At 38.4% G+C, this 1,046,954-nt stretch overlaps 11 protein-coding genes, 2 long non-coding RNA genes and 4 pseudogenes across 43 annotated transcripts; 8 read left to right on the top strand and 9 right to left on the bottom strand.

The window, feature by feature from the left end:
- Positions 1 to 148,081: 148,081 nt before the first annotated feature.
- Positions 148,082 to 161,891, top strand: LOC141419914 (uncharacterized). 6 transcript variants are annotated; one of them, XR_012444645.1, is made up of 9 exons: positions 148,082 to 154,943; positions 155,459 to 155,627; positions 156,980 to 157,239; positions 157,397 to 157,530; positions 157,652 to 157,952; positions 159,285 to 159,420; positions 159,762 to 159,864; positions 160,808 to 160,941; positions 161,460 to 161,598. XR_012444645.1 is itself a non-coding variant. In XM_074064315.1 (9 exons), exons 1-9 carry the CDS (start codon positions 148,082 to 148,084, stop codon positions 161,730 to 161,732), a joined length of 8,304 nt encoding a protein of 2,767 aa, XP_073920416.1. In that variant the 3' UTR covers positions 161,733 to 161,891. The 6 variants fall into 6 exon arrangements, 4 of the variants coding, with proteins under 4 accessions (XP_073920416.1, XP_073920415.1, XP_073920417.1 ...); XM_074064315.1 differs by having other exon boundaries at positions 155,459 to 155,518; positions 157,084 to 157,239; positions 159,762 to 160,009; positions 161,460 to 161,891; XM_074064314.1 differs by having other exon boundaries at positions 159,762 to 160,009; positions 161,460 to 161,891.
- A 65,296-nt stretch (positions 161,892 to 227,187) lies between these two features.
- On the bottom strand, positions 227,188 to 249,926 carry LOC141419412 (SWI/SNF-related matrix-associated actin-dependent regulator of chromatin subfamily A-like protein 1; annotated as a pseudogene).
- A 9,080-nt stretch (positions 249,927 to 259,006) lies between these two features.
- Positions 259,007 to 279,375, bottom strand: LOC141419411 (MAP7 domain-containing protein 3-like). The gene is given in 18 exon segments (XM_074062201.1): positions 259,007 to 259,918; positions 260,604 to 260,694; positions 262,159 to 262,201; positions 262,232 to 262,333; positions 263,442 to 263,544; positions 265,613 to 265,657; positions 266,349 to 266,409; positions 266,494 to 266,696; positions 267,776 to 267,893; positions 270,458 to 270,679; positions 270,869 to 270,993; positions 271,791 to 272,545; positions 273,979 to 274,068; positions 276,088 to 276,199; positions 277,135 to 277,295; positions 278,112 to 278,195; positions 278,287 to 278,385; positions 278,603 to 279,375. Coding segments are annotated over 17 exon segments (2,412 nt in total). The 5' UTR covers positions 278,291 to 278,385; positions 278,603 to 279,375; the 3' UTR covers positions 259,007 to 259,825.
- Positions 279,376 to 299,900: 20,525 nt separating this feature from the next.
- LOC141419636 (uncharacterized) lies at positions 299,901 to 304,188 on the bottom strand. The gene is made up of 4 exons (XR_012444262.1): positions 304,084 to 304,188; positions 302,799 to 302,973; positions 301,244 to 301,334; positions 299,901 to 300,559 (listed from the first exon to the last, which is right to left on the bottom strand). It is a non-coding gene; the product is annotated as an uncharacterized lncRNA (long non-coding RNA).
- Positions 304,189 to 314,133: 9,945 nt separating this feature from the next.
- On the top strand, positions 314,134 to 317,187 carry LOC109675937 (uncharacterized). Its single transcript, XR_002211484.2, has 3 exons — positions 314,134 to 314,668; positions 316,276 to 316,422; positions 316,876 to 317,187. It is a non-coding gene; the product is annotated as an uncharacterized lncRNA (long non-coding RNA).
- Positions 317,188 to 321,519: 4,332 nt separating this feature from the next.
- Positions 321,520 to 344,358, top strand: LOC141419766 (uncharacterized). The gene is given in 15 exon segments (XM_074063369.1): positions 321,520 to 321,586; positions 325,621 to 325,719; positions 325,811 to 325,894; positions 326,711 to 326,871; positions 327,807 to 327,918; positions 329,938 to 330,027; positions 331,986 to 332,215; positions 333,479 to 333,554; positions 334,788 to 334,896; positions 336,121 to 336,238; positions 338,357 to 338,401; positions 340,470 to 340,572; positions 341,681 to 341,855; positions 343,322 to 343,412; positions 344,098 to 344,358. Coding segments are annotated over 13 exon segments (1,404 nt in total). The 3' UTR covers positions 341,791 to 341,855; positions 343,322 to 343,412; positions 344,098 to 344,358.
- Positions 321,581 to 851,153, top strand: LOC109675936 (uncharacterized). 11 transcript variants are annotated; one of them, XM_074063358.1, is made up of 21 exons: positions 321,581 to 322,004; positions 322,815 to 322,921; positions 821,488 to 821,642; positions 823,244 to 823,390; positions 823,844 to 823,947; positions 825,916 to 826,134; positions 827,879 to 828,452; positions 832,487 to 832,585; positions 832,677 to 832,760; positions 833,577 to 833,737; positions 834,672 to 834,783; positions 836,802 to 836,891; positions 838,325 to 839,079; positions 840,343 to 840,418; positions 841,652 to 841,760; positions 842,969 to 843,086; positions 845,205 to 845,249; positions 847,318 to 847,420; positions 848,529 to 848,703; positions 850,168 to 850,258; positions 850,944 to 851,153. In XM_074063358.1, exons 7-19 carry the CDS (start codon positions 828,167 to 828,169, stop codon positions 848,636 to 848,638), a joined length of 2,148 nt encoding a protein of 715 aa, XP_073919459.1. In that variant the 5' UTR covers positions 321,581 to 322,004; positions 322,815 to 322,921; positions 821,488 to 821,642; positions 823,244 to 823,390; positions 823,844 to 823,947; positions 825,916 to 826,134; positions 827,879 to 828,166; the 3' UTR covers positions 848,639 to 848,703; positions 850,168 to 850,258; positions 850,944 to 851,153. The 11 variants fall into 11 exon arrangements, with proteins under 11 accessions (XP_073919459.1, XP_073919458.1, XP_073919457.1 ...); XM_074063357.1 differs by having other exon boundaries at positions 321,581 to 322,921; positions 827,879 to 828,006; positions 828,139 to 828,452; XM_074063356.1 differs by having other exon boundaries at positions 321,581 to 322,921; positions 823,844 to 823,923.
- Positions 350,357 to 373,210, top strand: LOC141419410 (SWI/SNF-related matrix-associated actin-dependent regulator of chromatin subfamily A-like protein 1; annotated as a pseudogene).
- LOC141419869 (uncharacterized) lies at positions 430,054 to 439,578 on the bottom strand. Of its 3 annotated transcripts, none has more exons than XM_074063917.1 (9): positions 437,001 to 439,578; positions 436,318 to 436,486; positions 434,706 to 434,965; positions 434,415 to 434,548; positions 433,993 to 434,293; positions 432,525 to 432,660; positions 431,936 to 432,183; positions 431,004 to 431,137; positions 430,054 to 430,485 (listed from the first exon to the last, which is right to left on the bottom strand). In XM_074063917.1, the coding sequence occupies exons 1-9, from the start codon at positions 439,576 to 439,578 to the stop codon at positions 430,213 to 430,215; spliced, it is 4,233 nt and encodes a 1,410-aa protein (XP_073920018.1). In that variant the 3' UTR covers positions 430,054 to 430,212. The 3 variants fall into 3 exon arrangements, 2 of the variants coding, with proteins under 2 accessions (XP_073920018.1, XP_073920019.1); XM_074063918.1 differs by having other exon boundaries at positions 434,706 to 434,861; positions 436,427 to 436,486; XR_012444586.1 differs by having other exon boundaries at positions 430,347 to 430,485; positions 432,081 to 432,183.
- Positions 440,051 to 473,023, bottom strand: LOC141419870 (uncharacterized). 4 transcript variants are annotated; one of them, XM_074063922.1, is made up of 4 exons: positions 472,809 to 473,023; positions 470,944 to 471,091; positions 469,413 to 469,497; positions 440,051 to 446,192 (listed from the first exon to the last, which is right to left on the bottom strand). In XM_074063922.1, the coding sequence occupies exon 4, from the start codon at positions 443,606 to 443,608 to the stop codon at positions 440,051 to 440,053; it is 3,558 nt and encodes a 1,185-aa protein (XP_073920023.1). In that variant the 5' UTR covers positions 443,609 to 446,192; positions 469,413 to 469,497; positions 470,944 to 471,091; positions 472,809 to 473,023. The 4 variants fall into 4 exon arrangements, 2 of the variants coding, with proteins under 2 accessions (XP_073920023.1, XP_073920022.1); XM_074063921.1 differs by lacking the exon at positions 472,809 to 473,023 and having other exon boundaries at positions 470,944 to 471,142; XR_012444587.1 differs by lacking the exons at positions 440,051 to 446,192; positions 472,809 to 473,023 and adding an exon at positions 451,169 to 452,047 and having other exon boundaries at positions 470,944 to 471,142.
- On the bottom strand, positions 647,190 to 666,753 carry LOC141410464 (uncharacterized; the record flags this gene model as incomplete). The annotated part of the gene is made up of 15 exons (XM_074062199.1): positions 647,190 to 647,544; positions 648,230 to 648,320; positions 649,785 to 649,959; positions 651,068 to 651,170; positions 653,669 to 653,713; positions 655,832 to 655,949; positions 657,158 to 657,266; positions 658,500 to 658,575; positions 659,839 to 660,593; positions 662,027 to 662,116; positions 664,135 to 664,246; positions 665,181 to 665,341; positions 666,158 to 666,241; positions 666,333 to 666,431; positions 666,678 to 666,753. Coding segments are annotated over 13 exons (1,938 nt in total), but the record flags the coding sequence as incomplete, so codon positions are not given.
- Positions 714,356 to 723,885, top strand: LOC109700936 (uncharacterized). 3 transcript variants are annotated; one of them, XR_012444647.1, is made up of 9 exons: positions 714,356 to 716,937; positions 717,453 to 717,621; positions 718,974 to 719,233; positions 719,391 to 719,524; positions 719,646 to 719,946; positions 721,279 to 721,414; positions 721,756 to 721,858; positions 722,802 to 722,935; positions 723,454 to 723,592. XR_012444647.1 is itself a non-coding variant. In XM_074064320.1 (9 exons), exons 1-9 carry the CDS (start codon positions 714,360 to 714,362, stop codon positions 723,724 to 723,726), a joined length of 4,020 nt encoding a protein of 1,339 aa, XP_073920421.1. In that variant the 5' UTR covers positions 714,356 to 714,359; the 3' UTR covers positions 723,727 to 723,885. The 3 variants fall into 3 exon arrangements, 2 of the variants coding, with proteins under 2 accessions (XP_073920421.1, XP_073920419.1); XM_074064320.1 differs by having other exon boundaries at positions 717,453 to 717,512; positions 719,078 to 719,233; positions 721,756 to 722,003; positions 723,454 to 723,885; XM_074064318.1 differs by having other exon boundaries at positions 721,756 to 722,003; positions 723,454 to 723,885.
- LOC141419525 (uncharacterized) lies at positions 767,645 to 785,712 on the bottom strand. Of its 4 annotated transcripts, XM_074062307.1 has the most exons (14): positions 785,632 to 785,712; positions 785,316 to 785,414; positions 785,141 to 785,224; positions 784,164 to 784,324; positions 783,119 to 783,230; positions 781,010 to 781,099; positions 778,822 to 779,576; positions 777,483 to 777,558; positions 776,141 to 776,249; positions 774,819 to 774,936; positions 772,656 to 772,700; positions 770,479 to 770,581; positions 769,196 to 769,370; positions 767,645 to 767,731 (listed from the first exon to the last, which is right to left on the bottom strand). In XM_074062307.1, exons 2-13 carry the CDS (start codon positions 785,317 to 785,319, stop codon positions 769,261 to 769,263), a joined length of 1,767 nt encoding a protein of 588 aa, XP_073918408.1. In that variant the 5' UTR covers positions 785,320 to 785,414; positions 785,632 to 785,712; the 3' UTR covers positions 767,645 to 767,731; positions 769,196 to 769,260. The 4 variants fall into 4 exon arrangements, with proteins under 4 accessions (XP_073918408.1, XP_073918407.1, XP_073918410.1 ...); XM_074062306.1 differs by lacking the exon at positions 785,632 to 785,712 and having other exon boundaries at positions 785,316 to 785,607; XM_074062309.1 differs by lacking the exons at positions 767,645 to 767,731; positions 769,196 to 769,370; positions 785,632 to 785,712 and adding an exon at positions 773,378 to 773,502 and having other exon boundaries at positions 770,504 to 770,581; positions 785,316 to 785,606.
- A 9,535-nt stretch (positions 851,154 to 860,688) lies between the features above and the next one.
- LOC141419409 (SWI/SNF-related matrix-associated actin-dependent regulator of chromatin subfamily A-like protein 1) lies at positions 860,689 to 883,697 on the top strand (annotated as a pseudogene).
- Positions 883,698 to 949,111: 65,414 nt separating this feature from the next.
- On the bottom strand, positions 949,112 to 961,941 carry LOC141419919 (polyserase-2-like). Of its 6 annotated transcripts, none has more exons than XM_074064363.1 (9): positions 956,061 to 961,941; positions 955,367 to 955,545; positions 953,765 to 954,024; positions 953,474 to 953,607; positions 953,052 to 953,352; positions 951,583 to 951,718; positions 950,994 to 951,241; positions 950,062 to 950,195; positions 949,112 to 949,543 (listed from the first exon to the last, which is right to left on the bottom strand). In XM_074064363.1, exons 2-9 carry the CDS (start codon positions 955,417 to 955,419, stop codon positions 949,271 to 949,273), a joined length of 1,539 nt encoding a protein of 512 aa, XP_073920464.1. In that variant the 5' UTR covers positions 955,420 to 955,545; positions 956,061 to 961,941; the 3' UTR covers positions 949,112 to 949,270. The 6 variants fall into 6 exon arrangements, 5 of the variants coding, with proteins under 5 accessions (XP_073920464.1, XP_073920459.1, XP_073920460.1 ...); XM_074064358.1 differs by having other exon boundaries at positions 955,377 to 955,545; XM_074064359.1 differs by having other exon boundaries at positions 953,765 to 953,920; positions 955,486 to 955,545.
- A 3,708-nt stretch (positions 961,942 to 965,649) lies between these two features.
- LOC141419408 (uncharacterized) lies at positions 965,650 to 967,763 on the bottom strand (annotated as a pseudogene).
- A 34,501-nt stretch (positions 967,764 to 1,002,264) lies between these two features.
- LOC141419765 (uncharacterized) lies at positions 1,002,265 to 1,025,350 on the top strand. Its single transcript, XM_074063368.1, has 15 exons — positions 1,002,265 to 1,002,547; positions 1,006,578 to 1,006,676; positions 1,006,768 to 1,006,851; positions 1,007,668 to 1,007,828; positions 1,008,763 to 1,008,874; positions 1,010,893 to 1,010,982; positions 1,012,416 to 1,013,170; positions 1,014,434 to 1,014,509; positions 1,015,743 to 1,015,851; positions 1,017,064 to 1,017,181; positions 1,019,300 to 1,019,344; positions 1,021,413 to 1,021,515; positions 1,022,624 to 1,022,798; positions 1,024,263 to 1,024,353; positions 1,025,039 to 1,025,350. Exons 1-13 carry the CDS (start codon positions 1,002,481 to 1,002,483, stop codon positions 1,022,731 to 1,022,733), a joined length of 1,929 nt encoding a protein of 642 aa, XP_073919469.1. The 5' UTR covers positions 1,002,265 to 1,002,480; the 3' UTR covers positions 1,022,734 to 1,022,798; positions 1,024,263 to 1,024,353; positions 1,025,039 to 1,025,350.
- The last annotated feature ends 21,604 nt before the right edge of the window (positions 1,025,351 to 1,046,954 follow it).

Raw genomic sequence — 1,046,954 nt, 5'->3', positions numbered from 1 at the left:
TATCTATGTTTCCCATACTTCTTTTTATACCCTATACATTCTGACCATGATAAGCAATATATTACCAAGTATGTCTTCTTTGATATCTTAAGCTTTCCTTGCAATATTCTTTCTTCAGGAGAATAATCCATCAGTGAAACCACATACCCAAAATAGATTTTTATATATTTATATAATTTATGGAAAATTGTGTTTAAGTTGACAGTTAAAATTCTTAATATTTTTCTGAGTATTTTATCCTCATACTTGCCACATTCTTACAAGATAGACATTAATTTGGGTAAGGCTCTGTAAGTATATATCATCTCTTCTCTTTCATTTTGAACAGGTAAAATTTGTGACTTGTTTTAGTTAATATTCCTTGAAGGAAATTACCTTTATTAATGATTTTTGAAAAGGTAATAACTATATTATAAATGATAGAATGGTATGTTATCATGAATTGACAATTGCATGAGCCAGTCAGAGGATATCATAGGAAAAACAGTCATGGAATTAATATATTGTAGGATTGAGGATGTATTTTGATGGTTAAAAGAAAAATATTTACATACCACTACTTTCTAAATAATATTAGTGTCAACCACTTATTTGAATTATCTAAATATATTATCTACCAACAAAGTTTTTGTGACTCATATGGCACCTTTATTTTATTACACACGTTTTGGGCAAAAGGAACATAATGTACAAAACTGAAATTTGCCCACAGTTTCCAGTAATGTATTGACAGGAGAGCTGTAATTTTTTTTAAAAAGTGTCTTTTCATAACATTCATTACTAAAGAAAACCAACTTTTATGAAGACATATGGTAATAATTTTCTGAGATGTGTTTTGAGCAAGATTTTTGTTATTTATTTCTCATTTATTCATATGTGCATACCTTGTTTGGGTCATTTCTCCCCAATATCTTCTGCCCCTTCCCTCTCCCCCCCATGCCCCCACACTTCCAGGCAGAAACTCTTCTGCCCTTATCTCTAATTTTGTTGAAGAGAAAACATAAGCAATGATAAGAAAGACAAAGAGTTTTTGCTAGTTGAGATAAGGATAGCTATACAGAGAGATTCCTAGCATTGCTTCCATGTACAAATGTGTTACATTCTAAGTTGGTTCATCTCTAACTGTCCTTTTTTCTAGTTCCTGATCCCCTTCTCATATTGACTTCTGTCGCTTTAAAATTTCTGTAGTAGTTCCTCTGCAGTGAGGACATCAAATCCTATCATGTTTTGTGTTTCTTACCTGTCCTCATACCTCCTGTGTGTGCTCTCCCCTTATCATGTGACCCAAGTCCAACCGCATTGCTGCATTTGCACTAGATCTAAAGCCTGCATATGAGGGAGAACATATGATTTTTGGTTTCTGAGCCTGGCTAACCTCACTGTTTTGAGCAAGATTTAATCATAGATTATCTCTTCATTAGAAGCATTAATGACTATGAAACATTATAATGAATATTGTCATTAACACAATAGAGAAACAGGCTTCCATCAAAAATACTGGTAGCTTCACAAAAGTGGGGAGAACACTGGTGTTTGAACTCAGGGACTTGTACTTGCTAGACATGCACTATAAAACTCAAGTGACAAACACAGCCATTTTTGAAGTTATTTTTCAAAGAGGACTTCAGTTTTTGACATGATGTCTCTTGGATCATGATCCTCCTGATCCCACTTCCCGAGTAGCACTGCTTATAGGCATAAGATATCACACCCAACTCTAAGGTCCAAAATTTATTAAGTATGTAAAGATGGTTAAATTCCCTAACTACTGAAATTTATGCAATCAGCAAGAAGAAGATAATGATCATTTCCATCAAAGTATTTTGTTGTTAAATAATGTCCAGCACACCGTCAGGGCAATACTTAAAATATAGCTCAGGCCTCAAAAGAGTATAGATATTATAATTACCTTAACATAGGCATAACTTGAAATTAATATGTAATCCTGTTTTAGAGCAACATGACAAAACTATAAAAATATGTTTAAAAAGAATTGAGAGACAGGGCTGTCTGCTGTCTCCACTCCAATTCAATACAGTTTTGTGGAATTTCTAGCTAGATCAATAAGACAAGAGCAAGAAATAAAAGGAATTAAAATAGGGAAGGAAGAAGTCAAACTATCCCTATAAGTCCCAGATAGCTTTTCTCAGTGGCCACTAACATCTCAGGCTTCATTAGTTCTCTGCCGCACAAGCACACATTTCCTTAATTATTTTAACTACCTATCATAACCGTTAATTTAGTTTTTCTTAATATGTGGTAACCAGACTTGTGTGCAATAGCATAGGGGCGTATCTCCTATGCTCTTAAACAAGGATAAAACAGATTTTTCAGTGTTCTTCTCCAGGCCCTTCCCAGAGATGCCCAGGATTGTGAGGCATTTTAGATGCAGCCATACATGGAATTAAGGAGTTCAATTAAAGAGTTAAGAACTCTCATGTGCATTATCCTGTAGTTTTTCTTACATTTCCCTAAAATGTGCTCTACTAATCTTACACATCACTTTTATTGAACTTTATCATTTTTCTGCCTGTTTACAAGAGATGTGTGTTAGCACTTTGGTATAGTTTATATTTGTTTGCTTGACATTTTTCTACCTAGAATGGTCACATGTCCAAATACTGGTTCTCCTTCCATCTTCACTGTGCATCAGAATGGAACTTTTGGAGGGCTGCGGATATAGCTCAGTTGGGGAAGTGCACACTTAGCATACTCCAGCCAAGGCCCAGTTCAATCCTCAGCACCACAAAAAGAAGAAACAGAGAAAAGAAAAGGCATAGCCTTGCTAATGGTTTTAAAGCAATGAGAAAACTGAAGCTAAACCTATCTTTCTCAGATCACATAGGTAGCAAGTAGTGGCACCACATCTTAGTTGTACAATAAAAAGCAACTTGAGTTGAGATAGTAAAGCATTAAGAAAGAAACTAATAGGAAAACAAAGAAATATGCAATCGGGAAACCACAAAAATAGGTGAGTTCATGGAATTTTGTCTAAAATAACAACAAAGTCACAAGGCTGACAGATACTTCCAGAAGACCTCTCAGCATGTCTTTGGAATTGATAATAAAAACTGGGGACAATTTTCTACCACTTCCAGCTATCTACAATGAGTGACCACTTGGAAAGAATATATATAGCTGTCCATTACAGTAGACATGCAACTTGGAAAGAATATTCAGCTGGCCATTACAGTAGACCTTCCACTTGTAGAAGCTGTTCAAGATTTTCTAACCTTACAGGTTCTCCAGCTCTAAACTCTATGAGAATCTGGCTGTCAATCTCAGTAGCTTTCCCTGAATGTGTACAAAGTATTTTTTACATAATTTATTCTAGGCTGAGAAATCATGTGTGAATTTAGAAAAACAAGAAGGGAAAGGTGACAAGTCAATAGCAAACTTTCTTATGCTCATCTGGTTGAAATACTCAAAGTGTATTTTAAAACAATTCTGGCTAGGCACTGGTGGTTCACGCCTGCAATCCTAGCCACTCAGGAGGCAGATATCAGGAGGATCATGGTTCGAAATCAGCCCGGGGAAATAGTTTGTGAGACCCTATCTTGAAAAAAATCTATCACAAAAAACGGCTGGTGGAGTGGCTCAAGGTATAGGCCCTGAGTTCAAGCCTCAGTACTGAAAAAAAAGTTCTGTATAAAAATAGGAAAAAACGTGTTTGTTGAAAGAAGCCTATTTCTTTGGAATTCCTTTTCTTTTCTTTTTTTTTTTTTTTTTTGGCAGCACTGGAGTTCGAACTCAGGGCCTCAGGGCCTCACCCTTGCTAGGCAGGTGTTCTATCACTTCAGTCACTCCACCAGCACATTTCTTTGGTATGCTACAACCAGTGCACAGGAAACATAACTAAACATATCCATACATTTATATCACGAATATATCTAATGTATATATTAATGCATATGCATATAAATGGACACTGTTTTAACTCATCAGCCAGGATCTCCACAGGAGATGAAACTGACCTAGTAAAGGTTGTCTTCTTGACCCCTTCAGGAAAATGCTGAGACCATGAGGGCAGTTTTAATCAAGATGGAGTTCTGTTCCAGTCTAACATGGGATATTTTCAATTCTGAATGTAGAAGGAGAGGCAAGAATGTAAAGGAGGGTTTTGAGTTAAGCCTTTTTTTGTTTTGCATGGCTTTTATGTTTTTATTTTGAAATGCTGTAAATTCAAGAGTACAGGTTAATTTCAATCACTGAAATAAACTAAGATCAGAAGGTCTTAGGTATTAACAAAGAATACAACAATTTATTGCAAACTCTATCTCTCTAGATGAATAAGCTACAAGCAGGAGTACTGATTTTCCCCTATGGAACCGTTTGTTTGCTTCTGACACCTTCTTTGGAGAACTGATTCCTATTTTTAGTAACATATGGCCACCCAATCTCAGTGAATCTAAACTACCTTGCCAATTACACATGCAAAAGTCCCTAAGGATTTCAACAGAAGTCAATAGAAATCATGTATTCTAGTGCATAGGTGGGAGAGAGAGTCTTCAAAGCAGGCTACAATCTTCCTTACTTGGGCAAGAAATACTTCCTTGCCCAGGTGTCCAGCGCAATCTCCTAAAGGAAGGGCTGCAAACTTTGATACGATTAACGAGATTTTTTGGTGGGGGCTGGGGGGTACTCTGGCGATGAGACGTGTGGAAGAGAAAGCACTCTGAAGTGCTGATTCTCCTTTAGTTCAACCTAGGGCCTGCAAGATGACCCAAGGAAGGTGACATCTTGGGGGAAGTCAAGTGCTACAGCATGCTAATCAGGAGATCAGCACAGAGCCAAGTTTCATGTCACCTTTCAAAGCATCCCCATCCCCTGCTCCATCCTCCCTGAACCTTGACAAGGAGGGTGCAGCGTCCCGTCCCAGGTTGGGGCAAACCTCAAACTTTCCAATCCTGGAAGCTCCGCCCTGGCGCGCGGTATCCCGGGCAGCAGAACGTCCGTTGCCCTTTAACAGCTGGCGTGACTCGGGGCCACACGCGGGGCCCCGAGTTCCAGCCCCGCCCGCGGGGGTTCGCCCGTTGGCATCGGCAGTTTGGCCGTTGGCACGGACAGTTTGGCCACCGGCATCGGCGGTTTGGCCGTTGGAAGCGCTGGCCGGCCGTTTCCCCTCCCGCCCCCTCCCAACCTCCCCACTGTCCCATCCCAGGACAATCCCGCGGGATGAGGGAGGACCAAGGCGACTCCAGAGAAAAGTTTTCTGACGCCGGCCATGCTGCTCCAGCTGGCCCGGGGGCAGTGGGAACCCCGCCTCCCTCGAAGGCCCAAGTCCCCTCGGGAGCCGCAGGCCCACTTACCCATTCGTTCCTGTGTACCCCGCAAGGATGAGCTGCCGTTGGCGCTGGCGACAGCGCGGTCCGCCATCTTCACAGCCAGGCTGGGAACCACCACCGGTGGCTCTGGGGCCGCACCGCGCTGGGGCCGCAGCAGCCGGGACCCGGGAGGTCCGGGCAGGAACCCCGGGGGACGGGACGGGGCGGGGCGGGGCCCAAAGAGCCACCGCTCCGCCTTGGGACCCTCAGTCGAGGCAGAGCGACTCTTAGCAGGCCCAGTCGCTGCCCCGGCTGGCCAGCGACTGACTGAAGAAACTCTTACCTGCCACGCTCTAGCCCTGTTGCGCGTTCCGGGCGCCAGCCAATCAGCAGCCTGCTTGCCCATGCTCCGGTTTCCCCTTTCTCACCTCTCCCTAGCAACACAGTCACATTCCAGCCTTCGCCATCCATTCCTCAGTTCAGGGGCACTTATCTATTTATCTATCTATTTAGTTATTTATTTATCCTGCTAAGTCTGTAGTAAGTCTGCTGGGGACTCTAAGCACCTCACAGCAACCTATCTCCCTTCCATTCTCTCTCTGGGCCTCTCCCCCACAGCTTCGGCTTTTCTTTATGTAGTGTTTCAAAGACAGCAGACTTCTTCTTCTGAGATTAAGAGTATATCCACCATCATCTGTATTGAAAACACAATATTCTTAGTTAAGTAGTATCAATATTTTAATAGCCAATGTTTAGTTAATACTTATAAATTGCTGTTAAAATATTTTGGTACTAAGAATAAGGTATTTGTCAAAACTGACAGATTTAAAAGTATGTTTTATCATAAAATTCAAATACTTATGTTTGTGTAATTCAAAAGTAAGTTTGTAAAACTCAGAAAAGTACTCAAAAATACTCATTTTGTATTGGTGTGAAAGAGGTGTGGGGAGAACTGGAGAGTAAAGTAGGAGTTAAACCTTGTAATTTAATTATAGTTAAAGTCCAGGTAAGGTGAAAACAGTTAAGTATTGGGAGAAACAGAATTAAGCATTCTTTATGTAAGTGTCGTGTCAAACAATCTTTTTTTAAAACATCCTACTGACAAAACCCCAAATACACAAGCCTACACCCAAATATCATCCAAAACTCAAGGAGATTTCCATTAGAAGTCTGAACTGTCAGTATAATGTGAAAACAGACTTACACTTTTTACAATTTATACAATAATACTAATTGACTTAAGTTCTGTTAACTTTTAAGAGCATTTAAGAAATATATGCTAAATAATGAAAAATAATTTTTATAACTAGAAACATATTTATATTCCAATTTCCTAGGAAGATTATATTCTCATATATGGCAGAATATTAATTGGCAACTTTCATTGTCTTCAACTCTGTAATTCTACTTTAGAAAATTACATCCACTGAATTATAAATTTGATTATGAAAACAGCTAAATATTTGACACAAATTCCCTTAAAAATTAGATATAATGTTTAACAGTGGTTACAAGTAAAAGTTTCAAATAATTTTCAACAGTTTCTTCTAAAAAATAAAACTGTATTCCTTTTCCTATCCAGTACAGAATGGCATCTCTGAAAATAGTACATTAACACCAGTTTTTACTGACTCACCCTTCTCATTCTTACAACAAAGATGCGTATTAATGAAATAGTGACTTTTTAAATTGTCTTCCAGAATCAGAGACACTCTTGAGAAGTTCTAGATAATCTCAGGAAGCAAATTTTCAAGCCTCAAGCTCATATACAAATTGTAACCAAAATGACATAGGAATAGGTTTGCACACACATTTCCAAAAACAAGTATTTCATGAGCCACCCTACAATATTATTTATTTCTTTACCTTTGAGCATTGTTAATGACTTTTATTTATTTTTGCTGTGCTTTTTAATTTCTGTTAATATTTTACGATGAAACTCATTTGAAGTTCTGGGCTCAAAGTGAAAAACTGAAAAGTATGAGCAATAGAAATGAGTTCCAGCATGGCACCGGTGGCTCAGACCTGTAATCCTATTTATTCAGGAGGCAGAGATCAGAAGGATCGTGGATCGAAGCCAGTCCGGACAAATAGTTCTAAGAGACCCTATCTAGAAAAAACCCTTCACAAAAATAGAGCTGGTGAAGTGGCTCAAGATGAAGGCCCTGAGTGAAAAGCCAGTACCAAAAAAAATAAATAAATAATAATAATGAATTCCACACAAAACTTGTTGAATGAGTAAAGGCAAGTAATATTACTAGCAACAACAGTATTTAGTTTACACTATTTTGTTGCAAGGTGATTAGGATTTTAAAAATATTTAAGAGAAACCAATCATTCTTGTAATTCCAGCACTTAAAAATAATTTTTATTATCAATAAAATTAACCTTTTCTTATAGGGAAGTAAACAGAAATAATTCTAACTATGTGAACTTACTGGTTTTTGATCCTATGTTTGCATCCTTGAATCTTAAGATATTACCCAAGCACCCTTCACGTGAAGAACGACCTCTTGGTGTACCACTTCCTCCTCTTCCACACCTCAGACTTCTTTGGGGGACTTTAGTTCTTGAAAGAGGTGGCAGTTTGTGCCTACCATGACTTTCAAAAGATGGTTTCTTCTTGGCTTGCTCTACTTTGTTTTTCCATCCAAACACTAAAAAGATCAAGTACATCATCAATACCATCGAATTTAACTTAAATTCTTCAATATATTCCTATTTTTATTGCAACAACACTCAAGTTTTAGGTTTTTCCAAAAGTAAACACTTTCCTCTTAAATGAATACGTGCTTCACAATCCACTGTGCACCAAAATGTGCATTACTACCATTTCTTGAAATGTCTCTCACATTTAAAAGTAAAATTAAAACCTCACTGTGATATATTTTATAATACATAAATCTTAATCTTTATATACCTGCTACATACATAAAATTTTAGACAGTTACACAAAATTATTCCTCATGCTATTCATTCTGTTTCACTATTTGTATGTTAAAATTTAAGAGAGGAGAAGTCCCCCAGTATGATTTCCTATTCACTACCTACTCTAGTTCTAATAATTTTATTTCTTTAAGTAGGATCTTTACTTGGTCTCATTTAGAATTTTCTGCCTGACTCATTTCACCTTTTGTTTTACATATGTGTAATTATCAAAGTACTTCTTTAATACAGTATTTCCTGTTTTTATTTCTGAGAAATATGTCAATGTCTTAAATCATCTCATGATAAATTTCTATTGATTTCTTTTTCTGGAGGTCAAAGTGATTTTTAAAACCTAATTCAGGTAACTGTCCCACTCTGTTGGCTTATTACTTTTGAAACATACCAAATCCTCACTAAGACCGCAGGTAAATATTTATATTCTCCCAATATCTACTGCCATATAGGCCAGCCGTGGAGCTTCATTTGCTATTTCTGGCCTAAATGTTTTCTGAAGATTTGGAGTGGCTATGTCGGTTCAGTATTCAGGAGTCAGTTAAAATTTCTTGATCTTTCTATATAATAAAAGTGTTCAGTGATTAAGCACTGATTAAATCATCAGTTCAACTGAAGACTTTAGAGGGAAATTGGATTACTAATAATTATTCTTCATGTGTTTATACCTAATGGAAACTGTGAGCCAAATCTCACTGTTAAGTTTCTTTAAAACTTTAACATGAAAGTAAAACACGAAGAAAATACTGTGCTCATGTATCAAGAGTTTAACATTATATTTCAGAAATAAAGGCAATTAGCATCCATGGATCACAATAAAGAAAGTTTAAACTTGCTGAAGGTAATTCAACAATGAACAAATATATGATAGAGTGAGCATAAAATGCATTATATCTTTTGGAATTTGAATCAAAACTATTATTCCTGTAAAAGTAGGAATTAACTGTTCCTTCTTGTATGTCTTTCTACTTCCATGAACTGAAATAGCACTTTTTGGGTTTTTTTGCAAACACTATCCTATTTCTTCTACTATTCTTGTGGGGTTTTCTTCTAAAGTTTAGCAGTTTTTTGGAGGCTAACAACCTAGTCACATTTACACTGGAATACTAACAAAATTAAGTATAATGTACGTTAATTAATATGGTGTTTCAATCTCCTTCCAACAATTTTTGAGTGATTATGTAACAAAAAAGAACCATGGGTAAATAATTGTAGTTATATGGCATTTTGCCAACTTAAAATTTGTAGAAAAATGGCCAGGCATGGTGTCTCAAACCTGAATCCCTGCTTCTTGGTATACAGAGATTGGGAGGATCTCAGTTTAAGTCCATTCTGGGTAAAAATCCACAAGACCACATCTCAACCAATGGCTGGGTGCAGTGGTAGTGGGTGCCTGTCATCCCAGCTACAAGTGCAAGTACTAACAGGAGGATCATGGTCCATGCTGGTCTGGACATAAAGTGAAATACTAATCTCAAAAATAACCAACCAAAAAGGGCTCACAAAGGGGCTCAAGATGCAGAGCTCTACTTAAAAAGTACAAGGCCCTTAGTTCAATCCCCATTATTGCCAAAAGAAAAAGCAACACTGGAGAAAAATGGGAAAGATCTATAAATACTGTTACTTGCTGAACAGATCTAGATTATTATTAAAAGATTCCTACCTTTCCATTCCTACCTTAGCATCTGCAGGGCTTTCAAAAGTAATAAAAGCAAAGCCTCTAGACTTCTTCGTTTCTCAATGCTTCATCAATAGAACTGTAATACATGTAAACTTTTAAATTATGTAAACATAAAGGTTAAACTTCCATTCAACAAAATTGTCAGTCCTTAAACAATCTGTCACAAAGCTCTCATACAACAAACACAGCATTATCATCAACCATTTAAAAATCATCTTAAATGTAATCTAAAATTTTGTTTCATATTATATTAGTATTCTCAATATTATATGTAAAAGACTTCACAGTTAGCCTTTCTCACCACATTTCACACCAACACCCACAGCATATTAATTGTTTTTATCTTCAGTAGTAAGAGATGCTTAGGGCAACACTTTACCCATCCCATGCATCAGTGCTTTTGTAAAAATAAGGAAATGTTAAACCCAGAAAATGACAGTCCTAGTCATGTAAAGTTTCAATAAAAAGACATTTTTATAGTTTATATTTACTTTGAACGATACATAGATTGATTCTTAACTTCAATTACCTTCTAGTATGTGTCCAAATTTTCCAAACACTGCTTCAATAGACTTTGCATTGGTCTCTGCATTGAGGCCTCCTATGAAGAGTTTTCCAGGCTGAACAACTTGCATCATTTTGCTGTTAAGTGGGCCAAATGGTTCCAATTTTTACACTACATTTAAAATTCAAGAAAAGTACTGTAAATAGACTGATAATGTTTTTTACTTCTAAAAACTGAAACCTTTTAATACATAAGGCAAAAAGTAGCAATGACATATTAGGCCAAAGTTCTGGTTTCTATATGTATCAGATTAAAAAAAAACTCGGTTGTAAAATGAAATGGGCCCTGTGCCTGTGGCTCATACCTGTAATTCTGTCTACTCAGGAGGGAGAGATAAGGAGGATTGTCATTTGAAGCCAGCCAAAGCAAATAGTTCATGAGATCCTATCTGGAAAATATCCATCACAAAAAAGGGCTGGTGGAGTGACTAACAGTAAAGGCCCTGAGTTCAAGCCCCAGTACCACAAAAAAAAAAAGAAATGGAAAATACTATTGTAATCCTTTTGAGTTGAATATTCAGGTTGTAACTTTTAAAAATTTACATTGAAAAATGATACATCTTTATGGTTCACAATATTATAGTGGAATGAGTAAAGCTAAATAACATATCCATTCCTCACATAATTATATTTTCAAAGTGAAAACATTTCATATGTATTGTTTTAGCAATATAAAATAAGCAATACGAATTACTTATGGTCATCTGAGTTTTCAAAGCGGTCGGTTTTCACCTAAAAATATGTTAAAAGTTATTTTAAAAATTCATTTTTTGAACCCAATTATTTTTACAAAATGTACAAATTCATTTACAAAATGCTACGTATTTTCCAGTTTTTCCCCTTATCATGATTACATATGTAATACTCTCAGCTTAAAATTGTGTTTGCCAAACGTTTACATACTTAAAATGCTAACTGCTAAAAGCAATGAAAATTGTAGCCTTTATGAGGCAAAAGTAAACTTCGGCCACAATGTTTAAAGTAACTGACAGAAATTATAACAAATACCTAAAGTTTTGTTATTTCAGACAAGCAGGTAAGGATTTTGCTCTTGGAGTAACAGGACAAGTTTTTAATTGTAGTGACAGAATATCCTGCCTTTGTTTTTCTATTGTGACTCTATGTTGTCCCGGAAAAGAAAAAAAAAGCGTAAGTGAAACAAAATGGCTCCCGGCAATACGTCCAACAATCAATCCAGGACTAGACTGCTTGTCCAAATATAACAAAGGAAAAAAAATAAAGGTGAACCACCACAGGAGGGGTAAGGAGTTAAAATAGTAATAAGACTGATTTTCACTCCAACAAAAAGGTTTTCAACCTTTTTTCCCTTCCCAGACTCCACAAACTTTAAACCCATTCCCGTACTCAAGAACAAAATCCGGGTTCTTTGCCGGCTTTACTTTCTAAGGGTCCCTACATAAAGGGTATTTTTAGCATAAGGAACCCTAGCTCCTTCCCATACACACGGCTTTACACATCCCCATTACATACATTACATATACAATATTTAATTAAATATACACATTTGTATATATATATATATATATATATATATACACACATACACAATGTACAATTTACTCGTACATTTAAAATTTTCCAATTAAATCCTGAGAGAAAAATCAAAATTCGGGTATTTCTCATTAAACGAAATGATTTAGCTTTGCGTTGTCTCTTCTGTCACTCAAACTCACTTTCGTACTTAAATTTGGAACTTCCTTACCCTCTCCTGGCTTTCTGCTCTTGTGTTAGCATTGCCCAGCGATGTGAGCTATCCTAACGGTCCACGGCAACTGCGCAGGCAAGTAATATAAGGGGCTGGGGGACCCGGATGTGATGGTTGAAGCGCCGCAGAGGAAGTAGGGAATATGGAAGGTCCTAAAGTGAAGGGGTGACCCGAAAATTAATTTAGAGGTGCAGCCGTGTATACAGATACTGATCGTACAATGCAAAAGGTAAGGTAGATGAACAGAACGGATTCTCCAATTTCTTTGCTTTACTTCATTACAATTGTGTTTTAATCAAGTTTAAGTGATAATCCACAATTTGTCTCCCCCTTCCAAATGTTAACGATATGGTATGCCCACATGTCTCCAAACGGCACTATTTTTAATTTGCAAGGGAAAAAATAAGCAATAAATAAACTTGTAAGAGGTATACAAATAAAACAATAAATAAAAATTAGGAAAGACATTTAAAAAAGGAAGTTACAGATCCAAAGCTTCTGTATCTTGAAAATTTAATTCTCAATTTTTTATTCAATAGATTGATCTAGTATCTGATCCAAACTTTCAAAATTGATAAGAACAGAGTTATAGAAGACAAATTCTCCTGAGTTTTTGTATAAAAAATTGTACCGTTAAGTAAATAAAACTCTATTCGGTAAAAAGTACATTTTCATTCATGATAAATATTTTTGTATTATCTATCACATTACTTTTTCTTATTTGAAAAGTGTTCCTTTATGATACAAACCATCATTTTCAGTGCCTAATATCATATTCTAACAAATTACTCTCCACTCCTTTTTTTGTTTTTTGGCAATACAGAGGTTGAACTCAAAGCTGTGAACTTCCAAGACAAGGGGCTCTCTCACTTGAATCACATCTCCAACCATTTTTGGCTTCTAGTTATTTTCCAGGCAGGGTCTTGCTTTTTGCTAGAGGCAAAACACCTGTGATCATCCTACCTGTGTCTCCCACATGTCAAGGATCACCCGGGCACAACACCCTGCCTGGCTCCTTGGTGAGATTGGGGTCTTACTAAGTTTTTGACAGGGCTGGCCTTAAACCGCTATCCTCCCTATCTATGTTTCCCATACTTCTTTTTATACCCTATACATTCTGACCATGATAAGCAATATATTACCAAGTATGTCTTCTTTGATATCTTAAGCTTTCCTTGCAATATTCTTTCTTCAGGAGAATAATCCATCAGTGAAACCACATACCCAAAATAGATTTTTATATATTTATATAATTTATGGAAAATTGTGTTTAAGTTGACAGTTAAAATTCTTAATATTTTTCTGAGTATTTTATCCTCATACTTGCCACATTCTTACAAGATAGACATTAATTTGGGTAAGGCTCTGTAAGTATATATCATCTCTTCTCTTTCATTTTGAACAGGTAAAATTTGTGACTTGTTTTAGTTAATATTCCTTGAAGGAAATTACCTTTATTAATGATTTTTGAAAAGGTAATAACTATATTATAAATGATAGAATGGTATGTTATCATGAATTGACAATTGCATGAGCCAGTCAGAGGATATCATAGGAAAAACAGTCATGGAATTAATATATTGTAGGATTGAGGATGTATTTTGATGGTTAAAAGAAAAATATTTACATACCACTACTTTCTAAATAATATTAGTGTCAACCACTTATTTGAATTATCTAAATATATTATCTACCAACAAAGTTTTTGTGACTCATATGGCACCTTTATTTTATTACACACGTTTTGGGCAAAAGGAACATAATGTACAAAACTGAAATTTGCCCACAGTTTCCAGTAATGTATTGACAGGAGAGCTGTAATTTTTTTTAAAAAGTGTCTTTTCATAACATTCATTACTAAAGAAAACCAACTTTTATGAAGACATATGGTAATAATTTTCTGAGATGTGTTTTGAGCAAGATTTTTGTTATTTATTTCTCATTTATTCATATGTGCATACCTTGTTTGGGTCATTTCTCCCCAATATCTTCTGCCCCTTCCCTCTCCCCCCCATGCCCCCACACTTCCAGGCAGAAACTCTTCTGCCCTTATCTCTAATTTTGTTGAAGAGAAAACATAAGCAATGATAAGAAAGACAAAGAGTTTTTGCTAGTTGAGATAAGGATAGCTATACAGAGAGATTCCTAGCATTGCTTCCATGTACAAATGTGTTACATTCTAAGTTGGTTCATCTCTAACTGTCCTTTTTTCTAGTTCCTGATCCCCTTCTCATATTGACTTCTGTCGCTTTAAAATTTCTGTAGTAGTTCCTCTGCAGTGAGGACATCAAATCCTATCATGTTTTGTGTTTCTTACCTGTCCTCATACCTCCTGTGTGTGCTCTCCCCTTATCATGTGACCCAAGTCCAACCGCATTGCTGCATTTGCACTAGATCTAAAGCCTGCATATGAGGGAGAACATATGATTTTTGGTTTCTGAGCCTGGCTAACCTCACTGTTTTGAGCAAGATTTAATCATAGATTATCTCTTCATTAGAAGCATTAATGACTATGAAACATTATAATGAATATTGTCATTAACACAATAGAGAAACAGGCTTCCATCAAAAATACTGGTAGCTTCACAAAAGTGGGGAGAACACTGGTGTTTGAACTCAGGGACTTGTACTTGCTAGACATGCACTATAAAACTCAAGTGACAAACACAGCCATTTTTGAAGTTATTTTTCAAAGAGGACTTCAGTTTTTGACATGATGTCTCTTGGATCATGATCCTCCTGATCCCACTTCCCGAGTAGCACTGCTTATAGGCATAAGATATCACACCCAACTCTAAGGTCCAAAATTTATTAAGTATGTAAAGATGGTTAAATTCCCTAACTACTGAAATTTATGCAATCAGCAAGAAGAAGATAATGATCATTTCCATCAAAGTATTTTGTTGTTAAATAATGTCCAGCACACCGTCAGGGCAATACTTAAAATATAGCTCAGGCCTCAAAAGAGTATAGATATTATAATTACCTTAACATAGGCATAACTTGAAATTAATATGTAATCCTGTTTTAGAGCAACATGACAAAACTATAAAAATATGTTTAAAAAGAATTGAGAGACAGGGCTGTCTGCTGTCTCCACTCCAATTCAATACAGTTTTGTGGAATTTCTAGCTAGATCAATAAGACAAGAGCAAGAAATAAAAGGAATTAAAATAGGGAAGGAAGAAGTCAAACTATCCCTATAAGTCCCAGATAGCTTTTCTCAGTGGCCACTAACATCTCAGGCTTCATTAGTTCTCTGCCGCACAAGCACACATTTCCTTAATTATTTTAACTACCTATCATAACCGTTAATTTAGTTTTTCTTAATATGTGGTAACCAGACTTGTGTGCAATAGCATAGGGGCGTATCTCCTATGCTCTTAAACAAGGATAAAACAGATTTTTCAGTGTTCTTCTCCAGGCCCTTCCCAGAGATGCCCAGGATTGTGAGGCATTTTAGATGCAGCCATACATGGAATTAAGGAGTTCAATTAAAGAGTTAAGAACTCTCATGTGCATTATCCTGTAGTTTTTCTTACATTTCCCTAAAATGTGCTCTACTAATCTTACACATCACTTTTATTGAACTTTATCATTTTTCTGCCTGTTTACAAGAGATGTGTGTTAGCACTTTGGTATAGTTTATATTTGTTTGCTTGACATTTTTCTACCTAGAATGGTCACATGTCCAAATACTGGTTCTCCTTCCATCTTCACTGTGCATCAGAATGGAACTTTTGGAGGGCTGCGGATATAGCTCAGTTGGGGAAGTGCACACTTAGCATACTCCAGCCAAGGCCCAGTTCAATCCTCAGCACCACAAAAAGAAGAAACAGAGAAAAGAAAAGGCATAGCCTTGCTAATGGTTTTAAAGCAATGAGAAAACTGAAGCTAAACCTATCTTTCTCAGATCACATAGGTAGCAAGTAGTGGCACCACATCTTAGTTGTACAATAAAAAGCAACTTGAGTTGAGATAGTAAAGCATTAAGAAAGAAACTAATAGGAAAACAAAGAAATATGCAATCGGGAAACCACAAAAATAGGTGAGTTCATGGAATTTTGTCTAAAATAACAACAAAGTCACAAGGCTGACAGATACTTCCAGAAGACCTCTCAGCATGTCTTTGGAATTGATAATAAAAACTGGGGACAATTTTCTACCACTTCCAGCTATCTACAATGAGTGACCACTTGGAAAGAATATATATAGCTGTCCATTACAGTAGACATGCAACTTGGAAAGAATATTCAGCTGGCCATTACAGTAGACCTTCCACTTGTAGAAGCTGTTCAAGATTTTCTAACCTTACAGGTTCTCCAGCTCTAAACTCTATGAGAATCTGGCTGTCAATCTCAGTAGCTTTCCCTGAATGTGTACAAAGTATTTTTTACATAATTTATTCTAGGCTGAGAAATCATGTGTGAATTTAGAAAAACAAGAAGGGAAAGGTGACAAGTCAATAGCAAACTTTCTTATGCTCATCTGGTTGAAATACTCAAAGTGTATTTTAAAACAATTCTGGCTAGGCACTGGTGGTTCACGCCTGCAATCCTAGCCACTCAGGAGGCAGATATCAGGAGGATCATGGTTCGAAATCAGCCCGGGGAAATAGTTTGTGAGACCCTATCTTGAAAAAAATCTATCACAAAAAACGGCTGGTGGAGTGGCTCAAGGTATAGGCCCTGAGTTCAAGCCTCAGTACTGAAAAAAAAGTTCTGTATAAAAATAGGAAAAAACGTGTTTGTTGAAAGAAGCCTATTTCTTTGGAATTCCTTTTCTTTTCTTTTTTTTTTTTTTTTTTGGCAGCACTGGAGTTCGAACTCAGGGCCTCAGGGCCTCACCCTTGCTAGGCAGGTGTTCTATCACTTCAGTCACTCCACCAGCACATTTCTTTGGTATGCTACAACCAGTGCACAGGAAACATAACTAAACATATCCATACATTTATATCACGAATATATCTAATGTATATATTAATGCATATGCATATAAATGGACACTGTTTTAACTCATCAGCCAGGATCTCCACAGGAGATGAAACTGACCTAGTAAAGGTTGTCTTCTTGACCCCTTCAGGAAAATGCTGAGACCATGAGGGCAGTTTTAATCAAGATGGAGTTCTGTTCCAGTCTAACATGGGATATTTTCAATTCTGAATGTAGAAGGAGAGGCAAGAATGTAAAGGAGGGTTTTGAGTTAAGCCTTTTTTTGTTTTGCATGGCTTTTATGTTTTTATTTTGAAATGCTGTAAATTCAAGAGTACAGGTTAATTTCAATCACTGAAATAAACTAAGATCAGAAGGTCTTAGGTATTAACAAAGAATACAACAATTTATTGCAAACTCTATCTCTCTAGATGAATAAGCTACAAGCAGGAGTACTGATTTTCCCCTATGGAACCGTTTGTTTGCTTCTGACACCTTCTTTGGAGAACTGATTCCTATTTTTAGTAACATATGGCCACCCAATCTCAGTGAATCTAAACTACCTTGCCAATTACACATGCAAAAGTCCCTAAGGATTTCAACAGAAGTCAATAGAAATCATGTATTCTAGTGCATAGGTGGGAGAGAGAGTCTTCAAAGCAGGCTACAATCTTCCTTACTTGGGCAAGAAATACTTCCTTGCCCAGGTGTCCAGCGCAATCTCCTAAAGGAAGGGCTGCAAACTTTGATACGATTAACGAGATTTTTTGGTGGGGGCTGGGGGGTACTCTGGCGATGAGACGTGTGGAAGAGAAAGCACTCTGAAGTGCTGATTCTCCTTTAGTTCAACCTAGGGCCTGCAAGATGACCCAAGGAAGGTGACATCTTGGGGGAAGTCAAGTGCTACAGCATGCTAATCAGGAGATCAGCACAGAGCCAAGTTTCATGTCACCTTTCAAAGCATCCCCATCCCCTGCTCCATCCTCCCTGAACCTTGACAAGGAGGGTGCAGCGTCCCGTCCCAGGTTGGGGCAAACCTCAAACTTTCCAATCCTGGAAGCTCCGCCCTGGCGCGCGGTATCCCGGGCAGCAGAACGTCCGTTGCCCTTTAACAGCTGGCGTGACTCGGGGCCACACGCGGGGCCCCGAGTTCCAGCCCCGCCCGCGGGGGTTCGCCCGTTGGCATCGGCAGTTTGGCCGTTGGCACGGACAGTTTGGCCACCGGCATCGGCGGTTTGGCCGTTGGAAGCGCTGGCCGGCCGTTTCCCCTCCCGCCCCCTCCCAACCTCCCCACTGTCCCATCCCAGGACAATCCCGCGGGATGAGGGAGGACCAAGGCGACTCCAGAGAAAAGTTTTCTGACGCCGGCCATGCTGCTCCAGCTGGCCCGGGGGCAGTGGGAACCCCGCCTCCCTCGAAGGCCCAAGTCCCCTCGGGAGCCGCAGGCCCACTTACCCATTCGTTCCTGTGTACCCCGCAAGGATGAGCTGCCGTTGGCGCTGGCGACAGCGCGGTCCGCCATCTTCACAGCCAGGCTGGGAACCACCACCGGTGGCTCTGGGGCCGCACCGCGCTGGGGCCGCAGCAGCCGGGACCCGGGAGGTCCGGGCAGGAACCCCGGGGGACGGGACGGGGCGGGGCGGGGCCCAAAGAGCCACCGCTCCGCCTTGGGACCCTCAGTCGAGGCAGAGCGACTCTTAGCAGGCCCAGTCGCTGCCCCGGCTGGCCAGCGACTGACTGAAGAAACTCTTACCTGCCACGCTCTAGCCCTGTTGCGCGTTCCGGGCGCCAGCCAATCAGCAGCCTGCTTGCCCATGCTCCGGTTTCCCCTTTCTCACCTCTCCCTAGCAACACAGTCACATTCCAGCCTTCGCCATCCATTCCTCAGTTCAGGGGCACTTATCTATTTATCTATCTATTTAGTTATTTATTTATCCTGCTAAGTCTGTAGTAAGTCTGCTGGGGACTCTAAGCACCTCACAGCAACCTATCTCCCTTCCATTCTCTCTCTGGGCCTCTCCCCCACAGCTTCGGCTTTTCTTTATGTAGTGTTTCAAAGACAGCAGACTTCTTCTTCTGAGATTAAGAGTATATCCACCATCATCTGTATTGAAAACACAATATTCTTAGTTAAGTAGTATCAATATTTTAATAGCCAATGTTTAGTTAATACTTATAAATTGCTGTTAAAATATTTTGGTACTAAGAATAAGGTATTTGTCAAAACTGACAGATTTAAAAGTATGTTTTATCATAAAATTCAAATACTTATGTTTGTGTAATTCAAAAGTAAGTTTGTAAAACTCAGAAAAGTACTCAAAAATACTCATTTTGTATTGGTGTGAAAGAGGTGTGGGGAGAACTGGAGAGTAAAGTAGGAGTTAAACCTTGTAATTTAATTATAGTTAAAGTCCAGGTAAGGTGAAAACAGTTAAGTATTGGGAGAAACAGAATTAAGCATTCTTTATGTAAGTGTCGTGTCAAACAATCTTTTTTTAAAACATCCTACTGACAAAACCCCAAATACACAAGCCTACACCCAAATATCATCCAAAACTCAAGGAGATTTCCATTAGAAGTCTGAACTGTCAGTATAATGTGAAAACAGACTTACACTTTTTACAATTTATACAATAATACTAATTGACTTAAGTTCTGTTAACTTTTAAGAGCATTTAAGAAATATATGCTAAATAATGAAAAATAATTTTTATAACTAGAAACATATTTATATTCCAATTTCCTAGGAAGATTATATTCTCATATATGGCAGAATATTAATTGGCAACTTTCATTGTCTTCAACTCTGTAATTCTACTTTAGAAAATTACATCCACTGAATTATAAATTTGATTATGAAAACAGCTAAATATTTGACACAAATTCCCTTAAAAATTAGATATAATGTTTAACAGTGGTTACAAGTAAAAGTTTCAAATAATTTTCAACAGTTTCTTCTAAAAAATAAAACTGTATTCCTTTTCCTATCCAGTACAGAATGGCATCTCTGAAAATAGTACATTAACACCAGTTTTTACTGACTCACCCTTCTCATTCTTACAACAAAGATGCGTATTAATGAAATAGTGACTTTTTAAATTGTCTTCCAGAATCAGAGACACTCTTGAGAAGTTCTAGATAATCTCAGGAAGCAAATTTTCAAGCCTCAAGCTCATATACAAATTGTAACCAAAATGACATAGGAATAGGTTTGCACACACATTTCCAAAAACAAGTATTTCATGACCCACCCTACAATATTATTTATTTCTTTACCTTTGAGCATTGTTAATGACTTTTATTTATTTTTGCTGTGCTTTTTAATTTCTGTTAATATTTTACGATGAAACTCATTTGAAGTTCTGGGCTCAAAGTGAAAAACTGAAAAGTATGAGCAATAGAAATGAGTTCCAGCTTGGCACCGGTGGCTCAGACCTGTAATCCTATTTATTCAGGAGGCAGAGATCAGAAGGATCGTGGATCGAAGCCAGTCCGGACAAATAGTTCTAAGAGACCCTATCTAGAAAAAACCCTTCACAAAAATAGAGCTGGTGAAGTGGCTCAAGATGAAGGCCCTGAGTGAAAAGCCAGTACCAAAAAAAAAAAATAAATAATAATAATGAATTCCACACAAAACTTGTTGAATGAGTAAAGGCAAGTAATATTACTAGCAACAACAGTATTTAGTTTACACTATTTTGTTGCAAGGTGATTAGGATTTTAAAAATATTTAAGAGAAACCAATCATTCTTGTAATTCCAGCACTTAAAAATAATTTTTATTATCAATAAAATTAACCTTTTCTTATAGGGAAGTAAACAGAAATAATTCTAACTATGTGAACTTACTGGTTTTTGATCCTATGTTTGCATCCTTGAATCTTAAGATATTACCCAAGCACCCTTCACGTGAAGAACGACCTCTTGGTGTACCACTTCCTCCTCTTCCACACCTCAGACTTCTTTGGGGGACTTTAGTTCTTGAAAGAGGTGGCAGTTTGTGCCTACCATGACTTTCAAAAGATGGTTTCTTCTTGGCTTGCTCTACTTTGTTTTTCCATCCAAACACTAAAAAGATCAAGTACATCATCAATACCATCGAATTTAACTTAAATTCTTCAATATATTCCTATTTTTATTGCAACAACACTCAAGTTTTAGGTTTTTCCAAAAGTAAACACTTTCCTCTTAAATGAATACGTGCTTCACAATCCACTGTGCACCAAAATGTGCATTACTACCATTTCTTGAAATGTCTCTCACATTTAAAAGTAAAATTAAAACCTCACTGTGATATATTTTATAATACATAAATCTTAATCTTTATATACCTGCTACATACATAAAATTTTAGACAGTTACACAAAATTATTCCTCATGCTATTCATTCTGTTTCACTATTTGTATGTTAAAATTTAAGAGAGGAGAAGTCCCCCAGTATGATTTCCTATTCACTACCTACTCTAGTTCTAATAATTTTATTTCTTTAAGTAGGATCTTTACTTGGTCTCATTTAGAATTTTCTGCCTGACTCATTTCACCTTTTGTTTTACATATGTGTAATTATCAAAGTACTTCTTTAATACAGTATTTCCTGTTTTTATTTCTGAGAAATATGTCAATGTCCTAAATCATCTCATGATAAATTTCTATTGATTTCTTTTTCTGGAGGTCAAAGTGATTTTTAAAACCTAATTCAGGTAACTGTCCCACTCTGTTGGCTTATTACTTTTGAAACATACCAAATCCTCACTAAGACCGCAGGTAAATATTTATATTCTCCCAATATCTACTGCCATATAGGCCAGCCGTGGAGCTTCATTTGCTATTTCTGGCCTAAATGTTTTCTGAAGATTTGGAGTGGCTATGTCGGTTCAGTATTCAGGAGTCAGTTAAAATTTCTTGATCTTTCTATATAATAAAAGTGTTCAGTGATTAAGCACTGATTAAATCATCAGTTCAACTGAAGACTTTAGAGGGAAATTGGATTACTAATAATTATTCTTCATGTGTTTATACCTAATGGAAACTGTGAGCCAAATCTCACTGTTAAGTTTCTTTAAAACTTTAACATGAAAGTAAAACACGAAGAAAATACTGTGCTCATGTATCAAGAGTTTAACATTATATTTCAGAAATAAAGGCAATTAGCATCCATGGATCACAATAAAGAAAGTTTAAACTTGCTGAAGGTAATTCAACAATGAACAAATATATGATAGAGTGAGCATAAAATGCATTATATCTTTTGGAATTTGAATCAAAACTATTATTCCTGTAAAAGTAGGAATTAACTGTTCCTTCTTGTATGTCTTTCTACTTCCATGAACTGAAATAGCACTTTTTGGGTTTTTTTGCAAACACTATCCTATTTCTTCTACTATTCTTGTGGGGTTTTCTTCTAAAGTTTAGCAGTTTTTTGGAGGCTAACAACCTAGTCACATTTACACTGGAATACTAACAAAATTAAGTATAATGTACGTTAATTAATATGGTGTTTCAATCTCCTTCCAACAATTTTTGAGTGATTATGTAACAAAAAAGAACCATGGGTAAATAATTGTAGTTATATGGCATTTTGCCAACTTAAAATTTGTAGAAAAATGGCCAGGCATGGTGTCTCAAACCTGAATCCCTGCTTCTTGGTATACAGAGATTGGGAGGATCTCAGTTTAAGTCCATTCTGGGTAAAAATCCACAAGACCACATCTCAACCAATGGCTGGGTGCAGTGGTAGTGGGTGCCTGTCATCCCAGCTACAAGTGCAAGTACTAACAGGAGGATCATGGTCCATGCTGGTCTGGACATAAAGTGAAATACTAATCTCAAAAATAACCAACCAAAAAGGGCTCACAAAGGGGCTCAAGATGCAGAGCTCTACTTAAAAAGTACAAGGCCCTTAGTTCAATCCCCATTATTGCCAAAAGAAAAAGCAACACTGGAGAAAAATGGGAAAGATCTATAAATACTGTTACTTGCTGAACAGATCTAGATTATTATTAAAAGATTCCTACCTTTCCATTCCTACCTTAGCATCTGCAGGGCTTTCAAAAGTAATAAAAGCAAAGCCTCTAGACTTCTTCGTTTCTCAATGCTTCATCAATAGAACTGTAATACATGTAAACTTTTAAATTATGTAAACATAAAGGTTAAACTTCCATTCAACAAAATTGTCAGTCCTTAAACAATCTGTCACAAAGCTCTCATACAACAAACACAGCATTATCATCAACCATTTAAAAATCATCTTAAATGTAATCTAAAATTTTGTTTCATATTATATTAGTATTCTCAATATTATATGTAAAAGACTTCACAGTTAGCCTTTCTCACCACATTTCACACCAACACCCACAGCATATTAATTGTTTTTATCTTCAGTAGTAAGAGATGCTTAGGGCAACACTTTACCCATCCCATGCATCAGTGCTTTTGTAAAAATAAGGAAATGTTAAACCCAGAAAATGACAGTCCTAGTCATGTAAAGTTTCAATAAAAAGACATTTTTATAGTTTATATTTACTTTGAACGATACATAGATTGATTCTTAACTTCAATTACCTTCTAGTATGTGTCCAAATTTTCCAAACACTGCTTCAATAGACTTTGCATTGGTCTCTGCATTGAGGCCTCCTATGAAGAGTTTTCCAGGCTGAACAACTTGCATCATTTTGCTGTTAAGTGGGCCAAATGGTTCCAATTTTTACACTACATTTAAAATTCAAGAAAAGTACTGTAAATAGACTGATAATGTTTTTTACTTCTAAAAACTGAAACCTTTTAATACATAAGGCAAAAAGTAGCAATGACATATTAGGCCAAAGTTCTGGTTTCTATATGTATCAGATTAAAAAAAAACTCGGTTGTAAAATGAAATGGGCCCTGTGCCTGTGGCTCATACCTGTAATTCTGTCTACTCAGGAGGGAGAGATAAGGAGGATTGTCATTTGAAGCCAGCCCAAGCAAATAGTTCATGAGATCCTATCTGGAAAATATCCATCACAAAAAAGGGCTGGTGGAGTGACTAACAGTAAAGGCCCTGAGTTCAAGCCCCAGTACCACAAAAAAAAAAAGAAATGGAAAATACTATTGTAATCCTTTTGAGTTGAATATTCAGGTTGTAACTTTTAAAAATTTACATTGAAAAATGATACATCTTTATGGTTCACAATATTATAGTGGAATGAGTAAAGCTAAATAACATATCCATTCCTCACATAATTATATTTTCAAAGTGAAAACATTTCATATGTATTGTTTTAGCAATATAAAATAAGCAATACGAATTACTTATGGTCATCTGAGTTTTCAAAGCGGTCGGTTTTCACCTAAAAATATGTTAAAAGTTATTTTAAAAATTCATTTTTTGAACCCAATTATTTTTACAAAATGTACAAATTCATTTACAAAATGCTACGTATTTTCCAGTTTTTCCCCTTATCATGATTACATATGTAATACTCTCAGCTTAAAATTGTGTTTGCCAAACGTTTACATACTTAAAATGCTAACTGCTAAAAGCAATGAAAATTGTAGCCTTTATGAGGCAAAAGTAAACTTCGGCCACAATGTTTAAAGTAACTGACAGAAATTATAACAAATACCTCAAGTTTTGTTATTTCAGACAAGCAGGTAAGGATTTTGCTCTTGGAGTAACAGGACAAGTTTTTAATTGTAGTGACAGAATATCCTGCCTTTGTTTTTCTATTGTGACTCTATGTTGTCCCGGAAAAGAAAAAAAAAGCGTAAGTGAAACAAAATGGCTCCCGGCAATACGTCCAACAATCAATCCAGGACTAGACTGCTTGTCCAAATATAACAAAGGAAAAAAAATAAAGGTGAACCACCACAGGAGGGGTAAGGAGTTAAAATAGTAATAAGACTGATTTTCACTCCAACAAAAAGGTTTTCAACCTTTTTTCCCTTCCCAGACTCCACAAACTTTAAACCCATCCCCGTACTCAAGAACAAAATCCGGGTTCTTTGCCGGCTTTACTTTCTAAGGGTCCCTACATAAAGGGTATTTTTAGCATAAGGAACCCTAGCTCCTTCCCATACACACGGCTTTACACATCCCCATTACATACATTACATATACAATATTTAATTAAATATACACATTTGTATATATATATATATATATATATACACACATACACAATGTACAATTTACTCGTACATTTAAAATTTTCCAATTAAATCCTGAGAGAAAAATCAAAATTCGGGTATTTCTCATTAAACGAAATGATTTAGCTTTGCGTTGTCTCTTCTGTCACTCAAACTCACTTTCGTACTTAAATTTGGAACTTCCTTACCCTCTCCTGGCTTTCTGCTCTTGTGTTAGCATTGCCCAGCGATGTGAGCTATCCTAATGGTCCACGGCAACTGCGCAGGCAAGTAATATAAGGGGCTGGGGGACCCGGATGTGATGGTTGAAGAGCCGCAGAGGAAGTAGGGAATATGGAAGGTCCTAAAGTGAAGGGGTGACCCGAAAATTAATTTAGAGGTGCAGACGTGTATACAGATACTGATCGTACAATGCAAAAGGTAAGGTAGATGAACAGAACGGATTCTCCAATTTCTTTGCTTTACTTCATTACAATTGTGTTTTAATCAAGTTTAAGTGATAATCCACAATTTGTCTCCCCCTTCCAAATGTTAACGATATGGTATGCCCACATGTCTCCAAACGGCACTATTTTTAATTTGCAAGGGAAAAAATAAGCAATAAATAAACTTGTAAGAGGTATACAAATAAAACAATAAATAAAAATTAGGAAAGACATTTAAAAAAGGAAGTTACAGATCCAAAGCTTCTGTATCTTGAAAATTTAATTCTCAATTTTTTATTCAATAGATTGATCTAGTATCTGATCCAAACTTTCAAAATTGATAAGAACAGAGTTATAGAAGACAAATTCTCCTGAGTTTTTGTATAAAAAATTGTACCGTTAAGTAAATAAAACTCTATTCGGTAAAAAGTACATTTTCATTCATGATAAATATTTTTGTATTATCTATCACATTACTTTTTCTTATTTGAAAAGTGTTCCTTTATGATACAAACCATCATTTTCAGTGCCTAATATCATATTCTAACAAATTACTCTCCACTCCTTTTTTTGTTTTTTGGCAATACAGAGGTTGAACTCAAAGCTGTGAACTTCCAAGACAAGGGGCTCTCTCACTTGAATCACATCTCCAACCATTTTTGGCTTCTAGTTATTTTCCAGGCAGGGTCTTGCTTTTTGCTAGAGGCAAAACACCTGTGATCATCCTACCTGTGTCTCCCACATGTCAAGGATCACCCGGGCACAACACCCTGCCTGGCTCCTTGGTGAGATTGGGGTCTTACTAAGTTTTTGACAGGGCTGGCCTTAAACCGCTATCCTCCCTATCTATGTTTCCCATACTTCTTTTTATACCCTATACATTCTGACCATGATAAGCAATATATTACCAAGTATGTCTTCTTTGATATCTTAAGCTTTCCTTGCAATATTCTTTCTTCAGGAGAATAATCCATCAGTGAAACCACATACCCAAAATAGATTTTTATATATTTATATAATTTATGGAAAATTGTGTTTAAATTGACAGTTAAAATTCTTAATATTTTTCTGAGTATTTTATCCTCATACTTGCCACATTCTTACAAGATAGACATTAATTTGGGTAAGGCTCTGTAAGTACATATCATCTCTTCTCTTTCATTTTGAACAGGTAAAATTTGTGACTTGTTTTAGTTAATATTCCTTGAAGGAAATTACCTTTATTAATGATTTTTGAAAAGGTAATAACTATATTATAAATGATAGAATGGTATGTTATCATGAATTGACAATTGCATGAGCCAGTCAGAGGATATCATAGGAAAAACAGTCATGGAATTAATATATTGTAGGATTGAGGATGTATTTTGATGGTTAAAAGAAAAATATTTACATACCACTACTTTCTAAATAATATTAGTGTCAACCACTTATTTGAATTATCTAAATATATTATCTACCAACAAAGTTTTTGTGACTCATATGGCACCTTTATTTTATTACACACGTTTTGGGCAAAAGGAACATAATGTACAAAACTGAAATTTGCCCACAGTTTCCAGTAATGTATTGACAGGAGAGCTGTAATTTTTTTTAAAAAGTGTCTTTTCATAACATTCATTACTAAAGAAAACCAACTTTTATGAAGACATACGGTAATAATTTTCTGAGATGTGTTTTGAGCAAGATTTTTGTTATTTATTTCTCATTTATTCATATGTGCATACCTTGTTTGGGTCATTTCTCCCCAATATCTTCTGCCCCTTCCCTCTCCCCCCCATGCCCCCACACTTCCAGGCAGAAACTCTTCTGCCCTTATCTCTAATTTTGTTGAAGAGAAAACATAAGCAATGATAAGAAAGACAAAGAGTTTTTGCTAGTTGAGATAAGGATAGCTATACAGAGAGATTCCTAGCATTGCTTCCATGTACAAATGTGTTACATTCTAAGTTGGTTCATCTCTAACTGTCCTTTTTTCTAGTTCCTGATCCCCTTCTCATATTGACTTCTGTCGCTTTAAAATTTCTGTAGTAGTTCCTCTGCAGTGAGGACATCAAATCCTATCATGTTTTGTGTTTCTTACCTGTCCTCATACCTCCTGTGTGTGCTCTCCCCTTATCATGTGACCCAAGTCCAACCGCATTGCTGCATTTGCACTAGATCTAAAGCCTGCATATGAGGGAGAACATATGATTTTTGGTTTCTGAGCCTGGCTAACCTCACTGTTTTGAGCAAGATTTAATCATAGATTATCTCTTCATTAGAAGCATTAATGACTATGAAACATTATAATGAATATTGTCATTAACACAATAGAGAAACAGGCTTCCATCAAAAATACTGGTAGCTTCACAAAAGTGGGGAGAACACTGGTGTTTGAACTCAGGGACTTGTACTTGCTAGACATGCACTATAAAACTCAAGTGACAAACACAGCCATTTTTGAAGTTATTTTTCAAAGAGGACTTCAGTTTTTGACATGATGTCTCTTGGATCATGATCCTCCTGATCCCACTTCCTGAGTAGCACTGCTTATAGGCATAAGATATCACACCCAACTCTAAGGTCCAAAATTTATTAAGTATGTAAAGATGGTTAAATTCCCTAACTACTGAAATTTATGCAATCAGCAAGAAGAAGATAATGATCATTTCTATCAAAGTATTTTGTTGTTAAATAATGTCCAGCACACCGTCAGGGCAATACTTAAAATATAGCTCAGGCCTCAAAAGAGTATAGATATTATAATTACCTTAACATAGGCATAACTTGAAATTAATATGTAATCCTGTTTTAGAGCAACATGACAAAACTATAAAAATATGTTTAAAAAGAATTGAGAGACAGGGCTGTCTGCTGTCTCCACTCCAATTCAATACAGTTTTGTGGAATTTCTAGCTAGATCAATAAGACAAGAGCAAGAAATAAAAGGAATTAAAATAGGGAAGGAAGAAGTCAAACTATCCCTATAAGTCCCAGATAGCTTTTCTCAGTGGCCACTAACATCTCAGGCTTCATTAGTTCTCTGCCGCACAAGCACACATTTCCTTAATTATTTTAACTACCTATCATAACCGTTAATTTAGTTTTTCTTAATATGTGGTAACCAGACTTGTGTGCAATAGCATAGGGGCGTATCTCCTATGCTCTTAAACAAGGATAAAACAGATTTTTCAGTGTTCTTCTCCAGGCCCTTCCCAGAGATGCCCAGGATTGTGAGGCATTTTAGATGCAGCCATACATGGAATTAAGGAGTTCAATTAAAGAGTTAAGAACTCTCATGTGCATTATCCTGTAGTTTTTCTTACATTTCCCTAAAATGTGCTCTACTAATCTTACACATCACTTTTATTGAACTTTATCATTTTTCTGCCTGTTTACAAGAGATGTGTGTTAGCACTTTGGTATAGTTTATATTTGTTTGCTTGACATTTTTCTACCTAGAATGGTCACATGTCCAAATACTGGTTCTCCTTCCATCTTCACTGTGCATCAGAATGGAACTTTTGGAGGGCTGCGGATATAGCTCAGTTGGGGAAGTGCACACTTAGCATACTCCAGCCAAGGCCCAGTTCAATCCTCAGCACCACAAAAAGAAGAAACAGAGAAAAGAAAAGGCATAGCCTTGCTAATGGTTTTAAAGCAATGAGAAAACTGAAGCTAAACCTATCTTTCTCAGATCACATAGGTAGCAAGTAGTGGCACCACATCTTAGTTGTACAATAAAAAGCAACTTGAGTTGAGATAGTAAAGCATTAAGAAAGAAACTAATAGGAAAACAAAGAAATATGCAATCGGGAAACCACAAAAATAGGTGAGTTCATGGAATTTTGTCTAAAATAACAACAAAGTCACAAGGCTGACAGATACTTCCAGAAGACCTCTCAGCATGTCTTTGGAATTGATAATAAAAACTGGGGACAATTTTCTACCACTTCCAGCTATCTACAATGAGTGACCACTTGGAAAGAATATATATAGCTGTCCATTACAGTAGACATGCAACTTGGAAAGAATATTCAGCTGGCCATTACAGTAGACCTTCCACTTGTAGAAGCTGTTCAAGATTTTCTAACCTTACAGGTTCTCCAGCTCTAAACTCTATGAGAATCTGGCTGTCAATCTCAGTAGCTTTCCCTGAATGTGTACAAAGTATTTTTTACATAATTTATTCTAGGCTGAGAAATCATGTGTGAATTTAGAAAAACAAGAAGGGAAAGGTGACAAGTCAATAGCAAACTTTCTTATGCTCATCTGGTTGAAATACTCAAAGTGTATTTTAAAACAATTCTGGCTAGGCACTGGTGGTTCACGCCTGCAATCCTAGCCACTCAGGAGGCAGATATCAGGAGGATCATGGTTCGAAATCAGCCCGGGGAAATAGTTTGTGAGACCCTATCTTGAAAAAAATCTATCACAAAAAACGGCTGGTGGAGTGGCTCAAGGTATAGGCCCTGAGTTCAAGCCTCAGTACTGAAAAAAAAGTTCTGTATAAAAATAGGAAAAAACGTGTTTGTTGAAAGAAGCCTATTTCTTTGGAATTCCTTTTCTTTTCTTTTTTTTTTTTTTTTTGGCAGCACTGGAGTTCGAACTCAGGGCCTCAGGGCCTCACCCTTGCTAGGCAGGTGTTCTATCACTTCAGTCACTCCACCAGCACATTTCTTTGGTATGCTACAACCAGTGCACAGGAAACATAACTAAACATATCCATACATTTATATCACGAATATATCTAATGTATATATTAATGCATATGCATATAAATGGACACTGTTTTAACTCATCAGCCAGGATCTCCACAGGAGATGAAACTGACCTAGTAAAGGTTGTCTTCTTGACCCCTTCAGGAAAATGCTGAGACCATGAGGGCAGTTTTAATCAAGATGGAGTTCTGTTCCAGTCTAACATGGGATATTTTCAATTCTGAATGTAGAAGGAGAGGCAAGAATGTAAAGGAGGGTTTTGAGTTAAGCCTTTTTTTGTTTTGCATGGCTTTTATGTTTTTATTTTGAAATGCTGTAAATTCAAGAGTACAGGTTAATTTCAATCACTGAAATAAACTAAGATCAGAAGGTCTTAGGTATTAACAAAGAATACAACAATTTATTGCAAACTCTATCTCTCTAGATGAATAAGCTACAAGCAGGAGTACTGATTTTCCCCTATGGAACCGTTTGTTTGCTTCTGACACCTTCTTTGGAGAACTGATTCCTATTTTTAGTAACATATGGCCACCCAATCTCAGTGAATCTAAACTACCTTGCCAATTACACATGCAAAAGTCCCTAAGGATTTCAACAGAAGTCAATAGAAATCATGTATTCTAGTGCATAGGTGGGAGAGAGAGTCTTCAAAGCAGGCTACAATCTTCCTTACTTGGGCAAGAAATACTTCCTTGCCCAGGTGTCCAGCGCAATCTCCTAAAGGAAGGGCTGCAAACTTTGATACGATTAACGAGATTTTTTGGTGGGGGCTGGGGGGTACTCTGGCGATGAGACGTGTGGAAGAGAAAGCACTCTGAAGTGCTGATTCTCCTTTAGTTCAACCTAGGGCCTGCAAGATGACCCAAGGAAGGTGACATCTTGGGGGAAGTCAAGTGCTACAGCATGCTAATCAGGAGATCAGCACAGAGCCAAGTTTCATGTCACCTTTCAAAGCATCCCCATCCCCTGCTCCATCCTCCCTGAACCTTGACAAGGAGGGTGCAGCGTCCCGTCCCAGGTTGGGGCAAACCTCAAACTTTCCAATCCTGGAAGCTCCGCCCTGGCGCGCGGTATCCCGGGCAGCAGAACGTCCGTTGCCCTTTAACAGCTGGCGTGACTCGGGGCCACACGCGGGGCCCCGAGTTCCAGCCCCGCCCGCGGGGGTTCGCCCGTTGGCATCGGCAGTTTGGCCGTTGGCACGGACAGTTTGGCCACCGGCATCGGCGGTTTGGCCGTTGGAAGCGCTGGCCGGCCGTTTCCCCTCCCGCCCCCTCCCAACCTCCCCACTGTCCCATCCCAGGACAATCCCGCGGGATGAGGGAGGACCAAGGCGACTCCAGAGAAAAGTTTTCTGACGCCGGCCATGCTGCTCCAGCTGGCCCGGGGGCAGTGGGAACCCCGCCTCCCTCGAAGGCCCAAGTCCCCTCGGGAGCCGCAGGCCCACTTACCCATTCGTTCCTGTGTACCCCGCAAGGATGAGCTGCCGTTGGCGCTGGCGACAGCGCGGTCCGCCATCTTCACAGCCAGGCTGGGAACCACCACCGGTGGCTCTGGGGCCGCACCGCGCTGGGGCCGCAGCAGCCGGGACCCGGGAGGTCCGGGCAGGAACCCCGGGGGACGGGACGGGGCGGGGCGGGGCCCAAAGAGCCACCGCTCCGCCTTGGGACCCTCAGTCGAGGCAGAGCGACTCTTAGCAGGCCCAGTCGCTGCCCCGGCTGGCCAGCGACTGACTGAAGAAACTCTTACCTGCCACGCTCTAGCCCTGTTGCGCGTTCCGGGCGCCAGCCAATCAGCAGCCTGCTTGCCCATGCTCCGGTTTCCCCTTTCTCACCTCTCCCTAGCAACACAGTCACATTCCAGCCTTCGCCATCCATTCCTCAGTTCAGGGGCACTTATCTATTTATCTATCTATTTAGTTATTTATTTATCCTGCTAAGTCTGTAGTAAGTCTGCTGGGGACTCTAAGCACCTCACAGCAACCTATCTCCCTTCCATTCTCTCTCTGGGCCTCTCCCCCACAGCTTCGGCTTTTCTTTATGTAGTGTTTCAAAGACAGCAGACTTCTTCTTCTGAGATTAAGAGTATATCCACCATCATCTGTATTGAAAACACAATATTCTTAGTTAAGTAGTATCAATATTTTAATAGCCAATGTTTAGTTAATACTTATAAATTGCTGTTAAAATATTTTGGTACTAAGAATAAGGTATTTGTCAAAACTGACAGATTTAAAAGTATGTTTTATCATAAAATTCAAATACTTATGTTTGTGTAATTCAAAAGTAAGTTTGTAAAACTCAGAAAAGTACTCAAAAATACTCATTTTGTATTGGTGTGAAAGAGGTGTGGGGAGAACTGGAGAGTAAAGTAGGAGTTAAACCTTGTAATTTAATTATAGTTAAAGTCCAGGTAAGGTGAAAACAGTTAAGTATTGGGAGAAACAGAATTAAGCATTCTTTATGTAAGTGTCGTGTCAAACAATCTTTTTTTAAAACATCCTACTGACAAAACCCCAAATACACAAGCCTACACCCAAATATCATCCAAAACTCAAGGAGATTTCCATTAGAAGTCTGAACTGTCAGTATAATGTGAAAACAGACTTACACTTTTTACAATTTATACAATAATACTAATTGACTTAAGTTCTGTTAACTTTTAAGAGCATTTAAGAAATATATGCTAAATAATGAAAAATAATTTTTATAACTAGAAACATATTTATATTCCAATTTCCTAGGAAGATTATATTCTCATATATGGCAGAATATTAATTGGCAACTTTCATTGTCTTCAACTCTGTAATTCTACTTTAGAAAATTACATCCACTGAATTATAAATTTGATTATGAAAACAGCTAAATATTTGACACAAATTCCCTTAAAAATTAGATATAATGTTTAACAGTGGTTACAAGTAAAAGTTTCAAATAATTTTCAACAGTTTCTTCTAAAAAATAAAACTGTATTCCTTTTCCTATCCAGTACAGAATGGCATCTCTGAAAATAGTACATTAACACCAGTTTTTACTGACTCACCCTTCTCATTCTTACAACAAAGATGCGTATTAATGAAATAGTGACTTTTTAAATTGTCTTCCAGAATCAGAGACACTCTTGAGAAGTTCTAGATAATCTCAGGAAGCAAATTTTCAAGCCTCAAGCTCATATACAAATTGTAACCAAAATGACATAGGAATAGGTTTGCACACACATTTCCAAAAACAAGTATTTCATGAGCCACCCTACAATATTATTTATTTCTTTACCTTTGAGCATTGTTAATGACTTTTATTTATTTTTGCTGTGCTTTTTAATTTCTGTTAATATTTTACGATGAAACTCATTTGAAGTTCTGGGCTCAAAGTGAAAAACTGAAAAGTATGAGCAATAGAAATGAGTTCCAGCATGGCACCGGTGGCTCAGACCTGTAATCCTATTTATTCAGGAGGCAGAGATCAGAAGGATCGTGGATCGAAGCCAGTCCGGACAAATAGTTCTAAGAGACCCTATCTAGAAAAAACCCTTCACAAAAATAGAGCTGGTGAAGTGGCTCAAGATGAAGGCCCTGAGTGAAAAGCCAGTACCAAAAAAAATAAATAAATAATAATAATGAATTCCACACAAAACTTGTTGAATGAGTAAAGGCAAGTAATATTACTAGCAACAACAGTATTTAGTTTACACTATTTTGTTGCAAGGTGATTAGGATTTTAAAAATATTTAAGAGAAACCAATCATTCTTGTAATTCCAGCACTTAAAAATAATTTTTATTATCAATAAAATTAACCTTTTCTTATAGGGAAGTAAACAGAAATAATTCTAACTATGTGAACTTACTGGTTTTTGATCCTATGTTTGCATCCTTGAATCTTAAGATATTACCCAAGCACCCTTCACGTGAAGAACGACCTCTTGGTGTACCACTTCCTCCTCTTCCACACCTCAGACTTCTTTGGGGGACTTTAGTTCTTGAAAGAGGTGGCAGTTTGTGCCTACCATGACTTTCAAAAGATGGTTTCTTCTTGGCTTGCTCTACTTTGTTTTTCCATCCAAACACTAAAAAGATCAAGTACATCATCAATACCATCGAATTTAACTTAAATTCTTCAATATATTCCTATTTTTATTGCAACAACACTCAAGTTTTAGGTTTTTCCAAAAGTAAACACTTTCCTCTTAAATGAATACGTGCTTCACAATCCACTGTGCACCAAAATGTGCATTACTACCATTTCTTGAAATGTCTCTCACATTTAAAAGTAAAATTAAAACCTCACTGTGATATATTTTATAATACATAAATCTTAATCTTTATATACCTGCTACATACATAAAATTTTAGACAGTTACACAAAATTATTCCTCATGCTATTCATTCTGTTTCACTATTTGTATGTTAAAATTTAAGAGAGGAGAAGTCCCCCAGTATGATTTCCTATTCACTACCTACTCTAGTTCTAATAATTTTATTTCTTTAAGTAGGATCTTTACTTGGTCTCATTTAGAATTTTCTGCCTGACTCATTTCACCTTTTGTTTTACATATGTGTAATTATCAAAGTACTTCTTTAATACAGTATTTCCTGTTTTTATTTCTGAGAAATATGTCAATGTCCTAAATCATCTCATGATAAATTTCTATTGATTTCTTTTTCTGGAGGTCAAAGTGATTTTTAAAACCTAATTCAGGTAACTGTCCCACTCTGTTGGCTTATTACTTTTGAAACATACCAAATCCTCACTAAGACCGCAGGTAAATATTTATATTCTCCCAATATCTACTGCCATATAGGCCAGCCGTGGAGCTTCATTTGCTATTTCTGGCCTAAATGTTTTCTGAAGATTTGGAGTGGCTATGTCGGTTCAGTATTCAGGAGTCAGTTAAAATTTCTTGATCTTTCTATATAATAAAAGTGTTCAGTGATTAAGCACTGATTAAATCATCAGTTCAACTGAAGACTTTAGAGGGAAATTGGATTACTAATAATTATTCTTCATGTGTTTATACCTAATGGAAACTGTGAGCCAAATCTCACTGTTAAGTTTCTTTAAAACTTTAACATGAAAGTAAAACACGAAGAAAATACTGTGCTCATGTATCAAGAGTTTAACATTATATTTCAGAAATAAAGGCAATTAGCATCCATGGATCACAATAAAGAAAGTTTAAACTTGCTGAAGGTAATTCAACAATGAACAAATATATGATAGAGTGAGCATAAAATGCATTATATCTTTTGGAATTTGAATCAAAACTATTATTCCTGTAAAAGTAGGAATTAACTGTTCCTTCTTGTATGTCTTTCTACTTCCATGAACTGAAATAGCACTTTTTGGGTTTTTTTGCAAACACTATCCTATTTCTTCTACTATTCTTGTGGGGTTTTCTTCTAAAGTTTAGCAGTTTTTTGGAGGCTAACAACCTAGTCACATTTACACTGGAATACTAACAAAATTAAGTATAATGTACGTTAATTAATATGGTGTTTCAATCTCCTTCCAACAATTTTTGAGTGATTATGTAACAAAAAAGAACCATGGGTAAATAATTGTAGTTATATGGCATTTTGCCAACTTAAAATTTGTAGAAAAATGGCCAGGCATGGTGTCTCAAACCTGAATCCCTGCTTCTTGGTATACAGAGATTGGGAGGATCTCAGTTTAAGTCCATTCTGGGTAAAAATCCACAAGACCACATCTCAACCAATGGCTGGGTGCAGTGGTAGTGGGTGCCTGTCATCCCAGCTACAAGTGCAAGTACTAACAGGAGGATCATGGTCCATGCTGGTCTGGACATAAAGTGAAATACTAATCTCAAAAATAACCAACCAAAAAGGGCTCACAAAGGGGCTCAAGATGCAGAGCTCTACTTAAAAAGTACAAGGCCCTTAGTTCAATCCCCATTATTGCCAAAAGAAAAAGCAACACTGGAGAAAAATGGGAAAGATCTATAAATACTGTTACTTGCTGAACAGATCTAGATTATTATTAAAAGATTCCTACCTTTCCATTCCTACCTTAGCATCTGCAGGGCTTTCAAAAGTAATAAAAGCAAAGCCTCTAGACTTCTTCGTTTCTCAATGCTTCATCAATAGAACTGTAATACATGTAAACTTTTAAATTATGTAAACATAAAGGTTAAACTTCCATTCAACAAAATTGTCAGTCCTTAAACAATCTGTCACAAAGCTCTCATACAACAAACACAGCATTATCATCAACCATTTAAAAATCATCTTAAATGTAATCTAAAATTTTGTTTCATATTATATTAGTATTCTCAATATTATATGTAAAAGACTTCACAGTTAGCCTTTCTCACCACATTTCACACCAACACCCACAGCATATTAATTGTTTTTATCTTCAGTAGTAAGAGATGCTTAGGGCAACACTTTACCCATCCCATGCATCAGTGCTTTTGTAAAAATAAGGAAATGTTAAACCCAGAAAATGACAGTCCTAGTCATGTAAAGTTTCAATAAAAAGACATTTTTATAGTTTATATTTACTTTGAACGATACATAGATTGATTCTTAACTTCAATTACCTTCTAGTATGTGTCCAAATTTTCCAAACACTGCTTCAATAGACTTTGCATTGGTCTCTGCATTGAGGCCTCCTATGAAGAGTTTTCCAGGCTGAACAACTTGCATCATTTTGCTGTTAAGTGGGCCAAATGGTTCCAATTTTTACACTACATTTAAAATTCAAGAAAAGTACTGTAAATAGACTGATAATGTTTTTTACTTCTAAAAACTGAAACCTTTTAATACATAAGGCAAAAAGTAGCAATGACATATTAGGCCAAAGTTCTGGTTTCTATATGTATCAGATTAAAAAAAAACTCGGTTGTAAAATGAAATGGGCCCTGTGCCTGTGGCTCATACCTGTAATTCTGTCTACTCAGGAGGGAGAGATAAGGAGGATTGTCATTTGAAGCCAGCCCAAGCAAATAGTTCATGAGATCCTATCTGGAAAATATCCATCACAAAAAAGGGCTGGTGGAGTGACTAACAGTAAAGGCCCTGAGTTCAAGCCCCAGTACCACAAAAAAAAAAAGAAATGGAAAATACTATTGTAATCCTTTTGAGTTGAATATTCAGGTTGTAACTTTTAAAAATTTACATTGAAAAATGATACATCTTTATGGTTCACAATATTATAGTGGAATGAGTAAAGCTAAATAACATATCCATTCCTCACATAATTATATTTTCAAAGTGAAAACATTTCATATGTATTGTTTTAGCAATATAAAATAAGCAATACGAATTACTTATGGTCATCTGAGTTTTCAAAGCGGTCGGTTTTCACCTAAAAATATGTTAAAAGTTATTTTAAAAATTCATTTTTTGAACCCAATTATTTTTACAAAATGTACAAATTCATTTACAAAATGCTACGTATTTTCCAGTTTTTCCCCTTATCATGATTACATATGTAATACTCTCAGCTTAAAATTGTGTTTGCCAAACGTTTACATACTTAAAATGCTAACTGCTAAAAGCAATGAAAATTGTAGCCTTTATGAGGCAAAAGTAAACTTCGGCCACAATGTTTAAAGTAACTGACAGAAATTATAACAAATACCTAAAGTTTTGTTATTTCAGACAAGCAGGTAAGGATTTTGCTCTTGGAGTAACAGGACAAGTTTTTAATTGTAGTGACAGAATATCCTGCCTTTGTTTTTCTATTGTGACTCTATGTTGTCCCGGAAAAGAAAAAAAAAGCGTAAGTGAAACAAAATGGCTCCCGGCAATACGTCCAACAATCAATCCAGGACTAGACTGCTTGTCCAAATATAACAAAGGAAAAAAAATAAAGGTGAACCACCACAGGAGGGGTAAGGAGTTAAAATAGTAATAAGACTGATTTTCACTCCAACAAAAAGGTTTTCAACCTTTTTTCCCTTCCCAGACTCCACAAACTTTAAACCCATCCCCGTACTCAAGAACAAAATCCGGGTTCTTTGCCGGCTTTACTTTCTAAGGGTCCCTACATAAAGGTTATTTTTAGCATAAGGAACCCTAGCTCCTTCCCATACACACGGCTTTACACATCCCCATTACATACATTACATATACAATATTTAATTAAATATACACATTTGTATATATATATATATATATATATATATACACACATACACAATGTACAATTTACTCGTACATTTAAAATTTTCCAATTAAATCCTGAGAGAAAAATCAAAATTCGGGTATTTCTCATTAAACGAAATGATTTAGCTTTGCGTTGTCTCTTCTGTCACTCAAACTCACTTTCGTACTTAAATTTGGAACTTCCTTACCCTCTCCTGGCTTTCTGCTCTTGTGTTAGCATTGCCCAGCGATGTGAGCTATCCTAATGGTCCACGGCAACTGCGCAGGCAAGTAATATAAGGGGCTGGGGGACCCGGATGTGATGGTTGAAGCGCCGCAGAGGAAGTAGGGAATATGGAAGGTCCTAAAGTGAAGGGGTGACCCGAAAATTAATTTAGAGGTGCAGCCGTGTATACAGATACTGATCGTACAATGCAAAAGGTAAGGTAGATGAACAGAACGGATTCTCCAATTTCTTTGCTTTACTTCATTACAATTGTGTTTTAATCAAGTTTAAGTGATAATCCACAATTTGTCTCCCCCTTCCAAATGTTAACGATATGGTATGCCCACATGTCTCCAAACGGCACTATTTTTAATTTGCAAGGGAAAAAATAAGCAATAAATAAACTTGTAAGAGGTATACAAATAAAACAATAAATAAAAATTAGGAAAGACATTTAAAAAAGGAAGTTACAGATCCAAAGCTTCTGTATCTTGAAAATTTAATTCTCAATTTTTTATTCAATAGATTGATCTAGTATCTGATCCAAACTTTCAAAATTGATAAGAACAGAGTTATAGAAGACAAATTCTCCTGAGTTTTTGTATAAAAAATTGTACCGTTAAGTAAATAAAACTCTATTCGGTAAAAAGTACATTTTCATTCATGATAAATATTTTTGTATTATCTATCACATTACTTTTTCTTATTTGAAAAGTGTTCCTTTATGATACAAACCATCATTTTCAGTGCCTAATATCATATTCTAACAAATTACTCTCCACTCCTTTTTTTGTTTTTTGGCAATACAGAGGTTGAACTCAAAGCTGTGAACTTCCAAGACAAGGGGCTCTCTCACTTGAATCACATCTCCAACCATTTTTGGCTTCTAGTTATTTTCCAGGCAGGGTCTTGCTTTTTGCTAGAGGCAAAACACCTGTGATCATCCTACCTGTGTCTCCCACATGTCAAGGATCACCCGGGCACAACACCCTGCCTGGCTCCTTGGTGAGATTGGGGTCTTACTAAGTTTTTGACAGGGCTGGCCTTAAACCGCTATCCTCCCTATCTATGTTTCCCATACTTCTTTTTATACCCTATACATTCTGACCATGATAAGCAATATATTACCAAGTATGTCTTCTTTGATATCTTAAGCTTTCCTTGCAATATTCTTTCTTCAGGAGAATAATCCATCAGTGAAACCACATACCCAAAATAGATTTTTATATATTTATATAATTTATGGAAAATTGTGTTTAAATTGACAGTTAAAATTCTTAATATTTTTCTGAGTATTTTATCCTCATACTTGCCACATTCTTACAAGATAGACATTAATTTGGGTAAGGCTCTGTAAGTATATATCATCTCTTCTCTTTCATTTTGAACAGGTAAAATTTGTGACTTGTTTTAGTTAATATTCCTTGAAGGAAATTACCTTTATTAATGATTTTTGAAAAGGTAATAACTATATTATAAATGATAGAATGGTATGTTATCATGAATTGACAATTGCATGAGCCAGTCAGAGGATATCATAGGAAAAACAGTCATGGAATTAATATATTGTAGGATTGAGGATGTATTTTGATGGTTAAAAGAAAAATATTTACATACCACTACTTTCTAAATAATATTAGTGTCAACCACTTATTTGAATTATCTAAATATATTATCTACCAACAAAGTTTTTGTGACTCATATGGCACCTTTATTTTATTACACACGTTTTGGGCAAAAGGAACATAATGTACAAAACTGAAATTTGCCCACAGTTTCCAGTAATGTATTGACAGGAGAGCTGTAATTTTTTTTAAAAAGTGTCTTTTCATAACATTCATTACTAAAGAAAACCAACTTTTATGAAGACATATGGTAATAATTTTCTGAGATGTGTTTTGAGCAAGATTTTTGTTATTTATTTCTCATTTATTCATATGTGCATACCTTGTTTGGGTCATTTCTCCCCAATATCTTCTGCCCCTTCCCTCTCCCCCCCATGCCCCCACACTTCCAGGCAGAAACTCTTCTGCCCTTATCTCTAATTTTGTTGAAGAGAAAACATAAGCAATGATAAGAAAGACAAAGAGTTTTTGCTAGTTGAGATAAGGATAGCTATACAGAGAGATTCCTAGCATTGCTTCCATGTACAAATGTGTTACATTCTAAGTTGGTTCATCTCTAACTGTCCTTTTTTCTAGTTCCTGATCCCCTTCTCATATTGACTTCTGTCGCTTTAAAATTTCTGTAGTAGTTCCTCTGCAGTGAGGACATCAAATCCTATCATGTTTTGTGTTTCTTACCTGTCCTCATACCTCCTGTGTGTGCTCTCCCCTTATCATGTGACCCAAGTCCAACCGCATTGCTGCATTTGCACTAGATCTAAAGCCTGCATATGAGGGAGAACATATGATTTTTGGTTTCTGAGCCTGGCTAACCTCACTGTTTTGAGCAAGATTTAATCATAGATTATCTCTTCATTAGAAGCATTAATGACTATGAAACATTATAATGAATATTGTCATTAACACAATAGAGAAACAGGCTTCCATCAAAAATACTGGTAGCTTCACAAAAGTGGGGAGAACACTGGTGTTTGAACTCAGGGACTTGTACTTGCTAGACATGCACTATAAAACTCAAGTGACAAACACAGCCATTTTTGAAGTTATTTTTCAAAGAGGACTTCAGTTTTTGACATGATGTCTCTTGGATCATGATCCTCCTGATCCCACTTCCTGAGTAGCACTGCTTATAGGCATAAGATATCACACCCAACTCTAAGGTCCAAAATTTATTAAGTATGTAAAGATGGTTAAATTCCCTAACTACTGAAATTTATGCAATCAGCAAGAAGAAGATAATGATCATTTCTATCAAAGTATTTTGTTGTTAAATAATGTCCAGCACACCGTCAGGGCAATACTTAAAATATAGCTCAGGCCTCAAAAGAGTATAGATATTATAATTACCTTAACATAGGCATAACTTGAAATTAATATGTAATCCTGTTTTAGAGCAACATGACAAAACTATAAAAATATGTTTAAAAAGAATTGAGAGACAGGGCTGTCTGCTGTCTCCACTCCAATTCAATACAGTTTTGTGGAATTTCTAGCTAGATCAATAAGACAAGAGCAAGAAATAAAAGGAATTAAAATAGGGAAGGAAGAAGTCAAACTATCCCTATAAGTCCCAGATAGCTTTTCTCAGTGGCCACTAACATCTCAGGCTTCATTAGTTCTCTGCCGCACAAGCACACATTTCCTTAATTATTTTAACTACCTATCATAACCGTTAATTTAGTTTTTCTTAATATGTGGTAACCAGACTTGTGTGCAATAGCATAGGGGCGTATCTCCTATGCTCTTAAACAAGGATAAAACAGATTTTTCAGTGTTCTTCTCCAGGCCCTTCCCAGAGATGCCCAGGATTGTGAGGCATTTTAGATGCAGCCATACATGGAATTAAGGAGTTCAATTAAAGAGTTAAGAACTCTCATGTGCATTATCCTGTAGTTTTTCTTACATTTCCCTAAAATGTGCTCTACTAATCTTACACATCACTTTTATTGAACTTTATCATTTTTCTGCCTGTTTACAAGAGATGTGTGTTAGCACTTTGGTATAGTTTATATTTGTTTGCTTGACATTTTTCTACCTAGAATGGTCACATGTCCAAATACTGGTTCTCCTTCCATCTTCACTGTGCATCAGAATGGAACTTTTGGAGGGCTGCGGATATAGCTCAGTTGGGGAAGTGCACACTTAGCATACTCCAGCCAAGGCCCAGTTCAATCCTCAGCACCACAAAAAGAAGAAACAGAGAAAAGAAAAGGCATAGCCTTGCTAATGGTTTTAAAGCAATGAGAAAACTGAAGCTAAACCTATCTTTCTCAGATCACATAGGTAGCAAGTAGTGGCACCACATCTTAGTTGTACAATAAAAAGCAACTTGAGTTGAGATAGTAAAGCATTAAGAAAGAAACTAATAGGAAAACAAAGAAATATGCAATCGGGAAACCACAAAAATAGGTGAGTTCATGGAATTTTGTCTAAAATAACAACAAAGTCACAAGGCTGACAGATACTTCCAGAAGACCTCTCAGCATGTCTTTGGAATTGATAATAAAAACTGGGGACAATTTTCTACCACTTCCAGCTATCTACAATGAGTGACCACTTGGAAAGAATATATATAGCTGTCCATTACAGTAGACATGCAACTTGGAAAGAATATTCAGCTGGCCATTACAGTAGACCTTCCACTTGTAGAAGCTGTTCAAGATTTTCTAACCTTACAGGTTCTCCAGCTCTAAACTCTATGAGAATCTGGCTGTCAATCTCAGTAGCTTTCCCTGAATGTGTACAAAGTATTTTTTACATAATTTATTCTAGGCTGAGAAATCATGTGTGAATTTAGAAAAACAAGAAGGGAAAGGTGACAAGTCAATAGCAAACTTTCTTATGCTCATCTGGTTGAAATACTCAAAGTGTATTTTAAAACAATTCTGGCTAGGCACTGGTGGTTCACGCCTGCAATCCTAGCCACTCAGGAGGCAGATATCAGGAGGATCATGGTTCGAAATCAGCCCGGGGAAATAGTTTGTGAGACCCTATCTTGAAAAAAATCTATCACAAAAAACGGCTGGTGGAGTGGCTCAAGGTATAGGCCCTGAGTTCAAGCCTCAGTACTGAAAAAAAAGTTCTGTATAAAAATAGGAAAAAACGTGTTTGTTGAAAGAAGCCTATTTCTTTGGAATTCCTTTTCTTTTCTTTTTTTTTTTTTTTTTTGGCAGCACTGGAGTTCGAACTCAGGGCCTCAGGGCCTCACCCTTGCTAGGCAGGTGTTCTATCACTTCAGTCACTCCACCAGCACATTTCTTTGGTATGCTACAACCAGTGCACAGGAAACATAACTAAACATATCCATACATTTATATCACGAATATATCTAATGTATATATTAATGCATATGCATATAAATGGACACTGTTTTAACTCATCAGCCAGGATCTCCACAGGAGATGAAACTGACCTAGTAAAGGTTGTCTTCTTGACCCCTTCAGGAAAATGCTGAGACCATGAGGGCAGTTTTAATCAAGATGGAGTTCTGTTCCAGTCTAACATGGGATATTTTCAATTCTGAATGTAGAAGGAGAGGCAAGAATGTAAAGGAGGGTTTTGAGTTAAGCCTTTTTTTGTTTTGCATGGCTTTTATGTTTTTATTTTGAAATGCTGTAAATTCAAGAGTACAGGTTAATTTCAATCACTGAAATAAACTAAGATCAGAAGGTCTTAGGTATTAACAAAGAATACAACAATTTATTGCAAACTCTATCTCTCTAGATGAATAAGCTACAAGCAGGAGTACTGATTTTCCCCTATGGAACCGTTTGTTTGCTTCTGACACCTTCTTTGGAGAACTGATTCCTATTTTTAGTAACATATGGCCACCCAATCTCAGTGAATCTAAACTACCTTGCCAATTACACATGCAAAAGTCCCTAAGGATTTCAACAGAAGTCAATAGAAATCATGTATTCTAGTGCATAGGTGGGAGAGAGAGTCTTCAAAGCAGGCTACAATCTTCCTTACTTGGGCAAGAAATACTTCCTTGCCCAGGTGTCCAGCGCAATCTCCTAAAGGAAGGGCTGCAAACTTTGATACGATTAACGAGATTTTTTGGTGGGGGCTGGGGGGTACTCTGGCGATGAGACGTGTGGAAGAGAAAGCACTCTGAAGTGCTGATTCTCCTTTAGTTCAACCTAGGGCCTGCAAGATGACCCAAGGAAGGTGACATCTTGGGGGAAGTCAAGTGCTACAGCATGCTAATCAGGAGATCAGCACAGAGCCAAGTTTCATGTCACCTTTCAAAGCATCCCCATCCCCTGCTCCATCCTCCCTGAACCTTGACAAGGAGGGTGCAGCGTCCCGTCCCAGGTTGGGGCAAACCTCAAACTTTCCAATCCTGGAAGCTCCGCCCTGGCGCGCGGTATCCCGGGCAGCAGAACGTCCGTTGCCCTTTAACAGCTGGCGTGACTCGGGGCCACACGCGGGGCCCCGAGTTCCAGCCCCGCCCGCGGGGGTTCGCCCGTTGGCATCGGCAGTTTGGCCGTTGGCACGGACAGTTTGGCCACCGGCATCGGCGGTTTGGCCGTTGGAAGCGCTGGCCGGCCGTTTCCCCTCCCGCCCCCTCCCAACCTCCCCACTGTCCCATCCCAGGACAATCCCGCGGGATGAGGGAGGACCAAGGCGACTCCAGAGAAAAGTTTTCTGACGCCGGCCATGCTGCTCCAGCTGGCCCGGGGGCAGTGGGAACCCCGCCTCCCTCGAAGGCCCAAGTCCCCTCGGGAGCCGCAGGCCCACTTACCCATTCGTTCCTGTGTACCCCGCAAGGATGAGCTGCCGTTGGCGCTGGCGACAGCGCGGTCCGCCATCTTCACAGCCAGGCTGGGAACCACCACCGGTGGCTCTGGGGCCGCACCGCGCTGGGGCCGCAGCAGCCGGGACCCGGGAGGTCCGGGCAGGAACCCCGGGGGACGGGACGGGGCGGGGCGGGGCCCAAAGAGCCACCGCTCCGCCTTGGGACCCTCAGTCGAGGCAGAGCGACTCTTAGCAGGCCCAGTCGCTGCCCCGGCTGGCCAGCGACTGACTGAAGAAACTCTTACCTGCCACGCTCTAGCCCTGTTGCGCGTTCCGGGCGCCAGCCAATCAGCAGCCTGCTTGCCCATGCTCCGGTTTCCCCTTTCTCACCTCTCCCTAGCAACACAGTCACATTCCAGCCTTCGCCATCCATTCCTCAGTTCAGGGGCACTTATCTATTTATCTATCTATTTAGTTATTTATTTATCCTGCTAAGTCTGTAGTAAGTCTGCTGGGGACTCTAAGCACCTCACAGCAACCTATCTCCCTTCCATTCTCTCTCTGGGCCTCTCCCCCACAGCTTCGGCTTTTCTTTATGTAGTGTTTCAAAGACAGCAGACTTCTTCTTCTGAGATTAAGAGTATATCCACCATCATCTGTATTGAAAACACAATATTCTTAGTTAAGTAGTATCAATATTTTAATAGCCAATGTTTAGTTAATACTTATAAATTGCTGTTAAAATATTTTGGTACTAAGAATAAGGTATTTGTCAAAACTGACAGATTTAAAAGTATGTTTTATCATAAAATTCAAATACTTATGTTTGTGTAATTCAAAAGTAAGTTTGTAAAACTCAGAAAAGTACTCAAAAATACTCATTTTGTATTGGTGTGAAAGAGGTGTGGGGAGAACTGGAGAGTAAAGTAGGAGTTAAACCTTGTAATTTAATTATAGTTAAAGTCCAGGTAAGGTGAAAACAGTTAAGTATTGGGAGAAACAGAATTAAGCATTCTTTATGTAAGTGTCGTGTCAAACAATCTTTTTTTAAAACATCCTACTGACAAAACCCCAAATACACAAGCCTACACCCAAATATCATCCAAAACTCAAGGAGATTTCCATTAGAAGTCTGAACTGTCAGTATAATGTGAAAACAGACTTACACTTTTTACAATTTATACAATAATACTAATTGACTTAAGTTCTGTTAACTTTTAAGAGCATTTAAGAAATATATGCTAAATAATGAAAAATAATTTTTATAACTAGAAACATATTTATATTCCAATTTCCTAGGAAGATTATATTCTCATATATGGCAGAATATTAATTGGCAACTTTCATTGTCTTCAACTCTGTAATTCTACTTTAGAAAATTACATCCACTGAATTATAAATTTGATTATGAAAACAGCTAAATATTTGACACAAATTCCCTTAAAAATTAGATATAATGTTTAACAGTGGTTACAAGTAAAAGTTTCAAATAATTTTCAACAGTTTCTTCTAAAAAATAAAACTGTATTCCTTTTCCTATCCAGTACAGAATGGCATCTCTGAAAATAGTACATTAACACCAGTTTTTACTGACTCACCCTTCTCATTCTTACAACAAAGATGCGTATTAATGAAATAGTGACTTTTTAAATTGTCTTCCAGAATCAGAGACACTCTTGAGAAGTTCTAGATAATCTCAGGAAGCAAATTTTCAAGCCTCAAGCTCATATACAAATTGTAACCAAAATGACATAGGAATAGGTTTGCACACACATTTCCAAAAACAAGTATTTCATGAGCCACCCTACAATATTATTTATTTCTTTACCTTTGAGCATTGTTAATGACTTTTATTTATTTTTGCTGTGCTTTTTAATTTCTGTTAATATTTTACGATGAAACTCATTTGAAGTTCTGGGCTCAAAGTGAAAAACTGAAAAGTATGAGCAATAGAAATGAGTTCCAGCATGGCACCGGTGGCTCAGACCTGTAATCCTATTTATTCAGGAGGCAGAGATCAGAAGGATCGTGGATCGAAGCCAGTCCGGACAAATAGTTCTAAGAGACCCTATCTAGAAAAAACCCTTCACAAAAATAGAGCTGGTGAAGTGGCTCAAGATGAAGGCCCTGAGTGAAAAGCCAGTACCAAAAAAAATAAATAAATAATAATAATGAATTCCACACAAAACTTGTTGAATGAGTAAAGGCAAGTAATATTACTAGCAACAACAGTATTTAGTTTACACTATTTTGTTGCAAGGTGATTAGGATTTTAAAAATATTTAAGAGAAACCAATCATTCTTGTAATTCCAGCACTTAAAAATAATTTTTATTATCAATAAAATTAACCTTTTCTTATAGGGAAGTAAACAGAAATAATTCTAACTATGTGAACTTACTGGTTTTTGATCCTATGTTTGCATCCTTGAATCTTAAGATATTACCCAAGCACCCTTCACGTGAAGAACGACCTCTTGGTGTACCACTTCCTCCTCTTCCACACCTCAGACTTCTTTGGGGGACTTTAGTTCTTGAAAGAGGTGGCAGTTTGTGCCTACCATGACTTTCAAAAGATGGTTTCTTCTTGGCTTGCTCTACTTTGTTTTTCCATCCAAACACTAAAAAGATCAAGTACATCATCAATACCATCGAATTTAACTTAAATTCTTCAATATATTCCTATTTTTATTGCAACAACACTCAAGTTTTAGGTTTTTCCAAAAGTAAACACTTTCCTCTTAAATGAATACGTGCTTCACAATCCACTGTGCACCAAAATGTGCATTACTACCATTTCTTGAAATGTCTCTCACATTTAAAAGTAAAATTAAAACCTCACTGTGATATATTTTATAATACATAAATCTTAATCTTTATATACCTGCTACATACATAAAATTTTAGACAGTTACACAAAATTATTCCTCATGCTATTCATTCTGTTTCACTATTTGTATGTTAAAATTTAAGAGAGGAGAAGTCCCCCAGTATGATTTCCTATTCACTACCTACTCTAGTTCTAATAATTTTATTTCTTTAAGTAGGATCTTTACTTGGTCTCATTTAGAATTTTCTGCCTGACTCATTTCACCTTTTGTTTTACATATGTGTAATTATCAAAGTACTTCTTTAATACAGTATTTCCTGTTTTTATTTCTGAGAAATATGTCAATGTCCTAAATCATCTCATGATAAATTTCTATTGATTTCTTTTTCTGGAGGTCAAAGTGATTTTTAAAACCTAATTCAGGTAACTGTCCCACTCTGTTGGCTTATTACTTTTGAAACATACCAAATCCTCACTAAGACCGCAGGTAAATATTTATATTCTCCCAATATCTACTGCCATATAGGCCAGCCGTGGAGCTTCATTTGCTATTTCTGGCCTAAATGTTTTCTGAAGATTTGGAGTGGCTATGTCGGTTCAGTATTCAGGAGTCAGTTAAAATTTCTTGATCTTTCTATATAATAAAAGTGTTCAGTGATTAAGCACTGATTAAATCATCAGTTCAACTGAAGACTTTAGAGGGAAATTGGATTACTAATAATTATTCTTCATGTGTTTATACCTAATGGAAACTGTGAGCCAAATCTCACTGTTAAGTTTCTTTAAAACTTTAACATGAAAGTAAAACACGAAGAAAATACTGTGCTCATGTATCAAGAGTTTAACATTATATTTCAGAAATAAAGGCAATTAGCATCCATGGATCACAATAAAGAAAGTTTAAACTTGCTGAAGGTAATTCAACAATGAACAAATATATGATAGAGTGAGCATAAAATGCATTATATCTTTTGGAATTTGAATCAAAACTATTATTCCTGTAAAAGTAGGAATTAACTGTTCCTTCTTGTATGTCTTTCTACTTCCATGAACTGAAATAGCACTTTTTGGGTTTTTTTGCAAACACTATCCTATTTCTTCTACTATTCTTGTGGGGTTTTCTTCTAAAGTTTAGCAGTTTTTTGGAGGCTAACAACCTAGTCACATTTACACTGGAATACTAACAAAATTAAGTATAATGTACGTTAATTAATATGGTGTTTCAATCTCCTTCCAACAATTTTTGAGTGATTATGTAACAAAAAAGAACCATGGGTAAATAATTGTAGTTATATGGCATTTTGCCAACTTAAAATTTGTAGAAAAATGGCCAGGCATGGTGTCTCAAACCTGAATCCCTGCTTCTTGGTATACAGAGATTGGGAGGATCTCAGTTTAAGTCCATTCTGGGTAAAAATCCACAAGACCACATCTCAACCAATGGCTGGGTGCAGTGGTAGTGGGTGCCTGTCATCCCAGCTACAAGTGCAAGTACTAACAGGAGGATCATGGTCCATGCTGGTCTGGACATAAAGTGAAATACTAATCTCAAAAATAACCAACCAAAAAGGGCTCACAAAGGGGCTCAAGATGCAGAGCTCTACTTAAAAAGTACAAGGCCCTTAGTTCAATCCCCATTATTGCCAAAAGAAAAAGCAACACTGGAGAAAAATGGGAAAGATCTATAAATACTGTTACTTGCTGAACAGATCTAGATTATTATTAAAAGATTCCTACCTTTCCATTCCTACCTTAGCATCTGCAGGGCTTTCAAAAGTAATAAAAGCAAAGCCTCTAGACTTCTTCGTTTCTCAATGCTTCATCAATAGAACTGTAATACATGTAAACTTTTAAATTATGTAAACATAAAGGTTAAACTTCCATTCAACAAAATTGTCAGTCCTTAAACAATCTGTCACAAAGCTCTCATACAACAAACACAGCATTATCATCAACCATTTAAAAATCATCTTAAATGTAATCTAAAATTTTGTTTCATATTATATTAGTATTCTCAATATTATATGTAAAAGACTTCACAGTTAGCCTTTCTCACCACATTTCACACCAACACCCACAGCATATTAATTGTTTTTATCTTCAGTAGTAAGAGATGCTTAGGGCAACACTTTACCCATCCCATGCATCAGTGCTTTTGTAAAAATAAGGAAATGTTAAACCCAGAAAATGACAGTCCTAGTCATGTAAAGTTTCAATAAAAAGACATTTTTATAGTTTATATTTACTTTGAACGATACATAGATTGATTCTTAACTTCAATTACCTTCTAGTATGTGTCCAAATTTTCCAAACACTGCTTCAATAGACTTTGCATTGGTCTCTGCATTGAGGCCTCCTATGAAGAGTTTTCCAGGCTGAACAACTTGCATCATTTTGCTGTTAAGTGGGCCAAATGGTTCCAATTTTTACACTACATTTAAAATTCAAGAAAAGTACTGTAAATAGACTGATAATGTTTTTTACTTCTAAAAACTGAAACCTTTTAATACATAAGGCAAAAAGTAGCAATGACATATTAGGCCAAAGTTCTGGTTTCTATATGTATCAGATTAAAAAAAAACTCGGTTGTAAAATGAAATGGGCCCTGTGCCTGTGGCTCATACCTGTAATTCTGTCTACTCAGGAGGGAGAGATAAGGAGGATTGTCATTTGAAGCCAGCCCAAGCAAATAGTTCATGAGATCCTATCTGGAAAATATCCATCACAAAAAAGGGCTGGTGGAGTGACTAACAGTAAAGGCCCTGAGTTCAAGCCCCAGTACCACAAAAAAAAAAAGAAATGGAAAATACTATTGTAATCCTTTTGAGTTGAATATTCAGGTTGTAACTTTTAAAAATTTACATTGAAAAATGATACATCTTTATGGTTCACAATATTATAGTGGAATGAGTAAAGCTAAATAACATATCCATTCCTCACATAATTATATTTTCAAAGTGAAAACATTTCATATGTATTGTTTTAGCAATATAAAATAAGCAATACGAATTACTTATGGTCATCTGAGTTTTCAAAGCGGTCGGTTTTCACCTAAAAATATGTTAAAAGTTATTTTAAAAATTCATTTTTTGAACCCAATTATTTTTACAAAATGTACAAATTCATTTACAAAATGCTACGTATTTTCCAGTTTTTCCCCTTATCATGATTACATATGTAATACTCTCAGCTTAAAATTGTGTTTGCCAAACGTTTACATACTTAAAATGCTAACTGCTAAAAGCAATGAAAATTGTAGCCTTTATGAGGCAAAAGTAAACTTCGGCCACAATGTTTAAAGTAACTGACAGAAATTATAACAAATACCTAAAGTTTTGTTATTTCAGACAAGCAGGTAAGGATTTTGCTCTTGGAGTAACAGGACAAGTTTTTAATTGTAGTGACAGAATATCCTGCCTTTGTTTTTCTATTGTGACTCTATGTTGTCCCGGAAAAGAAAAAAAAAGCGTAAGTGAAACAAAATGGCTCCCGGCAATACGTCCAACAATCAATCCAGGACTAGACTGCTTGTCCAAATATAACAAAGGAAAAAAAATAAAGGTGAACCACCACAGGAGGGGTAAGGAGTTAAAATAGTAATAAGACTGATTTTCACTCCAACAAAAAGGTTTTCAACCTTTTTTCCCTTCCCAGACTCCACAAACTTTAAACCCATCCCCGTACTCAAGAACAAAATCCGGGTTCTTTGCCGGCTTTACTTTCTAAGGGTCCCTACATAAAGGGTATTTTTAGCATAAGGAACCCTAGCTCCTTCCCATACACACGGCTTTACACATCCCCATTACATACATTACATATACAATATTTAATTAAATATACACATTTGTATATATATATATATATATATATACACACATACACAATGTACAATTTACTCGTACATTTAAAATTTTCCAATTAAATCCTGAGAGAAAAATCAAAATTCGGGTATTTCTCATTAAACGAAATGATTTAGCTTTGCGTTGTCTCTTCTGTCACTCAAACTCACTTTCGTACTTAAATTTGGAACTTCCTTACCCTCTCCTGGCTTTCTGCTCTTGTGTTAGCATTGCCCAGCGATGTGAGCTATCCTAATGGTCCACGGCAACTGCGCAGGCAAGTAATATAAGGGGCTGGGGGACCCGGATGTGATGGTTGAAGAGCCGCAGAGGAAGTAGGGAATATGGAAGGTCCTAAAGTGAAGGGGTGACCCGAAAATTAATTTAGAGGTGCAGACGTGTATACAGATACTGATCGTACAATGCAAAAGGTAAGGTAGATGAACAGAACGGATTCTCCAATTTCTTTGCTTTACTTCATTACAATTGTGTTTTAATCAAGTTTAAGTGATAATCCACAATTTGTCTCCCCCTTCCAAATGTTAACGATATGGTATGCCCACATGTCTCCAAACGGCACTATTTTTAATTTGCAAGGGAAAAAATAAGCAATAAATAAACTTGTAAGAGGTATACAAATAAAACAATAAATAAAAATTAGGAAAGACATTTAAAAAAGGAAGTTACAGATCCAAAGCTTCTGTATCTTGAAAATTTAATTCTCAATTTTTTATTCAATAGATTGATCTAGTATCTGATCCAAACTTTCAAAATTGATAAGAACAGAGTTATAGAAGACAAATTCTCCTGAGTTTTTGTATAAAAAATTGTACCGTTAAGTAAATAAAACTCTATTCGGTAAAAAGTACATTTTCATTCATGATAAATATTTTTGTATTATCTATCACATTACTTTTTCTTATTTGAAAAGTGTTCCTTTATGATACAAACCATCATTTTCAGTGCCTAATATCATATTCTAACAAATTACTCTCCACTCCTTTTTTTGTTTTTTGGCAATACAGAGGTTGAACTCAAAGCTGTGAACTTCCAAGACAAGGGGCTCTCTCACTTGAATCACATCTCCAACCATTTTTGGCTTCTAGTTATTTTCCAGGCAGGGTCTTGCTTTTTGCTAGAGGCAAAACACCTGTGATCATCCTACCTGTGTCTCCCACATGTCAAGGATCACCCGGGCACAACACCCTGCCTGGCTCCTTGGTGAGATTGGGGTCTTACTAAGTTTTTGACAGGGCTGGCCTTAAACCGCTATCCTCCCTATCTATGTTTCCCATACTTCTTTTTATACCCTATACATTCTGACCATGATAAGCAATATATTACCAAGTATGTCTTCTTTGATATCTTAAGCTTTCCTTGCAATATTCTTTCTTCAGGAGAATAATCCATCAGTGAAACCACATACCCAAAATAGATTTTTATATATTTATATAATTTATGGAAAATTGTGTTTAAATTGACAGTTAAAATTCTTAATATTTTTCTGAGTATTTTATCCTCATACTTGCCACATTCTTACAAGATAGACATTAATTTGGGTAAGGCTCTGTAAGTATATATCATCTCTTCTCTTTCATTTTGAACAGGTAAAATTTGTGACTTGTTTTAGTTAATATTCCTTGAAGGAAATTACCTTTATTAATGATTTTTGAAAAGGTAATAACTATATTATAAATGATAGAATGGTATGTTATCATGAATTGACAATTGCATGAGCCAGTCAGAGGATATCATAGGAAAAACAGTCATGGAATTAATATATTGTAGGATTGAGGATGTATTTTGATGGTTAAAAGAAAAATATTTACATACCACTACTTTCTAAATAATATTAGTGTCAACCACTTATTTGAATTATCTAAATATATTATCTACCAACAAAGTTTTTGTGACTCATATGGCACCTTTATTTTATTACACACGTTTTGGGCAAAAGGAACATAATGTACAAAACTGAAATTTGCCCACAGTTTCCAGTAATGTATTGACAGGAGAGCTGTAATTTTTTTTAAAAAGTGTCTTTTCATAACATTCATTACTAAAGAAAACCAACTTTTATGAAGACATACGGTAATAATTTTCTGAGATGTGTTTTGAGCAAGATTTTTGTTATTTATTTCTCATTTATTCATATGTGCATACCTTGTTTGGGTCATTTCTCCCCAATATCTTCTGCCCCTTCCCTCTCCCCCCCATGCCCCCACACTTCCAGGCAGAAACTCTTCTGCCCTTATCTCTAATTTTGTTGAAGAGAAAACATAAGCAATGATAAGAAAGACAAAGAGTTTTTGCTAGTTGAGATAAGGATAGCTATACAGAGAGATTCCTAGCATTGCTTCCATGTACAAATGTGTTACATTCTAAGTTGGTTCATCTCTAACTGTCCTTTTTTCTAGTTCCTGATCCCCTTCTCATATTGACTTCTGTCGCTTTAAAATTTCTGTAGTAGTTCCTCTGCAGTGAGGACATCAAATCCTATCATGTTTTGTGTTTCTTACCTGTCCTCATACCTCCTGTGTGTGCTCTCCCCTTATCATGTGACCCAAGTCCAACCGCATTGCTGCATTTGCACTAGATCTAAAGCCTGCATATGAGGGAGAACATATGATTTTTGGTTTCTGAGCCTGGCTAACCTCACTGTTTTGAGCAAGATTTAATCATAGATTATCTCTTCATTAGAAGCATTAATGACTATGAAACATTATAATGAATATTGTCATTAACACAATAGAGAAACAGGCTTCCATCAAAAATACTGGTAGCTTCACAAAAGTGGGGAGAACACTGGTGTTTGAACTCAGGGACTTGTACTTGCTAGACATGCACTATAAAACTCAAGTGACAAACACAGCCATTTTTGAAGTTATTTTTCAAAGAGGACTTCAGTTTTTGACATGATGTCTCTTGGATCATGATCCTCCTGATCCCACTTCCTGAGTAGCACTGCTTATAGGCATAAGATATCACACCCAACTCTAAGGTCCAAAATTTATTAAGTATGTAAAGATGGTTAAATTCCCTAACTACTGAAATTTATGCAATCAGCAAGAAGAAGATAATGATCATTTCTATCAAAGTATTTTGTTGTTAAATAATGTCCAGCACACCGTCAGGGCAATACTTAAAATATAGCTCAGGCCTCAAAAGAGTATAGATATTATAATTACCTTAACATAGGCATAACTTGAAATTAATATGTAATCCTGTTTTAGAGCAACATGACAAAACTATAAAAATATGTTTAAAAAGAATTGAGAGACAGGGCTGTCTGCTGTCTCCACTCCAATTCAATACAGTTTTGTGGAATTTCTAGCTAGATCAATAAGACAAGAGCAAGAAATAAAAGGAATTAAAATAGGGAAGGAAGAAGTCAAACTATCCCTATAAGTCCCAGATAGCTTTTCTCAGTGGCCACTAACATCTCAGGCTTCATTAGTTCTCTGCCGCACAAGCACACATTTCCTTAATTATTTTAACTACCTATCATAACCGTTAATTTAGTTTTTCTTAATATGTGGTAACCAGACTTGTGTGCAATAGCATAGGGGCGTATCTCCTATGCTCTTAAACAAGGATAAAACAGATTTTTCAGTGTTCTTCTCCAGGCCCTTCCCAGAGATGCCCAGGATTGTGAGGCATTTTAGATGCAGCCATACATGGAATTAAGGAGTTCAATTAAAGAGTTAAGAACTCTCATGTGCATTATCCTGTAGTTTTTCTTACATTTCCCTAAAATGTGCTCTACTAATCTTACACATCACTTTTATTGAACTTTATCATTTTTCTGCCTGTTTACAAGAGATGTGTGTTAGCACTTTGGTATAGTTTATATTTGTTTGCTTGACATTTTTCTACCTAGAATGGTCACATGTCCAAATACTGGTTCTCCTTCCATCTTCACTGTGCATCAGAATGGAACTTTTGGAGGGCTGCGGATATAGCTCAGTTGGGGAAGTGCACACTTAGCATACTCCAGCCAAGGCCCAGTTCAATCCTCAGCACCACAAAAAGAAGAAACAGAGAAAAGAAAAGGCATAGCCTTGCTAATGGTTTTAAAGCAATGAGAAAACTGAAGCTAAACCTATCTTTCTCAGATCACATAGGTAGCAAGTAGTGGCACCACATCTTAGTTGTACAATAAAAAGCAACTTGAGTTGAGATAGTAAAGCATTAAGAAAGAAACTAATAGGAAAACAAAGAAATATGCAATCGGGAAACCACAAAAATAGGTGAGTTCATGGAATTTTGTCTAAAATAACAACAAAGTCACAAGGCTGACAGATACTTCCAGAAGACCTCTCAGCATGTCTTTGGAATTGATAATAAAAACTGGGGACAATTTTCTACCACTTCCAGCTATCTACAATGAGTGACCACTTGGAAAGAATATATATAGCTGTCCATTACAGTAGACATGCAACTTGGAAAGAATATTCAGCTGGCCATTACAGTAGACCTTCCACTTGTAGAAGCTGTTCAAGATTTTCTAACCTTACAGGTTCTCCAGCTCTAAACTCTATGAGAATCTGGCTGTCAATCTCAGTAGCTTTCCCTGAATGTGTACAAAGTATTTTTTACATAATTTATTCTAGGCTGAGAAATCATGTGTGAATTTAGAAAAACAAGAAGGGAAAGGTGACAAGTCAATAGCAAACTTTCTTATGCTCATCTGGTTGAAATACTCAAAGTGTATTTTAAAACAATTCTGGCTAGGCACTGGTGGTTCACGCCTGCAATCCTAGCCACTCAGGAGGCAGATATCAGGAGGATCATGGTTCGAAATCAGCCCGGGGAAATAGTTTGTGAGACCCTATCTTGAAAAAAATCTATCACAAAAAACGGCTGGTGGAGTGGCTCAAGGTATAGGCCCTGAGTTCAAGCCTCAGTACTGAAAAAAAAGTTCTGTATAAAAATAGGAAAAAACGTGTTTGTTGAAAGAAGCCTATTTCTTTGGAATTCCTTTTCTTTTCTTTTTTTTTTTTTTTTTGGCAGCACTGGAGTTCGAACTCAGGGCCTCAGGGCCTCACCCTTGCTAGGCAGGTGTTCTATCACTTCAGTCACTCCACCAGCACATTTCTTTGGTATGCTACAACCAGTGCACAGGAAACATAACTAAACATATCCATACATTTATATCACGAATATATCTAATGTATATATTAATGCATATGCATATAAATGGACACTGTTTTAACTCATCAGCCAGGATCTCCACAGGAGATGAAACTGACCTAGTAAAGGTTGTCTTCTTGACCCCTTCAGGAAAATGCTGAGACCATGAGGGCAGTTTTAATCAAGATGGAGTTCTGTTCCAGTCTAACATGGGATATTTTCAATTCTGAATGTAGAAGGAGAGGCAAGAATGTAAAGGAGGGTTTTGAGTTAAGCCTTTTTTTGTTTTGCATGGCTTTTATGTTTTTATTTTGAAATGCTGTAAATTCAAGAGTACAGGTTAATTTCAATCACTGAAATAAACTAAGATCAGAAGGTCTTAGGTATTAACAAAGAATACAACAATTTATTGCAAACTCTATCTCTCTAGATGAATAAGCTACAAGCAGGAGTACTGATTTTCCCCTATGGAACCGTTTGTTTGCTTCTGACACCTTCTTTGGAGAACTGATTCCTATTTTTAGTAACATATGGCCACCCAATCTCAGTGAATCTAAACTACCTTGCCAATTACACATGCAAAAGTCCCTAAGGATTTCAACAGAAGTCAATAGAAATCATGTATTCTAGTGCATAGGTGGGAGAGAGAGTCTTCAAAGCAGGCTACAATCTTCCTTACTTGGGCAAGAAATACTTCCTTGCCCAGGTGTCCAGCGCAATCTCCTAAAGGAAGGGCTGCAAACTTTGATACGATTAACGAGATTTTTTGGTGGGGGCTGGGGGGTACTCTGGCGGTGAGACGTGTGGAAGAGAAAGCACTCTGAAGTGCTGATTCTCCTTTAGTTCAACCTAGGGCCTGCAAGATGACCCAAGGAAGGTGACATCTTGGGGGAAGTCAAGTGCTACAGCATGCTAATCAGGAGATCAGCACAGAGCCAAGTTTCATGTCACCTTTCAAAGCATCCCCATCCCCTGCTCCATCCTCCCTGAACCTTGACAAGGAGGGTGCAGCGTCCCGTCCCAGGTTGGGGCAAACCTCAAACTTTCCAATCCTGGAAGCTCCGCCCTGGCGCGCGGTATCCCGGGCAGCAGAACGTCCGTTGCCCTTTAACAGCTGGCGTGACTCGGGGCCACACGCGGGGCCCCGAGTTCCAGCCCCGCCCGCGGGGGTTCGCCCGTTGGCATCGGCAGTTTGGCCGTTGGCACGGACAGTTTGGCCACCGGCATCGGCGGTTTGGCCGTTGGAAGCGCTGGCCGGCCGTTTCCCCTCCCGCCCCCTCCCAACCTCCCCACTGTCCCATCCCAGGACAATCCCGCGGGATGAGGGAGGACCAAGGCGACTCCAGAGAAAAGTTTTCTGACGCCGGCCATGCTGCTCCAGCTGGCCCGGGGGCAGTGGGAACCCCGCCTCCCTCGAAGGCCCAAGTCCCCTCGGGAGCCGCAGGCCCACTTACCCATTCGTTCCTGTGTACCCCGCAAGGATGAGCTGCCGTTGGCGCTGGCGACAGCGCGGTCCGCCATCTTCACAGCCAGGCTGGGAACCACCACCGGTGGCTCTGGGGCCGCACCGCGCTGGGGCCGCAGCAGCCGGGACCCGGGAGGTCCGGGCAGGAACCCCGGGGGACGGGACGGGGCGGGGCGGGGCCCAAAGAGCCACCGCTCCGCCTTGGGACCCTCAGTCGAGGCAGAGCGACTCTTAGCAGGCCCAGTCGCTGCCCCGGCTGGCCAGCGACTGACTGAAGAAACTCTTACCTGCCACGCTCTAGCCCTGTTGCGCGTTCCGGGCGCCAGCCAATCAGCAGCCTGCTTGCCCATGCTCCGGTTTCCCCTTTCTCACCTCTCCCTAGCAACACAGTCACATTCCAGCCTTCGCCATCCATTCCTCAGTTCAGGGGCACTTATCTATTTATCTATCTATTTAGTTATTCATTTATCCTGCTAAGTCTGTAGTAAGTCTGCTGGGGACTCTAAGCACCTCACAGCAACCTATCTCCCTTCCATTCTCTCTCTGGGCCTCTCCCCCACAGCTTCGGCTTTTCTTTATGTAGTGTTTCAAAGACAGCAGACTTCTTCTTCTGAGATTAAGAGTATATCCACCATCATCTGTATTGAAAACACAATATTCTTAGTTAAGTAGTATCAATATTTTAATAGCCAATGTTTAGTTAATACTTATAAATTGCTGTTAAAATATTTTGGTACTAAGAATAAGGTATTTGTCAAAACTGACAGATTTAAAAGTATGTTTTATCATAAAATTCAAATACTTATGTTTGTGTAATTCAAAAGTAAGTTTGTAAAACTCAGAAAAGTACTCAAAAATACTCATTTTGTATTGGTGTGAAAGAGGTGTGGGGAGAACTGGAGAGTAAAGTAGGAGTTAAACCTTGTAATTTAATTATAGTTAAAGTCCAGGTAAGGTGAAAACAGTTAAGTATTGGGAGAAACAGAATTAAGCATTCTTTATGTAAGTGTCGTGTCAAACAATCTTTTTTTAAAACATCCTACTGACAAAACCCCAAATACACAAGCCTACACCCAAATATCATCCAAAACTCAAGGAGATTTCCATTAGAAGTCTGAACTGTCAGTATAATGTGAAAACAGACTTACACTTTTTACAATTTATACAATAATACTAATTGACTTAAGTTCTGTTAACTTTTAAGAGCATTTAAGAAATATATGCTAAATAATGAAAAATAATTTTTATAACTAGAAACATATTTATATTCCAATTTCCTAGGAAGATTATATTCTCATATATGGCAGAATATTAATTGGCAACTTTCATTGTCTTCAACTCTGTAATTCTACTTTAGAAAATTACATCCACTGAATTATAAATTTGATTATGAAAACAGCTAAATATTTGACACAAATTCCCTTAAAAATTAGATATAATGTTTAACAGTGGTTACAAGTAAAAGTTTCAAATAATTTTCAACAGTTTCTTCTAAAAAATAAAACTGTATTCCTTTTCCTATCCAGTACAGAATGGCATCTCTGAAAATAGTACATTAACACCAGTTTTTACTGACTCACCCTTCTCATTCTTACAACAAAGATGCGTATTAATGAAATAGTGACTTTTTAAATTGTCTTCCAGAATCAGAGACACTCTTGAGAAGTTCTAGATAATCTCAGGAAGCAAATTTTCAAGCCTCAAGCTCATATACAAATTGTAACCAAAATGACATAGGAATAGGTTTGCACACACATTTCCAAAAACAAGTATTTCATGAGCCACCCTACAATATTATTTATTTCTTTACCTTTGAGCATTGTTAATGACTTTTATTTATTTTTGCTGTGCTTTTTAATTTCTGTTAATATTTTACGATGAAACTCATTTGAAGTTCTGGGCTCAAAGTGAAAAACTGAAAAGTATGAGCAATAGAAATGAGTTCCAGCATGGCACCGGTGGCTCAGACCTGTAATCCTATTTATTCAGGAGGCAGAGATCAGAAGGATCGTGGATCGAAGCCAGTCCGGACAAATAGTTCTAAGAGACCCTATCTAGAAAAAACCCTTCACAAAAATAGAGCTGGTGAAGTGGCTCAAGATGAAGGCCCTGAGTGAAAAGCCAGTACCAAAAAAAATAAATAAATAATAATAATGAATTCCACACAAAACTTGTTGAATGAGTAAAGGCAAGTAATATTACTAGCAACAACAGTATTTAGTTTACACTATTTTGTTGCAAGGTGATTAGGATTTTAAAAATATTTAAGAGAAACCAATCATTCTTGTAATTCCAGCACTTAAAAATAATTTTTATTATCAATAAAATTAACCTTTTCTTATAGGGAAGTAAACAGAAATAATTCTAACTATGTGAACTTACTGGTTTTTGATCCTATGTTTGCATCCTTGAATCTTAAGATATTACCCAAGCACCCTTCACGTGAAGAACGACCTCTTGGTGTACCACTTCCTCCTCTTCCACACCTCAGACTTCTTTGGGGGACTTTAGTTCTTGAAAGAGGTGGCAGTTTGTGCCTACCATGACTTTCAAAAGATGGTTTCTTCTTGGCTTGCTCTACTTTGTTTTTCCATCCAAACACTAAAAAGATCAAGTACATCATCAATACCATCGAATTTAACTTAAATTCTTCAATATATTCCTATTTTTATTGCAACAACACTCAAGTTTTAGGTTTTTCCAAAAGTAAACACTTTCCTCTTAAATGAATACGTGCTTCACAATCCACTGTGCACCAAAATGTGCATTACTACCATTTCTTGAAATGTCTCTCACATTTAAAAGTAAAATTAAAACCTCACTGTGATATATTTTATAATACATAAATCTTAATCTTTATATACCTGCTACATACATAAAATTTTAGACAGTTACACAAAATTATTCCTCATGCTATTCATTCTGTTTCACTATTTGTATGTTAAAATTTAAGAGAGGAGAAGTCCCCCAGTATGATTTCCTATTCACTACCTACTCTAGTTCTAATAATTTTATTTCTTTAAGTAGGATCTTTACTTGGTCTCATTTAGAATTTTCTGCCTGACTCATTTCACCTTTTGTTTTACATATGTGTAATTATCAAAGTACTTCTTTAATACAGTATTTCCTGTTTTTATTTCTGAGAAATATGTCAATGTCCTAAATCATCTCATGATAAATTTCTATTGATTTCTTTTTCTGGAGGTCAAAGTGATTTTTAAAACCTAATTCAGGTAACTGTCCCACTCTGTTGGCTTATTACTTTTGAAACATACCAAATCCTCACTAAGACCGCAGGTAAATATTTATATTCTCCCAATATCTACTGCCATATAGGCCAGCCGTGGAGCTTCATTTGCTATTTCTGGCCTAAATGTTTTCTGAAGATTTGGAGTGGCTATGTCGGTTCAGTATTCAGGAGTCAGTTAAAATTTCTTGATCTTTCTATATAATAAAAGTGTTCAGTGATTAAGCACTGATTAAATCATCAGTTCAACTGAAGACTTTAGAGGGAAATTGGATTACTAATAATTATTCTTCATGTGTTTATACCTAATGGAAACTGTGAGCCAAATCTCACTGTTAAGTTTCTTTAAAACTTTAACATGAAAGTAAAACACGAAGAAAATACTGTGCTCATGTATCAAGAGTTTAACATTATATTTCAGAAATAAAGGCAATTAGCATCCATGGATCACAATAAAGAAAGTTTAAACTTGCTGAAGGTAATTCAACAATGAACAAATATATGATAGAGTGAGCATAAAATGCATTATATCTTTTGGAATTTGAATCAAAACTATTATTCCTGTAAAAGTAGGAATTAACTGTTCCTTCTTGTATGTCTTTCTACTTCCATGAACTGAAATAGCACTTTTTGGGTTTTTTTGCAAACACTATCCTATTTCTTCTACTATTCTTGTGGGGTTTTCTTCTAAAGTTTAGCAGTTTTTTGGAGGCTAACAACCTAGTCACATTTACACTGGAATACTAACAAAATTAAGTATAATGTACGTTAATTAATATGGTGTTTCAATCTCCTTCCAACAATTTTTGAGTGATTATGTAACAAAAAAGAACCATGGGTAAATAATTGTAGTTATATGGCATTTTGCCAACTTAAAATTTGTAGAAAAATGGCCAGGCATGGTGTCTCAAACCTGAATCCCTGCTTCTTGGTATACAGAGATTGGGAGGATCTCAGTTTAAGTCCATTCTGGGTAAAAATCCACAAGACCACATCTCAACCAATGGCTGGGTGCAGTGGTAGTGGGTGCCTGTCATCCCAGCTACAAGTGCAAGTACTAACAGGAGGATCATGGTCCATGCTGGTCTGGACATAAAGTGAAATACTAATCTCAAAAATAACCAACCAAAAAGGGCTCACAAAGGGGCTCAAGATGCAGAGCTCTACTTAAAAAGTACAAGGCCCTTAGTTCAATCCCCATTATTGCCAAAAGAAAAAGCAACACTGGAGAAAAATGGGAAAGATCTATAAATACTGTTACTTGCTGAACAGATCTAGATTATTATTAAAAGATTCCTACCTTTCCATTCCTACCTTAGCATCTGCAGGGCTTTCAAAAGTAATAAAAGCAAAGCCTCTAGACTTCTTCGTTTCTCAATGCTTCATCAATAGAACTGTAATACATGTAAACTTTTAAATTATGTAAACATAAAGGTTAAACTTCCATTCAACAAAATTGTCAGTCCTTAAACAATCTGTCACAAAGCTCTCATACAACAAACACAGCATTATCATCAACCATTTAAAAATCATCTTAAATGTAATCTAAAATTTTGTTTCATATTATATTAGTATTCTCAATATTATATGTAAAAGACTTCACAGTTAGCCTTTCTCACCACATTTCACACCAACACCCACAGCATATTAATTGTTTTTATCTTCAGTAGTAAGAGATGCTTAGGGCAACACTTTACCCATCCCATGCATCAGTGCTTTTGTAAAAATAAGGAAATGTTAAACCCAGAAAATGACAGTCCTAGTCATGTAAAGTTTCAATAAAAAGACATTTTTATAGTTTATATTTACTTTGAACGATACATAGATTGATTCTTAACTTCAATTACCTTCTAGTATGTGTCCAAATTTTCCAAACACTGCTTCAATAGACTTTGCATTGGTCTCTGCATTGAGGCCTCCTATGAAGAGTTTTCCAGGCTGAACAACTTGCATCATTTTGCTGTTAAGTGGGCCAAATGGTTCCAATTTTTACACTACATTTAAAATTCAAGAAAAGTACTGTAAATAGACTGATAATGTTTTTTACTTCTAAAAACTGAAACCTTTTAATACATAAGGCAAAAAGTAGCAATGACATATTAGGCCAAAGTTCTGGTTTCTATATGTATCAGATTAAAAAAAAACTCGGTTGTAAAATGAAATGGGCCCTGTGCCTGTGGCTCATACCTGTAATTCTGTCTACTCAGGAGGGAGAGATAAGGAGGATTGTCATTTGAAGCCAGCCCAAGCAAATAGTTCATGAGATCCTATCTGGAAAATATCCATCACAAAAAAGGGCTGGTGGAGTGACTAACAGTAAAGGCCCTGAGTTCAAGCCCCAGTACCACAAAAAAAAAAAGAAATGGAAAATACTATTGTAATCCTTTTGAGTTGAATATTCAGGTTGTAACTTTTAAAAATTTACATTGAAAAATGATACATCTTTATGGTTCACAATATTATAGTGGAATGAGTAAAGCTAAATAACATATCCATTCCTCACATAATTATATTTTCAAAGTGAAAACATTTCATATGTATTGTTTTAGCAATATAAAATAAGCAATACGAATTACTTATGGTCATCTGAGTTTTCAAAGCGGTCGGTTTTCACCTAAAAATATGTTAAAAGTTATTTTAAAAATTCATTTTTTGAACCCAATTATTTTTACAAAATGTACAAATTCATTTACAAAATGCTACGTATTTTCCAGTTTTTCCCCTTATCATGATTACATATGTAATACTCTCAGCTTAAAATTGTGTTTGCCAAACGTTTACATACTTAAAATGCTAACTGCTAAAAGCAATGAAAATTGTAGCCTTTATGAGGCAAAAGTAAACTTCGGCCACAATGTTTAAAGTAACTGACAGAAATTATAACAAATACCTAAAGTTTTGTTATTTCAGACAAGCAGGTAAGGATTTTGCTCTTGGAGTAACAGGACAAGTTTTTAATTGTAGTGACAGAATATCCTGCCTTTGTTTTTCTATTGTGACTCTATGTTGTCCCGGAAAAGAAAAAAAAAGCGTAAGTGAAACAAAATGGCTCCCGGCAATACGTCCAACAATCAATCCAGGACTAGACTGCTTGTCCAAATATAACAAAGGAAAAAAAATAAAGGTGAACCACCACAGGAGGGGTAAGGAGTTAAAATAGTAATAAGACTGATTTTCACTCCAACAAAAAGGTTTTCAACCTTTTTTCCCTTCCCAGACTCCACAAACTTTAAACCCATCCCCGTACTCAAGAACAAAATCCGGGTTCTTTGCCGGCTTTACTTTCTAAGGGTCCCTACATAAAGGGTATTTTTAGCATAAGGAACCCTAGCTCCTTCCCATACACACGGCTTTACACATCCCCATTACATACATTACATATACAATATTTAATTAAATATACACATTTGTATATATATATATATATATATATACACACATACACAATGTACAATTTACTCGTACATTTAAAATTTTCCAATTAAATCCTGAGAGAAAAATCAAAATTCGGGTATTTCTCATTAAACGAAATGATTTAGCTTTGCGTTGTCTCTTCTGTCACTCAAACTCACTTTCGTACTTAAATTTGGAACTTCCTTACCCTCTCCTGGCTTTCTGCTCTTGTGTTAGCATTGCCCAGCGATGTGAGCTATCCTAATGGTCCACGGCAACTGCGCAGGCAAGTAATATAAGGGGCTGGGGGACCCGGATGTGATGGTTGAAGAGCCGCAGAGGAAGTAGGGAATATGGAAGGTCCTAAAGTGAAGGGGTGACCCGAAAATTAATTTAGAGGTGCAGACGTGTATACAGATACTGATCGTACAATGCAAAAGGTAAGGTAGATGAACAGAACGGATTCTCCAATTTCTTTGCTTTACTTCATTACAATTGTGTTTTAATCAAGTTTAAGTGATAATCCACAATTTGTCTCCCCCTTCCAAATGTTAACGATATGGTATGCCCACATGTCTCCAAACGGCACTATTTTTAATTTGCAAGGGAAAAAATAAGCAATAAATAAACTTGTAAGAGGTATACAAATAAAACAATAAATAAAAATTAGGAAAGACATTTAAAAAAGGAAGTTACAGATCCAAAGCTTCTGTATCTTGAAAATTTAATTCTCAATTTTTTATTCAATAGATTGATCTAGTATCTGATCCAAACTTTCAAAATTGATAAGAACAGAGTTATAGAAGACAAATTCTCCTGAGTTTTTGTATAAAAAATTGTACCGTTAAGTAAATAAAACTCTATTCGGTAAAAAGTACATTTTCATTCATGATAAATATTTTTGTATTATCTATCACATTACTTTTTCTTATTTGAAAAGTGTTCCTTTATGATACAAACCATCATTTTCAGTGCCTAATATCATATTCTAACAAATTACTCTCCACTCCTTTTTTTGTTTTTTGGCAATACAGAGGTTGAACTCAAAGCTGTGAACTTCCAAGACAAGGGGCTCTCTCACTTGAATCACATCTCCAACCATTTTTGGCTTCTAGTTATTTTCCAGGCAGGGTCTTGCTTTTTGCTAGAGGCAAAACACCTGTGATCATCCTACCTGTGTCTCCCACATGTCAAGGATCACCCGGGCACAACACCCTGCCTGGCTCCTTGGTGAGATTGGGGTCTTACTAAGTTTTTGACAGGGCTGGCCTTAAACCGCTATCCTCCCTATCTATGTTTCCCATACTTCTTTTTATACCCTATACATTCTGACCATGATAAGCAATATATTACCAAGTATGTCTTCTTTGATATCTTAAGCTTTCCTTGCAATATTCTTTCTTCAGGAGAATAATCCATCAGTGAAACCACATACCCAAAATAGATTTTTATATATTTATATAATTTATGGAAAATTGTGTTTAAATTGACAGTTAAAATTCTTAATATTTTTCTGAGTATTTTATCCTCATACTTGCCACATTCTTACAAGATAGACATTAATTTGGGTAAGGCTCTGTAAGTATATATCATCTCTTCTCTTTCATTTTGAACAGGTAAAATTTGTGACTTGTTTTAGTTAATATTCCTTGAAGGAAATTACCTTTATTAATGATTTTTGAAAAGGTAATAACTATATTATAAATGATAGAATGGTATGTTATCATGAATTGACAATTGCATGAGCCAGTCAGAGGATATCATAGGAAAAACAGTCATGGAATTAATATATTGTAGGATTGAGGATGTATTTTGATGGTTAAAAGAAAAATATTTACATACCACTACTTTCTAAATAATATTAGTGTCAACCACTTATTTGAATTATCTAAATATATTATCTACCAACAAAGTTTTTGTGACTCATATGGCACCTTTATTTTATTACACACGTTTTGGGCAAAAGGAACATAATGTACAAAACTGAAATTTGCCCACAGTTTCCAGTAATGTATTGACAGGAGAGCTGTAATTTTTTTTAAAAAGTGTCTTTTCATAACATTCATTACTAAAGAAAACCAACTTTTATGAAGACATATGGTAATAATTTTCTGAGATGTGTTTTGAGCAAGATTTTTGTTATTTATTTCTCATTTATTCATATGTGCATACCTTGTTTGGGTCATTTCTCCCCAATATCTTCTGCCCCTTCCCTCTCCCCCCCATGCCCCCACACTTCCAGGCAGAAACTCTTCTGCCCTTATCTCTAATTTTGTTGAAGAGAAAACATAAGCAATGATAAGAAAGACAAAGAGTTTTTGCTAGTTGAGATAAGGATAGCTATACAGAGAGATTCCTAGCATTGCTTCCATGTACAAATGTGTTACATTCTAAGTTGGTTCATCTCTAACTGTCCTTTTTTCTAGTTCCTGATCCCCTTCTCATATTGACTTCTGTCGCTTTAAAATTTCTGTAGTAGTTCCTCTGCAGTGAGGACATCAAATCCTATCATGTTTTGTGTTTCTTACCTGTCCTCATACCTCCTGTGTGTGCTCTCCCCTTATCATGTGACCCAAGTCCAACCGCATTGCTGCATTTGCACTAGATCTAAAGCCTGCATATGAGGGAGAACATATGATTTTTGGTTTCTGAGCCTGGCTAACCTCACTGTTTTGAGCAAGATTTAATCATAGATTATCTCTTCATTAGAAGCATTAATGACTATGAAACATTATAATGAATATTGTCATTAACACAATAGAGAAACAGGCTTCCATCAAAAATACTGGTAGCTTCACAAAAGTGGGGAGAACACTGGTGTTTGAACTCAGGGACTTGTACTTGCTAGACATGCACTATAAAACTCAAGTGACAAACACAGCCATTTTTGAAGTTATTTTTCAAAGAGGACTTCAGTTTTTGACATGATGTCTCTTGGATCATGATCCTCCTGATCCCACTTCCTGAGTAGCACTGCTTATAGGCATAAGATATCACACCCAACTCTAAGGTCCAAAATTTATTAAGTATGTAAAGATGGTTAAATTCCCTAACTACTGAAATTTATGCAATCAGCAAGAAGAAGATAATGATCATTTCCATCAAAGTATTTTGTTGTTAAATAATGTCCAGCACACCGTCAGGGCAATACTTAAAATATAGCTCAGGCCTCAAAAGAGTATAGATATTATAATTACCTTAACATAGGCATAACTTGAAATTAATATGTAATCCTGTTTTAGAGCAACATGACAAAACTATAAAAATATGTTTAAAAAGAATTGAGAGACAGGGCTGTCTGCTGTCTCCACTCCAATTCAATACAGTTTTGTGGAATTTCTAGCTAGATCAATAAGACAAGAGCAAGAAATAAAAGGAATTAAAATAGGGAAGGAAGAAGTCAAACTATCCCTATAAGTCCCAGATAGCTTTTCTCAGTGGCCACTAACATCTCAGGCTTCATTAGTTCTCTGCCGCACAAGCACACATTTCCTTAATTATTTTAACTACCTATCATAACCGTTAATTTAGTTTTTCTTAATATGTGGTAACCAGACTTGTGTGCAATAGCATAGGGGCGTATCTCCTATGCTCTTAAACAAGGATAAAACAGATTTTTCAGTGTTCTTCTCCAGGCCCTTCCCAGAGATGCCCAGGATTGTGAGGCATTTTAGATGCAGCCATACATGGAATTAAGGAGTTCAATTAAAGAGTTAAGAACTCTCATGTGCATTATCCTGTAGTTTTTCTTACATTTCCCTAAAATGTGCTCTACTAATCTTACACATCACTTTTATTGAACTTTATCATTTTTCTGCCTGTTTACAAGAGATGTGTGTTAGCACTTTGGTATAGTTTATATTTGTTTGCTTGACATTTTTCTACCTAGAATGGTCACATGTCCAAATACTGGTTCTCCTTCCATCTTCACTGTGCATCAGAATGGAACTTTTGGAGGGCTGCGGATATAGCTCAGTTGGGGAAGTGCACACTTAGCATACTCCAGCCAAGGCCCAGTTCAATCCTCAGCACCACAAAAAGAAGAAACAGAGAAAAGAAAAGGCATAGCCTTGCTAATGGTTTTAAAGCAATGAGAAAACTGAAGCTAAACCTATCTTTCTCAGATCACATAGGTAGCAAGTAGTGGCACCACATCTTAGTTGTACAATAAAAAGCAACTTGAGTTGAGATAGTAAAGCATTAAGAAAGAAACTAATAGGAAAACAAAGAAATATGCAATCGGGAAACCACAAAAATAGGTGAGTTCATGGAATTTTGTCTAAAATAACAACAAAGTCACAAGGCTGACAGATACTTCCAGAAGACCTCTCAGCATGTCTTTGGAATTGATAATAAAAACTGGGGACAATTTTCTACCACTTCCAGCTATCTACAATGAGTGACCACTTGGAAAGAATATATATAGCTGTCCATTACAGTAGACATGCAACTTGGAAAGAATATTCAGCTGGCCATTACAGTAGACCTTCCACTTGTAGAAGCTGTTCAAGATTTTCTAACCTTACAGGTTCTCCAGCTCTAAACTCTATGAGAATCTGGCTGTCAATCTCAGTAGCTTTCCCTGAATGTGTACAAAGTATTTTTTACATAATTTATTCTAGGCTGAGAAATCATGTGTGAATTTAGAAAAACAAGAAGGGAAAGGTGACAAGTCAATAGCAAACTTTCTTATGCTCATCTGGTTGAAATACTCAAAGTGTATTTTAAAACAATTCTGGCTAGGCACTGGTGGTTCACGCCTGCAATCCTAGCCACTCAGGAGGCAGATATCAGGAGGATCATGGTTCGAAATCAGCCCGGGGAAATAGTTTGTGAGACCCTATCTTGAAAAAAATCTATCACAAAAAACGGCTGGTGGAGTGGCTCAAGGTATAGGCCCTGAGTTCAAGCCTCAGTACTGAAAAAAAAGTTCTGTATAAAAATAGGAAAAAACGTGTTTGTTGAAAGAAGCCTATTTCTTTGGAATTCCTTTTCTTTTCTTTTTTTTTTTTTTTTTGGCAGCACTGGAGTTCGAACTCAGGGCCTCAGGGCCTCACCCTTGCTAGGCAGGTGTTCTATCACTTCAGTCACTCCACCAGCACATTTCTTTGGTATGCTACAACCAGTGCACAGGAAACATAACTAAACATATCCATACATTTATATCACGAATATATCTAATGTATATATTAATGCATATGCATATAAATGGACACTGTTTTAACTCATCAGCCAGGATCTCCACAGGAGATGAAACTGACCTAGTAAAGGTTGTCTTCTTGACCCCTTCAGGAAAATGCTGAGACCATGAGGGCAGTTTTAATCAAGATGGAGTTCTGTTCCAGTCTAACATGGGATATTTTCAATTCTGAATGTAGAAGGAGAGGCAAGAATGTAAAGGAGGGTTTTGAGTTAAGCCTTTTTTTGTTTTGCATGGCTTTTATGTTTTTATTTTGAAATGCTGTAAATTCAAGAGTACAGGTTAATTTCAATCACTGAAATAAACTAAGATCAGAAGGTCTTAGGTATTAACAAAGAATACAACAATTTATTGCAAACTCTATCTCTCTAGATGAATAAGCTACAAGCAGGAGTACTGATTTTCCCCTATGGAACCGTTTGTTTGCTTCTGACACCTTCTTTGGAGAACTGATTCCTATTTTTAGTAACATATGGCCACCCAATCTCAGTGAATCTAAACTACCTTGCCAATTACACATGCAAAAGTCCCTAAGGATTTCAACAGAAGTCAATAGAAATCATGTATTCTAGTGCATAGGTGGGAGAGAGAGTCTTCAAAGCAGGCTACAATCTTCCTTACTTGGGCAAGAAATACTTCCTTGCCCAGGTGTCCAGCGCAATCTCCTAAAGGAAGGGCTGCAAACTTTGATACGATTAACGAGATTTTTTGGTGGGGGCTGGGGGGTACTCTGGCGATGAGACGTGTGGAAGAGAAAGCACTCTGAAGTGCTGATTCTCCTTTAGTTCAACCTAGGGCCTGCAAGATGACCCAAGGAAGGTGACATCTTGGGGGAAGTCAAGTGCTACAGCATGCTAATCAGGAGATCAGCACAGAGCCAAGTTTCATGTCACCTTTCAAAGCATCCCCATCCCCTGCTCCATCCTCCCTGAACCTTGACAAGGAGGGTGCAGCGTCCCGTCCCAGGTTGGGGCAAACCTCAAACTTTCCAATCCTGGAAGCTCCGCCCTGGCGCGCGGTATCCCGGGCAGCAGAACGTCCGTTGCCCTTTAACAGCTGGCGTGACTCGGGGCCACACGCGGGGCCCCGAGTTCCAGCCCCGCCCGCGGGGGTTCGCCCGTTGGCATCGGCAGTTTGGCCGTTGGTTTCTTCTTGGCTTGCTCTACTTTGTTTTTCCATCCAAACACTAAAAAGATCAAGTACATCATCAATACCATCGAATTTAACTTAAATTCTTCAATATATTCCTATTTTTATTGCAACAACACTCAAGTTTTAGGTTTTTCCAAAAGTAAACACTTTCCTCTTAAATGAATACGTGCTTCACAATCCACTGTGCACCAAAATGTGCATTACTACCATTTCTTGAAATGTCTCTCACATTTAAAAGTAAAATTAAAACCTCACTGTGATATATTTTATAATACATAAATCTTAATCTTTATATACCTGCTACATACATAAAATTTTAGACAGTTACACAAAATTATTCCTCATGCTATTCATTCTGTTTCACTATTTGTATGTTAAAATTTAAGAGAGGAGAAGTCCCCCAGTATGATTTCCTATTCACTACCTACTCTAGTTCTAATAATTTTATTTCTTTAAGTAGGATCTTTACTTGGTCTCATTTAGAATTTTCTGCCTGACTCATTTCACCTTTTGTTTTACATATGTGTAATTATCAAAGTACTTCTTTAATACAGTATTTCCTGTTTTTATTTCTGAGAAATATGTCAATGTCCTAAATCATCTCATGATAAATTTCTATTGATTTCTTTTTCTGGAGGTCAAAGTGATTTTTAAAACCTAATTCAGGTAACTGTCCCACTCTGTTGGCTTATTACTTTTGAAACATACCAAATCCTCACTAAGACCGCAGGTAAATATTTATATTCTCCCAATATCTACTGCCATATAGGCCAGCCGTGGAGCTTCATTTGCTATTTCTGGCCTAAATGTTTTCTGAAGATTTGGAGTGGCTATGTCGGTTCAGTATTCAGGAGTCAGTTAAAATTTCTTGATCTTTCTATATAATAAAAGTGTTCAGTGATTAAGCACTGATTAAATCATCAGTTCAACTGAAGACTTTAGAGGGAAATTGGATTACTAATAATTATTCTTCATGTGTTTATACCTAATGGAAACTGTGAGCCAAATCTCACTGTTAAGTTTCTTTAAAACTTTAACATGAAAGTAAAACACGAAGAAAATACTGTGCTCATGTATCAAGAGTTTAACATTATATTTCAGAAATAAAGGCAATTAGCATCCATGGATCACAATAAAGAAAGTTTAAACTTGCTGAAGGTAATTCAACAATGAACAAATATATGATAGAGTGAGCATAAAATGCATTATATCTTTTGGAATTTGAATCAAAACTATTATTCCTGTAAAAGTAGGAATTAACTGTTCCTTCTTGTATGTCTTTCTACTTCCATGAACTGAAATAGCACTTTTTGGGTTTTTTTGCAAACACTATCCTATTTCTTCTACTATTCTTGTGGGGTTTTCTTCTAAAGTTTAGCAGTTTTTTGGAGGCTAACAACCTAGTCACATTTACACTGGAATACTAACAAAATTAAGTATAATGTACGTTAATTAATATGGTGTTTCAATCTCCTTCCAACAATTTTTGAGTGATTATGTAACAAAAAAGAACCATGGGTAAATAATTGTAGTTATATGGCATTTTGCCAACTTAAAATTTGTAGAAAAATGGCCAGGCATGGTGTCTCAAACCTGAATCCCTGCTTCTTGGTATACAGAGATTGGGAGGATCTCAGTTTAAGTCCATTCTGGGTAAAAATCCACAAGACCACATCTCAACCAATGGCTGGGTGCAGTGGTAGTGGGTGCCTGTCATCCCAGCTACAAGTGCAAGTACTAACAGGAGGATCATGGTCCATGCTGGTCTGGACATAAAGTGAAATACTAATCTCAAAAATAACCAACCAAAAAGGGCTCACAAAGGGGCTCAAGATGCAGAGCTCTACTTAAAAAGTACAAGGCCCTTAGTTCAATCCCCATTATTGCCAAAAGAAAAAGCAACACTGGAGAAAAATGGGAAAGATCTATAAATACTGTTACTTGCTGAACAGATCTAGATTATTATTAAAAGATTCCTACCTTTCCATTCCTACCTTAGCATCTGCAGGGCTTTCAAAAGTAATAAAAGCAAAGCCTCTAGACTTCTTCGTTTCTCAATGCTTCATCAATAGAACTGTAATACATGTAAACTTTTAAATTATGTAAACATAAAGGTTAAACTTCCATTCAACAAAATTGTCAGTCCTTAAACAATCTGTCACAAAGCTCTCATACAACAAACACAGCATTATCATCAACCATTTAAAAATCATCTTAAATGTAATCTAAAATTTTGTTTCATATTATATTAGTATTCTCAATATTATATGTAAAAGACTTCACAGTTAGCCTTTCTCACCACATTTCACACCAACACCCACAGCATATTAATTGTTTTTATCTTCAGTAGTAAGAGATGCTTAGGGCAACACTTTACCCATCCCATGCATCAGTGCTTTTGTAAAAATAAGGAAATGTTAAACCCAGAAAATGACAGTCCTAGTCATGTAAAGTTTCAATAAAAAGACATTTTTATAGTTTATATTTACTTTGAACGATACATAGATTGATTCTTAACTTCAATTACCTTCTAGTATGTGTCCAAATTTTCCAAACACTGCTTCAATAGACTTTGCATTGGTCTCTGCATTGAGGCCTCCTATGAAGAGTTTTCCAGGCTGAACAACTTGCATCATTTTGCTGTTAAGTGGGCCAAATGGTTCCAATTTTTACACTACATTTAAAATTCAAGAAAAGTACTGTAAATAGACTGATAATGTTTTTTACTTCTAAAAACTGAAACCTTTTAATACATAAGGCAAAAAGTAGCAATGACATATTAGGCCAAAGTTCTGGTTTCTATATGTATCAGATTAAAAAAAAACTCGGTTGTAAAATGAAATGGGCCCTGTGCCTGTGGCTCATACCTGTAATTCTGTCTACTCAGGAGGGAGAGATAAGGAGGATTGTCATTTGAAGCCAGCCCAAGCAAATAGTTCATGAGATCCTATCTGGAAAATATCCATCACAAAAAAGGGCTGGTGGAGTGACTAACAGTAAAGGCCCTGAGTTCAAGCCCCAGTACCACAAAAAAAAAAAGAAATGGAAAATACTATTGTAATCCTTTTGAGTTGAATATTCAGGTTGTAACTTTTAAAAATTTACATTGAAAAATGATACATCTTTATGGTTCACAATATTATAGTGGAATGAGTAAAGCTAAATAACATATCCATTCCTCACATAATTATATTTTCAAAGTGAAAACATTTCATATGTATTGTTTTAGCAATATAAAATAAGCAATACGAATTACTTATGGTCATCTGAGTTTTCAAAGCGGTCGGTTTTCACCTAAAAATATGTTAAAAGTTATTTTAAAAATTCATTTTTTGAACCCAATTATTTTTACAAAATGTACAAATTCATTTACAAAATGCTACGTATTTTCCAGTTTTTCCCCTTATCATGATTACATATGTAATACTCTCAGCTTAAAATTGTGTTTGCCAAACGTTTACATACTTAAAATGCTAACTGCTAAAAGCAATGAAAATTGTAGCCTTTATGAGGCAAAAGTAAACTTCGGCCACAATGTTTAAAGTAACTGACAGAAATTATAACAAATACCTAAAGTTTTGTTATTTCAGACAAGCAGGTAAGGATTTTGCTCTTGGAGTAACAGGACAAGTTTTTAATTGTAGTGACAGAATATCCTGCCTTTGTTTTTCTATTGTGACTCTATGTTGTCCCGGAAAAGAAAAAAAAAGCGTAAGTGAAACAAAATGGCTCCCGGCAATACGTCCAACAATCAATCCAGGACTAGACTGCTTGTCCAAATATAACAAAGGAAAAAAAATAAAGGTGAACCACCACAGGAGGGGTAAGGAGTTAAAATAGTAATAAGACTGATTTTCACTCCAACAAAAAGGTTTTCAACCTTTTTTCCCTTCCCAGACTCCACAAACTTTAAACCCATCCCCGTACTCAAGAACAAAATCCGGGTTCTTTGCCGGCTTTACTTTCTAAGGGTCCCTACATAAAGGGTATTTTTAGCATAAGGAACCCTAGCTCCTTCCCATACACACGGCTTTACACATCCCCATTACATACATTACATATACAATATTTAATTAAATATACACATTTGTATATATATATATATATATATATACACACATACACAATGTACAATTTACTCGTACATTTAAAATTTTCCAATTAAATCCTGAGAGAAAAATCAAAATTCGGGTATTTCTCATTAAACGAAATGATTTAGCTTTGCGTTGTCTCTTCTGTCACTCAAACTCACTTTCGTACTTAAATTTGGAACTTCCTTACCCTCTCCTGGCTTTCTGCTCTTGTGTTAGCATTGCCCAGCGATGTGAGCTATCCTAATGGTCCACGGCAACTGCGCAGGCAAGTAATATAAGGGGCTGGGGGACCCGGATGTGATGGTTGAAGAGCCGCAGAGGAAGTAGGGAATATGGAAGGTCCTAAAGTGAAGGGGTGACCCGAAAATTAATTTAGAGGTGCAGACGTGTATACAGATACTGATCGTACAATGCAAAAGGTAAGGTAGATGAACAGAACGGATTCTCCAATTTCTTTGCTTTACTTCATTACAATTGTGTTTTAATCAAGTTTAAGTGATAATCCACAATTTGTCTCCCCCTTCCAAATGTTAACGATATGGTATGCCCACATGTCTCCAAACGGCACTATTTTTAATTTGCAAGGGAAAAAATAAGCAATAAATAAACTTGTAAGAGGTATACAAATAAAACAATAAATAAAAATTAGGAAAGACATTTAAAAAAGGAAGTTACAGATCCAAAGCTTCTGTATCTTGAAAATTTAATTCTCAATTTTTTATTCAATAGATTGATCTAGTATCTGATCCAAACTTTCAAAATTGATAAGAACAGAGTTATAGAAGACAAATTCTCCTGAGTTTTTGTATAAAAAATTGTACCGTTAAGTAAATAAAACTCTATTCGGTAAAAAGTACATTTTCATTCATGATAAATATTTTTGTATTATCTATCACATTACTTTTTCTTATTTGAAAAGTGTTCCTTTATGATACAAACCATCATTTTCAGTGCCTAATATCATATTCTAACAAATTACTCTCCACTCCTTTTTTTGTTTTTTGGCAATACAGAGGTTGAACTCAAAGCTGTGAACTTCCAAGACAAGGGGCTCTCTCACTTGAATCACATCTCCAACCATTTTTGGCTTCTAGTTATTTTCCAGGCAGGGTCTTGCTTTTTGCTAGAGGCAAAACACCTGTGATCATCCTACCTGTGTCTCCCACATGTCAAGGATCACCCGGGCACAACACCCTGCCTGGCTCCTTGGTGAGATTGGGGTCTTACTAAGTTTTTGACAGGGCTGGCCTTAAACCGCTATCCTCCCTATCTATGTTTCCCATACTTCTTTTTATACCCTATACATTCTGACCATGATAAGCAATATATTACCAAGTATGTCTTCTTTGATATCTTAAGCTTTCCTTGCAATATTCTTTCTTCAGGAGAATAATCCATCAGTGAAACCACATACCCAAAATAGATTTTTATATATTTATATAATTTATGGAAAATTGTGTTTAAATTGACAGTTAAAATTCTTAATATTTTTCTGAGTATTTTATCCTCATACTTGCCACATTCTTACAAGATAGACATTAATTTGGGTAAGGCTCTGTAAGTATATATCATCTCTTCTCTTTCATTTTGAACAGGTAAAATTTGTGACTTGTTTTAGTTAATATTCCTTGAAGGAAATTACCTTTATTAATGATTTTTGAAAAGGTAATAACTATATTATAAATGATAGAATGGTATGTTATCATGAATTGACAATTGCATGAGCCAGTCAGAGGATATCATAGGAAAAACAGTCATGGAATTAATATATTGTAGGATTGAGGATGTATTTTGATGGTTAAAAGAAAAATATTTACATACCACTACTTTCTAAATAATATTAGTGTCAACCACTTATTTGAATTATCTAAATATATTATCTACCAACAAAGTTTTTGTGACTCATATGGCACCTTTATTTTATTACACACGTTTTGGGCAAAAGGAACATAATGTACAAAACTGAAATTTGCCCACAGTTTCCAGTAATGTATTGACAGGAGAGCTGTAATTTTTTTTAAAAAGTGTCTTTTCATAACATTCATTACTAAAGAAAACCAACTTTTATGAAGACATATGGTAATAATTTTCTGAGATGTGTTTTGAGCAAGATTTTTGTTATTTATTTCTCATTTATTCATATGTGCATACCTTGTTTGGGTCATTTCTCCCCAATATCTTCTGCCCCTTCCCTCTCCCCCCCATGCCCCCACACTTCCAGGCAGAAACTCTTCTGCCCTTATCTCTAATTTTGTTGAAGAGAAAACATAAGCAATGATAAGAAAGACAAAGAGTTTTTGCTAGTTGAGATAAGGATAGCTATACAGAGAGATTCCTAGCATTGCTTCCATGTACAAATGTGTTACATTCTAAGTTGGTTCATCTCTAACTGTCCTTTTTTCTAGTTCCTGATCCCCTTCTCATATTGACTTCTGTCGCTTTAAAATTTCTGTAGTAGTTCCTCTGCAGTGAGGACATCAAATCCTATCATGTTTTGTGTTTCTTACCTGTCCTCATACCTCCTGTGTGTGCTCTCCCCTTATCATGTGACCCAAGTCCAACCGCATTGCTGCATTTGCACTAGATCTAAAGCCTGCATATGAGGGAGAACATATGATTTTTGGTTTCTGAGCCTGGCTAACCTCACTGTTTTGAGCAAGATTTAATCATAGATTATCTCTTCATTAGAAGCATTAATGACTATGAAACATTATAATGAATATTGTCATTAACACAATAGAGAAACAGGCTTCCATCAAAAATACTGGTAGCTTCACAAAAGTGGGGAGAACACTGGTGTTTGAACTCAGGGACTTGTACTTGCTAGACATGCACTATAAAACTCAAGTGACAAACACAGCCATTTTTGAAGTTATTTTTCAAAGAGGACTTCAGTTTTTGACATGATGTCTCTTGGATCATGATCCTCCTGATCCCACTTCCTGAGTAGCACTGCTTATAGGCATAAGATATCACACCCAACTCTAAGGTCCAAAATTTATTAAGTATGTAAAGATGGTTAAATTCCCTAAGTACTGAAATTTATGCAATCAGCAAGAAGAAGATAATGATCATTTCTATCAAAGTATTTTGTTGTTAAATAATGTCCAGCACACCGTCAGGGCAATACTTAAAATATAGCTCAGGCCTCGAAAGAGTATAGATATTATAATTACCTTAACATAGGCATAACTTGAAATTAATATGTAATCCTGTTTTAGAGCAACATGACAAAACTATAAAAATATGTTTAAAAAGAATTGAGAGACAGGGCTGTCTGCTGTCTCCACTCCAATTCAATACAGTTTTGTGGAATTTCTAGCTAGATCAATAAGACAAGAGCAAGAAATAAAAGGAATTAAAATAGGGAAGGAAGAAGTCAAACTATCCCTATAAGTCCCAGATAGCTTTTCTCAGTGGCCACTAACATCTCAGGCTTCATTAGTTCTCTGCCGCACAAGCACACATTTCCTTAATTATTTTAACTACCTATCATAACCGTTAATTTAGTTTTTCTTAATATGTGGTAACCAGACTTGTGTGCAATAGCATAGGGGCGTATCTCCTATGCTCTTAAACAAGGATAAAACAGATTTTTCAGTGTTCTTCTCCAGGCCCTTCCCAGAGATGCCCAGGATTGTGAGGCATTTTAGATGCAGCCATACATGGAATTAAGGAGTTCAATTAAAGAGTTAAGAACTCTCATGTGCATTATCCTGTAGTTTTTCTTACATTTCCCTAAAATGTGCTCTACTAATCTTACACATCACTTTTATTGAACTTTATCATTTTTCTGCCTGTTTACAAGAGATGTGTGTTAGCACTTTGGTATAGTTTATATTTGTTTGCTTGACATTTTTCTACCTAGAATGGTCACATGTCCAAATACTGGTTCTCCTTCCATCTTCACTGTGCATCAGAATGGAACTTTTGGAGGGCTGCGGATATAGCTCAGTTGGGGAAGTGCACACTTAGCATACTCCAGCCAAGGCCCAGTTCAATCCTCAGCACCACAAAAAGAAGAAACAGAGAAAAGAAAAGGCATAGCCTTGCTAATGGTTTTAAAGCAATGAGAAAACTGAAGCTAAACCTATCTTTCTCAGATCACATAGGTAGCAAGTAGTGGCACCACATCTTAGTTGTACAATAAAAAGCAACTTGAGTTGAGATAGTAAAGCATTAAGAAAGAAACTAATAGGAAAACAAAGAAATATGCAATCGGGAAACCACAAAAATAGGTGAGTTCATGGAATTTTGTCTAAAATAACAACAAAGTCACAAGGCTGACAGATACTTCCAGAAGACCTCTCAGCATGTCTTTGGAATTGATAATAAAAACTGGGGACAATTTTCTACCACTTCCAGCTATCTACAATGAGTGACCACTTGGAAAGAATATATATAGCTGTCCATTACAGTAGACATGCAACTTGGAAAGAATATTCAGCTGGCCATTACAGTAGACCTTCCACTTGTAGAAGCTGTTCAAGATTTTCTAACCTTACAGGTTCTCCAGCTCTAAACTCTATGAGAATCTGGCTGTCAATCTCAGTAGCTTTCCCTGAATGTGTACAAAGTATTTTTTACATAATTTATTCTAGGCTGAGAAATCATGTGTGAATTTAGAAAAACAAGAAGGGAAAGGTGACAAGTCAATAGCAAACTTTCTTATGCTCATCTGGTTGAAATACTCAAAGTGTATTTTAAAACAATTCTGGCTAGGCACTGGTGGTTCACGCCTGCAATCCTAGCCACTCAGGAGGCAGATATCAGGAGGATCATGGTTCGAAATCAGCCCGGGGAAATAGTTTGTGAGACCCTATCTTGAAAAAAATCTATCACAAAAAACGGCTGGTGGAGTGGCTCAAGGTATAGGCCCTGAGTTCAAGCCTCAGTACTGAAAAAAAAGTTCTGTATAAAAATAGGAAAAAACGTGTTTGTTGAAAGAAGCCTATTTCTTTGGAATTCCTTTTCTTTTCTTTTTTTTTTTTTTTTTTTGGCAGCACTGGAGTTCGAACTCAGGGCCTCAGGGCCTCACCCTTGCTAGGCAGGTGTTCTATCACTTCAGTCACTCCACCAGCACATTTCTTTGGTATGCTACAACCAGTGCACAGGAAACATAACTAAACATATCCATACATTTATATCACGAATATATCTAATGTATATATTAATGCATATGCATATAAATGGACACTGTTTTAACTCATCAGCCAGGATCTCCACAGGAGATGAAACTGACCTAGTAAAGGTTGTCTTCTTGACCCCTTCAGGAAAATGCTGAGACCATGAGGGCAGTTTTAATCAAGATGGAGTTCTGTTCCAGTCTAACATGGGATATTTTCAATTCTGAATGTAGAAGGAGAGGCAAGAATGTAAAGGAGGGTTTTGAGTTAAGCCTTTTTTTGTTTTGCATGGCTTTTATGTTTTTATTTTGAAATGCTGTAAATTCAAGAGTACAGGTTAATTTCAATCACTGAAATAAACTAAGATCAGAAGGTCTTAGGTATTAACAAAGAATACAACAATTTATTGCAAACTCTATCTCTCTAGATGAATAAGCTACAAGCAGGAGTACTGATTTTCCCCTATGGAACCGTTTGTTTGCTTCTGACACCTTCTTTGGAGAACTGATTCCTATTTTTAGTAACATATGGCCACCCAATCTCAGTGAATCTAAACTACCTTGCCAATTACACATGCAAAAGTCCCTAAGGATTTCAACAGAAGTCAATAGAAATCATGTATTCTAGTGCATAGGTGGGAGAGAGAGTCTTCAAAGCAGGCTACAATCTTCCTTACTTGGGCAAGAAATACTTCCTTGCCCAGGTGTCCAGCGCAATCTCCTAAAGGAAGGGCTGCAAACTTTGATACGATTAACGAGATTTTTTGGTGGGGGCTGGGGGGTACTCTGGCGATGAGACGTGTGGAAGAGAAAGCACTCTGAAGTGCTGATTCTCCTTTAGTTCAACCTAGGGCCTGCAAGATGACCCAAGGAAGGTGACATCTTGGGGGAAGTCAAGTGCTACAGCATGCTAATCAGGAGATCAGCACAGAGCCAAGTTTCATGTCACCTTTCAAAGCATCCCCATCCCCTGCTCCATCCTCCCTGAACCTTGACAAGGAGGGTGCAGCGTCCCGTCCCAGGTTGGGGCAAACCTCAAACTTTCCAATCCTGGAAGCTCCGCCCTGGCGCGCGGTATCCCGGGCAGCAGAACGTCCGTTGCCCTTTAACAGCTGGCGTGACTCGGGGCCACACGCGGGGCCCCGAGTTCCAGCCCCGCCCGCGGGGGTTCGCCCGTTGGCATCGGCAGTTTGGCCGTTGGCACGGACAGTTTGGCCACCGGCATCGGCGGTTTGGCCGTTGGAAGCGCTGGCCGGCCGTTTCCCCTCCCGCCCCCTCCCAACCTCCCCACTGTCCCATCCCAGGACAATCCCGCGGGATGAGGGAGGACCAAGGCGACTCCAGAGAAAAGTTTTCTGACGCCGGCCATGCTGCTCCAGCTGGCCCGGGGGCAGTGGGAACCCCGCCTCCCTCGAAGGCCCAAGTCCCCTCGGGAGCCGCAGGCCCACTTACCCATTCGTTCCTGTGTACCCCGCAAGGATGAGCTGCCGTTGGCGCTGGCGACAGCGCGGTCCGCCATCTTCACAGCCAGGCTGGGAACCACCACCGGTGGCTCTGGGGCCGCACCGCGCTGGGGCCGCAGCAGCCGGGACCCGGGAGGTCCGGGCAGGAACCCCGGGGGACGGGACGGGGCGGGGCGGGGCCCAAAGAGCCACCGCTCCGCCTTGGGACCCTCAGTCGAGGCAGAGCGACTCTTAGCAGGCCCAGTCGCTGCCCCGGCTGGCCAGCGACTGACTGAAGAAACTCTTACCTGCCACGCTCTAGCCCTGTTGCGCGTTCCGGGCGCCAGCCAATCAGCAGCCTGCTTGCCCATGCTCCGGTTTCCCCTTTCTCACCTCTCCCTAGCAACACAGTCACATTCCAGCCTTCGCCATCCATTCCTCAGTTCAGGGGCACTTATCTATTTATCTATCTATTTAGTTATTTATTTATCCTGCTAAGTCTGTAGTAAGTCTGCTGGGGACTCTAAGCACCTCACAGCAACCTATCTCCCTTCCATTCTCTCTCTGGGCCTCTCCCCCACAGCTTCGGCTTTTCTTTATGTAGTGTTTCAAAGACAGCAGACTTCTTCTTCTGAGATTAAGAGTATATCCACCATCATCTGTATTGAAAACACAATATTCTTAGTTAAGTAGTATCAATATTTTAATAGCCAATGTTTAGTTAATACTTATAAATTGCTGTTAAAATATTTTGGTACTAAGAATAAGGTATTTGTCAAAACTGACAGATTTAAAAGTATGTTTTATCATAAAATTCAAATACTTATGTTTGTGTAATTCAAAAGTAAGTTTGTAAAACTCAGAAAAGTACTCAAAAATACTCAGTTTGTATTGGTGTGAAAGAGGTGTGGGGAGAACTGGAGAGTAAAGTAGGAGTTAAACCTTGTAATTTAATTATAGTTAAAGTCCAGGTAAGGTGAAAACAGTTAAGTATTGGGAGAAACAGAATTAAGCATTCTTTATGTAAGTGTCGTGTCAAACAATCTTTTTTTAAAACATCCTACTGACAAAACCCCAAATACACAAGCCTACACCCAAATATCATCCAAAACTCAAGGAGATTTCCATTAGAAGTCTGAACTGTCAGTATAATGTGAAAACAGACTTACACTTTTTACAATTTATACAATAATACTAATTGACTTAAGTTCTGTTAACTTTTAAGAGCATTTAAGAAATATATGCTAAATAATGAAAAATAATTTTTATAACTAGAAACATATTTATATTCCAATTTCCTAGGAAGATTATATTCTCATATATGGCAGAATATTAATTGGCAACTTTCATTGTCTTCAACTCTGTAATTCTACTTTAGAAAATTACATCCACTGAATTATAAATTTGATTATGAAAACAGCTAAATATTTGACACAAATTCCCTTAAAAATTAGATATAATGTTTAACAGTGGTTACAAGTAAAAGTTTCAAATAATTTTCAACAGTTTCTTCTAAAAAATAAAACTGTATTCCTTTTCCTATCCAGTACAGAATGGCATCTCTGAAAATAGTACATTAACACCAGTTTTTACTGACTCACCCTTCTCATTCTTACAACAAAGATGCGTATTAATGAAATAGTGACTTTTTAAATTGTCTTCCAGAATCAGAGACACTCTTGAGAAGTTCTAGATAATCTCAGGAAGCAAATTTTCAAGCCTCAAGCTCATATACAAATTGTAACCAAAATGACATAGGAATAGGTTTGCACACACATTTCCAAAAACAAGTATTTCATGAGCCACCCTACAATATTATTTATTTCTTTACCTTTGAGCATTGTTAATGACTTTTATTTATTTTTGCTGTGCTTTTTAATTTCTGTTAATATTTTACGATGAAACTCATTTGAAGTTCTGGGCTCAAAGTGAAAAACTGAAAAGTATGAGCAATAGAAATGAGTTCCAGCATGGCACCGGTGGCTCAGACCTGTAATCCTATTTATTCAGGAGGCAGAGATCAGAAGGATCGTGGATCGAAGCCAGTCCGGACAAATAGTTCTAAGAGACCCTATCTAGAAAAAACCCTTCACAAAAATAGAGCTGGTGAAGTGGCTCAAGATGAAGGCCCTGAGTGAAAAGCCAGTACCAAAAAAAATAAATAAATAATAATAATGAATTCCACACAAAACTTGTTGAATGAGTAAAGGCAAGTAATATTACTAGCAACAACAGTATTTAGTTTACACTATTTTGTTGCAAGGTGATTAGGATTTTAAAAATATTTAAGAGAAACCAATCATTCTTGTAATTCCAGCACTTAAAAATAATTTTTATTATCAATAAAATTAACCTTTTCTTATAGGGAAGTAAACAGAAATAAATCTAACTATGTGAACTTACTGGTTTTTGATCCTATGTTTGCATCCTTGAATCTTAAGATATTACCCAAGCACCCTTCACGTGAAGAACGACCTCTTGGTGTACCACTTCCTCCTCTTCCACACCTCAGACTTCTTTGGGGGACTTTAGTTCTTGAAAGAGGTGGCAGTTTGTGCCTACCATGACTTTCAAAAGATGGTTTCTTCTTGGCTTGCTCTACTTTGTTTTCCCATCCAAACACTAAAAAGATCAAGTACATCATCAATACCATCGAATTTAACTTAAATTCTTCAATATATTCCTATTTTTATTGCAACAACACTCAAGTTTTAGGTTTTTCCAAAAGTAAACACTTTCCTCTTAAATGAATACGTGCTTCACAATCCACTGTGCACCAAAATGTGCATTACTACCATTTCTTGAAATGTCTCTCACATTTAAAAGTAAAATTAAAACCTCACTGTGATATATTTTATAATACATAAATCTTAATCTTTATATACCTGCTACATACATAAAATTTTAGACAGTTACACAAAATTATTCCTCATGCTATTCATTCTGTTTCACTATTTGTATGTTAAAATTTAAGAGAGGAGAAGTCCCCCAGTATGATTTCCTATTCACTACCTACTCTAGTTCTAATAATTTTACTTCTTTAAGTAGGATCTTTACTTGGTCTCATTTAGAATTTTCTGCCTGACTCATTTCACCTTTTGTTTTACATATGTGTAATTATCAAAGTACTTCTTTAATACAGTATTTCCTGTTTTTATTTCTGAGAAATATGTCAATGTCCTAAATCATCTCATGATAAATTTCTATTGATTTCTTTTTCTGGAGGTCAAAGTGATTTTTAAAACCTAATTCAGGTAACTGTTCCACTCTGTTGGCTTATTCCTTTTGAAACATACCAAATCCTCACTAAGACCGCAGGTAAATATTTATATTCTCCCAATATCTACTGCCATATAGGCCAGCCGTGGAGCTTCATTTGCTATTTCTGGCCTAAATGTTTTCTGAAGATTTGGAGTGGCTATGTCGGTTCAGTATTCAGGAGTCAGTTAAAATTTCTTGATCTTTCTATATAATAAAAGTGTTCAGTGATTAAGCACTGATTAAATCATCAGTTCAACTGAAGACTTTAGAGGGAAATTGGATTACTAATAATTATTCTTCATGTGTTTATACCTAATGGAAACTGTGAGCCAAATCTCACTGTTAAGTTTCTTTAAAACTTTAACATGAAAGTAAAACACGAAGAAAATACTGTGCTCATGTATCAAGAGTTTAACATTATATTTCAGAAATAAAGGCAATTAGCATCCATGGATCACAATAAAGAAAGTTTAAACTTGCTGAAGGTAATTCAACAATGAACAAATATATGATAGAGTGAGCATAAAATGCATTATATCTTTTGGAATTTGAATCAAAACTATTATTCCTGTAAAAGTAGGAATTAACTGTTCCTTCTTGTATGTCTTTCTACTTCCATGAACTGAAATAGCACTTTTTGGGTTTTTTTGCAAACACTATCCTATTTCTTCTACTATTCTTGTGGGGTTTTCTTCTAAAGTTTAGCAGTTTTTTGGAGGCTAACAACCTAGTCACATTTACACTGGAATACTAACAAAATTAAGTATAATGTACGTTAATTAATATGGTGTTTCAATCTCCTTCCAACAATTTTTGAGTGATTATGTAACAAAAAAGAACCATGGGTAAATAATTGTAGTTATATGGCATTTTGCCAACTTAAAATTTGTAGAAAAATGGCCAGGCATGGTGTCTCAAACCTGAATCCCTGCTTCTTGGTATACAGAGATTGGGAGGATCTCAGTTTAAGTCCATTCTGGGTAAAAATCCACAAGACCACATCTCAACCAATGGCTGGGTGCAGTGGTAGTGGGTGCCTGTCATCCCAGCTACAAGTGCAAGTACTAACAGGAGGATCATGGTCCATGCTGGTCTGGACATAAAGTGAAATACTAATCTCAAAAATAACCAACCAAAAAGGGCTCACAAAGGGGCTCAAGATGCAGAGCTCTACTTAAAAAGTACAAGGCCCTTAGTTCAATCCCCATTATTGCCAAAAGAAAAAGCAACACTGGAGAAAAATGGGAAAGATCTATAAATACTGTTACTTGCTGAACAGATCTAGATTATTATTAAAAGATTCCTACCTTTCCATTCCTACCTTAGCATCTGCAGGGCTTTCAAAAGTAATAAAAGCAAAGCCTCTAGCCTTCTTCGTTTCTCAATGCTTCATCAATAGAACTGTAATACATGTAAACTTTTAAATTATGTAAACATAAAGGTTAAACTTCCATTCAACAAAATTGTCAGTCCTTAAACAATCTGTCACAAAGCTCTCATACAACAAACACAGCATTATCATCAACCATTTAAAAATCATCTTAAATGTAATCTAAAATTTTGTTTCATATTATATTAGTATTCTCAATATTATATGTAAAAGACTTCACAGTTAGCCTTTCTCACCACATTTCACACCAACACCCACAGCATATTAATTGTTTTTATCTTCAGTAGTAAGAGATGCTTAGGGCAACACTTTACCCATCCCATGCATCAGTGCTTTTGTAAAAATAAGGAAATGTTAAACCCAGAAAATGACAGTCCTAGTCATGTAAAGTTTCAATAAAAAGACATTTTTATAGTTTATATTTACTTTGAACGATACATAGATTGATTCTTAACTTCAATTACCTTCTAGTATGTGTCCAAATTTTCCAAACACTGCTTCAATAGACTTTGCATTGGTCTCTGCATTGAGGCCTCCTATGAAGAGTTTTCCAGGCTGAACAACTTGCATCATTTTGCTGTTAAGTGGGCCAAATGGTTCCAATTTTTACACTACATTTAAAATTCAAGAAAAGTACTGTAAATAGACTGATAATGTTTTTTACTTCTAAAACTGAAACCTTTTAATACATAAGGCAAAAAGTAGCAATGACATATTAGGCCAAAGTTCTGGTTTCTATATGTATCAGATTAAAAAAAAACTCGGTTGTAAAATGAAATGGGCCCTGTGCCTGTGGCTCATACCTGTAATTCTGTCTACTCAGGAGGGAGAGATAAGGAGGATTGTCATTTGAAGCCAGCCCAAGCAAATAGTTCATGAGATCCTATCTGGAAAATATCCATCACAAAAAAGGGCTGGTGGAGTGACTAACAGTAAAGGCCCTGAGTTCAAGCCCCAGTACCACAAAAAAAAAAAAGAAATGGAAAATACTATTGTAATCCTTTTGAGTTGAATATTCAGGTTGTAACTTTTAAAAATTTACATTGAAAAATGATACATCTGTATGGTTCACAATATTATAGTGGAATGAGTAAAGCTAAATAACATACCCATTCCTCACATAATTATATTTTCAAAGTGAAAACATTTCATATGTATTGTTTTAGCAATATAAAATAAGCAATACGAATTACTTATGGTCATCTGAGTTTTCAAAGCGGTCGGTTTTCACCTAAAAATATGTTAAAAGTTATTTTAAAAATTCATTTTTTGAACCCAATTATTTTTACAAAATGTACAAATTCATTTACAAAATGCTACGTATTTTCCAGTTTTTCCCCTTATCATGATTACATATGTAATACTCTCAGCTTAAAATTGTGTTTGCCAAACGTTTACATACTTAAAATGCTAACTGCTAAAAGCAATGAAAATTGTAGCCTTTATGAGGCAAAAGTAAACTTCGGCCACAATGTTTAAAGTAACTGATAGAAATTATAACAAATACCTAAAGTTTTGTTATTTCAGACAAGCAGGTAAGGATTTTGCTCTTGGAGTAACAGGACAAGTTTTTAATTGTAGTGACAGAATATCCTGCCTTTGTTTTTCTATTGTGACTCTATGTTGTCCCGGAAAAGAAAAAAAAAGCGTAAGTGAAACAAAATGGCTCCCGGCAATACGTCCAACAATCAATCCAGGACTAGACTGCTTGTCCAAATATAACAAAGGAAAAAAAATAAAGGTGAACCACCACAGGAGGGGTAAGGAGTTAAAATAGTAATAAGACTGATTTTCACTCCAACAAAAAGGTTTTCAACCTTTTTTCCCTTCCCAGACTCCACAAACTTTAAACCCATCCCCGTACTCAAGAACAAAATCCGGATTCTTTGCCGGCTTTACTTTCTAAGGGTCCCTACATAAAGGGTATTTTTAGCATAACGAACCCTAGCTCCTTCCCATACACACGGCTTTACACATCCCCATTACATACATTACATATACAATATTTAATTAAATATACACATTTGTATATATATATATATATATATATATATACACACATACACAATGTACAATTTACTCGTACATTTAAAATTTTCCAATTAAATCCTGAGAGAAAAATCAAAATTCGGGTATTTCTCATTAAACGAAATGATTTAGCTTTGCGTTGTCTCTTCTGTCACTCAAACTCACTTTCGTACTTAAATTTGGAACTTCCTTACCCTCTCCTGGCTTTCTGCTCTTGTGTTAGCATTGCCCAGCGATGTGAGCTATCCTAAAGGTCCACGGCAACTGTGCAGGCAAGTAATATAAGGGGCTGGGGGACCCGGATGTGATGGTTGAAGAGCCGCAGAGGAAGTAGGGAATATGGAAGGTCCTAAAGTGAAGGGGTGACCCGAAAATTAATTTAGAGGTGCAGACGTGTATACAGATACTGATCGTACAATGCAAAAGGTAAGGTAGATGAACAGAACGGATTCTCCAATTTCTTTGCTTTACTTCATTACAATTGTGTTTTAATCAAGTTTAAGTGATAATCCACAATTTGTCTCCCCCTTCCAAATGTTAACGATATGGTATGCCCACATGTCTCCAAACGGCACTATTTTTAATTTGCAAGGGAAAAAATAAGCAATAAATAAACTTGTAAGAGGTATACAAATAAAACAATAAATAAAAATTAGGAAAGACATTTAAAAAAGGAAGTTACAGATCCAAAGCTTCTGTATCTTGAAAATTTAATTCTCAATTTTTTATTCAATAGATTGATCTAGTATCTGATCCAAACTTTCAAAATTGATAAGAACAGAGTTATAGAAGACAAATTCTCCTGAGTTTTTGTATAAAAAATTGTACCGTTAAGTAAATAAAACTCTATTCGGTAAAAAGTACATTTTCATTCATGATAAATATTTTTGTATTATCTATCACATTACTTTTTCTTATTTGAAAAGTGTTCCTTTATGATACAAACCATCATTTTCAGTGCCTAATATCATATTCTAACAAATTACTCTCCACTCCTTTTTTTGTTTTTTGGCAATACAGAGGTTGAACTCAAAGCTGTGAACTTCCAAGACAAGGGGCTCTCTCACTTGAATCACATCTCCAACCATTTTTGGCTTCTAGTTATTTTCCAGGCAGGGTCTTGCTTTTTGCTAGAGGCAAAACACCTGTGATCATCCTACCTGTGTCTCCCACATGTCAAGGATCACCCGGGCACAACACCCTGCCTGGCTCCTTGGTGAGATTGGGGTCTTACTAAGTTTTTGACAGGGCTGGCCTTAAACCGCTATCCTCCCTATCTATGTTTCCCATACTTCTTTTTATACCCTATACATTCTGACCATGATAAGCAATATATTACCAAGTATGTCTTCTTTGATATCTTAAGCTTTCCTTGCAATATTCTTTCTTCAGGAGAATAATCCATCAGTGAAACCACATACCCAAAATAGATTTTTATATATTTATATAATTTATGGAAAATTGTGTTTAAATTGACAGTTAAAATTCTTAATATTTTTCTGAGTATTTTATCCTCATACTTGCCACATTCTTACAAGATAGACATTAATTTGGGTAAGGCTCTGTAAGTATATATCATCTCTTCTCTTTCATTTTGAACAGGTAAAATTTGTGACTTGTTTTAGTTAATATTCCTTGAAGGAAATTACCTTTATTAATGATTTTTGAAAAGGTAATAACTATATTATAAATGATAGAATGGTATGTTACCATGAATTGACAATTGCATGAGCCAGTCAGAGGATATCATAGGAAAAACAGTCATGGAATTAATATATTGTAGGATTGAGGATGTATTTTGATGGTTAAAAGAAAAATATTTACATACCACTACTTTCTAAATAATATTAGTGTCAACCACTTATTTGAATTATCTAAATATATTATCTACCAACAAAGTTTTTGTGACTCATATGGCACCTTTATTTTATTACACACGTTTTGGGCAAAAGGAACATAATGTACAAAACTGAAATTTGCCCACAGTTTCCAGTAATGTATTGACAGGAGAGCTGTAATTTTTTTTAAAAAGTGTCTTTTCATAACATTCATTACTAAAGAAAACCAACTTTTATGAAGACATATGGTAATAATTTTCTGAGATGTGTTTTGAGCAAGATTTTTGTTATTTATTTCTCATTTATTCATATGTGCATACCTTGTTTGGGTCATTTCTCCCCAATATCTTCTGCCCCTTCCCTCTCCCCCCCATGCCCCCACACTTCCAGGCAGAAACTCTTCTGCCCTTATCTCTAATTTTGTTGAAGAGAAAACATAAGCAATGATAAGAAAGACAAAGAGTTTTTGCTAGTTGAGATAAGGATAGCTATACAGAGAGATTCCTAGCATTGCTTCCATGTACAAATGTGTTACATTCTAAGTTGGTTCATCTCTAACTGTCCTTTTTTCTAGTTCCTGATCCCCTTCTCATATTGACTTCTGTCGCTTTAAAATTTCTGTAGTAGTTCCTCTGCAGTGAGGACATCAAATCCTATCATGTTTTGTGTTTCTTACCTGTCCTCATACCTCCTGTGTGTGCTCTCCCCTTATCATGTGACCCAAGTCCAACCGCATTGCTGCATTTGCACTAGATCTAAAGCCTGCATATGAGGGAGAACATATGATTTTTGGTTTCTGAGCCTGGCTAACCTCACTGTTTTGAGCAAGATTTAATCATAGATTATCTCTTCATTAGAAGCATTAATGACTATGAAACATTATAATGAATATTGTCATTAACACAATAGAGAAACAGGCTTCCATCAAAAATACTGGTAGCTTCACAAAAGTGGGGAGAACACTGGTGTTTGAACTCAGGGACTTGTACTTGCTAGACATGCACTATAAAACTCAAGTGACAAACACAGCCATTTTTGAAGTTATTTTTCAAAGAGGACTTCAGTTTTTGACATGATGTCTCTTGGATCATGATCCTCCTGATCCCACTTCCTGAGTAGCACTGCTTATAGGCATAAGATATCACACCCAACTCTAAGGTCCAAAATTTATTAAGTATGTAAAGATGGTTAAATTCCCTAAGTACTGAAATTTATGCAATCAGCAAGAAGAAGATAATGATCATTTCTATCAAAGTATTTTGTTGTTAAATAATGTCCAGCACACCGTCAGGGCAATACTTAAAATATAGCTCAGGCCTCGAAAGAGTATAGATATTATAATTACCTTAACATAGGCATAACTTGAAATTAATATGTAATCCTGTTTTAGAGCAACATGACAAAACTATAAAAATATGTTTAAAAAGAATTGAGAGACAGGGCTGTCTGCTGTCTCCACTCCAATTCAATACAGTTTTGTGGAATTTCTAGCTAGATCAATAAGACAAGAGCAAGAAATAAAAGGAATTAAAATAGGGAAGGAAGAAGTCAAACTATCCCTATAAGTCCCAGATAGCTTTTCTCAGTGGCCACTAACATCTCAGGCTTCATTAGTTCTCTGCCGCACAAGCACACATTTCCTTAATTATTTTAACTACCTATCATAACCGTTAATTTAGTTTTTCTTAATATGTGGTAACCAGACTTGTGTGCAATAGCATAGGGGCGTATCTCCTATGCTCTTAAACAAGGATAAAACAGATTTTTCAGTGTTCTTCTCCAGGCCCTTCCCAGAGATGCCCAGGATTGTGAGGCATTTTAGATGCAGCCATACATGGAATTAAGGAGTTCAATTAAAGAGTTAAGAACTCTCATGTGCATTATCCTGTAGTTTTTCTTACATTTCCCTAAAATGTGCTCTACTAATCTTACACATCACTTTTATTGAACTTTATCATTTTTCTGCCTGTTTACAAGAGATGTGTGTTAGCACTTTGGTATAGTTTATATTTGTTTGCTTGACATTTTTCTACCTAGAATGGTCACATGTCCAAATACTGGTTCTCCTTCCATCTTCACTGTGCATCAGAATGGAACTTTTGGAGGGCTGCGGATATAGCTCAGTTGGGGAAGTGCACACTTAGCATACTCCAGCCAAGGCCCAGTTCAATCCTCAGCACCACAAAAAGAAGAAACAGAGAAAAGAAAAGGCATAGCCTTGCTAATGGTTTTAAAGCAATGAGAAAACTGAAGCTAAACCTATCTTTCTCAGATCACATAGGTAGCAAGTAGTGGCACCACATCTTAGTTGTACAATAAAAAGCAACTTGAGTTGAGATAGTAAAGCATTAAGAAAGAAACTAATAGGAAAACAAAGAAATATGCAATCGGGAAACCACAAAAATAGGTGAGTTCATGGAATTTTGTCTAAAATAACAACAAAGTCACAAGGCTGACAGATACTTCCAGAAGACCTCTCAGCATGTCTTTGGAATTGATAATAAAAACTGGGGACAATTTTCTACCACTTCCAGCTATCTACAATGAGTGACCACTTGGAAAGAATATATATAGCTGTCCATTACAGTAGACATGCAACTTGGAAAGAATATTCAGCTGGCCATTACAGTAGACCTTCCACTTGTAGAAGCTGTTCAAGATTTTCTAACCTTACAGGTTCTCCAGCTCTAAACTCTATGAGAATCTGGCTGTCAATCTCAGTAGCTTTCCCTGAATGTGTACAAAGTATTTTTTACATAATTTATTCTAGGCTGAGAAATCATGTGTGAATTTAGAAAAACAAGAAGGGAAAGGTGACAAGTCAATAGCAAACTTTCTTATGCTCATCTGGTTGAAATACTCAAAGTGTATTTTAAAACAATTCTGGCTAGGCACTGGTGGTTCACGCCTGCAATCCTAGCCACTCAGGAGGCAGATATCAGGAGGATCATGGTTCGAAATCAGCCCGGGGAAATAGTTTGTGAGACCCTATCTTGAAAAAAATCTATCACAAAAAACGGCTGGTGGAGTGGCTCAAGGTATAGGCCCTGAGTTCAAGCCTCAGTACTGAAAAAAAAGTTCTGTATAAAAATAGGAAAAAACGTGTTTGTTGAAAGAAGCCTATTTCTTTGGAATTCCTTTTCTTTTCTTTTTTTTTTTTTTTTGGCAGCACTGGAGTTCGAACTCAGGGCCTCAGGGCCTCACCCTTGCTAGGCAGGTGTTCTATCACTTCAGTCACTCCACCAGCACATTTCTTTGGTATGCTACAACCAGTGCACAGGAAACATAACTAAACATATCCATACATTTATATCACGAATATATCTAATGTATATATTAATGCATATGCATATAAATGGACACTGTTTTAACTCATCAGCCAGGATCTCCACAGGAGATGAAACTGACCTAGTAAAGGTTGTCTTCTTGACCCCTTCAGGAAAATGCTGAGACCATGAGGGCAGTTTTAATCAAGATGGAGTTCTGTTCCAGTCTAACATGGGATATTTTCAATTCTGAATGTAGAAGGAGAGGCAAGAATGTAAAGGAGGGTTTTGAGTTAAGCCTTTTTTTGTTTTGCATGGCTTTTATGTTTTTATTTTGAAATGCTGTAAATTCAAGAGTACAGGTTAATTTCAATCACTGAAATAAACTAAGATCAGAAGGTCTTAGGTATTAACAAAGAATACAACAATTTATTGCAAACTCTATCTCTCTAGATGAATAAGCTACAAGCAGGAGTACTGATTTTCCCCTATGGAACCGTTTGTTTGCTTCTGACACCTTCTTTGGAGAACTGATTCCTATTTTTAGTAACATATGGCCACCCAATCTCAGTGAATCTAAACTACCTTGCCAATTACACATGCAAAAGTCCCTAAGGATTTCAACAGAAGTCAATAGAAATCATGTATTCTAGTGCATAGGTGGGAGAGAGAGTCTTCAAAGCAGGCTACAATCTTCCTTACTTGGGCAAGAAATACTTCCTTGCCCAGGTGTCCAGCGCAATCTCCTAAAGGAAGGGCTGCAAACTTTGATACGATTAACGAGATTTTTTGGTGGGGGCTGGGGGGTACTCTGGCGATGAGACGTGTGGAAGAGAAAGCACTCTGAAGTGCTGATTCTCCTTTAGTTCAACCTAGGGCCTGCAAGATGACCCAAGGAAGGTGACATCTTGGGGGAAGTCAAGTGCTACAGCATGCTAATCAGGAGATCAGCACAGAGCCAAGTTTCATGTCACCTTTCAAAGCATCCCCATCCCCTGCTCCATCCTCCCTGAACCTTGACAAGGAGGGTGCAGCGTCCCGTCCCAGGTTGGGGCAAACCTCAAACTTTCCAATCCTGGAAGCTCCGCCCTGGCGCGCGGTATCCCGGGCAGCAGAACGTCCGTTGCCCTTTAACAGCTGGCGTGACTCGGGGCCACACGCGGGGCCCCGAGTTCCAGCCCCGCCCGCGGGGGTTCGCCCGTTGGCATCGGCAGTTTGGCCGTTGGCACGGACAGTTTGGCCACCGGCATCGGCGGTTTGGCCGTTGGAAGCGCTGGCCGGCCGTTTCCCCTCCCGCCCCCTCCCAACCTCCCCACTGTCCCATCCCAGGACAATCCCGCGGGATGAGGGAGGACCAAGGCGACTCCAGAGAAAAGTTTTCTGACGCCGGCCATGCTGCTCCAGCTGGCCCGGGGGCAGTGGGAACCCCGCCTCCCTCGAAGGCCCAAGTCCCCTCGGGAGCCGCAGGCCCACTTACCCATTCGTTCCTGTGTACCCCGCAAGGATGAGCTGCCGTTGGCGCTGGCGACAGCGCGGTCCGCCATCTTCACAGCCAGGCTGGGAACCACCACCGGTGGCTCTGGGGCCGCACCGCGCTGGGGCCGCAGCAGCCGGGACCCGGGAGGTCCGGGCAGGAACCCCGGGGGACGGGACGGGGCGGGGCGGGGCCCAAAGAGCCACCGCTCCGCCTTGGGACCCTCAGTCGAGGCAGAGCGACTCTTAGCAGGCCCAGTCGCTGCCCCGGCTGGCCAGCGACTGACTGAAGAAACTCTTACCTGCCACGCTCTAGCCCTGTTGCGCGTTCCGGGCGCCAGCCAATCAGCAGCCTGCTTGCCCATGCTCCGGTTTCCCCTTTCTCACCTCTCCCTAGCAACACAGTCACATTCCAGCCTTCGCCATCCATTCCTCAGTTCAGGGGCACTTATCTATTTATCTATCTATTTAGTTATTTATTTATCCTGCTAAGTCTGTAGTAAGTCTGCTGGGGACTCTAAGCACCTCACAGCAACCTATCTCCCTTCCATTCTCTCTCTGGGCCTCTCCCCCACAGCTTCGGCTTTTCTTTATGTAGTGTTTCAAAGACAGCAGACTTCTTCTTCTGAGATTAAGAGTATATCCACCATCATCTGTATTGAAAACACAATATTCTTAGTTAAGTAGTATCAATATTTTAATAGCCAATGTTTAGTTAATACTTATAAATTGCTGTTAAAATATTTTGGTACTAAGAATAAGGTATTTGTCAAAACTGACAGATTTAAAAGTATGTTTTATCATAAAATTCAAATACTTATGTTTGTGTAATTCAAAAGTAAGTTTGTAAAACTCAGAAAAGTACTCAAAAATACTCATTTTGTATTGGTGTGAAAGAGGTGTGGGGAGAACTGGAGAGTAAAGTAGGAGTTAAACCTTGTAATTTAATTATAGTTAAAGTCCAGGTAAGGTGAAAACAGTTAAGTATTGGGAGAAACAGAATTAAGCATTCTTTATGTAAGTGTCGTGTCAAACAATCTTTTTTTAAAACATCCTACTGACAAAACCCCAAATACACAAGCCTACACCCAAATATCATCCAAAACTCAAGGAGATTTCCATTAGAAGTCTGAACTGTCAGTATAATGTGAAAACAGACTTACACTTTTTACAATTTATACAATAATACTAATTGACTTAAGTTCTGTTAACTTTTAAGAGCATTTAAGAAATATATGCTAAATAATGAAAAATAATTTTTATAACTAGAAACATATTTATATTCCAATTTCCTAGGAAGATTATATTCTCATATATGGCAGAATATTAATTGGCAACTTTCATTGTCTTCAACTCTGTAATTCTACTTTAGAAAATTACATCCACTGAATTATAAATTTGATTATGAAAACAGCTAAATATTTGACACAAATTCCCTTAAAAATTAGATCTAATGTTTAACAGTGGTTACAAGTAAAAGTTTCAAATAATTTTCAACAGTTTCTTCTAAAAAATAAAACTGTATTCCTTTTCCTATCCAGTACAGAATGGCATCTCTGAAAATAGTACATTAACACCAGTTTTTACTGACTCACCCTTCTCATTCTTACAACAAAGATGCGTATTAATGAAATAGTGACTTTTTAAATTGTCTTCCAGAATCAGAGACACTCTTGAGAAGTTCTAGATAATCTCAGGAAGCAAATTTTCAAGCCTCAAGCTCATATACAAATTGTAACCAAAATGACATAGGAATAGGTTTGCACACACATTTCCAAAAACAAGTATTTCATGAGCCACCCTACAATATTATTTATTTCTTTACCTTTGAGCATTGTTAATGACTTTTATTTATTTTTGCTGTGCTTTTTAATTTCTGTTAATATTTTACGATGAAACTCATTTGAAGTTCTGGGCTCAAAGTGAAAAACTGAAAAGTATGAGCAATAGAAATGAGTTCCAGCTTGGCACCGGTGGCTCAGACCTGTAATCCTATTTATTCAGGAGGCAGAGATCAGAAGGATCGTGGATCGAAGCCAGTCCGGACAAATAGTTCTAAGAGACCCTATCTAGAAAAAACCCTTCACAAAAATAGAGCTGGTGAAGTGGCTCAAGATGAAGGCCCTGAGTGAAAAGCCAGTACCAAAAAAAAAAAATAAATAATAATAATGAATTCCACACAAAACTTGTTGAATGAGTAAAGGCAAGTAATATTACTAGCAACAACAGTATTTAGTTTACACTATTTTGTTGCAAGGTGATTAGGATTTTAAAAATATTTAAGAGAAACCAATCATTCTTGTAATTCCAGCACTTAAAAATAATTTTTATTATCAATAAAATTAACCTTTTCTTATAGGGAAGTAAACAGAAATAAATCTAACTATGTGAACTTACTGGTTTTTGATCCTATGTTTGCATCCTTGAATCTTAAGATATTACCCAAGCACCCTTCACGTGAAGAACGACCTCTTGGTGTACCACTTCCTCCTCTTCCACACCTCAGACTTCTTTGGGGGACTTTAGTTCTTGAAAGAGGTGGCAGTTTGTGCCTACCATGACTTTCAAAAGATGGTTTCTTCTTGGCTTGCTCTACTTTGTTTTTCCATCCAAACACTAAAAAGATCAAGTACATCATCAATACCATCGAATTTAACTTAAATTCTTCAATATATTCCTATTTTTATTGCAACAACACTCAAGTTTTAGGTTTTTCCAAAAGTAAACACTTTCCTCTTAAATGAATACGTGCTTCACAATCCACTGTGCACCAAAATGTGCATTACTACCATTTCTTGAAATGTCTCTCACATTTAAAAGTAAAATTAAAACCTCACTGTGATATATTTTATAATACATAAATCTTAATCTTTATATACCTGCTACATACATAAAATTTTAGACAGTTACACAAAATTATTCCTCATGCTATTCATTCTGTTTCACTATTTGTATGTTAAAATTTAAGAGAGGAGAAGTCCCCCAGTATGATTTCCTATTCACTACCTACTCTAGTTCTAATAATTTTATTTCTTTAAGTAGGATCTTTACTTGGTCTCATTTAGAATTTTCTGCCTGACTCATTTCACCTTTTGTTTTACATATGTGTAATTATCAAAGTACTTCTTTAATACAGTATTTCCTGTTTTTATTTCTGAGAAATATGTCAATGTCCTAAATCATCTCATGATAAATTTCTATTGATTTCTTTTTCTGGAGGTCAAAGTGATTTTTAAAACCTAATTCAGGTAACTGTTCCACTCTGTTGGCTTATTACTTTTGAAACATACCAAATCCTCACTAAGACCGCAGGTAAATATTTATATTCTCCCAATATCTACTGCCATATAGGCCAGCCGTGGAGCTTCATTTGCTATTTCTGGCCTAAATGTTTTCTGAAGATTTGGAGTGGCTATGTCGGTTCAGTATTCAGGAGTCAGTTAAAATTTCTTGATCTTTCTATATAATAAAAGTGTTCAGTGATTAAGCACTGATTAAATCATCAGTTCAACTGAAGACTTTAGAGGGAAATTGGATTACTAATAATTATTCTTCATGTGTTTATACCTAATGGAAACTGTGAGCCAAATCTCACTGTTAAGTTTCTTTAAAACTTTAACATGAAAGTAAAACACGAAGAAAATACTGTGTTCATGTATCAAGAGTTTAACATTATATTTCAGAAATAAAGGCAATTAGCATCCATGGATCACAATAAAGAAAGTTTAAACTTGCTGAAGGTAATTCAACAATGAACAAATATATGATAGAGTGAGCATAAAATGCATTATATCTTTTGGAATTTGAATCAAAACTATTATTCCTGTAAAAGTAGGAATTAACTGTTCCTTCTTGTATGTCTTTCTACTTCCATGAACTGAAATAGCACTTTTTGGGTTTTTTTGCAAACACTATCCTATTTCTTCTACTATTCTTGTGGGGTTTTCTTCTAAAGTTTAGCAGTTTTTTGGAGGCTAACAACCTAGTCACATTTACACTGGAATACTAACAAAATTAAGTATAATGTACGTTAATTAATATGGTGTTTCAATCTCCTTCCAACAATTTTTGAGTGATTATGTAACAAAAAAGAACCATGGGTAAATAATTGTAGTTATATGGCATTTTGCCAACTTAAAATTTGTAGAAAAATGGCCAGGCATGGTGTCTCAAACCTGAATCCCTGCTTCTTGGTATACAGAGATTGGGAGGATCTCAGTTTAAGTCCATTCTGGGTAAAAATCCACAAGACCACATCTCAACCAATGGCTGGGTGCAGTGGTAGTGGGTGCCTGTCATCCCAGCTACAAGTGCAAGTACTAACAGGAGGATCATGGTCCATGCTGGTCTGGACATAAAGTGAAATACTAATCTCAAAAATAACCAACCAAAAAGGGCTCACAAAGGGGCTCAAGATGCAGAGCTCTACTTAAAAAGTACAAGGCCCTTAGTTCAATCCCCATTATTGCCAAAAGAAAAAGCAACACTGGAGAAAAATGGGAAAGATCTATAAATACTGTTACTTGCTGAACAGATCTAGATTATTATTAAAAGATTCCTACCTTTCCATTCCTACCTTAGCATCTGCAGGGCTTTCAAAAGTAATAAAAGCAAAGCCTCTAGACTTCTTCGTTTCTCAATGCTTCATCAATAGAACTGTAATACATGTAAACTTTTAAATTATGTAAACATAAAGGTTAAACTTCCATTCAACAAAATTGTCAGTCCTTAAACAATCTGTCACAAAGCTCTCATACAACAAACACAGCATTATCATCAACCATTTAAAAATCATCTTAAATGTAATCTAAAATTTTGTTTCATATTATATTAGTATTCTCAATATTATATGTAAAAGACTTCACAGTTAGCCTTTCTCACCACATTTCACACCAACACCCACAGCATATTAATTGTTTTTATCTTCAGTAGTAAGAGATGCTTAGGGCAACACTTTACCCATCCCATGCATCAGTGCTTTTGTAAAAATAAGGAAATGTTAAACCCAGAAAATGACAGTCCTAGTCATGTAAAGTTTCAATAAAAAGACATTTTTATAGTTTATATTTACTTTGAACGATACATAGATTGATTCTTAACTTCAATTACCTTCTAGTATGTGTCCAAATTTTCCAAACACTGCTTCAATAGACTTTGCATTGGTCTCTGCATTGAGGCCTCCTATGAAGAGTTTTCCAGGCCGAACAACTTGCATCATTTTGCTGTTAAGTGGGCCAAATGGTTCCAATTTTTACACTACATTTAAAATTCAAGAAAAGTACTGTAAATAGACTGATAATGTTTTTTACTTCTAAAAACTGAAACCTTTTAATACATAAGGCAAAAAGTAGCAATGACATATTAGGCCAAAGTTCTGTTTTCTATATGTATCAGATTAAAAAAAAACTCGGTTGTAAAATGAAATGGGCCCTGTGCCTGTGGCTCATACCTGTAATTCTGTCTACTCAGGAGGGAGAGATAAGGAGGATTGTCATTTGAAGCCAGCCCAAGCAAATAGTTCATGAGATCCTATCTGGAAAATATCCATCACAAAAAAGGGCTGGTGGAGTGACTAACAGTAAAGGCCCTGAGTTCAAGCCCCAGTACCACAAAAAAAAAAAAGAAATGGAAAATACTATTGTAATCCTTTTGAGTTGAATATTCAGGTTGTAACTTTTAAAAATTTACATTGAAAAATGATACATCTTTATGGTTCACAATATTATAGTGGAATGAGTAAAGCTAAATAACATATCCATTCCTCACATAATTATATTTTCAAAGTGAAAACATTTCATATGTATTGTTTTAGCAATATAAAATAAGCAATACGAATTACTTATGGTCATCTGAGTTTTCAAAGCGGTCGGTTTTCACCTAAAAATATGTTAAAAGTTATTTTAAAAATTCATTTTTTGAACCCAATTATTTTTACAAAATGTACAAATTCATTTACAAAATGCTACGTATTTTCCAGTTTTTCCCCTTATCATGATTACATATGTAATACTCTCAGCTTAAAATTGTGTTTGCCAAACGTTTACATACTTAAAATGCTAACTGCTAAAAGCAATGAAAATTGTAGCCTTTATGAGGCAAAAGTAAACTTCGGCCACAATGTTTAAAGTAACTGACAGAAATTATAACAAATACCTAAAGTTTTGTTATTTCAGACAAGCAGGTAAGGATTTTGCTCTTGGAGTAACAGGACAAGTTTTTAATTGTAGTGACAGAATATCCTGCCTTTGTTTTTCTATTGTGACTCTATGTTGTCCCGGAAAAGAAAAAAAAAGCGTAAGTGAAACAAAATGGCTCCCGGCAATACGTCCAACAATCAATCCAGGACTAGACTGCTTGTCCAAATATAACAAAGGAAAAAAAATAAAGGTGAACCACCACAGGAGGGGTAAGGAGTTAAAATAGTAATAAGACTGATTTTCACTCCAACAAAAAGGTTTTCAACCTTTTTTCCCTTCCCAGACTCCACAAACTTTAAACCCATCCCCGTACTCAAGAACAAAATCCGGGTTCTTTGCCGGCTTTACTTTCTAAGGGTCCCTACATAAAGGGTATTTTTAGCATAACGAACCCTAGCTCCTTCCCATACACACGGCTTTACACATCCCCATTACATACATTACATATACAATATTTAATTAAATATACACATTTGTATATATATATATATATATACACACACATACACAATGTACAATTTACTCGTACATTTAAAATTTTCCAATTAAATCCTGAGAGAAAAATCAAAATTCGGGTATTTCTCATTAAACGAAATGATTTAGCTTTGCGTTGTCTCTTCTGTCACTCAAACTCACTTTCATACTTAAATTTGGAACTTCCTTACCCTCTCCTGGCTTTCTGCTCTTGTGTTAGCATTGCCCAGCGATGTGAGCTATCCTAATGGTCCACGGCAACTGCGCAGGCAAGTAATATAAGGGGCTGGGGGACCCGGATGTGATGGTTGAAGAGCCGCAGAGGAAGTAGGGAATATGGAAGGTCCTAAAGTGAAGGGGTGACCCGAAAATTAATTTAGAGGTGCAGACGTGTATACAGATACTGATCGTACAATGCAAAAGGTAAGGTAGATGAACAGAACGGATTCTCCAATTTCTTTGCTTTACTTCATTACAATTGTGTTTTAATCAAGTTTAAGTGATAATCCACAATATGTCTCCCCCTTCCAAATGTTAACGATATGGTATGCCCACATGTCTCCAAACGGCACTATTTTTAATTTGCAAGGGAAAAAATAAGCAATAAATAAACTTGTAAGAGGTATACAAATAAAACAATAAATAAAAATTAGGAAAGACATTTAAAAAAGGAAGTTACAGATCCAAAGCTTCTGTATCTTGAAAATTTAATTCTCAATTTTTTATTCAATAGATTGATCTAGTATCTGATCCAAACTTTCAAAATTGATAAGAACAGAGTTATAGAAGACAAATTCTCCTGAGTTTTTGTATAAAAAATTGTACCGTTAAGTAAATAAAACTCTATTCGGTAAAAAGTACATTTTCATTCATGATAAATATTTTTGTATTATCTATCACATTACTTTTTCTTATTTGAAAAGTGTTCCTTTATGATACAAACCATCATTTTCAGTGCCTAATATCATATTCTAACAAATTACTCTCCACTCCTTTTTTTGTTTTTTGGCAATACAGAGGTTGAACTCAAAGCTGTGAACTTCCAAGACAAGGGGCTCTCTCACTTGAATCACATCTCCAACCATTTTTGGCTTCTAGTTATTTTCCAGGCAGGGTCTTGCTTTTTGCTAGAGGCAAAACACCTGTGATCATCCTACCTGTGTCTCCCACATGTCAAGGATCACCCTGGCACAACACCCTGCCTGGCTCCTTGGTGAGATTGGGGTCTTACTAAGTTTTTGACAGGGCTGGCCTTAAACCGCTATCCTCCCTATCTATGTTTCCCATACTTCTTTTTATACCCTATACATTCTGACCATGATAAGCAATATATTACCAAGTATGTCTTCTTTGATATCTTAAGCTTTCCTTGCAATATTCTTTCTTCAGGAGAATAATCCATCAGTGAAACCACATACCCAAAATAGATTTTTATATATTTATATAATTTATGGAAAATTGTGTTTAAATTGACAGTTAAAATTCTTAATATTTTTCTGAGTATTTTATCCTCATACTTGCCACATTCTTACAAGATAGACATTAATTTGGGTAAGGCTCTGTAAGTATATATCATCTCTTCTCTTTCATTTTGAACAGGTAAAATTTGTGACTTGTTTTAGTTAATATTCCTTGAAGGAAATTACCTTTATTAATGATTTTTGAAAAGGTAATAACTATATTATAAATGATAGAATGGTATGTTATCATGAATTGACAATTGCATGAGCCAGTCAGAGGATATCATAGGAAAAACAGTCATGGAATTAATATATTGTAGGATTGAGGATGTATTTTGATGGTTAAAAGAAAAATATTTACATACCACTACTTTCTAAATAATATTAGTGTCAACCACTTATTTGAATTATCTAAATATATTATCTACCAACAAAGTTTTTGTGACTCATATGGCACCTTTATTTTATTACACACATTTTGGGCAAAAGGAACATAATGTACAAAACTGAAATTTGCCCACAGTTTCCAGTAATGTATTGACAGGAGAGCTGTAATTTTTTTTAAAAAGTGTCTTTTCATAACATTCATTACTAAAGAAAACCAACTTTTATGAAGACATATGGTAATAATTTTCTGAGATGTGTTTTGAGCAAGATTTTTGTTATTTATTTCTCATTTATTCATATGTGCATACCTTGTTTGGGTCATTTCTCCCCAATATCTTCTGCCCCTTCCCTCTCCCCCCCATGCCCCCACACTTCCAGGCAGAAACTCTTCTGCCCTTATCTCTAATTTTGTTGAAGAGAAAACATAAGCAATGATAAGAAAGACAAAGAGTTTTTGCTAGTTGAGATAAGGATAGCTATACAGAGAGATTCCTAGCATTGCTTCCGTGTACAAATGTGTTACATTCTAAGTTGGTTCATCTCTAACTGTCCTTTTTTCTAGTTCCTGATCCCCTTCTCATATTGACTTCTGTCGCTTTAAAATTTCTGTAGTAGTTCCTCTGCAGTGAGGACATCAAATCCTATCATGTTTTGTGTTTCTTACCTGTCCTCATACCTCCTGTGTGTGCTCTCCCCTTATCATGTGACCCAAGTCCAACCGCATTGCTGCATTTGCACTAGATCTAAAGCCTGCATATGAGGGAGAACATATGATTTTTGGTTTCTGAGCCTGGCTAACCTCACTGTTTTGAGCAAGATTTAATCATAGATTATCTCTTCATTAGAAGCATTAATGTCTATGAAACATTATAATGAATATTGTCATTAACACAATAGAGAAACAGGCTTCCATCAAAAATACTGGTAGCTTCACAAAAGTGGGGAGAACACTGGTGTTTGAACTCAGGGACTTGTACTTGCTAGACATGCACTATAAAACTCAAGTGACAAACACAGCCATTTTTGAAGTTATTTTTCAAAGAGGACTTCAGTTTTTGACATGATGTCTCTTGGATCATGATCCTCCTGATCCCACTTCCTGAGTAGCACTGCTTATAGGCATAAGATATCACACGCAACTCTAAGGTCCAAAATTTATTAAGTATGTAAAGATGGTTAAATTCCCTAAGTACTGAAATTTATGCAATCAGCAAGAAGAAGATAATGATCATTTCTATCAAAGTATTTTGTTGTTAAATAATGTCCAGCACACCGTCAGGGCAATACTTAAAATATAGCTCAGGCCTCAAAAGAGTATAGATATTATAATTACCTTAACATAGGCATAACTTGAAATTAATATGTAATCCTGTTTTAGAGCAACATGACAAAACTATAAAAATATGTTTAAAAAGAATTGAGAGACAGGGCTGTCTGCTGTCTCCACTCCAATTCAATACAGTTTTGTGGAATTTCTAGCTAGATCAATAAGACAAGAGCAAGAAATAAAAGGAATTAAAATAGGGAAGGAAGAAGTCAAACTATCCCTATAAGTCCCAGATAGCTTTTCTCAGTGGCCACTAACATCTCAGGCTTCATTAGTTCTCTGCCGCACAAGCACACATTTCCTTAATTATTTTAACTACCTATCATAACCGTTAATTTAGTTTTTCTTAATATGTGGTAACCAGACTTGTGTGCAATAGCATAGGGGCGTATCTCCTATGCTCTTAAACAAGGATAAAACAGATTTTTCAGTGTTCTTCTCCAGGCCCTTCCCAGAGATGCCCAGGATTGTGAGGCATTTTAGATGCAGCCATACATGGAATTAAGGAGTTCAATTAAAGAGTTAAGAACTCTCATGTGCATTATCCTGTAGTTTTTCTTACATTTCCCTAAAATGTGCTCTACTAATCTTACACATCACTTTTATTGAACTTTATCATTTTTCTGCCTGTTTACAAGAGATGTGTGTTAGCACTTTGGTATAGTTTATATTTGTTTGCTTGACATTTTTCTACCTAGAATGGTCACATGTCCAAATACTGGTTCTCCTTCCATCTTCACTGTGCATCAGAATGGAACTTTTGGAGGGCTGCGGATATAGCTCAGTTGGGGAAGTGCACACTTAGCATACTCCAGCCAAGGCCCAGTTCAATCCTCAGCACCACAAAAAGAAGAAACAGAGAAAAGAAAAGGCATAGCCTTGCTAATGGTTTTAAAGCAATGAGAAAACTGAAGCTAAACCTATCTTTCTCAGATCACATAGGTAGCAAGTAGTGGCACCACATCTTAGTTGTACAATAAAAAGCAACTTGAGTTGAGATAGTAAAGCATTAAGAAAGAAACTAATAGGAAAACAAAGAAATATGCAATCGGGAAACCACAAAAATAGGTGAGTTCATGGAATTTTGTCTAAAATAACAACAAAGTCACAAGGCTGACAGATACTTCCAGAAGACCTCTCAGCATGTCTTTGGAATTGATAATAAAAACTGGGGACAATTTTCTACCACTTCCAGCTATCTACAATGAGTGACCACTTGGAAAGAATATATATAGCTGTCCATTACAGTAGACATGCAACTTGGAAAGAATATTCAGCTGGCCATTACAGTAGACCTTCCACTTGTAGAAGCTGTTCAAGATTTTCTAACCTTACAGGTTCTCCAGCTCTAAACTCTATGAGAATCTGGCTGTCAATCTCAGTAGCTTTCCCTGAATGTGTACAAAGTATTTTTTACATAATTTATTCTAGGCTGAGAAATCATGTGTGAATTTAGAAAAACAAGAAGGGAAAGGTGACAAGTCAATAGCAAACTTTCTTATGCTCATCTGGTTGAAATACTCAAAGTGTATTTTAAAACAATTCTGGCTAGGCACTGGTGGTTCACGCCTGCAATCCTAGCCACTCAGGAGGCAGATATCAGGAGGATCATGGTTCGAAATCAGCCCGGGGAAATAGTTTGTGAGACCCTATCTTGAAAAAAATCTATCACAAAAAACGGCTGGTGGAGTGGCTCAAGGTATAGGCCCTGAGTTCAAGCCTCAGTACTGAAAAAAAAGTTCTGTATAAAAATAGGAAAAAACGTGTTTGTTGAAAGAAGCCTATTTCTTTGGAATTCCTTTTCTTTTCTTTTTTTTTTTTTTTTTGGCAGCACTGGAGTTCGAACTCAGGGCCTCAGGGCCTCACCCTTGCTAGGCAGGTGTTCTATCACTTCAGTCACTCCACCAGCACATTTCTTTGGTATGCTACAACCAGTGCACAGGAAACATAACTAAACATATCCATACATTTATATCACGAATATATCTAATGTATATATTAATGCATATGCATATAAATGGACACTGTTTTAACTCATCAGCCAGGATCTCCACAGGAGATGAAACTGACCTAGTAAAGGTTGTCTTCTTGACCCCTTCAGGAAAATGCTGAGACCATGAGGGCAGTTTTAATCAAGATGGAGTTCTGTTCCAGTCTAACATGGGATATTTTCAATTCTGAATGTAGAAGGAGAGGCAAGAATGTAAAGGAGGGTTTTGAGTTAAGCCTTTTTTTGTTTTGCATGGCTTTTATGTTTTTATTTTGAAATGCTGTAAATTCAAGAGTACAGGTTAATTTCAATCACTGAAATAAACTAAGATCAGAAGGTCTTAGGTATTAACAAAGAATACAACAATTTATTGCAAACTCTATCTCTCTAGATGAATAAGCTACAAGCAGGAGTACTGATTTTCCCCTATGGAACCGTTTGTTTGCTTCTGACACCTTCTTTGGAGAACTGATTCCTATTTTTAGTAACATATGGCCACCCAATCTCAGTGAATCTAAACTACCTTGCCAATTACACATGCAAAAGTCCCTAAGGATTTCAACAGAAGTCAATAGAAATCATGTATTCTAGTGCATAGGTGGGAGAGAGAGTCTTCAAAGCAGGCTACAATCTTCCTTACTTGGGCAAGAAATACTTCCTTGCCCAGGTGTCCAGCGCAATCTCCTAAAGGAAGGGCTGCAAACTTTGATACGATTAACGAGATTTTTTGGTGGGGGCTGGGGGGTACTCTGGCGATGAGACGTGTGGAAGAGAAAGCACTCTGAAGTGCTGATTCTCCTTTAGTTCAACCTAGGGCCTGCAAGATGACCCAAGGAAGGTGACATCTTGGGGGAAGTCAAGTGCTACAGCATGCTAATCAGGAGATCAGCACAGAGCCAAGTTTCATGTCACCTTTCAAAGCATCCCCATCCCCTGCTCCATCCTCCCTGAACCTTGACAAGGAGGGTGCAGCGTCCCGTCCCAGGTTGGGGCAAACCTCAAACTTTCCAATCCTGGAAGCTCCGCCCTGGCGCGCGGTATCCCGGGCAGCAGAACGTCCGTTGCCCTTTAACAGCTGGCGTGACTCGGGGCCACACGCGGGGCCCCGAGTTCCAGCCCCGCCCGCGGGGGTTCGCCCGTTGGCATCGGCAGTTTGGCCGTTGGCACGGACAGTTTGGCCACCGGCATCGGCGGTTTGGCCGTTGGAAGCGCTGGCCGGCCGTTTCCCCTCCCGCCCCCTCCCAACCTCCCCACTGTCCCATCCCAGGACAATCCCGCGGGATGAGGGAGGACCAAGGCGACTCCAGAGAAAAGTTTTCTGACGCCGGCCATGCTGCTCCAGCTGGCCCGGGGGCAGTGGGAACCCCGCCTCCCTCGAAGGCCCAAGTCCCCTCGGGAGCCGCAGGCCCACTTACCCATTCGTTCCTGTGTACCCCGCAAGGATGAGCTGCCGTTGGCGCTGGCGACAGCGCGGTCCGCCATCTTCACAGCCAGGCTGGGAACCACCACCGGTGGCTCTGGGGCCGCACCGCGCTGGGGCCGCAGCAGCCGGGACCCGGGAGGTCCGGGCAGGAACCCCGGGGGACGGGACGGGGCGGGGCGGGGCCCAAAGAGCCACCGCTCCGCCTTGGGACCCTCAGTCGAGGCAGAGCGACTCTTAGCAGGCCCAGTCGCTGCCCCGGCTGGCCAGCGACTGACTGAAGAAACTCTTACCTGCCACGCTCTAGCCCTGTTGCGCGTTCCGGGCGCCAGCCAATCAGCAGCCTGCTTGCCCATGCTCCGGTTTCCCCTTTCTCACCTCTCCCTAGCAACACAGTCACATTCCAGCCTTCGCCATCCATTCCTCAGTTCAGGGGCACTTATCTATTTATCTATCTATTTAGTTATTTATTTATCCTGCTAAGTCTGTAGTAAGTCTGCTGGGGACTCTAAGCACCTCACAGCAACCTATCTCCCTTCCATTCTCTCTCTGGGCCTCTCCCCCACAGCTTCGGCTTTTCTTTATGTAGTGTTTCAAAGACAGCAGACTTCTTCTTCTGAGATTAAGAGTATATCCACCATCATCTGTATTGAAAACACAATATTCTTAGTTAAGTAGTATCAATATTTTAATAGCCAATGTTTAGTTAATACTTATAAATTGCTGTTAAAATATTTTGGTACTAAGAATAAGGTATTTGTCAAAACTGACAGATTTAAAAGTATGTTTTATCATAAAATTCAAATACTTATGTTTGTGTAATTCAAAAGTAAGTTTGTAAAACTCAGAAAAGTACTCAAAAATACTCATTTTGTATTGGTGTGAAAGAGGTGTGGGGAGAACTGGAGAGTAAAGTAGGAGTTAAACCTTGTAATTTAATTATAGTTAAAGTCCAGGTAAGGTGAAAACAGTTAAGTATTGGGAGAAACAGAATTAAGCATTCTTTATGTAAGTGTCGTGTCAAACAATCTTTTTTTAAAACATCCTACTGACAAAACCCCAAATACACAAGCCTACACCCAAATATCATCCAAAACTCAAGGAGATTTCCATTAGAAGTCTGAACTGTCAGTATAATGTGAAAACAGACTTACACTTTTTACAATTTATACAATAATACTAATTGACTTAAGTTCTGTTAACTTTTAAGAGCATTTAAGAAATATATGCTAAATAATGAAAAATAATTTTTATAACTAGAAACATATTTATATTCCAATTTCCTAGGAAGATTATATTCTCATATATGGCAGAATATTAATTGGCAACTTTCATTGTCTTCAACTCTGTAATTCTACTTTAGAAAATTACATCCACTGAATTATAAATTTGATTATGAAAACAGCTAAATATTTGACACAAATTCCCTTAAAAATTAGATCTAATGTTTAACAGTGGTTACAAGTAAAAGTTTCAAATAATTTTCAACAGTTTCTTCTAAAAAATAAAACTGTATTCCTTTTCCTATCCAGTACAGAATGGCATCTCTGAAAATAGTACATTAACACCAGTTTTTACTGACTCACCCTTCTCATTCTTACAACAAAGATGCGTATTAATGAAATAGTGACTTTTTAAATTGTCTTCCAGAATCAGAGACACTCTTGAGAAGTTCTAGATAATCTCAGGAAGCAAATTTTCAAGCCTCAAGCTCATATACAAATTGTAACCAAAATGACATAGGAATAGGTTTGCACACACATTTCCAAAAACAAGTATTTCATGAGCCACCCTACAATATTATTTATTTCTTTACCTTTGAGCATTGTTAATGACTTTTATTTATTTTTGCTGTGCTTTTTAATTTCTGTTAATATTTTACGATGAAACTCATTTGAAGTTCTGGGCTCAAAGTGAAAAACTGAAAAGTATGAGCAATAGAAATGAGTTCCAGCTTGGCACCGGTGGCTCAGACCTGTAATCCTATTTATTCAGGAGGCAGAGATCAGAAGGATCGTGGATCGAAGCCAGTCCGGACAAATAGTTCTAAGAGACCCTATCTAGAAAAAACCCTTCACAAAAATAGAGCTGGTGAAGTGGCTCAAGATGAAGGCCCTGAGTGAAAAGCCAGTACCAAAAAAAAAAAATAAATAATAATAATGAATTCCACACAAAACTTGTTGAATGAGTAAAGGCAAGTAATATTACTAGCAACAACAGTATTTAGTTTACACTATTTTGTTGCAAGGTGATTAGGATTTTAAAAATATTTAAGAGAAACCAATCATTCTTGTAATTCCAGCACTTAAAAATAATTTTTATTATCAATAAAATTAACCTTTTCTTATAGGGAAGTAAACAGAAATAAATCTAACTATGTGAACTTACTGGTTTTTGATCCTATGTTTGCATCCTTGAATCTTAAGATATTACCCAAGCACCCTTCACGTGAAGAACGACCTCTTGGTGTACCACTTCCTCCTCTTCCACACCTCAGACTTCTTTGGGGGACTTTAGTTCTTGAAAGAGGTGGCAGTTTGTGCCTACCATGACTTTCAAAAGATGGTTTCTTCTTGGCTTGCTCTACTTTGTTTTTCCATCCAAACACTAAAAAGATCAAGTACATCATCAATACCATCGAATTTAACTTAAATTCTTCAATATATTCCTATTTTTATTGCAACAACACTCAAGTTTTAGGTTTTTCCAAAAGTAAACACTTTCCTCTTAAATGAATACGTGCTTCACAATCCACTGTGCACCAAAATGTGCATTACTACCATTTCTTGAAATGTCTCTCACATTTAAAAGTAAAATTAAAACCTCACTGTGATATATTTTATAATACATAAATCTTAATCTTTATATACCTGCTACATACATAAAATTTTAGACAGTTACACAAAATTATTCCTCATGCTATTCATTCTGTTTCACTATTTGTATGTTAAAATTTAAGAGAGGAGAAGTCCCCCAGTATGATTTCCTATTCACTACCTACTCTAGTTCTAATAATTTTATTTCTTTAAGTAGGATCTTTACTTGGTCTCATTTAGAATTTTCTGCCTGACTCATTTCACCTTTTGTTTTACATATGTGTAATTATCAAAGTACTTCTTTAATACAGTATTTCCTGTTTTTATTTCTGAGAAATATGTCAATGTCCTAAATCATCTCATGATAAATTTCTATTGATTTCTTTTTCTGGAGGTCAAAGTGATTTTTAAAACCTAATTCAGGTAACTGTTCCACTCTGTTGGCTTATTACTTTTGAAACATACCAAATCCTCACTAAGACCGCAGGTAAATATTTATATTCTCCCAATATCTACTGCCATATAGGCCAGCCGTGGAGCTTCATTTGCTATTTCTGGCCTAAATGTTTTCTGAAGATTTGGAGTGGCTATGTCGGTTCAGTATTCAGGAGTCAGTTAAAATTTCTTGATCTTTCTATATAATAAAAGTGTTCAGTGATTAAGCACTGATTAAATCATCAGTTCAACTGAAGACTTTAGAGGGAAATTGGATTACTAATAATTATTCTTCATGTGTTTATACCTAATGGAAACTGTGAGCCAAATCTCACTGTTAAGTTTCTTTAAAACTTTAACATGAAAGTAAAACACGAAGAAAATACTGTGTTCATGTATCAAGAGTTTAACATTATATTTCAGAAATAAAGGCAATTAGCATCCATGGATCACAATAAAGAAAGTTTAAACTTGCTGAAGGTAATTCAACAATGAACAAATATATGATAGAGTGAGCATAAAATGCATTATATCTTTTGGAATTTGAATCAAAACTATTATTCCTGTAAAAGTAGGAATTAACTGTTCCTTCTTGTATGTCTTTCTACTTCCATGAACTGAAATAGCACTTTTTGGGTTTTTTTGCAAACACTATCCTATTTCTTCTACTATTCTTGTGGGGTTTTCTTCTAAAGTTTAGCAGTTTTTTGGAGGCTAACAACCTAGTCACATTTACACTGGAATACTAACAAAATTAAGTATAATGTACGTTAATTAATATGGTGTTTCAATCTCCTTCCAACAATTTTTGAGTGATTATGTAACAAAAAAGAACCATGGGTAAATAATTGTAGTTATATGGCATTTTGCCAACTTAAAATTTGTAGAAAAATGGCCAGGCATGGTGTCTCAAACCTGAATCCCTGCTTCTTGGTATACAGAGATTGGGAGGATCTCAGTTTAAGTCCATTCTGGGTAAAAATCCACAAGACCACATCTCAACCAATGGCTGGGTGCAGTGGTAGTGGGTGCCTGTCATCCCAGCTACAAGTGCAAGTACTAACAGGAGGATCATGGTCCATGCTGGTCTGGACATAAAGTGAAATACTAATCTCAAAAATAACCAACCAAAAAGGGCTCACAAAGGGGCTCAAGATGCAGAGCTCTACTTAAAAAGTACAAGGCCCTTAGTTCAATCCCCATTATTGCCAAAAGAAAAAGCAACACTGGAGAAAAATGGGAAAGATCTATAAATACTGTTACTTGCTGAACAGATCTAGATTATTATTAAAAGATTCCTACCTTTCCATTCCTACCTTAGCATCTGCAGGGCTTTCAAAAGTAATAAAAGCAAAGCCTCTAGACTTCTTCGTTTCTCAATGCTTCATCAATAGAACTGTAATACATGTAAACTTTTAAATTATGTAAACATAAAGGTTAAACTTCCATTCAACAAAATTGTCAGTCCTTAAACAATCTGTCACAAAGCTCTCATACAACAAACACAGCATTATCATCAACCATTTAAAAATCATCTTAAATGTAATCTAAAATTTTGTTTCATATTATATTAGTATTCTCAATATTATATGTAAAAGACTTCACAGTTAGCCTTTCTCACCACATTTCACACCAACACCCACAGCATATTAATTGTTTTTATCTTCAGTAGTAAGAGATGCTTAGGGCAACACTTTACCCATCCCATGCATCAGTGCTTTTGTAAAAATAAGGAAATGTTAAACCCAGAAAATGACAGTCCTAGTCATGTAAAGTTTCAATAAAAAGACATTTTTATAGTTTATATTTACTTTGAACGATACATAGATTGATTCTTAACTTCAATTACCTTCTAGTATGTGTCCAAATTTTCCAAACACTGCTTCAATAGACTTTGCATTGGTCTCTGCATTGAGGCCTCCTATGAAGAGTTTTCCAGGCTGAACAACTTGCATCATTTTGCTGTTAAGTGGGCCAAATGGTTCCAATTTTTACACTACATTTAAAATTCAAGAAAAGTACTGTAAATAGACTGATAATGTTTTTTACTTCTAAAACTGAAACCTTTTAATACATAAGGCAAAAAGTAGCAATGACATATTAGGCCAAAGTTCTGGTTTCTATATGTATCAGATTAAAAAAAAACTCGGTTGTAAAATGAAATGGGCCCTGTGCCTGTGGCTCATACCTGTAATTCTGTCTACTCAGGAGGGAGAGATAAGGAGGATTGTCATTTGAAGCCAGCCCAAGCAAATAGTTCATGAGATCCTATCTGGAAAATATCCATCACAAAAAAGGGCTGGTGGAGTGACTAACAGTAAAGGCCCTGAGTTCAAGCCCCAGTACCACAAAAAAAAAAAAGAAATGGAAAATACTATTGTAATCCTTTTGAGTTGAATATTCAGGTTGTAACTTTTAAAAATTTACATTGAAAAATGATACATCTTTATGGTTCACAATATTATAGTGGAATGAGTAAAGCTAAATAACATATCCATTCCTCACATAATTATATTTTCAAAGTGAAAACATTTCATATGTATTGTTTTAGCAATATAAAATAAGCAATACGAATTACTTATGGTCATCTGAGTTTTCAAAGCGGTCGGTTTTCACCTAAAAATATGTTAAAAGTTATTTTAAAAATTCATTTTTTGAACCCAATTATTTTTACAAAATGTACAAATTCATTTACAAAATGCTACGTATTTTCCAGTTTTTCCCCTTATCATGATTACATATGTAATACTCTCAGCTTAAAATTGTGTTTGCCAAACGTTTACATACTTAAAATGCTAACTGCTAAAAGCAATGAAAATTGTAGCCTTTATGAGGCAAAAGTAAACTTCGGCCACAATGTTTAAAGTAACTGACAGAAATTATAACAAATACCTCAAGTTTTGTTATTTCAGACAAGCAGGTAAGGATTTTGCTCTTGGAGTAACAGGACAAGTTTTTAATTGTAGTGACAGAATATCCTGCCTTTGTTTTTCTATTGTGACTCTATGTTGTCCCGGAAAAGAAAAAAAAAGCGTAAGTGAAACAAAATGGCTCCCGGCAATACGTCCAACAATCAATCCAGGACTAGACTGCTTGTCCAAATATAACAAAGGAAAAAAAATAAAGGTGAACCACCACAGGAGGGGTAAGGAGTTAAAATAGTAATAAGACTGATTTTCACTCCAACAAAAAGGTTTTCAACCTTTTTTCCCTTCCCAGACTCCACAAACTTTAAACCCATCCCCGTACTCAAGAACAAAATCCGGGTTCTTTGCCGGCTTTACTTTCTAAGGGTCCCTACATAAAGGGTATTTTTAGCATAACGAACCCTAGCTCCTTCCCATACACACGGCTTTACACATCCCCATTACATACATTACATATACAATATTTAATTAAATATACACATTTGTATATATATATATATATATATATATATATATATATATATATATATACACACATACACAATGTACAATTTACTCGTACATTTAAAATTTTCCAATTAAATCCTGAGAGAAAAATCAAAATTCGGGTATTTCTCATTAAACGAAATGATTTAGCTTTGCGTTGTCTCTTCTGTCACTCAAACTCACTTTCATACTTAAATTTGGAACTTCCTTACCCTCTCCTGGCTTTCTGCTCTTGTGTTAGCATTGCCCAGCGATGTGAGCTATCCTAATGGTCCACGGCAACTGCGCAGGCAAGTAATATAAGGGGCTGGGGGACCCGGATGTGATGGTTGAAGAGCCGCAGAGGAAGTAGGGAATATGGAAGGTCCTAAAGTGAAGGGGTGACCCGAAAATTAATTTAGAGGTGCAGACGTGTATACAGATACTGATCGTACAATGCAAAAGGTAAGGTAGATGAACAGAACGGATTCTCCAATTTCTTTGCTTTACTTCATTACAATTGTGTTTTAATCAAGTTTAAGTGATAATCCACAATATGTCTCCCCCTTCCAAATGTTAACGATATGGTATGCCCACATGTCTCCAAACGGCACTATTTTTAATTTGCAAGGGAAAAAATAAGCAATAAATAAACTTGTAAGAGGTATACAAATAAAACAATAAATAAAAATTAGGAAAGACATTTAAAAAAGGAAGTTACAGATCCAAAGCTTCTGTATCTTGAAAATTTAATTCTCAATTTTTTATTCAATAGATTGATCTAGTATCTGATCCAAACTTTCAAAATTGATAAGAACAGAGTTATAGAAGACAAATTCTCCTGAGTTTTTGTATAAAAAATTGTACCGTTAAGTAAATAAAACTCTATTCGGTAAAAAGTACATTTTCATTCATGATAAATATTTTTGTATTATCTATCACATTACTTTTTCTTATTTGAAAAGTGTTCCTTTATGATACAAACCATCATTTTCAGTGCCTAATATCATATTCTAACAAATTACTCTCCACTCCTTTTTTTGTTTTTTGGCAATACAGAGGTTGAACTCAAAGCTGTGAACTTCCAAGACAAGGGGCTCTCTCACTTGAATCACATCTCCAACCATTTTTGGCTTCTAGTTATTTTCCAGGCAGGGTCTTGCTTTTTGCTAGAGGCAAAACACCTGTGATCATCCTACCTGTGTCTCCCACATGTCAAGGATCACCCGGGCACAACACCCTGCCTGGCTCCTTGGTGAGATTGGGGTCTTACTAAGTTTTTGACAGGGCTGGCCTTAAACCGCTATCCTCCCTATCTATGTTTCCCATACTTCTTTTTATACCCTATACATTCTGACCATGATAAGCAATATATTACCAAGTATGTCTTCTTTGATATCTTAAGCTTTCCTTGCAATATTCTTTCTTCAGGAGAATAATCCATCAGTGAAACCACATACCCAAAATAGATTTTTATATATTTATATAATTTATGGAAAATTGTGTTTAAATTGACAGTTAAAATTCTTAATATTTTTCTGAGTATTTTATCCTCATACTTGCCACATTCTTACAAGATAGACATTAATTTGGGTAAGGCTCTGTAAGTATATATCATCTCTTCTCTTTCATTTTGAACAGGTAAAATTTGTGACTTGTTTTAGTTAATATTCCTTGAAGGAAATTACCTTTATTAATGATTTTTGAAAAGGTAATAACTATATTATAAATGATAGAATGGTATGTTATCATGAATTGACAATTGCATGAGCCAGTCAGAGGATATCATAGGAAAAACAGTCATGGAATTAATATATTGTAGGATTGAGGATGTATTTTGATGGTTAAAAGAAAAATATTTACATACCACTACTTTCTAAATAATATTAGTGTCAACCACTTATTTGAATTATCTGAATATATTATCTACCAACAAAGTTTTTGTGACTCATATGGCACCTTTATTTTATTACACACATTTTGGGCAAAAGGAACATAATGTACAAAACTGAAATTTGCCCACAGTTTCCAGTAATGTATTGACAGGAGAGCTGTAATTTTTTTTAAAAAGTGTCTTTTCATAACATTCATTACTAAAGAAAACCAACTTTTATGAAGACATATGGTAATAATTTTCTGAGATGTGTTTTGAGCAAGATTTTTGTTATTTATTTCTCATTTATTCATATGTGCATACCTTGTTTGGGTCATTTCTCCCCAATATCTTCTGCCCCTTCCCTCTCCCCCCCATGCCCCCACACTTCCAGGCAGAAACTCTTCTGCCCTTATCTCTAATTTTGTTGAAGAGAAAACATAAGCAATGATAAGAAAGACAAAGAGTTTTTGCTAGTTGAGATAAGGATAGCTATACAGAGAGATTCCTAGCATTGCTTCCGTGTACAAATGTGTTACATTCTAAGTTGGTTCATCTCTAACTGTCCTTTTTTCTAGTTCCTGATCCCCTTCTCATATTGACTTCTGTCGCTTTAAAATTTCTGTAGTAGTTCCTCTGCAGTGAGGACATCAAATCCTATCATGTTTTGTGTTTCTTACCTGTCCTCATACCTCCTGTGTGTGCTCTCCCCTTATCATGTGACCCAAGTCCAACCGCATTGCTGCATTTGCACTAGATCTAAAGCCTGCATATGAGGGAGAACATATGATTTTTGGTTTCTGAGCCTGGCTAACCTCACTGTTTTGAGCAAGATTTAATCATAGATTATCTCTTCATTAGAAGCATTAATGACTATGAAACATTATAATGAATATTGTCATTAACACAATAGAGAAACAGGCTTCCATCAAAAATACTGGTAGCTTCACAAAAGTGGGGAGAACACTGGTGTTTGAACTCAGGGACTTGTACTTGCTAGACATGCACTATAAAACTCAAGTGACAAACACAGCCATTTTTGAAGTTATTTTTCAAAGAGGACTTCAGTTTTTGACATGATGTCTCTTGGATCATGATCCTCCTGATCCCACTTCCTGAGTAGCACTGCTTATAGGCATAAGATATCACACCCAACTCTAAGGTCCAAAATTTATTAAGTATGTAAAGATGGTTAAATTCCCTAACTACTGAAATTTATGCAATCAGCAAGAAGAAGATAATGATCATTTCTATCAAAGTATTTTGTTGTTAAATAATGTCCAGCACACCGTCAGGGCAATACTTAAAATATAGCTCAGGCCTCAAAAGAGTATAGATATTATAATTACCTTAACATAGGCATAACTTGAAATTAATATGTAATCCTGTTTTAGAGCAACATGACAAAACTATAAAAATATGTTTAAAAAGAATTGAGAGACAGGGCTGTCTGCTGTCTCCACTCCAATTCAATACAGTTTTGTGGAATTTCTAGCTAGATCAATAAGACAAGAGCAAGAAATAAAAGGAATTAAAATAGGGAAGGAAGAAGTCAAACTATCCCTATTTGTAGACAATATACCTAAAAGACCCCAAAAACATGATCAAAAAACTACTAGAAATCATAAACTCTTTCAGCAAAGTAGCAGGATACAAAATTAACATACAGAAATCAGTAGCTTTTCTAAACAACAATGTACAGACTGAAAAAGGAATCAGGGAAACAATACCATTTATTACAGCCTCAAAAACATAAATCTAATAAAAGCAACCAAAGACCTTTTCAATGAAAACTATAAATCACTGAAGAGAGAAACTGAAGAAGACATCAGAAGATGGAAAGAACTTCCATGTTCTTGGATTGGTAGAATCAACATTGTGAAAAATGGCCATTGTACCAAAAGCAATCTACATTTTCACTGCAATCCTACAAATGACATTCTGCACAGAAATAGAATAAATAATCACGAAATACATATGGATACACAAAAGACTTCAAATAAACAAAACACTTCCGAGCAAAAACTCCAATGCTGGAGGCATCACAATACCAGACTTCAAAGTATACTACAGAACCATAACAATAAAAACAGCATGGTATTGGCACAAAATCAGACAGAAAGATCAATGGATCAGAATAGAAGACCCAGACAGAAGCCTACATACCCAGAACCTACTGATCTTCAACAAACAAACCCAAAACACACAATGGAGAAAAGACAGCCTTTTTAGCAAATGCTGCAAGGAAAACTGGATATCCACATGTAAAAGAGTGAAACTAAATCCCTATCCTCCACCCTGTACCAAAATCAACTCAACCTGGATCAAAAACCTCAATAAATGACCTAAAAATTTGAAACAACTCCAAGAAACAATAGGAAATACACTGGAATAGATAGGTATAGGGAAAGACTTCCTAAACAGAACTCAAAAGGCTCAGCATCCAAGAGAAAACAGTCATCAGACTCAAGAGACAGCCCCAGAATAGGACAAAATCTTTGTCAGCTGTTCATCTGATAACAGACTAATATCCAGAATCTACAGGGAACTAAAAAACTCCGAATGAAAGAACCAACACCAAATGAAGAAATGGACATGTGAATTAAACAGTAAATTCTCAAAGGAGAGGTACAAATGGCCAGTAAATATATGAAGTGTTCAATTTCCCTGGTTATAAAAGAAATGCAAATCAAAACAACACTTTGATTTAATCTCACCAAAGTTGGAATGGCTATAATCACGGGTAGTAACAACAACAAATGCTGTCAAGGATGTGATAAAATAGGATCCATTATACACTGCTGCTGGGAATGCAAATTAGTATATTAGTCCATTAGGGAAAGCAGTCTGGAGATTCCTCAAACAACTAGAGATACCAGTGCTACTGTTCCTGGACATCTACCCAAAAGAACATAAGACAGGATAGAGTAGAGACACCTGTACACCGATGTTCATCACAGCACTATTCATAATTGCTAAGTGCTGGAAATAACCCAGGTACCCTACAACTGATGAATGGATCATGAAATTGAGGTTTATATACACAATGGAGCATTACTCAGCCAAAAGGAATAATGGCATGGTGTTTGAAGGTAAATGGATGCAACTGGAGGACATCATGGTAAGTGAAGTTAGCCAGGATCAGAAATGCAAAAGTTGCTTGTTTTCTGTAACACGTGGAAGATAGATCCAAAGATTAAACCTATATACAAAAACAAGCTTCTCATGTACAAACTCAGAAGTAGAACATCTTTGTAACAGTGTAACTTCTCTATGAAACTGGGAAAGAGGGAAAGGAAAAGAGAATGACAGAACATCAGTAATGTTGCATATCATAAGATATGAAAGTAGAGGACAGAGAATGTGTATTGAAATCTGTTGAAAATCTGGGGAAGGAAGTAAAGTGTAAGGGAGAGCAATGGAAAGGATTAAAGAGCCCAGAGTAAAGCACACCCACAGTGGATAGATATTGGAACATCAACTAAATATTAATTACAAAAAACAGTACTGTAAAATAAACACAGTGTATTCACAGGGGGAAGGTATTAGTGTGGGGGGGGTGAATGAAGGATATTAAGTATATATCCTTATATATTCTATATATATATATAGGAACATGTATAAGTATATGGTGGATAGACTACATATAAGTATATGAAATAGAACTAAAAAACCTCTTGCAGAAAAGGTTAGATTAAAAAGAATTAACCTAGAAGGTAACACACACACACAGGAAATCAATGTGAGTCAATGCCCTGTACAGCTATCCTTATCTCAACCAGCAAAAACCCTTGTTCCTTCCTATTATGGCTTATACTCTCCCTACAACAAAATTAGAAATAAGGGCAAAATAGTTTCTGCTGGGTATTGAGGGGGTGGGGGGAAGTGGGAGGGGGTGGAGTGGGTAGTAAGGGAGGGGGTGGGGGCAGGGGGGAGAAATGACCCAAGCCTTGTATGCACATATGAATAATAAAAGAAAAAAAAAATAACAAAAACCTCTTGCAATTGCTTTAAATGGGGTGGAAAGAAGGCTAGGGGCTGAAGGAAATATAAATAATGTACAATATATGTCTGATTGGAATTCTCACTTCAAATCCCCCCATATAAAGAATATAGTCTAATAAAAATTTTATTAAAAAGAACTGCATTACTTTGACTATTTTGCATTAAGTAAAACACCCAATAATATATTATTGTATGCTAACTTTACCAATATGCCTAAAAAAGGGAGAGAAAGAAATGAAGCACACACAAATACAATTGGAGTAAATAAAATTAACAGTGAAAAAAAAATTATAAGAACCTTCCATACACTATTATAGTAGATTTGCAAAAAAAGTGACATAAGTAATTTTTTAATAATCTAACTTATGAAGAATGATCTAAGAAACTCCAGATACAGTGAATCCTAAATTTTGAAATTATGCCAATTAAAACTCTTTCTGTATTATTTTTACTTTCTTATTTTAATTTAGATGGCAAAAGTTAAATGTTTCAATTGTTTTAGGAACCTAATCCAAAAGGACAGTACATAAAAATATGTACATATTAAAGAAAATATAGGTTGGACTTAGTGGCTCAAGTCTGTAATTCCAGCTCTTTGGGAGGATAATGGTATGAGGTCAGTCCCAGTAAAAACTTTTTGAGATCCCATCTGAGCCAGTCAGTATACTTAGGCAGCGTTGTATGTGCTTATCATCCCAGTTACTCAGGAAGGCAAAAATAGGATGATTTCAGTCCAGGCTGGCCCACTCATAAATTAAGGGCCTATTTAAAAGAATAACAAATACAAAATTGGCTGTTAGAGTGGTAGAGTACCTGCCTACTAAACACAATATTTACTAAGAAGGCATAAATCAAATAAGAATTAATGCAGTTAGCTATTACCAGGAAATACAGTTAATAGAGGAAAAGAATATTTGGGTACATTAAAAAAGCAAAATTGAGGACATGGATTCAATATAGGACAAAAAAATTGAGAGAAAAACAAAGAGATAAAAAGGAAAATACTTTCAAAGACACTTTTAGAAATCCAATAACTATTTTGATAGTGAAATCTTGTCTTAATTTTGTTTGAAACAATTTACTATAATGTTTGCCATTAACAATAGAAATTTGAATATTTGACATTGAATGTTTTAAAATATTATTCACAAGGGTATCAGTGTTTTTGTTTATTTTGTTTAGCTTTGCTTTGTTCTTATTTCTTTATTTTGGTAGTGTGTTGGCCCATGATATTATCCATAGCTTATGTATTGTCTTGTCTCGAGCGTCAACAAGCACTGATATACTTCAGTGTTGTGTGAACTGGATGATCCCAGAGCGAACAATACACTACAAAAGTGTCCTTAGTTTGCCTCCAACTCACCTATATACTTGCCCCCTCTCCACTAAATAAAATAAAACAACCAGATAAATCATTTTTGTTTAATTTTAAAATACCCATAGATCTAATTTTGAGTTCACTGAGATATTCATGCTGCCTTCTCTGTATGACCAATGTTTATATCCTCACTGGAGAAAACAGGATCCACAAAACTGAGTCACAGTTCTTAATTTGGTGATCTTAATAATGGTGTGTTATAACATGGCAAGAAATTAACTTTGAGTATGATAAAAAGTCCCATCTTGACATTCTGTTTGAGAATTTTCCTTAAGAGTTTTCCTGATTCTTTTGGGAAATGTAATTTAATCTGTGATTCTATATATTGAGTCTGACTCTTTCAACTCTTCAAGTTTGAACAAAATATTTCCAAGCTGTTTTGTGAGGGGCTCTTTTATTTATTTGAATATTAATGTAAGTTCACAAACATTCTCACTACCCTAGTTAATTTCATACTCTGCCATTATGGATTTCATCCATCCAGGTTAATATCTTAAAATGGCAAAATCAAATAAAAGCTTAATCCCCTTGTTGTGTTTGCCCTTGATCTAATGTCCGCATATGAGGGAGAACATACGATTTTTGATCTTTTGGGCCAGGCTAACCTCATTCAGAATGATGTTCTCCAATTCCATCCATTTACCGGCAAATGATAACATTTCGTTCTTCCTCATGGCTGCATAAAATTCCATTGTGTATAGATACCACCTTTTCTTGATTCATTCGTCAGTCGTGGGGCATCTTGGCTGTTTCCATAACTTACAAGATAAAAGTGAGTGCACTTTTAGGTGCACTCACCTAAAAAATTAGCTAGCATTTGTTGCCCTTAATGCAGAGAAACTAAAGCAGATACCTTAAAAGCAACTGAGGCCAATAGGAGAAGGGGACCAGGAACTAGAGAAAACGTTAGATCAGAAAGAATTAACCTAGAAGGTAACACACACACACAGGAAATTAATGTGTGTCAACTCCCTGTATAGCGATTCTTATCTCAACTAGCAAAAGCCCTTGTTCCTTCCTATTATTGCTTATACTCTCTCTTCAACAAAATTAGAGATAAGGGCAAAATAGTTTCTGCCTGGTATCAAGGGAGTGGGTGTGGAGAGGGAGGGGGTGGAGTGGGTGGTGAGGGAGGGGGTGGGGGTAGGGGGAGAAATGATCCAAGCCTTGTATGCACATATGAATAATAAAAAAATAAAAATTAAAAAAAAGAAGTGTGCTATTATAAGTTGAAAAAAAAATAAATAAAAGCTTAATTTGTAATTTAAATGGAATATCTGAGTTTCCTGGTAAATTCCCAAAACGGACCATATTAATAAGTGCCAGAGATCCAACATCTTCTCTAAATAATGTCCTGCTTGTTTCTTTGGTAAAAAGAAGAAAAAAAATCTTTCACAGGCTAATCTTCATCAGGCCATTAAGAATCTCAATCTATTTTTTTTAGCCTATTCAATCTCTCATGATCTCTTGGTCACATTAACTTTTACTTCCTTATCCACTTTGGCCTCAATACCCATTTTCCTCTCTTCTCTTTCCTTAGTCTTATGTTCCTCTAAACTCATTCCTGACTCAGTCCACATGATATCTTAACCATTTTGTATTTACCTTCTCCTTCTAAAACCTGTTCCTACTTTGCCAGCCTCGTAGTTTCCTGTACTTACACAAGGATTTGGTCTTATTTCCCTATGACTTAGAAAAGTTGATAGGCTTCAACTGACTAACTGCCCTTCAAAGAACCACAATGGCCTGAATCTCACTTTATAATAAATTCCTTAATCCAAGCAAAAACCAGAGAAATTTTTTATGCGATTTCTATGTAATTCATACGACTCTCTAACTTTTTTTTTCTGGTGGGACAGGGTTTTCAATTCAGTGCTCCCCACACTTGCAAGCAGGCACTCTACTGCTTGAGCCACACCTCCAGTCCATTTTGCTCTGGTTATTTCAGAGATGGAGTCTTGTAAACTATTGGCCTGGGCTGGCCTCCAATGGTGATTCTTCCAATTTCAGCCTCCCAATTAACTAGGATTACAGTTGTGAGCCACCTGTGCCTAGTAATCAGTTTCACTTTCCTTCTTTAATTTGAAAGGTATTTTTTTTGGACAGTTCTTTAGTTTGAACTCAGGGCCTCATACTTGCTAGGCAGGCAACTACCACCTAAGCTACTCCACAAGCTTCATATCATTAAGGAAATTTTCTTCAGGACTTTCAGACCTTTTTCAATTAGACGAACTTCTTTTGGTACTTTTGTAATTCTTTGTTACTGAAAAAGCCAAATGGATCATAGTCAAGAAAAACTTATAGTTAAATCAAAATATGCATGAGGGCTATCATAGAACTAAGGAAATGAAGACAAATTCTTAGTGTCTATTTTTATGGCCTTTCCAATTAAAATTGACTATCATTCAAGATTACAGATAACAAAAAGATGAATTAGTCGTTAATCATAAGCATGGTAAAAATGCCTGGAGGGATTCCTATGGCCACATAAGTTTCTGTCATTTCTCTTGATCTTCTATAATGACTCCTGAAATATTCAAACTTTATTTTTTAAAAAAATTTTTTGTGGTACTGGGATTTGAACTCAGGGCTTACACCTTGAGTCACTCCACCACCCAATTTTTTGTGAAGAGTTTTTTCAAGATAGGATCTCACAGAACTATTTGCCCAGGCTGGCTTCAAACCATGATCCTTCTGATCTCTGCCTCCCGAATAGCTAAGATTACAGGTGCAAGCCACAGGCTGCCATATCTTCTTTGTTATGTCATTGTTTTTTCAAAAGAAAATTTATGGCAGTATGCAACACGGAAGATTTTTAGAACCCTGTATAATATAATATTATGTATGAGGCAAAGTCAGATTATATCTCTGAACTTTATCTTTAACCACAGCCAAGATATTAACATCTTTTCAGAAATGGGAATCATTTTAGGATAAAACATGAATTTTGGAGATGAGGATTCATGACAACCACTGGGGCACCAATTAAAAATGTAAATTAGGTGTCAGATATTTTAGATGCCTGTTATTAATAAAATCATAAACAAATTTAGACAATAGTTGTGACAAAACCCAGAAGGAAAAAGAAACCCACTAATTAACCCATGCCTGAAAACATAGCTAATCAGGAGGAAGAGATCAGATGGATTGGGGTTCTAGGCTAACCTAGGCAAAAGCTTTGCAAGACTACATCTCAATCAATGGGTGGCCATGTACAGTGGGGCACCTGTCATCTCAGCTATGCAGGGAACCGAAAATAGTATGGTCCAGGCCAACCTGAGTGTAAAGTGAGAAACTATCAAAATAATAAACACAAAAAGGGTTGGTAAAATGACTCAAGTGGTAGAGCTTCTAGCTCACTAGCAAAGGTGAGGCTCTGAATTCAAACCTCATTATTTCCTAAAAAGCAAAAAAGAAAAGAAAAGACAAAGAAATCCACAGTCTGGTAAATATGCTAAGATAAGGGACATAAATCTACTTTATTCATTCTTTTTTCCAGTTAGTCTTTTTGATAACCTAGAAATTTTTAGTATATAGAAGATAAAAATAGATTTAGATCTTTTCACATATAGGACAAGGAATATAGGGTAAGAAAAGAATGACGGAGAGTGAATAATAATGAAATACATCACACAACGAAACCTATTGAAACCTGTTGAACAATACAGGGTAGGAGGCAAAGGGTAAGGAAGAGCAATGGAGGGGATTAGACTAATTTAAGCACAATATATTTACAGGTAAGATACTAAGGCAAAATCCCCATTGAACAATGAAAAGGCACTTAAATAATGAAGGACAAAAATGTAAAACGGGTCATATTTAGGGGAGGGTAGAAGTGGAAGGGGAGAATAATGGAGAAGATAAAAGAGGGTGAACATGGGTGATGTATTTTCTATACAAGTATGACTATGGACCATTGAAACTTGTTGAAGTCATCTTAAGAAGGGGCTAGTGTAGGAGAAAGAATTATGGAGGTTATAAAGAAAACAGATGTATAGTATATGTATATATGGAAATTTCACAACAAAATCTCCTGTGTAACTATCAGAAACCAATACAAATGTTTTAAAAAGTAAGAGACATTAGGAAAAGAAATTAAGTATAAATAAAATACTTGTGTTTTTCCTTAGATAAAAAAGAATAAAAAACACTTGCAGTAAGAAATCTGTCTAAACACTATACTATCTTGTAAAACTGTGACACGTTCCTCACTATATATTTGACATATCCCTGATTTGCTAAATGTGCTTCAGTCCTGTGAATTTCCACAATTTTAAAAACAATGAAGTCTAGTTCATCTCAGGTTTCTCACACTGCCTGTTCCCATGCTCGAACTGTTATTTCTGCCTCTCATGATATAACTACATCTATCTAAGTGCTTAATTCTTGCTGTAAGTATTAGAGGTCTTTGGGACTACCTGAAACTATGATCTGCTTCCTTTTCATTTACTTCTTCAAAGTTTGTGATCATATGTTGTTGACTTGTCTTTCTTCAAATTATAAACTCCCTTAGGCAAGAACCACATATATTTGATGTGTTTATGCACAGTCCGCCCCTGCTGCTACAATGTTTATGATTTACCGAGTGCTCAATAGGTATCTCTTGAAGGAGTAAAAGCTGAAAAAAGATTTTCCCTCATATAAAATAATTGACTAATTCATAATATAATTCCTTATTTTGCCTTGGCTTTAATGAACTCTGGTATTCAATATAGCCGTAAGTCCTAATTAATTAATTTTCACTAACCTGTTCAGGCTACTTCAATTTAGTTGTCTGTCCTAAACATATGCCTTGGCTGGGAAAGTGAGTTTTAGTTCCCTTAACTTATTAACCTAAAAACTAATCTTGTTCTTTTTTATGTCATTCTTATCACTAATGTTAATGCTAAACTCCAGTGGACTTTAGGAGGGCACTAAACACTGGATTCATATCTTTTAATTGAAAAGATGTAAAATAAAAAAGAAAATAGGTCAACAATACTCTGCATGGAAATGTACCCCAAGTAGACACTTAAAATCCCCAGCAGCAGACAGCATCCTATACTAGGCAATTTTCTCAAAAACCTAGAAACAGGCAGATGACATTGAGATGTAGTCTATCAAAGATGTCTCCCTTAGAGGTTTCTTATCTTCCTATCCTTGTCATTTTTTCTAATCTTTTTAGCTATATCTCATCTTTGATTATCTGTATAGATTCTGCCATGTTATTCTCCATAATAATATATTTAGATTAATTAATCCTTATCATGAATAAGTTGTTCATAAATTAACAATTCTTCCACCTCTTTATTGAGTCTCAAATCTATGATACTTCTTCATACAATTCAGGTAACATTGTCATAATCCTTTGCTGGTTTTTTTATCACCTTTTCTGTGAATATCTCACTTCACCTCAAATTTTTATGCTTGTCTCAAGATAAGGGTATCATTTGTTTTTATATTCAGTAGGCCTTTAGATTTTCTTTCTAGATTTCACAAAAGGACCTCTATTAACTTTATACCTTATCAGAAACAGCAATCTTTTTTTCCATTGTAACATAACTAAAAACTATTTTATGAGTCTAATTTTTCTCAGATACTTCATTGTCAATACAAATATTTACAGTGTTATTATAGGGGGGATGGTCCATACACTTTGCAGTAACATATACATAAAATATAGCCAAATAATTATTATTTCACCTTTACTTGTTAAGGTCTGTCCTGTACCCAAAAACATGAGAATTGTCTCTTCCTCACTTCCATGGACATCTAAAATGGAACGACTTATATAAGTTTGGGAATTTAAATTCATGGGAAAATTATCTTTTTATCAGTCTAGATACTCCTAATAGGCATATTTTTAAGATAATTATGTCTATTAATATTTGCCTATTAATAGGAATAGATCATATTATCAAGTTAATAATTATTTTAGTGTCTGTGAGATACTTTGCCAGATTTCCTTACTTTGACAACTAATCACAATCTTTGATTTGAGTTTTTCAAGTAATAATTCCAACACTTATTAAATGCATTATAGCTATAGCTTTGGAAACAAAATTCTATGCCCTGCAGAAGGTTGCAATGTTTATATATCTCCAAGTTCTAAGGAAGCCTTAGAATAAGATGCTAAGATGTTGGGAGTATAATATATGTTATAAATTCCTAAAAATATAAAATAAAATAAATATATAAAATAAAAAATGGGCAACAATTGTCCTTGGTGATGCAAGGACATCAGGAAGTTCATTAGAACTTCTTTATTTTAATGCTCTCATCTGGGAAATAGCTGTGACTGTGGGCATTTTATTAAAAGCATCAACACCATCGCCAGGTAATCATCATTCCAGAACTCCACTGATTTGTCCTTCATAATTATTTGGTATTGTATGTGATTCTGATTTCTGCAGAAGACACTTTAGGATTGTAGCAATTGCTTTGTGTGATTCCTGAGACCTCTTTGATGTCTATGTCATAACCAAAACATTTAGCTTACTAACTGGGAAAATCATCACATCTGCTGCGTTATATTAATTCTGCCATAAAAGGATGCCTCGGGCATTCTCTCCTAGAATTTTCTTAGCTGGCTTCCTTGAAGCTCAAGTGTTGATTTTGGCTACTTCTCCAAACTTTAATAATTATTCTCTCTTTTATGTTTTAGGCATAGTTTACATCAAGTTCTTCCTGTAAAATTTCCTCCAATAGTTGTCAATTCAATAACAAAGTAATTGTCTTCAGGAACATAAAAGAATATGAAGTCTGTTCTTCACACAACATTTCCCTGACATGCACTCAGATTCTTATGTTGAATATGGCTAACTTGGACTATGTCTTGAGCTCTATAAATGTGTTTAAGTATCCAGGAAATAGGGCTGTTCTCAGCTGAGATGGGTTTCTAAATCCCTTTGTGAGTCTAGTGTCTCCTGAGGTTAGTTAATATTGACTGAGAAGAATAAAAGTCCCCGAAAGTGCATTTGTATTCCTTTGAATTGGGTATGACATATAGTGAAGCAATTATTGGATCTTTTGAGCTGGCTGATGGATATAATGTCCCCTGGTATTCCTGAAATGAGGCTGGATTTAGAGTCTCTATACCACAGTAGTAGATCTGAATATCTTGAGGTAGATTCCAAAATCACCTAATTTCTCTCCTCAGTGGAGGCTGCAACTCCTGAGTTTAATTTGACATCTCCTGTAATTTCCCTAGTTTAGGTCACTGAAGTGAGTTGTTGTGTGCAAGTGTTGTCTTCTAAGATGATTTGCACACTGCCTGTCTGTTTAATGTCTACAGCCCTGTGATAAGTGTCTGAGGTCTCCTATTAGAATCTTGATCCCCGAAGTGGGTCTGCAACCTCATGATGTGGGTTTGGGATCACAATTCTGTTGTCTAGGATAAATTGTTTTCTAAGGGGAATATGCATTATTTGAGCAAATATAGTGTTACTATAGTCAGTCTTGTTTCCATGGTGTTGTTTTAGTAGGGTCAGTGGGAGCTAGCATAGTCTGTGAGTCAGCTATGTATGAAGTCATCTAATGGGAATGTGAGCCCCAGAAGTAGTCTTGATTCCCCAACATGTTCTAAAGACTTGTAAATGAAGACAACAGAATGGGGGTGTTTCCTGGAAATTTTTTAGTAGTTCCTGGGTCCTTGAGGTAGATACAGGGTTTGAGAAGGTTGGGCCTTGTGGTGAGAAGGTGAGGATGGCAATAGCTTATGGGGCTATTTCTCTACCTGAGTGTTTTCTATGGACTCTTGCGCTGAGTTTTGGCTTGCTCCCTGATCTAGAGATCCCATAATAGTTTGAATTTGGATCTTCTGAGTTAAAAAACTATCTTCTCTGGTAGGTTTGGACCTACTTAGGGCTACTGAGGGAGGTCACTGTCCCTAAAAGCATTTAGTGGACATAATACTTAGATAAGGTGATTAACTCAGGTCAGGCAAACGCAGACCCACCACAATCAAACTAGACTCATCTTAATTATATTAAGACAGGAAACAAACAACCTTGTTCAAATTACACCATATGCATATATGGAATTGTCACAGTAAAATCTGAAATCTCCTTTATTATTAATGTATGTTAATTCAAAATAAAAATAAATTAACTTATACTATTCCAAGGGACCACTGGCCAAACTCAGTGACTCTAAGACACATTCGCAAACTGTCGTTTGTGAATTTTTGATCTGGTTATATTTGAATTGAGACTGGATGGTGTAAAATATATGTCTGTAGCTACCTAAGTTGTTTCTTCTATTTCCTATGAGAACAGTGGATAGTTCTGGCTATCAGGAGGACTGTATATGGATGCCTGAAACGAGACTGTACACTGTGAGGTGGGAAATTCCTAGTAGGTCTTGTTCCATTTTCTTTAACCTGTGTCTATCTGTTCTTTAATATGAGTCTACATTGGTTTGTGACAATTATTGGATGTCAAGCCCCTTGACTTAAATCTGGAGACTCCTGACATATTGTCAGGAATCTCTGAGCTGATCCCCTGAAGGTCTGAATACGATCTGAGTTCCCTGTATGTACCCCTTACTATATTTTCTAGGATGACTGGCCCTAGGTTTCAAAGGATAGGGTACACTAGAATGTTCCCCAACTGAGACTCTAATGTGGATCTGTGGATTGCTGGAATAGTTTCTGCTATCCCAATAGTATGTGGATTATGATTACCAGAGGTTGATTGGCATTTTCAATTCTTAAGTTTTGTCTTCGATCTTTTGGCTATGATACTCCTTCATATAGTTCTGTGATCTAACTAAGGTAGCCAGGAGCTTCCTATGGGGCCAGGATCTTCTGAGCTAATTGCATGTGAATCTGAGGTACCTTAGATGAATGGTGTCTGGGTTTCACTGGAGTGAGTAAATAGCTCTGACTTGTCAGCTTTCTATCCCTCTGACAAAGAAACATTTATTGTGTCTTGAAGTTTCATTACATAGAAGGTTTTCTCCATTATTTTGTGTCTTGTGGTAAGATAGAACATCATTGTAGGGAAAGTATGTTGGGGGCAAAGCTGCCCAGTGCATGACAACCAGGAGCAAAAAAGTAAGAGTTAAGTCCAGGGTCCAAATACTCCCTTCAAGAACACACTGCCATGATACAACTTCCTTGCTTTAGGCTCATCCTTCTAATATTTCTATTACTTCATAATGCCACAGACCCTTGAGCATAAAGGTCTTTGGGGGACATTTAGATATCCACATCATAACAAGTCCTCGATTTTATATTATATTATGGAAGTGAAGTATTCTCTTAATATAGGCATGAATTACATAAATTTGAGTGCTCACTGAACTGATTCTGGATTTCCTGAGGTTGTTAAGTGATGTTCAGTAACTTGTCTATGCATTTTTAGTAGTATATGAAACTGCATTATATCTAGCTATGCTCCAGCTGAGTCTGTGTCTCCTGAGATAGGTTGATGGTCCAGGAGTGAAGTTAAACCATCCTGATATTGGAATATGGGTACATCAGGGTCTTCTTTTGCTAACTATAGATCAAATGTATACTTTTCTTTAGCCCCAAGTCTTACATGTAGGAAAGTTTGAGGAGCCTTTTCATACCTGAGATGTTCTTGGTCCCCTATGGAAAGTTTACAGTGTATCTTAGTACACTGTGTGTCGATAGGCTCTTCTATACAGAGTACAGTCACTTGTGTAAGGCTGTGGTCTATTGGCACATTGTCTTTGGAGGCCTGAATAGAATTTGTCCTTTGAGGTGGGTTTGAGTTTCTCTGTTGTATGTCTGGAATCTGCTAAACTGAGTCTAGGTACCCAGAAGTATATCTGGGTTCTTCTAAGCTGAGTCTTGTATCCCATGATATTAGGACTTGAGATTGGTTTGGGCTTTAGTGAAGAGAGTTGAGAAACTGAGTCATCTGATATCTGAGTCATCTTATAATATTACCCTGAGTAGGAGAGTAGAGACTAGAAGACTTGAAGTAGGGAGAGGCCTTCTCATTCAAATCTGTAGTCTTATGAGTTGATTACAGGGTCCTGTCTCCTTTTCTCTCTCTCTCTCTCTCTTTCTGACGTGTGTGTGTATGTCTCCTTTTCTCTCTCTGCAATACTGGAATTTGAACCAAAGATTCATACTTGCCATTCACACTTGTGAGGCTGCACTTTGCTGCTTGAGCCATGTTTCCAGCACTTTTTGCTAGTCTTGCTTTTTGCCTGGGCCAACCTGGGTTGTGATCCTCCTATTTTATGCTTCCCTTTATAGAGTGACAGGCACACATGATATTATTCCCAATATTTTTTCCTTTGAGATGGGGTCTCATGAAATTATTTTTGCTTAGGCTAATCTGGGAACATGATCCTCCTAATCTCAACTTCTTACATAATTTGGGATGACAGGTACACATACTGCCCAGCTATTGGGTGAGATGGGCCTTACTACTTTGTGCTGGAAATGGCCTCAAACCAAGGCTCTCCCCATCTCACCCTCCTAACTGGTTAGGATTACAGATGTGGGTCATTGGCATCTGACTGGTTTTATCTCTCTTGAGTGTAGTTTGATTTACTATCTTGATTCTCTGATCTTTTATTGTAAGTCCTTGGTCTACTAAGTTTGGTCTTAGACTCCTTGTGGTAGGTCTAGAGTGCTTTGGTCCATCTAGTCAAGGTATGCACAGGATAATTTTGGATTTACTGAAATGGTTCTATGATTAAGCTAAATCCTAATCCCTAAAATGAGGATGCTGTGGTTTGTTTGGCTGATTGGTTATTTGTTTTAGGGTATGTGGTATCTTCTGAATCATTCATTGTTTTCTGAGATTGGTCTCCCAAGATGAGTTAGGGTCATTTGAAGTTGTTGTGGAACTCTCTGAGGTTTGGGGACAGTATCTTATGTGAATCTGAGTTATTCCAGGTAGGTCTGTACATCCTTAAATTGGATGTAGGACCCCTGAAGTATGTTGAGATTTCTCTGAGGTATGTCCATAAATCCACTTGGGTAGGTCTAGGGAGTTCTGGTAGGAGACTAAGTCCTGTGAGTTGCAATTCCAGCTACCTGCAATTATTGTTAAGCTAACTAATTATGTCACAATTGAAACATATCTTGTCTAATGTGAGCCAGATTCACTGAAGTAGATCTGTGATGTCTTATGCCGAGTATGAGGACACTATAGAGAGTATGTATGACATCCACTGAGCTGTGAAGGGTTCATTAAAGTAGTTAGTGGTTACCTGAGCTGAGTTTGGGTCCACGAATGTGTGTTCCCTGAGTAGCAATCTGAGCTTCCAAGCTGACTATTAATCTTCTGAACTGAGTTTGTCATTTACATTATTTCTGGGATTCCCTTAGGTTATGGTTTCCTTGTGGTATTTTTCATGCTGTTTGAGGATGACTGAGCCATGTGTGTATGAATTCTCTGTTAGCTTGGTGTTTTTGCGAACACCAAACCTAGTCAATGAAAGAATCCCACACCTAGTCAAAGTGGCTCTAACTCCCAAGAAAACTGTGGCTGGAGTTTTGCCAGGTAAACTTGAACTGAATCTGGGTACACTGATGTAAATGTCACCTCCAATGACATGAGTTGAGGCTTTCTTGTATCTTTTTTTCAGGTACGGTATATACTGAATTGAATATGCGGCTAGCTAGTAAGGGTTTTTTTAGATTTAGGACCATAGGAATGGTGTCTAAAAGGAAATGAAGATTTCTAAAAGGAAATCCTAGCTTCTCAGAAAATAGAGATTGGGAGGATCACAGTTTGAAGTCAGCCTGGGCAAAAAAAAAGTTCATGAGACCCCATCTCAAATTATGGTTGGGCATGGTGGTATGCAACTGTCATCTAAGCTAGGTGGAAAAGCACAATTAGGAGTTTTATGGTCAAGGCCAATTTGGGCTTAAAGTGAGACCATATCTCAAAAATAGCAAATGGAAGCTTCCATAAGCATTGAAGTTCCAAGAAACATCATTTTAGAGTAATTTCTGTAAATTTACCTTTGTCCTAATAAACCCTCAACCTTTCCACCACCTTCCTGCATGTACTACCTGCCATTCAGACTGCACCTGTGTATTCCCATCTTAAAATATAGATATGTATTTGCTAGTTTTGTTTTGAAACTTTTATGGTAGGATATTTTAATAAATTTTGCTGGTTCACTAATACTTTCCTCTAAGTCCTTTTGTTTTCTGCCATTTTATGTGAGAGCATGAAGATTAATTATTTTGTGGAGGAAGAGATGATCATTGAGTGTCTATATTCAGCTAATCTAAGGGATGTTGAAACTTTACTCGCTCTCTATATTTTGACTTTAACATTACATGGTATAAGAAATGGACTCCAAAGCAGTCTCACTTGGAGAGGTTAATAGACCTTAATTACGGCATTGTGTGTACACATCTAGACCAATCAAGTAATCCCCATCCTTATTCATTTCCTCCCCAACACAACTCTCTCCTCTGGGGTTATGTTTTCTAGCTCCACAGGTATTTTTCTTTGTCCAAATTTTCTTCATTTGTTTAGTATCTGTTGTTGAGGGGCCTTTCCCCTCCTATTTATGAGGCCTCTTACTTAACATAATCTCTTCTCCCTATGTAAGAGGGATCTTCCCTCCTGTTTATAAAGATTCCCATCCTTGTTGCTAAGATGTACTTCATTCTTGATTTTGTCTCTTAGGTTGCTATAGTTATTTTGTTGAGATTGGGAGGATCACAGTTTGAAGTTAGCCTGGGTAAAAAAATGTTCATGAGACCCCATCTCAAATTATGGTTGGGCATGGTGGTATGCAACTGTCATCCAAGCTAGGTGGAAAAGCACAATTAGGAGTTTTATGGTCAAGGCCAATTTGGGCTTAAAGTGAGACCATATCTCAAAAATAGCAAATGGAAGCTTCCATAAGCATTGAAGTTCCAATAAACATTATTTTAGAGTAATTTCTGTAAATTTACCTTTGTCCTAATAACTTCATCTTTGGTATTTGCTTTTGAATGAAATTACCTAGATGAATTCATTTTTAGTACTATCCCTCAATAATGTCAGGATTTGCCTAAACAGTTCTTCTTTCCCTTTCTCTCCTCAGACTCTAGGTAATGACACATTCATCTATTTTAGAAAGCATTTAAAATCCTCAGGTTAATTAATTAATTTATTTATTGAGACAGAGTCTCATTATGTAATCCAGGAAGTTGCTAAGTAACTCAAGTTGGTCTCAAAACGCATGATGTCCCTGCCATTTCCTCACAAATGATGGGATTGCAGATATTCACCACCACACTCAAGCCCATTTATCTCATATATATATGTTTAGATAGTAATATATTTTAATGTATATTCAATATTTTTATTATCATATATGTATATTAGATGTACATGTGTATATGTATTATACAGGTATGCATATTCAAGTACACAAATATGTATGTATAATAACATATATGTAGAAAAATACATGTACATATAGGCTTTTAAATGCATTCAAGTCAAAACAAATTTGCCTCACTGAAAATACTGTCTCAAAAGGATGACAAAACCTTTTTTTCTCTGTTCAGAGACTCTCTTCTTTTTCTACAACTATGAAACTCTAAGCTTAACTAGATTATTTTCCCCAAATTTCTCAACTGCTAAACTGATTCTTTTCCATAATAGCTATTTTTATCTACACTGAGCTTTAATGTAAAATACAGAGAAATGACAGCAGGAAAATTTCCTGTTTTATATATAAGTAAAGCCACTTATAGTTTGTACTATTTGTATAAGCAAAATATAAAATTACAGTGTGCTACCAATCCTCCGTGCTAGAGGATGGATACTGATCTTATTTTCAAGGACAAACAGTTGAGAAGAAGAGAATCTTGTTCAGACTTTGTTACAATTTAGTCAATTGTCTAAATTGACTAAATCGTACAATTTAGTCTTTGATTAAATACTGTTTGTGTAATCCATCATATTGGTAATTGATTCTGCTTCTTTGGTATTTCCATTTACTTCTGAGTGTGCCTGTGTGAAACCCGTGTTATAACTTCCTGTTGTATACATTAAGTTAGGATTGTATATGTTATACTGTGTTTACTTCTTTCACCAAGTTCTGAGCCTGAAAGGCTGCATACCCAGTCACGTTTGGGCATAAAGATAGGTTACTAAGAGACCTGACAAAATACAGCAGAAAATATTTAAAATATGTGCCATTAGCAGCTTGCCCAGATTTCTACCTGTTAACATTAACATGAAAGAGCTTTTTTTAAATGAAAATTATGAATCCATTTTCCCTATGTATTTGTTTCACATCCATAGAAATATATGTATCATGAATATATATTTTCTACAATTGAGTTTTAAGAATTCTATATTTATTGATTTTGAGGAAAATGGGCACTAGTAAGATGAGTAGACCTGAATTTGCTAAATGTATGTGATAATTAATCTACATTCCTCTTTATTTGAATGAACCATGAATACATTTTGTTAAATAAATTCTGTTAAAATTTGGGTAAAGTAGAAATAAAAATGTCTTCCCAATTGTTAAAATACAATTGATGTGCTGGCCAGACAGAGTGGAATTTGTCTTTACTAATGTTTTAGGTGTCAGGATTTGACATAAAAGTCATTAAATCTTGGTATATGGGGCAAAAGTTTATGCATTAGCTTTCCATATAATTTTAACTTTTCAACTTACATATAATTAAGTAAAAGATATTCAAAAAAGGTGAAAATGAAGAACATTTTATTTAATAAAATCAGATACAGAAAATGAATACTACACTGTCTCCCTCGTATATGGGATTTACACACACATACATGAAGTGCAGTGTGCTATCATTGATCATTAAAAAGAAGTTCCAATCATTGTCCACAACAGACATGAAGACAGAGGGCATCTGCCTAAATGAAACAAAAATACTTCATTATCTCATTTACCTGCATAATTTAATAAATAAAAAAGTTGAATAGATATAGAACAAAACAGTGAGTACTTGGAAGATGTAGATGGAAGAGGATGTCAGGAGATATATGTCAAAGGGTACAAACTGAAGACTATAGGACAAGTCTAAAGATCTAAAGTATAATTTGAGGGTTATAGTGAAATACTGCATTTAGCATGGATATTTTAAAGAGAATGAATTGCATGTTGTCTTATCATAGATCAAGGTAACTATGCAAAATCATGGATATCTGAATTCGATTCACTGTAATAGCCATTTATACGTACATCATACATACATACATAGGAACATGTCTGTAATCCCAGATATGTGGATGGTAGAGGCAAAAAGATGGCAAATTCCAGGCCACTCTGGACAAAGTTAATGAGGCCCTATCTTACAAACAAAATACAAAAGAAAAACAAAATTAAGTCTGGAAAAATGCTTGTCTCATATACAGGAGGCCTTGGGTTCAATACCCAGTGCTACAAAACAACAAAGATAACAAGAATGAAGCACATTAATTTGTTCAGTGTGTCAGTGTATATACATATAAGTATATGCTTATTTAAAAACTTTGTCTTCATTTATATACATGCAATACACTTTATATGAAGGTAGCATCGTGAAACCTGTCAAATATAGTTTGTAAAATGTGGGAGGAGAGAGGGAAGGAAAAATGATGATTTTGAAATATATGAACTTATGTCTGCCATTTTTTCATTTTCTTCTAAATGTTTTGAGTATTCTTTATGCATTTCTTCCTGTCTTACTCATCTTTATGGTATGATGGATGGTTATTGCATTAGTAAATTTTGTTTTTTCATTTCTTCCTTGTGAATCTGTTCTTGTGGTGGGATTTGAACTTTCACATGCTATCATGATTATAGTTAAATTTCTCCACTTCGGGATGTAGGGCTACTTAAGCATCTTTTGGAAGACTGGTGATGTTATCATGATTACCTCCAAGGTTTGCTGATTTTGTAAGTTCTTTATTTCTCCTTTCATTCTGAATGGCAGGCTTGCCTCATATAAAATTTTTGGTTAATAATCATTTTCTTTTAGAACTTAGAGTTTGTCATTCCATTGTCTCTTGGTTTACAAGTTTTATAGATCTGCTTATCACATTAAATGTAATTTGGTATTTCCTCTTGCATTTTCTTCAACTTATCTTTGTCTTGCACACAATGATGTAACACAACTCCCTCACTTAAGTGTGTATATGTGTATATCTATCTACCTATCTATCTATCTATCTCTCTATGTGTGTGTGTAGCTGTGTGTGATATTTCAAAAGAGACTGTCTTCAAGTTTAATTATTCTTCTTACTTCATCTAGTCTGTTGTGGGGGCTTTCATCTATAATACTTAATTTTTATTAATTTGCTTTCTATGCTGGTGATTGATAACAGGATCTTACACATACTTATCAAATTCTCTCTCAATTGAACCCCAGGCCCTAAACTCATGTTTGTTTGACTCATGGAGTTTTTCCATTTCAAGATTTCTAAGCTCTCCCTAAATCAATGAACCAATAAAGAAATGGGCAACTGAACTAAACAGAACTTTCTCAAAAGAAGAAATTCAAATGGCCAAACAGCACATGAAACAATGCTCACCATCTCTAGCCATAAAGGAAATACAAATCAAAATGACACTAAGAGTCTATCTCACCCCTGTTACAATAGCTATCATCAAAAGCTTAGAGGACTATCAAAGCCCCCCAGGCCTCCTCAGTCCTCCACAAAGTCATTATCGATCCCTCTGATATCCTTCCCCACCCCACCCCTCATCACTATTGCCAGACTGAAGAGAAGCACAGAAGGAAAGGTGGGAGGTAGCTCCACATCAGCAAAGGCTTTATCCGAAGAGAGCCTGTGGAGTGCATCTCTAGCAAGAGAGCTAGAGCCCACTGCCACATACAGGCTTCGGACAGATGTAGCGGGCCAGTGGAAAAGAACCAGGGAGGTCACTAAGGAATACCATTGCTGGGCAAACAGGAAGGTAAGCTGTGATAAGGCCACTGTCTGCTCAACTGACCTGGGCACCCACCTGGAGGTAAAGGTTAACAACTATCCCTTTGTCAGTCTTTGGGGTCAGATGGGGAGTTTCCAGTAAGCCATCAGAAAAGCGGGAAGAGGTCTGGTCCTAACCTGTCTGTCCTCTCTGTTAACACTACACTACTACCTGGGGCTTCTGAGGGAAATGATTGAAGCCAAGAGAGCTGTGGAGGCCTCCAGACCTCCTTAGTCCTCTACAATGTCATTATCAATCACTGCCTTCTGATATTTTGGCTAAAGTCAGTCCATTTTATTTAAGAGTTTGGAGCAATAACTTTTCCAAAGTTCATCTTTATTACAGTAGGAACATGGATTCTTCTCAAAGGCCTCTTTCCTTTCCAAGTAGGGCCACTCCTTCAAGGTTTCCAACCCTGGGAATTTGGATGAAGATGGTGGCTTGATCATCAAAAACACCACCAACAACAGGTGTTGGCGAGGATATGGGGAAAAGGGACCTGCATAAACTGCTGGTGGGAATGCAAGCTAGTGCAACCACTCTGGAAAATGGAGGCTTCTTAAAAATCTAAACATAGATCTGCATATGATCCAGCAATCCCACTTCTGGGGATACACCCAAAGGAATGAGACACAGATTACTCCAGAGGCACCTGCACAGCCATGTTTATTGCAGCACTATTCACAATAACCAAGTTATGGAAACAGCCAAGATGCCCCACTACTGACTAATGGATTAAGAAAATGTGGAATTTATACACAATGGAATTTTAGTCAGTCATGAAGAAGAATGAAATCTTATCATTCTTAAGTAAATGGATGGAACTGGAGATCATCTTCAGTGAGGTTAGCCAGGCTCAGAAGACCAAAAATCATATGTTCTCTCTCATATGTAGACTTAGATCTAGGGCAAATACAGCAATGTATTTGGACTTGGGTCACATGAGAAGGGGAGAGCACATATGGGAGGAATGGGGAAAGGTAGGAAACCCAAACCATGAAAATGTTTGATGTCCCCACTGCAGAGGAGATAATACAGAAGACTTAAAGGGACAGAGGTCAATATAAGAAGGGGATCAGGAACTAGGAGATAGGTCAGGTAGAGATGAATCAACTTGGGTTGTAACAGACTTGTGTGGAAGCAATGCTAGGAATCTCTGTATAGCTATCCTTATCTCAACTAGCAAAAATGCTTTGTCTTTCTTATTATTGCTTATGTCTTATCTTCAACAAAATTTGAGAAAAGGGCAGAACAAGTTCTGTCTGGAAGTGAGGGGGGTTAAGGGGGGGAGAGAGTGGGGGCGGAGGATGGGGGGCAGAAATAGCCCAAATGTGAATAAATGGATAAATAAAAAAAGATTTCTATTCAATTATTTTTCTACATCTCTTATTTGCTGAATATTTATTCATATCATATATTTTTTCTAATTTCATTGTTTTTGTGTTTCTTGAATTTCCTTACAATCATTTAAAAAATACTTTATCTGGCATTTTTCAGTATCTTTTTCTTTGAAGTATGTTGATAAACAAATTTTGTGGAATAAATAGAATTATAGCATTTACCTCTGTTCACCATGCAGGAGTAATATCATTCTACCTCACTTTTTTCATATTTTTGTGACTCTATATTCATATTTTTGCCTTTCTTGTTGATCATTTTTCTGTTGCTTTTATGTTATTTTCAATACACATGAATTTCTTTTGAAGAAAATATGTGGTATCATTTCGATAGGCTACATTTGTTTTGGATGTTATAATAAAGCCTTAGTGTATCTTTTCCAGCTGTATGAAGGAATTATTCTAGTGGTCCAGGCAGCTATCATATACAAGAAACAGTAAAAGTGACTGCCCAGTCACTGTTAATCACTCTGACAGTGAACGTGGTGATACAAGCACATCAAGCACAGCAGTAGTAGTGTGCCCTAGAGGCGAACAGTGACTGTCATTGGCAGCAGAGGTCATGATGCAGGGAATACACACTCAGGTCCAATAGTTTCTGGTGACATCTAAATAGCCCAGACTATTGCAGCAGCTACTCAAGCCAGTTATGAATTTGGTAAAGGAGGGCACACACTCTTGATTTATTAGATTAGCAGTTTAGCTGGCCCTGGAGTTTGATAGCTTATACTGGTGGTTTAGGTTGATTGGGGTGGCAGCTCAGCCAAACAGTTTCTTTCAGATACACTGTGGTGGAATCAATACCAGAGAGCAGTATGAGGCAAGATTGTCATTGTTCTCCAGGGAAGTAAATCCCCTTGGAGTTGTCCACTTTATAGCAGCCTTAATTCTAGAATTTGAGGGAAAGATAATGCAAGTTCCTCTTTTTTTGTGTGGATTGCACAATTCCCCTAAGTGGTTTTACAAGGTTGCCTGTCTGTAGCTAGTTTCTGGTGTCCACAATGATAAAGCCTTCTGTAACTTTCCCATTTACCCGTGGTGGGTAATCTTTTGTGGCTCAAGAACAGAAATCAGTGTTCTTTATTTTACTCTCTGTGACTTTGATCCTGGTCTCTATTTCTTATATGGCTCCTATCTCTTTCTCTCAATGATTTCCAGTTCTACCCATCTTAAAATATAGATATGTATTTGCTAGTTTTGTTTTGTTTTATTTTTTGTAGAGGAAGAGATGATCATTGAGTGTCTATATTCAGCTAATATAAGGGATGTTGAAACTTTTATGGTAGGATATTTTAGTAAATTTTGCTGGTTCACTAATACTTTCCTCTAAGTCCTTTTGTTTTTTGCCATTTTATGTGAGAGCATGAAGATTAATAAAGAAGTTAATTTGAAATCATTCCTAGGCTGCTTTCTGAGGAAAATGCAAAGTAGAATGATGAAATAAAATTGATCTCTGATATCATGACATTTCCTCCCTGTTATCTCATGACACACATCATATGAAATGTAAATTTACGTTTATAAAATTGATTTTAGTTATTCTAGGCTGTTTAGAATAAGTTAACTTTAGTAATACAATTTTCTTCCAAACTGAAACTCTACTAGGACAAAGGATACTCTATATGAGAGTATACTCTATATGAGTTTATATAAATGCCAACTGCACAGTAGATTTTTCTTATGCCAGATTTCCATTGGTAGGAAGCGAATTTCAACATAGAGATTGTTTCCTCTATATTTGTATGTAAGTTTTTAATTGAGAGATGGTGGTGGATATGTGTGAGTAGGTGAGTAAACATGTAAATATGGTTTTATATTGATCTATAGGTGATTTTAAACATTATCAACATTCCATTAACTTATTTTTAATCAGGTCACATAAATCTATAATTAGCTTTAATTAGTAGTTATTATATGATAAATAAAAAGTGTCCCAAAGGAAGGCCAAGTATACCATAACTTTTTACGGTATGTGAAACTGGCAATATTGAAATAAAGAATAAAAATTCACCTCAATTTTAATTTTAAAAAACACCTTTTCCTTTAACACCATTTATTTCTTATGTGTATATTCCATTTGATCATAATAAAAGGAATACATATGTCTCATAAATAGCTTTTATGATGTCAGACATTCTATAGCCTGAAATTTCAATCTCAACCTTTGTAGCTATCTCCTAGAAACTTACCTTGCATTCACACTTTCTTGAACCATGATGAGAGCTCCACTTTGCTTCTATAAGTTTTGGAGATTGGTTTTTTACTGCTGTGGTGGTAAGTTATATGTAATTGGGAATTTTTTCGTGACTTTACTGAGACTTTGTCTTAGTACTTGGTTTTTGTTTTCCATCAAACTTTAAAGTATGTTCCTTTTTTTCCCCTTGTCTTTGTCATTTAGCTAATTTCCTATTTTTATTTCATGATCCTATTTTATCTTATCCTACATTTTGTTCCCCCTTATTTTTACCTCTTCTCATTCTTCCTCCTATTTCCCTCTTCATCAAACAAAAAAAATAGGTTGACATTTCTCATTAATCATTCAACAAGATTTTTTTTATGTTACGTTTACCTCTTCCCCATCTGACCCTTTATAGTACCTAATTCTCAAAAGCAGTGGTTAAACTCATTGACCCCAACGATTGCCCCATTGTCAGCATCCAGCAACATCCCATGGCTAGTGTCCATGGATGAAACTTGCCAAGGCATTATTCTGAGTCGGTGGTGGATCCTGTCCACAGCTAGCTGTCTGACTAAATTGTGAGTATAGCTAAAACCATAAGAAAAAGAACCATACTATATACACATTTTAGAACTGCTTTATTATTATCTACATTCACATTGAACTTTAATGCAGTAAAGGGTTTTTTGTCTCGTGTAAAATTACTGTAGGAATGTTTGATGGTTTAAAATTTAAACACTATTCAAGGTAAAAGTACAGTAATACAAAGTAGAAAGTCATTGGATTACACTGTTAAATAAGTAAAGACATTACACTGGCAAACAGTTATGTTTAATTGAGACCTTATTGATTTTATTTACTTTAATATTACTGTATTATTCTTCACCTTTCTATTCCAGTAGGAAGCACTTGCTCTCTGATATTTCAGGAGTCATTGACCAAGAGGGTATTTTACTTGGCCATAAAATCTGCCTGCATCCCAGTTTTAATCCATAAGATGGAAAAGATCCAGTCAAAGGAGACATAGGAGTGGTCCTCCTGCAGTACCCTATTAGGAGGAAAGAAATTCCACTTTCTCACACTTATAGTATCTTCTGGAAAAGCTGTTATAACTGCCTGTACAGACACTGCAGAGTATACCAATATCAGAGTAAGCCACAAAAATCATATTCTGCTGTATCATGTCGTTCATAAAATTGATACTTTTAAAAAAGCAAATTAGTGGAGAAATAAAACAAAGTTCATGAAAATCTTATAAACAATTGGGTCCATATTACTCCACTTTGCAAGAGCAAACACAGATAATGTCAGTGCTTAAAATTAATGTCTACTCACTATAAAGAAAACAGAAAAACAAGTATATGAGAAATACAAGTTGAAATAAATACATGTGAAATAACAAGGAATGAAATGTCAAAGTACTTCACAAAATCTATGTAATGATTTAAAGATATACTCTATGAATCTTAGGAAGGTATGCTATAAAATGAGTACAAGAGAGAATAACCCATATCTCACATCCTTCCATCTCTGCTCCTTCAGAACACAATAACTTTGGGACCAGTATCAAGAAGTTATCAGTTAAGCTTCTGGACCTCTCATTCTGCCACCATCAACATATCCACATGGCTAAACATAATAACTTATGTATCTGGAGTCACCCCCAAGAAGATTGCTGGGTACTTACTATAAGGGCAAAGTTACCATTGGGGTTGTTTATAGAAATACATGTAAAATTCTGTAAGGATTGATAGAGACATTTATACTAAGATAACAAAGCAGGAATATTTTCATTGAGAAAACACTGAGAAGTAGGGAACTTACAAAAATACCTTTAGAAACAATGAGAAAAACAAATTGGTGGTTAGAGTCTGGGATTGGGTTTTTAGAATTCATATAGAATTCAATTACAGAAATATAACTTGAGTATGAAAACAAGTGATCAGATATAAGAGGTAGTTATGGATTCAGAGAATATAGAATAGCATAAAAATTAGTACTGAAAATATATGTTCACCACTAGTTTTATTTTTAACTAGTGCCTGATCTAGGAACTCAAATGGGACATTTCTGTGATATATTTAGTTTATAAGACAAAATTTATAAATATAAAAGTGAACACAAGGAAACAACACAAAATAAATAGGGAGTGAAAAATAAAACTGCCATTAGAAATTGTTATATGTGAAGATGCAGAAGCTATGAAAATTCATGATGAAGGAAATTATTTCAATATTCATTCCTAAAAAACAAATGTAGACTTGATTTTTTTAAACAAAAACATACAACTAGAGGGAAAACTTACATCAACTTAATAATATTGAGAACATAGCTGATTTTTCTAGTATTTGGAAATTTTCCTTAACTTCCCTTTAGCATTTCATTTTCCTCTTTTAACAAGGGTTATAATCATTTTGTATCTAGATTGTATCTTAGAGCTCTTGACACATGTACTATATAACATTTTATTGTTGTCATTATGTCATATGTAATATATTTGTGATAGAAAAAATATGTATGTAATATTTTAATCCACTTATAAAACAACATGTAGAAAAACTTATAAATGTTATTTATAGACATACATAAAAGTATATATATATATATTCCATAGTTTATACTACAATGATCTGTTGTGTATATATGGATTATCTGTGTTTCCTCATTCAGGTACAGCAAGGCAGTCCTGTTCTCTGTCTCTTTGGCAGTCACTGGGAACTGGTAGGCCTGGTCAGTGAATCCTCAATGGCATGTCATGATCCTATTCTTATCATCAAGACAGCCCCATATGTATCATGGAGGAGACAGTTTGCCAAAGCACCCCAGAAGCCACTGGATCCTATGTTTTCCCCACTCTGCAGTATTTTCCCTGGGATAGTACATGATCTGCAAGACAGGCTTAGCTCTAACACAGGCTCTGCTGTTTTGGCCTCCCATGGATATTCTGTACAGTCATGGAGGAGAAGATTAGGCACTTCCCCAGTGTACAGACAGCGACGGAATCCTCCTCCAGTGCTTTCTGTTTTTAATAATGGAGACTCTTTTCCTGGCAGTGAGCAGTTATACTTTCAAAATGATCAGCTCTCCTCAGCTCACAAATTTGCAATGGCACAATCCTGGACTTCTCCAATTGCCAAAACGTGGGATCTTCCTGAAATAAATAGTCCTTGGAATACCCCAATAGTTGATACTTCTGCATCTTTGATTAATTCTGGACATCAGAGTCCCCAAAATGTTGATATGCCTGTATCTCAAGACCTGTATAGAGATACAATGAAATATCAACATGAAGTATGACTGATTCAGTAACATCTTGGACTAAACCATTTGCTGGCATAACTGGGCTTCCTACTCTATCATTAATTAATGCTGGTGGATCCTGGATTATGTTTTCAAGTGACAGAGATGGATCCCAAGTTTCTTCTGATATTAGTAAAGTTCACTCTCAAATTAAAGTTAGTGTGTTTCCTAAACATGGCCAATTCATAGGTAGATCCTGGCTAGAAATTACCCCTGATTATAGATCTTGGACACATCCACACTCTGTGCCAGATAAAACAGAAACAATGATGTGGAATCAATCTAGTAAAGAGCACATTATAACTAAAACATATCATGTAGTTGAAACAGTAAACACTGGTGCTAATTTAGGAAACTATCAAATGCATTCATGGGTTCCTTTACTAGTTAACAAGATTGAATTATGGACACAGACCTCACTCAATGAAGTTGGAAACCCATATACTACAGTAATCCATACTTTGGAACCATGGTTTCAGCCAGTGTTGGATATACTGGGATCCCAAGAAACTGTAGAAAAAACAGATATACACTGGATTTTCCCTGAATCTAAATCAAATCTGATATCCTATATATTCAATATGCCTTTATCTTTGGCTTTATCTAAAGGTGATTCTACTAGACATTGGACCCAATATGAAGACAGTAAGATGAGACCATCAAGCCAAATGGATTGTATTGATACACTGAGTGGGCATGTGGCTACTATCTTCAAATACCAAATGAAAACTAAAGATACAGTATGGTCCTTGAGCCATTCAATTGCTAATGTGATTGAGTCCTTCATTCAGTCTAAAGGTGCTATGAGCAGACCTTGGACTCAGCCTGAATCAGACATTGTCCAAACCTGGACCTATTCAGAAACCCAGTTTGGAAAACCCTTAACTCAGCTGAAAGCTGATAAACTCAAACCTTGGATAGAGACTAAACCTGAAAAAGTAAGACCCTCGATTCAGCATAGATTTCAAATAGGCAGCCCTAGAACCCAGGATGAGAAAAGTAAAAACAAACATTGGTTGAAGCCCAAAGCAGGAACCATTAGGTCCTGGTCCCAAAATGAAATTGAAACAGTCATACTATGGAGCCAACCTGAATTTAGTACAGCTAGATACTTGTTCTGGTCTAAGTCTGATCACACAGGACTGAGGACAAAAACAGACTTTAAAACTCCCAGACATTTTATCCATCCTGAAGTTTATATAGTCAGAACAGGGATTCAGTCTGAAGGTAGAAGTATCCAAGCATGGAAAAAGTCTGAAGCATTTACATTCAGGCCATGGATGCAGTCTAAGGTTAATACAGTTACACCATGGACAACACCAGAAGTTAATAATGTCAGAGCTTGGTTTCAGACACCAACTAATATAATTAGGACCTGGAATCAACTTGAGTCTCAAACAAACCATTCTTGGTCTGAGACTACAGCTGGTAGAATCTTAAATTGGTACTGCACACAAATGGATATGTTTAAAAAGAGGAAGAAAAATGAATTTCAAAAAGTGTACTCTTGGACCCAACGTACTATACCTAGAATTTGGACTCAAACTCAGGATGGCACTGTCAGACTTTGGTTGCATACTCATATGGTAACAGTCTCTCAAACATCTAACAATTGGATACAGTCTGAAATTGAAATAGTCAGTCCCTGGACCCAATTTATGGCTGATAAGTTAAAAGGCTGGATACAACATAGCAGCTATACAACCAATACCTTAAAGAAGCTTGATGTTGATGTATCTGAATCTAGGGTACAAAATGAAGACAGTACAGTAAAACAATGGACACAGCCTGAGCCTCCAGAAATAAATTCCTGGACACACTCTGAAACTAACACAGTCATATCATGGACTCAGGCTGAAACTCCAATAATAAGTAATTGGACAATTACAACATAGATAAAGTTTCATTTTCAAGAACTAAAGGCATGGACACAATATAAAACTGGTATATCCGTAATGTCAACCCAGTTTGTATCTCCAATACTACATCCCTGGACATTATCTGAAATTGATACTTTCACACCTTGGACCTCAGCTGAGTCTCCAATATTAATTCCATTTTTAGAGCTTATAGTTGATACTGTGACAACATGGACCCAGAATAAATCAGCAATATATGCTTGGACCAAAAATGTAGTTGATACTGTCACATTGTGGGCCCAAGCTGAACTTTCAGAAATTAGTCCCTCAACAAAAACTGTAAGTAATATGGCCATGCTGTGGTTGAAGACAAAATATCCAGCAGTAAATACATGGGCTGTCTCTGAATTTGATTCAGTGTCATTGTGGACCCAGGTTGCTTCTCTATCAATACATCCCTTGGTATGGTTTGAAACTGGAACAGTCCCCCTGTGGAATGAAACTAAGTCTGCATTAAATCCCAGGAAACAGTTTGAAACTGATACAGTCACGCAATGGACTTATACTAAATCACCAGCAACTTCACGGGCACATCTGTTATCTGAAACAAAAATAATTTTTACCAAGGCTGAATCTCAATCATCAAACCTCTGGATACAAGGTGAATCTGATGTAGTCAAAACATGGATTCAGGATAAAACTCAAGGAATAAATCCTTGGACTGCACCATGGATTCAGCAAGAAGTTCAAGAAATACATCTCTGGTCAGAGACTGTATCTGATATAGATGCTATGTGGACTAATAAAACATTTGAATTTCCAAAAGGAAATCCCAGGTCACAATCTACAACTGTCACAATATGGACATTAGATGAATTTCCAGTAGTAAATCAATGGGTTCACACACTAGAAGATGTAGAAAAACTGTGGTCCAAAGATGAATTTCCAGTACTAAGTCCTTTAACAAAGACAATGAGCAATAGCTTTACACTATGGTCTCAGGGAGAGTCTCCAACAATAAATCTATGGAGTGTATCTATGTCAGATACAATTAAACTATGGACTGATATTGTAATTCAAACAGTAGAGTTTTGGACAAAGGCTGTAGCTCCTACAGTCACAGTATGGCTCCAGAGTGATTCTCCATCAGGACCTCTATCTGATACAGTCACACTGCCATGGGCTCAGGCTGAATATCCACCAACAAACTTGTGGACACAAACTAGAGCTGATAGAGTCACAACACAATGGCTGCAGGCTGAATATTCTCCATGTAGTCTATGGAGTAAGCATGGAACTGAAATAATAACAGCATCATGGCTTCAGACTGAGTCTTCACCAGAACATTTATGTATACTCCCACAGCGGCCCCAGGCTTTTAAATCTTTAGCAGGAAATCCATTGCCAGAGCCTTTGTCTGACAAAGTCATACCTTTCAGGTCCCACACTGAATCTTCCTCAGTAAATCTATGGCCACGGATGGTATCTGATATAATCACACCACTATGGTTTCGGAGTGAACCTGTATCTAGAAATCTGTGGTCAGAATCTGTAACTGATACAATCACACCATCAAAGCTTCTTCTAGAATCTCCACCAGTAAGTGTAAGGACAGTGCCTTTATCAAATAGAATAAAACCACCTTGGTTCCAGGCTGAATTAAAAGGAGTACATCTATGGACAATACTTGTATCTGATACAGTAACAGTACTGTGGACTCAGGCTGAATATCCAGGAAGAATTTCCTGGACAGAACTTATTGCTGATATATTCACAACATGGACTCAGTCTGAATTTCTAACAGTAAACTCCGGGATTCAATCTGTCTCTTCTGCATTCACACCGTGGCACCAGGCTGAGTCTCCAACAGTAAGACATTGGACACAACTAACATCTGATTCAGTTTTAGTGTGGAACCAATCTGCTGCATCTACACTAAATCACTGGACACAGTCTAAAACTGATACATTTACAGAGTGGACAAATAGTCAATTCACAAACGTCAAGCATCCAACAGAAGCTGTATCTAATATATTGAATCAAGCTGAAATTGCAAAAACAAATTCCTGGACAAAACTTGAAACTGATACTGTGTTACAGGTGGCTCAGGCTAATTCTGAAATCATCAATCCATGGATACAAGCAATAGATAATACAGTAACACCATTGGTTCAGGGTGTTTCTTTAGCAAAAAGTCCTTGGACACAGTTTGAATCTGATATAATCACAACGTGGACTCAGACCCTAATACCAGCTGTAAATCCATTGACGATGACTGTAACTGGTAGAGATACCCTGTGGAGCCTAGCTGAAATTATGTCAGTAAATTCTCAGGTACAATCTGCAACAGAAATATTCACACAATTGATTCAAAACCAAACTATTGCAGCAAATGTCTTGACACACTCTATATTTAATCAAGTCATTCTTTTTAACAAGGCGGTTAGCCCAACAACAAATCACTGGACAAAGCCTGAAGCTAATACAATAGCAATGTGGACACTGGCTAAGTCTCAGAAACAAAAGGCCTGGACAGAAGTTAACTATGAAATAGTCTCATCATGGAATCCAGGTGAATTCTCAGAAGTAAAGATTTGGACACTGCCAGAGGCTGGTATATTCAAGCATCAAGCTGCATCTAAAATTCCTATGATAGAGGATACAGCTAAAATTGTCAAACAGTGGACACAAGCTGAATTTCCAGCAGTAAATACTTGGGCAGAGTCAGTAGTTGATATAATTACAACATGGACACAGACAGAATCTTTAGCAACAAATCTTTACACATTTCTACTTGATAAAGTCACACTAAAGACACAGACTAAATCTCCATTAATAAATACTTTGAACCAAGAAGAAACTATAACTGTCAAATCCAAGATACAGACTGAATCTCCAAAAGTAAATATCCAATCAGAATTTAAGACTCCATTTATATCTCCTTGGGTTGAGTCTGAACCTGGGGAAGGCACACCATGCATTCATGTGGAAGAACAATGGACAGATCCTGTAACTGAAACAGTCAAATTGTGCATACAAGTTATTTCTACAACATTTAATTCCTTCTTAAGAATGGGAAATATAGCAACTGCATGGTTTAAGGCTGAATCTCCACAAATAAACCCATGGAAGAGTGCTAAAGCATCAGAAGTCATACACAGGATACAGTCTGAATCTTCACCGGTAGAATCCTTGAAAGAAGCTCAAATAGCTAAAGTCAGACCCTGGACCCAGGTTGAATATTCAACATTATCTCCCTGCATAGACAACAGAGATTTGAAAGTAATATCCTGGATAAAGACTGAATATCACCCAATAAATACCTGGTCAGAAGTTACATCTTCAAACACCATACCCTGGACCCAGGTTGAATTTCCACAAGTAGATCCCTTTCCAGTGCCCAAGGATTCAAAATTCATACCTTGGACCCAGGCTGAATCTCTACCAGAATATTCCTGGATAAGGGCAACAATTTCAAAAGAATCCTGGATCCAGAGGGAAGCCCCACAAGGAAACCCCTGGACAAAGGCCACATCTTCAGTAGCCATACACTGGACTCAGGATGAATCTGAATCAGTAGATCCATGGATACAACCTATACAGGTTACATATTCAACAGTAAATACCCGGGCACAGCCCTCATTTAATACTATCATATTACGGACCCATTCTGAATATCCAGCAGTAACCTGGATAAAGTCTATATCTGAAACACTTGCACCATTGATACAGGATGAATTTCAAATATTAGATCCTTGGGTACAATCTGTATCTGAAAAAGTGATGTCCTGGACTCAGGCTACACCTACATCAGAAGAGCTTTGGAAAGAAGTTGTATTTCCTACAATTGCCCCATGGAAACAGAGTGTGTCTCCATCAGTAATTACCTCCACACAATCTGTATTTGAGGTAATCACCTCATGGACCATGGCTAAATTTCCAGCAGTAATTACCTGGATGCAGGCAGGTCCTGATGCACTCATGTCATGGACCCAGAATGAATCTCTAGAAATCAAGACATGGGTAGAGGACACAATTTCCACAATTGAACAGAGAACCAAAGCTGAATATTCATCTTTAAATCTAGAGACACAGATTATAACTTTCAAAATCACAATGGGGATATTAAATGAATCTACATCAACGAAATCAGGGTCAAAGGCTATAGCTTCCAAAATCACAACAGACATCCAGGCTGAGATTTTAGCAGTCAAAACCTGGGCAGAACCTGCAGCTTCAATAGCCACAACTTTTAAGCAGACTGCCTCTTCCACTGTAAACTTTTATGTACAGATTGGAACTGACAAAGGCACAATTTCAACAATTCTTGAAACTGAAGCCAAGAAATCTTGGCTATTGCCAGAAGTTAACACATTCAGAATGTCAGTGCAACATCAGACAGATAATACCAAACCCTTGGTTCAATCTGAAAATCAAGCATCTCTTCTGTGGACACATTCTGAACTTGAAAACAGTAGTCCATGGACCTTACCTGAATTTGGAACAATCTTATCCTGGATAGTACCTGTGCATGTAGCAGCCATATCTTTGCCACAGCCTGACTCTTATATTAGCAAAGCTTCATTTAAAATTCAGGCAGAAAAACCATGGATTCAAACAACCTTTCAAACACTCACTACTTTCACATCATTTAGTGACAAAGTACAGCTCCAGGCCACACATAAAATCGCTACAGTCATGCCATGGATCCAGTTCAAAATAGGCACATTAGACTACTGGACCCAGTCAGAATATACAGTAAAATTGTGGACTATTTTTGAAACTGGTACAATAAGACCATGGATCCAAAGTGAAACAAACACAGTCAACCCCTGGACCCAACCTAAAACTAGTACAATCAGAGCATTGACACAGGCTGAATCTCAACAAGTTAGGTGCTTGTCTTTGCCAGTACCTGAAACAGTGACACTATTGTCACAAGCTGAAATGGAAGCAGCAAAACACTTGACCATGTCTGATATGAATACTGTTGCACCATGGACCCTAACTCAAAATGATACAATAAAGCAAATGACTCAAATTGAATCTAAAAAAGTTCTTTCTTGGTTTCAGCCAGAAAGGACAATAGCCCATCCCTGGATCCACCTTGAAACTAATATAGTCAGACCTGGATACAATTCTGAAGGCAATGCTGTCCAAACAAGAATCACTACTGAAACCAATACAGTCAGATTCTGGACCTCTTCTGAAATAAAACTTTGGACCCAGTCTGAATCTCAAGCAGTAAGTATGTGGCCTGAAGATAGCAGAGCCACACTTTGGTCTCTAACTCAGAATGATACCATTACATCTTGGTTCCAATTAGAATCTCAAAGGATACTTTCTTGGGCCCAGTTTGAAGGTGGTATAACCAACCCTTGGACTCAGCAGGAAACTGCTACAACTAAACTATGGACCCAATTTGGAACTTTAAAAATTCTTTCCTGGACCCCACCTGATACAATAATATACTGGTTCCATACTCAGATAGATTCAATCACACCCATGAGCCAGCCTCAAACTCAAAAATTCCAAAGTTGGATGCAGACTATAACTCAAGTACGAAAAATTTCACCTGTGACTGAAGTTGGTACAGTAATACCTTGGTTACAGTTTCAAAGTAACACAGTTAGATCCTGGATTCAACTTTATTCCCAAACAGTGAGTCTTGGGACCCATACTGAAGTTGGTATAATTGGGCACTGGACTCAGAAAAGAATTGCTACAGATAACCTTGGGACCAACTCTGAAACTCAAGCAACCAGACCCTGGGACAAGCAGGAAGCTAACACAGTCAGAACTAGGTTCTACCTTCAAGTAAAAACTGTCAGACTGCAGACTTATTCAGAATTCGGTACGTTCAGTACTTTCATCCGATCTGAAATTGGCACAATTCATCATGATTCTTTTATGATCCAGTCAAAAACCCAAGAAGTCAGACCCTGGACCCAGTCTGAAATTGTTATGACTAGATACTGGGTTTTGTCTCAAGTAGTTAAACCACAGACAATGCTAAAAGGAGGAACATTTACACCCTGGATCCAGTCTGAAACTCAACCAGCCACACCATGGACCAAGCCTCAAGTTAATATAACATTCTTTTCTATTCCTGTATCTGATAAATTCAGAACCTGGATCCAACCTAAAACAAAGCTACTGCATTACAAAGCTGACAAAATTGTGTCACTGATTTCTCCTGAGACTGGAACAATTGGAAAAACTCTGCTAATTGATCATTTGGATAACAAGTCTAAGCTTGTAACATTTTTACCTGTTGAGACTATTTCTACCGCACATCAGTATTTTATAACTTTGTCAACAGAGATAAGTACCATAGAAAGAAAAATTAAAAGCAGTTATCTCCAGCCAAGCCAGCTCACAAGCATTTTCCTTCTTACCCTGTCGAGCAAGTGGTTTCCTAGTATAATTGGTCACAAGAACTTTGGCAGCATATTAGAAATTATTGACACAAAAGGAAGCCTTGATGTCCTTTCTGTCTCTCTTAGTTATCTTTCCCCAGGCTTTTCCTTCCTTGTTTCTTGTTCTCTTACATATCCATGTACATTGTTCCCTTCCTGTTTAGTCTTTTCTTCTTGTCCTTATCTTTCACACTGTGTTTTCCCATCTTGCTTCAACTTTTCTTCTCTGGCCTTCTCTCCTGTGCTTTTGCCCTCAACCTCTTCTGATAGTCAGCTCCAGGAACTGTCTTTCTCAAAGTTTATTGAAGATACTATTTTTTCTCACACTTTCTCATCCCTGCATGCTCCTCCAGCAATAAGTTTAACAAAAGAGTTTCCCCTGATGCCTGGATCTCTATCTGGACCCAACTATAAGCATCAGTCTGGACAACAGCCTCTCAATGTTTCCCTGGCTGAGTGTCGCCTAGGTATGATTTGGAAAGACAATCTCCAGGCTCTCTGGCTCTTCAAGACAGCTGTTGTTTCTCACGAGACCACAGGCAAGTTAAATATAGTCATCTGTTTGACTTACTACCTTAGATAAAGAGTCTTTTTGAAGCCGGCAACCAAAATTTCTGAGTAGATCACAAAAGGTTTTCATAGATTTTTGTAGGATTAAATTGAAGATATTTTTCTGAACCAATAGTTAAGAGATCTCTAAATATTGAGAGATTAATACCTTATTTTTCCAGTAAGGGCTTATGACTTAAGTTTTATAAGTACCACTCCTTTCAGAGCATAATATTTCAAAAATATCTGATTGCTTAAATAGATTCTATTATTCTCCTTGAGGAATGAACAGAACAAGTCAAATTATCTTTATCAGGAGAAGTATACAGATACCCTCTGTTACTATACCTAAGTTTATTGTGAATTAGGAAAATAATCCCAAGCACTTCCTCAAAGTTCAGGACATCAAATTTTCAAACTCGTTCCTAAAATAGAAAGTCAGGAAATTCAATGAAGAGGATAATAATACTAACTTTACTCTGTTATACATGTGGATTCATTCTAGAGTGTGGATTACGCCCTGGCCTTGTCTCCCGTTGTCCCAATTGCTGGGAGGCAGAAACAGGTGAATTTCCCTGGATGGTTTCTATGCATCTCTCTTTCTCCCATTTTTGTGCTGGCTCTATTTTGAATGAACAGTGGATTCTTACCTCAGCAAGATGTGCCAATTTCATGTAAGTCTGGGTAAGCCATCTCAAGGTTAATGTATCATAATAAAGTGATGAAAAATTTATGATTTTTTAATGGATACATTTCTTTGAACAAACTAGATGTTCTTTATTTATATAATCAAATTTGATGAGTCTCCTTTTCTATAGAAATGATTGAATTGTTTTCTTAACAACCATTTCCTATTTTATTCTTTTTTCCTCATATACCACTAAAATTTATGTTAATATGTTTCTTGGGGTTAATTTTAGTACCCAAATAAAAAACATTGTGAATTGTAAAATTATGTCTTGCTTTTATATAATTTCACCTATATAGAAGATGGAAAGCATGCTATACCTTTAAAGCATGCTATAACCTTAAATTATAACCTATACTTACACATATTACTTTTTGATTTTATAAAGAGGCAAAAGCAACATGGATTCAGTAGAAATCATACTTTATATTTTGAACTTTGAATATTTAGTACGTATTATGATATTCTGTTATGATACTAGTCAGTAGTAGTGAGTGGTAGCTCCCAGTAGGCCATGCAATCACATAGTCATTATGACAAGCATCTGTGTTACCCACTGTGTTGCTAAGCTATGCATGTTAACAACCACTGCTGTTAATTAAGTTTGGTGTATGACAGTACTTTCAACTTACAATGTTTTCAACTTAAGATTGGTTTATCAGAATGTAACCTCATAACCAGTGGATAGGCATCTTATTAGAGTTTCTGTTTAGCTTTTTATAACTCCAGATATGCTGTCCTAAAAATTCAATTTGTCGATCTATATTTTGATACTATTTAGCTCAAAAGATTTCTGGCAAACATTTTATTTCCTTATTTTAACATACTGAAGTAGAACCATTAATATAGATAAGAGAAACAGGGCTCATGTAGAAAAAGTGGTCGAACTCTCACATGTTATGTGAGATATTTCAGTTCCTAATTTTCAAAATTCTTATGAGTAAGTATTAAGCACTATAAATATTAGGGAGTACAATAGTGTAGGTTAATACTTTTTAATAAGGATACTGACAAAGTAATTTACTTCTCATTTCTTTTTTTGATGGTATTGGGATTTGAACTCAAGGCCTCATTCTTGCTAGGCAGGTACTCTACCACTTGAGCTACACTCCACCAATACTTTACTTTTCATTTCTGAAGACGTTCATGCCTACTGAGCCTAGGGATGACCTAATATCATTAATAATGTCCTAGTGTTAAATACATGTGCTGACTGAATAGGGAATAGGAATAGTATTTTGGTGCTTACATGGACCCTATCTGATTCATATGATCTAAGGGTTTTTTTCCACATTGAAATTTAGAAATAATAATATTTCTAATGAATTTTCCTTCCAGAAAAAGCTCAGAAGCTCTGGCCTTGGTCCAAGTGGGTCTTATTGATCTACAGGATCCTACCCAAGCTCAGACTGTTGGTATTCATCGTGCTCTGCCCTACTTAGGACCCAAAGGACCTCTTGGACCTGGGCTAATCTTTCTGAAGCAGCCACTACATTTTCAACCCCTGGTTCTTCCTACTTGTCTGGAGGAAAGTTTGGAGCAAGAGAAGAATATACAACTGTATGACTGCTGGTTACCCAGCTGGTCCCTCATGAGAGGTGAATAATGAAAAAGGCACTGGATTAGAATGGAATGATATGTTTGGAAAAATAGTAATATCCTTTCTTGAGTAACTGAGCATTTATTATATTTCTCTAATCTAGTCTAAAGCAAATCAACAAAATTCACAAACATTTCTTCTCTGTTTTCCATCAGGAAGTCCTGGAATTTTGCAAAAAAGGCACCTAAACATCCTGCAAGCCAGCACTTGTGCCCAGTTTTGGCCCAAGCTGAATGAATTTACTTTCTGTGTGGAGGCCAAGAAAGCTATGGGGGAGGCTGGCTGTAAGGTGACAATTAAAGGGAATGTGAAAGTCAGAAATAAAAAGGATTATCCTCCAACACCAAGATACCTCCTACCATCCTTCAGATAATCAATTGATACTCTGTTCTGTTCCCTCTTTCTTACAGGGTGACTTGGGGGCACCTTTGGTGTGCCATATACAACAAAAGGATACATGGGTACAGGTGGGAATCTTGAGTCACTTTGATGAACATTGCACAAAGCCCTATGTCTTCAGCCAAGTGAGCCCTTTCATTTTCTGGATTCAGGGAGTTACATGGCTCAGCCATGCACCATGGTCCCAACAAGGACTCATAACTACCTCTGCTTCCATCTCCCTTTCAGTCTCTCCTGCTAGGAATGCTTCAGTTTTAACCTCTACAACTGCTTCTATTCGACCCCACTTCATTTCTCTGCCACAACCTCAGAGTAAGGCCCAATAAAATTATAGTAAGAGAAGTATAAGAAGGAAATTAACAAGGGATTGGAAATACAAAAGAGTGAAAGGAGAAGAGAAAACTCTTTTCTTGAGAAATGCATATTTTTTAAATTTATGAAATCTTTGGAGTGATTTATTTATCGGTCTAAAAAGAAACGTCATAATTAACAATATTGTTTAACTTTCATAATGTTATAGAATATAGATGCCAGTGGTTATTAATATAATTGTCTTGATTGATTACTCTGACATGTAGAATATTGCAATAACTTATCAACTTCTCGGGAGCAAAAAAGAGTAGGGCTAACAATGATACTCAAAAACTTATTCTTCTAACAGAGAGTACTCTACTACTATATAGCACCTTGTGTATATGTTACAATAATTTTTTATTAAAGACGTTTTGTTTTGTTGTCAGTGATAAATAGTGATTTGTAGGCTCTTGTGTGCATTTATTTTACATTAGGGTTATTATCTTTCTTCTTCCCTTGACTATTCTGAAACCTATCACAATATCATCAATGACTATTTCTCATTGTTTACTTGATCTTACTGCCTTTGAAAAATATTTCAGTCCCAGAATCTGTGTTTTAATCTACTTAATAAGTATTTACTAGCTATCTCAAGTTGCCATATTATAGTGAATAATGATTTTTAAGAATAAGTGAGGCCATATCATCTCTTTGGTGATATACTTCAAATCCTTTCTCACACAGATGAAGAAATCTACAATGAGGATCTTATTTATGATTTTACCTTCATCTTTATCACTTTATTCTTTTTATAGTCAGATTGTTTTCATAAATTTTCTTTTTATCTAGGATTCATTAATAGTACAAGAGGATTTCAAGTGAAAATTCCATATATGCATACATTATATTTTGGTCAAGTTCTCTGTACCCCCTTCTACTGCATATGAGTGAAAATGTGATACTTGGCTTTTTGAGCAGGGCTTATTTCACTAAATGTGATGAGCCCTAGTTCTACCCATTCCCACAAATAGCATAATTTCATTCTTTCCTATGGAGCAGCAATCTTTCATTGTATATATATTCCCACTTATTGACTAGAGACAATTTAAAATTGCTCTATAAATAAACAATGGGTATAGAAAGATAAGAGGAACTTTTTTTCAGGGAAATATCATAGCTGCAAAAGATACAGAAGCTCATGTTTCTAAGTCAGATTTTAAAATGTCAATGTGTTTTAAAGGGATTGAAACATTTAAAATTAGAAAGCTATAACATTCTATGAAATTTATTCTTACTGGCTTTTTTTTGCTTCTTTTTTTTTTCATTTGTTGGTTGTTTGTTTTTGCTCAGTTTTGGCAGATCGTATTTCTCTGCGATATACTATGCCTTGGCAGGCTATGATCATCAGTTGTGGCAGTCAAATCTGCAGTGGCTCCATAATTAGCAGCTCTTGGGTTCTCACTGCTGCCCATTGTGTCAGGAACATGTAAGTTTATGTCCTGCTTCTTCAAATACTATATAATCCATTACCACCAAGTCAGTTTGTTTAAGCCTTCTTTGGGCAAATTTTGCTTTCTTTGTCCCAAAATCACCTCTTAGGTCCATTACTTATTTGTTTCAGGCAAACATTGAGTTGATTTAACATGTACCTCTATTAGTATTTTCTTCCGAAATCCTATTTCCCAAGTACTAACTTCTTGGTATCTTGATTTCTGTGGAGGTGAAATGCAAGGCTCATGTACCATATCTTAAAAAGACAAATGTGGTTTTTAAGAGTACAGGTTCTGTAGTGAATCCATTTTAAGTAATCTCTATGTATCCACATAGGAATCCAGAAGACACTATAGCGATACTGGGCCTTAGGCATCCTGGGGCACCTCTGAGAGTTGTTAAAGTAACTACTATCCTACTTCATGAGAGATTCCGGTTGGTGAGTGGAGCAGCAAGAAATGATCTAGCTTTGGTACTCCTTCAAGAGGGCCAAAATTCCATTCAGATGTTAGCACCATTGGGGCACTTGAAGAATCTAAATAGCTCAGAATGTTGGCTTTCTGGGCCAAGAATTCTTAAACCAGGTTAGTGATTGTTTTGCTCATTAGGAGAGTAGCTTTAAAAAAATAAAGATTATACTTTTAACTTAAAGTTTAAGAAGTCTCACAACAATTGTGCATATACCTAATTTTAGGACCTTAATTCAGATTAGAAACCTATTTGTACATGTATTTTTATTTCATTCAATGATTGTTTTGATGATGACTCAATAGGATTTTAAGGATATCGTAAGAGGAAGTTTATATGAACATTCAAATGTTGTAAATAAAACAGGGATGATTAGGTTCCAAACTCTTCTAACTTTGGAAAAAAGTTCTGTTTTGTTTTGGCATGTTTAGGAAATTGAATATTCACTTGAATTGGAATTTGGAGGGCTTTTTATTTGGGGGCGTTTGCTATATTAGGTTGAACTCAGGGCATTCACTGTGAGCCACTCTACCAGCCCTATTTTTATAAAGGGTTTTTTGAGATAGGGTCTTGTGAACTATTTACCTGGGCTGGGTTTGAACCACAATCCTGATCTCTGCCTCCTGGGTAGCTAGGATTACAGACGTGAGCTATCAACACCCAGCTGATTTATAAATCAAAATATACAACTTAATTTTCAGGAAATGAAATTTAAAAGTAATTATATTTGCTAAAATGACTCAAAAGAAATGTAAAATGAATGGAATGACTTGAGGGTAAGAAGCTAATGGTAGTGATAAGAAAATCAACAGAACTTCTTAGCATAATAACTTAGAGGTACACGTTTAAATCATCTTCTTGGCTGCTTCACTGTAACCTATATATTTAACTATTTGTATATTCTATTTTCCTAGGAGAGACAGATGAGAACCCAGAAATATTACAGATGCAGGTTATGGGAGCTTCAAGCTGTGCCTACCTCTACCCAGACATAGGCAGTTCTATTGTTTGCTTCATTACTCAGGCCAAAGGCTATGACACAAATATGGTGAGCAGATGAGGTTTATTTTCTTTCCCTTTTTTTTCAGAATCATGAAACTATAGCTTGTCCTTCTATAAAAATTTATCTTTGAATGATGAATATAAGAAAGTGAATCCTTACTCAGTAAGAGTGAACACATGTTAAATAAATTGTAGAACTTCTAAATATGCTAATAATCTATATTATATCTGACACATGCTCTTTATAATATATTCACATAAAACAACTGTTGGACATTTTTGTTATACTACCCACAAGTTAGACATTTTATATATTTTTTCTTATAATTACATTACCCTTTATCTTAAGGTTCAGTAAGTCCAACATTTTCTATTTTCTCAATTGTACAAGAGAACTGTATAGTTTAAATATCAAATATCTTATTTGTCATAATTATTTAGAACACATTTGGGATAAGAACAATATACTTAATCATCTATATTACATCTATAAGTTATAAAATCTAAGATTAAATAATAAAATAGGTTAATTAATTAAATCTGTCTCTACATTTGACTTTACAGGAGCCAGTGAGTCCAGGCAGTGCTGTTATGTGCAGACCAATATCTGGCAATGGCAAATGGAGACAGATAGGCTTCACCAGTCTCAAATCTCTAGCTACCATAGTGAGCCCACACTTCTCCTGGATTTTATCCACTTTAGCAAAAGCAGGCCATCCCTTAAACCAGGACCGTATGCCTTGGATAGAAAAACCTAAGTCCTCTGGTTTCCTTAAATATCCATCCACACTGCTACTTTCCTCAGTAATTATTATTGAAGCACAGATGTTTTTGTAGCCTAGTGACTAGAACAGGTAGTATACATCTGTTCATACTATGATAGTCAAGATACCTGAAGAATAAAGAGAAAATATTGATTTATGCCCTATAAGCTATTCCTACATATTTCTTTTAGTCTTTCCCTGCATAATAAATGACTTATGCTTACTGCCTGAATTAATGACTGTTCTTTGATTAACTATATTCATTTCAAATAAATCAAAGTTGTTATTTAACAAGAAAATGACTCCAGGTATGGGTTACCAGAAAATAAAGTTTTTACAAAGATAGGGAAATCAAACCTCAAAAAGACATTTGTAAATCTCCTAATCTACAAATTTATAATTTACAACTATTAACATACCTCATCTATTTTAAACCATCTGCATTTTCTTTTAAGACACAAAACAGTGCTTATCCCTTTAGCAATTTATAAGGACTTGATTTGGAAAACATATAATGTTCTATCCCAACAAAATAGCACCTTTAATGAATAAACATAGTTAGTTTGCATGCTGTCAATAAATAATGCACACATGAATGAATACTATGAATAGTTTTAGTTACCTGCACTCAACCATGATCATTCATAGGAAAAAACACTACATTTACATACTGTGCTATTGTGAGCAGCATGAAAAAATTTCCTGGAAACATGCTTCAACCTACCTAGGAGGCAAATTATCCTTTAATTCAGGATATATATGTGTATATGCTACTTGACCATTAGTCTCTATAGGAATTATCTCACTAACCACATCAAATCTAGTAGTATCACAATATAAATCATTCCTGTTTAATTTAATAATCACCTCAAAGAACAGACTTTAATTATACTGTATGATACTACATTTAATTATTTTATATTTTATTTAGTTATTTACAGTGCCTGATGTATTCATTACATTTTATACATATTCATGTATATAAAATAATAGAATAATATAAGCTTCACCATTAAGTACAGTTGTACATCAATGAATAGTATCAAAGTAAGTCTCCATTTTGTAAAGAAAGGAAGGTATGGTGAATAAAGATAAAGAAATGATAAAACATATTATATAACAATAAGGAAAATATGAAAATACTGAAAAATTAAACTTGTGTTTGGGAGGGAACTGATTAAAGACAGTTCCACATAAAAAAGAAGTGATGATTACAATGGGACAGAAGAGAACTTATCCAAATTAAACTGACAGATAAAAAATATATGGTAGAAATATAGGATTAAGAACACTAAATCCCACAAAGACAAACATATTAAATATAATAAAAACTAATTAGCAACTATGTCTATTCCTACAGGAATTTATGCATTTCAGTTCTCATGTAAGCCTAATAATTTAGTGAAACAAAGAAAAGAACACATTAATAAACTGTGAATTTAAAGTGGCATAATTATGATGCTAGATTTAAAATGTGCTATAGTCTTAAACTGAGGGTCTCATCAATAATGAAGAGGAAGGGTGGGAGGAAAAAAATCCACCAAATGTTCAGTCAAAAAGACTTCTGAAAGTATAGTACATTCTCACTAATGATGCCAAATATAGGGCATCATGTTTGTGTAACTGACACAACACTGTGAGTTTTCAAATTTTCTGCCCAGTACATGAGAAACACTGACAATACTGATCTATGCAGAAACTACTTAATTCTCAAAGAGAATCTAAATTAGTGTGGCAAGATCCAGTGTACCAAGTTGCCCCTGGATGATACTCTACTCATAATACTGATCCTAAGCAAAGATATGTGTGACAAAAGCAAAGCTTGAAGGACCTGGTCTCAAAGATCCAGCACTCCAGAAAAAGGGCTTATTAGTGGCAGGTGTCCAGGATTTAACCCCTCTTTGTTCATATAAAGTACAGCTGGGAGTGGAAGCATGAGATTCAGGCTGTTAGACCAGAAGTTTAGAGCCAAGTTGCTTTGAATCAAAGGTGGAGCTCATTTCTATCCTATACAAACATAGAACATCACAATTGTCATTACATATTACTCAGATTCTGCTTTGGAGTAGGGAACTGAGTGGCAGCACCACACATATGACCTTCTGTAAGAAATAATTATGTAGGAGTCTTGAGGTTGAAAATAGAGAGCAAATATTGTGTTCCTGCAGAGAAAATCCCAGTGACGTTGGCCAAATAGTGACTTTCTCGTGACATGTCACAATGCAACCTAAAATTAAAATTAATGACCTGATGTTTGTAGTAACATGGATAGTTTTTATCACATAGGTTGTCGTTGGGCTCTAGGTTTCAGCTTTCTGCAGTGGAACTAAGCTGTGCAAAAGGTCAGATACCTGCCTAAAAACTTTCATGTGGAGAGCCTTAATAGTCCCTTTATTAAATATCAAGTGACCTAATGTCTCATGGGAGTTTTTGTCCTGCATGAGGTCATTGGGTCACCTAGTGGTTCCAGGGATTGGAGTTTGCTACACTGTTCGTTTCTGCACTGCCAACTCTGGCAATGTGTAGTATTTGCCCAGGAATCTGAGCTTCAGACCCTGGGGGTACTGCCTGATGGTTGCACAAGGCTAATGACTAGACCTTCTGTTCCTTTCTAACAGGGTCCTAACAGCACCCACACTTTCACATTGAAACAGTACCTTTCAGATAGAACCAGTCTTATATGAATGGGGGGGCCTGGAGGGCATCTAGGGTCACACATTGCTAATGTGCTTGTAACCCAGCAGGGTACAGTCATATGTATACATTGGTTCAGCATGAATCAGCCTAGGTGTATTAGGAGGCTACACAACCACACAATAGGGTATGTGACACTAACAGTGCATATTGTAACCCATTGCCAACAAAAAACAAGAAGAAAGATAGGGCTAGCTCTCAATGGCATTGCATGGCGTTATCCTGTGAAATTCCCTGCAGGATGTTTCTTTTCAACTCTTTTAGTAGACAGTCAATAATTTTGCTACACTTCCTTTCCAAGCTTTCCCTTTTGTCTGAGGTCACTATCCCAGGTCGCAAAACAAGCACCAATCAAGAAGTTGTCCCATATTTATACCTAACATAACTATGACAATGCCATAAAACCACCCATATTTTTTTCTGATTGTGCATGATGTCCAATAGAGTGCCTGCACACTCATATTATAAAGCCTCTGACCCCTCTTAACATGAGAATCCTTGTGCACTGGTGGCACAGTGTGACAGTAAGAGAAAAAAAAAAGAAAATTATCATCCAAAATGTAGGATGGCATGGGAAATGGGCTATCTGTGATCAAAGAGAAGTCTGCACCTCTGGGCCATCTTCCCTTTCAGTGGAGACTATGCTTGTGCATTTAGTAAACTGGGCTGGGCTTGGAGTTCCTGCAGCTGCTTGATTGCCCCTTCCTTGCTGTGCCATGTGGTATTCCACACAGGGATAACTGACGACATACTCTTCCTGCTACTGCCCTGCTCCACTGCCGTTAAGACCTCCACCACCTCCATGACCTACAACACCACCAGCCACTTCCTCCCATAACACCGCCCACTCCATCTCTACCAAGGCTTCAAATTGCATCAGAAGCTCTTCAGGAAACAACCTGTCTCATCTTGGACTACAGACATTAACTTCATTGCCTAAGGCTCCCGCCCTGGGGCTCTGTTCTGTAGCTTGAGAAAGCCCACTCCAGATGAAAGGCCACTTGGTGGGCAGATCTTATCCTGAGCTCCTTTGGAGTCCCACAGTGCTCATACTCCCTTCTTGGCATCATGCTAGGGTGCTAATCCTCAGCATGCACAACTAGTACATAGGTAACAGCCTGAATTAGCAGTTCTCCAAGTCTATCACTCAATGGAGACTGCTTATGGGACATACCTTGTGAAATTTAACAAGTCTCTGTCTTGACTGCCTATATTCACCCATTTGTGAATCATCTTGTGCATGAAAGAATTGACTCTTGCTTTAGTTTAATGAATGGATGTGGCAGTGTGTGATGGTGTTACTCCTCATAAGTCTCTAACAAATTTCTACTTGTGTCTAACACACAACATACTGCATATTTGAAATTTGTGTCCTGATAAGAAGTTGCCACCAGGGATTGCTGTGATACTGACTGAGGTTCTGACTAGCAGCATTTCATAAGCATCATCTGGTGTTGACAAATATACATTGCTGACCTTCGAGATTTTGGGGTATAACTTAACCACCACTCCTCCATCCACTGTCGTGGTGAACCAGGAAGATCCTGATGTTGAATCCTTGTTGATACTTCAACATGAATAGCAGAATAGTTGCCTGGTGAGCATTGGAAGAGAGATTAAAATCAATAGACCAGGCAGTAGAAGAAATGGAGACTGGAGGAGAAGGGAACAGGAGAATGAAGAGAGCAAAAAGAAAACAATTGCGAGGCAAGAACAGGAAGGTAAACCCAGTGTAGTTGGGGAAAATTAATGTTGGTAATTTGTGACCATCCAGAAGGATGCAGCTGGTTGTGATAGAAAGTGTGAAAACCAGTTTCAGTGTTGTCTTTATGAAACAGGAAGAGAAATAAATGCACTGTGCTTACCAGAGCTTTCAAATTACATTGCATGAGAATTTTGGCATTCACAACCAAAAGACCTGTCTTTTAGTCACTTTTGGGTTCGTTGCCCAGTATGTTTTTCTTGTGCTTCCACTTGCTGTCTCTTTGCATTACTGCAAGTGTAATTAAGGGCTCAAAGGAAATAGGTTAAATGTGCACAGAAAGACCCTGATGTAAAGAAAGCACTTAGAGGATAAGTTTTGTGTTAGTTTTGGAATTCCATTTACTTTTGTCTACTGGAGAATTCCACAGGGAACATACAAAAACCTGATCTTGTTGTCTGGAAAGTGTGCTTTCTCATAGTGGGAGCTGCATTCTTCTACATTTCTCAGTCTAATTCAATGGAATCCACACACCAACAGAATTACCCTTCATAGAGAAAAGGTGAGATCAAGAAGAATTAACCTAGAAGGTAAGACACACGCACAGGAAATCAATGCGAGTCAACTCCCTGTATAGCTATCCTTATCTCAACCAGCAAAAACCCTTGTTCCTTCCTATTATTGCTTACACTCTCTCTTCAACAAAATTAGAGATAAGGGCAAAATAGTTTCTGCCGGGTATGGAAGGGATGGAGGGGAGAGGGAGAGGGTGGGAGGGGTAAGGGAGGGGATGGGGGCAGGGGGGAGAAATGACCCAAGTGTTGTATGCAGATATGAATAATAAAAAAAAAGAATTACCCTTCAACAATTCCATTGGCACAACCCTTATTTGTTGGATACACACACACCCACACACATACACACACAGAAAACATTCCTGTTAAATCACCTGCTGTGACCACAACCTCCATTCACAGTAAATCCTGAAGTCTCCCTAAGGATGTAACAATCTTCTAGGTGTACTACTCGCCACACAAAAACTGCAAATGAAAGTGTTTGTGAAAATTCATCTATGCTTTGTCTTGACCCAGTGATGGGAGATCAGTTTTGTTAAAAAAATATGTTTCTGCACACACTGATGTTTTTTCTTTCCCTTTTTATTTGTGTGCCTAAGGCCTTCACTTCCAGGAAGTGCTGATCAAATAAAATGGACCAAAAACATTGCGATCGCCTAGATTTTAGGTTTTAGAAAAAAAAAGAACTTAGTGTGCTACTCCCAATAAATTGGACCGTGACAACGTTTTCCTATTTCCAGTTAAGGGGAGTCAGAGTCATGGGCTAACTCTGAAAAGCACATAGAGGCATGGAGTTGGTAAAGCTGTAGCAAAAAAGACCTATCAATTCCTGAACATGTGGAAATTGGTATTCTAAGAAGACAGACCATATATCTCATGCACTTCATTTACCTGCCTGTCTACTTGCCTCATGTCTGAGAGGATCAGCAGTGATCAGTATTCATGTCAAAGGTTGCAGGACAGCTGCTTATCACTAGTGAATTGACTGGAGAGGCTAAATATGCAGCACAGGAACTACCAGTTAGGTGATTTGTGTCTGTTTTCATAGATTTTGTGTGCAAAATATGTGGTTAGAAGGAATTCCTCATGGTGACAAAGTAAACATGGAAAGGGAAGGAGTTTAACACTGGTGTAAAAACATCTTAGTCCAAAGCAAGAAGAAATGTCCAGCCCATACTGTGCAAAGCCCAGCCTCAGCTGTGGTGGAGCACTTGCTGCTCACCCATATTATTCTTTATTGACTCTGAGGATGATATCATCTTCCCTAGGATAGTAGTTCAGGGGATTAAGCCACAAGTCTTTGGTGATGTTCTTGAAGGGATGGTTGTTAGGTAAAGGAGTTGGCTCATACTCATTATCTTGGGACTTCCCAAAGTCTCACAAAATCACATCTAGAAGCCCAACCTCAGCAATTGTATTGGAGCCTGAAATAAAGGTGGTGACAGTGTCAGAGTTCATGCACTGTTAGTTCAAATACAACCCCCAATAGGTAGGCATGCATCCAGGGAGAACCCTTTTCCTAGTAATGCTGAGATTATACTCCTCAGAAATCACAGGGTCCAAGAAGTAGGATTTGTCACAGAAGAAATCCCTTGCCTGATGGAATGCTTCTCCCAGGATCACATCTGCTTTGGCAAGGCAATTGAGGGTTGCCAGGTTTAAGTTTAGTCATGGTATCCCTAATCAGTATTCACATTCTACAGTCTAATGCAAATTGACATCAGTGACAGGGAATCCACTCAACATTACTGGCTTGTGGTACTTCTGTCTTCATGCCATTTCACAAGGGGAAAAACAGGTTAGTGCAGAATCCACGTGACCCCAAATCACTGAAAGCTACCCACATATTTTTCAAAGCAAAAAGACAGTGTGTCTAGTAGAGCAGTGGCTTAAAAGAACAACACACATCCTGTTGTAATGTGGAGGGAAGCATGGGTTCCCCACAGACTACCCATGGGGCAACCCTCACTTGATAAAGATTAGCCAAGTTCTTTTGCTTATGTCCTCCCAATACACTCCATGCCTGAACCTCAGGTTGATTCATGATATCAAGTCCAATGAGCTAAAGGCTTATCACCCTTATAACTGGCTTCTTCTCGGTAGTATCCCTTGTAGTCCTTGGACAGAGCAGATACTGCAGACACCTCTTTCCTTCTGAGAATAGATGTCAACCATATGGTAGTCTCCTCTTCTTGGAGAGAATCCTGATCTGTGACCCCTACACTGTTACAAAAATCAGCTTGTGCTTCCCTTTCCCAGGCTTGGAACTCTGCACATAAGGACTGCCATGCAGTAAATAAAACAACCACAAATTGTGGTCTTTATCCTGTTGGTCCTCTTCATTTCTCACAGAAAGTAATAATGATGTGGATGCATTTATCAAGGACTCAGGCCATGAGAGGTGGATGGTATAGTCTCTGTACATTTGACAAGAGTGTGACCTTCCTGCCATCTTGTCTATGCTTGAGAGCTTTGATGCCTGTGTTGTGCAGCTATTTCAGAAGAACTGATGGAGAGTATCCAAAATTGTTGCAATTTTCTTTATTGAGAGAGCTGGTTTGTCATGTATGGGAATCAACAGAGCAAGGTAAAATATAGACCTACTCACAGTTACAGTGCCACACAACTAAAAACTTCATTTAGCTTGATTTCTGATTAGAGAACAGTGCTACTACTCTCCCGCCCAATCTGGGCAAGGAGGACATCCTAAAATGTGTTCTCAATAAACATCCTCATGAGCAAATTTCAAATATGCCCCAGGCTAAGGAAAGAATTCCTAGAGTAGAGTGCATTTTGTTGGCACTGGCAGGATTCAGTTGTTCTCTCACAATGTAATTGGGACACTCTCAGAGAATGTGAAGACTCAGGGTACTATCTTTGTGGCAGTGTGTAAGTAGATATACTGAGGGCCTTAGGGAAATCATATCTACAGTGAGGTAGGTCTTGCTATAGATCCTAAAGCATCTTCAAAATGGAGTTCAAAATCAATTAGCATTCATGCCAGCCCATATCACAGTGTGGTCCTTTACAGTGTATGAGTTCCAAATAACTCCCAGTTCAAATCCCACTGCACTTCCTTTGGCTACTGATTTTGTATCTACACACAGTGCATGATTTGGGGTCATACACAGGATGTACAGTGGGGCCTTAATGATCATGCTGACAGGTTTGCATGCCCAGCTTGTTTTTCACCTCTGTTGCCTTCCATTGTTTCTCAAGATGCCTTCTCCCTATGGTTGTAGGCAGGGTATTGAGCCACAAATAGTTGATGATGATCTGGTAGGGAGTGGAACAGTGTAAAGGGTATGGGGCCCATCCCAGTGAGATTGGGAAACCCCAAGTCTCACAACACTACATCCAGAAACTCAACCTCAGCAATCCTCTTGGAGCCTGGGCCCTTGTGGGCTGTTAGCCATTCCAAAAAGGTCAGGTATGTGGCATGCAGTCACCAGCTGGAACTTCACCAGATTATGCTTGAATTCCCAACCCACCAGATTATGCTGGAAGCCCCTTTTCACATCCTGAAGTGTCAGAGTCCATGCACTGTGAGTTCAGAAATAATACTCTAATATCTAGGAACCATTCCCGTAGAAATGTCTTACCATTGACACTTAGATCTTACTCTTTAATGTTCATGAGATTCTGGAAGTAGGTGTTCACAAGGAAGAAAAGCATCATGTTCCTCCACCAGTGAGACTGGGAAGGAATGTAGGAAAGTCTTCTCCAGGTTGACTCAATGGAGAGCTTGGGTGCTGATACAGCATACTTTGTATTCCCAGTTATCAAAGTTAAAACACAGACCGCCAAGATCCTCATAAAATTGAGCAGGTCCTCATTTTGGTCACAGATGGTGCCTGACATCTCTGGGCAGTTCACCAGCTATAATTTGGTCAAAAGTCATGCTGAGATATGGATGGAATTCTGTAAGCAACTGAGTCAATATGTTGGGCAAGGAGCTATGGGGCCCAGGAGCTGACAGGCATTTAAAAGAAATTTGTATGCTACAAAGGATCTTCTGTGGTCCTTTCTTATGGAATCCTATGAGTACCTTCACTATCACATAGAAATAGACCCTGTTATGTGGAACCAATCCAAATTCCCACATGGTGTGGCCTTGAAATCATCTAGGGTCATCCATTGTTAATGTAACTACAATCTGGTAGGGCACATTTACATGCTTACATTGGTCCAGGCTGAATCCATCCCAGGCATCCTAGGTTGCTACACACCCAGGAAAGAGAGTGTGTGAACCTGACAGTGCAAGTTCTTGCCCATTGCCAACAATAAGGGAGAGAAAGATGAGATAAGCTCTCAGGAGTGTTTCGTGTCAGACTAATGGCTATGCTTCTGAGAAATTCCCTGTAGTTCTCCTTTCAAGTAATTATGCTAGGCTTCCTTACAAGCTTTGTTTTGTTCCTGCGTCTCTATCCCAAATCATAAGACAAGAACTCATCCCAAAATTCTCACATACTTTCTCCTCATAGTTATGCCAATGCCATCAAACCACCTGTTGTTTGCTCTGATTGTGCATCATGAGTAGTGGAGCCTTCGAATCCCAGCACTGCACTGACCCTCACCAACACTTACACCAGCAACCTTATGCTTGGGTTTGTAACTGAAAAAAACTTTATGCTGAGTTTGTAACTGAAAAAAAAGAGCTCTCTTCTAAAATGCAGGGATGTCTTGGATAATGGGTGGTCTGTGACCAAGGTGACAGCTATACCTCAGGGCCATCTTCCTCTTCAGCAGAGCATATGTCCTGTTGGCTTTTGTATTCTGTGTGCTGATCTATGCTTGGAGGTCTTGCAACTTCTCCATGGCAGAATGGGATTGGGGGAGCCCCTTTCTTTGTTCCTAGGATCACTGAAAATATGCTCCTCCTACTGCTGCCGCAGCCAGCTGTATTTTGGTTAGGCTCTCCACCATCTCCACATCCTCCCTTAGTGCCACCCTCTCTATCCCTATCAAGCCTTTCAGTGCATTGGACCCACATGAGGAAATGCAGGTCCTGTCTCATTACAGCCTCCAGACCCTGAATGCATAGCTCAGTCCTCCCCAGCTCTGGGGTGTTGCTCAGCAGCCTGAGTATGGCCACTCTAGCATGACCACCAATGTAGAATTCATTGCTTGTTTCCTCTGGAACCCCACAGAGAGAGTCCACATTTCCTTTACTCACCATGCAGGGATACTGACCCTGAGAACAGCTGTGACCAGGGCAACAGGCTAATAGAGCAGTAACCCTCTGGAACTCCTGGGAGACTGCAGTGGAGGTGGGTCTTCAGGGATTAACCCCTCTCAAATGCACTTAAACCACCAGTTGGGTGATGGCAAGTCCTGCAGGCTGTCACACTTGTGGTTGGCAGATGAATGCCTTCTTAGAAAGGTGGGAAGTTTCTTTAGGTACCAGTCAGCCTCTGTTTTGGAACAGGATGCTGAATGACAGTACCATGTCCAGGAAATGACACTGGTGGGTCTGCACTGAGTAAGAAACTGCAAACAGTGGGTCTCTGAACAGTAAAATTCCATGTGTCTGGTCAAATACATGTTTTCTGTGTCATGTCACAGTGCAGCTAATGGCAGCCTAAACAGTGTAGAACAAGTTTGAAATGACATGGTGAGTTTTCACAGGACTGCCAAAGAGAGGGGTTGGTGCTGGTTTCAGCTTCCTACAGTGGAATTCATCTGGACAAGAGGGCAGATAGCTGTCAAGACACTTTCAGGCTGAGAACCCTAATGGTCTTAGGGACTGTTCCCTTCTTTTGCAAAACCAAGACCCTCATGCCCAGTGGTCTTAGTTGTTGCTAAGTGATGATGGAGATTCTTGACTGCCTGTGTTCACTTCACTATGAAGCACCTTGTGGATGAGAAAAAAGGACTCTTGCTTTTGGTAGAATAAATGGATGTGGCAGTGCCTCCTGGGACCCCTTCTCATGGGTCTTGACCTAAAAGAAGTGTTCTTGTTCATGTCTGAAACAACAGCATACTGCATGTTTGTAGCTTGTGTTTCCATGAGAACATGTCACCTGGGATTGATACAGATACTGACTGAGGTTCCAGGATGGTACCTCATATCCACATTTATGAGCATGGCCTGGTGCCACGACTCCTGCATGGACTACACGTATGGATCAGACACTCTGTCATGGCCAACCAGGAAGATTCTGATGGTGAGTCCAGGTTGATAAACAACGTGAATTGCAGGAACCTTGTCTGGAAGGCATGACAGACAGATGCAGATATAGATTAAAAGTATCATGCGTTAGGAGAAATGAAGAATGGAGGAAAAGGAAATGGGAGAAGCATGGGGAGACAGCCCACATAAAAACTCAAGGTGGCCTGGATTCTTGATTGGAAAACACTTCTACTACTCTGACTTCCACCATGGGCAGAAAGGACATAACACCCAATGATATCCTCAAACACCCTCATCGAAAAACTCAAAATTTCCCAACCTAAAAGAAGTATTCTTGGAGCTGTGTGCATGCTGTTGGCAGGGTTCAAATGTCCTCAGAGAAAGAACATTATACACCCAACTACTTGAAGTCAGGGAGTAGATAGAGCCTTTGTGGCAATATGTGTAGTGACATAGTGACAGAAGGCTCTGACTCCAGCACTTGCTGCTCACCCATATTATTCTTTATTGACTCTGAGGATGATATCATCTTCCCTAGGATAGTAGTTCAGGGGATTCAGCCACAAGTCTTTGGTGATGTTCTTGAAGGGATGGTTGTTAGGTAAAGGAGTTGGCTCATACTCGTTATCTTGGGACTTCCCAAAGTCTCACAAGATCACATCTAGAAGCCCAACCTCAGCAATTGTATTGGAGCCTGAAATAAAGGTGGTGACAGTGTCAGAGTTCATGCACTGTTAGTTCAAATACAACCCCCAATAGGTAGGCATGCATCCAGGGAGAACCCTTTTCCTAGTAATGCTGAGATTATACTCCTCAGAAATCACAGGGTCCAAGAAGTAGGATTTGTCACAGAAGAAAAACATCACCCTTTATAAGTGGTTGGCCTGGGGCAGTTGTTCTACCTGTGAGACTGGAAAGGATGCAGGGCAGTCTTCTCCAGGTCTACTCTGTGGAGAGCTTGTATCCTGGTAGGACTCATTTCCTCTTCCCAATTCTCCATGATCAACTCCTCACCTCCAAATTTCACATAATGTTGAGCAGCAAGTCTTCAACTTGGTTGATGACTATGGCTGACATCTCAGATTTTTCAACAGCTGCGTTTGGTCAAGGAGCCTACTGAGTGAAGGAAGGAATTCTAGAAGAAACTGAGTCAATCTGCTGAGAAAGGAGTTTGTGGGTCAGATGTGCTCCAGAACAGGTCAACAATGAAACTTTTCATCAGACACCAGATCATTGAATCACCTCAGAGCTACAGGACCTTAAGGACCAATGTTGCTATTATGTTTAACAGTAAGGGAAGCCATGTTAGGTCCAGACTCCCTCCCACTACAGGTGGTTTACTGGAAACACCACAATGCACACAAAGGACTAACAAAGGGATTGTTGTTAAACATTGTCTTTGGGTGGCTAGGACAGTTGGGTGGACTAATGATCTAACCATAGCTTATCTTCTTTAGTTGCACAGGAACTGCATTCTTTAATGACCCACAAGAAAATTTCTCCATACAGCATCCTTCCTCTTACTTTTCTACCTGATTTTCCTGTATCTAATGTAACCCTGTACACAGCAGTGCATTCTAGTTAATGCTGGAAACCTACCTCAGCAGGCTGAATAAAGCCTGTGCTGATGTTGAGCCATCTCCTGATGCTCCTTCTGTGCCTCTCTTTCATCTAACATTTGGTGACAAAACCTGGGACTGATGTGTGGGTCACTTGTCAGAACTTGCAGTGGGAAGCAGTTGGCAGCAGTAGCTTGTCCCATACAAATTCCAAGACCTTGAGCAGAGACTAGTGTCATCCTCCCCTGTCCTCTGATGCTTCTCCCTCTCTTTTCATCACTTGATCTCTCCTATCTTTTTCTCTGTCTCCTTTTTTTGATGGAATGTCAGGGACCACACCCCATCCCTGGACCCCCATCCAATACCAGGCAGCCTTCAATTTGGTGAGTTTTCCCTTTTCCAGGTTTCTCTCACACTGACTATCAGAGTCCAGGACTCCATCTCAGAAATCCCAATGCTGGACAAGAGACTCCTTCCTTACTTGGTGTACTTACCTGTTATTTTTGAAAGCCACTCAAAAAATTCAGGGGAACTCCCTCATAGGCATAGGTTGGGAGGATATTCTGGCCCTCTGATATGTCTGTCCTACTAAGTAGGACCACTGAGGACATTACTCACTGCTTTTTCCACAAAAATGGGCCAGAACTCTGTTTGTGATGGACAGTCTGCTGGGATGTCTCCTCAAAAGCCTCCAAACCATGGGTCTCACAGAAATAATTAGGCACAAAGGGCTGATTTTGTACTGCAACACAATGGGACCTGCTATAAATTAGACAATTGTAACTATTGACAAGAACAGAACACTTTCAATTTCCAAATTCAGTGCAATCTCAAAAACTACCTCCAACATTATGGGACATGGTCTAAGGTTCCCTTCCATACAGGCCTTTGTTTAACTACATTCTAGACCCTTCACCTGTCTTTCTTGTGTTTCTTATTATATTCTCTTCCTAAAGAAAAATCCTTCTCTGCTTTCTCCATCTTCCATTAAAAAACCCTCCTCCTCATATTCTGACTTCAATCCAGTTCTATATTAACCTTTCCCTTTCCGTCGTGTCAAAAGGTATGAAAAGAGTTGAACTCTAAAACACTTCTCTCTAAAGATCCCTTAGCCATGATGAAGGCCTCTTTCACCACTCCTACTAAGTAGCTTGTTCTTGTCTCCTCCCTGGACTGGCCATTCCAGTCAGGACAACAGAGACAGAGAAGGTTGGGGAGAAAAAAAAAGTCCTATTTGAATTACATTCTCAGTGTTCTCAGCCTCCCCATTGACTCACAGCATCCCAAGTTTAAAAACATAAATTCAGTTAAAAATCTAAATCTCAGCATATGGCTGAGGATTGGAGCTGCTTTTCTGTCCTGATCTACTAAACTTCTTGTACCTAACTCTAAACTTCTAAATCTGACTAAGCACTCTACTAAAAATTTTTCCTGTAAGTTTTGTCTTTTAAGTCTTGCACTTGAGATGGGCTGTTTTCTCACTGCAGACCTGTCAAGATTGGGAGATGGAACAGATCCTATCCAGGTCACTGCAGGTGGTGACCCTGGAGTGGCAAGCCTGCTGTCTTGGCCAAGGTACCACATAGTTATGGTTATGGAACCATAACCTTTAGTGATACCTATACACAGGCTACAGAACCAAGGAAAATATTTTAATTTTCTGTCTAAGCTTTTGTTTATCTCCTACAAGTGACCCATGTATTTAAAAATTGGGAAGACAGTCTTACAGATTATGGCCTTAGCTAAAAAGCAAAAGGACAGTATTCCTGGCTCCTACTATGGATTCAGTAAGGCTTTGGGATTTTGTTGATATTTAAAGACCCATTCTCTGAAATTAACTTTTTTTTGGGGGGGTGGCAAAAAAGATTTTATTTCTGTTCATAGGCCTGGAGTTACACTGTGGGGACACACCAAGGCCAAAATTCAGCTGCATCTTGAAACCCTGCCTGGTGGGGGTGCTGTGACCTCGGACCAGTGACCTATCCTCTCTGGGCTTCATTTCCTCTCTCTTTTTTTTTTTTTTTTTATTCCTATGTGCATACAATGTTTAGGTGTGGTGGTTACACAAGAGACCAAAAGTAGTAGGCTCGTGGTCCAAGAATGGTGTCAGGGAACAATACAACATCCTAACTGAAAACCGCCTAATGTCAAAAAGGGCAGAGAACATCTCTCAGGTGGAAGAGCGCCTGCCTAGCAAACTGGAGAAGACCCTGGTTTTTTTTGGCAGTCTCAGTACTGCCAAAAATAAATAACCTTGAATATAAATTAGTAACTCTGAATATAAATGCTCTTTATTCTCTGATTAAAATACAGAGTTTTCCTGAATTCTTCATGGCCCGTGTATCCTGGGTGCTGCACAGCCACTGCAGATGGCCTTCCCAAGGGTATGTGTCTTTTTGCCTGAATTTACTTAATTCAGTGTCTGAACAGCCCTTGATGGCTATTTCTGGAACCACTCTGACACAAAGATCTCATAGCTCCTAGACATACATTCATGGATGCTGCCTTTAACTAGGGCCTACATATCTAGAGCACATGCCTTGAAGCTGTGACTCCAGACTTGACCAACTTTCTTTTTTTGGCATTAGGTAATAGGACTAGAACATTTGCAAGAGTATCTATGCAGACTGCTGTTTGTCTTGGTCAATCCAAAGAACACATGCCCTTCTAATGTATGCACTGAATGAAGGGTGCTTTATATTATACTTCCTTTTGTGTTTGACCTTGCCTGCCAGTCTGCATCCACAATTGCCTATTACATACAGGGCAAGAAGATCCACACACAGATTTTGTCCATGTTTTTCTAACTTTGTTTTCAGCCCATCACTATTCTCAAACACCTGGTTTTAGGAGACCACCCTGAGCCAACTAATATTCTTCCTCCTCCAGGATCCTCAAATCCCCCTGCCTGATTTGTTGCCATCATAAGTACATTTATGTAAGGATACACTTTTGCTCAGAAGCCAGTGATGCCCTGGAACATTGCCCTTCAGGATTGACTGTGGGCCAGCTGCCTCTGTGACCATGCATTGAACCTGCTGCGATGGGCCTTCACCCAACTGAGTTCCTGCTGTCATCCTCTGCTTCTTGCTCCAATTATGTGTGTCCTCAGCCACTGTCAATATGTTCAACAATAGTACCTCTTCCTATTGCACGTTATCGCCTATTCTCTCTCTATCGAAGCCTCATGAAGCTATGGAAACACCCCAGTAAACACTGGGCCCATGTTATATCATCTGCAGAGACTCAGTCTGTACCACCCAGTCTTTAGGCCTTTGGTGTCTCCTCCCTCAATAAGGTACCTTTCCAGGACTATGAGGTCCCAGAGTTAGTGGATTGTCCAGCCACCCTGTTTGCTTGTTACTGTCCATGAGGGCATGATCCAAAGCAGGAATGGCTGTGACATGACCAGAAGATGGAAACTGTAGTCTTTCAGACTTGCTATAGCAGACCAACACCCCCATGTGTGGTCAGGTATGATGTGATTTTCCTGAAGTCTCTTGGTGATGGGCAATGGTATACAGGAATTTGTGTCCTTGACTAAGGACACAAATTTGCTTCAGTCATACCTACCAGCCTCCCCTTGCAGTCACAATCAGTGAGTGTGAGATGGACATTTCCAGCTTTTGATAGAGGGGTACAGAACTTGTGTTTCAGCAAGCAGAGTAGTTGAGTTCTCTAGGGATTCTTCTGATACTCTGCCTAGTGCCTTGCATTGGGAGGATAGATGAATGGTTGTGTTTTTCTACTGGGGTGAAATCAATCATGAAACAGAATTTTATTGCTCATGTAGGAGCACATTTACTCTCTACAGGTATAACCCTAATGTAACCATGTAACACTATTCCTGAGGAATGAATTCTAGACTGCATGCCCCAAAGCCTCACTTCTTCATTTATCCCTTTAAATTTCCTTTTTGTTTTTAGGCCACTTACAAGGCCATAAATTCAATTGCAGTATTTTACTTATAATGTAAATGGTCAAAATAAGGATGTTAGGAATGAACATACACTGAGGAAGTTTGAATTTAATATAAGACCAGTGATTTGAGTGCTGATTCCCCCTTAAGAATGGTGATACTTATAAAAAACAACAGAGTGCATATGTACCTTCATTTTTTTGAAATCACAATCAGAAGTAGGACTTCAAATTTCCATGTTGGAGTTGAAATGTCACCTTGTGGTACTATTCTATGATGACCGTATTCAGAGTGTATATATTCTTGTGCATGTGTTGCCATTGTAGTGAGTAGTGAGTGTGCCCCTTCAGCTTCCTTTTAAATTCTCTTTCTGTCTGTGCCTTTGTTATATGTGCCTCCATGTTCTGTAGGACATGATATGTATTCATAACACTAGCACCATGTGCTTGTATAACCATTCATGCTTTTTGGCACTTGTCTGTGATTTTCCTCTTGCATGTTCATTCCAAGAGCATAAAACTCAATTTATACAGTACATGATGTAAACTGACATATCAGCATCACATATTTTTGTGGGAGTATGTACTCTTCAGTCTAAGTGGGTTCCTTTCTGTTTCTCTCTCTCTGTCTCTCTGTCTCTGTGTGTGTGTGTGTGTGTGTGTGTGTGTGCATGTGTTTGTCACTGTTACATAGTGATTCCCAGTACCTGAATAGTATAGATATTAATGACATCATCATCCTTTGTTATAGTGATCTTGACTTTGCATCAGCCTGTCTAAGATTGTGTTTTGTTTTTCTTGTCTGTAACTGCACAGCTCTTAGGCTTTGGGTGGATATTAACAGAAGTTCCAGTGGTTGATAACTCAGAACTAACATAGACCAAGTGTGACTTCAAGTGGCTTTCATTCTTGGGACTATCATTTGTGTTTCTGTTATGACGATCAACTGAGTACATGTGCCAGTTTTCCTCAAAGAGATGTACAGATTCATTGCATTGGATAAAATTTAAAAGACTTTCTGTACCTTGTTCTAACCCCACAGTATAATTTATTTGAAAGACAATGGAATGATAGTGACTAGAACACATCTATTCTTTTAAAAATAAAATTTATTAGCTACAATTTTACCACTCAATATATACATGTAATGAGATTAAGGAGTTTAAGCAATTTCAAATGGTGAACAAAGGTAGAGAAATAGTACTACCCACTGTAAAAGAAATATTGTGCATCTAAAGTGAGTAATAGAATGTAGGTGACAGAGTCACTGTCACATAGAATAGAATATAAAGGAGATAGGTAAGTGCAAAGGATAGAATCTTTGGCATCACCAGTAACTTCTACCAGACATTTGAAGACATATGTATATCATTTCTCTAAAATTTTCTAATATGGAACTCTTATATAAGGTTAGAATCATTTTTATTCCACTGTAAGAAAAGAAATAAAATGACCAACATTTATAATAAATATTGATGAAAATCATTACCTAACATCTAGCTAAACCAATACATGGCATCCAAAAAGTGTACTTAAAATTATCAAAGTGTCCTTATTTCTGAATTTGAAAAAGGCCTCAATAGACATAAATTAATGCAATATATCATCTGAACAGCAAGAGAAGGGGAACATATGGTTACATTATTTGATGCCAAAAAATTTAACCCCATTTTAGAATAAAAGTATTTATCACAATAGGAATGGAAAGGAACTACCTCATTGGACAATCACAAACTATAAAAAAACAACTAAACTCCACAGCTAACATTATGCTCAATATATGATACTGAAAGATTTTTCTGCAAGTTAAGAAAGAAATTCTGGATATTACCCTCCACAGACAAGAGGCTTAACATTGGTGAAATGTCTGTGCTACTTAAGAGGATTCTTTAAACAGGATGCAATATTATTCAAAATCTCACTAATCTATTTTAAGAAATTATAAACAAATTATAAAATCCATTTTGAATTCCACTAACACCATAAAACCAATCAATCATAAATATAACAAACTAGAGACCTCACAGTGTGTAATGTGAAAACACAACATGGCACTGTAATAAAGGAAGCAGCTCATCACTAGCATAAATATGAATGTATACCAGTGGGATAGAGTAGGCCAACTGTAACTACACCCCAATGTATGCTTAGGTAATTTACAAATCACAGTGTGTACCCCACTCAATGGAATATGACAGAACTTTGTACATATTAATGAAAGACTGGATATTCACAATTAAAAGAATAAGAATATACCACAATCTTCCACTGACAATAAAAATTAACCTAAAATTGATCAAAGATTTAACCACACATGGTGAAATAATAATTTTCATAAAGGAATGCTGGAGGAAAGCTACATGACATTGGATTTTTCTATATGTCCTTCAAAATGAAATAGAAAATCAAATTCAAGTTACTCTCTGCATCAATGCTAGTCTCAAAGTGGACATAGGACACTCAAACTCCTTCAAGGACTCTGAACAGGTACCTGCAGCTTTTAGACTCGTGTAAAATACAGCATCTTCTGGGCCTCAGTAGGCAATGGACAATATCTGCTACTCAACGCTAGCCTCAGGCAGTGCCCTTATTAACAGACAAATGTTCACGCATGCAGATCTAGAATTTCCCTGGCCCAAAGGCAGAAAACTGGGCATCCATAAAACTGACTTATGTTGCATCATTTACAAGGACTTTGGTCCCCCTTTGGGACTTCATATCTAAGTTATTTTGGTGTAAATCAGCTTAACATTAGCCCACATGGCCCCTACCATCATAACCCCAAACCATGAGGTGATAATTGTGGGGGGAAAATACTATATTTTAAGAGTAGGACATGAAGAACTAAAAGCACAAGGCTTTGCACTAACCTTAGTGACTGCCTGGTGAATGCTAAAACTGGGCAGATCCTATTGACCCCTATCCTGCCTGGTATAGAGCTTAAAGTATACCACTGGTGGCAGAGGAAGACATGCAACTCTATTCTATCAGACTTCATTTTCAACCAGAATCATCTATGGATGTTTCAGTAGTCTTAGGCTACAAGGACACTTCAAAACTAGGCAGCATTGGCATTCATCTCCTCCATTGTAGTACCTAATTTGACAGATTATGGACTCAGGGTATGTCAATGCAAGATTGCTGGCTGCAGACATGATATAATATCCTAGGCTTATCTGTGTCTGGTAATTCATGCCAGAATCAAGAAAAATCCTGCAGTAGTGATTGTATGTAGTGAATCTGAGCCTAACGTGGCCTTAAGGAGAGGACTAGGGAGAACTAGTACCTTTTCTAGGTCCTCTAACTTTCTTTCTGAGATGTACATCATCTCTGAATTTGAGGCAAACATGCAATTAGGGTGCTCTCCAGTAGACAGGTGTAGTAGTTCATTTCTGCTATTTCTTGCTGCTCCAGAAGAGAGACAGGAAGGATCAGAGTTGAAGGCCAGCAAAAAAATCTCTGAGACCCTATTTCAACAAATAACACCCGGGCTATGCAGGAAAACTAAAGAGGTAAATCATGTACAGGTCTTCCAGGACACAAACATCAGCCCCTATATCAGAATACCAAAACCAAAGGAGGACAAAATTATGCAACATGCAGCAGGGCAACATAAGTAAAAGATGAAAACATTTTTTAAAAATCAAATCAAACACAAATTCTTGAGATTACAGATAGAGGCAGCAGAATTAAAAACGTGATAGGTAGCATCCATAGTAGGATAGACCAAGGAAAACAATCAATTAATGAATTCAATGACGGACTATTTAAAAATACACTCGTCGATGTGTGAACAGGAAAAAAATGTGGTAAACAGGAATGAATAAAGCAGATGGGCATTTTGGGTCATAAGTAAAAGAGGAAATATTTGAGTCCTTAGCATTTAACAGGGACATTAGGACTCTAAATTTGGGGAAATATGAATCAAAGTAATTCAGAAATAAAAATAGAAGAATGCAAATATCCATGTACAGGAAGATTCAAATGTCTGCAGTCTAATAGTAGTCAACCAAGAATGCACTTAAGAACAACAACAATAACTTACTGGGAAGCACTTGGAGGTGAAAGAAAGAAAATACCCTCAAGGCTGTGGGAGAATATAAGCAGATATCACATAAAAGGTCCAAATCCACCCTTTCTCTGCAGAAATCTTATAGTCCAAGACTGGCATGATATTTCCACAGCATTGAAGAAAACAGAATGTCAATGGAGAATACAGCTCCCTGCAAATCTATGTGTTAGAAATTAAGAATAGAGAAAAACACCCTCAGACACACAAAATCTCAAAGAATATATTTCTCCCAGACTTCTCCTACAAGACATGCTAATGGCATTTTATTCCAATCAAAAAAAGTGGTCTTTATGACAAATCATTACAAACGTGTAATAAAACTCACTAGTAACCGTAATTAAGCGCACAAATTCAGTGTATTTTATATTGTAAATATGGTTCATAAACTATTCCTATTTCTCATAGAAGCTTGAAAAGAAGTCAATTAAATCAGCAATAGCTGCATTGATGTAAATAGATCATTGATATTTACAGTTGTCAAATAGAATAGGAAGAAAGTCGAAATGAACGGTGGGATGGAGTAAAAGCTTAGAGCTTTCTGATTAGCATATATTACTTTTTATTTTATTGTGTTTACACACATGTTAACTTTGTTATTATTGTAAAACACACTGACGTATTGAAAAGAAGTTTTGAAAGCCTCATGGTAACCACAAAGCAAACACAAAACAATATATAAGTTATTAATACACACTACTAAAATAGTGTGTTTCTTCTTCTACTATATCATACAGTGAGGGAATGAAAAGAACCACCTTAAAATGAAAAACCAACTTAAATATAGTTGTGGTAGTTATCCTTGGCCCCTTACACATACACACTCAGGAGTAAGCAGCTTTACTTTACCATTAGCTCCCACCAATAAACGATGAAAATAGAAACCTGACCTGAGTTTAATTATTATAAATCAATTTTTATCTGAATTAAAAAAGAGAACCCCCAAATTTGCCCTGACTCTGGGTGCCTGGAAATTCAGGGTGTGTTCCAAACATGAAGCTAGAAGCCCAGACCTTAAATCCATGGCAGCAGTGCAGTACTATTTAATTAATACTTCTCATTACAATGAAAATTCTATGCACAGTGCTGAGATTGGTAATTTAAATAACAGATCATAAGCTGAATGGTAAAACAGAAGGTGGAGCATTTAAGTTTTGGGTTTTTTTTCAGAAAAGCCATTCTTTTTACAAAAAGCAATCTTTGTTCAGGATTGTATGGCATGTTGCTTTTTTTTGAGATATGCCTCTGATCTCCTTCTAGTTAACTCACAATCTACAGGAAGTGTGTAAATCAAGAATGAAGAGGAAATTTGCCTTCAAATAAGATTGTGATTTATTTCTTAAGAGCTTTGCTCGTTCCACAGACTGCACATATTTTTTAACCATTTCTCTGCTTGGCCTAATAAGTCTTTCATTCTAAGCATCCAATGCATAGTTTATGCTTTTTTTGGCATCCAGGAAAGAATATTCGTTTTTTAATTTTAGCATGTCAGCTCTGCAGGGCATTTGGATTCTCAGCAATATGAGAATCTGAAGTTACCCTTATCATGAAAGTACCAGGAGGAGGGGGAGTGGGCCCACGAAGTAACATACAAATTTCTTTTGGGACAGCAACATGGTGATGGTGTGTTATTAATGCTCACAGAAAACACAGTTCCAAGGAAGAAGCATGAAACGATGTTCAGTATACTTGGAAACGGTCAGACTAGGAGAAGAGCAGATAAATTATTTGTATTATGAGAGCAATATGTTACCCAGAGAAAGGGGGCTGTATCTTTACACTAATAGCTTATGTTTCTTACATTGTAAGAACATTTGTAAATACCACACTGTACCCCTACCTAGCACAATAATAAAGGAAAAAATATGAAACAAGGTAGAACAATGTTGCTCTCACAGAATAGTAGCTGTCTTGCCTGTTTGACCTTCCCTGGGGACTTTGACATGGGCTTCACAGTAGAGAAACTGAGGCAGCCCATGGGAGGCAGGCCAGGTGCACTGGGCTCTGCAGACAGAATCAGGGAACTTTGCATCATATCCTCCACCTGTCTTAGAGGGTATCCCACTATATATTCTGCTTATTGGTTTTTCTAAAAATATCCCTAATAGAAACTGATAAAGGTAAATATCAAGGAAACAAGATAAAAAATTTTTATCACTATTCGTCCTAAGTGTTTAACTGCTAAATCAGACAAATGAATAATATGTAATCCGAGAGGTTTAAATGGCCAGTTTGTAAATTCAACACATACTCTGATCTCTTGAAAAGAGTTGGTTTTGTGTGTGGAATTGTGTAATGTAAATCAGGAAATGCAAGGTCATGATCAGGTTGGGATGTACTGCCTGAGGTAGTTACTGAACTGCTGCCATGACAATATCCTAAGAAGGTGAATTGGCATATATGTCCACTTCAGCAATGAAGTGCATAAACACAAAGAGCTGATTGCCTGCATGGAATCCATAGCATTTACATAAGGAATGAGTGAAGGAAGTGTCAGCAATCCCAAATCGTCCCTATTTCTAATGCTTAATTATACATGTACACATCACTAAATATGTAATTAAACATAAGCATACCTTTATATAAATATGAATGTCATCTAGTCAAGACATTTATACATACATATATGTATATGTCATACATGTGTGTATACATGTACATATGCATATATATGTGTGTTATATGTACATATGTATGTGTCATCTGGTCAAAACAAATAGATGTAGTTCAGACTTCCTGTTACAACTGTCTAACTGGTAGACCTCTTAGAACCGACCAGAAGTAGAAGATGTGAAAGGTCCTATTGACCACTTTTTAAAATTACAATATGGGGGAGTCAGTGTGACAATTCCAAATAGAATGATATTGAACATTGGTTAAATGACCTCCACCGTCTCTCTCCTTAAAAGCAATTGCAAGAGGTTTCACTGTTTTATTTCATAAAAGTACATGAAGTCCATGTCTTCATATGAAGTTTAATGTCTTTTGTTCAGTATAACAAATATGTTCTACATATGAGTTTGAAAGTGTATTTTTTTATGTTTTGGATCTATCTTCCACATATGAGATAATACATACGGCCTGTATCTTTCTGAACCAAGGTTACCTCACTTAACATGATATCCTCCAATTCTATACATTTAACTTCAAGCCACATTGTGTCATTTTCCTTATGACTGAGTAAAACTTCATTAGATAGATAGATAGATACAGAGATGGTAGATAGATGAAAGATAGATGATAGATAGGTAGATAGATAGATAGATATGGATATGGATGTAGATGTAGATGTGGATGTAGGTATAGATATAGATGTAGATATCACATTTTCTTGATCCGTTCAGCAATTGTACAGCATCTTCATTATTTCCATTGCTTGTCTATTATGAACAGTGCTGTGATAAACATCTGTGGCCAAATATCTCTACTGTGGGAAGGTATCTTGGCTTATGCTTTTTAGGATACCATTGATATATGGCAGTTCTGTTTTTCACTTTTTGAGGAGTCTCCATACCTGCTTTCCATAATGGTTATGCTAATTTGCATTCCCAAAGAGTGCATGAGGGTTACTATTTTACCACATCCTCACCAGCATTTGTTGTTGTTTTTGCTCTTGGAGATGGCCATTCTAACTGAATGAGATGAAATCTTAGTGTGGTTTTGATTTCCTTTTCTTTTATAGCCAGGGAAGACTATCACTTCATCATGTATTTATCGGCCATTTGTACCTCTTCCTTTGAAAATTCCCTGTTTAATTCATGTGCCTGTTTCTTCTCTGGGGTGTTGCTTCCCTGGAGATTGGACATTCTTCCCTTATTGGCCCATATTAGTTCTGGATATTATTCCCTTATTGGTCCATAGCTAGCAAAGATATTTCCCATTCTGGGGACAGTCTGTTGAATCGCTTGACTCTTTCTTATGCTGTACAGAAGCTCTTAAGTTTAATGCAATCCCATGTGCTTATTCTTTCTCTTTGATGCTGGGCCATTTGAGTTCTATTTAGCAAGTTGTTTCCTGTGTACATATATTCCAGTGTATTTCCAACTACTTCCTGTAGTTGTTTCAAAGTTTCAGGTCTTACATTAAGGACTTTGATCCACTTTGAGTTGATATTGGTACATGTGGATATCCAGTTTTCCTAGTAACATTTGTTGAAGAGGATGTCTTTCCTTCATTGTGCACTTTGGGCTCCTTTGTCAAAAATCAGTTGGCTGTAGATACGTGGGCTTATACCTCAGTCTTCTGTTCTAATCCATTAGTCTGTTTTGGAATCATTGCCACGCTGTTATTATTGGAATGGCTCTGCAGTATAGTTTAAAGTCCAGCATTGTGAGCAAAATGCACATTTTGCTCAGAATTGCTTTGTCTTTATGAGGTCTTCTGTGTTTCCATATGAATTTTAGGATTGATTTTTCTATATCTGTGAAGAACACCACTGGAATTTTGATAGGGGTTGCGTCCAGCTGGTAGATGGCTTTTGGTAGGATAGCCACTTTTACAATGCTGATGCTACTGATCCACAAGCATGGGATACCTTTCCATTTTCTGATGACTTATTTGATTGTTCTCTACAGTGATTCATATTTTTCATACAAAGGGTTTTTGGTTTCCTTCATTAAATTTACTCTTAAGCATTTTATTTTTAGGCTACTATAAATGGGACTGTTTCCCTGATTTCTTTCTTGGTTTGTTCATTGTTGGAATAAAGGAAGGCTACTAGTGTCTGAACATTAATTTTTTTATCCTGCTCCTTTGCCAAGAGAGTTTACAATTTCTAAGTGTTTTTTGGTGAGGTCTTTAGGTTTAGGATCATGTCATCTGCACATACAGACAGTTTGACTTCTTCCTTCCCTATTTGTATTCCTTTTATTTCTTCCTCTTATCTTATTGCTCTGGCAAGGAATTCAAAAACCATATTGCATAAGAGTGGGAAAAGTGGACACCCCTGTTTGGTTCCTGACTTCACTGGGAATGGTCTCATTTGTTTTCCATTTATTTTAATGTTGAGTATAGGTTTATCATATATGGCCTTTATTATGTTACAAAAAATTCCTTCTAGTCCTAGTTTCTTCGGTGCTTTTATCATGAAAGGGTGCCAAATTTTGCCAAGGCTGTTTCTGCATCTATTGAGGTGATCATGTGATTTTTGTCCTTGTTTCTGTTTATATGCTGTCTTATATTTACAGACACTGTGTTTGTGGAGCCATTCTTGCAGCCCTGGAATGAAACCATCTTAGTCCTGGTGTATGATCTTTTTGAGGTGTCGTTGAATTTGGTTTGCCAGTATTTTGTTGGGAATTTTTGCCTCTCTGTTCTTTAAACATATTAGTCTATAATTCTATAATTCTCTTCTTTTGCCACATCTTTGTTGAATTTTGTAATAAGTATAGGAGTTTGATATTGTTCCTTCCCTCTCTATTTCCTGGAAGTTTAAGGAGTATTATTGGCATTAGTTCTTTTTAAATGAGTTGGTAGAATTAAGCTGAGAATCCGTCAGGTCCTGAGCTCTTCTTTGTAGGGACACTCCTTATTACTATTTCAATGTCATTGCTTATTGTACATCTGTTTAGGTGGTTAGTATCTTCTTGGTTAAATTATGGTTGTTATATGACATTTGGAAACTTACCCATTTCTTCTACCTTTCCAGTTTACTTGAATATAAGTTTTCAAGGCATTCTTTGCATTTCAATAGAATTTGTACTTATAGCTCTTTTTTTCGTCTTTGATTTTATCAATTTGGTTCTTTTCCCTCCTCCATCTTGTCATGTTGGCTAAGTGTGTGTCAGTCTTGTTGTTTGGTTTGTTGAATATTTGTATCATTTTTTAGTCTCAATTTCATTGATCCTGGCTCTGATCTTTAATATAAATCTCTCTGTCTGCTAGGCTTGGTTTTTTAAGGTCCATCATTGGGTTTTTTTAATTTGAAAGGCTTTTTTTTCTTTAATGTAGGCACTTATATCTACAAACTTTCCCCCTTACCATAGACTTTGCTATGTATCATAGATTCTGGTAAGTTGTATTTTCATTTTCTTTAGATTCTAGGAAATTTTTGGTTTCTTCCATTATTTCTTCAGTGACTGACAGGTCTTTCAGCAGTGTGTTCTTCAGTCTCCATGTGTTTGAATATTTTCTTTTGTGGTTAAGTTCTAGTTTTATTCCATTGTGATCTGGTGTGATACCAGGGATTATTTCAATTTTGTTAAATTTTCTGAGACTTGCTGTGTGTCCTAAAATATTATCTATTTTGGAGAACGTTCCATGAGCTGCTGAAAAGAAAGTGTATTACATAGCGGTTGGGTGAAATACTCTATAGGTATTCATTATGTCCAATTGGTCTAACCATGTATATTAGTTTCTTTCCTGAGTTTTTCGCTTAGACAGTGTGACAGTGTGGTATTCAGGTCTCCCTCTAAGACTGTGTAGGGGTCTATCTGTAGTGTTAAGTTTATTAGTGTTTTATGATTATAGTTAGGTGTCTCCATGTTTGGTGCATATATGTTAAGAATTGATATCTCCTCTGGATGAATTGTTCCTTTAATTAATATGAAGTGACCTTCATTGTCTCTTCAGACTGATTTTAGTCTGAAGTCTGCATTGTCAGATATAATTATAGCTACTCTTTTCTGTTTACAGGGTTCATTTGTTTGGAAAACCTTTTTTCCATCCTTTGACTCTAGGCCGGTGCTAGCTTTTCTCAGTGAAATGTGTCTCTTGTAAGCAAAATATGGTTTGGTTCTTGTTTTTAATGCAATTTGTTATTCTATATTTTTTGATTAAGGCATTGAGGCTATAAACATTCAGTGTTAGTATTGAGAGGTGTGTAGTGTTTCCAGTCTTTGTAATCCCCTGATGTGTACTTTTCCCCTTCTCCTTGTTTTCTGGTCTGCTTGGTCAAAAGTGTTTATTTTTTCTTGCTACTTTCTGTCTGACTTTAATTTCTCCTGTGTGTAAGAGTCCTTTAAGTACTCTCTGTAGTGTTGGTTTGGTAGTCATGAATTCCTTTAATTTTTGTTTGTGGTATAAGGTATTCATTTCTCCTTCAACAAGGAAGGATAGTTTTATTGGATGGACTAGTTGAGGTTAACAGTTGTTTTCTTCAGAGCCTGAAACATGTCTTTCCATGATCTTCTTGCATATAGAGTTTGTGTTGAGAAATCAGCTGTTATTCTCAAGGTTTGCCTTTCTATGTGACCTGTCATTTTGTTTTGTGGAAGATTGTATAGGGCATGGTGGTTGTTGAGGTCTGGTGTGGGTTTGTTATATTTTTTGTCTCTAGATGGGGTGAAGGAGTGGCTTACTATTAATGCCTTCACCTTATTATTCTGAAGGTTCTAGATTCTGCTGCCTGTTCCACATAGGGCAAGGAGGCTCAGCTACTAAACTACAGCCTTGAAATTACAGTAATCAATAAGGAAGACCAATTACTGCTATTCTTCCAGTATCTTTGGCTTCTTATTGGAGCAAAGATGAATTTTCCTTGTTCTTGAATGCTACAAGTTGTAAGGATTGTGATGGAGGGAGACAGAGGGAAAGATCTAGTGGGTAATATGAGATTTAAAGTTTATGTAGCAGAAGGGATGGTGGCTGAGCTAATGTAAATGTTAATTAGGAGTCAGACTGGAATAGGTGGAAAAGATCAGGCAGGTAATAAAATAGGAGAGATTGAGGGAAGAAAAATGAAGAAATTCAAACAGACAGACAAGCGAATATAAACTCCACAGAACTAAACAAAAAAGAGAGAATCTGGGAATTGGTTTATCCATTGGAAGTATTAGTAGAGAAGGAGGATTATGGGTGTATGGACAGAGGGAAAGGATAATAAGAGCTAGAAAATTGTTCTGGTGCTTGACAGGTAGAAAGTGTGAATTGGGGAGGGTGGTGTAAAGGAGAGGAGAAAACATGGTTTAGGATTGCAAACTTAAAGGGGCTCTGGTATGATAACAGCAACGAGAGGGGAGGGAGGAAAGGAAGGCTAAAGAGAAATTTGTGTGAGAATGCAAAACCGCTGTTGGACTTACAGAGAAAAGAAAAGTTGTGAGTGGACAAGTAAAAGATCTATATCCCCGTTTTAGCAGCAGCAGGCATAAATTTTAAATAAAAATTGAGAATTTTGTTCTGCTATTACTCTTCCCCCACTAGTCTGTTTCTGAGTCTTTCAGTCCACTAGATGGCAGGCTAAATTGCCTGCCTCTGGAATGATGCCTGATACTGGGGAGAACGGGTCTTCATAGATCTAAACAGGATCTCTGGAGTTTGTACTGACAACTTGCCGGCCTCACCCCATCCACACTTGATGGGGAACATTTTCCCCTCTCTCAAAGTCTCTCAACTTAGTCTGTGTTCATCCACAAGCACAGGGTTTAAGCCAGATGTGGTCCCTGGTCTACTTTACATATACTAAGGTTATATACCTTTAACTTGTAAGGGATGGGGATCCTATTCCCTTGAGAGACAGAAAGCCAGCCGAGAAGGTAATTGCCAAAGCAGAGTTTATTTAACTGGCTAGCCAGGATCGAGCTCCAGTATGGACACGCAGGTCCAGTCTTCTTAGGGGAAAGCTTATATAGTCCATTTCCAGCCGTTACAATGAAAAACCCACACATTTCTTAACCCATGATTTTGTAACATCCCCCCTCATTTCAGCCTATTGAGCAACAGAACAGTAACAAACATACTTCGTTTATCTGCATTGGGCAGGCAGGCAGAACACGTCCTGCACATAGCTCACATCCTGCACGTTTCCCCTGCAATCGTGTCTGAGTCATGTCCTGCTGCTTTGTTCATCTTATCTATACCAAAGATGGGAGGGGGTTATAGTTTTGTCTGTCATAACAGAGTTTAGTCCCTCTCATTCCCCCCTTTTCTTGGACCTAAAATGAGGAATCATCCTCGAGTGGATGAAGAGCTCGATACTGTTGGCGGAGGACCAAAAGTTGGATGGTGTTAAGTCGACCTTTGACAAAAGCCATAAGTCGGTTTAGAATCCAGGGCCCTGCGGTGGCCAGTAATAGAAGGACTATTATTGGTCCTGCTAGTGCAGAGAGAAGGGTAACAAACCAAGGGGACTGGTTAAACCAAGATTCGAACCACCCTTCTTTTGCTTCCCTCTCCTTCTTCCGTTGCTCTAGACCTTCCCGAAGTTTAGACATAGAGTCACGAACGACCCCGGTGTGGTCGGCATAAAAGCAACATTCCTCTCCTAGAGTTGCACAGAGGCCTCCATTCTTAAGGAACAGTAGGTCGAGCCCTCTCCGATTCTGGAGGACCACTTCAGACAAGGAAGTTAGAGACTTTTCAAGGTGACTAATGGATTTTTCAATGCGGTCTAGGTCTTCATCGATGGCTGCCCTAAGGGAGGTGAGGCCTGATTGTTGAGTGACCAGGGAGGCTATGCCGGTGCCTGCCCCGGCCAGACCTATCCCGAATAGGGTGGCGATGGTTAATGTGGTAATGGGCTCTCTTTTCGTCCGAGGGCGATCAGACCAATAAAGAATGAGATGTTCGGCTGGGTGGTATAGGATCCTGGGTACCACTATTACCATCAAACAATACTCCCGGGAAGCATTAAAAACTGATCCAGCCAAATGGGGAATCAGCCCAGTTAGTGAGCATGTCCACCAGGCACCTCCGTCCGGAGTTATCCAATGGGAGGTATTCCAGCTTGGGTGCTCATTTATAGTGGCACACAGCCTTTTATCCCTCCTTGGGACCTTTCCTACACAAGTTCCTCGGCCACTGACCTGAGCCATGGTTAGGCCGGCGGGTCGGGCCTCCCAATTTGTTGTAGGAACAGTGGCGTTAACTGTAAAGGAGGAGTTAACCCCTATGGCCTCGTAAAAAGGGGGCGATGGACTGTAGCAGAGCCAGCAAGCTTCAGTTAGATTAGGGGCTGTCCTATTCAAGGTCTTAAATGTAGCAAGCAATAAGGTTTCTAAGGGGTTAGGAGGTGGTGTGAAGGGAATGGTGGTGGTGGGCCCTGGAAGCGTCATCTTGGAACTTTGGGAGTTGCTGGGAGCAAAACTTTGGAATGTCTGGGGGTTTTGGGTTGTGCGCGGAACTAACTTGGTTTCCGACAACTCTGGTTTTGACTTAGGATTAGGTTTTAACACAGGATTAGGTCCTATAGGGTTAGAGATAGGCTCAAGGCGCAACAATATCTGGAATAGGACCCATCTCCATGGCCGTTTGTAGGGCAGGAGACCCCATGTCAGTCCGCTTACCCATCTTCGCTCCTTCTTTCCCTTCTCTGTAAAGGAGATCTTTACTAAATTCGACCCTTGCTCTACCTGCCACCGGTTGTAGGGCTTAACAAATTGCATAGTAATCAAGTCTGGGGTCACTGCCCATTTCCATTCACCATCATTGGTCACTACACATTTCCAATAGGCGCAATAAAAGCTTTCTATACCCCCACAGTCCCGGCACCATGCGCCGGACTCATATCCCGGGCAGGCGAAAAACCCGTTGGAACGGAGGGCCTGGCGGTCAAGGAGCGAGGATGTATCTCCCAATGCCCTTTTTCTCATATAATGCCCTTGCTGGTTTTGAGGGAGGTTGTAGAAAGTGCCCAATACCATTTCTAGATCTACATACAGTTCAGGCCACCAAGTCCATTGAGCGGCTGCCGGGTGCAAGGTTAGGTTCCATTCTTCGTGGGTGTCTCCGCTCCTCAAAACCCAGGTCTGTTTGTATGGTCGATGAGAGTTGTTTCCGGTCACACCCTGGAGGATTACCAGTAGAGTACCTACGATGGCTGTGGGGAATAGGGGACATCGCCTTCACTTCCAGGAGGGTCCCGCACCAGCCGGAGCTTGAGTGGGTTTGTTGGATGCTTTCGTGCAGACTAATTTTCCTGTTTTTCCTCCGGAGGGTGTGCCCGTCTTACATGGGAATGGTGTACCCATGCTGCAATCCCATCAACCTTGAGGGCGGTAGGGGTAGTAAACAGTACAACATAAGGTCCTTTCCATCTAGGTTCTAGGGTTTTGGACTGATGTCTTTTAACCCATACCATATCCCCCGGGACTATGCCATGTTCCGTGTTCGGGGTCCTCTCTGCAGTATGGTACGCTTGAATTAGGGGCCATATTTGTTGTTGTACTTTAGCTAAAGCCTGTAACGTAATCCGATAATTTGGGGCCAGATCATCTAGTCTCGGGCTTAAGGTCCTTTGAATAATGGGGGGTGGAGCCCCATACAGAATCTCAAAGGGAGTTAGCCCATGGACATACGGGGAGTTCCGGACTCGGAAGATGGCCAAGGGAAGGAGCGTCACCCAATCACCGCCAGTCTCCAGGGCCAATTTGGCTAAAGTCTCCTTTAGTGTCCTATTCATCCTTTCTACTTGCCCTGAGCTCTGGGGGTTGTATTCACAATGTAACTTCCAATTTGCCCCCATAGCCTGGGCTAGTCCCTTCAGGACTTTACTAACGAAAGCCGGGCCATTATCTGACCCAATTGCCTCGGGCACTCCGTATCTGGGTATGATTTCCTCTAGCAAAGCCTTTGCTACTACCTGACTTGTCTCCTTCTTTGTAGGAAAAACCTCCACCCAGCCCGAAAAGGTGTCTATGAATACCAGCAAATATTTATACCCAAACTTTCCTGGTTTTACCTCAGCAAATTCCACTTCCCAACTTCTTCCTGGAGTCCTCCCTCGTTCCCGAGTACCTGTATGGTGCCCCTCCCTTCATCCTGGTTTCATGACTGTGCAGCTGGCACAATCTTCCACAATCTAGCAGACTGCTACGGTCTGGTTCGGAAATCGGAGCTGCGTGGATGTCAGCAGGTCTAACAATTTTCTCCGCCCCAAATGGGTGGACTTATGCAAGTTAATCAACAGGAACCGTCCGAGTTTTTCGGGCAGAATTAACTTGCCTTCCAGGTCGCTTCTCCATCCGTTTTCCCCTTCTCTAATGGGGGAGTGGACCCTCATCCAGGTGAAATCCTCCGTGGAGTATTCTGGTCGGTGGGGTAGTGAAGGGAGCTCTGGGACAGGCACGTCTACAGCCACGACCATGGAAGGACTCACCATTGCTGCTCTCTTTGCTTCCTGATCTGCTCTGTTGTTGCCGACTGCTTCCGGTGTCTTGGCAGACTGGTGGCCTGGGACATACATCACTGCCACTGCCTTTGGTTTTTCCACTGCCATTAATAGACGCTGGACCTCGGCCAGGTTCTTCAGATTCTTCCTTTCTGCTGTGCGGAACCCCCTTTCGTGATAGATGGCCCCGTAGACATGGATGGTACCGAAAGCATAGCGACTATCGGTGTAGATATTGACTCGTTTCCCTTTTGCCCTCTCCAGGGCCTCTGCCAAGGCAATTAATTCCGCTTTTTGGGCTGAGGTTCCGGGTGGGAGGGCGCTGCTCCACACCGTATTTCCTTCTTGGTCGACTACAGCTGCCCCTGCTCTTCGGACTCCATCTTGGACAAAGCTGCTTCCATCCGTGTACCAGTTTAATTCACAGCTAGACAGGGGGGTATCCTTTAAGTCAGCCCGTGCCTGCGTAACTTCAGAGAGGAATTCTTTGCAGTCATGAACAGGTGTCTGTAGTTCCGGATTAGGCAACAGGGTGGCAGGGTTCAGGGTTATGGGATCTGTGAATGTGATTCGAGGGGAATCCAACAAGAGCCCCTGGTAGTGGGTGAGCCTGGCATTTGTCATCCATTTCCCAGGGGGTTGTTTAAGGATTCCCTCCACCGGGTGAGGGGCCGTTACCCAAAGGGCCTGTCCAAAAGTTAATTTATCGGCTTCTCTCACTAGCATGGCGATGGCCGCTATGATACGAAGGCAAGGGGGCCATCCCGCTGCTACTGCATCTAATTTTCTGGAAAGGTATGCCACAGGTCTCTTCCAGGGGCCCAGTTGTTGGGTCAGGACTCCTTTGGCTACCCCTTTTCTTTCATCTACAAATAGAGTGAATGGTCTTGTGGGATCTGGCAAGGCTAAGGCAGGGGCCTGTAAAAGAGCATTCTTTAGCTGGTCAAAGGCCTGTTGTTCTCTTTCCCCCCATCTCCAATTCGGAGCCTCTTTGGTGGCCTCATATAAGGGTCTGGCTATCTCTGCAAATCCCGGAATCCAGAGTCTGCAGTATCCTGTGGAGCCTAGGAATTCTCTTACTCCCCTAGTGGATGTGGGGGATGGGATAGCCAAAATAGTCTGTTTCATGGCATCAGTAAGCCACCTTGCCCCATCTGCGATCCGATAACCCAGATATGTCACTGACCTTTTACAGATGTGGGTTTTCTTGGCACTCGCCCGATATCCCAGCTCACCTAATTCCGTTAGCAGGTGTTCGGTAGCCTTGTTGCATTCCTCTCGGGTTTCTGCCGCTAACAGTAAATCATCAACATACTGCAATAGAGTGACTCGTGGGTGGCTTTGGCGAAAGTGTTCCAGGTCCTGGCTCAGGGCCTCGTTAAACAGGGTGGGAGAATTTTTAAATCCTTGCGGCAGTCTGGTCCAAGTAAATTGTCCAGATTGGCCCCCATCCTCGTGCCACTCGAAAGCAAATAGCGGCTGGCTAATTTCTGACAATGGAATGCTGAAGAAAGCATCTTTCAGATCAAGGGTTGTATACCACACCTGTGAGGGGGGTAGGTGGCTGAGCAAGGTATAAGGATTCGGAACGGTGGGATGAATGTCCTCCGTCCGTTCGTTGACCTTGCGCAGGTCTTGCACAGGCCTATAATCCTTGCCTCCCAGCTTTTGGACGGGGAGCAGAGGTGTATTCCAGGCAGACCGACAAGGCCGCAGTATTCCTTCCTTTAATAGCCTGTGGATATGAGGGGCTATGCCTCTTCGAGCCTCCTCGGGCATAGGATACTGTTTTACCCAAATGGGAAGAGCGGGAGCCTTCAATTGTATAACTATGGGAGGGAGGTGTTTGGCGAGCCCAATTCCTGCAGTCTCTGCCCAGGCCATGGGAAATCTTTTTACCCATTGGGCCCATTGGGCCATGTCCCCCCCTGACTCCGGCTGACTCTCAAACAGGCGATGTTCGTCAACCAATGATAGGGTCAGGACATGTATTGGGCTCCCCTCTCGATCAGTTACAATTATTCCGTCTGATTCAAAATGGATATGGGCCCCAATTTTGGTGAGTAGGTCCCGACCGAGCAGGGGGGCGGGGCTCTCAGGAACAACCAGGAAGGAGTGTGTGACCTGGTGTTTTCCTAAGTTTACCCTTCTTTTGGTAGTCCATGTACATAACTGTGTACCGGTGGCCCCCTGAACGACACTTGTTCGTTCCTTGTTCAAAGGTCCATGTGCCTTGTTTAAGACCGAATACTGGGCGCCGGTATCCACCATGAATCCCATCCGCTTCCCCTCCACATGTATTGTTACCCAAGACTCGGGGAGGGGGTCCGAGCCCCGTCTCCTTCAGTCCTCTTCTCCGGCTAGGAGGACTCTAGCCTGCTCTACTACTTGCTCCCTTTCCCTTCTGTCCCCCGGTCTCCTTTCAAACCCTCTTCTTCTCTTTAACTTAGGACATTCTCTTTTCCAATGCCCAGTTTCCTTACAGTAAAAACAGTGTTCCTTATCCGGGGTCCTGGCGTGGCCCCCTCCCCGGGGTGGGTCTCGGACACCCGCTAAGAAAATACGGGCCAGTTCTCTTTGTTGCTTTCGGTTTTCCTTAGCCTGGAACTCCCTGTCCTCCTTTCTCGATTTCTCCTGGGCTTCCCTGTCTTCCTTTCTCCTCCTTTCCTCCCTTTCTTCCGGAGTTTCCCTAGCGGTAAAGACCTTCTCTGCTATTTGTAGCATCTCTCTAATGGTCATTTCCCCTAAGTTCTCCTGTTTATTGAGTTTTCTCCTAATATCTGGAGCTGCCTGATTAATAAATGAGAGCACCACAGCAGACTGGTGGAGCTCCACCTCAGGGTCAATAGGGGTGTACTGACGGTATGCCTCATAGAGGCGCTCTAAGAAACTGGCCGGGCTTTCGTTTTCCCCTTGAACGACTGCTTTCACTTTTGCAAAATTGGTGGGCCTTCTAGCGGCCGCTCGGAGACCGGCCATAAGAGTCTGGCGGTAGATCCGAAGACGCTCCCTACCTTCTGCGGTCCCGAAATCCCAATCAGGGCGGTGTAGGGGAAAAGCCTCGTCTATGGCCAGTTGGAGAGTTGTGGGTCTCCCATTATCCCCCAAGATGTTCTTCCTTGCTTCGTTGAGGATGCACTCTTGTTCCTCCATCGTAAAAAGAGTATTGAGCAGCTGATGACAGTCATCCCAAGTGGGACGGTGTGTATGCATGATGGACTCCAAGAGATCTATGAGACACTTGGGATCTTCCAAAAAGGGCGGGTTCTGCGTCCTCCAGTTATATAGATCACTGGAGGAGAATGGCCAGTACTGAAACTGTTGCCCCCCTCCCGGTCCCCCTTGGCCTACCATCTGGACTGGAAGTGTAGTTACAGTTTCCTCCCCCTGGGTTGATGAGGAGGGCCCATCTTCTCCCTCCCTTTCCCAAACCCCTCAGGGGTGAAGTCTTCAACCTATTCCTCCTCCTGCTGCCAGTCCTGTTGAAGAGGATGAGGAAATTTCCTCCTCCGGGGCACTGGCTTGGACAGGGGGAGTCACGTATGGAGGCGGCCAATCTTCTTCTGCCCCTGCGAGGGATGGGTAAAGGGGGGAACTCTCTGGTAAAACCGGAGATGGTAAGGGAGGTGTCCTAATCTGGGGACCGGGAAGAGGAGGTTTTTCCTCCTCCTTTATGACCAAGGCGGGCGTGACTGGGGTTTTAGCCCCGGGAGCCGAACTGGAGGGATGAGCCAGAAAAGCTGTTAACCATGGGGGGGGGGGTTCCTCGCCAGATCCTCCCAAACCATAATATAAGGGACTTGATCTGGATGGCCTCGTTTGCCAGGCCGGAAAATAACTGCCTTAACCTTAGTGATCAAGTCTAGAGAGAGGGAACCTTGAGTGGGCCATCCGACTCCGAAGGTGGGCCATTCTGCAGAACAAAAGGTGTTGAACTTACCTTTCTTGATGACTAGACCCACATTTAAGGCTCTTTCTTTAACTTCTGAAAAGTGAGAAAGGATCAAAGACTTTGGGGTTGTTTGTCCCTGTCCCATTGTGGAAGGAGACTCAAACACCAAGAGAGATAGAACAAAAAGGGTAAAGGCAACAATAATTCCACATACACACAACACTCTCCAGCACTCGCTCGGACCGGTCCTTCTTTCACACTGGTGCGCACCCCATTCAACCTCCTCACCATCCAGCTTGGATATCAGGCCGAAGGGCGTCCACTTGACGGGTGGTTGGTCGACTAGCTCAATTAGTTCTTCACCTGGCGCCAGGATTCCTAAAATGCTCGAGCCCAAACGAGAGGAGAACCTCTCCCAGCAGGACCCTGCGGTCCTCCTAATGAAATTCTCAGAATAGAACTCCCTGGGGATTGGCCGAATCCCCGCCGCGGCCCAAATGGAACACTCAAGTTCCTCCAAATGAGGGTCTTGGACCCCCTCCCAACGCCTAGGACTTGGGATCACCCCTGCTTTCTCGCGGCTAAGTTCTGTCTCTTGAGAGAAAATGAGATCTCGGTGGAACCTCCAAATGTAAGGGATGGGAATCCTATTCCCTTGAGAGACAGAAAGCCAGCCGAGAAGGTAATTGCCAAAGCAGAGTTTATTTAACTGGCTAGCCAGGATCGAGCTCCAGTATGAACACGCAGGTCCAGTCAGGAAAGCTCGACCCCCAGTCTTCTTAGGGGAAAGCTTATATAGTCCATTTCCAGCCGTTACAATGAAAAACACGCACATTTCTTAACCAATGATTTTGTAACATCCCCCCTCATTTCAGTCTATTGAGCAACAGAACAGTAACAAGCATACTTCGTTTATCTGCATTGGGCAGGCAGGCAGAACACGTCCTGCACATAGCTCACATCCTGCACGTTTCCCCTGCAATCGTGTCTGAGTCATGTCCTGCTGCTTTGTTCATCTTATCTATACCAAAGATGGGAGGGGGTTATAGTTTTGTCTGTCATAACAGAGTTTAGTCCCTCTCAAACTCTGTAAATGTTTTCATACCCTTTAGAGTGTTAAGTATATAGCTCTGCATATCTTTAGTCACAGACACATGTAAAGCTCTAGTTCTATTAGTCACACATAAAGAATAGTTTTCTTAAACCACAGTTATGAAGGGATCATTTTTGTTTTTCTTATAACAGGATGCGCAAAAGAATTTTCATTCAGTTTAAACTCAGTTTTCTCAAAAAAATACAACACAAGCAGTATAGATGAGGGTTAAGCATGGTGTGAAGAAAACTGATAGCTGAGAGTTATGGATTGGATGTTGATAAGAAGTCACATCCTAGACTGCTGATGTTAACAGAATGGCTAGGGACACACAGTAGCACAGTAGGGTCTTGCTGACCTCCATGCAGACCCCACAGCCCAAAAGAATAACAGGCTCAATCATTGGGAGTTAATGACAAGCAACTCAATCTTTTAGGACTACCCATCTCCTTTTCTACAGACTCCAACCAAAGCTTGATGTCCGAGTAATCCCAGTACAACTCCCATGTTCAAGTATGCCCACCCTCCTAATGGACGTATGTACCCTTCCTTTGCCTCTGTTTGTTTTAATGTAATTAAATTCACTTTATCCCAGACAGTTACCTACATAAAACAAAACCCTTTTTAAAATGTTGACTTTAGATTTTGGCTTTAAAAAATTCTTTAGGCAAATTTTCAATTACAGCCAATTTAATCATGCCCACTAACTAAAAACTTCTTAATTTACATCTTCAAATAAGCTTAACAAAATTCGGAATTTAAGTAACGTTGCTTGTAATAAAATTGTTTTAAATACTCAGTAACCTTACACATTTAAAGAAGACTCAGGAAGAAAAGCAATCTTAAAACGTGTTTATATAAAACAGAAATCTACAAAAACACATTTGCTAATACAGCCAATTACAAAAAAGAGTTGAATGTAAATTACCCTTACAACAGAACGAAACAGATTAAGGTTACTGTCCATAAAATCTGTTTCTTTAGTCTGAAGGTAGAATATAAAATTTTAATGTCTGCATTTAAGGTAGACCTTCATTTAGTTAGAACATTAGTTAGTATTTTGAAGAGACAACAGTTTGGTATATTAACTTTATAATAATTTGGCAGAGAGGATTACATACGCAAAGATATGTTTGAACTTAGGTATGCCAAAAATGTCAATTTGAGTGAGCATAGACGAGCTCAAAAACATGTAAAAATTTTAGTGGCCACAAGTATGTTGCTCAGTTGTTTTTAGGTTTCCTAGACTAACAGGCATACACAAAATGCGCACAATGACACATAAAAATAATGAGATTACTTCAGAGTTCAGTTTTAAGGAAATCATCCTTTTGCCATTATTGTTAGCAGTAGGTTAGTCGACTGTGTTGTTCCAGAGGCATTATAGACTTAGTGCTTTTTCTTAGCAGTTTCTAACACAAACATGGATGTTCGTGTCCAATTGTTGAGACGCTAATTCATTTAACCAACACAGATAAAAGACAAATTGAATAAGAGTGCTCTTGAACCTTTTCACCAAAGGTTAAGTATGATTTTCCCGAAGGGATAGCAAGATGGTGCTGACCACATGTCTGTCATCCTAACCTAATTGTAAAGATGGCTTCCATGGGGTCAGGTCACTTGAAGAAGGCTCCATCACAGTGGGAGAGCCTCTTGCCACCCATCTGGCCCTATTCAGGCAAAGGGTGAAGTCTCCAGAGAAAAGAAAATGAGGAGAGAGATAAATTCCTGACAGATCAAATGAGAGTCAGACTTCTAAATCTGGCAATCTGTTATAAATTGTCGACATAGGCTTGGACATATGCCAGAGCTGGCTCTTTTTTCATTCCCCAGTTGATGTGGGGACCAGACATGTTTCTTTTGGGTAGATTATCCCAATATGACAGAGGGGACCAGGGGAGGAGGGAGCTCCCTCTGGAGGTGTGAACTTTCAGAGATCCTTGGAGCATCCTGTTTAGGTCAATGGAAGTAATGGAGTTCAAATCGCCTCTTCCAATTTCATTCAACTGGGTCAGACATCTCTGCCTGTAGCTCAGACATAAGCACCTTTCTTTCTGTCTGAGTTCCTCCAGAGGACCATGTCTTACCCCTGCCGGAGGGGCTCTGGAGTGAAGCACTAACCCAACTATTATCCTGGTGAAGAAAAACATCTGAGAAATATGCCAAATGACACAAGCAAACTAAGGTAGAGTTAGACCTCTATCAACTTTCCTCAAGGAAGGAGGCTTAGAAATTACTTTTAGGATCTAATCTCGTCATCTTGAATGGAATCCAACATTTATCTCCAAAGCATCCAACGCAAGGTCATTTTGTAAGATTGGGAGAGAGGGGCAGGGGGAAATGTCCTGGCAGGGGGGAAAGCAAGGCTACGACTGCCTTTGAGAGAGCCTGTAGCCTTTGCATCATCTTGCAAATTAAAACTTTTGCTGTTAATTAGTCTCTCAATTCCACTGAGAAACAGGGGCTCCCAGGAGCTTGGCATGCATAATCCAGCTTCCTGGTGGGCTGCCTGTGTGCACATGCATCTGCAGATTGCATCCCTGCAACATGACCTCAGGCCTCAGAGGGGGCTGGTACTCCAGTGCAGTGCAAGACACCATTCCCACACAGACCATGCGATGTGGGAATCATTATGCACTCTTCAGGGTTGGGGATGCTACCTCCTGATGGTAGCCATAAAAGAGGAAAACAGATAGTAGAGATGGGATTTTGCAATGTGGAGTTTTATCTTAATTATCTTGTGGCTCGCTAGGTTTGCCAAATGTTGAAGAGAGTATCAATTCCTGATGAGCACATGGAAGAATTCAGCAGGACACATGAATGTATTAAGGGAGAGTACAGTGTTCATTGTAGGTGAGAATTGCTACATGGTTCCTGACAGTTAGGGCAGAGAATAGAGAATGACAGGGTAAGAGAGGCAAAGAGAGAGAGAGGTGGGGGAGGAGAGAAAAAAAAAACGTGGTTGGCTCTTTGTTTCAAGGCTTTTTAAAATTGTCAATAACCTCCAGGTTGTGAAAGATCTGGGCAATCTTTGATCACCAATAACCTGCGATTGGGGGAAAAACTTGGGTGATTCTGGTGGGTTGGGATAGGGTGATTGACAATTATTCGTGCACAGTCACTTAAGCTAGGTCCTAAGTATTTTAATTACATGCATGGGATGTGATCAATATTCATGTTTTAAGCAAAGGATTTGCAGTTGAAAATAGCTCTGGCACCAGGAAAGTTTACATTGTACTAGAGTCCCAATTATTTAATTTTCTTTCCCTATTTAGCTGGCTTCAAACCCATGGATATTAAGGGCCTACTGAACATGCAAAGGATGAAGAGACTAGTAATTGTGATGACTCAGGGCTTTCTAGAACTGGGAACATTTCCAGGGATCTGGTGAAAAGCACAGATAATGTAAGTGGAGCCCTAGGCCAGAAGCCCAACTCTGGGAGCTCCTACATGTAGTTCTGCTCACCCACCCCAACACACCCATTAAAGAAATGAATGCTGGTAAAGAGCAAAAAGACTTAATATGTGACTTATTGTGGGAAGAACAACAACAAACATGTCAGTCATGTTTGGGGTACAGACATGAGCTTTAGAGGAAGAACTGGGGCACTGGGAGTAAGTTATGCATAATTAAACAGTCCAGCTAAAGTGTGATTTGATTGAATATTTTCTCAGTTCTGGTTCTACCAGGGGTTCCTGAGAAACTGTTATCACTATCATTACTTGAAGGGACCAATTTGCTTCCCCTGCAGTGATTACACCAGCTCTAGGGTTCAGCTTCATAACTGTAGTTAATTATCATCATTTGGGAGGAGTTCTGTCCTGTGAGCCTCTGATATTCCTTTATTAGTTAGTTTTAGTCCTTTATCATACAGATATTATCAGTAAGTCCTGTCTTCCCTGGTGATTGCAGAAGAGAGAGACTCAGAGTCAGGGAGACCGATCTAAAAGGTAGGCAGCAATGCCAAGTCTTTAATCCTACTAAGTACCTATTACAGTGAGGACCTTCATCTGGACATGATTGTTTTCTCTGTCATCCACCTGGATATGAGTCTCAAATGAGCTCATTTAGGCTTGCTACTTTTATCTCTTCATGTTCTCAGAGGCAATATCCTGCTATGATTTCTTTCCATCTCACTCTCTTGTCTATTCTACCACTTGCGCAGGGTCAGGAGCCCCATTTCTTCTCTCATTATCCCATGCATGGAGCTGCTGCCATTTTTCAATGCTTAGAAGACAAACACATCAGAGGATCTGCCATCTCCTGTGATACGTGACACAGACTCTGTGAGGGTACCATTTTCTTCTAATATGACGGGAGTTTGTTTGCCTTACTTTTTGTACTCCATCAACATATACAGATGAGAAGTGTTTAGACCTGCCAAAACGTTTATGTTAATTCTCTCTCTCTCTCTTTCTCTCTCCCTCTCTCTCACACTCACACACATACACACCCACTCACACACACTAACACACATATACTCACACACACAAACATAAGACCTTGTTCTTAACACATAATTGTGAGAGGATAATTTCCTATTATTTTCAGTCATGTAGTTTATGATAATATTTTTAAGCAGCAACAGTAAACCAGACTTTCTTTCGATTTAAATTTTCTATGTAACCAAGTTTACATCAGACAAATGCAGGCAACATTAAGTGGTATCTATGTAAACAGTGAAAAAAACTTCTGGAAAACATGATTGGAGGGCCATGTTCTGTCAACTCTCTATCCACCACTTGATAAAGCAAATTTCCATTCTCACTGCAGTGTTAATACATTACAATTCTTTAATAGACATTGTAAGCTGTCTTTAATAGCAGCTTTCTTTGAAAGTTAACTAGAAGTCTGCCTTGAGAAGGAGCCATTTCTTCAAACTAGACATACATATCCTTTCTGCTTTAAACTACATCTGACAACTTAGGTTGTAACAAATCTTTCCTTCTTAAGCTAACTGGGCTATATTTTATTATTCAGAATTATAAACCCTAATATACAGAACAGAATGGTAACACACTCTCTCCCTCTCTCTCTCCCTCTCCCTCCCCAACCCCCTCTCTCAACTGGTTGAAATTTGTAACTCCTCTCTTCTACTAGGTTCAGACCTGGACATTTGCTGACTGCTGTTTATATCTATTCTTGTGCTGGAGTACTGTGGTTCTGCTAAATCAGGATCCTGTCCTTTCCTTTCCTAGCTTGTAGGGAGGGATATGCTGAGGTTCCCCCCACAGTGTTTGACTTGCTCAAGCTAGGGCTGCCATGACTTTCTTTGTAGAAGGAGAGTTTTATCAGAGTAAATCCAAAAAGCAAGGAATTAGAAGAAAGTGAGAAGGAGAAAGAGCTAATACATTTTGTACCTGGATGTCAGTGTGGAAAGCATTATGGAACTGCTCCTCTGGAAAATTGCTAAAATAAACAAAACAAAACAGAACTAAGACATGAAAAATGTCTACCATTTACAGCCACTGGAAATGTCCACAAGATTATAGAGCAAGAAACAATAAGTCACCCATAAGGGAAAATAGAATAGTGTAAAAACACATAGAAATGCACATTGGTATTGTTTTTTTAACTGTTGCAGAGGGCAAAGGTATAAAATTATTTGCATAAAATAGAATGTACTCTATTCTTCCTGCAATGTAATAGAATGTTAGATTTGCAAACATAAGCACAAATTAGGTAGAAGAAGCACAGCTGTAATGGGTTAAAACATGAATCCAAAATGAAATTAGATGAGGAGAATGATGAGTACTATTTATTACCAACTTTACTGATTTTGTTAGTAAAGCTAACAAAATTTCTAAATAAATATTTACAAATATTTATTTAGGCTCTTTCCTCTTTGGCTCACAAAGAGGAAAGCAATGGTATGAGATGTATCGTAAGGCTTGTCATGTAAAGCAAAAAGAAACCAACAGAAGCACATACACACATATCTATCACATTTTCTTAATCCATTCATCAGTTGTAGGGCATCTGGCTTGTTTACACAGTTTGATATTGTGAACAGTGCTACAATAAACATCAGAGTGGAAATATCTCTATTGTATCCTGATTCACATTTCTTCAGGTATATGCCCAGAAGTGGTATCACTGGATCACACAGAAAGTCTATTTTTCGTTAGTTAAGGAGTCTCCATACTGCTTTCCATAATGATTGCGCTAATTTTCATTCCCACCATTAACAACTTTTTATTCTTTCTTGACTTAAAATGCATTCACCCTAGAATAGCAAATATACATTTTAATTGCATATGCTTATTATCTAGGTCAGGCTCCATGAAAAGGCAGTAAACAAAGTAGAATCCATGTAGCAGCATAAATATAATGCATTATGTACCAAGCACCATTGAATAAATATAGGAAATAATAACTTGAAGATTTGGGAAAATTAGGTGAGCCTTAACAACTAAGTTCAAAATTATAAAATCATCATAAAAGAATGCACTGAGAAGATTTGAAATGAAAATAAAGTATATCAGCATTTTAGAAGGTTAATAAAGCTGAACTTACTAGGAAATTGACAACTATAGACATTCATATTAAGAAAGAAGAATGTCCTTAACCCAATAACTTACGTGCCTGTGTTAACACACTGTGTTAAGAATCTAAAATATGCAGAAGCATGGAAACAATAAAGATTACAGGTGACATGAAATAAAGATGAAAAATTATACTAATGATAGTAATAGGAGAGTCAGATTATATTGTAGAATTTTTATAATAAAAAAAAAACAACTACACAAAGAAAATGTCACCTCCTGACCACTACTGGTAAATTCTCTGAAACATTTGAGAAAAATTAGTATCATTTCTTCCCAAACTTTCCAGACAGCAAAAATTATGGATTTCTTCCCATCTCATTCTGTGGAGCAGATACTAAATATGATGCTAGAACTACAAAGATTTCAGAAGAAAATAAAACTTCAGACCCTTATACTTAAAAAAAAGAAACAGTTGTATAATGCTTCGAAAACCAAGGAAAAAGAACCCAGCACCTATACAAACACATAGACATCACCAGGCTTGATTTGCCCAAAGAATACACAGTGATTTTGTAGTCAAATATCTTTTCATGCACAATACCATATAAATACAAAACTTTAAACATCTACCCAAACATCTCAATCAATGTTGAAAACATACAACATCCTTTCAGGAATGAAAATACTTAGCCCAATAGGGATGTCAACTGATAAAGGATACATGAAAAACAAAATGAAATTAGTATCATCCCTTAAAAAATTAAATCAATATTTATATTTCCTAAAATTAGAAAAGTGACAAATATGTTCACCTGGCTACATTTATTATTTACCATTGTAATGGAGTGGCTAGCCAAGCCAATTGGGAATAGAAATAACTAAAGGGCATATAGATTACAAGAGAACTGCCATTATTTACAATCAAGTAGAGGAGATATTTTGTATTCAGAAAAAAATTTTAAATGCACTAGAAAGTATTAGAACTAATAAATTACTTTGGCAAGATAACAGATACAAGATAAATATACAAAATCAATTTTCTTCTATATGCACTAGTCCAAAAATGAAATTAAGGTAATAATTCTAATGATAGAATGAAAAAAATCCTGGAATAGCTTTTAAATATCTGAAAACTTGAACAGTGAAAACTTGAATAAACGAATTCTTCAGGGAATGTCTATGTCATCCTTGTGCCTCCTCTTATTCACTCAGGACTTAACCTTCTGGAGGGATGAAACGGATTGCGTACTTATCTTTTGTATTACAGTTTTGCTCAAGAGGAGTTTTCATATTCAAATGTGTTTCTCACCATTCTTGTGGATGGAAGACTAAGACACAAATAGTTTAAATGATAATCCCTATAGTAGAATAGGTATGCCAAGCACTGATTCCCCTCACACAATTTTGTCAATTAGCCTATATTTAAAATGTGCACAGATATCATACCAAAGGTGATTGTGAGAGACCTGTGATTCAGGGTTGTAAGGAAATGATGCCAGGTATTTCAAAGTTCTGACAAGAACCAGGCTCACATTCCTGACTCTGCAGAATAGAGCCACTATGGATTAAGTGTAGGATCAAAGAAGGTACAAGAATGTGAAGGATGTAGTGCTAGCATTAGGAAAAGAGACAATCTTTGCCAAGATTCTAGATGCCCAACCCCCAAACCCCATACATAAAATCTCACTCCCATTTTTCCTCACCTCATTACAATAGTCATGCCCACCTCAGTCGTGTTACTCAACCTGGACATTTCCTTGCGTAAAGAGAAACTTCAGTTATCTGTGGAGCTCAGTGAAACTCCATGCCTATTAAAGAGCTGCCTATTGATAAACAGAAGCCAGGGAAAGAAAGGGAAAGTCCATGACCATGTCTGCCACGCAAATATATAATTAAATACTTAATCAATAGAGGATGCAAACTCAAGGGTATCTGGGAAAATAACTGAGCAACTGGAAGTTTAATATTGCAGAAGGCTAATGGATTACACCATTTCATCTCTGTGATGTTTTACTCCATTATTTGGGTTAGACCCCCTTTTTACTATTATTTTATTGGGACATTGTTCAGATTAGTTTTTTAGAGGTATAGCTTGAAATAGCTGTAAAGCGTAGCAGGGCATTGTTTTTACATTGCATTACATCTGTAATTGTAGATGTACTTTCCATTACAGTAAAACTTATATTAAAACTAAAAAAAGATGCTTATTAGTGTTAATAAGTGGCCCACTTATTTCTTATCTATTATTCCAAGGTTCAAGGTTTTTAAAGCAAGATTTAAAGAACAAGAATTCCACATCACTCACATGACCATTCTTTATGCCTCAGGATCTTGTCTTTTACCTGCAGGTGGGAAAACAAGTAGAGCATCCTGTGTTATTTCCTAATGGAGTTTCACAGTATTATGGGAAATGTAGCTGTCCGTCCAATGACATCATGGACCCAGAACCAAGAGAACAGCTGTTCCCTCTGCACATGTGCAGCTCTGCTCACTTCATCATCTCCAGCCCAGAAATTCCTGAGCTTTGTACTACGGATATGGTGGGAGCAGAAATGTTTACACATATCAAGGAGACAAAGAAACTGACCTGCAGTCTATGGACCTCTGTCATCAGATTGAGGAGCACTTCTGTGGGATCCTTTCATTCTCCACAAGTGGAGAAATGAAAACTGCTGTTAGGAATGACCTTTTTATCAGAAATCAGTGTAGCTAGAAGTTTGAGTGTGTGCTTCCATGTGCACAAAATTTGGTTCTAGAATCTCCAGAAATGGTGTAGCTGAATGCAAAAGGGCAACTGGTATATCTGAGGTCTGTGGAGAGCTTGAGTTCAGTAGGTGAATAATGTGTGTTCCGTTTCCAACTCTGCCACTGAAGGATCTTTGACTAATGCACACTACATTCAGTTTGCCCATATAAACTCAGAGCCACTTTTAGCTTCCACAAACGTTTTAAGATTCATTCATCTGGCATACATGCATCATGATAATGAAAATTTGTGTGCATGGTTGTGAAGGTATGTTGATGTGTTTAGTTTGTCACTCATTTGTTTCTTCCCTACTCAACAATATGTCAAATGTTTAATAATGTGGAACTAATGTGTCAGTGTGTGATACATAAGGAATCAATAAAAATGTGGGTTTTATAAAACAACCATTTCAGTAGTAGTACTTTTTTATTAGTGTTTTACACTCAAAAATATGGAAAATATCAATGATGTTTGTTGTCTGGGTCACAACTGAGGTTTCTGCCATCTTGTGCCTTGCAGGCTGCTTGTTGAGTATAACTTTATTCACATCTAGTGGTTCTGCTATGTTCGGATAAGGAAATATATTCAACTCATTATCCCCAGGCTTTGTCACAAGATGTCAGTATTCCAAGAGAGCAAATTCTAGTGGGCAAAGTTATTTTAAACCATGTTATCACATTTTTGCCCTGTTGGTTAGCACAAGTCAGATAGGAAAGATCAAGGACATCGTGGTATGAAATTATGCAACACTATGAATACTGGGAGACACGTTTGTGGGAAGCACTGGTGAAAACTGTACTACCATAAATATATATATTATGTACAATTTATCTGAAAAATCATAGGCCAAAATATTACATTGTAAAATAAGTACCTTCAATGAAACAGGTACAGGAGATCGAAAGGTAAGGAGTAAGGACTCCTATGCTGTACATTAGCATCCCTACCATAATAGGTAATACTGCAAAGTATTTTCTATAATTTAAAATTTATTTACTACACAATATTTCTCCCTTTGCTATTCTGTGGTTTCATTAAACCACCACCCTTAAGATGTTGAATTATTTCTGCATGGTAACATTCTTAATAAATCTACAGCAAAAAGTAGTTTAATTCTCCTAAATATAACTTTATGCTGCTCTTTACCAATTAGTGCAATGTGGATTATTTTTTTAAGCAGTTTTATGTGTAAGAGTCATTGTGTTCACCTAAAAAATTAGCTACCATTTGTAGCCCTCAATGCAGAGAAGATAAAAGCAGATACCTTAAAAGCAACTGAGGCCAATAGGAAAAGGGGACCAGGAATTAGAGAAAAGGTGAGATCAAAAAGAATTAATTTATTTATTAATTAATTAAAGAAGGTAACACACACACACACACAGGAAATTAATGTGAGTCAACTCCCTGTATAGCTATCCTTATCTCAACCAGCAAAAACCCTTGTTCTTTCCTATTATTGCTTATACTCTCTCTACAACAAAATTAGAAATAAGGGCAAAATAGTTTCTGCTGGGTATTGAGGGGGTGGGGGGGTAGGGAGGGGGTGGAGTGGGTGGTAAGGGAGGGGGTGGGGGCAGGGGGAGAAATGACCCAAGCCTTGTATGCACATATGAATAAAATAAAACAATAAAAATAAAAAGACCAATAACTTAAAATAGAAAAAAAAGTCATTGTGTGGTCGTTTCTAAGAAATTATGTGTCTCCAAAAGTAAAGAAAATGGGTACATCTCTATTCAACGGCTTATGTAATTTTCTGCATATTTCATCACATTTATGAGTTAATTAGTTAAAATGGGAAAGTAAAAATAAAGTATGAGTCATAGACATATACAAGCTAGATAAAGTTTGTATGTGATAAGAGCAAATTATGAGAACTTAAAAGCCATTTAAATTGGTGACTGATATTTCTGATACAGTGGAAATGGATCTGTTTGTTACCTTGCTTGACTTGACACTCAGAAGAAAACATGATAAATATTCATATTTATCACAAAGCCTAAAACAGTCTTTGTTGTTCATATAGTTGTAGTACAAAGTGTTTCATTACCAATTAAGAAATAAATATCCTGCAGTGGTATTAGGTACTATTGCTAAAACACAAATTGATGTAAAAGGTTTTTTTTCCCCTATACTTAGTAAAACCATGTGGTATAAGTTATGTCCATACTTGATGCGTGAATGGAACTTGGTTTAGGCCCTCAACCAGTTCCTCACATATTATCTAATTATGTATCTTATAATACAGGCTGCCCAAAGTCACATTTTCTGAGTAGTATTTCAGCTGCCTATTTTCATGTTAACCTATTAGTTCAATTTGTCTATAGTTCAACAGGAATTTAAATTATAGGCAACTTAAAAGGCTATTCTGTAGTATTTACCTTATTTGAAATTATTCTCCATGATAATCTCCTGCAAATTCTTCTGTTTGATTTTATGAAATGATCTTGTTGATCGCGTCCTTTCTTTTTTCCTGAATTACTCTTTCTCTCTTTAACATAGCTTATCCAAATGTTTTATCCTGTTCTTCACTTATCCAAGTGTGCATTCTCACAGTGTGATTTAGACTTTGCATCTTAATGGAGTTACTTCTCTCTTGCTTGTATCTCTTCCCAAGAATGTAGTCCTTTAAACCGTAGGTTAATCTCCTTTGTAGGTCTCCAAAAATGTACCTGAAGATTTTCATTTCATCCAAAATGAAAATCACATCTTTCAGTTTTCTCTTCTAGCAAACAGCCTTGATCTAAACATCAAAAGGTGATTTTTAACTGGGCTTTGCTGCCTACCTCTCAGATCTAATATCATCTCGTGTCTAAGCCTTGTTACCATCTTTCTTCATCTCTCAGTGTTTATTCTAATGCAAACATGTAGTGCTTCGGAGAAAACAAGCACAGTCATACTTTTTTTTTCCTTTGGAGATGACACCCCAGCGTGAGGAGTTTATTGTTATCGGTGAAGAGGTTTGTGAAGTAGCCAGCATGTGTAATGATAGATTTAGGACTCAGTGAAGTACAACATTTAGGAGACAGAGGGACATATTTGAAAGAGTGTTTAAACCATTCAGTACAAAATTTAAACCAGAGCATGTATTTTCATGATATGCACATTTTCTTAGTCATATACATCTAATATCAGCGATAGCAACTACAGTGTTTTCTAATATAAAATTATGTGTTACCACAAAATGATCTCACATATTTTGATACTCCCAGATTGTATTTAATTTTGTTATTTCAGCTAGTCACTTAAAATTACAGAAAAAATACTTTTGTGCAATTATCATACATTTTATGAGGTGGAACTCTTTAATTACATATGTAAAGAGTTTGAATTTTATTTTTGAACCTTGTAAATACTATGTTGTAGGTATTGGGTAGTTATATTCCTAGGAAGAGCAGATTTAGTTCTAACAAAGGAAATTCCTGACTCTTTCTTGGCATTGCCACTAGTTGATTTTCCAATTCTTTCAGCATTTTTTGGTTCCTTTTTATATTAATTCCTCCAAACTCTGATTATAAGTAAGGTTTAATAGTCAAGATACAACCTTTTTGGGTTTATATGGAAATTTGGGGACACATGTTTTTGGCTTTCTCTGTTTGTGGGACTATCCTCTTGTCTTACAATGTCTCATCAGACCAGAACTTTTCCCTCTAATATCCTGAATCAGTGAGGCAGTAGCTTTTACTTCTGAGAGGTACATGCAAACTGGAGAATGTATCCTGACGCGGTGAAAAATCTTGCAAAGCATTTGGTCCTTAAAGTATTCCCTCAAAACTGCCTCTGACTTTCTTCACTATTTTCCAGTTCCTCAGAAAGTACCTGCAATGAATTTTCTTTCTATTTCATTGTTTTGCCCTTCAATGGTATATCTGGTCAAACACTGTCATTACTATATGATCCATGTTACCTTTCAGTCATTCAAATTATGTTATGTCACTTCCAATTATTAGCCCTATCATCATCTGACCTAAATTGCATCTACCATGGACTATTGCATCAGATATGTAAATATGTTTATTTTCCTACACGAGTCAATTCTTCTTACTCTAACAACAGTTCTCAGAAATGGAAATTATAGACTGCAAGGATAACTGTCCTTCCCCTCTTCAAATATTGCCAATGAGTTTCTTTGCCAGATTATTCTTTGTCACAGTTCATGACCATTTCATGGGTCATAGTATTTACACTGTACCTTCTAGCAGTGTTATACCACTTTATGCATAATGTAAGACCTTTGTTTTAGTACACTTCCATTTATATCTTTCCAGATCCAGATTCATGCTTTATATACATTTGGACTGCACATATTATAAGCCCCACATGCATTGTTCTTATCTTACTTCCATGTGCAAGTACTTTTACAGAGTTTGAAAGTAAGAAAAAAATGTATGTATAACTACATGTTCACTATTTCCAATGAAATTTATTCAACCAGATATCTAATATTTCTTGTGGATTTGGCCAATTAATCATGGTATACCTTGGTATAGTTATCTTCACTTTGATTTTTGAAACAAAATGTCCAGTTGTCTCTAAAATCATGATAATTTTGATATTGCACATGGGACTTGGAGCTGCTATTGCTATAGGCACTGGTGGCTCACACCTGTACTCCTATCGACTCAGGATGCTGACATCAGGAGGCCAGCCCAGGCAAAATATTTGTGGGACCTCAACTCAATGGAAAACAGCTAGGCATCTTGTGGGCACCAATTAACCCAGTTCCTGTGGAAGCACAAATAGGAAGAATATGTTCTAGTTCAGTCAGGGCAAAAAAGTGAAACCGTATCTCCAAAACAACCAGTACAGAAAGAGCTGAGGATTTAAGCAGCTTAGCACAGGACTATCAAGTGAAAAGCTCTGAGTTTGTATACCAGTATCATCAAAAGGAAAAAAAAAAGCAAAATAAAACAAGCACAGTACAATTAGAAATGTATTTACCTGAGTGTCACAGGACACTAAAGAAAAGATACAGCTGTTTCTTTTGGCTCACACTGTGTGCCCAAAGTTAGAGTTTTAATGAAGTGTTTGACTCACAATGAGATGTGGTCTCATAAGGAATTGCATCAGAAGCACCTATATGTAGTCTCTGCTTTGGAAGGATTTCTAACAACTTATACTTGGAAGGTGCACATAAGATAGTGGCCACATAAACACTGGAGATACTCCATGAGTATCAAGGCTTTTTGAGAGACAGAGAGTGGGTATCTATAGCATTAGTGATTCTCTAGGAAGGAATCCCAGCACAACTTTACTGATCTAGCAGATTTAGCACTGTTTTTGTTTCCAATCCATAGGCCAGTTTCTAACCAAATGAATTCTGAAGACAGCACTGGGAAGAACTTGATTCAAAATTCATGAACGTTAACAGTCCATAGAACTCCTAGATTTAAGTTTACTAGGTTACCTGTAGCCACTTCATTTTTGTCAGGAATTTCCCTTGCATCTTTCTTTCAAGTTCTGTGTACTTAGGTTGATATTCTCATTTTGCATATACAAATTGGTACATATCTTAGGAGCACATGTAAGGTGTTACTTGACTTTGAGCTTGGCTTGTCTTACCCCACATGGTTATCTCCAGTTCAACCTCTTTGCCTGGAAATGACATAATTTCATTCTTCTTTACAGCATAATAATAGTCCATGATGGACATATGCCACATTTTCTTTACCCATTCATTGGTATTGATCACCTAGGCTGACCCACAGATTGGCTATTGTAAATAGTACTACTGTAAACATGGCTATGCCAGTGTCTCTGTTGTGTATTGTTTTATACACTTCTGAATATATGCCCAAGACTGGTATGGTGGGGTCATAAGACAGTTCTGTCTTTGGTTTCTTGTGAAACGTTCGTACTGATAGGGGTTGCACTAATTTACATTCCTACCAACAGTGTATGAGAATTCCTTTTCCCCTTGCATCCTTGTCAGAATATGTTATTGTTTGTTTTCTTGATGGTTGTTAAATGGAGGTGAAATTTTGGTGTAGTTTTTTTTTTCTTTCTCAGTACTGGAGATTGAACTCAGGGCCTACACCTTGAGCTGTTATACCAGCACTTTTTCGTGAAGTGTTCTTTTGAGAAAAAGACTCATGGAACTGTTTGTTCTGGGCCTAATTGAACCGCAATCCCCCTGATCTCTGCCTGCTGAGAAGCTAGGGCTACAGGCGCAAACCACCTGCACACGGTTTTGGGATAGTTTTGATTTGCATTTCTTTTATAGCTTAGTATGTTGAACATTTCCATTTGTGTTTGTTAGCTATTAGTATTTCTTCTTCTGAGAAGTGACCTTTCAATTCATTTGTCCATTTATTAATTGGATTAGTTGTTCTTTTGCACTTCAATTTTTTTCAGCTCTTCATATAATCTGGATATTAATCCTGTATATGCTGATAAACTGGCAAAGATTTTCTCTAGTGCTATGGGATATCTCTTGATTCTGATAACTGTTTTCTTTAATATGCAGGATCTTTTTAATTTGATGCAATTCCATTTGTCAATTCTTGTTCTTATTTCTTGAGCAATTGGAGTCCTTTTCAGAAAAATAATTGCTTATGTCTACATCTTCCAGTATTTCCCTGTTTTCCTGTAGTAGTTTCAGAGCTTACATTAAGATCTTTGATACATTTTGAATTTTTTATAGGTTGAGATCACATGGTCTAGTTTCAGTCTCCTACATGTAGACTAGACAAGCAGTTTTCCCATTGAAGAGGCTGACTTTTCTCCACTTTTTGGCTCCTTTGTTAAAAATCAGATGACTGCTGCTATGTGGGCTCTTTTCTGGGTCTTTTCTTCTAGTCCATTGGCCTTCATGACTATATTTGTGCCAGTACCATGCTGGTTTTATTACTATGGGTCTGTAGTATAATTTCAAGTACAGAATTTTGATACCTTCAGCATTGATCTTTTTTGCTCAGATATGTGTCTCCATTCGTTTGGAAGACCTCAGGGCTTCCAAATTTTAGGATTTATTTTTCTATTACTGTGAAAAATGACCTTGGAATTTTGATGGGAATTGCATTGAATCTATAGATTGCTTTTGGTAGTATAGCCTTTGGCACAACATTCAGTTCAGCCAATGTATGAACACAGGACTTCTATTTTCCCATCTTCTGGTGTCTTCTTCGATACCTTCCTTGAGTGTTTTGTAACTTTCATCGTAGAGGTCTTTCATCTGTTTAGTAAGTTTATTCCTAGGTATTTTTATTTTGAGGCTATTGTTTTCATATTTCTTTCTTGGCCTCTTCATTGTTGGTATATAGAAAATGAACTGATTTTTGTATGTAGTTTTATACCCTGCTACATTGCCAAAAGTGTTTATCAAATCTAAAAGTTTCTTGGTGAGATCTTTAGGGTCTTTTGAGTATAGGATCATAACCTCTGCAAATTGTGATACTTTGGCTTTTTCCTTCCTTACCTGAGTCCCTTTTATTCCTTTCTTTTGGTCTATTGCTCTGCCTAGGAATTAGAATACCTTATTGAGTAAGAGTGGAGAGCATGGAAACCCTTGTCTAGTTCCTGACTTAAGAAGAAATGGTTTCAATTTTTCCCCATTTACTGTGATATTGCATAAGGTTTGTCATATGTATCATTTATTCCTAGTTCCATCAGAGTTTTTAATCAAGAAAGGATGCTGGATTTTGTCCAAAGCTTTTGCTGCATTTATTGCGATGATCATGTGATTTTTGTCCTTGATTCCATTTGCATACTGGATTGCATTTATTGATCTGTGTATGTTGAACCATCCTTGCATACCAGGAATGAAACCAATTTGATCACATTGTATGATCTTTTTAATGTGTTGCTGAATTTGCTTTACAAGTATATTGCTAGGAATTTTTGATTCTATGTTCATCAAAAAATGTATTCTATAATTTTTTCTTCTGTGTGTCCTTGTCTGCTTTTAGAATGAGTGTAACAGTTGGCGAAGGATGAGTTTGGTTATATTCCTTCCCTTTCCACTTTATGCAACAGATTGGAGAGTACTGGTGTTAGTTCTTCTTTAAAGGTCTAGTAGAGTTCAGCCATCCAGTCTTCTTCATTGGATGAATCTTTATGATTGCTTTAGCCTCATACATGTTATATATCTGCATAAATGATTGATATCCTTTTGTTTCAATCTTGGCAGGTCACCAACATAATAGTAAAAACACTGAAAAAGTTAAAAATGAAGGAAAGATAAAAGAAGAAGACAAAGAATTAGAAAAGCTTCTTTTAGGTCCTCTAATACTAAAATCCTCCAGGTCTGGGGGGATAGCTTGTTATGTACCAGGAGTAGTTTAGTTTTTCTCTGTTCCCACAGTATTTCTTGTTATTGTATGTGGGCTTAGTGGTTTGGCCAAGGGGGTATTATTACTTACCTGAGCAGCATTAATTTAAGAAGCTTCACTTCTTTGAGTACCAGGAGCTTTGCTGGCCCTGGTGAGCTTCGTGGCCTGTGGGCAGAGCAGCTTCCTGAGCGTTCCACAGGAGCCCATTTTATACACCCAGGGATAACAAAAATCCAAGCCCAGGGATGTTCCATAGTGCATCGGAGTTGCTGAAATAAATAAGGCACTGAGCTCCATGCTGTGGGGTGCTGGGACACTCAACAAACTGTCTGCAGGTCTCAGTGTTTTCAGATCATTCTAAACAATGAACAATGCTGAGGGTGGGAGAAAGCTTCAGAAAATCAAGTGGTGCACCAAACTTGGTATCAGAACTCTCAGCAGCAAACTACTTGTGGAGAGGAGCAGCTCTGGAGACCAAAGATCCTGAAAACCAGAAGCTCAGAGCTCTCAAACTCTGCAGAGCATAGTGTCTGCTACAGAGATTTGTATTGCCATGCCTTTCATAATTTGAGTTTTCAGCTGCTTAAATGTCTCAATGGGTCAGCATTGGAATCCCCCCTCTATGAATGTACCTTACAATGAAGGGTCTGTCAGGGTGTTACTAAGCTCTCTGACTTTTATTGTCTCTTGGTCCAGGTCCCCAGAACAACTCAGTCTCCAACAATAGGCATTTTCTCAAGATGTTATAGCACCCCAAGTCACAAAGAGTTGCAAAGCTATTAATTTATTATGAATTAATTATGAATTTATTCTCCAATGCAGTAACTCAGGAGGAGTTACTATCAGACCAAATCTACCCACTGTGTTTACAGGTTTTCAGGACCACAGGTTTTCCTATGGCTAGGGCTGACAGTCTCTTTTTGCCAGGGATCTCTGTACTCTCCATGTTTACCTTGTGGTTGTGACTTCAGGTTACCCTACTCTCAGAGAGCTAGCCTTGAAGTTGGATACTGTTTCCTAATTTTCTCTGAATCACCTCTCTTTTTCTTTGCTCTTTTTAGTTTTCTTTCACCTCTTTCTTTATTCTTGATGCTCATTCTTCCTTTTTCCTCTAGAATATAGTCTATCTTATGTTGCCCTGACTCTGTTCATTTATAGCATCACATGGAGGATTCTTCAAGTCTTCCATGTTACTTTCAAAATGTTATCACCTATTAAATGGAGTTTACTATTCAGCTTAATGTTGATGTGTTTATCACTAGTACAATTGAGAAAGCTTCTTTTCAAAAGTAAGTCTTATGCATATTTTACATTAAAATCTTAATCTTAAATTTGCTTTGAAGTGAGGATGAATAAAACAAGATTGTCCCTTATTGAGTTACATAGACATCACTCGTTTTTATCTGAAAAGACAACAATACATAGACTTTAGTAACTCACCAAATTTTAGTGTTTTTTATGCATGCTTAGACAACAGTCATAATAGAAACATTATTTTGGGGCCATCATGCTTTTAAAATTTTATAAAATTTGATTCACTAAAATGTACCACATATTATAACAATAGTAACTCCTTTAACCAGTTATAAATCAAACTTCATTCAAAAGACCTTAAAAGAAACATATGTATATAAAATTCAACTTTGGTAAAATGTTAATTTCCTAAGCAATCACAAACCTAACCATAGAAGACAAAAAAAAACTATCTGTCTTGATATGGAAAAATCTTTCATTTTTTTATAAGCACATTTAAAGGTGATTTTCCACATGTGTACATAATATACTTTACAGTCTCTTTTATGCTTTGGTATTCTCCCCTCCTTTTAAACAATTTTAATAAGTTTTTTCAACTTTTTTTGTGCATGCATATAATGTATCCACTCCATCACTCTCTCCATTATTCTTTAATAAATCTTACTGAGGTCAATAAGATTAATAGGAAATTATAAATATGATATTTATAACAAACATTATAAGAAGATCTTATTGCTCAAGACAGAAAGCCTTATAACTAGCATATTTGACAATGGTCAACTTATTTATAAATACATCTTCTCTCATCAGATTTGTCTGTGATAGATGACTTGTAAAGATTTAGAGGCATTCTAAATCATTAGGATCATTAGTTACAACAAAAAAATTATAATTAAATGGTTAAAAATTATGCTACTCCTAAAGTTATAGACTACTTATATTCAATCAGTACTTTGAAAAAAATCTGTTATTTCCTTTGCCTATTTTAGGCTTGGTGCAGGGAAAAGAAAGAGCAAATAAAATTAGTGATGTTTGGAATTCTGATAATATGTCATAGATGTGACTTATTTGCAAACTTATTAGAATTCATGTTATATCTGCATTTAGAATGCACTTATGCATATTTTCAAATATTTCATGACCACCTAAATTGACTGTACTTGTCAATACTCACATAGGTACTTCAGACTAATTATAAATGCCATTTATAGGCCCACTGAATGTCTTCCTAAAAGTGGTTGCTACCTGAAATAGATGGTGACCGTTTCATAATAGAGACAGAAGATACAGCTGAATATTATGGCATGCTAGAGGCCTCCTATCCTTCTGCATTGGATAGCCTGGAGGAAGAGCAAGGAACATAGATATAAGATTGGTAAACAGTCAAAGCTGGAATACAATAGTAAAACCAAAATGAACAGGTTTTACTTCCCTCCACATGAATGTTCACTATTTTTCCTGGCCAGGTAGGAAAAGAAACTCTGTGATGAGAATGTGTATGTGAGCTATGAATTTCTGTCTCTTACCTTATCTCTCTCTTCTTTCCCTCCCTCCTCTCTCACTCCTTCCCTGTCTGCCCCTTTTATCTCCCCCACCCCTCATCTAAACTGAATATGCTTGAGTTGCTATGCATCCTTATTTGGTATATCTGTGTCCATTATACACCAGGTGTAAGTGGATTAAATTCATCTCCTAGGGTCCAAGGTTGTGACTAGGGTGCAGAACCAGACAGTGTGAGCTCTGTGACTACAAATCTTGCTGGGACACTGGAGCCACACTTGGCAGAAATAAAGCACCAAAGAGAATCAAAACTTCAACACTCCAAACCCCTAGCCTGTAGAAAACTCCACACCACATTACACTGAGAAAACAGATGGCTGCTGGACCGCCAGACGCCACCTCCAAACCTGCCTGGGAGACATTCAGTAGACCAAACAGGTAAGCGCCAAGTATCACATGGTATTCCCCCAGCCACCCCTGGGATAAACTAGCATACCACTGGCTGTGCTGACCCCCATGCAAAAAAAAAAAAGAACAATAAACAAGGAACTGAAAACTAGCACACAGTGGAGGGGGCAGGGTTGCTGAAAGCACACCAGAGAAGGGGACAGGGGCAAGGAGCTGATAGCTGTGTGAAATATTAATGAATAAAGCATGGAAAGGCAGAAGGACAGAAACTGGGTGGGTGATAAGCCACTGCCTGAAGTAGGGCAGGTAGTGGACCACAAAGGTCATCTCCTGAGCCAGTGAGCAACACCCAAAGTCAAACAGCTCCACAAAATTAAAGACAAACAGCAAACCATCACAAGACACGGACAGCAGGGAGCCAGCTGACAGTTCACTGACCTTGCCACAGAGAAAGAGGGCAAGGCAAAGAAACAAGCCCCCTATAAACCAACAAAGCAAAAATCCAATTCCAAAGCAGGACAGCTGGTGGGCTATAGAGCTGATCTCCTGAACCTGAGGACAACACACAAACTTAAACTGCCACACCCCACTGAGGGAGGAGCTGACCAAGCAGCTGCTGCTGAAAGACAGAAGAAAAAACACACTACTCATAAGCCAAAGACCTGGCAAGATTACAACAAGCTTTTGCTTACATACCAACACCAGGACTGGATGCTGGAGGAGTAACACCAGAACTCAAACTAAGACTGACATTCTATTGTTCTTGAATCTGGAGTTTATTTTGTTGGTTTGTTTCCTTCTTGTCTGTTTGTTCATCTCTCCCCATTGATTTCTTTGATGTTATTAGTTTTATTATTGTGGGTTTTCTAGTTTAACTTTTACTCCTATTATCTTTTTTTTCTTTTCTCTTTCTATACTATCAACTTAACCATCATCATCCTCTCATCCCTACGCTCACCCTCTTTACTTTCCATCCTTCTCTTGTGCTAAAACCCATTGCTCCCCACTCACCCACTCTCTTCCCCTAGCCCTCACCTTCCCCTTACTTTCTCCCCTAACATATCACCTGACTACCCCTCCCTCCTTCACCCACTGAACAACCTACTATACCAACTATACACAACTCAAACCCCTGCAATACCTAACGCAAATACCTTCTTCTACAACAACAGAAATATACCCAAACACACACAAGGACCACAAAAACAGCAGCCCCCACACTGCTTTCCCCACACACCCATGCCACTTCCCATCCCCACCTTTAGTGCCACCCAATCCAACCCCCAAATTTCTATAGTTAGCATTACAAACATTAACCCTGCCAAATCCCACTGCTTATAGATATTACCGCCAGGGGATCTTCTGTATGAGGGTGTTAAACCTGTGAACTAGTTAATACTAAATTACACCCAGAGCAGGGTCAGAAATAGCATACCAACTTAGCTAAAAACCCAAGACAGAAAGAAAACAAAAATTAAATCAAGGGAAAGAAAACAGATGACCGAAACCAAAAATTTGCCTATCAAGAACATAGTTGCACAGTACCAAGTAGAGCAATGGGAAGAAGAAAAAGGAATGGAAACTATTCTCCCCCCAAAAAATAATTTAATACAGGATTCAGAGGGAAATGAAGAAAATGGATACCCAGTTCTGAAATCCAACAAAACAAAGACAAATGACACCAAGGAACCCAACTATGTCCACAAGAACAACCTCAAAGAAGAAATCCTGCAAGTAATCACTGAGAATTTCATGGAGATGTTACTAGACATGGTCAACCAAAACATAAAAGATGCACTCAAGAAATTCCAAGACACCAAAAATAAAGCCACAGAAACAAATAAATGAACTCATAGGAGCCCTAAATAAACACCAAAGTAAAATAGAGAACACTATAAATAGAGAGATAAATGCATTAAAGATGAAAATAGACAATATTAAAGAGGAAGTGACCCATGATATGGAAAAACCTCAGAAAAAAAGAATGAAACAGATGTACAAAACAGAGTGGAAGGCCATGCCAGCAGACTAGAACAAGCAGAAGACAAAATCTCAGAACTTGAAGATAAATGGAAATTAGAGGAAAAACTGAAGAGCTATTAGTCAAACAACTCAAGACCTGTGAAAGGAATATGCAAGAACTCTCCAACTCCATCAAAACACCAAACCTGAGAATCATGGACATTGAGAAGGAGAAGAGGTGCAAGCAAAAGGAATTCATAATATATTCAACAAAATAATAGAAAATTTCTCAAACCTGGAGAAAGCTATGCTCATTCAGGTACAGAAAGCCTCCAGGAAACCAGACAGACTTGACCAAATAGAACCTCCCTATGACACACTATCATTAAAATAACAAGCACAGAGAATAGAGGAAGAATACTGAAGGCTTTAAGAGAGAAAAAACAAATAACATACAAAGGTAAACCCACCAGAATCACAACAGATTTCTCATTGGAAATCTTGAAAGGAAGAAGGGCATGGAGTGAGGTATTCTGGGCACTGGATGAAAAAAACTTCAATTCTAGGGTACTCTACCCAGAAAAATATAACTAAAAATAGATGGAGCAATAAAAGCCTTCCATGATAAGCAGCAACTAAAACAAGATATGACCACAGAGCCACCACTGCAAAAGATTCTCCAAGGAATTCTGTACACAGAAAATGAAAGCAAACAAAACCATGAGAAGACAGGCAATACCAAATCACAGGAGAAGAAAAGGCAAGGAATCAAAGTAACATTGATTCAGCTGCACACAATCAAACCCTTAAACAACAAGACAACTAAATGACAGAAATCACCACATACCTATCAATATTAACACTGAATGTTAACAGACTTAACTCCCCCATCAAAAGACACCTTTTGGCAAACTGGATTAAGAAGGAAGATCCAACAATCTGTTGTTTACAGGAGATCCATCTCACTGATAGGAACAAGCACTGGCTTAGGGTAAAATGCTGGAAGAAGATTTACCAAGCCAATGGCCCCCCCAAAAACAGACAAGAGTTGCTACTCTTGTCTTATCTCAGACAAAGTAGACTTCAAACTTACATTGACCAAGTGAGATAAAGGACACTCCATACTAACAAAAGAGAAATACACCAAAAGGAAACAACAATTATCAACCTATCTGTCAGTGCACCCAATTTCACCAAATGTGTTCTGAAGGACCTAAAAACACCTATAGCTTCCAACACAGTGGTAGTGGGAGACTTCAATACTTCCCTATCACCCAGAGATATGTCATCCAAACAGAAAATCAATAAAGAATTTCTAGAACTAAATCACTCCATAGATCAAATTGACCTAGCTGGTGTCTACAGAATATTTCATCCAACTTCTGCACAATATACATTCTTCTCAGCAGCCCATGGAACCTTCTCCAAAATTGATCATGTTGTAGGGCACAAAGCAAGCCTCAGCAAATATAACAAAATAGAAAATATACCATGCATTCTATCTGATCACAATGCAGTAAAACTAGAACTCAACAACAGAAACAAAAGCAGAAAATATGCAAACAATTGGAAGCTGAACACCACATTGCTCAATGATCAGTGGGTCCGTGATGAAATAAAAGAGGAAATGAAAAGCTTCCTGGAAGCTAATGAAAATAAAAACATGACCTGTCAGAACCTATGGGACACAGCAAAGGCAGTCTTAAGAGGAAAGTTTATACCCATGAGTGCATGTATTAACAGGATAGAAAGATCTCAAATCAAGGACCTAGTGCTACATCTCAAACTCCTAGAAAAACAAGAACAAGCAAATCCCAAAACAAGCAGAAAGAGAGAAATAATAAAAATAATAGCTGAAATTAATGAAATAAAAACAAACAAAAAACATACAAAGAATCAATGAAACAAAAAGCTGTTCCTTTGAAAAAATAAATAAGATGACAGACCCCTGGCAAAACTGACTGAAATGAGGAGACAAAAAACCCAAATCGGTAGAATCAGAAATGCAAAAGGGCAGAAACAACAAACACCATGGAAACCCAAGCAATCATGAGGACAGTAATTCGAGAACCTATATTCCAATAAATTTGAAAATCTTGAAGAAATGGACAAATTTCCAGATACTTATGACCATCCAAAATTGAACCGAGGATATTAGCGACTGAAATAGATCTATAAAATGAAATGAAATTGAAGCAGCAATCAAGAGTCTCCCAAAAAAGAAAAGTCCAGGACCTGATGGATTCTCTGCTGAATTCTATCAGACCTTTAAAGAAGGACTGATACCAACCCTCCTTAAAGTGTACCATGAAATAGAAAGGCAAGGAACACTGACTAAGTCATTCTCTGAAGCCAGTATTACACTTATTCCAAAGCCAGGCAAAGACACCTCCAAAAAGAGAACTACAGGCCAATCTCCTTCATGAACATCGATGCAAAAATCCTCAAAAATGGAATGGCAAACTGAATTTGACAGCACATCAAAAAGATCATTCACCATAACCAAGTTGGCTTCATCCCAGGGATGCAGAGGTGGTTCAATATATGAAAATCAATAAACGTAATAAACCACATGAACAGAAGCAAAGACAAAAACCACTTGATCATCTCAATACATGCAGAAAAAGCCTTTGATAAGATCCAACACCACTTCATGATAAAAGCTCTAAGAAAATTAGGAATAGAAAGAATGTACTTCAACATTGTAAAGGCTGTATATGACAAACCTACAGCCAGCATTATACTTAATGGTGAAAACTGAAACCATTTCCCCTAAAATCAGGAATGAGACAAGGGTGCCCACTATCCCCAATCCTATTCAACATAGTACCTGAATTCCTAGCCAGAGAAATTAGGCAAGACGAAAGAATAATAGGCATACAAATAGGTAAAGAAACTGTCAGAATATCCCTATTTGCAGATGAAATGATCCTGTATCTTAAAGACCCAAAAAATTCTACCCAAAAAATTCCTCGACACCATAAACAGCCTCAGCAAGGTGGCAGGATACAAAATCAACTTGCAAAAATCATTTGCTTTTCTATACACCAACAATGAACAAATTGAGAAAAAACATATGGAAACAATTCCATTTACAACAGCTTCAAAAAAAAATCAAATACCTAGGAGTAAACTTAACAAAGGATGTGAATAACCTCTACAAGGAAAACTAAAAACCCCTAAAGAAAGAGATCGAGGAAGACTTCAGAAGATGGAGAGATCTCCCATGCTCATGGATCGGTAGAATCAGCATAGTAAAAATGTTAATACTCCCAAAAGCAATCTATATGTCCAATGCAATTCCCATCAAAATCCCAATGACATTCATCACAGAGATTGAAAAATCTACTCTAAAGTTCATTTGGAAACACAAGAGACCGTGAATAGCCAAGGCAATACTCAGCAAAAAGAGCATCATTGGAGGTATCACAATACCCAACTTCAAACCATATTACAGAGACATAATGATAAAAACAGCATGGTACTGGCACAAAAACAGACATGAAGACCAGTGGAGCAGAATAGAGGACCCAGATATGAATCCACACAGCTATGCCCACCTTATTTTTGACAAGGGTGCCAAAACCACACGATGGAGATAAGACAGTGTCTTCAACAAATGTTGCTGGGAAAAGTGGTTATCTGCCTGCAGAAAACTGAAACTAGATCCATGTTTATCAAACCCTGTACTAGTATCAACTAAATATGGATTAAGGACCTAAATATGAGACCTGAAGCTCTGAAGTTAGTACAGGAAGGAGCAGGAAACACTCTGGAACTAATAGGTATAGGCAAGGACTTCCTCAATACAACCCCAGCAACTCAGCAACTATCAGAAAGGATGGACAAATGGGACTACATGAAATTTACAAGCTTCTGCACAACAAAAGAAATAGTCTCTAAACTGAAGAGACCACCCACAGAGTGGGAGAAATATTTGCCAGCTACACATCAGACAAAGGACTGATAACCAGAACATACAGGGAGCTCAAAAAACTAAACTCCCCCCAAATCAATGAACTAATAAAGAAATGGGCAACTGAATTAAACAGAACTTTCTCAAAGGAAGAAATTCAAATGGCCAAAAAACACATGAAAAAATGCTCACCATCTCTGGCCATAAAGGAAATGCAAATCAAAACCACACTAAGATTCCACCTCACCCCTGTTAGAATAGCCATCATCAAAAACACCAACAACAACAGGGTTGGTGAGGATGTGGGGAAAGAGGAACCCTCTTACACTGCTGGTGGGAATGCAAGCTGGTGCAACCACTCTGGAAAACAATAAGAAGGCTTCTTAAAAATCTAAACATAGATCTGCCATATGATCCAGCAATCCCACTCCTGGGGATACACCCAAAGGAATGACACTCAGGTTCCTCCAGAGGCACCTGCACACCCATGTTTATTGCAGCGCTATTCGCAATAGCCAAGTTATGGAAACAGCCAAGATGCCCCACTAGTGACGAATGGATCAAGAAAATGTGGTATTTATACACAATAGTGTACTACTCAGCCATGAAGAAGAATGAAATCTTATCATTCACAAGTAAATGGATGGAACTGGAGAACATCATTCTGAGTGAGGTTGGCCAGGCTCAGAAGACCAAAAATTGTATGCTCTCCCTCATATGTGGACTTTAGATCTAGGGCAAATGCAGCAGTGCTGTTGGACTTGGGTGACAGGCTAAGGGGAGAGCACATACAGGAGGAATAGGGAAAGATAGGAAACCCAAAACATGGAAGTGTTTGATGTTCCCACAGTAGAGCAGTAAGGCAGTAACCTTAAAACAACAGAGGTCAATAAGAGAAGGTGACTGAGAAGTAGTGAAGACGTCTGTAGAGATGAATCAATTTGGGTTGTAACACACTTGTGCATGGAAGCAATCTCTCTGGATAGTAACCCTTATCTCAACTAGCAGGAACGCTATGTCTTTCTTGTTATTTCTTATGTCTACTTGTCAACAAAATTGGAGAGAAGGGCAGAACAAGTTCTGCCTGGAAGCCAGAGCAGTGGGGGGATGGGGAGGGAGTGTGGGGGAGAAACGGCCCTAACAATATATGCACATGTGAATAAATGAATAAAAATAAAATTCATCCCCTACATTATCCTTTCTTATCCCTTCTCACTTTGTCAGCAATCTCAACAATTGACTTTCAGTTTATTTCCATACGTGAATGTAAAGTAAGTCAATCACTGTCTCCTTTTACGCTCCCTTCTTCTACTGCCACAGAGTTTGTATAATCCTGTGCTCTTGGTCATTGTCCTGGATCAGCACCCCTGGGTTCCAAAAGAGTTTACTGAACACCACCAGGTGAGCTGGGAGCAAGTGGGGTAGCAGTGAGGGTCAGCAGTGTCAATGAGTGTCCCTGGGGCGGCTGGAACTGCACAGTGCCTCTCTATCTATTTACAGGTTGCAACCATCAATGCAGATGTACTGAACATGCTTTCTGTCAAGTTGCTTGGTGATTGCATCCAGATCCAGTGTGATGGTGTACTAACACTAGAAGTGTGTCTCTTCCACTGTCCAAAGGTCCAGAATATTTTCTACGACATATGGGATTTTGGCTTCAGCAGCTCTGTGGAAGACAAGAAAGAGGGCTTCTTTCTGCTGCTATTTAGTTTTGTCCTTGGTAATTTCCTTCTCTGCTGCATCCAGGAAAGCCCTGGGCCTGGTATTGATCCATCTTGGGGCAACCGTCACCATCTTGCACTGTTTGGTGGGCAGCTAGGAAAGAACACCATATTTCAGGTGTACCAGCATGATGGCTTCCTCCAGCAGGAGCTTCATCTCTCTCAGGTTGGAGGAGCCTAAGTAATCCCAGGGTAGCCTTTTGGTGTCACAGTAGCAAAATCCAAAGTCATGAAACTGAAGTAAGAATGTTGTCTTGACTGCAATGATGATCTATGTGTAAAACTCAGAGGCCAGAACAAGGCTGGTGTGCCAATATCATACTGTTGGCAAACTCTAGGATGGGCACAACTGATCAACAGTAAGGGATCTTGTTGGTTTTGAGGAAGTGAGGTTTGTCAATGCTGACAACATTGAAAGAGGCATTTAGCTGTTTTTCCCACTTGCTAAGAAGGTCAAAATTGATTACATTGACTAAGTCAGCTCACAGGTGGCCCTTCCCAGTCACCACTATGGTGATATCCTCTGGGCTCAGAGATAGCAGGCACAGAAGGAAGGCCTCTTCCCAGGCGAAGCACATGGAGGACAGCACCCACCACCAGGAGCAGATACTCCTTTGGATAAAAGGCCACTATACTCATGGCATGGGTCATCTTCCTCAGGCCCTTGTTATCAGTAGGTAACAGGCAGCTTCTTTTCACTATGGCAAAATTAATTCCAGCTCACCGGAAGGGCTTTGGGGATTGAACACAAGCTTGGCATCTACTCCAGAAAGGTCAGCTTCAAGGACATCTTCCGTGAGATGGAGAGACATCTTCCCCAGCTGAGAAGCAGATGCCAGGGTAACAGTCTTGGGCAGAGGATCCAGCTTAACTTGAAGAAGGTCATGCCCACTTGCAATTAGATTATTGAGAGAAGTTCCACATCACAGATCATGGAATTAATCTGTTCAATCATCATATGTTTGCCTTGAAGCCAGCCTGGGGAAAAAACTATGCATCTCCCCCTTGACAAAGGCTGGGGATAGACCTGAGGGCAGGCTGATCTGGTCCCTCCCCCACTGCTGCCATTGATCCCTTACAAGGGCCGCAGGGTGACGGGGGAGGAGGTGCTTGACTGCTTTCATCAGGACATGGCAATAGTCTGTCATGTGTAAGTCCCATGTCTTCATGGCAGGTTCATAATTTCTGCTGGTCAGAATCTGAAACACTGCAAGGAGCTCCTCAGCAGAGCCTATATTCACCCCAAAACAATCTACATTCTGTATGCATATTCCCTTTTGACAGTTTACTGTTTTTGTGGAGTGAGGCCGAAGTTTCTTTTGGAGTCTTCCTTCTGTTCTGGGCATCACACCCTCTGAGTCATAGTGAATGCCAGAAATGCTCACTCCCAGTTAGAGGGTTTGGCTGTCTTGGCCTCTATTTCCGAATCTCTGGGAGGCTGTCTAGAGGAATAAGCTGTTGTCTCCTGGGAACTCTCTGCTTTGGTCAAATATTCGTGATTTGTGTTATTAACAGGTGTTGATTTGATCATATGTAAAGCCTGAGGATGACCTTGACATTGTATACATCCTAATAGCTATTGGTTAGAGATATTTGGATGACTTTTTTGCCAAAGGTGGAGAATTCTAAAGAGTCATTTGTCTTGATCGGTTGTGGCTTGAGCAGGCTATGGACATCTTTTCTTGCCTCTTCTGTATTCCCTGTGCCTGCTCTAGTGTGCTGAGCTGAAAATGGTGGGAATGATGAGGTCCTTGGTCACCATGAAATGAATTATTGAGCTTCTGTTGTTTAAAAATGAGTCCATGGCCCACTGGTTTAGAAGGCTCCCTCAGGAGATTTTGGGCATTGCTGCCCAAATATGAAGGCTTGGCAGCAATGAGGTGCTTGTGCTTGTGCTCTGAGGTTGTTCTGATAATAACTCAGAGCTATTATTTATGGGCCAGAGCCTGCTGTCTATTCTCTTCGGCAAGTAGCAAGAAATTATAACAGAGAAATGCCTATGCAGAAATGTAAACCATTAATTGGAAAACTGACAAAAGTATGGCTTGACACTTGCTCAAACAGTGCCTCTTTTCAATCTGGAAAAGATTAGAGAGGAGGCGCCTCCAGAACTTTCCTCATCCAGTTTATACTTCCAGCTGGATGCTTGGGGGACCTGGAATTCAAGTGCTGCCAGTTTACATGCCATATTGCAGTAGCCTGGCTGAACTACACTTCCCAGCGAGCAAAGCAGCCATAGTTACTTTTTTTTTTAAAGCTTGCTTTCTGATGGAATATTAGAACATTTACTCAGGTCCTTTCACGTCACCCATAGGTATAGCCCAAAGAGACAATACCCCGTATGCTTAGAATTTTTAAAAAATATCCTCCATCCTGATTCTCTTTTCATAAGGGAAACAGGCAGTCTGCTCCTCTTCAGGATCGGCCTTACTGGAATAACACACCTAATCCCTTGATTACATTAAGAAGCCTGATCCCCATCCTTTCTTATGAAATATATAAGGCAGGGGAGTGGGCTTTATCCCCCTTTAACAAGAAAGTAATTGCGTTCAATTTTATATGTCAGGAGACACACACACATCACATTTTTAAAGTTGTCTCCTAAAAGCTTACACATTTATCTAACTCTCTCCACTGTAGTCAAGAAAACCATTATGAGTTGCGACAAAGGCAAAACTTGTACTGTCAATAAAAGCTCATCTACCCTGTCTCTCTCTAACTGCTTTTGTTTCCTATCTATGAAAAGGGAAGAGAATCTTGTATATGTTTCTAGCAAGCTTCCTAAAGAGAATTCATCTTGTGTAATATGGGGATGTTCCCTTATTAGGATATTTAGTACAGTATTAGAACAGTGATGTCTTGGATATTCCAGTACTATCTGTCCTAAATAGTTGGATGGGCCAGCATTGTCCACCCAAAGAGAAACTGCAACTAAAATTGAGAAATCAAGATTCTTAGCTACCATGTTCTTCATGTTTCTTTTCTTACAGGTAGAGATTGTAATGTGATTATTTAGGAAATACTGTAAACATTACAGGAAACACTGTCCTTGTGACACATTTTTTAAGAAACTGGAGATCTCTGTTTTCATTTGCATAAAAATGACAAGTACTAACTCTATCCTGGTGCCCCATAGGGAGAATTTTAGTTAACTAGCATACCTGTGGCCACTACATTTTTATATATTTTTGAGCTCATCATAGGCATGCTTCAGTTGACATTCCTGGCATTCCTAATTTAAAACATCTCTGCGTGTGTGTGTGTGTGTGCATGAAAATCTGCAAGATAGTTTATTGACTGAAGTTATAAAAATAATATAGAGGAGCTATTGCTTCTGTCTTTTCTATTTTTTTCTACCTTTTCTTCTGCTGCCTTTCATAAGAAAACCAGTTATTTAACGTTCTTACTTCACCCAGGCCTAATTAAATATATAGGCATTCTAGAGTTAATGCTTAAGCTAGAGATAAAGGAGAAAAAAAGTCATTTTAAATATTATTGCTGGGAGTCTTTGTTGCCATTTCCCACTTGGGGAACAGGAAATATTCCTCTCTTTTTCTACCCACTCCACCCTGCCTATGCTTTATCCTGTCATACAAAAATATATCCTTTCTAAATGTTCAAGAGAAGATTTAAAAAGTCATTGCTTTGTAAAATTGCCTGCTTAGAGGCTTGCAAAAAATATCAAAGTTTAGCCATGTAGACAGGAGATATTTTTCAGTTTCATTCCATCAAAAATACAACTTGTATTCAACTTCTTTCATAATGTATTAGGCTCTGTTAACAAATGTATTCTTGAAAATTGTTGCAAAATTGAAAAAGAGTTTAAGATGGTTTTTTTTCCTGTGTGTTTATTAAAACATTAGACTACAAAGACTTGGGGGTTTTTTTAATAGGGAAAAGAAATGCTTTTGTCTAAATTTAAAATTTTATAAAATTTGTTTCAAAATTCAAAAAATAGAATAAGCAAGTAGCAGAAAGAAATTATGTAAGAGAACAAACAGTGGATTAAAAGTACCTACCATGTTTCAGTGTTTCTGCATACTTGAAATAAAACCTTAGGTTCACGAACACAAGAAAATGTGGGCAATTTAGAAAGGCAGAACTTGATAGTAAAAAACAGACATATAGACAGAAACCAGGGCAATCAAGAATCTTCATACTTTTGATCTACACAACAAAGGGTAAACATCACTCAAGTGGAACCCAGAGTCACTCCAGAGCCTGAGTCTCCAACCGTACCCAGTTCTAGCTATGAAAGTGGGAAAATTCCACAGTGTGGGATCTAACATATTCAATCCCTAGACCCACTGTGTATTTGTGTAGTGAGAAGTAATTGTGCACTGACTGGCAATTTGCCGAGTGTGAACTAGTAAGCTAAAGGGAAGACATCAAGCCTCACTGCAGAGGACAGGGAATAACCAGAGTCTGAGTCCCAACCCAGGGTAAAGTGCTAGCATGGGGCAGCCCCCATGGAGTGAGAGCTGGCTAGCTCTACAGATCCTGAATCCACCACACAGGGCAGAGCACATGGGAGAGTGAGAGCAACAGAAGCCTGCAAAGATGACAAAGTTCACTACCGGTGAACAGGTGCTACCCAGTGCACCTTGTCACCAACACAGAACATGAAGTAGGCCCAAGGAGGACCATAGGATTGGGCATACTTTGTGAACCACACCTGTCCAACAGCTGTTCATGCAGGCCACCCCTCCCCTCTCCCCCTTCAGTTGCTAATACTGTGCCTAGAGGCAGGCACAATGCAGTAGAAGGACTGAATTGGGTCATAGCAGCCCAATGCTCAGGTCACGCCTCCTCTAGCAACTGCCCCCGACCCAGACCCAGTCATAGCAGAACACTGATTACTGTACCCAGGTCAACACAGAGAAGAATCACAGACACCCCAGGCCTGGAGGACAATCAGGAGTGAACACTTCAGAAGAACTTCAGACCAATAACTGAGGGCCAGAGATTACAGAACACCTGCTGCACTGACATAAAACAACTAGTCTACAATATTCTCTACAAGAAAGAACTAGCCATTTTATTTTTAATTTTTAACCATTTTGACTTATTGTGCTTTCTCTTTATTTTAATTTTTTCCATCCTGTTACAGTCCTTGCTTCTGTTGTCTTTCTCTGAGATAATTGTATGGTATCCTTGCATATTATTAGTTCATGTCACTCATCCCAAATGCTTCACCTCTTACTGCAAATCTTCCTTTTTCCTTTTACATTCCCTCAACCCACATTTATTTTACTATTTAATAATGAATTCCTCTAACATCAATATTTTTAAAATCCTAGCATACCTTATAAAAAGCTTAGTATCTTTAATATATATCTTTCTTGGAAGAGTAAATGATGTTTCAAATTGTTCCTTAACTCATTTAAATATTTGATTTATATTTTAAATGCTGATTTTGTTATTGCTGTCCAATAACACCAGACTGCTAGGAGAAACTGCATAATGATCATGATACCAACCAGTCCTACCAGAAAATCAAGACAGTTTTTACTAAAATACTGCAGGTAATTAAGACCTCCAGCCAATGACTTGATCTCAAATATGCAAATCCCAACACAGTAATGCAAGAAATTGGCAAGGAACACAATATGAATTCTGCAAAAGTCAACAATTCCATAATTAAGGACTTGAATGATAGTGAAGAGAATGAAACATCAAATATGAATTCAAAAGAATGGTAGTAAGAATGATCAATAAATTAGAGAGGACATGGATAAACACCAGAATGGATTGAAAGAGACTAGAAATAAATAGCTGAATAAAATAAAGAATACAATGAAGTACATGAACAGAGAATTCAACAAAATTATAAAAATCCTGAACAAGATAAGTAGGTGAGTTAAATTAATCAGATAATGATAAAGAAAAATATGAAGAAAGTATGAATGGAATATGCAAGACTTCTGGGATACCATAAAGAAGCCAAACATATAAATCATGGGCATAGAAGAAGAGGTGAAGGTAAAGGCATAAAAACACATTTCATAAAATGTAGCAGGAATTTTTTAATTCTTGAGAAAGAGATAGTCATCCAAGTACTACAGGCGTTTAGGATACCAAACCAAAAAATAAAACAATTCTCCCAGTGTCCTAATATAGTTAAACTATTAAGCATACCAAGAAGGGAAAAACAATAAAGCTGTGAGAGTGAAGCACCAAGTGCCCTACAAAGTAAAACCTGTGAGTGTTACTGCAGATCTATCAACAGAAACTGTGAAATCCAGCACAGTACAGAATGATGTATTCAAAACCACGAAAGAAAATAACTGCAACCTAGATTGCTATATCCAGCAAGATAATAATTCTTAGTTAGGAAAAATAAAATGCTTCTACAAAAAAAGTAACTCACGAACATTGAGTCAGCGCTGGGAAAAATAGTTAAAGGAGCCTGTTCACTTAACCCTAACATAAAGTCAAACATGAAAATATAAGAATGAACAAATCTCACTGAATGAGTACAGGAGCAAGTGAGGATTTGGGTAGAATGAAACACCATAAAAACAACACAATGACAGGAATTATTACAAACCTTTCAATAATAACTCTGAATGTCAACGATCTCCATTATTCAACAGAAGACGCAGACCGTCAAAGTCAATAAAAACAAAACCCAGCTATTTCTTGCCTACATAAGATGGAGCTTACTGGCAAATACAAACACAGGCTTAAAATGAAAGCTTAGAAAAATGTACTCCAAGACTGGGAGTCCACAAGCAAGCAGCAGTCGCTGTATTCATGTAACAACTAGACTTTAAAACTAATCAGAGGAGACAAGTAGTATCACTTCATTGTGATAAAAGGAACAATGAATCAAGAAAATGTAATGTTCATAAGCATATATGCTCTATATGTTAACACACCCATTTTTATAAACAAACCCTACTGGACACAAAATCACAGATAGACTCCAACTCAATAATAATGGATGACTTTAATGTCCAACACTCACCAACAGTTACATCATTCAGAGAAAAACATCAACAATGATGAAGATGGTGGCTTATTGACATTCACCTGGAAACTTTCTTCATGGACACACCTTACTGAAAAGGTACTCTCATGCCAAACTCCCTGTAGCACTGCTAAGGAAGTCAGCCCTAATGGCACCATAGATTTGATCACTACAGAATCCCACAAGCTCGACAGCAGCTGCTGGTAGGTGTGGATGCGTGGACATGGTGTGGATTGGCCAAAGAAAGCAAAGGCAATGGGGAGAGAGATGGGTGAAGGAATCTGCAGGCAAATAGAGAAATCTGACCCACTCAGGTGGACCCTGTGGCATGAGACACATAAGACTAAATCAGTTCCATCAGAGAAACGGCCAAAAGGCAAGAGACAGAGTCCTGAGGACCACTGCAAACTTCCTGGAACTGGGCAGAGAGTCAGCAATCCCAGAACACAGCACAGTATCTCTGACCAAGAAACCTGAGAGTTCTGGTCTAGAAAATAGACCAGGTTAGGCCCTGGGAGATGGAGGATGATGCACCTTAAGTAGGGAGTGTTTGGGGACTGGGGTGGGGGGGTTAAGAGCCTGGACCCCAGAAATCATCCTGGGAGCTTTTAAACAAAAGATTAAGTCTACTTTTTTTTACTGGGGAACCAGCTGAAGGCTTTGAGAGGCACACTCCTGCTGAAGTAGGCCTGTAAACTAGGCAGTCCATACTGGATCAACCAGTTCTCACATTTAAAAAGAAGACAAAGCAGCTCCACAGAAAGTACTATTTCTTATCTTCATCTTGATATTTTTTATTTGCATTTTTATTCTCTTTCTTTTTGGCATTTATTTTTAGCAATTCACCATCTTTTTTCTCCTCAACTTAGTCTTTGAAACCAGTACTACGATGCCAAAACTTGATGGAAGACACAACAAAATGGAAAATTATAGAATACTTTCTCTGATGTACATAGATATGAAAATCCTCAATAAAATAATTGCAAACTAAATTTGAAAATACATCTCCACTTCATGTTAAACGGAGAAACCAGAAGGGCCCCCGGGCCGCCAGTCGCCCGTGCCCAGATGGCTTGGGAGGACGCAGACAAGGTGAGCTTAGCAGTACCATGGTAGTCCCACAGACAACCCCGGGCTAGAGCAGCATAGCCCCCTGGACAGACCAACCTCCACCCAGGGAAAAAAGAGAAACTGAGTAATAAGCAATAAGAACAATAAAGACACGGGAAAGAGGGTGGGGCACACTGAGCGCCAAAGATTGGGGGAAGGGAATTCTTCCTGGAACTGTAAATAACAAGCCAGGTGGGCCGGAGAGGCTCTGGCGGTAGCGGGTTCACGTGCCCAGCAACCAGGAGTGGGAAAGCTTGTGAGAGTGGTGGAGGGAGGAAAACTCCACAGGATAGGGGGGAAGACCCACTTCCCACATGAGCTGTAAACAAACATGGTGGCTGGCAGGAGCAGCAGCACCACCCAGTAATCAGGAGCAGGAAAGCTTGTGAAAGTGGCGGTGGGAGGAAAACTTCACAGGAGAGGGGTGATGACCCACTTCCCACATGAACTGTAAATAAATACGCAGGCCTGAGAAAGCAAGTGCAGTGTCACCTTTCCCAGTGTGCTTGGAAAGGAGAAAGCTTGTAGCAGAGGCTCACACACAGGAGAAATCTGAGCAAACAAAGCCTGCAGGGCCAGGTGAGTGCTAAGCTCACTCCTGAGATCTGCATAAAAAAATGCCTCCAGCAACAGCAGGCTGAGAGCAGCGGGCAGGGGCAGGCAAGCCACAGCTGCAGATACCATTCTCAGAACTGTCTCCAGACTCTTTTTTTTTTCTCTCTCTGCCTACCCTTGATGAGAAAACAACCAAACTATACCTGCATGCTGAAAAACTTACTGAAACTATATTGCATTTGAACTTGGGACACTTTGTGGGGGTTTTTTTGTGTGCAGTTTTGTTCTACTTTATGCGTCCCCTTTGATGAGAGAACTACAGAACAACATCTGAGGCACCATCTCCAGGATTGGAGACTGAGACAGACACCAAAATTATTAAGACTGAAACTTCATTGCATTTGAACTTGGAGGTTTGTTTTTTTTTAATTTCTATTTTTCATTTTGTTTTTCTTTATTTATATATATATTTCCTTCATTTACTTATTTTTTATTTTTATTCTTATTTTTATTCTTTTTATTTTTTATTTTCAATCCTCTCTCTGTTTCTCTAATGCCTGTTTAGCTTACTGTGGATTAGTACACTAACACTCCATTTATACCTTTGATACTTTTTTGTTTGATTCCTTGTTTTGTTTTTTCCTACTTGTCTGTTTATTATTTTTCCCTTTTCTTTAACTTCTTGCTTTCCATCTCCTCTCACCCTTCCATTCTAAATATCACCATCGTTATTATTACAAGCTAGAAAATACTTAATTGCACACAGTACAGGGACAGTAACAACACCAAGGACAATGATGGGAAGACAGAAAAAACAGGGAAACCAGTTTCCCCACAGCAAAACATTAGTACAGGAATCAGAGGGGAATGAAGAAAACAGATACTCAGATCCAGACTCCAACAAAATGAAGATAAACTATGCCAAAAAACGCAATGAAGCCCACAAGAATAATTTAAAAGAAGACATACTACAGGTACTCAATGAGCATCGTATAGAGATGATACTGGATAGGGTCAACCAAAATGTACAGGAGACACTCAAGAAATGCCAAGACAACAAAAATACAGAATTTCAAAAAGCACAAGAAGAAATAAAAGAAACCATAGAAGCACTGTATAAACACCAAAGTGAAACAGAGAACACGATTAATAAACAGATAAATGAACTCAGGACAAAAATAGGCAACATTAAAGAGAAAAACCACCCAGGATATGGAAAACCTCAGAAAAAAAGAATGAAACAGAATTGCAAGACAAAACGGAAGGTCAGTCTAGCAGAATAGAACAAACAGAAGACAGAATCTCAGAACTCGAGATGAAATGGTAATTAAAGGAAAAACCAAAGAACTATTAATTAAACAACTCAAGACCTGTGAAAAGAAAATGCAAGAACTCACCGACTCCATCAAAAGACCAAACCTGAGAATCATGGGCATCGAAGAAGGAGAAGAGGTGCAAGCTAAGGGAATGTGTAATATATTCAACAAAATAATAACAGAAAATTTCCCAAATCTAGAGAAAGATATTCCCATACAGATGCAAGAGGCCTCCAGGACACCAAACAGACCAGATCAAAATAGAACTACCCCACGTCATATCATCATTAAAACAACAAGTTCAGAAACTAAGGAAAGAATATTGAAGGCTGTAAGAGAGAAAAAACAAATAACATACAAAGGTAAACCCATCAAAATCACAGCAGACTTCTCAACAGAAACATTAAAAGCAAGAAGAGCGTGGGGTGAGATCTTCCGGGCACTGAATGAAAATAACTTCAACCCCAGGATACTCTACCCAGCAAAACTATCATTCAAAATAGATGGAGCAATAAAAGTCTTCCATGATAAGCAGACACTAAAACAATATGTGACCACAAAGCCACCACTACAAAAGATTCTTCAAGGGATTCTGCACGCAGAAAGTGAAGCCCAACTTAACCATGAAAAGACAGGCAGCACCAAACCACAGGAAAAGAAAAAGCAAGACAGTAGAGAGTAACCTCGACTTAGGTACACACAATCAAACCTTCAAACAACTAAGACAACTAAATGACAGGAATCACCACATACCTATCAGTACTAACACTTAATGTTAATGGACTTAATTCACTCATCAAAAGGCACCGCTTGACAAAATGGATTAAAAAGGAAGATCCAACAATTTGTTGCTTACAGCAGACCCATCTCACCAACAGAAATAAGCATAGGCTTAGGATGAAAGGCTGGAAGAAGATTTACCAAGCCAATGGCCCCCGAAAACAGGCAGGAGTAGCAATACTTATCTCTGACAAAGTAGACTTCAAACCTACATTGATCAAATGAGATAAAGAAGGACATTCCATACTAATAAAAGGGGAAATAGACCAAAAGGAAATAATAATTATCAACCTATATGCACCCAATGTCAACACACCCAATTTCATCAAACATACCCTGAAAAACCTAAAAGCATATATTAACGCCAACACAGTGGTTGTGGGAGACTTTAACACCCTATTATCATTAATAGATAGGTCATCCAAACAAAAAAATCAATAAAGAAATCCAAGATCTAAAATATACAATAGATCAAAGGGACCTACCTGATGTCTACAGAACATTTCATCCAACCTCTACACAATATACATTCTTCTCAGCAGCCCATGGAACCTTCTCCAAAATAGATCATATCCTAGGGCACAAAGCAAGCCTCAGCAAATATAAGAAAATAGAAATTATAGCATGCACACATCTGATCACAATGCAGTAAAACTAGAACTCAACAACAAAAATAAAGACAAAAAACACGCAAACAGCTGGAAACTGAATCACTCATTACTTAATGAACAATGGATCATTGATGAAATAAAACAGGAAATTAAAAAGTTTCTGGAAGTCAATGAAAATGAAAACACAGCCTACCGGAACCTATGGGACAAAGCTGAGGCAGTCCTGAGAGGAAAGTTTATAGCCATCAGCGCATATATTAAAAAGACTGAAAGATCCCAAATGAATGACCTAATGATACATTTCAAATTCCTAGTAAAACAAGAACAAGCAAATCCCAAAACAAATAGAAGGAGAGAAATAATAAAAATAAGAGCTGAAATCAATGAAATAGAAACCAAAAGAACCATACAAAGAATTAATGAAATAAAAACTTGGTTCTTTGAAAAAATAAATAACATCGATAGACCACTGGCAAACCTGACTAAAATGAGGAGAGGAAAAACCCAAATTAGTAGATTCAGGAATGCAAAAGGGGAGATAACAACAAACACCATGGAAGTCCAGGAAATCATCAGAGACTACTTCGAGAACCTATATTCAAATAAATTTGAAAATCTTAAAGAAATGGACAGATTTCTAGATAATATCATAATCCAAAACGGAACCAAGAGGAAATTAATCACCTGAATAGATCTATAACACAAAATGTAATTGAAGCAGCATCAAGAGTCTTCCCAGAAAGAAAAGTCCAGGACCTGATGGATTCTCTGCTGAATTCTATCAGACCTTAAAAGAAGAACTGATACCAACCCTCCTTAAACTGTTCCATGAAATAGAAAGGGAAGGAAACTGCCTAATACATTTTATGAAACCAGTATTACACTTATCTCAAAATCAGGCAAAGACACCTCCAAAAAAGAGAACTATAGACCAATCTCCTTAATGAACATTGATGCAAAAATCCTCAATAAAATAATGGCAAACCAAATTCAACAACACATCAAAAAGATCATTCACCACGACCAAGTAGGCTTCATCCCAGGAATGCAGGGGTGGTTCAACATATGCAAATCAATAAATGTAATAAGCCACATTAACAGAAGCAAAGACAAAAACCACTTGATCATCTCAATAGATACAGAAAAAGCCTTTGATAAGACCCAACACCATTTCATGATAAAAGCTCTAAGAAAACTATGAATAGAAGGAAAGTTCCTCAATATTATAAAAGCTATATATGACAAACCTACAGCCAGCATTATACTTAACAGAGAAAAACTGAAACCATTCCCTCTAAATCAGGAACCAGACAAGGATGCCCACTATCTCCACTCCTATTCAACATAGTACTGGAATTCCTAGCCAGAGCAATGAGGCAAGAAGAAGGAATAAAAGGAATACAAATAGGTAAAGAAACTGTCAAAATATCCCTACCTGCAGATGACAAGATCCTATACCTTAAAGACCCAAAAAACTCTACTCAGAAGCTCCTAGACACCATCAATAGCTATAGCAAGGTAGCAGGATATAAAATCAACATAGAAAAATCGTTAGCATTTCTATACACTAACAATGAGCAAACTGAAAAAGAATGCATGAAAACAATTCCACTTACAATAGCCTCAAAAAAAATCAAATACCTAGGTGTAAACCTAACAAAAGATGGGAAAGACCTCTAGAAGGGAAACTATACACTTCTGAAGAAAGAGATTGGGAAGGACTACAGAAAGTGGAGAGATCTCCCATGCTCATGGATTGGTAGAATCAACATAATAAAAATGTCTATACTCCCAAAAGTAATCTACATTTTTAATGCAATTCCCATCAAAATTCCAATGACATTCATTAAAGAAATTGAAAAATCTACCATGAAATTTATATGGAAACACAAGAGGCCATGAATAGCCAAGGCCATACTCAGTCAAGAGAACAATGCTGGAGGTATCATGATACCTGACTTCAAACTATATTACAAAGCAATAACAATAAAAACAGCATGGTACTGGCACAAAAACAGACATGAAGAGTAGTGTAACACAACAGAGGACCCAGATATGAAGCCACACAACTATAACCAACTTGTCTTTGACAAAGGCACTAAAAATATACGATGGAGAAATAGCAGCCTCTTCAACAAAAACTGTTGGCAAAACTGGTTAGCAGTCTGCAAAAAACTGAAACTACACCCATGTTTATCACCCTATACCAGTATTAACTCAAAATGGATCTTAATATCAGACCACAAACTCTAAAGTTGACACAGGAAAGAGTAGGAAATACTCTGGAGTTAGTAGGTATAGGTAAGAACTTTCTCAAGGAAACCCCAGCAGCACAGCAACTAAGAGATAGCATAGATAAATGGGACCTCATAAAACTAAAAAGCTTCTGTTCATCAAAAGAAATGGTCTCTGAACTGATGAGACCACCCTCAGAGTGGGAGAAAATATTTGCCAGCTACACATCAGACAAAGGACTGATAACCAGAATATATAGGGAACTTAAAAAACTAAATTCTCCCAAAACTAATGAACCAATAAAGAAATGGGCAAGTGAACTAAACAGAACTTTCTCAAAAGAAGAAATTCAAATGGCCAAAAAACACATGAAAAAATGCTCACCATCTCTAGTAATAAAGGAAATGCAAATTAAAACCACACTAAGAATAGTTAGTTAGAATAGCCCCTGTTAGAATAGCCATCATCAGCAACACCACCAACAACAGGTGTTGGCGAGGATGCGGGGAAAAAGGAACCCTCTTACACTGTTGGTTGGAATGTAAACTAGTACAATCACTCTGGAAAAAAATTTGGAGGCTACTTAAAAAGCTAGACATTGATCTATCATTTGATCCAGCAATCCCACTCTTGGGGATATACCCAAAAGACTGTGACACAGGTTACTCCAGAGGCACCTGCACGCCCATGTTTAGTGCAGCACTATTCACAATAACCAAGCTATGGAAACAGCCAAGATGCCCCCTACTGATGAATGGATTAAGAAAATGTGGTATCTATACAGAATGGAATATTATGCAGCCATGAAGAAGAACAAAATGTTATCATTCGCTGGTAAATGGATGGAATTGGAGAACATAGTGTACATTTGAGATTCTCTTTTGGTCGTGGTCTGGAATTGAACTTGCGATGTCTTTGAGGGATGCCTGGACATGGCACATGTGTCCAGAAACAAAGCTCTCCCTGTGCCTTTCACAGAAGCCCCTTGGCAGACACAACGTCATTTTCAGTGGATTGACCTGGCACTTCTTCCTTTCTAATGAAATGTTTATAAGGATTGGTGGCTGAGCCTGGGGTGCTGGCTGATGTGGAAAGCCATTGCCCTTGGGGTGAGGGGGAGTCATAGCAGGCCATGGTAGGATTGCATGTGTATCAGAGAGTAGCAGAATTCTGTTAGAGATGTCTTTAGTATTGGCTCTCTGTCTGTCCCTGGGGTCTGCCTTGTACGGACCACCTCGTCGGGCTCCTTAGAGGATGGGTGCCAACTGAGCGCTTCCCACGGAAACCCAGCAGGGAGGGGAGGACAGCAGAGTATTCTGCATTGGGATGGGAGCAGTGCCAGTGCTTTCTACACTAACACTCACGGTTTTACCAAACCCTGCGGAGCTCAGTAAAGATGACGCCCTTCTGCTCTAAGGGTTTTTCTACAACAAAAAAATTAAGAGCAAAGATGCTACTCGATTGAGCGCTAGTGGCCCATGTCATTTTCTATCTTTATTTGTAGTTGTTGACTTTTGGAATTTGTCACTTTCCCTACTAGGAGATAAAGCTGAGGGTCTCCATTTGTGAAATAAGTTTGCACATTGTTCTACATATTTACGTCTGGGCTCTTTTGGTAAAGGCCCTCCTAACTTGGCTTAAGAAATAATCCTGGAGGCAAATGTTGATTAAGTCTTAGCCATAAAATGGAGCTTGAAGGTTGGTAATGAAAATTGCCTCCCATGTACTATAAATATTTCAGAGCCATGCACACAGACCACATGGCTTTCCTGGCAAGTCAATCAGAGCCACACAGACTTAAAAATATTTACTTAGTGATATTCTTCAATTGTTGCTTTAATGCAGAAAATCCCTTTCTTGGTCTGTCATTGTAATTTAATTATGCATTGTAATTTAATTATGCAGGTTGAGGGAGCTTTCTCAACTGCTTATATTACAGTCTGCAATTCACATAACGCATTTCTTGACTATCCCCCAAAGAAGCATTGCTCTAGGTTTACATTAAAAATATTCAGAAGATACCTGTAATCCCAGCTACCCCATCTCAAAAATACCCAACACAAAAAAAGGACTGGGGGAATGGTTCAAGTGGTAGAGCACCTGCCTAGAAAGCGTGAGGCCCTGAGTTCAAACCCCAGTGCTGCCAAAAAATATTTCATGTATTCAAAAGAATTAAAATGTATTCAAAAGGATTAATCAATAGAATTGGCTGTCAGCATAAACTAAAGCATTCACACGATCAGAACATGGGTGGATTAGACCAAAATATTTGCAAAATATAAATTCTGACAGGAAAATGATTTGTGAGGGTCTGGAAAAAAATCACGTTTTAATGACAAAGGCAAGAAAAATTATCTTAAAGTTATTTCATATGCTTTTCCCTTATTGGTTTTTTTCTTTTTAAGCAATATTTTACAGCATATCATCTTACTGGTTCCACCTGCTTTGACTGGATCCAGATGTTGTTGTAGATTGAGAGAAGCACAGTAGAAAGCAGCTGGATTTTATGTCAACCTGACAAGTCAGAACTAGTGCTAGGGCCATTAATTCAGATGCTGTGTTAATTAAATCACACAGATGTGAAATGGCTCTTTGAATTACACTATGTTGAATGTGCTGAAATAAGACAGACTGCTTCCTTTTCTCAGCCCTGCTTCCGAAATTCCGAATCTACTCTTTTTTTTAATGGTACTGGGATTTGAACTCAGGGCCTCAAACTTGCCAGGCAGGTGCTCTACCCCTTGAGCCGCTCTGCCAGCTCCTTTCTGTGTGGGGTATTTTCGACACAGGGTCTTGAACTACTTGCCTGGGCTGGGTTTGAACCTCGATCCTCCTGATCTCGTCCTCCTGAGTAGCTAGGATTACAGGCGTGAGCCACCAGGTCCCGGCTTGAAATTCTGCATTTAGAAAGCACTCTGCAGAAGGCATTCATGTGCTCGCTATGGGAATTACATAGAGTTTTCTCTGGCCTTTGTTCCTCAAAGCAAAATTTTGTGATCTAGAAATTACTGCCAGTACTTTGGGTCAGCCATATGAAAAGAGCTGACAGTGTGCTGTCTGTTATCCGGACAGTAGGTGATATGTAATTTTAATAGTAATTAGTGACGACTTTTGACTTTATATGCAAACTGCTCAAGTCTGAAATGGTACCGAGCAGGTAGCCATAAGCCAAAGAGCTGTGTTCTAAGAAAACTCACAAAAAATGATGGCTGTCTGGATGTGGCCCACAGGCTGATTTTGCAAACCTCTGATGCAGGAGATGAGAAAAATGAAAAAGCTGACATCAGTTTGTCTTATAAGGGTGAGAATTGGAAGGACATTTGACTGTGTCCCGGTCTCAACGTCTCTCTTTGAATTTCCATCACGTGTCTTAAAAAAACAGGTCTCTACGTCTGAGGAACCACGGATGAGAGAAAGGAAGCCGAAGCAGTGTTTTCTTGCAGAACAGCTAGTTATCCTGTGGCCGCATTTTCGTCTTTAATATAAAGCTGTCTCTACAACGCAGTAGTGTCTTTGGAAGGATGCCTGTCTTTTGAAAATGTTGTTTCTTACAAGATGACAGCTTTTGAGATAAGATACACCTATATGGGGAAACAAAGAAACAGAAAATGATCATTTCCCCAATATTAAGCCTAACATTAACTTATGACGGTTTCTTTTTGGTGGTCCTGGGATTTGAACTCAGGACTTCACACTTGCTAGGCATGCACTCTGCCACTTGAACCATACCTCTAATCCTTTTTGTTTTGGTTATGTTTGATATAAGGTCTTGTCATTTCCTTCCTTCCTTCCTTCCTTTCTTCCTCCTTCTTTCCTTCCTTCCTTCTTTCCTTCCTTCCTTCCTTCCTTCTTTCCTTCCTTCCTTCCTCCCTCCCTTCTTATCTTCCTTCCTTCTTTCCTTCTTTCCTTCCTTTCTTCCTTCCTTCCTCCCTCCCTTTCTTCCTTCCTTCCTTCTTTCTTTCCTTCTTTCCTTCCTTTCTTCCTTCCTCCCTCCCTTCTTTCTTTCCTTCCTTCCTTTCTTCCTTCCTTCCTCCCTCCCTCCCTCCTTCCTTCCTTCCTTCTTTCCTTCCATCCTTCCTTCCTTCTTTCCTTCCTTCCTTCCTTCCATCCTTTCTTCTTTCCTTCCATCCTTCCTTCCTTCCTTTCTCCCTTCTTTCCTTCCATCCTTCCTTTCTTCCTTTCTTCCTCCTTCTTTCCTTCCTTCCTTCCTTCCATCCTTCCTTCTTTCCTTCCTTCCTTCCATCCTTCCTTCTTTCCTTCCATCCTTCCTTCCTTCCTTCTTTCCTTCCTTCCTTCCTTCCTTCCTCCCTCCCTCCCTCCTTCCTTCCTTCCTTCCTTCCTCCATTCCTCCCTTCCTCCCTCCCTCCCTCCTTCTCTCTCTCTTTCTTTGGCCCAATCCAGCACACACCACCCACCCAGGTTTTTCTGTTCCAATGGGGTCTTGTGACTTTTTCTGGCTTGGAGTTGCAATCCTCCCAATGTCAGCCTCTCGCAAAGCTGGAATGGCAGGAGCTCGTCAGCACACCCAGCTGCTTGCTGAGATGGCGTTTCACGGACTTTTTCTGTGTGCTGGCTTTGAACCACAGTTCCCTTGATCTTCACCTCCTGCATAGCTGGGATTACAGGCGTGAGCCCTGGTGCCTGGCAGGGAAATCGTGAAAACACAGGTCAGTGAGGATGGAGATTTCCCACTTGCACCATCCCAGGTATGCTGCTTTTGGGGGAAATGTATTACTGATCGCCTTACAGCGCGTGCCACAGGGAGACGCACCAACCCTTTGCATCACTTTTACCTTTCAACTATTCCTAAAAGCACAGCTCAGGTTCTCTTAGTGTGTAAGGGCGTGTGTGCAGATGTGTGTGTGCATATCTGTGTGTAATTGTTTGACTTGTTTTTCAGTTTGGCACCCGCTTTTACAACTCTCCCATGCAAATTGTGCATAGCCTGAAGATTTGAAAGTGCAGAGAGACCCAGGAAAACCTAGGACACTCTCGGTAGGGTGAACATTGTCTAGGGAAAGCCACAGGTGCACAAAAGAAAGCCCGTGGTTTTTATTCACAATAAGGAGACTCTGAATTGCATGTCAGAATTTCCAGAGGACTAGAATGGGGCTGGGACCCTGTAGGCCTTTCCCATTGGTTGTGCTGCTGTCTCTGTCCCCCTTCCACCAACCCAACCCCATCTCCTCAGGAACAAAGACTTCCCTTTGCACGGTGGGGAGGGGGTTCCGAGAATCAAACCCTTGGCCTTGCACGCGATAAGCAAGCACTCAACAACCGAGCTACACCCCAGCCCATGGACGCTTCTCCAAGAACTCATTGCACACCGACTCCCCTCGTGTCTTGCCTCTTGCTTACTGCACGTCGTGTTACGGCAGAATCAATTCAAGTAAAATCAACCCACATGTGAAGGAAAACTTTTAAGTAGCCAATGAAACACAATGATTACAGCTGGTGGTGACAGCTAAGCTTAGCAACCACGAGATGCCTCGGCCTAATCCCCCAGGGCTGGTTGAGGCCCTTAGGCTTCAAATGTAATTGATCCCATCACGGTTCTACAAATAACCCGCTGCCAGTGTTTGCAAAAGTGCTCGGAAAGGAGTTACTGGGAGGTGCTGGAGCTTTTCGGAGGTGGGGTCTTTGGGGAGGAAGTTAGGTCATTGGGGGCGTGCCATCGAGGTGACAGTGGGACCTCTGCCCACCCTGCTACTCTCTTTGCCCCATGACTGCCATGAGGTAAGGAGGTTCCTCCACCCCGTACTCCCTCTTCTAAATCATCTAATGGGTCATCCCGTTGTCAGAAATGTCAGGATTTCCTTCTGGGCCCTAAATTGCCTTCCATTGTGCGTATACAGCACTGTTGCTCTACGCATTTCCCCGTCCACAGACAACTCACTTGTTCCCATGTCTCACCCATTGTGAATATGGGAACACAAATATCTTCACGAGGGGGTGATTTCCCTTCCTTGAAGGGTATATGCAGAAGAGAGGTTGCTCGGTCACACGGAAGGTCCACGTTTACTTTCCTTCCGAACTTTCACTGTTTTCCACAATGCTGATCCCGATTGGTGTGCCCAAGAACACTTGCACAAGACAAAACGCTGCTGAAATTACAGAGAATGGCTACTTCTTTTCACAGAAAAATTATGGATGCAACACATATCATTTAAAGCAAGAAGGAAAAATTGCAGCTATGTAAGACTTTGTTTTTGGAGAGGGTTGAGGCTCAGAGGAAGACTGGAAACAAGGTACAAAGAGTCACCATATACCCTGTACCCCTAAAATTATTAGCATCCCCTACTACAGTACATCTGTCATTGAGGAACTGACAAACAGCAGATATTTCAAATGGTCATTTTAATTTGGTTTTTTCATAGTAAAGTTAGAGGTTTGTAGTGGGGTCTTATTAGAAATCCTTTATGCCTGAGAAAATGAAACAGTGTCTTCATTAATGACACCCCACTTTACTCTGATGGAAACCTAGTATCAAAAGGGGAATATTTTGCTTTATCTTATGCACCTTTTTTAACATAAGGAAGAAGTCAAAGATTTTGGAGGACGCACTTGCTCTCTGTTACTCCTTGAGGCTGTTTCCCTCTGCTGAAAACCAAAAACAGGTGGTGATGACACTTGTCCCTCCTCAGCACGTTGGAGGAAAATGCCCCGTTCCCTGTGCTGTCGTTCCATTTCACGTGCAGTGTTGTTATATGTCATCGTTTGGATCTGAAATGTCCCCACAAGGTTCATGTGTGGAAGGCTTGGTCCCCAGTGCAGCAGTGCTCAGAGGTGGGGCCTTTGGGAGGTGACGACATCTGGAGGGCTGTGACTCACCAGTGGGTCGATTGACCCATTGATCGACTCATAGCTTAATGGGGTATTGGCCACCATGAGGTGGTCGGTTTTTCTCTGCCACATGCTCCTGCCATGAGGCTCTGTCTTATCATAGCTTACAGGAGGTGGCCGGTGACTTTCTCAGTGAAGGAAATGCGTGGGGCAGAGAGCTAAGAGACCCTGACTGGGATCCAGGAGGACTCTGGGGCCATTTGTTGCTGGGGTTTGTGTGTGTATCAATGAGAGTGAGTGAGACACAGGGTCAGAGGGCACTCCCGTGAGGACATGGGGTGAGAGGTTAGCAGCATGGGGCAGGATTTCCGAGGACACCCTGTAGTGGACACAGCTTCCTCCTAACAGCAGTGCCATCCCCACTGCTCACAGGGAAAGGCTGAGGCGCCATCCGGCCATGTCCACTTCCTTCAGCCCGTCATCATCCTCAGGTCTCCGACCAGGCGCTAAGTGTGTGTCTTCTAAGCCACTGTTCAGACATGAGGCTCTTTCCTGATGCCCTCTTGACTATCGTTACTCAGGTCATTCTCCCTGGAACCAGAGTGCCACAGTTTCTCCTACTGAATGCTGGAGGAGGTGACAGAAAGGGACTGTGGGCTTGGGGAGCAGGCCAGTCTGAGCGGGTGCCCTGAGGTGAGACTGAGGGAGGGAGCAGCAGGGATCCTGTCCCCAGACCAGCAGGTTTCTAGGGCAGGAGCTCGGCCCCATAGGATGCATCCGAATCTCTTGAATTATCGTTTTCATCTGTGTTGGAAATGGTTCACCATCCTGACTGGCTGCCAAAGGTAACTCCTGACAAGGTGCCCTCGTCTCCAAATGCAGCCTTCTTGCTTGCTGGAGGGCAAGGAGGCCATGCAGGGCCCTCCCTGGCTCACTGATCTCATCAAGCGGGAGGAGGAGCAGAGGAATTTGATGTTGGAATACAATAATTGAGTGCACACGGGGTGTGCATTTAATGGTGGGAGGGTGGGAATGAGGTAGAAATGGGTTTTTGGTGTAAATGCAGATACAAATCAATAATTCACCATCCCCGTCTGATGGAATTACCATTTGTTAAATATTCCCAACACCCATGGGACCCACCCGTGATGGGCTATAAATAAATTCTGCGACGCGCTCATGCAAATAGAAACTTCTTCGTTCCTCTAATCAAAGCACACTCAGATCTGTTATAACACTAAATAAAACATTAACCACCGTCCTCCCTTCCTTTGATGTTCCCGGTGTTCTGCTCCTTTCTGCAAGGACAAGCTCGAAGCAGCCAACCACACGAGAATCACAGAATTGCATCACCACGGTGAGCAGGCTTGACTTGGTTTAGCCGATTGGATGGCAAGGGAGACGGTGCCCATGTGTCAGGGGCCCTGGCCTTTCTAATCACAAATGCCCCCCGGCATCTGTGTAGCATCGGGGTGCATCCTGACGATGTCACATGGCAGAAGTGCTACCCTTGCCATCCAGAGCCACCCGAATTACAGATAACAGATGCATCGCTGCTGTTGTGCACAAGTGAGAGCGGGTTTTAGACAGCAGTTCCCATCTCTAGGTGCAGGACACACAGGTGTGAGCAGGGGAGAGCAGGGAGGGAGGAACCCAGGTTAGGAAGGAGTGTGTCCCTGCAGGAGGAGGACATGGGCCTCCAAGCACTTCCCTTGGATCCTGCATGTTGACTCACTTAGTTCTTCCTGGGAAGAGATGTAAAATTGTGTGCAGACAGCAATAGGAGGACAAGTGTCCCGGTTCCTTTTGCTCTCTGATGGGTTCTAAGATCACACAAGCAGTTCCTGGGCAAAATCCAACCCGCTCGCTCCTGCCGGCCGGGCTCTGAAGAGGCCTCCATTGCCACCAGGTTCTCCTCCATCTGGACGCTTCCTCCTTCCCCACACGCGTGGCTTCTTCCCATCCCTCGGATTCCAGCATCACACTGCAGCCATGGACCACATCCTCTTCAACACCACAGCCCCAGCCCAATTTAACCCACGGCCAAACTGTCGCCTTTCACAACCTGCCACGCTTTCCCTCTTCCCAACTCTTTCTTCCTTAAAGAACTGTAAATTCTTCTGCTGGGAATCAGAGTCACGGAAATCATTCAAATGAACATCTGTGATTGGACCGATGCCCAAAAAAGCGCTATTTGATCGAACCATTTGGTCCTTGAGGCCGTTAGTTTCTTCCGCTTCAAAATGGAATCGTTCTAGAAAGATGCCCAAGTTTCAGTACACTGTAATGCATAGAGAAGTTTTTAGTGGTGCCAAACAATAGGGAAAATCCAAATCTACGAATATATCATTTATATGGTGCTGTTACCAGAAGAGCAGTACTGATAAATACCTTGGCTTTTGTGTCTGGCAGGAAAAGAATTCAAGCAAGATGCAAAAGCAAGATGTAGTAAAATTCATTAGGAAGGAAATTTAGTACAACAGGATAACAGTGGGGAGAAATGGGGAAAAAAGAGAAAGAGAGAGAGAGAGAGAGAGAGAGAGAGAGGCATGCTCTGCCCCCATGCAGGAAATGGGAGTAGAGATCTGTAATGGCGGCCCCATCCTTGGCCTTATGCTGGGGAACTGGGGGAATGAAGGTGGTCGGAATCACGGGTCTGGGTGGCTGACATGGCTGTAACACAGCAAGGGCTCATCCCGACCCACCCAAAACGCAGGGACAGTAGGACTTCCCTCTGCCAGGCTTGGTATTTTCCACCCATTCAAGGGCCTAGGAGCTTGTTAACATCTCAAAGACCAAAGGAGAAGCAGGCAGCTCCTTTGGGTCCCCCTGTCCCTGTCACTTAGCTTCTAGAAGGAGAGGGGAGGGGACCTGACTTTTCAGTTTTTACTTCCTCGTTCCAGTGTCAGAGCCTGGCCCTTTAAATATTTATTAAAATGATATAATTTCTTGCTCTTCTCATCTGTCCGTCCTGCCTCAGTGATGTTACAGACACGCGAATGTAAACGCATTGACATTTTGATCTTAAAACGGTGTGGGAACGAATGAAGAAAAGAGGCCACTTATCCAAAGTGAGGCAGCTGGTGAGAGGTAGCAGTTAAAAAGCAGATGAGGCTGACCCTGGCCGGGCTCCCCCACCCCACAAAACCTCCCTCCCAGGGACAGAGGACAGAGGCCAGCCGTGGTCCAGAACAGCCTTTCCAGAGGATCCTCATAAATGCCCCATCCTCCGTGGCGTATTTTCCTTCTAAGCCAGGCCCACAAAAACAAGTGTAACGTGCTTTTTTCTCATTTGTGGGAGGTGGACGAAGCCACACAAAGCAAAAGGCAAGGTCGTGAAAGTGGAAGAGGGACAACTGGGGCAGTAGAGGGATCCATGAAACACTTCCTACCCACAGGCAGACCTGAGACGATGGAGCCCCTGACCTCGTACAACTCTAACACGTGCCCATAGGTCCCAAGACAGCAAATGGGGTACACACACTACATGGTGCATGCCAGTGGCTGCAGTTTGATTTCCTTGAGGCAGAAAACTGTTCCTACCATGGAATCATATTTTATTATAACCTTTACAGCACATTCGTTTTCTGCCATTGGCTCAATTGTGCTTATAAATGAACACAGATGTAATTTACGTGTGCGTGTCACCCTATGGATTTGCCCCATAACACAGTGCTTGTGGAAAACCCAGCCAGAAAATTTCACTTCTCAAGTTGGCAAAACTGGTTACCTTTCGGTTTGCTTGCAAAAGGTAGTGGTATAGATTCGGTTCCAACTGGATTGTGAGAACTCGTGGCAATGACGCTGGGATCCTTTTACCTCTGAAGTGATGGCTTGTACGTGGCTGGGACACAGAAGAGTTGGGGTGCGTTGTTACATCGTTCATTTGAGGACTCTCTGATTTTTTAAATGAAACTATCACTTCCCTCTTAGCCCTGGCCTTGCTGTGTGTGCAAGGCTCTGATAAGTCGTGATTCTGTTTTCATTTGCTTCTAGCAGTTTTTTCACTTCCTCCCTTATTTCTTCAATGACCCACCGATCATTCAAGTGTCAGTTGACCAGTCTCCATGGTTTTATATATTCCGCCCCCATCTTGTTACTAATTTTTGTTTTGGAGAAAGTTCCATGGGCTGAGAAGAATGAATGTTCAGCAGCTGTTTGGGTGGAATATTCTGTAGATGTCTGTGAAGTCCATTTGATATCACATCTCATTGAATTCTGAACTTTCCTCGCTGATTTTGTCTCACCCACATCTCTTTGGCAAGACAGAAGGAACAAAATCACCCATTGTTACTGTTTGGGAGTCTGTATTTTCGTATTTTGTAGGAAATGGGGTGCACTGAGGTTCAGTGCCATGTATGTTTTTTAGACTTACTTCCTCCTGCACAATAGTTCCCTTTATCAGCGTGAAGTGATCTTTTTGCCCTTCTGACTAATTTTGGTGTGAAATCTGCTCTGTCAGATGACAGTTTATCTGCTTCTGCTTTCCTTCAGGCCCCGTTTACTTGGAATTTGATTCTAAGCCAGCGAGGTGTGTTTCTGTAAGCAAATCATCAACGGGGCTTATTTTTTAACCCAATTCACCAGTCTGTGTATTTTGCTGACACCATTAACTTCCAGCTCTCTTATTGAATGATACGTAGTCAATAGTGCAATTTCACTAGTTCTGTTGTATTTTATTCTTCTTGACAACCCATTTGCTTATCTGCTTGTCTCGGCAGATTGGTGCTCTTCTATGTATTTTTGGCTGCGTTTATCTTCCTCTTCGGTGTGTGGGATTCCTGTAAGCGTCTTCTGCAGTGCTGGCTTAGTGATCATGAATTGTATTTCTTTCTGTTTATCATAGAAGTTTTTTACTTGTCCTTCAGTTATGAAGGATAGCTCTGCTGGACAGAGAAATCCAGGTGGGCATCAACTTTCTTTCAGGACTTTAAATACATCATTCCGTGCCTCCTTGTTTTCAAACCTTCTGTTGAAAATCTATTGTTATTCTGATGGGCTTGCCTTTTAGGTGACTCGGTTTCTCTCTCTTGCGCCTTTAGTCTTCCCCTGTGCTGGATGCCTAGAATTTTAACTACAATATGACATGGTCTCTGTGCTTTTCTTGTCCTTCTGGAGACCGTCACTTTCTCATGATACAAGAAGTTTTCTGCAATTATTTTATTGAATGCATTTTATACGCCTTTGGCTTTCACCTCTTCTTCCAGGCCCATGATTCAGAGGTTTGATCTTTCAATGGCGTTCATGAGGCCATTAATATTAAGAAGTATTAGTTAATTAATACTTCTTTATATGCTTTCCTATCCTCATTTGCAACATCTAACCTGCACCTTGTATTCAAGCACTCATAATCTGATTTCAATTTGATCCAGTCTACTGGAGAGGCTTTCAACTGCGATTTTTATTTGACTTTGAGCTTTCCATTTTAAAAATTTCACTTTGACTGTTTTCAGAAGTTTTATATACTCATTCTTCTTTCATTTCCTGCATTGTCTTTTTCATTTAATGCACTTGTTTATTTGGGCTTTCTTGTACTTTATTCAGACATTTATTTGTGTACTTTTTAATTTCATTGTTTAAAAAATTTTATTTTTTTAATTCTCTGTGTACCACCATTTCACTGTCGTGTGTGTTTGCTCCCGTGGAATTACTGACTTTTGAAGGGGCCGCGTTGTCTTGTCGTTTCATATTTCCTGTGTTTCTGCATTGGATTGTCCACATCTGAGGCCAAGTCATTGGTTGGAAGTTTCAATCACCTCCAGTCTTTCAGTTGCAAAGCCCTCGAGGTTCAGGTTCTCAGTGTAGCAGCCAGGTGGAGGTGTTTTTCCCTCACTACCAGACTGTGTATGGTTCGGGACCTGCGTCCACCCACTGGCTGAGGCACTGGGCCTGACCCCAGCTCTGCTCAGATGAGGTAAATTTGCAGGAGTCTCTTGCAGGAGTGTTACTTGTCTGCTTTGGGGCTGCTTCCACTCTGGAGCTTTCTGTTCTTTGCATTTTGGGAGCTGCTGCTGACTTTTGGAAATTTCACCACTCTGAGCAGGGCAGGTCCCCACTTGCTCTGTAAGCTCCCTACCAACCCACCCCAAATTTGCGTAGCCAGCGGCAGCAAGCATGCAAGCCTCGGGCTGACCGCTGATACGGAGCCCTGAGTTCTGCACGGCTGGCAGAGAACTCAGGGAGCTGGCATATCTGCCTGGTGGTCTGGATGCTTACAGACCTCACCCCGCAAGTCCATTTCCCTGTGGGGCCCAGGAGGCCGCGGAAGTCTCTTGTGATCCAGAGGGACTGTTAAATACACCAGGGTGGAGTTCCTGGAGGTGGGCCGCCATGCTGCTTTCACACCCTGCCTGCAGGACAGACATCTTTTATGGTTAACGTGGGGCTCAAGAGTTAGAGAAATGAGAACTGCCTGCTTTTGACCAACAATGGGGACACAGTCACTCTCTACCTGGGAAGGGAAGAAGTGTACTCTTGTCCTCATGGAGTCCGCTGTGTTCACCAGTAAACCATGCGTGTAAATGAGAGGACGGTCAGGAATCAGAAACCCCTTAATATTGTCCTCACTGGCCAATGGAACCCAAGTCACCTTCATTTCTACTGCTTTGTCACCTAATCAGTGTTTGAATCTGCTTTCTTTGCAGAGTCCAGTTAAAAATGCCAGAACATTACACATTTCAGATTTTTTGGTTTTGTTTTTGTCAACCTGTGAAAATCTCCAAGGGCTTTGGGGTAATCTGATTTACTTTCAAGTTTGGTTCTGGGTTATCCTTTGGGAATTCAAGAGGCCTCGCTCTGCCTTGCGACTTCCAGGAGCTCTGCTTGACAAATTGGCGTCATCTTTTTTGTTTGCTTCCATTTTAAGATATTTTTCCTCAGCATAAATTGATGTTTCCATTTCCTCTCTGTCCCCCCTTGGTGTCTTTGCTATGTCTTAGGGACGTACAGAGTAAGCACAAGAACTTCTTATTTACGTCACTTTGGAGGAAGGTAGTTGTTTGAAAGCTGTGTGTCAAGAGGGGATGTGACAAAGTTTAGGAAATAATTCTGAACTCCATTTCCAGGAGAAGATGAAACAGACTGTGGAGTATGTCAGAATTTGGGACCCACCTGCCTCCCTCTACCTCCTGAGTTCTGGGATTACAGGTGTGCACACCAGGCTAGGTATTCATTTTCCTTTTAATGAGGAAATGGGGGGTCAGTTGCTGGTGACTCATGCCTGTAATCCTGGTACATGGGAGGCTCAGATTGGGAGGATTGTGGCTGAAGGCCAGCAGTGCAAGAGACCACATCTCCAAAATAACCAGAACAAAATGGACTGGAGGTGTGGCTCCAACAAAAGAGTAGCTGATCTGCAAGCACACAGCCTTGAATTCAAACCTTAGTCCCAAGAAAAAAAGAAAAATGAGGAAAGAGAAGATTTGCATTTAGACAAGCTAGCTCAGCCCCACGGTCACAGCCCCACTCCATTTCTAAGCCACCACCAAGGCTGAGTCTTAGCGTGGAGAGAGGAGACACTTTTCTTGCTGAGAACGATGGTTTTACTAAATTAGTGTGGAGAGATGGGGGGACTCACTTCTCTATTCTTTCTTCTTTCCTCTTCCCCTAGAAATGTGTACACATGATCACAAATACAATACTAAGTATGTCTATTTATATGCAATACCAGGCTTGTAGGAGATATATATATCTGTGTGTATATATATATATGTAAGATATTATATATAAATAAGATATTGCATATGTTAGTATATATCAGATCTATGCATATATAATATATCCTGGTATCCTGGTATTGTGCTTGACATTTTATGCATATATATATTTCATGTATCTGCAATGCTCACTCACTCATTTCATAGTCTAATCCCATTGTTGTGTTTGCCCTTGAACTAATGTCCACATATGAGGGAGAACATACGATTTTTGGTCTTTTGGGCCAGGCTATCCTCACTCAGAATGATGTTCTCCAATTCCATCCATTTACCAGCAAATGATAACATTTCATCCTTCTTCATGGCTGCATAAAATTCCATTGTGTATAGACACCACATTTTCTTGATCCGTTCGTCAGTAGTGGGGCATCTTGGCTGGTTCCATAACTTGGCTATTGTGAATAGCGCTGCCATAAACATGGGTGTGCAGGTGCCTCTGGAGTAACCTGTGTCACAGTCTTTTGGGTATATCCCCAACAGTCTGTCACTCCTTTTTAATTGTCCCAGAAACCCCTACTCCTCTGCAAGGGCGAGACCTTCTATTTAAATTGGGGGTACAGCTATTTTACCCCCAGGAGAGTACTTTTGCTTGCCCCTAATAGAGGAACAGGTAGACCCCACAGTGTGGATGGATGGACACACTGTGGGACGGGCACGAACAGCTGCCCCAGCCCTAATTCATCTCAAGGACCCCTCCTGGTTTCCCCATCAAAAACAATATCCTTTAAAGCCAGAAGTTAAGGAGGGGTAATTCCCATAACCAAAGACTTAAAGAGACAGGGACTGCTAATAGAATGCTTCCAGCCCATATAATACTCCGATTCTCGGTGTCAGGAAGGGACCTAACAAATGGAGGCTAGTCCAGGATCTCCGCCTGATCAACGAAGCAGTAGTGCCTCTCCACCCTGTAGTTCCAAATCCCTATAAGCTTTTAACCCAAATATCTCCAGGTACTGCTCACTACTCTGTCCTCAATTTAAAAGATGCCTTCTTTTGCATTCCCTTACACCCTAAAAGCCAACCTATCTTTGCTTTTGAGGACCCCACAAGAAAGTCTGGACAGGTCACATGGACTGTCCTCCCCAAGGGATTCGGAGACAGCCCCCACATCTTTGGGTTAACTCTAACCCATGACTTGGCAGAATGGCAATATCCACAAGCTACTCTGCTACAATATGTAGATGACCTCCTGCTCTGTGCACCAAATGAGCCTGTCATTTCAGGAGCCACTGAGTCCTTACTAAACTTCTTAGCAGATAGAGGTTATAAAATCTCTAAAGAAAAAGCCCAATTGTGTCAGTCTAGGGTTACATATTTAGATCCTGTCCTGGAGAAAGAAATGAGGTCTCTAGGAGAAGACAGAATCCGTCCAATCCTGACGTTTCCTCTACCTAAAACTCTAAAGCAATTGAGGGCCTTTTTTGGGAGGGGTCACAGGATACTGTAGAATTTGGATCCTGGGCTATGCAGACCTAGCCAGGCCCTTATATCAAATCCTTAAGGAAGCACAGAAGGAAACCCAGCTCTTTATTGAGTGGGATGAGAAGTCAGAAAATGCATTCCACAGGTTAAAAAAGGCTCTTATAACAGCTCCTGTCCTGGGTCTCCCAGTACAAGAGAACTTTCAATTATATGTCTATGAAAAGGGAGGACTGGCCTTAGGAGTGGTGACCTAACTCTGGGGCATCACTCCCCAGTCAGTAGGTTACTTAAGCAAAGAGTAAGATCAGGTAGCCAAGGGAAGGCCAGGATGCCTCAGAGCAATGGCCACAGTAAGCCTTCTAGTGCTTGTAGCTCAGACACTTGTCCTAAACTTCCCCCTAACGGGTTTTCCCTCACGGGTTTCTGGGTCCCCCTGCATTTTCCAATATGCAGTCTATCTCTTCTTTTTTCTACAAATAAAATTTTTCTGACCTCTGCTGTTGGAGTCCACCTGTGTTTTCATCCCCAGAGCAGGTTCAAAAACCCTGAGCATCTGAAATTCCTGCACGTGTCATCCGTGCATCATCACCTTGGAGTTGTGAAAAGAACACCCACGTCCACAGTTCCAACAGATGGATCAACAGCATCTGGTGCCAGACTTGGCAAGGAAGAGCTACTAGCTCAGAGGAAGTACTGCTTGAGCCCGGTAGATCAAGATCACTCTGCTTTGCATTCAAATAGCTGCCAGAAGACCAAAGTTTGAAAACTCACACCTGCTTGTCCTAAAAGTGGAATTCTGCCTGATGGACAACTAGATGAAGAGGGAAATCGCTGGATCTGATCAGTATTTATTGAACTTGCTGGTTGCCTGTGTTCACTGCCTGGTTAACAATTGGTGCCACCTTTACACCACCACCAGTGCAGGTTTTACTATTACAATGAAAGCAAAACATGCAGTTTATTTCATAGAGCACACATTTACAGGGAGCTATCACAGGGCATTTCAACACATGGCATTTGTGCAGAATAATACCAGAAATCCATTTTACAAGGAAATGTTGCAGTGATACTCCCCATATAGCCATCTTAAATAAACAGAAATGTCTTTTTTTTTTAAATGGAGAACAGGAAGGTAAAACAGGTCCCGTCTGGGGGTTGGTAACAGTGGCGGGGGGGGAGGATATAAGGAAAGGAGTATGAGGTGTATATGGTGGATATAACATGTACTCATGTGTGAAAATGGAAAAATGAGACCTGTTGAAACTCTTATAGGAATGGGAGGAGAAGAGATAAAGGAGAATGACGGAGGAGTGAATTCAACTTTGATATATTGTAGAAACGTTTGTAAATGTCACAGTGTACCCCCAGTAGAATAATCAAATGATAAATAATCATACTCAGCATCATCATCATCATAAAATGGAAGAGAGAAAAAACTCATTTTAGGGTGATTGTCTCTGACTTCTTTAGGAAACGGCTAATATATAAAAATAATTTAAAACCTGACACATCCCACCCTACTCGATAACAAGGATACAGATTCTGACTAGCAAAGGATCAGGAGTCACAAAGAATAATTCTCTCCTTTTACTAATCCAAGAGCAGTGAGCAAAAAGAACACTGGCCTGCTTTAAACTATTTGTGGTTCAACACTGAAAGCTCACTGGCATTAGGACAAGGAATGTGCATTCAAGGGTTTTTTGTCTTGTTCTTAAAACACTATTTCTTTGTTTGTCACCTATAGAACAGTGTGACCAATCACAGGGCTCACTGGGTGAGGCCCATGACTTAGGCAAGTAGAGTCCTTTACACCTCTCAGTCACACATTCAAGTTTCATGGCGGGCCGTATCCTTTGCATGTGTGTACATAGGTAGGTATGTGTGTGTACACATGTACATGTGTGTGCAGATATACGTGTGTACATACGTACATGTGTGTACAGCTGTGTGCACTGCTCCTGTCCTCAACTGCAGCCAGTGCCTACAGAAAGACAACCACGTTTAGGTTATATGCTCCAAGCCTGAGTGTATACTGAAGGACAGGTTTGGGGAGTACAAGCAGAAAAAGGTAAACATTTGACATTCAGGGCAATTAAATGTATCCCACAACAACAGCCAAGTACTGTTTTATGTACACAAAAAAGGCATCTATGGTTCAGGTAAACAACAATATGTACTTCAAAAGGAAACACTGATGAGTGTAAAAGATGCCGACTGTTCTAAGGTTACGGTTTCTAGGACCCCCAGCATTTGAAGTATCAATGCTATACACTGACCATGGCAAGATTAAAAATACACTTATCATGGTAAAACTTTACTGTATTATACAGCCTTCAGTGTTTGTATATTGCAAACAATCTGACATAGCTGTTCTCAGCAAGCTGAATTGTTCACACAACTCCAAATGCCAAAGTTGATGTCATTGCTAAACAGAATAAACATTATTTGTAGGATTTCCAATATATACTGAGAGAGGATAATTCCTGCAAAAGGATTCTTTAGGAAACAGGATTGTCACCACTTAACGAAAGCACCCTCGATTCACTCACTCTGATTCACTCACTCCTACACACACAAGAGAGACAATGGTGATTTTTTTCAAGGAAAACAGAAACCTCTTTATTCAAACAAGATGATATGAACAACTTTTGAAGTAGTTGTCAAGGTGACCTTTGGATGTCTTCTTTGTTTCTTTTGTTTTTTGACAGCCATGTTCTTTCTAGGTTCAAGTATGAGGCAGAAAATTCTGAGTCTTTGGCGTGGGGGTTTTATCCAGCAGAAGATGATCAATCTCCCTGGTCCCACGAGGCTTGTATGTCTAATCGGGGGTATAAGAAAAGAAAGATTAATAGAGATGCTGGTGGTCTCTGGCAACTTGGTTCTGGCCTCCCATTGGGGTGGGTCCTAGACCTCTGGCAGCCCTCCAGACTTGGTGACGCCTGGTGCTCTCATAAATGCCCCTGACTTCCTCAACTCCAAAAGGACCCCACGATGCTTCACTTAAGTGAAAAGAGAGCTTCTTAAGGAGAGAAAAACAATGGTCTTATGGTTTTGGAAACACAGAATAAAGGACAAATTCCAAAGATCTCCGTAACCTTCTGCCCATAAGGAACATCTACGTGTTTGTCAGGCCACCAGAGGACAAGGAGCTCAGAGGAATCTGGATTTTGAAAAGGACTTATTTTTTATATCTGGCAGGAAATGTGGGACATAAAAATTAGACTCGAGTCAACTATTCTCCCTAAACTAACTTAATGGAAGAGCCCTCTACATCAGTTTTGTAGACTCACCACGGTCTTCTTCCTCTTCTCCAAAGACTGTATACTGTGATGATGGAATGAGGCCATACCCAAACGGGCTGGAAAATGTTTGTGCCTTATCTTATGGTCTAAAGGTGCCTGAGTACTTTAGCAAGATGCCATGGAATCGTTCACATTGTGTTTGTATGTATCAGGGGTGGACTTTGTGGCAGGTGTTTCAGTGTTGTGACTAATGTCAATTACCTGGCCACACATCCACTCCTGATTTGTGTTGACGCTCATGGTGGATCTGAGAGCAGCTTTTCCAGTTTGGGGTATTCTTTTTGTATGTGATCTGGAAAGAGATAATGTGGTTAGAGTTCTTATTACTCCAAAATGAATAGCCATTCGCCATCTTGAGAGACTATCTACTATTTGAGACTGAACTATTGTGGCAAGCAGAAAACAAGGAACAATTGAAATTCAGGGAGCCTCCAGAGAATCTTTCCCAAGATTTGGGAAAATTACTGCCATTATTTTATTGAATATGTTTTCTAAGTCATTAGCCTGTACCTCAATTTTAATGCAAAAATCTTTCATAAAATACTTTCAAACTGAATTCAACAGCAGATTGAAAATATCATACATTATGTGTAAACTGACTTCGCTGCACGACTGAAGGATAGTTCAACATATACAAATCGATAAATGCAATGCAGCATACTAACAGAAGCAAGGACAAGAATCATGCAATCACCTACACAGATATAGAAAAAGCCTCTAATAAAATCAAGCATCCTCTCATGATAAAAATACCTGAAGAAACTAGTAATAGAAGGGTCATACCCAAGCACAATGTGGGATACAGATGACAGGCCTAGAGCCAATATTACACAAAATGCAGAACAACAGAGCATTTCCTGAAAAACCAGGAGCAATTGAGGCTGGCCACAAGCACCACTCTTCCTTCAATGTAGTGTTTGAGTTCTTCACCAGAGTGATAAGGAAAGGGAAAGAAAGAAAGGGAATACAAATAGTGATGCATGGATGACACATGCAGGAATTTCAGGTGCTCAGGGTTCTTGAGCCCGCTCTGAGGAAGAAAGCACAGGTGGACTCCAACAGCAGAGGTCAGGAAGATTTTATTTGTAGAGAAGAGAAGAGAAAGACTGCATATTGGAGAATGCAGGGGAACCCGGAAACCAGTGATCCCATGGGTCAGGTTGGGGATTGGGTTTTATAGCCTTTTTTGGCATTGCCTGGGTCCAGAGATGTCTCTCAGGTGCAGACAGAGATTTCCTGGGAAGGAGAGATTTTCTCCTTCATCACTTATCACCTTATGGGACCTCCTGCAGTCCGTCCTTTAGTCCTTCAATAGGAAAGGAAGAAGTCAAACTATCCTTGTTTGCTGATGATCCTATACTTAAAAGATCCTAAGCCCTCTAGACTCTGAGATCTGATCTGGAATTTCACCAAGGAAGCAAGATGTAAAAATCGTAGCTTTTCTATACACCAACAATGCACTTGTTTGAAAAAGAAGTCAGGAAAACAATCCCATTCACCATAGCCTCAAAAAGAAAAAAATGAGTAGGCATAAGCTTAACCAGAGACTTGTCGAAGACTGCTACAATGAAAACTCTAAAGCAGTGAAGAAATCGTAGAAGGATGTTGGAGGCCATCAGTGTGTTTCTGTTAAATTGAGTGCCTCACAGTGTTTGCTACGTGTGAAGTAAGGGCTCAAGAAATAATACTGCTTAGAATTCTCAGAATGTCAGTTATAACTCTCCTATGTGGATAAATGAGGAGCTGAGTGACTCACCTTGAGGATCCTGTGCTCTTTTGTCTGCTGTCTTTCATATCAGTGTTAAAATAGGCTTTTTTATTCTAGTCGCCCTCACTGGTTGCAGCTTGTAAAACCGCCAGCTTTTGAGGTCTTCTCATGGCATTTTTACAAGGCATCTTGGGTTTGGAAGATGAATTTCTATGTTGGATGCCTGTGGAAGAAAACAAAACAAAATTGAAACTGGAGTTTCAACAATAAATACAAGAAAAAACAAAAGCTGTAATCTGGAGGTGATGTGGGGTGTGGTGGGGGAGGTACAGGTACCTGTTGAGGCAGGAAGTACTAGGCCGGCAGGACTCTGGGGATCCAGGCCCATATACTTGAGCTGTGGCCCCATGCTGCCCTGTACACACCCTTACCTGGGCCTCAATACACAAAGTGACCATCTTTAAGAAACTGTCCTCTCTCTTTTGCTGGGAAAGACTGATGGCCAGAGGGCAGGGCTGCTTCTTACTTCTTGCTCCTGCCCGACTGCTGCCTAGCCAGTCATGACTCTGAGCTTGGTCTCCCCTCAAACGCTCCTTACTACCTTCACCTCTCCTCATAGGCCCAGACTCAGGGGCTCCTGCCACTGTGTTCCCACTGTATTTTGACTGACCTTCTTTTAACTTTTTAATCTTGTGACACTATGACTGTTGGCCCACATGTCTGTCTCCCCACTGGCTATGGGTCCTTGATGATGAAGGCTGTGGCTTTTCATCCCCCAGCATTTGTACAACACCTGACTTACCTGTTCAACATCTGCTGATGGGATGAAGATGGATGAACTGTGTTTTCTCAAAGGCAATTGCCTCTACTATAAAGTGCTTCCTACTCACACGGAGTCAACAATACGTTTTAGAGGGCACTCATGCCATGACCCAACTGCAATTTCCTTAATGAGACTACACCTGTAGTCAATCATGGATGCTTTCTGAGACTCTGAGCTATGAAAAGCCAGCAATCCCTACATTCAACTGAGAAAAAGCTGCCACCAACAGTCTGTTAGCATGATGAATAAAATAACAGCAGCTGCTGCTGATATTTGAGAGTTTCCTACATGTCAGACACTATTCTTATCCATCAGTCAGATTTAGCTCACTGAAATCTCATGACAACATTAGCTTCCCCTTCTGCAGATGGTAAAGTAAAGCTAAGCACAGAGAGGTTAAGTGACCTGCCCCAAGCCACAAAGCTCAGAAGTGGAGGAGCTTTGAATATGAGCCTAGGCAGTCCAGTTCCTAAATGATGGCTAACAGAACCATTGGTGGCAAGCACACCTGATGCAGACAGTTCATCAAGGGGGTCTTCATCACCCTCTATTTCATCCTCATCGTCAGCCTCATCCTCTTCAGATGTGTCCTTGTCAGATGTTTCTGAAGCCTGTGTTTAAAAATGAAAATCGTGATTATATCTAATATTTAATCATCCTGCCTTAGAATTCAAGGAGGTCAAAGTTGAAGACTGGACTGATGGTAGCTGGGCGTGGTGGCACCTGCCTGTGATCTCAGCACTTGGGATGCTGAGGCAGGGTGACCTCAAGTTGAAGGCCAGCCTTGGCTACTTAGTGAGTTCCAGGCCAGCTTGAGCTACACAAAGAGATCCTGTCTCACAAAACAAAAGCAAAGATTGGTTTGATGGCTAACTTTTGGCATTTCAAATAAAAGGTAAAAAAATCAAATATTTGTAACTGGCTCCAAGAACCTACATACAGGGGACAGGGGCAGGTCACCCTACTTCTGTCTTTCAGCTAAGACATTCAAGAATGAAAAATTTCCCTGACCAAGGGCCTTCAGCTTTGGACCGCCAATTTGTCTTCTGCCTGCTTGGAATCCTAATTAAAGCCAGGGTGGGACCAGTCAGTGAAGAGCTAAAAAGTTCTTTGGCTGTTGCTTGAGGCCAAACTTTTTGAGCCAATGTCTTAAGTGAACTGTTTAATATTGGTGGTACTGGGGTTTGAACACAGGGCTTCACACTTGCTAGGCAGGTACTTTATGGCTTGAGCCACTCCACCAGCCCTTTCTCGTGTTGGATAATTTTGTGATAGGGTCTGTTGAACTATTTGCTGGAGCTGTCTTTGAACTATGATCCTCCTGATCTCTGCCTCCTGAGAAGCTAGGTTTATAGGAGCCATCTCTGCTTCGCAAGTTGAATGAACTTTTTTTAAGCATACATGTGATATTTACATATGTGCTTACAACACATCTCAGATTTACCTCCTCCATCATTCTCCCTCTTCCCCCTTCTCTCCTTTCTTAGAACAATTTCAACAGGTTTCATTATTTTATTTTCATATATGAATACAAAATACATTCATCGTATGCTTTTTCTTTTGGTGGGACTGAGGCTTGAACTCAGGGCTTTGTGCTTGCAAGTCAGGTGCCCTACCACTTGAGTCACGCCTCCAGTCGCAAATGAACTTTGACATGGTGACTCCCAGCACTTTTCAGAAATCACATTCTGATTCTACATTCTCATGCTCCTTTAGAAATAGTAGGAATGATGAGAACTTGGCAATTGTAAACAGGCAGAATATCAGGTTTTTTTTCTTTTTGGTGGTCCTGGGGGGTTTGAACTCAGGGCTTTGTGCTTGCTAGGCAGGTGCTCTACCCACTTGAGCCACACCCCTGGCCCCAGAAAATCAGTTCTGTAATATAAAATAGAAAGAGTACAGAATCCAGAGAAAACACTTCTTGAATGCATGTGCTCCATCAAAAGACATGGTGTTGGGCAAAACAATTAATTATGAAACAGACCCCCAAAGCATTTGCCATAAACGAACAAGGGTACATTGGGGCTCATTAAAATGAAGAACTCCTGGATCATCACAAGATATTAAGAGAGTGAGGCTAACTATAATATGGGAGAAGATCCCTGTACCACAGATATACAAAGGACTCATAACTAGAGTGGGTAAAACACACACACACACACACACACACACCTCTAAAAGGCAGGTGACAAAATAGGCAAATGGACAAGTGACTTGAAAAGACATGTCACCAAAGTAGATCTCTAAATGGCCAGTAAGCATGAGAAAGGCCCTTGACTTTGCTAGTCATCAGAAAATGTTAATAAATGCAAAAGCATTAGCACCAGGAGCTTCTAAGCGGCATAAGATGATAATAAAACAAGCCACAAGTTGAGTGAAGATATGTCCAACACACGACCAAAACAGAGCATTATCAAGAACATGCAAAGAACTATAAGAAAGTTAGAAAAAGAAAAACCAACTCAAATGTTTTGGGCAAAAAGACCTAAGCAAGCATTTCACTGGAGAGAAACACGAAAGTGAGCTAGAGACAGGAAAACACGCTCAAACCTTTTAACGACCAGGGAAATGCGAATGCACTTTATTTTATTATCACCAGATTGGCAAAAGTGAAAAAGTTAGCAACAATGTGAAGCAAGAAGAATTCTTGCACACTGGTGGTCGGAGTGTGGAGATTACCTTCCCATCTGTCTCTCTCGTCCGCTTCATGATTTTCTTAAGTGTCTATTTAAAGGGAAATAAAAATTCAAACATGAAAAGAGGTTAAAACTCAGTAGCACTCGAGCAGTTGATTATCTCCATTTTGCAAAGGTGGACAATGTTTGAAATGGCTCCAAAACCACAGATTTAAACAATGAAAGACCTGGGGCAACAGCTGGGTTTCTCCTTCCAGTCCAGGTTTCAACTATAAGATGCTGTGAATGGCAGCAGCTGTGCTTGCTATGACACCACAAACACCCAAAATGACAACTTCTCACTCCTATTTTCATACACATGAAAATTTATTACTTAGACTAAGCACATATTTTTGCAAACCAAGCAGAGATTTCAATAGGATCTTAGTCTTAGACCATTCCGGAAGCTGACATTAAGGAAACTATGGTGCCTCAACGGTGCTACCCAGTGAAGATTTTGACACTAAAAAGAGAAGACGGGGCAGCGGAGGGAAAAGGAGGCAGGTGAAGAAGGTGGTGGTTCCCTGGCCATCTCAGCAACAGGAAGGCATGAGGCACCTCACTTGGGCCAGGTCTCCCAGATTAGTCACATCAATTACACAAAATGTGGCCCTACCTTACACATCCCCTGCGCCCCCTCCACCAGAGGCCTTCACTTCTTTCGAACATAGAAGTTGCAAATTCCAGTCTACTTTAGAAGAAACTCTAACTTTCAACAACCCCTACCAGACTGGAGGTACTCTGTTCAAAGAAGCACTGTTCCCAAAGGTTTGACATGTTGAGGCACTGCTGTAATAACCACTAAGAGTCCATGAGGAGAGGAATGGTCAATTCTGTGTAGAAGTCAGCTCCTTGATAAGAGAATATAGTAGAACAGTCAGGGGCTAATAACACACATCTGCTTTGTGTTTTTCAAAAACATGTTCTGTTATCTTGTGCTCAACATTGTTCAACACAATGACCCCAAGACAGTGAGTGAGTAGCTTTTTTCTTTCTAATCTTTCTTGCAAATTTTGTAACATGATTCTTTCATGTCCCTTCTTGTGTTTCTCCACAGCTTCCTGATTTTTTATTTTGGTATCCCCTTTCTAGGAAATTTATGTAAAAATATTTTTAAAACATTTTTATTAGTGTAAGTTAATTATGCAAAAGGACCCCATTGTGATACTTAGAACGTGTGTGTAATGTATTGTGGTCAAAATCACCTCATGTATATTACAGTCTTAGTCACCTTCCCTCCTCCCTTCTCCTTTTTAATAGTTTTTAGTGGGTTTCATTTAATCTCAGTATATCTGAGTGACATCAGAGAACATTAGTTTAAAAAGTTAAATAGTGATAATATTTTGATTGAGGATTCCTATATATACAATATATGTATCATAGTCGAGGATTATCAGTTTTTAAAGCATTAGTTAAAATGTAAAGACTGAGGTTAAGTTTTAACTGGAAGCTTCCAGTTGTCATGGTTATCATTATGCATATTAGACCACCTTTCTTTAAATGTAAATGATTATAGAACTATCCCTTTACAAGGCAACAGGATCCAAAATTCTTCCATTTCTCAAAAGCTCAGAGGAGTTGTAAAGGTTACTTCCTGAAGTGTGTACAACCACTTATCAAACTTTCCTGTAAGCAGTTTGATGAATGATACGTGAAAACTGAGAAAATAAATTGAGCTACGGGAATAATTCAAAATGAGTATAGTCTGAACTCAGCTTGGGGATTTATTTATCCAGAGGTTTGGATTTAGAAGGGTGAGCCATTCCTGGTGGTCAATTTGATAAGGCATTTGTAATATCTCACTTTCTCTCCTGTTGGGGGAGGCAAAGTATAATTGAACGCCCTGTGTGGCATCACAGAATGCACAATGGGGAAAACTGACCTGGGACATTTAGTCTGTGTAAGCAATTAGGATTTTAAACTATAGGACTACTAATCTATAATCTGCTGCTTTCTGCTTTTGTGTGTTGCCCCTGAGAAACACTTCAGAACTTTGCCAAGGGTGGCTGAAATTGACCTGCAGTGGTATTGGGTAACAGTGAGACTGTAAGGTAAAGATGCAGCCATGAATGCTACATGTGCTCAAAGACACCAATTGCTGCTTTGGGTTTCAATTGAACTTTATTTGCTGGTTCTTATCCACTGTTAGTATGTCAAACCAGCAAACCTGGGGAAATCCGTGATCATCTTCTGGCTGGAATTCTTTATTCATTTTTAAACCTTGTTCTTGAAATCCATCTTCATCTTGTACTTCTGCTGGTTCTTCATCTGCCATGTCTTCTTTCCTAGTAACACCAAGAGCATATAGAGAAATTAGTATTTACTTTAGTCACACACACACACACACGCACACGCACACACACACACACACACACACACACACACACACAGCATGCAGCAGTATGTGAATGTTTATAGCGAAATTGCTTGTGTGTACTAACATAACTTATACCGATTCACTACATTGTCTGTGTTGTTACTATATAGGACTAATTCATCCTTTTTAAGTAGGGGAAACTATGCATGGGAATGTAAAGAGATTTCTATCAAGTACTGGACTACTTTGCACCGTCAAAAACACATACATGGACACACATGCAAGAGAGAAATAATCAGTCCTTATCTGTTTTACAGTCAGATTCCCTCAGCATCTCACACCCAATCTCACCCGGGGAAGACATGGGTAACTTAGATGTGGGTCTAACGGTGCTCGAGGAAATGAGTGATAGTTTTCCAGTTGTAATTTCTTGCTATTCTAAACATCCTCTTTTCTCCAAGCCCACATAAAGTGTATGGGAAGTAAAGGGTTGTATTTTAAAGAACACTTAATACTTGAAAATAAAGTCAGTACTACAGGTGTTTCTTGCAGGCAGTCAACAGAGAATGACATTATAGCGCCCAAGACAAAATAGGCCTCAAGACAGAAGAGCCTTTCTTTCAAGTTTAAATGCACATAGCTGGCTGTACATGACATTTGCTGACCATACAATGTCATTCCAGCAGTGACTCACTGGCCTGATGAGATTCAGGTGTCATGAAGGTCACTGGAATGCACCCAAGGTAAAACATGAGTAAGTATAATTTTCAGGGTTACAAATCCTGAACTTATACTTTTTAAAAAAAGTAAAGTAAGGGGCTGACCCCAGTTAATGCGAACAGAAATGTGTGGTCACTCAGGTGCTATTGCTGAGAGACAGACCCCTGGACGTCATTTCAATCTCTCTATGCCTTCTCCTAGAACATGTACATTATTGGCACATGTACAAAAACTAAAAGAACACGTATGGAGGACTCAGGGTCCTCTTTGGTCGGCCACTTACAAAGGCTTTAAATGCTGCCTATACTTTCCTTACTTGTCTAGAAGGCAATGAGAGATTCTGATCCTCACTGAAAAAAAACCAAGTTGCTCTTGGAGAATTTGCAACCTGAGAGAAAATTTTCAAAATTTGGGCTACAATAAAATAAAGTGTTACAGCATAAAAAGGATGATTTTGTGCTGACCTAGATTCCATTTTGTCACGCGGTTTGTCTTCTTTCTTGTCTTCTTCTTCATGAGTGACATGGTGATTTTTGGTCAAAACTTTGGGGGCTTCTTCCAGCCTTGAGGTTCCTAATGAGCATTTATTATAAGATCATGTTTAAATAAACACATGTGTTTATTTAAGCACCAACTGATAATAAATAAACATGTGAAACAGTTTAAATAAACATGTGATAGTTATTTTAGGGAACTTACGGTCTCTCAGTCCAACAAGGAAGTACAACACAGCTGAAAACATTAAAAAACCAAATGATGCATAGGCCAAAATTTATAAATCACACGCCAACCCCCGATGACAGAATTAACATTTTGTTTCTTTGAAACAAGATCTCGTTCCAAAATGCAACAAGGATGGCCATTTTGAGATAGCTGAATCAAATGATTATATCAGAAAAATGATTAAGATATACTGAATATAGGGGAAGCCAAGGGTATACCAAGTCCAAATGAAGAATAAAAGCCCTACTCAACTAAACAAAACATAACTGGCATACATGTGAAGACTTGTGCATGCTTTTTAGTACTGTTTAGCGGAACTCTGACAACAGCATATACATTTGGTTATCATAAAGTGGTCAGATGTAGGTAACAAAAGAAACCAACACTATCAGGAAAATAAGGTGAAGACATGGAGGCACATTATAATATTTTAGTCTAGGTAACTGATTTCTTTGTTTTAATTAAATAATGTGTGACAATGAAAATTTTAAGACACATCAAGAATGAATAGTTTGTAATAAAATCATTTGTGACAAAGAATTCAAGGTGGAATTCCTTAAAAAAGTAAAATTCCCCAGGAGGTTTGAATTTAAGTAGTGTCTATAGGTGTAAGGATACATGTGATAGGCAAACTAGGAAAAAAAAAAAGCAATGTGACACTTTCGGGAACTTACATCCAGCACACACCAAGGCACACCACATGTTATGGCCTATATATGGAAACTGACTTACATCTTCAAACCTGTTCATCCATGATAAGCTAGCTGTGCTCTCTGCAAGAACCATGCAATACTGGAAATGGAAAGGCCCATGGGGATTACCTAGACAAACCCTCTCATCCAACCTGTGCTTTTTCTAGCAGTTCCCAAAACGGATTTTCCAAAAGCAAAGGGGTAGGTGAGTAAGCAGTTCAGACAAGGGCAAGCAAGTAGAAAAGAAACAGTCCAGTGGACCAGTGAGTTGTTCAATTCTCTTTATCTGAAATAAAGATCATTCCCTAAAGTCCTCTCAGTTGGGAAATGAAATGAAGCTGACCATTCCCGAAGTACCTTAAGATCTTCTGTGTTGCTAAAATAAGCTTACCTTCACAGATCGTGTTTTTGGACATCACCCTCAGATTTACTCGTAGACGCTGTTCTTCTCTTCTTTCTGATGGAACCTAATGCATTTGGCACAAATACAGTACATTGGACAGGTGTTATTTTGTACGACAGAGAAGTATGTGCTGGTATTGATGGTAAAACTGGAATAGGTGATGACGAATGGTTCCTTTGACTCTGTTTGCTGAGAAAAAGTACCAAATGTGTGCTAATTTATTTTAAATATATGATTTCATAAAATATGTTTTGATACTATGAGGTAATGACATTATTGTAATGTGGGCATTTTTATAATAGACAAAATAAATACGCATAGTATTTATTTCCCTTATGAGACACTGATATGAAATGTGTCTTGGGAAAGCACCTACCAGGAATTAGTTGCAAATGGGCTACTTACGTAGTATATACTGGAGAGGGTGAACGCCACCCACGGGCAGATGATGGCCATCTATAACAAGGTATGTGTGATGATGGACGCTTTTTGATTACAGGGTTTGAAATCTGTGTTTTCGGTTCTGGTTTCTGAGCAGATTGGTGCAATAAGGTAAGACATTACTAGCAATTATTTTGCTGTAGCTAGCTTTCTTTTGGGGAGAAAAATATTCTGCATAAAAGACAATTATAGCCAGGTGCCAGTGGCTCACGCCTGTAATCCTAGCTACTCAAAAGGCAGAGATCACGAGGATCATGGTTTGAAGCCAGCCTGGGCAAATAGTTTGGAGACCCTACTCAAAAGACCCTTCACAAAAATAGGGCTGGTGGAGTGGCTCAAGGTGAAGGCCCTCAGTTCAAGCCCCAGTACCATACATAAAAAAATTTTACTTCCTTAAACCCCCAATTTCCCTTTAGTGCATGAAAAACAAGTACAAAGATACTTTCTTCTAGACTAAGAAGTTATATCACACAATTCCAGTACAGAACAGAAACAATTAATTTAAAGGAAATCTTTTACTTCAAAACCTAATTCAACTTCTGAATCTTAATTAAGGGTTAGAACATTTCTCAAAAACTTTTTCCTCAAGAATTTAGAAACAGTTCACATAAGCTGTTATGTTTTCTATCTTCTACTAAAAGTTTACTAATATTACCTAATATTTCATCTCTGGGGTGAAATGCTGGTACAACAAACTTCAGAGAAGTTTTAATTAGCTGAAGTAATTTATTAATTGGAGTGCAGAATGCCACAAACAATAAGTTACTTATGTTATAAAATCTGACCTGGCTAAAATGCATATATGTTACTAGGAAATGTGTCACTACAAGGCACCTGACAAACCTCTGGAGACTTGTTTTGGCCTATGATACACATTCATGCTCACCTTGCATGGCATGTCTACACTTGTCTGTGATGCCACATCTACAATCACTTTAGGAGGTGTTATGCTATCCTTAGATGGTCCTTTCATACTTGCGTCTGATGATCTTCCAGCTTTTCCCTCAAGATGAGCTTCCAAGTTCTCTTCTACATTAACTTCGGGTAGGACTTCCACACTGGTCTCATCCGCATTTGTCTCAGTGGACGCTTCCATGCTAGCTGGGTCTATGCCAACTTCAGGAAATATAGCCATGCTGGTCTCAGGGGAGGTGTCCAAACTCACCACTGGTGATGCCTCCACACTCACCAATGGGGATGATTCCACGCTCAAAGGCAATGAGTCTAAGCTTAACACAGGGGATTCCATGCTAGCCATGGGAGTAGTAGCTATGCTCACCATGGGGTGTACAGCAGGTTGCACATCTGTATTCCCCTGAGGAGGCATTTCCACATTCTCCTTGGGGGTCACTTCTATGTTCATTTTGGGGGCTGCCTCCACGTTCACCTGGGGGGGCACCTCCACGATCACTTCAGGTGGCACTTCTGACTGCTTAGATGGTATTGCCATGCTAGCTTTGGGGGATATGCTCATATTTGCTTCAAGAGGGGTGTCTGCTTTCTCCAGGGGAGTCATATCTAACTTTGTGTGAAGATTCATTTTGACTCCTAACATAGAAAGCACGGTGGAAGTCTTCAACTCATCACTGCTGTGGCTACGAATTGGCACTTGTATATAACGAAGGACATGATTGCTGATGACTGTAATTGAATGAGAACAGAGGAAAATTCCATAAAGTCAGAAATTTCACAAGATAAAAACAATATACCATGACAGTATAAGACAGGAACAGAGAAAAGAGACTATTAGCAAATCACAGGAATTACATACAACACAGGAAGTATTCAGTGAAAATGCATCACAGACACAGTACAGAACCAGAAGCAACACCAAAAACAGAGTTGCTGCCAGGCACCAGTGGCTCACACCTGTCACCTTAGCTACTTGGGAGGCTGAGATCAGGAAGACCACAGTTTCAGGCCATTTGAGACTCCATCTCAATGAAAAAAATGCTGAGTGTGGTGCCATGTGTGTGTCATCCCAGATATGGCAGAAAGTGTAAAAGCAGAGAACAGAAGGATTGTGGTTCAAGCCAGCCTGGGCAAAAAATAAGACCCTGTCTCAAGAATAACCAGAGGAAAAAGGTCTGGAGGTGAGGCTCAAGCAATAGAGTGTGCCTAGCAAAAGTGATGATCAGAGTTCAACCTCAATACTGCCAAAAATGGAAAAAAATGAATTTTGTTGTAAATATTTTGCTCCAGTAAGTCTATCATGTTTACGAAGAGCCCTCTGACAATGGCATTTGTTCTAATAGGAATTAACCTGAATCGATTAAGCAGAGTGTCTTCTGGTAAGTGAATGGCTCAGTATGAAACAAAAGCAAGGAAACACATGTAAATGGGTAGTACTAGGGAAAAGGTGTTGAAAAGAAATTACTTTAAACAAACACTTTAGTGTGCTAAAGTCAGCCATGACTGTATTTGAGGGACTGTCTATGGGATGAGGGGGATGGGGGAAGAGGGAAAGAGAAAGGTAGGGGGAACAATACTGAAGTACATTCTCTTTAGTTATGAAGGTGGCACAAGTCAACTTACTGAAAGCTGTTGAAAAACAGAGGGGATTGGAGATGTGGGGGAATAAAAATTCAAGCAGTGAAAACAAGAAAAAGATCATAGAGGCAAAAGAGTGAAGCTTTCTCCAAAGTGTGGCCACATAACACTTTTAAGCCACCACTTAAGATATGTACTTAGATAATATATTCATGTGTGAAATACCACAATGAAAAGCCTTTAAACAATGAATACACACTTAAAAAACGAAGGACAGGAATGTAAAACAGGTCCTATGCAGAGGTAGGTATTAATGGGGGAGGGGCGAGCGAACATAGGGGTGAAGGACGGTGAATATGGTCGAAGTACTTTGTATATGTGTATGAACATAAGAATGAAGCCTGTTGAAATTGTCTTAAGAAGGGAGTGGCAGGATTTGGGAGAATAATGGAGGAAGGAGGTAGATCTAACCAAGATATATGGTAAGCATATACGGTATATAGTGTCACAATAAAACCTCCCTGTACAACTAATTATATGCTAATAAACATGCTTAAAAATGAATTGTACTGAGAAATAATCACCTGGCTTGTTCACATACTGGTTGTCACCATGAGAGCGCTCTCTTCTGTCCTTTCTATTCAGAGATGAGCTTCTTTTAAGTTCTCTTTTTCCTAAAGATTAAATCAAAGGAGTATTACTTTTCTTTTCAAAAATGACTTAAATATATTATTTCGGGAGTCAGCTACTCATTTTATCAAACATTTTTAATCTTCTCTACCCCTGCTTGTAAGAATTTATTTAACTTCAAGAGATTACAGAGATCTTGTGTACCCCCAAACTTAAAATTACTTTACTCCATTTTCTGAAAAGGAAAAAAGTTAGAAAATGGTAAAAATTCAGAGGGAAAATGTCTGATATTATCTGACAACACCAGAGTTCCCATGTTAGGACTACACAACAAGCCATTGTGTCTAATACTAAAAGTAATTTATAATTAGTCATAACTATTTTTAAACAAACATGAGCATTAGCATTTGATACTGATGTCACAACTTATGCAATCCAACCACTCATAAGGGAAACAGCCTGCTTCATGTAGACACTTTTCCATTTTACTTGGCATATTCTAGCTTTGATGCTGAGGAATATCTGTTTAAAAGAGAATTTCTCTTCCGGGGACTTGTAAATTAAAATACATTGTGATGACTTGGAATTGCTCCTTCAGTGCAATTTAAGTAATTGCTACCTTCAAAGTCATCACCTGTCCCTTCTGCTTACATGTCTCATTAATATGGCAAGTAGACACATTAATGAAACCACACTACTGTTGACTCAGTATATTAAATCTTTGTTAGTTCCTAAAGGTAATGAGATAGTAAAACATAGTCAACTCTTGTGGAACAATTGAGATATATTAAAATGAAAGCACATATATATGATATTGTAATTAATATTACCTGATTTTTCTAAAGGATTTAGTTGGTGAATAATAAATTAATTTTTGCTGTATGACAACTAAGGTGCTAGGAAAAATCTCCTTAACATTAACTCTGAATGAATCCAATGCTTTGGGAAAGCATAGTGAGGATGGAGTGGTAAAAGGATCAGCTGCTCTCAGACAAGTACAAGAGAAAATGTGTTGCACTCAGACTGGCAACAAAATAAAAAACCCTTCAAGCTCATTGTTAAAACTGTAGGAGTCTTAAGAGAACAAACAGCAATGTAAATTTGAACAAAACAAAAGTTCTTTTTGCCCCAGAAATCCTTTTCAAGATATGACAACTATAAAATACTTTTAGACTCTCTTTTACTTGGATAACCACAGCTACAATTAATTACACTTTAAATGGTATCACCCAGTATCATTTATTGCAGTAGAGTTTTATAGCTGTCAGCATTGCTCAAAACATGCCAACGTATCTAATAATGTAAAACATACATTTTAAAATTCAACCTGTTACTACGCTTTTTCAATTCACAAGGCACAAAAGTGGTATTTGCTTTGTATTTACTTACTGATTTTTGAAGACAGAGTTTTACTCTGTTGCCTAACTAGCCCCAAACTCCTGGGGGCTCAAGTGATCATTCCTTTCAAACTACACAAATTTAACTTGTGTTCTATGAAAATGTGTAGAATTATGTTCAGGTACAGGGAAATTTCTATTGCGACAATAGTAAAGAAGGTAGACAGTTTATTTTTTTTTTCAGAAAAATATACAGGAGAGCCAGGTGTGTTGGTGCACACTTGTAATCCCAGCTACTTGGGAGGTGGAGGCAAGAAGATCAAGAGTTTAAGACCAGCCTATACAAAGTATTAGTGAGACCTTATCCTAAAAACAAAACAATAAAGGGGACAAGGGCTGTGGCTCAAGTGGTAAAGTACTTGTCTAGCAAGTGCAAGGTCCTTGGTTCAATCTCTAGTACCTCAAAAAATATGCATTGGATAAGCTGTGTAACTATTTGGCATCTTTATGGTGATTATAAATTTAAGATTTAGGGTATCCTGAGTTAAAATCTATTATAAAATCTTACCTTTTTCTTCTGCATTGGCATATGACATAGCTAAATATAAATTTACTGTGTATTGCATTTTTGTTTAGTGTATACAGATGAAAACCTTCCTGAAAATGCAAGCCAATGTTTAAATATGAACACTAATGAACTTAAAATTTAGCAATCATATTATTTACCATTTTTATTTTCAGTGTTCTCAGTAGAACCGTCCCATGAACATCTCTTTGATCGCTGATCAAAACGAGTACTCCATTGCATAGTACGCGAAACAGCAGCTCTATATTTCTCCTTTGAAAAATAAATGCCAATACTTTTAATATATTCATTATATTGGTTACCATAAGTTTTCCAGTTCAGACAACATGCCCCTCGCCAAACTTCTTTATCAAGTACAAGTTTTTGTGTGTCAGTCAGTCACTCCCAGATCTATTTAGGGACACTTAAGATTAACTGGACTAGACAGAGAGAATGGCATCACAGAGAGCATGCCAGATTCAGAAGAAATCAAGCATATTCAGAGTAAAGGAGTGGAATGACCTACAAGAGAAAAACGTAGTGTCAAAAAGAGAAAATCATACAGAATAGCCAGATGCCAAGAATAAATAACACAAGAAACTGAAGGGATACAGAAGAGAAAAAAAAGGACATAATGAAGCCACTGCCTCATAATAGCATGCCCAAGATACCAAAGAAAAGAAAAAAAGAGGGAGAAAAAGGCAGCAATAGTGCCACAAAACAAGAGAGTGAATGCTAACTATGTCAGGAAAGGGACTGGCAGGAACAGAAGGGACAGGGGAAGGGAGGGAGAGCTAGACAGGACAGCAAGTGCTCTGACAATTAGAGGTGGAAGAAAATCAGATGGGACAAGTCAGGGAAGGGAGGCAGTGGGATCTGCCCTTAGCCTCTAGGCAATGGGACAGCAATGTATGCTTTTTGGTGGCAGAGAGAACAGCTCAGAGCAAACCCTAGACCAAAGGCATCCTGTGAGCTACATCCTGAAGGTAGACAGGGCTCTGTTTTTGGAAGGCAGTTAGGTGGGTCTATGTTCCTGGACCTTACCAGGACAGGGCGAGTGCCTCTAATGCTGAGGGGAAGGAAACAAAGACAGGAAGTATCAAGATTGTCTCCTTTCCAAAGGGCCAGGAAAGGCGGACAAGGGCTAAGAAAAAAGTATTTCAGATACAGGCAATGCAGTGAGACAGACAGGCTGCAGAAGTACGCACTGTTTCAGCTTCTAAATTCTGTTTTCTCTTTTCTGAAGATAGTCTCCTTCGCTCATCCTTTTCTTTTTGCTCTTTTATCTTCCGTTGTTTTTCTTCCAGTTGCTTTTCAAACTGAAGTTTTGCTTTCCGTTCCTTCTCAAGGAGTTGCATCTCTTTATTGGCTGAAATATTCCAAATACATTTTCAAGGTGTAGAACCAAGAAAATATTTAAGTTTTACACATTATACACGTAGAAGGAACAGGTTATTTTATCTCATTCTCTTTCTTAAAACAATACAGTCTATGCTAGTAACTAAAGATTAATTATGTAAGTAAACACAGGTGGCCACCACAGAACCATTTTTCACTAGGTATTCATTTAACTCTGAAGAACTATAGTGTCCAAGCCAGATGACCTTCATTCTGGCCAAACTAAAATTCCAAATTAACAAGAAATGTTTTCTTTCATGTAAAATTTTGCTGACTTCAGATCAAGTCAAACTCCACCAGATTAATATGCTATATTTTAAAATACAGGCTTAAAAAACACATGGCCAGAATATATGTTTTGCTTCCTTCTATTAGGAAACTACTTTCACAATCCTCATCTATAGGGACAGTATTAAGCACGCAGATTTTATATTAATGAAGGTAGTAGTATACCCAATCATGGAAGTACATGTTTTCCTATATTCAAATTTTTCCTGAAGAAAACCTGGAGATTATCTACGCAGTTGTAAAATACTCTTCCAATACAGTACTCTTTGTCTTTCTCCTCAATCAAAACAAAGATTATTTATATTCCATTTGAAAAAGTTTGAGCACTAGGAAAAGCAAGGGAAACCAATTCAGAAATGTTTACATAAAGTTCATTCATTTTGATTTAAAGGAAAACATCTAATATATACCTTCTAAAATATACGCAAACACTGTATACACGTGAGTAAATGTAAAACAATAAACTAAAAAAAATGGACAAAACACAAACAAAATATACCTTCCTCTTGTCATTTTCTTTCTTGTCTACGTTCTTTTGCTAATCTTTGCTTCATGTCGTTTTTAAGAACAGAGCTATCGGTTACTACAAAGAGAATATAGTTAGATGTTAATACGATATCGAATTTTAAAGATACAACAATTTGACATCAATCGAAGCATTACAGAAATTATACCCATTGGTTTAAAAGCTGGTCTTGCATTATGAGATTGAGTAGCTAAGGAGCTAATGCGACTTTGACGTTTTTCTTCTGCGTCAGTTTGAGACACAGCAACTGGAATACAGGAAGATAAGGAAAGGCATTAGATGTTAAGAATACAAACTGCTAACCCAAGGGGTAGGCAAACCACAGCCAAATGTGTCCTGATAATAAAGGATTGGATCACTTCTATAAGGTAACATCATGACTACTTAATCTGAGTCAACAAAAAAGACATACTGAGTACCTGTGATGCTCAGCAATGCTTTCGTGAGGAACTAAAAGTGCTTACTGTGGAAGTGCCAAGGTATTTGTGCTCACAAAGACAAGTAGAGTTGTTAATAGCAGTGGCAGCACAAACTTGTGGATGAGTAGATACTTTCACCAAGCTGGCAAGGAATTAGAAAGAAGTTAAGTTTCACCCTAATTTGGGAATTTAGAAGATAAGAAATTAAGAATTTATGGATCCAAATTTGGAAACAAAGCATTAACAGCGAGGTCCTCAGAGACTGGGTCCAATTTTAAGTACTACATTTATAAATCACCTAAATCGGGGGCATAGGAAGCCCAAATTTGGTTCATGATTCCCATCATAACTACTTCTCAGGTTATTTCTATTTAATAAAACCGTTAAATAATCTGGTAAAATTGTACATTTTGAGAGACACTGTCTTTATGGTCAGCTAAATTGTGTCAAATACACACTCCTGTCCTTCATACTTCTAAGCAGGAGAACTAAATGCGCACACGAAACTGCCAGTAGTTGAAGTAGTAAGAAAGCTGACAAGAGTCTAATCTTCAAATTTAGCTGGGTCATAACTTATCTGAGCTGTTAGACCCCTGAGAACAAAAAATATCATTTCTCTCTTTTGAAATGGTGATCTCCATGGCAACAATTGTAATGTCACTTTCAAGCTTACACTGTAAAATAAGTCCCAGATAGCTTTTCTCAGTGGCCACTAACATCTCAGGCTTCATTAGTTCTCTGCCGCACAAGCACACATTTCCTTAATTATTTTAACTACCTATCATAACCGTTAATTTAGTTTTTCTTAATATGTGGTAACCAGACTTGTGTGCAATAGCATAGGGGCGTATCTCCTATGCTCTTAAACAAGGATAAAACAGATTTTTCAGTGTTCTTCTCCAGGCCCTTCCCAGAGATGCCCAGGATTGTGAGGCATTTTAGATGCAGCCATACATGGAATTAAGGAGTTCAATTAAAGAGTTAAGAACTCTCATGTGCATTATCCTGTAGTTTTTCTTACATTTCCCTAAAATGTGCTCTACTAATCTTACACATCACTTTTATTGAACTTTATCATTTTTCTGCCTGTTTACAAGAGATGTGTGTTGGCACTTTGGTATAGTTTATATTTGTTTGCTTGACATTTTTCTACCTAGAATGGTCACATGTCCAAATACTGGTTCTCCTTCCATCTTCACTGTGCATCAGAATGGAACTTTTGGAGGGCTGCGGATATAGCTCAGTTGGGGAAGTGCACACTTAGCATACTCCAGCCAAGGCCCAGTTCAATCCTCAGCACCACAAAAAGAAGAAACAGAGAAAAGAAAAGGCATAGCCTTGCTAATGGTTTTAAAGCAATGAGAAAACTGAAGCTAAACCTATCTTTCTCAGATCACATAGGTAGCAAGTAGTGGCACCACATCTTAGTTGTACAATAAAAAGCAACTTGAGTTGAGATAGTAAAGCATTAAGAAAGAAACTAATAGGAAAACAAAGAAATATGCAATCGGGAAACCACAAAAATAGGTGAGTTCATGGAATTTTGTCTAAAATAACAACAAAGTCACAAGGCTGACAGATACTTCCAGAAGACCTCTCAGCATGTCTTTGGAATTGATAATAAAAACTGGGGACAATTTTCTACCACTTCCAGCTATCTACAATGAGTGACCACTTGGAAAGAATATATATAGCTGTCCATTACAGTAGACATGCAACTTGGAAAGAATATTCAGCTGGCCATTACAGTAGACCTTCCACTTGTAGAAGCTGTTCAAGATTTTCTAACCTTACAGGTTCTCCAGCTCTAAACTCTATGAGAATCTGGCTGTCAATCTCAGTAGCTTTCCCTGAATGTGTACAAAGTATTTTTTACATAATTTATTCTAGGCTGAGAAATCATGTGTGAATTTAGAAAAACAAGAAGGGAAAGGTGACAAGTCAATAGCAAACTTTCTTATGCTCATCTGGTTGAAATACTCAAAGTGTATTTTAAAACAATTCTGGCTAGGCACTGGTGGTTCACGCCTGCAATCCTAGCCACTCAGGAGGCAGATATCAGGAGGATCATGGTTCGAAATCAGCCCGGGGAAATAGTTTGTGAGACCCTATCTTGAAAAAAATCTATCACAAAAAACGGCTGGTGGAGTGGCTCAAGGTATAGGCCCTGAGTTCAAGCCTCAGTACTGAAAAAAAAGTTCTGTATAAAAATATGAAAAAACGTGTTTGTTGAAAGAAGCCTATTTCTTTGGAATTCCTTTTCTTTTCTTTTTTTTTTTTTTTGGCAGCACTGGAGTTCGAACTCAGGGCCTCAGGGCCTCACCCTTGCTAGGCAGGTGTTCTATCACTTCAGTCACTCCACCAGCACATTTCTTTGGTATGCTACAACCAGTGCACAGGAAACATAACTAAACATATCCATACATTTATATCACGAATATATCTAATGTATATATTAATGCATATGCATATAAATGGACACTGTTTTAACTCATCAGCCAGGATCTCCACAGGAGATGAAACTGACCTAGTAAAGGTTGTCTTCTTGACCCCTTCAGGAAAATGCTGAGACCATGAGGGCAGTTTTAATCAAGATGGAGTTCTGTTCCAGTCTAACATGGGATATTTTCAATTCTGAATGTAGAAGGAGAGGCAAGAATGTAAAGGAGGGTTTTGAGTTAAGCCTTTTTTTGTTTTGCATGGCTTTTATGTTTTTATTTTGAAATGCTGTAAATTCAAGAGTACAGGTTAATTTCAATCACTGAAATAAACTAAGATCAGAAGGTCTTAGGTATTAACAAAGAATACAACAATTTATTGCAAACTCTATCTCTCTAGATGAATAAGCTACAAGCAGGAGTACTGATTTTCCCCTATGGAACCGTTTGTTTGCTTCTGACACCTTCTTTGGAGAACTGATTCCTATTTTTAGTAACATATGGCCACCCAATCTCAGTGAATCTAAACTACCTTGTCAATTACACATGCAAAAGTCCCTAAGGATTTCAACAGAAGTCAATAGAAATCATGTATTCTAGTGCATAGGTGGGAGAGAGAGTCTTCAAAGCAGGCTACAATCTTCCTTACTTGGGCAAGAAATACTTCCTTGCCCAGGTGTCCAGCGCAATCTCCTAAAGGAAGGGCTGCAAACTTTGATACGATTAACGAGATTTTTTGGTGGGGGCTGGGGGGTACTCTGGCGATGAGACGTGTGGAAGAGAAAGCACTCTGAAGTGCTGATTCTCCTTTAGTTCAACCTAGGGCCTGCAAGATGACCCAAGGAAGGTGACATCTTGGGGGAAGTCAAGTGCTACAGCATGCTAATCAGGAGATCAGCACAGAGCCAAGTTTCATGTCACCTTTCAAAGCATCCCCATCCCCTGCTCCATCCTCCCTGAACCTTGACAAGGAGGGTGCAGCGTCCCGTCCCAGGTTGGGGCAAACCTCAAACTTTCCAATCCTGGAAGCTCCGCCCTGGCGCGCGGTATCCCGGGCAGCAGAACGTCCGTTGCCCTTTAACAGCTGGCGTGACTCGGGGCCACACGCGGGGCCCCGAGTTCCAGCCCCGCCCGCGGGGGTTCGCCCGTTGGCATCGGCAGTTTGGCCGTTGGCACGGACAGTTTGGCCACCGGCATCGGCGGTTTGGCCGTTGGAAGCGCTGGCCGGCCGTTTCCCCTCCCGCCCCCTCCCAACCTCCCCACTGTCCCATCCCAGGACAATCCCGCGGGATGAGGGAGGACCAAGGCGACTCCAGAGAAAAGTTTTCTGACGCCGGCCATGCTGCTCCAGCTGGCCCGGGGGCAGTGGGAACCCCGCCTCCCTCGAAGGCCCAAGTCCCCTCGGGAGCCGCAGGCCCACTTACCCATTCGTTCCTGTGTACCCCGCAAGGATGAGCTGCCGTTGGCGCTGGCGACAGCGCGGTCCGCCATCTTCACAGCCAGGCTGGGAACCACCACCGGTGGCTCTGGGGCCGCACCGCGCAGGCGCCGCCGCGGCCTCCGCTGGGGCCGCAGCAGCCGGGACCCGGGAGGTCCGGGCAGGAACCCCGGGGGACGGGGCGGGGCGGGGCCCAAAGAGCCACCGCTCCGCCTTGGGACCCTCAGTCGAGGCAGAGCGACTCTTAGCAGGCCCAGTCGCTGCCCCGGCTGGCCAGCGACTGACTGAAGAAACTCTTACCTGCCACGCTCTAGCCCTGTTGCGCGTTCCGGGCGCCAGCCAATCAGCAGCCTGCTTGCCCATGCTCCGGTTTCCCCTTTCTCACCTCTCCCTAGCAACACAGTCACATTCCAGCCTTCGCCATCCATTCCTCAGTTCAGGGGCACTTATCTATTTATCTATCTATTTAGTTATTTATTTATCCTGCTAAGTCTGTAGTAAGTCTGCTGGGGACTCTAAGCACCTCACAGCAACCTATCTCCCTTCCATTCTCTCTCTGGGCCTCTCCCCCACAGCTTCGGCTTTTCTTTATGTAGTGTTTCAAAGACAGCAGACTTACTACAGAAGAACTTCTTCTGAGATTAAGAGTATATCCACCATCATCTGTATTGAAAACACAATATTCTTAGTTAAGTAGTATCAATATTTTAATAGCCAATGTTTAGTTAATACTTATAAATTGCTGTTAAAATATTTTGGTACTAAGAATAAGGTATTTGTCAAAACTGACAGATTTAAAAGTATGTTTTATCATAAAATTCAAATACTTATGTTTGTGTAATTCAAAAGTAAGTTTGTAAAACTCAGAAAAGTACTCAAAAATACTCATTTTGTATTGGTGTGAAAGAGGTGTGGGGAGAACTGGAGAGTAAAGCAGGAGTTAAACCTTGTAATTTAATTATAGTTAAAGTCCAGGTAAGGTGAAAACAGTTAAGTATTGGGAGAAACAGAATTAAGCATTCTTTATGTAAGTGTCGTGTCAAACAATCTTTTTTTAAAACATCCTACTGACAAAACCCCAAATACACAAGCCTACACCCAAATATCATCCAAAACTCAAGGAGATTTCCATTAGAAGTCTGAACTGTCAGTATAATGTGAAAACAGACTTACACTTTTTACAATTTATACAATAATACTAATTGACTTAAGTTCTGTTAACTTTTAAGAGCATTTAAGAAATATATGCTAAATAATGAAAAATAATTTTTATAACTAGAAACATATTTATATTCCAATTTCCTAGGAAGATTATATTCTCATATATGGCAGAATATTAATTGGCAACTTTCATTGTCTTCAACTCTGTAATTCTACTTTAGAAAATTACATCCACTGAATTATAAATTTGATTATGAAAACAGCTAAATATTTGACACAAATTCCCTTAAAAATTAGATATAATGTTTAACAGTGGTTACAAGTAAAAGTTTCAAATAATTTTCAACAGTTTCTTCTAAAAAATAAAACTGTATTCCTTTTCCTATCCAGTACAGAATGGCATCTCTGAAAATAGTACATTAACACCAGTTTTTACTGACTCACCCTTCTCATTCTTACAACAATGATGCGTATTAATGAAATAGTGACTTTTTAAATTGTCTTCCAGAATCAGAGACACTCTTGAGAAGTTCTAGATAATCTCAGGAAGCAAATTTTCAAGCCTCAAGCTCATATACAAATTGTAACCAAAATGACATAGGAATAGGTTTGCACACACATTTCCAAAAACAAGTATTTCATGAGCCACCCTACAATATTATTTATTTCTTTACCTTTGAGCATTGTTAATGACTTTTATTTATTTTTGCTGTGCTTTTTAATTTCTGTTAATATTTTACGATGAAACTCATTTGAAGTTCTGGGCTCAAAGTGAAAAACTGAAAAGTATGAGCAATAGAAATGAGTTCCAGCTTGGCACCGGTGGCTCAGACCTGTAATCCTATTTATTCAGGAGGCAGAGATCAGAAGGATCGTGGATCGAAGCCAGTCCGGACAAATAGTTCTAAGAGACCCTATCTAGAAAAAACCCTTCACAAAAATAGAGCTGGTGAAGTGGCTCAAGATGAAGGCCCTGAGTGAAAAGCCAGTACCAAAAAAAATAAATAAATAATAATAATGAATTCCACACAAAACTTGTTGAATGAGTAAAGGCAAGTAATATTACTAGCAACAACAGTATTTAGTTTACACTATTTTGTTGCAAGGTGATTAGGATTTTAAAAATATTTAAGAGAAACCAATCATTCTTGTAATTCCAGCACTTAAAAATAATTTTTATTATCAATAAAATTAACCTTTTCTTATAGGGAAGTAAACAGAAATAATTCTAACTATGTGAACTTACTGGTTTTTGATCCTATGTTTGCATCCTTGAATCTTAAGATATTACCCAAGCACCCTTCACGTGAAGAACGACCTCTTGGTGTACCACTTCCTCCTCTTCCACACCTCAGACTTCTTTGGGGGACTTTAGTTCTTGAAAGAGGTGGCAGTTTGTGCCTACCATGACTTTCAAAAGATGGTTTCTTCTTGGCTTGCTCTACTTTGTTTTTCCATCCAAACACTAAAAAGATCAAGTACATCATCAATACCATCGAATTTAACTTAAATTCTTCAATATATTCCTATTTTTATTGCAACAACACTCAAGTTTTAGGTTTTTCCAAAAGTAAACACTTTCCTCTTAAATGAATACGTGCTTCACAATCCACTGTGCACCAAAATGTGCATTACTACCATTTCTTGAAATGTCTCTCACATTTAAAAGTAAAATTAAAACCTCACTGTGATATATTTTATAATACATAAATCTTAATCTTTATATACCTGCTACATACATAAAATTTTAGACAGTTACACAAAATTATTCCTCATGCTATTCATTCTGTTTCACTATTTGTATGTTAAAATTTAAGAGAGGAGAAGTCCCCCAGTATGATTTCCTATTCACTACCTACTCTAGTTCTAATAATTTTATTTCTTTAAGTAGGATCTTTACTTGGTCTCATTTAGAATTTTCTGCCTGACTCATTTCACCTTTTGTTTTACATATGTGTAATTATCAAAGTACTTCTTTAATACAGTATTTCCTGTTTTTATTTCTGAGAAATATGTCAATGTCCTAAATCATCTCATGATAAATTTCTATTGATTTCTTTTTCTGGAGGTCAAAGTGATTTTTAAAACCTAATTCAGGTAACTGTTCCACTCTGTTGGCTTATTACTTTTGAAACATACCAAATCCTCACTAAGACCGCAGGTAAATATTTATATTCTCCCAATATCTACTGCCATATAGGCCAGCCGTGGAGCTTCATTTGCTATTTCTGGCCTAAATGTTTTCTGAAGATTTGGAGTGGCTATGTCGGTTCAGTATTCAGGAGTCAGTTAAAATTTCTTGATCTTTCTATATAATAAAAGTGTTCAGTGATTAAGCACTGATTAAATCATCAGTTCAACTGAAGACTTTAGAGGGAAATTGGATTACTAATAATTATTCTTCATGTGTTTATACCTAATGGAAACTGTGAGCCAAATCTCACTGTTAAGTTTCTTTAAAACTTTAACATGAAAGTAAAACACGAAGAAAATACTGTGTTCATGTATCAAGAGTTTAACATTATATTTCAGAAATAAAGGCAATTAGCATCCATGGATCACAATAAAGAAAGTTTAAACTTGCTGAAGGTAATTCAACAATGAACAAATATATGATAGAGTGAGCATAAAATGCATTATATCTTTTGGAATTTGAATCAAAACTATTATTCCTGTAAAAGTAGGAATTAACTGTTCCTTCTTGTATGTCTTTCTAGGCTTTTTTATTCCACAGAAATACTTCCATGAACTGAAATAGCACTTTTTGGGTTTTTTTGCAAACACTATCCTATTTCTTCTACTATTCTTGTGGGGTTTTCTTCTAAAGTTTAGCAGTTTTTTGGAGGCTAACAACCTAGTCACATTTACACTGGAATACTAACAAAATTAAGTATAATGTACGTTAATTAATATGGTGTTTCAATCTCCTTCCAACAATTTTTGAGTGATTATGTAACAAAAAAGAACCATGGGTAAATAATTGTAGTTATATGGCATTTTGCCAACTTAAAATTTGTAGAAAAATGGCCAGGCATGGTGTCTCAAACCTGAATCCCTGCTTCTTGGTATACAGAGATTGGGAGGATCTCAGTTTAAGTCCATTCTGGGTAAAAATCCACAAGACCACATCTCAACCAATGGCTGGGTGCAGTGGTAGTGGGTGCCTGCCATCCCAGCTACAAGTGCAAGTACTAACAGGAGGATCATGGTCCATGCTGGTCTGGACATAAAGTGAAATACTAATCTCAAAAATAACCAACCAAAAAGGGCTCACAAAGGGGCTCAAGATGCAGAGCTCTACTTAAAAAGTACAAGGCCCTTAGTTCAATCCCCATTATTGCCAAAAGAAAAAGCAACACTGGAGAAAAATGGGAAAGATCTATAAATACTGTTACTTGCTGAACAGATCTAGATTATTATTAAAAGATTCCTACCTTTCCATTCCTACCTTAGCATCTGCAGGGCTTTCAAAAGTAATAAAAGCAAAGCCTCTAGACTTCTTCGTTTCTCAATGCTTCATCAATAGAACTGTAATACATGTAAACTTTTAAATTATGTAAACATAAAGGTTAAACTTCCATTCAACAAAATTGTCAGTCCTTAAACAATCTGTCACAAAGCTCTCATACAACAAACACAGCATTATCATCAACCATTTAAAAATCATCTTAAATGTAATCTAAAATTTTGTTTCATATTATATTAGTATTCTCAATATTATATGTAAAAGACTTCACAGTTAGCCTTTCTCACCACATTTCACACCAACACCCACAGCATATTAATTGTTTTTATCTTCAGTAGTAAGAGATGCTTAGGGCAACACTTTACCCATCCCATGCATCAGTGCTTTTGTAAAAATAAGGAAATGTTAAACCCAGAAAATGACAGTCCTAGTCATGTAAAGTTTCAATAAAAAGACATTTTTATAGTTTATATTTACTTTGAACGATACATAGATTGATTCTTAACTTCAATTACCTTCTAGTATGTGTCCAAATTTTCCAAACACTGCTTCAATAGACTTTGCATTGGTCTCTGCATTGAGGCCTCCTATGAAGAGTTTTCCAGGCTGAACAACTTGCATCATTTTGCTGTTAAGTGGGCCAAATGGTTCCAATTTTTACACTACATTTAAAATTCAAGAAAAGTACTGTAAATAGACTGATAATGTTTTTTACTTCTAAAAACTGAAACCTTTTAATACATAAGGCAAAAAGTAGCAATGACATATTAGGCCAAAGTTCTGGTTTCTATATGTATCAGATTAAAAAAAAACTCGGTTGTAAAATGAAATGGGCCCTGTGCCTGTGGCTCATACCTGTAATTCTGTCTACTCAGGAGGGAGAGATAAGGAGGATTGTCATTTGAAGCCAGCCCAAGCAAATAGTTCATGAGATCCTATCTGGAAAATATCCATCACAAAAAAGGGCTGGTGGAGTGACTAACAGTAAAGGCCCTGAGTTCAAGCCCCAGTACCACAAAAAAAAAAAGAAATGGAAAATACTATTGTAATCCTTTTGAGTTGAATATTCAGGTTGTAACTTTTAAAAATTTACATTGAAAAATGATACATCTTTATGGTTCACAATATTATAGTGGAATGAGTAAAGCTAAATAACATATCCATTCCTCACATAATTATATTTTCAAAGTGAAAACATTTCATATGTATTGTTTTAGCAATATAAAATAAGCAATACGAATTACTTATGGTCATCTGAGTTTTCAAAGCGGTCGGTTTTCACCTAAAAATATGTTAAAAGTTATTTTAAAAATTCATTTTTTGAACCCAATTATTTTTACAAAATGTACAAATTCATTTACAAAATGCTACATATTTTCCAGTTTTTCCCCTTATCATGATTACATATGTAATACTCTCAGCTTAAAATTGTGTTTGCCAAACGTTTACATACTTAAAATGCTAACTGCTAAAAGCAATGAAAATTGTAGCCTTTATGAGGCAAAAGTAAACTTCGGCCACAATGTTTAAAGTAACTGACAGAAATTATAACAAATACCTAAAGTTTTGTTATTTCAGACAAGCAGGTAAGGATTTTGCTCTTGGAGTAACAGGACAAGTTTTTAATTGTAGTGACAGAATATCCTGCCTTTGTTTTTCTATTGTGACTCTATGTTGTCCCGGAAAAGAAAAAAAAAGCGTAAGTGAAACAAAATGGCTCCCGGCAATACGTCCAACAATCAATCCAGGACTAGACTGCTTGTCCAAATATAACAAAGGAAAAAAAATAAAGGTGAACCACCACAGGAGGGGTAAGGAGTTAAAATAGTAATAAGACTGATTTTCACTCCAACAAAAAGGTTTTCAACCTTTTTTCCCTTCCCAGACTCCACAAACTTTAAACCCATCCCCGTACTCAAGAACAAAATCCGGGTTCTTTGCCGGCTTTACTTTCTAAGGGTCCCTACATAAAGGGTATTTTTAGCATAACGAACCCTAGCTCCTTCCCATACACACGGCTTTACACATCCCCATTACATACATTACATATACAATATTTAATTAAATATACACATTTGTATATATATATATATATATATACACATACACAATGTACAATTTACTCGTACATTTAAAATTTTCCAATTAAATCCTGAGAGAAAAATCAAAATTCGGGTATTTCTCATTAAACGAAATGATTTAGCTTTGCTTTGTCTCTTCTGTCACTCAAACTCACTTTCGTACTTAAATTTGGAACTTCCTTACCCTCTCCTGGCTTTCTGCTCTTGTGTTAGCATTGCCCAGCGATGTGAGCTATCCTAATGGTCCACGGCAACTGCGCAGGCAAGTAATATAAGGGGCTGGGGGACCCGGATGTGATGGTTGAAGCGCCGCAGAGGAAGTAGGGAATATGGAAGGTCCTAAAGTGAAGGGGTGACCCGAAAATTAATTTAGAGGTGCAGACGTGTATACAGATACTGATCGTACAATGCAAAAGGTAAGGTAGATGAACAGAACGGATTCTCCAATTTCTTTGCTTTACTTCATTACAATTGTGTTTTAATCAAGTTTAAGTGATAATCCACAATTTGTCTCCCCCTTCCAAATGTTAACGATATGGTATGCCCACATGTCTCCAAACGGCACTATTTTTAATTTGCAAGGGAAAAAATAAGCAATAAATAAACTTGTAAGAGGTATACAAATAAAACAATAAATAAAAATTAGGAAAGACATTTAAAAAAGGAAGTTACAGATCCAAAGCTTCTGTATCTTGAAAATTTAATTCTCAATTTTTTATTCAATAGATTGATGTAGTATCTGATCCAAACTTTCAAAATTGATAAGAACAGAGTTATAGAAGACAAATTCTCCTGAGTTTTTGTATAAAAAATTGTACCGTTAAGTAAATAAAACTCTATTCGGTAAAAAGTACATTTTCATTCATGATAAATATTTTTGTATTATCTATCACATTACTTTTTCTTATTTGAAAAGTGTTCCTTTATGATACAAACCATCATTTTCAGTGCCTAATATCATATTCTAACAAATTACTCTCCACTCCTTTTTTTGTTTTTTGGCAATACAGAGGTTGAACTCAAAGCTGTGAACTTCCAAGACAAGGGGCTCTCTCACTTGAATCACATCTCCAACCATTTTTGGCTTTTAGTTATTTTCCAGGCAGGGTCTTGCTTTTTGCTAGAGGCAAAACACCTGTGATCATCCTACCTGTGTCTCCCACATGTCAAGGATCACCCGGGCACAACACCCTGCCTGGCTCCTTGGTGAGATTGGGGTCTTACTAAGTTTTTGACAGGGCTGGCCTTAAACCGCTATCCTCCCTATCTATGTTTCCCATACTTCTTTTTATACCCTATACATTCTGACCATGATAAGCAATATATTACCAAGTATGTCTTCTTTGATATCTTAAGCTTTCCTTGCAATATTCTTTCTTCAGGAGAATAATCCATCAGTGAAACCACATACCCAAAATAGATTTTTATATATTTATATAATTTATGGAAAATTGTGTTTAAATTGACAGTTAAAATTCTTAATATTTTTCTGAGTATTTTATCCTCATACTTGCCACATTCTTACAAGATAGACATTAATTTGGGTAAGGCTCTGTAAGTATATATCATCTCTTCTCTTTCATTTTGAACAGGTAAAATTTGTGACTTGTTTTAGTTAATATTCCTTGAAGGAAATTACCTTTATTAATGATTTTTGAAAAGGTAATAACTATATTATAAATGATAGAATGGTATGTTATCATGAATTGACAATTGCATGAGCCAGTCAGAGGATATCATAGGAAAAACAGTCATGGAATTAATATATTGTAGGATTGAGGATGTATTTTGATGGTTAAAAGAAAAATATTTACATACCACTACTTTCTAAATAATATTAGTGTCAACCACTTATTTGAATTATCTAAATATATTATCTACCAACAAAGTTTTTGTGACTCATATGGCACCTTTATTTTATTACACACATTTTGGGCAAAAGGAACATAATGTACAAAACTGAAATTTGCCCACAGTTTCCAGTAATGTATTGACAGGAGAGCTGTAATTTTTTTTAAAAAGTGTCTTTTCATAACATTCATTACTAAAGAAAACCAACTTTTATGAAGACATATGGTAATAATTTTCTGAGATGTGTTTTGAGCAAGATTTTTGTTATTTATTTCTCATTTATTCATATGTGCATACCTTGTTTGGGTCATTTCTCCCCAATATCTTCTGCCCCTTCCCTCTCCCCCCCATGCCCCCACACTTCCAGGCAGAAACTCTTCTGCCCTTATCTCTAATTTTGTTGAAGAGAAAACATAAGCAATGATAAGAAAGACAAAGAGTTTTTGCTAGTTGAGATAAGGATAGCTATACAGAGAGATTCCTAGCATTGCTTCCATGTACAAATGTGTTACATTCTAAGTTGGTTCATCTCTAACTGTCCTTTTTTCTAGTTCCTGATCCCCTTCTCATATTGACTTCTGTCGCTTTAAAATTTCTGTAGTAGTTCCTCTGCAGTGAGGACATCAAATACTATCATGTTTTGTGTTTCTTACCTGTCCTCATACCTCCTGTGTGTGCTCTCCCCTTATCATGTGACCCAAGTCCAACCGCATTGCTGCATTTGCACTAGATCTAAAGCCTGCATATGAGGGAGAACATATGATTTTTGGTTTCTGAGCCTGGCTAACCTCACTGTTTTGAGCAAGATTTAATCATAGATTATCTCTTCATTAGAAGCATTAATGACTATGAAACATTATAATGAATATTGTCATTAACACAATAGAGAAACAGGCTTCCATCAAAAATACTGGTAGCTTCACAAAAGTGGGGAGAACACTGGTGTTTGAACTCAGGGACTTGTACTTGCTAGACATGCACTATAAAACTCAAGTGACAAACACAGCCATTTTTGAAGTTATTTTTCAAAGAGGACTTCAGTTTTTGACATGATGTCTCTTGGATCATGATCCTCCTGATCCCACTTCCTGAGTAGCACTGCTTATAGGCATAAGATATCACACCCAACTCTAAGGTCCAAAATTTATTAAGTATGTAAAGATGGTTAAATTCCCTAACTACTGAAATTTATGCAATCAGCAAGAAGAAGATAATGATCATTTCTATCAAAGTATTTTGTTGTTAAATAATGTCCAGCACACCGTCAGGGCAATACTTAAAATATAGCTCAGGCCTCAAAAGAGTATAGATATTATAATTACCTTAACATAGGCATAACTTGAAATTAATATGTAATCCTGTTTTAGAGCAACATGACAAAACTATAAAAATATGTTTAAAAAGAATTGAGAGACAGGGCTGTCTGCTGTCTCCACTCCAATTCAATACAGTTTTGTGAAATTTCTAGCTAGAATAATAAGACAAGAGCAAGAAATAAAAGGAATTAAAATAGGGAAGGAAGAAGTCAAACTATCCCTATTTGTAGACAATATACCTAAAAGACCCCAAAAACATGATCAAAAAACTACTAGAAATCATAAACTCTTTCAGCAAAGTAGCAGGATACAAAATTAACATACAGAAATCAGTAGCTTTTCTAAACAACAATGTACAGACTGAAAAAGGAATCAGGGAAACAATACCATTTATTACAGCCTCAAAAACATAAATCTAATAAAAGCAACCAAAGACCTTTTCAATGAAAACTATAAATCACTGAAGAAGACATCACAAGATGGAAAGAACTTCCATGTTCTTGGATTGGTAGAATCAACATTGTGAAAAATGGCCATTGTACCAAAAGCAATCTACATTTTCACTGCAATCCTACAAATGACATTCTGCACAGAAATAGAATAAATAATCATGAAATACATATGGATACACAAAAGACCTCAAATAAACAAAACACTTCCGAGCAAAAAATCCAATGCTGGAGGCATCACAATACCAGACTTCAAAGTATACTACAGAATCATAACAATAAAAACAGCATGGTATTGGCACAAAATCAGACAGAAAGATCAATGGATCAGAATAGAAGACACAGACAGAAGCCTACATACCCAGAACCTACTGATCTTCAACAAACAAACCCAAAACACACAATGGAGAAAAGACAGCCTTTTTAGCAAATGCTGCAAGGAAAACTGGATATCCACATGTAAAAGAGTGAAACTAAATCCCTATCCTCCACCCTGTACCAAAATCAACTCAACCTGGATCAAAAACCTTAATAAATGACCTAAAAATTTGAAACAACTCCAAGAAACAATAGGAAATACACTGGAATAGATAGGTATAGGGAAAGACTTCCTAAACAGAACTCAAAAGGCTCAGCATCCAAGAGAAAACAGTCATCAGACTCAAGAGACAGCCCCAGAATAGGACAAAATCTTTGTCAGCTGTTCATCTGATAACAGACTAATATCCAGAATCTACAGGGAACTAAAAAACTCCGAATGAAAGAACCAACACCAAATGAAGAAATGGACATGTGAATTAAACAGTAAATTCTCAAAGGAGAGGTACAAATGGCCAGTAAATATATGAAGTGTTCAATTTCCCTGGTTATAAAAGAAATGCAAATCAAAACAACACTTTGATTTCATCTCACCAAAGTTGGAATGGCTATAATCACGGGTAGTAACAACAACAAATGCTGTCAAGGATGTGATAAAATAGGATCCATTATACACTGCTGCTGGGAATGCAAATTAGTATATTAGTCCATTAGGGAAAGCAGTCTGGAGATTCCTCAAACAGCTAGAGATACCAGTGCTACTGTTCCTGGACATCTACCCAAAAGAACATAAGACAGGATATAGTAGAGACACCTGTACACCGATGTTCATCACAGCACTATTCATAATTGCTAAGTGCTGGAAATAACCCAGGTACCCTACAACTGATGAATGGATCATGAAATTGAGGTTTATATACACAATGGAGCATTACTCAGCCAAAAGGAATAATGGCATGGTGTTTGAAGGTAAATGGATGCAACTGGAGGACATCATGGTAAGTGAAGTTAGCCAGGATCAGAAATACAAAAGTTGCTTGTTTTCTGTAACACGTGGAAGATAGATTCAAAGATTAAACCTATATACAAAAACAAGCTTCTCATGTACAAACTCAGAAGTAGAACATCTTTGTAACAGTGTAACTTCTCTATGAAACTCTGGGAAAGACGGAAAGGAAAAGAGAATGACAGAACATCAGTAATGTTGCATATCATAAGATATGAAAGTAGAGGACAGAGAATGTGTATTGAAATCTGTTGAAAATCTGGGGAAGGAAGTAAAGTGTAAGGGAGAGCAATGGAAAGGATTAAAGAGCCCAGAGTAAAGCACACCCACAGTGGATAGATATTGGAACATCAACTAAATATTAATTACAAAAAACAGTACTGTAAAATAAACACAGTGTATTCAGAGGGGGAAGGTATTAGTGTGGGGGGGTGAATGAAGGATATTAAGTATATATCCTTATATATTCTATATATATATATATAGGAACATGTATAAGTATATGGTGGATAGACTACATATAAGTATATGAAATAGAACTACAAAACCTCTTGCAGAAAAGGTTAGATTAAAAAGAATTAACCTAGAAGGTAACACACACACACAGGAAATCAATGTGAGTCAATGCCCTGTATAGCTATCCTTATCTCAACCAGCAAAAACCCTTGTTCCTTCCTATTATGGCTTATACTCTCCCTACAACAAAATTAGAAATAAGGGCAAAATAGTTTCTGCTGGGTATTGAGGGGGTGGGGGGAAATGGGAGGGGGTGTAGTGGGTAGTAAGGGAGGGGGTGGGGGCAGGGGGGAGAAATGACCCAAGCCTTGTATGCACATATGAATAATAAAAGAAAAAAATAAAATAAAATAATAACAAAAACCTCTTGCAATTGCTTTAAATGGGGTGGAAAGAAGGGTAGGGGCTGAAGGAAATATAAATAATGTACAATATAAGTCTGATTGGAATTGTCACTTCAAATCCCCCCATATAAAGAATATAGTCTAATAAAAATTTTATTAAAAAGAACTGCATTACTTTGACTATTTTGCATTAAGTGAAACACCCAATAATATATTATTGTATGCTAACTTTACCAATATGCCTAAAAAAGGGAGAGAAAGAAATGAAGCACACACAAATACAATTGGAGTAAATAAAATTAACAGTGAAAAAAAATTATAAGAACCTTCCATACACTATTATAGTAGATTTGCAAAAAAAGTGACATAAGTAATTTTTCAATAATCTAACTTATGAAGAATGATCTAAGAAACTCCAGATACAGTGAATCCTAAATTTTGAAATTATGCCAATTAAAACTCTTTCTGTATTATTTTTACTTTCTTATTTTAATTTAGATGGCAAAAGTTAAATGTTTCAATTGTTTTAGGAACCTAATCCAAAAGGACAGTACATAAAAATATGTACATATTAAAGAAAATATAGGTTGGGCTTAGTGGCTCAAGTCTGTAATTCCAGCTCTTTGGGAGGATAATGGTTTGAGGTCAGTCCCAGTAAAAACTTTTTGAGATCCCATCTGAGCCAGTCAGTATACTTAGGCAGGGTTGTATGTGCTTATCATCCCAGTTACTCAGGAAGGCAAAAATAGGATGATTTCAGTCCAGGCTGGCCCATTCATAAATTAAGGGCCTATTTAAAAGAATAACAAATACAAAATTGGCTGTTAGAGTGGTAGAGTACCTGCCTACTAAACACAATATTTACTAAGAAGGCATAAATCAAATAAGAATTAATGCAGTTAGCTATTACCAGGAAATACAGTTAATAGAGGAACAGAATATTTGGGTACATTAAAAAAGCAAAACTGAGGACATGGATTCAATATAGGACAAACAAATTGAGAGAAAAACAAAGAGATAAAAAGGAAAATACTTTCAAAGACACTTTTAGAAATCCAATAACTATTTTGATAGTGAAATCTTGTCTTAATTTTGTTTGAAACAATTTACTATAATGTTTGCCATTAACAATAGAAATTTGAATATTTGACATTGAGTGTTTTAAAATATTGTTCACAAGGGTATCAGTGTTTTTGTTTATTTTGTTTAGCTTTGCTTTGTTCTTATTTCTTTATTTTGGTAGTGTGTTGGCCCATGATATTATCCATAGCTTATGTATTGTCTTGTCTCGAGCGTCAACAAGCACTGATATACTTCAGTGTTGTGTGAACTGGATGATCCCAGAGCGAACAATACACTACAAAAGTGTCCTTAGTATGCCTCCAACTCACCTATATACTTGCCCCCTCTCCACTAAATAAAATAAAACAAACAGATAAATCACTGATATTCTGCCTGTTTACAATTGCCAAGTTCTCATCATATATATTTCATGTATCTGCAATGCTCACTCACTCATTTCATAGTCTAATCCCATTGTTGTGTTTGCCATTGAACTAATGTCCACATATGAGGGAGAACATACGATTTTTGGTCTTTTGGGCCAGGCTATCCTCACTCAGAATGATGTTCTCCAATTCCATCCATTTACCAGCGAATGATAACATTTCATTTTTCTTCATGGCTGCATAAAATTCCATTGTGTATACATACCACATTTTCTTGATCCGTTCGTCAGTCGTGGGGCATCTTGGCTGGTTCCATAACTTGGCTATTGTGAATAGCGCTGCCATAAACATGGGCGTGCAGGTGCCTCTGGAGTAACCTGTGTCACAGTCTTTTGGGTATATCCCCAACAGTCTGTCACTCTTTTTAATTGTCCCAGAAACCCCTACTCCTCTGCAAGGGCGAGACCTTCTATCTAAATTGGGGGTACAGCTATTTTACCCCCAGGAGAGTACTTTTGCTTGCCCCTAATAGAGGAACAGGTAGACCCCACAGTGTGGATGGATGGACACACTGTGGGACGGGCACGAACAGCTGCCCCAGCCCTAATTCATCTCAAGGACCCCTCCTGGTTTCCCCATCAAAAACAATATCCTTTAAAGCCAGAAGTTAAGGAGTGGTAATTCCCATAACCAAAGACTTAAAGAGACAGGGACTGCTAATAGAACGCTTCCAGCCCATATAATACTCCGATTCTCGGTGTCAGGAAGGGACCTAACAAATGGAGGCTAGTCCAGGATCTCCGCCTGATCAACGAAGCAGTAGTGCCTCTCCACCCTGTAGTTCCAAATCCCTATAAGCTTTTAACCCAAATATCTCCAGGTACTGCTCACTACTCTGTCCTCAATTTAAAAGATGCCTTCTTTTGCATTCCCTTACACCCTAAAAGCCAACCTATCTTTGCCTTTGAGGACCCCACAAGAAAGTCTGGACAGGTCACATGGACTGTCCTCCCCAAGGGATTCGGAGACAGCCCCCACCTCTTTGGGTTAACTCTAACCCATGACTTGGCAGAATGGCAATATCCACAAGCTACTCTGCTACAATATGTAGATGACCTCCTGCTCTGTGCACCAAATGAGCCTGTCATTTCAGGAGCCACTGAGTCCTTACTAAACTTCTTAGCAGATAGAGGTTATAAAATCTCTAAAGAAAAAGCCCAATTGTGTCAGTCTAGGGTTACATATTTAGATCCTGTCCTGGAGAAAGAAATGAGGTCTCTAGGAGAAGACAGAATCCGTCCAATCCTGACGTTTCCTCTACCTAAAACTCTAAAGCAATTGAGGGCCTTTTTTGGGAGGGGTCACAGGATACGGTAGAATTTGGATCCTGGGCTATGCAGACCTAGCCAGGCCCTTATATCAAATCCTTAAGGAAGCACAGAAGGAAACCCAGCTCTTTATTGAGTGGGATGAGAAGTCAGAAAATGCATTCCACAGGTTAAAAAAGGCTCTTATAACAGCTCCTGTCCTGGGTCTCCCAGTACAAGAGAACTTTCAATTATATGTCTATGAAAAGGGAGGACTGGCCTTAGGAGTGGTGACCTAACTCTGGGGCATCACTCCCCAGTCAGTAGGTTACTTAAGCAAAGAGTAAGATCAGGTAGCCAAGAGAAGGCCAGGATGCCTCAGAGCAATGGCCACAGTAAGCCTTCTAGTGCTTGTAGCTCAGAAACTTATGCTAAACTTCCCCCTAACGGGTTTTCCCTCACGGGTTTCTGGGTCCCCCTGCATTTTCCAATATGCAGTCTATCTCTTCTTTTTTCTACAAATAAAATCTTTCTGACCTCTGCTGTTGGAGTCCACCTGTGTTTTCATCCCCAGAGCAGGCTCAAGAACCCTGAGCATCTGAAATTCCTGCACGTGTCATCCGTGCATCATCACCTTGGAGTTGTGAAAAGAACACCCACGTCCACAGTTCCAACAGATGCATCAACAGCATCTGGTGCCAGACTTGGCAAGGAAGAGCTACTAGCTCAGAGGAAGTACTGCTTGAGCCCGGTAGATCAAGATCACTCTGCTTTGCATTCAAATAGCTGCCAGAAGACCAAAGTTTGAAAACTCACACCTGCTTGTCCTAAAAGTGGAATTCTGCCTGATGGACAACTAGATGAAGAGGGAAATCACTGGATCTGATCAGTATTTATTGAACTTGCTGGTTGCCTGTGTTCACTGCCTGGTTAACAATTGGTGCCACCCTTACACCACCACCAGTGCATGTTTTACTATTACAATGAAAGCAAAACATGCAGTTTATTTCATAGAGCACACATTTACAGGGAGCTATCACAGGGCATTTCAACACATGGCATTTGTGCAGAATAATACCAGAAATCCATTTTACAAGGAAATGTTGCAGTGAAACTCCCCATATAGCCATCTTAAATAAACAGAAATGTCTTTTTTTTTTAAATGGAGAACAGGAAGGTAAAACAGGTCTCGTCTGGGGGATGGTAACAGTGGCGGGGGGGGAGGATATAAGGAAAGGAGTATGAGGTGTATATGGTGGATATAACATGTACTCATGTGTGAAAATGGAAAAATGAGACCTGTTGAAACTCTTATAGGAATGGGAGGAGAGGAGATAAAGGAGAATGACGGAGGAGTGAATTCAACTTTGATATATTGTAGAAACGTTTGTAAATGTCACAGTGTACCCCCAGTAGAATAATCAAATGATAAATAATCATACTCACCATCATCATCATCATAAAATGGAAGAGAGAAAAAACTCATTTTAGGGTGATTGTCTCTGACTTCTTTAGGAAATGGCTAATATATAAAAATAATTTAAAACCTGACACATCCCACCCTACTTGATAACAAGGATACAGATTCTGACTAGCAAAGAATCAGGAGTCACAAAGAATAATTCTCTCCTTTTACTAATCCAAGAGCAGTGAGCAAAAAGAACACTGGCCTGCTTTAAACTATTTGTGGTTCAGCACTGAAAGCTCACTGGCATTAGGACAAGGAATGTGCATTCAAGGGTTTTTTGTCTTGTTCTTAAAACACTATTTCTTTGTTTGTCACCTATAGAACAGTGTGACCAATCACAGGGCTCACTGGGTGAGGCCCATGACTTAGGCAAGTAGAGTCCTTTACACCTCTCAGTCACACATTCAAGTTTCATGGCGTGCCGTATCCTTTGCATGTGTGTACATAGATAGGTATGTGTGTGTACACATGTACATGTGTGTGCAGATATACGTGTGTACATACGTACATGTGTGTACAGCTGTGTGCACTGCTCCTGTCCTCAACTGCAGCCAGTGCCTACAGAAAGACAACCACGTTTAGGTTATATGCTCCAAGCCTGAGTGTATACTGAAGGACAGGTTTGGGGAGTACAAGCAGAAAAAGATAAACATTTGACATTCAGAGCAATTAAATGTATCCTACAACAACAGCCAAGTACTGTTTTATGTACACAAAAAAGGCATCTATGGTTCAGGTAAACAACAATATGTACTTCAAAAGGAAACACTGATGAGTGTAAAAGATGCCGACTGTTCTAAGGTTACGGTTTCTAGGACCCCCAGCATTTGAAGTATCAATGCTATACACTGACCATGGCAAGATTAAAAATACACTTATCATGGTAAAACTTTACTGTATTATACAGCCTTCAGTGTTTGTATATTGCAAACAATCTGACATAGCTGTTCTCAGCAAGCTGAATTGTTCACACAACTCCAAATGCCAAAGTTGATGTCATTGCTAAACAGAATAAACATTATTTGTAGGATTTCCAATATATACTGAGAGAGGATAATTCCTGCAAAAGGATTCTTTAGGAAACAGGATTGTCACCACTTAACGAAAGCACCCTCGATTCACTCACTCTGATTCACTCACTCCTACACACACAAGAGAGACAATGGTGATTTTTTTCAAGGAAAACAGAAACCTCTTTATTCAAACAAGATGATATGAACAACTTTTGAAGTAGTTGTCAAGGTGACCTTTGGATGTCTTCTTTGTTTCTTTTGTTTTTTGACAGCCATGTTCTTTCTAGGTTCAAGTATGAGGCAGAAAATTCTGAGTCTTTGGCGTGGGGGTTTTATCCAGCAGAAGATGATCAATCTCCCTGGTCCCACGAGGCTTGTATGTCTAATCGGGGTATAAGAAAAGAAAGATTAATAGAGATGCTGGTGGTCTCTGGCAACTTGGTTCTGGCCTCCCATTGGGGTGGGTCCTAGACCTCTGGCAGCCCTCCAGACTTGGTGACGCCTGGTGCTCTCATAAATGCCCCTGACTTCCTCAACTCCAAAAGGACCCCACGATGCTTCACTTAAGTGAAAAGAGAGCTTCTTAAGGAGAGAAAAACAATGGTCTTATGGTTTTGGAAACACAGAATAAAGGACAAATTCCAAAGATCTCCGTAACCTTCTGCCCATAAGGAACATCTACGTGTTTGTCAGGCCACCAGAGGACAAGGAGCTCAGAGGAATCTGGATTTTGAAAAGGACTTATTTTTTATATCTGGCAGGAAATGTGGGACATAAAAATTAGACTCGAGTTAACTATTCTCCCTAAACTAACTTAATGGAAGAGCCCTCTACATCAGTTTTGTAGACTCACCACGGTCTTCTTCCTCTTCTCCAAAGACTGTATACTGTGATGATGGAATGAGGCCATACCCAAACGGGCTGGAAAATGTTTGTGCCTTATCTTATGGTCTAAAGGTGCCTGAGTACTTTAGCAAGATGCCATGGAATCGTTCACATTGTGTTTGTATGTATCAGGGGTGGACTTTGTGGCAGGTGTTTCAGTGTTGTGACTAATGTCAATTACCTGGCCACACATCCACTCCTGATTTGTGTTGACGCTCATGGTGGATCGGACAGCAGCTTTTCCAGTTTGGGGTATTCTTTTTGTATGTGATCTGGAAAGAGATAATGTGGTTAGAATTCTAATTACTCCAAAATGAATAGCCATTCGCCATCTTGAGAGACTATCTACTATTTGAGACTGAACTATTGTGGCAAGCAGAAAACAAGGAACAATTGAAATTCAGGGAGCCTCCAGAGAATCTTTCCCAAGATTTGGGAAAATTACTGCCATTATTTTATTGAATATGTTTTCGATGTCATTAGCCTGTGCCTCATTTTCAATGCAAAAATCTTTCATAAAATACTTTCAAACTGAATTCAACAGCAGATTGAAAATATCATACATTATGTGTAAACTGACTTCGTTGCACGACTGAAGGATAGTTCAACATATACAAATCGATAAATGCAATACAGCATACTAACAGAAGCAAGGACAAGAATCATGCAATCACCTACACAGATATAGAAAAAGCCTCTAATAAAATCAAGCATCCTCTCATGATAAAAATACCTGAAGAAACTAGTAATAGAAGGGTCATACCCAAGCACAATGTGGGATACAGATGACAGGCCTAGAGCCAATATTACACAAAATGCAGAACAACAGAGCATTTCCTGAAAAACCAGGAGCAATTGAGGCTGGCCACAAGCACCACTCTTCCTTCAATGTAGTGTTTGAGTTCTTCACCAGAGTGATAAGGAAAGGGAAAGAAAGAAAGGGAATACAAATAGTGATGCATGGATGACACATGCAGGAATTTCAGGTGCTCAGGGTTCTTGAGCCCGCTCTGAGGATGAAAGCACAGGTGGACTCCAACAGCAGAGGTCAGGAAGATTTTATTTGTAGAGAAGAGAAGAGAAAGACTGCATATTGGAGAATGCAGGGGGACCCGGAAACCAGTGATCCCATGGGTCAGGTTGGGGATTGGGTTTTATGGCCTTTTTTTGCATTGCCTGGGTTCAGAGATGTCTCTCAGGTGCAGACAGAGATTTCCTGGGAAGGAGAGATTTTCTCCTTCATCACTTATCACCTTATGGGACCTCCTGCAGTCCGTCCTTTAGTCCTTCAATAGGAAAGGAAGAAGTCAAACTATCCTTGTTTGCTGATGATCCTATACTTAAAAGATCCTAAACCCTCTAGACTCTGAGATCTGATCTGGAATTTCACCAAGGAAGCAAGATGTAAAAATCGTAGCTTTTCTATACACCAACAATGCACTTGTTTGAAAAAGAAGTCAGGAAAACAATCCCATTCACCATAGCCTCAAAAAGAAAAAAATGCGTAGGCATAAGCTTAACCAGAGATTTGTCGAAGACTGCTACAATGAAAACTCTAAAGCAGTGAAGAAATCGTAGAAGGATGTTGGAGGCCATCAGTGTGTTTCTGTTAAATTGAGTGCCTCACAGTGTTTGCTACGTGTGAAGTAAGGGCTCAAGAAATAATACTGCTTAGAATTCTCAGAATGTCAGTTATAACTCTCCTATGTGGATAAATGAGGAGCTGAGTGACTCACCTTGAGGATCTTGTGCTCTTTTGTCTGCTGTCTTTCATATCAGTGTTAAAATAGGCTTTTTTATTCTAGTCGCCCTCACTGGTTGCAGCTTGTAAAACCGCCAGCTTTTGAGGTCTTCTCATGGCATTTTTACAAGGCATCTTGGGTTTGGAAGATGAATTTCTATGTTGGATGCCTGTGGAAGAAAACAAAACAAAATTGAAACTGGAGTTTCAACAATAAATACAAGAAAAAACAAAAGCTGTAATCTGGAGGTGATGTGGGGTGTGGTGGGGGAGGTACAGGTACCTGTTGAGGCAGGAAGTACTAGGCCGGCAGGACTCTGGGGATCCAGGCCCATATACTTGAGCTGTGGCCCCATGCTGCCCTGTACACACCCTTACCTGGGCCTCAATACACAAAGTGACCATCTTTAAGAAACTGTCCTCTCTCTTTTGCTGGGAAAGACTGATGGCCAGAGGGCAGGGCTGCTTCTTACTTCTTGCTCCTGCCCGACTGCTGCCTAGCCAGTCCTGACTCTGAGCTTGGTGTCCCCTCAAACGCTCCTTACTACCTTCACCTCTCCTCATAGGCCCAGACTCAGGGGCTCCTGCCACTGTGTTCCCACTGTATTTTGACTGACCTTCTTTTAACTTTTTAATCTTGTGACACTATGACTGTTGGCCCACATGTCTGGAAACAGACATGTCTCCATGGGTCCTTAAAGATGAAAGCTGTGGCTTTTTATCCCCCAGCATTTGTAGAACACCTGACTTACCTGTTCAACATCTGCTGATGGGATGAAGATGGATGAACTGTGTTTTCTCAAAGGCAATTACTCTACGATAAAGTGCTTCCTACTCACACAGAATCAACAATACATTTTAGAGGGCACTCATGCCATGACCGAACTGCAATTTCCTTAATGAGACTACACCTGTAGTCAATCATGGATGCTTTCTGAGACTCTGAGCTATGAAAAGCCAGCAATCCCTACATTCAACTGAGAAAAAGCTGCCACCAACAGTCTGTTAGCATGATGTATAAAATAACAGCAGCTGCTGCTGATATTTGAGAGTTTCCTACATGTCAGACACTATTCTTATCCATCAGTCAGATTTAGCTCACTGAAATCTCATGACAACATTAGCTTCCCCTTCTGCAGATGGTAAAGTAAAGCTAAGCACAGAGAGGTTAAGTGACCTGCCCCAAGCCACAAAGCTCAGAAGTGGAGGAGCTTTGAATATGAGCCTAGGCAGTCCAGTTCCTAAATGATGGCTAACAGAACCATTGGTGGCAAGCACACCTGATGCAGACAGTTCATCCAGGGGGTCTTCATCACCCTCTATTTCATCCTCATCGTCAGCCTCATCCTCTTCAGATGTGTCCTTGTCAGATGTTTCTGAAGCCTGTGTTTAAAAATAAAAATCGTGATTGTATCTAATATTTAATCATCCTGCCTTAGAATTCAAGGAAGTCAAAGTTGAAGACTGGACTGATGGTAGCTGGGCATGGTGGCACCTGCCTGTGATCTCAGCACTTGGGATGCTGAGGCAGGGTGACCTCAAGTTGAAGGCCAGCCTTGGCTACTTAGTGAGTTCCAGGCCAGCTTGAGCTACACAAAGAGATCCTGTCTCACAAAACAAAAGCAAAGATTGGTTTGATGGCTAACTTTTGGCATTTCAAATGAAAGGTAAAAAAATCAAATATTTGTAACTGGCTCCAAGAACCTACATACAGGGGACAGGGGCAGGTCACCCTACTTCTGTCTTTCAGCTAAGACATTCAAGAATGAAAAATTTCCCTGACCAAGGGCCTTCAGCTTTGGACCACCAATTTGTCTTCTGCTTGATTGGTATCCTAATAAAAGCCAGGGTGGGACCAGTCAGTGAAGAGCTAAAAAGTTCTTTGGCTGTTGCTTGAGGCCAAACTTTTTGAGCCAATGTCTTAAGTGAACTTTTTAATATTGTTGGTACTGGGGTTTGAACGCAGGGCTTCACACTTGCTAGGCAGGTACTTTATGGCTTGAGCCACTCCACCAGCCCTTTCTCGTGTTGGATAATTTTGTGATAGGGTCTGTTGAACTATTTGCTGGCGCTGTCTTTGAACTATGATCCTCCTGATCTCTGCCTCCTGAGAAGCTAGGATTATACGAGTGAGCCATCTCTGCTTCGCAAGTTGAATTAACGTTTTTTAAGCATACATTGCGATATTTACATATGTGCTTACAACACATCTCAGATTTACCTCCTCCATCATTCTCCCTCTTCCCCCTTCTCTCCTTTCTTAGAACAATTTCAACAGGTTTCATTCTTTTATTTTCATATATGAATACAAAATACATTCATCGTATGCTTTTTTTTTTTTTGGTGGGACTGAGGCTTGAACTCAGGGCTTTGTGCTTGCAAATCAGGTGCCCTACCACTTGAGTCATGCCTCCAGTCGCGAATGAACTTTGACATGGTGACTCCCAGCACTTTTCAGAAATCACATTCTGATTCTACATTCTCATGCTCCTTTAGAAATAATAGGAATGATGAGAACTTGGCAATTGTAAACAGGCAGAATATCAGTTTTTATTTCTTTTTGGTGGTCCTGGGGGCGTTGAACTCAGGGCTTTGTGCTTGCTAGGCAGGTGCTCTACCCACTTGAGCCACACCCCTGGCCCCAGAAAATCAGTTCTGTAATATAAAATAGAAAGAGTACAGAATCCCGAGAAAACACTTCTTGAATGCATGTACTCCATCAAAAGACATGGTGTTGGGCAAAACAATTAATTATGGAACAGACCCCCCAAAGCATTTGCCATAAAGGAACAAGGGTACATTGGAGCTCATTAAAATGAAGAACTCCTGGATCATCACAAGATATTAAGAGAGTGAGGCTAACTATAATATGGGAGAAGATCCCTGTACCACAGATATACAAAGGACTCATAACTAGAGTGGGTAAAACACACACACACACACACACACACACACACACACACATACACACCTCTAAAAGGCAGGTGACAAAATAGGCAAATGGACAAGTGACTTGAAAAGTCATGTCACCAAAGTAGATCTCTAAATGGCCAGTAAGCATATGAGAAAGGGCCTTGACTTTGATAGTCATCAGAAAATGTTAATAAATGCAAAAGCATTAGCACCAGGAGCTTCTAAGCGGCATAAGATGATAATAAAACAAGCCACAAGTTGGGTGAAGATATGTCCAACACACGACCAAAACAGAGCATTATCAAGAACATGCAAAGAACTATAAGAAAGTTAGAAAAAGAAAAACCAACTCAAAGGTTTTGGGCAAAAAGACCTAAGCAAGCATTTCACTGGAGAGAAACACGAAACTGAGCTAGAGACAGGAAAACACGCTCAAACCTTTTAACGACCAGGGAAATGCGAATGCACTTTATTTTATTATCACCAGATTGGCAAAAATGAAAAAGTTAGCAAGAATGTGAAGCAAGAAGAATTCTTGCACACTGGTGGTCGGAGTGTGGAGATTACCTTCCCATCTGTCTCTCTCGTGTGCTTCATGATTTTCTTAAGTGTCTATTTAAAGGGAAATAAAAATTCGAACATGAAAAGAGGTTAAAACTCAGTGGCACTCGAGCAGTTGATTATCTCCATTTTGCAAAGGTGGACAATGTTTGAAATTGCTCCAAAACCACAGATTTAAACAACGAAAGACCTGGGGCACCAGCTGGGTTTCTCCTTGCAGTCCAGGTTTCAACTATAAGATGCTGTGAATGGCAGCAGCTGTGCTTGTTATGACACCACAAACACCCAAAATGACAACTTCTCACTCCTATTTTCACACACGTAAAAATTTATAACTTAGACTAAGCACATATTTTTGCAAACCAAGTAGAGATTTCCCCTTACTACACTAACTTTGACAGATGAGGACACAAAGGAGAGGTTAAATAATTTATCTAGAGTCATACAGCAAGTGACCTGGTCCCCTTCTCCTATTGGCCTGAGTTGCTTTTAAGGTATCTGCTTTAGTTTCTCTGCATTAAGGGCAACAAATGCTAGCTAATTTTTTAGGTGAGTGCACCTAAAAGTGCACTCACTTTTATCTTGTAAGTTATGGAAACAGCCAAGATGCCCCACGACTGACGAATGAATCAAGAAAAGGTGGTATCTATACACAATGGAATTTTATGCAGCCATGAGGAAGAACGAAATGTTATCATTTGCCGGTAAATGGATGGAATTGGAGAACATCATTCTGAATGAGGTTAGCCTGGCCCAAAAGATCAAAAATCGTATGTTCTCCCTCATATGCGGACATTAGATCAAGGGCAAACACAACAAGGGGATTAAGCTTTTATTTGATTTTGCCATTTTAAGATATTAACCTGGATGGATGAAATCCATAATGGCAGAGTATGAAATTAACTAGGGTAGTGAGAATGTTTGTGAACTTACATTAATATTCAAATAAATAAAAGAGCCCCTCACAAAACAGCTTGGAAATATTTTGTTCAAACTTGAAGAGTTGAAAGAGTCAGACTCAATATATAGAATCACAGATTAAATTACATTTCCCAAAAGAATCAGGAAAACTCTTAAGGAAAATTCTCAAACAGAATGTCAAGATGGGACTTTTTATCATAATCAAAGTTAATTTCTTGCCATGTTATAACACACCATTATTAAGATCACCAAATTAAGAACTGTGACTCAGTTTTGTGGATCCTGTTTTCTCCAGTGAGGATATAAACATTGGTCATACAGAGAAGGCAGCATGAATATCTCAGTGAACTCAAAATTAGATCTATGGGTATTTTAAAATTAAACAAAAATGATTTATCTGTTTGTTTTATTTTATTTAGTGGAGAGGGGGCAAGTATATAGGTGAGTTGGAGGCAAACTAAGGACACTTTTGTAGTGTATTGTTCGCTCTGGGATCATCCAGTTCACACAACACTGAAGTATATCAGTGCTTGTTGACACTCGAGACAAGACAATACATAAGCTATGGATAATATCATGGGCCAACACACTACCAAAATAAAGAAATAAGAACAAAGCAAAGCTAAACAAAATAAACAAAAAACTGATACTCTTGTGAACAATATTTTAAAACATTCAATGTCAAATATTCAAATTTCTATTGTTAATGGCAAACATTATAGTAAATTGTTTCAAACAAAATTAAGACAAGATTTCACTATCAAAATAGTTATTGGATTTCTAAAAGTGTCTTTGAAAGTATTTTCCTTTTTATCTCTTTGTTTTTCTCTCAATTTGTTTGTCCTATATTGAATCCATGTCCTCAGTTTTGCTTTTTTAATGTACCCAAATATTCTGTTCCTCTATTAACTGTATTTCCTGGTAATAGCTAACTGCATTAATTCTTATTTGATTTATGCCTTCTTAGTAAATATTGTGTTTAGTAGGCAGGTACTCTGCCACTCTAACAGCCAATTTTGTATTTGTTATTCTTTTAAATAGGCCCTTAATTTATGAATGGGCCAGCCTGGACTGAAATCATCCTATTTTTGCCTTCCTGAGTAACTGGGATGATAAGCACATACAACCCTGCCTAAGTATACTGACTGGCTCAGATGGGATCTCAAAAAGTTTTTACTGGGACTGACCTCAAACCGTTATCCTCCCAAAGAGCTGGAATTACAGACTTGAGCCACTAAGCCCAACCTATATTTTCTTTAATATGTACATATTTTTATGTACTGTCCTTTTGGATTAGGTTCCTAAAACAATTGAAACATTTAACTTTTGCCATCTAAATTAAAATAAGAAAGTAAAAATAATACAGAAAGAGTTTTAATTGGCATAATTTCAAAATTTAGGATTCACTGTATCTGGAGTTTCTTAGATCATTCTTCATAAGTTAGATTATTGAAAAATTACTTATGTCACTTTTTTTGCAAATCTACTATAATAGTGTATGGAAGGTTCTTATAATTTTTTTTTCACTGTTAATTTTATTTACTCCAATTGTATTTGTGTGTGCTTCATTTCTTTCTCTCCCTTTTTTAGGCATATTGGTAAAGTTAGCATACAATAATATATTATTGGGTGTTTTACTTAATGCAAAATAGTCAAAGTAATGCAGTTCTTTTTAATAAAATTTTTATTAGACTATATTCTTTATATGGGGGGATTTGAAGTGACAATTCCAATCAGACTTATATTGTACATTATTTATATTTCCTTCAGCCCCTACCCTTCTTTCCACCCCATTTAAAGCAATTGCAAGAGGTTTTTGTTATTATTTTATTTTATTTTTTTCTTTTATTATTCATATGTGCATACAAGGCCTGGGTCATTTCTCCCCCCTGCCCCCACCCCCTCCCTTACTACCCACTCCACCCCCGCCCACTTCCCCCCACCCCCTCAATACCCAGCAGAAACTATTTTGCCCTTATTTCTAATTTTGTTGTAGGGAGAGTATAAGCCATAATAGGAAGGAACAAGGGTTTTTGCTGGTTGAGATAAGGATAGCTATACAGGGCATTGACTCACATTGATTTCCTGTGTGTGTGTGTTACCTTCTAGGTTAATTCTTTTTAATCTAACCTTTTCTGCAAGAGGTTTTGTAGTTCTATTTCATATACTTATATGTAGTCTATCCACCATATACTTATATATGTTCCTATATATATATATATATATATATATATATATATATAGGATATATAAGGATATATACTTGATATCCTTCATTCACCCCCCCACACTAATACCTTCCCCCTCTGAATACACTGTGTTTATTTTACAGTACTGTTTTTTGTAATTAATATTTAGTTGATGTTCCAATATCTATCCACTGTGGGTGTGCTTTACTCTGGGCTCTTTAATCCTTTCCATTGCTCTCCCTTACACTTTACTTCCTTCCCCAGATTTTCAACAGATTTCAATACACATTCTCTGTCCTCTACTTTCATATCTTATGATATGCAACATTACTGATGTTCTGTCATTCTCTTTTCCTTTCCGTCTTTCCCAGAGTTTCATAGAGAAGTTACACTGTTACAAAGATGTTCTACTTCTGAGTTTGTACATGAGAAGCTTGTTTTTGTATATAGGTTTAATCTTTGGATCTATCTTCCACGTGTTACAGAAAACAAGCAACTTTTGTATTTCTGATCCTGGCTAACTTCACTTACCATGATGTCCTCCAGTTGCATCCATTTACCTTCAAACACCATGCCATTATTCCTTTTGGCTGAGTAATGCTCCATTGTGTATATAAACCTCAATTTCATGATCCATTCATCAGTTGTAGGGTACCTGGGTTATTTCCAGCACTTAGCAATTATGAATAGTGCTGTGATGAACATCGGTGTACAGGTGTCTCTACTATATCCTGTCTTATGTTCTTTTGGGTAGATGTCCAGGAACAGTAGCACTGGTATCTCTAGCTGTTTGAGGAATCTCCAGACTGCTTTCCCTAATGGACTAATATACTAATTTGCATTCCCAGCAGCAGTGTATAATGGATCCTATTTTATCACATCCTTGACAGCATTTGTTGTTGTTACTACCCGTGATTATAGCCATTCCAACTTTGGTGAGATGAAATCAAAGTGTTGTTTTGATTTGCATTTCTTTTATAACCAGGGAAATTGAACACTTCATATATTTACTGGCCATTTGTACCTCTCCTTTGAGAATTTGCTGTTTAATTCACATGTCCATTTCTTCATTTGGTGTTGGTTCTTTCATTCGGAGTTTTTTAGTTCCCTGTAGATTCTGGATATTAGTCTGTTATCAGATAAACAGCTGACAAAGATTTTGTCCTATTCTGGGGCTGTCTCTTGAGTCTGATGACTGTTTTCTCTTGGATGCTGAGCCTTTTGAGTTCTGTTTAGGAAGTCTTTCCCTATACCTATCTATTCCAGTGTATTTCCTATTGTTTCTTGGAGTTGTTTCAAATTTTTAGGTCATTTTATTAAGGTTTTTGATCCAGGTTGAGTTGACTTTGGTACAGGGTGGAGGATAGGGATTTAGTTTCACTCTTTTACATGTGGATATCCAGTTTTCCTTGCAGCATTTGCTAAAAAGGCTGTCTTTTCTCCATTGTGTGTTTTGGGTTTGTTTGTTGAAGATCAGTAGGTTCTGAAGTATGTAGGCTTCTGTCTGGGTCTTCTATTCTAATCCATTGATCTTTCTGTCTGATTTTGTGCCAATACCATGCTGTTTTTATTGTTATGGTTCTGTAGTATACTTTGAAGTCTGGTATTGTGATGCCTCCAGCATTGGATTTTTTGCTCGGAAGTGTTTTGTTTATTTGAGGTCTTTTGTGTATCCATATGTATTTCATGATTATTTATTCTATTTCTGTGCAGAATGTCATTTGTAGGATTGCAGTGAAAATGTAGATTGCTTTTGGTACAATGGCCATTTTTCACAATGTTGATTCTACCAATCCAAGAACATGGAAGTTCTTTCCATCTTCTGATGTCTTCTTCAGTGATTTATAGCTTTCATTGAAAAGGTCTTTGGTTGCTTTTATTAGATTTATGTTTTTGAGGCTGTAATAAATGGTATTGTTTCCCTGATTCCTTTTTCAGTCTGTACATTGTTGTTTAGAAAAGCTACTGATTTCTGTATGTTAATTTTGTATCCTGCTACTTTGCTGAAAGAGTTTATGATTTCTAGTAGTTTTTTGATCATGTTTTTGGGGTCTTTTAGGTATATTGTCTACAAATAGGGATAGTTTGACTTCTTCCTTCCCTATTTTAATTCCTTTTATTTCTTGCTCTTGTCTTATTGATCTAGCTAGAAATTCCACAAAACTGTATTGAATTGGAGTGGAGACAGCAGACAGCCCTGTCTCTCAATTCTTTTTAAACATATTTTTATAGTTTTGTCATGTTGCTCTAAAACAGGATTACATATTAATTTCAAGTTATGCCTATGTTAAGGTAATTATAATATCTATACTCTTTTGAGGCCTGAGCTATATTTTAAGTATTGCCCTGACGGTGTGCTGGACATTATTTAACAACAAAATACTTTGACAGAAATGATCATTATCTTCTTCTTGCTGATTGCATAAATTTCAGTAGTTAGGGAATTTAACCATCTTTACATACTTAATAAATTTTGGACCTTAGAGTTGGGTGTGATATCTTATGCCTATAAGCAGTGCTACTCAGGAAGTGGGATCAGGAGGATCATGATCCAAGAGACATCATGTCAAAAACTGAAGTCCTCTTTGAAAAATAACTTCAAAAATGGCTGTGTTTGTCACTTGAGTTTTATAGTGCATGTCTAGCAAGTACAAGTCCCTGAGTTCAAACACCAGTGTTCTCCCCACTTTTGTGAAGCTACCAGTATTTTTGATGGAAGCCTGTTTCTCTATTGTGTTAATGACAATATTCATTATAATGTTTCATAGTCATTAATGCTTCTAATGAAGAGATAATCTATGATTAAATCTTGCTCAAAACAGTGAGGTTAGCCAGGCTCAGAAACCAAAAATCCTATGTTCTCCCTCATATGCAGGCTTTAGATCTAGTGCAAATGCAGCAATGCGGTTGGACTTGGGTCACATGATAAGGGGAGAGCACACACAGGAGGTATGAGGACAGGTAAGAAACACAAAACATGATAGTATTTGATGTCCTCACTGCAGAGGAACTACTACAGAAATTTTAAAGCGACAGAAGTCAATATGAGAAGGGGATCAGGAACTAGAAAAAAGGACAGTTAGAGATGAACCAACTTAGAATGTAACACATTTGTACATGGAAGCAATGCTAGGAATCTCTCTGTATAGCTATCCTTATCTCAACTAGCAAAAACTCTTTGTCTTTCTTATCATTGCTTATGTTTTCTCTTCAACAAAATTAGAGATAAGGGCAGAAGAGTTTCTGCCTGGAAGTGTGGGGGCATGGGGGGGAGAGGGAAGGGGCAGAAGATATTGGGGAGAAATGACCCAAACAAGGTATGCACATATGAATAAATGAGAAATAAATAACAAAAATCTTGCTCAAAACACATCTCAGAAAATTATTACCATATGTCTTCATAAAAGTTGGTTTTCTTTAGTAATGAATATTATGAAAAGACACTTTTAAAAAAAAATTACAGCTCTGCTGTCAATACATAACTGGAAACTGTGGGCAAATTTCAGTTTTGTACATTATGTTCCTTTTGCCCAAAATGTGTGTAATAAAATAAAGGTGCCATATGAGTCACAAAAACTTTGTTGGTAGATAATATATTTAGATAATTCAAATAAGTGGTTGACACTAATATTATTTAGAAAGTAGTGGTATGTAAATATTTTTCTTTTAACCATCAAAATACATCCTCAATCCTACAATATATTAATTCCATGACTGTTTTTCCTATGATATCCTCTGACTGGCTCATGCAATTGTCAATTCATGATAACATACCATTCTATCATTTATAATATAGTTATTACCTTTTCAAAAATCATTAATAAAGGTAATTTCCTTCAAGGAATATTAACTAAAACAAGTCACAAATTTTACCTGTTCAAAATGAAAGAGAAGAGATGATATATACTTACAGAGCCTTACCCAAATTAATGTCTATCTTGTAAGAATGTGGCAAGTATGAGGATAAAATACTCAGAAAAATATTAAGAATTTTAACTGTCAATTTAAACACAATTTTCCATAAATTATATAAATATATAAAAATCTATTTTGGGTATGTGGTTTCACTGATGGATTATTCTCCTGAAGAAAGAATATTGCAAGGAAAGCTTAAGATATCAAAGAAGACATACTTGGTAATATATTGCTTATCATGGTCAGAATGTATAGGGTATAAAAAGAAGTATGGGAAACATAGATAGGGAGGATAGCGGTTTAAGGCCAGCCCTGTCAAAAACTTAGTAAGACCCCAATCTCACCAAGGAGCCAGGCAGGGTGTTGTGCCCGGGTGATCCTTGACATGTGGGAGACACAGGTAGGATGATCACAGGTGTTTTGCCTCTAGCAAAAAGCAAGACCCTGCCTGGAAAATAACTAAAAGCCAAAAATGGTTGGAGATGTGATTCAAGTGAGAGAGCCCCTTGTCTTGGAAGTTCACAGCTTTGAGTTCAACCTCTGTATTGCCAAAAAACAATAAAAGGAGTGGAGAGTAATTTGTTAGAATATGATATTAGGCACTGAAAATGATGGTTTGTATCATAAAGGAACACTTTTCAAATAAGAAAAAGTAATGTGATAGATAATACAAAAATATTTATCATGAATGAAAATGTACTTTTTACCGAATAGAGTTTTATTTACTTAACGGTACAATTTTTTATACAAAAACTCAGGAGAATTTGTCTTCTATAACTCTGTTCTTATCAATTTTGAAAGTTTGGATCAGAGACTACATCAATCTATTGAATAAAAAATTGAGAATTAAATTTTCAAGATACAGAAGCTTTGGATCTGTAACTTCCTTTTTTAAATGTCTTTCCTAATTTTTATTTATTGTTTTATTTGTATACCTCTTACAAGTTTATTTATTGCTTATTTTTTCCCTTGCAAATTAAAAATAGTGCCGTTTGGAGACATGTGGGCATACCATATCGTTAACATTTGGAAGGGGGAGACAAATTGTGGATTATCACTTAAACTTGATTAAAACACAATTGTAATGAAGTAAAGCAAAGAAATTGGAGAATCCGTTCTGTTCATCTACCTTACCTTTTGCATTGTACGATCAGTATCTGTATACACGTCTGCACCTCTAAATTAATTTTCGGGTCACCCCTTCACTTTAGGACCTTCCATATTCCCTACTTCCTCTGCGGCGCTTCAACCATCACATCCGGGTCCCCCAGCCCCTTATATTACTTGCCTGCGCAGTTGCCGTGGACCATTAGGATAGCTCACATCGCTGGGCAATGCTAACACAAGAGCAGAAAGCCAGGAGAGGGTAAGGAAGTTCCAAATTTAAGTACGAAAGTGAGTTTGAGTGACAGAAGAGACAACGCAAAGCTAAATCATTTCGTTTAATGAGAAATACCCGAATTTTGATTTTTCTCTCAGGATTTAATTGGAAAATTTTAAATGTACGAGTAAATTGTACATTGTGTATGTGTATGTATATATATATATATATATACAAATGTGTATATTTAATTAAATATTGTATATGTAATGTATGTAATGGGGATGTGTAAAGCCGTGTGTATGGGAAGGAGCTAGGGTTCGTTATGCTAAAAATACCCTTTATGTAGGGACCCTTAGAAAGTAAAGCCGGCAAAGAACCCGGATTTTGTTCTTGAGTACGGGGATGGGTTTAAAGTTTGTGGAGTCTGGGAAGGGAAAAAAGGTTGAAAACCTTTTTGTTGGAGTGAAAATCAGTCTTATTACTATTTATCTCCTTACCCCTCCTGTGGTGGTTCACCTTTATTTTTTTTCCTTTGTTATATTTGGACAAGCAGTCTAGTCCTGGATTGATTGTTGGACGTATTGCCGGGAGCCATTTTGTTTCACTTACGCTTTTTTTTTCTTTTCCGGGACAACATAGAGTCACAATAGAAAAACAAAGGCAGGATATTCTGTCACTACAATTAAAAACTTGTCCTGTTACTCCAAGAGCAAAATCCTTACCTGCTTGTCTGAAATAACAAAACTTTAGGTATTTGTTATAATTTCTGTCAGTTACTTTAAACATTGTGGCCGAAGTTTACTTTTGCCTCATAAAGGCTACAATTTTCATTGCTTTTAGCAGTTAGCATTTTAAGTATGTAAACGTTTGGCAAACACAATTTTAAGCTGAGAGTATTACATATGTAATCATGATAAGGGGAAAAACTGGAAAATATGTAGCATTTTGTAAATGAATTTGTACATTTTGTAAAAATAATTGGGTTCAAAAAATGAATTTTTAAAATAACTTTTAACATATTTTTAGGTGAATACCGACCGCTTTGAAAACTCAGATGACCATAAGTAATTCGTATTGCTTATTTTATATTGCTAAAACAATACATATGAAATGTTTTCACTTTGAAAATATAATTATGTGAGGAATGGATATGTTATTTAGCTTTACTCATTCCACTATAATATTGTGAACCATAAAGATGTATCATTTTTCAATGTAAATTTTTAAAAGTTACAACCTGAATATTCAACTCAAAAGGATTACAATAGTATTTTCCATTTCTTTTTTTTTTTTTTTGTGGTACTGGGGCTTGAACTCAGGGCCTTTACTGTTAGTCACTCCACCAGCCCTTTTTTGTGATGGATATTTTCCAGATAGGATCTCATGAACTATTTGCTTGGGCTGGCTTCAAATGACAATCCTCCTTATCTCTCCCTCCTGAGTAGACAGAATTACAGGTATGAGCCACAGGCACAGGGCCCATTTCATTTTACAACCGAGTTTTTTTTTAATCTGATACATATAGAAACCAGAACTTTGGCCTAATATGTCATTGCTACTTTTTGCCTTATGTATTAAAAGGTTTCAGTTTTAGAAGTAAAAAACATTATCAGTCTATTTACAGTACTTTTCTTGAATTTTAAATGTAGTGTAAAAATTGGAACCATTTGGCCCACTTAACAGCAAAATGATGCAAGTTGTTCAGCCTGGAAAACTCTTCATAGGAGGCCTCAATGCAGAGACCAATGCAAAGTCTATTGAAGCAGTGTTTGGAAAATTTGGACACATACTAGAAGGTAATTGAAGTTAAGAATCAATCTATGTATCGTTCAAAGTAAATATAAACTATAAAAATGTCTTTTTATTGAAACTTTACATGACTAGGACTGTCATTTTCTGGGTTTAACATTTCCTTATTTTTACAAAAGCACTGATGCATGGGATGGGTAAAGTGTTGCCCTAAGCATCTCTTACTACTGAAGATAAAAACAATTAATATGCTGTGGGTGTTGGTGTGAAATGTGGTGAGAAAGGCTAACTGTGAAGTCTTTTACATATAATATTGAGAATACTAATATAATATGAAACAAAATTTTAGATTACATTTAAGATGATTTTTAAATGGTTGATGATAATGCTGTGTTTGTTGTATGAGAGCTTTGTGACAGATTGTTTAAGGACTGACAATTTTGTTGAATGGAAGTTTAACCTTTATGTTTACATAATTTAAAAGTTTACATGTATTACAGTTCTATTGATGAAGCATTGAGAAACGAAGAAGTCTAGAGGCTTTGCTTTTATTACTTTTGAAAGCCCTGCAGATGCTAAGGTAGGAATGGAAAGGTAGGAATCTTTTAATAATAATCTAGATCTGTTCAGCAAGTAACAGTATTTATAGATCTTTCCCATTTTTCTCCAGTGTTGCTTTTTCTTTTGGCAATAATGGGGATTGAACTAAGGGCCTTGTACTTTTTAAGTAGAGCTCTGCATCTTGAGCCCCTTTGTGAGCCCTTTTTGGTTGGTTATTTTTGAGATTAGTATTTCACTTTATGTCCAGACCAGCATGGACCATGATCCTCCTGTTAGTACTTGCACTTGTAGCTGGGATGACAGGCACCCACTACCACTGCACCCAGCCATTGGTTGAGATGTGGTCTTGTGGATTTTTACCCAGAATGGACTTAAACTGAGATCCTCCCAATCTCTGTATACCAAGAAGCAGGGATTCAGGTTTGAGACACCATGCCTGGCCATTTTTCTACAAATTTTAAGTTGGCAAAATGCCATATAACTACAATTATTTACCCATGGTTCTTTTTTGTTACATAATCACTCAAAAATTGTTGGAAGGAGATTGAAACACCATATTAATTAACGTACATTATACTTAATTTTGTTAGTATTCCAGTGTAAATGTGACTAGGTTGTTAGCCTCCAAAAAACTGCTAAACTTTAGAAGAAAACCCCACAAGAATAGTAGAAGAAATAGGATAGTGTTTGCAAAAAAACCCAAAAAGTGCTATTTCAGTTCATGGAAGTATTTCTGTGGAATAAAAAAGCCTAGAAAGACATACAAGAAGGAACAGTTAATTCCTACTTTTACAGGAATAATAGTTTTGATTCAAATTCCAAAAGATATAATGCATTTTATGCTCACTCTATCATATATTTGTTCATTGTTGAATTACCTTCAGCAAGTTTAAACTTTCTTTATTGTGATCCATGGATGCTAATTGCCTTTATTTCTGAAATATAATGTTAAACTCTTGATACATGAACACAGTATTTTCTTCGTGTTTTACTTTCATGTTAAAGTTTTAAAGAAACTTAACAGTGAGATTTGGCTCACAGTTTCCATTAGGTATAAACACATGAAGAATAATTATTAGTAATCCAATTTCCCTCTAAAGTCTTCGGTTGAACTGATGATTTAATCAGTGCTTAATCACTGAACACTTTTATTATATAGAAAGATCAAGAAATTTTAACTGACTCCTGAATACTGAACCGACATAGCCACTCCAAATCTTCAGAAAACATTTAGGCCAAAAATAGCAAATGAAGCTCCACGGCTGGCCTATATGGCAGTAGATATTGGGAGAATATAAATATTTACCTGCGGTCTTAGTGAGGATTTGGTATGTTTCAAAAGGAATAAGCCAACAGAGTGGAACAGTTACCTGAATTAGGTTTTAAAAATCACTTTGACCTCCAGAAAAAGAAATCAATAGAAATTTATCATGAGATGATTTAGGACATTGACATATTTCTCAGAAATAAAAACAGGAAATACTGTATTAAAGAAGTACTTTGATAATTACACATATGTAAAACAAAAGGTGAAATGAGTCAGGCAGAAAATTCTAAATGAGACCAAGTAAAGATCCTACTTAAAGAAGTAAAATTATTAGAACTAGAGTAGGTAGTGAATAGGAAATCATACTGGGGGACTTCTCCTCTCTTAAATTTTAACATACAAATAGTGAAACAGAATGAATAGCATGAGGAATAATTTTGTGTAACTGTCTAAAATTTTATGTATGTAGCAGGTATATAAAGATTAAGATTTATGTATTATAAAATATATCACAGTGAGGTTTTAATTTTACTTTTAAATGTGAGAGACATTTCAAGAAATGGTAGTAATGCACATTTTGGTGCACAGTGGATTGTGAAGCACGTATTCATTTAAGAGGAAAGTGTTTACTTTTGGAAAAACCTAAAACTTGAGTGTTGTTGCAATAAAAATAGGAATATATTGAAGAATTTAAGTTAAATTCGATGGTATTGATGATGTACTTGATCTTTTTAGTGTTTGGATGGAAAAACAAAGTAGAGCAAGCCAAGAAGAAACCATCTTTTTGAAAGTCATGGTAGGCACAAACTGCCACCTCTTTCAAGAACTAAAGTCCCCCAAAGAAGTCTGAGGTGTGGAAGAGGAGGAAGTGGTACACCAAGAGGTCGTTCTTCACGTGAAGGGTGCTTGGGTAATATCTTAAGATTCAAGGATGCAAACATAGGATCAAAAACCAGTAAGTTCACATAGTTAGAATTATTTCTGTTTACTTCCCTATAAGAAAAGGTTAATTTTATTGATAATAAAAATTATTTTTAAGTGCTGGAATTACAAGAATGATTGGTTTCTCTTAAATATTTTTAAAATCCTAATCACCTTGCAACAAAATAGTGTAAACTAAATACTGTTGTTGCTAGTAATATTACTTGCCTTTACTCATTCAACAAGTTTTGTGTGGAATTCATTATTATTATTTATTTATTTTTTTTGGTACTGGCTTTTCACTCAGGGCCTTCATCTTGAGCCACTTCACCAGCTCTATTTTTGTGAAGGGTTTTTTCTAGATAGGGTCTATTCTAGATAGGAACTATTTGTCCGGACTGGCTTCGATCCACGATCCTTCTGATCTCTGCCTCCTGAATAAATAGGATTACAGGTCTGAGCCACCGGTGCCAAGCTGGAACTCATTTCTATTGCTCATACTTTTCAGTTTTTCACTTTGAGCCCAGAACTTCAAATGAGTTTCATCGTAAAATATTAACAGAAATTAAAAAGCACAGCAAAAATAAATAAAAGTCATTAACAATGCTCAAAGGTAAAGAAATAAATAATATTGTAGGGTGGCTCATGAAATACTTGTTTTTGGAAATGTGTGTGCAAACCTATTCCTATGTCATTTTGGTTACAATTTGTATATGAGCTTGAGGCTTGAAAATTTGCTTCCTGAGATTATCTAGAACTTCTCAAGAGTGTCTCTGATTCTGGAAGACAATTTAAAAAGTCACTATTTCATTAATACGCATCATTGTTGTAAGAATGAGAAGGGTGAGTCAGTAAAAACTGGTGTTAATGTACTATTTTCAGAGATGCCATTCTGTACTGGATAGGAAAAGGAATACAGTTTTATTTTTTAGAAGAAACTGTTGAAAATTATTTGAAACTTTTACTTGTAACCACTGTTAAACATTATATCTAATTTTTAAGGGAATTTGTGTCAAATATTTAGCTGTTTTCATAATCAAATTTATAATTCAGTGGATGTAATTTTCTAAAGTAGAATTACAGAGTTGAAGACAATGAAAGTTGCCAATTAATATTCTGCCATATATGAGAATATAATCTTCCTAGGAAATTGGAATATAAATATGTTTCTAGTTATAAAAATTATTTTTCATTATTTAGCATATATTTCTTAAATGCTCTTAAAAGTTAACAGAACTTAAGTCAATTAGTATTATTGTATAAATTGTAAAAAGTGTAAGTCTGTTTTCACATTATACTGACAGTTCAGACTTCTAATGGAAATCTCCTTGAGTTTTGGATGATATTTGGGTGTAGGCTTGTGTATTTGGGGTTTTGTCAGTAGGATGTTTTAAAAAAAGATTGTTTGACACGACACTTACATAAAGAATGCTTAATTCTGTTTCTCCCAATACTTAACTGTTTTCACCTTACCTGGACTTTAACTATAATTAAATTACAAGGTTTAACTCCTGCTTTACTCTCCAGTTCTCCCCACACCTCTTTCACACCAATACAAAATGAGTATTTTTGAGTACTTTTCTGAGTTTTACAAACTTACTTTTGAATTACACAAACATAAGTATTTGAATTTTATGATAAAACATACTTTTAAATCTGTCAGTTTTGACAAATACCTTATTCTTAGTACCAAAATATTTTAACAGCAATTTATAAGTATTAACTAAACATTGGCTATTAAAATATTGATACTACTTAACTAAGAATATTGTGTTTTCAATACAGATGATGGTGGATATACTCTTAATCTCAGAAGAAGTTCTTCTGTAGTAAGTCTGCTGTCTTTGAAACACTACATAAAGAAAAGCCGAAGCTGTGGGGGAGAGGCCCAGAGAGAGAATGGAAGGGAGATAGGTTGCTGTGAGGTGCTTAGAGTCCCCAGCAGACTTACTACAGACTTAGCAGGATAAATAAATAACTAAATAGATAGATAAATAGATAAGTGCCCCTGAACTGAGGAATGGATGGCGAAGGCTGGAATGTGACTGTGTTGCTAGGGAGAGGTGAGAAAGGGGAAACCGGAGCATGGGCAAGCAGGCTGCTGATTGGCTGGCGCCCGGAACGCGCAACAGGGCTAGAGCGTGGCAGGTAAGAGTTTCTTCAGTCAGTCGCTGGCCAGCCGGGGCAGCGACTGGGCCTGCTAAGAGTCGCTCTGCCTCGACTGAGGGTCCCAAGGCGGAGCGGTGGCTCTTTGGGCCCCGCCCCGCCCCGTCCCCCGGGGTTCCTGCCCGGACCTCCCGGGTCCCGGCTGCTGCGGCCCCAGCGGAGGCCGCGGCGGCGCCTGCGCGGTGCGGCCCCAGAGCCACCGGTGGTGGTTCCCAGCCTGGCTGTGAAGATGGCGGACCGCGCTGTCGCCAGCGCCAACGGCAGCTCATCCTTGCGGGGTACACAGGAACGAATGGGTAAGTGGGCCTGCGGCTCCCGAGGGGACTTGGGCCTTCGAGGGAGGCGGGGTTCCCACTGCCCCCGGGCCAGCTGGAGCAGCATGGCCGGCGTCAGAAAACTTTTCTCTGGAGTCGCCTTGGTCCTCCCTCATCCCGCGGGATTGTCCTGGGATGGGACAGTGGGGAGGTTGGGAGGGGGCGGGAGGGGAAACGGCCGGCCAGCGCTTCCAACGGCCAAACCGCCGATGCCGGTGGCCAAACTGTCCGTGCCAACGGCCAAACTGCCGATGCCAACGGGCGAACCCCCGCGGGCGGGGCTGGAACTCGGGGCCCCGCGTGTGGCCCCGAGTCACGCCAGCTGTTAAAGGGCAACGGACGTTCTGCTGCCCGGGATACCGCGCGCCACGGCGGAGCTTCCAGGATTGGAAAGTTTGAGGTTTGCCCCAACCTGGGACGGGACGCTGCACCCTCCTTGTCAAGGTTCAGGGAGGATGGAGCAGGGGATGGGGATGCTTTGAAAGGTGACATGAAACTTGGCTCTGTGCTGATCTCCTGATTAGCATGCTGTAGCACTTGACTTCCCCCAAGATGTCACCTTCCTTGGGTCATCTTGCAGGCCCTAGGTTGAACTAAAGGAGAATCAGCACTTCAGAGTGCTTTCTCTTCCACACGTCTCATCGCCAGAGTACCCCCCAGCCCCCACCAAAAAATCTCGTTAATCGTATCAAAGTTTGCAGCCCTTCCTTTAGGAGATTGCGCTGGACACCTGGGCAAGGAAGTATTTCTTGCCCAAGTAAGGAAGATTGTAGCCTGCTTTGAAGACTCTCTCTCCCACCTATGCACTAGAATACATGATTTCTATTGACTTCTGTTGAAATCCTTAGGGACTTTTGCATGTGTAATTGACAAGGTAGTTTAGATTCACTGAGATTGGGTGGCCATATGTTACTAAAAATAGGAATCAGTTCTCCAAAGAAGGTGTCAGAAGCAAACAAACGGTTCCATAGGGGAAAATCAGTACTCCTGCTTGTAGCTTATTCATCTAGAGAGATAGAGTTTGCAATAAATTGTTGTATTCTTTGTTAATACCTAAGACCTTCTGATCTTAGTTTATTTCAGTGATTGAAATTAACCTGTACTCTTGAATTTACAGCATTTCAAAATAAAAACATAAAAGCCATGCAAAACAAAAAAAGGCTTAACTCAAAACCCTCCTTTACATTCTTGCCTCTCCTTCTACATTCAGAATTGAAAATATCCCATGTTAGACTGGAACAGAACTCCATCTTGATTAAAACTGCCCTCATGGTCTCAGCATTTTCCTGAAGGGGTCAAGAAGACAACCTTTACTAGGTCAGTTTCATCTCCTGTGGAGATCCTGGCTGATGAGTTAAAACAGTGTCCATTTATATGCATATGCATTAATATATACATTAGATATATTCGTGATATAAATGTATGGATATGTTTAGTTATGTTTCCTGTGCACTGGTTGTAGCATACCAAAGAAATGTGCTGGTGGAGTGACTGAAGTGATAGAACACCTGCCTAGCAAGGGTGAGGCCCTGAGGCCCTGAGTTCGAACTCCAGTGCTGCCAAAAAAAAAAAAAAAGAAAAGAAAAGGAATTCCAAAGAAATAGGCTTCTTTCAACAAACACGTTTTTTCATATTTTTATACAGAACTTTTTTTTCAGTACTGAGGCTTGAACTCAGGGCCTATACCTTGAGCCACTCCACCAGCCGTTTTTTGTGATAGATTTTTTTCAAGATAGGGTCTCACAAACTATTTCCCCGGGCTGATTTCGAACCATGATCCTCCTGATATCTGCCTCCTGAGTGGCTAGGATTGCAGGCGTGAACCACCAGTGCCTAGCCAGAATTGTTTTAAAATACACTTTGAGTATTTCAACCAGATGAGCATAAGAAAGTTTGCTATTGACTTGTCACCTTTCCCTTCTTGTTTTTCTAAATTCACACATGATTTCTCAGCCTAGAATAAATTATGTAAAAAATACTTTGTACACATTCAGGGAAAGCTACTGAGATTGACAGCCAGATTCTCATAGAGTTTAGAGCTGGAGAACCTGTAAGGTTAGAAAATCTTGAACAGCTTCTACAAGTGGAAGGTCTACTGTAATGGCCAGCTGAATATTCTTTCCAAGTTGCATGTCTACTGTAATGGACAGCTATATATATTCTTTCCAAGTGGTCACTCATTGTAGATAGCTGGAAGTGGTAGAAAATTGTCCCCAGTTTTTATTATCAATTCCAAAGACATGCTGAGAGGTCTTCTGGAAGTATCTGTCAGCCTTGTGACTTTGTTGTTATTTTAGACAAAATTCCATGAACTCACCTATTTTTGTGGTTTCCCGATTGCATATTTCTTTGTTTTCCTATTAGTTTCTTTCTTAATGCTTTACTATCTCAACTCAAGTTGCTTTTTATTGTACAACTAAGATGTGGTGCCACTACTTGCTACCTATGTGATCTGAGAAAGATAGGTTTAGCTTCAGTTTTCTCATTGCTTTAAAACCATTAGCAAGGCTATGCCTTTTCTTTTCTCTGTTTCTTCTTTTTGTGGTGCTGAGGATTGAACTGGGCCTTGGCTGGAGTATGCTAAGTGTGCACTTCCCCAACTGAGCTATATCCGCAGCCCTCCAAAAGTTCCATTCTGATGCACAGTGAAGATGGAAGGAGAACCAGTATTTGGACATGTGACCATTCTAGGTAGAAAAATGTCAAGCAAACAAATATAAACTATACCAAAGTGCCAACACACATCTCTTGTAAACAGGCAGAAAAATGATAAAGTTCAATAAAAGTGATGTGTAAGATTAGTAGAGCACATTTTAGGGAAATGTAAGAAAAACTACAGGATAATGCACATGAGAGTTCTTAACTCTTTAATTGAACTCCTTAATTCCATGTATGGCTGCATCTAAAATGCCTCACAATCCTGGGCATCTCTGGGAAGGGCCTGGAGAAGAACACTGAAAAATCTGTTTTATCCTTGTTTAAGAGCATAGGAGATACGCCCCTATGCTATTGCACACAAGTCTGGTTACCACATATTAAGAAAAACTAAATTAACGGTTATGATAGGTAGTTAAAATAATTAAGGAAATGTGTGCTTGTGCGGCAGAGAACTAATGAAGCCTGAGATGTTAGTGGCCACTGAGAAAAGCTATCTGGGACTTATTTTACAGTGTAAGCTTGAAAGTGACATTACAATTGTTGCCATGGAGATCACCATTTCAAAAGAGAGAAATGATATTTTTTGTTCTCAGGGGTCTAACAGCTCAGATAAGTTATGACCCAGCTAAATTTGAAGATTAGACTCTTGTCAGCTTTCTTACTACTTCAACTACTGGCAGTTTCGTGTGCGCATTTAGTTCTCCTGCTTAGAAGTATGAAGGACAGGAGTGTGTATTTGACACAATTTAGCTGACCATAAAGACAGTGTCTCTCAAAATGTACAATTTTACCAGATTATTTAACGGTTTTATTAAATAGAAATAACCTGAGAAGTAGTTATGATGGGAATCATGAACCAAATTTGGGCTTCCTATGCCCCCGATTTAGGTGATTTATAAATGTAGTACTTAAAATTGGACCCAGTCTCTGAGGACCTCGCTGTTAATGCTTTGTTTCCAAATTTGGATCCATAAATTCTTAATTTCTTATCTTCTAAATTCCCAAATTAGGGTGAAACTTAACTTCTTTCTAATTCCTTGCCAGCTTGGTGAAAGTATCTACTCATCCACAAGTTTGTGCTGCCACTGCTATTAACAACTCTACTTGTCTTTGTGAGCACAAATACCTTGGCACTTCCACAGTAAGCACTTTTAGTTCCTCATGAAAGCATTGCTGAGCATCACAGGTACTCAGTATGTCTTTTTTGTTGACTCAGATTAAGTAGTCATGATGTTACCTTATAGAAGTGATCCAATCCTTTATTATCAGGACACATTTGGCTGTGGTTTGCCTACCCCTTGGGTTAGCAGTTTGTATTCTTAACATCTAATGCCTTTCCTTATCTTCCTGTATTCCAGTTGCTGTGTCTCAAACTGACGCAGAAGAAAAACGTCAAAGTCGCATTAGCTCCTTAGCTACTCAATCTCATAATGCAAGACCAGCTTTTAAACCAATGGGTATAATTTCTGTAATGCTTCGATTGATGTCAAATTGTTGTATCTTTAAAATTCGATATCGTATTAACATCTAACTATATTCTCTTTGTAGTAACCGATAGCTCTGTTCTTAAAAACGACATGAAGCAAAGATTAGCAAAAGAACGTAGACAAGAAAGAAAATGACAAGAGGAAGGTATATTTTGTTTGTGTTTTGTCCATTTTTTTTAGTTTATTGTTTTACATTTACTCACGTGTATACAGTGTTTGGGTATATTTTAGAAGGTATATATTAGATGTTTTCCTTTAAATCAAAATGAATGAACTTTATGTAAACATTTCTGAATTGGTTTCCCTTGCTTTTCCTAGTGCTCAAACTTTTTCAAATGGAATATAAATAATCTTTGTTTTGATTGAGGAGAAAGACAAAGAGTACTGTATTGGAAGAGTATTTTACAACTGCGTAGATAATCTCCAGGTTTTCTTCAGGAAAAATTTGAATATAGGAAAACATGTACTTCCATGATTGGGTATACTACTACCTTCATTAATATAAAATCTGCGTGCTTAATACTGTCCCTATAGATGAGGATTGTGAAAGTAGTTTCCTAATAGAAGGAAGCAAAACATATATTCTGGCCATGTGTTTTTTAAGCCTGTATTTTAAAATATAGCATATTAATCTGGTGGAGTTTGACTTGATCTGAAGTCAGCAAAATTTTACATGAAAGAAAACATTTCTTGTTAATTTGGAATTTTAGTTTGGCCAGAATGAAGGTCATCTGGCTTGGACACTATAGTTCTTCAGAGTTAAATGAATACCTAGTGAAAAATGGTTCTGTGGTGGCCACCTGTGTTTACTTACATAATTAATCTTTAGTTACTAGCATAGACTGTATTGTTTTAAGAAAGAGAATGAGATAAAATAACCTGTTCCTTCTACGTGTATAATGTGTAAAACTTAAATATTTTCTTGGTTCTACACCTTGAAAATGTATTTGGAATATTTCAGCCAATAAAGAGATGCAACTCCTTGAGAAGGAACGGAAAGCAAAACTTCAGTTTGAAAAGCAACTGGAAGAAAAACAACGGAAGATAAAAGAGCAAAAAGAAAAGGATGAGCGAAGGAGACTATCTTCAGAAAAGAGAAAACAGAATTTAGAAGCTGAAACAGTGCGTACTTCTGCAGCCTGTCTGTCTCACTGCATTGCCTGTATCTGAAATACTTTTTTCTTAGCCCTTGTCCGCCTTTCCTGGCCCTTTGGAAAGGAGACAATCTTGATACTTCCTGTCTTTGTTTCCTTCCCCTCAGCATTAGAGGCACTCGCCCTGTCCTGGTAAGGTCCAGGAACATAGACCCACCTAACTGCCTTCCAAAAACAGAGCCCTGTCTACCTTCAGGATGTAGCTCACAGGATGCCTTTGGTCTAGGGTTTGCTCTGAGCTGTTCTCTCTGCCACCAAAAAGCATACATTGCTGTCCCATTGCCTAGAGGCTAAGGGCAGATCCCACTGCCTCCCTTCCCTGACTTGTCCCATCTGATTTTCTTCCACCTCTAATTGTCAGAGCACTTGCTGTCCTGTCTAGCTCTCCCTCCCTTCCCCTGTCCCTTCTGTTCCTGCCAGTCCCTTTCCTGACATAGTTAGCATTCACTCTCTTGTTTTGTGGCACTATTGCTGCCTTTTTCTCCCTCTTTTTTTCTTTTCTTTGGTATCTTGGGCATGCTATTATGAGGCAGTGGCTTCATTATGTCCTTTTTTTTCTCTTCTGTATCCCTTCAGTTTCTTGTGTTATTTATTCTTGGCATCTGGCTATTCTGTATGATTTTCTCTTTTTGACACTACGTTTTTCTCTTGTAGGTCATTCCACTCCTTTACTCTGAATATGCTTGATTTCTTCTGAATCTGGCATGCTCTCTGTGATGCCATTCTCTCTGTCTAGTCCAGTTAATCTTAAGTGTCCCTAAATAGATCTGGGAGTGACTGACTGACACACAAAAACTTGTACTTGATAAAGAAGTTTGGCGAGGGGCATGTTGTCTGAACTGGAAAACTTATGGTAACCAATATAATGAATATATTAAAAGTATTGGCATTTATTTTTCAAAGGAGAAATATAGAGCTGCTGTTTCGCGTACTATGCAATGGAGTACTCGTTTTGATCAGCGATCAAAGAGATGTTCATGGGACGGTTCTACTGAGAACACTGAAAATAAAAATGGTAAATAATATGATTGCTAAATTTTAAGTTCATTAGTGTTCATATTTAAACATTGGCTTGCATTTTCAGGAAGGTTTTCATCTGTATACACTAAACAAAAATGCAATACACAGTAAATTTATATTTAGCTATGTCATATGCCAATGCAGAAGAAAAAGGTAAGATTTTATAATAGATTTTAACTCAGGATACCCTAAATCTTAAATTTATAATCACCATAAAGATGCCAAATAGTTACACAGCTTATCCAATGCATATTTTTTGAGGTACTAGAGATTGAACCAAGGACCTTGCACTTGCTAGACAAGTACTTTACCACTTGAGCCACAGCCCTTGTCCCCTTTATTGTTTTGTTTTTAGGATAAGGTCTCACTAATACTTTGTATAGGCTGGTCTTAAACTCTTGATCTTCTTGCCTCCACCTCCCAAGTAGCTGGGATTACAAGTGTGCACCAACACACCTGGCTCTCCTGTATATTTTTCTGAAAAAAAAAATAAACTGTCTACCTTCTTTACTATTGTCGCAATAGAAATTTCCCTGTACCTGAACATAATTCTACACATTTTCATAGAACACAAGTTAAATTTGTGTAGTTTGAAAGGAATGATCACTTGAGCCCCCAGGAGTTTGGGGCTAGTTAGGCAACAGAGTAAAACTCTGTCTTCAAAAATCAGTAAGTAAATACAAAGCAAATACCACTTTTGTGCCTTGTGAATTGAAAAAGCGTAGTAACAGGTTGAATTTTAAAATGTATGTTTTACATTATTAGATACGTTGGCATGTTTTGAGCAATGCTGACAGCTATAAAACTCTACTGCAATAAATGATACTGGGTGATACCATTTAAAGTGTAATTAATTGTAGCTGTGGTTATCCAAGTAAAAGAGAGTCTAAAAGTATTTTATAGTTGTCATATCTTGAAAAGGATTTCTGGGGCAAAAAGAACTTTTGTTTTGTTCAAATTTACATTGCTGTTTGTTCTCTTAAGACTCCTACAGTTTTAACAATGAGCTTGAAGGGTTTTTTATTTTGTTGCCAGTCTGAGTGCAACACATTTTCTCTTGTACTTGTCTGAGAGCAGCTGATCCTTTTACCACTCCATCCTCACTATGCTTTCCCAAAGCATTGGATTCATTCAGAGTTAATGTTAAGGAGATTTTTCCTAGCACCTTAGTTGTCATACAGCAAAAATTAATTTATTATTCACCAACTAAATCCTTTAGAAAAATCAGGTAATATTAATTACAATATCATATATATGTGCTTTCATTTTAATATATCTCAATTGTTCCACAAGAGTTGACTATGTTTTACTATCTCATTACCTTCAGGAACTAACAAAGATTTAATATACTGAGTCAACAGTAGTGTGGTTTCATTAATGTGTCTACTTGCCATATTAATGAGACATGTAAGCAGAAGGGACAGGTGATGACTTTGAAGGTAGCAATTACTTAAATTGCACTGAAGGAGCAATTCCAAGTCATCACAATGTATTTTAATTTACAAGTCCCCGGAAGAGAAATTCTCTTTTAAACAGATATTCCTCAGCATCAAAGCTAGAATATGCCAAGTAAAATGGAAAAGTGTCTACATGAAGCAGGCTGTTTCCCTTATGAGTGGTTGGATTGCATAAGTTGTGACATCAGTATCAAATGCTAATGCTCATGTTTGTTTAAAAATAGTTATGACTAATTATAAATTACTTTTAGTATTAGACACAATGGCTTGTTGTGTAGTCCTAACATGGGAACTCTGGTGTTGTCAGATAATATCAGACATTTTCCCTCTGAATTTTTACCATTTTCTAACTTTTTTCCTTTTCAGAAAATGGAGTAAAGTAATTTTAAGTTTGGGGGTACACAAGATCTCTGTAATCTCTTGAAGTTAAATAAATTCTTACAAGCAGGGGTAGAGAAGATTAAAAATGTTTGATAAAATGAGTAGCTGACTCCCGAAATAATATATTTAAGTCATTTTTGAAAAGAAAAGTAATACTCCTTTGATTTAATCTTTAGGAAAAAGAGAACTTAAAAGAAGCTCATCTCTGAATAGAAAGGACAGAAGAGAGCGCTCTCATGGTGACAACCAGTATGTGAACAAGCCAGGTGATTATTTCTCAGTACAATTCATTTTTAAGCATGTTTATTAGCATATAATTAGTTGTACAGGGAGGTTTTATTGTGACACTATATACCGTATATGCTTACCATATATCTTGGTTAGATCTACCTCCTTCCTCCATTATTCTCCCAAATCCTGCCACTCCCTTCTTAAGACAATTTCAACAGGCTTCATTCTTATGTTCATACACATATACAAAGTACTTCGACCATATTCACCGTCCTTCACCCCTATGTTCGCTCGCCCCTCCCCCATTAATACCTACCTCTGCATAGGACCTGTTTTACATTCCTGTCCTTCGTTTTTTAAGTGTGTATTCATTGTTTAAAGGCTTTTCGTTGTGGTATTTCACACATGAATATATTATCTAAGTACATATCTTAAGTGGTGGCTTAAAAGTGTTATGTGGCCACACTTTGGAGAAAGCTTCACTCTTTTGCCTCTATGATCTTTTTCTTGTTTTCACTGCTTGAATTTTTATTCCCCCACATCTCCAATCCCCTCTGTTTTTCAACAGCTTTCAGTAAGTTGACTTGTGCCACCTTCATAACTAAAGAGAATGTACTTCAGTATTGTTCCCCCTACCTTTCTCTTTCCCTCTTCCCCCATCCCCCTCATCCCATAGACAGTCCCTCAAATACAGTCATGGCTGACTTTAGCACACTAAAGTGTTTGTTTAAAGTAATTTCTTTTCAACACCTTTTCCCTAGTACTACCCATTTACATGTGTTTCCTTGCTTTTGTTTCATACTGAGCCATTCACTTACCAGAAGACACTCTGCTTAATCGATTCAGGTTAATTCCTATTAGAACAAATGCCATTGTCAGAGGGCTCTTCGTAAACATGATAGACTTACTGGAGCAAAATATTTACAACAAAATTCATTTTTTTCCATTTTTGGCAGTATTGAGGTTGAACTCTGATCATCACTTTTGCTAGGCACACTCTATTGCTTGAGCCTCACCTCCAGACCTTTTTCCTCTGGTTATTCTTGAGACAGGGTCTTATTTTTTGCCCAGGCTGGCTTGAACCACAATCCTTCTGTTCTCTGCTTTTACACTTTCTGCCATATCTGGGATGACACACACATGGCACCACACTCAGCATTTTTTTCATTGAGATGGAGTCTCAAATGGCCTGAAACTGTGGTCTTCCTGATCTCAGCCTCCCAAGTAGCTAAGGTGACAGGTGTGAGCCACTGGTGCCTGGCAGCAACTCTGTTTTTGGTGTTGCTTCTGGTTCTGTACTGTGTCTGTGATGCATTTTCACTGAATACTTCCTGTGTTGTATGTAATTCCTGTGATTTGCTAATAGTCTCTTTTCTCTGTTCCTGTCTTATACTGTCATGGTATATTGTTTTTATCTTGTGAAATTTCTGACTTTATGGAATTTTCCTCTGTTCTCATTCAATTACAGTCATCAGCAATCATGTCCTTCGTTATATACAAGTGCCAATTCGTAGCCACAGCAGTGATGAGTTGAAGACTTCCACCGTGCTTTCTATGTTAGGAGTCAAAATGAATCTTCACACAAAGTTAGATATGACTCCCCTGGAGAAAGCAGACACCCCTCTTGAAGCAAATATGAGCATATCCCCCAAAGCTAGCATGGCAATACCATCTAAGCAGTCAGAAGTGCCACCTGAAGTGATCGTGGAGGTGCCCCCCCAGGTGAACGTGGAGGCAGCCCCCAAAATGAACATAGAAGTGACCCCCAAGGAGAATGTGGAAATGCCTCCTCAGGGGAATACAGATGTGCAACCTGCTGTACACCCCATGGTGAGCATAGCTACTACTCCCATGGCTAGCATGGAATCCCCTGTGTTAAGCTTAGACTCATTGCCTTTGAGCGTGGAATCATCCCCATTGGTGAGTGTGGAGGCATCACCAGTGGTGAGTTTGGACACCTCCCCTGAGACCAGCATGGCTATATTTCCTGAAGTTGGCATAGACCCAGCTAGCATGGAAGCGTCCACTGAGACAAATGCGGATGAGACCAGTGTGGAAGTCCTACCCGAAGTTAATGTAGAAGAGAACTTGGAAGCTCATCTTGAGGGAAAAGCTGGAAGATCATCAGACGCAAGTATGAAAGGACCATCTAAGGATAGCATAACACCTCCTAAAGTGATTGTAGATGTGGCATCACAGACAAGTGTAGACATGCCATGCAAGGTGAGCATGAATGTGTATCATAGGCCAAAACAAGTCTCCAGAGGTTTGTCAGGTGCCTTGTAGTGACACATTTCCTAGTAACATATATGCATTTTAGCCAGGTCAGATTTTATAACATAAGTAACTTATTGTTTGTGGCATTCTGCACTCCAATTAATAAATTACTTCAGCTAATTAAAACTTCTCTGAAGTTTGTTGTACCAGCATTTCACCCCAGAGATGAAATATTAGGTAATATTAGTAAACTTTTAGTAGAAGATAGAAAACATAACAGCTTATGTGAACTGTTTCTAAATTCTTGAGGAAAAAGTTTTTGAGAAATGTTCTAACCCTTAATTAAGATTCAGAAGTTGAATTAGGTTTTGAAGTAAAAGATTTCCTTTAAATTAATTGTTTCTGTTCTGTACTGGAATTGTGTGATATAACTTCTTAGTCTAGAAGAAAGTATCTTTGTACTTGTTTTTCATGCACTAAAGGGAAATTGGGGGTTTAAGGAAGTAAAATTTTTTTATGTATGGTACTGGGGCTTGAACTGAGGGCCTTCACCTTGAGCCACTCCACCAGCCCTATTTTTGTGAAGGGTCTTTTGAGTAGGGTCTCCAAACTATTTGCCCAGGCTGGCTTCAAACCATGATCCTCGTGATCTCTGCCTTTTGAGTAGCTAGGATTACAGGCGTGAGCCACTGGCACCTGGCTATAATTGTCTTTTATGCAGAATATTTTTCTCCCCAAAAGAAAGCTAGCTACAGCAAAATAATTGCTAGTAATGTCTTACCTTATTGCACCAATCTGCTCAGAAACCAGAACCGAAAACACAGATTTCAAACCCTGTAATCAAAAAGCGTCCATCATCACACATACCTTGTTATAGATGGCCATCATCTGCCCGTGGGTGGCGTTCACCCTCTCCAGTATATACTACGTAAGTAGCCCATTTGCAACTAATTCCTGGTAGGTGCTTTCCCAAGACACATTTCATATCAGTGTCTCATAAGGGAAATAAATACTATGCGTATTTATTTTGTCTATTATAAAAATGCCCACATTACAATAATGTCATTACCTCATAGTATCAAAACATATTTTATGAAATCATATATTTAAAATAAATTAGCACACATTTGGTACTTTTTCTCAGCAAACAGAGTCAAAGGAACCATTCGTCATCACCTATTCCAGTTTTACCATCAATACCAGCACATACTTCTCTGTCGTACAAAATAACACCTGTCCAATGTACTGTATTTGTGCCAAATGCATTAGGTTCCATCAGAAAGAAGAGAAGAACAGCGTCTACGAGTAAATCTGAGGGTGATGTCCAAAAACACGATCTGTGAAGGTAAGCTTATTTTAGCAACACAGAAGATCTTAAGGTACTTCGGGAATGGTCAGCTTCATTTCATTTCCCAACTGAGAGGACTTTAGGGAATGATCTTTATTTCAGATAAAGAGAATTGAACAACTCACTGGTCCACTGGACTGTTTCTTTTCTACTTGCTTGCCCTTGTCTGAACTGCTTACTCACCTACCCCTTTGCTTTTGGAAAATCCGTTTTGGGAACTGCTAGAAAAAGCACAGGTTGGATGAGAGGGTTTGTCTAGGTAATCCCCATGGGCCTTTCCATTTCCAGTATTGCATGGTTCTTGCAGAGAGCACAGCTAGCTTATCATGGATGAACAGGTTTGAAGATGTAAGTCAGTTTCCATATATAGGCCATAACATGTGGTGTGCCTTGGTGTGTGCTGGATGTAAGTTCCCGAAAGTGTCACATTGCTTTTTTTTTTTCCTAGTTTGCCTATCACATGTATCCTTACACCTATAGACACTACTTAAATTCAAACCTCCTGGGGAATTTTACTTTTTTAAGGAATTCCACCTTGAATTCTTTGTCACAAATGATTTTATTACAAACTATTCATTCTTGATGTGTCTTAAAATTTTCATTGTCACACATTATTTAATTAAAACAAAGAAATCAGTTACCTAGACTAAAATATTATAATGTGCCTCCATGTCTTCACCTTATTTTCCTGATAGTGTTGGTTTCTTTTGTTACCTACATCTGACCACTTTATGATAACCAAATGTATATGCTGTTGTCAGAGTTCCGCTAAACAGTACTAAAAAGCATGCACAAGTCTTCACATGTATGCCAGTTATGTTTTGTTTAGTTGAGTAGGGCTTTTATTCTTCATTTGGACTTGGTATACCCTTGGCTTCCCCTATATTCAGTATATCTTAATCATTTTTCTGATATAATCATTTGATTCAGCTATCTCAAAATGGCCATCCTTGTTGCATTTTGGAACGAGATCTTGTTTCAAAGAAACAAAATGTTAATTCTGTCATCGGGGGTTGGCGTGTGATTTATAAATTTTGGCCTATGCATCATTTGGTTTTTTAATGTTTTCAGCTGTGTTGTACTTCCTTGTTGGACTGAGAGACCGTAAGTTCCCTAAAATAACTATCACATGTTTATTTAAACTGTTTCACATGTTTATTTATTATCAGTTGGTGCTTAAATAAACACATGTGTTTATTTAAACATGATCTTATAATAAATGCTCATTAGGAACCTCAAGGCTGGAAGAAGCCCCCAAAGTTTTGACCAAAAATCACCATGTCACTCATGAAGAAGAAGACAAGAAAGAAGACAAACCGCGTGACAAAATGGAATCTAGGTCAGCACAAAATCATCCTTTTTATGCTGTAACACTTTATTTTATTGTAGCCCAAATTTTGAAAATTTTCTCTCAGGTTGCAAATTCTCCAAGAGCAACTTGGTTTTTTTTCAGTGAGGATCAGAATCTCTCATTGCCTTCTAGACAAGTAAGGAAAGTATAGGCAGCATTTAAAGCCTTTGTAAGTGGCCGACCAAAGAGGACCCTGAGTCCTCCATACGTGTTCTTTTAGTTTTTGTACATGTGCCAATAATGTACATGTTCTAGGAGAAGGCATAGAGAGATTGAAATGACGTCCAGGGGTCTGTCTCTCAGCAATAGCACCTGAGTGACCACACATTTCTGTTCGCATTAACTGGGGTCAGCCCCTTACTTTACTTTTTTTAAAAAGTATAAGTTCAGGATTTGTAACCCTGAAAATTATACTTACTCATGTTTTACCTTGGGTGCATTCCAGTGACCTTCATGACACCTGAATCTCATCAGGCCAGTGAGTCACTGCTGGAATGACATTGTATGGTCAGCAAATGTCATGTACAGCCAGCTATGTGCATTTAAACTTGAAAGAAAGGCTCTTCTGTCTTGAGGCCTATTTTGTCTTGGGCGCTATAATGTCATTCTCTGTTGACTGCCTGCAAGAAACACCTGTAGTACTGACTTTATTTTCAAGTATTAAGTGTTCTTTAAAATACAACCCTTTACTTCCCATACACTTTATGTGGGCTTGGAGAAAAGAGGATGTTTAGAATAGCAAGAAATTACAACTGGAAAACTATCACTCATTTCCTCGAGCACCGTTAGACCCACATCTAAGTTACCTATGTCTTCCCCGGGTGAGATTGGGTGTGAGATGCTGAGGGAATCTGACTGTAAAACAGATAAGGACTGATTATTTCTCTCTTGCATGTGTGTCCATGTATGTGTTTTTGACGGTGCAAAGTAGTCCAGTACTTGATAGAAATCTCTTTACATTCCCATGCATAGTTTCCCCTACTTAAAAAGGATGAATTAGTCCTATATAGTAACAACACAGACAATGTAGTGAATCGGTATAAGTTATGTTAGTACACACAAGCAATTTCGCTATAAACATTCACATACTGCTGCATGCTGTGTGTGTGTGTGTGTGTGTGTGTGTGTGTGTGTGTGTGTGTGCGTGTGCGTGTGTGTGTGTGTGTGACTAAAGTAAATACTAATTTCTCTATATGCTCTTGGTGTTACTAGGAAAGAAGACATGGCAGATGAAGAACCAGCAGAAGTACAAGATGAAGATGGATTTCAAGAACAAGGTTTAAAAATGAATAAAGAATTCCAGCCAGAAGATGATCACGGATTTCCCCAGGTTTGCTGGTTTGACATACTAACAGTGGATAAGAACCAGCAAATAAAGTTCAATTGAAACCCAAAGCAGCAATTGGTGTCTTTGAGCACATGTAGCATTCATGGCTGCATCTTTACCTTACAGTCTCACTGTTACCCAATACCACTGCAGGTCAATTTCAGCCACCCTTGGCAAAGTTCTGAAGTGTTTCTCAGGGGCAACACACAAAAGCAGAAAGCAGCAGATTATAGATTAGTAGTCCTATAGTTTAAAATCCTAATTGCTTACACAGACTAAATGTCCCAGGTCAGTTTTCCCCATTGTGCATTCTGTGATGCCACACAGGGCGTTCAATTATACTTTGCCTCCCCCAACAGGAGAGAAAGTGAGATATTACAAATGCCTTATCAAATTGACCACCAGGAATGGCTCACCCTTCTAAATCCAAACCTCTGGATAAATAAATCCCCAAGCTGAGTTCAGACTATACTCATTTTGAATTATTCCCGTAGCTCAATTTATTTTCTCAGTTTTCACGTATCATTCATCAAACTGCTTACAGGAAAGTTTGATAAGTGGTTGTACACACTTTAGGAAGTAACCTTTACAACTCCTCTGAGCTTTTGAGAAATGGAAGAATTTTGGATCCTGTTGCCTTGTAAAGGGATAGTTCTATAATCATTTACATTTAAAGAAAGGTGGTCTAATATGCATAATGATAACCATGACAACTGGAAGCTTCCAGTTAAAACTTAACCTCAGTCTTTACATTTTAACTAATGCTTTAAAAACTGATAATCCTCGACTATGATACATATATTGTATATATAGGAATCCTCAATCAAAATATTATCACTATTTAACTTTTTAAACTAATGTTCTCTGATGTCACTCAGATATACTGAGATTAAATGAAACCCACTAAAAACTATTAAAAAGGAGAAGGGAGGAGGGAAGGTGACTAAGACTGTAATATACATGAGGTGATTTTGACCACAATACATTACACACACGTTCTAAGTATCACAATGGGGTCCTTTTGCATAATTAACTTACACTAATAAAAATGTTTTAAAAATATTTTTACATAAATTTCCTAGAAAGGGGATACCAAAATAAAAAATCAGGAAGCTGTGGAGAAACACAAGAAGGGACATGAAAGAATCATGTTACAAAATTTGCAAGAAAGATTAGAAAGAAAAAAGCTACTCACTCACTGTCTTGGGGTCATTGTGTTGAACAATGTTGAGCACAAGATAACAGAACATGTTTTTGAAAAACACAAAGCAGATGTGTGTTATTAGCCCCTGACTGTTCTACTATATTCTCTTATCAAGGAGCTGACTTCTACACAGAATTGACCATTCCTCTCCTCATGGACTCTTAGTGGTTATTACAGCAGTGCCTCAACATGTCAAACCTTTGGGAACAGTGCTTCTTTGAACAGAGTACCTCCAGTCTGGTAGGGGTTGTTGAAAGTTAGAGTTTCTTCTAAAGTAGACTGGAATTTGCAACTTCTATGTTCGAAAGAAGTGAAGGCCTCTGGTGGAGGGGGCGCAGGGGATGTGTAAGGTAGGGCCACATTTTGTGTAATTGATGTGACTAATCTGGGAGACCTGGCCCAAGTGAGGTGCCTCATGCCTTCCTGTTGCTGAGATGGCCAGGGAACCACCACCTTCTTCACCTGCCTCCTTTTCCCTCCACTGCCCCGTCTTCTCTTTTTAGTGTCAAAATCTTCACTGGGTAGCACCGTTGAGGCACCATAGTTTCCTTAATGTCAGCTTCCGGAATGGTCTAAGACTAAGATCCTATTGAAATCTCTGCTTGGTTTGCAAAAATATGTGCTTAGTCTAAGTAATAAATTTTCATGTGTATGAAAATAGGAGTGAGAAGTTGTCATTTTGGGTGTTTGTGGTGTCATAGCAAGCACAGCTGCTGCCATTCACAGCATCTTATAGTTGAAACCTGGACTGGAAGGAGAAACCCAGCTGTTGCCCCAGGTCTTTCATTGTTTAAATCTGTGGTTTTGGAGCCATTTCAAACATTGTCCACCTTTGCAAAATGGAGATAATCAACTGCTCGAGTGCTACTGAGTTTTAACCTCTTTTCATGTTTGAATTTTTATTTCCCTTTAAATAGACACTTAAGAAAATCATGAAGCGGACGAGAGAGACAGATGGGAAGGTAATCTCCACACTCCGACCACCAGTGTGCAAGAATTCTTCTTGCTTCACATTGTTGCTAACTTTTTCACTTTTGCCAATCTGGTGATAATAAAATAAAGTGCATTCGCATTTCCCTGGTCGTTAAAAGGTTTGAGCGTGTTTTCCTGTCTCTAGCTCACTTTCGTGTTTCTCTCCAGTGAAATGCTTGCTTAGGTCTTTTTGCCCAAAACCTTTGAGTTGGTTTTTCTTTTTCTAACTTTCTTATAGTTCTTTGCATGTTCTTGATAATGCTCTGTTTTGGTCGTGTGTTGGACATATCTTCACTCAACTTGTGGCTTGTTTTATTATCATCTTATGCCGCTTAGAAGCTCCTGGTGCTAATGCTTTTGCATTTATTAACATTTTCTGATGACTAGCAAAGTCAAGGGCCTTTCTCATATGCTTACTGGCCATTTAGAGATCTACTTTGGTGACATGTCTTTTCAAGTCACTTGTCCATTTGCCTATTTTGTCACCTGCCTTTTAGAGGTGTGTGTGTGTGTGTGTGTGTGTTTTACCCACTCTAGTTATGAGTCCTTTGTATATCTGTGGTACAGGGATCTTCTCCCATATTATAGTTAGCCTCACTCTCTTAATATCTTGTGATGATCCAGGAGTTCTTCATTTTAATGAGCCCCAATGTACCCTTGTTCGTTTATGGCAAATGCTTTGGGGGTCTGTTTCATAATTAATTGTTTTGCCCAACACCATGTCTTTTGATGGAGCACATGCATTCAAGAAGTGTTTTCTCTGGATTCTGTACTCTTTCTATTTTATATTACAGAACTGATTTTCTGGGGCCAGGGGTGTGGCTCAAGTGGGTAGAGCACCTGCCTAGCAAGCACAAAGCCCTGAGTTCAAACCCCCCAGGACCACCAAAAAGAAAAAAAACCTGATATTCTGCCTGTTTACAATTGCCAAGTTCTCATCATTCCTACTATTTCTAAAGGAGCATGAGAATGTAGAATCAGAATGTGATTTCTGAAAAGTGCTGGGAGTCACCATGTCAAAGTTCATTTGCGACTGGAGGCGTGACTCAAGTGGTAGGGCACCTGACTTGCAAGCACAAAGCCCTGAGTTCAAGCCTCAGTCCCACCAAAAGAAAAAGCATACGATGAATGTATTTTGTATTCATATATGAAAATAAAAGAATGAAACCTGTTGAAATTGTTCTAAGAAAGGAGAGAAGGGGGAAGAGGGAGAATGATGGAGGAGGTAAATCTGAGATGTGTTGTAAGCACATATGTAAATATCACATGTATGCTTAAAAAAAGTTCATTCAACTTGCGAAGCAGAGATGGCTCCTATAAACCTAGCTTCTCAGGAGGCAGAGATCAGGAGGATCATAGTTCAAAGACAGCTCCAGCAAATAGTTCAACAGACCCTATCACAAAATTATCCAACACGAGAAAGGGCTGGTGGAGTGGCTCAAGCCATAAAGTACCTGCCTAGCAAGTGTGAAGCCCTGTGTTCAAACCCCAGTACCACCAATATTAAACAGTTCACTTAAGACATTGGCTCAAAAAGTTTGGCCTCAAGCAACAGCCAAAGAACTTTTTAGCTCTTCACTGACTGGTCCCACCCTGGCTTTTATTAGGATTCCAAGCAGGCAGAAGACAAATTGGCGGTCCAAAGCTGAAGGCCCTTGGTCAGGGAAATTTTTCATTCTTGAATGTCTTAGCTGAAAGACAGAAGTAGGGTGACCTGCCCCTGTCCCCTGTATGTAGGTTCTTGGAGCCAGTTACAAATATTTGATTTTTTTACCTTTTATTTGAAATGCCAAAAGTTAGCCATCAAACCAATCTTTGCTTTTGTTTTGTGAGACAGGATCTCTTTGTGTAGCTCAAGCTGGCCTGGAACTCACTAAGTAGCCAAGGCTGGCCTTCAACTTGAGGTCACCCTGCCTCAGCATCCCAAGTGCTGAGATCACAGGCAGGTGCCACCACGCCCAGCTACCATCAGTCCAGTCTTCAACTTTGACCTCCTTGAATTCTAAGGCAGGATGATTAAATATTAGATATAATCACGATTTTCATTTTTAAACACAGGCTTCAGAAACATCTGACAAGGACACATCTGAAGAGGATGAGGCTGACGATGAGGATGAAATAGAGGGTGATGAAGACCCCCTGGATGAACTGTCTGCATCAGGTGTGCTTGCCACCAATGGTTCTGTTAGCCATCATTTAGGAACTGGACTGCCTAGGCTCATATTCAAAGCTCCTCCACTTCTGAGCTTTGTGGCTTGGGGCAGGTCACTTAACCTCTCTGTGCTTAGCTTTACTTTACCATCTGCAGAAGGGGAAGCTAATGTTGTCATGAGATTTCAGTGAGCTAAATCTGACTGATGGATAAGAATAGTGTCTGACATGTAGGAAACTCTCAAATATCAGCAGCAGCTGCTGTTATTTTATTCATCATGCTAACAGACTGTTGGTGGCAGCTTTTTCTCAGTTGAATGTAGGGATTGCTGGCTTTTCATAGCTCAGAGTCTCAGAAAGCATCCATGATTGACTACAGGTGTAGTCTCATTAAGGAAATTGCAGTTGGGTCATGGCATGAGTGCCCTCTAAAACGTATTGTTGACTCCGTGTGAGTAGGAAGCACTTTATAGTAGAGGCAATTGCCTTTGAGAAAACACAGTTCATCCATCTTCATCCCATCAGCAGATGTTGAACAGGTAAGTCAGGTGTTGTACAAATGCTGGGGGATGAAAAGCCACAGCCTTCATCATCAAGGACCCATAGCCAGTGGGGAGACAGACATGTGGGCCAACAGTCATAGTGTCACAAGATTAAAAAGTTAAAAGAAGGTCAGTCAAAATACAGTGGGAACACAGTGGCAGGAGCCCCTGAGTCTGGGCCTATGAGGAGAGGTGAAGGTAGTAAGGAGCGTTTGAGGGGACACCAAGCTCAGAGTCAGGACTGGCTAGGCAGCAGTCGGGCAGGAGCAAGAAGTAAGAAGCAGCCCTGCCCTCTGGCCATCAGTCTTTCCCAGCAAAAGAGAGAGGACAGTTTCTTAAAGATGGTCACTTTGTGTATTGAGGCCCAGGTAAGGGTGTGTACAGGGCAGCATGGGGCCACAGCTCAAGTATATGGGCCTGGATCCCCAGAGTCCTGCCGGCCTAGTACTTCCTGCCTCAACAGGTACCTGTACCTCCCCCACCACACCCCACATCACCTCCAGATTACAGCTTTTGTTTTTTCTTGTATTTATTGTTGAAACTCCAGTTTCAATTTTGTTTTGTTTTCTTCCACAGGCATCCAACATAGAAATTCATCTTCCAAACCCAAGATGCCTTGTAAAAATGCCATGAGAAGACCTCAAAAGCTGGCGGTTTTACAAGCTGCAACCAGTGAGGGCGACTAGAATAAAAAAGCCTATTTTAACACTGATATGAAAGACAGCAGACAAAAGAGCACAGGATCCTCAAGGTGAGTCACTCAGCTCCTCATTTATCCACATAGGAGAGTTATAACTGACATTCTGAGAATTCTAAGCAGTATTATTTCTTGAGCCCTTACTTCACACGTAGCAAACACTATGTGAGGCACTCAATTTAACAGAAACACACTGATGGCCTCCAACATCCTTCTACGATTTCTTCACTGCTTTAGAGTTTTCATTGTAGCAGTCTTCGACAAGTCTCTGGTTAAGCTTATGCCTACGCATTTTTTTCTTTTTGAGGCTATGGTGAATGGGATTGTTTTCCTGACTTCTTTTTCAAACAAGTGCATTGTTGGTGTATAGAAAAGCTACGATTTTTACATCTTGCTTCCTTGGTGAAATTCCAGATCAGATCTCAGAGTCTAGAGGGTTTAGGATCTTTTAAGTATAGGATCATCAGCAAACAAGGATAGTTTGACTTCTTCCTTTCCTATTGAAGGACTAAAGGACGGACTGCAGGAGGTCCCATAAGGTGATAAGTGATGAAGGAGAAAATCTCTCCTTCCCAGGAAATCTCTGTCTGCACCTGAGAGACATCTCTGAACCCAGGCAATGAAAAAAAAGGCCATAAAACCCAATCCCCAACCTGACCCATGGGATCACTGGTTTCCGGGTCCCCCTGCATTCTCCAATATGCAGTCTTTCTCTTCTCTTCTCTACAAATAAAATCTTCCTGACCTCTGCTGTTGGAGTCCACCTGTGCTTTCATCCTCAGAGCGGGCTCAAGAACCCTGAGCACCTGAAATTCCTGCATGTGTCATCCATGCATCACTATTTGTATTCCCTTTCTTTCTTTCCCTTTCCTTATCACTCTGGTGAAGAACTCAAACACTACATTGAAGGAAGAGTGGTGCTTGTGGCCAGCCTCAATTGCTCCTGGTTTTTCAGGAAATGCTCTGTTGTTCTGCATTTTGTGTAATATTGGCTCTAGGCCTGTCATCTGTATCCCACATTGTGCTTGGGTATGACCCTTCTATTACTAGTTTCTTCAGGTATTTTTATCATGAGAGGATGCTGGATTTTATTAGAGGCTTTTTCTGTATCTGTGCAGGTGATTGCATGATTCTTGTCCTTGCTTCTGTTAGTATGCTGTATTGCATTTATCGATTTGTATATGTTGAACTATCCTTCAGTCGTGCAACGAAGTCAGTTTACACATAATGTATGATATTTTCAATCTGCTGTTGAATTCAGTTTGAAAGTATTTTATGAAAGATTTTTGCATTAAAATTGAGGTACAGGCTAATGACTTAGAAAACATATTCAATAAAATAATGGCAGTAATTTTCCCAAATCTTGGGAAAGATTCTCTGGAGGCTCCCTGAATTTCAATTGTTCCTTGTTTTCTGCTTGCCACAATAGTTCAGTCTCAAATAGTAGATAGTCTCTCAAGATGGCGAATGGCTATTCATTTTGGAGTAATAAGAACTCTAACCACATTATCTCTTTCCAGATCACATACAAAAAGAATACCCCAAACTGGAAAAGCTGCTCTCAGATCCACCATGAGCGTCAACACAAATCAGGAGTGGATGTGTGGCCAGGTAATTGACATTAGTCACAACACTGAAACACCTGCCACAAAGTCCACCCCTGATACATACAAACACAATGTGAACGATTCCATGGCATCTTGCTAAAGTACTCAGGCACCTTTAGACCATAAGATAAGGCACAAACATTTTCCAGCCCGTTTGGGTATGGCCTCATTCCATCATCACAGTATACAGTCTTTGGAGAAGAGGAAGAAGACCGTGGTGAGTCTACAAAACTGATGTAGAGGGCTCTTCCATTAAGTTAGTTTAGGGAGAATAGTTAACTCGAGTCTAATTTTTATGTCCCACATTTCCTGCCAGATATAAAAAATAAGTCCTTTTCAAAATCCAGATTCCTCTGAGCTCCTTGTCCTCTGGTGGCCTGACAAACACGTAGATGTTCCTTATGGGCAGAAGGTTACGGAGATCTTTGGAATTTGTCCTTTATTCTGTGTTTCCAAAACCATAAGACCATTGTTTTTCTCTCCTTAAGAAGCTCTCTTTTCACTTAAGTGAAGCATCGTGGGGTCCTTTTGGAGTTGAGGAAGTCAGGGGCATTTATGAGAGCACCAGGCGTCACCAAGTCTGGAGGGCTGCCAGAGGTCTAGGACCCACCCCAATGGGAGGCCAGAACCAAGTTGCCAGAGACCACCAGCATCTCTATTAATCTTTCTTTTCTTATACCCCCGATTAGACATACAAGCCTCGTGGGACCAGGGAGATTGATCATCTTCTGCTGGATAAAACCCCCACGACAAAGACTCAGAATTTTCTGCCTCATACTTGAACCTAGAAAGAACATGGCTGTCAAAAAACAAAAGAAACAAAGAAGACATCCAAAGGTCACCTTGACAACTACTTCAAAAGTTGTTCATATCATCTTGTTTGAATAAAGAGGTTTCTGTTTTCCTTGAAAAAAATCACCATTGTCTCTCTTGTGTGTGTAGGAGTGAGTGAATCAGAGTGAGTGAATCGAGGATGCTTTCGTTAAGTGGTGACAATCCTGTTTCCTAAAGAATCCTTTTGCAGGAATTATCCTCTCTCAGTATATATTGGAAATCCTACAAATAATGTTTATTCTGTTTAGCAATGACATCAACTTTGGCATTTGGAGTTGTGTGAACAATTCAGCTTGCTGAGAACAGCTATGTCAGATTGTTTGCAATATACAAACACTGAAGGCTGTATAATACAGTAAAGTTTTACCATGATAAGTGTATTTTTAATCTTGCCATGGTCAGTGTATAGCATTGATACTTCAAATGCTGGGGGTCCTAGAATCTGTAACCTTAGAACAGTCGGCATCTTTTACACTCATCAGTGTTTCCTTTTGAAGTACATATTGTTGTTTACCTGAACCATAGATGCCTTTTTTGTGTACATAAAACAGTACTTGGCTGTTGTTGCGGGATACATTTAATTGCTCTGAATGTCAAATGTTTACCTTTTTCTGCTTGTACTCCCCAAACCTGTCCTTCAGTATACACTCAGGCTTGGAGCATATAACCTAAACGTGGTTGTCTTTCTGTAGGCACTGGCTGCAGTTGAGGACAGGAGCAGTGCACACAGCTGTACACACATGTACGTATGTACACACGTATATCTGCACACACATGTACATGTGTACACACACATACCTACCTATGTACACACATGCAAAGGATACGGCACGCCATGAAACTTGAATGTGTGACTGAGAGGTGTAAAGGACTCTACTTGCCTAAGTCATGGGCCTCACCCAGTGAGCCCTGTGATTGGTCACACTGTTCTATAGGTGACAAACAAAGAAATAGTGTTTTAAGAACAAGACAAAAAACCCTTGAATGCACATTCCTTGTCCTAATGCCAGTGAGCTCTCAGTGTTGAACCACAAATAGTTTAAAGCAGGCCAGTGTTCTTTTTGCTCACTGCTCTTGGATTAGTAAAAGGAGAGAATTATTCTTTGTGACTCCTGATCCTTTGCTAGTCAGAATCTGTATCCTTGTTATCGAGTAGGGTGGGATGTGTCAGGTTTTAAATTATTTTTATATATTAGCCGTTTCCTAAAGAAGTCAGAGACAATCACCCTAAAATGAGTTTTTTCTCTCTTCCATTTTATGATGATGATGATGCTGAGTATGATTATTTATCATTTGATTATTCTACTGGGGGTACACTGTGACATTTACAAACGTTTCTACAATATATCAAAGTTGAATTCACTCCTCCGTCATTCTCCTTTATCTCCTCTCCTCCCATTCCTATAAGAGTTTCAACAGGTCTCATTTTTCCATTTTCACACATGAGTACATGTTATATCCACCATATACACCTCATACTCCTTTCCTTATATCCTCCCCCCCCGCCACTGTTACCAACCCCCAGACGGGACCTGTTTTACCTTCCTGTTCTCCATTTAAAAAAAAAAGACATTTCTGTTTATTTAAGATGGCTATATGGGGAGTTTCACTGCAACATTTCCTTGTAAAATGGATTTCTGGTATTATTCTGCACAAATGCCATGTGTTGAAATGCCCTGTGATAGCTCCCTGTAAATGTGTGCTCTATGAAATAAACTGCATGTTTTGCTTTCATTGTAATAGTAAAACCTGCACTGGTGGTGGTGTAAAGGTGGCACCAATTGTTAACCAGGCAGTGAACACAGGCAACCAGCAAGTTCAATAAATACTGATCAGATCCAGCGATTTCACTCTTCATCTAGTTGTCCATCAGGCAGAATTCCACTTTTAGGACAAGCAGGTGTGAGTTTTCAAACTTTGGTCTTCTGGCAGCTATTTGAATGCAAAGCAGAGTGATCTTGATCTACCGGGCTCAAGCAGTACTTCCTCTGAGCTAGTAGCTCTTCCTTGCCAAGTCTGGCACCAGATGCTGTTGATGCATCTGTTGGAACTGTGGACGTGGGTGTTCTTTTCACAACTCCAAGGTGATGATGCACCTTGATGACACGTGCAGGAATTTCAGATGCTCAGGGTTCTTGAGCCTGCTCTGGGGATGAAAACACAGGTGGACTCCAACAGCAGAGGTCGGAAAGATTTTATTTGTAGAAAAAAGAAGAGATAGACTGCATATTGGAAAATGCAGGGGGACCCAGAAACCCGTGAGGGAAAACCCGTTAGGGGGAAGTTTAGGATAAGTTTCTGAGCTACAAGCACTAGAAGGCTTACTGCGGCCATTGCTCTGAGGCATCCTGGCCTTCCCTTGGCTACCTGATCTTACTCTTTGCTTAAGTAACCTACTGACTGGGGAGTGATGCCCCAGAGTTAGGTCACCACTCCTAAGGCCAGTCCTCCCTTTTCATAGACATATAATTGAAAGTTCTCTTGTACTGGGAGACCCAGGACAGGAGCTGTTATAAGAGCCTTTTTTAACCTGTGGAATGCATTTTCTGACTTCTCATCCCACTCAATAAACAAGTGCATTAAATGAAAAAGACAATGCAGGAAATGAAAGAAGAATGAGTATATAAAACTTCTGAAAACAGTCAAAGTGAAATTTTTAAAATGGAAAGCTCAAAGTCAAATAAAAATCGCAGTTGAAAGCCTCTCCAGTAGACTGGATCAAATTGAAATCAGATTATGAGTGCTTGAATACAAGGTGCAGGTTAGATGTTGCAAATGAGGATAGGAAAGCATATAAAGAAGTATTAATTAACTAATACTTCTTAATATTAATGGCCTCATGAACGCCATTGAAAGATCAAACCTCTGAATCATGGGCCTGGAAGAAGAGGTGAAAGCCAAAGGCGTATAAAATGCATTCAATAAAATAATTGCAGAAAACTTCTTGTATCATGAGAAAGTGACGGTCTCCAGAAGGACAAGAAAAGCACAGAGACCATGTCATATTGTAGTTAAAATTCTAGGCATCCAGCACAGGGGAAGACTAAAGGCGCAAGAGAGAGAAACTGAGTCACCTAAAAGGCAAGCCCATCAGAATAACAATAGATTTTCAACAGAAGGTTTGAAAACAAGGAGGCACGGAATGATGTATTTAAAGTCCTGAAAGAAAGTTGATGCCCACCTGGATTTCTCTGTCCAGCAGAGCTATCCTTCATAACTGAAGGACAAGTAAAAAACTTCTATGATAAACAGAAAGAAATACAATTCATGATCACTAAGCCAGCACTGCAGAAGACGCTTACAGGAATCCCACACACCGAAGAGGAAGATAAACGCAGCCAAAAATACATAGAAGAGCACCAATCTGCCGAGACAAGCAGATAAGCAAATGGGTTGTCAAGAAGAATAAAATACAACAGAACTAGTGAAATTTTACTATTGACTACATATCATTCAATAAGGGAGCTGGAAGTTAATGGTGTCAGCAAAATACACAGACTGGTGAATTGGGTTAAAAAATAAGCCCCGTTGATGATTTGCTTACAGAAACACACCTCGCTGGCTTAGAATCAAATTCCAAGTAAACGGGGCCTGAAGGAAAGCAGAAGCAGATAAACTGTCATCTGACAGAGCAGATTTCACACCAAAATTAGTCAGAAGGGCAAAAAGATCACTTCACGCTGATAAAGGGAACTATTGTGCAGGAGGAAGTAAGTCTAAAAAACATACATGGCACTGAACCTCAGTGCACCCCATTTCCTACAAAATACGAAAATACAGACTCCCAAACAGTAACAATGGGTGATTTTGTTCCTTCTGTCTTGCCAAAGAGATGTGGGTGAGACAAAATCAGCGAGGAAAGTTCAGAATTCAATGAGATGTGATATCAAATGGACTTCACAGACATCTACAGAATATTCCACCCAAACAGCTGCTGAACATTCATTCTTCTCAGCCCATGGAACTTTCTCCAAAACAAAAATTAGTAACAAGATGGGGGCGGAATATATAAAACCATGGAGACTGGTCAACTGACACTTGAATGATCGGTGGGTCATTGAAGAAATAAGGGAGGAAGTGAAAAAACTGCTAGAAGCAAATGAAAACAGAATCACGACTTATCAGAGCCTTGCACACACAGCAAGGCCAGGGCTAAGAGGGAAGTGATAGTTTCATTTAAAAAATCAGAGAGTCCTCAAATGAACGATGTAACAACGCACCCCAACTCTTCTGTGTCCCAGCCACGTACAAGCCATCACTTCAGAGGTAAAAGGATCCCAGCGTCATTGCCACGAGTTCTCACAATCCAGTTGGAACCGAATCTATACCACTACCTTTTGCAAGCAAACCGAAAGGTAACCAGTTTTGCCAACTTGAGAAGTGAAATTTTCTGGCTGGGTTTTCCACAAGCACTGTGTTATGGGGCAAATCCATAGGGTGACACGCACACGTAAATTACATCTGTGTTCATTTATAAGCACAATTGAGCCAATGGCAGAAAACGAATGTGCTGTAAAGGTTATAATAAAATATGATTCCATGGTAGGAACAGTTTTCTGCCTCAAGGAAATCAAACTGCAGCCACTGGCATGCACCATGTAGTGTGTGTACCCCATTTGCTGTCTTGGGACCTATGGGCACGTGTTAGAGTTGTACGAGGTCAGGGGCTCCATCGTCTCAGGTCTGCCTGTGGGTAGGAAGTGTTTCATGGATCCCTCTACTGCCCCAGTTGTCCCTCTTCCACTTTCACGACCTTGCCTTTTGCTTTGTGTGGCTTCGTCCACCTCCCACAAATGAGAAAAAAGCACGTTACACTTGTTTTTGTGGGCCTGGCTTAGAAGGAAAATACGCCACGGAGGATGGGGCATTTATGAGGATCCTCTGGAAAGGCTGTTCTGGACCACGGCTGGCCTCTGTCCTCTGTCCCTGGGAGGGAGGTTTTGTGGGGTGGGGGAGCCCGGCCAGGGTCAGCCTCATCTGCTTTTTAACTGCTACCTCTCACCAGCTGCCTCACTTTGGATAAGTGGCCTCTTTTCTTCATTCGTTCCCACACCGTTTTAAGATCAAAATGTCAATGCGTTTACATTCGCGTGTCTGTAACATCACTGAGGCAGGACGGACAGATGAGAAGAGCAAGAAATTATATCATTTTAATAAATATTTAAAGGGCCAGGCTCTGACACTGGAACGAGGAAGTAAAAACTGAAAAGTCAGGTCCCCTCCCCTCTCCTTCTAGAAGCTAAGTGACAGGGACAGGGGGACCCAAAGGAGCGGCCTGCTTCTCCTTTGGTCTTTGAGATGTTAACAAGCTCCTAGGCCCTTGAATGGGTGGAAAATACCAAGCCTGGCAGAGGGAAGTCCTACTGTCCCTGCGTTTTGGGTGGGTCGGGATGAGCCCTTGCTGTGTTACAGCCATGTCAGCCACCCAGACCCGTGATTCCGACCACCTTCATTCCCCCAGTTCCCCAGCATAAGGCCAAGGATGGGGCCACCATTACAGATCTCTACTCCCATTTCCTGCATGGGGGCAGAGCATGCCTCTCTCTCTCTCTCTCTCTCTTTCTCTTTTTTCCCCATTTCTCCCCACTGTTATCCTGTTGTACTAAATTTCCTTCCTAATGAATTTTACTACATCTTGCTTTTGCATCTTGCTTGAATTCTTTTCCTGCCTGACACAAAAGCTAAGGTATTTATCAGTACTGCTCTTCTGGTAACAGCACCATATAAATGATATATTCGTAGATTTGGATTTTCCCTATTGTTTGGCACCACTAAAAACTTCTCTATGCATTACAGTGTACTGAAACTTGGGCATCTTTCCAGAACGATTCCATTTTGAAGCGGAAGAAACTAACGGCCTCAAGGACCAAATGGTTCGATCAAATAGCGCTTTTTCGGGCATCGGTCCAATCACAGATGTTCATTTGAATGATTTCCGTGACTCTGATTCCCAGCAGAAGAATTTACAGTTCTTTAAGGAAGAAAGAGTTGGGAAGAGGGAAAGCGTGGCAGGTTGTGAAAGGTGACAGTTTGGCCGTGGGTTAAATTGGGCTGGGGCTGTGGTGTTGAAGAGGATGTGGTCCATGGCTGCAGTGTGATGCTGGAATCCGAGGGATGGGAAGAAGCCACGCGTGTGGGGAAGGAGGAAGCGTCCAGATGGAGGAGAACCTGGCGGCAATGGAGGCCTCTTCAGAGCCCGGCCGGCAGGAGCGAGCGGGTTGGATTTTGCACAGGAACTGCTTGTGTGATCTTAGAACCCATCAGAGAGCAAAAGGAACCGGGACACTTGTCCTCCTATTGCTGTCTGCACACAATTTTACATCTCTTCCCAGGAAGAACTAAGTGAGTCAACATGCAGGATCCAAGGGAAGTGCTTGGAGGTCCATGTCCTCCTCCTGCAGGGACACACTCCTTCCTAACCTGGGTTCCTCCCTCCCTGCTCTCCCCTGCTCACACCTGTGTGTCCTGCACCTAGAGATGGGAACTGCTGTCTAAAACCCGCTCTCACTTGTGCACGACAGCAGTGATGCATCTGTTATCTGTAATTCGGGTGGCTCTGGATGGCAAGGGTAGCACTTCTGCCATGTGACATCGTCAGGATGCACCCCGATGCTACACAGATGCCGGGGGGCATTGGTGATTAGAAAGGCCAGGGCCCCTGACACATGGGCACCGTCTCCCTTGCCATCCAATCGGCTAAACCAAGTCAAGCCTGCTCACCGTGGTGATGCAATTCTGTGATTCTCATGTGGTTGGCTGCTTCGAGCTTGTCCTTGCAGAAAGGAGCAGAACACCGGGAACATCAAAGGAAGGGAGGACGGTGGTTAATGTTTTATTTAGTGTTATAACAGATCTGAGTGTGCTTTGATTAGAGGAACGAAGAAGTTTCTATTTGCATGAGCGCGTCGCAGAATTTATTTATAGCCCATCACGGGTGGGTCCCATGGGTGTTGGGAATATTTAACAAATGGTAATTCCATCAGACGGGGATGGTGAATTATTGATTTGTATCTGCATTTACACCAAAAACCCATTTCTACCTCATTCCCACCCTCCCACCATTAAATGCACACCCCGTGTGCACTCAATTATTGTATTCCAACATCAAATTCCTCTGCTCCTCCTCCCGCTTGATGAGATCAGTGAGCCAGGGAGGGCCCTGCATGGCCTCCTTGCCCTCCAGCAAGCAAGAAGGCTGCATTTGGAGACGAGGGCACCTTGTCAGGAGTTACCTTTGGCAGCCAGTCAGGATGGTGAACCATTTCCAACACAGATGAAAACGATAATTCAAGAGATTCGGATGCATCCTATGGGGCCGAGCTCCTGCCCTAGAAACCTGCTGGTCTGGGGACAGGATCCCTGCTGCTCCCTCCCTCAGTCTCACCTCAGGGCACCCACTCAGACTGGCCTGCTCCCCAAGCCCACAGTCCCTTTCTGTCACCTCCTCCAGCATTCAGTAGGAGAAACTGTGGCACTCTGGTTCCAGGGAGAATGACCTGAGTAACGATAGTCAAGAGGGCATCAGGAAAGAGCCTCATGTCTGAACAGTGGCTTAGAAGACACACACTTAGCGCCTGGTCGGAGACCTGAGGATGATGACGGGCTGAAGGAAGTGGACATGGCCTGATGGCGCCTCAGCCTTTCCCTGTGAGCAGTGGGGATGGCACTGCTGTTAGGAGGAAGCTGTGTCCACTACAGGGTGTCCTCGGAAATCCTGCCCCATGCTGCTAACCTCTCACCCCATGTCCTCACGGGAGTGCCCTCTGACCCTGTGTCTCACTCACTCTCATTGATACACACACAAACCCCAGCAACAAATGGCCCCAGAGTCCTCCTGGATCCCAGTCAGGGTCTCTTAGCTCTCTGCCCCACGCATTTCCTTCACTGAGAAAGTCACCGGCCACCTCCTGTAAGCTATGATAAGACAGAGCCTCATGGCAGGAGCATGTGGCAGAGAAAAACCGACCACCTCATGGTGGCCAATACCCCATTAAGCTATGAGTCGATCAATGGGTCAATTGACCCACTGGTGAGTCACAGCCCTCCAGATGTCGTCACCTTCCAAAGGCCCCACCTCTGAGCACTGCTGCACTGGGGACCAAGCCTTCCACACATGAACCTTGTGGGGACATTTCAGATCCAAACGATGACATATAACAACACTGCACGTGAAATGGAATGACAGCATGGGGAACGGGGCATTTTCCTCCAACGTGCTGAGGAGGGACAAGTGTCATCACCACCTGTTTTTGGTTTTCAGCAGAGGGAAACAGCCTCAAGGAGTAACAGAGAGCAAGTGCGTCCTCCAAAATCTTTGACTTCTTCCTTATGTTAAAAAAGGTGCATAAGATAAAGCAAAATATTCCCCTTTTGATACTAGGTTTCTATCAGAGTAAAGGGGTGTCATTAATGAAGACACTGTTTCATTTTCTCAGGCATAAAGGATTTCTAATAAGACCCCACTACAAACCTCTAACTTTACTATGAAAAAACCAAATTAAAATGACCATTTGAAATATCTGCTGTTTGTCAGTTCCTCAATGACAGATGTACTGTAGTAGGGGATGCTAATAATTTTAGGGGTACAGGGTATATGGTGACTCTTTGTACTTTGTTTCCAGTCTTCCTCTGAGCCTCAACCCTCTCCAAAAACAAAGTCTTACATAGCTGCAATTTTTCCTTCTTGCTTTAAATGATATGTGTTGCATCCATAATTTTTCTGTGAAAAGAAGTAGCCATTCTCTGTAATTTCAGCAGCGTTTTGTCTTGTGCAAGTGTTCTTGGGCACACCAATCGGGATCAGCATTGTGGAAAACAGTGAAAGTTCGGAAGGAAAGTAAACGTGGACCTTCCGTGTGACCGAGCAACCTCTCTTCTGCATATACCCTTCAAGGAAGGGAAATCACCCCCTCGTGAAGATATTTGTGTTCCCATATTCACAATGGGTGAGACATGGGAACAAGTGAGTTGTCTGTGGACGGGGAAATGCGTAGAGCAACAGTGCTGTATACGCACAATGGAAGGCAATTTAGGGCCCAGAAGGAAATCCTGACATTTCTGACAACGGGATGACCCATTAGATGATTTAGAAGAGGGAGTACGGGGTGGAGGAACCTCCTTACCTCATGGCAGTCATGGGGCAAAGAGAGTAGCAGGGTGGGCAGAGGTCCCACTGTCACCTCAATGGCACGCCCCCAATGACCTAACTTCCTCCCGAAAGGCCCCACCTCCGAAAAGCTCCAGCACCTCCCAGTAACTCCTTTCCGAGCACCTTTGCAAACACTGGCAGCGGGTTATTTGTAGAACCGTGATGCGATCGATTACATTTGAAGCCTAAGGGCCTCAACCAGCCCTGGGGGATTAGGCCGAGGCATCTCGTGGTTGCTAAGCTTAGCTGTCACCACCAGCTGTAATCATTGTGTTTCATTGGCTACTTAAAAGTTTTCCTTCACATGTGGGTTGATTTTACTTGAATTGATTCTGCCGTAACACGACGTGCAGTAAGCAAGAGGCAAGACACGAGGGGAGTCGGTGTGCAATGAGTTCTTGGAGAAGCGTCCATGGGCTGGGGTGTAGCTCGGTTGTTGAGTGCTTGCTTATCGCGTGCAAGGCCAAGGGTTTGATTCTCGGAACTCCCTCCCCACCGTGCAAAGGGAAGTCTTTGTTCCTGAGGAGATGGGGTTGGGTTGGTGGAAGGGGGACAGAGACAGCAGCACAACCAATGGGAAAGGCCTACAGGGTCCCAGCCCCATTCTAGTCCTCTGGAAATTCTGACATGCAATTCAGAGTCTCCTTATTGTGAATAAAAAACCATGGGCTTTCTTTTGTGCACCTGTGGCTTTCCCTAGACAATGTTCACCCTACCGAGAGTGTCCTAGCTTTTCCTGGGTCTCTCTGCACTTTCAAATCTTCAGGCTATGCACAATTTGAATGGGAGAGTTGTAAAAGCGGGTGCCAAACTGAAAAACAAGTCAAACAATTACACACAGATATGCACACACACATCTGCACACACGCCCTTACACACTAAGAGAACCTGAGCTGTGCTTTTAGGAATAGTTGAAAGGTAAAAGTGATGCAAAGGGTTGGTGTGTCTCCCTGTGGCACGTGGTGTAAGGCGATCAGTAATACATTTCCCCCGAAAGCAGCATACCTGGGATGGTGCAAGTGGGAAATCTCCATCCTCACTGACCTGTGTTTTCACGATTTCCCTGCCAGGCACCAGGGCTCACGCCTGTAATCCCAGCTATGCAGGAGGTGAAGATCAAGGGAACCGTGGTTCAAAGCCAGCACACAGAAAAAGTCCGTGAAACGCCATCTCAGCAAGCAGCTGGGTGTGCTGACGAGCTCCTGCCATTCCAGCTTTGCGAGAGGCTGACATTGGGAGGATTGCAACTCCAAGCCAGAAAAAGTCACAAGACCCCATTGGAACAGAAAAACCTGGGTGGGTGGTGTGTGCTGGATTGGGCCAAAGAAAGAGAGAGAGAAGGAGGGAGGGAGGGAGGAAGGGAGGAAGGGAGGAAGGAAGGAAGGAAGGAAGGAGGGAGGGAGGGAGGAAGGAAGGAAGGAAGGAAGGAAGGAAGGAAGGAAGGAAAGAAGGAAGGAAGGAAGGATGGAAGGAAAGAAGGAAAGATGGAAGGAAGGAAGGAAAGAAGGAAGGATGGAAGCAAGGAAGGAAGGAAGGAAAGAAGGAGGAAGAAAGGAAGGAAGGAAGGATGGAAGGAAAGAAGGGAGAAAGGAAGGAAGGAAGGATGGAAGGAAAGAAGAAAGGATGGAAGGAAGGAAGGAAGGAAAGAAGAAAGGAAGGATGGAAGGAAAATAGGAAGGAAGGAAGGAGGGAGGGAGGAAGGAAGGAAGAAAGGAAGGAAGGAAAGAAAGAAGGGAGGGAGGAAGGAAGAAAGGAAGGAAAGAAGGAAAGAAAGAAGGAAGGAAGGAAGAAAGGGTGGGAGGAAGGAAGGAAGAAAGGAAGGAAAGAAGGAAAGAAGGAAGGAAGATAAGAAGGGAGGTAGGAAGGAAGAAAGGAAGGAAAGAAGGAAAGAAAGAAGGAAGGAAGGAAGAAAGGGAGGAAAGAAGGAAAGAAGGAAGGAAGATAAGAAGGGAGGGAGGAAGGAAGGAAGACAGGAAGGAAAGAAGGAAGGAAGGAAGGAAGGAAAGAAGGAAGGAAGGAAAGAAGGAGGAAGAAAGGAAGGAAGGAAGGAAGGAAATGACAAGACCTTATATCAAACATAACCAAAACAAAAAGCATTAGAGGTATGGTTCAAGTGGCAGAGTGCATGCCTAGCAAGTGTGAAGTCCTGAGTTCAAATCCCAGGACCACCAAAAAGAAACCGTCACAAGTTAATGTTAGGCTTAATATTGGGGAAATGATCATTTTCTGTTTCTTTTTTTCCCCATATAGGTGTATCTTATCTCAAAAGCTGTCATCTTGTAAGAAACAACATTTTCAAAAGACAGGCATCCTTCCAAAGACACTACTGCGTTGTAGAGACAGCTTTATATTAAAGACGAAAATGCGGCCACTGGATAACTAGCTGTTCTGCAAGAAAACACTGCTTCGGCTTCCTTTCTCTCATCCGTGGTTCCTCAGACGTAGAGACCTGTTTTTTTAAGACACGTGATGGAAATTCAAAGAGAGACGTTGAGACCGGGACACAGTCAAATGTCCTTCCAATTCTCACCCTTATAAGACAAACTGATGTCAGCTTTTTCATTTTTCTCATCTCCTGCATCAGAGGTTTGCAAAATCAGCCTGTGGGCCACATCCAGACAGCCATCATTTTTTGTGAGTTTTCTTAGAACACAGCTCTTTGGCTTATGGCTACCTGCTCGGTACCATTTCAGACTTGAGCAGTTTGCATATAAAGTCAAAAGTCGTCACTAATTACTATTAAAATTACATATCACCTACTGTCCGGATAACAGACAGCACACTGTCAGCTCTTTTCATATGGCTGACCCAAAGTACTGGCAGTAATTTCTAGATCACAAAATTTTGCTTTGAGGAACAAAGGCCAGAGAAAACTCTATGTAATTCCCATAGCGAGCACATGAATGCCTTCTGCAGAGTGCTTTCTAAATGCAGAATTTCAAGCCGGGACCTGGTGGCTCACGCCTGTAATCCTAGCTACTCAGGAGGACGAGATCAGGAGGATCGAGGTTCAAACCCAGCCCAGGCAAGTAGTTCAAGACCCTGTCTCGAAAATACCCCACACAGAAAGGAGCTGGCAGAGCGGCTCAAGGGGTAGAGCACCTGCCTGGCAAGTTTGAGGCCCTGAGTTCAAATCCCAGTACCATTAAAAAAAAGAGTAGATTCGGAATTTCGGAAGCAGGGCTGAGAAAAGGAAGCAGTCTGTCTTATTTCAGCACATTCAACATAGTGTAATTCAAAGAGCCATTTCACATCTGTGTGATTTAATTAACACAGCATCTGAATTAATGGCCCTAGCACTAGTTCTGACTTGTCAGGTTGACATAAAATCCAGCTGCTTTCTACTGTGCTTCTCTCAATCTACAACAACATCTGGATCCAGTCAAAGCAGGTGGAACCAGTAAGATGATATGCTGTAAAATATTGCTTAAAAAGAAAAAAACCAATAAGGGAAAAGCATATGAAATAACTTTAAGATAATTTTTCTTGCCTTTGTCATTAAAACGTGATTTTTTTCCAGACCCTCACAAATCATTTTCCTGTCAGAATTTATATTTTGCAAATATTTTTGGTCTAATCCACCCATGTTCTGATCGTGTGAATGCTTTAGTTTATGCTGACAGCCAATTCTATTGATTAATCCTTTTGAATACATTTTAATTCTTTTGAATACATGAAATATTTTTTGGCAGCACTGGGGTTTGAACTCAGGGCCTCACGCTTTCTAGGCAGGTGCTCTACCACTTGAACCATTCCCCCAGTCCTTTTTTTGTGTTGGGTATTTTTGAGATGGGGTAGCTGGGATTACAGGTATCTTCTGAATATTTTTAATGTAAACCTAGAGCAATGCTTCTTTGGGGGATAGTCAAGAAATGCGTTATGTGAATTGCAGACTGTAATATAAGCAGTTGAGAAAGCTCCCTCAACCTGCATAATTAAATTACAATGCATAATTAAATTACAATGACAGACCAAGAAAGGGATTTTCTGCATTAAAGCAACAATTGAAGAATATCACTAAGTAAATATTTCTAAGTCTGTGTGGCTCTGATTGACTTACCAGGAAAGCCATGTGGTCTGTGTGCATGGCTCTGAAATATTTATAGTACATGGGAGGCAATTTTCATTACCAACCTTCAAGCTCCATTTTATGGCTAAGACTTAATCAACATTTGCCTCCAGGATTATTTCTTAAGCCAAGTTAGGAGGGCCTTTACCAAAAGAGCCCAGATGTAAATATGTAGAACAATGTGCAAACTTATTTCACAAATGGAGACCCTCAGCTTTATCTCCTAGTAGGGAAAGTGACAAATTCCAAAAGTCAACAACTACAAATAAAGATAGAAAATGACATGGGCCAGTAGCACTCAATCGAGTAGCATCTTTGCTCTTAATTTTTTTGTTGTAGAAAAACCCTTAGAGCAGAAGGGCGTCATCTTTACTGAGCTCCGCAGGGTTTGGTAAAACCGTGAGTGTTAGTGTAGAAAGCACTGGCGCTGCTCCCATCCCAATGCAGAATACTCTGCTGTCCTCCCCTCCCTGCTGGGTTTCCGTGGGAAGCGCTCAGTTGGCACCCGTCCTCTAAGGAGCCCGACGAGGTGGTCCGTACAAGGCAGACCCCAGGGACAGACAGAGAGCCAATACTAAAGACATCTCTAACAGAATTCTGCTACTCTCTGATACACATGCAATCCTACCATGGCCTGCTATGACTCCCCCTCACCCCAAGGGCAATGGCTTTCCACATCAGCCAGCACCCCAGGCTCAGCCACCAATCCTTATAAACATTTCATTAGAAAGGAAGAAGTGCCAGGTCAATCCACTGAAAATGACGTTGTGTCTGCCAAGGGGCTTCTGTGAAAGGCACAGGGAGAGCTTTGTTTCTGGACACATGTGCCATGTCCAGGCATCCCTCAAAGACATCGCAAGTTCAATTCCAGACCACGACCAAAAGAGAATCTCAAATGTACACTATGTTCTCCAATTCCATCCATTTACCAGCGAATGATAACATTTTGTTCTTCTTCATGGCTGCATAATATTCCATTCTGTATAGATACCACATTTTCTTAATCCATTCATCAGTAGGGGGCATCTTGGCTGTTTCCATAGCTTGGTTATTGTGAATAGTGCTGCACTAAACATGGGCGTGCAGGTGCCTCTGGAGTAACCTGTGTCACAGTTTTTTGGGTATATCCCCAAGAGTGGGATTGCTGGATCAAATGATAGATCAATGTCTAGCTTTTTAAGTAGCCTCCAAATTTTTTTCCAGAGTGATTGTACTAGTTTACATTCCAACCAACAGTGTAAGAGGGTTCCTTTTTCCCGCATCCTCGCCAACACCTGTTGTTGGTGGTGTTGCTGATGATGGCTATTCTAACAGGGGCTATTCTAACTAACTATTCTTAGTGTGGTTTTAATTTGCATTTCCTTTATTACTAGAGATGGTGAGCATTTTTTCATGTGTTTTTTGGCCATTTGAATTTCTTCTTTTGAGAAAGTTCTGTTTAGTTCACTTGCCCATTTCTTTATTGGTTCATGAGTTTTGGGAGAATTTAGTTTTTTAAGTTCCCTATATATTCTGGTTATCAGTCCTTTGTCTGATGTGTAGCTGGCAAATATTTTCTCCCACTCTGAGGGTGGTCTCATCAGTTCAGAGACCATTTCTTTTGATGAACAGAAGCTTTTTAGTTTTATGAGGTCCCATTTATCTATGCTATCTCTTAGTTGCTGTGCTGCTGGGGTTTCCTTGAGAAAGTTCTTACCTATACCTACTAACTCCAGAGTATTTCCTACTCTTTCCTGTGTCAACTTTAGAGTTTGTGGTCTGATATTAAGATCCATTTTGAGTTAATACTGGTATAGGGTGATAAACATGGGTGTAGTTTCAGTTTTTTGCAGACTGCTAACCAGTTTTGCCAACAGTTTTTGTTGAAGAGGCTGCTATTTCTCCATCGTATATTTTTAGTGCCTTTGTCAAAGACAAGTTGGTTATAGTTGTGTGGCTTCATATCTGGGTCCTCTGTTGTGTTACACTACTCTTCATGTCTGTTTTTGTGCCAGTACCATGTTGTTTTTATTGTTATTGCTTTGTAATATAATTTGAAGTCAGGTATCATGATACCTCCAGCATTGTTCTCTTGACTGAGTATTGCCTTGGCTATTCATGGCCTCTTGTGTTTCCATATAAATTTCACGGTAGATTTTTCAATTTCTTTAATGAATGTCATTGGAATTTTGATGGGAATTGCATTAAAAATGTAGATTACTTTTGGGAGTATAGACATTTTTATTATGTTGATTCTACCAATCCATGAGCATGGGAGATCTCTCCACTTTCTGTAGTCCTTCCCAATCTCTTTCTTCAGAAGTGTATAGTTTCCCTTCTAGAGGTCTTTCACATCTTTTGTTAGGTTTACACCTAGGTATTTGATTTTATTTGAGGCTATTGTAAGTGGAATTGTTTTCATACATTCTTTTTCAGTTTGCTCATTGTTAGTGTATAGAAATGCTAACGATTTTTCTATGTTGATTTTATATCCTGCTACCTTGCTATAGCTATTGATGGTGTCTAGGAGCTTCTGAGTAGAGTTTTTTGGGTCTTTAAGGTATAGGATCTTGTCATCTGCAGGTAGGGATATTTTGACAGTTTCTTTACCTATTTGTATTCCTTTTATTCCTTCTTCTTGCCTCATTGCTCTGGCTAGGAATTCCAGTACTATGTTGAATAGGAGTGGAGATAGTGGGCATCCTTGTCTGGTTCCTGATTTAGAGGGAATGGTTTCAGTTTTTCTCTGTTAAGTATAATGCTGGCTGTAGGTTTGTCATATATAGCTTTTATAATATTGAGGAACTTTCCTTCTATCCGTAGTTTTCTTAGAGCTTTTATCATGAAATGGTGTTGGGTCTTATCAAAGGCTTTTTCTGTATCTATTGAGATGATCAAGTGGTTTTTGTCTTTGCTTCTGTTAATGTGGCTTATTACATTTATTGATTTGCATATGTTGAACCACCCCTGCATTCCTGGGATAAAGCCTACTTGGTCGTGGTGAATGATCTTTTTGATGTGTTGTTGAATTTGGTTTGCCATTATTTTATTGAGGATTTTTGCATCAATGTTCATTAAGGAGATTGGTCTATAGTTCTCTTTTTTGGAGGTGTCTTTGCCTGATTTTGAGATAAGTGTAATACTGGTTTCATAAAATGTATTAGGCAGTTTCCTTCCCTTTCTATTTCATGGAACAGTTTAAGGAGGGTTGGTATCAGTTCTTCTTTTTAAGGTCTGATAGAATTCAGCAGAGAATCCATCAGGTCCTGGACTTTTCTTTCTGGGAAGACTCTTGATGCTGCTTCAATTACATTTTGTGTTATAGATCTATTCAGGTGATTAATTTCCTCTTGGTTCCGTTTTGGATTATGATATTATCTAGAAATCTGTCCATTTCTTTAAGATTTTCAAATTTATTTGAATATAGGTTCTCGAAGTAGTCTCTGATGATTTCCTGGACTTCCATGGTGTTTGTTGTTATCTCCCCTTTTGCATTCCTGAATCTACTAATTTGGGTTTTTCCTCTCCTCATTTTAGTCAGGTTTGCCAGTGGTCTATCGATGTTATTTATTTTTTCAAAGAACCAAGTTTTTGTTTCATTAATTCTTTGTATGGTTCTTTTGGTTTCTATTTCATTGATTTCAGCTCTTATTTTTATTATTTCTCTCCTTCTATTTGTTTTGGGATTTGCTTGTTCTTGTTTTACTAGGAATTTGAAATGTATCATTAGGTCATTCATTTGGGATCTTTCAGTCTTTTTAATATATGCGCTGATGGCTATAAACTTTCCTCTCAGGACTGCCTCAGCTTTGTCCCATAGGTTCCGGTAGGCTGTGTTTTCATTTTCATTGACTTCCAGAAACTTTTTAATTTCCTGTTTTATTTCATCAATGATCCATTGTTCATTAAGTAATGAGTGATTCAGTTTCCAGCTGTTTGCGTGTTTTTTGTCTTTATTTTTGTTGTTGAGTTCTAGTTTTACTGCATTGTGATCAGATGTGTGCATGCTATAATTTCTATTTTCTTATATTTGCTGAGGCTTGCTTTGTGCCCTAGGATATGATCTATTTTGGAGAAGGTTCCATGGGCTGCTGAGAAGAATGTATATTGTGTAGAGGTTGGATGAAATGTTCTGTAGACATCAGGTAGGTCCCTTTGATCTATTGTATATTTTAGATCTTGGATTTCTTTATTGATTTTTTTGTTTGGATGACCTATCTATTAATGATAATAGGGTGTTAAAGTCTCCCACAACCACTGTGTTGGCGTTAATATATGCTTTTAGGTTTTTCAGGGTATGTTTGATGAAATTGGGTGTGTTGACATTGGGTGCATATAGGTTGATAATTATTATTTCCTTTTGGTCTATTTCCCCTTTTATTAGTATGGAATGTCCTTTATCTCATTTGATCAATGTAGGTTTGAAGTCTACTTTGTCAGAGATAAGTATTGCTACTCCTGCCTGTTTTCGGGGGCCATTGGCTTGGTAAATCTTCTTCCAGCCTTTCATCCTAAGCCTATGCTTATTTCTGTTGGTGAGATGGGTCTGCTGTAAGCAACAAATTGTTGGATCTTCCTTTTTAATCCATTTTGTCAAGCGGTGCCTTTTGATGAGTGAATTAAGTCCATTAACATTAAGTGTTAGTACTGATAGGTATGTGGTGATTCCTGTCATTTAGTTGTCTTAGTTGTTTGAAGGTTTGATTGTGTGTACCTAAGTCGAGGTTACTCTCTACTGTCTTGCTTTTTCTTTTCCTGTGGTTTGGTGCTGCCTGTCTTTTCATGGTTAAGTTGGGCTTCACTTTCTGCGTGCAGAATCCCTTGAAGAATCTTTTGTAGTGGTGGCTTTGTGGTCACATATTGTTTCAGTGTCTGCTTATCATGGAAGACTTTTATTGCTCCATCTATTTTGAATGATAGTTTTGCTGGGTAGAGTATCCTGGGGTTGAAGTTATTTTCATTCAGTGCCTGGAAGATCTCACCCCACGCTCTTCTTGCTTTTAATGTTTCTGTTGAGAAGTCTGCTGTGATTTTGATGGGTTTACCTTTGTATGTTATTTGTTTTTTCTCTCTTACAGCCTTCAATATTCTTTCCTTAGTTTCTGAACTTGTTGTTTTAATGATGATATGACGTGGGGTAGTTCTATTTTGATCTGGTCTGTTTGGTGTCCTGGAGGCCTCTTGCATCTGTATGGGAATATCTTTCTCTAGATTTGGGAAATTTTCTGTTATTATTTTGTTGAATATATTACACATTCCCTTAGCTTGCACCTCTTCTCCTTCTTCGATGCCCATGATTCTCAGGTTTGGTCTTTTGATGGAGTCGGTGAGTTCTTGCATTTTCTTTTCACAGGTCTTGAGTTGTTTAATTAATAGTTCTTTGGTTTTTCCTTTAATTACCATTTCATCTCGAGTTCTGAGATTCTGTCTTCTGTTTGTTCTATTCTGCTAGACTGACCTTCCGTTTTGTCTTGCAATTCTGTTTCATTCTTTTTTTCTGAGGTTTTCCATATCCTGGGTGGTTTTTCTCTTTAATGTTGCCTATTTTTGTCCTGAGTTCATTTATCTGTTTATTAATCGTGTTCTCTGTTTCACTTTGGTGTTTATACAGTGCTTCTATGGTTTCTTTTATTTCTTCTTGTGCTTTTTGAAATTCTGTATTTTTGTTGTCTTGGCATTTCTTGAGTGTCTCCTGTACATTTTGGTTGACCCTATCCAGTATCATCTCTATACGATGCTCATTGAGTACCTGTAATATGTCTTCTTTTAAATTATTCTTGTGGGCTTCATTGCGTTTTTTGGCAGTTTATCTTCATTTTGTTGGAGTCTGGATCTGAGTATCTGTTTTCTTCATTCCCCTCTGATTCCTGTACTAATGTTTTGCTGTGGGGAAACTGGTTTCCCTGTTTTTTCTGTCTTCCCATCATTGTCCTTGGTGTTGTTACTGTCCCTGTACTGTGTGCAATTAAGTATTTTCTAGCTTGTAATAATAACGATGGTGATATTTAGAATGGAAGGGTGAGAGGAGATGGAAAGCAAGAAGTTAAAGAAAAGGGAAAAACAATAAACAGACAAGTAGGAAAAAACAAAACAAGGAATCAAACAAAAAAGTATCAAAGGTATAAATGGAGTGTTAGTGTACTAATCCACAGTAAGCTAAACAGGCATTAGAGAAACAGAGAGAGGATTGAAAATAAAAAATAAAAAGAATAAAAATAAGAATAAAAATAAAAAATAAGTAAATGAAGGAAATATATATATAAATAAAGAAAAACAAAATGAAAAATAGAAATTAAAAAAAAACAAACCTCCAAGTTCAAATGCAATGAAGTTTCAGTCTTAATAATTTTGGTGTCTGTCTCAGTCTCCAATCCTGGAGATGGTGCCTCAGATGTTGTTCTGTAGTTCTCTCATCAAAGGGGACGCATAAAGTAGAACAAAACTGCACACAAAAAACCCCCCACAAAGTGTCCCAAGTTCAAATGCAATATAGTTTCAGTAAGTTTTTCAGCATGCAGGTATAGTTTGGTTGTTTTCTCATCAAGGGTAGGCAGAGAGAGAAAAAAAAAAGAGTCTGGAGACAGTTCTGAGAATGGTATCTGCAGCTGTGGCTTGCCTGCCCCTGCCCGCTGCTCTCAGCCTGCTGTTGCTGGAGGCATTTTTTTATGCAGATCTCAGGAGTGAGCTTAGCACTCACCTGGCCCTGCAGGCTTTGTTTGCTCAGATTTCTCCTGTGTGTGAGCCTCTGCTACAAGCTTTCTCCTTTCCAAGCACACTGGGAAAGGTGACACTGCACTTGCTTTCTCAGGCCTGCGTATTTATTTACAGTTCATGTGGGAAGTGGGTCATCACCCCTCTCCTGTGAAGTTTTCCTCCCACCGCCACTTTCACAAGCTTTCCTGCTCCTGATTACTGGGTGGTGCTGCTGCTCCTGCCAGCCACCATGTTTGTTTACAGCTCATGTGGGAAGTGGGTTTTCCCCCCTATCCTGTGGAGTTTTCCTCCCTCCACCACTCTCACAAGCTTTCCCACTCCTGGTTGCTGGGCACGTGAACCCGCTACCGCCAGAGCCTCTCCGGCCCACCTGGCTTGTTATTTACAGTTCCAGGAAGAATTCCCTTCCCCCAATCTTTGGCGCTCAGTGTGCCCCACCCTCTTTCCCGTGTCTTTATTGTTCTTATTGCTTATTACTCAGTTTCTCTTTTTTCCCTGGGTGGAGGTTGGTCTGTCCAGGGGGCTATGCTGCTCTAGCCCGGGGTTGTCTGTGGGACTACCATGGTACTGCTAAGCTCACCTTGTCTGCGTCCTCCCAAGCCATCTGGGCACGGGCGACTGGCGGCCCGGGGGCCCTTCTGGTTTCTCCGTTTAACATGAAGTGGAGATGTATTTTCAAATTTAGTTTGCAATTATTTTATTGAGGATTTTCATATCTATGTACATCAGAGAAAGTATTCTATAATTTTCCATTTTGTTGTGTCTTCCATCAAGTTTTGGCATCGTAGTACTGGTTTCAAAGACTAAGTTGAGGAGAAAAAAGATGGTGAATTGCTAAAAATAAATGCCAAAAAGAAAGAGAATAAAAATGCAAATAAAAAATATCAAGATGAAGATAAGAAATAGTACTTTCTGTGGAGCTGCTTTGTCTTCTTTTTAAATGTGAGAACTGGTTGATCCAGTATGGACTGCCTAGTTTACAGGCCTACTTCAGCAGGAGTGTGCCTCTCAAAGCCTTCAGCTGGTTCCCCAGTAAAAAAAAGTAGACTTAATCTTTTGTTTAAAAGCTCCCAGGATGATTTCTGGGGTCCAGGCTCTTAACCCCCCCACCCCAGTCCCCAAACACTCCCTACTTAAGGTGCATCATCCTCCATCTCCCAGGGCCTAACCTGGTCTATTTTCTAGACCAGAACTCTCAGGTTTCTTGGTCAGAGATACTGTGCTGTGTTCTGGGATTGCTGACTCTCTGCCCAGTTCCAGGAAGTTTGCAGTGGTCCTCAGGACTCTGTCTCTTGCCTTTTGGCCGTTTCTCTGATGGAACTGATTTAGTCTTATGTGTCTCATGCCACAGGGTCCACCTGAGTGGGTCAGATTTCTCTATTTGCCTGCAGATTCCTTCACCCATCTCTCTCCCCATTGCCTTTGCTTTCTTTGGCCAATCCACACCATGTCCACGCATCCACACCTACCAGCAGCTGCTGTCGAGCTTGTGGGATTCTGTAGTGATCAAATCTATGGTGCCATTAGGGCTGACTTCCTTAGCAGTGCTACAGGGAGTTTGGCATGAGAGTACCTTTTCAGTAAGGTGTGTCCATGAAGAAAGTTTCCAGGTGAATGTCAATAAGCCACCATCTTCATCATTGTTGATGTTTTTCTCTGAATGATGTAACTGTTGGTGAGTGTTGGACATTAAAGTCATCCATTATTATTGAGTTGGAGTCTATCTGTGATTTTGTGTCCAGTAGGGTTTGTTTATAAAAATGGGTGTGTTAACATATAGAGCATATATGCTTATGAACATTACATTTTCTTGATTCATTGTTCCTTTTATCACAATGAAGTGATACTACTTGTCTCCTCTGATTAGTTTTAAAGTCTAGTTGTTACATGAATACAGCGACTGCTGCTTGCTTGTGGACTCCCAGTCTTGGAGTACATTTTTCTAAGCTTTCATTTTAAGCCTGTGTTTGTATTTGCCAGTAAGCTCCATCTTATGTAGGCAAGAAATAGCTGGGTTTTGTTTTTATTGACTTTGACGGTCTGCGTCTTCTGTTGAATAATGGAGATCGTTGACATTCAGAGTTATTATTGAAAGGTTTGTAATAATTCCTGTCATTGTGTTGTTTTTATGGTGTTTCATTCTACCCAAATCCTCACTTGCTCCTGTACTCATTCAGTGAGATTTGTTCATTCTTATATTTTCATGTTTGACTTTATGTTAGGGTTAAGTGAACAGGCTCCTTTAACTATTTTTCCCAGCGCTGACTCAATGTTCGTGAGTTACTTTTTTTGTAGAAGCATTTTATTTTTCCTAACTAAGAATTATTATCTTGCTGGATATAGCAATCTAGGTTGCAGTTATTTTCTTTCGTGGTTTTGAATACATCATTCTGTACTGTGCTGGATTTCACAGTTTCTGTTGATAGATCTGCAGTAACACTCACAGGTTTTACTTTGTAGGGCACTTGGTGCTTCACTCTCACAGCTTTATTGTTTTTCCCTTCTTGGTATGCTTAATAGTTTAACTATATTAGGACACTGGGAGAATTGTTTTATTTTTTGGTTTGGTATCCTAAACGCCTGTAGTACTTGGATGACTATCTCTTTCTCAAGAATTAAAAAATTCCTGCTACATTTTATGAAATGTGTTTTTATGCCTTTACCTTCACCTCTTCTTCTATGCCCATGATTTATATGTTTGGCTTCTTTATGGTATCCCAGAAGTCTTGCATATTCCATTCATACTTTCTTCATATTTTTCTTTATCATTATCTGATTAATTTAACTCACCTACTTATCTTGTTCAGGATTTTTATAATTTTGTTGAATTCTCTGTTCATGTACTTCATTGTATTCTTTATTTTATTCAGCTATTTATTTCTAGTCTCTTTCAATCCATTCTGGTGTTTATCCATGTCCTCTCTAATTTATTGATCATTCTTACTACCATTCTTTTGAATTCATATTTGATGTTTCATTCTCTTCACTATCATTCAAGTCCTTAATTATGGAATTGTTGACTTTTGCAGAATTCATATTGTGTTCCTTACCAATTTCTTGCATTACTGTGTTGGGATTTGCATATTTGAGATCAAGTCATTGGCTGGAGGTCTTAATTACCTGCAGTATTTTAGTAAAAACTGTCTTGATTTTCTGGTAGGACTGGTTGGTATCATGATCATTATGCAGTTTCTCCTAGCAGTCTGGTGTTATTGGACAGCAATAACAAAATCAGCATTTAAAATATAAATCAAATATTTAAATGAGTTAAGGAACAATTTGAAACATCATTTACTCTTCCAAGAAAGATATATATTAAAGATACTAAGCTTTTTATAAGGTATGCTAGGATTTTAAAAATATTGATGTTAGAGGAATTCATTATTAAATAGTAAAATAAATGTGGGTTGAGGGAATGTAAAAGGAAAAAGGAAGATTTGCAGTAAGAGGTGAAGCATTTGGGATGAGTGACATGAACTAATAATATGCAAGGATACCATACAATTATCTCAGAGAAAGACAACAGAAGCAAGGACTGTAACAGGATGGAAAAAATTAAAATAAAGAGAAAGCACAATAAGTCAAAATGGTTAAAAATTAAAAATAAAATGGCTAGTTCTTTCTTGTAGAGAATATTGTAGACTAGTTGTTTTATGTCAGTGCAGCAGGTGTTCTGTAATCTCTGGCCCTCAGTTATTGGTCTGAAGTTCTTCTGAAGTGTTCACTCCTGATTGTCCTCCAGGCCTGGGGTGTCTGTGATTCTTCTCTGTGTTGACCTGGGTACAGTAATCAGTGTTCTGCTATGACTGGGTCTGGGTCGGGGGCAGTTGCTAGAGGAGGCGTGACCTGAGCATTGGGCTGCTATGACCCAATTCAGTCCTTCTACTGCATTGTGCCTGCCTCTAGGCACAGTATTAGCAACTGAAGGGGGAGAGGGGAGGGGTGGCCTGCATGAACAGCTGTTGGACAGGTGTGGTTCACAAAGTATGCCCAATCCTATGGTCCTCCTTGGGCCTACTTCATGTTCTGTGTTGGTGACAAGGTGCACTGGGTAGCACCTGTTCACCGGTAGTGAACTTTGTCATCTTTGCAGGCTTCTGTTGCTCTCACTCTCCCATGTGCTCTGCCCTGTGTGGTGGATTCAGGATCTGTAGAGCTAGCCAGCTCTCACTCCATGGGGGCTGCCCCATGCTAGCACTTTACCCTGGGTTGGGACTCAGACTCTGGTTATTCCCTGTCCTCTGCAGTGAGGCTTGATGTCTTCCCTTTAGCTTACTAGTTCACACTCGGCAAATTGCCAGTCAGTGCACAATTACTTCTCACTACACAAATACACAGTGGGTCTAGGGATTGAATATGTTAGATCCCACACTGTGGAATTTTCCCACTTTCATAGCTAGAACTGGGTACGGTTGGAGACTCAGGCTCTGGAGTGACTCTGGGTTCCACTTGAGTGATGTTTACCCTTTGTTGTGTAGATCAAAAGTATGAAGATTCTTGATTGCCCTGGTTTCTGTCTATATGTCTGTTTTTTACTATCAAGTTCTGCCTTTCTAAATTGCCCACATTTTCTTGTGTTCGTGAACCTAAGGTTTTATTTCAAGTATGCAGAAACACTGAAACATGGTAGGTACTTTTAATCCACTGTTTGTTCTCTTACATAATTTCTTTCTGCTACTTGCTTATTCTATTTTTTGAATTTTGAAACAAATTTTATAAAATTTTAAACTTAGACAAAAGCATTTCTTTTCCCTATTAAAAAAACCCCCAAGTCTTTGTAGTCTAATGTTTTAATAAACACACAGGAAAAAAAACCATCTTAAACTCTTTTTCAATTTTGCAACAATTTTCAAGAATACATTTGTTAACAGAGCCTAATACATTATGAAAGAAGTTGAATACAAGTTGTATTTTTGATGGAATGAAACTGAAAAATATCTCCTGTCTACATGGCTAAACTTTGATATTTTTTGCAAGCCTCTAAGCAGGCAATTTTACAAAGCAATGACTTTTTAAATCTTCTCTTGAACATTTAGAAAGGATATATTTTTGTATGACAGGATAAAGCATAGGCAGGGTGGAGTGGGTAGAAAAAGAGAGGAATATTTCCTGTTCCCCAAGTGGGAAATGGCAACAAAGACTCCCAGCAATAATATTTAAAATGACTTTTTTTCTCCTTTATCTCTAGCTTAAGCATTAACTCTAGAATGCCTATATATTTAATTAGGCCTGGGTGAAGTAAGAACGTTAAATAACTGGTTTTCTTATGAAAGGCAGCAGAAGAAAAGGTAGAAAAAAATAGAAAAGACAGAAGCAATAGCTCCTCTATATTATTTTTATAACTTCAGTCAATAAACTATCTTGCAGATTTTCATGCACACACACACACACACGCAGAGATGTTTTAAATTAGGAATGCCAGGAATGTCAACTGAAGCATGCCTATGATGAGCTCAAAAATATATAAAAATGTAGTGGCCACAGGTATGCTAGTTAACTAAAATTCTCCCTATGGGGCACCAGGATAGAGTTAGTACTTGTCATTTTTATGCAAATGAAAACAGAGATCTCCAGTTTCTTAAAAAATGTGTCACAAGGACAGTGTTTCCTGTAATGTTTACAGTATTTCCTAAATAATCACATTACAATCTCTACCTGTAAGAAAAGAAACATGAAGAACATGGTAGCTAAGAATCTTGATTTCTCAATTTTAGTTGCAGTTTCTCTTTGGGTGGACAATGCTGGCCCATCTAACTATTTAGGACAGATAGTACTGGAATATCCAAGACATCACTGTTCTAATACTGTACTAAATATCCTAATAAGGGAACATCCCCATATTACACAAGATGAATTCTCTTTAGGAAGCTTGCTAGAAACATATACAAGATTCTCTTCCCTTTTCATAGATAGGAAACAAAAGCAGTTAGAGAGAGACAGGGTAGATGAGCTTTTATTGACAGTACAAGTTTTGCCTTTGTCACAACTCATAATGGTTTTCTTGACTACAGTGGAGAGAGTTAGATAAATGTGTAAGCTTTTAGGAGACAACTTTAAAAATGTGATGTGTGTGTGTCTCCTGACATATAAAATTGAACGCAATTACTTTCTTGTTAAAGGGGGATAAAGCCCACTCCCCTGCCTTATATATTTCATAAGAAAGGATGGGGATCAGGCTTCTTAATGTAATCAAGGGATTAGGTGTGTTATTCCAGTAAGGCCGATCCTGAAGAGGAGCAGACTGCCTGTTTCCCTTATGAAAAGAGAATCAGGATGGAGGATATTTTTTAAAAATTCTAAGCATACGGGGTATTGTCTCTTTTGGCTATACCTATGGGTGACATGAAAGGACCTGGGTAAATGTTCTAATATTCCATCAGAAAGCAAGCTTTAAAAAAAAAGTAACTATGGCTGCTTTGCTCGCTGGGAAGTGTAGTTCAGCCAGGCTACTGCAATATGGCATGTAAACTGGCAGCACTTGAATTCCAGGTCCCCCAAGCATCCAGCTGGAAGTATAAACTGGATGAGGAAAGTTCTGGAGGCGCCTCCTCTCTAATCTTTTCCAGATTGAAAAGAGGCACTGTTTGAGCAAGTGTCAAGCCATACTTTTGTCAGTTTTCCAATTAATGGTTTACATTTCTGCATAGGCATTTCTCTGTTATAATTTCTTGCTACTTGCTGAAGAGAATAGACAGCAGGCTCTGGCCCATAAATAATAGCTCTGAGTTATTATCAGAACAACCTCAGAGCACAAGCACAAGCACCTCATTGCTGCCAAGCCTTCATATTTGGGCAGCAATGCCCAAAATCTCCTGAGGGAGCCTTCTAAACCAGTGGGCCATGGACTCATTTTTAAACAACAGAAGCTCAATAATTCATTTCATGGTGACCAAGGACCTCATCATTCCCACCATTTTCAGCTCAGCACACTAGAGCAGGCACAGGGAATACAGAAGAGGCAAGAAAAGATGTCCATAGCCTGCTCAAGCCACAACCGATCAAGACAAATGACTCTTTAGAATTCTCCACCTTTGGCAAAAAAGTCATCCAAATATCTCTAACCAATAGCTATTAGGATGTATACAATGTCAAGGTCATCCTCAGGCTTTACATATGATCAAATCAACACCTGTTAATAACACAAATCACGAATATTTGACCAAAGCAGAGAGTTCCCAGGAGACAACAGCTTATTCCTCTAGACAGCCTCCCAGAGATTCGGAAATAGAGGCCAAGACAGCCAAACCCTCTAACTGGGAGTGAGCATTTCTGGCATTCACTATGACTCAGAGGGTGTGATGCCCAGAACAGAAGGAAGACTCCAAAAGAAACTTCGGCCTCACTCCACAAAAACAGTAAACTGTCAAAAGGGAATATGCATACAGAATGTAGATTGTTTTGGGGTGAATATAGGCTCTGCTGAGGAGCTCCTTGCAGTGTTTCAGATTCTGACCAGCAGAAATTATGAACCTGCCATGAAGACATGGGACTTACACATGACAGACTACTGCCATGTCCTGATGAAAGCAGTCAAGCACCTCCTCCCCCGTCACCCTGCGGCCCTTGTAAGGGATCAATGGCAGCAGTGGGGGAGGGACCAGATCAGCCTGCCCTCAGGTCTATCCCCAGCCTTTGTCAAGGGGGAGATGCATAGTTTTTTCCCCCAGGCTGGCTTCAAGGCAAACATATGATGATTGAACAGATTAATTCCATGATCTGTGATGTGGAACTTCTCTCAATAATCTAATTGCAAGTGGGCATGACCTTCTTCAAGTTAAGCTGGATCCTCTGCCCAAGACTGTTACCCTGGCATCTGCTTCTCAGCTGGGGAAGATGTCTCTCCATCTCACGGAAGATGTCCTTGAAGCTGACCTTTCTGGAGTAGATGCCAAGCTTGTGTTCAATCCCCAAAGCCCTTCTGGTGAGCTGGAATTAATTTTGCCATAGTGAAAAGAAGCTGCCTGTTACCTACTGATAACAAGGGCCTGAGGAAGATGACCCATGCCATGAGTATAGTGGCCTTTTATCCAAAGGAGTATCTGCTCCTGGTGGTGGGTGCTGTCCTCCATGTGCTTCGCCTGGGAAGAGGCCTTCCTTCTGTGCCTGCTATCTCTGAGCCCAGAGGATATCACCATAGTGGTGACTGGGAAGGGCCACCTGTGAGCTGACTTAGTCAATGTAATCAATTTTGACCTTCTTAGCAAGTGGGAAAAACAGCTAAATGCCTCTTTCAATGTTGTCAGCATTGACAAACCTCACTTCCTCAAAACCAACAAGATCCCTTACTGTTGATCAGTTGTGCCCATCCTAGAGTTTGCCAACAGTATGATATTGGCACACCAGCCTTGTTCTGGCCTCTGAGTTTTACACATAGATCATCATTGCAGTCAAGACAACATTCTTACTTCAGTTTCATGACTTTGGATTTTGCTACTGTGACACCAAAAGGCTACCCTGGGATTACTTAGGCTCCTCCAACCTGAGAGAGATGAAGCTCCTGCTGGAGGAAGCCATCATGCTGGTACACCTGAAATATGGTGTTCTTTCCTAGCTGCCCACCAAACAGTGCAAGATGGTGACGGTTGCCCCAAGATGGATCAATACCAGGCCCAGGGCTTTCCTGGATGCAGCAGAGAAGGAAATTACCAAGGACAAAACTAAATAGCAGCAGAAAGAAGCCCTCTTTCTTGTCTTCCACAGAGCTGCTGAAGCCAAAATCCCATATGTCGTAGAAAATATTCTGGACCTTTGGACAGTGGAAGAGACACACTTCTAGTGTTAGTACACCATCACACTGGATCTGGATGCAATCACCAAGCAACTTGACAGAAAGCATGTTCAGTACATCTGCATTGATGGTTGCAACCTGTAAATAGATAGAGAGGCCCTGTGCAGTTCCAGCCGCCCCAGGGACACTCATTGACACTGCTGACCCTCACTGCTACCCCACTTGCTCCCAGCTCACCTGGTGGTGTTCAGTAAACTCTTTTGGAACCCAGGGGTGCTGATCCAGGACAATGACCAAGAGCACAGGATTATACAAACTCTGTGGCAGTAGAAGAAGGGAGCGTAAAAGGAGACAGTGATTGACTTACTTTACATTCACGTATGGAAATAAACTGAAAGTCAATTGTTGAGATTGCTGACAAAGTGAGAAGGGATAAGAAAGGATAATGTAGGGGATGAATTTTATTTTTATTCATTTATTCACATGTGCATATATTGTTAGGGCCGTTTCTCCCCCACACTCCCTCCCCATCCCCCCACTGCTCTGGCTTCCAGGCAGAACTTGTTCTGCCCTTCTCTCCAATTTTGTTGACAAGTAGACATAAGAAATAATAAGAAAGACATAGCGTTTCTGCTAGTTGAGATAAGGGTTACTATCCAGAGAGATTGCTTCCATGCACAAGTGTGTTACAACCCAAATTGATTCATCTCTACAGACGTCTTCACTACTTCTCAGTCACCTTCTCTTATTGACCTCTGTTGTTTTAAGGTTACTGCCTTACTGCTCTACTGTGGGAACATCAAACACTTCCATGTTTTGGGTTTCCTATCTTTCCCTGTTCCTCCTGTATGTGCTCTCCCCTTAGCCTGTCACCCAAGTCCAGCAACACTGCTGCATTTGCCCTAGATCTAAAGTCCACATATGAGGGAGAGCATACAATTTTTGGTCTTCTGAGCCTGGCCAACCTCACTCAGAATGATGTTCTCCAGTTCCATCCATTTACTTGTGAATGATAAGATTTCATTCTTCTTCATGGCTGAGTAGTACACTATTGTGTATAAATACCACATTTTCTTGATCCATTCGTCACTAGTGGGGCATCTTGGCTGTTTCCATAACTTGGCTATTGCGAATAGCGCTGCAATAAACATGGGTGTGCAGGTGCCTCTGGAGGAACCTGAGTGTCATTCCTTTGGGTGTATCCCCAGGAGTGGGATTGCTGGATCATATGGCAGATCTATGTTTAGATTTTTAAGAAGCCTTCTTATTGTTTTCCAGAGTGGTTGCACCAGCTTGCATTCCCACCAGCAGTGTAAGAGGGTTCCTCTTTCCCCACATCCTCACCAACCCTGTTGTTGTTGGTGTTTTTGATGATGGCTATTCTAACAGGGGTGAGGTGGAATCTTAGTGTGGTTTTGATTTGCATTTCCTTTATGGCCAGAGATGGTGAGCATTTTTTCATGTGTTTTTTTGCCATTTGAATTTCTTCCTTTGAGAAAGTTCTGTTTAATTCAGTTGCCCATTTCTTTATTAGTTCATTGATTTGGGGGGAGTTTAGTTTTTTGAGCTCCCTGTATGTTCTGGTTATCAGTCCTTTGTCTGATGTGTAGCTGGCAAATATTTCTCCCACTCTGTGGGTGGTCTCTTCAGTTTAGAGACTATTTCTTTTGTTGTGCAGAAGCTTGTAAATTTCATGTAGTCCCATTTGTCCATCCTTTCTGATAGTTGCTGAGTTGCTGGGGTTGTATTGAGGAAGTCCTTGCCTATACCTATTAGTTCCAGAGTGTTTCCTGCTCCTTCCTGTACTAACTTCAGAGCTTCAGGTCTCATATTTAGGTCCTTAATCCATATTTAGTTGATACTAGTACAGGGTTTGATAAACATGGATCTAGTTTCAGTTTTCTGCAGGCAGATAACCACTTTTCCCAGCAACATTTGTTGAAGACACTGTCTTATCTCCATCGTGTGGTTTTGGCACCCTTGTCAAAAATAAGGTGGGCATAGCTGTGTGGATTCATATCTGGGTCCTCTATTCTGCTCCACTGGTCTTCATGTCTGTTTTTGTGCCAGTACCATGCTGTTTTTATCATTATGTCTCTGTAATATGGTTTGAAGTCGGGTATTGTGATACCTCCAATGATGCTCTTTTTGCTGAGTATTGCCTTGGCTATTCACGGTCTCTTGTGTTTCCAAATGAACTTTAGAGTAGATTTTTCAATCTCTGTGATGAATGTCATTGGGATTTTGATGGGAATTGCATTGGACATATAGATTGCTTTTGGGAGTATTAACATTTTTACTATGCTGATTCTACCGATCCATGAGCATGGGAGATCTCTCCATCTTCTGAAGTCTTCCTCGATCTCTTTCTTTAGGGGTTTTTAGTTTTCCTTGTAGAGGTTATTCACATCCTTTGTTAAGTTTACTCCTAGGTATTTGATTTTTTTTTGAAGCTGTTGTAAATGGAATTGTTTCCATATGTTTTTTCTCAATTTGTTCATTGTTGGTGTATAGAAAAGCAAATGATTTTTGCAAGTTGATTTTGTATCCTGCCACCTTGCTGAGGCTGTTTATGGTGTCGAGGAATTTTTTGGGTAGAATTTTTTGGGTCTTTAAGATACAGGATCATTTCATCTGCAAATAGGGATATTCTGACAGTTTCTTTACCTATTTGTATGCCTATTATTCTTTCGTCTTGCCTAATTTCTCTGGCTAGGAATTCAGGTACTATGTTGAATAGGATTGGGGATAGTGGGCACCCTTGTCTCATTCCTGATTTTAGGGGAAATGGTTTCAGTTTTCACCATTAAGTATAATGCTGGCTGTAGGTTTGTCATATACAGCCTTTACAATGTTGAAGTACATTCTTTCTATTCCTAATTTTCTTAGAGCTTTTATCATGAAGTGGTGTTGGATCTTATCAAAGGCTTTTTCTGCATGTATTGAGATGATCAAGTGGTTTTTGTCTTTGCTTCTGTTCATGTGGTTTATTACGTTTATTGATTTTCATATATTGAACCACCTCTGCATCCCTGGGATGAAGCCAACTTGGTTATGGTGAATGATCTTTTTGATGTGCTGTCAAATTCAGTTTGCCATTCCATTTTTGAGGATTTTTGCATCGATGTTCATGAAGGAGATTGGCCTGTAGTTCTCTTTTTGGAGGTGTCTTTGCCTGGCTTTGGAATAAGTGTAATACTGGCTTCAGAGAATGACTTAGTCAGTGTTCCTTGCCTTTCTATTTCATGGTACACTTTAAGGAGGGTTGGTATCAGTCCTTCTTTAAAGGTCTGATAGAATTCAGCAGAGAATCCATCAGGTCCTGGACTTTTCTTTTTTGGGAGACTCTTGATTGCTGCTTCAATTTCATTTCATTTTATAGATCTATTTCAGTCGCTAATATCCTCGGTTCAATTTTGGATGGTCATAAGTATCTGGAAATTTGTCCATTTCTTCAAGATTTTCAAATTTATTGGAATATAGGTTCTCGAATTACTGTCCTCATGATTGCTTGGGTTTCCATGGTGTTTGTTGTTTCTGCCCTTTTGCATTTCTGATTCTACCGATTTGGGTTTTTTGTCTCCTCATTTCAGTCAGTTTTGCCAGGGGTCTGTCATCTTATTTATTTTTTCAAAGGAACAGCTTTTTGTTTCATTGATTCTTTGTATGTTTTTTGTTTGTTTTTATTTCATTAATTTCAGCTATTATTTTTATTATTTCTCTCTTTCTGCTTGTTTTGGGATTTGCTTGTTCTTGTTTTTCTAGGAGTTTGAGATGTAGCACTAGGTCCTTGATTTGAGATCTTTCTGTCCTATTAATACATGCACTCATGGGTATAAACTTTCCTCTTAAGACTGCCTTTGCTGTGTCCCATAGGTTCTGACAGGTCATGTTTTTATTTTCATTAGCTTCCAGGAAGCTTTTCATTTCCTCTTTTATTTCATCACGGACCCACTGATCATTGAGCAATGTGGTGTTCAGCTTCCAATTGTTTGCATATTTTCTGCTTTTGTTTCTGTTGTTGAGTTCTAGTTTTACTGCATTGTGATCAGATAGAATGCATGGTATATTTTCTATTTTGTTATATTTGCTGAGGCTTGCTTTGTGCCCTACAACATGATCAATTTTGGAGAAGGTTCCATGGGCTGCTGAGAAGAATGTATATTGTGCAGAAGTTGGATGAAATATTCTGTAGACACCAGCTAGGTCAATTTGATCTATGGAGTGATTTAGTTCTAGAAATTCTTTATTGATTTTCTGTTTGGATGACATATCTCTGGGTGATAGGGAAGTATTGAAGTCTCCCACTACCACTGTGTTGGAATCTATAGGTGTTTTTAGGTCCTTCAGAACACATTTGGTGAAATTGGGTGCACTGACAGATAGGTTGATAATTGTTGTTTCCTTTTGGTGTATTTCTCTTTTGTTAGTATGGAGTGTCCTTCTTTATCTCACTTGGTCAATGTAAGTTTGAAGTCTACTTTGTCTGAGATAAGACAAGAGTAGCAACTCTTGTCTGTTTTTGGGGGGGCCATTGGCTTGGTAAATCTTCTTCCAGCATTTTACCCTAAGCCAGTGCTTGTTCCTATCAGTGAGATGGATCTCCTGTAAACAACAGATTGTTGGATCTTCCTTCTTAATCCAGTTTGCCAAAAGGTGTCTTTTGATGGGGGAGTTAAGTCTGTTAACATTCAGTGTTAATATTGATAGGTATGTGGTGATTTCTGTCATTTAGTTGTCTTGTTGTTTAAGGGTTTGATTGTGTGCAGCTGAATCAATGTTACTTTGATTCCTTGCCTTTTCTTCTCCTGTGATTTGGTATTGCCTGTCTTCTCATGGTTTTGTTTGCTTTCATTTTCTGTGTACAGAATTCCTTGGAGAATCTTTTGCAGTGGTGGCTCTGTGGTCATATCTTGTTTTAGTTGCTGCTTATCATGGAAGGCTTTTATTGCTCCATCTATTTTTAGTTATATTTTTCTGGGTAGAGTACCCTAGAATTGAAGTTTTTTTCATCCAGTGCCCAGAATACCTCACTCCATGCCCTTCTTCCTTTCAAGATTTCCAATGAGAAATCTGTTGTGACTCTGGTGGGTTTACCTTTGTATGTTATTTGTTTTTTCTCTCTTACAGCCTTCAGTATTCTTCCTCTATTCTCTGTGCTTGTTATTTTAATGATAGTGTGTCATAGGGAGGTTCTATTTGGTCAAGTCTGTCTGGTTTCCTGGAGGCTTTCTGTACCTGAATGAGCATAGCTTTCTCCAGGTTTGAGAAATTTTCTATTATTTTGTTGAATATATTATGAATTCCTTTTGCTTGCACCTCTTCTCCTTCTCAATGTCCATGATTCTCAGGTTTGGTGTTTTGATGGAGTTGGAGAGTTCTTGCATATTCCTTTCACAGGTCTTGAGTTGTTTGACTAATAGCTCTTCAGTTTTTCCTCTAATTTCCATTTATCTTCAAGTTCTGAGATTTTGTCTTCTGCTTGTTCTAGTCTGCTGGCATGGCCTTCCACTCTGTTTTGTACATCTGTTTCATTCTTTTTTTCTGAGGTTTTTCCATATCATGGGTCACTTCCTCTTTAATATTGTCTATTTTCATCTTTAATGCATTTATCTCTCTATTTATAGTGTTCTCTATTTTACTTTGGTGTTTATTTAGGGCTCCTATGAGTTCATTTATTTGTTTCTGTGGCTTTATTTTTGGTGTCTTGGAATTTCTTGAGTGCATCTTTTATGTTTTGGTTGACCATGTCTAGTAACATCTCCATGAAATTCTCAGTGATTACTTGCAGGATTTCTTCTTTGAGGTTGTTCTTGTGGACATAGTTGGGTTCCTTGGTGTCATTTGTCTTTGTTTTGTTGGATTTCAGAACTGGGTATCCATTTTCTTCATTTCCCTCTGAATCCTGTATTAAATTATTTTTTGGGGGGAGAATAGTTTCCATTCCTTTTTCTTCTTCCCATTGCTCTACTTGGTACTGTGCAACTATGTTCTTGATAGGCAAGTTTTTGGTTTTGGTCATCTGTTTTCTTTCCCTTGATTTAATTTTTGTTTTCTTTCTGTCTTGGGTTTTTAGCTAAGTTGGTATGCTATTTCTGACCCTGCTCTGGGTGTAATTTAGTATTAACTAGTTCACAGGTTTAACACCCTCATACAGAAGATCCCCTGGCGGTAATATCTATAAGCAGTGGGATTTGGCAGGGTTAATGTTTGTAATGCTAACTATAGAAATTTGGGGGTTGGATTGGGTGGCACTAAAGGTGGGGATGGGAAGTGGCATGGGTGTGTGGGGAAAGCAGTGTGGGGGCTGCTGTTTTTGTGGTCCTTGTGTGTGTTTGGGTATATTTCTGTTGTTGTAGAAGAAGGTATTTGCGTTAGGTATTGCAGGGGTTTGAGTTGTGTATAGTTGGTATAGTAGGTTGTTCAGTGGGTGAAGGAGGGAGGGGTAGTCAGGTGATATGTTAGGCAGAAAGTAAGGGGAAGGTGAGGGCTAGGGGAAGAGAGTGGGTGGGTGGGGAGCAATGGGTTTTAGCACAAGAGAAGGATGGAAAGTAAAGAGGGTGAGCGTAGGGATGAGAGGATGATGATGGTTAAGTTGATAGTATAGAAAGAGAAAAGAAAAAAAAGATAATAGGAGTAAAAGTTAAACTAGAAAACCCACAATAATAAAACTAATAACATCAAAGAAATCAATGGGGAGAGATGAACAAACAGACAAGAAGGAAACAAACCAACAAAATAAACTCCAGATTCAAGAACAATAGAATGTCAGTCTTAGTTTGAGTTCTGGTGTTACTCCTCCAGCATCCAGTCCTGGTGTTGGTATGTAAGCAAAAGCTTGTTGTAATCTTGCCAGGTCTTTGGCTTATGAGTAGTGTGTTTTTTCTTCTGTCTTTCAGCAGCAGCTGCTTGGTCAGCTCCTCCCTCAGTGGGGTGTGGCAGTTTAAGTTTGTGTGTTGTCCTCAGGTTCAGGAGATCAGCTCTATAGCCCACCAGCTGTCCTGCTTTGGAATTGGATTTTTGCTTTGTTGGTTTATAGGGGGCTTATTTCTTTGCCTTGCCCTCTTTCTCTGTGGCAAGGTCAGTGAACCGTCAGCTGGCTCCCTGCTGTCCGTGTCTTGTGATGGTTTGCTGTTTGTCTTTAATTTTGTGGAGCTGTTTGACTTTGGGTGTTGCTCACTGGCTCAGGAGATGACCTTTGTGGTCCACTACCTGCCCTACTTCAGGCAGTGGCTTATCACCCACCCGGTTTCTGTCCTTCTGCCTTTCCATGCTTTATTCATTAATATTTCACACAGCTATCAGCTCCTTGCCCCTGTCCCCTTCTCTGGTGTGCTTTCAGCAACCCTGCCCCCTCCACTGTGTGCTAGTTTTCAGTTCCTTGTTTATTGTTCTTTTTTTTTTTTTTTGCATGGGGGTCAGCACAGCCAGTGGTATGCTAGTTTATCCCAGGGGTGGCTGGGGGAATACCATGTGATACTTGGCGCTTACCTGTTTGGTCTACTGAATGTCTCCCAGGCAGGTTTGGAGGTGGCGTCTGGCGGTCCAGCAGCCATCTGTTTTCTCAGTGTAATGTGGTGTGGAGTTTTCTACAGGCTAGGGGTTTGGAGTGTTGAAGTTTTGATTCTCTTTGGTGCTTTATTTCTGCCAAGTGTGGCTCCAGTGTCCCAGCAAGATTTGTAGTCACAGAGCTCACACTGTCTGGTTCTGCACCCTAGTCACAACCTTGGACCCTAGGAGATGAATTTAATCCACTTACACCTGGTGTATAATGGACACAGATATACCAAATAAGGATGCATAGCAACTCAAGCATATTCAGTTTAGATGAGGGGTGGGGGAGATAAAAGGGGCAGACAGGGAAGGAGTGAGAGAGGAGGGAGGGAAAGAAGAGAGAGATAAGGTAAGAGACAGAAATTCATAGCTCACATACACATTCTCATCACAGAGTTTCTTTTCCTACCTGGCCAGGAAAAATAGTGAACATTCATGTGGAGGGAAGTAAAACCTGTTCATTTTGGTTTTACTATTGTATTCCAGCTTTGACTGTTTACCAATCTTATATCTATGTTCCTTGCTCTTCCTCCAGGCTATCCAATGCAGAAGGATAGGAGGCCTCTAGCATGCCATAATATTCAGCTGTATCTTCTGTCTCTATTATGAAACGGTCACCATCTATTTCAGGTAGCAACCACTTTTAGGAAGACATTCAGTGGGCCTATAAATGGCATTTATAATTAGTCTGAAGTACCTATGTGAGTATTGACAAGTACAGTCAATTTAGGTGGTCATGAAATATTTGAAAATATGCATAAGTGCATTCTAAATGCAGATATAACATGAATTCTAATAAGTTTGCAAATAAGTCACATCTATGACATATTATCAGAATTCCAAACATCACTAATTTTATTTGCTCTTTCTTTTCCCTGCACCAAGCCTAAAATAGGCAAAGGAAATAACAGATTTTTTTCAAAGTACTGATTGAATATAAGTAGTCTATAACTTTAGGAGTAGCATAATTTTTAACCATTTAATTATAATTTTTTTGTTGTAACTAATGATCCTAATGATTTAGAATGCCTCTAAATCTTTACAAGTCATCTATCACAGACAAATCTGATGAGAGAAGATGTATTTATAAATAAGTTGACCATTGTCAAATATGCTAGTTATAAGGCTTTCTGTCTTGAGCAATAAGATCTTCTTATAATGTTTGTTATAAATATCATATTTATAATTTCCTATTAATCTTATTGACCTCAGTAAGATTTATTAAAGAATAATGGAGAGAGTGATGGAGTGGATACATTATATGCATGTACAAAAAAAGTTGAAAAAACTTATTAAAATTGTTTAAAAGGAGGGGAGAATACCAAAGCATAAAAGAGACTGTAAAGTATATTATGTACACATGTGGAAAATCACCTTTAAATGTGCTTATAAAAAAATGAAAGATTTTTCCATATCAAGACAGATAGTTTTTTTTTGTCTTCTATGGTTAGGTTTGTGATTGCTTAGGAAATTAACATTTTACCAAAGTTGAATTTTATATACATATGTTTCTTTTAAGGTCTTTTGAATGAAGTTTGATTTATAACTGGTTAAAGGAGTTACTATTGTTATAATATGTGGTACATTTTAGTGAATCAAATTTTATAAAATTTTAAAAGCATGATGGCCCCAAAATAATGTTTCTATTATGACTGTTGTCTAAGCATGCATAAAAAACACTAAAATTTGGTGAGTTACTAAAGTCTATGTATTGTTGTCTTTTCAGATAAAAACGAGTGATGTCTATGTAACTCAATAAGGGACAATCTTGTATTATTCATCCTCACTTCAAAGCAAATTTAAGATTAAGATTTTAATGTAAAATATGCATAAGACTTACTTTTGAAAAGAAGCTTTCTCAATTGTACTAGTGATAAACACATCAACATTAAGCTGAATAGTAAACTCCATTTAATAGGTGATAACATTTTGAAAGTAACATGGAAGACTTGAAGAATCCTCCATGTGATGCTATAAATGAACAGAGTCAGGGCAACATAAGATAGACTATATTCCAGAGGAAAAAGGAAGAATGAGCATCAAGAATAAAGAAAGAGGTGAAAGAAAACTAAAAAGAGCAAAGAAAAAGAGAGGTGATTCAGAGAAAATTAGGAAACAGTATCCAACTTCAAGGCTAGCTCTCTGAGAGTAGGGTAACCTGAAGTCACAACCACAAGGTAAACATGGAGAGTACAGAGATCCCTGGCAAAAAGAGACTGTCAGCCCTAGCCATAGGAAAACCTGTGGTCCTGAAAACCTGTAAACACAGTGGGTAGATTTGGTCTGATAGTAACTCCTCCTGAGTTACTGCATTGGAGAATAAATTCATAATTAATTCATAATAAATTAATAGCTTTGCAACTCTTTGTGACTTGGGGTGCTATAACATCTTGAGAAAATGCCTATTGTTGGAGACTGAGTTGTTCTGGGGACCTGGACCAAGAGACAATAAAAGTCAGAGAGCTTAGTAACACCCTGACAGACCCTTCATTGTAAGGTACATTCATAGAGGGGGGATTCCAATGCTGACCCATTGAGACATTTAAGCAGCTGAAAACTCAAATTATGAAAGGCATGGCAATACAAATCTCTGTAGCAGACACTATGCTCTGCAGAGTTTGAGAGCTCTGAGCTTCTGGTTTTCAGGATCTTTGGTCTCCAGAGCTGCTCCTCTCCACAAGTAGTTTGCTGCTGAGAGTTCTGATACCAAGTTTGGTGCACCACTTGATTTTCTGAAGCTTTCTCCCACCCTCAGCATTGTTCATTGTTTAGAATGATCTGAAAACACTGAGACCTGCAGACAGTTTGTTGAGTGTCCCAGCACCCCACAGCATGGAGCTCAGTGCCTTATTTATTTCAGCAACTCCGATGCACTATGGAACACCCCTGGGCTTGGATTTTTGTTATCCCTGGGTGTATAAAATGGGCTCCTGTGGAACGCTCAGGAAGCTGCTCTGCCCACAGGCCACGAAGCTCACCAGGGCCAGCAAAGCTCCTGGTACTCAAAGAAGTGAAGCTTCTTAAATTAATGCTGCTCAGGTAAGTAATAATACCCCCTTGGCCAAACCACTAAGCCCACATACAATAACAAGAAATACTGTGGGAACAGAGAAAAACTAAACTACTCCTGGTACATAACAAGCTATCCCCCCAGACCTGGAGGATTTTAGTATTAGAGGACCTAAAAGAAGCTTTTCTAATTCTTTGTCTTCTTCTTTTATCTTTCCTTCATTTTTAACTTTTTCAGTGTTTTTACTATTATGTTGGTGACCTGCCAAGATTGAAACAAAAGGATATCAATCATTTATGCAGATATATAACATGTATGAGGCTAAAGCAATCATAAAGATTCATCCAATGAAGAAGACTGGATGGCTGAACTCTACTAGACCTTTAAAGAAGAACTAACACCAGTACTCTCCAATCTGTTGCATAAAGTGGAAAGGGAAGGAACATAACCAAACTCATCCTTCACCAACTGTTACACTCATTCTAAAAGCAGACAAGGACACACAGAAGAAAAAATTATAGAATACATTTTTTGATGAACATAGAATCAAATATTCCTAGCAATATACTTGTAAAGCAAATTCAGCAACACATTAAAAAGATCATACAATGTGATCAAATTGGTTTCATTCCTGGTATGCAAGGATGGTTCAACATACACAGATCAATAAATGCAATCCAGTATGCAAATGGAATCAAGGACAAAAATCACATGATCATCGCAATAAATGCAGCAAAAGCTTCGGACAAAATCCAGCATCCTTTCTTGATTAAAAACTCTGATGGAACTAGGAATAAATGATACATATGACAAACCTATATGCAATATCACAGTAAATGGGGAAAAATTGAAACCATTTCTTCTTAAGTCAGGAACTAGACAAGGGTTTCCACGCTCTCCACTCTTACTCAATAAGGTATTCTAATTCCTAGGCAGAGCAATAGATCAAAAGAAAGGAATAAAAGGGACTCAGGTAAGGAAGGAAAAAGCCAAAGTATCACAATTTGCAGAGGTTATGATCCTATACTCAAAAGACCCTAAAGATCTCACCAAGAAACTTTTAGATTTGATAAACACTTTTGGCAATGTAGCAGGGTATAAAACTACATACAAAAATCAGTTCATTTTCTATATACCAACAATGAAGAGGCCAAGAAAGAAATATGAAAACAATAGCCTCAAAATAAAAATACCTAGGAATAAACTTACTAAACAGATGAAAGACCTCTATGATGAAAGTTACAAAACACTCAAGGAAGGTATCGAAGAAGACACCAGAAGATGGGAAAATAGAAGTCCTGTGTTCATACATTGGCTGAACTGAATGTTGTGCCAAAGGCTATACTACCAAAAGCAATTCCCATCAAAATTCCAAGGTCATTTTTCACAGTAATAGAAAAATAAATCCTAAAATTTGGAAGCCCTGAGGTCTTCCAAACGAATGGAGACACATATCTGAGCAAAAAAGATCAATGCTGAAGGTATCAAAATTCTGTACTTGAAATTATACTACAGACCCATAGTAATAAAACCAGCATGGTACTGGCACAAATATAGTCATGAAGGCCAATGGACTAGAAGAAAAGACCCAGAAAAGAGCCCACATAGCAGCAGTCATCTGATTTTTAACAAAGGAGCCAAAAAGTGGAGAAAAGTCAGCCTCTTCAATGGGAAAACTGCTTGTCTAGTCTACATGTAGGAGACTGAAACTAGACCATGTGATCTCAACCTATAAAAAATTCAAAATGTATCAAAGATCTTAATGTAAGCTCTGAAACTACTACAGGAAAACAGGGAAATACTGGAAGATGTAGACATAAGCAATTATTTTTCTGAAAAGGACTCCAATTGCTCAAGAAATAAGAACAAGAATTGACAAATGGAATTGCATCAAATTAAAAAGATCCTGCACATTAAAGAAAACAGTTATCAGAATCAAGAGATATCCCATAGCACTAGAGAAAATCTTTGCCAGTTTATCAGCATATACAGGATTAATATCCAGATTATATGAAGAGCTGAAAAAAATTGAAGTGCAAAAGAACAACTAATCCAATTAATAAATGGACAAATGAATTGAAAGGTCACTTCTCAGAAGAAGAAATACTAATAGCTAACAAACACAAATGGAAATGTTCAACATACTAAGCTATAAAAGAAATGCAAATCAAAACTATCCCAAAACCATGTGCAGGTGGTTTGCGCCTGTAGCCCTAGCTTCTCAGCAGGCAGAGATCAGGGGGATTGCGGTTCAATTAGGCCCAGAACAAACAGTTCCATGAGTCTTTTTCTCAAAAGAACACTTCACGAAAAAGTGCTGGTATAACAGCTCAAGGTGTAGGCCCTGAGTTCAATCTCCAGTACTGAGAAAGAAAAAAAAAACTACACCAAAATTTCACCTCCATTTAACAACCATCAAGAAAACAAACAATAACATATTCTGACAAGGATGCAAGGGGAAAAGGAATTCTCATACACTGTTGGTAGGAATGTAAATTAGTGCAACCCCTATCAGTACGAACGTTTCACAAGAAACCAAAGACAGAACTGTCTTATGACCCCACCATACCAGTCTTGGGCATATATTCAGAAGTGTATAAAACAATACACAACAGAGACACTGGCATAGCCATGTTTACAGTAGTACTATTTACAATAGCCAATCTGTGGGTCAGCCTAGGTGATCAATACCAATGAATGGGTAAAGAAAATGTGGCATATGTCCATCATGGACTATTATTATGCTGTAAAGAAGAATGAAATTATGTCATTTCCAGGCAAAGAGGTTGAACTGGAGATAACCATGTGGGGTAAGACAAGCCAAGCTCAAAGTCAAGTAACACCTTACATGTGCTCCTAAGATATGTACCAATTTGTATATGCAAAATGAGAATATCAACCTAAGTACACAGAACTTGAAAGAAAGATGCAAGGGAAATTCCTGACAAAAATGAAGTGGCTACAGGTAACCTAGTAAACTTAAATCTAGGAGTTCTATGGACTGTTAACGTTCATGAATTTTGAATCAAGTTCTTCCCAGTGCTGTCTTCAGAATTCATTTGGTTAGAAACTGGCCTATGGATTGGAAACAAAAACAGTGCTAAATCTGCTAGATCAGTAAAGTTGTGCTGGGATTCCTTCCTAGAGAATCACTAATGCTATAGATACCCGCTCTCTGTCTCTCAAAAAGCCTTGATACTCATGGAGTATCTCCAGTGTTTATGTGGCCACTATCTTATGTGCACCTTCCAAGTATAAGTTGTTAGAAATCCTTCCAAAGCAGAGACTACATATAGGTGCTTCTGATGCAATTCCTTATGAGACCACATCTCATTGTGAGTCAAACACTTCATTAAAACTCTAACTTTGGGCACACAGTGTGAGCCAAAAGAAACAGCTGTATCTTTTCTTTAGTGTCCTGTGACACTCAGGTAAATACATTTCTAATTGTACTGTGCTTGTTTTATTTTGCTTTTTTTTTTCCTTTTGATGATACTGGTATACAAACTCAGAGCTTTTCACTTGATAGTCCTGTGCTAAGCTGCTTAAATCCTCAGCTCTTTCTGTACTGGTTGTTTTGGAGATACGGTTTCACTTTTTTGCCCTGACTGAACTAGAACATATTCTTCCTATTTGTGCTTCCACAGGAACTGGGTTAATTGGTGCCCACAAGATGCCTAGCTGTTTTCCATTGAGTTGAGGTCCCACAAATATTTTGCCTGGGCTGGCCTCCTGATGTCAGCATCCTGAGTCGATAGGAGTACAGGTGTGAGCCACCAGTGCCTATAGCAATAGCAGCTCCAAGTCCCATGTGCAATATCAAAATTATCATGATTTTAGAGACAACTGGACATTTTGTTTCAAAAATCAAAGTGAAGATAACTATACCAAGGTATACCATGATTAATTGGCCAAATCCACAAGAAATATTAGATATCTGGTTGAATAAATTTCATTGGAAATAGTGAACATGTAGTTATACATACATTTTTTTCTTACTTTCAAACTCTGTAAAAGTACTTGCACATGGAAGTAAGATAAGAACAATGCATGTGGGGCTTATAATATGTGCAGTCCAAATGTATATAAAGCATGAATCTGGATCTGGAAAGATATAAATGGAAGTGTACTAAAACAAAGGTCTTACATTATGCATAAAGTGGTATAACACTGCTAGAAGGTACAGTGTAAATACTATGACCCATGAAATGGTCATGAACTGTGACAAAGAATAATCTGGCAAAGAAGCTCATTGGCAATATTTGAAGAGGGGAAGGACAGTTATCCTTGCAGTCTATAATTTCCATTTCTGAGAACTGTTGTTAGAGTAAGAAGAATTGACTCGTGTAGGAAAATAAACATATTTACATATCTGATGCAATAGTCCATGGTAGATGCAATTTAGGTCAGATGATGATAGGGCTAATAATTGGAAGTGACATAACATAATTTGAATGACTGAAAGGTAACATGGATCATATAGTAATGACAGTGTTTGACCAGATATACCATTGAAGGGCAAAACAATGAAATAGAAAGAAAATTCATTGCAGGTACTTTCTGAGGAACTGGAAAATAGTGAAGAAAGTCAGAGGCAGTTTTGAGGGAATACTTTAAGGACCAAATGCTTTGCAAGATTTTTCACCGCGTCAGGATACATTCTCCAGTTTGCATGTACCTCTCAGAAGTAAAAGCTACTGCCTCACTGATTCAGGATATTAGAGGGAAAAGTTCTGGTCTGATGAGACATTGTAAGACAAGAGGATAGTCCCACAAACAGAGAAAGCCAAAAACATGTGTCCCCAAATTTCCATATAAACCCAAAAAGGTTGTATCTTGACTATTAAACCTTACTTATAATCAGAGTTTGGAGGAATTAATATAAAAAGGAACCAAAAAATGCTGAAAGAATTGGAAAATCAACTAGTGGCAATGCCAAGAAAGAGTCAGGAATTTCCTTTGTTAGAACTAAATCTGCTCTTCCTAGGAATATAACTACCCAATACCTACAACATAGTATTTACAAGGTTCAAAAATAAAATTCAAACTCTTTACATATGTAATTAAAGAGTTCCACCTCATAAAATGTATGATAATTGCACAAAAGTATTTTTTCTGTAATTTTAAGTGACTAGCTGAAATAACAAAATTAAATACAATCTGGGAGTATCAAAATATGTGAGATCATTTTGTGGTAACACATAATTTTATATTAGAAAACACTGTAGTTGCTATCGCTGATATTAGATGTATATGACTAAGAAAATGTGCATATCATGAAAATACATGCTCTGGTTTAAATTTTGTACTGAATGGTTTAAACACTCTTTCAAATATGTCCCTCTGTCTCCTAAATGTTGTACTTCACTGAGTCCTAAATCTATCATTACACATGCTGGCTACTTCACAAACCTCTTCACCGATAACAATAAACTCCTCACGCTGGGGTGTCATCTCCAAAGGAAAAAAAAAGTATGACTGTGCTTGTTTTCTCCGAAGCACTACATGTTTGCATTAGAATAAACACTGAGAGATGAAGAAAGATGGTAACAAGGCTTAGACACGAGATGATATTAGATCTGAGAGGTAGGCAGCAAAGCCCAGTTAAAAATCACCTTTTGATGTTTAGATCAAGGCTGTTTGCTAGAAGAGAAAACTGAAAGATGTGATTTTCATTTTGGATGAAATGAAAATCTTCAGGTACATTTTTGGAGACCTACAAAGGAGATTAACCTACGGTTTAAAGGACTACATTCTTGGGAAGAGATACAAGCAAGAGAGAAGTAACTCCATTAAGATGCAAAGTCTAAATCACACTGTGAGAATGCACACTTGGATAAGTGAAGAACAGGATAAAACATTTGGATAAGCTATGTTAAAGAGAGAAAGAGTAATTCAGGAAAAAAGAAAGGACGCGATCAACAAGATCATTTCATAAAATCAAACAGAAGAATTTGCAGGAGATTATCATGGAGAATAATTTCAAATAAGGTAAATACTACAGAATAGCCTTTTAAGTTGCCTATAATTTAAATTCCTGTTGAACTATAGACAAATTGAACTAATAGGTTAACATGAAAATAGGCAGCTGAAATACTACTCAGAAAATGTGACTTTGGGCAGCCTGTATTATAAGATACATAATTAGATAATATGTGAGGAACTGGTTGAGGGCCTAAACCAAGTTCCATTCACGCATCAAGTATGGACATAACTTATACCACATGGTTTTACTAAGTATAGGGGAAAAAAAACCTTTTACATCAATTTGTGTTTTAGCAATAGTACCTAATACCACTGCAGGATATTTATTTCTTAATTGGTAATGAAACACTTTGTACTACAACTATATGAACAACAAAGACTGTTTTAGGCTTTGTGATAAATATGAATATTTATCATGTTTTCTTCTGAGTGTCAAGTCAAGCAAGGTAACAAACAGATCCATTTCCACTGTATCAGAAATATCAGTCACCAATTTAAATGGCTTTTAAGTTCTCATAATTTGCTCTTATCACATACAAACTTTATCTAGCTTGTATATGTCTATGACTCATACTTTATTTTTACTTTCCCATTTTAACTAATTAACTCATAAATGTGATGAAATATGCAGAAAATTACATAAGCCGTTGAATAGAGATGTACCCATTTTCTTTACTTTTGGAGACACATAATTTCTTAGAAACGACCACACAATGACTTTTTTTTCTATTTTAAGTTATTGGTCTTTTTATTTTTATTGTTTTATTTTATTCATATGTGCATACAAGGCTTGGGTCATTTCTCCCCCTGCCCCCACCCCCTCCCTTACCACCCACTCCACCCCCTCCCTACCCCCCCACCCCCTCAATACCCAGCAGAAACTATTTTGCCCTTATTTCTAATTTTGTTGTAGAGAGAGTATAAGCAATAATAGGAAAGAACAAGGGTTTTTGCTGGTTGAGATAAGGATAGCTATACAGGGAGTTGACTCACATTAATTTCCTGTGTGTGTGTGTGTGTTACCTTCTTTAATTAATTAATAAATAAATTAATTCTTTTTGATCTCACCTTTTCTCTAATTCCTGGTCCCCTTTTCCTATTGGCCTCAGTTGCTTTTAAGGTATCTGCTTTTATCTTCTCTGCATTGAGGGCTACAAATGGTAGCTAATTTTTTAGGTGAACACAATGACTCTTACACATAAAACTGCTTAAAAAAATAATCCACATTGCACTAATTGGTAAAGAGCAGCATAAAGTTATATTTAGGAGAATTAAACTACTTTTTGCTGTAGATTTATTAAGAATGTTACCATGCAGAAATAATTCAACATCTTAAGGGTGGTGGTTTAATGAAACCACAGAATAGCAAAGGGAGAAATATTGTGTAGTAAATAAATTTTAAATTATAGAAAATACTTTGCAGTATTACCTATTATGGTAGGGATGCTAATGTACAGCATAGGAGTCCTTACTCCTTACCTTTCGATCTCCTGTACCTGTTTCATTGAAGGTACTTATTTTACAATGTAATATTTTGGCCTATGATTTTTCAGATAAATTGTACATAATATATATATTTACGGTAGTACAGTTTTCACCAGTGCTTCCCACAAACGTGTCTCCCAGTAGTCATAGTGTTGCATAATTTCATACCACGATGTCCTTGATCTTTCCTATCTGACTTGTGCTAACCAACAGGGCAAAAATGTGATAACATGGTTTAAAATAACTTTGCCCACTAGAATTTGCTCTCTTGGAATACTGACATCTTGTGACAAAGCCTGGGGATAATGAGTTGAATATATTTCCTTATCCGAACATAGCAGAACCACTAGATGTGAATAAAGTTATACTCAACAAGCAGCCTGCAAGGCACAAGATGGCAGAAACCTCAGTTGTGACCCAGACAACAAACATCATTGATATTTTCCATATTTTTGAGTGTAAAACACTAATAAAAAAGTACTACTACTGAAATGGTTGTTTTATAAAACCCACATTTTTATTGATTCCTTATGTATCACACACTGACACATTAGTTCCACATTATTAAACATTTGACATATTGTTGAGTAGGGAAGAAACAAATGAGTGACAAACTAAACACATCAACATACCTTCACAACCATGCACACAAATTTTCATTATCATGATGCATGTATGCCAGATGAATGAATCTTAAAACGTTTGTGGAAGCTAAAAGCGGCTCTGAGTTTATATGGGCAAACTGAATGTAGTGTGCATTAGTCAAAGATCCTTCAGTGGCAGAGTTGGAAACGGAACACACATTATTCACCTACTGAACTCAAGCTCTCCACAGACCTCAGATATACCAGTTGCCCTTTTGCATTCAGCTACACCATTTCTGGAGATTCTAGAACCAAATTTTGTGCACATGGAAGCACACACTCAAACTTCTAGCTACACTGATTTCTGATAAAAAGGTCATTCCTAACAGCAGTTTTCATTTCTCCACTTGCGGAGAATGAAAGGATCCCACAGAAGTGCTCCTCAATCTGATGACAGAGGTCCATAGACTGCAGGTCAGTTTCTTTGTCTCCTTGATATGTGTAAACATTTCTGCTCCCACCATATCCGTAGTACAAAGCTCAGGAATTTCTGGGCTGGAGATGATGAAGTGAGCAGAGCTGCACATGTGCAGAGGGAACAGCTGTTCTCTTGGTTCTGGGTCCATGATGTCATTGGACGGACAGCTACATTTCCCATAATACTGTGAAACTCCATTAGGAAATAACACAGGATGCTCTACTTGTTTTCCCACCTGCAGGTAAAAGACAAGATCCTGAGGCATAAAGAATGGTCATGTGAGTGATGTGGAATTCTTGTTCTTTAAATCTTGCTTTAAAAACCTTGAACCTTGGAATAATAGATAAGAAATAAGTGGGCCACTTATTAACACTAATAAGCATCTTTTTTTAGTTTTAATATAAGTTTTACTGTAATGGAAAGTACATCTACAATTACAGATGTAATGCAATGTAAAAACAATGCCCTGCTACGCTTTACAGCTATTTCAAGCTATACCTCTAAAAAACTAATCTGAACAATGTCCCAATAAAATAATAGTAAAAAGGGGGTCTAACCCAAATAATGGAGTAAAACATCACAGAGATGAAATGGTGTAATCCATTAGCCTTCTGCAATATTAAACTTCCAGTTGCTCAGTTATTTTCCCAGATACCCTTGAGTTTGCATCCTCTATTGATTAAGTATTTAATTATATATTTGCGTGGCAGACATGGTCATGGACTTTCCCTTTCTTTCCCTGGCTTCTGTTTATCAATAGGCAGCTCTTTAATAGGCATGGAGTTTCACTGAGCTCCACAGATAACTGAAGTTTCTCTTTACGCAAGGAAATGTCCAGGTTGAGTAACACGACTGAGGTGGGCATGACTATTGTAATGAGGTGAGGAAAAATGGGAGTGAGATTTTATGTATGGGGTTTGGGGGTTGGGCATCTAGAATCTTGGCAAAGATTGTCTCTTTTCCTAATGCTAGCACTACATCCTTCACATTCTTGTACCTTCTTTGATCCTACACTTAATCCATAGTGGCTCTATTCTGCAGAGTCAGGAATGTGAGCCTGGTTCTTGTCAGAACTTTGAAATACCTGGCATCATTTCCTTACAACCCTGAATCACAGGTCTCTTACAATCACCTTTGGTATGATATCTGTGCACATTTTAAATATAGGCTAATTGACAAAATTGTGTGAGGGGAATCAGTGCTTGGCATACCTATTCTACTATAGGGATTATCATTTAAACTATTTGTGTCTTAGTCTTCCATCCACAAGAATGGTGAGAAACACATTTGAATATGAAAACTCCTCTTGAGCAAAACTGTAATACAAAAGATAAGTACGCAATCCGTTTCATCCCTCCAGAAGGTTAAGTCCTGAGTGAATAAGAGGAGGCACAAGGATGACATAGACATTCCCTGAAGAATCCGTTTATTCAAGTTTTCACTGTTCAAGTTTTCAGATATTTAAAAGCTATTCCAGGATTTTTTTCATTCTATCATTAGAATTATTACCTTAATTTCATTTTTGGACTAGTGCATATAGAAGAAAATTGATTTTGTATATTTATCTTGTATCTGTTATCTTGCCAAAGTAATTTATTAGTTCTAATACTTTCTAGTGCATTTAAAATTTTTTTCTGAATACAAAATATCTCCTCTACTTGATTGTAAATAATGGCAGTTCTCTTGTAATCTATATGCCCTTTAGTTATTTCTATTCCCAATTGGCTTGGCTAGCCACTCCATTACAATGGTAAATAATAAATGTAGCCAGGTGAACATATTTGTCACTTTTCTAATTTTAGGAAATATAAATATTGATTTAATTTTTTAAGGGATGATACTAATTTCTAATTATCCTTTATCAGTTGACATCCCTATTGGGCTAAGTATTTTCATTCCTGAAAGGATGTTGTATGTTTTCAACATTGATTGAGATGTTTGGGTAGATGTTTAAAGTTTTGTATTTATATGGTATTGTGCATGAAAAGATATTTGACTACAAAATCACTGTGTATTCTTTGGGCAAATCAAGCCTGGTGATGTCTATGTGTTTGTATAGGTGCTGGGTTCTTTTTCCTTGGTTTTCGAAGCATTATACAACTGTTTCTTTTTTTTAAGTATAAGGGTCTGAAGTTTTATTTTCTTCTGAAATCTTTGTAGTTCTAGCATCATATTTAGTATCTGCTCCACAGAATGAGATGGGAAGAAATCCATAATTTCTGCTGTCTGGAAAGTTTGGGAAGAAATGATACTAATTTTTCTCAAATGTTTCAGAGAATTTACCAGTAGTGGTCAGGAGGTGACGTTTTCTTTGTGTAGTTGTTTTTTTTTTTAATTATAAAAATTCTACAATATAATCTGACTCTCCTATTACTATCATTAGTATAATTTTTCATCTTTATTTCATGTCACCTGTAATCTTTATTGTTTCCATGCTTCTGCATATTTTAGATTCTTAACACAGTGTGTTAACACAGGCACGTAAGTTATTGGGTTAAGGACATTCTTCTTTCTTAATATGAATGTCTATAGTTGTCAATTTCCTAGTAAGTTCAGCTTTATTAACCTTCTAAAATGCTGATATACTTTATTTTCATTTCAAATCTTCTCAGTGCATTCTTTTATGATGATTTTATAATTTTGAACTTAGTTGTTAAGGCTCACCTAATTTTCCCAAATCTTCAAGTTATTATTTCCTATATTTATTCAATGGTGCTTAGTACATAATGCATTATATTTATGCTGCTACATGGATTCTACTTTGTTTACTGCCTTTTCATGGAGCCTGACCTAGATAATAAGCATATGCAATTAAAATGTATATTTGCTATTCTAGGGTGAATGCATTTTAAGTCAAGAAAGAATAAAAAGTTGTTAATGGTGGGAATGAAAATTAGCGCAATCATTATGGAAAGCAGTATGGAGACTCCTTAACTAACGAAAAATAGACTTTCTGTGTGATCCAGTGATACCACTTCTGGGCATATACCTGAAGAAATGTGAATCAGGATACAATAGAGATATTTCCACTCTGATGTTTATTGTAGCACTGTTCACAATATCAAACTGTGTAAACAAGCCAGATGCCCTACAACTGATGAATGGATTAAGAAAATGTGATAGATATGTGTGTATGTGCTTCTGTTGGTTTCTTTTTGCTTTACATGACAAGCCTTACGATACATCTCATACCATTGCTTTCCTCTTTGTGAGCCAAAGAGGAAAGAGCCTAAATAAATATTTGTAAATATTTATTTAGAAATTTTGTTAGCTTTACTAACAAAATCAGTAAAGTTGGTAATAAATAGTACTCATCATTCTCCTCATCTAATTTCATTTTGGATTCATGTTTTAACCCATTACAGCTGTGCTTCTTCTACCTAATTTGTGCTTATGTTTGCAAATCTAACATTCTATTACATTGTAGGAAGAATAGAATACATTCTATTTTATGCAAATAATTTTATACCTTTTCCCTCTGCAACAGTTAAAAAAACAATACCAATGTGCATTTCTATGTGTTTTTACACTATTCTATTTTCCCTTATGGGTGACTTATTGTTTCTTGCTCTATAATCTTGTGGACATTTCCAGTGGCTGTAAATGGTAGACATTTTTCATGTCTTAGTTCTGTTTTGTTTTGTTTATTTTAGCAATTTTCCAGAGGAGCAGTTCCATAATGCTTTCCACACTGACATCCAGGTACAAAATGTATTAGCTCTTTCTCCTTCTCACTTTCTTCTAATTCCTTGCTTTTTGGATGTACTCTGATAAAACTCTCCTTCTACAAAGAAAGTCATGGCAGCCCTAGCTTGAGCAAGTCAAACACTGTGGGGGGAACCTCAGCATATCCCTCCCTACAAGCTAGGAAAGGAAAGGACAGGATCCTGATTTAGCAGAACCACAGTACTCCAGCACAAGAATAGATATAAACAGCAGTCAGCAAATGTCCAGGTCTGAACCTAGTAGAAGAGAGGAGTTACAAATTTCAACCAGTTGAGAGAGGGGGTTGGGGAGGGAGAGGGAGAGAGAGAGGGAGAGAGTGTGTTACCATTCTGTTCTGTATATTAGGGTTTATAATTCTGAATAATAAAATATAGCCCAGTTAGCTTAAGAAGGAAAGATTTGTTACAACCTAAGTTGTCAGATGTAGTTTAAAGCAGAAAGGATATGTATGTCTAGTTTGAAGAAATGGCTCCTTCTCAAGGCAGACTTCTAGTTAACTTTCAAAGAAAGCTGCTATTAAAGACAGCTTACAATGTCTATTAAAGAATTGTAATGTATTAACACTGCAGTGAGAATGGAAATTTGCTTTATCAAGTGGTGGATAGAGAGTTGACAGAACATGGCCCTCCAATCACGTTTTCCAGAAGTTTTTTTCACTGTTTACATACATACCACTTAATGTTGCCTGCATTTGTCTGATGTAAACTTGGTTACATAGAAAATTTAAATCGAAAGAAAGTCTGGTTTACTGTTGCTGCTTAAAAATATTATCATAAACTACATGACTGAAAATAATAGGAAATTATCCTCTCACAATTATGTGTTAAGAACAAGGTCTTATGTTTGTGTGAGTATATGTGTGTTAGTGTGTGTGAGTGGGTGTGTATGTGTGTGAGTGTGAGAGAGAGGGAGAGAGAAAGAGAGAGAGAGAGAATTAACATAAACGTTTTGGCAGGTCTAAACACTTCTCATCTGTATATGTTGATGGAGTACAAAAAGTAAGGCAAACAAACTCCCGTCATATTAGAAGAAAATGGTACCCTCACAGAGTCTGTGTCACGTATCACAGGAGATGGCAGATCCTCTGATGTGTTTGTCTTCTAAGCATTGAAAAATGGCAGCAGCTCCATGCATGGGATAATGAGAGAAGAAATGGGGCTCCTGACCCTGCGCAAGTGGTAGAATAGACAAGAGAGTGAGATGGAAAGAAATCATAGCAGGATATTGCCTCTGAGAACATGAAGAGATAAAAGTAGCAAGCCTAAATGAGCTCATTTGAGACTCATATCCAGGTGGATGACAGAGAAAACAATCATGTCCAGATGTAGGTCCTCACTGTAATAGGTACTTAGTAGGATTAAAAACTTGGCATTGCTGCCTACATTTTAGATCGGTCTCCCTGACTCTGAGTCTCTCTCTTCTGCAATCACCAGGGAAGACAGGACTTACTGATAATATCTGTATGATAAAGGACTAAAACTAACTAATAAAGGAATATCAGAGGCTCACAGGACAGAACTCCTCCCAAATGATGATAATTAACTACAGTTATGAAGCTGAACCCTAGAGCTGGTGTAATCACTGCAGGGGAAGCAAATTGGTCCCTTCAAGTAATGATAGTGATAACAGTTTCTCAGGAACCCCTGGTAGAACCAGAACTGAGAAAATATTCAATCAAATCACACTTTAGCTGGACTGTTTAATTATACATAACTTACTCCCAGTGCCCCAGTTCTTCCTCTAAAGCTCATGTCTGTACCCCAAACATGACTGACATGTTTGTTGTTGTTCTTCCCACAATAAGTCACATATTAAGTCTTTTTGCTCTTTACCAGCATTCATTTCTTTAATGGGTGTGTTGGGGTGGGTGAGCAGAACTACATGTAGGAGCTCCCAGAGTTGGGCTTCTGGCCTAGGGCTCCACTTACATTATCTGTGCTTTTCACCAGATCCCTGGAAATGTTCCCAGTTCTAGAAAGCCCTGAGTCATCACAATTACTAGTCTCTTCATCCTTTGCATGTTCAGTAGGCCCTTAATATCCATGGGTTTGAAGCCAGCTAAATAGGGAAAGAAAATTAAATAATTGGGACTCTAGTACAATGTAAACTTTCCTGGTGCCAGAGCTATTTTCAATTGCAAATCCTTTGCTTAAAACATGAATATTGATCACATCCCATGCATGTAATTAAAATACTTAGGACCTAGCTTAAGTGACTGTGCACGAATAATTGTCAATCACCCTATCCCAACCCACCAGAATCACCCAAGTTTTTCCCCCAATCGCAGGTTATTGGTGATCAAAGATTGCCCAGATCTTTCACAACCTGGAGGTTATTGACAATTTTAAAAAGCCTTGAAACAAAGAGCCAACCACGTTTTTTTTTTCTCTCCTCCCCCACCTCTCTCTCTCTTTGCCTCTCTTACCCTGTCATTCTCCATTCTCTGCCCTAACTGTCAGGAACCATGTAGCAATTCTCACCTACAATGAACACTGTACTCTCCCTTAATACATTCATGTGTCCTGCTGAATTCTTCCATGTGCTCATCAGGAATTGATACTCTCTTCAACATTTGGCAAACCTAGCGAGCCACAAGATAATTAAGATAAAACTCCACATTGCAAAATCCCATCTCTACTATCTGTTTTCCTCTTTTATGGCTACCATCAGGAGGTAGCATCCCCAACCCTGAAGAGTGCATAATGATTCCCACATCGCATGGTCTGTGTGGGAATGGTGTCTTGCACTGCACTGGAGTACCAGCCCCCTCTGAGGCCTGAGGTCATGTTGCAGGGATGCAATCTGCAGATGCATGTGCACACAGGCAGCCCACCAGGAAGCTGGATTATGCATGCCAAGCTCCTGGGAGCCCCTGCTTCTCAGTGGAATTGAGAGACTAATTAACAGCAAAAGTTTTAATTTGCAAGATGATGCAAAGGCTACAGGCTCTCTCAAAGGCAGTCGTAGCCTTGCTTTCCCCCCTGCCAGGACATTTCCCCCTGCCCCTCTCTCCCAATCTTACAAAATGACCTTGGGTTGGATGCTTTGGAGATAAATGTTGGATTCCATTCAAGATGACGAGATTAGATCCTAAAAGTAATTTCTAAGCCTCCTTCCTTGAGGAAAGTTGATAGAGGTCTAACTCTACCTTAGTTTGCTTGTGTCATTTGGCATATTTCTCAGATGTTTTCCTTCACCAGGATAATAGTTGGGTTAGTGCTTCACTCCAGAGCCCCTCCGGCAGGGGTAAGACATGGTCCTCTGGAGGAACTCAGACAGAAAGAAAGGTGCTTATGTCTGAGCTACAGGCAGAGATGTCTGACCCAGTTGAATGAAATTGGAAGAGGCGATTTGAACTCCATTACTTCCATTGACCTAAACAGGATGCTCCAAGGATCTCTGAAAGTTCACACCTCCAGAGGGAGCTCCCTCCTCCCCTGGTCCCCTCTGTCATATTGGGATAATCTACCCAAAAGAAACATGTCTGGTCCCCACATCAACTGGGGAATGAAAAAAGAGCCAGCTCTGGCATATGTCCAAGCCTATGTCGACAATTTATAACAGATTGCCAGATTTAGAAGTCTGACTCTCATTTGATCTGTCAGGAATTTATCTCTCTCCTCATTTTCTTTTCTCTGGAGACTTCACCCTTTGCCTGAATAGGGCCAGATGGGTGGCAAGAGGCTCTCCCACTGTGATGGAGCCTTCTTCAAGTGACCTGACCCCATGGAAGCCATCTTTACAATTAGGTTAGGATGACAGACATGTGGTCAGCACCATCTTGCTATCCCTTCGGGAAAATCATACTTAACCTTTGGTGAAAAGGTTCAAGAGCACTCTTATTCAATTTGTCTTTTATCTGTGTTGGTTAAATGAATTAGCGTCTCAACAATTGGACACGAACATCCATGTTTGTGTTAGAAACTGCTAAGAAAAAGCACTAAGTCTATAATGCCTCTGGAACAACACAGTCGACTAACCTACTGCTAACAATAATGGCAAAAGGATGATTTCCTTAAAACTGATCTCTGAAGTAATCTCATTATTTTTATGTGTCATTGTGCGCATTTTGTGTATGCCTGTTAGTCTAGGAAACCTAAAACAACTGAGCAACATACTTGTGGCCACTAAAATTTTTACATGTTTTTGAGCTCGTCTATGCTCACTCAAATTGACATTTTTGGCATACCTAAGTTCAAACATATCTTTGCGTATGTAATCCTCTCTGCCAAATTATTATAAAGTTAATATACCAAACTGTTGTCTCTTCAAAATACTAACTAATGTTCTAACTAAATGAAGGTCTACCTTAAATGCAGACATTAAAATTTTATATTCTACTTTCAGACTAAAGAAACAGATTTTATGGACAGTAACCTTAATCTGTTTCGTTCTGTTGTAAGGGTAATTTACATTCAACTCTTTTTTGTAATTGGCTATATTAGCAAATGTGTTTTTGTAGATTACTGTTTTGTAAAAACACGTTTTAAGATTGCTTTTCTTCCTGAGTCTTCTTTAAATGTGTAAGGTTACTGAGTATTTAAAACAATTTTATTACAAGCAACGTTACTTAAATTCCGAATTTTGTTAAGCTTATTTGAAGATGTAAATTAAGAAGTTTTTAGTTAGTGCGCATGATTAAATTGGCTGTAATTGAAAATTTGCCTAAAGAATTTTCTAAAGCCAAAATCTAAAGTCAACATTTTAAAAAGGGTTTTGTTTTATCTAGGTAACTGTCTGGGATAAAGTGAATTTAATTACATTAAAACAAACAGAGGCAAAGGAAGGGTACATACGTCCATTAGGAGGGTGGGCATACTTGAACATGGGAGTTGTACTGGGATTACTCGGACATCAAGCTTTGGTTGGAGTCTGTAGAAAAGGAGATGGGTAGTCCTAAAAGATTGAGTTGCTTGTCATTAACTCCCAATGATTGAGCCTGTTATTCTTTTGGGCTGTGGGGTCTGCATGGAGGTCAGCAAGACCCTACTGTGCTACTGTGTGTCCCTAGCCATTCTGTTAACATCAGCAGTCTAGGATGTGACTTCTTATCAACATCCAATCCATAACTCTCAGCTATCAGGTTTCTTCACACCATGCTTAACCCTCATCTATACTGCTTGTGTTGTATTTTTCTGAGAAAACTGAGTTTAAACTGAATGAAAATTCTTTTGCGCATCCTGTTATAAGAAAAACAAAAATGATCCCTTCATAACTGTGGTTTAAGAAAACTATTCTTTATGTGTGACTAATAGAACTAGAGCTTTACATGTGTCTGTGACTAAAGATATGCAGAGCTATATACTTAACACTCTAAAGGGTATGAAAACATTTACAGAGTTAAAGGTATATAACCTTAGTATGTGTAAAGTAGACCAGGGAGCACATCTGGCTTAAACCCTGTGCTTGTGGATGAACACAGACTAAGTTGAGAGACTTTGAGAGAGGGGAAAATGTTCCCCATCAAGTGTGGATGGGGTGAGGCCGGCAAGTTGTCAGTACAAACTCCAGAGATCCTGTTTAGATCTATGAAGACCCGTTCTCCCCAGTATCAGGCATCATTCCAGAGGCAGGCAATTTAGCCTGCCATCTAGTGGACTGAAAGACTCAGAAACAGACTAGTGGGGGAAGAGTAATAGCAGAACAAAATTCTCAATTTTTATTTAAAATTTATGCCTGCTGCTGCTAACACGGGGATATAGATCTTTTACTCGTTCACTCACAACTTTTCTTTTCTCTGTAAGTCCAACAGCGGTTTTGCATTCTCACACAAATTTCTCTTTAGCCTTCCTTTCCTCCCTCCCCTCTCGTTGCTGTTATCATACCAGAGCCCCTTTAAGTTTGCAATCCTAAACCATGTTTCCTCCTCTCCTTTACACCACCCTCCCCAATTCACACTTTCTACCTGTCAAGCACCAGAACAATTTTCTAGCTCTTATTATCCTTTCCCTCTGTCCATACACCCACAATCCTCCTTCTCTACTAATACTTCCAATGGATAAACCAATTCCCAGATTCTCTCTTTTTTGTTTAGTTCTGTGGAGTTTATATTCGCTTGTCTGTCTGTTTGAATTTCTTCATTTTTCTTCCCTCAATCTCTCCTATTTTATTACCTGCCTGATCTTTTCCACCTATTCCAGTCTGACTCCTAATTAACATTTACATTAGCTCAGCCACCATCCCTTCTGCTACATAAACTTTAAATCTCATATTACCCACTAGATCTTTCCCTCTGTCTCCCTCCATCACAATCCTTACAACTTGTAGCATTCAAGAACAAGGAAAATTCATCTTTGCTCCAATAAGAAACCAAAGATACTGGAAGAATAGCAGTAATTGGTCTTCCTTATGGATTACTGTAATTTCAAGGCTGTAGTTTAGTAGCTAAGCCTCCTTGCCCTATGTGGAACAGGCAGCAGAATCTAGAACCTTCAGAATAATAAGGTGAAGGCATTAATAGTAAGCCACTCCTTCACCCCATCTAGAGACAAAAAATATAACAAACCCACACCAGACCTCAACAACCACCATGCCCTATACAATCTTCCACAAAACAAAATGACAGGTCACATAGAAAGGCAAACCTTGAGAATAACAGCTGATTTCTCAACACAAACTCTATATGCAAGAAGATCATGGAAAGACATGTTTCAGGCTCTGAAGAAAACAACTGTTAACCTCAACTAGTCTATCCAATAAAACTATCCTTCCTTGTTGAAAGAGAAATGAATACCTTATACCACAAACAAAAATTAAAGGAATTCATGACCACCAAACCAACACTACAGAGAGTACTTAAAGGACTCTTACACACAGGAGAAATTAAAGTCAGACAGAAAGTAGCAAGAAAAAATAAACACTTTTGACCAAGCAGACCAGAAAACAAGGAGAAGGGGAAAAGTACACATCAGGGGATTACAAAGACTGGAAACACTACACACCTCTCAATACTAACACTGAATGTTTATAGCCTCAATGCCTTAATCAAAAAAATATAGAATAACAAATTGCATTAAAAACAAGAACCAAACCATATTTTGCTTACAAGAGACACATTTCACTGAGAAAAGCTAACACCGGCCTAGAGTAAAAGGATGGAAAAAAGGTTTTCCAAACAAATGAACCCTGTAAACAGAAAAGAGTAGCTATAATTATATCTGATAATGCAGACTTCAGACTAAAATCAGTCTGAAGAGACAATGAAGGTCACTTCATATTAATTAAAGGAACAATTCATCCAGAGGAGATATCAATTCTTAACATATATGCACCAAACATGGAGACACCTAACTATAATCATAAAACACTAATAAACTTAACACTAGAGATAGACCCCTACACAGTCTTAGAGGGAGACCTGAATACCCCACTGTCACACTGTCTAAGCGAAAAACTCAAGAAAGAAACTAATATACATGGTTAGACCAAATGGACATAATGAATACCTATAGAGTATTTCACCCAACCGCTATGTAATACACTTTCTTTTCAGCAGCTCATGGAACGTTCTCCAAAATAGATAATATTTTAGGACACACAGCAAGTCTCAGAAAATTTAACAAAATTGAAATAATCCCTGGTATCACACCAGATCACAATGGAATAAAACTAGAACTTAACCACAAAAGAAAATATTCAAACACATGGAGACTGAAGAACACACTGCTGAAAGACCTGTCAGTCACTGAAGAAATAATGGAAGAAACCAAAAATTTCCTAGAATCTAAAGAAAATGAAAATACAACTTACCAGAATCTATGATACATAGCAAAGTCTATGGTAAGGGGGAAAGTTTGTAGATATAAGTGCCTACATTAAAGAAAAAAAAGCCTTTCAAATTAAAAAAACCCAATGATGGACCTTAAAAAACCAAGCCTAGCAGACAGAGAGATTTATATTAAAGATCAGAGCCACAATCAATGAAATTGAGACTAAAAAAATGATACAAATATTCAACAAACCAAACAACAAGACTGACACACACTTAGCCAACATGACAAGATGGAGGAGGGAAAAGAACCAAATTGATAAAATCAAAGATGAAAAAAAGAGCTATAACTACAAATTCTATTGAAATGCAAAGAATGCCTTGAAAACTTATATTCAAGTAAACTGGAAAGGTAGAAGAAATGGGTAAGTTTCCAAATGTCATATAACAACCATAATTTAACCAAGAAGATACTAACCACCTAAACAGATGTACAATAAGCAATGACATTGAAATAGTAATAAGGAGTGTCCCTACAAAGAAGAGCCCAGGACCTGACGGATTCTCAGCTTAATTCTACCAACTCGTTTAAAAAGAACTAATGCCAATAATACTCCTTAAACTTCCAGGAAATAGAGAGGGAAGGAACAATATCAAACTCCTATACTTATTACAAAATTCAACAAAGATGTGGCAAAAGAAGAGAATTATAGAATTATAGACTAATATGTTTAAAGAACAGAGAGGCAAAAATTCCCAACAAAATACTGGCAAACCAAATTCAACGACACCTCAAAAAGATCATACACCAGGACTAAGATGGTTTCATTCCAGGGCTGCAAGAATGGCTCCACAAACACAGTGTCTGTAAATATAAGACAGCATATAAACAGAAACAAGGACAAAAATCACATGATCACCTCAATAGATGCAGAAACAGCCTTGGCAAAATTTGGCACCCTTTCATGATAAAAGCACCGAAGAAACTAGGACTAGAAGGAATTTTTTGTAACATAATAAAGGCCATATATGATAAACCTATACTCAACATTAAAATAAATGGAAAACAAATGAGACCATTCCCAGTGAAGTCAGGAGCCAAACAGGGGTGTCCACTTTTCCCACTCTTATGCAATATGGTTTTTGAATTCCTTGCCAGAGCAATAAGATAAGAGGAAGAAATAAAAGGAATACAAATAGGGAAGGAAGAAGTCAAACTGTCTGTATGTGCAGATGACATGATCCTAAACCTAAAGACCTCACCAAAAAACACTTAGAAATTGTAAACTCTCTTGGCAAAGGAGCAAAGGAGCAGGATAAAAAAATTAATGTTCAGACACTAGTAGCCTTCCTTTATTCCAACAATGAACAAACCAAGAAAGAAATCAGGGAAACAGTTCCATTTATAGTAGCCTAAAAATAAAATGCTTAAGAGTAAATTAAATGAAGGAAACCAAAAACCCTTTGTATGAAAAATATGAATCACTGTAGAGAACAATCAAATAAGTCATCAGAAAATGGAAAGGTATCCCATGCTTGTGGATCAGTAGAATCAGCATTGTAAAAGTGGCTATCCTACCAAAAGCCATCTACCAGCTGGACGCAACCCCTATCAAAATTCCAGTGGTGTTCTTCACAGAGATAGAAAAATCAATCCTAAAATTCATACGGAAACACAGAAGACCTCATAAAGACAAAGCAATTCTGAGCAAAATGTGCATTTTGCTCACAATGCTGGACTTCAAACTATACTGCAGAGCCATTCCAATAAAAACAGCGTGGCAATGATTCCAAAACAGACTGATGGATTAGAACAGAAGACTGAGGTATAAGCCCACGTATCTACAGCCAACTGATTTTTGACAAAGGAGCCCAAAGTGCACAATGAAGGAAAGACATCCTCTTCAACAAATGTTACTAGGAAAACTGGATATCCACATGTACCAATATCAACTCAAAGTGGATCAAAGTCCTTAATGTAAGACCTGAAACTTTGAAACAACTACAGGAAGTAGTTGGAAATACACTGGAATATATGTACACAGGAAACAACTTGCTAAATAGAACTCAAATGGCCCAGCATCAAAGAGAAAGAATAAGCACATGGGACTGCATTAAACTTAAGAGCTTCTGTACAGCATAAGAAAGAGTCAAGCGATTCAACAGACTGTCCCCAGAATGGGAAATATCTTTGCTAGCTATGGACCAATAAGGGAATAATATCCAGAACTAATATGGGCCAATAAGGGAAGAATGTCCAATCTCCAGGGAAGCAACACCCCAGAGAAGAAACAGGCACATGAATTAAACAGGGAATTTTCAAAGGAAGAGGTACAAATGGCCGATAAATACATGATGAAGTGATAGTCTTCCCTGGCTATAAAAGAAAAGGAAATCAAAACCACACTAAGATTTCATCTCATTCAGTTAGAATGGCCATCTCCAAGAGCAAAAACAACAACAAATGCTGGTGAGGATGTGGTAAAATAGTAACCCTCATGCACTCTTTGGGAATGCAAATTAGCACAACCATTATGGAAAGCAGGTATGGAGACTCCTCAAAAAGTGAAAAACAGAACTGCCATATATCAATGGTATCCTAAAAAGCATAAGCCAAGATACCTTCCCACAGTAGAGATATTTGGCCACAGATGTTTATCACAGCACTGTTCATAATAGACAAGCAATGGAAATAATGAAGATGCTGTACAATTGCTAAACGGATCAAGAAAATGTGATATCTACATCTATATCTATACCTACATCCACATCTACATCTACATCCATATCCATATCTATCTATCTATCTATCTATCTATCATCTATCTTTCTATCATCTATCTTCTATCATCTATCTATCTGCTATCATCTATCTATCATCTATCATCTATCCATCTATCTACCTATCTATCATCTATCTTTCATCTATCTACCATCTCTGTATCTATCTATCTATCTAATGAAGTTTTACTCAGTCATAAGGAAAATGACACAATGTGGCTTGAAGTTAAATGTATAGAATTGGAGGATATCATGTTAAGTGAGGTAACCTTGGTTCAGAAAGATACAGGCCGTATGTATTATCTCATATGTGGAAGATAGATCCAAAACATAAAAAAATACACTTTCAAACTCATATGTAGAACATATTTGTTATACTGAACAAAAGACATTAAACTTCATATGAAGACATGGACTTCATGTACTTGTATGAAATAAAACAGTGAAACCTCTTGCAATTGCTTTTAAGGAGAGAGACGGTGGAGGTCATTTAACCAATGTCCAATATCAGTCTATTTGGAATTGTCACACTGACTCCCCCATATTGTAATTTTAAAAAGTGGTCAATAGGACCTTTCACATCTTCTACTTCTGGTCGGTTCTAAGAGGTCTACCAGTTAGACAGTTGTAACAGGAAGTCTGAACTACATCTATTTGTTTTGACCAGATGACACATACATATGTACATATAACACACATATATATGCATATGTACATGTATACACACATGTATGACATATACATATATGTATGTATAAATGTCTTGACTAGATGACATTCATATTTATATAAAGGTATGTTTATGTTTAATTACATATTTAGTGATGTGTACATGTATAATTAAGCATTAGAAATAGGGACGATTTGGGATTGCTGACACTTCCTTCACTCATTCCTTATGTAAATGCTATGGATTCCATGCAGGCAATCAGCTCTTTGTGTTTATGTACTTCATTGCTGAAGTGGACACATATGCCAATTCACCTTCTTAGGATATTGTCATGGCAGCAGTTCAGTAACTACCTCAGGCAGTACATCCCAACCTGATCATGACCTTGCATTTCCTGATTTACATTACACAATTCCACACACAAAACCAACTCTTTTCAAGAGATCAGAGTATGTGTTGAATTTACAAACTGGCCATTTAAACCTCTCGGATTACATATTATTCATTTGTCTGATTTAGCAGTTAAACACTTAGGACGAATAGTGATAAAAATTTTTTATCTTGTTTCCTTGATATTTACCTTTATCAGTTTCTATTAGGGATATTTTTAGAAAAACCAATAAGCAGAATATATAGTGGGATACCCTCTAAGACAGGTGGAGGATATGATGCAAAGTTCCCTGATTCTGTCTGCAGAGCCCAGTGCACCTGGCCTGCCTCCCATGGGCTGCCTCAGTTTCTCTACTGTGAAGCCCATGTCAAAGTCCCCAGGGAAGGTCAAACAGGCAAGACAGCTACTATTCTGTGAGAGCAACATTGTTCTACCTTGTTTCATATTTTTTCCTTTATTATTGTGCTAGGTAGGGGTACATTGTGGTATTTACAAATGTTCTTACAATGTAAGAAACATAAGCTATTAGTGTAAAGATACAGCCCCCTTTCTCTGGGTAACATATTGCTCTCATAATACAAATAATTTATCTGCTCTTCTCCTAGTCTGACCGTTTCCAAGTATACTGAACATCGTTTCATGCTTCTTCCTTGGAACTGTGTTTTCTGTGAGCATTAATAACACACCATCACCATGTTGCTGTCCCAAAAGAAATTTGTATGTTACTTTGTGGGCCCACTCCCCCTCCTCCTGGTACTTTCATGATAAGGGTAACTTCAGATTCTCATATTGCTGAGAATCCAAATGCCCTGCAGAGCTGACATGCTAAAATTAAAAAACGAATATTCTTTCCTGGATGCCAAAAAAAGCATAAACTATGCATTGGATGCTTAGAATGAAAGACTTATTAGGCCAAGCAGAGAAATGGTTAAAAAATATGTGCAGTCTGTGGAACGAGCAAAGCTCTTAAGAAATAAATCACAATCTTATTTGAAGGCAAATTTCCTCTTCATTCTTGATTTACACACTTCCTGTAGATTGTGAGTTAACTAGAAGGAGATCAGAGGCATATCTCAAAAAAAAGCAACATGCCATACAATCCTGAACAAAGATTGCTTTTTGTAAAAAGAATGGCTTTTCTGAAAAAAAACCCAAAACTTAAATGCTCCACCTTCTGTTTTACCATTCAGCTTATGATCTGTTATTTAAATTACCAATCTCAGCACTGTGCATAGAATTTTCATTGTAATGAGAAGTATTAATTAAATAGTACTGCACTGCTGCCATGGATTTAAGGTCTGGGCTTCTAGCTTCATGTTTGGAACACACCCTGAATTTCCAGGCACCCAGAGTCAGGGCAAATTTGGGGGTTCTCTTTTTTAATTCAGATAAAAATTGATTTATAATAATTAAACTCAGGTCAGGTTTCTATTTTCATCGTTTATTGGTGGGAGCTAATGGTAAAGTAAAGCTGCTTACTCCTGAGTGTGTATGTGTAAGGGGCCAAGGATAACTACCACAACTATATTTAAGTTGGTTTTTCATTTTAAGGTGGTTCTTTTCATTCCCTCACTGTATGATATAGTAGAAGAAGAAACACACTATTTTAGTAGTGTGTATTAATAACTTATATATTGTTTTGTGTTTGCTTTGTGGTTACCATGAGGCTTTCAAAACTTCTTTTCAATACGTCAGTGTGTTTTACAATAATAACAAAGTTAACATGTGTGTAAACACAATAAAATAAAAAGTAATATATGCTAATCAGAAAGCTCTAAGCTTTTACTCCATCCCACCGTTCATTTCGACTTTCTTCCTATTCTATTTGACAACTGTAAATATCAATGATCTATTTACATCAATGCAGCTATTGCTGATTTAATTGACTTCTTTTCAAGCTTCTATGAGAAATAGGAATAGTTTATGAACCATATTTACAATATAAAATACACTGAATTTGTGCGCTTAATTACGGTTACTAGTGAGTTGTATTACACGTTTGTAATGATTTGTCATAAAGACCACTTTTTTTTTTGATTGGAATAAAATGCCATTAGCATGTCTTGTAGGAGAAGTCTGGGAGAAACATATTCTTTGAGATTTTGTGTGTCTGAGGGTGTTTTTCTCTATTCTTAATTTCTAACACATAGATTTGCAGGGAGCTGTATTCTCCATTGACATTCTGTTTTCTTCAATGCTGTGGAAATATCATGCCAGTCTTGGACTATAAGATTTCTGCAGAGAAAGGGTGGATTTGGACCTTTTATGTGATATCTGCTTATATTCTCCCACAGCCTTGAGGGTATTTTCTTTCTTTCACCTCCAAGTGCTTCCCAGTAAGTTATTGTTGTTGTTCTTAAGTGCATTCTTGGTTGACTACTATTAGACTGCAGACATTTGAATCTTCCTGTACATGGATATTTGCATTCTTCTATTTTTATTTCTGAATTACTTTGATTCATATTTCCCCAAATTTAGAGTCCTAATGTCCCTGTTAAATGCTAAGGACTCAAATATTTCCTCTTTTACTTATGACCCAAAATGCCCATCTGCTTTATTCATTCCTGTTTACCACATTTTTTTCCTGTTCACACATCGACGAGTGTATTTTTAAATAGTCCGTCATTGAATTCATTAATTGATTGTTTTCCTTGGTCTATCCTACTATGGATGCTACCTATCACGTTTTTAATTCTGCTGCCTCTATCTGTAATCTCAAGAATTTGTGTTTGATTTGATTTTTAAAAAAATGTTTTCATCTTTTACTTAGGTTGCCCTGCTGCATGTTGCATAATTTTGTCCTCCTTTGGTTTCGGTATTCTGATATAGGGGCTGATGTTTGTGTCCTGGAAGACCTGTACATGATTTACCTCTTTAGTTTTCCTGCATAGCCCGGGTGTTATTTGTTGAAATAGGGTCTCAGAGATTTTTTTGCTGGCCTTCAACTCTGATCCTTCCTGTCTCTCTTCTGGAGCAGCAAGAAATAGCAGAAATGAACTACTACACCTGTCTACTGGAGAGCACCCTAATTGCATGTTTGCCTCAAATTCAGAGATGATGTACATCTCAGAAAGAAAGTTAGAGGACCTAGAAAAGGTACTAGTTCTCCCTAGTCCTCTCCTTAAGGCCACGTTAGGCTCAGATTCACTACATACAATCACTACTGCAGGATTTTTCTTGATTCTGGCATGAATTACCAGACACAGATAAGCCTAGGATATTATATCATGTCTGCAGCCAGCAATCTTGCATTGACATACCCTGAGTCCATAATCTGTCAAATTAGGTACTACAATGGAGGAGATGAATGCCAATGCTGCCTAGTTTTGAAGTGTCCTTGTAGCCTAAGACTACTGAAACATCCATAGATGATTCTGGTTGAAAATGAAGTCTGATAGAATAGAGTTGCATGTCTTCCTCTGCCACCAGTGGTATACTTTAAGCTCTATACCAGGCAGGATAGGGGTCAATAGGATCTGCCCAGTTTTAGCATTCACCAGGCAGTCACTAAGGTTAGTGCAAAGCCTCGTGCTTTTAGTTCTTCATGTCCTACTCTTAAAATATAGTATTTTCCCCCCACAATTATCACCTCATGGTTTGGGGTTATGATGGTAGGGGCCATGTGGGCTAATGTTAAGCTGATTTACACCAAAATAACTTAGATATGAAGTCCCAAAGGGGGACCAAAGTCCTTGTAAATGATGCAACATAAGTCAGTTTTATGGATGCCCAGTTTTCTGCCTTTGGGCCAGGGAAATTCTAGATCTGCATGCGTGAACATTTGTCTGTTAATAAGGGCACTGCCTGAGGCTAGCGTTGAGTAGCAGATATTGTCCATTGCCTACTGAGGCCCAGAAGATGCTGTATTTTACACGAGTCTAAAAGCTGCAGGTACCTGTTCAGAGTCCTTGAAGGAGTTTGAGTGTCCTATGTCCACTTTGAGACTAGCATTGATGCAGAGAGTAACTTGAATTTGATTTTCTATTTCATTTTGAAGGACATATAGAAAAGTCCAATGTCATGTAGCTTTCCCCCAGCATTCCTTTATGAAAATTATTATTTCACCATGTGGGTTAAATCTTTGATCAATTTTAGGTTAATTTTTATTGTCAGTGGAAGATTGTGGTATATTCTTATTCTTTTAATTGTGAATATCCAGTCTTTCATTAATATGTACAAAGTTCTGTCATATTCCATTGAGTGGGGTACACACTGTGATTTGTAAATTACCTAAGCATACATTGGGGTGTAGTTACAGTTGGCCTACTCTATCCCACTGGTCTACATTCATATTTATGCTAGTGATGAGCTGCTTCCTTTATTACAGTGCCATGTTGTGTTTTCACATTACACACTGTGAGGTCTCTAGTTTGTTATATTTATGATTGATTGGTTTTATGGTGTTAGTGGAATTCAAAATGGATTTTATAATTTGTTTATAATTTCTTAAAATAGATTAGTGAGATTTTGAATAATATTGCATCCTGTTTAAAGAATCCTCTTAAGTAGCACAGACATTTCACCAATGTTAAGCCTCTTGTCTGTGGAGGGTAATATCCAGAATTTCTTTCTTAACTTGCAGAAAAATCTTTCAGTATCATATATTGAGCATAATGTTAGCTGTGGAGTTTAGTTGTTTTTTTATAGTTTGTGATTGTCCAATGAGGTAGTTCCTTTCCATTCCTATTGTGATAAATACTTTTATTCTAAAATGGGGTTAAATTTTTTGGCATCAAATAATGTAACCATATGTTCCCCTTCTCTTGCTGTTCAGATGATATATTGCATTAATTTATGTCTATTGAGGCCTTTTTCAAATTCAGAAATAAGGACACTTTGATAATCTTAAGTACACTTTTTGGATGCCATGTATTGGTTTAGCTAGATGTTAGGTAATGATTTTCATCAATATTTATTATAAATGTTGGTCATTTTATTTCTTTTCTTACAGTGGAATAAAAATGATTCTAACCTTATATGAGTTCCATATTAGAAAATTTTAGAGAAATGATATACATATGTCTTCAAATGTCTGGTAGAATTTACTGGTGATGCCAAAGATTCTATCCTTTGCATTTACCTATCTCCTTTATATTCTATTCTATGTGACAGTGACTCTGTCACCTACATTCTATTACTCACTTTAGATGCACAATATTTCTTTTACAGTGGGTAGTACTATTTCTCTACCTTTGTTCACCATTTGAAATTGCTTAAACTCCTTAATCTCATTACATGTATATATTGAGTGGTAAAATTGTAGCTAATAAATTTTATTTTTAAAAGAATAGATGTGTTCTAGTCACTATCATTCCATTGTCTTTCAAATAAATTATACTGTGGGGTTAGAACAAGGTACAGAAAGTCTTTTAAATTTTATCCAATGCAATGAATCTGTACATCTCTTTGAGGAAAACTGGCACATGTACTCAGTTGATCGTCATAACAGAAACACAAATGATAGTCCCAAGAATGAAAGCCACTTGAAGTCACACTTGGTCTATGTTAGTTCTGAGTTATCAACCACTGGAACTTCTGTTAATATCCATCCAAAGCCTAAGAGCTGTGCAGTTACAGACAAGAAAAACAAAACACAATCTTAGACAGGCTGATGCAAAGTCAAGATCACTATAACAAAGGATGATGATGTCATTAATATCTATACTATTCAGGTACTGGGAATCACTAGGTAACAGTGACAAACACACACACACACACACACACACACACACACAGAGAGAGAGAGAGAGAGAGAGAGAGAGAGAGAGAGAGAGAGAGAGAGAGAAACAGAAAGGAACCCACTTAGACTGAAGAGTACATACTCCCACAAAAATATGTGATGCTGATATGTCAGTTTACATCATGTACTGTATAAATTGAGTTTTATGCTCTTGGAATGAACATGCAAGAGGAAAATCACAGACAAGTGCCAAAAAGCATGAATGGTTATACAAGCACATGGTGCTAGTGTTATGAATACATATCATGTCCTACAGAACATGGAGGCACATATAACAAAGGCACAGACAGAAAGAGAATTTAAAAGGAAGCTGAAGGGGCACACTCACTACTCACTACAATGGCAACACATGCACAAGAATATATACACTCTGAATACGGTCATCATAGAATAGTACCACAAGGTGACATTTCAACTCCAACATGGAAATTTGAAGTCCTACTTCTGATTGTGATTTCAACAAAATGAAGGTACATATGCACTCTGTTGTTTTTTATAAGTATCACCATTCTTAAGGGGGAATCAGCACTCAAATCACTGGTCTTATATTAAATTCAAACTTCCTCAGTGTATGTTCATTCCTAACATCCTTATTTTGACCATTTACATTATAAGTAAAATACTGCAATTGAATTTATGGCCTTGTAAGTGGCCTAAAAACAAAAAGGAAATTTAAAGGGATAAATGAAGAAGTGAGGCTTTGGGGCATGCAGTCTAGAATTCATTCCTCAGGAATAGTGTTACATGGTTACATTAGGGTTATACCTGTAGAGAGTAAATGTGCTCCTACATGAGCAATAAAATTCTGCTTCATGATTGATTTCACCCCAGTAGAAAAACACAACCATTCATCTATCCTCCCAATGCAAGGCACTAGGCAGAGTATCAGAAGAATCCCTAGAGAACTCAACTACTCTGCTTGCTGAAACACAAGTTCTGTACCCCTCTATCAAAAGCTGGAAATGTCCATCTCACACTCACTGATTGTGACTGCAAGGGGAGGCTGGTAGGTATGACTGAAGCAAATTTGTGTCCTTAGTCAAGGACACAAATTCCTGTATACCATTGCCCATCACCAAGAGACTTCAGGAAAATCACATCATACCTGACCACACATGGGGGTGTTGGTCTGCTATAGCAAGTCTGAAAGACTACAGTTTCCATCTCCTGGTCATGTCACAGCCATTCCTGCTTTGGATCATGCCCTCATGGACAGTAACAAGCAAACAGGGTGGCTGGACAATCCACTAACTCTGGGACCTCATAGTCCTGGAAAGGTACCTTATTGAGGGAGGAGACACCAAAGGCCTAAAGACTGGGTGGTACAGACTGAGTCTCTGCAGATGATATAACATGGGCCCAGTGTTTACTGGGGTGTTTCCATAGCTTCATGAGGCTTCGATAGAGAGAGAATAGGCGATAACGTGCAATAGGAAGAGGTACTATTGTTGAACATATTGACAGTGGCTGAGGACACACATAATTGGAGCAAGAAGCAGAGGATGACAGCAGGAACTCAGTTGGGTGAAGGCCCATCGCAGCAGGTTCAATGCATGGTCACAGAGGCAGCTGGCCCACAGTCAATCCTGAAGGGCAATGTTCCAGGGCATCACTGGCTTCTGAGCAAAAGTGTATCCTTACATAAATGTAGTTATGATGGCAACAAATCAGGCAGGGGGATTTGAGGATCCTGGAGGAGGAAGAATATTAGTTGGCTCAGGGTGGTCTCCTAAAACCAGGTGTTTGAGAATAGTGATGGGCTGAAAACAAAGTTAGAAAAACATGGACAAAATCTGTGTGTGGATCTTCTTGCCCTGTATGTAATAGGCAATTGTGGATGCAGACTGGCAGGCAAGGTCAAACACAAAAGGAAGTATAATATAAAGCACCCTTCATTCAGTGCATACATTAGAAGGGCATGTGTTCTTTGGATTGACCAAGACAAACAGCAGTCTGCATAGATACTCTTGCAAATGTTCTAGTCCTATTACCTAATGCCAAAAAAAGAAAGTTGGTCAAGTCTGGAGTCACAGCTTCAAGGCATGTGCTCTAGATATGTAGGCCCTAGTTAAAGGCAGCATCCATGAATGTATGTCTAGGAGCTATGAGATCTTTGTGTCAGAGTGGTTCCAGAAATAGCCATCAAGGGCTGTTCAGACACTGAATTAAGTAAATTCAGGCAAAAAGACACATACCCTTGGGAAGGCCATCTGCAGTGGCTGTGCAGCACCCAGGATACACAGGCCATGAAGAATTCAGGAAAACTCTGTATTTTAATCAGAGAATAAAGAGCATTTATATTCAGAGTTACTAATTTATATTCAAGGTTATTTATTTTTGGCAGTACTGAGACTGCCAAAAAAAACCAGGGTCTTCTCCAGTTTGCTAGGCAGGCGCTCTTCCACCTGAGCGATGTTCTCTGCCCTTTTTGACATTAGGCAGTTTTCAGTTAGGATGTTGTATTGTTCCCTGACACCATTCTTGGACCACGAGCCTACTACTTTTGGTCTCTTGTGTAACCACCACACCTAAACATTGTATGCACATAGGAATAAAAAAAAAAAAAAAGAGAGAGGAAATGAAGCCCAGAGGGGATAGGTCACTGGTCCGAGGTCACAGCACCCCCACCAGGCAGGGTTTCAAGATGCAGCTGAATTTTGGCCTTGGTGTGTCCCCACAGTGTAACTCCAGGCCTATGAACAGAAATAAAATCTTTTTTGCCACCCCCCCCAAAAAAAGTTAATTTCAGAGAATGGGTCTTTAAATATCAACAAAATCCCAAAGCCTTACTGAATCCATAGTAGGAGCCAGGAATACTGTCCTTTTGCTTTTTAGCTAAGGCCATAATCTGTAAGACTGTCTTCCCAATTTTTAAATACATGGGTCACTTGTAGGAGATAAACAAAAGCTTAGACAGAAAATTAAAATATTTTCCTTGGTTCTGTAGCCTGTGTATAGGTATCACTAAAGGTTATGGTTCCATAACCATAACTATGTGGTACCTTGGCCAAGACAGCAGGCTTGCCACTCCAGGGTCACCACCTGCAGTGACCTGGATAGGATCTGTTCCATCTCCCAATCTTGACAGGTCTGCAGTGAGAAAACAGCCCATCTCAAGTGCAAGACTTAAAAGACAAAACTTACAGGAAAAATTTTTTAGTAGAGTGCTTAGTCAGATTTAGAAGTTTAGAGTTAGGTACAAGAAGTTTAGTAGATCAGGACAGAAAAGCAGCTCCAATCCTCAGCCATATGCTGAGATTTAGATTTTTAACTGAATTTATGTTTTTAAACTTGGGATGCTGTGAGTCAATGGGGAGGCTGAGAACACTGAGAATGTAATTCAAATAGGACTTTTTTTTTCTCCCCAACCTTCTCTGTCTCTGTTGTCCTGACTGGAATGGCCAGTCCAGGGAGGAGACAAGAACAAGCTACTTAGTAGGAGTGGTGAAAGAGGCCTTCATCATGGCTAAGGGATCTTTAGAGAGAAGTGTTTTAGAGTTCAACTCTTTTCATACCTTTTGACACGACGGAAAGGGAAAGGTTAATATAGAACTGGATTGAAGTCAGAATATGAGGAGGAGGGTTTTTTAATGGAAGATGGAGAAAGCAGAGAAGGATTTTTCTTTAGGAAGAGAATATAATAAGAAACACAAGAAAGACAGGTGAAGGGTCTAGAATGTAGTTAAACAAAGGCCTGTATAGAAGGGAACCTTAGACCATGTCCCATAATGTTGGAGGTAGTTTTTGAGATTGCACTGAATTTGGAAATTGAAAGTGTTCTGTTCTTGTCAATAGTTACAATTGTCTAATTTATAGCAGGTCCCATTGTGTTGCAGTACAAAATCAGCCCTTTGTGCCTAATTATTTCTGTGAGACCCATGGTTTGGAGGCTTTTGAGGAGACATCCCAGCAGACTGTCCATCACAAACAGAGTTCTGGCCCATTTTTGTGGAAAAAGCAGTGAGTAATGTCCTCAGTGGTCCTACTTAGTAGGACAGACATATCAGAGGGCCAGAATATCCTCCCAACCTATGCCTATGAGGGAGTTCCCCTGAATTTTTTGAGTGGCTTTCAAAAATAACAGGTAAGTACACCAAGTAAGGAAGGAGTCTCTTGTCCAGCATTGGGATTTCTGAGATGGAGTCCTGGACTCTGATAGTCAGTGTGAGAGAAACCTGGAAAAGGGAAAACTCACCAAATTGAAGGCTGCCTGGTATTGGATGGGGGTCCAGGGATGGGGTGTGGTCCCTGACATTCCATCAAAAAAAGGAGACAGAGAAAAAGATAGGAGAGATCAAGTGATGAAAAGAGAGGGAGAAGCATCAGAGGACAGGGGAGGATGACACTAGTCTCTGCTCAAGGTCTTGGAATTTGTATGGGACAAGCTACTGCTGCCAACTGCTTCCCACTGCAAGTTCTGACAAGTGACCCACACATCAGTCCCAGGTTTTGTCACCAAATGTTAGATGAAAGAGAGGCACAGAAGGAGCATCAGGAGATGGCTCAACATCAGCACAGGCTTTATTCAGCCTGCTGAGGTAGGTTTCCAGCATTAACTAGAATGCACTGCTGTGTACAGGGTTACATTAGATACAGGAAAATCAGGTAGAAAAGTAAGAGGAAGGATGCTGTATGGAGAAATTTTCTTGTGGGTCATTAAAGAATGCAGTTCCTGTGCAACTAAAGAAGATAAGCTATGGTTAGATCATTAGTCCACCCAACTGTCCTAGCCACCCAAAGACAATGTTTAACAACAATCCCTTTGTTAGTCCTTTGTGTGCATTGTGGTGTTTCCAGTAAACCACCTGTAGTGGGAGGGAGTCTGGACCTAACATGGCTTCCCTTACTGTTAAACATAATAGCAACATTGGTCCTTAAGGTCCTGTAGCTCTGAGGTGATTCAATGATCTGGTGTCTGATGAAAAGTTTCATTGTTGACCTGTTCTGGAGCACATCTGACCCACAAACTCCTTTCTCAGCAGATTGACTCAGTTTCTTCTAGAATTCCTTCCTTCACTCAGTAGGCTCCTTGACCAAACGCAGCTGTTGAAAAATCTGAGCTGTCAGCCATAGTCATCAACCAAGTTGAAGACTTGCTGCTCAACATTATGTGAAATTTGGAGGTGAGGAGTTGATCATGGAGAATTGGGAAGAGGAAATGAGTCCTACCAGGATACAAGCTCTCCACAGAGTAGACCTGGAGAAGACTGCCCTGCATCCTTTCCAGTCTCACAGGTAGAACAACTGCCCCAGGCCAACCACTTATAAAGGGTGATGTTTTTCTTCTGTGACAAATCCTACTTCTTGGACCCTGTGATTTCTGAGGAGTATAATCTCAGCATTACTAGGAAAAGGGTTCTCCCTGGATGCATGCCTACCTATTGGGGGTTGTATTTGAACTAACAGTGCATGAACTCTGACACTGTCACCACCTTTATTTCAGGCTCCAATACAATTGCTGAGGTTGGGCTTCTAGATGTGATCTTGTGAGACTTTGGGAAGTCCCAAGATAACGAGTATGAGCCAACTCCTTTACCTAACAACCATCCCTTCAAGAACATCACCAAAGACTTGTGGCTGAATCCCCTGAACTACTATCCTAGGGAAGATGATATCATCCTCAGAGTCAATAAAGAATAATATGGGTGAGCAGCAAGTGCTGGAGTCAGAGCCTTCTGTCACTATGTCACTACACATATTGCCACAAAGGCTCTATCTACTCCCTGACTTCAAGTAGTTGGGTGTATAATGTTCTTTCTCTGAGGACATTTGAACCCTGCCAACAGCATGCACACAGCTCCAAGAATACTTCTTTTAGGTTGGGAAATTTTGAGTTTTTCGATGAGGGTGTTTGAGGATATCATTGGGTGTTATGTCCTTTCTGCCCATGGTGGAAGTCAGAGTAGTAGAAGTGTTTTCCAATCAAGAATCCAGGCCACCTTGAGTTTTTATGTGGGCTGTCTCCCCATGCTTCTCCCATTTCCTTTTCCTCCATTCTTCATTTCTCCTAACGCATGATACTTTTAATCTATATCTGCATCTGTCTGTCATGCCTTCCAGACAAGGTTCCTGCAATTCACGTTGTTTATCAACCTGGACTCACCATCAGAATCTTCCTGGTTGGCCATGACAGAGTGTCTGATCCATACGTGTAGTCCATGCAGGAGTCGTGGCACCAGGCCATGCTCATAAATGTGGATATGAGGTACCATCCTGGAACCTCAGTCAGTATCTGTATCAATCCCAGGTGACATGTTCTCATGGAAACACAAGCTACAAACATGCAGTATGCTGTTGTTTCAGACATGAACAAGAACACTTCTTTTAGGTCAAGACCCATGAGAAGGGGTCCCAGGAGGCACTGCCACATCCATTTATTCTACCAAAAGCAAGAGTCCTTTTTTCTCATCCACAAGGTGCTTCATAGTGAAGTGAACACAGGCAGTCAAGAATCTCCATCATCACTTAGCAACAACTAAGACCACTGGGCATGAGGGTCTTGGTTTTGCAAAAGAAGGGAACAGTCCCTAAGACCATTAGGGTTCTCAGCCTGAAAGTGTCTTGACAGCTATCTGCCCTCTTGTCCAGATGAATTCCACTGTAGGAAGCTGAAACCAGCACCAACCCCTCTCTTTGGCAGTCCTGTGAAAACTCACCATGTCATTTCAAACTTGTTCTACACTGTTTAGGCTGCCATTAGCTGCACTGTGACATGACACAGAAAACATGTATTTGACCAGACACATGGAATTTTACTGTTCAGAGACCCACTGTTTGCAGTTTCTTACTCAGTGCAGACCCACCAGTGTCATTTCCTGGACATGGTACTGTCATTCAGCATCCTGTTCCAAAACAGAGGCTGACTGGTACCTAAAGAAACTTCCCACCTTTCTAAGAAGGCATTCATCTGCCAACCACAAGTGTGACAGCCTGCAGGACTTGCCATCACCCAACTGGTGGTTTAAGTGCATTTGAGAGGGGTTAATCCCTGAAGACCCACCTCCACTGCAGTCTCCCAGGAGTTCCAGAGGGTTACTGCTCTATTAGCCTGTTGCCCTGGTCACAGCTGTTCTCAGGGTCAGTATCCCTGCATGGTGAGTAAAGGAAATGTGGACTCTCTCTGTGGGGTTCCAGAGGAAACAAGCAATGAATTCTACATTGGTGGTCATGCTAGAGTGGCCATACTCAGGCTGCTGAGCAACACCCCAGAGCTGGGGAGGACTGAGCTATGCATTCAGGGTCTGGAGGCTGTAATGAGACAGGACCTGCATTTCCTCATGTGGGTCCAATGCACTGAAAGGCTTGATAGGGATAGAGAGGGTGGCACTAAGGGAGGATGTGGAGATGGTGGAGAGCCTAACCAAAATACAGCTGGCTGCGGCAGCAGTAGGAGGAGCATATTTTCAGTGATCCTAGGAACAAAGAAAGGGGCTCCCCCAATCCCATTCTGCCATGGAGAAGTTGCAAGACCTCCAAGCATAGATCAGCACACAGAATACAAAAGCCAACAGGACATATGCTCTGCTGAAGAGGAAGATGGCCCTGAGGTATAGCTGTCACCTTGGTCACAGACCACCCATTATCCAAGACATCCCTGCATTTTAGAAGAGAGCTCTTTTTTTTCAGTTACAAACTCAGCATAAAGTTTTTTTCAGTTACAAACCCAAGCATAAGGTTGCTGGTGTAAGTGTTGGTGAGGGTCAGTGCAGTGCTGGGATTCGAAGGCTCCACTACTCATGATGCACAATCAGAGCAAACAACAGGTGGTTTGATGGCATTGGCATAACTATGAGGAGAAAGTATGTGAGAATTTTGGGATGAGTTCTTGTCTTATGATTTGGGATAGAGACGCAGGAACAAAACAAAGCTTGTAAGGAAGCCTAGCATAATTACTTGAAAGGAGAACTACAGGGAATTTCTCAGAAGCATAGCCATTAGTCTGACACGAAACACTCCTGAGAGCTTATCTCATCTTTCTCTCCCTTATTGTTGGCAATGGGCAAGAACTTGCACTGTCAGGTTCACACACTCTCTTTCCTGGGTGTGTAGCAACCTAGGATGCCTGGGATGGATTCAGCCTGGACCAATGTAAGCATGTAAATGTGCCCTACCAGATTGTAGTTACATTAACAATGGATGACCCTAGATGATTTCAAGGCCACACCATGTGGGAATTTGGATTGGTTCCACATAAAAGGGTCTATTTCTATGTGATAGTGAAGGTACTCATAGGATTCCATAAGAAAGGACCACAGAAGATCCTTTGTAGCATACAAATTTCTTTTAAATGCCTGTCAGCTCCTGGGCCCCATAGCTCCTTGCCCAACATATTGACTCAGTTGCTTACAGAATTCCATCCATATCTCAGCATGACTTTTGACCAAATTATAGCTGGTGAACTGCCCAGAGATGTCAGGCACCATCTGTGACCAAAATGAGGACCTGCTCAATTTTATGAGGATCTTGGTGGTCTGTGTTTTAACTTTGATAACTGGGAATACAAAGTATGCTGTATCAGCACCCAAGCTCTCCATTGAGTCAACCTGGAGAAGACTTTCCTACATTCCTTCCCAGTCTCACTGGTGGAGGAACATGATGCTTTTCTTCCTTGTGAACACCTACTTCCAGAATCTCATGAACATTAAAGAGTAAGATCTAAGTGTCAATGGTAAGACATTTCTACGGGAATGGTTCCTAGATATTAGAGTATTATTTCTGAACTCACAGTGCATGGACTCTGACACTTCAGGATGTGAAAAGGGGCTTCCAGCATAATCTGGTGGGTTGGGAATTCAAGCATAATCTGGTGAAGTTCCAGCTGGTGACTGCATGCCACATACCTGACCTTTTTGGAATGGCTAACAGCCCACAAGGGCCCAGGCTCCAAGAGGATTGCTGAGGTTGAGTTTCTGGATGTAGTGTTGTGAGACTTGGGGTTTCCCAATCTCACTGGGATGGGCCCCATACCCTTTACACTGTTCCACTCCCTACCAGATCATCATCAACTATTTGTGGCTCAATACCCTGCCTACAACCATAGGGAGAAGGCATCTTGAGAAACAATGGAAGGCAACAGAGGTGAAAAACAAGCTGGGCATGCAAACCTGTCAGCATGATCATTAAGGCCCCACTGTACATCCTGTGTATGACCCCAAATCATGCACTGTGTGTAGATACAAAATCAGTAGCCAAAGGAAGTGCAGTGGGATTTGAACTGGGAGTTATTTGGAACTCATACACTGTAAAGGACCACACTGTGATATGGGCTGGCATGAATGCTAATTGATTTTGAACTCCATTTTGAAGATGCTTTAGGATCTATAGCAAGACCTACCTCACTGTAGATATGATTTCCCTAAGGCCCTCAGTATATCTACTTACACACTGCCACAAAGATAGTACCCTGAGTCTTCACATTCTCTGAGAGTGTCCCAATTACATTGTGAGAGAACAACTGAATCCTGCCAGTGCCAACAAAATGCACTCTACTCTAGGAATTCTTTCCTTAGCCTGGGGCATATTTGAAATTTGCTCATGAGGATGTTTATTGAGAACACATTTTAGGATGTCCTCCTTGCCCAGATTGGGCGGGAGAGTAGTAGCACTGTTCTCTAATCAGAAATCAAGCTAAATGAAGTTTTTAGTTGTGTGGCACTGTAACTGTGAGTAGGTCTATATTTTACCTTGCTCTGTTGATTCCCATACATGACAAACCAGCTCTCTCAATAAAGAAAATTGCAACAATTTTGGATACTCTCCATCAGTTCTTCTGAAATAGCTGCACAACACAGGCATCAAAGCTCTCAAGCATAGACAAGATGGCAGGAAGGTCACACTCTTGTCAAATGTACAGAGACTATACCATCCACCTCTCATGGCCTGAGTCCTTGATAAATGCATCCACATCATTATTACTTTCTGTGAGAAATGAAGAGGACCAACAGGATAAAGACCACAATTTGTGGTTGTTTTATTTACTGCATGGCAGTCCTTATGTGCAGAGTTCCAAGCCTGGGAAAGGGAAGCACAAGCTGATTTTTGTAACAGTGTAGGGGTCACAGATCAGGATTCTCTCCAAGAAGAGGAGACTACCATATGGTTGACATCTATTCTCAGAAGGAAAGAGGTGTCTGCAGTATCTGCTCTGTCCAAGGACTACAAGGGATACTACCGAGAAGAAGCCAGTTATAAGGGTGATAAGCCTTTAGCTCATTGGACTTGATATCATGAATCAACCTGAGGTTCAGGCATGGAGTGTATTGGGAGGACATAAGCAAAAGAACTTGGCTAATCTTTATCAAGTGAGGGTTGCCCCATGGGTAGTCTGTGGAGAACCCATGCTTCCCTCCACATTACAACAGGATGTGTGTTGTTCTTTTAAGCCACTGCTCTACTAGACACACTGTCTTTTTGCTTTGAAAAATATGTGGGTAGCTTTCAGTGATTTGGGGTCACGTGGATTCTGCACTAACCTGTTTTTCCCCTTGTGAAATGGCATGAAGACAGAAGTACCACAAGCCAGTAATGTTGAGTGGATTCCCTGTCACTGATGTCAATTTGCATTAGACTGTAGAATGTGAATACTGATTAGGGATACCATGACTAAACTTAAACCTGGCAACCCTCAATTGCCTTGCCAAAGCAGATGTGATCCTGGGAGAAGCATTCCATCAGGCAAGGGATTTCTTCTGTGACAAATCCTACTTCTTGGACCCTGTGATTTCTGAGGAGTATAATCTCAGCATTACTAGGAAAAGGGTTCTCCCTGGATGCATGCCTACCTATTGGGGGTTGTATTTGAACTAACAGTGCATGAACTCTGACACTGTCACCACCTTTATTTCAGGCTCCAATACAATTGCTGAGGTTGGGCTTCTAGATGTGATTTTGTGAGACTTTGGGAAGTCCCAAGATAATGAGTATGAGCCAACTCCTTTACCTAACAACCATCCCTTCAAGAACATCACCAAAGACTTGTGGCTTAATCCCCTGAACTACTATCCTAGGGAAGATGATATCATCCTCAGAGTCAATAAAGAATAATATGGGTGAGCAGCAAGTGCTCCACCACAGCTGAGGCTGGGCTTTGCACAGTATGGGCTGGACATTTCTTCTTGCTTTGGACTAAGATGTTTTTACACCAGTGTTAAACTCCTTCCCTTTCCATGTTTACTTTGTCACCATGAGGAATTCCTTCTAACCACATATTTTGCACACAAAATCTATGAAAACAGACACAAATCACCTAACTGGTAGTTCCTGTGCTGCATATTTAGCCTCTCCAGTCAATTCACTAGTGATAAGCAGCTGTCCTGCAACCTTTGACATGAATACTGATCACTGCTGATCCTCTCAGACATGAGGCAAGTAGACAGGCAGGTAAATGAAGTGCATGAGATATATGGTCTGTCTTCTTAGAATACCAATTTCCACATGTTCAGGAATTGATAGGTCTTTTTTGCTACAGCTTTACCAACTCCATGCCTCTATGTGCTTTTCAGAGTTAGCCCATGACTCTGACTCCCCTTAACTGGAAATAGGAAAACGTTGTCACGGTCCAATTTATTGGGAGTAGCACACTAAGTTCTTTTTTTTTCTAAAACCTAAAATCTAGGCGATCGCAATGTTTTTGGTCCATTTTATTTGATCAGCACTTCCTGGAAGTGAAGGCCTTAGGCACACAAATAAAAAGGGAAAGAAAAAACATCAGTGTGTGCAGAAACATATTTTTTTAACAAAACTGATCTCCCATCACTGGGTCAAGACAAAGCATAGATGAATTTTCACAAACACTTTCATTTGCAGTTTTTGTGTGGCGAGTAGTACACCTAGAAGATTGTTACATCCTTAGGGAGACTTCAGGATTTACTGTGAATGGAGGTTGTGGTCACAGCAGGTGATTTAACAGGAATGTTTTCTGTGTGTGTATGTGTGTGGGTGTGTGTGTATCCAACAAATAAGGGTTGTGCCAATGGAATTGTTGAAGGGTAATTCTTTTTTTTTATTATTCATATCTGCATACAACACTTGGGTCATTTCTCCCCCCTGCCCCCATCCCCTCCCTTACCCCTCCCACCCTCTCCCTCTCCCCTCCATCCCTTCCATACCCGGCAGAAACTATTTTGCCCTTATCTCTAATTTTGTTGAAGAGAGAGTGTAAGCAATAATAGGAAGGAACAAGGGTTTTTGCTGGTTGAGATAAGGATAGCTATACAGGGAGTTGACTCGCATTGATTTCCTGTGCGTGTGTCTTACCTTCTAGGTTAATTCTTCTTGATCTCACCTTTTCTCTATGAAGGGTAATTCTGTTGGTGTGTGGATTCCATTGAATTAGACTGAGAAATGTAGAAGAATGCAGCTCCCACTATGAGAAAGCACACTTTCCAGACAACAAGATCAGGTTTTTGTATGTTCCCTGTGGAATTCTCCAGTAGACAAAAGTAAATGGAATTCCAAAACTAACACAAAACTTATCCTCTAAGTGCTTTCTTTACATCAGGGTCTTTCTGTGCACATTTAACCTATTTCCTTTGAGCCCTTAATTACACTTGCAGTAATGCAAAGAGACAGCAAGTGGAAGCACAAGAAAAACATACTGGGCAACGAACCCAAAAGTGACTAAAAGACAGGTCTTTTGGTTGTGAATGCCAAAATTCTCATGCAATGTAATTTGAAAGCTCTGGTAAGCACAGTGCATTTATTTCTCTTCCTGTTTCATAAAGACAACACTGAAACTGGTTTTCACACTTTCTATCACAACCAGCTGCATCCTTCTGGATGGTCACAAATTACCAACATTAATTTTCCCCAACTACACTGGGTTTACCTTCCTGTTCTTGCCTCGCAATTGTTTTCTTTTTGCTCTCTTCATTCTCCTGTTCCCTTCTCCTCCAGTCTCCATTTCTTCTACTGCCTGGTCTATTGATTTTAATCTCTCTTCCAATGCTCACCAGGCAACTATTCTGCTATTCATGTTGAAATATCAACAAGGATTCAACATCAGGATCTTCCTGGTTCACCACGACAGTGGATGGAGGAGTGGTGGTTAAGTTATACCCCAAAATCTCGAAGGTCAGCAATGTATATTTGTCAACACCAGATGATGCTTATGAAATGCTGCTAGTCAGAACCTCAGTCAGTATCACAGCAATCCCTGGTGGCAACTTCTTATCAGGACACAAATTTCAAATATGCAGTATGTTGTGTGTTAGACACAAGTAGAAATTTGTTAGAGACTTATGAGGAGTAACACCATCACACACTGCCACATCCATTCATTAAACTAAAGCAAGAGTCAATTCTTTCATGCACAAGATGATTCACAAATGGGTGAATATAGGCAGTCAAGACAGAGACTTGTTAAATTTCACAAGGTATGTCCCATAAGCAGTCTCCATTGAGTGATAGACTTGGAGAACTGCTAATTCAGGCTGTTACCTATGTACTAGTTGTGCATGCTGAGGATTAGCACCCTAGCATGATGCCAAGAAGGGAGTATGAGCACTGTGGGACTCCAAAGGAGCTCAGGATAAGATCTGCCCACCAAGTGGCCTTTCATCTGGAGTGGGCTTTCTCAAGCTACAGAACAGAGCCCCAGGGCGGGAGCCTTAGGCAATGAAGTTAATGTCTGTAGTCCAAGATGAGACAGGTTGTTTCCTGAAGAGCTTCTGATGCAATTTGAAGCCTTGGTAGAGATGGAGTGGGCGGTGTTATGGGAGGAAGTGGCTGGTGGTGTTGTAGGTCATGGAGGTGGTGGAGGTCTTAACGGCAGTGGAGCAGGGCAGTAGCAGGAAGAGTATGTCGTCAGTTATCCCTGTGTGGAATACCACATGGCACAGCAAGGAAGGGGCAATCAAGCAGCTGCAGGAACTCCAAGCCCAGCCCAGTTTACTAAATGCACAAGCATAGTCTCCACTGAAAGGGAAGATGGCCCAGAGGTGCAGACTTCTCTTTGATCACAGATAGCCCATTTCCCATGCCATCCTACATTTTGGATGATAATTTTCTTTTTTTTTTCTCTTACTGTCACACTGTGCCACCAGTGCACAAGGATTCTCATGTTAAGAGGGGTCAGAGGCTTTATAATATGAGTGTGCAGGCACTCTATTGGACAGCATGCACAATCAGAAAAAAATATGGGTGGTTTTATGGCATTGTCATAGTTATGTTAGGTATAAATATGGGACAACTTCTTGATTGGTGCTTGTTTTGCGACCTGGGATAGTGACCTCAGACAAAAGGGAAAGCTTGGAAAGGAAGTGTAGCAAAATTATTGACTGTCTACTAAAAGAGTTGAAAAGAAACATCCTGCAGGGAATTTCACAGGATAACGCCATGCAATGCCATTGAGAGCTAGCCCTATCTTTCTTCTTGTTTTTTGTTGGCAATGGGTTACAATATGCACTGTTAGTGTCACATACCCTATTGTGTGGTTGTGTAGCCTCCTAATACACCTAGGCTGATTCATGCTGAACCAATGTATACATATGACTGTACCCTGCTGGGTTACAAGCACATTAGCAATGTGTGACCCTAGATGCCCTCCAGGCCCCCCCATTCATATAAGACTGGTTCTATCTGAAAGGTACTGTTTCAATGTGAAAGTGTGGGTGCTGTTAGGACCCTGTTAGAAAGGAACAGAAGGTCTAGTCATTAGCCTTGTGCAACCATCAGGCAGTACCCCCAGGGTCTGAAGCTCAGATTCCTGGGCAAATACTACACATTGCCAGAGTTGGCAGTGCAGAAACGAACAGTGTAGCAAACTCCAATCCCTGGAACCACTAGGTGACCCAATGACCTCATGCAGGACAAAAACTCCCATGAGACATTAGGTCACTTGATATTTAATAAAGGGACTATTAAGGCTCTCCACATGAAAGTTTTTAGGCAGGTATCTGACCTTTTGCACAGCTTAGTTCCACTGCAGAAAGCTGAAACCTAGAGCCCAACGACAACCTATATGATAAAAACTATCCATGTTACTACAAACATCAGGTCATTAATTTTAATTTTAGGTTGCATTGTGACATGTCACGAGAAAGTCACTATTTGGCCAACGTCACTGGGATTTTCTCTGCAGGAACACAATATTTGCTCTCTATTTTCAACCTCAAGACTCCTACATAATTATTTCTTACAGAAGGTCATATGTGTGGTGCTGCCACTCAGTTCCCTACTCCAAAGCAGAATCTGAGTAATATGTAATGACAATTGTGATGTTCTATGTTTGTATAGGATAGAAATGAGCTCCACCTTTGATTCAAAGCAACTTGGCTCTAAACTTCTGGTCTAACAGCCTGAATCTCATGCTTCCACTCCCAGCTGTACTTTATATGAACAAAGAGGGGTTAAATCCTGGACACCTGCCACTAATAAGCCCTTTTTCTGGAGTGCTGGATCTTTGAGACCAGGTCCTTCAAGCTTTGCTTTTGTCACACATATCTTTGCTTAGGATCAGTATTATGAGTAGAGTATCATCCAGGGGCAACTTGGTACACTGGATCTTGCCACACTAATTTAGATTCTCTTTGAGAATTAAGTAGTTTCTGCATAGATCAGTATTGTCAGTGTTTCTCATGTACTGGGCAGAAAATTTGAAAACTCACAGTGTTGTGTCAGTTACACAAACATGATGCCCTATATTTGGCATCATTAGTGAGAATGTACTATACTTTCAGAAGTCTTTTTGACTGAACATTTGGTGGATTTTTTTCCTCCCACCCTTCCTCTTCATTATTGATGAGACCCTCAGTTTAAGACTATAGCACATTTTAAATCTAGCATCATAATTATGCCACTTTAAATTCACAGTTTATTAATGTGTTCTTTTCTTTGTTTCACTAAATTATTAGGCTTACATGAGAACTGAAATGCATAAATTCCTGTAGGAATAGACATAGTTGCTAATTAGTTTTTATTATATTTAATATGTTTGTCTTTGTGGGATTTAGTGTTCTTAATCCTATATTTCTACCATATATTTTTTATCTGTCAGTTTAATTTGGATAAGTTCTCTTCAGCTGGCAGAGTGGCTCAAGTGATAGAGTGCCTACCTGGATAAGTTCTCTTCTGTCCCATTGTAATCATCACTTCTTTTTTATGTGGAACTGTCTTTAATCAGTTCCCTCCCAAACACAAGTTTAATTTTTCAGTATTTTCATATTTTCCTTATTGTTATATAATATGTTTTATCATTTCTTTATCTTTATTCACCATACCTTCCTTTCTTTACAAAATGGAGACTTACTTTGATACTATTCATTGATGTACAACTGTACTTAATGGTGAAGCTTATATTATTCTATTATTTTATATACATGAATATGTATAAAATGTAATGAATACATCAGGCACTGTAAATAACTAAATAAAATATAAAATAATTAAATGTAGTATCATACAGTATAATTAAAGTCTGTTCTTTGAGGTGATTATTAAATTAAACAGGAATGATTTATATTGTGATACTACTAGATTTGATGTGGTTAGTGAGATAATTCCTATAGAGACTAATGGTCAAGTAGCATATACACATATATATCCTGAATTAAAGGATAATTTGCCTCCTAGGTAGGTTGAAGCATGTTTCCAGGAAATTTTTTCATGCTGCTCACAATAGCACAGTATGTAAATGTAGTGTTTTTTCCTATGAATGATCATGGTTGAGTGCAGGTAACTAAAACTATTCATAGTATTCATTCATGTGTGCATTATTTATTGACAGCATGCAAACTAACTATGTTTATTCATTAAAGGTGCTATTTTGTTGGGATAGAACATTATATGTTTTCCAAATCAAGTCCTTATAAATTGCTAAAGGGATAAGCACTGTTTTGTGTCTTAAAAGAAAATGCAGATGGTTTAAAATAGATGAGGTATGTTAATAGTTGTAAATTATAAATTTGTAGATTAGGAGATTTACAAATGTCTTTTTGAGGTTTGATTTCCCTATCTTTGTAAAAACTTTATTTTCTGGTAACCCATACCTGGAGTCATTTTCTTGTTAAATAACAACTTTGATTTATTTGAAATGAATATAGTTAATCAAAGAACAGTCATTAATTCAGGCAGTAAGCATAAGTCATTTATTATGCAGGGAAAGACTAAAAGAAATATGTAGGAATAGCTTATAGGGCATAAATCAATATTTTCTCTTTATTCTTCAGGTATCTTGACTATCATAGTATGAACAGATGTATACTACCTGTTCTAGTCACTAGGCTACAAAAACATCTGTGCTTCAATAATAATTACTGAGGAAAGTAGCAGTGTGGATGGATATTTAAGGAAACCAGAGGACTTAGGTTTTTCTATCCAAGGCATACGGTCCTGGTTTAAGGGATGGCCTGCTTTTGCTAAAGTGGATAAAATCCAGGAGAAGTGTGGGCTCACTATGGTAGCTAGAGATTTGAGACTGGTGAAGCCTATCTGTCTCCATTTGCCATTGCCAGATATTGGTCTGCACATAACAGCACTGCCTGGACTCACTGGCTCCTGTAAAGTCAAATGTAGAGACAGATTTAATTAATTAACCTATTTTATTATTTAATCTTAGATTTTATAACTTATAGATGTAATATAGATGATTAAGTATATTGTTCTTATCCCAAATGTGTTCTAAATAATTATGACAAATAAGATATTTGATATTTAAACTATACAGTTCTCTTGTACAATTGAGAAAATAGAAAATGTTGGACTTACTGAACCTTAAGATAAAGGGTAATGTAATTATAAGAAAAAATATATAAAATGTCTAACTTGTGGGTAGTATAACAAAAATGTCCAACAGTTGTTTTATGTGAATATATTATAAAGAGCATGTGTCAGATATAATATAGATTATTAGCATATTTAGAAGTTCTACAATTTATTTAACATGTGTTCACTCTTACTGAGTAAGGATTCACTTTCTTATATTCATCATTCAAAGATAAATTTTTATAGAAGGACAAGCTATAGTTTCATGATTCTGAAAAAAAAGGGAAAGAAAATAAACCTCATCTGCTCACCATATTTGTGTCATAGCCTTTGGCCTGAGTAATGAAGCAAACAATAGAACTGCCTATGTCTGGGTAGAGGTAGGCACAGCTTGAAGCTCCCATAACCTGCATCTGTAATATTTCTGGGTTCTCATCTGTCTCTCCTAGGAAAATAGAATATACAAATAGTTAAATATATAGGTTACAGTGAAGCAGCCAAGAAGATGATTTAAACGTGTACCTCTAAGTTATTATGCTAAGAAGTTCTGTTGATTTTCTTATCACTACCATTAGCTTCTTACCCTCAAGTCATTCCATTCATTTTACATTTCTTTTGAGTCATTTTAGCAAATATAATTACTTTTAAATTTCATTTCCTGAAAATTAAGTTGTATATTTTGATTTATAAATCAGCTGGGTGTTGATAGCTCACGTCTGTAATCCTAGCTACCCAGGAGGCAGAGATCAGGATTGTGGTTCAAACCCAGCCCAGGTAAATAGTTCACAAGACCCTATCTCAAAAAACCCTTTATAAAAATAGGGCTGGTAGAGTGGCTCACAGTGAATGCCCTGAGTTCAACCTAATATAGCAAACGCCCCCAAATAAAAAGCCCTCCAAATTCCAATTCAAGTGAATATTCAATTTCCTAAACATGCCAAAACAAAACAGAACTTTTTTCCAAAGTTAGAAGAGTTTGGAACCTAATCATCCCTGTTTTATTTACAACATTTGAATGTTCATATAAACTTCCTCTTACGATATCCTTAAAATCCTATTGAGTCATCATCAAAACAATCATTGAATGAAATAAAAATACATGTACAAATAGGTTTCTAATCTGAATTAAGGTCCTAAAATTAGGTATATGCACAATTGTTGTGAGACTTCTTAAACTTTAAGTTAAAAGTATAATCTTTATTTTTTTAAAGCTACTCTCCTAATGAGCAAAACAATCACTAACCTGGTTTAAGAATTCTTGGCCCAGAAAGCCAACATTCTGAGCTATTTAGATTCTTCAAGTGCCCCAATGGTGCTAACATCTGAATGGAATTTTGGCCCTCTTGAAGGAGTACCAAAGCTAGATCATTTCTTGCTGCTCCACTCACCAACCGGAATCTCTCATGAAGTAGGATAGTAGTTACTTTAACAACTCTCAGAGGTGCCCCAGGATGCCTAAGGCCCAGTATCGCTATAGTGTCTTCTGGATTCCTATGTGGATACATAGAGATTACTTAAAATGGATTCACTACAGAACCTGTACTCTTAAAAACCACATTTGTCTTTTTAAGATATGGTACATGAGCCTTGCATTTCACCTCCACAGAAATCAAGATACCAAGAAGTTAGTACTTGGGAAATAGGATTTCGGAAGAAAATACTAATAGAGGTACATGTTAAATCAACTCAATGTTTGCCTGAAACAAATAAGTAATGGACCTAAGAGGTGATTTTGGGACAAAGAAAGCAAAATTTGCCCAAAGAAGGCTTAAACAAACTGACTTGGTGGTAATGGATTATATAGTATTTGAAGAAGCAGGACATAAACTTACATGTTCCTGACACAATGGGCAGCAGTGAGAACCCAAGAGCTGCTAATTATGGAGCCACTGCAGATTTGACTGCCACAACTGATGATCATAGCCTGCCAAGGCATAGTATATCGCAGAGAAATACGATCTGCCAAAACTGAGCAAAAACAAACAACCAACAAATGAAAAAAAAAAGAAGCAAAAAAAAGCCAGTAAGAATAAATTTCATAGAATGTTATAGCTTTCTAATTTTAAATGTTTCAATCCCTTTAAAACACATTGACATTTTAAAATCTGACTTAGAAACATGAGCTTCTGTATCTTTTGCAGCTATGATATTTCCCTGAAAAAAAGTTCCTCTTATCTTTCTATACCCATTGTTTATTTATAGAGCAATTTTAAATTGTCTCTAGTCAATAAGTGGGAATATATATACAATGAAAGATTGCTGCTCCATAGGAAAGAATGAAATTATGCGATTTGTGGGAATGGGTAGAACTAGGGCTCATCACATTTAGTGAAATAAGCCCTGCTCAAAAAGCCAAGTATCACATTTTCACTCATATGCAGTAGAAGGGGGTACAGAGAACTTGACCAAAATATAATGTATGCATATATGGAATTTTCACTTGAAATCCTCTTGTACTATTAATGAATCCTAGATAAAAAGAAAATTTATGAAAACAATCTGACTATAAAAAGAATAAAGTGATAAAGATGAAGGTAAAATCATAAATAAGATCCTCATTGTAGATTTCTTCATCTGTGTGAGAAAGGATTTGAAGTATATCACCAAAGAGATGATATGGCCTCACTTATTCTTAAAAATCATTATTCACTATAATATGGCAACTTGAGATAGCTAGTAAATACTTATTAAGTAGATTAAAACACAGACTCTGGGACTGAAATATTTTTCAAAGGCAGTAAGATCAAGTAAACAATGAGAAATAGTCATTGATGATATTGTGATAGGTTTCAGAATAGTCAAGGGAAGAAGAAAGATAATAACCCTAATGTAAAATAAATGCACACAAGAGCCTACAAATCACTATTTATCACTGACAACAAAACAAAACGTCTTTAATAAAAAATTATTGTAACATATACACAAGGTGCTATATAGTAGTAGAGTACTCTCTGTTAGAAGAATAAGTTTTTGAGTATCATTGTTAGCCCTACTCTTTTTTGCTCCCGAGAAGTTGATAAGTTATTGCAATATTCTACATGTCAGAGTAATCAATCAAGACAATTATATTAATAACCACTGGCATCTATATTCTATAACATTATGAAAGTTAAACAATATTGTTAATTATGACGTTTCTTTTTAGACCGATAAATAAATCACTCCAAAGATTTCATAAATTTAAAAAATATGCATTTCTCAAGAAAAGAGTTTTCTCTTCTCCTTTCACTCTTTTGTATTTCCAATCCCTTGTTAATTTCCTTCTTATACTTCTCTTACTATAATTTTATTGGGCCTTACTCTGAGGTTGTGGCAGAGAAATGAAGTGGGGTCGAATAGAAGCAGTTGTAGAGGTTAAAACTGAAGCATTCCTAGCAGGAGAGACTGAAAGGGAGATGGAAGCAGAGGTAGTTATGAGTCCTTGTTGGGACCATGGTGCATGGCTGAGCCATGTAACTCCCTGAATCCAGAAAATGAAAGGGCTCACTTGGCTGAAGACATAGGGCTTTGTGCAATGTTCATCAAAGTGACTCAAGATTCCCACCTGTACCCATGTATCCTTTTGTTGTATATGGCACACCAAAGGTGCCCCCAAGTCACCCTGTAAGAAAGAGGGAACAGAACAGAGTATCAATTGATTATCTGAAGGATGGTAGGAGGTATCTTGGTGTTGGAGGATAATCCTTTTTATTTCTGACTTTCACATTCCCTTTAATTGTCACCTTACAGCCAGCCTCCCCCATAGCTTTCTTGGCCTCCACACAGAAAGTAAATTCATTCAGCTTGGGCCAAAACTGGGCACAAGTGCTGGCTTGCAGGATGTTTAGGTGCCTTTTTTGCAAAATTCCAGGACTTCCTGATGGAAAACAGAGAAGAAATGTTTGTGAATTTTGTTGATTTGCTTTAGACTAGATTAGAGAAATATAATAAATGCTCAGTTACTCAAGAAAGGATATTACTATTTTTCCAAACATATCATTCCATTCTAATCCAGTGCCTTTTTCATTATTCACCTCTCATGAGGGACCAGCTGGGTAACCAGCAGTCATACAGTTGTATATTCTTCTCTTGCTCCAAACTTTCCTCCAGACAAGTAGGAAGAACCAGGGGTTGAAAATGTAGTGGCTGCTTCAGAAAGATTAGCCCAGGTCCAAGAGGTCCTTTGGGTCCTAAGTAGGGCAGAGCACGATGAATACCAACAGTCTGAGCTTGGGTAGGATCCTGTAGATCAATAAGACCCACTTGGACCAAGGCCAGAGCTTCTGAGCTTTTTCTGGAAGGAAAATTCATTAGAAATATTATTATTTCTAAATTTCAATGTGGAAAAAAACCCTTAGATCATATGAATCAGATAGGGTCCATGTAAGCACCAAAATACTATTCCTATTCCCTATTCAGTCAGCACATGTATTTAACACTAGGACATTATTAATGATATTAGGTCATCCCTAGGCTCAGTAGGCATGAACGTCTTCAGAAATGAAAAGTAAAGTATTGGTGGAGTGTAGCTCAAGTGGTAGAGTACCTGCCTAGCAAGAATGAGGCCTTGAGTTCAAATCCCAATACCATCAAAAAAAGAAATGAGAAGTAAATTACTTTGTCAGTATCCTTATTAAAAAGTATTAACCTACACTATTGTACTCCCTAATATTTATAGTGCTTAATACTTACTCATAAGAATTTTGAAAATTAGGAACTGAAATATCTCACATAACATGTGAGAGTTCGACCACTTTTTCTACATGAGCCCTGTTTCTCTTATCTATATTAATGGTTCTACTTCAGTATGTTAAAATAAGGAAATAAAATGTTTGCCAGAAATCTTTTGAGCTAAATAGTATCAAAATATAGATCGACAAATTGAATTTTTAGGACAGCATATCTGGAGTTATAAAAAGCTAAACAGAAACTCTAATAAGATGCCTATCCACTGGTTATGAGGTTACATTCTGATAAACCAATCTTAAGTTGAAAACATTGTAAGTTGAAAGTACTGTCATACACCAAACTTAATTAACAGCAGTGGTTGTTAACATGCATAGCTTAGCAACACAGTGGGTAACACAGATGCTTGTCATAATGACTATGTGATTGCATGGCCTACTGGGAGCTACCACTCACTACTACTGACTAGCATCATAACAGAATATCATAATACGTACTAAATATTCAAAGTTCAAAATATAAAGTATGATTTCTACTGAATCCATGTTGCTTTTGCCTCTTTATAAAATCAAAAAGTAATATGTGTAAGTATAGGTTATAATTTAAGGTTATAGCATGCTTTAAAGGTATAGCATGCTTTCCATCTTCTATATAGGTGAAATTATATAAAAGCAAGACATAATTTTACAATTCACAATGTTTTTTATTTGGGTACTAAAATTAACCCCAAGAAACATATTAACATAAATTTTAGTGGTATATGAGGAAAAAAGAATAAAATAGGAAATGGTTGTTAAGAAAACAATTCAATCATTTCTATAGAAAAGGAGACTCATCAAATTTGATTATATAAATAAAGAACATCTAGTTTGTTCAAAGAAATGTATCCATTAAAAAATCATAAATTTTTCATCACTTTATTATGATACATTAACCTTGAGATGGCTTACCCAGACTTACATGAAATTGGCACATCTTGCTGAGGTAAGAATCCACTGTTCATTCAAAATAGAGCCAGCACAAAAATGGGAGAAAGAGAGATGCATAGAAACCATCCAGGGAAATTCACCTGTTTCTGCCTCCCAGCAATTGGGACAACGGGAGACAAGGCCAGGGCGTAATCCACACTCTAGAATGAATCCACATGTATAACAGAGTAAAGTTAGTATTATTATCCTCTTCATTGAATTTCCTGACTTTCTATTTTAGGAACGAGTTTGAAAATTTGATGTCCTGAACTTTGAGGAAGTGCTTGGGATTATTTTCCTAATTCACAATAAACTTAGGTATAGTAACAGAGGGTATCTGTATACTTCTCCTGATAAAGATAATTTGACTTGTTCTGTTCATTCCTCAAGGAGAATAATAGAATCTATTTAAGCAATCAGATATTTTTGAAATATTATGCTCTGAAAGGAGTGGTACTTATAAAACTTAAGTCATAAGCCCTTACTGGAAAAATAAGGTATTAATCTCTCAATATTTAGAGATCTCTTAACTATTGGTTCAGAAAAATATCTTCAATTTAATCCTACAAAAATCTATGAAAACCTTTTGTGATCTACTCAGAAATTTGGTTGCCGGCTTCAAAAAGACTCTTTATCTAAGGTAGTAAGTCAAACAGATGACTATATTTAACTTGCCTGTGGTCTCGTGAGAAACAACAGCTGTCTTGAAGAGCCAGAGAGCCTGGAGATTGTCTTTCCAAATCATACCTAGGCGACACTCAGCCAGGGAAACATTGAGAGGCTGTTGTCCAGACTGATGCTTATAGTTGGGTCCAGATAGAGATCCAGGCATCAGGGGAAACTCTTTTGTTAAACTTATTGCTGGAGGAGCATGCAGGGATGAGAAAGTGTGAGAAAAAATAGTATCTTCAATAAACTTTGAGAAAGACAGTTCCTGGAGCTGACTATCAGAAGAGGTTGAGGGCAAAAGCACAGGAGAGAAGGCCAGAGAAGAAAAGTTGAAGCAAGATGGGAAAACACAGTGTGAAAGATAAGGACAAGAAGAAAAGACTAAACAGGAAGGGAACAATGTACATGGATATGTAAGAGAACAAGAAACAAGGAAGGAAAAGCCTGGGGAAAGATAACTAAGAGAGACAGAAAGGACATCAAGGCTTCCTTTTGTGTCAATAATTTCTAATATGCTGCCAAAGTTCTTGTGACCAATTATACTAGGAAACCACTTGCTCGACAGGGTAAGAAGGAAAATGCTTGTGAGCTGGCTTGGCTGGAGATAACTGCTTTTAATTTTTCTTTCTATGGTACTTATCTCTGTTGACAAAGTTATAAAATACTGATGTGCGGTAGAAATAGTCTCAACAGGTAAAAATGTTACAAGCTTAGACTTGTTATCCAAATGATCAATTAGCAGAGTTTTTCCAATTGTTCCAGTCTCAGGAGAAATCAGTGACACAATTTTGTCAGCTTTGTAATGCAGTAGTTTTGTTTTAGGTTGGATCCAGGTTCTGAATTTATCAGATACAGGAATAGAAAAGAATGTTATATTAACTTGAGGCTTGGTCCATGGTGTGGCTGGTTGAGTTTCAGACTGGATCCAGGGTGTAAATGTTCCTCCTTTTAGCATTGTCTGTGGTTTAACTACTTGAGACAAAACCCAGTATCTAGTCATAACAATTTCAGACTGGGTCCAGGGTCTGACTTCTTGGGTTTTTGACTGGATCATAAAAGAATCATGATGAATTGTGCCAATTTCAGATCGGATGAAAGTACTGAACGTACCGAATTCTGAATAAGTCTGCAGTCTGACAGTTTTTACTTGAAGGTAGAACCTAGTTCTGACTGTGTTAGCTTCCTGCTTGTCCCAGGGTCTGGTTGCTTGAGTTTCAGAGTTGGTCCCAAGGTTATCTGTAGCAATTCTTTTCTGAGTCCAGTGCCCAATTATACCAACTTCAGTATGGGTCCCAAGACTCACTGTTTGGGAATAAAGTTGAATCCAGGATCTAACTGTGTTACTTTGAAACTGTAACCAAGGTATTACTGTACCAACTTCAGTCACAGGTGAAATTTTTCGTACTTGAGTTATAGTCTGCATCCAACTTTGGAATTTTTGAGTTTGAGGCTGGCTCATGGGTGTGATTGAATCTATCTGAGTATGGAACCAGTATATTATTGTATCAGGTGGGGTCCAGGAAAGAATTTTTAAAGTTCCAAATTGGGTCCATAGTTTAGTTGTAGCAGTTTCCTGCTGAGTCCAAGGGTTGGTTATACCACCTTCAAACTGGGCCCAAGAAAGTATCCTTTGAGATTCTAATTGGAACCAAGATGTAATTGTATCATTCTGAGTTAGAGACCAAAGTGTGGCTCTGCTATCTTCAGGCCACATACTTACTGCTTGAGATTCAGACTGGGTCCAAAGTTTTATTTCAGAAGAGGTCCAGAATCTGACTGTATTGGTTTCAGTAGTGATTCTTGTTTGGACAGCATTGCCTTCAGAATTGTATCCAGGTCTGACTATATTAGTTTCAAGGTGGATCCAGGGATGGGCTATTGTCCTTTCTGGCTGAAACCAAGAAAGAACTTTTTTAGATTCAATTTGAGTCATTTGCTTTATTGTATCATTTTGAGTTAGGGTCCATGGTGCAACAGTATTCATATCAGACATGGTCAAGTGTTTTGCTGCTTCCATTTCAGCTTGTGACAATAGTGTCACTGTTTCAGGTACTGGCAAAGACAAGCACCTAACTTGTTGAGATTCAGCCTGTGTCAATGCTCTGATTGTACTAGTTTTAGGTTGGGTCCAGGGGTTGACTGTGTTTGTTTCACTTTGGATCCATGGTCTTATTGTACCAGTTTCAAAAATAGTCCACAATTTTACTGTATATTCTGACTGGGTCCAGTAGTCTAATGTGCCTATTTTGAACTGGATCCATGGCATGACTGTAGCGATTTTATGTGTGGCCTGGAGCTGTACTTTGTCACTAAATGATGTGAAAGTACTGAGTGTTTGAAAGGTTGTTTGAATCCATGGTTTTTCTGCCTGAATTTTAAATGAAGCTTTGCTAATATAAGAGTCAGGCTGTGGCAAAGATATGGCTGCTACATGCACAGGTACTATCCAGGATAAGATTGTTCCAAATTCAGGTAAGGTCCATGGACTACTGTTTTCAAGTTCAGAATGTGTCCACAGAAGAGATGCTTGATTTTCAGATTGAACCAAGGGTTTGGTATTATCTGTCTGATGTTGCACTGACATTCTGAATGTGTTAACTTCTGGCAGTAGCCAAGATTTCTTGGCTTCAGTTTCAAGAATTGTTGAAATTGTGCCTTTGTCAGTTCCAATCTGTACATAAAAGTTTACAGTGGAAGAGGCAGTCTGCTTAAAAGTTGTGGCTATTGAAGCTGCAGGTTCTGCCCAGGTTTTGACTGCTAAAATCTCAGCCTGGATGCCTGTTGTGATTTTGGAAGCTATAGCCTTTGACCCTGATTTCGTTGATGTAGATTCATTTCATATCCCCATTGTGATTTTGAAAGTTATAATCTGTGTCTCTAGATTTAAAGATAAACATTCAGCTTTGGTTCTCTGTTCAATTGTGGAAATTGTGTCCTCTACCCATGTCTTGATTTCTAGAGATTCATTCTGGGTCCATGACATGAGTGCATCAGGACCTGCCTGCATCCAGGTAATTACTGCTGGAAATTTAGCCATGGTCCATGAGGTGATTACCTCAAATACAGATTGTGTGGAGGTAATTACTGATGGAGACACACTGTTTCCATGGGGCAATTGTAGGAAATACAACTTCTTTCCAAAGCTCTTCTGATGTAGGTGTAGCCTGAGTCCAGGACATCACTTTTTCAGATACAGATTGTACCCAAGGATCTAATATTTGAAATTCATCCTGTATCAATGGTGCAAGTGTTTCAGATATAGACTTTAGAGATTCAGCCTGGGTCCGAGGTATGAATTTTGAATCCTTGGGCACTGGAAAGGGATCTACTTGTGGAAATTCAACCTGGGTCCAGGGTATGGTGTTTGAAGATGTAACTTCTGACCAGGTATTTATTGGGTGATATTCAGTCTTTATCCAGGATATTACTTTCAAATCTCTGTTGTCTATGCAGGGAGATAATGTTGAATATTCAACCTGGGTCCAGGGTCTGACTTTAGCTATTTGAGCTTCTTTCAAGGATTCTACCGGTGAAGATTCAGACTGTATCCTGTGTATGACTTCTGATGCTTTAGCACTCTTCCATGGGTTTATTTGTGGAGATTCAGCCTTAAACCATGCAGTTGCTATATTTCCCATTCTTAAGAAGGAATTAAATGTTGTAGAAATAACTTGTATGCACAATTTGACTGTTTCAGTTACAGGATCTGTCCATTGTTCTTCCACATGAATGCATGGTGTGCCTTCCCCAGGCTCAGACTCAACCCAAGGAGATATAAATGGAGTCTTAAATTCTGACTGGATATTTACTTTTGGAGATTCAGTCTGTATCTTGGATTTGACAGTTATAGTTTCTTCTTGGTTCAAAGTATTTATTAATGGAGATTTAGTCTGTGTCTTTAGTGTGACTTTATCAAGTAGAAATGTGTAAAGATTTGTTGCTAAAGATTCTGTCTGTGTCCATGTTGTAATTATATCAACTACTGACTCTGCCCAAGTATTTACTGCTGGAAATTCAGCTTGTGTCCACTGTTTGACAATTTTAGCTGTATCCTCTATCATAGGAATTTTAGATGCAGCTTGATGCTTGAATATACCAGCCTCTGGCAGTGTCCAAATCTTTACTTCTGAGAATTCACCTGGATTCCATGATGAGACTATTTCATAGTTAACTTCTGTCCAGGCCTTTTGTTTCTGAGACTTAGCCAGTGTCCACATTGCTATTGTATTAGCTTCAGGCTTTGTCCAGTGATTTGTTGTTGGGCTAACCGCCTTGTTAAAAAGAATGACTTGATTAAATATAGAGTGTGTCAAGACATTTGCTGCAATAGTTTGGTTTTGAATCAATTGTGTGAATATTTCTGTTGCAGATTGTACCTGAGAATTTACTGACATAATTTCAGCTAGGCTCCACAGGGTATCTCTACCAGTTACAGTCATCGTCAATGGATTTACAGCTGGTATTAGGGTCTGAGTCCACGTTGTGATTATATCAGATTCAAACTGTGTCCAAGGACTTTTTGCTAAAGAAACACCCTGAACCAATGGTGTTACTGTATTATCTATTGCTTGTATCCATGGATTGATGATTTCAGAATTAGCCTGAGCCACCTGTAACACAGTATCAGTTTCAAGTTTTGTCCAGGAATTTGTTTTTGCAATTTCAGCTTGATTCAATATATTAGATACAGCTTCTGTTGGATGCTTGACGTTTGTGAATTGACTATTTGTCCACTCTGTAAATGTATCAGTTTTAGACTGTGTCCAGTGATTTAGTGTAGATGCAGCAGATTGGTTCCACACTAAAACTGAATCAGATGTTAGTTGTGTCCAATGTCTTACTGTTGGAGACTCAGCCTGGTGCCACGGTGTGAATGCAGAAGAGACAGATTGAATCCCGGGGTTTACTGTTAGAAATTCAGACTGAGTCCATGTTGTGAATATATCAGCAATAAGTTCTGTCCAGGAAATTCTTCCTGGATATTCAGCCTGAGTCCACAGTACTGTTACTGTATCAGATACAAGTATTGTCCATAGATGTACTCCTTTTAATTCAGCCTGGAACCAAGGTGGTTTTATTCTATTTGATAAAGGCACTGTCCTTACACTTACTGGTGGAGATTCTAGAAGAAGCTTTGATGGTGTGATTGTATCAGTTACAGATTCTGACCACAGATTTCTAGATACAGGTTCACTCCGAAACCGTAGTGGTGTGATTATATCAGATACCATCCGTGGCCATAGATTTACTGAGGAAGATTCAGTGTGGGACCTGAAAGGTATGACTTTGTCAGACAAAGGCTCTGGCAATGGATTTCCTGCTAAAGATTTAAAAGCCTGGGGCTGCTGTGGGAGTATACATAAATGTTCTGGTGAAGATTCAGTCTGAAGCCATGATGCTGTTATTATTTCAGTTCCATGCTTACTCCATAGACTACATGGAGAATATTCAGCCTGCAGCCATTGTGTTGTGACTCTATCAGCTCTAGTTTGTGTCCACAAGTTTGTTGGTGGATATTCAGCCTGAGCCCATGGCAGTGTGACTGTATCAGATAGAGGTCCTGATGGAGAATCACTCTGGAGCCATACTGTGACTGTAGGAGCTACAGCCTTTGTCCAAAACTCTACTGTTTGAATTACAATATCAGTCCATAGTTTAATTGTATCTGACATAGATACACTCCATAGATTTATTGTTGGAGACTCTCCCTGAGACCATAGTGTAAAGCTATTGCTCATTGTCTTTGTTAAAGGACTTAGTACTGGAAATTCATCTTTGGACCACAGTTTTTCTACATCTTCTAGTGTGTGAACCCATTGATTTACTACTGGAAATTCATCTAATGTCCATATTGTGACAGTTGTAGATTGTGACCTGGGATTTCCTTTTGGAAATTCAAATGTTTTATTAGTCCACATAGCATCTATATCAGATACAGTCTCTGACCAGAGATGTATTTCTTGAACTTCTTGCTGAATCCATGGTGCAGTCCAAGGATTTATTCCTTGAGTTTTATCCTGAATCCATGTTTTGACTACATCAGATTCACCTTGTATCCAGAGGTTTGATGATTGAGATTCAGCCTTGGTAAAAATTATTTTTGTTTCAGATAACAGATGTGCCCGTGAAGTTGCTGGTGATTTAGTATAAGTCCATTGCGTGACTATATCAGTTTCAAACTGTTTCCTGGGATTTAATGCAGACTTAGTTTCATTCCACAGGGGGACTGTTCCAGTTTCAAACCATACCAAGGGATGTATTGATAGAGAAGCAATCTGGGTCCACAATGGCACTGAATCAAATTCAGAGACAGCCCATGTATTTACTGCTGGATATTTTGTCTTCAACCACAGCATGGCCATATTACTTACAGTTTTTGTTGAGGGACTAATTTCTGAAAGTTCAGCTTGGGCCCACAATGTGACAGTATCAACTACATTTTTGGTCCAAGCATATATTGCTGATTTATTCTGGGTCCATGTTGTCACAGTATCAACTATATGCTCTAAAAATGGAATTAATATTGGAGACTCAGCTGAGGTCCAAGGTGTGAAAGTATCAATTTCAGATAATGTCCAGGGATGTAGTATTGGAGATACAAACTGGGTTGACATTACGGATATACCAGTTTTATATTGTGTCCATGCCTTTAGTTCTTGAAAATGAAACTTTATCTATGTTGTAATTGTCCAATTACTTATTATTGGAGTTTCAGCCTGAGTCCATGATATGACTGTGTTAGTTTCAGAGTGTGTCCAGGAATTTATTTCTGGAGGCTCAGGCTGTGTCCATTGTTTTACTGTACTGTCTTCATTTTGTACCCTAGATTCAGATACATCAACATCAAGCTTCTTTAAGGTATTGGTTGTATAGCTGCTGTGTTGTATCCAGCCTTTTAACTTATCAGCCATAAATTGGGTCCAGGGACTGACTATTTCAATTTCAGACTGTATCCAATTGTTAGATGTTTGAGAGACTGTTACCATATGAGTATGCAACCAAAGTCTGACAGTGCCATCCTGAGTTTGAGTCCAAATTCTAGGTATAGTACGTTGGGTCCAAGAGTACACTTTTTGAAATTCATTTTTCTTCCTCTTTTTAAACATATCCATTTGTGTGCAGTACCAATTTAAGATTCTACCAGCTGTAGTCTCAGACCAAGAATGGTTTGTTTGAGACTCAAGTTGATTCCAGGTCCTAATTATATTAGTTGGTGTCTGAAACCAAGCTCTGACATTATTAACTTCTGGTGTTGTCCATGGTGTAACTGTATTAACCTTAGACTGCATCCATGGCCTGAATGTAAATGCTTCAGATTTTTTCCATGCTTGGATACTTCTACCTTCAGACTGAATCCCTGTTCTGACTATATAAACTTCAGGATGGATAAAATGTCTGGGAGTTTTAAAGTCTGTTTTTGTCCTCAGTCCTGTGTGATCAGACTTAGACCAGAACAAGTATCTAGCTGTACTAAATTCAGGTTGGCTCCATAGTATGACTGTTTCAATTTCATTTTGGGACCAGGACCTAATGGTTCCTGCTTTGGGCTTCAACCAATGTTTGTTTTTACTTTTTTCATCCTGGGTTCTAGGGCTGCCTATTTGAAATCTATGCTGAATCGAGGGTCTTACTTTTTCAGGTTTAGTCTCTATCCAAGGTTTGAGTTTATCAGCTTTCAGCTGAGTTAAGGGTTTTCCAAACTGGGTTTCTGAATAGGTCCAGGTTTGGACAATGTCTGATTCAGGCTGAGTCCAAGGTCTGCTCATAGCACCTTTAGACTGAATGAAGGACTCAATCACATTAGCAATTGAATGGCTCAAGGACCATACTGTATCTTTAGTTTTCATTTGGTATTTGAAGATAGTAGCCACATGCCCACTCAGTGTATCAATACAATCCATTTGGCTTGATGGTCTCATCTTACTGTCTTCATATTGGGTCCAATGTCTAGTAGAATCACCTTTAGATAAAGCCAAAGATAAAGGCATATTGAATATATAGGATATCAGATTTGATTTAGATTCAGGGAAAATCCAGTGTATATCTGTTTTTTCTACAGTTTCTTGGGATCCCAGTATATCCAACACTGGCTGAAACCATGGTTCCAAAGTATGGATTACTGTAGTATATGGGTTTCCAACTTCATTGAGTGAGGTCTGTGTCCATAATTCAATCTTGTTAACTAGTAAAGGAACCCATGAATGCATTTGATAGTTTCCTAAATTAGCACCAGTGTTTACTGTTTCAACTACATGATATGTTTTAGTTATAATGTGCTCTTTACTAGATTGATTCCACATCATTGTTTCTGTTTGATCTGGCACAGTGTGGATGTGTCCAAGATCTATAATCAGGGGTAATTTCTAGCCAGGATCTACCTATGAATTGGCCATGTTTAGGAAACACACTAACTTTAATTTGAGAGTGAACATTACTAATATCAGAAGAAACTTGGGATCCATCTCTGTCACTTGAAAACAGAATCCAGGATCCACCAGCATTAATTAATGATAGAGTAGGAAGCCCAGTTATGCCAGCAAATGGTTTAGTCCAAGATGTTACTGAATCAGTCATACTTTCATGTTGATATTTCATTGTATCTCTATACAGGTCTTGAGATACAGGCATATCAACATTTTGGGGACTCTGATGTCCAGAATTAATCAAAGATGCAGAAGTATCTACTATTGGGGTATTCCAAGGACTATTTATTTCAGGAAGATCCCACGTTTTGGCAATTGGAGAAGTCCAGAATTGTGCCATTGCAAATTTGTGAGCTGAGGAGAGCTGATCATTTTGAAAGTATAACTGCTCACTGCCAGGAAAAGAGTCTCCATTATTAAAAACAGAAAGCACTGGAGGAGGATTCCGTCGCTGTCTGTACACTGGGGAAGTGCCTAATCTTCTCCTCCATGACTGTACAGAATATCCATGGGAGGCCAAAACAGCAGAGCCCGTGTTAGAGCTAAGCCTGTCTTGCAGATCATGTACTATTCCAGGGAAAATACTGCAGAGTGGGGAAAACATAGGATCCAGTGGCTTCTGGGGTGCTTTGGCAAACTGTCTCCTCCATGATACATATGGGGCTGTCTTGATGATAAGAATAGGATCATGACATGCCATTGAGGATTCACTGACCAGGCCTACCAGTTCCCAGTGACTGCCAAAGAGACAGAGAACAGGACTGCCTTGCTGTACCTGAATGAGGAAACACAGATAATCCATATATACACAACAGATCATTGTAGTATAAACTATGGAATATATATATATATACTTTTATGTATGTCTATAAATAACATTTATAAGTTTTTCTACATGTTGTTTTATAAGTGGATTAAAATATTACATACATATTTTTTCTATCACAAATATATTACATATGACATAATGACAACAATAAAATGTTATATAGTACATGTGTCAAGAGCTCTAAGATACAATCTAGATACAAAATGATTATAACCCTTGTTAAAAGAGGAAAATGAAATGCTAAAGGGAAGTTAAGGAAAATTTCCAAATACTAGAAAAATCAGCTATGTTTTCAATATTATTAAGTTGATGTAAGTTTTCCCTCTAGTTGTATGTTTTTGTTTAAAAAAATCAAGTCTACATTTGTTTTTTAGGAATGAATATTGAAATAATTTCCTTCATCATGAATTTTCATAGCTTCTGCATCTTCACATATAACAATTTCTAATGGCAGTTTTATTTTTCACTCCCTATTTATTTTGTGTTGTTTCCTTGTGTTCACTTTTATATTTATAAATTTTGTCTTATAAACTAAATATATCACAGAAATGTCCCATTTGAGTTCCTAGATCAGGCACTAGTTAAAAATAAAACTAGTGGTGAACATATATTTTCAGTACTAATTTTTATGCTATTCTATATTCTCTGAATCCATAACTACCTCTTATATCTGATCACTTGTTTTCATACTCAAGTTATATTTCTGTAATTGAATTCTATATGAATTCTAAAAACCCAATCCCAGACTCTAACCACCAATTTGTTTTTCTCATTGTTTCTAAAGGTATTTTTGTAAGTTCCCTACTTCTCAGTGTTTTCTCAATGAAAATATTCCTGCTTTGTTATCTTAGTATAAATGTCTCTATCAATCCTTACAGAATTTTACATGTATTTCTATAAACAACCCCAATGGTAACTTTGCCCTTATAGTAAGTACCCAGCAATCTTCTTGGGGGTGACTCCAGATACATAAGTTATTATGTTTAGCCATGTGGATATGTTGATGGTGGCAGAATGAGAGGTCCAGAAGCTTAACTGATAACTTCTTGATACTGGTCCCAAAGTTATTGTGTTCTGAAGGAGCAGAGATGGAAGGATGTGAGATATGGGTTATTCTCTCTTGTACTCATTTTATAGCATACCTTCCTAAGATTCATAGAGTATATCTTTAAATCATTACATAGATTTTGTGAAGTACTTTGACATTTCATTCCTTGTTATTTCACATGTATTTATTTCAACTTGTATTTCTCATATACTTGTTTTTCTGTTTTCTTTATAGTGAGTAGACATTAATTTTAAGCACTGACATTATCTGTGTTTGCTCTTGCAAAGTGGAGTAATATGGACCCAATTGTTTATAAGATTTTCATGAACTTTGTTTTATTTCTCCACTAATTTGCTTTTTTAAAAGTATCAATTTTATGAACGACATGATACAGCAGAATATGATTTTTGTGGCTTACTCTGATATTGGTATACTCTGCAGTGTCTGTACAGGCAGTTATAACAGCTTTTCCAGAAGATACTATAAGTGTGAGAAAGTGGAATTTCTTTCCTCCTAATAGGGTACTGCAGGAGGACCACTCCTATGTCTCCTTTGACTGGATCTTTTCCATCTTATGGATTAAAACTGGGATGCAGGCAGATTTTATGGCCAAGTAAAATACCCTCTTGGTCAATGACTCCTGAAATATCAGAGAGCAAGTGCTTCCTACTGGAATAGAAAGGTGAAGAATAATACAGTAATATTAAAGTAAATAAAATCAATAAGGTCTCAATTAAACATAACTGTTTGCCAGTGTAATGTCTTTACTTATTTAACAGTGTAATCCAATGACTTTCTACTTTGTATTACTGTACTTTTACCTTGAATAGTGTTTAAATTTTAAACCATCAAACATTCCTACAGTAATTTTACACGAGACAAAAAACCCTTTACTGCATTAAAGTTCAATGTGAATGTAGATAATAATAAAGCAGTTCTAAAATGTGTATATAGTATGGTTCTTTTTCTTATGGTTTTAGCTATACTCACAATTTAGTCAGACAGCTAGCTGTGGACAGGATCCACCACCGACTCAGAATAATGCCTTGGCAAGTTTCATCCATGGACACTAGCCATGGGATGTTGCTGGATGCTGACAATGGGGCAATCGTTGGGGTCAATGAGTTTAACCACTGCTTTTGAGAATTAGGTACTATAAAGGGTCAGATGGGGAAGAGGTAAACGTAACATAAAAAAAATCTTGTTGAATGATTAATGAGAAATGTCAACCTATTTTTTTTGTTTGATGAAGAGGGAAATAGGAGGAAGAATGAGAAGAGGTAAAAATAAGGGGGAACAAAATGTAGGATAAGATAAAATAGGATCATGAAATAAAAATAGGAAATTAGCTAAATGACAAAGACAAGGGGAAAAAAAGGAACATACTTTAAAGTTTGATGGAAAACAAAAACCAAGTACTAAGACAAAGTCTCAGTAAAGTCACGAAAAAATTCCCAATTACATATAACTTACCACCACAGCAGTAAAAAACCAATCTCCAAAACTTATAGAAGCAAAGTGGAGCTCTCATCATGGTTCAAGAAAGTGTGAATGCAAGGTAAGTTTCTAGGAGATAGCTACAAAGGTTGAGATTGAAATTTCAGGCTATAGAATGTCTGACATCATAAAAGCTATTTATGAGACATATGTATTCCTTTTATTATGATCAAATGGAATATACACATAAGAAATAAATGGTGTTAAAGGAAAAGGTGTTTTTTAAAATTAAAATTGAGGTGAATTTTTATTCTTTATTTCAATATTGCCAGTTTCACATACCGTAAAAAGTTATGGTATACTTGGCCTTCCTTTGGGACACTTTTTATTTATCATATAATAACTACTAATTAAAGCTAATTATAGATTTATGTGACCTGATTAAAAATAAGTTAATGGAATGTTGATAATGTTTAAAATCACCTATAGATCAATATAAAACCATATTTACATGTTTACTCACCTACTCACACATATCCACCACCATCTCTCAATTAAAAACTTACATACAAATATAGAGGAAACAATCTCTATGTTGAAATTCGCTTCCTACCAATGGAAATCTGGCATAAGAAAAATCTACTGTGCAGTTGGCATTTATATAAACTCATATAGAGTATACTCTCATATAGAGTATCCTTTGTCCTAGTAGAGTTTCAGTTTGGAAGAAAATTGTATTACTAAAGTTAACTTATTCTAAACAGCCTAGAATAACTAAAATCAATTTTATAAACGTAAATTTACATTTCATATGATGTGTGTCATGAGATAACAGGGAGGAAATGTCATGATATCAGAGATCAATTTTATTTCATCATTCTACTTTGCATTTTCCTCAGAAAGCAGCCTAGGAATGATTTCAAATTAACTTCTTTATTAATCTTCATGCTCTCACATAAAATGGCAAAAAACAAAAGGACTTAGAGGAAAGTATTAGTGAACCAGCAAAATTTACTAAAATATCCTACCATAAAAGTTTCAACATCCCTTATATTAGCTGAATATAGACACTCAATGATCATCTCTTCCTCTACAAAAAATAAAACAAAACAAAACTAGCAAATACATATCTATATTTTAAGATGGGTAGAACTGGAAATCATTGAGAGAAAGAGATAGGAGCCATATAAGAAATAGAGACCAGGATCAAAGTCACAGAGAGTAAAATAAAGAACACTGATTTCTGTTCTTGAGCCACAAAAGATTACCCACCACGGGTAAATGGGAAAGTTACAGAAGGCTTTATCATTGTGGACACCAGAAACTAGCTACAGACAGGCAACCTTGTAAAACCACTTAGGGGAATTGTGCAATCCACACAAAAAAAGAGGAACTTGCATTATCTTTCCCTCAAATTCTAGAATTAAGGCTGCTATAAAGTGGACAACTCCAAGGGGATTTACTTCCCTGGAGAACAATGACAATCTTGCCTCATACTGCTCTCTGGTATTGATTCCACACAGTGTATCTGAAAGAAACTGTTTGGCTGAGCTGCCACCCCAATCAACCTAAACCACCAGTATAAGCTATCAAACTCCAGGGCCAGCTAAACTGCTAATCTAATAAATCAAGAGTGTGTGCCCTCCTTTACCAAATTCATAACTGGCTTGAGTAGCTGCTGCAATAGTCTGGGCTATTTAGATGTCACCAGAAACTATTGGACCTGAGTGTGTATTCCCTGCATCATGACCTCTGCTGCCAATGACAGTCACTGTTCGCCTCTAGGGCACACTACTACTGCTGTGCTTGATGTGCTTGTATCACCACGTTCACTGTCAGAGTGATTAACAGTGACTGGGCAGTCACTTTTACTGTTTCTTGTATATGATAGCTGCCTGGACCACTAGAATAATTCCTTCATACAGCTGGAAAAGATACACTAAGGCTTTATTATAACATCCAAAACAAATGTAGCCTATCGAAATGATACCACATATTTTCTTCAAAAGAAATTCATGTGTATTGAAAATAACATAAAAGCAACAGAAAAATGATCAACAAGAAAGGCAAAAATATGAATATAGAGTCACAAAAATATGAAAAAAGTGAGGTAGAATGATATTACTCCTGCATGGTGAACAGAGGTAAATGCTATAATTCTATTTATTCCACAAAATTTGTTTATCAACATACTTCAAAGAAAAAGATACTGAAAAATGCCAGATAAAGTATTTTTTAAATGATTGTAAGGAAATTCAAGAAACACAAAAACAATGAAATTAGAAAAAATATATGATATGAATAAATATTCAGCAAATAAGAGATGTAGAAAAATAATTGAATAGAAATCTTTTTTTATTTATCCATTTATTCACATTTGGGCTATTTCTGCCCCCCATCCTCCGCCCCCACTCTCTCCCCCCCTTAACCCCCCTCACTTCCAGACAGAACTTGTTCTGCCCTTTTCTCAAATTTTGTTGAAGATAAGACATAAGCAATAATAAGAAAGACAAAGCATTTTTGCTAGTTGAGATAAGGATAGCTATACAGAGATTCCTAGCATTGCTTCCACACAAGTCTGTTACAACCCAAGTTGATTCATCTCTACCTGACCTATTTCCTAGTTCCTGATCCCCTTCTTATATTGACCTCTGTCCCTTTAAGTCTTCTGTATTATCTCCTCTGCAGTGGGGACATCAAACATTTTCATGGTTTGGGTTTCCTACCTTTCCCCATTCCTCCCATATGTGCTCTCCCCTTCTCATGTGACCCAAGTCCAAATACATTGCTGTATTTGCCCTAGATCTAAGTCTACATATGAGAGAGAACATATGATTTTTGGTCTTCTGAGCCTGGCTAACCTCACTGAAGATGATCTCCAGTTCCATCCATTTACTTAAGAATGATAAGATTTCATTCTTCTTCATGACTGACTAAAATTCCATTGTGTATAAATTCCACATTTTCTTAATCCATTAGTCAGTAGTGGGGCATCTTGGCTGTTTCCATAACTTGGTTATTGTGAATAGTGCTGCAATAAACATGGCTGTGCAGGTGCCTCTGGAGTAATCTGTGTCTCATTCCTTTGGGTGTATCCCCAGAAGTGGGATTGCTGGATCATATGCAGATCTATGTTTAGATTTTTAAGAAGCCTCCATTTTCCAGAGTGGTTGCACTAGCTTGCATTCCCACCAGCAGTTTATGCAGGTCCCTTTTCCCCATATCCTCGCCAACACCTGTTGTTGGTGGTGTTTTTGATGATCAAGCCACCATCTTCATCCAAATTCCCAGGGTTGGAAACCTTGAAGGAGTGGCCCTACTTGGAAAGGAAAGAGGCCTTTGAGAAGAATCCATGTTCCTATTGTAATAAAGATGAACTTTGGAAAAGTTATTGCTCCAAACTCTTAAATAAAATGGACTGATTTTAGCCAAAATATCAGAAGGCAGTGATTGATAATGACATTGTAGAGGACTAAGGAGGTCTGGAGGCCTCCACAGCTCTCTTGGCTTCAATCATTTCCCTCAGAAGCCCCAGGTAGTAGTGTAGTGTTAACAGAGAGGACAGACAGGTTAGGACCAGACCTCTTCCCGCTTTTCTGATGGCTTACTGGAAACTCCCCATCTGACCCCAAAGACTGACAAAGGGATAGTTGTTAACCTTTACCTCCAGGTGGGTGCCCAGGTCAGTTGAGCAGACAGTGGCCTTATCACAGCTTACCTTCCTGTTTGCCCAGCAATGGTATTCCTTAGTGACCTCCCTGGTTCTTTTCCACTGGCCCGCTACATCTGTCCGAAGCCTGTATGTGGCAGTGGGCTCTAGCTCTCTTGCTAGAGATGCACTCCACAGGCTCTCTTCGAATAAAGCCTTTGCTGATGTGGAGCTACCTCCCACCTTTCCTTCTGTGCTTCTCTTCAGTCTGGCAATAGTGATGAGGGGTGGGGTGGGGAAGGATATCAGAGGGATTGATAATGACTTTGTGGAGGACTGAGGAGGCCTGGGGGGCTTTGATAGTCCTCTAAGCTTTTGATGATAGCTATTGTAACAGGGGTGAGATAGACTCTTAGTGTCATTTTGATTTGTATTTCCTTTATGGCTAGAGATGGTGAGCATTGTTTCATGTGCTGTTTGGCCATTTGAATTTCTTCTTTTGAGAAAGTTCTGTTTAGTTCAGTTGCCCATTTCTTTATTGGTTCATTGATTTAGGGAGAGCTTAGAAATCTTGAAATGGAAAAACTCCATGAGTCAAACAAACATGAGTTTAGGGCCTGGGGTTCAATTGAGAGAGAATTTGATAAGTATGTGTAAGATCCTGTTATCAATCACCAGCATATAAAGCAAATTAATAAAAATTAAGTATTATAGATGAAAGCCTCCACAACAGACTAGATGAAGTAAGAAGAATAATTAAACTTGAAGACAGTCTCTTTTGAAATATCACACACAGCTACACACACACATAGAGAGATAGATAGATAGATAGATAGGTAGATAGATATACACATATACACACTTAAGTGAGGGAGTTGTGTTACATCATTGCGTGCAAGACAAAGATAAGTTGAAGAAAATGCAAGAGGAAATACCAAATTACATTTAATGTGATAAGCAGATCTATAAAACTTGTAAACCAAGAGACAATGGAATGACAAACTCTAAGTTCTAAAAGAAAATGATTATTAACCAAAAATTTTATATGAGGCAAGCCTGCCATTCAGAATGAAAGGAGAAATAAAGAACTTACAAAATCAGCAAACCTTGGAGGTAATCATGATAACATCACCAGTCTTCCAAAAGATGCTTAAGTAGCCCTACATCCCGAAGTGGAGAAATTTAACTATAATCATGATAGCATGTGAAAGTTCAAATCCCACCACAAGAACAGATTCACAAGGAAGAAATGAAAAAACAAAATTTACTAATGCAATAACCATCCATCATACCATAAAGATGAGTAAGACAGGAAGAAATGCATAAAGAATACTCAAAACATTTAGAAGAAAATGAAAAAATGGCAGACATAAGTTCATATATTTCAAAATCATCATTTTTCCTTCCCTCTCTCCTCTCACATTTTACAAACTATATTTGACAGGTTTCACGATGCTACCTTCATATAAAGTGTATTGCATGTATATAAATGAAGACAAAGTTTTTAAATAAGCATATACTTATATGTATATACACTGACACACTGAACAAATTAATGTGCTTCATTCTTGTTATCTTTGTTGTTTTGTAGCACTGGGTATTGAACCCAAGGCCTCCTGTATATGAGACAAGCATTTTTCCAGACTTAATTTTGTTTTTCTTTTGTATTTTGTTTGTAAGATAGGGCCTCATTAACTTTGTCCAGAGTGGCCTGGAATTTGCCATCTTTTTGCCTCTACCATCCACATATCTGGGATTACAGACATGTTCCTATGTATGTATGTATGATGTATGTATAAATGGCTATTACAGTGAATCGAATTCAGATATCCATGATTTTGCATAGTTACCTTGATCTATGATAAGACAACATGCAATTCATTCTCTTTAAAATATCCATGCTAAATGCAGTATTTCACTATAACCCTCAAATTATACTTTAGATCTTTAGACTTGTCCTATAGTCTTCAGTTTGTACCCTTTGACATATATCTCCTGACATCCTCTTCCATCTACATCTTCCAAGTACTCACTGTTTTGTTCTATATCTATTCAACTTTTTTATTTATTAAATTATGCAGGTAAATGAGATAATGAAGTATTTTTGTTTCATTTAGGCAGATGCCCTCTGTCTTCATGTCTGTTGTGGACAATGATTGGAACTTCTTTTTAATGATCAGTGATAGCACATTGCACTTCATGTATGTGTGTGTAAATCCCATATACGAGGGAGACAGTGTAGTATTCATTTTCTGTATCTGATTTTATTAAATAAAATGTTCTTCATTTTCACCTTTTTTGAATATCTTTTACTTAATTATATGTAAGTTGAAAAGTTAAAATTATATGGAAAGCTAATACATAAACTTTTGCCCCATATACCAAGATTTAATGACTTTTATGTCAAATCCTGACACCTAAAACATTAGTAAAGACAAATTCCACTCTGTCTGGCCAGCACATCAATTGTATTTTAACAATTGGGAAGACATTTTTATTTCTACTTTACCCAAATTTTAACAGAACTTATTTAACAAAATGTATTCATGGTTCATTCAAATAAAGAGGAATGTAGATTAATTATCACATACATTTAGCAAATTCAGGTCTACTCATCTTACTAGTGCCCATTTTCCTCAAAATCAATAAATATAGAATTCTTAAAACTCAATTGTAGAAAATATATATTCATGATACATATATTTCTATGGATGTGAAACAAATACATAGGGAAAATGGATTCATAATTTTCATTTAAAAAAAGCTCTTTCATGTTAATGTTAACAGGTAGAAATCTGGGCAAGCTGCTAATGGCACATATTTTAAATATTTTCTGCTGTATTTTGTCAGGTCTCTTAGTAACCTATCTTTATGCCCAAACGTGACTGGGTATGCAGCCTTTCAGGCTCAGAACTTGGTGAAAGAAGTAAACACAGTATAACATATACAATCCTAACTTAATGTATACAACAGGAAGTTATAACACGGGTTTCACACAGGCACACTCAGAAGTAAATGGAAATACTAAAGAAGCAGAATCAATTACCAATATGATGGGTTACACAAACAGTATTTAATCAAAGACTAAATTGTACAATTTAGTCAATTTAGACAATTGACTAAATTGTAACAAAGTCTGAACAAGATTCTCTTCTTCTCAACTGTTTGTCCTTGAAAATAAGATCAGTATCCATCCTCTAGCACGGAGGATTGGTAGCACACTGTAATTTTATATTTTGCTTATACAAATAGTACAAACTATAAGTGGCTTTACTTATATATAAAACAGGAAATTTTCCTGCTGTCATTTCTCTGTATTTTACATTAAAGCTCAGTGTAGATAAAAATAGCTATTATGGAAAAGAATCAGTTTAGCAGTTGAGAAATTTGGGGAAAATAATCTAGTTAAGCTTAGAGTTTCATAGTTGTAGAAAAAGAAGAGAGTCTCTGAACAGAGAAAAAAAGGTTTTGTCATCCTTTTGAGACAGTATTTTCAGTGAGGCAAATTTGTTTTGACTTGAATGCATTTTAAAGCCTATATGTACATGTATTTTTCTACATATATGTTATTATACATACATATTTGTGTACTTGAATATGCATACCTGTATAATACATATACACATGTACATCTAATATACATATATGATAACAAAAATATAGAATATACATTAAAATATATTACTATCTAAACATATATATATGAGATAAATGGGCTTGAGTGTGGTGGTGAATATCTGCAATCCCAACATTTGTGAGGAAATGGCAGGGACATCATGCGTTTTGAGACCAACTTGAGTTACTTAGCAACTTCCTGGATTACATAATGAGACTCTGTCTCAATAAATAAATTAATTAATTAACCTGAGGATTTTAAATGCTTTCTAAAATAGATGAATGTGTCATTACCTAGAGTCTGAGGAGAGAAAGGGAAAGAAGAACTGTTTAGGCAAATCCTGACATTATTGAGGGATAGTACTAAAAATGAATTCATCTAGGTAATTTCATTCAAAAGCAAATACCAAAGATGAAGTTATTAGGACAAAGGTAAATTTACAGAAATTACTCTAAAATAATGTTTATTGGAACTTCAATGCTTATGGAAGCTTCCATTTGCTATTTTTGAGATATGGTCTCACTTTAAGCCCAAATTGGCCTTGACCATAAAACTCCTAATTGTGCTTTTCCACCTAGCTTGGATGACAGTTGCATACCACCATGCCCAACCATAATTTGAGATGGGGTCTCATGAACATTTTTTTGCCCAGGCTAACTTCAAACTGTGATCCTCCCAATCTCAACAAAATAACTATAGCAACCTAAGAGACAAAATCAAGAATGAAGTACATCTTAGCAACAAGGATGGGAATCTTTATAAACAGGAGGGAAGATCCCTCTTACATAGGGAGAAGAGATTATGTTAAGTAAGAGGCCTCATAAATAGGAGGGGAAAGGCCCCTCAACAACAGATACTAAACAAATGAAGAAAATTTGGACAAAGAAAAATACCTGTGGAGCTAGAAAACATAACCCCAGAGGAGAGAGTTGTGTTGGGGAGGAAATGAATAAGGATGGGGATTACTTGATTGGTCTAGATGTGTACACACAATGCCGTAATTAAGGTCTATTAACCTCTCCAAGTGAGACTGCTTTGGAGTCCATTTCTTATACCATGTAATGTTAAAGTCAAAATATAGAGAGCGAGTAAAGTTTCAACATCCCTTAGATTAGCTGAATATAGACACTCAATGATCATCTCTTCCTCCACAAAATAATTAATCTTCATGCTCTCACATAAAATGGCAGAAAACAAAAGGACTTAGAGGAAAGTATTAGTGAACCAGCAAAATTTATTAAAATATCCTACCATAAAAGTTTCAAAACAAAACTAGCAAATACATATCTATATTTTAAGATGGGAATACACAGGTGCAGTCTGAATGGCAGGTAGTACATGCAGGAAGGTGGTGGAAAGGTTGAGGGTTTATTAGGACAAAGGTAAATTTACAGAAATTACTCTAAAATGATGTTTCTTGGAACTTAGATGCTTATGGAAGCTTCCATTTGCTATTTTTGAGATATGGTCTCACTTTAAGCCCAAATTGGCCTTGACCATAAAACTCCTAATTGTGCTTTTCCACCTAGCTTAGATGACAGTTGCATACCACCATGCCCAACCATAATTTGAGATGGGGTCTCATGAACTTTTTTTTGAACAGGCTGACTTCAAACTGTGATCCTCCCAATCTCTATTTTCTGAGAAGCTAGGATTTCCTTTTAGAAATCTTCATTTCCTTTTAGACACCATTCCTATGGTCCTAAATCTAAAAAAACCCTTACTAGCTAGCCGCATATTCAATTCAGTATATACCGTACCTGAAAAAAAGATACAAGAAAGCCTCAACTCATGTCATTGGAGGTGACATTTACATCAGTGTACCCAGATTCAGTTCAAGTTTACCTGGCAAAACTCCAGCCACAGTTTTCTTGGGAGTTAGAGCCACTTTGACTAGGTGTGGGATTCTTTCATTGACTAGGTTTGGTGTTCGCAAAAACACCAAGCTAACAGAGAATTCATACACACATGGCTCAGTCATCCTCAAACAGCATGAAAAATACCACAAGGAAACCATAACCTAAGGGAATCCCAGAAATAATGTAAATGACAAACTCAGTTCAGAAGATTAATAGTCAGCTTGGAAGCTCAGATTGCTACTCAGGGAACACACATTTGTGGACCCAAACTCAGCTCAGGTAACCACTAACTACTTTAATGAACCCTTCACAGCTCAGTGGATGTCATACATACTCTCTATAGTGTCCTCATACTCGGCATAAGACATCACAGATCTACTTCAGTGAATCTGGCTCACATTAGACAAGATATGTTTCAATTGTGACATAATTAGTTAGCTTAACAATAATTGCAGGTAGCTGGAATTGCAACTCACAGGACTTAGTCTCCTACCAGAACTCCCTAGACCTACCCAAGTGGATTTATGGACATACCTCAGAGAAATCTCAACATACTTCAGGGGTCCTACATCCAATTTAAGGATGTACAGACCTACCTGGAATAACTCAGATTCACATAAGATACTGTCCCCAAACCTCAGAGAGTTCCACAACAACTTCAAATGACCCTAACTCATCTTGGGAGACCAATCTCAGAAAACAATGAATGATTCAGAAGATACCACATACCCTAAAACAAATAACCAATCAGCCAAACAAACCACAGCATCCTCATTTTAGGGATTAGGATTTAGCTTAATCATAGAACCATTTCAGTAAATCCAAAATTATCCTGTGCATACCTTGACTAGATGGACCAAAGCACTCTAGACCTACCACAAGGAGTCTAAGACCAAACTTAGTAGACCAAGGACTTACAATAAAAGATCAGAGAATCAAGATAGTAAATCAAACTACACTCAAGAGAGATAAAACCAGTCAGATGCCAATGACCCACATCTGTAATCCTAACCAGTTAGGAGGGTGAGATGGGGAGAGCCTTGGTTTGAGGCCATTTCCAGCACAAAGTAGTAAGGCCCATCTCACCCAATAGCTGGGCAGTATGTGTACCTGTCATCCCAAATTATGTAAGAAGTTGAGATTAGGAGGATCATGTTCCCAGATTAGCCTAAGCAAAAATAATTTCATGAGACCCCATCTCAAAGGAAAAAATATTGGGAAGAATATCATGTGTGCCTGTCACTCTATAATGGGAAGCATAAAATAGGAGGATCACAACCCAGGTTGGCCCAGGCAAAAAGCAAGACTAGCAAAAAGTGCTGGAAACATGGCTCAAGCGGCAAAGTGCAGCCTCACAAGTGTGAATGGCAAGTATGAAATCTTTGGTTCAAATTCCAGTATTGCAGAGAGAGAAAAGGAGACATACACACACATGTCAGAAAGAGAGAAAGAGAGAAAAGGAGACAGGACCCTGTAATCAACTCATAAGACTACAGATTTGAATGAGAAGGCCTCTCCCTACTTCAAGTCTTCTAGTCTCTACTCTCCTACTCAGGGTAATATTATAAGATGACTCAGATATCAGATGACTCAGTTTCTCAACTCTCTTCACTAAAGCCCAAACCAATCTCAAGTCCTAATATCATGGGATACAAGACTCAGCTTAGAAGAACCCAGATATACTTCTGGGTACCTAGACTCAGTTTAGCAGATTCCAGACATACAACAGAGAAACTCAAACCCACCTCAAAGGACAAATTCTATTCAGGCCTCCAAAGACAATGTGCCAATAGACCACAGCCTTACACAAGTGACTGTACTCTGTATAGAAGACCCTATCGACACACAGTGTACTAAGATACACTGTAAACTTTCCATAGGGGACCAAGAACATCTCAGGTATGAAAAGGCTCCTCAAACTTTCCTACATGTAAGACTTGGGGCTAAAGAAAAGTATACATTTGATCTATAGTTAGCAAAAGAAGACCCTGATGTACCCATATTCCAATATCAGGATGGTTTAACTTCACTCCTGGACCATCAACCTATCTCAGGAGACACAGACTCAGCTGGAGCATAGCTAGATATAATGCAGTTTCATATACTACTAAAAATGCATAGACAAGTTACTGAACATCACTTAACAACCTCAGGAAATCCAGAATCAGTTCAGTGGGCACTCAAATTTATGTAATTCATGCCTATATTAAGAGAATACTTCACTTCCATAATATAATATAAAATCGAGGACTTGTTATGATGTGGATATCTAAATGTCCCCCAAAGACCTTTATGCTCAAGGGTCTGTGGCATTATGAAGTAATAGAAATATTAGAAGGATGAGCCTAAAGCAAGGAAGTTGTATCATGGCAGTGTGTTCTTGAAGGGAGTATTTGGACCCTGGACTTAACTCTTACTTTTTTGCTCCTGGTTGTCATGCACTGGGCAGCTTTGCCCCCAACATACTTTCCCTACAATGATGTTCTATCTTACCACAAGACACAAAATAATGGAGAAAACCTTCTATGTAATGAAACTTCAAGACACAATAAATGTTTCTTTGTCAGAGGGATAGAAAGCTGACAAGTCAGAGCTATTTACTCACTCCAGTGAAACCCAGACACCATTCATCTAAGGTACCTCAGATTCACATGCAATTAGCTCAGAAGATCCTGGCCCCATAGGAAGCTCCTGGCTACCTTAGTTAGATCACAGAACTATATGAAGGAGTATCATAGCCAAAAGATCGAAGACAAAACTTAAGAATTGAAAATGCCAATCAACCTCTGGTAATCATAATCCACATACTATTGGGATAGCAGAAACTATTCCAGCAATCCACAGATCCACATTAGAGTCTCAGTTGGGGAACATTCTAGTGTACCCTATCCTTTGAAACCTAGGGCCAGTCATCCTAGAAAATATAGTAAGGGGTACATACAGGGAACTCAGATCGTATTCAGACCTTCAGGGGATCAGCTCAGAGATTCCTAACAATATGTCAGGAGTCTCCAGATTTAAGTCAAGGGGCTTGACATCCAATAATTATCACAAACCAATGTAGACTCATATTAAAGAACAGATAGACACAGGTTAAAGAAAATGGAACAAGACCTACTAGGAATTTCCCACCTCACAGTGTACAGTCTCGTTTCAGGCATCCATATACAGTCCTCCTGATAGCCAGAACTATCCACTGTTCTCATAGGAAATAGAAGAAACAACTTAGGTAGCTACAGACATATATTTTACACCATCCAGTCTCAATTCAAATATAACCAGATCAAAAATTCACAAACGACAGTTTGCGAATGTGTCTTAGAGTCACTGAGTTTGGCCAGTGGTCCCTTGGAATAGTATAAGTTAATTTATTTTTATTTTGAATTAACATACATTAATAATAAAGGAGATTTCAGATTTTACTGTGACAATTCCATATATGCATATGGTGTAATTTGAACAAGGTTGTTTGTTTGTTTCCTGTCTTAATATAATTAAGATGAATCTAGTTTGATTGTGGTGGGTCTGCGTTTGCCTGACCTGAGTTAATCACCTTATCTAAGTATTATGTCCACTAAATGCTTTTAGGGACAGTGACCTCCCTCAGTAGCCCTAAGTAGGTCCAAACCTACCAGAGAAGATAGTTTTTTAACTCAGAAGATCCAAATTCAAACTATTATGGGATCTCTAGATCAGGGAGCAAGCCAAAACTCAGCGCAAGAGTCCATAGAAAACACTCAGGTAGAGAAATAGCCCCATAAGCTATTGCCATCCTCACCTTCTCACCACAAGGCCCAACCTTCTCAAACCCTGTATCTACCTCAAGGACCCAGGAACTACTAAAAAATTTCCAGGAAACACCCCCATTCTGTTGTCTTCATTTACAAGTCTTTAGAACATGTTGGGGAATCAAGACTACTTCTGGGGCTCACATTCCCATTAGATGACTTCATACATAGCTGACTCACAGACTATGCTAGCTCCCACTGACCCTACTAAAACAACACCATGGAAACAAGACTGACTATAGTAACACTATATTTGCTCAAATAATGCATATTCCTCTTAGAAAACAATTTATCCTAGACAACAGAATTGTGATCCCAAACCCACATCATGAGGTTGCAGACCCACTTCGGGGATCAAGATTCTAATAGGAGACCTCAGACACTTATCACAGGGCTGTAGACATTAAACAGACAGGCAGTGTGCAAATCATCTTAGAAGACAACACTTGCACACAACAACTCACTTCAGTGACCTAAACTAGGGAAATTACAGGAGATGTCAAATTAAACTCAGGAGTTGCAGCCTCCACTGAGGAGAGAAATTAGGTGATTTTGGAATCTACCTCAAGATATTCAGATCTACTACTGTGGTATAGAGACTCTAAATCCAGCCTCATTTCAGGAATACCAGGGGACATTATATCCATCAGCCAGCTCAAAAGATCCAATAATTGCTTCACTATATGTCATACCCAATTCAAAGGAATACAAATGCACTCTCAGGGACTTTTATTCTTCTCAGTCAATATTAACTAACCTCAGGAGACACTAGACTCACAAAGGGATTTAGAAACCCATCTCAGCTGAGAACAGCCCTATTTCCTGGATACTTAAACACATTTATAGAGCTCAAGACATAGTCCAAGTTAGCCATATTCAACATAAGAATCTGAGTGCATGTCAGGGAAATGTTGTGTGAAGAACAGACTTCATGTTCTTTTATGTTCCTGAAGACAATTACTTTGTTATTGAATTGACAACTATTGGAGGAAATTTTACAGGAAGAACTTGATGTAAACTATGTCTAAAACATAAAAGAGAGAATAATTATTAAAGTTTGGAGAAGTAGCCAAAATCAACACTTGAGCTTCAAGGAAGCCAGCTAAGAAAATTCTAGGAGAGAGTGCCCGAGGCATCCTTTTATAGCAGAATTAATATAATGCAGCAGATGTGATGATTTTCCCAGTTAGTAAGCTAAATGTTTTGGTTATGACATAGACATCAAAGAGGTCTCAGGAATGACACAAAGCAATTGCTTACTATAGTATCTATGTGCTTAGTCTACCTGTGCTTTCATCCTCAAGCAGACTCAAGACCCCTGAGCACTTGAAATTCCTGCACGTGTCACCCATGCATCATATTTGGCGACACATGAAGGGACCAGCCATCACCTGAGGTCAGTATAGGTTGTGCCAAACTGGGAAAGACTGCCTAGGAATGTGACCATGAACATCTAGCACTCCGGTGAAGTCTGTTTTCCAGGAGAGACCCCACCACCACGGCCTAACTATGGTGGAACTCTCGGGTCGACCTTTTCTCCCTGTCTCTCTGTCTTGTTAAGGAGGATTTCTTCCTTGGGAAACTGAGGAAAAGGTCCGAGCCCATTACAGGTTTCCGGCAGGCAATCTGAGGAAACTCGGACGCCAGGTGGGGATTTATACTGCACTGCCAATGCTACCTGGGCAGAACTCGACTTCAGTGCACCTAGGCTTTTTCTTTTTTCCTCTCCTTAAACGCTGACACTCTCTGTCAAGATCTGACCAGCTTAAGGTGAGGTCCGAAAAAAGCCAGTGGAAAGGAAAGTTTGTCTTCAAGCCACCAAAGGGGTTCTGGCTGGGGCACCCCCTGGTGTCACCCAAAGGGTGGAGATGCAAGTTCCTGACCTGCCCTGAGGCTCCAAAAGCAGCTAAGTCTTGGACCCTTCCAGCCATGTCTGTGGCAAACACACAATCAGATCTCTTATGCTTCCTTCATGGTTTCTGTGGCCTGAGATTGGGGGTCATCTCTTGCTTCCAGTGCTCCAGTACTGCCTTTGGGCAGGATTGACCTGGACAGCAGAGATGATCAATAATCCCTCATGCCTGGAAACTCTTTTTTCCCCCAACCCTCAGCCTCTCCTTCCCCTTTCGTGGGCAGTTCAGGATGAGTGTCCGCCTCCCCACTTTGCTCTAATGGCAGTGAGTTTCTTTCTTTAGGGTGTTTGGGAAAAATCCTTACAGACACCAGAAAGTGCTAGTCTCCAATTTAGGTTTAACTGTCTTTGTCAAGCATCAGGTTAACTGGTTAAACAGGTTCTGCAGCTGCCCTCAGGGAAAGAAAAAAAAAAACAGTTAAAAGGCAAAAACCACAGGTCTCAGTTTTTTGCCCCTTTCCAGAGCAAAAGCCTCCAGATGCTCTCTCTCTCTCACTCTCTCTCTCTTTTCATAGAAAGCATATATGCCTCACAGGATATATATGGGGACAAAAGTCTACTTCATCAGGAGTCCCCATCCATGCCTCTAAAGCAGTCCTCCTTCTGGCCATGCAAGCCCTCTTGGTTACATTGATAGAGTTATTTTTTTAAATTACAAGCGTTCAGCTGGTAGAAGAGAATTAGGCCTACCTGGGTCGCAGTGCAAACAGGCAAGTCAAAATAGATGAGAGATTGGTCAAAGATCATCTCGGGGGGGTGGGTACAACTGAGATATCTATCTGTAAATCCTCCAAGGCTTTACCCACAAGGGGAACCTGAAGGAGCAAGGGAGAGCTGGATGCCATCTCCCACTAGAGTTTCTCCTCATCTGGGGATGCTTAGATAAAAGGAGAAACCTCTATTAAGGTGACCAATTTTCCCTTGTTTCCCTTTTTAGATGGGAAATCAAGCCTCAAGGATCCAGGAAGCATCCCCCCTTGCCTGCTTATGAAAACATTGGAAAGATCTTGATCCAGAAAGTCTTCAGCAAAAGCCACTCAAGTTTTACTGCACCCAGGCTTGGCCACAATATCCTCTGGGAGATGAGGAAAGATGGCCAGAAGGCGGGAGCCTTAATTATAATACCATTCTTCAATTAGATATGTTCTGTAAAAAGGAGGGAAAGTGGACCGAAGTTCCATATGTTTAGTTGTTCTTTTTCCTAAGAGACCACCCAGAATGGCTAAACAAATGCAGGCTAGATACCCAGGCCATGGTAACCCTTTGCAACAAGCCCCCAAACTCCCTTGAACCAAAAATCCCATCTTATGCTCCATCAGCTCCCTGTCTTCCTCCTTACCCAGCTACCTCACACACTGAAAGCTGTCCCACAGGACTCTACCCACTCCAGTTAATTCCTGGAGGGCACAGAGCTTATGTTTCTTTCAGAGTGAGTGAACTTAAAGAAATATAAAAAGGAATTTAGGAAATTACACAGAAAACCCAGATGAGTACATCCAGGCATTTAGAGAAGTCAGCCAAAACTTTGAACTGAGCTGGAAAGATGTAATGCTATTGCTATCTCAGACCCTCACTTCTCTAGAGAAACACTGGGTAGTAGCTCAGGAAGTCACAGCTGGAGACAATTATCACTTAGATAAAAGTGGCCCTACTACAGTCCTGTCACTGATGTCAATTTGCATTAGACTGTAGAATGTGAATACTGATTAGGGATACCATGACTAAACTTAAACCTGGCAACCCTCAATTGCCTTGCCAAAGCAGATGTGATCCTGGGAGAAGCATTCCATCAGGCAAGGGATTTCCTCCACCACAGCTGAGGCTGGGCTTTGCACAGTATGGGCTGGACATTTCTTCTTGCTTTGGACTAAGATGTTTTTACACCAGTGTTAAACTCCTTCCCTTTCCATGTTTACTTTGTCACCATGAGGAATTCCTTCTAACCACATATTTTGCACACAAAAATCTATGAAAGCAGACACAAATCATGTGGAGTAGTGGAACAGTTTTCTATGTGAAATTTTAAGTATGTTAGGACCGTATCAGACAAGAACACAACAGATCCAGTCATTACCACTACTGAGATTATCAGGCAGCTCCCACAGTTTCCTAAAGCTCAGATTCCTGGGCATACTATGAATTGCCAGAGTTGGCAGTATAGATAGGAACAGTATTATAAACCCCAAGGTCCAGAACAACTAGAAGATCCATTGATGTAGAGTAAGACAAAAACTCCCACTGGACATTTTGTCCAGCAGTCCCTTGGTACAGAAAAAGAGGAAAATGGTCCCTATGATCATTAGAAAGCTCTACCTGAAAGTGACTAGGCAGGTATCTGCCCTCTTGAACAGATGAGTTCCACTGCAAGATGAATCCAGCCTCCAACCCCTCTATTTAGTATCCCTGTGAACACCAACCAAGTCACTCCAAACCATCAATTACTAAATTGTTGAGGCTGCCATTAGCTGCACTATGACATGGCACAGAAAAATCAGCATTTGGCCAGACAAATGGGGTTTTTCTCTTCAGGGATGGACTGACTGTCAGTCTCTTCTTATAAATTGCAGACTCACTTGTGTTATTTCCTGGTGAAGGCTCTAGATATGGTGTGGTCACTTAATGGCCTTGTTCAAAACAGAGACTAAATGATACCTAAGTATGCTTTTGGACTTCATGTTTGTGTAGGATGGATGTTTCCTGCCTTTCTCAGAAGACATCTTTGTACCAGTCCTCCAGTCTATCAGCCTGCACAACTTGCTGGTGCCCCCAGTGGTGGTTTAAGTACATCATTGAGGAGTTAAATCCCATAATTCCTCCCCATACTCGGTCTAGCAGGAAGGCCAGACCTGTAGTACTGCTCCTTTAGTCTGATCACTGCTGTGTGTGCCCAGATACAGAACCCCTGCATGGACAGTACAGGGGATTGCAGATCCTGGTGAGCTTCAGAGGAAACAAGGAACAATGTCTGTGCAGGGTATGGCTTTGCATCTAGAGTGGCCATTACACAGACTGCAGAGTAGCACCCTAGAGGCCTGGGTGGGGAGAACTGGGCTATGCAGCCAGTATCTGGAGGCCAAGATAAGGCAGACTCTCCATTTCCTGTTGGGGTTCCGAAGCACTTCGAAGCCTTGGTGGAGATAGACACGGCAGTGTTAGTGATGGAGGTTGTTCTAGGTGTGATGCAGTCACTCAGTGCCCTGGTCAGGAGCAGAAGCTAAGTGATATGTTAGGATACTTGCAGGCTTTAGTGTTTGTGAAGGATGGAGATACCTCCTGCCTTTGACAGAAGAAACTTCTGTGCTAAGACTGTGGTCTGACAGCCTGGAGGTTTTGGTGACTGTCCCCCGCCCCCCAACACACACACCAGCAGTGATTTAAGTGTATGGAGAGAGGGATTAAATCCCACAAGTCCCACCCTATACCCAGGCTCCTGGTGTTACCAGTGCTGAGAACCATCACCCCATCAATTTGAGTATAAGGGAATTCAGGACCTGTTTGGCTCCAGAGAAAACCATTATAGGGTCTGCTTGTGGGGTGGCCTTTCATCTGGAGTGACCCATGCTCAGGCTATAAAGCAGAACCCCAGGGGATCAGGAGGGGAGGACTAGGCGTTGCAGTTACTATCTGAAGGCCAGGATGAAGCAGGCTCTCCAACTTCTACACAGGTTCCCATGCACTTCTAAGACTTGGTGGTAATAGAGAAGTCTGCATTAGGGAAGGAGGTGGTCCTGGTGGTGTTGAACATCAGGGAGTTCTAACCAAGTTAGCGAAGGGGCAGCAGCAGGAAGAGCATGTCCTCAATGATCTATGTGTGGAAGACAGCAAGAGAGGGACTCCTCCAATCTTGACTTGTAACAGTAACAAGGGGCCACAGTCAAGATGGCAAAGGCTGCTTAGCAAAGTTTTTGTGTATTTCCCTAAAAAATTGTAAATAGAACTGTCACGGGAAGCAACTAAGTCAATCTGTTGTGCAAGGAGCTTGTGGGTTAGCAATGCTCCGAGACAGGCAAATACTGGAACTTTCTACTTTACACTAGATTGTGGGATCACCTCATGGCTCTCCGTTCTTAGGGTGTATAACACCGTGTCTGTTTGACCTGCCAACTCCAGCAATACACAGTATTTGCCTTTTTGCTTTATTTTTTAAATGGATATCTTATTTTTCCCAGGCCTAAACAGCAACCTATTTATGCATTTTCTGTAGCTGGAAAGACAGGTATGTACCACATGCCAAGCTTATCTATTGATATTGTGTCTAGGTTTTTGTACTGGCTGGCCTAGAGCCAATCAGCCTCCTTCCAACCTCTGTAATGTGAGTATATAGTCATAAGTTCCAGCTCCTGGTGTTGGTTTTATTCTTTACAGTTTTTAATCACTCATCATTAATGCATAACTTTACTACAAATTTCTTAAAACTTCTAGTCCAATATTGTAATTTCCATTCATTTACTCTGACCATTCGTCTTATTATGTTTATAAAAATGTGGTTTTTAATATAAAAGCACTATCAATGGTACTTATCAAAATTTAACAAAAACCCAACCTAATATATTCTATGTTTTTTATTTTTTTTTTTTACCATTTTTATTTACTTTTTATTGGCATATATTAGTTGTACAGGGGGAGGTTTTGTTGTGACATTTACATATGTGTTTACAGTGTATCTTAGTTTCATCCCCTTCCATCATCCTCCTTCACCCCTCCTCTCTGGCTGGCCCGAGTTGGCATTTCCATTGGCTGTGTGTGAGAGTTCCAGTTCAGGCACACCTGGGTAGAACCCTCTTGTATTGCTGAAACGCTGCAACGCCCCTCTGTTCTCACATTCCCATAATAAATGCTGTGGACTGCTCGCTCTGACCTTAACGCTTCTTCTTTGGATCCACAATTGACCTATCTCAGACAGTTTGTGACACACCCAGTGGGAACTCTGCTGCTTGCTGTTTTGGAGGTGACTCCAGCGTGGGGCTGGCTACACGATAGTACATACACAGCCAGGGTCACTGGATTTTGTTGGTGGATTGAGCCCTTTATCATTATTTAATAACCCTTTCTGCCCTTGGCAATTGTCTATGGGAAATCTACTCTATCTAATATGAATAGAACCACTTCTATTTTCATGTCTTTCCATCCTCTGATACACACTAAATAATAGCTTCTTGTGGCTATCATAGATGGGTCATCTATATGCCAATCCATCTTCAGTTGACATATTAAAATCATTTACTTAAATACAAGTCTGCCATTTTATTGCTAGTTTCTGTGTGTCTTCTTGTTCCTGCATACTCCTTTTCTTGCTTTCCTGTGCATTAAATGAATATTTTTAAAATTCCATTTTGATTTATTTATAGTGTTTTTGGTATATCTTCTTGCAAAGTTTTGTTTGTGGTTTTTCTGGATATAATATATAATATACTGTGGTGAGGTGTACAAATTTCACTTCCATGTATGTCCCCTTACCCTCCCTCAATTTTAAATATAATTGGTTAAGCATTTCCTCAGTACACACTGGGGACCATATCAGATGGCATTATAATTTTTGCTTCAGTCATCAAATACAGGGTTTTTTGTTTCTGTTTTTGGCAGTACTGGGGTTTGAACTCAGGCCTCTCTCTTGCTAGGTGGGCACTTTACTACTTGAGCCACTTTGCCAGATTGTTCTGAATAAAGGTTCAGTGTGTGGCTTTGTAATTAAAAGTAAAAGTTTATACTAAAAAAAAAGCTAAGTGAACCCCAAATAGAATAAAATCAAAGAAATTCACAATAAGAACCATCATAATTAAACTTCTGAAAATACTGACAAAAAAATCCCTCAAATTCCAAGAAACTAAGTTGAGAGAAAACTGAGATGATGACTTACCTACAGTAGAACAATGATTTAATAACCGGATTTGCCATCCGAAACCATGGAAACCAGGAGGAAGTAACACAGCAGTTTTCAAGGGCTGAAAAAAAAACAACCAAATAGGTTGTTCATAGTTATGAACCCTAGATAAATTCTATGTTTCTGTTGAAAACATCCTTCCTAACCATAAATAAAGACATTAGTATTCTATGTTTTTTAAAACATTCTCTTTTGTTACAAATTTTTAAACATTTCCAATTGTTAATGTAGCCCCTAAACCCATTTCTACAGACTTCCACTTCAGCCTTCTTGTGGGGTGCTGTGAACATCTTAGTGATTTTTTACGCCAGTGGTGGTATGTTGCTTGTACACCATGGGATCTCCCTAGATGATCAATGACCAACAAATTATAGCAAATAATTTTTTTTGCTGTTACATGATATACCATGTATTTGGGAAAGAGACTGAATTCTATTAACTTTGATAAGAAATTTGGTGTTTTACTACATTTAAACGTTGTTTGAATTTTATTATTTGTAATTCCCACCTCTTTTTAATTAGCATGCATGAATTGTTCAAAGGAGTTTCATTGTGATAGCTCCAAACAAGCATATACTTTAAGTTTAACCCTCTGTTTTTTATGCCGTTTTATACAATTTTAAGGGTTTATTCTATTCTTGTACATGCATTTTGGGAATTTTCTGCACTCTTTCCTTTGACTTCATTTCTGCCAGTAGTACTCATTTAATACAGTCATAATTTTTTAACTCTAGAACTCTTGAATTTCAGTACAAGTCATTCTCCAAATAAGTGGGGTTTTTTTGTATTATTTTGTACTGGGAGTACATCGTGCCATTTACAAAATGTCTTGCAAAATATCACAGTTGAATTCTCCCCCTCCCATCATTCTCCTTTATCCCCCCATCCCTGTTAAGTTTCAACATGCCTCATTTTTCCATTTTCATACATGAGCACATATTTCCACCATATTTACCCTCCAAAACCCTCTACACTATCCTTTCAAACAGCCACTTTAAATCCTCAGTATACTGTGCTTTCAACACTTTTGTCCTTGCTTATATGCTATACTGTGTAGGATTCCCTTTAATTGGTGCTTATTAACATAGCAAAAACATTTACAAATGTAGATATGCTTCTTAACTTAAAATAGGTTTATATTCTATAAACCTATTTTATAAACCTATAAAATATAAACTTTTAAAATAGGTTTATATTTATATTTCAATAGCTGAAAATAAAAACAGAAAATGAATTTAATACATCTTCCCTTCTGTAACAATAATATACTATTCTTTTTTTGCATTCCCCGGTGTAGTAGCTAATTGCATACTGCATCTATAATCTGAAACTCTTTCCTTACCGTGAATCTGAAATTCTACCTGAATGCAAAAAATGATCTCAATCAATAAATACATACAGGTACTTCTATTTTATTTCTTAAACTTTAATATTGAGTTTTAAATAGGTTTATCTCATCTGTAAGAAACTAACTCCATTACTGTGTCTTTTACTAAGCAGCATTTACCTCATCCTTCCATCCCATTAGTGCTTCTTGTTGGGGAAGGAGCAGATCTTTTAGAAGGAGGACCCCCACTTCTTGAAGATGGAACTCTTTTAAATGGGAAGGGTCCCAGAACAACTTCTTCTGAGATTAAAAGTATATCCACCATCATCTGTATTGAAAACACAATATTCTTAGTTAAGTAGTATCAATATTTTAATAGCCAATGTTTAGCTAATACTTATAAATTGCTATTAAAATATTTTGGTACTAAGAATAAGGTATTTGTCAAAACTGACAGATTTAAAAGTATGTTTTATCATAAAATTCAAATACTTATGTTTGTGTAATTCAAAAGTAAGTTTGTAAAACTCAGAAAAGTACTCAAAAATACTCATTTTGTATTGGTGTGAAAGAGGTGTGGGGAGAACTGGAGAGTAAAGTAGGAGTTAAACCTTGTAATTTAATTATAGTTAAAGTCCAGGTAAGGTGAAAACAGTTAAGTATTGGGAGAAACAGAATTAAGCATTCTTTATGTAAGTGTCGTGTCAAACAATCTTTTTTTAAAACATCCTACTGACAAAACCCCAAATACACAAGCCTACACCCAAATATCATCCAAAACTCAAGGAGATATCCATTAGAAGTCTGAACTGTCAGTATAATGTGAAAACAGACTTACACTTTTTACAATTTATACAATAATACTAATTGACTTAAGTTCTGTTAACTTTTAAGAGCATTTAAGAAATATATGCTAAATAATGAAAAATAATTTTTATAACTAGAAACATATTTATATTCCAATTTCCTAGGAAGATTATATTCTCATATACGGCAGAATATTAATTGGCAAATTTCATTGTCTTCAACTCTGTAATTCTACTTTAGAAAATTACATCCACTGAATTATAAATTTGATTATGAAAACGCTAAATATTTGACACAAATTCCCTTAAAAATTAGATATAATGTTTAACAGTGGTTACAAGTAAAAGTTTCAAATAATTTTCAACAGTTTCTTCTAAAAAATAAAACTGTATTCCTTTTCCTATCCAGTACAGAATGGCATCTCTGAAAATAGTACATTAACACCAGTTTTTACTGACTCACCCTTCTCATTCTTACAACAAAGATGCGTATTAATGAAATAGTGACTTTTTAAATTGTCTTCCAGAATCAGAGACACTCTTGAGAAGTTCTAGATAATCTCAGGAAGCAAATTTTCAAGCCTCAAGCTCATATACAAATTGTAACCAAAATGACATAGGAATAGGTTTGCACACACATTTACAAAAACAAGTATTTCATGAGCCACCCTACAATATTATTTATTTCTTACCTTTGAGTACTGTTAATAACTTTTATTTATGTTTGCTGTGCTTTTCAATTTCTGTTAAGTTCTGGGCTCAAAGTGAAAAACTGAAAAGTATGAGCAATAGAAATGAGTTCCAGCTTGGCACCAGTGGCTCAGACCTGTAATCCTATTTATTCAGGAGGCAGAGATCAGAAGGATCGTGGATTGAAGCCAGTCCGGACAAATAGTTCTAAGAGACCCTATCTAGAAAAAACCCTTCACAAAAATAGAGCTGGTGAAGTGGCTCAAGATGAAGGCCCTGAGTGAAAAGCCAGTACCAAAAAAAAAAAATAAATAATAATAATGAATTCCACACAAAACTTGTTGAATGAGTAAAGGCAAGTAATATTACTAGCAACAACAGCATTTAGTTTACACTATTTTGTTGCAAGGTGATTAGGATTTTAAAAATATTTAAGAGAAACCAATCATTCTTGTAATTCCAGCACTTAAAAATAATTTTTACTATCAATAAAATTAACCTTTTCTTATAGGGAATTAAACAGAAATAATTCTAACTATGTGAACTTACTGGTTTTTGATCCTATGTTTGCATCCTTGAATCTTAAGATATTACCCAAGCACCCTTCACGTGAAGAACGACCTCTTCGTGTACCACTTCCTCCTCTTCCACATCTCAGACTTCTTTGGGGGACTTTAGTTCTTGAAAGAGGTGGCAGTTTGTGCCTACCATGACTTTCAAAAGATGGTTTCTTCTTGGCTTGCTCTACTTTGTTTTTCCATCCAAACACTAAAAAGATCAAGTACATCATCAATACCATCGAATTTAACTTAAATTCTTCAATATATTCCTATTTTTATTGCAACAACACTCAAGTTTTAGGTTTTTCCAAAAGTAAACACTTTCCTCTTAAATGAATACGTGCTTCACAATCCACTGTGCACCAAAATGTGCATTACTACCATTTCTTGAAATGTCTCTCACATTTAAAAGTAAAATTAAAACCTCACTGTGATATATTTTATAATACATAAATCTTAATCTCTATATACCTGCTACATACATAAAATTTTAGACAGTTACACAAAATTATTCCTCATGCTATTCATTCTGTTTCACTATTTGTATGTTAAAATTTAAGAGAGGAGAAGTCCCCCAGTATGATTTCCTATTCACTACCTACTCTAGTTCTAATAATTTTATTTCTTTAAGTAGGATCTTTACTTGGTCTCATTTAGAATTTTCTGCCTGACTCATTTCACCTTTTGTTTTACATATGTGTAATTATCAAAGTACTTCTTTAATACAGTATTTCCTGTTTTTATTTCTGAGAAATATGTCAATGTCCTAAATCATCTCATGATAAATTTCTATTGATTTCTTTTTCTGGAGGTCAAAGTGATTTTTAAAACCTAATTCAGGTAACTGTTCCACTCTGTTGGCTTATTACTTTTGAAACATACCAAATCCTCACTAAGACCGCAGGTAAATATTTATATTCTCCCAATATCTACTGCCATATAGGCCAGCCGTGGAGCTTCATTTGCTATTTCTGGCCTAAATGTTTTCTGAAGATTTGGAGTGGCTATGTCGGTTCAGTATTCAGGAGTCAGTTAAAATTTCTTCATCTTTCTATATAATAAAAGTGTTCAGTGATTAAGCACTGATTAAATCATCAGTTCAACCGAAGACTTTAGAGGGAAATTGGATTACTAATAATTATTCTTCATGTGTTTATACCTAATGGAAACTGTGAGCCAAATCTCACTGTTAAGTTTCTTTAAAACTTTAACATGAAAGTAAAACACGAAGAAAATACTGTGTTCATGTATCAAGAGTTTAACATTACATTTCAGAAATAAAGGCAATTAGCATCCATGGATCACAATAAAGAAAGTTTAAACTTGCTGAAGGTAATTCAACAATGAACAAATATATGATAGAGTGAGCATGAAATGCATTATATCTTTTGGAATTTGAATCAAAACTATTATTCCTGTAAAAGTAGGAATTAACTGTTCCTTCTTGTATGTCTTTCTAGGATTTTTATTCCACAGAAATACTTCCATGAACTGAAATAGCACTTTTTGGGTTTTTTTGCAAACACTATCCTATTTCTTCTACTATTCTTGTGGGGTTTTCTTCTAAAGTTTAGCAGTTTTTTGGAGGCTAACAACCTAGTCACATTTACACTGGAATACTAACAAAATTAAGTATAATGTACGTTAATTAATATGGTGTTTCAATCTCCTTCCAACAATTTTTGAGTGATTATGTAACAAAAAAGAACCATGGGTAAATAATTGTAGTTATATGGCATTTTGCCAACTTAAAATTTGTAGAAAAATGGCCAGGCATGGTGTCTCAAACCTGAATCCCTGCTTCTTGGTATACAGAGATTGGGAGGATCTCAGTTTAAGTCCATTCTGGGTAAAAATCCACAAGACCACATCTCAACCAATGGCTGGGTGCAGTGGTAGTGGGTGCCTGTCATCCCAGCTACAAGTGCAAGTACTAACAGGAGGATCATGGTCCATGCTGGTCTGGACATAAAGTGAAATACTAATCTCAAAAATAACCAACCAAAAAGGGCTCACAAAGGGGCTCAAGATGCAGAGCTCTACTTAAAAAGTACAAGGCCCTTAGTTCAATCCCCATTATTGCCAAAAGAAAAAGCAACACTGGAGAAAAATGGGAAAGATCTATAAATACTGTTACTTGCTGAACAGATCTAGATTATTATTAAAAGATTCCTACCTTTCCATTCCTACCTTAGCATCTGCAGGGCTTTCAAAAGTAATAAAAGCAAAGCCTCTAGACTTCTTCGTTTCTCAATGCTTCATCAATAGAACTGTAATACATGTAAACTTTTAAATTATGTAAACATAAAGGTTAAACTTCCATTCAACAAAATTGTCAGTCCTTAAACAATCTGTCACAAAGCTCTCATACAACAAACACAGCATTATCATCAACCATTTAAAAATCATCTTAAATGTAATATAAAATTTTGTTTCATATTATATTAGTATTCTCAATATTATATGTAAAAGACTTCACAGTTAGCCTTTCTCACCACATTTCACACCAACACCCACAGCATATTAATTGTTTTTATCTTCAGTAGTAAGAGATGCTTAGGGCAACACTTTACCCATCCCATGCATCAGTGCTTTTGTAAAAATAAGGAAATGTTAAACCCAGAAAATGACAGTCCTAGTCATGTAAAGTTTCAATAAAAAGACATTTTTATAGTTTATATTTACTTTGAACGATACATAGATTGATTCTTAACTTCAATTACCTTCTAGTATGTGTCCAAATTTTCCAAACACTGCTTCAATAGACTTTGCATTGGTCTCTGCATTGAGGCCTCCTATGAAGAGTTTTCCAGGCCGAACAACTTGCATCATTTTGCTGTTAAGTGGGCCAAATGGTTCCAATTTTTACACTACATTTAAAATTCAAGAAAAGTACTGTAAATAGACTGATAATGTTTTTTACTTCTAAAAACTGAAACCTTTTAATACATAAGGCAAAAAGTAGCAATGACATATTAGGCCAAAGTTCTGGTTTCTATATGTATCAGATTAAAAAAAAACTCGGTTGTAAAATGAAATGGGCCCTGTGCCTGTGGCTCATACCTGTAATTCTGTCTACTCAGGAGGGAGAGATAAGGAGGATTGTCATTTGAAGCCAGCCCAAGCAAATAGTTCATGAGATCCTATCTGGAAAATATCCATCACAAAAAAGGGCTGGTGGAGTGACTAACAGTAAAGGCCCTGAGTTCAAGCCCCAGTACCACAAAAAAAAAAAAGAAATGGAAAATACTATTGTAATCCTTTTGAGTTGAATATTCAGGTTGTAACTTTTAAAAATTTACATTGAAAAATGATACATCTTTATGGTTCACAATATTATAGTGGAATGAGTAAAGCTAAATAACATATCCATTCCTCACATAATTATATTTTCAAAGTGAAAACATTTCATATGTATTGTTTTAGCAATATAAAATAAGCAATACGAATTACTTATGGTCATCTGAGTTTTCAAAGCGGTCGGTTTTCACCTAAAAATATGTTAAAAGTTATTTTAAAAATTCATTTTTTGAACCCAATTATTTTTACAAAATGTACAAATTCATTTACAAAATGCTACGTATTTTCCAGTTTTTCCCCTTATCATGATTACATATGTAATACTCTCAGCTTAAAATTGTGTTTGCCAAACGTTTACATACTTAAAATGCTAACTGCTAAAAGCAATGAAAATTGTAGCCTTTATGAGGCAAAAGTAAACTTCGGCCACAATGTTTAAAGTAACTGACAGAAATTATAACAAATACCTAAAGTTTTGTTATTTCAGACAAGCAGGTAAGGATTTTGCTCTTGGAGTAACAGGACAAGTTTTTAATTGTAGTGACAGAATATCCTGCCTTTGTTTTTCTATTGTGACTCTATGTTGTCCCGGAAAAGAAAAAAAAAGCGTAAGTGAAACAAAATGGCTCCCGGCAATACGTCCAACAATCAATCCAGGACTAGACTGCTTGTCCAAATATAACAAAGGAAAAAAAATAAAGGTGAACAACACAGGAGAGGTAAGGAGTTAAAATAGTAATAAGACTGATTTTCACTCCAACAAAAAGGTTTTCAACCTTTTTTCCCTTCCCAGACTCCACAAACTTTAAACCCATCCCCATACTCAAGAACAAAATCCGGGTTCTTTGCCGGCTTTACTTTCTAAGGGTCCCTACATAAAGGGTATTTTTAGCATAACGAACCCTAGCTCCTTCCCATACACACGGCTTTACACATCCCCATTACATACATTACATATACAATATTTAATTAAATATACACATTTGTATATATATATATATATATATATATACACACATACACAATGTACAATTTACTCGTACATTTAAAATTTTCCAATTAAATCCTGAGAGAAAAATCAAAATTCGGGTATTTCTCATTAAACGAAATGATTTAGCTTTGCGTTGTCTCTTCTGTCACTCAAACTCACTTTCATACTTAAATTTGGAACTTCCTTACCCTCTCCTGGCTTTCTGCTCTTGTGTTAGCATTGCCCAGCGATGTGAGCTATCCTAATGGTCCACGGCAACTGTGCAGGCAAGTAATATAAGGGGCTGGGGGACCCGGATGTGATGGTTGAAGCGCCGCAGAGGAAGTAGGGAATATGGAAGGTCCTAAAGTGAAGGGGTGACCCGAAAATTAATTTAGAGGTGCAGACGTGTATACAGATACTGATCGTACAATGCAAAAGGTAAGGTAGATGAACAGAACGGATTCTCCAATTTCTTTGCTTTACTTCATTACAATTGTGTTTTAATCAAGTTTAAGTGATAATCCACAATTTGTCTCCCCCTTCCAAATGTTAACGATATGGTATGCCCACATGTCTCCAAACGGCACTATTTTTAATTTGCAAGGGAAAAAATAAGCAATAAATAAACTTGTAAGAGGTATACAAATAAAACAATAAATAAAAATTAGGAAAGACATTTAAAAAAGGAAGTTACAGATCCAAAGCTTCTGTATCTTGAAAATTTAATTCTCAATTTTTTATTCAATAGATTGATGTAGTATCTGATCCAAACTTTCAAAATTGATAAGAACAGAGTTATAGAAGACAAATTCTCCTGAGTTTTTGTATAAAAAATTGTACCGTTAAGTAAATAAAACTCTATTCGGTAAAAAGTACATTTTCATTCATGATAAATATTTTTGTATTATCTATCACATTACTTTTTCTTATTTGAAAAGTGTTCCTTTATGATACAAACCATCATTTTCAGTGCCTAATATCATATTCTAACAAATTACTCTCCACTCCTTTTTTTGTTTTTTGGCAATACAGAGGTTGAACTCAAAGCTGTGAACTTCCAAGACAAGGGGCTCTCTCACTTGAATCACATCTCCAACCATTTTTGGCTTCTAGTTATTTTCCAGGCAGGGTCTTGCTTTTTGCTAGAGGCAAAACACCTGTGATCATCCTACCTGTGTCTCCCACATGTCAAGGATCACCCGGGCACAACACCCTGCCTGGCTCCTTGGTGAGATTGGGGTCTTACTAAGTTTTTGACAGGGCTGGCCTTAAACCGCTATCCTCCCTATCTATGTTTCCCATACTTCTTTTTATACCCTATACATTCTGACCATGATAAGCAATATATTACCAAGTATGTCTTCTTTGATATCTTAAGCTTTCCTTGCAATATTCTTTCTTCAGGAGAATAATCCATCAGTGAAACCACATACCCAAAATAGATTTTTATATATTTATATAATTTATGGAAAATTGTGTTTAAATTGACAGTTAAAATTCTTAATATTTTTCTGAGTATTTTATCCTCATACTTGCCACATTCTTACAAGATAGACATTAATTTGGGTAAGGCTCTGTAAGTATATATCATCTCTTCTCTTTCATTTTGAACAGGTAAAATTTGTGACTTGTTTTAGTTAATATTCCTTGAAGGAAATTACCTTTATTAATGATTTTTGAAAAGGTAATAACTATATTATAAATGATAGAATGGTATGTTATCATGAATTGACAATTGCATGAGCCAGTCAGAGGATATCATAGGAAAAACAGTCATGGAATTAATATATTGTAGGATTGAGGATGTATTTTGATGGTTAAAAGAAAAATATTTACATACCACTACTTTCTAAATAATATTAGTGTCAACCACTTATTTGAATTATCTAAATATATTATCTACCAACAAAGTTTTTGTGACTCATATGGCACCTTTATTTTATTACACACGTTTTGGGCAAAAGGAACATAATGTACAAAACTGAAATTTGCCCACAGTTTCCAGTAATGTATTGACAGGAGAGCTGTAATTTTTTTTAAAAAGTGTCTTTTCATAACATTCATTACTAAAGAAAACCAACTTTTATGAAGACATATGGTAATAATTTTCTGAGATGTGTTTTGAGCAAGATTTTTGTTATTTATTTCTCATTTATTCATATGTGCATACCTTGTTTGGGTCATTTCTCCCCAATATCTTCTGCCCCTTCCCTCTCCCCCCCATGCCCCCACACTTCCAGGCAGAAACTCTTCTGCCCTTATCTCTAATTTTGTTGAAGAGAAAACATAAGCAATGATAAGAAAGACAAAGAGTTTTTGCTAGTTGAGATAAGGATAGCTATACAGAGAGATTCCTAGCATTGCTTCCATGTACAAATGTGTTACATTCTAAGTTGGTTCATCTCTAACTGTCCTTTTTTCTAGTTCCTGATCCCCTTCTCATATTGACTTCTGTCGCTTTAAAATTTCTGTAGTAGTTCCTCTGCAGTGAGGACATCAAATACTATCATGTTTTGTGTTTCTTACCTGTCCTCATACCTCCTGTGTGTGCTCTCCCCTTATCATGTGACCCAAGTCCAACCGCATTGCTGCATTTGCACTAGATCTAAAGCCTGCATATGAGGGAGAACATAGGATTTTTGGTTTCTGAGCCTGGCTAACCTCACTGTTTTGAGCAAGATTTAATCATAGATTATCTCTTCATTAGAAGCATTAATGACTATGAAACATTATAATGAATATTGTCATTAACACAATAGAGAAACAGGCTTCCATCAAAAATACTGGTAGCTTCACAAAAGTGGGGAGAACACTGGTGTTTGAACTCAGGGACTTGTACTTGCTAGACATGCACTATAAAACTCAAGTGACAAACACAGCCATTTTTGAAGTTATTTTTCAAAGAGGACTTCAGTTTTTGACATGATGTCTCTTGGATCATGATCCTCCTGATCCCACTTCCCGAGTAGCACTGCTTATAGGCATAAGATATCACACCCAACTCTAAGGTCCAAAATTTATTAAGTATGTAAAGATGGTTAAATTCCCTAACTACTGAAATTTATGCAATCAGCAAGAAGAAGATAATGATCATTTCTATCAAAGTATTTTGTTGTTAAATAATGTCCAGCACACCGTCAGGGCAATACTTAAAATATAGCTCAGGCCTCAAAAGAGTATAGATATTATAATTACCTTAACATAGGCATAACTTGAAATTAATATGTAATCCTGTTTTAGAGCAACATGACAAAACTATAAAAATATGTTTAAAAAGAATTGAGAGACAGGGCTGTCTGCTGTCTCCACTCCAATTCAATACAGTTTTGTGGAATTTCTAGCTAGATCAATAAGACAAGAGCAAGAAATAAAAGGAATTAAAATAGGGAAGGAAGAAGTCAAACTATCCCTATAAGTCCCAGATAGCTTTTCTCAGTGGCCACTAACATCTCAGGCTTCATTAGTTCTCTGCCGCACAAGCACACATTTCCTTAATTATTTTAACTACCTATCATAACCGTTAATTTAGTTTTTCTTAATATGTGGTAACCAGACTTGTGTGCAATAGCATAGGGGCGTATCTCCTATGCTCTTAAACAAGGATAAAACAGATTTTTCAGTGTTCTTCTCCAGGCCCTTCCCAGAGATGCCCAGGATTGTGAGGCATTTTAGATGCAGCCATACATGGAATTAAGGAGTTCAATTAAAGAGTTAAGAACTCTCATGTGCATTATCCTGTAGTTTTTCTTACATTTCCCTAAAATGTGCTCTACTAATCTTACACATCACTTTTATTGAACTTTATCATTTTTCTGCCTGTTTACAAGAGATGTGTGTTAGCACTTTGGTATAGTTTATATTTGTTTGCTTGACATTTTTCTACCTAGAATGGTCACATGTCCAAATACTGGTTCTCCTTCCATCTTCACTGTGCATCAGAATGGAACTTTTGGAGGGCTGCGGATATAGCTCAGTTGGGGAAGTGCACACTTAGCATACTCCAGCCAAGGCCCAGTTCAATCCTCAGCACCACAAAAAGAAGAAACAGAGAAAAGAAAAGGCATAGCCTTGCTAATGGTTTTAAAGCAATGAGAAAACTGAAGCTAAACCTATCTTTCTCAGATCACATAGGTAGCAAGTAGTGGCACCACATCTTAGTTGTACAATAAAAAGCAACTTGAGTTGAGATAGTAAAGCATTAAGAAAGAAACTAATAGGAAAACAAAGAAATATGCAATCGGGAAACCACAAAAATAGGTGAGTTCATGGAATTTTGTCTAAAATAACAACAAAGTCACAAGGCTGACAGATACTTCCAGAAGACCTCTCAGCATGTCTTTGGAATTGATAATAAAAACTGGGGACAATTTTCTACCACTTCCAGCTATCTACAATGAGTGACCACTTGGAAAGAATATATATAGCTGTCCATTACAGTAGACATGCAACTTGGAAAGAATATTCAGCTGGCCATTACAGTAGACCTTCCACTTGTAGAAGCTGTTCAAGATTTTCTAACCTTACAGGTTCTCCAGCTCTAAACTCTATGAGAATCTGGCTGTCAATCTCAGTAGCTTTCCCTGAATGTGTACAAAGTATTTTTTACATAATTTATTCTAGGCTGAGAAATCATGTGTGAATTTAGAAAAACAAGAAGGGAAAGGTGACAAGTCAATAGCAAACTTTCTTATGCTCATCTGGTTGAAATACTCAAAGTGTATTTTAAAACAATTCTGGCTAGGCACTGGTGGTTCACGCCTGCAATCCTAGCCACTCAGGAGGCAGATATCAGGAGGATCATGGTTCGAAATCAGCCCGGGGAAATAGTTTGTGAGACCCTATCTTGAAAAAAATCTATCACAAAAAACGGCTGGTGGAGTGGCTCAAGGTATAGGCCCTGAGTTCAAGCCTCAGTACTGAAAAAAAAGTTCTGTATAAAAATAGGAAAAAACGTGTTTGTTGAAAGAAGCCTATTTCTTTGGAATTCCTTTTCTTTTCTTTTTTTTTTTTTTTTGGCAGCACTGGAGTTCGAACTCAGGGCCTCAGGGCCTCACCCTTGCTAGGCAGGTGTTCTATCACTTCAGTCACTCCACCAGCACATTTCTTTGGTATGCTACAACCAGTGCACAGGAAACATAACTAAACATATCCATACATTTATATCACGAATATATCTAATGTATATATTAATGCATATGCATATAAATGGACACTGTTTTAACTCATCAGCCAGGATCTCCACAGGAGATGAAACTGACCTAGTAAAGGTTGTCTTCTTGACCCCTTCAGGAAAATGCTGAGACCATGAGGGCAGTTTTAATCAAGATGGAGTTCTGTTCCAGTCTAACATGGGATATTTTCAATTCTGAATGTAGAAGGAGAGGCAAGAATGTAAAGGAGGGTTTTGAGTTAAGCCTTTTTTTGTTTTGCATGGCTTTTATGTTTTTATTTTGAAATGCTGTAAATTCAAGAGTACAGGTTAATTTCAATCACTGAAATAAACTAAGATCAGAAGGTCTTAGGTATTAACAAAGAATACAACAATTTATTGCAAACTCTATCTCTCTAGATGAATAAGCTACAAGCAGGAGTACTGATTTTCCCCTATGGAACCGTTTGTTTGCTTCTGACACCTTCTTTGGAGAACTGATTCCTATTTTTAGTAACATATGGCCACCCAATCTCAGTGAATCTAAACTACCTTGCCAATTACACATGCAAAAGTCCCTAAGGATTTCAACAGAAGTCAATAGAAATCATGTATTCTAGTGCATAGGTGGGAGAGAGAGTCTTCAAAGCAGGCTACAATCTTCCTTACTTGGGCAAGAAATACTTCCTTGCCCAGGTGTCCAGCGCAATCTCCTAAAGGAAGGGCTGCAAACTTTGATACGATTAACGAGATTTTTTGGTGGGGGCTGGGGGGTACTCTGGCGATGAGACGTGTGGAAGAGAAAGCACTCTGAAGTGCTGATTCTCCTTTAGTTCAACCTAGGGCCTGCAAGATGACCCAAGGAAGGTGACATCTTGGGGGAAGTCAAGTGCTACAGCATGCTAATCAGGAGATCAGCACAGAGCCAAGTTTCATGTCACCTTTCAAAGCATCCCCATCCCCTGCTCCATCCTCCCTGAACCTTGACAAGGAGGGTGCAGCGTCCCGTCCCAGGTTGGGGCAAACCTCAAACTTTCCAATCCTGGAAGCTCCGCCCTGGCGCGCGGTATCCCGGGCAGCAGAACGTCCGTTGCCCTTTAACAGCTGGCGTGACTCGGGGCCACACGCGGGGCCCCGAGTTCCAGCCCCGCCCGCGGGGGTTCGCCCGTTGGCATCGGCAGTTTGGCCGTTGGCACGGACAGTTTGGCCACCGGCATCGGCGGTTTGGCCGTTGGAAGCGCTGGCCGGCCGTTTCCCCTCCCGCCCCCTCCCAACCTCCCCACTGTCCCATCCCAGGACAATCCCGCGGGATGAGGGAGGACCAAGGCGACTCCAGAGAAAAGTTTTCTGACGCCGGCCATGCTGCTCCAGCTGGCCCGGGGGCAGTGGGAACCCCGCCTCCCTCGAAGGCCCAAGTCCCCTCGGGAGCCGCAGGCCCACTTACCCATTCGTTCCTGTGTACCCCGCAAGGATGCGCTGCCGTTGGCGCTGGCGACAGCGCGGTCCGCCATCTTCACAGCCAGGCTGGGAACCACCACCGGTGGCTCTGGGGCCGCACCGCGCTGGGGCCGCAGCAGCCGGGACCCGGGAGGTCCGGGCAGGAACCCCGGGGGACGGGACGGGGCGGGGCGGGGCCCAAAGAGCCACCGCTCCGCCTTGGGACCCTCAGTCGAGGCAGAGCGACTCTTAGCAGGCCCAGTCGCTGCCCCGGCTGGCCAGCGACTGACTGAAGAAACTCTTACCTGCCACGCTCTAGCCCTGTTGCGCGTTCCGGGCGCCAGCCAATCAGCAGCCTGCTTGCCCATGCTCCGGTTTCCCCTTTCTCACCTCTCCCTAGCAACACAGTCACATTCCAGCCTTCGCCATCCATTCCTCAGTTCAGGGGCACTTATCTATTTATCTATCTATTTAGTTATTTATTTATCCTGCTAAGTCTGTAGTAAGTCTGCTGGGGACTCTAAGCACCTCACAGCAACCTATCTCCCTTCCATTCTCTCTCTGGGCCTCTCCCCCACAGCTTCGGCTTTTCTTTATGTAGTGTTTCAAAGACAGCAGACTTACTACAGAAGAACTTCTTCTGAGATTAAGAGTATATCCACCATCATCTGTATTGAAAACACAATATTCTTAGTTAAGTAGTATCAATATTTTAATAGCCAATGTTTAGTTAATACTTATAAATTGCTGTTAAAATATTTTGGTACTAAGAATAAGGTATTTGTCAAAACTGACAGATTTAAAAGTATGTTTTATCATAAAATTCAAATACTTATGTTTGTGTAATTCAAAAGTAAGTTTGTAAAACTCAGAAAAGTACTCAAAAATACTCATTTTGTATTGGTGTGAAAGAGGTGTGGGGAGAACTGGAGAGTAAAGTAGGAGTTAAACCTTGTAATTTAATTATAGTTAAAGTCCAGGTAAGGTGAAAACAGTTAAGTATTGGGAGAAACAGAATTAAGCATTCTTTATGTAAGTGTCGTGTCAAACAATCTTTTTTTAAAACATCCTACTGACAAAACCCCAAATACACAAGCCTACACCCAAATATCATCCAAAACTCAAGGAGATTTCCATTAGAAGTCTGAACTGTCAGTATAATGTGAAAACAGACTTACACTTTTTACAATTTATACAATAATACTAATTGACTTAAGTTCTGTTAACTTTTAAGAGCATTTAAGAAATATATGCTAAATAATGAAAAATAATTTTTATAACTAGAAACATATTTATATTCCAATTTCCTAGGAAGATTATATTCTCATATATGGCAGAATATTAATTGGCAACTTTCATTGTCTTCAACTCTGTAATTCTACTTTAGAAAATTACATCCACTGAATTATAAACTTGATTATGAAAACAGCTAAATATTTGACACAAATTCCCTTAAAAATTAGATATAATGTTTAACAGTGGTTACAAGTAAAAGTTTCAAATAATTTTCAACAGTTTCTTCTAAAAAATAAAACTGTATTCCTTTTCCTATCCAGTACAGAATGGCATCTCTGAAAATAGTACATTAACACCAGTTTTTACTGACTCACCCTTCTCATTCTTACAACAATGATGCGTATTAATGAAATAGTGACTTTTTAAATTGTCTTCCAGAATCAGAGACACTCTTGAGAAGTTCTAGATAATCTCAGGAAGCAAATTTTCAAGCCTCAAGCTCATATACAAATTGTAACCAAAATGACATAGGAATAGGTTTGCACACACATTTCCAAAAACAAGTATTTCATGAGCCACCCTACAATATTATTTATTTCTTTACCTTTGAGCATTGTTAATGACTTTTATTTATTTTTGCTGTGCTTTTTAATTTCTGTTAATATTTTACGATGAAACTCATTTGAAGTTCTGGGCTCAAAGTGAAAAACTGAAAAGTATGAGCAATAGAAATGAGTTCCAGCATGGCACCGGTGGCTCAGACCTGTAATCCTATTTATTCAGGAGGCAGAGATCAGAAGGATCGTGGATCGAAGCCAGTCCGGACAAATAGTTCTAAGAGACCCTATCTAGAAAAAACCCTTCACAAAAATAGAGCTGGTGAAGTGGCTCAAGATGAAGGCCCTGAGTGAAAAGCCAGTACCAAAAAAAATAAATAAATAATAATAATGAATTCCACACAAAACTTGTTGAATGAGTAAAGGCAAGTAATATTACTAGCAACAACAGTATTTAGTTTACACTATTTTGTTGCAAGGTGATTAGGATTTTAAAAATATTTAAGAGAAACCAATCATTCTTGTAATTCCAGCACTTAAAAATAATTTTTATTATCAATAAAATTAACCTTTTCTTATAGGGAAGTAAACAGAAATAATTCTAACTATGTGAACTTACTGGTTTTTGATCCTATGTTTGCATCCTTGAATCTTAAGATATTACCCAAGCACCCTTCACGTGAAGAACGACCTCTTGGTGTACCACTTCCTCCTCTTCCACACCTCAGACTTCTTTGGGGGACTTTAGTTCTTGAAAGAGGTGGCAGTTTGTGCCTACCATGACTTTCAAAAGATGGTTTCTTCTTGGCTTGCTCTACTTTGTTTTCCCATCCAAACACTAAAAAGATCAAGTACATCATCAATACCATCGAATTTAACTTAAATTCTTCAATATATTCCTATTTTTATTGCAACAACACTCAAGTTTTAGGTTTTTCCAAAAGTAAACACTTTCCTCTTAAATGAATACGTGCTTCACAATCCACTGTGCACCAAAATGTGCATTACTACCATTTCTTGAAATGTCTCTCACATTTAAAAGTAAAATTAAAACCTCACTGTGATATATTTTATAATACATAAATCTTAATCTTTATATACCTGCTACATACATAAAATTTTAGACAGTTACACAAAATTATTCCTCATGCTATTCATTCTGTTTCACTATTTGTATGTTAAAATTTAAGAGAGGAGAAGTCCCCCAGTATGATTTCCTATTCACTACCTACTCTAGTTCTAATAATTTTATTTCTTTAAGTAGGATCTTTACTTGGTCTCATTTAGAATTTTCTGCCTGACTCATTTCACCTTTTGTTTTACATATGTGTAATTATCAAAGTACTTCTTTAATACAGTATTTCCTGTTTTTATTTCTGAGAAATATGTCAATGTCCTAAATCATCTCATGATAAATTTCTATTGATTTCTTTTTCTGGAGGTCAAAGTGATTTTTAAAACCTAATTCAGGTAACTGTTCCACTCTGTTGGCTTATTACTTTTGAAACATACCAAATCCTCACTAAGACCGCAGGTAAATATTTATATTCTCCCAATATCTACTGCCATATAGGCCAGCCGTGGAGCTTCATTTGCTATTTCTGGCCTAAATGTTTTCTGAAGATTTGGAGTGGCTATGTCGGTTCAGTATTCAGGAGTCAGTTAAAATTTCTTGATCTTTCTATATAATAAAAGTGTTCAGTGATTAAGCACTGATTAAATCATCAGTTCAACTGAAGACTTTAGAGGGAAATTGGATTACTAATAATTATTCTTCATGTGTTTATACCTAATGGAAACTGTGAGCCAAATCTCACTGTTAAGTTTCTTTAAAACTTTAACATGAAAGTAAAACACGAAGAAAATACTGTGCTCATGTATCAAGAGTTTAACATTATATTTCAGAAATAAAGGCAATTAGCATCCATGGATCACAATAAAGAAAGTTTAAACTTGCTGAAGGTAATTCAACAATGAACAAATATATGATAGAGTGAGCATAAAATGCATTATATCTTTTGGAATTTGAATCAAAACTATTATTCCTGTAAAAGTAGGAATTAACTGTTCCTTCTTGTATGTCTTTCTACTTCCATGAACTGAAATAGCACTTTTTGGGTTTTTTTGCAAACACTATCCTATTTCTTCTACTATTCTTGTGGGGTTTTCTTCTAAAGTTTAGCAGTTTTTTGGAGGCTAACAACCTAGTCACATTTACACTGGAATACTAACAAAATTAAGTATAATGTACGTTAATTAATATGGTGTTTCAATCTCCTTCCAACAATTTTTGAGTGATTATGTAACAAAAAAGAACCATGGGTAAATAATTGTAGTTATATGGCATTTTGCCAACTTAAAATTTGTAGAAAAATGGCCAGGCATGGTGTCTCAAACCTGAATCCCTGCTTCTTGGTATACAGAGATTGGGAGGATCTCAGTTTAAGTCCATTCTGGGTAAAAATCCACAAGACCACATCTCAACCAATGGCTGGGTGCAGTGGTAGTGGGTGCCTGTCATCCCAGCTACAAGTGCAAGTACTAACAGGAGGATCATGGTCCATGCTGGTCTGGACATAAAGTGAAATACTAATCTCAAAAATAACCAACCAAAAAGGGCTCACAAAGGGGCTCAAGATGCAGAGCTCTACTTAAAAAGTACAAGGCCCTTAGTTCAATCCCCATTATTGCCAAAAGAAAAAGCAACACTGGAGAAAAATGGGAAAGATCTATAAATACTGTTACTTGCTGAACAGATCTAGATTATTATTAAAAGATTCCTACCTTTCCATTCCTACCTTAGCATCTGCAGGGCTTTCAAAAGTAATAAAAGCAAAGCCTCTAGACTTCTTCGTTTCTCAATGCTTCATCAATAGAACTGTAATACATGTAAACTTTTAAATTATGTAAACATAAAGGTTAAACTTCCATTCAACAAAATTGTCAGTCCTTAAACAATCTGTCACAAAGCTCTCATACAACAAACACAGCATTATCATCAACCATTTAAAAATCATCTTAAATGTAATCTAAAATTTTGTTTCATATTATATTAGTATTCTCAATATTATATGTAAAAGACTTCACAGTTAGCCTTTCTCACCACATTTCACACCAACACCCACAGCATATTAATTGTTTTTATCTTCAGTAGTAAGAGATGCTTAGGGCAACACTTTACCCATCCCATGCATCAGTGCTTTTGTAAAAATAAGGAAATGTTAAACCCAGAAAATGACAGTCCTAGTCATGTAAAGTTTCAATAAAAAGACATTTTTATAGTTTATATTTACTTTGAACGATACATAGATTGATTCTTAACTTCAATTACCTTCTAGTATGTGTCCAAATTTTCCAAACACTGCTTCAATAGACTTTGCATTGGTCTCTGCATTGAGGCCTCCTATGAAGAGTTTTCCAGGCTGAACAACTTGCATCATTTTGCTGTTAAGTGGGCCAAATGGTTCCAATTTTTACACTACATTTAAAATTCAAGAAAAGTACTGTAAATAGACTGATAATGTTTTTTACTTCTAAAAACTGAAACCTTTTAATACATAAGGCAAAAAGTAGCAATGACATATTAGGCCAAAGTTCTGGTTTCTATATGTATCAGATTAAAAAAAAACTCGGTTGTAAAATGAAATGGGCCCTGTGCCTGTGGCTCATACCTGTAATTCTGTCTACTCAGGAGGGAGAGATAAGGAGGATTGTCATTTGAAGCCAGCCCAAGCAAATAGTTCATGAGATCCTATCTGGAAAATATCCATCACAAAAAAGGGCTGGTGGAGTGACTAACAGTAAAGGCCCTGAGTTCAAGCCCCAGTACCACAAAAAAAAAAAAGAAATGGAAAATACTATTGTAATCCTTTTGAGTTGAATATTCAGGTTGTAACTTTTAAAAATTTACATTGAAAAATGATACATCTTTATGGTTCACAATATTATAGTGGAATGAGTAAAGCTAAATAACATATCCATTCCTCACATAATTATATTTTCAAAGTGAAAACATTTCATATGTATTGTTTTAGCAATATAAAATAAGCAATACGAATTACTTATGGTCATCTGAGTTTTCAAAGCGGTCGGTTTTCACCTAAAAATATGTTAAAAGTTATTTTAAAAATTCATTTTTTGAACCCAATTATTTTTACAAAATGTACAAATTCATTTACAAAATGCTACGTATTTTCCAGTTTTTCCCCTTATCATGATTACATATGTAATACTCTCAGCTTAAAATTGTGTTTGCCAAACGTTTACATACTTAAAATGCTAACTGCTAAAAGCAATGAAAATTGTAGCCTTTATGAGGCAAAAGTAAACTTCGGCCACAATGTTTAAAGTAACTGACAGAAATTATAACAAATACCTAAAGTTTTGTTATTTCAGACAAGCAGGTAAGGATTTTGCTCTTGGAGTAACAGGACAAGTTTTTAATTGTAGTGACAGAATATCCTGCCTTTGTTTTTCTATTGTGACTCTATGTTGTCCCGGAAAAGAAAAAAAAAGCGTAAGTGAAACAAAATGGCTCCCGGCAATACGTCCAACAATCAATCCAGGACTAGACTGCTTGTCCAAATATAACAAAGGAAAAAAAATAAAGGTGAACCACCACAGGAGGGGTAAGGAGTTAAAATAGTAATAAGACTGATTTTCACTCCAACAAAAAGGTTTTCAACCTTTTTTCCCTTCCCAGACTCCACAAACTTTAAACCCATTCCCGTACTCAAGAACAAAATCCGGGTTCTTTGCCGGCTTTACTTTCTAAGGGTCCCTACATAAAGGGTATTTTTAGCATAAGGAACCCTAGCTCCTTCCCATACACACGGCTTTACACATCCCCATTACATACATTACATATACAATATTTAATTAAATATACACATTTGTATACATATATATATACACACACATACACAATGTACAATTTACTCGTACATTTAAAATTTTCCAATTAAATCCTGAGAGAAAAATCAAAATTCGGGTATTTCTCATTAAACGAAATGATTTAGCTTTGCGTTGTCTCTTCTGTCACTCAAACTCACTTTCGTACTTAAATTTGGAACTTCCTTACCCTCTCCTGGCTTTCTGCTCTTGTGTTAGCATTGCCCAGCGATGTGAGCTATCCTAATGGTCCAGGGCAACTGCGCAGGCAAGTAATATAAGGGGCTGGGGGACCCGGATGTGATGGTTGAAGCGCCGCAGAGGAAGTAGGGAATATGGAAGGTCCTAAAGTGAAGGGGTGACCCGAAAATTAATTTAGAGGTGCAGACGTGTATACAGATACTGATCGTACAATGCAAAAGGTAAGGTAGATGAACAGAACGGATTCTCCAATTTCTTTGCTTTACTTCATTACAATTGTGTTTTAATCAAGTTTAAGTGATAATCCACAATTTGTCTCCCCCTTCCAAATGTTAACGATATGGTATGCCCACATGTCTCCAAACGGCACTATTTTTAATTTGCAAGGGAAAAAATAAGCAATAAATAAACTTGTAAGAGGTATACAAATAAAACAATAAATAAAAATTAGGAAAGACATTTAAAAAAGGAAGTTACAGATCCAAAGCTTCTGTATCTTGAAAATTTAATTCTCAATTTTTTATTCAATAGATTGATGTAGTCTCTGATCCAAACTTTCAAAATTGATAAGAACAGAGTTATAGAAGACAAATTCTCCTGAGTTTTTGTATAAAAAATTGTACCGTTAAGTAAATAAAACTCTATTCGGTAAAAAGTACATTTTCATTCATGATAAATATTTTTGTATTATCTATCACATTACTTTTTCTTATTTGAAAAGTGTTCCTTTATGATACAAACCATCATTTTCAGTGCCTAATATCATATTCTAACAAATTACTCTCCACTCCTTTTTTTGTTTTTTGGCAATACAGAGGTTGAACTCAAAGCTGTGAACTTCCAAGACAAGGGGCTCTCTCACTTGAATCACATCTCCAACCATTTTTGGCTTCTAGTTATTTTCCAGGCAGGGTCTTGCTTTTTGCTAGAGGCAAAACACCTGTGATCATCCTACCTGTGTCTCCCACATGTCAAGGATCACCCGGGCACAACACCCTGCCTGGCTCCTTGGTGAGATTGGGGTCTTACTAAGTTTTTGACAGGGCTGGCCTTAAACCGCTATCCTCCCTATCTATGTTTCCCATACTTCTTTTTATACCCTATACATTCTGACCATGATAAGCAATATATTACCAAGTATGTCTTCTTTGATATCTTAAGCTTTCCTTGCAATATTCTTTCTTCAGGAGAATAATCCATCAGTGAAACCACATACCCAAAATAGATTTTTATATATTTATATAATTTATGGAAAATTGTGTTTAAATTGACAGTTAAAATTCTTAATATTTTTCTGAGTATTTTATCCTCATACTTGCCACATTCTTACAAGATAGACATTAATTTGGGTAAGGCTCTGTAAGTATATATCATCTCTTCTCTTTCATTTTGAACAGGTAAAATTTGTGACTTGTTTTAGTTAATATTCCTTGAAGGAAATTACCTTTATTAATGATTTTTGAAAAGGTAATAACTATATTATAAATGATAGAATGGTATGTTATCATGAATTGACAATTGCATGAGCCAGTCAGAGGATATCATAGGAAAAACAGTCATGGAATTAATATATTGTAGGATTGAGGATGTATTTTGATGGTTAAAAGAAAAATATTTACATACCACTACTTTCTAAATAATATTAGTGTCAACCACTTATTTGAATTATCTAAATATATTATCTACCAACAAAGTTTTTGTGACTCATATGGCACCTTTATTTTATTACACACATTTTGGGCAAAAGGAACATAATGTACAAAACTGAAATTTGCCCACAGTTTCCAGTAATGTATTGACAGGAGAGCTGTAATTTTTTTTAAAAAGTGTCTTTTCATAACATTCATTACTAAAGAAAACCAACTTTTATGAAGACATATGGTAATAATTTTCTGAGATGTGTTTTGAGCAAGATTTTTGTTATTTATTTCTCATTTATTCATATGTGCATACCTTGTTTGGGTCATTTCTCCCCAATATCTTCTGCCCCTTCCCTCTCCCCCCCATGCCCCCACACTTCCAGGCAGAAACTCTTCTGCCCTTATCTCTAATTTTGTTGAAGAGAAAACATAAGCAATGATAAGAAAGACAAAGAGTTTTTGCTAGTTGAGATAAGGATAGCTATACAGAGAGATTCCTAGCATTGCTTCCATGTACAAATGTGTTACATTCTAAGTTGGTTCATCTCTAACTGTCCTTTTTTCTAGTTCCTGATCCCCTTCTCATATTGACTTCTGTCGCTTTAAAATTTCTGTAGTAGTTCCTCTGCAGTGAGGACATCAAATACTATCATGTTTTGTGTTTCTTACCTGTCCTCATACCTCCTGTGTGTGCTCTCCCCTTATCATGTGACCCAAGTCCAACCGCATTGCTGCATTTGCACTAGATCTAAAGCCTGCATATGAGGGAGAACATAGGATTTTTGGTTTCTGAGCCTGGCTAACCTCACTGTTTTGAGCAAGATTTAATCATAGATTATCTCTTCATTAGAAGCATTAATGACTATGAAACATTATAATGAATATTGTCATTAACACAATAGAGAAACAGGCTTCCATCAAAAATACTGGTAGCTTCACAAAAGTGGGGAGAACACTGGTGTTTGAACTCAGGGACTTGTACTTGCTAGACATGCACTATAAAACTCAAGTGACAAACACAGCCATTTTTGAAGTTATTTTTCAAAGAGGACTTCAGTTTTTGACATGATGTCTCTTGGATCATGATCCTCCTGATCCCACTTCCCGAGTAGCACTGCTTATAGGCATAAGATATCACACCCAACTCTAAGGTCCAAAATTTATTAAGTATGTAAAGATGGTTAAATTCCCTAACTACTGAAATTTATGCAATCAGCAAGAAGAAGATAATGATCATTTCCATCAAAGTATTTTGTTGTTAAATAATGTCCAGCACACCGTCAGGGCAATACTTAAAATATAGCTCAGGCCTCAAAAGAGTATAGATATTATAATTACCTTAACATAGGCATAACTTGAAATTAATATGTAATCCTGTTTTAGAGCAACATGACAAAACTATAAAAATATGTTTAAAAAGAATTGAGAGACAGGGCTGTCTGCTGTCTCCACTCCAATTCAATACAGTTTTGTGGAATTTCTAGCTAGATCAATAAGACAAGAGCAAGAAATAAAAGGAATTAAAATAGGGAAGGAAGAAGTCAAACTATCCCTATAAGTCCCAGATAGCTTTTCTCAGTGGCCACTAACATCTCAGGCTTCATTAGTTCTCTGCCGCACAAGCACACATTTCCTTAATTATTTTAACTACCTATCATAACCGTTAATTTAGTTTTTCTTAATATGTGGTAACCAGACTTGTGTGCAATAGCATAGGGGCGTATCTCCTATGCTCTTAAACAAGGATAAAACAGATTTTTCAGTGTTCTTCTCCAGGCCCTTCCCAGAGATGCCCAGGATTGTGAGGCATTTTAGATGCAGCCATACACGGAATTAAGGAGTTCAATTAAAGAGTTAAGAACTCTCATGTGCATTATCCTGTAGTTTTTCTTACATTTCCCTAAAATGTGCTCTACTAATCTTACACATCACTTTTATTGAACTTTATCATTTTTCTGCCTGTTTACAAGAGATGTGTGTTAGCACTTTGGTATAGTTTATATTTGTTTGCTTGACATTTTTCTACCTAGAATGGTCACATGTCCAAATACTGGTTCTCCTTCCATCTTCACTGTGCATCAGAATGGAACTTTTGGAGGGCTGCGGATATAGCTCAGTTGGGGAAGTGCACACTTAGCATACTCCAGCCAAGGCCCAGTTCAATCCTCAGCACCACAAAAAGAAGAAACAGAGAAAAGAAAAGGCATAGCCTTGCTAATGGTTTTAAAGCAATGAGAAAACTGAAGCTAAACCTATCTTTCTCAGATCACATAGGTAGCAAGTAGTGGCACCACATCTTAGTTGTACAATAAAAAGCAACTTGAGTTGAGATAGTAAAGCATTAAGAAAGAAACTAATAGGAAAACAAAGAAATATGCAATCGGGAAACCACAAAAATAGGTGAGTTCATGGAATTTTGTCTAAAATAACAACAAAGTCACAAGGCTGACAGATACTTCCAGAAGACCTCTCAGCATGTCTTTGGAATTGATAATAAAAACTGGGGACAATTTTCTACCACTTCCAGCTATCTACAATGAGTGACCACTTGGAAAGAATATATATAGCTGTCCATTACAGTAGACATGCAACTTGGAAAGAATATTCAGCTGGCCATTACAGTAGACCTTCCACTTGTAGAAGCTGTTCAAGATTTTCTAACCTTACAGGTTCTCCAGCTCTAAACTCTATGAGAATCTGGCTGTCAATCTCAGTAGCTTTCCCTGAATGTGTACAAAGTATTTTTTACATAATTTATTCTAGGCTGAGAAATCATGTGTGAATTTAGAAAAACAAGAAGGGAAAGGTGACAAGTCAATAGCAAACTTTCTTATGCTCATCTGGTTGAAATACTCAAAGTGTATTTTAAAACAATTCTGGCTAGGCACTGGTGGTTCACGCCTGCAATCCTAGCCACTCAGGAGGCAGATATCAGGAGGATCATGGTTCGAAATCAGCCCGGGGAAATAGTTTGTGAGACCCTATCTTGAAAAAAATCTATCACAAAAAACGGCTGGTGGAGTGGCTCAAGGTATAGGCCCTGAGTTCAAGCCTCAGTACTGAAAAAAAAGTTCTGTATAAAAATAGGAAAAAACGTGTTTGTTGAAAGAAGCCTATTTCTTTGGAATTCCTTTTCTTTTCTTTTTTTTTTTTTTTGGCAGCACTGGAGTTCGAACTCAGGGCCTCAGGGCCTCACCCTTGCTAGGCAGGTGTTCTATCACTTCAGTCACTCCACCAGCACATTTCTTTGGTATGCTACAACCAGTGCACAGGAAACATAACTAAACATATCCATACATTTATATCACGAATATATCTAATGTATATATTAATGCATATGCATATAAATGGACACTGTTTTAACTCATCAGCCAGGATCTCCACAGGAGATGAAACTGACCTAGTAAAGGTTGTCTTCTTGACCCCTTCAGGAAAATGCTGAGACCATGAGGGCAGTTTTAATCAAGATGGAGTTCTGTTCCAGTCTAACATGGGATATTTTCAATTCTGAATGTAGAAGGAGAGGCAAGAATGTAAAGGAGGGTTTTGAGTTAAGCCTTTTTTTGTTTTGCATGGCTTTTATGTTTTTATTTTGAAATGCTGTAAATTCAAGAGTACAGGTTAATTTCAATCACTGAAATAAACTAAGATCAGAAGGTCTTAGGTATTAACAAAGAATACAACAATTTATTGCAAACTCTATCTCTCTAGATGAATAAGCTACAAGCAGGAGTACTGATTTTCCCCTATGGAACCGTTTGTTTGCTTCTGACACCTTCTTTGGAGAACTGATTCCTATTTTTAGTAACATATGGCCACCCAATCTCAGTGAATCTAAACTACCTTGCCAATTACACATGCAAAAGTCCCTAAGGATTTCAACAGAAGTCAATAGAAATCATGTATTCTAGTGCATAGGTGGGAGAGAGAGTCTTCAAAGCAGGCTACAATCTTCCTTACTTGGGCAAGAAATACTTCCTTGCCCAGGTGTCCAGCGCAATCTCCTAAAGGAAGGGCTGCAAACTTTGATACGATTAACGAGATTTTTTGGTGGGGGCTGGGGGGTACTCTGGCGATGAGACGTGTGGAAGAGAAAGCACTCTGAAGTGCTGATTCTCCTTTAGTTCAACCTAGGGCCTGCAAGATGACCCAAGGAAGGTGACATCTTGGGGGAAGTCAAGTGCTACAGCATGCTAATCAGGAGATCAGCACAGAGCCAAGTTTCATGTCACCTTTCAAAGCATCCCCATCCCCTGCTCCATCCTCCCTGAACCTTGACAAGGAGGGTGCAGCGTCCCGTCCCAGGTTGGGGCAAACCTCAAACTTTCCAATCCTGGAAGCTCCGCCCTGGCGCGCGGTATCCCGGGCAGCAGAACGTCCGTTGCCCTTTAACAGCTGGCGTGACTCGGGGCCACACGCGGGGCCCCGAGTTCCAGCCCCGCCCGCGGGGGTTCGCCCGTTGGCATCGGCAGTTTGGCCGTTGGCACGGACAGTTTGGCCACCGGCATCGGCGGTTTGGCCGTTGGAAGCGCTGGCCGGCCGTTTCCCCTCCCGCCCCCTCCCAACCTCCCCACTGTCCCATCCCAGGACAATCCCGCGGGATGAGGGAGGACCAAGGCGACTCCAGAGAAAAGTTTTCTGACGCCGGCCATGCTGCTCCAGCTGGCCCGGGGGCAGTGGGAACCCCGCCTCCCTCGAAGGCCCAAGTCCCCTCGGGAGCCGCAGGCCCACTTACCCATTCGTTCCTGTGTACCCCGCAAGGATGAGCTGCCGTTGGCGCTGGCGACAGCGCGGTCCGCCATCTTCACAGCCAGGCTGGGAACCACCACCGGTGGCTCTGGGGCCGCACCGCGCTGGGGCCGCAGCAGCCGGGACCCGGGAGGTCCGGGCAGGAACCCCGGGGGACGGGACGGGGCGGGGCGGGGCCCAAAGAGCCACCGCTCCGCCTTGGGACCCTCAGTCGAGGCAGAGCGACTCTTAGCAGGCCCAGTCGCTGCCCCGGCTGGCCAGCGACTGACTGAAGAAACTCTTACCTGCCACGCTCTAGCCCTGTTGCGCGTTCCGGGCGCCAGCCAATCAGCAGCCTGCTTGCCCATGCTCCGGTTTCCCCTTTCTCACCTCTCCCTAGCAACACAGTCACATTCCAGCCTTCGCCATCCATTCCTCAGTTCAGGGGCACTTATCTATTTATCTATCTATTTAGTTATTTATTTATCCTGCTAAGTCTGTAGTAAGTCTGCTGGGGACTCTAAGCACCTCACAGCAACCTATCTCCCTTCCATTCTCTCTCTGGGCCTCTCCCCCACAGCTTCGGCTTTTCTTTATGTAGTGTTTCAAAGACAGCAGACTTCTTCTTCTGAGATTAAGAGTATATCCACCATCATCTGTATTGAAAACACAATATTCTTAGTTAAGTAGTATCAATATTTTAATAGCCAATGTTTAGTTAATACTTATAAATTGCTGTTAAAATATTTTGGTACTAAGAATAAGGTATTTGTCAAAACTGACAGATTTAAAAGTATGTTTTATCATAAAATTCAAATACTTATGTTTGTGTAATTCAAAAGTAAGTTTGTAAAACTCAGAAAAGTACTCAAAAATACTCATTTTGTATTGGTGTGAAAGAGGTGTGGGGAGAACTGGAGAGTAAAGTAGGAGTTAAACCTTGTAATTTAATTATGGTTAAAGTCCAGGTAAGGTGAAAACAGTTAAGTATTGGGAGAAACAGAATTAAGCATTCTTTATGTAAGTGTCGTGTCAAACAATCTTTTTTTAAAACATCCTACTGACAAAACCCCAAATACACAAGCCTACACCCAAATATCATCCAAAACTCAAGGAGATTTCCATTAGAAGTCTGAACTGTCAGTATAATGTGAAAACAGACTTACACTTTTTACAATTTATACAATAATACTAATTGACTTAAGTTCTGTTAACTTTTAAGAGCATTTAAGAAATATATGCTAAATAATGAAAAATAATTTTTATAACTAGAAACATATTTATATTCCAATTTCCTAGGAAGATTATATTCTCATATATGGCAGAATATTAATTGGCAACTTTCATTGTCTTCAACTCTGTAATTCTACTTTAGAAAATTACATCCACTGAATTATAAATTTGATTATGAAAACAGCTAAATATTTGACACAAATTCCCTTAAAAATTAGATATAATGTTTAACAGTGGTTACAAGTAAAAGTTTCAAATAATTTTCAACAGTTTCTTCTAAAAAATAAAACTGTATTCCTTTTCCTATCCAGTACAGAATGGCATCTCTGAAAATAGTACATTAACACCAGTTTTTACTGACTCACCCTTCTCATTCTTACAACAAAGATGCGTATTAATGAAATAGTGACTTTTTAAATTGTCTTCCAGAATCAGAGACACTCTTGAGAAGTTCTAGATAATCTCAGGAAGCAAATTTTCAAGCCTCAAGCTCATATACAAATTGTAACCAAAATGACATAGGAATAGGTTTGCACACACATTTCCAAAAACAAGTATTTCATGAGCCACCCTACAATATTATTTATTTCTTTACCTTTGAGCATTGTTAATGACTTTTATTTATTTTTGCTGTGCTTTTTAATTTCTGTTAATATTTTACGATGAAACTCATTTGAAGTTCTGGGCTCAAAGTGAAAAACTGAAAAGTATGAGCAATAGAAATGAGTTCCAGCATGGCACCGGTGGCTCAGACCTGTAATCCTATTTATTCAGGAGGCAGAGATCAGAAGGATCGTGGATCGAAGCCAGTCCGGACAAATAGTTCTAAGAGACCCTATCTAGAAAAAACCCTTCACAAAAATAGAGCTGGTGAAGTGGCTCAAGATGAAGGCCCTGAGTGAAAAGCCAGTACCAAAAAAAATAAATAAATAATAATAATGAATTCCACACAAAACTTGTTGAATGAGTAAAGGCAAGTAATATTACTAGCAACAACAGTATTTAGTTTACACTATTTTGTTGCAAGGTGATTAGGATTTTAAAAATATTTAAGAGAAACCAATCATTCTTGTAATTCCAGCACTTAAAAATAATTTTTATTATCAATAAAATTAACCTTTTCTTATAGGGAAGTAAACAGAAATAATTCTAACTATGTGAACTTACTGGTTTTTGATCCTATGTTTGCATCCTTGAATCTTAAGATATTACCCAAGCACCCTTCACGTGAAGAACGACCTCTTGGTGTACCACTTCCTCCTCTTCCACACCTCAGACTTCTTTGGGGGACTTTAGTTCTTGAAAGAGGTGGCAGTTTGTGCCTACCATGACTTTCAAAAGATGGTTTCTTCTTGGCTTGCTCTACTTTGTTTTCCCATCCAAACACTAAAAAGATCAAGTACATCATCAATACCATCGAATTTAACTTAAATTCTTCAATATATTCCTATTTTTATTGCAACAACACTCAAGTTTTAGGTTTTTCCAAAAGTAAACACTTTCCTCTTAAATGAATACGTGCTTCACAATCCACTGTGCACCAAAATGTGCATTACTACCATTTCTTGAAATGTCTCTCACATTTAAAAGTAAAATTAAAACCTCACTGTGATATATTTTATAATACATAAATCTTAATCTTTATATACCTGCTACATACATAAAATTTTAGACAGTTACACAAAATTATTCCTCATGCTATTCATTCTGTTTCACTATTTGTATGTTAAAATTTAAGAGAGGAGAAGTCCCCCAGTATGATTTCCTATTCACTACCTACTCTAGTTCTAATAATTTTATTTCTTTAAGTAGGATCTTTACTTGGTCTCATTTAGAATTTTCTGCCTGACTCATTTCACCTTTTGTTTTACATATGTGTAATTATCAAAGTACTTCTTTAATACAGTATTTCCTGTTTTTATTTCTGAGAAATATGTCAATGTCCTAAATCATCTCATGATAAATTTCTATTGATTTCTTTTTCTGGAGGTCAAAGTGATTTTTAAAACCTAATTCAGGTAACTGTTCCACTCTGTTGGCTTATTACTTTTGAAACATACCAAATCCTCACTAAGACCGCAGGTAAATATTTATATTCTCCCAATATCTACTGCCATATAGGCCAGCCGTGGAGCTTCATTTGCTATTTCTGGCCTAAATGTTTTCTGAAGATTTGGAGTGGCTATGTCGGTTCAGTATTCAGGAGTCAGTTAAAATTTCTTGATCTTTCTATATAATAAAAGTGTTCAGTGATTAAGCACTGATTAAATCATCAGTTCAACTGAAGACTTTAGAGGGAAATTGGATTACTAATAATTATTCTTCATGTGTTTATACCTAATGGAAACTGTGAGCCAAATCTCACTGTTAAGTTTCTTTAAAACTTTAACATGAAAGTAAAACACGAAGAAAATACTGTGCTCATGTATCAAGAGTTTAACATTATATTTCAGAAATAAAGGCAATTAGCATCCATGGATCACAATAAAGAAAGTTTAAACTTGCTGAAGGTAATTCAACAATGAACAAATATATGATAGAGTGAGCATAAAATGCATTATATCTTTTGGAATTTGAATCAAAACTATTATTCCTGTAAAAGTAGGAATTAACTGTTCCTTCTTGTATGTCTTTCTACTTCCATGAACTGAAATAGCACTTTTTGGGTTTTTTTGCAAACACTATCCTATTTCTTCTACTATTCTTGTGGGGTTTTCTTCTAAAGTTTAGCAGTTTTTTGGAGGCTAACAACCTAGTCACATTTACACTGGAATACTAACAAAATTAAGTATAATGTACGTTAATTAATATGGTGTTTCAATCTCCTTCCAACAATTTTTGAGTGATTATGTAACAAAAAAGAACCATGGGTAAATAATTGTAGTTATATGGCATTTTGCCAACTTAAAATTTGTAGAAAAATGGCCAGGCATGGTGTCTCAAACCTGAATCCCTGCTTCTTGGTATACAGAGATTGGGAGGATCTCAGTTTAAGTCCATTCTGGGTAAAAATCCACAAGACCACATCTCAACCAATGGCTGGGTGCAGTGGTAGTGGGTGCCTGTCATCCCAGCTACAAGTGCAAGTACTAACAGGAGGATCATGGTCCATGCTGGTCTGGACATAAAGTGAAATACTAATCTCAAAAATAACCAACCAAAAAGGGCTCACAAAGGGGCTCAAGATGCAGAGCTCTACTTAAAAAGTACAAGGCCCTTAGTTCAATCCCCATTATTGCCAAAAGAAAAAGCAACACTGGAGAAAAATGGGAAAGATCTATAAATACTGTTACTTGCTGAACAGATCTAGATTATTATTAAAAGATTCCTACCTTTCCATTCCTACCTTAGCATCTGCAGGGCTTTCAAAAGTAATAAAAGCAAAGCCTCTAGACTTCTTCGTTTCTCAATGCTTCATCAATAGAACTGTAATACATGTAAACTTTTAAATTATGTAAACATAAAGGTTAAACTTCCATTCAACAAAATTGTCAGTCCTTAAACAATCTGTCACAAAGCTCTCATACAACAAACACAGCATTATCATCAACCATTTAAAAATCATCTTAAATGTAATCTAAAATTTTGTTTCATATTATATTAGTATTCTCAATATTATATGTAAAAGACTTCACAGTTAGCCTTTCTCACCACATTTCACACCAACACCCACAGCATATTAATTGTTTTTATCTTCAGTAGTAAGAGATGCTTAGGGCAACACTTTACCCATCCCATGCATCAGTGCTTTTGTAAAAATAAGGAAATGTTAAACCCAGAAAATGACAGTCCTAGTCATGTAAAGTTTCAATAAAAAGACATTTTTATAGTTTATATTTACTTTGAACGATACATAGATTGATTCTTAACTTCAATTACCTTCTAGTATGTGTCCAAATTTTCCAAACACTGCTTCAATAGACTTTGCATTGGTCTCTGCATTGAGGCCTCCTATGAAGAGTTTTCCAGGCTGAACAACTTGCATCATTTTGCTGTTAAGTGGGCCAAATGGTTCCAATTTTTACACTACATTTAAAATTCAAGAAAAGTACTGTAAATAGACTGATAATGTTTTTTACTTCTAAAAACTGAAACCTTTTAATACATAAGGCAAAAAGTAGCAATGACATATTAGGCCAAAGTTCTGGTTTCTATATGTATCAGATTAAAAAAAAACTCGGTTGTAAAATGAAATGGGCCCTGTGCCTGTGGCTCATACCTGTAATTCTGTCTACTCAGGAGGGAGAGATAAGGAGGATTGTCATTTGAAGCCAGCCCAAGCAAATAGTTCATGAGATCCTATCTGGAAAATATCCATCACAAAAAAGGGCTGGTGGAGTGACTAACAGTAAAGGCCCTGAGTTCAAGCCCCAGTACCACAAAAAAAAAAAAGAAATGGAAAATACTATTGTAATCCTTTTGAGTTGAATATTCAGGTTGTAACTTTTAAAAATTTACATTGAAAAATGATACATCTTTATGGTTCACAATATTATAGTGGAATGAGTAAAGCTAAATAACATATCCATTCCTCACATAATTATATTTTCAAAGTGAAAACATTTCATATGTATTGTTTTAGCAATATAAAATAAGCAATACGAATTACTTATGGTCATCTGAGTTTTCAAAGCGGTCGGTTTTCACCTAAAAATATGTTAAAAGTTATTTTAAAAATTCATTTTTTGAACCCAATTATTTTTACAAAATGTACAAATTCATTTACAAAATGCTACGTATTTTCCAGTTTTTCCCCTTATCATGATTACATATGTAATACTCTCAGCTTAAAATTGTGTTTGCCAAACGTTTACATACTTAAAATGCTAACTGCTAAAAGCAATGAAAATTGTAGCCTTTATGAGGCAAAAGTAAACTTCGGCCACAATGTTTAAAGTAACTGACAGAAATTATAACAAATACCTAAAGTTTTGTTATTTCAGACAAGCAGGTAAGGATTTTGCTCTTGGAGTAACAGGACAAGTTTTTAATTGTAGTGACAGAATATCCTGCCTTTGTTTTTCTATTGTGACTCTATGTTGTCCCGGAAAAGAAAAAAAAAGCGTAAGTGAAACAAAATGGCTCCCGGCAATACGTCCAACAATCAATCCAGGACTAGACTGCTTGTCCAAATATAACAAAGGAAAAAAAATAAAGGTGAACCACCACAGGAGGGGTAAGGAGTTAAAATAGTAATAAGACTGATTTTCACTCCAACAAAAAGGTTTTCAACCTTTTTTCCCTTCCCAGACTCCACAAACTTTAAACCCATTCCCGTACTCAAGAACAAAATCCGGGTTCTTTGCCGGCTTTACTTTCTAAGGGTCCCTACATAAAGGGTATTTTTAGCATAAGGAACCCTAGCTCCTTCCCATACACACGGCTTTACACATCCCCATTACATACATTACATATACAATATTTAATTAAATATACACATTTGTATACATATATATATACACACACATACACAATGTACAATTTACTCGTACATTTAAAATTTTCCAATTAAATCCTGAGAGAAAAATCAAAATTCGGGTATTTCTCATTAAACGAAATGATTTAGCTTTGCGTTGTCTCTTCTGTCACTCAAACTCACTTTCGTACTTAAATTTGGAACTTCCTTACCCTCTCCTGGCTTTCTGCTCTTGTGTTAGCATTGCCCAGCGATGTGAGCTATCCTAATGGTCCAGGGCAACTGCGCAGGCAAGTAATATAAGGGGCTGGGGGACCCGGATGTGATGGTTGAAGCGCCGCAGAGGAAGTAGGGAATATGGAAGGTCCTAAAGTGAAGGGGTGACCCGAAAATTAATTTAGAGGTGCAGACGTGTATACAGATACTGATCGTACAATGCAAAAGGTAAGGTAGATGAACAGAACGGATTCTCCAATTTCTTTGCTTTACTTCATTACAATTGTGTTTTAATCAAGTTTAAGTGATAATCCACAATTTGTCTCCCCCTTCCAAATGTTAACGATATGGTATGCCCACATGTCTCCAAACGGCACTATTTTTAATTTGCAAGGGAAAAAATAAGCAATAAATAAACTTGTAAGAGGTATACAAATAAAACAATAAATAAAAATTAGGAAAGACATTTAAAAAAGGAAGTTACAGATCCAAAGCTTCTGTATCTTGAAAATTTAATTCTCAATTTTTTATTCAATAGATTGATGTAGTCTCTGATCCAAACTTTCAAAATTGATAAGAACAGAGTTATAGAAGACAAATTCTCCTGAGTTTTTGTATAAAAAATTGTACCGTTAAGTAAATAAAACTCTATTCGGTAAAAAGTACATTTTCATTCATGATAAATATTTTTGTATTATCTATCACATTACTTTTTCTTATTTGAAAAGTGTTCCTTTATGATACAAACCATCATTTTCAGTGCCTAATATCATATTCTAACAAATTACTCTCCACTCCTTTTTTTGTTTTTTGGCAATACAGAGGTTGAACTCAAAGCTGTGAACTTCCAAGACAAGGGGCTCTCTCACTTGAATCACATCTCCAACCATTTTTGGCTTCTAGTTATTTTCCAGGCAGGGTCTTGCTTTTTGCTAGAGGCAAAACACCTGTGATCATCCTACCTGTGTCTCCCACATGTCAAGGATCACCCGGGCACAACACCCTGCCTGGCTCCTTGGTGAGATTGGGGTCTTACTAAGTTTTTGACAGGGCTGGCCTTAAACCGCTATCCTCCCTATCTATGTTTCCCATACTTCTTTTTATACCCTATACATTCTGACCATGATAAGCAATATATTACCAAGTATGTCTTCTTTGATATCTTAAGCTTTCCTTGCAATATTCTTTCTTCAGGAGAATAATCCATCAGTGAAACCACATACCCAAAATAGATTTTTATATATTTATATAATTTATGGAAAATTGTGTTTAAATTGACAGTTAAAATTCTTAATATTTTTCTGAGTATTTTATCCTCATACTTGCCACATTCTTACAAGATAGACATTAATTTGGGTAAGGCTCTGTAAGTATATATCATCTCTTCTCTTTCATTTTGAACAGGTAAAATTTGTGACTTGTTTTAGTTAATATTCCTTGAAGGAAATTACCTTTATTAATGATTTTTGAAAAGGTAATAACTATATTATAAATGATAGAATGGTATGTTATCATGAATTGACAATTGCATGAGCCAGTCAGAGGATATCATAGGAAAAACAGTCATGGAATTAATATATTGTAGGATTGAGGATGTATTTTGATGGTTAAAAGAAAAATATTTACATACCACTACTTTCTAAATAATATTAGTGTCAACCACTTATTTGAATTATCTAAATATATTATCTACCAACAAAGTTTTTGTGACTCATATGGCACCTTTATTTTATTACACACATTTTGGGCAAAAGGAACATAATGTACAAAACTGAAATTTGCCCACAGTTTCCAGTAATGTATTGACAGGAGAGCTGTAATTTTTTTTAAAAAGTGTCTTTTCATAACATTCATTACTAAAGAAAACCAACTTTTATGAAGACATATGGTAATAATTTTCTGAGATGTGTTTTGAGCAAGATTTTTGTTATTTATTTCTCATTTATTCATATGTGCATACCTTGTTTGGGTCATTTCTCCCCAATATCTTCTGCCCCTTCCCTCTCCCCCCCATGCCCCCACACTTCCAGGCAGAAACTCTTCTGCCCTTATCTCTAATTTTGTTGAAGAGAAAACATAAGCAATGATAAGAAAGACAAAGAGTTTTTGCTAGTTGAGATAAGGATAGCTATACAGAGAGATTCCTAGCATTGCTTCCATGTACAAATGTGTTACATTCTAAGTTGGTTCATCTCTAACTGTCCTTTTTTCTAGTTCCTGATCCCCTTCTCATATTGACTTCTGTCGCTTTAAAATTTCTGTAGTAGTTCCTCTGCAGTGAGGACATCAAATACTATCATGTTTTGTGTTTCTTACCTGTCCTCATACCTCCTGTGTGTGCTCTCCCCTTATCATGTGACCCAAGTCCAACCGCATTGCTGCATTTGCACTAGATCTAAAGCCTGCATATGAGGGAGAACATAGGATTTTTGGTTTCTGAGCCTGGCTAACCTCACTGTTTTGAGCAAGATTTAATCATAGATTATCTCTTCATTAGAAGCATTAATGACTATGAAACATTATAATGAATATTGTCATTAACACAATAGAGAAACAGGCTTCCATCAAAAATACTGGTAGCTTCACAAAAGTGGGGAGAACACTGGTGTTTGAACTCAGGGACTTGTACTTGCTAGACATGCACTATAAAACTCAAGTGACAAACACAGCCATTTTTGAAGTTATTTTTCAAAGAGGACTTCAGTTTTTGACATGATGTCTCTTGGATCATGATCCTCCTGATCCCACTTCCCGAGTAGCACTGCTTATAGGCATAAGATATCACACCCAACTCTAAGGTCCAAAATTTATTAAGTATGTAAAGATGGTTAAATTCCCTAACTACTGAAATTTATGCAATCAGCAAGAAGAAGATAATGATCATTTCCATCAAAGTATTTTGTTGTTAAATAATGTCCAGCACACCGTCAGGGCAATACTTAAAATATAGCTCAGGCCTCAAAAGAGTATAGATATTATAATTACCTTAACATAGGCATAACTTGAAATTAATATGTAATCCTGTTTTAGAGCAACATGACAAAACTATAAAAATATGTTTAAAAAGAATTGAGAGACAGGGCTGTCTGCTGTCTCCACTCCAATTCAATACAGTTTTGTGGAATTTCTAGCTAGATCAATAAGACAAGAGCAAGAAATAAAAGGAATTAAAATAGGGAAGGAAGAAGTCAAACTATCCCTATAAGTCCCAGATAGCTTTTCTCAGTGGCCACTAACATCTCAGGCTTCATTAGTTCTCTGCCGCACAAGCACACATTTCCTTAATTATTTTAACTACCTATCATAACCGTTAATTTAGTTTTTCTTAATATGTGGTAACCAGACTTGTGTGCAATAGCATAGGGGCGTATCTCCTATGCTCTTAAACAAGGATAAAACAGATTTTTCAGTGTTCTTCTCCAGGCCCTTCCCAGAGATGCCCAGGATTGTGAGGCATTTTAGATGCAGCCATACACGGAATTAAGGAGTTCAATTAAAGAGTTAAGAACTCTCATGTGCATTATCCTGTAGTTTTTCTTACATTTCCCTAAAATGTGCTCTACTAATCTTACACATCACTTTTATTGAACTTTATCATTTTTCTGCCTGTTTACAAGAGATGTGTGTTAGCACTTTGGTATAGTTTATATTTGTTTGCTTGACATTTTTCTACCTAGAATGGTCACATGTCCAAATACTGGTTCTCCTTCCATCTTCACTGTGCATCAGAATGGAACTTTTGGAGGGCTGCGGATATAGCTCAGTTGGGGAAGTGCACACTTAGCATACTCCAGCCAAGGCCCAGTTCAATCCTCAGCACCACAAAAAGAAGAAACAGAGAAAAGAAAAGGCATAGCCTTGCTAATGGTTTTAAAGCAATGAGAAAACTGAAGCTAAACCTATCTTTCTCAGATCACATAGGTAGCAAGTAGTGGCACCACATCTTAGTTGTACAATAAAAAGCAACTTGAGTTGAGATAGTAAAGCATTAAGAAAGAAACTAATAGGAAAACAAAGAAATATGCAATCGGGAAACCACAAAAATAGGTGAGTTCATGGAATTTTGTCTAAAATAACAACAAAGTCACAAGGCTGACAGATACTTCCAGAAGACCTCTCAGCATGTCTTTGGAATTGATAATAAAAACTGGGGACAATTTTCTACCACTTCCAGCTATCTACAATGAGTGACCACTTGGAAAGAATATATATAGCTGTCCATTACAGTAGACATGCAACTTGGAAAGAATATTCAGCTGGCCATTACAGTAGACCTTCCACTTGTAGAAGCTGTTCAAGATTTTCTAACCTTACAGGTTCTCCAGCTCTAAACTCTATGAGAATCTGGCTGTCAATCTCAGTAGCTTTCCCTGAATGTGTACAAAGTATTTTTTACATAATTTATTCTAGGCTGAGAAATCATGTGTGAATTTAGAAAAACAAGAAGGGAAAGGTGACAAGTCAATAGCAAACTTTCTTATGCTCATCTGGTTGAAATACTCAAAGTGTATTTTAAAACAATTCTGGCTAGGCACTGGTGGTTCACGCCTGCAATCCTAGCCACTCAGGAGGCAGATATCAGGAGGATCATGGTTCGAAATCAGCCCGGGGAAATAGTTTGTGAGACCCTATCTTGAAAAAAATCTATCACAAAAAACGGCTGGTGGAGTGGCTCAAGGTATAGGCCCTGAGTTCAAGCCTCAGTACTGAAAAAAAAGTTCTGTATAAAAATAGGAAAAAACGTGTTTGTTGAAAGAAGCCTATTTCTTTGGAATTCCTTTTCTTTTCTTTTTTTTTTTTTTTGGCAGCACTGGAGTTCGAACTCAGGGCCTCAGGGCCTCACCCTTGCTAGGCAGGTGTTCTATCACTTCAGTCACTCCACCAGCACATTTCTTTGGTATGCTACAACCAGTGCACAGGAAACATAACTAAACATATCCATACATTTATATCACGAATATATCTAATGTATATATTAATGCATATGCATATAAATGGACACTGTTTTAACTCATCAGCCAGGATCTCCACAGGAGATGAAACTGACCTAGTAAAGGTTGTCTTCTTGACCCCTTCAGGAAAATGCTGAGACCATGAGGGCAGTTTTAATCAAGATGGAGTTCTGTTCCAGTCTAACATGGGATATTTTCAATTCTGAATGTAGAAGGAGAGGCAAGAATGTAAAGGAGGGTTTTGAGTTAAGCCTTTTTTTGTTTTGCATGGCTTTTATGTTTTTATTTTGAAATGCTGTAAATTCAAGAGTACAGGTTAATTTCAATCACTGAAATAAACTAAGATCAGAAGGTCTTAGGTATTAACAAAGAATACAACAATTTATTGCAAACTCTATCTCTCTAGATGAATAAGCTACAAGCAGGAGTACTGATTTTCCCCTATGGAACCGTTTGTTTGCTTCTGACACCTTCTTTGGAGAACTGATTCCTATTTTTAGTAACATATGGCCACCCAATCTCAGTGAATCTAAACTACCTTGCCAATTACACATGCAAAAGTCCCTAAGGATTTCAACAGAAGTCAATAGAAATCATGTATTCTAGTGCATAGGTGGGAGAGAGAGTCTTCAAAGCAGGCTACAATCTTCCTTACTTGGGCAAGAAATACTTCCTTGCCCAGGTGTCCAGCGCAATCTCCTAAAGGAAGGGCTGCAAACTTTGATACGATTAACGAGATTTTTTGGTGGGGGCTGGGGGGTACTCTGGCGATGAGACGTGTGGAAGAGAAAGCACTCTGAAGTGCTGATTCTCCTTTAGTTCAACCTAGGGCCTGCAAGATGACCCAAGGAAGGTGACATCTTGGGGGAAGTCAAGTGCTACAGCATGCTAATCAGGAGATCAGCACAGAGCCAAGTTTCATGTCACCTTTCAAAGCATCCCCATCCCCTGCTCCATCCTCCCTGAACCTTGACAAGGAGGGTGCAGCGTCCCGTCCCAGGTTGGGGCAAACCTCAAACTTTCCAATCCTGGAAGCTCCGCCCTGGCGCGCGGTATCCCGGGCAGCAGAACGTCCGTTGCCCTTTAACAGCTGGCGTGACTCGGGGCCACACGCGGGGCCCCGAGTTCCAGCCCCGCCCGCGGGGGTTCGCCCGTTGGCATCGGCAGTTTGGCCGTTGGCACGGACAGTTTGGCCACCGGCATCGGCGGTTTGGCCGTTGGAAGCGCTGGCCGGCCGTTTCCCCTCCCGCCCCCTCCCAACCTCCCCACTGTCCCATCCCAGGACAATCCCGCGGGATGAGGGAGGACCAAGGCGACTCCAGAGAAAAGTTTTCTGACGCCGGCCATGCTGCTCCAGCTGGCCCGGGGGCAGTGGGAACCCCGCCTCCCTCGAAGGCCCAAGTCCCCTCGGGAGCCGCAGGCCCACTTACCCATTCGTTCCTGTGTACCCCGCAAGGATGAGCTGCCGTTGGCGCTGGCGACAGCGCGGTCCGCCATCTTCACAGCCAGGCTGGGAACCACCACCGGTGGCTCTGGGGCCGCACCGCGCTGGGGCCGCAGCAGCCGGGACCCGGGAGGTCCGGGCAGGAACCCCGGGGGACGGGACGGGGCGGGGCGGGGCCCAAAGAGCCACCGCTCCGCCTTGGGACCCTCAGTCGAGGCAGAGCGACTCTTAGCAGGCCCAGTCGCTGCCCCGGCTGGCCAGCGACTGACTGAAGAAACTCTTACCTGCCACGCTCTAGCCCTGTTGCGCGTTCCGGGCGCCAGCCAATCAGCAGCCTGCTTGCCCATGCTCCGGTTTCCCCTTTCTCACCTCTCCCTAGCAACACAGTCACATTCCAGCCTTCGCCATCCATTCCTCAGTTCAGGGGCACTTATCTATTTATCTATCTATTTAGTTATTTATTTATCCTGCTAAGTCTGTAGTAAGTCTGCTGGGGACTCTAAGCACCTCACAGCAACCTATCTCCCTTCCATTCTCTCTCTGGGCCTCTCCCCCACAGCTTCGGCTTTTCTTTATGTAGTGTTTCAAAGACAGCAGACTTCTTCTTCTGAGATTAAGAGTATATCCACCATCATCTGTATTGAAAACACAATATTCTTAGTTAAGTAGTATCAATATTTTAATAGCCAATGTTTAGTTAATACTTATAAATTGCTGTTAAAATATTTTGGTACTAAGAATAAGGTATTTGTCAAAACTGACAGATTTAAAAGTATGTTTTATCATAAAATTCAAATACTTATGTTTGTGTAATTCAAAAGTAAGTTTGTAAAACTCAGAAAAGTACTCAAAAATACTCATTTTGTATTGGTGTGAAAGAGGTGTGGGGAGAACTGGAGAGTAAAGTAGGAGTTAAACCTTGTAATTTAATTATGGTTAAAGTCCAGGTAAGGTGAAAACAGTTAAGTATTGGGAGAAACAGAATTAAGCATTCTTTATGTAAGTGTCGTGTCAAACAATCTTTTTTTAAAACATCCTACTGACAAAACCCCAAATACACAAGCCTACACCCAAATATCATCCAAAACTCAAGGAGATTTCCATTAGAAGTCTGAACTGTCAGTATAATGTGAAAACAGACTTACACTTTTTACAATTTATACAATAATACTAATTGACTTAAGTTCTGTTAACTTTTAAGAGCATTTAAGAAATATATGCTAAATAATGAAAAATAATTTTTATAACTAGAAACATATTTATATTCCAATTTCCTAGGAAGATTATATTCTCATATATGGCAGAATATTAATTGGCAACTTTCATTGTCTTCAACTCTGTAATTCTACTTTAGAAAATTACATCCACTGAATTATAAATTTGATTATGAAAACAGCTAAATATTTGACACAAATTCCCTTAAAAATTAGATATAATGTTTAACAGTGGTTACAAGTAAAAGTTTCAAATAATTTTCAACAGTTTCTTCTAAAAAATAAAACTGTATTCCTTTTCCTATCCAGTACAGAATGGCATCTCTGAAAATAGTACATTAACACCAGTTTTTACTGACTCACCCTTCTCATTCTTACAACAAAGATGCGTATTAATGAAATAGTGACTTTTTAAATTGTCTTCCAGAATCAGAGACACTCTTGAGAAGTTCTAGATAATCTCAGGAAGCAAATTTTCAAGCCTCAAGCTCATATACAAATTGTAACCAAAATGACATAGGAATAGGTTTGCACACACATTTCCAAAAACAAGTATTTCATGAGCCACCCTACAATATTATTTATTTCTTTACCTTTGAGCATTGTTAATGACTTTTATTTATTTTTGCTGTGCTTTTTAATTTCTGTTAATATTTTACGATGAAACTCATTTGAAGTTCTGGGCTCAAAGTGAAAAACTGAAAAGTATGAGCAATAGAAATGAGTTCCAGCATGGCACCGGTGGCTCAGACCTGTAATCCTATTTATTCAGGAGGCAGAGATCAGAAGGATCGTGGATCGAAGCCAGTCCGGACAAATAGTTCTAAGAGACCCTATCTAGAAAAAACCCTTCACAAAAATAGAGCTGGTGAAGTGGCTCAAGATGAAGGCCCTGAGTGAAAAGCCAGTACCAAAAAAAATAAATAAATAATAATAATGAATTCCACACAAAACTTGTTGAATGAGTAAAGGCAAGTAATATTACTAGCAACAACAGTATTTAGTTTACACTATTTTGTTGCAAGGTGATTAGGATTTTAAAAATATTTAAGAGAAACCAATCATTCTTGTAATTCCAGCACTTAAAAATAATTTTTATTATCAATAAAATTAACCTTTTCTTATAGGGAAGTAAACAGAAATAATTCTAACTATGTGAACTTACTGGTTTTTGATCCTATGTTTGCATCCTTGAATCTTAAGATATTACCCAAGCACCCTTCACGTGAAGAACGACCTCTTGGTGTACCACTTCCTCCTCTTCCACACCTCAGACTTCTTTGGGGGACTTTAGTTCTTGAAAGAGGTGGCAGTTTGTGCCTACCATGACTTTCAAAAGATGGTTTCTTCTTGGCTTGCTCTACTTTGTTTTCCCATCCAAACACTAAAAAGATCAAGTACATCATCAATACCATCGAATTTAACTTAAATTCTTCAATATATTCCTATTTTTATTGCAACAACACTCAAGTTTTAGGTTTTTCCAAAAGTAAACACTTTCCTCTTAAATGAATACGTGCTTCACAATCCACTGTGCACCAAAATGTGCATTACTACCATTTCTTGAAATGTCTCTCACATTTAAAAGTAAAATTAAAACCTCACTGTGATATATTTTATAATACATAAATCTTAATCTTTATATACCTGCTACATACATAAAATTTTAGACAGTTACACAAAATTATTCCTCATGCTATTCATTCTGTTTCACTATTTGTATGTTAAAATTTAAGAGAGGAGAAGTCCCCCAGTATGATTTCCTATTCACTACCTACTCTAGTTCTAATAATTTTATTTCTTTAAGTAGGATCTTTACTTGGTCTCATTTAGAATTTTCTGCCTGACTCATTTCACCTTTTGTTTTACATATGTGTAATTATCAAAGTACTTCTTTAATACAGTATTTCCTGTTTTTATTTCTGAGAAATATGTCAATGTCCTAAATCATCTCATGATAAATTTCTATTGATTTCTTTTTCTGGAGGTCAAAGTGATTTTTAAAACCTAATTCAGGTAACTGTTCCACTCTGTTGGCTTATTACTTTTGAAACATACCAAATCCTCACTAAGACCGCAGGTAAATATTTATATTCTCCCAATATCTACTGCCATATAGGCCAGCCGTGGAGCTTCATTTGCTATTTCTGGCCTAAATGTTTTCTGAAGATTTGGAGTGGCTATGTCGGTTCAGTATTCAGGAGTCAGTTAAAATTTCTTGATCTTTCTATATAATAAAAGTGTTCAGTGATTAAGCACTGATTAAATCATCAGTTCAACTGAAGACTTTAGAGGGAAATTGGATTACTAATAATTATTCTTCATGTGTTTATACCTAATGGAAACTGTGAGCCAAATCTCACTGTTAAGTTTCTTTAAAACTTTAACATGAAAGTAAAACACGAAGAAAATACTGTGCTCATGTATCAAGAGTTTAACATTATATTTCAGAAATAAAGGCAATTAGCATCCATGGATCACAATAAAGAAAGTTTAAACTTGCTGAAGGTAATTCAACAATGAACAAATATATGATAGAGTGAGCATAAAATGCATTATATCTTTTGGAATTTGAATCAAAACTATTATTCCTGTAAAAGTAGGAATTAACTGTTCCTTCTTGTATGTCTTTCTACTTCCATGAACTGAAATAGCACTTTTTGGGTTTTTTTGCAAACACTATCCTATTTCTTCTACTATTCTTGTGGGGTTTTCTTCTAAAGTTTAGCAGTTTTTTGGAGGCTAACAACCTAGTCACATTTACACTGGAATACTAACAAAATTAAGTATAATGTACGTTAATTAATATGGTGTTTCAATCTCCTTCCAACAATTTTTGAGTGATTATGTAACAAAAAAGAACCATGGGTAAATAATTGTAGTTATATGGCATTTTGCCAACTTAAAATTTGTAGAAAAATGGCCAGGCATGGTGTCTCAAACCTGAATCCCTGCTTCTTGGTATACAGAGATTGGGAGGATCTCAGTTTAAGTCCATTCTGGGTAAAAATCCACAAGACCACATCTCAACCAATGGCTGGGTGCAGTGGTAGTGGGTGCCTGTCATCCCAGCTACAAGTGCAAGTACTAACAGGAGGATCATGGTCCATGCTGGTCTGGACATAAAGTGAAATACTAATCTCAAAAATAACCAACCAAAAAGGGCTCACAAAGGGGCTCAAGATGCAGAGCTCTACTTAAAAAGTACAAGGCCCTTAGTTCAATCCCCATTATTGCCAAAAGAAAAAGCAACACTGGAGAAAAATGGGAAAGATCTATAAATACTGTTACTTGCTGAACAGATCTAGATTATTATTAAAAGATTCCTACCTTTCCATTCCTACCTTAGCATCTGCAGGGCTTTCAAAAGTAATAAAAGCAAAGCCTCTAGACTTCTTCGTTTCTCAATGCTTCATCAATAGAACTGTAATACATGTAAACTTTTAAATTATGTAAACATAAAGGTTAAACTTCCATTCAACAAAATTGTCAGTCCTTAAACAATCTGTCACAAAGCTCTCATACAACAAACACAGCATTATCATCAACCATTTAAAAATCATCTTAAATGTAATCTAAAATTTTGTTTCATATTATATTAGTATTCTCAATATTATATGTAAAAGACTTCACAGTTAGCCTTTCTCACCACATTTCACACCAACACCCACAGCATATTAATTGTTTTTATCTTCAGTAGTAAGAGATGCTTAGGGCAACACTTTACCCATCCCATGCATCAGTGCTTTTGTAAAAATAAGGAAATGTTAAACCCAGAAAATGACAGTCCTAGTCATGTAAAGTTTCAATAAAAAGACATTTTTATAGTTTATATTTACTTTGAACGATACATAGATTGATTCTTAACTTCAATTACCTTCTAGTATGTGTCCAAATTTTCCAAACACTGCTTCAATAGACTTTGCATTGGTCTCTGCATTGAGGCCTCCTATGAAGAGTTTTCCAGGCTGAACAACTTGCATCATTTTGCTGTTAAGTGGGCCAAATGGTTCCAATTTTTACACTACATTTAAAATTCAAGAAAAGTACTGTAAATAGACTGATAATGTTTTTTACTTCTAAAAACTGAAACCTTTTAATACATAAGGCAAAAAGTAGCAATGACATATTAGGCCAAAGTTCTGGTTTCTATATGTATCAGATTAAAAAAAAACTCGGTTGTAAAATGAAATGGGCCCTGTGCCTGTGGCTCATACCTGTAATTCTGTCTACTCAGGAGGGAGAGATAAGGAGGATTGTCATTTGAAGCCAGCCCAAGCAAATAGTTCATGAGATCCTATCTGGAAAATATCCATCACAAAAAAGGGCTGGTGGAGTGACTAACAGTAAAGGCCCTGAGTTCAAGCCCCAGTACCACAAAAAAAAAAAAGAAATGGAAAATTCTATTGTAATCCTTTTGAGTTGAATATTCAGGTTGTAACTTTTAAAAATTTACATTGAAAAATGATACATCTTTATGGTTCACAATATTATAGTGGAATGAGTAAAGCTAAATAACATATCCATTCCTCACATAATTATATTTTCAAAGTGAAAACATTTCATATGTATTGTTTTAGCAATATAAAATAAGCAATACGAATTACTTATGGTCATCTGAGTTTTCAAAGCGGTCGGTTTTCACCTAAAAATATGTTAAAAGTTATTTTAAAAATTCATTTTTTGAACCCAATTATTTTTACAAAATGTACAAATTCATTTACAAAATGCTACGTATTTTCCAGTTTTTCCCCTTATCATGATTACATATGTAATACTCTCAGCTTAAAATTGTGTTTGCCAAACGTTTACATACTTAAAATGCTAACTGCTAAAAGCAATGAAAATTGTAGCCTTTATGAGGCAAAAGTAAACTTCGGCCACAATGTTTAAAGTAACTGACAGAAATTATAACAAATACCTAAAGTTTTGTTATTTCAGACAAGCAGGTAAGGATTTTGCTCTTGGAGTAACAGGACAAGTTTTTAATTGTAGTGACAGAATATCCTGCCTTTGTTTTTCTATTGTGACTCTATGTTGTCCCGGAAAAGAAAAAAAAAGCGTAAGTGAAACAAAATGGCTCCCGGCAATACGTCCAACAATCAATCCAGGACTAGACTGCTTGTCCAAATATAACAAAGGAAAAAAAATAAAGGTGAACCACCACAGGAGGGGTAAGGAGTTAAAATAGTAATAAGACTGATTTTCACTCCAACAAAAAGGTTTTCAACCTTTTTTCCCTTCCCAGACTCCACAAACTTTAAACCCATTCCCGTACTCAAGAACAAAATCCGGGTTCTTTGCCGGCTTTACTTTCTAAGGGTCCCTACATAAAGGGTATTTTTAGCATAAGGAACCCTAGCTCCTTCCCATACACACGGCTTTACACATCCCCATTACATACATTACATATACAATATTTAATTAAATATACACATTTGTATACATATATATATATACACACATACACAATGTACAATTTACTCGTACATTTAAAATTTTCCAATTAAATCCTGAGAGAAAAATCAAAATTCGGGTATTTCTCATTAAACGAAATGATTTAGCTTTGCGTTGTCTCTTCTGTCACTCAAACTCACTTTCGTACTTAAATTTGGAACTTCCTTACCCTCTCCTGGCTTTCTGCTCTTGTGTTAGCATTGCCCAGCGATGTGAGCTATCCTAATGGTCCACGGCAACTGCGCAGGCAAGTAATATAAGGGGCTGGGGGACCCGGATGTGATGGTTGAAGCGCCGCAGAGGAAGTAGGGAATATGGAAGGTCCTAAAGTGAAGGGGTGACCCGAAAATTAATTTAGAGGTGCAGACGTGTATACAGATACTGATCGTACAATGCAAAAGGTAAGGTAGATGAACAGAACGGATTCTCCAATTTCTTTGCTTTACTTCATTACAATTGTGTTTTAATCAAGTTTAAGTGATAATCCACAATTTGTCTCCCCCTTCCAAATGTTAACGATATGGTATGCCCACATGTCTCCAAACGGCACTATTTTTAATTTGCAAGGGAAAAAATAAGCAATAAATAAACTTGTAAGAGGTATACAAATAAAACAATAAATAAAAATTAGGAAAGACATTTAAAAAAGGAAGTTACAGATCCAAAGCTTCTGTATCTTGAAAATTTAATTCTCAATTTTTTATTCAATAGATTGATGTAGTCTCTGATCCAAACTTTCAAAATTGATAAGAACAGAGTTATAGAAGACAAATTCTCCTGAGTTTTTGTATAAAAAATTGTACCGTTAAGTAAATAAAACTCTATTCGGTAAAAAGTACATTTTCATTCATGATAAATATTTTTGTATTATCTATCACATTACTTTTTCTTATTTGAAAAGTGTTCCTTTATGATACAAACCATCATTTTCAGTGCCTAATATCATATTCTAACAAATTACTCTCCACTCCTTTTTTTGTTTTTTGGCAATACAGAGGTTGAACTCAAAGCTGTGAACTTCCAAGACAAGGGGCTCTCTCACTTGAATCACATCTCCAACCATTTTTGGCTTCTAGTTATTTTCCAGGCAGGGTCTTGCTTTTTGCTAGAGGCAAAACACCTGTGATCATCCTACCTGTGTCTCCCACATGTCAAGGATCACCCGGGCACAACACCCTGCCTGGCTCCTTGGTGAGATTGGGGTCTTACTAAGTTTTTGACAGGGCTGGCCTTAAACCGCTATCCTCCCTATCTATGTTTCCCATACTTCTTTTTATACCCTATACATTCTGACCATGATAAGCAATATATTACCAAGTATGTCTTCTTTGATATCTTAAGCTTTCCTTGCAATATTCTTTCTTCAGGAGAATAATCCATCAGTGAAACCACATACCCAAAATAGATTTTTATATATTTATATAATTTATGGAAAATTGTGTTTAAATTGACAGTTAAAATTCTTAATATTTTTCTGAGTATTTTATCCTCATACTTGCCACATTCTTACAAGATAGACATTAATTTGGGTAAGGCTCTGTAAGTATATATCATCTCTTCTCTTTCATTTTGAACAGGTAAAATTTGTGACTTGTTTTAGTTAATATTCCTTGAAGGAAATTACCTTTATTAATGATTTTTGAAAAGGTAATAACTATATTATAAATGATAGAATGGTATGTTATCATGAATTGACAATTGCATGAGCCAGTCAGAGGATATCATAGGAAAAACAGTCATGGAATTAATATATTGTAGGATTGAGGATGTATTTTGATGGTTAAAAGAAAAATATTTACATACCACTACTTTCTAAACAATATTAGTGTCAACCACTTATTTGAATTATCTAAATATATTATCTACCAACAAAGTTTTTGTGACTCATATGGCACCTTTATTTTATTACACACATTTTGGGCAAAAGGAACATAATGTACAAAACTGAAATTTGCCCACAGTTTCCAGTAATGTATTGACAGGAGAGCTGTAATTTTTTTTAAAAAGTGTCTTTTCATAACATTCATTACTAAAGAAAACCAACTTTTATGAAGACATATGGTAATAATTTTCTGAGATGTGTTTTGAGCAAGATTTTTGTTATTTATTTCTCATTTATTCATATGTGCATACCTTGTTTGGGTCATTTCTCCCCAATATCTTCTGCCCCTTCCCTCTCCCCCCCATGCCCCCACACTTCCAGGCAGAAACTCTTCTGCCCTTATCTCTAATTTTGTTGAAGAGAAAACATAAGCAATGATAAGAAAGACAAAGAGTTTTTGCTAGTTGAGATAAGGATAGCTATACAGAGAGATTCCTAGCATTGCTTCCATGTACAAATGTGTTACATTCTAAGTTGGTTCATCTCTAACTGTCCTTTTTTCTAGTTCCTGATCCCCTTCTCATATTGACTTCTGTCGCTTTAAAATTTCTGTAGTAGTTCCTCTGCAGTGAGGACATCAAATACTATCATGTTTTGTGTTTCTTACCTGTCCTCATACCTCCTGTGTGTGCTCTCCCCTTATCATGTGACCCAAGTCCAACCGCATTGCTGCATTTGCACTAGATCTAAAGCCTGCATATGAGGGAGAACATAGGATTTTTGGTTTCTGAGCCTGGCTAACCTCACTGTTTTGAGCAAGATTTAATCATAGATTATCTCTTCATTAGAAGCATTAATGACTATGAAACATTATAATGAATATTGTCATTAACACAATAGAGAAACAGGCTTCCATCAAAAATACTGGTAGCTTCACAAAAGTGGGGAGAACACTGGTGTTTGAACTCAGGGACTTGTACTTGCTAGACATGCACTATAAAACTCAAGTGACAAACACAGCCATTTTTGAAGTTATTTTTCAAAGAGGACTTCAGTTTTTGACATGATGTCTCTTGGATCATGATCCTCCTGATCCCACTTCCCGAGTAGCACTGCTTATAGGCATAAGATATCACACCCAACTCTAAGGTCCAAAATTTATTAAGTATGTAAAGATGGTTAAATTCCCTAACTACTGAAATTTATGCAATCAGCAAGAAGAAGATAATGATCATTTCCATCAAAGTATTTTGTTGTTAAATAATGTCCAGCACACCGTCAGGGCAATACTTAAAATATAGCTCAGGCCTCAAAAGAGTATAGATATTATAATTACCTTAACATAGGCATAACTTGAAATTAATATGTAATCCTGTTTTAGAGCAACATGACAAAACTATAAAAATATGTTTAAAAAGAATTGAGAGACAGGGCTGTCTGCTGTCTCCACTCCAATTCAATACAGTTTTGTGGAATTTCTAGCTAGATCAATAAGACAAGAGCAAGAAATAAAAGGAATTAAAATAGGGAAGGAAGAAGTCAAACTATCCCTATAAGTCCCAGATAGCTTTTCTCAGTGGCCACTAACATCTCAGGCTTCATTAGTTCTCTGCCGCACAAGCACACATTTCCTTAATTATTTTAACTACCTATCATAACCGTTAATTTAGTTTTTCTTAATATGTGGTAACCAGACTTGTGTGCAATAGCATAGGGGCGTATCTCCTATGCTCTTAAACAAGGATAAAACAGATTTTTCAGTGTTCTTCTCCAGGCCCTTCCCAGAGATGCCCAGGATTGTGAGGCATTTTAGATGCAGCCATACACGGAATTAAGGAGTTCAATTAAAGAGTTAAGAACTCTCATGTGCATTATCCTGTAGTTTTTCTTACATTTCCCTAAAATGTGCTCTACTAATCTTACACATCACTTTTATTGAACTTTATCATTTTTCTGCCTGTTTACAAGAGATGTGTGTTAGCACTTTGGTATAGTTTATATTTGTTTGCTTGACATTTTTCTACCTAGAATGGTCACATGTCCAAATACTGGTTCTCCTTCCATCTTCACTGTGCATCAGAATGGAACTTTTGGAGGGCTGCGGATATAGCTCAGTTGGGGAAGTGCACACTTAGCATACTCCAGCCAAGGCCCAGTTCAATCCTCAGCACCACAAAAAGAAGAAACAGAGAAAAGAAAAGGCATAGCCTTGCTAATGGTTTTAAAGCAATGAGAAAACTGAAGCTAAACCTATCTTTCTCAGATCACATAGGTAGCAAGTAGTGGCACCACATCTTAGTTGTACAATAAAAAGCAACTTGAGTTGAGATAGTAAAGCATTAAGAAAGAAACTAATAGGAAAACAAAGAAATATGCAATCGGGAAACCACAAAAATAGGTGAGTTCATGGAATTTTGTCTAAAATAACAACAAAGTCACAAGGCTGACAGATACTTCCAGAAGACCTCTCAGCATGTCTTTGGAATTGATAATAAAAACTGGGGACAATTTTCTACCACTTCCAGCTATCTACAATGAGTGACCACTTGGAAAGAATATATATAGCTGTCCATTACAGTAGACATGCAACTTGGAAAGAATATTCAGCTGGCCATTACAGTAGACCTTCCACTTGTAGAAGCTGTTCAAGATTTTCTAACCTTACAGGTTCTCCAGCTCTAAACTCTATGAGAATCTGGCTGTCAATCTCAGTAGCTTTCCCTGAATGTGTACAAAGTATTTTTTACATAATTTATTCTAGGCTGAGAAATCATGTGTGAATTTAGAAAAACAAGAAGGGAAAGGTGACAAGTCAATAGCAAACTTTCTTATGCTCATCTGGTTGAAATACTCAAAGTGTATTTTAAAACAATTCTGGCTAGGCACTGGTGGTTCACGCCTGCAATCCTAGCCACTCAGGAGGCAGATATCAGGAGGATCATGGTTCGAAATCAGCCCGGGGAAATAGTTTGTGAGACCCTATCTTGAAAAAAATCTATCACAAAAAACGGCTGGTGGAGTGGCTCAAGGTATAGGCCCTGAGTTCAAGCCTCAGTACTGAAAAAAAAGTTCTGTATAAAAATAGGAAAAAACGTGTTTGTTGAAAGAAGCCTATTTCTTTGGAATTCCTTTTCTTTTCTTTTTTTTTTTTTTTGGCAGCACTGGAGTTCGAACTCAGGGCCTCAGGGCCTCACCCTTGCTAGGCAGGTGTTCTATCACTTCAGTCACTCCACCAGCACATTTCTTTGGTATGCTACAACCAGTGCACAGGAAACATAACTAAACATATCCATACATTTATATCACGAATATATCTAATGTATATATTAATGCATATGCATATAAATGGACACTGTTTTAACTCATCAGCCAGGATCTCCACAGGAGATGAAACTGACCTAGTAAAGGTTGTCTTCTTGACCCCTTCAGGAAAATGCTGAGACCATGAGGGCAGTTTTAATCAAGATGGAGTTCTGTTCCAGTCTAACATGGGATATTTTCAATTCTGAATGTAGAAGGAGAGGCAAGAATGTAAAGGAGGGTTTTGAGTTAAGCCTTTTTTTGTTTTGCATGGCTTTTATGTTTTTATTTTGAAATGCTGTAAATTCAAGAGTACAGGTTAATTTCAATCACTGAAATAAACTAAGATCAGAAGGTCTTAGGTATTAACAAAGAATACAACAATTTATTGCAAACTCTATCTCTCTAGATGAATAAGAAATAAACTAAGATCAGAAGGTCTTAGGTATTAACAAAGAATACAACAATTTATTGCAAACTCTATCTCTCTAGATGAATAAGCTACAAGCAGGAGTACTGATTTTCCCCTATGGAACCGTTTGTTTGCTTCTGACACCTTCTTTGGAGAACTGATTCCTATTTTTAGTAACATATGGCCACCCAATCTCAGTGAATCTAAACTACCTTGCCAATTACACATGCAAAAGTCCCTAAGGATTTCAACAGAAGTCAATAGAAATCATGTATTCTAGTGCATAGGTGGGAGAGAGAGTCTTCAAAGCAGGCTACAATCTTCCTTACTTGGGCAAGAAATACTTCCTTGCCCAGGTGTCCAGCGCAATCTCCTAAAGGAAGGGCTGCAAACTTTGATACGATTAACGAGATTTTTTGGTGGGGGCTGGGGGGTACTCTGGCGATGAGACGTGTGGAAGAGAAAGCACTCTGAAGTGCTGATTCTCCTTTAGTTCAACCTAGGGCCTGCAAGATGACCCAAGGAAGGTGACATCTTGGGGGAAGTCAAGTGCTACAGCATGCTAATCAGGAGATCAGCACAGAGCCAAGTTTCATGTCACCTTTCAAAGCATCCCCATCCCCTGCTCCATCCTCCCTGAACCTTGACAAGGAGGGTGCAGCGTCCCGTCCCAGGTTGGGGCAAACCTCAAACTTTCCAATCCTGGAAGCTCCGCCCTGGCGCGCGGTATCCCGGGCAGCAGAACGTCCGTTGCCCTTTAACAGCTGGCGTGACTCGGGGCCACACGCGGGGCCCCGAGTTCCAGCCCCGCCCGCGGGGGTTCGCCCGTTGGCATCGGCAGTTTGGCCGTTGGCACGGACAGTTTGGCCACCGGCATCGGCGGTTTGGCCGTTGGAAGCGCTGGCCGGCCGTTTCCCCTCCCGCCCCCTCCCAACCTCCCCACTGTCCCATCCCAGGACAATCCCGCGGGATGAGGGAGGACCAAGGCGACTCCAGAGAAAAGTTTTCTGACGCCGGCCATGCTGCTCCAGCTGGCCCGGGGGCAGTGGGAACCCCGCCTCCCTCGAAGGCCCAAGTCCCCTCGGGAGCCGCAGGCCCACTTACCCATTCGTTCCTGTGTACCCCGCAAGGATGAGCTGCCGTTGGCGCTGGCGACAGCGCGGTCCGCCATCTTCACAGCCAGGCTGGGAACCACCACCGGTGGCTCTGGGGCCGCACCGCGCTGGGGCCGCAGCAGCCGGGACCCGGGAGGTCCGGGCAGGAACCCCGGGGGACGGGACGGGGCGGGGCGGGGCCCAAAGAGCCACCGCTCCGCCTTGGGACCCTCAGTCGAGGCAGAGCGACTCTTAGCAGGCCCAGTCGCTGCCCCGGCTGGCCAGCGACTGACTGAAGAAACTCTTACCTGCCATGCTCTAGCCCTGTTGCGCGTTCCGGGCGCCAGCCAATCAGCAGCCTGCTTGCCCATGCTCCGGTTTCCCCTTTCTCACCTCTCCCTAGCAACACTGTCACATTCCAGCCTTCGCCATCCATTCCTCAGTTCAGGGGCACTTATCTATTTATCTATCTATTTAGTTATTTATTTATCCTGCTAAGTCTGTAGTAAGTCTGCTGGGGACTCTAAGCACCTCACAGCAACCTATCTCCCTTCCATTCTCTCTCTGGGCCTCTCCCCCACAGCTTCGGCTTTTCTTTATGTAGTGTTTCAAAGACAGCAGACTTCTTCTTCTGAGATTAAGAGTATATCCACCATCATCTGTATTGAAAACACAATATTCTTAGTTAAGTAGTATCAATATTTTAATAGCCAATGTTTAGTTAATACTTATAAATTGCTGTTAAAATATTTTGGTACTAAGAATAAGGTATTTGTCAAAACTGACAGATTTAAAAGTATGTTTTATCATAAAATTCAAATACTTATGTTTGTGTAATTCAAAAGTAAGTTTGTAAAACTCAGAAAAGTACTCAAAAATACTCATTTTGTATTGGTGTGAAAGAGGTGTGGGGAGAACTGGAGAGTAAAGTAGGAGTTAAACCTTGTAATTTAATTATAGTTAAAGTCCAGGTAAGGTGAAAACAGTTAAGTATTGGGAGAAACAGAATTAAGCATTCTTTATGTAAGTGTCGTGTCAAACAATCTTTTTTTAAAACATCCTACTGACAAAACCCCAAATACACAAGCCTACACCCAAATATCATCCAAAACTCAAGGAGATTTCCATTAGAAGTCTGAACTGTCAGTATAATGTGAAAACAGACTTACACTTTTTACAATTTATACAATAATACTAATTGACTTAAGTTCTGTTAACTTTTAAGAGCATTTAAGAAATATATGCTAAATAATGAAAAATAATTTTTATAACTAGAAACATATTTATATTCCAATTTCCTAGGAAGATTATATTCTCATATATGGCAGAATATTAATTGGCAACTTTCATTGTCTTCAACTCTGTAATTCTACTTTAGAAAATTACATCCACTGAATTATAAATTTGATTATGAAAACAGCTAAATATTTGACACAAATTCCCTTAAAAATTAGATATAATGTTTAACAGTGGTTACAAGTAAAAGTTTCAAATAATTTTCAACAGTTTCTTCTAAAAAATAAAACTGTATTCCTTTTCCTATCCAGTACAGAATGGCATCTCTGAAAATAGTACATTAACACCAGTTTTTACTGACTCACCCTTCTCATTCTTACAACAAAGATGCGTATTAATGAAATAGTGACTTTTTAAATTGTCTTCCAGAATCAGAGACACTCTTGAGAAGTTCTAGATAATCTCAGGAAGCAAATTTTCAAGCCTCAAGCTCATATACAAATTGTAACCAAAATGACATAGGAATAGGTTTGCACACACATTTCCAAAAACAAGTATTTCATGAGCCACCCTACAATATTATTTATTTCTTTACCTTTGAGCATTGTTAATGACTTTTATTTATTTTTGCTGTGCTTTTTAATTTCTGTTAATATTTTACGATGAAACTCATTTGAAGTTCTGGGCTCAAAGTGAAAAACTGAAAAGTATGAGCAATAGAAATGAGTTCCAGCATGGCACCGGTGGCTCAGACCTGTAATCCTATTTATTCAGGAGGCAGAGATCAGAAGGATCGTGGATCGAAGCCAGTCCGGACAAATAGTTCTAAGAGACCCTATCTAGAAAAAACCCTTCACAAAAATAGAGCTGGTGAAGTGGCTCAAGATGAAGGCCCTGAGTGAAAAGCCAGTACCAAAAAAAATAAATAAATAATAATAATGAATTCCACACAAAACTTGTTGAATGAGTAAAGGCAAGTAATATTACTAGCAACAACAGTATTTAGTTTACACTATTTTGTTGCAAGGTGATTAGGATTTTAAAAATATTTAAGAGAAACCAATCATTCTTGTAATTCCAGCACTTAAAAATAATTTTTATTATCAATAAAATTAACCTTTTCTTATAGGGAAGTAAACAGAAATAATTCTAACTATGTGAACTTACTGGTTTTTGATCCTATGTTTGCATCCTTGAATCTTAAGATATTACCCAAGCACCCTTCACGTGAAGAACGACCTCTTGGTGTACCACTTCCTCCTCTTCCACACCTCAGACTTCTTTGGGGGACTTTAGTTCTTGAAAGAGGTGGCAGTTTGTGCCTACCATGACTTTCAAAAGATGGTTTCTTCTTGGCTTGCTCTACTTTGTTTTTCCATCCAAACACTAAAAAGATCAAGTACATCATCAATACCATCGAATTTAACTTAAATTCTTCAATATATTCCTATTTTTATTGCAACAACACTCAAGTTTTAGGTTTTTCCAAAAGTAAACACTTTCCTCTTAAATGAATACGTGCTTCACAATCCACTGTGCACCAAAATGTGCATTACTACCATTTCTTGAAATGTCTCTCACATTTAAAAGTAAAATTAAAACCTCACTGTGATATATTTTATAATACATAAATCTTAATCTTTATATACCTGCTACATACATAAAATTTTAGACAGTTACACAAAATTATTCCTCATGCTATTCATTCTGTTTCACTATTTGTATGTTAAAATTTAAGAGAGGAGAAGTCCCCCAGTATGATTTCCTATTCACTACCTACTCTAGTTCTAATAATTTTATTTCTTTAAGTAGGATCTTTACTTGGTCTCATTTAGAATTTTCTGCCTGACTCATTTCACCTTTTGTTTTACATATGTGTAATTATCAAAGTACTTCTTTAATACAGTATTTCCTGTTTTTATTTCTGAGAAATATGTCAATGTCCTAAATCATCTCATGATAAATTTCTATTGATTTCTTTTTCTGGAGGTCAAAGTGATTTTTAAAACCTAATTCAGGTAACTGTTCCACTCTGTTGGCTTATTACTTTTGAAACATACCAAATCCTCACTAAGACCGCAGGTAAATATTTATATTCTCCCAATATCTACTGCCATATAGGCCAGCCGTGGAGCTTCATTTGCTATTTCTGGCCTAAATGTTTTCTGAAGATTTGGAGTGGCTATGTCGGTTCAGTATTCAGGAGTCAGTTAAAATTTCTTGATCTTTCTATATAATAAAAGTGTTCAGTGATTAAGCACTGATTAAATCATCAGTTCAACTGAAGACTTTAGAGGGAAATTGGATTACTAATAATTATTCTTCATGTGTTTATACCTAATGGAAACTGTGAGCCAAATCTCACTGTTAAGTTTCTTTAAAACTTTAACATGAAAGTAAAACACGAAGAAAATACTGTGCTCATGTATCAAGAGTTTAACATTATATTTCAGAAATAAAGGCAATTAGCATCCATGGATCACAATAAAGAAAGTTTAAACTTGCTGAAGGTAATTCAACAATGAACAAATATATGATAGAGTGAGCATAAAATGCATTATATCTTTTGGAATTTGAATCAAAACTATTATTCCTGTAAAAGTAGGAATTAACTGTTCCTTCTTGTATGTCTTTCTACTTCCATGAACTGAAATAGCACTTTTTGGGTTTTTTTGCAAACACTATCCTATTTCTTCTACTATTCTTGTGGGGTTTTCTTCTAAAGTTTAGCAGTTTTTTGGAGGCTAACAACCTAGTCACATTTACACTGGAATACTAACAAAATTAAGTATAATGTACGTTAATTAATATGGTGTTTCAATCTCCTTCCAACAATTTTTGAGTGATTATGTAACAAAAAAGAACCATGGGTAAATAATTGTAGTTATATGGCATTTTGCCAACTTAAAATTTGTAGAAAAATGGCCAGGCATGGTGTCTCAAACCTGAATCCCTGCTTCTTGGTATACAGAGATTGGGAGGATCTCAGTTTAAGTCCATTCTGGGTAAAAATCCACAAGACCACATCTCAACCAATGGCTGGGTGCAGTGGTAGTGGGTGCCTGTCATCCCAGCTACAAGTGCAAGTACTAACAGGAGGATCATGGTCCATGCTGGTCTGGACATAAAGTGAAATACTAATCTCAAAAATAACCAACCAAAAAGGGCTCACAAAGGGGCTCAAGATGCAGAGCTCTACTTAAAAAGTACAAGGCCCTTAGTTCAATCCCCATTATTGCCAAAAGAAAAAGCAACACTGGAGAAAAATGGGAAAGATCTATAAATACTGTTACTTGCTGAACAGATCTAGATTATTATTAAAAGATTCCTACCTTTCCATTCCTACCTTAGCATCTGCAGGGCTTTCAAAAGTAATAAAAGCAAAGCCTCTAGACTTCTTCGTTTCTCAATGCTTCATCAATAGAACTGTAATACATGTAAACTTTTAAATTATGTAAACATAAAGGTTAAACTTCCATTCAACAAAATTGTCAGTCCTTAAACAATCTGTCACAAAGCTCTCATACAACAAACACAGCATTATCATCAACCATTTAAAAATCATCTTAAATGTAATCTAAAATTTTGTTTCATATTATATTAGTATTCTCAATATTATATGTAAAAGACTTCACAGTTAGCCTTTCTCACCACATTTCACACCAACACCCACAGCATATTAATTGTTTTTATCTTCAGTAGTAAGAGATGCTTAGGGCAACACTTTACCCATCCCATGCATCAGTGCTTTTGTAAAAATAAGGAAATGTTAAACCCAGAAAATGACAGTCCTAGTCATGTAAAGTTTTAATAAAAAGACATTTTTATAGTTTATATTTACTTTGAACGATACATAGATTGATTCTTAACTTCAATTACCTTCTAGTATGTGTCCAAATTTTCCAAACACTGCTTCAATAGACTTTGCATTGGTCTCTGCATTGAGGCCTCCTATGAAGAGTTTTCCAGGCTGAACAACTTGCATCATTTTGCTGTTAAGTGGGCCAAATGGTTCCAATTTTTACACTACATTTAAAATTCAAGAAAAGTACTGTAAATAGACTGATAATGTTTTTTACTTCTAAAAACTGAAACCTTTTAATACATAAGGCAAAAAGTAGCAATGACATATTAGGCCAAAGTTCTGGTTTCTATATGTATCAGATTAAAAAAAAACTCGGTTGTAAAATGAAATGGGCCCTGTGCCTGTGGCTCATACCTGTAATTCTGTCTACTCAGGAGGGAGAGATAAGGAGGATTGTCATTTGAAGCCAGCCCAAGCAAATAGTTCATGAGATCCTATCTGGAAAATATCCATCACAAAAAAGGGCTGGTGGAGTGACTAACAGTAAAGGCCCTGAGTTCAAGCCCCAGTACCACAAAAAAAAAAAAGAAATGGAAAATACTATTGTAATCCTTTTGAGTTGAATATTCAGGTTGTAACTTTTAAAAATTTACATTGAAAAATGATACATCTTTATGGTTCACAATATTATAGTGGAATGAGTAAAGCTAAATAACATATCCATTCCTCACATAATTATATTTTCAAAGTGAAAACATTTCATATGTATTGTTTTAGCAATATAAAATAAGCAATACGAATTACTTATGGTCATCTGAGTTTTCAAAGCGGTCGGTTTTCACCTAAAAATATGTTAAAAGTTATTTTAAAAATTCATTTTTTGAACCCAATTATTTTTACAAAATGTACAAATTCATTTACAAAATGCTACGTATTTTCCAGTTTTTCCCCTTATCATGATTACATATGTAATACTCTCAGCTTAAAATTGTGTTTGCCAAACGTTTACATACTTAAAATGCTAACTGCTAAAAGCAATGAAAATTGTAGCCTTTATGAGGCAAAAGTAAACTTCGGCCACAATGTTTAAAGTAACTGACAGAAATTATAACAAATACCTAAAGTTTTGTTATTTCAGACAAGCAGGTAAGGATTTTGCTCTTGGAGTAACAGGACAAGTTTTTAATTGTAGTGACAGAATATCCTGCCTTTGTTTTTCTATTGTGACTCTATGTTGTCCCGGAAAAGAAAAAAAAAGCGTAAGTGAAACAAAATGGCTCCCGGCAATACGTCCAACAATCAATCCAGGACTAGACTGCTTGTCCAAATATAACAAAGGAAAAAAAATAAAGGTGAACCACCACAGGAGGGGTAAGGAGTTAAAATAGTAATAAGACTGATTTTCACTCCAACAAAAAGGTTTTCAACCTTTTTTCCCTTCCCAGACTCCACAAACTTTAAACCCATTCCCGTACTCAAGAACAAAATCCGGGTTCTTTGCCGGCTTTACTTTCTAAGGGTCCCTACATAAAGGGTATTTTTAGCATAAGGAACCCTAGCTCCTTCCCATACACACGGCTTTACACATCCCCATTACATACATTACATATACAATATTTAATTAAATATACACATTTGTATACATATATATATATACACACATACACAATGTACAATTTACTCGTACATTTAAAATTTTCCAATTAAATCCTGAGAGAAAAATCAAAATTCGGGTATTTCTCATTAAACGAAATGATTTAGCTTTGCGTTGTCTCTTCTGTCACTCAAACTCACTTTCGTACTTAAATTTGGAACTTCCTTACCCTCTCCTGGCTTTCTGCTCTTGTGTTAGCATTGCCCAGCGATGTGAGCTATCCTAATGGTCCAGGGCAACTGCGCAGGCAAGTAATATAAGGGGCTGGGGGACCCGGATGTGATGGTTGAAGCGCCGCAGAGGAAGTAGGGAATATGGAAGGTCCTAAAGTGAAGGGGTGACCCGAAAATTAATTTAGAGGTGCAGACGTGTATACAGATACTGATCGTACAATGCAAAAGGTAAGGTAGATGAACAGAACGGATTCTCCAATTTCTTTGCTTTACTTCATTACAATTGTGTTTTAATCAAGTTTAAGTGATAATCCACAATTTGTCTCCCCCTTCCAAATGTTAACGATATGGTATGCCCACATGTCTCCAAACGGCACTATTTTTAATTTGCAAGGGAAAAAATAAGCAATAAATAAACTTGTAAGAGGTATACAAATAAAACAATAAATAAAAATTAGGAAAGACATTTAAAAAAGGAAGTTACAGATCCAAAGCTTCTGTATCTTGAAAATTTAATTCTCAATTTTTTATTCAATAGATTGATGTAGTCTCTGATCCAAACTTTCAAAATTGATAAGAACAGAGTTATAGAAGACAAATTCTCCTGAGTTTTTGTATAAAAAATTGTACCGTTAAGTAAATAAAACTCTATTCGGTAAAAAGTACATTTTCATTCATGATAAATATTTTTGTATTATCTATCACATTACTTTTTCTTATTTGAAAAGTGTTCCTTTATGATACAAACCATCATTTTCAGTGCCTAATATCATATTCTAACAAATTACTCTCCACTCCTTTTTTTGTTTTTTGGCAATACAGAGGTTGAACTCAAAGCTGTGAACTTCCAAGACAAGGGGCTCTCTCACTTGAATCACATCTCCAACCATTTTTGGCTTCTAGTTATTTTCCAGGCAGGGTCTTGCTTTTTGCTAGAGGCAAAACACCTGTGATCATCCTACCTGTGTCTCCCACATGTCAAGGATCACCCGGGCACAACACCCTGCCTGGCTCCTTGGTGAGATTGGGGTCTTACTAAGTTTTTGACAGGGCTGGCCTTAAACCGCTATCCTCCCTATCTATGTTTCCCATACTTCTTTTTATACCCTATACATTCTGACCATGATAAGCAATATATTACCAAGTATGTCTTCTTTGATATCTTAAGCTTTCCTTGCAATATTCTTTCTTCAGGAGAATAATCCATCAGTGAAACCACATACCCAAAATAGATTTTTATATATTTATATAATTTATGGAAAATTGTGTTTAAATTGACAGTTAAAATTCTTAATATTTTTCTGAGTATTTTATCCTCATACTTGCCACATTCTTACAAGATAGACATTAATTTGGGTAAGGCTCTGTAAGTATATATCATCTCTTCTCTTTCATTTTGAACAGGTAAAATTTGTGACTTGTTTTAGTTAATATTCCTTGAAGGAAATTACCTTTATTAATGATTTTTGAAAAGGTAATAACTATATTATAAATGATAGAATGGTATGTTATCATGAATTGACAATTGCATGAGCCAGTCAGAGGATATCATAGGAAAAACAGTCATGGAATTAATATATTGTAGGATTGAGGATGTATTTTGATGGTTAAAAGAAAAATATTTACATACCACTACTTTCTAAACAATATTAGTGTCAACCACTTATTTGAATTATCTAAATATATTATCTACCAACAAAGTTTTTGTGACTCATATGGCACCTTTATTTTATTACACACATTTTGGGCAAAAGGAACATAATGTACAAAACTGAAATTTGCCCACAGTTTCCAGTAATGTATTGACAGGAGAGCTGTAATTTTTTTTAAAAAGTGTCTTTTCATAACATTCATTACTAAAGAAAACCAACTTTTATGAAGACATATGGTAATAATTTTCTGAGATGTGTTTTGAGCAAGATTTTTGTTATTTATTTCTCATTTATTCATATGTGCATACCTTGTTTGGGTCATTTCTCCCCAATATCTTCTGCCCCTTCCCTCTCCCCCCCATGCCCCCACACTTCCAGGCAGAAACTCTTCTGCCCTTATCTCTAATTTTGTTGAAGAGAAAACATAAGCAATGATAAGAAAGACAAAGAGTTTTTGCTAGTTGAGATAAGGATAGCTATACAGAGAGATTCCTAGCATTGCTTCCATGTACAAATGTGTTACATTCTAAGTTGGTTCATCTCTAACTGTCCTTTTTTCTAGTTCCTGATCCCCTTCTCATATTGACTTCTGTCGCTTTAAAATTTCTGTAGTAGTTCCTCTGCAGTGAGGACATCAAATACTATCATGTTTTGTGTTTCTTACCTGTCCTCATACCTCCTGTGTGTGCTCTCCCCTTATCATGTGACCCAAGTCCAACCGCATTGCTGCATTTGCACTAGATCTAAAGCCTGCATATGAGGGAGAACATAGGATTTTTGGTTTCTGAGCCTGGCTAACCTCACTGTTTTGAGCAAGATTTAATCATAGATTATCTCTTCATTAGAAGCATTAATGACTATGAAACATTATAATGAATATTGTCATTAACACAATAGAGAAACAGGCTTCCATCAAAAATACTGGTAGCTTCACAAAAGTGGGGAGAACACTGGTGTTTGAACTCAGGGACTTGTACTTGCTAGACATGCACTATAAAACTCAAGTGACAAACACAGCCATTTTTGAAGTTATTTTTCAAAGAGGACTTCAGTTTTTGACATGATGTCTCTTGGATCATGATCCTCCTGATCCCACTTCCCGAGTAGCACTGCTTATAGGCATAAGATATCACACCCAACTCTAAGGTCCAAAATTTATTAAGTATGTAAAGATGGTTAAATTCCCTAACTACTGAAATTTATGCAATCAGCAAGAAGAAGATAATGATCATTTCCATCAAAGTATTTTGTTGTTAAATAATGTCCAGCACACCGTCAGGGCAATACTTAAAATATAGCTCAGGCCTCAAAAGAGTATAGATATTATAATTACCTTAACATAGGCATAACTTGAAATTAATATGTAATCCTGTTTTAGAGCAACATGACAAAACTATAAAAATATGTTTAAAAAGAATTGAGAGACAGGGCTGTCTGCTGTCTCCACTCCAATTCAATACAGTTTTGTGGAATTTCTAGCTAGATCAATAAGACAAGAGCAAGAAATAAAAGGAATTAAAATAGGGAAGGAAGAAGTCAAACTATCCCTATAAGTCCCAGATAGCTTTTCTCAGTGGCCACTAACATCTCAGGCTTCATTAGTTCTCTGCCGCACAAGCACACATTTCCTTAATTATTTTAACTACCTATCATAACCGTTAATTTAGTTTTTCTTAATATGTGGTAACCAGACTTGTGTGCAATAGCATAGGGGCGTATCTCCTATGCTCTTAAACAAGGATAAAACAGATTTTTCAGTGTTCTTCTCCAGGCCCTTCCCAGAGATGCCCAGGATTGTGAGGCATTTTAGATGCAGCCATACACGGAATTAAGGAGTTCAATTAAAGAGTTAAGAACTCTCATGTGCATTATCCTGTAGTTTTTCTTACATTTCCCTAAAATGTGCTCTACTAATCTTACACATCACTTTTATTGAACTTTATCATTTTTCTGCCTGTTTACAAGAGATGTGTGTTAGCACTTTGGTATAGTTTATATTTGTTTGCTTGACATTTTTCTACCTAGAATGGTCACATGTCCAAATACTGGTTCTCCTTCCATCTTCACTGTGCATCAGAATGGAACTTTTGGAGGGCTGCGGATATAGCTCAGTTGGGGAAGTGCACACTTAGCATACTCCAGCCAAGGCCCAGTTCAATCCTCAGCACCACAAAAAGAAGAAACAGAGAAAAGAAAAGGCATAGCCTTGCTAATGGTTTTAAAGCAATGAGAAAACTGAAGCTAAACCTATCTTTCTCAGATCACATAGGTAGCAAGTAGTGGCACCACATCTTAGTTGTACAATAAAAAGCAACTTGAGTTGAGATAGTAAAGCATTAAGAAAGAAACTAATAGGAAAACAAAGAAATATGCAATCGGGAAACCACAAAAATAGGTGAGTTCATGGAATTTTGTCTAAAATAACAACAAAGTCACAAGGCTGACAGATACTTCCAGAAGACCTCTCAGCATGTCTTTGGAATTGATAATAAAAACTGGGGACAATTTTCTACCACTTCCAGCTATCTACAATGAGTGACCACTTGGAAAGAATATATATAGCTGTCCATTACAGTAGACATGCAACTTGGAAAGAATATTCAGCTGGCCATTACAGTAGACCTTCCACTTGTAGAAGCTGTTCAAGATTTTCTAACCTTACAGGTTCTCCAGCTCTAAACTCTATGAGAATCTGGCTGTCAATCTCAGTAGCTTTCCCTGAATGTGTACAAAGTATTTTTTACATAATTTATTCTAGGCTGAGAAATCATGTGTGAATTTAGAAAAACAAGAAGGGAAAGGTGACAAGTCAATAGCAAACTTTCTTATGCTCATCTGGTTGAAATACTCAAAGTGTATTTTAAAACAATTCTGGCTAGGCACTGGTGGTTCACGCCTGCAATCCTAGCCACTCAGGAGGCAGATATCAGGAGGATCATGGTTCGAAATCAGCCCGGGGAAATAGTTTGTGAGACCCTATCTTGAAAAAAATCTATCACAAAAAACGGCTGGTGGAGTGGCTCAAGGTATAGGCCCTGAGTTCAAGCCTCAGTACTGAAAAAAAAGTTCTGTATAAAAATAGGAAAAAACGTGTTTGTTGAAAGAAGCCTATTTCTTTGGAATTCCTTTTCTTTTCTTTTTTTTTTTTTTTGGCAGCACTGGAGTTCGAACTCAGGGCCTCAGGGCCTCACCCTTGCTAGGCAGGTGTTCTATCACTTCAGTCACTCCACCAGCACATTTCTTTGGTATGCTACAACCAGTGCACAGGAAACATAACTAAACATATCCATACATTTATATCACGAATATATCTAATGTATATATTAATGCATATGCATATAAATGGACACTGTTTTAACTCATCAGCCAGGATCTCCACAGGAGATGAAACTGACCTAGTAAAGGTTGTCTTCTTGACCCCTTCAGGAAAATGCTGAGACCATGAGGGCAGTTTTAATCAAGATGGAGTTCTGTTCCAGTCTAACATGGGATATTTTCAATTCTGAATGTAGAAGGAGAGGCAAGAATGTAAAGGAGGGTTTTGAGTTAAGCCTTTTTTTGTTTTGCATGGCTTTTATGTTTTTATTTTGAAATGCTGTAAATTCAAGAGTACAGGTTAATTTCAATCACTGAAATAAACTAAGATCAGAAGGTCTTAGGTATTAACAAAGAATACAACAATTTATTGCAAACTCTATCTCTCTAGATGAATAAGCTACAAGCAGGAGTACTGATTTTCCCCTATGGAACCGTTTGTTTGCTTCTGACACCTTCTTTGGAGAACTGATTCCTATTTTTAGTAACATATGGCCACCCAATCTCAGTGAATCTAAACTACCTTGCCAATTACACATGCAAAAGTCCCTAAGGATTTCAACAGAAGTCAATAGAAATCATGTATTCTAGTGCATAGGTGGGAGAGAGAGTCTTCAAAGCAGGCTACAATCTTCCTTACTTGGGCAAGAAATACTTCCTTGCCCAGGTGTCCAGCGCAATCTCCTAAAGGAAGGGCTGCAAACTTTGATACGATTAACGAGATTTTTTGGTGGGGGCTGGGGGGTACTCTGGCGATGAGACGTGTGGAAGAGAAAGCACTCTGAAGTGCTGATTCTCCTTTAGTTCAACCTAGGGCCTGCAAGATGACCCAAGGAAGGTGACATCTTGGGGGAAGTCAAGTGCTACAGCATGCTAATCAGGAGATCAGCACAGAGCCAAGTTTCATGTCACCTTTCAAAGCATCCCCATCCCCTGCTCCATCCTCCCTGAACCTTGACAAGGAGGGTGCAGCGTCCCGTCCCAGGTTGGGGCAAACCTCAAACTTTCCAATCCTGGAAGCTCCGCCCTGGCGCGCGGTATCCCGGGCAGCAGAACGTCCGTTGCCCTTTAACAGCTGGCGTGACTCGGGGCCACACGCGGGGCCCCGAGTTCCAGCCCCGCCCGCGGGGGTTCGCCCGTTGGCATCGGCAGTTTGGCCGTTGGCACGGACAGTTTGGCCACCGGCATCGGCGGTTTGGCCGTTGGAAGCGCTGGCCGGCCGTTTCCCCTCCCGCCCCCTCCCAACCTCCCCACTGTCCCATCCCAGGACAATCCCGCGGGATGAGGGAGGACCAAGGCGACTCCAGAGAAAAGTTTTCTGACGCCGGCCATGCTGCTCCAGCTGGCCCGGGGGCAGTGGGAACCCCGCCTCCCTCGAAGGCCCAAGTCCCCTCGGGAGCCGCAGGCCCACTTACCCATTCGTTCCTGTGTACCCCGCAAGGATGAGCTGCCGTTGGCGCTGGCGACAGCGCGGTCCGCCATCTTCACAGCCAGGCTGGGAACCACCACCGGTGGCTCTGGGGCCGCACCGCGCTGGGGCCGCAGCAGCCGGGACCCGGGAGGTCCGGGCAGGAACCCCGGGGGACGGGACGGGGCGGGGCGGGGCCCAAAGAGCCACCGCTCCGCCTTGGGACCCTCAGTCGAGGCAGAGCGACTCTTAGCAGGCCCAGTCGCTGCCCCGGCTGGCCAGCGACTGACTGAAGAAACTCTTACCTGCCATGCTCTAGCCCTGTTGCGCGTTCCGGGCGCCAGCCAATCAGCAGCCTGCTTGCCCATGCTCCGGTTTCCCCTTTCTCACCTCTCCCTAGCAACACAGTCACATTCCAGCCTTCGCCATCCATTCCTCAGTTCAGGGGCACTTATCTATTTATCTATCTATTTAGTTATTTATTTATCCTGCTAAGTCTGTAGTAAGTCTGCTGGGGACTCTAAGCACCTCACAGCAACCTATCTCCCTTCCATTCTCTCTCTGGGCCTCTCCCCCACAGCTTCGGCTTTTCTTTATGTAGTGTTTCAAAGACAGCAGACTTCTTCTTCTGAGATTAAGAGTATATCCACCATCATCTGTATTGAAAACACAATATTCTTAGTTAAGTAGTATCAATATTTTAATAGCCAATGTTTAGTTAATACTTATAAATTGCTGTTAAAATATTTTGGTACTAAGAATAAGGTATTTGTCAAAACTGACAGATTTAAAAGTATGTTTTATCATAAAATTCAAATACTTATGTTTGTGTAATTCAAAAGTAAGTTTGTAAAACTCAGAAAAGTACTCAAAAATACTCATTTTGTATTGGTGTGAAAGAGGTGTGGGGAGAACTGGAGAGTAAAGTAGGAGTTAAACCTTGTAATTTAATTATAGTTAAAGTCCAGGTAAGGTGAAAACAGTTAAGTATTGGGAGAAACAGAATTAAGCATTCTTTATGTAAGTGTCGTGTCAAACAATCTTTTTTTAAAACATCCTACTGACAAAACCCCAAATACACAAGGCTACACCCAAATATCATCCAAAACTCAAGGAGATTTCCATTAGAAGTCTGAACTGTCAGTATAATGTGAAAACAGACTTACACTTTTTACAATTTATACAATAATACTAATTGACTTAAGTTCTGTTAACTTTTAAGAGCATTTAAGAAATATATGCTAAATAATGAAAAATAATTTTTATAACTAGAAACATATTTATATTCCAATTTCCTAGGAAGATTATATTCTCATATATGGCAGAATATTAATTGGCAACTTTCATTGTCTTCAACTCTGTAATTCTACTTTAGAAAATTACATCCACTGAATTATAAATTTGATTATGAAAACAGCTAAATATTTGACACAAATTCCCTTAAAAATTAGATATAATGTTTAACAGTGGTTACAAGTAAAAGTTTCAAATAATTTTCAACAGTTTCTTCTAAAAAATAAAACTGTATTCCTTTTCCTATCCAGTACAGAATGGCATCTCTGAAAATAGTACATTAACACCAGTTTTTACTGACTCACCCTTCTCATTCTTACAACAAAGATGCGTATTAATGAAATAGTGACTTTTTAAATTGTCTTCCAGAATCAGAGACACTCTTGAGAAGTTCTAGATAATCTCAGGAAGCAAATTTTCAAGCCTCAAGCTCATATACAAATTGTAACCAAAATGACATAGGAATAGGTTTGCACACACATTTCCAAAAACAAGTATTTCATGAGCCACCCTACAATATTATTTATTTCTTTACCTTTGAGCATTGTTAATGACTTTTATTTATTTTTGCTGTGCTTTTTAATTTCTGTTAATATTTTACGATGAAACTCATTTGAAGTTCTGGGCTCAAAGTGAAAAACTGAAAAGTATGAGCAATAGAAATGAGTTCCAGCATGGCACCGGTGGCTCAGACCTGTAATCCTATTTATTCAGGAGGCAGAGATCAGAAGGATCGTGGATCGAAGCCAGTCCGGACAAATAGTTCTAAGAGACCCTATCTAGAAAAAACCCTTCACAAAAATAGAGCTGGTGAAGTGGCTCAAGATGAAGGCCCTGAGTGAAAAGCCAGTACCAAAAAAAATAAATAAATAATAATAATGAATTCCACACAAAACTTGTTGAATGAGTAAAGGCAAGTAATATTACTAGCAACAACAGTATTTAGTTTACACTATTTTGTTGCAAGGTGATTAGGATTTTAAAAATATTTAAGAGAAACCAATCATTCTTGTAATTCCAGCACTTAAAAATAATTTTTATTATCAATAAAATTAACCTTTTCTTATAGGGAAGTAAACAGAAATAATTCTAACTATGTGAACTTACTGGTTTTTGATCCTATGTTTGCATCCTTGAATCTTAAGATATTACCCAAGCACCCTTCACGTGAAGAACGACCTCTTGGTGTACCACTTCCTCCTCTTCCACACCTCAGACTTCTTTGGGGGACTTTAGTTCTTGAAAGAGGTGGCAGTTTGTGCCTACCATGACTTTCAAAAGATGGTTTCTTCTTGGCTTGCTCTACTTTGTTTTCCCATCCAAACACTAAAAAGATCAAGTACATCATCAATACCATCGAATTTAACTTAAATTCTTCAATATATTCCTATTTTTATTGCAACAACACTCAAGTTTTAGGTTTTTCCAAAAGTAAACACTTTCCTCTTAAATGAATACGTGCTTCACAATCCACTGTGCACCAAAATGTGCATTACTACCATTTCTTGAAATGTCTCTCACATTTAAAAGTAAAATTAAAACCTCACTGTGATATATTTTATAATACATAAATCTTAATCTTTATATACCTGCTACATACATAAAATTTTAGACAGTTACACAAAATTATTCCTCATGCTATTCATTCTGTTTCACTATTTGTATGTTAAAATTTAAGAGAGGAGAAGTCCCCCAGTATGATTTCCTATTCACTACCTACTCTAGTTCTAATAATTTTATTTCTTTAAGTAGGATCTTTACTTGGTCTCATTTAGAATTTTCTGCCTGACTCATTTCACCTTTTGTTTTACATATGTGTAATTATCAAAGTACTTCTTTAATACAGTATTTCCTGTTTTTATTTCTGAGAAATATGTCAATGTCCTAAATCATCTCATGATAAATTTCTATTGATTTCTTTTTCTGGAGGTCAAAGTGATTTTTAAAACCTAATTCAGGTAACTGTTCCACTCTGTTGGCTTATTACTTTTGAAACATACCAAATCCTCACTAAGACCGCAGGTAAATATTTATATTCTCCCAATATCTACTGCCATATAGGCCAGCCGTGGAGCTTCATTTGCTATTTCTGGCCTAAATGTTTTCTGAAGATTTGGAGTGGCTATGTCGGTTCAGTATTCAGGAGTCAGTTAAAATTTCTTGATCTTTCTATATAATAAAAGTGTTCAGTGATTAAGCACTGATTAAATCATCAGTTCAACTGAAGACTTTAGAGGGAAATTGGATTACTAATAATTATTCTTCATGTGTTTATACCTAATGGAAACTGTGAGCCAAATCTCACTGTTAAGTTTCTTTAAAACTTTAACATGAAAGTAAAACACGAAGAAAATACTGTGCTCATGTATCAAGAGTTTAACATTATATTTCAGAAATAAAGGCAATTAGCATCCATGGATCACAATAAAGAAAGTTTAAACTTGCTGAAGGTAATTCAACAATGAACAAATATATGATAGAGTGAGCATAAAATGCATTATATCTTTTGGAATTTGAATCAAAACTATTATTCCTGTAAAAGTAGGAATTAACTGTTCCTTCTTGTATGTCTTTCTACTTCCATGAACTGAAATAGCACTTTTTGGGTTTTTTTGCAAACACTATCCTATTTCTTCTACTATTCTTGTGGGGTTTTCTTCTAAAGTTTAGCAGTTTTTTGGAGGCTAACAACCTAGTCACATTTACACTGGAATACTAACAAAATTAAGTATAATGTACGTTAATTAATATGGTGTTTCAATCTCCTTCCAACAATTTTTGAGTGATTATGTAACAAAAAAGAACCATGGGTAAATAATTGTAGTTATATGGCATTTTGCCAACTTAAAATTTGTAGAAAAATGGCCAGGCATGGTGTCTCAAACCTGAATCCCTGCTTCTTGGTATACAGAGATTGGGAGGATCTCAGTTTAAGTCCATTCTGGGTAAAAATCCACAAGACCACATCTCAACCAATGGCTGGGTGCAGTGGTAGTGGGTGCCTGTCATCCCAGCTACAAGTGCAAGTACTAACAGGAGGATCATGGTCCATGCTGGTCTGGACATAAAGTGAAATACTAATCTCAAAAATAACCAACCAAAAAGGGCTCACAAAGGGGCTCAAGATGCAGAGCTCTACTTAAAAAGTACAAGGCCCTTAGTTCAATCCCCATTATTGCCAAAAGAAAAAGCAACACTGGAGAAAAATGGGAAAGATCTATAAATACTGTTACTTGCTGAACAGATCTAGATTATTATTAAAAGATTCCTACCTTTCCATTCCTACCTTAGCATCTGCAGGGCTTTCAAAAGTAATAAAAGCAAAGCCTCTAGACTTCTTCGTTTCTCAATGCTTCATCAATAGAACTGTAATACATGTAAACTTTTAAATTATGTAAACATAAAGGTTAAACTTCCATTCAACAAAATTGTCAGTCCTTAAACAATCTGTCACAAAGCTCTCATACAACAAACACAGCATTATCATCAACCATTTAAAAATCATCTTAAATGTAATCTAAAATTTTGTTTCATATTATATTAGTATTCTCAATATTATATGTAAAAGACTTCACAGTTAGCCTTTCTCACCACATTTCACACCAACACCCACAGCATATTAATTGTTTTTATCTTCAGTAGTAAGAGATGCTTAGGGCAACACTTTACCCATCCCATGCATCAGTGCTTTTGTAAAAATAAGGAAATGTTAAACCCAGAAAATGACAGTCCTAGTCATGTAAAGTTTCAATAAAAAGACATTTTTATAGTTTATATTTACTTTGAACGATACATAGATTGATTCTTAACTTCAATTACCTTCTAGTATGTGTCCAAATTTTCCAAACACTGCTTCAATAGACTTTGCATTGGTCTCTGCATTGAGGCCTCCTATGAAGAGTTTTCCAGGCTGAACAACTTGCATCATTTTGCTGTTAAGTGGGCCAAATGGTTCCAATTTTTACACTACATTTAAAATTCAAGAAAAGTACTGTAAATAGACTGATAATGTTTTTTACTTCTAAAAACTGAAACCTTTTAATACATAAGGCAAAAAGTAGCAATGACATATTAGGCCAAAGTTCTGGTTTCTATATGTATCAGATTAAAAAAAAACTCGGTTGTAAAATGAAATGGGCCCTGTGCCTGTGGCTCATACCTGTAATTCTGTCTACTCAGGAGGGAGAGATAAGGAGGATTGTCATTTGAAGCCAGCCCAAGCAAATAGTTCATGAGATCCTATCTGGAAAATATCCATCACAAAAAAGGGCTGGTGGAGTGACTAACAGTAAAGGCCCTGAGTTCAAGCCCCAGTACCACAAAAAAAAAAAGAAATGGAAAATACTATTGTAATCCTTTTGAGTTGAATATTCAGGTTGTAACTTTTAAAAATTTACATTGAAAAATGATACATCTTTATGGTTCACAATATTATAGTGGAATGAGTAAAGCTAAATAACATATCCATTCCTCACATAATTATATTTTCAAAGTGAAAACATTTCATATGTATTGTTTTAGCAATATAAAATAAGCAATACGAATTACTTATGGTCATCTGAGTTTTCAAAGCGGTCGGTTTTCACCTAAAAATATGTTAAAAGTTATTTTAAAAATTCATTTTTTGAACCCAATTATTTTTACAAAATGTACAAATTCATTTACAAAATGCTACGTATTTTCCAGTTTTTCCCCTTATCATGATTACATATGTAATACTCTCAGCTTAAAATTGTGTTTGCCAAACGTTTACATACTTAAAATGCTAACTGCTAAAAGCAATGAAAATTGTAGCCTTTATGAGGCAAAAGTAAACTTCGGCCACAATGTTTAAAGTAACTGACAGAAATTATAACAAATACCTAAAGTTTTGTTATTTCAGACAAGCAGGTAAGGATTTTGCTCTTGGAGTAACAGGACAAGTTTTTAATTGTAGTGACAGAATATCCTGCCTTTGTTTTTCTATTGTGACTCTATGTTGTCCCGGAAAAGAAAAAAAAAGCGTAAGTGAAACAAAATGGCTCCCGGCAATACGTCCAACAATCAATCCAGGACTAGACTGCTTGTCCAAATATAACAAAGGAAAAAAAATAAAGGTGAACCACCACAGGAGGGGTAAGGAGTTAAAATAGTAATAAGACTGATTTTCACTCCAACAAAAAGGTTTTCAACCTTTTTTCCCTTCCCAGACTCCACAAACTTTAAACCCATTCCCGTACTCAAGAACAAAATCCGGGTTCTTTGCCGGCTTTACTTTCTAAGGGTCCCTACATAAAGGGTATTTTTAGCATAAGGAACCCTAGCTCCTTCCCATACACACGGCTTTACACATCCCCATTACATACATTACATATACAATATTTAATTAAATATACACATTTGTATACATATATATATATACACACATACACAATGTACAATTTACTCGTACATTTAAAATTTTCCAATTAAATCCTGAGAGAAAAATCAAAATTCGGGTATTTCTCATTAAACGAAATGATTTAGCTTTGCGTTGTCTCTTCTGTCACTCAAACTCACTTTCGTACTTAAATTTGGAACTTCCTTACCCTCTCCTGGCTTTCTGCTCTTGTGTTAGCATTGCCCAGCGATGTGAGCTATCCTAATGGTCCACGGCAACTGTGCAGGCAAGTAATATAAGGGGCTGGGGGACCCGGATGTGATGGTTGAAGCGCCGCAGAGGAAGTAGGGAATATGGAAGGTCCTAAAGTGAAGGGGTGACCCGAAAATTAATTTAGAGGTGCAGACGTGTATACAGATACTGATCGTACAATGCAAAAGGTAAGGTAGATGAACAGAACGGATTCTCCAATTTCTTTGCTTTACTTCATTACAATTGTGTTTTAATCAAGTTTAAGTGATAATCCACAATTTGTCTCCCCCTTCCAAATGTTAACGATATGGTATGCCCACATGTCTCCAAACGGCACTATTTTTAATTTGCAAGGGAAAAAATAAGCAATAAATAAACTTGTAAGAGGTATACAAATAAAACAATAAATAAAAATTAGGAAAGACATTTAAAAAAGGAAGTTACAGATCCAAAGCTTCTGTATCTTGAAAATTTAATTCTCAATTTTTTATTCAATAGATTGATGTAGTCTCTGATCCAAACTTTCAAAATTGATAAGAACAGAGTTATAGAAGACAAATTCTCCTGAGTTTTTGTATAAAAAATTGTACCGTTAAGTAAATAAAACTCTATTCGGTAAAAAGTACATTTTCATTCATGATAAATATTTTTGTATTATCTATCACATTACTTTTTCTTATTTGAAAAGTGTTCCTTTATGATACAAACCATCATTTTCAGTGCCTAATATCATATTCTAACAAATTACTCTCCACTCCTTTTTTTGTTTTTTGGCAATACAGAGGTTGAACTCAAAGCTGTGAACTTCCAAGACAAGGGGCTCTCTCACTTGAATCACATCTCCAACCATTTTTGGCTTCTAGTTATTTTCCAGGCAGGGTCTTGCTTTTTGCTAGAGGCAAAACACCTGTGATCATCCTACCTGTGTCTCCCACATGTCAAGGATCACCCGGGCACAACACCCTGCCTGGCTCCTTGGTGAGATTGGGGTCTTACTAAGTTTTTGACAGGGCTGGCCTTAAACCGCTATCCTCCCTATCTATGTTTCCCATACTTCTTTTTATACCCTATACATTCTGACCATGATAAGCAATATATTACCAAGTATGTCTTCTTTGATATCTTAAGCTTTCCTTGCAATATTCTTTCTTCAGGAGAATAATCCATCAGTGAAACCACATACCCAAAATAGATTTTTATATATTTATATAATTTATGGAAAATTGTGTTTAAATTGACAGTTAAAATTCTTAATATTTTTCTGAGTATTTTATCCTCATACTTGCCACATTCTTACAAGATAGACATTAATTTGGGTAAGGCTCTGTAAGTATATATCATCTCTTCTCTTTCATTTTGAACAGGTAAAATTTGTGACTTGTTTTAGTTAATATTCCTTGAAGGAAATTACCTTTATTAATGATTTTTGAAAAGGTAATAACTATATTATAAATGATAGAATGGTATGTTATCATGAATTGACAATTGCATGAGCCAGTCAGAGGATATCATAGGAAAAACAGTCATGGAATTAATATATTGTAGGATTGAGGATGTATTTTGATGGTTAAAAGAAAAATATTTACATACCACTACTTTCTAAACAATATTAGTGTCAACCACTTATTTGAATTATCTAAATATATTATCTACCAACAAAGTTTTTGTGACTCATATGGCACCTTTATTTTATTACACACATTTTGGGCAAAAGGAACATAATGTACAAAACTGAAATTTGCCCACAGTTTCCAGTAATGTATTGACAGGAGAGCTGTAATTTTTTTTAAAAAGTGTCTTTTCATAACATTCATTACTAAAGAAAACCAACTTTTATGAAGACATATGGTAATAATTTTCTGAGATGTGTTTTGAGCAAGATTTTTGTTATTTATTTCTCATTTATTCATATGTGCATACCTTGTTTGGGTCATTTCTCCCCAATATCTTCTGCCCCTTCCCTCTCCCCCCCATGCCCCCACACTTCCAGGCAGAAACTCTTCTGCCCTTATCTCTAATTTTGTTGAAGAGAAAACATAAGCAATGATAAGAAAGACAAAGAGTTTTTGCTAGTTGAGATAAGGATAGCTATACAGAGAGATTCCTAGCATTGCTTCCATGTACAAATGTGTTACATTCTAAGTTGGTTCATCTCTAACTGTCCTTTTTTCTAGTTCCTGATCCCCTTCTCATATTGACTTCTGTCGCTTTAAAATTTCTGTAGTAGTTCCTCTGCAGTGAGGACATCAAATACTATCATGTTTTGTGTTTCTTACCTGTCCTCATACCTCCTGTGTGTGCTCTCCCCTTATCATGTGACCCAAGTCCAACCGCATTGCTGCATTTGCACTAGATCTAAAGCCTGCATATGAGGGAGAACATAGGATTTTTGGTTTCTGAGCCTGGCTAACCTCACTGTTTTGAGCAAGATTTAATCATAGATTATCTCTTCATTAGAAGCATTAATGACTATGAAACATTATAATGAATATTGTCATTAACACAATAGAGAAACAGGCTTCCATCAAAAATACTGGTAGCTTCACAAAAGTGGGGAGAACACTGGTGTTTGAACTCAGGGACTTGTACTTGCTAGACATGCACTATAAAACTCAAGTGACAAACACAGCCATTTTTGAAGTTATTTTTCAAAGAGGACTTCAGTTTTTGACATGATGTCTCTTGGATCATGATCCTCCTGATCCCACTTCCCGAGTAGCACTGCTTATAGGCATAAGATATCACACCCAACTCTAAGGTCCAAAATTTATTAAGTATGTAAAGATGGTTAAATTCCCTAACTACTGAAATTTATGCAATCAGCAAGAAGAAGATAATGATCATTTCCATCAAAGTATTTTGTTGTTAAATAATGTCCAGCACACCGTCAGGGCAATACTTAAAATATAGCTCAGGCCTCAAAAGAGTATAGATATTATAATTACCTTAACATAGGCATAACTTGAAATTAATATGTAATCCTGTTTTAGAGCAACATGACAAAACTATAAAAATATGTTTAAAAAGAATTGAGAGACAGGGCTGTCTGCTGTCTCCACTCCAATTCAATACAGTTTTGTGGAATTTCTAGCTAGATCAATAAGACAAGAGCAAGAAATAAAAGGAATTAAAATAGGGAAGGAAGAAGTCAAACTATCCCTATAAGTCCCAGATAGCTTTTCTCAGTGGCCACTAACATCTCAGGCTTCATTAGTTCTCTGCCGCACAAGCACACATTTCCTTAATTATTTTAACTACCTATCATAACCGTTAATTTAGTTTTTCTTAATATGTGGTAACCAGACTTGTGTGCAATAGCATAGGGGCGTATCTCCTATGCTCTTAAACAAGGATAAAACAGATTTTTCAGTGTTCTTCTCCAGGCCCTTCCCAGAGATGCCCAGGATTGTGAGGCATTTTAGATGCAGCCATACACGGAATTAAGGAGTTCAATTAAAGAGTTAAGAACTCTCATGTGCATTATCCTGTAGTTTTTCTTACATTTCCCTAAAATGTGCTCTACTAATCTTACACATCACTTTTATTGAACTTTATCATTTTTCTGCCTGTTTACAAGAGATGTGTGTTAGCACTTTGGTATAGTTTATATTTGTTTGCTTGACATTTTTCTACCTAGAATGGTCACATGTCCAAATACTGGTTCTCCTTCCATCTTCACTGTGCATCAGAATGGAACTTTTGGAGGGCTGCGGATATAGCTCAGTTGGGGAAGTGCACACTTAGCATACTCCAGCCAAGGCCCAGTTCAATCCTCAGCACCACAAAAAGAAGAAACAGAGAAAAGAAAAGGCATAGCCTTGCTAATGGTTTTAAAGCAATGAGAAAACTGAAGCTAAACCTATCTTTCTCAGATCACATAGGTAGCAAGTAGTGGCACCACATCTTAGTTGTACAATAAAAAGCAACTTGAGTTGAGATAGTAAAGCATTAAGAAAGAAACTAATAGGAAAACAAAGAAATATGCAATCGGGAAACCACAAAAATAGGTGAGTTCATGGAATTTTGTCTAAAATAACAACAAAGTCACAAGGCTGACAGATACTTCCAGAAGACCTCTCAGCATGTCTTTGGAATTGATAATAAAAACTGGGGACAATTTTCTACCACTTCCAGCTATCTACAATGAGTGACCACTTGGAAAGAATATATATAGCTGTCCATTACAGTAGACATGCAACTTGGAAAGAATATTCAGCTGGCCATTACAGTAGACCTTCCACTTGTAGAAGCTGTTCAAGATTTTCTAACCTTACAGGTTCTCCAGCTCTAAACTCTATGAGAATCTGGCTGTCAATCTCAGTAGCTTTCCCTGAATGTGTACAAAGTATTTTTTACATAATTTATTCTAGGCTGAGAAATCATGTGTGAATTTAGAAAAACAAGAAGGGAAAGGTGACAAGTCAATAGCAAACTTTCTTATGCTCATCTGGTTGAAATACTCAAAGTGTATTTTAAAACAATTCTGGCTAGGCACTGGTGGTTCACGCCTGCAATCCTAGCCACTCAGGAGGCAGATATCAGGAGGATCATGGTTCGAAATCAGCCCGGGGAAATAGTTTGTGAGACCCTATCTTGAAAAAAATCTATCACAAAAAACGGCTGGTGGAGTGGCTCAAGGTATAGGCCCTGAGTTCAAGCCTCAGTACTGAAAAAAAAGTTCTGTATAAAAATAGGAAAAAACGTGTTTGTTGAAAGAAGCCTATTTCTTTGGAATTCCTTTTCTTTTCTTTTTTTTTTTTTTTGGCAGCACTGGAGTTCGAACTCAGGGCCTCAGGGCCTCACCCTTGCTAGGCAGGTGTTCTATCACTTCAGTCACTCCACCAGCACATTTCTTTGGTATGCTACAACCAGTGCACAGGAAACATAACTAAACATATCCATACATTTATATCACGAATATATCTAATGTATATATTAATGCATATGCATATAAATGGACACTGTTTTAACTCATCAGCCAGGATCTCCACAGGAGATGAAACTGACCTAGTAAAGGTTGTCTTCTTGACCCCTTCAGGAAAATGCTGAGACCATGAGGGCAGTTTTAATCAAGATGGAGTTCTGTTCCAGTCTAACATGGGATATTTTCAATTCTGAATGTAGAAGGAGAGGCAAGAATGTAAAGGAGGGTTTTGAGTTAAGCCTTTTTTTGTTTTGCATGGCTTTTATGTTTTTATTTTGAAATGCTGTAAATTCAAGAGTACAGGTTAATTTCAATCACTGAAATAAACTAAGATCAGAAGGTCTTAGGTATTAACAAAGAATACAACAATTTATTGCAAACTCTATCTCTCTAGATGAATAAGCTACAAGCAGGAGTACTGATTTTCCCCTATGGAACCGTTTGTTTGCTTCTGACACCTTCTTTGGAGAACTGATTCCTATTTTTAGTAACATATGGCCACCCAATCTCAGTGAATCTAAACTACCTTGCCAATTACACATGCAAAAGTCCCTAAGGATTTCAACAGAAGTCAATAGAAATCATGTATTCTAGTGCATAGGTGGGAGAGAGAGTCTTCAAAGCAGGCTACAATCTTCCTTACTTGGGCAAGAAATACTTCCTTGCCCAGGTGTCCAGCGCAATCTCCTAAAGGAAGGGCTGCAAACTTTGATACGATTAACGAGATTTTTTGGTGGGGGCTGGGGGGTACTCTGGCGATGAGACGTGTGGAAGAGAAAGCACTCTGAAGTGCTGATTCTCCTTTAGTTCAACCTAGGGCCTGCAAGATGACCCAAGGAAGGTGACATCTTGGGGGAAGTCAAGTGCTACAGCATGCTAATCAGGAGATCAGCACAGAGCCAAGTTTCATGTCACCTTTCAAAGCATCCCCATCCCCTGCTCCATCCTCCCTGAACCTTGACAAGGAGGGTGCAGCGTCCCGTCCCAGGTTGGGGCAAACCTCAAACTTTCCAATCCTGGAAGCTCCGCCCTGGCGCGCGGTATCCCGGGCAGCAGAACGTCCGTTGCCCTTTAACAGCTGGCGTGACTCGGGGCCACACGCGGGGCCCCGAGTTCCAGCCCCGCCCGCGGGGGTTCGCCCGTTGGCATCGGCAGTTTGGCCGTTGGCACGGACAGTTTGGCCACCGGCATCGGCGGTTTGGCCGTTGGAAGCGCTGGCCGGCCGTTTCCCCTCCCGCCCCCTCCCAACCTCCCCACTGTCCCATCCCAGGACAATCCCGCGGGATGAGGGAGGACCAAGGCGACTCCAGAGAAAAGTTTTCTGACGCCGGCCATGCTGCTCCAGCTGGCCCGGGGGCAGTGGGAACCCCGCCTCCCTCGAAGGCCCAAGTCCCCTCGGGAGCCGCAGGCCCACTTACCCATTCGTTCCTGTGTACCCCGCAAGGATGAGCTGCCGTTGGCGCTGGCGACAGCGCGGTCCGCCATCTTCACAGCCAGGCTGGGAACCACCACCGGTGGCTCTGGGGCCGCACCGCGCTGGGGCCGCAGCAGCCGGGACCCGGGAGGTCCGGGCAGGAACCCCGGGGGACGGGACGGGGCGGGGCGGGGCCCAAAGAGCCACCGCTCCGCCTTGGGACCCTCAGTCGAGGCAGAGCGACTCTTAGCAGGCCCAGTCGCTGCCCCGGCTGGCCAGCGACTGACTGAAGAAACTCTTACCTGCCATGCTCTAGCCCTGTTGCGCGTTCCGGGCGCCAGCCAATCAGCAGCCTGCTTGCCCATGCTCCGGTTTCCCCTTTCTCACCTCTCCCTAGCAACACAGTCACATTCCAGCCTTCGCCATCCATTCCTCAGTTCAGGGGCACTTATCTATTTATCTATCTATTTAGTTATTTATTTATCCTGCTAAGTCTGTAGTAAGTCTGCTGGGGACTCTAAGCACCTCACAGCAACCTATCTCCCTTCCATTCTCTCTCTGGGCCTCTCCCCCACAGCTTCGGCTTTTCTTTATGTAGTGTTTCAAAGACAGCAGACTTCTTCTTCTGAGATTAAGAGTATATCCACCATCATCTGTATTGAAAACACAATATTCTTAGTTAAGTAGTATCAATATTTTAATAGCCAATGTTTAGTTAATACTTATAAATTGCTGTTAAAATATTTTGGTACTAAGAATAAGGTATTTGTCAAAACTGACAGATTTAAAAGTATGTTTTATCATAAAATTCAAATACTTATGTTTGTGTAATTCAAAAGTAAGTTTGTAAAACTCAGAAAAGTACTCAAAAATACTCAGTTTGTATTGGTGTGAAAGAGGTGTGGGGAGAACTGGAGAGTAAAGTAGGAGTTAAACCTTGTAATTTAATTATAGTTAAAGTCCAGGTAAGGTGAAAACAGTTAAGTATTGGGAGAAACAGAATTAAGCATTCTTTATGTAAGTGTCGTGTCAAACAATCTTTTTTTAAAACATCCTACTGACAAAACCCCAAATACACAAGCCTACACCCAAATATCATCCAAAACTCAAGGAGATTTCCATTAGAAGTCTGAACTGTCAGTATAATGTGAAAACAGACTTACACTTTTTACAATTTATACAATAATACTAATTGACTTAAGTTCTGTTAACTTTTAAGAGCATTTAAGAAATATATGCTAAATAATGAAAAATAATTTTTATAACTAGAAACATATTTATATTCCAATTTCCTAGGAAGATTATATTCTCATATATGGCAGAATATTAATTGGCAACTTTCATTGTCTTCAACTCTGTAATTCTACTTTAGAAAATTACATCCACTGAATTATAAATTTGATTATGAAAACAGCTAAATATTTGACACAAATTCCCTTAAAAATTAGATATAATGTTTAACAGTGGTTACAAGTAAAAGTTTCAAATAATTTTCAACAGTTTCTTCTAAAAAATAAAACTGTATTCCTTTTCCTATCCAGTACAGAATGGCATCTCTGAAAATAGTACATTAACACCAGTTTTTACTGACTCACCCTTCTCATTCTTACAACAAAGATGCGTATTAATGAAATAGTGACTTTTTAAATTGTCTTCCAGAATCAGAGACACTCTTGAGAAGTTCTAGATAATCTCAGGAAGCAAATTTTCAAGCCTCAAGCTCATATACAAATTGTAACCAAAATGACATAGGAATAGGTTTGCACACACATTTCCAAAAACAAGTATTTCATGAGCCACCCTACAATATTATTTATTTCTTTACCTTTGAGCATTGTTAATGACTTTTATTTATTTTTGCTGTGCTTTTTAATTTCTGTTAATATTTTACGATGAAACTCATTTGAAGTTCTGGGCTCAAAGTGAAAAACTGAAAAGTATGAGCAATAGAAATGAGTTCCAGCATGGCACCGGTGGCTCAGACCTGTAATCCTATTTATTCAGGAGGCAGAGATCAGAAGGATCGTGGATCGAAGCCAGTCCGGACAAATAGTTCTAAGAGACCCTATCTAGAAAAAACCCTTCACAAAAATAGAGCTGGTGAAGTGGCTCAAGATGAAGGCCCTGAGTGAAAAGCCAGTACCAAAAAAAATAAATAAATAATAATAATGAATTCCACACAAAACTTGTTGAATGAGTAAAGGCAAGTAATATTACTAGCAACAACAGTATTTAGTTTACACTATTTTGTTGCAAGGTGATTAGGATTTTAAAAATATTTAAGAGAAACCAATCATTCTTGTAATTCCAGCACTTAAAAATAATTTTTATTATCAATAAAATTAACCTTTTCTTATAGGGAAGTAAACAGAAATAATTCTAACTATGTGAACTTACTGGTTTTTGATCCTATGTTTGCATCCTTGAATCTTAAGATATTACCCAAGCACCCTTCACGTGAAGAACGACCTCTTGGTGTACCACTTCCTCCTCTTCCACACCTCAGACTTCTTTGGGGGACTTTAGTTCTTGAAAGAGGTGGCAGTTTGTGCCTACCATGACTTTCAAAAGATGGTTTCTTCTTGGCTTGCTCTACTTTGTTTTCCCATCCAAACACTAAAAAGATCAAGTACATCATCAATACCATCGAATTTAACTTAAATTCTTCAATATATTCCTATTTTTATTGCAACAACACTCAAGTTTTAGGTTTTTCCAAAAGTAAACACTTTCCTCTTAAATGAATACGTGCTTCACAATCCACTGTGCACCAAAATGTGCATTACTACCATTTCTTGAAATGTCTCTCACATTTAAAAGTAAAATTAAAACCTCACTGTGATATATTTTATAATACATAAATCTTAATCTTTATATACCTGCTACATACATAAAATTTTAGACAGTTACACAAAATTATTCCTCATGCTATTCATTCTGTTTCACTATTTGTATGTTAAAATTTAAGAGAGGAGAAGTCCCCCAGTATGATTTCCTATTCACTACCTACTCTAGTTCTAATAATTTTATTTCTTTAAGTAGGATCTTTACTTGGTCTCATTTAGAATTTTCTGCCTGACTCATTTCACCTTTTGTTTTACATATGTGTAATTATCAAAGTACTTCTTTAATACAGTATTTCCTGTTTTTATTTCTGAGAAATATGTCAATGTCCTAAATCATCTCATGATAAATTTCTATTGATTTCTTTTTCTGGAGGTCAAAGTGATTTTTAAAACCTAATTCAGGTAACTGTTCCACTCTGTTGGCTTATTACTTTTGAAACATACCAAATCCTCACTAAGACCGCAGGTAAATATTTATATTCTCCCAATATCTACTGCCATATAGGCCAGCCGTGGAGCTTCATTTGCTATTTCTGGCCTAAATGTTTTCTGAAGATTTGGAGTGGCTATGTCGGTTCAGTATTCAGGAGTCAGTTAAAATTTCTTGATCTTTCTATATAATAAAAGTGTTCAGTGATTAAGCACTGATTAAATCATCAGTTCAACTGAAGACTTTAGAGGGAAATTGGATTACTAATAATTATTCTTCATGTGTTTATACCTAATGGAAACTGTGAGCCAAATCTCACTGTTAAGTTTCTTTAAAACTTTAACATGAAAGTAAAACACGAAGAAAATACTGTGCTCATGTATCAAGAGTTTAACATTATATTTCAGAAATAAAGGCAATTAGCATCCATGGATCACAATAAAGAAAGTTTAAACTTGCTGAAGGTAATTCAACAATGAACAAATATATGATAGAGTGAGCATAAAATGCATTATATCTTTTGGAATTTGAATCAAAACTATTATTCCTGTAAAAGTAGGAATTAACTGTTCCTTCTTGTATGTCTTTCTACTTCCATGAACTGAAATAGCACTTTTTGGGTTTTTTTGCAAACACTATCCTATTTCTTCTACTATTCTTGTGGGGTTTTCTTCTAAAGTTTAGCAGTTTTTTGGAGGCTAACAACCTAGTCACATTTACACTGGAATACTAACAAAATTAAGTATAATGTACGTTAATTAATATGGTGTTTCAATCTCCTTCCAACAATTTTTGAGTGATTATGTAACAAAAAAGAACCATGGGTAAATAATTGTAGTTATATGGCATTTTGCCAACTTAAAATTTGTAGAAAAATGGCCAGGCATGGTGTCTCAAACCTGAATCCCTGCTTCTTGGTATACAGAGATTGGGAGGATCTCAGTTTAAGTCCATTCTGGGTAAAAATCCACAAGACCACATCTCAACCAATGGCTGGGTGCAGTGGTAGTGGGTGCCTGTCATCCCAGCTACAAGTGCAAGTACTAACAGGAGGATCATGGTCCATGCTGGTCTGGACATAAAGTGAAATACTAATCTCAAAAATAACCAACCAAAAAGGGCTCACAAAGGGGCTCAAGATGCAGAGCTCTACTTAAAAAGTACAAGGCCCTTAGTTCAATCCCCATTATTGCCAAAAGAAAAAGCAACACTGGAGAAAAATGGGAAAGATCTATAAATACTGTTACTTGCTGAACAGATCTAGATTATTATTAAAAGATTCCTACCTTTCCATTCCTACCTTAGCATCTGCAGGGCTTTCAAAAGTAATAAAAGCAAAGCCTCTAGACTTCTTCGTTTCTCAATGCTTCATCAATAGAACTGTAATACATGTAAACTTTTAAATTATGTAAACATAAAGGTTAAACTTCCATTCAACAAAATTGTCAGTCCTTAAACAATCTGTCACAAAGCTCTCATACAACAAACACAGCATTATCATCAACCATTTAAAAATCATCTTAAATGTAATCTAAAATTTTGTTTCATATTATATTAGTATTCTCAATATTATATGTAAAAGACTTCACAGTTAGCCTTTCTCACCACATTTCACACCAACACCCACAGCATATTAATTGTTTTTATCTTCAGTAGTAAGAGATGCTTAGGGCAACACTTTACCCATCCCATGCATCAGTGCTTTTGTAAAAATAAGGAAATGTTAAACCCAGAAAATGACAGTCCTAGTCATGTAAAGTTTCAATAAAAAGACATTTTTATAGTTTATATTTACTTTGAACGATACATAGATTGATTCTTAACTTCAATTACCTTCTAGTATGTGTCCAAATTTTCCAAACACTGCTTCAATAGACTTTGCATTGGTCTCTGCATTGAGGCCTCCTATGAAGAGTTTTCCAGGCTGAACAACTTGCATCATTTTGCTGTTAAGTGGGCCAAATGGTTCCAATTTTTACACTACATTTAAAATTCAAGAAAAGTACTGTAAATAGACTGATAATGTTTTTTACTTCTAAAAACTGAAACCTTTTAATACATAAGGCAAAAAGTAGCAATGACATATTAGGCCAAAGTTCTGGTTTCTATATGTATCAGATTAAAAAAAAACTCGGTTGTAAAATGAAATGGGCCCTGTGCCTGTGGCTCATACCTGTAATTCTGTCTACTCAGGAGGGAGAGATAAGGAGGATTGTCATTTGAAGCCAGCCCAAGCAAATAGTTCATGAGATCCTATCTGGAAAATATCCATCACAAAAAAGGGCTGGTGGAGTGACTAACAGTAAAGGCCCTGAGTTCAAGCCCCAGTACCACAAAAAAAAAAAGAAATGGAAAATACTATTGTAATCCTTTTGAGTTGAATATTCAGGTTGTAACTTTTAAAAATTTACATTGAAAAATGATACATCTTTATGGTTCACAATATTATAGTGGAATGAGTAAAGCTAAATAACATATCCATTCCTCACATAATTATATTTTCAAAGTGAAAACATTTCATATGTATTGTTTTAGCAATATAAAATAAGCAATACGAATTACTTATGGTCATCTGAGTTTTCAAAGCGGTCGGTTTTCACCTAAAAATATGTTAAAAGTTATTTTAAAAATTCATTTTTTGAACCCAATTATTTTTACAAAATGTACAAATTCATTTACAAAATGCTACGTATTTTCCAGTTTTTCCCCTTATCATGATTACATATGTAATACTCTCAGCTTAAAATTGTGTTTGCCAAACGTTTACATACTTAAAATGCTAACTGCTAAAAGCAATGAAAATTGTAGCCTTTATGAGGCAAAAGTAAACTTCGGCCACAATGTTTAAAGTAACTGACAGAAATTATAACAAATACCTAAAGTTTTGTTATTTCAGACAAGCAGGTAAGGATTTTGCTCTTGGAGTAACAGGACAAGTTTTTAATTGTAGTGACAGAATATCCTGCCTTTGTTTTTCTATTGTGACTCTATGTTGTCCCGGAAAAGAAAAAAAAAGCGTAAGTGAAACAAAATGGCTCCCGGCAATACGTCCAACAATCAATCCAGGACTAGACTGCTTGTCCAAATATAACAAAGGAAAAAAAATAAAGGTGAACCACCACAGGAGGGGTAAGGAGTTAAAATAGTAATAAGACTGATTTTCACTCCAACAAAAAGGTTTTCAACCTTTTTTCCCTTCCCAGACTCCACAAACTTTAAACCCATTCCCGTACTCAAGAACAAAATCCGGGTTCTTTGCCGGCTTTACTTTCTAAGGGTCCCTACATAAAGGGTATTTTTAGCATAAGGAACCCTAGCTCCTTCCCATACACACGACTTTACACATCCCCATTACATACATTACATATACAATATTTAATTAAATATACACATTTGTATACATATATATATATACACACATACACAATGTACAATTTACTCGTACATTTAAAATTTTCCAATTAAATCCTGAGAGAAAAATCAAAATTCGGGTATTTCTCATTAAACGAAATGATTTAGCTTTGCGTTGTCTCTTCTGTCACTCAAACTCACTTTCGTACTTAAATTTGGAACTTCCTTACCCTCTCCTGGCTTTCTGCTCTTGTGTTAGCATTGCCCAGCGATGTGAGCTATCCTAATGGTCCACGGCAACTGCGCAGGCAAGTAATATAAGGGGCTGGGGGACCCGGATGTGATGGTTGAAGCGCCGCAGAGGAAGTAGGGAATATGGAAGGTCCTAAAGTGAAGGGGTGACCCGAAAATTAATTTAGAGGTGCAGACGTGTATACAGATACTGATCGTACAATGCAAAAGGTAAGGTAGATGAACAGAACGGATTCTCCAATTTCTTTGCTTTACTTCATTACAATTGTGTTTTAATCAAGTTTAAGTGATAATCCACAATTTGTCTCCCCCTTCCAAATGTTAACGATATGGTATGCCCACATGTCTCCAAACGGCACTATTTTTAATTTGCAAGGGAAAAAATAAGCAATAAATAAACTTGTAAGAGGTATACAAATAAAACAATAAATAAAAATTAGGAAAGACATTTAAAAAAGGAAGTTACAGATCCAAAGCTTCTGTATCTTGAAAATTTAATTCTCAATTTTTTATTCAATAGATTGATGTAGTCTCTGATCCAAACTTTCAAAATTGATAAGAACAGAGTTATAGAAGACAAATTCTCCTGAGTTTTTGTATAAAAAATTGTACCGTTAAGTAAATAAAACTCTATTCGGTAAAAAGTACATTTTCATTCATGATAAATATTTTTGTATTATCTATCACATTACTTTTTCTTATTTGAAAAGTGTTCCTTTATGATACAAACCATCATTTTCAGTGCCTAATATCATATTCTAACAAATTACTCTCCACTCCTTTTTTTGTTTTTTGGCAATACAGAGGTTGAACTCAAAGCTGTGAACTTCCAAGACAAGGGGCTCTCTCACTTGAATCACATCTCCAACCATTTTTGGCTTCTAGTTATTTTCCAGGCAGGGTCTTGCTTTTTGCTAGAGGCAAAACACCTGTGATCATCCTACCTGTGTCTCCCACATGTCAAGGATCACCCGGGCACAACACCCTGCCTGGCTCCTTGGTGAGATTGGGGTCTTACTAAGTTTTTGACAGGGCTGGCCTTAAACCGCTATCCTCCCTATCTATGTTTCCCATACTTCTTTTTATACCCTATACATTCTGACCATGATAAGCAATATATTACCAAGTATGTCTTCTTTGATATCTTAAGCTTTCCTTGCAATATTCTTTCTTCAGGAGAATAATCCATCAGTGAAACCACATACCCAAAATAGATTTTTATATATTTATATAATTTATGGAAAATTGTGTTTAAATTGACAGTTAAAATTCTTAATATTTTTCTGAGTATTTTATCCTCATACTTGCCACATTCTTACAAGATAGACATTAATTTGGGTAAGGCTCTGTAAGTATATATCATCTCTTCTCTTTCATTTTGAACAGGTAAAATTTGTGACTTGTTTTAGTTAATATTCCTTGAAGGAAATTACCTTTATTAATGATTTTTGAAAAGGTAATAACTATATTATAAATGATAGAATGGTATGTTATCATGAATTGACAATTGCATGAGCCAGTCAGAGGATATCATAGGAAAAACAGTCATGGAATTAATATATTGTAGGATTGAGGATGTATTTTGATGGTTAAAAGAAAAATATTTACATACCACTACTTTCTAAACAATATTAGTGTCAACCACTTATTTGAATTATCTAAATATATTATCTACCAACAAAGTTTTTGTGACTCATATGGCACCTTTATTTTATTACACACATTTTGGGCAAAAGGAACATAATGTACAAAACTGAAATTTGCCCACAGTTTCCAGTAATGTATTGACAGGAGAGCTGTAATTTTTTTTAAAAAGTGTCTTTTCATAACATTCATTACTAAAGAAAACCAACTTTTATGAAGACATATGGTAATAATTTTCTGAGATGTGTTTTGAGCAAGATTTTTGTTATTTATTTCTCATTTATTCATATGTGCATACCTTGTTTGGGTCATTTCTCCCCAATATCTTCTGCCCCTTCCCTCTCCCCCCCATGCCCCCACACTTCCAGGCAGAAACTCTTCTGCCCTTATCTCTAATTTTGTTGAAGAGAAAACATAAGCAATGATAAGAAAGACAAAGAGTTTTTGCTAGTTGAGATAAGGATAGCTATACAGAGAGATTCCTAGCATTGCTTCCATGTACAAATGTGTTACATTCTAAGTTGGTTCATCTCTAACTGTCCTTTTTTCTAGTTCCTGATCCCCTTCTCATATTGACTTCTGTCGCTTTAAAATTTCTGTAGTAGTTCCTCTGCAGTGAGGACATCAAATCCTATCATGTTTTGTGTTTCTTACCTGTCCTCATACCTCCTGTGTGTGCTCTCCCCTTATCATGTGACCCAAGTCCAACCGCATTGCTGCATTTGCACTAGATCTAAAGCCTGCATATGAGGGAGAACATAGGATTTTTGGTTTCTGAGCCTGGCTAACCTCACTGTTTTGAGCAAGATTTAATCATAGATTATCTCTTCATTAGAAGCATTAATGACTATGAAACATTATAATGAATATTGTCATTAACACAATAGAGAAACAGGCTTCCATCAAAAATACTGGTAGCTTCACAAAAGTGGGGAGAACACTGGTGTTTGAACTCAGGGACTTGTACTTGCTAGACATGCACTATAAAACTCAAGTGACAAACACAGCCATTTTTGAAGTTATTTTTCAAAGAGGACTTCAGTTTTTGACATGATGTCTCTTGGATCATGATCCTCCTGATCCCACTTCCCGAGTAGCACTGCTTATAGGCATAAGATATCACACCCAACTCTAAGGTCCAAAATTTATTAAGTATGTAAAGATGGTTAAATTCCCTAACTACTGAAATTTATGCAATCAGCAAGAAGAAGATAATGATCATTTCCATCAAAGTATTTTGTTGTTAAATAATGTCCAGCACACCGTCAGGGCAATACTTAAAATATAGCTCAGGCCTCAAAAGAGTATAGATATTATAATTACCTTAACATAGGCATAACTTGAAATTAATATGTAATCCTGTTTTAGAGCAACATGACAAAACTATAAAAATATGTTTAAAAAGAATTGAGAGACAGGGCTGTCTGCTGTCTCCACTCCAATTCAATACAGTTTTGTGGAATTTCTAGCTAGATCAATAAGACAAGAGCAAGAAATAAAAGGAATTAAAATAGGGAAGGAAGAAGTCAAACTATCCCTATAAGTCCCAGATAGCTTTTCTCAGTGGCCACTAACATCTCAGGCTTCATTAGTTCTCTGCCGCACAAGCACACATTTCCTTAATTATTTTAACTACCTATCATAACCGTTAATTTAGTTTTTCTTAATATGTGGTAACCAGACTTGTGTGCAATAGCATAGGGGCGTATCTCCTATGCTCTTAAACAAGGATAAAACAGATTTTTCAGTGTTCTTCTCCAGGCCCTTCCCAGAGATGCCCAGGATTGTGAGGCATTTTAGATGCAGCCATACACGGAATTAAGGAGTTCAATTAAAGAGTTAAGAACTCTCATGTGCATTATCCTGTAGTTTTTCTTACATTTCCCTAAAATGTGCTCTACTAATCTTACACATCACTTTTATTGAACTTTATCATTTTTCTGCCTGTTTACAAGAGATGTGTGTTAGCACTTTGGTATAGTTTATATTTGTTTGCTTGACATTTTTCTACCTAGAATGGTCACATGTCCAAATACTGGTTCTCCTTCCATCTTCACTGTGCATCAGAATGGAACTTTTGGAGGGCTGCGGATATAGCTCAGTTGGGGAAGTGCACACTTAGCATACTCCAGCCAAGGCCCAGTTCAATCCTCAGCACCACAAAAAGAAGAAACAGAGAAAAGAAAAGGCATAGCCTTGCTAATGGTTTTAAAGCAATGAGAAAACTGAAGCTAAACCTATCTTTCTCAGATCACATAGGTAGCAAGTAGTGGCACCACATCTTAGTTGTACAATAAAAAGCAACTTGAGTTGAGATAGTAAAGCATTAAGAAAGAAACTAATAGGAAAACAAAGAAATATGCAATCGGGAAACCACAAAAATAGGTGAGTTCATGGAATTTTGTCTAAAATAACAACAAAGTCACAAGGCTGACAGATACTTCCAGAAGACCTCTCAGCATGTCTTTGGAATTGATAATAAAAACTGGGGACAATTTTCTACCACTTCCAGCTATCTACAATGAGTGACCACTTGGAAAGAATATATATAGCTGTCCATTACAGTAGACATGCAACTTGGAAAGAATATTCAGCTGGCCATTACAGTAGACCTTCCACTTGTAGAAGCTGTTCAAGATTTTCTAACCTTACAGGTTCTCCAGCTCTAAACTCTATGAGAATCTGGCTGTCAATCTCAGTAGCTTTCCCTGAATGTGTACAAAGTATTTTTTACATAATTTATTCTAGGCTGAGAAATCATGTGTGAATTTAGAAAAACAAGAAGGGAAAGGTGACAAGTCAATAGCAAACTTTCTTATGCTCATCTGGTTGAAATACTCAAAGTGTATTTTAAAACAATTCTGGCTAGGCACTGGTGGTTCACGCCTGCAATCCTAGCCACTCAGGAGGCAGATATCAGGAGGATCATGGTTCGAAATCAGCCCGGGGAAATAGTTTGTGAGACCCTATCTTGAAAAAAATCTATCACAAAAAACGGCTGGTGGAGTGGCTCAAGGTATAGGCCCTGAGTTCAAGCCTCAGTACTGAAAAAAAAGTTCTGTATAAAAATAGGAAAAAACGTGTTTGTTGAAAGAAGCCTATTTCTTTGGAATTCCTTTTCTTTTCTTTTTTTTTTTTTTTGGCAGCACTGGAGTTCTAACTCAGGGCCTCAGGGCCTCACCCTTGCTAGGCAGGTGTTCTATCACTTCAGTCACTCCACCAGCACATTTCTTTGGTATGCTACAACCAGTGCACAGGAAACATAACTAAACATATCCATACATTTATATCACGAATATATCTAATGTATATATTAATGCATATGCATATAAATGGACACTGTTTTAACTCATCAGCCAGGATCTCCACAGGAGATGAAACTGACCTAGTAAAGGTTGTCTTCTTGACCCCTTCAGGAAAATGCTGAGACCATGAGGGCAGTTTTAATCAAGATGGAGTTCTGTTCCAGTCTAACATGGGATATTTTCAATTCTGAATGTAGAAGGAGAGGCAAGAATGTAAAGGAGGGTTTTGAGTTAAGCCTTTTTTTGTTTTGCATGGCTTTTATGTTTTTATTTTGAAATGCTGTAAATTCAAGAGTACAGGTTAATTTCAATCACTGAAATAAACTAAGATCAGAAGGTCTTAGGTATTAACAAAGAATACAACAATTTATTGCAAACTCTATCTCTCTAGATGAATAAGCTACAAGCAGGAGTACTGATTTTCCCCTATGGAACCGTTTGTTTGCTTCTGACACCTTCTTTGGAGAACTGATTCCTATTTTTAGTAACATATGGCCACCCAATCTCAGTGAATCTAAACTACCTTGCCAATTACACATGCAAAAGTCCCTAAGGATTTCAACAGAAGTCAATAGAAATCATGTATTCTAGTGCATAGGTGGGAGAGAGAGTCTTCAAAGCAGGCTACAATCTTCCTTACTTGGGCAAGAAATACTTCCTTGCCCAGGTGTCCAGCGCAATCTCCTAAAGGAAGGGCTGCAAACTTTGATACGATTAACGAGATTTTTTGGTGGGGGCTGGGGGGTACTCTGGCGATGAGACGTGTGGAAGAGAAAGCACTCTGAAGTGCTGATTCTCCTTTAGTTCAACCTAGGGCCTGCAAGATGACCCAAGGAAGGTGACATCTTGGGGGAAGTCAAGTGCTACAGCATGCTAATCAGGAGATCAGCACAGAGCCAAGTTTCATGTCACCTTTCAAAGCATCCCCATCCCCTGCTCCATCCTCCCTGAACCTTGACAAGGAGGGTGCAGCGTCCCGTCCCAGGTTGGGGCAAACCTCAAACTTTCCAATCCTGGAAGCTCCGCCCTGGCGCGCGGTATCCCGGGCAGCAGAACGTCCGTTGCCCTTTAACAGCTGGCGTGACTCGGGGCCACACGCGGGGCCCCGAGTTCCAGCCCCGCCCGCGGGGGTTCGCCCGTTGGCATCGGCAGTTTGGCCGTTGGCACGGACAGTTTGGCCACCGGCATCGGCGGTTTGGCCGTTGGAAGCGCTGGCCGGCCGTTTCCCCTCCCGCCCCCTCCCAACCTCCCCACTGTCCCATCCCAGGACAATCCCGCGGGATGAGGGAGGACCAAGGCGACTCCAGAGAAAAGTTTTCTGACGCCGGCCATGCTGCTCCAGCTGGCCCGGGGGCAGTGGGAACCCCGCCTCCCTCGAAGGCCCAAGTCCCCTCGGGAGCCGCAGGCCCACTTACCCATTCGTTCCTGTGTACCCCGCAAGGATGAGCTGCCGTTGGCGCTGGCGACAGCGCGGTCCGCCATCTTCACAGCCAGGCTGGGAACCACCACCGGTGGCTCTGGGGCCGCACCGCGCTGGGGCCGCAGCAGCCGGGACCCGGGAGGTCCGGGCAGGAACCCCGGGGGACGGGACGGGGCGGGGCGGGGCCCAAAGAGCCACCGCTCCGCCTTGGGACCCTCAGTCGAGGCAGAGCGACTCTTAGCAGGCCCAGTCGCTGCCCCGGCTGGCCAGCGACTGACTGAAGAAACTCTTACCTGCCACGCTCTAGCCCTGTTGCGCGTTCCGGGCGCCAGCCAATCAGCAGCCTGCTTGCCCATGCTCCGGTTTCCCCTTTCTCACCTCTCCCTAGCAACACAGTCACATTCCAGCCTTCGCCATCCATTCCTCAGTTCAGGGGCACTTACCTATTTATCTATCTATTTAGTTATTTATTTATCCTGCTAAGTCTGTAGTAAGTCTGCTGGGGACTCTAAGCACCTCACAGCAACCTATCTCCCTTCCATTCTCTCTCTGGGCCTCTCCCCCACAGCTTCGGCTTTTCTTTATGTAGTGTTTCAAAGACAGCAGACTTCTTCTTCTGAGATTAAGAGTATATCCACCATCATCTGTATTGAAAACACAATATTCTTAGTTAAGTAGTATCAATATTTTAATAGCCAATGTTTAGTTAATACTTATAAATTGCTGTTAAAATATTTTGGTACTAAGAATAAGGTATTTGTCAAAACTGACAGATTTAAAAGTATGTTTTATCATAAAATTCAAATACTTATGTTTGTGTAATTCAAAAGTAAGTTTGTAAAACTCAGAAAAGTACTCAAAAATACTCAGTTTGTATTGGTGTGAAAGAGGTGTGGGGAGAACTGGAGAGTAAAGTAGGAGTTAAACCTTGTAATTTAATTATAGTTAAAGTCCAGGTAAGGTGAAAACAGTTAAGTATTGGGAGAAACAGAATTAAGCATTCTTTATGTAAGTGTCGTGTCAAACAATCTTTTTTTAAAACATCCTACTGACAAAACCCCAAATACACAAGCCTACACCCAAATATCATCCAAAACTCAAGGAGATTTCCATTAGAAGTCTGAACTGTCAGTATAATGTGAAAACAGACTTACACTTTTTACAATTTATACAATAATACTAATTGACTTAAGTTCTGTTAACTTTTAAGAGCATTTAAGAAATATATGCTAAATAATGAAAAATAATTTTTATAACTAGAAACATATTTATATTCCAATTTCCTAGGAAGATTATATTCTCATATATGGCAGAATATTAATTGGCAACTTTCATTGTCTTCAACTCTGTAATTCTACTTTAGAAAATTACATCCACTGAATTATAAATTTGATTATGAAAACAGCTAAATATTTGACACAAATTCCCTTAAAAATTAGATATAATGTTTAACAGTGGTTACAAGTAAAAGTTTCAAATAATTTTCAACAGTTTCTTCTAAAAAATAAAACTGTATTCCTTTTCCTATCCAGTACAGAATGGCATCTCTGAAAATAGTACATTAACACCAGTTTTTACTGACTCACCCTTCTCATTCTTACAACAAAGATGCGTATTAATGAAATAGTGACTTTTTAAATTGTCTTCCAGAATCAGAGACACTCTTGAGAAGTTCTAGATAATCTCAGGAAGCAAATTTTCAAGCCTCAAGCTCATATACAAATTGTAACCAAAATGACATAGGAATAGGTTTGCACACACATTTCCAAAAACAAGTATTTCATGAGCCACCCTACAATATTATTTATTTCTTTACCTTTGAGCATTGTTAATGACTTTTATTTATTTTTGCTGTGCTTTTTAATTTCTGTTAATATTTTACGATGAAACTCATTTGAAGTTCTGGGCTCAAAGTGAAAAACTGAAAAGTATGAGCAATAGAAATGAGTTCCAGCATGGCACCGGTGGCTCAGACCTGTAATCCTATTTATTCAGGAGGCAGAGATCAGAAGGATCGTGGATCGAAGCCAGTCCGGACAAATAGTTCTAAGAGACCCTATCTAGAAAAAACCCTTCACAAAAATAGAGCTGGTGAAGTGGCTCAAGATGAAGGCCCTGAGTGAAAAGCCAGTACCAAAAAAAATAAATAAATAATAATAATGAATTCCACACAAAACTTGTTGAATGAGTAAAGGCAAGTAATATTACTAGCAACAACAGTATTTAGTTTACACTATTTTGTTGCAAGGTGATTAGGATTTTAAAAATATTTAAGAGAAACAATCATTCTTGTAATTCCAGCACTTAAAAATAATTTTTATTATCAATAAAATTAACCTTTTCTTATAGGGAAGTAAACAGAAATAATTCTAACTATGTGAACTTACTGGTTTTTGATCCTATGTTTGCATCCTTGAATCTTAAGATATTACCCAAGCACCCTTCACGTGAAGAACGACCTCTTGGTGTACCACTTCCTCCTCTTCCACACCTCAGACTTCTTTGGGGGACTTTAGTTCTTGAAAGAGGTGGCAGTTTGTGCCTACCATGACTTTCAAAAGATGGTTTCTTCTTGGCTTGCTCTACTTTGTTTTCCCATCCAAACACTAAAAAGATCAAGTACATCATCAATACCATCGAATTTAACTTAAATTCTTCAATATATTCCTATTTTTATTGCAACAACACTCAAGTTTTAGGTTTTTCCAAAAGTAAACACTTTCCTCTTAAATGAATACGTGCTTCACAATCCACTGTGCACCAAAATGTGCATTACTACCATTTCTTGAAATGTCTCTCACATTTAAAAGTAAAATTAAAACCTCACTGTGATATATTTTATAATACATAAATCTTAATCTTTATATACCTGCTACATACATAAAATTTTAGACAGTTACACAAAATTATTCCTCATGCTATTCATTCTGTTTCACTATTTGTATGTTAAAATTTAAGAGAGGAGAAGTCCCCCAGTATGATTTCCTATTCACTACCTACTCTAGTTCTAATAATTTTATTTCTTTAAGTAGGATCTTTACTTGGTCTCATTTAGAATTTTCTGCCTGACTCATTTCACCTTTTGTTTTACATATGTGTAATTATCAAAGTACTTCTTTAATACAGTATTTCCTGTTTTTATTTCTGAGAAATATGTCAATGTCCTAAATCATCTCATGATAAATTTCTATTGATTTCTTTTTCTGGAGGTCAAAGTGATTTTTAAAACCTAATTCAGGTAACTGTTCCACTCTGTTGGCTTATTCCTTTTGAAACATACCAAATCCTCACTAAGACCGCAGGTAAATATTTATATTCTCCCAATATCTACTGCCATATAGGCCAGCCGTGGAGCTTCATTTGCTATTTCTGGCCTAAATGTTTTCTGAAGATTTGGAGTGGCTATGTCGGTTCAGTATTCAGGAGTCAGTTAAAATTTCTTGATCTTTCTATATAATAAAAGTGTTCAGTGATTAAGCACTGATTAAATCATCAGTTCAACTGAAGACTTTAGAGGGAAATTGGATTACTAATAATTATTCTTCATGTGTTTATACCTAATGGAAACTGTGAGCCAAATCTCACTGTTAAGTTTCTTTAAAACTTTAACATGAAAGTAAAACACGAAGAAAATACTGTGCTCATGTATCAAGAGTTTAACATTATATTTCAGAAATAAAGGCAATTAGCATCCATGGATCACAATAAAGAAAGTTTAAACTTGCTGAAGGTAATTCAACAATGAACAAATATATGATAGAGTGAGCATAAAATGCATTATATCTTTTGGAATTTGAATCAAAACTATTATTCCTGTAAAAGTAGGAATTAACTGTTCCTTCTTGTATGTCTTTCTACTTCCATGAACTGAAATAGCACTTTTTGGGTTTTTTTGCAAACACTATCCTATTTCTTCTACTATTCTTGTGGGGTTTTCTTCTAAAGTTTAGCAGTTTTTTGGAGGCTAACAACCTAGTCACATTTACACTGGAATACTAACAAAATTAAGTATAATGTACGTTAATTAATATGGTGTTTCAATCTCCTTCCAACAATTTTTGAGTGATTATGTAACAAAAAAGAACCATGGGTAAATAATTGTAGTTATATGGCATTTTGCCAACTTAAAATTTGTAGAAAAATGGCCAGGCATGGTGTCTCAAACCTGAATCCCTGCTTCTTGGTATACAGAGATTGGGAGGATCTCAGTTTAAGTCCATTCTGGGTAAAAATCCACAAGACCACATCTCAACCAATGGCTGGGTGCAGTGGTAGTGGGTGCCTGTCATCCCAGCTACAAGTGCAAGTACTAACAGGAGGATCATGGTCCATGCTGGTCTGGACATAAAGTGAAATACTAATCTCAAAAATAACCAACCAAAAAGGGCTCACAAAGGGGCTCAAGATGCAGAGCTCTACTTAAAAAGTACAAGGCCCTTAGTTCAATCCCCATTATTGCCAAAAGAAAAAGCAACACTGGAGAAAAATGGGAAAGATCTATAAATACTGTTACTTGCTGAACAGATCTAGATTATTATTAAAAGATTCCTACCTTTCCATTCCTACCTTAGCATCTGCAGGGCTTTCAAAAGTAATAAAAGCAAAGCCTCTAGACTTCTTCGTTTCTCAATGCTTCATCAATAGAACTGTAATACATGTAAACTTTTAAATTATGTAAACATAAAGGTTAAACTTCCATTCAACAAAATTGTCAGTCCTTAAACAATCTGTCACAAAGCTCTCATACAACAAACACAGCATTATCATCAACCATTTAAAAATCATCTTAAATGTAATCTAAAATTTTGTTTCATATTATATTAGTATTCTCAATATTATATGTAAAAGACTTCACAGTTAGCCTTTCTCACCACATTTCACACCAACACCCACAGCATATTAATTGTTTTTATCTTCAGTAGTAAGAGATGCTTAGGGCAACACTTTACCCATCCCATGCATCAGTGCTTTTGTAAAAATAAGGAAATGTTAAACCCAGAAAATGACAGTCCTAGTCATGTAAAGTTTCAATAAAAAGACATTTTTATAGTTTATATTTACTTTGAACGATACATAGATTGATTCTTAACTTCAATTACCTTCTAGTATGTGTCCAAATTTTCCAAACACTGCTTCAATAGACTTTGCATTGGTCTCTGCATTGAGGCCTCCTATGAAGAGTTTTCCAGGCTGAACAACTTGCATCATTTTGCTGTTAAGTGGGCCAAATGGTTCCAATTTTTACACTACATTTAAAATTCAAGAAAAGTACTGTAAATAGACTGATAATGTTTTTTACTTCTAAAAACTGAAACCTTTTAATACATAAGGCAAAAAGTAGCAATGACATATTAGGCCAAAGTTCTGGTTTCTGTATGTATCAGATTAAAAAAAAACTCGGTTGTAAAATGAAATGGGCCCTGTGCCTGTGGCTCATACCTGTAATTCTGTCTACTCAGGAGGGAGAGATAAGGAGGATTGTCATTTGAAGCCAGCCCAAGCAAATAGTTCATGAGATCCTATCTGGAAAATATCCATCACAAAAAAGGGCTGGTGGAGTGACTAACAGTAAAGGCCCTGAGTTCAAGCCCCAGTACCACAAAAAAAAAAAGAAATGGAAAATACTATTGTAATCCTTTTGAGTTGAATATTCAGGTTGTAACTTTTAAAAATTTACATTGAAAAATGATACATCTTTATGGTTCACAATATTATAGTGGAATGAGTAAAGCTAAATAACATATCCATTCCTCACATAATTATATTTTCAAAGTGAAAACATTTCATATGTATTGTTTTAGCAATATAAAATAAGCAATACGAATTACTTATGGTCATCTGAGTTTTCAAAGCGGTCGGTTTTCACCTAAAAATATGTTAAAAGTTATTTTAAAAATTCATTTTTTGAACCCAATTATTTTTACAAAATGTACAAATTCATTTACAAAATGCTACGTATTTTCCAGTTTTTCCCCTTATCATGATTACATATGTAATACTCTCAGCTTAAAATTGTGTTTGCCAAACGTTTACATACTTAAAATGCTAACTGCTAAAAGCAATGAAAATTGTAGCCTTTATGAGGCAAAAGTAAACTTCGGCCACAATGTTTAAAGTAACTGACAGAAATTATAACAAATACCTAAAGTTTTGTTATTTCAGACAAGCAGGTAAGGATTTTGCTCTTGGAGTAACAGGACAAGTTTTTAATTGTAGTGACAGAATATCCTGCCTTTGTTTTTCTATTGTGACTCTATGTTGTCCCGGAAAAGAAAAAAAAAGCGTAAGTGAAACAAAATGGCTCCCGGCAATACGTCCAACAATCAATCCAGGACTAGACTGCTTGTCCAAATATAACAAAGGAAAAAAAATAAAGGTGAACCACCACAGGAGGGGTAAGGAGTTAAAATAGTAATAAGACTGATTTTCACTCCAACAAAAAGGTTTTCAACCTTTTTTCCCTTCCCAGACTCCACAAACTTTAAACCCATTCCCGTACTCAAGAACAAAATCCGGGTTCTTTGCCGGCTTTACTTTCTAAGGGTCCCTACATAAAGGGTATTTTTAGCATAAGGAACCCTAGCTCCTTCCCATACACACGGCTTTACACATCCCCATTACATACATTACATATACAATATTTAATTAAATATACACATTTGTATATATATATATATATATATATACACACATACACAATGTACAATTTACTCGTACATTTAAAATTTTCCAATTAAATCCTGAGAGAAAAATCAAAATTCGGGTATTTCTCATTAAACGAAATGATTTAGCTTTGCGTTGTCTCTTCTGTCACTCAAACTCACTTTCGTACTTAAATTTGGAACTTCCTTACCCTCTCCTGGCTTTCTGCTCTTGTGTTAGCATTGCCCAGCGATGTGAGCTATCCTAATGGTCCAGGGCAACTGCGCAGGCAAGTAATATAAGGGGCTGGGGGACCCGGATGTGATGGTTGAAGCGCCGCAGAGGAAGTAGGGAATATGGAAGGTCCTAAAGTGAAGGGGTGACCCGAAAATTAATTTAGAGGTGCAGACGTGTATACAGATACTGATCGTACAATGCAAAAGGTAAGGTAGATGAACAGAACGGATTCTCCAATTTCTTTGCTTTACTTCATTACAATTGTGTTTTAATCAAGTTTAAGTGATAATCCACAATTTGTCTCCCCCTTCCAAATGTTAACGATATGGTATGCCCACATGTCTCCAAACGGCACTATTTTTAATTTGCAAGGGAAAAAATAAGCAATAAATAAACTTGTAAGAGGTATACAAATAAAACAATAAATAAAAATTAGGAGAGACATTTAAAAAAGGAAGTTACAGATCCAAAGCTTCTGTATCTTGAAAATTTAATTCTCAATTTTTTATTCAATAGATTGATGTAGTATCTGATCCAAACTTTCAAAATTGATAAGAACAGAGTTATAGAAGACAAATTCTCCTGAGTTTTTGTATAAAAAATTGTACCGTTAAGTAAATAAAACTCTATTCGGTAAAAAGTACATTTTCATTCATGATAAATATTTTTGTATTATCTATCACATTACTTTTTCTTATTTGAAAAGTGTTCCTTTATGATACAAACCATCATTTTCAGTGCCTAATATCATATTCTAACAAATTACTCTCCACTCCTTTTATTGTTTTTTGGCAATACAGAGGTTGAACTCAAAGCTGTGAACTTCCATGACAAGGGGCTCTCTCACTTGAATCACATCTCCAACCATTTTTGGCTTTTAGTTATTTTCCAGGCAGGGTCTTGCTTTTTGCTAGAGGCAAAACACCTGTGATCATCCTACCTGTGTCTCCCACATGTCAAGGATCACCCGGGCACAACACCCTGCCTGGCTCCTTGGTGAGATTGGGGTCTTACTAAGTTTTTGACAGGGCTGGCCTTAAACCGCTATCCTCCCTATCTATGTTTCCCATACTTCTTTTTATACCCTATACATTCTGACCATGATAAGCAATATATTACCAAGTATGTCTTCTTTGATATCTTAAGCTTTCCTTGCAATATTCTTTCTTCAGGAGAATAATCCATCAGTGAAACCACATACCCAAAATAGATTTTTATATATTTATATAATTTATGGAAAATTGTGTTTAAATTGACAGTTAAAATTCTTAATATTTTTCTGAGTATTTTATCCTCATACTTGCCACATTCTTACAAGATAGACATTAATTTGGGTAAGGCTCTGTAAGTATATATCATCTCTTCTCTTTCATTTTGAACAGGTAAAATTTGTGACTTGTTTTAGTTAATATTCCTTGAAGGAAATTACCTTTATTAATGATTTTTGAAAAGGTAATAACTATATTATAAATGATAGAATGGTATGTTATCATGAATTGACAATTGCATGAGCCAGTCAGAGGATATCATAGGAAAAACAGTCATGGAATTAATATATTGTAGGATTGAGGATGTATTTTGATGGTTAAAAGAAAAATATTTACATACCACTACTTTCTAAATAATATTAGTGTCAACCACTTATTTGAATTATCTAAATATATTATCTACCAACAAAGTTTTTGTGACTCATATGGCACCTTTATTTTATTACACACATTTTGGGCAAAAGGAACATAATGTACAAAACTGAAATTTGCCCACAGTTTCCAGTAATGTATTGACAGGAGAGCTGTAATTTTTTTTAAAAAGTGTCTTTTCATAACATTCATTACTAAAGAAAACCAACTTTTATGAAGACATATGGTAATAATTTTCTGAGATGTGTTTTGAGCAAGATTTTTGTTATTTATTTCTCATTTATTCATATGTGCATACCTTGTTTGGGTCATTTCTCCCCAATATCTTCTGCCCCTTCCCTCTCCCCCCCATGCCCCCACACTTCCAGGCAGAAACTCTTCTGCCCTTATCTCTAATTTTGTTGAAGAGAAAACATAAGCAATGATAAGAAAGACAAAGAGTTTTTGCTAGTTGAGATAAGGATAGCTATACAGAGAGATTCCTAGCATTGCTTCCATGTACAAATGTGTTACATTCTAAGTTGGTTCATCTCTAACTGTCCTTTTTTCTAGTTCCTGATCCCCTTCTCATATTGACTTCTGTCGCTTTAAAATTTCTGTAGTAGTTCCTCTGCAGTGAGGACATCAAATACTATCATGTTTTGTGTTTCTTACCTGTCCTCATACCTCCTGTGTGTGCTCTCCCCTTATCATGTGACCCAAGTCCAACCGCATTGCTGCATTTGCACTAGATCTAAAGCCTGCATATGAGGGAGAACATATGATTTTTGGTTTCTGAGCCTGGCTAACCTCACTGTTTTGAGCAAGATTTAATCATAGATTATCTCTTCATTAGAAGCATTAATGACTATGAAACATTATAATGAATATTGTCATTAACACAATAGAGAAACAGGCTTCCGTCAAAAATACTGGTAGCTTCACAAAAGTGGGGAGAACACTGGTGTTTGAACTCAGGGACTTGTACTTGCTAGACATGCACTATAAAACTCAAGTGACAAAAACAGCCATTTTTGAAGTTATTTTTCAAAGAGGACTTCAGTTTTTGACATGATGTCTCTTGGATCATGATCCTCCTGATCCCACTTCCCGAGTAGCACTGCTTATAGGCATAAGATATCACACCCAACTCTAAGGTCCAAAATTTATTAAGTATGTAAAGATGGTTAAATTCCCTAACTACTGAAATTTATGCAATCAGCAAGAAGAAGATAATGATCATTTCCATCAAAGTATTTTGTTGTTAAATAATGTCCAGCACACCGTCAGGGCAATACTTAAAATATAGCTCAGGCCTCAAAAGAGTATAGATATTATAATTACCTTAACATAGGCATAACTTGAAATTAATATGTAATCCTGTTTTAGAGCAACATGACAAAACTATAAAAATATGTTTAAAAAGAATTGAGAGACAGGGCTGTCTGCTGTCTCCACTCCAATTCAATACAGTTTTGTGGAATTTCTAGCTAGATCAATAAGACAAGAGCAAGAAATAAAAGGAATTAAAATAGGGAAGGAAGAAGTCAAACTATCCCTATAAGTCCCAGATAGCTTTTCTCAGTGGCCACTAACATCTCAGGCTTCATTAGTTCTCTGCCGCACAAGCACACATTTCCTTAATTATTTTAACTACCTATCATAACCGTTAATTTAGTTTTTCTTAATATGTGGTAACCAGACTTGTGTGCAATAGCATAGGGGCGTATCTCCTATGCTCTTAAACAAGGATAAAACAGATTTTTCAGTGTTCTTCTCCAGGCCCTTCCCAGAGATGCCCAGGATTGTGAGGCATTTTAGATGCAGCCATACACGGAATTAAGGAGTTCAATTAAAGAGTTAAGAACTCTCATGTGCATTATCCTGTAGTTTTTCTTACATTTCCCTAAAATGTGCTCTACTAATCTTACACATCACTTTTATTGAACTTTATCATTTTTCTGCCTGTTTACAAGAGATGTGTGTTAGCACTTTGGTATAGTTTATATTTGTTTGCTTGACATTTTTCTACCTAGAATGGTCACATGTCCAAATACTGGTTCTCCTTCCATCTTCACTGTGCATCAGAATGGAACTTTTGGAGGGCTGCGGATATAGCTCAGTTGGGGAAGTGCACACTTAGCATACTCCAGCCAAGGCCCAGTTCAATCCTCAGCACCACAAAAAGAAGAAACAGAGAAAAGAAAAGGCATAGCCTTGCTAATGGTTTTAAAGCAATGAGAAAACTGAAGCTAAACCTATCTTTCTCAGATCACATAGGTAGCAAGTAGTGGCACCACATCTTAGTTGTACAATAAAAAGCAACTTGAGTTGAGATAGTAAAGCATTAAGAAAGAAACTAATAGGAAAACAAAGAAATATGCAATCGGGAAACCACAAAAATAGGTGAGTTCATGGAATTTTGTCTAAAATAACAACAAAGTCACAAGGCTGACAGATACTTCCAGAAGACCTCTCAGCATGTCTTTGGAATTGATAATAAAAACTGGGGACAATTTTCTACCACTTCCAGCTATCTACAATGAGTGACCACTTGGAAAGAATATATATAGCTGTCCATTACGGTAGACATGCAACTTGGAAAGAATATTCAGCTGGCCATTACAGTAGACCTTCCACTTGTAGAAGCTGTTCAAGATTTTCTAACCTTACAGGTTCTCCAGCTCTAAACTCTATGAGAATCTGGCTGTCAATCTCAGTAGCTTTCCCTGAATGTGTACAAAGTATTTTTTACATAATTTATTCTAGGCTGAGAAATCATGTGTGAATTTAGAAAAACAAGAAGGGAAAGGTGACAAGTCAATAGCAAACTTTCTTATGCTCATCTGGTTGAAATACTCAAAGTGTATTTTAAAACAATTCTGGCTAGGCACTGGTGGTTCACGCCTGCAATCCTAGCCACTCAGGAGGCAGATATCAGGAGGATCATGGTTCGAAATCAGCCCGGGGAAATAGTTTGTGAGACCCTATCTTGAAAAAAATCTATCACAAAAAACGGCTGGTGGAGTGGCTCAAGGTATAGGCCCTGAGTTCAAGCCTCAGTACTGAAAAAAAAGTTCTGTATAAAAATAGGAAAAAACGTGTTTGTTGAAAGAAGCCTATTTCTTTGGAATTCCTTTTCTTTTCTTTTTTTTTTTTTTTGGCAGCACTGGAGTTCGAACTCAGGGCCTCAGGGCCTCACCCTTGCTAGGCAGGTGTTCTATCACTTCAGTCACTCCACCAGCACATTTCTTTGGTATGCTACAACCAGTGCACAGGAAACATAACTAAACATATCCATACATTTATATCACGAATATATCTAATGTATATATTAATGCATATGCATATAAATGGACACTGTTTTAACTCATCAGCCAGGATCTCCACAGGAGATGAAACTGACCTAGTAAAGGTTGTCTTCTTGACCCCTTCAGGAAAATGCTGAGACCATGAGGGCAGTTTTAATCAAGATGGAGTTCTGTTCCAGTCTAACATGGGATATTTTCAATTCTGAATGTAGAAGGAGAGGCAAGAATGTAAAGGAGGGTTTTGAGTTAAGCCTTTTTTTGTTTTGCATGGCTTTTATGTTTTTATTTTGAAATGCTGTAAATTCAAGAGTACAGGTTAATTTCAATCACTGAAATAAACTAAGATCAGAAGGTCTTAGGTATTAACAAAGAATACAACAATTTATTGCAAACTCTATCTCTCTAGATGAATAAGCTACAAGCAGGAGTACTGATTTTCCCCTATGGAACCGTTTGTTTGCTTCTGACACCTTCTTTGGAGAACTGATTCCTATTTTTAGTAACATATGGCCACCCAATCTCAGTGAATCTAAACTACCTTGCCAATTACACATGCAAAAGTCCCTAAGGATTTCAACAGAAGTCAATAGAAATCATGTATTCTAGTGCATAGGTGGGAGAGAGAGTCTTCAAAGCAGGCTACAATCTTCCTTACTTGGGCAAGAAATACTTCCTTGCCCAGGTGTCCAGCGCAATCTCCTAAAGGAAGGGCTGCAAACTTTGATACGATTAACGAGATTTTTTGGTGGGGGCTGGGGGGTACTCTGGCGATGAGACGTGTGGAAGAGAAAGCACTCTGAAGTGCTGATTCTCCTTTAGTTCAACCTAGGGCCTGCAAGATGACCCAAGGAAGGTGACATCTTGGGGGAAGTCAAGTGCTACAGCATGCTAATCAGGAGATCAGCACAGAGCCAAGTTTCATGTCACCTTTCAAAGCATCCCCATCCCCTGCTCCATCCTCCCTGAACCTTGACAAGGAGGGTGCAGCGTCCCGTCCCAGGTTGGGGCAAACCTCAAACTTTCCAATCCTGGAAGCTCCGCCCTGGCGCGCGGTATCCCGGGCAGCAGAACGTCCGTTGCCCTTTAACAGCTGGCGTGACTCGGGGCCACACGCGGGGCCCCGAGTTCCAGCCCCGCCCGCGGGGGTTCGCCCGTTGGCATCGGCAGTTTGGCCGTTGGCACGGACAGTTTGGCCACCGGCATCGGCGGTTTGGCCGTTGGAAGCGCTGGCCGGCCGTTTCCCCTCCCGCCCCCTCCCAACCTCCCCACTGTCCCATCCCAGGACAATCCCGCGGGATGAGGGAGGACCAAGGCGACTCCAGAGAAAAGTTTTCTGACGCCGGCCATGCTGCTCCAGCTGGCCCGGGGGCAGTGGGAACCCCGCCTCCCTCGAAGGCCCAAGTCCCCTCGGGAGCCGCAGGCCCACTTACCCATTCGTTCCTGTGTACCCCGCAAGGATGCGCTGCCGTTGGCGCTGGCGACAGCGCGGTCCGCCATCTTCACAGCCAGGCTGGGAACCACCACCGGTGGCTCTGGGGCCGCACCGCGCTGGGGCCGCAGCAGCCGGGACCCGGGAGGTCCGGGCAGGAACCCCGGGGGACGGGACGGGGCGGGGCGGGGCCCAAAGAGCCACCGCTCCGCCTTGGGACCCTCAGTCGAGGCAGAGCGACTCTTAGCAGGCCCAGTCGCTGCCCCGGCTGGCCAGCGACTGACTGAAGAAACTCTTACCTGCCACGCTCTAGCCCTGTTGCGCGTTCCGGGCGCCAGCCAATCAGCAGCCTGCTTGCCCATGCTCCGGTTTCCCCTTTCTCACCTCTCCCTAGCAACACAGTCACATTCCAGCCTTCGCCATCCATTCCTCAGTTCAGGGGCACTTACCTATTTATCTATCTATTTAGTTATTTATTTATCCTGCTAAGTCTGTAGTAAGTCTGCTGGGGACTCTAAGCACCTCACAGCAACCTATCTCCCTTCCATTCTCTCTCTGGGCCTCTCCCCCACAGCTTCGGCTTTTCTTTATGTAGTGTTTCAAAGACAGCAGACTTCTTCTTCTGAGATTAAGAGTATATCCACCATCATCTGTATTGAAAACACAATATTCTTAGTTAAGTAGTATCAATATTTTAATAGCCAATGTTTAGTTAATACTTATAAATTGCTGTTAAAATATTTTGGTACTAAGAATAAGGTATTTGTCAAAACTGACAGATTTAAAAGTATGTTTTATCATAAAATTCAAATACTTATGTTTGTGTAATTCAAAAGTAAGTTTGTAAAACTCAGAAAAGTACTCAAAAATACTCATTTTGTATTGGTGTGAAAGAGGTGTGGGGAGAACTGGAGAGTAAAGTAGGAGTTAAACCTTGTAATTTAATTATAGTTAAAGTCCAGGTAAGGTGAAAACAGTTAAGTATTGGGAGAAACAGAATTAAGCATTCTTTATGTAAGTGTCGTGTCAAACAATCTTTTTTTAAAACATCCTACTGACAAAACCCCAAATACACAAGCCTACACCCAAATATCATCCAAAACTCAAGGAGATTTCCATTAGAAGTCTGAACTGTCAGTATAATGTGAAAACAGACTTACACTTTTTACAATTTATACAATAATACTAATTGACTTAAGTTCTGTTAACTTTTAAGAGCATTTAAGAAATATATGCTAAATAATGAAAAATAATTTTTATAACTAGAAACATATTTATATTCCAATTTCCTAGGAAGATTATATTCTCATATATGGCAGAATATTAATTGGCAACTTTCATTGTCTTCAACTCTGTAATTCTACTTTAGAAAATTACATCCACTGAATTATAAATTTGATTATGAAAACAGCTAAATATTTGACACAAATTCCCTTAAAAATTAGATATAATGTTTAACAGTGGTTACAAGTAAAAGTTTCAAATAATTTTCAACAGTTTCTTCTAAAAAATAAAACTGTATTCCTTTTCCTATCCAGTACAGAATGGCATCTCTGAAAATAGTACATTAACACCAGTTTTTACTGACTCACCCTTCTCATTCTTACAACAAAGATGCGTATTAATGAAATAGTGACTTTTTAAATTGTCTTCCAGAATCAGAGACACTCTTGAGAAGTTCTAGATAATCTCAGGAAGCAAATTTTCAAGCCTCAAGCTCATATACAAATTGTAACCAAAATGACATAGGAATAGGTTTGCACACACATTTCCAAAAACAAGTATTTCATGAGCCACCCTACAATATTATTTATTTCTTTACCTTTGAGCATTGTTAATGACTTTTATTTATTTTTGCTGTGCTTTTTAATTTCTGTTAATATTTTACGATGAAACTCATTTGAAGTTCTGGGCTCAAAGTGAAAAACTGAAAAGTATGAGCAATAGAAATGAGTTCCAGCATGGCACCGGTGGCTCAGACCTGTAATCCTATTTATTCAGGAGGCAGAGATCAGAAGGATCGTGGATCGAAGCCAGTCCGGACAAATAGTTCTAAGAGACCCTATCTAGAAAAAACCCTTCACAAAAATAGAGCTGGTGAAGTGGCTCAAGATGAAGGCCCTGAGTGAAAAGCCAGTACCAAAAAAAATAAATAAATAATAATAATGAATTCCACACAAAACTTGTTGAATGAGTAAAGGCAAGTAATATTACTAGCAACAACAGTATTTAGTTTACACTATTTTGTTGCAAGGTGATTAGGATTTTAAAAATATTTAAGAGAAACAATCATTCTTGTAATTCCAGCACTTAAAAATAATTTTTATTATCAATAAAATTAACCTTTTCTTATAGGGAAGTAAACAGAAATAATTCTAACTATGTGAACTTACTGGTTTTTGATCCTATGTTTGCATCCTTGAATCTTAAGATATTACCCAAGCACCCTTCACGTGAAGAACGACCTCTTGGTGTACCACTTCCTCCTCTTCCACACCTCAGACTTCTTTGGGGGACTTTAGTTCTTGAAAGAGGTGGCAGTTTGTGCCTACCATGACTTTCAAAAGATGGTTTCTTCTTGGCTTGCTCTACTTTGTTTTTCCATCCAAACACTAAAAAGATCAAGTACATCATCAATACCATCGAATTTAACTTAAATTCTTCAATATATTCCTATTTTTATTGCAACAACACTCAAGTTTTAGGTTTTTCCAAAAGTAAACACTTTCCTCTTAAATGAATACGTGCTTCACAATCCACTGTGCACCAAAATGTGCATTACTACCATTTCTTGAAATGTCTCTCACATTTAAAAGTAAAATTAAAACCTCACTGTGATATATTTTATAATACATAAATCTTAATCTTTATATACCTGCTACATACATAAAATTTTAGACAGTTACACAAAATTATTCCTCATGCTATTCATTCTGTTTCACTATTTGTATGTTAAAATTTAAGAGAGGAGAAGTCCCCCAGTATGATTTCCTATTCACTACCTACTCTAGTTCTAATAATTTTATTTCTTTAAGTAGGATCTTTACTTGGTCTCATTTAGAATTTTCTGCCTGACTCATTTCACCTTTTGTTTTACATATGTGTAATTATCAAAGTACTTCTTTAATACAGTATTTCCTGTTTTTATTTCTGAGAAATATGTCAATGTCCTAAATCATCTCATGATAAATTTCTATTGATTTCTTTTTCTGGAGATCAAAGTGATTTTTAAAACCTAATTCAGGTAACTGTTCCACTCTGTTGGCTTATTCCTTTTGAAACATACCAAATCCTCACTAAGACCGCAGGTAAATATTTATATTCTCCCAATATCTACTGCCATATAGGCCAGCCGTGGAGCTTCATTTGCTATTTCTGGCCTAAATGTTTTCTGAAGATTTGGAGTGGCTATGTCGGTTCAGTATTCAGGAGTCAGTTAAAATTTCTTGATCTTTCTATATAATAAAAGTGTTCAGTGATTAAGCACTGATTAAATCATCAGTTCAACTGAAGACTTTAGAGGGAAATTGGATTACTAATAATTATTCTTCATGTGTTTATACCTAATGGAAACTGTGAGCCAAATCTCACTGTTAAGTTTCTTTAAAACTTTAACATGAAAGTAAAACACGAAGAAAATACTGTGCTCATGTATCAAGAGTTTAACATTATATTTCAGAAATAAAGGCAATTAGCATCCATGGATCACAATAAAGAAAGTTTAAACTTGCTGAAGGTAATTCAACAATGAACAAATATATGATAGAGTGAGCATAAAATGCATTATATCTTTTGGAATTTGAATCAAAACTATTATTCCTGTAAAAGTAGGAATTAACTGTTCCTTCTTGTATGTCTTTCTACTTCCATGAACTGAAATAGCACTTTTTGGGTTTTTTTGCAAACACTATCCTATTTCTTCTACTATTCTTGTGGGGTTTTCTTCTAAAGTTTAGCAGTTTTTTGGAGGCTAACAACCTAGTCACATTTACACTGGAATACTAACAAAATTAAGTATAATGTACGTTAATTAATATGGTGTTTCAATCTCCTTCCAACAATTTTTGAGTGATTATGTAACAAAAAAGAACCATGGGTAAATAATTGTAGTTATATGGCATTTTGCCAACTTAAAATTTGTAGAAAAATGGCCAGGCATGGTGTCTCAAACCTGAATCCCTGCTTCTTGGTATACAGAGATTGGGAGGATCTCAGTTTAAGTCCATTCTGGGTAAAAATCCACAAGACCACATCTCAACCAATGGCTGGGTGCAGTGGTAGTGGGTGCCTGTCATCCCAGCTACAAGTGCAAGTACTAACAGGAGGATCATGGTCCATGCTGGTCTGGACATAAAGTGAAATACTAATCTCAAAAATAACCAACCAAAAAGGGCTCACAAAGGGGCTCAAGATGCAGAGCTCTACTTAAAAAGTACAAGGCCCTTAGTTCAATCCCCATTATTGCCAAAAGAAAAAGCAACACTGGAGAAAAATGGGAAAGATCTATAAATACTGTTACTTGCTGAACAGATCTAGATTATTATTAAAAGATTCCTACCTTTCCATTCCTACCTTAGCATCTGCAGGGCTTTCAAAAGTAATAAAAGCAAAGCCTCTAGACTTCTTCGTTTCTCAATGCTTCATCAATAGAACTGTAATACATGTAAACTTTTAAATTATGTAAACATAAAGGTTAAACTTCCATTCAACAAAATTGTCAGTCCTTAAACAATCTGTCACAAAGCTCTCATACAACAAACACAGCATTATCATCAACCATTTAAAAATCATCTTAAATGTAATCTAAAATTTTGTTTCATATTATATTAGTATTCTCAATATTATATGTAAAAGACTTCACAGTTAGCCTTTCTCACCACATTTCACACCAACACCCACAGCATATTAATTGTTTTTATCTTCAGTAGTAAGAGATGCTTAGGGCAACACTTTACCCATCCCATGCATCAGTGCTTTTGTAAAAATAAGGAAATGTTAAACCCAGAAAATGACAGTCCTAGTCATGTAAAGTTTCAATAAAAAGACATTTTTATAGTTTATATTTACTTTGAACGATACATAGATTGATTCTTAACTTCAATTACCTTCTAGTATGTGTCCAAATTTTCCAAACACTGCTTCAATAGACTTTGCATTGGTCTCTGCATTGAGGCCTCCTATGAAGAGTTTTCCAGGCTGAACAACTTGCATCATTTTGCTGTTAAGTGGGCCAAATGGTTCCAATTTTTACACTACATTTAAAATTCAAGAAAAGTACTGTAAATAGACTGATAATGTTTTTTACTTCTAAAAACTGAAACCTTTTAATACATAAGGCAAAAAGTAGCAATGACATATTAGGCCAAAGTTCTGGTTTCTATATGTATCAGATTAAAAAAAAACTCGGTTGTAAAATGAAATGGGCCCTGTGCCTGTGGCTCATACCTGTAATTCTGTCTACTCAGGAGGGAGAGATAAGGAGGATTGTCATTTGAAGCCAGCCCAAGCAAATAGTTCATGAGATCCTATCTGGAAAATATCCATCACAAAAAAGGGCTGGTGGAGTGACTAACAGTAAAGGCCCTGAGTTCAAGCCCCAGTACCACAAAAAAAAAAAGAAATGGAAAATACTATTGTAATCCTTTTGAGTTGAATATTCAGGTTGTAACTTTTAAAAATTTACATTGAAAAATGATACATCTTTATGGTTCACAATATTATAGTGGAATGAGTAAAGCTAAATAACATATCCATTCCTCACATAATTATATTTTCAAAGTGAAAACATTTCATATGTATTGTTTTAGCAATATAAAATAAGCAATACGAATTACTTATGGTCATCTGAGTTTTCAAAGCGGTCGGTTTTCACCTAAAAATATGTTAAAAGTTATTTTAAAAATTCATTTTTTGAACCCAATTATTTTTACAAAATGTACAAATTCATTTACAAAATGCTACGTATTTTCCAGTTTTTCCCCTTATCATGATTACATATGTAATACTCTCAGCTTAAAATTGTGTTTGCCAAACGTTTACATACTTAAAATGCTAACTGCTAAAAGCAATGAAAATTGTAGCCTTTATGAGGCAAAAGTAAACTTCGGCCACAATGTTTAAAGTAACTGACAGAAATTATAACAAATACCTAAAGTTTTGTTATTTCAGACAAGCAGGTAAGGATTTTGCTCTTGGAGTAACAGGACAAGTTTTTAATTGTAGTGACAGAATATCCTGCCTTTGTTTTTCTATTGTGACTCTATGTTGTCCCGGAAAAGAAAAAAAAAGCGTAAGTGAAACAAAATGGCTCCCGGCAATACGTCCAACAATCAATCCAGGACTAGACTGCTTGTCCAAATATAACAAAGGAAAAAAAATAAAGGTGAACAACACAGGAGAGGTAAGGAGTTAAAATAGTAATAAGACTGATTTTCACTCCAACAAAAAGGTTTTCAACCTTTTTTCCCTTCCCAGACTCCACAAACTTTAAACCCATCCCCATACTCAAGAACAAAATCCGGGTTCTTTGCCGGCTTTACTTTCTAAGGGTCCCTACATAAAGGGTATTTTTAGCATAACGAACCCTAGCTCCTTCCCATACACACGGCTTTACACATCCCCATTACATACATTACATATACAATATTTAATTAAATATACACATTTGTATATATATATATATATATATATATATATACACACATACACAATGTACAATTTACTCGTACATTTAAAATTTTCCAATTAAATCCTGAGAGAAAAATCAAAATTCGGGTATTTCTCATTAAACGAAATGATTTAGCTTTGCGTTGTCTCTTCTGTCACTCAAACTCACTTTCATACTTAAATTTGGAACTTCCTTACCCTCTCCTGGCTTTCTGCTCTTGTGTTAGCATTGCCCAGCGATGTGAGCTATCCTAATGGTCCACGGCAACTGCGCAGGCAAGTAATATAAGGGGCTGGGGGACCCGGATGTGATGGTTGAAGCGCCGCAGAGGAAGTAGGGAATATGGAAGGTCCTAAAGTGAAGGGGTGACCCGAAAATTAATTTAGAGGTGCAGACGTGTATACAGATACTGATCGTACAATGCAAAAGGTAAGGTAGATGAACAGAACGGATTCTCCAATTTCTTTGCTTTACTTCATTACAATTGTGTTTTAATCAAGTTTAAGTGATAATCCACAATATGTCTCCCCCTTCCAAATGTTAACGATATGGTATGCCCACATGTCTCCAAACGGCACTATTTTTAATTTGCAAGGGAAAAAATAAGCAATAAATAAACTTGTAAGAGGTATACAAATAAAACAATAAATAAAAATTAGGAAAGACATTTAAAAAAGGAAGTTACAGATCCAAAGCTTCTGTATCTTGAAAATTTAATTCTCAATTTTTTATTCAATAGATTGATCTAGTATCTGATCCAAACTTTCAAAATTGATAAGAACAGAGTTATAGAAGACAAATTCTCCTGAGTTTTTGTATAAAAAATTGTACCGTTAAGTAAATAAAACTCTATTCGGTAAAAAGTACATTTTCATTCATGATAAATATTTTTGTATTATCTATCACATTACTTTTTCTTATTTGAAAAGTGTTCCTTTATGATACAAACCATCATTTTCAGTGCCTAATATCATATTCTAACAAATTACTCTCCACTCCTTTTATTGTTTTTTGGCAATACAGAGGTTGAACTCAAAGCTGTGAACTTCCAAGACAAGGGGCTCTCTCACTTGAATCACATCTCCAACCATTTTTGGCTTTTAGTTATTTTCCAGGCAGGGTCTTGCTTTTTGCTAGAGGCAAAACACCTGTGATCATCCTACCTGTGTCTCCCACATGTCAAGGATCACCCGGGCACAACACCCTGCCTGGCTCCTTGGTGAGATTGGGGTCTTACTAAGTTTTTGACAGGGCTGGCCTTAAACCGCTATCCTCCCTATCTATGTTTCCCATACTTCTTTTTATACCCTATACATTCTGACCATGATAAGCAATATATTACCAAGTATGTCTTCTTTGATATCTTAAGCTTTCCTTGCAATATTCTTTCTTCAGGAGAATAATCCATCAGTGAAACCACATACCCAAAATAGATTTTTATATATTTATATAATTTATGGAAAATTGTGTTTAAATTGACAGTTAAAATTCTTAATATTTTTCTGAGTATTTTATCCTCATACTTGCCACATTCTTACAAGATAGACATTAATTTGGGTAAGGCTCTGTAAGTATATATCATCTCTTCTCTTTCATTTTGAACAGGTAAAATTTGTGACTTGTTTTAGTTAATATTCCTTGAAGGAAATTACCTTTATTAATGATTTTTGAAAAGGTAATAACTATATTATAAATGATAGAATGGTATGTTATCATGAATTGACAATTGCATGAGCCAGTCAGAGGATATCATAGGAAAAACAGTCATGGAATTAATATATTGTAGGATTGAGGATGTATTTTGATGGTTAAAAGAAAAATATTTACATACCACTACTTTCTAAATAATATTAGTGTCAACCACTTATTTGAATTATCTAAATATATTATCTACCAACAAAGTTTTTGTGACTCATATGGCACCTTTATTTTATTACACACATTTTGGGCAAAAGGAACATAATGTACAAAACTGAAATTTGCCCACAGTTTCCAGTAATGTATTGACAGGAGAGCTGTAATTTTTTTTAAAAAGTGTCTTTTCATAACATTCATTACTAAAGAAAACCAACTTTTATGAAGACATATGGTAATAATTTTCTGAGATGTGTTTTGAGCAAGATTTTTGTTATTTATTTCTCATTTATTCATATGTGCATACCTTGTTTGGGTCATTTCTCCCCAATATCTTCTGCCCCTTCCCTCTCCCCCCCATGCCCCCACACTTCCAGGCAGAAACTCTTCTGCCCTTATCTCTAATTTTGTTGAAGAGAAAACATAAGCAATGATAAGAAAGACAAAGAGTTTTTGCTAGTTGAGATAAGGATAGCTATACAGAGAGATTCCTAGCATTGCTTCCATGTACAAATGTGTTACATTCTAAGTTGGTTCATCTCTAACTGTCCTTTTTTCTAGTTCCTGATCCCCTTCTCATATTGACTTCTGTCGCTTTAAAATTTCTGTAGTAGTTCCTCTGCAGTGAGGACATCAAATACTATCATGTTTTGTGTTTCTTACCTGTCCTCATACCTCCTGTGTGTGCTCTCCCCTTATCATGTGACCCAAGTCCAACCGCATTGCTGCATTTGCACTAGATCTAAAGCCTGCATATGAGGGAGAACATATGATTTTTGGTTTCTGAGCCTGGCTAACCTCACTGTTTTGAGCAAGATTTAATCATAGATTATCTCTTCATTAGAAGCATTAATGACTATGAAACATTATAATGAATATTGTCATTAACACAATAGAGAAACAGGCTTCCATCAAAAATACTGGTAGCTTCACAAAAGTGGGGAGAACACTGGTGTTTGAACTCAGGGACTTGTACTTGCTAGACATGCACTATAAAACTCAAGTGACAAAAACAGCCATTTTTGAAGTTATTTTTCAAAGAGGACTTCAGTTTTTGACATGATGTCTCTTGGATCATGATCCTCCTGATCCCACTTCCCGAGTAGCACTGCTTATAGGCATAAGATATCACACCCAACTCTAAGGTCCAAAATTTATTAAGTATGTAAAGATGGTTAAATTCCCTAACTACTGAAATTTATGCAATCAGCAAGAAGAAGATAATGATCATTTCCATCAAAGTATTTTGTTGTTAAATAATGTCCAGCACACCGTCAGGGCAATACTTAAAATATAGCTCAGGCCTCAAAAGAGTATAGATATTATAATTACCTTAACATAGGCATAACTTGAAATTAATATGTAATCCTGTTTTAGAGCAACATGACAAAACTATAAAAATATGTTTAAAAAGAATTGAGAGACAGGGCTGTCTGCTGTCTCCACTCCAATTCAATACAGTTTTGTGGAATTTCTAGCTAGATCAATAAGACAAGAGCAAGAAATAAAAGGAATTAAAATAGGGAAGGAAGAAGTCAAACTATCCCTATAAGTCCCAGATAGCTTTTCTCAGTGGCCACTAACATCTCAGGCTTCATTAGTTCTCTGCCGCACAAGCACACATTTCCTTAATTATTTTAACTACCTATCATAACCGTTAATTTAGTTTTTCTTAATATGTGGTAACCAGACTTGTGTGCAATAGCATAGGGGCGTATCTCCTATGCTCTTAAACAAGGATAAAACAGATTTTTCAGTGTTCTTCTCCAGGCCCTTCCCAGAGATGCCCAGGATTGTGAGGCATTTTAGATGCAGCCATACACGGAATTAAGGAGTTCAATTAAAGAGTTAAGAACTCTCATGTGCATTATCCTGTAGTTTTTCTTACATTTCCCTAAAATGTGCTCTACTAATCTTACACATCACTTTTATTGAACTTTATCATTTTTCTGCCTGTTTACAAGAGATGTGTGTTAGCACTTTGGTATAGTTTATATTTGTTTGCTTGACATTTTTCTACCTAGAATGGTCACATGTCCAAATACTGGTTCTCCTTCCATCTTCACTGTGCATCAGAATGGAACTTTTGGAGGGCTGCGGATATAGCTCAGTTGGGGAAGTGCACACTTAGCATACTCCAGCCAAGGCCCAGTTCAATCCTCAGCACCACAAAAAGAAGAAACAGAGAAAAGAAAAGGCATAGCCTTGCTAATGGTTTTAAAGCAATGAGAAAACTGAAGCTAAACCTATCTTTCTCAGATCACATAGGTAGCAAGTAGTGGCACCACATCTTAGTTGTACAATAAAAAGCAACTTGAGTTGAGATAGTAAAGCATTAAGAAAGAAACTAATAGGAAAACAAAGAAATATGCAATCGGGAAACCACAAAAATAGGTGAGTTCATGGAATTTTGTCTAAAATAACAACAAAGTCACAAGGCTGACAGATACTTCCAGAAGACCTCTCAGCATGTCTTTGGAATTGATAATAAAAACTGGGGACAATTTTCTACCACTTCCAGCTATCTACAATGAGTGACCACTTGGAAAGAATATATATAGCTGTCCATTACAGTAGACATGCAACTTGGAAAGAATATTCAGCTGGCCATTACAGTAGACCTTCCACTTGTAGAAGCTGTTCAAGATTTTCTAACCTTACAGGTTCTCCAGCTCTAAACTCTATGAGAATCTGGCTGTCAATCTCAGTAGCTTTCCCTGAATGTGTACAAAGTATTTTTTACATAATTTATTCTAGGCTGAGAAATCATGTGTGAATTTAGAAAAACAAGAAGGGAAAGGTGACAAGTCAATAGCAAACTTTCTTATGCTCATCTGGTTGAAATACTCAAAGTGTATTTTAAAACAATTCTGGCTAGGCACTGGTGGTTCACGCCTGCAATCCTAGCCACTCAGGAGGCAGATATCAGGAGGATCATGGTTCGAAATCAGCCCGGGGAAATAGTTTGTGAGACCCTATCTTGAAAAAAATCTATCACAAAAAACGGCTGGTGGAGTGGCTCAAGGTATAGGCCCTGAGTTCAAGCCTCAGTACTGAAAAAAAAGTTCTGTATAAAAATAGGAAAAAACGTGTTTGTTGAAAGAAGCCTATTTCTTTGGAATTCCTTTTCTTTTCTTTTTTTTTTTTTTTTGGCAGCACTGGAGTTCGAACTCAGGGCCTCAGGGCCTCACCCTTGCTAGGCAGGTGTTCTATCACTTCAGTCACTCCACCAGCACATTTCTTTGGTATGCTACAACCAGTGCACAGGAAACATAACTAAACATATCCATACATTTATATCACGAATATATCTAATGTATATATTAATGCATATGCATATAAATGGACACTGTTTTAACTCATCAGCCAGGATCTCCACAGGAGATGAAACTGACCTAGTAAAGGTTGTCTTCTTGACCCCTTCAGGAAAATGCTGAGACCATGAGGGCAGTTTTAATCAAGATGGAGTTCTGTTCCAGTCTAACATGGGATATTTTCAATTCTGAATGTAGAAGGAGAGGCAAGAATGTAAAGGAGGGTTTTGAGTTAAGCCTTTTTTTGTTTTGCATGGCTTTTATGTTTTTATTTTGAAATGCTGTAAATTCAAGAGTACAGGTTAATTTCAATCACTGAAATAAACTAAGATCAGAAGGTCTTAGGTATTAACAAAGAATACAACAATTTATTGCAAACTCTATCTCTCTAGATGAATAAGCTACAAGCAGGAGTACTGATTTTCCCCTATGGAACCGTTTGTTTGCTTCTGACACCTTCTTTGGAGAACTGATTCCTATTTTTAGTAACATATGGCCACCCAATCTCAGTGAATCTAAACTACCTTGCCAATTACACATGCAAAAGTCCCTAAGGATTTCAACAGAAGTCAATAGAAATCATGTATTCTAGTGCATAGGTGGGAGAGAGAGTCTTCAAAGCAGGCTACAATCTTCCTTACTTGGGCAAGAAATACTTCCTTGCCCAGGTGTCCAGCGCAATCTCCTAAAGGAAGGGCTGCAAACTTTGATACGATTAACGAGATTTTTTGGTGGGGGCTGGGGGGTACTCTGGCGATGAGACGTGTGGAAGAGAAAGCACTCTGAAGTGCTGATTCTCCTTTAGTTCAACCTAGGGCCTGCAAGATGACCCAAGGAAGGTGACATCTTGGGGGAAGTCAAGTGCTACAGCATGCTAATCAGGAGATCAGCACAGAGCCAAGTTTCATGTCACCTTTCAAAGCATCCCCATCCCCTGCTCCATCCTCCCTGAACCTTGACAAGGAGGGTGCAGCGTCCCGTCCCAGGTTGGGGCAAACCTCAAACTTTCCAATCCTGGAAGCTCCGCCCTGGCGCGCGGTATCCCGGGCAGCAGAACGTCCGTTGCCCTTTAACAGCTGGCGTGACTCGGGGCCACACGCGGGGCCCCGAGTTCCAGCCCCGCCCGCGGGGGTTCGCCCGTTGGCATCGGCAGTTTGGCCGTTGGCACGGACAGTTTGGCCACCGGCATCGGCGGTTTGGCCGTTGGAAGCGCTGGCCGGCCGTTTCCCCTCCCGCCCCCTCCCAACCTCCCCACTGTCCCATCCCAGGACAATCCCGCGGGATGAGGGAGGACCAAGGCGACTCCAGAGAAAAGTTTTCTGACGCCGGCCATGCTGCTCCAGCTGGCCCGGGGGCAGTGGGAACCCCGCCTCCCTCGAAGGCCCAAGTCCCCTCGGGAGCCGCAGGCCCACTTACCCATTCGTTCCTGTGTACCCCGCAAGGATGCGCTGCCGTTGGCGCTGGCGACAGCGCGGTCCGCCATCTTCACAGCCAGGCTGGGAACCACCACCGGTGGCTCTGGGGCCGCACCGCGCTGGGGCCGCAGCAGCCGGGACCCGGGAGGTCCGGGCAGGAACCCCGGGGGACGGGACGGGGCGGGGCGGGGCCCAAAGAGCCACCGCTCCGCCTTGGGACCCTCAGTCGAGGCAGAGCGACTCTTAGCAGGCCCAGTCGCTGCCCCGGCTGGCCAGCGACTGACTGAAGAAACTCTTACCTGCCACGCTCTAGCCCTGTTGCGCGTTCCGGGCGCCAGCCAATCAGCAGCCTGCTTGCCCATGCTCCGGTTTCCCCTTTCTCACCTCTCCCTAGCAACACAGTCACATTCCAGCCTTCGCCATCCATTCCTCAGTTCAGGGGCACTTACCTATTTATCTATCTATTTAGTTATTTATTTATCCTGCTAAGTCTGTAGTAAGTCTGCTGGGGACTCTAAGCACCTCACAGCAACCTATCTCCCTTCCATTCTCTCTCTGGGCCTCTCCCCCACAGCTTCGGCTTTTCTTTATGTAGTGTTTCAAAGACAGCAGACTTCTTCTTCTGAGATTAAGAGTATATCCACCATCATCTGTATTGAAAACACAATATTCTTAGTTAAGTAGTATCAATATTTTAATAGCCAATGTTTAGTTAATACTTATAAATTGCTGTTAAAATATTTTGGTACTAAGAATAAGGTATTTGTCAAAACTGACAGATTTAAAAGTATGTTTTATCATAAAATTCAAATACTTATGTTTGTGTAATTCAAAAGTAAGTTTGTAAAACTCAGAAAAGTACTCAAAAATACTCATTTTGTATTGGTGTGAAAGAGGTGTGGGGAGAACTGGAGAGTAAAGTAGGAGTTAAACCTTGTAATTTAATTATAGTTAAAGTCCAGGTAAGGTGAAAACAGTTAAGTATTGGGAGAAACAGAATTAAGCATTCTTTATGTAAGTGTCGTGTCAAACAATCTTTTTTTAAAACATCCTACTGACAAAACCCCAAATACACAAGCCTACACCCAAATATCATCCAAAACTCAAGGAGATTTCCATTAGAAGTCTGAACTGTCAGTATAATGTGAAAACAGACTTACACTTTTTACAATTTATACAATAATACTAATTGACTTAAGTTCTGTTAACTTTTAAGAGCATTTAAGAAATATATGCTAAATAATGAAAAATAATTTTTATAACTAGAAACATATTTATATTCCAATTTCCTAGGAAGATTATATTCTCATATATGGCAGAATATTAATTGGCAACTTTCATTGTCTTCAACTCTGTAATTCTACTTTAGAAAATTACATCCACTGAATTATAAACTTGATTATGAAAACAGCTAAATATTTGACACAAATTCCCTTAAAAATTAGATATAATGTTTAACAGTGGTTACAAGTAAAAGTTTCAAATAATTTTCAACAGTTTCTTCTAAAAAATAAAACTGTATTCCTTTTCCTATCCAGTACAGAATGGCATCTCTGAAAATAGTACATTAACACCAGTTTTTACTGACTCACCCTTCTCATTCTTACAACAATGATGCGTATTAATGAAATAGTGACTTTTTAAATTGTCTTCCAGAATCAGAGACACTCTTGAGAAGTTCTAGATAATCTCAGGAAGCAAATTTTCAAGCCTCAAGCTCATATACAAATTGTAACCAAAATGACATAGGAATAGGTTTGCACACACATTTCCAAAAACAAGTATTTCATGAGCCACCCTACAATATTATTTATTTCTTTACCTTTGAGCATTGTTAATGACTTTTATTTATTTTTGCTGTGCTTTTTAATTTCTGTTAATATTTTACGATGAAACTCATTTGAAGTTCTGGGCTCAAAGTGAAAAACTGAAAAGTATGAGCAATAGAAATGAGTTCCAGCATGGCACCGGTGGCTCAGACCTGTAATCCTATTTATTCAGGAGGCAGAGATCAGAAGGATCGTGGATCGAAGCCAGTCCGGACAAATAGTTCTAAGAGACCCTATCTAGAAAAAACCCTTCACAAAAATAGAGCTGGTGAAGTGGCTCAAGATGAAGGCCCTGAGTGAAAAGCCAGTACCAAAAAAAATAAATAAATAATAATAATGAATTCCACACAAAACTTGTTGAATGAGTAAAGGCAAGTAATATTACTAGCAACAACAGTATTTAGTTTACACTATTTTGTTGCAAGGTGATTAGGATTTTAAAAATATTTAAGAGAAACCAATCATTCTTGTAATTCCAGCACTTAAAAATAATTTTTATTATCAATAAAATTAACCTTTTCTTATAGGGAAGTAAACAGAAATAAATCTAACTATGTGAACTTACTGGTTTTTGATCCTATGTTTGCATCCTTGAATCTTAAGATATTACCCAAGCACCCTTCACGTGAAGAACGACCTCTTGGTGTACCACTTCCTCCTCTTCCACACCTCAGACTTCTTTGGGGGACTTTAGTTCTTGAAAGAGGTGGCAGTTTGTGCCTACCATGACTTTCAAAAGATGGTTTCTTCTTGGCTTGCTCTACTTTGTTTTCCCATCCAAACACTAAAAAGATCAAGTACATCATCAATACCATCGAATTTAACTTAAATTCTTCAATATATTCCTATTTTTATTGCAACAACACTCAAGTTTTAGGTTTTTCCAAAAGTAAACACTTTCCTCTTAAATGAATACGTGCTTCACAATCCACTGTGCACCAAAATGTGCATTACTACCATTTCTTGAAATGTCTCTCACATTTAAAAGTAAAATTAAAACCTCACTGTGATATATTTTATAATACATAAATCTTAATCTTTATATACCTGCTACATACATAAAATTTTAGACAGTTACACAAAATTATTCCTCATGCTATTCATTCTGTTTCACTATTTGTATGTTAAAATTTAAGAGAGGAGAAGTCCCCCAGTATGATTTCCTATTCACTACCTACTCTAGTTCTAATAATTTTATTTCTTTAAGTAGGATCTTTACTTGGTCTCATTTAGAATTTTCTGCCTGACTCATTTCACCTTTTGTTTTACATATGTGTAATTATCAAAGTACTTCTTTAATACAGTATTTCCTGTTTTTATTTCTGAGAAATATGTCAATGTCCTAAATCATCTCATGATAAATTTCTATTGATTTCTTTTTCTGGAGGTCAAAGTGATTTTTAAAACCTAATTCAGGTAACTGTTCCACTCTGTTGGCTTATTACTTTTGAAACATACCAAATCCTCACTAAGACCGCAGGTAAATATTTATATTCTCCCAATATCTACTGCCATATAGGCCAGCCGTGGAGCTTCATTTGCTATTTCTGGCCTAAATGTTTTCTGAAGATTTGGAGTGGCTATGTCGGTTCAGTATTCAGGAGTCAGTTAAAATTTCTTGATCTTTCTATATAATAAAAGTGTTCAGTGATTAAGCACTGATTAAATCATCAGTTCAACTGAAGACTTTAGAGGGAAATTGGATTACTAATAATTATTCTTCATGTGTTTATACCTAATGGAAACTGTGAGCCAAATCTCACTGTTAAGTTTCTTTAAAACTTTAACATGAAAGTAAAACACGAAGAAAATACTGTGCTCATGTATCAAGAGTTTAACATTATATTTCAGAAATAAAGGCAATTAGCATCCATGGATCACAATAAAGAAAGTTTAAACTTGCTGAAGGTAATTCAACAATGAACAAATATATGATAGAGTGAGCATAAAATGCATTATATCTTTTGGAATTTGAATCAAAACTATTATTCCTGTAAAAGTAGGAATTAACTGTTCCTTCTTGTATGTCTTTCTACTTCCATGAACTGAAATAGCATTTTTTGGGTTTTTTTGCAAACACTATCCTATTTCTTCTACTATTCTTGTGGGGTTTTCTTCTAAAGTTTAGCAGTTTTTTGGAGGCTAACAACCTAGTCACATTTACACTGGAATACTAACAAAATTAAGTATAATGTACGTTAATTAATATGGTGTTTCAATCTCCTTCCAACAATTTTTGAGTGATTATGTAACAAAAAAGAACCATGGGTAAATAATTGTAGTTATATGGCATTTTGCCAACTTAAAATTTGTAGAAAAATGGCCAGGCATGGTGTCTCAAACCTGAATCCCTGCTTCTTGGTATACAGAGATTGGGAGGATCTCAGTTTAAGTCCATTCTGGGTAAAAATCCACAAGACCACATCTCAACCAATGGCTGGGTGCAGTGGTAGTGGGTGCCTGTCATCCCAGCTACAAGTGCAAGTACTAACAGGAGGATCATGGTCCATGCTGGTCTGGACATAAAGTGAAATACTAATCTCAAAAATAACCAACCAAAAAGGGCTCACAAAGGGGCTCAAGATGCAGAGCTCTACTTAAAAAGTACAAGGCCCTTAGTTCAATCCCCATTATTGCCAAAAGAAAAAGCAACACTGGAGAAAAATGGGAAAGATCTATAAATACTGTTACTTGCTGAACAGATCTAGATTATTATTAAAAGATTCCTACCTTTCCATTCCTACCTTAGCATCTGCAGGGCTTTCAAAAGTAATAAAAGCAAAGCCTCTAGACTTCTTCGTTTCTCAATGCTTCATCAATAGAACTGTAATACATGTAAACTTTTAAATTATGTAAACATAAAGGTTAAACTTCCATTCAACAAAATTGTCAGTCCTTAAACAATCTGTCACAAAGCTCTCATACAACAAACACAGCATTATCATCAACCATTTAAAAATCATCTTAAATGTAATCTAAAATTTTGTTTCATATTATATTAGTATTCTCAATATTATATGTAAAAGACTTCACAGTTAGCCTTTCTCACCACATTTCACACCAACACCCACAGCATATTAATTGTTTTTATCTTCAGTAGTAAGAGATGCTTAGGGCAACACTTTACCCATCCCATGCATCAGTGCTTTTGTAAAAATAAGGAAATGTTAAACCCAGAAAATGACAGTCCTAGTCATGTAAAGTTTCAATAAAAAGACATTTTTATAGTTTATATTTACTTTGAACGATACATAGATTGATTCTTAACTTCAATTACCTTCTAGTATGTGTCCAAATTTTCCAAACACTGCTTCAATAGACTTTGCATTGGTCTCTGCATTGAGGCCTCCTATGAAGAGTTTTCCAGGCTGAACAACTTGCATCATTTTGCTGTTAAGTGGGCCAAATGGTTCCAATTTTTACACTACATTTAAAATTCAAGAAAAGTACTGTAAATAGACTGATAATGTTTTTTACTTCTAAAAACTGAAACCTTTTAATACATAAGGCAAAAAGTAGCAATGACATATTAGGCCAAAGTTCTGGTTTCTATATGTATCAGATTAAAAAAAAACTCGGTTGTAAAATGAAATGGGCCCTGTGCCTGTGGCTCATACCTGTAATTCTGTCTACTCAGGAGGGAGAGATAAGGAGGATTGTCATTTGAAGCCAGCCCAAGCAAATAGTTCATGAGATCCTATCTGGAAAATATCCATCACAAAAAAGGGCTGGTGGAGTGACTAACAGTAAAGGCCCTGAGTTCAAGCCCCAGTACCACAAAAAAAAAAAGAAATGGAAAATACTATTGTAATCCTTTTGAGTTGAATATTCAGGTTGTAACTTTTAAAAATTTACATTGAAAAATGATACATCTTTATGGTTCACAATATTATAGTGGAATGAGTAAAGCTAAATAACATATCCATTCCTCACATAATTATATTTTCAAAGTGAAAACATTTCATATGTATTGTTTTAGCAATATAAAATAAGCAATACGAATTACTTATGGTCATCTGAGTTTTCAAAGCGGTCGGTTTTCACCTAAAAATATGTTAAAAGTTATTTTAAAAATTCATTTTTTGAACCCAATTATTTTTACAAAATGTACAAATTCATTTACAAAATGCTACGTATTTTCCAGTTTTTCCCCTTATCATGATTACATATGTAATACTCTCAGCTTAAAATTGTGTTTGCCAAACGTTTACATACTTAAAATGCTAACTGCTAAAAGCAATGAAAATTGTAGCCTTTATGAGGCAAAAGTAAACTTCGGCCACAATGTTTAAAGTAACTGACAGAAATTATAACAAATACCTAAAGTTTTGTTATTTCAGACAAGCAGGTAAGGATTTTGCTCTTGGAGTAACAGGACAAGTTTTTAATTGTAGTGACAGAATATCCTGCCTTTGTTTTTCTATTGTGACTCTATGTTGTCCCGGAAAAGAAAAAAAAAGCGTAAGTGAAACAAAATGGCTCCCGGCAATACGTCCAACAATCAATCCAGGACTAGACTGCTTGTCCAAATATAACAAAGGAAAAAAAATAAAGGTGAACCACCACAGGAGGGGTAAGGAGTTAAAATAGTAATAAGACTGATTTTCACTCCAACAAAAAGGTTTTCAACCTTTTTTCCCTTCCCAGACTCCACAAACTTTAAACCCATTCCCGTACTCAAGAACAAAATCCGGGTTCTTTGCCGGCTTTACTTTCTAAGGGTCCCTACATAAAGGGTATTTTTAGCATAACGAACCCTAGCTCCTTCCCATACACACGGCTTTACACATCCCCATTACATACATTACATATACAATATTTAATTAAATATACACATTTGTATATATATATATATATATATATATATACACACATACACAATGTACAATTTACTCGTACATTTAAAATTTTCCAATTAAATCCTGAGAGAAAAATCAAAATTCGGGTATTTCTCATTAAACGAAATGATTTAGCTTTGCGTTGTCTCTTCTGTCACTCAAACTCACTTTCGTACTTAAATTTGGAACTTCCTTACCCTCTCCTGGCTTTCTGCTCTTGTGTTAGCATTGCCCAGCGATGTGAGCTATCCTAATGGTCCACGGCAACTGCGCAGGCAAGTAATATAAGGGGCTGGGGGACCCGGATGTGATGGTTGAAGCGCCGCAGAGGAAGTAGGGAATATGGAAGGTCCTAAAGTGAAGGGGTGACCCGAAAATTAATTTAGAGGTGCAGACGTGTATACAGATACTGATCGTACAATGCAAAAGGTAAGGTAGATGAACAGAACGGATTCTCCAATTTCTTTGCTTTACTTCATTACAATTGTGTTTTAATCAAGTTTAAGTGATAATCCACAATTTGTCTCCCCCTTCCAAATGTTAACGATATGGTATGCCCACATGTCTCCAAACGGCACTATTTTTAATTTGCAAGGGAAAAAATAAGCAATAAATAAACTTGTAAGAGGTATACAAATAAAACAATAAATAAAAATTAGGAAAGACATTTAAAAAAGGAAGTTACAGATCCAAAGCTTCTGTATCTTGAAAATTTAATTCTCAATTTTTTATTCAATAGATTGATGTAGTATCTGATCCAAACTTTCAAAATTGATAAGAACAGAGTTATAGAAGACAAATTCTCCTGAGTTTTTGTATAAAAAATTGTACCGTTAAGTAAATAAAACTCTATTCGGTAAAAAGTACATTTTCATTCATGATAAATATTTTTGTATTATCTATCACATTACTTTTTCTTATTTGAAAAGTGTTCCTTTATGATACAAACCATCATTTTCAGTGCCTAATATCATATTCTAACAAATTACTCTCCACTCCTTTTATTGTTTTTTGGCAATACAGAGGTTGAACTCAAAGCTGTGAACTTCCAAGACAAGGGGCTCTCTCACTTGAATCACATCTCCAACCATTTTTGGCTTTTAGTTATTTTCCAGGCAGGGTCTTGCTTTTTGCTAGAGGCAAAACACCTGTGATCATCCTACCTGTGTCTCCCACATGTCAAGGATCACCCGGGCACAACACCCTGCCTGGCTCCTTGGTGAGATTGGGGTCTTACTAAGTTTTTGACAGGGCTGGCCTTAAACCGCTATCCTCCCTATCTATGTTTCCCATACTTCTTTTTATACCCTATACATTCTGACCATGATAAGCAATATATTACCAAGTATGTCTTCTTTGATATCTTAAGCTTTCCTTGCAATATTCTTTCTTCAGGAGAATAATCCATCAGTGAAACCACATACCCAAAATAGATTTTTATATATTTATATAATTTATGGAAAATTGTGTTTAAATTGACAGTTAAAATTCTTAATATTTTTCTGAGTATTTTATCCTCATACTTGCCACATTCTTACAAGATAGACATTAATTTGGGTAAGGCTCTGTAAGTATATATCATCTCTTCTCTTTCATTTTGAACAGGTAAAATTTGTGACTTGTTTTAGTTAATATTCCTTGAAGGAAATTACCTTTATTAATGATTTTTGAAAAGGTAATAACTATATTATAAATGATAGAATGGTATGTTATCATGAATTGACAATTGCATGAGCCAGTCAGAGGATATCATAGGAAAAACAGTCATGGAATTAATATATTGTAGGATTGAGGATGTATTTTGATGGTTAAAAGAAAAATATTTACATACCACTACTTTCTAAATAATATTAGTGTCAACCACTTATTTGAATTATCTAAATATATTATCTACCAACAAAGTTTTTGTGACTCATATGGCACCTTTATTTTATTACACACATTTTGGGCAAAAGGAACATAATGTACAAAACTGAAATTTGCCCACAGTTTCCAGTAATGTATTGACAGGAGAGCTGTAATTTTTTTTAAAAAGTGTCTTTTCATAACATTCATTACTAAAGAAAACCAACTTTTATGAAGACATATGGTAATAATTTTCTGAGATGTGTTTTGAGCAAGATTTTTGTTATTTATTTCTCATTTATTCATATGTGCATACCTTGTTTGGGTCATTTCTCCCCAATATCTTCTGCCCCTTCCCTCTCCCCCCCATGCCCCCACACTTCCAGGCAGAAACTCTTCTGCCCTTATCTCTAATTTTGTTGAAGAGAAAACATAAGCAATGATAAGAAAGACAAAGAGTTTTTGCTAGTTGAGATAAGGATAGCTATACAGAGAGATTCCTAGCATTGCTTCCATGTACAAATGTGTTACATTCTAAGTTGGTTCATCTCTAACTGTCCTTTTTTCTAGTTCCTGATCCCCTTCTCATATTGACTTCTGTCGCTTTAAAATTTCTGTAGTAGTTCCTCTGCAGTGAGGACATCAAATACTATCATGTTTTGTGTTTCTTACCTGTCCTCATACCTCCTGTGTGTGCTCTCCCCTTATCATGTGACCCAAGTCCAACCGCATTGCTGCATTTGCACTAGATCTAAAGCCTGCATATGAGGGAGAACATATGATTTTTGGTTTCTGAGCCTGGCTAACCTCACTGTTTTGAGCAAGATTTAATCATAGATTATCTCTTCATTAGAAGCATTAATGACTATGAAACATTATAATGAATATTGTCATTAACACAATAGAGAAACAGGCTTCCATCAAAAATACTGGTAGCTTCACAAAAGTGGGGAGAACACTGGTGTTTGAACTCAGGGACTTGTACTTGCTAGACATGCACTATAAAACTCAAGTGACAAAAACAGCCATTTTTGAAGTTATTTTTCAAAGAGGACTTCAGTTTTTGACATGATGTCTCTTGGATCATGATCCTCCTGATCCCACTTCCCGAGTAGCACTGCTTATAGGCATAAGATATCACACCCAACTCTAAGGTCCAAAATTTATTAAGTATGTAAAGATGGTTAAATTCCCTAACTACTGAAATTTATGCAATCAGCAAGAAGAAGATAATGATCATTTCCATCAAAGTATTTTGTTGTTAAATAATGTCCAGCACACCGTCAGGGCAATACTTAAAATATAGCTCAGGCCTCAAAAGAGTATAGATATTATAATTACCTTAACATAGGCATAACTTGAAATTAATATGTAATCCTGTTTTAGAGCAACATGACAAAACTATAAAAATATGTTTAAAAAGAATTGAGAGACAGGGCTGTCTGCTGTCTCCACTCCAATTCAATACAGTTTTGTGGAATTTCTAGCTAGATCAATAAGACAAGAGCAAGAAATAAAAGGAATTAAAATAGGGAAGGAAGAAGTCAAACTATCCCTATAAGTCCCAGATAGCTTTTCTCAGTGGCCACTAACATCTCAGGCTTCATTAGTTCTCTGCCGCACAAGCACACATTTCCTTAATTATTTTAACTACCTATCATAACCGTTAATTTAGTTTTTCTTAATATGTGGTAACCAGACTTGTGTGCAATAGCATAGGGGCGTATCTCCTATGCTCTTAAACAAGGATAAAACAGATTTTTCAGTGTTCTTCTCCAGGCCCTTCCCAGAGATGCCCAGGATTGTGAGGCATTTTAGATGCAGCCATACACGGAATTAAGGAGTTCAATTAAAGAGTTAAGAACTCTCATGTGCATTATCCTGTAGTTTTTCTTACATTTCCCTAAAATGTGCTCTACTAATCTTACACATCACTTTTATTGAACTTTATCATTTTTCTGCCTGTTTACAAGAGATGTGTGTTAGCACTTTGGTATAGTTTATATTTGTTTGCTTGACATTTTTCTACCTAGAATGGTCACATGTCCAAATACTGGTTCTCCTTCCATCTTCACTGTGCATCAGAATGGAACTTTTGGAGGGCTGCGGATATAGCTCAGTTGGGGAAGTGCACACTTAGCATACTCCAGCCAAGGCCCAGTTCAATCCTCAGCACCACAAAAAGAAGAAACAGAGAAAAGAAAAGGCATAGCCTTGCTAATGGTTTTAAAGCAATGAGAAAACTGAAGCTAAACCTATCTTTCTCAGATCACATAGGTAGCAAGTAGTGGCACCACATCTTAGTTGTACAATAAAAAGCAACTTGAGTTGAGATAGTAAAGCATTAAGAAAGAAACTAATAGGAAAACAAAGAAATATGCAATCGGGAAACCACAAAAATAGGTGAGTTCATGGAATTTTGTCTAAAATAACAACAAAGTCACAAGGCTGACAGATACTTCCAGAAGACCTCTCAGCATGTCTTTGGAATTGATAATAAAAACTGGGGACAATTTTCTACCACTTCCAGCTATCTACAATGAGTGACCACTTGGAAAGAATATATATAGCTGTCCATTACAGTAGACATGCAACTTGGAAAGAATATTCAGCTGGCCATTACAGTAGACCTTCCACTTGTAGAAGCTGTTCAAGATTTTCTAACCTTACAGGTTCTCCAGCTCTAAACTCTATGAGAATCTGGCTGTCAATCTCAGTAGCTTTCCCTGAATGTGTACAAAGTATTTTTTACATAATTTATTCTAGGCTGAGAAATCATGTGTGAATTTAGAAAAACAAGAAGGGAAAGGTGACAAGTCAATAGCAAACTTTCTTATGCTCATCTGGTTGAAATACTCAAAGTGTATTTTAAAACAATTCTGGCTAGGCACTGGTGGTTCACGCCTGCAATCCTAGCCACTCAGGAGGCAGATATCAGGAGGATCATGGTTCGAAATCAGCCCGGGGAAATAGTTTGTGAGACCCTATCTTGAAAAAAATCTATCACAAAAAACGGCTGGTGGAGTGGCTCAAGGTATAGGCCCTGAGTTCAAGCCTCAGTACTGAAAAAAAAGTTCTGTATAAAAATAGGAAAAAACGTGTTTGTTGAAAGAAGCCTATTTCTTTGGAATTCCTTTTCTTTTCTTTTTTTTTTTTTTTTGGCAGCACTGGAGTTCGAACTCAGGGCCTCAGGGCCTCACCCTTGCTAGGCAGGTGTTCTATCACTTCAGTCACTCCACCAGCACATTTCTTTGGTATGCTACAACCAGTGCACAGGAAACATAACTAAACATATCCATACATTTATATCACGAATATATCTAATGTATATATTAATGCATATGCATATAAATGGACACTGTTTTAACTCATCAGCCAGGATCTCCACAGGAGATGAAACTGACCTAGTAAAGGTTGTCTTCTTGACCCCTTCAGGAAAATGCTGAGACCATGAGGGCAGTTTTAATCAAGATGGAGTTCTGTTCCAGTCTAACATGGGATATTTTCAATTCTGAATGTAGAAGGAGAGGCAAGAATGTAAAGGAGGGTTTTGAGTTAAGCCTTTTTTTGTTTTGCATGGCTTTTATGTTTTTATTTTGAAATGCTGTAAATTCAAGAGTACAGGTTAATTTCAATCACTGAAATAAACTAAGATCAGAAGGTCTTAGGTATTAACAAAGAATACAACAATTTATTGCAAACTCTATCTCTCTAGATGAATAAGCTACAAGCAGGAGTACTGATTTTCCCCTATGGAACCGTTTGTTTGCTTCTGACACCTTCTTTGGAGAACTGATTCCTATTTTTAGTAACATATGGCCACCCAATCTCAGTGAATCTAAACTACCTTGCCAATTACACATGCAAAAGTCCCTAAGGATTTCAACAGAAGTCAATAGAAATCATGTATTCTAGTGCATAGGTGGGAGAGAGAGTCTTCAAAGCAGGCTACAATCTTCCTTACTTGGGCAAGAAATACTTCCTTGCCCAGGTGTCCAGCGCAATCTCCTAAAGGAAGGGCTGCAAACTTTGATACGATTAACGAGATTTTTTGGTGGGGGCTGGGGGGTACTCTGGCGATGAGACGTGTGGAAGAGAAAGCACTCTGAAGTGCTGATTCTCCTTTAGTTCAACCTAGGGCCTGCAAGATGACCCAAGGAAGGTGACATCTTGGGGGAAGTCAAGTGCTACAGCATGCTAATCAGGAGATCAGCACAGAGCCAAGTTTCATGTCACCTTTCAAAGCATCCCCATCCCCTGCTCCATCCTCCCTGAACCTTGACAAGGAGGGTGCAGCGTCCCGTCCCAGGTTGGGGCAAACCTCAAACTTTCCAATCCTGGAAGCTCCGCCCTGGCGCGCGGTATCCCGGGCAGCAGAACGTCCGTTGCCCTTTAACAGCTGGCGTGACTCGGGGCCACACGCGGGGCCCCGAGTTCCAGCCCCGCCCGCGGGGGTTCGCCCGTTGGCATCGGCAGTTTGGCCGTTGGCACGGACAGTTTGGCCACCGGCATCGGCGGTTTGGCCGTTGGAAGCGCTGGCCGGCCGTTTCCCCTCCCGCCCCCTCCCAACCTCCCCACTGTCCCATCCCAGGACAATCCCGCGGGATGAGGGAGGACCAAGGCGACTCCAGAGAAAAGTTTTCTGACGCCGGCCATGCTGCTCCAGCTGGCCCGGGGGCAGTGGGAACCCCGCCTCCCTCGAAGGCCCAAGTCCCCTCGGGAGCCGCAGGCCCACTTACCCATTCGTTCCTGTGTACCCCGCAAGGATGCGCTGCCGTTGGCGCTGGCGACAGCGCGGTCCGCCATCTTCACAGCCAGGCTGGGAACCACCACCGGTGGCTCTGGGGCCGCACCGCGCTGGGGCCGCAGCAGCCGGGACCCGGGAGGTCCGGGCAGGAACCCCGGGGGACGGGACGGGGCGGGGCGGGGCCCAAAGAGCCACCGCTCCGCCTTGGGACCCTCAGTCGAGGCAGAGCGACTCTTAGCAGGCCCAGTCGCTGCCCCGGCTGGCCAGCGACTGACTGAAGAAACTCTTACCTGCCACGCTCTAGCCCTGTTGCGCGTTCCGGGCGCCAGCCAATCAGCAGCCTGCTTGCCCATGCTCCGGTTTCCCCTTTCTCACCTCTCCCTAGCAACACAGTCACATTCCAGCCTTCGCCATCCATTCCTCAGTTCAGGGGCACTTATCTATTTATCTATCTATTTAGTTATTTATTTATCCTGCTAAGTCTGTAGTAAGTCTGCTGGGGACTCTAAGCACCTCACAGCAACCTATCTCCCTTCCATTCTCTCTCTGGGCCTCTCCCCCACAGCTTCGGCTTTTCTTTATGTAGTGTTTCAAAGACAGCAGACTTACTACAGAAGAACTTCTTCTGAGATTAAGAGTATATCCACCATCATCTGTATTGAAAACACAATATTCTTAGTTAAGTAGTATCAATATTTTAATAGCCAATGTTTAGTTAATACTTATAAATTGCTGTTAAAATATTTTGGTACTAAGAATAAGGTATTTGTCAAAACTGACAGATTTAAAAGTATGTTTTATCATAAAATTCAAATACTTATGTTTGTGTAATTCAAAAGTAAGTTTGTAAAACTCAGAAAAGTACTCAAAAATACTCATTTTGTATTGGTGTGAAAGAGGTGTGGGGAGAACTGGAGAGTAAAGTAGGAGTTAAACCTTGTAATTTAATTATAGTTAAAGTCCAGGTAAGGTGAAAACAGTTAAGTATTGGGAGAAACAGAATTAAGCATTCTTTATGTAAGTGTCGTGTCAAACAATCTTTTTTTAAAACATCCTACTGACAAAACCCCAAATACACAAGCCTACACCCAAATATCATCCAAAACTCAAGGAGATTTCCATTAGAAGTCTGAACTGTCAGTATAATGTGAAAACAGACTTACACTTTTTACAATTTATACAATAATACTAATTGACTTAAGTTCTGTTAACTTTTAAGAGCATTTAAGAAATATATGCTAAATAATGAAAAATAATTTTTATAACTAGAAACATATTTATATTCCAATTTCCTAGGAAGATTATATTCTCATATATGGCAGAATATTAATTGGCAACTTTCATTGTCTTCAACTCTGTAATTCTACTTTAGAAAATTACATCCACTGAATTATAAACTTGATTATGAAAACAGCTAAATATTTGACACAAATTCCCTTAAAAATTAGATATAATGTTTAACAGTGGTTACAAGTAAAAGTTTCAAATAATTTTCAACAGTTTCTTCTAAAAAATAAAACTGTATTCCTTTTCCTATCCAGTACAGAATGGCATCTCTGAAAATAGTACATTAACACCAGTTTTTACTGACTCACCCTTCTCATTCTTACAACAATGATGCGTATTAATGAAATAGTGACTTTTTAAATTGTCTTCCAGAATCAGAGACACTCTTGAGAAGTTCTAGATAATCTCAGGAAGCAAATTTTCAAGCCTCAAGCTCATATACAAATTGTAACCAAAATGACATAGGAATAGGTTTGCACACACATTTCCAAAAACAAGTATTTCATGAGCCACCCTACAATATTATTTATTTCTTTACCTTTGAGCATTGTTAATGACTTTTATTTATTTTTGCTGTGCTTTTTAATTTCTGTTAATATTTTACGATGAAACTCATTTGAAGTTCTGGGCTCAAAGTGAAAAACTGAAAAGTATGAGCAATAGAAATGAGTTCCAGCATGGCACCGGTGGCTCAGACCTGTAATCCTATTTATTCAGGAGGCAGAGATCAGAAGGATCGTGGATCGAAGCCAGTCCGGACAAATAGTTCTAAGAGACCCTATCTAGAAAAAACCCTTCACAAAAATAGAGCTGGTGAAGTGGCTCAAGATGAAGGCCCTGAGTGAAAAGCCAGTACCAAAAAAAATAAATAAATAATAATAATGAATTCCACACAAAACTTGTTGAATGAGTAAAGGCAAGTAATATTACTAGCAACAACAGTATTTAGTTTACACTATTTTGTTGCAAGGTGATTAGGATTTTAAAAATATTTAAGAGAAACCAATCATTCTTGTAATTCCAGCACTTAAAAATAATTTTTATTATCAATAAAATTAACCTTTTCTTATAGGGAAGTAAACAGAAATAAATCTAACTATGTGAACTTACTGGTTTTTGATCCTATGTTTGCATCCTTGAATCTTAAGATATTACCCAAGCACCCTTCACGTGAAGAACGACCTCTTGGTGTACCACTTCCTCCTCTTCCACACCTCAGACTTCTTTGGGGGACTTTAGTTCTTGAAAGAGGTGGCAGTTTGTGCCTACCATGACTTTCAAAAGATGGTTTCTTCTTGGCTTGCTCTACTTTGTTTTCCCATCCAAACACTAAAAAGATCAAGTACATCATCAATACCATCGAATTTAACTTAAATTCTTCAATATATTCCTATTTTTATTGCAACAACACTCAAGTTTTAGGTTTTTCCAAAAGTAAACACTTTCCTCTTAAATGAATACGTGCTTCACAATCCACTGTGCACCAAAATGTGCATTACTACCATTTCTTGAAATGTCTCTCACATTTAAAAGTAAAATTAAAACCTCACTGTGATATATTTTATAATACATAAATCTTAATCTTTATATACCTGCTACATACATAAAATTTTAGACAGTTACACAAAATTATTCCTCATGCTATTCATTCTGTTTCACTATTTGTATGTTAAAATTTAAGAGAGGAGAAGTCCCCCAGTATGATTTCCTATTCACTACCTACTCTAGTTCTAATAATTTTATTTCTTTAAGTAGGATCTTTACTTGGTCTCATTTAGAATTTTCTGCCTGACTCATTTCACCTTTTGTTTTACATATGTGTAATTATCAAAGTACTTCTTTAATACAGTATTTCCTGTTTTTATTTCTGAGAAATATGTCAATGTCCTAAATCATCTAATGATAAATTTCTATTGATTTCTTTTTCTGGAGGTCAAAGTGATTTTTAAAACCTAATTCAGGTAACTGTTCCACTCTGTTGGCTTATTACTTTTGAAACATACCAAATCCTCACTAAGACCGCAGGTAAATATTTATATTCTCCCAATATCTACTGCCATATAGGCCAGCCGTGGAGCTTCATTTGCTATTTCTGGCCTAAATGTTTTCTGAAGATTTGGAGTGGCTATGTCGGTTCAGTATTCAGGAGTCAGTTAAAATTTCTTGATCTTTCTATATAATAAAAGTGTTCAGTGATTAAGCACTGATTAAATCATCAGTTCAACTGAAGACTTTAGAGGGAAATTGGATTACTAATAATTATTCTTCATGTGTTTATACCTAATGGAAACTGTGAGCCAAATCTCACTGTTAAGTTTCTTTAAAACTTTAACATGAAAGTAAAACACGAAGAAAATACTGTGTTCATGTATCAAGAGTTTAACATTATATTTCAGAAATAAAGGCAATTAGCATCCATGGATCACAATAAAGAAAGTTTAAACTTGCTGAAGGTAATTCAACAATGAACAAATATATGATAGAGTGAGCATAAAATGCATTATATCTTTTGGAATTTGAATCAAAACTATTATTCCTGTAAAAGTAGGAATTAACTGTTCCTTCTTGTATGTCTTTCTACTTCCATGAACTGAAATAGCACTTTTTGGGTTTTTTTGCAAACACTATCCTATTTCTTCTACTATTCTTGTGGGGTTTTCTTCTAAAGTTTAGCAGTTTTTTGGAGGCTAACAACCTAGTCACATTTACACTGGAATACTAACAAAATTAAGTATAATGTACGTTAATTAATATGGTGTTTCAATCTCCTTCCAACAATTTTTGAGTGATTATGTAACAAAAAAGAACCATGGGTAAATAATTGTAGTTATATGGCATTTTGCCAACTTAAAATTTGTAGAAAAATGGCCAGGCATGGTGTCTCAAACCTGAATCCCTGCTTCTTGGTATACAGAGATTGGGAGGATCTCAGTTTAAGTCCATTCTGGGTAAAAATCCACAAGACCACATCTCAACCAATGGCTGGGTGCAGTGGTAGTGGGTGCCTGTCATCCCAGCTACAAGTGCAAGTACTAACAGGAGGATCATGGTCCATGCTGGTCTGGACATAAAGTGAAATACTAATCTCAAAAATAACCAACCAAAAAGGGCTCACAAAGGGGCTCAAGATGCAGAGCTCTACTTAAAAAGTACAAGGCCCTTAGTTCAATCCCCATTATTGCCAAAAGAAAAAGCAACACTGGAGAAAAATGGGAAAGATCTATAAATACTGTTACTTGCTGAACAGATCTAGATTATTATTAAAAGATTCCTACCTTTCCATTCCTACCTTAGCATCTGCAGGGCTTTCAAAAGTAATAAAAGCAAAGCCTCTAGACTTCTTCGTTTCTCAATGCTTCATCAATAGAACTGTAATACATGTAAACTTTTAAATTATGTAAACATAAAGGTTAAACTTCCATTCAACAAAATTGTCAGTCCTTAAACAATCTGTCACAAAGCTCTCATACAACAAACACAGCATTATCATCAACCATTTAAAAATCATCTTAAATGTAATCTAAAATTTTGTTTCATATTATATTAGTATTCTCAATATTATATGTAAAAGACTTCACAGTTAGCCTTTCTCACCACATTTCACACCAACACCCACAGCATATTAATTGTTTTTATCTTCAGTAGTAAGAGATGCTTAGGGCAACACTTTACCCATCCCATGCATCAGTGCTTTTGTAAAAATAAGGAAATGTTAAACCCAGAAAATGACAGTCCTAGTCATGTAAAGTTTCAATAAAAAGACATTTTTATAGTTTATATTTACTTTGAACGATACATAGATTGATTCTTAACTTCAATTACCTTCTAGTATGTGTCCAAATTTTCCAAACACTGCTTCAATAGACTTTGCATTGGTCTCTGCATTGAGGCCTCCTATGAAGAGTTTTCCAGGCTGAACAACTTGCATCATTTTGCTGTTAAGTGGGCCAAATGGTTCCAATTTTTACACTACATTTAAAATTCAAGAAAAGTACTGTAAATAGACTGATAATGTTTTTTACTTCTAAAAACTGAAACCTTTTAATACATAAGGCAAAAAGTAGCAATGACATATTAGGCCAAAGTTCTGGTTTCTATATGTATCAGATTAAAAAAAAACTCGGTTGTAAAATGAAATGGGCCCTGTGCCTGTGGCTCATACCTGTAATTCTGTCTACTCAGGAGGGAGAGATAAGGAGGATTGTCATTTGAAGCCAGCCCAAGCAAATAGTTCATGAGATCCTATCTGGAAAATATCCATCACAAAAAAGGGCTGGTGGAGTGACTAACAGTAAAGGCCCTGAGTTCAAGCCCCAGTACCACAAAAAAAAAAAAGAAATGGAAAATACTATTGTAATCCTTTTGAGTTGAATATTCAGGTTGTAACTTTTAAAAATTTACATTGAAAAATGATACATCTTTATGGTTCACAATATTATAGTGGAATGAGTAAAGCTAAATAACATATCCATTCCTCACATAATTATATTTTCAAAGTGAAAACATTTCATATGTATTGTTTTAGCAATATAAAATAAGCAATACGAATTACTTATGGTCATCTGAGTTTTCAAAGCGGTCGGTTTTCACCTAAAAATATGTTAAAAGTTATTTTAAAAATTCATTTTTTGAACCCAATTATTTTTACAAAATGTACAAATTCATTTACAAAATGCTACGTATTTTCCAGTTTTTCCCCTTATCATGATTACATATGTAATACTCTCAGCTTAAAATTGTGTTTGCCAAACGTTTACATACTTAAAATGCTAACTGCTAAAAGCAATGAAAATTGTAGCCTTTATGAGGCAAAAGTAAACTTCGGCCACAATGTTTAAAGTAACTGACAGAAATTATAACAAATACCTAAAGTTTTGTTATTTCAGACAAGCAGGTAAGGATTTTGCTCTTGGAGTAACAGGACAAGTTTTTAATTGTAGTGACAGAATATCCTGCCTTTGTTTTTCTATTGTGACTCTATGTTGTCCCGGAAAAGAAAAAAAAAGCGTAAGTGAAACAAAATGGCTCCCGGCAATACGTCCAACAATCAATCCAGGACTAGACTGCTTGTCCAAATATAACAAAGGAAAAAAAATAAAGGTGAACCACCACAGGAGGGGTAAGGAGTTAAAATAGTAATAAGACTGATTTTCACTCCAACAAAAAGGTTTTCAACCTTTTTTCCCTTCCCAGACTCCACAAACTTTAAACCCATCCCCGTACTCAAGAACAAAATCCGGGTTCTTTGCCGGCTTTACTTTCTAAGGGTCCCTACATAAAGGGTATTTTTAGCATAACGAACCCTAGCTCCTTCCCATACACACGGCTTTACACATCCCCATTACATACATTACATATACAATATTTAATTAAATATACACATTTGTGTATATATATATATATATATACACACATACACAATGTACAATTTACTCGTACATTTAAAATTTTCCAATTAAATCCTGAGAGAAAAATCAAAATTCGGGTATTTCTCATTAAACGAAATGATTTAGCTTTGCGTTGTCTCTTCTGTCACTCAAACTCACTTTCATACTTAAATTTGGAACTTCCTTACCCTCTCCTGGCTTTCTGCTCTTGTGTTAGCATTGCCCAGCGATGTGAGCTATCCTAATGGTCCACGGCAACTGCGCAGGCAAGTAATATAAGGGGCTGGGGGACCCGGATGTGATGGTTGAAGCGCCGCAGAGGAAGTAGGGAATATGGAAGGTCCTAAAGTGAAGGGGTGACCCGAAAATTAATTTAGAGGTGCAGACGTGTATACAGATACTGATCGTACAATGCAAAAGGTAAGGTAGATGAACAGAACGGATTCTCCAATTTCTTTGCTTTACTTCATTACAATTGTGTTTTAATCAAGTTTAAGTGATAATCCACAATATGTCTCCCCCTTCCAAATGTTAACGATATGGTATGCCCACATGTCTCCAAACGGCACTATTTTTAATTTGCAAGGGAAAAAATAAGCAATAAATAAACTTGTAAGAGGTATACAAATAAAACAATAAATAAAAATTAGGAAAGACATTTAAAAAAGGAAGTTACAGATCCAAAGCTTCTGTATCTTGAAAATTTAATTCTCAATTTTTTATTCAATAGATTGATGTAGTATCTGATCCAAACTTTCAAAATTGATAAGAACAGAGTTATAGAAGACAAATTCTCCTGAGTTTTTGTATAAAAAATTGTACCGTTAAGTAAATAAAACTCTATTCGGTAAAAAGTACATTTTCATTCATGATAAATATTTTTGTATTATCTATCACATTACTTTTTCTTATTTGAAAAGTGTTCCTTTATGATACAAACCATCATTTTCAGTGCCTAATATCATATTCTAACAAATTACTCTCCACTCCTTTTTTTGTTTTTTGGCAATACAGAGGTTGAACTCAAAGCTGTGAACTTCCAAGACAAGGGGCTCTCTCACTTGAATCACATCTCCAACCATTTTTGGCTTCTAGTTATTTTCCAGGCAGGGTCTTGCTTTTTGCTAGAGGCAAAACACCTGTGATCATCCTACCTGTGTCTCCCACATGTCAAGGATCACCCTGGCACAACACCCTGCCTGGCTCCTTGGTGAGATTGGGGTCTTACTAAGTTTTTGACAGGGCTGGCCTTAAACCGCTATCCTCCCTATCTATGTTTCTCATACTTCTTTTTATACCCTATACATTCTGACCATGATAAGCAATATATTACCAAGTATGTCTTCTTTGATATCTTAAGCTTTCCTTGCAATATTCTTTCTTCAGGAGAATAATCCATCAGTGAAACCACATACCCAAAATAGATTTTTATATATTTATATAATTTATGGAAAATTGTGTTTAAATTGACAGTTAAAATTCTTAATATTTTTCTGAGTATTTTATCCTCATACTTGCCACATTCTTACAAGATAGACATTAATTTGGGTAAGGCTCTGTAAGTATATATCATCTCTTCTCTTTCATTTTGAACAGGTAAAATTTGTGACTTGTTTTAGTTAATATTCCTTGAAGGAAATTACCTTTATTAATGATTTTTGAAAAGGTAATAACTATATTATAAATGATAGAATGGTATGTTATCATGAATTGACAATTGCATGAGCCAGTCAGAGGATATCATAGGAAAAACAGTCATGGAATTAATATATTGTAGGATTGAGGATGTATTTTGATGGTTAAAAGAAAAATATTTACATACCACTACTTTCTAAATAATATTAGTGTCAACCACTTATTTGAATTATCTAAATATATTATCTACCAACAAAGTTTTTGTGACTCATATGGCACCTTTATTTTATTACACACATTTTGGGCAAAAGGAACATAATGTACAAAACTGAAATTTGCCCACAGTTTCCAGTAATGTATTGACAGGAGAGCTGTAATTTTTTTTAAAAAGTGTCTTTTCATAACATTCATTACTAAAGAAAACCAACTTTTATGAAGACATATGGTAATAATTTTCTGAGATGTGTTTTGAGCAAGATTTTTGTTATTTATTTCTCATTTATTCATATGTGCATACCTTGTTTGGGTCATTTCTCCCCAATATCTTCTGCCCCTTCCCTCTCCCCCCCATGCCCCCACACTTCCAGGCAGAAACTCTTCTGCCCTTATCTCTAATTTTGTTGAAGAGAAAACATAAGCAATGATAAGAAAGACAAAGAGTTTTTGCTAGTTGAGATAAGGATAGCTATACAGAGAGATTCCTAGCATTGCTTCCATGTACAAATGTGTTACATTCTAAGTTGGTTCATCTCTAACTGTCCTTTTTTCTAGTTCCTGATCCCCTTCTCATATTGACTTCTGTCGCTTTAAAATTTCTGTAGTAGTTCCTCTGCAGTGAGGACATCAAATACTATCATGTTTTGTGTTTCTTACCTGTCCTCATACCTCCTGTGTGTGCTCTCCCCTTATCATGTGACCCAAGTCCAACCGCATTGCTGCATTTGCACTAGATCTAAAGCCTGCATATGAGGGAGAACATAGGATTTTTGGTTTCTGAGCCTGGCTAACCTCACTGTTTTGAGCAAGATTTAATCATAGATTATCTCTTCATTAGAAGCATTAATGACTATGAAACATTATAATGAATATTGTCATTAACACAATAGAGAAACAGGCTTCCATCAAAAATACTGGTAGCTTCACAAAAGTGGGGAGAACACTGGTGTTTGAACTCAGGGACTTGTACTTGCTAGACATGCACTATAAAACTCAAGTGACAAACACAGCCATTTTTGAAGTTATTTTTCAAAGAGGACTTCAGTTTTTGACATGATGTCTCTTGGATCATGATCCTCCTGATCCCACTTCCTGAGTAGCACTGCTTATAGGCATAAGATATCACACCCAACTCTAAGGTCCAAAATTTATTAAGTATGTAAAGATGGTTAAATTCCCTAACTACTGAAATTTATGCAATCAGCAAGAAGAAGATAATGATCATTTCTATCAAAGTATTTTGTTGTTAAATAATGTCCAGCACACCGTCAGGGCAATACTTAAAATATAGCTCAGGCCTCAAAAGAGTATAGATATTATAATTACCTTAACATAGGCATAACTTGAAATTAATATGTAATCCTGTTTTAGAGCAACATGACAAAACTATAAAAATATGTTTAAAAAGAATTGAGAGACAGGGCTGTCTGCTGTCTCCACTCCAATTCAATACAGTTTTGTGGAATTTCTAGCTAGATCAATAAGACAAGAGCAAGAAATAAAAGGAATTAAAATAGGGAAGGAAGAAGTCAAACTATCCCTATAAGTCCCAGATAGCTTTTCTCAGTGGCCACTAACATCTCAGGCTTCATTAGTTCTCTGCCGCACAAGCACACATTTCCTTAATTATTTTAACTACCTATCATAACCGTTAATTTAGTTTTTCTTAATATGTGGTAACCAGACTTGTGTGCAATAGCATAGGGGCGTATCTCCTATGCTCTTAAACAAGGATAAAACAGATTTTTCAGTGTTCTTCTCCAGGCCCTTCCCAGAGATGCCCAGGATTGTGAGGCATTTTAGATGCAGCCATACATGGAATTAAGGAGTTCAATTAAAGAGTTAAGAACTCTCATGTGCATTATCCTGTAGTTTTTCTTACATTTCCCTAAAATGTGCTCTACTAATCTTACACATCACTTTTATTGAACTTTATCATTTTTCTGCCTGTTTACAAGAGATGTGTGTTGGCACTTTGGTATAGTTTATATTTGTTTGCTTGACATTTTTCTACCTAGAATGGTCACATGTCCAAATACTGGTTCTCCTTCCATCTTCACTGTGCATCAGAATGGAACTTTTGGAGGGCTGCGGATATAGCTCAGTTGGGGAAGTGCACACTTAGCATACTCCAGCCAAGGCCCAGTTCAATCCTCAGCACCACAAAAAGAAGAAACAGAGAAAAGAAAAGGCATAGCCTTGCTAATGGTTTTAAAGCAATGAGAAAACTGAAGCTAAACCTATCTTTCTCAGATCACATAGGTAGCAAGTAGTGGCACCACATCTTAGTTGTACAATAAAAAGCAACTTGAGTTGAGATAGTAAAGCATTAAGAAAGAAACTAATAGGAAAACAAAGAAATATGCAATCGGGAAACCACAAAAATAGGTGAGTTCATGGAATTTTGTCTAAAATAACAACAAAGTCACAAGGCTGACAGATACTTCCAGAAGACCTCTCAGCATGTCTTTGGAATTGATAATAAAAACTGGGGACAATTTTCTACCACTTCCAGCTATCTACAATGAGTGACCACTTGGAAAGAATATATATAGCTGTCCATTACAGTAGACATGCAACTTGGAAAGAATATTCAGCTGGCCATTACAGTAGACCTTCCACTTGTAGAAGCTGTTCAAGATTTTCTAACCTTACAGGTTCTCCAGCTCTAAACTCTATGAGAATCTGGCTGTCAATCTCAGTAGCTTTCCCTGAATGTGTACAAAGTATTTTTTACATAATTTATTCTAGGCTGAGAAATCATGTGTGAATTTAGAAAAACAAGAAGGGAAAGGTGACAAGTCAATAGCAAACTTTCTTATGCTCATCTGGTTGAAATACTCAAAGTGTATTTTAAAACAATTCTGGCTAGGCACTGGTGGTTCACGCCTGCAATCCTAGCCACTCAGGAGGCAGATATCAGGAGGATCATGGTTCGAAATCAGCCCGGGGAAATAGTTTGTGAGACCCTATCTTGAAAAAAATCTATCACAAAAAACGGCTGGTGGAGTGGCTCAAGGTATAGGCCCTGAGTTCAAGCCTCAGTACTGAAAAAAAAGTTCTGTATAAAAATAGGAAAAAACGTGTTTGTTGAAAGAAGCCTATTTCTTTGGAATTCCTTTTCTTTTCTTTTTTTTTTTTTTTGGCAGCACTGGAGTTCGAACTCAGGGCCTCAGGGCCTCACCCTTGCTAGGCAGGTGTTCTATCACTTCAGTCACTCCACCAGCACATTTCTTTGGTATGCTACAACCAGTGCACAGGAAACATAACTAAACATATCCATACATTTATATCACGAATATATCTAATGTATATATTAATGCATATGCATATAAATGGACACTGTTTTAACTCATCAGCCAGGATCTCCACAGGAGATGAAACTGACCTAGTAAAGGTTGTCTTCTTGACCCCTTCAGGAAAATGCTGAGACCATGAGGGCAGTTTTAATCAAGATGGAGTTCTGTTCCAGTCTAACATGGGATATTTTCAATTCTGAATGTAGAAGGAGAGGCAAGAATGTAAAGGAGGGTTTTGAGTTAAGCCTTTTTTTGTTTTGCATGGCTTTTATGTTTTTATTTTGAAATGCTGTAAATTCAAGAGTACAGGTTAATTTCAATCACTGAAATAAACTAAGATCAGAAGGTCTTAGGTATTAACAAAGAATACAACAATTTATTGCAAACTCTATCTCTCTAGATGAATAAGCTACAAGCAGGAGTACTGATTTTCCCCTATGGAACCGTTTGTTTGCTTCTGACACCTTCTTTGGAGAACTGATTCCTATTTTTAGTAACATATGGCCACCCAATCTCAGTGAATCTAAACTACCTTGCCAATTACACATGCAAAAGTCCCTAAGGATTTCAACAGAAGTCAATAGAAATCATGTATTCTAGTGCATAGGTGGGAGAGAGAGTCTTCAAAGCAGGCTACAATCTTCCTTACTTGGGCAAGAAATACTTCCTTGCCCAGGTGTCCAGCGCAATCTCCTAAAGGAAGGGCTGCAAACTTTGATACGATTAACGAGATTTTTTGGTGGGGGCTGGGGGGTACTCTGGCGATGAGACGTGTGGAAGAGAAAGCACTCTGAAGTGCTGATTCTCCTTTAGTTCAACCTAGGGCCTGCAAGATGACCCAAGGAAGGTGACATCTTGGGGGAAGTCAAGTGCTACAGCATGCTAATCAGGAGATCAGCACAGAGCCAAGTTTCATGTCACCTTTCAAAGCATCCCCATCCCCTGCTCCATCCTCCCTGAACCTTGACAAGGAGGGTGCAGCGTCCCGTCCCAGGTTGGGGCAAACCTCAAACTTTCCAATCCTGGAAGCTCCGCCCTGGCGCGCGGTATCCCGGGCAGCAGAACGTCCGTTGCCCTTTAACAGCTGGCGTGACTCGGGGCCACACACGGGGCCCCGAGTTCCAGCCCCGCCCGCGGGGGTTCGCCCGTTGGCATCGGCAGTTTGGCCGTTGGCACGGACAGTTTGGCCACCGGCATCGGCGGTTTGGCCGTTGGAAGCGCTGGCCGGCCGTTTCCCCTCCCGCCCCCTCCCAACCTCCCCACTGTCCCATCCCAGGACAATCCCGCGGGATGAGGGAGGACCAAGGCGACTCCAGAGAAAAGTTTTCTGACGCCGGCCATGCTGCTCCAGCTGGCCCGGGGGCAGTGGGAACCCCGCCTCCCTCGAAGGCCCAAGTCCCCTCGGGAGCCGCAGGCCCACTTACCCATTCGTTCCTGTGTACCCCGCAAGGATGCGCTGCCGTTGGCGCTGGCGACAGCGCGGTCCGCCATCTTCACAGCCAGGCTGGGAACCACCACCGGTGGCTCTGGGGCCGCACCGCGCTGGGGCCGCAGCAGCCGGGACCCGGGAGGTCCGGGCAGGAACCCCGGGGGACGGGGCGGGGCGGGGCCCAAAGAGCCACCGCTCCGCCTTGGGACCCTCAGTCGAGGCAGAGCGACTCTTAGCAGGCCCAGTCGCTGCCCCGGCTGGCCAGCGACTGACTGAAGAAACTCTTACCTGCCACGCTCTAGCCCTGTTGCGCGTTCCGGGCGCCAGCCAATCAGCAGCCTGCTTGCCCATGCTCCGGTTTCCCCTTTCTCACCTCTCCCTAGCAACACAGTCACATTCCAGCCTTCGCCATCCATTCCTCAGTTCAGGGGCACTTATCTATTTATCTATCTATTTAGTTATTTATTTATCCTGCTAAGTCTGTAGTAAGTCTGCTGGGGACTCTAAGCACCTCACAGCAACCTATCTCCCTTCCATTCTCTCTCTGGGCCTCTCCCCCACAGCTTCGGCTTTTCTTTATGTAGTGTTTCAAAGACAGCAGACTTCTTCTTCTGAGATTAAGAGTATATCCACCATCATCTGTATTGAAAACACAATATTCTTAGTTAAGTAGTATCAATATTTTAATAGCCAATGTTTAGTTAATACTTATAAATTGCTATTAAAATATTTTGGTACTAAGAATAAGGTATTTGTCAAAACTGACAGATTTAAAAGTATGTTTTATCATAAAATTCAAATACTTATGTTTGTGTAATTCAAAAGTAAGTTTGTAAAACTCAGAAAAGTACTCAAAAATACTCATTTTGTATTGGTGTGAAAGAGGTGTGGGGAGAACTGGAGAGTAAAGTAGGAGTTAAACCTTGTAATTTAATTATAGTTAAAGTCCAGGTAAGGTGAAAACAGTTAAGTATTGGGAGAAACAGAATTAAGCATTCTTTATGTAAGTGTCGTGTCAAACAATCTTTTTTTAAAACATCCTACTGACAAAACCCCAAATACACAAGCCTACACCCAAATATCATCCAAAACTCAAGGAGATTTCCATTAGAAGTCTGAACTGTCAGTATAATGTGAAAACAGACTTACACTTTTTACAATTTATACAATAATACTAATTGACTTAAGTTCTGTTAACTTTTAAGAGCATTTAAGAAATATATGCTAAATAATGAAAAATAATTTTTATAACTAGAAACATATTTATATTCCAATTTCCTAGGAAGATTATATTCTCATATATGGCAGAATATTAATTGGCAACTTTCATTGTCTTCAACTCTGTAATTCTACTTTAGAAAATTACATCCACTGAATTATAAACTTGATTATGAAAACAGCTAAATATTTGACACAAATTCCCTTAAAAATTAGATATAATGTTTAACAGTGGTTACAAGTAAAAGTTTCAAATAATTTTCAACAGTTTCTTCTAAAAAATAAAACTGTATTCCTTTTCCTATCCAGTACAGAATGGCATCTCTGAAAATAGTACATTAACACCAGTTTTTACTGACTCACCCTTCTCATTCTTACAACAAAGATGCGTATTAATGAAATAGTGACTTTTTAAATTGTCTTCCAGAATCAGAGACACTCTTGAGAAGTTCTAGATAATCTCAGGAAGCAAATTTTCAAGCCTCAAGCTCATATACAAATTGTAACCAAAATGACATAGGAATAGGTTTGCACACACATTTCCAAAAACAAGTATTTCATGAGCCACCCTACAATATTATTTATTTCTTTACCTTTGAGCATTGTTAATGACTTTTATTTATTTTTGCTGTGCTTTTTAATTTCTGTTAATATTTTACGATGAAACTCATTTGAAGTTCTGGGCTCAAAGTGAAAAACTGAAAAGTATGAGCAATAGAAATGAGTTCCAGCATGGCACCGGTGGCTCAGACCTGTAATCCTATTTATTCAGGAGGCAGAGATCAGAAGGATCGTGGATCGAAGCCAGTCCGGACAAATAGTTCTAAGAGACCCTATCTAGAAAAAACCCTTCACAAAAATAGAGCTGGTGAAGTGGCTCAAGATGAAGGCCCTGAGTGAAAAGCCAGTACCAAAAAAAATAAATAAATAATAATAATGAATTCCACACAAAACTTGTTGAATGAGTAAAGGCAAGTAATATTACTAGCAACAACAGTATTTAGTTTACACTATTTTGTTGCAAGGTGATTAGGATTTTAAAAATATTTAAGAGAAACCAATCATTCTTGTAATTCCAGCACTTAAAAATAATTTTTATTATCAATAAAATTAACCTTTTCTTATAGGGAAGTAAACAGAAATAAATCTAACTATGTGAACTTACTGGTTTTTGATCCTATGTTTGCATCCTTGAATCTTAAGATATTACCCAAGCACCCTTCACGTGAAGAACGACCTCTTGGTGTACCACTTCCTCCTCTTCCACACCTCAGACTTCTTTGGGGGACTTTAGTTCTTGAAAGAGGTGGCAGTTTGTGCCTACCATGACTTTCAAAAGATGGTTTCTTCTTGGCTTGCTCTACTTTGTTTTCCCATCCAAACACTAAAAAGATCAAGTACATCATCAATACCATCGAATTTAACTTAAATTCTTCAATATATTCCTATTTTTATTGCAACAACACTCAAGTTTTAGGTTTTTCCAAAAGTAAACACTTTCCTCTTAAATGAATACGTGCTTCACAATCCACTGTGCACCAAAATGTGCATTACTACCATTTCTTGAAATGTCTCTCACATTTAAAAGTAAAATTAAAACCTCACTGTGATATATTTTATAATACATAAATCTTAATCTTTATATACCTGCTACATACATAAAATTTTAGACAGTTACACAAAATTATTCCTCATGCTATTCATTCTGTTTCACTATTTGTATGTTAAAATTTAAGAGAGGAGAAGTCCCCCAGTATGATTTCCTATTCACTACCTACTCTAGTTCTAATAATTTTATTTCTTTAAGTAGGATCTTTACTTGGTCTCATTTAGAATTTTCTGCCTGACTCATTTCACCTTTTGTTTTACATATGTGTAATTATCAAAGTACTTCTTTAATACAGTATTTCCTGTTTTTATTTCTGAGAAATATGTCAATGTCCTAAATCATCTCATGATAAATTTCTATTGATTTCTTTTTCTGGAGGTCAAAGTGATTTTTAAAACCTAATTCAGGTAACTGTTCCACTCTGTTGGCTTATTACTTTTGAAACATACCAAATCCTCACTAAGACCGCAGGTAAATATTTATATTCTCCCAATATCTACTGCCATATAGGCCAGCCGTGGAGCTTCATTTGCTATTTCTGGCCTAAATGTTTTCTGAAGATTTGGAGTGGCTATGTCGGTTCAGTATTCAGGAGTCAGTTAAAATTTCTTGATCTTTCTATATAATAAAAGTGTTCAGTGATTAAGCACTGATTAAATCATCAGTTCAACTGAAGACTTTAGAGGGAAATTGGATTACTAATAATTATTCTTCATGTGTTTATACCTAATGGAAACTGTGAGCCAAATCTCACTGTTAAGTTTCTTTAAAACTTTAACATGAAAGTAAAACACGAAGAAAATACTGTGCTCATGTATCAAGAGTTTAACATTATATTTCAGAAATAAAGGCAATTAGCATCCATGGATCACAATAAAGAAAGTTTAAACTTGCTGAAGGTAATTCAACAATGAACAAATATATGATAGAGTGAGCATAAAATGCATTATATCTTTTGGAATTTGAATCAAAACTATTATTCCTGTAAAAGTAGGAATTAACTGTTCCTTCTTGTATGTCTTTCTACTTCCATGAACTGAAATAGCACTTTTTGGGTTTTTTTGCAAACACTATCCTATTTCTTCTACTATTCTTGTGGGGTTTTCTTCTAAAGTTTAGCAGTTTTTTGGAGGCTAACAACCTAGTCACATTTACACTGGAATACTAACAAAATTAAGTATAATGTACGTTAATTAATATGGTGTTTCAATCTCCTTCCAACAATTTTTGAGTGATTATGTAACAAAAAAGAACCATGGGTAAATAATTGTAGTTATATGGCATTTTGCCAACTTAAAATTTGTAGAAAAATGGCCAGGCATGGTGTCTCAAACCTGAATCCCTGCTTCTTGGTATACAGAGATTGGGAGGATCTCAGTTTAAGTCCATTCTGGGTAAAAATCCACAAGACCACATCTCAACCAATGGCTGGGTGCAGTGGTAGTGGGTGCCTGTCATCCCAGCTACAAGTGCAAGTACTAACAGGAGGATCATGGTCCATGCTGGTCTGGACATAAAGTGAAATACTAATCTCAAAAATAACCAACCAAAAAGGGCTCACAAAGGGGCTCAAGATGCAGAGCTCTACTTAAAAAGTACAAGGCCCTTAGTTCAATCCCCATTATTGCCAAAAGAAAAAGCAACACTGGAGAAAAATGGGAAAGATCTATAAATACTGTTACTTGCTGAACAGATCTAGATTATTATTAAAAGATTCCTACCTTTCCATTCCTACCTTAGCATCTGCAGGGCTTTCAAAAGTAATAAAAGCAAAGCCTCTAGACTTCTTCGTTTCTCAATGCTTCATCAATAGAACTGTAATACATGTAAACTTTTAAATTATGTAAACATAAAGGTTAAACTTCCATTCAACAAAATTGTCAGTCCTTAAACAATCTGTCACAAAGCTCTCATACAACAAACACAGCATTATCATCAACCATTTAAAAATCATCTTAAATGTAATCTAAAATTTTGTTTCATATTATATTAGTATTCTCAATATTATATGTAAAAGACTTCACAGTTAGCCTTTCTCACCACATTTCACACCAACACCCACAGCATATTAATTGTTTTTATCTTCAGTAGTAAGAGATGCTTAGGGCAACACTTTACCCATCCCATGCATCAGTGCTTTTGTAAAAATAAGGAAATGTTAAACCCAGAAAATGACAGTCCTAGTCATGTAAAGTTTCAATAAAAAGACATTTTTATAGTTTATATTTACTTTGAACGATACATAGATTGATTCTTAACTTCAATTACCTTCTAGTATGTGTCCAAATTTTCCAAACACTGCTTCAATAGACTTTGCATTGGTCTCTGCATTGAGGCCTCCTATGAAGAGTTTTCCAGGCTGAACAACTTGCATCATTTTGCTGTTAAGTGGGCCAAATGGTTCCAATTTTTACACTACATTTAAAATTCAAGAAAAGTACTGTAAATAGACTGATAATGTTTTTTACTTCTAAAAACTGAAACCTTTTAATACATAAGGCAAAAAGTAGCAATGACATATTAGGCCAAAGTTCTGGTTTCTATATGTATCAGATTAAAAAAAAACTCGGTTGTAAAATGAAATGGGCCCTGTGCCTGTGGCTCATACCTGTAATTCTGTCTACTCAGGAGGGAGAGATAAGGAGGATTGTCATTTGAAGCCAGCCCAAGCAAATAGTTCATGAGATCCTATCTGGAAAATATCCATCACAAAAAAGGGCTGGTGGAGTGACTAACAGTAAAGGCCCTGAGTTCAAGCCCCAGTACCACAAAAAAAAAAAGAAATGGAAAATACTATTGTAATCCTTTTGAGTTGAATATTCAGGTTGTAACTTTTAAAAATTTACATTGAAAAATGATACATCTTTATGGTTCACAATATTATAGTGGAATGAGTAAAGCTAAATAACATATCCATTCCTCACATAATTATATTTTCAAAGTGAAAACATTTCATATGTATTGTTTTAGCAATATAAAATAAGCAATACGAATTACTTATGGTCATCTGAGTTTTCAAAGCGGTCGGTTTTCACCTAAAAATATGTTAAAAGTTATTTTAAAAATTCATTTTTTGAACCCAATTATTTTTACAAAATGTACAAATTCATTTACAAAATGCTACGTATTTTCCAGTTTTTCCCCTTATCATGATTACATATGTAATACTCTCAGCTTAAAATTGTGTTTGCCAAACGTTTACATACTTAAAATGCTAACTGCTAAAAGCAATGAAAATTGTAGCCTTTATGAGGCAAAAGTAAACTTCGGCCACAATGTTTAAAGTAACTGACAGAAATTATAACAAATACCTCAAGTTTTGTTATTTCAGACAAGCAGGTAAGGATTTTGCTCTTGGAGTAACAGGACAAGTTTTTAATTGTAGTGACAGAATATCCTGCCTTTGTTTTTCTATTGTGACTCTATGTTGTCCCGGAAAAGAAAAAAAAAGCGTAAGTGAAACAAAATGGCTCCCGGCAATACGTCCAACAATCAATCCAGGACTAGACTGCTTGTCCAAATATAACAAAGGAAAAAAAATAAAGGTGAACCACCACAGGAGGGGTAAGGAGTTAAAATAGTAATAAGACTGATTTTCACTCCAACAAAAAGGTTTTCAACCTTTTTTCCCTTCCCAGACTCCACAAACTTTAAACCCATCCCCGTACTCAAGAACAAAATCCGGGTTCTTTGCCGGCTTTACTTTCTAAGGGTCCCTACATAAAGGGTATTTTTAGCATAACGAACCCTAGCTCCTTCCCATACACACGGCTTTACACATCCCCATTACATACATTACATATACAATATTTAATTAAATATACACATTTGTGTATATATATATATATATATACACACATACACAATGTACAATTTACTCGTACATTTAAAATTTTCCAATTAAATCCTGAGAGAAAAACCAAATTCGGGTATTTCTCATTAAACGAAATGATTTAGCTTTGCGTTGTCTCTTCTGTCACTCAAACTCACTTTCATACTTAAATTTGGAACTTCCTTACCCTCTCCTGGCTTTCTGCTCTTGTGTTAGCATTGCCCAGCGATGTGAGCTATCCTAATGGTCCACGGCAACTGCGCAGGCAAGTAATATAAGGGGCTGGGGGACCCGGATGTGATGGTTGAAGAGCCGCAGAGGAAGTAGGGAATATGGAAGGTCCTAAAGTGAAGGGGTGACCCGAAAATTAATTTAGAGGTGCAGACGTGTATACAGATACTGATCGTACAATGCAAAAGGTAAGGTAGATGAACAGAACGGATTCTCCAATTTCTTTGCTTTACTTCATTACAATTGTGTTTTAATCAAGTTTAAGTGATAATCCACAATATGTCTCCCCCTTCCAAATGTTAACGATATGGTATGCCCACATGTCTCCAAACGGCACTATTTTTAATTTGCAAGGGAAAAAATAAGCAATAAATAAACTTGTAAGAGGTATACAAATAAAACAATAAATAAAAATTAGGAAAGACATTTAAAAAAGGAAGTTACAGATCCAAAGCTTCTGTATCTTGAAAATTTAATTCTCAATTTTTTATTCAATAGATTGATGTAGTATCTGATCCAAACTTTCAAAATTGATAAGAACAGAGTTATAGAAGACAAATTCTCCTGAGTTTTTGTATAAAAAATTGTACCGTTAAGTAAATAAAACTCTATTCGGTAAAAAGTACATTTTCATTCATGATAAATATTTTTGTATTATCTATCACATTACTTTTTCTTATTTGAAAAGTGTTCCTTTATGATACAAACCATCATTTTCAGTGCCTAATATCATATTCTAACAAATTACTCTCCACTCCTTTTTTTGTTTTTTGGCAATACAGAGGTTGAACTCAAAGCTGTGAACTTCCAAGACAAGGGGCTCTCTCACTTGAATCACATCTCCAACCATTTTTGGCTTCTAGTTATTTTCCAGGCAGGGTCTTGCTTTTTGCTAGAGGCAAAACACCTGTGATCATCCTACCTGTGTCTCCCACATGTCAAGGATCACCCTGGCACAACACCCTGCCTGGCTCCTTGGTGAGATTGGGGTCTTACTAAGTTTTTGACAGGGCTGGCCTTAAACCGCTATCCTCCCTATCTATGTTTCTCATACTTCTTTTTATACCCTATACATTCTGACCATGATAAGCAATATATTACCAAGTATGTCTTCTTTGATATCTTAAGCTTTCCTTGCAATATTCTTTCTTCAGGAGAATAATCCATCAGTGAAACCACATACCCAAAATAGATTTTTATATATTTATATAATTTATGGAAAATTGTGTTTAAATTGACAGTTAAAATTCTTAATATTTTTCTGAGTATTTTATCCTCATACTTGCCACATTCTTACAAGATAGACATTAATTTGGGTAAGGCTCTGTAAGTATATATCATCTCTTCTCTTTCATTTTGAACAGGTAAAATTTGTGACTTGTTTTAGTTAATATTCCTTGAAGGAAATTACCTTTATTAATGATTTTTGAAAAGGTAATAACTATATTATAAATGATAGAATGGTATGTTATCATGAATTGACAATTGCATGAGCCAGTCAGAGGATATCATAGGAAAAACAGTCATGGAATTAATATATTGTAGGATTGAGGATGTATTTTGATGGTTAAAAGAAAAATATTTACATACCACTACTTTCTAAATAATATTAGTGTCAACCACTTATTTGAATTATCTAAATATATTATCTACCAACAAAGTTTTTGTGACTCATATGGCACCTTTATTTTATTACACACATTTTGGGCAAAAGGAACATAATGTACAAAACTGAAATTTGCCCACAGTTTCCAGTAATGTATTGACAGGAGAGCTGTAATTTTTTTTAAAAAGTGTCTTTTCATAACATTCATTACTAAAGAAAACCAACTTTTATGAAGACATATGGTAATAATTTTCTGAGATGTGTTTTGAGCAAGATTTTTGTTATTTATTTCTCATTTATTCATATGTGCATACCTTGTTTGGGTCATTTCTCCCCAATATCTTCTGCCCCTTCCCTCTCCCCCCCATGCCCCCACACTTCCAGGCAGAAACTCTTCTGCCCTTATCTCTAATTTTGTTGAAGAGAAAACATAAGCAATGATAAGAAAGACAAAGAGTTTTTGCTAGTTGAGATAAGGATAGCTATACAGAGAGATTCCTAGCATTGCTTCCATGTACAAATGTGTTACATTCTAAGTTGGTTCATCTCTAACTGTCCTTTTTTCTAGTTCCTGATCCCCTTCTCATATTGACTTCTGTCGCTTTAAAATTTCTGTAGTAGTTCCTCTGCAGTGAGGACATCAAATACTATCATGTTTTGTGTTTCTTACCTGTCCTCATACCTCCTGTGTGTGCTCTCCCCTTATCATGTGACCCAAGTCCAACCGCATTGCTGCATTTGCACTAGATCTAAAGCCTGCATATGAGGGAGAACATAGGATTTTTGGTTTCTGAGCCTGGCTAACCTCACTGTTTTGAGCAAGATTTAATCATAGATTATCTCTTCATTAGAAGCATTAATGACTATGAAACATTATAATGAATATTGTCATTAACACAATAGAGAAACAGGCTTCCATCAAAAATACTGGTAGCTTCACAAAAGTGGGGAGAACACTGGTGCTTGAACTCAGGGACTTGTACTTGCTAGACATGCACTATAAAACTCAAGTGACAAACACAGCCATTTTTGAAGTTATTTTTCAAAGAGGACTTCAGTTTTTGACATGATGTCTCTTGGATCATGATCCTCCTGATCCCACTTCCTGAGTAGCACTGCTTATAGGCATAAGATATCACACCCAACTCTAAGGTCCAAAATTTATTAAGTATGTAAAGATGGTTAAATTCCCTAACTACTGAAATTTATGCAATCAGCAAGAAGAAGATAATGATCATTTCTATCAAAGTATTTTGTTGTTAAATAATGTCCAGCACACCGTCAGGGCAATACTTAAAATATAGCTCAGGCCTCAAAAGAGTATAGATATTATAATTACCTTAACATAGGCATAACTTGAAATTAATATGTAATCCTGTTTTAGAGCAACATGACAAAACTATAAAAATATGTTTAAAAAGAATTGAGAGACAGGGCTGTCTGCTGTCTCCACTCCAATTCAATACAGTTTTGTGGAATTTCTAGCTAGATCAATAAGACAAGAGCAAGAAATAAAAGGAATTAAAATAGGGAAGGAAGAAGTCAAACTATCCCTATAAGTCCCAGATAGCTTTTCTCAGTGGCCACTAACATCTCAGGCTTCATTAGTTCTCTGCCGCACAAGCACACATTTCCTTAATTATTTTAACTACCTATCATAACCGTTAATTTAGTTTTTCTTAATATGTGGTAACCAGACTTGTGTGCAATAGCATAGGGGCGTATCTCCTATGCTCTTAAACAAGGATAAAACAGATTTTTCAGTGTTCTTCTCCAGGCCCTTCCCAGAGATGCCCAGGATTGTGAGGCATTTTAGATGCAGCCATACATGGAATTAAGGAGTTCAATTAAAGAGTTAAGAACTCTCATGTGCATTATCCTGTAGTTTTTCTTACATTTCCCTAAAATGTGCTCTACTAATCTTACACATCACTTTTATTGAACTTTATCATTTTTCTGCCTGTTTACAAGAGATGTGTGTTGGCACTTTGGTATAGTTTATATTTGTTTGCTTGACATTTTTCTACCTAGAATGGTCACATGTCCAAATACTGGTTCTCCTTCCATCTTCACTGTGCATCAGAATGGAACTTTTGGAGGGCTGCGGATATAGCTCAGTTGGGGAAGTGCACACTTAGCATACTCCAGCCAAGGCCCAGTTCAATCCTCAGCACCACAAAAAGAAGAAACAGAGAAAAGAAAAGGCATAGCCTTGCTAATGGTTTTAAAGCAATGAGAAAACTGAAGCTAAACCTATCTTTCTCAGATCACATAGGTAGCAAGTAGTGGCACCACATCTTAGTTGTACAATAAAAAGCAACTTGAGTTGAGATAGTAAAGCATTAAGAAAGAAACTAATAGGAAAACAAAGAAATATGCAATCGGGAAACCACAAAAATAGGTGAGTTCATGGAATTTTGTCTAAAATAACAACAAAGTCACAAGGCTGACAGATACTTCCAGAAGACCTCTCAGCATGTCTTTGGAATTGATAATAAAAACTGGGGACAATTTTCTACCACTTCCAGCTATCTACAATGAGTGACCACTTGGAAAGAATATATATAGCTGTCCATTACGGTAGACATGCAACTTGGAAAGAATATTCAGCTGGCCATTACAGTAGACCTTCCACTTGTAGAAGCTGTTCAAGATTTTCTAACCTTACAGGTTCTCCAGCTCTAAACTCTATGAGAATCTGGCTGTCATTCTCAGTAGCTTTCCCTGAATGTGTACAAAGTATTTTTTACATAATTTATTCTAGGCTGAGAAATCATGTGTGAATTTAGAAAAACAAGAAGGGAAAGGTGACAAGTCAATAGCAAACTTTCTTATGCTCATCTGGTTGAAATACTCAAAGTGTATTTTAAAACAATTCTGGCTAGGCACTGGTGGTTCACGCCTGCAATCCTAGCCACTCAGGAGGCAGATATCAGGAGGATCATGGTTCGAAATCAGCCCGGGGAAATAGTTTGTGAGACCCTATCTTGAAAAAAATCTATCACAAAAAACGGCTGGTGGAGTGGCTCAAGGTATAGGCCCTGAGTTCAAGCCTCAGTACTGAAAAAAAAGTTCTGTATAAAAATAGGAAAAAACGTGTTTGTTGAAAGAAGCCTATTTCTTTGGAATTCCTTTTCTTTTCTTTTTTTTTTTTTTTGGCAGCACTGGAGTTCGAACTCAGGGCCTCAGGGCCTCACCCTTGCTAGGCAGGTGTTCTATCACTTCAGTCACTCCACCAGCACATTTCTTTGGTATGCTACAACCAGTGCACAGGAAACATAACTAAACATATCCATACATTTATATCACGAATATATCTAATGTATATATTAATGCATATGCATATAAATGGACACTGTTTTAACTCATCAGCCAGGATCTCCACAGGAGATGAAACTGACCTAGTAAAGGTTGTCTTCTTGACCCCTTCAGGAAAATGCTGAGACCATGAGGGCAGTTTTAATCAAGATGGAGTTCTGTTCCAGTCTAACATGGGATATTTTCAATTCTGAATGTAGAAGGAGAGGCAAGAATGTAAAGGAGGGTTTTGAGTTAAGCCTTTTTTTGTTTTGCATGGCTTTTATGTTTTTATTTTGAAATGCTGTAAATTCAAGAGTACAGGTTAATTTCAATCACTGAAATAAACTAAGATCAGAAGGTCTTAGGTATTAACAAAGAATACAACAATTTATTGCAAACTCTATCTCTCTAGATGAATAAGCTACAAGCAGGAGTACTGATTTTCCCCTATGGAACCGTTTGTTTGCTTCTGACACCTTCTTTGGAGAACTGATTCCTATTTTTAGTAACATATGGCCACCCAATCTCAGTGAATCTAAACTACCTTGCCAATTACACATGCAAAAGTCCCTAAGGATTTCAACAGAAGTCAATAGAAATCATGTATTCTAGTGCATAGGTGGGAGAGAGAGTCTTCAAAGCAGGCTACAATCTTCCTTACTTGGGCAAGAAATACTTCCTTGCCCAGGTGTCCAGCGCAATCTCCTAAAGGAAGGGCTGCAAACTTTGATACGATTAACGAGATTTTTTGGTGGGGGCTGGGGGGTACTCTGGCGATGAGACGTGTGGAAGAGAAAGCACTCTGAAGTGCTGATTCTCCTTTAGTTCAACCTAGGGCCTGCAAGATGACCCAAGGAAGGTGACATCTTGGGGGAAGTCAAGTGCTACAGCATGCTAATCAGGAGATCAGCACAGAGCCAAGTTTCATGTCACCTTTCAAAGCATCCCCATCCCCTGCTCCATCCTCCCTGAACCTTGACAAGGAGGGTGCAGCGTCCCGTCCCAGGTTGGGGCAAACCTCAAACTTTCCAATCCTGGAAGCTCCGCCCTGGCGCGCGGTATCCCGGGCAGCAGAACGTCCGTTGCCCTTTAACAGCTGGCGTGACTCGGGGCCACACGCGGGGCCCCGAGTTCCAGCCCCGCCCGCGGGGGTTCGCCCGTTGGCATCGGCAGTTTGGCCGTTGGCACGGACAGTTTGGCCACCGGCATCGGCGGTTTGGCCGTTGGAAGCGCTGGCCGGCCGTTTCCCCTCCCGCCCCCTCCCAACCTCCCCACTGTCCCATCCCAGGACAATCCCGCGGGATGAGGGAGGACCAAGGCGACTCCAGAGAAAAGTTTTCTGACGCCGGCCATGCTGCTCCAGCTGGCCCGGGGGCAGTGGGAACCCCGCCTCCCTCGAAGGCCCAAGTCCCCTCGGGAGCCGCAGGCCCACTTACCCATTCGTTCCTGTGTACCCCGCAAGGATGCGCTGCCGTTGGCGCTGGCGACAGCGCGGTCCGCCATCTTCACAGCCAGGCTGGGAACCACCACCGGTGGCTCTGGGGCCGCACCGCGCTGGGGCCGCAGCAGCCGGGACCCGGGAGGTCCGGGCAGGAACCCCGGGGGACGGGGCGGGGCGGGGCCCAAAGAGCCACCGCTCCGCCTTGGGACCCTCAGTCGAGGCAGAGCGACTCTTAGCAGGCCCAGTCGCTGCCCCGGCTGGCCAGCGACTGACTGAAGAAACTCTTACCTGCCACGCTCTAGCCCTGTTGCGCGTTCCGGGCGCCAGCCAATCAGCAGCCTGCTTGCCCATGCTCCGGTTTCCCCTTTCTCACCTCTCCCTAGCAACACAGTCACATTCCAGCCTTCGCCATCCATTCCTCAGTTCAGGGGCACTTATCTATTTATCTATCTATTTAGTTATTTATTTATCCTGCTAAGTCTGTAGTAAGTCTGCTGGGGACTCTAAGCACCTCACAGCAACCTATCTCCCTTCCATTCTCTCTCTGGGCCTCTCCCCCACAGCTTCGGCTTTTCTTTATGTAGTGTTTCAAAGACAGCAGACTTCTTCTTCTGAGATTAAGAGTATATCCACCATCATCTGTATTGAAAACACAATATTCTTAGTTAAGTAGTATCAATATTTTAATAGCCAATGTTTAGTTAATACTTATAAATTGCTATTAAAATATTTTGGTACTAAGAATAAGGTATTTGTCAAAACTGACAGATTTAAAAGTATGTTTTATCATAAAATTCAAATACTTATGTTTGTGTAATTCAAAAGTAAGTTTGTAAAACTCAGAAAAGTACTCAAAAATACTCATTTTGTATTGGTGTGAAAGAGGTGTGGGGAGAACTGGAGAGTAAAGTAGGAGTTAAACCTTGTAATTTAATTATAGTTAAAGTCCAGGTAAGGTGAAAACAGTTAAGTATTGGGAGAAACAGAATTAAGCATTCTTTATGTAAGTGTCGTGTCAAACAATCTTTTTTTAAAACATCCTACTGACAAAACCCCAAATACACAAGCCTACACCCAAATATCATCCAAAACTCAAGGAGATTTCCATTAGAAGTCTGAACTGTCAGTATAATGTGAAAACAGACTTACACTTTTTACAATTTATACAATAATACTAATTGACTTAAGTTCTGTTAACTTTTAAGAGCATTTAAGAAATATATGCTAAATAATGAAAAATAATTTTTATAACTAGAAACATATTTATATTCCAATTTCCTAGGAAGATTATATTCTCATATATGGCAGAATATTAATTGGCAACTTTCATTGTCTTCAACTCTGTAATTCTACTTTAGAAAATTACATCCACTGAATTATAAACTTGATTATGAAAACAGCTAAATATTTGACACAAATTCCCTTAAAAATTAGATATAATGTTTAACAGTGGTTACAAGTAAAAGTTTCAAATAATTTTCAACAGTTTCTTCTAAAAAATAAAACTGTATTCCTTTTCCTATCCAGTACAGAATGGCATCTCTGAAAATAGTACATTAACACCAGTTTTTACTGACTCACCCTTCTCATTCTTACAACAAAGATGCGTATTAATGAAATAGTGACTTTTTAAATTGTCTTCCAGAATCAGAGACACTCTTGAGAAGTTCTAGATAATCTCAGGAAGCAAATTTTCAAGCCTCAAGCTCATATACAAATTGTAACCAAAATGACATAGGAATAGGTTTGCACACACATTTCCAAAAACAAGTATTTCATGAGCCACCCTACAATATTATTTATTTCTTTACCTTTGAGCATTGTTAATGACTTTTATTTATTTTTGCTGTGCTTTTTAATTTCTGTTAATATTTTACGATGAAACTCATTTGAAGTTCTGGGCTCAAAGTGAAAAACTGAAAAGTATGAGCAATAGAAATGAGTTCCAGCATGGCACCGGTGGCTCAGACCTGTAATCCTATTTATTCAGGAGGCAGAGATCAGAAGGATCGTGGATCGAAGCCAGTCCGGACAAATAGTTCTAAGAGACCCTATCTAGAAAAAACCCTTCACAAAAATAGAGCTGGTGAAGTGGCTCAAGATGAAGGCCCTGAGTGAAAAGCCAGTACCAAAAAAAATAAATAAATAATAATAATGAATTCCACACAAAACTTGTTGAATGAGTAAAGGCAAGTAATATTACTAGCAACAACAGTATTTAGTTTACACTATTTTGTTGCAAGGTGATTAGGATTTTAAAAATATTTAAGAGAAACCAATCATTCTTGTAATTCCAGCACTTAAAAATAATTTTTATTATCAATAAAATTAACCTTTTCTTATAGGGAAGTAAACAGAAATAAATCTAACTATGTGAACTTACTGGTTTTTGATCCTATGTTTGCATCCTTGAATCTTAAGATATTACCCAAGCACCCTTCACGTGAAGAACGACCTCTTGGTGTACCACTTCCTCCTCTTCCACACCTCAGACTTCTTTGGGGGACTTTAGTTCTTGAAAGAGGTGGCAGTTTGTGCCTACCATGACTTTCAAAAGATGGTTTCTTCTTGGCTTGCTCTACTTTGTTTTCCCATCCAAACACTAAAAAGATCAAGTACATCATCAATACCATCGAATTTAACTTAAATTCTTCAATATATTCCTATTTTTATTGCAACAACACTCAAGTTTTAGGTTTTTCCAAAAGTAAACACTTTCCTCTTAAATGAATACGTGCTTCACAATCCACTGTGCACCAAAATGTGCATTACTACCATTTCTTGAAATGTCTCTCACATTTAAAAGTAAAATTAAAACCTCACTGTGATATATTTTATAATACATAAATCTTAATCTTTATATACCTGCTACATACATAAAATTTTAGACAGTTACACAAAATTATTCCTCATGCTATTCATTCTGTTTCACTATTTGTATGTTAAAATTTAAGAGAGGAGAAGTCCCCCAGTATGATTTCCTATTCACTACCTACTCTAGTTCTAATAATTTTATTTCTTTAAGTAGGATCTTTACTTGGTCTCATTTAGAATTTTCTGCCTGACTCATTTCACCTTTTGTTTTACATATGTGTAATTATCAAAGTACTTCTTTAATACAGTATTTCCTGTTTTTATTTCTGAGAAATATGTCAATGTCCTAAATCATCTCATGATAAATTTCTATTGATTTCTTTTTCTGGAGGTCAAAGTGATTTTTAAAACCTAATTCAGGTAACTGTTCCACTCTGTTGGCTTATTACTTTTGAAACATACCAAATCCTCACTAAGACCGCAGGTAAATATTTATATTCTCCCAATATCTACTGCCATATAGGCCAGCCGTGGAGCTTCATTTGCTATTTCTGGCCTAAATGTTTTCTGAAGATTTGGAGTGGCTATGTCGGTTCAGTATTCAGGAGTCAGTTAAAATTTCTTGATCTTTCTATATAATAAAAGTGTTCAGTGATTAAGCACTGATTAAATCATCAGTTCAACTGAAGACTTTAGAGGGAAATTGGATTACTAATAATTATTCTTCATGTGTTTATACCTAATGGAAACTGTGAGCCAAATCTCACTGTTAAGTTTCTTTAAAACTTTAACATGAAAGTAAAACACGAAGAAAATACTGTGCTCATGTATCAAGAGTTTAACATTATATTTCAGAAATAAAGGCAATTAGCATCCATGGATCACAATAAAGAAAGTTTAAACTTGCTGAAGGTAATTCAACAATGAACAAATATATGATAGAGTGAGCATAAAATGCATTATATCTTTTGGAATTTGAATCAAAACTATTATTCCTGTAAAAGTAGGAATTAACTGTTCCTTCTTGTATGTCTTTCTACTTCCATGAACTGAAATAGCACTTTTTGGGTTTTTTTGCAAACACTATCCTATTTCTTCTACTATTCTTGTGGGGTTTTCTTCTAAAGTTTAGCAGTTTTTTGGAGGCTAACAACCTAGTCACATTTACACTGGAATACTAACAAAATTAAGTATAATGTACGTTAATTAATATGGTGTTTCAATCTCCTTCCAACAATTTTTGAGTGATTATGTAACAAAAAAGAACCATGGGTAAATAATTGTAGTTATATGGCATTTTGCCAACTTAAAATTTGTAGAAAAATGGCCAGGCATGGTGTCTCAAACCTGAATCCCTGCTTCTTGGTATACAGAGATTGGGAGGATCTCAGTTTAAGTCCATTCTGGGTAAAAATCCACAAGACCACATCTCAACCAATGGCTGGGTGCAGTGGTAGTGGGTGCCTGTCATCCCAGCTACAAGTGCAAGTACTAACAGGAGGATCATGGTCCATGCTGGTCTGGACATAAAGTGAAATACTAATCTCAAAAATAACCAACCAAAAAGGGCTCACAAAGGGGCTCAAGATGCAGAGCTCTACTTAAAAAGTACAAGGCCCTTAGTTCAATCCCCATTATTGCCAAAAGAAAAAGCAACACTGGAGAAAAATGGGAAAGATCTATAAATACTGTTACTTGCTGAACAGTTCTAGATTATTATTAAAAGATTCCTACCTTTCCATTCCTACCTTAGCATCTGCAGGGCTTTCAAAAGTAATAAAAGCAAAGCCTCTAGACTTCTTCGTTTCTCAATGCTTCATCAATAGAACTGTAATACATGTAAACTTTTAAATTATGTAAACATAAAGGTTAAACTTCCATTCAACAAAATTGTCAGTCCTTAAACAATCTGTCACAAAGCTCTCATACAACAAACACAGCATTATCATCAACCATTTAAAAATCATCTTAAATGTAATCTAAAATTTTGTTTCATATTATATTAGTATTCTCAATATTATATGTAAAAGACTTCACAGTTAGCCTTTCTCACCACATTTCACACCAACACCCACAGCATATTAATTGTTTTTATCTTCAGTAGTAAGAGATGCTTAGGGCAACACTTTACCCATCCCATGCATCAGTGCTTTTGTAAAAATAAGGAAATGTTAAACCCAGAAAATGACAGTCCTAGTCATGTAAAGTTTCAATAAAAAGACATTTTTATAGTTTATATTTACTTTGAACGATACATAGATTGATTCTTAACTTCAATTACCTTCTAGTATGTGTCCAAATTTTCCAAACACTGCTTCAATAGACTTTGCATTGGTCTCTGCATTGAGGCCTCCTATGAAGAGTTTTCCAGGCCGAACAACTTGCATCATTTTGCTGTTAAGTGGGCCAAATGGTTCCAATTTTTACACTACATTTAAAATTCAAGAAAAGTACTGTAAATAGACTGATAATGTTTTTTACTTCTAAAAACTGAAACCTTTTAATACATAAGGCAAAAAGTAGCAATGACATATTAGGCCAAAGTTCTGGTTTCTATATGTATCAGATTAAAAAAAAACTCGGTTGTAAAATGAAATGGGCCCTGTGCCTGTGGCTCATACCTGTAATTCTGTCTACTCAGGAGGGAGAGATAAGGAGGATTGTCATTTGAAGCCAGCCCAAGCAAATAGTTCATGAGATCCTATCTGGAAAATATCCATCACAAAAAAGGGCTGGTGGAGTGACTAACAGTAAAGGCCCTGAGTTCAAGCCCCAGTACCACAAAAAAAAAAAGAAATGGAAAATACTATTGTAATCCTTTTGAGTTGAATATTCAGGTTGTAACTTTTAAAAATTTACATTGAAAAATGATACATCTTTATGGTTCACAATATTATAGTGGAATGAGTAAAGCTAAATAACATATCCATTCCTCACATAATTATATTTTCAAAGTGAAAACATTTCATATGTATTGTTTTAGCAATATAAAATAAGCAATACGAATTACTTATGGTCATCTGAGTTTTCAAAGCGGTCGGTTTTCACCTAAAAATATGTTAAAAGTTATTTTAAAAATTCATTTTTTGAACCCAATTATTTTTACAAAATGTACAAATTCATTTACAAAATGCTACGTATTTTCCAGTTTTTCCCCTTATCATGATTACATATGTAATACTCTCAGCTTAAAATTGTGTTTGCCAAACGTTTACATACTTAAAATGCTAACTGCTAAAAGCAATGAAAATTGTAGCCTTTATGAGGCAAAAGTAAACTTCGGCCACAATGTTTAAAGTAACTGACAGAAATTATAACAAATACCTCAAGTTTTGTTATTTCAGACAAGCAGGTAAGGATTTTGCTCTTGGAGTAACAGGACAAGTTTTTAATTGTAGTGACAGAATATCCTGCCTTTGTTTTTCTATTGTGACTCTATGTTGTCCCGGAAAAGAAAAAAAAAGCGTAAGTGAAACAAAATGGCTCCCGGCAATACGTCCAACAATCAATCCAGGACTAGACTGCTTGTCCAAATATAACAAAGGAAAAAAAATAAAGGTGAACCACCACAGGAGGGGTAAGGAGTTAAAATAGTAATAAGACTGATTTTCACTCCAACAAAAAGGTTTTCAACCTTTTTTCCCTTCCCAGACTCCACAAACTTTAAACCCATCCCCGTACTCAAGAACAAAATCCGGGTTCTTTGCCGGCTTTACTTTCTAAGGGTCCCTACATAAAGGGTATTTTTAGCATAACGAACCCTAGCTCCTTCCCATACACACGGCTTTACACATCCCCATTACATACATTACATATACAATATTTAATTAAATATACACATTTGTATATATATATATATATATATATACACACATACACAATGTACAATTTACTCGTACATTTAAAATTTTCCAATTAAATCCTGAGAGAAAAATCAAAATTCGGGTATTTCTCATTAAACGAAATGATTTAGCTTTGCGTTGTCTCTTCTGTCACTCAAACTCACTTTCATACTTAAATTTGGAACTTCCTTACCCTCTCCTGGCTTTCTGCTCTTGTGTTAGCATTGCCCAGCGATGTGAGCTATCCTAATGGTCCACGGCAACTGCGCAGGCAAGTAATATAAGGGGCTGGGGGACCCGGATGTGATGGTTGAAGCGCCGCAGAGGAAGTAGGGAATATGGAAGGTCCTAAAGTGAAGGGGTGACCCGAAAATTAATTTAGAGGTGCAGACGTGTATACAGATACTGATCGTACAATGCAAAAGGTAAGGTAGATGAACAGAACGGATTCTCCAATTTCTTTGCTTTACTTCATTACAATTGTGTTTTAATCAAGTTTAAGTGATAATCCACAATATGTCTCCCCCTTCCAAATGTTAACGATATGGTATGCCCACATGTCTCCAAACGGCACTATTTTTAATTTGCAAGGGAAAAAATAAGCAATAAATAAACTTGTAAGAGGTATACAAATAAAACAATAAATAAAAATTAGGAAAGACATTTAAAAAAGGAAGTTACAGATCCAAAGCTTCTGTATCTTGAAAATTTAATTCTCAATTTTTTATTCAATAGATTGATCTAGTATCTGATCCAAACTTTAAAAATTGATAAGAACAGAGTTATAGAAGACAAATTCTCCTGAGTTTTTGTATAAAAAATTGTACCGTTAAGTAAATAAAACTCTATTCGGTAAAAAGTACATTTTCATTCATGATAAATATTTTTGTATTATCTATCACATTACTTTTTCTTATTTGAAAAGTGTTCCTTTATGATACAAACCATCATTTTCAGTGCCTAATATCATATTCTAACAAATTACTCTCCACTCCTTTTTTTGTTTTTTGGCAATACAGAGGTTGAACTCAAAGCTGTGAACTTCCAAGACAAGGGGCTCTCTCACTTGAATCACATCTCCAACCATTTTTGGCTTCTAGTTATTTTCCAGGCAGGGTCTTGCTTTTTGCTAGAGGCAAAACACCTGTGATCATCCTACCTGTGTCTCCCACATGTCAAGGATCACCCGGGCACAACACCCTGCCTGGCTCCTTGGTGAGATTGGGGTCTTACTAAGTTTTTGACAGGGCTGGCCTTAAACCGCTATCCTCCCTATCTATGTTTCCCATACTTCTTTTTATACCCTATACATTCTGACCATGATAAGCAATATATTACCAAGTATGTCTTCTTTGATATCTTAAGCTTTCCTTGCAATATTCTTTCTTCAGGAGAATAATCCATCAGTGAAACCACATACCCAAAATAGATTTTTATATATTTATATAATTTATGGAAAATTGTGTTTAAATTGACAGTTAAAATTCTTAATATTTTTCTGAGTATTTTATCCTCATACTTGCCACATTCTTACAAGATAGACATTAATTTGGGTAAGGCTCTGTAAGTATATATCATCTCTTCTCTTTCATTTTGAACAGGTAAAATTTGTGACTTGTTTTAGTTAATATTCCTTGAAGGAAATTACCTTTATTAATGATTTTTGAAAAGGTAATAACTATATTATAAATGATAGAATGGTATGTTATCATGAATTGACAATTGCATGAGCCAGTCAGAGGATATCATAGGAAAAACAGTCATGGAATTAATATATTGTAGGATTGAGGATGTATTTTGATGGTTAAAAGAAAAATATTTACATACCACTACTTTCTAAATAATATTAGTGTCAACCACTTATTTGAATTATCTAAATATATTATCTACCAACAAAGTTTTTGTGACTCATATGGCACCTTTATTTTATTACACACATTTTGGGCAAAAGGAACATAATGTACAAAACTGAAATTTGCCCACAGTTTCCAGTAATGTATTGACAGGAGAGCTGTAATTTTTTTTAAAAAGTGTCTTTTCATAACATTCATTACTAAAGAAAACCAACTTTTATGAAGACATATGGTAATAATTTTCTGAGATGTGTTTTGAGCAAGATTTTTGTTATTTATTTCTCATTTATTCATATGTGCATACCTTGTTTGGGTCATTTCTCCCCAATATCTTCTGCCCCTTCCCTCTCCCCCCCATGCCCCCACACTTCCAGGCAGAAACTCTTCTGCCCTTATCTCTAATTTTGTTGAAGAGAAAACATAAGCAATGATAAGAAAGACAAAGAGTTTTTGCTAGTTGAGATAAGGATAGCTATACAGAGAGATTCCTAGCATTGCTTCCATGTACAAATGTGTTACATTCTAAGTTGGTTCATCTCTAACTGTCCTTTTTTCTAGTTCCTGATCCCCTTCTCATATTGACTTCTGTCGCTTTAAAATTTCTGTAGTAGTTCCTCTGCAGTGAGGACATCAAATCCTATCATGTTTTGTGTTTCTTACCTGTCCTCATACCTCCTGTGTGTGCTCTCCCCTTATCATGTGACCCAAGTCCAACCGCATTGCTGCATTTGCACTAGATCTAAAGCCTGCATATGAGGGAGAACATATGATTTTTGGTTTCTGAGCCTGGCTAACCTCACTGTTTTGAGCAAGATTTAATCATAGATTATCTCTTCATTAGAAGCATTAATGACTATGAAACATTATAATGAATATTGTCATTAACACAATAGAGAAACAGGCTTCCATCAAAAATACTGGTAGCTTCACAAAAGTGGGGAGAACACTGGTGTTTGAACTCAGGGACTTGTACTTGCTAGACATGCACTATAAAACTCAAGTGACAAACACAGCCATTTTTGAAGTTATTTTTCAAAGAGGACTTCAGTTTTTGACATGATGTCTCTTGGATCATGATCCTCCTGATCCCACTTCCTGAGTAGCACTGCTTATAGGCATAAGATATCACACCCAACTCTAAGGTCCAAAATTTATTAAGTATGTAAAGATGGTTAAATTCCCTAACTACTGAAATTTATGCAATCAGCAAGAAGAAGATAATGATCATTTCTATCAAAGTATTTTGTTGTTAAATAATGTCCAGCACACCGTCAGGGCAATACTTAAAATATAGCTCAGGCCTCAAAAGAGTATAGATATTATAATTACCTTAACATAGGCATAACTTGAAATTAATATGTAATCCTGTTTTAGAGCAACATGACAAAACTATAAAAATATGTTTAAAAAGAATTGAGAGACAGGGCTGTCTGCTGTCTCCACTCCAATTCAATACAGTTTTGTGGAATTTCTAGCTAGATCAATAAGACAAGAGCAAGAAATAAAAGGTATTAAAATAGGGAAGGAAGAAGTCAAACTATCCCTATTTGTAGACAATATACCTAAAAGACCCCAAAAACATGATCAAAAAACTACTAGAAATCATAAACTCTTTCAGCAAAGTAGCAGGATACAAAATTAACATACAGAAATCAGTAGCTTTTCTAAACAACAATGTACAGACTGAAAAAGGAATCAGGGAAACAATACCATTTATTACAGCCTCAAAAACATAAATCTAATAAAAGCAACCAAAGACCTTTTCAATGAAAACTATAAATCACTGAAGAGAGAAACTGAAGAAGACATCAGAAGATGGAAAGAACTTCCATGTTCTTGGATTGGTAGAATCAACATTGTGAAAAATGGCCATTGTACCAAAAGCAATCTACATTTTCACTGCAATCCTACAAATGACATTCTGCACAGAAATAGAATAAATAATCACGAAATACATATGGATACACAAAAGACTTCAAATAAACAAAACACTTCCGAGCAAAAAATCCAATGCTGGAGGCATCACAATACCAGACTTCAAAGTATTCTACAGAACCATAACAATAAAAACAGCATGGTATTGGCACAAAATCAGACAGAAAGATCAATGGATCAGAATAGAAGACCCAGACAGAACCTACATACCCAGAACCTACTGATCTTCAACAAACAAACCCAAAACACACAATGGAGAAAAGACAGCCTTTTTAGCAAATGCTGCAAGGAAAACTGGATATCCACATGTAAAAGAGTGAAACTAAATCCCTATCCTCCACCCTGTACCAAAATCAACTCAACCTGGATCAAAAACCTCAATAAATGACCTAAAAATTTGAAACAACTCCAAGAAACAATAGGAAATACACTGGAATAGATAGGTATAGGGAAAGACTTCCTAAACAGAACTCAAAAGGCTCAGCATCCAAGAGAAAACAGTCATCAGACTCAAGAGACAGCCCCAGAATAGGACAAAATCTTTGTCAGCTGTTCATCTGATAACAGACTAATATCCAGAATCTACAGGGAACTAAAAAACTCCGAATGAAAGAACCAACACCAAATGAAGAAATGGACATGTGAATTAAACAGTAAATTCTCAAAGGAGAGGTACAAATGGCCAGTAAATATATGAAGTGTTCAATTTCCCTGGTTATAAAAGAAATGCAAATCAAAACAACACTTTGATTTCATCTCACCAAAGTTGGAATGGCTATAATCACGGGTAGTAACAACAACAAATGCTGTCAAGGATGTGATAAAATAGGATCCATTATACACTGCTGCTGGGAATGCAAATTAGTATATTAGTCCATTAGGGAAAGCAGTCTGGAGATTCCTCAAACAACTAGAGATACCAGTGCTACTGTTCCTGGACATCTACCCAAAAGAACATAAGACAGGATATAGTAGAGACACCTGTACACCGATGTTCATCACAGCACTATTCATAATTGCTAAGTGCTGGAAATAACCCAGGTACCCTACAACTGATGAATGGATCATGAAATTGAGGTTTATATACACAATGGAGCATTACTCAGCCAAAAGGAATAATGGCATGGTGTTTGAAGGTAAATGGATGCAACTGGAGGACATCATGGTAAGTGAAGTTAGCCAGGATCAGAAATGCAAAAGTTGCTTGTTTTCTGTAACACGTGGAAGATAGATCCAAAGATTAAACCTATATACAAAAACAAGCTTCTCATGTACAAACTCAGAAGTAGAACATCTTTGTAACAGTGTAACTTCTCTATGAAACTGGGAAAGAGGGAAAGGAAAAGAGAATGACAGAACATCAGTAATGTTGCATATCATAAGATATGAAAGTAGAGGACAGAGAATGTGTATTGAAATCTGTTGAAAATCTGGGGAAGGAAGTAAAGTGTAAGGGAGAGCAATGGAAAGGATTAAAGAGCCCAGAGTAAAGCACACCCACAGTGGATAGATATTGGAACATCAACTAAATATTAATTACAAAAAACAGTACTGTAAAATAAACACAGTGTATTCACAGGGGGAAGGTATTAGTGTGGGGGGGTGAATGAAGGATATTAAGTATATATCCTTATATATTCTATATATATATATAGGAACATGTATAAGTATATGGTGGATAGACTACATATAAGTATATGAAATAGAACTAAAAAACCTCTTGCAGAAAAGGTTAGATTAAAAAGAATTAACCTAGAAGGTAACACACACACACAGGAAATCAATGTGAGTCAATGCCCTGTACAGCTATCCTTATCTCAACCAGCAAAAACCCTTGTTCCTTCCTATTATGGCTTATACTCTCCCTACAACAAAATTAGAAATAAGGGCAAAATAGTTTCTGCTGGGTATTGAGGGGGTGGGGGGAAGTGGGAGGGGGTGGAGTGGGTAGTAAGGGAGGGGGTGGGGGCAGGGGGGAGAAATGACCCAAGCCTTGTATGCACATATCAATAATAAAAGAAAAAAAAATAACAAAAACCTCTTGCAATTGCTTTAAATGGGGTGGAAAGAAGGCTAGGGGCTGAAGGAAATATAAATAATGTACAATATATGTCTGATTGGAATTCTCACTTCAAATCCCCCCATATAAAGAATATAGTCTAATAAAAATTTTATTAAAAAGAACTGCATTACTTTGACTATTTTGCATTAAGTAAAACACCCAATAATATATTATTGTATGCTAACTTTACCAATATGCCTAAAAAAGGGAGAGAAAGAAATGAAGCACACACAAATACAATTGGAGTAAATAAAATTAACAGTGAAAAAAAAATTATAAGAACCTTCCATACACTATTATAGTAGATTTGCAAAAAAAGTGACATAAGTAATTTTTTAATAATCTAACTTATGAAGAATGATCTAAGAAACTCCAGATACAGTGAATCCTAAATTTTGAAATTATGCCAATTAAAACTCTTTCTGTATTATTTTTACTTTCTTATTTTAATTTAGATGGCAAAAGTTAAATGTTTCAATTGTTTTAGGAACCTAATCCAAAAGGACAGTACATAAAAATATGTACATATTAAAGAAAATATAGGTTGGACTTAGTGGCTCAAGTCTGTAATTCCAGCTCTTTGGGAGGATAATGGTATGAGGTCAGTCCCAGTAAAAACTTTTTGAGATCCCATCTGAGCCAGTCAGTATACTTAGGCAGCGTTGTATGTGCTTATCATCCCAGTTACTCAGGAAGGCAAAAATAGGATGATTTCAGTCCAGGCTGGCCCACTCATAAATTAAGGGCCTATTTAAAAGAATAACAAATACAAAATTGGCTGTTAGAGTGGTAGAGTACCTGCCTACTAAACACAATATTTACTAAGAAGGCATAAATCAAATAAGAATTAATGCAGTTAGCTATTACCAGGAAATACAGTTAATAGAGGAAAAGAATATTTGGGTACATTAAAAAAGCAAAATTGAGGACATGGATTCAATATAGGACAAAAAAATTGAGAGAAAAACAAAGAGATAAAAAGGAAAATACTTTCAAAGACACTTTTAGAAATCCAATAACTATTTTGATAGTGAAATCTTGTCTTAATTTTGTTTGAAACAATTTACTATAATGTTTGCCATTAACAATAGAAATTTGAATATTTGACATTGAATGTTTTAAAATATTATTCACAAGGGTATCAGTGTTTTTGTTTATTTTGTTTAGCTTTGCTTTGTTCTTATTTCTTTATTTTGGTAGTGTGTTGGCCCATGATATTATCCATAGCTTATGTATTGTCTTGTCTCGAGCGTCAACAAGCACTGATATACTTCAGTGTTGTGTGAACTGGATGATCCCAGAGCGAACAATACACTACAAAAGTGTCCTTAGTTTGCCTCCAACTCACCTATATACTTGCCCCCTCTCCACTAAATAAAATAAAACAAACAGATAAATCACTGATATTCTGCCTGTTTACAATTGCCAAGTTCTCATCATATATATTTCATGTATCTGCAATGCTCACTCACTCATTTCATAGTCTAATCCCATTGTTGTGTTTGCCGTTGAACTAATGTCCACATATGAGGGAGAACATACGATTTTTGGTCTTTTGGGCCAGGCTATCCTCACACTCAGAATGATGTTCTCCAATTCCATCCATTTACCAGCAAATGATAACATTTCATCCTTCTTCATGGCTGCATAAAATTCCATTGTGTATAGATACCACATTTTCTTGATCCGTTCGTCAGTCGTGGGGCATCTTGGCTGGTTCCATAACATGGCTATTGTGAATAGCGCTGCCATGAACACGGGTGTGCAGGTGCCTCTGGAGTAACCTGTGTCACAGTCTTTTGGGTATATCCCCAACAGTCTGTCACTCCTTTTTAATTGTCCCAGAAACCCCTACTCCTCTGCAAGGGTGAGACCTTCTATCTAAATTGGGGGTACAGCTATTTTACCCCCAGGAGAGTACTTTTGCTTGCCCCTAATAGAGGAACAGGTAGACCCCACAGTGTGGATGGATGGACACACTGTGGGATGGGCACGAACAGCTGCCCCAGCCCTAATTCATCTCAAGGACCCCTCCTGGTTTCCCCATCAAAAACAATATCCTTTAAAGCCAGAAGTTAAGGAGGGGTAATTCCCATAACCAAAGACTTAAAGAGACAGGGACTGCTAATAGAACGCTTCCAGCCCATATAATACTCCGATTCTCGGTGTCAGGAAGGGACCTAACAAATGGAGGCTAGTCCAGGATCTCCGCCTGATCAATGAAGCAGTAGTGCCTCTCCACCCTGTAGTTCCAAATCCCTATAAGCTTTTAACCCAAATATCTCCAGGTACTGCTCACTACTCTGTCCTCAATTTAAAAGATGCCTTCTTTTGCATTCCCTTACACCCTAAAAGCCAACCTATCTTTGCCTTTGAGGACCCCACAAGAAAGTCTGGACAGGTCACATGGACTGTCCTCCCCAAGGGATTCGGAGACAGCCCCCACCTCTTTGGGTTAACTCTAACCCATGACTTGGCAGAATGGCAATATCCACAAGCTACTCTGCTACAATATGTAGATGACCTCCTGCTCTGTGCACCAAATGAGCCTGTCATTTCAGGAGCCACTGAGTCCTTACTAAACTTCTTAGCAGATAGAGGTTATAAAATCTCTAAAGAAAAAGCCCAATTGTGTCAGTCTAGGGTTACATATTTAGATCCTGTCCTGGAGAAAGAAATGAGGTCTCTAGGAGAAGACAGAATCCGTCCAATCCTGACGTTTCCTCTACCTAAAACTCTAAAGCAATTGAGGGCCTTTTTTGGGAGGGGTCACAGGATACTGTAGAATTTGGATCCTGGGCTATGCAGACCTAGCCAGGCCCTTATATCAAATCCTTAAGGAAGCACAGAAGGAAACCCAGCTCTTTATTGAGTGGGATGAGAAGTCAGAAAATGCATTCCACAGGTTAAAAAAGGCTCTTATAACAGCTCCTGTCCTGGGTCTCCCAGTACAAGAGAACTTTCAATTATATGTCTATGAAAAGGGAGGACTGGCCTTAGGAGTGGTGACTCAACTCTGGGGCATCACTCCCCAGTCAGTAGGTTACTTAAGCAAAGAGTTAGATCAGGTAGCCAAGGGAAGGCCAGGATGCCTCAGAGCAATGGCCACAGTAAGCCTTCTAGTGCTTGTAGCTCAGAAACTTACACTAAACTTCCCCCTAACGGGTTTTCCCTCACGGGTTTCTGGGTCCCCCTGCATTCTCCAATATGCAGTCTATCTCTTCTCTTCTCTACAAATAAAATCTTTCTGACCTCTGCTGTTGGAGTCCACCTGTGTTTTCATCCCCAGAGCAGGCTCAAGAACCCTGAGCATCTGAAATTTCTGCACGTGTCATCCGTGCATCATCACCTTGGAGTTGTGAAAAGAACACCCACGTCCACAGTTCCAACAGATGGATCAACAGCATCTGGTGCCAGACTTGGCAAGGAAGAGCTACTAGCTCAGAGGAAGTACTGCTTGAGCCCGGTAGATCAAGATCACTCTGCTTTGCATTCAAATAGCTGCCAGAAGACCAGTTTGAAAACTCACACCTGCTTGTCCTAAAAGTGGAATTCTGCCTGGTGGACAACTAGATGAAGAGGGAAATCACTGGATCTGATCAGTATTTATTGAACTTGCTGGTTGCCTGTGTTCACTGCCTGGTTAACAATTGGTGCCACCTTAACACTACCACCAGTGCAGGTTTTACTATTACAATGAAAGCAAAACATGCAGTTTATTTCATAGAGCACACATTTACAGGGAGCTATCACAGGGCATTTCAACACATGGCATTTGTGCAGAATAATACCAGAAATCCATTTTACAAGGAAATGTTGCAGTGAAACTCCCCATATAGTCATCTTAAATAAACAGAAATGTCTTTTTTTTTTTAATGGAGAACAGGAAGGTAAAACAGGTCCTGTCTGGGGGTTGGTAACAGTGGCGGTGGGGGGGAGGATATAAGGAAAGGAGTATGAGGTGTATATGGTGGATATATCATGTACTCATATGTGAAAATGGAAAAATGAGACCTGTTCAAACTCTTCCAGGAATGGGAGGAGAGGAGATAAAGGAGAATGACGGAGGAGTGAATTCAACTTTGATATATTGTAGAAACGTTTGTAAATGTCACAGTGTACTCCCAGTAGAATAATCAAATGATAAATAATCATACTCACCATCATCATCATCCTAAAATGGAAGAGAGAAAAAATTCATTTTAGGGTGATTGTCTCTGACTTCTTTAGGAAACGGCTAATATATAAAAATAATTTAAAACCTGACACATCCCACCCTACTTGATAACAAGGATACAGATTCTGACGAGCAAAGAATCAGGAGTCACAAAGAATAATTCTCTCCTTTTACTAATCCAAGAGCAGTGAGCAAAAAGAACACTGGCCTGCTTTAAAATATTTGTGGTTCAGCACTGAAAGCTCACTGGCATTAGGACAAGGAATGTGCATTCAAGGGTTTTTTGTCTTGTTCTTAAAACACTATTTCTTTGTTTGTCACCTATAGAACAGTGTGACCAATCACAGGGCTCACTGGGTGAGGCCCATGACTTAGGCAAGTAGAGTCCTTTACACCTCTCAGTCACACATTCAAGTTTCATGGCGTGCCGTATCCTTTGCATGTGTGTACATAGGTAGGTATGTGTGTGTACACATGTACATGTGTGTGCAGATATACGTGTGTACATACGTACATGTGTGTACAGCTGTGTGCACTGCTCCTGTCCTCAACTGCAGCCAGTGCCTACAGAAAGACAACCACGTTTAGGTTATATGCTCCAAGCCTGAGTGTATACTGAAGGACAGGTTTGGGGAGTACAAGCAGAAAAAGGTAAACATTTGACATTCAGAGCAATTAAATGTATCCCGCAACAACAGCCAAGTACTGTTTTATGTACACAAAAAAGGCATCTATGGTTCAGGTAAACAACAATATGTACTTCAAAAGGAAACACTGATGAGTGTAAAAGATGCCGACAGTTCTAAGGTTACGGATTCTAGGACCCCCAGCATTTGAAGTATCAATGCTATACACTGACCATGGCAAGATTAAAAATACACTTATCATGGTAAAACTTTACTGTATTATACAGCCTTCAGTGTTTGTATATTGCAAACAATCTGACATAGCTGTTCTCAGCAAGCTGAATTGTTCACACAACTCCAAATGCCAAAGTTGATGTCATTGCTAAACAGAATAAACATTATTTGTAGGATTTCCAATATATACTGAGAGAGGATAATTCCTGCAAAAGGATTCTTTAGGAAACAGGATTGTCACCACTTAACGAAAGCACCCTCGATTCACTCACTCTGATTCACTCACTCCTACACACACAAGAGAGACAATGGTGATTTTTTTCAAGGAAAACAGAAACCTCTTTATTCAAACAAGATGATATGAACAACTTTTGAAGTAGTTGTCAAGGTGACCTTTGGATGTCTTCTTTGTTTCTTTTGTTTTTTGACAGCCATGTTCTTTCTAGGTTCAAGTATGAGGCAGAAAATTCTGAGTCTTTGGCGTGGGGGTTTTATCCAGCAGAAGATGATCAATCTCCCTGGTCCCACGAGGCTTGTATGTCTAATCGGGGGTATAAGAAAAGAAAGATTAATAGAGTTGCTGGTGGTCTCTGGCAACTTGGTTCTGGCCTCCCATTGGGGTGGGTCCTAGACCTCTGGCAGCCCTCCAGACTTGGTGACGCCTGGTGCTCTCATAAATGCCCCTGACTTCCTCAACTCCAAAAGGACCCCACGATGCTTCACTTAAGTGAAAAGAGAGCTTCTTAAGGAGAGAAAAACAATGGTCTTATGGTTTTGGAAACACAGAATAAAGGACAAATTCCAAAGATCTCCGTAACCTTCTGCCCATAAGGAACATCTACGTGTTTGTCAGGCCACCAGAGGACAAGGAGCTCAGAGGAATCTGGATTTTGAAAAGGACTTATTTTTTATATCTGGCAGGAAATGTGGGACATAAAAATTAGACTCGAGTTAACTATTCTCCCTAAACTAACTTAATGGAAGAGCCCTCTACATCAGTTTTGTAGACTCACCACGGTCTTCTTCCTCTTCTCCAAAGACTGTATACTGTGATGATGGAATGAGGCCATACCCAAACGGGCTGGAAAATGTTTGTGCCTTATCTTATGGTCTAAAGGTGCCTGAGTACTTTAGCAAGATGCCATGGAATCGTTCACATTGTGTTTGTATGTATCAGGGGTGGACTTTGTGGCAGGTGTTTCAGTGTTGTGACTAATGTCAATTACCTGGCCACACATCCACTCCTGATTTGTGTTGACGCTCATGGTGGATCTGAGAGCAGCTTTTCCAGTTTGGGGTATTCTTTTTGTATGTGATCTGGAAAGAGATAATGTGGTTAGAATTCTAATTACTCCAAAATGAATAGCCATTCGCCATCTTGAGAGACTATCTACTATTTGAGACTGAACTATTGTGGCAAGCAGAAAACAAGGAACAATTGAAATTCAGGGAGCCTCCAGAGAATCTTTCCCAAGATTTGGGAAAATTACTGCCATTATTTTATTGAATATGTTTTCGATGTCATTAGCCTGTGCCTCATTTTCAATGCAAAAATCTTTCATAAAATACTTTCAAACTGAATTCAACAGCAGATTGAAAATATCATACATTATGTGTAAACTGACTTCGTTGCACGACTGAAGGATAGTTCAACATATACAAATCGATAAATGCAATGCAGCATACTAACAGAAGCAAGGACAAGAATCATGCAATCACCTACACAGATATAGCAAAAGCCTCTAATAAAATCAAGCATCCTCTCATGATAAAAATACCTGAAGAAACTAGTAATAGAAGGGTCATACCCAAGCACAATGTGGGATACAGATGACAGGCCTAGAGCCAATATTACACAAAATGCAGAACAACAGAGCATTTCCTGAAAAACCAGGAGCAATTGAGGCTGGCCACAAGCACCACTCTTCCTTCAATGTAGTGTTTGAGTTCTTCACCAGAGTGATAAGGAAAGGGAAAGAAAGAAAGGGAATACAAATAGTGATGCATGGATGACACATGCAGGAATTTCAGGTGCTCAGGGTTCTTGAGCCCGCTCTGAGGAAGAAAGCACAGGTGGACTCCAACAGCAGAGGTCAGGAAGATTTTATTTGTAGAGAAGAGAAGAGAAAGACTGCATATTGGAGAATGCAGGGGAACCCGGAAACCAGTGATCCCATGGGTCAGGTTGGGGATTGGGTTTTATAGCCTTTTTTTGCATTGCCTGGGTCCAGAGATGTCTCTCAGGTGCAGACAGAGATTTCCTGGGAAGGAGAGATTTTCTCCTTCATCACTTATCACCTTATGGGACCTCCTGCAGTCCGTCCTTTAGTCCTTCAATAGGAAAGGAAGAAGTCAAACTATCCTTGTTTGCTGATGATCCTATACTTAAAAGATCCTAAGCCCTCTAGACTCTGAGATCTGATCTGGAATTTCACCAAGGAAGCAAGATGTAAAAATCGTAGCTTTTCTATACACCAACAATGCACTTGTTTGAAAAAGAAGTCAGGAAAACAATCCCATTCACCATAGCCTCAAAAAGAAAAAAATGAGTAGGCATAAGCTTAACCAGAGACTTGTCGAAGACTGCTACAATGAAAACTCTAAAGCAGTGAAGAAATCGTAGAAGGATGTTGGAGGCCATCAGTGTGTTTCTGTTAAATTGAGTGCCTCACAGTGTTTGCTACGTGTGAAGTAAGGGCTCAAGAAATAATACTGCTTAGAATTCTCAGAATGTCAGTTATAACTCTCCTATGTGGATAAATGAGGAGCTGAGTGACTCACCTTGAGGATCTTGTGCTCTTTTGTCTGCTGTCTTTCATATCAGTGTTAAAATAGGCTTTTTTATTCTAGTCGCCCTCACTGGTTGCAGCTTGTAAAACCGCCAGCTTTTGAGGTCTTCTCATGGCATTTTTACAAGGCATCTTGGGTTTGGAAGATGAATTTCTATGTTGGATGCCTGTGGAAGAAAACAAAACAAAATTGAAACTGGAGTTTCAACAATAAATACAAGAAAAAACAAAAGCTGTAATCTGGAGGTGATGTGGGGTGTGGTGGGGGAGGTACAGGTACCTGTTGAGGCAGGAAGTACTAGGCCGGCAGGACTCTGGGGATCCAGGCCCATATACTTGAGCTGTGGCCCCATGCTGCCCTGTACACACCCTTACCTGGGCCTCAATACACAAAGTGACCATCTTTAAGAAACTGTCCTCTCTCTTTTGCTGGGAAAGACTGATGGCCAGAGGGCAGGGCTGCTTCTTACTTCTTGCTCCTGCCCGACTGCTGCCTAGCCAGTCATGACTCTGAGCTTGGTGTCCCCTCAAACGCTCCTTACTACCTTCACCTCTCCTCATAGGCCCAGACTCAGGGGCTCCTGCCACTGTGTTCCCACTGTATTTTGACTGACCTTCTTTTAACTTTTTAATCTTGTGACACTATGACTGTTGGCCCACATGTCTGTCTCCCCACTGGCTATGGGTCCTTGATGATGAAGGCTGTGGCTTTTCATTCCCCAGCATTTGTACAACACCTGACTTACCTGTTCAACATCTGCTGATGGGATGAAGATGGATGAACTGTGTTTTCTCAAAGGCAATTGCCTCTACTATAAAGTGCTTCCTACTCACACGGAGTCAACAATACGTTTTAGAGGGCACTCATGCCATGACCCAACTGCAATTTCCTTAATGAGACTACACCTGTAGTCAATCATGGATGCTTTCTGAGACTCTGAGCTATGAAAAGCCAGCAATCCCTACATTCAACTGAGAAAAAGCTGCCACCAACAGTCTGTTAGCATGATGTATAAAATAACAGCAGCTGCTGCTGATATTTGAGAGTTTCCTACATGTCAGACACTATTCTTATCCATCAGTCAGATTTAGCTCACTGAAATCTCATGACAACATTAGCTTCCCCTTCTGCAGATGGTAAAGTAAAGCTAAGCACAGAGAGGTTAAGTGACCTGCCCCAAGCCACAAAGCTCAGAAGTGGAGGAGCTTTGAATATGAGCCTAGGCAGTCCAGTTCCTAAATGATGGCTAACAGAACCATTGGTGGCAAGCACACCTGATGCAGACAGTTCATCAAGGGGGTCTTCATCACCCTCTATTTCATCCTCATCGTCAGCCTCATCCTCTTCAGATGTGTCCTTGTCAGATGTTTCTGAAGCCTGTGTTTAAAAATGAAAATCGTGATTATATCTAATATTTAATCATCCTGCCTTAGAATTCAAGGAGGTCAAAGTTGAAGACTGGACTGATGGTAGCTGGGCGTGGTGGCACCTGCCTGTGATCTCAGCACTTGGGATGCTGAGGCAGGGTGACCTCAAGTTGAAGGCCAGCCTTGGCTACTTAGTGAGTTCCAGGCCAGCTTGAGCTACACAAAGAGATCCTGTCTCACAAAACAAAAGCAAAGATTGGTTTGATGGCTGACTTTTGGCATTTCAAATAAAAGGTAAAAAAATCAAATATTTGTAACTGGCTCCAAGAACCTACATACAGGGGACAGGGGCAGGTCACCCTACTTCTGTCTTTCAGCTAAGACATTCAAGAATGAAAAATTTCCCTGACCAAGGGCCTTCAGCTTTGGACCGCCAATTTGTCTTCTGCCTGCTTGGAATCCTAATTAAAGCCAGGGTGGGACCAGTCAGTGAAGAGCTAAAAAGTTCTTTGGCTGTTGCTTGAGGCCAAACTTTTTGAGCCAATGTCTTAAGTGAACTGTTTAATATTGGTGGTACTGGGGTTTGAACACAGGGCTTCACACTTGCTAGGCAGGTACTTTATGGCTTGAGCCACTCCACCAGCCCTTTCTCGTGTTGGATAATTTTGTGATAGGGTCTGTTGAACTATTTGCTGGAGCTGTCTTTGAACTATGATCCTCCTGATCTCTGCCTCCTGAGAAGCTAGGTTTATAGGAGCCATCTCTGCTTCGCAAGTTGAATGAACTTTTTTTAAGCATACATGTGATATTTACATATGTGCTTACAACACATCTCAGATTTACCTCCTCCATCATTCTCCCTCTTCCCCCTTCTCTCCTTTCTTAGAACAATTTCAACAGGTTTCATTCTTTTATTTTCATATATGAATACAAAATACATTCATCGTATGCTTTTTCTTTTGGTGGGACTGAGGCTTGAACTCAGGGCTTTGTGCTTGCAAGTCAGGTGCCCTACCACTTGAGTCACGCCTCCAGTCGCAAATGAACTTTGACATGGTGACTCCCAGCACTTTTCAGAAATCACATTCTGATTCTACATTCTCATGCTCCTTTAGAAATAGTAGGAATGATGAGAACTTGGCAATTGTAAACAGGCAGAATATCAGGTTTTTTTTCTTTTTGGTGGTCCTGGGGGGTTTGAACTCAGGGCTTTGTGCTTGCTAGGCAGGTGCTCTACCCACTTGAGCCACACCCCTGGCCCCAGAAAATCAGTTCTGTAATATAAAATAGAAAGAGTACAGAATCCAGAGAAAACACTTCTTGAATGCATGTGCTCCATCAAAAGACATGGTGTTGCCTAAAAAACTAGCTAGCATTCGTTGCCCTTAATGCAGAGAAACTAAAGCAGGTACCTTAAAGCAACTGAGGCCAATAGGAGAAGGGGACCAGGAACTAGAGAAAAGATTAGATCAAAAAGAATTAACCTAGAAGGTAACACCCACGCACAGGAAATCAATGTGAGTCAATGCCCTGTATAGCTATCCTTATCTCAACCAGCAAAACCCCTTGTTCCTTCCTATTATTGCTTATACTCTCTCTACAACAAAATTAGAGATAAGGGCAAAATAGTTTCTGCTGGGTATTGAGGGGGGGAGCGGGAGGGGGTGGAGTGGGTGGTAAGGGAGGGGGTGGGGGCAGGGGGGAGAAATGAACCAAGCCTTGTATGCACATATGACTAATAAAAGAAAAATGAAAAAAAAAAAAAAAAAAAAGACATGGTGTTGGGCAAAACAATTAATTATGAAACAGACCCCCAAAGCATTTGCCATAAACGAACAAGGGTACATTGGAGCTCATTAAAATGAAGAACTCCTGGATCATCACAAGATATTAAGAGAGTGAGGCTAACTATAATATGGGAGAAGATCCCTGTACCACAGATATACAAAGGACTCATAACTAGAGTGGGTAAAACACACACACACACACACACACACACCTCTAAAAGGCAGGTGACAAAATAGGCAAATGGACAAGTGACTTGAAAAGACATGTCACCAAAGTAGATCTCTAAATGGCCAGTAAGCATATGAGAAAGGCCCTTGACTTTGCTAGTCATCAGAAAATGTTAATAAATGCAAAAGCATTAGCACCAGGAGCTTCTAAGCGGCATAAGATGATAATAAAACAAGCCACAAGTTGAGTGAAGATATGTCCAACACACGACCAAAACAGAGCATTATCAAGAACATGCAAAGAACTATAAGAAAGTTAGAAAAAGAAAAACCAACTCAAAGGTTTTGGGCAAAAAGACCTAAGCAAGCATTTCACTGGAGAGAAACACGAAAGTGAGCTAGAGACAGGAAAACACGCTCAAACCTTTTAACGACCAGGGAAATGCGAATGCACTTTATTTTATTATCACCAGATTGGCAAAAGTGAAAAAGTTAGCAAGAATGTGAAGCAAGAAGAATTCTTGCACACTGGTGGTCGGAGTGTGGAGATTACCTTCCCATCTGTCTCTCTCGTCCGCTTCATGATTTTCTTAAGTGTCTATTTAAAGGGAAATAAAAATTCAAACATGAAAAGAGGTTAAAACTCAGTAGCACTCGAGCAGTTGATTATCTCCATTTTGCAAAGGTGGACAATGTTTGAAATGGCTCCAAAACCACAGATTTAAACAATGAAAGACCTGGGGCAACAGCTGGGTTTCTCCTTCCAGTCCAGGTTTCAACTATAAGATGCTGTGAATGGCAGCAGCTGTGCTTGCTATGACACCACAAACACCCAAAATGACAACTTCTCACTCCTATTTTCATACACATGAAAATTTATTACTTAGACTAAGCACATATTTTTGCAAACCAAGCAGAGATTTCAATAGGATCTTAGTCTTAGACCATTCCGGAAGCTGACATTAAGGAAACTATGGTGCCTCAACGGTGCTACCCAGTGAAGATTTTGACACTAAAAAGAGAAGACGGGGCAGCGGAGGGAAAAGGAGGCAGGTGAAGAAGGTGGTGGTTCCCTGGCCATCTCAGCAACAGGAAGGCATGAGGCACCTCACTTGGGCCAGGTCTCCCAGATTAGTCACATCAATTACACAAAATGTGGCCCTACCTTACACATCCCCTGCGCCCCCTCCACCAGAGGCCTTCACTTCTTTCGAACATAGAAGTTGCAAATTCCAGTCTACTTTAGAAGAAACTCTAACTTTCAACAACCCCTACCAGACTGGAGGTACTCTGTTCAAAGAAGCACTGTTCCCAAAGGTTTGACATGTTGAGGCACTGCTGTAATAACCACTAAGAGTCCATGAGGAGAGGAATGGTCAATTCTGTGTAGAAGTCAGCTCCTTGATAAGAGAATATAGTAGAACAGTCAGGGGCTAATAACACACATCTGCTTTGTGTTTTTCAAAAACATGTTCTGTTATCTTGTGCTCAACATTGTTCAACACAATGACCCCAAGACAGTGAGTGAGTAGCTTTTTTCTTTCTAATCTTTCTTGCAAATTTTGTAACATGATTCTTTCATGTCCCTTCTTGTGTTTCTCCACAGCTTCCTGATTTTTTATTTTGGTATCCCCTTTCTAGGAAATTTATGTAAAAATATTTTTAAAACATTTTTATTAGTGTAAGTTAATTATGCAAAAGGACCCCATTGTGATACTTAGAACGTGTGTGTAATGTATTGTGGTCAAAATCACCTCATGTATATTACAGTCTTAGTCACCTTCCCTCCTCCCTTCTCCTTTTTAATAGTTTTTAGTGGGTTTCATTTAATCTCAGTATATCTGAGTGACATCAGAGAACATTAGTTTAAAAAGTTAAATAGTGATAATATTTTGATTGAGGATTCCTATATATACAATATATGTATCATAGTCGAGGATTATCAGTTTTTAAAGCATTAGTTAAAATGTAAAGACTGAGGTTAAGTTTTAACTGGAAGCTTCCAGTTGTCATGGTTATCATTATGCATATTAGACCACCTTTCTTTAAATGTAAATGATTATAGAACTATCCCTTTACAAGGCAACAGGATCCAAAATTCTTCCATTTCTCAAAAGCTCAGAGGAGTTGTAAAGGTTACTTCCTGAAGTGTGTACAACCACTTATCAAACTTTCCTGTAAGCAGTTTGATGAATGATACGTGAAAACTGAGAAAATAAATTGAGCTACGGGAATAATTCAAAATGAGTATAGTCTGAACTCAGCTTGGGGATTTATTTATCCAGAGGTTTGGATTTAGAAGGGTGAGCCATTCCTGGTGGTCAATTTGATAAGGCATTTGTAATATCTCACTTTCTCTCCTGTTGGGGGAGGCAAAGTATAATTGAACGCCCTGTATGGCATCACAGAATGCACAATGGGGAAAACTGACCTGGGACATTTAGTCTGTGTAAGCAATTAGGATTTTAAACTATAGGACTACTAATCTATAATCTGCTGCTTTCTGCTTTTGTGTGTTGCCCCTGAGAAACACTTCAGAACTTTGCCAAGGGTGGCTGAAATTGACCTGCAGTGGTATTGGGTAACAGTGAGACTGTAAGGTAAAGATGCAGCCATGAATGCTACATGTGCTCAAAGACACCAATTGCTGCTTTGGGTTTCAATTGAACTTTATTTGCTGGTTCTTATCCACTGTTAGTATGTCAAACCAGCAAACCTGGGGAAATCCGTGATCATCTTCTGGCTGGAATTCTTTATTCATTTTTAAACCTTGTTCTTGAAATCCATCTTCATCTTGTACTTCTGCTGGTTCTTCATCTGCCATGTCTTCTTTCCTAGTAACACCAAGAGCGTATAGAGAAATTAGTATTTACTTTAGTCACACACACACACACACGCACACACACACACACACACACACACACACACACAGCATGCAGCAGTATGTGAATGTTTATAGCGAAATTGCTTGTGTGTACTAACATAACTTATACCGATTCACTACATTGTCTGTGTTGTTACTATATAGGACTAATTCATCCTTTTTAAGTAGGGGAAACTATGCATGGGAATGTAAAGAGATTTCTACCAAGTACTGGACTACTTTGCACCGTCAAAAACACATACATGGACACACATGCAAGAGAGAAATAATCAGTCCTTATCTGTTTTACAGTCAGATTCCCTCAGCATCTCACACCCAATCTCACCCGGGGAAGACATGGGTAACTTAGATGTGGGTCTAACGGTGCTCGAGGAAATGAGTGATAGTTTTCCAGTTGTAATTTCTTGCTATTCTAAACATCCTCTTTTCTCCAAGCCCACATAAAGTGTATGGGAAGTAAAGGGTTGTATTTTAAAGAACGCTTAATACTTGAAAATAAAGTCAGTACTACAGGTGTTTCTTGCAGGCAGTCAACAGAGAATGACATTATAGCGCCCAAGACAAAATAGGCCTCAAGACAGAAGAGCCTTTCTTTCAAGTTTAAATGCACATAGCTGGCTGTACATGACATTTGCTGACCATACAATGTCATTCCAGCAGTGACTCACTGGCCTGATGAGATTCAGGTGTCATGAAGGTCACTGGAATGCACCCAAGGTAAAACATGAGTAAGTATAATTTTCAGGGTTACAAATCCTGAACTTACACTTTTTAAAAAAAGTAAAGTAAGGGGCTGACCCCAGTTAATGCGAACAGAAATGTGTGGTCACTCAGGTGCTATTGCTGAGAGACAGACCCCTGGACGTCATTTCAATCTCTCTATGCCTTCTCCTAGAACATGTACATTATTGGCACATGTACAAAAACTAAAAGAACACGTATGGAGGACTCAGGGTCCTCTTTGGTCGGCCACTTACAAAGGCTTTAAATGCTGCCTATACTTTCCTTACTTGTCTAGAAGGCAATGAGAGATTCTGATCCTCACTGAAAAAAAACCAAGTTGCTCTTGGAGAATTTGCAACCTGAGAGAAAATTTTCAAAATTTGGGCTACAATAAAATAAAGTGTTACAGCATAAAAAGGATGATTTTGTACTGACCTAGATTCCATTTTGTCACGCGGTTTGTCTTCTTTCTTGTCTTCTTCTTCATGAGTGACATGGTGATTTTTGGTCAAAACTTTGGGGGCTTCTTCCAGCCTTGAGGTTCCTAATGAGCATTTATTATAAGATCATGTTTAAATAAACACATGTGTTTATTTAAGCACCAACTGATAATAAATAAACATGTGAAACAGTTTAAATAAACATGTGATAGTTATTTTAGGGAACTTACTGTCTCTCAGTCCAACAAGGAAGTACAACACAGCTGAAAACATTAAAAAACCAAATGATGCATAGGCCAAAATTTATAAATCACACGCCAACCCCCGATGACAGAATTAACATTTTGTTTCTTTGAAACAAGATCTCGTTCCAAAATGCAACAAGGATGGCCATTTTGAGATAGCTGAATCAAATGATTATATCAGAAAAATGATTAAGATATACTGAATATAGGGGAAGCCAAGGGTATACCAAGTCCAAATGAAGAATAAAAGCCCTACTCAACTAAACAAAACATAACTGGCATACATGTGAAGACTTGTGCATGCTTTTTAGTACTGTTTAGCGGAACTCTGACAACAGCATATACATTTGGTTATCATAAAGTGGTCAGATGTAGGTAACAAAAGAAACCAACACTATCAGGAAAATAAGGTGAAGACATGGAGGCACATTATAATATTTTAGTCTAGGTAACTGATTTCTTTGTTTTAATTAAATAATGTGTGACAATGAAAATTTTAAGACACATCAAGAATGAATAGTTTGTAATAAAATCATTTGTGACAAAGAATTCAAGGTGGAATTCCTTAAAAAAGTAAAATTCCCCAGGAGGTTTGAATTTAAGTAGTGTCTATAGGTGTAAGGATACATGTGATAGGCAAACTAGGAAAAAAAAAAAGCAATGTGACACTTTCGGGAACTTACATCCAGCACACACCAAGGCACACCACATGTTATGGCCTATATATGGAAACTGACTTACATCTTCAAACCTGTTCATCCATGATAAGCTAGCTGTGCTCTCTGCAAGAACCATGCAATACTGGAAATGGAAAGGCCCACGGGGATTACCTAGACAAACCCTCTCATCCAACCTGTGCTTTTTCTAGCAGTTCCCAAAACGGATTTTCCAAAAGCAAAGGGGTAGGTGAGTAAGCAGTTCAGACAAGGGCAAGCAAGTAGAAAAGAAACAGTCCAGTGGACCAGTGAGTTGTTCAATTCTCTTTATCTGAAATAAAGATCATTCCCTAAAGTCCTCTCAGTTGGGAAATGAAATGAAGCTGACCATTCCCGAAGTACCTTAAGATCTTCTGTGTTGCTAAAATAAGCTTACCTTCACAGATCCTGTTTTTGGACATCACCCTCAGATTTACTCGTAGACGCTGTTCTTCTCTTCTTTCTGATGGAACCTAATGCATTTGGCACAAATACAGTACATTGGACAGGTGTTATTTTGTACGACAGAGAAGTATGTGCTGGTATTGATGGTAAAACTGGAATAGGTGATGACGAATGGTTCCTTTGACTCTGTTTGCTGAGAAAAAGTACCAAATGTGTGCTAATTTATTTTAAATATATGATTTCATAAAATATGTTTTGATACTATGAGGTAATGACATTATTGTAATGTGGGCATTTTTATAATAGACAAAATAAATACGCATAGTATTTATTTCCCTTATGAGACACTGATATGAAATGTGTCTTGGGAAAGCACCTACCAGGAATTAGTTGCAAATGGGCTACTTACGTAGTATATACTGGAGAGGGTGAACGCCACCCACGGGCAGATGATGGCCATCTATAACAAGGTATGTGTGATGATGGACGCTTTTTGATTACAGGGTTTGAAATCTGTGTTTTCGGTTCTGGTTTCTGAGCAGATTGGTGCAATAAGGTAAGACATTACTAGCAATTATTTTGCTGTAGCTAGCTTTCTTTTGGGGAGAAAAATATTCTGCATAAAAGACAATTATAGCCAGGTGCCAGTGGCTCACGCCTGTAATCCTAGCTACTCAAAAGGCAGAGATCACGAGGATCATGGTTTGAAGCCAGCCTGGGCAAATAGTTTGGAGACCCTACTCAAAAGACCCTTCACAAAAATAGGGCTGGTGGAGTGGCTCAAGGTGAAGGCCCTCAGTTCAAGCCCCAGTACCATACATAAAAAAATTTTACTTCCTTAAACCCCCAATTTCCCTTTAGTGCATGAAAAACAAGTACAAAGATACTTTCTTCTAGACTAAGAAGTTATATCACACAATTCCAGTACAGAACAGAAACAATTAATTTAAAGGAAATCTTTTACTTCAAAACCTAATTCAACTTCTGAATCTTAATTAAGGGTTAGAACATTTCTCAAAAACTTTTTCCTCAAGAATTTAGAAACAGTTCACATAAGCTGTTATGTTTTCTATCTTCTACTAAAAGTTTACTAATATTACCTAATATTTCATCTCTGGGGTGAAATGCTGGTACAACAAACTTCAGAGAAGTTTTAATTAGCTGAAGTAATTTATTAATTGGAGTGCAGAATGCCACAAACAATAAGTTACTTATGTTATAAAATCTGACCTGGCTAAAATGCATATATGTTACTAGGAAATGTGTCACTACAAGGCACCTGACAAACCTCTGGAGACTTGTTTTGGCCTATGATACACATTCATGCTCACCTTGCATGGCATGTCTACACTTGTCTGTGATGCCACATCTACAATCACTTTAGGAGGTGTTATGCTATCCTTAGATGGTCCTTTCATACTTGCGTCTGATGATCTTCCAGCTTTTCCCTCAAGATGAGCTTCCAAGTTCTCTTCTACATTAACTTCGGGTAGGACTTCCACACTGGTCTCATCCGCATTTGTCTCAGTGGACGCTTCCATGCTAGCTGGGTCTATGCCAACTTCAGGAGATATAGCCATGCTGGTCTCAGGGGAGGTGTCCAAACTCACCACTGGTGATGCCTCCACACTCACCAATGCGGATGATTCCACGCTCAAAGGCAATGAGTCTAAGCTTAACACAGGGGATTCCATGCTAGCCATGGGAGTAGTAGCTATGCTCACCATGGGGTGTACAGCAGGTTGCACATCTGTATTCCCCTGAGGAGGCATTTCCACATTCTCCTTGGGGGTCACTTCTATGTTCATTTTGGGGGCTGCCTCCACGTTCACCTGGGGGGGCACCTCCACGATCACTTCAGGTGGCACTTCTGACTGCTTAGATGGTATTGCCATGCTAGCTTTGGGGGATATGCTCATATTTGCTTCAAGAGGGGTGTCTGCTTTCTCCAGGGGAGTCATATCTAACTTTGTGTGAAGATTCATTTTGACTCCTAACATAGAAAGCACGGTGGAAGTCTTCAATTCATCACTGCTGTGGCTACGAATTGGCACTTGTATATAACGAAGGACATGATTGCTGATGACTGTAATTGAATGAGAACAGAGGAAAATTCCATAAAGTCAGAAATTTCACAAGATAAAAACAATATACCATGACAGTATAAGACAGGAACAGAGAAAAGAGACTATTAGCAAATCACAGGAATTACATACAACACAGGAAGTATTCAGTGAAAATGCATCACAGACACAGTACAGAACCAGAAGCAACACCAAAAACAGAGTTGCTGCCAGGCACCAGTGGCTCACACCTGTCACCTTAGCTACTTGGGAGGCTGAGATCAGGAAGACCACAGTTTCAGGCCATTTGAGACTCCATCTCAATGAAAAAAATGCTGAGTGTGGTGCCATGTGTGTGTCATCCCAGATATGGCAGAAAGTGTAAAAGCAGAGAACAGAAGGATTGTGGTTCAAGCCAGCCTGGGCAAAAAATAAGACCCTGTCTCAAGAATAACCAGAGGAAAAAGGTCTGGAGGTGAGGCTCAAGCAATAGAGTGTGCCTAGCAAAAGTGATGATCAGAGTTCAACCTCAATACTGCCAAAAATGGAAAAAAATGAATTTTGTTGTAAATATTTTGCTCCAGTAAGTCTATCATGTTTACGAAGAGCCCTCTGACAATGGCATTTGTTCTAATAGGAATTAACCTGAATCGATTAAGCAGAGTGTCTTCTGGTAAGTGAATGGCTCAGTATGAAACAAAAGCAAGGAAACACATGTAAATGGGTAGTACTAGGGAAAAGGTGTTGAAAAGAAATTACTTTAAACAAACACTTTAGTGTGCTAAAGTCAGCCATGACTGTATTTGAGGGACTGTCTATGGGATGAGGGGGATGGGGGAAGAGGGAAAGAGAAAGGTAGGGGGAACAATGCTGAAGTACATTCTCTTTAGTGATGAAGGTGGCACAAGTCAACTTACTGAAAGCTGTTGAAAAACAGAGGGGATTGGAGATGTGGGGGAATAAAAATTCAAGCAGTGAAAACAAGAAAAAGATCATAGAGGCAAAAGAGTGAAGCTTTCTCCAAAGTGTGGCCACATAACACTTTTAAGCCACCACTTAAGATATGTACTTAGATAATATATTCATGTGTGAAATACCACAACGAAAAGCCTTTAAACAATGAATACACACTTAAAAAACGAAGGACAGGAATGTAAAACAGGTCCTATGCAGAGGTAGGTATTAATGGGGGAGGGGCGAGCGAACATAGGGGTGAAGGACGGTGAATATGGTCGAAGTACTTTGTATATGTGTATGAACATAAGAATGAAGCCTGTTGAAATTGTCTTAAGAAGGGAGTGGCAGGATTTGGGAGAATAATGGAGGAAGGAGGTAGATCTAACCAAGATATATGGTAAGCATATACGGTATATAGTGTCACAATAAAACCTCCCTGTACAACTAATTATATGCTAATAAACATGCTTAAAAATGAATTGTACTGAGAAATAATCACCTGGCTTGTTCACATACTGGTTGTCACCATGAGAGCGCTCTCTTCTGTCCTTTCTATTCAGAGATGAGCTTCTTTTAAGTTCTCTTTTTCCTAAAGATTAAATCAAAGGAGTATTACTTTTCTTTTCAAAAATGACTTAAATATATTATTTCGGGAGTCAGCTACTCATTTTATCAAACATTTTTAATCTTCTCTACCCCTGCTTGTAAGAATTTATTTAACTTCAAGAGATTACAGAGATCTTGTGTACCCCCAAACTTAAAATTACTTTACTCCATTTTCTGAAAAGGAAAAAAGTTAGAAAATGGTAAAAATTCAGAGGGAAAATGTCTGATATTATCTGACAACACCAGAGTTCCCATGTTAGGACTACACAACAAGCCATTGTGTCTAATACTAAAAGTAATTTATAATTAGTCATAACTATTTTTAAACAAACATGAGCATTAGCATTTGATATTGATGTCACAACTTATGCAATCCAACCACTCATAAGGGAAACAGCCTGCTTCATGTAGACACTTTTCCATTTTACTTGGCATATTCTAGCTTTGATGCTGAGGAATATCTGTTTAAAAGAGAATTTCTCTTCCGGGGACTTGTAAATTAAAATACATTGTGATGACTTGGAATTGCTCCTTCAGTGCAATTTAAGTAATTGCTACCTTCAAAGTCATCACCTGTCCCTTCTGCTTACATGTCTCATTAATATGGCAAGTAGACACATTAATGAAACCACACTACTGTTGACTCAGTATATTAAATCTTTGTTAGTTCCTGAAGGTAATGAGATAGTAAAACATAGTCAACTCTTGTGGAACAATTGAGATATATTAAAATGAAAGCACATATATATGATATTGTAATTAATATTACCTGATTTTTCTAAAGGATTTAGTTGGTGAATAATAAATTAATTTTTGCTGTATGACAACTAAGGTGCTAGGAAAAATCTCCTTAACATTAACTCTGAATGAATCCAATGCTTTGGGAAAGCATAGTGAGGATGGAGTGGTAAAAGGATCAGCTGCTCTCAGACAAGTACAAGAGAAAATGTGTTGCACTCAGACTGGCAACAAAATAAAAAACCCTTCAAGCTCATTGTTAAAACTGTAGGAGTCTTAAGAGAACAAACAGCAATGTAAATTTGAACAAAACAAACGTTCTTTTTGCCCCAGAAATCCTTTTCAAGATATGACAACTATAAAATACTTTTAGACTCTCTTTTACTTGGATAACCACAGCTACAATTAATTACACTTTAAATGGTATCACCCAGTATCATTTATTGCAGTAGAGTTTTATAGCTGTCAGCATTGCTCAAAACATGCCAACTTATCTAATAATGTAAAACATACATTTTAAAATTCAACCTGTTACTACGCTTTTTCAATTCACAATGCACAAAAGTGGTATTTGCTTTGTATTTACTTACTGATTTTTGAAGACAGAGTTTTACTCTGTTGCCTAACTAGCCCCAAACTCCTGGGGGCTCAAGTGATCATTCCTTTCAAACTACACAAATTTAACTTGTGTTCTATGAAAATGTGTAGAATTATGTTCAGGTACAGGGAAATTTCTATTGCGACAATAGTAAAGAAGGTAGACAGTTTATTTTTTTTTTCAGAAAATATACAGGAGAGCCAGGTATGTTGGTGCACACTTGTAATCCCAGCTACTTGGGAGGTGGAGGCAAGAAGATCAAGAGTTTAAGACCAGCCTATACAAAGTATTAGTGAGACCTTATCCTAAAAACAAAACAATAAAGGGGACAAGGGCTGTGGCTCAAGTGGTAAAGTACTTGTCTAGCAAGTGCAAGGTCCTTGGTTCAATCTCTAGTACCTCAAAAAATATGCATTGGATAAGCTGTGTAACTATTTGGCATCTTTATGGTGATTATAAATTTAAGATTTAGGGTATCCTGAGTTAAAATCTATTATAAAATCTTACCTTTTTCTTCTGCATTGGCATATGACATAGCTAAATATAAATTTACTGTGTATTGCATTTTTGTTTAGTGTATACAGATGAAAACCTTCCTGAAAATGCAAGCCAATGTTTAAATATGAACACTAATGAACTTAAAATTTAGCAATCATATTATTTACCATTTTTATTTTCAGTGTTCTCAGTAGAACCGTCCCATGAACATCTCTTTGATCGCTGATCAAAACGAGTACTCCATTGCATAGTACGCGAAACAGCAGCTCTATATTTCTCCTTTGAAAAATAAATGCCAATACTTTTAATATATTCATTATATTGGTTACCATAAGTTTTCCAGTTCAGACAACATGCCCCTCGCCAAACTTCTTTATCAAGTACAAGTTTTTGTGTGTCAGTCAGTCACTCCCAGATCTATTTAGGGACACTTAAGATTAACTGGACTAGACAGAGAGAATGGCATCACAGAGAGCATGCCAGATTCAGAAGAAATCAAGCATATTCAGAGTAAAGGAGTGGAATGACCTACAAGAGAAAAACGTAGTGTCAAAAAGAGAAAATCATACAGAATAGCCAGATGCCAAGAATAAATAACACAAGAAACTGAAGGGACACAGAAGAGAAAAAAAAGGACATAATGAAGCCACTGCCTCATAATAGCATGCCCAAGATACCAAAGAAAAGAAAAAAGAGGGAGAAAAAGGCAGCAATAGTGCCACAAAACAAGAGAGTGAATGCTAACTATGTCAGGAAAGGGACTGGCAGGAACAGAAGGGACAGGGGAAGGGAGGGAGAGCTAGACAGGACAGCAAGTGCTCTGACAATTAGAGGTGGAAGAAAATCAGATGGGACAAGTCAGGGAAGGGAGGCAGTGGGATCTGCCCTTAGCCTCTAGGCAATGGGACAGCAATGTATGCTTTTTGGTGGCAGAGAGAACAGCTCAGAGCAAACCCTAGACCAAAGGCATCCTGTGAGCTACATCCTGAAGGTAGACAGGGCTCTGTTTCTGGAAGGCAGTTAGGTGGGTCTATGTTCCTGGACCTTACCAGGACAGGGCGAGTGCCTCTAATGCTGAGGGGAAGGAAACAAAGACAGGAAGTATCAAGATTGTCTCCTTTCCAAAGGGTCAGGAAAGGCGGACAAGGGCTAAGAAAAAAGTATTTCAGATACAGGCAATGCAGTGAGACAGACAGGCTGCAGAAGTACGCACTGTTTCAGCTTCTAAATTCTGTTTTCTCTTTTCTGAAGATAGTCTCCTTCGCTCATCCTTTTCTTTTTGCTCTTTTATCTTCCGTTGTTTTTCTTCCAGTTGCTTTTCAAACTGAAGTTTTGCTTTCCGTTCCTTCTCAAGGAGTTGCATCTCTTTATTGGCTGAAATATTCCAAATACATTTTCAAGGTGTAGAACCAAGAAAATATTTAAGTTTTACACATTATACACGTAGAAGGAACGGGTTATTTTATCTCATTCTCTTTCTTAAAACAATACAGTCTATGCTAGTAACTAAAGATTAATTATGTAAGTAAACACAGGTGGCCACCACAGAACCATTTTTCACTAGGTATTCATTTAACTCTGAAGAACTATAGTGTCCAAGCCAGATGACCTTCATTCTGGCCAAACTAAAATTCCAAATTAACAAGAAATGTTTTCTTTCATGTAAAATTTTGCTGACTTCAGATCAAGTCAAACTCCACCAGATTAATATGCTATATTTTAAAATACAGGCTTAAAAAACACATGGCCAGAATATATGTTTTGCTTCCTTCTATTAGGAAACTACTTTCACAATCCTCATCTATAGGGACAGTATTAAGCACGCAGATTTTATATTAATGAAGGTAGTAGTATACCCAATCATGGAAGTACATGTTTTCCTATATTCAAATTTTTCCTGAAGAAAACCTGGAGATTATCTACGCAGTTGTAAAATACTCTTCCAATACAGTACTCTCTGTCTTTCTCCTCAATCAAAACAAAGATTATTTATATTCCATTTGAAAAAGTTTGAGCACTAGGAAAAGCAAGGGAAACCAATTCAGAAATGTTTACATAAAGTTCATTCATTTTGATTTAAAGGAAAACATCTAATATATACCTTCTAAAATATACCCAAACACTGTATACACGTGAGTAAATGTAAAACAATAAACTAAAAAAAATGGACAAAACACAAACAAAATATACCTTCCTCTTGTCGTTTTCTTTCTTGTCTACGTTCTTTTGCTAATCTTTGCTTCATGTCGTTTTTAAGAACAGAGCTATCGGTTACTACAAAGAGAATATAGTTAGATGTTAATACGATATCGAATTTTAAAGATACAACAATTTGACATCAATCGAAGCATTACAGAAATTATACCCATTGGTTTAAAAGCTGGTCTTGCATTATGAGATTGAGTAGCTAAGGAGCTAATGCGACTTTGACGTTTTTCTTCTGCGTCAGTTTGAGACACAGCAACTGGAATACAGGAAGATAAGGAAAGGCATTAGATGTTAAGAATACAAACTGCTAACCCAAGGGGTAGGCAAACCACAGCCAAATGTGTCCTGATAATAAAGGATTGGATCACTTCTATAAGGTAACATCATGACTACTTAATCTGAGTCAACAAAAAAGACATACTGAGTACCTGTGATGCTCAGCAATGCTTTCATGAGGAACTAAAAGTGTTTACTGTGGAAGTGCCAAGGTATTTGTGCTCACAAAGACAAGTAGAGTTGTTAATAGCAGTGGCAGCACAAACTTGTGGATGAGTAGATACTTTCACCAAGCTGGCAAGGAATTAGAAAGAAGTTAAGTTTCACCCTAATTTGGGAATTTAGAAGATAAGAAATTAAGAATTTATGGATCCAAATTTGGAAACAAAGCATTAACAGCGAGGTCCTCAGAGACTGGGTCCAATTTTAAGTACTACATTTATAAATCACCTAAATCGGGGGCATAGGAAGCCCAAATTTGGTTCATGATTCCCATCATAACTACTTCTCAGGTTATTTCTATTTAATAAAACCGTTAAATAATCTGGTAAAATTGTACATTTTGAGAGACACTGTCTTTATGGTCAGCTAAATAGTGTCAAATACACACTCCTGTCCTTCATACTTCTAAGCAGGAGAACTAAATGCGCACACGAAACTGCCAGTAGTTGAAGTAGTAAGAAAGCTGACAAGAGTCTAATCTTCAAATTTAGCTGGGTCATAACTTATCTGAGCTGTTAGACCCCTGAGAACAAAAAATATCATTTCTCTCTTTTGAAATGGTGATCTCCATGGCAACAATTGTAATGTCACTTTCAAGCTTACACTGTAAAATAAGTCCCAGATAGCTTTTCTCAGTGGCCACTAACATCTCAGGCTTCATTAGTTCTCTGCCGCACAAGCACACATTTCCTTAATTATTTTAACTACCTATCATAACCGTTAATTTAGTTTTTCTTAATATGTGGTAACCAGACTTGTGTGCAATAGCATAGGGGCGTATCTCCTATGCTCTTAAACAAGGATAAAACAGATTTTTCAGTGTTCTTCTCCAGGCCCTTCCCAGAGATGCCCAGGATTGTGAGGCATTTTAGATGCAGCCATACATGGAATTAAGGAGTTCAATTAAAGAGTTAAGAACTCTCATGTGCATTATCCTGTAGTTTTTCTTACATTTCCCTAAAATGTGCTCTACTAATCTTACACATCACTTTTATTGAACTTTATCATTTTTCTGCCTGTTTACAAGAGATGTGTGTTAGCACTTTGGTATAGTTTATATTTGTTTGCTTGACATTTTTCTACCTAGAATGGTCACATGTCCAAATACTGGTTCTCCTTCCATCTTCACTGTGCATCAGAATGGAACTTTTGGAGGGCTGCGGATATAGCTCAGTTGGGGAAGTGCACACTTAGCATACTCCAGCCAAGGCCCAGTTCAATCCTCAGCACCACAAAAAGAAGAAACAGAGAAAAGAAAAGGCATAGCCTTGCTAATGGTTTTAAAGCAATGAGAAAACTGAAGCTAAACCTATCTTTCTCAGATCACATAGGTAGCAAGTAGTGGCACCACATCTTAGTTGTACAATAAAAAGCAACTTGAGTTGAGATAGTAAAGCATTAAGAAAGAAACTAATAGGAAAACAAAGAAATATGCAATCGGGAAACCACAAAAATAGGTGAGTTCATGGAATTTTGTCTAAAATAACAACAAAGTCACAAGGCTGACAGATACTTCCAGAAGACCTCTCAGCATGTCTTTGGAATTGATAATAAAAACTGGGGACAATTTTCTACCACTTCCAGCTATCTACAATGAGTGACCACTTGGAAAGAATATATATAGCTGTCCATTACAGTAGACATGCAACTTGGAAAGAATATTCAGCTGGCCATTACAGTAGACCTTCCACTTGTAGAAGCTGTTCAAGATTTTCTAACCTTACAGGTTCTCCAGCTCTAAACTCTATGAGAATCTGGCTGTCAATCTCAGTAGCTTTCCCTGCATGTGTACAAAGTATTTTTTACATAATTTATTCTAGGCTGAGAAATCATGTGTGAATTTAGAAAAACAAGAAGGGAAAGGTGACAAGTCAATAGCAAACTTTCTTATTCTCATCTGGTTGAAATACTCAAAGTGTATTTTAAAACAATTCTGGCTAGGCACTGGTGGTTCACGCCTGCAATCCTAGCCACTCAGGAGGCAGATATCAGGAGGATCATGGTTCGAAATCAGCCCGGGGAAATAGTTTGTGAGACCCTATCTTGAAAAAAATCTATCACAAAAAACGGCTGGTGGAGTGGCTCAAGGTATAGGCCCTGAGTTCAAGCCTCAGTACTGAAAAAAAAGTTCTGTATAAAAATAGGAAAAAACGTGTTTGTTGAAAGAAGCCTATTTCTTTGGAATTCCTTTTCTTTTCTTTTTTTTTTTTTTTTGGCAGCACTGGAGTTCGAACTCAGGGCCTCAGGGCCTCACCCTTGCTAGGCAGGTGTTCTATCACTTCAGTCACTCCACCAGCACATTTCTTTGGTATGCTACAACCAGTGCACAGGAAACATAACTAAACATATCCATACATTTATATCACGAATATATCTAATGTATATATTAATGCATATGCATATAAATGGACACTGTTTTAACTCATCAGCCAGGATCTCCACAGGAGATGAAATTGACCTAGTAAAGGTTGTCTTCTTGACCCCTTCAGGAAAATGCTGAGACCATGAGGGCAGTTTTAATCAAGATGGAGTTCTGTTCCAGTCTAACATGGGATATTTTCAATTCTGAATGTAGAAGGAGAGGCAAGAATGTAAAGGAGGGTTTTGAGTTAAGCCTTTTTTTGTTTTGCATGGCTTTTATGTTTTTATTTTGAAATGCTGTAAATTCAAGAGTACAGGTTAATTTCAATCACTGAAATAAACTAAGATCAGAAGGTCTTAGGTATTAACAAAGAATACAACAATTTATTGCAAACTCTATCTCTCTAGATGAATAAGCTACAAGCAGGAGTACTGATTTTCCCCTATGGAACCGTTTGTTTGCTTCTGACACCTTCTTTGGAGAACTGATTCCTATTTTTAGTAACATATGGCCACCCAATCTCAGTGAATCTAAACTACCTTGCCAATTACACATGCAAAAGTCCCTAAGGATTTCAACAGAAGTCAATAGAAATCATGTATTCTAGTGCATAGGTGGGAGAGAGAGTCTTCAAAGCAGGCTACAATCTTCCTTACTTGGGCAAGAAATACTTCCTTGCCCAGGTGTCCAGCGCAATCTCCTAAAGGAAGGGCTGCAAACTTTGATACGATTAACGAGATTTTTTGGTGGGGGCTGGGGGGTACTCTGGCGATGAGACGTGTGGAAGAGAAAGCACTCTGAAGTGCTGATTCTCCTTTAGTTCAACCTAGGGCCTGCAAGATGACCCAAGGAAGGTGACATCTTGGGGGAAGTCAAGTGCTACAGCATGCTAATCAGGAGATCAGCACAGAGCCAAGTTTCATGTCACCTTTCAAAGCATCCCCATCCCCTGCTCCATCCTCCCTGAACCTTGACAAGGAGGGTGCAGCGTCCCGTCCCAGGTTGGGGCAAACCTCAAACTTTCCAATCCTGGAAGCTCCGCCCTGGCGCGCGGTATCCCGGGCAGCAGAACGTCCGTTGCCCTTTAACAGCTGGCGTGACTCGGGGCCACACGCGGGGCCCCGAGTTCCAGCCCCGCCCGCGGGGGTTCGCCCGTTGGCATCGGCAGTTTGGCCGTTGGCACGGACAGTTTGGCCACCGGCATCGGCGGTTTGGCCGTTGGAAGCGCTGGCCGGCCGTTTCCCCTCCCGCCCCCTCCCAACCTCCCCACTGTCCCATCCCAGGACAATCCCGCGGGATGAGGGAGGACCAAGGCGACTCCAGAGAAAAGTTTTCTGACGCCGGCCATGCTGCTCCAGCTGGCCCGGGGGCAGTGGGAACCCCGCCTCCCTCGAAGGCCCAAGTCCCCTCGGGAGCCGCAGGCCCACTTACCCATTCGTTCCTGTGTACCCCGCAAGGATGCGCTGCCGTTGGCGCTGGCGACAGCGCGGTCCGCCATCTTCACAGCCAGGCTGGGAACCACCACCGGTGGCTCTGGGGCCGCACCGCGCTGGGGCCGCAGCAGCCGGGACCCGGGAGGTCCGGGCAGGAACCCCGGGGGACGGGGCGGGGCGGGGCCCAAAGAGCCACCGCTCCGCCTTGGGACCCTCAGTCGAGGCAGAGCGACTCTTAGCAGGCCCAGTCGCTGCCCCGGCTGGCCAGCGACTGACTGAAGAAACTCTTACCTGCCACGCTCTAGCCCTGTTGCGCGTTCCGGGCGCCAGCCAATCAGCAGCCTGCTTGCCCATGCTCCGGTTTCCCCTTTCTCACCTCTCCCTAGCAACACAGTCACATTCCAGCCTTCGCCATCCATTCCTCAGTTCAGGGGCACTTATCTATTTATCTATCTATTTAGTTATTTATTTATCCTGCTAAGTCTGTAGTAAGTCTGCTGGGGACTCTAAGCACCTCACAGCAACCTATCTCCCTTCCATTCTCTCTCTGGGCCTCTCCCCCACAGCTTCGGCTTTTCTTTATGTAGTGTTTCAAAGACAGCAGACTTCTTCTTCTGAGATTAAGAGTATATCCACCATCATCTGTATTGAAAACACAATATTCTTAGTTAAGTAGTATCAATATTTTAATAGCCAATGTTTAGTTAATACTTATAAATTGCTGTTAAAATATTTTGGTACTAAGAATAAGGTATTTGTCAAAACTGACAGATTTAAAAGTATGTTTTATCATAAAATTCAAATACTTATGTTTGTGTAATTCAAAAGTAAGTTTGTAAAACTCAGAAAAGTACTCAAAAATACTCATTTTGTATTGGTGTGAAAGAGGTGTGGGGAGAACTGGACAGTAAAGCAGGAGTTAAACCTTGTAATTTAATTATAGTTAAAGTCCAGGTAAGGTGAAAACAGTTAAGTATTGGGAGAAACAGAATTAAGCATTCTTTATGTAAGTGTCGTGTCAAACAATCTTTTTTTAAAACATCCTACTGACAAAACCCCAAATACACAAGCCTACACCCAAATATCATCCAAAACTCAAGGAGATTTCCATTAGAAGTCTGAACTGTCAGTATAATGTGAAAACAGACTTACACTTTTTACAATTTATACAATAATACTAATTGACTTAAGTTCTGTTAACTTTTAAGAGCATTTAAGAAATATATGCTAAATAATGAAAAATAATTTTTATAACTAGAAACATATTTATATTCCAATTTCCTAGGAAGATTATATTCTCATATATGGCAGAATATTAATTGGCAACTTTCATTGTCTTCAACTCTGTAATTCTACTTTAGAAAATTACATCCACTGAATTATAAATTTGATTATGAAAACAGCTAAATATTTGACACAAATTCCCTTAAAAATTAGATCTAATGTTTAACAGTGGTTACAAGTAAAAGTTTCAAATAATTTTCAACAGTTTCTTCTAAAAAATAAAACTGTATTCCTTTTCCTATCCAGTACAGAATGGCATCTCTGAAAATAGTACATTAACACCAGTTTTTACTGACTCACCCTTCTCATTCTTACAACAAAGATGCGTATTAATGAAATAGTGACTTTTTAAATTGTCTTCCAGAATCAGAGACACTCTTGAGAAGTTCTAGATAATCTCAGGAAGCAAATTTTCAAGCCTCAAGCTCATATACAAATTGTAACCAAAATGACATAGGAATAGGTTTGCACACACATTTACAAAAACAAGTATTTCATGAGCCACCCTACAATATTATTTATTTCTTTACCTTTGAGCATTGTTAATGACTTTTATTTATTTTTGCTGTGCTTTTTAATTTCTGTTAATATTTTACGATGAAACTCATTTGAAGTTCTGGGCTCAAAGTGAAAAACTGAAAAGTATGAGCAATAGAAATGAGTTCCAGCTTGGCACCGGTGGCTCAGACCTGTAATCCTATTTATTCAGGAGGCAGAGATCAGAAGGATCGTGGATCGAAGCCAGTCCGGACAAATAGTTCTAAGAGACCCTATCTAGAAAAAACCCTTCACAAAAATAGAGCTGGTGAAGTGGCTCAAGATGAAGGCCCTGAGTGAAAAGCCAGTACCAAAAAAAATAAATAAATAATAATAATGAATTCCACACAAAACTTGTTGAATGAGTAAAGGCAAGTAATATTACTAGCAACAACAGTATTTAGTTTACACTATTTTGTTGCAAGGTGATTAGGATTTTAAAAATATTTAAGAGAAACCAATCATTCTTGTAATTCCAGCACTTAAAAATAATTTTTATTATCAATAAAATTAACCTTTTCTTATAGGGAAGTAAACAGAAATAATTCTAACTATGTGAACTTACTGGTTTTTGATCCTATGTTTGCATCCTTGAATCTTAAGATATTACCCAAGCACCCTTCACGTGAAGAACGACCTCTTGGTGTACCACTTCCTCCTCTTCCACACCTCAGACTTCTTTGGGGGACTTTAGTTCTTGAAAGAGGTGGCAGTTTGTGCCTACCATGACTTTCAAAAGATGGTTTCTTCTTGGCTTGCTCTACTTTGTTTTTCCATCCAAACACTAAAAAGATCAAGTACATCATCAATACCATCGAATTTAACTTAAATTCTTCAATATATTCCTATTTTTATTGCAACAACACTCAAGTTTTAGGTTTTTCCAAAAGTAAACACTTTCCTCTTAAATGAATACGTGCTTCACAATCCACTGTGCACCAAAATGTGCATTACTACCATTTCTTGAAATGTCTCTCACATTTAAAAGTAAAATTAAAACCTCACTGTGATATATTTTATAATACATAAATCTTAATCTTTATATACCTGCTACATACATAAAATTTTAGACAGTTACACAAAATTATTCCTCATGCTATTCATTCTGTTTCACTATTTGTATGTTAAAATTTAAGAGAGGAGAAGTCCCCCAGTATGATTTCCTATTCACTACCTACTCTAGTTCTAATAATTTTACTTCTTTAAGTAGGATCTTTACTTGGTCTCATTTAGAATTTTCTGCCTGACTCATTTCACCTTTTGTTTTACATATGTGTAATTATCAAAGTACTTCTTTAATACAGTATTTCCTGTTTTTATTTCTGAGAAATATGTCAATGTCCTAAATCATCTCATGATAAATTTCTATTGATTTCTTTTTCTGGAGGTCAAAGTGATTTTTAAAACCTAATTCAGGTAACTGTTCCACTCTGTTGGCTTATTACTTTTGAAACATACCAAATCCTCACTAAGACCGCAGGTAAATATTTATATTCTCCCAATATCTACTGCCATATAGGCCAGCCGTGGAGCTTCATTTGCTATTTCTGGCCTAAATGTTTTCTGAAGATTTGGAGTGGCTATGTCGGTTCAGTATTCAGGAGTCAGTTAAAATTTCTTGATCTTTCTATATAATAAAAGTGTTCAGTGATTAAGCACTGATTAAATCATCAGTTCAACTGAAGACTTTAGAGGGAAATTGGATTACTAATAATTATTCTTCATGTGTTTATACCTAATGGAAACTGTGAGCCAAATCTCACTGTTAAGTTTCTTTAAAACTTTAACATGAAAGTAAAACACGAAGAAAATACTGTGTTCATGTATCAAGAGTTTAACATTACATTTCAGAAATAAAGGCAATTAGCATCCATGGATCACAATAAAGAAAGTTTAAACTTGCTGAAGGTAATTCAACAATGAACAAATATATGATAGAGTGAGCATGAAATGCATTATATCTTTTGGAATTTGAATCAAAACTATTATTCCTGTAAAAGTAGGAATTAACTGTTCCTTCTTGTATGTCTTTCTACTTCCATGAACTGAAATAGCACTTTTTGGGTTTTTTTGCAAACACTATCCTATTTCTTCTACTATTCTTGTGGGGTTTTCTTCTAAAGTTTAGCAGTTTTTTGGAGGCTAACAACCTAGTCACATTTACACTGGAATACTAACAAAATTAAGTATAATGTACGTTAATTAATATGGTGTTTCAATCTCCTTCCAACAATTTTTGAGTGATTATGTAACAAAAAAGAACCATGGGTAAATAATTGTAGTTATATGGCATTTTGCCAACTTAAAATTTGTAGAAAAATGGCCAGGCATGGTGTCTCAAACCTGAATCCCTGCTTCTTGGTATACAGAGATTGGGAGGATCTCAGTTTAAGTCCATTCTGGGTAAAAATCCACAAGACCACATCTCAACCAATGGCTGGGTGCAGTGGTAGTGGGTGCCTGTCATCCCAGCTACAAGTGCAAGTACTAACAGGAGGATCATGGTCCATGCTGGTCTGGACATAAAGTGAAATACTAATCTCAAAAATAACCAACCAAAAAGGGCTCACAAAGGGGCTCAAGATGCAGAGCTCTACTTAAAAAGTACAAGGCCCTTAGTTCAATCCCCATTATTGCCAAAAGAAAAAGCAACACTGGAGAAAAATGGGAAAGATCTATAAATACTGTTACTTGCTGAACAGATCTAGATTATTATTAAAAGATTCCTACCTTTCCATTCCTACCTTAGCATCTGCAGGGCTTTCAAAAGTAATAAAAGCAAAGCCTCTAGCCTTCTTCGTTTCTCAATGCTTCATCAATAGAACTGTAATACATGTAAACTTTTAAATTATGTAAACATAAAGGTTAAACTTCCATTCAACAAAATTGTCAGTCCTTAAACAATCTGTCACAAAGCTCTCATACAACAAACACAGCATTATCATCAACCATTTAAAAATCATCTTAAATGTAATCTAAAATTTTGTTTCATATTATATTAGTATTCTCAATATTATATGTAAAAGACTTCACAGTTAGCCTTTCTCACCACATTTCACACCAACACCCACAGCATATTAATTGTTTTTATCTTCAGTAGTAAGAGATGCTTAGGGCAACACTTTACCCATCCCATGCATCAGTGCTTTTGTAAAAATAAGGAAATGTTAAACCCAGAAAATGACAGTCCTAGTCATGTAAAGTTTCAATAAAAAGACATTTTTATAGTTTATATTTACTTTGAACGATACATAGATTGATTCTTAACTTCAATTACCTTCTAGTATGTGTCCAAATTTTCCAAACACTGCTTCAATAGACTTTGCATTGGTCTCTGCATTGAGGCCTCCTATGAAGAGTTTTCCAGGCTGAACAACTTGCATCATTTTGCTGTTAAGTGGGCCAAATGGTTCCAATTTTTACACTACATTTAAAATTCAAGAAAAGTACTGTAAATAGACTGATAATGTTTTTTACTTCTAAAAACTGAAACCTTTTAATACATAAGGCAAAAAGTAGCAATGACATATTAGGCCAAAGTTCTGGTTTCTATATGTATCAGATTAAAAAAAAACTCGGTTGTAAAATGAAATGGGCCCTGTGCCTGTGGCTCATACCTGTAATTCTGTCTACTCAGGAGGGAGAGATAAGGAGGATTGTCATTTGAAGCCAGCCCAAGCAAATAGTTCATGAGATCCTATCTGGAAAATATCCATCACAAAAAAGGGCTGGTGGAGTGACTAACAGTAAAGGCCCTGAGTTCAAGCCCCAGTACCACAAAAAAAAAAAAAGAAATGGAAAATACTATTGTAATCCTTTTGAGTTGAATATTCAGGTTGTAACTTTTAAAAATTTACATTGAAAAATGATACATCTTTATGGTTCACAATATTATAGTGGAATGAGTAAAGCTAAATAACATATCCATTCCTCACATAATTATATTTTCAAAGTGAAAACATTTCATATGTATTGTTTTAGCAATATAAAATAAGCAATACGAATTACTTATGGTCATCTGAGTTTTCAAAGCGGTCGGTTTTCACCTAAAAATATGTTAAAAGTTATTTTAAAAATTCATTTTTTGAACCCAATTATTTTTACAAAATGTACAAATTCATTTACAAAATGCTACGTATTTTCCAGTTTTTCCCCTTATCATGATTACATATGTAATACTCTCAGCTTAAAATTGTGTTTGCCAAACGTTTACATACTTAAAATGCTAACTGCTAAAAGCAATGAAAATTGTAGCCTTTATGAGGCAAAAGTAAACTTCGGCCACAATGTTTAAAGTAACTGACAGAAATTATAACAAATACCTAAAGTTTTGTTATTTCAGACAAGCAGGTAAGGATTTTGCTCTTGGAGTAACAGGACAAGTTTTTAATTGTAGTGACAGAATATCCTGCCTTTGTTTTTCTATTGTGACTCTATGTTGTCCCGGAAAAGAAAAAAAAAGCGTAAGTGAAACAAAATGGCTCCCGGCAATACGTCCAACAATCAATCCAGGACTAGACTGCTTGTCCAAATATAACAAAGGAAAAAAAATAAAGGTGAACCACCACAGGAGGGGTAAGGAGTTAAAATAGTAATAAGACTGATTTTCACTCCAACAAAAAGGTTTTCAACCTTTTTTCCCTTCCCAGACTCCACAAACTTTAAACCCATTCCCCGTACTCAAGAACAAAATCCGGGTTCTTTGCTGGCTTTACTTTCTAAGGGTCCCTACATAAAGGGTATTTTTAGCATAACGAACCCTAGCTCCTTCCCATACACACGGCTTTACACATCCCCATTACATACATTACATATACAATATTTAATTAAATATACACATTTGTATATATATATATATATATATATATACACACATACACAATGTACAATTTACTCGTACATTTAAAATTTTCCAATTAAATCCTGAGAGAAAAATCAAAATTCGGGTATTTCTCATTAAACGAAATGATTTAGCTTTGCGTTGTCTCTTCTGTCACTCAAACTCACTTTCATACTTAAATTTGGAACTTCCTTACCCTCTCCTGGCTTTCTGCTCTTGTGTTAGCATTGCCCAGCGATGTGAGCTATCCTAATGGTCCACGGCAACTGCGCAGGCAAGTAATATAAGGGGCTGGGGGACCCGGATGTGATGGTTGAAGAGCCGCAGAGGAAGTAGGGAATATGGAAGGTCCTAAAGTGAAGGGGTGACCCGAAAATTAATTTAGAGGTGCAGACGTGTATACAGATACTGATCGTACAATGCAAAAGGTAAGGTAGATGAACAGAACGGATTCTCCAATTTCTTTGCTTTACTTCATTACAATTGTGTTTTAATCAAGTTTAAGTGATAATCCACAATATGTCTCCCCCTTCCAAATGTTAACGATATGGTATGCCCACATGTCTCCAAACGGCACTATTTTTAATTTGCAAGGGAAAAAATAAGCAATAAATAAACTTGTAAGAGGTATACAAATAAAACAATAAATAAAAATTAGGAAATACATTTAAAAAAGGAAGTTACAGATCCAAAGCTTCTGTATCTTGAAAATTTAATTCTCAATTTTTTATTCAATAGATTGATCTAGTATCTGATCCAAACTTTCAAAATTGATAAGAACAGAGTTATAGAAGACAAATTCTCCTGAGTTTTTGTATAAAAAAATTGTACCGTTAAGTAAATAAAACTCTATTCGGTAAAAAGTACATTTTCATTCATGATAAATATTTTTGTATTATCTATCACATTACTTTTTCTTATTTGAAAAGTGTTCCTTTATGATACAAACCATCATTTTCAGTGCCTAATATCATATTCTAACAAATTACTCTCCACTCCTTTTTTTGTTTTTTGGCAATACAGAGGTTGAACTCAAAGCTGTGAACTTCCAAGACAAGGGGCTCTCTCACTTGAATCACATCTCCAACCATTTTTGGCTTTTAGTTATTTTCCAGGCAGGGTCTTGCTTTTTGCTAGAGGCAAAACACCTGTGATCATCCTACCTGTGTCTCCCACATGTCAAGGATCACCCGGGCACAACACCCTGCCTGGCTCCTTGGTGAGATTGGGGTCTTACTAAGTTTTTGACAGGGCTGGCCTTAAACCGCTATCCTCCCTATCTATGTTTCCCATACTTCTTTTTATACCCTATACATTCTGACCATGATAAGCAATATATTACCAAGTATGTCTTCTTTGATATCTTAAGCTTTCCTTGCAATATTCTTTCTTCAGGAGAATAATCCATCAGTGAAACCACATACCCAAAATAGATTTTTATATATTTATATAATTTATGGAAAATTGTGCTTAAATTGACAGTTAAAATTCTTAATATTTTTCTGAGTATTTTATCCTCATACTTGCCACATTCTTACAAGATAGACATTAATTTGGGTAAGGCTCTGTAAGTATATATCATCTCTTCTCTTTCATTTTGAACAGGTAAAATTTGTGACTTGTTTTAGTTAATATTCCTTGAAGGAAATTACCTTTATTAATGATTTTTGAAAAGGTAATAACTATATTATAAATGATAGAATGGTATGTTATCATGAATTGACAATTGCATGAGCCAGTCAGAGGATATCATAGGAAAAACAGTCATGGAATTAATATATTGTAGGATTGAGGATGTATTTTGATGGTTAAAAGAAAAATATTTACATACCACTACTTTCTAAATAATATTAGTGTCAACCACTTATTTGAATTATCTAAATATATTATCTACCAACAAAGTTTTTGTGACTCATATGGCACCTTTATTTTATTACACACATTTTGGGCAAAAGGAACATAATGTACAAAACTGAAATTTGCCCACAGTTTCCAGTAATGTATTGACAGGAGAGCTGTAATTTTTTTTAAAAAGTGTCTTTTCATAACATTCATTACTAAAGAAAACCAACTTTTATGAAGACATATGGTAATAATTTTCTGAGATGTGTTTTGAGCAAGATTTTTGTTATTTATTTCTCATTTATTCATATGTGCATACCTTGTTTGGGTCATTTCTCCCCAATATCTTCTGCCCCTTCCCTCTCCCCCCCATGCCCCCACACTTCCAGGCAGAAACTCTTCTGCCCTTATCTCTAATTTTGTTGAAGAGAAAACATAAGCAATGATAAGAAAGACAAAGAGTTTTTGCTAGTTGAGATAAGGATAGCTATACAGAGAGATTCCTAGCATTGCTTCCATGTACAAATGTGTTACATTCTAAGTTGGTTCATCTCTAACTGTCCTTTTTTCTAGTTCCTGATCCCCTTCTCATATTGACTTCTGTCGCTTTAAAATTTCTGTAGTAGTTCCTCTGCAGTGAGGACATCAAATACTATCATGTTTTGTGTTTCTTACCTGTCCTCATACCTCCTGTGTGTGCTCTCCCCTTATCATGTGACCCAAGTCCAACCGCATTGCTGCATTTGCACTAGATCTAAAGCCTGCATATGAGGGAGAACATATGATTTTTGGTTTCTGAGCCTGGCTAACCTCACTGTTTTGAGCAAGATTTAATCATAGATTATCTCTTCATTAGAAGCATTAATGACTATGAAACATTATAATGAATATTGTCATTAACACAATAGAGAAACAGGCTTCCATCAAAAATACTGGTAGCTTCACAAAAGTGGGGAGAACACTGGTGTTTGAACTCAGGGACTTGTACTTGCTAGACATGCACTATAAAACTCAAGTGACAAACACAGCCATTTTTGAAGTTATTTTTCAAAGAGGACTTCAGTTTTTGACATGATGTCTCTTGGATCATGATCCTCCTGATCCCACTTCCTGAGTAGCACTGCTTATAGGCATAAGATATCACACCCAACTCTAAGGTCCAAAATTTATTAAGTATGTAAAGATGGTTAAATTCCCTAACTACTGAAATTTATGCAATCAGCAAGAAGAAGATAATGATCATTTCTATCAAAGTATTTTGTTGTTAAATAATGTCCAGCACACCGTCAGGGCAATACTTAAAATATAGCTCAGGCCTCAAAAGAGTATAGATATTATAATTACCTTAACATAGGCATAACTTGAAATTAATATGTAATCCTGTTTTAGAGCAACATGACAAAACTATAAAAATATGTTTAAAAAGAATTGAGAGACAGGGCTGTCTGCTGTCTCCACTCCAATTCAATACAGTTTTGTGGAATTTCTAGCTAGATCAATAAGACAAGAGCAAGAAATAAAAGGAATTAAAATAGGGAAGGAAGAAGTCAAACTATCCCTATTTGTAGACAATATACCTAAAAGACCCCAAAAACATGATCAAAAAACTACTAGAAATCATAAACTCTTTCAGCAAAGTAGCAGGATACAAAATTAACATACAGAAATCAGTAGCTTTTCTAAACAACAATGTACAGACTGAAAAAGGAATCAGGGAAACAATACCATTTATTACAGCCTCAAAAACATAAATCTAATAAAAGCAACCAAAGACCTTTTCAATGAAAACTATAAATCACTGAAGAGAGAAACTGAAGAAGACATCAGAAGATGGAAAGAACTTCCATGTTCTTGGATTGGTAGAATCAACATTGTGAAAAATGGCCATTGTACCAAAAGCAATCTACATTTTCACTGCAATCCTACAAATGACATTCTGCACAGAAATAGAATAAATAATCACGAAATACATATGGATACACAAAAGACCTCAAATAAACAAAACACTTCCGAGCAAAAACTCCAATGCTGGAGGCATCACAATACCAGACTTCAAAGTATACTACAGAACCATAACAATAAAAACAGCATGGTATTGGCACAAAATCAGACAGAAAGATCAATGGATTAGAATAGAAGACCCAGACAGAAGCCTACATACCCAGAACCTACTGATCTTCAACAAACAAACCCAAAACACACAATGGAGAAAAGACAGCCTTTTTAGCAAATGCTGCAAGGAAAACTGGATATCCACATGTAAAAGAGTGAAACTAAATCCCTATCCTCCACCCTGTACCAAAATCAACTCAACCTGGATCAAAAACCTCAATAAATGACCTAAAAATTTGAAACAACTCCAAGAAACAATAGGAAATACACTGGAATAGATAGATATAGGGAAAGACTTCCTAAACAGAACTCAAAAGGCTCAGCATCCAAGAGAAAACAGTCATCAGACTCAAGAGACAGCCCCAGAATAGGACAAAATCTTTGTCAGCTGTTCATCTGATAACAGACTAATATCCAGAATCTACAGGGAACTAAAAAACTCCGAATGAAAGAACCAACACCAAATGAAGAAATGGACATGTGAATTAAACAGTAAATTCTCAAAGGAGAGGTACAAATGGCCAGTAAATATATGAAGTGTTCAATTTCCCTGGTTATAAAAGAAATGCAAATCAAAACAACACTTTGATTTCATCTCACCAAAGTTGGAATGGCTATAATCACGGGTAGTAACAACAACAAATGCTGTCAAGGATGTGATAAAATAGGATCCATTATACACTGCTGCTGGGAATGCAAATTAGTATATTAGTCCATTAGGGAAAGCAGTCTGGAGATTCCTCAAACAACTAGAGATACCAGTGCTACTGTTCCTGGACATCTACCCAAAAGAACATAAGACAGGATATAGTAGAGACACCTGTACACCGATGTTCATCACAGCACTATTCATAATTGCTAAGTGCTGGAAATAACCCAGGTACCCTACAACTGATGAATGGATCATGAAATTGAGGTTTATATACACAATGGAGCATTACTCAGCCAAAAGGAATAATGGCATGGTGTTTGAAGGTAAATGGATGCAACTGGAGGACATCATGGTAAGTGAAGTTAGCCAGGATCAGAAATGCAAAAGTTGCTTGTTTTCTGTAACACGTGGAAGATAGATCCAAAGATTAAACCTATATACAAAAACAAGCTTCTCATGTACAAACTCAGAAGTAGAACATCTTTGTAACAGTGTAACTTCTCTATGAAACTCTGGGAAAGAGGGAAAGGAAAAGAGAATGACAGAACATCAGTAATGTTGCATACCATAAGATATGAAAGTAGAGGACAGAGAATGTGTATTGAAATCTGTTGAAAATCTGGGGAAGGAAGTAAAGTGTAAGGGAGAGCAATGGAAAGGATTAAAGAGCCCAGAGTAAAGCACACCCACAGTGGATAGATATTGGAACATCAACTAAATATTAATTACAAAAAACAGTACTGTAAAATAAACACAGTGTATTCAGAGGGGGAAGGTATTAGTGTGGGGGGGTGAATGAAGGATATCAAGTATATATATCCTTATATATCCTATATATATATATATATACATATATATATATATAGGAACATATATAAGTATATGGTGGATAGACTACATATAAGTATATGAAATAGAACTGCAAAACCTCTTGCAGAAAAGGTCAGATTACAAAGAATTAACCTAGAAGGTAACACACACACACAGGAAATCAATGTGAGTCAATGCCCTGTATAGCTATCCTTATCTCAACCAGCAAAAACCCTTGTTCCTTCCTATTATGGCTTATACTCTCCCTACAACAAAATTAGAAATAAGGGCAAAATAGTTTCTGCTGGGTATTGAGGGGGTGGGGGGAAGTGGGAGGGGGTGGAGTGGGTAGTAAGGGAGGGGGTGGGGGCAGGGGGGAGAAATGACCCAAGCCTTGTATGCACATATGAATAATAAAAGAAAAAAAAAATAACAAAAACCTCTTGCAATTGCTTTAAATGGGGTGGAAAGAAGGCTAGGGGCTGAAGGAAATAAAAATAATGTACAATATAAGTCTGATTGGAATTGTCACTTCAAATCCCCCCATATAATGAATATAGTCTAATAAAAATTTTATTAAAAAGAACTGCATTACTTTGACTATTTTGCATTAAGTAAAACACCCAATAATATATTATTGTATGCTAACTTTACCAATATGCCTAAAAAAGGGAGAGAAAGAAATGAAGCACACACAAATACAATTGGAGTAAATAAAATTAACAGTGAAAAAAAAATTATAAGAACCTTCCATACACTATTATAGTAGATTTGCAAAAAAAGTGACATAAGTAATTTTTTAATAATCTAACTTATGAAGAATGATCTAAGAAACTCCAGATACAGTGAATCCTAAATTTTGAAATTATGCCAATTAAAACTCTTTCTGTATTATTTTTACTTTCTTATTTTAATTTAGATGGCAAAAGTTAAATGTTTCAATTGTTTTAGGAACCTAATCCAAAAGGACAGTACATAAAAATATGTACATATTAAAGAAAATATAGGTTGGACTTAGTGGCTCAAGTCTGTAATTCCAGCTCTTTGGGAGGATAATGGTATGAGGTCAGTCCCAGTAAAAACTTTTTGAGATCCCATCTGAGCCAGTCAGTATACTTAGGCAGCGTTGTATGTGCTTATCATCCCAGTTACTCAGGAAGGCAAAAATAGGATGATTTCAGTCCAGGCTGGCCCACTCATAAATTAAGGGCCTATTTAAAAGAATAACAAATACAAAATTGGCTGTTAGAGTGGTAGAGTACCTGCCTACTAAACACAATATTTACTAAGAAGGCATAAATCAAATAAGAATTAATGCAGTTAGCTATTACCAGGAAATACAGTTAATAGAGGAAAAGAATATTTGGGTACATTAAAAAAGCAAAATTGAGGACATGGATTCAATATAGGACAAACAAATTGAGAGAAAAACAAAGAGATAAAAAGGAAAATACTTTCAAAGACACTTTTAGAAATCCAATAACTATTTTGATAGTGAAATCTTGTCTTAATTTTGTTTGAAACAATTTACTATAATGTTTGCCATTAACAATAGAAATTTGAATATTTGACATTGAATGTTTTAAAATATTATTCACAAGGGTATCAGTGTTTTTGTTTATTTTGTTTAGCTTTGCTTTGTTCTTATTTCTTTATTTTGGTAGTGTGTTGGCCCATGATATTATCCATAGCTTATGTATTGTCTTGTCTCGAGCGTCAACAAGCACTGATATACTTCAGTGTTGTGTGAACTGGATGATCCCAGAGCGAACAATACACTACAAAAGTGTCCTTAGTTTGCCTCCAACTCACCTATATACTTGCCCCCTCTCCACTAAATAAAATAAAACAAACAGATAAATCATTTTTGTTTAATTTTAAAATACCCATAGATCTAATTTTGAGTTCACTGAGATATTCATGCTGCCTTCTCTGTATGACCAATGTTTATATCCTCACTGGAGAAAACAGGATCCACAAAACTGAGTCACAGTTCTTAATTTGGTGATCTTAATAATGGTGTGTTATAACATGGCAAGAAATTAACTTTGATTATGATAAAAAGTCCCATCTTGACATTCTGTTTGAGAATTTTCCTTAAGAGTTTTCCTGATTCTTTTGGGAAATGTAATTTAATCTGTGATTCTATATATTGAGTCTGACTCTTTCAACTCTTCAAGTTTGAACAAAATATTTCCAAGCTGTTTTGTGAGGGGCTCTTTTATTTATTTGAATATTAATGTAAGTTCACAAACATTCTCACTACCCTAGTTAATTTCATACTCTGCCATTATGGATTTCATCCATCCAGGTTAATATCTTAAAATGGCAAAATCAAATAAAAGCTTAATCCCCTTGTTGTGTTTGCCCTTGATCTAATGTCCGCATATGAGGGAGAACATACGATTTTTGATCTTTTGGGCCAGGCTAACCTCATTCAGAATGATGTTCTCCAATTCCATCCATTTACCGGCAAATGATAACATTTCGTTCTTCCTCATGGCTGCATAAAATTCCATTGTGTATAGATACCACCTTTTCTTGATTCATTCGTCAGTCGTGGGGCATCTTGGCTGTTTCCATAACTTACAAGATAAAAGTGAGTGCACTTTTAGGTGCACTCACCTAAAAAATTAGCTAGCATTTGTTGCCCTTAATGCAGAGAAACTAAAGCAGATACCTTAAAAGCAACTGAGGCCAATAGGAGAAGGGGACCAGGAACTAGAGAAAACGTTAGATCAGAAAGAATTAACCTAGAAGGTAACACACACACACAGGAAATTAATGTGTGTCAACTCCCTGTATAGCGATTCTTATCTCAACTAGCAAAAGCCCTTGTTCCTTCCTATTATTGCTTATACTCTCTCTTCAACAAAATTAGAGATAAGGGCAAAATAGTTTCTGCCTGGTATCAAGGGAGTGGGTGTGGAGAGGGAGGGGGTGGAGTGGGTGGTGAGGGAGGGGGTGGGGGTAGGGGGAGAAATGATCCAAGCCTTGTATGCACATATGAATAATAAAAAAATAAAAATTAAAAAAAAGAAGTGTGCTATTATAAGTTGAAAAAAAAATAAATAAAAGCTTAATTTGTAATTTAAATGGAATATCTGAGTTTCCTGGTAAATTCCCAAAACGGACCATATTAATAAGTGCCAGAGATCCAACATCTTCTCTAAATAATGTCCTGCTTGTTTCTTTGGTAAAAAGAAGAAAAAAAATCTTTCACAGGCTAATCTTCATCAGGCCATTAAGAATCTCAATCTATTTTTTTAGCCTATTCAATCTCTCATGATCTCTTGGTCACATTAACTTTTACTTCCTTATCCACTTTGGCCTCAATACCCATTTTCCTCTCTTCTCTTTCCTTAGTCTTATGTTCCTCTAAACTCATTCCTGACTCAGTCCACATGATATCTTAACCATTTTGTATTTACCTTCTCCTTCTAAAACCTGTTCCTACTTTGCCAGCCTCGTAGTTTCCTGTACTTACACAAGGATTTGGTCTTATTTCCCTATGACTTAGAAAAGTTGATAGGCTTCAACTGACTAACTGCCCTTCAAAGAACCACAATGGCCTGAATCTCACTTTATAATAAATTCCTTAATCCAAGCAAAAACCAGAGAAATTTTTATGCGATTTCTATGTAATTCATACGACTCTCTAACTTTTTTTTTCTGGTGGGACAGGGTTTTCAATTCAGTGCTCCCCACACTTGCAAGCAGGCACTCTACTGCTTGAGCCACACCTCCAGTCCATTTTGCTCTGGTTATTTCAGAGATGGAGTCTTGTAAACTATTGGCCTGGGCTGGCCTCCAATGGTGATTCTTCCAATTTCAGCCTCCCAATTAACTAGGATTACAGTTGTGAGCCACCTGTGCCTAGTAATCAGTTTCACTTTCCTTCTTTAATTTGAAAGGTATTTTTTTTGGACAGTTCTTTAGTTTGAACTCAGGGCCTCACACTTGCTAGGCAGGCAACTACCACCTAAGCTACTCCACAAGCTTCATATCATTAAGGAAATTTTCTTCAGGACTTTCAGACCTTTTTCAATTAGACGAACTTCTTTTGGTACTTTTGTAATTCTTTGTTACTGAAAAAGCCAAATGGATCATAGTCAAGAAAAACTTATAGTTAAATCAAAATATGCATGAGGGCTATCATAGAACTAAGGAAATGAAGACAAATTCTTAGTGTCTATTTTTATGGCCTTTCCAATTAAAATTGACTATCATTCAAGATTACAGATAACAAAAAGATGAATTAGTCGTTAATCATAAGCATGGTAAAAATGCCTGGAGGGATTCCTATGGCCACATAAGTTTCTGTCATTTCTCTTGATCTTCTATAATGACTCCTGAAATATTCAAACTTTATTTTTTAAAAAAATTTTTTGTGGTACTGGGATTTGAACTCAGGGCTTACACCTTGAGTCACTCCACCACCCAATTTTTTGTGAAGAGTTTTTTCAAGATAGGATCTCACAGAACTATTTGCCCAGGCTGGCTTCAAACCATGATCCTTCTGATCTCTGCCTCCCGAATAGCTAAGATTACAGGTGCAAGCCACAGGCTGCCATATCTTCTTTGTTATGTCATTGTTTTTTCAAAAGAAAATTTATGGCAGTATGCAACACGGAAGATTTTTAGAACCCTGTATAATATAATATTATGTATGAGGCAAAGTCAGATTATATCTCTGAACTTTATCTTTAACCACAGCCAAGATATTAACATCTTTTCAGAAATGGGAATCATTTTAGGATAAAACATGAATTTTGGAGATGAGGATTCATGACAACCACTGGGGCACCAATTAAAAATGTAAATTAGGTGTCAGATATTTTAGATGCCTGTTATTAATAAAATCATAAACAAATTTAGACAATAGTTGTGACAAAACCCAGAAGGAAAAAGAAACCCACTAATTAACCCATGCCTGAAAACATAGCTAATCAGGAGGAAGAGATCAGATGGATTGGGGTTCTAGGCTAACCTAGGCAAAAGCTTTGCAAGACTACATCTCAATCAATGGGTGGCCATGTACAGTGGGGCACCTGTCATCTCAGCTATGCAGGGAACCGAAAATAGTATGGTCCAGGCCAACCTGAGTGTAAAGTGAGAAACTATCAAAATAATAAACACAAAAAGGGTTGGTAAAATGACTCAAGTGGTAGAGCTTCTAGCTCACTAGCAAAGGTGAGGCTCTGAATTCAAACCTCATTATTTCCTAAAAAGCAAAAAAGAAAAGAAAAGACAAAGAAATCCACAGTCTGGTAAATATGCTAAGATAAGGGACATAAATCTACTTTATTCATTCTTTTTTCCAGTTAGTCTTTTTGATAACCTAGAAATTTTTAGTATATAGAAGATAAAAATAGATTTAGATCTTTTCACATATAGGACAAGGAATATAGGGTAAGAAAAGAATGACGGAGAGTGAATAATAATGAAATACATCACACAACGAAACCTATTGAAACCTGTTGAACAATACAGGGTAGGAGGCAAAGGGTAAGGAAGAGCAATGGAGGGGATTAGACTAATTTAAGCACAATATATTTACAGGTAAGATACTAAGGCAAAATCCCCATTGAACAATGAAAAGGCACTTAAATAATGAAGGACAAAAATGTAAAACGGGTCATATTTAGGGGAGGGTAGAAGTGGAAGGGGAGAATAATGGAGAAGATAAAAGAGGGTGAACATGGGTGATGTATTTTCTATACAAGTATGACTATGGACCATTGAAACTTGTTGAAGTCATCTTAAGAAGGGGCTAGTGTAGGAGAAAGAATTACGGAGGTTATAAAGAAAACAGATGTATAGTATATGTATATATGGAAATTTCACAACAAAATCTCCTGTGTAACTATCAGAAACCAATACAAATGTTTTAAAAAGTAAGAGACATTAGGAAAAGAAATTAAGTATAAATAAAATACTTGTGTTTTTCCTTAGATAAAAAAGAATAAAAAACACTTGCAGTAAGAAATCTGTCTAAACACTATACTATCTTGTAAAACTGTGACACGTTCCTCACTATATATTTGACATATCCCTGATTTGCTAAATGTGCTTCAGTCCTGTGAATTTCCACAATTTTAAAAACAATGAAGTCTAGTTCATCTCAGGTTTCTCACACTGCCTGTTCCCATGCTCGAACTGTTATTTCTGCCTCTCATGATATAACTACATCTATCTAAGTGCTTAATTCTTGCTGTAAGTATTAGAGGTCTTTGGGACTACCTGAAACTATGATCTGCTTCCTTTTCATTTACTTCTTCAAAGTTTGTGATCATATGTTGTTGACTTGTCTTTCTTCAAATTATAAACTCCCTTAGGCAAGAACCACATATATTTGATGTGTTTATGCACAGTCCGCCCCTGCTGCTACAATGTTTATGATTTACCGAGTGCTCAATAGGTATCTCTTGAAGGAGTAAAAGCTGAAAAAAGATTTTCCCTCATATAAAATAATTGACTAATTCATAATATAATTCCTTATTTTGCCTTGGCTTTAATGAACTCTGGTATTCAATATAGCCGTAAGTCCTAATTAATTAATTTTCACTAACCTGTTCAGGCTACTTCAATTTAGTTGTCTGTCCTAAACATATGCCTTGGCTGGGAAAGTGAGTTTTAGTTCCCTTAACTTATTAACCTAAAAACTAATCTTGTTCTTTTTTATGTCATTCTTATCACTAATGTTAATGCTAAACTCCAGTGGACTTTAGGAGGGCACTAAACACTGGATTCATATCTTTTAATTGAAAAGATGTAAAATAAAAAAGAAAATAGGTCAACAATACTCTGCATGGAAATGTACCCCAAGTAGACACTTAAAATCCCCAGCAGCAGACAGCATCCTATACTAGGCAATTTTCTCAAAAACCTAGAAACAGGCAGATGACATTGAGATGTAGTCTATCAAAGATGTCTCCCTTAGAGGTTTCTTATCTTCCTATCCTTGTCATTTTTTCTAATCTTTTTAGCTATATCTCATCTTTGATTATCTGTATAGATTCTGCCATGTTATTCTCCATAATAATATATTTAGATTAATTAATCCTTATCATGAATAAGTTGTTCATAAATTAACAATTCTTCCACCTCTTTGTTGAGTCTCAAATCTATGATACTTCTTCATACAATTCAGGTAACATTGTCATAATCCTTTGCTGGTTTTTTTTATCACCTTTTCTGTGAATATCTCACTTCACCTCAAATTTTTATGCTTGTCTCAAGATAAGGGTATCATTTGTTTTTATATTCAGTAGGCCTTTAGATTTTCTTTCTAGATTTCACAAAAGGACCTCTATTAACTTTATACCTTATCAGAAACAGCAATCTTTTTTTCCATTGTAACATAACTAAAAACTATTTTATGAGTCTAATTTTTCTCAGATACTTCATTGTCAATACAAATATTTACAGTGTTATTATAGGGGGGATGGTCCATACACTTTGCAGTAACATATACATAAAATATAGCCAAATAATTATTATTTCACCTTTACTTGTTAAGGTCTGTCCTGTACCCAAAAACATGAGAATTGTCTCTTCCTCACTTCCATGGACATCTAAAATGGAACGACTTATATAAGTTTGGGAATTTAAATTCATGGGAAAATTATCTTTTTATCAGTCTAGATACTCCTAATAGGCATATTTTTAAGATAATTATGTCTATTAATATTTGCCTATTAATAGGAATAGATCATATTATCAAGTTAATAATTATTTTAGTGTCTGTGAGATACTTTGCCAGATTTCCTTACTTTGACAACTAATCACAATCTTTGATTTGAGTTTTTCAAGTAATAATTCCAACACTTATTAAATGCATTATAGCTATAGCTTTGGAAACAAAATTCTATGCCCTGCAGAAGGTTGCAATGTTTATATATCTCCAAGTTCTAAGGAAGCCTTAGAATAAGATGCTAAGATGTTGGGAGTATAATATATGTTATAAATTCCTAAAAATATAAAATAAAATAAATATATAAAATAAAAAATGGGCAACAATTGTCCTTGGTGATGCAAGGACATCAGGAATTTCATTAGAACTTCTTTATTTTAATGCTCTCATCTGGGAAATAGCTGTGACTGTGGGCATTTTATTAAAAGCATCAACACCATCGCCAGGTAATCATCATTCCAGAACTCCACTGATTTGTCCTTCATAATTATTTGGTATTGTATGTGATTCTGATTTCTGCAGAAGACACTTTAGGATTGTAGCAATTGCTTTGTGTGATTCCTGAGACCTCTTTGATGTCTATGTCATAACCAAAACATTTAGCTTACTAACTGGGAAAATCATCACATCTGCTGCGTTATATTAATTCTGCCATAAAAGGATGCCTCGGGCATTCTCTCCTAGAATTTTCTTAGCTGGCTTCCTTGAAGCTCAAGTGTTGATTTTGGCTACTTCTCCAAACTTTAATAATTATTCTCTCTTTTATGTTTTAGGCATAGTTTACATCAAGTTCTTCCTGTAAAATTTCCTCCAATAGTTGTCAATTCAATAACAAAGTAATTGTCTTCAGGAACATAAAAGAATATGAAGTCTGTTCTTCACACAACATTTCCCTGACATGCACTCAGATTCTTATGTTGAATATGGCTAACTTGGACTATGTCTTGAGCTCTATAAATGTGTTTAAGTATCCAGGAAATAGGGCTGTTCTCAGCTGAGATGGGTTTCTAAATCCCTTTGTGAGTCTAGTGTCTCCTGAGGTTAGTTAATATTGACTGAGAAGAATAAAAGTCCCCGAAAGTGCATTTGTATTCCTTTGAATTGGGTATGACATATAGTGAAGCAATTATTGGATCTTTTGAGCTGGCTGATGGATATAATGTCCCCTGGTATTCCTGAAATGAGGCTGGATTTAGAGTCTCTATACCACAGTAGTAGATCTGAATATCTTGAGGTAGATTCCAAAATCACCTAATTTCTCTCCTCAGTGGAGGCTGCAACTCCTGAGTTTAATTTGACATCTCCTGTAATTTCCCTAGTTTAGGTCACTGAAGTGAGTTGTTGTGTGCAAGTGTTGTCTTCTAAGATGATTTGCACACTGCCTGTCTGTTTAATGTCTACAGCCCTGTGATAAGTGTCTGAGGTCTCCTATTAGAATCTTGATCCCCGAAGTGGGTCTGCAACCTCATGATGTGGGTTTGGGATCACAATTCTGTTGTCTAGGATAAATTGTTTTCTAAGGGGAATATGCATTATTTGAGCAAATATAGTGTTACTATAGTCAGTCTTGTTTCCATGGTGTTGTTTTAGTAGGGTCAGTGGGAGCTAGCATAGTCTGTGAGTCAGCTATGTATGAAGTCATCTAATGGGAATGTGAGCCCCAGAAGTAGTCTTGATTCCCCAACATGTTCTAAAGACTTGTAAATGAAGACAACAGAATGGGGGTGTTTCCTGGAAATTTTTTAGTAGTTCCTGGGTCCTTGAGGTAGATACAGGGTTTGAGAAGGTTGGGCCTTGTGGTGAGAAGGTGAGGATGGCAATAGCTTATGGGGCTATTTCTCTACCTGAGTGTTTTCTATGGACTCTTGCGCTGAGTTTTGGCTTGCTCCCTGATCTAGAGATCCCATAATAGTTTGAATTTGGATCTTCTGAGTTAAAAAACTATCTTCTCTGGTAGGTTTGGACCTACTTAGGGCTACTGAGGGAGGTCACTGTCCCTAAAAGCATTTAGTGGACATAATACTTAGATAAGGTGATTAACTCAGGTCAGGCAAACGCAGACCCACCACAATCAAACTAGACTCATCTTAATTATATTAAGACAGGAAACAAACAACCTTGTTCAAATTACACCATATGCATATATGGAATTGTCACAGTAAAATCTGAAATCTCCTTTATTATTAATGTATGTTAATTCAAAATAAAAATAAATTAACTTATACTATTCCAAGGGACCACTGGCCAAACTCAGTGACTCTAAGACACATTCGCAAACTGTCGTTTGTGAATTTTTGATCTGGTTATATTTGAATTGAGACTGGATGGTGTAAAATATATGTCTGTAGCTACCTAAGTTGTTTCTTCTATTTCCTATGAGAACAGTGGATAGTTCTGGCTATCAGGAGGACTGTATATGGATGCCTGAAACGAGACTGTACACTGTGAGGTGGGAAATTCCTAGTAGGTCTTGTTCCATTTTCTTTAACCTGTGTCTATCTGTTCTTTAATATGAGTCTACATTGGTTTGTGACAATTATTGGATGTCAAGCCCCTTGACTTAAATCTGGAGACTCCTGACATATTGTTAGGAATCTCTGAGCTGATCCCCTGAAGGTCTGAATACGATCTGAGTTCCCTGTATGTACCCCTTACTATATTTTCTAGGATGACTGGCCCTAGGTTTCAAAGGATAGGGTACACTAGAATGTTCCCCAACTGAGACTCTAATGTGGATCTGTGGATTGCTGGAATAGTTTCTGCTATCCCAATAGTATGTGGATTATGATTACCAGAGGTTGATTGGCATTTTCAATTCTTAAGTTTTGTCTTCGATCTTTTGGCTATGATACTCCTTCATATAGTTCTGTGATCTAACTAAGGTAGCCAGGAGCTTCCTATGGGGCCAGGATCTTCTGAGCTAATTGCATGTGAATCTGAGGTACCTAGATGAATGGTGTCTGGGTTTCACTGGAGTGAGTAAATAGCTCTGACTTGTCAGCTTTCTATCCCTCTGACAAAGAAACATTTATTGTGTCTTGAAGTTTCATTACATAGAAGGTTTTCTCCATTATTTTGTGTCTTGTGGTAAGATAGAACATCATTGTAGGGAAAGTATGTTGGGGGCAAAGCTGCCCAGTGCATGACAACCAGGAGCAAAAAAGTAAGAGTTAAGTCCAGGGTCCAAATACTCCCTTCAAGAACACACTGCCATGATACAACTTCCTTGCTTTAGGCTCATCCTTCTAATATTTCTATTACTTCATAATGCCACAGACCCTTGAGCATAAAGGTCTTTGGGGGACATTTAGATATCCACATCATAACAAGTCCTCGATTTTATATTATATTATGGAAGTGAAGTATTCTCTTAATATAGGCATGAATTACATAAATTTGAGTGCTCACTGAACTGATTCTGGATTTCCTGAGGTTGTTAAGTGATGTTCAGTAACTTGTCTATGCATTTTTAGTAGTATATGAAACTGCATTATATCTAGCTATGCTCCAGCTGAGTCTGTGTCTCCTGAGATAGGTTGATGGTCCAGGAGTGAAGTTAAACCATCCTGATATTGGAATATGGGTACATCAGGGTCTTCTTTTGCTAACTATAGATCAAATGTATACTTTTCTTTAGCCCCAAGTCTTACATGTAGGAAAGTTTGAGGAGCCTTTTCATACCTGAGATGTTCTTGGTCCCCTATGGAAAGTTTACAGTGTATCTTAGTACACTGTGTGTCGATAGGCTCTTCTATACAGAGTACAGTCACTTGTGTAAGGCTGTGGTCTATTGGCACATTGTCTTTGGAGGCCTGAATAGAATTTGTCCTTTGAGGTGGGTTTGAGTTTCTCTGTTGTATGTCTGGAATCTGCTAAACTGAGTCTAGGTACCCAGAAGTATATCTGGGTTCTTCTAAGCTGAGTCTTGTATCCCATGATATTAGGACTTGAGATTGGTTTGGGCTTTAGTGAAGAGAGTTGAGAAACTGAGTCATCTGATATCTGAGTCATCTTATAATATTACCCTGAGTAGGAGAGTAGAGACTAGAAGACTTGAAGTAGGGAGAGGCCTTCTCATTCAAATCTGTAGTCTTATGAGTTGATTACAGGGTCCTGTCTCCTTTTCTCTCTCTCTCTCTCTCTTTCTGACGTGTGTGTGTATGTCTCCTTTTCTCTCTCTGCAATACTGGAATTTGAACCAAAGATTTCATACTTGCCATTCACACTTGTGAGGCTGCACTTTGCTGCTTGAGCCATGTTTCCAGCACTTTTTGCTAGTCTTGCTTTTTGCCTGGGCCAACCTGGGTTGTGATCCTCCTATTTTATGCTTCCCTTTATAGAGTGACAGGCACACATGATATTATTCCCAATATTTTTTCCTTTGAGATGGGGTCTCATGAAATTATTTTTGCTTAGGCTAATCTGGGAACATGATCCTCCTAATCTCAACTTCTTACATAATTTGGGATGACAGGTACACATACTGCCCAGCTATTGGGTGAGATGGGCCTTACTACTTTGTGCTGGAAATGGCCTCAAACCAAGGCTCTCCCCATCTCACCCTCCTAACTGGTTAGGATTACAGATGTGGGTCATTGGCATCTGACTGGTTTTATCTCTCTTGAGTGTAGTTTGATTTACTATCTTGATTCTCTGATCTTTTATTGTAAGTCCTTGGTCTACTAAGTTTGGTCTTAGACTCCTTGTGGTAGGTCTAGAGTGCTTTGGTCCATCTAGTCAAGGTATGCACAGGATAATTTTGGATTTACTGAAATGGTTCTATGATTAAGCTAAATCCTAATCCCTAAAATGAGGATGCTGTGGTTTGTTTGGCTGATTGGTTATTTGTTTTAGGGTATGTGGTATCTTCTGAATCATTCATTGTTTTCTGAGATTGGTCTCCCAAGATGAGTTAGGGTCATTTGAAGTTGTTGTGGAACTCTCTGAGGTTTGGGGACAGTATCTTATGTGAATCTGAGTTATTCCAGGTAGGTCTGTACATCCTTAAATTGGATGTAGGACCCCTGAAGTATGTTGAGATTTCTCTGAGGTATGTCCATAAATCCACTTGGGTAGGTCTAGGGAGTTCTGGTAGGAGACTAAGTCCTGTGAGTTGCAATTCCAGCTACCTGCAATTATTGTTAAGCTAACTAATTATGTCACAATTGAAACATATCTTGTCTAATGTGAGCCAGATTCACTGAAGTAGATCTGTGATGTCTTATGCCGAGTATGAGGACACTATAGAGAGTATGTATGACATCCACTGAGCTGTGAAGGGTTCATTAAAGTAGTTAGTGGTTACCTGAGCTGAGTTTGGGTCCACGAATGTGTGTTCCCTGAGTAGCAATCTGAGCTTCCAAGCTGACTATTAATCTTCTGAACTGAGTTTGTCATTTACATTATTTCTGGGATTCCCTTAGGTTATGGTTTCCTTGTGGTATTTTTCATGCTGTTTGAGGATGACTGAGCCATGTGTGTATGAATTCTCTGTTAGCTTGGTGTTTTTGCGAACACCAAACCTAGTCAATGAAAGAATCCCACACCTAGTCAAAGTGGCTCTAACTCCCAAGAAAACTGTGGCTGGAGTTTTGCCAGGTAAACTTGAACTGAATCTGGGTACACTGATGTAAATGTCACCTCCAATGACATGAGTTGAGGCTTTCTTGTATCTTTTTTTCAGGTACGGTATATACTGAATTGAATATGCGGCTAGCTAGTAAGGGTTTTTTTAGATTTAGGACCATAGGAATGGTGTCTAAAAGGAAATGAAGATTTCTAAAAGGAAATCCTAGCTTCTCAGAAAATAGAGATTGGGAGGATCACAGTTTGAAGTCAGCCTGGGCAAAAAAAAAGTTCATGAGACCCCATCTCAAATTATGGTTGGGCATGGTGGTATGCAACTGTCATCTAAGCTAGGTGGAAAAGCACAATTAGGAGTTTTATGGTCAAGGCCAATTTGGGCTTAAAGTGAGACCATATCTCAAAAATAGCAAATGGAAGCTTCCATAAGCATTGAAGTTCCAAGAAACATCATTTTAGAGTAATTTCTGTAAATTTACCTTTGTCCTAATAAACCCTCAACCTTTCCACCACCTTCCTGCATGTACTACCTGCCATTCAGACTGCACCTGTGTATTCCCATCTTAAAATATAGATATGTATTTGCTAGTTTTGTTTTGAAACTTTTATGGTAGGATATTTTAATAAATTTTGCTGGTTCACTAATACTTTCCTCTAAGTCCTTTTGTTTTCTGCCATTTTATGTGAGAGCATGAAGATTAATTATTTTGTGGAGGAAGAGATGATCATTGAGTGTCTATATTCAGCTAATCTAAGGGATGTTGAAACTTTACTCGCTCTCTATATTTTGACTTTAACATTACATGGTATAAGAAATGGACTCCAAAGCAGTCTCACTTGGAGAGGTTAATAGACCTTAATTACGGCATTGTGTGTACACATCTAGACCAATCAAGTAATCCCCATCCTTATTCATTTCCTCCCCAACACAACTCTCTCCTCTGGGGTTATGTTTTCTAGCTCCACAGGTATTTTTCTTTGTCCAAATTTTCTTCATTTGTTTAGTATCTGTTGTTGAGGGGCCTTTCCCCTCCTATTTATGAGGCCTCTTACTTAACATAATCTCTTCTCCCTATGTAAGAGGGATCTTCCCTCCTGTTTATAAAGATTCCCATCCTTGTTGCTAAGATGTACTTCATTCTTGATTTTGTCTCTTAGGTTGCTATAGTTATTTTGTTGAGATTGGGAGGATCACAGTTTGAAGTTAGCCTGGGTAAAAAAATGTTCATGAGACCCCATCTCAAATTATGGTTGGGCATGGTGGTATGCAACTGTCATCCAAGCTAGGTGGAAAAGCACAATTAGGAGTTTTATGGTCAAGGCCAATTTGGGCTTAAAGTGAGACCATATCTTAAAAATAGCAAATGGAAGCTTCCATAAGCATTGAAGTTCCAATAAACATTATTTTAGAGTAATTTCTGTAAATTTACCTTTGTCCTAATAACTTCATCTTTGGTATTTGCTTTTGAATGAAATTACCTAGATGAATTCATTTTTAGTACTATCCCTCAATAATGTCAGGATTTGCCTAAACAGTTCTTCTTTCCCTTTCTCTCCTCAGACTCTAGGTAATGACACATTCATCTATTTTAGAAAGCATTTAAAATCCTCAGGTTAATTAATTAATTTATTTATTGAGACAGAGTCTCATTATGTAATCCAGGAAGTTGCTAAGTAACTCAAGTTGGTCTCAAAACGCATGATGTCCCTGCCATTTCCTCACAAATGATGGGATTGCAGATATTCACCACCACACTCAAGCCCATTTATCTCATATATATATGTTTAGATAGTAATATATTTTAATGTATATTCAATATTTTTATTATCATATATGTATATTAGATGTACATGTGTATATGTATTATACAGGTATGCATATTCAAGTACACAAATATGTATGTATAATAACATATATGTAGAAAAATACATGTACATATAGGCTTTAAAATGCATTCAAGTCAAAACAAATTTGCCTCACTGAAAATACTGTCTCAAAAGGATGACAAAACCTTTTTTTCTCTGTTCAGAGACTCTCTTCTTTTTCTACAACTATGAAACTCTAAGCTTAACTAGATTATTTTCCCCAAATTTCTCAACTGCTAAACTGATTCTTTTCCATAATAGCTATTTTTATCTACACTGAGCTTTAATGTAAAATACAGAGAAATGACAGCAGGAAAATTTCCTGTTTTATATATAAGTAAAGCCACTTATACTTTGCACTATTTGTATAAGCAAAATATAAAATTACAGTGTGCTACCAATCCTCCGTGCTAGAGGATGGATACTGATCTTATTTTCAAGGACAAACAGTTGAGAAGAAGAGAATCTTGTTCAGACTTTGTTACAATTTAGTCAATTGTCTAAATTGACTAAATCGTACAATTTAGTCTTTGATTAAATACTGTTTGTGTAATCCATCATATTGGTAATTGATTCTGCTTCTTTGGTATTTCCATTTACTTCTGAGTGTGCCTGTGTGAAACCCGTGTTATAACTTCCTGTTGTATACATTAAGTTAGGATTGTATATGTTATACTGTGTTTACTTCTTTCACCAAGTTCTGAGCCTGAAAGGCTGCATACCCAGTCACGTTTGGGCATAAAGATAGGTTACTAAGAGACCTGACAAAATACAGCAGAAAATATTTAAAATATGTGCCATTAGCAGCTTGCCCAGATTTCTACCTGTTAACATTAACATGAAAGAGCTTTTTTTAAATGAAAATTATGAATCCATTTTCCCTATGTATTTGTTTCACATCCATAGAAATATATGTATCATGAATATATATTTTCTACAATTGAGTTTTAAGAATTCTATATTTATTGATTTTGAGGAAAATGGGCACTAGTAAGATGAGTAGACCTGAATTTGCTAAATGTATGTGATAATTAATCTACATTCCTCTTTATTTGAATGAACCATGAATACATTTTGTTAAATAAATTCTGTTAAAATTTGGGTAAAGTAGAAATAAAAATGTCTTCCCAATTGTTAAAATACAATTGATGTGCTGGCCAGACAGAGTGGAATTTGTCTTTACTAATGTTTTAGGTGTCAGGATTTGACATAAAAGTCATTAAATCTTGGTATATGGGGCAAAAGTTTATGCATTAGCTTTCCATATAATTTTAACTTTTCAACTTACATATAATTAAGTAAAAGATATTCAAAAAAGGTGAAAATGAAGAACATTTTATTTAATAAAATCAGATACAGAAAATGAATACTACACTGTCTCCCTCGTATATGGGATTTACACACACATACAGGAAGTGCAGTGTGCTATCATTGATCATTAAAAAGAAGTTCCAATCATTGTCCACAACAGACATGAAGACAGAGGGCATCTGCCTAAATGAAACAAAAATACTTCATTATCTCATTTACCTGCATAATTTAATAAATAAAAAAGTTGAATAGATATAGAACAAAACAGTGAGTACTTGGAAGATGTAGATGGAAGAGGATGTCAGGAGATATATGTCAAAGGGTACAAACTGAAGACTATAGGACAAGTCTAAAGATCTAAAGTATAATTTGAGGGTTATAGTGAAATACTGCATTTAGCATGGATATTTTAAAGAGAATGAATTGCATGTTGTCTTATCATAGATCAAGGTAACTATGCAAAATCATGGATATCTGAATTCGATTCACTGTAATAGCCATTTATACGTACATCATACATACATACATAGGAACATGTCTGTAATCCCAGATATGTGGATGGTAGAGGCAAAAAGATGGCAAATTCCAGGCCACTCTGGACAAAGTTAATGAGGCCCTATCTTACAAACAAAATACAAAAGAAAAACAAAATTAAGTCTGGAAAAATGCTTGTCTCATATACAGGAGGCCTTGGGTTCAATACCCAGTGCTACAAAACAACAAAGATAACAAGAATGAAGCACATTAATTTGTTCAGTGTGTCAGTGTATATACATATAAGTATATGCTTATTTAAAAACTTTGTCTTCATTTATATACATGCAATACACTTTATATGAAGGTAGCATCGTGAAACCTGTCAAATATAGTTTGTAAAATGTGGGAGGAGAGAGGGAAGGAAAAATGATGATTTTGAAATATATGAACTTATGTCTGCCATTTTTTCATTTTCTTCTAAATGTTTTGAGTATTCTTTATGCATTTCTTCCTGTCTTACTCATCTTTATGGTATGATGGATGGTTATTGCATTAGTAAATTTTGTTTTTTCATTTCTTCCTTGTGAATCTGTTCTTGTGGTGGGATTTGAACTTTCACATGCTATCATGATTATAGTTAAATTTCTCCACTTCGGGATGTAGGGCTACTTAAGCATCTTTTGGAAGACTGGTGATGTTATCATGATTACCTCCAAGGTTTGCTGATTTTGTAAGTTCTTTATTTCTCCTTTCATTCTGAATGGCAGGCTTGCCTCATATAAAATTTTTGGTTAATAATCATTTTCTTTTAGAACTTAGAGTTTGTCATTCCATTGTCTCTTGGTTTACAAGTTTTATAGATCTGCTTATCACATTAAATGTAATTTGGTATTTCCTCTTGCATTTTCTTCAACTTATCTTTGTCTTGCACACAATGATGTAACACAACTCCCTCACTTAAGTGTGTATATGTGTATATCTATCTACCTATCTATCTATCTATCTATCTCTCTATGTGTGTGTGTAGCTGTGTGTGATATTTCAAAAGAGACTGTCTTCAAGTTTAATTATTCTTCTTACTTCATCTAGTCTGTTGTGGGGGCTTTCATCTATAATACTTAATTTTTATTAATTTGCTTTCTATGCTGGTGATTGATAACAGGATCTTACACATACTTATCAAATTCTCTCTCAATTGAACCCCAGGCCCTAAACTCATGTTTGTTTGACTCATGGAGTTTTTCCATTTCAAGATTTCTAAGCTCTCCCTAAATCAATGAACCAATAAAGAAATGGGCAACTGAACTAAACAGAACTTTCTCAAAAGAAGAAATTCAAATGGCCAAACAGCACATGAAACAATGCTCACCATCTCTAGCCATAAAGGAAATACAAATCAAAATGACACTAAGAGTCTATCTCACCCCTGTTACAATAGCTATCATCAAAAGCTTAGAGGACTATCAAAGCCCCCCAGGCCTCCTCAGTCCTCCACAAAGTCATTATCGATCCCTCTGATATCCTTCCCCACCCCACCCCTCATCACTATTGCCAGACTGAAGAGAAGCACAGAAGGAAAGGTGGGAGGTAGCTCCACATCAGCAAAGGCTTTATCCGAAGAGAGCCTGTGGAGTGCATCTCTAGCAAGAGAGCTAGAGCCCACTGCCACATACAGGCTTCGGACAGATGTAGCGGGCCCGTGGAAAAGAACCAGGGAGGTCACTAAGGAATACCATTGCTGGGCAAACAGGAAGGTAAGCTGTGATAAGGCCACTGTCTGCTCAACTGACCTGGGCACCCACCTGGAGGTAAAGGTTAACAACTATCCCTTTGTCAGTCTTTGGGGTCAGATGGGGAGTTTCCAGTAAGCCATCAGAAAAGCGGGAAGAGGTCTGGTCCTAACCTGTCTGTCCTCTCTGTTAACACTACACTACTACCTGGGGCTTCTGAGGGAAATGATTGAAGCCAAGAGAGCTGTGGAGGCCTCCAGACCTCCTTAGTCCTCTACAATGTCATTATCAATCACTGCCTTCTGATATTTTGGCTAAAGTCAGTCCATTTTATTTAAGAGTTTGGAGCAATAACTTTTCCAAAGTTCATCTTTATTACAGTAGGAACATGGATTCTTCTCAAAGGCCTCTTTCCTTTCCAAGTAGGGCCACTCCTTCAAGGTTTCCAACCCTGGGAATTTGGATGAAGATGGTGGCTTGATCATCAAAAACACCACCAACAACAGGTGTTGGCGAGGATATGGGGAAAAGGGACCTGCATAAACTGCTGGTGGGAATGCAAGCTAGTGCAACCACTCTGGAAAATGGAGGCTTCTTAAAAATCTAAACATAGATCTGCATATGATCCAGCAATCCCACTTCTGGGGATACACCCAAAGGAATGAGACACAGATTACTCCAGAGGCACCTGCACAGCCATGTTTATTGCAGCACTATTCACAATAACCAAGTTATGGAAACAGCCAAGATGCCCCACTACTGACTAATGGATTAAGAAAATGTGGAATTTATACACAATGGAATTTTAGTCAGTCATGAAGAAGAATGAAATCTTATCATTCTTAAGTAAATGGATGGAACTGGAGATCATCTTCAGTGAGGTTAGCCAGGCTCAGAAGACCAAAAATCATATGTTCTCTCTCATATGTAGACTTAGATCTAGGGCAAATACAGCAATGTATTTGGACTTGGGTCACATGAGAAGGGGAGAGCACATATGGGAGGAATGGGGAAAGGTAGGAAACCCAAACCATGAAAATGTTTGATGTCCCCACTGCAGAGGAGATAATACAGAAGACTTAAAGGGACAGAGGTCAATATAAGAAGGGGATCAGGAACTAGGAGATAGGTCAGGTAGAGATGAATCAACTTGGGTTGTAACAGACTTGTGTGGAAGCAATGCTAGGAATCTCTGTATAGCTATCCTTATCTCAACTAGCAAAAATGCTTTGTCTTTCTTATTATTGCTTATGTCTTATCTTCAACAAAATTTGAGAAAAGGGCAGAACAAGTTCTGTCTGGAAGTGAGGGGGGTTAAGGCGGGGAGAGAGTGGGGGCAGAGGATGGGGGGCAGAAATAGCCCAAATGTGAATAAATGGATAAATAAAAAAAGATTTCTATTCAATTATTTTTCTACATCTCTTATTTGCTGAATATTTATTCATATCATATATTTTTTCTAATTTCATTGTTTTTGTGTTTCTTGAATTTCCTTACAATCATTTAAAAAATACTTTATCTGGCATTTTTCAGTATCTTTTTCTTTGAAGTATGTTGCTAAACAAATTTTGTGGAATAAATAGAATTATAGCATTTACCTCTGTTCACCATGCAGGAGTAATATCATTCTACCTCACTTTTTTCATATTTTTGTGACTCTATATTCATATTTTTGCCTTTCTTGTTGATCATTTTTCTGTTGCTTTTATGTTATTTTCAATACACATGAATTTCTTTTGAAGAAAATATGTGGTATCATTTCGATAGGCTACATTTGTTTTGGATGTTATAATAAAGCCTTAGTGTATCTTTTCCAGCTGTATGAAGGAATTATTCTAGTGGTCCAGGCAGCTATCATATACAAGAAACAGTAAAAGTGACTGCCCAGTCACTGTTAATCACTCTGACAGTGAACGTGGTGATACAAGCACATCAAGCACAGCAGTAGTAGTGTGCCCTAGAGGCGAACAGTGACTGTCATTGGCAGCAGAGGTCATGATGCAGGGAATACACACTCAGGTCCAATAGTTTCTGGTGACATCTAAATAGCCCAGACTATTGCAGCAGCTACTCAAGCCAGTTATGAATTTGGTAAAGGAGGGCACACACTCTTGATTTATTAGATTAGCAGTTTAGCTGGCCCTGGAGTTTGATAGCTTATACTGGTGGTTTAGGTTGATTGGGGTGGCAGCTCAGCCAAACAGTTTCTTTCAGATACACTGTGGTGGAATCAATACCAGAGAGCAGTATGAGGCAAGATTGTCATTGTTCTCCAGGGAAGTAAATCCCCTTGGAGTTGTCCACTTTATAGCAGCCTTAATTCTAGAATTTGAGGGAAAGATAATGCAAGTTCCTCTTTTTTTGTGTGGATTGCACAATTCCCCTAAGTGGTTTTACAAGGTTGCCTGTCTGTAGCTAGTTTCTGGTGTCCACAATGATAAAGCCTTCTGTAACTTTCCCATTTACCCATGGTGGGTAATCTTTTGTGGCTCAAGAACAGAAATCAGTGTTCTTTATTTTACTCTCTGTGACTTTGATCCTGGTCTCTATTTCTTATATGGCTCCTATCTCTTTCTCTCAATGATTTCCAGTTCTACCCATCTTAAAATATAGATATGTATTTGCTAGTTTTGTTTTGTTTTATTTTTTGTAGAGGAAGAGATGATCATTGAGTGTCTATATTCAGCTAATATAAGGGATGTTGAAACTTTTATGGTAGGATATTTTAGTAAATTTTGCTGGTTCACTAATACTTTCCTCTAAGTCCTTTTGTTTTTTGCCATTTTATGTGAGAGCATGAAGATTAATAAAGAAGTTAATTTGAAATCATTCCTAGGCTGCTTTCTGAGGAAAATGCAAAGTAGAATGATGAAATAAAATTGATCTCTGATATCATGACATTTCCTCCCTGTTATCTCATGACACACATCATATGAAATGTAAATTTACGTTTATAAAATTGATTTTAGTTATTCTAGGCTGTTTAGAATAAGTTAACTTTAGTAATACAATTTTCTTCCAAACTGAAACTCTACTAGGACAAAGGATACTCTATATGAGAGTATACTCTATATGAGTTTATATAAATGCCAACTGCACAGTAGATTTTTCTTATGCCAGATTTCCATTGGTAGGAAGCGAATTTCAACATAGAGATTGTTTCCTCTATATTTGTATGTAAGTTTTTAATTGAGAGATGGTGGTGGATATGTGTGAGTAGGTGAGTAAACATGTAAATATGGTTTTATATTGATCTATAGGTGATTTTAAACATTATCAACATTCCATTAACTTATTTTTAATCAGGTCACATAAATCTATAATTAGCTTTAATTAGTAGTTATTATATGATAAATAAAAAGTGTCCCAAAGGAAGGCCAAGTATACCATAACTTTTTACGGTATGTGAAACTGGCAATATTGAAATAAAGAATAAAAATTCACCTCAATTTTAATTTTAAAAAACACCTTTTCCTTTAACACCATTTATTTCTTATGTGTATATTCCATTTGATCATAATAAAAGGAATACATATGTCTCATAAATAGCTTTTATGATGTCAGACATTCTATAGCCTGAAATTTCAATCTCAACCTTTGTAGCTATCTCCTAGAAACTTACCTTGCATTCACACTTTCTTGAACCATGATGAGAGCTCCACTTTGCTTCTATAAGTTTTGGAGATTGGTTTTTTACTGCTGTGGTGGTAAGTTATATGTAATTGGGAATTTTTTCATGACTTTACTGAGACTTTGTCTTAGTACTTGGTTTTTGTTTTCCATCAAACTTTAAAGTATGTTCCTTTTTTTCCCCTTGTCTTTGTCATTTAGCTAATTTCCTATTTTTATTTCATGATCCTATTTTATCTTATCCTACATTTTGTTCCCCCTTATTTTTACCTCTTCTCATTCTTCCTCCTATTTCCCTCTTCATCAAACAAAAAAAATAGGTTGACATTTCTCATTAATCATTCAACAAGATTTTTTTTATGTTACGTTTACCTCTTCCCCATCTGACCCTTTATAGTACCTAATTCTCAAAAGCAGTGGTTAAACTCATTGACCCCAACGATTGCCCCATTGTCAGCATCCAGCAACATCCCATGGCTAGTGTCCATGGATGAAACTTGCCAAGGCATTATTCTGAGTCGGTGGTGGATCCTGTCCACAGCTAGCTGTCTGACTAAATTGTGAGTATAGCTAAAACCATAAGAAAAAGAACCATACTATATACACATTTTAGAACTGCTTTATTATTATCTACATTCACATTGAACTTTAATGCAGTAAAGGGTTTTTTGTCTCGTGTAAAATTACTGTAGGAATGTTTGATGGTTTAAAATTTAAACACTATTCAAGGTAAAAGTACAGTAATACAAAGTAGAAAGTCATTGGATTACACTGTTAAATAAGTAAAGACATTACACTGGCAAACAGTTATGTTTAATTGAGACCTTATTGATTTTATTTACTTTAATATTACTGTATTATTCTTCACCTTTCTATTCCAGTAGGAAGCACTTGCTCTCTGATATTTCAGGAGTCATTGACCAAGAGGGTATTTTACTTGGCCATAAAATCTGCCTGCATCCCAGTTTTAATCCATAAGATGGAAAAGATCCAGTCAAAGGAGACATAGGAGTGGTCCTCCTGCAGTACCCTATTAGGAGGAAAGAAATTCCACTTTCTCACACTTATAGTATCTTCTGGAAAAGCTGTTATAACTGCCTGTACAGACACTGCCGAGTATACCAATATCAGAGTAAGCCACAAAAATCATATTCTGCTGTATCATGTCGTTCATAAAATTGATACTTTTAAAAAAGCAAATTAGTGGAGAAATAAAACAAAGTTCATGAAAATCTTATAAACAATTGGGTCCATATTACTCCACTTTGCAAGAGCAAACACAGATAATGTCAGTGCTTAAAATTAATGTCTACTCACTATAAAGAAAACAGAAAAACAAGTATATGAGAAATACAAGTTGAAATAAATACATGTGAAATAACAAGGAATGAAATGTCAAAGTACTTCACAAAATCTATGTAATGATTTAAAGATATACTCTATGAATCTTAGGAAGGTATGCTATAAAATGAGTACAAGAGAGAATAACCCATATCTCACATCCTTCCATCTCTGCTCCTTCAGAACACAATAACTTTGGGACCAGTATCAAGAAGTTATCAGTTAAGCTTCTGGACCTCTCATTCTGCCACCATCAACATATCCACATGGCTAAACATAATAACTTATGTATCTGGAGTCACCCCCAAGAAGATTGCTGGGTACTTACTATAAGGGCAAAGTTACCATTGGGGTTGTTTATAGAAATACATGTAAAATTCTGTAAGGATTGATAGAGACATTTATACTAAGATAACAAAGCAGGAATATTTTCATTGAGAAAACACTGAGAAGTAGGGAACTTACAAAAATACCTTTAGAAACAATGAGAAAAACAAATTGGTGGTTAGAGTCTGGGATTGGGTTTTTAGAATTCATATAGAATTCAATTACAGAAATATAACTTGAGTATGAAAACAAGTGATCAGATATAAGAGGTAGTTATGGATTCAGAGAATATAGAATAGCATAAAAATTAGTACTGAAAATATATGTTCACCACTAGTTTTATTTTTAACTAGTGCCTGATCTAGGAACTCAAATGGGACATTTCTGTGATATATTTAGTTTATAAGACAAAATTTATAAATATAAAAGTGAACACAAGGAAACAACACAAAATAAATAGGGAGTGAAAAATAAAACTGCCATTAGAAATTGTTATATGTGAAGATGCAGAAGCTATGAAAATTCATGATGAAGGAAATTATTTCAATATTCATTCCTAAAAAACAAATGTAGACTTGATTGTTTTAAACAAAAACATACAACTAGAGGGAAAACTTACATCAACTTAATAATATTGAGAACATAGCTGATTTTTCTAGTATTTGGAAATTTTCCTTAACTTCCCTTTAGCATTTCATTTTCCTCTTTTAACAAGGGTTATAATCATTTTGTATCTAGATTGTATCTTAGAGCTCTTGACACATGTACTATATAACATTTTATTGTTGTCATTATGTCATATGTAATATATTTGTGATAGAAAAAATATGTATGTAATATTTTAATCCACTTATAAAACAACATGTAGAAAAACTTATAAATGTTATTTATAGACATACATAAAAGTATATATATATATATTCCATAGTTTATACTACAATGATCTGTTGTGTATATATGGATTATCTGTGTTTCCTCATTCAGGTACAGCAAGGCAGTCCTGTTCTCTGTCTCTTTGGCAGTCACTGGGAACTGGTAGGCCTGGTCAGTGAATCCTCAATGGCATGTCATGATCCTATTCTTATCATCAAGACAGCCCCATATGTATCATGGAGGAGACAGTTTGCCAAAGCACCCCAGAAGCCACTGGATCCTATGTTTTCCCCACTCTGCAGTATTTTCCCTGGGATAGTACATGATCTGCAAGACAGGCTTAGCTCTAACACAGGCTCTGCTGTTTTGGCCTCCCATGGATATTCTGTACAGTCATGGAGGAGAAGATTAGGCACTTCCCCAGTGTACAGACAGCGACGGAATCCTCCTCCAGTGCTTTCTGTTTTTAATAATGGAGACTCTTTTCCTGGCAGTGAGCAGTTATACTTTCAAAATGATCAGCTCTCCTCAGCTCACAAATTTGCAATGGCACAATCCTGGACTTCTCCAATTGCCAAAACGTGGGATCTTCCTGAAATAAATAGTCCTTGGAATACCCCAATAGTTGATACTTCTGCATCTTTGATTAATTCTGGACATCAGAGTCCCCAAAATGTTGATATGCCTGTATCTCAAGACCTGTATAGAGATACAATGAAATATCAACATGAAGTATGACTGATTCAGTAACATCTTGGACTAAACCATTTGCTGGCATAACTGGGCTTCCTACTCTATCATTAATTAATGCTGGTGGATCCTGGATTATGTTTTCAAGTGACAGAGATGGATCCCAAGTTTCTTCTGATATTAGTAAAGTTCACTCTCAAATTAAAGTTAGTGTGTTTCCTAAACATGGCCAATTCATAGGTAGATCCTGGCTAGAAATTACCCCTGATTATAGATCTTGGACACATCCACACTCTGTGCCAGATAAAACAGAAACAATGATGTGGAATCAATCTAGTAAAGAGCACATTATAACTAAAACATATCATGTAGTTGAAACAGTAAACACTGGTGCTAATTTAGGAAACTATCAAATGCATTCATGGGTTCCTTTACTAGTTAACAAGATTGAATTATGGACACAGACCTCACTCAATGAAGTTGGAAACCCATATACTACAGTAATCCATACTTTGGAACCATGGTTTCAGCCAGTGTTGGATATACTGGGATCCCAAGAAACTGTAGAAAAAACAGATATACACTGGATTTTCCCTGAATCTAAATCAAATCTGATATCCTATATATTCAATATGCCTTTATCTTTGGCTTTATCTAAAGGTGATTCTACTAGACATTGGACCCAATATGAAGACAGTAAGATGAGACCATCAAGCCAAATGGATTGTATTGATACACTGAGTGGGCATGTGGCTACTATCTTCAAATACCAAATGAAAACTAAAGATACAGTATGGTCCTTGAGCCATTCAATTGCTAATGTGATTGAGTCCTTCATTCAGTCTAAAGGTGCTATGAGCAGACCTTGGACTCAGCCTGAATCAGACATTGTCCAAACCTGGACCTATTCAGAAACCCAGTTTGGAAAACCCTTAACTCAGCTGAAAGCTGATAAACTCAAACCTTGGATAGAGACTAAACCTGAAAAAGTAAGACCCTCGATTCAGCATAGATTTCAAATAGGCAGCCCTAGAACCCAGGATGAGAAAAGTAAAAACAAACATTGGTTGAAGCCCAAAGCAGGAACCATTAGGTCCTGGTCCCAAAATGAAATTGAAACAGTCATACTATGGAGCCAACCTGAATTTAGTACAGCTAGATACTTGTTCTGGTCTAAGTCTGATCACACAGGACTGAGGACAAAAACAGACTTTAAAACTCCCAGACATTTTATCCATCCTGAAGTTTATATAGTCAGAACAGGGATTCAGTCTGAAGGTAGAAGTATCCAAGCATGGAAAAAGTCTGAAGCATTTACATTCAGGCCATGGATGCAGTCTAAGGTTAATACAGTTACACCATGGACAACACCAGAAGTTAATAATGTCAGAGCTTGGTTTCAGACACCAACTAATATAATTAGGACCTGGAATCAACTTGAGTCTCAAACAAACCATTCTTGGTCTGAGACTACAGCTGGTAGAATCTTAAATTGGTACTGCACACAAATGGATATGTTTAAAAAGAGGAAGAAAAATGAATTTCAAAAAGTGTACTCTTGGACCCAACGTACTATACCTAGAATTTGGACTCAAACTCAGGATGGCACTGTCAGACTTTGGTTGCATACTCATATGGTAACAGTCTCTCAAACATCTAACAATTGGATACAGTCTGAAATTGAAATAGTCAGTCCCTGGACCCAATTTATGGCTGATAAGTTAAAAGGCTGGATACAACATAGCAGCTATACAACCAATACCTTAAAGAAGCTTGATGTTGATGTATCTGAATCTAGGGTACAAAATGAAGACAGTACAGTAAAACAATGGACACAGCCTGAGCCTCCAGAAATAAATTCCTGGACACACTCTGAAACTAACACAGTCATATCATGGACTCAGGCTGAAACTCCAATAATAAGTAATTGGACAATTACAACATAGATAAAGTTTCATTTTCAAGAACTAAAGGCATGGACACAATATAAAACTGGTATATCCGTAATGTCAACCCAGTTTGTATCTCCAATACTACATCCCTGGACATTATCTGAAATTGATACTTTCACACCTTGGACCTCAGCTGAGTCTCCAATATTAATTCCATTTTTAGAGCTTATAGTTGATACTGTGACAACATGGACCCAGAATAAATCAGCAATATATGCTTGGACCAAAAATGTAGTTGATACTGTCACATTGTGGGCCCAAGCTGAACTTTCAGAAATTAGTCCCTCAACAAAAACTGTAAGTAATATGGCCATGCTGTGGTTGAAGACAAAATATCCAGCAGTAAATACATGGGCTGTCTCTGAATTTGATTCAGTGTCATTGTGGACCCAGGTTGCTTCTCTATCAATACATCCCTTGGTATGGTTTGAAACTGGAACAGTCCCCCTGTGGAATGAAACTAAGTCTGCATTAAATCCCAGGAAACAGTTTGAAACTGATATAGTCACGCAATGGACTTATACTAAATCACCAGCAACTTCACGGGCACATCTGTTATCTGAAACAAAAATAATTTTTACCAAGGCTGAATCTCAATCATCAAACCTCTGGATACAAGGTGAATCTGATGTAGTCAAAACATGGATTCAGGATAAAACTCAAGGAATAAATCCTTGGACTGCACCATGGATTCAGCAAGAAGTTCAAGAAATACATCTCTGGTCAGAGACTGTATCTGATATAGATGCTATGTGGACTAATAAAACATTTGAATTTCCAAAAGGAAATCCCAGGTCACAATCTACAACTGTCACAATATGGACATTAGATGAATTTCCAGTAGTAAATCAATGGGTTCACACACTAGAAGATGTAGAAAAACTGTGGTCCAAAGATGAATTTCCAGTACTAAGTCCTTTAACAAAGACAATGAGCAATAGCTTTACACTATGGTCTCAGGGAGAGTCTCCAACAATAAATCTATGGAGTGTATCTATGTCAGATACAATTAAACTATGGACTGATATTGTAATTCAAACAGTAGAGTTTTGGACAAAGGCTGTAGCTCCTACAGTCACAGTATGGCTCCAGAGTGATTCTCCATCAGGACCTCTATCTGATACAGTCACACTGCCATGGGCTCAGGCTGAATATCCACCAACAAACTTGTGGACACAAACTAGAGCTGATAGAGTCACAACACAATGGCTGCAGGCTGAATATTCTCCATGTAGTCTATGGAGTAAGCATGGAACTGAAATAATAACAGCATCATGGCTTCAGACTGAATCTTCACCAGAACATTTATGTATACTCCCACAGCGGCCCCAGGCTTTTAAATCTTTAGCAGGAAATCCATTGCCAGAGCCTTTGTCTGACAAAGTCATACCTTTCAGGTCCCACACTGAATCTTCCTCAGTAAATCTATGGCCACGGATGGTATCTGATATAATCACACCACTATGGTTTCGGAGTGAACCTGTATCTAGAAATCTGTGGTCAGAATCTGTAACTGATACAATCACACCATCAAAGCTTCTTCTAGAATCTCCACCAGTAAGTGTAAGGACAGTGCCTTTATCAAATAGAATAAAACCACCTTGGTTCCAGGCTGAATTAAAAGGAGTACATCTATGGACAATACTTGTATCTGATACAGTAACAGTACTGTGGACTCAGGCTGAATATCCAGGAAGAATTTCCTGGACAGAACTTATTGCTGATATATTCACAACATGGACTCAGTCTGAATTTCTAACAGTAAACCCCGGGATTCAATCTGTCTCTTCTGCATTCACACCGTGGCACAAGGCTGAGTCTCCAACAGTAAGACATTGGACACAACTAACATCTGATTCAGTTTTAGTGTGGAACCAATCTGCTGCATCTACACTAAATCACTGGACACAGTCTAAAACTGATACATTTACAGAGTGGACAAATAGTCAATTCACAAACGTCAAGCATCCAACAGAAGCTGTATCTAATATATTGAATCAAGCTGAAATTGCAAAAACAAATTCCTGGACAAAACTTGAAACTGATACTGTGTTACAGGTGGCTCAGGCTAATTCTGAAATCATCAATCCATGGATACAAGCAATAGATAATACAGTAACACCATTGGTTCAGGGTGTTTCTTTAGCAAAAAGTCCTTGGACACAGTTTGAATCTGATATAATCACAACGTGGACTCAGACCCTAATACCAGCTGTAAATCCATTGACGATGACTGTAACTGGTAGAGATACCCTGTGGAGCCTAGCTGAAATTATGTCAGTAAATTCTCAGGTACAATCTGCAACAGAAATATTCACACAATTGATTCAAAACCAAACTATTGCAGCAAATGTCTTGACACACTCTATATTTAATCAAGTCATTCTTTTTAACAAGGCGGTTAGCCCAACAACAAATCACTGGACAAAGCCTGAAGCTAATACAATAGCAATGTGGACACTGGCTAAGTCTCAGAAACAAAAGGCCTGGACAGAAGTTAACTATGAAATAGTCTCATCATGGAATCCAGGTGAATTCTCAGAAGTAAAGATTTGGACACTGCCAGAGGCTGGTATATTCAAGCATCAAGCTGCATCTAAAATTCCTATGATAGAGGATACAGCTAAAATTGTCAAACAGTGGACACAAGCTGAATTTCCAGCAGTAAATACTTGGGCAGAGTCAGTAGTTGATATAATTACAACATGGACACAGACAGAATCTTTAGCAACAAATCTTTACACATTTCTACTTGATAAAGTCACACTAAAGACACAGACTAAATCTCCATTAATAAATACTTTGAACCAAGAAGAAACTATAACTGTCAAATCCAAGATACAGACTGAATCTCCAAAAGTAAATATCCAATCAGAATTTAAGACTCCATTTATATCTCCTTGGGTTGAGTCTGAACCTGGGGAAGGCACACCATGCATTCATGTGGAAGAACAATGGACAGATCCTGTAACTGAAACAGTCAAATTGTGCATACAAGTTATTTCTACAACATTTAATTCCTTCTTAAGAATGGGAAATATAGCAACTGCATGGTTTAAGGCTGAATCTCCACAAATAAACCCATGGAAGAGTGCTAAAGCATCAGAAGTCATACACAGGATACAGTCTGAATCTTCACCGGTAGAATCCTTGAAAGAAGCTCAAATAGCTAAAGTCAGACCCTGGACCCAGGTTGAATATTCAACATTATCTCCCTGCATAGACAACAGAGATTTGAAAGTAATATCCTGGATAAAGACTGAATATCACCCAATAAATACCTGGTCAGAAGTTACATCTTCAAACACCATACCCTGGACCCAGGTTGAATTTCCACAAGTAGATCCCTTTCCAGTGCCCAAGGATTCAAAATTCATACCTCGGACCCAGGCTGAATCTCTACCAGAATATTCCTGGATAAGGGCAACAATTTCAAAAGAATCCTGGATCCAGAGGGAAGCCCCACAAGGAAACCCCTGGACAAAGGCCACATCTTCAGTAGCCATACACTGGACTCAGGATGAATCTGAATCAGTAGATCCATGGATACAACCTATACAGGTTACATATTCAACAGTAAATACCCGGGCACAGCCCTCATTTAATACTATCATATTACGGACCCATTCTGAATATCCAGCAGTAACCTGGATAAAGTCTATATCTGAAACACTTGCACCATTGATACAGGATGAATTTCAAATATTAGATCCTTGGGTACAATCTGTATCTGAAAAAGTGATGTCCTGGACTCAGGCTACACCTACATCAGAAGAGCTTTGGAAAGAAGTTGTATTTCCTACAATTGCCCCATGGAAACAGAGTGTGTCTCCATCAGTAATTACCTCCACACAATCTGTATTTGAGGTAATCACCTCATGGACCATGGCTAAATTTCCAGCAGTAATTACCTGGATGCAGGCAGGTCCTGATGCACTCATGTCATGGACCCAGAATGAATCTCTAGAAATCAAGACATGGGTAGAGGACACAATTTCCACAATTGAACAGAGAACCAAAGCTGAATATTCATCTTTAAATCTAGAGACACAGATTATAACTTTCAAAATCACAATGGGGATATGAAATGAATCTACATCAACGAAATCAGGGTCAAAGGCTATAGCTTCCAAAATCACAACAGACATCCAGGCTGAGATTTTAGCAGTCAAAACCTGGGCAGAACCTGCAGCTTCAATAGCCACAACTTTTAAGCAGACTGCCTCTTCCACTGTAAACTTTTATGTACAGATTGGAACTGACAAAGGCACAATTTCAACAATTCTTGAAACTGAAGCCAAGAAATCTTGGCTATTGCCAGAAGTTAACACATTCAGAATGTCAGTGCAACATCAGACAGATAATACCAAACCCTTGGTTCAATCTGAAAATCAAGCATCTCTTCTGTGGACACATTCTGAACTTGAAAACAGTAGTCCATGGACCTTACCTGAATTTGGAACAATCTTATCCTGGATAGTACCTGTGCATGTAGCAGCCATATCTTTGCCACAGCCTGACTCTTATATTAGCAAAGCTTCATTTAAAATTCAGGCAGAAAAACCATGGATTCAAACAACCTTTCAAACACTCAGTACTTTCACATCATTTAGTGACAAAGTACAGCTCCAGGCCACACATAAAATCGCTACAGTCATGCCATGGATCCAGTTCAAAATAGGCACATTAGACTACTGGACCCAGTCAGAATATACAGTAAAATTGTGGACTATTTTTGAAACTGGTACAATAAGACCATGGATCCAAAGTGAAACAAACACAGTCAACCCCTGGACCCAACCTAAAACTAGTACAATCAGAGCATTGACACAGGCTGAATCTCAACAAGTTAGGTGCTTGTCTTTGCCAGTACCTGAAACAGTGACACTATTGTCACAAGCTGAAATGGAAGCAGCAAAACACTTGACCATGTCTGATATGAATACTGTTGCACCATGGACCCTAACTCAAAATGATACAATAAAGCAAATGACTCAAATTGAATCTAAAAAAGTTCTTTCTTGGTTTCAGCCAGAAAGGACAATAGCCCATCCCTGGATCCACCTTGAAACTAATATAGTCAGACCTGGATACAATTCTGAAGGCAATGCTGTCCAAACAAGAATCACTACTGAAACCAATACAGTCAGATTCTGGACCTCTTCTGAAATAAAACTTTGGACCCAGTCTGAATCTCAAGCAGTAAGTATGTGGCCTGAAGATAGCAGAGCCACACTTTGGTCTCTAACTCAGAATGATACAATTACATCTTGGTTCCAATTAGAATCTCAAAGGATACTTTCTTGGGCCCAGTTTGAAGGTGGTATAACCAACCCTTGGACTCAGCAGGAAACTGCTACAACTAAACTATGGACCCAATTTGGAACTTTAAAAATTCTTTCCTGGACCCCACCTGATACAATAATATACTGGTTCCATACTCAGATAGATTCAATCACACCCATGAGCCAGCCTCAAACTCAAAAATTCCAAAGTTGGATGCAGACTATAACTCAAGTACGAAAAATTTCACCTGTGACTGAAGTTGGTACAGTAATACCTTGGTTACAGTTTCAAAGTAACACAGTTAGATCCTGGATTCAACTTTATTCCCAAACAGTGAGTCTTGGGACCCATACTGAAGTTGGTATAATTGGGCACTGGACTCAGAAAAGAATTGCTACAGATAACCTTGGGACCAACTCTGAAACTCAAGCAACCAGACCCTGGGACAAGCAGGAAGCTAACACAGTCAGAACTAGGTTCTACCTTCAAGTAAAAACTGTCAGACTGCAGACTTATTCAGAATTCGGTACGTTCAGTACTTTCATCCGATCTGAAATTGGCACAATTCATCATGATTCTTTTATGATCCAGTCAAAAACCCAAGAAGTCAGACCCTGGACCCAGTCTGAAATTGTTATGACTAGATACTGGGTTTTGTCTCAAGTAGTTAAACCACAGACAATGCTAAAAGGAGGAACATTTACACCCTGGATCCAGTCTGAAACTCAACCAGCCACACCATGGACCAAGCCTCAAGTTAATATAACATTCTTTTCTATTCCTGTATCTGATAAATTCAGAACCTGGATCCAACCTAAAACAAAGCTACTGCATTACAAAGCTGACAAAATTGTGTCACTGATTTCTCCTGAGACTGGAACAATTGGAAAAACTCTGCTAATTGATCATTTGGATAACAAGTCTAAGCTTGTAACATTTTTACCTGTTGAGACTATTTCTACCGCACATCAGTATTTTATAACTTTGTCAACAGAGATAAGTACCATAGAAAGAAAAATTAAAAGCAGTTATCTCCAGCCAAGCCAGCTCACAAGCATTTTCCTTCTTACCCTGTCGAGCAAGTGGTTTCCTAGTATAATTGGTCACAAGAACTTTGGCAGCATATTAGAAATTATTGACACAAAAGGAAGCCTTGATGTCCTTTCTGTCTCTCTTAGTTATCTTTCCCCAGGCTTTTCCTTCCTTGTTTCTTGTTCTCTTACATATCCATGTACATTGTTCCCTTCCTGTTTAGTCTTTTCTTCTTGTCCTTATCTTTCACACTGTGTTTTCCCATCTTGCTTCAACTTTTCTTCTCTGGCCTTCTCTCCTGTGCTTTTGCCCTCAACCTCTTCTGATAGTCAGCTCCAGGAACTGTCTTTCTCAAAGTTTATTGAAGATACTATTTTTTCTCACACTTTCTCATCCCTGCATGCTCCTCCAGCAATAAGTTTAACAAAAGAGTTTCCCCTGATGCCTGGATCTCTATCTGGACCCAACTATAAGCATCAGTCTGGACAACAGCCTCTCAATGTTTCCCTGGCTGAGTGTCGCCTAGGTATGATTTGGAAAGACAATCTCCAGGCTCTCTGGCTCTTCAAGACAGCTGTTGTTTCTCACGAGACCACAGGCAAGTTAAATATAGTCATCTGTTTGACTTACTACCTTAGATAAAGAGTCTTTTTGAAGCCGGCAACCAAAATTTCTGAGTAGATCACAAAAGGTTTTCATAGATTTTTGTAGGATTAAATTGAAGATATTTTTCTGAACCAATAGTTAAGAGATCTCTAAATATTGAGAGATTAATACCTTATTTTTCCAGTAAGGGCTTATGACTTAAGTTTTATAAGTACCACTCCTTTCAGAGCATAATATTTCAAAAATATCTGATTGCTTAAATAGATTCTATTATTCTCCTTGAGGAATGAACAGAACAAGTCAAATTATCTTTATCAGGAGAAGTATACAGATACCCTCTGTTACTATACCTAAGTTTATTGTGAATTAGGAAAATAATCCCAAGCACTTCCTCAAAGTTCAGGACATCAAATTTTCAAACTCGTTCCTAAAATAGAAAGTCAGGAAATTCAATGAAGAGGATAATAATACTAACTTTACTCTGTTATACATGTGGATTCATTCTAGAGTGTGGATTACGCCCTGGCCTTGTCTCCCGTTGTCCCAATTGCTGGGAGGCAGAAACAGGTGAATTTCCCTGGATGGTTTCTATGCATCTCTCTTTCTCCCATTTTTGTGCTGGCTCTATTTTGAATGAACAGTGGATTCTTACCTCAGCAAGATGTGCCAATTTCATGTAAGTCTGGGTAAGCCATCTCAAGGTTAATGTATCATAATAAAGTGATGAAAAATTTATGATTTTTTAATGGATACATTTCTTTGAACAAACTAGATGTTCTTTATTTATATAATCAAATTTGATGAGTCTCCTTTTCTATAGAAATGATTGAATTGCTTTCTTAACAACCATTTCCTATTTTATTCTTTTTTCCTCATATACCACTAAAATTTATGTTAATATGTTTCTTGGGGTTAATTTTAGTACCCAAATAAAAAACATTGTGAATTGTAAAATTATGTCTTGCTTTTATATAATTTCACCTATATAGAAGATGGAAAGCATGCTATACCTTTAAAGCATGCTATAACCTTAAATTATAACCTATACTTACACATATTACTTTTTGATTTTATAAAGAGGCAAAAGCAACATGGATTCAGTAGAAATCATACTTTATATTTTGAACTTTGAATATTTAGTACGTATTATGATATTCTGTTATGATGCTAGTCAGTAGTAGTGAGTGGTAGCTCCCAGTAGGCCATGCAATCACATAGTCATTATGACAAGCATCTGTGTTACCCACTGTGTTGCTAAGCTATGCATGTTAACAACCACTGCTGTTAATTAAGTTTGGTGTATGACAGTACTTTCAACTTACAATGTTTTCAACTTAAGATTGGTTTATCAGAATGTAACCTCATAACCAGTGGATAGGCATCTTATTAGAGTTTCTGTTTAGCTTTTTATAACTCCAGATATGCTGTCCTAAAAATTCAATTTGTCGATCTATATTTTGATACTATTTAGCTCAAAAGATTTCTGGCAAACATTTTATTTCCTTATTTTAACATACTGAAGTAGAACCATTAATATAGATAAGAGAAACAGGGCTCATGTAGAAAAAGTGGTCGAACTCTCACATGTTATGTGAGATATTTCAGTTCCTAATTTTCAAAATTCTTATGAGTAAGTATTAAGCACTATAAATATTAGGGAGTACAATAGTGTAGGTTAATACTTTTTAATAAGGATACTGACAAAGTAATTTACTTCTCATTTCTTTTTTTGATGGTATTGGGATTTGAACTCAAGGCCTCATTCTTGCTAGGCAGGTACTCTACCACTTGAGCTACACTCCACCAATACTTTACTTTTCATTTCTGAAGACGTTCATGCCTACTGAGCCTAGGGATGACCTAATATCATTAATAATGTCCTAGTGTTAAATACATGTGCTGACTGAATAGGGAATAGGAATAGTATTTTGGTGCTTACATGGACCCTATCTGATTCATATGATCTAAGGGTTTTTTTCCACATTGAAATTTAGAAATAATAATATTTCTAATGAATTTTCCTTCCAGAAAAAGCTCAGAAGCTCTGGCCTTGGTCCAAGTGGGTCTTATTGATCTACAGGATCCTACCCAAGCTCAGACTGTTGGTATTCATCGTGCTCTGCCCTACTTAGGACCCAAAGGACCTCTTGGACCTGGGCTAATCTTTCTGAAGCAGCCACTACATTTTCAACCCCTGGTTCTTCCTACTTGTCTGGAGGAAAGTTTGGAGCAAGAGAAGAATATACAACTGTATGACTGCTGGTTACCCAGCTGGTCCCTCATGAGAGGTGAATAATGAAAAAGGCACTGGATTAGAATGGAATGATATGTTTGGAAAAATAGTAATATCCTTTCTTGAGTAACTGAGCATTTATTATATTTCTCTAATCTAGTCTAAAGCAAATCAACAAAATTCACAAACATTTCTTCTCTGTTTTCCATCAGGAAGTCCTGGAATTTTGCAAAAAAGGCACCTAAACATCCTGCAAGCCAGCACTTGTGCCCAGTTTTGGCCCAAGCTGAATGAATTTACTTTCTGTGTGGAGGCCAAGAAAGCTATGGGGGAGGCTGGCTGTAAGGTGACAATTAAAGGGAATGTGAAAGTCAGAAATAAAAAGGATTATCCTCCAACACCAAGATACCTCCTACCATCCTTCAGATAATCAATTGATACTCTGTTCTGTTCCCTCTTTCTTACAGGGTGACTTGGGGGCACCTTTGGTGTGCCATATACAACAAAAGGATACATGGGTACAGGTGGGAATCTTGAGTCACTTTGATGAACATTGCACAAAGCCCTATGTCTTCAGCCAAGTGAGCCCTTTCATTTTCTGGATTCAGGGAGTTACATGGCTCAGCCATGCACCATGGTCCCAACAAGGACTCATAACTACCTCTGCTTCCATCTCCCTTTCAGTCTCTCCTGCTAGGAATGCTTCAGTTTTAACCTCTACAACTGCTTCTATTCGACCCCACTTCATTTCTCTGCCACAACCTCAGAGTAAGGCCCAATAAAATTATAGTAAGAGAAGTATAAGAAGGAAATTAACAAGGGATTGGAAATACAAAAGAGTGAAAGGAGAAGAGAAAACTCTTTTCTTGAGAAATGCATATTTTTTAAATTTATGAAATCTTTGGAGTGATTTATTTATCGGTCTAAAAAGAAACGTCATAATTAACAATATTGTTTAACTTTCATAATGTTATAGAATATAGATGCCAGTGGTTATTAATATAATTGTCTTGATTGATTACTCTGACATGTAGAATATTGCAATAACTTATCAACTTCTCGGGAGCAAAAAAGAGTAGGGCTAACAATGATACTCAAAAACTTATTCTTCTAACAGAGAGTACTCTACTACTATATAGCACCTTGTGTATATGTTACAATAATTTTTTATTAAAGACGTTTTGTTTTGTTGTCAGTGATAAATAGTGATTTGTAGGCTCTTGTGTGCATTTATTTTACATTAGGGTTATTATCTTTCTTCTTCCCTTGACTATTCTGAAACCTATCACAATATCATCAATGACTATTTCTCATTGTTTACTTGATCTTACTGCCTTTGAAAAATATTTCAGTCCCAGAGTCTGTGTTTTAATCTACTTAATAAGTATTTACTAGCTATCTCAAGTTGCCATATTATAGTGAATAATGATTTTTAAGAATAAGTGAGGCCATATCATCTCTTTGGTGATATACTTCAAATCCTTTCTCACACAGATGAAGAAATCTACAATGAGGATCTTATTTATGATTTTACCTTCATCTTTATCACTTTATTCTTTTTATAGTCAGATTGTTTTCATAAATTTTCTTTTTATCTAGGATTCATTAATAGTACAAGAGGATTTCAAGTGAAAATTCCATATATGCATACATTATATTTTGGTCAAGTTCTCTGTACCCCCTTCTACTGCATATGAGTGAAAATGTGATACTTGGCTTTTTGAGCAGGGCTTATTTCACTAAATGTGATGAGCCCTAGTTCTACCCATTCCCACAAATCGCATAATTTCATTCTTTCCTATGGAGCAGCAATCTTTCATTGTATATATATTCCCACTTATTGACTAGAGACAATTTAAAATTGCTCTATAAATAAACAATGGGTATAGAAAGATAAGAGGAACTTTTTTTCAGGGAAATATCATAGCTGCAAAAGATACAGAAGCTCATGTTTCTAAGTCAGATTTTAAAATGTCAATGTGTTTTAAAGGGATTGAAACATTTAAAATTAGAAAGCTATAACATTCTATGAAATTTATTCTTACTGGCTTTTTTTTGCTTCTTTTTTTTTTCATTTGTTGGTTGTTTGTTTTTGCTCAGTTTTGGCAGATCGTATTTCTCTGCGATATACTATGCCTTGGCAGGCTATGATCATCAGTTGTGGCAGTCAAATCTGCAGTGGCTCCATAATTAGCAGCTCTTGGGTTCTCACTGCTGCCCATTGTGTCAGGAACATGTAAGTTTATGTCCTGCTTCTTCAAATACTATATAATCCATTACCACCAAGTCAGTTTGTTTAAGCCTTCTTTGGGCAAATTTTGCTTTCTTTGTCCCAAAATCACCTCTTAGGTCCATTACTTATTTGTTTCAGGCAAACATTGAGTTGATTTAACATGTACCTCTATTAGTATTTTCTTCCGAAATCCTATTTCCCAAGTACTAACTTCTTGGTATCTTGATTTCTGTGGAGGTGAAATGCAAGGCTCATGTACCATATCTTAAAAAGACAAATGTGGTTTTTAAGAGTACAGGTTCTGTAGTGAATCCATTTTAAGTAATCTCTATGTATCCACATAGGAATCCAGAAGACACTATAGCGATACTGGGCCTTAGGCATCCTGGGGCACCTCTGAGAGTTGTTAAAGTAACTACTATCCTACTTCATGAGAGATTCCGGTTGGTGAGTGGAGCAGCAAGAAATGATCTAGCTTTGGTACTCCTTCAAGAGGGCCAAAATTCCATTCAGATGTTAGCACCATTGGGGCACTTGAAGAATCTAAATAGCTCAGAATGTTGGCTTTCTGGGCCAAGAATTCTTAAACCAGGTTAGTGATTGTTTTGCTCATTAGGAGAGTAGCTTTAAAAAAATAAAGATTATACTTTTAACTTAAAGTTTAAGAAGTCTCACAACAATTGTGCATATACCTAATTTTAGGACCTTAATTCAGATTAGAAACCTATTTGTACATGTATTTTTATTTCATTCAATGATTGTTTTGATGATGACTCAATAGGATTTTAAGGATATCGTAAGAGGAAGTTTATATGAACATTCAAATGTTGTAAATAAAACAGGGATGATTAGGTTCCAAACTCTTCTAACTTTGGAAAAAAGTTCTGTTTTGTTTTGGCATGTTTAGGAAATTGAATATTCACTTGAATTGGAATTTGGAGGGCTTTTTATTTGGGGGCGTTTGCTATATTAGGTTGAACTCAGGGCATTCACTGTGAGCCACTCTACCAGCCCTATTTTTATAAAGGGTTTTTTGAGATAGGGTCTTGTGAACTATTTACCTGGGCTGGGTTTGAACCACAATCCTGATCTCTGCCTCCTGGGTAGCTAGGATTACAGACGTGAGCTATCAACACCCAGCTGATTTATAAATCAAAATATACAACTTAATTTTCAGGAAATGAAATTTAAAAGTAATTATATTTGCTAAAATGACTCAAAAGAAATGTAAAATGAATGGAATGACTTGAGGGTAAGAAGCTAATGGTAGTGATAAGAAAATCAACAGAACTTCTTAGCATAATAACTTAGAGGTACACGTTTAAATCATCTTCTTGGCTGCTTCACTGTAACCTATATATTTAACTATTTGTATATTCTATTTTCCTAGGAGAGACAGATGAGAACCCAGAAATATTACAGATGCAGGTTATGGGAGCTTCAAGCTGTGCCTACCTCTACCCAGACATAGGCAGTTCTATTGTTTGCTTCATTACTCAGGCCAAAGGCTATGACACAAATATGGTGAGCAGATGAGGTTTATTTTCTTTCCCTTTTTTTTCAGAATCATGAAACTATAGCTTGTCCTTCTATAAAAATTTATCTTTGAATGATGAATATAAGAAAGTGAATCCTTACTCAGTAAGAGTGAACACATGTTAAATAAATTGTAGAACTTCTAAATATGCTAATAATCTATATTATATCTGACACATGCTCTTTATAATATATTCACATAAAACAACTGTTGGACATTTTTGTTATACTACCCACAAGTTAGACATTTTATATATTTTTTCTTATAATTACATTACCCTTTATCTTAAGGTTCAGTAAGTCCAACATTTTCTATTTTCTCAATTGTACAAGAGAACTGTATAGTTTAAATATCAAATATCTTATTTGTCATAATTATTTAGAACACATTTGGGATAAGAACAATATACTTAATCATCTATATTACATCTATAAGTTATAAAATCTAAGATTAAATAATAAAATAGGTTAATTAATTAAATCTGTCTCTACATTTGACTTTACAGGAGCCAGTGAGTCCAGGCAGTGCTGTTATGTGCAGACCAATATCTGGCAATGGCAAATGGAGACAGATAGGCTTCACCAGTCTCAAATCTCTAGCTACCATAGTGAGCCCACACTTCTCCTGGATTTTATCCACTTTAGCAAAAGCAGGCCATCCCTTAAACCAGGACCGTATGCCTTGGATAGAAAAACCTAAGTCCTCTGGTTTCCTTAAATATCCATCCACACTGCTACTTTCCTCAGTAATTATTATTGAAGCACAGATGTTTTTGTAGCCTAGTGACTAGAACAGGTAGTATACATCTGTTCATACTATGATAGTCAAGATACCTGAAGAATAAAGAGAAAATATTGATTTATGCCCTATAAGCTATTCCTACATATTTCTTTTAGTCTTTCCCTGCATAATAAATGACTTATGCTTACTGCCTGAATTAATGACTGTTCTTTGATTAACTATATTCATTTCAAATAAATCAAAGTTGTTATTTAACAAGAAAATGACTCCAGGTATGGGTTACCAGAAAATAAAGTTTTTACAAAGATAGGGAAATCAAACCTCAAAAAGACATTTGTAAATCTCCTAATCTACAAATTTATAATTTACAACTATTAACATACCTCATCTATTTTAAACCATCTGCATTTTCTTTTAAGACACAAAACAGTGCTTATCCCTTTAGCAATTTATAAGGACTTGATTTGGAAAACATATAATGTTCTATCCCAACAAAATAGCACCTTTAATGAATAAACATAGTTAGTTTGCATGCTGTCAATAAATAATGCACACATGAATGAATACTATGAATAGTTTTAGTTACCTGCACTCAACCATGATCATTCATAGGAAAAAACACTACATTTACATACTGTGCTATTGTGAGCAGCATGAAAAAATTTCCTGGAAACATGCTTCAACCTACCTAGGAGGCAAATTATCCTTTAATTCAGGATATATATGTGTATATGCTACTTGACCATTAGTCTCTATAGGAATTATCTCACTAACCACATCAAATCTAGTAGTATCACAATATAAATCATTCCTGTTTAATTTAATAATCACCTCAAAGAACAGACTTTAATTATACTGTATGATACTACATTTAATTATTTTATATTTTATTTAGTTATTTACAGTGCCTGATGTATTCATTACATTTTATACATATTCATGTATATAAAATAATAGAATAATATAAGCTTCACCATTAAGTACAGTTGTACATCAATGAATAGTATCAAAGTAAGTCTCCATTTTGTAAAGAAAGGAAGGTATGGTGAATAAAGATAAAGAAATGATAAAACATATTATATAACAATAAGGAAAATATGAAAATACTGAAAAATTAAACTTGTGTTTGGGAGGGAACTGATTAAAGACAGTTCCACATAAAAAAGAAGTGATGATTACAATGGGACAGAAGAGAACTTATCCAGGTAGGCACTCTATCACTTGAGCCACTCTGCCAGCTGAAGAGAACTTATCCAAATTAAACTGACAGATAAAAAATATATGGTAGAAATATAGGATTAAGAACACTAAATCCCACAAAGACAAACATATTAAATATAATAAAAACTAATTAGCAACTATGTCTATTCCTACAGGAATTTATGCATTTCAGTTCTCATGTAAGCCTAATAATTTAGTGAAACAAAGAAAAGAACACATTAATAAACTGTGAATTTAAAGTGGCATAATTATGATGCTAGATTTAAAATGTGCTATAGTCTTAAACTGAGGGTCTCATCAATAATGAAGAGGAAGGGTGGGAGAAAAAAATCCACCAAATGTTCAGTCAAAAAGACTTCTGAAAGTATAGTACATTCTCACTAATGATGCCAAATATAGGGCATCATGTTTGTGTAACTGACACAACACTGTGAGTTTTCAAATTTTCTGCCCAGTACATGAGAAACACTGACAATACTGATCTATGCAGAAACTACTTAATTCTCAAAGAGAATCTAAATTAGTGTGGCAAGATCCAGTGTACCAAGTTGCCCCTGGATGATACTCTACTCATAATACTGATCCTAAGCAAAGATATGTGTGACAAAAGCAAAGCTTGAAGGACCTGGTCTCAAAGATCCAGCACTCCAGAAAAAGGGCTTATTAGTGGCAGGTGTCCAGGATTTAACCCCTCTTTGTTCATATAAAGTACAGCTGGGAGTGGAAGCATGAGATTCAGGCTGTTAGACCAGAAGTTTAGAGCCAAGTTGCTTTGAATCAAAGGTGGAGCTCATTTCTATCCTATACAAACATAGAACATCACAATTGTCATTACATATTACTCAGATTCTGCTTTGGAGTAGGGAACTGAGTGGCAGCACCACACATATGACCTTCTGTAAGAAATAATTATGTAGGAGTCTTGAGGTTGAAAATAGAGAGCAAATATTGTGTTCCTGCAGAGAAAATCCCAGTGACGTTGGCCAAATAGTGACTTTCTCGTGACATGTCACAATGCAACCTAAAATTAAAATTAATGACCTGATGTTTGTAGTAACATGGATAGTTTTTATCACATAGGTTGTCGTTGGGCTCTAGGTTTCAGCTTTCTGCAGTGGAACTAAGCTGTGCAAAAGGTCAGATACCTGCCTAAAAACTTTCATGTGGAGAGCCTTAATAGTCCCTTTATTAAATATCAAGTGACCTAATGTCTCATGGGAGTTTTTGTCCTGCATGAGGTCATTGGGTCACCTAGTGGTTCCAGGGATTGGAGTTTGCTACACTGTTCGTTTCTGCACTGCCAACTCTGGCAATGTGTAGTATTTGCCCAGGAATCTGAGCTTCAGACCCTGGGGGTACTGCCTGATGGTTGCACAAGGCTAATGACTAGACCTTCTGTTCCTTTCTAACAGGGTCCTAACAGCACCCACACTTTCACATTGAAACAGTACCTTTCAGATAGAACCAGTCTTATATGAATGGGGGGGCCTGGAGGGCATCTAGGGTCACACATTGCTAATGTGCTTGTAACCCAGCAGGGTACAGTCATATGTATACATTGGTTCAGCATGAATCAGCCTAGGTGTATTAGGAGGCTACACAACCACACAATAGGGTATGTGACACTAACAGTGCATATTGTAACCCATTGCCAACAAAAAACAAGAAGAAAGATAGGGCTAGCTCTCAATGGCATTGCATGGCGTTATCCTGTGAAATTCCCTGCAGGATGTTTCTTTTCAACTCTTTTAGTAGACAGTCAATAATTTTGCTACACTTCCTTTCCAAGCTTTCCCTTTTGTCTGAGGTCACTATCCCAGGTCGCAAAACAAGCACCAATCAAGAAGTTGTCCCATATTTATACCTAACATAACTATGACAATGCCATAAAACCACCCATATTTTTTTCTGATTGTGCATGCTGTCCAATAGAGTGCCTGCACACTCATATTATAAAGCCTCTGACCCCTCTTAACATGAGAATCCTTGTGCACTGGTGGCACAGTGTGACAGTAAGAGAAAAAAAAAAGAAAATTATCATCCAAAATGTAGGATGGCATGGGAAATGGGCTATCTGTGATCAAAGAGAAGTCTGCACCTCTGGGCCATCTTCCCTTTCAGTGGAGACTATGCTTGTGCATTTAGTAAACTGGGCTGGGCTTGGAGTTCCTGCAGCTGCTTGATTGCCCCTTCCTTGCTGTGCCATGTGGTATTCCACACAGGGATAACTGACGACATACTCTTCCTGCTACTGCCCTGCTCCACTGCCGTTAAGACCTCCACCACCTCCATGACCTACAACACCACCAGCCACTTCCTCCCATAACACCGCCCACTCCATCTCTACCAAGGCTTCAAATTGCATCAGAAGCTCTTCAGGAAACAACCTGTCTCATCTTGGACTACAGACATTAACTTCATTGCCTAAGGCTCCCGCCCTGGGGCTCTGTTCTGTAGCTTGAGAAAGCCCACTCCAGATGAAAGGCCACTTGGTGGGCAGATCTTATCCTGATCTCCTTTGGAGTCCCACAGTGCTCATACTCCCTTCTTGGCATCATGCTAGGGTGCTAATCCTCAGCATGCACAACTAGTACATAGGTAACAGCCTGAATTAGCAGTTCTCCAAGTCTATCACTCAATGGAGACTGCTTATGGGACATACCTTGTGAAATTTAACAAGTCTCTGTCTTGACTGCCTATATTCACCCATTTGTGAATCATCTTGTGCATGAAAGAATTGACTCTTGCTTTAGTTTAATGAATGGATGTGGCAGTGTGTGATGGTGTTACTCCTCATAAGTCTCTAACAAATTTCTACTTGTGTCTAACACACAACATACTGCATATTTGAAATTTGTGTCCTGATAAGAAGTTGCCACCAGGGATTGCTGTGATACTGACTGAGGTTCTGACTAGCAGCATTTCATAAGCATCATCTGGTGTTGACAAATATACATTGCTGACCTTCGAGATTTTGGGGTATAACTTAACCACCACTCCTCCATCCACTGTCGTGGTGAACCAGGAAGATCCTGATGTTGAATCCTTGTTGATATTTCAACATGAATAGCAGAATAGTTGCCTGGTGAGCATTGGAAGAGAGATTAAAATCAATAGACCAGGCAGTAGAAGAAATGGAGACTGGAGGAGAAGGGAACAGGAGAATGAAGAGAGCAAAAAGAAAACAATTGCGAGGCAAGAACAGGAAGGTAAACCCAGTGTAGTTGGGGAAAATTAATGTTGGTAATTTGTGACCATCCAGAAGGATGCAGCTGGTTGTGATAGAAAGTGTGAAAACCAGTTTCAGTGTTGTCTTTATGAAACAGGAAGAGAAATAAATGCACTGTGCTTACCAGAGCTTTCAAATTACATTGCATGAGAATTTTGGCATTCACAACCAAAAGACCTGTCTTTTAGTCACTTTTGGGTTCGTTGCCCAGTATGTTTTTCTTGTGCTTCCACTTGCTGTCTCTTTGCATTACTGCAAGTGTAATTAAGGGCTCAAAGGAAATAGGTTAAATGTGCACAGAAAGACCCTGATGTAAAGAAAGCACTTAGAGGATAAGTTTTGTGTTAGTTTTGGAATTCCATTTACTTTTGTCTACTGGAGAATTCCACAGGGAACATACAAAAACCTGATCTTGTTGTCTGGAAAGTGTGCTTTCTCATAGTGGGAGCTGCATTCTTCTACATTTCTCAGTCTAATTCAATGGAATCCACACACCAACAGAATTACCCTTCATAGAGAAAAGGTGAGATCAAGAAGAATTAACCTAGAAGGTAAGACACACGCACAGGAAATCAATGCGAGTCAACTCCCTGTATAGCTATCCTTATCTCAACCAGCAAAAACCCTTGTTCCTTCCTATTATTGCTTACACTCTCTCTTCAACAAAATTAGAGATAAGGGCAAAATAGTTTCTGCCGGGTATGGAAGGGATGGAGGGGAGAGGGAGAGGGTGGGAGGGGTAAGGGAGGGGATGGGGGCAGGGGGGAGAAATGACCCAAGTGTTGTATGCAGATATGAATAATAAAAAAAAAGAATTACCCTTCAACAATTCCATTGGCACAACCCTTATTTGTTGGATACACACACACCCACACACATACACACACAGAAAACATTCCTGTTAAATCACCTGCTGTGACCACAACCTCCATTCACAGTAAATCCTGAAGTCTCCCTAAGGATGTAACAATCTTCTAGGTGTACTACTCGCCACACAAAAACTGCAAATGAAAGTGTTTGTGAAAATTCATCTATGCTTTGTCTTGACCCAGTGATGGGAGATCAGTTTTGTTAAAAAAATATGTTTCTGCACACACTGATGTTTTTTCTTTCCCTTTTTATTTGTGTGCCTAAGGCCTTCACTTCCAGGAAGTGCTGATCAAATAAAATGGACCAAAAACATTGCGATCGCCTAGATTTTAGGTTTTAGAAAAAAAAAGAACTTAGTGTGCTACTCCCAATAAATTGGACCGTGACAACGTTTTCCTATTTCCAGTTAAGGGGAGTCAGAGTCATGGGCTAACTCTGAAAAGCACATAGAGGCATGGAGTTGGTAAAGCTGTAGCAAAAAAGACCTATCAATTCCTGAACATGTGGAAATTGGTATTCTAAGAAGACAGACCATATATCTCATGCACTTCATTTACCTGCCTGTCTACTTGCCTCATGTCTGAGAGGATCAGCAGTGATCAGTATTCATGTCAAAGGTTGCAGGACAGCTGCTTATCACTAGTGAATTGACTGGAGAGGCTAAATATGCAGCACAGGAACTACCAGTTAGGTGATTTGTGTCTGTTTTCATAGATTTTGTGTGCAAAATATGTGGTTAGAAGGAATTCCTCATGGTGACAAAGTAAACATGGAAAGGGAAGGAGTTTAACACTGGTGTAAAAACATCTTAGTCCAAAGCAAGAAGAAATGTCCAGCCCATACTGTGCAAAGCCCAGCCTCAGCTGTGGTGGAGCACTTGCTGCTCACCCATATTATTCTTTATTGACTCTGAGGATGATATCATCTTCCCTAGGATAGTAGTTCAGGGGATTAAGCCACAAGTCTTTGGTGATGTTCTTGAAGGGATGGTTGTTAGGTAAAGGAGTTGGCTCATACTCATTATCTTGGGACTTCCCAAAGTCTCACAAAATCACATCTAGAAGCCCAACCTCAGCAATTGTATTGGAGCCTGAAATAAAGGTGGTGACAGTGTCAGAGTTCATGCACTGTTAGTTCAAATACAACCCCCAATAGGTAGGCATGCATCCAGGGAGAACCCTTTTCCTAGTAATGCTGAGATTATACTCCTCAGAAATCACAGGGTCCAAGAAGTAGGATTTGTCACAGAAGAAATCCCTTGCCTGATGGAATGCTTCTCCCAGGATCACATCTGCTTTGGCAAGGCAATTGAGGGTTGCCAGGTTTAAGTTTAGTCATGGTATCCCTAATCAGTATTCACATTCTACAGTCTAATGCAAATTGACATCAGTGACAGGGAATCCACTCAACATTACTGGCTTGTGGTACTTCTGTCTTCATGCCATTTCACAAGGGGAAAAACAGGTTAGTGCAGAATCCACGTGACCCCAAATCACTGAAAGCTACCCACATATTTTTCAAAGCAAAAAGACAGTGTGTCTAGTAGAGCAGTGGCTTAAAAGAACAACACACATCCTGTTGTAATGTGGAGGGAAGCATGGGTTCCCCACAGACTACCCATGGGGCAACCCTCACTTGATAAAGATTAGCCAAGTTCTTTTGCTTATGTCCTCCCAATACACTCCATGCCTGAACCTCAGGTTGATTCATGATATCAAGTCCAATGAGCTAAAGGCTTATCACCCTTATAACTGGCTTCTTCTCGGTAGTATCCCTTGTAGTCCTTGGACAGAGCAGATACTGCAGACACCTCTTTCCTTCTGAGAATAGATGTCAACCATATGGTAGTCTCCTCTTCTTGGAGAGAATCCTGATCTGTGACCCCTACACTGTTACAAAAATCAGCTTGTGCTTCCCTTTCCCAGGCTTGGAACTCTGCACATAAGGACTGCCATGCAGTAAATAAAACAACCACAAATTGTGGTCTTTATCCTGTTGGTCCTCTTCATTTCTCACAGAAAGTAATAATGATGTGGATGCATTTATCAAGGACTCAGGCCATGAGAGGTGGATGGTATAGTCTCTGTACATTTGACAAGAGTGTGACCTTCCTGCCATCTTGTCTATGCTTGAGAGCTTTGATGCCTGTGTTGTGCAGCTATTTCAGAAGAACTGATGGAGAGTATCCAAAATTGTTGCAATTTTCTTTATTGAGAGAGCTGGTTTGTCATGTATGGGAATCAACAGAGCAAGGTAAAATATAGACCTACTCACAGTTACAGTGCCACACAACTAAAAACTTCATTTAGCTTGATTTCTGATTAGAGAACAGTGCTACTACTCTCCCGCCCAATCTGGGCAAGGAGGACATCCTAAAATGTGTTCTCAATAAACATCCTCATGAGCAAATTTCAAATATGCCCCAGGCTAAGGAAAGAATTCCTAGAGTAGAGTGCATTTTGTTGGCACTGGCAGGATTCAGTTGTTCTCTCACAATGTAATTGGGACACTCTCAGAGAATGTGAAGACTCAGGGTACTATCTTTGTGGCAGTGTGTAAGTAGATATACTGAGGGCCTTAGGGAAATCATATCTACAGTGAGGTAGGTCTTGCTATAGATCCTAAAGCATCTTCAAAATGGAGTTCAAAATCAATTAGCATTCATGCCAGCCCATATCACAGTGTGGTCCTTTACAGTGTATGAGTTCCAAATAACTCCCAGTTCAAATCCCACTGCACTTCCTTTGGCTACTGATTTTGTATCTACACACAGTGCATGATTTGGGGTCATACACAGGATGTACAGTGGGGCCTTAATGATCATGCTGACAGGTTTGCATGCCCAGCTTGTTTTTCACCTCTGTTGCCTTCCATTGTTTCTCAAGATGCCTTCTCCCTATGGTTGTAGGCAGGGTATTGAGCCACAAATAGTTGATGATGATCTGGTAGGGAGTGGAACAGTGTAAAGGGTATGGGGCCCATCCCAGTGAGATTGGGAAACCCCAAGTCTCACAACACTACATCCAGAAACTCAACCTCAGCAATCCTCTTGGAGCCTGGGCCCTTGTGGGCTGTTAGCCATTCCAAAAAGGTCAGGTATGTGGCATGCAGTCACCAGCTGGAACTTCACCAGATTATGCTTGAATTCCCAACCCACCAGATTATGCTGGAAGCCCCTTTTCACATCCTGAAGTGTCAGAGTCTATGCACTGTGAGTTCAGAAATAATACTCTAATATCTAGGAACCATTCCCGTAGAAATGTCTTACCATTGACACTTAGATCTTACTCTTTAATGTTCATGAGATTCTGGAAGTAGGTGTTCACAAGGAAGAAAAGCATCATGTTCCTCCACCAGTGAGACTGGGAAGGAATGTAGGAAAGTCTTCTCCAGGTTGACTCAATGGAGAGCTTGGGTGCTGATACAGCATACTTTGTATTCCCAGTTATCAAAGTTAAAACACAGACCACCAAGATCCTCATAAAATTGAGCAGGTCCTCATTTTGGTCACAGATGGTGCCTGACATCTCTGGGCAGTTCACCAGCTATAATTTGGTCAAAAGTCATGCTGAGATATGGATGGAATTCTGTAAGCAACTGAGTCAATATGTTGGGCAAGGAGCTATGGGGCCCAGGAGCTGACAGGCATTTAAAAGAAATTTGTATGCTACAAAGGATCTTCTGTGGTCCTTTCTTATGGAATCCTATGAGTACCTTCACTATCACATAGAAATAGACCCTTTTATGTGGAACCAATCCAAATTCCCACATGGTGTGGCCTTGAAATCATCTAGGGTCATCCATTGTTAATGTAACTACAATCTGGTAGGGCACATTTACATGCTTACATTGGTCCAGGCTGAATCCATCCCAGGCATCCTAGGTTGCTACACACCCAGGAAAGAGAGTGTGTGAACCTGACAGTGCAAGTTCTTGCCCATTGCCAACAATAAGGGAGAGAAAGATGAGATAAGCTCTCAGGAGTGTTTCGTGTCAGACTAATGGCTATGCTTCTGAGAAATTCCCTGTAGTTCTCCTTTCAAGTAATTATGCTAGGCTTCCTTACAAGCTTTGTTTTGTTCCTGCGTCTCTATCCCAAATCATAAGACAAGAACTCATCCCAAAATTCTCACATACTTTCTCCTCATAGTTATGCCAATGCCATCAAACCACCTGTTGTTTGCTCTGATTGTGCATCATGAGTAGTGGAGCCTTCGAATCCCAGCACTGCACTGACCCTCACCAACACTTACACCAGCAACCTTATGCTTGGGTTTGTAACTGAAAAAAACTTTATGCTGAGTTTGTAACTGAAAAAAAAGAGCTCTCTTCTAAAATGCAGGGATGTCTTGGATAATGGGTGGTCTGTGACCAAGGTGACAGCTATACCTCAGGGCCATCTTCCTCTTCAGCAGAGCATATGTCCTGTTGGCTTTTGTATTCTGTGTGCTGATCTATGCTTGGAGGTCTTGCAACTTCTCCATGGCAGAATGGGATTGGGGGAGCCCCTTTCTTTGTTCCTAGGATCACTGAAAATATGCTCCTCCTACTGCTGCCGCAGCCAGCTGTATTTTGGTTAGGCTCTCCACCATCTCCACATCCTCCCTTAGTGCCACCCTCTCTATCCCTATCAAGCCTTTCAGTGCATTGGACCCACATGAGGAAATGCAGGTCCTGTCTCATTACAGCCTCCAGACCCTGAATGCATAGCTCAGTCCTCCCCAGCTCTGGGGTGTTGCTCAGCAGCCTGAGTATGGCCACTCTAGCATGACCACCAATGTAGAATTCATTGCTTGTTTCCTCTGGAACCCCACAGAGAGAGTCCACATTTCCTTTACTCACCATGCAGGGATACTGACCCTGAGAACAGCTGTGACCAGGGCAACAGGCTAATAGAGCAGTAACCCTCTGGAACTCCTGGGAGACTGCAGTGGAGGTGGGTCTTCAGGGATTAACCCCTCTCAAATGCACTTAAACCACCAGTTGGGTGATGGCAAGTCCTGCAGGCTGTCACACTTGTGGTTGGCAGATGAATGCCTTCTTAGAAAGGTGGGAAGTTTCTTTAGGTACCAGTCAGCCTCTGTTTTGGAACAGGATGCTGAATGACAGTACCATGTCCAGGAAATGACACTGGTGGGTCTGCACTGAGTAAGAAACTGCAAACAGTGGGTCTCTGAACAGTAAAATTCCATGTGTCTGGTCAAATACATGTTTTCTGTGTCATGTCACAGTGCAGCTAATGGCAGCCTAAACAGTGTAGAACAAGTTTGAAATGACATGGTGAGTTTTCACAGGACTGCCAAAGAGAGGGGTTGGTGCTGGTTTCAGCTTCCTACAGTGGAATTCATCTGGACAAGAGGGCAGATAGCTGTCAAGACACTTTCAGGCTGAGAACCCTAATGGTCTTAGGGACTGTTCCCTTCTTTTGCAAAACCAAGACCCTCATGCCCAGTGGTCTTAGTTGTTGCTAAGTGATGATGGAGATTCTTGACTGCCTGTGTTCACTTCACTATGAAGCACCTTGTGGATGAGAAAAAAGGACTCTTGCTTTTGGTAGAATAAATGGATGTGGCAGTGCCTCCTGGGACCCCTTCTCATGGGTCTTGACCTAAAAGAAGTGTTCTTGTTCATGTCTGAAACAACAGCATACTGCATGTTTGTAGCTTGTGTTTCCATGAGAACATGTCACCTGGGATTGATACAGATACTGACTGAGGTTCCAGGATGGTACCTCATATCCACATTTATGAGCATGGCCTGGTGCCACGACTCCTGCATGGACTACACGTATGGATCAGACACTCTGTCATGGCCAACCAGGAAGATTCTGATGGTGAGTCCAGGTTGATAAACAACGTGAATTGCAGGAACCTTGTCTGGAAGGCATGACAGACAGATGCAGATATAGATTAAAAGTATCATGCGTTAGGAGAAATGAAGAATGGAGGAAAAGGAAATGGGAGAAGCATGGGGAGACAGCCCACATAAAAACTCAAGGTGGCCTGGATTCTTGATTGGAAAACACTTCTACTACTCTGACTTCCACCATGGGCAGAAAGGACATAACACCCAATGATATCCTCAAACACCCTCATCGAAAAACTCAAAATTTCCCAACCTAAAAGAAGTATTCTTGGAGCTGTGTGCATGCTGTTGGCAGGGTTCAAATGTCCTCAGAGAAAGAACATTATACACCCAACTACTTGAAGTCAGGGAGTAGATAGAGCCTTTGTGGCAATATGTGTAGTGACATAGTGACAGAAGGCTCTGACTCCAGCACTTGCTGCTCACCCATATTATTCTTTATTGACTCTGAGGATGATATCATCTTCCCTAGGATAGTAGTTCAGGGGATTCAGCCACAAGTCTTTGGTGATGTTCTTGAAGGGATGGTTGTTAGGTAAAGGAGTTGGCTCATACTCGTTATCTTGGGACTTCCCAAAGTCTCACAAGATCACATCTAGAAGCCCAACCTCAGCAATTGTATTGGAGCCTGAAATAAAGGTGGTGACAGTGTCAGAGTTCATGCACTGTTAGTTCAAATACAACCCCCAATAGGTAGGCATGCATCCAGGGAGAACCCTTTTCCTAGTAATGCTGAGATTATACTCCTCAGAAATCACAGGGTCCAAGAAGTAGGATTTGTCACAGAAGAAAAACATCACCCTTTATAAGTGGTTGGCCTGGGGCAGTTGTTCTACCTGTGAGACTGGAAAGGATGCAGGGCAGTCTTCTCCAGGTCTACTCTGTGGAGAGCTTGTATCCTGGTAGGACTCATTTCCTCTTCCCAATTCTCCATGATCAACTCCTCACCTCCAAATTTCACATAATGTTGAGCAGCAAGTCTTCAACTTGGTTGATGACTATGGCTGACAGCTCAGATTTTTCAACAGCTGCGTTTGGTCAAGGAGCCTACTGAGTGAAGGAAGGAATTCTAGAAGAAACTGAGTCAATCTGCTGAGAAAGGAGTTTGTGGGTCAGATGTGCTCCAGAACAGGTCAACAATGAAACTTTTCATCAGACACCAGATCATTGAATCACCTCAGAGCTACAGGACCTTAAGGACCAATGTTGCTATTATGTTTAACAGTAAGGGAAGCCATGTTAGGTCCAGACTCCCTCCCACTACAGGTGGTTTACTGGAAACACCACAATGCACACAAAGGACTAACAAAGGGATTGTTGTTAAACATTGTCTTTGGGTGGCTAGGACAGTTGGGTGGACTAATGATCTAACCATAGCTTATCTTCTTTAGTTGCACAGGAACTGCATTCTTTAATGACCCACAAGAAAATTTCTCCATACAGCATCCTTCCTCTTACTTTTCTACCTGATTTTCCTGTATCTAATGTAACCCTGTACACAGCAGTGCATTCTAGTTAATGCTGGAAACCTACCTCAGCAGGCTGAATAAAGCCTGTGCTGATGTTGAGCCATCTCCTGATGCTCCTTCTGTGCCTCTCTTTCATCTAACATTTGGTGACAAAACCTGGGACTGATGTGTGGGTCACTTGTCAGAACTTGCAGTGGGAAGCAGTTGGCAGCAGTAGCTTGTCCCATACAAATTCCAAGACCTTGAGCAGAGACTAGTGTCATCCTCCCCTGTCCTCTGATGCTTCTCCCTCTCTTTTCATCACTTGATCTCTCCTATCTTTTTCTCTGTCTCCTTTTTTTGATGGAATGTCAGGGACCACACCCCATCCCTGGACCCCCATCCAATACCAGGCAGCCTTCAATTTGGTGAGTTTTCCCTTTTCCAGGTTTCTCTCACACTGACTATCAGAGTCCAGGACTCCATCTCAGAAATCCCAATGCTGGACAAGAGACTCCTTCCTTACTTGGTGTACTTACCTGTTATTTTTGAAAGCCACTCAAAAAATTCAGGGGAACTCCCTCATAGGCATAGGTTGGGAGGATATTCTGGCCCTCTGATATGTCTGTCCTACTAAGTAGGACCACTGAGGACATTACTCACTGCTTTTTCCACAAAAATGGGCCAGAACTCTGTTTGTGATGGACAGTCTGCTGGGATGTCTCCTCAAAAGCCTCCAAACCATGGGTCTCACAGAAATAATTAGGCACAAAGGGCTGATTTTGTACTGCAACACAATGGGACCTGCTATAAATTAGACAATTGTAACTATTGACAAGAACAGAACACTTTCAATTTCCAAATTCAGTGCAATCTCAAAAACTACCTCCAACATTATGGGACATGGTCTAAGGTTCCCTTCTATACAGGCCTTTGTTTAACTACATTCTAGACCCTTCACCTGTCTTTCTTGTGTTTCTTATTATATTCTCTTCCTAAAGAAAAATCCTTCTCTGCTTTCTCCATCTTCCATTAAAAAACCCTCCTCCTCATATTCTGACTTCAATCCAGTTCTATATTAACCTTTCCCTTTCCGTCGTGTCAAAAGGTATGAAAAGAGTTGAACTCTAAAACACTTCTCTCTAAAGATCCCTTAGCCATGATGAAGGCCTCTTTCACCACTCCTACTAAGTAGCTTGTTCTTGTCTCCTCCCTGGACTGGCCATTCCAGTCAGGACAACAGAGACAGAGAAGGTTGGGGAGAAAAAAAAAGTCCTATTTGAATTACATTCTCAGTGTTCTCAGCCTCCCCATTGACTCACAGCATCCCAAGTTTAAAAACATAAATTCAGTTAAAAATCTAAATCTCAGCATATGGCTGAGGATTGGAGCTGCTTTTCTGTCCTGATCTACTAAACTTCTTGTACCTAACTCTAAACTTCTAAATCTGACTAAGCACTCTACTAAAAAATTTTTCCTGTAAGTTTTGTCTTTTAAGTCTTGCACTTGAGATGGGCTGTTTTCTCACTGCAGACCTGTCAAGATTGGGAGATGGAACAGATCCTATCCAGGTCACTGCAGGTGGTGACCCTGGAGTGGCAAGCCTGCTGTCTTGGCCAAGGTACCACATAGTTATGGTTATGGAACCATAACCTTTAGTGATACCTATACACAGGCTACAGAACCAAGGAAAATATTTTAATTTTCTGTCTAAGCTTTTGTTTATCTCCTACAAGTGACCCATGTATTTAAAAATTGGGAAGACAGTCTTACAGATTATGGCCTTAGCTAAAAAGCAAAAGGACAGTATTCCTGGCTCCTACTATGGATTCAGTAAGGCTTTGGGATTTTGTTGATATTTAAAGACCCATTCTCTGAAATTAACTTTTTTTGGGGGGGGTGGCAAAAAAGATTTTATTTCTGTTCATAGGCCTGGAGTTACACTGTGGGGACACACCAAGGCCAAAATTCAGCTGCATCTTGAAACCCTGCCTGGTGGGGGTGCTGTGACCTCGGACCAGTGACCTATCCCCTCTGGGCTTCATTTCCTCTCTCTTTTTTTTTTTTTTTATTCCTATGTGCATACAATGTTTAGGTGTGGTGGTTACACAAGAGACCAAAAGTAGTAGGCTCGTGGTCCAAGAATGGTGTCAGGGAACAATACAACATCCTAACTGAAAACCGCCTAATGTCAAAAAGGGCAGAGAACATCTCTCAGGTGGAAGAGCGCCTGCCTAGCAAACTGGAGAAGACCCTGGTTTTTTTTGGCAGTCTCAGTACTGCCAAAAATAAATAACCTTGAATATAAATTAGTAACTCTGAATATAAATGCTCTTTATTCTCTGATTAAAATACAGAGTTTTCCTGAATTCTTCATGGCCCGTGTATCCTGGGTGCTGCACAGCCACTGCAGATGGCCTTCCCAAGGGTATGTGTCTTTTTGCCTGAATTTACTTAATTCAGTGTCTGAACAGCCCTTGATGGCTATTTCTGGAACCACTCTGACACAAAGATCTCATAGCTCCTAGACATACATTCATGGATGCTGCCTTTAACTAGGGCCTACATATCTAGAGCACATGCCTTGAAGCTGTGACTCCAGACTTGACCAACTTTCTTTTTTTGGCATTAGGTAATAGGACTAGAACATTTGCAAGAGTATCTATGCAGACTGCTGTTTGTCTTGGTCAATCCAAAGAACACATGCCCTTCTAATGTATGCACTGAATGAAGGGTGCTTTATATTATACTTCCTTTTGTGTTTGACCTTGCCTGCCAGTCTGCATCCACAATTGCCTATTACATACAGGGCAAGAAGATCCACACACAGATTTTGTCCATGTTTTTCTAACTTTGTTTTCAGCCCATCACTATTCTCAAACACCTGGTTTTAGGAGACCACCCTGAGCCAACTAATATTCTTCCTCCTCCAGGATCCTCAAATCCCCCTGCCTGATTTGTTGCCATCATAAGTACATTTATGTAAGGATACACTTTTGCTCAGAAGCTAGTGATGCCCTGGAACATTGCCCTTCAGGATTGACTGTGGGCCAGCTGCCTCTGTGACCATGCATTGAACCTGCTGCGATGGGCCTTCACCCAACTGAGTTCCTGCTGTCATCCTCTGCTTCTTGCTCCAATTATGTGTGTCCTCAGCCACTGTCAATATGTTCAACAATAGTACCTCTTCCTATTGCACGTTATCGCCTATTCTCTCTCTATCGAAGCCTCATGAAGCTATGGAAACACCCCAGTAAACACTGGGCCCATGTTATATCATCTGCAGAGACTCAGTCTGTACCACCCAGTCTTTAGGCCTTTGGTGTCTCCTCCCTCAATAAGGTACCTTTCCAGGACTATGAGGTCCCAGAGTTAGTGGATTGTCCAGCCACCCTGTTTGCTTGTTACTGTCCATGAGGGCATGATCCAAAGCAGGAATGGCTGTGACATGACCAGGAGATGGAAACTGTAGTCTTTCAGACTTGCTATAGCAGACCAACACCCCCATGTGTGGTCAGGTATGATGTGATTTTCCTGAAGTCTCTTGGTGATGGGCAATGGTATACAGGAATTTGTGTCCTTGACTAAGGACACAAATTTGCTTCAGTCATACCTACCAGCCTCCCCTTGCAGTCACAATCAGTGAGTGTGAGATGGACATTTCCAGCTTTTGATAGAGGGGTACAGAACTTGTGTTTCAGCAAGCAGAGTAGTTGAGTTCTCTAGGGATTCTTCTGATACTCTGCCTAGTGCCTTGCATTGGGAGGATAGATGAATGGTTGTGTTTTTCTACTGGGGTGAAATCAATCATGAAGCAGAATTTTATTGCTCATGTAGGAGCACATTTACTCTCTACAGGTATAACCCTAATGTAACCATGTAACACTATTCCTGAGGAATGAATTCTAGACTGCATGCCCCAAAGCCTCACTTCTTCATTTATCCCTTTAAATTTCCTTTTTGTTTTTAGGCCACTTACAAGGCCATAAATTCAATTGCAGTATTTTACTTATAATGTAAATGGTCAAAATAAGGATGTTAGGAATGAACATACACTGAGGAAGTTTGAATTTAATATAAGACCAGTGATTTGAGTGCTGATTCCCCCTTAAGAATGGTGATACTTATAAAAAACAACAGAGTGCATATGTACCTTCATTTTTTTGAAATCACAATCAGAAGTAGGACTTCAAATTTCCATGTTGGAGTTGAAATGTCACCTTGTGGTACTATTCTATGATGACCGTATTCAGAGTGTATATATTCTTGTGCATGTGTTGCCATTGTAGTGAGTAGTGAGTGTGCCCCTTCAGCTTCCTTTTAAATTCTCTTTCTGTCTGTGCCTTTGTTATATGTGCCTCCATGTTCTGTAGGACATGATATGTATTCATAACACTAGCACCATGTGCTTGTATAACCATTCATGCTTTTTGGCACTTGTCTGTGATTTTCCTCTTGCATGTTCATTCCAAGAGCATAAAACTCAATTTATACAGTACATGATGTAAACTGACATATCAGCATCACATATTTTTGTGGGAGTATGTACTCTTCAGTCTAAGTGGGTTCCTTTCTGTTTCTCTCTCTCTGTCTCTCTGTCTCTGTGTGTGTGTGTGTGTGTGTGTGTGTGTGTGTGTGTGTGTGCATGTGTTTGTCACTGTTACATAGTGATTCCCAGTACCTGAATAGTATAGATATTAATGACATCATCATCCTTTGTTATAGTGATCTTGACTTTGCATCAGCCTGTCTAAGATTGTGTTTTGTTTTTCTTGTCTGTAACTGCACAGCTCTTAGGCTTTGGGTGGATATTAACAGAAGTTCCAGTGGTTGATAACTCAGAACTAACATAGACCAAGTGTGACTTCAAGTGGCTTTCATTCTTGGGACTATCATTTGTGTTTCTGTTATGACGATCAACTGAGTACATGTGCCAGTTTTCCTCAAAGAGATGTACAGATTCATTGCATTGGATAAAATTTAAAAGACTTTCTGTACCTTGTTCTAACCCCACAGTATAATTTATTTGAAAGACAATGGAATGATAGTGACTAGAACACATCTATTCTTTTAAAAATAAAATTTATTAGCTACAATTTTACCACTCAATATATACATGTAATGAGATTAAGGAGTTTAAGCAATTTCAAATGGTGAACAAAGGTAGAGAAATAGTACTACCCACTGTAAAAGAAATATTGTGCATCTAAAGTGAGTAATAGAATGTAGGTGACAGAGTCACTGTCACATAGAATAGAATATAAAGGAGATAGGTAAGTGCAAAGGATAGAATCTTTGGCATCACCAGTAACTTCTACCAGACATTTGAAGACATATGTATATCATTTCTCTAAAATTTTCTAATATGGAACTCTTATATAAGGTTAGAATCATTTTTATTCCACTGTAAGAAAAGAAATAAAATGACCAACATTTATAATAAATATTGATGAAAATCATTACCTAACATCTAGCTAAACCAATACATGGCATCCAAAAAGTGTACTTAAAATTATCAAAGTGTCCTTATTTCTGAATTTGAAAAAGACCTCAATAGACATAAATTAATGCAATATATCATCTGAACAGCAAGAGAAGGGGAACATATGGTTACATTATTTGATGCCAAAAAATTTAACCCCATTTTAGAATAAAAGTATTTATCACAATAGGAATGGAAAGGAACTACCTCATTGGACAATCACAAACTATAAAAAAACAACTAAACTCCACAGCTAACATTATGCTCAATATATGATACTGAAAGATTTTTCTGCAAGTTAAGAAAGAAATTCTGGATATTACCCTCCACAGACAAGAGGCTTAACATTGGTGAAATGTCTGTGCTACTTAAGAGGATTCTTTAAACAGGATGCAATATTATTCAAAATCTCACTAATCTATTTTAAGAAATTATAAACAAATTATAAAATCCATTTTGAATTCCACTAACACCATAAAACCAATCAATCATAAATATAACAAACTAGAGACCTCACAGTGTGTAATGTGAAAACACAACATGGCACTGTAATAAAGGAAGCAGCTCATCACTAGCATAAATATGAATGTAGACCAGTGGGATAGAGTAGGCCAACTGTAACTACACCCCAATGTATGCTTAGGTAATTTACAAATCACAGTGTGTACCCCACTCAATGGAATATGACAGAACTTTGTACATATTAATGAAAGACTGGATATTCACAATTAAAAGAATAAGAATATACCACAATCTTCCACTGACAATAAAAATTAACCTAAAATTGATCAAAGATTTAACCACACATGGTGAAATAATAATTTTCATAAAGGAATGCTGGGGGAAAGCTACATGACATTGGATTTTTCTATATGTCCTTCAAAATGAAATAGAAAATCAAATTCAAGTTACTCTCTGCATCAATGCTAGTCTCAAAGTGGACATAGGACACTCAAACTCCTTCAAGGACTCTGAACAGGTACCTGCAGCTTTTAGACTCGTGTAAAATACAGCATCTTCTGGGCCTCAGTAGGCAATGGACAATATCTGCTACTCAACGCTAGCCTCAGGCAGTGCCCTTATTAACAGACAAATGTTCACGCATGCAGATCTAGAATTTCCCTGGCCCAAAGGCAGAAAACTGGGCATCCATAAAACTGACTTATGTTGCATCATTTACAAGGACTTTGGTCCCCCTTTGGGACTTCATATCTAAGTTATTTTGGTGTAAATCAGCTTAACATTAGCCCACATGGCCCCTACCATCATAACCCCAAACCATGAGGTGATAATTGTGGGGGGAAAATACTATATTTTAAGAGTAGGACATGAAGAACTAAAAGCACAAGGCTTTGCACTAACCTTAGTGACTGCCTGGTGAATGCTAAAACTGGGCAGATCCTATTGACCCCTATCCTGCCTGGTATAGAGCTTAAAGTATACCACTGGTGGCAGAGGAAGACATGCAACTCTATTCTATCAGACTTCATTTTCAACCAGAATCATCTATGGATGTTTCAGTAGTCTTAGGCTACAAGGACACTTCAAAACTAGGCAGCATTGGCATTCATCTCCTCCATTGTAGTACCTAATTTGACAGATTATGGACTCAGGGTATGTCAATGCAAGATTGCTGGCTGCAGACATGATATAATATCCTAGGCTTATCTGTGTCTGGTAATTCATGCCAGAATCAAGAAAAATCCTGCAGTAGTGATTGTATGTAGTGAATCTGAGCCTAACGTGGCCTTAAGGAGAGGACTAGGGAGAACTAGTACCTTTTCTAGGTCCTCTAACTTTCTTTCTGAGATGTACATCATCTCTGAATTTGAGGCAAACATGCAATTAGGGTGCTCTCCAGTAGACAGGTGTAGTAGTTCATTTCTGCTATTTCTTGCTGCTCCAGAAGAGAGACAGGAAGGATCAGAGTTGAAGGCCAGCAAAAAAATCTCTGAGACTCTATTTCAACAAATAACACCCGGGCTATGCAGGAAAACTAAAGAGGTAAATCATGTACAGGTCTTCCAGGACACAAACATCAGCCCCTATATCAGAATACCAAAACCAAAGGAGGACAAAATTATGCAACATGCAGCAGGGCAACATAAGTAAAAGATGAAAACATTTTTTAAAAATCAAATCAAACACAAATTCTTGAGATTACAGATAGAGGCAGCAGAATTAAAAACGTGATAGGTAGCATCCATAGTAGGATAGACCAAGGAAAACAATCAATTAATGAATTCAATGACGGACTATTTAAAAATACACTCGTCGATGTGTGAACAGGAAAAAAATGTGGTAAACAGGAATGAATAAAGCAGATGGGCATTTTGGGTCATAAGTAAAAGAGGAAATATTTGAGTCCTTAGCATTTAACAGGGACATTAGGACTCTAAATTTGGGGAAATATGAATCAAAGTAATTCAGAAATAAAAATAGAAGAATGCAAATATCCATGTACAGGAAGATTCAAATGTCTGCAGTCTAATAGTAGTCAACCAAGAATGCACTTAAGAACAACAACAATAACTTACTGGGAAGCACTTGGAGGTGAAAGAAAGAAAATACCCTCAAGGCTGTGGGAGAATATAAGCAGATATCACATAAAAGGTCCAAATCCACCCTTTCTCTGCAGAAATCTTATAGTCCAAGACTGGCATGATATTTCCACAGCATTGAAGAAAACAGAATGTCAATGGAGAATACAGCTCCCTGCAAATCTATGTGTTAGAAATTAAGAATAGAGAAAAACACCCTCAGACACACAAAATCTCAAAGAATATATTTCTCCCAGACTTCTCCTACAAGACATGCTAATGGCATTTTATTCCAATCAAAAAAAGTGGTCTTTATGACAAATCATTACAAACGTGTAATACAACTCACTAGTAACCGTAATTAAGCGCACAAATTCAGTGTATTTTATATTGTAAATATGGTTCATAAACTATTCCTATTTCTCATAGAAGCTTGAAAAGAAGTCAATTAAATCAGCAATAGCTGCATTGATGTAAATAGATCATTGATATTTACAGTTGTCAAATAGAATAGGAAGAAAGTCGAAATGAACGGTGGGATGGAGTAAAAGCTTAGAGCTTTCTGATTAGCATATATTACTTTTTATTTTATTGTGTTTACACACATGTTAACTTTGTTATTATTGTAAAACACACTGACGTATTGAAAAGAAGTTTTGAAAGCCTCATGGTAACCACAAAGCAAACACAAAACAATATATAAGTTATTAATACACACTACTAAAATAGTGTGTTTCTTCTTCTACTATATCATACAGTGAGGGAATGAAAAGAACCACCTTAAAATGAAAAACCAACTTAAATATAGTTGTGGTAGTTATCCTTGGCCCCTTACACATACACACTCAGGAGTAAGCAGCTTTACTTTACCATTAGCTCCCACCAATAAACGATGAAAATAGAAACCTGACCTGAGTTTAATTATTATAAATCAATTTTTATCTGAATTAAAAAAGAGAACCCCCAAATTTGCCCTGACTCTGGGTGCCTGGAAATTCAGGGTGTGTTCCAAACATGAAGCTAGAAGCCCAGACCTTAAATCCATGGCAGCAGTGCAGTACTATTTAATTAATACTTCTCATTACAATGAAAATTCTATGCACAGTGCTGAGATTGGTAATTTAAATAACAGATCATAAGCTGAATGGTAAAACAGAAGGTGGAGCATTTAAGTTTTGGGTTTTTTTTCAGAAAAGCCATTCTTTTTACAAAAAGCAATCTTTGTTCAGGATTGTATGGCATGTTGCTTTTTTTTGAGATATGCCTCTGATCTCCTTCTAGTTAACTCACAATCTACAGGAAGTGTGTAAATCAAGAATGAAGAGGAAATTTGCCTTCAAATAAGATTGTGATTTATTTCTTAAGAGCTTTGCTCGTTCCACAGACTGCACATGTTTTTTAACCATTTCTCTGCTTGGCCTAATAAGTCTTTCATTCTAAGCATCCAATGCATAGTTTATGCTTTTTTTGGCATCCAGGAAAGAATATTCGTTTTTTAATTTTAGCATGTCAGCTCTGCAGGGCATTTGGATTCTCAGCAATATGAGAATCTGAAGTTACCCTTATCATGAAAGTACCAGGAGGAGGGGGAGTGGGCCCACAAAGTAACATACAAATTTCTTTTGGGACAGCAACATGGTGATGGTGTGTTATTAATGCTCACAGAAAACACAGTTCCAAGGAAGAAGCATGAAACGATGTTCAGTATACTTGGAAACGGTCAGACTAGGAGAAGAGCAGATAAATTATTTGTATTATGAGAGCAATATGTTACCCAGAGAAAGGGGGCTGTATCTTTACACTAATAGCTTATGTTTCTTACATTGTAAGAACATTTGTAAATACCACACTGTACCCCTACCTAGCACAATAATAAAGGAAAAAATATGAAACAAGGTAGAACAATGTTGCTCTCACAGAATAGTAGCTGTCTTGCCTGTTTGACCTTCCCTGGGGACTTTGACATGGGCTTCACAGTAGAGAAACTGAGGCAGCCCATGGGAGGCAGGCCAGGTGCACTGGGCTCTGCAGACAGAATCAGGGAACTTTGCATCATATCCTCCACCTGTCTTAGAGGGTATCCCACTATATATTCTGCTTATTGGTTTTTCTAAAAATATCCCTAATAGAAACTGATAAAGGTAAATATCAAGGAAACAAGATAAAAAATTTTTATCACTATTCGTCCTAAGTGTTTAACTGCTAAATCAGACAAATGAATAATATGTAATCCGAGAGGTTTAAATGGCCAGTTTGTAAATTCAACACATACTTTGATCTCTTGAAAAGAGTTGGTTTTGTGTGTGGAATTGTGTAATGTAAATCAGGAAATGCAAGGTCATGATCAGGTTGGGATGTACTGCCTGAGGTAGTTACTGAACTGCTGCCATGACAATATCCTAAGAAGGTGAATTGGCATATGTGTCCACTTCAGCAATGAAGTGCATAAACACAAAGAGCTGATTGCCTGCATGGAATCCATAGCATTTACATAAGGAATGAGTGAAGGAAGTGTCAGCAATCCCAAATCGTCCCTATTTCTAATGCTTAATTATACATGTACACATCACTAAATATGTAATTAAACATAAACATACCTTTATATAAATATGAATGTCATCTAGTCAAGACATTTATACATACATATATGTATATGTCATACATGTGTGTATACATGTACATATGCATATATATGTGTGTTATATGTACATATGTATGTGTCATCTGGTCAAAACAAATAGATGTAGTTCAGACTTCCTGTTACAACTGTCTAACTGGTAGACCTCTTAGAACCGACCAGAAGTAGAAGATGTGAAAGGTCCTATTGACCACTTTTTAAAATTACAATATGGGGGAGTCAGTGTGACAATTCCAAATAGAATGATATTGAACATTGGTTAAATGACCTCCACCGTCTCTCTCCTTAAAAGCAATTGCAAGAGGTTTCACTGTTTTATTTCATACAAGTACATGAAGTCCATGTCTTCATATGAAGTTTAATGTCTTTTGTTCAGTATAACAAATATGTTCTACATATGAGTTTGAAAGTGTATTTTTTTATGTTTTGGATCTATCTTCCACATATGAGATAATACATACGGCCTGTATCTTTCTGAACCAAGGTTACCTCACTTAACATGATATCCTCCAATTCTATACATTTAACTTCAAGCCACATTGTGTCATTTTCCTTATGACTGAGTAAAACTTCATTAGATAGATAGATAGATACAGAGATGGTAGATAGATGAAAGATAGATGATAGATAGGTAGATAGATGGATAGATGATAGATGATAGATAGATGATAGCAGATAGATAGATGATAGATAGAAGATAGATGATAGAAAGATAGATGATAGATAGATAGATAGATAGATAGATAGATATGGATATGGATGTAGATGTAGATGTGGATGTAGGTATAGATATAGATGTAGATATCACATTTTCTTGATCCGTTCAGCAATTGTACAGCATCTTCATTATTTCCATTGCTTGTCTATTATGAACAGTGCTGTGATAAACATCTGTGGCCAAATATCTCTACTGTGGGAAGGTATCTTGGCTTATGCTTTTTAGGATACCATTGATATATGGCAGTTCTGTTTTTCACTTTTTGAGGAGTCTCCATACCTGCTTTCCATAATGGTTGTGCTAATTTGCATTCCCAAAGAGTGCATGAGGGTTACTATTTTACCACATCCTCACCAGCATTTGTTGTTGTTTTTGCTCTTGGAGATGGCCATTCTAACTGAATGAGATGAAATCTTAGTGTGGTTTTGATTTCCTTTTCTTTTATAGCCAGGGAAGACTATCACTTCATCATGTATTTATCGGCCATTTGTACCTCTTCCTTTGAAAATTCCCTGTTTAATTCATGTGCCTGTTTCTTCTCTGGGGTGTTGCTTCCCTGGAGATTGGACATTCTTCCCTTATTGGCCCATATTAGTTCTGGATATTATTCCCTTATTGGTCCATAGCTAGCAAAGATATTTCCCATTCTGGGGACAGTCTGTTGAATCGCTTGACTCTTTCTTATGCTGTGCAGAAGCTCTTAAGTTTAATGCAGTCCCATGTGCTTATTCTTTCTCTTTGATGCTGGGCCATTTGAGTTCTATTTAGCAAGTTGTTTCCTGTGTACATATATTCCAGTGTATTTCCAACTACTTCCTGTAGTTGTTTCAAAGTTTCAGGTCTTACATTAAGGACTTTGATCCACTTTGAGTTGATATTGGTACATGTGGATATCCAGTTTTCCTAGTAACATTTGTTGAAGAGGATGTCTTTCCTTCATTGTGCACTTTGGGCTCCTTTGTCAAAAATCAGTTGGCTGTAGATACGTGGGCTTATACCTCAGTCTTCTGTTCTAATCCATCAGTCTGTTTTGGAATCATTGCCACGCTGTTTTTATTGGAATGGCTCTGCAGTATAGTTTGAAGTCCAGCATTGTGAGCAAAATGCACATTTTGCTCAGAATTGCTTTGTCTTTGAGGTCTTCTGTGTTTCCGTATGAATTTTAGGATTGATTTTTCTATCTCTGTGAAGAACACCACTGGAATTTTGATAGGGGTTGCGTCCAGCTGGTAGATGGCTTTTGGTAGGATAGCCACTTTTACAATGCTGATTCTACTAATCCACAAGCATGGGATACCTTTCCATTTTCTGATGACTTATTTGATTGTTCTCTACAGTGATTCATATTTTTCATACAAAGGGTTTTTGGTTTCCTTCATTAAATTTACTCTTAAGCATTTTATTTTTAGGCTACTATAAATGGGACTGTTTCCCTGATTTCTTTCTTGGTTTGTTCATTGTTGGAATAAAGGAAGGCTACTAGTGTCTGAACATTAATTTTTTTATCCTGCTCCTTTGCTCCTTTGCCAAGAGAGTTTACAATTTCTAAGTGTTTTTTGGTGAGGTCTTTAGGTTTAGGATCATGTCATCTGCACATACAGACAGTTTGACTTCTTCCTTCCCTATTTGTATTCCTTTTATTTCTTCCTCTTATCTTACTGCTCTGGCAAGGAATTCAAAAACCATATTGCATAAGAGTGGGAAAAGTGGACACCCCTGTTTGGCTCCTGACTTCACTGGGAATGGTCTCATTTGTTTTCCATTTATTTTAATGTTGAGTATAGGTTTATCATATATGGCCTTTATTATGTTACAAAAAATTCCTTCTAGTCCTAGTTTCTTCGGTGCTTTTATCATGAAAGGGTGCCAAATTTTGCCAAGGCTGTTTCTGCATCTATTGAGGTGATCATGTGATTTTTGTCCTTGTTTCTGTTTATATGCTGTCTTATATTTACAGACACTGTATTTGTGGAGCCATTCTTGCAGCCCTGGAATGAAACCATCTTAGTCCTGGTGTATGATCTTTTTGAGGTGTCGTTGAATTTGGTTTGCCAGTATTTTGTTGGGAATTTTTGCCTCTCTGTTCTTTAAACATATTAGTCTATAATTCTATAATTCTCTTCTTTTGCCACATCTTTGTTGAATTTTGTAATAAGTATAGGAGTTTGATATTGTTCCTTCCCTCTCTATTTCCTGGAAGTTTAAGGAGTATTATTGGCATTAGTTCTTTTTAAACGAGTTGGTAGAATTAAGCTGAGAATCCGTCAGGTCCTGGGCTCTTCTTTGTAGGGACACTCCTTACTACTATTTCAATGTCATTGCTTATTGTACATCTGTTTAGGTGGTTAGTATCTTCTTGGTTAAATTATGGTTGTTATATGACATTTGGAAACTTACCCATTTCTTCTACCTTTCCAGTTTACTTGAATATAAGTTTTCAAGGCATTCTTTGCATTTCAATAGAATTTGTAGTTATAGCTCTTTTTTTCATCTTTGATTTTATCAATTTGGTTCTTTTCCCTCCTCCATCTTGTCATGTTGGCTAAGTGTGTGTCAGTCTTGTTGTTTGGTTTGTTGAATATTTGTATCATTTTTTTAGTCTCAATTTCATTGATCCTGGCTCTGATCTTTAATATAAATCTCTCTGTCTGCTAGGCTTGGTTTTTTAAGGTCCATCATTGGGTTTTTTTAATTTGAAAGGCTTTTTTTTCTTTAATGTAGGCCCTTATATCTACAAACTTTCCCCCTTACCATAGACTTTGCTATGTATCATAGATTCTGGTAAGTTGTATTTTCCAAAAATATTTGCAAAATATAAATTCTGACAGGAAAATGATTTGTGAGGGTCTGGAAAAAAATCACGTTTTAATGACAAAGGCAAGAAAAATTATCTTAAAGTTATTTCATATGCTTTTCCCTTATTAGTTTTTTCTTTTTAAGCAATATTTTACAGCATATCATCTTACTGGTTCCACCTGCTTTGACTGGATCCAGATGTTGTTGTAGATTGAGAGAAGCACAGTAGAAAGCAGCTGGATTTTATGTCAACCTGACAAGTCAGAACTAGTGCTAGGGCCATTAATTCAGATGCTGTGTTAATTAAATCACACAGATGTGAAATGGCTCTTTGAATTACACTATGTTGAATGTGCTGAAATAAGACAGACTGCTTCCTTTTCTCAGCCCTGCTTCCAAAATTCCGAATCTACTCTTTTTTTTAATGGTTCTGGGATTTGAACTCAGGGCCTCAAACTTGCCAGGCAGGTGCTCTACCCCTTGAGCCGCTCTGCCGGCTCCTTTCTGTGTGGGGTATTTTCGAGACAGGGTCTTGAACTACTTGCCTGAGCTTGGTTTGAACCTCGATCCTCCTGATCTCGTCCTCCTGAGTAGCTAGGATTACAGGCGTGAGCCACCAGGTCCCGGCTTGAAATTCTGCATTTAGAAAGCACTCTGCAGAAGGCATTCATGTGCTCGCTATGGGAATTACATAGAGTTTTCTCTGGCCTTTGTTCCTCAAAGCAAAATTTTGTGATCTAGAAATTACTGCCAGTATTTTGGGTCAGCCGTATGAAAAGAGCTGACAGTGTGCTGTCTGTTATCCGGACAGTAGGTGATATGTAATTTTAATAGTAATTAGTGACGACATTTGACTTTATATGCAAACTGCTCAAGTCTGAAATGGTACCGAGCAGGTAGCCATAAGCCAAAGAGCTGTGTTCTAAGAAAACTCAAAAAATGATGGCTGTCTGGATGTGGTCCACAGGCTGATTTTGCAAACCTCTGATGCAGGGGATGAGAAAAATGAAAAAGCTGACGTCAGTTTGTCTTATAAGGGTGAGAATTGGAAGGACATTTGACTGTGTCCCGGTCTCAACGTCTCTCTTTGAATTTCCATCACGTGTCTTAGAAAAACAGGTCTCTACGTCTGAGGAACCACGGACGAGAGAAAGGAAGCCGAAGCAGTGTTTTCTTGCAGAACAGCTAGTTATCCAGTGGCCGCATTTTCGTCTTTAATATAAAGCTGTCTCTACAACGCAGTAGTGTCTTTGGAAGGATGCCTGTCTTTTGAAAATGTTGTTTCTTACAAGATGACAGCTTTTGAGATAAGATACACCTATATGGGGAAAAAAAGAAACAGAAAATGATCATTTCCCCAATATTAAGCCTAACATTAACTTGTGACGGTTTCTTTTTGGTGGTCCTGGGATTTGAACTCAGGACTTCACACTAGCTAGGCATGCACTCTGCCACTTGAACCATACCTCTAATGCTTTTTGTTTTGGTTATGTTTGATATAAGGTCTTGTCATTTCCTTCCTTCCTTCCTTCCTTTCTTCCTCCTTCTTTCCTTCCTTCCTTCTTTCCTTCCTTCCTTCCTTCCTTCTTTCCTTCCTTCCTTCTGTCCTTCCTTCCTTCTTTCCTTCTTTCCTTCCTTTCTTCCTTCCTTCCTCCCTCCCTTCTTTCCTTCCTTCCTTCCTTCTTTCCTTCTTTCCTTCCTTTCTTCCTTCCTTCCTCCCTCCCTTCTTTCCTTCCTTCCTTCCTTCTTTCCTTCCTTTCTTCCTTCCTTCCTCCCTCCCTCCCTCCTTCCTTCCTTCCTTCTTTCCTTCCTTCCTTCCTTCCATCCTTTCTTCTTTCCTTCCTTCCTTCTTTCCTTCCATCCTTCCTTCCTTCCTTTCTCCCTTCTTTCCTTCCATCCTTCCTTCCTTCCTTTCTTCCTCCTTCTTTCCTTCCTTCCATCCTTCCTTCTTTCCTTCATTCCTTTCTTTCTTCCATCCTTCCTTCTTTCCTTCATTCCTTCCTTTCTTCCTTCTTTCCTTCCTTCCTTTCTTCCTTCCTTCCTCCCTCCCTCCCTCCTTCCTTCCTTCCTTCCTCCCTTCCTCCCTTCCTCCCTCACTCCCTCCTTCTCTCTCTCTTTCTTTGGCCCAATCCAGCACACACCACCCACCCAGGTTTTTCTGTTCCAATGGGGTCTTGTGACTTTTTCTGGCTTGGAGTTGCAATCCTCCCAATGTCAGCCTCTCGCAAAGCTGGAATGGCAGGAGCTCGTCAGCACACCCAGCTGCTTGCTGAGATGGCGTTTCACGGACTTTTTCTGTGTGCTGGCTTTGAACCACGGTTCCCTTGATCTTCACCTCCTGCATAGCTGGGATTACAGGCGTGAGCCCTGGTGCCTGGCAGGGAAATCGTGAAAACACAGGTCAGTGAGGATGGAGATTTCCCACTTGCACCATCCCAGGTATGCTGCTTTCGGGGGAAATGTATTACTGATCGCCTTACAGCGCGTGCCACAGGGAGACGCACCAACCCTTTGCATCACTTTTACCTTTCAACTATTCCTAAAAGCACAGCTCAGGTTCTCTTAGTGTGTAAGGGCGTGTGTGCAGGTGTGTGTGTGCATATCTGTGTGTAATTGTTTGACTTGTTTTTCAGTTTAGCACCCACTTTTACAACTCTCCCATTCAAATTGTGCATAGCCTGAAGATTTGAAAGTGCAGAGAGACCCAGGAAAAGCTAGGACACTCTCGGTAGGGTGAACATTGTCTAGGGAAAGCCACAGGTGCACAAAAGAAAGCCCGTGGTTTTTATTCACAATAAGGAGACTCTGAATTGCATGTCAGAATTTCCAGAGGACTAGAATGGGGCTGGGACCCTGTAGGCCTTTCCCATTGGTTGTGCTGCTGTCTCTGTCCCCCTTCCACCAACCCAACCCCATCTCCTCAGGAACAAAGACTTCCCTTTGCACGGTGGGGAGGGAGTTCCGAGAATCAAACCCTTGGCCTTGCACGCGATAAGCAAGCACTCAACAACCGAGCTACACCCCAGCCCATGGACGCTTCTCCAAGAACTCATTGCACACCGACTCCCCTCGTGTCTTGCCTCTTGCTTACTGCACGTCGTGTTACGGCAGAATCAATTCAAGTAAAATCAACCCACATGTGAAGGAAAACTTTTAAGTAGCCAATGAAACACAATGATTACAGCTGGTGGTGACAGCTAAGCTTAGCAACCACGAGATGCCTCGGCCTAATCCCCCAGGGCTGGTTGAGGCCCTTAGGCTTCAAATGTAATCAATCGCATCACGGTTCTACAAATAACCCGCTGCCAGTGTTTGCAAAGGTGCTCGGAAAGGAGTTACTGGGAGGTGCTGGAGCTTTTCGGAGGTGGGGCCTTTCGGGAGGAAGTTAGGTCATTGGGGGCGTGCCATTGAGGTGACAGTGGGACCTCTGCCCACCCTGCTACTCTCTTTGCCCCATGACTGCCATGAGGTAAGGAGGTTCCTCCACCCCGTACTCCCTCTTCTAAATCATCTAATGGGTCATCCCGTTGTCAGAAATGTCAGGATTTCCTTCTGGGCCCTAAATTGCCTTCCATTGTGCGTATACAGCACTGTTGCTCTACGCATTTCCCCGTCCACAGACAACTCACTTGTTCCCATGTCTCACCCATTGTGAATATGGGAACACAAATATCTTCACGAGGGGGTGATTTCCCTTCCTTGAAGGGTATATGCAGAAGAGAGGTTGCTCGGTCACACGGAAGGTCCACGTTTACTTTCCTTCCGAACTTTCACTGTTTTCCACAATGCTGATCCCGATTGGTGTGCCCAAGAACACTTGCACAAGACAAAACGCTGCTGAAATTACAGAGAATGGCTACTTCTTTTCACAGAAAAATTATGGATGCAACACATATCATTTAAAGCAAGAAGGAAAAATTGCAGCTATGTAAGACTTTGTTTTTGGAGAGGGTTGAGGCTCAGAGGAAGACTGGAAACAAGGTACAAAGAGTCACCATATACCCTGTACCCCTAAAATTATTAGCATCCCCTACTACAGTACATCTGTCATTGAGGAACTGACAAACAGCAGATATTTCAAATGGTCATTTTAATTTGGTTTTTTCATAGTAAAGTTAGAGGTTTGTAGTGGGGTCTTATTAGAAATCCTTTATGCCTGAGAAAATGAAACAGTGTCTTCATTAATGACACCCCACTTTACTCTGATGGAAACCTAGTATCAAAAGGGGAATATTTTGCTTTATCTTATGCACCTTTTTTAACATAAGGAAGAAGTCAAAGATTTTGGAGGACGCACTTGCTCTCTGTTACTCCTTGAGGCTGTTTCCCTCTGCTGAAAACCAAAAACAGGTGGTGATGACACTTGTCCCTCCTCAGCACGTTGGAGGAAAACGCCCCGTTCCCCGTGCTGTCGTTCCATTTCACGTGCAGTGTTGTTATATCTCATCGTTTGGATCTGAAATGTCCCCACAAGGTTCATGTGTGGAAGGCTTGGTCCCCAGTGCAGCAGTGCTCAGAGGTGGGGCCTTTGGGAGGTGACGACATCTGGAGGGCTGTTACTCACCAGTGGGTCGATTGACCCATTGATCGACTCATAGCTTAATGGGGTATTGGCCACCATGAGGTGGTCGGTTTTTCTCTGCCACATGCTCCTGCCATGAGGCTCTGTCTTATCATAGCTTACAGGAGGTGGCCGGTGACTTTCTCAGTGAAGGAAATGCGTGGGGCAGAGAGCTAAGAGACCCTGACTGGGATCCAGGAGGACTCTGGGGCCATTTGTTCCTGGGGTTTGTGTGTGTATCAATGAGAGTGAGTGAGACACAGGGTCAGAGGGCACTCCCGTGAGGACATGGGGTGAGAGGTTAGCAGCATGGGGCAGGATTTCCGAGGACACCCTGTAGTGGACACAGCTTCCTCCTAACAGCAGTGCCATCCCCACTGCTCACAGGGAAAGGCTGAGGCGCCATCCGGCCATGTCCACTTCCTTCAGCCCGTCATCATCCTCAGGTCTCCGACCAGGCGCTAAGTGTGTGTCTTCTAAGCCACTGTTCAGACATGAGGCTCTTTCTTGATGCCCTCTTGACTATCATTACTCAGGTCATTCTCCCTGGAACCAGAGTGCCACAGTTTCTCCTACTGAATGCTGGAGGAGGTGACAGAAAGGGACTGTGGGCTTGGGGAGCAGGCCAGTCTGAGCGGGTGCCCTGAGGTGAGACTGAGGGAGGGAGCAGCAGGGATCCTGTCCCCAGACCAGCAGGTTTCTAGGGCAGGAGCTCGGCCCCATAGGATGCATCCGAATCTCTTGAATTATCGTTTTCATCTGTGTTGGAAATGGTTCACCATCCTGACTGGCTGCCAAAGGTAACTCCTGACAAGGTGCCCTCGTCTCCAAATGCAGCCTTCTTGCTTGCTGGAGGGCAAGGAGGCCATGCAGGGCCCTCCCTGGCTCACTGATCTCATCAAGCGGGAGGAGGAGCAGAGGAATTTGATGTTGGAATACAATAATTGAGTGCACACGGGGTGTGCATTTAATGGTGGGAGGGTGGGAATGAGGTAGAAATGGGTTTTTGGTGTAAATGCAGATACAAATCAATAATTCACCATCCCCGTCTGATGGAATTACCATTTGTTAAATATTCCCAACACCCATGGGACCCACCCGTGATGGGCTATAAATAAATTCTGCGACGCGCTCATGCAAATAGAAACTTCTTCGTTCCTCTAATCAAAGCACACTCAGATCTGTTATAACACTAAATAAAACATTAACCACCGTCCTCCCTTCCTTTGATGTTCCCGGTGTTCTGCTCCTTTCTGCAAGGACAAGCTCGAAGCAGCCAACCACACGAGAATCACAGAATTGCATCACCACGGTGAGCAGGCTTGACTTGGTTTAGCCGATTGGATGGCAAAGGAGACGGTGCCCATGTGTCAGGGGCCCTGGCCTTTCTAATCACGAATGCCCCCCGGCATCTGTGTAGCATCGGGGTGCATCCTGACGATGTCACATGGCAGAAGTGCTACCCTTGCCATCCAGAGCCACCCGAATTACAGATAACAGATGCATCGCTGCTGTCGTGCACAAGTGAGAGCGGGTTTTAGACAGCAGTTCCCATCTCTAGGTGCAGGACACACAGGTGTGAGCAGGGGAGAGCAGGGAGGGAGGAACCCGGGTTAGGAAGGAGTGTGTCCCTGCAGGAGGAGGACATGGGCCTCCAAGCACTTCCCTTGGATCCTGCATGTTGACTCACTTAGTTCTTCCTGGGAAGAGATGTAAAATTGTGTGCAGACAGCAATAGGAGGACAAGTGTCCCGGTTCCTTTTGCTCTCTGATGGGTTCTAAGATCACACAAGCAGTTCCTGTGCAAAATCCAACCCGCTCGCTCCTGCCGGCCGGGCTCTGAAGAGGCCTCCATTGCCGCCAGGTTCTCCTCCATCTGGACGCTTCCTCCTTCCCCACACGCGTGGCTTCTTCCCATCCCTCGGATTCCAGCATCCCACTGCAGCCATGGACCACATCCTCTCCAACACCACAGCCCCAGCCCAATTTAACCCACGGCCAAACTGTCGCCTTTCACAACCTGCCACGCTTTCCCTCTTCCCAACTCTTTCTTCCTTAAAGAACTGTAAATTCTTCTGCTGGGAATCAGAGTCACGGAAATCATTCAAATGAACATCTGTGATTGGACCGATGCCCAAAAAAGCGCTATTTGATCGAACCATTTGGTCCTTGAGGCCGTTAGTCTCTTCCGCTTCAAAATGGAATCGTTCTGGAAAGATGCCCAAGTTTCAGTACACTGTAATGCATAGAGAAGTTTTTAGTGGTGCCAAACAATAGGGAAAATCCAAATCTACGAATATATCATTTATATGGTGCTGTTACCAGAAGAGCAGTACTGATAAATACCTTGGCTTTTGTGTCTAGCAGGAAAAGGATTCAAGCAAGATGCAAAAGCATGATGTAGTAAAATTCATTAGGAAGGAAATTTAGTACAACAGGATAACAGTGGGGAGAAATGGGGAAAAAAGAGAAAGAGAGAGAGAGGCATGCTCTGCCCCCATGCAGGAAATGGGAGTAGAGATCTGTAATGGCGGCCCCATCCTTGGCCTTATGCTGGGGAACTGGGGGAATGAAGGTGGTCGGAATCACGGGTCTGGGTGGCTGACATGGCTGTAACACAGCAAGGGCTCATCCCGACCCACCCAAAATGCAGGGACAGTAGGACTTCCCTCTGCCAGGCTTGGTATTTTCCACCCATTCAAGGGCCTAGGAGCTTGTTAACATCTCAAAGACCAAAGCAGAAGCAGGCAGCTCCTTTGGGTCCCCCTGTCCCTGTCACTTAGCTTCTAGAAGGAGAGGGGAGGGGACCTGACTTTTCAGTTTTTACTTCCTCGTTCCAGTGTCAGAGCCTGGCCCTTTAAATATTTATTAAAATGATATAATTTCTTGCTCTTCTCATCTGTCCGTCCTGCCTCAGTGATGTTACAGACACGCGAATGTAAACGCATTGACATTTTGATCTTAAAAAGGTGTGAGAATGAATGAAGAAAAGAGGCCACTTATCCAAAGTGAGGCAGCTGGTGAGAGGTAGCAGTTAAAAAGCAGATGAGGCTGACCCTGGCCGGGCTCCCCCACCCCACAAAACCTCCCTCCCAGGGACAGAGGACAGAGGCCAGCCGTGGTCCAGAACAGCCTTTCCAGAGGATCCTCATAAATGCCCCGTCCTCCGTGGCGTATTTTCCTTCTAAGCCAGGCCCACAAAAACAAGTGTAACGTGCTTTTTTCTCATTTGTGGGAGGTGGACGAAGCCACACAAAGCAAAAGGCAAGGTCGTGAAAGTGGAAGAGGGACAACTGGGGCAGTAGAGGGATCCATGAAACACTTCCTACCCACAGGCAGACCTGAGACGATGGAGCCCCTGACCTCGTACAACTCTAACACGTGCCCATAGGTCCCAAGACAGCAAATGGGGTACACACACTACATGGTGCATGCCAGTGGCTGCAGTTTGATTTCCTTGAGGCAGAAAACTGTTCCTACCATGGAATCATATTTTATTATAACCTTTACAGCACATTCGTTTTCTGCCATTGGCTCAATTGTGCTTATAAATGAACACAGATGTAATTTACGTGTGCATGTCACCCTATGGATTTGCCCTATAACACAGTGCTTGTGGAAAACCCAGCCAGAAAATTTCACTTCTCAAGTTGGCAAAACTGGTTACCTTTCGGTTTGCTTGCAAAAGGTAGTGGTATAGATTCGGTTCCAACTGGATTGTGAGAACTCGTGGCAATGACGCTGGGATCCTTTTACCTCTGAAGTGATGGCTTGTACGTGGCTGGGACACAGAAGAGTTGGGGTGCGTTGTTACATCGTTCATTTGAGGACTCTCTGATTTTTTAAATGAAACTATCACTTCCCTCTTAGCCCTGGCCTTGCTGTGTGTGCAAGGCTCTGATAAGTCGTGATTCTGTTTTCATTTGCTTCTAGCAGTTTTTTCACTTCCTCCCTTATTTCTTCAATGACCCACCGATCATTCAAGTGTCAGTTGACCAGTCTCCATGGTTTTATATATTCCGCCCCCATCTTGTTACTAATTTTTGTTTTGGAGAAAGTTCCATGGGCTGAGAAGAATGAATGTTCAGCAGCTGTTTGGGTGGAATATTCTGTAGATGTCTGTGAAGTCCATTTGATATCACATCTCATTGAATTCTGAACTTTCCTCGCTGATTTTGTCTGACCCACATCTCTTTGGCAAGACAGAAGGAACAAAATCACCCATTGTTACTGTTTGGGAGTCTGTATTTTCGTATTTTGTAGGAAATGGGGTGCACTGAGGTTCAGTGCCATGTATGTTTTTTAGACTTACTTCCTCCTGCACAATAGTTCCCTTTATCAGCGTGAAGTGATCTTTTTGCCCTTCTGACTAATTTTGGTGTGAAATCTGCTCTGTCAGATGACAGTTTATCTGCTTCTGCTTTCCTTCAGGCCCCGTTTACTTGGAATTTGATTCTAAGCCAGCGAGGTGTGTTTCTGTAAGCAAATCATGGTCGGGGCTTATTTTTTAACCCAATTCACCAGTCTGTGTATTTTGCTGACACCATTAACTTCCAGCTCTCTTATTGAATGATACGTAGTCAATAGTGCAATTTCACTAGTTCTGTTGTATTTTATTCTTCTTGACAACCCATTTGCTTATCTGCTTGTCTCGGCAGATTGGTGCTCTTCTATGTATTTTTGGCTGCGTTTATCTTCCTCTTCGGTGTGTGGGATTCCTGTAAGCGTCTTCTGCAGTGCTGGCTTAGTGATCATGAATTGTATTTCTTTCTGTTTATCATAGAAGTTTTTTACTTGTCCTTCAGTTATGAAGGATAGCTCTGCTGGACAGAGAAATCCAGGTGGGCATCAACTTTCTTTCAGGACTTTAAATACATCATTCCGTGCCTCCTTGTTTTCAAACCTTCTGTTGAAAATCTATTGTTATTCTGATGGGCTTGCCTTTTAGGTGACTCGGTTTCTCTCTCTTGCGCCTTTAGTCTTCCCCTGTGCTGGATGCCTAGAATTTTAACTACAATATGACATGGTCTCTGTGCTTTTCTTGTCCTTCTGGAGACCGTCACTTTCTCATGATACAAGAAGTTTTCTGCAATTATTTTATTGAATGCATTTTATACGCCTTTGGCTTTCACCTCTTCTTCCAGGCCCATGATTCAGAGGTTTGATCTTTCAATGGCGTTCATGAGGCCATTAATATTAAGAAGTATTAGTTAATTAATACTTCTTTATATGCTTTCCTATCCTCATTTGCAACATCTAACCTGCACCTTGTATTCAAGCACTCATAATCTGATTTCAATTTGATCCAGTCTACTGGAGAGGCTTTCAACTGCGATTTTTATTTGACTTTGAGCTTTCCATTTTAAAAATTTCACTTTGACTGTTTTCAGAAGTTTTATATACTCATTCTTCTTTCATTTCCTGCATTGTCTTTTTCATTTAATGCACTTGTTTATTTGGGCTTTCTTGTACTTTATTCAGACATTTATTTGTGTCCTTTTTAATTTCATTGTTTAAAAAATTTTATTTTTTTAATTCTCTGTGTCCCACCATTTCACTGTCGTGTGTGTTTGCTCCCGCGGAATTACTGACTTTTGAAGGGGCCGCGTTGTCTTGTCGTTTCATATTTCCTGTGTTTCTGCATTGGATTGTCCACATCTGAGGCCAAGTCATTGGTTGGAAGTTTCAATCACCTCCAGTCTTTCAGTTGCAAGGCCCTCGAGGTTCAGGTTCTCAGTGTAGCAGCCAGGTGGAGGTGTTTTTCCCTCACTACCAGACTGTGTATGGTTCAGGACCTGCGTCCACCCACTGGCTGAGGCACTGGGCCTGACCCCAGCTCTGCTCAGATGAGGTAAAGTGGCAGGAGTCTCTTGCAGGAGTGTTACTTGTCTGCTTTGGGGCTGCTTCCACTCTGGAGCTTTCTGTTCTTTGCATTTTGGGAGCTGCTGCTGACTTTTGGAAATTTCACCACTCTGAGCAGGGCAGGTCCCCACTTGCTCTGTAAGCTCCCTACCAACCCACCCCAAATTTGCGTAGCCAGCGGCAGCAAGCATGCAAGCCTCGGGCTGACCGCTGATACGGAGCCCTGAGTTCTGCATGGCTGGCAGAGAACTCAGGGAGCTGGCATATCTGCCTGGTGGTCTGGATGCTTACGGACCTCACCCCGCAAGTCCATTTCCCTGTGGGGCCCAGGAGGCTGCGGAAGTCTCTTGTGATCCAGAGGGTCTGTTAAATACACCAGGGTGGAGTTCCTGGAGGTGGGCCGCCATGCTGCTTTCACACCCTGCCTGCAGGACAGACATCTTTTATGGTTAACGTGGGGCTCAAGAGTTAGAGAAATGAGAACTGCCTGCTTTTGACCAACAATGGGGACACAGTCACTCTCTACCTGGGAAGGGAAGAAGTGTACTCTTGTCCTCATGGAGTCCGCTGTGTTCACCAGTAAACCATGCGTGTAAATGAGAGGACGGTCAGGAATCAGAAACCCCTTAATATTGTCCTCACTGGCCAATGGAACCCAAGTCACCTTCATTTCTACTGCTTTGTCACCTAATCAGTGTTTGAATCTGCTTTCTTTGCAGAGTCCAGTTAAAAATGCCAGAACATTGCACATTTCAGATTTTTTGGTTTTGTTTTTGTCAACCTGTGAAAATCTCCAAGGGCTTTGGGGTAATCTGATTTACTTTCAAGTTTGGTTCTGGGTTATCCTTTGGGAATTCAAGAGGCCTCGCTCTGCCTTGCGACTTCCAGGAGCTCTGCTTGACAAACTGGCGTCATCTTTTTTGTTTGCTTCCATTTTAAGATATTTTTCCTCAGCATAAATTGATGTTTCCATTTCCTCTCTGTCCCCCCTTGGTGTCTTTGCTATGTTTTAGGGACGTACAGAGTAAGCACAAGAACTTCTTATTTACGTCACTTTGGAGGAAGGTAGTTGTTTGAAAGCTGTGTGTCAAGAGGGGACGTGACAAAGTTTAGGAAATAATTCTGAACTCCATTTCCAGGAGAAGATGAAACAGACTGTGGAGTATGTCAGAATTTGGGACCCACCTGCCTCCCTCTACCTCCTGAGTTCTGGGATTACAGGTGTGCACACCAGGCTAGGTATTCATTTTCCTTTTAATGAGGAAATGGGGGGTCAGTTTCTGGTGACTCATGCCTGTAATCCTGGTACATGGGAGGCTCAGATTGGGAGGATTGTGGCTGAAGGCCAGCAGTGCAAGAGACCACATCTCCAAAATAACCAGAACAAAATGGACTGGAGGTGTGGCTCCAACAAAAGAGTAGCTGATCTGCAAGCACACAGCCCTGAATTCAAACCTTAGTCCCAAGAAAAAAAGAAAAATGAGGAAAGAGAAGGTTTGCATTTAGACAAGCTAGCTCAGCCCCACGGTCACAGCCCCACTCCATTTCTAAGCCACCACCAAGGCTGAGTCTTAGCGTGGAGAGAGGAGACACTTTTCTTGCTGAGAACGATGGTTTTACTAAATTAGTGTGGAGAGATGGGGGGACTCACTTCTCTCTTCTTTCTTCTTTCCTCTTCCCCTAGAAATGTGTACACATGATCACAAATACAATACTAAGTATGTCTATTTATATGCAATACCAGGCTTGTAGGAGATATATATATCTGTGTATATGTATATATATATATGTAAGATATTATATATAAATAAGATATTGCATATGTTAGTATATATCAGATCTATGCATATATAATATATCCTGGTATCCTGGTATTGTGCTTGACATTTTATGCATATATATATTTCATGTATCTGCAATGCTCACTCACTCATTTCATAGTCTAATCCCATTGTTGTGTTTGCCCTTGAACTAATGTCCACATATGAGGGAGAACATACGATTTTTGGTCTTTTGGGCCAGGCTAACCTCACTCAGAATGATGTTCTCCAATTCCATCCATTTACCAGCAAATGATAACATTTCATCCTTCTTCATGGCTGCATAAAATTCCATTGTGTATAGATACCACATTTTCTTGATCCGTTCGTCAGTCGTGGGGCATCTTGGCTGGTTCCATAACTTGGCTATTGTGAATAGCGCTGCCATAAACATGGGTGTGCAGGTGCCTCTGGAGTAACCTGTGTCACAGTCTTTTGGGTATATCCCCAACAGTCTGTCACTCCTTTTTAATTGTCCCAGAAACCCCTACTCCTCTGCAAGGGCGAGACCTTCTATCTAAATTGGGGGTACAGCTATTTTACCCCCAGGAGAGTACTTTTGCTTGCCCCTAATAGAGGAACAGGTAGACCCCACAGTGTGGATGGATGGACACACTGTGGGACAGGCACGAACAGCTGCCCCAGCCCTAATTCATCTCAAGGACCCCTCCTGGTTTCCCCATCAAAAACAATATCCTTTAAAGCCAGAAGTTAAGGAGGGGTAATTCCCATAACCAAAGACTTAAAGAGATAGGGACTGCTAATAGAATGCTTCCAGCCCATATAATACTCCGATTCTCGGTGTCAGGAAGGGACCTAACAAATGGAGGCTAGTCCAGGATCTCCGCCTGATCAACGGAGCAGTAGTGCCTCTCCACCCTGTAGTTCCAAATCCCTATAAGCTTTTAACCCAAATATCTCCAGGTACTGCTCACTACTCTGTCCTCAATTTAAAAGATGCCTTCTTTTGCATTCCCTTACACCCTAAAAGCCAACCTATCTTTGCTTTTGAGGACCCCACAAGAAAGTCTGGACAGGTCACATGGACTGTCCTCCCCAAGGGATTCGGAGACAGCCCCCACCTCTTTGGGTTAACTCTAACCCATGACTTGGCAGAATGGCAATATCCACAAGCTACTCTGCTACAATATGTAGATGACCTCCTGCTCTGTGCACCAAATGAGCCTGTCATTTCAGGAGCCACTGAGTCCTTACTAAACTTCTTAGCAGATAGAGGTTATAAAATCTCTAAAGAAAAAGCCCAATTGTGTCAGTCTAGGGTTACATATTTAGATCCTGTCCTGGAGAAAGAAATGAGGTCTCTAGGAGAAGACAGAATCCGTCCAATCCTGACGTTTCCTCTACCTAAAACTCTAAAGCAATTGAGGGCCTTTTTTGGGAGGGGTCACAGGATACTGTAGAATTTGGATCCTGGGCTATGCAGACCTAGCCAGGCCCTTATATCAAATCCTTAAGGAAGCACAGAAGGAAACCCAGCTCTTTATTGAGTGGGATGAGAAGTCAGAAAATGCATTCCACAGGTTAAAAAAGGCTCTTATAACAGCTCCTGTCCTGGGTCTCCCAGTACAAGAGAACTTTCAATTATATGTCTATGAAAAGGGAGGACTGGCCTTAGGAGTGGTGACCTAACTCTGGGGCATCACTCCCCAGTCAGTAGGTTACTTAAGCAAAGAGTAAGATCAGGTAGCCAAGGGAAGGCCAGGATGCCTCAGAGCAATGGCCACAGTAAGCCTTCTAGTGCTTGTAGCTCAGAAACTTATCCTAAACTTCCCCCTAACGGGTTTTCCCTCACGGGTTTCTGGGTCCCCCTGCATTTTCCAATATGCAGTCTATCTCTTCTTTTTTCTACAAATAAAATCTTTCCGACCTCTGCTGTTGGAGTCCACCTGTGTTTTCATCCCCAGAGCAGGCTCAAGAACCCTGAGCATCTGAAATTCCTGCACGTGTCATCCGTGCATCATCACCTTGGAGTTGTGAAAAGAACACCCACGTCCACAGTTCCAACAGATGGATCAACAGCATCTGGTGCCAGACTTGGCAAGGAAGAGCTACTAGCTCAGAGGAAGTACTGCTTGAGCCCGGTAGATCAAGATCACTCTGCTTTGCATTCAAATAGCTGCCAGAAGACCAAAGTTTGAAAACTCACACCTGCTTGTCCTAAAAGTGGAATTCTGCCTGATGGACAACTAGATGAAGAGTGAAATCGCTGGATCTGATCAGTATTTATTGAACTTGCTGGTTGCCTGTGTTCACTGCCTGGTTAACAATCGGTGCCACCTTTACACCACCACCAGTGCAGGTTTTACTATTACAATGAAAGCAAAACATGCAGTTTATTTCATAGAGCACACATTTACAGGGAGCTATCACAGGGCATTTCAACACATGGCATTTGTGCAGAATAATACCAGAAATCCATTTTACAAGGAAATGTTGCAGTGAAACTCCCCATATAGCCATCTTAAATAAACAGAAATGTCTTTTTTTTTTAAATGGAGAACAGGAAGGTAAAACAGGTCCCGTCTGGGGGTTGGTAACAGTGGCGGGGGGGGGGAGGATATAAGGAAAGGAGTATGAGGTGTATATGGTGGATATAACATGTACTCATGTGTGAAAATGGAAAAATGAGACCTGTTGAAACTCTTATAGGAATGGGAGGAGAGGAGATAAAGGAGAATGACGGAGGAGTGAATTCAACTTTGATATATTGTAGAAACGTTTGTAAATGTCACAGTGTACCCCCAGTAGAATAATCAAATGATAAATAATCATACTCAGCATCATCATCATCATAAAATGGAAGAGAGAAAAAACTCATTTTAGGGTGATTGTCTCTGACTTCTTTAGGAAACGGCTAATATATAAAAATAATTTAAAACCTGACACATCCCACCCTACTCGATAACAAGGATACAGATTCTGACGAGCAAAGGATCAGGAGTCACAAAGAATAATTCTCTCCTTTTACTAATCCAAGAGCAGTGAGCAAAAAGAACACTGGCCTGCTTTAAACTATTTGTGGTTCAACACTGAGAGCTCACTGGCATTAGGACAAGGAATGTGCATTCAAGGGTTTTTTGTCTTGTTCTTAAAACACTATTTCTTTGTTTGTCACCTATAGAACAGTGTGACCAATCACAGGGCTCACTGGGTGAGGCCCATGACTTAGGCAAGTAGAGTCCTTTACACCTCTCAGTCACACATTCAAGTTTCATGGCGTGCCGTATCCTTTGCATGTGTGTACATAGGTAGGTATGTGTGTGTACACATGTACATGTGTGTGCAGATATATGTGTGTACATACGTACATGTGTGTACAGCTGTGTGCACTGCTCCTGTCCTCAACTGCAGCCAGTGCCTACAGAAAGACAATCACGTTTAGGTTATATGCTCCAAGCCTGAGTGTATACTGAAGGACAGGTTTGGGGAGTACAAGCAGAAAAAGGTAAACATTTGACATTCAGAGCAATTAAATGTATCCCGCAACAACAGCCAAGTACTGTTTTATGTACACAAAAAAGGCATCTATGGTTCAGGTAAACAACAATATGTACTTCAAAAGGAAACACTGATGAGTGTAAAAGATGCCGACTGTTCTAAGGTTACGGATTCTAGGACCCCCAGCATTTGAAGTATCAATGCTATACACTGACCATGGCAAGATTAAAAATACACTTATCATGGTAAAACTTTACTGTATTATACAGCCTTCAGTGTTTGTATATTGCAAACAATCTGACATAGCTGTTCTCAGCAAGCTGAATTGTTCACACAACTCCAAATGCCAAAGTTGATGTCATTGCTAAACAGAATAAACATTATTTGTAGGATTTCCAATATATACTGAGAGAGGATAATTCCTGCAAAAGGATTCTTTAGGAAACAGGATTGTCACCACTTAACGAAAGCACCCTCGATTCACTCACTCTGATTCACTCACTCCTACACACACAAGAGAGACAATGGTGATTTTTTTCAAGGAAAACAGAAACCTCTTTATTCAAACAAGATGATATGAACAACTTTTGAAGTAGTTGTCAAGGTGACCTTTGGATGTCTTCTTTGTTTCTTTTGTTTTTTGACAGCCATGTTCTTTCTAGGTTCAAGTATGAGGCAGAAAATTCTGAGTCTTTGTCGTGGGGGTTTTATCCAGCAGAAGATGATCAATCTCCCTGGTCCCACGAGGCTTGTATGTCTAATCGGGGGTATAAGAAAAGAAAGATTAATAGAGATGCTGGTGGTCTCTGGCAACTTGGTTCTGGCCTCCCATTGGGGTGGGTCCTAGACCTCTGGCAGCCCTCCAGACTTGGTGACGCCTGGTGCTCTCATAAATGCCCCTGACTTCCTCAACTCCAAAAGGACCCCACGATGCTTCACTTAAGTGAAAAGAGAGCTTCTTAAGGAGAGAAAAACAATGGTCTTATGGTTTTGGAAACACAGAATAAAGGACAAATTCCAAAGATCTCCGTAACCTTCTGCCCATAAGGAACATCTACGTGTTTGTCAGGCCACCAGAGGACAAGGAGCTCAGAGGAATCTGGATTTTGAAAAGGACTTATTTTTTATATCTGGCAGGAAATGTGGGACATAAAAATTAGACTCGAGTTAACTATTCTCCCTAAACTAACTTAATGGAAGAGCCCTCTACATCAGTTTTGTAGACTCACCACGGTCTTCTTCCTCTTCTCCAAAGACTGTATACTGTGATGATGGAATGAGGCCATACCCAAACGGGCTGGAAAATGTTTGTGCCTTATCTTATGGTCTAAAGGTGCCTGAGTACTTTAGCAAGATGCCATGGAATCGTTCACATTGTGTTTGTATGTATCAGGGGTGGACTTTGTGGCAGGTGTTTCAGTGTTGTGACTAATGTCAATTACCTGGCCACACATCCACTCCTGATTTGTGTTGACGCTCATGGTGGATCGGACAGCAGCTTTTCCAGTTTGGGGTATTCTTTTTGTATGTGATCTGGAAAGAGATAATGTGGTTAGAATTCTAATTACTCCAAAATGAATAGCCATTCGCCATCTTGAGAGACTATCTACTATTTGAGACTGAACTATTGTGGCAAGCAGAAAACAAGGAACAATTGAAATTCAGGGAGCCTCCAGAGAATCTTTCCCAAGATTTGGGAAAATTACTGCCATTATTTTATTGAATATGTTTTCGATGTCATTAGCCTGTGCCTCATTTTCAATGCAAAAATCTTTCATAAAATACTTTCAAACTGAATTCAACAGCAGATTGAAAATATCATACATTATGTGTAAACTGACTTCGCTGCACGACTGAAGGATAGTTCAACATATACAAATCGATAAATGCAATGCAGCATACTAACAGAAGCAAGGACAAGAATCATGCAATCACCTACACAGATATAGCAAAAGCCTCTAATAAAATCAAGCATCCTCTCATGGTAACAATACCTGAAGAAACTAGTAATAGAAGGGTCATACCCAAGCACAATGTGGGATACAGATGACAGGCCTAGAGCCAATATTACACAAAATGCAGAACAACAGAGCATTTCCTGAAAAACCAGGAGCAATTGAGGCTGGCCACAAGCACCACTCTTCCTTCAATGTAGTGTTTGAGTTCTTCACCAGAATGATAAGGAAAGGGAAAGAAAGAAAAGGAATACAAATAGTGATGCACGGATAACACATGCAGGAATTTCAGGTGCTCAGGGTTCTTGAGCCCGCTCTGAGGAAGAAAGCACAGGTGGACTCCAACAGCAGAGGTCAGGAAGATTTTATTTGTAGAGAAGAGAAGAGAAAGACTGCATATTGGAGAATGCAGCGGAACCCGGAAACCAGTGATCCCATGGGTCAGGTTGGGGATTGGGTTTTATAGCCTTTTTTTGCATTGCCTGGGTCCAGAGATGTCTCTCAGGTGCAGACAGAGATTTCCTGGGAAGGAGAGATTTTCTCCTTCATCACTTATCACCTTATGGGACCTCCTGCAGTCCGTCCTTTAGTCCTTCAATAGGAAAGGAAGAAGTCAAACTATCCTTGTTTGCTGATGATCCTATACTTAAAAGATCCTAAGCCCTCTAGACTCTGAGATCTGATCTGGAATTTCACCAAGGAAGCAAGATGTAAAAATCGTAGCTTTTCTATACACCAACAATGCACTTGTTTGAAAAAGAAGTCAGGAAAACAATCCCATTCACCATAGCCTCAAAAAGAAAAAAATGCGTAGGCATAAGCTTAACCAGAGACTTGTCGAAGACTGCTACAATGAAAACTCTAAAGCAGTGAAGAAATCGTAGAAGGATGTTGGAGGCCATCAGTGTGTTTCTGTTAAATTGAGTGCCTCACAGTGTTTGCTACGTGTGAAGTAAGGGCTCAAGAAATAATACTGCTTAGAATTCTCAGAATGTCAGTTATAACTCTCCTATGTGGATAAATGAGGAGCTGAGTGACTCACCTTGAGGATCCTGTGCTCTTTTGTCTGCTGTCTTTCATATCAGTGTTAAAATAGGCTTTTTTATTCTAGTCGCCCTCACTGGTTGCAGCTTGTAAAACCGCCAGCTTTTGAGGTCTTCTCATGGCATTTTTACAAGGCATCTTGGGTTTGGAAGATGAATTTCTATGTTGGATGCCTGTGGAAGAAAACAAAACAAAATTGAAACTGGAGTTTCAACAATAAATACAAGAAAAAACAAAAGCTGTAATCTGGAGGTGATGTGGGGTGTGGTGGGGGAGGTACAGGTACCTGTTGAGGCAGGAAGTACTAGGCCGGCAGGACTCTGGGGATCCAGGCCCATATACTTGAGCTGTGGCCCCATGCTGCCCTGTACACACACTTACCTGGGCCTCAATACACAAAGTGACCATCTTTAAGAAACTGTCCTCTCTCTTTTGCTGGGAAAGACTGATGGCCAGAGGGCAGGGCTGCTTCTTACTTCTTGCTCCTGCCCGACTGCTGCCTAGCCAGTCATGACTCTGAGCTTGGTCTCCCCTCAAACGCTCCTTACTACCTTCACCTCTCCTCATAGGCCCAGACTCAGGGGCTCCTGCCACTGTGTTCCCACTGTATTTTGACTGACCTTCTTTTAACTTTTTAATCTTGTGACACTATGACTGTTGGCCCACATGTCTGTCTCCCCACTGGCTATGGGTCCTTGATGATGAAGGCTGTGGCTTTTCATCCCCCAGCATTTGTACAACACCTGACTTACCTGTTCAACATCTGCTGATGGGATGAAGATGGATGAACTGTGTTTTCTCAAAGGCAATTACCTCTACTATAAAGTGCTTCCTACTCACACGGAGTCAACAATACGTTTTAAAGGGCACTCATGCCATGACCCAACTGCAATTTCCTTAATGAGACTACACCTGTAGTCAATCATGGATGCTTTCTGAGACTCTGAGCTATGAAAAGCCAGCAATCCCTACATTCAACTGAGAAAAAGCTGCCACCAACAGTCTGTTAGCATGATGTATAAAATAACAGCAGCTGCTGCTGATATTTGAGAGTTTCCTACATGTCAGACACTATTCTTATCCATCAGTCAGATTTAGCTCACTGAAATCTCATGACAACATTAGCTTCCCCTTCTGCAGATGGTAAAGTAAAGCTAAGCACAGAGAGGTTAAGTGACCTGCCCCAAGCCACAAAGCTCAGAAGTGGAGGAGCTTTGAATATGAGCCTAGGCAGTCCAGTTCCTAAGTGATGGCTAACAGAACCATTGGTGGCAAGCACACCTGATGCAGACAGTTCATCCAGGGGGTCTTCATCACCCTCTATTTCATCCTCATCGTCAGCCTCATCCTCTTCAGATGTGTCCTTGTCAGATGTTTCTGAAGCCTGTGTTTAAAAATGAAAATCGTGATTATATCTAATATTTAATCATCCTGCCTTAGAATTCAAGGAGGTCAAAGTTGAAGACTGGACTGATGGTAGCTGGGCGTGGTGGCACCTGCCTGTGATCTCAGCACTTGGGATGCTGAGGCAGGGTGACCTCACGTTGAAGGCCAGCCTTGGCTACTTAGTGAGTTCCAGGCCAGCTTGAGCTACACAAAGAGATCCTGTCTCACAAAACAAAAGCAAAGATTGGTTTGATGGCTAACTTTTGGCATTTCAAATAAAAGGTAAAAAAATCAAATATTTGTAACTGGCTCCAAGAACCTACATACAGGGGACAGGGGCAGGTCACCCTACTTCTGTCTTTCAGCTAAGACATTCAAGAATGAAAAATTTCCCTGACCAAGGGCCTTCAGCTTTGGACCGCCAATTTGTCTTCTGCCTGCTTGGAATCCTAATTAAAGCCAGGGTGGGACCAGTCAGTGAAGAGCTAAAAAGTTCTTTGGCTGTTGCTTGAGGCCAAACTTTTTGAGCCAATGTCTTAAGTGAACTGTTTAATATTGGTGGTACTGGGGTTTGAACGCAGGGCTTCACACTTGCTAGGCAGGTACTTTATGGCTTGAGCCACTCCACCAGCCCTTTCTCGTGTTGGATAATTTTGTGATAGGGTCTGTTGAACTATTTGCTGGGGCTGTCTTTGAACTATGATCCTCCTGATCTCTGCCTCCTGAGAAGCTAGGTTTATAGGAGCCATCTCTGCTTCGCAAGTTGAATGAACTTTTTTTAAGCATACATGTGATATTTACATATGTGCTTACAACACATCTCAGATTTACCTCCTCCATCATTCTCCCTCTTCCCCCTTCTCTCCTTTCTTAGAACAATTTCAACAGGTTTCATTCTTTTATTTTCATATATGAATACAAAATACATTCATCGTATGCTTTTTCTTTTGGTGGGACTGAGGCTTGAACTCAGGGCTTTGTGCTTGCAAGTCAGGTGCCCTACCACTTGAGTCACGCCTCCAGTCGCAAATGAACTTTGACATGGTGACTCCCAGCACTTTTCAGAAATCACATTCTGATTCTACATTCTCATGCTCCTTTAGAAATAGTAGGAATGATGAGAACTTGGCAATTGTAAACAGGCAGAATATCAGGTTTTTTTTCTTTTTGGTGGTCCTGGGGGGTTTGAACTCAGGGCTTTGTGCTTGCTAGGCAGGTGCTCTACCCACTTGAGCCACACCCCTGGCCCCAGAAAATCAGTTCTGTAATATAAAATAGAAAGAGTACAGAATCCAGAGAAAACACTTCTTGAATGCATGTGCTCCATCAAAAGACATGGTGTTGGGCAAAACAATTAATTATGAAACAGACCCCCAAAGCATTTGCCATAAACGAACAAGGGTACATTGGAGCTCATTAAAATGAAGAACTCCTGGATCATCACAAGATATTAAGAGAGTGAGGCTAACTATAATATGGGAGAAGATCCCTGTACCACAGATATACAAAGGACTCATAACTAGAGTGGGTAAAACACACACACACACACACACACACACACACCTCTAAAAGGCAGGTGACAAAATAGGCAAATGGACAAGTGACTTGAAAAGACATGTCACCAAAGTAGATCTCTAAATGGCCAGTAAGCATATGAGAAAGGCCCTTGACTTTGCTAGTCATCAGAAAATGTTAATAAATGCAAAAGCATTAGCACCAGGAGCTTCTAAGCGGCATAAGATGATAATAAAACAAGCCACAAGTTGAGTGAAGATATGTCCAACACACGACCAAAACAGAGCATTATCAAGAACATGCAAAGAACTATAAGAAAGTTAGAAAAAGAAAAACCAACTCAAAGGTTTTGGGCAAAAAGACCTAAGCAAGCATTTCACTGGAGAGAAACACGAAAGTGAGCTAGAGACAGGAAAACACGCTCAAACCTTTTAACGACCAGGGAAATGCGAATGCACTTTATTTTATTATCACCAGATTGGCAAAAGTGAAAAAGTTAGCAAGAATGTGAAGCAAGAAGAATTCTTGCACACTGGTGGTCGGAGTGTGGAGATTACCTTCCCATCTGTCTCTCTCGTCCGCTTCATGATTTTCTTAAGTGTCTATTTAAAGGGAAATAAAAATTCAAACATGAAAAGAGGTTAAAACTCAGTAGCACTCGAGCAGTTGATTATCTCCATTTTGCAAAGGTGGACAATGTTTGAAATGGCTCCAAAACCACAGATTTAAACAATGAAAGACCTGGGGCAACAGCTGGGTTTCTCCTTCCAGTCCAGGTTTCAACTATAAGATGCTGTGAATGGCAGCAGCTGTGCTTGCTATGACACCACAAACACCCAAAATGACAACTTCTCACTCCTATTTTCATACACATGAAAATTTATTACTTAGACTAAGCACATATTTTTGCAAACCAAGCAGAGATTTCAATAGGATCTTAGTCTTAGACCATTCCGGAAGCTGACATTAAGGAAACTATGGTGCCTCAACGGTGCTACCCAGTGAAGATTTTGACACTAAAAAGAGAAGACGGGGCAGCGGAGGGAAAAGGAGGCAGGTGAAGAAGGTGGTGGTTCCCTGGCCATCTCAGCAACAGGAAGGCATGAGGCACCTCACTTGGGCCAGGTCTCCCAGATTAGTCACATCAATTACACAAAATGTGGCCCTACCTTACACATCCCCTGCGCCCCCTCCACCAGAGGCCTTCACTTCTTTCGAACATAGAAGTTGCAAATTCCAGTCTACTTTAGAAGAAACTCTAACTTTCAACAACCCCTACCAGACTGGAGGTACTCTGTTCAAAGAAGCACTGTTCCCAAAGGTTTGACATGTTGAGGCACTGCTGTAATAACCACTAAGAGTCCATGAGGAGAGGAATGGTCAATTCTGTGTAGAAGTCAGCTCCTTGATAAGAGAATATAGTAGAACAGTCAGGGGCTAATAACACACATCTGCTTTGTGTTTTTCAAAAACATGTTCTGTTATCTTGTGCTCAACATTGTTCAACACAATGACCCCAAGACAGTGAGTGAGTAGCTTTTTTCTTTCTAATCTTTCTTGCAAATTTTGTAACATGATTCTTTCATGTCCCTTCTTGTGTTTCTCCACAGCTTCCTGATTTTTTATTTTGGTATCCCCTTTCTAGGAAATTTATGTAAAAATATTTTTAAAACATTTTTATTAGTGTAAGTTAATTATGCAAAAGGACCCCATTGTGATACTTAGAACGTGTGTGTAATGTATTGTGGTCAAAATCACCTCATGTATATTACAGTCTTAGTCACCTTCCCTCCTCCCTTCTCCTTTTTAATAGTTTTTAGTGGGTTTCATTTAATCTCAGTATATCTGAGTGACATCAGAGAACATTAGTTTAAAAAGTTAAATAGTGATAATATTTTGATTGAGGATTCCTATATATACAATATATGTATCATAGTCGAGGATTATCAGTTTTTAAAGCATTAGTTAAAATGTAAAGACTGAGGTTAAGTTTTAACTGGAAGCTTCCAGTTGTCATGGTTATCATTATGCATATTAGACCACCTTTCTTTAAATGTAAATGATTATAGAACTATCCCTTTACAAGGCAACAGGATCCAAAATTCTTCCATTTCTCAAAAGCTCAGAGGAGTTGTAAAGGTTACTTCCTGAAGTGTGTACAACCACTTATCAAACTTTCCTGTAAGCAGTTTGATGAATGATACGTGAAAACTGAGAAAATAAATTGAGCTACGGGAATAATTCAAAATGAGTATAGTCTGAACTCAGCTTGGGGATTTATTTATCCAGAGGTTTGGATTTAGAAGGGTGAGCCATTCCTGGTGGTCAATTTGATAAGGCATTTGTAATATCTCACTTTCTCTCCTGTTGGGGGAGGCAAAGTATAATTGAACGCCCTGTGTGGCATCACAGAATGCACAATGGGGAAAACTGACCTGGGACATTTAGTCTGTGTAAGCAATTAGGATTTTAAACTATAGGACTACTAATCTATAATCTGCTGCTTTCTGCTTTTGTGTGTTGCCCCTGAGAAACACTTCAGAACTTTGCCAAGGGTGGCTGAAATTGACCTGCAGTGGTATTGGGTAACAGTGAGACTGTAAGGTAAAGATGCAGCCATGAATGCTACATGTGCTCAAAGACACCAATTGCTGCTTTGGGTTTCAATTGAACTTTATTTGCTGGTTCTTATCCACTGTTAGTATGTCAAACCAGCAAACCTGGGGAAATCCGTGATCATCTTCTGGCTGGAATTCTTTATTCATTTTTAAACCTTGTTCTTGAAATCCATCTTCATCTTGTACTTCTGCTGGTTCTTCATCTGCCATGTCTTCTTTCCTAGTAACACCAAGAGCATATAGAGAAATTAGTATTTACTTTAGTCACACACACACACACGCACACACACACACACACACACACACACACACAGCATGCAGCAGTATGTGAATGTTTATAGCGAAATTGCTTGTGTGTACTAACATAACTTATACCGATTCACTACATTGTCTGTGTTGTTACTATATAGGACTAATTCATCCTTTTTAAGTAGGGGAAACTATGCATGGGAATGTAAAGAGATTTCTATCAAGTACTGGACTACTTTGCACCGTCAAAAACACATACATGGACACACATGCAAGAGAGAAATAATCAGTCCTTATCTGTTTTACAGTCAGATTCCCTCAGCATCTCACACCCAATCTCACCCGGGGAAGACATGGGTAACTTAGATGTGGGTCTAACGGTGCTCGAGGAAATGAGTGATAGTTTTCCAGTTGTAATTTCTTGCTATTCTAAACATCCTCTTTTCTCCAAGCCCACATAAAGTGTATGGGAAGTAAAGGGTTGTATTTTAAAGAACACTTAATACTTGAAAATAAAGTCAGTACTACAGGTGTTTCTTGCAGGCAGTCAACAGAGAATGACATTATAGCGCCCAAGACAAAATAGGCCTCAAGACAGAAGAGCCTTTCTTTCAAGTTTAAATGCACATAGCTGGCTGTACATGACATTTGCTGACCATACAATGTCATTCCAGCAGTGACTCACTGGCCTGATGAGATTCAGGTGTCATGAAGGTCACTGGAATGCACCCAAGGTAAAACATGAGTAAGTATAATTTTCAGGGTTACAAATCCTGAACTTACACTTTTTAAAAAAAGTAAAGTAAGGGGCTGACCCCAGTTAATGCGAACAGAAATGTGTGGTCACTCAGGTGCTATTGCTGAGAGACAGACCCCTGGACGTCATTTCAATCTCTCTATGCCTTCTCCTAGAACATGTACATTATTGGCACATGTACAAAAACTAAAAGAACACGTATGGAGGACTCAGGGTCCTCTTTGGTCGGCCACTTACAAAGGCTTTAAATGCTGCCTATACTTTCCTTACTTGTCTAGAAGGCAATGAGAGATTCTGATCCTCACTGAAAAAAAACCAAGTTGCTCTTGGAGAATTTGCAACCTGAGAGAAAATTTTCAAAATTTGGGCTACAATAAAATAAAGTGTTACAGCATAAAAAGGATGATTTTGTACTGACCTAGATTCCATTTTGTCACGCGGTTTGTCTTCTTTCTTGTCTTCTTCTTCATGAGTGACATGGTGATTTTTGGTCAAAACTTTGGGGGCTTCTTCCAGCCTTGAGGTTCCTAATGAGCATTTATTATAAGATCATGTTTAAATAAACACATGTGTTTATTTAAGCACCAACTGATAATAAATAAACATGTGAAACAGTTTAAATAAACATGTGATAGTTATTTTAGGGAACTTACTGTCTCTCAGTCCAACAAGGAAGTACAACACAGCTGAAAACATTAAAAAACCAAATGATGCATAGGCCAAAATTTATAAATCACACGCCAACCCCCGATGACAGAATTAACATTTTGTTTCTTTGAAACAAGATCTCGTTCCAAAATGCAACAAGGATGGCCATTTTGAGATAGCTGAATCAAATGATTATATCAGAAAAATGATTAAGATATACTGAATATAGGGGAAGCCAAGGGTATACCAAGTCCAAATGAAGAATAAAAGCCCTACTCAACTAAACAAAACATAACTGGCATACATGTGAAGACTTGTGCATGCTTTTTAGTACTGTTTAGCGGAACTCTGACAACAGCATATACATTTGGTTATCATAAAGTGGTCAGATGTAGGTAACAAAAGAAACCAACACTATCAGGAAAATAAGGTGAAGACATGGAGGCACATTATAATATTTTAGTCTAGGTAACTGATTTCTTTGTTTTAATTAAATAATGTGTGACAATGAAAATTTTAAGACACATCAAGAATGAATAGTTTGTAATAAAATCATTTGTGACAAAGAATTCAAGGTGGAATTCCTTAAAAAAGTAAAATTCCCCAGGAGGTTTGAATTTAAGTAGTGTCTATAGGTGTAAGGATACATGTGATAGGCAAACTAGGAAAAAAAAAAAGCAATGTGACACTTTCGGGAACTTACATCCAGCACACACCAAGGCACACCACATGTTATGGCCTATATATGGAAACTGACTTACATCTTCAAACCTGTTCATCCATGATAAGCTAGCTGTGCTCTCTGCAAGAACCATGCAATACTGGAAATGGAAAGGCCCACGGGGATTACCTAGACAAACCCTCTCATCCAACCTGTGCTTTTTCTAGCAGTTCCCAAAACGGATTTTCCAAAAGCAAAGGGGTAGGTGAGTAAGCAGTTCAGACAAGGGCAAGCAAGTAGAAAAGAAACAGTCCAGTGGACCAGTGAGTTGTTCAATTCTCTTTATCTGAAATAAAGATCATTCCCTAAAGTCCTCTCAGTTGGGAAATGAAATGAAGCTGACCATTCCCGAAGTACCTTAAGATCTTCTGTGTTGCTAAAATAAGCTTACCTTCACAGATCGTGTTTTTGGACATCACCCTCAGATTTACTCGTAGACGCTGTTCTTCTCTTCTTTCTGATGGAACCTAATGCATTTGGCACAAATACAGTACATTGGACAGGTGTTATTTTGTACGACAGAGAAGTATGTGCTGGTATTGATGGTAAAACTGGAATAGGTGATGACGAATGGTTCCTTTGACTCTGTTTGCTGAGAAAAAGTACCAAATGTGTGCTAATTTATTTTAAATATATGATTTCATAAAATATGTTTTGATACTATGAGGTAATGACATTATTGTAATGTGGGCATTTTTATAATAGACAAAATAAATACGCATAGTATTTATTTCCCTTATGAGACACTGATATGAAATGTGTCTTGGGAAAGCACCTACCAGGAATTAGTTGCAAATGGGCTACTTACGTAGTATATACTGGAGAGGGTGAACGCCACCCACGGGCAGATGATGGCCATCTATAACAAGGTATGTGTGATGATGGACGCTTTTTGATTACAGGGTTTGAAATCTGTGTTTTCGGTTCTGGTTTCTGAGCAGATTGGTGCAATAAGGTAAGACATTACTAGCAATTATTTTGCTGTAGCTAGCTTTCTTTTGGGGAGAAAAATATTCTGCATAAAAGACAATTATAGCCAGGTGCCAGTGGCTCACGCCTGTAATCCTAGCTACTCAAAAGGCAGAGATCACGAGGATCATGGTTTGAAGCCAGCCTGGGCAAATAGTTTGGAGACCCTACTCAAAAGACCCTTCACAAAAATAGGGCTGGTGGAGTGGCTCAAGGTGAAGGCCCTCAGTTCAAGCCCCAGTACCATACATAAAAAAATTTTACTTCCTTAAACCCCCAATTTCCCTTTAGTGCATGAAAAACAAGTACAAAGATACTTTCTTCTAGACTAAGAAGTTATATCACACAATTCCAGTACAGAACAGAAACAATTAATTTAAAGGAAATCTTTTACTTCAAAACCTAATTCAACTTCTGAATCTTAATTAAGGGTTAGAACATTTCTCAAAAACTTTTTCCTCAAGAATTTAGAAACAGTTCACATAAGCTGTTATGTTTTCTATCTTCTACTAAAAGTTTACTAATATTACCTAATATTTCATCTCTGGGGTGAAATGCTGGTACAACAAACTTCAGAGAAGTTTTAATTAGCTGAAGTAATTTATTAATTGGAGTGCAGAATGCCACAAACAATAAGTTACTTATGTTATAAAATCTGACCTGGCTAAAATGCATATATGTTACTAGGAAATGTGTCACTACAAGGCACCTGACAAACCTCTGGAGACTTGTTTTGGCCTATGATACACATTCATGCTCACCTTGCATGGCATGTCTACACTTGTCTGTGATGCCACATCTACAATCACTTTAGGAGGTGTTATGCTATCCTTAGATGGTCCTTTCATACTTGCGTCTGATGATCTTCCAGCTTTTCCCTCAAGATGAGCTTCCAAGTTCTCTTCTACATTAACTTCGGGTAGGACTTCCACACTGGTCTCATCCGCATTTGTCTCAGTGGACGCTTCCATGCTAGCTGGGTCTATGCCAACTTCAGGAGATATAGCCATGCTGGTCTCAGGGGAGGTGTCCAAACTCACCACTGGTGATGCCTCCACACTCACCAATGGGGATGATTCCACGCTCAAAGGCAATGAGTCTAAGCTTAACACAGGGGATTCCATGCTAGCCATGGGAGTAGTAGCTATGCTCACCATGGGGTGTACAGCAGGTTGCACATCTGTATTCCCCTGAGGAGGCATTTCCACATTCTCCTTGGGGGTCACTTCTATGTTCATTTTGGGGGCTGCCTCCACGTTCACCTGGGGGGGCACCTCCACGATCACTTCAGGTGGCACTTCTGACTGCTTAGATGGTATTGCCATGCTAGCTTTGGGGGATATGCTCATATTTGCTTCAAGAGGGGTGTCTGCTTTCTCCAGGGGAGTCATATCTAACTTTGTGTGAAGATTCATTTTGACTCCTAACATAGAAAGCACGGTGGAAGTCTTCAATTCATCACTGCTGTGGCTACGAATTGGCACTTGTATATAACGAAGGACATGATTGCTGATGACTGTAATTGAATGAGAACAGAGGAAAATTCCATAAAGTCAGAAATTTCACAAGATAAAAACAATATACCATGACAGTATAAGACAGGAACAGAGAAAAGAGACTATTAGCAAATCACAGGAATTACATACAACACAGGAAGTATTCAGTGAAAATGCATCACAGACACAGTACAGAACCAGAAGCAACACCAAAAACAGAGTTGCTGCCAGGCACCAGTGGCTCACACCTGTCACCTTAGCTACTTGGGAGGCTGAGATCAGGAAGAACACAGTTTCAGGCCATTTGAGACTCCATCTCAATGAAAAAAATGCTGAGTGTGGTGCCATGTGTGTGTCATCCCAGATATGGCAGAAAGTGTAAAAGCAGAGAACAGAAGGATTGTGGTTCAAGCCAGCCTGGGCAAAAAATAAGACCCTGTCTCAAGAATAACCAGAGGAAAAAGGTCTGGAGGTGAGGCTCAAGCAATAGAGTGTGCCTAGCAAAAGTGATGATCAGAGTTCAACCTCAATACTGCCAAAAATGGAAAAAAATGAATTTTGTTGTAAATATTTTGCTCCAGTAAGTCTATCATGTTTACGAAGAGCCCTCTGACAATGGCATTTGTTCTAATAGGAATTAACCTGAATCGATTAAGCAGAGTGCCTTCTGGTAAGTGAATGGCTCAGTATGAAACAAAAGCAAGGAAACACATGTAAATGGGTAGTACTAGGGAAAAGGTGTTGAAAAGAAATTACTTTAAACAAACACTTTAGTGTGCTAAAGTCAGCCATGACTGTATTTGAGGGACTGTCTATGGGATGAGGGGGATGGGGGAAGAGGGAAAGAGAAAGGTAGGGGGAACAATGCTGAAGTACATTCTCTTTAGTGATGAAGGTGGCACAAGTCAACTTACTGAAAGCTGTTGAAAAACAGAGGGGATTGGAGATGTGGGGGAATAAAAATTCAAGCAGTGAAAACAAGAAAAAGATCATAGAGGCAAAAGAGTGAAGCTTTCTCCAAAGTGTGGCCACATAACACTTTTAAGCCACCACTTAAGATATGTACTTAGATAATATATTCATGTGTGAAATACCACAACGAAAAGCCTTTAAACAATGAATACACACTTAAAAAACGAAGGACAGGAATGTAAAACAGGTCCTATGCAGAGGTAGGTATTAATGGGGGAGGGGCGAGCGAACATAGGGGTGAAGGACGGTGAATATGGTCGAAGTACTTTGTATATGTGTATGAACATAAGAATGAAGCCTGTTGAAATTGTCTTAAGAAGGGAGTGGCAGGATTTGGGAGAATAATGGAGGAAGGAGGTAGATCTAACCAAGATATATGGTAAGCATATACGGTATATAGTGTCACAATAAAACCTCCCTGTACAACTAATTATATGCTAATAAACATGCTTAAAAATGAATTGTACTGAGAAATAATCACCTGGCTTGTTCACATACTGGTTGTCACCATGAGAGCGCTCTCTTCTGTCCTTTCTATTCAGAGATGAGCTTCTTTTAAGTTCTCTTTTTCCTAAAGATTAAATCAAAGGAGTATTACTTTTCTTTTCAAAAATGACTTAAATATATTATTTCGGGAGTCAGCTACTCATTTTATCAAACATTTTTAATCTTCTCTACCCCTGCTTGTAAGAATTTATTTAACTTCAAGAGATTACAGAGATCTTGTGTACCCCCAAACTTAAAATTACTTTACTCCATTTTCTGAAAAGGAAAAAAGTTAGAAAATGGTAAAAATTCAGAGGGAAAATGTCTGATATTATCTGACAACACCAGAGTTCCCATGTTAGGACTACACAACAAGCCATTGTGTCTAATACTAAAAGTAATTTATAATTAGTCATAACTATTTTTAAACAAACATGAGCATTAGCATTTGATACTGATGTCACAACTTATGCAATCCAACCACTCATAAGGGAAACAGCCTGCTTCATGTAGACACTTTTCCATTTTACTTGGCATATTCTAGCTTTGATGCTGAGGAATATCTGTTTAAAAGAGAATTTCTCTTCTGGGGACTTGTAAATTAAAATACATTGTGATGACTTGGAATTGCTCCTTCAGTGCAATTTAAGTAATTGCTACCTTCAAAGTCATCACCTGTCCCTTCTGCTTACATGTCTCATTAATATGGCAAGTAGACACATTAATGAAACCACACTACTGTTGACTCAGTATATTAAATCTTTGTTAGTTCCTGAAGGTAATGAGATAGTAAAACATAGTCAACTCTTGTGGAACAATTGAGATATATTAAAATGAAAGCACATATACATGATATTGTAATTAATATTACCTGATTTTTCTAAAGGATTTAGTTGGTGAATAATAAATTAATTTTTGCTGTATGACAACTAAGGTGCTAGGAAAAATCTCCTTAACATTAACTCTGAATGAATCCAATGCTTTGGGAAAGCATAGTGAGGATGGAGTGGTAAAAGGATCAGCTGCTCTCAGACAAGTACAAGAGAAAATGTGTTGCACTCAGACTGGCAACAAAATAAAAAACCCTTCAAGCTCATTGTTAAAACTGTAGGAGTCTTAAGAGAACAAACAGCAATGTAAATTTGAACAAAACAAAAGTTCTTTTTGCCCCAGAAATCCTTTTCAAGATATGACAACTATAAAATACTTTTAGACTCTCTTTTACTTGGATAACCACAGCTACAATTAATTACACTTTAAATGGTATCACCCAGTATCATTTATTGCAGTAGAGTTTTATAGCTGTCAGCATTGCTCAAAACATGCCAACGTATCTAATAATGTAAAACATACATTTTAAAATTCAACCTGTTACTACGCTTTTTCAATTCACAAGGCACAAAAGTGGTATTTGCTTTGTATTTACTTACTGATTTTTGAAGACAGAGTTTTACTCTGTTGCCTAACTAGCCCCAAACTCCTGGGGGCTCAAGTGATCATTCCTTTCAAACTACACAAATTTAACTTGTGTTCTATGAAAATGTGTAGAATTATGTTCAGGTACAGGGAAATTTCTATTGCGACAATAGTAAAGAAGGTACACAGTTTATTTTTTTTTTCAGAAAAATATACAGGAGAACCAGGTGTGTTGGTGCACACTTGTAATCCCAGCTACTTGGGAGGTGGAGGCAAGAAGATCAAGAGTTTAAGACCAGCCTATACAAAGTATTAGTGAGACCTTATCCTAAAAACAAAACAATAAAGGGGACAAGGGCTGTGGCTCAAGTGGTAAAGTACTTGTCTAGCAAGTGCAAGGTCCTTGGTTCAATCTCTAGTACCTCAAAAAATATGCATTGGATAAGCTGTGTAACTATTTGGCATCTTTATGGTGATTATAAATTTAAGATTTAGGGTATCCTGAGTTAAAATCTATTATAAAATCTCACCTTTTTCTTCTGCATTGGCATATGACATAGCTAAATATAAATTTACTGTGTATTGCATTTTTGTTTAGTGTATACAGATGAAAACCTTCCTGAAAATGCAAGCCAATGTTTAAATATGAACACTAATGAACTTAAAATTTAGCAATCATATTATTTACCATTTTTATTTTCAGTGTTCTCAGTAGAACCGTCCCATGAACATCTCTTTGATCGCTGATCAAAACGAGTACTCCATTGCATAGTACGCGAAACAGCAGCTCTATATTTCTCCTTTGAAAAATAAATGCCAATACTTTTAATATATTCATTATATTGGTTACCATAAGTTTTCCAGTTCAGACAACATGCCCCTCGCCAAACTTCTTTATCAAGTACAAGTTTTTGTGTGTCAGTCAGTCACTCCCAGATCTATTTAGGGACACTTAAGATTAACTGGACTAGACAGAGAGAATGGCATCACAGAGAGCATGCCAGATTCAGAAGAAATCAAGCATATTCAGAGTAAAGGAGTGGAATGACCTACAAGAGAAAAACGTAGTGTCAAAAAGAGAAAATCATGCAGAATAGCCAGATGCCAAGAATAAATAACACAAGAAACTGAAGGGACACAGAAGAGAAAAAAAAGGACATAATGAAGCCACTGCCTCATAATAGCATGCCCAAGATACCAAAGAAAGAAAAAAGAGGGAGAAAAAGGCAGCAATAGTGCCACAAAACAAGAGAGTGAATGCTAACTATGTCAGGAAAGGGACAGGCAGGAACAGAAGGGACAGGGGAAGGGAGGGAGAGCTAGACAGGACAGCAAGTGCTCTGACAATTAGAGGTGGAAGAAAATCAGATGGGACAAGTCAGGGAAGGGAGGCAGTGGGATCTGCCCTTAGCCTCTAGGCAATGGGACAGCAATGTATGCTTTTTGGTGGCAGAGAGAACAGCTCAGAGCAAACCCTAGACCAAAGGCATCCTGTGAGCTACATCCTGAAGGTAGACAGGGCTCTGTTTCTGGAAGGCAGTTAGGTGGGTCTATGTTCCTGGACCTTACCAGGACAGGGCGAGTGCCTCTAATGCTGAGGGGAAGGAAACAAAGACAGGAAGTATCAAGATTGTCTCCTTTCCAAAGGGCCAGGAAAGGCGGACAAGGGCTAAGAAAAAAGTATTTCAGATACAGGCAATGCAGTGAGACAGACAGGCTGCAGAAGTACGCACTGTTTCAGCTTCTAAATTCTGTTTTCTCTTTTCTGAAGATAGTCTCCTTCGCTCATCCTTTTCTTTTTGCTCTTTTATCTTCCGTTGTTTTTCTTCCAGTTGCTTTTCAAACTGAAGTTTTGCTTTCCGTTCCTTCTCAAGGAGTTGCATCTCTTTATTGGCTGAAATATTCCAAATACATTTTCAAGGTGTAGAACCAAGAAAATATTTAAGTTTTACACATTATACACGTAGAAGGAACGGGTTATTTTATCTCATTCTCTTTCTTAAAACAATACAGTCTATGCTAGTAACTAAAGATTAATTATGTAAGTAAACACAGGTGGCCACCACAGAACCATTTTTCACTAGGTATTCATTTAACTCTGAAGAACTATAGTGTCCAAGCCAGATGACCTTCATTCTGGCCAAACTAAAATTCCAAATTAACAAGAAATGTTTTCTTTCATGTAAAATTTTGCTGACTTCAGATCAAGTCAAACTCCACCAGATTAATATGCTATATTTTAAAATACAGGCTTAAAAAACACATGGCCAGAATATATGTTTTGCTTCCTTCTATTAGGAAACTACTTTCACAATCCTCATCTATAGGGACAGTATTAAGCACGCAGATTTTATATTAATGAAGGTAGTAGTATACCCAATCATGGAAGTACATGTTTTCCTATATTCAAATTTTTCCTGAAGAAAACCTGGAGATTATCTACGCAGTTGTAAAATACTCTTCCAATACAGTACTCTTTGTCTTTCTCCTCAATCAAAACAAAGATTATTTATATTCCATTTGAAAAAGTTTGAGCACTAGGAAAAGCAAGGGAAACCAATTCAGAAATGTTTACATAAAGTTCATTCATTTTGATTTAAAGGAAAACATCTAATATATACCTTCTAAAATATACCCAAACACTGTATACACGTGAGTAAATGTAAAACAATAAACTAAAAAAAATGGACAAAACACAAACAAAATATACCTTCCTCTTGTCGTTTTCTTTCTTGTCTACGTTCTTTTGCTAATCTTTGCTTCATGTCGTTTTTAAGAACAGAGCTATCGGTTACTACAAAGAGAATATAGTTAGATGTTAATACGATATCGAATTTTAAAGATACAACAATTTGACATCAATCGAAGCATTACAGAAATTATACCCATTGGTTTAAAAGCTGGTCTTGCATTATGAGATTGAGTAGCTAAGGAGCTAATGCGACTTTGACGTTTTTCTTCTGCGTCAGTTTGAGACACAGCAACTGGAATACAGGAAGATAAGGAAAGGCATTAGATGTTAAGAATACAAACTGCTAACCCAAGGGGTAGGCAAACCACAGCCAAATGTGTCCTGATAATAAAGGATTGGATCACTTCTATAAGGTAACATCATGACTACTTAATCTGAGTCAACAAAAAAGACATACTGAGTACCTGTGATGCTCAGCAATGCTTTCATGAGGAACGAAAAGTGCTTACTGTGGAAGTGCCAAGGTATTTGTGCTCATAAAGACAAGTAGAGTTGTTAATAGCAGTGGCAGCACAAACTTGTGGATGAGTAGATACTTTCACCAAGTATCGGAAAAACTGAGCTGGCAAGGAATTAGAAAGAAGTTAAGTTTCACCCTAATTTGGGAATTTAGAAGATAAGAAATTAAGAATTTATGGATCCAAATTTGGAAACAAAGCATTAACAGCGAGGTCCTCAGAGACTGGGTCCAATTTTAAGTACTACATTTATAAATCACCTAAATCGGGGGCATAGGAAGCCCAAATTTGGTTCATGATTCCCATCATAACTACTTCTCAGGTTATTTCTATTTAATAAAACCGTTAAATAATCTGGTAAAATTGTACATTTTGAGAGACACTGTCTTTATGGTCAGCTAAATTGTGTCAAATACACACTCCTGTCCTTCATACTTCTAAGCAGGAGAACTAAATGCGCACACGAAACTGCCAGTAGTTGAAGTAGTAAGAAAGCTGACAAGAGTCTAATCTTCAAATTTAGCTGGGTCATAACTTATCTGAGCTGTTAGACCCCTGAGAACAAAAAATATCATTTCTCTCTTTTGAAATGGTGATCTCCATGGCAACAATTGTAATGTCACTTTCAAGCTTACACTGTAAAATAAGTCCCAGATAGCTTTTCTCAGTGGCCACTAACATCTCAGGCTTCATTAGTTCTCTGCCACACAAGCACACATTTCCTTAATTATTTTAACTACGTATCATAACCGTTAATTTAGTTTTTCTTAATATGTGGTAACCAGACTTGTGTGCAATAGCATAGGGGCGTATCTCCTATGCTCTTAAACAAGGATAAAACAGATTTTTCAGTGTTCTTCTCCAGGCCCTTCCCAGAGATGCCCAGGATTGTGAGGCATTTTAGATGCAGCCATACATGGAATTAAGGAGTTCAATTAAAGAGTTAAGAACTCTCATGTGCATTATCCTGTAGTTTTTCTTACATTTCCCTAAAATGTGCTCTACTAATCTTACACATCACTTTTATTGAACTTTATCATTTTTCTGCCTGTTTACAAGAGATGTGTGTTAGCACTTTGGTATAGTTTATATTTGTTTGCTTGACATTTTTCTACCTAGAATGGTCACATGTCCAAATACTGGTTCTCCTTCCATCTTCACTGTGCATCAGAATGGAACTTTTGGAGGGCTGCGGATATAGCTCAGTTGGGGAAGTGCACACTTAGCATACTCCAGCCAAGGCCCAGTTCAATCCTCAGCACCACAAAAAGAAGAAACAGAGAAAAGAAAAGGCATAGCCTTGCTAATGGTTTTAAAGCAATGAGAAAACTGAAGCTAAACCTATCTTTCTCAGATCACATAGGTAGCAAGTAGTGGCACCACATCTTAGTTGTACAATAAAAAGCAACTTGAGTTGAGATAGTAAAGCATTAAGAAAGAAACTAATAGGAAAACAAAGAAATATGCAATCGGGAAACCACAAAAATAGGTGAGTTCATGGAATTTTGTCTAAAATAACAACAAAGTCACAAGGCTGACAGATACTTCCAGAAGACCTCTCAGCATGTCTTTGGAATTGATAATAAAAACTGGGGACAATTTTCTACCACTTCCAGCTATCTACAATGAGTGACCACTTGGAAAGAATATATATAGCTGTCCATTACAGTAGACATGCAACTTGGAAAGAATATTCAGCTGGCCATTACAGTAGACCTTCCACTTGTAGAAGCTGTTCAAGATTTTCTAACCTTACAGGTTCTCCAGCTCTAAACTCTATGAGAATCTGGCTGTCAATCTCAGTAGCTTTCCCTGCATGTGTACAAGGTATTTTTTACATAATTTATTCTAGACTGAGAAATCATGTGTGAATTTAGAAAAACAAGAAAGGAAAGGTGACAAGTCAATAGCAAACTTTCTTATGCTCATCTGGTTGAAATACTCAAAGTGTATTTTAAAACAATTCTGGCTAGGCACTGGTGGTTCACGCCTGCAATCCTAGCCACTCAGGAGGCAGATATCAGGAGGATCATGGTTCGAAATCAGCCCGGGGAAATAGTTTGTGAGACCCTATCTTGAAAAAAATCTATCACAAAAAACGGCTGGTGGAGTGGCTCAAGGTATAGGCCCTGAGTTCAAGCCTCAGTACTGAAAAAAAAGTTCTGTATAAAAATATGAAAAAACGTGTTTGTTGAAAGAAGCCTATTTCTTTCGAATTCCTTTTCTTTTCTTTTTTTTTTTTTGGCAGCACTGGAGTTCGAACTCAGGGCCTCAGGGCCTCACCCTTGCTAGGCAGGTGTTCTATCACTTCAGTCACTCCACCAGCACATTTCTTTGGTATGCTACAACCAGTGCACAGGAAACATAACTAAACATATCCATACATTTATATCACGAATATATCTAATGTATATATTAATGCATATGCATATAAATGGACACTGTTTTAACTCATCAGCCAGGATCTCCACAGGAGATGAAATTGACCTAGTAAAGGTTGTCTTCTTGACCCCTTCAGGAAAATGCTGAGACCATGAGGGCAGTTTTAATCAAGATGGAGTTCTGTTCCAGTCTAACATGGGATATTTTCAATTCTGAATGTAGAAGGAGAGGCAAGAATGTAAAGGAGGGTTTTGAGTTAAGCCTTTTTTTGTTTTGCATGGCTTTTATGTTTTTATTTTGAAATGCTGTAAATTCAAGAGTACAGGTTAATTTCAATCACTGAAATAAACTAAGATCAGAAGGTCTTAGGTATTAACAAAGAATACAACAATTTATTGCAAACTCTATCTCTCTAGATGAATAAGCTACAAGCAGGAGTACTGATTTTCCCCTATGGAACCGTTTGTTTGCTTCTGACACCTTCTTTGGAGAACTGATTCCTATTTTTAGTAACATATGGCCACCCAATCTCAGTGAATCTAAACTACCTTGTCAATTACACATGCAAAAGTCCCTAAGGATTTCAACAGAAGTCAATAGAAATCATGTATTCTAGTGCATAGGTGGGAGAGAGAGTCTTCAAAGCAGGCTACAATCTTCCTTACTTGGGCAAGAAATACTTCCTTGCCCAGGTGTCCAGCGCAATCTCCTAAAGGAAGGGCTGCAAACTTTGATACGATTAACGAGATTTTTTGGTGGGGGCTGGGGGGTACTCTGGCGATGAGACGTGTGGAAGAGAAAGCACTCTGAAGTGCTGATTCTCCTTTAGTTCAACCTAGGGCCTGCAAGATGACCCAAGGAAGGTGACATCTTGGGGGAAGTCAAGTGCTACAGCATGCTAATCAGGAGATCAGCACAGAGCCAAGTTTCATGTCACCTTTCAAAGCATCCCCATCCCCTGCTCCATCCTCCCTGAACCTTGACAAGGAGGGTGCAGCGTCCCGTCCCAGGTTGGGGCAAACCTCAAACTTTCCAATCCTGGAAGCTCCGCCCTGGCGCGCGGTATCCCGGGCAGCAGAACGTCCGTTGCCCTTTAACAGCTGGCGTGACTCGGGGCCACACGCGGGGCCCCGAGTTCCAGCCCCGCCCGCGGGGGTTCGCCCGTTGGCATCGGCAGTTTGGCCGTTGGCACGGACAGTTTGGCCACCGGCATCGGCGGTTTGGCCGTTGGAAGCGCTGGCCGGCCGTTTCCCCTCCCGCCCCCTCCCAACCTCCCCACTGTCCCATCCCAGGACAATCCCGCGGGATGAGGGAGGACCAAGGCGACTCCAGAGAAAAGTTTTCTGACGCCGGCCATGCTGCTCCAGCTGGCCCGGGGGCAGTGGGAACCCCGCCTCCCTCGAAGGCCCAAGTCCCCTCGGGAGCCGCAGGCCCACTTACCCATTCGTTCCTGTGTACCCCGCAAGGATGAGCTGCCGTTGGCGCTGGCGACAGCGCGGTCCGCCATCTTCACAGCCAGGCTGGGAACCACCACCGGTGGCTCTGGGGCCGCACCGCGCTGGGGCCGCAGCAGCCGGGACCCGGGAGGTCCGGGCAGGAACCCCGGGGGACGGGACGGGGCGGGGCGGGGCCCAAAGAGCCACCGCTCCGCCTTGGGACCCTCAGTCGAGGCAGAGCGACTCTTAGCAGGCCCAGTCGCTGCCCCGGCTGGCCAGCGACTGACTGAAGAAACTCTTACCTGCCACGCTCTAGCCCTGTTGCGCGTTCCGGGCGCCAGCCAATCAGCAGCCTGCTTGCCCATGCTCCGGTTTCCCCTTTCTCACCTCTCCCTAGCAACACAGTCACATTCCAGCCTTCGCCATCCATTCCTCAGTTCAGGGGCACTTATCTATTTATCTATCTATTTAGTTATTTATTTATCCTGCTAAGTCTGTAGTAAGTCTGCTGGGGACTCTAAGCACCTCACAGCAACCTATCTCCCTTCCATTCTCTCTCTGGGCCTCTCCCCCACAGCTTCGGCTTTTCTTTATGTAGTGTTTCAAAGACAGCAGACTTCTTCTTCTGAGATTAAGAGTATATCCACCATCATCTGTATTGAAAACACAATATTCTTAGTTAAGTAGTATCAATATTTTAATAGCCAATGTTTAGTTAATACTTATAAATTGCTGTTAAAATATTTTGGTACTAAGAATAAGGTATTTGTCAAAACTGACAGATTTAAAAGTATGTTTTATCATAAAATTCAAATACTTATGTTTGTGTAATTCAAAAGTAAGTTTGTAAAACTCAGAAAAGTACTCAAAAATACTCATTTTGTATTGGTGTGAAAGAGGTGTGGGGAGAACTGGAGAGTAAAGTAGGAGTTAAACCTTGTAATTTAATTATAGTTAAAGTCCAGGTAAGGTGAAAACAGTTAAGTATTGGGAGAAACAGAATTAAGCATTCTTTATGTAAGTGTCGTGTCAAACAATCTTTTTTTAAAACATCCTACTGACAAAACCCCAAATACACAAGCCTACACCCAAATATCATCCAAAACTCAAGGAGATTTCCATTAGAAGTCTGAACTGTCAGTATAATGTGAAAACAGACTTACACTTTTTACAATTTATACAATAATACTAATTGACTTAAGTTCTGTTAACTTTTAAGAGCATTTAAGAAATATATGCTAAATAATGAAAAATAATTTTTATAACTAGAAACATATTTATATTCCAATTTCCTAGGAAGATTATATTCTCATATATGGCAGAATATTAATTGGCAACTTTCATTGTCTTCAACTCTGTAATTCTACTTTAGAAAATTACATCCACTGAATTATAAATTTGATTATGAAAACAGCTAAATATTTGACACAAATTCCCTTAAAAATTAGATATAATGTTTAACAGTGGTTACAAGTAAAAGTTTCAAATAATTTTCAACAGTTTCTTCTAAAAAATAAAACTGTATTCCTTTTCCTATCCAGTACAGAATGGCATCTCTGAAAATAGTACATTAACACCAGTTTTTACTGACTCACCCTTCTCATTCTTACAACAAAGATGCGTATTAATGAAATAGTGACTTTTTAAATTGTCTTCCAGAATCAGAGACACTCTTGAGAAGTTCTAGATAATCTCAGGAAGCAAATTTTCAAGCCTCAAGCTCATATACAAATTGTAACCAAAATGACATAGGAATAGGTTTGCACACACATTTCCAAAAACAAGTATTTCATGAGCCACCCTACAATATTATTTATTTCTTTACCTTTGAGCATTGTTAATGACTTTTATTTATTTTTGCTGTGCTTTTTAATTTCTGTTAATATTTTACGATGAAACTCATTTGAAGTTCTGGGCTCAAAGTGAAAAACTGAAAAGTATGAGCAATAGAAATGAGTTCCAGCTTGGCACCGGTGGCTCAGACCTGTAATCCTATTTATTCAGGAGGCAGAGATCAGAAGGATCGTGGATCGAAGCCAGTCCGGACAAATAGTTCTAAGAGACCCTATCTAGAAAAAACCCTTCACAAAAATAGAGCTGGTGAAGTGGCTCAAGATGAAGGCCCTGAGTGAAAAGCCAGTACCAAAAAAAATAAATAAATAATAATAATGAATTCCACACAAAACTTGTTGAATGAGTAAAGGCAAGTAATATTACTAGCAACAACAGTATTTAGTTTACACTATTTTGTTGCAAGGTGATTAGGATTTTAAAAATATTTAAGAGAAACCAATCATTCTTGTAATTCCAGCACTTAAAAATAATTTTTATTATCAATAAAATTAACCTTTTCTTATAGGGAAGTAAACAGAAATAATTCTAACTATGTGAACTTACTGGTTTTTGATCCTATGTTTGCATCCTTGAATCTTAAGATATTACCCAAGCACCCTTCACGTGAAGAACGACCTCTTGGTGTACCACTTCCTCCTCTTCCACACCTCAGACTTCTTTGGGGGACTTTAGTTCTTGAAAGAGGTGGCAGTTTGTGCCTACCATGACTTTCAAAAGATGGTTTCTTCTTGGCTTGCTCTACTTTGTTTTTCCATCCAAACACTAAAAAGATCAAGTACATCATCAATACCATCGAATTTAACTTAAATTCTTCAATATATTCCTATTTTTATTGCAACAACACTCAAGTTTTAGGTTTTTCCAAAAGTAAACACTTTCCTCTTAAATGAATACGTGCTTCACAATCCACTGTGCACCAAAATGTGCATTACTACCATTTCTTGAAATGTCTCTCACATTTAAAAGTAAAATTAAAACCTCACTGTGATATATTTTATAATACATAAATCTTAATCTTTATATACCTGCTACATACATAAAATTTTAGACAGTTACACAAAATTATTCCTCATGCTATTCATTCTGTTTCACTATTTGTATGTTAAAATTTAAGAGAGGAGAAGTCCCCCAGTATGATTTCCTATTCACTACCTACTCTAGTTCTAATAATTTTACTTCTTTAAGTAGGATCTTTACTTGGTCTCATTTAGAATTTTCTGCCTGACTCATTTCACCTTTTGTTTTACATATGTGTAATTATCAAAGTACTTCTTTAATACAGTATTTCCTGTTTTTATTTCTGAGAAATATGTCAATGTCCTAAATCATCTCATGATAAATTTCTATTGATTTCTTTTTCTGGAGGTCAAAGTGATTTTTAAAACCTAATTCAGGTAACTGTTCCACTCTGTTGGCTTATTACTTTTGAAACATACCAAATCCTCACTAAGACCGCAGGTAAATATTTATATTCTCCCAATATCTACTGCCATATAGGCCAGCCGTGGAGCTTCATTTGCTATTTCTGGCCTAAATGTTTTCTGAAGATTTGGAGTGGCTATGTTGGTTCAGTATTCAGGAGTCAGTTAAAATTTCTTGATCTTTCTATATAATAAAAGTGTTCAGTGATTAAGCACTGATTAAATCATCAGTTCAACTGAAGACTTTAGAGGGAAATTGGATTACTAATAATTATTCTTCATGTGTTTATACCTAATGGAAACTGTGAGCCAAATCTCACTGTTAAGTTTCTTTAAAACTTTAACATGAAAGTAAAACACGAAGAAAATACTGTGTTCATGTATCAAGAGTTTAACATTACATTTCAGAAATAAAGGCAATTAGCATCCATGGATCACAATAAAGAAAGTTTAAACTTGCTGAAGGTAATTCAACAATGAACAAATATATGATAGAGTGAGCATGAAATGCATTATATCTTTTGGAATTTGAATCAAAACTATTATTCCTGTAAAAGTAGGAATTAACTGTTCCTTCTTGTATGTCTTTCTAGGCTTTTTATTCCACAGAAATACTTCCATGAACTGAAATAGCACTTTTTGGGTTTTTTTGCAAACACTATCCTATTTCTTCTACTATTCTTGTGGGGTTTTCTTCTAAAGTTTAGCAGTTTTTTGGAGGCTAACAACCTAGTCACATTTACACTGGAATACTAACAAAATTAAGTATAATGTACGTTAATTAATATGGTGTTTCAATCTCCTTCCAACAATTTTTGAGTGATTATGTAACAAAAAAGAACCATGGGTAAATAATTGTAGTTATATGGCATTTTGCCAACTTAAAATTTGTAGAAAAATGGCCAGGCATGGTGTCTCAAACCTGAATCCCTGCTTCTTGGTATACAGAGCTTGGGAGGATCTCAGTTTAAGTCCATTCTGGGTAAAAATCCACAAGACCACATCTCAACCAATGGCTGGGTGCAGTGGTAGTGGGTGCCTGTCATCCCAGCTACAAGTGCAAGTACTAACAGGAGGATCATGGTCCATGCTGGTCTGGACATAAAGTGAAATACTAATCTCAAAAATAACCAACCAAAAAGGGCTCACAAAGGGGCTCAAGATGCAGAGCTCTACTTAAAAAGTACAAGGCCCTTAGTTCAATCCCCATTATTGCCAAAAGAAAAAGCAACACTGGAGAAAAATGGGAAAGATCTATAAATACTTTTACTTGCTGAACAGATCTAGATTATTATTTAAAGATTCCTACCTTTCCATTCATTTCTTTGGCAGCTACCTTAGCATCTGCAGGGCTTTCAAAAGTAATAAAAGCAAAGCCTCTAGACTTCTTCGTTTCTCGATGCTTCATCAATAGAACTGTAATACATGTAAACTTTTAAATTATGTAAACATAAAGGTTAAACTTCCATTCAACAAAATTGTCAGTCCTTAAACAATCTGTCACAAAGCTCTCATACAACAAACACAGCATTATCATCAACCATTTAAAAATCATCTTAAATGTAATCTAAAATTTTGTTTCATATTATATTAGTATTCTCAATATTATATGTAAAAGACTTCACAGTTAGCCTTTCTCACCACATTTCACACCAACACCCACAGCATATTAATTGTTTTTATCTTCAGTAGTAAGAGATGCTTAGGGCAACACTTTACCCATCCCATGCATCAGTGCTTTTGTAAAAATAAGGAAATGTTAAACCCAGAAAATGACAGTCCTAGTCATGTAAAGTTTCAATAAAAAAATATTTTTATACTTTATATTTACTTTGAACGATACATAGATTGATTCTTAACTTCAATTACCTTCTAGTATGTGTCCAAATTTTCCAAACACTGCTTCAATAGACTTTGCATTGGTCTCTGCATTGAGGCCTCCTATGAAGAGTTTTCCAGGCTGAACAACTTGCATCATTTTGCTGTTAAGTGGGCCAAATGGTTCCAATTTTTACACTACATTTAAAATTCAAGAAAAGTACTGTAAATAGACTGATAATGTTTTTTACTTCTAAAAACTGAAACCTTTTAATACATAAGGCAAAAAGTAGCAATGACATATTAGGCCAAAGTTCTGGTTTCTATATGTATCAGATTAAAAAAAAACTCGGTTGTAAAATGAAATGGGCCCTGTGCCTGTGGCTCATACCTGTAATTCTGTCTACTCAGGAGGGAGAGATAAGGAGGATTGTCATTTGAGGCCAGCCCAAGCAAATAGTTCATGAGATCCTATCTGGAAAATATCCATCACAAAAAAGGGCTGGTGGAGTGACTAACAGTAAAGGCCCTGAGTTCAAGCCCCAGTACCACAAAAAAAAAAAAGAAATGGAAAATACTATTGTAATCCTTTTGAGTTGAATATTCAGGTTGTAACTTTTAAAAATTTACATTGAAAAATGATACATCTTTATGGTTCACAATATTATAGTGGAATGAGTAAAGCTAAATAACATATCCATTCCTCACATAATTATATTTTCAAAGTGAAAACATTTCATATGTATTGTTTTAGCAATATAAAATAAGCAATACGAATTACTTATGGTCATCTGAGTTTTCAAAGCGGTCGGTTTTCACCTAAAAATATGTTAAAAGTTATTTTAAAAATTCATTTTTTGAACCCAATTATTTTTACAAAATGTACAAATTCATTTACAAAATGCTACGTATTTTCCAGTTTTTCCCCTTATCATGATTACATATGTAATACTCTCAGCTTAAAATTGTGTTTGCCAAACGTTTACATACTTAAAATGCTAACTGCTAAAAGCAATGAAAATTGTAGCCTTTATGAGGCAAAAGTAAACTTCGGCCACAATGTTTAAAGTAACTGACAGAAATTATAACAAATATCTAAAGTTTTGTTATTTCAGACAAGCAGGTAAGGATTTTGCTCTTGGAGTAACAGGACAAGTTTTTAATTGTAGTGACAGAATATCCTGCCTTTGTTTTTCTATTGTGACTCTATGTTGTCCCGGAAAAGAAAAAAAAAGCGTAAGTGAAACAAAATGGCTCCCGGCAATACGTCCAACAATCAATCCAGGACTAGACTGCTTGTCCAAATATAACAAAGGAAAAAAAATAAAGGTGAACCACCACAGGAGGGGTAAGGAGTTAAAATAGTAATACGACTGATTTTCACTCCAACAAAAAGGTTTTCAACCTTTTTTCCCTTCCCAGACTCCACAAACTTTAAACCCATCCCCGTACTCAAGAACAAAATCCGGGTTCTTTGCCGGCTTTACTTTCTAAGGGTCCCTACATAAAGGGTATTTTTAGCATAACGAACCCTAGCTCCTTCCCATACACACGGCTTTACACATCCCCATTACATACATTACATATACAATATTTAATTAAATATACACATTTGTATATATATATATATATATATATATACACACATACACAATGTACAATTTACTCGTACATTTAAAATTTTCCAATTAAATCCTGAGAGAAAAATCAAAATTCGGGTATTTCTCATTAAACGAAATGATTTAGCTTTGCGTTGTCTCTTCTGTCACTCAAACTCACTTTCGTACTTAAATTTGGAACTTCCTTACCCTCTCCTGGCTTTCTGCTCTTGTGTTAGCATTGCCGAGCGATGTGAGCTATCCTAATGGTCCACGGCAACTGCGCAGGCAAGTAATATAAGGGGCTGGGGGACCCGGATGTGATGGTTGAAGCGCTGCAGAGGAAGTAGGGAATATGGAAGGTCCTAAAGTGAAGGGGTGACCCAAAAATTAATTTAGAGGTGCAATACTGATCGTACAATGCAAAAGGTAAGGTAGATGAACAGAACGGATTCTCCAATTTCTTTGCTTTACTTCATTACAATTGTGTTTTAATCAAGTTTAAGTGATAATCCACAATTTGTCTCCCCCTTCCAAATGTTAACAATATGGTATGCCCACATGTCTCCAAACGGCACTATTTTTAATTTGCAAGGGAAAAAATAAGCAATAAATAAACTTGTAAGAGGTATACAAATAAAACAATAAATAAAAATTAGGAAAGACATTTAAAAAAGGAAGTTACAGATCCAAAGCTTCTGTATCTTGAAAATTTAATTCTCAATTTTTTATTCAATAGATTGATGTAGTATCTGATCCAAACTTTCAAAATTGATAAGAACAGAGTTATAGAAGACAAATTCTCCTGAGTTTTTGTATAAAAAATTGTACCGTTAAGTAAATAAAACTCTATTCGGTAAAAAGTACATTTTCATTCATGATAAATATTTTTGTATTATCTATCACATTACTTTTTCTTATTTGAAAAGTGTTCCTTTATGATACAAACCATCATTTTCAGTGCCTAATATCATATTCTAACAAATTACTCTCCACTCCTTTTTTTGTTTTTCGGCAATACAGAGGTTGAACTCAAAGCTGTGAACTTCCAAGACAAGGGGCTCTCTCACTTGAATCACATCTCCAACCATTTTTGGCTTTTAGTTATTTTCCAGGCAGGGTCTTGCTTTTTGCTAGAGGCAAAACACCTGTGATCATCCTACCTGTGTCTCCCACATGTCAAGGATCACCCGGGCACAACACCCTGCCTGGCTCCTTGGTGAGATTGGGGTCTTACTAAGTTTTTGACAGGGCTGGCCTTAAACCGCTATCCTCCCTATCTATGTTTCCCATACTTCTTTTTATACCCTATACATTCTGACCATGATAAGCAATATATTACCAAGTATGTCTTCTTTGATATCTTAAGCTTTCCTTGCAATATTCTTTCTTCAGGAGAATAATCCATCAGTGAAACCACATACCCAAAATAGATTTTTATATATTTATATAATTTATGGAAAATTGTGTTTAAATTGACAGTTAAAATTCTTAATATTTTTCTGAGTATTTTATCCTCATACTTGCCACATTCTTACAAGATAGACATTAATTTGGGTAAGGCTCTGTAAGTATATATCATCTCTTCTCTTTCATTTTGAACAGGTAAAATTTGTGACTTGTTTTAGTTAATATTCCTTGAAGGAAATTACCTTTATTAATGATTTTTGAAAAGGTAATAACTATATTATAAATGATAGAATGGTATGTTATCATGAATTGACAATTGCATGAGCCAGTCAGAGGATATCATAGGAAAAACAGTCATGGAATTAATATATTGTAGGATTGAGGATGTATTTTGATGGTTAAAAGAAAAATATTTACATACCACTACTTTCTAAATAATATTAGTGTCAACCACTTATTTGAATTATCTAAATATATTATCTACCAACAAAGTTTTTGTGACTCATATGGCACCTTTATTTTATTACACACATTTTGGGCAAAAGGAACATAATGTACAAAACTGAAATTTGCCCACAGTTTCCAGTAATGTATTGACAGGAGAGCTGTAATTTTTTTTAAAATGTGTCTTTTCATAACATTCATTACTAAAGAAAACCAACTTTTATGAAGACATATGGTAATAATTTTCTGAGATGTGTTTTGAGCAAGATTTTTGTTATTTATTTCTCATTTATTCATATGTGCATACCTTGTTTGGGTCATTTCTCCCCAATATCTTCTGCCCCTTCCCTCTGCCCCCCATGCCTCCACACTTCCAGGCAGAAACTCTTCTGCCCTTATCTCTAATTTTGTTGAAGAGAAAACATAAGCAATGATAAGAAAGACAAAGAGTTTTTGCTAGTTGAGATAAGGATAGCTATACAGAGAGATTCCTAGCATTGCTTCCGTGTACAAATGTGTTACATTCTAAGTTGGTTCATCTCTAACTGTCCTTTTTTCTAGTTCCTGATCCCCTTCTCATATTGACTTCTGTCGCTTTAAAATTTCTGTAGTAGTTCCTCTGCAGTGAGGACATCAAATACTATCATGTTTTGTGTTTCTTACCTGTCCTCATACCTCCTGTGTGTGCTCTCCCCTTATCATGTGACCCAAGTCCAACCGCATTGCTGCATTTGCACTAGATCTAAAGCCTGCATATGAGGGAGAACATATGATTTTTGGTTTCTGAGCCTGGCTAACCTCACTGTTTTGAGCAAGATTTAATCATAGATTATCTCTTCATTAGAAGCATTAATGACTATGAAACATTATAATGAATATTGTCATTAACACAATAGAGAAACAGGCTTCCATCAAAAATACTGGTAGCTTCACAAAAGTGGGGAGAACACTGGTGTTTGAACTCAGGGACTTGTACTTGCTAGACATGCACTATAAAACTCAAGTGACAAACACAGCCATTTTTGAAGTTATTTTTCAAAGAGGACTTCAGTTTTTGACATGATGTCTCTTGGATCATGATCCTCCTGATCCCACTTCCTGAGTAGCACTGCTTATAGGCATAAGATATCACACCCAACTCTAAGGTCCAAAATTTATTAAGTATGTAAAGATGGTTAAATTCCCTAAGTACTGAAATTTATGCAATCAGCAAGAAGAAGATAATGATCATTTCTATCAAAGTATTTTGTTGTTAAATAATGTCCAGCACACCGTCAGGGCAATACTTAAAATATAGCTCAGGCCTCAAAAGAGTATAGATATTATAATTACCTTAACATAGGCATAACTTGAAATTAATATGTAATCCTGTTTTAGAGCAACATGACAAAACTATAAAAATATGTTTAAAAAGAATTGAGAGACAGGGCTGTCTGCTGTCTCCACTCCAATTCAATACAGTTTTGTGGAATTTCTAGCTAGATCAATAAGACAAGAGCAAGAAATAAAAGGAATTAAAATAGGGAAGGAAGAAGTCAAACTATCCCTATTTGTAGACAATATACCTAAAAGACCCCAAAAACATGATCAAAAAACTACTAGAAATCATAAACTCTTTCAGCAAAGTAGCAGGATACAAAATTAACATACAGAAATCAGTAGCTTTTCTAAACAACAATGTACAGACTGAAAAAGGAATCAGGGAAACAATACCATTTATTACAGCCTCAAAAACATAAATCTAATAAAAGCAACCAAAGACCTTTTCAATGAAAACTATAAATCACTGAAGAAGACATCAGAAGATGGAAAGAACTTCCATGTTCTTGGATTGGTAGAATCAACATTGTGAAAAATGGCCATTGTACCAAAAGCAATCTACATTTTCACTGCAATCCTACAAATGACATTCTGCACAGAAATAGAATAAATAATCATGAAATACATATGGATACACAAAAGACCTCAAATAAACAAAACACTTCCGAGCAAAAAATCCAATGCTGGAGGCATCACAATACCAGACTTCAAAGTATACTACAGAACCATAACAATAAAAACAGCATGGTATTGGCACAAAATCAGACAGAAAGATCAATGGATTAGAATAGAAGACCCAGACAGAAGCCTACATACCCAGAACCTACTGATCTTCAACAAACAAACCCAAAACACACAATGGAGAAAAGACAGCCTTTTTAGCAAATGCTGCAAGGAAAACTGGATATCCACATGTAAAAGAGTGAAACTAAATCCCTATCCTCCACCCTGTACCAAAATCAACTCAACCTGGATCAAAAACCTTAATAAATGACCTAAAAATTTGAAACAACTCCAAGAAACAATAGGAAATACACTGGAATAGATAGGTATAGGGAAAGACTTCCTAAACAGAACTCAAAAGGCTCAGCATCCAAGAGAAAACAGTCATCAGACTCAAGAGACAGCCCCAGAATAGGACAAAATCTTTGTCAGCTGTTCATCTGATAACAGACTAATATCCAGAATCTACAGGGAACTAAAAAACTCCGAATGAAAGAACCAACACCAAATGAAGAAATGGACATGTGAATTAAACAGTAAATTCTCAAAGGAGAGGTACAAATGGCCAGTAAATATATGAAGTGTTCAATTTCCCTGGTTATAAAAGAAATACAAATCAAAACAACACTTTGATTTCATCTCACCAAAGTTGGAATGGCTATAATCACGGGTAGTAACAACAACAAATGCTGTCAAGGATGTGATAAAATAGGATCCATTATACACTGCTGCTGGGAATGCAAATTAGTATATTAGTCCATTAGGGAAAGCAGTCTGGAGATTCCTCAAACAGCTAGAGATACCAGTGCTACTGTTCCTGGACATCTACCCAAAAGAACATAAGACAGGATATAGTAGAGACACCTGTACACCGATGTTCATCACAGCACTATTCATAATTGCTAAGTGCTGGAAATAACCCAGGTACCCTACAACTGATGAATGGATCATGAAATTGAGGTTTATATACACAATGGAGCATTACTCAGCCAAAAGGAATAATGGCATGGTGTTTGAAGGTAAATGGATGCAACTGGAGGACATCATGGTAAGTGAAGTTAGCCAGGATCAGAAATACAAAAGTTGCTTGTTTTCTGTAACACGTGGAAGATAGATCCAAAGATTAAACCTATATACAAAAACAAGCTTCTCATGTATAAACTCAGAAGTAGAACATCTTTGTAACAGTGTAACTTCTCTATGAAACTCTGGGAAAGAGGGAAAGGAAAAGAGAATGACAGAACATCAGTAATGTTGCATATCATAAGATATGAAAGTAGAGGACAGAGAATGTGTATTGAAATCTGTTGAAAATCTGGGGAAGGAAGTAAAGTGTAAGGGAGAGCAATGGAAAGGATTAAAGAGCCCAGAGTAAAGCACACCCACAGTGGATAGATATTGGAACATCAACTAAATATTAATTACAAAAAACAGTACTGTAAAATAAACACAGTGTATTCAGAGGGGGAAGGTATTAGTGTGGGGGGGGTGAATGACGGATATCAAGTATATATATCCTTATATATCCTATATATATATATATACATATATATATATATAGGAACATATATAAGTATATGGTGGATAGACTACATATAAGTATATGAAATAGAACTGCAAAACCTCTTGCAGAAAAGTTCAGATTACAAAGAATTAACCTAGAAGGTAACACACACACACAGGAAATCAATGTGAGTCAATGCCCTGTATAGCTATCCTTATCTCAACCAGCAAAAACCCTTGTTCCTTCCTATTATGGCTTATACTCTCCCTACAACAAAATTAGAAATAAGGGCAAAATAGTTTCTGCTGGGTATTGAGGGGGTGGGGGGAAGTGGGAGGGGGTGGAGTGGGTAGTAAGGGAGGGGGTGGGGGCAGGGGGGAGAAATGACCCAAGCCTTGTATGCACATATGAATAATAAAAGAAAAAAAAATAATAACAAAAACCTCTTGCAATTGCTTTAAATGGGGTGGAAAGAAGGCTAGGGGCTGAAGGAAATATAAATAATGTACAATATAAGTCTGATTGGAATTGTCACTTCAAATCCCCCCATATAATGAATATAGTCTAATAAAAATTTTATTAAAAAGAACTGCATTACTTTGATTATTTTGCATTAAGTAAAACACCCAATAATATATTATTGTATGCTAACTTTACCAATATGCCTAAAAAAGGGAGAGAAAGAAATGAAGCACACACAAATACAATTGGAGTAAATAAAATTAACAGTGAAAAAAAAATTATAAGAACCTTCCATACACTATTATAGTAGATTTGCAAAAAAAGTGACATAAGTAATTTTTCAATAATCTAACTTATGAAGAATGATCTAAGAAACTCCAGATACAGTGAATCCTAAATTTTGAAATTATGCCAATTAAAACTCTTTCTGTATTATTTTTACTTTCTTATTTTAATTTAGATGGCAAAAGTTAAATGTTTCAATTGTTTTAGGAACCTAATCCAAAAGGACAGTACATAAAAATATGTACATATTAAAGAAAATATAGGTTGGGCTTAGTGGCTCAAGTCTGTAATTCCAGCTCTTTGGGAGGATAACGGTTTGAGGTCAGTCCCAGTAAAAACTTTTTGAGATCCCATCTGAGCCAGTCAGTATACTTAGGCAGGGTTGTATGTGCTTATCATCCCAGTTACTCAGGAAGGCAAAAATAGGATGATTTCAGTCCAGGCTGGCCCATTCATAAATTAAGGGCCTATTTAAAAGAATAACAAATACAAAATTGGCTGTTAGAGTGGCAGAGTACCTGCCTACTAAACACAATATTTACTAAGAAGGCATAAATCAAATAAGAATTAATGCAGTTAGCTATTACCAGGAAATACAGTTAATAGAGGAACAGAATATTTGGGTACATTAAAAAAGCAAAACTGAGGACATGGATTCAATATAGGACAAACAAATTGAGAGAAAAACAAAGAGATAAAAAGGAAAATACTTTCAAAGACACTTTTAGAAATCCAATAACTATTTTGATAGTGAAATCTTGTCTTAATTTTGTTTGAAACAATTTACTATAATGTTTGCCATTAACAATAGAAATTTGAATATTTGACATTGAATGTTTTAAAATATTGTTCACAAGGGTATCAGTGTTTTTGTTTATTTTGTTTAGCTTTGCTTTGTTCTTATTTCTTTATTTTGGTAGTGTGTTGGCCCATGATATTATCCATAGCTTATGTATTGTCTTGTCTCGAGCGTCAACAAGCACTGATATACTTCAGTGTTGTGTGAACTGGATGATCCCAGAGCGAACAATACACTACAAAAGTGTCCTTAGTTTGCCTCCAACTCACCTATATACTTGCCCCCTCTCCACTAAATAAAATAAAACAAACAGATAAATCATTTTTGTTTAATTTTAAAATACCCATAGATCTAATTTTGAGTTCACTGAGATATTCATGCTGCCTTTTCTGTATGACCAATGTTTATATCCTCACTGGAGAAAACAGGATCCACAAAACTGAGTCACAGTTCTTAATTTGGTGATCTTAATAATGGTGTGTTATAACATGGCAAGAAATTAACTTTGATTATGATAAAAAGTCCCATCTTGACATTCTGTTTGAGAATTTTCCTTAAGAGTTTTCCTGATTCTTTTGGGAAATGTAATTTAATCTGTGATTCTATATATTGAGTCTGACTCTTTCAACTCTTCAAGTTTGAACAAAATATTTCCAAGCTGTTTTGTGAGGGGCTCTTTTATTTATTTGAATATTAATGTAAGTTCACAAACATTCTCACTACCCTAGTTAATTTCATACTCTGCCATTATGGATTTCATCCATCCAGGTTAATATCTTAAAATGGCAAAATCAAATAAAAGCTTAATCCCCTTGTTGTGTTTGCCCTTGATCTAATGTCCGCATATGAGGGAGAACATACGATTTTTGATCTTTTGGGCCAGGCTAACCTCATTCAGAATGATGTTCTCCAATTCCATCCATTTACCGGCAAATGATAACATTTCGTTCTTCCTCATGGCTGCATAAAATTCCATTGTGTATAGATACCACCTTTTCTTGATTCATTCGTCAGTCGTGGGGCATCTTGGCTGTTTCCATAACTTACAAGATAAAAGTGAGTGCAATTTTAGGTGCACTCACCTAAAAAATTAGCTAGCATTTGTTGCCCTTAATGCAGAGAAACTAAAGCAGATACCTTAAAAGCAACTCAGGCCAATAGGAGAAGGGGACCAGGTCACTTGCTGTATGACTCTAGATAAATTATTTAACCTCTCCTTTGTGTCCTCGTCTGTCAAAGTTAGTGTAGTAAGGGGAAATCTCTACTTGGTTTGCAAAAATATGTGCTTAGTCTAAGTTATAAATTTTCACGTGTGTGAAAATAGGAGTGAGAAGTTGTCATTTTGGGTGTTTGTGGTGTCATAGCAAGCACAGCTGCTGCCATTCACAGCATCTTATAGTTGAAACCTGGACTGGAAGGAGAAACCCAGCTGTTGCCCCAGGTCTTTCATTGTTTAAATCTGTGGTTTTGGAGCAATTTCAAACATTTTCCACCTTTGCGAAATGGAGATAATCAACTGCTCGAGTGCTACTGAGTTTTAACCTCTTTTCATGTTTGAATTTTTATTTCCCTTTAAATAGACACTTAAGAAAATCATGAAGCGGACGAGAGAGACAGATGGGAAGGTAATCTCCACACTCCGACCACCAGTGTGCAAGAATTCTTCTTGCTTCACATTCTTGCTAACTTTTTCATTTTTGCCAATCTGGTGATAATAAAATAAAGTGCATTCGCATTTCCCTGGTCGTTAAAAGGTTTGAGCGTGTTTTCCTGTCTCTAGCTCACTTTCGTGTTTCTCTCCAGTGAAATGCTTGCTTAGGTCTTTTTGCCCAAAACCTTTGAGTTGGTTTTTCTTTTTCTAACTTTCTTATAGTTCTTTGCATGTTCTTGATAATGCTCTGTTTTGGTCGTGTGTTGGACATATCTTCACCCAACTTGTGGCTTGTTTTATTATCATCTTATGCCGCTTAGAAGCTCCTGGTGCTAATGCTTTTGCATTTATTAACATTTTCTGATGACTAGCAAAGTCAAGGGCCTTTCTCATATGCTTACTGGCCATTTAGAGATCTACTTTGGTGACATGTCTTTTCAAGTCACTTGTCCATTTGCCTATTTTGTCACCTGCCTTTTAGAGGTGTGTGTGTGTGTGTGTGTGTGTTTTACCCACTCTAGTTATGAGTCCTTTGTATATCTGTGGTACAGGGATCTTCTCCCATATTATAGTTAGCCTCACTCTCTTAATATCTTGTGATGATCCAGGAGTTCTTCATTTTAATGAGCTCCAATGTACCCTTGTTCGTTTATGGCAAATGCTTTGGGGGTCTGTTTCATAATTAATTGTTTTGCCCAACACCATGTTTTTTGATGGAGTACATGCATTCAAGAAGTGTTTTCTCTGGATTCTGTACTCTTTCTATTTTACATTACAGAACTGATTTTCTGGGGCCAGGGGTGTGGCTCAAGTGGGTAGAACACCTGCCTAGCAAGCACAAAGCCCTGAGTTCAACCCCCCCAGGACCACCAAAAAGAAAAAAACCCTGATATTCTGCCTGTTTACAATTGCCAAGTTCTCATCATTCCTATTATTTCTAAAGGAGCATGAGAATGTAGAATCAGAATGTGATTTCTGAAAAGTGCTGGGAGTCACCATCTCAAAGTTCATTCACGACTGGAGGCATGACTCAAGTGGTAGGGCACCTGATTTGCAAGCACAAAGCTCTGAGTTCAAGCCTCAGTCCCACCAAAAAAAAAAAAGCATACGATGAATGTATTTTGTATTCATATATGAAAATAAAAGAATGAAACCTGTTGAAATTGTTCTAAGAAAGGAGAGAAGGGGGAAGAGGGAGAATGATGGAGGAGGTAAATCTGAGATCTGTTGTAAGCACATATGTAAATATCACAATGTATGCTTAAAAAACGTTCATTCAACTTGCGAAGCAGAGATGGCTCACTCGTATAATCCTAGCTTCTCAGGAGGCAGAGATCAGGAGGATCATAGTTCAAAGACAGCCCCAGCAAATAGTTCAACAGACCCTATCACAAAATTATCCAACACGAGAAAGGGCTGGTGGAGTGGCTCAAGCCATAAAGTACCTGCCTAGCAAGTGTGAAGCCCTGCGTTCAAACCCCAGTACCAACAATATTAAAAAGTTCACTTAAGACATTGGCTCAAAAAGTTTGGCCTCAAGCAACAGCCAAAGAACTTTTTAGCTCTTCACTGACTGGTCCCACCCTGGCTTTTATTAGGATACCAATCAAGCAGAAGACAAATTGGCGGTCCAAAGCTGAAGGCCCTTGGTCAGGGAAATTTTTCATTCTTGAATGTCTTAGCTGAAAGACAGAAGTAGGGTGACCTGCCCCTGTCCCCTGTATGTAGGTTCTTGGAGCCAGTTACAAATATTTGATTTTTTTACCTTTCATTTGAAATGCCAAAAGTTAGCCATCAAACCAATCTTTGCTTTTGTTTTGTGAGACAGGATCTCTTTATGTAGCTCAAGCTGGCCTGGAACTCACTAAGTAGCCAAGGCTGGCCTTCAACTTGAGGTCAACCTGCCTCAGCATTCCAAGTGCTGAGATCACAGGCAGGTGCCACCATGCCCAGCTACCATCAGTCCAGTCTTCAACTTTGACTTCCTTGAATTCTAAGGCAGGATGATTAAATATTAGATACAATCACGATTTTTATTTTTAAACACAGGCTTCAGAAACATCTGACAAGGACACATCTGAAGAGGATGAGGCTGACGATGAGGATGAAATAGAGGGTGATGAAGACCCCCTTGATGAACTGTCTGCATCAGGTGTGCTTGCCACCAATGGTTCTGTTAGCCATCATTTAGGAACTGGACTGCCTAGGCTCATATTCAAAGCTCCTCCACTTCTGAGCTTTGTGGCTTGGGGCAGGTCACTTAACCTCTCTGTGCTTAGCTTTACTTTACCATCTGCAGAAGGGGAAGCTAATGTTGTCATGAGATTTCAGTGAGCTAAATCTGACTGATGGATAAGAATAGTGTCTGACATGTAGGAAACTCTCAAATATCAGCAGCAGCTGCTGTTATTTTATACATCATGCTAACAGACTGTTGGTGGCAGCTTTTTCTCAGTTGAATGTAGGGATTGCTGGCTTTTCATAGCTCAGAGTCTCAGAAAGCATCCATGATTGACTACAGGTGTAGTCTCATTAAGGAAATTGCAGTTGGGTCATGGCATGAGTGCCCTCTAAAACGTATTGTTGACTCCGTGTGAGTAGGAAGCACTTTATAGTAGAGGCAATTGCCTTTGAGAAAACACAGTTCATCCATCTTCATCCCATCAGCAGATGTTGAACAGGTAAGTCAGGTGTTGTACAAATGCTGGGGGATGAAAAGCCACAGCCTTCATCATCAAGGACCCATAGCCAGTGGGGAGACAGACATGTGGGCCAACAGTCATAGTGTCACAAGATTAAAAAGTTAAAAGAAGGTCAGTCAAAATACAGTGGGAACACAGTGGCAGGAGCCCCTGAGTCTGGGCCTATGAGGAGAGGTGAAGGTAGTAAGGAGCGTTTGAGGGGAGACCAAGCTCAGAGTCATGACTGGCTAGGCAGCAGTCGGGCAGGAGCAAGAAGTAAGAAGCAGCCCTGCCCTCTGGCCATCAGTCTTTCCCAGCAAAAGAGAGAGGACAGTTTCTTAAAGATGGTCACTTTGTGTATTGAGGCCCAGGTAAGGGTGTGTACAGGGCAGCATGGGGCCACAGCTCAAGTATATGGGCCTGGATCCCCAGAGTCCTGCCGGCCTAGTACTTCCTGCCTCAACAGGTACCTGTACCTCCCCCACCACACCCCACATCACCTCCAGATTACAGCTTTTGTTTTTTCTTGTATTTATTGTTGAAACTCCAGTTTCAATTTTGTTTTGTTTTCTTCCACAGGCATCCAACATAGAAATTCATCTTCCAAACCCAAGATGCCTTGTAAAAATGCCATGAGAAGACCTCAAAAGCTGGCGGTTTTACAAGCTGCAACCAGTGAGGGCGACTAGAATAAAAAAGCCTATTTTAACACTGATATGAAAGACAGCAGACAAAAGAGCACAAGATCCTCAAGGTGAGTCACTCAGCTCCTCATTTATCCACATAGGAGAGTTATAACTGACATTCTGAGAATTCTAAGCAGTATTATTTCTTGAGCCCTTACTTCACACGTAGCAAACACTGTGAGGCACTCAATTTAACAGAAACACACTGATGGCCTCCAACATCCTTCTACGATTTCTTCACTGCTTTAGAGTTTTCATTGTAGCAGTCTTCGACAAGTCTCTGGTTAAGCTTATGCCTACTCATTTTTTTCTTTTTGAGGCTATGGTGAATGGGATTGTTTTCCTGACTTCTTTTTCAAACAAGTGCATTGTTGGTGTATAGAAAAGCTACGATTTTTACATCTTGCTTCCTTGGTGAAATTCCAGATCAGATCTCAGAGTCTAGAGGGCTTAGGATCTTTTAAGTATAGGATCATCAGCAAACAAGGATAGTTTGACTTCTTCCTTTCCTATTGAAGGACTAAAGGACGGACTGCAGGAGGTCCCATAAGGTGATAAGTGATGAAGGAGAAAATCTCTCCTTCCCAGGAAATCTCTGTCTGCACCTGAGAGACATCTCTGGACCCAGGCAATGCAAAAAAAGGCTATAAAACCCAATCCCCAACCTGACCCATGGGATCACTGGTTTCCGGGTTCCCCTGCATTCTCCAATATGCAGTCTTTCTCTTCTCTTCTCTACAAATAAAATCTTCCTGACCTCTGCTGTTGGAGTCCACCTGTGCTTTCTTCCTCAGAGCGGGCTCAAGAACCCTGAGCACCTGAAATTCCTGCATGTGTCATCCATGCATCACTATTTGTATTCCCTTTCTTTCTTTCCCTTTCCTTATCACTCTGGTGAAGAACTCAAACACTACATTGAAGGAAGAGTGGTGCTTGTGGCCAGCCTCAATTGCTCCTGGTTTTTCAGGAAATGCTCTGTTGTTCTGCATTTTGTGTAATATTGGCTCTAGGCCTGTCATCTGTATCCCACATTGTGCTTGGGTATGACCCTTCTATTACTAGTTTCTTCAGGTATTTTTATCATGAGAGGATGCTTGATTTTATTAGAGGCTTTTTCTATATCTGTGTAGGTGATTGCATGATTCTTGTCCTTGCTTCTGTTAGTATGCTGCATTGCATTTATCGATTTGTATATGTTGAACTATCCTTCAGTCGTGCAGCGAAGTCAGTTTACACATAATGTATGATATTTTCAATCTGCTGTTGAATTCAGTTTGAAAGTATTTTATGAAAGATTTTTGCATTGAAAATGAGGCACAGGCTAATGACATCGAAAACATATTCAATAAAATAATGGCAGTAATTTTCCCAAATCTTGGGAAAGATTCTCTGGAGGCTCCCTGAATTTCAATTGTTCCTTGTTTTCTGCTTGCCACAATAGTTCAGTCTCAAATAGTAGATAGTCTCTCAAGATGGCGAATGGCTATTCATTTTGGAGTAATTAGAATTCTAACCACATTATCTCTTTCCAGATCACATACAAAAAGAATACCCCAAACTGGAAAAGCTGCTCTCAGATCCACCATGAGCGTCAACACAAATCAGGAGTGGATGTGTGGCCAGGTAATTGACATTAGTCACAACACTGAAACACCTGCCACAAAGTCCACCCCTGATACATACAAACACAATGTGAACGATTCCATGGCATCTTGCTAAAGTACTCAGGCACCTTTAGACCATAAGATAAGGCACAAACATTTTCCAGCCCGTTTGGGTATGGCCTCATTCCATCATCACAGTATACAGTCTTTGGAGAAGAGGAAGAAGACCGTGGTGAGTCTACAAAACTGATGTAGAGGGCTCTTCCATTAAGTTAGTTTAGGGAGAATAGTTAACTCGAGTCTAATTTTTATGTCCCACATTTCCTGCCAGATATAAAAAATAAGTCCTTTTCAAAATCCAGATTCCTCTGAGCTCCTTGTCCTCTGGTGGCCTGACAAACACGTAGATGTTCCTTATGGGCAGAAGGTTACGGAGATCTTTGGAATTTGTCCTTTATTCTGTGTTTCCAAAACCATAAGACCATTGTTTTTCTCTCCTTAAGAAGCTCTCTTTTCACTTAAGTGAAGCATCGTGGGGTCCTTTTGGAGTTGAGGAAGTCAGGGGCATTTATGAGAGCACCAGGCGTCACCAAGTCTGGAGGGCTGCCAGAGGTCTAGGACCCACCCCAATGGGAGGCCAGAACCAAGTTGCCAGAGACCACCAGCATCTCTATTAATCTTTCTTTTCTTATACCCCCGATTAGACATACAAGCCTCGTGGGACCAGGGAGATTGATCATCTTCTGCTGGATAAAACCCCCACGCCAAAGACTCAGAATTTTCTGCCTCATACTTGAACCTAGAAAGAACATGGCTGTCAAAAAACAAAAGAAACAAAGAAGACATCCAAAGGTCACCTTGACAACTACTTCAAAAGTTGTTCATATCATCTTGTTTGAATAAAGAGGTTTCTGTTTTCCTTGAAAAAAATCACCATTGTCTCTCTTGTGTGTGTAGGAGTGAGTGAATCAGAGTGAGTGAATCGAGGGTGCTTTCGTTAAGTGGTGACAATCCTGTTTCCTAAAGAATCCTTTTGCAGGAATTATCCTCTCTCAGTATATATTGGAAATCCTACAAATAATGTTTATTCTGTTTAGCAATGACATCAACTTTGGCATTTGGAGTTGTGTGAACAATTCAGCTTGCTGAGAACAGCTATGTCAGATTGTTTGCAATATACAAACACTGAAGGCTGTATAATACAGTAAAGTTTTACCATGATAAGTGTATTTTTAATCTTGCCATGGTCAGTGTATAGCATTGATACTTCAAATGCTGGGGGTCCTAGAAACCGTAACCTTAGAACAGTCGGCATCTTTTACACTCATCAGTGTTTCCTTTTGAAGTACATATTGTTGTTTACCTGAACCATAGATGCCTTTTTTGTGTACATAAAACAGTACTTGGCTGTTGTTGTGGGATACATTTAATTGCCCTGAATGTCAAATGTTTACCTTTTTCTGCTTGTACTCCCCAAACCTGTCCTTCAGTATACACTCAGGCTTGGAGCATATAACCTAAACGTGGTTGTCTTTCTGTAGGCACTGGCTGCAGTTGAGGACAGGAGCAGTGCACACAGCTGTACACACATGTACGTATGTACACACGTATATCTGCACACACATGTACATGTGTACACACACATACCTACCTATGTACACACATGCAAAGGATACGACACGCCATGAAACTTGAATGTGTGACTGAGAGGTGTAAAGGACTCTACTTGCCTAAGTCATGGGCCTCACCCAGTGAGCCCTGTGATTGGTCACACTGTTCTATAGGTGACAAACAAAGAAATAGTGTTTTAAGAACAAGACAAAAAACCCTTGAATGCACATTCCTTGTCCTAATGCCAGTGAGCTCTCAGTGTTGAACCACAAATAGTTTAAAGCAGGCCAGTGTTCTTTTTGCTCACTGCTCTTGGATTAGTAAAAGGAGAGAATTATTCTTTGTGACTCCTGATTCTTTGCTAGTCAGAATCTGTATCCTTGTTATCGAGTAGGGTGGGATGTGTCAGGTTTTAAATTATTTTTATATATTAGCCGTTTCCTAGAGAAGTCAGAGACAATCACCCTAAAATGAGTTTTTTCTCTCTTCCATTTTATGATGATGATGATGGTGAGTATGATTATTTATCATTTGATTATTCTACTGGGGGTACACTGTGACATTTACAAACGTTTCTACAATATATCAAAGTTGAATTCACTCCTCCGTCATTCTCCTTTATCTCCTCTCCTCCCATTCCTGGAAGAGTTTCAACAGGTCTCATTTTTCCATTTTCACACATGAGTACATGTTATATCCACCATATACACCTCATACTCCTTTCCTTATATCCTCCGCCCCCTGCCACTGTTACCATCCCCCAGACGGGACCTGTTTTACCTTCCTGTTCTCCATTTAAAAAAAAAAGACATTTCTGTTTATTTAAGATGGCTATATGGGGAGTTTCACTGCAACATTTCCTTGTAAAATGGATTTCTGGTATTATTCTGCACAAATGCCATGTGTTGAAATGCCCTGTGATAGCTCCCTGTAAATGTGTGCTCTATGAAATAAACTGCATGTTTTGCTTTCATTGTAATAGTAAAACCTGCACTGGTGGTGGTGTAAGGGTGGCACCAATTGTTAACCAGGCAGTGAACACAGGCAACCAGCAAGTTCAATAAATACTGATCAGATCCAGTGATTTCCCTCTTCATCTAGTTGTCCATCAGGCAGAATTCCACTTTTAGGACAAGCAGGTGTGAGTTTTCAAACTTTGGTCTTCTGGCAGCTATTTGAATGCAAAGCAGAGTGATCTTGATCTACCGGGCTCAAGCAGTACTTCCTCTGAGCTAGTAGCTCTTCCTTGCCAAGTCTGGCACCAGATGCTGTTGATCCATCTGTTGGAACTGTGGACGTGGGTGTTCTTTTCACAACTCCAAGGTGATGATGCACGGATGACACGTGCAGGAATTTCAGATGCTCAGGGTTCTTGAGCCTGCTCTGGGGATGAAAACACAGGTGGACTCCAACAGCAGAGGTCAGAAAGATTTTATTTGTAGAAAAAAGAAGAGATAGACTGCATATTGGAAAATGCAGGGGGACCCAGAAACCCGTGAGGGAAAACCCGTTAGGGGGAAGTTTAGGATAAGTTTCTGAGCTACAAGCACTAGAAGGCTTACTGTGGCCATTGCTCTGAGGCATCCTGGCCTTCCCTTGGCTACCTGATCTTACTCTTTGCTTAAGTAACCTACTGACTGGGCAGTGATGCCCCAGAGTTAGGTCACCACTCCTAAGGCCAGTCCTCCCTTTTCATAGACATATAATTGAAAGTTCTCTTGTACTGGGAGACCCAGGACAGGAGCTGTTATAAGAGCCTTTTTTAACCTGTGGAATGCATTTTCTGACTTCTCATCCCACTCAATAAAGAGCTGGGTTTCCTTCTGTGCTTCCTTAAGGATTTGATATAAGGGCCTGGCTAGGTCTGCATAGCCCAGGATCCAAATTCTACAGTATCCTGTGACCCCTCCCAAAAAAGGCCCTCAATTGCTTTAGAGTTTTAGGTAGAGGAAACGTCAGGATTGGATGGATTCTGTCTTCTCCTAGAGACCTCATTTCTTTCTCCAGGACAGGATCTAAATATGTAACCCTAGACTGACACAATTGGGCTTTTGCTTTAGAGATTTTATAACCTCTATCTGCTAAGAAGTTTAGTAAGGACTCAGTGGCTCCTGAAATGACAGGCTCATTTGGTGCACAGAGCAGGAGGTCATCTACATATTGTAGCAGAGTAGCTTGTGGATATTGCCATTCTGCCAAGTCATGGGTTAGAGTTAACCCAAAGAGGTGGGGGCTGTCTCCGAATCCCTTGGGGAGGACAGTCCATGTGACCTGTCCAGACTTTCTTGTGGGGTCCTCAAAGGCAAAGATAGGTTGGCTTTTAGGGTGTAAGGGAATGCAAAAGAAGGCATCTTTTAAATTGAGGACAGAGTAGTGAGCAGTACCTGGAGATATTTGGGTTAAAAGCTTATAGGGATTTGGAACTACAGGGTGGAGAGGCACTACTGCTTCGTTGATCAGGCGGAGATCCTGGACTAGCCTCCATTTGTTAGGTCCCTTCCTGACACCGAGAATCGGAGTATTATATGGGCTGGAAGCGTTCTATTAGCAGTCCCTGTCTCTTTAAGTCTTTGGTTATGGGAATTACCCCTCCTTAACTTCTGGCTTTAAAGGATATTGTTTTTGATGGGGAAACCAGGAGGGGTCCTTGAGATGAATTAGGGCTGGGGCAGCTGTTCGTGCCCGTCCCACAGTGTGTCCATCCATCCACACTGTGGGGTCTACCTGTTCCTCTATTGGGGCAAGCAAAAGTACTCTCCTGGGGGTAAAATAGCTGTACCCCCAATTTAGATAGAAGGTCTCTCCCTTGCAGAGGAGTAGGGGTTTCTGGGACAATTAAAAAGGAGTGACAGACTGTTGGGGATATACCCAAAAGACTGTGACACAGGTTACTCCAGAGGCACCTGCACGCCCATGTTTATGGCAGCGCTATTCACAATAGCCAAGTTATGGAACCAGCCAAGATGCCCCACGACTGACGAACGGATCAAGAAAATGTGGTATCTATACACAATGGAATTTTATGCAGCCATGAAGAAGAATAAAATGTTATCATTCGCTGGTAAATGGATGGAATTGGAGAACATCATTCTGAGTGAGGATAGCCTGGCCCAAAAGACCAAAAATCGTATGTTCTCCCTCATATGTGGACATTAGTTCAACGGCAAACACAACAATGGGATTAGACTATGAAATGAGTGAGTGAGCATTGCAGATACATGAAATATATATGATGAGAACTTGGCAATTGTAAACAGACAGAATATCAGTGATTTATCTGTTTGTTTTATTTTATTTAGTGGAGAGGGGGCAAGTATATAGGTGAGTTGGAGGCAAACTAAGGACACTTTTGTAGTGTATTGTTCGCTCTGGGATCATCCAGTTCACACAACACTGAAGTATATCAGTGCTTGTTGACGCTCGAGACAAGACAATACATAAGCTATGGATAATATCATGGGCCAACACACTACCAAAATAAAGAAATAAGAACAAAGCAAAGCTAAACAAAATAAACAAAAACACTGATACCCTTGTGAACAATATTTTAAAACATTCAATGTCAAATATTCAAATTTCTATTGTTAATGGCAAACATTATAGTAAATTGTTTCAAACAAAATTAAGACAAGATTTCACTATCAAAATAGTTATTGGATTTCTAAAAGTGTCTTTGAAAGTATTTTCCTTTTTATCTCTTTGTTTTTCTCTCAATTTGTTTGTCCTATATTGAATCCATGTCCTCAGTTTTGCTTTTTTAATGTACCCAAATATTCTTTTCCTCTATTAACTGTATTTCCTGGTAATAGCTAACTGCATTAATTCTTATTTGATTTATGCCTTCTTAGTAAATATTGTGTTTAGTAGGCAGGTACTCTACCACTCTAACAGCCAATTTTGTATTTGTTATTCTTTTAAATAGGCCCTTAATTTATGAGTGGGCCAGCCTGGACTGAAATCATCCTATTTTTGCCTTCCTGAGTAACTGGGATGATAAGCACATACAACCCTGCCTAAGTATACTGACTGGCTCAGATGGGATCTCAAAAAGTTTTTACTGGGACTGACCTCAAACCGTTATCCTCCCAAAGAGCTGGAATTACAGACTTGAGCCACTAAGCCCAACCTATATTTTCTTTAATATGTACATATTTTTATGTACTGTCCTTTTGGATTAGGTTCCTAAAACAATTGAAACATTTAACTTTTGCCATCTAAATTAAAATAAGAAAGTAAAAATAATACAGAAAGAGTTTTAATTGGCATAATTTCAAAATTTAGGATTCACTGTATCTGGAGTTTCTTAGATCATTCTTCATAAGTTAGATTATTGAAAAATTACTTATGTCACTTTTTTTGCAAATCTACTATAATAGTGTATGGAAGGTTCTTATAATTTTTTTTTCACTGTTAATTTTATTTACTCCAATTGTATTTGTGTGTGCTTCATTTCTTTCTCTCCCTTTTTTAGGCATATTGGTAAAGTTAGCATACAATAATATATTATTGGGTGTTTTACTTAATGCAAAATAGTCAAAGTAATGCAGTTCTTTTTAATAAAATTTTTATTAGACTATATTCTTTATATGGGGGGATTTGAAGTGACAATTCCAATCAGACTTATATTGTACATTATTTATATTTCCTTCAGCCCCTAGCCTTCTTTCCACCCCATTTAAAGCAATTGCAAGAGGTTTTTGTTATTATTTTATTTTATTTTTTTCTTTTATTATTCATATGTGCATACAAGGCTTGGGTCATTTCTCCCCCCTGCCCCCACCCCCTCCCTTACTACCCACTCCACCCCCTCCCATTTCCCCCCACCCCCTCAATACCCAGCAGAAACTATTTTGCCCTTATTTCTAATTTTGTTGTAGGGAGAGTATAAGCCATAATAGGAAGGAACAAGGGTTTTTGCTGGTTGAGATAAGGATAGCTATACAGGGCATTGACTCACATTGATTTCCTGTGTGTGTGTGTTACCTTCTAGGTTAATTCTTTTTAATCTAACCTTTTCTTCAAGAGGTTTTTTAGTTCTATTTCATATACTTATATGTAGTCTATCCACCATATACTTATACATGTTCCTATATATAGAGAGAATATATAAGAATATATACTTAATATCCTTCATTCACCCCCCCCACACTAATACCTTCCCCCTCTGAATACACTGTGTTTATTTTACAGTACTGTTTTTTGTAATTAATATTTAGTTGATGTTCCAATATCTATCCACTGTGGGTGTGCTTTACTCTGGGCTCTTTAATCCTTTCCATTGCTCTCCCTTACACTTTACTTCCTTCCCCAGATTTTCAACAGATTTCAATACACATTCTCTGTCCTCTACTTTCATATCTTATGATATGCAACATTACTGATGTTCTGTCATTCTCTTTTCCTTTCCCTCTTTCCCAGAGTTTCATAGAGAAGTTACACTGTTACAAAGATGTTCTACTTCTGAGTTTATACATGAGAAGCTTGTTTTTGTATATAGGTTTAATCTTTGGATCTATCTTCCACGTGTTACAGAAAACAAGCAACTTTTGTATTTCTGATCCTGGCTAACTTCACTTACCATGATGTCCTCCAGTTGCATCCATTTACCTTCAAACACCATGCCATTATTCCTTTTGGCTGAGTAATGCTCCATTGTGTATATAAACCTCAATTTCATGATCCATTCATCAGTTGTAGGGTACCTGGGTTATTTCCAGCACTTAGCAATTATGAATAGTGCTGTGATGAACATCGGTGTACAGGTGTCTCTACTATATCCTGTCTTATGTTCTTTTGGGTAGATGTCCAGGAACAGTAGCACTGGTATCTCTAGCTGTTTGAGGAATCTCCAGACTGCTTTCCCTAATGGACTAATATACTAATTTGCATTCCCAGCAGCAGTGTATAATGGATCCTATTTTATCACATCCTTGACAGCATTTGTTGTTGTTACTACCCGTGATTATAGCCATTCCAACTTTGGTGAGATGAAATCAAAGTGTTGTTTTGATTTGCATTTCTTTTATAACCAGGGAAATTGAACACTTCATATATTTACTGGCCATTTGTACCTCTCCTTTGAGAATTTACTGTTTAATTCACATGTCCATTTCTTCATTTGGTGTTGGTTCTTTCATTCGGAGTTTTTTAGTTCCCTGTAGATTCTGGATATTAGTCTGTTATCAGATGAACAGCTGACAAAGATTTTGTCCTATTCTGGGGCTGTCTCTTGAGTCTGATGACTGTTTTCTCTTGGATGCTGAGCCTTTTGAGTTCTGTTTAGGAAGTCTTTCCCTATACCTATCTATTCCAGTGTATTTCCTATTGTTTCTTGGAGTTGTTTCAAATTTTTAGGTCATTTATTAAGGTTTTTGATCCAGGTTGAGTTGATTTTGGTACAGGGTGGAGGATAGGGATTTAGTTTCACTCTTTTACATGTGGATATCCAGTTTTCCTTGCAGCATTTGCTAAAAAGGCTGTCTTTTCTCCATTGTGTGTTTTGGGTTTGTTTGTTGAAGATCAGTAGGTTCTGGGTATGTAGGCTTCTGTCTGGGTCTTCTATTCTAATCCATTGATCTTTCTGTCTGATTTTGTGCCAATACCATGCTGTTTTTATTGTTATGGTTCTGTAGTATACTTTGAAGTCTGGTATTGTGATGCCTCCAGCATTGGATTTTTTGCTCGGAAGTGTTTTGTTTATTTGAGGTCTTTTGTGTATCCATATGTATTTCATGATTATTTATTCTATTTCTGTGCAGAATGTCATTTGTAGGATTGCAGTGAAAATGTAGATTGCTTTTGGTACAATGGCCATTTTTCACAATGTTGATTCTACCAATCCAAGAACATGGAAGTTCTTTCCATCTTCTGATGTCTTCTTCAGTGATTTATAGTTTTCATTGAAAAGGTCTTTGGTTGCTTTTATTAGATTTATGTTTTTGAGGCTGTAATAAATGGTATTGTTTCCCTGATTCCTTTTTCAGTCTGTACATTGTTGTTTAGAAAAGCTACTGATTTCTGTATGTTAATTTTGTATCCTGCTACTTTGCTGAAAGAGTTTATGATTTCTAGTAGTTTTTTGATCATGTTTTTGGGGTCTTTTAGGTATATTGTCTACAAATAGGGATAGTTTGACTTCTTCCTTCCCTATTTTAATTCCTTTTATTTCTTGCTCTTGTCTTATTGATCTAGCTAGAAATTCCACAAAACTGTATTGAATTGGAGTGGAGACAGCAGACAGCCCTGTCTCTCAATTCTTTTTAAGCATATTTTTATAGTTTTGTCATGTTGCTCTAAAACAGGATTACATATTAATTTCAAGTTATGCCTATGTTAAGGTAATTATAATATCTATACTCTTTTGAGGCCTGAGCTATATTTTAAGTATTGCCCTGACGGTGTGCTGGACATTATTTAACAACAAAATACTTTGATAGAAATGATCATTATCTTCTTCTTGCTGATTGCATAAATTTCAGTACTTAGGGAATTTAACCATCTTTACATACTTAATAAATTTTGGACCTTAGAGTTGGGTGTGATATCTTATGCCTATAAGCAGTGCTACTCAGGAAGTGGGATCAGGAGGATCATGATCCAAGAGACATCATGTCAAAAACTGAAGTCCTCTTTGAAAAATAACTTCAAAAATGGCTGTGTTTGTCACTTGAGTTTTATAGTGCATGTCTAGCAAGTACAAGTCCCTGAGTTCAAACACCAGTGTTCTCCCCACTTTTGTGAAGCTACCAGTATTTTTGATGGAAGCCTGTTTCTCTATTGTGTTAATGACAATATTCATTATAATGTTTCATAGTCATTAATGCTTCTAATGAAGAGATAATCTATGATTAAATCTTGCTCAAAACAGTGAGGTTAGCCAGGCTCAGAAACCAAAAATCATATGTTCTCCCTCATATGCAGGCTTTAGATCTAGTGCAAATGCAGCAATGCGGGTGGACTTGGGTCACATGATAAGGGGAGAGCACACACAGGAGGTATGAGGACAGGTAAGAAACACAAAACATGATAGTATTTGATGTCCTCACTGCAGAGGAACTACTACAGAAATTTTAAAGCGACAGAAGTCAATATGAGAAGGGGATCAGGAACTAGAAAAAAGGACAGTTAGAGATGAACCAACTTAGAATGTAACACATTTGTACACGGAAGCAATGCTAGGAATCTCTCTGTATAGCTATCCTTATCTCAACTAGCAAAAACTCTTTGTCTTTCTTATCATTGCTTATGTTTTCTCTTCAACAAAATTAGAGATAAGGGCAGAAGAGTTTCTGCCTGGAAGTGTGGAGGCATGGGGGGCAGAGGGAAGGGGCAGAAGATATTGGGGAGAAATGACCCAAACAAGGTATGCACATATGAATAAATGAGAAATAAATAACAAAAATCTTGCTCAAAACACATCTCAGAAAATTATTACCATATGTCTTCATAAAAGTTGGTTTTCTTTAGTAATGAATGTTATGAAAAGACACATTTTAAAAAAAATTACAGCTCTCCTGTCAATACATTACTGGAAACTGTGGGCAAATTTCAGTTTTGTACATTATGTTCCTTTTGCCCAAAATGTGTGTAATAAAATAAAGGTGCCATATGAGTCACAAAAACTTTGTTGGTAGATAATATATTTAGATAATTCAAATAAGTGGTTGACACTAATATTATTTAGAAAGTAGTGGTATGTAAATATTTTTCTTTTAACCATCAAAATACATCCTCAATCCTACAATATATTAATTCCATGACTGTTTTTCCTATGATATCCTCTGACTGGCTCATGCAATTGTCAATTCATGATAACATACCATTCTATCATTTATAATATAGTTATTACCTTTTCAAAAATCATTAATAAAGGTAATTTCCTTCAAGGAATATTAACTAAAACAAGTCACAAATTTTACCTGTTCAAAATGAAAGAGAAGAGATGATATATACTTACAGAGCCTTACCCAAATTAATGTCTATCTTGTAAGAATGTGGCAAGTATGAGGATAAAATACTCAGAAAAATATTAAGAATTTTAACTGTCAATTTAAACACAATTTTCCATAAATTATATAAATATATAAAAATCTATTTTGGGTATGTGGTTTCACTGATGGATTATTCTCCTGAAGAAAGAATATTGCAAGGAAAGCTTAAGATATCAAAGAAGACATACTTGGTAATATATTGCTTATCATGGTCAGAATGTATAGGGTATAAAAAGAAGTATGGGAAACATAGATAGGGAGGATAGCGGTTTAAGGCCAGCCCTGTCAAAAACTTAGTAAGACCCCAATCTCACCAAGGAGCCAGGCAGGGTGTTGTGCCCGGGTGATCCTTGACATGTGGGAGACACAGGTAGGATGATCACAGGTGTTTTGCCTCTAGCAAAAAGCAAGACCCTGCCTGGAAAATAACTAAAAGCCAAAAATGGTTGGAGATGTGATTCAAGTGAGAGAGCCCCTTGTCTTGGAAGTTCACAGCTTTGAGTTCAACCTCTGTATTGCCGAAAAACAAAAAAAGGAGTGGAGAGTAATTTGTTAGAATATGATATTAGGCACTGAAAATGATGGTTTGTATCATAAAGGAACACTTTTCAAATAAGAAAAAGTAATGTGATAGATAATACAAAAATATTTATCATGAATGAAAATGTACTTTTTACCGAATAGAGTTTTATTTACTTAACGGTACAATTTTTTATACAAAAACTCAGGAGAATTTGTCTTCTATAACTCTGTTCTTATCAATTTTGAAAGTTTGGATCAGATACTACATCAATCTATTGAATAAAAAATTGAGAATTAAATTTTCAAGATACAGAAGCTTTGGATCTGTAACTTCCTTTTTTAAATGTCTTTCCTAATTTTTATTTATTGTTTTATTTGTATACCTCTTACAAGTTTATTTATTGCTTATTTTTTCCCTTGCAAATTAAAAATAGTGCCGTTTGGAGACATGTGGGCATACCATATCGTTAACATTTGGAAGGGGGAGACAAATTGTGGATTATCACTTAAACTTGATTAAAACACAATTGTAATGAAGTAAAGCAAAGAAATTGGAGAATCCGTTCTGTTCATCTACCTTACCTTTTGCATTGTACGATCAGTATTGCACCTCTAAATTAATTTTTGGGTCACCCCTTCACTTTAGGACCTTCCATATTCCCTACTTCCTCTGCAGCGCTTCAACCATCACATCCGGGTCCCCCAGCCCCTTATATTACTTGCCTGCGCAGTTGCCGTGGACCATTAGGATAGCTCACATCGCTGGGCAATGCTAACACAAGAGCAGAAAGCCAGGAGAGGGTAAGGAAGTTCCAAATTTAAGTACGAAAGTGAGTTTGAGTGACAGAAGAGACAACACAAAGCTAAATCATTTCGTTTAATGAGAAATACCCGAATTTTGATTTTTCTCTCAGGATTTAATTGGAAAATTTTAAATGTACGAGTAAATTGTACATTGTGTATGTGTGTATATATATATATATACAAATGTGTATATTTAATTAAATATTGTATATGTAATGTATGTAATGGGGATGTGTAAAGCCGTGTGTATGGGAAGGAGCTAGGGTTCGTTATGCTAAAAATACCCTTTATGTAGGGACCCTTAGAAAGTAAAGCCGGCAAAGAACCCGGATTTTGTTCTTGAGTACGGGGATGGGTTTAAAGTTTGTGGAGTCTGGGAAGGGAAAAAAGGTTGAAAACCTTTTTGTTGGAGTGAAAATCAGTCGTATTACTATTTTAACTCCTTACCCCTCCTGTGGTGGTTCACCTTTATTTTTTTTCCTTTGTTATATTTGGACAAGCAGTCTAGTCCTGGATTGATTGTTGGACGTATTGCCGGGAGCCATTTTGTTTCACTTACGCTTTTTTTTTCTTTTCCGGGACAACATAGAGTCACAATAGAAAAACAAAGGCAGGATATTCTGTCACTACAATTAAAAACTTGTCCTGTTACTCCAAGAGCAAAATCCTTACCTGCTTGTCTGAAATAACAAAACTTTAGGTATTTGTTATAATTTCTGTCAGTTACTTTAAACATTGTGGCCGAAGTTTACTTTTGCCTCATAAAGGCTACAATTTTCATTGCTTTTAGCAGTTAGCATTTTAAGTATGTAAACGTTTGGCAAACACAATTTTAAGCTGAGAGTATTACATATGTAATCATGATAAGGGGAAAAACTGGAAAATACGTAGCATTTTGTAAATGAATTTGTACATTTTGTAAAAATAATTGGGTTCAAAAAATGAATTTTTAAAATAACTTTTAACATATTTTTAGGTGAAAACCGACCGCTTTGAAAACTCAGATGACCATAAGTAATTCGTATTGCTTATTTTATATTGCTAAAACAATACATATGAAATGTTTTCACTTTGAAAATATAATTATGTGAGGAATGGATATGTTATTTAGCTTTACTCATTCCACTATAATATTGTGAACCATAAAGATGTATCATTTTTCAATGTAAATTTTTAAAAGTTACAACCTGAATATTCAACTCAAAAGGATTACAATAGTATTTTCCATTTCTTTTTTTTTTTTGTGGTACTGGGGCTTGAACTCAGGGCCTTTACTGTTAGTCACTCCACCAGCCCTTTTTTGTGATGGATATTTTCCAGATAGGATCTCATGAACTATTTGCTTGGGCTGGCCTCAAATGACAATCCTCCTTATCTCTCCCTCCTGAGTAGACAGAATTACAGGTATGAGCCACAGGCACAGGGCCCATTTCATTTTACAACCGAGTTTTTTTTTTAATCTGATACATATAGAAACCAGAACTTTGGCCTAATATGTCATTGCTACTTTTTGCCTTATGTATTAAAAGGTTTCAGTTTTTAGAAGTAAAAAACATTATCAGTCTATTTACAGTACTTTTCTTGAATTTTAAATGTAGTGTAAAAATTGGAACCATTTGGCCCACTTAACAGCAAAATGATGCAAGTTGTTCGGCCTGGAAAACTCTTCATAGGAGGCCTCAATGCAGAGACCAATGCAAAGTCTATTGAAGCAGTGTTTGGAAAATTTGGACACATACTAGAAGGTAATTGAAGTTAAGAATCAATCTATGTATCGTTCAAAGTAAATATAAACTATAAAAATGTCTTTTTATTGAAACTTTACATGACTAGGACTGTCATTTTCTGGGTTTAACATTTCCTTATTTTTACAAAAGCACTGATGCATGGGATGGGTAAAGTGTTGCCCTAAGCATCTCTTACTACTGAAGATAAAAACAATTAATATGCTGTGGGTGTTGGTGTGAAATGTGGTGAGAAAGGCTAACTGTGAAGTCTTTTACATATAATATTGAGAATACTAATATAATATGAAACAAAATTTTAGATTACATTTAAGATGATTTTTAAATGGTTGATGATAATGCTGTGTTTGTTGTATGAGAGCTTTGTGACAGATTGTTTAAGGACTGACAATTTTGTTGAATGGAAGTTTAACCTTTATGTTTACATAATTTAAAAGTTTACATGTATTACAGTTCTATTGATGAAGCATCGAGAAACGAAGAAGTCTAGAGGCTTTGCTTTTATTACTTTTGAAAGCCCTGCAGATGCTAAGGTAGCCAAAGAAATGAATGGAAAGGTAGGAATCTTTAAATAATAATCTAGATCTGTTCAGCAAGTAAAAGTATTTATAGATCTTTCCCATTTTTCTCCAGTGTTGCTTTTTCTTTTGGCAATAATGGGGATTGAACTAAGGGCCTTGTACTTTTTAAGTAGAGCTCTGCATCTTGAGCCCCTTTGTGAGCCCTTTTTGGTTGGTTATTTTTGAGATTAGTATTTCACTTTATGTCCAGACCAGCATGGACCATGATCCTCCTGTTAGTACTTGCACTTGTAGCTGGGATGACAGGCACCCACTACCACTGCACCCAGCCATTGGTTGAGATGTGGTCTTGTGGATTTTTACCCAGAATGGACTTAAACTGAGATCCTCCCAAGCTCTGTATACCAAGAAGCAGGGATTCAGGTTTGAGACACCATGCCTGGCCATTTTTCTACAAATTTTAAGTTGGCAAAATGCCATATAACTACAATTATTTACCCATGGTTCTTTTTTGTTACATAATCACTCAAAAATTGTTGGAAGGAGATTGAAACACCATATTAATTAACGTACATTATACTTAATTTTGTTAGTATTCCAGTGTAAATGTGACTAGGTTGTTAGCCTCCAAAAAACTGCTAAACTTTAGAAGAAAACCCCACAAGAATAGTAGAAGAAATAGGATAGTGTTTGCAAAAAAACCCAAAAAGTGCTATTTCAGTTCATGGAAGTATTTCTGTGGAATAAAAAGCCTAGAAAGACATACAAGAAGGAACAGTTAATTCCTACTTTTACAGGAATAATAGTTTTGATTCAAATTCCAAAAGATATAATGCATTTCATGCTCACTCTATCATATATTTGTTCATTGTTGAATTACCTTCAGCAAGTTTAAACTTTCTTTATTGTGATCCATGGATGCTAATTGCCTTTATTTCTGAAATGTAATGTTAAACTCTTGATACATGAACACAGTATTTTCTTCGTGTTTTACTTTCATGTTAAAGTTTTAAAGAAACTTAACAGTGAGATTTGGCTCACAGTTTCCATTAGGTATAAACACATGAAGAATAATTATTAGTAATCCAATTTCCCTCTAAAGTCTTCAGTTGAACTGATGATTTAATCAGTGCTTAATCACTGAACACTTTTATTATATAGAAAGATCAAGAAATTTTAACTGACTCCTGAATACTGAACCGACATAGCCACTCCAAATCTTCAGAAAACATTTAGGCCAGAAATAGCAAATGAAGCTCCACGGCTGGCCTATATGGCAGTAGATATTGGGAGAATATAAATATTTACCTGCGGTCTTAGTGAGGATTTGGTATGTTTCAAAAGTAATAAGCCAACAGAGTGGAACAGTTACCTGAATTAGGTTTTAAAAATCACTTTGACCTCCAGAAAAAGAAATCAATAGAAATTTATCATGAGATGATTTAGGACATTGACATATTTCTCAGAAATAAAAACAGGAAATACTGTATTAAAGAAGTACTTTGATAATTACACATATGTAAAACAAAAGGTGAAATGAGTCAGGCAGAAAATTCTAAATGAGACCAAGTAAAGATCCTACTTAAAGAAGTAAAATTATTAGAACTAGAGTAGGTAGTGAATAGGAAATCATACTGGGGGACTTCTCCTCTCTTAAATTTTAACATACAAATAGTGAAACAGAATGAATAGCATGAGGAATAATTTTGTGTAACTGTCTAAAATTTTATGTATGTAGCAGGTATATAAAGATTAAGATTTATGTATTATAAAATATATCACAGTGAGGTTTTAATTTTACTTTTAAATGTGAGAGACATTTCAAGAAATGGTAGTAATGCACATTTTGGTGCACAGTGGATTGTGAAGCACGTATTCATTTAAGAGGAAAGTGTTTACTTTTGGAAAAACCTAAAACTTGAGTGTTGTTGCAATAAAAATAGGAATATATTGAAGAATTTAAGTTAAATTCGATGGTATTGATGATGTACTTGATCTTTTTAGTGTTTGGATGGAAAAACAAAGTAGAGCAAGCCAAGAAGAAACCATCTTTTGAAAGTCATGGTAGGCACAAACTGCCACCTCTTTCAAGAACTAAAGTCTCCCAAAGAAGTCTGAGGTGTGGAAGAGGAGGAAGTGGTACACCAAGAGGTCGTTCTTCACGTGAAGGGTGCTTGGGTAATATCTTAAGATTCAAGGATGCAAACATAGGATCAAAAACCAGTAAGTTCACATAGTTAGAATTATTTCTGTTTACTTCCCTATAAGAAAAGGTTAATTTTATTGATAATAAAAATTATTTTTAAGTGCTGGAATTACAAGAATGATTGGTTTCTCTTAAATATTTTTAAAATCCTAATCACCTTGCAACAAAATAGTGTAAACTAAATACTGTTGTTGCTAGTAATATTACTTGCCTTTACTCATTCAACAAGTTTTGTGTGGAATTCATTATTATTATTTATTTATTTTTTTTGGTACTGGCTTTTCACTCAGGGCCTTCATCTTGAGCCACTTCACCAGCTCTATTTTTGTGAAGGGTTTTTTCTAGATAGGGTCTCTTAGAACTATTTGTCCGGACTGGCTTCGATCCACGATCCTTCTGATCTCTGCCTCCTGAATAAATAGGATTACAGGTCTGAGCCACCGGTGCCAAGCTGGAACTCATTTCTATTGCTCATACTTTTCAGTTTTTCACTTTGAGCCCAGAACTTCAAATGAGTTTCATCGTAAAATATTAACAGAAATTAAAAAGCACAGCAAAAATAAATAAAAGTCATTAACAATGCTCAAAGGTAAAGAAATAAATAATATTGTAGGGTGGCTCATGAAATACTTGTTTTTGTAAATGTGTGTGCAAACCTATTCCTATGTCATTTTGGTTACAATTTGTATATGAGCTTGAGGCTTGAAAATTTGCTTCCTGAGATTATCTAGAACTTCTCAAGAGTGTCTCTGATTCTGGAAGACAATTTAAAAAGTCACTATTTCATTAATACGCATCATTGTTGTAAGAATGAGAAGGGTGAGTCAGTAAAAACTGGTGTTAATGTACTATTTTCAGAGATGCCATTCTGTACTGGATAGGAAAAGGAATACAGTTTTATTTTTTAGAAGAAACTGTTGAAAATTATTTGAAACTTTTACTTGTAACCACTGTTAAACATTAGATCTAATTTTTAAGGGAATTTGTGTCAAATATTTAGCTGTTTTCATAATCAAATTTATAATTCAGTGGATGTAATTTTCTAAAGTAGAATTACAGAGTTGAAGACAATGAAAGTTGCCAATTAATATTCTGCCATATATGAGAATATAATCTTCCTAGGAAATTGGAATATAAATATGTTTCTAGTTATAAAAATTATTTTTCATTATTTAGCATATATTTCTTAAATGCTCTTAAAAGTTAACAGAACTTAAGTCAATTAGTATTATTGTATAAATTGTAAAAAGTGTAAGTCTGTTTTCACATTATACTGACAGTTCAGACTTCTAATGGAAATCTCCTTGAGTTTTGGATGATATTTGGGTGTAGGCTTGTGTATTTGGGGTTTTGTCAGTAGGATGTTTTAAAAAAAGATTGTTTGACACGACACTTACATAAAGAATGCTTAATTCTGTTTCTCCCAATACTTAACTGTTTTCACCTTACCTGGACTTTAACTATAATTAAATTACAAGGTTTAACTCCTACTTTACTCTCCAGTTCTCCCCACACCTCTTTCACACCAATACAAAATGAGTATTTTTGAGTACTTTTCTGAGTTTTACAAACTTACTTTTGAATTACACAAACATAAGTATTTGAATTTTATGATAAAACATACTTTTAAATCTGTCAGTTTTGACAAATACCTTATTCTTAGTACCAAAATATTTTAACAGCAATTTATAAGTATTAACTAAACATTGGCTATTAAAATATTGATACTACTTAACTAAGAATATTGTGTTTTCAATACAGATGATGGTGGATATACTCTTAATCTCAGAAGAAGAAGTCTGCTGTCTTTGAAACACTACATAAAGAAAAGCCGAAGCTGTGGGGGAGAGGCCCAGAGAGAGAATGGAAGGGAGATAGGTTGCTGTGAGGTGCTTAGAGTCCCCAGCAGACTTACTACAGACTTAGCAGGATAAATAAATAACTAAATAGATAGATAAATAGATAAGTGCCCCTGAACTGAGGAATGGATGGCGAAGGCTGGAATGTGACTGTGTTGCTAGGGAGAGGTGAGAAAGGGGAAACCGGAGCATGGGCAAGCAGGCTGCTGATTGGCTGGCGCCCGGAACGCGCAACAGGGCTAGAGCTTGGCAGGTAAGAGTTTCTTCAGTCAGTCGCTGGCCAGCCGGGGCAGCGACTGGGCCTGCTAAGAGTCGCTCTGCCTCGACTGAGGGTCCCAAGGCGGAGCGGCGGCGCCTGCGCGGTGCGGCCCCAGAGCCACCGGTGGTGGTTCCCAGCCTGGCTGTGAAGATGGCGGACCGCGCTGTCGCCAGCGCCAACGGCAGCTCATCCTTGCGGGGTACACAGGAACGAATGGGTAAGTGGGCCTGCGGCTCCCGAGGGGACTTGGGCCTTCGAGGGAGGCGGGGTTCCCACTGCCCCCGGGCCAGCTGGAGCAGCATGGCCGGCGTCAGAAAACTTTTCTCTGGAGTCGCCTTGGTCCTCCCTCATCCCGCGGGATTGTCCTGGGATGGGACAGTGGGGAGGTTGGGAGGGGGCGGGAGGGGAAACGGCCGGCCAGCGCTTCCAACGGCCAAACCGCCGATGCCGGTGGCCAAACTGTCCGTGCCAACGGCCAAACTGCCGATGCCAACGGGCGAACCCCCGCGGGCGGGGCTGGAACTCGGGGCCCCGCGTGTGGCCCCGAGTCACACGCCAGCTGTTAAAGGGCAACGGACGTTCTGCTGCCCGGGATACCGCGCGCCAGGGCGGAGCTTCCAGGATTGGAAAGTTTGAGGTTTGCCCCAACCTGGGACGGGACGCTGCACCCTCCTTGTCAAGGTTCAGGGAGGATGGAGCAGGGGATGGGGATGCTTTGAAAGGTGACATGAAACTTGGCTCTGTGCTGATCTCCTGATTAGCATGCTGTAGCACTTGACTTCCCCCAAGATGTCACCTTCCTTGGGTCATCTTGCAGGCCCTAGGTTGAACTAAAGGAGAATCAGCACTTCAGAGTGCTTTCTCTTCCACACGTCTCATCGCCAGAGTACCCCCCAGCCCCCACCAAAAAATCTCGTTAATCGTATCAAAGTTTGCAGCCCTTCCTTTAGGAGATTGCGCTGGACACCTGGGCAAGGAAGTATTTCTTGCCCAAGTAAGGAAGATTGTAGCCTGCTTTGAAGACTCTCTCTCCCACCTATGCACTAGAATACATGATTTCTATTGACTTCTGTTGAAATCCTTAGGGACTTTTGCATGTGTAATTGACAAGGTAGTTTAGATTCACTGAGATTGGGTGGCCATATGTTACTAAAAATAGGAATCAGTTCTCCAAAGAAGGTGTCAGAAGCAAACAAACGGTTCCATAGGGGAAAATCAGTACTCCTGCTTGTAGCTTATTCATCTAGAGAGATAGAGTTTGCAATAAATTGTTGTATTCTTTGTTAATACCTAAGACCTTCTGATCTTAGTTTATTTCAGTGATTGAAATTAACCTGTACTCTTGAATTTACAGCATTTCAAAATAAAAACATAAAAGCCATGCAAAACAAAAAAAGGCTTAACTCAAAACCCTCCTTTACATTCTTGCCTCTCCTTCTACATTCAGAATTGAAAATATCCCATGTTAGACTGGAACAGAACTCCATCTTGATTAAAACTGCCCTCATGGTCTCAGCATTTTCCTGAAGGGGTCAAGAAGACAACCTATACTAGGTCAGTTTCATCTCCTGTGGAGATCCTGGCTGATGAGTTAAAACAGTGTCCATTTATATGCATATGCATTAATATATACATTAGATATATTCGTGATATAAATGTATGGATATGTTTAGTTATGTTTCCTGTGCACTGGTTGTAGCATACCAAAGAAATGTGCTGGTGGAGTGACTGAAGTGATAGAACACCTGCCTAGCAAGGGTGAGGCCCTGAGGCCCTGAGTTCGAACTCCAGTGCTGCCAAAAAAAAAAAAAGAAAAGAAAAGGAATTCCAAAGAAATAGGCTTCTTTCAACAAACACATTTTTTCATATTTTTATACAGAACTTTTTTTTCAGTACTGAGGCTTGAACTCAGGGCCTATACCTTGAGCCACTCCACCAGCCGTTTTTTGTGATAGATTTTTTTCAAGATAGGGTCTCACAAACTATTTCCCCGGGCTGATTTCGAACCATGATCCTCCTGATATCTGCCTCCTGAGTGGCTAGGATTGCAGGCGTGAACCACCAGTGCCTAGCCAGAATTGTTTTAAAATACACTTTGAGTATTTCAACCAGATGAGCATAAGAAAGTTTGCTATTGACTTGTCACCTTTCCTTTCTTGTTTTTCTAAATTCACACATGATTTCTCAGTCTAGAATAAATTATGTAAAAAATACCTTGTACACATGCAGGGAAAGCTACTGAGATTGACAGCCAGATTCTCATAGAGTTTAGAGCTGGAGAACCTGTAAGGTTAGAAAATCTTGAACAGCTTCTACAAGTGGAAGGTCTACTGTAATGGCCAGCTGAATATTCTTTCCAAGTTGCATGTCTACTGTAATGGACAGCTATATATATTCTTTCCAAGTGGTCACTCATTGTAGATAGCTGGAAGTGGTAGAAAATTGTCCCCAGTTTTTATTATCAATTCCAAAGACATGCTGAGAGGTCTTCTGGAAGTATCTGTCAGCCTTGTGACTTTGTTGTTATTTTAGACAAAATTCCATGAACTCACCTATTTTTGTGGTTTCCCGATTGCATATTTCTTTGTTTTCCTATTAGTTTCTTTCTTAATGCTTTACTATCTCAACTCAAGTTGCTTTTTATTGTACAACTAAGATGTGGTGCCACTACTTGCTACCTATGTGATCTGAGAAAGATAGGTTTAGCTTCAGTTTTCTCATTGCTTTAAAACCATTAGCAAGGCTATGCCTTTTCTTTTCTCTGTTTCTTCTTTTTGTGGTGCTGAGGATTGAACTGGGCCTTGGCTGGAGTATGCTAAGTGTGCACTTCCCCAACTGAGCTATATCCGCAGCCCTCCAAAAGTTCCATTCTGATGCACAGTGAAGATGGAAGGAGAACCAGTATTTGGACATGTGACCATTCTAGGTAGAAAAATGTCAAGCAAACAAATATAAACTATACCAAAGTGCTAACACACATCTCTTGTAAACAGGCAGAAAAATGATAAAGTTCAATAAAAGTGATGTGTAAGATTAGTAGAGCACATTTTAGGGAAATGTAAGAAAAACTACAGGATAATGCACATGAGAGTTCTTAACTCTTTAATTGAACTCCTTAATTCCATGTATGGCTGCATCTAAAATGCCTCACAATCCTGGGCATCTCTGGGAAGGGCCTGGAGAAGAACACTGAAAAATCTGTTTTATCCTTGTTTAAGAGCATAGGAGATACGCCCCTATGCTATTGCACACAAGTCTGGTTACCACATATTAAGAAAAACTAAATTAACGGTTATGATAGGTAGTTAAAATAATTAAGGAAATGTGTGCTTGTGCGGCAGAGAACTAATGAAGCCTGAGATGTTAGTGGCCACTGAGAAAAGCTATCTGGGACTTATTTTACAGTGTAAGCTTGAAAGTGACATTACAATTGTTGCCATGGAGATCACCATTTCAAAAGAGAGAAATGATATTTTTTGTTCTCAGGGGTCTAACAGCTCAGATAAGTTATGACCCAGCTAAATTTGAAGATTAGACTCTTGTCAGCTTTCTTACTACTTCAACTACTGGCAGTTTCGTGTGCGCATTTAGTTCTCCTGCTTAGAAGTATGAAGGACAGGAGTGTGTATTTGACACAATTTAGCTGACCATAAAGACAGTGTCTCTCAAAATGTACAATTTTACCAGATTATTTAACGGTTTTATTAAATAGAAATAACCTGAGAAGTAGTTATGATGGGAATCATGAACCAAATTTGGGCTTCCTATGCCCCCGATTTAGGTGATTTATAAATGTAGTACTTAAAATTGGACCCAGTCTCTGAGGACCTCGCTGTTAATGCTTTGTTTCCAAATTTGGATCCATAAATTCTTAATTTCTTATCTTCTAAATTCCCAAATTAGGGTGAAACTTAACTTCTTTCTAATTCCTTGCCAGCTTGGTGAAAGTATCTACTCATCCACAAGTTTGTGCTGCCACTGCTATTAACAACTCTACTTGTCTTTGTGAGCACAAATACCTTGGCACTTCCACAGTAAGCACTTTTAGTTCCTCATGAAAGCATTGCTGAGCATCACAGGTACTCAGTATGTCTTTTTTGTTGACTCAGATTAAGTAGTCATGATGTTACCTTATAGAAGTGATCCAATCCTTTATTATCAGGACACATTTGGCTGTGGTTTGCCTACCCCTTGGGTTAGCAGTTTGTATTCTTAACATCTAATGCCTTTCCTTATCTTCCTGTATTCCAGTTGCTGTGTCTCAAACTGACGCAGAAGAAAAACGTCAAAGTCGCATTAGCTCCTTAGCTACTCAATCTCATAATGCAAGACCAGCTTTTAAACCAATGGGTATAATTTCTGTAATGCTTCGATTGATGTCAAATTGTTGTATCTTTAAAATTCGATATCGTATTAACATCTAACTATATTCTCTTTGTAGTAACCGATAGCTCTGTTCTTAAAAATGACATGAAGCAAAGATTAGCAAAAGAACGTAGACAAGAAAGAAAACGACAAGAGGAAGGTATATTTTGTTTGTGTTTTGTCCATTTTTTTTAGTTTATTGTTTTACATTTACTCACGTGTATACAGTGTTTGGGTATATTTTAGAAGGTATATATTAGATGTTTTCCTTTAAATCAAAATGAATGAACTTTATGTAAACATTTCTGAATTGGTTTCCCTTGCTTTTCCTAGTGCTCAAACTTTTTCAAATGGAATATAAATAATCTTTGTTTTGATTGAGGAGAAAGACAGAGAGTACTGTATTGGAAGAGTATTTTACAACTGCGTAGATAATCTCCAGGTTTTCTTCAGGAAAAATTTGAATATAGGAAAACATGTACTTCCATGATTGGGTATACTACTACCTTCATTAATATAAAATCTGCGTGCTTAATACTGTCCCTATAGATGAGGATTGTGAAAGTAGTTTCCTAATAGAAGGAAGCAAAACATATATTCTGGCCATGTGTTTTTTAAGCCTGTATTTTAAAATATAGCATATTAATCTGGTGGAGTTTGACTTGATCTGAAGTCAGCAAAATTTTACATGAAAGAAAACATTTCTTGTTAATTTGGAATTTTAGTTTGGCCAGAATGAAGGTCATCTGGCTTGGACACTATAGTTCTTCAGAGTTAAATGAATACCTAGTGAAAAATGGTTCTGTGGTGGCCACCTGTGTTTACTTACATAATTAATCTTTAGTTACTAGCATAGACTGTATTGTTTTAAGAAAGAGAATGAGATAAAATAACCTGTTCCTTCTACGTGTATAATGTGTAAAACTTAAATATTTTCTTGGTTCTACACCTTGAAAATGTATTTGGAATATTTCAGCCAATAAAGAGATGCAACTCCTTGAGAAGGAACGGAAAGCAAAACTTCAGTTTGAAAAGCAACTGGAAGAAAAACAACGGAAGATAAAAGAGCAAAAAGAAAAGGATGAGCGAAGGAGACTATCTTCAGAAAAGAGAAAACAGAATTTAGAAGCTGAAACAGTGCGTACTTCTGCAGCCTGTCTGTCTCACTGCATTGCCTGTATCTGAAATACTTTTTTCTTAGCCCTTGTCCGCCTTTCCTGGCCCTTTGGAAAGGAGACAATCTTGATACTTCCTGTCTTTGTTTCCTTCCCCTCAGCATTAGAGGCACTCGCCCTGTCCTGGTAAGGTCCAGGAACATAGACCCACCTAACTGCCTTCCAGAAACAGAGCCCTGTCTACCTTCAGGATGTAGCTCACAGGATGCCTTTGGTCTAGGGTTTGCTCTGAGCTGTTCTCTCTGCCACCAAAAAGCATACATTGCTGTCCCATTGCCTAGAGGCTAAGGGCAGATCCCACTGCCTCCCTTCCCTGACTTGTCCCATCTGATTTTCTTCCACCTCTAATTGTCAGAGCACTTGCTGTCCTGTCTAGCTCTCCCTCCCTTCCCCTGTCCCTTCTGTTCCTGCCAGTCCCTTTCCTGACATAGTTAGCATTCACTCTCTTGTTTTGTGGCACTATTGCTGCCTTTTTCTCCCTCTTTTTTCTTTTCTTTGGTATCTTGGGCATGCTATTATGAGGCAGTGGCTTCATTATGTCCTTTTTTTTCTCTTCTGTGTCCCTTCAGTTTCTTGTGTTATTTATTCTTGGCATCTGGCTATTCTGTATGATTTTCTCTTTTTGACACTACGTTTTTCTCTTGTAGGTCATTCCACTCCTTTACTCTGAATATGCTTGATTTCTTCTGAATCTGGCATGCTCTCTGTGATGCCATTCTCTCTGTCTAGTCCAGTTAATCTTAAGTGTCCCTAAATAGATCTGGGAGTGACTGACTGACACACAAAAACTTGTACTTGATAAAGAAGTTTGGCGAGGGGCATGTTGTCTGAACTGGAAAACTTATGGTAACCAATATAATGAATATATTAAAAGTATTGGCATTTATTTTTCAAAGGAGAAATATAGAGCTGCTGTTTCGCGTACTATGCAATGGAGTACTCGTTTTGATCAGCGATCAAAGAGATGTTCATGGGACGGTTCTACTGAGAACACTGAAAATAAAAATGGTAAATAATATGATTGCTAAATTTTAAGTTCATTAGTGTTCATATTTAAACATTGGCTTGCATTTTCAGGAAGGTTTTCATCTGTATACACTAAACAAAAATGCAATACACAGTAAATTTATATTTAGCTATGTCATATGCCAATGCAGAAGAAAAAGGTGAGATTTTATAATAGATTTTAACTCAGGATACCCTAAATCTTAAATTTATAATCACCATAAAGATGCCAAATAGTTACACAGCTTATCCAATGCATATTTTTTGAGGTACTAGAGATTGAACCAAGGACCTTGCACTTGCTAGACAAGTACTTTACCACTTGAGCCACAGCCCTTGTCCCCTTTATTGTTTTGTTTTTAGGATAAGGTCTCACTAATACTTTGTATAGGCTGGTCTTAAACTCTTGATCTTCTTGCCTCCACCTCCCAAGTAGCTGGGATTACAAGTGTGCACCAACATACCTGGCTCTCCTGTATATTTTCTGAAAAAAAAAATAAACTGTCTACCTTCTTTACTATTGTCGCAATAGAAATTTCCCTGTACCTGAACATAATTCTACACATTTTCATAGAACACAAGTTAAATTTGTGTAGTTTGAAAGGAATGATCACTTGAGCCCCCAGGAGTTTGGGGCTAGTTAGGCAACAGAGTAAAACTCTGTCTTCAAAAATCAGTAAGTAAATACAAAGCAAATACCACTTTTGTGCCTTGTGAATTGAAAAAGCGTAGTAACAGGTTGAATTTTAAAATGTATGTTTTACATTATTAGATACGTTGGCATGTTTTGAGCAATGCTGACAGCTATAAAACTCTACTGCAATAAATGATACTGGGTGATACCATTTAAAGTGTAATTAATTGTAGCTGTGGTTATCCAAGTAAAAGAGAGTCTAAAAGTATTTTATAGTTGTCATATCTTGAAAAGGATTTCTGGGGCAAAAAGAACGTTTGTTTTGTTCAAATTTACATTGCTGTTTGTTCTCTTAAGACTCCTACAGTTTTAACAATGAGCTTGAAGGGTTTTTTATTTTGTTGCCAGTCTGAGTGCAACACATTTTCTCTTGTACTTGTCTGAGAGCAGCTGATCCTTTTACCACTCCATCCTCACTATGCTTTCCCAAAGCATTGGATTCATTCAGAGTTAATGTTAAGGAGATTTTTCCTAGCACCTTAGTTGTCATACAGCAAAAATTAATTTATTATTCACCAACTAAATCCTTTAGAAAAATCAGGTAATATTAATTACAATATCATATATATGTGCTTTCATTTTAATATATCTCAATTGTTCCACAAGAGTTGACTATGTTTTACTATCTCATTACCTTCAGGAACTAACAAAGATTTAATATACTGAGTCAACAGTAGTGTGGTTTCATTAATGTGTCTACTTGCCATATTAATGAGACATGTAAGCAGAAGGGACAGGTGATGACTTTGAAGGTAGCAATTACTTAAATTGCACTGAAGGAGCAATTCCAAGTCATCACAATGTATTTTAATTTACAAGTCCCCGGAAGAGAAATTCTCTTTTAAACAGATATTCCTCAGCATCAAAGCTAGAATATGCCAAGTAAAATGGAAAAGTGTCTACATGAAGCAGGCTGTTTCCCTTATGAGTGGTTGGATTGCATAAGTTGTGACATCAGTATCAAATGCTAATGCTCATGTTTGTTTAAAAATAGTTATGACTAATTATAAATTACTTTTAGTATTAGACACAATGGCTTGTTGTGTAGTCCTAACATGGGAACTCTGGTGTTGTCAGATAATATCAGACATTTTCCCTCTGAATTTTTACCATTTTCTAACTTTTTTCCTTTTCAGAAAATGGAGTAAAGTAATTTTAAGTTTGGGGGTACACAAGATCTCTGTAATCTCTTGAAGTTAAATAAATTCTTACAAGCAGGGGTAGAGAAGATTAAAAATGTTTGATAAAATGAGTAGCTGACTCCCGAAATAATATATTTAAGTCATTTTTGAAAAGAAAAGTAATACTCCTTTGATTTAATCTTTAGGAAAAAGAGAACTTAAAAGAAGCTCATCTCTGAATAGAAAGGACAGAAGAGAGCGCTCTCATGGTGACAACCAGTATGTGAACAAGCCAGGTGATTATTTCTCAGTACAATTCATTTTTAAGCATGTTTATTAGCATATAATTAGTTGTACAGGGAGGTTTTATTGTGACACTATATACCGTATATGCTTACCATATATCTTGGTTAGATCTACCTCCTTCCTCCATTATTCTCCCAAATCCTGCCACTCCCTTCTTAAGACAATTTCAACAGGCTTCATTCTTATGTTCATACACATATACAAAGTACTTCGACCATATTCACCGTCCTTCACCCCTATGTTCGCTCGCCCCTCCCCCATTAATACCTACCTCTGCATAGGACCTGTTTTACATTCCTGTCCTTCGTTTTTTAAGTGTGTATTCATTGTTTAAAGGCTTTTCGTTGTGGTATTTCACACATGAATATATTATCTAAGTACATATCTTAAGTGGTGGCTTAAAAGTGTTATGTGGCCACACTTTGGAGAAAGCTTCACTCTTTTGCCTCTATGATCTTTTTCTTGTTTTCACTGCTTGAATTTTTATTCCCCCACATCTCCAATCCCCTCTGTTTTTCAACAGCTTTCAGTAAGTTGACTTGTGCCACCTTCATCACTAAAGAGAATGTACTTCAGCATTGTTCCCCCTACCTTTCTCTTTCCCTCTTCCCCCATCCCCCTCATCCCATAGACAGTCCCTCAAATACAGTCATGGCTGACTTTAGCACACTAAAGTGTTTGTTTAAAGTAATTTCTTTTCAACACCTTTTCCCTAGTACTACCCATTTACATGTGTTTCCTTGCTTTTGTTTCATACTGAGCCATTCACTTACCAGAAGACACTCTGCTTAATCGATTCAGGTTAATTCCTATTAGAACAAATGCCATTGTCAGAGGGCTCTTCGTAAACATGATAGACTTACTGGAGCAAAATATTTACAACAAAATTCATTTTTTTCCATTTTTGGCAGTATTGAGGTTGAACTCTGATCATCACTTTTGCTAGGCACACTCTATTGCTTGAGCCTCACCTCCAGACCTTTTTCCTCTGGTTATTCTTGAGACAGGGTCTTATTTTTTGCCCAGGCTGGCTTGAACCACAATCCTTCTGTTCTCTGCTTTTACACTTTCTGCCATATCTGGGATGACACACACATGGCACCACACTCAGCATTTTTTTCATTGAGATGAAGTCTCAAATGGCCTGAAACTGTGGTCTTCCTGATCTCAGCCTCCCAAGTAGCTAAGGTGACAGGTGTGAGCCACTGGTGCCTGGCAGCAACTCTGTTTTTGGTGTTGCTTCTGGTTCTGTACTGTGTCTGTGATGCATTTTCACTGAATACTTCCTGTGTTGTATGTAATTCCTGTGATTTGCTAATAGTCTCTTTTCTCTGTTCCTGTCTTATACTGTCATGGTATATTGTTTTTATCTTGTGAAATTTCTGACTTTATGGAATTTTCCTCTGTTCTCATTCAATTACAGTCATCAGCAATCATGTCCTTCGTTATATACAAGTGCCAATTCGTAGCCACAGCAGTGATGAATTGAAGACTTCCACCGTGCTTTCTATGTTAGGAGTCAAAATGAATCTTTACACAAAGTTAGATATGACTCCCCTGGAGAAAGCAGACACCCCTCTTGAAGCAAATATGAGCATATCCCCCAAAGCTAGCATGGCAATACCATCTAAGCAGTCAGAAGTGCCACCTGAAGTGATCGTGGAGGTGCCCCCCCAGGTGAACGTGGAGGCAGCCCCCAAAATGAACATAGAAGTGACCCCCAAGGAGAATGTGGAAATGCCTCCTCAGGGGAATACAGATGTGCAACCTGCTGTACACCCCATGGTGAGCATAGCTACTACTCCCATGGCTAGCATGGAATCCCCTGTGTTAAGCTTAGACTCATTGCCTTTGAGCGTGGAATCATCCCCATTGGTGAGTGTGGAGGCATCACCAGTGGTGAGTTTGGACACCTCCCCTGAGACCAGCATGGCTATATCTCCTGAAGTTGGCATAGACCCAGCTAGCATGGAAGCGTCCACTGAGACAAATGCGGATGAGACCAGTGTGGAAGTCCTACCCGAAGTTAATGTAGAAGAGAACTTGGAAGCTCATCTTGAGGGAAAAGCTGGAAGATCATCAGACGCAAGTATGAAAGGACCATCTAAGGATAGCATAACACCTCCTAAAGTGATTGTAGATGTGGCATCACAGACAAGTGTAGACATGCCATGCAAGGTGAGCATGAATGTGTATCATAGGCCAAAACAAGTCTCCAGAGGTTTGTCAGGTGCCTTGTAGTGACACATTTCCTAGTAACATATATGCATTTTAGCCAGGTCAGATTTTATAACATAAGTAACTTATTGTTTGTGGCATTCTGCACTCCAATTAATAAATTACTTCAGCTAATTAAAACTTCTCTGAAGTTTGTTGTACCAGCATTTCACCCCAGAGATGAAATATTAGGTAATATTAGTAAACTTTTAGTAGAAGATAGAAAACATAACAGCTTATGTGAACTGTTTCTAAATTCTTGAGGAAAAAGTTTTTGAGAAATGTTCTAACCCTTAATTAAGATTCAGAAGTTGAATTAGGTTTTGAAGTAAAAGATTTCCTTTAAATTAATTGTTTCTGTTCTGTACTGGAATTGTGTGATATAACTTCTTAGTCTAGAAGAAAGTATCTTTGTACTTGTTTTTCATGCACTAAAGGGAAATTGGGGGTTTAAGGAAGTAAAATTTTTTTATGTATGGTACTGGGGCTTGAACTGAGGGCCTTCACCTTGAGCCACTCCACCAGCCCTATTTTTGTGAAGGGTCTTTTGAGTAGGGTCTCCAAACTATTTGCCCAGGCTGGCTTCAAACCATGATCCTCGTGATCTCTGCCTTTTGAGTAGCTAGGATTACAGGCGTGAGCCACTGGCACCTGGCTATAATTGTCTTTTATGCAGAATATTTTTCTCCCCAAAAGAAAGCTAGCTACAGCAAAATAATTGCTAGTAATGTCTTACCTTATTGCACCAATCTGCTCAGAAACCAGAACCGAAAACACAGATTTCAAACCCTGTAATCAAAAAGCGTCCATCATCACACATACCTTGTTATAGATGGCCATCATCTGCCCGTGGGTGGCGTTCACCCTCTCCAGTATATACTACGTAAGTAGCCCATTTGCAACTAATTCCTGGTAGGTGCTTTCCCAAGACACATTTCATATCAGTGTCTCATAAGGGAAATAAATACTATGCGTATTTATTTTGTCTATTATAAAAATGCCCACATTACAATAATGTCATTACCTCATAGTATCAAAACATATTTTATGAAATCATATATTTAAAATAAATTAGCACACATTTGGTACTTTTTCTCAGCAAACAGAGTCAAAGGAACCATTCGTCATCACCTATTCCAGTTTTACCATCAATACCAGCACATACTTCTCTGTCGTACAAAATAACACCTGTCCAATGTACTGTATTTGTGCCAAATGTATTAGGTTCCATCAGAAAGAAGAGAAGAACAGCGTCTACGAGTAAATCTGAGGGTGATGTCCAAAAACAGGATCTGTGAAGGTAAGCTTATTTTAGCAACACAGAAGATCTTAAGGTACTTCGGGAATGGTCAGCTTCATTTCATTTCCCAACTGAGAGGACTTTAGGGAATGATCTTTATTTCAGATAAAGAGAATTGAACAACTCACTGGTCCACTGGACTGTTTCTTTTCTACTTGCTTGCCCTTGTCTGAACTGCTTACTCACCTACCCCTTTGCTTTTGGAAAATCCGTTTTGGGAACTGCTAGAAAAAGCACAGGTTGGATGAGAGGGTTTGTCTAGGTAATCCCCGTGGGCCTTTCCATTTCCAGTATTGCATGGTTCTTGCAGAGAGCACAGCTAGCTTATCATGGATGAACAGGTTTGAAGATGTAAGTCAGTTTCCATATATAGGCCATAACATGTGGTGTGCCTTGGTGTGTGCTGGATGTAAGTTCCCGAAAGTGTCACATTGCTTTTTTTTTTCCCTAGTTTGCCTATCACATGTATCCTTACACCTATAGACACTACTTAAATTCAAACCTCCTGGGGAATTTTACTTTTTTAAGGAATTCCACCTTGAATTCTTTGTCACAAATGATTTTATTACAAACTATTCATTCTTGATGTGTCTTAAAATTTTCATTGTCACACATTATTTAATTAAAACAAAGAAATCAGTTACCTAGACTAAAATATTATAATGTGCCTCCATGTCTTCACCTTATTTTCCTGATAGTGTTGGTTTCTTTTGTTACCTACATCTGACCACTTTATGATAACCAAATGTATATGCTGTTGTCAGAGTTCCGCTAAACAGTACTAAAAAGCATGCACAAGTCTTCACATGTATGCCAGTTATGTTTTGTTTAGTTGAGTAGGGCTTTTATTCTTCATTTGGACTTGGTATACCCTTGGCTTCCCCTATATTCAGTATATCTTAATCATTTTTCTGATATAATCATTTGATTCAGCTATCTCAAAATGGCCATCCTTGTTGCATTTTGGAACGAGATCTTGTTTCAAAGAAACAAAATGTTAATTCTGTCATCGGGGGTTGGCGTGTGATTTATAAATTTTGGCCTATGCATCATTTGGTTTTTTAATGTTTTCAGCTGTGTTGTACTTCCTTGTTGGACTGAGAGACAGTAAGTTCCCTAAAATAACTATCACATGTTTATTTAAACTGTTTCACATGTTTATTTATTATCAGTTGGTGCTTAAATAAACACATGTGTTTATTTAAACATGATCTTATAATAAATGCTCATTAGGAACCTCAAGGCTGGAAGAAGCCCCCAAAGTTTTGACCAAAAATCACCATGTCACTCATGAAGAAGAAGACAAGAAAGAAGACAAACCGCGTGACAAAATGGAATCTAGGTCAGTACAAAATCATCCTTTTTATGCTGTAACACTTTATTTTATTGTAGCCCAAATTTTGAAAATTTTCTCTCAGGTTGCAAATTCTCCAAGAGCAACTTGGTTTTTTTTCAGTGAGGATCAGAATCTCTCATTGCCTTCTAGACAAGTAAGGAAAGTATAGGCAGCATTTAAAGCCTTTGTAAGTGGCCGACCAAAGAGGACCCTGAGTCCTCCATACGTGTTCTTTTAGTTTTTGTACATGTGCCAATAATGTACATGTTCTAGGAGAAGGCATAGAGAGATTGAAATGACGTCCAGGGGTCTGTCTCTCAGCAATAGCACCTGAGTGACCACACATTTCTGTTCGCATTAACTGGGGTCAGCCCCTTACTTTACTTTTTTTAAAAAGTGTAAGTTCAGGATTTGTAACCCTGAAAATTATACTTACTCATGTTTTACCTTGGGTGCATTCCAGTGACCTTCATGACACCTGAATCTCATCAGGCCAGTGAGTCACTGCTGGAATGACATTGTATGGTCAGCAAATGTCATGTACAGCCAGCTATGTGCATTTAAACTTGAAAGAAAGGCTCTTCTGTCTTGAGGCCTATTTTGTCTTGGGCGCTATAATGTCATTCTCTGTTGACTGCCTGCAAGAAACACCTGTAGTACTGACTTTATTTTCAAGTATTAAGTGTTCTTTAAAATACAACCCTTTACTTCCCATACACTTTATGTGGGCTTGGAGAAAAGAGGATGTTTAGAATAGCAAGAAATTACAACTGGAAAACTATCACTCATTTCCTCGAGCACCGTTAGACCCACATCTAAGTTACCCATGTCTTCCCCGGGTGAGATTGGGTGTGAGATGCTGAGGGAATCTGACTGTAAAACAGATAAGGACTGATTATTTCTCTCTTGCATGTGTGTCCATGTATGTGTTTTTGACGGTGCAAAGTAGTCCAGTACTTGATAGAAATCTCTTTACATTCCCATGCATAGTTTCCCCTACTTAAAAAGGATGAATTAGTCCTATATAGTAACAACACAGACAATGTAGTGAATCGGTATAAGTTATGTTAGTACACACAAGCAATTTCGCTATAAACATTCACATACTGCTGCATGCTGTGTGTGTGTGTGTGTGTGTGTGTGTGTGTGTGCGTGTGTGTGTGTGTGTGACTAAAGTAAATACTAATTTCTCTATATGCTCTTGGTGTTACTAGGAAAGAAGACATGGCAGATGAAGAACCAGCAGAAGTACAAGATGAAGATGGATTTCAAGAACAAGGTTTAAAAATGAATAAAGAATTCCAGCCAGAAGATGATCACGGATTTCCCCAGGTTTGCTGGTTTGACATACTAACAGTGGATAAGAACCAGCAAATAAAGTTCAATTGAAACCCAAAGCAGCAATTGGTGTCTTTGAGCACATGTAGCATTCATGGCTGCATCTTTACCTTACAGTCTCACTGTTACCCAATACCACTGCAGGTCAATTTCAGCCACCCTTGGCAAAGTTCTGAAGTGTTTCTCAGGGGCAACACACAAAAGCAGAAAGCAGCAGATTATAGATTAGTAGTCCTATAGTTTAAAATCCTAATTGCTTACACAGACTAAATGTCCCAGGTCAGTTTTCCCCATTGTGCATTCTGTGATGCCACACAGGGCGTTCAATTATACTTTGCCTCCCCCAACAGGAGAGAAAGTGAGATATTACAAATGCCTTATCAAATTGACCACCAGGAATGGCTCACCCTTCTAAATCCAAACCTCTGGATAAATAAATCCCCAAGCTGAGTTCAGACTATACTCATTTTGAATTATTCCCGTAGCTCAATTTATTTTCTCAGTTTTCACGTATCATTCATCAAACTGCTTACAGGAAAGTTTGATAAGTGGTTGTACACACTTCAGGAAGTAACCTTTACAACTCCTCTGAGCTTTTGAGAAATGGAAGAATTTTGGATCCTGTTGCCTTGTAAAGGGATAGTTCTATAATCATTTACATTTAAAGAAAGGTGGTCTAATATGCATAATGATAACCATGACAACTGGAAGCTTCCAGTTAAAACTTAACCTCAGTCTTTACATTTTAACTAATGCTTTAAAAACTGATAATCCTCGACTATGATACATATATTGTATATATAGGAATCCTCAATCAAAATATTATCACTATTTAACTTTTTAAACTAATGTTCTCTGATGTCACTCAGATATACTGAGATTAAATGAAACCCACTAAAAACTATTAAAAAGGAGAAGGGAGGAGGGAAGGTGACTAAGACTGTAATATACATGAGGTGATTTTGACCACAATACATTACACACATGTTCTAAGTATCACAATGGGGTCCTTTTGCATAATTAACTTACACTAATAAAAATGTTTTAAAAATATTTTTACATAAATTTCCTAGAAAGGGGATACCAAAATAAAAAATCAGGAAGCTGTGGAGAAACACAAGAAGGGACATGAAAGAATCATGTTACAAAATTTGCAAGAAAGATTAGAAAGAAAAAAGCTACTCACTCACTGTCTTGGGGTCATTGTGTTGAACAATGTTGAGCACAAGATAACAGAACATGTTTTTGAAAAACACAAAGCAGATGTGTGTTATTAGCCCCTGACTGTTCTACTATATTCTCTTATCAAGGAGCTGACTTCTACACAGAATTGACCATTCCTCTCCTCATGGACTCTTAGTGGTTATTACAGCAGTGCCTCAACATGTCAAACCTTTGGGAACAGTGCTTCTTTGAACAGAGTACCTCCAGTCTGGTAGGGGTTGTTGAAAGTTAGAGTTTCTTCTAAAGTAGACTGGAATTTGCAACTTCTATGTTTGAAAGAAGTGAAGGCCTCTGGTGGAGGGGGCGCAGGGGATGTGTAAGGTAGGGCCACATTTTGTGTAATTGATGTGACTAATCTGGGAGACCTGGCCCAAGTGAGGTGCCTCATGCCTTCCTGTTGCTGAGATGGCCAGGGAACCACCACCTTCTTCACCTGCCTCCTTTTCCCTCCGCTGCCCCGTCTTCTCTTTTTAGTGTCAAAATCTTCACTGGGTAGCACCGTTGAGGCACCATAGTTTCCTTAATGTCAGCTTCCGGAATGGTCTAAGACTAAGATCCTATTGAAATCTCTGCTTGGTTTGCAAAAATATGTGCTTAGTCTAAGTAATAAATTTTCATGTGTATGAAAATAGGAGTGAGAAGTTGTCATTTTGGGTGTTTGTGGTGTCATAGCAAGCACAGCTGCTGCCATTCACAGCATCTTATAGTTGAAACCTGGACTGGAAGGAGAAACCCAGCTGTTGCCCCAGGTCTTTCATTGTTTAAATCTGTGGTTTTGGAGCCATTTCAAACATTGTCCACCTTTGCAAAATGGAGATAATCAACTGCTCGAGTGCTACTGAGTTTTAACCTCTTTTCATGTTTGAATTTTTATTTCCCTTTAAATAGACACTTAAGAAAATCATGAAGCGGACGAGAGAGACAGATGGGAAGGTAATCTCCACACTCCGACCACCAGTGTGCAAGAATTCTTCTTGCTTCACATTCTTGCTAACTTTTTCACTTTTGCCAATCTGGTGATAATAAAATAAAGTGCATTCGCATTTCCCTGGTCGTTAAAAGGTTTGAGCGTGTTTTCCTGTCTCTAGCTCACTTTCGTGTTTCTCTCCAGTGAAATGCTTGCTTAGGTCTTTTTGCCCAAAACCTTTGAGTTGGTTTTTCTTTTTCTAACTTTCTTATAGTTCTTTGCATGTTCTTGATAATGCTCTGTTTTGGTCGTGTGTTGGACATATCTTCACTCAACTTGTGGCTTGTTTTATTATCATCTTATGCCGCTTAGAAGCTCCTGGTGCTAATGCTTTTGCATTTATTAACATTTTCTGATGACTAGCAAAGTCAAGGGCCTTTCTCATATGCTTACTGGCCATTTAGAGATCTACTTTGGTGACATGTCTTTTCAAGTCACTTGTCCATTTGCCTATTTTGTCACCTGCCTTTTAGAGGTGTGTGTGTGTGTGTGTGTGTGTTTTACCCACTCTAGTTATGAGTCCTTTGTATATCTGTGGTACAGGGATCTTCTCCCATATTATAGTTAGCCTCACTCTCTTAATATCTTGTGATGATCCAGGAGTTCTTCATTTTAATGAGCTCCAATGTACCCTTGTTCGTTCATGGCAAATGCTTTGGGGGTCTGTTTCATAATTAATTGTTTTGCCCAACACCATGTCTTTTGATGGAGCACATGCATTCAAGAAGTGTTTTCTCTGGATTCTGTACTCTTTCTATTTTATATTACAGAACTGATTTTCTGGGGCCAGGGGTGTGGCTCAAGTGGGTAGAGCACCTGCCTAGCAAGCACAAAGCCCTGAGTTCAAACCCCCCAGGACCACCAAAAAGAAAAAAAACCTGATATTCTGCCTGTTTACAATTGCCAAGTTCTCATCATTCCTACTATTTCTAAAGGAGCATGAGAATGTAGAATCAGAATGTGATTTCTGAAAAGTGCTGGGAGTCACCATGTCAAAGTTCATTTGCGACTGGAGGCGTGACTCAAGTGGTAGGGCACCTGACTTGCAAGCACAAAGCCCTGAGTTCAAGCCTCAGTCCCACCAAAAGAAAAAGCATACGATGAATGTATTTTGTATTCATATATGAAAATAAAAGAATGAAACCTGTTGAAATTGTTCTAAGAAAGGAGAGAAGGGGGAAGAGGGAGAATGATGGAGGAGGTAAATCTGAGATGTGTTGTAAGCACATATGTAAATATCACATGTATGCTTAAAAAAAGTTCATTCAACTTGCGAAGCAGAGATGGCTCCTATAAACCTAGCTTCTCAGGAGGCAGAGATCAGGAGGATCATAGTTCAAAGACAGCTCCAGCAAATAGTTCAACAGACCCTATCACAAAATTATCCAACACGAGAAAGGGCTGGTGGAGTGGCTCAAGCCATAAAGTACCTGCCTAGCAAGTGTGAAGCCCTGTGTTCAAACCCCAGTACCACCAATATTAAACAGTTCACTTAAGACATTGGCTCAAAAAGTTTGGCCTCAAGCAACAGCCAAAGAACTTTTTAGCTCTTCACTGACTGGTCCCACCCTGGCTTTAATTAGGATTCCAAGCAGGCAGAAGACAAATTGGCGGTCCAAAGCTGAAGGCCCTTGGTCAGGGAAATTTTTCATTCTTGAATGTCTTAGCTGAAAGACAGAAGTAGGGTGACCTGCCCCTGTCCCCTGTATGTAGGTTCTTGGAGCCAGTTACAAATATTTGATTTTTTTACCTTTTATTTGAAATGCCAAAAGTCAGCCATCAAACCAATCTTTGCTTTTGTTTTGTGAGACAGGATCTCTTTGTGTAGCTCAAGCTGGCCTGGAACTCACTAAGTAGCCAAGGCTGGCCTTCAACTTGAGGTCACCCTGCCTCAGCATCCCAAGTGCTGAGATCACAGGCAGGTGCCACCACGCCCAGCTACCATCAGTCCAGTCTTCAACTTTGACCTCCTTGAATTCTAAGGCAGGATGATTAAATATTAGATATAATCACGATTTTCATTTTTAAACACAGGCTTCAGAAACATCTGACAAGGACACATCTGAAGAGGATGAGGCTGACGATGAGGATGAAATAGAGGGTGATGAAGACCCCCTTGATGAACTGTCTGCATCAGGTGTGCTTGCCACCAATGGTTCTGTTAGCCATCATTTAGGAACTGGACTGCCTAGGCTCATATTCAAAGCTCCTCCACTTCTGAGCTTTGTGGCTTGGGGCAGGTCACTTAACCTCTCTGTGCTTAGCTTTACTTTACCATCTGCAGAAGGGGAAGCTAATGTTGTCATGAGATTTCAGTGAGCTAAATCTGACTGATGGATAAGAATAGTGTCTGACATGTAGGAAACTCTCAAATATCAGCAGCAGCTGCTGTTATTTTATTCATCATGCTAACAGACTGTTGGTGGCAGCTTTTTCTCAGTTGAATGTAGGGATTGCTGGCTTTTCATAGCTCAGAGTCTCAGAAAGCATCCATGATTGACTACAGGTGTAGTCTCATTAAGGAAATTGCAGTTGGGTCATGGCATGAGTGCCCTCTAAAACGTATTGTTGACTCCGTGTGAGTAGGAAGCACTTTATAGTAGAGGCAATTGCCTTTGAGAAAACACAGTTCATCCATCTTCATCCCATCAGCAGATGTTGAACAGGTAAGTCAGGTGTTGTACAAATGCTGGGGGATGAAAAGCCACAGCCTTCATCATCAAGGACCCATAGCCAGTGGGGAGACAGACATGTGGGCCAACAGTCATAGTGTCACAAGATTAAAAAGTTAAAAGAAGGTCAGTCAAAATACAGTGGGAACACAGTGGCAGGAGCCCCTGAGTCTGGGCCTATGAGGAGAGGTGAAGGTAGTAAGGAGCGTTTGAGGGGAGACCAAGCTCAGAGTCATGACTGGCTAGGCAGCAGTCGGGCAGGAGCAAGAAGTAAGAAGCAGCCCTGCCCTCTGGCCATCAGTCTTTCCCAGCAAAAGAGAGAGGACAGTTTCTTAAAGATGGTCACTTTGTGTATTGAGGCCCAGGTAAGGGTGTGTACAGGGCAGCATGGGGCCACAGCTCAAGTATATGGGCCTGGATCCCCAGAGTCCTGCCGGCCTAGTACTTCCTGCCTCAACAGGTACCTGTACCTCCCCCACCACACCCCACATCACCTCCAGATTACAGCTTTTGTTTTTTCTTGTATTTATTGTTGAAACTCCAGTTTCAATTTTGTTTTGTTTTCTTCCACAGGCATCCAACATAGAAATTCATCTTCCAAACCCAAGATGCCTTGTAAAAATGCCATGAGAAGACCTCAAAAGCTGGCGGTTTTACAAGCTGCAACCAGTGAGGGCGACTAGAATAAAAAAGCCTATTTTAACACTGATATGAAAGACAGCAGACAAAAGAGCACAAGATCCTCAAGGTGAGTCACTCAGCTCCTCATTTATCCACATAGGAGAGTTATAACTGACATTCTGAGAATTCTAAGCAGTATTATTTCTTGAGCCCTTACTTCACACGTAGCAAACACTGTGAGGCACTCAATTTAACAGAAACACACTGATGGCCTCCAACATCCTTCTACGATTTCTTCACTGCTTTAGAGTTTTCATTGTAGCAGTCTTCGACAAGTCTCTGGTTAAGCTTATGCCTACTCATTTTTTTCTTTTTGAGGCTATGGTGAATGGGATTGTTTTCCTGACTTCTTTTTCAAACAAGTGCATTGTTGGTGTATAGAAAAGCTACGATTTTTACATCTTGCTTCCTTGGTGAAATTCCAGATCAGATCTCAGAGTCTAGAGGGCTTAGGATCTTTTAAGTATAGGATCATCAGCAAACAAGGATAGTTTGACTTCTTCCTTTCCTATTGAAGGACTAAAGGACGGACTGCAGGAGGTCCCATAAGGTGATAAGTGATGAAGGAGAAAATCTCTCCTTCCCAGGAAATCTCTGTCTGCACCTGAGAGACATCTCTGGACCCAGGCAATGCAAAAAAAGGCTATAAAACCCAATCCCCAACCTGACCCATGGGATCACTGGTTTCCGGGTTCCCCTGCATTCTCCAATATGCAGTCTTTCTCTTCTCTTCTCTACAAATAAAATCTTCCTGACCTCTGCTGTTGGAGTCCACCTGTGCTTTCTTCCTCAGAGCGGGCTCAAGAACCCTGAGCACCTGAAATTCCTGCATGTGTCATCCATGCATCACTATTTGTATTCCCTTTCTTTCTTTCCCTTTCCTTATCACTCTGGTGAAGAACTCAAACACTACATTGAAGGAAGAGTGGTGCTTGTGGCCAGCCTCAATTGCTCCTGGTTTTTCAGGAAATGCTCTGTTGTTCTGCATTTTGTGTAATATTGGCTCTAGGCCTGTCATCTGTATCCCACATTGTGCTTGGGTATGACCCTTCTATTACTAGTTTCTTCAGGTATTTTTATCATGAGAGGATGCTTGATTTTATTAGAGGCTTTTTCTATATCTGTGTAGGTGATTGCATGATTCTTGTCCTTGCTTCTGTTAGTATGCTGCATTGCATTTATCGATTTGTATATGTTGAACTATCCTTCAGTCGTGCAGCGAAGTCAGTTTACACATAATGTATGATATTTTCAATCTGCTGTTGAATTCAGTTTGAAAGTATTTTATGAAAGATTTTTGCATTGAAAATGAGGCACAGGCTAATGACATCGAAAACATATTCAATAAAATAATGGCAGTAATTTTCCCAAATCTTGGGAAAGATTCTCTGGAGGCTCCCTGAATTTCAATTGTTCCTTGTTTTCTGCTTGCCACAATAGTTCAGTCTCAAATAGTAGATAGTCTCTCAAGATGGCGAATGGCTATTCATTTTGGAGTAATTAGAATTCTAACCACATTATCTCTTTCCAGATCACATACAAAAAGAATACCCCAAACTGGAAAAGCTGCTGTCCGATCCACCATGAGCGTCAACACAAATCAGGAGTGGATGTGTGGCCAGGTAATTGACATTAGTCACAACACTGAAACACCTGCCACAAAGTCCACCCCTGATACATACAAACACAATGTGAACGATTCCATGGCATCTTGCTAAAGTACTCAGGCACCTTTAGACCATAAGATAAGGCACAAACATTTTCCAGCCCGTTTGGGTATGGCCTCATTCCATCATCACAGTATACAGTCTTTGGAGAAGAGGAAGAAGACCGTGGTGAGTCTACAAAACTGATGTAGAGGGCTCTTCCATTAAGTTAGTTTAGGGAGAATAGTTAACTCGAGTCTAATTTTTATGTCCCACATTTCCTGCCAGATATAAAAAATAAGTCCTTTTCAAAATCCAGATTCCTCTGAGCTCCTTGTCCTCTGGTGGCCTGACAAACACGTAGATGTTCCTTATGGGCAGAAGGTTACGGAGATCTTTGGAATTTGTCCTTTATTCTGTGTTTCCAAAACCATAAGACCATTGTTTTTCTCTCCTTAAGAAGCTCTCTTTTCACTTAAGTGAAGCATCGTGGGGTCCTTTTGGAGTTGAGGAAGTCAGGGGCATTTATGAGAGCACCAGGCGTCACCAAGTCTGGAGGGCTGCCAGAGGTCTAGGACCCACCCCAATGGGAGGCCAGAACCAAGTTGCCAGAGACCACCAGCATCTCTATTAATCTTTCTTTTCTTATACCCCCGATTAGACATACAAGCCTCGTGGGACCAGGGAGATTGATCATCTTCTGCTGGATAAAACCCCCACGCCAAAGACTCAGAATTTTCTGCCTCATACTTGAACCTAGAAAGAACATGGCTGTCAAAAAACAAAAGAAACAAAGAAGACATCCAAAGGTCACCTTGACAACTACTTCAAAAGTTGTTCATATCATCTTGTTTGAATAAAGAGGTTTCTGTTTTCCTTGAAAAAAATCACTATTGTCTCTCTTGTGTGTGTAGGAGTGAGTGAATCAGAGTGAGTGAATCGAGGGTGCTTTCGTTAAGTGGTGACAATCCTGTTTCCTAAAGAATCCTTTTGCAGGAATTATCCTCTCTCAGTATATATTGGAAATCCTACAAATAATGTTTATTCTGTTTAGCAATGACATCAACTTTGGCATTTGGAGTTGTGTGAACAATTCAGCTTGCTGAGAACAGCTATGTCAGATTGTTTGCAATATACAAACACTGAAGGCTGTATAATACAGTAAAGTTTTACCATGATAAGTGTATTTTTAATCTTGCCATGGTCAGTGTATAGCATTGATACTTCAAATGCTGGGGGTCCTAGAAACCGTAACCTTAGAACAGTCGGCATCTTTTACACTCATCAGTGTTTCCTTTTGAAGTACATATTGTTGTTTACCTGAACCATAGATGCCTTTTTTGTGTACATAAAACAGTACTTGGCTGTTGTTGTGGGATACATTTAATTGCTCTGAATGTCAAATGTTTATCTTTTTCTGCTTGTACTCCCCAAACCTGTCCTTCAGTATACACTCAAGCTTGGAGCATATAACCTAAACGTGGTTGTCTTTCTGTAGGCACTGGCTGCAGTTGAGGACAGGAGCAGTGCACACAGCTGTACACACATGTACGTATGTACACACGTATATCTGTACACACATGTACATGTGTACACACACATACCTACCTATGTACACACATGCAAAGGATACGACACGCCATGAAACTTGAATGTGTGACTGAGAGGTGTAAAGGACTCTACTTGCCTAAGTCATGGGCCTCACCCAGTGAGCCCTGTGATTGGTCACACTGTTCTATAGGTGACAAACAAAGAAATAGTGTTTTAAGAACAAGACAAAAAACCCTTGAATGCACATTCCTTGTCCTAATGCCAGTGAGCTTTCAGTGTTGAACCACAAATAGTTTAAAGCAGGCCAGTGTTCTTTTTGCTCACAGCTCTTGGATTAGTAAAAGGAGAGAATTATTCTTTGTGACTCCTGATTCTTTGCTCGTCAGAATCTGTATCCTTGTTATCGAGTAGGGTGGGATGTGTCAGGTTTTAAATTATTTTTATATATTAGCCGTTTCCTAAAGAAGTCAGAGACAATCACCCTAAAATGAGTTTTTTCTCTCTTCCATTTTATGATGATGATGATGCTGAGTATGATTATTTATCATTTGATTATTCTACTGGGGGTACACTGTGACATTTACAAACGTTTCTACAATATATCAAAGTTGAATTCACTCCTCCGTCATTCTCCTTTATCTCCTCTCCTCCCATTCCTGGAAGAGTTTCAACAGGTCTCATTTTTCCATTTTCACACATAAGTACATGATATATCCACCATATACACCTCATACTCCTTTCCTTATATCCTCCGCCCCACCGCCACTGTTACCAACCCCCAGACGGGACCTGTTTTACCTTCCTGTTCTCCATTTAAAAAAAAAAGACATTTCTGTTTATTTAAGATGACTATATGGGGAGTTTCACTGCAACATTTCCTTGTAAAATGGATTTCTGGTATTATTCTGTACAAATGCCATGTGTTGAAATGCCCTGTGATAGCTCCCTGTAAAATGTGTGCTCTATGAAATAAACTGCATGTTTTGCTTTCATTGTAATAGTAAAACCTGCACTGGTGGTGGTGTAAAGGTGGCACCAATTGTTAACCAGGCAGTGAACACAGGCAACCAGCAAGTTCAATAAATACTGATCAGATCCAGTGATTTCTCTCTTCATCTAGTTGTCCACCAGGCAGAATTCCACTTTTAGGACAAGCAGGTGTGAGTTTTCAAACTTTGGTCTTCTGGCAGCTATTTGAATGCAAAGCAGAGTGATCTTGATCTACCGGGCTCAAGCAGTACTTCCTCTGAGCTAGTAGCTCTTCCTTGCCAAATCTGGCACCAGATGCTGTTGATCCATCTGTTGGAACTGTGGACGTGGGTGTTCTTTTCACAACTCCAAGGTGATGATGCACGGATGACACGTGCAGAAATTTCAGATGCTCAGGGTTCTTGAGCCTGCTCTGGGGATGAAAACACAGGTGGACTCCAACAGCAGAGGTCGGAAAGATTTTATTTGTAGAGAAGAGAAGAGATAGACTGCATATTGGGGAATGCAGGGGGACCCAGAAACCCGTGAGGGAAAACCCGTTAGGGGGAAGTTTAGGGTAAGTTTCTGAGCTACAAGCACTAGAAGGCTTACTGCGGCCATTGCTCTGAGGCATCCTGTCCTTCCCTTGGCTACCTGATCTAACTCTTTGCTTAAGTAACCTACTGACTGGGGAGTGATGCCCCAGAGTTGAGTCACCACTCCTAAGGCCAGTCCTCCCTTTTCATAGACATATAATTGAAAGTTCTCTTGTACTGGGAGACCCAGGACAGGAGCTGTTATATAAGAGCCTTTTTTAACCTGTGGAATGCATTTTCTGACTTCTCATCCCACTCAATAAAGAGCTGGGTTTCCTTCTGTGCTTCCTTAAGGATTTCATATAAGGGCCTGGCTAGGTCTGCATAGCCCAGGATCCAAATTCTACAGTATCCTGTGACCCCTCCCAAAAAAGGCCCTCAATTGCTTTAGAGTTTTAGGTAGAGGAAACGTCAGGATTGGACGGATTCTGTCTTCTCCTAGAGACCTCATTTCTTTCTCCAGGACAGGATCTAAATATGTAACCCTAGACTGACACAATTGGGCTTTTGCTTTAGAGATTTTATAACCTCTATCTGCTAAGAAGTTTAGTAAGGACTCAGTGGCTCCTGAAATGACAGGCTCATTTGGTGCACAGAGCAGGAGGTCATCTACATATTGTAGCAGAGTAGCTTGTGGATATTGCCATTCTGCCAAGTCATGGGTTAGAGTTAACCCAAAGAGGTGGGGGCTGTCTCCGAATCCCTTGAGGAGGACAGTCCATGTGACCTGTCCAGACTTTCTTGTGGGGTCCTCAAAGGCAAAGATAGGTTGGCTTTTAGGGTGTAAGGGAATGCAAAAGAAGGCATCTTTTAAATTGAGGACAGAGTAGTGAGCAGTACCTGGAGATATTTGGGTTAAAAGCTTATAGGGATTTGGAACTACAGGGTGGAGAGGCACTACTGCTTCGTTGATCAGGCGGAGATCCTGGACTAGCCTCCATTTGTTAGGTCCCTTCCTGACACCGAGAATCGGAGTATTATATGGGCTGGAAGCGTTCTATTAGCAGTCCCTGTCTCTTTAAGTCTTTGGTTATGGAAATTACCCCTCCTTAACTTCTGGCTTTAAAGGATATTGTTTTTGATGGGGAAACCAGGAGGGGTCCTTGAGATGAATTAGGGCTGGGGCAGCTGTTCGTGCCCGTCCCACAGTGTGTCCATCCATCCACACTGTGGGGTCTACCTGTTCCTCTATTAGGGGCAAGCAAAAGTACTCTCCTGGGGGTAAAATAGCTGTACCCCCAATTTAGATAGAAGGTCTCGCCCTTGCAGAGGAGTAGGGGTTTCTGGGACAATTAAAAAGGAGTGACAGACTGTTGGGGATATACCCAAAAGACTGTGACACAGGTTACTCCAGAGGCACCTGCACGCCCATGTTTATGGCAGCGCTATTCACAATAGCCAAGTTATGGAACCAGCCAAGATGCCCCACTACAGATGAATGGATCAAGAAAATGTGGTGTTTATACACAATGGAATTTTATGCAGCCATGAAGAAGAATGAAATGTTATCATTCGCTGGTAAATGGATGGAATTGGAGAACATCATTCTGAGTGAGGTTAGCCTGGCCCAAAAGACCAAAAATCGTATGTTCTCCCTCATATGTGGACATTAGTTCAAGGGCAAACACAACAATGGGATTAGACTATGAAATGAGTGAGTGAGCATTGCAGATACATGAAATATATATATGCATAAAATGTCAAGCACAATACCAGGATACCAGGATATATTATATATGCATAGATCTGATATATACTAACATATGCAATATCTTATTTATATATAATATCTTACATATATATATACATATACACAGATATATATATCTCCTACAAGCCTGGTATTGCATATAAATAGACATACTTAGTATTGTATTTGTGATCATGTGTACACATTTCTAGGGGAAGAGGAAAGAAGAAAGAAGAGAGAAGTGAGTCCCCCCATCTCTCCACACTAATTTAGTAAAACCATTGTTCTCAGCAAGAAAAGTGTCTCCTCTCTCCACGCTAAGACTCAGCCTTGGTGGTGGCTTAGAAATGGAGTGGGGCTGTGACCGTGGGGCTGAGCTAGCTTGTCTAAATGCAAACCTTCTCTTTCCTCATTTTTCTTTTTTTCTTGGGACTAAGGTTTGAATTCAGGGCTGTGTGCTTGCAGATCAGCTACTCTTTTGTTGGAGCCACACCTCCAGTCCATTTTGTTCTGGTTATTTTGGAGATGTGGTCTCTTGCACTGCTGGCCTTCAGCCACAATCCTCCCAATCTGAGCCTCCCATGTACCAGGATTACAGGCATGAGTCACCAGAAACTGACCCCCCATTTCCTCATTAAAAGGAAAATGAATACCTAGCCTGGTGTGCACACCTGTAATCCCAGAACTCAGGAGGTAGAGGGAGGCAGGTGGGTCCCAAATTCTGACATACTCCACAGTCTGTTTCATCTTCTCCTGGAAATGGAGTTCAGAATTATTTCCTAAACTTTGTCACGTCCCCTCTTGACACACAGCTTTCAAACAACTACCTTCCTCCAAAGTGACGTAAATAAGAAGTTCTTGTGCTTACTCTGTATGTCCCTAAGACATAGCAAAGACACCAAGGGGGAACAGAGAGGAAATGGAAACATCAATTTATGCTGAGGAAAAATATCTTAAAATGGAAGCAAACAAAAAAGATGACGCCAGTTTGTCAAGCAGAGCTCCTGGAAGTCTCAAGGCAGAGCGAGGCCTCCTGAATTCCCAAAGGATAACCCAGAACCAAACTTGAAAGTAAATCAGATTACCCCAAAGCCCTTGGAGATTTTCACAGGTTGACAAAAACAAAACCAAAAAATCTGAAATGTGCAATGTTCTGGCATTTTTAACTGGACTCTGCAAAGAAAGCAGATTCAAACACTGATTAGGTGACAAAGCAGTAGAAATGAAGGTGACTTGGGTTCCATTGGCCAGTGAGGACAATATTAAGGGGTTTCTGATTCCTGACCGTCCTCTCATTTACACGCATGGTTTACTGGTGAACACAGCGGACTCCATGAGGACAAGAGTACACTTCTTCCCTTCCCAGGTAGAGAGTGACTGTGTCCCCATTGTTGGTCAAAAGCAGGCAGTTCTCATTTCTCTAACTCTTGAGCCCCACGTTAACCATAAAAGATGTCTGTCCTGCAGGCAGGGTGTGAAAGCAGCATGGCGGCCCACCTCCAGGAACTCCACCCTGGTGTATTTAACAGACCCTCTGGATCACAAGAGACTTCCGCGGCCTCCTGGGCCCCACAGGGAAATGGACTTGCGGGGTGAGGTCCGTAAGCATCCAGACCACCAGGCAGATATGCCAGCTCCCTGAGTTCTCTGCCAGCCGTGCAGAACTCAGGGCTCCGTATCAGCGGTCAGCCCGAGGCTTGCATGCTTGCTGCCACTGGCTACGCAAATTTGGGGTGGGTTGGTAGGGAGCTTACAGAGCAAGTGGGGACCTGCCCTGCTCAGAGTGGTGAAATTTCCAAAAGTCAGCAGCAGCTCCCAAAATGCAAAGAACAGAAAGCTCCAGAGTGGAAGCAGCCCCAAAGCAGACAAGTAACACTCCTGCAAGAGACTCCTGCCACTTTACCTCATCTGAGCAGAGCTGGGGTCAGGCCCAGTGCCTCAGCCAGTGGGTGGACGCAGGTCCCGAACCATACACAGTCTGGTAGTGAGGGAAAAACACCTCCACCTGGCTGCTACACTGAGAACCTGAACCTCGAGGGCCTTGCAACTGAAAGACTGGAGGTGATTGAAACTTCCAACCAATGACTTGGCCTCAGATGTGGACAATCCAATGCAGAAACACAGGAAATATGAAACGACAAGACAACGCGGCCCCTTCAAAAGTCAGTAATTCCGCGGGAGCAAACACACACGACAGTGAAATGGTGGGACACAGAGAATTAAAAAAATAAAATTTTTTAAACAATGAAATTAAAAAGGACACAAATAAATGTCTGAATAAAGTACAAGAAAGCCCAAATAAACAAGTGCATTAAATGAAAAAGACAATGCAGGAAATGAAAGAAGAATGAGTATATAAAACTTCTGAAAACAGTCAAAGTGAAATTTTTAAAATGGAAAGCTCAAAGTCAAATAAAAATCGCAGTTGAAAGCCTCTCCAGTAGACTGGATCAAATTGAAATCAGATTATGAGTGCTTGAATACAAGGTGCAGGTTAGATGTTGCAAATGAGGATAGGAAAGCATATAAAGAAGTATTAATTAACTAATACTTCTTAATATTAATGGCCTCATGAACGCCATTGAAAGATCAAACCTCTGAATCATGGGCCTGGAAGAAGAGGTGAAAGCCAAAGGCGTATAAAATGCATTCAATAAAATAATTGCAGAAAACTTCTTGTATCATGAGAAAGTGACGGTCTCCAGAAGGACAAGAAAAGCACAGAGACCATGTCATATTGTAGTTAAAATTCTAGGCATCCAGCACAGGGGAAGACTAAAGGCGCAAGAGAGAGAAACCGAGTCACCTAAAAGGCAAGCCCATCAGAATAACAATAGATTTTCAACAGAAGGTTTGAAAACAAGGAGGCACGGAATGATGTATTTAAAGTCCTGAAAGAAAGTTGATGCCCACCTGGATTTCTCTGTCCAGCAGAGCTATCCTTCATAACTGAAGGACAAGTAAAAAACTTCTATGATAAACAGAAAGAAATACAATTCATGATCACTAAGCCAGCACTGCAGAAGACGCTTACAGGAATCCCACACACCGAAGAGGAAGATAAACGCAGCCAAAAATACATAGAAGAGCACCAATCTGCCGAGACAAGCAGATAAGCAAATGGGTTGTCAAGAAGAATAAAATACAACAGAACTAGTGAAATTGCACTATTGACTACGTATCATTCAATAAGAGAGCTGGAAGTTAATGGTGTCAGCAAAATACACAGACTGGTGAATTGGGTTAAAAAATAAGCCCCGACCATGATTTGCTTACAGAAACACACCTCGCTGGCTTAGAATCAAATTCCAAGTAAACGGGGCCTGAAGGAAAGCAGAAGCAGATAAACTGTCATCTGACAGAGCAGATTTCACACCAAAATTAGTCAGAAGGGCAAAAAGATCACTTCACGCTGATAAAGGGAACTATTGTGCAGGAGGAAGTAAGTCTAAAAAACATACATGGCACTGAACCTCAGTGCACCCCATTTCCTACAAAATACGAAAATACAGACTCCCAAACAGTAACAATGGGTGATTTTGTTCCTTCTGTCTTGCCAAAGAGATGTGGGTCAGACAAAATCAGCGAGGAAAGTTCAGAATTCAATGAGATGTGATATCAAATGGACTTCACAGACATCTACAGAATATTCCACCCAAACAGCTGCTGAACATTCATTCTTCTCAGCCCATGGAACTTTCTCCAAAACAAAAATTAGTAACAAGATGGGGGCGGAATATATAAAACCATGGAGACTGGTCAACTGACACTTGAATGATCGGTGGGTCATTGAAGAAATAAGGGAGGAAGTGAAAAAACTGCTAGAAGCAAATGAAAACAGAATCACGACTTATCAGAGCCTTGCACACACAGCAAGGCCAGGGCTAAGAGGGAAGTGATAGTTTCATTTAAAAAATCAGAGAGTCCTCAAATGAACGATGTAACAACGCACCCCAACTCTTCTGTGTCCCAGCCACGTACAAGCCATCACTTCAGAGGTAAAAGGATCCCAGCGTCATTGCCACGAGTTCTCACAATCCAGTTGGAACCGAATCTATACCACTACCTTTTGCAAGCAAACCGAAAGGTAACCAGTTTTGCCAACTTGAGAAGTGAAATTTTCTGGCTGGGTTTTCCACAAGCACTGTGTTATAGGGCAAATCCATAGGGTGACATGCACACGTAAATTACATCTGTGTTCATTTATAAGCACAATTGAGCCAATGGCAGAAAACGAATGTGCTGTAAAGGTTATAATAAAATATGATTCCATGGTAGGAACAGTTTTCTGCCTCAAGGAAATCAAACTGCAGCCACTGGCATGCACCATGTAGTGTGTGTACCCCATTTGCTGTCTTGGGACCTATGGGCACGTGTTAGAGTTGTACGAGGTCAGGGGCTCCATCGTCTCAGGTCTGCCTGTGGGTAGGAAGTGTTTCATGGATCCCTCTACTGCCCCAGTTGTCCCTCTTCCACTTTCACGACCTTGCCTTTTGCTTTGTGTGGCTTCGTCCACCTCCCACAAATGAGAAAAAAGCACGTTACACTTGTTTTTGTGGGCCTGGCTTAGAAGGAAAATACGCCACGGAGGACGGGGCATTTATGAGGATCCTCTGGAAAGGCTGTTCTGGACCACGGCTGGCCTCTGTCCTCTGTCCCTGGGAGGGAGGTTTTGTGGGGTGGGGGAGCCCGGCCAGGGTCAGCCTCATCTGCTTTTTAACTGCTACCTCTCACCAGCTGCCTCACTTTGGATAAGTGGCCTCTTTTCTTCATTCATTCCCACACCTTTTTAAGATCAAAATGTCAATGCGTTTACATTCGCGTGTCTGTAACATCACTGAGGCAGGACGGACAGATGAGAAGAGCAAGAAATTATATCATTTTAATAAATATTTAAAGGGCCAGGCTCTGACACTGGAACGAGGAAGTAAAAACTGAAAAGTCAGGTCCCCTCCCCTCTCCTTCTAGAAGCTAAGTGACAGGGACAGGGGGACCCAAAGGAGCTGCCTGCTTCTGCTTTGGTCTTTGAGATGTTAACAAGCTCCTAGGCCCTTGAATGGGTGGAAAATACCAAGCCTGGCAGAGGGAAGTCCTACTGTCCCTGCATTTTGGGTGGGTCGGGATGAGCCCTTGCTGTGTTACAGCCATGTCAGCCACCCAGACCCGTGATTCCGACCACCTTCATTCCCCCAGTTCCCCAGCATAAGGCCAAGGATGGGGCCGCCATTACAGATCTCTACTCCCATTTCCTGCATGGGGGCAGAGCATGCCTCTCTCTCTCTCTCTCTCTTTCTCTTTTTTCCCCATTTCTCCCCACTGTTATCCTGTTGTACTAAATTTCCTTCCTAATGAATTTTACTACATCTTGCTTTTGCATCTTGCTTGAATCCTTTTCCTGCTAGACACAAAAGCCAAGGTATTTATCAGTACTGCTCTTCTGGTAACAGCACCATATAAATGATATATTCGTAGATTTGGATTTTCCCTATTGTTTGGCACCACTAAAAACTTCTCTATGCATTACAGTGTACTGAAACTTGGGCATCTTTCCAGAACGATTCCATTTTGAAGCGGAAGAGACTAACGGCCTCAAGGACCAAATGGTTCGATCAAATAGCGCTTTTTTGGGCATCGGTCCAATCACAGATGTTCATTTGAATGATTTCCGTGACTCTGATTCCCAGCAGAAGAATTTACAGTTCTTTAAGGAAGAAAGAGTTGGGAAGAGGGAAAGCGTGGCAGGTTGTGAAAGGCGACAGTTTGGCCGTGGGTTAAATTGGGCTGGGGCTGTGGTGTTGGAGAGGATGTGGTCCATGGCTGCAGTGGGATGCTGGAATCCGAGGGATGGGAAGAAGCCACGCGTGTGGGGAAGGAGGAAGCGTCCAGATGGAGGAGAACCTGGCGGCAATGGAGGCCTCTTCAGAGCCCGGCCGGCAGGAGCGAGCGGGTTGGATTTTGCACAGGAACTGCTTGTGTGATCTTAGAACCCATCAGAGAGCAAAAGGAACCGGGACACTTGTCCTCCTATTGCTGTCTGCACACAATTTTACATCTCTTCCCAGGAAGAACTAAGTGAGTCAACATGCAGGATCCAAGGGAAGTGCTTGGAGGCCCATGTCCTCCTCCTGCAGGGACACACTCCTTCCTAACCCGGGTTCCTCCCTCCCTGCTCTCCCCTGCTCACACCTGTGTGTCCTGCACCTAGAGATGGGAACTGCTGTCTAAAACCCGCTCTCACTTGTGCACGACAGCAGCGATGCATCTGTTATCTGTAATTCGGGTGGCTCTGGATGGCAAGGGTAGCACTTCTGCCATGTGACATCGTCAGGATGCACCCCGATGCTACACAGATGCCAGGGGGCATTCGTGATTAGAAAGGCCAGGGCCCCTGACACATGGGCACCGTCTCCCTTGCCATCCAATCGGCTAAACCAAGTCAAGCCTGCTCACCGTGGTGATGCAATTCTGTGATTCTCGTGTGGTTGGCTGCTTCGAGCTTGTCCTTGCAGAAAGGAGCAGAACACCGGGAACATCAAAGGAAGGGAGGACGGTGGTTAATGTTTTATTTAGTGTTATAACAGATCTGAGTGTGCTTTGATTAGAGGAACGAAGAAGTTTCTATTTGCATGAGCGCGTCGCAGAATTTATTTATAGCCCATCACGGGTGGGTCCCATGGGTGTTGGGAATATTTAACAAATGGTAATTCCATCAGACGGGGATGGTGAATTATTGATTTGTATCTGCATTTACACCAAAAACCCATTTCTACCTCATTCCCACCCTCCCACCATTAAATGCACACCCCGTGTGCACTCAATTATTGTATTCCAACATCAAATTCCTCTGCTCCTCCTCCCGCTTGATGAGATCAGTGAGCCAGGGAGGGCCCTGCATGGCCTCCTTGCCCTCCAGCAAGCAAGAAGGCTGCATTTGGAGACGAGGGCACCTTGTCAGGAGTTACCTTTGGCAGCCAGTCAGGATGGTGAACCATTTCCAACACAGATGAAAACGATAATTCAAGAGATTCGGATGCATCCTATGGGGCCGAGCTCCTGCCCTAGAAACCTGCTGGTCTGGGGACAGGATCCCTGCTGCTCCCTCCCTCAGTCTCACCTCAGGGCACCCGCTCAGACTGGCCTGCTCCCCAAGCCCACAGTCCCTTTCTGTCACCTCCTCCAGCATTCAGTAGGAGAAACTGTGGCACTCTGGTTCCAGGGAGAATGACCTGAGTAATGATAGTCAAGAGGGCATCAGGAAAGAGCCTCATGTCTGAACAGTGGCTTAGAAGACACACACTTAGCGCCTGGTCGGAGACCTGAGGATGATGACGGGCTGAAGGAAGTGGACATGGCCGGATGGCGCCTCAGCCTTTCCCTGTGAGCAGTGGGGATGGCACTGCTGTTAGGAGGAAGCTGTGTCCACTACAGGGTGTCCTCGGAAATCCTGCCCCATGCTGCTAACCTCTCACCCCATGTCCTCATGGGAGTGCCCTCTGACCCTGTGTCTCACTCACTCTCATTGATACACACACAAACCCCAGGAACAAATGGCCCCAGAGTCCTCCTGGATCCCAGTCAGGGTCTCTTAGCTCTCTGCCCCACGCATTTCCTTCACTGAGAAAGTCACCGGCCACCTCCTGTAAGCTATGATAAGACAGAGCCTCATGGCAGGAGCATGTGGCAGAGAAAAACCGACCACCTCATGGTGGCCAATACCCCATTAAGCTATGAGTCGATCAATGGGTCAATCGACCCACTGGTGAGTAACAGCCCTCCAGATGTCGTCACCTCCCAAAGGCCCCACCTCTGAGCACTGCTGCACTGGGGACCAAGCCTTCCACACATGAACCTTGTGGGGACATTTCAGATCCAAACGATGAGATATAACAACACTGCATGTGAAATGGAACGACAGCACGGGGAACGGGGCGTTTTCCTCCAACGTGCTGAGGAGGGACAAGTGTCATCACCACCTGTTTTTGGTTTTCAGCAGAGGGAAACAGCCTCAAGGAGTAACAGAGAGCAAGTGCGTCCTCCAAAATCTTTGACTTCTTCCTTATGTTAAAAAAGGTGCATAAGATAAAGCAAAATATTCCCCTTTTGATACTAGGTTTCCATCAGAGTAAAGTGGGGTGTCATTAATGAAGACACTGTTTCATTTTCTCAGGCATAAAGGATTTCTAATAAGACCCCACTACAAACCTCTAACTTTACTATGAAAAAACCAAATTAAAATGACCATTTGAAATATCTGCTGTTTGTCAGTTCCTCAATGACAGATGTACTGTAGTAGGGGATGCTAATAATTTTAGGGGTACAGGGTATATGGTGACTCTTTGTACCTTGTTTCCAGTCTTCCTCTGAGCCTCAACCCTCTCCAAAAACAAAGTCTTACATAGCTGCAATTTTTCCTTCTTGCTTTAAATGATATGTGTTGCATCCATAATTTTTCTGTGAAAAGAAGTAGCCATTCTCTGTAATTTCAGCAGCGTTTTGTCTTGTGCAAGTGTTCTTGGGCACACCAATCGGGATCAGCATTGTGGAAAACAGTGAAAGTTCGGAAGGAAAGTAAACGTGGACCTTCCGTGTGACCGAGCAACCTCTCTTCTGCATATACCCTTCAAGGAAGGGAAATCACCCCCTCGTGAAGATATTTGTGTTCCCATATTCACAATGGGTGAGACATGGGAACAAGTGAGTTGTCTGTGGACGGGGAAATGCGTAGAGCAACAGTGCTGTATACGCACAATGGAAGGCAATTTAGGGCCCAGAAGGAAATCCTGACATTTCTGACAACGGGATGACCCATTAGATGATTTAGAAGAGGGAGTACGGGGTGGAGGAACCTCCTTACCTCATGGCAGTCATGGGGCAAAGAGAGTAGCAGGGTGGGCAGAGGTCCCACTGTCACCTCAATGGCACGCCCCCAATGACCTAACTTCCTCCCGAAAGGCCCCACCTCCGAAAAGCTCCAGCACCTCCCAGTAACTCCTTTCCGAGCACCTTTGCAAACACTGGCAGCGGGTTATTTGTAGAACCGTGATGCGATCGATTACATTTGAAGCCTAAGGGCCTCAACCAGCCCTGGGGGATTAGGCCGAGGCATCTCGTGGTTGCTAAGCTTAGCTGTCACCACCAGCTGTAATCATTGTGTTTCATTGGCTACTTAAAAGTTTTCCTTCACATGTGGGTTGATTTTACTTGAATTGATTCTGCCGTAACACGACGTGCAGTAAGCAAGAGGCAAGACACGAGGGGAGTCGGTGTGCAATGAGTTCTTGGAGAAGCGTCCATGGGCTGGGGTGTAGCTCGGTTGTTGAGTGCTTGCTTATCGCGTACAAGGCCAAGGGTTTGATTCTCGGAACCCCCTCCCCACTGTGCAAAGGGAAGTCTTTGTTCCTGAGGAGATGGGGTTGGGTTGGTGGAAGGGGGACAGAGACAGCAGCACAACCAATGGGAAAGGCCTACAGGGTCCCAGCCCCATTCTAGTCCTCTGGAAATTCTGACATGCAATTCAGAGTCTCCTTATTGTGAATAAAAACCACGGGCTTTCTTTTGTGCACCTGTGGCTTTCCCTAGACAATGTTCACCCTACCGAGAGTGTCCTAGCTTTTCCTGGGTCTCTCTGCACTTTCAAATCTTCAGGCTATGCACAATTTGCATGGGAGAGTTGTAAAAGCGGGTCCCAAACTGAAAAACAAGTCAAACAATTACACACAGATATGCACACACACATCTGCACACACGCCCTTACACACTAAGAGAACCTGAGCTGTGCTTTTAGGAATAGTTGAAAGGTAAAAGTGATGCAAAGGGTTGGTGCGTCTCCCTGTGGCACGTGCTGTAAGGCAATCAGTAATACATTTCCCCCGAAAGCAGCATACCTGGGATGGTGCAAGTGGGAAATCTCCATCCTCACTGACCTGTGTTTTCACGATTTCCCTGCCAGGCACCAGGGCTCACGCCTGTAATCCCAGCTATGCAGGAGGTGAAGATCAAGGGAACCGTGGTTCAAAGCCAGCACACAGAAAAAGTCCGTGAAACGCCATCTCAGCAAGCAGCTGGGTGTGCTGACGAGCTCCTGCCATTCCAGCTTTGCGAGAGGCTGACATTGGGAGGATTGCAACTCCAAGCCAGAAAAAGTCACAAGACCCCATTGGAACAGAAAAACCTGGGTGGGTGGTGTGTGCTGGATTGGGCCAAAGAAAGAGAGAGAGAAGGAGGGAGGGAGGGAGGAAGGGAGGAAGGGAGGAAGGAAGGAAGGAAGGAAGGAGGGAGGGAGGGAGGAAGGAAGGAAGGAAGGAAGGAAGGATGGAAGGAAAGAAGGAAGGAAGGAAGGAAAGAAGGAAGGATGGAAGGAAGGAAGGAAGGAAGGAAAGAAGGAGGAAGAAAGGAAGGAAGGAAGGATGGAAGGAAAGAAGGGAGAAAGGAAGGAAGGAAGGATGGAAGGAAAGAAGAAAGGATGGAAGGAAGGAAGGAAGGAAAGAAGGAAGGAAGGATGGAAGGAAAGAAGGAAGGAAGGAGGGAGGGAGGGAGGAAGGAAGGAAGAAAGGAAGGAAGGAAAGAAAGAAGGGAGGGAGGAAGGAAGAAAGGAAGGAAAGAAGGAAAGAAAGAAGGAAGGAAGGAAGAAAGGGAGGGAGGAAGGAAGGAAGAAAGGAAGGAAAGAAGGAAAGAAGGAAGGAAGATAAGAAGGGAGGGAGGACGGAAGGAAGACAGGAAGGAAAGAAGGAAAGAAGGAAGGAAGGACAGAAGGAAGGAAGGAAAGAAGGAAGGAAGGAAGGAAGGAAAGAAGGAAGGAAGGAAGGAAAGAAGGAAGGAAGAACGGAAGGAAGGAAGGAAGGAAATGACAAGACCTTATATCAAACATAACCAAAACAAAAAGGATTAGAGGTATGGTTCAAGTGGCAGAGTGCATGCCTAGCAAGTGTGAAGTCCTGAGTTCAAATCCCAGGACCACCAAAAAGAAACCGTCACAAGTTAATGTTAGGCTTAATATTGGGGAAATGATCATTTTCTGTTTCTTTTTTTCCCCATATAGGTGTATCTTATCTCAAAAGCTGTCATCTTGTAAGAAACAACATTTTCAAAAGACAGGCATCCTTCCAAAGACACTACTGCGTTGTAGAGACAGCTTTATATTAAAGACGAAAATGCGGCAGCTGGATAACTAGCTGTTCTGCAAGAAAACACTGCTTCGGCTTCCTTTCTCTCATCCGTGGTTCCTCAGACGTAGAGACCTGTTTTTTTAAGACACGTGATGGAAATTCAAAGAGAGACGTTGAGACCGGGACACAGTCAAATGTCCTTCCAATTCTCACCCTTATAAGACAAACTGATGTCAGCTTTTTCATTTTTCTCATCTCCTGCATCAGAGGTTTGCAAAATCAGCCTGTGGGCCACATCCAGACAGCCATCATTTTTTGTGAGTTTTCTTAGAACACAGCTCTTTGGCTTATGGCTACCTGCTCGGTACCATTTCAGACTTGAGCAGTTTGCATATAAAGTCAAAAGTCGTCACTAATTACTATTAAAATTACATATCACCTACTGTCCGGATAACAGACAGCACACTGTCAGCTCTTTTCATATGGCTGACTAAAAGTACTGGCAGTAATTTCTAGATCACAAAATTTTGCTTTGAGGAACAAAGGCCAGAGAAAACTCTATGTAATTCCCATAGCGAGCACATGAATGCCTTCTGCAGAGTGCTTTCTAAATGCAGAATTTCAAGCCGGGACCTGGTGGCTCACGCCTGTAATCCTAGCTACTCAGGAGGACGAGATCAGGAGGATCGAGGTTCAAACCCAGCCCAGGCAAGTAGTTCAAGACCCTGTCTCGAAAATACCCCACACAGAAAGGAGCTGGCAGAGCGGCTCAAGGGGTAGAGCACCTGCCTGGCAAGTTTGAGGCCCTGAGTTCAAATCCCAGTACCATTAAAAAAAAGAGTAGATTCGGAATTTCGGAAGCAGGGCTGAGAAAAGGAAGCAGTCTGTCTTATTTCAGCACATTCAACATAGTGTAATTCAAAGAGCCATTTCACATCTGTGTGATTTAATTAACACAGCATCTGAATTAATGGCCCTAGCACTAGTTCTGACTTGTCAGGTTGACATAAAATCCAGCTGCTTTCTACTGTGCTTCTCTCAATCTACAACAACATCTGGATCCAGTCAAAGCAGGTGGAACCAGTAAGATGATATGCTGTAAAATATTGCTTAAAAAGAAAAAAACCAATAAGGGAAAAGCATATGAAATAACTTTAAGATAATTTTTCTTGCCTTTGTCATTAAAACGTGATTTTTTTTCAGACCCTCACAAATCATTTTCCTGTCAGAATTTATATTTTGCAAATATTTTTGGTCTAATCCACCCATGTTCTGATCGTGTGAATGCTTTAGTTTATGCTGACAGCCAATTCTATTGATTAATCCTTTTGAATACATTTTAATTCTTTTGAATACATGAAATATTTTTTGGCAGCACTGGGGTTTGAACTCAGGGCCTCACGCTTTCTAGGCAGGTGCTCTACCGCTTGAACCATTCCCCCAGTCCTTTTTTTGTGTTGGGTATTTTTGAGATGGGGTAGCTGGGATTACAGGTATCTTCTGAATATTTTTAATGTAAACCTAGAGCAATGCTTCTTTGGGGGATAGTCAAGAAATGCGTTATGTGAATTGCAGACTGTAATATAAGCAGTTGAGAAAGCTCCCTCAACCTGCATAATTAAATTACAATGCATAATTAAATTACAATGACAGACCAAGAAAGGGATTTTCTGCATTAAAACAACAATTGAAGAATATCACTAAGTAAATATTTCTAAGTCTGTGTGGCTCTGATTGACTTGCCAGGAAAGCCATGTGGTCTGTGTGCATGGCTCTGAAATATTTATAGTACATGGGAGGCAATTTTCATTACCAACCTTCAAGCTCCATTTTATGGCTAAGACTTAATCAACATTTGCCTCCAGGATTATTTCTTAAGCCAAGTTAGGAGGTCCTTTACCAAAAGAGCCCAGACGTAAATACGTAGAACAATGTGCAAACTTATTTCACAAATGGAGACCCTCAGCTTTATCTCCTAGTAGGGAAAGTGACAAATTCCAAAAGTCAAAAACTACAAATAAAGATAGAAAATGACATGGGCCACTAGCGCTCAATTGAGTAGCATCTTTGCTCTTAATTTTTTTGTTGTAGAAACCCTTAGAGCAGAAGGGCGTCATCTTTACTGAGCTCCGCAGGGTTTGGTAAAACCGTGAGTGTTAGTGTAGAAAGCACTGGCGCTGCTCCCATCCCAATGCAGAATACTCTGCTGTCCTCCCCTCCCTGCTGGGTTTCCGTGGGAAGCGCTCAGTTGGCACCCGTCCTCTAAGGAGCCCGACGAGGTGGTCCGTACAAGGCAGACCCCAGGGACAGACAGAGAGCCAATACTAAAGACATCTCTAACAGAATTCTGCTACTCTCTGATACACATGCAATCCTACCATGGCCTGCTATGACTCCCCCTCACCCCAAGGGCAATGGCTTTCCACATCAGCCAGCACTCCAGGCTCAGCCACCAATCCTTATAAACATTTCATTAGAAAGGAAGAAGTGCCAGGTCAATCCACTGAAAATGACGTTGTGTCTGCCAAGGGGCTTCTGTGAAAGGCACAGGGAGAGCTTTGTTTCTGGACACATGTGCCATGTCCAGGCATCCCTCAAAGACATCGCAAGTTCAATTCCAGACCACGACCAAAAGAGAATCTCAAATGTACACTATGTTCTCCAATTCCATCCATTTACCAGCGAATGATAACATTTTGTTCTTCTTCATGGCTGCATAATATTCCATTCTGTATAGATACCACATTTTCTTAATCCATTCATCAGTAGGGGGCATCTTGGCTGTTTCCATAGCTTGGTTATTGTGAATAGTGCTGCACTAAACATGGGTGTGCAGGTGCCTCTGGAGTAACCTGTGTCACAGTCTTTTGGGTATATCCCCAAGAGTGGGATTGCTGGATCAAATGATAGATCAATGTCTAGCTTTTTAAGTAGCCTCCAAATTTTTTTCCAGAGTAATTGTACTAGTTTACATTCCAACCAACAGTGTAAGAGGGTTCCTTTTTCCCCGCATCCTCGCCAACACCTGTTGTTGGTGGTGTTGCTGATGATGGCTATTCTAACAGGGGCTATTCTAACTAACTATTCTTAGTGTGGTTTTAATTTGCATTTCCTTTATTACTAGAGATGGTGAGCATTTTTTCATGTGTTTTTTGGCCATTTGAATTTCTTCTTTTGAGAAAGTTCTGTTTAGTTCACTTGCCCATTTCTTTATTGGTTCATTAGTTTTGGGAGAATTTAGTTTTTTAAGTTCCCTATATATTCTGGTTATCAGTCCTTTGTCTGATGTGTAGCTGGCAAATATTTTCTCCCACTCTGAGGGTGGTCTCATCAGTTCAGAGACCATTTCTTTTGATGAACAGAAGCTTTTTAGTTTTATGAGGTCCCATTTATCTATGCTATCTCTTAGTTGCTGTGCTGCTGGGGTTTCCTTGAGAAAGTTCTTACCTATACCTACTAACTCCAGAGTATTTCCTACTCTTTCCTGTGTCAACTTTAGAGTTTGTGGTCTGATATTAAGATCCATTTTGAGTTAATACTGGTATAGGGTGATAAACATGGGTGTAGTTTCAGTTTTTTGCAGACTGCTAACCAGTTTTGCCAACAGTTTTTGTTGAAGAGGCTGCTATTTCTCCATCGTATATTTTTAGTGCCTTTGTCAAAGACAAGTTGGTTATAGTTGTGTGGCTTCATATCTGGGTCCTCTGTTGTGTTACACTATTCTTCATGTCTGTTTTTGTGCCAGTACCATGCTGTTTTTATTGTTATTGCTTTGTAATATAGTTTGAAGTCAGGTATCATGATACCTCCAGCATTGTTCTCTTGACTGAGTATTGCCTTGGCTATTCATGGCCTCTTGTGTTTCCATATAAATTTCACGGTAGATTTTTCAATTTCTTTAATGAATGTCATTGGAATTTTGATGGGAATTGCATTAAAAATGTAGATTACTTTTGGGAGTATAGACATTTTTATTATGTTGATTCTACCAATCCATGAGCATGGGAGATCTCTCCACTTTCTGTAGTCCTTCCCAATCTCTTTCTTCAGAAGTGTATAGTTTCCCTTCTAGAGGTCTTTCCCATCTTTTGTTAGGTTTACACCTAGGTATTTGATTTTTTTTGAGGCTATTGTAAGTGGAATTGTTTTCATACATTCTTTTTCAGTTTGCTCATTGTTAGTGTATAGAAATGCTAACGATTTTTCTATGTTGATTTTATATCCTGCTACCTTGCTATAGCTATTGATGGTGTCTAGGAGCTTCTGAGTAGAGTTTTTTGGGTCTTTAAGGTATAGGATCTTGTCATCTGCAGGTAGGGATATTTTGACAGTTTCTTTACCTATTTGTATTCCTTTTATTCCTTCTTCTTGCCTCATTGCTCTGGCTAGGAATTCCAGTACTATGTTGAATAGGAGTGGAGATAGTGGGCATCCTTGTCTGGTTCCTGATTTAGAGGGAATGGTTTCAGTTTTTCTCTGTTAAGTATAATGCTGGCTGTAGGTTTGTCATATATAGCTTTTATAATATTGAGGAACTTTCCTTCTATTCATAGTTTTCTTAGAGCTTTTATCATGAAATGGTGTTGGGTCTTATCAAAGGCTTTTTCTGTATCTATTGAGATGATCAAGTGGTTTTTGTCTTTGCTTCTGTTAATGTGGCTTATTACATTTATTGATTTGCATATGTTGAACCACCCCTGCATTCCTGGGATGAAGCCTACTTGGTCGTGGTGAATGATCTTTTTGATGTGTTGTTGAATTTGGTTTGCCATTATTTTATTGAGGATTTTTGCATCAATGTTCATTAAGGAGATTGGTCTATAGTTCTCTTTTTTGGAGGTGTCTTTGCCTGATTTTGAGATAAGTGTAATACTGGTTTCATAAAATGTATTAGGCAGTTTCCTTCCCTTTCTATTTCATGGAACAGTTTAAGGAGGGTTGGTATCAGTTCTTCTTTTAAGGTCTGATAGAATTCAGCAGAGAATCCATCAGGTCCTGGACTTTTCTTTCTGGGAAGACTCTTGATGCTGCTTCAATTACATTTTGTGTTATAGATCTATTCAGGTGATTAATTTCCTCTTGGTTCCGTTTTGGATTATGATATTATCTAGAAATCTGTCCATTTCTTTAAGATTTTCAAATTTATTTGAATATAGGTTCTCGAAGTAGTCTCTGATGATTTCCTGGACTTCCATGGTGTTTGTTGTTATCTCCCCTTTTGCATTCCTGAATCTACTAATTTGGGTTTTTCCTCTCCTCATTTTAGTCAGGTTTGCCAGTGGTCTATCGATGTTATTTATTTTTTCAAAGAACCAAGTTTTTGTTTCATTAATTCTTTGTATGGTTCTTTTGGTTTCTATTTCATTGATTTCAGCTCTTATTTTTATTATTTCTCTCCTTCTATTTGTTTTGGGATTTGCTTGTTCTTGTTTTACTAGGAATTTGAAATGTATCATTAGGTCATTCATTTGGGATCTTTCAGTCTTTTTAATATATGCGCTGATGGCTGTAAACTTTCCTCTCAGGACTGCCTCAGCTTTGTCCCATAGGTTCCGGTAGGCTGTGTTTTCATTTTCATTGACTTCCAGAAACTTTTTAATTTCCTGTTTTATTTCATCAATGATCCATTGTTCATTAAGTAATGAGTGATTCAGTTTCCAGCTGTTTGCGTGTTTTTTGTCTTTATTTTTGTTGTTGAGTTCTAGTTTTACTGCATTGTGATCAGATGTGTGCATGCTATAATTTCTATTTTCTTATATTTGCTGAGGCTTGCTTTGTGCCCTAGGATATGATCTATTTTGGAGAAGGTTCCATGGGCTGCTGAGAAGAATGTATATTGTGTAGAGGTTGGATGAAATGTTCTGTAGACATCAGGTAGGTCCCTTTGATCTATTGTATATTTTAGATCTTGGATTTCTTTATTGATTTTTTTGTTTGGATGACCTATCTATTAATGATAATAGGGTGTTAAAGTCTCCCACAACCACTGTGTTGGCGTTAATATATGCTTTTAGGTTTTTCAGGGTATGTTTAATGAAATTGGGTGTGTTGACATTGGGTGCATATAGGTTGATAATTATTATTTCCTTTTGGTCTATTTCCCCTTTTATTACTATGGAATGTCCTTCTTTATCTCATTTGATCAATGTAGGTTTGAAGTCTACTTTGTCAGAGATAAGTATTGCTACTCCTGCCTGTTTTCGGGGGCCATTGGCTTGGTAAATCTTCTTCCAGCCTTTCATCCTAAGCCTATGCTTATTTCTGTTGGTGAGATGGGTCTGCTGTAAGCAACAAATTGTTGGATCATCCTTTTTAATCCATTTTGTCAAGCGGTGCCTTTTGATGAGTGAATTAAGTCCATTAACATTAAGTGTTAGTACTGATAGGTATGTGGTGATTCCTGTCATTTAGTTGTCTTAGTTGTTTGAAGGTTTGATTGTGTGTACCCAAGTCGAGGTTACTCTCTACTGTCTTGCTTTTTCTTTTCCTGTGGTTTGGTGCTGCCTGTCTTTTCATGGTTAAGTTGGGCTTCACTTTCTGCGTGCAGAATCCCTTGAAGAATCTTTTGTAGTGGTGGCTTTGTGGTCACATATTGTTTTAGTGTCTGCTTATCATGGAAGACTTTTATTGCTCCATCTATTTTGAATGATAGTTTTGCTGGGTAGAGTATCCTGGGGTTGAAGTTATTTTCATTCAGTGCCCGGAAGATCTCACCCCACGCTCTTCTTGCTTTTAATGTTTCTGTTGAGAAGTCTGCTGTGATTTTGATGGGTTTACCTTTGTATGTTATTTGTTTTTTCTCTCTTACAGCCTTCAATATTCTTTCCTTAGTTTCTGAACTTGTTGTTTTAATGATGATATGACGTGGGGTAGTTCTATTTTGATCTGGTCTGTTTGGTGTCCTGGAGGCCTCTTGCATCTGTATGGGAATATCTTTCTCTAGATTTGGGAAATTTTCTGTTATTATTTTGTTGAATATATTACACATTCCCTTAGCTTGCACCTCTTCTCCTTCTTCGATGCCCATGATTCTCAGGTTTGGTCTTTTGATGGAGTCGGTGAGTTCTTGCATTTTCTTTTCACAGGTCTTGAGTTGTTTAATTAATAGTTCTTTGGTTTTTCCTTTAATTACCATTTCATCTCGAGTTCTGAGATTCTGTCTTCTGTTTGTTCTATTCTGCTAGACTGACCTTCCGTTTTGTTTTGCAATTCTGTTTCATTCTTTTTTTCTGAGGTTTTCCATATCCTGGGTGGTTTTTCTCTTTAATGTTGCCTATTTTTGTCCTGAGTTCATTTATCTGTTTATTAATCGTGTTCTCTGTTTCACTTTGGTGTTTATACAGTGCTTCTATGGTTTCTTTTATTTCTTCTTGTGCTTTTTGAAATTCTGTATTTTTGTTGTCTTGGCATTTCTTGAGTGTCTCCTGTACATTTTGGTTGACCCTATCCAGTATCATCTCTATACGATGCTCATTGAGTACCTGTAGTATGTCTTCTTTTAAATTATTCTTGTGGGCTTCATTGCGTTTTTTGGCATAGTTTATCTTCATTTTGTTGGAGTCTGGATCTGAGTATCTGTTTTCTTCATTCCCCTCTGATTCCTGTACTAATGTTTTGCTGTGGGGAAACTGGTTTCCCTGTTTTTTCTGTCTTCCCATCATTGTCCTTGGTGTTGTTACTGTCCCTGTACTGTGTGCAATTAAGTATTTTCTAGCTTGTAATAATAACGATGGTGATATTTAGAATGGAAGGGTGAGAGGAGATGGAAAGCAAGAAGTTAAAGAAAAGGGAAAAACAATAAACAGACAAGTAGGAAAAAACAAAACAAGGAATCAAACAAAAAAGTATCAAAGGTATAAATGGAGTGTTAGTGTACTAATCCACAGTAAGCTAAACAGGCATTAGAGAAACAGAGAGAGGATTGAAAATAAAAAATAAAAAGAATAAAAATAAGAATAAAAATAAAAAATAAGTAAATGAAGGAAATATATATATAAATAAAAAAAACAAAATGAAAAATAGAAATTAAAAAAAAACAAACCTCCAAGTTCAAATGCAATGAAGTTTCAGTCTTAATAATTTTGGTGTCTGTCTCAGTCTCCAATCCTGGAGATGGTGCCTCAGATGTTGTTCTGTAGTTCTCTCATCAAAGGGGACGCATAAAGTAGAACAAAACTGCACACAAAAAACCCCCCACAAAGTGTCCCAAGTTCAAATGCAATATAGTTTCAGTAAGTTTTTCAGCATGCAGGTATAGTTTGGTTGTTTTCTCATCAAGGGTAGGCAGAGAGAGAAAAAAAAAAGAGTCTGGAGACAGTTCTGAGAATGGTATCTGCAGCTGTGGCTTGCCTGCCCCTGCCTGCTGCTCTCAGCCTGCTGTTGCTGGAGGCATTTTTTTATGCAGATCTCAGGAGTGAGCTTAGCACTCACCTGGCCCTGCAGGCTTTGTTTGCTCAGATTTCTCCTGTGTGTGAGCCTCTGCTACAAGCTTTCTCCTTTCCAAGCACACTGGGAAAGGTGACACTGCACTTGCTTTCTCAGGCCTGCGTATTTATTTACAGTTCATGTGGGAAGTGGGTCATCACCCCTCTCCTGTGAAGTTTTCCTCCCACCGCCACTTTCACAAGCTTTCCTGCTCCTGATTACTGGGTGGTGCTGCTGCTCCTGCCAGCCACCATGTTTGTTTACAGCTCATGTGGGAAGTGGGTCTTCCCCCCTATCCTGTGGAGTTTTCCTCCCTCCACCACTCTCACAAGCTTTCCCACTCCTGGTTGCTGGGCACGTGAACCCGCTACCACCAGAGCCTCTCCGGCCCACCTGGCTTGTTATTTACAGTTCCAGGAAGAATTCCCTTCCCCCAATCTTTGGCGCTCAGTGTGCCCCACCCTCTTTCCCATGTCTTTATTGTTCTTATTGCTTATTACTCAGTTTCTCTTTTTTCCCTGGGTGGAGGTTGGTCTGTCCAGGGGGCTATGCTGCTCTAGCCCAGGGTTGTCTGTGGGACTACCACGGTACTGCTAAGCTCACCTTGTCTGCGTCCTCCCAAGCCATCTGGGCACGGGCGACTGGTGGCCCGGGGGCCCTTCTGGTTTCTCCGTTTAACATGAAGTGGAGATGTATTTTCAAATTTAGTTTGCAATTATTTTATTGAGGATTTTCATATCTATGTACATCAGAGAAAGTATTCTATAATTTTCCATTTTGTTGTGTCTTCCATCAAGTTTTGGCATCGTAGTACTGGTTTCAAAGACTAAGTTGAGGAGAAAAAAGATGGTGAATTGCTAAAAATAAATGCCAAAAAGAAAGAGAATAAAAATGCAAATAAAAAATATCAAGATGAAGATAAGAAATAGTACTTTCTGTGGAGCTGCTTTGTCTTCTTTTTAAATGTGAGAACTGGTTGATCCAGTATGGACTGCCTAGTTTACAGGCCTACTTCAGCAGGAGTGTGCCTCTCAAAGCCTTCAGCTGGTTCCCCAGTAAATAAAAGTAGACTTAATCTTTTGTTTAAAAGCTCCCAGGATGATTTCTGGGGTCCAGGCTCTTAACCCCCCCACCCCAGTCCCCAAACACTCCCTACTTAAGGTGCATCATCCTCCATCTCCCAGGGCCTAACCTGGTCTATTTTCTAGACCAGAACTCTCAGGTTTCTTGGTCAGAGATACTGTGCTGTGTTCTGGGATTGCTGACTCTCTGCCCAGTTCCAGGAAGTTTGCAGTGGTCCTCAGGACTCTGTCTCTTGCCTTTTGGCCGTTTCTCTGATGGAACTGATTTAGTCTTATGTGTCTCATGCCACAGGGTCCACCTGAGTGGGTCAGATTTCTCTATTTGCCTGCAGATTCCTTCACCCATCTCTCTCCCCATTGCCTTTGCTTTCTTTGGCCAATCCACACCATGTCCACGCATCCACACCTACCAGCAGCTGCTGTCGAGCTTGTGGGATTCTGTAGTGATCAAATCTATGGTGCCATTAGGGCTGACTTCCTTAGCAGTGCTACAGGGAGTTTGGCATGAGAGTACCTTTTCAGTAAGGTGTGTCCATGAAGAAAGTTTCCAGGTGAATGTCAATAAGCCACCATCTTCATCATTGTTGATGTTTTTCTCTGAATGATGTAACTGTTGGTGAGTGTTGGACATTAAAGTCATCCATTATTATTGAGTTGGAGTCTATCTGTGATTTTGTGTCCAGTAGGGTTTGTTTATAAAAATGGGTGTGTTAACATATAGAGCATATATGCTTATGAACATTACATTTTCTTGATTCATTGTTCCTTTTATCACAATGAAGTGATACTACTTGTCTCCTCTGATTAGTTTTAAAGTCTAGTTGTTACATGAATACAGCGACTGCTGCTTGCTTGTGGACTCCCAGTCTTGGAGTACATTTTTCTAAGCTTTCATTTTAAGCCTGTGTTTGTATTTGCCAGTAAGCTCCATCTTATGTAGGCAAGAAATAGCTGGGTTTTGTTTTTATTGACTTTGACGGTCTGCGTCTTCTGTTGAATAATGGAGATCGTTGACATTCAGAGTTATTATTGAAAGGTTTGTAATAATTCCTGTCATTGTGTTGTTTTTATGGTGTTTCATTCTACCCAAATCCTCACTTGCTCCTGTACTCATTCAGTGAGATTTGTTCATTCTTATATTTTCATGTTTGACTTTATGTTAGGGTTAAGTGAACAGGCTCCTTTAACTATTTTTCCCAGCGCTGACTCAATGTTCGTGAGTTACTTTTTTTGTAGAAGCATTTTATTTTTCCTAACTAAGAATTATTATCTTGCTGGATATAGCAATCTAGGTTGCAGTTATTTTCTTTCGTGGTTTTGAATACATCATTCTGTACTGTGCTGGATTTCACAGTTTCTGTTGATAGATCTGCAGTAACACTCACAGGTTTTACTTTGTAGGGCACTTGGTGCTTCACTCTCACAGCTTTATTGTTTTTCCCTTCTTGGTATGCTTAATAGTTTAACTATATTAGGACACTGGGAGAATTGTTTTATTTTTTGGTTTGGTATCCTAAACGCCTGTAGTACTTGGATGACTATCTCTTTCTCAAGAATTAAAAAATTCCTGCTACATTTTATGAAATGTGTTTTTATGCCTTTACCTTCACCTCTTCTTCTATGCCCATGATTTATATGTTTGGCTTCTTTATGGTATCCCAGAAGTCTTGCATATTCCATTCATACTTTCTTCATATTTTTCTTTATCATTATCTGATTAATTTAACTCACCTACTTATCTTGTTCAGGATTTTTATAATTTTGTTGAATTCTCTGTTCATGTACTTCATTGTATTCTTTATTTTATTCAGCTATTTATTTCTAGTCTCTTTCAATCCATTCTGGTGTTTATCCATGTCCTCTCTAATTTATTGATCATTCTTACTACCATTCTTTTGAATTCATATTTGATGTTTCATTCTCTTCACTATCATTCAAGTCCTTAATTATGGAATTGTTGACTTTTGCAGAATTCATATTGTGTTCCTTGCCAATTTCTTGCATTACTGTGTTGGGATTTGCATATTTGAGATCAAGTCATTGGCTGGAGGTCTTAATTACCTGCAGTATTTTAGTAAAAACTGTCTTGATTTTCTGGTAGGACTGGTTGGTATCATGATCATTATGCAGTTTCTCCTAGCAGTCTGGTGTTATTGGACAGCAATAACAAAATCAGCATTTAAAATATAAATCAAATATTTAAATGAGTTAAGGAACAATTTGAAACATCATTTACTCTTCCAAGAAAGATATATATTAAAGATACTAAGCTTTTTATAAGGTATGCTAGGATTTTAAAAATATTGATGTTAGAGGAATTCATTATTAAATAGTAAAATAAATGTGGGTTGAGGGAATGTAAAAGGAAAAAGGAAGATTTGCAGTAAGAGGTGAAGCATTTGGGATGAGTGACATGAACTAATAATATGCAAGGATACCATACAATTATCTCAGAGAAAGACAACAGAAGCAAGGACTGTAACAGGATGGAAAAAATTAAAATAAAGAGAAAGCACAATAAGTCAAAATGGTTAAAAATTAAAAATAAAATGGCTAGTTCTTTCTTGTAGAGAATATTGTAGACTAGTTGTTTTATGTCAGTGCAGCAGGTGTTCTGTAATCTCTGGCCCTCAGTTATTGGTCTGAAGTTCTTCTGAAGTGTTCACTCCTGATTGTCCTCCAGGCCTGGGGTGTCTGTGATTCTTCTCTGTGTTGACCTGGGTACAGTAATCAGTGTTCTGCTATGACTGGGTCTGGGTCGGGGGCAGTTGCTAGAGGAGGCGTGACCTGAGCATTGGGCTGCTATGACCCAATTCAGTCCTTCTACTGCATTGTGCCTGCCTCTAGGCACAGTATTAGCAACTGAAGGGGGAGAGGGGAGGGGTGGCCTGCATGAACAGCTGTTGGACAGGTGTGGTTCACAAAGTATGCCCAATCCTATGGTCCTCCTTGGGCCTACTTCATGTTCTGTGTTGGTGACAAGGTGCACTGGGTAGCACCTGTTCACCGGTAGTGAACTTTGTCATCTTTGCAGGCTTCTGTTGCTCTCACTCTCCCATGTGCTCTGCCCTGTGTGGTGGATTCAGGATCTGTAGAGCTAGCCAGCTCTCACTCCATGGGGGCTGCCCCATGCTAGCACTTTACCCTGGGTTGGGACTCAGACTCTGGTTATTCCCTGTCCTCTGCAGTGAGGCTTGATGTCTTCCCTTTAGCTTACTAGTTCACACTCGGCAAATTGCCAGTCAGTGCACAATTACTTCTCACTACACAAATACACAGTGGGTCTAGGGATTGAATATGTTAGATCCCACACTGTGGAATTTTCCCACTTTCATAGCTAGAACTGGGTACGGTTGGAGACTCAGGCTCTGGAGTGACTCTGGGTTCCACTTGAGTGATGTTTACCCTTTGTTGTGTAGATCAAAAGTATGAAGATTCTTGATTGCCCTGGTTTCTGTCTATATGTCTGTTTTTTACTATCAAGTTCTGCCTTTCTAAATTGCCCACATTTTCTTGTGTTCGTGAACCTAAGGTTTTATTTCAAGTATGCAGAAACACTGAAACATGGTAGGTACTTTTAATCCACTGTTTGTTCTCTTACATAATTTCTTTCTGCTACTTGCTTATTCTATTTTTTGAATTTTGAAACAAATTTTATAAAATTTTAAATTTAGACAAAAGCATTTCTTTTCCCTATTAAAAAAACCCCCAAGTCTTTGTAGTCTAATGTTTTATAAACACACAGGAAAAAAAACCATCTTAAACTCTTTTTCAATTTTGCAACAATTTTCAAGAATACATTTGTTAACAGAGCCTAATACATTATGAAAGAAGTTGAATACAAGTTGTATTTTTGATGGAATGAAACTGAAAAATATCTCCTGTCTACATGGCTAAACTTTGATATTTTTTGCAAGCCTCTAAGCAGGCAATTTTACAAAGCAATGACTTTTTAAATCTTCTCTTGAACATTTAGAAAGGATATATTTTTGTATGACAGGATAAAGCATAGGCAGGGTGGAGTGGGTAGAAAAAGAGAGGAATATTTCCTGTTCCCCAAGTGGGAAATGGCAACAAAGACTCCCAGCAATAATATTTAAAATGACTTTTTTTCTCCTTTATCTCTAGCTTAAGCATTAACTCTAGAATGCCTATATATTTAATTAGGCCTGGGTGAAGTAAGAACGTTAAATAACTGGTTTTCTTATGAAAGGCAGCAGAAGAAAAGGTAGAAAAAAATAGAAAAGACAGAAGCAATAGCTCCTCTATATTATTTTTATAACTTCAGTCAATAAACTATCTTGCAGATTTTCATGCACACACACACACACACGCAGAGATGTTTTAAATTAGGAATGCCAGGAATGTCAACTGAAGCATGCCTATGATGAGCTCAAAAATATATAAAAATGTAGTGGCCACAGGTATGCTAGTTAACTAAAATTCTCCCTATGGGGCACCAGGATAGAGTTAGTACTTGTCATTTTTATGCAAATGAAAACAGAGATCTCCAGTTTCTTAAAAAATGTGTCACAAGGACAGTGTTTCCTGTAATGTTTACAGTATTTCCTAAATAATCACATTACAATCTCTACCTGTAAGAAAAGAAACATGAAGAACATGGTAGCTAAGAATCTTGATTTCTCAATTTTAGTTGCAGTTTCTCTTTGGGTGGACAATGCTGGCCCATCCAACTATTTAGGACAGATAGTACTGGAATATCCAAGACATCACTGTTCTAATACTGTACTAAATATCCTAATAAGGGAACATCCCCATATTACACAAGATGAATTCTCTTTAGGAAGCTTGCTAGAAACATATACAAGATTCTCTTCCCTTTTCATAGATAGGAAACAAAAGCAGTTAGAGAGAGACAGGGTAGATGAGCTTTTATTGACAGTACAAGTTTTGCCTTTGTCGCAACTCATAATGGTTTTCTTGACTACAGTGGAGAGAGTTAGATAAATGTGTAAGCTTTTAGGAGACAACTTTAAAAATGTGATGTGTGTGTGTCTCCTGACATATAAAATTGAACGCAATTACTTTCTTGTTAAAGGGGGATAAAGCCCACTCCCCTGCCTTATATATTTCATAAGAAAGGATGGGGATCAGGCTTCTTAATGTAATCAAGGGATTAGGTGTGTTATTCCAGTAAGGCCGATCCTGAAGAGGAGCAGACTGCCTGTTTCCCTTATGAAAAGAGAATCAGGATGGAGGATATTTTTTAAAAATTCTAAGCATACGGGGTATTGTCTCTTTGGGCTATACCTATGGGTGACATGAAAGGACCTGGGTAAATGTTCTAATATTCCATCAGAAAGCAAGCTTTAAAAAAAAAGTAACTATGGCTGCTTTGCTCGCTGGGAAGTGTAGTTCAGCCAGGCTACTGCAATATGGCATGTAAACTGGCAGCACTTGAATTCCAGGTCCCCCAAGCATCCAGCTGGAAGTATAAACTGGATGAGGAAAGTTCTGGAGGCGCCTCCTCTCTAATCTTTTCCAGATTGAAAAGAAGCACTGTTTGAGCAAGTGTCAAGCCATACTTTTGTCAGTTTTCCAATTAATGGTTTACATTTCTGCATAGGCATTTCTCTGTTATAATTTCTTGCTACTTGCTGAAGAGAATAGACAGCAGGCTCTGGCCCATAAATAATAGCTCTGAGTTATTATCAGAACAACCTCAGAGCACAAGCACAAGCACCTCATTGCTGCCAAGCCTTCATATTTGGGCAGCAATGCCCAAAATCTCCTGAGGGAGCCTTCTAAACCAGTGGGCCATGGACTCATTTTTAAACAACAGAAGCTCAATAATTCATTTCATGGTGACCAAGGACCTCATCATTCCCACCATTTTCAGCTCAGCACACTAGAGCAGGCACAGGGAATACAGAAGAGGCAAGAAAAGATGTCCATAGCCTGCTCAAGCCACAACCGATCAAGACAAATGACTCTTTAGAATTCTCCACCTTTGGCAAAAAAGTCATCCAAATATCTCTAACCAATAGCTATTAGGATGTATACAATGTCAAGGTCATCCTCAGGCTTTACATATGATCAAATCAACACCTGTTAATAACACAAATCACGAATATTTGACCAAAGCAGAGAGTTCCCAGGAGACAACAGCTTATTCCTCTAGACAGCCTCCCAGAGATTCGGAAATAGAGGCCAAGACAGCCAAACCCTCTAACTGGGAGTGAGCATTTCTGGCATTCACTATGACTCAGAGGGTGTGATGCCCAGAACAGAAGGAAGACTCCAAAAGAAACTTCGGCCTCACTCCACAAAAACAGTAAACTGTCAAAAGGGAATATGCATACAGAATGTAGATTGTTTTGGGGTGAATATAGGCTCTGCTGAGGAGCTCCTTGCAGTGTTTCAGATTCTGACCAGCAGAAATTATGAACCTGCCATGAAGACATGGGACTTACACATGACAGACTACTGCCATGTCCTGATGAAAGCAGTCAAGCACCTCCTCCCCCGTCACCCTGCGGCCCTTGTAAGGGATCAATGGCAGCAGTGGGGGGGGGACCAGATCAGCCTGCCCTCAGGTCTATCCCCAGCCTTTGTCAAGGGGGAGATGCATAGTTTTTTCCCCCAGGCTGGCTTCAAGGCAAACATATGATGATTGAACAGATTAATTCCATGATCTGTGATGTGGAACTTCTCTCAATAATCTAATTGCAAGTGGGCATGACCTTCTTCAAGTTAAGCTGGATCCTCTGCCCAAGACTGTTACCCTGGCATCTGCTTCTCAGCTGGGGAAGATGTCTCTCCATCTCACGGAAGATGTCCTTGAAGCTGACCTTTCTGGAGTAGATGCCAAGCTTGTGTTCAATCCCCAAAGCCCTTCCGGTGAGCTGGAATTAATTTTGCCATAGTGAAAAGAAGCTGCCTGTTACCTACTGATAACAAGGGCCTGAGGAAGATGACCCATGCCATGAGTATAGTGGCCTTTTATCCAAAGGAGTATCTGCTCCTGGTGGTGGGTGCTGTCCTCCATGTGCTTCGCCTGGGAAGAGGCCTTCCTTCTGTGCCTGCTATCTCTGAGCCCAGAGGATATCACCATAGTGGTGACTGGGAAGGGCCACCTGTGAGCTGACTTAGTCAATGTAATCAATTTTGACCTTCTTAGCAAGTGGGAAAAACAGCTAAATGCCTCTTTCAATGTTGTCAGCATTGACAAACCTCACTTCCTCAAAACCAACAAGATCCCTTACTGTTGATCAGTTGTGCCCATCCTAGAGTTTGCCAACAGTATGATATTGGCACACCAGCCTTGTTCTGGCCTCTGAGTTTTACACATAGATCATCATTGCAGTCAAGACAACATTCTTACTTCAGTTTCATGACTTTGGATTTTGCTACTGTGACACCAAAAGGCTACCCTGGGATTACTTAGGCTCCTCCAACCTGAGAGAGATGAAGCTCCTGCTGGAGGAAGCCATCATGCTGGTACACCTGAAATATGGTGTTCTTTCCTAGCTGCCCACCAAACAGTGCAAGATGGTGACGGTTGCCCTAAGATGGATCAATACCAGGCCCAGGGCTTTCCTGGATGCAGCAGAGAAGGAAATTACCAAGGACAAAACTAAATAGCAGCAGAAAGAAGCCCTCTTTCTTGTCTTCCACAGAGCTGCTGAAGCCAAAATCCCATATGTCGTAGAAAATATTCTGGACCTTTGGACAGTGGAAGAGACACACTTCTAGTGTTAGTACACCATCACACTGGATCTGGATGCAATCACCAAGCAACTTGACAGAAAGCATGTTCAGTACATCTGCATTGATGGTTGCAACCTGTAAATAGATAGAGAGGCACTGTGCAGTTCCAGCCGCCCCAGGGACACTCATTGACACTGCTGACCCTCACTGCTACTCCACTTGCTCCCAGCTCACCTGGTGGTGTTCAGTAAACTCTTTTGGAACCCAGGGGTGCTGATCCAGGACAATGACCAAGAGCACAGGATTATACAAACTCTGTGGCAGTAGAAGAAGGGAGCGTAAAAGGAGACAGTGATTGACTTACTTTACATTCACGTATGGAAATAAACTGAAAGTCAATTGTTGAGATTGCTGACAAAGTGAGAAGGGATAAGAAAGGATAATGTAGGGAATGAATTTTATTTTTATTCATTTATTCACATGTGCATATATTGTTAGGGCCGTTTCTCCCCCACACTCCCTCCCCATCCCCCCACTGCTCTGGCTTCCAGGCAGAACTTGTTCTGCCCTTCTCTCCAATTTTGTTGACAAGTAGACATAAGAAATAATAAGAAAGACATAGCGTTCCTGCTAGTTGAGATAAGGGTTACTATCCAGAGAGATTGCTTCCATGCACAAGTGTGTTACAACCCAAATTGATTCATCTCTACAGACGTCTTCACTACTTCTCAGTCACCTTCTCTTATTGACCTCTGTTGTTTTAAGGTTACTGCATTACTGCTCTACTGTGGGAACATCAAACACTTCCATGTTTTGGGTTTCCTATCTTTCCCTATTCCTCCTGTATGTGCTCTCCCCTTAGCCTGTCACCCAAGTCCAACAGCACTGCTGCATTTGCCCTAGATCTAAAGTCCACATATGAGGGAGAGCATACAATTTTTGGTCTTCTGAGCCTGGCCAACCTCACTCAGAATGATGTTCTCCAGTTCCATCCATTTACTTGTGAATGATAAGATTTCATTCTTCTTCATGGCTGAGTAGTACACTATTGTGTATAAATACCACATTTTCTTGATCCATTCGTCACTAGTGGGGCATCTTGGCTGTTTCCATAACTTGGCTATTGCGAATAGCGCTGCAATAAACATGGGTGTGCAGGTGCCTCTGGAGGAACCTGAGTGTCATTCCTTTGGGTGTATCCCCAGGAGTGGGATTGCTGGATCATATGGCAGATCTATGTTTAGATTTTTAAGAAGCCTTCTTATTGTTTTCCAGAGTGGTTGCACCAGCTTGCATTCCCACCAGCAGTGTAAGAGGGTTCCTCTTTCCCCACATCCTCACCAACCCTGTTGTTGTTGGTGTTTTTGATGATGGCTATTCTAACAGGGGTGAGGTGGAATCTTAGTGTGGTTTTGATTTGCATTTCCTTTATGGCCAGAGATGGTGAGCATTTTTTCATGTGTTTTTTGGCCATTTGAATTTCTTCCTTTGAGAAAGTTCTGTTTAATTCAGTTGCCCATTTCTTTATTAGTTCATTGATTTGGGGGGAGTTTAGTTTTTTGAGCTCCCTGTATGTTCTGGTTATCAGTCCTTTGTCTGATGTGTAGCTGGCAAATATTCCTCCCACTCTGTGGGTGGTCTCTTCAGTTTAGAGACTATTTCTTTTGTTGTGCAGAAGCTTGTAAATTTCATGTAGTCCCATTTGTCCATCCTTTCTGATAGTTGCTGAGTTGCTGGGGTTGTATTGAGGAAGTCCTTGCCTATACCTATTAGTTCCAGAGTGTTTCCTGCTCCTTCCTGTACTAACTTCAGAGCTTCAGGTCTCATATTTAGGTCCTTAATCCATATTTAGTTGATACTAGTACAGGGTTTGATAAACATGGATCTAGTTTCAGTTTTCTGCAGGCAGATAACCACTTTTCCCAGCAACATTTGTTGAAGACACTGTCTTATCTCCATCGTGTGGTTTTGCACCCTTGTCAAAAATAAGGTGGGCATAGCTGTGTGGATTCATATCTGGGTCCTCTATTCTGCTCCACTGGTCTTCATGTCTGTTTTTGTGCCAGTACCATGCTGTTTTTATCATTATGTCTCTGTAATATGGTTTGAAGTCGGGTATTGTGATACCTCCAATGATGCTCTTTTTGCTGAGTATTGCCTTGGCTATTCACGGTCTCTTGTGTTTCCAAATGAACTTTAGAGTAGATTTTTCAATCTCTGTGATGAATGTCATTGGGATTTTGATGGGAATTGCATTGGACATATAGATTGCTTTTGGGAGTATTAACATTTTTACTATGCTGATTCTACCGATCCATGAGCATGGGAGATCTCTCCATCTTCTGAAGTCTTCCTCGATCTCTTTCTTTAGGGGTTTTTAGTTTTCCTTGTAGAGGTTATTCACATCCTTTGTTAAGTTTACTCCTAGGTATTTGATTTTTTTTTGAAGCTGTTGTAAATGGAATTGTTTCCATATGTTTTTTCTCAATTTGTTCATTGTTGGTGTATAGAAAAGCAAATGATTTTTGCAAGTTGATTTTGTATCCTGCCACCTTGCTGAGGCTGTTTATGGTGTCGAGGAATTTTTTGGGTAGAATTTTTTGGGTCTTTAAGATACAGGATCATTTCATCTGCAAATAGGGATATTCTGACAGTTTCTTTACCTATTTGTATGCCTATTATTCTTTCGTCTTGCCTAATTTCTCTGGCTAGGAATTCAGGTACTATGTTGAATAGGATTGGAGATAGTGGGCACCCTTGTCTCATTCCTGATTTTAGGGGAAATGGTTTCAGTTTTCACCATTAAGTATAATGCTGGCTGTAGGTTTGTCATATACAGCCTTTACAATGTTGAAGTACATTCTTTCTATTCCTAATTTTCTTAGAGCTTTTATCATGAAGTGGTGTTGGATCTTATCAAAGGCTTTTTCTGCATGTATTGAGATGATCAAGTGGTTTTTGTCTTTGCTTCTGTTCATGTGGTTTATTACGTTTATTGATTTTCATATATTGAACCACCTCTGCATCCCTGGGATGAAGCCAACTTGGTTATGGTGAATGATCTTTTTGATGTGCTGTCAAATTCAGTTTGCCATTCCATTTTTGAGGATTTTTGCATCGATGTTCATGAAGGAGATTGGCCTGTAGTTCTCTTTTTGGAGGTGTCTTTGCCTGGCTTTGGAATAAGTGTAATACTGGCTTCAGAGAATGACTTAGTCAGTGTTCCTTGCCTTTCTATTTCATGGTACACTTTAAGGAGGGTTGGTATCAGTCCTTCTTTAAAGGTCTGATAGAATTCAGCAGAGAATCCATCAGGTCCTGGACTTTTCTTTTTTGGGAGACTCTTGATTGCTGCTTCAATTTCATTTCATTTTATAGATCTATTTCAGTCGCTAATATCCTCGGTTCAATTTTGGATGGTCATAAGTATCTGGAAATTTGTCCATTTCTTCAAGATTTTCAAATTTATTGGAATATAGGTTCTCGAATTACTGTCCTCATGATTGCTTGGGTTTCCATGGTGTTTGTTGTTTCTGCCCTTTTGCATTTCTGATTCTACCGATTTGGGTTTTTTGTCTCCTCATTTCAGTCAGTTTTGCCAGGGGTCTGTCATCTTATTTATTTTTTCAAAGGAACAGCTTTTTGTTTCATTGATTCTTTGTATGTTTTTTGTTTGTTTTTATTTCATTAATTTCAGCTATTATTTTTATTATTTCTCTCTTTCTGCTTGTTTTGGGATTTGCTTGTTCTTGTTTTTCTAGGAGTTTGAGATGTAGCACTAGGTCCTTGATTTGAGATCTTTCTGTCCTGTTAATACATGCACTCATGGGTATAAACTTTCCTCTTAAGACTGCCTTTGCTGTGTCCCATAGGTTCTGACAGGTCATGTTTTTATTTTCATTAGCTTCCAGGAAGCTTTTCATTTCCTCTTTTATTTCATCACGGACCCACTGATCATTGAGCAATGTGGTGTTCAGCTTCCAATTGTTTGCATATTTTCTGCTTTTGTTTCTGTTGTTGAGTTCTAGTTTTACTGCATTGTGATCAGATAGAATGCATGGTATATTTTCTATTTTGTTATATTTGCTGAGGCTTGCTTTGTGCCCTACAACATGATCAATTTTGGAGAAGGTTCCATGGGCTGCTGAGAAGAATGTATATTGTGCAGAAGTTGGATGAAATATTCTGTAGACACCAGCTAGGTCAATTTGATCTATGGAGTGATTTAGTTCTAGAAATTCTTTATTGATTTTCTGTTTGGATGACATATCTCTGGGTGATAGGGAAGTATTGAAGTCTCCCACTACCACTGTGTTGGAATCTATAGGTGTTTTTAGGTCCTTCAGAACACATTTGGTGAAATTGGGTGCACTGACAGATAGGTTGATAATTGTTGTTTCCTTTTGGTGTATTTCTCTTTTGTTAGTATGGAGTGTCCTTCTTTATCTCACTTGGTCAATGTAAGTTTGAAGTCTACTTTGAGATAAGACAAGAGTAGCAACTCTTGTCTGTTTTTGGGGGGGCCATTGGCTTGGTAAATCTTCTTCCAGCATTTTACCCTAAGCCAGTGCTTGTTCCTATCAGTGAGATGAATCTCCTGTAAACAACAGATTGTTGGATCTTCCTTCTTAATCCAGTTTGCCAAAAGGTGTCTTTTGATGGGGGAGTTAAGTCTGTTAACATTCAGTGTTAATATTGATAGGTATGTGGTGATTTCTGTCATTTAGTTGTCTTGTTGTTTAAGGGTTTGATTGTGTGCAGATGAATCAATGTTACTTTGATTCCTTGCCTTTTCTTCTCCTGTGATTTGGTATTGCCTGTCTTCTCATGGTTTTGTTTGCTTTCATTTTCTGTGTACAGAATTCCTTGGAGAATCTTTTGCAGTGGTGGCTCTGTGGTCATATCTTGTTTTAGTTGCTGCTTATCATGGAAGGCTTTTATTGCTCCATCTATTTTTAGTTATATTTTTCTGGGTAGAGTACCCTAGAATTGAAGTTTTTTTCATCCAGTGCCCAGAATACCTCACTCCATGCCCTTCTTCCTTTCAAGATTTCCAATGAGAAATCTGTTGTGATTCTGGTGGGTTTACCTTTGTATGTTATTTGTTTTTTCTCTCTTACAGCCTTCAGTATTCTTCCTCTATTCTCTGTGCTTGTTATTTTAATGATAGTGTGTCATAGGGAGGTTCTATTTGGTCAAGTCTGTCTGGTTTCCTGGAGGCTTTCTGTACCTGAATGAGCATAGCTTTCTCCAGGTTTGAGAAATTTTCTATTATTTTGTTGAATATATTATGAATTCCTTTTGCTTGCACCTCTTCTCCTTCTCAATGTCCATGATTCTCAGGTTTGGTGTTTTGATGGAGTTGGAGAGTTCTTGCATATTCCTTTCACAGGTCTTGAGTTGTTTGACTAATAGCTCTTCAGTTTTTCCTCTAATTTCCATTTATCTTCAAGTTCTGAGATTTTGTCTTCTGCTTGTTCTAGTCTGCTGGCATGGCCTTCCACTCTGTTTTGTACATCTGTTTCATTCTTTTTTTCTGAGGTTTTTCCATATCATGGGTCACTTCCTCTTTAATATTGTCTATTTTCATCTTTAATGCATTTATCTCTCTATTTATAGTGTTCTCTATTTTACTTTGGTGTTTATTTAGGGCTCCTATGAGTTCATTTATTTGTTTCTGTGGCTTTATTTTTGGTGTCTTGGAATTTCTTGAGTGCATCTTTTATGTTTTGGTTGACCATGTCTAGTAACATCTCCATGAAATTCTCAGTGATTACTTGCAGGATTTCTTCTTTGAGGTTGTTCTTGTGGACATAGTTGGGTTCCTTGGTGTCATTTGTCTTTGTTTTGTTGGATTTCAGAACTGGGTATCCATTTTCTTCATTTCCCTCTGAATCCTGTATTAAATTATTTTTTGGGGGGAGAATAGTTTCCATTCCTTTTTCTTCTTCCCATTGCTCTACTTGGTACTGTGCAACTATGTTCTTGATAGGCAAGTTTTTGGTTTCGGTCATCTGTTTTCTTTCCCTTGATTTAACTTTTGTTTTCTTTCTGTCTTGGGTTTTTAGCTAAGTTGGTATGCTATTTCTGACCCTGCTCTGGGTGTAATTTAGTATTAACTAGTTCACAGGTTTAACACCCTCATACAGAAGATCCCCTGGCGGTAATATCTATAAGCAGTGGGATTTGGCAGGGTTAATGTTTGTAATGCTAACTATAGAAATTTGGGGGTTGGATTGGGTGGCACTAAAGGTGGGGATGGGAAGTGGCATGGGTGTGTGGGGAAAGCAGTGTGGGGGCTGCTGTTTTTGTGGTCCTTGTGTGTGTTTGGGTATATTTCTGTTGTTGTAGAAGAAGGTATTTGCGTTAGGTATTGCAGGGGTTTGAGTTGTGTATAGTTGGTATAGTAGGTTGTTCAGTGGGTGAAGGAGGGAGGGGTAGTCAGGTGATATGTTAGGGGAGAAAGTAAGGGGAAGGTGAGGGCTAGGGGAAGAGAGTGGGTGGGTGGGGAGCAATGGGTTTTAGCACAAGAGAAGGATGGAAAGTAAAGAGGGTGAGCGTAGGGATGAGAGGATGATGATGGTTAAGTTGATAGTATAGAAAGAGAAAAGAAAAAAAAGATAATAGGAGTAAAAGTTAAACTAGAAAACCCACAATAATAAAACTAATAACATCAAAGAAATCAATAGGGAGAGATGAACAAACAGACAAGAAGGAAACAAACCAACAAAATAAACTCCAGATTCAAGAACAATAGAATGTCAGTCTTAGTTTGAGTTCTGGTGTTACTCCTCCAGCATCCAGTCCTGGTGTTGGTATGTAAGCAAAAGCTTGTTGTAATCTTGCCAGGTCTTTGGCTTATGAGTAGTGTGTTTTTTCTTCTGTCTTTCAGCAGCAGCTGCTTGGTCAGCTCCTCCCTCAGTGGGGTGTGGCAGTTTAAGTTTGTGTGTTGTCCTCAGGTTCAGGAGATCAGCTCTATAGCCCACCAGCTGTCCTGCTTTGGAATTGGATTTTTGCTTTGTTGGTTTATAGGGGGCTTGTTTCTTTGCCTTGCCCTCTTTCTCTGTGGCAAGGTCAGTGAACCGTCAGCTGGCTCCCTGCTGTCCGTGTCTTGTGATGGTTTGCTGTTTGTCTTTAATTTTGTGGAGCTGTTTGACTTTGGGTGTTGCTCACTGGCTCAGGAGATGACCTTTGTGGTCCACTACCTGCCCTACTTCAGGCAGTGGCTTATCACCCACCCGGTTTCTGTCCTTCTGCCTTTCCATGCTTTATTCATTAATATTTCACACAGCTATCAGCTCCTTGCCCCTGTCCCCTTCTCTGGTGTGCTTTCAGCAACCCTGCCCCCTCCACTGTGTGCTAGTTTTCAGTTCCTTGTTTATTGTTCTTTTTTTTTTTTGCATGGGGGTCAGCACAGCCAGTGGTATGCTAGTTTATCCCAGGGGTGGCTGGGGGAATACCATGTGATACTTGGCGCTTACCTGTTTGGTCTACTGAATGTCTCCCAGGCAGGTTTGGAGGTGGCGTCTGGCGGTCCAGCAGCCATCTGTTTTCTCAGTGTAATGTGGTGTGGAGTTTTCTACAGGCTAGGGGTTTGGAGTGTTGAAGTTTTGATTCTCTTTGGTGCTTTATTTCTGCCAAGTGTGGCTCCAGTGTCCCAGCAAGATTTGTAGTCACAGAGCTCACACTGTCTGGTTCTGCACCCTAGTCACAACCTTGGACCCTAGGAGATGAATTTAATCCACTTACACCTGGTGTATAATGGACACAGATATACCAAATAAGGATGCATAGCAACTCAAGCATATTCAGTTTAGATGAGGGGTGGGGGAGATAAAAGGGGCAGACAGGGAAGGAGTGAGAGAGGAGGGAGGGAAAGAAGAGAGAGATAAGGTAAGAGACAGAAATTCATAGCTCACATACACATTCTCATCACAGAGTTTCTTTTCCTACCTGGCCAGGAAAAATAGTGAACATTCATGTGGAGGGAAGTAAAACCTGTTCATTTTGGTTTTACTATTGTATTCCAGCTTTGACTGTTTACCAATCTTATATCTATGTTCCTTGCTCTTCCTCCAGGCTATCCAATGCAGAAGGATAGGAGGCCTCTAGCATGCCATAATATTCAGCTGTATCTTCTGTCTCTATTATGAAACGGTCACCATCTATTTCAGGTAGCAACCACTTTTAGGAAGACATTCAGTGGGCCTATAAATGGCATTTATAATTAGTCTGAAGTACCTATGTGAGTATTGACAAGTACAGTCAATTTAGGTGGTCATGAAATATTTGAAAATATGCATAAGTGCATTCTAAATGCAGATATAACATGAATTCTAATAAGTTTGCAAATAAGTCACATCTATGACATATTATCAGAATTCCAAACATCACTAATTTTATTTGCTCTTTCTTTTCCCTGCACCAAGCCTAAAATAGGCAAAGGAAATAACAGATTTTTTTCAAAGTACTGATTGAATATAAGTAGTCTATAACTTTAGGAGTAGCATAATTTTTAACCATTTAATTATAATTTTTTTGTTGTAACTAATGATCCTAATGATTTAGAATGCCTCTAAATCTTTACAAGTCATCTATCACAGACAAATCTGATGAGAGAAGATGTATTTATAAATAAGTTGACCATTGTCAAATATGCTAGTTATAAGGCTTTCTGTCTTGAGCAATAAGATCTTCTTATAATGTTTGTTATAAATATCATATTTATAATTTCCTATTAATCTTATTGACCTCAGTAAGATTTATTAAAGAATAATGGAGAGAGTGATGGAGTGGATACATTATATGCATGTATAAAAAAAGTTGAAAAAACTTATTAAAATTGTTTAAAAGGAGGGGAGAATACCAAAGCATAAAAGAGACTGTAAAGTATATTATGTACACATGTGGAAAATCACCTTTAAATGTGCTTATAAAAAAATGAAAGATTTTTCCATATCAAGACAGATAGTTTTTTTTTTGTCTTCTATGGTTAGGTTTGTGATTGCTTAGGAAATTAACATTTTACCAAAGTTGAATTTTATATACATATGTTTCTTTTAAGGTCTTTTGAATGAAGTTTGATTTATAACTGGTTAAAGGAGTTACTATTGTTATAATATGTGGTACATTTTAGTGAATCAAATTTTATAAAATTTTAAAAGCATGATGGCCCCAAAATAATGTTTCTATTATGACTGTTGTCTAAGCATGCATAAAAAACACTAAAATTTGGTGAGTTACTAAAGTCTATGTATTGTTGTCTTTTCAGATAAAAACGAGTGATGTCTATGTAACTCAATAAGGGACAATCTTGTATTATTCATCCTCACTTCAAAGCAAATTTAAGATTAAGATTTTAATGTAAAATATGCATAAGACTTACTTTTGAAAAGAAGCTTTCTCAATTGTACTAGTGATAAACACATCAACATTAAGCTGAATAGTAAACTCCATTTAATAGGTGATAACATTTTGAAAGTAACATGGAAGACTTGAAGAATCCTCCATGTGATGCTATAAATGAACAGAGTCAGGGCAACATAAGATAGACTATATTCCAGAGGAAAAAGGAAGAATGAGCATCAAGAATAAAGAAAGAGGTGAAAGAAAACTAAAAAGAGCAAAGAAAAAGAGAGGTGATTCAGAGAAAATTAGGAAACAGTATCCAACTTCAAGGCTAGCTCTCTGAGAGTAGGGTAACCTGAAGTCACAACCACAAGGTAAACATGGAGAGTACAGAGATCCCTGGCAAAAAGAGACTGTCAGCCCTAGCCATAGGAAAACCTGTGGTCCTGAAAACCTGTAAACACAGTGGGTAGATTTGGTCTGATAGTAACTCCTCCTGAGTTACTGCATTGGAGAATAAATTCATAATTAATTCATAATAAATTAATAGCTTTGCAACTCTTTGTGACTTGGGGTGCTATAACATCTTGAGAAAATGCCTATTGTTGGAGACTGAGTTGTTCTGGGGACCTGGACCAAGAGACAATAAAAGTCAGAGAGCTTAGTAACACCCTGACAGACCCTTCATTGTAAGGTACATTCATAGAGGGGGGATTCCAATGCTGACCCATTGAGACATTTAAGCAGCTGAAAACTCAAATTATGAAAGGCATGGCAATACAAATCTCTGTAGCAGACACTATGCTCTGCAGAGTTTGAGAGCTCTGAGCTTCTGGTTTTCAGGATCTTTGGTCTCCAGAGCTGCTCCTCTCCACAAGTAGTTTGCTGCTGAGAGTTCTGATACCAAGTTTGGTGCACCACTTGATTTTCTGAAGCTTTCTCCCACCCTCAGCATTGTTCATTGTTTAGAATGATCTGAAAACACTGAGACCTGCAGACAGTTTGTTGAGTGTCCCAGCACCCCACAGCATGGAGCTCAGTGCCTTATTTATTTCAGCAACTCCGATGCACTATGGAACACCCCTGGGCTTGGATTTTTGTTATCCCTGGGTGTATAAAATGGGCTCCTGTGGAACGCTCAGGAAGCTGCTCTGCCCACAGGCCACGAAGCTCACCAGGGCCAGCAAAGCTCCTGGTACTCAAAGAAGTGAAGCTTCTTAAATTAATGCTGCTCAGGTAAGTAATAATACCCCCTTGGCCAAACCACTAAGCCCACATACAATAACAAGAAATACTGTGGGAACAGAGAAAAACTAAACTACTCCTGGTACATAACAAGCTATGCCCCCAGACCTGGAGGATTTTAGTATTAGAGGACCTAAAAGAAGCTTTTCTAATTCTTTGTCTTCTTCTTTTATCTTTCCTTCATTTTTAACTTTTTCAGTGTTTTTACTATTATGTTGGTGACCTGCCAAGATTGAAACAAAAGGATATCAATCATTTATGCAGATATATAACATGTATGAGGCTAAAGCAATCATAAAGATTCATCCAATGAAGAAGACTGGATGGCTGAACTCTACCAGACCTTTAAAGAAGAACTAACACCAGTACTCTCCAATCTGTTGCATAAAGTGGAAAGGGAAGGAACATAACCAAACTCATCCTTCGCCAACTGTTACACTCATTCTAAAAGCAGACAAGGACACACAGAAGAAAAAATTATAGAATACATTTTTTGATGAACATAGAATCAAAAATTCCTAGCAATATACTTGTAAAGCAAATTCAGCAACACATTAAAAAGATCATACAATGTGATCAAATTGGTTTCATTCCTGGTATGCAAGGATGGTTCAACATACACAGATCAATAAATGCAATCCAGTATGCAAATGGAATCAAGGACAAAAATCACATGATCATCGCAATAAATGCAGCAAAAGCTTCGGACAAAATCCAGCATCCTTTCTTGATTAAAAACTCTGATGGAACTAGGAATAAATGATACATATGACAAACCTATATGCAATATCACAGTAAATGGGGAAAAATTGAAACCATTTCTTCTTAAGTCAGGAACTAGACAAGGGTTTCCACGCTCTCCACTCTTACTCAATAAGGTATTCTAATTCCTAGGCAGAGCAATAGATCAAAAGAAAGGAATAAAAGGGACTCAGGTAAGGAAGGAAAAAGCCAAAGTATCACAATTTGCAGAGGTTATGATCCTATACTCAAAAGACCCTAAAGATCTCACCAAGAAACTTTTAGATTTGATAAACACTTTTGGCAATGTAGCAGGGTATAAAACTACATACAAAAATCAGTTCATTTTCTATATACCAACAATGAAGAGGCCAAGAAAGAAATATGAAAACAATAGCCTCAAAATAAAAATACCTAGGAATAAACTTACTAAACAGATGAAAGACCTCTACGATGAAAGTTACAAAACACTCAAGGAAGGTATCGAAGAAGACACCAGAAGATGGGAAAATAGAAGTCCTGTGTTCATACATTGGCTGAACTGAATGTTGTGCCAAAGGCTATACTACCAAAAGCAATTCCCATCAAAATTCCAAGGTCATTTTTCACAGTAATAGAAAAATAAATCCTAAAATTTGGAAGCCCTGAGGTCTTCCAAACGAATGGAGACACATATCTGAGCAAAAAAGATCAATGCTGAAGGTATCAAAATTCTGTACTTGAAATTATACTACAGACCCATAGTAATAAAACCAGCATGGTACTGGCACAAATATAGTCATGAAGGCCAATGGACTAGAAGAAAAGACCCAGAAAAGAGCCCACATAGCAGCAGTCATCTGATTTTTAACAAAGGAGCCAGAAAGTGGAGAAAAGTCAGCCTCTTCAATGGGAAAACTGCTTGTCTAGTCTACATGTAGGAGACTGAAACTAGACCATGTGATCTCAACCTATAAAAAAATCAAAATGTATCAAAGATCTTAATGTAAGCTCTGAAACTACTACAGGAAAACAGGGAAATACTGGAAGATGTAGACATAAGCAATTATTTTTCTGAAAAGGACTCCAATTGCTCAAGAAATAAGAACAAGAATTGACAAATGGAATTGCATCAAATTAAAAAGATCCTGCACATTAAAGAAAACAGTTATCAGAATCAAGAGATATCCCATAGCACTAGAGAAAATCTTTGCCAGTTTATCAGCATATACAGGATTAATATCCAGATTATATGAAGAGCTGAAAAAAATTGAAGTGCAAAAGAACAACTAATCCAATTAATAAATGGACAAATGAATTGAAAGGTCACTTCTCAGAAGAAGAAATACTAATAGCTAACAAACACAAATGGAAATGTTCAACATACTAAGCTATAAAAGAAATGCAAATCAAAACTATCCCAAAACCATGTGCAGGTGGTTTGCGCCTGTAGCCCTAGCTTCTCAGCAGGCAGAGATCAGGGGGATTGCGGTTCAATTAGGCCCAGAACAAACAGTTCCATGAGTCTTTTTCTCAAAAGAACACTTCACGAAAAAGTGCTGGTATAACAGCTCAAGGTGTAGGCCCTGAGTTCAATCTCCAGTACTGAGAAAGAAAAACAAAAAACTACACCAAAATTTCACCTCCATTTAACAACCATCAAGAAAACAAACAATAACATATTCTGACAAGGATGCAAGGGGAAAAGGAATTCTCATACACTGTTGGTAGGAATGTAAATTAGTGCAACCCCTATCAGTACGAACGTTTCACAAGAAACCAAAGACAGAACTGTCTTATGACCCCACCATACCAGTCTTGGGCATATATTCAGAAGTGTATAAAACAATACACAACAGAGACACTGGCATAGCCATGTTTACAGTAGTACTATTTACAATAGCCAATCTGTGGGTCAGCCTAGGTGATCAATACCAATGGATGGGTAAAGAAAATGTGGCATATGTCCATCATGGACTATTATTATGCTGTAAAGAAGAATGAAATTATGTCATTTCCAGGCAAAGAGGTTGAACTGGAGATAACCATGTGGGGTAAGACAAGCCAAGCTCAAAGTCAAGTAACACCTTACATGTGCTCCTAAGATATGTACCAATTTGTATATGCAAAATGAGAATATCAACCTAAGTACACAGAACTTGAAAGAAAGATGCAAGGGAAATTCCTGACAAAAATGAAGTGGCTACAGGTAACCTAGTAAACTTAAATCTAGGAGTTCTATGGACTGTTAACGTTCATGAATTTTGAATCAAGTTCTTCCCAGTGCTGTCTTCAGAATTCATTTGGTTAGAAACTGGCCTATGGGTTGGAAACAAAAACAGTGCTAAATCTGCTAGATCAGTAAAGTTGTGCTGGGATTCCTTCCTAGAGAATCACTAATGCTATAGATACCCGCTCTCTGTCTCTCAAAAAGCCTTGATACTCATGGAGTATCTCCAGTGTTTATGTGGCCACTATCTTATGTGCACCTTCCAAGTATAAGTTGTTAGAAATCCTTCCAAAGCAGAGACTACATATAGGTGCTTCTGATGCAATTCCTTATGAGACCACATCTCATTGTGAGTCAAACACTTCATTAAAACTCTAACTTTGGGCACACAGTGTGAGCCAAAAGAAACAGCTGTATCTTTTCTTTAGTGTCCTGTGACACTCAGGTAAATACATTTCTAATTGTACTGTGCTTGTTTTATTTTGCTTTTTTTTTTCCTTTTGATGATACTGGTATACAAACTCAGAGCTTTTCACTTGATAGTCCTGTGCTAAGCTGCTTAAATCCTCAGCTCTTTCTGTACTGGTTGTTTTGGAGATACGGTTTCACTTTTTTGCCCTGACTGAACTAGAACATATTCTTCCTATTTGTGCTTCCACAGGAACTGGGTTAATTGGTGCCCACAAGATGCCTAGCTGTTTTCCATTGAGTTGAGGTCCCACAAATATTTTGCCTGGGCTGGCCTCCTGATGTCAGCATCCTGAGTCGATAGGAGTACAGGTGTGAGCCACCAGTGCCTATAGCAATAGCAGCTCCAAGTCCCATGTGCAATATCAAAATTATCATGATTTTAGAGACAACTGGACATTTTGTTTCAAAAATCAAAGTGAAGATAACTATACCAAGGTATACCATGATTAATTGGCCAAATCCACAAGAAATATTAGATATCTGGTTGAATAAATTTCATTGGAAATAGTGAACATGTAGTTATACATACATTTTTTTTCTTACTTTCAAACTCTGTAAAAGTACTTGCACATGGAAGTAAGATAAGAACAATGCATGTGGGGCTTATAATATGTGCAGTCCAAATGTATATAAAGCATGAATCTGGATCTGGAAAGATATAAATGGAAGTGTACTAAAACAAAGGTCTTACATTATGCATAAAGTGGTATAACACTGCTAGAAGGTACAGTGTAAATACTATGACCCATGAAATGGTCATGAACTGTGACAAAGAATAATCTGGCAAAGAAGCTCATTGGCAATATTTGAAGAGGGGAAGGACAGTTATCCTTGCAGTCTATAATTTCCATTTCTGAGAACTGTTGTTAGAGTAAGAAGAATTGACTCGTGTAGGAAAATAAACATATTTACATATCTGATGCAATAGTCCATGGTAGATGCAATTTAGGTCAGATGATGATAGGGCTAATAATTGGAAGTGACATAACATAATTTGAATGACTGAAAGGTAACATGGATCATATAGTAATGACAGTGTTTGGCCAGATATACCATTGAAGGGCAAAACAATGAAATAGAAAGAAAATTCATTGCAGGTACTTTCTGAGGAACTGGAAAATAGTGAAGAAAGTCAGAGGCAGTTTTGAGGGAATACTTTAAGGACCAAATGCTTTGCAAGATTTTTCACCGCGTCAGGATACATTCTCCAGTTCGCATGTACCTCTCAGAAGTAAAAGCTACTGCCTCACTGATTCAGGATATTAGAGGGAAAAGTTCTGGTCTGATGAGACATTGTAAGACAAGAGGATAGTCCCACAAACAGAGAAAGCCAAAAACATGTGTCCCCAAATTTCCATATAAACCCAAAAAGGTTGTATCTTGACTATTAAACCTTACTTATAATCAGAGTTTGGAGGAATTAATATAAAAAGGAACCAAAAAATGCTGAAAGAATTGGAAAATCAACTAGTGGCAATGCCAAGAAAGAGTCAGGAATTTCCTTTGTTAGAACTAAATCTGCTCTTCTTAGGAATATAACTACCCAATACCTACAACATAGTATTTACAAGGTTCAAAAATAAAATTCAAACTCTTTACATATGTAATTAAAGAGTTCCACCTCATAAAATGTATGATAATTGCACAAAAGTATTTTTTCTGTAATTTTAAGTGACTAGCTGAAATAACAAAATTAAATACAATCTGGGAGTATCAAAATATGTGAGATCATTTTGTGGTAACACATAATTTTATATTAGAAAACACTGTAGTTGCTATCGCTGATATTAGATGTATATGACTAAGAAAATGTGCATATCATGAAAATACATGCTCTGGTTTAAATTTTGTACTGAATGGTTTAAACACTCTTTCAAATATGTCCCTCTGTCTCCTAAATGTTGTACTTCACTGAGTCCTAAATCTATCATTACACATGCTGGCTACTTCACAAACCTCTTCACCGATAACAATAAACTCCTCATGCTGGGGTGTCATCTCCAAAGGAAAAAAAAAGTATGACTGTGCTTGTTTTCTCCGAAGCACTACATGTTTGCATTAGAATAAACACTGAGAGATGAAGAAAGATGGTAACAAGGCTTAGACACGAGATGATATTAGATCTGAGAGGTAGGCAGCAAAGCCCAGTTAAAAATCACCTTTTGATGTTTAGATCAAGGCTGTTTGCTAGAAGAGAAAACTGAAAGATGTGATTTTCATTTTGGATGAAATGAAAATCTTCAGGTACATTTTTGGAGACCTACAAAGGAGATTAACCTACGGTTTAAAGGACTACATTCTTGGGAAGAGATACAAGCAAGAGAGAAGTAACTCCATTAAGATGCAAAGTCTAAATCACACTGTGAGAATGCACACTTGGATAAGTGAAGAACAGGATAAAACATTTGGATAAGCTATGTTAAAGAGAGAAAGAGTAATTCAGGAAAAAAGAAAGGACGCGATCAACAAGATCATTTCATAAAATCAAACAGAAGAATTTGCAGGAGATTATCATGGAGAATAATTTCAAATAAGGTAAATACTACAGAATAGCCTTTTAAGTTGCCTATAATTTAAATTCCTGTTGAACTATAGACAAATTGAACTAATAGGTTAACATGAAAATAGGCAGCTGAAATACTACTCAGAAAATGTGACTTTGGGCAGCCTGTATTATAAGATACATAATTAGATAATATGTGAGGAACTGGTTGAGGGCCTAAACCAAGTTCCATTCACGCATCAAGTATGGACATAACTTATACCACATGGTTTTACTAAGTATAGGGGAAAAAAAACCTTTTACATCAATTTGTGTTTTAGCAATAGTACCTAATACCACTGCAGGATATTTATTTCTTAATTGGTAATGAAACACTTTGTACTACAACTATATGAACAACAAAGACTGTTTTAGGCTTTGTGATAAATATGAATATTTATCATGTTTTCTTCTGAGTGTCAAGTCAAGCAAGGTAACAAACAGATCCATTTCCACTGTATCAGAAATATCAGTCACCAATTTAAATGGCTTTTAAGTTCTCATAATTTGCTCTTATCACATACAAACTTTATCTAGCTTGTATATGTCTATGACTCATACTTTATTTTTACTTTCCCATTTTAACTAATTAACTCATAAATGTGATGAAATATGCAGAAAATTACATAAGCCGTTGAATAGAGATGTACCCATTTTCTTTACTTTTGGAGACACATAATTTCTTAGAAACGACCACACAATGACTTTTTTTTCTATTTTAAGTTATTGGTCTTTTTATTTTTATTGTTTTATTTTATTCATATGTGCATACAAGGCTTGGGTCATTTCTCCCCCTGCCCCCACCCCCTCCCTTACCACCCACTCCACCCCCTCCCTACCCCCCCACCCCCTCAATACCCAGCAGAAACTATTTTGCCCTTATTTCTAATTTTGTTGTAGAGAGAGTATAAGCAATAATAGGAAAGAACAAGGGTTTTTGCTGGTTGAGATAAGGATAGCTATACAGGGAGTTGACTCACATTAATTTCCTGTGTGTGTGTGTGTGTTACCTTCTTTAATTAATTAATAAATAAATTAATTCTTTTTGATCTCACCTTTTCTCTAATTCCTGGTCCCCTTTTCCTATTGGCCTCAGTTGCTTTTAAGGTATCTGCTTTTATCTTCTCTGCATTGAGGGCTACAAATGGTAGCTAATTTTTTAGGTGAACACAATGACTCTTACACATAAAACTGCTTAAAAAAATAATCCACATTGCACTAATTGGTAAAGAGCAGCATAAAGTTATATTTAGGAGAATTAAACTACTTTTTGCTGTAGATTTATTAAGAATGTTACCATGCAGAAATAATTCAACATCTTAAGGGTGGTGGTTTAATGAAACCACAGAATAGCAAAGGGAGAAATATTGTGTAGTAAATAAATTTTAAATTATAGAAAATACTTTGCAGTATTACCTATCATGGTAGGGATGCTAATGTACAGCATAGGAGTCCTTACTCCTTACCTTTCGATCTCCTGTACCTGTTTCATTGAAGGTACTTATTTTACAATGTAATATTTTGGCCTATGATTTTTCAGATAAATTGTACATAATATATATATTTATGGTAGTACAGTTTTCACCAGTGCTTCCCACAAACGTGTCTCCCAGTATTCATAGTGTTGCATAATTTCATACCACGATGTCCTTGATCTTTCCTATCTGACTTGTGCTAACCAACAGGGCAAAAATGTGATAACATGGTTTAAAATAACTTTGCCCACTAGAATTTGCTCTCTTGGAATACTGACATCTTGTGACAAAGCCTGGGGATAATGAGTTGAATATATTTCCTTATCCGAACATAGCAGAACCACTAGATGTGAATAAAGTTATACTCAACAAGCAGCCTGCAAGGCACAAGATGGCAGAAACCTCAGTTGTGACCCAGACAACAAACATCATTGATATTTTCCATATTTTTGAGTGTAAAACACTAATAAAAAAGTACTACTACTGAAATGGTTGTTTTATAAAACCCACATTTTTATTGATTCCTTATGTATCACACACTGACACATTAGTTCCACATTATTAAACATTTGACATATTGTTGAGTAGGGAAGAAACAAATGAGTGACAAACTAAACACATCAACATACCTTCACAACCATGCACACAAATTTTCATTATCATGATGCATGTATGCCAGATGAATGAATCTTAAAACGTTTGTGGAAGCTAAAAGCGGCTCTGAGTTTATATGGGCAAACTGAATGTAGTGTGCATTAGTCAAAGATCCTTCAGTGGCAGAGTTGGAAACGGAACACACATTATTCACCTACTGAACTCAAGCTCTCCACAGACCTCAGATATACCAGTTGCCCTTTTGCATTCAGCTACACCATTTCTGGAGATTCTAGAACCAAATTTTGTGCACATGGAAGCACACACTCAAACTTCTAGCTACACTGATTTCTGATAAAAAGGTCATTCCTAACAGCAGTTTTCATTTCTCCACTTGTGGAGAATGAAAGGATCCCACAGAAGTGCTCCTCAATCTGATGACAGAGGTCCATAGACTGCAGGTCAGTTTCTTTGTCTCCTTGATATGTGTAAACATTTCTGCTCCCACCATATCCGTAGTACAAAGCTCAGGAATTTCTGGGCTGGAGATGATGAAGTGAGCAGAGCTGCACATGTGCAGAGGGAACAGCTGTTCTCTTGGTTCTGGGTCCATGATGTCATTGGACGGACAGCTACATTTCCCATAATACTGTGAAACTCCATTAGGAAATAACACAGGATGCTCTACTTGTTTTCCCACCTGCAGGTAAAAGACAAGATCCTGAGGCATAAAGAATGGTCATGTGAGTGATGTGGAATTCTTGTTCTTTAAATCTTGCTTTAAAAACCTTGAACCTTGGAATAATAGATAAGAAATAAGTGGGCCACTTATTAACACTAATAAGCATCTTTTTTTAGTTTTAATATAAGTTTTACTGTAATGGAAAGTACATCTACAATTACAGATGTAATGCAATGTAAAAACAATGCCCTGCTACGCTTTACAGCTATTTCAAGCTATACCTCTAAAAAACTAATCTGAACAATGTCCCAATAAAATAATAGTAAAAAGGGGGTCTAACCCAAATAATGGAGTAAAACATCACAGAGATGAAATGGTGTAATCCATTAGCCTTCTGCAATATTAAACTTCCAGTTGCTCAGTTATTTTCCCAGATACCCTTGAGTTTGCATCCTCTATTGATTAAGTATTTAATTATATATTTGCGTGGCAGACATGGTCATGGACTTTCCCTTTCTTTCCCTGGCTTCTGTTTATCAATAGGCAGCTCTTTAATAGGCATGGAGTTTCACTGAGCTCCACAGATAACTGAAGTTTCTCTTTACGCAAGGAAATGTCCAGGTTGAGTAACACGACTGAGGTGGGCATGACTATTGTAATGAGGTGAGGAAAAATGGGAGTGAGATTTTATGTATGGGGTTTGGGGGTTGGGCATCTAGAATCTTGGCAAAGATTGTCTCTTTTCCTAATGCTAGCACTACATCCTTCACATTCTTGTACCTTCTTTGATCCTACACTTAATCCATAGTGGCTCTATTCTGCAGAGTCAGGAATGTGAGCCTGGTTCTTGTCAGAACTTTGAAATACCTGGCATCATTTCCTTACAACCCTGAATCACAGGTCTCTCACAATCACCTTTGGTATGATATCTGTGCACATTTTAAATATAGGCTAATTGACAAAATTGTGTGAGGGGAATCAGTGCTTGGCATACCTATTCTACTATAGGGATTATCATTTAAACTATTTGTGTCTTAGTCTTCCATCCACAAGAATGGTGAGAAACACATTTGAATATGAAAACTCCTCTTGAGCAAAACTGTAATACAAAAGATAAGTACGCAATCCGCTTCATCCCTCCAGAAGGTTAAGTCCTGAGTGAATAAGAGGAGGCACAAGGATGACATAGACATTCCCTGAAGAATCCGTTTATTCAAGTTTTCACTGTTCAAGTTTTCAGATATTTAAAAGCTATTCCAGGATTTTTTTCATTCTATCATTAGAATTATTACCTTAATTTCATTTTTGGACTAGTGCATATAGAAGAAAATTGATTTTGTATATTTATCTTGTATCTGTTATCTTGCCAAAGTAATTTATTAGTTCTAATACTTTCTAGTGCATTTAAAATTTTTTTCTGAATACAAAATATCTCCTCTACTTGATTGTAAATAATGGCAGTTCTCTTGTAATCTATATGCCCTTTAGTTATTTCTATTCCCAATTGGCTTGGCTAGCCACTCCATTACAATGGTAAATAATAAATGTAGCCAGGTGAACATATTTGTCACTTTTCTAATTTTAGGAAATATAAATATTGATTTAATTTTTTAAGGGATGATACTAATTTCATTTTGTTTTTCATGTATCCTTTATCAGTTGACATCCCTATTGGGCTAAGTATTTTCATTCCTGAAATGATGTTGTATGTTTTCAACATTGATTGAGATGTTTGGGTAGATGTTTAAAGTTTTGTATTTATATGGTATTGTGCATGAAAAGATATTTGACTACAAAATCACTGTGTATTCTTTGGGCAAATCAAGCCTGGTGATGTCTATGTGTTTGTATAGGTGCTGGGTTCTTTTTCCTTGGTTTTCGAAGCATTATACAACTGTTTCTTTTTTTTAAGTATAAGGGTCTGAAGTTTTATTTTCTTCTGAAATCTTTGTAGTTCTAGCATCATATTTAGTATCTGCTCCACAGAATGAGATGGGAAGAAATCCATAATTTTTGCTGTCTGGAAAGTTTGGGAAGAAATGATACTAATTTTTCTCAAATGTTTCAGAGAATTTACCAGTAGTGGTCAGGAGGTGACGTTTTCTTTGTGTAGTTGTTTTTTTTTTAATTATAAAAATTCTACAATATAATCTGACTCTCCTATTACTATCATTAGTATAATTTTTCACCTTTATTTCATGTCACCTGTAATCTTTATTGTTTCCATGCTTCTGCATATTTTAGATTCTTAACACAGTGTGTTAACACAGGCACGTAAGTTATTGGGTTAAGGACATTCTTCTTTCTTAATATGAATGTCTATAGTTGTCAATTTCCTAGTAAGTTCAGCTTTATTAACCTTCTAAAATGCTGATATACTTTATTTTCATTTCAAATCTTCTCAGTGCATTCTTTTATGATGATTTTATAATTTTGAACTTAGTTGTTAAGGCTCACCTAATTTTCCCAAATCTTCAAGTTATTATTTCCTATATTTATTCAATGGTGCTTGGTACATAATGCATTATATTTATGCTGCTACATGGATTCTACTTTGTTTACTGCCTTTTCATGGAGCCTGACCTAGATAATAAGCATATGCAATTAAAATGTATATTTGCTATTCTAGGGTGAATGCATTTTAAGTCAAGAAAGAATAAAAAGTTGTTAATGGTGGGAATGAAAATTAGCGCAATCATTATGGAAAGCAGTATGGAGACTCCTTAACTAACGAAAAATAGCCTTTCTGTGTGATCCAGTGATACCACTTCTGGGCATATACCTGAAGAAATGTGAATCAGGATACAATAGAGATATTTCCACTCTGATGTTTATTGTAGCACTGTTCACAATATCAAACTGTGTAAACAAGCCAGATGCCCTACAACTGATGAATGGATTAAGAAAATGTGATAGATATGTGTGTATGTGCTTCTGTTGGTTTCTTTTTGCTTTACATGACAAGCCTTACGATACATCTCATACCATTGCTTTCCTCTTTGTGAGCCAAAGAGGAAAGAGCCTAAATAAATATTTGTAAATATTTATTTAGAAATTTTGTTAGCTTTACTAACAAAATCAGTAAAGTTGGTAATAAATAGTACTCATCATTCTCCTCATCTAATTTCATTTTGGATTCATGTTTTAACCCATTACAGCTGTGCTTCTTCTACCTAATTTGTGCTTATGTTTGCAAATCTAACATTCTATTACATTGTAGGAAGAATAGAGTACATTCTATTTTATGCAAATAATTTTATACCTTTGCCCTCTGCAACAGTTAAAAAAACAATACCAATGTGCATTTCTATGTGTTTTTACACTGTTCTATTTTCCCTTATGGGTGACTTATTGTTTCTTGCTCTATAATCTTGTGGACATTTCCAGTGGCTGTAAATGGTAGACATTTTTCATGTCTTAGTTCTGTTTTGTTTTGTTTATTTTAGCAATTTTCCAGAGGAGCAGTTCCATAATGCTTTCCACACTGACATCCAGGTACAAAATGTATTAGCTCTTTCTCCTTCTCACTTTCTTCTAATTCCTTGCTTTTTGGATTTACTCTGATAAAACTCTCCTTCTACAAAGAAAGTCATGGCAGCCCTAGCTTGAGCAAGTCAAACACTGTGGGGGGAACCTCAGCATATCCCTCCCTACAAGCTAGGAAAGGAAAGGACAGGATCCTGATTTAGCAGAACCACAGTACTCCAGCACAAGAATAGATATAAACAGCAGTCAGCAAATGTCCAGGTCTGAACCTAGTAGAAGAGAGGAGTTACAAATTTCAACCAGTTGAGAGAGGGGGTTGGGGAGGGAGAGGGAGAGAGAGAGGGAGAGAGTGTGTTACCATTCTGTTCTGTATATTAGGGTTTATAATTCTGAATAATAAAATATAGCCCAGTTAGCTTAAGAAGGAAAGATTTGTTACAACCTAAGTTGTCAGATGTAGTTTAAAGCAGAAAGGATATGTATGTCTAGTTTGAAGAAATGGCTCCTTCTCAAGGCAGACTTCTAGTTAACTTTCAAAGAAAGCTGCTATTAAAGACAGCTTACAATGTCTATTAAAGAATTGTAATGTATTAACACTGCAGTGAGAATGGAAATTTGCTTTATCAAGTGGTGGATAGAGAGTTGACAGAACATGGCCCTCCAATCACGTTTTCCAGAAGTTTTTTTCACTGTTTACATACATACCACTTAATGTTGCCTGCATTTGTCTGATGTAAACTTGGTTACATAGAAAATTTAAATCGAAAGAAAGTCTGGTTTACTGTTGCTGCTTAAAAATATTATCATAAACTACATGACTGAAAATAATAGGAAATTATCCTCTCACAATTATGTGTTAAGAACAAGGTCTTATGTTTGTGTGTGTGAGTATATGTGTGTTAGTGTGTGTGAGTGGGTGTGTATGTGTGTGAGTGTGAGAGAGAGGGAGAGAGAAAGAGAGAGAGAGAGAATTAACATAAACGTTTTGGCAGGTCTAAACACTTCTCATCTGTATATGTTGATGGAGTACAAAAAGTAAGGCAAACAAACTCCCGTCATATTAGAAGAAAATGGTACCCTCACAGAGTCTGTGTCACGTATCACAGGAGATGGCAGATCCTCTGATGTGTTTGTCTTCTAAGCATTGAAAAATGGCAGCAGCTCCATGCATGGGATAATGAGAGAAGAAATGGGGCTCCTGACCCTGCGCAAGTGGTAGAATAGACAAGAGAGTGAGATGGAAAGAAATCATAGCAGGATATTGCCTCTGAGAACATGAAGAGATAAAAGTAGCAAGCCTAAATGAGCTCATTTGAGACTCATATCCAGGTGGATGACAGAGAAAACAATCATGTCCAGATGAAGGTCCTCACTGTAATAGGTACTTAGTAGGATTAAAAACTTGGCATTGCTGCCTACATTTTAGATCGGTCTCCCTGACTCTGAGTCTCTCTCTTCTGCAATCACCAGGGAAGACAGGACTTACTGATAATATCTGTATGATAAAGGACTAAAACTAACTAATAAAGGAATATCAGAGGCTCACAGGACAGAACTCCTCCCAAATGATGATAATTAACTACAGTTATGAAGCTGAACCCTAGAGCTGGTGTAATCACTGCAGGGGAAGCAAATTGGTCCCTTCAAGTAATGATAGTGATAACAGTTTCTCAGGAACCCCTGGTAGAACCAGAACTGAGAAAATATTCAATCAAATCACACTTTAGCTGGACTGTTTAATTATGCATAACTTACTCCCAGTGCCCCAGTTCTTCCTCTAAAGCTCATGTCTGTACCCCAAACATGACTGACATGTTTGTTGTTGTTCTTCCCACAATAAGTCACATATTAAGTCTTTTTGCTCTTTACCAGCATTCATTTCTTTAATGGGTGTGTTGGGGTGGGTGAGCAGAACTACATGTAGGAGCTCCCAGAGTTGGGCTTCTGGCCTAGGGCTCCACTTACATTATCTGTGCTTTTCACCAGATCCCTGGAAATGTTCCCAGTTCTAGAGAGCCCTGAGTCATCACAATTACTAGTCTCTTCATCCTTTGCATGTTCAGTAGGCCCTTAATATCCATGGGTTTGAAGCCAGCTAAATAGGGAAAGAAAATTAAATAATTGGGACTCTAGTACAATGTAAACTTTCCTGGTGCCAGAGCTATTTTCAACTGCAAATCCTTTGCTTAAAACATGAATATTGATCACATCCCATGCATGTAATTAAAATACTTAGGACCTAGCTTAAGTGACTGTGCACGAATAATTGTCAATCACCCTATCCCAACCCACCAGAATCACCCAAGTTTTTCCCCCAATCGCAGGTTATTGGTGATCAAAGATTGCCCAGATCTTTCACAACCTGGAGGTTATTGACAATTTTAAAAAGCCTTGAAACAAAGAGCCAACCACGTTTTTTTTTCTCTCCTCCCCCACCTCTCTCTCTCTTTGCCTCTCTTACCCTGTCATTCTCCATTCTCTGCCCTAACTGTCAGGAACCATGTAGCAATTCTCACCTACAATGAAAACTGTACTCTCCCTTAATACATTCATGTGTCCTGCTGAATTCTTCCATGTGCTCATCAGGAATTGATACTCTCTTCAACATTTGGCAAACCTAGCGAGCCACAAGATAATTAAGATAAAACTCCACATTGCAAAATCCCATCTCTACTATCTGTTTTCCTCTTTTATGGCTACCATCAGGAGGTAGCATCCCCAACCCTGAAGAGTGCATAATGATTCCCACATCGCATGGTCTGTGTGGGAATGGTGTCTTGCACTGCACTGGAGTACCAGCCCCCTCTGAGGCCTGAGGTCATGTTGCAGGGATGCAATCTGCAGATGCATGTGCACACAGGCAGCCCACCAGGAAGCTGGATTATGCATGCCAAGCTCCTGGGAGCCCCTGCTTCTCAGTGGAATTGAGAGACTAATTAACAGCAAAAGTTTTAATTTGCAAGATGATGCAAAGGCTACAGGCTCTCTCAAAGGCAGTCGTAGCCTTGCTTTCCCCCCTGCCAGGACATTTCCCCCTGCCCCTCTCTCCCAATCTTACAAAATGACCTTGGGTTGGATGCTTTGGAGATAAATGTTGGATTCCATTCAAGATGACGAGATTAGATCCTAAAAGTAATTTTCTAAGCCTCCTTCCTTGAGGAAAGTTGACAGAGGTCTAACTCTACCTTAGTTTGCTTGTGTCATTTGGCATATTTCTCAGATGTTTTTCTTCACCAGGATAATAGTTGGGTTAGTGCTTCACTCCAGAGCCCCTCCGGCAGGGGTAAGACATGGTCCTCTGGAGGAACTCAGACAGAAAGAAAGGTGCTTATGTCTGAGCTACAGGCAGAGATGTCTGACCCAGTTGAATGAAATTGGAAGAGGCGATTTGAACTCCATTACTTCCATTGACCTAAACAGGATGCTCCAAGGATCTCTGAAAGTTCACACCTCCAGAGGGAGCTCCCTCCTCCCCTGGCCCCCTCTGTCATATTGGGATAATCTACCCAAAAGAAACATGTCTGGTCCCCACATCAACTGGGGAATCAAAAAAGAGCCAGCTCTGGCATATGTCCAAGCCTATGTCGACAATTTATAACAGATTGCCAGATTTAGAAGTCTGACTCTCATTTGATCTGTCAGGAATTTATCTCTCTCCTCATTTTCTTTTCTCTGGAGACTTCACCCTTTGCCTGAATAGGGCCAGATGGGTGGCAAGAGGCTCTCCCACTGTGATGGAGCCTTCTTCAAGTGACCTGACCCCATGGAAGCCATCTTTACAATTAGGTTAGGATGACAGACATGTGGTCAGCACCATCTTGCTATCCCTTCGGGAAAATCATACTTAACCTTTGGTGAAAAGGTTCAAGAGCACTCTTATTCAATTTGTCTTTTATCTGTGTTGGTTAAATGAATTAGCGTCTCAACAATTGGACACGAACATCCATGTTTGTGTTAGAAACTGCTAAGAAAAAGCACTAAGTCTATAATGCCTCTGGAACAACACAGTCGACTAACCTACTGCTAACAATAATGGCAAAAGGATGATTTCCTTAAAACTGATCTCTGAAGTAATCTCATTATTTTTATGTGTCATTGTGCGCATTTTGTGTATGCCTATTAGTCTAGGAAACCTAAAACAACTGAGCAACATACTTGTGGCCACTAAAATTTTTACATGTTTTTGAGCTCGTCTATGCTCACTCAAATTGACATTTTTGGCATACCTAAGTTCAAACATATCTTTGCGTATGTAATCCTCTCTGCCAAATTATTATAAAGTTAATATACCAAACTGTTGTCTCTTCAAAATACTAACTAATGTTCTAACTAAATGAAGGTCTACCTTAAATGCAGACATTAAAATTTTATATTCTACTTTCAGACTAAAGAAACAGATTTTATGGACAGTAACCTTAATCTGTTTCGTTCTGTTGTAAGGGTAATTTACATTCAACTCTTTTTTGTAATTGGCTATATTAGCAAATGTGTTTTTGTAGATTACTGTTTTGTAAAAACACGTTTTAAGATTGCTTTTCTTCCTGAGTCTTCTTTAAATGTGTAAGGTTACTGAGTATTTAAAACAATTTTATTACAAGCAACGTTACTTAAATTCCGAATTTTGTTAAGCTTATTTGAAGATGTAAATTAAGAAGTTTTTAGTTAGTGCGCATGATTAAATTGGCTGTAATTGAAAATTTGCCTAAAGAATTTTCTAAAGCCAAAATCTAAAGTCAACATTTTAAAAAGGGTTTTGTTTTATCTAGGTAACTGTCTGGGATAAAGTGAATTTAATTACATTAAAACAAACAGAGGCAAAGGAAGGGTACATACGTCCATTAGGAGGGTGGGCATACTTGAACATGGGAGTTGTACTGGGATTACTCGGACATCAAGCTTTGGTTGGAGTCTGTAGAAAAGGAGATGGGTAGTCCTAAAAGATTGAGTTGCTTGTCATTAACTCCCAATGATTGAGCCTGTTATTCTTTTGGGCTGTGGGGTCTGCATGGAGGTCAGCAAGACCCTACTGTGCTACTGTGTGTCCCTAGCCATTCTGTTAACATCAGCAGTCTAGGATGTGACTTCTTATCAACATCCAATCCATAACTCTCAGCTATCAGTTTTCTTCACACCATGCTTAACCCTCATCTATACTGCTTGTGTTGTATTTTTTTGAGAAAACTGAGTTTAAACTGAATGAAAATTCTTTTGCGCATCCTGTTATAAGAAAAACAAAAATGATCCCTTCATAACTGTGGTTTAAGAAAACTATTCTTTATGTGTGACTAATAGAACTAGAGCTTTACATGTGTCTGTGACTAAAGATATGCAGAGCTATATACTTAACACTCTAAAGGGTATGAAAACATTTACAGAGTTTGAGAGGGACTAAACTCTGTTATGACAGACAAAACTATAACCCCCTCCCATCTTTGGTATAGATAAGATGAACAAAGCAGCAGGACATGACTCAGACACGATTGCAGGGGAAACGTGCAGGATGTGAGCTATGTGCAGGACGTGTTCTGCCTGCCTGCCCAATGCAGATAAACGAAGTATGCTTGTTACTGTTCTGTTGCTCAATAGACTGAAATGAGGGGGGATGTTACAAAATCATTGGTTAAGAAATGTGCGTGTTTTTCATTGTAACGGCTGGAAATGGACTATATAAGCTTTCCCCTAAGAAGACTGGGGGTCGAGCTTTCCTGACTGGACCTGCGTGTTCATACTGGAGCTCGATCCTGGCTAGCCAGTTAAATAAACTCTGCTTTGGCAATTACCTTCTCGGCTGGCTTTCTGTCTCTCAAGGGAATAGGATTCCCATCCCTTACATTTGGAGGTTCCACCGAGATCTCATTTTCTCTCGAGAGACAGAACTTAGCCGCGAGAAAGCAGGGGTGATCCCAAGTCCTAGGCGTTGGGAGGGGGTCCAAGACCCTCATTTGGAGGAACTTGAGTGTTCCATTTGGGCCGCGGCGGGGATTCGGCCAATCCCCAGGGAGTTCTATTCTGAGAATTTCATTAGGAGGACCGCAGGGTCCTGCCGGGAGAGGTTCTCCTCTCATTTGGGCTCGAGCATTTTAGGAATCCTGGCGCCAAGTGAAGAACTAATTGAGCTAGTCGACCAACCACCCGTCAAGTGGACGCCCTTCGGCCTGATATCCAAGCTGGATGGTGAGGAGGTTGAATGGGGTGCGCACCAGTGTGAAAGAAGGACCGGTCCGAGCGAGTGCTGGAGAGTGTTGTGTGTATGTGGAATTATTGTTGCCTTTACCCTTTTTGTTCTATCTCTCTTGGTGTTTGAGTCTCCTTCCACAATGGGACAGGGACAAACAACCCCAAAGTCTTTGATCCTTTCTCACTTTTCAGAAGTTAAAGAAAGAGCCTTAAATGTGGGTCTAGTCATCAAGAAAGGTAAGTTCAACACCTTTTGTTCTGCAGAATGGCCCACCTTCGGAGTCGGATAGCCCACTCAAGGTTCCCTCTCTCTAGACTTGATCACTAAGGTTAAGGCAGTTATTTTCCGGCCTGGCAAACGAGGCCATCCAGATCAAGTCCCTTATATTATGGTTTGGGAGGATCTGGCGAGGAACCCCCCCCCATGGTTAACAGCTTTTCTGGCTCATCCCTCCAGTTCGGCTCCCGGGGCTAAAACCCCAGTCACGCCCGCCTTGGTCATAAAGGAGGAGGAAAAACCTCCTCTTCCCGGTCCCCAGATTAGGACACCTCCCTTACCATCTCCGGTTTTACCAGAGAGTTCCCCCCTTTACCCATCCCTCGCAGGGGCAGAAGAAGATTGGCCGCCTCCATACGTGACTCCCCCTGTCCAAGCCAGTGCCCCGGAGGAGGAAATTTCCTCATCCTCTTCAACAGGACTGGCAGCAGGAGGAGGAATAGGTTGAAGACTTCACCCCTGAGGGGTTTGGGAAAGGGAGGGAGAAGATGGGCCCTCCTCATCAACCCAGGGGGAGGAAACTGTAACTACACTTCCAGTCCGGATGGTAGGCCAAGGGGGACCGGGAGGGGGGCAACAGTTTCAGTACTGGCCATTCTCCTCCAGTGATCTATATAACTGGAGGACGCAGAACCCGCCCTTTTTGGAAGATCCCAAGTGTCTCATAGATCTCTTGGAGTCCATCATGCATACACACCGTCCCACTTGGGATGACTGTCATCAGCTGCTCAATACTCTTTTTACGATGGAGGAACAAGAGTGCATCCTCAACGAAGCAAGGAAGAACATCTTGGGGGATAATGGGAGACCCACAACTCTCCAACTGGCCATAGACGAGGCTTTTCCCCTACGCCGCCCTGATTGGGATTTCGGGACCGCAGAAGGTAGGGAGCGTCTTCGGATCTACCGCCAGACTCTTATGGCCGGTCTCCGAGCGGCCGCTAGAAGGCCCACCAATTTTGCAAAAGTGAAAGCAGTCGTTCAAGGGGAAAACGAAAGCCCGGCCGGTTTCTTAGAGCGCCTCTATGAGGCATACCGTCAGTACACCCCTATTGACCCTGAGGTGGAGCTCCACCAGTCTGCTGTGGTGCTCTCATTTATTAATCAGGCAGCTCCAGATATTAGGAGAAAACTCAATAAACAGGAGAACTTAGGGGAAATGACCATTAGAGAGATGCTACAAATAGCAGAGAAGGTCTTTACCGCTAGGGAAACTCCGGAAGAAAGGGAGGAAAGGAGGAGAAAGGAAGACAGGGAAGCCCAGGAGAAATCGAGAAAGGAGGACAGGGAGTTCCAGGCTAAGGAAAACCGAAAGCAACAAAGAGAACTGGCCCGTATTTTCTTAGCGGGTGTCCGAGACCCGCCCCGGGGAGGGGGCCACGCCAGGACCCCGGATAAGGAACACTGTTTTTACTGTAAGGAAACTGGGCATTGGAAAAGAGAATGTCCTAAGTTAAAGAGAAGAAGAGGGTTTGAAAGGAGACCGGGGGACAGAAGGGAAAGGGAGCAAGTAGTAGAGCAGGCTAGAGTCCTCCTAGCCAGAGAAGAGGACTGAAGGAGACGGGGCTCGGACCCCCTCCCCGAGTCTTGGGTAACAATACATGTGGAGGGGAAGCGGATGGGATTCATGGTGGATACCGGCGCCCAGTATTCGGTCTTAAACAAGGCACATGGACCTTTGAACAAGGAACGAACAAGTGTCGTTCAGGGGGCCACCGGTACACAGTTATGTACATGGACTACCAAAAGAAGGGTAAACTTAGGAAAACACCAGGTCACACACTCCTTCCTGGTTGTTCCTGAGAGCCCCGCCCCCCTGCTCGGTCGGGACCTACTCACCAAAATTGGGGCCCATATCCATTTTGAATCAGACGGAATAATTGTAACTGATCGAGAGGGGAGCCCAATACATGTCCTGACCCTATCATTGGTTGACGAACATCGCCTGTTTGAGAGTCAGCCGGAGTCAGGGGGGGACATGGCCCAATGGGCCCAATGGGTAAAAAGATTTCCCATGGCCTGGGCAGAGACTGCAGGAATTGGGCTCGCCAAACACCTCCCTCCCATAGTTATACAATTGAAGGCTCCCGCTCTTCCCATTTGGGTAAAACAGTATCCTATGCCCGAGGAGGCTCGAAGAGGCATAGCCCCTCATATCTACAGGCTATTAAAGGAAGGAATACTGCGGCCTTGTCGGTCTGCCTGGAATACACCTCTGCTCCCCGTCCAAAAGCTGGGAGGCAAGGATTATAGGCCTGTGCAAGACCTGCGCAAGGTCAACGAACGGACGGAGGACATTCATCCCACCGTTCCGAATCCTTATACCTTGCTCAGCCACCTACCCCCCTCACAGGTGTGGTATACAACCCTTGATCTGAAAGATGCTTTCTTCAGCATTCCATTGTCAGAAATTAGCCAGCCGCTATTTGCTTTCGAGTGGCACGAGGATGGGGGCCAATCTGGACAATTTACTTGGACCAGACTGCCGCAAGGATTTAAAAATTCTCCCACCCTGTTTAACGAGGCCCTGAGCCAGGACCTGGAACACTTTCGCCAAAGCCACCCACGAGTCACTCTATTGCAGTATGTTGATGATTTACTGTTAGCGGCAGAAACCCAAGAGGAATGCAACAAGGCTACCGAACACCTGCTAACGGAATTAGGTGAGCTGGGATATCGGGCGAGTGCCAAGAAAACCCACATCTGTAAAAGGTCAGTGACATATCTGGGTTATCGGATCGCAGATGGGGCAAGGTGGCTTACTGATGCCATGAAACAGACTATTTTGGCTATCCCATCCCCCACATCCACTAGGGGAGTAAGAGAATTCCTAGGCTCCACAGGATACTGCAGACTCTGGATTCCGGGATTTGCAGAGATAGCCAGACCCTTATATGAGGCCACCAAAGAGGCTCCGAATTGGAGATGGGGGGAAAGAGAACAACAGGCCTTTGACCAGCTAAAGAATGCTCTTTTACAGGCCCCTGCCTTAGCCTTGCCAGATCCCACAAGACCATTCACTCTATTTGTAGATGAAAGAAAAGGGGTAGCCAAAGGAGTCCTGACCCAACAACTGGGCCCCTGGAAGAGACCTGTGGCATACCTTTCCAGAAAATTAGATGCAGTAGCAGCGGGATGGCCCCCTTGCCTTCGTATCATAGCGGCCATCGCCATGCTAGTGAGAGAAGCCGATAAATTAACTTTTGGACAGGCCCTTTGGGTAACGGCCCCTCACCCGGTGGAGGGAATCCTTAAACAACTCCCTGGGAAATGGATGACAAATGCCAGGCTCACCCACTACCAGGGGCTCTTGTTGGATTCCCCTCGAATCACATTCACAGATCCCATAACCCTGAACCCTGCCACCCTGTTGCCTAATCCGGAACTACAGACACCTGTTCATGACTGCAAAGAATTCCTCTCTGAAGTTACGCAGGCACGGGCTGACTTAAAGGATACCCCCCTGTCTAGCTGTGAATTAAACTGGTACACGGATGGAAGCAGCTTTGTCCAAGATGGAGTCCGAAGAGCAGGGGCAGCTGTAGTCGACCAAGAAGGAAATACGGTGTGGAGCAGCGCCCTCCCACCTGGAACCTCAGCCCAAAAAGCGGAATTAATTGCCTTGGCAGAGGCCCTGGAGAGGGCAAAAGGGAAACGAGTCAATATCTACACCGATAGTCGCTATGCTTTCGGTACCATCCATGTCTACGGGGCCATCTATCACGAAAGGGGGTTCCGCACAGCAGAAAGGAAGAATCTGAAGAACCTGGCCGAGGTCCAGCGTCTATTAATGGCAGTGGAAAAACCGAAGGCAGTGGCAGTGATGTATGTCCCAGGCCACCAGTCTGCCAAGACACCGGAAGCAGTTGGCAACAACAGAGCAGATCAGGAAGCAAAGAGAGCAGCAATGGTGAGTCCTTCCATGGTCGTGGCTGTAGACGTGCCTGTCCCAGAGCTCCCTTCACTACCCCACCGACCAGAATACTCCACGGAGGATTTCACCTGGATGAGGGTCCACTCCCCCATTAGAGAAGGGGAAAACGGATGGAGAAGCGACCTGGAAGGCAAGTTAATTCTGCCCGAAAAACTCGGACGGTTCCTGTTGATTAACTTGCATAAGTCCACCCATTTGGGGCGGAGAAAATTGTTAGACCTGCTGACATCCACGCAGCTCCGATTTCCGAACCAGACCGTAGCAGTCTGCTAGATTGTGGAAGATTGTGCCAGCTGCACAGTCATGAAACCAGGATGAAGGGAGGGGCACCATACAGGTACTCGGGAACGAGGGAGGACTCCAGGAAGAAGTTGGGAAGTGGAATTTGCTGAGGTAAAACCAGGAAAGTTTGGGTATAAATATTTGCTGGTATTCATAGACACCTTTTCGGGCTGGGTGGAGGTTTTTCCTACAAAGAAGGAGACAAGTCAGGTAGTAGCAAAGGCTTTGCTAGAGGAAATCATACCCAGATACGGAGTGCCCGAGGCAATTGGGTCAGATAATGGCCCGGCTTTCGTTAGTAAAGTCCTGAAGGGACTAGCCCAGGCTATGGGGGCAAATTGGAAGTTACATTGTGAATACAACCCCCAGAGCTCAGGGCAAGTAGAAAGGATGAATAGGACACTAAAGGAGACTTTAGCCAAATTGGCCCTGGAGACTGGCGGTGATTGGGTGACGCTCCTTCCCTTGGCCATCTTCCGAGTCCGGAACTCCCCATATGTCCATGGGCTAACTCCCTTTGAGATTCTGTATGGGGCTCCACCCCCCATTATTCAAAGGACCTTAAGCCCGAGACTAGATGATCTGGCCCCAAATTATCGGATTACGTTACAGGCTTTAGCTAAAGTACAACAACAAATATGGCCCCTAATTCAAGCGTACCATACTGCAGAGAGGACCCCGAACACGGAACATGGCATAGTCCCGGGGGATATGGTATGGGTTAAAAGACATCAGTCCAAAACCCTAGAACCTAGATGGAAAGGACCTTATGTTGTACTGTTTACTACCCCTACCGCCCTCAAGGTTGATGGGATTGCAGCATGGGTACACCATTCCCATGTAAGACGGGCACACCCTCCGGAGGAAAAACAGGAAAATTGGTCTGCACGAAAGCATCCAACAAACCCACTCAAGCTCCGGCTGGTGCGGGACCCTCCTGGAAGTGAAGGCGATGTCCCCTATTCCCCACAGCCATCGTAGGTACTCTACTGGTAATCCTCCAGGGTGTGACCGGAAACAACTCTCATCGACCATACAAACAGACCTGGGTTTTGAGGAGCGGAGACACCCACGAAGAATGGAACCTAACCTTGCACCCGGCAGCCGCTCAATGGACTTGGTGGCCTGAACTGTATGTAGATCTAGAAATGGTATTGGGCACTTTCTACAACCTCCCTCAAAACCAGCAAGGGCATTATATGAGAAAAAGGGCATTGGGAGATACATCCTCGCTCCTTGACCGCCAGGCCCTCCGTTCCAACGGGTTTTTCGCCTGCCCGGGATATGAGTCCGGCGCATGGTGCCGGGACTGTGGGGGTATAGAAAGCTTTTATTGCGCCTATTGGAAATGTGTAGTGACCAATGATGGTGAATGGAAATGGGCAGTGACCCCAGACTTGATTACTATGCAATTTGTTAAGCCCTACAACCGGTGGCAGGTAGAGCAAGGGTCGAATTTAGTAAAGATCTCCTTTACAGAGAAGGGAAAGAAGGAGCGAAGATGGGTAAGCGGACTGACATGGGGTCTCCTGCCCTACAAACGGCCATGGAGATGGGTCCTATTCCAGATATTGTTGCGCCTTGAGCCTATCTCTAACCCTATAGGACCTAATCCTGTGTTAAAACCTAATCCTAAGTCAAAACCAGAGTTGTCGGAAACCAAGTTAGTTCCGCGCACAACCCAAAACCCCCAGACATTCCAAAGTTTTGCTCCCAGCAACTCCCAAAGTTCCAAGATGACGCTTCCAGGGCCCACCACCACCATTCCCTTCACACCACCTCCTAACCCCTTAGAAACCTTATTGCTTGCTACATTTAAGACCTTGAATAGGACAGCCCCTAATCTAACTGAAGCTTGCTGGCTCTGCTACAGTCCATCGCCTCCTTTTTACGAGGCCATAGGGGTTAACTCCTCCTTTACAGTTAACGCCACTGTTCCTACAACAAATTGGGAGGCCCGACCCGCCGGCCTAACCATGGCTCAGGTCAGTGGCCGAGGAACTTGTGTAGGAAAGGTCCCAAGGAGGGATAAAAGGCTGTGTGCCACTATAAATGAGCACCCAAGCTGGAATACCTCCCATTGGATAACTCCGGACGGAGGTGCCTGGTGGACATGCTCACTAACTGGGCTGATTCCCCATTTGGCTGGATCAGTTTTTAATGCTTCCCGGGAGTATTGTTTGATGGTAATAGTGGTACCCAGGATCCTATACCACCCAGCCGAACATCTCATTCTTTATTGGTCTGATCGCCCTCGGACGAAAAGAGAGCCCATTACCACATTAACCATCGCCACCCTATTCGGGATAGGTCTGGCCGGGGCAGGCACCGGCATAGCCTCCCTGGTCACTCAACAATCAGGCCTCACCTCCCTTAGGGCAGCCATCGATGAAGACCTAGACCGCATTGAAAAATCCATTAGTCACCTTGAAAAGTCTCTAACTTCCTTGTCTGAAGTGGTCCTCCAGAATCGGAGAGGGCTCGACCTACTGTTCCTTAAGAATGGAGGCCTCTGTGCAACTCTAGGAGAGGAATGTTGCTTTTACGCCGACCACACCGGGGTAGTTCGTGACTCTATGTCTAAACTTCGGGAAGGTCTAGAGCAACGGAAGAAGGAGAGGGAAGCAAAAGAAGGGTGGTTCGAATCTTGGTTTAACCAGTCCCCTTGGTTTGTTACCCTTCTCTCTGCACTAGCAGGACCAATAATAGTCCTTCTATTACTGGCCACCGCAGGGCCCTGGATTCTAAACCAACTTATGGCTTTTGTCAAAGGTCGACTTAACACCATCCAACTTTTGGTCCTCCGCCAACAGTATCGAGCTCTTCATCCACTCGAGGATGATTCCTCATTTTAGGTCCAAGAAAAGGGGGGAATGAGAGGGACTAAACTCTGTTATGACAGACAAAACTATAACCCCCTCCCATCTTTGGTATAGATAAGATGAACAAAGCAGCAGGACATGACTCAGACACGATTGCAGGGGAAACGTGCAGGATGTGAGCTATGTGCAGGACGTGTTCTGCCTGCCTGCCCAATGCAGATAAACGAAGTATGTTTGTTACTGTTCTGTTGCTCAATAGGCTGAAATGAGGGGGGATGTTACAAAATCATGGGTTAAGAAATGTGTGGGTTTTTCATTGTAACGGCTGGAAATGGACTATATAAGCTTTCCCCTAAGAAGACTGGACCTGCGTGTCCATACTGGAGCTCGATCCTGGCTAGCCAGTTAAATAAACTCTGCTTTGGCAATTACCTTCTCGGCTGGCTTTCTGTCTCTCAAGGGAATAGGATCCCCATCCCTTACAAGTTAAAGGTATATAACCTTAGTATATGTAAAGTAGACCAGGGACCACATCTGGCTTAAACCCTGTGCTTGTGGATGAACACAGACTAAGTTGAGAGACTTTGAGAGAGGGAAAAATGTTCCCCATCAAGTGTGGATGGGGTGAGGCCAGCAAGTTGTCAGTACAAACTCCAGAGATCCTATTTAGATCTATGAAGACCCGTTCTCCCCAGTATCAGGCATCATTCCAGAGGCAGGCAATTTAGCCTGCCATCTAGTGGACTGAAAGACTCAGAAACAGACTAGTGGGGGAAGAGTAATAGCAGAACAAAATTCTCAATTTTTATTTAAAATTTATGCCTGCTGCTGCTAAAACGGGGATATAGATCTTTTACTTGTCCACTCACAACTTTTCTTTTCTCTGTAAGTCCAACAGCGGTTTTGCATTCTCACACAAATTTCTCTTTAGCCTTCCTTTCCTCCCTCCCCTCTCGTTGCTGTTATCATACCAGAGCCCCTTTAAGTTTGCAATCCTAAACCATGTTTTCTCCTCTCCTTTACACCACCCTCCCCAATTCACACTTTCTACCTGTCAAGCACCAGAACAATTTTCTAGCTCTTATTATCCTTTCCCTCTGTCCATACACCCACAATCCTCCTTCTCTACTAATACTTCCAATGGATAAACCAATTCCCAGATTCTCTCTTTTTTGTTTAGTTCTGTGGAGTTTATATTCGCTTGTCTGTCTGTTTGAATTTCTTCATTTTTCTTCCCTCAATCTCTCCTATTTTATTACCTGCCTGATCTTTTCCACCTATTCCAGTCTGACTCCTAATTAACATTTACATTAGCTCAGCCACCATCCCTTCTGCTACATAAACTTTAAATCTCATATTACCCACTAGATCTTTCCCTCTGTCTCCCTCCATCACAATCCTTACAACTTGTAGCATTCAAGAACAAGGAAAATTCATCTTTGCTCCAATAAGAAACCAAAGATACTGGAAGAATAGCAGTAATTGGTCTTCCTTATGGATTACTGTAATTTCAAGGCTGTAGTTTAGTAGCTAAGCCTCCTTGCCCTATGTGGAACAGGCAGCAGAATCTAGAACCTTCAGAATAATAAGGTGAAGGCATTAATAGTAAGCCACTCCTTCACCCCATCTAGAGACAAAAAATATAACAAACCCACACCAGACCTCAACAACCACCATGCCCTATACAATCTTCCACAAAACAAAATGACAGGTCACATAGAAAGGCAAACCTTGAGAATAACAGCTGATTTCTCAACACAAACTCTATATGCAAGAAGATCATGGAAAGACATGTTTCAGGCTCTGAAGAAAACAACTGTTAACCTCAACTAGTCCATCCAATAAAACTATCCTTCCTTGTTGAAGGAGAAATGAATACCTTATACCACAAACAAAAATTAAAGGAATTCATGACTACCAAACCAACACTACAGAGAGTACTTAAAGGACTCTTACACACAGGAGAAATTAAAGTCAGACAGAAAGTAGCAAGAAAAAATAAACACTTTTGACCAAGCAGACCAGAAAACAAGGAGAAGGGGAAAAGTACACATCAGGGGATTACAAAGACTGGAAACACTACACACCTCTCAATACTAACACTGAATGTTTATAGCCTCAATGCCTTAATCAAAAAATATAGAATAACAAATTGCATTAAAAACAAGAACCAAACCATATTTTGCTTACAAGAGACACATTTCACTGAGAAAAGCTAGCACCGGCCTAGAGTCAAAGGATGGAAAAAAGGTTTTCCAAACAAATGAACCCTGTAAACAGAAAAGAGTAGCTATAATTATATCTGACAATGCAGACTTCAGACTAAAATCAGTCTGAAGAGACAATGAAGGTCACTTCATATTAATTAAAGGAACAATTCATCCAGAGGAGATATCAATTCTTAACATATATGCACCAAACATGGAGACACCTAACTATAATCATAAAACACTAATAAACTTAACACTACAGATAGACCCCTACACAGTCTTAGAGGGAGACCTGAATACCACACTGTCACACTGTCTAAGCGAAAAACTCAGGAAAGAAACTAATATACATGGTTAGACCAATTGGACATAATGAATACCTATAGAGTATTTCACCCAACCGCTATGTAATACACTTTCTTTTCAGCAGCTCATGGAACGTTCTCCAAAATAGATAATATTTTAGGACACACAGCAAGTCTCAGAAAATTTAACAAAATTGAAATAATCCCTGGTATCACACCAGATCACAATGGAATAAAACTAGAACTTAACCACAAAAGAAAATATTCAAACACATGGAGACTGAAGAACACACTGCTGAAAGACCTGTCAGTCACTGAAGAAATAATGGAAGAAACCAAAAATTTCCTAGAATCTAAAGAAAATGAAAATACAACTTACCAGAATCTATGATACATAGCAAAGTCTATGGTAAGGGGGAAAGTTTGTAGATATAAGTGCCTACATTAAAGAAAAAAAAGCCTTTCAAATTAAAAAAACCCAATGATGGACCTTAAAAAACCAAGCCTAGCAGACAGAGAGATTTATATTAAAGATCAGAGCCAGGATCAATGAAATTGAGACTAAAAAATGATACAAATATTCAACAAACCAAACAACAAGACTGACACACACTTAGCCAACATGACAAGATGGAGGAGGGAAAAGAACCAAATTGATAAAATCAAAGACGAAAAAAAGAGCTATAAGTACAAATTCTATTGAAATGCAAAGAATGCCTTGAAAACTTATATTCAAGTAAACTGGAAAGGTAGAAGAAATGGGTAAGTTTCCAAATGTCATATAACAACCATAATTTAACCAAGAAGATACTAACCACCTAAACAGATGTACAATAAGCAATGACATTGAAATAGTAATAAGGAGTGTCCCTACAAAGAAGAGCTCAGGACCTGACGGATTCTCAGCTTAATTCTACCAACTCGTTTAAAAAGAACTAATGCCAATAATACTCCTTAAACTTCCAGGAAATAGAGAGGGAAGGAACAATATCAAACTCCTATACTTATTACAAAATTCAACAAAGATGTGGCAAAAGAAGAGAATTATAGAATTATAGACTAATATGTTTAAAGAACAGAGAGGCAAAAATTCCCAACAAAATACTGGCAAACCAAATTCAACGACACCTCAAAAAGATCATACACCAGGACTAAGATGGTTTCATTCCAGGGCTGCAAGAATGGCTCCACAAACACAGTGTCTGTAAATATAAGACAGCATATAAACAGAAACAAGGACAAAAATCACATGATCACCTCAATAGATGCAGAAACAGCCTTGGCAAAATTTGGCACCCTTTCATGATAAAAGCACCGAAGAAACTAGGACTAGAAGGAATTTTTTGTAACATAATAAAGGCCATATATGATAAACCTATACTCAACATTAAAATAAATGGAAAACAAATGAGACCATTCCCAGTGAAGTCAGGAACCAAACAGGGGTGTCCACTTTTCCCACTCTTATGCAATATGGTTTTTGAATTCCTTGCCAGAGCAATAAGATAAGAGGAAGAAATAAAAGGAATACAAATAGGGAAGGAAGAAGTCAAACTGTCTGTATGTGCAGATGACATGATCCTAAACCTAAAGACCTCACCAAAAAACACTTAGAAATTGTAAACTCTCTTGGCAAAGGAGCAGGATAAAAAAATTAATGTTCAGACACTAGTAGCCTTCCTTTATTCCAACAATGAACAAACCAAGAAAGAAATCAGGGAAACAGTCCCATTTATAGTAGCCTAAAAATAAAATGCTTAAGAGTAAATTTAATGAAGGAAACCAAAAACCCTTTGTATGAAAAATATGAATCACTGTAGAGAACAATCAAATAAGTCATCAGAAAATGGAAAGGTATCCCATGCTTGTGGATTAGTAGAATCAGCATTGTAAAAGTGGCTATCCTACCAAAAGCCATCTACCAGCTGGACGCAACCCCTATCAAAATTCCAGTGGTGTTCTTCACAGATATAGAAAAATCAATCCTAAAATTCATACGGAAACACAGAAGACCTCATAAAGACAAAGCAATTCTGAGCAAAATGTGCATTTTGCTCACAATGCTGGACTTTAAACTATACTGCAGAGCCATTCCAATAAAAACAGCGTGGCAATGATTCCAAAACACACTAATGGATTAGAACAGAAGACTGAGGTATAAGCCCACGTATCTACAGCCAACTGATTTTTGACAAAGGAGCCCAAAGTGCACAATGAAGGAAAGACATCCTCTTCAACAAATGTTACTAGGAAAACTGGATATCCACATGTACCAATATCAACTCAAAGTGGATCAAAGTCCTTAATGTAAGACCTGAAACTTTGAAACAACTACAGGACGTAGTTGGAAATACACTGGAATATATGTACACAGGAAACAACTTGCTAAATAGAACTCAAATGGCCCAGCATCAAAGAGAAAGAATAAGCACATGGGACTGCATTAAACTTAAGAGCTTCTGTACAGCATAAGAAAGAGTCAAGCGATTCAACAGACTGTCCCCAGAATGGGAAATATCTTTGCTAGCTATGGACCAATAAGGAAATAATATCCAGAACTAATATGGGCCAATAAGGGAAGAATGTCCAATCTCCAGGGAAGCAACACCCCAGAGAAGAAACAGGCACATGAATTAAACAGGGAATTTTCAAAGGAAGAGGTACAAATGGCCGATAAATACATGATGAAGTGATAGTCTTCCCTGGCTATAAAAGAAAAGGAAATCAAAACCACACTAAGATTTCATCTCATTCAGTTAGAATGGCCATCTCCAAGAGCAAAAACAACAACAAATGCTGGTGAGGATGTGGTAAAATAGTAACCCTCATGCACTCTTTGGGAATGCAAATTAGCACAACCATTATGGAAAGCAGGTATGGAGACTCCTCAAAAAGTGAAAAACAGAACTGCCATATATCAATGGTATCCTAAAAAGCATAAGCCAAGATACCTTCCCACAGTAGAGATATTTGGCCACAGATGTTTATCACAACACTGTTCATAATAGACAAGCAATGGAAATAATGAAGATGCTGTACAATCGCTGAATGGATCAAGAAAATGTGATATCTACATCTATATCTATACCTACATCCACATCTACATCTACATCCATATCCATATCTATCTATCTATCTATCTATGTGTCTATCTATCATCTATCTTTCTATCATCTATCTTCTATCTATCATCTATCTATCTGCTATCATCTATCTATCATCTATCATCTATCCATCTATCTACCTATCTATCATCTATCTTTCATCTATCTACCATCTCTGTATCTATCTATCTATCTAATGAAGTTTTACTCAGTCATAAGGAAAATGACACAATGTGGCTTGAAGTTAAATGTATAGAATTGGAGGATATCATGTTAAGTGAGGTAACCTTGGTTCAGAAAGATACAGGCCGTATGTATTATCTCATATGTGGAAGATAGATCCAAAAGATAAAAAAATACACAAAAGCAAACATGATCACTTTCAAACTCATATGTAGAACATATTTGTTATACTGAACAAAAGACATTAAACTTCATATGAAGACATGGACTTCATGTACTTGTATGAAATAAAACAGTGAAACCTCTTGTAATTGCTTTTAAGGAGAGAGACGGTGGAGGTCATTTAACCAATGTTCAATATCAGTCTATTTGGAATTGTCACACTGACTCCCCCATATTGTAATTTTAAAAAGTGGTCAATAGGACCTTTCACATCTTCTACTTCTGGTCGGTTCTAAGAGGTCTACCAGTTAGACAGTTGTAACAGGAAGTCTGAACTACATCTATTTTTTTTGACCAGATGACACATATATATGTACATATAACACATATATGTATGCATATGTACATGTATACACACACATGTATGATATATACATATATGTATGTATAAATGTCTTGACTAGATGACATTCATATTTATATAAAGTATGTTTATGTTTAATTACATATTTAGTGATGTGTACATGTATAATTAAGCATTAGAAATAGGGACGATTTGGGATTGCTGACACTTCCTTCACTCATTCCTTATGTAAATGCTATGGATTCCATGCAGGCAATCAGCTCTTTGTGTTTATGCACTTCATTGCTGAAGTGGACATATATGCCAATTCACCTTCTTAGGATATTGTCATGGCAACAGTTCAGTAACTACCTCAGGCAGTACATCCCAACCTGATCATGACCTTGCATTTCCTGATTTACATTACACAATTCCACACACAAAACCAACTCTTTTCAAGAGATCAGAGTATGTGTTGAATTTACAAACTGGCCATTTAAACCTCTCGGATTGCATATTATTCATTTGTCTGATTTAGCAGTTAAACACTTAGGACAAATAGTGATAAAAATTTTTTATCTTGTTTCCTTGATATTTACCTTTATCAGTTTCTATCAGGGATATTTTTAGAAAAACCAATAAGCAGAATATATAGTGGGATACCCTCTAAGACAGGTGGAGGATATGATGCAAAGTTCCCTGATTCTGTCTGCAGAGCCCAGTGCACCTGGCCTGCCTCCCATGGGCTGCCTCAGTTTCTCTACTGTGAAGCCCATGTCAAAGTCCCCAGGGAAGGTCAAACAGGCAAGACAGCTACTATTCTGTGAGAGCAACATTGTTCTACCTTGTTTCATATTTTTTCCTTTATTATTGTGCTGGGTAGGGGTACATTGTGGTATTTACAAATGTTCTTACAATGTAAGAAACATAAGCTATTAGTGTAAAGATACAGCCCCCTTTCTCTGGGTAACATATTGCTCTCATAATACAAATAATTTATCTGCTCTTCTCCTAGTCTGACCGTTTCCAAGTATACTGAACATCGTTTCATGCTTCTTCCTTGGAACTGTGTTTTCTGTGAGCATTAATAACACACCATCACCATGTTGCTGTCCCAAAAGAAATTTGTATGTTACTTCGTGGGCCCACTCCCCCTCCTCCTGGTACTTTCATGATAAGGGTAACTTCAGATTCTCATATTGCTGAGAATCCAAATGCCCTGCAGAGCTGACATGCTAAAATTAAAAAACGAATATTCTTTCCTGGATGCCAAAAAAAGCATAAACTATGCATTGGATGCTTAGAATGAAAGACTTATTAGGCCAAGCAGAGAAATGGTTAAAAAAATATGTGCAGTCTGTGGAACGAGCAAAGCTCTTAAGAAATAAATCACAATCTTATTTGAAGGCAAATTTCCTCTTCATTCTTGATTTACACACTTCCTGTAGATTGTGAGTTAACTAGAAGGAGATCAGAGGCATATCTCAAAAAAAAGCAACATGCCATACAATCCTGAACAAAGATTGCTTTTTGTAAAAAGAATGATTTTTCTGAAAAAAAACCCAAAACTTAAATGCTCCACCTTCTGTTTTACCATTCAGCTTATGATCTGTTATTTAAATTACCAATCTCAGCACTGTGCATAGAATTTTCATTGTAATGAGAAGTATTAATTAAATAGTACTGCACTGCTGCCATGGATTTAAGGTCTGGGCTTCTAGCTTCATGTTTGGAACACACCCTGAATTTCCAGGCACCCAGAGTCAGGGCAAATTTGGGGGTTCTCTTTTTTAATTCAGATAAAAATTGATTTATAATAATTAAACTCAGGTCAGGTTTCTATTTTCATTGTTTATTGGTGGGAGCTAATGGTAAAGTAAAGCTGCTTACTCCTGAGTGTGTATGTGTAAGGGGCCAAGGATAACTACCACAACTATATTTAAGTTGGTTTTTCATTTTAAGGTGGTTCTTTTCATTCCCTCACTGTATGATATAGTAGAAGAAGAAACACACTATTTTAGTAGTGTGTATTAATAACTTATATATTGTTTTGTGTTTGCTTTGTGGTTACCATGAGGCTTTCAAAACTTCTTTTCAATACGTCAGTGTGTTTTACAATAATAACAAAGTTAACATGTGTGTAAACACAATAAAATAAAAAGTAATATATGCTAATCAGAAAGCTCTAAGCTTTTACTCCATCCCACCGTTCATTTCGGCTTTCTTCCTATTCTATTTGACAACTGTAAATATCAATGATCTATTTACATCAATGCAGCTATTGCTGATTTAATTGTCTTCTTTTCAAGCTTCTATGAGAAATAGGAATAGTTTATGAACCATATTTACAATATGAAATACACTGAATTTGTGCACTTAATTATGGTTACTAGTGAGTTCTATTACACGTTTGTAATGATTTGTCATAAAGACCACTTTTTTTGATTAGAATAAAATGCCATTAGCATGTCTTGTAGGAGAAGTCTGGGAGAAATATATTCTTTGAGATTTTGTGTGTCTGAGGGTGTTTTTCTCTATTCTTAATTTCTAACACATAGATTTGCAGGGAGCTGTATTCTCCATTGACATTCTGTTTTCTTCAATGCTGTGGAAATATCATGCCAGTCTTGGACTATAAGATTTCTGCAGAGAAAGGGTGGATTTGGACCTTTTATGTGATATCTGCTTATATTCTCCCACAGCCTTGAGGGTATTTTCTTTCTTTCACCTCCAAGTGCTTCCCAGTAAGTTATTGTTGTTGTTCTTAAGTGCATTCTTGGTTGACTAATATAAGACTGCAGACATTTGAATCTTCCTGTACATGGATATTTGCATTCTTCTATTTTTATTTCTGAATTACTTTGATTCATATTTCCCCAAATTTAGAGTCCTAATGTCCCTGTTAAATGCTAAGGACTCAAATATTTCCTCTTTTACTTATGACCCAAAATGCCCATCTGCTTTATTCATTCCTGTTTACCACATTTTTTTCCTGTTCACACATCGACGAGTGTATTTTTAAATAGTCCGTCATTGAATTCATTAATTGATTGTTTTCCTTGGTCTATCCTACTATGGATGCTACCTATCACGTTTTTAATTCTGCTGCGTCTATCTGTAATCTCAAGAATTTGTGTTTGATTTGATTTTTAAAAAATGTTTTCATCTTTTACTTAGGTTGCCCTGCTGCATGTTGCATAATTTTGTCCTCCTTTGGTTTCGGTATTCTGATATAGGGGCTGATGTTTGTGTCCTGGAAGACCTGTACATGATTTACCTCTTTAGTTTTCCTGCATAGCCCGGGTGTTATTTGTTGAAATAGGGTCTCAGAGATTTTTTTGCTGGCCTTCAACTCTGATCCTTCCTGTCTCTCTTCTGGAGCAGCAAGAAATAGCAGAAATGAACTACTACACCTGTCTACTGGAGAGCACCCTAATTGCATGTTTGCCTCAAATTCAGAGATGATGTACATCTCAGAAAGAAAGTTAGAGGACCTAGAAAAGGTACTAGTTCTCCCTAGTCCTCTCCTTAAGGCCACGTTAGGCTCAGATTCACTACATACAATCACTACTGCAGGATTTTTCTTGATTCTGGCATGAATTACCAGACACAGATAAGCCTAGGATATTATATCATGTCTGCAGCCAGCAATCTTGCATTGACATACCCTGAGTCCATAATCTGTCAAATTAGGTACTACAATGGAGGAGATGAATGCCAATGCTGCCTAGTTTTGAAGTGTCCTTGTAGCCTAAGACTACTGAAACATCCATAGATGATTCTGGTTGAAAATGAAGTCTGATAGAATAGAGTTGCATGTCTTCCTCTGCCACCATTGGTATACTTTAAGCTCTATACCAGGCAGGATAGGGGTCAATAGGATCTGCCCAGTTTTAGCATTCACCAGGCAGTCACTAAGGTTAGTGCAAAGCCTTGTGCTTTTAGTTCTTCATGTCCTACTCTTAAAATATAGTATTTTCCCCCCACAATTATCACCTCATGGTTTGGGGTTATGATGGTAGAGGCCATGTGGGCTAATGTTAAGCTGATTTACACCAAAATAACTTAGATATGAAGTCCCAAAGGGGGACCAAAGTCCTTGTAAATGATGCAACATAAGTCAGTTTTATGGATGCCCAGTTTTCTGCCTTTGGGCCAGGGAAATTCTAGATCTGCATGCGTGAACATTTGTCTGTTAATAAGGGCACTGCCTGAGGCTAGCGTTGAGTAGCAGATATTGTCCATTGCCTACTGAGGCCCAGAAGATGCTGTATTTTACACGAGTCTAAAAGCTGCAGGTACCTGTTCAGAGTCCTTGAAGGAGTTTGAGTGTCCTATGTCCACTTTGAGACTAGCATTGATGCAGAGAGTAACTTGAATTTGATTTTCTATTTCATTTTGAGGGACATATAGAAAAATCCAATGTCATGTAGCTTTCCCCCAGCATTCCTTTATGAAAATTATTATTTCACCATGTGTGGTTAAATCTTTGATCAATTTTAGGTTAATTTTTATTGTCAGTGGAAGATTGTGGTATATTCTTATTCTTTTAATTGTGAATATCCAGTCTTTCATTAATATGTACAAAGTTCTGTCATATTCCATTGAGTGGGGTACACACTGTGATTTGTAAATTACCTAAGCATACATTGGGGTGTAGTTACAGTTGGCCTACTCTATCCCACTGGTCTACATTCATATTTATGCTAGTGATGAGCTGCTTCCTTTATTACAGTGCCATGTTGTGTTTTCACATTACACACTGTGAGGTCTCTAGTTTGTTATATTTATGATTGATTGGTTTTATGGTGTTAGTGGAATTCAAAATGGATTTTATAATTTGTTTATAATTTCTTAAAATAGATTAGTGAGATTTTGAATAATATTGCATCCTGTTTAAAGAATCCTCTTAAGTAGCACAGACATTTCACCAATGTTAAGCCTCTTGTCTGTGGAGGGTAATATCCAGAATTTCTTTCTTAACTTGCAGAAAAATCTTTCAGTATCATATATTGAGCATAATGTTAGCTGTGGAGTTTAGTTGTTTTTTCATAGTTTTTGATTGTCCAATGAGGTAGTTCCTTTCCATTCCTATTGTGATAAATACTTTTATTCTAAAATGGGGTTAAATTTTTTGGCATCAAATAATGTAACCATATGTTCCCCTTCTCTTGCTGTTCAGATGATATATTGCATTAATTTATGTCTATTGAGGCCTTTTTCAAATTCAGAAATAAGGACACTTTGATAATCTTAAGTACACTTTTTGGATGCCATGTATTGGTTTAGCTAGATGTTGGGTAATGATTTTCATCAATATTTATTATAAATGTTGGTCATTTTATTTCTTTTCTTACAGTGGAATAAAAATGATTCTAACCTTATATGAGTTCCATATTAGAAAATTTTAGAGAAATGATATACATATGTCTTCAAATGTCTGGTAGAATTTACTGGTGATACCAAAGATTCTATCCTTTGCATTTACCTATCTCCTTTATATTCTATTCTATGTGACAGTGACTCTGTCACCTACATTCTATTACTCACTTTAGATGCACAATATTTCTTTTACAGTGGGTAGTACTATTTCTCTACCTTTGTTCACCATTTGAAATTGCTTAAACTCCTTAATCTCATTACATGTATATATTGAGTGGTAAAATTGTAGCTAATAAATTTTATTTTTAAAAGAATAGATGTGTTCTAGTCACTATCATTCCATTGTCTTTCAAATAAATTATACTGTGGGGTTAGAACAAGGTACAGAAAGTCTTTTAAATTTTATCCAATGCAATGAATCTGTACATCTCTTTGAGGAAAACTGGCACATGTACTCAGTTGATCGTCATAACAGAAACACAAATGATAGTCCCAAGAATGAAAGCCACTTGAAGTCACACTTGGTCTATGTTAGTTCTGAGTTATCAACCACTGGAACTTCTGTTAATATCCATCCAAAGCCTAAGAGCTGTGCAGTTACAGACAAGAAAAACAAAACACAATCTTAGACAGGCTGATGCAAAGTCAAGATCACTATAACAAAGGATGATGATGTCATTAATATCTATACTATTCAGGTACTGGGAATCACTAGGTAACAGTGACAAACACACACACACACACACACACACACACACACACAGAGAGAGAGAGAGAGAGAGAGAGAGAGAGAGAAAGAGAGAAACAGAAAGGAACCCACTTAGACTGAAGAGTACATACTCCCACAAAAATATGTGATGCTGATATGTCAGTTTACATCATGTACTGTATAAATTGAGTTTTATGCTCTTGGAATGAACATGCAAGAGGAAAATCACAGACAAGTGCCAAAAAGCATGAATGGTTATACAAGCACATGGTGCTAGTGTTATGAATACATATCATGTCCTACAGAACATGGAGGCACATATAACAAAGGCACAGACAGAAGGAGAATTTAAAAGGAAGCTGAAGGGGCACACTCACTACTCACTACAATGGCAACACATGCACAAGAATATATACACTCTGAATACGGTCATCATAGAATAGTACCACAAGGTGACATTTCAACTCCAACATGGAAATTTGAAGTCCTACTTCTGATTGTGATTTCAAAAAAATGAAGGTACATATGCACTCTGTTGTTTTTTATAAGTATCACCATTCTTAAGGGGGAATCAGCACTCAAATCACTGGTCTTATATTAAATTCAAACTTCCTCAGTGTATGTTCATTCCTAACATCCTTATTTTGACCATTTACATTATAAGTAAAATACTGCAATTGAATTTATGGCCTTGTAAGTGGCCTAAAAACAAAAAGGAAATTTAAAGGGATAAATGAAGAAGTGAGGCTTTGGGGCATGCAGTCTAGAATTCATTCCTCAGGAATAGTGTTACATGGTTACATTAGGGTTATACCTGTAGAGAGTAAATGTGCTCCTACATGAGCAATAAAATTCTGCTTCATGATTGATTTCACCCCAGTAGAAAAACACAACCATTCATCTATCCTCCCAATGCAAGGCACTAGGCAGAGTATCAGAAGAATCCCTAGAGAACTCAACTACTCTGCTTGCTGAAACACAAGTTCTGTACCCCTCTATCAAAAGCTGGAAATGTCCATCTCACACTCACTGATTGTGACTGCAAGGGGAGGCTGGTAGGTATGACTGAAGCAAATTTGTGTCCTTAGTCAAGGACACAAATTCCTGTATACCATTGCCCATCACCAAGAGACTTCAGGAAAATCACATCATACCTGACCACACATGGGGGTGTTGGTCTGCTATAGCAAGTCTGAAAGACTACAGTTTCCATCTCCTGGTCATGTCACAGCCATTCCTGCTTTGGATCATGCCCTCATGGACAGTAACAAGCAAACAGGGTGGCTGGACAATCCACTAACTCTGGGACCTCATAGTCCTGGAAAGGTACCTTATTGAGGGAGGAGACACCAAAGGCCTAAAGACTGGGTGGTACAGACTGAGTCTCTGCAGATGATATAACATGGGCCCAGTGTTTACTGGGGTGTTTCCATAGCTTCATGAGGCTTCGATAGAGAGAGAATAGGCGATAACGTGCAATAGGAAGAGGTACTATTGTTGAACATATTGACAGTGGCTGAGGACACACATAATTGGAGCAAGAAGCAGAGGATGACAGCAGGAACTCAGTTGGGTGAAGGCCCATCGCAGCAGGTTCAATGCATGGTCACAGAGGCAGCTGGCCCACAGTCAATCCTGAAGGGCAATGTTCCAGGGCATCACTAGCTTCTGAGCAAAAGTGTATCCTTACATAAATGTACTTATGATGGCAACAAATCAGGCAGGGGGATTTGAGGATCCTGGAGGAGGAAGAATATTAGTTGGCTCAGGGTGGTCTCCTAAAACCAGGTGTTTGAGAATAGTGATGGGCTGAAAACAAAGTTAGAAAAACATGGACAAAATCTGTGTGTGGATCTTCTTGCCCTGTATGTAATAGGCAATTGTGGATGCAGACTGGCAGGCAAGGTCAAACACAAAAGGAAGTATAATATAAAGCACCCTTCATTCAGTGCATACATTAGAAGGGCATGTGTTCTTTGGATTGACCAAGACAAACAGCAGTCTGCATAGATACTCTTGCAAATGTTCTAGTCCTATTACCTAATGCCAAAAAAAGAAAGTTGGTCAAGTCTGGAGTCACAGCTTCAAGGCATGTGCTCTAGATATGTAGGCCCTAGTTAAAGGCAGCATCCATGAATGTATGTCTAGGAGCTATGAGATCTTTGTGTCAGAGTGGTTCCAGAAATAGCCATCAAGGGCTGTTCAGACACTGAATTAAGTAAATTCAGGCAAAAAGACACATACCCTTGGGAAGGCCATCTGCAGTGGCTGTGCAGCACCCAGGATACACGGGCCATGAAGAATTCAGGAAAACTCTGTATTTTAATCAGAGAATAAAGAGCATTTATATTCAGAGTTACTAATTTATATTCAAGGTTATTTATTTTTGGCAGTACTGAGACTGCCAAAAAAAACCAGGGTCTTCTCCAGTTTGCTAGGCAGGCGCTCTTCCACCTGAGAGATGTTCTCTGCCCTTTTTGACATTAGGCGGTTTTCAGTTAGGATGTTGTATTGTTCCCTGACACCATTCTTGGACCACGAGCCTACTACTTTTGGTCTCTTGTGTAACCACCACACCTAAACATTGTATGCACATAGGAATAAAAAAAAAAAAAAAGAGAGAGGAAATGAAGCCCAGAGAGGATAGGTCACTGGTCCGAGGTCACAGCACCCCCACCAGGCAGGGTTTCAAGATGCAGCTGAATTTTGGCCTTGGTGTGTCCCCACAGTGTAACTCCAGGCCTATGAACAGAAATAAAATCTTTTTTGCCACCCCCCCCAAAAAAAGTTAATTTCAGAGAATGGGTCTTTAAATATCAACAAAATCCCAAAGCCTTACTGAATCCATAGTAGGAGCCAGGAATACTGTCCTTTTGCTTTTTAGCTAAGGCCATAATCTGTAAGACTGTCTTCCCAATTTTTAAATACATGGGTCACTTGTAGGAGATAAACAAAAGCTTAGACAGAAAATTAAAATATTTTCCTTGGTTCTGTAGCCTGTGTATAGGTATCACTAAAGGTTATGGTTCCATAACCATAACTATGTGGTACCTTGGCCAAGACAGCAGGCTTGCCACTCCAGGGTCACCACCTGCAGTGACCTGGATAGGATCTGTTCCATCTCCCAATCTTGACAGGTCTGCAGTGAGAAAACAGCCCATCTCAAGTGCAAGACTTAAAAGACAAAACTTACAGGAAAAATTTTTTAGTAGAGTGCTTAGTCAGATTTAGAAGTTTAGAGTTAGGTACAAGAAGTTTAGTAGATCAGGACAGAAAAGCAGCTCCAATCCTCAGCCATATGCTGAGATTTAGATTTTTAACTGAATTTATGTTTTTAAACTTGGGATGCTGTGAGTCAATGGGGAGGCTGAGAACACTGAGAATGTAATTCAAATAGGACTTTTTTTTTCTCCCCAACCTTCTCTGTCTCTGTTGTCCTGACTGGAATGGCCAGTCCAGGGAGGAGACAAGAACAAGCTACTTAGTAGGAGTGGTGAAAGAGGCCTTCATCATGGCTAAGGGATCTTTAGAGAGAAGTGTTTTAGAGTTCAACTCTTTTCATACCTTTTGACACGACGGAAAGGGAAAGGTTAATATAGAACTGGATTGAAGTCAGAATATGAGGAGGAGGGTTTTTTAATGGAAGATGGAGAAAGCAGAGAAGGATTTTTCTTTAGGAAGAGAATATAATAAGAAACACAAGAAAGACAGGTGAAGGGTCTAGAATGTAGTTAAACAAAGGCCTGTATAGAAGGGAACCTTAGACCATGTCCCATAATGTTGGAGGTAGTTTTTGAGATTGCACTGAATTTGGAAATTGAAAGTGTTCTGTTCTTGTCAATAGTTACAATTGTCTAATTTATAGCAGGTCCCATTGTGTTGCAGTACAAAATCAGCCCTTTGTGCCTAATTATTTCTGTGAGACCCATGGTTTGGAGGCTTTTGAGGAGACATCCCAGCAGACTGTCCATCACAAACAGAGTTCTGGCCCATTTTTGTGGAAAAAGCAGTGAGTAATGTCCTCAGTGGTCCTACTTAGTAGGACAGACATATCAGAGGGCCAGAATATCCTCCCAACCTATGCCTATGAGGGAGTTCCCCTGAATTTTTTGAGTGGCTTTCAAAAATAACAGGTAAGTACACCAAGTAAGGAAGGAGTCTCTTGTCCAGCATTGGGATTTCTGAGATGGAGTCCTGGACTCTGATAGTCAGTGTGAGAGAAACCTGGAAAAGGGAAAACTCACCAAATTGAAGGCTGCCTGGTATTGGATGGGGGTCCAGGGATGGGGTGTGGTCCCTGACATTCCATCAAAAAAAGGAGACAGAGAAAAAGATAGGAGAGATCAAGTGATGAAAAGAGAGGGAGAAGCATCAGAGGACAGGGGAGGATGACACTAGTCTCTGCTCAAGGTCTTGGAATTTGTATGGGACAAGCTACTGCTGCCAACTGCTTCCCACTGCAAGTTCTGACAAGTGACCCACACATCAGTCCCAGGTTTTGTCACCAAATGTTAGATGAAAGAGAGGCACAGAAGGAGCATCAGGAGATGGCTCAACATCAGCACAGGCTTTATTCAGCCTGCTGAGGTAGGTTTCCAGCATTAACTAGAATGCACTGCTGTGTACAGGGTTACATTAGATACAGGAAAATCAGGTAGAAAAGTAAGAGGAAGGATGCTGTATGGAGAAATTTTCTTGTGGGTCATTAAAGAATGCAGTTCCTGTGCAACTAAAGAAGATAAGCTATGGTTAGATCATTAGTCCACCCAACTGTCCTAGCCACCCAAAGACAATGTTTAACAACAATCCCTTTGTTAGTCCTTTGTGTGCATTGTGGTGTTTCCAGTAAACCACCTGTAGTGGGAGGGAGTCTGGACCTAACATGGCTTCCCTTACTGTTAAACATAATAGCAACATTGGTCCTTAAGGTCCTGTAGCTCTGAGGTGATTCAATGATCTGGTGTCTGATGAAAAGTTTCATTGTTGACCTGTTCTGGAGCACATCTGACCCACAAACTCCTTTCTCAGCAGATTGACTCAGTTTCTTCTAGAATTCCTTCCTTCACTCAGTAGGCTCCTTGACCAAACGCAGCTGTTGAAAAATCTGAGCTGTCAGCCATAGTCATCAACCAAGTTGAAGACTTGCTGCTCAACATTATGTGAAATTTGGAGGTGAGGAGTTGATCATGGAGAATTGGGAAGAGGAAATGAGTCCTACCAGGATACAAGCTCTCCACAGAGTAGACCTGGAGAAGACTGCCCTGCATCCTTTCCAGTCTCACAGGTAGAACAACTGCCCCAGGCCAACCACTTATAAAGGGTGATGTTTTTCTTCTGTGACAAATCCTACTTCTTGGACCCTGTGATTTCTGAGGAGTATAATCTCAGCATTACTAGGAAAAGGGTTCTCCCTGGATGCATGCCTACCTATTGGGGGTTGTATTTGAACTAACAGTGCATGAACTCTGACACTGTCACCACCTTTATTTCAGGCTCCAATACAATTGCTGAGGTTGGGCTTCTAGATGTGATCTTGTGAGACTTTGGGAAGTCCCAAGATAACGAGTATGAGCCAACTCCTTTACCTAACAACTATCCCTTCAAGAACATCACCAAAGACTTGTGGCTGAATCCCCTGAACTACTATCCTAGGGAAGATGATATCATCCTCAGAGTCAATAAAGAATAATATGGGTGAGCAGCAAGTGCTGGAGTCAGAGCCTTCTGTCACTATGTCACTACACATATTGCCACAAAGGCTCTATCTACTCCCTGACTTCAAGTAGTTGGGTGTATAATGTTCTTTCTCTGAGGACATTTGAACCCTGCCAACAGCATGCACACAGCTCCAAGAATACTTCTTTTAGGTTGGGAAATTTTGAGTTTTTCAATGAGGGTGTTTGAGGATATCATTGGGTGTTATGTCCTTTCTGCCCATGGTGGAAGTCAGAGTAGTAGAAGTGTTTTCCAATCAAGAATCCAGGCCACCTTGAGTTTTTATGTGGGCTGTCTCCCCATGCTTCTCCCATTTCCTTTTCCTCCATTCTTCATTTCTCCTAACGCATGATACTTTTAATCTATATCTGCATCTGTCTGTCATGCCTTCCAGACAAGGTTCCTGCAATTCACGTTGTTTATCAACCTGGACTCACCATCAGAATCTTCCTGGTTGGCCATGACAGAGTGTCTGATCCATACGTGTAGTCCATGCAGGAGTCGTGGCACCAGGCCATGCTCATAAATGTGGATATGAGGTACCATCCTGGAACCTCAGTCAGTATCTGTATCAATCCCAGGTGACATGTTCTCATGGAAACACAAGCTACAAACATGCAGTATGCTGTTGTTTCAGACATGAACAAGAACACTTCTTTTAGGTCAAGACCCATGAGAAGGGGTCCCAGGAGGCACTGCCACATCCATTTATTCTACCAAAAGCAAGAGTCCTTTTTTCTCATCCACAAGGTGCTTCATAGTGAAGTGAACACAGGCAGTCAAGAATCTCCATCATCACTTAGCAACAACTAAGACCACTGGGCATGAGGGTCTTGGTTTTGCAAAAGAAGGGAACAGTCCCTAAGACCATTAGGGTTCTCAGCCTGAAAGTGTCTTGACAGCTATCTGCCCTCTTGTCCAGATGAATTCCACTGTAGGAAGCTGAAACCAGCACCAACCCCTCTCTTTGGCAGTCCTGTGAAAACTCACCATGTCATTTCAAACTTGTTCTACACTGTTTAGGCTGCCATTAGCTGCACTGTGACATGACACAGAAAACATGTATTTGACCAGACACATGGAATTTTACTGTTCAGAGACCCACTGTTTGCAGTTTCTTACTCAGTGCAGACCCACCAGTGTCATTTCCTGGACATGGTACTGTCATTCAGCATCCTGTTCCAAAACAGAGGCTGACTGGTACCTAAAGAAACTTCCCACCTTTCTAAGAAGGCATTCATCTGCCAACCACAAGTGTGACAGCCTGCAGGACTTGCCATCACCCAACTGGTGGTTTAAGTGCATTTGAGAGGGGTTAATCCCTGAAGACCCACCTCCACTGCAGTCTCCCAGGAGTTCCAGAGGGTTACTGCTCTATTAGCCTGTTGCCCTGGTCACAGCTGTTCTCAGGGTCAGTATCCCTGCATGGTGAGTAAAGGAAATGTGGACTCTCTCTGTGGGGTTCCAGAGGAAACAAGCAATGAATTCTACATTGGTGGTCATGCTAGAGTGGCCATACTCAGGCTGCTGAGCAACACCCCAGAGCTGGGGAGGACTGAGCTATGCATTCAGGGTCTGGAGGCTGTAATGAGACAGGACCTGCATTTCCTCATGTGGGTCCAATGCACTGAAAGGCTTGATAGGGATAGAGAGGGTGGCACTAAGGGAGGATGTGGAGATGGTGGAGAGCCTAACCAAAATACAGCTGGCTGCGGCAGCAGTAGGAGGAGCATATTTTCAGTGATCCTAGGAACAAAGAAAGGGGCTCCCCCAATCCCATTCTGCCATGGAGAAGTTGCAAGACCTCCAAGCATAGATCAGCACACAGAATACAAAAGCCAACAGGACATATGCTCTGCTGAAGAGGAAGATGGCCCTGAGGTATAGCTGTCACCTTGGTCACAGACCACCCATTATCCAAGACATCCCTGCATTTTAGAAGAGAGCTCTTTTTTTTCAGTTACAAACTCAGCATAAAGTTTTTTTCAGTTACAAACCCAAGCATAAGGTTGCTGGTGTAAGTGTTGGTGAGGGTCAGTGCAGTGCTGGGATTCGAAGGCTCCACTACTCATGATGCACAATCAGAGCAAACAACAGGTGGTTTGATGGCATTGGCATAACTATGAGGAGAAAGTATGTGAGAATTTTGGGATGAGTTCTTGTCTTATGATTTGGGATAGAGACGCAGGAACAAAACAAAGCTTGTAAGGAAGCCTAGCATAATTACTTGAAAGGAGAACTACAGGGAATTTCTCAGAAGCATAGCCATTAGTCTGACACGAAACACTCCTGAGAGCTTATCTCATCTTTCTCTCCCTTATTGTTGGCAATGGGCAAGAACTTGCACTGTCAGGTTCACACACTCTCTTTCCTGGGTGTGTAGCAACCTAGGATGCCTGGGATGGATTCAGCCTGGACCAATGTAAGCATGTAAATGTGCCCTACCAGATTGTAGTTACATTAACAATGGATGACCCTAGATGATTTCAAGGCCACACCATGTGGGAATTTGGATTGGTTCCACATAACAGGGTCTATTTCTATGTGATAGTGAAGGTACTCATAGGATTCCATAAGAAAGGACCACAGAAGATCCTTTGTAGCATACAAATTTCTTTTAAATGCCTGTCAGCTCCTGGGCCCCATAGCTCCTTGCCCAACATATTGACTCAGTTGCTTACAGAATTCCATCCATATCTCAGCATGACTTTTGACCAAATTATAGCTGGTGAACTGCCCAGAGATGTCAGGCACCATCTGTGACCAAAATGAGGACCTGCTCAATTTTATGAGGATCTTGGCGGTCTGTGTTTTAACTTTGATAACTGGGAATACAAAGTATGCTGTATCAGCACCCAAGCTCTCCATTGAGTCAACCTGGAGAAGACTTTCCTACATTCCTTCCCAGTCTCACTGGTGGAGGAACATGATGCTTTTCTTCCTTGTGAACACCTACTTCCAGAATCTCATGAACATTAAAGAGTAAGATCTAAGTGTCAATGGTAAGACATTTCTACGGGAATGGTTCCTAGATATTAGAGTATTATTTCTGAACTCACAGTGCATGGACTCTGACACTTCAGGATGTGAAAAGGGGCTTCCAGCATAATCTGGTGGGTTGGGAATTCAAGCATAATCTGGTGAAGTTCCAGCTGGTGACTGCATGCCACATACCTGACCTTTTTGGAATGGCTAACAGCCCACAAGGGCCCAGGCTCCAAGAGGATTGCTGAGGTTGAGTTTCTGGATGTAGTGTTGTGAGACTTGGGGTTTCCCAATCTCACTGGGATGGGCCCCATACCCTTTACACTGTTCCACTCCCTACCAGATCATCATCAACTATTTGTGGCTCAATACCCTGCCTACAACCATAGGGAGAAGGCATCTTGAGAAACAATGGAAGGCAACAGAGGTGAAAAACAAGCTGGGCATGCAAACCTGTCAGCATGATCATTAAGGCCCCACTGTACATCCTGTGTATGACCCCAAATCATGCACTGTGTGTAGATACAAAATCAGTAGCCAAAGGAAGTGCAGTGGGATTTGAACTGGGAGTTATTTGGAACTCATACACTGTAAAGGACCACACTGTGATATGGGCTGGCATGAATGCTAATTGATTTTGAACTCCATTTTGAAGATGCTTTAGGATCTATAGCAAGACCTACCTCACTGTAGATATGATTTCCCTAAGGCCCTCAGTATATCTACTTACACACTGCCACAAAGATAGTACCCTGAGTCTTCACATTCTCTGAGAGTGTCCCAATTACATTGTGAGAGAACAACTGAATCCTGCCAGTGCCAACAAAATGCACTCTACTCTAGGAATTCTTTCCTTAGCCTGGGGCATATTTGAAATTTGCTCATGAGGATGTTTATTGAGAACACATTTTAGGATGTCCTCCTTGCCCAGATTGGGCGGGAGAGTAGTAGCACTGTTCTCTAATCAGAAATCAAGCTAAATGAAGTTTTTAGTTGTGTGGCACTGTAACTGTGAGTAGGTCTATATTTTACCTTGCTCTGTTGATTCCCATACATGACAAACCAGCTCTCTCAATAAAGAAAATTGCAACAATTTTGGATACTCTCCATCAGTTCTTCTGAAATAGCTGCACAACACAGGCATCAAAGCTCTCAAGCATAGACAAGATGGCAGGAAGGTCACACTCTTGTCAAATGTACAGAGACTATACCATCCACCTCTCATGGCCTGAGTCCTTGATAAATGCATCCACATCATTATTACTTTCTGTGAGAAATGAAGAGGACCAACAGGATAAAGACCACAATTTGTGGTTGTTTTATTTACTGCATGGCAGTCCTTATGTGCAGAGTTCCAAGCCTGGGAAAGGGAAGCACAAGCTGATTTTTGTAACAGTGTAGGGGTCACAGATCAGGATTCTCTCCAAGAAGAGGAGACTACCATATGGTTGACATCTATTCTCAGAAGGAAAGAGGTGTCTGCAGTATCTGCTCTGTCCAAGGACTACAAGGGATACTACCGAGAAGAAGCCAGTTATAAGGGTGATAAGCCTTTAGCTCATTGGACTTGATATCATGAATCAACCTGAGGTTCAGGCATGGAGTGTATTGGGAGGACATAAGCAAAAGAACTTGGCTAATCTTTATCAAGTGAGGGTTGCCCCATGGGTAGTCTGTGGGGAACCCATGCTTCCCTCCACATTACAACAGGATGTGTGTTGTTCTTTTAAGCCACTGCTCTACTAGACACACTGTCTTTTTGCTTTGAAAAATATGTGGGTAGCTTTCAGTGATTTGGGGTCACGTGGATTCTGCACTAACCTGTTTTTCCCCTTGTGAAATGGCATGAAGACAGAAGTACCACAAGCCAGTAATGTTGAGTGGATTCCCTGTCACTGATGTCAATTTGCATTAGACTGTAGAATGTGAATACTGATTAGGGATACCATGACTAAACTTAAACCTGGCAACCCTCAATTGCCTTGCCAAAGCAGATGTGATCCTGGGAGAAGCATTCCATCAGGCAAGGGATTTCTTCTGTGACAAATCCTACTTCTTGGACCCTGTGATTTCTGAGGAGTATAATCTCAGCATTACTAGGAAAAGGGTTCTCCCTGGATGCATGCCTACCTATTGGGGGTTGTATTTGAACTAACAGTGCATGAACTCTGACACTGTCACCACCTTTATTTCAGGCTCCAATACAATTGCTGAGGTTGGGCTTCTAGATGTGATTTTGTGAGACTTTGGGAAGTCCCAAGATAATGAGTATGAGCCAACTCCTTTACCTAACAACCATCCCTTCAAGAACATCACCAAAGACTTGTGGCTTAATCCCCTGAACTACTATCCTAGGGAAGATGATATCATCCTCAGAGTCAATAAAGAATAATATGGGTGAGCAGCAAGTGCTCCACCACAGCTGAGGCTGGGCTTTGCACAGTATGGGCTGGACATTTCTTCTTGCTTTGGACTAAGATGTTTTTACACCAGTGTTAAACTCCTTCCCTTTCCATGTTTACTTTGTCACCATGAGGAATTCCTTCTAACCACATATTTTGCACACAAAATCTATGAAAACAGACACAAATCACCTAACTGGTAGTTCCTGTGCTGCATATTTAGCCTCTCCAGTCAATTCACTAGTGATAAGCAGCTGTCCTGCAACCTTTGACATGAATACTGATCACTGCTGATCCTCTCAGACATGAGGCAAGTAGACAGGCAGGTAAATGAAGTGCATGAGATATATGGTCTGTCTTCTTAGAATACCAATTTCCACATGTTCAGGAATTGATAGGTCTTTTTTGCTACAGCTTTACCAACTCCATGCCTCTATGTGCTTTTCAGAGTTAGCCCATGACTCTGACTCCCCTTAACTGGAAATAGGAAAACGTTGTCACGGTCCAATTTATTGGGAGTAGCACACTAAGTTCTTTTTTTTTCTAAAACCTAAAATCTAGGCGATCGCAATGTTTTTGGTCCATTTTATTTGATCAGCACTTCCTGGAAGTGAAGGCCTTAGGCACACAAATAAAAAGGGAAAGAAAAAACATCAGTGTGTGCAGAAACATATTTTTTTAACAAAACTGATCTCCCATCACTGGGTCAAGACAAAGCATAGATGAATTTTCACAAACACTTTCATTTGCAGTTTTTGTGTGGCGAGTAGTACACCTAGAAGATTGTTACATCCTTAGGGAGACTTCAGGATTTACTGTGAATGGAGGTTGTGGTCACAGCAGGTGATTTAACAGGAATGTTTTCTGTGTGTGTATGTGTGTGGGTGTGTGTGTATCCAACAAATAAGGGTTGTGCCAATGGAATTGTTGAAGGGTAATTCTTTTTTTTTATTATTCATATCTGCATACAACACTTGGGTCATTTCTCCCCCCTGCCCCCATCCCCTCCCTTACCCCTCCCACCCTCTCCCTCTCCCCTCCATCCCTTCCATACCCGGCAGAAACTATTTTGCCCTTATCTCTAATTTTGTTGAAGAGAGAGTGTAAGCAATAATAGGAAGGAACAAGGGTTTTTGCTGGTTGAGATAAGGATAGCTATACAGGGAGTTGACTCGCATTGATTTCCTGTGCGTGTGTCTTACCTTCTAGGTTAATTCTTCTTGATCTCACCTTTTCTCTATGAAGGGTAATTCTGTTGGTGTGTGGATTCCATTGAATTAGACTGAGAAATGTAGAAGAATGCAGCTCCCACTATGAGAAAGCACACTTTCCAGACAACAAGATCAGGTTTTTGTATGTTCCCTGTGGAATTCTCCAGTAGACAAAAGTAAATGGAATTCCAAAACTAACACAAAACTTATCCTCTAAGTGCTTTCTTTACATCAGGGTCTTTCTGTGCACATTTAACCTATTTCCTTTGAGCCCTTAATTACACTTGCAGTAATGCAAAGAGACAGCAAGTGGAAGCACAAGAAAAACATACTGGGCAACGAACCCAAAAGTGACTAAAAGACAGGTCTTTTGGTTGTGAATGCCAAAATTCTCATGCAATGTAATTTGAAAGCTCTGGTAAGCACAGTGCATTTATTTCTCTTCCTGTTTCATAAAGACAACACTGAAACTGGTTTTCACACTTTCTATCACAACCAGCTGCATCCTTCTGGATGGTCACAAATTACCAACATTAATTTTCCCCAACTACACTGGGTTTACCTTCCTGTTCTTGCCTCGCAATTGTTTTCTTTTTGCTCTCTTCATTCTCCTGTTCCCTTCTCCTCCAGTCTCCATTTCTTCTACTGCCTGGTCTATTGATTTTAATCTCTCTTCCAATGCTCACCAGGCAACTATTCTGCTATTCATGTTGAAATATCAACAAGGATTCAACATCAGGATCTTCCTGGTTCACCACGACAGTGGATGGAGGAGTGGTGGTTAAGTTATACCCCAAAATCTCGAAGGTCAGCAATGTATATTTGTCAACACCAGATGATGCTTATGAAATGCTGCTAGTCAGAACCTCAGTCAGTATCACAGCAATCCCTGGTGGCAACTTCTTATCAGGACACAAATTTCAAATATGCAGTATGTTGTGTGTTAGACACAAGTAGAAATTTGTTAGAGACTTATGAGGAGTAACACCATCACACACTGCCACATCCATTCATTAAACTAAAGCAAGAGTCAATTCTTTCATGCACAAGATGATTCACAAATGGGTGAATATAGGCAGTCAAGACAGAGACTTGTTAAATTTCACAAGGTATGTCCCATAAGCAGTCTCCATTGAGTGATAGACTTGGAGAACTGCTAATTCAGGCTGTTACCTATGTACTAGTTGTGCATGCTGAGGATTAGCACCCTAGCATGATGCCAAGAAGGGAGTATGAGCACTGTGGGACTCCAAAGGAGATCAGGATAAGATCTGCCCACCAAGTGGCCTTTCATCTGGAGTGGGCTTTCTCAAGCTACAGAACAGAGCCCCAGGGCGGGAGCCTTAGGCAATGAAGTTAATGTCTGTAGTCCAAGATGAGACAGGTTGTTTCCTGAAGAGCTTCTGATGCAATTTGAAGCCTTGGTAGAGATGGAGTGGGCGGTGTTATGGGAGGAAGTGGCTGGTGGTGTTGTAGGTCATGGAGGTGGTGGAGGTCTTAACGGCAGTGGAGCAGGGCAGTAGCAGGAAGAGTATGTCGTCAGTTATCCCTGTGTGGAATACCACATGGCACAGCAAGGAAGGGGCAATCAAGCAGCTGCAGGAACTCCAAGCCCAGCCCAGTTTACTAAATGCACAAGCATAGTCTCCACTGAAAGGGAAGATGGCCCAGAGGTGCAGACTTCTCTTTGATCACAGATAGCCCATTTCCCATGCCATCCTACATTTTGGATGATAATTTTCTTTTTTTTTTCTCTTACTGTCACACTGTGCCACCAGTGCACAAGGATTCTCATGTTAAGAGGGGTCAGAGGCTTTATAATATGAGTGTGCAGGCACTCTATTGGACAGCATGCACAATCAGAAAAAAATATGGGTGGTTTTATGGCATTGTCATAGTTATGTTAGGTATAAATATGGGACAACTTCTTGATTGGTGCTTGTTTTGCGACCTGGGATAGTGACCTCAGACAAAAGGGAAAGCTTGGAAAGGAAGTGTAGCAAAATTATTGACTGTCTACTAAAAGAGTTGAAAAGAAACATCCTGCAGGGAATTTCACAGGATAACGCCATGCAATGCCATTGAGAGCTAGCCCTATCTTTCTTCTTGTTTTTTGTTGGCAATGGGTTACAATATGCACTGTTAGTGTCACATACCCTATTGTGTGGTTGTGTAGCCTCCTAATACACCTAGGCTGATTCATGCTGAACCAATGTATACATATGACTGTACCCTGCTGGGTTACAAGCACATTAGCAATGTGTGACCCTAGATGCCCTCCAGGCCCCCCCATTCATATAAGACTGGTTCTATCTGAAAGGTACTGTTTCAATGTGAAAGTGTGGGTGCTGTTAGGACCCTGTTAGAAAGGAACAGAAGGTCTAGTCATTAGCCTTGTGCAACCATCAGGCAGTACCCCCAGGGTCTGAAGCTCAGATTCCTGGGCAAATACTACACATTGCCAGAGTTGGCAGTGCAGAAACGAACAGTGTAGCAAACTCCAATCCCTGGAACCACTAGGTGACCCAATGACCTCATGCAGGACAAAAACTCCCATGAGACATTAGGTCACTTGATATTTAATAAAGGGACTATTAAGGCTCTCCACATGAAAGTTTTTAGGCAGGTATCTGACCTTTTGCACAGCTTAGTTCCACTGCAGAAAGCTGAAACCTAGAGCCCAACGACAACCTATGTGATAAAAACTATCCATGTTACTACAAACATCAGGTCATTAATTTTAATTTTAGGTTGCATTGTGACATGTCACGAGAAAGTCACTATTTGGCCAACGTCACTGGGATTTTCTCTGCAGGAACACAATATTTGCTCTCTATTTTCAACCTCAAGACTCCTACATAATTATTTCTTACAGAAGGTCATATGTGTGGTGCTGCCACTCAGTTCCCTACTCCAAAGCAGAATCTGAGTAATATGTAATGACAATTGTGATGTTCTATGTTTGTATAGGATAGAAATGAGCTCCACCTTTGATTCAAAGCAACTTGGCTCTAAACTTCTGGTCTAACAGCCTGAATCTCATGCTTCCACTCCCAGCTGTACTTTATATGAACAAAGAGGGGTTAAATCCTGGACACCTGCCACTAATAAGCCCTTTTTCTGGAGTGCTGGATCTTTGAGACCAGGTCCTTCAAGCTTTGCTTTTGTCACACATATCTTTGCTTAGGATCAGTATTATGAGTAGAGTATCATCCAGGGGCAACTTGGTACACTGGATCTTGCCACACTAATTTAGATTCTCTTTGAGAATTAAGTAGTTTCTGCATAGATCAGTATTGTCAGTGTTTCTCATGTACTGGGCAGAAAATTTGAAAACTCACAGTGTTGTGTCAGTTACACAAACATGATGCCCTATATTTGGCATCATTAGTGAGAATGTACTATACTTTCAGAAGTCTTTTTGACTGAACATTTGGTGGATTTTTTTCCTCCCACCCTTCCTCTTCATTATTGATGAGACCCTCAGTTTAAGACTATAGCACATTTTAAATCTAGCATCATAATTATGCCACTTTAAATTCACAGTTTATTAATGTGTTCTTTTCTTTGTTTCACTAAATTATTAGGCTTACATGAGAACTGAAATGCATAAATTCCTGTAGGAATAGACATAGTTGCTAATTAGTTTTTATTATATTTAATATGTTTGTCTTTGTGGGATTTAGTGTTCTTAATCCTATATTTCTACCATATATTTTTTATCTGTCAGTTTAATTTGGATAAGTTCTCTTCTGTCCCATTGTAATCATCACTTCTTTTTTATGTGGAACTGTCTTTAATCAGTTCCCTCCCAAACACAAGTTTAATTTTTCAGTATTTTCATATTTTCCTTATTGTTATATAATATGTTTTATCATTTCTTTATCTTTATTCACCATACCTTCCTTTCTTTACAAAATGGAGACTTACTTTGATACTATTCATTGATGTACAACTGTACTTAATGGTGAAGCTTATATTATTCTATTATTTTATATACATGAATATGTATAAAATGTAATGAATACATCAGGCACTGTAAATAACTAAATAAAATATAAAATAATTAAATGTAGTATCATACAGTATAATTAAAGTCTGTTCTTTGAGGTGATTATTAAATTAAACAGGAATGATTTATATTGTGATACTACTAGATTTGATGTGGTTAGTGAGATAATTCCTATAGAGACTAATGGTCAAGTAGCATATACACATATATATCCTGAATTAAAGGATAATTTGCCTCCTAGGTAGGTTGAAGCATGTTTCCAGGAAATTTTTTCATGCTGCTCACAATAGCACAGTATGTAAATGTAGTGTTTTTTCCTATGAATGATCATGGTTGAGTGCAGGTAACTAAAACTATTCATAGTATTCATTCATGTGTGCATTATTTATTGACAGCATGCAAACTAACTATGTTTATTCATTAAAGGTGCTATTTTGTTGGGATAGAACATTATATGTTTTCCAAATCAAGTCCTTATAAATTGCTAAAGGGATAAGCACTGTTTTGTGTCTTAAAAGAAAATGCAGATGGTTTAAAATAGATGAGGTATGTTAATAGTTGTAAATTATAAATTTGTAGATTAGGAGATTTACAAATGTCTTTTTGAGGTTTGATTTCCCTATCTTTGTAAAAACTTTATTTTCTGGTAACCCATACCTGGAGTCATTTTCTTGTTAAATAACAACTTTGATTTATTTGAAATGAATATAGTTAATCAAAGAACAGTCATTAATTCAGGCAGTAAGCATAAGTCATTTATTATGCAGGGAAAGACTAAAAGAAATATGTAGGAATAGCTTATAGGGCATAAATCAATATTTTCTCTTTATTCTTCAGGTATCTTGACTATCATAGTATGAACAGATGTATACTACCTGTTCTAGTCACTAGGCTACAAAAACATCTGTGCTTCAATAATAATTACTGAGGAAAGTAGCAGTGTGGATGGATATTTAAGGAAACCAGAGGACTTAGGTTTTTCTATCCAAGGCATACGGTCCTGGTTTAAGGGATGGCCTGCTTTTGCTAAAGTGGATAAAATCCAGGAGAAGTGTGGGCTCACTATGGTAGCTAGAGATTTGAGACTGGTGAAGCCTATCTGTCTCCATTTGCCATTGCCAGATATTGGTCTGCACATAACAGCACTGCCTGGACTCACTGGCTCCTGTAAAGTCAAATGTAGAGACAGATTTAATTAATTAACCTATTTTATTATTTAATCTTAGATTTTATAACTTATAGATGTAATATAGATGATTAAGTATATTGTTCTTATCCCAAATGTGTTCTAAATAATTATGACAAATAAGATATTTGATATTTAAACTATACAGTTCTCTTGTACAATTGAGAAAATAGAAAATGTTGGACTTACTGAACCTTAAGATAAAGGGTAATGTAATTATAAGAAAAAATATATAAAATGTCTAACTTGTGGGTAGTATAACAAAAATGTCCAACAGTTGTTTTATGTGAATATATTATAAAGAGCATGTGTCAGATATAATATAGATTATTAGCATATTTAGAAGTTCTACAATTTATTTAACATGTGTTCACTCTTACTGAGTAAGGATTCACTTTCTTATATTCATCATTCAAAGATAAATTTTTATAGAAGGACAAGCTATAGTTTCATGATTCTGAAAAAAAAGGGAAAGAAAATAAACCTCATCTGCTCACCATATTTGTGTCATAGCCTTTGGCCTGAGTAATGAAGCAAACAATAGAACTGCCTATGTCTGGGTAGAGGTAGGCACAGCTTGAAGCTCCCATAACCTGCATCTGTAATATTTCTGGGTTCTCATCTGTCTCTCCTAGGAAAATAGAATATACAAATAGTTAAATATATAGGTTACAGTGAAGCAGCCAAGAAGATGATTTAAACGTGTACCTCTAAGTTATTATGCTAAGAAGTTCTGTTGATTTTCTTATCACTACCATTAGCTTCTTACCCTCAAGTCATTCCATTCATTTTACATTTCTTTTGAGTCATTTTAGCAAATATAATTACTTTTAAATTTCATTTCCTGAAAATTAAGTTGTATATTTTGATTTATAAATCAGCTGGGTGTTGATAGCTCACGTCTGTAATCCTAGCTACCCAGGAGGCAGAGATCAGGATTGTGGTTCAAACCCAGCCCAGGTAAATAGTTCACAAGACCCTATCTCAAAAAACCCTTTATAAAAATAGGGCTGGTAGAGTGGCTCACAGTGAATGCCCTGAGTTCAACCTAATATAGCAAACGCCCCCAAATAAAAAGCCCTCCAAATTCCAATTCAAGTGAATATTCAATTTCCTAAACATGCCAAAACAAAACAGAACTTTTTTCCAAAGTTAGAAGAGTTTGGAACCTAATCATCCCTGTTTTATTTACAACATTTGAATGTTCATATAAACTTCCTCTTACGATATCCTTAAAATCCTATTGAGTCATCATCAAAACAATCATTGAATGAAATAAAAATACATGTACAAATAGGTTTCTAATCTGAATTAAGGTCCTAAAATTAGGTATATGCACAATTGTTGTGAGACTTCTTAAACTTTAAGTTAAAAGTATAATCTTTATTTTTTTAAAGCTACTCTCCTAATGAGCAAAACAATCACTAACCTGGTTTAAGAATTCTTGGCCCAGAAAGCCAACATTCTGAGCTATTTAGATTCTTCAAGTGCCCCAATGGTGCTAACATCTGAATGGAATTTTGGCCCTCTTGAAGGAGTACCAAAGCTAGATCATTTCTTGCTGCTCCACTCACCAACCGGAATCTCTCATGAAGTAGGATAGTAGTTACTTTAACAACTCTCAGAGGTGCCCCAGGATGCCTAAGGCCCAGTATCGCTATAGTGTCTTCTGGATTCCTATGTGGATACATAGAGATTACTTAAAATGGATTCACTACAGAACCTGTACTCTTAAAAACCACATTTGTCTTTTTAAGATATGGTACATGAGCCTTGCATTTCACCTCCACAGAAATCAAGATACCAAGAAGTTAGTACTTGGGAAATAGGATTTCGGAAGAAAATACTAATAGAGGTACATGTTAAATCAACTCAATGTTTGCCTGAAACAAATAAGTAATGGACCTAAGAGGTGATTTTGGGACAAAGAAAGCAAAATTTGCCCAAAGAAGGCTTAAACAAACTGACTTGGTGGTAATGGATTATATAGTATTTGAAGAAGCAGGACATAAACTTACATGTTCCTGACACAATGGGCAGCAGTGAGAACCCAAGAGCTGCTAATTATGGAGCCACTGCAGATTTGACTGCCACAACTGATGATCATAGCCTGCCAAGGCATAGTATATCGCAGAGAAATACGATCTGCCAAAACTGAGCAAAAACAAACAACCAACAAATGAAAAAAAAAAAGAAGCAAAAAAAAGCCAGTAAGAATAAATTTCATAGAATGTTATAGCTTTCTAATTTTAAATGTTTCAATCCCTTTAAAACACATTGACATTTTAAAATCTGACTTAGAAACATGAGCTTCTGTATCTTTTGCAGCTATGATATTTCCCTGAAAAAAAGTTCCTCTTATCTTTCTATACCCATTGTTTATTTATAGAGCAATTTTAAATTGTCTCTAGTCAATAAGTGGGAATATATATACAATGAAAGATTGCTGCTCCATAGGAAAGAATGAAATTATGCTATTTGTGGGAATGGGTGGAACTAGGGCTCATCACATTTAGTGAAATAAGCCCTGCTCAAAAAGCCAAGTATCACATTTTCACTCATATGCAGTAGAAGGGGGTACAGAGAACTTGACCAAAATATAATGTATGCATATATGGAATTTTCACTTGAAATCCTCTTGTACTATTAATGAATCCTAGATAAAAAGAAAATTTATGAAAACAATCTGACTATAAAAAGAATAAAGTGATAAAGATGAAGGTAAAATCATAAATAAGATCCTCATTGTAGATTTCTTCATCTGTGTGAGAAAGGATTTGAAGTATATCACCAAAGAGATGATATGGCCTCACTTATTCTTAAAAATCATTATTCACTATAATATGGCAACTTGAGATAGCTAGTAAATACTTATTAAGTAGATTAAAACACAGACTCTGGGACTGAAATATTTTTCAAAGGCAGTAAGATCAAGTAAACAATGAGAAATAGTCATTGATGATATTGTGATAGGTTTCAGAATAGTCAAGGGAAGAAGAAAGATAATAACCCTAATGTAAAATAAATGCACACAAGAGCCTACAAATCACTATTTATCACTGACAACAAAACAAAACGTCTTTAATAAAAAATTATTGTAACATATACACAAGGTGCTATATAGTAGTAGAGTACTCTCTGTTAGAAGAATAAGTTTTTGAGTATCATTGTTAGCCCTACTCTTTTTTGCTCCCGAGAAGTTGATAAGTTATTGCAATATTCTACATGTCAGAGTAATCAATCAAGACAATTATATTAATAACCACTGGCATCTATATTCTATAACATTATGAAAGTTAAACAATATTGTTAATTATGACGTTTCTTTTTAGACCGATAAATAAATCACTCCAAAGATTTCATAAATTTAAAAAATATGCATTTCTCAAGAAAAGAGTTTTCTCTTCTCCTTTCACTCTTTTGTATTTCCAATCCCTTGTTAATTTCCTTCTTATACTTCTCTTACTATAATTTTATTGGGCCTTACTCTGAGGTTGTGGCAGAGAAATGAAGTGGGGTCGAATAGAAGCAGTTGTAGAGGTTAAAACTGAAGCATTCCTAGCAGGAGAGACTGAAAGGGAGATGGAAGCAGAGGTAGTTATGAGTCCTTTTTGGGACCATGGTGCATGGCTGAGCCGTGTAACTCCCTGGATCCAGAAAATGAAAGGGCTCACTTGGCTGAAGACATAGGGCTTTGTGCAATGTTCATCAAAGTGACTCAAGATTCCCACCTGTACCCATGTATCCTTTTGTTGTATATGGCACACCAAAGGTGCCCCCAAGTCACCCTGTAAGAAAGAGGGAACAGAACAGAGTATCAATTGATTATCTGAAGGATGGTAGGAGGTATCTTGGTGTTGGAGGATAATCCTTTTTATTTCTGACTTTCACATTCCCTTTAATTGTCACCTTACAGCCAGCCTCCCCCATAGCTTTCTTGGCCTCCACACAGAAAGTAAATTCATTCAGCTTGGGCCAAAACTGGGCACAAGTGCTGGCTTGCAGGATGTTTAGGTGCCTTTTTTGCAAAATTCCAGGACTTCCTGATGGAAAACAGAGAAGAAATGTTTGTGAATTTTGTTGATTTGCTTTAGACTAGATTAGAGAAATATAATAAATGCTCAGTTACTCAAGAAAGGATATTACTATTTTTCCAAACATATCATTCCATTCTAATCCAGTGCCTTTTTCATTATTCACCTCTCATGAGGGACCAGCTGGGTAACCAGCAGCCATACAGTTGTATATTCTTCTCTTGCTCCAAACTTTCCTCCAGACAAGTAGGAAGAACCAGGGGTTGAAAATGTAGTGGCTGCTTCAGAAAGATTAGCCCAGGTCCAAGAGGTCCTTTGGGTCCTAAGTAGGGCAGAGCACGATGAATACCAACAGTCTGAGCTTGGGTAGGATCCTGTAGATCAATAAGACCCACTTGGACCAAGGCCAGAGCTTCTGAGCTTTTTCTGGAAGGAAAATTCATTAGAAATATTATTATTTCTAAATTTCAATGTGGAAAAAAACCCTTAGATCATATGAATCAGATAGGGTCCATGTAAGCACCAAAATACTATTCCTATTCCCTATTCAGTCAGCACATGTATTTAACACTAGGACATTATTAATGATATTAGGTCATCCCTAGGCTCAGTAGGCATGAACGTCTTCAGAAATGAAAAGTAAAGTATTGGTGGAGTGTAGCTCAAGTGGTAGAGTACCTGCCTAGCAAGAATGAGGCCTTGAGTTCAAATCCCAATACCATCAAAAAAAGAAATGAGAAGTAAATTACTTTGTCAGTATCCTTATTAAAAAGTATTAACCTACACTATTGTACTCCCTAATATTTATAGTGCTTAATACTTACTCATAAGAATTTTGAAAATTAGGAACTGAAATATCTCACATAACATGTGAGAGTTCGACCACTTTTTCTACATGAGCCCTGTTTCTCTTATCTATATTAATGGTTCTACTTCAGTATGTTAAAATAAGGAAATAAAATGTTTGCCAGAAATCTTTTGAGCTAAATAGTATCAAAATATAGATCGACAAATTGAATTTTTAGGACAGCATATCTGGAGTTATAAAAAGCTAAACAGAAACTCTAATAAGATGCCTATCCACTGGTTATGAGGTTACATTCTGATAAACCAATCTTAAGTTGAAAACATTGTAAGTTGAAAGTACTGTCATACACCAAACTTAATTAACAGCAGTGGTTGTTAACATGCATAGCTTAGCAACACAGTGGGTAACACAGATGCTTGTCATAATGACTATGTGATTGCATGGCCTACTGGGAGCTACCACTCACTACTACTGACTAGCATCATAACAGAATATCATAATACGTACTAAATATTCAAAGTTCAAAATATAAAGTATGATTTCTACTGAATCCATGTTGCTTTTGCCTCTTTATAAAATCAAAAAGTAATATGTGTAAGTATAGGTTATAATTTAAGGTTATAGCATGCTTTAAAGGTATAGCATGCTTTCCATCTTCTATATAGGTGAAATTATATAAAAGCAAGACATAATTTTACAATTCACAATGTTTTTTATTTGGGTACTAAAATTAACCCCAAGAAACATATTAACATAAATTTTAGTGGTATATGAGGAAAAAAGAATAAAATAGGAAATGGTTGTTAAGAAAGCAATTCAATCATTTCTATAGAAAAGGAGACTCATCAAATTTGATTATATAAATAAAGAACATCTAGTTTGTTCAAAGAAATGTATCCATTAAAAAATCATAAATTTTTCATCACTTTATTATGATACATTAACCTTGAGATGGCTTACCCAGACTTACATGAAATTGGCACATCTTGCTGAGGTAAGAATCCACTGTTCATTCAAAATAGAGCCAGCACAAAAATGGGAGAAAGAGAGATGCATAGAAACCATCCAGGGAAATTCACCTGTTTCTGCCTCCCAGCAATTGGGACAACGGGAGACAAGGCCAGGGCGTAATCCACACTCTAGAATGAATCCACATGTATAACAGAGTAAAGTTAGTATTATTATCCTCTTCATTGAATTTCCTGACTTTCTATTTTAGGAACGAGTTTGAAAATTTGATGTCCTGAACTTTGAGGAAGTGCTTGGGATTATTTTCCTAATTCACAATAAACTTAGGTATAGTAACAGAGGGTATCTGTATACTTCTCCTGATAAAGATAATTTGACTTGTTCTGTTCATTCCTCAAGGAGAATAATAGAATCTATTTAAGCAATCAGATATTTTTGAAATATTATGCTCTGAAAGGAGTGGTACTTATAAAACTTAAGTCATAAGCCCTTACTGGAAAAATAAGGTATTAATCTCTCAATATTTAGAGATCTCTTAACTATTGGTTCAGAAAAATATCTTCAATTTAATCCTACAAAAATCTATGAAAACCTTTTGTGATCTACTCAGAAATTTTGGTTGCCGGCTTCAAAAAGACTCTTTATCTAAGGTAGTAAGTCAAACAGATGACTATATTTAACTTGCCTGTGGTCTCGTGAGAAACAACAGCTGTCTTGAAGAGCCAGAGAGCCTGGAGATTGTCTTTCCAAATCATACCTAGGCGACACTCAGCCAGGGAAACATTGAGAGGCTGTTGTCCAGACTGATGCTTATAGTTGGGTCCAGATAGAGATCCAGGCATCAGGGGAAACTCTTTTGTTAAACTTATTGCTGGAGGAGCATGCAGGGTTGAGAAAGTGTGAGAAAAAATAGTATCTTCAATAAACTTTGAGAAAGACAGTTCCTGGAGCTGACTATCAGAAGAGGTTGAGGGCAAAAGCACAGGAGAGAAGGCCAGAGAAGAAAAGTTGAAGCAAGATGGGAAAACACAGTGTGAAAGATAAGGACAAGAAGAAAAGACTAAACAGGAAGGGAACAATGTACATGGATATGTAAGAGAACAAGAAACAAGGAAGGAAAAGCCTGGGGAAAGATAACTAAGAGAGACAGAAAGGACATCAAGGCTTCCTTTTGTGTCAATAATTTCTAATATGCTGCCAAAGTTCTTGTGACCAATTATACTAGGAAACCACTTGCTCGACAAGGTAAGAAGGAAAATGTTTGTGAGCTGGCTTGGCTGGAGATAACTGCTTTTAATTTTTCTTTCTATGGTACTTATCTCTGTTGACAAAGTTATAAAATACTGATGTGCGGTAGAAATAGTCTCAACAGGTAAAAATGTTACAAGCTTAGACTTGTTATCCAAATGATCAATTAGCAGAGTTTTTCCAATTGTTCCAGTCTCAGGAGAAATCAGTGACACAATTATGTCAGCTTTGTAATGCAGTAGTTTTGTTTTAGGTTGGATCCAGGTTCTGAATTTATCAGATACAGGAATAGAAAAGAATGTTATATTAACTTGAGGCTTGGTCCATGGTGTGGCTGGTTGAGTTTCAGACTGGATCCAGGGTGTAAATGTTCCTCCTTTTAGCATTGTCTGTGGTTTAACTACTTGAGACAAAACCCAGTATCTAGTCATAACAATTTCAGACTGGGTCCAGGGTCTGACTTCTTGGGTTTTTGACTGGATCATAAAAGAATCATGATGAATTGTGCCAATTTCAGATCGGATGAAAGTACTGAACGTACCGAATTCTGAATAAGTCTGCAGTCTGACAGTTTTTACTTGAAGGTAGAACCTAGTTCTGACTGTGTTAGCTTCCTGCTTGTCCCAGGGTCTGGTTGCTTGAGTTTCAGAGTTGGTCCCAAGGTTATCTGTAGCAATTCTTTTCTGAGTCCAGTGCCCAATTATACCAACTTCAGTATGGGTCCCAAGACTCACTGTTTGGGAATAAAGTTGAATCCAGGATCTAACTGTGTTACTTTGAAACTGTAACCAAGGTATTACTGTACCAACTTCAGTCACAGGTGAAATTTTTCGTACTTGAGTTATAGTCTGCATCCAACTTTGGAATTTTTGAGTTTGAGGCTGGCTCATGGGTGTGATTGAATCTATTTGAGTATGGAACCAGTATATTATTGTATCAGGTGGGGTCCAGGAAAGAATTTTTAAAGTTCCAAATTGGGTCCATAGTTTAGTTGTAGCAGTTTCCTGCTGAGTCCAAGGGTTGGTTATACCACCTTCAAACTGGGCCCAAGAAAGTATCCTTTGAGATTCTAATTGGAACCAAGATGTAATGGTATCATTCTGAGTTAGAGACCAAAGTGTGGCTCTGCTATCTTCAGGCCACATACTTACTGCTTGAGATTCAGACTGGGTCCAAAGTTTTATTTCAGAAGAGGTCCAGAATCTGACTGTATTGGTTTCAGTAGTGATTCTTGTTTGGACAGCATTGCCTTCAGAATTGTATCCAGGTCTGACTATATTAGTTTCAAGGTGGATCCAGGGATGGGCTATTGTCCTTTCTGGCTGAAACCAAGAAAGAACTTTTTTAGATTCAATTTGAGTCATTTGCTTTATTGTATCATTTTGAGTTAGGGTCCATGGTGCAACAGTATTCATATCAGACATGGTCAAGTGTTTTGCTGCTTCCATTTCAGCTTGTGACAATAGTGTCACTGTTTCAGGTACTGGCAAAGACAAGCACCTAACTTGTTGAGATTCAGCCTGTGTCAATGCTCTGATTGTACTAGTTTTAGGTTGGGTCCAGGGGTTGACTGTGTTTGTTTCACTTTGGATCCATGGTCTTATTGTACCAGTTTCAAAAATAGTCCACAATTTTACTGTATATTCTGACTGGGTCCAGTAGTCTAATGTGCCTATTTTGAACTGGATCCATGGCATGACTGTAGCGATTTTATGTGTGGCCTGGAGCTGTACTTTGTCACTAAATGATGTGAAAGTACTGAGTGTTTGAAAGGTTGTTTGAATCCATGGTTTTTCTGCCTGAATTTTAAATGAAGCTTTGCTAATATAAGAGTCAGGCTGTGGCAAAGATATGGCTGCTACATGCACAGGTACTATCCAGGATAAGATTGTTCCAAATTCAGGTAAGGTCCATGGACTACTGTTTTCAAGTTCAGAATGTGTCCACAGAAGAGATGCTTGATTTTCAGATTGAACCAAGGGTTTGGTATTATCTGTCTGATGTTGCACTGACATTCTGAATGTGTTAACTTCTGGCAATAGCCAAGATTTCTTGGCTTCAGTTTCAAGAATTGTTGAAATTGTGCCTTTGTCAGTTCCAATCTGTACATAAAAGTTTACAGTGGAAGAGGCAGTCTGCTTAAAAGTTGTGGCTATTGAAGCTGCAGGTTCTGCCCAGGTTTTGACTGCTAAAATCTCAGCCTGGATGTCTGTTGTGATTTTGGAAGCTATAGCCTTTGACCCTGATTTCGTTGATGTAGATTCATTTCATATCCCCATTGTGATTTTGAAAGTTATAATCTGTGTCTCTAGATTTAAAGATGAATATTCAGCTTTGGTTCTCTGTTCAATTGTGGAAATTGTGTCCTCTACCCATGTCTTGATTTCTAGAGATTCATTCTGGGTCCATGACATGAGTGCATCAGGACCTGCCTGCATCCAGGTAATTACTGCTGGAAATTTAGCCATGGTCCATGAGGTGATTACCTCAAATACAGATTGTGTGGAGGTAATTACTGATGGAGACACACTCTGTTTCCATGGGGCAATTGTAGGAAATACAACTTCTTTCCAAAGCTCTTCTGATGTAGGTGTAGCCTGAGTCCAGGACATCACTTTTTCAGATACAGATTGTACCCAAGGATCTAATATTTGAAATTCATCCTGTATCAATGGTGCAAGTGTTTCAGATATAGACTTTATCCAGGTTACTGCTGGATATTCAGAATGGGTCCGTAATATGATAGTATTAAATGAGGGCTGTGCCCGGGTATTTACTGTTGAATATGTAACCTGTATAGGTTGTATCCATGGATCTACTGATTCAGATTCATCCTGAGTCCAGTGTATGGCTACTGAAGATGTGGCCTTTGTCCAGGGGTTTCCTTGTGGGGCTTCCCTCTGGATCCAGGATTCTTTTGAAATTGTTGCCCTTATCCAGGAATATTCTGGTAGAGATTCAGCCTGGGTCCGAGGTATGAATTTTGAATCCTTGGGCACTGGAAAGGGATCTACTTGTGGAAATTCAACCTGGGTCCAGGGTATGGTGTTTGAAGATGTAACTTCTGACCAGGTATTTATTGGGTGATATTCAGTCTTTATCCAGGATATTACTTTCAAATCTCTGTTGTCTATGCAGGGAGATAATGTTGAATATTCAACCTGGGTCCAGGGTCTGACTTTAGCTATTTGAGCTTCTTTCAAGGATTCTACCGGTGAAGATTCAGACTGTATCCTGTGTATGACTTCTGATGCTTTAGCACTCTTCCATGGGTTTATTTGTGGAGATTCAGCCTTAAACCATGCAGTTGCTATATTTCCCATTCTTAAGAAGGAATTAAATGTTGTAGAAATAACTTGTATGCACAATTTGACTGTTTCAGTTACAGGATCTGTCCATTGATCTTCCACATGAATGCATGGTGTGCCTTCCCCAGGCTCAGACTCAACCCAAGGAGATATAAATGGAGTCTTAAATTCTGATTGGATATTTACTTTTGGAGATTCAGTCTGTATCTTGGATTTGACAGTTATAGTTTCTTCTTGGTTCAAAGTATTTATTAATGGAGATTTAGTCTGTGTCTTTAGTGTGACTTTATCAAGTAGAAATGTGTAAAGATTTGTTGCTAAAGATTCTGTCTGTGTCCATGTTGTAATTATATCAACTACTGACTCTGCCCAAGTATTTACTGCTGGAAATTCAGCTTGTGTCCACTGTTTGACAATTTTAGCTGTATCCTCTATCATAGGAATTTTAGATGCAGCTTGATGCTTGAATATACCAGCCTCTGGCAGTGTCCAAATCTTTACTTCTGAGAATTCACCTGGATTCCATGATGAGACTATTTCATAGTTAACTTCTGTCCAGGCCTTTTGTTTCTGAGACTTAGCCAGTGTCCACATTGCTATTGTATTAGCTTCAGGCTTTGTCCAGTGATTTGTTGTTGGGCTAACCGCCTTGTTAAAAAGAATGACTTGATTAAATATAGAGTGTGTCAAGACATTTGCTGCAATAGTTTGGTTTTGAATCAATTGTGTGAATATTTCTGTTGCAGATTGTACCTGAGAATTTACTGACATAATTTCAGCTAGGCTCCACAGGGTATCTCTACCAGTTACAGTCATCGTCAATGGATTTACAGCTGGTATTAGGGTCTGAGTCCACGTTGTGATTATATCAGATTCAAACTGTGTCCAAGGACTTTTTGCTAAAGAAACACCCTGAACCAATGGTGTTACTGTATTATCTATTGCTTGTATCCATGGATTGATGATTTCAGAATTAGCCTGAGCCACCTGTAACACAGTATCAGTTTCAAGTTTTGTCCAGGAATTTGTTTTTGCAATTTCAGCTTGATTCAATATATTAGATACAGCTTCTGTTGGATGCTTGACGTTTGTGAATTGACTATTTGTCCACTCTGTAAATGTATCAGTTTTAGACTGTGTCCAGTGATTTAGTGTAGATGCAGCAGATTGGTTCCACACTAAAACTGAATCAGATGTTAGTTGTGTCCAATGTCTTACTGTTGGAGACTCAGCCTGGTGCCACGGTGTGAATGCAGAAGAGACAGATTGAATCCCGGGGTTTACTGTTAGAAATTCAGACTGAGTCCATGTTGTGAATATATCAGCAATAAGTTCTGTCCAGGAAATTCTTCCTGGATATTCAGCCTGAGTCCACAGTACTGTTACTGTATCAGATACAAGTATTGTCCATAGATGTACTCCTTTTAATTCAGCCTGGAACCAAGGTGGTTTTATTCTATTTGATAAAGGCACTGTCCTTACACTTACTGGTGGAGATTCTAGAAGAAGCTTTGATGGTGTGATTGTATCAGTTACAGATTCTGACCACAGATTTCTAGATACAGGTTCACTCCGAAACCATAGTGGTGTGATTATATCAGATACCATCCGTGGCCATAGATTTACTGAGGAAGATTCAGTGTGGGACCTGAAAGGTATGACTTTGTCAGACAAAGGCTCTGGCAATGGATTTCCTGCTAAAGATTTAAAAGCCTGGGGCCGCTGTGGGAGTATACATAAATGTTCTGGTGAAGATTCAGTCTGAAGCCATGATGCTGTTATTATTTCAGTTCCATGCTTACTCCATAGACTACATGGAGAATATTCAGCCTGCAGCCATTGTGTTGTGACTCTATCAGCTCTAGTTTGTGTCCACAAGTTTGTTGGTGGATATTCAGCCTGAGCCCATGGCAGTGTGACTGTATCAGATAGAGGTCCTGATGGAGAATCACTCTGGAGCCATACTGTGACTGTAGGAGCTACAGCCTTTGTCCAAAACTCTACTGTTTGAATTACAACATCAGTCCATAGTTTAATTGTATCTGACATAGATACACTCCATAGATTTATTGTTGGAGACTCTCCCTGAGACCATAGTGTAAAGCTATTGCTCATTGTCTTTGTTAAAGGACTTAGTACTGGAAATTCATCTTTGGACCACAGTTTTTCTACATCTTCTAGTGTGTGAACCCATTGATTTACTACTGGAAATTCATCTAATGTCCATATTGTGACAGTTGTAGATTGTGACCTGGGATTTCCTTTTGGAAATTCAAATGTTTTATTAGTCCACATAGCATCTATATCAGATACAGTCTCTGACCAGAGATGTATTTCTTGAACTTCTTGCTGAATCCATGGTGCAGTCCAAGGATTTATTCCTTGAGTTTTATCCTGAATCCATGTTTTGACTACATCAGATTCACCTTGTATCCAGAGGTTTGATGATTGAGATTCAGCCTTGGTAAAAATTATTTTTGTTTCAGATAACAGATGTGCCCGTGAAGTTGCTGGTGATTTAGTATAAGTCCATTGCGTGACTATATCAGTTTCAAACTGTTTCCTGGGATTTAATGCAGACTTAGTTTCATTCCACAGGGGGACTGTTCCAGTTTCAAACCATACCAAGGGATGTATTGATAGAGAAGCAACCTGGGTCCACAATGACACTGAATCAAATTCAGAGACAGCCCATGTATTTACTGCTGGATATTTTGTCTTCAACCACAGCATGGCCATATTACTTACAGTTTTTGTTGAGGGACTAATTTCTGAAAGTTCAGCTTGGGCCCACAATGTGACAGTATCAACTACATTTTTGGTCCAAGCATATATTGCTGATTTATTCTGGGTCCATGTTGTCACAGTATCAACTATATGCTCTAAAAATGGAATTAATATTGGAGACTCAGCTGAGGTCCAAGGTGTGAAAGTATCAATTTCAGATAATGTCCAGGGATGTAGTATTGGAGATACAAACTGGGTTGACATTACGGATATACCAGTTTTATATTGTGTCCATGCCTTTAGTTCTTGAAAATGAAACTTTATCTATGTTGTAATTGTCCAATTACTTATTATTGGAGTTTCAGCCTGAGTCCATGATATGACTGTGTTAGTTTCAGAGTGTGTCCAGGAATTTATTTCTGGAGGCTCAGGCTGTGTCCATTGTTTTACTGTACTGTCTTCATTTTGTACCCTAGATTCAGATACATCAACATCAAGCTTCTTTAAGGTATTGGTTGTATAGCTGCTATGTTGTATCCAGCCTTTTAACTTATCAGCCATAAATTGGGTCCAGGGACTGACTATTTCAATTTCAGACTGTATCCAATTGTTAGATGTTTGAGAGACTGTTACCATATGAGTATGCAACCAAAGTCTGACAGTGCCATCCTGAGTTTGAGTCCAAATTCTAGGTATAGTACGTTGGGTCCAAGAGTACACTTTTTGAAATTCATTTTTCCTATTTTTAAACATATCCATTTGTGTGCAGTACCAATTTAAGATTCTACCAGCTGTAGTCTCAGACCAAGAATGGTTTGTTTGAGACTCAAGTTGATTCCAGGTCCTAATTATATTAGTTGGTGTCTGAAACCAAGCTCTGACATTATTAACTTCTGGTGTTGTCCATGGTGTAACTGTATTAACCTTAGACTGCATCCATGGCCTGAATGTAAATGCTTCAGACTTTTTCCATGCTTGGATACTTCTACCTTCAGACTGAATCCCTGTTCTGACTATATAAACTTCAGGATGGATAAAATGTCTGGGAGTTTTAAAGTCTGTTTTTGTCCTCAGTCCTGTGTGATCAGACTTAGACCAGAACAAGTATCTAGCTGTACTAAATTCAGGTTGGCTCCATAGTATGACTGTTTCAATTTCATTTTGGGACCAGGACCTAATGGTTCCTGCTTTGGGCTTCAACCAATGTTTGTTTTTACTTTTCTCATCCTGGGTTCTAGGGCTGCCTATTTGAAATCTATGCTGAATCGAGGGTCTTACTTTTTCAGGTTTAGTCTCTATCCAAGGTTTGAGTTTATCAGCTTTCAGCTGAGTTAAGGGTTTTCCAAACTGGGTTTCTGAATAGGTCCAGGTTTGGACAATGTCTGATTCAGGCTGAGTCCAAGGTCTGCTCATAGCACCTTTAGACTGAATGAAGGACTCAATCACATTAGCAATTGAATGGCTCAAGGACCATACTGTATCTTTAGTTTTCATTTGGTATTTGAAGATAGTAGCCACATGCCCACTCAGTGTATCAATACAATCCATTTGGCTTGATGGTCTCATCTTACTGTCTTCATATTGGGTCCAATGTCTAGTAGAATCACCTTTAGATAAAGCCAAAGATAAAGGCATATTGAATATATAGGATATCAGATTTGATTTAGATTCAGGGAAAATCCAGTGTATATCTGTTTTTTCTACAGTTTCTTGGGATCCCAGTATATCCAACACTGGCTGAAACCATGGTTCCAAAGTATGGATTACTGTAGTATATGGGTTTCCAACTTCATTGAGTGAGGTCTGTGTCCATAATTCAATCTTGTTAACTAGTAAAGGAACCCATGAATGCATTTGATAGTTTCCTAAATTAGCACCAGTGTTTACTGTTTCAACTACATGATATGTTTTAGTTATAATGTGCTCTTTACTAGATTGATTCCACATCATTGTTTCTGTTTTATCTGGCACAGAGTGTGGATGTGTCCAAGATCTATAATCAGGGGTAATTTCTAGCCAGGATCTACCTATGAATTGGCCATGTTTAGGAAACACACTAACTTTAATTTGAGAGTGAACTTTACTAATATCAGAAGAAACTTGGGATCCATCTCTGTCACTTGAAAACATAATCCAGGATCCACCAGCATTAATTATTGATAGAGTAGGAAGCCCAGTTATGCCAGCAAATGGTTTAGTCCAAGATGTTACTGAATCAGTCATACTTCATGTTGATATTTCATTGTATCTCTATACAGGTCTTGAGATACAGGCATATCAACATTTTGGGGACTCTGATGTCCAGAATTAATCAAAGATGCAGAAGTATCAACTATTGGGGTATTGCAGAGACTATTTATTTCAGGAAGATCCCACGTTTTGGCAATTGGAGAAGTCCAGGATTGTGCCATTGCAAATTTGTGAGCTGAGGAGAGCTGATCATTTTGAAAGTATAACTGCTCACTGCCAGGAAAAGAGTCTCCATTATTAAAAACAGAAAGCACTGGAGGAGGATTCCGTCGCTGTCTGTACACTGGGGAAGTGCCTAATCTTCTCCTCCATGACTGTACAGAATATCCATGGGAGGCCAAAACAGCAGAGCCTGTGTTAGAGCTAAGCCTGTCTTGCAGATCATGTACTATCCCAGGGAAAATACTGCAGAGTGGGGAAAACATAGGATCCAGTGGCTTCTGGGGTGCTTTGGCAAACTGTCTCCTCCATGATACATATGGGGCTGTCTTGATGATAAGAATAGGATCATGACATGCCATTGAGGATTCACTGACCAGGCCTACCAGTTCCCAGTGACTGCCAAAGAGACAGAGAACAGGACTGCCTTGCTGTACCTGAATGAGGAAACACAGATAATCCATATATACACAACAGATCATTGTAGTATAAACTATGGAATATATATATATATACTTTTATGTATGTCTATAAATAACATTTATAAGTTTTTCTACATGTTGTTTTATAAGTGGATTAAAATATTACATACATATTTTTTCTATCACAAATATATTACATATGACATAATGACAACAATAAAATGTTATATAGTACATGTGTCAAGAGCTCTAAGATACAATCTAGATACAAAATGATTATAACCCTTGTTAAAAGAGGAAAATGAAATGCTAAAGGGAAGTTAAGGAAAATTTCCAAATACTAGAAAAATCAGCTATGTTCTCAATATTATTAAGTTGATGTAAGTTTTCCCTCTAGTTGTATGTTTTTGTTTAAAACAATCAAGTCTACATTTGTTTTTTAGGAATGAATATTGAAATAATTTCCTTCATCATGAATTTTCATAGCTTCTGCATCTTCACATATAACAATTTCTAATGGCAGTTTTATTTTTCACTCCCTATTTATTTTGTGTTGTTTCCTTGTGTTCACTTTTATATTTATAAATTTTGTCTTATAAACTAAATATATCACAGAAATGTCCCATTTGAGTTCCTAGATCAGGCACTAGTTAAAAATAAAACTAGTGGTGAACATATATTTTCAGTACTAATTTTTATGCTATTCTATATTCTCTGAATCCATAACTACCTCTTATATCTGATCACTTGTTTTCATACTCAAGTTATATTTCTGTAATTGAATTCTATATGAATTCTAAAAACCCAATCCCAGACTCTAACCACCAATTTGTTTTTCTCATTGTTTCTAAAGGTATTTTTGTAAGTTCCCTACTTCTCAGTGTTTTCTCAATGAAAATATTCCTGCTTTGTTATCTTAGTATAAATGTCTCTATCAATCCTTACAGAATTTTACATGTATTTCTATAAACAACCCCAATGGTAACTTTGCCCTTATAGTAAGTACCCAGCAATCTTCTTGGGGGTGACTCCAGATACATAAGTTATTATGTTTAGCCATGTGGATATGTTGATGGTGGCAGAATGAGAGGTCCAGAAGCTTAACTGATAACTTCTTGATACTGGTCCCAAAGTTATTGTGTTCTGAAGGAGCAGAGATGGAAGGATGTGAGATATGGGTTATTCTCTCTTGTACTCATTTTATAGCATACCTTCCTAAGATTCATAGAGTATATCTTTAAATCATTACATAGATTTTGTGAAGTACTTTGACATTTCATTCCTTGTTATTTCACATGTATTTATTTCAACTTGTATTTCTCATATACTTGTTTTTCTGTTTTCTTTATAGTGAGTAGACATTAATTTTAAGCACTGACATTATCTGTGTTTGCTCTTGCAAAGTGGAGTAATATGGACCCAATTGTTTATAAGATTTTCATGAACTTTGTTTTATTTCTCCACTAATTTGCTTTTTTAAAAGTATCAATTTTATGAACGACATGATACAGCAGAATATGATTTTTGTGGCTTACTCTGATATTGGTATACTCTGCAGTGTCTGTACAGGCAGTTATAACAGCTTTTCCAGAAGATACTATAAGTGTGAGAAAGTGGAATTTCTTTCCTCCTAATAGGGTACTGCAGGAGGACCACTCCTATGTCTCCTTTGACTGGATCTTTTCCATCTTATGGATTAAAACTGGGATGCAGGCAGATTTTATGGCCAAGTAAAATACCCTCTTGGTCAATGACTCCTGAAATATCAGAGAGCAAGTGCTTCCTACTGGAATAGAAAGGTGAAGAATAATACAGTAATATTAAAGTAAATAAAATCAATAAGGTCTCAATTAAACATAACTGTTTGCCAGTGTAATGTCTTTACTTATTTAACAGTGTAATCCAATGACTTTCTACTTTGTATTACTGTACTTTTACCTTGAATAGTGTTTAAATTTTAAACCATCAAACATTCCTACAGTAATTTTACACAAGACAAAAAACCCTTTACTGCATTAAAGTTCAATGTGAATGTAGATAATAATAAAACAGTTCTAAAATGTGTATATAGTATGGTTCTTTTTCTTATGGTTTTAGCTATACTCACAATTTAGTCAGACAGCTAGCTGTGGACAGGATCCACCACCGACTCAGAATAATGCCTTGGCAAGTTTCATCCATGGACACTAGCCATGGGATGTTGCTGGATGCTGACAATGGGGCAATCGTTGGGGTCAATGAGTTTAACCACTGCTTTTGAGAATTAGGTACTATAAAGGGTCAGATGGGGAAGAGGTAAACGTAACATAAAAAAAATCTTGTTGAATGATTAATGAGAAATGTCAACCTATTTTTTTTGTTTGATGAAGAGGGAAATAGGAGGAAGAATGAGAAGAGGTAAAAATAAGGGGGAACAAAATGTAGGATAAGATAAAATAGGATCATGAAATAAAAATAGGAAATTAGCTAAATGACAAAGACAAGGGGAAAAAAAGGAACATACTTTAAAGTTTGATGGAAAACAAAAACCAAGTACTAAGACAAAGTCTCAGTAAAGTCACTAAAAAATTCCCAATTACATATAACTTACCACCACAGCAGTAAAAAACCAATCTCCAAAACTTATAGAAGCAAAGTGGAGCTCTCATCATGGTTCAAGAAAGTGTGAATGCAAGGTAAGTTTCTAGGAGATAGCTACAAAGGTTGAGATTGAAATTTCAGGCTATAGAATGTCTGACATCATAAAAGCTATTTATGAGACATATGTATTCCTTTTATTATGATCAAATGGAATATACACATAAGAAATAAATGGTATTAAAGGAAAAGGTGTTTTTTAAAATTAAAATTGAGGTGAATTTTTATTCTTTATTTCAATATTGCCAGTTTCACATACCGTAAAAAGTTATGGTATACTTGGCCTTCCTTTGGGACACTTTTTATTTATCATATAATAACTACTAATTAAAGCTAATTATAGATTTATGTGACCTGATTAAAAATAAGTTAATGGAATGTTGATAATGTTTAAAATCACCTATAGATCAATATAAAACCATATTTACATGTTTACTCACCTACTCACACATATCCACCACCATCTCTCAATTAAAAACTTACATACAAATATAGAGGAAACAATCTCTATGTTGAAATTCGCTTCCTACCAATGGAAATCTGGCATAAGAAAAATCTACTGTGCAGTTGGCATTTATATAAACTCATATAGAGTATACTCTCATATAGAGTATCCTTTGTCCTAGTAGAGTTTCAGTTTGGAAGAAAATTGTATTACTAAAGTTAACTTATTCTAAACAGCCTAGAATAACTAAAATCAATTTTATAAACGTAAATTTACATTTCATATGATGTGTGTCATGAGATAACAGGGAGGAAATGTCATGATATCAGAGATCAATTTTATTTCATCATTCTACTTTGCATTTTCCTCAGAAAGCAGCCTAGGAATGATTTCAAATTAACTTCTTTATTAATCTTCATGCTCTCACATAAAATGGCAAAAAACAAAAGGACTTAGAGGAAAGTATTAGTGAACCAGCAAAATTTACTAAAATATCCTACCATAAAAGTTTCAACATCCCTTATATTAGCTGAATATAGACACTCAATGATCATCTCTTCCTCTACAAAAAATAAAACAAAACAAAACTAGCAAATACATATCTATATTTTAAGATGGGTAGAACTGGAAATCATTGAGAGAAAGAGATAGGAGCCATATAAGAAATAGAGACCAGGATCAAAGTCACAGAGAGTAAAATAAAGAACACTGATTTCTGTTCTTGAGCCACAAAAGATTACCCACCATGGGTAAATGGGAAAGTTACAGAAGGCTTTATCATTGTGGACACCAGAAACTAGCTACAGACAGGCAACCTTGTAAAACCACTTAGGGGAATTGTGCAATCCACACAAAAAAAGAGGAACTTGCATTATCTTTCCCTCAAATTCTAGAATTAAGGCTGCTATAAAGTGGACAACTCCAAGGGGATTTACTTCCCTGGAGAACAATGACAATCTTGCCTCATACTGCTCTCTGGTATTGATTCCACCACAGTGTATCTGAAAGAAACTGTTTGGCTGAGCTGCCACCCCAATCAACCTAAACCACCAGTATAAGCTATCAAACTCCAGGGCCAGCTAAACTGCTAATCTAATAAATCAAGAGTGTGTGCCCTCCTTTACCAAATTCATAACTGGCTTGAGTAGCTGCTGCAATAGTCTGGGCTATTTAGATGTCACCAGAAACTATTGGACCTGAGTGTGTATTCCCTGCATCATGACCTCTGCTGCCAATGACAGTCACTGTTCGCCTCTAGGGCACACTACTACTGCTGTGCTTGATGTGCTTGTATCACCACGTTCACTGTCAGAGTGATTAACAGTGACTGGGCAGTCACTTTTACTGTTTCTTGTATATGATAGCTGCCTGGACCACTAGAATAATTCCTTCATACAGCTGGAAAAGATACACTAAGGCTTTATTATAACATCCAAAACAAATGTAGCCTATCGAAATGATACCACATATTTTCTTCAAAAGAAATTCATGTGTATTGAAAATAACATAAAAGCAACAGAAAAATGATCAACAAGAAAGGCAAAAATATGAATATAGAGTCACAAAAATATGAAAAAAGTGAGGTAGAATGATATTACTCCTGCATGGTGAACAGAGGTAAATGCTATAATTCTATTTATTCCACAAAATTTGTTTAGCAACATACTTCAAAGAAAAAGATACTGAAAAATGCCAGATAAAGTATTTTTTAAATGATTGTAAGGAAATTCAAGAAACACAAAAACAATGAAATTAGAAAAAATATATGATATGAATAAATATTCAGCAAATAAGAGATGTAGAAAAATAATTGAATAGAAATCTTTTTTTATTTATCCATTTATTCACATTTGGGCTATTTCTGCCCCCCATCCTCCGCCCCCACTCTCTCCCCGCCTTAACCCCCCTCACTTCCAGACAGAACTTGTTCTGCCCTTTTCTCAAATTTTGTTGAAGATAAGACATAAGCAATAATAAGAAAGACAAAGCATTTTTGCTAGTTGAGATAAGGATAGCTATACAGAGATTCCTAGCATTGCTTCCACACAAGTCTGTTACAACCCAAGTTGATTCATCTCTACCTGACCTATCTCCTAGTTCCTGATCCCCTTCTTATATTGACCTCTGTCCCTTTAAGTCTTCTGTATTATCTCCTCTGCAGTGGGGACATCAAACATTTTCATGGTTTGGGTTTCCTACCTTTCCCCATTCCTCCCATATGTGCTCTCCCCTTCTCATGTGACCCAAGTCCAAATACATTGCTGTATTTGCCCTAGATCTAAGTCTACATATGAGAGAGAACATATGATTTTTGGTCTTCTGAGCCTGGCTAACCTCACTGAAGATGATCTCCAGTTCCATCCATTTACTTAAGAATGATAAGATTTCATTCTTCTTCATGACTGACTAAAATTCCATTGTGTATAAATTCCACATTTTCTTAATCCATTAGTCAGTAGTGGGGCATCTTGGCTGTTTCCATAACTTGGTTATTGTGAATAGTGCTGCAATAAACATGGCTGTGCAGGTGCCTCTGGAGTAATCTGTGTCTCATTCCTTTGGGTGTATCCCCAGAAGTGGGATTGCTGGATCATATGCAGATCTATGTTTAGATTTTTAAGAAGCCTCCATTTTCCAGAGTGGTTGCACTAGCTTGCATTCCCACCAGCAGTTTATGCAGGTCCCTTTTCCCCATATCCTCGCCAACACCTGTTGTTGGTGGTGTTTTTGATGATCAAGCCACCATCTTCATCCAAATTCCCAGGGTTGGAAACCTTGAAGGAGTGGCCCTACTTGGAAAGGAAAGAGGCCTTTGAGAAGAATCCATGTTCCTACTGTAATAAAGATGAACTTTGGAAAAGTTATTGCTCCAAACTCTTAAATAAAATGGACTGACTTTAGCCAAAATATCAGAAGGCAGTGATTGATAATGACATTGTAGAGGACTAAGGAGGTCTGGAGGCCTCCACAGCTCTCTTGGCTTCAATCATTTCCCTCAGAAGCCCCAGGTAGTAGTGTAGTGTTAACAGAGAGGACAGACAGGTTAGGACCAGACCTCTTCCCGCTTTTCTGATGGCTTACTGGAAACTCCCCATCTGACCCCAAAGACTGACAAAGGGATAGTTGTTAACCTTTACCTCCAGGTGGGTGCCCAGGTCAGTTGAGCAGACAGTGGCCTTATCACAGCTTACCTTCCTGTTTGCCCAGCAATGGTATTCCTTAGTGACCTCCCTGGTTCTTTTCCACTGGCCCGCTACATCTGTCCGAAGCCTGTATGTGGCAGTGGGCTCTAGCTCTCTTGCTAGAGATGCACTCCACAGGCTCTCTTCGGATAAAGCCTTTGCTGATGTGGAGCTACCTCCCACCTTTCCTTCTGTGCTTCTCTTCAGTCTGGCAATAGTGATGAGGGGTGGGGTGGGGAAGGATATCAGAGGGATCGATAATGACTTTGTGGAGGACTGAGGAGGCCTGGGGGGCTTTGATAGTCCTCTAAGCTTTTGATGATAGCTATTGTAACAGGGGTGAGATAGACTCTTAGTGTCATTTTGATTTGTATTTCCTTTATGGCTAGAGATGGTGAGCATTGTTTCATGTGCTGTTTGGCCATTTGAATTTCTTCTTTTGAGAAAGTTCTGTTTAGTTCAGTTGCCCATTTCTTTATTGGTTCATTGATTTAGGGAGAGCTTAGAAATCTTGAAATGGAAAAACTCCATGAGTCAAACAAACATGAGTTTAGGGCCTGGGGTTCAATTGAGAGAGAATTTGATAAGTATGTGTAAGATCCTGTTATCAATCACCAGCATAGAAAGCAAATTAATAAAAATTAAGTATTATAGATGAAAGCCCCCACAACAGACTAGATGAAGTAAGAAGAATAATTAAACTTGAAGACAGTCTCTTTTGAAATATCACACACAGCTACACACACACATAGAGAGATAGATAGATAGATAGATAGGTAGATAGATATACACATATACACACTTAAGTGAGGGAGTTGTGTTACATCATTGTGTGCAAGACAAAGATAAGTTGAAGAAAATGCAAGAGGAAATACCAAATTACATTTAATGTGATAAGCAGATCTATAAAACTTGTAAACCAAGAGACAATGGAATGACAAACTCTAAGTTCTAAAAGAAAATGATTATTAACCAAAAATTTTATATGAGGCAAGCCTGCCATTCAGAATGAAAGGAGAAATAAAGAACTTACAAAATCAGCAAACCTTGGAGGTAATCATGATAACATCACCAGTCTTCCAAAAGATGCTTAAGTAGCCCTACATCCCGAAGTGGAGAAATTTAACTATAATCATGATAGCATGTGAAAGTTCAAATCCCACCACAAGAACAGATTCACAAGGAAGAAATGAAAAAACAAAATTTACTAATGCAATAACCATCCATCATACCATAAAGATGAGTAAGACAGGAAGAAATGCATAAAGAATACTCAAAACATTTAGAAGAAAATGAAAAAATGGCAGACATAAGTTCATATATTTCAAAATCATCATTTTTCCTTCCCTCTCTCCTCCCACATTTTACAAACTATATTTGACAGGTTTCACGATGCTACCTTCATATAAAGTGTATTGCATGTATATAAATGAAGACAAAGTTTTTAAATAAGCATATACTTATATGTATATACACTGACACACTGAACAAATTAATGTGCTTCATTCTTGTTATCTTTGTTGTTTTGTAGCACTGGGTATTGAACCCAAGGCCTCCTGTATATGAGACAAGCATTTTTCCAGACTTAATTTTGTTTTTCTTTTGTATTTTGTTTGTAAGATAGGGCCTCATTAACTTTGTCCAGAGTGGCCTGGAATTTGCCATCTTTTTGCCTCTACCATCCACATATCTGGGATTACAGACATGTTCCTATGTATGTATGTATGATGTACGTATAAATGGCTATTACAGTGAATCGAATTCAGATATCCATGATTTTGCATAGTTACCTTGATCTATGATAAGACAACATGCAATTCATTCTCTTTAAAATATCCATGCTAAATGCAGTATTTCACTATAACCCTCAAATTATACTTTAGATCTTTAGACTTGTCCTATAGTCTTCAGTTTGTACCCTTTGACATATATCTCCTGACATCCTCTTCCATCTACATCTTCCAAGTACTCACTGTTTTGTTCTATATCTATTCAACTTTTTTATTTATTAAATTATGCAGGTAAATGAGATAATGAAGTATTTTTGTTTCATTTAGGCAGATGCCCTCTGTCTTCATGTCTGTTGTGGACAATGATTGGAACTTCTTTTTAATGATCAATGATAGCACACTGCACTTCATGTATGTGTGTGTAAATCCCATATACGAGGGAGACAGTGTAGTATTCATTTTCTGTATCTGATTTTATTAAATAAAATGTTCTTCATTTTCACCTTTTTTGAATATCTTTTACTTAATTATATGTAAGTTGAAAAGTTAAAATTATATGGAAAGCTAATGCATAAACTTTTGCCCCATATACCAAGATTTAATGACTTTTATGTCAAATCCTGACACCTAAAACATTAGTAAAGACAAATTCCACTCTGTCTGGCCAGCACATCAATTGTATTTTAACAATTGGGAAGACATTTTTATTTCTACTTTACCCAAATTTTAACAGAATTTATTTAACAAAATGTATTCATGGTTCATTCAAATAAAGAGGAATGTAGATTAATTATCACATACATTTAGCAAATTCAGGTCTACTCATCTTACTAGTGCCCATTTTCCTCAAAATCAATAAATATAGAATTCTTAAAACTCAATTGTAGAAAATATATATTCATGATACATATATTTCTATGGATGTGAAACAAATACATAGGGAAAATGGATTCATAATTTTCATTTAAAAAAAGCTCTTTCATGTTAATGTTAACAGGTAGAAATCTGGGCAAGCTGCTAATGGCACATATTTTAAATATTTTCTGCTGTATTTTGTCAGGTCTCTTAGTAACCTATCTTTATGCCCAAACGTGACTGGGTATGCAGCCTTTCAGGCTCAGAACTTGGTGAAAGAAGTAAACACAGTATAACATATACAATCCTAACTTAATGTATACAACAGGAAGTTATAACACGGGTTTCACACAGGCACACTCAGAAGTAAATGGAAATACCAAAGAAGCAGAATCAATTACCAATATGATGGATTACACAAACAGTATTTAATCAAAGACTAAATTGTACGATTTAGTCAATTTAGACAATTGACTAAATTGTAACAAAGTCTGAACAAGATTCTCTTCTTCTCAACTGTTTGTCCTTGAAAATAAGATCAGTATCCATCCTCTAGCACGGAGGATTGGTAGCACACTGTAATTTTATATTTTGCTTATACAAATAGTACAAACTATAAGTGGCTTTACTTATATATAAAACAGGAAATTTTCCTGCTGTCATTTCTCTGTATTTTACATTAAAGCTCAGTGTAGATAAAAATAGCTATTATGGAAAAGAATCAGTTTAGCAGTTGAGAAATTTGGGGAAAATAATCTAGTTAAGCTTAGAGTTTCATAGTTGTAGAAAAAGAAGAGAGTCTCTGAACAGAGAAAAAAAGGTTTTGTCATCCTTTTGAGACAGTATTTTCAGTGAGGCAAATTTGTTTTGACTTGAATGCATTTTAAAGCCTATATGTACATGTATTTTTCTACATATATGTTATTATACATACATATTTGTGTACTTGAATATGCATACCTGTATAATACATATACACATGTACATCTAATATACATATATGATAATAAAAATATTGAATATACATTAAAATATATTACTATCTAAACATATATATATGAGATAAATGGGCTTGAGTGTGGTGGTGAATATCTGCAATCCCATCATTTGTGAGGAAATGGCAGGGACATCATGCGTTTTGAGACCAACTTGAGTTACTTAGCAACTTCCTGGATTACATAATGAGACTCTGTCTCAATAAATAAATTAATTAATTAACCTGAGGATTTTAAATGCTTTCTAAAATAGATGAATGTGTCATTACCTAGAGTCTGAGGAGAGAAAGGGAAAGAAGAACTGTTTAGGCAAATCCTGACATTATTGAGGGATAGTACTAAAAATGAATTCATCTAGGTAATTTCATTCAAAAGCAAATACCAAAGATGAAGTTATTAGGACAAAGGTAAATTTACAGAAATTACTCTAAAATAATGTTTATTGGAACTTCAATGCTTATGGAAGCTTCCATTTGCTATTTTTGAGATATGGTCTCACTTTAAGCCCAAATTGGCCTTGACCATAAAACTCCTAATTGTGCTTTTCCACCTAGCTTGGATGACAGTTGCATACCACCATGCCCAACCATAATTTGAGATGGGGTCTCATGAACATTTTTTTACCCAGGCTAACTTCAAACTGTGATCCTCCCAATCTCAACAAAATAACTATAGCAACCTAAGAGACAAAATCAAGAATGAAGTACATCTTAGCAACAAGGATGGGAATCTTTATAAACAGGAGGGAAGATCCCTCTTACATAGGGAGAAGAGATTATGTTAAGTAAGAGGCCTCATAAATAGGAGGGGAAAGGCCCCTCAACAACAGATACTAAACAAATGAAGAAAATTTGGACAAAGAAAAATACCTGTGGAGCTAGAAAACATAACCCCAGAGGAGAGAGTTGTGTTGGGGAGGAAATGAATAAGGATGGGGATTACTTGATTGGTCTAGATGTGTACACACAATGCCGTAATTAAGGTCTATTAACCTCTCCAAGTGAGACTGCTTTGGAGTCCATTTCTTATACCATGTAATGTTAAAGTCAAAATATAGAGAGCGAGTAAAGTTTCAACATCCCTTAGATTAGCTGAATATAGACACTCAATGATCATCTCTTCCTCCACAAAATAATTAATCTTCATGCTCTCACATAAAATGGCAGAAAACAAAAGGACTTAGAGGAAAGTATTAGTGAACCAGCAAAATTTATTAAAATATCCTACCATAAAAGTTTCAAAACAAAACTAGCAAATACATATCTATATTTTAAGATGGGAATACACAGGTGCAGTCTGAATGGCAGGTAGTACATGCAGGAAGGTGGTGGAAAGGTTGAGGGTTTATTAGGACAAAGGTAAATTTACAGAAATTACTCTAAAATGATGTTTCTTGGAACTTCAATGCTTATGGAAGCTTCCATTTGCTATTTTTGAGATATGGTCTCACTTTAAGCCCAAATTGGCCTTGACCATAAAACTCCTAATTGTGCTTTTCCACCTAGCTTAGATGACAGTTGCATACCACCATGCCCAACCATAATTTGAGATGGGGTCTCATGAACTTTTTTTTTGCCCAGGCTGACTTCAAACTGTGATCCTCCCAATCTCTATTTTCTGAGAAGCTAGGATTTCCTTTTAGAAATCTTCATTTCCTTTTAGACACCATTCCTATGGTCCTAAATCTAAAAAAACCCTTACTAGCTAGCCGCATATTCAATTCAGTATATACCGTACCTGAAAAAAAGATACAAGAAAGCCTCAACTCATGTCATTGGAGGTGACATTTACATCAGTGTACCCAGATTCAGTTCAAGTTTACCTGGCAAAACTCCAGCCACAGTTTTCTTGGGAGTTAGAGCCACTTTGACTAGGTGTGGGATTCTTTCATTGACTAGGTTTGGTGTTCGCAAAAACACCAAGCTAACAGAGAATTCATACACACATGGCTCAGTCATCCTCAAACAGCATGAAAAATACCACAAGGAAACCATAACCTAAGGGAATCCCAGAAATAATGTAAATGACAAACTCAGTTCAGAAGATTAATAGTCAGCTTGGAAGCTCAGATTGCTACTCAGGGAACACACATTCGTGGACCCAAACTCAGCTCAGGTAACCACTAACTACTTTAATGAACCCTTCACAGCTCAGTGGATGTCATACATACTCTCTATAGTGTCCTCATACTCGGCATAAGACATCACAGATCTACTTCAGTGAATCTGGCTCACATTAGACAAGATATGTTTCAATTGTGACATAATTAGTTAGCTTAACAATAATTGCAGGTAGCTGGAATTGCAACTCACAGGACTTAGTCTCCTACCAGAACTCCCTAGACCTACCCAAGTGGATTTATGGACATACCTCAGAGAAATCTCAACATACTTCAGGGGTCCTACATCCAATTTAAGGATGTACAGACCTACCTGGAATAACTCAGATTCACATAAGATACTGTCCCCAAACCTCAGAGAGTTCCACAACAACTTCAAATGACCCTAACTCATCTTGGGAGACCAATCTCAGAAAACAATGAATGATTCAGAAGATACCACATACCCTAAAACAAATAACCAATCAGCCAAACAAACCACAGCATCCTCATTTTAGGGATTAGGATTTAGCTTAATCATAGAACCATTTCAGTAAATCCAAAATTATCCTGTGCATACCTTGACTAGATGGACCAAAGCACTCTAGACCTACCACAAGGAGTCTAAGACCAAACTTAGTAGACCAAGGACTTACAATAAAAGATCAGAGAATCAAGATAGTAAATCAAACTACACTCAAGAGAGATAAAACCAGTCAGATGCCAATGACCCACATCTGTAATCCTAACCAGTTAGGAGGGTGAGATGGGGAGAGCCTTGGTTTGAGGCCATTTCCAGCACAAAGTAGTAAGGCCCATCTCACCCAATAGCTGGGCAGTATGTGTACCTGTCATCCCAAATTATGTAAGAAGTTGAGATTAGGAGGATCATGTTCCCAGATTAGCCTAAGCAAAAATAATTTCATGAGACCCCATCTCAAAGGAAAAAATATTGGGAATAATATCATGTGTGCCTGTCACTCTATAAAGGGAAGCATAAAATAGGAGGATCACAACCCAGGTTGGCCCAGGCAAAAAGCAAGACTAGCAAAAAGTGCTGGAAACATGGCTCAAGCAGCAAAGTGCAGCCTCACAAGTGTGAATGGCAAGTATGAAATCTTTGGTTCAAATTCCAGTATTGCAGAGAGAGAAAAGGAGACATACACACACACGTCAGAAAGAGAGAGAGAGAGAGAGAAAAGGAGACAGGACCCTGTAATCAACTCATAAGACTACAGATTTGAATGAGAAGGCCTCTCCCTACTTCAAGTCTTCTAGTCTCTACTCTCCTACTCAGGGTAATATTATAAGATGACTCAGATATCAGATGACTCAGTTTCTCAACTCTCTTCACTAAAGCCCAAACCAATCTCAAGTCCTAATATCATGGGATACAAGACTCAGCTTAGAAGAACCCAGATATACTTCTGGGTACCTAGACTCAGTTTAGCAGATTCCAGACATACAACAGAGAAACTCAAACCCACCTCAAAGGACAAATTCTATTCAGGCCTCCAAAGACAATGTGCCAATAGACCACAGCCTTACACAAGTGACTGTACTCTGTATAGAAGAGCCTATCGACACACAGTGTACTAAGATACACTGTAAACTTTCCATAGGGGACCAAGAACATCTCAGGTATGAAAAGGCTCCTCAAACTTTCCTACATGTAAGACTTGGGGCTAAAGAAAAGTATACATTTGATCTATAGTTAGCAAAAGAAGACCCTGATGTACCCATATTCCAATATCAGGATGGTTTAACTTCACTCCTGGACCATCAACCTATCTCAGGAGACACAGACTCAGCTGGAGCATAGCTAGATATAATGCAGTTTCATATACTACTAAAAATGCATAGACAAGTTACTGAACATCACTTAACAACCTCAGGAAATCCAGAATCAGTTCAGTGAGCACTCAAATTTATGTAATTCATGCCTATATTAAGAGAATACTTCACTTCCATAATATAATATAAAATCGAGGACTTGTTATGATGTGGATATCTAAATGTCCCCCAAAGACCTTTATGCTCAAGGGTCTGTGGCATTATGAAGTAATAGAAATATTAGAAGGATGAGCCTAAAGCAAGGAAGTTGTATCATGGCAGTGTGTTCTTGAAGGGAGTATTTGGACCCTGGACTTAACTCTTACTTTTTTGCTCCTGGTTGTCATGCACTGGGCAGCTTTGCCCCCAACATACTTTCCCTACAATGATGTTCTATCTTACCACAAGACACAAAATAATGGAGAAAACCTTCTATGTAATGAAACTTCAAGACACAATAAATGTTTCTTTGTCAGAGGGATAGAAAGCTGACAAGTCAGAGCTATTTACTCACTCCAGTGAAACCCAGACACCATTCATCTAAGGTACCTCAGATTCACATGCAATTAGCTCAGAAGATCCTGGCCCCATAGGAAGCTCCTGGCTACCTTAGTTAGATCACAGAACTATATGAAGGAGTATCATAGCCAAAAGATCGAAGACAAAACTTAAGAATTGAAAATGCCAATCAACCTCTGGTAATCATAATCCACATACTATTGGGATAGCAGAAACTATTCCAGCAATCCACAGATCCACATTAGAGTCTCAGTTGGGGAACATTCTAGTGTACCCTATCCTTTGAAACCTAGGGCCAGTCATCCTAGAAAATATAGTAAGGGGTACATACAGGGAACTCAGATCGTATTCAGACCTTCAGGGGATCAGCTCAGAGATTCCTGACAATATGTCAGGAGTCTCCAGATTTAAGTCAAGGGGCTTGACATCCAATAATTGTCACAAACCAATGTAGACTCATATTAAAGAACAGATAGACACAGGTTAAAGAAAATGGAACAAGACCTACTAGGAATTTCCCACCTCACAGTGTACAGTCTCGTTTCAGGCATCCATATACAGTCCTCCTGATAGCCAGAACTATCCACTGTTCTCATAGGAAATAGAAGAAACAACTTAGGTAGCTACAGACATATATTTTACACCATCCAGTCTCAATTCAAATATAACCAGATCAAAAATTCACAAACGACAGTTTGCGAATGTGTCTTAGAGTCACTGAGTTTGGCCAGTGGTCCCTTGGAATAGTATAAGTTAATTTATTTTTATTTTGAATTAACATACATTAATAATAAAGGAGATTTCAGATTTTACTGTGACAATTCCATATATGCATATGGTGTAATTTGAACAAGGTTGTTTGTTTCCTGTCTTAATATAATTAAGATGAGTCTAGTTTGATTGTGGTGGGTCTGCGTTTGCCTGACCTGAGTTAATCACCTTATCTAAGTATTATGTCCACTAAATGCTTTTAGGGACAGTGACCTCCCTCAGTAGCCCTAAGTAGGTCCAAACCTACCAGAGAAGATAGTTTTTTAACTCAGAAGATCCAAATTCAAACTATTATGGGATCTCTAGATCAGGGAGCAAGCCAAAACTCAGCGCAAGAGTCCATAGAAAACACTCAGGTAGAGAAATAGCCCCATAAGCTATTGCCATCCTCACCTTCTCACCACAAGGCCCAACCTTCTCAAACCCTGTATCTACCTCAAGGACCCAGGAACTACTAAAAAATTTCCAGGAAACACCCCCATTCTGTTGTCTTCATTTACAAGTCTTTAGAACATGTTGGGGAATCAAGACTACTTCTGGGGCTCACATTCCCATTAGATGACTTCATACATAGCTGACTCACAGACTATGCTAGCTCCCACTGACCCTACTAAAACAACACCATGGAAACAAGACTGACTATAGTAACACTATATTTGCTCAAATAATGCATATTCCCCTTAGAAAACAATTTATCCTAGACAACAGAATTGTGATCCCAAACCCACATCATGAGGTTGCAGACCCACTTCGGGGATCAAGATTCTAATAGGAGACCTCAGACACTTATCACAGGGCTGTAGACATTAAACAGACAGGCAGTGTGCAAATCATCTTAGAAGACAACACTTGCACACAACAACTCACTTCAGTGACCTAAACTAGGGAAATTACAGGAGATGTCAAATTAAACTCAGGAGTTGCAGCCTCCACTGAGGAGAGAAATTAGGTGATTTTGGAATCTACCTCAAGATATTCAGATCTACTACTGTGGTATAGAGACTCTAAATCCAGCCTCATTTCAGGAATACCAGGGGACATTATATCCATCAGCCAGCTCAAAAGATCCAATAATTGCTTCACTATATGTCATACCCAATTCAAAGGAATACAAATGCACTTTCGGGGACTTTTATTCTTCTCAGTCAATATTAACTAACCTCAGGAGACACTAGACTCACAAAGGGATTTAGAAACCCATCTCAGCTGAGAACAGCCCTATTTCCTGGATACTTAAACACATTTATAGAGCTCAAGACATAGTCCAAGTTAGCCATATTCAACATAAGAATCTGAGTGCATGTCAGGGAAATGTTGTGTGAAGAACAGACTTCATATTCTTTTATGTTCCTGAAGACAATTACTTTGTTATTGAATTGACAACTATTGGAGGAAATTTTACAGGAAGAACTTGATGTAAACTATGCCTAAAACATAAAAGAGAGAATAATTATTAAAGTTTGGAGAAGTAGCCAAAATCAACACTTGAGCTTCAAGGAAGCCAGCTAAGAAAATTCTAGGAGAGAATGCCCGAGGCATCCTTTTATGGCAGAATTAATATAACGCAGCAGATGTGATGATTTTCCCAGTTAGTAAGCTAAATGTTTTGGTTATGACATAGACATCAAAGAGGTCTCAGGAATCACACAAAGCAATTGCTACAATCCTAAAGTGTCTTCTGCAGAAATCAGAATCACATACAATACCAAATAATTATGAAGGACAAATCAGTGGAGTTCTGGAATGATGATTACCTGGCGATGGTGTTGATGCTTTTAATAAAATGCCCACAGTCACAGCTATTTCCCAGATGAGAGCATTAAAATAAAGAAGTTCTAATGAACTTCCTGATGTCCTTGCATCACCAAGGACAATTGTTGCCCATTTTTTATTTTATATATTTATTTTATTTTATATTTTTAGGAATTTATAACATATATTATACTCCCAACATCTTAGCATCTTATTCTAAGGCTTCCTTAGAACTTGGAGATATATAAACATTGCAACCTTCTGCAGGGCATAGAATTTTGTTTCCAAAGCTATAGCTATAATGCATTTAATAAGTGTTGGAATTATTACTTGAAAAACTCAAATCAAAGATTGTGATTAGTTGTCAAAGTAAGGAAATCTGGCAAAGTATCTCACAGACACTAAAATAATTATTAACTTGATAATATGATCTATTCCTATTAATAGGCAAATATTAATAGACATAATTATCTTAAAAATATGCCTATTAGGAGTATCTAGACTGATAAAAAGATAATTTTCCCATGAATTTAAATTCCCAAACTTATATAAGTCGTTCCATTTTAGATGTCCATGGAAGTGAGGAAGAGACAATTCTCATGTTTTTGGGTACAGGACAGACCTTAACAAGTAAAGGTGAAATAATAATTATTTGGCTATATTTTATGTATATGTTACTGCAAAGTGTATGGACCATCCCCCCTATAATAACACTGTAAATATTTGTATTGACAATGAAGTATCTGAGAAAAATTAGACTCATAAAATAGTTTTTAGTTATGTTACAATGGAAAAAAAGATTGCTGTTTCTGATAAGGTATAAAGTTAATAGAGGTCCTTTTGTGAAATCTAGAAAGAAAATCTAAAGGCCTACTGAATATAAAAACAAATGATACCCTTATCTTGAGACAAGCATAAAAATTTGAGGTGAAGTGAGATATTCACAGAAAAGGTGATAAAAAAACCAGCAAAGGATTATGACAATGTTACCTGAATTGTATGAAGAAGTATCATAGATTTGAGACTCAATAAAGAGGTGGAAGAATTGTTAATTTATGAACAACTTATTCATGATAAGGATTAATTAATCTAAATATATTATTATGGAGAATAACATGGCAGAATCTATACAGATAATCAAAGATGAGATATAGCTAAAAAGATTAGAAAAAATGACAAGGATAGGAAGATAAGAAACCTCTAAGGGAGACATCTTTGATAGACTACATCTCAATGTCATCTGCCTGTTTCTAGGTTTTTGAGAAAATTGCCTAGTATAGGATGCTGTCTGCTGCTGGGGATTTTAAGTGTCTACTTGGGGTACATTTCCATGCAGAGTATTGTTGACCTATTTTCTTTTTTATTTTACATCTTTTCAATTAAAAGATATGAATCCAGTGTTTAGTGCCCTCCTAAAGTCCACTGGAGTTTAGCATTAACATTAGTGATAAGAATGACATAAAAAAGAACAAGATTAGTTTTTAGGTTAATAAGTTAAGGGAACTAAAACTCACTTTCCCAGCCAAGGCATATGTTTAGGACAGACAACTAAATTGAAGTAGCCTGAACAGGTTAGTGAAAATTAATTAATTAGGACTTACGGCTATATTGAATACCAGAGTTCATTAAAGCCAAGGCAAAATAAGGAATTATATTATGAATTAGTCAATTATTTTATATGAGGGAAAATCTTTTTTCAGCTTTTACTCCTTCAAGAGATACCTATTGAGCACTCGGTAAATCATAAACATTGTAGCAGCAGGGGCAGACTGTGCATAAACACATCAAATATATGTGGTTCTTGCCTAAGGGAGTTTATAATTTGAAGAAAGACAAGTCAACAACATATGATCACAAACTTTGAAGAAGTAAATGAAAAGGAAGCAGATCATAGTTTCAGGTAGTCCCAAAGACCTCTAATACTTACAGCAAGAATTAAGCACTTAGATAGATGTAGTTATATCATGAGAGGCAGAAATAACAGTTCGAGCATGGGAACAGGCAGTGTGAGAAACCTGAGATGAACTAGACTTCATTGTTTTTAAAATTGTGGAAATTCACAGGACTGAAGCACATTTAGCAAATCAGGGATATGTCAAATATATAGTGAGGAACGTGTCACAGTTTTACAAGATAGTATAGTGTTTAGACAGATTTCTTACTGCAAGTGTTTTTTATTCTTTTTTATCTAAGGAAAAACACAAGTATTTTATTTATACTTAATTTCTTTTCCTAATGTCTCTTACTTTTTAAAACATTTGTATTGGTTTCTGATAGTTACACAGGAGATTTTGTTGTGAAATTTCCATATATACATATACTATACATCTGTTTTCTTTATAACCTCCATAATTCTTTCTCCTACACTAGCCCCTTCTTAAGATGACTTCAACAAGTTTCAATGGTCCATAGTCATACTTGTATAGAAAATACATCACCCATGTTCACCCTCTTTTATCTTCTCCATTATTCTCCCCTTCCACTTCTACCCTCCCCTAAATATGACCCGTTTTACATTTTTGTCCTTCATTATTTAAGTGCCTTTTCATTGTTCAATGGGGATTTTGCCTTAGTATCTTACCTGTAAATATATTGTGCTTAAATTAGTCTAATCCCCTCCATTGCTCTTCCTTACCCTTTGCCTCCTACCCTGTATTGTTCAACAGGTTTCAATAGGTTTCGTTGTGTGATGTATTTCATTATTATTCACTCTCCGTCATTCTTTTCTTACCCTATATTCCTTGTCCTATATGTGAAAAGATCTAAATCTATTTTTATCTTCTATATACTAAAAATTTCTAGGTTATCAAAAAGACTAACTGGAAAAAAGAATGAATAAAGTAGATTTATGTCCCTTATCTTAGCATATTTACCAGACTGTGGATTTCTTTGTCTTTTCTTTTCTTTTTTGCTTTTTAGGAAATAATGAGGTTTGAATTCAGAGCCTCACCTTTGCTAGTGAGCTAGAAGCTCTACCACTTGAGTCATTTTACCAACCCTTTTTGTGTTTATTATTTTGATAGTTTCTCACTTTACACTCAGGTTGGCCTGGACCATACTATTTTCGGTTCCCTGCATAGCTGAGATGACAGGTGCCCCACTGTACATGGCCACCCATTGATTGAGATGTAGTCTTGCAAAGCTTTTGCCTAGGTTAGCCTAGAACCCCAATCCATCTGATCTCTTCCTCCTGATTAGCTATGTTTTCAGGCATGGGTTAATTAGTGGGTTTCTTTTTCCTTCTGGGTTTTGTCACAACTATTGTCTAAATTTGTTTATGATTTTATTAATAACAGGCATCTAAAATATCTGACACCTAATTTACATTTTTAATTGGTGCCCCAGTGGTTGTCATGAATCCTCATCTCCAAAATTCATGTTTTATCCTAAAATGATTCCCATTTCTGAAAAGATGTTAATATCTTGGCTGTGGTTAAAGATAAAGTTCAGAGATATAATCTGACTTTGCCTCATACATAATATTATATTATACAGGGTTCTAAAAATCTTCCGTGTTGCATACTGCCATAAATTTTCTTTTGAAAAAACAATGACATAACAAAGAAGATATGGCAGCCTGTGGCTTGCACCTGTAATCTTAGCTATTCGGGAGGCAGAGATCAGAAGGATCATGGTTTGAAGCCAGCCTGGGCAAATAGTTCTGTGAGATCCTATCTTGAAAAAACTCTTCACAAAAAATTGGGTGGTGGAGTGACTCAAGGTGTAAGCCCTGAGTTCAAATCCCAGTACCACAAAAAATTTTTTTAAAAAATAAAGTTTGAATATTTCAGGAGTCATTATAGAAGATCAAGAGAAATGACAGAAACTTATGTGGCCATAGGAATCCCTCCAGGCATTTTTACCATGCTTATGATTAATGACTAATTCATCTTTTTGTTATCTGTAATCTTGAATGATAGTCAATTTTAATTGGAAAGGCCATAAAAATAGACACTAAGAATTTGTCTTCATTTCCTTAGTTCTATGATAGCCCTCATGCATATTTTGATTTAACTATAAGTTTTTCTTGACTATGATCCATTTGGCTTTTTCAGTAACAAAGAATTACAAAAGTACCAAAAGAAGTTCGTCTAATTGAAAAAGGTCTGAAAGTCCTGAAGAAAATTTCCTTAATGATATGAAGCTTGTGGAGTAGCTTAGGTGGTAGTTGCCTGCCTAGCAAGTATGAGGCCCTGAGTTCAAACTAAAGAACTGTCCAAAAAAAAATACCTTTCAAATTAAAGAAGGAAAGTGAAACTGATTACTAGGCACAGGTGGCTCACAACTGTAATCCTAGTTAATTGGGAGGCTGAAATTGGAAGAATCACCATTGGAGGCCAGCCCAGGCCAATAGTTTACAAGACTCCATCTCTGAAATAACCAGAGCAAAATGGACTGGAGGTGTGGCTCAAGCAGTAGAGTGCCTGCTTGCAAGTGTGGGGAGCACTGAATTGAAAACCCTGTCCCACCAGAAAAAAAAAGTTAGAGAGTCGTATGAATTACATAGAAATCGCATAAAAATTTCTCTGGTTTTTGCTTGGATTAAGGAATTTATTATAAAGTGAGATTCAGGCCATTGTGGTTCTTTGAAGGGCAGTTAGTCAGTTGAAGCCTATCAACTTTTCTAAGTCATAGGGAAATAAGACCAAATCCTTGTGTAAGTACAGGAAACTACGAGGCTGGCAAAGTAGGAACAGGTTTTAGAAGGAGAAGGTAAATACAAAATGGTTAAGATATCATGTGGACTGAGTCAGGAATGAGTTTAGAGGAACATAAGACTAAGGAAAGAGAAGAGAGGAAAATGGGTATTGAGGCCAAAGTGGATAAGGAAGTAAAAGTTAATGTGACCAAGAGATCATGAGAGATTGAATAGGCTAAAAAAAATAGATTGAGATTCTTAATGGCCTGATGAAGATTAGCCTGTGAAAGATTTTTTTTCTTCTTTTTACCAAAGAAACAAGCAGGACATTATTTAGAGAAGATGTTGGATCTCTGGCACTTATTAATATGGTCCGTTTTGGGAATTTACCAGGAAACTCAGATATTCCATTTAAATTACAAATTAAGCTTTTATTTATTTTTTTTTTCAACTTATAATAGCACACTTCTTTTTTTTAATTTTTATTTTTTTATTATTCATATGTGCATACAAGGCTTGGATCATTTCTCCCCCTACCCCCACCCCCTCCCTCACCACCCACTCCACCCCCTCCCTCTCCACACCCACTCCCTTGATACCAGGCAGAAACTATTTTGCCCTTATCTCTAATTTTGTTGAAGAGAGAGTATAAGCAATAATAGGAAGGAACAAGGGCTTTTGCTAGTTGAGATAAGAATCGCTATACAGGGAGTTGACACACATTAATTTCCTGTGTGTGTGTGTTACCTTCTAGGTTAATTCTTTCTGATCTAACGTTTTCTCTAGTTCCTGGTCCCCTTCTCCTATTGGCCTCAGTTGCTTTTAAGGTATCTGCTTTAGTTTCTCTGCATTAAGGGCAACAAATGCTAGCTAATTTTTTAGGTGAGTGCACCTAAAAGTGCACTCACTTTTATCTTGTAAGTTATGGAAACAGCCAAGATGCCCCACGACTGACGAATGAATCAAGAAAAGGTGGTATCTATACACAATGGAATTTTATGCAGCCATGAGGAAGAACGAAATGTTATCATTTGCCGGTAAATGGATGGAATTGGAGAACATCATTCTGAATGAGGTTAGCCTGGCCCAAAAGATCAAAAATCGTATGTTCTCCCTCATATGCGGACATTAGATCAAGGGCAAACACAACAAGGGGATTAAGCTTTTATTTGATTTTGCCATTTTAAGATATTAACCTGGATGGATGAAATCCATAATGGCAGAGTATGAAATTAACTAGGGTAGTGAGAATGTTTGTGAACTTACATTAATATTCAAATAAATAAAAGAGCCCCTCACAAAACAGCTTGGAAATATTTTGTTCAAACTTGAAGAGTTGAAAGAGTCAGACTCAATATATAGAATCACAGATTAAATTACATTTCCCAAAAGAATCAGGAAAACTCTTAAGGAAAATTCTCAAACAGAATGTCAAGATGGGACTTTTTATCATAATCAAAGTTAATTTCTTGCCATGTTATAACACACCATTATTAAGATCACCAAATTAAGAACTGTGACTCAGTTTTGTGGATCCTGTTTTCTCCAGTGAGGATATAAACATTGGTCATACAGAGAAGGCAGCATGAATATCTCAGTGAACTCAAAATTAGATCTATGGGTATTTTAAAATTAAACAAAAATGATTTATCTGTTTGTTTTATTTTATTTAGTGGAGAGGGGGCAAGTATATAGGTGAGTTGGAGGCAAACTAAGGACACTTTTGTAGTGTATTGTTCGCTCTGGGATCATCCAGTTCACACAACACTGAAGTATATCAGTGCTTGTTGACGCTCGAGACAAGACAATACATAAGCTATGGATAATATCATGGGCCAACACACTACCAAAATAAAGAAATAAGAACAAAGCAAAGCTAAACAAAATAAACAAAAACACTGATACCCTTGTGAATAATATTTTAAAACATTCAATGTCAAATATTCAAATTTCTATTGTTAATGGCAAACATTATAGTAAATTGTTTCAAACAAAATTAAGACAAGATTTCACTATCAAAATAGTTATTGGATTTCTAAAAGTGTCTTTGAAAGTATTTTCCTTTTTATCTCTTTGTTTTTCTCTCAATTTTTTTGTCCTATATTGAATCCATGTCCTCAATTTTGCTTTTTTAATGTACCCAAATATTCTTTTCCTCTATTAACTGTATTTCCTGGTAATAGCTAACTGCATTAATTCTTATTTGATTTATGCCTTCTTAGTAAATATTGTGTTTAGTAGGCAGGTACTCTACCACTCTAACAGCCAATTTTGTATTTGTTATTCTTTTAAATAGGCCCTTAATTTATGAGAGGGCCAGCCTGGACTGAAATCATCCTATTTTTGCCTTCCTGAGTAACTGGGATGATAAGCACATACAACGCTGCCTAAGTATACTGACTGGCTCAGATGGGATCTCAAAAAGTTTTTACTGGGACTGACCTCATACCATTATCCTCCCAAAGAGCTGGAATTACAGACTTGAGCCACTAAGTCCAACCTATATTTTCTTTAATATGTACATATTTTTATGTACTGTCCTTTTGGATTAGGTTCCTAAAACAATTGAAACATTTAACTTTTGCCATCTAAATTAAAATAAGAAAGTAAAAATAATACAGAAAGAGTTTTAATTGGCATAATTTCAAAATTTAGGATTCACTGTATCTGGAGTTTCTTAGATCATTCTTCATAAGTTAGATTATTAAAAAATTACTTATGTCACTTTTTTTGCAAATCTACTATAATAGTGTATGGAAGGTTCTTATAATTTTTTTTTCACTGTTAATTTTATTTACTCCAATTGTATTTGTGTGTGCTTCATTTCTTTCTCTCCCTTTTTTAGGCATATTGGTAAAGTTAGCATACAATAATATATTATTGGGTGTTTTACTTAATGCAAAATAGTCAAAGTAATGCAGTTCTTTTTAATAAAATTTTTATTAGACTATATTCATTATATGGGGGGATTTGAAGTGACAATTCCAATCAGACTTATATTGTACATTATTTTTATTTCCTTCAGCCCCTAGCCTTCTTTCCACCCCATTTAAAGCAATTGCAAGAGGTTTTTGTTATTTTTTTTTTCTTTTATTATTCATATGTGCATACAAGGCTTGGGTCATTTCTCCCCCCTGCCCCCACCCCCTCCCTTACTACCCACTCCACCCCCTCCCACTTCCCCCCACCCCCTCAATACCCAGCAGAAACTATTTTGCCCTTATTTCTAATTTTGTTGTAGGGAGAGTATAAGCCATAATAGGAAGGAACAAGGGTTTTTGCTGGTTGAGATAAGGATAGCTATACAGGGCATTGACTCACATTGATTTCCTGTGTGTGTGTGTTACCTTCTAGGTTAATTCTTTTTAATCTAACCTTTTCTGCAAGAAGTTTTTTTAGTTCTATTTCATATACTTATATGTAGTCTATCCACCATATACTTATATATGTTCCTATATATATATATATATAGGATATATAAGGATATATACTTAATATCCTTCATTCACCCCCCCACACTAATACCTTCCCCCTGTGAATACACTGTGTTTATTTTACAGTACTGTTTTTTGTAATTAATATTTAGTTGATGTTCCAATATCTATCCACTGTGGGTGTGCTTTACTCTGGGCTCTTTAATCCTTTCCATTGCTCTCCCTTACACTTTACTTCCTTCCCCAGATTTTCAACAGATTTCAATACACATTCTCTGTCCTCTACTTTCATATCTTATGGTATGCAACATTACTGATGTTCTGTCATTCTCTTTTCCTTTCCCTCTTTCCCAGAGTTTCATAGAGAAGTTACACTGTTACAAAGATGTTCTACTTCTGAGTTTGTACATGAGAAGCTTGTTTTTGTATGTAGGTTTAATCTTTGGATCTATCTTCCACGTGTTACAGAAAACAAGCAACTTTTGCATTTCTGATCCTGGCTAACTTCACTTACCATGATGTCCTCCAGTTGCATCCATTTACCTTCAAACACCATGCCATTATTCCTTTTGGCTGAGTAATGCTCCATTGTGTATATAAACCTCAATTTCATGATCCATTCATCAGTTGTAGGGTACCTGGGTTATTTCCAGCACTTAGCAATTATGAATAGTGCTGTGATGAACATCGGTGTACAGGTGTCTCTACTATATCCTGTCTTATGTTCTTTTGGGTAGATGTCCAGGAACAGTAGCACTGGTATCTCTAGTTGTTTGAGGAATCTCCAGACTGCTTTCCCTAATGGACTAATATACTAATTTGCATTCCCAGCAGCAGTGTATAATGGATCCTATTTTATCACATCCTTGACAGCATTTGTTGTTGTTACTACCCGTGATTATAGCCATTCCAACTTTGGTGAGATGAAATCAAAGTGTTGTTTTGATTTGCATTTCTTTTATAACCAGGGAAATTGAACACTTCATATATTTACTGGCCATTTGTACCTCTCCTTTGAGAATTTACTGTTTAATTCACATGTCCATTTCTTCATTTGGTGTTGGTTCTTTCATTCGGAGTTTTTTAGTTCCCTGTAGATTCTGGATATTAGTCTGTTATCAGATGAACAGCTGACAAAGATTTTGTCCTATTCTGGGGCTGTCTCTTGAGTCTGATGACTGTTTTCTCTTGGATGCTGAGCCTTTTGAGTTCTGTTTAGGAAGTCTTTCCCTATATCTATCTATTCCAGTGTATTTCCTATTGTTTCTTGGAGTTGTTTCAAATTTTTAGGTCATTTATTGAGGTTTTTGATCCAGGTTGAGTTGATTTTGGTACAGGGTGGAGGATAGGGATTTAGTTTCACTCTTTTACATGTGGATATCCAGTTTTCCTTGCAGCATTTGCTAAAAAGGCTGTCTTTTCTCCATTGTGTGTTTTGGGTTTGTTTGTTGAAGATCAGTAGGTTCTGGGTATGTGGCTTCTGTCTGGGTCTTCTATTCTAATCCATTGATCTTTCTGTCTGATTTTTTGCCAATACCATGCTGTTTTTATTGTTATGGTTCTGTAGTATACTTTGAAGTCTGGTATTGTGATGCCTCCAGCATTGGAGTTTTTGCTCGGAAGTGTTTTGTTTATTTGAGGTCTTTTGTGTATCCATATGTATTTCGTGATTATTTATTCTATTTCTGTGCAGAATGTCATTTGTAGGATTGCAGTGAAAATGTAGATTGCTTTTGGTACAATGGCCATTTTTCACAATGTTGATTCTACCAATCCAAGAACATGGAAGTTCTTTCCATCTTCTGATGTCTTCTTCAGTTTCTCTCTTCAGTGATTTATAGTTTTCATTGAAAAGGTCTTTGGTTGCTTTTATTAGATTTATGTTTTTGAGGCTGTAATAAATGGTATTGTTTCCCTGATTCCTTTTTCAGTCTGTACATTGTTGTTTAGAAAAGCTACTGATTTCTGTATGTTAATTTTGTATCCTGCTACTTTGCTGAAAGAGTTTATGATTTCTAGTAGTTTTTTGATCATGTTTTTGGGGTCTTTTAGGTATATTGTCTACAAATAGGGATAGTTTGACTTCTTCCTTCCCTATTTTAATTCCTTTTATTTCTTGCTCTTGTCTTATTGATCTAGCTAGAAATTCCACAAAACTGTATTGAATTGGAGTGGAGACAGCAGACAGCCCTGTCTCTCAATTCTTTTTAAACATATTTTTATAGTTTTGTCATGTTGCTCTAAAACAGGATTACATATTAATTTCAAGTTATGCCTATGTTAAGGTAATTATAATATCTATACTCTTTTGAGGCCTGAGCTATATTTTAAGTATTGCCCTGACGGTGTGCTGGACATTATTTAACAACAAAATACTTTGATAGAAATGATCATTATCTTCTTCTTGCTGATTGCATAAATTTCAGTAGTTAGGGAATTTAACCATCTTTACATACTTAATAAATTTTGGACCTTAGAGTTGGGTGTGATATCTTATGCCTATAAGCAGTGCTACTCAGGAAGTGGGATCAGGAGGATCATGATCCAAGAGACATCATGTCAAAAACTGAAGTCCTCTTTGAAAAATAACTTCAAAAATGGCTGTGTTTGTCACTTGAGTTTTATAGTGCATGTCTAGCAAGTACAAGTCCCTGAGTTCAAACACCAGTGTTCTCCCCACTTTTGTGAAGCTACCAGTATTTTTGATGGAAGCCTGTTTCTCTATTGTGTTAATGACAATATTCATTATAATGTTTCATAGTCATTAATGCTTCTAATGAAGAGATAATCTATGATTAAATCTTGCTCAAAACAGTGAGGTTAGCCAGGCTCAGAAACCAAAAATCCTATGTTCTCCCTCATATGCAGGCTTTAGATCTAGTGCAAATGCAGCAATGCGGTTGGACTTGGGTCACATGATAAGGGGAGAGCACACACAGGAGGTATGAGGACAGGTAAGAAACACAAAACATGATAGTATTTGATGTCCTCACTGCAGAGGAACTACTACAGAAATTTTAAAGCGACAGAAGTCAATATGAGAAGGGGATCAGGAACTAGAAAAAAGGACAGTTAGAGATGAACCAACTTAGAATGTAACACATTTGTACACGGAAGCAATGCTAGGAATCTCTCTGTATAGCTATCCTTATCTCAACTAGCAAAAACTCTTTGTCTTTCTTATCATTGCTTATGTTTTCTCTTCAACAAAATTAGAGATAAGGGCAGAAGAGTTTCTGCCTGGAAGTGTGGGGGCATGGGGGGGAGAGGGAAGGGGCAGAAGATATTGGGGAGAAATGACCCAAACAAGGTATGCACATATGAATAAATGAGAAATAAATAACAAAAATCTTGCTCAAAACACATCTCAGAAAATTATTACCATATGTCTTCATAAAAGTTGGTTTTCTTTAGTAATGAATGTTATGAAAAGACACTTTTTAAAAAAAATTACAGCTCTCCTGTCAATACATTACTGGAAACTGTGGGCAAATTTCAGTTTTGTACATTATGTTCCTTTTGCCCAAAATGTGTGTAATAAAATAAAGGTGCCATATGAGTCACAAAAACTTTGTTGGTAGATAATATATTTAGATAATTCAAATAAGTGGTTGACACTAATATTGTTTAGAAAGTAGTGGTATGTAAATATTTTTCTTTTAACCATCAAAATACATCCTCAATCCTACAATATATTAATTCCATGACTGTTTTTCCTATGATATCCTCTGACTGGCTCATGCAATTGTCAATTCATGATAACATACCATTCTATCATTTATAATATAGTTATTACCTTTTCAAAAATCATTAATAAAGGTAATTTCCTTCAAGGAATATTAACTAAAACAAGTCACAAATTTTACCTGTTCAAAATGAAAGAGAAGAGATGATATATACTTACAGAGCCTTACCCAAATTAATGTCTATCTTGTAAGAATGTGGCAAGTATGAGGATAAAATACTGAGAAAAATATTAAGAATTTTAACTGTCAATTTAAACACAATTTTCCATAAATTATATAAATATATAAAAATCTATTTTGGGTATGTGGTTTCACTGATGGATTATTCTCCTGAAGAAAGAATATTGCAAGGAAAGCTTAAGATATCAAAGAAGACATACTTGGTAATATATTGCTTATCATGGTCAGAATGTATAGGGTATAAAAAGAAGTATGGGAAACATAGATAGGGAGGATAGCGGTTTAAGGCCAGCCCTGTCAAAAACTTAGTAAGACCCCAATCTCACCAAGGAGCCAGGCAGGGTGTTGTGCCCGGGTGATCCTTGACATGTGGGAGACACAGGTAGGATGATCACAGGTGTTTTGCCTCTAGCAAAAAGCAAGACCCTGCCTGGAAAATAACTAGAAGCCAAAAATGGTTGGAGATGTGATTCAAGTGAGAGAGCCCCTTGTCTTGGAAGTTCACAGCTTTGAGTTCAACCTCTGTATTGCCAAAAAACAAAAAAAGGAGTGGAGAGTAATTTGTTAGAATATGATATTAGGCACTGAAAATGATGGTTTGTATCATAAAGGAACACTTTTCAGATAAGAAAAAGTAATGTGATAGATAATACAAAAATATTTATCATGAATGAAAATGTACTTTTTACCGAATAGAGTTTTATTTACTTAACGGTACAATTTTTTTATACAAAAACTCAGGAGAATTTGTCTTATATAACTCTGTTCTTATCAATTTTGAAAGTTTGGATCAGATACTAGATCAATCTATTGAATAAAAAATTGAGAATTAAATTTTCAAGATACAGAAGCTTTGGATCTGTAACTTCCTTTTTTAAATGTCTTTCCTAATTTTTATTTATTGTTTTATTTGTATACCTCTTACAAGTTTATTTATTGCTTATTTTTTCCCTTGCAAATTAAAAATAGTGCCGTTTGGAGACATGTGGGCATACCATATCGTTAACATTTGGAAGGGGGAGACATATTGTGGATTATCACTTAAACTTGATTAAAACACAATTGTAATGAAGTAAAGCAAAGAAATTGGAGAATCCGTTCTGTTCATCTACCTTACCTTTTGCATTGTACGATCAGTATCTGTATACACGTCTGCACCTCTAAATTAATTTTCGGGTCACCCCTTCACTTTAGGACCTTCCATATTCCCTACTTCCTCTGCGGCTCTTCAACCATCACATCCGGGTCCCCCAGCCCCTTATATTACTTGCCTGCGCAGTTGCCGTGGACCATTAGGATAGCTCACATCGCTGGGCAATGCTAACACAAGAGCAGAAAGCCAGGAGAGGGTAAGGAAGTTCCAAATTTAAGTATGAAAGTGAGTTTGAGTGACAGAAGAGACAACGCAAAGCTAAATCATTTCGTTTAATGAGAAATACCCGAATTTTGATTTTTCTCTCAGGATTTAATTGGAAAATTTTAAATGTACGAGTAAATTGTACATTGTGTATGTGTGTATATATATATATATATATATATATATATATATATATACAAATGTGTATATTTAATTAAATATTGTATATGTAATGTATGTAATGGGGATGTGTAAAGCCGTGTGTATGGGAAGGAGCTAGGGTTCGTTATGCTAAAAATACCCTTTATGTAGGGACCCTTAGAAAGTAAAGCCGGCAAAGAACCCGGATTTTGTTCTTGAGTACGGGGATGGGTTTAAAGTTTGTGGAGTCTGGGAAGGGAAAAAAGGTTGAAAACCTTTTTGTTGGAGTGAAAATCAGTCTTATTACTATTTTAACTCCTTACCCCTCCTGTGGTGGTTCACCTTTATTTTTTTTCCTTTGTTATATTTGGACAAGCAGTCTAGTCCTGGATTGATTGTTGGACGTATTGCCGGGAGCCATTTTGTTTCACTTACGCTTTTTTTTTCTTTTCCGGGACAACATAGAGTCACAATAGAAAAACAAAGGCAGGATATTCTGTCACTACAATTAAAAACTTGTCCTGTTACTCCAAGAGCAAAATCCTTACCTGCTTGTCTGAAATAACAAAACTTTAGGTATTTGTTATAATTTCTGTCAGTTACTTTAAACATTGTGGCCGAAGTTTACTTTTGCCTCATAAAGGCTACAATTTTCATTGCTTTTAGCAGTTAGCATTTTAAGTATGTAAACGTTTGGCAAACACAATTTTAAGCTGAGAGTATTACATATGTAATCATGATAAGGGGAAAAACTGGAAAATACGTAGCATTTTGTAAATGAATTTGTACATTTTGTAAAAATAATTGGGTTCAAAAAATGAATTTTTAAAATAACTTTTAACATATTTTTAGGTGAAAACCGACCGCTTTGAAAACTCAGATGACCATAAGTAATTCGTATTGCTTATTTTATATTGCTAAAACAATACATATGAAATGTTTTCACTTTGCAAATATAATTATGTGAGGAATGGATATGTTATTTAGCTTTACTCATTCCACTATAATATTGTGAACCATAAAGATGTATCATTTTTCAATGTAAATTTTTAAAAGTTACAACCTGAATATTCAACTCAAAAGGATTACAATAGTATTTTCCATTTCTTTTTTTTTTTTGTGGTACTGGGGCTTGAACTCAGGGCCTTTACTGTTAGTCACTCCACCAGCCCTTTTTTGTGATGGATATTTTCCAGATAGGATCTCATGAACTATTTGCTTGGGCTGGCTTCAAATGACAATCCTCCTTATCTCTCCCTCCTGAGTAGACAGAATTACAGGTATGAGCCACAGGCACAGGGCCCATTTCATTTTACAACCGAGTTTTTTTTTAATCTGATACATACAGAAACCAGAACTTTGGCCTAATATGTCATTGCTACTTTTTGCCTTATGTATTAAAAGGTTTCAGTTTTTAGAAGTAAAAAACATTATCAGTCTATTTACAGTACTTTTCTTGAATTTTAAATGTAGTGTAAAAATTGGAACCATTTGGCCCACTTAACAGCAAAATGATGCAAGTTGTTCAGCCTGGAAAACTCTTCATAGGAGGCCTCAATGCAGAGACCAATGCAAAGTCTATTGAAGCAGTGTTTGGAAAATTTGGACACATACTAGAAGGTAATTGAAGTTAAGAATCAATCTATGTATCGTTCAAAGTAAATATAAACTATAAAAATGTCTTTTTATTGAAACTTTACATGACTAGGACTGTCATTTTCTGGGTTTAACATTTCCTTATTTTTACAAAAGCACTGATGCATGGGATGGGTAAAGTGTTGCCCTAAGCATCTCTTACTACTGAAGATAAAAACAATTAATATGCTGTGGGTGTTGGTGTGAAATGTGGTGAGAAAGGCTAACTGTGAAGTCTTTTACATATAATATTGAGAATACTAATATAATATGAAACAAAATTTTAGATTACATTTAAGATGATTTTTAAATGGTTGATGATAATGCTGTGTTTGTTGTATGAGAGCTTTGTGACAGATTGTTTAAGGACTGACAATTTTGTTGAATGGAAGTTTAACCTTTATGTTTACATAATTTAAAAGTTTACATGTATTACAGTTCTATTGATGAAGCATTGAGAAACGAAGAAGTCTAGAGGCTTTGCTTTTATTACTTTTGAAAGCCCTGCAGATGCTAAGGTAGGAATGGAAAGGTAGGAATCTTTTAATAATAATCTAGATCTGTTCAGCAAGTAACAGTATTTATAGATCTTTCCCATTTTTCTCCAGTGTTGCTTTTTCTTTTGGCAATAATGGGGATTGAACTAAGGGCCTTGTACTTTTTAAGTAGAGCTCTGCATCTTGAGCCCCTTTGTGAGCCCTTTTTGGTTGGTTATTTTTGAGATTAGTATTTCACTTTATGTCCAGACCAGCATGGACCATGATCCTCCTGTTAGTACTTGCACTTGTAGCTGGGATGACAGGCACCCACTACCACTGCACCCAGCCATTGGTTGAGATGTGGTCTTGTGGATTTTTACCCAGAATGGACTTAAACTGAGATCCTCCCAATCTCTGTATACCAAGAAGCAGGGATTCAGGTTTGAGACACCATGCCTGGCCATTTTTCTACAAATTTTAAGTTGGCAAAATGCCATATAACTACAATTATTTACCCATGGTTCTTTTTTGTTACATAATCACTCAAAAATTGTTGGAAGGAGATTGAAACACCATATTAATTAACGTACATTATACTTAATTTTGTTAGTATTCCAGTGTAAATGTGACTAGGTTGTTAGCCTCCAAAAAACTGCTAAACTTTAGAAGAAAACCCCACAAGAATAGTAGAAGAAATAGGATAGTGTTTGCAAAAAAACCCAAAAAGTGCTATTTCAGTTCATGGAAGTATTTCTGTGGAATAAAAAGCCTAGAAAGACATACAAGAAGGAACAGTTAATTCCTACTTTTACAGGAATAATAGTTTTGATTCAAATTCCAAAAGATATAATGCATTTCATGCTCACTCTATCATATATTTGTTCATTGTTGAATTACCTTCAGCAAGTTTAAACTTTCTTTATTGTGATCCATGGATGCTAATTGCCTTTATTTCTGAAATGTAATGTTAAACTCTTGATACATGAACACAGTATTTTCTTCGTGTTTTACTTTCATGTTAAAGTTTTAAAGAAACTTAACAGTGAGATTTGGCTCACAGTTTCCATTAGGTATAAACACATGAAGAATAATTATTAGTAATCCAATTTCCCTCTAAAGTCTTCAGTTGAACTGATGATTTAATCAGTGCTTAATCACTGAACACTTTTATTATATAGAAAGATGAAGAAATTTTAACTGACTCCTGAATACTGAACCGACATAGCCACTCCAAATCTTCAGAAAACATTTAGGCCAGAAATAGCAAATGAAGCTCCACGGCTGGCCTATATGGCAGTAGATATTGGGAGAATATAAATATTTACCTGCGGTCTTAGTGAGGATTTGGTATGTTTCAAAAGTAATAAGCCAACAGAGTGGAACAGTTACCTGAATTAGGTTTTAAAAATCACTTTGACCTCCAGAAAAAGAAATCAATAGAAATTTATCATGAGATGATTTAGGACATTGACATATTTCTCAGAAATAAAAACAGGAAATACTGTATTAAAGAAGTACTTTGATAATTACACATATGTAAAACAAAAGGTGAAATGAGTCAGGCAGAAAATTCTAAATGAGACCAAGTAAAGATCCTACTTAAAGAAGTAAAATTATTAGAACTAGAGTAGGTAGTGAATAGGAAATCATACTGGGGGACTTCTCCTCTCTTAAATTTTAACATACAAATAGTGAAACAGAATGAATAGCATGAGGAATAATTTTGTGTAACTGTCTAAAATTTTATGTATGTAGCAGGTATATAAAGATTAAGATTTATGTATTATAAAATATATCACAGTGAGGTTTTAATTTTACTTTTAAATGTGAGAGACATTTCAAGAAATGGTAGTAATGCACATTTTGGTGCACAGTGGATTGTGAAGCACGTATTCATTTAAGAGGAAAGTGTTTACTTTTGGAAAAACCTAAAACTTGAGTGTTGTTGCAATAAAAATAGGAATATATTGAAGAATTTAAGTTAAATTCGATGGTATTGATGATGTACTTGATCTTTTTAGTGTTTGGATGGAAAAACAAAGTAGAGCAAGCCAAGAAGAAACCATCTTTTGAAAGTCATGGTAGGCACAAACTGCCACCTCTTTCAAGAACTAAAGTCCCCCAAAGAAGTCTGAGGTGTGGAAGAGGAGGAAGTGGTACACCAAGAGGTCGTTCTTCACGTGAAGGGTGCTTGGGTAATATCTTAAGATTCAAGGATGCAAACATAGGATCAAAAACCAGTAAGTTCACATAGTTAGAATTATTTCTGTTTACTTCCCTATAAGAAAAGGTTAATTTTATTGATAATAAAAATTATTTTTAAGTGCTGGAATTACAAGAATGATTGGTTTCTCTTAAATATTTTTAAAATCCTAATCACCTTGCAACAAAATAGTGTAAACTAAATACTGTTGTTGCTAGTAATATTACTTGCCTTTACTCATTCAACAAGTTTTGTGTGGAATTCATTATTATTATTTATTTATTTTTTTTTGGTACTGGCTTTTCACTCAGGGCCTTCATCTTGAGCCACTTCACCAGCTCTATTTTTGTGAAGGGTTTTTTCTAGATAGGGTCTCTTAGAACTATTTGTCCGGACTGGCTTCGATCCACGATCCTTCTGATCTCTGCCTCCTGAATAAATAGGATTACAGGTCTGAGCCACCGGTGCCAAGCTGGAACTCATTTCTATTGCTCATACTTTTCAGTTTTTCACTTTGAGCCCAGAACTTCAAATGAGTTTCATCGTAAAATATTAACAGAAATTAAAAAGCACAGCAAAAAATAAATAAAAGTCATTAACAATGCTCAAAGGTAAAGAAATAAATAATATTGTAGGGTGGGTCATGAAATACTTGTTTTTGTAAATGTGTGTGCAAACCTATTCCTATGTCATTTTGGTTACAATTTGTATATGAGCTTGAGGCTTGAAAATTTGCTTCCTGAGATTATCTAGAACTTCTCAAGAGTGTCTCTGATTCTGGAAGACAATTTAAAAAGTCACTATTTCATTAATACGCATCTTTGTTGTAAGAATGAGAAGGGTGAGTCAGTAAAAACTGGTGTTAATGTACTATTTTCAGAGATGCCATTCTGTACTGGATAGGAAAAGGAATACAGTTTTATTTTTTAGAAGAAACTGTTGAAAATTATTTGAAACTTTTACTTGTAACCACTGTTAAACATTATATCTAATTTTTAAGGGAATTTGTGTCAAATATTTAGCTGTTTTCATAATCAAATTTATAATTCAGTGGATGTAATTTTCTAAAGTAGAATTACAGAGTTGAAGACAATGAAAGTTGCCAATTAATATTCTGCCATATATGAGAATATAATCTTCCTAGGAAATTGGAATATAAATATGTTTCTAGTTATAAAAATTATTTTTCATTATTTAGCATATATTTCTTAAATGCTCTTAAAAGTTAACAGAACTTAAGTCAATTAGTATTATTGTATAAATTGTAAAAAGTGTAAGTCTGTTTTCACATTATACTGACAGTTCAGACTTCTAATGGAAATCTCCTTGAGTTTTGGATGATATTTGGGTGTAGGCTTGTGTATTTGGGGTTTTGTCAGTAGGATGTTTTAAAAAAAGATTGTTTGACACGACACTTACATAAAGAATGCTTAATTCTGTTTCTCCCAATACTTAACTGTTTTCACCTTACCTGGACTTTAACTATAATTAAATTACAAGGTTTAACTCCTACTTTACTCTCCAGTTCTCCCCACACCTCTTTCACACCAATACAAACTGAGTATTTTTGAGTACTTTTCTGAGTTTTACAAACTTACTTTTGAATTACACAAACATAAGTATTTGAATTTTATGATAAAACATACTTTTAAATCAGTCAGTTTTGACAAATACCTTATTCTTAGTACCAAAATATTTTAACAGCAATTTATAAGTATTAACTAAACATTGGCTATTAAAATATTGATACTACTTAACTAAGAATATTGTGTTTTCAATACAGATGATGGTGGATATACTCTTAATCTCAGAAGAAGAAGTCTGCTGTCTTTGAAACACTACATAAAGAAAAGCCGAAGCTGTGGGGGAGAGGCCCAGAGAGAGAATGGAAGGGAGATAGGTTGCTGTGAGGTGCTTAGAGTCCCCAGCAGACTTACTACAGACTTAGCAGGATAAATAAATAACTAAATAGATAGATAAATAGATAAGTGCCCCTGAACTGAGGAATGGATGGCGAAGGCTGGAATGTGACTGTGTTGCTAGGGAGAGGTGAGAAAGGGGAAACCGGAGCATGGGCAAGCAGGCTGCTGATTGGCTGGCGCCCGGAACGCGCAACAGGGCTAGAGCGTGGCAGGTAAGAGTTTCTTCAGTCAGTCGCTGGCCAGCCGGGGCAGCGACTGGGCCTGCTAAGAGTCGCTCTGCCTCGACTGAGGGTCCCAAGGCGGAGCGGTGGCTCTTTGGGCCCCGCCCCGCCCCGTCCCCCGGGGTTCCTGCCCGGACCTCCCGGGTCCCGGCTGCTGCGGCCCCAGCGCGGTGCGGCCCCAGAGCCACCGGTGGTGGTTCCCAGCCTGGCTGTGAAGATGGCGGACCGCGCTGTCGCCAGCGCCAACGGCAGCTCATCCTTGCGGGGTACACAGGAACGAATGGGTAAGTGGGCCTGCGGCTCCCGAGGGGACTTGGGCCTTCGAGGGAGGCGGGGTTCCCACTGCCCCCGGGCCAGCTGGAGCAGCATGGCCGGCGTCAGAAAACTTTTCTCTGGAGTCGCCTTGGTCCTCCCTCATCCCGCGGGATTGTCCTGGGATGGGACAGTGGGGAGGTTGGGAGGGGGCGGGAGGGGAAACGGCCGGCCAGCGCTTCCAACGGCCAAACCGCCGATGCCGGTGGCCAAACTGTCCGTGCCAACGGCCAAACTGCCGATGCCAACGGGCGAACCCCCGCGGGCGGGGCTGGAACTCGGGGCCCCGCGTGTGGCCCCGAGTCACGCCAGCTGTTAAAGGGCAACGGACGTTCTGCTGCCCGGGATACCGCGCGCCACGGCGGAGCTTCCAGGATTGGAAAGTTTGAGGTTTGCCCCAACCTGGGACGGGACGCTGCACCCTCCTTGTCAAGGTTCAGGGAGGATGGAGCAGGGGATGGGGATGCTTTGAAAGGTGACATGAAACTTGGCTCTGTGCTGATCTCCTGATTAGCATGCTGTAGCACTTGACTTCCCCCAAGATGTCACCTTCCTTGGGTCATCTTGCAGGCCCTAGGTTGAACTAAAGGAGAATCAGCACTTCAGAGTGCTTTCTCTTCCACACGTCTCATCGCCAGAGTACCCCCCAGCCCCCACCAAAAAATCTCGTTAATCGTATCAAAGTTTGCAGCCCTTCCTTTAGGAGATTGCGCTGGACACCTGGGCAAGGAAGTATTTCTTGCCCAAGTAAGGAAGATTGTAGCCTGCTTTGAAGACTCTCTCTCCCACCTATGCACTAGAATACATGATTTCTATTGACTTCTGTTGAAATCCTTAGGGACTTTTGCATGTGTAATTGACAAGGTAGTTTAGATTCACTGAGATTGGGTGGCCATATGTTACTAAAAATAGGAATCAGTTCTCCAAAGAAGGTGTCAGAAGCAAACAAACGGTTCCATAGGGGAAAATCAGTACTCCTGCTTGTAGCTTATTCATCTAGAGAGATAGAGTTTGCAATAAATTGTTGTATTCTTTGTTAATACCTAAGACCTTCTGATCTTAGTTTATTTCAGTGATTGAAATTAACCTGTACTCTTGAATTTACAGCATTTCAAAATAAAAACATAAAAGCCATGCAAAACAAAAAAAGGCTTAACTCAAAACCCTCCTTTACATTCTTGCCTCTCCTTCTACATTCAGAATTGAAAATATCCCATGTTAGACTGGAACAGAACTCCATCTTGATTAAAACTGCCCTCATGGTCTCAGCATTTTCCTGAAGGGGTCAAGAAGACAACCTTTACTAGGTCAGTTTCATCTCCTGTGGAGATCCTGGCTGATGAGTTAAAACAGTGTCCATTTATATGCATATGCATTAATATATACATTAGATATATTCGTGATATAAATGTATGGATATGTTTAGTTATGTTTCCTGTGCACTGGTTGTAGCATACCAAAGAAATGTGCTGGTGGAGTGACTGAAGTGATAGAACACCTGCCTAGCAAGGGTGAGGCCCTGAGGCCCTGAGTTCGAACTCCAGTGCTGCCAAAAAAAAAAAAGAAAAGAAAAGGAATTCCAAAGAAATAGGCTTCTTTCAACAAACACGTTTTTTCATATTTTTATACAGAACTTTTTTTTCAGTACTGAGGCTTGAACTCAGGGCCTATACCTTGAGCCACTCCACCAGCCGTTTTTTGTGATAGATTTTTTTCAAGATAGGGTCTCACAAACTATTTCCCCGGGCTGATTTCGAACCATGATCCTCCTGATATCTGCCTCCTGAGTGGCTAGGATTGCAGGCGTGAACCACCAGTGCCTAGCCAGAATTGTTTTAAAATACACTTTGAGTATTTCAACCAGATGAGCATAAGAAAGTTTGCTATTGACTTGTCACCTTTCCCTTCTTGTTTTTCTAAATTCACACATGATTTCTCAGTCTAGAATAAATTATGTAAAAAATACCTTGTACACATGCAGGGAAAGCTACTGAGATTGACAGCCAGATTCTCATAGAGTTTAGAGCTGGAGAACCTGTAAGGTTAGAAAATCTTGAACAGCTTCTACAAGTGGAAGGTCTACTGTAATGGCCAGCTGAATATTCTTTCCAAGTTGCATGTCTACTGTAATGGACAGCTATATATATTCTTTCCAAGTGGTCACTCATTGTAGATAGCTGGAAGTGGTAGAAAATTGTCCCCAGTTTTTATTATCAATTCCAAAGACATGCTGAGAGGTCTTCTGGAAGTATCTGTCAGCCTTGTGACTTTGTTGTTATTTTAGACAAAATTCCATGAACTCACCTATTTTTGTGGTTTCCCGATTGCATATTTCTTTGTTTTCCTATTAGTTTCTTTCTTAATGCTTTACTATCTCAACTCAAGTTGCTTTTTATTGTACAACTAAGATGTGGTGCCACTACTTGCTACCTATGTGATCTGAGAAAGATAGGTTTAGCTTCAGTTTTCTCATTGCTTTAAAACCATTAGCAAGGCTATGCCTTTTCTTTTCTCTGTTTCTTCTTTTTGTGGTGCTGAGGATTGAACTGGGCCTTGGCTGGAGTATGCTAAGTGTGCACTTCCCCAACTGAGCTATATCCGCAGCCCTCCAAAAGTTCCATTCTGATGCACAGTGAAGATGGAAGGAGAACCAGTATTTGGACATGTGACCATTCTAGGTAGAAAAATGTCAAGCAAACAAATATAAACTATACAAAGTGCTAACACACATCTCTTGTAAACAGGCAGAAAAATGATAAAGTTCAATAAAAGTGATGTGTAAGATTAGTAGAGCACATTTTAGGGAAATGTAAGAAAAACTACAGGATAATGCACATGAGAGTTCTTAACTCTTTAATTGAACTCCTTAATTCCATGTATGGCTGCATCTAAAATGCCTCACAATCCTGGGCATCTCTGGGAAGGGCCTGGAGAAGAACACTGAAAAATCTGTTTTATCCTTGTTTAAGAGCATAGGAGATACGCCCCTATGCTATTGCACACAAGTCTGGTTACCACATATTAAGAAAAACTAAATTAACGGTTATGATAGGTAGTTAAAATAATTAAGGAAATGTGTGCTTGTGCGGCAGAGAACTAATGAAGCCTGAGATGTTAGTGGCCACTGAGAAAAGCTATCTGGGACTTATTTTACAGTGTAAGCTTGAAAGTGACATTACAATTGTTGCCATGGAGATCACCATTTCAAAAGAGAGAAATGATATTTTTTGTTCTCAGGGGTCTAACAGCTCAGATAAGTTATGACCCAGCTAAATTTGAAGATTAGACTCTTGTCAGCTTTCTTACTACTTCAACTACTGGCAGTTTCGTGTGCGCATTTAGTTCTCCTGCTTAGAAGTATGAAGGACAGGAGTGTGTATTTGACACAATTTAGCTGACCATAAAGACAGTGTCTCTCAAAATGTACAATTTTACCAGATTATTTAACGGTTTTATTAAATAGAAATAACCTGAGAAGTAGTTATGATGGGAATCATGAACCAAATTTGGGCTTCCTATGCCCCCGATTTAGGTGATTTATAAATGTAGTACTTAAAATTGGACCCAGTCTCTGAGGACCTCGCTGTTAATGCTTTGTTTCCAAATTTGGATCCATAAATTCTTAATTTCTTATCTTCTAAATTCCCAAATTAGGGTGAAACTTAACTTCTTTCTAATTCCTTGCCAGCTTGGTGAAAGTATCTACTCATCCACAAGTTTGTGCTGCCACTGCTATTAACAACTCTACTTGTCTTTGTGAGCACAAATACCTTGGCACTTCCACAGTAAGCACTTTTAGTTCCTCATGAAAGCATTGCTGAGCATCACAGGTACTCAGTATGTCTTTTTTGTTGACTCAGATTAAGTAGTCATGATGTTACCTTATAGAAGTGATCCAATCCTTTATTATCAGGACACATTTGGCTGTGGTTTGCCTACCCCTTGGGTTAGCAGTTTGTATTCTTAACATCTAATGCCTTTCCTTATCTTCCTGTATTCCAGTTGCTGTGTCTCAAACTGACGCAGAAGAAAAACGTCAAAGTCGCATTAGCTCCTTAGCTACTCAATCTCATAATGCAAGACCAGCTTTTAAACCAATGGGTATAATTTCTGTAATGCTTCGATTGATGTCAAATTGTTGTATCTTTAAAATTCGATATCGTATTAACATCTAACTATATTCTCTTTGTAGTAACCGATAGCTCTGTTCTTAAAAACGACATGAAGCAAAGATTAGCAAAAGAACGTAGACAAGAAAGAAAACGACAAGAGGAAGGTATATTTTGTTTGTGTTTTGTCCATTTTTTTTAGTTTATTGTTTTACATTTACTCACGTGTATACAGTGTTTGGGTATATTTTAGAAGGTATATATTAGATGTTTTCCTTTAAATCAAAATGAATGAACTTTATGTAAACATTTCTGAATTGGTTTCCCTTGCTTTTCCTAGTGCTCAAACTTTTTCAAATGGAATATAAATAATCTTTGTTTTGATTGAGGAGAAAGACAGAGAGTACTGTATTGGAAGAGTATTTTACAACTGCGTAGATAATCTCCAGGTTTTCTTCAGGAAAAATTTGAATATAGGAAAACATGTACTTCCATGATTGGGTATACTACTACCTTCATTAATATAAAATCTGCGTGCTTAATACTGTCCCTATAGATGAGGATTGTGAAAGTAGTTTCCTAATAGAAGGAAGCAAAACATATATTCTGGCCATGTGTTTTTTAAGCCTGTATTTTAAAATATAGCATATTAATCTGGTGGAGTTTGACTTGATCTGAAGTCAGCAAAATTTTACATGAAAGAAAACATTTCTTGTTAATTTGGAATTTTAGTTTGGCCAGAATGAAGGTCATCTGGCTTGGACACTATAGTTCTTCAGAGTTAAATGAATACCTAGTGAAAAATGGTTCTGTGGTGGCCACCTGTGTTTACTTACATAATTAATCTTTAGTTACTAGCATAGACTGTATTGTTTTAAGAAAGAGAATGAGATAAAATAACCTGTTCCTTCTACGTGTATAATGTGTAAAACTTAAATATTTTCTTGGTTCTACACCTTGAAAATGTATTTGGAATATTTCAGCCAATAAAGAGATGCAACTCCTTGAGAAGGAACGGAAAGCAAAACTTCAGTTTGAAAAGCAACTGGAAGAAAAACAACGGAAGATAAAAGAGCAAAAAGAAAAGGATGAGCGAAGGAGACTATCTTCAGAAAAGAGAAAACAGAATTTAGAAGCTGAAACAGTGCGTACTTCTGCAGCCTGTCTGTCTCACTGCATTGCCTGTATCTGAAATACTTTTTTCTTAGCCCTTGTCCGCCTTTCCTGGCCCTTTGGAAAGGAGACAATCTTGATACTTCCTGTCTTTGTTTCCTTCCCCTCAGCATTAGAGGCACTCGCCCTGTCCTGGTAAGGTCCAGGAACATAGACCCACCTAACTGCCTTCCAGAAACAGAGCCCTGTCTACCTTCAGGATGTAGCTCACAGGATGCCTTTGGTCTAGGGTTTGCTCTGAGCTGTTCTCTCTGCCACCAAAAAGCATACATTGCTGTCCCATTGCCTAGAGGCTAAGGGCAGATCCCACTGCCTCCCTTCCCTGACTTGTCCCATCTGATTTTCTTCCACCTCTAATTGTCAGAGCACTTGCTGTCCTGTCTAGCTCTCCCTCCCTTCCCCTGTCCCTTCTGTTCCTGCCAGTCCCTTTCCTGACATAGTTAGCATTCACTCTCTTGTTTTGTGGCACTATTGCTGCCTTTTTCTCCCTCTTTTTTCTTTTCTTTGGTATCTTGGGCATGCTATTATGAGGCAGTGGCTTCATTATGTCCTTTTTTTTCTCTTCTGTGTCCCTTCAGTTTCTTGTGTTATTTATTCTTGGCATCTGGCTATTCTGTATGATTTTCTCTTTTTGACACTACGTTTTTCTCTTGTAGGTCATTCCACTCCTTTACTCTGAATATGCTTGATTTCTTCTGAATCTGGCATGCTCTCTGTGATGCCATTCTCTCTGTCTAGTCCAGTTAATCTTAAGTGTCCCTAAATAGATCTGGGAGTGACTGACTGACACACAAAAACTTGTACTTGATAAAGAAGTTTGGCGAGGGGCATGTTGTCTGAACTGGAAAACTTATGGTAACCAATATAATGAATATATTAAAAGTATTGGCATTTATTTTTCAAAGGAGAAATATAGAGCTGCTGTTTCGCGTACTATGCAATGGAGTACTCGTTTTGATCAGCGATCAAAGAGATGTTCATGGGACGGTTCTACTGAGAACACTGAAAATAAAAATGGTAAATAATATGATTGCTAAATTTTAAGTTCATTAGTGTTCATATTTAAACATTGGCTTGCATTTTCAGGAAGGTTTTCATCTGTATACACTAAACAAAAATGCAATACACAGTAAATTTATATTTAGCTATGTCATATGCCAATGCAGAAGAAAAAGGTAAGATTTTATAATAGATTTTAACTCAGGATACCCTAAATCTTAAATTTATAATCACCATAAAGATGCCAAATAGTTACACAGCTTATCCAATGCATATTTTTTGAGGTACTAGAGATTGAACCAAGGACCTTGCACTTGCTAGACAAGTACTTTACCACTTGAGCCACAGCCCTTGTCCCCTTTATTGTTTTGTTTTTAGGATAAGGTCTCACTAATACTTTGTATAGGCTGGTCTTAAACTCTTGATCTTCTTGCCTCCACCTCCCAAGTAGCTGGGATTACAAGTGTGCACCAACACACCTGGCTCTCCTGTATATTTTCTGAAAAAAAAAATAAACTGTCTACCTTCTTTACTATTGTCGCAATAGAAATTTCCCTGTACCTGAACATAATTCTACACATTTTCATAGAACACAAGTTAAATTTGTGTAGTTTGAAAGGAATGATCACTTGAGCCCCCAGGAGTTTGGGGCTAGTTAGGCAACAGAGTAAAACTCTGTCTTCAAAAATCAGTAAGTAAATACAAAGCAAATACCACTTTTGTGCCTTGTGAATTGAAAAAGCGTAGTAACAGGTTGAATTTTAAAATGTATGTTTTACATTATTAGATACGTTGGCATGTTTTGAGCAATGCTGACAGCTATAAAACTCTACTGCAATAAATGATACTGGGTGATACCATTTAAAGTGTAATTAATTGTAGCTGTGGTTATCCAAGTAAAAGAGAGTCTAAAAGTATTTTATAGTTGTCATATCTTGAAAAGGATTTCTGGGGCAAAAAGAACTTTTGTTTTGTTCAAATTTACATTGCTGTTTGTTCTCTTAAGACTCCTACAGTTTTAACAATGAGCTTGAAGGGTTTTTTATTTTGTTGCCAGTCTGAGTGCAACACATTTTCTCTTGTACTTGTCTGAGAGCAGCTGATCCTTTTACCACTCCATCCTCACTATGCTTTCCCAAAGCATTGGATTCATTCAGAGTTAATGTTAAGGAGATTTTTCCTAGCACCTTAGTTGTCATACAGCAAAAATTAATTTATTATTCACCAACTAAATCCTTTAGAAAAATCAGGTAATATTAATTACAATATCATATATATGTGCTTTCATTTTAATATATCTCAATTGTTCCACAAGAGTTGACTATGTTTTACTATCTCATTACCTTCAGGAACTAACAAAGATTTAATATACTGAGTCAACAGTAGTGTGGTTTCATTAATGTGTCTACTTGCCATATTAATGAGACATGTAAGCAGAAGGGACAGGTGATGACTTTGAAGGTAGCAATTACTTAAATTGCACTGAAGGAGCAATTCCAAGTCATCACAATGTATTTTAATTTACAAGTCCCCGGAAGAGAAATTCTCTTTTAAACAGATATTCCTCAGCATCAAAGCTAGAATATGCCAAGTAAAATGGAAAAGTGTCTACATGAAGCAGGCTGTTTCCCTTATGAGTGGTTGGATTGCATAAGTTGTGACATCAGTATCAAATGCTAATGCTCATGTTTGTTTAAAAATAGTTATGACTAATTATAAATTACTTTTAGTATTAGACACAATGGCTTGTTGTGTAGTGCTAACATGGGAACTCTGGTGTTGTCAGATAATATCAGACATTTTCCCTCTGAATTTTTACCATTTTCTAACTTTTTTCCTTTTCAGAAAATGGAGTAAAGTAATTTTAAGTTTGGGGGTACACAAGATCTCTGTAATCTCTTGAAGTTAAATAAATTCTTACAAGCAGGGGTAGAGAAGATTAAAAATGTTTGATAAAATGAGTAGCTGACTCCCGAAATAATATATTTAAGTCATTTTTGAAAAGAAAAGTAATACTCCTTTGATTTAATCTTTAGGAAAAAGAGAACTTAAAAGAAGCTCATCTCTGAATAGAAAGGACAGAAGAGAGCGCTCTCATGGTGACAACCAGTATGTGAACAAGCCAGGTGATTATTTCTCAGTACAATTCATTTTTAAGCATGTTTATTAGCATATAATTAGTTGTACAGGGAGGTTTTATTGTGACACTATATACCGTATATGCTTACCATATATCTTGGTTAGATCTACCTCCTTCCTCCATTATTCTCCCAAATCCTGCCACTCCCTTCTTAAGACAATTTCAACAGGCTTCATTCTTATGTTCATACACATATACAAAGTACTTCGACCATATTCACCGTCCTTCACCCCTATGTTCGCTCGCCCCTCCCCCATTAATACCTACCTCTGCATAGGACCTGTTTTACATTCCTGTCCTTCGTTTTTTAAGTGTGTATTCATTGTTTAAAGGCTTTTCGTTGTGGTATTTCACACATGAATATATTATCTAAGTACATATCTTAAGTGGTGGCTTAAAAGTGTTATGTGGCCACACTTTGGAGAAAGCTTCACTCTTTTGCCTCTATGATCTTTTTCTTGTTTTCACTGCTTGAATTTTTATTCCCCCACATCTCCAATCCCCTCTGTTTTTCAACAGCTTTCAGTAAGTTGACTTGTGCCACCTTCATCACTAAAGAGAATGTACTTCAGCATTGTTCCCCCTACCTTTCTCTTTCCCTCTTCCCCCATCCCCCTCATCCCATAGACAGTCCCTCAAATACAGTCATGGCTGACTTTAGCACACTAAAGTGTTTGTTTAAAGTAATTTCTTTTCAACACCTTTTCCCTAGTACTACCCATTTACATGTGTTTCCTTGCTTTTGTTTCATACTGAGCCATTCACTTACCAGAAGACACTCTGCTTAATCGATTCAGGTTAATTCCTATTAGAACAAATGCCATTGTCAGAGGGCTCTTCGTAAACATGATAGACTTACTGGAGCAAAATATTTACAACAAAATTCATTTTTTTCCATTTTTGGCAGTATTGAGGTTGAACTCTGATCATCACTTTTGCTAGGCACACTCTATTGCTTGAGCCTCACCTCCAGACCTTTTTCCTCTGGTTATTCTTGAGACAGGGTCTTATTTTTTGCCCAGGCTGGCTTGAACCACAATCCTTCTGTTCTCTGCTTTTACACTTTCTGCCATATCTGGGATGACACACACATGGCACCACACTCAGCATTTTTTTCATTGAGATGGAGTCTCAAATGGCCTGAAACTGTGGTCTTCCTGATCTCAGCCTCCCAAGTAGCTAAGGTGACAGGTGTGAGCCACTGGTGCCTGGCAGCAACTCTGTTTTTGGTGTTGCTTCTGGTTCTGTACTGTGTCTGTGATGCATTTTCACTGAATACTTCCTGTGTTGTATGTAATTCCTGTGATTTGCTAATAGTCTCTTTTCTCTGTTCCTGTCTTATACTGTCATGGTATATTGTTTTTATCTTGTGAAATTTCTGACTTTATGGAATTTTCCTCTGTTCTCATTCAATTACAGTCATCAGCAATCATGTCCTTCGTTATATACAAGTGCCAATTCGTAGCCACAGCAGTGATGAATTGAAGACTTCCACCGTGCTTTCTATGTTAGGAGTCAAAATGAATCTTCACACAAAGTTAGATATGACTCCCCTGGAGAAAGCAGACACCCCTCTTGAAGCAAATATGAGCATATCCCCCAAAGCTAGCATGGCAATACCATCTAAGCAGTCAGAAGTGCCACCTGAAGTGATCGTGGAGGTGCCCCCCCAGGTGAACGTGGAGGCAGCCCCCAAAATGAACATAGAAGTGACCCCCAAGGAGAATGTGGAAATGCCTCCTCAGGGGAATACAGATGTGCAACCTGCTGTACACCCCATGGTGAGCATAGCTACTACTCCCATGGCTAGCATGGAATCCCCTGTGTTAAGCTTAGACTCATTGCCTTTGAGCGTGGAATCATCCCCATTGGTGAGTGTGGAGGCATCACCAGTGGTGAGTTTGGACACCTCCCCTGAGACCAGCATGGCTATATCTCCTGAAGTTGGCATAGACCCAGCTAGCATGGAAGCGTCCACTGAGACAAATGCGGATGAGACCAGTGTGGAAGTCCTACCCGAAGTTAATGTAGAAGAGAACTTGGAAGCTCATCTTGAGGGAAAAGCTGGAAGATCATCAGACGCAAGTATGAAAGGACCATCTAAGGATAGCATAACACCTCCTAAAGTGATTGTAGATGTGGCATCACAGACAAGTGTAGACATGCCATGCAAGGTGAGCATGAATGTGTATCATAGGCCAAAACAAGTCTCCAGAGGTTTGTCAGGTGCCTTGTAGTGACACATTTCCTAGTAACATATATGCATTTTAGCCAGGTCAGATTTTATAACATAAGTAACTTATTGTTTGTGGCATTCTGCACTCCAATTAATAAATTACTTCAGCTAATTAAAACTTCTCTGAAGTTTGTTGTACCAGCATTTCACCCCAGAGATGAAATATTAGGTAATATTAGTAAACTTTTAGTAGAAGATAGAAAACATAACAGCTTATGTGAACTGTTTCTAAATTCTTGAGGAAAAAGTTTTTGAGAAATGTTCTAACCCTTAATTAAGATTCAGAAGTTGAATTAGGTTTTGAAGTAAAAGATTTCCTTTAAATTAATTGTTTCTGTTCTGTACTGGAATTGTGTGATATAACTTCTTAGTCTAGAAGAAAGTATCTTTGTACTTGTTTTTCATGCACTAAAGGGAAATTGGGGGTTTAAGGAAGTAAAATTTTTTTATGTATGGTACTGGGGCTTGAACTGAGGGCCTTCACCTTGAGCCACTCCACCAGCCCTATTTTTGTGAAGGGTCTTTTGAGTAGGGTCTCCAAACTATTTGCCCAGGCTGGCTTCAAACCATGATCCTCGTGATCTCTGCCTTTTGAGTAGCTAGGATTACAGGCGTGAGCCACTGGCACCTGGCTATAATTGTCTTTTATGCAGAATATTTTTCTCCCCAAAAGAAAGCTAGCTACAGCAAAATAATTGCTAGTAATGTCTTACCTTATTGCACCAATCTGCTCAGAAACCAGAACCGAAAACACAGATTTCAAACCCTGTAATCAAAAAGCGTCCATCATCACACATACCTTGTTATAGATGGCCATCATCTGCCCGTGGGTGGCGTTCACCCTCTCCAGTATATACTACGTAAGTAGCCCATTTGCAACTAATTCCTGGTAGGTGCTTTCCCAAGACACATTTCATATCAGTGTCTCATAAGGGAAATAAATACTATGCGTATTTATTTTGTCTATTATAAAAATGCCCACATTACAATAATGTCATTACCTCATAGTATCAAAACATATTTTATGAAATCATATATTTAAAATAAATTAGCACACATTTGGTACTTTTTCTCAGCAAACAGAGTCAAAGGAACCATTCGTCATCACCTATTCCAGTTTTACCATCAATACCAGCACATACTTCTCTGTCGTACAAAATAACACCTGTCCAATGTACTGTATTTGTGCCAAATGCATTAGGTTCCATCAGAAAGAAGAGAAGAACAGCGTCTACGAGTAAATCTGAGGGTGATGTCCAAAAACAGGATCTGTGAAGGTAAGCTTATTTTAGCAACACAGAAGATCTTAAGGTACTTCGGGAATGGTCAGCTTCATTTCATTTCCCAACTGAGAGGACTTTAGGGAATGATCTTTATTTCAGATAAAGAGAATTGAACAACTCACTGGTCCACTGGACTGTTTCTTTTCTACTTGCTTGCCCTTGTCTGAACTGCTTACTCACCTACCCCTTTGCTTTTGGAAAATCCGTTTTGGGAACTGCTAGAAAAAGCACAGGTTGGATGAGAGGGTTTGTCTAGGTAATCCCCGTGGGCCTTTCCATTTCCAGTATTGCATGGTTCTTGCAGAGAGCACAGCTAGCTTATCATGGATGAACAGGTTTGAAGATGTAAGTCAGTTTCCATATATAGGCCATAACATGTGGTGTGCCTTGGTGTGTGCTGGATGTAAGTTCCCGAAAGTGTCACATTGCTTTTTTTTTTCCCTAGTTTGCCTATCACATGTATCCTTACACCTATAGACACTACTTAAATTCAAACCTCCTGGGGAATTTTACTTTTTTAAGGAATTCCACCTTGAATTCTTTGTCACAAATGATTTTATTACAAACTATTCATTCTTGATGTGTCTTAAAATTTTCATTGTCACACATTATTTAATTAAAACAAAGAAATCAGTTACCTAGACTAAAATATTATAATGTGCCTCCATGTCTTCACCTTATTTTCCTGATAGTGTTGGTTTCTTTTGTTACCTACATCTGACCACTTTATGATAACCAAATGTATATGCTGTTGTCAGAGTTCCGCTAAACAGTACTAAAAAGCATGCACAAGTCTTCACATGTATGCCAGTTATGTTTTGTTTAGTTGAGTAGGGCTTTTATTCTTCATTTGGACTTGGTATACCCTTGGCTTCCCCTATATTCAGTATATCTTAATCATTTTTCTGATATAATCATTTGATTCAGCTATCTCAAAATGGCCATCCTTGTTGCATTTTGGAACGAGATCTTGTTTCAAAGAAACAAAATGTTAATTCTGTCATCGGGGGTTGGCGTGTGATTTATAAATTTTGGCCTATGCATCATTTGGTTTTTTAATGTTTTCAGCTGTGTTGTACTTCCTTGTTGGACTGAGAGACAGTAAGTTCCCTAAAATAACTATCACATGTTTATTTAAACTGTTTCACATGTTTATTTATTATCAGTTGGTGCTTAAATAAACACATGTGTTTATTTAAACATGATCTTATAATAAATGCTCATTAGGAACCTCAAGGCTGGAAGAAGCCCCCAAAGTTTTGACCAAAAATCACCATGTCACTCATGAAGAAGAAGACAAGAAAGAAGACAAACCGCGTGACAAAATGGAATCTAGGTCAGTACGTACAAAATCATCCTTTTTATGCTGTAACACTTTATTTTATTGTAGCCCAAATTTTGAAAATTTTCTCTCAGGTTGCAAATTCTCCAAGAGCAACTTGGTTTTTTTTCAGTGAGGATCAGAATCTCTCATTGCCTTCTAGACAAGTAAGGAAAGTATAGGCAGCATTTAAAGCCTTTGTAAGTGGCCGACCAAAGAGGACCCTGAGTCCTCCATACGTGTTCTTTTAGTTTTTGTACATGTGCCAATAATGTACATGTTCTAGGAGAAGGCATAGAGAGATTGAAATGACGTCCAGGGGTCTGTCTCTCAGCAATAGCACCTGAGTGACCACACATTTCTGTTCGCATTAACTGGGGTCAGCCCCTTACTTTACTTTTTTTAAAAAGTGTAAGTTCAGGATTTGTAACCCTGAAAATTATACTTACTCATGTTTTACCTTGGGTGCATTCCAGTGACCTTCATGACACCTGAATCTCATCAGGCCAGTGAGTCACTGCTGGAATGACATTGTATGGTCAGCAAATGTCATGTACAGCCAGCTATGTGCATTTAAACTTGAAAGAAAGGCTCTTCTGTCTTGAGGCCTATTTTGTCTTGGGCGCTATAATGTCATTCTCTGTTGACTGCCTGCAAGAAACACCTGTAGTACTGACTTTATTTTCAAGTATTAAGCGTTCTTTAAAATACAACCCTTTACTTCCCATACACTTTATGTGGGCTTGGAGAAAAGAGGATGTTTAGAATAGCAAGAAATTACAACTGGAAAACTATCACTCATTTCCTCGAGCACCGTTAGACCCACATCTAAGTTACCCATGTCTTCCCCGGGTGAGATTGGGTGTGAGATGCTGAGGGAATCTGACTGTAAAACAGATAAGGACTGATTATTTCTCTCTTGCATGTGTGTCCATGTATGTGTTTTTGACGGTGCAAAGTAGTCCAGTACTTGGTAGAAATCTCTTTACATTCCCATGCATAGTTTCCCCTACTTAAAAAGGATGAATTAGTCCTATATAGTAACAACACAGACAATGTAGTGAATCGGTATAAGTTATGTTAGTACACACAAGCAATTTCGCTATAAACATTCACATACTGCTGCATGCTGTGTGTGTGTGTGTGTGTGTGTGTGTGTGTGTGCGCGCGTGTGTGTGTGTGACTAAAGTAAATACTAATTTCTCTATACGCTCTTGGTGTTACTAGGAAAGAAGACATGGCAGATGAAGAACCAGCAGAAGTACAAGATGAAGATGGATTTCAAGAACAAGGTTTAAAAATGAATAAAGAATTCCAGCCAGAAGATGATCACGGATTTCCCCAGGTTTGCTGGTTTGACATACTAACAGTGGATAAGAACCAGCAAATAAAGTTCAATTGAAACCCAAAGCAGCAATTGGTGTCTTTGAGCACATGTAGCATTCATGGCTGCATCTTTACCTTACAGTCTCACTGTTACCCAATACCACTGCAGGTCAATTTCAGCCACCCTTGGCAAAGTTCTGAAGTGTTTCTCAGGGGCAACACACAAAAGCAGAAAGCAGCAGATTATAGATTAGTAGTCCTATAGTTTAAAATCCTAATTGCTTACACAGACTAAATGTCCCAGGTCAGTTTTCCCCATTGTGCATTCTGTGATGCCACACAGGGCGTTCAATTATACTTTGCCTCCCCCAACAGGAGAGAAAGTGAGATATTACAAATGCCTTATCAAATTGACCACCAGGAATGGCTCACCCTTCTAAATCCAAACCTCTGGATAAATAAATCCCCAAGCTGAGTTCAGACTATACTCATTTTGAATTATTCCCGTAGCTCAATTTATTTTCTCAGTTTTCACGTATCATTCATCAAACTGCTTACAGGAAAGTTTGATAAGTGGTTGTACACACTTCAGGAAGTAACCTTTACAACTCCTCTGAGCTTTTGAGAAATGGAAGAATTTTGGATCCTGTTGCCTTGTAAAGGGATAGTTCTATAATCATTTACATTTAAAGAAAGGTGGTCTAATATGCATAATGATAACCATGACAACTGGAAGCTTCCAGTTAAAACTTAACCTCAGTCTTTACATTTTAACTAATGCTTTAAAAACTGATAATCCTCGACTATGATACATATATTGTATATATAGGAATCCTCAATCAAAATATTATCACTATTTAACTTTTTAAACTAATGTTCTCTGATGTCACTCAGATATACTGAGATTAAATGAAACCCACTAAAAACTATTAAAAAGGAGAAGGGAGGAGGGAAGGTGACTAAGACTGTAATATACATGAGGTGATTTTGACCACAATACATTACACACACGTTCTAAGTATCACAATGGGGTCCTTTTGCATAATTAACTTACACTAATAAAAATGTTTTAAAAATATTTTTACATAAATTTCCTAGAAAGGGGATACCAAAATAAAAAATCAGGAAGCTGTGGAGAAACACAAGAAGGGACATGAAAGAATCATGTTACAAAATTTGCAAGAAAGATTAGAAAGAAAAAAGCTACTCACTCACTGTCTTGGGGTCATTGTGTTGAACAATGTTGAGCACAAGATAACAGAACATGTTTTTGAAAAACACAAAGCAGATGTGTGTTATTAGCCCCTGACTGTTCTACTATATTCTCTTATCAAGGAGCTGACTTCTACACAGAATTGACCATTCCTCTCCTCATGGACTCTTAGTGGTTATTACAGCAGTGCCTCAACATGTCAAACCTTTGGGAACAGTGCTTCTTTGAACAGAGTACCTCCAGTCTGGTAGGGGTTGTTGAAAGTTAGAGTTTCTTCTAAAGTAGACTGGAATTTGCAACTTCTATGTTCGAAAGAAGTGAAGGCCTCTGGTGGAGGGGGCGCAGGGGATGTGTAAGGTAGGGCCACATTTTGTGTAATTGATGTGACTAATCTGGGAGACCTGGCCCAAGTGAGGTGCCTCATGCCTTCCTGTTGCTGAGATGGCCAGGGAACCACCACCTTCTTCACCTGCCTCCTTTTCCCTCCGCTGCCCCGTCTTCTCTTTTTAGTGTCAAAATCTTCACTGGGTAGCACCGTTGAGGCACCATAGTTTCCTTAATGTCAGCTTCCGGAATGGTCTAAGACTAAGATCCTATTGAAATCTCTGCTTGGTTTGCAAAAATATGTGCTTAGTCTAAGTAATAAATTTTCATGTGTATGAAAATAGGAGTGAGAAGTTGTCATTTTGGGTGTTTGTGGTGTCATAGCAAGCACAGCTGCTGCCATTCACAGCATCTTATAGTTGAAACCTGGACTGGAAGGAGAAACCCAGCTGTTGCCCCAGGTCTTTCATTGTTTAAATCTGTGGTTTTGGAGCCATTTCAAACATTGTCCACCTTTGCAAAATGGAGATAATCAACTGCTCGAGTGCTACTGAGTTTTAACCTCTTTTCATGTTTGAATTTTTATTTCCCTTTAAATAGACACTTAAGAAAATCATGAAGCGGACGAGAGAGACAGATGGGAAGGTAATCTCCACACTCCGACCACCAGTGTGCAAGAATTCTTCTTGCTTCACATTGTTGCTAACTTTTTCACTTTTGCCAATCTGGTGATAATAAAATAAAGTGCATTCGCATTTCCCTGGTCGTTAAAAGGTTTGAGCGTGTTTTCCTGTCTCTAGCTCACTTTCGTGTTTCTCTCCAGTGAAATGCTTGCTTAGGTCTTTTTGCCCAAAACATTTGAGTTGGTTTTTCTTTTTCTAACTTTCTTATAGTTCTTTGCATGTTCTTGATAATGCTCTGTTTTGGTCGTGTGTTGGACATATCTTCACTCAACTTGTGGCTTGTTTTATTATCATCTTATGCCGCTTAGAAGCTCCTGGTGCTAATGCTTTTGCATTTATTAACATTTTCTGATGACTAGCAAAGTCAAGGGCCTTTCTCATGCTTACTGGCCATTTAGAGATCTACTTTGGTGACATGTCTTTTCAAGTCACTTGTCCATTTGCCTATTTTGTCACCTGCCTTTTAGAGGTGTGTGTGTGTGTGTGTGTGTGTGTTTTACCCACTCTAGTTATGAGTCCTTTGTATATCTGTGGTACAGGGATCTTCTCCCATATTATAGTTAGCCTCACTCTCTTAATATCTTGTGATGATCCAGGAGTTCTTCATTTTAATGAGCCCCAATGTACCCTTGTTCGTTTATGGCAAATGCTTTGGGGGTCTGTTTCATAATTAATTGTTTTGCCCAACACCATGTCTTTTGATGGAGCACATGCATTCAAGAAGTGTTTTCTCTGGATTCTGTACTCTTTCTATTTTATATTACAGAACTGATTTTCTGGGGCCAGGGGTGTGGCTCAAGTGGGTAGAGCACCTGCCTAGCAAGCACAAAGCCCTGAGTTCAAACCCCCCAGGACCACCAAAAAGAAAAAAAACCTGATATTCTGCCTGTTTACAATTGCCAAGTTCTCATCATTCCTACTATTTCTAAAGGAGCATGAGAATGTAGAATCAGAATGTGATTTCTGAAAAGTGCTGGGAGTCACCATGTCAAAGTTCATTTGCGACTGGAGGCGTGACTCAAGTGGTAGGGCACCTGACTTGCAAGCACAAAGCCCTGAGTTCAAGCCTCAGTCCCACCAAAAGAAAAAGCATACGATGAATGTATTTTGTATTCATATATGAAAATAAAATAATGAAACCTGTTGAAATTGTTCTAAGAAAGGAGAGAAGGGGGAAGAGGGAGAATGATGGAGGAGGTAAATCTGAGATGTGTTGTAAGCACATATGTAAATATCACATGTATGCTTAAAAAAAGTTCATTCAACTTGCGAAGCAGAGATGGCTCCTATAAACCTAGCTTCTCAGGAGGCAGAGATCAGGAGGATCATAGTTCAAAGACAGCCCCAGCAAATAGTTCAACAGACCCTATCACAAAATTATCCAACACGAGAAAGGGCTGGTGGAGTGGCTCAAGCCATAAAGTACCTGCCTAGCAAGTGTGAAGCCCTGCGTTCAAACCCCAGTACCACCAATATTAAACAGTTCACTTAAGACATTGGCTCAAAAAGTTTGGCCTCAAGCAACAGCCAAAGAACTTTTTAGCTCTTCACTGACTGGTCCCACCCTGGCTTTAATTAGGATTCCAAGCAGGCAGAAGACAAATTGGCGGTCCAAAGCTGAAGGCCCTTGGTCAGGGAAATTTTTCATTCTTGAATGTCTTAGCTGAAAGACAGAAGTAGGGTGACCTGCCCCTGTCCCCTGTATGTAGGTTCTTGGAGCCAGTTACAAATATTTGATTTTTTTACCTTTTATTTGAAATGCCAAAAGTCAGCCATCAAACCAATCTTTGCTTTTGTTTTGTGAGACAGGATCTCTTTGTGTAGCTCAAGCTGGCCTGGAACTCACTAAGTAGCCAAGGCTGGCCTTCAACTTGAGGTCACCCTGCCTCAGCATCCCAAGTGCTGAGATCACAGGCAGGTGCCACCACGCCCAGCTACCATCAGTCCAGTCTTCAACTTTGACCTCCTTGAATTCTAAGGCAGGATGATTAAATATTAGATATAATCACGATTTTCATTTTTAAACACAGGCTTCAGAAACATCTGACAAGGACACATCTGAAGAGGATGAGGCTGACGATGAGGATGAAATAGAGGGTGATGAAGACCCCCTTGATGAACTGTCTGCATCAGGTGTGCTTGCCACCAATGGTTCTGTTAGCCATCATTTAGGAACTGGACTGCCTAGGCTCATATTCAAAGCTCCTCCACTTCTGAGCTTTGTGGCTTGGGGCAGGTCACTTAACCTCTCTGTGCTTAGCTTTACTTTACCATCTGCAGAAGGGGAAGCTAATGTTGTCATGAGATTTCAGTGAGCTAAATCTGACTGATGGATAAGAATAGTGTCTGACATGTAGGAAACTCTCAAATATCAGCAGCAGCTGCTGTTATTTTATACATCATGCTAACAGACTGTTGGTGGCAGCTTTTTCTCAGTTGAATGTAGGGATTGCTGGCTTTTCATAGCTCAGAGTCTCAGAAAGCATCCATGATTGACTACAGGTGTAGTCTCATTAAGGAAATTGCAGTTGGGTCATGGCATGAGTGCCCTCTAAAACGTATTGTTGACTCCGTGTGAGTAGGAAGCACTTTATAGTAGAGGCAATTGCCTTTGAGAAAACACAGTTCATCCATCTTCATCCCATCAGCAGATGTTGAACAGGTAAGTCAGGTGTTGTACAAATGCTGGGGGATGAAAAGCCACAGCCTTCATCATCAAGGACCCATAGCCAGTGGGGAGACAGACATGTGGGCCAACAGTCATAGTGTCACAAGATTAAAAAGTTAAAAGAAGGTCAGTCAAAATACAGTGGGAACACAGTGGCAGGAGCCCCTGAGTCTGGGCCTATGAGGAGAGGTGAAGGTAGTAAGGAGCGTTTGAGGGGAGACCAAGCTCAGAGTCATGACTGGCTAGGCAGCAGTCGGGCAGGAGCAAGAAGTAAGAAGCAGCCCTGCCCTCTGGCCATCAGTCTTTCCCAGCAAAAGAGAGAGGACAGTTTCTTAAAGATGGTCACTTTGTGTATTGAGGCCCAGGTAAGTGTGTGTACAGGGCAGCATGGGGCCACAGCTCAAGTATATGGGCCTGGATCCCCAGAGTCCTGCCGGCCTAGTACTTCCTGCCTCAACAGGTACCTGTACCTCCCCCACCACACCCCACATCACCTCCAGATTACAGCTTTTGTTTTTTCTTGTATTTATTGTTGAAACTCCAGTTTCAATTTTGTTTTGTTTTCTTCCACAGGCATCCAACATAGAAATTCATCTTCCAAACCCAAGATGCCTTGTAAAAATGCCATGAGAAGACCTCAAAAGCTGGCGGTTTTACAAGCTGCAACCAGTGAGGGCGACTAGAATAAAAAAGCCTATTTTAACACTGATATGAAAGACAGCAGACAAAAGAGCACAGGATCCTCAAGGTGAGTCACTCAGCTCCTCATTTATCCACATAGGAGAGTTATAACTGACATTCTGAGAATTCTAAGCAGTATTATTTCTTGAGCCCTTACTTCACACGTAGCAAACACTGTGAGGCACTCAATTTAACAGAAACACACTGATGGCCTCCAACATCCTTCTACGATTTCTTCACTGCTTTAGAGTTTTCATTGTAGCAGTCTTCGACAAGTCTCTGGTTAAGCTTATGCCTACTCATTTTTTTCTTTTTGAGGCTATGGTGAATGGGATTGTTTTCCTGACTTCTTTTTCAAACAAGTGCATTGTTGGTGTATAGAAAAGCTACGATTTTTACATCTTGCTTCCTTGGTGAAATTCCAGATCAGATCTCAGAGTCTAGAGGGCTTAGGATCTTTTAAGTATAGGATCATCAGCAAACAAGGATAGTTTGACTTCTTCCTTTCCTATTGAAGGACTAAAGGACGGACTGCAGGAGGTCCCATAAGGTGATAAGTGATGAAGGAGAAAATCTCTCCTTCCCAGGAAATCTCTGTCTGCACCTGAGAGACATCTCTGGACCCAGGCAATGCCAAAAAAGGCTATAAAACCCAATCCCCAACCTGACCCATGGGATCACTGGTTTCCGGGTTCCCCTGCATTCTCCAATATGCAGTCTTTCTCTTCTCTTCTCTACAAATAAAATCTTCCTGACCTCTGCTGTTGGAGTCCACCTGTGCTTTCTTCCTCAGAGCGGGCTCAAGAACCCTGAGCACCTGAAATTCCTGCATGTGTCATCCATGCATCACTATTTGTATTCCCTTTCTTTCTTTCCCTTTCCTTATCACTCTGGTGAAGAACTCAAACACTACATTGAAGGAAGAGTGGTGCTTGTGGCCAGCCTCAATTGCTCCTGGTTTTTCAGGAAATGCTCTGTTGTTCTGCATTTTGTGTAATATTGGCTCTAGGCCTGTCATCTGTATCCCACATTGTGCTTGGGTATGACCCTTCTATTACTAGTTTCTTCAGGTATTTTTATCATGAGAGGATGCTTGATTTTATTAGAGGCTTTTTCTATATCTGTGTAGGTGATTGCATGATTCTTGTCCTTGCTTCTGTTAGTATGCTGCATTGCATTTATCGATTTGTATATGTTGAACTATCCTTCAGTCGTGCAGCGAAGTCAGTTTACACATAATGTATGATATTTTCAATCTGCTGTTGAATTCAGTTTGAAAGTATTTTATGAAAGATTTTTGCATTGAAAATGAGGCACAGGCTAATGACATCGAAAACATATTCAATAAAATAATGGCAGTAATTTTCCCAAATCTTGGGAAAGATTCTCTGGAGGCTCCCTGAATTTCAATTGTTCCTTGTTTTCTGCTTGCCACAATAGTTCAGTCTCAAATAGTAGATAGTCTCTCAAGATGGCGAATGGCTATTCATTTTGGAGTAATTAGAATTCTAACCACATTATCTCTTTCCAGATCACATACAAAAAGAATACCCCAAACTGGAAAAGCTGCTCTCAGATCCACCATGAGCGTCAACACAAATCAGGAGTGGATGTGTGGCCAGGTAATTGACATTAGTCACAACACTGAAACACCTGCCACAAAGTCCACCCCTGATACATACAAACACAATGTGAACGATTCCATGGCATCTTGCTAAAGTACTCAGGCACCTTTAGACCATAAGATAAGGCACAAACATTTTCCAGCCCGTTTGGGTATGGCCTCATTCCATCATCACAGTATACAGTCTTTGGAGAAGAGGAAGAAGACCGTGGTGAGTCTACAAAACTGATGTAGAGGGCTCTTCCATTAAGTTAGTTTAGGGAGAATAGTTGACTCGAGTCTAATTTTTATGTCCCACATTTCCTGCCAGATATAAAAAATAAGTCCTTTTCAAAATCCAGATTCCTCTGAGCTCCTTGTCCTCTGGTGGCCTGACAAACACGTAGATGTTCCTTATGGGCAGAAGGTTACGGAGATCTTTGGAATTTGTCCTTTATTCTGTGTTTCCAAAACCATAAGACCATTGTTTTTCTCTCCTTAAGAAGCTCTCTTTTCACTTAAGTGAAGCATCGTGGGGTCCTTTTGGAGTTGAGGAAGTCAGGGGCATTTATGAGAGCACCAGGCGTCACCAAGTCTGGAGGGCTGCCAGAGGTCTAGGACCCACCCCAATGGGAGGCCAGAACCAAGTTGCCAGAGACCACCAGCATCTCTATTAATCTTTCTTTTCTTATACCCCCGATTAGACATACAAGCCTCGTGGGACCAGGGAGATTGATCATCTTCTGCTGGATAAAACCCCCACGCCAAAGACTCAGAATTTTCTGCCTCATACTTGAACCTAGAAAGAACATGGCTGTCAAAAAACAAAAGAAACAAAGAAGACATCCAAAGGTCACCTTGACAACTACTTCAAAAGTTGTTCATATCATCTTGTTTGAATAAAGAGGTTTCTGTTTTCCTTGAAAAAAATCACCATTGTCTCTCTTGTGTGTGTAGGAGTGAGTGAATCAGAGTGAGTGAATCGAGGGTGCTTTCGTTAAGTGGTGACAATCCTGTTTCCTAAAGAATCCTTTTGCAGGAATTATCCTCTCTCAGTATATATTGGAAATCCTACAAATAATGTTTATTCTGTTTAGCAATGACATCAACTTTGGCATTTGGAGTTGTGTGAACAATTCAGCTTGCTGAGAACAGCTATGTCAGATTGTTTGCAATATACAAACACTGAAGGCTGTATAATACAGTAAAGTTTTACCATGATAAGTGTATTTTTAATCTTGCCATGGTCAGTGTATAGCATTGATACTTCAAATGCTGGGGGTCCTAGAAACCGTAACCTTAGAACAGTCGGCATCTTTTACACTCATCAGTGTTTCCTTTTGAAGTACATATTGTTGTTTACCTGAACCATAGATGCCTTTTTTGTGTACATAAAACAGTACTTGGCTGTTGTTGTGGGATACATTTAATTGCCCTGAATGTCAAATGTTTACCTTTTTCTGCTTGTACTCCCCAAACCTGTCCTTCAGTATACACTCAGGCTTGGAGCATATAACCTAAACGTGGTTGTCTTTCTGTAGGCACTGGCTGCAGTTGAGGACAGGAGCAGTGCACACAGCTGTACACACATGTACGTATGTACACACGTATATCTGCACACACATGTACATGTGTACACACACATACCTATCTATGTACACACATGCAAAGGATACGACACGCCATGAAACTTGAATGTGTGACTGAGAGGTGTAAAGGACTCTACTTGCCTAAGTCATGGGCCTCACCCAGTGAGCCCTGTGATTGGTCACACTGTTCTATAGGTGACAAACAAAGAAATAGTGTTTTAAGAACAAGACAAAAAAACCCTTGAATGCACATTCCTTGTCCTAATGCCAGTGAGCTTTCAGTGTTGAACCACAAATAGTTTAAAGCAGGCCAGTGTTCTTTTTGCTCACAGCTCTTGGATTAGTAAAAGGAGAGAATTATTCTTTGTGACTCCTGATTCTTTGCTCGTCAGAATCTGTATCCTTGTTATCGAGTAGGGTGGGATGTGTCAGGTTTTAAATTATTTTTATATATTAGCCGTTTCCTAAAGAAGTCAGAGACAATCACCCTAAAATGAGTTTTTTCTCTCTTCCATTTTATGATGATGATGATGCTGAGTATGATTATTTATCATTTGATTATTCTACTGGGGGTACACTGTGACATTTACAAACGTTTCTACAATATATCAAAGTTGAATTCACTCCTCCGTCATTCTCCTTTATCTCCTCTCCTCCCATTCCTGGAAGAGTTTCAACAGGTCTCATTTTTCCATTTTCACACATAAGTACATGATATATCCACCATATACACCTCATACTCCTTTCCTTATATCCTCCGCCCCACCGCCACTGTTACCAACCCCCAGACGGGACCTGTTTTACCTTCCTGTTCTCCATTTAAAAAAAAAAGACATTTCTGTTTATTTAAGATGACTATATGGGGAGTTTCACTGCAACATTTCCTTGTAAAATGGATTTCTGGTATTATTCTGTACAAATGCCATGTGTTGAAATGCCCTGTGATAGCTCCCTGTAAAATGTGTGCTCTATGAAATAAACTGCATGTTTTGCTTTCATTGTAATAGTAAAACCTGCACTGGTGGTGGTGTAAAGGTGGCACCAATTGTTAACCAGGCAGTGAACACAGGCAACCAGCAAGTTCAATAAATACTGATCAGATCCAGTGATTTCTCTCTTCATCTAGTTGTCCACCAGGCAGAATTCCACTTTTAGGACAAGCAGGTGTGAGTTTTCAAACTTTGGTCTTCTGGCAGCTATTTGAATGCAAAGCAGAGTGATCTTGATCTACCGGGCTCAAGCAGTACTTCCTCTGAGCTAGTAGCTCTTCCTTGCCAAATCTGGCACCAGATGCTGTTGATCCATCTGTTGGAACTGTGGACGTGGGTGTTCTTTTCACAACTCCAAGGTGATGATGCACGGATGACACGTGCAGAAATTTCAGATGCTCAGGGTTCTTGAGCCTGCTCTGGGGATGAAAACACAGGTGGACTCCAACAGCAGAGGTCGGAAAGATTTTATTTGTAGAGAAGAGAAGAGATAGACTGCATATTGGGGAATGCAGGGGGACCCAGAAACCCGTGAGGGAAAACCCTTTAGGGGGAAGTTTAGGGTAAGTTTCTGAGCTACAAGCACTAGAAGGCTTACTGCGGCCATTGCTCTGAGGCATCCTGTCCTTCCCTTGGCTACCTGATCTAACTCTTTGCTTAAGTAACCTACTGACTGGGGAGTGATGCCCCAGAGTTGAGTCACCACTCCTAAGGCCAGTCCTCCCTTTTCATAGACATATAATTGAAAGTTCTCTTGTACTGGGAGACTCAGGACAGGAGCTGTTATATAAGAGCCTTTTTTAACCTGTGGAATGCATTTTCTGACTTCTCATCCCACTCAATAAAGAGCTGGGTTTCCTTCTGTGCTTCCTTAAGGATTTCATATAAGGGCCTGGCTAGGTCTGCATAGCCCAGGATCCAAATTCTACAGTATCCTGTGACCCCTCCCAAAAAAGGCCCTCAATTGCTTTAGAGTTTTAGGTAGAGGAAACGTCAGGATTGGACGGATTCTGTCTTCTCCTAGAGACCTCATTTCTTTCTCCAGGACAGGATCTAAATATGTAACCCTAGACTGACACAGTTGGGCTTTTGCTTTAGAGATTTTATAACCTCTATCTGCTAAGAAGTTTAGTAAGGACTCAGTGGCTCCTGAAATGACAGGCTCATTTGGTGCACAGAGCAGGAGGTCATCTACATATTGTAGCAGAGTAGCTTGTGGATATTGCCATTCTGCCAAGTCATGGGTTAGAGTTAACCCAAAGAGGTGGGGGCTGTCTCCGAATCCCTTGGGGAGGACAGTCCATGTGACCTGTCCAGACTTTCTTGTGGGGTCCTCAAAGGCAAAGATAGGTTGGCTTTTAGGGTGTAAGGGAATGCAAAAGAAGGCATCTTTTAAATTGAGGACAGAGTAGTGAGCAGTACCTGGAGATATTTGGGTTAAAAGCTTATAGGGATTTGGAACTACAGGGTGGAGAGGCACTACTGCTTCGTTGATCAGGCGGAGATCCTGGACTAGCCTCCATTTGTTAGGTCCCTTCCTGACACCGAGAATCGGAGTATTATATGGGCTGGAAGCGTTCTATTAGCAGTCCCTGTCTCTTTAAGTCTTTGGTTATGGAAATTACCCCTCCTTAACTTCTGGCTTTAAAGGATATTGTTTTTGATGGGGAAACCAGGAGGGGTCCTTGAGATGAATTAGGGCTGGGGCAGCTGTTCGTGCCCGTCCCACAGTGTGTCCATCCATCCACACTGTGGGGTCTACCTGTTCCTCTATTAGGGGCAAGCAAAAGTACTCTCCTGGGGGTAAAATAGCTGTACCCCCAATTTAGATAGAAGGTCTCGCCCTTGCAGAGGAGTAGGGGTTTCTGGGACAATTAAAAAGGAGTGACAGACTGTTGGGGATATACCCAAAAGACTGTGACACAGGTTACTCCAGAGGCACCTGCACGCCCATGTTTATGGCAGCGCTATTCACAATAGCCAAGTTATGGAACCAGCCAAGATGCCCCACTACAGATGAATGGATCAAGAAAATGTGGTGTTTATACACAATGGAATTTTATGCAGCCATGAAGAAGAATGAAATGTTATCATTCGCTGGTAAATGGATGGAATTGGAGAACATCATTCTGAGTGAGGTTAGCCTGGCCCAAAAGACCAAAAATCGTATGTTCTCCCTCATATGTGGACATTAGTTCAAGGGCAAACACAACAATGGGATTAGACTATGAAATGAGTGAGTGAGCATTGCAGATACATGAAATATATATATGCATAAAATGTCAAGCACAATACCAGGATACCAGGATATATTATATATGCATAGATCTGATATATACTAACATATGCAATATCTTATTTATATATAATATCTTACATATATATATACATATACACAGATATATATATCTCCTACAAGCCTGGTATTGCATATAAATAGACATACTTAGTATTGTATTTGTGATCATGTGTACACATTTCTAGGGGAAGAGGAAAGAAGAAAGAAGAGAGAAGTGAGTCCCCCCATCTCTCCACACTAATTTAGTAAAACCATTGTTCTCAGCAAGAAAAGTGTCTCCTCTCTCCACGCTAAGACTCAGCCTTGGTGGTGGCTTAGAAATGGAGTGGGGCTGTGACCGTGGGGCTGAGCTAGCTTGTCTAAATGCAAACCTTCTCTTTCCTCATTTTTCTTTTTTTCTTGGGACTAAGGTTTGAATTCAGGGCTGTGTGCTTGCAGATCAGCTACTCTTTTGTTGGAGCCACACCTCCAGTCCATTTTGTTCTGGTTATTTTGGAGATGTGGTCTCTTGCACTGCTGGCCTTCAGCCACAATCCTCCCAATCTGAGCCTCCCATGTACCAGGATTACAGGCATGAGTCACCAGAAACTGACCCCCCCATTTCCTCATTAAAAGGAAAATGAATACCTAGCCTGGTGTGCACACCTGTAATCCCAGAACTCAGGAGGTAGAGGGAGGCAGGTGGGTCCCAAATTCTGACATACTCCACAGTCTGTTTCATCTTCTCCTGGAAATGGAGTTCAGAATTATTTCCTAAACTTTGTCACGTCCCCTCTTGACACACAGCTTTCAAACAACTACCTTCCTCCAAAGTGACGTAAATAAGAAGTTCTTGTGCTTACTCTGTATGTCCCTAAGACATAGCAAAGACACCAAGGGGGAACAGAGAGGAAATGGAAACATCAATTTATGCTGAGGAAAAATATCTTAAAATGGAAGCAAACAAAAAAGATGACGCCAGTTTGTCAAGCAGAGCTCCTGGAAGTCTCAAGGCAGAGCGAGGCCTCCTGAATTCCCAAAGGATAACCCAGAACCAAACTTGAAAGTAAATCAGATTACCCCAAAGCCCTTGGAGATTTTCACAGGTTGACAAAAACAAAACCAAAAAATCTGAAATGTGCAATGTTCTGGCATTTTTAACTGGACTCTGCAAAGAAAGCAGATTCAAACACTGATTAGGTGACAAAGCAGTAGAAATGAAGGTGACTTGGGTTCCATTGGCCAGTGAGGACAATATTAAGGGGTTTCTGATTCCTGACCGTCCTCTCATTTACACGCATGGTTTACTGGTGAACACAGCGGACTCCATGAGGACAAGAGTACACTTCTTCCCTTCCCAGGTAGAGAGTGACTGTGTCCCCATTGTTGGTCAAAAGCAGGCAGTTCTCATTTCTCTAACTCTTGAGCCCCACGTTAACCATAAAAGATGTCTGTCCTGCAGGCAGGGTGTGAAAGCAGCATGGCGGCCCACCTCCAGGAACTCCACCCTGGTGTATTTAACAGACCCTCTGGATCACAAGAGACTTCCGCGGCCTCCTGGGCCCCACAGGGAAATGGACTTGCGGGGTGAGGTCCGTAAGCATCCAGACCACCAGGCAGATATGCCAGCTCCCTGAGTTCTCTGCCAGCCGTGCAGAACTCAGGGCTCCGTATCAGCGGTCAGCCCGAGGCTTGCATGCTTGCTGCTGCTGGCTACGCAAATTTGGGGTGGGTTGGTAGGGAGCTTACAGAGCAAGTGGGGACCTGCCCTGCTCAGAGTGGTGAAATTTCCAAAAGTCAGCAGCAGCTCCCAAAATGCAAAGAACAGAAAGCTCCAGAGTGGAAGCAGCCCCAAAGCAGACAAGTAACACTCCTGCAAGAGACTCCTGCCACTTTACCTCATCTGAGCAGAGCTGGGGTCAGGCCCAGTGCCTCAGCCAGTGGGTGGACGCTGGTCCCGAACCATACACAGTCTGGTAGTGAGGGAAAAACACCTCCACCTGGCTGCTACACTGAGAACCTGAACCTCGAGGGCCTTGCAACTGAAAGACTGGAGGTGATTGAAACTTCCAACCAATGACTTGGCCTCAGATGTGGACAATCCAATGCAGAAACACAGGAAATATGAAACGACAAGACAACGCGGCCCCTTCAAAAGTCAGTAATTCCGCGGGAGCAAACACACACGACAGTGAAATGGTGGGACACAGAGAATTAAAAAAATAAAATTTTTTAAACAATGAAATTAAAAAGGACACAAATAAATGTCTGAATAAAGTACAAGAAAGCCCAAATAAACAAGTGCATTAAATGAAAAAGACAATGCAGGAAATGAAAGAAGAATGAGTATATAAAACTTCTGAAAACAGTCAAAGTGAAATTTTTAAAATGGAAAGCTCAAAGTCAAATAAAAATCGCAGTTGAAAGCCTCTCCAGTAGACTGGATCAAATTGAAATCAGATTATGAGTGCTTGAATACAAGGTGCAGGTTAGATGTTGCAAATGAGGATAGGAAAGCATATAAAGAAGTATTAATTAACTAATACTTCTTAATATTAATGGCCTCATGAACGCCATTGAAAGATCAAACCTCTGAATCATGGGCCTGGAAGAAGAGGTGAAAGCCAAAGGCGTATAAAATGCATTCAATAAAATAATTGCAGAAAACTTCTTGTATCATGAGAAAGTGACGGTCTCCAGAAGGACAAGAAAAGCACAGAGACCATGTCATATTGTAGTTAAAATTCTAGGCATCCAGCACAGGGGAAGACTAAAGGCGCAAGAGAGAGAAACCGAGTCACCTAAAAGGCAAGCCCATCAGAATAACAATAGATTTTCAACAGAAGGTTTGAAAACAAGGAGGCACGGAATGATGTATTTAAAGTCCTGAAAGAAAGTTGATGCCCACCTGGATTTCTCTGTCCAGCAGAGCTATCCTTCATAACTGAAGGACAAGTAAAAAACTTCTATGATAAACAGAAAGAAATACAATTCATGATCACTAAGCCAGCACTGCAGAAGACGCTTACAGGAATCCCACACACCGAAGAGGAAGATAAACGCAGCCAAAAATACATAGAAGAGCACCAATCTGCCGAGACAAGCAGATAAGCAAATGGGTTGTCAAGAAGAATAAAATACAACAGAACTAGTGAAATTGCACTATTGACTACGTATCATTCAATAAGAGAGCTGGAAGTTAATGGTGTCAGCAAAATACACAGACTGGTGAATTGGGTTAAAAAATAAGCCCCGACCATGATTTGCTTACAGAAACACACCTCGCTGGCTTAGAATCAAATTCCAAGTAAACAGGGCCTGAAGGAAAGCAGAAGCAGATAAACTGTCATCTGACAGAGCAGATTTCACACCAAAATTAGTCAGAAGGGCAAAAAGATCACTTCACGCTGATAAAGGGAACTATTGTGCAGGAGGAAGTAAGTCTAAAAAACATACATGGCACTGAACCTCAGTGCACCCCATTTCCTACAAAATACGAAAATACAGACTCCCAAACAGTAACAATGGGTGATTTTGTTCCTTCTGTCTTGCCAAAGAGATGTGGGTGAGACAAAATCAGCGAGGAAAGTTCAGAATTCAATGAGATGTGATATCAAATGGACTTCACAGACATCTACAGAATATTCCACCCAAACAGCTGCTGAACATTCATTCTTCTCAGCCCATGGAACTTTCTCCAAAACAAAAATTAGTAACAAGATGGGGGCGGAATATATAAAACCATGGAGACTGGTCAACTGACACTTGAATGATCGGTGGGTCATTGAAGAAATAAGGGAGGAAGTGAAAAAACTGCTAGAAGCAAATGAAAACAGAATCACGACTTATCAGAGCCTTGCACACACAGCAAGGCCAGGGCTAAGAGGGAAGTGATAGTTTCATTTAAAAAATCAGAGAGTCCTCAAATGAACGATGTAACAACGCACCCCAACTCTTCTGTGTCCCAGCCACGTACAAGCCATCACTTCAGAGGTAAAAGGATCCCAGCGTCATTGCCACGAGTTCTCACAATCCAGTTGGAACCGAATCTATACCACTACCTTTTGCAAGCAAACCGAAAGGTAACCAGTTTTGCCAACTTGAGAAGTGAAATTTTCTGGCTGGGTTTTCCACAAGCACTGTGTTATAGGGCAAATCCATAGGGTGACATGCACACGTAAATTACATCTGTGTTCATTTATAAGCACAATTGAGCCAATGGCAGAAAACGAATGTGCTGTAAAGGTTATAATAAAATATGATTCCATGGTAGGAACAGTTTTCTGCCTCAAGGAAATCAAACTGCAGCCACTGGCATGCACCATGTAGTGTGTGTACCCCATTTGCTGTCTTGGGACCTATGGGCACGTGTTAGAGTTGTACGAGGTCAGGGGCTCCATCGTCTCAGGTCTGCCTGTGGGTAGGAAGTGTTTCATGGATCCCTCTACTGCCCCAGTTGTCCCTCTTCCACTTTCACGACCTTGCCTTTTGCTTTGTGTGGCTTCGTCCACCTCCCACAAATGAGAAAAAAGCACGTTACACTTGTTTTTGTGGGCCTGGCTTAGAAGGAAAATACGCCACGGAGGACGGGGCATTTATGAGGATCCTCTGGAAAGGCTGTTCTGGACCACGGCTGGCCTCTGTCCTCTGTCCCTGGGAGGGAGGTTTTGTGGGGTGGGGGAGCCCGGCCAGGGTCAGCCTCATCTGCTTTTTAACTGCTACCTCTCACCAGCTGCCTCACTTTGGATAAGTGGCCTCTTTTCTTCATTCATTCCCACACCTTTTTAAGATCAAAATGTCAATGCGTTTACATTCGCGTGTCTGTAACATCACTGAGGCAGGACGGACAGATGAGAAGAGCAAGAAATTATATCATTTTAATAAATATTTAAAGGGCCAGGCTCTGACACTGGAACGAGGAAGTAAAAACTGAAAAGTCAGGTCCCCTCCCCTCTCCTTCTAGAAGCTAAGTGACAGGGACAGGGGGACCCAAAGGAGCTGCCTGCTTCTGCTTTGGTCTTTGAGATGTTAACAAGCTCCTAGGCCCTTGAATGGGTGGAAAATACCAAGCCTGGCAGAGGGAAGTCCTACTGTCCCTGCATTTTGGGTGGGTCGGGATGAGCCCTTGCTGTGTTACAGCCATGTCAGCCACCCAGACCCGTGATTCCGACCACCTTCATTCCCCCAGTTCCCCAGCATAAGGCCAAGGATGGGGCCGCCATTACAGATCTCTACTCCCATTTCCTGCATGGGGGCAGAGCATGCCTCTCTCTCTCTCTCTCTCTTTCTCTTTTTTCCCCATTTCTCCCCACTGTTATCCTGTTGTACTAAATTTCCTTCCTAATGAATTTTACTACATCTTGCTTTTGCATCTTGCTTGAATCCTTTTCCTGCTAGACACAAAAGCCAAGGTATTTATCAGTACTGCTCTTCTGGTAACAGCACCATATAAATGATATATTCGTAGATTTGGATTTTCCCTATTGTTTGGCACCACTAAAAACTTCTCTATGCATTACAGTGTACTGAAACTTGGGCATCTTTCCAGGACGATTCCATTTTGAAGCGGAAGAGACTAACGGCCTCAAGGACCAAATGGTTCGATCAAATAGCGCTTTTTTGGGCATCGGTCCAATCACAGATGTTCATTTGAATGATTTCCGTGACTCTGATTCCCAGCAGAAGAATTTACAGTTCTTTAAGGAAGAAAGAGTTGGGAAGAGGGAAAGCGTGGCAGGTTGTGAAAGGCGACAGTTTGGCCGTGGGTTAAATTGGGCTGGGGCTGTGGTGTTGGAGAGGATGTGGTCCATGGCTGCAGTGGGATGCTGGAATCCGAGGGATGGGAAGAAGCCACGCGTGTGGGGAAGGAGGAAGCGTCCAGATGGAGGAGAACCTGGCGGCAATGGAGGCCTCTTCAGAGCCCGGCCGGCAGGAGCGAGCGGGTTGGATTTTGCACAGGAACTGCTTGTGTGATCTTAGAACCCATCAGAGAGCAAAAGGAACCGGGACACTTGTCCTCCTATTGCTGTCTGCACACAATTTTACATCTCTTCCCAGGAAGAACTAAGTGAGTCAACATGCAGGATCCAAGGGAAGTGCTTGGAGGCCCATGTCCTCCTCCTGCAGGGACACACTCCTTCCTAACCCGGGTTCCTCCCTCCCTGCTCTCCCCTGCTCACACCTGTGTGTCCTGCACCTAGAGATGGGAACTGCTGTCTAAAACCCGCTCTCACTTGTGCACGACAGCAGCGATGCATCTGTTATCTGTAATTCGGGTGGCTCTGGATGGCAAGGGTAGCACTTCTGCCATGTGACATCGTCAGGATGCACCCCGATGCTACACAGATGCCGGGGGGCATTCGTGATTAGAAAGGCCAGGGCCCCTGACACATGGGCACCGTCTCCCTTGCCATCCAATCGGCTAAACCAAGTCAAGCCTGCTCACCGTGGTGATGCAATTCTGTGATTCTCGTGTGGTTGGCTGCTTCGAGCTTGTCCTTGCAGAAAGGAGCAGAACACCGGGAACATCAAAGGAAGGGAGGACGGTGGTTAATGTTTTATTTAGTGTTATAACAGATCTGAGTGTGCTTTGATTAGAGGAACGAAGAAGTTTCTATTTGCATGAGCGCGTCGCAGAATTTATTTATAGCCCATCACGGGTGGGTCCCATGGGTGTTGGGAATATTTAACAAATGGTAATTCCATCAGACGGGGATGGTGAATTATTGATTTGTATCTGCATTTACACCAAAAACCCATTTCTACCTCATTCCCACCCTCCCACCATTAAATGCACACCCCGTGTGCACTCAATTATTGTATTCCAACATCAAATTCCTCTGCTCCTCCTCCCGCTTGATGAGATCAGTGAGCCAGGGAGGGCCCTGCATGGCCTCCTTGCCCTCCAGCAAGCAAGAAGGCTGCATTTGGAGACGAGGGCACCTTGTCAGGAGTTACCTTTGGCAGCCAGTCAGGATGGTGAACCATTTCCAACACAGATGAAAACGATAATTCAAGAGATTCGGATGCATCCTATGGGGCCGAGCTCCTGCCCTAGAAACCTGCTGGTCTGGGGACAGGATCCCTGCTGCTCCCTCCCTCAGTCTCACCTCAGGACACCCGCTCAGACTGGCCTGCTCCCCAAGCCCACAGTCCCTTTCTGTCACCTCCTCCAGCATTCAGTAGGAGAAACTGTGGCACTCTGGTTCCAGGGAGAATGACCTGAGTAATGATAGTCAAGAGGGCATCAGGAAAGAGCCTCATGTCTGAACAGTGGCTTAGAAGACACACACTTAGCGCCTGGTCGGAGACCTGAGGATGATGACGGGCTGAAGGAAGTGGACATGGCCGGATGGCGCCTCAGCCTTTCCCTGTGAGCAGTGGGGATGGCACTGCTGTTAGGAGGAAGCTGTGTCCACTACAGGGTGTCCTCGGAAATCCTGCCCCATGCTGCTAACCTCTCACCCCATGTCCTCATGGGAGTGCCCTCTGACCCTGTGTCTCACTCACTCTCATTGATACACACACAAACCCCAGGAACAAATGGCCCCAGAGTCCTACTGGATCCCAGTCAGGGTCTCTTAGCTCTCTGCCCCACGCATTTCCTTCACTGAGAAAGTCACCGGCCACCTCCTGTAAGCTATGATAAGACAGAGCCTCATGGCAGGAGCATGTGGCAGAGAAAAACCGACCACCTCATGGTGGCCAATACCCCATTAAGCTATGAGTCGATCAATGGGTCAATCGACCCACTGGTGAGTAACAGCCCTCCAGATGTCGTCACCTCCCAAAGGCCCCACCTCTGAGCACTGCTGCACTGGGGACCAAGCCTTCCACACATGAACCTTGTGGGGACATTTCAGATCCAAACGATGAGATATAACAACACTGCACGTGAAATGGAACGACAGCACGGGGAACGGGGCGTTTTCCTCCAACGTGCTGAGGAGGGACAAGTGTCATCACCACCTGTTTTTGGTTTTCAGCAGAGGGAAACAGCCTCAAGGAGTAACAGAGAGCAAGTGCGTCCTCCAAAATCTTTGACTTCTTCCTTATGTTAAAAAAGGTGCATAAGATAAAGCAAAATATTCCCCTTTTGATACTAGGTTTCCATCAGAGTAAAGTGGGGTGTCATTAATGAAGACACTGTTTCATTTTCTCAGGCATAAAGGATTTCTAATAAGACCCCACTACAAACCTCTAACTTTACTATGAAAAAACCAAATTAAAATGACCATTTGAAATATCTGCTGTTTGTCAGTTCCTCAATGACAGATGTACTGTAGTAGGGGATGCTAATAATTTTAGGGGTACAGGGTATATGGTGACTCTTTGTACCTTGTTTCCAGTCTTCCTCTGAGCCTCAACCCTCTCCAAAAACAAAGTCTTACATAGCTGCAATTTTTCCTTCTTGCTTTAAATGATATGTGTTGCATCCATAATTTTTCTGTGAAAAGAAGTAGCCATTCTCTGTAATTTCAGCAGCGTTTTGTCTTGTGCAAGTGTTCTTGGGCACACCAATCGGGATCAGCATTGTGGAAAACAGTGAAAGTTCGGAAGGAAAGTAAACGTGGACCTTCCGTGTGACCGAGCAACCTCTCTTCTGCATATACCCTTCAAGGAAGGGAAATCACCCCCTCGTGAAGATATTTGTGTTCCCATATTCACAATGGGTGAGACATGGGAACAAGTGAGTTGTCTGTGGACGGGGAAATGCGTAGAGCAACAGTGCTGTATACGCACAATGGAAGGCAATTTAGGGCCCAGAAGGAAATCCTGACATTTCTGACAACGGGATGACCCATTAGATGATTTAGAAGAGGGAGTACGGGGTGGAGGAACCTCCTTACCTCATGGCAGTCATGGGGCAAAGAGAGTAGCAGGGTGGGCAGAGGTCCCACTGTCACCTCAATGGCACGCCCCCAATGACCTAACTTCCTCCCGAAAGGCCCCACCTCCGAAAAGCTCCAGCACCTCCCAGTAACTCCTTTCCGAGCACCTTTGCAAACACTGGCAGCGGGTTATTTGTAGAACCGTGATGCGATCGATTACATTTGAAGCCTAAGGGCCTCAACCAGCCCTGGGGGATTAGGCCGAGGCATCTCGTGGTTGCTAAGCTTAGCTGTCACCACCAGCTGTAATCATTGTGTTTCATTGGCTACTTAAAAGTTTTCCTTCACATGTGGGTTGATTTTACTTGAATTGATTCTGCCGTAACACGACGTGCAGTAAGCAAGAGGCAAGACACGAGGGGAGTCGGTGTGCAATGAGTTCTTGGAGAAGCGTCCATGGGCTGGGGTGTAGCTCGGTTGTTGAGTGCTTGCTTATCGCGTACAAGGCCAAGGGTTTGATTCTCGGAACCCCCTCCCCACTGTGCAAAGGGAAGTCTTTGTTCCTGAGGAGATGGGGTTGGGTTGGTGGAAGGGGGACAGAGACAGCAGCACAACCAATGGGAAAGGCCTACAGGGTCCCAGCCCCATTCTAGTCCTCTGGAAATTCTGACATGCAATTCAGAGTCTCCTTATTGTGAATAAAAACCACGGGCTTTCTTTTGTGCACCTGTGGCTTTCCCTAGACAATGTTCACCCTACCGAGAGTGTCCTAGCTTTTCCTGGGTCTCTCTGCACTTTCAAATCTTCAGGCTATGCACAATTTGCATGGGAGAGTTGTAAAAGCGGGTCCCAAACTGAAAAACAAGTCAAACAATTACACACAGATATGCACACACACATCTGCACACACGCCCTTACACACTAAGAGAACCTGAGCTGTGCTTTTAGGAATAGTTGAAAGGTAAAAGTGATGCAAAGGGTTGGTGCGTCTCCCTGTGGCACGTGCTGTAAGGCAATCAGTAATACATTTCCCCCGAAAGCAGCATACCTGGGATGGTGCAAGTGGGAAATCTCCATCCTCACTGACCTGTGTTTTCACGATTTCCCTGCCAGGCACCAGGGCTCACGCCTGTAATCCCAGCTATGCAGGAGGTGAAGATCAAGGGAACCGTGGTTCAAAGCCAGCACACAGAAAAAGTCCGTGAAACGCCATCTCAGCAAGCAGCTGGGTGTGCTGACGAGCTCCTGCCATTCCAGCTTTGCGAGAGGCTGACATTGGGAGGATTGCAACTCCAAGCCAGAAAAAGTCACAAGACCCCATTGGAACAGAAAAACCTGGGTGGGTGGTGTGTGCTGGATTGGGCCAAAGAAAGAGAGAGAGAAGGAGGGAGGGAGGGAGGAAGGGAGGAAGGGAGGAAGGAAGGAAGGAAGGAAGGAGGGAGGGAGGGAGGAAGGAAGGAAGGAAGGAAGGAAGGATGGAAGGAAAGAAGGAAGGAAGGAAGGAAAGAAGGAAGGATGGAAGGAAGGAAGGAAGGAAGGAAAGAAGGAGGAAGAAAGGAAGGAAGGAAGGATGGAAGGAAAGAAGGGAGAAAGGAAGGAAGGAAGGATGGAAGGAAAGAAGAAAGGATGGAAGGAAGGAAGGAAGGAAAGAAGGAAGGAAGGATGGAAGGAAAGAAGGAAGGAAGGAGGGAGGGAGGGAGGAAGGAAGGAAGAAAGGAAGGAAGGAAAGAAAGAAGGGAGGGAGGAAGGAAGAAAGGAAGGAAAGAAGGAAAGAAAGAAGGAAGGAAGGAAGAAAGGGAGGGAGGAAGGAAGGAAGAAAGGAAGGAAAGAAGGAAAGAAGGAAGGAAGATAAGAAGGGAGGGAGGACGGAAGGAAGACAGGAAGGAAAGAAGGAAAGAAGGAAGGAAGGACAGAAGGAAGGAAGGAAAGAAGGAAGGAAGGAAGGAAGGAAAGAAGGAAGGAAGGAAGGAAAGAAGGAAGGAAGAACGGAAGGAAGGAAGGAAGGAAATGACAAGACCTTATATCAAACATAACCAAAACAAAAAGGATTAGAGGTATGGTTCAAGTGGCAGAGTGCATGCCTAGCAAGTGTGAAGTCCTGAGTTCAAATCCCAGGACCACCAAAAAGAAACCGTCACAAGTTAATGTTAGGCTTAATATTGGGGAAATGATCATTTTCTGTTTCTTTTTTTCCCCATATAGGTGTATCTTATCTCAAAAGCTGTCATCTTGTAAGAAACAACATTTTCAAAAGACAGGCATCCTTCCAAAGACACTACTGCGTTGTAGAGACAGCTTTATATTAAAGACGAAAATGCGGCAGCTGGATAACTAGCTGTTCTGCAAGAAAACACTGCTTCGGCTTCCTTTCTCTCATCCGTGGTTCCTCAGACGTAGAGACCTGTTTTTTTAAGACACGTGATGGAAATTCAAAGAGAGACGTTGAGACCGGGACACAGTCAAATGTCCTTCCAATTCTCACCCTTATAAGACAAACTGATGTCAGCTTTTTCATTTTTCTCATCTCCTGCATCAGAGGTTTGCAAAATCAGCCTGTGGGCCACATCCAGACAGCCATCATTTTTTGTGAGTTTTCTTAGAACACAGCTCTTTGGCTTATGGCTACCTGCTCGGTACCATTTCAGACTTGAGCAGTTTGCATATAAAGTCAAAAGTCGTCACTAATTACTATTAAAATTACATATCACCTACTGTCCGGATAACAGACAGCACACTGTCAGCTCTTTTCATATGGCTGACTAAAAGTACTGGCAGTAATTTCTAGATCACAAAATTTTGCTTTGAGGAACAAAGGCCAGAGAAAACTCTATGTAATTCCCATAGCGAGCACATGAATGCCTTCTGCAGAGTGCTTTCTAAATGCAGAATTTCAAGCCGGGACCTGGTGGCTCACGCCTGTAATCCTAGCTACTCAGGAGGACGAGATCAGGAGGATCGAGGTTCAAACCCAGCCCAGGCAAGTAGTTCAAGACCCTGTCTCGAAAATACCCCACACAGAAAGGAGCTGGCAGAGCGGCTCAAGGGGTAGAGCACCTGCCTGGCAAGTTTGAGGCCCTGAGTTCAAATCCCAGTACCATTAAAAAAAAGAGTAGATTCGGAATTTCGGAAGCAGGGCTGAGAAAAGGAAGCAGTCTGTCTTATTTCAGCACATTCAACATAGTGTAATTCAAAGAGCCATTTCACATCTGTGTGATTTAATTAACACAGCATCTGAATTAATGGCCCTAGCACTAGTTCTGACTTGTCAGGTTGACATAAAATCCAGCTGCTTTCTACTGTGCTTCTCTCAATCTACAACAACATCTGGATCCAGTCAAAGCAGGTGGAACCAGTAAGATGATATGCTGTAAAATATTGCTTAAAAAGAAAAAAACCAATAAGGGAAAAGCATATGAAATAACTTTAAGATAATTTTTCTTGCCTTTGTCATTAAAACGTGATTTTTTTCCAGACCCTCACAAATCATTTTCCTGTCAGAATTTATATTTTGCAAATATTTTTGGTCTAATCCACCCATGTTCTGATCGTGTGAATGCTTTAGTTTATGCTGACAGCCAATTCTATTGATTAATCCTTTTGAATACATTTTAATTCTTTTGAATACATGAAATATTTTTTGGCAGCACTGGGGTTTGAACTCAGGGCCTCACGCTTTCTAGGCAGGTGCTCTACCGCTTGAACCATTCCCCCAGTCCTTTTTTTGTGTTGGGTATTTTTGAGATGGGGTAGCTGGGATTACAGGTATCTTCTGAATATTTTTAATGTAAACCTAGAGCAATGCTTCTTTGGGGGATAGTCAAGAAATGCGTTATGTGAATTGCAGACTGTAATATAAGCAGTTGAGAAAGCTCCCTCAACCTGCATAATTAAATTACAATGCATAATTAAATTACAATGACAGACCAAGAAAGGGATTTTCTGCATTAAAACAACAATTGAAGAATATCACTAAGTAAATATTTCTAAGTCTGTGTGGCTCTGATTGACTTGCCAGGAAAGCCATGTGGTCTGTGTGCATGGCTCTGAAATATTTATAGTACATGGGAGGCAATTTTCATTACCAACCTTCAAGCTCCATTTTATGGCTAAGACTTAATCAACATTTGCCTCCAGGATTATTTCTTAAGCCAAGTTAGGAGGTCCTTTACCAAAAGAGCCCAGACGTAAATACGTAGAACAATGTGCAAACTTATTTCACAAATGGAGACCCTCAGCTTTATCTCCTAGTAGGGAAAGTGACAAATTCCAAAAGTCAAAAACTACAAATAAAGATAGAAAATGACATGGGCCACTAGCGCTCAATTGAGTAGCATCTTTGCTCTTAATTTTTTTGTTGTAGAAACCCTTAGAGCAGAAGGGCGTCATCTTTACTGAGCTCCGCAGGGTTTGGTAAAACCGTGAGTGTTAGTGTAGAAAGCACTGGCGCTGCTCCCATCCCAATGCAGAATACTCTGCTGTCCTCCCCTCCCTGCTGGGTTTCCGTGGGAAGCGCTCAGTTGGCACCCGTCCTCTAAGGAGCCCGACGAGGTGGTCCGTACAAGGCAGACCCCAGGGACAGACAGAGAGCCAATACTAAAGACATCTCTAACAGAATTCTGCTACTCTCTGATACACATGCAATCCTACCATGGCCTGCTATGACTCCCCCTCACCCCAAGGGCAATGGCTTTCCACATCAGCCAGCACTCCAGGCTCAGCCACCAATCCTTATAAACATTTCATTAGAAAGGAAGAAGTGCCAGGTCAATCCACTGAAAATGACGTTGTGTCTGCCAAGGGGCTTCTGTGAAAGGCACAGGGAGAGCTTTGTTTCTGGACACATGTGCCATGTCCAGGCATCCCTCAAAGACATCGCAAGTTCAATTCCAGACCACGACCAAAAGAGAATCTCAAATGTACACTATGTTCTCCAATTCCATCCATTTACCAGCGAATGATAACATTTTGTTCTTCTTCATGGCTGCATAATATTCCATTCTGTATAGATACCACATTTTCTTAATCCATTCATCAGTAGGGGGCATCTTGGCTGTTTCCATAGCTTGGTTATTGTGAATAGTGCTGCACTAAACATGGGTGTGCAGGTGCCTCTGGAGTAACCTGTGTCACAGTCTTTTGGGTATATCCCCAAGAGTGGGATTGCTGGATCAAATGATAGATCAATGTCTAGCTTTTTAAGTAGCCTCCAAATTTTTTTCCAGAGTAATTGTACTAGTTTACATTCCAACCAACAGTGTAAGAGGGTTCCTTTTTCCCCGCATCCTCGCCAACACCTGTTGTTGGTGGTGTTGCTGATGATGGCTATTCTAACAGGGGCTATTCTAACTAACTATTCTTAGTGTGGTTTTAATTTGCATTTCCTTTATTACTAGAGATGGTGAGCATTTTTTCATGTGTTTTTTGGCCATTTGAATTTCTTCTTTTGAGAAAGTTCTGTTTAGTTCACTTGCCCATTTCTTTATTGGTTCATTAGTTTTGGGAGAATTTAGTTTTTTAAGTTCCCTATATATTCTGGTTATCAGTCCTTTGTCTGATGTGTAGCTGGCAAATATTTTCTCCCACTCTGAGGGTGGTCTCATCAGTTCAGAGACCATTTCTTTTGATGAACAGAAGCTTTTTAGTTTTATGAGGTCCCATTTATCTATGCTATCTCTTAGTTGCTGTGCTGCTGGGGTTTCCTTGAGAAAGTTCTTACCTATACCTACTAACTCCAGAGTATTTCCTACTCTTTCCTGTGTCAACTTTAGAGTTTGTGGTCTGATATTAAGATCCATTTTGAGTTAATACTGGTATAGGGTGATAAACATGGGTGTAGTTTCAGTTTTTTGCAGACTGCTAACCAGTTTTGCCAACAGTTTTTGTTGAAGAGGCTGCTATTTCTCCATCGTATATTTTTAGTGCCTTTGTCAAAGACAAGTTGGTTATAGTTGTGTGGCTTCATATCTGGGTCCTCTGTTGTGTTACACTATTCTTCATGTCTGTTTTTGTGCCAGTACCATGCTGTTTTTATTGTTATTGCTTTGTAATATAGTTTGAAGTCAGGTATCATGATACCTCCAGCATTGTTCTCTTGACTGAGTATTGCCTTGGCTATTCATGGCCTCTTGTGTTTCCATATAAATTTCACGGTAGATTTTTCAATTTCTTTAATGAATGTCATTGGAATTTTGATGGGAATTGCATTAAAAATGTAGATTACTTTTGGGAGTATAGACATTTTTATTATGTTGATTCTACCAATCCATGAGCATGGGAGATCTCTCCACTTTCTGTAGTCCTTCCCAATCTCTTTCTTCAGAAGTGTATAGTTTCCCTTCTAGAGGTCTTTCCCATCTTTTGTTAGGTTTACACCTAGGTATTTGATTTTTTTTGAGGCTATTGTAAGTGGAATTGTTTTCATACATTCTTTTTCAGTTTGCTCATTGTTAGTGTATAGAAATGCTAACGATTTTTCTATGTTGATTTTATATCCTGCTACCTTGCTATAGCTATTGATGGTGTCTAGGAGCTTCTGAGTAGAGTTTTTTGGGTCTTTAAGGTATAGGATCTTGTCATCTGCAGGTAGGGATATTTTGACAGTTTCTTTACCTATTTGTATTCCTTTTATTCCTTCTTCTTGCCTCATTGCTCTGGCTAGGAATTCCAGTACTATGTTGAATAGGAGTGGAGATAGTGGGCATCCTTGTCTGGTTCCTGATTTAGAGGGAATGGTTTCAGTTTTTCTCTGTTAAGTATAATGCTGGCTGTAGGTTTGTCATATATAGCTTTTATAATATTGAGGAACTTTCCTTCTATTCATAGTTTTCTTAGAGCTTTTATCATGAAATGGTGTTGGGTCTTATCAAAGGCTTTTTCTGTATCTATTGAGATGATCAAGTGGTTTTTGTCTTTGCTTCTGTTAATGTGGCTTATTACATTTATTGATTTGCATATGTTGAACCACCCCTGCATTCCTGGGATGAAGCCTACTTGGTCGTGGTGAATGATCTTTTTGATGTGTTGTTGAATTTGGTTTGCCATTATTTTATTGAGGATTTTTGCATCAATGTTCATTAAGGAGATTGGTCTATAGTTCTCTTTTTTGGAGGTGTCTTTGCCTGATTTTGAGATAAGTGTAATACTGGTTTCATAAAATGTATTAGGCAGTTTCCTTCCCTTTCTATTTCATGGAACAGTTTAAGGAGGGTTGGTATCAGTTCTTCTTTTAAGGTCTGATAGAATTCAGCAGAGAATCCATCAGGTCCTGGACTTTTCTTTCTGGGAAGACTCTTGATGCTGCTTCAATTACATTTTGTGTTATAGATCTATTCAGGTGATTAATTTCCTCTTGGTTCCGTTTTGGATTATGATATTATCTAGAAATCTGTCCATTTCTTTAAGATTTTCAAATTTATTTGAATATAGGTTCTCGAAGTAGTCTCTGATGATTTCCTGGACTTCCATGGTGTTTGTTGTTATCTCCCCTTTTGCATTCCTGAATCTACTAATTTGGGTTTTTCCTCTCCTCATTTTAGTCAGGTTTGCCAGTGGTCTATCGATGTTATTTATTTTTTCAAAGAACCAAGTTTTTGTTTCATTAATTCTTTGTATGGTTCTTTTGGTTTCTATTTCATTGATTTCAGCTCTTATTTTTATTATTTCTCTCCTTCTATTTGTTTTGGGATTTGCTTGTTCTTGTTTTACTAGGAATTTGAAATGTATCATTAGGTCATTCATTTGGGATCTTTCAGTCTTTTTAATATATGCGCTGATGGCTGTAAACTTTCCTCTCAGGACTGCCTCAGCTTTGTCCCATAGGTTCCGGTAGGCTGTGTTTTCATTTTCATTGACTTCCAGAAACTTTTTAATTTCCTGTTTTATTTCATCAATGATCCATTGTTCATTAAGTAATGAGTGATTCAGTTTCCAGCTGTTTGCGTGTTTTTTGTCTTTATTTTTGTTGTTGAGTTCTAGTTTTACTGCATTGTGATCAGATGTGTGCATGCTATAATTTCTATTTTCTTATATTTGCTGAGGCTTGCTTTGTGCCCTAGGATATGATCTATTTTGGAGAAGGTTCCATGGGCTGCTGAGAAGAATGTATATTGTGTAGAGGTTGGATGAAATGTTCTGTAGACATCAGGTAGGTCCCTTTGATCTATTGTATATTTTAGATCTTGGATTTCTTTATTGATTTTTTTGTTTGGATGACCTATCTATTAATGATAATAGGGTGTTAAAGTCTCCCACAACCACTGTGTTGGCGTTAATATATGCTTTTAGGTTTTTCAGGGTATGTTTAATGAAATTGGGTGTGTTGACATTGGGTGCATATAGGTTGATAATTATTATTTCCTTTTGGTCTATTTCCCCTTTTATTACTATGGAATGTCCTTCTTTATCTCATTTGATCAATGTAGGTTTGAAGTCTACTTTGTCAGAGATAAGTATTGCTACTCCTGCCTGTTTTCGGGGGCCATTGGCTTGGTAAATCTTCTTCCAGCCTTTCATCCTAAGCCTATGCTTATTTCTGTTGGTGAGATGGGTCTGCTGTAAGCAACAAATTGTTGGATCATCCTTTTTAATCCATTTTGTCAAGCGGTGCCTTTTGATGAGTGAATTAAGTCCATTAACATTAAGTGTTAGTACTGATAGGTATGTGGTGATTCCTGTCATTTAGTTGTCTTAGTTGTTTGAAGGTTTGATTGTGTGTACCCAAGTCGAGGTTACTCTCTACTGTCTTGCTTTTTCTTTTCCTGTGGTTTGGTGCTGCCTGTCTTTTCATGGTTAAGTTGGGCTTCACTTTCTGCGTGCAGAATCCCTTGAAGAATCTTTTGTAGTGGTGGCTTTGTGGTCACATATTGTTTTAGTGTCTGCTTATCATGGAAGACTTTTATTGCTCCATCTATTTTGAATGATAGTTTTGCTGGGTA

Source organism: Castor canadensis, chromosome X (genome assembly GCF_047511655.1).
Source record: "Castor canadensis chromosome X, mCasCan1.hap1v2, whole genome shotgun sequence".
NCBI lineage: Eukaryota > Metazoa > Chordata > Mammalia > Rodentia > Castoridae > Castor > Castor canadensis.
This window is presented reverse-complemented; position numbering and strand designations above follow the sequence as displayed.

Bases quoted from the DNA above. Each gene is read 5' to 3' on its own strand.
- LOC141419914 (XM_074064314.1), top strand. From the start codon at position 148,082: ATGTCAACCCAGTTTGTATCTCCAATACTACATCCCTGGACATTATCT. The intron at 157,240-157,396 runs GTGAATAATGAA...GTTTTCCATCAG, and splicing joins CAGCTGGTCCCTCATGAGAG to GAAGTCCTGGAATTTTGCAA. The intron at 160,010-160,807 runs GTTAGTGATTGT...CTATTTTCCTAG, and splicing joins GCCAAGAATTCTTAAACCAG to GAGAGACAGATGAGAACCCA.
- LOC141419869 (XM_074063917.1), bottom strand. From the start codon at position 439,578: ATGTCAGTGCAACATCAGACAGATAATACCAAACCCTTGGTTCAATCT. The intron at 434,549-434,705 runs GTGAATAATGAA...GTTTTCCATCAG, and splicing joins CAGCTGGTCCCTCATGAGAG to GAAGTCCTGGAATTTTGCAA. The intron at 434,294-434,414 runs GTGACAATTAAA...TCTTTCTTACAG, and splicing joins TGGGGGAGGCTGGCTGTAAG to GGTGACTTGGGGGCACCTTT.
- LOC141419870 (XM_074063922.1), bottom strand. From the start codon at position 443,608: ATGTCAACCCAGTTTGTATCTCCAATACTACATCCCTGGACATTATCT.
- LOC109700936 (XM_074064318.1), top strand. From the start codon at position 714,360: ATGTCAGTGCAACATCAGACAGATAATACCAAACCCTTGGTTCAATCT. The intron at 719,525-719,645 runs GTGACAATTAAA...TCTTTCTTACAG, and splicing joins TGGGGGAGGCTGGCTGTAAG to GGTGACTTGGGGGCACCTTT. The intron at 719,947-721,278 runs GTAAGGCCCAAT...GTTTTTGCTCAG, and splicing joins TTCTCTGCCACAACCTCAGA to TTTTGGCAGATCGTATTTCT.
- LOC141419525 (XM_074062307.1), bottom strand. The intron at 779,577-781,009 runs GTGATTATTTCT...ATTCAATTACAG, and splicing joins CCAGTATGTGAACAAGCCAG to TCATCAGCAATCATGTCCTT. The intron at 774,937-776,140 runs GTCAGTACAAAA...TGGTGTTACTAG, and splicing joins CGTGACAAAATGGAATCTAG to GAAAGAAGACATGGCAGATG.
- LOC109675936 (XM_074063358.1), top strand. From the start codon at position 828,167: ATGGGCAAGCAGGCTGCTGATTGGCTGGCGCCCGGAACGCGCAACAGG. The intron at 828,453-832,486 runs GTAAGTGGGCCT...CCTGTATTCCAG, and splicing joins GGGTACACAGGAACGAATGG to TTGCTGTGTCTCAAACTGAC. The intron at 840,419-841,651 runs GTAAGCTTATTT...AATGCTCATTAG, and splicing joins CAAAAACAGGATCTGTGAAG to GAACCTCAAGGCTGGAAGAA.
- LOC141419919 (XM_074064358.1), bottom strand. From the start codon at position 958,638: ATGTCAGTGCAACATCAGACAGATAATACCAAACCCTTGGTTCAATCT. The intron at 955,546-956,060 runs GCAAGTTAAATA...GATTCATTCTAG, and splicing joins TGTTTCTCACGAGACCACAG to AGTGTGGATTACGCCCTGGC. The intron at 949,544-950,061 runs GTGAGCAGATGA...TTGACTTTACAG, and splicing joins AAGGCTATGACACAAATATG to GAGCCAGTGAGTCCAGGCAG.
- LOC141419765 (XM_074063368.1), top strand. From the start codon at position 1,002,481: ATGGCGGACCGCGCTGTCGCCAGCGCCAACGGCAGCTCATCCTTGCGG. The intron at 1,007,829-1,008,762 runs GTGCGTACTTCT...TATTTTTCAAAG, and splicing joins AGAATTTAGAAGCTGAAACA to GAGAAATATAGAGCTGCTGT. The intron at 1,021,516-1,022,623 runs GTGTGCTTGCCA...TTTCTTCCACAG, and splicing joins TGATGAACTGTCTGCATCAG to GCATCCAACATAGAAATTCA.